The following is a 1118175-nucleotide window of genomic DNA, read 5'->3' as shown; positions in this document are numbered from 1 at the left end:
CAACGGTAAACTCCTCAGCATTGTGGCCATTTCTAGGGTTCTGTCTCCTTAGGCTGTCACTGGGAGTCACTAGGCAGCCATTCATCTGGGACAGTCTGCCAGGTTTGCCATGTGCTTGAAACCACATGGTTTTAAAGAGAGAAACTGCCCTTTCTAATAATCAGACGGCAGGGAGGGAGCGGGGAGGAGAGAGCTCACCAGTCAGGGCTCTACCTATGAAGACCCCTCCAAGATTGCCAAGCAGTCAGCGACAGCCTCGAGGAGGGGCCTTGAGACTGCCTGATAGGGAAGACACCATGAGGTTCCACACAGAAAGGTCATGGTCTTTCTCCAGCAAAACATTTAGGATGCACAGGGGGTAGCTATGATTGTCCAGGGGAGGAGCTAGTTAAGGGTCTCTGGTAATTGACCTTTTACTATAAGAACACACAACAGAAAGTTCAGCAGATTATGGAGGACTGATTTCCTCATCAACCTGTGGTTATTGATAAAAGCTTCTTCAGGGTGGGTCCTCATCACCCCAGCTGTTTCCATGCAACTGTGGTTCACTTAGGTGTCATGGGCATGCACACATTTTGTCCAAGGGAAATAAAGTAGGTGAAAAGCAGTTTAGACACTTTAATGGATACATTGGGCAGGGCTTGCCCAAAACTGCTTTTCTCCTTGATCTTGAGTGAAGCTACAATACGGTGTTGGGGAAGTTCAGAAGGCAGGCATTTTTTACTTAGGCTTTCTAAGGGCTTTAAATTCGTAAAATTCTTAAATAAAGGATACAAAGTGCAATGTATTTATGAAAATGTCTGCTATGAAAAATGTCTTATTTCAGTCAAGCCAGGCAGCCCCGCTTGGCTCCTCCCTTTCTCTGACACTAGATGATCCCTCCCCAAGAAGCAGAGGAAAGGGGAGGGGGGAAGACCTCCTGTTGACAGGCTGCTGTTTGTCTGTCACATGTCTTACTCCACCATTTCTTTTGCCTGGATTACTCCAGTAGTCTCTTAACTGGAGTTCTAATCTATTCTCACAGCAGCCAGGATGACCTTCTCAAATGCTGCGGTGGCTTCCATCTCACCTAGAATAAATTCAGAGTCCTTGCTTTGGCTGATGAGGTTCCATCTGATCTTGTCCTCTGACACCTCTCTGATCTCATCCCCCTGGCTCACTCGTTCCAGCACAGCCTTCTGGCTGCTGTTCCAACATGCGAGCACAGCCAGGCCTCTGGGCCGTGGTTCGGACTGTTTTCTCTGCCTGAAAGGATCTACACTGAGGTTTTCCAGATGTCTAGGTCAAAAGGCACATTATTAAAATGTCCTTTCTTGACCATTGCTTGAAACTAGCACCATGGCTGGGCGTGGTGGCTCAGGCCTGTAATCCCACACTTTGGGAGGCCGAGGCAGGTGGATGTCCTGAGCTTAGGAGTTCGAGATCAGCCTGGCCAACATGGTGAAACCCCGTCTCTACTAAAAATACAAAAATTAGCTGGGCATGGTGGTGGACGCCTGTAATCCTAGCTGCTCCAGAGGCTGAGGCAGGAGAACCGCTTGAACCCAGGAGGTGGAGGTTGCAGTGAGCCAAGATTGCACCACTGCACTTCAGCATGGGTGACAGAGCGAGACTCCATCTCAAAAGAAAAGAAAAAGAAATTAGCACCACATGCATTGTTATTCTCCACCTGCTTATCTGCCTTTGTTTTCCCACAGCACTTATCACCTGACATATTTCATGTTTATTTGTGGTCTGTCTTCTCAAGTGCAAGGCCCATTTTTCCCTCCTCTGTTCACTTCTCTCACTTTTTTGTGTGTGTACTGGTGTCTCCTTGGCCCCCAGAACCATGCCTTACATCCAGTAGCCACTCACAAAGAATATGAATGAATGAATGAGTGTGCGTGGATGCTCTCCTGATTCCTGGTTTGCAGCACAGCAAGCGGTGAGTGAGCAAAGCATTCATGTATAGGTCTGCCAACAGAACAGAGCCAAAGCCTGAGCCCCAGCCAGTCAACACAGAGGCTGGACAACAGACCCAGAAGGGGTTATGGGTAGCTGGAGAAAACCTAAGCCTGAGAAAGGACATCAGTGTCCTGGCAGTGGGGGCGCACAGCAGTTTGGGCAAGTCAGTTGATGGAATAGGTGTTCAATGAGTATTTAACAATCCAGGGAAATATGCATTTCATTTTTTTCTCCTGATGTCTAATCTAGTCTAATCAGCTGGAGGGCTGTGATCAGCTCTAGATACAGAAGGAAGTCAGGATGCCTAAAAGAAACAAAACCACTTCTGGTGATTGTTGGAATTTTCCAATTTTCCAAAGAAGCAGGATTCTGGGAAGTGTCTTCCCTTAATTCAAGACAAAGAGCATTTAGGATTTATGATCCTGCTATGATATTTTTATTTCTTTTTCTTTTCAGCACCTCTTTCTCATTGTGGTGATTATGAGTTTATTGTGAAGAAAACCCACGCCCATTCTAGTGTGAGAGTGTGGTTACCATAAGCTCTGTGAAACAAGGGTTTCTGCCTTACCTTCACCCCCAACTTATGTGACCAAGTAAAGTGTAACGATTTATCCTGAAGAGGCACATCACTCTTAGGACACCCTAAATAAGTACAGGTGAAATGGAGAGCAGTTGCGTGGATAGAATCTCCAAAAGGTGTTTTCCCCAGACTTCCTTCATCTGATGGCTAATCACCTCGATGAGGAGCCTTTCGTTTCATTTTTTTAAGTGGGTGCAGACAACCCCTCCCTCCACCACTCTTATCTCTCTGACTTCAGTTTCTACTGCTCTGTTTCCTTACTCTCTCCACGCAACACATTGGCCTTCTGCTGTTCCTCCAATATCCCAGATATATTCCTACTTCAGGGTCTTTGCACTTGCCTTTCTGTTTGCCTAGAAAACTCTCCCCCCACTGCATGTCCTCAAGGCTTGCTCCTTTCCTGCAAATGTAACCTCCCAGGGATTCCTTCTGTAACCACCCCATCTAAATTTCTATACCCTCCCAACACACACACACACACACACACACACACACACATACACACTTTTTCCCTGCTTTGGTTTTCTTAGAACTTTTCATCGTGTGACATACTATGTATTTTTCTCTTTTCTTTTGCATATTATCTCTTCCTCTCCCCCTGCTAGAAAGTATGTTTTAGCAGAGAAGGGTTATTGTCTGTTTTGCTCACTGCCACATCCCTAGAAGGTGGAGCAATGCCTGGAGCAAGCACAATAGGTCCTCAATAAATATTTGTTGAATGCATGAATGCATGCCAGCTGCAGAAGGCAGGGAACACAGGATGTTTGATTAACCTCCATGTGAGAAGTGTAGTAGCATAGGCTCATGTTCCCTCACTTGCCATGCAGACATTTAAAAAGAAAACTTAGGGCCGGGTGCGGTGGCTCATGCCTGTAATCCCAGCACTATGGGAGGCCGAAGCGGGTGGATCACCTGAGGTCAGGAGTTTGAGACCAGCCTGGCCAACACGGCGAAACCCCTGTCTCTACTAAAAATACAAAAATTAGCCAGTGTAGTGGCGGGCGCCTATAGTCCCAGCTACTCGGGAGGATGAGGCAGGAGAATCACTTGAACCCAGGAGGCGGAGGTTGCAGTGAGCCGAGATTGCACCACTGCACTCTAGCCTGGGCGACAGAGTGAGACTCTGTCTCAAAAAACCAAAAAACTTAAAGCAGTGGTTCTTACCCTGGCTGAGCATCAGAATCACCTGAGCAGCTTGCTATAGATACAGCTGCCTCAGCCCAGCCGTGGTGATTATTTAGTAATAACAAGGTTCACCTGGGCTTCTAGTGAATTGATGGTCGGGGGGAGCCTCGTTTCCTGACAAATCTTGATTATGTCAGCGTTCTTGGCTGCAAACACTAGGAAAAGACTGGCTAATGTGAGCAAAAAGAAATCTGTTGCATTAGTGTGGGAAGGGAAGACTAAGGAAGTCTGGAATATCCCGCCAAGACACAGGCAGAGAAGGAAGCAGGTCTTTGCAGCTGGGACCAGAGCAGCCTGACCTGGCCGATGGGAGAGACACCCCTGCATTGGTGACCTCCATCTGACCTTGTCCTCCAGATCTCTCTGCCCTTGCCTTGCTTTGGCCCTGAGGTGCAAGTGGTTGACAAAGCTCAGTCTGCAGGCCTGCCCTCTGTGCTGTCCAGGAAGAGGAGAGCTCTTCCAGTGCTACCAATAGAAATATAAGGTATGTATGTAATTTAAAATTTTACAGTGCCACATTAAAAAAACATGAAATTAATTTTAACCTAATATATCCAAATATTATCATTTCTACATGTAATCAATATAGGAAAAATTATCAGTAAGCCATTTTACACTTTTGCCCCAAAATCCCAATATATTTTATATTTATAGCACATTTCAACTTGGAAGCTAAAGTGTCAGTGGAAATACTTGATCTGCCAAAAGTTAACTGTATATAAGTAAGCTTCATAAAATGTATAGTTAAAAAAGTAGGTTCACATGCCCAACTTGTTCTAAACATACTTCACAGTTTTCAAAAAACTAAACTCAGTTTTTAAATTTAAATAATTCATTTAAAGTTAAATAAAAAATTCAGGGCCAGGTGCAGTGGCTCATGCCTATAATCCCATCACTTTGGGAGGCCGAGGTGGGCGGATCACCTGAGCCTAGGAATTTGAGACCAGCCTGGGCAACATGGCCAAACCCCATCTCTACAAAAAATACAAAAATTAGCCGGGCGTGGTTGTGCACGCCTATAGTCCCAGCTACTCAGGAGGCTGCAGTGGGAGCATCACCTGAGCCCAGGTGGCAGAGGTTGCAGTGAGCCGAGATAGTGCCACTGCACTCTAGCCTGGGTGACAGAGCCAGACCTTTTCTCAAAATAAATAATTTTTTTAAAAAAATTCAATCACATTAGCCTGATTTCAGTGCTCCGTAGTCATGTGTGGCTAGTGGCTATTGTATTGGGCCACTCAGCTCTAGCCCCTTGGTCCTCACAGTTTCAGAGGTCACCCTCTCACCAAACTCACACTCCGTGGGGAGAAAAAGACTTGGGACATTATTAGAAATAGAGATGGATGCTGAGCAGCCCCAAACAATTGACCACTATGATAATTAAGGGAGCATAGTGTGAAACCCAAATACCTGAGACAAGTCTCAGTCAATTTAGAAAGTTGGTTTTTTTTGTTTGTTTTTTTTTTGTCAAGGTTAAGGACATGCCTGTGACACAGCCTCAGGAGGTCCTGATGACATGTGCCCAAGGTGGTTGGGGCACAGTTTGGTTTTATACATTTTAGGGGGACATGAGATATCAATCAATATATGTAAGATGTACATTGGTTCAGTCCAGAAAGGGGACAACTTGAAGCGGGGCGGGGGCTTCCAGGTTATAAATAGATAAGAAACAAACAGTTGCATTCTTTTGAGTTTCTGGTTAGCCTTTCCAAAGTAAGCAATCAGATATGCACTTATCTCAATGAGCAGAGGGATGACTTTGAATTCTGTCTGTCTTTGTCCACAAGGAATTTTCCTGTGGACAAATTGTGAGGGAGGTACATAGCTTTTTTGTCTTAGTAGCTATCTTTTTAAGGAATAGAATGGGAAGCAGGTTTGCACCAAGCAAAAGTCTCAACTTGACTTTCCCGTTTGGCTTGGTGATTTGGGGGTCCCAAAATTTATTTTCCATTCACAATAGTGATTTTATATATCTTGTTTGGTGAAGGAAAAAGTTGACTGTAGTCCATCTCCTGTATTTAAGGAAAGAAAAAACCTAGCATGAAAAGGAATTGCTAAGTGTTTCTAGTTTACCAACAATCCTGTGATATTGTAGTCCCAGCTACTCGGGAGGCTGAGGCAGGAGAATCGTTTGAACCCAGGAGGCGGAGGTTGCAGTGAGCCAAGATCGTGCCACTGCACTCCAGCCTGGCAACAGAGTGAGACTCCGTCTAAAAATAAATAATAAAAATAAAGATAATCTGAGGGAAAATTGTTATTTGTGCAGGGTGGTTAGGTTTTCTGACTGCCAAAAAAGGTTGGCTCCAATATATAGCAATGCATAGGAATTGAAGTGTATGTGAACTCAAATCTCTTAAGATTACACAGTTGATTTATGAGCCAAAGACTCTTCCCAGCTCAGTGGGGTTCAGAATGATCTTGTTGTGAGAAATGGAGAAAACATTTTTTATAAAATTCAAAACTGTACTGGGCACAATGGCTCACAGCTGTAATCCCAGCACTTCAGGAAGCTGACACAGGCAGATCGCTTGAGCCCAAGAGTTCAAGACCAGCCTGTGCAACATGGTGAACCCCCGTAGCTGCTAAAAACACAAAAAATTAGCCAGTTGTGGTGACACATGCCTGTAGTCCCACCTACTCAGGAGGCTGTGGTGGGAGGATCACCTGAGCCTTGGAAGTCGAGGCTGCAGTGAGCCACATGTGATCACATCACTGCACTCCAGCCTGGGCAAAAAGAGTGAGATCCTGGGCAAAAAAAAGTGAGATCCTGTCTACAAAAAAAGAAGAAATTCAAAATGGTAATCATTATTCTTTTCCAAGCTAGCCTCTGGAAAATTGTTCAGAATACAGTTTTTGGCTTCAGGGGAAATGGTCCTGAAAGGGCTTACTTGCTGCATTTCATTCAGTTTAGACCATCATAATTCCCATCTCTGTCCACAAAATGCCAAACAAACTTTCTATTATTAAGGAACTCAGCCATGATGTAAGGCTGGAGGGATAGCCTGCTCATCAGATGTGGATGGCCCCTGTGTGGAAGAGTAACCTCCCCTTCTTGAGAGAAGCAAATGAGCTCCTTTCACAGCCTGCTGTCACATGTGGTCATGGCTACTGGTTCTCAGGCTGATCAACACAGATCTGTTGACCTTGGCAGTTTACCTCCTCCATTGGTTGAGGTCAGATTCTAAATTCTAAATCCAGTTGAAACCTTTCTGCAAGAGGTCTTCTTCCAGCCCTCTAAGACAGCTGGACTAATTTAATCTTAAAGGAATAAATAATTTAACAGGCAAATCTATAATATGTTGTGATATTCGCATGCTAAGGGAAATTTTCTTTATTCTATTTTTAACCTTTATTTTGCTGGCAAAGTTTGAGACAAACAAACAAAAAAACATCTAGAAGATAAGAAATGAGGAAGTAATGGCCACTCACAGCGTAATATTTTCCCAGATGTGGAGCACATAGGCTGAGGGGTTTAAAATACTTCCTTCCTGTTCAGTGGTGTCTTTGCTCTCCAAACACTTCAGGGTGTATCAAATCAAAAGGATTTCTTATTTATATCTAGTTGAAGCAACACAACACTAGATCAATCTGACTTGAAAGAACACCAGATTAATTTTAGAGGAGACAGAGAACACACGCAATTCTGAACAATTCAAGGAGTCCTTACGGATGCCTGTGGAGGATGCACATCTGACAAGGCCCCTAGTGTCCTTGTCCTAAGGAGGTAGATAGTTCATTCAACTGACAACTTACTTAATCTAATAACCCCACCCTTTCCTACTAGATAGGGCAGGATTTTTGTCAACCACAAAACCTTGAGAAAATAAGCTGGTTTTTACATAGAAAACAAAAGAGAAACATTGGCAAATTCTGTTTTATTTAAGAGCCATTGCCACTGAGGACAGTGTGCAAGATAAGTCTGAAGCAACTTCAACAAAAGAGCCTAGAAGCAAGAAGTAGGAAAATACAATAGGTGGCATTTCTCTTTATTTGGGAACTCCAGTCCCACAGCCCCAAATGGCTGAGAAGCTAGCCTTCTGGAAATATTTTGAGGTCAGGGAAGACTGGCCTGAAACTGAAATTACTCATTGTAATTTTGGAAACTAGCCCACACAGCACAGACTCAGACACAACCTGTGGCTTTCTTAATGTCAATTGGTAAAGGTTACTGTTTCCTGTTATGGAGAGATGATGCCAGACAAAGAAGGGGCCAGATCACAAAGGGCCTCACAATCCAAGACGAGGCATTGGACTTGGTCCTAAGAGCAGTGGAATCACTGATGGGCAGTAGAAATACTACTCCATGAAGAAGGGGTTGGATTCAGCCTATATCAGAAGCAGAAAGACCAGTCAGGATCCTGTTGCATTGACCCATGGAAGACATGTTAGAGGCCCACACGACAGTAGGTGTACCAGACGTAGATTGTTAGAGATATTGAAGATGTAGAAGTAACAGAATACAATAAATTAGAAGTAGTGTGGTAAGAGAGATGTGAGAGTCAAGTACAATGCTCATAGCACTGGCATGGGAATAGTGCAGAATTTTTCTTGGCCCCTTTATTGAACTTGTGACAAGGGTGAACATTTACTCCGCCCACCATGCTCAACCCCTTGCAGGAGGGAGCATGTGAGTGAGCAAGTGCAGGACCTGACTGGCCACTCCGGGTGCTGACCCAGGAACAAGCTCTGGGTGGGGCCCACAGCCAGACCAGGTACAAGTGAGTGAGTGCAGGACCCAGCTGGCCACTCCAGACAGCAGCAGGAGAAAGCTCCGTGCAGCGGTGCCCAGGTTGTGGGGGGCTGCCTGCGACCTTGAGACCCCAGAGTGGGTGTTACAATGCTCCTTTAGTTCTGCTGTCCATGGACGGCCATGTATTAACAGCCCAGTTGGCCCCTTGCCTCCTTGCATGGGGTGGCTGCCCCCCACCGGCAAGGGCAAAGTTGACTCTAGTCCATCTCATGTATTAAAGAAAAAAAAAAAATTCAAACCTAGCATGAAAAGGAATTGCTAAGAGCTTCTAGTTTACCAAAGATCCTGTAATATAGATATTCCTAAAGATCATTTGAAGGAAAATTGGTATTTGTGCAAGGTGTTTAGGTTTTCTGACTGCCAAAAAAGGTTGTCTCCAATGCATAGCAATACATAGGAATTGAAGTGTATGTGAATTCAAATCTCTTAAGATAACATAGTTGATTTATGAGCCAAAGACTCTTCCCAATTCAGTGGGATTCAGAATGAACTTGTCATGGGAAACGGAGAAAATATTTTTTATAAAATTCAAAACTGGGCTGGGTGCAGTGGCTCACACCTGTAATCCCAGCACTTTAGGAGGCTGAGGCAGGCAGATCACTTGAGCCTAGGAGTTCAAGACCAGCCTGGGCAACATGGTGAAACCCTATATCTACTAAAAATATAAAAAATTAGCCAGTTGTGGTGGCACATATCTGTAGTCCCAGCTACTCAGGAGGCTGCAGTGGGAGGATCACCTGAGCCTGGGAAGTCAAGGCAGCAGTGAGCTGTGATCACATCACTGCACTCCAGCCTAGGTGACAGGAGTGAGATCCTGTCTCAGAAAAAAAAAAAAAAAAAAAAAAAAAAAAAATTCAAACTGGTAATCATTATTCTTTCCCAAGCTACCCTCTGGAAAATTGTTCATAATAAGGTTTTTGGCTTCAGGGGAAATGGTCCCAGAAGGGCTTACTTGCTGCATTTCATTCAGTTTAGTCCATTATAACTCCCATCTCTGTCCACAAAAAGGTCAAACGAACTTTCTGCTGTTAAGGAACTCAGCCATGATGTAAGGCTGGAGGGATGGCCTGCTCATCAGATGTGGATGATCCCTGTGTGGAAAAGTAAGCTCCCCTTCTCCAGAGGAGCAAATGAACTCCTTCACAGCCTGCTTACGTGTGTGGTCATGGCTGCTGGTTCTCAGGCTGATCAACATAAACCTGTTGACCTTGGCAGTCTACTTCCTCCACTGGTGTGACAGCCTTTTTGTGGGTTGCTGCTGTTGGCGGGTCCCAAGCTCTTGTCCAGTGTCCAAGAAGAATGAAGTTGCATGAACACTAGAAGGATGGTGAAGGCAGAAAATTTTATTAAGAGAGATGGAAATGGCTCTCAGCAGAGAGGGGGAGCTGAAGAGGAGGGGATGGGATGGGCAGATAGTCTTCCCCTGAAATCCAGCATCTCTTCCCCAAAGTCTGGCCAGCTCTTCTCTGAAGTCAGGCTGTCTCTCTGATGTCGAGCTGCCTCACTAAAATCGAGCCACCTCTCTCTCCTCTACCAACTGAGTCTGGGGTCTTTATAGGCACAGGATGGAGGTGAGGCAGGCCATAGGTAGTTTTGGAAAAGGCAACATTCAATTGGTTAAAAAAAATTGTTTGTGAATTTTTTTTTTTAACCAATTGAATGTTGCCTTTTTTTCTATTATATTTACCACACATTGTTTGCATTGCATGTACAAAAGCTGCTAATTTTTGTTTCAGTTTTACTGATTTTTAATTTCTCCTTAATTTTTTTTATAGTTTAGTTTTTATTTTTAATCAAAGGTATATATTTCAGCGTTCAACCATCAAATTACTGTCCAAAGCTAGTTATGAAAATCATCAGTGGTTCTTCCTCTCACCATCCCAACATGCTAATTTCTCATTCCCATAAGCAACTACTTAAAAACATTTAGTATAGCTGGGCGCCTATAGTCCTGTCAGAGGCATCCCAACCAGAGTGACTCTATTTTGAATAAAGGCAGGATAAAGCAAGACCTGCTGCATTACATTCCCAGGAAGTTAGGCACTCTTAATCACAAGATGTTTATGGTTGAGGAAACAAGTTAGTGGAAAAAGGCATTCTTAGTTTGAAAAATAGGGTTTCCTCTAAAGATAATAGTACACTCATAAATTCTTGCCAAGATCAGAAGTTACACAAGAGAATAACCATACTAACAGCCTGTCAGAAGCCTTTATAATAAACTGCACTATAGGCCTAATATTCCTATATAAGCAAGCATTCTTGTTTAAATCCATTTATACCTAGTGTTCCATTATTGGAACACTAAGCATGCGAGAGTTATTTATATCCTACTGCTCAAGGTCATCGCCAAGGTCTGATTGCAAAAATTCAAAAAATTGCAACCTGAGGCATAAATGGGTTCAGGCAGGGGCATTCTTCCTCTTGCTTTCTGAGGACACCCTACTCTGTAATAGAGTAGTTTCTACTAAACTATTTTAACTTTACTATGTGACTGGCCCTGAATTCTTTGCCATGCAAGATCTGAGAACCCACTCTTGGGCCCTGGGACAAAACCCCTTTTCTGGTAACAGTCCCAGCTACTCTGGAGGCTGAGGTGGAAGAATTGCTTGAGCCCAGTCTGCGTAACAGAATGAGACCCCGCCTCAAAATTAAATAAATAAACAAAACAATTTAAGCTAACTGATAAGCATGGAGATCTACTTCCATGTCTTGAAATAATAGTTATAATACTCTCACCTCTTAATGGTTTATTTTACTTAAACCTTCAGTTAGAGGACGAATATAGTGAACACCTGTATATCCTTATCTAGATTCACACTTGCTTTCTCTCTCCTTCTGTTTCTGAACTGAGAGTTAGCTGCAGATAGTATGTCACCTAACAACAATGACATGAGAATTTGACCTTGATGAAACATTACTGTCATATGTAGTCTAGTCATCTATTGATTTCTCAGTTTAGAAGATGTGCTATGATTATTTTGTTGCCCAGCTATTCCAAACTCTTCTCCCAGATACATCAATCTCCTTTCTCTCAATATGTTCAAATACATATATTGCCTATCAATTTCATCTTCTTAAATAATTTGTTCCCAGAGCCTCTAACCTGTTCAAGTCTGGATGGGTAGTTGTCTAAGTTAGCTGCAACCTGTTGTCTTAATTCAAAATGTCTTTTCAATATCATTTGAAGAATTCCACCATTCTTTTGAAGAAAACCAAAATGTTTCACCCCAAATATACTTCTTTGACATACCCTGTAAAGTCTGTTTTTTTGTTTGTTTGTTTAGACCAAGTCTTGCCTGTTGCCCAGGCTGGAGTAGAATGGCATGATCATAGCTCGAACTGCAGCCTCAAACTGCAGGCTCAAGTGATCCTCCACTTCAGCTTCCCGAGTAGCTGGGACCACAGGTACACGTTAATAAATTTGTATGCTTTTTCTCCTATTCATCTGCCTTATGTCAGCTGATTTTCAGTGAACCTTCAGAGGGTGACAGGCAAGTTTACGTCTTGGCCCCCACACTTTTTTGGGTACCCCGTGCTTTAGTACAGAACATCTTTCTGGAGCTTCTTACAAAAGAATTAATGGGAGGTAAATTTGAGACCTTGTATTCTTAATTCTGTCCCCTCAATCAGTAGTTTCACTGGATATAGAATCCTGGGTTGAGATTTTGAAGGCATCACTCCCTTGTTTTCTTTCAGTGTTATTGAGCAATCCAGTGCTATTCTTATTCTTGTTCCTTTCTAAGAAAGGTTCCCTCTTCTCCTGCCACACCCTGGAGGGTTATAGGATCTTTTTGTTTTCATATGGTAAAATTTCACAATTATGTGCATTTGTAAGGGTTGATTTTCATCTATTGGGCTGGCACTCAGTGGTGTTGGTGTTACTGGAAAGAGATCCTGATCCAGACCCCAAGAGATGGTTCTTGGATCTCACACAAGAAATAATTCAGCATAAGTCCATAAAGTGAAAGCTAGTTTATTAGAGAAGAAACAAAAGAATGGCTGCTCCATAGACAGAGTAGCCCTGAGGGCTGCTGGTTGGCTTTTTTTTTTTTTTTTTTTTTTTTGAGACGTAGTCTTGCTCTGTGGCCCAGGCTGGAGTGCAGTGGCGTGATCTTGGCTCACTGCAACCTCTACCGCCCGGGTTCAAGTGATGCTCCTGCCTTAGCCTCCTGAGTAGCTGGGATTACAGGTGCACACCACCATGTCCAACTAATTTTTGTTTGTATTTTTAGTAGAGACGGGGTTTGCCATCTTGGCCAGGCTGGTCTTGAACTCCTGACCTTGTGATCCACCCACTTCAGCCTCCCAAAGTACTGGGATTACAGGAATGAGCCACCGTGCCTGGCCAGCTGTTTTTATGGTTATTTCTTGATCATATGCTAAACAAGGGGTGGATTATTCATGAGTTTTCCAGAAAATTCCCTTTTTATACAATATAGGGTAACTTCTGGATGTTGCCATGGTATTTGTAAACTGTCATGGTGCTGGTGGGAATGATTTGTCATGCTAATATATTATAGTGTATAATGAGCAGTGAGGACCACCAGAGGTACTTTCATTGCCATCTTGGTTTTGGTGGGTTTTGGCGGCTTCTTTACTACATCCTGTTTATTAGCAGAGTCTTTATGACCTGTATCTGTGATACCAGTCCTGTTGTCCTCCTGTCTTATCCTGTGCCTGAGAATGCCTAACCTCCCGGGGATGCAGCCCAGCAGGTCTCAGCCTTATATTACCCAGACCCTATTCAAGGTGGAGTCACTCTGGTTCAAACACCTCTGACATTGGGACTCATAAAACAAACCCCAAAATGAAGGCCTCAGAAGCAGCCTCAGAACCAGAATTTTTTCTGACCTTCTCCTACCCTCCTGTCGCTCAGTTCCATTCTCTCCCAAGGCTAGCCACAGAAACTAGAATTTCTCTTCCCCAAGGTGGGTCAGAAACCAGAACCTCTTTTCCCCAAAGCCAGCCATAAAACCTAAAGTTATTACCCTTTCCTTCCACCTTTCTACGTAAAAACTGGCCACAAAGAAATGATCTGACTTACCTTGCTGGACTATAGCTCAGAGGACCCCTATTCCAGAGAAAGACCCGCCCCATACCCAGGAGGAAGGACTGCATGCTCGGATAGGCCAAGAAGAGTCTAAACAGACCTTGCTGGGTTTCCCCATGCAGTCCCTTAGCATTAGATCTTACCCTTTTGTCCAATCATAAACACAGCCAATCAAAGTATGGCTGTCAATATTTTGTTAAACTTAAGCATCAAAGTGAACAATTTCCCCAGGATCTTTGGGCTTTCATTTTGAAGGTTCCTGTGTATACTCATTAAATAAATTTGTATGCCTTTTCTCTCATTATTCTGCATTTTGCAAGTTGCTTTTTCAGCAGACCTTTCAGAAGGAGAAGTTCCCTTGGCCTCTTCAGTAGCATAGTCTTCCTTACTGGGAAAGTGCTTGAATTTTTTATTTTGTTCTCAGCCCCTTTTCAAAACTAGTATTTCTTTTGGGATCTAAATTTTTTGGACAATGGGCTCCCTGAACTGGGTCTCTTTTGTCTACTTTTCCATCTTCCTCTGCTTCTTAACAAGATTTCCTCAACTTTCTCTGTCAATGTCTTCTATTGTTTTTCTTCTATTTTTATTAAAAAATTTTTAAGACCTGATTTTCTGTGGAAAAAACTTTTTTTCAAAGTGGCATCCTGTTTTGTAGATGCAATGCTTATCTCTGAGGGTATGGTTATACAGCTTTCTTTTCCAATGCTTTCTTCTTCCTAGTGTCCTCCAAAATTTCCTTTTTTTCTTCCTGTTTTGGCCTCTTTTGTGCTTCTACTGTCATACCTGGAGGCATACACCTGTCAGCATTCACACTAAGGGCTGCCTTCAAAGGCTCTCCACAATGCTGAGTTGCTTTAGGCAAGTCCCTGCCACAGGAAGGGTGTGGTATCATCCAGCTGTTGTATCAGTTGATAAAGTTTTCTGCTCCAAACTCTAGATTTGCTTACTCTGAATTCACCTTGATCATTTTAGGGCTGACAAGATTGTCCTCAGGTCAGCTCTTACATTTAAAGCTGGGAAAAATGTTCCACTTCCTGCCTTGGAATGCTGGGAAACCTGATACATACATACGAAAGGCTATTTTGAGTGATGTAAAATACTAAAATGTGAGATTGGGATTTGAGCTTAAGTAACTGAAATGACTTTCCTGAACTTATGCATAGCTAAATATTTGTAGAATTACTTCCATATGACCTTTCCTTTTGAAGACAAATGACTCATTCTTTCATTGACTCAAGCCACATCTTCGTAAACTTTTCCCTGAAATAGAGACTGAGGGCATGAGGTTCCTCTTTTCCGGCTCACAGACATTGGTTAGGAGCCAGGGAATGAGGCCAATGTTCTTTGTAGACCTTAGGTTTTTTTATCTACTGCCATTGGACAATAGCTGAAAACTCTTCATACATAACTGCATAACTTATAAACCATATTCCTTTTCAATGTTAAAAAATGTAAGCACGAACATTCTTATTTGTGTAAATAACAGAGTTTTCATGAACAGCTCTGGACCTTTCTCTTCTCTTACAAAGTTATTTCCCTAAATTGGGGATTTGTAAAAATGATGGAAATGTACAGATCTTCTTTCATAAGCTTGATGGCAAAACAAACGTTTTAAACTGGCCACGCTATTTCCTGTATTCATGGGGCCCTGGAACCCACAGTAGCCTCGCCCACCTTTTATTCCCTAAGTTTGGAAATTAGTGGTCAATAATCCAGATGTGAAGTTCTTTGCTTTAAATGCTAAATAACAAACAACACATGTAGTAACAACTAGTAATGGGAAAGCATTGATGACCAGGAGAGATGCCTGAAGTTTCCACTACAATAGAGGAGTTAAATAATTTATTTCACAGAAAATCATCTGTGGGAAACAATAATTCTGAGAAGTGATCTAGTTCTGAGGTTTTTAACTGGGGTGAGAATGGGACTGAGTTTTCGGATATTTTTAAAATATGCGCTTTTGGGCATTTTTGCATAAAGGGTTTATACGTATTTCAACAGATTCTTAACACCAAAGTAAGATTTCCTGACCAGATCAGGCATTTTATAGATGAAATTAACGCCCAATGTCAGAAACCTAAGCAGGGCAGAATCTGCCTGACAAGCGTGTTCTTCCTTGACACAACATCACCAAGCCCAGCTCCTCATTCCTAGACACTCCTGTCTACAAGGTTGACACCCTATTAGGTGTTTACATCTATTATTCCTGATCTCCCGAACATCCCCACAAGGGAGACATTAATGACCCCCACTTATTGGTGACAGCTCCAAGGTCACTTGGTGAAGGCCAGAACCACAGCCCAGGTGGCCCCAACTCGGTCCACACCAGCTCCAGGATGCCTTACTTCCATTCTCCTGCCCTAATTTAAACAGACTGGGTGACATGAGATAATGAGTTAAACACTGAATTCAACCAAAATCCACACAAACATTTGGGGTTAATATGAGGATGGAATCAATATCTTGGGCATCCAGCAGTGATTCTGATTTAGAATCAACACCTTGGGCATCCAGGAGTGATTTCTGATATAACCTGGATACTAAACACTTAACATGTACTCAAAAACAGACAAAAAACTGGAAACACTCCCAGGAGCCAGGCAGTCACCTAGTTCTAACCTAGTGCGCATTCCAAGTTTTGGTGTGTGCTGTGGGCCAGCCTTGGGGGTCTGCCTCCCCAGCTTCAGGACAGGCTGTCAGTTGTTTCTGAAGGTGCTTGAGCTGAATATATACCAAGTCCCATATCAAGGCTCAGGTGGCTCTGGCTCCAACCAGCCCTTTGTCCTACCAATCTATGAGCAAACTCTCTTCTTGTTTGTTACTGGTGCTCCAGCGAACACTATGTATTATTCTGCTTGGACTGTCATAACAAAATACCATAGACTGGTGGCTTAAACAACAAATTTATTTCTCACAGTTCTGGAGGCTGGGAAGTTTAAGATCAATGTGCCAGCAAGTTAGGTTTCATTCTGAGGCCTCTTCTCTTGGCTTGTATGTGGCTCCCAGTGTGCTTACGTGACCTCTTGGTGCAGAATGTCAGGTGTCGGGAGAGGAGGTGGTGGGGGAATTTGGGGGTACAGGTAGGCTCTCTGGTGTCTAAGGTATTATCCCCATTACGAGGGCACCACCTTCATGACCTCATCTAACACTAATTACCTCCCTGAGGCCCCATCTCCAAATACCACTGGGGGTTAGGGTCTCACCCTATGAATTTTAGGGGAAGATACAACCATTTAGTCCCTAATGACTAACTTCCCCGAAGTCCTTGTCCTCCCCTCTCCCATCACAAAAGTGGCATGAGCACACATGTGACCATGAAAGTACATATTACAAAAAGAGTTCAGTCTGTTAAAAGAATACCTGATTAATAACTCATTGGACAGAAAGCACATCCATCCAATTCCTCATAACCACTGGTTTTTATCTTACTGCAAGGGGAATGAATTTGATTTTTTTGGCCTTATAACACCCCTATTTAATTCTCATAACACCCCTTTGAGGAATGGGCTCAGAATTAACCTTATTTTATAGATAAGGAAACAAAGAAGTCTGCCTTCCTTGGTCACACTGCCACTGGCCAGTAAAAGGAGGGCCATGCATTCCCAAAAACTCAAGTAGGCAGTTAAATTCCTAGTCAGAGTAGGTTGCGAGAAAGTTTTTCTGCAATTTTTTTTCAAAGTGCTCTTCTCAAAATCCTAATAAAGCTTATTTACACAATTTTCATCATATAACAATTTAAGCATGAGAAGGATTATAGAAGTTCTAGACTGAAAGGGATTCTTGAGCTGAGCATCTGGTGATGATCCTCGGTGGACGGACGAGGGTGTCCAGCATGGTCTCTTGCCCATTTCCAGTGTTCTGCCTCTGCACTGCTCCTCAGATGGACTGTGGGTTACTAGAGTGTATCTCTGAGTTTTGCTACCTCTAAACAGCCCCTCCCCCAACAAACACACCAAAGTGATCACTCCACACTGCTGTTTAAAACACAGATCTCATTCCTGAATCACTATTAGGTTTGATGTTAATGCGTCAGCTTGGCACTTAGGACCCCGTCCAGCTGGCTCCTCCCTGGGTCTCAGGCTGGGTTCACTCTGGACCCTTATCCCCCAGCCATACCAGACAACCCCCACCCCTCCAGCTGTCCTATATATACTTTCCTGTTACCCTGCTCAAGCTGTCTCACTTTTATATCTCAGGACTGAGGCAAACGACCTCATGCTTAAATCTCAGATAAAGCCTCCACCCTCAAAGATCAAAACTCAGCTTTCCCCATACAGACACCTGCCTGACATTGCTGTTGTCTTAATATTATGGCTCAGAATACAGACCTCAGCGTCACATAAGAATTTTGATTTACTCTCTTACTTACTAGTTGTGTGACTTTTAGTAAGCTGCTTTACTTATCTGAACCTCATGTTCTTCGCCTGGAAGATGGGAATTATATCAGTACCAGACCCACAGGTTTGCTCTGAGGATTAACTGGCCCACAGGTTTGTTCTGAGGATTAAATGAGGTTATGCAATACTTGGCAGACAGTAAATATTCAATAAAGGTTAACTATTGTTGGCATCTAGACATCAATGATTGTAGACTAATTTAACGGGCCTTTAACTATTGTATTCACAATACGTATATTCTTAGTATTTAAAAGAAAACATTGCTATGTTGATTTATGCTCTCCTAAATACCTAATCCCAATTTAGCTGTTATAATTTTTTAGTGAACACATTTTTATACCCAACTATTGTTTCGAAACTAAAACCCTAGTTACATATTAAAATACTTCCATTAACATATTACTCTATAATCTGTGAGTGATGATAAACTTGATGCAGAAGTTTGAATTAGTGATTTGGAATAGGAGTAAGTTTCCATTTTGGCTGTTCTTACACATCAACTGTGGAATAAACTTGGTTCTTGCTTTGAAAGGAAACTTGGAAGTGTGGGTATTTCCCCATTCTTTAAGAACTGTTTGTTTATATTCTCCACGTTTATATTTTCTTGTAGTTTGTGGTCACATTAGAAAATATATGTGCTGAGATTTGTTACTTGAAAAATCTTCTGGCTATTTAATTTTCTCTTCTTAAAAATAGAATTAATGTCACATATTATTAACAGCCTGACCCATTCCTGAATGTTGTATGAAAAATAAATGAGATGCTGTGTCTGGAAACTTAGATGTGGCTGAAATATTAAAGTTAGGAATGATTAGATTATGTTAATGCAGCCATCTATATGAAGAGTTACGAATGTAAGATAAAGTCTGTTTAATACTTCATCTGTCTTAGAAATAAAGATATATGAGGTCTTCAAAGGGAAAGATTAAACTAGAACAAATATATCTCATTAACAAAGCAGTCAATTCCCTTTATTTTTAAAATTTTATGTACACATATGAATGATCTGTATAATGTACATTCAATATAGAAAGCTTTATATATTTGATAGTGTATAGAACATTTCACTATTACACTCATCTCTTACATAACATCTTGACATCCATTTTTAAATTTTTTTACACAAGCTCCTTTTCATTCAATTTGGTAAAGCCAGTTATACATACTAATGTGTACTGTGAGCTTTCAGAAGGTTAATGATTGAGGATGCCAGTGAAGGGTGCAGGGACGTCTTGGATGGTGGGGGGAGGATGGCCACGCAGACTTGATGCAGGAGAGGGAAATATTCTTTCCTGGGGAAAAGTGACTTAGCCCAATTTTTGTTGACTGTAGCTCAACCCTACAGTCATGCTAATTCAAAAAAAAATTACAAAAACTAGGAAGAAAGTTTTGTCTTTTTGATTCACAGTTTTGTAAACAGATATAAAGGAACAAATGTGCTTACATACACCAAGAAAAAAAAATTCTTGTGTACCCACTTATGTTGATCCACAGAGTGCTTTCTTATAATGTGATACAATTAGGATCACTGACTTTTTTCCTAAAAATATATTTATAGAAAAAGGAATAACACTGTCATGAAACCAGGAGAAAGGCAGTAAGAGTTTGCTTCAACGTATCAGCTGGAGGAATGTGGACTTGGCACTGGCCTTTCAGCGTTTATTGTCTCTCGTGAATATTTCAAGTCTGATAGCCAAGGTCGCCTGCCTCATGGTCTACGGGAGGTGGCAGGTTAGACATGACTGATGTAGATGTACCTGCAGTAAGGTAGCCAGCAACTCCAGGTCCTGCAAGAGAGAAAGGTAAACACACACCTCTAGAAAGCAGTCAAGTGAAAACATTGACCTTTACAAAAATGTCAGAACCTGCTCAGGCACTCCATCACCCAAAACTAATCATCTATTTCAATTACCTAAATGTACATCTATACCTTAATAAACAGCTGCATAGTACCATTTTCATGTTTGCCTATACTATACACTAGAAATCATTTCAAAATATATGCTGGACAGTAACACTGGTGTGGAAATATGGATAAAATTTTCTTTCTTATATTTGGGAAATTTAATCTTTCAAAAAATTCTGAGCACTGAAAAGAACTATGTCGAATGGAAAAAATGGAAACAGACAGACAAAAGAAACTCTACACGCAGCCCATCCAGAAGTCATATGTGACAAAATTCAACATAAACACTCCTGTCAACACTCAAACTAACCTATTTTCATTTGGTGCAAAGAAATGCTATTATAACAAGTAACACCAAATGAACAAGGGTTGCTAAACCAAGGACTCTGAAAAAGAAAAGGCTCTGGACATCCATCTGTCATAGGTTAAAACAAGAATGCTATGTGAAAGGGTATTGATATTTTAGTCTTATATTTCTCCCTTGATTCTAACAGTTTCTATTGCATGAAAATGCCATATACGCCAGCATTTATCGAGATGTGTCCTATGGGCATATTAATGGCTTTAGCCCTCTAGAGTTTACTTTAAACATTGCATAAACATTTAATTACATCTCAGAAGCACTGCACAAACTAACAAGTACTTGCAAGGGACAGTGTAGCATAATACTACATACTGAGCAATAGTTTTAGCTGAAATTGTAGGAAACAAGGCAAACAATTAAGGAACATTGAGGGTTAGGACTAGAAAGGCAGTGGGAGTGGCATGCATTTAGCAAAACGTTTCTCTACCTGCTTCAGAGAGCTACACAGAAGTTAGCAAGCTGCCTGGCAGAGCGGATCTAAAGCCCGCTCCTGAGGTGAAGGGGGCTGCTGCCAGTTAGAAGGGAAGGAGAGACACCTGAGGGGAAAAAAGAAATATAAGCAGCAAGGGAAGTTGTGAGGAAGTGCAAACAGCAGAGTAGTTTGATGAAGGTAGAAACAGGGATTGGTGGAGGACAAAAAGGCCACCATTCAGATTCATCTTGTTTTTGACCTTAAAAGTATTGGTACTATGGATGTGAAATGGCTTGCACAGATACATGGGCAGAGATGACTCAGCCTATGTGAGCTGTAACTGAAGCCAACCAGAGTGCCCAGGTACTTGGAATGCTGTACTTATAAAAACCTTGTACTTGTAGAACTTACAAAAAATATTTCCCCTTTTTAAGGTACTGTGGGAGCCTGCATCTATCAACTCCTGCCTTGAGCCAATCAGGATGCCAGGCCTTTCATAGCCTGCTCAGGAAAAAGGCCACCAGGGTCAACAAAAACCCTTCTGACAACGCAGTTCAGAGCTATAGCAGCACCCTGTGATGATTTCCCACCACCCTATCATTCTCTGAACTTTCGGCTGCAGCATGATTACTGCAAAACCATCCAGTAGGTGTCATCAAAGATGTAACCCTTAACAGTAAGACCTCAAACACTCCAGACTGTGTAGTTTCTGAGCAATTCTGATTGTGGGCTCAACTTGGTTCCCATCAAAATAGTAGGTTACGAGACCAAACCATGAATGCTACATCTAGAAAGTGGATTAACGACGCAGTTCTCAAACTGTGTGCTGAGGCACCCTGGGGCATTGCTGGATATTTATTTATTCCCTTCGCCCCTCTGTGTGTGTGTGTGTGTGTTTAACAGATGGGGGTCTCACTATGTTGCCTTGAACTCCTGGGCTCAAGCAACTCCCCTATCCAGGCCTCGAACTCCTAGGCTCAAGTGATCATCTTCCCACCCCAGCCTACTGAGTAGTGGATTCGGCCTGTCCACGTGGACTACGGTTGCCTGCCACATCATCCAGCTAACTGCTGGGTATTTTAAATTTGAAACACAGCGCCATCTGCTGACCACCATACAAACTACTACTTTCAAGTTGTCTTGCAATTACTTCATAAACTAAATTATTAGGTATTTCTTTTGGCTTGGAGATGGATGAAAAAATTACTGAGCTATTAAGGGCACTGTGAACTGAGAAAATGTGGGAACCTCTGAGCTAAAATCTAAATGGTGAAATGATGGGCTTAGAAGGAAGAAACCAAATTTTAGTACCATCATTTGCCTCTTTAGGAAAGGCAAATCAAAATCAATTCCCGGATAGTTCTACAAATGAAATCCGAGATGCTCTCCCCAGGACCCTGGCCTCTCCTTGAGGATGTGTCTGGTTTCTTGGGGCTAAAAGGTGCTGCCTGGTCATTTGCACAGAATAGAGCAGTTGTGTTCTCCAGAGAAAGATGGGAAGAGCAGGGGCTGCCAGGAATGGGCATGTGGCAAGATTGCACAAGGCTGCTGGACTTCAGAGAAATGAGAAAAGATGGAAAATTTACAGAGAATCCCACAAAACTGAATTGGCTACCATGATGTATATATGTGAAAAGTTCATCTCCAATTCTGGCTCCTAGAAGCATCTTCACCCTGGCCTCTGTTCCTTTTCCTGTTGTTCCTTCTTTTGCTACTGATTTTCTAGGTTAGGGAATTTGAGGATTTTCACTGCTGAAATTATTTTTTATGAGGCTCTGAGACCATCAGCACCAAGCTGTTCTAGAACCTAATAAATGGCTAAGTGATCAAGGGCCCTGGATAATGAGTAACCACAATTTATCTGCATCACAGGAAAAATTCCACTGAGGCACCTTTAAATAAGCATTTATCATAAAACAAAATATGCCAGGCTAGAGAACCTATGGAAATAGGCAGTCTCATTTCAATTTATCAACATTGAGTAATCCTACCTAGGACTTTAAATTTTTTACCCCAAATCTTGGGCATGTGACTGAATGACATTTACTCAGCAGCTAGAGAGAAGAAAACGTAGTTTGGGTCATTTTTATCTTACTCTGAAGTAGTAACTAACTCCTTTATCTTTCCCCATGTCCTAAACAAAATCCACCTAACCTGCCAAACTCACCTAAAGATATCAGTTAGAAGAAAGGGTTGGTGATATGTGTTGTCACAGCAACCTTGATTTCAATGATTACAGAGGGGCTGGGTACAATCTGTATCTTCTGAAGTTTGGGAGTAGCACGGGGCACATTTTAACTAAATGAAATTCCAATTCAACACAACACTATAAATTCCTGGAGTTCCACATCATGGGATTTTATCATTATTAGAACTACATGCCCCTTTTATCAAACACATGATACACAATACATCAATGAAAAGCTCAAACACAAAAAACATTTGGCAACTCAAGCAATGAGCATACATCAATCCAAATGGCAGTAAATTTACCTAATTTATCTCTTAATTGGCCTACATCATCTGTAGTTAGAGGATGTAGGGCTGACATATACTACAATTTCAGGCAGACAGCAAGAGTTAGGAGCTTTAATTCTTGAAATAGTTCTTTCATTTTTAATGTAATTTAATTAATTAGTTTTTTTTTTGAGACAAGGTCTTGCTCTATTGCCCAGGCTGGAGTGTGGTGGTGCGAGCTCAGCTCACCTGCGACCTCCGCCCCCTAGGCTCAAGAGAGCCTCCCGAGTAGGTGGGACTACAGGCATGCACCAACATGCCTGGCTAAATTTTTGTATTTTTTTTTTTATAGAGACGGGGTCTTGCCGTGTTGCCCATGCTGGTCTGGAACTCCTGGACTCAAGCAGTCCACCCACCTTGGCCTCCAAAATTGCTGGGATTACAGACATGAGCCACTGCACCCGGCAAGTTGGTCCTTTCAAATAGGACAGATTAGAGCTGATGAAAAAATCTCAAGCAACTGACATCACTACAAAAGAGCATCCCAGATTGATAACGTGCTCAGAATTTCACAATTCTGGGGCCAACAATGCTTACAGCTTGTCCAGACTGTTCTACATGGACACGTCTGCAGGCTTCAGTAATGGCCTTCTGGAAGACTCATTATCTCCAAGCCCCTTCCTGGTTGGGTTTTATACCATCTCCCCACTTGGCCAGGCCTGTACAGAACTTGCTACCCCCTAAGCCGGCTCAGGGATGGGAAGAAATTTGTATACCCCAACTTTTATTTTTCCCTAACCTTCTAACCCCTTCACAGCCACTTTTCATATCTCATTCAGAAGCCACCCCACGGATCCAAGTAAAAGGAAAGGCACAGACAAGAAGCTTTTTACTGCCTATACCTTTTCCCTATAGTTACTAAAGCATATGGATGGGGGTGAGGATCAAATGAAGTCCAGGTTTCTGAAGATAAACCCCTATTTCTTCTGGATTCTAACCACAGACCTTTTGGTTCACACTCTTTAAGTCAAGGACACACGTTTTTAATTTCATCAAGTTAAGTCAAAGAATGATAGATAAGACAGAACAAAAGAATTAGAAGAGGCTTTCCTGTAGAGAAGCTTATAATATACACATTACTATTCTTCAGGGCCAATTTACTCTTAGTTAAGAAAAATAAGGCTGACCAGGTGCAGTGGCTTATGCCTGTAATCCCAAGACTTTGGGAGTACGAGGCGGGTGGATCATTTGAGGTCAGGAGTCCGAGACCAGCCTGGCCAACATGGCAAAACCCCATCTCTACCAAAAATACAAAAATTAGCCGGGAATAGTGTGGTGAACACCTGTAATCCCAGCTACTTGGGAGGCTGAGGCAGGAGAATGGTTTGAACCCGGGAGGCAAAGGTTGCAGTGAGCTGAGCTCATGCTGTAGCACCCCAGCCTGGGCAACAGACCAAGACTCCATCTCCACAAAAAAAAAAAAAAAAAAAAAAAAAAAAAAAAGGTGGGCATGCTGGCTCACGCTTATGCCTGTAATCCCAACACTTTGGGAGGCCGAAGTGGGCAGATCACCTGAGGTCAGGAGTTTGAGACCAGCCTCTACTAAAAATACAAAAATTAGCCGGGCATGGTGGTGCATGCCTATCATCCCAAGTACTTGGGAAACTGAGGCAGGAGAATGGCTTGAACCTGGGAGGCAGAGGTTGCAGTGAGCCAAGATTGCACCATTGCACTCCAGCCTGGATGACAGAGCCAGACTCCGTTGCAAAAAAAAAAAAAAAAAAAAAAAAAGAGGCCAGGTGTGGTGGCTCACGCCTGTAATCCCAGCACTTTGGGAGGCCAGGGTGGGTGGATCACCTGAGTTCAGGAGTTCGAGACCAGCATAGCTAACATGGCAAAATTCCATCTCTACTAAAAAAAAAAAATAATAATAATAATAATTACAAAAATTAGCTGGGTGTGGTGGTGCAAGCCTGTAATCCCAGCTACTTGGGAAGCTGAGGCAGGAGAATCACTTGAATCCGGGGAGCAGAGGTTGCAGTGAGCTGAGGTCACACCACTGCACTCCAGCCTGGGTGAGAGAGCAAGACGGTCTCAAAAAAATAAATAATAAAATAAAAATAAGTCAGATTTTTTTTTCAATCATACCATCCTTATGCACAAAGTAATGAATGTAATGCCATGAAAATGTGGTATGTAAACTTTTGGACATAGGCTAAAGAGGTAAAGTTTTTATAGTGCCTATAAGAACAAACTCCTACTTAGAAGCTATAATTTTAACACCAAATCTGAAGAGAGATACGGGGTAGACTGAGAACACAGTCTAGGTATTTTTCTCCATAGATATGAGGGACAGGGGATGGAAAAGTTAAAATAAAAACCTATGACACTGTTCTGAACAGGACATGACCTGCAGCCAAAGCACTGCATGTTTATAAATTTTAGGACTCTGCTCCAACTTTAGGAGTGTCAATATTGAAGTGGTTATGGTGAAGAAAAAAAAGTGTCACACCAAGTTTAAAATTAAAACCAGGTAAAATTTCCTCCAAAGCCTCTAATTTTGAATATTCAAGATTGAGTCTTCATGATTTTATAGACTTCTATACTAGCAATCAAGATTAAAACAATTACAACGGCTTAGAAACCCTGGGTGATAATTTTTTCTCTTAGTTTAGCTCTATCATTTTTGGTTAGGAGAGAATGCAGGGCTGACATCTTTTTATATACTACAATTTCAGGCAGACAGCAAGAACCGCCTCATATTCCTAAGGTTAATTTCAAATTAAGAACTTTTATACCAGACTAGATATTGCCTCTTTAGCATTCAGCAATAGTCTGACTTTCTTATGTTGAAGCCTATATGAAAATGACTATTCTAAAATTATGCAATTAGTGTGTCAAACAAATGTTTTGAGTTTTAAACAATATCTTTTGAAACCAAAGCAGTAAAACATCCTTTCATTCATGATACCTATGTATTCCACCCCCATAAAACAACACACCCTAAATATTTAGCAAAACCATAAACGAATCACTGGAAACTTAGGAGAATATCTTTTTTTTTTTTTTGAGGTGGAGTCTTGCTCTGTCACCCAGGCTGGAGTGCAGTGGCACGATCTTGGCTCACTGCATGCTCTGCCTCCCGGGTTCACACCATTCTCCTGCCTCAGCCTCCCAACTAGCTGGGACTACAGGCGCCCGCCACTACGCCTGGCTAATTTTTTGTATTTTCAGTAGAGACGGGGTTTCACTGTGTTACACAGGATGGTCTTTATCTCCTGACCTCGTGATTCGCCCGCCTTGGCTTCCCAAAGTGCTGGGATTATAGGCGTGAGCCACTAAGCCCAGCCAAGAATATCTTTTACATACAATTATATATATTTGGAGTTTTAATCTGTTATTCTGACAGATATGGAATGATGATATCATGTTTCTGATACTGATATTCCTCAGCAGATATTTATTCATTCTCTTTACAAGATAAATACTTTAATACAGACATGCTCCAAATATATTCTATGACCCAATTAACTGGATCAAAACTGAACAAAGTACATGCTTTAGTCAGTACCCATTCAACACAACAACAGTTTGCATGCTATATAAAGCTAAAACCAGAGGTCTACTACATGCTCATAGCACCTCCAAGAAAGGTCAGCTGGTAGCCTAAGAAACACTCTGAACACAATTTTAAGTCCATTTAGGGCAAAAGGAAGGTCCAAGTGGCTTCTGCCAGGTGTCTTACGATAACCAATTAGGTATGGCTTACCTGTGAGGTATCCTGCTGTTTGTGACTCAGAAATGAACAAATCATGTTTCTGATCTTTGAAGGCACTCCAGACTGAAGAACGGCACAGGATTTCATTCACCTAGGAAAGTAAAACAAGCCCTTTGAACATAAAATCAAGGACTGGATGTTGGAAGACAAAAAGAAAAACCAACTTCCAAAGCAACAAGGAAGAAGGCCAGTGAGGAAAGACCCAAATATAGAGCAAGAACTAGCATTCATCAAACACTCCATAGCAGGCACTATGCCAGACACATCTCATTAAGGCAGACCCAAAGAAGTCCTCAAGTCAGTCGTCCCTCTAAAGCTGGACTCTATTATTTGAACCTACGATTACTGACTTATATGTAATTCAAGGAGGAAGATACCTATGCAGAGTATTTTCTTGTAACAGTAACAGATGGCTGACAGTGTATGGGCTGATGAGCTATTCCCGAGGAAGGAATTAAATTATGAGCTGTTTATGGTTTATGAAACAATCAGGAGTGTTGTTGAAAAAACAAAATTGGTCAATATAGAAAGTATCAGAGTATCAGAAGTAAAATGGGTACCTGTATATACTTGAAATACATACACATATATGAGTATAAATAATACATGTGTGGGAATATGCACTAAACTAAGATGAAAGACATTTCTATGTGACAAAACATTCAGGAAATACTAACTTAGTGAATATCTTTTGCACATCAATGTTCATATCTAGTATTTACTGAGCACCTCTTATGTGGTAGGCACAGTGACCACAAAGATGAGAAAGACAGACTGTCTCTGAAGTGCTTACAATCTAGTAGGGGAGACAGCATCAAATAATTTTGTGCTAAGAATTAAAGTAGGGTTATATACAAGGGGACCATGAGAGTCCAAGGGAGGGGGGCACCTGCTCCAACCCTGGAAAGAAGCAGTAGTGGAAGTGATTAGTTGTAAAGCTAGTAGGGGAGTTCCTATTTAGAAACTACTATACCTCTTTCCTCCACTCCCTTGGGTGTAGAAAGTGGGTGTCAGGATTACGTTGCTAATTTCATTACCAGGAATCCTGAGGCAAGTCAAAGACAAGACAGCTGCTGCAAGTGGTATGCAGGAGAGCCTTTGCTTGGCGTTTAGAACACTCATAGGCAAAAACCAAGAAAATACTTCTAAAAACACATCAGTTAATGACTGCAGCAATACGTGCTGCCTCTCTTCTTTAATATCTTTTTTTTTTGGAGACAGAGTCCCGCTCTTTCACCCAGGCTGGACTGCAGTGGTGCTATCTCGGCTCACTGCAAGCTCTGCCTCCTGGGTTCCTGCCATTCTCCTGCCTCAGCCTCCCAACTAGCTGGGACTACAGGCGCCTGCCACCGCGCCTGGCTAATTTTTTGTATTTTTAGTAGAGACGGGGTTTCACCGTGTTAGCCAAGATGGTCTTGATCTCCTGACCTCGTGATCCGCCCGCCTCGGCCTCCCAAAGTGCTGGGATTACAGGCGTGAGCCACTGCGCCCGGCCTAATATCATTTTAAATCATTTAAATGATCATATCGATAGAATGACAATGGCATGAAAAGTGTTTCTTTACTTGAAACATACAAATCCAGTAAATTCACTACCAGAAAGCTGTAGCTGAAGTCAATTAAAACCTATGGAACATTAGTAGGGGAAATAACCCAAATGTCCATCAATAGATGAATGGATAAACAAATTGGAGCATTTATATACAATGACATATTTAGACATAAAAATGAAGCATTGGTAACATGGATGATGATGCTTAAAAACATGCTAAGTGACAAGATATACACAAAGGGTCACATATGTATATTTATATGAAATACGCAGAAGAGGTAAATCCAGAGACAGAAAACAGATTGGTGGGTGCCAAAGGTTGGGGGAAGGAAGAAAGGGAGAGTAGTTGCTGAATGGGTATAGAGGTGATGAAAATGTTTTGGAACTAGATATGGTGGTGTTTGTACAACACTGTTAATGTCCTAAATGCCACTTAACTATTCACCATAAAATGGTTAATTTTATGCTATGTAAATTTCACGTCAATAAACAAAATGCGCATTAGTAGATGGGGCTATATAGTAACACTGAATGAGGAACTCCTTAGAGGAAATAATAAAAATAAAACCAATGAGGAAAATTAAATTACTGAAAAGGCCTGAAGTCAGCAAATACGTGCAGCTGAAATACATTAACACACATAGGAAAAACAAAGTCATGACCAAAGAAGAAAAAAAAAAAAAACCAACACTTTTTAAGCACCAGCAAGAAAGGAAATGAAAACAAAAATGATGTTCTACATCTTTTAAAATAGCATTATGGGATGGTTAATGAATTTGGTTATCACTACCCATGAATAACTCCTAGAGCTGAAAGTTAATCTTAAGCAGCACTAAATGCTGCATATTCCAGGCTAAAGATTTCCAGCATTTTTCTTCCTGAAATGTACAACATGCCATCACTATCCAGAAGAATTCTCCTGAATACTGAGTATATGGTTTATGCTTTTTCATCAGTTATGAAGCAGGTATGCAAGTCCATCCTTGGACTTCTCTGGATCTTCTCCAGTTACAGCCAACAGAACCATATCTATAAGTGGAACACAGTATGTGGACCATCCATGGCCAAGACCCTGGCTTTTAGAATATCAAAAGTTGCCTCTATGCAGACTCACCTGTTCTCCATACTGCAAACTTCGAGTCATTGCCTTGAGAGCTTTAACAATCTGAGCCTTAGTGGCTGCTGGGCTGTCCAGGTTTTCAAGGCCAATGCCTTCGAGTAATTTTAAGAGGTATGGAACCAAATCTGCTTTCAGGGCCTAGAAGAAATATTAAGCATATATAAAAACACAGAAAAAATGCAAATCATCCACTGAAGAAATAATTTTACCCCCAGGACCTACCTGGAAGGCAGCCTGTTGCACCGTATTTTAATGCCATACACAGGCTTAAGTATCTAATGACATTTTTATTTAATGAGATTTTATTCTGTCCATTAACCATTCTAAATGCTATACATCAATTATTTTATTCAATTAATGCACAGAGGGTAAAACAATATGTTCATAATCACAGAGCTGGGCAGTACTAAAATATGTATCTGGAGCCAGAAAACATAGAACCTGAGCTTTCAGCCCCTATACTGGGCTGCCTGCTCTACTAACACTGTATTAATAGGCAACAATCTCTGAAATACATTAGTATTTTTTTCATATTTTCTTCAAACATCAATCTTTGTGGTCATTGTACATTTCATATCAGCCTAATAAAAGCTGAATAATAATCTAATGTCACAATTTTCACTATCCATTTTGAAACTAAGAGGGAATAGGAAGAAATAAAGGACATTTAGTGAATGCACCTCTTTTTTCAGGTACTGTTCTCACAACAACCTTGTGAGATAGTCATAACCTTATTTTACAGATGAGAAATCTGAGCATTTTAAGGTTAAATATCATGTCTGAGGTCAGAGAGCCAACAAGTGGTAGTACCAGCTCATGTTCTTTCCTACACATCAAACTCCTCAAGCCAATCATAAGTCTGAACCTCAGAGCATCTAATATCTCCTTGAGATGTACCCAACAGCTCTACTTGCCTCAGTGAGGGTCTAGTGGGTAAGGCTGAGGGGCTGGGAGAAGGGGAAGCCCAGATAATAAAGATGCAGGGCCTTGTATTCTGGCTAAGGATACCAGATGTCACTTAGTCATCTGGAAGGTAATGAGAAACTACTGAATGGTTTTTAAGATGAAGAATGGCTCAGTTATATTTCAGAATTCTATTTAAATACTTTATTATTTTTTATTGTATGTATTTATGGGAAATAAAGTGATATTATGACACATGCATACAATGCAGAATTAATCAAGCTAATCAGCATATCTACCATTACAAATACTTATTTTTTTGTGGAAACATTTAAAATTTACTCTTACCAATTTTGAAATATACAATGTATTATTAACTATAGTCAACATAATGCACAATAGATCTTAAAAGCCTTATTCTTCCTAACAGAAACGTTGTACTTTTTGACCAGCATTTTCCCATTCTCCCCAACCCCAGCCTCTAGTAATCACCATTCTACTCTCTGCTTCCATGAGTTTGACTGTTTTAGACTCCACTTACAAGTCAGATCATGTGGTATTTGTTGAGTTACATTTTAGAAAGATTGCTTTTGTAAGTTTTTAAATTTATTGCATCTTTTTTGTTCCTTCAACATCTGTCTACATGGATATCCACCAAGTCCAGTTTTCATTAGGTGGATAGTCTCTTTGAAAAAGGCAGCATCTTGGCATGTTTCTTAAACATGACTTAAGAAACAAAGGAATAAATAAACAGAATGAATTTTTCCAAAGAGGATGAAGCACATTTTACAAATCAAGCTAAGCAAGCTACTAAGCTAATTGCACAATGGATAGCCAAAATTTAAATTTTATACACCATAAAAGTACTCTCAAATTGGTAAGACTGTTGGCAGCTGGCCCCATTTTTCTGTGTGTGTATATATACACAAACATCCACGTATATATACATACACATATACACATGTATTATACACACTACTGTATGTGTATGTATATATAAAATATTAAATTGTATATACACAAACTCACAAGTTAACGCTCACCAACCTTAAGTCAAGGAAACCAAATCAGTACCAAATAGGTAAAAATCTATTTGGTATGTTTGCTTTCCTAAAATAGTGCTAAATCTAGAAAGTCACTTACTTGTGCTACTAATTCACTCTGCTCCTTCTGAAACATTCGATTAATTGCTTCACAGGCTAGACCAACAGTATCTGCTCGCTTTTTCATTCCATTCATCAGTGGGCCAATGGTCTCTAAAGATGCCATGGCTCGAACACACAGCTAAGTGCCCAAAAGAGAAGGTTACTTGTAGACTGGCAATATTTATATAACATAGTAAATACCATAACAAAATAAGTAAAAAAGAATCCCTTACTTTCAGTTTAACAATGAACTGAACCAAATTTAATCTATTAATTATATCATCTAAACTGGTATTTATCAAAACTGATTTGATAAATACCAGTTTTGATAAACCCAGAACTAATAAAATACCATGTGGTTCGTACGCAAAAAGACACATGGCAGAAAGGGGATTTATATAATACTACAACTTATATCCATCAAGAAGGGAGCATAGATAAATTCTGGAGTTTATAAGCTACTAAGTGTATTCATCAATACCTCATTTTCAGACAAGGCATGGATAACCCGAATGGCACTCTTAGGAATGGCATTGTTCCTATGATTCATTGCCTGGATAACTTTGGGAAGATGGCCCAATGGCGGGACCTGATCTGCCAGCTGAGGTTGTGCGCTGAAGAGACACACTGTTGCCATTGTCAATGTTTCCAGAGTTTCTCCCTGCAGGTGTAAAACAAAAATAAATCAACTATAAAATACTCATACAGTCCTAAATATCCAAGGTAATGTATTTGCTGTTCAAAACTAGGGATTCAAAAGTTCTAAGTGCTGATACTTGAAAACAGATTCACGAATCCTAAGAGAACAACGAACTTCCCATTTTCTTTCATAAAAGGAATGAATCTAAAGGACTTTAAGAATGTGCTATTTTAATCTAAGCAGGATTTCACTCAGTTAGGTATGCCCAATTTCTATTGCAGGTTTTTTTTGAGACGGAGTTTCGCTCTTGTTGCCCAGGCTGGAGTGCAATGGCGCGATCTCGGCTCACCGCAACCTCCGCCTCCCAGGTTCAAGCAATTCTCCTGCCTCAGCCTCCCGAGTAGCTGGCATTACAGGCATGCACCACCACGCCTGGCTAATTTTGTATTTTTTTTTAGTAGAGACGGGGTTTCTCCATGTTGAGGCTGGTCTCGAACTCCTGACCTCAGGTGATCCGCCCACCTTGGCCTCCCAAAGTGCTGGGATTACAGGAATGAGCCACCGCGCCCGGCCTCTATTGCAGGTTTAAGAGATCATGTCCCAAATGATATTACTAGAAATTTTTAGACCATGTTGCAGGTATGTTAGATAATTCAGGAGAATGCAGAACTAGTGAAATGTTTTTCCCAGTTTCATTAAAAATCCTACTATTTAACATGTCTGGCTCCCATAAAGCACTTTCTATTGTGGATAACAGATTGGAAAGACCTTCAGCTTATACCACCAGATGCACACATCCAGAAACATAATAAAATGCATCTTAAATTAACATTAAAATTGGAATGTGTCCAACAAGAAAGGTGATACAGGAGGAAATTGCTATGTGCTTTCCCTAAGTTTTAGCTTTTGAGGACTGCATTTTCCAAGCAAACTATGTATGTAGTAGAAATCCTATTAGAGGAATATGACTATGGAAAGTAGCACTGGCAAATACTTGGCAAGCTAATCATGTTTTAAAAATATGTTTTACTAAGCTAATGATAGTAACTAATAATTTCTAAGCACTTGAAATGTGCCAGACTTATGTTAAGCATTCTATATATGTATTAACCCATTAGAACCTCTGCCTCAGAGGCAGGTGCTATGACTATTCTATAAATGCAGCAACTGAGGCAGAGTCATGAGGTACTGCCCAAGGTCACAGACCTGGTCAGTGGTATGGCTGGGACCATCAAATAACACCACTCAGGCTCTTAATCACCTTATTCTGTAGCCAGCCTGTTTAAACAACAATCATATAGGTCAATTGTCTTCAATCTCAACAAAATCTTAAAACTTCTGAAAACAAAAAAGACTTTGAAAAACAAAATCTTATATACTATCGCGGTATTTGGCTTGCCAAACCCAAGACCAAAGTTCCCTTTTCACTCACTCCTGCTTCCCTGGCAGCCTTTGCCACAGATACAGGATTCCACCACATAGTTACTACTCTTCTGTCAATTTCTTTGACTAGGGTTATCCCTTCCATACACACAAAGTACAGTGCAGCACATGCCCAAGCAGAACACACTCTCAGAGGAACACCGAACACACAGGTTTCTCCTTAAAATTACATATTCATTAGAGATGGACAGTAAAAACCTTCTTTTAGGGCTTCTGTAATTGTTAGAAATGGCATCCTCTCAATATAGATATCTCTAACTTTGGTTCATAAACATACTAAAGAGCTTCACTTTTGAACATGGCAAAAAAATGATCGAGGGGCATATCTGAATTTAAATGTGGCTGCTATATTGAAAGAGCCGGCCAATTCCTAATTCATGGTCTTTGTGAATAAGGTTGTAAGAGAAACACCATCAGTCTAGTTAGCCAAGTCTTTGAAATGTTTTGCTTTTGACTGAAGCTTACATGAGGATTGTTCTTCTCTAGGAGCTCAGTTAATTTTTCTAACAGTGCAATAAGAAATTCTCTAGGCTTTCTTAGAACCCAGGCTGGCTGTGCAATAAAGATCCTCAAGAAGACTCCTCCAACAGCAAGTTCACCCTCTGCTTCTCCAAACACCACAGCAAAATCTTCAGGCAACTTTAAATAGAGAAAGAACCACAGTCAAGTCACTTAATAATCTTGAAGCTAGAAATGCACACCATATTAAAGAATTGTTTATAATGTTAACCAGTCCACAAATAGCCATGAATATAATCAAATTATGAGTATTTTTTCTTAATAAAGTTCAGAAAGGGTGCTCTTACTAACTTCGAAAGTAAGTATTCCAATTTTTATGTGTGAAGCCTTATTTTCCAGGGGAATACCCAAGAGTCTTGATGACAAAGTAGTTATAGGTCAGCATTAAACTGACTCAGTAGAAAGTGAAAACAACTAAATCAACAGAAAATAAGATGTAAAATAAAAGTATATTTTACCTTCCAGTTTGCCTCAGGGTTGTCCTGCTGATTTTTAAAGTGCCTTGGGGGAAAAAAAGGGATGGATACCAAACTTCAGTCACAAAATACATTTTCATTAACCTTTAGCATAAGTTTTAGAGGTGATGGGCACAGTAAGAAATGTTTGCCCTTCCAGTGATTTTATTTAAAGGCTATAAATTATTACCTTTGTTTTTACTTACTCTAGCATCATTTCCCTAACTGTTGTGGACACTTTATCTCTGGAATTATCATTCCAAATTAATTCAGGATTTTCATGAGTTCCTTCAAAAATATGTACAGCAGCTTCAGGATTGTCTCTCATAGCATCCATGAAAACGCTTGGTAGAAATTTCATTAACGTAATTCGAACCTACAGAAGGAGGTTTGAGAATGAAAAAGACACCTATTGGAAACACTTCAATATTTTGTTTGTATTTTGCTAATAAGATATAATATAATATAATAAGATATAATACAATATAATTTGTGTTATGACTTATGTGGGCCATAACCATTACCTAAAAGTTCTGGTGTGAAAAAGATAATCCTCGGTTTATGCAAAGGTACGTAAGACTCAGTACGACCTGATCCTACTTACCTATCAAGTTTCATTTTTTCTGTTCTGCCATGGTGACCAAAAAAAAGTTTCATTTTCACCCCCTGCCTCAGTATCACTAGTATGGTAAAGTTCCCAGAGCACACCTTGTAGGTCTTGCCTTACATATGCAGAATGCCCTTAGCCAGGCCTGTCCCTTTCAACTCTCTCTTACAGCCCCTGCCCGCACAAACTAATTTTTCTCATTCTACCTCTGTCTTACAAGTATTTTCTAATGCATTTATTTTGCTGCGTGTTTTATGTTATACTGTGTCTTTTTCCAGAAAGGATTTAAAAAGCAGCTTTTAAAAAATACATCTAGCACATACATACAGACAAAATGAAAATTCATGTGAGGCATGGGGCAAAGGGAAAAATGAGGGTTGGGAAAGTGTTTTTCCTTCAGATCATCACGTTTATCTCTTCTCTGTGTCAAATTCTGGGCTCAAATCTTATCTTATGGAAACCCTCTGGGCCCAATCTTTCTTACTCACTGCTTGTATTCTCAGCCCCTGGCACATAAAAGATGCTTAAATACTTGAATAAATGAAGACTAATATGAAGTCAGTACATGAAAGAAACATAAAAAGCTCCATAACTGCCAGAGATATACTTCAAATTTAGCTCTGAATTTCCTAGCAGCCAATGAACTAAATTTCAGTTACATAACAGGACACCCACAAAATAAAATCATGTCAGTTGCTTCAGAGACACCCAACTGTTTCTGGTGGAAAAAAGCAATTTCTCCTGGGGTTCCCATGCAAGGGCATTTGTTATATATTAAACAATACCATCAAGGTAAACTCAACAAGAGGTTTCACAGGCTTATTTCTTCCTATATTCCCTAAATATGATGAGAGTATTGTGCTGAAATAGAATTAAGAGAAGGTAGACAAAGTGATTAAGTATGTCCTTCTTCTTGGTCAGGAGCTCCCTGAGTATAAGAACAATGCTTGACCTGCTCACTGTGGTATATCTGCCCCTAGTAGTTCATTCTCACAAAGACCAGAGAAGTACATGTCAAAGAAGCACCTAAAAGTCAGAGCGGGATTTAAAGGCCATTTATTTCAATTTTTTCACTGTGGAGCTAAAGACAGACAAGTTACCCAGAGTCATTAAGTCAGTGATCTGTGATTCATAAAGCAAGAGTTTTGCTCAGAACATTATGCTGCCATCTTGCTACATCAGGCCAATTATTTCACCTTTAATACAACTGCTTATTGTTGTTTTTTATCTTTTTTTTTTTTTTTGGACAGGGTCTCACTCTGTCACCAGGCTGGTGTCCAGTGGCGTGATCATAGCTCACTGCAACCTCGAACTCCTGGGCTTAAGTAATCCTCCCTCCTTAGCCTCCTGAGTAGCTAAGATTACAGGTGCACTACCATGCCTGGCTAACTTCTAACCTTTTTTGTTTGTTTGTTTTTAAGAGATGGGGTCTCTCTACCTCACCCAGGTTGGTCTTGAACTCCTGGCCTTAAGCAATCCTCCTGCCTCAGCCTCCTGAATAGCTGGGATTACAGGCATGAGTCACTGTACCTGACTGTTGTGTTTAAGGTTTTTAACGAAATCATCTTCGGAAACATACTTAGCTGTCTAATAAGAATCACTGTTGTAATCATTCTACATAAATTTTAGGGCAGAAATATCTGATACGTCTTAACAGATTTCATTATAGACTAGTATTTAAAAGAACTCCTAATAACTAACCTGTTTTAAAATATTTTGCAACTTGAAACAAAAATTGAAATTTTTATGGCAAGCAAACCAAATTTGAAGTAATAACCTTTTTAGAAGTGAACTATATGCTTGTAATAAGCTGTGTTTGTAAGTGACTGCTACAGAAATCATCTATTGGCCAGTCAGGTGAATTTCAAATGTCTTATTTAAGAGCTATATATATTTGAGTCTTATCAAATTGATATGAAAGCAAATTTTAACTGTATTTAGGATAACTGTCTTAACATGAGTCCTTTCATTTCTAAATTTATTTAATCTAACCTACTGTCATCTGATACTTTTAAAAAAGGCACATTATTTGACCAGTTGTACAAAATCAAAAGTCTCTTCCTATCGGATTTCTGAGAATGCTTGTTTAGTATTCTAATTTAATTCAATTTAATGAATGACCCAACTCTATCATCTGTAAAAAGCAGTATTAAAGCAAAGTTTACCAGGATGTTTAAAGCATTTCAAATGCTAAGAACTACATTAAGTTTATTACTCACTGGTGTGTATACTATTAAACATTTGAGCAAAAAACTTACATAAGGCAAATACTGTGACCATAAATCTTCAGTTATATGTTCAGGTTACTCAGCTATTCTAGAACAGTGGCTGGCAAACAAGGGGTCACATCTGGCCTGCCATCTATTTTTGTATATAAAGTTTTGTTTGAACACAGCCACATCCATTTGTTCATTTACTGTCCATGGCTATTTTCCTGTCACAAAAGAAGAGCTCAATATTTGTAACAGAGATCACATGCCCCACAAAGGATAGAATATTGACTATATGGTCCTTTGATATGGTTTGGCTGTGTCACCACCCAAATGTCACCTTGAATTTCCACATGTTGTGGGAGGGACGCGGTGGGAGGTAACTGAATCACAGGGGCAGGTCTTTCTCATGCTATTCTGGTTCTTGTGATAGTAAGTCTCAAGGGATCTGATGGTTTTAAAAAGGGAGGTTTCCCTGCACAGTCTCTCCTCTCTCATCTGCTGCCATGTGAGATGTGCCTTTTACCTTCCACCATGATTGTGAGGCCTCCCCAGCCACGTGGAGATGTAAGTCCAATAAACCTCTTTCTTTTGTAAATTGCCCAGTGTCGGGTATGTTTTCATCAGCAGCGTGAAGCCCTTTATAGAAAAAGTTTACTGGCCCACCCCTGTCTCACACCATGGATAAAAATTAACTCAAATGGATCAAAAACATAAACCTAAGAGCTAATACTATAAAATTGAGGAGAAAACATAGCCATAAATCTTTGTAACCTTGGATTAGGCAATGGTTTCTTAGATATGACATCAAAAGAACAAGCCAAACAAAAAATAAACTGGATCTCCTCAAAATTAAAAATTTTTGTGCTTCAAAGGGCACCACCAAGAAAGTGGAGAAACAATCAGGAAAATGTGAAAAAATACTTGAAAATCATATCTATAATAAGGGACTAGTATCTAAAACATAAAAATTATAACTCAATAATAAAAATATAAATAATCTTAATTTAAAAATTAGTGAAGGATGTAAATAAACATTTCTCTTAAAAAGTTGTACAAATGGCCAATAAGCACATGAAAACATTAGCCACCAGGGAAATGCAGATCGAAACCATCATATAACATCATATAACATCATATAACATCATGTAACACCATGATATAACATCATATCTACTAGGATGGTTGTAATAAAAGATATAACAAGTGTTAGAGAAGAAGATGATAAATACATTGCTAGGGGAATGTAAAATGGTAGAGCCACTTTGGAAAACAATCTGACAATTCCTCAAAAGGTTTAATATAATGTTACCATATGACCCAGAAATTCCACTCCTAATAAAAACACATGTCCACACAAAAATCTGTACACAAATGTTCACAGTAGTGTAATTTAGGAGAGCCAAAAAGTAGAAACAATCCATGTGTCCATTGAGATAAATGGATACCAAAACATAGAATACTATTTGGCAATAAAAATAAATTTACTAATACTTGCTACAACATAGATGAAAACAACAGAAGCCAGTCACAAAAGACCATACATAGCATGATTCCATTTATATAAAATGCCCAGCATTCGGCAAGTCTATCCAGAAGGAAGTAGATTAGTGGTTGTCAGGTGCTAGGGGAAAGGGAGAATGGAGAGTGACTGCTAATAGAAATAGGGTTTCTTTTTGGGTTGATGAAAATCAAACCTAAAATTGATTATGATTGCTCAATCTGTGAATATACTAAAAACCACTGAATTGTACACTAGATATGTGTGAACTGTGTGGTATGTCAATGATATTAATATCTCAAGAAAACTGTTACCAAAAAGGAAAAAAAAATTTGGCCAGACACACTGGCTCACCCTGCAATTCCAGCACTTTTGGAGGCCAAGGCGGGTGGATCACTTGAGCTCAGGAGTTTGAGACTAGCCTGGGCAACATGGCCAAACCTTTCCACCTCTACAAAAAAATACAAAAATTAGCCAGGTGTGGTGGTGTGTGCCTGTAGTGCCAGCTACTTGGGAGGCTGAGATGGGAGGAAGGCTTGAGTCTGGGAGACAGAGGTTGCAGTGAGCTGAGATTGCACCACTGCACTTTCAGCCGGGCAACAGAGCCAGATCTTGTCTCAAAAACAAAAAAATTTACTGACCCCTGTTCTAGAATCTCTTGCAATTAAGGTGTTGATACTTGTGTTTTTTCTATACAGAAAGTTTAAGCGTAAACACAGTCAGCTTGATAAAATCTGTCCCTCACATATTTCAAAGGTCAGAAATATAACCAAAGAGCTCAGTCAATTCCAGTACATACTTAAGCGTCTAAAACACTATTGAAAAAATAACTAATATTAGATATTACAGTTATGTGCTACCTAGCTCTAGCTTTAAGGAAATTCAATATTAACTATTTTATAGACCCTCCTGTAGGCTTCCAAATGTAATCTTGCTTGTCTCATCAACCCTGCTGAAGACTATTAACTTATTACTAAAGTAAAACTGTTTCAGGTCCTATGACAGATTCTCAATACCTAGACTGAGAGACTGAACAAGAAAACAACTGAATCCAATTTGTTTTATTAATGTAAAAAGTGTTTAATTAGCCTTGGACTTTTTTTTCAAACTGAACTTTACACGGAGGCACAATGTGTACAAAGGAAGCCACCCTGGCTTTAGATAGAAGCAGGGGACCTTAGCCTCCTCCTTACCCAAAGTGCCTTTGTGGACTTGCTTGAATAATGATCCCTAAATATCAGTCCTAACAGGCTTCAGAAGAATCACTTTGGAAGCATGTTAAGAATGGAGACTCCTGGGCCTCACCCTAGATCTACTGAATCAAACTCTGAAAGTAGGACTCCTGAGCCTTTATTTCATGTTCTCCCTATGACTAAGGTGCTGCTTTGTGGGCAGGCACAGAGGATTCTTCAGTGAGTACTACTTGTGAAACTGACTTAGTAACAAAATAAAGGGACATTGATACCACTTGCACCTGAATGAAATTCTATTCAGAACTATTGTTTTAACAGGTATCCTGCTCTCCAAACCAGACCATGGATCCAGAGATCATCCGGTTATCTCTAGATTTGGAATAAAAGATCTCCCTGCAGAGTTCGAAGCCAGAAGTGTTGTTACACTCATGTCCCTATATGAATTCACTGCTGAGAGTGGCATGTTCTTAATAATTCAGGTGTGGAATGTAAAAGACACAAACCACCTCTCCTTCACTAGTTATTTCCACAGGCCAATCCTTGTAGTGTGAAACTCTAACCTATCTTCTGTCATAGTCTTGATATACTTTTAGTTCTCTCTTCGAAGGAGATGAACAGTTTATCATCATAATCCAAACATTCTCTAAAGACTTTTCAATTCCAGTACAGCCTGCCCTGACTCTAGTTTTCTCAAACAGTAATATATAGGAACAATTCCTGGAATGTCAATTTTCTTTCACAACACATCACATCATTTCCTTATCCTCACCATCTCAGATTTCAGTAAACTTCTTGAAATCAGTATCAAAGTAACAATGCTTTAATAATTAATTTCAAGAACTTATTTTTTGCCTACCTTTGGACCTATTAGTTTATCTGCTGTCATTTTGGCAAAAAGTTCTGCTGTTTGGGCTCGAACCTGTGGATGTGTTGAATTGCAGAACATATCCAGTAAATAGATCAAAGCACCTATGAAGGAAAAAGAGAATTAGTGCTTATAAAGAATTTGACTTTTCTAATCAGAATTCATTTTCAACCATATTTCAACTCAATGTAGTTTTTAAAAACTGTAAACATTTCAAAGCATTCTAGTTTATCAGACTGTAAAATGCAGCTCAAAATAAGCTTCATTATATTGCACGACTAGCTAAGAAAGCACTCTATACATTACCCTTTGCCATTGCTTCTTTGATTATTTTTGTACTTGATGTCAAAGCATAAAGAGTTTCCAGAACAAGCTGACGACCTGCAGAGTAAAAGACGTTTCAAGGAATGCATCATCAGGTTAGCTTATATTTACTTGGCACCAGCTCTGTGCCAGGCACTTAACTAGATGTTCTACACAGGATGTCATATTTAATCTTCATAATAACCAGTGAGACAGGTATTTTCATGGCCATGTTATGAGTGAGGAAGCCGATGCCCAGTTTAACCGGCCCAAGGTCTCACAGCTAATTAAGTGGTATAGTTGAGTTTTGTATGTAGGTCTGACTCCAAAGTCCATATTCATAACCACTATAAAACCCTGTCTTCCTACCTCATTGTGCACTGCACACCCAAAAATCTTCTAATTTCCTGGCACCCAGAGGACACTCTAATCAGGCATCTAAGATTTTTACCTGGTGCTACTGTCTTGAGGGAAAAAGTAGGAAGTAGCAGTTTTAAGACCGGGTTCCATTCTAAGACATAATTGCATCCTTCTGGACAAAGCCTGTGTGCCCCTCACCCAGTCACTACCATATTATATGCAAGTATAGGTTACTGGACTTAACTCTTCTAGAGTCAAATGGGAATGACAGGTTGCCAAAGGAATAAAGTGTTGGCAAATAAGGTAGAGGCTGCAAAGTATTAGGCTGAGATGAAAACAACAAGAACAGTAACAATGTACCTTAGCAAACAGTGTAAGATAATTTAGTCTGAAATCTGAATGATACAGAGTAGGCTAAAATATCTGGATGCCAGCTATTTTCCCTGTAAGATTAAAATATTGACTGGACTATATAAGTATAAAGTTATACTTTTAAAAATTATGAGTTCCATAACATCCTTTACTTTCACCAACCAGTTTAGTTTTACATTGTTTGAAGTCTCACAAAGCTACTGAAAACCAAGAAAAAAGAAAAACCAACTAAGGTTGCAGGTATGATAAAAACAATCTGCAAATGACTTTACAAAGCTGCCATCTTAAAGACCTGTTTCAAGCATATCATGTATTGAAAAAAAAATTTCCATGGAAATTCAACTCAGTTTACCAAACATAAACACCAAACATAAGGAAGCCACTGGCATATAAGATGAACGACACGGTTCCTTCTTTTAAGGAGGTGGACAGACATGAATTCAAGATTAACATGACTTCAAAGGGATTGGCAAAGCCAACTAAGCAATGTATTCTGGTTATTGGTGAGTTTGAAATTATATTGTAATTGCCTACAAACTCAATATTCCTGCCTTTGAAAAGCAATCTCAGGGTTGGTTTTAGCACAACTATAAACTATTAGACTAGGTAACTGTATAGATTAGGGCAGGCTGTGTTCAGGAAATAAGGTTGATATATTTTTTAAACCTCCTTGGTATTTTATCTTATTAATATCAAATCAGCAAAAGACAAAGTACACAGATTTGAACACTAAGCTGAATACAAGGCCATCTGTATCTTAAGCATGTTTTCTATCATCCAAGATTACTTATGTTTAGTAAACCATGAAATATTAGTTAATTCTCAATTACCCACGTGTAGATCTCAACAAACTGAAAATCCCAGGTTATTTTCCATTGGTTTTGGACCTCTCTCACCCCCAACTTTCAACTTTTGACATGGGAAATGCAAGACAGTAACCTATGTAAAACATTATTAGGAAGACAAATCTAGTGTAAAGAACACTTTAAAACTAAACACAGATGACACTTGTTTGAGGTTTTGTATCAACTATGCAACAACTCCCTTCCATGGGCTAATCTTGCTGTGGTTTCCAAAATTCCATCTGTATACATACTTGATGGCAACGAATGTAGAAGAGCCAATAAACTGGACAAAACCATTGATTCAGCAATATTGTTGACACAGTCTTGGTTAGATGTCACTATATTCACAACCTGAAAATTAATCAACAGGATAGTAAAAGTTTCAGAAATAATTTTGAACCTAAATCAAATTAAGTCATATAGACTGTACAAGTGAGACAAATGTTTGGGGGATAAAACATTTAGTTTTTAGATATGAGTTTAATTTTAAAAGATTGCCTTTATTCATCTCTTTGGAAATAATACCTTGAGGTTTCTGAGAAGCCTTCAATCCTATACCCATACATGCTCCAGAACTAAGGTATATACTATAGTGTTTTCCAATTACAGAGTTTGGGTAGGGGCTGGTGATTAGGAAAATAATGATTCTCATTACTGGGACTTTCTTTTACTTTCAGAGGAAAAAAGTAAATGTCTTCAGTACCCAGCACAACAGATTGGGGTTATTCTTCTATTATAAAGAAATAGGTATGTTTTTCTTTCAGAAAGGATGACCACTCAAATCTTTTAGAGTATACATCTAAACATCATTGGTCAGCGTCTCGGTGCAACATATCCTAGATTTAATGACGTTTATTTAAAAAGTTACAACATGCTTGAAGGAATTAAGTAGGAAAACATGTTTTTCAATTGAAATAACTTGCCTGTTAAGCTTTTTGACCAACTAAAAGTTTTTTATTCTATTAAAAATCTGTTTTAAGCCAAAATGTTATCTAAGAACATGTTACACAAATTATTCATAAACCATCTATATACCTGTTACTGCAGGGTTGCATTTGGTGTTCTTTGCAATAAACTGTGTGTGTTACAAAGAGCAAGATCTCAGAAATAATCCTAGGAAGTCTGGGTTGCCTGGGCAAAGAACTACTTGTGACTAGGGACTTCTTGCTTCTCTCAGAAGAAAAGGCTACATCTAAACAGTATCCTATGGGTCCAGTGGCTTCAATATCCTGAACAAGGGGACTCCAACTTCTCTTGGACTCTCAAGACCCATGGGTTCTGGCAGTTGGCTTTTTTAGGCAACTCCTATAACAGCAGCACACCCAGGTGTCTGTCTGTAACCCTCACAGAAAAGGTAGCTTTTGTACTAGATTTGTAAGAAGGGAGTTTCAACTGCAGGGGAGGGACAAGGATCACTCCTCTGGAATGCAAACCCACAGTATGTAGCCAACAGATATGGCCTCAGTATGTCTCTCCATGGGAACTCAGCAATCAGAAACCCTCTATCGTCTTCCTGCTGATGTGTGGCTTCTAAGCTTCCCCAGTAAAGCCCATTCCTTAACCCATACCTGACGCCATACAACACTATCCCAAGCCCTAACACATAACAGAAAGAGAACCACTTTGAACGACATTGTGCAATTGTGCAATATTCACTTTTCAAATTGAGCATGTTAATTCAAATTTCAAAAAATATTGATGTGTCTTAATAGGCAAAACGATGAAACAAAAAAGCACACTTCAACTTCAGACAATGACTGATCAAGACTCAAATTACACGTGGTAAGTGGTAGGAAAGGTAACACGCTTTAGTACAAAACATTTTTACCTCTAAAGCCAACTGCTGCACTTGACCAGCTCCATGAACTCGGAGAAGAGAAAATATCAACTTAAAGTGCCCAATGCATTCACTCTCAGAACCTAGAGAATAAGAATAAAATGGTTTATTTCCAAGAGATGTTTGAAATTATTTAACTTCAGAAAACCGATATACACTGTTGTTTACTGTCAATTTTAAGTCTCTGATAACCGGTTCTAAATATCTGTGACATGAAGTAAGTGGAGGACCTCTAAGGAGCAATAAGTCTTTAAAAGGCAAAATGTAAGGTGTTAGAGCTTTATAGGTTTACTTTGTTTTCATTCCCATGCCTACCCCTAACCCTCAGGCTAAGACCTTTATCAAATAAACAATCCAAATATAGCTCAAAAACCTAAAGTGTAAGGTAGCAATTTCACTCTTTACCTCTAGACCTTAGGGTTACCCCCCTCAACCTAATTATATTCTGGGAGACTCTGTCATGATTTGGCTTTTAAATAAGACCAGGTTAGAACTCTGCCACTTAACTATAATACAAACAAACTGGTATGAATATACAAAGCACTCCTTGTGAAAATACATAAAATGAAATGGTATTTCCATTCCTACCCACCTCAAATCCTAATCCCATATATTTACTCCCGTTTTGTTCAGCATATTTTTCCTCTTCTATATGGTAGTAAAACATAGAGTGTAACTTTTTATCTTTTGAGGATTCTTAAGATAACTCAGTAAGACTCCTTCAACTTAAAGAGTCTGAGAATATTCTATAAATATGTTGCTTTTAAATTCATTTTCAAACCACTTCTTGATAGGGAATAACTGTCAAATACATCAATGACACACAAACCATACTTCTAAATTACAAGAGAGCGTTAATTCTAATAAACTTGATAGATATTATCAGAAGGATTTCTGCGCAGGCCTTTCTTCAACTTTTTACAAGTTCCAAATCAAGTCTGCTCTGCTACAATTTCTTTGTACCTAATATTCCACTAGTAATATTCTACACTTTGACAACTTCAAATAGAAGACAAGTTTTCTTCAGATTTTATAACACTGTCTTTAATAACATCCCAATGTACATCTTGTAAATGCATAATTTTCCCAATATTTAATTACTGTTATTTTATTTAAATAACTTTTTGGCAATAACCCAAAAGTCAGAATTTTAATAGTACTTTAATACATACTAAGAAGAGTAAAAATGTACTTGAAAGGTAATGTTCAATGTTATTTAAAAAGATCAAGTAATTTAAATTGAATTTGCATTATTTTAGGTTTATATCTTGTATTTATTATCTAAATTAGAGTTGAGAGAAGCTGTTACATTTTCACTCATCCATCTCCCTGGAGTCAGGCTAGAGTAATGTTTTTGGAAATGTCCTCTTAAAGATGATTAAGAGTAGGAACTCTCACATCTTTATTTCAATTTTTACACACCAAAAACTTCAGGCAATTTTTCAAAAATATCAGTGCCCACATGCACATGGCACTAGTTAGGGACCAGAAAGGAGGCAAAAATTAGATCACTTCTTATTAAATAAATCTAATTCAAGCACTTATACTTGATATGTTAACTTAAGACATCAATGTGAAATTTTATACTATCAAACTATTCTGCCTTTTCAACCCATTTAGACACATGTTCTCATTTTCTAAACATAGTGCCTTGACCTCTCTCCCCAGCTTAACTTTTATTGTAAAAATATTACAGGGTCAATTCCCTGTAATGTTATATTAATACATTATAACCAAGTATAATTCTCCCTGAGTTTCCCTGATAAAATTGATTATTGGAATTTTTAGGGCTCCTGTATTATATGGGTCTTATTGATCAAAGGTGTAGTCACATACCTGGATTATATTTTATGACATTTCTCAGAGCCTCCAAAGCCATTTCTACTCTTGGTAAGCGATCTCCGTGTTGCTCTGACTCCACTTTTGCAGCATGTGTGATGGCCATGAATGTGTGCAAGTACTGGGCCTGGGAGCCTATATAATCCAAGAGACTTGCAGCAAATGCTTTTGGAACCTAGTCAATGCAGACAAGTATTTAAAAAACATGGGTGCCCTAAGAAATAACTCCATAGCAAAAGAAAGAACTTTAAGCTATGAAAGTGAATAAAGCATGATTAAATTATGCATACATATGAATACACCTATGCATTACAGCGGGGATGTAGACGGCAGGAAACATTATAAAGTACTTCTCAACTTCCAGAGATCTGACATACTCCCATTAGTATCTTAGTGTAACAATTCTGAGATTAGAATACCTCCTCCCTTTATCAATTGAAGTAACAGATAGTATGATATAGAACTTCTAAAATTTGGTTATATTTTTATAATTAAAAGTCATGTAAAATTTAGAACATAAATTCAAAGGACAATTTTCAAAGGGACGTCACAAGTCACTTAACTCATTCTGCTTAATAGCTATTTACATATATATTACTCTGTGATAAGTGATACACATTATGGCTTAGTACATTTTTCTTCTAAGAGTAAACTCTAAAACAAAGCCTCACTTCTTTCCTTTTTACAAACAAATCAACCACCAAATCCTCTTTGCCACCTCCTACAAGCCAGGTGCAGTGGCTTGAACCTGTAATCCCAGTTACTTGGGAGGCTGAGACAGGAGGACTACTTGAGGCCAGGAGTTTGAGACCAGCCTAGGCAAGATAGTGAGACCCCTGTCTTTAAATAGAAAAAACAAAAAATGAGAGCAAAAACTTCCTATATGATACCCAAGCACTCAGAAGAAGCTCCTCAGCTGCTTCTGGAAGTGATTAGGAATCATCACAAAAGATGATCTGATGTGACTCTAAAAAAATCTTTATTTTCAACCTATATTTTCTCCTAATATTGGCCAGAGGAAGCCTCGTGTCTGGTGATATCCCTTGTGATGAAATGAGCATGTAACTGGCCTTGTACATCCATGAAGGACTAGTGAGTCCATGAAGGACTAGTGAGTTTTGTGATGATTAGGAATCATCACAAAAGATGATCTGATGTGACTCTAAAAAAATCTTTATTTTCAACCTATATTTTCTCCTAATATTGGCCAGAGGAAGCCTCGTGTCTGGTGATATCCCTTGTGATGAAATGAGCATGTAACTGGCCTAGTGAGTTAAAGGCATATAAACATGGCCAGTGGGATAGCAGTAGGCATAAAATATAAGAAAAAGCTGGGCAAGGAACAACTTCTTATGAATAAACTCCACAAAATTCGATTCTTCAACAATCAAGATAAAGAGGCTCATTAGCTGTCAGTGGTCACCCCATCACAAGCATTTGGTATTATTTCAGTGTAGAGGCACACCTCAGAGATAGTGTGGGTTCAGTTCCGGATCACCAAAATAAAGCAAATTTTTTGGCTTCTCAGTGCATATAAAAGTTATTTTTATATTATACTGTGGTCTATTAAGTGTACAATAGTATCATGTCTAAAAAAAACTACGTGCGTACCTTAACTAAAAAAATGCTAACAATCATCTGAGCCTTCAGCAAGTCAATCTTTTTGCTGGTGGGAATGTCACCTTGATGTTGATAGCTGCTGACTAATCAGGGTGGTGGTTGCTGAAGGTTGGGGTGGCTTCCCAAAGTAAAACAAAGAGGTCTGCTCTATCAGCTGACTCTTCCTTTCATGAAAGATTTCTTTGTAGCATGTCATCTGTTTGATAACATTTTATCCACAGGAGAACTTCTTTCAAAATTGAAGTCAATCTTCCCAAACCCTGCTGCTGCTTTATCAACTCAGTTTATGTAATATACTAAATCTTTTGTCATTTTAACAATGTTCACAGCATCTTCACAAGATTTCATCTCAAGAACCACTTTCTTTGCTTATCCAGAAGAAGCAACCCCTTTTTCTCTTCAAGTTTTATAATGAGATTGCAGCAATTGAGTCACATATTCAGGATCTACTTCTAATTCTAGTTCTCTTGCTAGTTCCAGCCCATCTGCAGTGACTTCCTCCACTGGAATCTTGAACTTCTCAAAGTCATCCATGAGAGCCGGAAACAATTTCTTCCAAGCTCCTGCTAATGTTGATATTTTTACCTCCTCCCATGAATCACAAATGCTCTTATGCATCTAGAAAGGTGAATCCTTTCCAGAAGGTTTTCAATTTGCTTTGCCCACATCCATTAGAGGAATCACAATCTATGGCAGCTATAGCTGTATGAAATGTATGTCTTAAATAACAAGATGTAAAAGTTGAAATTACTCCTTGATCCATGGGCTGCAAAATGGATGTTGTATTAGCAGGCATGAAAACATTAATCTCCTTGTACATCTCCATCAGAGCTCTTGGGTGACCAGGTGCATTGTCAATGAGCAGTAGTATTTTGAAAGCTCTTTTTTTCCTGAGCAGTAGGTCTCCACAGTGGGCTTAAAATATTTGGTAAAACATGCCATAAACAGATGTGTTATCATACAGGCTTTATTTTTCCATTTATAGAGCACAGGCAGGGCAGATTTAGCATAATTTTTTAAAAATAATTTCAACTTTTGTTTTAGATTCAGGGGTACATGTACAGGCTTGTTACCTGGAATACTGAAGTTTGGGGTATGACTGTCACCCAGGTACTGAGTACAGTACCCAATAGTTTTTCAACCTTGACCACCCCCTCTTCCCTCTAGTAGTCTCCAGTGTCTATTATAGCCACTTTTATGTCCATAAGTACCCACTCTTTAGCCTCTACCTATAAGTGAGAACAGATTTATCATTCTTAAAGTTCCTAGGATTTTCAGAAGGGTAAATGAGCACTGGCTTCAACTTAAAAGTCAGCAGCTGCATTAGCCTCTACCAAGACAGTCAACTTGTCCTTCGAAGCTTTGAAGCCAGACATTGATTGCTCCTCTCTAGCTAAATCCTAGATGGCATGCTCTCCCAATAGAAGGCATTAGAAACTTGTTTAGTGTAGTGACCTTCAATTATCTTAGTTAAGTTTCCGGGTAATTTGCTGCAGCTTCTCCATCAGCACTTGCTGCTTCACCTTGCACTTTTATGTTACGGAGACAGCTTTTTTCCTTAAATCTCAGAAGCCAACCCCCCTAGCTTCAAACTTTTCTTCTGCAGCTTCCTTACCCTCTATCTCAGCCTTCACAGAATAGAAGAGAGTTACGGCCTTGCTCTCAATTAGCCTTTGTCTTATGGGAATGTTGTGGCTGGTCTGATCTTCTATCCAAATCATTAAAACTTTCCATATATCAGCAATAAGGAAGTTTCAATTTCTTATCATTCATGTATTCATTGGAGGAGTACTTTTAATTTCCTTCAAGAACTTTTCCTTTGCATTCACAACTTGGCTGTGTGGCACAAGAGGCACAGCTTTCGGCCTGTTTAACCTTCTGACAAGCCTTCCTCATCAAGCTTAGTCATTTCTAGCTTTTAATTTAAAGTGAGAGACCTGTGACTCTTCCTTTCACTTGAACACCTAGAGGCCGTTGTAGGGTTATTAACTGGCCTAATTCCAATATTGTTGACTCAGGGAACAGGGAGGCCAGAGGAGAGGGAGACTGGGGAATGACTGGTTGGTGGAACAATCAGAACACATACACTGATTGATGAAGTTCATTATTGATGAACTTCGTGATCTTACGTAAACAATTAGCAAGAGCAACATCACTGATCACAGATCACCATAATAGATGTGATAATGAAAAAGTGTGAAATATTGAGAGAATTACCAAAATGTGACACAGAGACATGAAGTGAACACATGCTATTGGAAAAATGGAAAAATGGTGCCAACAGGCTTGCTTGGCAAGGGTTGCCACAAACCTTTGATTTGTTTAAAAAAAAAAAAGCAGCACAGTAAAGAAAGTGCAATAAAATGAAGTGTGCCTCTATAAAGTGTGAATAAACTAGTAACTTTCAGTAACAAATGATCAAAGGTATCAGGTAAAATTAAAAGCAGAGAGCTTACCTCCAGCTGGAAAGTAGGAACTTCATTATACACCCTAACAAAAATCTCCCCTACAATAAGTTCTTTGGCATGATCACTGTAGACAAATTCTGATCCATAAGTTTTGTCACAATCACCCTTTTTAAAAGATGAAAAAATAGACTGTTAGATGTAAATCTATCCATGTTCAGTTTAATAACTTAACAGATAAAAAACTTGAGAGATCTATGCATTTTCTAGAGAAAAAATGTGGTGTGATACATGTTATAGCACTTAAAATGACTTTGGAATAGGCATCCAATTACATTATAATTTTTTATTCCAAATATTACTATTATTAACTCATTTTAAAATTTCAAAGGATCAGAGGTCAGCTAACAAAGGTCTTAGAGCCAGAGTTTATAAAGCAAGTATGACGCTTTATTCTTCTCAATCAACTCAGCAGACATCAGACCTAGTAAGATGTAGGATGACAGAGCTGAGAAATTAGCATATTTGGACTGGGTTTTAAAAAGTAATACACTAGGCCGGGCACGGTGGCTCATGCCTGTAATCCCATCACTTAGGGAGGCCGAGGCGGGTGGATCATGAGGTCAAGAGATCGAGACCATCCTGGCCAACATGGTGAAACCCTGTTTCTACTAAAAATACAAAAAGTGGCTGGGCGTGGTGATACATGCCTGTAGTCCCAGCTACTTGGGAGGCTGAGGCAGGAGAATCACTTGAACCCGGGAGGCAGAGGCTGCAGTGGGCCGAGATCATGCCACTGCATTCCAGCCTGGCGACAGAGTGAGACTGTCTCAATAAAAAAAAAAAAGTAATACACTGAACAAAAGTGCTGAAAAATAAGAGGAATGGGAGAAAAACAGTCCCAATGAAGATTAAGAGTGAAACCAAAAGGAATTTAGATTGGACTAAAATAACATGTAAAAGTATACAATAAATTATAAAATGCTAAACAAAGAGAAGATGTTATTATGTCTATTCTGGTAAAAGATAATGCACAGAAGGCCGGGCGCAGTGATGTTATATATGTCTATTCTGGTAAAAGATAATGTACAGAAGGCTGGGCGCATTTAAAAATATCTATAAAAATCAGACAAGTACTCAAGTGTTTAAGGGAGCTAGCCTCAACTGCCTGATGGTAACAAAGTTCTGTAATCCCAGAACTTTGGGAGTCTGAGGCGGGCGGATCACCTGAGGTCAGGAGTTCGAGACCAGCCTGATCAACATGGAGAAACCCCATCTCTACTAAAAATACAAAATTAGCCAAGCATGGTGGCGCATGCCTGTAATCCCAGCTACTCGGGAGGCTGAGGCAGGAGAATCACTTGAACCCGGGAGGCAGAGGTTGTGATGAGCAGAGATCGCGCCATTGCACTACGGCCTGAGCCAACAAGAGCAAAATTCCGTCTCAAAAAAAAAAAAGAAAGATAATGTACAGACATGTGAGACCTGTTCTCCCTAGCTCTGCAATTCTCAAAAATTTTATCTATAAAGAGTTCTAGGTGACTAACATGGAATGAGCTCAAAAACACTAAATAACTGAGATGTTACAGTAATAGTTACTCTAATTTCCAAAGCCACACACATAATTATCTTCAAAATCATCAAGACTCAACCATCTGGTGTATGGATTATCCAGGTCTTCTCCTTACTGCCCATCCTACTGCCTTTTGTTTATTTTTCACGGCTTAGTAATAGTTTCTCCACTAAAACGTGGCAGGGTAGAAAAAATGTTCAGTCTTGACACTGGAAAGCAACTTTCACTTACTAGGGAAAAGAGGCTGAAGTGAACAACTAAAATAAGGTTTCTGGGTTCAAAAACTGGTTAAAATAGAAGACAGCTGTATATAAGTGGTAACAACAATAAAAATTCCTAATGTATTACTACATACAACACAATGCTCTTCTTAAATGGGCCAAATATTAGGTGGCAGAAAGCCATACAGACTGACACTAAAGTGAGAAATAGTGGATTTCTGTTCTAATCAATACTGCCGTATTTCCAGAGATTCCATCAGAATAAATTACCCAAGACATTTATAAAACAATAACATACTTTTTTAATCATGTTTTCTTGTTGGGATTCAAGAAATTCAAGTAATTCTGCTCTTGTAGAATTGTTCCATATCAAATACGGACTTTCTGTGTTGCTGTTAAGCATCTTCAAAATCTAGGAGACAATATTACTGTTTTATAACATTTAGTGAAAAAAATTATTGACATTATCACTTATTAAAAATGTCTATTATAGGCCAAACACTATAATAGTTGCCTATAGTATAATGGACCTCAATAATAAGTATCTCAGTAATTCTAACAAGTTTACTGATATGATCCATTTTACAGCTCAGAAAAACTAAGGCTGCAAATCATTAAATTATTTGTCCCAGATCTTAGAACTGGTTAACTGGTGAAACTGGGATTTGAAATTGAGTCTGACTTCAACATCTCAAAATCTGCTGTGCCATGGTGAAATTCAGTATTTTTAAAGTACTTAATAAACACACTGTGACTATAAGCTTGAAAAGAATCACAACATAATACCTTTACGTACATGTATTTGAAAACAAAACCTGTCTTTAAGAAGCATACCTGTATGAAGGAAAATAAAATTTATGGGGAGAAAGTCAGATTTTCTTGACCATACCCTGATATTGAAGGCTGTGTAGTTGTTCTGCAGGCATAGATTATGACTGCTTAGGCATCTGGTGTGCTTTCCTATAGTTGAGCTCTCCTCAATTTTAAATGTAAACACAGATATTTCACAATTCCTTAAATGTCTGAATAAAAATCTTTTATTTTTACAGAGGTCTACTGCTAATAGGAAAACAGAGGAGTATGACCTCATCTTATACAGACATGCAAGCCTTGTTTTCAAAAGGCTAACTTCTAGTTAAGCATTTTATTAAATCCAGATGGAGCTCATGCCAACATTTAATTTTGAAATGCTATAAAAATTTTTTAGTGGGGGTGGCTATAGAGGTTAATCCCAAACTTGTTGGCATTTCTGGAGAGAATGCTTTCAGTCAGCCAAATGTATCACATTGGTGAGCGAAAAGTCCAGGAAAATAACTAACATCAAGAGTGGTCCCTGGTCGTCTAGTGTTTTAGGAAAAATAGTGAAAACAAAAACAAAATAAAAAACAAAAAACAAAAAACAGTGGCATCTAGAGCTCCTGCCTTTCATACATGGGAACTGAAAAGCATGGCAAGCACTGAAAACTGGACTCAATCACATTGGATTAAAAACAAGCTGTTTAAAAGTTGTAAAAATACTTTGGAAACCTCAGGATTTTTTCACTTACAAAAGTAACAGTTCATCATTAGCGAAAACAAAAGAAAAACTGCCTATAATTATGCCATTCAGGAATAATTACAGTTAACATATTGGTACAAATCTATCAATCCATTTATTTTGTTATACCAAAAATAGGATCTAGTGTCTTCATTTATATTAATGTCTTTCAGTACTCTTTTTTTTTTTTACAATTAAAGGATAATAGTAACCTGTTTAACTGATTTCTATAGTTTATCTAATTCTTTAATGCTATATTCTTAGATTATTTCTCAATAACCCTTGCAAAAGAAGTTAAAGAGGTTGGGAGATCTATCAGGTCATACTGATTTTTGCAATGCATCTATGTATGCACATAGATACATATACATGTATATGTGTATGCATGTATTTACTTTCAGGATTTTAACCCTGTGTCTGAATAAGCTATGGCTTACAATAAATAGCTTGCAATAGACTCTGGGTCTCCTGTCTCCCAGTAGTCTGCCATTGTGAAACACCATTCTAACTTCACTCTCTTGTCCTGTCCCTTTGTGACTCAAGGTTGGTAAGAATTATGATGGGCTCCACAGCTGAGAAAACAAAGTTAATTTGCCCTTGCAAAAACTGGACTTGCATAACTGACATCATTAGCATCAATCCATTATAAGGTGAATTTCTTGCCTGAGAGAACAAACATGTGAATGTTCTTAATTTTTAGGTTTCCTAGATCAATATTATTGTATTACTTTACTGCTTAAAGGATCTTGCACTATTGATTAAAACCCAGGCTACCTGTGAAGCACATACCTCAGTCACACTAGCCACAGCAAGTTTTCTAGCAACATAGGGTGTCAGCATGCCAGCTAAGCTTTTCCTTATGGTTGGATTTTCTGGAGTTGCTTGTTCTTCAGCCAAATACCCTCCAAGGCGACTCAGAGCATGGACACTCAGTTTGGCAAGGCTGTTGGCTACCTCCTGTTACAAAAAAAATTAAGTTGTTAAAGTAGATCTGTTATCTTACATAGGTAATACTATAATTTTACAGAATCACACTATATGGAACATATTTAAGGAGTAAAAAGCCAACCAAACAAAAGGGTACAAGAGTACCTAACATTGAGGTAAACATCAGAAAGTTTATGTGTTGGGGTTTGTTTTTTATTTATAAGGACCATGAGAATCTATGTACTAACTTATACCCAATGCAGTATATCTCACAGACAACTGGAAGAAGCACATTTGGTGGTAATGTGGGGAGTAGGGGATAGGTAGGCAGCCCTGCCTGCTAGAAGCACACATTTACAATATGAGCAATAAATGAGAGCACATAGAAGAGACAGAAAAATATCTATAAAAATCAGACAAGTACTCAAGTGTTTAGGGGAGCTAGCCTCAACTGCCTGATGGTAACATTATATCGTCCTGTGTTACACAACCATAATTTTGCAATCATAAAGTTGACTCTGAGTAATTAACAAAGTATTAAATTATGTCCAGTATATGCTATTGCAAATTCCCTTGCCTTGAATCCTTTAAGCATAAGCAATTACAACTAAAAGTTTTGGGTCTTAAAAAGCAAAAAACCTAATTTTTCTGAAAAACAATTTATCTCTGGGGACTCTGGATAGCTGCAGCTTTGCTTTGCATTAGTTTAACACCAACCTATGGTTTGGGTTCAAATTCAATATTAAAGCAATGTTAAAGTTACCTGCTGGTTTGTTTCTTCACTTTTCTGAATGCCACTCTCTTCTAGTGTGTAGTCATAATTAAACAGAAAACCAAGGAGATACCACAAAATTCCAGCCTGAAATAGGTGTGTCTGTAGCCAGAAATCCACAGCAAAAGAACTGACACATTCTACCCCAAGAGCAGCTACGCGGGGAATACTCTGAGAGAAAGAGAATTAGTTGTTAAAGAGTTTAAAAAAAAAAAAAAAAAAGCTCCCAAGAGGAACTGTTTATGCATGTATGTCAAGTCAACCACGTTATTTTGTAAAATGTTTACCTCTTCTTATATTTTCAATTCCAATTTAAATCTGAATCCTATATCCTTTAAAGCCTAAAATTAAAAGCGACCTCATGACGAGATACCAGAATTACTACCTTTAAGGCTAGTGTCAGAAGACTCGGGAATAGTTTCTGGTTTCACTTCTTGTATTTTTAATTTTTAAAAATAGCGACATGGCATCAATAGCAACTTACATGCTAGTGATCTTAAATATAACAATATATTTTGTGCAGTTGTTAAAGATTTATTTCTGTCAGTTTCTATTCTGCAATCAAATACTTCTAAGGACATCAAGTAGATATAGTAGAGGAGATATTTTCATTAATTCCCTCACTTCTTGATACTTTAGTACCAGATCAGCATCTCAATCCTGTTTTATTCAAGACAATTCTCACTCTGCCCAGTTATCTAAGACATCTCTCTCCCCCTCCCAGTCATCTATCACATCTACCCACAGTCAACCTTCCTCAGCAGGTCTGGATTGGGAGGAAATAGTAAGTTCTCAGATCTCTAAAGCCTTTCCCACCAAGCAGTGCCTGAACTCTCTAGTTTTCAGGTTTTACATGGCCCTATTTTTTTTCTTTCTTTCTTTTTTTTTTTTTTTTGAGACAGAGTCTCACTCTCTTGCCCAGGCTGGAGTGTAGTGGCACAGGCTACCTCTGAAGCACATACCTCAGTCACACTAGCCACAGCAAGTTTTCACACTAGCCACAGCAACATAGGGTGTCAGCATGCCAGCTAAACTTTTCCTTATGGTTGAATTTTCTGGAGTTGCTTGTTCTTCAGCCAAATACTCAGTCTCCCGAATACCTGGGATTACAGGCGCATGCCATCATACCCAGCTAATTTTTGTATTTTTTTGTAGACAGGGTTTTGCAGTGTTGGGCAGGCTGGTCTGGAACTCCTGACCTCAAGTGATCTGCCAATCTCGGCCTGCCAAAGTGCTAGGATTACAGACATGAGCCACCACACCGGGCTGGCCTTTTGCTTTTAATAGACTTATTTATTGCAGGCTTCTCTTTTCTCCCTGCCACTCATTCTAATGTTCAGATGGAACCCACTTCCCTTTAGATGTATCACTTTAGTCTTATTCTTTGTAGGCCAGCCTAGAAGCAAAGCCTCCATTTACAGCAAGGCTTCTGTGAAAAATGCTTTTAGAAATCCAAATAATTTTACTTACAAATAACTTTGGGAAAACAATGTGCTTATAAATTAGGAACTGGCTAGTTGACAAAAAGACACTTTGCTGTCTGTATCTAGAAAGCATTAAAGATTAACTCTACCTTGCCAAAATATAGTACCCGACAGAGATCCTTGATGATGCTAGGCATTTCCGTGATCTTCTCTCGGCATTCCTCAAACTGAGCAGCCACACTATAGCATTTACTTATGTATCCACACACCTGCAGACAACACAACAGAGCAAAAAAACCAGTAGAGTCACATAGGCATTCCTTATTTAACACATTAGAAATCAAACCAGCAGAGATTTGTGAATAATACTTAATGGTATATACAATATTCCAAAATTAAACAGAACGTCTTTACTAGATCACTAGTCTTTCTCATTAAGATTTCCTATAAATGCTCGGGTAGTTGGCAAACCACAGCTACTACAACCCATGGGCCAAACTGACCATGGTCTTTGTACTGCCAAAGAGCTAAGAATGGTTTTTAGATTTTTAAAGGGCTGTAAAAAAGTCACAAAAGAAAATGTAACAGAGACTGTATGAAGCCTGAAAGACTCATATATTTACTCCCTGGACCTTTATTTTAAAAGTTTGCTGGCCTCTGGATTAAGGTATTTTTGTATAGTTTATTAACATAGCAGAATATCACAATTCTATTTACACAACGGACTTCAAAATAGAGGATGGAACTCAACAGCCAGTACTCGTTTTATATTCTGAATTTTGCTGGCATAAGCAAAAGGCCAAATAGAAAGACACGCTCTACAAAGCTCTTAATGACTCCTGATGAATTTCCTATCTTATAACCTTAAATGTTAAGCCAATTAAAATACTAGAGATAGGAGAGTGAGGGATGGAAGATACGTGAAACAAGAATGGCATTAAGCTGGGTAATGGAAACATACGGGTTCAATAAACTATTCTCTAAGAAAGAAAACATAAGCCAACAGATCACAAGTGCTTTAGTGCAGTGTTTCTTAAAGTGTGATACACAGACCAGCAGCATCAATGACACTTGGAAACTTGTTATAAAAACATACTCTCAGGCCGCCACCCCAGACCCACTGCATCAGAAACTTTGGGTGGGGTGGAGCTCACCAACCTACAGTTTAATGAGCCCTCCAGTTGATTCTCAGATATGTTAAAGTCTGAACCATTGATCTAGTGCAATTTTCTTGGAACCACAGGTTTTAGCCTCACCTGTACTGACATGTCACTTGGTTTACTAGAACGAGTCAAGACAGCCACACAGCGACTAAATGCCTCTTGTAACACCTGCAGAGGAAGAAGTCAGCTATTAACTCTCCATTTTGACTTCAAGTCTGAAAGGCCTTTTCTAGCAATAATAAAATATAAATAACCCTTTAATGTTAAATATTTGATACATAAATGTTTGATCAACATTTGTTAAATAAATAGTAAACAAAGGACCCTTAAAAATTTCTTTTTAAGCATTTCTAATAAGCTACTTTGTAAACAATATTACCATTATCAGTTTTGAACCCAATGCTTTCCAACTCACATTATGAAATAAAGCTCCACTTCCACCTTTAATTTGGTATGAGAATATGGAAAATATTGTGTTATCTGCTGAAATAAAGAATCTGCATTTGTACTTGCTAAATTCTTCACTGCCAAGAGTCATATAATGTGTGTAAACTGGCTTAAAAAGCACAAAGGTCACTCTATTACCTCTAGTCCATTCTCTCTTCTGAGCTCTTCAGCATTGAGGGCTGAACAGTTGACAGTATGGAAAGCTAGCTCTGTAGCCGCAGGCAACAATGGTGATTCTTTTGAGAAAAGGAGGTCATCTGAAGTTTCCATTGTTATAGTACGAATAAGCATGGGGTATCCTGCATATTTATAAGGCTGTAAATCTGAAATAACCAATGGTTAGTGTGAGAAAAACAAAACAAAATTGATTATGTTGTGGTTTCAATTTTGATACCATGTTCAATTATGTTGCCTTAAAAAAATAAAAATGGGGCCGGGCATGGTGGCTCACGCCTGTAATCCCAGCACTTTGGGAGGCCGAGGTGGGTGGATCACAAGGTCAGGAGATTGAGACTATCCTGGCTAACACAGTGAAACCCTTTCTCTACTAAAAATACAAAAAAGTTAGCCGGGTGTGGTGGCGGGCACCTGTAGTCCCAGCTACTCGGGAGGCTGAGGCAGGAGAAAGGCATGAACCCGGGAGGTGGAGCTTGCAGTGAGTGGAGATCGCACCACTGCACTCCAGCCTGGGCGACAGGGCGAGCCTCCGTCTCAAAAAAAATAAAAATAAAATAAATAAATAAATAAATAAAGATAAAATATTTTATCTTAACATCTTTAAATGCCTCCTAATTCCAGTTGATAAAAAAGAAATTAAACCTACTATAAAATCCCTTGGATCCTTCCTTTCTAGTAAACTTGGCTGATTTTTCTAAAATGTTTCCACTAGAAAAATAACAGTTTCTGGTAAATTAACTGCACTTGGTGTATAGTTTTGATCCTTTGCAGAATACCTACTTTCTATGCTGATCTTTGTAACTTTTCACCTCATCATAGACTGCGAGGTATAGCAAATGCACCAGAAATTCTATTAATATCAATTATATGCACATCTTTATAAAGAAAAAACACTGAGAAGACATTTACATGACAGTGAATATTTTATATTAAGTTTTCTGGATAACAAGTGCCCTTTTCTATTTTACCAGTTATCTTAAAGTTTTACCAGTATTTTCTTAAATTTGAAAATACTGAATACAATTTCTTACTAGAAGTACAAAACAAAGTTAACTTTTAAACTACATTTAGTTAATTCCATGTTTTAATAACCAAATTTAAAAGTGAAAGCTAGTAAACCTACATGCCTAATTACTCTGTTCTTTCCATCTTCTTTTTTCAATCTAACCTATTAGGCAAAGAGATGCAAATTAATTGGCTGTGACTTTAAAAGTATCTCCATAATTCCAATTGAAATCAGCATAAATCTTTTTTACTTTTGAGGCTGACCAATAATCTGCCTTAAAACTCATTTCTAAACTGGCTTTTAAAAAAAGGTCCCTTGGAACAGGTCCTAATTTTCCTTTAAAAAAAAAAAAGTGACACATACATGGTAAGAAAGAACAGAGAATAAGTCCTGTCAGATCAGGACCTCCACCTCAGAGCTTCTTGGGTATAAACCCACCTTGGGAAAAGTTAAAGATGACCTTGATACCAGAGAAACCAGTATGGGCCATAACTGTATCTTGTGGCTAATAATTTAGTTATCAGCATTAAAAGACAACCAAGGGTTTTGAAAAAGGTTTCCAAACTCATTCTGATTAGTAAATGCCATATAACTAAAATGTATTATAAATGTATTCTGTTAAACTCATGTAAAAGTAAATCAACTAATCACTGCTCTCTTTAATAATCCAACTGCTAGATCCTCAGGCTGTCCCCTCCAATACTTAAACTGCAACCCCCATCTCTTGTCTTTAGTTACCCAACACTCTCCATGCTTATCTCAAATCCCCAAAGTCCTCTTCCTTCTCTCCCAACATACCATAACAAATGGCTCTCCCACTTTGTGCTGTAAGTCAAGTTCAGTTCCCAAGCCAATGGGCATCTGCCATATTGAACCTAACCCCTCATCCCCAACAAAGGGGGACGTTTTGAATATACTCCTGGCTTTCTGACTGCTACTGTTAGGGCTACTGCAAATGGCCCCACAAACACTGAATAATCCTGTAATCTGAAATTATACCTATTTCATCTATACCAGTGTTCTTCAAACTGTCCCACAGGACTAGAGGGTCCTGAGAGCTACAACAGGAAATAGAATGTATGAGAAGTGTATCATCATTCAAAAAGTTTCTACCGCTTTTAAAAAATCTGAATGCTCTTGGTGTTTTTAAACTTCAGAGGCTTTTAAAGTTATGATAGGCTTTCATACGCAATTTAAGAAAACATGAAATGATCTTTAAATTCCAGATTCCATTCTATGTCTCATTTAACACGTTTGCTGCTAAATGGCTAAACACAAAAACTAACCAAGTAACTCCACAGAGCAAAGATGTCAGAAATGCAAAATACTGAAAAACATAGGTATGAAGGGAAAGATATAAAACAAATATTTGGGCCTTTCTTTAGAAAACTACATTTTCCTTTATTTAAACCATAATTCCAAGAGTCTTTTGCAAAAATAATTCTAAATCTATTAAATATGCTGTAGAAACAGGTAATATGGTATAGGGTTAGCTGTGATAAGGTTAGCTGGAGGATAAATTAAAATCTGAGAACAGACATCTTACCTTCTTTATGACGGTTGAAGAGGATGCTCTGTGTTTTTAGAATTAAAATTATATTCTCTGGATCTGGTCCATCCACTATTTTTGCTGATTTGGTACATAAAAATTCATATGCTTTATTTACTTTTTCAAACATGTCCTGTATGTAACGGAAGATAATTTAATGTTAATTTGGAATGTCGCAAAATTCAACTTAAACAAGACATATGGTTTGCATTTTATCAGTAACTTTAGCTATTATTTTATTATTTATATTAAGGAATTAATTCCAACTGTAATCTAGCTGGTATACTGTTAAGGTGAAATTTTTTTTCAAATAGTTGTCTAATGATCTCAATACCATTTACTGAAAAATTCTTCAAATAAGAATATTAAATATATCCTTAAATACACCATGTTAAACTCATACATACTAGAGTTTGCGTCTATATAACAAAAATTATGAGCTACTGTTTATTAAGCACTGTGCTAAATGCCATAATCTCATTTAATCCTCAAACAGCCATGTAAAGTGTATACCAATATCATCCTCATTTTTTACATGAGGATGCTGCAACTTAGAGATAGTAACTTGGTTAAGGACACAAAATCAATTGGTGGCAGAGCTAAGAGGTACAGCCAGGTCGGCCTCCTAACTCCATGCTCTTAAACTGTTACACTGTATGTTCGGTTGATCTATATGTAGATTCTTGTGTCAGTATCATATTGTTTTACTATTGTAGCTTTATGAAGTGTTTTAATATCTGATAAGTCTAGCAATTTAAAAGATTTCAAAATTTCTTCCTTTCTTATTTTTTCTCCTAGATGAATTTGAATTAATATCAGGTTCTCAAAAAACCCCCTAGGGTTTTTATTAAAAATACCTTAAACATATAAAGTCAAATCTTTTCAATGTCACGTCTTCTCATTCAGGAATACTGTCTCTGTTCTGTTTCCAGTGAAAACAGAAATCAGTGGAAATTATTCCAAGTTTCTAGCAATAGACTATCAGTCCTGGTTTTGTTGGTTCTTATGTGATTTCATCTTTTATGAAACATCATTGGATGAGGTGGCATCAGGGAATGACGATTTAAAATCTGAACCAAATTTTCTGTTTCTTCAGTTACAGTGATATGAAATTGGATGTCATTGGAAAAAATTACATAAATTGCCCAAAGCAATCTGAATAGCAATGGTATCACCTACAACCTACAAATGAATAAAGCTCCCCTGAATTCCTAATTTTCAATTATTCTTATGATTGCCCATTAGAGTTAATTCTCAAACAGACATGGATAAGGAGACACAATAAAACCTGTAAGTTACTAGTCATAAAGGCCACTCGTCTGGTAAACTGAGGGAGCATCATCCATGCAGAAACTATGGGCATGTGACTGGAAGTTTATTAAACATACACTAAATATATACTAATGAGGCAGATACTGGCACAGAAGGTAATATACTTTTCTCCTACTACATAATAATAAAGCAAGAGGAAGCCCAATGCCTGAATTCCAACAGCAGTACATACCCTCCCTTCTGGATTCTTATCAGGGTGGTACTTTTGTGCAAGTCTGAAGTAAGCTTTCCTAATCTTGCTCTCATCATGCCTGTTAAACAGAAAAATTGTTTTATGAGTATAGTAAGGCACAAGAAAAGATAATTTACAAAACCATCTAAAATGATGTGTTAAGAATCTTACTAATATCAAGAATTGTATATGATTATATATTAGGCTTCAAATTAAACCCAGGAAGAATTAAGCTTTTTTTTTTTTTTTTTTTTAACATGTTAACTTTACGGGTGAAAGATAAAACCTAAAAGTTCCCTATGCATTCACTTTAAATTATAAAATTATATTTGAGTTGGAAGAACTACAAAACATATTTTTAAAAATCCACTACCTTGTCAAAATGTCCAAAATGCCAATTTCAAATTCTATAATTCTAAGTTATTATATCAGTCTTGCCAAAATATACAGTTTTAGTCTATACTTAAGTTTTCAAACCATTTTTCCATAACATAGTCTACTATAAAACTTCACTGATAAACAAGATAAATCTGCATTCTTTCATAATCTGTCATTTGGTGTCCTAGGCATATTGCTATCAAATCTCTTCCACATGCATAACACAAATTACAAAAGGAAGGGGAAAAATGAATATGTGAACGGCTACCATGTGTCGGATATGGTGCCAGATACTCTGCATATATTTTTCCAATTAATAGAGAAATGAATGTACCAGCAAGAAGAAGAGGATACAATTTGGCTAATAAGTTTGCAATAAATGAAAGTCACACAGATATAGTTCCATATGTTTATTCTCAAAGTGTATTTATCAAAGTATAGGCAAAAGATTTTAAAATGACTGATTTAAATATAACTTAGTCTTTGATACTGATACTTTAAGGTGGGACAGACATTTGCTATTGTACTGAAAACAACTCACGGTCCCTGTCCTTGAGGCAGATTAAGCACTTCATAAGCATCATCTATTGACATCATAGGTGGCTTCTTTTCTACTTCTTTCTTCCAGGCATCAAGGGTATCTTTTAGAAGCTTAACCTTAAAGACAAAAGATTAAAATTTATATCAAAGTAAAACTATTTCAGAGTATAATTTTTTAGTTATAGAATTATTGTGCTGTTATTTATTTAAATGGATACTTTTAGCTGTCCAATTAACAGCTTTCTGAAATACAAATAACCAAAATCACCTAAGCACTGCTGTATAGTTGGGCAGAGCAAGGTATCTGTTACAAGGCAATATTCCTCTACTGAAAAAATTTTTTAAATCCTCTGCCAATTTGTGTTATATATTAGGCTTCAAATTAAACCCAGGAAGAATTAAGATTTATTTATTTTTTTTTCACATGTTATCTTTACGGGTGAAAGATAAAACCTAAAAGTTTTAATTTTTAAAGTGTCCAGAAACCATGAAAGATGTCAAAATTAGATGATACACTGTAGTAAGAAAGCAAGCAGTATATTGTGGTGTGCTTCTCAAGGTGATCTAACATAATTATGGGTATGCTAGCATTCAAACAAATGTAAAGGATAGAGAACACAAGGGAATCTGGTTAGCAAATGGGAAAAAAAGCTCTAATATTTATTGCCTGCCTATGTGCCAAGGAGCTAGGTACTTTACAGACTATCGAATTTAATTTTTGTCTAAAATTTCATCAATAAATAAAAACACTGAGATTCTAAGAGCTAGCTGCATGTTTCCCAGTTTAGTGGTAGAGCTGGATTAAAACCCAGGTCTGACTAAAAAGCCTGTATCTAGTATCACATGTTGAATCCTGAATAAGTACCAGAGTCTACCTGCCTTTTTTTGGTCACTGCATTGTAAAGAGGCAGTGACTTGCAGTACAAATGGCAATTATTCTGAAACCTTTTAGATGGTAATAATGGTATAAGTTCCACCACAGTAACAGAACAACATGGGCACAGGTGCCCACAGATACACAAAGACTCAGGTTAGGGGGGTCCCAAGGGCACTCTGGACAAGCCAACAGTGTATACTGTTTTACAATTGAGCAGGTCGCACTCATTGCCTCTTATGCGTGCCAGGAATTATGCTTATGCGAATTCTTAATAATCTTCATAAACACCACCAGATAGCTGCTATTATTACCAGTATTTTTGAGATGAGAACTGAAGTTTAGACAAATCAAGCAATGTACTGAATATTAAATAGAGTTATTAAATATTAATGGCCCAGCTGAAACTCAATCCCAGACTGGCTGACTCTAACATCTGTGAGCTTAATCAACCTGCTATAAAGACAAGCTTCCACCAAGCTATTATAGTATATAATACTATATACATATAATTATGTTATCTGCATGAAGTTTGTTTTATCTTTGCCACAAAAGATCAAGATTGCAATATTCTTAATATTCCCTTAAAAAAATTATCTTTCAGTGTGAGATCTACCCAAATATAATGAACTATACTCAGAGTCGCACAGTGCTTAGCGCTTAAGAAGGAATACTTAAGAAAGCTATTATCCATCTTACTGCAGGAGGACAAAATACCCAGAAGTGTTTAGAGGCTATTTTTATGGCTTAAGGTGGCACAAATTAAACTGCTGACTTACCGGGTCTTTAATTGGCCAATCTGGAAACCGGAGTGTATCACACAGTTGTTTGAGGTAATAAATATTACAAAATAGTTCATTTTCTAGTTGTGGATAGTTGATTACAGGAATGGGACAATACTGATAAAGTGCTCTTGTGTTACTCTGAAGACGAGGTGTGAAATCAGCGAGATGGGCAGCAATCTTCTCTATCATGAGGCGCCTACAATCACAAAAACCTCCATTCAAGCTTTATGAAGGTATTATTTTAAAGAGAAGGTTGACATACGTAATCATGCAAGATAGTTACATGAATCATCTATAGAATAACTCAATTATTATCCTAAAATGAGAGCTTTTAAATATGGTACTTTGGGCATTTTATTGTATAAACATGGAAAAAAACTTATCTATGATACGTATCTGTAAAGAAGATCATAGAGAAAAGGGCTGATACTCCCAGTCCTTCCTATTAAAAAATCAGCCACTAGAAGGGCAAATGGTAAAGCATCTGAATGCATGAGGGTGTAGCTAGGAAACTCAAACTTCCTATTATCCAAAGAAGCTCACTAGATGGTATTTATTTTAATTAACTTACTGTAGTCTAGGATCTGGCCTCAGCTAAGCAGAAACTTATCAGCACATAGAACAATCCGTCTTTTAGATGGGGCCTTATATTAGCCAATCTCAGGAGAAAAATATTACACAGAAGAACCGTGTTGCTAATTTATTAATATTCTTCTATATTTTTTCCCAATGAAAAATATGACTGCCATACAGAATATATTCAAATTGGTGGCTAATACATGCCAAGCCCATAGGTCAAGAAGTCAAATGACAACAAGCAGGTGGCATGGAGTGTGTGCAGTCTGACGAGGACCAGTAATTGACATAGAAGATCTAATGCTATCTAGCTAAGGGAATTGAGGGGTTCTCCAAAAAGAGACAGCCTTGACACTGGAACTATGAAGTGTCAAGTCTTTTCTGAACAGAAACTGGCTGGGCATTGTTATCTGCTTCTCAGCCTTTCCTTTTTCTGTGTTTCCACAGGTTTCTCCTATGGCATTACCCCCAAACGAAGACATACCTTAGGAATGCTAACCTCCAGATTAAGGACAAAAGGTGTTGGTAAGGGAGCCCACATTCTAGAATAATTTTGGGTATCTCTGTTCTGATCCATTGATCCAAATTATGTGGGCATAGTTTTTAATTAGTGGGAGTATAGTCCTACTTCCAAATACCCAGAGGTATGTCTTGATTTTATCCCAATTTCCTATATATGTATTATCAGTTCATTACCTAAAACCTTACGAGTTCTATAAACTGATTTAAGAAGTACCAGTGGTTGGTAGGTCCTACCATTATATAAAGCTCTATTAAGGTAATAGCAATTTTGTCAAATCTTATTAGAATAGAGAAAACCTTAAGGCCTTATCGAAATCCATCATTTGATTTGGCATCAATGATTACTGTCATTTTAGATTATAAACCTAGTGAAAACATTTCTTTTAACAGAAGTCAAAGCAGATGGCGAGCAGCAAAGAATTATAAAATACAAAATCAATCAATCAACTGGTTATTTACCTCATTTCACTGCTCCAGATTGCTTCTGGAGTATCAAATTCTCCTAGAAAAATCTCAGAAAACTTTTCAGGTTCATAATTTTCTAAGTAACAAACCATTGCTTCAGGTAGAATGTGCCCAAGTATACTTCTCTGAAAAATATCTTGTCCTTTTGTCTTCAAAACAAAACAAAATAAAAGGTAGTCAAAAAACACTAAAGTTAACTTTCAATTTTCTTATAAACGATTTATGGTTAGAGAACACTTTAAGAAAGAACACAATTGCAACAAATTGCTTTTATGCTTTGGGAATGTAGATGGAAACACAGCAAAATGTGAAGTGGAAGGTATCTGGTTACAAACTGGCTTAGCATGAGCTCTAAGGCAGAACCAACAGCCTCTGGCCCTGCAGCAGTCTTAGCTTTAAGTGTCACAAGCTGCCAATATTATTTAGGACGACTAGCCTTTGACCATGTGTAACAGTAATGGATAACAGAAGGAATATCCCAAGAAGATTTACATCAATTATCCTGCATTATATTGTTGGCTGTAGGTCCCACCTGTACTTGCTTCTGTTTTCAAAAATAAGTTCAGAAGATCATTAAGAGCCTGTCCTCATGAAATGTAGCTAGGATTTAGATGGAGAATTTCTACTTAAAGTAATTATAATTAACTGCTTTGCAAATTCCATATCCTCTGGCAGGCCAAATGGAGTCAGTATAATGATCATACTAAATTTTAAACTCATTTATTTACTCAATGGAAATAAAATCCCAAGGGCTAGCTAGGATTTATAACAAATAAATGCTTTTCTTATTTCCTTCTAGGCAAATTTAAGACATTTTACTTCTCTAGGATAAAACAAAGAGACAAGGGATAAAACCCAAACATGGTTTTATCATGTGGTGCAAAGACAAATTAGAAGATGAATATTTTCAGGCTTTCTGCTAATAAAAGTAACAAATTCACTGTCTGTTACACTTTTGGGTAAAGAATTGCTAGTTGTATTCTTGAATAGTATTTGGTAATTCATACATCCAGACTTGTGCTATAAACACTGTTTTACTATAATTATTCAAAATACTATTAGCTGAAATGATATAAATCATTTCTAATAAATTTGGAAAAAATTACATTATGCATAACGGCACAGAAATAAAGAAAGAATGCCCAAATGTCTAATACTACATTAAGGTACTATCATTAGAGACTTTTTTACCTTGTTTATATTCTCATTTTCTATTTGTATAAAGCTGTGGAAATTATGCTGCCACGGAAATCTTTAATATTAGACAATTGGGTCACTTTCTAGGGCTTCATTGGCTGCTTTATAAAACATACAATTTAGTGTCTGTTGTCAAGGTGGTGCAACACTTCTTGGTTAGTCTTCTAAACAGTGGTCTGGTTTTGGTTTCTTATTCTGCTTGATATGATCCAAAAAAAAGTCCATGCTCCATGAAAAGCTGAACATATTTCAAAACACTCTTCAGTTTCATTTTAACAATAAATATCTCTTTGTAAAATGTAGGCATTAAGTTTAGATTGTCCAAACTACCTAAATAGTCTCTTTTTTTTTTTTGAATTCCCAGCTTAAACCCTCAGTAAAATGACAAGAACACTTGAGAGCATGTGAAACATTGAGCAGCTTCAAAAAAGAAACCTAACACTTCTGCCACTTTGGGATATGAACAAAAAGGCTCAAGTCTTCCTGAATCTTAGCTGACGACGTAAGACTCAGGTATATAATGAATTACTAATGAAAATCGCTAATCTAAACTTATACAAAGAGAACAACTTATATTCATGGAGGTGTCAGGCTATCATTCATAGCTGCAATTTCAATATTAAGTCTAATGAGTCAGCAACATTTATTTTCCTTTAAAAATATTAGCTTAGACTTTATATGTGCAAGGTACCACAAACAACGTAAGAACAGAATAAAACAATACCTGCCCTCAAGTACTTATAATCTAGTAAACATAATACACAGCTCAGGAAACTTTACAGCACCAAAACAGCTTACCCAGGGTTAAGTATTCAGAGGATTAACCTGGCTTACCTCTTCTGACTTGAAAGCCTGTTTGGTATGTGTGTATTTCAAAAATCTAGAAAGAAAAATGAATTATCTATCAGATATAGAAACCTGTTTAGTTTTTGTAACCTTAGTTTTCTAAAGACTAGATCTTTTATAGCTAAATAAAACTCAAAAATGGCAACTCACATAAATCCATATTCTCAAATTATTTAATTTCTGAATAAGGCAAGAACTTAAATGAACTAGAAAGATTTTTAAAGTGTAGTCATATTAAAGCTATGTGACAATATAAAAAAATTATTAAACTTTAAGTAAGCAAAATGTGAAACTGCATGTACAATATGAATATAGTTATATTAAATACGTACTTAAATACTAGATAATACATTCTTATGCTAGATGTGGTATAGTGGTACAATTCTGAGTAATTTTCCCCCATTCTTCTACTTTCCAAGTCTTTAGACATGTACTTAAATAGCCTTTACAATGATAATTTTAATAAAAGCAATAATGTACTCACAAAAAATTCAATTAAATCAGTCCATATAAAATTCAAATAATACTTTTAAATAGATTACCCTTAAAGTTCTTACCGAGCAACAGGAAGCACATTGGAACCTGTGTACATCATGATAAAGAAAAATACTCCACTCAGATAAAGGCGGGGTAACTGTGGGTTATCTTGCATGATATGGTATAACAAAATAGCAACCTTCTCAACAAGGATAGGGTCAAAGGTCAGCAGTAGCTGAAAAAAAATTAAAATGTTTTTATTGGGTTGTAAAAAACCTGCATCATCACTTTACGTTTTTTATTTCATATGCTGAGGTTATAGCTCCTTCTGTAAATTATAAAATAAAAACCCATGGGAGTCAGTAAGCTCATCTACCAGACCCACAACAGATTTGAAAAATGATTCATTCTACAACATTTAATGCAGAAAATCAACTGAGAATTGATCAAAATGTATTCAGAAAAGCCCAAACATGCCTGAAGCTAGTTTTGTCATAATGTTACAGGTAACACTGCTTCTTGTGCAAGAATCTTCCTAAAAAGACTTCTCAGTTTGTTTCAATTCAGCTGAGCTGACACAAGAATCCCCTGAAGGCTTCTTGAGAACTCAAGGAGCAGAGCAGAAAATAACGATCAATGAAACAGCCTAAAAGGTAGATCCAGAAGTGCAGGTAACAGGCAAGAGGGTAAACAAGTATCAGGTAGTACATCTGCTACCAGAAAGTACCAAAAGATGTGGCCTCTAGAAATTTGAGCTAGAAATACTGAAGGGAATTTCTGGGATTACTCTAATAAATCTGGGCTAATTAAAAACCATACAGAATTGCTATGAATAAACTTTTGATAAACATTTAATAAGTTTTATCTACAAAGCTTAATAAAGGTGTCGTTCCAGTTTTCTATAAAACACTTGCTTCCAATGAATCCTCAATTCGGGGTCAAATGCTCCCAGTAAAAAAAAAAAAAAAAAAAAAATAATAATAATAATTACAGCCAGGCATGGTGGCTCACGCCTGTAATCCCAGCACTTTGGGGGACGGATCACGAGGTCAGGAGTTCAAGACCAGCCTGGCCAACATGGTGAAAGCCCGTCTCTACTAAAAGTACAAAAAATTAGCCAGGCGTTAGTGGCAGGTGCCTGTAATCCCAGCTACTAGAGAGGCTGAGGCAGGAGAAATGCTTAAACCCGGGAGGCAGAGGTTGCAGTGAGCAGAGATTGAGCCACTGCACTCCAACCTGGGCGACAGAGTAAAACTCCGTCTCAAAAAATAAATAAATAAAATTAATTAATTAATTTACAATAAAGAGAGTAAGTAGCTCAGATTAGGAGGCCAAAGTTCTATACTCATATGTGAGACTAAACAGCTATGTGTCTTTTAAGTAAATAACTTAAATTTCTCTGTGCTTTGGTGTCTTATCTATTCCACAAGGAATTTAGATTAAGCGTTTCATACTATTACATATTTTAAAAAGGAAACATACAGTCATACAGAATTTTCCCTAGTGTTAATGGCAGTAGTTCAAGACTTGACATTATGGGAATTAGTGGCAAACACACACACAAGCACGCACACACACCCAACCACCCACAGTATTTCAATTTGTCACTATACTAGAAAACCTAGAACATTTATTCAGCACACACACAGACACACACCTAGAGTATTTCAAACTATCACTACACTAGAAAACCTAGAACGTTTACTCACTGTATCTCGGACCACTCTAAAAATTCTAAAGCTCTATCAGATGGTAAAAATGATGACTGCTCTTAAAGTCAAATGAAGTACAGATATCCCTTTCCAACCAATGAAGATAATGTTCCCAGAAACTACTATAGCCACCTAACTGTGCTTTGGCAAGATTCAGATCTCCCAGAATAGAAAAAATTAAAAGAAAAACAAAAATAACTTCTTAAAAATAATTTTTGAACTCGATATAAAAAAATAGGAGTCACACACCGTTCAAAGAAGCTAGATTTATCAATACAAGTATCTTTAATCACTTTGTTCAGATATTACTGAAAATTTTTGGGTAATTAAAAGAAAGCCTCCCTCCCCCAAGCTTCATGTTATGCTGAGCACATTTCTTAAAAGTTTTTTAATCATCCTTTCCTAGACTGAAATTTAATGCCATTTGTATTTACTTTTTCCTTTCAGTTTCCTAAGACTCAGAAAAATGGGAGAGGTTGATCTTCTGGGCGTGGTGTTTTATCCACATGTTGAGAGAGTCTATCAGAGAGAAAAAATTCCTCTCTTTGCATCACCTCACATATGCAGCCACATGGCCCCACAGGGAAGGGGATGTGGTAATAGTTTAGAGCCCTCAATAATTGCAGTGCTTTTTCACTGAAGGATATGAATGGAAATGTCCACAAGAGAAAAGCACAGAAATGTTAAAATGTGAGTATGCTTAAATAACAGAAATTGGCAAAAAAAAAAAAAAAAAAAAAAGGATAGGGCATTACTGTATTTAGAAGTCTTTTTCAGCATCAATGACTTACACAGGCATTTAGGTAGTAAATAAGTGAATGTAAAAATATAGAAACTGAGTTAACTCTTCTCTCCCATTGCAGACCAATGTACAACTGAAAGGTACAAATGGCACAAGTTACTGGCATAGAACTTAATAGAAACATTTGCCCGAAATCTCTAGGACCTGACTTATTTGGGTTTAAATAGCTTAATTCCAAAAAAGCAGAATAACGCAAAAGAAAAAGATATTTTGGTGTATCCTAGATTAATTCCAACTCAATGCTTTGAATCATTGGTATCAATGAAAACATAACTAAGAATAGTCAAAATCTAGGCAGAAGCTAGTGAGACTGCTGTGATTACTTCTTAAGATATGAACCACCAAGTCCACCCCTGTGGCCTGCTGGTGTATCTCCCAGTAGTCTTAACAACATCAACATACACCACAAACTGGAGTAAATCACTTTGCAGATATTAAAGTGGTGTGATTTTAAAAATAGGTAATAAATAAAACTCTTTTAGCACAATTCTGGAATCTAGAAACTTCTCATGTTTAGGCTCAATCTTCCACAGCATCTTCAGCAACTCAAGAGTAAGTGAAATAGCCGGGTGCAGTGGCTCACGCCTGTAATCCCAGCACTGTAGGAGGCCAAGGCGGATGGATCACTTGAGGCCCGGAGTTTGAGAACAGCCTGGTCAACACGGCAAAACCCCTGCTCTACTAAAAATACAAACAAAGTAGCTGGGTGTGGTGGCACATGCCTGTAATCCCAGCTACCTGGGAGGCTGAGCCAAGAGAATCATCTGAACATGGGAGGCGAAGGTTGGATTGAGTCAAGATCCTGCCACTGCACTTCAGCCTGGGCAACGGAACGAGACTGTCTCAAAAAAATTAAAAAAATAAAAAATTAAGTGAAATGAATGTAATTCAAGGTGCAGGCTTTTTTCTTTTCTTTTTGAGACAAGGTCTTGCTCTGTTGCCCAGGCTGGAGTGCAGTGGCATGATCACAGCTCGCTGCAGCCTCAAACTCCTGGGATCAAACAATCCTCCCACCTCAGCTTCCCAAGGGGCAGGGACTACAGACATGTGCCATCATGCCTGGCAGCCATTTGCTTTATTTATTTATTTATTTTTTGTAGAGATGGGGTCTTCCTATGTTGACCAAAGTGGTCTCGAACTCCTTGACTCAAGCAACCCTCCCACCTCGGCCTCCCAAAGTGCTGGGATTGGAGGTGTGAGACTCCACACCTGGCCTGTTTAGGCTTTTTGAAAATGGAATAGACTGCAACAAAACAAAGACTGGTACTGATAATAAAATTAAGAGAAAATGATTCTTAAAATTGCTCCTAGTTTGATTATATAACTCACCTGAATAATATGGGGAAGGCAAGTGCTATCTGATAGCAGTCTTTTCACTTTGGGTAGAGGCCGAATGATGGCATTGTCTTGATCCCTAGAAAACATTTTCTCGTGTCAACACTTAATATATTTATTAAAATTTGTATGTTCAGAGCATATGACATTCTACTAGGCATGAAGCAGGTTACCTTACTTTTTTGTTAATGAAGACTAAGCTCTCATACAGCTGGGAACATGATTAGGTATTTTGGTTTAAATCTATTTGGCTGCTTAATATGACTTCATTTCCTTCCATAAGATTTCCTTGAAAAACAGTACCCTAGAAGAGCCAAAGACTCTTATTTATTATTTAATTGATTAAACTTGGTGTTGTCCAACACACTGTCAGTGGATATTTTCCCCCAAAGGGCGTATCAAACTTTGTTACATAAATTTAAACCTTGATTTAACTATGTTTGGTATTTTCCAAGTATAAATTTAATTTTAAGGCTACCTTATTTCTAAATACTAACTGTATAATTTTGAGTCCAACTGGAACCATGAAAACTTCAAGTGTTTTAAAATATGTTACAGTTTCTCAGTAATTTCCATCACAAGATATCTTTAGTACAGTAATGAATCAAAATGATTTATATGTAAATATTTCACAAAGATTAAAAAGTTACATGCAAGTGTTATACTTATGACTTGGAGAACAAATTCTCACCTTCACTGGTCAAGTGGGGCAAGACATGGGCCTACACTTGCCTTCTATAGCAGAAATAGCTAGCCTGTCAGATCAACAGCTGGCATTCACCACTGTCTATGTCCTGCAGTATGTGTAATTCAAAACATTCACACCAATTCACATGAATTATAAAATTGTTACTATTGTAAGTCTCAGTTTTGTAACATTATTTGAAATCTCCCAGAGAAAGTTGCTTTTTTTAGCTACTTTATTAATATAATTTGCAAATTCTTTATATCTGTTTCAAAAAATGCCAAAGGTCAAAGCAGCATTCCTCCAAGGCCATAAATAGGACATCTTTGTTTTAAAACACCAGACTGATTCTATGATGTTACTAAGGAAGCATATCAATTATCCAGGAACATTCAGTTACATTTTACCTGCTTGGAAAATATCCACACATTGTGATCAACATGTTCAATATAAGGGTAGCAAGGTCAGTTTCATTCAGGACAGCCTGTCCACTGGCTAAGAGACACCACTTAAGCTGGGGTATGGACTGAAGTGGTCGCCATCCATCCATGCCTTGAGCCCAGCATCTGGTTTTTGCATTTAACATTCCTTTGGTCCACAATTCTTGGATCTTAATGGATGGAAGGCATTATTACAAACAGACAAAATAAAATGAAAAACCTCACTAATGTTTTTCTACTTTATAGTAAATACATACTAAATTATGAAACAAACATGCAAGTACACTATTTTAGAAAAAACAAGTTTTGTTGACAGGCCTTTGGGAACCCAAATTTGGTTAATACAAAAAACAACCACTTGGCCAACCTGCAGAGCATAAAGAATACTGCAAAGAGTAAAAATGACAGGTGGAGTGCTAAATAATCAAATTATACTAGAGCAGAACAGTTGGTCCTCCATAAAACTATCTTTGCCCAATTCGAAATGAGCCTGGGAGGCTGAAGATCAGAGGCAGGATCAAGTATCAAGATAAAGAGGAAAACTGTCCTTAGTTCTTAGACTGAATAATTTTCAATGAATTTTAGACTGCATATTAAAACTTACTTATTCATACCATATAGAAACATTACAGTTTGACATAAGTACTAAGATAGCTTTTTTTTTTTTTTTTCTTTTTTGGAGATAGGGTCTCGCTATTCATTGCCCAGGCTGGAGTGCAGTGGTGTGATCACAGCTTACTGCAGTCTCAACCTCCTGGAAGCGATCCTCCCACCTCAGCCTCTCAAGTAGCTGAGACTATAGGCATGCACCACCATGCTTAGCTAATTATGTTTTATTTTAATAGAGATAGTCTCTTGCTATGTTGCCCAGGCTGGTCTTGATCTCCTGGCTTCAAGTGATCCTCTCACAGTGCTGGAATTACAGGTGTGAGCCACTACACCCAGCCAGAAATTATTACATAAAAATCACTAAAAACCTGAGTGCTACCTCCGTAACAACAGCTTTTAAACAAGGTTTGAAGGCATAATTTTATATGTATGTTTGGTTCTCCATTTTTCATGTGGAAACTGAGTTGCAGGGCCCTTGAAGCTAATAACAGGAATTTAAATGACAGCTTTAAAATATTCCACACCTCTGTAAGTGCTAAGCAGGGGGGCATAAGAAATGCTGAGACCTTCACAAAAACTATCTCCAAGATACATACCTCATGAAATCCATACGGGCCACTCCTTTCTTTGTCTGCGTTGCCAAAATACCATTCCTTTTCACTCTCTCTTTTCATATCTGGAGCAGCTTCAATTACATTGCTCTAAGTTTAAAAAAGACTTACATTATTTTCCAAAGCAGAAATCTAAAAGACCAGATGTCATAAAACAAAGTTGCACAGCAGTACTTTGGAGGGGTTTATATCCCTTTAAAAGTTAACCTGAAATTTTAAGTGACCTTATTTTAAGATTTAAGAGTTTAGGACAAAATGCCTAACCTAACAGTTCGAAAAAACTATTTCCTTATTAATATATATTTGAAGTAAATGGTTTCCTAAGTTCACACTCAGCAATCTAAGCTAAATTCAGTGACATCTACATTCCCCATGGTCATTAATAAATACCCAGGACACTAACATTTTAGTAGCAAAGAATATTGCAAATAGTTACATAAATAGATACATATCATTAATCTTAAGCAACAATGATCAAAATATTAAAGTTCTTTTGGGGGAAAAACTCACTCCAACTAAGAGTTCCAATAAGTATCTGAGATCAAAGCATTAAAATGCTAACAGCAAAGTTAGTTTTCAGTGGTTTTATACACTTAGTCTCAATTTAATATCTATTACCCTTACTACAAATAATTCTTACAATGTTCTCTATCAATGTTTTACAAGAATCTAGGTTAAAATTTTTATGTAGTTGGGTTATTTTATCACAACATGGTTATGTTCTTTGTCTTTCTTTTTTGAGACAGGGTCTTACTTTGTTACCCAGCCTGGAGTGCAATGGCACAAAAATGCCTCACTGCAGCCTTCACTTCCCAGGCTCATGTAATCCTCCTGCCTTAGCCCCTCAAGTAGCTGGGACTACAGGTGTGTGCCACCATATCTGGCTTTTTGTTTTTGTCAAGACAGATTTTGCCAATTTGCTTAGGCTGGTCTTGAACTCCTGAGTTCAAGTGATCCTCCCGCCTCAGCCTCCCAAAGTGCTGGGATTACCGGTGTGAGCCACCGTGCCCGGCCTGTTCTTTTTCTTACAATCACCTTCCTTGAGAATGAAATAACATGTTTTTAAATACTGCCATAATTATCAGCTTTCAGTTAGACTCACATAGAGAGGTACAGCAAAGTTGTTATGAGCACATAGACTTCTGGGTCTTAACTCTAGCTCTGCCACTTATCAGGTGACCTTGGGCAAGATAGCCTCTGTGTTCCTTAGTTTCCTCATCTGTAATGTGGATAGTAACCACCTCAAAGGGCTATTGGGGGATTCAAAAAGTTAATGTATGTGTACCAGAACAGTGCCTGTTGTAATGGTATATAACAGAATATGCCATATACTAAATACTTGAATAACACTTTCGGTCACAATTCACACGAAATCTAACATGACACATCTCCTTACATCAGGAAATTAAAACACCAAAAAAATCAAATGAGCTCAGGATAGATTCTTCTGTAAGTTAAGTATCAGTCCTCTTGGCTGGTATCAGTAAGGTGTCCAGACTCCTTTAATGCAAAGCATATTCTTACTGCTTGCCAATGTTAAAAGTACTAGTTACATATCTAATGAATTCAGTTTATATCCTAAAAGTCACACTGCCTCAAGATAAGCCATATTAGAGACAGTTACTTTAATTGACAAAATAAAACTCAATCGTTACTGTCCATTTTGGATTGTTCTTACAGTGGTTTCACATCTTCTGTGTGAAATCTCTGAGAACTAGTACTACTGTAATTACTGGACAAATAAGTGTGTGACCACGTATCTTCAGATTTCTATGATTCTTTTGACTCTAAGATTATACTCAAAGAATGTTAAGTTTGTAAAACGTAAACAAGGATACGTACTTGCAGCGGTACTGTAGCTCGGCTTACATGGAGATGTGCAAGGGTAAGCAAGTCCACAAGGATTCTTATTCCATTTGAATCCATGAGATCCTTAACATTTTTCTGGAAGAGGAAAACATTTTTTTCGTAATCTAAACATTTTTCGTAATCTAAAACCTATCCCAATAGTGCCTTTCCCGATAGGTACTACCACCTACAAGGTCCTCGAAGAAGAGAATGTTTGGAATCTTTGGAAATAATTGATACGACTGGGATTACTTGGTCTTTTCAGCATTTTGTGTTCAAGGAACCTGAATTCCAATGGACTAAAAGGGCAAAACTATATTACAAAGAGATCACTTCAGAATTTTTACTTAAATATATTCTGAGGAAAAAACAACCTCTGGTTTTACAATTATTCTGTCAAGGTCTTTTTAATAAACAGATTATTCTGTATCAGAAATAAAGTCTGCTATATTAAAAAATCTTTTAATGTTCCAGTTTGTTTTCATAAACTTAAAATAACTGGTAATTTCTTAGAAGAGACTATAATTTCCAATTAGAATTTCTTTGTACTTATAATTACACTTCAGTTTAAAACATTTGCATTACTTACTATAAGAATAAAACTACGCAAATTGGTATTAGTATCAAAGTTTTAAGAAATGAAAATCCGCTTACACTTCAACATAAATTGTGAATTAATATTATATATTACAACTATGAATTCCTTGTTTGAAATGAGCATGAACCTATTAAAATGTCTTTAAAAAGAAAATACAGAGTAAAATGACGAATCTTATAACTTCCAATTACTTTTTATCAACAAAATGTATACTGATAAAGACTTTCCATTTTATGTCAAGCATATATTTTACTTAAAATTTAACCCTAAAGAGTCCCTAAAGAAAAATAAGCTAATTTTTATTATTAAAAATCATTTTAATGTATTAAAAGTCATCCATTATTCGTCATTCAGAATTTTATTATCATTAATTCACTCTGCACCCATAATATTAAGACAGACTATACAGAGAATACTGACAAAAACCTTTCCCTCCAGGAGATTAGAGCACACAGAACTTTCTGTCTAAAAAGGAGAAGACAGAAAAGAACACTCCCTGGATAATCAACTCAAACTGTGAGTTTATCTTACATACTTATATGACTTGGAAATAACAATGTATGTATGCGAAACTACTGTACCTTATTAAGGATCAACTTGTTAAGGAAGAGAATCAACCTATCTCGTTCAAGTTTATCTGTGCACTATTGAAATAAATGAGAATCTGGTCAGAAGTGAACAGAAATAAAAATTAAGGTATTACTATTACTAGACAAAATCAACCAACAGCCCATAAGAAGTAATGCCATCTTATAAACATTAAGGAGAAAAATCATAGAAATCTGTCAATTATTGCAATTCCTTAATGAATCCTGAAAATTACATTCTTTATATAACTTGTCTAATCTCCCTAGAAAGGAAGATATTTTAAAGTCATCAAACAGATTAATATATAGCTTTAAGGAGATATGTAAAAATTGAAGTAAGTGAAATAATTGGTCCAAATGATACTTGAAGTAAAAGGAATGTAAACACAAAAGAAAGTATAAAACATATACGCTGCAACAAACAGGCAGCAATCAAATGAGCTGCATGATGAATTGATTAATTTGTCTCCTCCACCATGTTCAAGTGTTAAATGACCAATTCTTAAAAGAAAAAAAATTTTTTTGAGACAAGGTCTTGCTCTGTCATCCAGGCTGGAGTGTGATCACAGCTCACTGCAGCCTCAACCTCCTGGGTTCAAGTGATCCTCCCACTTCCAGGTGAACCACCAGGTACATGCCACCACGTCCACTAATTTTTTTATTTGACAAACTGTATAAAATTTTTTGTAAAGTGCTAACTCAAGGTTTCTTTTTTGGAGGGGTAGCATTGTAGTTTTAAAAGGTTTTTACTATCTTCACACTTCTACATTTAGTATGCTAGCATCAATTAAGATTTTTCCAAAATGGAAAATCAGAGGTACATACAACTCTACAAGTCACCATTTCTTTTATACACCTGTCCAACTCATCCATACTTAAAGACTGACAAGTAGGTCAACTAAAGTCATTTGAAAACAGTAACTGAAACACAAAGTGACATGGACAAATTCTAACCCATTATTCATTTTCCTATTCATCTAACTCGGATTTAAATAAGTATAAATTACAGAAAAATGAATGCAGAAAGTTACAGTAATAATGTGATCAAACAGAATTTAAATTTAGTTTTTAAAATTTAACACATACCCTAGTGACACTATCAAATAGTAATTTCCTTAAATGATATCCTTACCCTCTCTAACATTCCAATGATATATCTGGTATCTGTAAAAGGTCCTATTTCTTCGTGACATCTGCCATAAACAATAGCAAGGGCTTGTAAACATAAACACTTCATGTTTACTTTTGGGGTAAGCAAGAAGCGATGATAAAGTTCATTGAAAAATTCATACCTAGATTTAAAAAAAAAAGTTCACAATAGAAATAACCATGAAACCAACAGTGAAAACAAATGCAACAGGATATACAGAGTAGCTCACGATCTCTTAATTGATCCACTTTCTTCATTCTCATCTTCCTCCAATAGTAATCTCAGGTAATAGTCTCCTATTTTAATTTCCTCTGCCAGGCACTCATATTTGACCTTCATAAACAAAAGCAAATTACACTATTTTAGTTTACAATAGATTTTGGCAATTTCTAATAATTGTTTCTTATAATTCTTTCTGTTCAGAACTTATTTCTTAAAATATCTGTTAATTCAATATTGTTAACATGACTATTTTAGCTAAATGCTGAGAATTACATACCAATTTTATAAATGTAAGACTTGCTGATAAAAACTATCACAGCACTATGTGGTGTCAATTAAAAAAGGAGGAATAAAATCTGCTTTATTCTCTACTGGGTTTGCTATAAAAAAGCAAGGAGTAGATGGTTCTGCATCACACATAATTTGCTCAACACACATACACCACTTCAGGTCTTTCCTCTATCCCACAGCTCTATCCCTGGCGATGTGCCAAGACTTAAAACCAACACATAAAACTACCTTTTACATTTTCGTAAAGAATTTCTTCTATGTCAAATCACCCCATGCTACTAAATTGAGGTGATAAATGAGGGCAAAGTCAAAGATCAGGAGTTGGGGCAGCATCACTATGCCTGCACTCAGGCTGTCTGTCTCAAGGAAAGATTTCAGGCAATTATAAAAAGGAATTCCCAGATCAAAATTCTTTTTCCGAAGTCTAAAATAATAGATTTCTAAAAATATAAATTATATGAAATCAAATCTATATCTTCATTTCACTTTCTATATAAAGTCTAAGCATTCAATTCATTCAATTTCTATTAAGCATATACTGTGTGCCATGTACTATTCCAGGCACTGGAGACGCAGCAGTTGAACAAACAAAGGTTTCTGCACTCACAGGTGAAGCCCATAAAAAAGTGAAATATATTTGATAGTTGGGTGACAGTAAGTACTACAGAGTAAAATAAAGCAGGAAACGGGGATAGGGAGAGAGAATATATATGTAAATATGTGTGTATGTATAAAAGGGGCTACATTTTTAAACAAGGTATCCAGGGAAAGCCCACTCAGATAACGACATTCAAAAGATCTGAAAATGAGAAAACAGGTTATGAGGTTATCTGGGGAAAACCCTTATTCTAAGCAGAGGAAACACCAAATAAGATGACCTTGAGGCAAGAACGTGAATTTGGTATTTTCTAAGAAGCCTGTTTGGCTGGAAAAGAGTGTGAGAGAAGGAGAGGAGTATGAGATGAGATAAAAGAAACAATGCTTAGCATTGGGGGTTACACAGATGCTGGCTTGTAAGTCATTTTAAGGACTCAGATTTTAACTGAGATGGGAAACCACAAGAGCACCAAGGGTTTGAGCACAGAAATGATGTGCTTGCTATTTAGCAAGGTAACTCTGCTATGTTGATAACAGATTCCAGGGAGGCAAGAGTAGAAGCAGTGATATTGTTGCAATCTACCAGGAAGAAGGTCTGAATAAATTTTGAAGGTGCACTGTATGGAATTTGCTAAAAAACTTGATATAAAAGATAATGTCAAGGGTTTTCACTAGAAAATAAGGAGTAGTCATTATCTAAGATCATAAAGACTGTAAGAGAAGTAGGCTCAGAGGAAGAACAAGAGTACAATTTTGGAGAAAAGTTCTAGATACTTATCAGATATCCAATTATGAGATAGAAGTATGAAGTCTAGGGCTAAAAGTCTAAGCAAGAGATAAAAATCTGGAAGCCACCAGCAAATAAAAAGCCAGACTGGGCAACATAGTGAAACCTCGTCTCTATAAAAAATACAAAAATTAGCTAGGCATGGTGGTGCAAGCCTCTGGTCCCACCTACTGGGGAGGCTAAGGTGGAAGGATTGCTTGAGCCAATGAGGCAGAGGCTGCAGTGAGCCAAGATGGCACCACTGCAGTCTAGCCTACGCAATAAAGCAAGGTCGTGTCTCAGAAAAATAAAAAATAAAATAAAAACATTTAAAGCCATGAAATTTAATGATTTCATTGAGGCAATGAATAAAAATGAACGAGGTCAAAGAACTGAAACTTTGGAGCTAGCCAACATTTAGTGGTCAGCGAGATGAAGCAAAATGAGTAAAGAAGACTTGAGAAGTAGACAGTGAAAAAGGAGAAAATCCAGCAGAATACAGACTCCCAAAAACAAAGTAAAGACGAGTTTTTCATTTTGCTAAGAATGAGCATATCCAAATGGAATATGGAAATGCAACTGGGTTAAAGTCAAAGCCCGCAGGATCACTCACATGTTCAAATTTAAAGCTATAATAGTTTAAATTGTATATGTTTATAATATACTTCAATTATATATACACCCACACATATAAAATTACTACTACCATCTTTCTTGTTTTTCCTGCTCTTCACATCAATATTTTAATAGAACAGCAAAATATGGTCACATTCAGAATCAATTAACACACACAAAAATCAAACAAGTTACAAGGAACAAGGCAAACAGGGTATGTTTCAATGAAAAAAGAACTCAAAGGTCCCAGAAATGGAAAAGAAAAGAAAAAAGGAAAGAATAGATTTGGAATGCATAGAATCAAATTTATTAAAATTCTTCCATGATTCTCAGGTACAAAGCTAAGTTACTTAACAAAATTTTTTATTTTTGTCTGATACAATGATTAAAGTTTTCCAGTATTTCCTACATAACATTAAAGGGGGAAAGGTAAAGACAAGATATGTAATTACAAATGTTTTTAAAAAAAATCACTCCCCAAATAGTACATGGTTTATTTTTTAAGATTAATATACTGGAAAAATCAAACTTTACCTCAAACTCATGGTGGTTCCAGGAGATCACATTAGCACTTCCAAGTTCTCTGTCAATATTAAATGCTCTCATTTCAGATTCAAGAGTATCTTTCAGTTCTTCTCGTGTTTTGAAATTCCAAATAAGGTTTGACCTGGCATGGTCTTGACCAAACCTAGACATACATATAATCAGGATGCACTAAGCATTTTAAAAAATCTATAAATATCCCTTACTGACCTTATAATAAGCACAAAAAAAAAAAAAAAAAAAAAAAGGGAATAGACTTTAGCAAATGTAAGTAAAGAAAATAAAATCTGTATAAAGGAAGTAGAGTAAAACATTAATGGTAGGTATACATTGGTGGTAGGTATACAGATATTCACTGCAAAATTATTTTACCTTTTGTATGTTTGAAAGTTTTCATAATAAAAAGTTGAGAAAAAAAGGAACCTAAGCTATGAAACAAATCTGTGTGAATTAAAAAAAAAACCCTGATATTTCAACTTCAATGTTTGTTGCTAATACAAATTCCATTTAGAAAACAATTCCACTGGCCAGGCGCGGTGGCTCCCACCTGTAATCTCAGCACTTCGGGAGGCCGAGGCGGGCGGATCATGAGGTTAGGAGTTTGAGATCAACCTGGCCAACATGGTGAAACCCTGTCTCTACTAAAAATACAAAAAATTAGCTGGGTGTGGTGGCACACGCCTGTAATCCCAGTTACTTGTGAGGCTGAGGCTGGAGAGTTGCTTGAACTCGGGAGGCAGAGGTTGCAGTGAGCCAAGATCGCGCCATTGCACTCCAGCCTGGGTGACAGAGTGAGACTCCGTCTCAAAAAAAAAAAAAAAAAACTAAAAAAGAACAAAAACACAATTCTCTGGTCAGATACAAAACTTTAGGTTGGGGAGATAAGAATTACTGGACTTCTGGGTAAAGCATGTGGAATAAACAACAATCTATATGTTAGGACTTTACAGACTACCCAAGAAAGAATACTGCAAACTACCAAGCTATGACTGAGCATTTTCAAAGTATCTTCCTCATATGCTTGGAGTGACTTGTAAAACATTTGGGCACAAGTCTAACTGGGGATGAATGGGCTTCACATATGCTTACTTTCAAGTTTGCAATCCTCCTAGAAAGTCTCATTTCAGAGTTCCAAGGAAGTTCTATGGGGCGCAACACAACTGAGAGAGAAATCCAAGGCATATACTTAAGGATATACTATATACATACTGTATACTTTAAAAGTAGTGTGGGGGAGTTTTCAAAGGACATATTTTTCTTTATTGGCCAAGGTATAATTGATATGTCAGTTTCCAGAGTGAGTACTGTGAGTTATCTTAAAGAAGCTTTGCAAGCTCCCCAAAATGATTGTTTCCCTGTCGCGCGCGCGTGTGTGTGTGTGTGTGTGTGTGTCTGGGAAGGGGGTGCAGGGTAAGGGTGAGATTAGTAGATAAGAAGAGGGAAGAGGTTACCACATTTGATAGGAGGGAAGGTCTTCCTATCAGCTAACTTGGACACTCATTTCTCCCAAGTCTTATGTTATCATCTGCCTCTTTTAAGACTCTATTTCCAACTAGGAAGTATGCAATTATTTCTAAGCCTGTAATAAAGTGTTTTTAAAGTAATCGTCTCTAAGCCTTAACAAAGTCTTTAATGTAATTTTAGTTCCTCAGACTATCACTCTATGAAAAGCCTTAATTTTAGGAGCATCTCTAGTCACCCCAATCTTAACAGTTATAGTTCCTGAACTTGATGGCATAAAAATACATGTGGCATAAAGCAACAGTTTCAGGGAAGAAGAACGTGTCATGATGCCTCTCATGGCAATACTAAATTTAATCTTTATTGGAAAAGAGACCTAAAGTTTACCTATAATAGAAGAGATCCCAATTTGCTTCTATTTTTATTCTTTGTCTTCTCTTTCGAAGAACTACTGGCTTCTGATTTATATTCTGGAATAGAAAAAAACTTCATAGTGCTCAATCTGGGGCTACCACATAGGCTTAGTCAGAAGATCATCAATTTATAAGTGATGAGAAACATTTCTTTCATCAAATTTTGACAGAAACAAAAATTAATGGAATAAATAAAATCTATAAAACATGAATATAAATATAGGATATTAAATTATATCACATATAATAATTTGACAGCATATATTTCTATAGTGTTACTCAAGTATTTTCCATGTAGCCTAAAGCTGTTTCAACACCAAATTTTGTTAAAGTTTACAGTGATTAATAAAATTTATAATAGTCAAAAACAGTGACTTGTTTCAAACATTTACATGCAGTTAACACAAAAGCCTTGGGACAACAATAAATGCAAAAGATTACAGGTTGTTAAAGTGCTACCAAAGCCAAGAGGAGCAAGTACAAATTGAAATAGCTAATGGAGAAGAAATGTGTCTACATTCAAACACATGTGAAGTAAGACTTGAATTTATTAAACAGAGAATATCAAAGATGACTCCACATGCCAGGCAGCTTAATGCATTTCACACACGTAGCATGAACTTAACACTCACCATATTGTTTTTGTCCTGAATTTAATCGTAAAAAGGAAAAAAAAATTAAAGAAAATAAAAAGAATGAGCCTAGATCTGCTAAATTATATCTATTACACATCAATACAAAATTATCTTCACTTTAAGACTAAAATAGGTGCACCTGCTTCTCTAAGCCTGTGACTCAAATTTTAGGCAGTCATAAACCCTTTGAGAATTCAAAGAAAGCTATGGCCCCTGTTTCAGAGATAGGCACATACTTAAGGCTGTAACTGGAAGAGAAGATTTCAAGAATTCTTAAAGTCTGTACATGGACCAGAGGTTAAGAATCTCTGCTCCAAATGAAACCCATATATATATATATATCAGATATGAAAACTCTAATCCTCATTGTGATAGAAACAAAAAGTAGAAAGTGGTATAGATTAAAACATGGAAGTCTGTAATTTCATTAAAGTGCAAAAAAACCCCAGACTAGATGACATAGAAAGAAAAAAGGTAAAATAAATTTTAAAAAATATTATTTGAAATATAAACCCTATAAGTTATGTAAGAAAATGTTTCCTACAAATTTTAATTCTGTGCACTGTCATGAAAACTAATGCAAAGTGGCTTGAATAAAGTATATAAATAATTCAAAATTTGGTTTAATGACGAATCTTTTCTTAAACTTTCTAATTAAGAAGTACTTTCTTCAATCCCTCCTCCCCGCCAGGACAAAAGGCTGGCAGTCCAGAGTAATAAAAATGTAAATGCTATACAGAAAAAGGACAAAAAGCTCTCCATAAACTAAGTGACTGAATTGGAGACTCAGGCTAACAGCTCTAACTAGCTAAACAAATCCCTAAACTGAAAATAACAAAGAAAAAGCAACCTTATACGTTAGCCAAAGGTTACTATTAATCCAGCACAGAGCATCAGCTACAAATGGAACTGACTTCATAAACATTGATTATATAACAAATGCAGATTGTTTCAAGAATTGCCAGTTAATCTTGACAATGATTAGTTTTCAGACTCTAACTACAGCATAAGATCTTTCCAAACTTTGATGTTAGTGTTTCTATTAATAAAATAGTCACAAAGATTATTTGCTGTTCCCTAAAGAAATTAATGTTAAAAATAGTACCCATGCAGAAAGGGGATAAGCCATTGATGCTAACCAAAAGATCTTCTTGACCAACATTTATCTGGCATCATTATTTACTCAAAACTTTAGTAATACCCCATGTAAATGATACCAACAAACCAATAAAACATTTTTTATATTAAAAATATTCTTTTCCCTCTCAAATGTTTTAAAATAGCAGATTATTATCCATAGTTTTAGCTAAGACTAGAGCTTTGTGTTCATGCTTATGCTGGATAAATGTTACATATGAAGTCTGATGCCAAAAACTTATCTACAGTATGATAATTATATTCAACAGCTTGAAACAACTGTTATTTTAGAAATCGGTTTAACTACCTGAAGCCAGGAGCTTGTAATTTTTAATAACTGTGAAAATCATTCATATCTGTAGATTTTTCAACTGTTCAAATGCTATACCAGTATTATCCTGACCAGATATGTATCTAGTGCCTTTACTATTATCTTGCTTGTATATCAAAAAAACCCTATAAGATAGAGAAGGGAGGTATTGTTATTCCGATTTATGAAAGAGGAAAGTAAGGTTCTAAAAACCGTAACTTGGATTAACGAGTGATGAAACTAGGCTCAGAAGTTAACCAACTCAAAGTTCAGTATCCTCTTTACTATACTACACAGTCACTTGAAAGCCTAATGATTCTTTATATTGAATATATCACTTATATAAATTAGCAGTAATCTATTATTCGGGAGCTCTAAAGAATTGAACACTGATCCCAATTTCAGATAGATACACAAGACTATAATATTTGTTCTGCTATGCTTATGTATTCTGGTAATCCATAAGAAACCCACTTGTTTTAGACAGATATTAAAGTTATTTTCCTTGAATAAGGCAATAACTACCATAAATAAGGAGAAGGTTAAAGAGAAAGAATGTATGTGTGATCAACAAAAACTGAGATCAAGACTGCTTCTACAGGACATCTTAATTCATACTCAACCACTGCCAAACCCATTATAGATAGAAGAATGCATTACTGAATCAGGTTCTGTAGAATATACTGCATGCTGAAGAATGAGACTAAAACTGTTTTAGATCTAACTTTGATTTGAGAAACAAATATTACAAAATTTAAGTACACACAATAAATTTAATTTAAAATGTGAATCTTAAACACTTGTCTGGCTAGTTCTGAATAAAAAGGCTATCAGGAAGAGCACCTTTATTTTTATAGGTACAAAACAAAGTCCAGAGAAGAAGGGAAGAAAATAAATACATAAGAATAAAAAAGAACAAAAACTGGAATGGAAGAAAAATTAAGAGTGGAATTCTATATTAAATACCAAAATAAAAACCTAATCATCAACTCATAAAACTATGAGCTAAGGAAAATGTATACAAAAATATGAATTAGAAATTAGGTACCATTCGGTGGGGTGGGGTGGCTCATGCCTGTAATCCCAGCACTTTGGGAGGCCAAGGCGGGCGGATCACGAGGTCAGGAGATCGAGACCATCCTGGCTAACACGGTGAAACCCCATCTCTACTAAAAATACAAAAAATTAGCCAGGCGTGGTGGCGGGCGCCTGTAGTCCCAGCTACTTGGGAGGCTGAGGCAGAAGAATGGCGTGAACCTAGGAGGCGGAGCTTGCAGCGAGCCGAGATCGCTCCACTGCACTCCAGCCTGTGCAACACAGCAAGGCTCCGCCTCAAAAAAAAAATAATAAAATAAAATAAAAAAGAAAGAAATTAGGTACCATTCATTTTTAAGCTTCAGGTATTCAGCAAGAAATATATCAATACCATCTCTGTGAACAGCAGGAAGTAAAGTAGACTAAGACACACAGAAGTGCTAGGAATTTGGAAGCAAATTTTATTTTTACCTCTTTTTGAGCAATGCCCATCCTATCCCTCCAGTGCATCAATACAAGATCCACTTTTTCTTTGGCAAATTTTTCAACTTCTTTAGCAGCTTTTCCAGCTAGTCTTTGCCACTCTGGAACTTTATTAAATTTTCCATACTGATCCTGTAAAATAATGTTGAAATCCATTACATGCCTGTTTGCAAATTTATTTTAAAACTCTATGTAAAGCTGAGTCATTCTATCTATTTTATAAGGTAAATGCTGGATATTATGGTTTAGTGAAGAAACAAACTGAAAACTTCTACAATTACACTTTTTATCCAAGAAACTAACTTTTCTACTTAGGTTTCAAGATGATTCTTTTAGGAGGGGTGGCAAGATGCAAGTGGGAGCTGGGTGCAGACAGAGAAGGAGTGATGACAGAAAAAGAATACATGTAAGAAATTATTATAGTAGTGTATCATAAAGATGTTTAATTTTTCCATGGATGGCCCAACCTTATAATTAACATAGATCTTATAAGAAAAAAATCCTACCTATAACTTTTTTCATGGTTGGCCGTTTTTACCAACAACATTTATCAATCTCATATGTGCAAAATACCACATTTACACACTTACTGGTACTCCAGAATGTACCAGTAAGTTGAATTAGAGAAACAAAACATTAGAATAAAATGACCACTATTCATAACATTAATTTGTGGTGATAGTTGCACAACTCTGTAAATATACCACAAAATATTTAATTCTATACCTTAAAAAGATGAATATTATGGGATGTAAATTTTACCTCAAGAAACGTATCAATAGTTAAGCATTACTATTCAATGCAATGAATTCTTTGTTTCTAAAAATTTTTAGCGTGTTTCAAAAAAGACATATATATATATAACAGTACCCTTACTCCTAAAAAAGACACACTTGGGACAATCATATTTACCATTGCTATTTTCACATTGTCTCTAACATGCATCCGATCAGCATCCTTCTCAGGTACGAGATCTGAGCTGTCCAAGTATGCCAGCAAGCCTGGCGGCTAAAAACACAAAATCCATTTTCAAAACAGTGTGAAAAAGAAAATTTAGCCTTAAAAACGCAAATAAATTAATACTGTGGCTTAGCTATTGAGGGTAAAACTTTACGGTAACTCCGATGATAAATACCTTTTCAATAAAAAACAAACCATCCCCTTTTAACAGTACAGATAACTTGTTCAACTGAATTTTATTAGGCAGTATATAAACCTAATTTCTCAACTGACTTACCAAAATGCGTTTCAACAAGTTTGTTGCAGTTGCATTATCAGCTGTCCAGAGTCCCACTAAATGTCTACTTAGCTGTCTGAAAAAAGCAGACGTTGAGAAAGGTTTGCTGCTTTATCTCAGCTAGAACAGAAAGGAATTTTTAAGAACAAAATATCACATAATTATAAAAAATATGGCTACAGTAAAAAAATCATTCCGATGTTAAAAATAGTTATTAAAAAATTTAATGTGGAGAGTTATAATTCAAATATTACTAATATTTTGGAATTTTCTAAAAATTAAAATGTTTTCCTAATAAATATACACTCATTTTCAATAAACCTGAACATGAAAAAAGTAGGTATTTATCCCACTTAAAGGAAGAAAAAAACAACAAAAACAATTAGACTTGATGACAAAATTAATTTGTATAACGAGTCCTACTAATATAGTGACGATGGCATCCTGGCATTTTCTGGAATTCTGAACAAGCAGAAGTCAACAACTATGTTCTAATATAACTGTTTTGACTAGATCAGAGAGAAAATTACTTTCACTTCTAGAGTTTGGGCAAAGACCTAAACCACTTAAAGCAAATTATTTGACTCATCTCACTTAAAAGCTATAAAAGTATATTTTAATTCAAAGTAAAAATCTAAGATCCAAGTTGAATCTATGGTTTAGTCATTTGCTAATTTTAATCCCCATTCAACACCTGTCTCCTTAACTAAAAGCTCCTCATAAGTAGAAACCCTATTTTACTCACCAGTGACCCTTCTGTGCTTTGGTGGGGATTCAATTACCATAGCTATAAGAATGGTCATGAAACCTATGAGGGAAATAATCAAATAACCACCTACAAACATATGTTTTATATATGTTACATTACCAAAGAACAAAATTTAACTGCAAAACCCAAAATATACTTTGTCACCAGACAGTGAACGCCACTAAAACTGTTCATTCCTGTGCCAATTTGAAAGCTAACATACTGAAGTAATTAAACTTGTAATTTCCTTCACTGGCATTTGGTAGGTTATCATATCAGTGACTCCTAAAAAGGCTTTAGTTAGGGACAAAAGAGATAACATTTTATAACAGCAATTTGTAAAAGATAAAGCAATGCAAATAGAGTGATATTTCTATTATACATTGACAGATCTTAAAAGTGTAATTCAAATATTACTAACCTTTTGGAATTTTCTCCAAATTAAAATGCTTCCCTAATACACTAATTGATCACAGTAGGGAATTTAACTGGTTAACTATGCTGAAGAGAAACACAACAAGCAAGTATTTAACATGGGGGGCGGTTAATGGAATAAGCTATCAACAGTCTCTAATGAAAGATGGTGTCTAGCACTGCTAATAAGACAATACTGGGAAAACATCCTTCTTTATCCTCTAAGACTACTTTTGTTCTTAACACAAGTGAGGGAGGTAGTTTTTTCTAATAGTATGAACAGTAAAAAAAAAATCCCTGGCAAGGCAGCATACCATGACGTATAATAACTGTACATAGATGACAAAGAAAATGTACAGTAACAAACTAAATGTTTAACTCAGCAACTTATGCTATTATTTAAAAAGTCAAAAAATAAAATTAAAAATATTTATGATACTCACTGTTTTTACTAACATGAGTCATAATATAGTATGCTTAAGATAGCTGAAAGGGTCACATGTTAGAAACCACAAAGAGGGTTAAAAGGGCTGGAATTAATGTAGTGTGGAATAAATGAATAAATTTATGTGTTTATAGTTGAATGACTATTAGGAAAAAGGGAATCATTTAATTACAAGAGATTTAGGTTAAGTCTAGCTTAGGCTGGATATGTAAGGTTTTCTGTGGTTTTTAAAGTAGAGTATTTGACCAAAGATATTTAAAAATCAACTATGTGAGGTTTTCCCACGGGGTCATATGCATGCAAGATAGTCACAGGAATATAAGGAGAAAAGGCCTGAGCATGTGGTTCTAGTTCCATAAGCTTTTAAGTACCCTTTTCCATATTGGTCCCATGACTATGGTGTCAGGACCTGATAATAGGTTAGTCGGGGAAAAAGAGTAAACAGTGTTTCCCTCCAGGTTTTCCACAGGCAGGGACAGTGATCATTTGGGCAAAATCCTTCTCTAAGGAAAGGAAAAGAACTAGGTGGATCAAAAGAAAATGTAATATTTGTGTAATACAAACACGTAGTTTTATGTAACATCTGAATCAATTCTCTAGACAGGAAGTTAATTTACAGCAAATTGAATTAAATCACCTACCTATTTGTAAGCATCCTTTGATCTGAGCTTATTGTAAACATCGCAGTATGCAAGTGTCGAGGTAAGGCACCTTCACTTAGGGCAAGCTCCTGCATTTTTGTAGCAATTTCTTTATCACCTTCCTTTGGAAAAAGGGTAAGATGATCCCTAAGGCGGCAATCCAGGACAAGCTATCCAAACTTTAAAAAACTAATTTTACATCTTTAAATGAAAAAACCATTCAGTATGTAATAAAAGTTTAAAATGCATCTTCTAATCACCCCCCCAAAAAAAAACATAGGTGAGTAGCAGCACAGGTAATTTTTAAACCTTTGGAATAAGGTTGAGATGTTTCCAGACAAATTTACCTCATAAAGTATGCTTTGCTAAACTTAATATTAAAACTAGGTTCACTCCCTCTGTGTATAGCTGCCAACAAAACGGAGAGGCTTGGCTATCGCAAGCTCTGTAAAAGATGGGTACTTTGGAAGCTAATATTGAGCAAAGAACCCATTAGCTAAAGGGAGAAAATTAGCCTTTGGCTGTATATGCACACTAAAAATGCAAATAAACTTTGATGTTCCATTCAGTTCAATGCCTATATATATTTACAGCTACTTAACGGCATACTAATTCTGTGATTAACTGTGTGCTATACTTATGCACAATAAATGAATTTTTTGGTAAAAGGAGACTTCTTCAATTGTATTCAAATTGCTTTTATGACAACAAAAGAATACAAGAATTCAAAAGCTATTTAGACTGATGTCATTGTAAACATCATAGTATGCAACAGACATTCATAGCCACAATCTTTTAAAAAATACAGAAGCAAAAAGCAACTATCTTAAAGAAGCAGTATCTTCGACAAGATCATGCTCTAATCTCTAGAGCTCAATTACAAATATGCTTTAGCAAGAACTTTTTGTTGCCTTTCTTACTTGATATCATTTTGCTATGAACTAACTCCATCAATAGATTTCTATACAATCTCAGTATCTCAAGACTTCAACACTGTCAACATTATCCTTCCAAAAAAGAGCAACAGACAGAATGCTTTTAATTAAGTAAAATGAACAAATAATGCAGTAACAGATTTATTTGCTCTACAACTTCACTTACTATGAAATGAAAACTTTTATTATTGAGGATTGTTTCTGTAACAAGTTTCAAACTAATTTATAATAAAGATTTAAAATTACTTTTCTTACCCAGAGAAATGTTTATTTCCCAAAAAGACTGAAAGGCAATATTGTCAACTTCAATTAAAACAGCCTATCAACATTCAAGGTTAAAATTTCAAAATTGTTCTCTCACCTCTATTATTGCCTTCATAACCAACCCAGCTCCTTTTATTATTGCCATGGAAGGATGCTTTAAAGTGAGGGGAAAAAAGTATCAAAAACTAAAAAAGAATTTTATTCCAACACATTTAGCTGTTACTCTTAAGAAGGATATACATTTTTACACAAGGTATAAGCCATAAAATTAGTAAAGGATACATCTCAAAGTCAGTTTGGTTAAATATTTTAGGTATTTTCACAATATAGCCTTAGACACAGACACAAACAAAGAATTTACATTAGTAGGAAACAGAAGGCATTTATTTGAATAATTATAATTATTTGAATGATACATATCAATGATACTAAAATAATAAAAATATAAATATCATATATACATACATGTATCTAATAAGTACTATAGTACTGTATAAAATAACAAATGTTTTCCAGTGTTTATGAAGAGCCCTGCTAAAGCTCATTTTATCATTTGGGAATTTGTAAAGAAAAGGGAACTTTGGGCCTACCACAGAAAAATGAGTTTTTCACTACTAAAATGGAGGCCAGGTGTGGTGGGTCATGTTTGTAATTCCAGCACTTTGGGAGGCTGAGGCAGGAGGATCACTTAAGCTCAGGGGCATGAGAACAGCCTGGGCAACAAAGGGAGACCCCGTCTCTACAAAATAAATAAATAAATAAATAAATTAGCCGTGTTTGGTAGCATGTGCCTGTGGTCCCAGCTACTCAGCAACTGAGGTGGGAAGATCACTTGAGCCTGGGAGGCTGAGGCTGCAGTCAGCTGTGATTGCATCACCGCACTCCAGTCTGGGCAACAGAACAAGACCTTCACCTCAAAAAATAAATAAAATAAAATAAAAAAGCAAGATATAGAAAATGGGCAGAGTGTCAAAACAGCAGTCAACACCCATCAACGGGACTCTACATGAAACACCAAGAAATCTGTAAGCTCAAAATGTACCAATATGATAATGTATTAGGTGCATTTATTCGTCAATATTATAGATCAACCTGCAGCCTACATGGATGCTTATATTTATTCAAAGCTAACCCAAGATGGCTTTGAGTGTAGCCCAACACAAATCTTAAACTTTCTTAAAACATTTTTGTGACTTTTTTTTTTCTTTTAGGTCATCAGGTATTGTTAGTGTTAGTGCATTTTATGTGTGGCCCAAGACAACTCTTCTTCTTCCAGTGTGGCCCAGGAAAGCCAAATGACTGGACACCTCTGCTATAGAAGTATGCAAATGGTATCTTAGAAACAGTGATCCTAAAAGTGGTTCCCTTAAATTCACTGTTATCTGACAAGAAAAATACAAGCTCTCACCTGAAAAAGTTTAAAAAGGGTTCTTCCATTGGATGCTACCATCTCTAAGAGCATATCAAACTGCTGCCCTTCAGTTGTCTCACTATATGGAGCACAGAGGGCAAAAGTAAGGAAGTCCAAGAGCGAACTAATAACGAGGGCACCAGTCCCATGATCCTGAAACAAAGAACAGATTCTCTTAAAGACTTAGGGATGGGGACCTTCAGTTAAATTGTAACAATAATGTGTTCCTTTCTGTTATTCTATATGTCAGACATAAACATTGACTTTAATTTCTCAACATGAGGTTCGAAGTTGGATGACTCTTTAGTACTTGCTTTGCTCATATAGTGAATCCATTATCCATCACACCTCAAAAGGAACAATTAAAATTCAAATTTCAAGAGTATAACCAAGACTTCTCAAATGTGTATAACAAAGGTTAATGTTTATTTGCAAAAAATAATCTTTGACAATATTTGCAAAACTCTGGCAATCTGCTTATGTTCCTTCAAGATGCTATAGAATGCCCATCTCCAAAACTTATCAGGGACTGAGGAATAAAGATTTGGCTTAATTTTTTTTTAGAGCAGTTTATTTCATAATGACATTTTTAAAGAAAGAAAAAACAAAAATTTGGAGTATCACTGTGAAAATCTAAAGGCTTTGACATCTATCCTTCCCAGATGAATGGATATAGTCCTAAGACAAAATATTTTATTATCAAAGACCAAGCTGAACTGTGACCAATACTGACCAAAGCTGGAGGCTACAATAAAAAAAAAACAAAATCATCCACGTGGCACTTCTAGAATATCTTTCAATAATGGTATGGTTATCTACAATGAAGACAAATTTAATTATAACTTACCACATGGGAATTAAATTTCTCCAGTAAGTTTTCCAGAAACTTCTTTGACGAGAGAAGAGAAGCTTTGTTCAACTGTTCTTGTCTTAAGTCATAGTCATCATGCATGGGCTATTGATGAAAAAAAAAAAAACAGTGATAATTCATAAGCAGTCCCATGTGCTAGCATCACGCAAAAGTCATTTATAAAGAGTATTCATTACACATTGAAAGAGTTAAAAACCATTGCCTTTAAAGTGTAAGGCAAAAAGGAAACTCGTGATAAGCAGGCAGAAGTGATGATTTACCATGATTTTGATCAGACTTCACAGATAATTTGCCCAACAATTAACTGAACACATACACAAGGTACTCTCTCAAAAGTCACAGATCTTATTAAAAGGCAAACATTTGCCCACCCAGAATTTTATAACTAAAATTTGAAATAAAACTTAGCATTCAAAAGTATGTACTAAAATTAACAAGAAATACTTGTTTCAGGGTGATTTTCTTTTGAGTGTATAAAACATTCCAGCATGATGGTTAGGAGTAGAGCTCCAATCCTAATTTTACTACTGACAATAACTGGGAGATGTTACGCAAGGTAAGTTACTTTACATAACTCTTTAAGTTTCATATTCCTCAGCTGTAAAGTAGGAGTAATAGTATTTATGTTACATTACTATGATGCTTAGATGAGATAATTCATGTAAGATACAAAGCCAACACCTAATATGTAATGAGGGCTCAATGTTTGTTTCATAGCATTGTTTTTTACTTTTTTTATTGTGGTAAACTACATATAACAAAAGTTACCATCTTAATCATTTTAAATTACACTGTTCAGTGGCATTAAGCATTCACATTGTTGGGCAACCATCACCACCACCCATCGCTAGAACTTTTTTCATTTTCCCAAACTGAAACTCTGTAATCATTAAACAATAATTCCCCATTCTGCCTTCCTCCCAGCCCCTGGCAACCACCATTCTACTTCCTGTCTGTGAATTTTGACCTCATATAAATAAAATCATACAGTATTTATCCTTTTGTGACTGACTTCTTTCACTAGCATCATGTTCTCAAGGTTCATCCATGTTGCAACACGTGTCAGAATTTCCTTCCTTTTTGTTTCTGCTCATTTAGCAAATACTGTATATGTTACTGTGGTTAATTGTATAAACTTTGGAGCCAGAAAGTGGGCTTGAAGCCTCCTCTGCCATTTACTAGCTACATGACCTTGATCAAGTTACTTGGGCCTTAAGTCCTTCTCTACAAAATAGATATAACAGTAGTAACTTCTAAAGTTCATTGGAAGACTGAATAATATATGAAAAATTCATAGAATAGTACCTGAAACACAGAAAAAATTAATTATTGTTTATTAAACAGCTTGACAAGGCCTGTTAAGGATAAAAATTAAAATTAAACATGAATATTATCCTCAGGAAGCTGACAGATTGAGAAAGATACATCATGTTTAGAAATAGCAATAATTCAAAGAAGAAATTGCTAAGAAAGATAAGTGTAATATCTATGAAGGGTAATCTCACTTCAGGGAGGGATAAATCACTACCACCTTCAGGAATAGGAAAGCTCCATTAATTTTTAAAATTTTAATTGTTGTGGGTACATAGTAGGTGTGTATATTTTGTAAGCTTCATTTAAAAGCTGACTTGAGCTCTTATTGAATAAGCAGGGAAAGAATTCTGAGCAGAGAGAATATATGAAATATTAAAAAATATATATATTGGTCTCCATCCTTGGCTCCTGACATAGAGCACCTAAAACCCTTGCAGACAGGGCCACTAGCAGAATCTTTTGTTGCAACAGTCTTTTACCTTGGTTCCTGACACAGAGCTCCTAAGGCCTTCGCAATTTCCTGATAGGGGAGCCTGACACAAAGCTCTCTACCATTAGAATTTCCTGGGTGATAGGAACATCTTTTGTTCTAATAAAGCAACTCTCCAAATCATTGTTAAGTTCTAGTTATCTCACTACTTGTTTGGAACAGTAAATAAAATTAATTCACTTTTGGGAATGCAAGGTTTTATAGAAGTGTTTACTTATGTTTATGTACGACTAAGCTTGCCTAAAACACTTTATATAAGGAAAAGTCCCAGGTACTACACACAAAATTGAGATAATCAGAAACTTCAAAACTATACTAAACAATTGTTTCTCCCTCTGTACAAGCTGCCTCTAAGTTAATCTTTACTGTGCCAACAGCTTTCAGGTGTGCTTCTTCTTTAGCCCTGTGACTACCCTAGCTCAGCAACTCATTTCTTACGTGACAATTTGGTCTACCTGCCTCTAATTTTACTTCTATTCTCCACATACTACCAGTGTGGGTTTTTAAAAACTCAAACCTGATCACATTACTGCTCTTTTGCTAAAAAATCCTTCAGGTGTTCCTTACAAAAAGATACAAATCTAGCTCCTCCCTCCTGATACAGAAGGTTTTTTATTACTGTCTGCATACATCTCTAGCTGCAACTCCTAATTACCCCCCATCCATACCTTATAACCCAATCATATTTAATTATTTGTTGCTTTCCAAACATGCCTTTTTATATGCTATTCCCCCCCACCCCAGGAAGGCCTTTCCAGAGCTAGAAAATTCCTGCCTGTCCTTCAAGATTCAGATCAAATGTAACATCTTCCAGAAAGACTGGGTGAGAATCTTTCATCTTCCCCTCATCACCAAACAAAAATAAAGTGCTGCTTTTCAAGATCCTATGGCCCCTACTACCTTACGTTGTACAGATATGCCTACCTTACCAGACTGTCAACAAAGTGAAGGAAGAAAAGAACTTCTGTCTTAAGATCTTTGAATTTCTGGCACCCAGCACACTGCCTGGTATTTAGGATATGCTAAACAAAGGTTTGAGTAACTATGAGAACAATTTAAGAAACAGAAACAAGAACTTATTGGTACAATGAAAATCTGGGATTGTGGAAATCAAAACCACCAGTCAGCTTAAGAAAAACCAGTTTCCTTAAGAAAACTACTACTTACACACATAAGGGCACAAAGCATATCAACTGCTGCATGGATTACTCCGTTGTTGCTCCTTTTGAGTGCTTTTACTACCTTCACCCCTAGACGCTCGCGAAACCTTTTGGAACAAAAAACAAGCATATACTAGCAATACCAGAACATTTTAAATTGTTATATTATTGAAATAGGTCATATTAACTTTCCATTGCATTACTGGAATAATGACATATTTTAAATTCCACCTCTGAAATTTATCAGTCTTCATAATAGTTTTTTCTTTGAGAGGGAAAATATTTTTTAGGGTTAACTGAAACTAAAAGGCATGTAATTTCCCATTCAGATTGAAGAGTCAGTAATATTACTGGTGAGTATTGGACTAGTATTCCGCTTCTGCTGCCCTCACCTTCCTTTTTCATTTCTCATGAATAAAGTACCATATCACCCTATAAAAGGTATCTGGTTTAGTCAAGGAAAAGGAGGTAAATCATTCATTATCTGCCATTTTGAATAGTTCAAATTCTCTAAGAGAAGTTAAGTTTCAGAAGACAACTTACTTTGGAAGCTGAGTGAAAGCTAGGAAACCAGCTTTGGATGCCACAAGCCTCCTCACGGCCTGGAACTGACTCTCAAGTTCCGCATTTGAAGCAACGACATCCCCTTCTTGGGACAATAATGCTGTTATGGCATTATTGATCAGTTTTTCTTTGTTTTCTGAGAAGAGACCCTAGGTGAAGAAACAGTATTTCAAAAAAGTTTCCATACCAAAAGTTAGTAACAATGAACAATTATGATAAAACTTAGCTTACATCTTGTGTTACTGCATGCAGGACTCCACTGTATGAAATATTAGCATTGAACCTGAATACAGCATCTGCAAAGTTGCCATCTGTAAAGAGATTAAGAGGTTCAAAAAGAAGATACAAATTCCTAATTCTTAAATTATTAAGTAGATGAGTGAAAATGTAATTACATTTAAATCAATACTTACTTGGAGGTGTAGCTAAGAACCTGAGGTGAAGGCTCTCTACTTCCTCATCAACAGGCATGCTGAGTAACCCCCATCGCTGACCTTTATGGGTTGGTGTCATTTTTACACAAACATCTCTATTACCAGAGGCTCTTACTCCATCCAGCAAACTTGCTAATAAGGAATCTCTAAGTAAGGTTAAAAGTAAAAAAAGGTTTTAGCATTGATGATTAAGGGGAATTTTGATCTAGAATGAAGCATAGGCCCTTTAGCAGGTAATCTGCTCAGGGACACACTATAGTTACAATGGGAAACACAAACAGTGGGGCTTTAGGAAGAGCTCTAATACTAGCTCTTCACCATGCTGCTACATGACCTTGTACAAGTTACTTAAACACTAACTTTAATGTCTCTTTCTCTCCCTTTAAAATTATTTTTAACAGCTTTACTCAGTTCTAACTGACAAATCACAAGTCATCCAATTAAAACGTAGAGTTTGATAATTTTTAATAAATTTATACAACTGTATAATCACCATCATCCAGTTCTGATATATTTTCATCATTCCAAAAAATTTCCTTGTGCCCATTTGCAAAAGAACACTCCCCAGCCCCAGGAAACCACCGATCTATCTCTATAGTTTTGCTTTTTAAAGAAACTTCATAAAAACAGAATTCTAGAATGTGTAGTCTTAGGTGTCTTGCTTATTTTACTTATCATACATAGGCTTTTGAGATTCATCCAAGTTGCTGCATGTATTAGGTCAGTCCTTTTTTATTGCTGAGTAGTATTCCATTGCATGAACAGACAACACTTTGTTCATCAGGACTAAGCAAGATAATGTACATAAAGCATGTGACAAACAGAGTATTAAGATCCTTCCTCTGATGAGAACATCCATTTTTTTTTTTTTTTTTTTAAGGTGTTCTTTTTCCTTGAATTCAGGACAGGAAAAAAACATAACCATTGCTTAACATTTCAGTCTTGTTGACCTTAGATTGAAAGCTTTGTAAGGCAAGAAACCGCTATTGGTCATACTATACTACTGGAAATACTATAAAAACACTAGTTACAGGCCGGGAGTGGTGGCTCATGCCTATAATCCCAGCACTTTGGGAGGTCAAGGCAGGTGGATCACTTGAGGTCAGGAGTTCGAGACCAGCCTGGCCAAGACGGTGAAACCCCATCTCTACTAAAAATACACACACACAAAAAAATTAGCTGGGCGTGGTGGCGCACACCTGTAATCCCAGCTATTTGTGAGGCTGCGGCAGGAGAATCGCTTGAACCCAGGAGATAGAGGTGGAGGTTGCAGTGAGCCAAGATCACGCCATAGCACTCCAGCCTGAGTGACAGAGTGAGACTCTGTCTCAAAAAAAAAAAAAAAAAAAAAAAATTGAAAATGGGATGGTCATTTTAAATATGCAAGAAAATGTCTTTTCCCAAGTTAAATAATTTTAAATTTATAGACTACATATCTTTGGTTTTCCTTGTTGACCAAGCACTTTGCCTTGCACATACTAGGGTTTCAAAAACTTAAAAAAAAAATACCTTTCTGTTGAAGAATATTTCCGTACTTGCCCTTTTATAAATTCAATGGTAAAAAGTTGTGGATTTTCTGAGTCACAGACCAATGCAAATACCTAATGAAAAAAACAAAAAATAGCTTCAACAAAAAAAAGTTTATAGTTTTATAGTATTTCATTATAAAATGTATCGCTTAGCTTACAAAAGTCACTATTTTAAGATGTGACTTGTTTACAATATAAGAGTTTAAAACTTTAAAATCTCAAATTTTCAGTTATTGAGTAACAAGTTCCATTCTTCATATACTTGGAAAATAACTTTTGTAATAATCATTGTTTTATGATCAATTAACATAAATATGTTAAGAGTTAAATACAGATTCTGTCCACTTCATATTCTTTAGCCAGGAGTAAACATTAAAATAGAAAATTATCCTAATTTATCAATAGAAAGAAATCTCATTTAAGCTAACAATGCTGAAACTTACTTCTCCTAAAGGCTTCAATGTTGCAATATTATAGGTTGCTGGATCACGTTCTACTAAACATGTTTCTGTAAGTGCTAGAACTCTTTTAACAGGCTCCTTCAAAAAATAAAATTGAGACATATTAAAAAGTTATTTTTTAAAATGTCAAAATCAGATGAACAAATTTTCATTTTTAACATATGGGTCTTACCGAATGTCTAGGTGATATTTTTTGGACTACAAACTCTGCTAAAGATGTGATGGATTCATCAGTGCTGTATTTTCCAAAGCGAAGATTCAAATATTGCTCGAATTCTAAAGGCTCTTTCCTGATCCGCAATGTAATACCTATGTAGTTACCAGCATGGTCTATTGCACTTTTAATAATCTCTTCTCTTTGCTCTGATGCAAATAAATGCTGCACAAATTTAGAAATTTAAAAAGTCAGAGTTGAAACAACTGAAATGTGTCTGTAGCTAATCAACTCATAGGAAAGGTATTAAAGTAGCAATTCTAGAGAAAAAAGAGGTAGGTATTAGAGGCAAATAAGCAGTTGTTTCAATGAAAAGACTATTACTAAATTAAAATAATAAAGTCTGGGATACAGAGCTTTGCAACTAACTCACTGAATGGCAATTATCTCAAAATTTCTCAGGTTCTGGTTCTCATCACCTTGTGCAAAACAGCACGCTGGGTCTTCCAAGAAGGGCCTCCAAGGAACCCCAGCCAAGCCACTGGGGGTGATGGGTATTGTGTGGGCAGGATTCCCAGTTTCAAACAACACAGCTCTGATTTAATCTGTTTTACACAGTAGGCTTCTTTGCAAGATGCTGCTGAAGAATGTTGAAATGTTTACAAGTCATTGGCCTACTGATGTTACAAACCAACTTCCTGGGCTCTATTTACAAAGGTAAGGAAACAGGCTACAGGATGAGTATCTGTTATTTGAAATGCTTGGGATCAGAAGTATTTCAGACTTCAGAGTTTTTCAGCATTTGGAATATTTTCATTACACTTACCAGTTGAGCATCCCAAATCTGAAATGCCCCAATAAGCATTTCCTTTAAGCATCATGTTGGTACTCAAAAAGTTTCCGATTTTGGAACATTTTGAACTTCCAGATTTGGTATGCTCAACCTGAACTTGCATTTGGTGCCTAGAGGCCAGAAATGCTAAATGTCCTGTAAAGGGCAGAGTAGGAGTGTCCCACACAAGAAAGAATTGTCCTCCTCAGAATGTCAATAGCTCCCCTGCTGAGAAACACTGGATCACATCGTATTTAAGACCCTGGTTTTATTCCTAGCAGCCTTTTATAGTCACCATAGATGCAAAAGGTATTAGCTAAAGGTTTGTTGAATAAATCTGGTATAGTACCATATTTATAGTGAATTGATTCATTTTAGCTAGTGTCTTACAGTGAGAAAGTGGACTAATTCAAATGAAAACTTCTTGCTGCCACCAAGTAATACAAAATGTTGGCAATTAAGAAGAGTATTAAACAATTTTCATCCCGAATGTTTACCTTATTATTCCATTTTATGGCTTGGCTGAATTACTGTGATACAGTTATCCTATTAAGGCCTGACAGGCCATATTCTTGTAATCAGGTATGTTTACCAACAAGATGTTAAGCATTCCAAATTACCACTGACCAGGGAAGAGACAGTCTATGGATAGCACTAAGACAGCAGGCTTTGGGCTGGGAGAAGGGCCTTCTTCATCTTTTGGGTCAAGCCTCAGAGGTAACACACAGAGGTTTACCTGTATGTTCCTAGATGAGGGAAACTAGGATGGTACTCATCAAGTGGGGAAAGAGTAAAATCTAAGATGGAAAAAGGCCTGTAACTCTGAAGAACAAACTATATTTCTACATCAGATTATCTAGCCCTCATCATTGTTTATTTCCCTTTTGCTAACATCTACTATCTTATATATGTAAAAGTTCAACGCTTGCTTTGGCTCTGCTACCAACAGAAGGATATTTTAGCTACAAAACACTAAAAATTGAAGCAGCATTCCTGGAACACTAAGGTAGCTACAAGAATTAAAATTTTCAAGAGAAAGGAATTTTGCAATTAAGTTCAAATGAGTCTCTCCATTTGGAGACTTTCTCTACTGCACATCTTTGAGACAGAAAGGCAGGATATATCTTAAAAAAAAAGTTATATATACTTCAGCTTCTATTACTGATTAACAGGGTCTCAGCATCTTAAGTAGCTTCTGTTATACCCCATAATTTACTTATATACAATTCTGAATTTCAGAACAAAAACATGCAATGAATTCCAAATTGAAGTTTCAGTGCATACTCAGATTTCAGATTATAAACAGCTAGGCAAAGGATGAAAGACTCTCAAAAAGTAAGTGATTTTAAATTACTTTTTCCATTTTTTTTTTTCCTTTTTGTGCAGAACAAGGTCTCACTACGTTGCCCAGGCAGGTCTCAAACTCTTGGCCTCAAGCTATCCTCCTAACTCTGCCTCCCTAAGTGCTGGGATTATAGGTGTGAGCCGCCATGCCAGGCTTAAATTACTTTTTCAAAGAAAGCTTAGAAACTTTTGGTAAGACAGTAATACCAATGAAAATAACAACTGTAGTCACTGTTTACCATACTAAGCCATCCATTGTGTGTAAAGCATTTTACATAAATTATCTCACCAGATCCTCACTCTCCTCATTTTGGAAAGCAGCAAATTGGGATTCAAGCTCAGGTATCTTTGATACCAAAACCTGCACTCTTACACTTCCTTCCAGAGGACTCACGTGAAATTTCAAAATGAAGTATAAAAAGCTTTGCTTTCCTTCAAATGGTCATGTCCCTTTTAAAGTGTTTTTTTTTTAAATAGTACTTACCAATCTACTAAATCCTCCATAAAGTATACAAAATCCTCCTTGATAATCTGAGAGATCTACAAATCCTTCAATATTTCTATAGTCATAGGAACAGAGTACTCTGTTGGTTGCAGGATTGATTTGGTCAAAGCCTCCTGGAGTTACTTCCAAAATTACAGGTTTTCTTGAGTCACTCCAGTGATGCTTATAGCAGTTGTATCTCTAAAGACAGAATCAGTATTACTTTTAGGTTCATAAAATAAAATTATATAAAATAAAATTTAATGTATCACAGTCACTATTGAAACAACCAAAAATCTAATTGTCATCATAAATATTTAGAGCTACTATCCAAATTGTTAAAAATATGATTAATTTTAGCTATTTGGAGGTGTTTAAGAATGTTCACACTAACTGAAGACAGTACATTCTTTTTTAATTAGCAAAGGGTTTGGGTTACAATATTTTATGAAGCTATTTTAAGCCACTCTGTAAATTTATAAAAAGAAAAAAGAGGAAATCCTACATAGAAATGTATTCTGAAAGAGTTTTACTGGAAAAAAGATCTACTTTCTTTGATGGATTCTTTTAATCCAAGTTCAATACTGAAAAGAGCTAAGTCACATTTCAGGGAAGTTGTAATATTCAATTTAAACAACCTGAACCGGCTCAGTATATTAATGTATATTTTATTTCCACATATAAAAAAAAAAGCTGAGGCCTACATTTGACCTTAGGCTTTTCTAATCACACAACTAGAAAGTTATCTTCAAGATGTTTGATCACATTAGCAAGTAAAATTCCATTTAGATAATATTCCTTCACAAATTAAAGTAGCTGAGTGTCAGAAATTATTAGAATAGTCAATATCCATTTACTATCCAGTTTTAGTCTTTAAAAAGAAAAAAGGTTTAATCAAGGCTGCTAAGCAAAATGATGCGATACGGAAGAAGAAAATAAATTTAAAATAAAAGAAAATTGAAGCAAAGAGAAAATAAGGATAACAAAGTTTCAGATGTGAAATGAGTATCCTCTCCCCCACCCAAACACCGCAAAGTTTTCTACCCATCAATATAAAGTGGGATACATGGTCAATTACAATTTTTAACGTAAAAATCAATTTGTTGCTCTAGAGTACAACTATTTCTGATGCTGAAATAAGAAATTATCTTCTAGGTTTTCAGAAAAGAGAGTGAAACACTAAGTAATGAACACCTATACTAATATCCCAACACTGAAGTCAGCAATGACCTTCACAGGACATCAAGTCTCCTCAGCATTACTGATCTATGCATCAAACACACACATAGTTCCATAAAAGTAATTATGCAGACAGACAAAGGGCCTGCACTAATCCAAGAATAGAGAACCTTGATTCTGAACTAAAAGATCAATCAATGCCACACCTCTCCTGCAGGAATGGGAGTAGAAGGCAGGGCACAAAAATTGTGGAGCTTTCCAAACTATACTTGTTTACATGCCTCAAGACCACTATATAGGATATTCTCCATTCCTCCCAGCTCATAAACAACTGCCATTAATGAGATGTGCTGATGGAAACATCATCATCCCTCAGGATTGCAGGGGCCAACCAAGAAGGACTTTGGGAAACTCTGATTTAGAAGTATATCTAGGGCAAATGGAGGTCTTAGAGCCAAATTCAGCTTAGGCAAGAAGAGTGCCGTTTAGCCAGCACAGCATTTGGGGTGGAATCTAAACTTGTTTTTAGGACAATACAGGTGTCACTTTGAGCCCCTTACTCCTGATGTAAAATCAGGTAAACTATCCTTTGGGCAATCTTCTAGAGGTACTGTTTCTACCACAAGATTTTGAAAAGTATTAAGTGGCTGAAGTTAACTGGTACAAAAGACAGCTTATATAAAAACTCTAAGTATGCTTTTGAAAGCAGTTGTTTCCCAAACAGATGAGGTACGTCACCTGACAATATAGAATAATTAAAATAAGCACACCAAGTTATGATTTATAAAAATTTGACCATGGCTCATCAGGAACAAGAAATAAGCAGCTCGCCAGTTGCCATTAAACTATTTTAAAAGGCTGCTGGACAACCAGCCAATTGCTAGAGTTGAAATTAGTGAGGTTTCTGGGATGCTAAAACAAGCAGCAGAATATTCATAGAAAGGATGAGGGCTTAAGACAGACAGGAGAATGGTGCTGCCCGCATATCAGAATTCAGTTCCTGCCTTTTGCCAGAAGCTAGGGTTCTGAACAGCGCTATAAATTTAAGCATTATTTTTCTCCATTATAAAAGTAATACCTGCTAATGGGAAGAAATTTAATATTTTAGGAGAGCGAAAAAAGGTTACACTCCTGTTCCTCTTTCCCAGAAGTCTCTGATTTAGTTTAAATGCTGCTGTTACATTACTGGAAAAGGCCTGGGAAAGTTAAGACGACTCTGATATGCTACCACAGCTTCCTCCAAAGCTGTCAGTGCACAATGCCAAGTTTCAGTACAGGCCAGATCCAGTCTAAGAACATGTAAGAAGACAGTTTCAATATGCTCAAATCTTAAAACTTGAATACTACTGAAATAAGAAACTCCTACACCAAACAAAGAATGAATGTTCCAACAAGCAGTATCAGCAGTATGACGTTCTCTGGTATTACTGTTTGGAATACTGTGTAAGGACTACCTGAATGCTTATAGTGTTGCTTTTAATGCTCCAAAGGTTTTTTTGCCTTTTTTTCCCCCCATCTACCAGTATCAACATTCTTAAATCTAACTGTTCATATTTGAGCTTCCTGTTAAACTACATCACATGATATCAGGAGACATTACAATTTTGCTTCTTTTCCCTTTAGCTTTGCTACAAATGGAACACACAGATTATGAAATGATTTCTACAATAAAGGGCAACATTTGAACAAATAAAAATACATAATAAATGTTAAATATTTACCCTTCCTGTGATTTTTCCCTCTGAAAAATCAGTTCTAAATCTCTGAAAGAGAAAACATAACCACAGTTTATGACAACAGACTGGTAAGGAAAACTTGGCTCAGTCCCTTCTACTCAAAGCAAGTAAAATCCTGACTTGGTAACCTGGGCACTAAAAACTGTTATTCAGGTTATAATTTAAGAATATTCAATAAAAAGAGTATGAAACCTTATTGAAGAACAAGATAAACATACAATGCTTTCTCCTGCATATGCAATTTAAAAAAAACTAATAAACTTTCAAATATAAAAGATTTTCCAGCCTGTTAGAGAAAAGTGAATGTTTCACAGTGTCAAGTTAAAGGTAAGTAAGAAAAAATAATCATAGTGGGTATAGGGGCAGAGAACATTAATTTCTCTACTTCTATGTAACTACTTCATTTTAAAAAGAGAAGAAAGAAATTTCGTTTATGAACATGGAATCTTCTTACCAATGCTTCTGTAAGAAGTTCTGTTCTGTGCTCTGTAGAAAATTTTAAAGTTTCTGACTTTTTTCCACTGCCTTTACGAAATGTGAGGTTGAACTCCGTTCCTTGTCCTTTTCCAACAGGGCTGATGCTGCAAATGTCTCCATAAGGCCACTTAAAAAAAAAAAATTTTGACTGGTGCTACTATAATACAGTAAAATGTAATGCTTATTTTTGTCACTTTAATTTCATAATCACTGATTAAATCAGCAAAATTTTACCAAATAGAGTCTAGAAATTGTGTCTTACAGTAATTCTGTAAAAGAAATTCTTTTAAAGGTTTTTAGTCAGAAAAATCCAATATGTATTCCTATTTTAATGACATTAATCCAGAGAAATTAAAATTAAAAAGTGACAAGAACTGGGAAGTGAAATTTTATGATTACTTAAAAATTTGTTAAAAAGTTTGTGAAACATGCCTGATTTGGAATTAAAATAGACCAGAATATCTTTGAATATGTTTACTTATAAATGTTCAGGTTACTCTTGTCTTTATAAACACATAATCCTACTCCCATGACGAGTATTTTATACTAACTGGACTCATGACTTATATATGCTTTTATTACAGTAAAAAGTATAAGCCTTTATAAATTATAGAGAACTAAATTACTAATTTTACATAAAGGAAGTGGCCACAACTAACAGTAACATCAAGTTATACCCTTGAGAGCCTAGAAATAAGCATATTCTCCCCCTCCCCTTTATTATTTATTTTTGGTCCCCAAATCAGAGTATTACGTAAGCACATCAATCTCTTTCAGATTTGACATTTCTATCTTCAAGTACTGATTTAAGGGAGGGTAATGGTCACAGCCTGGCTTTTAAAATTCAAAGGGAGTTCATACAAACACCTAACAGCTTCTAACAGGATTACCTGATTTGTTACTTCTAAGGTATTGGGATTATATGTAGTAATCGCATGAGTTCCAACTGAAAAGACACGCTTATACCTACAAAGGAAAACAAGTGCTTAAATTTAGTTTTAAACAAACAAAAAGATATTTTATAAGAAAATATATATAACACAAAACAAACATTTCAATACACAGAAATGTGTTAGTTGATTAATGGTGACTAAATATAGCTTAGTTATATATTCTCACCTTTTTAAACCTTCTAAAATGTTATTTTTATTAAAACCCACCCACTCATTTTACTGTGAACTATTAAGATATCTAAGTAGAAAAGTATGATTTATATGCAAGCAATCTTGTGTGTTAGTATAAATTAAGTTGGCAAAGCATCAGCTGAGGATGCTGAAAGATCCTAAATGGGAAAGTTTCATTTAAAAAAAAAACACTGCATACCAATGCTTTCAAAATACCCTTACAACAAAGCCATATGGAAAGGAAGGAAAAGCTATGGCCTGGGGCAACTGGTCAGTCACAGCCATATCCTGGAATCTTAATAGTTTCTACTTAAGCAACTACCTATTACATCTCAGTGTTGCAATTTTATAGAAGTAGGAAGCCTACACCACAAACAAGCAGTTTTCACTTCTCACTTCATTTCAAGTAATATATTTGAAGGAGAAAAAACATTTGGGTATCAGTAATCCTTCAGAAGAGAGAGGAATTCATAATCATAAAAGGAAATTGAATTAGAAAAACTTATTTAAAGCAAAATAATTAGTTCTTTGGAACTAAAACATTAAAATGGATAAAACATTAGTATATATAAAACAAAATTAAGGAAAACAAAGAATTCACACAACCAAAAGTTTTTTAAAATGCTGTATATAACTCTATGCTGACAAATTTGAAAATTAAGAATAAATCAACCCTTATATGGAAGAATTTAAGAAAGCTGCAAAGAATTACATCCTCCAAAAGCACCAGGCTCAAATGATTTCAAGACAGAAGAAACCTGAGGACCAAGTAACTCCCATGCTCCTCAAATTGTTGCCGAAAACTGAGTAAAAACAGTTTCTCAATTTTTTTAATACTACTAAAATCTGAAAAGACAATACAATAAGAAAAAAACCCACCAATCTATTTTCAAAGCTAATATTAGCAGTAACAAGTCGCATTTTAAAATAGTAATACACCGTGACCAATTGGGTAAACACTTAAATATTAGAAAAGTCTATTAACATAATTTGTTATATTTATTGAAATATCTATTTGTATTTTAATACGAGATTTTTTTAATTATCAAAAATGCTTAAGTTAAATCAAATGCCTTTTTGACATCTACAGAGAGAATGTTTTCTTCCTTTGAACTATTAATATGCTAAAAAGACATTAATAACTTAAACGAACAGCCATGATCAGACTCAAAGGTAATACAATAAAAGTATTCCCATTAAGATCAAGAGAGATCTTTCACATTTTCATTTTTCTCTTGTCTATTTTTTAAAATCAGTATATTATAAAAATGAGAAAGTATTTCCATTTAGGTAAAAAGGAAATGATAGATTTTATTAATCTTTACCACATCTCCATATACAAAAGTATTGCTACATGGTAAGTGCTTTTTTTCCTAACTCTACATGTCTAAAGTGGAGTGAGAAACTAAAGAATTATAGCACTTCCCTCTAACAAAAAAGCAGTCATTTGCTTCTTTTTAAAGTGGAGTGAGGGTTAGGGCACTGGTGAAGTAAACAAGCTATCTAAAGAGCTTAAAAGTCTCAAAACTTCAAAGGCTTAATCAATTAATAGGAACTAAAACAAAGAAATAAGATTTTGCTCAGTCTTTGACTTAAAAGCTGCACAGTGAAATCAAATGTGTGATAAGAGATGTGAATTCACAAACTATTTTTCAGAATCACCTTGAAAGTCAAACATGAAAATCCTTATAATCCTGAAATAAAACTACAGAATTTGTTTATTTTATTCTGTGAGCAAAAAGTGAAAGAATGCCTGAAATGTTCCAAACGTAACTGCTGGTGTCATGTACAGTCTTAGAGGACTGGCTAAGAAAATATCCTTTTCAATCCTACACCAATCTTCTCCACCATACCTAAGCGTCTTCTAATATCTTTCTCATATAATTTTGTCATCTAGATCATGCTGTCAAAAGAACTTTGAGATGACAATATTTTAGACCTACATTGTCCAATAAGAAAGACTTCCTGATATGGCAAATTTCCACTGTCCAATAAGGAAGTAGTCCCCAACCTTTTTAGCACCAAGGAACCGGCTTTGTGGAAGACAATTTTTCCATGGACAGGGCAGGGGGATGGTTTCAGGATAAAACTGTTCCACCTCAGATCGTCAGGCATGAGTTAGATTCTCATAAGCAGCACACAACCTAGATCTCTCTCATGTGCAGGAGGTGGATGGAGCTCAGGCGATGATGGAGCTCAGGCGATAATTCTTGCTCGCTTGCCCACCGCCTACCTCCTGCTGTGGGGCCCAGTTCTTAAGAGGCCAAAAACCTGGGCTTGGGGGCCCCTGCAATAAGGTAGCAATGAGCCAAGTGTACCTACTGAGCACTTGAAATGTGGCTAAGACAACTGAATTTTACATTTTATTTAAAGTTAAATAAATAGCCACATGTAGTTAGCAGCTACCATATCGGAGAGATCACATTCTGGATCCTTCAGCAAAAGGATCCTGGAGTTGTATGCACGCTAGACCCAGCAGAGTACTGTCATAACTAGTAAACATGGAGCTATCTTTCAGATAAATATTGAGCTCTAAAGCCATCCTAAGAAAGCTATTTAAAAAAAATTCCTAAGAGAATTCCCTTCCCCTCCGCATTCCCTTCCTTAAGTACTCCCCATGCTGCTCCTCTTTTTAGAGTGGCTGTTGAACTTCCGCTTAAGGATGGGGCAAATATTTCTGTGTCATTTAAGACATCTTTATAAGCAAGCTTGAACTTCCGAAGGTTACCAAAAAAGCCTCCCTGGATAACAAAACTAAATTTTCAATGATTTTCTAAAAAGCCCCCTTAGATAACAGATTTAGAGATGAAAATCTCTAAAATGTCTCGCATGTATAGAATATTAGTCACAACATTTACATCTAAAAGATTTTTATCAGCAAAGTGCAATGACTCACACCTGTAATCCCAGCACTTTGGGAGGCCAAGGCAGGAGGATCACTTGAGGTCAGGAATTTGAGACCAGCCTGGCCAACATGGCGAAAACCCATCTCTACTAAAAATACAAAAATTAGCCAGGCATGATGGTGGGTGCCTGTAATCCCAGCTACTCAGGAGGCCGAGGCAGGAGAATCGCTTGAACCCGGGAGGCGGAGGCTGCAGTGAGCCAAGATCATACCACTGTATTCCAGCCTAGATGAGACTCCGTCTTAAAAAAAATAAATAAAAGATTTGTATCTTTTACTAAGTCAACAGTGTCCCAAGTCAAAGAAGAGACAAAGACTCCATGGATTCAGGGAGGCACAAGTCTTCATCTTTGAGGCTAACTCCTACCATAGTACCCAGCATTGACTACAGTAGATACTCCAATAAATGCTTAATAGCTAAATAAAACAATCTATCCAAAAATATGTCAACATACAAATCTATGACCTATTAGCCTGCTCTTGCCTTTAAAGCAGAATGTCAGACAGCAAGTAATTTTACACCAATTTTTAAATTCATAGTATAACATCAGAAAAAAGACCTTTGCCCCCTAACTGAAAAATTAATATTCATATTGACTTTACCTAGTGCACCTGTTTTCTTTTTATTCAGGCACTAAACTTACATCATTAAATGCCTACAAGAAGTAGGTATTTCTTAAGTTATCACAACTCACAAGCTTATTGTAATACAACAGCTTATTAAGAAACATAATTTATGTTACCATTAGGTATAATGTTATTTAGAATCAGGAAACAAATGCTGCTTAAAGAAATACAAGTGTTTGAGGCAACTGCTTTATCTGTGGGGCATTTTACTCCCCCTGCAATTGGTGATAAAGAAAAAGAAAAAAAATGTTGTGCTAATGATAGTATTGGTGGAGATAAGATCATCTGAACAGGAAAACCACTGAGGCAAAAGCTGGGGATGTAATCAAGTTTTGGATTTGATAAGGTGATGCTTATATTTTTTAACAGACAGATTAAACTTATATTAATTTATATTAAAACATTTCTAAATTATTTTAATTCCTGAAAATAAAAATGTTACAGCATTCTTAAGTTTTCTAGTTCTTATGAATACTGCTTTCCTCTTTTGAACAATTTTTGTGGCCGGGTGCAGTGGCTCACGCCTGTAATCTCAGCACATCGAGAGGCCGAGGCAGGAGGATCACTTGAGCCCCGGGACCAGCCTGGGAAAGATGGTAGACCCCATCTTGAAAAAGACACACACACAAAAAAACCAACAATTTTTTAAAATATGTTTTTTTTTAACATATGGTATTTTATAGCATGATTTTTTTTTTTTACATAAGGTATTTTATAACAAGATTTTTTTACATGTTTTCTTTAGGTAAAATAAAAAAAACAGTGTTAGGTCAGATACTGTATTAGGTACTATAATGGATTAAATAAGTATCTGACACTGTGCTGGGTTCAATAATATGACAGTCAATGAGTCCTTTAAAGACTCAGTTTCCTCCCAACATTTTATTAGTTATCTAATTCAGACATCTGAAATAAACTTCAAAGTAATAAGAGCTAAGATTCTTGTCATTGTCTCAAAGTTAATTTCTGACTCGAATATTTAACTAGCTTCTATCAATCAGGCATGTAAAATAGTGTCAACAGAGATACTACAAAAATACTGGTCACCATCATAACATCTATTATATTCTTCTGCACAGAAAATCCATGTAATTCAGTATTATCATAATAGAGAAAATTCAACATTTTTGTAAACTGAGAAAGTTTATGTTTACTATAAAATAATGGTTCTCAAATTCTTGACATCGGAAAATTTTTGTGTACATGTATTACTTTTAAAGTTCAAGATCCTCAATCCCTTCAGTGGAGAATCTATGCCAACAGGCTTCAAAGAAGCCAAACAGAGCTAATCAAAGTTAGAAGAGAGCTTTTATATTACACACTCTAGATCTCACAACACACAGCATAAACCTTTGTAATACTGTAGGCAAGGTTGGCTAGTTATAATTGTTCACTACCGGCTGATGCAAGGAAACTAACATATCTTAACTGAAAGCAGTTCTATTCATGTCCCAGTATTGTAGATATTGACAAATGTTCCCCAGAAGTAAGCCAACATCTACTTCCCCACAAATTTCACCTGCTGGCCCAAGTTCTGTCTTTCAGCTGCACACAGAGCATACCTAATTCTTCTGCCAGTCAGACCTTCCATTTGAATTCTTTTTCCTAGGCTGAATATCCTAGTTCCCTTGGCCATTTTAAAACAAGTTTTGGTCACCAATTTCTTGAAGCCTTTAGGATACTCATGGAACCCAGGATTTTTCCTTTTACCATTAAAAGCTTGAGAATCCAGTAACTTGAACTACAATTTGAGTCCATCTAATAATGAAATTAAGGATAACTGACCTACAACATTTCTTAGGAGATTAATGGTCAGCATTGGTAAAGGAGGCATTACAGCTTAATGGTTAAGCACACCAACTCAAGCCACATTGCCTGGACTACTCACTAGCTGTGTTTTCTCTGATAACTTCCTTAACTTCTCTAAGCTTTGGTTTCCCTGACTGAAAGATATGGATAATACATACAGTCATGCATTGCTTAACAATGGGAATGGATTCTGAGAATGCGTCATTAGGTGACTTCATCATTATGTGACTATCACAGATTTCTTCCCAAAATTCTGTACGTAAATTACTAGTTTTGTCCTTACACAAACCTAGAAAGTATAGCCTACTACACTCCTAGGCTACATGGTATAGCTTATTGCTCCTAGTGTACAACGTTACTGTACCTAATACTGTAAGCAGCTGTAACACAATGGTAAATATCTGTGTATCTAAACATATGGGATCATCATATATGCAGTCCATCACTGACGGAAATGTTATGTAGTACATGACTGTATATCTACTTCATAATGTGAGAAAAGAAATAATCCATGTAAAGTACTTGGCACTTATGTGCCTGGCTAATGAGTATAACAGTCAATAAATGTTATCTATTCCTATTGCTATTATTCCACTAGTTGACTAACGGAGAGTGGGGAATCCCAAAACTCCAGTAGAATAACTGAACAAATTATAATTAGTATATTTATGATTTAAAGTAGCCATAACTGCTTTGAGATGGAATCTAGCTCCGTTGCCCAGGATGGAGTGTAGTGGCGTAATCTCAGCTCATTGCAACCTCCGCCTCCTGGGTTCAAGCGATTCTCCCATCTCAGTCTCCTGAGTAGCTGGGACTACAAGCGTGCACCACCACACCAGATAATTTTTGTGTTTTTAGTAGAGATGGGATTTCACAATGTTGGCCAGGCTGATTTTGAACTCCTGACCTCAAGTGATCCTCCAGCCTTGGCCTCCCAAAATGCTGGGATTACAGTCGTGAGCCACTGCGCCCGGCCCACGACTGCTTTAGTGTATTCATATTCAAAACAAAGAACAAAATTAATGGGCAAACTGATTGTTCATCTGGTTGTACTGCCAGGATACTCTGTAGTGAAAACTTCACTTGAAACATCAGTTTCACCAAGGAGGGCTCATTCAGATAAAAAGTTGTACTCCTCAGAAAAGAAAAAGAAATGGATAGGACATACTCTACAAATATCTGTCCTAAAAGCTCAGTAAGAGCTTTAGAAGAAATAAAAGGGCATCCCATGAAATGTAGTATTTTAAGGCCTTAAATTCCATGATGCAATGTCCACATCTTTTCCAGCTCAGATGGAGCTAGCTTTGAACACAACATTGTGTGTAAAACATAAGATTCCGATAAAGGAGATGTGATCCAATTTGCAATTCTAGGTAAGAGATGTTCAAGTCCCAGGTTGCCTGATGATAGTCACAAAAAATTAGACAAAGAAAACACAAAAGAATTAAGGACAGCTCATCTGAGTTTTAAAGACTCGCAGGGTCAAGAGCAAGGGGAAAAAAAAAAACAAAAAAAACCACTCAGGATTCCTGGAGGTTATGAGGATTGGTAAGGTGTGTAAATGCCAGGCAGCAAAATAAAAAGATATCTTTTCTCTTGTAGAACTCCATTCCTACATATAAGAAAGGTATTAGAAATTCACTAGCTTCCCTTTGTCTCAGCACTTCTCTCAATTTCCTGTATCCAGTTATTACAGAGACTATGAATGTAGTGAGCTTCTGTTATTAAATTTCATAGACTGATCATTACATATCCTAATGCATTGAGGTGAAAATCCTGTTTAGATACCAAAATGATACTCTAAATTCAGAGCATTTGCTACAATTAATGTATACAATATTAAGGTGATCCACAGGTAGATTTTACTTATAAATTTTTATCCAGAAAAAACTGAGAACCTGTACCTTGAATATCACTCTGAAGTTTTTCCATAGTGAATGTGCACTTCTGCTTTAACTGAAACATCTGAACTTTCCTTCCTCTCTGAAATGGCTTACTTAGGCCAAAACAGAAATTTTTCTCCTTCATGAAAGAAAAATGCCTTTCCCCCCCTGAATCTACTCTCCTTTTCTTGCTCCTCCCAGAATAAACATATAATTAAATTATGTCTATACAAGTTGGAAAAATGAAAAGCACAGAAGCTACTTTGCCAGCTAAGGCATCCATACCGATGAGGAACAGACCCTAAATAAAGGCATTCAGCAGCTATAAAGTGAGGTATAATGAAAACTACTACAAAGGTAACAGAAATGGGTCACACAAATATCTTCAAGGGGAATACCTGGACAGGTTATCTTTAATTTTGGCATATGAAGAGAAGAAAAAATATTTATTCATCTTTACTTCCACAATCAATAACATCTTTCTGAAATGCTGGGGCTAGGTTAGCAACACGGAAATAGGCATGGAGTCTCTTAAAACTGAGGCCCTAAATCCCAAAAATCACAAAAAATTTGTTGTACGTAGACATGTTTCTAGAGACAAGGTTCAATTAACTATTCTGAAACAACAGAAAATTTTAATGTTGGCCATTTATTTTTTACATTAACACTGCTGAGGAGTACTTTAAACCTAGATTAGAATTGGCCATATAAAATAGGTAAGTGTAATAAAAAGTCTCAGTGCCATTTAATAATGTATATAACCCAATGAAATGATAACTATCACCATCTGGAAAATGTAAACACTTTCAGGGAGAAGTTAAGATTCAAGGTGTATACACCGAAATCAACAGAACACTGTTGAAAGAAATTTTAAAAGATGTAAATAAATGAAAACACATGTTCATGAATCAGAAGACAATGCTGTTAAGATGGCAATACTCCACTAATGGATCTACAGATTCAATGTAATGCCTACCAAACTGTCAGCTGCCTTTTTTTTTTTTTGAGACAGGGTCTCACTCTGTCACCCAGGCTGGAGTACAGTGGCATGATCTCTGTTCACTGCATTCTCTGCCTCCAGGGTTCAAGCAATTCTCCTACCACAGCTTCCCAACTAGGTAGGACTAAAGGGGAGCACCGCCATGCCCAGCTATTTTTATACTTTTTGGTAGAGACAGGATTTCAACATGTTGGTCAGGCCGGGCAGCTGTCTTTTAAAAAAAATTAACAACTGACTCTAAAATTCATATGGAAATGCAAGAGACCAGGAATACCCAAAATAATACTGAAAAATAAAATTCAGAGACTCGTATTTCTAAGTTTCAAAATAGCACAAAGCTATAATAATCAAGACAATATGGTGCTGGCATAAGGTTAGGCATAGAGGATCAACGGAACAGAATTATGAGTCCAGGAATAAACTAAACAGTCACGGTAAATTGATTTTTGACAAGGGTGTCGAAACAATTCAAGTGGAAAGAACAGTTTTTTCAACAAATGATGCTGGCACAACTGGATATTCACATGCAAAGGAATGAATTTAGAACCCTACTTCACACCAAATACAAAAATTAACGCAATTAAAGCTATACAGCTCTTAGAAGAAAACAAAGAAGTAAATCTTTGTTAGCTTGGGTTAGGTAATGGCAATTACCTTAGATTACCAAAAGCACAAATGGCAAAAGAAACAATTGATAAATTGGATTTCATCAAATTAAAAGCTTTGTGCTCCAAACAATACCATCAAGAAAGTAAAAAAATCTGAAGAATTGGAGAAAATATTTGCAAATCATATACACGGAACTTTTATTCAGAATATATAAAGAACTCTCACAATTCAGTAATAAGACAACCTAATTTAAAAGTGAATAAATGACTTGGCTGGGCGCAGTGGCTCACACCTGCAATCCCTGTACTTTGGGAGGCTGAGGCGGGCGGATTACTTGAGGTCAGGAGTTTGAGACCAGCCTGGCCAACATGGTGAAACCCTGTCTCTACTAAAAATACAAAAATTAGCTAGGCGTGGTGGCATGTGCCTGTAATCCCAGCTACTCGGGAGACTGAGGCAGGAGAATTGCTTGAACCCATGAGGCAGAGGTTGCAGTGAGCCGAGATCACCACTCCAGCCTGGGCAACAGAGTGAGACTCTGTCTCAAAAAGAAAAAAAAAAAAAAGTAAAATAAAAAAAAATTTTTTTAGTTACAGTGAATAAATGACTTCAATAGATTATTTCAACAAAGAAGATACACAAATGACCTACAAACACAAGAAAAGATACCCAACATCATGAATCACTAGGGAAATGAAATTAAAACTACAATGAGAAGCTACTTCGTACCTGCACTAGGATGGCTACAATAAAAAAGACAGTAAGTGTTGATAAGGATGTGGAGCATTTGGGACTCAGACATTGAAGGTGGAAATGTAAAATGCTGCAGCTACTTTGGAAAACAGTTTGGCTGTTCATCAAAAAGTTAAACAGAGTTACCACATAACCCACCAATTCCACTCTTAGGTATATACACAAAAGAACTGGAAATATGGAAACATTCACAGTGGCATTATTCATAATAGTAAAAAAGTAAGAACAACACAAATGTCCATCAGTTGATGAATGGATAAACAAAATGTAGTATATCCATACAACAGATTATATGACATTAATGAAGTATTGACATGCTATAATATAGACAACCTTGAAAACATTATGCTTAATGGAAGAAGTCAGTCAGAAAATACAGCATTTTGTATCATTCTATTTATATAAGATGTTCCAAATAGACAAATCCAGAGACAGGAAGTAGATTAACGCCTGACAAAAGAGGGGGAAAAAGGGAGTTAACTGCTGATTTCTAACGCAGTGTTTAGAGGAAGTTTTTTGCAGGGAAGGCGAAGTGATGAAAGTATTCTCAAAACAGTGATGATGGTTTACAACTTTATGAATACACTAAAATCCGCTGAATTGTATACTTTAAAAGGGTGAATTTTATGGTATATAAGTTATGCCTTAAAGCTGTTATAAAAACAAAACCAAGTCTCAAGGCCTAAAAGAATTACACTAAGAGCACACAGTTGCACTCTGAATTATTACAAGGAAAAAAGAGGATTGTTAAGTCTTAGTCACTACTCTAAGAACATTACCAAAAATTTTGATGATCACAGTTACTTACAAGCTCACAAAGCAAAAAGCATTGCAGTAAGTTTGTTCTTTAGAATGTATCACTATGTTATAATCATATTAAAAATGGAAGTTATATTATGATGACCAAAGTAATCTACCACTTGAGGAAAAAATAAGGATAATTTAAAGACACACTTTTCTAAGGTTGATTCAAAGAACTAAAATGACTCATACTACCCTGGATATGCCACTTTTCTCCCTGACTTCACTCATTGAAACTAACTGGGGGAAAAAAAAATGAGAGACAAGTATTCTAAAGGGTAACAATTATTCTAATTTAGGAGTTCATACAATTGAGCTATTAGACAACAAAATCAAATACTCAAATCTTCCAAAGAAGATTTCTGGTTTGCTAATGCAAACCAGAAATACTAGACAGCTCAGATGTATACCACATCCTAAGAAGTTACCACTCCAGTAACTAAAAAATGAAAAGTTGAGAGAAGAAACACTTACCGGCTTTGTGCATGTGTCATATTTTACCTTGTGGCACGATGCAGAATAATGTGGTCACTGATTTGTAAAAGTGTGACACACTCATTTTACTCATTACTGATCAAAGGGACCAGAGACTAAACTTTTGTAGTGGTCAACAGATGCCATTCACTGAATATTCAATATATTTAAGGCATAATTTTAAAACTTTCATACCTGCCATATCACTTCATTTAATCCTTACAAAAATCTGAAGGGTAGGAATTACCAACCATCTTACAGACAGGAAACAGAAGCACTTACATTTTGGTCTGACTAAGAAGCTACTAAAAAATGCCATCACTCCCTCCCAAAGAAAATATATTAAACCCAATTTTTAAATTTCATTACAGGCCTAAAAAAAGGTTAGACTTCACTAGAATGGCATATTTTCTCTGACAGTCAAACAGATATGAAAATGTTGGCTACAGACAGGTTAGTCTCTGGGTAACAAAGATGTAGGGTTAACACTCTGCTACTACTATATAACCTCATCATTAATTGATAGCATACAAGAGCGTGGATTAACTGGTTTACTTTCCTTTTAACTGTCACTTTTAATTCTTACCAAACTCCTTCCCAAGAAAGATACTGAAAACTGGAAATGTCAAAAGAAAAAAATAAATGTAGCGTTTACATTTATAATATGCACGTTTTTCAGAAGAGAAGGGCTGTATAGCCTGAGTTGCGCAGTATTATTCAAGATTATGAAACAGTAATGTTTACAATATTTTATAGAAGCACAGAAAAAAAAACCCAACAATACTTACTTCCCCCTCCATGAATGTTTTGTTGTGTAGAAACATGCCAGATCCTTATTTTCCCTAATTATGTTCATTTTGTGCTCAAACCTGGAAGATAAAAATATGAGGGCACTTAGTACATGTTATATATCTTTAATCTTTCCAAGATTCCCCTAAGAAAGGTAGTATGACTCTCTCTCACTTTCACAGCCTGCCGTATATCCTTTACAAGACCATAAGGTTTTTTTTTTTTTTTTTTTTGAGATGGAGTCTCACTCTGTCGCCCAGGCTGGAGGGCAGTGGCACGATCTCTGCTCACTGCAAGCTCCGCCTCCTGGGTTCACGCCATTCTCCTGCCTCAGCCTCCCAAGTAGCTGGGACTACAGGCGCCTGCCACCACGCCCGGCTAATTTTTTTGTTTTTTTTTTGTTTTGAGATGGAGTCTCGCACTGCCGACCAGGCTGGAGTGCAGTGGCGTGATCTCGGCTCACTGCAAGCTCCGCCTCCCGGGTTCATGCCATTCTCCTTCCTCAGCCTCCAGAGCAGCTGGGACTACAGACGCCTGCCACCACGCCCAGCTAATTTTTTGTATTTTTAGTATAGACGGGGTTTCACTGTAGCGAGGATGGTCTCGATCTCCTGACCTCACGATCCTCCCGCCTTGGCCTCCCAAGGGATTACAGGTGTGAGCCACAGCGCCCGGTCGACCATAAGGTTTTTAAAGACAGGGACTGGTCTATTCAACTCTTTATCATAAACTTTAGCACCATATTGTGATTGTTCAACTGTCTCCCACACTGGACTGTGTTTCTTGAGGACCAGAAATGACCTCTATCAACATCCCCAGTGTATAGAATTTTTAAAATGTCAAATAAATAAAGCTTTAAATCTGACATTGCCAAATAATGCCATGGCACACAATGGATACCTAAACACATTTTCTAAGAGTCAAACCAATTCCAAAAGTTTTTTGGTGAGCTACTAAGTGCTGGCGATTTTGCTGACACTACTACTTCAAAGGGGACCTACTATAAATAAGGCAATTTAAAAATAATTTTCTCGCTGGCACAGTGGCTCATGCCTATAACCCCCGCCATTCTGAGGCTGAGGTGGGAAGATCGCTTGAGACCAGGAGTTTGAGACCAGCCTAGACAACACAGTGAGATGTTATCTCTCAAAAAATAAAAGTTAACAGGGCATGGTAGCATATGCCTACACTCCTAGCTACTTTTCAGAAGAGAAGGGCTGAATAGCACTATTGAGTAGTGTGGTATTATTCTGAGGCTGACATGGGAGGATCACTTAAACCCAGGAGTGTGAGGCTACACTGAGCTATGATTGTGCCACTGTACTCCAGGCTGAGTGATAGAGTGAGATTCTGTTTCTAAAAATAAAACAATTTTCTCATTATAAAAGTGATATAGGTCCATAGTAAGAAATCTAAAATGTTCAGAAAGCAAATCATCATTTGTCCTTGCATCTGAAGATCATCATTTGTCCTTGCATCTGAAGATAATCATTTTAGCCTTCCTTTTTATATTTAGAAAAATCCTTATTTAAACAACATTGCCATTTGTACTGTTTAACCTGTTTTCAAAGAATGTTAACCTTTCCCCATGTAATTATTCTATAAGAAAATTATTTTTAAGGCTATATGGTATTCCACTTTATGAATATTCCAGAACAGTGCCACTCAAAGCGTAGTTGCAAATGGTTTGTTTCCAAGCCACATCAAGGAAAGTAAAGAAATTGAGATTAAGTGTTTAGAAACTTCTATGGAGGTTTGATTAATGGACTCCTCTGGTTGAAAAGGATATAGAACAGATCAAGATTGTTGAATCTGTGTGATGACTCACACGTGGAATCAGCCTCCCAACAGTCACATGCAATGAAACCACATTATGTACAATATTCATTGACTGTAACCCGGTATATAAAATCCAGAATCCATTTATTTCATTTAAAAAAGGTAAACTTAGCTAATTTTACAGGATAAATTATTGGAACTGGCTGCTAATGAAAGACCGATAGGTTTTGAAAATACTGTATCACTTACTTCATTTTGAATAAAAGTTAAATATGGTTATTTCTTTTGTAACTTAGCTATTTCTCCCTTGCCTTAATAGTTCAAAACGCACTCTAAAAAATATTGTAGAGGCCGGGAGTGGTGCCTCATGCCTGTAATCCTAGCATTTTGGGAGGCTGACATGGGTGGATCACCTGAGGTCAGGAGTTAGAGACCAGCCTGGCCAACATGGTGAAACCCCATCTCTACTAAAAATACTAAAAAAATCAGCCGGGCGTGGTGGCAGACGCCTGTAATCCCAGCTACCCGGGAGGCTGAGGCAGGGGAATCTGTTGAACCCGGGAGGTGGAGGTTGCAGTGAGCCGAGATCGCACCATCGCACTCCAGCCTGGGTGACAGAGCAAGACTCTGTCCCCCCCAAAAAAACAAAAACAAAACAAAACAAAAAAACAAAAACAAAAAATTGTAGAAAATACACCAAAGTGCTAATAATACAAACGGAATAGTTGGAATTCTTTATTTAAGCTTGCTTTATACCTTTTTATACTGTGAATACTAAGTCAGCAAGTATTTTTTACATAATTAGAAAAAACTTTTCAGAAAAAAACATTTTTATAATGGCTTGAGACATAATTCACATACCACAAATTCACTCTTTTAAAAAGTATACAATTTGGTGATTTTTAGTATATTTAGAGTTCTGCAACCATCACCACTATTTTTGGAACACTTTCATCACCCCAATAAGAAACTCTGTTAGCAGTCACCCCCCATTATACCTCAGCCTCAGCACCTAGCAGCCACTAATCTACTTTGTCACTATGGGTTTGCTTATGCTGGTCCATAATGCCAAATAATATTCTGGTATATGGATATACCTATTTTATCCATTCATCAATTGATGGACACGGGTCTTGTTTCTACCTTTTGGCTATTATGAATAATACAACTATGAACAAGCATATACGAGTTTTTGTGTGAACATACGTACTCATTTCTCTTAGGTATATACCTGAGTGGTAAAAACATTTTTTTAAAGATACCCTTATTTTGAAATTGCTGTCTTCATTCGTCCTACTTGTTTTTGTATTACCAATTACCGACAGCCTTTGTACTCTACATAGAATGCTCACCCCCTGGATATTTATATGGCTTATACCTCTACCTCCTTCAAATCTGTGTTCAAATGTCACCTTTCCAATGATGCCGACCCTAAACATCTTGTTTTAAATTGTAACCACCCTCCTCCTCATTCTACCCTATTCCCTTACTCCTGTTTTTCCCCCATAGCACTTTTCACATTCTAATGTAAAATTTATTATTCACCTAATTCTACTGGAATATCCAGAGAGAGGTAGTTTTGTCTGTTCAGCTCACTATTGTTTCTACAGAGGCCACAAGAGTGTCTGATACAAAACAGGTGCTCAAAAATAAGTATTTGAGTGAAGGAATAAAATTCAGCAAATACATGGGCAATTCTGATATCTACTTCAAACCTGATGCTCTAACAGGGACTCCCAAATAGGGTTTTGTCAAACCTTCTGGAAAGGCATCAGCAGTTCATGCTTTGAAAAATAACAAAAGGAACCACAAGTAACACCAAGTTTAAAGAAGCTTTTATTGTTACCGGAAAGAAGAAATTTCTTACAGTCAACTAACATCTTCCTACTAGCGAGTATAGGCACAGCTAAATGTAGTCCTGACAGTTGGTGTGGTGTTTTGTTTGTCTGTTTCTGGATTTCATACCTGGGATGACCAAGGCACCCAACTAAGATTTATTAAACCCAGGAAGCATTATTCCTGCCGTCTGAATCTTTTGCAGTAAATGATATTGCTGAAAAGAAACCTGAGCAGTATCTCTGAAGACTCACCAAAAAAGGGAGAGAGAGATATATATAGGTGTACAGATATTTTTCCCCATATAACTGAAGAGTGGAACAATGAAAGAGAAAGGCAGATAGAAAAGGTGAATGGCTGATACTGAAGAATGGGGTTTGCATTCCTAGTCTATAACTTAAGATATTGGAATAACTGACTCTGTACCAAGGGCCTATCTTGGGGAAACTGAGAAACAAGAAAATGTGTTGAGTGGAGACTGGTTGATAAAATTAAGGATCTAAAAATTAAAATGAAAGGCAGAGAAAAATAAAGATTTTTAAATGACAACCATAAAAACACAGAGCATGACCCAGAAGGAATAAAGATCCCTAATAAACCCATAGCGGGGAATAAGAACAAAATAATCTCACAATAACAAAAGAAATACATGAATTATTAAATAATTTTTTTAAATAATTTTAAAAATAAACACCTAAAGAATGACCTCATAGGTATCACTGATTTGGGGTTATAGAACTCCAACAGACCTTTTGGGACATGAATTAAATAACTTTACATCAAGAAGGCTTTTGAAGGTCTATAAACCTGGAGATGATGAAAGCACCAGACTCCAGAGAGTCCTTAGATTAGGATAGATGAAAGGAGCATGAGAAGATATAACACATTAAGATAAAAGTAAACTACCAACGACCTGGCCTATTAGAATAAATATTGTATTCCTGATGCAGATTAGAATGCTGACAGAAAACTACTGTAGGAGGAAAGAAGTAATACTTCAATTCTCTGGAAGTTCATATCATCAGTACAAGTTCCTATGTCCAATATTTACACACCTGATAATTTTCTGTCTCTAATATTTAAGAAAGCAACAAGTGATGTTTTACTCTGCATCCAATAAAAGGCTAGTAAAATGGGCTTTTTATGGAAGAAAATTGCTCCACCATTTGAAAAGCTTGCCTTCAACTACGTTATATTTATATAAGGGTATATCTGAGAGGTAAGGGAGGGAAGAGACACCCCACTACCTAGCCAAGTCAACCCCAGAAATAGTGGAATAATTCAATGCTATATTACCGTCTGCCTAACCTCAAAATGGAAATCAGGATAATGCTTTTCCATTTTAAAACTCCATTGAAGACTGCCTTTAATAAAGTTGGGGGAAGCAAGGTGACTCTAATCTGGAAATTTATGACATGTCCTGAAATTATTAAACAACTTATATTGAATACTCATCACATGTTAGTGATCAGCCTATGCATTTACCATGCATTTATTTCATTTTGTCCCCATAACAACACTGCAGTACAGGTATGACTGTCATTTTATTGACAAGAAAACTGATAAATAAATCACTTTTCTAAGGTAACACAGCTGGTAAGCGATTGGGCCAGACTTTGGACCAACCTCCTTAACTTCCACACCCTAGGTTCTTAACCTAAACTTTAATACCTTACCTCAACTTTAAGGAAAAAAAAAAAACTTCACCCTGACCATGTAATTACAGATGTATCATTTGACTGCAAATTCCTGGAATAATTCAGAACTAGTTTCAGTTATTGTCTTCATCTGGACAGATGACACTTGTTAGAAATAACTTTGAAATCTACAATTTTAAGCAGTAAAACAAATTACCATATTCAACATAGGACAAAAGAAATACAACGAAGTCTCCAAAGCTGAAATATTCTATCATCTATAAATAAACTTTCAAAATATTTCCTTCTTTATATAAGCTAAAAAACATTTTTTGGCTGGGCACCGTAGCTCACGCCTGTAATCCTGGCACTTTGGGAGGCCGAGGTGGACAGATTACAAGGTTAGGAGTTTGAGACCACCCTGGCTAACATGGTGAAACCCCTCTACTAAAAATACAAAAATTAGCTAGGTGTGGTAGAGAATGCCTGTAATCCCAGCTACTTGGGAGGCTGAGGCAGGAGAATTGTTTGAATCCAGGAGGCAGAGGTTGCAGTGAGCTGAGATGGCATCACTGCACTCCATCCGGGCTGACAGAGCAGGACTCTGTCTGGGGGGGGCGGGGGGTAGGACATTTTTTAACAAAGTGTTCAAAACAAACATACAATGACAAAAATTGGTTACCAATATATGATATCAGGATACTCTTTAAAGAGAGTTCAATTACTCTAACCAACATCGAGCTTTTAAAATAACCAGATTGGCTAGGCACCGTGTCTCATGCCTGTAATCCTAGCACTTTGGGAGGCTACCGTGGGAGGATCACTGGAGTCCAGGAGTTTGAGACCAGCCTGGGCAACATGGCAAGACCCCCATCTCTATTTAAATATAAATTTTAGATGAAAAAAAAAGATAAGATAACCAGATAAATGAGATCTGAAGCTGAGATCTATTTCTTGGCAGTGTAATATTAGCCCATCCACATTTTTCAGGTAAGTCTATTTTACATTCTCAGTAAAATCTTAACTACTCTTTGATAAAGTCATTTCAGCCAATGAATGGCAAGTGGTCTGGAAACTGCATTAACTCTTTTAGACCATGAAGATACTTTTAGAGAACGCAGGTAACTCACTAATGAAGGTAATGGCAATGCACAAAGATCAGAAAATGTACCAACTATGTATCATTCAAAGTGAGAAGTAGAATAATTTCAAGATAATAATTGGCAAATGAGTGAAGACAAGTCTAGAGGTCCTCCAAGTACAGTAGTCAGGTATCATTCAATCTGGGAAGACCCTGGAATACCTCCCTAGGGCACTGATCACAGAGCTGCCATTCCACATGCTATATGTTAACTAGAGACTAGCACAACAAGCTATATTAAGATTCCATTAAAGTGATGTTAATAATCTATTTATTACCAAGGTAAGGCTGGAGAATTTTTATAACTGGCATTTACTGGCTGCGTAACTTTGAACAAAAGTTTCTGAATTTATCTGAATTACAGTACGTCTATAAAATAGGAATAACTGTCCCGAAGGGCTATGGTGAGGACTAAATGAGATAACCCAAAAAAAGAAGTTATTTTGAGTATTTCTATTATATCTTATTTTCAAGAACTTACCAGTTATTGTACCTAATACAGCATTTTGGGGGGAAATTCTATTAAATTACTTGATTTTCTCTAAATCTTTTATTAATTTCAATCCTTCTAGTATGCAATAGATATCACCTAGAATGTTCACCTTCAACAGTACAGTGTTCTATTGATTTAATCAGCATTCAGTTTTACTTAACCATTCAAAAATAACTATAATATATATTTCTTAAACTGAATGATGTACATGAGGTTGCCATTTATTATTGTTACTCATTATTATTTTATTGTTACAATTTATGTTTCCCATAAAACGTTTTTAAAAAGAAAAAAATATTGCTGGGTGCGGTGGCTCACGCCTGTAGTCCCAGCACTTTGGGAGGCCAATGCAGGCAGATCACTTGAGTCCAGGAGTTCAAGACCAGCCCAGGCAACATGGCAAAACCGTGTCTCTACTAAAAATACAAAAAATTAGCTGGGTGTCACATGGCACACGCCTACAGTCCCAGCTACTTGGGGGGCTGAGGTGGGAGGACCACTTGAGCCTGGGAGGCTGAGGCTGCAGTGAGCGAGCCCTCATCTTGCCACTGCACTCCAGCCTGGGTGACAGAGTCAGACCCTGTCTCAAAAAAAAAAAAAAAATATATATATATATATATACACACACACACATACATACACACACACACATATGTATATATAAACACCAAGATAATCAGGATAGATGAAATTTTTAAAAATCATCTTGTCAACTATAACCCAACACTTAAGCTTGTTTTTATTTCAATTTTATTCCTACAAAATACTATTACAAGTCAATCTTATTTACTACATTTTTAATATTCCCCACTTAGGTATTTGAAATTTCAATTGTTAGAATTGTTTCCTTACATGTATCCAACCTAATATTTTTAAATTTATGTTTGATGGCTACAAATTAACTATGGCTTGAGAAACTTCCAAGAAAAACAAACTTCACAAAATTTAATCTCCAGTCAATATTTCCTCTGTACATTACTAAGCTCTAAAAGTGATTCAAAAAAATCATCACTTATAGGCAAAAACTCTTAAGCAACCATTGATTTCCACTATTTATGATGAAAAAAATCTGTAAAATGTCTAGTATCAGAAGCTCAAGTATCAAGCAGGTAATATCAGTAACAGTCATGTATAAGCACATGCTATAAACAACCATAAACTGTCCAACTAAAAAATGTAAACAGTTAAATGGTATCTTGAATGAGATCTTGGTAGCAGCTGTATCACTGGCATTTGCCATTCTGCCAGTTGTTTAGAGGCTATTCGAAATAGCAAGAATTTATCTGATCAAACTAACATCACTTAAATTTCATCTCCTTCATTCCTGCAATTGTGTTCCATATTTCAAATTCTCAAAGACCCATAATTCTTTCTGATGAGGAAAAATCAAATTTACATGCCTTTTGTAATTAAATTGCATTGAAAGCATCTCCAATTTTTGCAAGTCAGCTTCACTTGTTTTCATGCTATATCCTAAATTACACCACCAAAGAAACTTCTGTTTGTTCTTTTTATAGAACTGTCCTATGGGTTAAAAAGTCAAATTCAGGGCAACACAGGCATTTTGGCTAGATTCACTTCTCTCAATGAATACTACTGCATCATGCTTTCGAACAACACAATATTCTTGCATTCTCTAATTTATTACTGGCAGTAATACTGGCAAACCATTTAAGATCATTTATGGTTAAAATGAGAAAGATCTTTTAGAAGACACATAATTTTGACAGAAAACCACAGGATTTGGGAGTCCAGTGAGAAGAAGCCTACATCAAGCTGACACTAAAAAAAGCAAGATGAAGGGACTCAACACCATAGACACTCAAGCCAATTACGGTCAAGCTATAAGGAAAAGAATTTACACGCACAGCAAAATTAAGTATATACACATGGCTTGTGTTAAGCAAAAACACAAACAGAACAATCATTTAACTAGGGATGAATGAATACACTTAGAAAAAAATACACTAGTGAAAGAAGGATTGGCATTAATCAGGCTAGTCACCTGTTTAAAGCATGTACTTAGCATGATCAACTGGAAGTAATTTTTACACAAATATGACAACTTGCAGGGAACAGGTAAGCTACTAATTTTCCCATTTTGAGTCTGTAAAATGCAAGAACAGAACTTACTTTCATTAGCTCTGCCCTCAAGTAATTAAAAATGTGAATTTGTTTTGAAATGCATAAAAAACAAGATGGATTAATGGAAAGATGGACAGATCTGTGATAAAGCAAGTACAGTAAAATGTTAATGTAAAAACCTTTAGGTGGGCATTTGGGTATCTAATGTAAAGTTCTTTCAAACCGGCTGTAGGTGAAAATGTTTACAATATGTTGGGTGAAAATTGCAGAGTTTGCCTTTTCTGATCAAACTCTCCTACAACAGAAACAATGCTACATTCCAAAACCACACTTAAAATGTAGTAGACATTCACATCATAGGAACTAATTTATGAACGTAATATTTCCTACAGCTATATCTTACCAAAAAGGGAGGGGTAGTAAGGAGAACCATGGAAAGACTAACCCTTTGAAAAAATAACTAATGACAGTAATAGAGAGAATATCTTATATTGGCTTCTTGAGGATCTAGTTTTGTTTGTAACTGGATTCAAAATCTGAGTAAATCATAGCACTAGATTAGTTTGGTTTCAAACAAATGGTAAAAAATATAAATGGCTAACAGAATGTTAATTTTTACCCAGATTAAATAGCTACAACTAAACTGTTTAGATAGAATATGCTGTGTATGGGGGAAACTGCCATATGAACTTTAACCCTATTTTAAAATTTTAGCTTCATTTTAATATATGACTCAAGTACAGGTAAAAGCATTTTCTTCTAAATGAACAACAAATCAGTATGTGTAATATGTATGATACCAACAGGAATCTTAAACCATAAATACATCACAAAGTAAGATTTTAGTACCTACCATCTTAGCCTTCGTTAACTTATTGAAGAACCTGATACCTCCAGAGATAGATGTTGTTAAAGAATAAAAAAAGCCAGTGGTAATATCAAATTTCATCTGATAATCATATCTTCAAATAATTGCCCAAATATTTTAAAGTGAAGTGATTGTACTGTCACATCACAATCAACTTTTAACTAGTTCCACTACCATAGTGGCAGCTGAAATAATGAGATCTCCCCCATTGTTTTTAAAAACTTGATTCCTTTCTATTACAAACTGAGTATATATTAATGAAATACACGGCAAGAAAAATTCAAAAGCAACTCCTAAATCTGAAGAAACACTTAATGGGAGGAGGGGACAAGCATACCTACCATAGCAGTTAATTTTTTTGACCTCTTCTGTTCAACACTATAAATCAAGTATTGAAAAGAGACCTGTCTCTTCTATTTCTATCACGTGTATGCTCATTTCATCTGAGGGGAATAATTTGTATTTCTGACAAAACAGAAGTTTATCTGTTGTTAAAAAAATTCAAATTTTCTATGAAAGATGTATTACTATGACTCTTCCCTTTCCAAAGCTTAAAAATGCCTTAAATACTCACCTGAAAGCTTTCTTTCCAGAAACATGTTCACTTAAGCAATGCTTTGAAATCATTGCTATTGATCATTTACATATTTTTAGTTTATACACATTATTGTAACTTTATAGACCTAATTTCTATTTCATTTTATCTTTGAAGCATAACCTGGCTTATGCAAGAACAAAGTATACTATTTCTGTAAGCTCTTCAGCTTATCAACTTATTAAACTTATCAGCTTATTAAGGCACTTAATAATCATGCTCTACTATGGTAAACAGGCCCTGAAATGGGCAAAAGAAATTTTTAGCAGCCATATTTTAACTTGTTGCTGTTTTTCCTATCATTACAGTAAATGCATAATGTGGGACTAAATTTCCTAAGCTTTTAACAAATACAACTTGAAGACAGTTTTACAGAAAGCATCCTGAAAACCCAAACACTGTTCTTTTTATACTATTAAAAGACAAAAGTTTAATTTGCTACAATTTCCCCTTCACTCAATACAAAATAGCAATAACATACATTTCTAGTTTAGTTCTGAAATATCCGTATTATTCCTATCTCTTCTGTAGTGCTTTACAGTTTACAGAACACTACCAAATTATCTTAAAAAAGCAAAGTTTCACTTTTAAAATTAAGCCCATTAGCTCTAAGGTTTGGGGGGAAAATGGCTTATCTGCTCTAAGATTTGATAAACATTCAAAATACATTCCGTAGCTTGACTAGAAGTTTGAGGAGAGAAACCCCATAGCCTTAGATGACTAAGGAATACAATAAAAGTGAGAACACCATGTATATGCGTTTAAATGTATTATAGAATACATGAAATATCAGAGAACGTCTCCTCCATTCATAACCGTACCAATCCTTCCATTAAGTCGTGGCAACTAGAGCTGGCAAAAATCAAAGCATCAAAATAATTTTTAAGAGACAGGGTCTTCCTTTGTCACCCAGGCTGAAGTGCAGCAGCACAATCATAGGTCACTGTAATCTCGGTCTCCTGGGTTCAAGCAATCCTCCTGCCTCAGCCTCCCGAGCACACATCACCACAGCCAGCTAGTTATTTCATTTTTTGATGAGACGGGGTTGCTCAAGCTAGGTTGGAACTCCTGGCCTCAAGTGATCCTCCCGCCTCAGCCTTCCAAGTGCTGGGATTACATGTGTGATTATTGTGCACCCACCTAAAATAATTCTGGATTGCTTTAGGGGGTTTTCTATCTGATAATCAAAATATCAAACTCTTATTAATCCATTGCAAAGAGATATTACCACTGGGCATGTGCTAAATATGTGACTAGGCAGTGTTCTTCTAAGGGCAACTTGAGTGCTTAAACTGTAAAATTCCACTGACTTTAAAGCTCACACTTTTTCACAAGTAGTCCATAAAAGTATAAGTAAAACTCCCATATGTTGACAACTGAATAAAGAGCATCTGAAAAGAATCACTAGCAAGTTATATGTTTTATTGACTGAACCACACCTAAATGTACCTTTGCACAGGTAACTATCTTAAATTAGCAAAGATGATCATAGCCATGTTGGTTTAAACTATTTGTTACAAAGAAATCTAACTCAGTTACTCTCAAAGGAGTTCCTATGATTAAGAATCACTCCACATAACAAGAAGTGTTATAAATTGGCATGTGCTGGGTATGTGAACACTGCTGAAACAGAAAAAATATGTTGAAAACCACTGATTAAAATTTTGAACTAAAGTAATGGTTGGGCTAGGATGCCATCCCATCTGAGGCACTATGACTGGGAGCACTACTAGCATTTAGTGGATGAGACTAGATATTCAACATACATTACAGTCCCAAAGATAAGTACCGTCCACACCATACGACTTTCAAGTGTCCAAGTGAGCCAGGTGTGGTGGCTCACACCTGTAATCCCAGCATTCTGAGAGGCTGAGGTGGGAGGATTGCTTGAGCTCAGGAGTTCGAGACTAGCCTGGGCAACACAGTGAGACCTCATCTCTACTAAAAATAATAATAATAATAAAAAAAAGTTAGCTGGGCATGGCGTGCCTATGGCTCGAGATACTAAGGAGGCTAAGGTGGGAGGATCGCTTGAGCCCAGGAGATCAGGGCTACAGTGAGCTATGATTGTGTCACTGCACTCCAGCCTGGGCAACAGAGTGAGGTCTGGAAAAAAAAAAAAAAAAGAAAGAAAAGAAAAGAAAGTCCGGAAGTCCAAATGGTTAGTCATGTAGGCAAAAACCTATTTATAATGAATGAATCCCAGAATCTAATTGTTTTATATATAACTCACCAAGTACATTTTGTAGGCTTTAATATACAGAGATTTTTCCAGGAATGTGGCTACAATGTAAATTAAGAGATTATACTTTATTAACCCTGTTCTTTTCTGACAATGCTAATAATCCCAATTGTGGTATCTGAGTCACCAATGTGACAAATCTGTAGCCATCAACATTTCTGTCAAAAATCAAAATGGGCCAGGCATGGTGGCTCACACCTGTAATCCCAGCACTTTGGGAGGCCTGGGCGGGTGGATCACTTGAGGTCAGGAGTTCAAGACCAGCCTGGGCAACATGGTGAAACCCTGTCTCCTAAAAATACAGAAAAAAAAAAAAAATCAGCCCAGCGTGGTGGCAAGCGCCTGTAGTCCCAGCTACTCAGGAGGCTGAGGCAGAGGTTGCAGTGAGCTGAGATCGCGCCACTGCACTCCAGCCTGGGTGACAGAGCGAGATTGTCTCACAAAAAAAAAAAAAAAAAATCTCAAAATGATTCCATGTAAAGGTACAAGCCTCTGACACGTCCTTTGTGTATTTTGGTATAATCATACTTAACTATTTACATATTGAAATGCATATAGTCAATTCTGCTATAATGCTTTTTTGATCATGTGAATTTTAACAGGATTGGTGTATTACTGAACAATTTGAGCATGATGAAAATGTCACATTTGCTTATGGTGATTCTGTCCCAACACTAAGTGAACACAGAAAATTGTACCAAACTCAACTGAGCCATGCAGGAATTCACAAAATACACACACACACACTTCAGGTGGTCAATGAACCACATACATTCACATATATGTTACTAATTTTCCACTCCATCTTATAACTTTTTTTCCTTCTACTACTTCACAGTAATTCAGAAACTGTAACTCCATCCAATGCTCACTGCATTGTTTGCTCAAACTTTTTCAAGGCAAAATGTCATAATTATTATAGTATTTAACATGTACAAAACAGTTCTTTTTAAGCTCCTATCTTTTTAAAAAATGTATAATGATGACTGCTCTTTCTCTTGGGAGCTTTTGCTTTTTCATGGGCCTCATAATTTTTGGTTAAAAGCTGGCCATGTGTAGGAGTAGAGATTGAGGTAATTTTTATGACTGGAAATGAGCACGCCTGTTCTTTGTGAGGCCTTTGGTGAAGGGTTTGTGTTAATCTGGTTAGGAGTTGGACTTAGTTTATGATTTGTTTTTGCCATAGTTATCCTCAGTGTATTACAGCCTTCATGAATCTGCAGAACAGTTTTCTCTCTGGTGGGCGATGGTTTACTAGAGCAATGCCTGTTTGATTCTTTGTGTTGTGCCTCTTTGCATAATCTTGTTCCTTTCCTAGTAGTATTTTGTGGGTTACTTGTTACTGAAAGCTTCTTAGCTTGGTGTCAGGGGGTTGGGGGTGGGGGTAGGGGATACAGTATGATGTTCTGATTAAGTCTAAGTCAAACACTGTGTTCCTCAATCTCAGGAGGGCGGCATTCTCGCTTCTCTTGACCACTCCCGGCTGCAGTTTTGGGCTCAGGGCCCCTCCTCCAGGCATAAGATTCTCTCCCACTTCTCATCTACCCCCTGAATGTTCACCAATGGGGCCAAGAGAGATGCCCTTCTCCCCAGAGATTAAAGCTTTTTTCCATAGAAAAGGGAGACGGGAAGAATCACAGCAGTTTCTTGACCCTCTTAAAAGTTCTGTTGCTGTTCCTCTCCCTCTCAATCTGCACAACAGACTCACCCAGGGTTCTTTCCAATCTTTTCTAGTAGACTCAGGGAGGTTTGTGGATAAGAGTTTGCAAGATTGTGCATTCAGCTTTCCTCATACTTTTTGTCCAGTTGTGTCTGAAGACAGTAAATAGAAATTGACATCTACTCTCTGTAAGCACGTCTCTCAAATTTTCAGCCAGTGGTTTTGCTCTGTGGACTCAGCTCTTTAATAGATTTCGAAAAAGTCATGAACTTGTAGTGTAGGTCTTTTTTTGTTGCAGAAGTGAGAGCAAAGCTTCTTTTTTGTCTCAGGGCCAAAGCCAGAGGTAGTTACATTATTTATAAACTAAAGATAGCAAAGAAGGTGTTACTATTTTTTATAAAAAGGAAGCCTTTATTGGGTCTAATAAAGTTGAGAAACACTGACTCAACGAACTCTTTCAAAATATTAATAACTCCCCTTTAACTACTGCCATGTTTTACAGTGAACATTTAGGCCAAAACCTATTTGTAGCAACCAAATTTGTGCTGCAGTTTATCTGCACAGCCTGTTTCAATTACTAATTTAAAGTACCTCAATCAGAAGCAGGGGAAAGGTATGTGTAGCAGAAACCTCAAATTCACCTGTGTAAACAGAACTGGTTGAGGAATGAAGCCAAATTAGTTAAAACACATCTTTTCAATTTCAACCCTAATTTAGGACCTATTGAGAACGAGACTCCACTATCAACCTTTTAACAAATTTAATAAAGCCAGTATTGTTACAGTCCACCTGGGCAAGGCAACCATCTTCTATTTATTTGTGGATAAAGTTAAATTATTCCAAATAATTCATTCATTTATTGATAATATTTTATTTTTTAGCTTAAGTATTTTGTTTACAACTAAGCTTGTTAACAATATATAACATTAATATATTTTAGACTATTTATTACTACCACTTTAGAAAAAGAGGAATATTCATTGCCTCTCAGTGGAATACAAATGCTGATATTTTCCATGAACTGAACTCTAGCCTTAAGGTTCTTTACATTCTTATTTCTTAATAATCCTCTGACTCCTCTTTTCCTCCCTTAATATGTTCTACTTCCTGTTTTCAAACAAGGAGTATAATGTAATAATTTCTACACAAGGACGTGTGTTGCCTGAATGCACTGTGCTATTAATAGCACAAGCCAAGTTTGAGATATAGTAGCTTAAAAAGCGTTTCACATTACACAAAATGTGAACAAGGTTTTATGTTATATGATAGATAAGTCAATAAAGCACTTTACAAAAATCAAAGAATTGTGTTCTGGATACCGAATTTCTGACAAGTGGTTTCTATAAATTTATTTTTTTAAGACAAATTCTGTTTCATACTCCCATAAACTCGAAGCACTGGTAATATATTACAAAACCTGATCACTGTAGTTTTCCCTGCAGGCAGTAGTTTCAAACCCAGAAACCTATCAAGCCCATAAACTGAGAAAGAAAATATAGTAAGAATTACTGCGGGCAGGTCTTGAACTTCTACTTTTTTCCCAAGACACTATATTACAAAAGGCTCAACGTAACTGTACACTATAAAGCCCTTCATAGAGGACGCAACAGCATCAGGTAGAGAACCTCCTTTTTGAGGGAAATCAGAATAACGTAAAAGGGAAAAGCAGAGGGAAAATGAGAAATAATTACTTTGGGAGACCACCGCCACATTAGGGTTAAATCTTTACTTTTTTCCCCCCTTCTAAGCAACGGACACAGGAAACAATCTCAAGACAAAAGTGGTTAACGGAACACTCTACAAAAGGAGAAAATTTAAGGGAAGGCACTCTTAAGCATAGTTAAGTATCAAATAAGCGATTAACAGCCACTTCACTGAGCGTCTAAGTCCTACTGCACCCACTCCAAAGGCCACATTCAAAGGTAAAATCACAGCAGCGGGGGAAAGGCCACGTGAATAAGCTGCCTTGCAGGAAGGAAAAACCTTGGGGGAGAAAATGATTTTAGAAAAAGTACTGGAGAACAGACGACGCGGATGCTCATTTCCTAACAAAACGAAACAAAGCAAAGAAAGTCAGTCTGCAGGACTTGTTCGGAAGGAGGGTCGCTGACCCAAAGAAACAAGAGTTGCCGGCATCCAGCAGGAAGGGTGCTCAGACTAGGAGACTGGAAGGGAATCCCGAGGGCGGAGCCCACAAGGGAATGAAGAGCCCGTGGGGTAAGGGTATGTTAAGGCGACTGAAAGAGCGTACTAGGTATAAAACAGGCAAAAAGAGGGGTGGGGCTGGACAGGGCAGCGCCCTGAGCTAATGTCACTCAAACCCGGGGGGGGCGTCCAACGGAAGGAACCAGACCAGCAGCGTGGGGGAAGGATAATCTGCTTCCTTAGCAGCTGCAAGCTGCAGCAGCCAAGACCACCCCGTTTTCCCTGCCCTGAGCCCCACAAAGTCCCCACGGCGTGGGAAGGGAGTAAGGCAGAGCCCCAGAGTCCAGTGCCCGGAGTCGGCTTTACCTTCGCGGGAGGCTGGAGAAGCTCCAGCCCTAGCTCCTCCCGCCGCCGGCTCAGCTTCCAGAGTGGGATGAGGTGCCCTCCAGCCTCCTCACCCTCACCACTTCCCCTTTCCCCCGCCGGGGCCCTGCAGCTCCGCTGCCGCGGGTTCCTGGTGCCGCCGCGGCGCTGCCTCCCCGCCCCCTCCGCCTCCTCCCTCTGCCTCTCAGAGTTTCACTCTGGAGGCCGCCATCTTCGCTCAGGCTTTGAGCGACCGCGCTCTAATACGCCTGCGTCGCCACCGCCCAGGCTGTCACGAGACCCAGTCAGCTGATTTCAACTGTTCCGTCTTCTGCCCCGCCCTCCCCGTCCCGATCGTTCTTTCCCTGAAATTCTACGTTCTCCCGGCCAGCCCCCTAGCAGCTACACATGCGCAGAGTAACGACGCCGGCCGTGGGATTTGGATTCCACGCGGCGCGTGAGGGGGCGGGCGCCTCGGTGGGTGCTGAAAAGGACACGCCCATGGGCGCGCGCGCGTGCCCACGACCACGCCCCTCCGGCGTGTGCCTTAGGGCCGCGCCCCTCCGCTTGTGTCTTGCGGAGAGTAGGGTCGCAACCCGGTACTTAAGCTTTAAGCCCGAGGAAATCTTGTTTTAAATCACCTCTTTTTAGCTCTTGCCGTCAAGTGCCATGTAGTATCTGCGAGGCAGTCTGAAGCCTCAGTCTATCTCCTGGTTTGGCTGGATTGGGAGCCAGCAGGTTCATTTACTATTGAGACATCCTGAACGACAGCAGAGCAGGGTTTAAGTTATGGATGCTCTGGAAGGTCTCGGAGACCAAATTCTCGGAGACGCCTAAGGCATGTGCAGGTGGGAATGCTGGAAAGATAGTTCTGGTAGCCCCATTTATTGTGTCCGGCTCAAGTGTTTAGAAGTTTACTTAAAACTACTTAATCTTCAACTCTCTGAGATAGGAATCATCCTCGTTTTGCAGATAAGTTGAGGCCCAGCCTCAGAGTAGTGGATTTGATGTTTGCACCCAAGTAATTTGAACCCAGAACCTGTGCCCTCTGGATAACCATCTTCCTGAACCTCACCTGAGAGGGGAGTCAGGGTAGTGAAAAGAGGGGATATTGGGACTAAAGGATTCAGCTAGAAATTATGTGTTCTCTGTGGGCTATGGTTTAAATAAGAAAGGTCAATGTCCACTCCCAGATCTGAGCCGTAAAGACCACAGTTTAAAAATTAGTGATTAAAAAAAAATAGTGATTCTGCTGCAGACTTCAAAGTAGAGGCAGTGTAGGGTGACCTGCATGGATACATTATTGTTTAAGGGTTAAAGGTCTCTGATAAGGAGTTGAATACTCATTCTTCATGGCAGTCCTGAAATTGTGATTTCTTGGCGTCCCCTTCAGCAGTTGGCTCATTTTATAGACAGCGATTGCAGGATGAAAAAATGTGGAAAAATGGTTTTTACAGACTTTACCTCTTGACTCTATTAACCCTTTGCCCTACCTTAGGGGGGAAAAAGACTATTTGTGTTTATCCTTAGACTTTTCTGTAATGCAGCAGTAAGATAAGGTGCATGTAAGGGAAGGTACCAGGAATAGCTGGGTGTGGGAAGACAGAACCCGAAATAGAGTAGGAAGGGAGGAGGAGGAAAAAGAAACAGGAGGGCTGTGTTAAGGGGCCTTATTGGCTTATCCCATGGAAACAGAAACGTGTTTATGTGGTTACAAAGCCTTCCAATAATCCCAAAAGTAAATGTGGGGTATATTATTTCGATTTTATAGAAGCAGCAGACCCAGAGAGTCCAGGAGACTTGCTAAAGGTGACCTAACTCCTACAGGTTGAGCCAAGATTAAGACACGGGGCCTGCCTGTAACATCAAGGCCAGTGAACTATTAAACCTCCACGCTGCCTCTCTGTTCAATATTTGAGACCAATAAAATCAATTCTCAGTGTTGAGAGGCGCCTTAGGCATCATGAACTGTCCCCATCCTCTGTAGCGGAAAATTGCCTCACAAGACATCTTTTTCCATTGTATTTTTATAAGCCATTTTCCTTGTATTCAGCCAACTTGCACTCTCTTCTATGAGTAGTTATTTTGTCTTTGTTTCTTGCTCTTTTCTTCTTGTATGTGACATTCATTTAAGGACTTACCAGTACAGCTTATCACACTTTCCCACTCCCTCTCCCGTGCATATCCTTCTAACTACCCCTGCTACAGATACTCATTTTAAGAAACCATATTCAAAGTACTTTCAACCATTGTTCACAAGATGTAGTTTCAAGCCTTTTCACAACTACTGGTTGCTTTTAACTGGATCCATACAATTGGATCCTTCTTAAAATGCCACAACAAAATACAAGAGTCAGAGAGAGTAGGACTTGTCTCTTCTTTCCCTATTACGTTAAATCAGTTTGATCCTTTCCGCACCCAACTCTTTTTTAAAAGAGTGACAAATGCACACTTCTTTTTCTGGATTTGTCTTTTTATTCAAAATTGAAGTTTGCACTAGCGTTTCTGACACTTTCATAGTGCAGATGTATCAAATTGACAATCTAAATTATGTGATGTACACTTAAAATATTTCACAGCTTTTTAAAAAATACATTTCACAGCCTTTTAGGCACCAATAGCCTTTATCAGTCTCCAAAGTTAGCATACAAGGCTGGAGGGATCTAAGACTTTAGCCCACAAGAATGTCAGACACTTACTTATCTAATTCCAATTGCTGCTAAATTGACCTTCCGAATTATATCAGTGCCCAGATCCAAAATAAATCCTTAAGAACTCATACCACTCAACAATGCTTGAACTATGTTTTCAATACAGTAGCCACTAGCCCCATGTGGCTACTGAACACAGAATAAAAATTAAAATTGTTATGAAAAAATGTAAAATGTTGCATTAGCAATTTTTATATTGATTACACGTGTTAAAGAAAAAAAAATTTAGGCCGGGCACTGTGCCTCACGCCTGTAATCCCAGCACTTTGGGAGGCTGAGGCGGGTGGATCACCTGGGGGCAGGAGTTCAAGAACAGCCTGGCCAACATGATGAAACCTCGTCTCTACTAAATATACAAAAATTAGGCGGGCCTGGTGGTGCATGCCTGTAATCCCAGCTACTCGGGATGCTGAGGCAGGAGAATCACTTGAACCTGGGAGGCGGAGGTTGCAGTGAGCCGAGATGGTGCCACTGCACTCCAGCCTGGGCAACAAGAGTGAAACTCCATCTCAAAAAAAAAAAAAATTATTTAATGATACTTGTTAAAGCTTGGTAATAGGCTGAGCATGATGGCTGAAACCTGTAATCCCAAGGCCAAGTCAGGAGGCCAAGTCAGGAGGATCACTTGAGGCCAGGAGTTTGAGACCAGCCTATGCAATGTAGTGGGACCCCATTGCTACAAAATAATAAAAATAAAAGAATTATCTGGGCATGGGGGCATGCCCCTGTAGTGCTAGTTATTCAGGAGGCTGAGGTGAGAGGATCTCTTGAGCCCAGGAGTTCGAGGTTACAGTGAGCTATAATTGTGCCACTCCTGCCTGGGCAACAGAGCGAGACCGTGTACCCCCTGCTCCCCACAAAAAAGATTTTATTCAGTTTATTTACGACCATCACAATAGGTACAGGAGCCACTGCAACAGGGGCTTGCAGTAAGGGAGAGAGACTGGGCTCAAGTCAGAAAACAACACAGGCGAGTATGCATTTATCTCCAAGGAACGGTGTGTGGGGGTCAGTGGATGGAAAATTACTAAGAGGAAACATCAGGGGTGAGCGGGGATCCTGGCTAAACCTACGTAACAGGATTCTTGCTAAAGACAGGCCAGGGTGATTAGACATCTTCTGGGGGAAGGTGAAAGATGAGGAATCTGATCACATATCAAGGGAATTTTGGCTAAACTGACTTAGCCAGGTTCTTTTGCAGACTAGACTTTTCAAGGAAGCACATAGAGGGGCCTAAGGAAAGGTTCAGAAGCCTGATTAAAATTTGGCTGAGCAAAGACTCTTTGTCACATGTGGAAATGATAATATTATGGCTGTATATTCGGTTAAATTAAATGTTATTAAAATTAATTTCACTTGTTTCTTTTAAGAAATGTAGCTACTAGTAAATGTAAAATTAAATATATGGCTCCCATTGTATTTCTCTTGGACAATGCTGCTATTAGAAAATCTTGTGCAAGCAAACAGTAAGTGTCAGAAAACAACTACGTCGAGTTGGTGAGCTTGAAGCCTCCACAGAATCTTCTACTGGACTTCATTTTAATTTGTTATGTGATTGGTTGGTTGGTTGTTTTTAGTGGTTTTTCTCAAGATTTATCTGGCCACACGTATTTAGTTTTCTGTGTTTCTCTATACTGTAATTGTATAGACTTGAAATTATTTACATGACAGATTATGACATGAAAATTTCTTGACATATATACATATCTGCATATATATATAGGTTCCACAATTTTTGTTTTGTAAATGATAGCCTGGCTTCCCTAGCTCACTTAATCCTACCCCAGGAACTCTAGTTTTATTATTAATGTGAATGAAAATATCTTTTTAAATAGTATAATGATGTTCATACATAAAGGATTTTGAATTTATTATATTTTCTTAACAAAAACATGCTTTCATTTAATTACAGGAAATTATCTAGATTTGATTATATTTTCAAAGATGGATGAGGAGGGAAAAGAAAATACTTATTCTGTGGTCTAACAATTTTAAACTATTATTGAAATTTTAACTGGTTAAGAAAAAGGCCTGTGTTCTTTTTCCTTATTAAATTTAACCACAGCTGCTCTTTTACAATATATACACTGCTGAGGGTTTTCTAATTCAGGTGTTCTTACTAATTAATTCAAATACTTATTGTATTATCAGATTTGAGAAAACTCAAGAACCTTATGTGGTTTTTTCCATAAAGGGTTTTGAAGTGAACAAGATTTCCAATCTGCTATGAAATTATTATATTCAGACATTTTTAGTCATCAGCACTTGAAGGAAATATAATGTAGTTTAAAAAACTCACAGGCACGTTCGTTATCCTCTTTGAGTCTTAGTTCCCTCTTCTGTAAACTTCGGATATTGATACCTACCTTGAGAGACATTTGCAGAAGTTAAATAACTTATGAAGAGCACTTCATTACTGAGCACACACTATAGTTAGTATCAAGGTCTCCAGCTTGTTTATGTTGTCCTTGTCCTTGAGTTTTTAAATGAAACAGGTTTGCTGTAGTTCTTATCATCAGAGGACCAACCAGATGCAGATAATACAGATAATAACTTATATAGAGCAGTTCATTACTGAGCGCCCACTATAGTTAATATCAGGGTCTCCAGCTTCTTTAATCCCTGTCCTTGCGTTTTTAAATGAAACAGGTTTGCTGTAGTTCTTATTATCAGAGGACTAACCAGATGCTAATAATATAGAATGTCAGATAAGCAGATATTCTGTATTATTAGCAGAATGGGGAAAGTTCAAGTGTTCATTCTTAACAACCATATTTGAATACTCCTATCATGAAAAATCATTAAATAGTTCATTTTATTTATTATAGAGAACACAGAGTTGACTTGTTCAATTCATCTGTGAATGTTAACAATGCAGAAAAGACTTAGATGCATGGAATTTCGACAGTCACAATATATTTTTAAAATGGTGATCCAAAACTTGACCATGAGGAAGTTCTTAGAATGACAATGACTCATTCACGCCTAAATCAAGGTGAGTTAATCAGGTGCAACAAAAGCTTTTTTTCTCACTAATTTTGTTAAAGATCATTGCAACCACATAGAAAGAAAGGATATCTATTCATTAATCTTGGATAATAACTTATTCATATTATGCCTATCTGAGAACATAAAACTTCATTACCCAAATGATTGCTGGCTTTGAGCATATAAAGATGATATGACTGTTATTTCCATGTAAAACTTAATTTTTTCAATGAAAAGATGATTTTTTTTCCTTCTTGTGAGCAACAGTAAATGAGGTGGCAGCCACCTACTTAGCGTAAAGGAAAATAAAACATAAAAGAAGTAGTATTTCAAGCTCAACTAATTAGCTTTTAAAGTTATTGGTTCTCAAATCTATACTGTGAATTCTGAGAAAAAAAAAGAGTAAATCAATGTAAACCAAAATAAAAAGCACATACTAACAAAGCCAATTTGAAAATAATCTTACTAATATAGAAGAAACTCACATATACTAGTCACTGCAAATGTTAAAGTTACTTTGGGTCTATTCGTAATCTGCCTGTCAGATAAACTTTGAGAGTTGAAGGATTATACATCACACTACTATAGAGACACATGCACACACATATGTTTATTGCAGCACTATTTACAATAGCAAAGACCTGGAACCAACTCAAATGCCCATCAATGATAGACTGGATAAAGCAAATGTGGCACATATACACCATGGAATACTATGCAGCCATAACAAAGAATGAGTTCATATCTTTTGCAGGGACATGGATGAAGCTGGAAACCATCATCCTCAGAAAACTAACACAGCAACAGAAAACCAAACACCGCATGTTCTCACTCATAAGTGTGAGTTGAAAAATGAGAACACATAGACACAGGGAGGGGAACATCACGCACTGGGGCCTGTTGTGGGGTGGGGGAAAGGAGAGGGAGAGCATTAGGACAAATACCTAATGCATGCGGAGCTTAAAACCTAGATGACAGGTTGATAGGTGCAGCAAATCACCATGGCACATGTATACCTATGCAACAAACCTGCACGTTCAGCACATGTATCCCAGAACTTAAACTAAAATTTTGTTTAAAAAAGGCTTTTTTAAAAAAAGTCTGTAACCATCAGCGCATGTATCCCAGAACTTAAAGTAAAATTTAAAAAAAAGTATGGTTTGAACATGTTAAGTTTTAGAAACCCTGTATATTTCCAGAGTAAATACTATTGCCTACCCAATATCATTTTCCTCTTCTTCACTACAAGTTGAAGGTGGCAATGTGCCACCTACAAGTACTACATCGTCAGCCTCCTCTCAGGTGGGCTGACCATATCAGAGATGACGTAAGTCTGGCCGATGAAACATAAGCAGACATTGTTGGTGTGGGCTACCAGATTCAGCTAGTAGGTGTCCTTTTTTCCCCACCCTTTATTTTTTTTGTGCCCAGAGCATAGTTGTGATGGCTAGAGCTGCTTGTCTCTGGGCATCTGCTTCATTTCTGAATTCATTGCTCAATGATGTTATATTTTCTAAGGGCTGGGCTATTGAGTGTCACTGTGTTATTCATGCAAATAAAAAGAAATTAATAGAGTATTACTATTTCAGCACAATATAGTAAGAGGCTACCAATAAAAATAGCCACATTAATGAGCTTCACAGAACAAAGTGCAATTTTGTTTGGTATTCCTTTGAATTTCTTCACCAGAGTACAGCACAACTGGAATCTCTAAATACTTCCCAAATAATAAGCAAAGTAGAGCAAAAAGAAAATAGTGTACTATACTAGAAAGAAACAGAGGTTTAGTTACAGCAAGTAAGGTTTTACTTTTTTTCTTGTTTGTAACTGTCTTCTGACAATGTATTTACTTACTAGGGGACATATTTTTTTCTCTCTTTGCTCTACCTTACAAATGTTCAAATCCCAGTTCTACATTATTAGCCACTTAACTTTTGAGCCTTAATTTCTTTATCAATGAGATGAAGGTAATAATTCATGTCAACAACAGTTGTTTTGATATTATATAAGAATCAAGATATGCTATGCTATCTAATATTGATGAACCAATATTATTTAATATTATAAATGTATATAATAGAAAAATAAAAGTCATAAACTCTAAAAAATGGGATAAGGGAGAGGGAGATAGTCTAAATGTGCCAATTCTTTATTTAATAATAGGGAGTGAATTAATACTTTCCCAGATTTTAAAAACCAAGAATGAAGGGCAGAAGGAAAATAATGTTTATGGATCATTTAGTAAGCACCACTCATTCTCCGTAAGTGTTAACTTTCTCCCTTCCTTATAAACCCTTTGTTTTCTTCCTCTGTAATTCTAGAGCAGATAATGCAATATTTGGAGCAGTACTGTATTAAGTAAGCATTTAGGGCACCAGGAAAGCAAGGACCATCAAGATGAAATAAACTTGAAAAGGATTTGCTAATTAATGTTTTATAAAAAGCATCAAAATAATAATCACAGTGGAGAAATTAGAACTTTGTTATGGTTCCTTCACTAATTTCGTGAGTATAGAATTGAGGACCTCTAGCGATATAAAACCAGCTCTGAATTGGAGAGATTTAAAAAAAAAAAATCTGTGAAAATATGGAACAAGAGGCTTTATATAACTATGATGAAAACAGGAAATGAAGATAGGCCTGAGAGATCAAAGGAGAGTTACAAGAGAAGGCTTTGCTGGACATTGAAAGTTTACCACACACCCTGCTCTGTTAGAACAGCTTGTTGTTACCTGTTGCTAACCCCATCTGTACAGTTGAAGATGCTCCGCAAAGTTCAGAGAGCTAATGGGATTTCTCCAAAGCCTCATAGTCAAGTAAGTGCCAGAGTTAGAATTTGAACCCAAATCCACTTGGTTCCATGGCCCAGCATTCTCTAAGAGCAATCACTGACTGCTGTTTTTATTTATAAGTCAAATGGTACGCTGTGAGTAAATGGAATAAACTGACTGAGATCTTCTTTTGGTCCTTCCTCTGGGAATTTTAAGATTTTATGTCATGACTAGAACATAAACTGTGTAGTGGTTATTATTACTGTCAGTAGGTGGGGGAAAAGATATGTACATATGGAGGTCATAGATAGTCTTAGGGGAATTACAAAGGTGATAAATAGAATTTCCACTGGAGAAAAAATGTATATGTTAATAGTTATTTAGAAATGTTGTAGTTATATTTTTCCTGAGATTCATTATCATTTCCACTCTAAGGATTTTCCAACATGTAGTCTTATTTATAGGCTTAGTTATATCAGCTTCCCCTTTATGATCTGAAAGCAGAGTCTTTCAAAAATTATATGAATAGATTGGATTAAGGAACTCTTTAAAAATATACCAGATCATCAAATGTAATTGCCTTCTCATCCTTTTTTTTTTCTGTAAAATTGGAGAAGACATATACTTTCTTTAATATAGATTTCTTTAACCTATGTGTCAGTGTGTAAATATTGATTACTGGAAAACCACGTGTTAGTTCACTTGGGCTGCTGTAACAAAATACCATAAACTTACAACTTATAAACAACAGAATTTGCTGGGCGATTGGGTGCAGTGGCTCATGCCTGTAATCCCAACACTTTGGGAGGCTGAGGCAAGTAGATCACTTGAGTCAAGGAGTTTGAGACCAGCCTGGGCAACATAGTGAGACCCTGTCCCTACCAAAAAAAAAAAAAAAAAAAAAAAAACTGGGCATGGAAAAAAAAAACAAAAACCTGTGGTTCCAACTACTCAGGAAGCTGAGATAGGAGGATCACTTGAGCCTGGGATATTGACACCGCAGTGGGCTGTGACTGTGCCACTGCACTCCAGTCTGAGTGACAGACTGAGACCCTGTCTCAATAATAGTAACAATAATAATAATAAAGCCCAGAATGTATTTCTCCCAGTTCTGAAGCCTGGGAAGTCCAAGGTGCTAGCAGATTTGGTGTTTGGTGTGAACTCTCTTTCTGGTTGGTAGATGGTGTATAGCAGTGTCCTCATGTCGTGGAAGGGGTAAGGGATTTCTCTCAGGCCTCTTTTACAAAGGCATTAATCTTCCCAAAGGCCCAACCTCCTAATACCATCACCTTGCAGGGTAGGATTTCAACATACAAATTTTGGGGGGTTGCAAACACTCAGACTATAGCGATATGTAACTATTAGAAAACTATGTTTGCCATAAGATATTTCTGTATTTATATATGTTAAACATATAATTTAAGATTATTTCCAAATATGAAAATCAAATAGCATTTATTTTTGAATTTAAATCTCTGTCAGCAACAAAATTGATTCTAAAACATAAACCCAGGTTTAGCAAAAATGTCCTTGACACACAGTGAGAAATTCAAATAGACAATGGTTTCATGGTGCCTTAGCTCTGAAACAAGTGAAAGTGGAAAATTCTTATTATTGAACACTTTCCAAGAAAATACGCTATTTCTTATTAAGGTTTTCTATACTATCTCATATAACCAAGGAAAAGATATCCTAGTTAATCCAAAGTTCTGGTTAATTTGGGGCCAATTTTAAAAGAAATGTCATATGTCATATATCATCCTATCTCATATATATCATTTATTGAACAGCTACTTTGTGCTGGGCACTCTACTAAGGACTTTAATGCATCACCTCATTTTATTTTCATAACACACAGGAAGACACTGTTATTATCCCCATTTAACAGATGAGGAACCCAGTACTTTAGAGAGGTTGTTGAGTTTTCCCCACGTCATATCACTAGAAAGCAGTAGTGCTTTTCAAACCAGGTCTGTTGGATTTCAAAGTCCATGCTGCAAATCACTACATTTCATTTAGTATGTACGCTCTAGTAGCCATGACTTCCTCTTTCCTTAGTCATTCAGGAGTCACTTCTGGTTATCATTCTACTAAAAACTTATATTAGAGATTTTCAAATGAAGGAAAGACAGTGCAACTCTTTCACACTTGGTTCATAGAGCATTTTCTCAGAATAACATGGCTTACAACTTGTGTTTTATTCTTATAAATATAATTTTATAATACTATATTATCTTTTTATTAAAATCTGTCCTACAGATAAACTATCTCCTCAAAAACATCATGTCTAGGAGTACAAAATTTTAAATAACAGAAAATATGACTTGCCCACATCTGTAGCCTTCCTCAGTTCTAGCCCATCTGTAGGCTAAATTAGGAGTAAAAGAAATGGAAATAAAATAGTCTATTTCTAGTGAAAGCAAATAAATGACAAAGGGGAAGTAAAACTGCAAAATAATCTAAAATCAACTGAAATTAAACTGTGTAGCATTGAAGTTGGTGGATTAAAGAGGGGATTTTCATAGTTTTTTGTTTTTTTAAGTAAAATAGCTGTATCTTAGTGTCTGAGTTAACTTATTACATAACCAGTTGACATGAACACAAGGTCCAAGTCTACATGACAGCAGGTAGATTAAGAAATCAGGTCCTGGAAGCCACTGGCCCTTTCCTTTGTTTCCCTTAGCTTTACCCCTTGACTCATGTACTTCCTCTTCCATTTGGTAAAAGATGTCTTAAGGAAAGGAAAAACCTAGCTCAACAATGGGAACACTCTCTCAATATTTTAAGAAGGGAGCAGGTGGATTTATTACTACCTGGGCAGTTAGCAGTGGTGATGACCTATAGAAAATATGGGCAGGGATTTCTAGTTTTATCTCCGAAAATGTTTAATATACTTGTCTCTATTTTCCTCTTCAGCTTTAATTTTTTTTCGTTTTGCTTCACTTTTATCACCCTACCCAACTTTACTCAAGTGGACTTTTGTATAGAAAATGACCAAAGGCATTCAGCCATCAACAGTTAAAGAGGCCTTCTACATAGTCAGGCCATCTCTCAGCCAACATTTATTACAACAACAACCCAATTAATGTCGTTCTTAAGAGTCTGCTGACTTCAGTGGCATTTCGATTATACAATTTTAGGTTATTAGAGTGGTTCTCATTGAGAAGGGGAACCAAACATTCCTTGTTGCCCTCCCTTCAGGATATGCTCTTGAATATTTCTTCCACTGAAGGTTTCCTGGAAATGGTGAATCCAGTGCGGCAAAGCAGGTGGAATGGAGTAGTGAGTTGGCTGTCCAAAAGAAAGTCTGACTGCCTCTGCTTGGTTCACCAGTGGCCAGCTAGGAATACCACAATCATTATTACAGATCATTCCCATTAACTCATAGTCCTGAGATCTTACTCAGGTCTCTAGCAACTCGGACTGTGAGTGGTAAATTTCAGTTCTGCCTGTTGAGGGGCCAGAGTGAACTATGTAATTCCCGAGACTCAAACAAGCCTCTGAAGAGAAGCTGCTTATCTGATTTGCATAAAAACTTTGACTGCACTAGTCAGATAGGGTCATCACAGTTTTAAGAATCAATAAATCCAAATTCCCAGATAACTTATGAAGATCATAAAAGGATTTGTTTAGACTAGTTGAATATATTCTGTTTTATTAGAAGGATAGAATTTTTACAAAACATCAATTTTTACCATAGCACATGAAATAACTACAAAATGCATGTAGTAGGAAGCTAATAAATAATTCTGCTTCCCTGAGGAACTGATTTGACAGCAGCCCAAATAGCCTTCAAAGCGCTAATTTAGTTTCTGTCCCATCCTGCTTTCTGTTATCCCTATTTCCTCCTTGTGACCCAGTATATGATTCAAATAGAAGCTGTCTAGGGTCATTAAAGCAAGCTGTTGCAGAAGCTGGGCTGTTGATTCAACATTTGGCAGACTGTTCAGTGAAAGCCTTGATTTCATTTTTGTTAGGCCAGCAAACAATAGCAGCACACTGGCTCTGCTGATAAAAAGAACAAACAAAACAAACCAATACGACATTTATATTTCGAAACAAAAGAAGTAGGGGGTTTTTCCCTATTCCACACTTTTCTGGCATGAGAAAGTCTTAAGTAACCAGAATGAGAACTGGTTAATTCTCTGATAGTAAAGGTTTAAAACCAAAATTCATAAAAATACATAAATAAGTAAAGTAGATAATTGTCTTTCTCCCAGCCCTTCACTTCCTACACTGATGACCCTCTTCTCTTCCTACTCTGTTCTACATTGCTATCTGCTCAGTACAATTATTCTCTTTGTAAAGCAGGCTATTTAGAAAGGAAAAGATTCACTGCTTTGTAACCTTCATGCTGCCATGAGCAGTGTCCTGGTTTATAGTTCAAAGCTGATATTGACCAGCATGTCAGAAGAATTTGTACAGTACTTTCTACTTGTCACTGCACAAAATGGAATTTTGATGATAAAGTTAATCACTATAGATCCTAAATTAGGTAAAGCAAGAGCCCACTTCGGGTGCCCATATTAATAAAACAATCCAGGCATTAGACACATCTTAGTATGAACCTGCATATCTCCAAAATTTTTGATCAGACTAATGATAGATAATCTGAGCACTGAGAAGAAGAGAAATTTTTCATGGCTGAAAGCATAACTCGTTACAATCAGCATAATTCTTATCTCCTTAACAAGCAGCAAGTTAATAATGTCACATTAAGGAAGCTTGGGCTTTTGTTGATCAGTGTCTTCTGGAAACAGGCCTCTTGGCGCAGTCATATCCTGAATGACGCAATTTGTAAAGGTGTCTTAGTCTAACACAGGGAAGCTTCAGGCAAGCTCACGCTTATCTCCAGTGAGTCTTTTCAAACACTATTTGCTGAGGTCCTTTAATATAACTTGTCCAATTTTTTTTTTTTTTACACAAAAGCATGAATCAAAAACTGAGGAGAAGCACTATATTGGAATCTATCACAATTAACATTTTGTGGTGGCATTACAAAAAAATGTTTCTTAATTTCACTGTGCTTTTCTATAGTACCCAAATTTTTGATCTCGAACAAAATAAAAGAGTAAGAAATATTTTTCAGAATCTTACCATTTTCTAGTTGCTGCATAGCTTAGGTAAAATTGAATGGGTGAGTAATAAATCAACAGAAAGTCTCAGTGGTCATTTCATAGTTGTATTAGTCCATTTTCACACTGCTATAAAGAACTGCCCAAAACTGGGTAATTTAAAAAGGAAAGTGGTTTAATTGATTCACTGTTTAGCATGACTGGCCTCAGGAAACTTGCAATCATGGCAGAAGGTGAAGGGGAAGCAAGGCACCTTCTTCACAAGGCAGCAGGAAGGAGAATGAACACAGAAGGAGCTACCAAACGCTTATAAAACCATCAGATCTCATGACAGCTCACTCACTATCATGAGAACAGCATGGAGGAAACCGTCCCCATAATTCAATTACCTCTACCTGGTCACTCCCTTGACATGTGGGGATTATGGAGATTATGGGTATTACAATTCGACATGAGAGTTTGGGTGGGGACACAGCCAAACCATATCAATAGTATCATTTTATTGGGGGTAAGGATCAGAATCTAGGCATGACTTTGGTATCACAAGGAAGAAAATACCTTGTAAGATCAAACAGTAGGGAGAAAGAATACGGAATCATACTTTAGTTCACCCAGATATACTAGGCTCTCACATCTAGTGTGCATATGAAGTTTGAGTAATGTCCGGTCAGGATCAGAAACCTTTATCTTCAGCCTGAGTGGATTAGACAGAAGAAATGTCCACAGTAGCAATTTGATTTCTTCTCAAGTATACTTCTGCACCTTGGACCAAAAGAATCAGCATCACCTGGGAACTTGTTAGATCAGTAAATTTTCAGAATTTACCCTAGACCAACTGAATCATAGTCTCTGTGGATAGGGCCCAGAAATCTGTTTTAACAAGCTGGATGTGATTCTGATGCACATTCAACTTACAGACCTACTGGAATACAAATTCAATAGCAGTTTAGAGTGGGAACTTTGGAACCAGACTACATGACACGGAATCCCATGTCTATCATTTACTAGTAGTTCTTTAAGAAAGCCAAATTTAAGCAAGTTATTAAAACACTTTGTGCCTCAGTTTCCTCATCTAAAAATGGGGCTAGGAATAATAGCTTTTAAATGTTTGTTAAGACTAGAGCAGTAAATATTTATGAAGCACTTAGAATAGTCTCTGACACATGCTAAGTGCTTTGAAAGTTTCCCATTATTCTCCTAGGACTGTAGGAATATCCAACTTAATGTTTCTGGAATCTCTTAAGTCCCAATAGGAAAGCAAACATGTATCTCATATCAAACAAGTATCATGTCATTTATGCATTCGTTCTTCAAATATTTATTGAAAATCTACTAAGTTTAAGGTATAATGTTATGTTCTTCATATTTTTAGATAGTAACTCATAATCTTAAAAGACATATTTAAGAGTGCATTAGTCAGAAGCCCAGATGATGGTAACTGGATCAGACTGGGAGGGGTAGAAATGGAAAAAAAAAAAGCAAACAAACCAAAAAACTCCCTACTTTAAAGAAAAGTATATCTATTTAACCAAAAACAGAATAGAAGATACACATAATACTCCCCATCAATGAGGATTCCTAACCTCATCTTAACTTCTCTTCTAATTGTAATACTATTTTCCATGTGACCATGGTGGACTGATTACTGTATTTGCTACCTCAATTTTGTTAAACATGCTTATTTAAAAGAAAGATGTATAACTCAATAAAGAATATAATTATTTCTTTTATTCAACTGATTTTGCTCTCTCCATTTTATTTCCACTTAATGAATTTGCCTGACAATCTTGATGCACATGTGGAAATTTTGCCTTTATAGATGAAAAGCTATCTCAAGTATTGGACTATAGGTTTTTTTGTTTATTTTATTTATTTATTTTTACAATTTCTACCTATCTACTCTGATTCAGGTACTATCATCTGGTCTCCTGACTGACATAATTCACTCTTAAATATGGCTTTTAAGATTATGAGTTATATAAAAATGTTCAGCATCATGTCTTGAACCTAGTATATTTTCAATAAATATTTGATGACTGAATACACAAATTAATGGTATAATACTTGTTTCATATGGAAGACATGTTTGCTTTCCTACTGAGAATATGTATATTTTGACATCCTTTATTTATTTATTTTAATTTTTTTTGAAACGGAGTATTCTATTTCATCACAAACACAAAGATCTGAAACCCCATTTTTGAGCCATCTCTGTATATAATAAGAATCCAGCCTGCATCTCTCAGTGATAGAGAGTACAGTAAACTAAGATGTCCCTGAAGAGGCCATAGTGTTGACAAAATTCAACATGATGGTGGAGTCTACATAAACACAGGAAACAAAACTTGGCCCTTCCACACAGCTGTCCTTGCAATGACTTCGTTTTAAGTCAACGTCTCTTCATGCTGTGCATATTCCCCAATGTCTGCTTGATGAAGTACCACAATCGCCATGGGGTCTACTTTTCTGCAGTCTTGTGTAGATTTTGCTGCCACCCCAAAACCCAAAGGGATGTCTGCCATGGCATACACTACCACTCCCTGGTACTGAGAACTATTTTCGGTGATTCGACCCAGACCATATTTCAACACATGGTTCCCATAGAGGAAGGACTGCTCTGCACCACGCTTTATCCACACTTTATACTTGGCATAAGGTGCAAGGTAATTCAGGGCTGTGACGTGAACCGAAACTTGTGGGTCTTAGCGACTTTTCCAAAGCAGGTTCCCAGTGACACCAGCTTGTCCCCGGAGATATTGGCGTCCAGCTTCACAAGCTTCTCACTCACATAGTACACCCGGTCGTTGTGCAGCCAGTAAGTAGGTGCGGTCGGGCCGGTCCAGCAGCAGCTGAAGATTCTCCCTGATGTATTTCACAATCTTCTCAAACATGACATGGGTCTCCTCTTCAGTCAAAGGCCGCATTTTCCTGCTGGGTTGGAACACCAGATCCTTGTGCCTCAGTCTTATTTATTTATTTTTAAGAGATGGAATTTCTCCCTGTTGTCCAAGCTGGAGTATAGTAGCGTGATCATAGCCTACTGCACCCTCGAACTCCTGGGCTCAAGTGATCCTCCTGCCTCAGCCTCTGGAGTAGCTGGGACTACAGGCACACACCCATACTTTTAATCAATGTGTATTATATTTGAGTTGTGTTTCTTGTAAATAGCATAGAGTTCAGTCGCGGTTTTTAAAAATCCATTTTGACTATTTCTTTTTTTAAAAAAAAATATCACTTTTTTGAGGTCTGACATATAAAAGAAGTTTTTACATATAACTTGTATATATAAAATGTATACTGCTTGATGAGCTTAGGGAAAATTCCTATTTTTAAATTAGTATGTTTGGATCATTTACATTCATGTTATGATTGATATGTATGGATTTAGATTAATGGTACTACAAAATTTGGCTGCTGTTATTTACTTTTCAGAGTCTTCAAATACTTGTACTTGCCTTCTGTCCAGGGTTTGTAATTATATTCAGTGTGAGAAAAGGTGTGAAGCATGCTTACTCCTTCTTACGTGAAACTGGAACTCTGGGGATAATTATTGTTAGAGCTCCCCTTAAATCTAGGGATCAGAGTCCAAGTTTTTGAATCTTACATGAACATTTTTTTTATCAGATCACAATCTCAAATTTGCTTTTAAAAGCTATTTTCCTCCAGCAATTAAAACAGTGCTCTCCAAAACTCCCAGGATGGGCTGCTCAGAAAACTCTTCCCAGTACACTGCTATGGTTTCAGGAGTTCCCCATAGTTCGGAGTTGCTTGAGGTGAGCATTCATGATGTTGTAGACTTTTCTTTTTTTTTTTTTTTCTTTTATTATTATTATTATTATTATTATTATACTTTAGGTTTTATGGTACATGTGCGCAATGTGCAGGTAAGTTACATATGTATACATGTGCCATGCTGGTGCGCTGCACCCACCAACTCGTCATCTCGCATTAGGTATATCTCCCAATGCTATCCCTCCCCCCTCCCCCCACCCCACAACAGTCCCCAGAGTGTGATGTTCCCCTTCCTGTGTCCATGTGTTCTCACTGTTCAATTCCCACCTATGAGTGAGAATATGCGGTGTTTGGTTTTTTGTTCTTGCGATAGTTTACTGAGAATGATGATTTCCAATTTCATCCATGTCCCTACAAAGGACGTGAACTCATCATTTTTTATGGCTGCATAGTATTCCATGGTGTATATGTGCCACACATGCACACGTATGTTTATTGTGGCATTATTCACAATAGCAAAGACTTGGAACCAACCCAAATGTCCAACAATGTTGTAGACTTTTCTAACGAGACCAAACCAAATCGCTAGATGGCTAGTGTCACCAAATAATTGTATCTATTAATTTTTTTCAACCAATGTTTTTAAAGCACTTATAATGGGTCAGGCTCTGTTCTAAGTATTGGGGATGTAGTAGGGAACAAGAAAAGGCTCTTGCTCTAGTGGGTGAGGGGGAAGAAATAAAGACAATAAATATATAGAAATATGACTGAATCAGACAGTTTAAGTTAGTGTTAAGTGATATGAAGAAATAAAATCAGGGTAATGGGCTAGAAAGTAATGGGGATGAGAAGGACAGAATAGCCAGAATAGCCGCTTTACCCAATTGGTCAGAGAAAGCCTCTCTAGGAGGTGACATTTGAGTTGAGGCCTGAATCTTGATAATAAAAGAATCTGGTGAAGAAATGGGTGGCAGAAGATTTCAGGAAAAGAGAAATAAAATTGCAAAGACTTGATCTACTTTTTGTTCTACCTTTCCTTCTGCATTTCTGACCACAGAATTTAAATCTACATGAAGAAAAGTGGTTTTTTCCCCCAACAGCTGGGAACCTTAATTGAATCTCGAAGTGTGTAAACTAAACATACAAACCTCAAACCTTGTAAGCTACCCCAGAATTAGACTGATATAACTCACTCCCCAGTATTTTTTTCTTCAGATCAGTGATACCCAAATTCTGGCCCAATATTAAGGGAATTTGGACAGAGTTTTAGCTAGGTATAATGTTTTGAAGGAGAGAGTCAGATCATCAGATTGTGGATAAGAAATCCAGATGTACTATTCCATTCTTTCACCAAAGACACCAAAACATATTATTTGCATTTAAATCACATTTTTAAACTGCCATGAAAGCAAGCATGCAAAGACCACCTATGGACTGCAGATGGCAGACTATACCCACAAACTAGTGGTTGAACCCTCTGAGCGACCTCAGAAACATTTGGGAAACACTATGGGCCCCAGGTTCTTGTGTCACAATGATTATACCATGCAAAAGATCTATAACAAGGATATTTACAAGTGTTGGAACAATGGGAAGGTTCTGTATACTGATACCACTGAAGTTACCCCCTCATGGTAACGAGACATTTGAGAGGCCCTGCTCTGAGAAATACTATTTTAGTGACTAAAACATCCCAGACTCAGCCCTATAGGATGAAAGCTAACATGTAAGTAGTACTTACAGATACTGACAATTGTCTGTGATTAAGACTGTTGAGAGAGAGCAAGTGGAGTTGGGGGTCTTTGGAGTTCTTAGTACTTTCTAGGTTGAAAAACAGTATCTGGTGCACTCAAGCAGTATAGTAAGAAAAGGCAGTAAAACTTCCAAAAATGGCATCTTTATAAATGGCATGATTTTGTGACATCAGCCATTTGCTAGCCTAGGGATTCTGTTTGGTTTGGTCTTAGAAAAGTCTACTGTATGATTCTATTTTTATGACTGCCTCAAAAAGACAAAATTATAAAGATGGAGAACAGATTAGTGGTTGTCAGGAGTTATGGGCAGGGGGAGGTGGTGACCAAAAAGAAATAGCACAAGGGATTTTTTGGGGAGGTGATGGAAATGTTTTATGTCCTGATTATGGTGGTAGATACAGGAATCTATATATGTATTAAAATTTAGAAAACGTACACACACACACAAATTTACTCAAAATAAAATTAAAGAGTAATATAAAAGCGATTTTCCTAGTAATAATGACTTTTCCCTTCAAAAAGCCATTGAAGAAAAACAAGAGGTTAAAGAAAAAATGCTCATGAAGAAAAGGAGCCAAATTCTCCACTCCCTCAATCACAGTTACCAAATTTTGCTCAGGTCTCTGCCTTATTCCATCAAAAATATAGCTATTGAGTGAGTCTAAGACAAAAGTCTTCCATAAATACATCATTGAATAATATACACTTATGCTTTAAAGAGTAAATGATAGTTTTTCAGCTATGAATTAGTATTCACTTGTATTGTATACAGCTGGGACCATGAACTAGGGCTTTCACAAAATGAAAAAATTTTAATTGTAATTCATCAAAAAATTAAATTAACAAGTTAATTTAATAATAAGCAGTTTAATTAATGGACACATAATGAGTATTTAGACCTGTATTCCACCAACCCATTTATCTAACTTTAATCTGTAATTAAATTTCACTAAAATTCAAAAGACATGCTCTTTTTAAGCTTCTAGTAGTACATTTTGTATCAAGGTGGTAAAACTAACCAATAAAACAATTTTGAGCTACATCTTCCTGTCTTATAGCAGTATATTTCCTAAAACTTAAGGATTCACTTTGTTACATTTGTTTTATTTCTTAAGATGGTATGTTCTCTTGCCCATGTGAAGCTCAAGGCAGATTTATTTCTCTTTACCTATATGCATTCAGGGAGTTTTTAAAACAAATGCAACTTGTCTTGTTCAGAAGGAATTAAATTCAGTGTTGGGAATAAGGAACCAGTTTTAGAATCTAGACCAATCACAGAATGGTGGCGTGATCCAGTGGGTCCCTTAGTCTGTTTTCCAGCAGCCTATCTCCCAAATGAAAATGTGGGGTGTGATTAGTGACATGTGTTTCCTCTCTACTCGCAGGAGCACATAACAAGGTGAATTATACTAATTATAATACTAACTACCACTGCACTAGGTTATTTATACACGTCATCTAACTGGATTGTCACAGACCCTCATGAAATAGATGTTGTAAGTAGATCTGTTAACTACCAGAAATTTGAAATTTTGAGGTTTAATTCCAGCTCTGACATCCTGGACATCAGGACCTTGCAAAGCTCAGAGTCCTTACTTCTACTTTGCTCCAAACAAGTCCTCCTTGCTAGAAACGCCTCCACTGTGTCATCTGTTGACCTCTCTGATGATGTCAGCTGTTGGGTCTTAGTTTTTTAAGCTCCTCAGTTGTTACCATTACCCTGTAGACTTTTAACAGTCTAATAGTTGTTCCATCCAAGATATTATTGCTTGAATTTAACTTCAGTCACTTTATTTTCACTCCAATGTGTCTGGAATTGGTGGGTTCTTGGTCTCGCTGACTTCAAGAATGAAGCCGTAGACCCTCACGGTGAGTGTTATAGTTCTTAAAGACGGTGCGTCCGGAGTTTGTTCCTTCAGATGTTCAGATGTGTCCAGAGTTTCTTCCTTCTGGTGGGTTCGTGGTCTTGCTGGCTTCAGGAGTGAAGCTGCAGACCTCCGCAATGAGTGTTACAGCTCATAAGGGTAGCATGGACCCAAAAAATGAGCACCAGCAAGACATATTGCAAAGAGCAAAAGAACAAAGCTTCCACAACCTAGAAGGGGACGCAAGCTGGTTTCCACTGCTGCCCCGTAGCCTGCTTTTAGTCCCTTATTTGGCCCCACCCACATGCTGCTGATTGGTCCATTTTACAGAGAGCCGATTGGTCCATTTTACAGAGAGCTGATTGGTCCATTTTGCAGAGTTCTGATTGGTCCGTTTTGCAGAGTGCTGATTGGTGCGTTAACAAACCTTTAGCTAGACACAGAGTGCTGATTGGTGCATTTACAATCCTTTAGCTAGACAGAAAAGTTCTCCAAGTCCCCACCAGATGAGCTAGACACAGAGCACTGATTGGTGCATTTACAAACCTTTAGCTAGACACAGAGTGCTGATTGGTGCGTTTACAAACCTTTAGCTAGACACAGAGTGCTGATTGGTGCATTTACAATCCTTTAGCTAGACGGAAAAGTTCTCCAAGTACCCACCCGCACCAGAAGCCCAGCCGGCTTCACCTCTTACTGGCACTTGTTGCGAGACTTTGTGGCATCTAGCCAGGGCACTCTGGCAGCCCAAAGTGAGCTCGTCCCCAGATGAAGCCCAGCAGGCGCTGGCCGGCTGCGCCCAATGTGGGGCCTGCCTAGCCGGCGCCCACCCAGAACCCGCGCAGGCCCGAGAGCGCCACGCACAGCCCCCACTCCTGCCCGCGCCTCTCCCTCCACACCTCCCTGCAAGCAGAGGGAGCCGGCTCCGGCCTCGGCCAGCCCCAGAGAGGGGCCTCCACAGCGCAGCGGCGGGCTGAAGGGCTCCTCCAGCGTGGCCAGAGCAGAGGCCGAGGAGGCGCTGAGAGCAAGCGAGGGCTATTAGCATGTTGTCACCTGTCACAATGCAGTTACCCATTCATTGCATTACACTTTGTAATTGGGAATTTGAACCATCTTAGAAATCGAAGTCTAAAGTTCCAGTAACTGACCAAACCTTTCGTCCTTCTGGCTCTTACTCCATTTAATCTCATAAAAACCTCTGATCGGCCTGTTCTGTCCATCTTCCCCTTTATGTCAGCTCCACATCCTTTCCACCTCTTTTCTCCTTGCCCAGCTTGAAATTCACAACTAATCATTTGACTTTCTTAATGTCCGCCTCTTCCTTTTTTAAGCCAGCAATTCTGAGAGGCTCACCCAAGGCACTCAATGTAGTACCTGAGTATTGCTGCTGGTTATTTGGGGCCCAAGGGCTCTTCTGTTAGCAGGTGATGAATGCCACCAGCACTGGGTCCTTTCGTTCAATATTGTGGGTTCCCTTTTGGCCCAAGGTGTATCTAGAAATGTTATCTGGGAGCTAAGGCCTGGAACAGGGGCCTCGTGACTCTGACCAGTGCCCTATCTTGCTGTGGTTGAGCTGGTATCCAAGACCCAAGATAAAGTCTCCCCAACTATTTCCTCTTCTCTCCTCAAGTGGAAGGAAGGGAGCCACAAGCTGTGCAGCTTGGGGTTAGAGGAAAGGTGATGCCGGCACTCCTTTGGCTGCCCCAGTTGGTGTGATGCCCCCAGACCACTGTCTCTGAGCCTAGTTCAGCACAAGGACTTGCTTAAGTGTTGCAGTCCTTATGGCTTAGACTTCGTTTTAAGTTTTCTTGGAGACAGACAGCATTATAACCCTCAGTGGCAAAATTTATGAGAACTCAAGTTTAAACCCCTGGGATCCATGATTCCTCTCTGACTAGGGCTAGTTTAAATGCTCCCTCTATAGGCAGGGGTCAGCTGAGTTTAGTCTGGTTTTCCTTTCTGCTCTAACAGGACAGCACCCAGTGGCTGTGTTCCTCCAGTCCAAATTCCCAGAGATGCTCTCTGCACCACTCCCTACCACTGCCAGGATGGGGGAGGGGTGGCCTCAGTGACTCAGGCCTGATTTTTCTATCTCTTCAGTAGTGCCTCTTTCAGCGATATGAAGTTAAAACCAGGTACTGTGAGTGCTCACCTGAGTTTTTTTTGTGTTTTTTTTTTTTTTTTTTTTTGAGACTGTCTCTCCTTGCTCCTCAGATTGCAGACAGCCTATTGTGGGACCTTGTGATCATGTAAATTAATACTTAATAAACTCCCCTTTATATATATCCTGTTAGTTCTGTCCCTCTAAGAGAACCCTGATACACCTCAGTTTTCTTATTTTGGGAGATTAGCTGAATTAATTCATGCTTATCTCTGAACGAGCACAATGTTAAGTACCCAATGTTAGCTATTATTAGTAAGATGAGTAAATTAGGACTCCTATCCTTCCCTCTAATCCTTTCCCCACTCTTCTGTATGCACTGTTCTCCCACCCTAACAACTTTTGTTAGCTTTGGTCATCTCTTCTGTAATCATAATTAATCCTTGCATACTTTATTCATTGGTTGAATCTAAAATAAAAAATATCAATACACAGTATTTCTATTGTGATTGTGTTAACATTGTTTACTATCCTATGATTTCAAAGTGTCTTATTTTATTTTTTATTGTATGCCTTCATCAAACACTAAGATGCTGTATCTGCCTTAAACATATTCCATCTGTGATAAGGGATGTAATATAATTGTTGAAGACGGATTTCCCAGAACCATCTGACTTCTTATTACAATCTGAACCAGCTGCTCTCTGGGCTGGATGCCAAGCTGTCATCCTGACTTTTTTTCACCCAAGTCCTGGGTTGGAGTCAGTGTTCTAGGATCTCAAGTTTTTACGTTTCTTGGATTTAATTCTTGTTCTGGCTGGAGAACATCTTCAAGTAATTTTCTTGAAAGGGTGCATGATAAATCAACGTGATGAATTTTTACATGCTGGAAAGTGACCTCATTTTTTTCCTCTCACTTTCTCACTTGATTGATATTTTTACTGAGTGTGGAATGTTAGGTCCATAATTATTTTTCTCAGAAAGTTGAAGTTATAGCATCTAGGTATTCTAATAAGAAATTACATTCTTTTTTCTTTGTAGGACATTGTGGTCCCCCTCTAGAATGTTTCACAATGCTCTCCATGCCCAAAGTGTTCTGAAATTTCCTGAAAATGTTCTGCGTTTGGGTCTTTTTTTAAAAAAAATTCATCTTGTGGTCATGGTTACACTCATGTATACAAGTGGTAAACATTATTCAAAAAAATTGCACGTTGAATTGAATTGTGCCATCAGGAACAAGAAATCCTATAATGCTTAAAGCCTGTGCCACAACATTCAACATTAGATTGTACCATTATGTATGGTTTCTCTAATTGTTTTATGTGTATATATGTTTAATGTCTTGAACTTCATCCTAAGCAGGAAATACATTCTTTTCTCATCTGAGTCTGTCCCTGTCAGTCTTTCAGAAGACCAAAGGTGGTAATTTTGTACATTAAGAATACCCTGGACTGAATGGTGCTCTCAAGAGGCCAGGAGGATTATCTGTGTCAGAAGGAGAAAGGAGATAAACTAAGTGACTTTAAGTAACTTGGAAAATTTTCTAGCCCACTGTACCCAGGATTTGTGTCCTTTGAGAAAGGGCCATTCATGATTTTCTGTTGGCTTGTGGGAGGGAGAATGCATGTTTTTCCATCCTGGGAAACTTGCTTCATAGTGACTTCATGGCCAGACCTGCTTGAAGTCAACCAATTACTAAAGGGCATCCATATACCTGTGTAATTCTGTAGATGTTGCATGTCAGCTTCATTGAGGTCATTGAAACTGGGCCCAGAGGAGATGCAATTTACTTTTATAATAAGGAAGTTAAGATATAGCAAGAGACTAAAGAGAGTTGGAAAGATATCTGCCACCTACATTCAATATTTTTTTCTGTTTGAAATTATTCTATTTTGTTATTAATAAGATAACAAATCTTTGTAAAACCAACCCTTTGCTTGTTTCTTTCTTTCTACAATATCTGCTTTCAGATTAAATTGGTAGTAACTTAATCTGGCTCTCCTGTAGAATCTACATTTACAATTTTAATGGTTTTTATTTTTTAAGCGCTCTATTACATTTGACCTTGTTTTGAAATCTGTTTCTTTTGTTTTGTTGGGGGAGAATGCTGAGAATGTTGTGTTCCATTAGAAAGAAATCCTCAATCATAGTAACAGTTTTAATAAGATCACAAGTCTGCCTGTTGTTCCACCAAATGAAATTTCCATCACTTTAACAATAGTTGTCATTTCAAGATGTGTATAAGAAGATTGAAGAAAACCCCTGATATGGTTTGGCTCTGTGTCCCCATCCAAACAGCAGGTTCCCCCCATGCTGTTCTCATGATAATGAGTGAGTTCTCACAAGATCTGATGGTTTTGTAAGGGGTTCCCCCCTTCACTCAGCTCTCATTCTCTCTCCTACCACCCTATGAAGAGGTGCCTTCTGCCATGATTGTTAAGTTTCCTGAGGCCTCCCCAGCCATGTGGAACTGTGAGTCAATTAAACCTCTTTTCTTTATAAACTACCCAGTCTCAGATATTTCTTTTTTTTTTGCATTAGTTGAACCATAAAAACTAGTTTAATAGCTTATTTTAAAAGTAACAATGCAGTACATGATAATCATTATATGAAATAATTACATGTTTATAATATAATGATTTTGTTATGATCATTTTCTTATAATGACTGAATGCTGAAGACACAGTAACTGAAAAAACTTACCTATTATACTCCCTTTGACTTGGTATTTAGCATTGAATACAAAAGTTCCAATAACTTCCATATAATTAGGGAAAAAATTTACAAATGCATAAAATAGAAACCAAGGTGAATTCTCATGCTGGTAATCAAATAAAGGCTTTTTACTTAACCCAAACAAAAAAGTCCCTTCCTCAAATTATAGAAACTAAATATTACAAAGTATAAAATTATAAGTTTCTGGTGAGATATTTTAAAGAATCTTTATCTTGAATAGTAGAGAACTGTATAAAAGGTGTTAAAGTTTCCATATTGGAAGCTGCTTAAAAAAATGAATATCAAACTAACCAAAACCATTAACAGTAGATGCATTATAGGTCAATTTATAGTTTTCCTCAACATTGAGAGCAAGAGAAAACAGCCTTAAAATATACAACGTTTAGGCAATTGCAATATTTAAGAAATATATATACAATTTATAAAGATTTATAGCATAATTCTTTTTTTTAAATCTAATGTCAGTAAGAATTATGCACTGGTGATAAAATGAATAAGAAAAGAGGGGGCCAGGCATGGTGGCTCACGCCTGTAATCCGAGCACTTTGGTAGGCTGAGGTGGGCAGATCACAAGGTTAAGAGATCGAGATCATCCTGACCAACATGGTGAAACCTCGTCTCTACTAAAAAAAAATACAAAAATCAGCTGGGTGTGGTGGTGCACACCTGTAGTCCCAGCTACTTTGGAGGCTGAGGCAGGAGAATCACTTGAACCCAGGAGGTGGAGGTTGCAGTGAGCCGAGATCATGCCACTGCACTCCAGTCTGGCAACACAGCGACACTCCATCTCAAAATAAAAAAAAAAAAAAGAAAAAAGAAAAAAAAGAAAGAAAAGAACAATTATAATACCAACCATTTGACAAAATGACACTGTAGAAAGTAAATAACCTACAGGTTTCACTGGTATTCCTTGACCATACAGATTAATCTAAAAATCCTAATAATGGAACATCCTTCAAACTAGAAAACATTTTGCAAAATATTTATGCTTCACTTTAAAACACGAATATCCTAAATTATTTATACCATCTTATCACTAAGGCCCTGTCTACATATAAAATAAGTAAAATGAGGAATTGAAATACTGTTTTTAATTGTAGCTAACCCAAGTACCCTGCTCTCCACCTGCCACCCCCACCCCAACAAAGTGTGTGTGTGTGACTTATCAGCTTTAATTTCTACCCTAGGGGAAATTAATTAAAACTACAAACCAGAAAATAGCTTTAACTAGTTTTTTTGGTTTGTATTGGTTTTTAAATGTTATAAAAACAAAGTGGATAAAGAAACAAAGTATCTTTTTATCAACACATTTGGAATAAAAACTGTATGGTGAGTTTGCGTTTTATATTAGCTATTCAAACTCTTTGATAATTGATCCTTCAATTACTATTGGTAATCCAAAAGAATTCAACCAAAGACAAAGAAATGCCTTGTTTAATGTTCTTAAATATTTCAAGTTAAAGTAAAACTTTGATTTGCTAGGTATGCTAGTGTATAGATTGAAAAAAACATGAGGAACAAAGAAAAGTACACTAGGATTATTATTTTAGTTTTCCTTTGGTATTAAGAGAAACAGTATCTCTATCAAATCTATTTTGTTACTTTTCTTAAAAAATATCAATAATTTGGCCAGGTGCGGTGGCTCATGCCTGTAATCCCAGCACTTTGGGAGGCCAAGGCGGGTGGATCACCAGGTCAGGAGATCGAGACCATCCTGGCTAACATGGTGAAACCCCATCTCTACTAAAAATACAAAAAATTATCTGGGCATGGTAGCGGGTGCCTGTAGTTCCAGCTACTTGGGAGGCTGAGGCACGAGAATGGCATGAACCCAGGAGGCGGAGCTTGCAGTGAGCTGAGATTGTGCCACCGCACTCCAGCCTGACAGAGTGAGACTCCATCTAAAAAAAAAAAAAAAAATTATCAGTAATTTAATGATATTTCTTAAGAAGAGTGAGAATATGACAACAGCTGACACCTGCTTTGTGTATTAAGAAAAATATGGTTAAAACATTTTACTTCCCATAATGATTTACCTATCATAATGATTTACTTTCCTGGAAAACTGAACCATTACATCATTTAAATCTGATAATGGATTAAGGACATCAGACTTTGTTTTCCAATTTTTTCTTTTGTGGGAGTATAAATATGGGGACGTGACTATGGGACTATATATTTTCACATTGTTAGCACATTGTTAATACAGTTACTTTTAGGTATTGTCTTTTAGTAGCATTATTAAAGTTAAAAAATAAAGGAAACAGAAGTAAAGAGTTTATAGAAGGATACACAGAAACACAGTACTTATCTCTGAGTGGAGACATTGGAATAGGTTTTTCATTCTATCCTTTTTACTTTGTACATTGTTTATATAACAAATATCATTCAAGAGCAATGAAGATAGCTATATAATGCTATGGTGCTAACTTACCTTAGCATACCACCATCTTGATAATAAATAATGGTCAAATGGCCAAACCTACCAATCCACAGAGATCACTTAAATACCTAAAATGATTATGGATCAGACATACAAAATACCAAATATAGGATACAGAAAAACAACAACAACAACAACAACAAAAATTTCCCATGTCTAAAGCCAAGGCTTTAAAGAAGACACACTTTCTTAGGTATTTTCAACTAAATGTTATCCACCTCAAAAGTGTTTAAGCCCATGGAATGTCCACAGATTCCAGAAAATTTGTGCAATTCTGCTTTTTTTTTTTCTGAGATGGGGTCTTGCTATATTGCCCAGGCTGGCTGAACATCTCGATTCTCCCACCTCAGCCTCCCTTATAACTGGGATTACAGGCACATACCACTGTGCCCAGCTTAATTCTGCTTTTCATATAATACTTCCCACTAGGTATAATCTGACTGCAGTGTGGGTCATCTTAATATAAATCAGTAATCTTAATATAAATCAGTCATATTTATATTATTATAAATCAGTAATCTAAAAACATTTTAAACAACTAATTTGGTGCCATCCTAGAAAAGCACAAACCCCAGAATATATGCCTGTGATTTATATAACAAAATTTAACCAATTAGCTTTTCTATTTAACACTTTAAAATAAAATAAGGAATAATTTGAAAATTGAATAAACCTATAAAAATTGTAGCATTCCATATGTAATCCTAATTTACAAAAATTGTGGGTAAAACAAGTTTTACTTTTATATACCATGCTACCGTACCTAAATAAAATCCATACAACCATTTTGAGAGTATTTATATTGTGGTTTATGAAGTATGTATATCAAGAAAATGAGAAACTATCACCTATTTTGACTAGTATGCTTTAACAAAAAAAAATTTTTCTTACCCTAAATGGCCATAAAATTCCTTTATGTTCATATCATAAATGTTATTAGGCCAAGAAGCTAACTAGTTTGTTCAAAGTAATGATGAAAAAGTTAGTGAAACAAAAGAGAGTTATCAATAGCAGCTTTTAAAGAAGCTTCTCTTTGTTCAAGGGAACATTTTAATGTCCAATGTAATGAGAACTTTCTTCCTTTTCTAGTCTTAAAAGTGTTTCTTACGGTGAAGTCCATATTTTCTTGAAACTCTTTATATGTATTGGTGATTGGAATTGCTAAACAGTTATTACACTTGTTTCCAACAGGAAAATCCAGTTGAGTGGGATTTAAACCCACTCAATTGAAGGAGTGGGTTTAAATCCAGCTGGAGGAATGGAACTGCAACCAGTTGCAAAAATAAGAATATTGGCCGGGCACGGTGGCTCACGCCTGTAATCCCAGCACTTTGGGAGGCCGAGGCGGGCGGATCACGAGGTCAGGAGATCGAGACCATCCTGGCTAACATGGTGAAACCCCGTCTCCACTAAAATACAAAAAATTAGCCGGGTGTGGTGGCAGACGCCTGTAGTCCCAGCTACTCGGGGGGCTGATGCCGGAGAATGGTGTGAACCTGGGAGGCAGAGCTTGCAGTGAGCCGAGATCGTGCCACTGCACTCCAGCCTGGGTGACAGAGTGAGACTCCATCTCAAAAAAAAAAAAAAAATCTTCCATTGTTGTTGTAGATTTACCATCTTCAACAGCCTATGTGTAACTGTTCCAAAACCCCAAAGCTTTTACATCAGGTAATGTGTGTAGTGTAAAAAGATCACCAAGGATTTTTGCAGAAAGACTCAGGTTTATGACACAGGATGCTACAAAACGCTTCTGGTTAAGCCTGAATTTTCTCCAAAACACCAAAGGTTTTCAGACCCTACTTAAAACTTTCAAAGGGTGCTTAGACTCTCTGAATTACATGGTAGACAAGTATGTCTTTTACTACCATATATTTATCACTTAATGTCATTATAAATCTGAGATATCCAATTAACTCAAGGTAGTTACAGCATTCATTTATTACTGACTTTAAGTCAGTTACAGTTGTTGCAGTATTTATCCTGATTATAATCTGTGCCACATTAAAGTCTGAAACATCATCTAAAATTGGCTGGGTATTTTTTGGTGCATAAACAAGGCAGTTAAACAAGGTTTTAGAAAAGAAACCAGGTGAAGGACCACCACGAACTAAATAAATGGCAGACATTTTGCCAGCTTCATAGTAAAGATTCCCTTTCAGAGCTTGAGAATTTAGAGATAAGTTTTTTGACAAGGACCCTTCAAACAATGATGAATTCTCAGGATGTTGCATTAAGACACTCAGAAATTCTTGCTTTGATCCAGGATGTCCACTTCCAAAATTATCATTTTCAATAACATATGCTACTTCAATTGCATATGAAGGATTAAAGTTTTGATTTCTGAATCCATCTAAGGCATGATTCCAGATATTGGCTTTGTTGATACATAATCTTGTAGTTTTTTTTTTAATTTGGAATCCTAACTCTATTAATAGTGTTGATACATTCCTTCTGAATTTGCTGCCTTGCCTCAGTAGACCTTTACTCTGGAATACAGGTGACTGTCTGGGTAATTTAGGTGATGACTCTTCCAACAATCTGGAATCTCCACATTATTAGAGTTGGATAATACCTGTTTTGGCTTTTTGGAACACTCCTGAATTGTAGATAATATCCCTACATTCCAAAAACTCCCAATTTTGTTCCCATGACTGTAGTGAAGAGCAGGCTAAGTGTGTGTCACTGGAACCACAACACTGACAGTGCTTTATTTCCCATTTGCTATCAGGTGCATTATAGTCTCACCCTTCTTTGCAATGACATCTTTGAACATCACAATGCTCATAGTGCTGCAGAAGCTCTTGATAAGCATTTTCCTCTAATTCCCAGGATGCATCTTTTTCAGGAATATGAATTCCCATTCTCAACATCTCTTTCTGAAAGATGTCACTATTATTGCATATTGTACACCTAAAGAAAAACACTCCTGCATTTACTGCTTAAACCTGTAAACGGTCTCTATGAAACCAAGCATTCTTACAACAAGCACTTTGTAATATGTTATAACTTAGGATAGGCTCAATAAATTCCGAGCAAATGGTGCATGGTAAGGAGTCTCTATAATTATTAGATATAATTATTTGAACAGGTCGATGGTTCCAACAAAATGATGCGAAATTGCCAGTAAACTGGAAAATACATTCTCTCTGAAGTCCACATGGGAAATAACTTCGTTCACATTAGGGTGCAACACATCCAACTGAAGCACCATTTTTCTTGCAAAGACAGCATTTCAGTTTAGAAGCTCTATTCACTTCCTTCCTGGTATCTTCTAATAGAAAACCACAAACTCCTTCTTCTTTACCTCTCTGCCAAATTCCACTTGATATCAACAAAGAGTAATAATGTACAGTGAGATTCCATTTCTCCTTAATTTCCTTTTCTCCATATTTATTAGGACAGTCATCATTTTTTCGACAGAAAACACAAGCCACCTACCATTCCCTACTGCCCAGCTGGGCAGTGGTCTTGGGGTGGCCCATGTTCCTGGTCCAGATTACTGGTCCAAGAAGGGTTAAAATGGACCTTGTTCAAGGTTCTGTGAGTCACCAGGTTTATTTTCATTCATTTTACAAGGCGCGCTGGGCAGAAGTTCCAGAGCGTCAGTGTCACTTTTCCCGGCCTGCTCTGCACCGCAGCACGCTGACCGTGCGTAGCCACATTCAACCTCAGGTGTTTCTTCATAGCAGTGTGAGAACAGACTAATACAACCCCACACTTTTAAGAGTAGGCAGAGAGGTAATGAAAAATGATGTCTCGTGTTTGTTTCTTTTAACTTCGTAAAATTCACAATAATGATGTTTTTGGCTGGAAATGATAGATTTCTCCCTTTGTTCGTTCATTATTTCATTTAACAAACACATGGTGTTTGTTAAGTATTAACTCCTTTATTCTTCATCATAATTTTTTTTTTTTTTTTTTTTTTTTTTTTTTTTTTTTTTTAGATGGGGTCTCGTTCTGTCGCCAGGCTGCAGTGCAGTGGCAATCTTCGCTCACTGCAACCTCCGACTCCCAGGTTCAAGTGATTCTCCTGCCTCAGCCTTCCGAGTAGCTGGGATTACAGGCGCCCACCACCACGCCTAGCTAATTTTTTTTGTATTTTTAGTAGAGACGGGGTTTCACCATGTTGGCCAGGCTGGTCTCAATCTCCTGACCTCCATCACAATTTTTTGAGGTAAGTACTATTATTATCCACATTTGATAGATGAGGAAACTGAGGTATAGAGAAGTTAAGTAACTTGCCTGGGATCATATGGCTAGTAAGTGGCAGAGCTGGGATTTGAACTCATGCTGTTTGGCTCCACTAGTTTATCCTCTTCTGTTTTCTATGTATGTGTCCCCTTTAGTCACTTCACTAGAATAGTTACTTCTAACACAAAGGTACTTGGTAAAAAGTTGATTTAAAAGACTTAGCCCTCTTTTATAAAATTTTAAAATTTAATTATAGGTGGATCAGACATATATGTGAAAAGATACTGCCAAAAAAAGGTAAGAAAAAAAAGAAACAAAAATCAATTTTTAAAGATTGAAGGAGTGGTATAGAAGTTTTATTTTCCCCCACTCATTTTCTTTACTTCAAGTATGATTTACTTTGCATAGCCTTTGTAAGAGGGATGGAGGAGAGCAGTGGTGATGGCAAGTAGCTTTAGATGTTATAACAACAAAGAGTCACATATTAAAATTTGGCTTTAAATTTTCCATGGTATGCCAAAAGCTTCTATTTGTTATATTTGTTATAGATTTTTAAAGTTTATTTTTCCATGCTTGGGCTTAGCAAATATGATCACAGTAAGCATACTACTATTCATTTAATAATAAAATGAGTTTTGGGAACCACGATTGTAATGGTTGATCTTCTTGAGGAGCCATCACTCTTCGTTCTCAAAACCACCATTTTAAAACACGCCTAATTCTTTGAGAGCCTTGGCTCTTCAGGTGACACTTATTAAGATTACATTAAAAAATTTGAGCTCATTTCCAACTTCTATTATTCCTTTTTCTTTTTTTTAATTATACGTAAGTTTTAGGGTACATGTATACAACGTGCAGGTTAGTTACATATGTATACATATGCCATGTTGGTGTGCTGCACCCATTAACTCGTCATTTAACATTAGGTATCTCTCCTAATGCTATCCCTCCCCCCTTCCCCCACCCCACAACAGGCCCTGGTGTGTGATGTTCCCCTTCCTGTGTCCATGTGTTCTCATTGTTCGATTCCCACCTATGAGTGAGAACATGCGGTGTCTGGTTTTTTGTCCTTGCGATAGTTTGCTGAGAATGATGGTTTCCAGCTTCATCCATGTCCCTACAAAGGACATGAACTCATCCTTTTTTATGGCTGCATAGTATTCCATGGTGTATATGTGCCACATTTTCTTAATCCAGTCTATCATTGTTGGACATTTGGGTTGGTTCCAAGTCTTTGCTATTGTGAATAGTGCCGCAATAAACATACGTGTGCATGTGGCTTTATAGCAGCATGATTTATAATCCTTTGGGTATATAGCCAGTAATGGGATGGCTGGGTCAAATGGTATATCTAGTTCTAGATCCCTGAGGAATCACCACACTGACTTCCACAATGGTTGAACTAGTTTACAGTCCTACCAACCATGTAAAAGTGTTCCTATTTCTCCACATCCTCTCCAGCACCTGTTGTTTCCTGACTTTTTAATGATCGCCATTCTAACTATTCCTTTTTCTAAAACACACACACATACACACACACACCCTAATGCCTACATAATTAAGGTAGTTTTAGACCTCTGAGTTACTTCACAGAATCTTGATTAAGTGGACAAACCTGCATGTTCTACTCACCCTAGGGGTTATTGCATAGTTTTTTTTTTTTAAATTTCAACTTTTATTTAGATTCATGGGGTATCTGTGCTATATGCATTTGTTACATGGATATAGTGTGGGATGCTGAGGTTTGAGGTACAAATGATCCCATCACCCAGGTAGTCAGCATAGTACCCAATAGGTAGTTTTTCAACCCTCACCCCCCTCTTTCCCACTGCCAACTAGTAGTCTTCAGTGTCTATTGTTCCCATCTTTATGTCCATGTGTATCCAATGCTTAGCTCCACTATAAGTGAGAATATGTGGTATTTGGTTTTCTGTTCCTGCATTAACTTGCTTAGGCTAATGGCTTCCAGCTGCATCCATGTTGCTGCAAAAGACATGATTTCATTCTTTTTTATGGCTGCATAGTATTCTGTGGTATATATATACCACATTTTCTTTATCCAATTCACCATTGATGGACACCTAGTGATGGTAGTGGGAGGCCATCTGGAGTGTCTGCTGCCATCATGCCAGCTGCAGGAGGAAGGTGTGGCTGGGGCTGCATGCTCCATGGAGCCAGTGGGAGCTGAGGACAAGTGGGAGCCCTGCCCCCTCTGAGTTGGGGTGAGAGCTCCTTGGGTGCCTCTGCAAATGCCCAAGCCATGGCTGCAGATCTGGGCATCCCTGTGCTCTTGCAGCCTGTGAGCAGGCAGGAGCCCCACCCTCCCAGGCACAGCTGCAGCCACCCAAGTTGTGGCTGTGGAACTCAGCCTCCTGCTCCACAGAGCAGGCAAGAGGCAGGAGACCCACTCTTCTGGGCATGGTCGCAGCGGCTCAAACCGTGGCTGCAGACCTGGGCCTCCTGCTCCCTGGAGCAGGCAGAATGCCCCCCTCCACTAACTGTGCAGCTGCAGCCATCCAAACCACAGCTGTGGACCCAGGCATCCTGAATTCCTGGGGGCCCAGGAAGCCGCCACTATCCTCACAGGCTCAGAAGTGCTTGCTCCTGCTGCCTGGCTTCTCCCTGCTGTCAGCACCCGGTCCTATCTTGGAGCAAAGTTGGGGCCAAGCCTGGGCGCTATTGCAGCCCGGCTGGGAGTGTACACACTCAGAGCAGTGCTGACATGCCAGCCCCCTGCTGCTTTGGCCCCCTCTGGACTTTGGACTCTGATGAGCATAGGAGGAAAGCCAATGGGGTGCTGAGGGCAGCTCAGCACTGGCCTATAGGCACCCCTTGACAGCTACAGCCTGAGCACCATGAATGGCAGCAGGAGGCAGACAGGTTCCTGGGCTGAATGGGGTGGATCCCCAGTGAGGCCCCACCTTCAGGCCAGGGAGGGCCTGAAGGCTGGGGGTTGGGCTGCCAATCCCATGGACAGGAGTGGGAACTTATGGCACCTTTTGCAGGCCTGCTCATGGCTACCCATGGATCAATCAGCATGCACTTCCTGCCTTCTGAGGCCCATAAAAGCCCCAGGCTCAGCCAGACCTGAGCAGACATTGGGATGACCAGCTGCAGAAAGGAGCTACCCTCTGCTGATAGCTGAATACTTGTTGGGACAACTTGCCTAGCAGAGAGGAGCTACCCTCTCTGCTAGAAGCTGAACACTCATTGGTAATACAGGAGTTATTAAGAAATTATTTTTAGGCAGCTAGAAAGGGTAAAAGAGTTCTCACTGGAATTTTCCTTTAATAAAAAGCAGCCCCAAACCATTTCTTCTCTAACAGAAAGCAGCCTGAAGAGTCAGGCATAGATATGCAAATTAGGAGCTTTTATATGTAAATGCTGGCAGCTGTACCTGGAAGCCAGATACATTCAATATGTCATCTCCCACCCTCTTTTCCTTGTCACCACGTGTGCCAGTGTCATGACAACTTCCAGGTAAAACCACGTGTACAGGTATGATGGCCACCACCAGGTAGAGGCCCTGTTTGCATAATAAAAGACTAGGGTGAGAGGGTCAGTTTTTTCACGGGCTATGTAAATGGCATACCTGGTCAAATCAATCCTCTAAGCCCTACATAAATCAATCACTGCTTCCTCAAGCTTCTGTACAAAATCCATTGCATTCCACCCCAAATCAGAGAACCTTTCTTGGGCAACCTGCTTTCTCAGCATGAGGAAGCCTTTTCTCTTTCTCTTCTTTTTCTATTAAACTTTCCACTCCTGAGCCCACTCCCCATGTGTGTCTGTGTCCTGAATTCTTTCTTGACTGTGACAAAGAACCAGGGTACATACCCCAGACAATGGAGCCATTTCATTGGGACACCCTTCTGTGGAAAGGAGCTGCCCCCTGCAGTCTCCCCTGAACTGTTCCATCGCTCAATAAAGCTCCTCTTCATCTTGCTCACCCTCCACTTGTCTGCATACCTCATTCTTCCTGGTCTCAGGACTCACTGAATAGTAAGGCTAAAAGAGCTGTAACACAAACAGGGCTGAGACATGCCCCTTGCTCACCACATTGCAGGCAAAGAGAAGGAAAGAAGAGCTGTGGTCCTTCGGGGATCCCAGACCTGGGAGTTCCCTGAGCCAGGGCTATGACTCCCAAAGAGGGAGTCCTGCAGTTCCTGGTGTCTCCAAGCTTTTGGGCACCACTGTGTTCCCCATTGCCGGCCATAGAAGCTGCTTGCAGTGTTTCTGGTCCTGCCATAGCCTCACAGATAGCCAGCATCTGTCCCGGCACCTGGAGCTGCCTGCCTTGCTACAGCATCCAGCATGTCTCATTGTGCGCAGTGGCCGGACCCCATGCTTGCTCACACACCCCTCACCGTTCCACGTCTCACTCACCCTTGACAGGTGTGGGACCCAGGCTTGTAGCATGAACTGAGTACAGCCTGCCAGGCCGAGTGGGCAAAACGAGCCCAGTGGGCCCAGTCAAAACTCAGATGAAGGTGCCACTGGCCACAGAGGTTTCCAGCCAGAAAAACAACACCCCAAGGATCCTGTAACACTAGGTAGATTCCATGTCTTTGCTATTGTGAATGTGCTGTGATGAACATGAGAGTGCATGTATCTTTTGGTAGAATGGCTTATTTTCCTTTGGGTGTATACCCAGTCATGGAATTGCTGGGTTGCATGGTAGTTCTATTTTTAGTTATTTCACTAATCCTCAGAGAAATGCAAATCAAAACCATAATGAGACACCCTCCCACACCAGTCAGAATGGCTATTATTAAAAAGTTAGAAAATAACAGATGTTGGCGAGGCTGCAAAGAAAAGGGAATGCTTATACACTATTGGTGGGAATGTAATTTAGTTCAGCCACTGTGGAAGCAGCTAGAGACTTATTGCATAGCTTGAAGCAGGGTTTCTTAAAGCAAGGTCAGGAACTGCCTGCAATGGAATCATGTGTAATACCTAATAAAAAGGCAGATTGCTGGACCCACTGTAGGCTTGCTGAATCAAAATTTCTGGGATTGAGACCTGGGAATCGGAATCTTGAACACACATCCTAGGAGATTCATATGCACACTCAAATTTGAGAATTGCTGTTTTAGTTATACTTCTGGTAGAGTTTCTGTAACCAATGAATTTAAATTGGGGCTTCACAAGAAAAATACTCTGGCTTTAAATTGAGCAATGCTGTTATGTTAGCACCAACTATCATATTAGTTATGATAATAAACAAGTAATTATAGAGGGCCTAATTTGAATCTACCCAATGTGTATTTTTGAACAATGGCCAGAAACAAGTCTTAAGAATATTGTGCAAAGTTAACTGGAAAGAGGGGAAACCTTGTGGTTTAAAACCAGAAATGTGGGGTTAAGGGGCAAAATTTGGCGGTAACTATTAAAAGGAAGGGCCAAATCTTCAAACTCTGAAAGAAAAATAATATAAACTAGTGAAAAGTGAAAACCCCAGTTAAATTACTTAGCTTTGACACTCATAAGGGCAGAGGCTATAAGTGATTCAGTGCTGAACTCCCTGCCAAATGATGGCATTTTTCTTAAGATTCCCTTTTAAAAATATGATGGAAACTATGGACCCTACTGAAGGCTAAAAATAGGTACTTAATACATGTTTGTGAGATTAAATTAAGTTGTTTACATAGTGTTATGCCTGGTTTCTTCCCTTCACTGAATGTCTTGGCTAGTGTTCTTAACTTTGACACAGTTACAGACCTATTTGCTAGAAAAACAAGTTCAGGTTTCCTGTTTTATGGTAGATGTACCTGATAGCAGTAACTTAACTTGAGCATACCCTGAGAATGACCCTGTATGGCAGACCCACCTGAATGCGTGCTTGGAGTTCGGAGCTAAGGAATATGGGAGTGGCCAACACGGAGATTCATTCCTTATCTATGAGAAACATCTAAACCCATAGCCCGTCCTGTGGATTGTGGGCCATACAGGGGATCAAGGCCTGTTGTTTTGGGTTAAATGAGGTTTGCCAGGTAAGGCTTGTTAGGGGGAGGTGGTTAAGTGAAAATGCTATATAAATATAACTGCATGCCTTTTGCAAGTGGTTGCAGTTCTCCTGATCAGCCGACCGCCACTGAACTCTCTCCCCTGTATATAATTTCCCCAGTAAAATTCCATGACTCATTTGCTGATCCTGGGTCCCTACTTGAATCTGGTACCATCCCCATTGGAGTAAATAGGGGTTTGGCACAACACCTATTTAGGGTAAAAAGACCTATTGTACTGAACTTACCTTTCTCCCAATCTTTTACTGAATTAATAGAAAAGATGTTAAAATAAGAATTAAATCATAAGAGTGCTAGAGAGAACATCAGCAGGTCAGATATTTTGAGAAATTCTTCAAAGATAAGCAGATGTGATCAAACCAATGAAGAAGTGAAAACAGGAATTGAAGTCACTAGAGATGAATGTGGTTCTTCCCAAGGGAGCCCTGGGGAAGCTAGGAACTTGGCTCATCCATACAACATTAGGGAACTAAGGAATACTTGTCATGGTAATGCATTAAAGGGTTCATTCCCTATCAGCTGGTCATCCCCCACCTTCCTCCATAGACACAGGGTGGCTTCCTTCAAGATAAAATCTGGAGGAGTGCTCTCTGTGGAAAGGGGGTGCTGTTTTAGGGGGAGGCCTCCTAGTATGGCTGCTGTGCCTTGAAGGGGAAGCAGAGCAGACATTGTGGGACTCATATCACCGACATGGAAGGGAAATTTTAAAAGGTTACAATCACTCTTCCCAGGAGATATTTACACAGAAACACTCACCTCAGCCATGAGTAAATTCCTTTTATTTTTTGATATGTTCCCAGCTGCCATACCACTTCCCTGCTCACAAACGCTACAGGGCACCTGCTGCTGTAACTCCTGCCCTTATATGGAACCTCAGACCTGCTCTTTCCAATCAAGTGAGAATATCCACTTCAGACAATGGTCTTGTGTCTCCCTTAGACTAACATTTCCACAGATAACTGTACACTTTGGGCAAAATATAGAATACAGCTAGTTGAAAGTAGTTGAAAGCAATTGAAAGAAGCGGCAAGGAGTCAACATTTGAAAAATGGGAATGTCGCTAGGTGAGGTTTTTTTATTTATTTATTTATTATTATTTTTTTAATGGCTTTTGGCCTGAAGGCAGGCTCATCTGTGTCATGCAGGGGTAAAGGGTGGGGGCGGATGGCTAAAAACCCAGGTAAAAAATAAAATCCATCGTCTTGCTGGCTTAAAATACCAGAGGACAGAGTTTGGGGGCATTCATCACTTCTGAAAAGTGAGAAGGAAATTCCCCAAAATTGAAAGCCAAAGAAGGGGAACCCCACACTGTGTATATAAATTCTGCCCAAATGCTGTGGCTGACCTCCACGCTTTGAACTAACCATACACAGGGAAGATTCCAAGCAGCCTAAATGAAGACTAAAAGAATTGGACTGACATTTGAGTCACTGCTCATTACAGTTTTTCAGCCAATTTAACTGCCTGCTTAAAAAAAAAAAAGTTTTTAGAGGAACATAATAGAATAGCATCCAGAGTCTTTACAACATATTATTCCAATGTCTAAGACACAATCCAAAATTGGTCTACATAAAAGGAAACAGGAAAACAGAACCCATATAGGAAAAGACAACAAAGACTCGTCCTGAAATGACTAAGATATTGCAATTAGCATGTGAGAATTTTAAAGCAGCTATTCAAGAAGAACTTTTCTTGGGGAAACACATACATGGCTAAAACAAAAACCAACACTAACCATCTCTATTAATCCTCCAAGCTCTTCATTTGTGGATTATGATTTACAAGAATTTGAGAAAAAAACCATAGCATTAAACACAAGGTCCAAGATTAATAAACCTAAGCAACTGAGCCCAGAGAAAACAGATAATTTAGGGAGCAGAGGAGAACTTGAAAAAATTATTAGTATCCTTAAAGATTTTCAAGAGGAGATTGCACTGATAAAATAATGAGGCTGCCAGGTGTGGTGGCATGTGCCTGTAATCTCAGCTGTTTGGGAGGTTGAGGCAGGAGGATCCCTTGAGCCCAGGAGTTTGAGGCTGCAGTGAGCTGTGATTGTGCCATTGCACTCCAGCTGGGGCAACAGAGTGAGACCCCATTTCTGAAAACAGACAAACAAAAAACAGCTACTGTGAAAAAAAGAACAATCAGTAAATACCAAAGAAAGAAGACTTGGAAGTAAAACAGGAATAATGGATTTGCTGAAGACCAAGTTGATGTTCTGGAAAACGAAATTTACTAGAATGTAGAGAAATAAAATAAATGGTGGAAAATGTGAGAGAAAAGTCAAGGCATGGAGGACAGACCCAAGAAATTCAAGTTCCAGAACACAATTTTTCTTAGTTGGAGAAAGAGAAGTGTCTTTAGATGGAAAAAAAATCATGTCAGCCATACAGAATTAGACAGAAAACAAACAAAAACCCAAAATACCCATGCCTAAACACAACCTGGTGAAATTTCAGAACTCTAAGCTAAAGAGACTATCTTAAAAGAATTAGAAAAAGCAAAACAGATTACTTACATTGGAATGAGAATCAGACTGATAGACTTCTCATCAGCAATCCTGTATGCTGGAAGACAGCAGAATACTGCCTTCAACGTTTTGGTAGAAAATGATTTTCAACCTGAATATACCCAGCCAACTAATAGGTAAGTGTGAGGGCACAGTGTAGACATGTTTAGATATGTTAGGATCAGAATGCTTACTGTGCATGCGTCTTTTAAAAAAATTGCTTCAGGGAAATAAAAAAAGAATACAAGAAAGAGGACACCATGGGTTGTAAAAGAAGGGAAAGATGTGAAAATTTCAGAAAATAAAAGTATGTTTTATAAAATTAATGCCTCTCCTTAGGAGAAATAAAACCAGGTATTGTTGACAGGATTGCCACTAGTGATTGAAACTGGTTAGGAAGACCTTTCACTTTGCATTTTATACTCTTCTGTATTATTGTATTATCTGCATTTATTTTTGTTTTGAATACAGATTACTTGCAGTCTTTTTTTTTTTTTTTTTTTTTTGAGACAGAATCTCGCTCTGTCATCCAGGCTGGAGTGCAGCCGCGCAACTTTGGCTCACTGCAACCTCTGCCTCCCGGATTCAAGCAATTCTCATGCCTCAACCTCCCGAGTAGCTGGCATTATAGGCGGGTTCCACCATGCCTGGATAATTTTTGTATTTTTAGTAGAGATGGGGTTTCACCATGTTGGCCAGGCTGGTCTTGAACTCCTAACCTCAAGTGATCCACCTACCGTGGCCTCCCAAAGTGCTGGGATTACAGGTGTGAGCCACTGTGCCCAGCAGCAATCAAAATTGTAATTTAACTTTTAAAATCTAACCACCCCCCCACCACCAAATCTAGTAGTCCTTATTTTCTAAGCGTGTTAACAAATTCCTTCTGAAGACATTTCATAATAAGAGGAGCTAGTCCATTTAGTTTATGATAGTTTTGGAAAAGGTTTGGGCTGCTACTAAGATAAGTTTAGAAATAAAAGCATTTCAGAAAAATCTTTCAATTCAACCGTACACAAAAATGGTAAGATGTAGACACATAATAAAAATGATTTTTATTTCTTCACAATAATCTGAAAGTGGATTTTATGAATTATAACAGAGAACACATTCTCTTTGCTTCAAAAAGATTGTCATCTAATGATCAAAAGCAGAACTGTCCAATATGGTAGCCACTAGCCATACGTGGTTATTGAGACTTGAAATGTGGCTAGTCTGCACTGAGATGTGCTGCAAGGGTAAAATGCACATGAGATTTTAAATATTTAATATGAAAAAAACATAAAATATCTCATTAACAATTTTTAATTACACATTGAAGTGATACTTTAGATGCATTGGGTTAATCCAATTTTATTATTATAATTAATTTAATCTTTGCAGTTTTACCTTTTAAAAATGTGGCTATTAGAAAATTTAAAATTACATTTGTGGCTTTTATTTGTGGCCCTCATTCTACTTCTATTAGACAGCCCTGGTCTAAAACACCAAAATGTTGCACACATCCATTATTGCTCAAATGAGATTTCTGAAAAGAGAGTTTAAAAAAAAAAAAATGAGGGGTGGAGCCAAGATGGCCGAATAGGAACAGCTCCAGTCTACGGCTCCCAGTGTGAGCCATGCAGAAGACGGGTGATTTCTGCATTTCCAACTGAGGTACCCGGTTCATCTCACAGGGGAGTGCTGGACAATGAGTGCAGGACAGTGGGTGCAGCACACTGTGCATGAGCCGAAGGAGGGCGAGGCATCGCCTCACCCGGGAAGCACAAGGGGTCAGGGAATTCCCTTTCCTAGTCAAAGAAAGAAAATGATAACACTCTGGCATTCATTTACCAAGAAACCTCCCTGGCAATGGAGAAAGAATCAATGCTAACATATTAGAACAAGATAGAAAGGAAGTTGGGAGAGTAGGAAACATGACTGAATTCAGGGAGAAGAAATACCAGTTCTAAAATAAAAAAAGATTTGTTGGTTGAATGACTTCCAGTAAAATGTTTGCCTCTAACGCTCGTACTCTTCTAAAGGAACAAATTATTCTTTTTATGATCATATTTTCTTAATGCAATGCCATTCTAGCTGGGGATAGCCCACCTACAACTCTTCCTTAGTACTTTCCTGTGTATACGTTGCTGACTTTTTTTATGCTAGGGAATGTTCCTCCATTGATGTGATAATTACTGCCTTATTCTCATCCTGTTCAAAGCATCTGTAGTGGTTCAAATGAGAAATACATTTCGAAGAAGAGGTGACCTCAGCTCTGGTGATTGTCTTTCAAGCTGCATTTATCATCAGGGCAACTGGACTGATTATCCCTGACCCAACTGAAAAAGTCACTTTTATCATCAGAAAGAATTTACATTCTCTCTTGTTGAAGTGATTCGATTAGCTTATTTCCTGAGAAAGATTACAGTACATTCGTGCTCTCTGCTTTATCACTATAGGGCATTTGTCAGTTGTGATTTTTTATTCTGCTATGAAGGATGAAAAACAATTACAGTGTTTATCAACAAAGGAGCTCTGTGGAAAGTAGAAAAAAACAAACGAAGTTGGGAGTGAGAGTTTTCTTTACAATAATCAAAAGCGATGACAGAAGGAAGAGAAATGAGGATGTTAAAAAATCCCTCAGAACCAACAGAAAATAGAGGTCCTTTTAGTCACTGGCAGTGTTACAGGACCCCACCACTTACCAGGGGTTTCTGCACTACAGTCCCTTCTGCAGTCGCCAGAAATATGTACAGGAAAGGGGTCCCAATCCAGACCCAGGAGAGGGTTCTTGTATCTTGCACAAGAAAGAATTCAGGGCAAGTCTGCAGTGCAAAGTAAAAGCAAGTTTATAAAGAAAGTAAAGTAGTGAAAGTACAGCTACTCCATAGACAGAGTAGGACATTCCCAAAAGTAAGAGGAGGAATGCATCTACCCTCTATAGTGCTAAATGCTCTATAGCGATAAAGCAGGTACAACGCTTGTATATATAGGGAGATGTGCTCTGCTACAAGGGTTTGTGATAAAGGATTGATTTCTTAATTACTATATTTTGCAAGAATTAATATTATTATCTTTAAAGCAAAATTAGAAATGCCTTTGTTTTCCAGATATAGGGATATCTGGACACTCCCAAGTCTGGGTCTGTTTAGTAAACATTATTAATTTGTTCCCTTAACCATAAACACCTAGAGGCTAGGAATACCTAACTTTCTAGAAATGCAGCCCAGCAAGTCCCAGCCTCATTTTGCTAGCCCTCACTCAAAATGGAGTCGCTCTGGTTCACACGTCTCTGACAGCAGGATTAAAAGATAATATGGGCCAGGTGTGGTGGCTTATGCCTGTAATCCCAACACTTTGGGAGGCTGAGGTGGGCAGATCACCTGAGGCCAGGAGTTCGAGACCAGCCTGGCCAACATGGTGAAGCTTCATCTCTACTAAAAATACAAAAATTTGCCAGGCGTGGTGACGCAGGCCTGTGATCCCAGCTATTCAGGAGGCTGAGGCAGGAGAATTGCTTGAACCCAGGAGGCAGAGGTTGCAGTGAGCCGAGATCACGCCACTGCACTCCAGCCTGGGCGACAGAGTACAACTCTTTCTCTCAAAAAAAAAAAAAAAAAAAAAAGATGATATGGAAAAAGTGTTGTGAAAGCTCTTACTTTTACATTCTAGCAACCCTGTATAAGGTCAGTGTTGGAGTCAAGCAATTAATAATCACAATTGGGATGGACAATTTAGCATCTAGGTCAATGATTAGCAGATAATAGTTTTCTCATCCATGTTTGTTGAATTAGCATAAGATATTGTGCTTATGTACTGATATGGCTGGCTACTTTATCAAGGCAGTAATTTGTCCTTTATTCTTGCTGCTGTAGATATTTTTCCCTTTCCCAAGCTAAAAAGGTAGCCACATCTTGTGTTTTTTGTTTTTGTTTTTATCTAGGTGGTTTTTGTATTGCATCAGGAAGCAGACATTGCCAAGCAAGAGAAGACAACTCCTTCTTAGCCTTTTGTTTGCAATAACCTTGGCTCAGTGAGAGTTATGTAGAAAGTAAGTGCATGAAACTTAACAGGTAGAAGCTGTGGGACCCAAAGGGAGAGGAAGATTCCTGAGACTAACAGATGGAGTCGGGTTCTGGGAGGCAGTGGGGGCGATTCTGTGCTGGGCAAAAGTATCACCCCAGGATTGCACAGTCTCAGGCTGGTAGACTCCAAGAATATAGTCCTGGGAGCAATGGCACAGATATCCCCTGCTTACCGTCGGAAGACCATGTGGGCAGGGATGGTGAACTTAACAGAGACCAGCATGGACAGAGGTCTAGAGGACTATTCTCTGACTCCTCCCACCAGCTATTCTCTGGGACCTGAGGAGGTAGAGAACCCTACTGAGGAGTGAGATTGAATGTCCCACCAACTGGATGGCTGGGGGTTCAGGGCAGATTAAAATTGTTTAGCATAAATTTTCAGCTTGCAACAATACTACCGTCCTTGACATTGCTTGCTTGGTCAATGACTCATCTAGAGCATAAAATGAAAAATGATTCACAGTATAAGAGAGCTAGCTGTGACTTCTATGTTCATCTAATTCAGATTCTTCATTTTTAGGTTAGGAGACCAAGGTAAAAGATATAAAAGAACTAGGCCAGGTGTGATGGCTCATGCCTGTAATCTCAGTGTTTCGGAAGGCCAAGGTAGGAGGATTGCTTGAAGCTAGGAGTTCAAGACCATCCTGAGCAACATAGTGAGAGCCTGTCTCTACAAAAAACAAAAAAACTAGCTGGGTGTGATGGTGTGCACCTGTGGTCCTAGCTACTTGGGAGACTGAGGTGTGAGGATTGCTTGAGTCCAGGAGTTAGAGGTTGCAGTGAGCTATGATCATGCCACTATACTCAAGCCTGGGTGACAGAGTGAGACCATGTGTCTGGAAAAAAAAAAAAGATGTAACAAAACTTGTTCTAAGTCATGAGCCCAAAGCCAGTGCAGGGCTGAGACAGTGGGCTGTCAACCCTCAGTTGAGCTATGACTAGCCCTTATGAAAGTAAGATCTTACAATTTTAAACGCAATAAAAATGGAAACTTAAAAAATATCCAGATCTGATAGTAGAGGTATCTGATAGTGGCTATGTGTATTTTCCAGTTAATCCCCACTATAGAAATTTTGAGCAGATGACCTGAGTCATACATAAAGTGGGTGATATTACAGTTTCTGAGAATTAGATACCTCTTCTGTAGGCATTTTAAATATGGATATGTGTATGTATGTGTGTTAATATACAGACACACAAACAGAAATCTTTCCACTATCAAACACTGGGCAGAAATTTCTTTTCAGTTGTGTGTGTGTGTGCTTGCGTGTGCATGTGTGTGTGTATGTGTATTAAACCTACTTTATAGCTAAATAAAAAGTTTATTTATAATTTCTGATTGGGTCTTCTTTCGTAAGAATCACCCTGTATAATAATACTTCTAGTCTAACTTCCCCCAATATCCAGCATTTTTCTAATCTATGTCTTTGTCCACCTTCTCACCCTTCACTCTTTGCAGGTAAAAGGCTGATTGGAGTTTGGCTTCTTATTTCTCTCTGGACAACTGTGGCAGATAATACAACCATCCTATGCATAACAGCCTCTTTCTAGCTGAACAAGCAGCCTGCACTACCACTCCATTATGAGAAGACCTAGGTAGCCTGAGTGTTCATCCAGCAGCAGTCTGTGGGTCACTGTGAGTTCAGACCCTGCTCTGGGCAGATTCAAAAGGCAGGGTGTGAGGACGGCAATGCCCACATGGCAAAAGCCTGTCCTTTAGTTGTAGCACCACTGAGAGATGCTGTGTCACAGGAGGTTGGCCTGGCTTATCCAGCTGTCTGTTCAGATGTTCCCATAGGATTCTCTCTGCCAGCAGAGTCCACGGCGAATGTGGATAAACAGCAGTACCATTAGGACAGCAGATATCAGGCAAAAGGCAACAGCAAAGATGACCTTTAGAACTGTGGGAAAATAGGAAAAGTATTAATGTAAAATTAATGCATTAGGAAAATATGAAGATCACATGTGAGTGTTGCTTTCTGCCTTAATTGCAAATTTCAGAGGAGTTGCTAAAGAGGCCTTGAAATCAGCATTGTGTGTGTGGTAAAAAGAGCACAGGACTAGGAGTCAGGAGATGACCTAGGTTCCAGTTCCAGCATAACCTTTGACCCTTCAGATTCAGCTCCCCACTGAAAAGGGAGGGTAATTAGCTGGAGTATTTCTAAGTCCTCTTATAGCACTAACTTTATGCATTTTTTATAGTTAAATTACCAATTGTCCATGGTCTCAGGGTCAAAGGAAATTCTGAATGCTCAACTGCAATCAATTGGATCTAAAAGAAATGAAATCCTTTGATTTTTAAATTTGATTTTTAGGTAAATATTTGTTAGAGAGGAGATCTTGTGCACATTTTTTCTGTGGCAAACATTTCCAGCATAACTGTGTACTATTTCTAATATGTACCTTTATTTACACATATTCCTTTGATAGCTGACCAGTAAAAGCTGATATTTGGGGCCATTTTGTAATGAGATGCTAATTCATTATTTCATCTGGAAAGTTACTCTCCTACACACGCACCCTAGTCCACTATAGTATACACATCATAAATACCAGTTTGTACCATCTCTAAATGTATGTCTTTTCATTGTAAAAATATAGGGTTTCTTGTTGGCTTAGGCAATGGGAGAGCAAACAGCCCTCCGATCCCAACAGCTCTTTCTTTTTTTTTAATTTTTTTATTATTATTATTATACTTCAGGTTTTAGGGTACATGTGCACAATGTGCAGGTTAGTTACATATGTATACCTGTGCCATGCTGGTGTGCTGCACCCATTAACTCGCCATTTAGCATTAGGTATATCTCCTAATGCTATCCCTCCCCCCTTCCCCCACCCCACAACAGTCCCCAGAGTGTGATGTTCCCCTTCCTGTGTCCATGTGTTCTCATTGTTCAATTCCCACCTATGAGTGAGAACATGCGGTGTTTGGTTTTTTGTCCTTGTGATAGTTTACTGAGAATGATGATTTCCAATTCCATCCATGTCCCTACAAAGGACATGAACTCATCATTTTTTATGGCTGCATAGTATTCCATAGTGTATATGTGCCACATTTTCTTAATCCAGTCTATCATTGTTGGACATTTGGGTTGGTTCCAAGTCTTTGCTATTGTGAATAGTGCCACAATAAACATACATGTGCATGTGTCTTTATAGCAGCATGATGTATAGTCCTTTGGGTATATACCCAGTAATGGGATGGCTGGGTCAAATGGTATTTCTAGTTCTAGATCCCTGAGGAATCGCCACACTGACTTCCACAACGGTTGAACTAGTTTACAGTCCCACCAACAGTGTAAAAGTGTTCCTATTTCTCCACATCCTCTCCAGCACCTGTTGTTTCCTGACTTTTTAATGATCACCATTCTAAATGGTGTGAGATAGTATCTCATTGTGGTTTTGATTTACATTTCTCTGATGGCCAGTGATGATGAGCATTTTTTCCTGTGTCTTTTGGCTGCATAAATGTCTTCTTTTGAGAAGTATCTGTTCATATCCTTCGCCCACTTTTTGATGGGGTTGTTTGTTTTTTTCTTGTAAATTTATTGGAGTTCATTGTAGATTCTGGATATTAGTCCTTTGTCAGATGAGTAGGTTGTGAAAATTTTCTCCCATTTTGTAGGTTGCCTGTTCACTCTGATGGTAGTTTCTTTTGCTGTGCAGAAGCTCTTTAGTTTAATTAGATCCCATTTGTCAATTTTGGCTTTTGTTGCCATTGCTTTTGGTGTTTTAGACATGAAGTCCTTGCCCATGCCTATGTCCTGAATGGTAATGCCTAGGTGTTCTTCTAGGATTTTTATAGTTTTAGGTCTAACGTTTAAGTCTTTAATCCATCTTGAATTAATTTTTGTATAAGGTGTTAAGGAAGGGATCCAGTTTCAGCTTTCTACATATGGCTAGTCAGTTTTCCCAGCACCATTTATTAAATATGGAATCCTTTCCCCATTGCTTGTTTTTGTCAGGTTTGTCAAAGATCATATAGTTGTAGATATGCGGCGTTATTTCTGAGGGCTCTGTTCTGTTCCATTGATCTATATCTCTGTTTTGGTACCAGTACCATGCTGTTTTGGTTACTGTAGCCTTGTAGTATAGTTTGAAGTCAGGTAGCGTGATGCCTCCAGCTTTGTTCTTTTGGCTTAGGATTGACTTGGCGATGCGGGCTCTTTTTTGGTTCCATATGAACTTTAAAGTAGTTTTTTCCAATTCTGTGAAGAAAGTCATTTGTAGCTTGATGGGGATGGCATTGAATCTATAAATTACCTTGGGCAGTATGGCCATTTTCACGATATTGATTCTTCCTACCCATGAGCATGGAATGTTCTTCCATTTGTTTGTATCCTCTTTTATTTCATTGAGCAGTGGTTTATAGTTCTCCTTGAAGAGGTCCTTCACGTCCCTTGTAAGTTGGATTCCTAAGTATTTTATTCTCTTTGAAGCAACTGTGAATTAAAAGAACTAGAAAAGCAAGAGCAAACACATTCAAAAGCTAGCAGAAGGCAAGAAATAACTAAAATCAGAGCAGAAGTGAAGGAAATAGAGACCAAAAAAACCCTTCAAAAAATTAATGAATCCAGGAGCTGGTTTTTTGAAAGGATCAACAAAATTAATAGACTGCTAGCAAGACTAATAAAGAACAAAAGAGAGAAGAATCAAATAGGCGCAATAAAAAATGATAAAGGGGATATCACCACCGATCCCATAGAAATACAAACTACCATCAGAGAATACTACAAACACCTCTATGCAAATAAACTAGAAAATCTAGAAGAAATGGATAAATTCCTCGACACATACACTCTCCCAAGACTAAACCAGGAAGAAGTTGAATCTCTGAATAGACCAATAACAGGAGCTGAAATTGTGGCAATAATCAATAGCTTACCAACCAAAAAGAGTCCAGGACCAGATGGATTCACAGCCAAATTCTAGCAGAGGTACAAGGAGGAACTGGCACCATTCCTTCTGAAACTATTCTAGTCAATAGAAAAAGAGGGAATCCTCCCTAACTCATTTTATGAGGCCAGCATCATCCTGATACCAAAGCCAGGCAGAGACACAACCAAAAAAGAGAATTTTAGACCAATATCCTTGATGAACATTGATGCAAAAATCCTCAATAAAATACTGGCAAACTGAATCCAGCAGCACATCAAAAAGCTTATCCACCATGATCAAGTGGGCTTCATCCCTGGGATGCAAGGCTGGTTCAATATATGCAAATCAATAAATGTAATCCAGCATATAAACAGAACCAAAGACAAAAACCACATGATTATCTCAATAGATGCAGAAAAGGCCTTTGACAAAATTCAACAACCCTTCATGCTAAAAACTCTCAATAAATTAGGTATTGATGGGACATATCCCATCAGCTCTTTCTACAGAACCCTAGTGCACCATAGAACACAGGTGAAAATCCCTGATTTCACCTGACATTATCATTAAGAGAATGAGGAAAATAAGAAGCAGAGCAATTAGATAATCTGGTTATGGTTAAGCAGATAATTGTATTGGGGTTGGGATCTTATCAGTCTCATGATTTTAAAAACCATCTATTCAGTAATTACTTCCAAATATAAATCTCCAGCTCTGACATCTATCTTAAGTGCAAGACTCGTATATCCAATTGTATGCTTGATATGTTTCTTTAGATATCTAATAGGTATTTCAATCTCGAGTCCAAAACTGAACTCTTGATCTCCCCATCCTCATTCCCCACACCAAAATCTGCTCTTCCCAGAGCCTTCCCTCTTCTCAGTTGATGGAAACTCCCTTCTTCTGTTGGCTTAGGATAAAACTATTGGAATCTTCTTGAACTCCTTTATTTTTCTCACAGCTTACACTATCAGGAAATTCTATTGGTCCTACTGAAAAATATATCCCAACACTGACTTCTTTTCTTCTCTGCCACCACCCTGCTTTGAACCACCATCGTCTTTTGCCAGGATCACTATAATGGCCTCTTATTTGTTCCCTTGTTTCTATCTATCCTTTCTCCTTTGTAATTTTTTTTTTTGAGGCAGAGTTTCACTCTGTCACCCAAGCTGGAGTGTAGTGGCATGATCTTGGCTCATGCAGCCTTGACTGCCCAGGATCGAGTGATCCTCTCACCTCACCCTCCCTAGTAACTGGGAATATAAGCATGCACCCCCATGCCTAGCTCATTTTTGTATTATTTGTAGAGATGCGGTTTCGTCATGTTGCCCGGGCTGGTCTTGAACTCTTAAGCTCAGATGATCCATCTGCCTCAGCCTCCTAAAGTGCTGGGATTACAGACGTGAGCCACCACACCTGGCCACAAGGCCACAGTTCTTTTTTTTTGGAGTTGGAGTCTTGCTCTGTTGCCCAAGCTGGAGTGCAGTGGCACCATCTCGGCTCACTGCAACCTCTGCATTCCTGGTTCAAGGGATTCTCCTGCCTCAGCCTCCCAGTAGCTGGGTGCCCGCTACAATGCCTGGCTAATTTTTTTTTTGTATTTTTAGTAGAGATGGGGTTTCACCATGTTGGCCAGGCTGACCATGAACTCCTGAATTCAGGTGACCCACCCACCACCACCTGCACCTCCCAAAGTGCTGGGATTACAGGCATAAGCCACTGTGCCTGGACCACAATCCATTTTTAACACAGCAGTCAAATGACTTAAAGTCAAATCATGCCACTTCTCTCCTTAAAACAAAGTCTGCAATGAATGCTCATCTCAATCAGAATAAAAGCTACAGTTCTAATGATGATAGTTTATAAGGATCCACATCATCTGTCTCCTATAAGTCCCCTCACATTTCGTCTCCTATCACCCTCCCTTCACTCACTCACTTCTGGCCTCATAATCCTCATGCTGTTCTTCAAACATGCCAAGTAGGCCTGCCTTAGTGACTTTGCTATACCTGTTATCATGGCCTGAATGCTCTCCCACACATCCCTTGCTTTCTTTGCCTAAATCTCATCTCCATGAGACCTTCCCATTTAAAAGTGCATCTTGTACATCCTCCTTCACTTCACCCCAAATTGGCCATTGTGATCCTCATCTTCCAAAACACTTATTATGCTTATTATTTGTTATCTATCCCTCTCGCCCTCTAGTAGACTACAAGCTTCGCAAAGGCAGGGACTTTTGTCTTTTTTGTTCAGAATGTATCTCAAGCATCAGAATGTATCTCAAGCACTGAGAACAGTATCTGGCACATAACAAGTACTAATAAATGTTTGTAGAAAAAAATTAATGACTTAGAACTTATAAGTTCCCAACTCTTAGTCCAGTATTTTCTGATGATGCCGGGATGCTTCTTAGCATCATGAAAAGGTGATTTTAAGTTATACCCTGAGAGACAGTCTCATTAGAACTGCAGATAGATTTAATATAAGTTTAAGGGAACTAAATAAAATTGAAGAGGGAAAGAAAGGACTCAATAGAAATGAGGAAGGCAGATACTAATGATCCTTAAAAATCTATTTTCATGGCTGATTCTGCATTTAGAAATTTATTTTCAGTTATTTTTATGGGCTGTGTTGTCATAGCAGTCCGATGGAACATGCTTTTCTGCTCTTTATCCTTCCTTCTTTCCTTTCTAGACACGTGATGAGCACACATGTACCAGGTAGGCTGTACTGGATGCTGAGGTTCCATAATCTCTGCCCTTGAGGAGCTCAATGTCTAGCAGGAGAAACAGAAAGGTAATTACAAGATACTGTGATAACTACTAAAATGGAGGTGCAAAAGAAATGCTATTGAAACAAAGAGAAAGTTGCAGTCAACAGAGTGTATTCTATTTGAAAGACAAAGAGTTTGGAAAATCTTCTGAGAATTGAGCTGGCCTGTAAGGAGAGTAAGACTTTGTCATGAGACAGAAAGAGTTTCACAGGGGCATGTATAGGACATAATGAGGAGTTACACGTGACTGGAATACAGGGTTCAGGGAGGTGAAACCACATTTGTAAATGGGGGGCCAGTTTTTTTTTGTTTTTGTTTTTGTTTTTTGAGATAGAGTCTCACTCCATTGCTCAGGCTGGAGTGCAGTGGTGCAATCACTGCTTACTGCAGCCTCAACCTCCTAAGCCCAGGTGATCCTCCCACCTCAGCCTCCCAGGGGAAGCTGGGACTACAGATGCGTGCCACCATGCTTGGCTAATTTTTTTGTATTTTTTGTAGAGATAGAGCCCCACTATGTTACCCAGGCAGATCCTAAACTCTTGGGCTCAAGCGATTCTCCCACCTTGGCCTCTCAAGGTGCTGGGATTACAGGAATGAGCCACTGTGCCTGGCCAGGGGCCAGTTTTCAGAGTGCTTGGTTTGATGTGGGGCAAATGGAAGTCATCAGCAATTATTACATATGGAAGTGATACAGCCCACTCTGTGTTTATTTTATTTTTATTTATTTGTTTATTTTTTGAGATGGAGTTTCACTTCATTGCCTAGGCTAGAGTGCAGTGGCACGATCTTGGTTTACTGCAACCTCCACCTCCCGGGTTCAAGCAATTCTCCTGTCTCAGCCTCCTGAGTGGCTGGGACTACAGGCGCCTGCCACGATGCCCGGCCAATTTTTGTATTTTTAATAGAGATGGGGTTTCACCTTGTTGGTCAGGCTGGTCTCGAACTCCTGACCTCAGGTGATTCACCCCCTCGGCCTCCTGAAGTGCTGTGATTATAGGCGTGAGCCACCGTGCCTGGCCAACCACTCTGTGTTTAAGAAAAACAAAAACTGTGGAAAAGATAGGATGGTGGAGATACATTAGGCTTGATAGAGAACTATTGAAAATATCTTTAATATGACACTCAGGGCTTAGAACTGCAATTGTGGCCCTGGGAACGAAGAGGAGAGAATTCAAGAGATGTAGTAGAATTAACAGGCTTTAGTAACAGGCTACATATACTGGTAAGGGAGGAGCTGTGGTCAAGGCAATCTCATGGCTTCTTGTTTGGGTGACTGAGAAGATAAATTGAGATTGGGACCACAAAAAAGAATTGGTTTGGAGTAGAGAAGATAATTTATTTTGTCTCCATTGTGGGACTGAGACAGGGTATTATCCTGATAGAGACTATCAGTGGGCAGCTAGACAAAACAGGCCAAGAATTCTACAGTTAGATGTGGAAATAAGGATTGTAGACATAGAAGACAGAGGCCTGGGTATACTGGCTAATACTGAATGTGGAATGAGGAACCCGAGAACAAAGAAAAGACTCAGGTGAGCGCGTGTGCTTTCTCTCCCTGTGATATTTATTTATTTATTTATTTTTAAATGATATGCTCCTTTGTACTGTAAAATATTTCAGGAGTTTGGCAGAGCATTGTCCTAGACACTGAGAAAAGAGAGCATGATCAATTGTATCTTACTACAAAGAGATCCAGTACAGGTAATGACTGAAAAGAGTCTTCCTAAAAGAAGAAGCCAGTTACAGCATCTGTCCTCTGCCTAAAACCTTTCCATGAGGACAAGAGCTCAACATGACCTATGGAGCACTTAGTGCTTGCCTCTGCAGCCTCAGCTCTCCACACATTCACTAGACTTTTTCCAGTTCCCAAAGTGCTCTATGCTGCCTTTAGCCTCTTGGCCTTTATGCATTCTCCTCTTTTGTCTGTAACATCCTTCTCTCTCCTCACCTTCATTCACCTGCTTAGTACCATTTCTCCTTCAGGTTTCAGTTTGAACATCACTCCTCCAAGAAGCCTTCTCTGACCCATTAGGCTAATTGCCTCTGCTGTGTTTTCTCCTGTATGCTCTTCATCGTAGAATTCACGATACTTTGCTGTTAGGGCTGATTTAATTATATATTTCCTTGTCCACCCCTCCTTTCTCCATAAGGTCTGCAAGCCATATGGGGACAGTCTTCTTGTCTGCTGCTGTTTACTTGGCAAGCTTAATGCTTGATACATAGGAAAATATTGAGTACATAAGAGGTACTCAGTAAATCTATTGCTTATTAAATAATCGTTTATCTTGACCCACCAATCCTATTTTTGGAAATTGGTCTAAGAAAGTAGTCCATAAGACACCGTGGAATGAAAAGTGAGTATGATATGGTAGAAATAGGATGTTGGAAAGTGTTAGGCTTGAATCCTGATCCTATTACGTGTGGCATGTTATCCTCTGAGGTTCAGTTTTCTTCTCTGTAAATTGGGGATACTAATAGCTGCTTCACAATGACAGAAAAGCCACTGAATTAGACACTGATGGCTTTCAAAAGAGAAGTTAAAAAAAAAAGGAGATGACAGAAGGGTGGACATAATTTTGCAGAATAGTTAAGGCATATGATGGATGTGAGAAAATAGTACAAGAACATGTAAATCATTAGTTCAAGAAAATTGACATTGAAGAGAGTGAGGTGGAATAAGCACTTGACGGTGTTTTGAGGAGAGGATATTTGGGCATTTTCACAGTATAAGGGAAGGAGTCAGTGCAGAGGAAGAAAGTGAAGTTAGCCAAGAGATTCCCTGGAGTCCTGAGGAGACTGTGGAGATGGGTTCACACTCACAGTGAGGTCAGCCCACGCAGGGAGGAACGTGGTTTCCTGAGGGACAGCAGCAAAGGAAGGTTAAAGCTAATGAGATATTTTTGAGATTGTGGGAGTAGAACTTAAAGGACTTATCAATAGATTATCTTGCTTATAAGAATAAAGAAAACAAAATGGAGTCAGACATTTGGGACAAACAGGCCTTCCTGCAGGGAGTAGGAAAAGTGTTCAGTAGGGGTGAATACATTTACCAAGAAACATTGAGAGACTCAGTTGAGGATGGAATGAAATGTCTACATTCATCGTTTGAAATGGTGACAATAGGCTTGGACTTTTGCTTGCTTCAGCTCTACTCACAGATCAGAATGAAAAAACCATGTGACTGACTTGATCTAGAGGCTTAGGTATTGGCATGGTGAGCAGTGTATGGGACAGGTCAGCATTATAGCTGTCAGAATTGCCTAGGTTTAGGGCAGGAGTGGACTGAGGAGTGAATCGGAGCATACCAAAGCAAGTTGCCAATGTCTTTAGCAAATGATGAGATATATTCCAAGAAACTGAAGATAATGGCAACAAGAATGAGGAAACAGGTATTTTAATCAGATGGCCTCATCTTTGAGGGAGGAGCGGTGCTGGATATCATTGAACAAGGGATATCATTTGAACAAGGGATATCACTGAACAAGGGATATCACTGAACAAGGGCTTTTAATAGCAATAGAGGAACATGAGAATGCCAAAACAACTATGCTGAAAACAGAAGTCAAATACTACAGACATGTTGGCACATACAAATGTGTATATGGCCAATGATTGGGTCTCTACAGTATAATCACTTTTGAGGCTCATTCATAGCTTCTCTCTCTTATTTATAAATAAACTGAGTTCTAGGCTTCTGACTTCTGAGCTCAGCCACAAGGAAGTCATGCTAGGTATGCAGGGCTGGACATGTATTCAGTTAGCAAATATTGATTGAAGGCACAAGGTTCTAGGCATTGTCTACTGGCTGAAGACTCAAAGAGGAAACATGTATGTTTCCTGCCTTTAAGAAGCTCAAGGTTGAATCTTGGGCATGTGTATTTGTGCTGTAGATTCTCAGCTTTACAAAGATAATGAGAGAAAACTGGAACTTCTCACTAGTAAGTCTCCTTCTTGTGAAATAATTAGAGTTGGACATTGAGATGGGGGCGGAAGAGCACTAGTAAAGAAAGTCTGAATGTGTTAGTAAAATGTTGGAATTAAAGAAGCAGTTTGACAAATTTTATTATTTTCAAGCAATGTGCTATGGCCTTAGACTTGTGAATTTTCCAGCAAAGACTCTGGTGAATTTAATTGATACGATCTGGAATCTGGTTAAGTGAGCCTGCTGGCACTAGCTAAAAACACTGCTTATAGTTATGGATAGAATTTAATGGGTGGAACCCCCTATTCTAAGGAGTAGGGTTGCAAAGTATCTTGCGTATATAGGACATATCCTTTATTTAATGATTTTGTCCTGCTTCCCGTATCGGCTTTTTCAGAACATCCTAAGTGTCCTGTATTTTTTTTTTTTTCCAATGAATTACAAAAATTTGGCAGTTACAGCCATTTGTCAAATTTATCTAGGCATCCTGTACTTTTATTTGCTAGATTTGGTGGCCAAACTAATGAGCCACTCAGCCCCTACAATCTTCCATGTTTCAGCCTTCTCTGTAGTATCTCTCTTCTAAGGTTAGTGGCCACCCAGCCTAACGGGCACTTCTTACCTCAGGAGTTTCCCAACACTGAACGAAAATCTGTCTCCCTGAAATTTCTACGTGCTGCCCCCAGCATCCCTCTTTAAGATCATACTGAATAAATCTAATCCTTTTCTTTACAGAAGTTCAAATATTGAACTCACTGTATTAGAGGCCACCTCATGTCACAGACTCTTAACAAACTTTCTATGAGCCCAAACCACTGGTGTGCTGGTAGGATTTGTAGCATTTAATTTCTTTGGTGAAAATACTCCTGCCACATTGGAGCTGCCTAGGTGAAGTGGTTGAACTGAGAGTTGGGAACTGATGTACACATTCCACTCTTGAGATCTGTATGAGCAGCTGCAGCACATCAACCCTTACATTTTTCTTTTTATTAGCATTTTTTGCTGCTTAATCATATTTCAGTCTACCTGCATATTGTTATTTGTGTTTTGAGGGAAAGAATTCTGCAAACATACCACAGGTAGATTTGACAAGAGGCGGAGAGAGATTATGGAGAATGAAGGAGAAGGTAGGGTAAAAAATAACTCCTAAGTTACTAGGTATTGCTGCTCATCAAGATAGACAAGAGTAGGGTCAGGGGAAAAGGTAACAAATTTATTTATTTATTTATTTATTTATTTAGACAGAGTCTCGCTCTGTTGCCCAGGCTGGAGTGCAGTGGCACGATCTCCGCTCATTGCAAATTCCGCCTCCCGGGTTCATGCCATTCTCCTGCCTCAGCCTCCCGAGTAGCTGGGACTACAGGCGCCTGCCATCAGGCCCGGCTTTTTGTATTTTTAGTAGAGACGGGGTTTCACCGTGTTAGCCAGGACGGTCTCAATCTCCTGACCTCGTGATCCGCTCACCTCGGCCTCCCAAAGTGCTGGATTACAGGCCTGAGCCACTGCGCCCGGCCTCAAACTGATTTTACATGGTACAGTTGCTACCTTCTGCAGAAAGCCTTTCCTGACACTCCTTACTTCCCCCACTCCAAATCTGGGTAACTCTTGTTCCCCCAGTAACCTGTGTAGTCGTAAGACATAGCCCTGGTTTTTCTGGGTTGTACAGTATGCATCTCTTTACTTCCCTAGTATATTGTGCACTTCCTGAGGGTGTTTCCTCAGCAAATTCCATCTTAAATAGATGAGACGGAGCCATCCACAGCTTCACCTTTATCTGAAGTGGTAAAGTCCAAACTATATTTTCAATGTAAACTGTTCATATAAGCCAGTCAAATCATTTTACTTTATATTAATATTTTCCATCTTGTTATACTAAAACAAAAACCCCAAACACAAAGGGAGCTCCTGAAATCTGCCTAGAGGAATTTTATTCTAATTAAACACACACACATACGTTTTTCAAAGTTCATTATAAAAGCAATGCTTTTGAACTTCCTAATAATCACTTTATTCACTGTTTTACATTTGGCTCACTGCTAGGAGACAGTTACAAGCATAGGAAATGGACCCAAGGACAAACATTTACTCGGGAAGGAAATAACACAAAGAGGCATATCAATCGATGTCTTTGTCAGTCATTCTGTCACCAACCAGGAGCGGGGATGGCTTTGCTCTAGATTCTGGCATCCAGTAGAAACCATCTCTAGAAACCATCTCATCTTTATCCATAATGGTAATAGAGCACAGTGTTCTCTAGACATGTAGATCTGCCACATGGCAAAGCTATAACATGATTTCTTCTTGCAAAGTGGGCAGTTTCAGCAGGACCTGTAAGTTTGCTTAGGTTTTCTGAAGATATCGGCATTAAAGACTCACACATTCCTTTTGTCCTCCTAACGTATTTCGTAACCACACTCTCAACATTTCAATAAATTTTGAACTTGGAGGCACTTAGAACATAATTACATTTTTAATTTTGTTTCAGTTTGATATGTGTCACTTCCTTCCTTCCTTTTTTTGGTAGAGACAGTGTCTCACTATGTTGACCAGGCTGGTCTTGAACACACCAGGCCTAAAGTGATCCTCCTGCCTCAGCCTTCCAAAATGCAGGGATTACAGGTGTGAGCCACTGTGCCTGGCCTATACTTCCTTTCTTAAATCAACTTTATTTTTATTTATTTATTTATTTATTGAGACAGGGTCTCGCTCTCTTGCCCAGGCTGGAGTACAGTGGTGCACTCTTGGCTCACTGTAGCCTCGACCTCCAGGGCTCAACTGATCCTCCTGCCTTAGCCCCACAAGTAGTGGGACCATAGGCACACACCACCATGCCCATCTAATTTTTTGTATTTTATGTAGAGACAAGGTTTCACCATGTTGCCCAGGCTGATTTTGACCTCCTGAGCTCAAGTGATCCGCCCACCTCGGACTCCCAAAATGCTGGGATTATAGGCGTAAACCACCATGCCTGGCCTTAAATCAACTTTAGAGTCAACATCTCTTATCACTGGAGCTTCTAGAGAAACTCCATCACGTGGTGCTCTCTTTCCTGATGTGTTGTGCCCAAATAGCTTGTTCTCAGCAGATGACTTATTTGCTATGATGTATATACTTCAAGAGCTGCTATATGTATTACACACATCAAATCTTTCTGTAAAGTTTGAGTTTTGTTTCTTTAAAAGGAACATAAATGTTCCAGGACCAAGGGACACAAAGAGGTTTTTAATTTTTAGTTCTGTAGCCTCATATATTTTAACAGAAATATAAAAACAGGTAGTAGCAGTTTTCCAGTGGAGAAAACTTTCCAGATGTCTCCACTGTATCTCCTTTCTTTGCCTCTCCCTTGAGAGAAGGCTGGAACTGATGGGTAAATTGGTTTTTTGCCCATCAGCCTATTCACATCTTTCCTTCCTTGTTCCCACCCTAGATTGTGGGGTTGTGGGTTTTTTTTTCTGAAATCTGTTCCATTTCAGACATTTAAAGAACAGCCTTATCTAATCCTGCTCAAGCAAAATCTCAGAATCCTTAAATACAAAAGGTCCTGTGTGGCCAGTCATATATATAGTTCATGGCAACTCTATGAACTTTGACCTAAGTTTTATCTCTGATTATATTTTGGCACTGCTGCCCCTTTACATTAACACTGAAAAACAAAACAAAACTTAGCTAAGTTTTATGGCAAGTGGGGGCAGGGTCAGGTGAAGAGGTAGGAATTACCTGAGGTCAGGGGTCCCTAAAACGTACAATAATCATCCAAAGCCCATTTTTTTCAAAGCTGGGGGTAATGGCCAAAGTATGTTCTCAAAGCATCATCTGCCCTGAGAAAGGTAAGCTACTCTTTCTACAGAGATCTCTGTGCACACGAATCTGTGCTGCCCTCAGTACCTTGATGGCTGTTTGTGGTCATACACTCCGTGGACCAGTCTTGAGGGATCACAGGGCCAACCAGCTCAGCAAACCTCTCCAGAGGACAGCTGGGGCTGCAGCCAGGTAGCATGAGGGGATACGGCTCGTGCTGCGTCTCATTCCGATAGTACATCTCCACAAAGTACTCCCTGGCAGACAAAGACAGAGGAGAGAGCTCTGTTAGTTCTGTGTTGTTGAACTGCCACTGAATTTCTTTCCACTTGGACTATTACATGCCAGTTGAGGGACTAATGGAAAAACTTATGGGGAGATTTTAGCCAATTTAGGTGTGTAAATGGGGAGACTGGGGCAGGCGGGACAGATTTGCAGGGTGGAAATGGGAGGGCTTGTTTGTTAGATGAACAGGGACATAGGAGGTAGGCACCAGGATGCTAAATCAGAGGAGGTGGTGAGAAGTGACAGTTGCAGGGAGCTAGGTGGGACTTTGAGCCTTTGGATAAGAAGTGGGAGGCAGGTGGGGGTGTTGGGTTTTCCTTCTCCTCCTCCCTTCCTTTTAGGCTTCTCATTTGCTCCTTTTTTTCTTTTTTCTGTTTTCCTACTTGAGTATTTCTTTTTTTTTTTTTTTTTTTTTTTTGAGACAGAGTCTCACTGTGTCGTCCAGGTTGGAGTGCAGTGGCGCGATCTCAGCTCCCTGCAAGCTCCACCTCCTGGGTTCACGCCATTCTCCTGCCTCAGCCTCCCGAGTAGCTGGGACTACAGGCGCCCGCCAACACGCCCAGCGCGGTGGCTCACGCCTGTAATCCCAGCACTTTGGGAGGCCGAGACGGGCGGATCATGAGGTCAGGAGATAGAGACCATCTTGGCTAACACGGTGAAACCCCGTTTCTACTAAAAATACAAAAAATTGAGCATTTCTTTCAGTCCTCTTTCTGAATGTATCTCCCCTCTCCTTAACTAGGCCATAAACATGGAACTGAATAATATATAACATATGTGCTTGAATATACAGCAAGACTTTATCAGAAAATTATCCCTCAGAACAAAGATGTGGGTATGTGTTCCAGTCCTTCCATTATGTCACGTTAAGGAGAGCTCTCTCAATGCTTTATCTCAAAAAAAACAATGTACTATTTGGGAAGGTCCAATGGTGTAAACTAACCTCAGTTAAACCAGCGTGAGTTGCTTATGGAAGCCATTTGCTAATCAAGGAGTCAGGAGGGGAACTCAAGTAGGATTTAGTGATCCTTCTTTTGGTGGTAACCTTACAATGGCTACTTTTGGATGTGATTATAAACAAGCCTTTTAAAACATCACTTTAAAAAGCCATATAAACATAGTAACTGCAAATATTCACTTATAAGATGTCTATAAGGCTGGGCGCAGTCACTCACGCCTGTAATCCCAGCACTTTGGGAGGCCGAGGCAGGCAGAACACAAGGTCAGGAGATCGAGACCATCCTGGCTAACATGGTGAAACCCTGTCTCTACTAAAAATACAAAAATTAGCTAGGTGTGGTGGCACATGCCTATAGTCCCAGCTACTCAGGAGGCTGGGGCAGGAGAATCACTTGAACCTGGGAGGTGGAGGTTGCAGTTAGCTGAGATCACGCCACTACACTCTAGCCTGGGCAACAGAGCGAGACTCCATCTCAAAAATAAAATAAAATAAAATAAAATAAAATAAAATAAAATAAAATAAGCTAAAATAAAATAAGATGTCTATGAAACTTACAAAAACCTCCCTAATATGTACTATGAATGGGTACTTATATCTTGGAATAACTTTTTCAGTAACAGCATCTTCTGTCTTAAGATGATATGGCCTAGATGACCAATACTCCATCAAACTCCGTTATTCTCTTTCCATAGAATTGAATTATGGCTCAGAAGTGACCACATTGCCAAGACTCCCTTGTACCTAGGTGGGACCAAGTCATTAATTTAGCCAGTAGAAAGTGAGCAGAAATGATATGTGTCCCTTTTAAAAGGCTGACGTGGTTGATAAGCAGGTTGCTGCCTCCACCCTTTCATTCCTTTCTACAAGCTGCCTGCAAGTGAGCACAGCACTCTTGAAACCGTAGGTCCAAAGAGGGAACCCTGGGTGCCTGAATCACCATGTGTGAATCACATCTATTAATGTACACCTGCACTTTACTATTAGGTAAGTGTGAAATTAATTTTCATTGGGTTAAGACTTCAAAAATCTGAGGTTCATCTATATAGAAGACAAAATTATCTTTATTAGTGAATATATCTGGGAAACAATTTTAAAAGACTCAAAATTGGCTTTAGTGGTGAAGACACAAGCCAAAGATGCATACAAAGAGTTTAGATAAAATCATTTTATAAAATGTAAAAGTGAAACAAAGCAATATTAACTTAATGAATTATTTTATATAGTCTATGATTTTAAATCTCTGTATCTAACCCAAAATTAAATCTTTAAAGAATATTTTTAGCTACCTTTTCTACAACTTGAACAGTTTACGTATTTAAGATGGTTGAAAATCTAAAATATTCTCTCTTTCTGTCTCTCTCCATATCTCTCATAAGAAAATGTGAGATCACTTCACAGTCAGGATCACCTAATAAGTGGGCTTAGAATTCGTTAACTCGAAGCCTCCTTGTTCCTAATTTAAAAGCAATCACGTTTCACCTTTGATATTTCCCTGGAGTACCAATAAAAAAAAATCCTAATATAACAACAAATGGGACTTGACCTTTACGTGGCCCTTGGTTAATTTTTTCTGTATGTCACTGCCTTTCAGTTGAAAAAATACTCCATACTTGATTTGTAATATAGATTTAACTCAGGGTGGTAAAAGAAGGCAATTCAGTGGGAGAAAATTCTTCTGTGCACCAAGAAAGCAAGCTCTGGTCCACTGGGGTCCAGAAACCAGAGAACAGGGAGGTACGAGTAGAGTCAGTAGCTTCTCTTGTCTTATCCCAAAGGAGATGGTGCCCCTCTCCTGAAGCTGATCCTGGAATTTGGTTGGATTTATTAACTCTGTGCCCAGAGCTGGCCTTCTGAAGGGGAGACTTGTGCTGGGCTTGTTATTAATTGTGCTGGGTTTTATGTCTCTAGTCCTTTCATTCCCATTTTCTGCTCTATTTGGCCAGTCTCCATTTTGTGGGTCTTATCTCTCCACTCTGACTCTAGATATTTGAGGGCAAGGTTAACTAAGACCACATTTTAGTTCTAGTTCATTGTGCCTGACACCCAGTTAGAGGTTCAATAAAGAATGTATCTACCCTTCCCTAACTGTGCAGAACTCACTTCTTTGTAAGCAGTGAAGATATTGTTTGAGAATGAAGTCTCTGTGCTGTTACTTTCTTACTCTACAAATTCAGGGGCCAGAAAGCTACATCCAAGACTACAAAATTTGCAAAATGAAATACAGGGCCCATTGTTTAAACATTATTACAATTTAAAGATGGCCACAGCAGATCATTAAAACAAGCATGGGCTCTTTTGAGCCAGGTCCCCATGTAACTGCACAGTCAGGTTGGTGTGCAGCTATTGTGAATGCCTTGAGGGAAGGGCAAAATAGATCTCCCTGACTAATCCTGAAACAAACTCTGGGGTCACTGCCTTAACTCAGCCCTTTCCTTGCTCTTATTTCGCTAATAATATCCCATGAAGTATGGTGACTTGTTCCAAACACCTCCTTCTTCTCCTCCCAATGAGAATGTCATTGTCACAGCAGATAAATATTTTTGGTATGATCTTGGCCATGATAATCAATTCTTCCCCAGTTTTTCCAGGACATTCCTGGTTTTAACAATGAAATTCACATGTTCTGAGAACACCAGATTTCGTGGGTCAATTCTGGTGAACTGGGACATTTGGCTACACTAACTTTGACCCTTCTAATGGGTTCAAGCTAAGCCGTGGTCATCTGGGGAGGGCCACACCAGGTCACAAAGAGGTAGACACCAGTTAGAAATTGTACTTTAAGAATCTTGACTTGTGGATATGAATCATCAGAAGCTGAATGAATATGTTTGAATTTTTTAATTGAAAAAATATTATTATATAACCATCAAGAAATTTTTCTCTTGCCAAGTATATATACAATACATGCCTACTTCTTAGAATACCTTAATTTTTTAAAAAATGTAATTTGTTACATAGGCTATTTCCCAATTTTTTCATCTACTATGTATATTATTTTCCAATAAAAGTCTTCATGAAAAAGAAAAAAGAGACATGACTGGCAAAGATCTTCTTACCACCATTCTTCCCTCTGAATATAAAACCAAATCAAAGACAAACGGGCACACAACCCATAACCTAAAATAATAATAATGAAACCCAAGGTCCAGTGATACTGATTTTGAAAAGCACTTAGTCACTTACCCCTTCTCAAAGTACAATTCCATCAAGTGGCAAGAAGCATAGGGAGGAAGGAGGCCGTTGTAAACGTCTAGCGCCATCTGTAGACCACTCACAGTAGTGTCATGCTACAGAGATTGAAATCAATTTTATCGCCTGTTCAGATTCACATTCAATAGGTATGAAGCACTTGTAGAGCACCATGATGGCTTCTGATTCAATTAAATTTCCCATGCGCCCACAATGACTTAATAAGTAGAGAAGGAAAGATTTTGGTTGAGCATTAGTGGTGTGCTAGGCAGTATGATTTAGATATGTATCATCATTTCCATTTAAAAGATAAGGAAATTGGCATGGCTCATGCCTATAATCCCAGCACTTTGGGAGCCTGAGGCAGGCGGATCACTTGAGGTCAGGAGTTCGAGACCAGCATGACCAACATGGTGAAACCCCATCTCTACTAAAAAAAAAAAAAAGCTGGGTGTGGTGGCATGGGCCTGTGAATCCAGCTACTTGGGAGACTGAGGCAGAAGAATTGCTTGAACCCAGGAGGCAGAGGTTGCAGTGAGCCAAGATCACGCCACTGCACTCAGAAGGCGACAGAATGGGACTCCATCTCGATAAAATAAAATAATTTTTAAAATAATAAAAGATGAAGAAATTGAGACCCAGGGAAATTAAGCAACTTGCTTAATGTCATATAACTCCAAATGGAAGAAAGTACATTTGAATCAAGTCTCCTTAAGTGCTGTGCCTTTTTGAAATATTTTGAAACACATTAATGCTAGATTATATTTTTCTATAGATTAGCATCATCTGTGATTTAAAGTTGTGGAAGAATATATGAAGTTTAAATGTTTAGGGAAGATAAAATACAAGGAAGTATAGGGTGCAATTTAAAAATAATTGTAAAGCTAAATTTTTACCCCAGAGTGGCTGGAAGGTATAGGGGAGTGGTTTTCAGCCCCCTTTCTGCCATGGATTAGCTATCTAATCTTAGGCAGTCCTCAACTTTCATATCTACAAAGTTGGGATAACATTTGGCTGCCTAAACTGTATGGCAGCATGCACATATTCAAAAGGGGTTAGAAGTAATCTAATAGAGAAAAAAAAAGGAGCTATGGATATGACACGCTGGAAGTCACACCACAAGTTAAAACTAGAAATCAGATTAGACACTACAAAAATGGGCAGAAATGACTAATTTCAGGCCTATCTCTCTCCAGGAAGCACTCTGCTCCTGCCCAGGGCTATTTCCCTAGTCTATACCATTTAGGGCTCCTGATAATAAACAAACTTCCTGGTATCTTCAGTCACCTCTTTCACCTTCTTGCTCTTTCACCTTCTTGAGTGAATGAAAACATGACTTTCTTTCTCCAGCCACAGCTGAGAAACCTTTTGTCATGGAGACGTGAGTGAAAGGAGTCAGCATGCTGTGTCCTGTTTCCCTGCTCATCCTAGACTCCATGGGCAGCTATTTGAATGTATAATACAATTGCAGAATCTACCCCCAACAGTGTGTCTCTCCTTGGCTTCTCGGACTTTTCTCTCCCTGGCTTCTCCAAGATGAAAGACTTTTCTAAGATCTCTTGCTCTCTTTTCTTTCTACTCCCAAATGTAGCTCCAACTCTGAGTTGCAGTCCTTCTTCCCTTTCCTCCTTCTATTCTCTTTGCCATCTGAAGTTTTCTGCTGGGATGCACCTGTGGCATTTCAAACCCATTGTCTAATCAGTACATTTACCTGGCCCAAGACCACCTCCTTCCTGCCACTGAGAACTGAAAACTTGACTTCATCTGGGGCTTCACCTTCCACATCATTGTCTTCCACCCACTTCCAATTCATCACTGATAATCCACACTCAGCTTTTCTTGTAACCTGGCTCACTTCGTTTCCTCTCCTGCCGCTGCCCTAATTTTGGGCCATATCCCCATTTTTCTAGACTATCACAAAAGCTTTCTACACCATATCCTGTTTCCAACATCCAGTCATTCTATAAAATAATTAATTTCCAAAATGCTGCTCCTATCCTGTCACTCCTGCCCTGCCTTCCCTGGGCAAACACTGACAGGGGGGTTCTCCCTTGCTTCCTTGCTTCTTTCTACAATTAAACAAAGAGGCAGCAGGACAAGATGGCCCTTCAGCTGCCATCCAGCATAAACTTCTGACACTCCATATCAGGGCTGTCTAAAAAACCTTCCGTGATGATGGAGATGTTGTATATCTGTGCTCTCCAATTCAGTAGCCACTGGCTATATATGGCTATTGAACACCTGAAATGTGGCTAATACAACTGAGGGACTTAATTTTTCATTCTACTTAATCATAATTAATTTAAATGTAAGTAGCTACTTGTGGCTACTAGGTTCCATATTGAGCACACAGTTAGCATCCACTAATTTGGTACCACCTTTTCCACACAACATTCCTGGCCTTCCACCTCTGTCCTAATAATTTACTTTATTTGTCCTACACACTAGTGAGGAGCACTTACTAACCCCTTTCATCTTGATGTGTTGGATGTGCTGCCTTGTCTAGGAAGCCTTTCTGCTTCTCTTCTCCACCCTCTTGGAACAGAAGGGATGGCTAGCTTTTCTGAGGTGCCAAAGCACTTGCTTGCATGGCATTTCCATCCCGTTTTGTATAGTGTTTATGTTTGTCTTCTTGTTAGTTTAGATTATAAATCCCTTAAAGGACAGAATGATCATTTAATTCTAAAAGCTTTGTGCAAGTGCCTACCACGTACAAGGAGATGGGGAAATGAAGATTAAAAAAAGATGAGGTCCTGTGCTTCAAGAGATCACACACTTGAACAAATATATGTTAAATGAAGATGAAAATACTTACCGCAGAATACATGATAAGTTTTTTGTAGCTTGGCATCTGAGTTGCTTTCTTCATGTGATTGAGGATTTCATTGACCAGGACACCTTAAAGGAGATGAATCAATAACCAAACTGAACCAAACATAAGCTTCTATTTTAGTTCATTAGCTTTTTGTCAATTCATAGTTGCGGACTCTCCCTGCCATGACTTAAGAAGAGGGGCAAAGATCTAATTTTATTGAGCATCTGCTCTGTGCTAGGTAATGTGATTTACATACTTTTTTTTTTTTTTTAACTGAATCTTACGTCTCAACCCTTATTTTTAGGTAAGGAATCTTAAGTCCAGAGATATTAAGTGACTCACACAGCCAGGTAAGGAAAGCTGGATTGGCACACTAGGACTCTACCATACCGGGTTTTGTTAAAGCTCAGGTTAGGAGGCTGATAAGCTTGGAAGGAACTTCAGACAGCTTTTTCAGATCATAAAAGATAATTCTTAGCCCATGTTCTTCTCCAGAGCAGACCTGAAATGACAGCACAGCAGGTACTCCTGTTTTCACCCCTCTTGCTTCTACTCTCTGGCAGTCAGACCTGTGGGAGGCCACGGGAGAAAGCAGCTCTCTGGATGTTTGTACAGATCATGGACTATTCTCTGTGGACCATTTCTCCAGGTTACCCTAGGTGTCACTATTGGGGGGACAGCCAGCATCTTTAGCTTTCATTTGAGTTTCTGTCTGTCTTCAGTAGAGGAAACTTTTGCTCTTCACACTTCACATCTGAACACCTAACTGCTGTTGCTCCTGAGGTGGTGAAAGACAGATACAGAGCTTACGGTATTTATCCTGTTTCTAGGCACTGAGGGCTGTGGGGTACCTTGTGGTGCCAAAACAGATCCTGTTTTAAGGACACGTTGCTTCAGAGATGTCTGTAACTAGCTGGTGTCTCTGCTGGTCTCTTGACCCTGCATGTGCTCCCTGGCTGAGAATGACCAGTAGCGTGTGTTAGGGTGTGTGTGTGTGTGTGTGTGTGTGTGTGAGTTGTCATGAGCAAGGCATTGATATTAACAGATTGACTATAATCTCAGGTTCTGTAGTGCACTCAACAAACACATACTGAGCAGCTATGATGCGCCAGATACTGTGCTAGGAGAATCAGACCTGGTCCCTGCCCTCCAAAAACTCATAAAATAGTAAGAAGAGACAGGTCTGTACACCAGTAAGTATAAAAAAGGGTTAATTAAGGAGGTAGGTATCTGCTCTTTCTATAAGATGCTGGAAATTTCTTGAGGATGAACAGGATAATCTGAATGTACATGTCTAACAGGTTTAAATCCCTCCATCTCAGAGAGGGTTGTCCTGTGGAATGCTTTAGGGACTTTAGCTTGATTAACATGCCATGTTGGTGCTAAACTGTGTGGCCAAGCCTTTGGGAGCCATGACAGCCACCTGAAATCAGCAACTTGCCCTTTGTCAACAAGTGCCTTTTGGTCAGGCTGCAGTTTTGGTCATGAATATATCAGTTCTTGGTTCTGGTATGATTACACCCTTATCCCAGGAGTGATTAGGGGTGACTATCATGATTATCCTCAGGCTCTGGCATATCAATATTCTGTTTTATAGGGGAAACTGAGGCTTGGAGAGGCTCAGCAACTTAATCAGATTATACAACTTGCAAGCAGAGAAGGAGGGCTTTAAATCTAGCATGTCTTGTGTCAAAACTTTTATTTGTAATCATTAGACCACGCTATAGTGGAAAGCTAGCTTCAAAGTTATCTGTTGTATCCTTTATTAAATCTTCGTAAACTAGACAAAAATATCATTGATCTGAAGACATAAACTTTGCTTCCTTCATTTCTAGTCTACAGCAGAGGTTGGCAAACTTTTCTGTAAAAGTCCAGAGAGTAAATGTCTTAGGCTTTGTGGGTTATAAAATCTGTTGCAACTACTCAACTCTGCGGTGGTAGCATGAAAGCAGCAATAGACAATGCATGAATGAATGAGTGTGGCTGTATTTCAATAAAACTTTATTTACAAAACCAGGTAGTGGGCTTGATTAGGCATACAGGCAGTAGTTTGCCAACCTCTGGCCTAGAGCAAGAAGAGCTATCTTTTCACTGATAAGACCAGCCATATGATCCTAAATTTGCCCCAGGGATTTTTTTGGTGTGTGTGTGTGTGTGTGTGTGTGTGTGTGTCTTACTGAACAGTGTCACCCCTGAAGTTAAATGATGAAATAAAAATTCTAGACTGGGCACAGTAGTTCATGCCTATAATCCCAGAACTTTGGGAGGCCAAGGTGGAGGATTGCTTGAGCCCAGGAGTTCAAGGCTAGCCTGGGCAACATAAGGAGACCCTGTCTTTGCAAAAAATTAAAAAAAAATTTAGCTGGGCATGGTGGTGCATGCCTGTAGTCCCAGCTACTTGGGAGTCTGAGGTGGGAGGATTGCTTGAGCCTGAGAGGTCAAGGCTACAGTGAGCCGTGATCATGCTGCTGCACTCCAGCCTGGAGGACAGAGTGAGACCCTGTCTCAAAAACAAACACAGAAACAAACAAAAAATACAAAGAAACAAAAACAAAACAAACTAACAAAAAAACTAGCAAAGGTCAGAAGATGGCCCTGATGTTTCCACATTACTCTTTGTCACCTAGACAATGTGTGTTTTCTGTGCAGGAATGTGTTCAGCTGTTTCATCATTCAATAAACATGTAGTTGACAAATCTCTCTTGCCCAGCCGGATCTGAATAATAGTCTGAGCTTTTGTTTTGGCAGAACCACATAGGAGAAATTTTCCTGCTTAACAATGGCACTGGACTTTTTCCAGAAAGCAGGACAGCTGGTTTCATACAAGTGCCAGCCTTTAGAATCCAAGATCAGAGAACATCTCAGAGAAGGACTCTTATAGACAGAGTCTAGCTTAATCTCCTCATAGGTAGTGAAACAGAGATCCAGAGAGGGGAAGTGGCTTCTCCCAAATGTAATCTACTAGTAGGGAAGGGAAATAAAAGAGGAAACATGAGGAAAGTGGAGCAACTCCATTTCTTATTCATATATACACATCTCTACATCTACTATTAGACTACTGTCAACTCCCGTCTGGTATAAAGCATGTTGGGATTTTATTCAAATGCAGATCCTGATTCAACTCGTTTGGGAGTGGGGCCTGTGTTTCTAGCCAGGTGGTAGTTGATGCCAATGCTGAAAAGTAGACTGCACTTTGAGTTGTGAGGGACTAGGTGCCTGAATCCACCATAACTAAGTTGGGGGAAATAAATCAAGAGTCCCACTTCCACCATTTGATGGGGCTTGCAACTGAGTCACACTGCTGGCACCTGGTGGGCCAGAAATGAGGCTGAGTGTTTATGTGGCTTCCAAGGCACCCTCTACATCTTTTGTTGTTAAGCACTTAAGATTGAGCTTCTTCCTGGGTTCTGCCCATACACACAGTCTGTATCCTGCCTGGTAATTTTTTCCAACACTCCAGGTTCCATCTAAGACTCCTCTCTGGACTCTCCCTTCCTCAGGGCTGGATCTTGTTGCTCATGTGTTTAATGTGAAGTAAGGACTTGCACATTTCTACCAAGTCTGTCTCTGTGCCATGCAATCAGGATTTCTGTAATAGCAGGTCTACAACAACCTCATGTCGTTAATGGCCACTGTCCTAAATTTTTTGCCCCAACCTACTTTATTCATCTCACATGAATTTGCTCCTGACCATCCTGGTTTCATACCTCATTCCCCTGGTTACAGCTTGCCTCACTCTTTATACCTGGTGTGCAGCCCTGCTTTTCTAGCTATAATTGATTCCTTTTCTGGTCAGTGATTTGAATTTTTTCCCTAGTTAAGTAGCCTCAGTGAACAACCTCCCAGTCTGGTCCAGCCCTAATATGCTTTGCCTCTATGCGTTCTCTTGGGATTTTGATGGACTTGTCCTGATGCTGTGGTGAATAGTGTCTGTCAATAGCTGGAATCATGATGTGATTGTATTAATCTCAAAATGCCTTGAATATGTGTGTCAGCCTGACTTGGACCATCTCCTGTGGCTTGGACTTTCCTCATTATGTCAACCTGACATGATGGACTTTCTCTTCTTCTTTATCCCTAGTTTTAATACCTACGATAACCACATCTAAGTTTGACACCCCATTTGGTATCTTGGCCTGCCCATCCAGTTTCTCTCGTAAGCCCCAACATCTGTCCTTGTCTTTGCTGGTCCTGACTTTTTTCTTCCATCCACTTATCCTGATTACAAGAATCCAGCATCCTCTTGCCTGGGTCTGCCTTCATATGGCAGGGTGTCCTGTGCTACGAAGAGCCAGTTCTAACCAAGAAGAGGCATCACTGATAAATAAATCTCAACAGCTTTCAATATCAATGAAATATTTCAAGCTGTGTTATAAACTTGTCAATTGCAACATATTTTAACAGCACATAATTGGTCTGAAAAAATATAACAATTAGCCTGAAAAATATATTTTATCAGCTTTCACAATGACTACTACTCAGGGTTTCAGGAAAGCAGGCCACTTTTGTCATACCTCCCACTTGAAAAATTCATCATATAGGCCACAAGACACAATTAAGTTTCATGTGGCTCAGACACAGATCCTTGATTTTTGATCTGGAGGGGATGGAAAGGATCATTTAGCTTTAGCTTTCATTTTCCAGATAGAAAACTAAGGGCCTGAGTGAGTAATAGTTATGATTATACTAACATATGACATTTATTGACAGTGTATTATATACCAGGTACTGTTTGTTCTAAGCCCTTTGAATACATACATTCATTTTAATACTCACGGTCTATGAAGTAGGTATCATTAATATCCCCATTTTGCAGAATGGAAGCTGGTGCAAGAGTGATTAAGTGAACTGTCTGAGATCACACAGTTGATTAGTGGAGGGAACGACTCAGACCTGGATCATTTAACCACAAATCCAATATGCTCCTCTCATTTTTAAATACTTACCCCCTTGGAGCCTAGATTTCTCTTTCTGCTTGTGAATTCCATAGAGGGACAGGAGGGACAATTCTGACAATTCTCTCAACTTAGTCATGGTGTCCTCAGTGGCCCAGGAGGGTAAAGTGAAATTGTGAACACTCTGTAGCAAAGAAAAAGGAAGAAAAATGTGTGTGTATTTATATGACTGTCCTCTTTGTTGACTTATCCTTTTTCACCTCACAAGAACTAGTAGGGCCAGAGTTTCTTGTCCTGCCATTTCTTTCTAAGAGAACTTCATATTGTGATAAGTAGTGGTATTGACTTTCAGAAGAGAAGCTTATAGGAATGAATTTACCCATTCTTACCCAGTCCATAGCTTTTGGTTTAACTCTGGATCAGTGGGTGGCTCATATTTTGCAGAGTAAGGGTGCAGTAGGGAAATAATACCTCATTCCTTTATGAAAGGGTTAGAAATCTTTCTATGAACCTGACAGAGTTAAATGATATTTCCTTAAAAGCTGAATGGGCTGCCTGAGAGGCCAGTTAGGAAAGGCAATATATTTCTGGAACCTTCAGTAATATATTCTCCCCTACCCCCATCAAGGTCTAGTTTGCTGACTTTTTTTTTTTTTTTTTTGAGAGACAGGGTCTTGCTTTGTCACCAAGGCTGGAATGCAGTGGCCATCACAGCTCACTGTAACCTCAAACTTCAGGGCTCAAGCAATCCTCCCACCTCAACCTCCTGAGTAGTTCTGACTGTAGGTGCATGCCACCACACGTGGCACCTTTTTTTTTTTTTTTTGGAGACAGAGTCTTGCTCTGTCATCCAGCCTGGAGTGCAGTGGCACGATTTCGGCTCACTGCAACCTCCACTTCCTGGGTTCAAGCGATTCTCTTGCCTCAGCTTCCCGAGTAGCTGGGATTACAGGCATGCGCCACCACACCCAGCTAATTTTTGTATTTTTAGTAAAGATGAAATTTCGCCATGTTGGCCAGGCTGGTCTCGAATTCCTGAGCTCAGGCAATCCGCCCACCTTAGCCCAAAGTGCTGGGATTATAGGCATGAACCACTGCACCTGGCCACAGGTGGCTAATTTTTAAAAGTGTTTTGTAGAGGTAGGGCCTCGTTATGCTGCCCAGGCTCATCCTGAACTTCTAGACTCAAATGATCCTTCCATCTCAGCCTCCCAGAAGTGCTGGGATTACAGGCAGGAGCCACCACACCTGGCTGTAGTTCACTGACTCTTGAGGAAAGCCTGCACCTTGCACACAGTAGATACTTGGTAAATATGTGTTAAATGAATGGATAAGTACAAGCATGGCAGGTAGAGACCTTGTGCCAATATTTATTACCCGTTAGGAAGAGTTGATTAGGAGTCCGCCAGTTTCAAAGGCAGGATTAAGAGAGAGAGAAGGTGAGTTCGTGAAAGAGGAGACCAAAGTGGGGTGACCTACAGAGGAAATAAGTGAGAGATTTGGAAAAGATATCACATGACATGACCACATTTTGGAATAGCTCAGATCAAACTGTAGTAAGGAAGAAAAAAAAATTAAGACTGGAACAAAAATGGGGGCTCTTGTTTTCACTGAAGAGTCTTTTACAATGCTAATGAATTTTCACTGAAATAGTTGCTGATGATAAAGTGAAGATACTGGGAAAGTAGCATGTGATTGGGTCAATTAACTCTAGGATGGATGGAGGCAAACTGTGTCATCTGTTATTAAGATAGAACTACGGAAGTAATTGCTGCCCCCCAGACTCTCACGATGACCTCAAAGTTAGAAGTCAATATGAATTAGGTGGGTGGTCAGAATCTTGCCCCGTATTTAGTGAGCTAGTTGGGAAAACAGGAACAGAGAGTACTCCTTTTGGCCAGAAGGTGGAGCATGGTGAGTGAGAAACACCATGTAACCTTGAAAAGCAATCGTAATTTATCTGGTCACAAACGGTATTTCAAATGCATTGCAAAGCAAGAAAGAGGTTCTTTCTTGTTAAGCAAATATAAATAGCCTGGCTTATATTTTGCTTGTTTATTTCTACATTCAGAAATCAGGTAATTTTCCCCTCTTTCTTTATAACAACATTGTTTTTTCATTGAGACCAAGGACAGGAACCCAGCATTTTTGAGTGGCTGCAAAATAAATAAGCTCCTACTGAATCCAAGGGGGGAAAAAAACTAAAGTGGAAACTCATAGAATAAAAGCAATTTTGCTTGTAATTTTCTAAAGGGTGAAAACATAAATAATAATAGAGAGAAAAGAGAAGTCAGCATTTTCAAGTTAATATAAGCAAGTTGTGAATCACGTTTCAATGTCGAAAGAAGTGTAAGTAATACATTCATAAAGAAGTGAAAGAAAAGATATTCATCTATTTCAAAATAAGCATAAATCATAAAATCAGATTGCAAGTTAACCTGTGATTTTTTTTTTCTTTTACCTCACAATATAAAGGGTCGTAGACTTTACTCCAAATTCCAAAAAGGTCCTGGCCATGCAATCCTGAAAGTTTTCCCAAGGTAGCTATAAAATCCTGAAACACAAACAGAGAAAGAAAAATTCCTACACAGGTTTCTCAGCTTCAGCATTATTGATATTTTGGGCTAGACAATTCTTTGTTGTGGGGAGCTGTCCTGTGCATTATAGGATGTTTCACAGTATCCTGGCCTCTGCCCACTAGATGCCAGTAGCCTTCCTAATCTCCCACTTGTATAACCCAGAATATCTCCCGACATTGCCAAATGTTCCTTGTGAGGCAAATGTGCCTCTGTTGAGAACCGCTGTTCTTCACAGAAAAATGCACCAGTAATATTGGTTATGATAATGTCATTCCAAATAATTTTACAAACACGAATTGATTATTCCTTATTATTACATTTAAAATGTAGATAGATGCTGGCTGACTGCCACATGTTCCTGGTTTGTGCTGGAATTGGATTGAAGTGTACTGCCTCAGATTCTTTTTAGAAGTGGGTAAAGTATAACTCACGTGTAAATATGTCCCAGGTGAGAAAGGAAAGCATATTTCAGGCCAAAGCATCCAGGAACATGCAATACGAATAGGGCTTGGTCTTTGGCTATACATATAAAACTTGGATGGAGTGCAAATCTTTCACTAGGTTCTGTATGTTTCTTGGAATGTCGCAATAATGAGACCCAATGTTCAGCTATCTGACTGCTGAAATTGGCAGCCATTTCTGGGAAGCCTTTTGGAAGATATTGTCTGTCTGATGGATGAAATTTCTAGGGAACTACAATTTGCCAATATTAACCCCAACAGATTTTCATAAAATAATAGAAATTATTGTTAAAGAGCTCCTACTGCCATCTTCTCAAACATAAAGGCTCCAGGGCCAGATGACTGTCATAGAGGAATTCTACCAAGCTTTTCAAGAGTAAATTATTCTAATGCTATTTTAACTGTTCTGGAGCATAGAAGATGAAAGAAAACTTTCAAAAACTTCTTATGAATTAAGTGTAACACTGATACTGACAAAGATAGCCCCCAAAATAAAACTATTAGTTCAATGCCACTTGTAAATATCAATGCAAAAGGTGTAAGTAAAATAACAGGAAGTAATTCAATGTCACATAAAAGGAAATGGGTTTGATTTGAGAAATGTAAAGATTGTTCAACATTGGTAAATCTATGAATGTAATCAATCATTGTAATTAATCCAAGGAGAAAAATAATATGATTATATTAAAAAATGTTAAAACAATCATTCAGGAGATTAAACAACTAATACTGATTTAAAAAAATACACTCAAGAAAATAAGGTGGATACTTCCTTAATTTGATAAAAATATGTCTATTTTGGTTCAAAAGCCTGTATGCTTATTAGGAAAACTCCTCTAAAATCAGAAATAAGACAAGAATACCCACTACCAACACTGCCCATAACATTATACTGTAAGTAGTGGCCAGTGTAAACAGGCGAAAGGAAGAAATCAGAGGTATACATTTTTGAAAACTGGAGATACTGTAAACCTGAAACAAACTTAACAAAAAATGTAAAGACATATATGAAGAAAACCCTAAAATAATCTTTAAGATAAAACAAGTAGGAACATGTACCATATTCTTAGGAAGATTTGACAGTGAAAAGTTGCAAATTCTCCCTAAGTTAAATAAATTTAATATGATCCTAATGAAAATACTAAAAATTAAAAAATACATTTGGAACTAGACAAGCTGACTCTAAAGTTCACAAAGAAAATTAAAACATAGCCATGGAAACTCAGAAAAAGCAATGAGGGATGACTAGCCCTTTAGATATTAAAGCATATTATAAAGTCTTAATAGTTAAAACACAAGTTTTGGCTAATAAAAAATTAAACAGAATAAAAATTACATAAATAGACCTCACATCTATGGGAATTTTAATATATAATAGCTTAAATAAGTAGGAAAAAAATGAACTATTCAATAAACAATGATGGAGCAATTAGATAATCTTCCAGGAAAAAACTTAAACAGGATACATACTTCATACCTCCCACCAGTATGAACTGTAAATGAATTCAATATATAAATGAGAAATGAAGCTAGAGTGGAATTAGAAGAAAAGCATTGCAGACTTCCTTTATAACCTAGGAGTGGGGAAAGCTTTTCTAAACATGACTCAAAATATAGAAGCCATATAAGAATACATCAATACAGAGCCTACATGGCAAGAACACGGTAAGCACTTAATAGACAAACTTTTTTTAAAAAATGCCATTCATTATCTGTGATATTGTGAAATATATATTTGGTCTTTTTTTTTTTTTTTTTTTTGAGACGGAATTTCGTTCTTGTTGCCCAGGCTGGAATGCAGTGGCGCCATCTCGGCTCACTGCAAGCTCCGCCTCCTGGGTTCAAGTGATTCTCTTGCCTCAGCCTCCTGAGTAGCTGGGATTACAGGTGCCTGCCACCACGCCTGGCTAATTTTTTGTATTTTTAGTAGAGACAGGGTTTCACTAAGTTGGCCAGGCTGGTCTCAAACGCCTGACCTCAGGTGATCCACCCACCTTGGCCTCCCAAAGTGTTGGGATTACAAGCGTGAGCCACTGTGCCCGGCCTTATATTTGGTGTTCATCTCCATTTTCTGCCATAGAATTCCTAAAATCCTTGGAGTCTCCAAAGTATGTCTTTTTGCATGCTAATGATTGATTGATGGCTGGCAGTCCCTGGCCAGCTTCAGGATGGGGGCTGGTCACCAGAAAGCCAAGGCCAGGATTAGAGCGTTGGGACTTTCAGCCCTACTTCAGAACCTCTGGGGAGGGGAGGGAGTTAAAATTTAAGTTGATAGCCAATAGCCTATGGCTTAATCAATCATGCCTATGCAATGAAATCTCCATAAAAAGCCCAAAAGGAGAGGGTTCAGAGAGCCTTCAGACAGCTGAACACATAGAGGTTCCTGGAATGTGGTGGTCCTGAAGAAGGCAGGCAAGCTCCTTGACCTTTTCCTTAATCTTTTGTAATATCCTTTGTAATAACCGGTAACTGTGTTTCCCTGAGTTCTGTGAGCTGCCCCTGCAAACTGATCGAACCCAAAGAGGAAGTTGTGGGAACCCCAACTTAAAGCCAGTCTGTCAGAAGTTTGGAGGTCTGGACTTTCATCTATGTCTGAGGTGGCGGGTTGGGGGTGGCCAGTTTTGTGGCCTGAGCCCTCAACCTGTAGGATCTGATGCTATCTCCAGATAGATGGTGTCAAAACTGAATTGGAGGCCACCCAGCTGGTGTCCACTACAGAACGGGCTGCCTTTTCTTGCGGAGAGATCCCCCATATTTGGTCACAGAAGTCTTCTGTCTGTGTTGATTGGTGTTGTCAAGTGAGAAAAATAGGAAAAAGCACATTGAATGTGTTTTTTTTCACACACAAAATATCACAGACAGAAATGTTAAAATATATAGAAAAAAGTTTCTAAAAACTTATAGTAAAAGGAAAATCAATCATCCAAAAGAAAAGTAGTCAAGGGATATTGATATAAAAGGAAATATAAATGGCATTTAACTGATGAGAACACACGGACACATAGAGGGGAAGAAGACACACTGGGGCCTCTTGGAAGGTGAAAGGGGAGGAGGGGAAGGGTCAGGAAAAATAACCAATGAGTACTAGGCTTTATACCTGGGTGATGAAATAATCTGTACAACAAACCCCCATGACACATGTTTACCTATATAACAAACCTGCACTTGTACCTCTGAACTTAAAATAAAAGTTAAAAAAGAAATACAACACCAAAAAACAAACCAAAAAATGGCATTTAACTAGATGAAGATACCCAAACTCACTCATCACAAGAAAAAAAGTACTATAGCACAATGTTGTACAGTAGTTATAGTAGTGAGCTTCCTTGTCTTATTCCTAATTTTAGAGGGGATGGATGCTTCTAGTGATATTATTTTCCACTTACCAGAGTGGCAAATATCCCCAGAGTGGTCCACATACTGTTGGCAAAGTTGTGGAGAAATGGGCACTTGCATGCAGTGCTGATAGAAGTAGAAAGTAGTAAAACCTCTTTGGAGGGTAAATTAATAATATTTCAAATTAACCCAGAATGTCTACTTCTAGGATATTATCCCACAGGTATTCTTGTGAAACTATTTAGATGCACAAGTTACCCATACACGCTGTTTGTAAAAATGAAGGATTGAAAAATGACCCATATTCCTATCAATAGGGGCTGGTTAAATAAATTATGGCATAAATATAAATATTATACATTTGTTAAAAAAAAAGGAAAGAAAGAAAAGGAGGAAACTCTTTACATACAGATATAGAAATATTTCCAATATATTTTCTTAAATGGAAAACAAAACAAAACAAAACCAAGGTGCCCAACCCTATGAATAGTATACCATTTTCGTGTAACAAAAGGAGAAGCTATCAGAATATATTTTTGTGTTTGTATATGCATAAGGAAATTGGAAGACTGCATAAAATACTACATAAAATACATAAAAGACTATATAAAATACATAAAAGACTGCATAAAATAAATACATAAAAGACTACTAGAAAATAATGCTAGTGGTTACCTGTGGGGTCATGGAGACTTCCACTGTATTCCTTTTTATATTTTCTAATTTTTGGACAGTATGAATGTATTATATTCAAAAGATTATTTTAAAAAGTACACAGCATTATACCTACTTTTTGTATTGTACTGAAAATGGGTATTTTGCAAAATAGAAACAAAAAAAAGACTATCTTTGTATATGAAGACAATAATCCCAGCCCCTCAGCCTGAATAAGGCAGGTGATTTTAGACTTGTATTTATTCTCATCCAGCCATTTACTCACACCTGGTTCCTCTCAAGGCCATGAGTAAAGGATTCAAAAGGACTGGCTTGTCTATTGGCTTGTGACCCCTGTACAGGGAAGGGAAGCAGGAGTGATGACCTCCCTCATTAAATATTCTAACCCATTGCTGTACGCAGCCACTGACAGATGCATTCTTCCCATCTTTTTAAGAAGCCAAAGCTTCATCTTGTGTCTTGGCCCTCACACTCAAGTACCACTAACAAACTAACAAGTACCACTAAACAAAACTAGCTTTTAACCTTATAAGGGTGCAGCCTCTTCTGGAATTCCTCTGATTTCAAAGTCTCACTCTCAAGTTCTTGAAAACGAGGGCAGTTCCTGAAAGGCAGGTATAGCAACTGAGGATAAGAGAAAAATCATAAAATTGTTATGAGTCAGAAAAACTTTGCTAAATATGCTGCAGCAATATTTTAAGCCTCATTAGGTTCAAAGCAACCTTAATAAAATACTCAAATGTGTTTTGAGCTGAGTGGAAATTCCAAAATTGGGGAGAAAGAATCAAATGATCTACAGGTCTTAAAATAGTAGGATATGTATTCAGAATTGAAAATCCTTTTTTTTCTTTCGTAAACTTGCCGTAATATAACTGTGCTGTTGGTGGTAAATATTTACACTTCTCGATCTTCCATGTGAATAACTGTTATCTTGCTTCCTTCCCAATCCCTTTCATTTCTTGCAGTAGGTGCACATCTGTACACACACACACACACACACACACACACACACACACACCCCAACGCATGTATGTATGGAGAAAGGAATTTGATTCTGGAAAAAATCTTAAGTCAATTAACCACTCATTAAACTTCAGTTTTTGCAAATTTGCAGATTGTTAAAAGTACATATTGAATACTTAGAAAAATATACTTCAAAAACCTGTTGTGAGGACAAAGTGATCTTCCTAAAATTAATTAAATTTTGAGTGTTTTGTAATTTTAACTGTAACCCACAGGTTTGTAGCTCTCAAGTTTATTTTGTTGCCCTTACTTTCCATCTGTGACTAGTCCTGTATTTCTAGCCCTTGGTAGAAATAACTAATTTGGATGGTTTTTTTTTCCCTCAAATTTAGCATGTACAAGGCTAAACTTGTATATGTTACAAGGGCCTTCTTGCTGTCCCTGAAGGCACAGGCTTAGGATCTCTGCATAAAACTGTTCCCTGCCTTGAACACTCCCCGACTGACTTCTACTCCTCTTCTAGCCATCCTTCCCCAGCCTCTATCATATTAAAATGAATTCAACTTCATTTTTAACCATTCCCTCTTTGTAATTTTCCCTGCTTTTTCTAGTGGCAGAATTTATCAACCTACTTCATAGTCACTTTTGTTTCTGTATTTTCAAAACATATCCCCTTCTATTTCAAAATAGACCTCTTTTCTTTACCTTCATAGTCCCCTCCCCGTCCTAGGCACCATAACTTGTGTTTCAACTACTGTGAGAGCTTCCTATTTGGTAAATCAGTGTTCACTCTTTCAGCCATCCTAATTCATTCTCCATACAGCAGTTACACTAATACCTTTTATTATTATTATTATTATTATTATTTGAGACGGAGTCTTGCTCTGTCACCCAGGCTGGAGTGCAGTGGCGCGATCTCGGCTCACTGCAAGCTCCGCTTCCCGGGTTCACGCCATTCTCCTGCCTCAGCCTCCTGAGTAGCTGGGACTACAGGCGCCCGCCACCACGCCCGGCTAATTTTTTGTATTTTTAGTAGAGATGGGGTTTCACTGTGTTAGCCAGGATGGTCTCGATCTCCTGACCTCGTGATTGGCCCGCCTCAGCCTCCCAAAGTGCTGGGATTACAGGTGTGAGCCACTGCGCCCAGCCTATTATTATTTTTAAGCATGAATCTTTTTAAAGTATCGATCAGGTCATTTTGTGGTTCATGACCTTCATTGGCTTTCTATTTTACCTAAAATAAAATCAAAACTCACCACCACACAGACTACATCAAGAGTTCGCATGAGTTGGCCTCTAGGAACTGCACTGCCCTCTTTTCCTGTTACTGTCCCTTGTCACTCCTCTCCAGCAACATTGTGGGCCTTCTTGCTGTCCCGGAAGGCACTGGCTTAGGAGCTCTGCATAAAACTGTTTCCTGCCTTGAACACTTCCCAATTGACTTCTACCCCTCTTCTAGCCATCCTGGGCCAGTCTCTATCATATTAACCTGTTTCATTTCTTTCCAGGAACTCATCGCCATCTGACATTATTTTATTTACTTGTTTATCATCTATTTCCTATAAAATATAAACTTGATGACAGCCAGGATCATGTCTGTTTTGTTCACTGCTGCAATGTCAATGCCCAGCACAGGGCTTGGCATATTAGTAGCTACTCAGAAAACATTTATTTTAAAAGTTGCTTCCTGTTCATCATTTCTGGTTGTGTGTGTCACCTTGTCTTACCTTGCTTCTCTTCCTCTAACATCTTTTTACCATCTCATTTCAGGCCTTATTTCTTAATTCCAGAATTGCTTCAATAGTTATTCTCTGAGGCTCCAGTGTCTTTTCTGTTCAAGCTACTGTCAGGCAAGTGCCCAAAAGCACCACTCATCACATGTGCATAATACCGAAGAATGTATACTGGTTTCTTTTATGTCCATTGCTTTTAGTCTAAATTTGCATGCATGGCTTTCAAATTGTTCCATAGGAGAAATTATATTGTTAAGAGAAAAAGCACAAGACTGTTCATTAAAAGGCCTGGAATTTAATTAATTACTTCCTGGATGTTAGTTTTTTTCATTCACAAATTGAGTCAGGCTGAAAATAAACAGAATAATTGCCGAGACATCTGTCCAGAATTTTGCAGTTTATGGTGTTTTCCATTTTTTGACTAACTTGACTTTCACAAATCCCTAAGAAGAAGTTAGGTGGGTGCTATTTTCCCATGTCACAGAAAGGAAACTGAGGTTTATGGAGGTTACTCAAGGTCATATATCTGAAGTGGTAGTTGGCTCTCAGATGTAGGTTTTCCAACTTCAAATTCAGCCCTTCTTCTAACATCACACTGCCTTTCTTTCAACTCAAGATTCCTCCTGGCTATTAAATTTGGATTATCTAATCTGTGTCCAATATAATCAATTTTATTTTCATTCTCTTTCTAAATATGAACTCTGGGCACAGAAGAACTGGCATTCTACATATTCACTCATGGTCATGTTTTTGTGCTGCCTTCCTCTCCTTCCTCCCTCTCCTCTGAGGTCTGTTTCAAGTTCTCACTCTCTTTATGAAGACCTGAATAACTGCCTTGTGGTAACTGCACGTAAGTCTCATTCTCTGACTTCACCCAGCATATGTGGCTTATACTTGAAATTATTGCCCACCATCTTATAATGTCTTCTACACATTTCACACATGCTAATTTGCTTTCATCAAACTATAAATTAGAAAAACTTGGCCTCCTATTTCTCTACAGCATTCAGCACAGCTAAATGCTGGGAATAAGCTAGTGTTGATTGGTTTCATTAGATTTCTTAGTTGATATGAGAGAATTTTTTTGACCTTAGTGAATCAGATAGATGGAAGCCATAGGTAGATAATGTTCCTTGCTTCTCTCTTTCTCTCCCTTACTCTCCCTATTTCTTTCCTCCTCTTCTACTAGCACCTGCATTCTCTTTCTGTGTAACTTAATTACTATCACTCAGGATTAATTGTTAGATAGCTGTTGTGGTCTACATTTTGCTAAATTTTGGTGCTGCTATCCCGTCTTTGTTTTGTTTTGTTTTTTATTTATTTTTGAGACAGAATTTCGCTCTTGTTGCCCAAGCTGGAGTGCAATGGTGTGATCTCGGCTCACTGCAACCTCCGCCTCCCAGGTTCAAGCGATTCTCCTGCCTCAGCCTCCCGAGTAGCTGGGATTACAGGCATACGCCACCATGCCCAGCTAATATTTGTATTTTTAGTAGAAACGGGGTTTCACCATGTTAGCCAGGCTGGTCTCGAACTCCTGACCTCAGGTGATCCGTCTGCCTCGGCCTCCCAAAGTGCTGGGATTACAGGCATGAGCCACCGCACCTGACCTCCAGTCTTTATCTCTGCAGAAAAGGCTGGTAAAGTGATTTTTTTTTTCTTTTTGGAATAAAATATTCACAAATGCTTAAGAACACTGGTAATCACAATACTTCCCTCCTGATTCTGTGAAGGGAAAGAGATGTAAATAAATCATCCTGTCTTTTCAAGAAACAGCAGAAAAATGGTTGGAGTAGATTTAACTCCAGTGACTTTCTGCACAGCATTTGGGAAAAATCCTTAAGTCCCTATATGCAGCAATTAAGTCAAATTTCTAGGGGTACTGGAAGGACAAAGAGGATAGTAACCTACCCCAGAGGTCACTGGGCAAAAGTCTGGGTCCAGCAGTCAGGCTAAGCTTCAGCCATAAAGAGATGCGATGGTCATGCCTATGATGGGACTGCAGGGAAATTAGGAAGGGATTCTTTGTCCCAAACTATTTCTTTCGTATAGTCTTAAGTTTCACACCTGGAAGATTAGTTAGATTTATCTATTACTACTTTAAAAATACCCATTCCTCTGAAAAGATTAAAGAAAGCTTGGTCAGTCCCACCCTGTGTAAACACGTTTGAGAGTTTCTCTCAAACAGCCCCATTCAGGCAGCTTAGTTTATAGTACTGGTTCTCAAACTTGGCTCCCCACTGGAATCATCGAGGGAGATTATTTTTTAAATACTGGTGCCTGGGTCCACCCTCAGACATTCCGATTTCTTACAGAGAGTGCCCTTGGCATCAGGATTTTTTTAAAAAAACCACGTGATTCTAATATGCAGCTAAGTCTGAGAATCACGATTTTATAGGGAAGAAAATCGCTCTGGAATGAAATAGGCCTAGTTTTAATCCCAGAGTGATGCTTGCCAGCAGTGTGGCTTTGGACCAATTTGTTTGTTATTTAACCTCTCCAAGCACTTATTTCCCTCACTATAAAAGGAGAACAAGAATATTGTCCATTCAGAGTTGTTATGAAAGGTAACACGATGATTCATATAAAATGTTGGGCAATAATTATGCACTCAAATCTTTTTTTCTCTACCTAGGAATGTGGATTTTCATAAGCGGAGGAGTGTTTGGCGGTATAAAGATCTTTGGATAATCTGGAGAGTGGAGAAACCTGTTTGGGGCACCAAAAGCCTGGGAATTAAGGCAGAACACTGGGGGACTCGTCTCTCTCCCTCTTTCTCTCTCTCTCTCTCTGTGTGTGTGTATGACGATGAGGGGGCAAATTGCCAAGAGTTGCAAGAGTGGCAAAACAAAGTGAATCATACAGATCCAAAGAGAAATTTGGTTCCTACTCTATCTTAGCTAGGGTTTTCCATGTCCTAAATTGTCCTTTGTATCTTTATTTAAGAAAGAATTAAAACTGCACAGCTCAAGGAGTGTCCAGACTCCCAAATCCACAACTGCTGAGTAGCCTGCCTTCCTCATTCTAGGTCCATCTGAAATCTCCTGGTTTTCCCAGTATACTGACCTGATCTTCAGAAAGAGGAACTGTGTGCACCGGGATGGGCTGCCAGAGTAGGGTAGGATTCCAGATGCTGACACCCTCTGGGGGAAACAGGGCTGCCAGGTTTGTCATAGCACTCATCAAAGTCCGGTCAATGTCTGTGCTTCGAATATAAACCTAGAGTAGGAAAATCAAAGCAGAAGCAAACATAAAGGGAACATGAGGTTTTTTTCTACAGAGCTGCCAAGGTATTAGAGAAAGGACAGGACACCCACAGTGAAATATTACAGACATTGTGCTAACATCAGAATCATAATACTTGTTAAGGAATGAGCAACATTATGATCATGGTACAAAGCAACCTGGTTGGCCAATAGTTGAATTGACAAATGAGATCAATTAAGCAGTGGCTACTTGTCAAGCCAAAGTATTTATTCAGGTGTTCATAAAATCTTGAAATTACTTATATTCACAATTTTTTGGAACAAAAAGTTGCACAAAGAGCAATATATTTGTAAACGAGATCTCTGACTTGTATAAGTTCCTTGGAAAACAGGCAAAGCACTTTTATATATGCAGAACTATTTTAATTATTTCAAAGATCAAAGTTCCCACTCTTGGCTCCCCAACTTGCCTGTTCATGTTTATAGGACTCATTCAAGAATTTTCTATATCTCTTTCTTATGTACTCTCCAAGTTCATAATGCTGCTCCATGCCCAGCTATGGGAAAAAAATAAAAGCAAAAATTAATGAAAGTAAGTTCTATGAATCACATTATCATAAAAATTTGTTGATTTTTTTTTCATTATGTGTGTAGAATGAACAATGGTGTGGTTTAATAGTTCCACAATAATAACACATATTTAAATGAAAACAAAAGAGCTGTACTCTTTAGTTACAGTTCCCTGACTCCCTGAGAAAACTCATTTATCTTCATTAGCACTTAACATAGAGACTTGCACATAGTAAGTGCTTAGTTGATAGTTGGGTGATTGATCTGATTTAAGTAAATGATTCATCTCTGACGTAGTGGGATCCTTGCTGGTAGAGCATTCAAAGAGACCTACTTGGTGGGGATTTTGTGGAAGAAGCTCAACCATCTGATGAGATTAGACTCGATGAATCTGAAAGTCTCTTTCAACCTCTGTGGGCAATGGTTTACTATCTGCCCAGTTTATTAATTCCTGGTTCATAAAAAAATTAGAACATGTTACTCTAAGTGTGGTCTGTATTGGCTTCACTTAATAGCATTATAGAAATCAAATTCTTGGGCCCCACCCTTGACCTACTGAACCAGAACCTTTGGGGGTGGAGTTCAAGAATATTTTTTAACAAGCTTCTGATGGACAGTAATCACTGAGATGCACTGCATTAGCTGAGTGGTCCACAACCATTACTGTGCATCAGAAACAAAATTATCCAGCGGTGCATTTTCAAATGCAGATTCCTCAGCATCTCCATCAGAGATTCCAGCTCATTAGTTCCTGAGTGGGGCCCTGACATCTGCATTTTAACAAGTCTCCCAAGTGATTCAGATGCAGCTAGTAGAGCACCATGCTTTGGAAACACAGCATTCAAGTTTGTCTTTAATCCAGAGCCTTACTAGAGCTTTGGGAGCCAGAGAGGAGGTTGTTACGGTGGCTGCTGCTTGGTCCCACTTGTCATTTGCTTGTCACCCTTGTCATTTTCTTGACCACCACTATAATCACTTCCCATCTAGGATGGGGACAAGGTGGGAAAGGAATAATATACCATGACCTGAGTAGCGGAGAAGCAGGTACTTTAGGTCTAATTGTGTTCTTACAGCTGACTTTTTAAATAGTGGTCTGTATAAAGCAGTGATTTTCACACTTTAGCATGCACAGAATCACCTGGAGGACGCAATAAAACACAGACTTCTGGGCTTTAATTCCAAAGTTTATGGTTCACTGCGTATTGGGTGAAGAATTTACATTACTGAGAAGTTCCCACGTGATGGTGATGCTGCTGGTCCAGGGACCACACTTTAAAAACCACTGATCTAGACAGCCATCATCCTATGATTATGCAGATTAAAAATACCTAGACAAGGCAGATTAAAAGTATCTAGACACTGATCTAGACAGCCATCATCTTATGATTATGTAGATTTAAAGTACCTAGACAAAGCTGGGTATGGTGGCTCAGGCCTGAAATTCTAGCACTTTGGGAGGCCAAGGCGGGTGGATTGCCTGAGCTCAGGAGTTTGAGACCAGCCTGGGCAACATGGCAAAACCCCATCTCTACTAAAAATATAAAAAATTAGCCAGGCATGGTGGTGCTCTCCTGTAGTTCCAGCTACTTGGGAGGCTGAGGCACAAGAATTGCTTGAATCCAGGAGGCAGAGGCTGCAGTGAGCTGAGATCGAGCCACTGCACTCCAGCCTGCGGAGACAGAGCGAGACTCCATCTCAAAAAAAAAAAAAAAAAAAAAAAAAAGTACCTAGACAAGGGTGGGAATCTGAGCCCTAGAACCTTGTCACTTCAAATGTGGTCCATGTACCAGTGCCATTGTCATCCTTGGGAGTATGTTAGACATGCAGAATCGCAGGTCCCACATCAGACCTGCTGAATTAGAATCTGCATTTTGACAAGATTCCCAAGTGATTCATTTGCACATGGAAGCTTGAGAAATACTGCCCTAATAGAATCTGATGGGTAATCAAGGTTCTTCAGAAGAAGAACTCAGATCCTGCAGCCTAGAAGAATCTTTTGGTCTTAATGGGAAAACACAGCAACAGAACAGGAGTCTATACAGAGCCATAGGTATTAACAAGCAAATCTGAATTTTTGTAGCCTCTCTTTCATTCAAAGGGACAGAAGATGGGTAGGCTATGGGGAGAAGAGCTCTGACCTGGGAGACAGAAGATGCTGGTCTCAAATAGCCTGCCTGAGTTTTCTCCTCTGTGAAATATAGTCAGGGCAGAAATTCTCAGCCTTGGCTACACATTAGAGTGAACTGATCACCAAGGAGCTTCTAAAAATCCCAATGCCCAGGACACATACTAGACCAATTAAATAAGAACCTCCCAGGCAGACATCAATATATTTTTTAAACCTCTCCAGATAATCCCAATGTTTTGGCAGGATTAAGACCCATTAGTTTTTGAGACATTCTACTCTAAAGATTCTGTGACATTTTCTTAATTAATATATTTAAACAGATCAGGACAGAAGCAATTCACCTGGCCTTGTGGCTCCAAACAGAAGAGTCATCCAATCTTACAAGCAAAGGGAATAGGGCTTTGGAACAGTGACTAAAGATGGCTTTGCTCCCCAGTTCACCTTCTCCTTAGATGCTCTTCAGAAAGTAGGGCTCCCTATGTTTAACTGACCACTTATAAGGAAGGTCAAATCCCAATATGTCCAGCTGACAAGAAATCATATTCTGATATCAGCACTTTGGGGAATCATGTTTCCCAATGCTGTTGATTCAGCTTATTGATTACAAGACTATTTTTCACTTTCTCATGTGAAGCCTAAGAAATTCAAAGCCTGGCTTATGATTACCACTTGGCTCTCTTCAGCATTTCTAAGCTCATATAGTCTTTGCTCATGTACATCTCTTACATTTAAATAAAGCCAGAAAGGCAAAAAATATCAAAACAGAAAATTCTATATACATTTCCCCTTGAGACTCGTCAAGAATCTTTTTTTTTTTTTTGAGATGGAGTTTACTCTTGTTGCCCAGGCTGGAGTGCAATGGTGTGATCTCGGCTCACTGCAACCTCCACTTCCCAGGTTCAAGCGATTCTCCTACCTCAGACTCCCGAGTAGCTGGGATTACAGGTGCCCACCACCAATCCTGGCTAATTTTTGTATTTTTAGTAGACAGAGGGTTTCACCATGTTGGCCAGGCTGGTCTCAAACTCCTGACCTCAGGTGATCCGCCTGCCTCGGCCTCCCAAAGTGCTGGGATTACAGGTGTGAGCCACCACACCCAGCTTCATCAACAATCTTTAGCTAAAAGTCCAACCAACCTGGGTGAGTTGGCCAAATCCTTGTGGCCATGAGGATTCCTTTATGGGGTCAGTGGGAAAGGTGTCAATGGGACTTCGGTCTCCGTGCCGAAACACCTGAAAATAGATGTGAGAGAGTGATGTTACAAACGTCACTTGGGTGTTTTGCTTCTGCTTATTATAACAGGTTTTTTTTTTTCTAAATCATTGGTTTTAACTTTGGCTTCCCATTGTAATCACCTAAGGAGTTTTAAAAGACTCTGAGGACTGGCTTTCAACCTCAGTGATTTTTATTTAATTAGTCTGGGATGTGGCCAGGACATCAGGATTTAAAAAATCTCCCTGGGTAAATCTCTAGTTAAGAACCACTATTCTAAGCTCACTAACACTTTCACTGTGTTTCAGGTAATGTAAGAATCAAGATGATCAGCCATTAGAAGGCAGGTGACACATAATGGAGATCAGTTTGTACATAAGATAGGACAGAAAGGAACACAAAGCTTACAAGAGTACTTTACTGCAGACAAATTCTGATGAGAAGTATTCTTCCCTTAATGATTACAGTAATAGTGGTATAACTTTTTTTTTTTTTTGAGACGGAGTCTTGCTCTGTTGCCCAGGCTGGAGTGCAGTGGTGAATCCCAGGTTCAAGCAATTCTCCCGCCTCAGCTGCCTGAGTAGCTGGGACTATAGGCGCTTGCCACCACGCCCAGCTAATTTTTGTATTTTTAGTAGAGACGGAGTTTCACCATGTTGGCCAGGCTGGTCTTGAACTCCTGACCTCAGGTGATCCACTCGCGTCGGCCTTCCAAAGTGCTGGGATTGCAGGTGTGAGCCACCGCGCCCAACTAGTATAACTGTTTTTTTTTTTTTTGAGACTGAGTCTCGCTCTGTCGCCCAGGCTGGAGTGCAATGGCACCATCTCGGCTCACTGCAGCCTCCGCCTCCCGGGTTCAAGCGATTCTCCTGCCTCAGCCTCCTGAGAAGCTGGGATTACAGGCACACACCACCACACCCAGCTAATCTTTGTATTTTTAGTAGAGATGAGGTTTCACCATGTTAGCCAGGCTGGTCTTGAACTCCTGACCTAGTGATCCACCTGCCTTGTCCTCCCAAAGTGCTGGGATTACAGGCATGAACCACCACACCTGGCAACATTTTATATATAATAAAAATAATAGATTTTTAACCCACATACAATTTGTGACCATTTTGAACCAATGATTTGTTCATTTTTTGGAGATTAGGAGTAAAAGATTGCAGGTGGGGAGGTTAGGAAAGCTAATTCTCAATATTTTAATAACATACTTCTATATTTGTACCCATGTCATGCTATTGTGATTGCACATTTCTCTTTGGGAAGAGTAGTCTGGACTTTTGAAATCTTGGTGCTTTGATTCTAATATGCTTTCTCAGTATAATATCAAACCAAACACAAAGCTATCTTATGAGCAAAAGATAAGGAAAGAAAACACTGAAGAACTACAAGATGAAGTCTACACTGATGTCAGCAAATATTTTTAATATAGAGACAGCTGCATAACACCTTGATTTATCTGAGGTTACCCATACCTGTACTTATGCTACCTGGCTAAAATGTTCCATTGAAAAGTAAGCCAAGAACCTGCTCTTTTGAAATTCTGTAAAACAGAATTCAATAGACATTAAATAAGAAAACAGTGTCAGACTTTAGTCATTTTTGAGAAGGAATTCCAAGAAAGTGGGAGATGCTTGCTTTGTGTCTCTAACATCTGAAGAAAACAGATCTTTTGCCCTTTAAACCAGTGACAAATTAAAACTTCGGTAGAACAGTCTACAGAAACAGGGGCAATGATGCAATAAATGTTAAGCAATCATTTTGGTCAGGTGAGAAATTGCTTCCATGAATGATCCCCTGAAGGCAGGAAGGACAGCTGCATATTTTTTTGTGAGCACCTGCAGTTACTAGTCTCAGGGGTGACTTGGTCATGATCAGAAATGATTACGGTTAATCATTGATGCCTCTTTCCACAATTGAAGTACAGTTTAGAGTTTTTATATCCCAGGTAAATGTGTCTTTGAATAACTAAAGTTGTTACATGGTTTCAATAAATTACAAACCCCACACTCTTTTAGTTTCTAGGGCTTCTCAACCTCAGCATTGTTGACATTTTGGGTTAGATAATTCTTTGTTGTGGGGGTTGTCCTGTGCACTGTAGAATGTCTAGCAGCATCCCTAGCCTTTACCCACCAGATGCCAGTAACATTCCCCAGCTGTGACAACCGAAACAGGCACATTTTCTGCCATAGGGGCAGAAAATCACCCCAAGTTGAGAGCCACTGAGTGAGCCAAAGAGAAGTCAGGTGAGAGACATTGTAATAAAATAATTTACAATGCTTCCCACCAACCTATAACCACAACGGTAACTCCTTAACATTTTTTGAACACTCACTTTGTCCTGGAAACTGTGCTAAGTGCTTCTCGTAGATTTAATCTTCTCATCAGTTCCACAAAGCAGTTACTATTATTATTTCCATTTAACAAATGAGGAAGTTTAGCTTAGTTAAGTGACCTGTCTAAACTCACAAAGCATATAAGAAGTGATAGAGTTGATATTCAAACACAGGCTGTGCCTCCAACTCCAGCATACTTAACCACCTGTGAGAGGTTCATTTCTGTATGATCACACTCCTCACAGTCCCACCAGCTAAATCTGAATGGTCTGGGATCTAACACTTCTTTATTAACTCTACTTAATATACTCTCTTCCTCTAGGATTGGAAGGGGTGTGTGTGTGTGTGTGTGTTTCGTATCAGAAGAAACCAAAACCTTGATACGGAAACTACCCCGAAGGCACTGTGAACTATGTATATTATTGAAAGAGTAGAACTGAGGTTATGCAACTAAATGACAGAATGGCCTGAGAGAGAAAAACAAGTGTGGTCACCTTAGCAGAGTATTTTGAAGAGCAGAGAACTGGAACATAATCATGAGACTTGGGCAAGCTTTCTCACTCTGGCCCATAGTTCAGAAATAATTGTACTCCCCTACATTTCAGTAGGTTTTAAGTGTTCCCAAGGTAGTTGCTAAAACGTGCTGTCAACTCTTTGGAAGGGATGTCCTGGAGAAACACTTAATAAACCATTCTCCACCTCCAGGGCTGGAAATCAAAATGTGTGCACACACCCCTCCTGCAGCCAAATGTGAAGCTGGTGTTCCTTGAGCTTTTGGAGTTTCAAAATTGAGCTGGAGTTCTTGGACTATGCGAAGACATTCTTTTAATTCTGTGGTAGAGCAATCTTCTTAACTGCTGCTCTACCAATTATTACCTCTGTGCTCAGCCCAGCAATCATACTCTATGAAATCCTTTAAAAACCTAAAAATACTTTATTAGCAATTAGGATTTTTGCAGTAGTAGTGGTAATTGTAATAGAAAGACATCCAAGATAATAACAATTCCTGGCCAGGCACAGTGGCTCACGCCTATAATCCCAGCACTTTTGGAGGCCGAGGCAGGCGGATCACGAGGTCAGGAGATCAAGACCATCCTGGCCAACATGGTGAAACCCCATCTGTACTGAAAATACAAAAATTAGCTGCGTATGGTGGCGCGTGCCTGTAGTCCCAGCTACTCGGGAGGCTGAGGCAGGAGAATCACTTGAACCTGGGAGGCAGAGGTTGCAGTAAGCCGAGATCATGCCACTGCACTCCAGCCTGGTGACAGAGTGAGACTCCGTCTCAAAAAAAATAAATAAATAAAAATAAAAATAAAAAATAATAATTCCTTACATTTGCACAACCCTCCATGGTTTGTAGAATTTTCCCCTGCTACCTCTTTTAATGATTACATCCCCCTGTGAGGACAGGTTGGCACTACTGCTGCACTGAGCAAGTAAGAAAACTATATGATCAAAGAGATCATGTAGCTGTCAAGATCTCTAATTCTCATGATAGTTGGCCCACTGTTTCCCCACCACACTACAATCACTTCACACTTTTAAATCATAGGTAACTGTTTTTAAAAGGACTTTTGGTTTGGTGCCCCCATGAATGAACCTGCTCCATTGAATCTGCTAAACAAATCTGGCATGTGGCTTAGGGTGTGGAGAACCTGGTGAGTACAGTCAAGGCCATATCCAGTGGAAAATGTAAAGATATACAAAAATGGAGTTTTTTTTGTTTGTTTTGTTTTTTTTTTTTTGAGATGGAGTCCTGCTCTTGTTGCTCAGGCTGGAGTGCAATGGCATGATCTTGGCTCACTGCAACCTCTGCCTCCCAGGTTCAAGTGATGTTCCTGCCTCACCCTCCCAAGTAGCTGGGATTACAGGCACCTGCCACCACACCTGGCTAATTTTTGTATTTTTAGTAGAGACGGGGTTTCGCCATGTTGGCCAGGCTGGTCTTGAACTCCTGACCTCAGGTGATCCACCCACCTTGGCCTCCCAAAGTGTTGGGATTACAGGCGTGAGCCACTGCGCCCGTCCTAAAAGTAGAGATTTTTATCATGAGCCCACCACTGGCTCCAACAATTATCAACTTGTATGTGGCTAGTCTTGTTTCTTTTATATCCTCATCACTCTTAGACATTATATCATGTTCTATTGGTCTTTGCATAAATTAAAAGTCCTTACAAGGGCTCACAAGATCTTACCTGATCTGGCCCCTACCCACCTTGATATCCTCACCTTGGTGTCCTCAGCTTACCCACATGGGCTCTCCTGCTGTTACATCCAATATATTAAATTTGCTCAAGCCTCAGGGCCTTTGCTCTTGATGTCCTGTCTGCTTTGAATGTCTCAAGTCTGCTTCTTCTCTCAGCATACACATCACTCATCAATTTGAGGTCTGTCCTGAAAATTTGACCTTTTCAGAGAGACATCCCTTGACCATCATTATAAATCTTGCTCAATCTCTTATCTCACTGTTTTATTTCAAATAAATATTCCTGATGTTTTCTTATTTTTTGTTTTTACTAAAATAAAAAAAAATCTGGCTCCCTCCCTCTCCCTATAAACTCCTTGAAAGCAGAATCCTTGCTGTCACAAGCACTGCTATAACCCCAAAACAGTGTCTGGAACATAGGAACATGCAAAAAAGGCCTGTTTTGATGAATAGGTGAATTTTGGATTGGGTCTAGTTCTTCCAGGTACATTATGGATTTCTTTCCAGTCTTCTCATTTCATGAGGGTTTTTGATTGTCATCCTTATTTATCAGCAAGGTGTGCTATGTGTGCTTTTTTTTTTCCTTTCTTTCATCTTCTTGTCTTTCCCCTCTGTCTTAGCCCATTTTCTGTTGCTTTAACAGAATACCTGAGACTGGGAAATTTATAAAGGAAAGAGGTTTATTTTGCTCACAATTCTAGAGGTTGGGAAGTCCAAGATCAGGCAGCTGCATCTAGTCAGTTTCTGGTGAGGGCCTTGTGCTGTGTCATAACATGGCAGAAGGCATGACAGGACAAGAAGGGGCACACTGAGAGCCAAACTGGTTTTTATAATAGACTCACTGACATGATAACTCACCCACTTCTGTGATAACCTATTAATCCATTAATCTGTTAATCCAGTAATCCATCAGGAGAGTAGAGCCCTCATGGCCCAATCAACTCTTAAAGGCCCCACCTCTTAATGCTGTCACATTGGGATTAAGTTTCAACATGAGTTTCGGAGGGCACAAACATTAAAACTGTAGCAGTCTCTATCCTATTCATTTGTGCCTTTGCTTCTAGAACAGTGAGTCTGCTTCCAGACTGGATTGAAGTCTCATAAACCATCATGTTCTCCTTTTAGACACATCATAAAACTTTGGGATGATTCTGGAAGCCCTAAAAGGAACCTTATCTCCTGACATTAAATTCTTCTTCTTATTTTATTAGGGTGTACTCTAAGTTGTGAAAATCTCTTGATGCACAAAGATAACTATGAGTAGAAGGCTATTTTATTTTCTTCTTTTAGGACCTAAGAGATAAATCCATTGGTAAAGCAAATTAAAAATAAAATACTTTGGGCAGAAATAACTGAGTAATGTAAATGAGTGTCATTTCAGAGGTTAGAAGGAAAGCCGGCTGACCATGAAAGGAATCAGCATGAGAATATGTTCTGTACTCCCCGTGAAGAAATCAGGACAAGACTAATAAGACTTTGATCCAGAGACTGGGACGAACACAGAGGCCTGCAAAAAAGGGAAGCTGTAAAAACTGTGCATTACGTTGTGCAGAAGATGTATGATATATCAGAAAAGGTCTGGGTTTTCAGTCGGTTAGACCTGGGTTCAAACTCCTGCTTTGTCAACGTCCTGCTGGGTGACCTTGGAAAAATGATTTAACTTAACATTCTGCATGCCTCAATTTCCCTTTCCTTGCATCAATTTCCTTTCGTGTAAAACACAAAAGCATTATTTCTCATCCAGGAGCATCATGAAAATTAAATGTGTAATATATGTAAAGCCATCAGTGTAATACCGAGCACACAGGATGCATTTGATATATGGGATTTATTATTATATTTGTTATAATTATTTTTGTTGTTATATTATTCAGACATTTAGCTTAGCTACCATATGTAATTCCTTTCCTGCTGACAATAATTTGAAGCATATAGGGCAAATGAGCACTATCTATTGAGCAATGGGAAACAGCTCTCTCCTTCAAGACATACCTCTGTTAATTTCTAATCATCTCTCCCTACTTTTATTTCCTTGGCTGAGAGGAATAATTAATTATTCCTTTGCATTTAGGATACTGAGAAGCACTCACAGGAATAACCTGGTTGGCTGAAATGTCTTGGCCAAATGCACCCTGAAAATTTGTGAAATGCATTGGCATAAATCTGGGGAGAAGCTCATGTAAGCAAACTGAACTGAGCTGGCTCTGTACCAACTCTCAGCGCATGGTGCTGTTCCCGGCAAATGTCTTTGAAAAACCTGTGGTCTCCAGACAGCTTGGCTGTACCTTGGCTGTTCCTTGGCTGTAGTGATTAGGAGCCATACAGCAAGGGAGAGAGATTGTATGTAAGGTTGTTTGTGAACTGAGGCAGGAGACCTGATTTTTGCTTTTCAGTGGAATTTTATTTGGTCCATCTTTTTTTTTTTTTCTTTTTTGCAGAGATGAGGTCTTACTATGTTAACTAGCCTGGTCTTGAACTCCTGGCCTCAAGCAATCCTCCTGTTTCGGCTTTCCAAAGTGCTGGGATTACAGGTGTGAGGTGCTGCACCCAGCCTCTGGTACATCTTTTTATAAGCCAACCCAAGAGACAGGGTTTTTCCCTGTTGTCCAGGCTGGAGTGCAATGGTGTGATCCTAGCTCAATGTCGCCTCACACTGCTGTGCTCAAATGATCCACCTTCCCTAGTAGCTAGGAGGTCCTTCATGTCCATAATGTGGAAGTTACCCATTCCAGTGTATAGATTATGTGCTGAGAATTTGGAGGCTGCTTCCATCAAGAATATCATATTATGCCAGGCGCAATGGCTCACGCCTGTAATCTCACCCCTTGGGAGGCCAAGGCTGGTGGATCACCTGAGGTCAAGAGTTCAAGACCAGCCTGGCCAACGTGGTGAAACCCCATCTCTACTAAAAATACAAAAACTGGCCAGGCATGGTGGCGTGCGCCTGTAATCCCAGCTACTCGGGAGGCTGAGACTGGAGAATCACTTGAACCCGGGAGGCGGAGGTTTCAGTGAGCCGAGATCACGCCACTGCACTCCAGCCTGGGCAACAGAGTGAGACTCTGTCTCAAAAAAAAAGAAAAAAAACCCAAGAATATTATATTACTTGATTAAGAATTCTGCATGAAGAAAGTCAACCATGAAGAATGAGAAGAGTGTATACCTTGTAAGTCATCATTCCTTTCTTAACACCGGTGAAATGAGATGGAATTTTTCTGAAATGAGATGGATCAGCTGAACTTGTGGGTTTTCTCTGGATTAGGGGAGACAGGATGCTTTAAAATGACATTTTTCTATTTCTGGATGAAATAATATGATGCATGAAATAACTTAAAAAACTCAAGTGGGTGTGTCTGGGAAATGAGTGGCTATGTAGATGAAATAAGATTGCATGGGTGATAGTTTTTGAAGCTGGTTGATGAGGACATCCAGATTCACCATATTTACTATTCTTTCTATATAAAGTTAAAAATGTCAGTTCTCTCAGTGTTTTCTACAGGACTTTGGGGAAAAAAAGAGGGAGGTGAATGCTGTAATCAAAATTTTGAAAACACAGTTTGGAAAACACTAGATCTTTTCCTTGAAAGCCACAGTGCGTATTAGCATGTTAAAGACTGATGATTACTGCATTAAAGAGACCTTTTAAACACAGTTTAACCCAGTTCTATTCCCAAAGCTAACTTGACTATTGAAACTGATTTTTTCCCCATGTATACCTGTTAACAACTTGTCAAACTAGCATTTCATGGGACACAGGCACTTCAGTTAGTCTGAGAACAAGAACCAAGGACAGTTTTCCTCCTCTTTCTGCTGAGAACAGCTTTTCAGAATTGGGGAAGATTTATTTTTCTTGGATCACAGAGGAAAAGCAAGGGAACCATCTGCTGATTCGGAGTCAAGCTAATCCAGCAAACCTTACAGGGGGATCTCAGACTAGCTCCATGTGCTGGGTTATATATACACAGCAGGAAAAGACCATGTCTAGTGATAAAGGGAAAGGCATCCGGGGTCAGAGAGCTTGGGTTCAAATTCTGTCTCCACCATTCCATCTGTGTGACCATGGGCAAGATGCTTAACCTTTTTGTGCCTCAATTTCATCATCTATAAAATAGGAATAATAAGTTTTACAAAACTTTATAGAATGGTTGCCAGATTTGGCAAAAAAACATACAGGATGCCCAAATATTGCATGGGACTAAAAAATTATTTGCTATTTATCTGAAGTTCAAATTCAAATGGTCATCCCATATTTTATTTAATGACCTTACTTTAGAGGATTGTTGACAGGCTTATGTGATACAATTCATATTGAACACTCAGAACAGTGCCTTGTAAGCACTCAATTGCAGTAAGTGCTTGCAGTAAGTGCTTGCAATAAGCACTCAATTGACTATTGGTTATTATCATGAATATTACCACTTTAATCATGGGCATCTTTTAAAAAAATTCTGGTTCTCCTAATAATTTTCTAAGAGTTTTCTCATTTGTATAATGTAACCACTTAAGGTCAAATACTCTCTTTAGTCAATAAAAATAAGAAACATGTTTACTGGCTTAAGTACTTAGATGGACGTTGTTTTATAAGGGCCAAGAAAGATATATTAAGTGGCCCTTCATCTACCATTAATGGAAGGAAGCCACGGTAGGAAAAAATAGTTAACACTGGCTTTGTGCAATATTTGTTAATTTTTTTAGTTCTAAGAGAGCTAGCTTTGTATTTTGGCTTTCCTCAGGAAAGAATTAACTTGTAGTCCCTGAATATAGGAAACCCACAACAATTTGGTAGTCAGAGGAAGTTAGCCTGGGCTAACTTGGGTAAAACATGGAGGAGGGAATACATCATGTACAGTGAACCTGGAATAACTTGGATTTCTCAGAGGATTGCCACTCAACCAGCTTGTCACAGGTTTACAGTATTACAAGCATGGCAGATGCAGTACAATTTCTACAGTCCCTAAACTTGCTTCATGCACATGTTAGCAAGAAAACTACTGATAGAAGTACAAGCCTAGCTCACATGGGTTTCCCTAAAGAAGGCACACAGTATTATATATTTTTTTCTGCACAGAAGTCTGACAACTGGTGAATAATTTGTAAATAAATTGATAGTTTGTTTCACTGGGTTTTCTGTCATTGTTGACTCATGACCTAGTAAGGATTTACTGGACTATAAGAATCATGATTCAAATAAGCACATGGCTATCATATTTTCTGTAGAAAGTAAAGAGTTTTGAATATCCCATGCTGAAAAAAAAAAAAAAGCCTGAACTTTAGTTTTTAAGGAAACAGTGACTTTCCTTCAAATTATAAAAATAATTTTTGAGTATACTTGACAGAAAGAAAATTTACCTACTTATCGGCCCACTTTCACTATCTCAAATAAAAAAATGTAGGGAAGAGAAAGAAAACAAGAGAGGAAAGGCAAGAAGCAGCTTAGAGGCTTAGAGGCAGAGAAAGAGTGAAACAGAAGGAAAAAAGATACAGAAACAGAAAATCAGACTCTTAGGTAACATGATGAATCCCCTTCACTTTGCAAACCCTCTTTCCATCTATTTTCAAACAATGTCAACAGTATATTTTCTTTTCCTGATATTATGCATCAGCCACCCCCCACCTTTTTTCATAACTGGTCACATGTACCAATGATTTTAATCGTCAACTAAATCTATATATCAGAAAATCATCCTAAAATTCCAAATTTAGATTCACTTTTATGCTTCAAGGTTGTTTACAAATATTTGTTCTAATTTCCTGATAAACGAAGGTGAAAGGACTACTTAATTCAGAAAATGACTGTTTTTTGGCTTGCAAACAAATAATCAGTAAATTGAATGAAGCCAGCTCTTGGTACATAAACAGCGCCAGCTGTGGCTTCTTCTGGACTGGTGTGGCTGTCAAAAGGAATCTGAATTCAAGGCAGTTGTAAAGTAAGTAAATAAATAACATCAGCAAAAGCAAATAAAAAGCAACCCCTAAAAAACCAGCGACCAAAAAATATTTTTGTTAGGACACGTTAGGTCTTCATTAAGAGGAACTTGCAAAACTTGATTATTCACTTTCTGAGTTTGAACAGAGCCTGGTCTCTGGGAAACAATCCAAGGGTAAGATGAAACCTGACGCTTGCCTTATCAGACTTTGCTGGGAACACAGTTTTAAGGAAAAAGCAATGAGAAAAGTCTACTTACCAAAGTCACAAACTTCAACTCCTTGGCTAGTACACTTCGGTCTAGCCAGAAAAAAAGCAGAAACAAGAAGCCAAGGCTAAGGCTTGCTGCCCTGGCCACGAGGAGGGGTGCAGCTCTCATGCTGAAGAGAGCTGTTTCTGGCAGGAGTTAGGAGGAACTGCTACCACTTCAAAAGCCTGTAGAGGGGAAGCTATTTAATTAAGGGATTGAAAGGGAAGGAGGAGCCACACTCATAAATAGTAAAGTTTCCAGGAAGCGTAGGGCAGGTTTGGTATGTAAATAATGTCATGTAAATTTTGAGCTGAGAGAGATCACAGTTTCCCCATTTAAGTTAGGACACCAAGGCCAAGAGCGGGGAAAGCTGTTGATCAAGGTCACAGAGCATGTTAGCAGACATTTCTATTCTTGTTTTCAGTTTACTTTTATCTTTTTTTTTTTTTTTTTTTTTTGAGACAGAGTCTCGCTCTGTCACCCAGGCTGGAGCGCAGTGGCACAATCTCGGCTCACTGCAAACTCCGTCTCCCAGGTTCAAGCAATTCTCCTGCTTCAGCCTCCTGAGTAGCTGGGATTACAGGCGGGCGCCACCACACCCGGCTAATTTTTGTATTTTTAGTAGAGACGGGGTTTCACCATGTTGGTTAGGCTAGTCTCCAACTCCTAACCACACGATCTGCCTGCCTCGGCCTCCCAAAGTGCTGAGATTACAGGCATGAGCCACCGTGCCCTGCCAGTTTACTTTTATCTTTTTTTTAGGTAGGTATGATACAGTGTTGGATTTGTGGCTGTCACTTGGGAAAGGGATCTACCCTGACTTTAGAAACCTTAGACCAGTGATTCTTAATCTGTTGGGAGTCCAAAGTTGTAGGACTGAAATCTGGAAGGAAATACAGGTGTTGACATATTTGGGGCCTATTTCCATGCCAAACATGGCTACTTTTTCAAAAACTCTCATGTAGCCTATAGAGGTATTTTTAAATTAAAGAAGAGAAGTAAGAGCAAGTTTATTTTGAAAAATTTTAGGCTGGGCCTGGTGGCTCACGTCTGTAATCCCAGCATTTTGGGAGGCCGAGGTGGGCAGATCACTTGGGTCAGGAGTTCAAGACCAGCCTGGCCAGCATGGTGAAACCCCATCTCTACTAAACATACAAAAAAAATTTTAGCTGGGCATGGTGGCACATGCCTGTAGTCCCAGCTACCTGGGAAGTGAGGCAGGAGAGTCACTTGAACCCAGGAGGTGGAGGTTGCAGTGAGCTGAGATTGTGCCACTGCACTCCAGCCTGAGTGACAGAGCAAGACTCCATCTCAAAACAAAACAAAACAAACAAAAAACAACAACAAACAAAAAAAAAGAAGAATTTTAGTCACACCTTAAGACAATTGGACATTACCTGTGGTATCTCAAAATTAGATTGGAGGTCCCTTTCCAAACCTGACAGAGTTTTTTAAGAAAGCAAAAATCCCAAACCTACAATTCTATATTATTAGTCATCACCTTTGGCCATAAGCCTTAAATTTTGAGTGAGTTACATCCTTGCCTCTCCAGCTATGATCTTATTGGGGACACTACAAAAGGCGATCCAGACTGATGGAACTTTGCTTTCCGTTTTCCCCAACCTGTCAGTTCCATCATAGGCTAAAACAATACAAACTTGAGGTGCACATTGAGATTTTGCAAGATTTGGGGGCAGAGCTGCCTGTCATGATATTTCTATCCTAATGGCAGAGAGAGAACAATGGTTTACCCACAACCTGTTTCCTGGTACATTGCGCTTACCTGTGGCAGGAGGATTGTGTTCTTATGTGATCATAGGATGCCCTGGAATGTGGTGTATGGGAGAACTGTTGCTTCTTCTGGTAGTAGGAAACATGTGCAAATAGGCTGGGCATGTTGGCCCATGCCTGTAATCCCAGCACTTTGGGAGGCTGAGGTGGGCAGATCACTTGAGGTCAGGAGTTTGAGACCAGCCTGGCCAATGTGGTGAAACCCCATATCTACTAAAAATACAAAAATTAGCCAGGTGTGGTGGTGGGAGCCTGTAATCCCAGCTACCTGGGAGGCTGGGGCAGGAGAATCACTTGAATCCGGGAGGCCGAGGTTGCAGTGAGCTGAGATGACACCACTGCACTCTAGCCTGGGCGATAGAGTGAGACTCTGTCTCAAAAAAAAAAAAAAAATGTGCAAATAATAAATGCATGTGTGATTAGGATTAGACATTCAAGGGAACTTGCAACCTTCTCTTTGCCATCACATTCTCCACCTGCCAGTCTACACTGTCAATTTTAATGGGTAAGATTTTGAGGAAATGGGTGCAAGAAAAAGGAAATAAAAATTGGGAGGTTTTCCAGTCCAGGACATACATGAAGTTGATACATTAATCCCTGCTGTGTGCACCGGGCAATCTGAGAAAGGAAGCTCCAGCACCTATGTACCATTCACAGGCAAATTTCTGAACCACATTTCTTAAATTGTGCCAGATGTCTGACTCTGTTGAATGCCTTATTTTCTCAGCTATCTGCCTGGGTCCTTGTTCTATCTCCTTCCTTGTCTCACCCTTGGACTGGTGCTTGGAACTATTTCAGCAATAGCCTTAGACCTTCCTGATAATGAAGACTGATTCTATAATCTACCTATACCATGTTGCACTGGTTGGATAAACCCTCTTTCTGACCTAGACCCTAATTTTTTCTGTGGTACCGCCTCTGGGTTCCTTTTAGCTCTTCAAGTGAGAATGGCAACAACAACAAAGTTTTCTTTGAAAACCAGAAAAAGGCTGCTTGAATTGAATACATCTCAACTCAAACTTAATCCAAGTTGAATTAAATGGTTTATACTTCTATCTCAATCATCACCCTCACTTCCACTTTGATCATTGAATTATAAGGGGAGAAGAAGTATTCAAAGTCATAAATGTAGAGTCTTGAAAAACCTGAACACCATGAAATGGAGTGTAAAAGATCCTCAACTCAGATGAAACCTGTTTTAGAATGTTCTGTAGCACCTTGAACTTTGAACTCAATAAGGTCTTTGCAAAGACATAAGGGTCATCTGGGATAAACATATGGATATAGTATGTATTAGTCCACTTTCATACTGCTGTGAAGAAATACCTAAGACTGGGTAATTTATAAAGAAAAATAAATTTAATGGACTCAAAGTTCCACATGGCTGGGGAGGCCTCACAATCATGGTGGAAGGTGAAGGAGAAGCAAAGGCACATCTTACATGGCAGCAGGCAAGAGAGTGTGTGCAGGGAAACTGCCCTTTATAAAACCATCAGATTTCATGAGACTTATTCACTATCACAAGAATAGCATGGGAAAAGCCCTCCTCCACTATTCAATTACTTCCCACCAGGTACCTTTCACGGCATGTGGGGATTATGGGAGCTACAATTCAAGATGAGATTTTTGTGGGGACACTGCCAAATCATATCATAGTAACATCAAAAGTGAGATTTGAAAAAACACTTGGGAAGTCTTTATGTAAGAGTTTAGGGTGTCAATAATTTTCCATGATTAGTAGGACTTACTGACTGAATCACTTGTGTTCTCTTGTTGTACTTCTTTCTCTATATGTCAAGTGCTCAACCTCTAATGAACTGTTCTAATGAACAGTTAGAAAGTTCCATAAGTGGAGCAGGTTAGGATTTTTGAAAATCAGACTCCCAGATAGATATTTGCATGTAGGAAGTTTATTAAGGAGTGCACTCAGGATTAACACCAGTAGGGGGTAGAGAAATAACCAAGGTTGGGCAGAGGGAGAAGTTGATTTGTAATGCAATATTGTTGAAGACTTCAGCTGACCCTGTTACAAGTTCTGAAGATGGGAGGGCCTTTCAGGTTGTCTTGAATTGAGGTGAGGAGCCAGGCCTTTTTTATTAGCCGGTCATTGGACGTTGTCTGCCCCTGGTAGGGAGTATGACCATGGATAAGGCAAAGGTGATTCTCTTCTGCCAAAATAATTCCCAAAGGGGTTGCTAGCTGAGTGATGTCAAACAAATTTCCAAGAGCTGGGAGCAATAAATCCTTGGGCAGTGTAACACAGAATCTATGATGATGAACACTTATAGGAAAAAAATTGTGATCCTTAGTAGATCACAGCCTATGAAAGCACTAAATGTGCCTCTGACCATAGGAGTCTGAGTTGGGAGGTGAGATCCATCAGTAAGTATATGGCTGTTCACCAGCATCACAGGGAAGACTGTGTTTAACATGTCTGGCTTTTTATGGCCTTCATAATTGTATTATTTGACTCTCAGGGCCTTATGAACTATTGGGTACTCAATAATACTGATTGACCAACTGTCAATATAAATGCAAATGACTGCATCAGAGCCCTGTTACAATGTGAATTGCTTTGAAGCAAAATTTAATAAGATGGCTTTAGAATAAATGTTCTCCTCTCAAACCATCATTTTGTGGGGGGCCTTTTTGCCCTCGGCATAAAATAACTATTTTATTTACTATTTAGACATACATCCCCCATAAAACCAAAGACTATATCATAAGAATGTCATCAACTAAGGTGTGTGTACCTAGGGGATTCATGCAATGGTCTAACACTTTAAAAAGTAAAGAAAGTGTTAAAACTTTTGTTTCTGTTTATTTTTTTTACCTAAGAAAGAAAAAAAAGATTTACAATAGAAATTTATTCACAATGGACTGTTTTAAAATGGGCCATTAAAAAAAGATCCAAATACTGATACCTGCTACAACATGGATGAACCTTTAAAATATTAGGCTAATATTCCTTCTAAAATAGAACACATATTTGTATGATTCCACTTATATTACATGTTCAAAATAGAAAAATCTTAGGAAACAGCGTGAGATTTTTTAAAGATTGCCTAGGACAGGGAGAAAGGAGGTGGAGGGTGATGGCTGAGGGGTATGTGGTCTCTTTTGGGCTGCTAAAAATAGTCTAAAATTGATTGTAATGATACTTGCACAACTCTGAATATACTAAAAACCATTGAATTGTACACTTTAAATGAATGAATTTATGACATCTGAATTATATCTCAATAAAGCTGTTATCTAAATAATTTACCACAAAATAAATATTCCAATATTTAATATAAGCATGGTAATAGAAGTATATCCTTAATAAATAAACACATATCTATAACATGTAATACTGATGGAGTCCATGGTTGAACCAGTTTAAACATTACTAAATAAAATTAATATTAATCATAAAATATAATTTTTATATATATATAAACTTAGAGTATTAAAATTATCTATTGCTGTGAAATAAATGAACACAAACTTAGTGGCTTAAAACAACACACACATTTCTTATCTTACCTTTTTCCTGAGTCAGGAGTCTAGGTATAACGTAAAAGGCCTTTCTGCTCAGGATTTTTCACAAGGCTCCAATCAAAGTGTTAGCTAGGCCTGGGATCCTGTCCCAGCTCCTGTAGTTGTTGGCAGGAATCAGTTCCTTGCAAGCTGTTTGGGGGCCCCAGTTCCTAAATTGCTGGCTGCTGCGTAGAAGCTGCTTTCAATTCCTTGCTACTTGGGCCCCTCCAAGAGGGCTGTTTGAGTCATCAGAACATGCAAACTAAGGCAGCAGAGAAACTTCAGAGATCATCTTTCCAGGACTTCATAAAATTTATCATGTGTAAGGATTACCCAAAGAGTTTAATAAAAAACAGACTTCTCCTGGGCCTCACTCCTGGAAATTCTGATTCAGTGGGTTCAGGTAAGATGAGGAATGGTGTCCCACTAATACTTAATGGTGCCTAAGGCAAAAGGCAAAAATCATTATACCAATCCTGTTATTACATAAAGTTTTGATATGTTGTTTATTATGGATCGTTTAACATTAATTTTTATTTTTCAAAATTTTGCATTAAAATATTCCTTCTTTTGATTATAGGTTTTTGGTACACCTTAAGTGTTGAGCCCAAGGAGAATGCCTCACTCACCTCACTCTAATTCCCAGCTGTGACTCTAAGAATTGGAAGGATGGAGATAACATACTTTTTCCTTTTGAGATGAAATGATCTAACTTTCTCTGATTCTGTCTACAAGGAAATGCAGGCTTGGGTGAGGTGAATCCAGCTTTGGCTGACTGTACTGAGGCACTCAGGACTGAATGGGGCTCAGGACTTTTTGTCTTTTAGACTGAACAGAGCTGACCTCTAGCTACTCCTTGGACTGTCATTACTTGCATAGAGCTAGCCCCCTCACGCTTCCTGTGTGTAACAAAGCTGCTTTTCTCACAGTCAGGAGGCAAACGTTGACCTATTGCTATTTCACCTTTAATACAGGCTTACAGAATGAACTTACAAAAATATGATGTAATCTCATTTTGTATAAATGTGTATCGAAGAAAAGACAGAATAGAGATGGGCCAATATTTTTAATGGTGATTTTTTTGGGGGGTTGATGGGATTATGGTGTTTTCATTTTCTTTCTTCTACTTTTCTCTACTTTCCAAATATCTTATAATGAATAGATATTTTAATTAAAATCAGAAAACAAATTGTAAAATATCTAGCATTAACTTCATGATAATTCTCATTTGAGTGAGTATCAGAGTTATAGAAGGTAGGCCTAGAAAGCAATTTGCTTCATAACACTGTTCACCTGTCTTCACATGAGCCAACTCCTAAGCCATTGAAGAGAGAACTTTTTCTATCTTCTGCTCCAGTTTCTGACCCTGTCCCTCTCCTCTTTTGTTTGATATGTCTTATATTAAACAGATAACTTCTTGTAGTAGCATGAAAGTACAAGAAAACACAATAACTATTTAGAAAGTCCTGTTTGTCCTTAAGAACTTCTTAAATCAAACCAGTTCAATGGCCTATTAAACATATTCCACCACACTTAGAATAAAATCCAAAGCCCTCCATGGTATACAAGCTCTGCTTATATCTGGCTCCTATGACCTCTTCAACTCACCTCCCATCAGGCTTCTTTTGCTCACTCCATTCTAGCCACACTGATCCCTTATGTCTCAAACGAGCCACATGTTCTTCCACTTGATGCACTTTGCATTGACTGTTCCCTCTGAGGGAACACTCTTCCCTCAGATGGGCTGATTCTCTCACTTCACCTCTTTGGATGGCTTTCCTTGAGCACCCCAGTTAAAAGAGCAGCTTCCCCAGCAATCTCTATCATACTGCAGCAGGAGAAACCACACACAAAACCCCTCAGACACCAAGTTAAAGAAGGAAGGGCTTTATTCAGCTGGGAGCTTTGGCAAGACTCACGTCTCCAACAACCAAGCTCCCCGAGTGAGCAATTCCTGTCCCTTTTAAGGGCTCACAACTCTAAGGGGGTGCGCGTGGGAGGGTCGTGATCAATTGAGCAAGCAGGGAGTATGTGACTGGGGGCTGCATGCACCGGTAATTAGAATGGAACAGAACAGGACAGGGATTTTCACAGTGCTTTTCTATACAATGTCTGTAATCTATAGATAAGAAAACCGGTTAGGTCAGGGGTCGATCTTTAACTACCAGGCCCAGGGCCTGGCGCCAGGCTGTCTGCCTGTGGATTTCATTTCTGCCTTTTAGTTTTTATTTCTTTCTTTGGAGGCAGAAATTGGGCATAAGACAATGTGAGGGGTGGTCTCCTCCCTTATTCCCCCCACTTTGAAACTCTCACTCAATAGTGGGAGTTCTCACTTTCATTCTCATTACCCATGTCTTCTTGCAAGACAGATTGATAGTGATTCATATAGTAAGTACACTTGTGCTGAAGCATTTTATCATTTGAAGAAATGCAGGTAGCAAACAAGGGAGCAGTAAGAAGGTTTCTATTACCATTATAACTCCTATTATAAGAGTTTTAAATCTTTTTAGCACTGGGTACCATTTTCCAAACATGCCCTAGGATCAAATCTATGCCACACTTGCATGGGCACATATGCCAGTTTTGTCATATTTCCAACTATGTCTTCAACTACTTGCCCTTAATCATCTATGTGTAGACAGCAATTAGTAAGGTTAAATTTTCTACAGACCCTTCCTTCAGCTGCTAGCAAGTAGTCAAGAGACAATTTATTTTGATAGATAGCATTTCTCATCTGAGTTTCTTGCCAGGTCACAATAGTCAAGGCTCTGCCGGTCTTATTAATGATTATTTCTAAGACAGCTTGTAACCGTATGATTCAATTGAGCATGTAAATATGGGTTCATGAGCCATCTTGAGCCCAAGTACCAGGCCAATAATATTGTATGATTCTCTCAGGAGGCCATTCATCATCTTTTAAATTTTTTATAGCTATGCTTCTCTTTTTGAGGGAAGCACAGACAGGGAAGCCCAGGAGTTTGTCTGTCTTTACGGGCAGTAGGAAGAAAAATGGCTTAATAGTGCCAATAACACAACTACCTGCCCACTGGTCAGGCAATTTGACATAAGCTCTATACCCACATATCCAGTATAATCCAGTGGGGGCTGTCTAACAGGTGGGTCCACACAGTATTCAACTTTGGGAATTTACTAAATGGATTTTTCTTAGTGTGGTTTGAACTCCACTAGGTGGTTATTTTTGTAGTATTATTATAATACAGTTTTTGTCCAAGGCAGCTGAGTCTTCCCACAGGAAGGGTGAAGTCCTTCCTTACTCTTGCTATACAGTATTATCTAATGATTGAAGCTTTTAGGACCTAGAAGTTATCAGGGTGATTCTTTTCAGCCAGGAATTCATCAGGAACTGGGTCTGTAGGTAATAATTCTCGGGCTTCCCATGGCCATTGATCTCCCATTACAGTTCCTCTACATACATAACACGAAGTGACATTGAGAGACTGGGCTATGTGCTTAGCTAATTGCAAAACAAATTTCTTGTTTTTCCTGGAATTTCTGGTACTGGCACATTTAGTTTATCATAGAAGGTTTGAAATACTGGCTCTGGAGAGTGTTTATAAATTTCTCCTCAAACCACAATATTTACTTGAGGATCCAGTCCAGCCCCATTGATTCCTAGGGTTACATGCTCCCCTTTTTTCCAGCAAGGATCAAGGGGGTTGGTTATTACTAGTTCTAAGGGGTTACACTGACCACTGGTACAGGAAGGGCCACTTTTCCCTTTCTGAAGGTGGACAGGATCCTTTTTATTTTTTATCCAAGTAGCCTAAATGATACAAGACCAGTATCCACATTCATTTCCACACAGTTCTAATTCATGACATATGTACTTATTTTCTGCCATATAGCCTCTTTCCTAATTAAGAGAACCATATCCTATTCCTAATTTATTACTATTAATGACAGCACAGGCATCAAACTTCAAGGTGACTTGTTTGGGCACCCGTTTTTCTTTTGTTTTGGCAAACGCTTTACTCATATCATTTATGACCCCCAGTAGTTCTTAGTCCTTAATCTTATTTCAAAAACTGTGGTCATGGGAGGCTCAGATGGGTCATAACACACATCAGGTTGGTCATTTCCTGGGCTACATAACTTGCATAGAATAGCATTATACAAACAAGTTTTTTTTTTTTGAGTCCTGGTACACTTATAATAATCATAAAATAATAGGACCGTAGCAATTTTTTTGTCCTACTTCAGTGACTTGATGTATACACTGGGAAGACTCCTCAGTCTGAGGAAGATCAGTTAAAGTCCTTACTGTACAAGTCCAAATTTTAAGGAAAATGAGTCCCGCGATGAGTTTTTTCATGCTTCGGCCATGCGTGGAACAGTCAGCTTCTGGGTGTGACTGGAGCAGGGCTTGTCATCTTCTTCAGAGTCACTTTGCAGGGGTTGGAACAGCTGCTCCCGTCCACATACTGCTCACAGTCTACTGATGTTCAAGGATGGTTTCGGAGGTTGGGCCTGCTAGAATAAACTGAATCCAACACCTCTAGATGGTTATGTTCAACTGGGCTTTCTGATACTGGGAGCAAGGTGGTGGGGTTTAGGGTGTTGCAAACTTCAATGGTTATGTGGGGATTTTCACATAGCAAGCTTTGGTACTTGGTTAATCCAGCATTTGTTAACCAATGATGTCCTTTGGTAGTCATTAAAGTTACTACAGCATGGGGGGGTCTTTATATTCAGGTTTTGCCTAAGGGTTAGTTTATTAGCTTCTTGTGCTAACAGGGCTGTTGCTGCCAGGGCCCTTAGACATGGGGGCTAGCCTTTGGAAACCCCATCTAGTTGTTTTGAGAGATAGGCCACTGGCCTTGGCCAGGGCCCCATAGTCTGGGTTAAAACTCTAACTGACATTTTTTTCTCTTTTTGACACACAGAGTGTAAAGTGTTTTGTCAGGTAAGGTAGACCCAGGGCTGGGGCCAACATGAGTTTTTCTTTTAACTTATGAAAAGCTCGTTGCTGTTGGTTGTAATAGATGTAGTTTATTCAATCTACATTTTTATTAACTGTCACCTACCAAAATATTGACTCAAATCTTGCAGCTATTTGATTTCAAGCTTTAAATTGGTATGGTATTCCCCGTGGGACTCCAATTGCATCTAAATAGACGTGAGAGTCGAAAGATCCATAAGGGGCTTCTCTCGCTTTAAGATGTCTTATTTTTCCTCCTTCTGGTTTTTGAAATGCCAGGGTGAAAGGGATAGCCAGCTGGACTAAAGTATAAGTGCCACTCCAGTTATTCGGCAGAGTGTGCCCAGGAAAGGTCCACCACAATACCACCACGCATCCGCTCAGGGATGAACACAGGCTGACCGATTGATAAGCTCTTGAAACTTTTTAAGCTCACTGCATCCCTTCAGGTCTCCAAGGAATGCTAAGTTTCCTCCCTGTTGTGAGAGACACGAAGTGAACTTAGTGTTGGGAGATGGAGGCTGGATGGCCCTCAGTGGTTGACCTGCAGGGTGCCAGATTTTGGGACATAGCAGAGAGAGCTTGGCACGACTTATTATTCCAGGCTGTAGAATCCTGGAAAAGAGCTACTATGCAGCCCATGCCTGGTCAACTGGAGGACCACCTTAGTGGAAAGGGGACAATCTGGGCCTCTGGCCTGCCATGCGCACAAGCATAACAATTGCTTTTGTTTAACGTGCAGATGAAATATTTGATCCATTCCAACCAGGCATTTGCATCTTGGTATCCTGTTTTAATTGCCAAAGTTTGTTTTAAGTCTTTAACTTCTATGATCCTCTAGTAAAATGAATGTATTTTGGGAAATTACAAAAACCGCTTTGGGCAGTCCATCCTTGCTCTTTAGTGGTCCACAGAATGTTGGATCAACTATGGCATAAAAGCTCTACATTGGGGAGCAAACTCCTGGTTGACACTGGAGTCCTTATCAAAATTTCCCTGGATTAAATCATCCTAATTTACTAATGCCCAGTCTGAGGAGAGTCAGGAGGGACAGGGGTACTTTTCTGAAGTAGAGATCTGTCTTTGACTTGGCAAGTCCCCACAGGGTATAACAAGGCAAGCATTAAATGCAATAGTTGGAGGCAAAATTGACTTGGTTATGTTAATAACCAGATGGTCAGCAATAGAGCAAAGAAAGAAGAAAGAGTAATAGAATAGATGACAGAGTTAAATTTTTGTTAGCTTTAGTTTGGTAGGATTTTCCCCTGGGACTATGGCCCATAATTCTGGAGAAGGTGGTGCTTTGACTTGGGTGTGATGAGTTCATCCCTTTTCTGCTATACGAACAGCAGTCTCGGTAGTTAGCAGCACAAAGTAGGTTTCTTCCTAGGCTGGCTCGAGTTTTTCTTCTTTCCTCCCTTTGATGAGAACATGATCTTCAGGCTGGTGCTGGTTTACTGGAAATTCTAGGGGTGGTACCTGTGCTAAAAGACTTTTAGTTTTGAGGGAAAGGAAAGTGGAAGATAAACCAAGTATATAATTTCTAAGAAATTGACCTTTTGTTTTAAATGTGGGGACATTAGCAATGGACTTTATACTCCTTGGTGCCTTTCTACTGATAAATTTCCTTTAGCATCTATTTTTATTAGTTTTTAGACCAAAGAAAGCCAAACACCATTTTATATTTAATAATGCTTCTTGTATGATTTTTATACCAGATAAGCTAAATTTCACCTTTATATTAGTGTGCTATTAATGTTAAACTTAGTTTTAATAAAACTTTGTATACATATTTATTCAATTTTTAATGTTGGACCATAAGGTAAAATTTTTATAGACTCTTTTTAACCTTTTATAATCTTTGTTAAAGAGCAGGTTAGTGCTTTAAGAAAAACCTGTTGTGTTTTTACTTTAATGTCCAGTTCACAGACAAACTGGATGATACCCCTTTAACTTTAGCTAATATGATTACACACAGAATTTTTTTATATATATAAAATTAAAGTTTTAAAACTTGCTTAAATCTTCAAAACAAAAATTTTTTTTAACCTTTTAATGTAGGCAAAAATTTATATTCTTATGCTTCCTTATAATCCTTTTACCAAAGGTGTATTTTACTTTCCTTATACACCTTGCACATAAACTGTTTTTTTCAACAGTTTTACATTCAGGAGGCCTAGTTACTTTTAAGTTATACAACATTTCTTGCATAAATTATTTTTTTATAACTTTTTTTCTCTTTCATGACTTTCGCAGACAATTCTTTGACATGCCTCAACTTTCTGACTTATTACAAACATTTATTTCTTTAAACAACCAGTTAATTTATTTCAGTACAAGAATTTACCATATAACACCCTTTTTACATAAGTTCTCCCCCCGCCTTTTTCCTGTTTTTTTTTGAAGATGATAACCATTCTTTTCCAAAGCAAATTTCTTTTATGTCTGTGGACTAGATTGTCTAAGGCCACAAGATTAGAAGTTACTATAAGACATGGTACACTGTTAACTTTTAGCAAACTTTACCTTTGTTGAAAACCTTGTAAGTTTGGGTTTTAATTATCCTTTGCTATTAATAAGACCTTGTTTTGTCCAAATTAACTTAGAATTTATATAGGTGGCTTTTTTTTTCCCCTTCAATTACCTGGGAGGGACCATAGATCATCCTGTCCTGAAGGGAGTTCCTCCTAGGTCTGGTCAGACCTTTGTATGGTAATTAAGATTTAGATCCCCTGTTAGGAAACCTGCTGGGTTAAGGGAATTTTCAGTGGTTAATGTTAAATCATCCTCTTTTTTTTTTTTCTTAGGACACTTCTGAATTGGTGAGGTGTGCTCACAATGAGGTTTGCTCTAAAAGTTATTTTTTTACTTTTTTCTGTTAGCAAAGCTGTTGCTGCTACAGATTGAATGCATTTGGGCCATCCACAGGTTACTGGGTTAAGGATTTTTGATAGGAAGTCCTCAGCACTTTCGGGATATGCCCTTGTTTACACTGACAACAATGTGGTATTGGAGTGTTATAGGGTTACAGAAAATTCCTTTAATTATCAATTATAGGTTTTAAATTTACCTTGGCTTTTAAAGGAATAGGGTACACTGTTTTTTTTTTCTTAACTACTTGTATATCTCTCTCTTTCTTTCTTTCTCTCTTTGATTTTCTGTCTCTTTTTCTCTTTGACTTTCCTTTTGCCTCTGTCTCTTTCTCTCTCTCTCCTTCCTTGACTCCTTCTTTGTCTCTCTGTCTCTTCCTCTTTCTCTCTCTGCTGGTCTTTCCTTGCCTCTGCCAGCCATTTGTGCTGCTGTTAGACCACTGTGGTGGGGGGTTGGTGTAAAACCAGCTGTAACCAAGTGTCCATGTATGGGAACCGGTCTGGGTGCCCTGGCTTACAGGTTACCTTGTGCCATGCCTTTGAAACAAGGGACCTGTCCAGCCTTCTTTCTGATGGCCAATCCACCTCTAATGCTGGCCAGTCTATTTCACACAAAGTTCTAAGTTTTCCTGGTGTCATAGTAAGGGAGGAGACCACCCTTCATATTGCCTTATTCCCAATTTCTGCCTCCAAAGAAAGAAGAAGTAAAAACTAAAAGGCAGAAATGAAATCCACAGGCAGAGAGCCCAGTGCCACGCCCTGGGCCTGGTAGTTAAAGATCAACCCCTGACCTAACCGGTTATGTTATCTATAGATTCCAGACATTGTATGGAAGAGCATTGTAAAAGTCCCTGTCCTGTTCTGTTTCATTCTGATTACTGGTGTATGCAGCCCCAAGTCACGTAACCCCTGCTTGCTCAATTGATCACGACCCTCTCACGTGGACCCCCTTAGAGTTGTGAGCCCTTAAAAGGGACAGGAATTGCTTACTTGGGGACCTTGGCTCTTGAGGCTGGAGTCTTGCTGATGCTCCTGGCCAAATAAATGTCTTCCTTCTTGAACTCTGTGTCTGAGGAGTTTTGTCTGCAGCTCGTCCTGCTACATTTCTTGGTTCCCTGACCAGGAAGTGAGGTGATTGGCAGACGGTCAAGGCAGCTCCTTAGGCAGCTTAAGCCTGCCCTGCAGATCATCACTGTGGGGGACTCTGACCAGCCCGAGTGATGCGGATCCTGAGAGCGCTCCCAGAAAGGCATTTGCCCCGGTGGGATGCCTTGCCAGAGCAGTGCATGGCAGGCCCCCGTGGAGGATCAGTGCAGTGGCTGAACACCAGGAAGGAATGGGCACTTGGAATATGGACATCTGAAACTTGGTAAGACTAGTCTTGAGAACTTGCCCACTCCATTTGAGTGGAAGCGTGGCCTGATCACGCATGGCGTGCCTTTATCGGCACTTTGGTTTTGGTTTTGACTTGGTTTGAATTGCTTGACAGGATTGGTCTTTGGAACTTGCCTACTCCATTTGAGTGGAAGCATGGCCTGATCACCCATGGTGTGCCGGTACCAGCACTTTGGTTTTTGTTTTTGACTTGACTTGGATTGCTTGATGCTTTGGTTTTGGTTTTGACCTGGCTTGGATTTCTGGATACTCTGATTTTGGTTTTGATTTTGGTTTGGTGTAAACTGCAAAACTGTGTGTGTGCCTTTTTTATCTGTTCTTTGTTTTGTGGTGTGTGTGTGGTGTGAGTGTAGTGTTTTGTCTCAAAGAAGCATGGGTCAGGCACAAATAAGCCCAGCCTACTAGGAACTATGTTGAAAAATTTCAAGAAAGGATTTAAGGGAGACTATGGAGTACTATGACACCAGGAAAACTTGAAACTTTGTGTAAAATAGACTGGCCAGCATTAGAGGTGGGTTGGCCATCAGAAGGAAGCCTGGACAGGTCCCTTGTTTCAAAGGTATGGCACAAGGTAACCTGTAAAGCCAGGGCACCCGGACCAGTTCCCATACATAGATGCTTGGTTACAGCTGGTTTTAGATCTCCCCACAGTAGTTGAGAGAACTGCAGCATAAGCGAGGCAGAGAGAGAGAGAGAGAGAAGAGAGAGAGGAAGAGACAGAGGCAAAGGAAAGTCAAAGAGAGAGAGACAAAGTCAAAGAGAGAAAGAAAGAGAGAAAGAGAGATATATACAGGTAGTTAAGAAAAAAAAAAAAACCAGTGTACCCTATTCCTTTAAAAGCCAAGGTAAATTTAAAACCTGTAATTGATAATTGAAGGTATTCTTTGTAACCTATAATGCTCCAATACCACTTTGTTGTCAGTGTAAACAACGGCATATCCTGAAAGCACTGAGGCCTTCCTATCAAAAATCCTTAACCCAGTAACCTGCAGATGGCCCAAATGCATATAATCTGTAGCAGCAACTGCTTTGCTAACAGAAAAAAAGTAAAAAAAAAAAAAAAATAATAACTTTCAGAGGAAATCTCATTGTGCACACAACTCATTAGTTCAGTTCAGAACTATCCTAAATCAAAAAAGCAAAAAAGTAGCTTACTAACTCAAAAATCTTAAAGTATGGGGCTATTCTGTTAGAAAAAAAAAAGAAGGAAAAAAAGGGGGTGTGGAATTTATATAAAAAGAGTATCATATTGTAAATTCTTGTCCTGAAATAAATTAACCAGTTGTTTAAAGAGAGAAATATTTGTAATAAGTCCGAAAGTTAAAGCATGTTGAAGAATTGTCTGCAAAAGTTGTGAAAGAGAAAAATGTTATAAAAAAAGAATTTATGCAAGAAATGTTGTATAATGTAGAAGTAACTAGGCCTTCTGAATGTAAAACTAAAAAAAAAAACAACAACAGTTTATGTGCAAGGTGTATAAGAAAAGTAAAATATACCTTTGGTAAAATAATTATAAGAATACAAATTTTTACCTACATTAAAAGGTTAAAAATATGTATATTTTGTTTGGAAGGTTTAATCAAGTTTTAAAATGTTAATTGGAAAGAAAATTCTGTGTGTAAACATTGGCTAAAGTTAAAGAGGTATTATTCAGTTTTTCTGTAAACAGGACATTAAAATAAAAGCATAGCAGGTTTTTCTTAAAGCACCAACCTGAGCTTTAGCAAAAATTATAAAAGATTAAAAAGAGTCTATAAAATCTTACCTTATGGTCAAACATTAAAAATGGGATAAATATGTCTACAAGGTTTTATTAAACTTATGTTTAACATTAATAACACACTAATATAAAGGTAAAATTTAGCTTATCTAGTATAAAAATCATACAAAAACATTGTTAAATGTAAAATAGTATTTGGCTTTCTTTGGTTTAAAAACTAATAAAAATAGGGGCTAAAGGAAATTTATCAGTAAAAAGGCACTAAGGACTATAAAGTCCACTGCCAAGGTCCCCACATTTAAAACAAAAGGTCAATTTCTTAAAAATTATATACTTGGTTTATCTCCCACTTTCCTTTCCCTCAAAAACTAAAAGTCTTTTAGCACAGGTACCACCCCTAGAATTTCCAGTAAACCAGCACCAGCCTGAAGATCATGTTCTCATCAAAGGGAGGAAAGAAGAAAAACTCGAGCCAGCCTGGGAAGGACCCTACCTTGTGCTGCTAACCACCAAGACTGCTGCTCATACAGCAAAAAAGAATGGACTCATCACACCTGAGTCAAGAAAGCGCCACCCCCTCCAGAGTCGTGGGCCATAGTCCCAGGGGAAAACCCTGCCAAACTAAAGCTAAAAAAAATTTAGCTCTTTTCATCTATTCTGTTACCCTTTCTTCTTTCCTCGTTCTATTGCTGACCATCTAGTTGTTAACATAACCAAGTCAATTTTGCCTCAAACTATTGCATTTAATGCTTGCCTTGTTATACCCTGTGGGGACTTGCCAAGTCAAAGACAGCTTTCTACTTTAGAAAAGTACTTCTATCCATCCTGACTCTCCTCAGACTGGGCATTAGTAAACTAGGACCATTTAATCTGAGGAGATTTCAATAAAGACCCCAGTGCCAACCAGGAGTCTTGCCCCCCGATGTAGAGCTTTCATGCCCTAGTTGGTCCAATGTTCTGTGGGCCACTAAAGAGCAAGGATGGACTGCCCCAACTGGTTTTTGTAATTTCCTAAAATCATACATTCATTTTGCTAGAGGATCATAGAAGTTAAAGACTTAAAACAAGCTTTAGCAATAAAGATAGGATACCAAGATGCAAATGCCTGGTTAAAATCAATTAAATATTCCATCTGCATGTTAAATAAAAAGCAATTGTTATGCTTGTGCACATGGCAGGCCAGAGGCCCAAATTGTCCCCCTTCCACTAAGGTGGTCCTCCAGTCGACCAGGCGTAGGCTGCATAGCAGCTCTTTTCCAGGATGCTATAGCCTGGAGTAATAAGTCATGCCAAGCTCTCTCTGCTATATCCCGAAGTCCGGCACATGGCAGGTCAGCCCCCAAAGGCCATCCAGCTTCCATCTCCCAACACTAAGTTCACTTCATGTCTCTCATGACAGGGAGGAAACTTAGCATTCCTTGGAGACCTGAAGGGATGTGATGAGCTTAAGAATTTTCAAGAGCTTATCAATTAGTCAGCCCCGAGCGGATGTGTGGTGGTATTGTGGTGGACCTTTCCTGGGCACTCTGCTGAATAACTGGAGGGGCACTTGTGCTTTAGTCCATTTGGCTATCCCTTTTGCCCTGGCATTTTATAAACCAGAGGGAGAAAAAATAAGACATCTTAAAGCGAGAGAAGCCCCTTATGGGTCTTTCAACTCTCACACTATTTAGATGCAATTGGAGCCCCGCAAGGAATACCAGATCAATTTAAAGCTTGAGATCAAATAGCTACAGGATTTAAGTCAATATTTTAGTGGGTGACAGTTAATAAAAATGTAGATTAGATAAACTACATCTATTACAACCAACAGCCACAAGCGTTTCATGAGTTAAAAGAAAAACTCATGTCAGCCCCAGCCCTGGGGCTACCTGACTTGACAAAACCCTTTACACCCTATGTGTCAGAAAAAGAAAAATGACAATTGGAGTTTTAACCTAGACTGTAGGGCCCTGGCCAAGGCCAGTGGCCTATCTCTCAAAACAACTAGATGGGGTTTCCAAAGGCTGGCCCCCATGTCTAAGGGCCCTGGCAACAGTGGCCCTGTTAGCACAAGAAGCAGATAAGCTAACTCTTGGGCAAAACCTAAACATAAAGTCCCCCCATGCTGTGGTGACTTTAATAAATACCAAACGACATCATTAGCTAACGAATGCTAGACTAACTAGATACCAAAGCTTGCTCTGTGAAAATCCCCGCATAACCATTGAAGTTTGCAACACTCTAAACCTCTCCACCTTGCTCCCGGTATCAGACAGCCCAGTTGAACATAACTATGTAGAGGTATTGGACTCAGTTTATTCTAGTGGGCCCAACCTCTGAGACCATCCTTAAACATCAGTAGACTGGGAGCCGTATGTGGATGGCAGCAGCTTCGCCAACCCCTGCAAAGTGACTCTGAAGAAGACGACAAGCCCTGCTCCAGTCACACCCGGAAGCTGACTGGTCCACGCACAGCCAAAGCATGAGAAAACTCATCGTGGGGCTAATTTTCCTTAAAATTTGGACTTGTACAGTAAGGACTTCAACTGACCTTCTGCAGACTGAGGGCTGTTCCCAGTGTATACATCAAGTCACTGAGCTAGGACAAAATGTTGCTAAGTTCCTATTATTTTACAGTTATTGTAAGTGTGCTGGAACTCTAAAAAGAACTTGTTTGTATAATGTTATTCTATACAAGGTATGTAGCCCAGGAAATGACCAACCTGATGTGTGTTATGACCCATCTGAGCCTCCCATGACCACAGTTTTTAAAATAAGATTAAGAACTGAAGACTGGTGGGGCCTCATAAATGATACAAGTAAAGTGTTTGCCAAAACAGAAAAAAAAAAGAGGTGCCCAAACAAGTCACCTTGAAGTTTGATGCCTGTGCTGTCATTAATAATAATAAGTGAAAAATGGATATGAAAACACAGTGAAACCCTGTCTCTACTAAAAATACAAAAAAAAAAAAAAAAAAAAGATGTGGTTCTGTTAATTAGAAAAGAGTCTATATGGCAGAAAATAAGTACATTTATCATGAATTAGGTCTGTGTGAAAATAAATGTAGATACTGCTCTTGTGTCATTTAGGCTACTTGAATTAAAAAAATAAAAAACATCCTGTCCACCTTCAGAAAGGGAAAAGTGGCCCTTCCTGTACCAGTGGTCAGTGTAACCCCTTAGATCTAGTAATAACCAACCCCCTTAATCCTCACTAGAAAAAAGGGGAATGTGTAACCCTAAAAATTGATGGAGCTGGACTGGATCTTCAAGTAAATATTGTGGTTTGAGAAAAAGTCTATAAATGCCTTCCTGAGCCAGTATTTCAAACCTTCTATGATAAACTAAATGTGCCAGTACCAGAAATTCCAGGAAAAATGAGAAATTTGTTTTTGCAATCAGCCGAGCATGTACCCCAGTCTTTCATTGTCACTTCATATTACGTATGTGGAGAAACTGTAACAGGAGATCAATGGCCGTAGGAAGCCCAAGAATTAGTACATACAGACCCAGTTCCTGATGAATTCCCAGCCCAAAAGAATCACCCTGATCACTTCTAGTTCCTAAAAGCCTCAATCATTAGACAATACTGTACAGCAAGAGTGGGGAAGGACTTCACCCTTCCTGTAGGGAGACTACAAGGTGGAGTTCAAACCACACAGAGAAAAATCCAGTCAGTAAATTTCCAAAGTTGCAGACCATTTAGGCCCTCCCAGAATCCCACTGGGACTGGACAGCTCCCACTGGGCTCTACTGGATATGTGGACATAGAGCCTACGCTAAGCTGCCTGACCAGTGGACAGGTAGTTGTGTTACTGGCACTATTAAATCATCTTCCTTCCTACTACCCACAAAAAACAGGCAAACTCCTGGGCTTCCCTGTCTGTGCTTCCCGCAAATAGCAAAGCATAGCCATAGATAATTAAAAAGATGATAAACGGCCTCCTGAAAAAATTATACCATACTATGGGCCTGCCACTTGGGCATAAGACAGCTTGTGGTGATACTGGACCCGCATTTACATGCTCAACGGAATCATACGGTTGCAAGCTGTCTAGGAGATCATTGCTAATAAAACTGGTAAAACCTTGACTGTTCTGGCCCGGCAAGAAACTCAGATGAGAAATGCTATCTATCAAAATAGATTGACTCCCAACTACTTGCTAGCAGCTGAAAGTCTGTAGAAAATTTAACCTTACCAATTGCTGCCTGCACATAGATGATCAGGGTCAAGTAGTCGAAGACACAAAGACATGACTAAACTGGCACATGTGCCTGTACAAGCATGGCACAGATTTGACCCTGAGGCTATGTTTAAAAATGGTTCCCAGCACTAAGAGGATTTAAAAATCTTATAATAAAAATTATAGTAGTAATAGGAACCTGCTTACTGATCCCTTGTTGACTACCTGTACTCATTCAAATGGTAAAAGGTTTCATCACTACTCTAGTTCACCAGAATGCTTCAGCAGAAATGTACTACATAAATCACTATCAATCTGTCATGCAGGAAGGCTTAGGTAGTAAAAATGAAGGTGAGAACTCCCACTAATAAAATGAGTGAGAGTCTCAAAGTGGGGGAATAAGGAGGAGACCACCCCTCATATTGTCTTATGCCCAATTTCTGCCTCCAAAGAAAGAAGAAGTAAAAACTAAAAGGCAGAAATGAAATCCACAGGCACACAGCCCAGCACCACGCCCTGGTCCTGGTAGTTAAAGATCGACCCCTGACCTAACCGGTTATGTTATCTATAGATTCCAGACATTGTATGGAAGAGCATTGTAAAAATCTCTGTCCTATTCTGTTTCGTTCTGATTACCAGTGCATGCAGCCCCCAGTCACATACCCCCTACTTGCTCAATTGATCATGACCCTCTCACGTGGACCCCCTTAGAGTTGTGAGCCCTTAAAAGGGACAGGAATTGCTCACCTGGGGAACTTGGCTCTTGAGACAGGAGTCTTGCCAACGCTCCTGGCCAAATACACCCCTTCCTTCTTTAATTCAGTGTCTGAGGAGTTTTGTCTGTGGCTCATCTTGCTACAATGGTAACACTGTAATCTCCCTTAAATCCTTTTTTGAAAATTTTCAGTATAGTTCCTAGTGGGGTGGGCTTACTTTGTGCCTGACCCATGCTTCTTCGAGACAAAACACCAGGTTCATACCACATGCACACCACAAAACAAAGAATGGGTAAAAAGGGCACAAACATAATTTTACAGTTTACACCAAACCAGAATCAAAACCATAATCAGAGTGTCAAGAAATCCAAGCCAGGGCAAAACCAAAACCAAAGTATCAAGCAATCCAAGTCAAGTCAAAAACAAAAACCAAAGTGCCAGTACAGGCACACTGTGGGTGATCAGGCCACGCTTCCACTCAAATGGAGTGGGCAAGTTCCAAAGACCACTCTTACCAAGTTTCAGATGTCCAGACTCCAAGTGCCATTTCCTTCCTGGTGTTCAGCCACTGCATTGATCCTCCATGGGGGCCTTCCATGCGCTGCTCTGGCGAGGCATTCCACCAGGGCAATTGCCCACACGGGAGTGCTCTCAGGATCTGTGTCACTCAAGCTGGCCAGAGTCCCCCACAGGGATGCTCCACAGGGCAGCCCTAAGCTGCCTAAGGGGCTGCTTCAACTGTCTGTTAATCACCTCACTTCCCAGTGAGGGAACCAAGAAATGTAGCAGGACAAGCCACAGACAAAACCCCTCAGACACCAAGTTAAAGAAGGAGGGGTTTTATTTGGCCGGGAGCTTCAGCAAGACTCACGTCTCCAACAACCGAGCTCCCCAAGTGAGCAATTCCTGTCCCTTTTAAGGGCTCACAACTCTAAAGGGGTCCACGTGAGAGAGTCTTGATTGATTGAGCAGCAGGGGGTATGTGACTGGGGGCTGCATGCACCGGTAATTAGAACGGAACAAAACAGGATAGGGATTTTCACAGTGCTTCTCTATACAATGTCTGTAATCTATAGATAAAATAATTGATTAGGTTGGGGTCGATCTTTAACTACCAGGCCCAGGGTGTGGCACTGGGTTTTCTTTCTATGGATTTCATTTCTGCCTTTTAGTTCTTACTTCTTCTTTCTTTGGAGGCAGAAATTGGGCATAAGACAATATGAGGGGTGGTCTCCTCCCTTAATACCGTCCTGTTTTATTTTTGTTATAATGCTTTAAATATCAGACATTACATTATATATTTATTGTTTGCTTGTTTATTGTCTCCCCCATAAGAATGCAAACTCCATGAAAGCAGGAACTTGTTTTATTTACCGCTATGTCCTCATTGCATAGAAAAATACCTGGCACGTAGTAGGGGCTCCGTAAATATTTGTTGAATGAATGAATAAATTCTTAGTATGAGCATCTTTACTTACCAACTCCTTTATTTACAACAAAACAAAACAAACAAAATATACATATATGTATATACACATATATATAGTATACATAAAAAATATTTTATGATATATGTATCCCAATGTGTTTTCAGATTTCCTTGTAGTATCTCTATACTGTTTATCTGTTTATCCTGTTACCAGAAGGATGGGCACTTTTACCCACTTGGATGACTTGCTTTGGATAAACAGTCTTGCCAATCTATCTCTTGGTTCTGTGACTTTCAAAGCTTTGTAATTTTCTAAGTCTTCTTCAGTAATTTGGCTGCTGAGTCTAGACTCCCTGCTGTTTTCTGTCAATTGGTATGTGTTCTGGGGGAATTAATCTGCTGAAGGAGAGACATTTTTTAATTCCATATTTGATCTGAAAATTAACATAATATCTTCATTTTATTTGATATATCTGTGTTTATTTTAATAAAAATAAAATTTTAAATTACTTATCATGGTGTACATACTCCATGATTATGTTACCCCCCACCTCTCTAACGCACACACCCATACACACACACACACACACACTTTGCTGAATGCATCATCTAAGATAAATATACCCTCCTTTTGGAAGTATGGCAATATATTATCCTCAAAGGGGAATTACTGTAAGAAAAAACAGGACCCTTTTTGATGCTTAATGGGAAAAGCTTTGTGATAAGGCATTAAGGCATCCTCTGTTATGTCATAGTAAAATTAGTAATGTTTCAGCATCCCAAAACATCCTAAATATATCCATTTATCTCATTTCATTCTTCTTTTTTACATAATAAACTTAATAGAGTTGACAAGAGTGGAAACTGAGCAACCTGACATTCATACTCTTTATCTGAAACTGCTTATTAGAAATAATGTTGAAGAAAGAACTGGTATTCTTAGCAGGAGGAAAACAAAAATACTTCCGTAACATAATTTTGGATATTATATAGATACAGGAAAGAGAAAGATTTTTATAGTCCTGATTTTGGAAAATGAAGTAGTGACTTTCTTTTCTCATCTGTATAACATTAAATAATTAAATAATAATTATTGTGGTAATGTAAAGACATTAGTGGATTTGACCAGTGATATGGTTTCTACTTGTTTCCCTGCTCAAATCTCATGTCTGAATTGTAATCCCCAATGTTGGAGAAGGGGCCTGGTGGGAGGTGGTTGGATCCTGAGGGCGGACTTCCCTGTTGCTGTTCTTATGATGGTGAATGAGATCTCATGAGATCTGGTGTTTTAAAAGTGTGTAGCACCTTCCCCCTCACTCTCTTTCTCCTATTCCCGCCATGTAAGACATGCCTGCTTCCTCTTTGCCTTCTGCCATGATTGCAAATTTTCTGAGACATCAGAAATTTTCCGAGACATCCTCAGCCATACTTCCTGTACAGCTTGTGGAGCTGTAAGTCAATTAAACCTCTTTTATTTATAGATTACCCAGTTTCAGGTATTTATAGCAGGGTGAGAATGGACTAATCACACCAGATTATAAAGCTACATGGATGTTTCAATCAGAAAAGTCTTTAATTCAAAAGGAAACCACAGGAATCACTATTTATTGACCACTTCTCAGTCTCAGAAAGCCTGATAGGAGACTAGGGTTCTGTAGCTGGAGAGTTTTAAAGTTAGTGCTGCTTCTAGCATTATGAAAAAGTAAGGTCAAGAGTCATAAAATATACTCCAAAATATCAGTTGCTAAAATATGCCAATTACTTGATTTAAAAAATACCTCAGCCTATAGAAATTCTATCAAAAATATGTAATTGATTAATGTGCTTAGTACCACGTTTTCACTTTACAAAATTATTTAATCCATGAAACAATGACTCACATCAAATGACTACCAGTCCACCTTTCTCCAAGTTCCCTCTGGGACAGAGTTACTGTACTTAATCCTAAATCATCAAATCCATTGTACCTAACTCTGTGGAATGTTTTTTCTGAGTTAGTTTATTTAGTTGAAGAATTACTATAAGGCAGTGATTTTCAAAGTGTGGCTTGGGGGTCCTGAGACCCTTCAGAGGGCCCCTGAGACTCCTTCAGGGAATTCCTGAGATCTAATCAAAGGGCTTGTGGGGTCCAAGTATTTTCACACTGGCCGGGCATGGCGGCTCATGCCTGTAATCCCAGCACTTTGGGAGGCCGAGGCAGGTGGATCATGAAGTCAGGAGTTTGACACCAGCCTGACCAATATGGTGAAACCCTGTCTCTGCTAAAAATACAAAAATTAACTTGGCATAATGGCGCATGCCTGTGGACCCAGCTGCTGGGGAGGCTGAGGCAGAAGAGTCGCTTGAGCCCGGGAGGCAGAGGTGGTGGTGAGCCGAGATTGTGCCACTGCACTCCAGCCTGGGCATCAGAGCGAGACTCCATCTCAAACAAAACAAAACAAAACAAAACAAAAAACATTTCACACCAACACTAAAGTATTATTTCCTTTTTTATTCTCATTCTCTCATGAAGATTCATTGGAGTTTCCCAGAAGCTGTGTGATGTGATGACATCATCACTCTCATGATAAATTGAATGTGTGCTTATGTATTCTTGTGTTTTAAAATTTTTTCACTTTTAATTTTGAATATTGTAAATATCAATAGACACAACCCATATTAACTAAAGCTCTTAAGGATCCTCAATAATTTTTAAGGGTATAAGAGGGTCCTGAGACTAAATGTTTGAGAACTATTGCTATAGATAAGCTAATGATTCAAATGTTTTATTCATTCAACAAACATTTGTTGATTTTCTAGGATGAGCAGTCCTTGGGAATGCCAAGGTTGAAAGACAAAGTGCCTGCCTCAAGGAGAATACTATGTTGTAGGAAAAGATGAACAATTATGAGATAAACCCAACAAAACAAGCACAGAATATTATGGTTGCTCAGAAGAGAAACATTCATTTAATCATTTATTAACCTGATACTTAGATCAATGAAAAAGACATGAAGGCATGAGGGAGCATGATGTGTCTAGGGAATTGCAAATGGTTTGATGGGGATATCTTGATGGTAATTAATTTCTTTAAAACATAGCTCATTTCTTTAGCTATTATTGGTTATGTTGCTGTTGCTGTTATTATTATTGGATCATATTCAAAACGATCCACTGAGTGCTATGTTGTAAATGTTTAACAACTGGCTCTGAAAAAAAGTTATAATTTTCTATAATTTGCAGCATTTTTCAATTTCCATGGTGAAAATGCTCCTATGGCTAATTTGAAGCTACCAACATGATGTGACTTTACATGGAGGTGGAAAGAGATGAGCACACCATTATACCATATTCCCATTATGCAGACACAAGTGAAAATAACTTCAAGAGCATAGATAATAAAATGTAGTAAAATAATTTGTAAGTGATGAGTTTTGAGTATTCTTGCCTTCATTTTAAATATAATTTATTTTAACATATAATTTAATTTTTAATAATGGCTGCATTTAACAACCAGTTGGCAAAATTACTGAAAGTTTAACAATTGGTTGTTGTAAACCAGTATAAACTGGCTCCAGCCCACCACTGGATCTACTATAACATTAGTATTACATTGTTAATTATGCTGTTACTACAGTTTCCTCGTTTTGGAGGAGGAGGAATATGGGACATCCTAACTGAGAGACAGATGGGTAATTGTAAAACTCCAGTTGTGGGTGTGGTTGTGAGATGATGTGGGTGGCAGAGGAAGTTGTGCAAGGGCTTCAGTAAAAGGGTAAAGAGTGGCAATTATGAAGGCAAGGTCAGACAGTGAACACCAGATGTTTCACCTTAGAAGAGAAAGAGAGGAAGAGAGGACACTAACATTTATGGAGTGCCTACTGTATGTTGTGCATGTGCCAGTCTCATGGCATGTTGTATTTCATCTAATCCTCACAACATACTTGAAAGGCAGATAGCTAAGTAGCACTGTGCAGGAAGACAAACTCAGGTCTGGCTAACTCCGAAACCCTTATTATAATTTATTTATTTATTTAGTTTTGAGATGGAGTTCCTCTCAGTCACACAGGCTGGAGTGCAATGGCATGATCTTGGCTCACTGCAACCTCTGTCTCCCGGGTTCAAGCGATTCTCCCACCTCAACCTCCTGAGTAGTTGGGATTACAGGCACCTGCCATCATGCCTGGCTAATTTTTGTATTTTTAGTAGAGATAGGTTTTCACCATGTTGGCCAGGCTGCTCTTGAACTCCTGACCTCAGGTGATCCACCTGCCTCGGCCTCCCAAAGTGCTGGGATTACAGGTGTGAACTGCTGCACCCAGCCAAAATCCTTATTCTTTTGATGTTATCAAACAAAGCTAGAAAGTTTACAAGAGAGTGGAATAGTGGTATCTAGAAGCAGAAACCAAAGAGACAAATATGGAGGCTAGGGGGATGTCACCAATAGCACAAGATCACAACGTATTGGACCTGGGAAGGTAACTGCTGGACAAGTCAATCTTCAGCATTCTGAAACAGCTTCCTATGAGGAATGTCTATGGCCATCGACAGAGAGGACATCCTGTTGTAATGAAAGAGAATTCCTCTCTCCTTTTTCAAGAAATGCGAAGAGCTATGTGAATGTACCTTCAGCATCACAGGGATCAATGCCATAGTTAAAGGAATATGTTATAAGTAAAGTGCATGAATTCAGAGCCATAAACATCTGATTTATGGTGGTCTATACAAAATTCCAACAAGAAAGGAGGAGGAAAGTTCCCAGGGAGATGTTTCTTCTCTCTGTTTTATTTCAACCATAGCTGCTTTAATGGTCTTCTTCAGCTTCTTCTCTCTGTTTTCCTTTCAATAGACACAAACAAGTTATTGCTTGTGGGATCTCAAGGAACAGTGGGATCTCAGTCTAGGTAACTGGCTCCTGACCAGAGTCTCCTTCTCAACCTCCAATGTTGGAACTTTCTTTTTCATAAATTATTGATCTTCCAGAAGTCTCCCCTCCTTCCATTGTACCTGCATCTCATGCTTTCTTCTTCACACCAGCCCCTAGATAGCATGAGAGCTGTTGGCCTTGCCCTGCACTTGGTTAGTGTGCTGGTTGGCTCCTCCAGAAAGCAAATGCCAAGACAGAGTTAGAAGAGCACTCAATTTAGTAGGAGTAATGGCTGATAAAGGAGTAGGGAGGGAAAGCCTTCAGATTATAATGCAGGTCCAATAACTGGGAAAGGAGAGTGGAAAGAAGGAGGATTGGGTCAGGAGAGCCTCAGATTAGTGCAACCCTGAGAAAGACAGCCTGCAAAATGGGGGCTCCAGTGCAATAGAGGAATCTTGAGTTGGGCAAAAAATGTTCAGGCCTGGTACTCCTGCCATTCTCAGTCGTCTGGGGCTACCAGAAAAGAATGTGGCCTCAGGCCAAACACTAGAGTAGATCCCAAAGGCACTGCAGCTGGAGGATGTCAGCTAACTGCTCTCCTTGGAATTTATGGGAAAGTTTGTTTTTGAAAGCACATCTGAGGATCACACGTCCCTGGTTGTTTCTGTGAAGGGCATTTTTTATATTCTTGGCTTGGCATTGAAGGGAGGAACAGTGGGATCTCAGTCTAGGTAACTGGCTCCTGACCAGAGTCCCCTTCTCAACCTCCAATGTTGGAACTTTCTTTGAAGACTGTTGTCCACTATAGTATTCAGGATTCCTTTGGAGGTAAGTAACAGAAATCTAATCTACTTTGATTCATTTTAGGCAAGGAAAATAAGTTTTTGCTTCATATACTGAACTAAAGGAAGGGAAAAGATCAGTGGGAACTTGGAACAAAACTGCCACTGACGTTCATCTGTTCCGTTCATCTCCTCTCCCAGTTTGGCTTCAATTTCTTAAACTATGTATCTTTCCAATTGAAGCTAGGGCCAAGGCTGCTCTAAGCCTCACCTAAGAAGAAAGAGCTCTTCTCCTTCAACTGAAGTTGAAAAAACCTGGTTTTTGTTTCCATGCCTATTGCCTCATATTCATTCATACAAAAAAAAATTTATAGAGCGCCTACATGTGTCGGGCACTGTTCAAGGTTCTTACAATGCTGAAGTGAACAAAATAGATAAGTTTCTTTTTAAAATGAAATATATTTTAGCAGAGAGATATAATAAATGAGTAACCAAATAAATAAACAGGATAATTTCAGATAACGACGAAACCATCCCTATAGACTTCAGAAAGTTAATCAGAGTAGAAGAGAGAGGGAGAAATAAAAATAAAGCAAGATTGCAGCACATTCACCATTAATCATGAGGTCAGCTTACTCTCTGACCTGCCTACTAAGAGTTATTCACTGCCTATTACCCCAGAATCACACAGACCTGTCACCACTTAGCTGTTCTGTGGATAACTACTTAAACATGGTGAAATGTTGTTTTCCATTTGAGATATTCTTTCATGTCCTGCATACCAGTGAAGCTATTGATGTCAACTGGTCTGAAGGACCTCATTGATGCCCCATGAAAAGCTGACTTAACAAGGAATGCAATTTCCACATCCTGATGATTTTGTCACGCTTACCTGACCAATTAATGACCTCAATTTTCTAGGCCCTTGCCCTCCATGATCCCCTTAAAAACCCCAGCCCAGAACATCTCAGGGAGATGGATTTCAGGGTCTCCTCCTATCTTTTCACTTGGCCACTCTGCAATCATTAAACTCTTTCTCTGCTGCAAACCCTGTTGTCTCACCCTATCAGTCTGATACTGCAGAGCAGACATACAAACCCATTGGTCCTGTAACAATGAGAACTACAGTGAAGACAATAAAATAAGGTGACATGACAGTCAGTGACTTCAGGTGGGGGATACTTTAGATGAGTGGTCAGAGAGGGTTTCTATGAGGTGACATTTGAGGTGAGACTTGAATGCAGGAAAGGAGGGAGCCATCAGAGCATCCCAGGAAGTGTAAAAACCCTGAGGCAGGGAGTGAGGTTGTGGTCTCAGAGGAAAGAAAAAAAGGACAGAGTGACTGAAGAATTGTAAAAATGGGAAAGGGCAGGAGCAGACAAGGTCGGAGAGGTGGGAAGGTGTTGAATCACCCAGGATCTTATTGAGGCCATGGTGAGGAGTTTGGATTTATTCAAAATGCAATGGGAAGCCAAATGGGGTGTTTTAATCTGCATTAACAATTTAATATGCATTAACAATTCTGTGGCTGCTTGTGAAGAATGAATTATGGAGAAGCAAAAAAGGGAATGAGAACAGCCAGGAGGCTACTGTAGTGGCCCAGGAAACAGATGATTGTAGCTTGGATCAGGGTGGATTTGGGGAGGTCAAACGAAGTGAATGGATGAAAAAAATACACACTAGTATTGGATATGAGATGTGAGGGAGAAGGGTGAGAAAAGGAAAATAGCTCAGAGCAGTCTGAGCTACGTGAGATATGCAGAATTTATCAGGCTCAGAGAAACATGAGTATGGGACTTCAGTCACCTTCTCCACTACGTCTGGGACAATTGTTTAAAGGCATTTTGTTCCTGACTAGCTGCTACATCCATTTTCTTCCTGTTTTTGTGATGCAAAGAACAATATATAGCCAATCATTAGCTTATGTTATTTTAACGTAAATTCTTGGTAAACAACTTAGGAACTGCCTCTTCTTTTACTCCTTAAAACCTCAACTTGTAACTGCTACTAATCAGGGTGTATATTTATGGCAACTTGAATCTATGCTCCCATGTGGCCATCCTCAAGCTTTGGACTCATATAAACTCTATACTTAATTTTTCTGGTCCTCATTATTTAAAGCTAATGGGGGAATCAAGGAGCACTCCTAGGCACTGGGCTTCAGAAATTGGGTGAATGGCAACAAAAGTGTCAGACACAGATGATGAAGCTTCAGAGAGACACAGGTTTATCTTATTCATTTAAGACATACTTTTATAGCTCTTACTATCCTGGTTCTCAACCTTAGCCTCACACTGAAGTTACCTAAGAGTTAAAAAAATAGGCTAGGTGCAGTGGCTCATGCCTGTAATGTCAGCACTTAGGGAGGCTGAGGTGTGAGGATAGCTTCAGCCCAGAAGTTCGAGACCAGCCTAGGCAATATGGTGGAAGCCCTGTCTCTACAAAAAATAAACAAAGTTAGCTGGGTGTGGTGACTTTCCCCTATAGTCCCAGCTACTCAGGAGGCTGAGGTGGGAGGTTGGCTTGAACCCAAGATGGCTACAGTGAGCCATGATTGTGCTGTTCTTGGATCTCACGCAAGAATTTCAGGCATATCCATAAAGTGAAAACAAGTTTATTGAGAAAGTAAAGAAGCAAAAGAATGGCTATTCCATAGGCAGAGCAGCCCCAAGGGCTGCTGGTTGCCGATTTTTATGGTTATTTATTGATTATATGCTAAACGAGGGGCGAATTATTCATGAGTTTTCCAGAAAAGGGGTGGGCAATTCCTAGAACTGAGAATTCCTCCCCTTTTTAGACCATATAGGGTAACTTCTTGAAATTGCCATGGCATTTATAGACTGTCATGTCACTGCTGGGCATGTCTTTTAGCATGATAATGCATTATAATTAGTGTATATAATTAATGTACATGTCTTTGTGACCTGTACCTTGTGCCAACCTTTTATCTCATCCTGTGACTTAGAATGCCTAATATCCTGGGAATGCAGCCCAGTAGGTCTCAGCCTTATTTTACCCAGCCCCTATTCAAGATGGAGTTGCTCTGGTTCAAAGGCCTCTGACAATGCTACTGCACTCCAGCCTGGCTGACAGGGCAAGACCCTGTCTCAAAACAAAATAACAACAATAAAACCCTGTGCCTAATTAGTTATTAGAGAATTTTTTGGAGATTTTAATTTAATTGCTATGGGATATGGGCTGGATATCAAGATTTTTAAAAGCCACAAGTGATTCTAATATGCCTCAAAATTTGAGAAACACTGACTCATTACCTGGCTGGTTCTGTTTCAAATGCTTTACAGATGTTAATTCGTTTAATTCTCATAACAATCATGAAAGTTGATCATAAGAATTGGGTCATTCTTGTCACACACAACTAAAACAGAGTTGAGAAGCCAGGGGGAACAAGCACGCAGGGTACAACATTGCTGAAAGAATGTAATTCTCTGCAAGCCCAAACTGCTTGTTGTAACCTGAAACCAGTTTTATCTCTATCTTCTGAGATAACTTGCTGCAAAGACTAGCACTAACTGTGCCCACAGCCACCATTCACCAGTTGAAGCTTTCTGACTCCCTAAATTCTTTCTTATGCTAATGAACTTTCTCAAAGAAGAATACATAACATTTCTCCTTTTTTATAAAACTGATATGGGAATAGGGCACGAAAGTGCTGGGTGGAGAAGGGCGGGTCCCTGGCGAGGGCTCCATCCCCGAGCCTGTGCCCACGGACCTAGGTGAGGACAGGCATTTGTTTTCAGGTCCAAATGTTACATTTCCCAAGACCACCCTGGCCCACCATGCCCCCAGCCCCCCATCCTGTGCCTATAAAAACCCTGGAGACCCTAGTGGGCAGACACACAAGCAGCTGGACATTCAGAGGATCACAGCAGTGGAAAGAGACACAAGCAGCTAGACGTTGAGAGGAACGCACTGGCCTAAGAACATACTGGCCTAAGAACATACTGACAGACGCTGGTAGGCCAGCAGGCCGGCAGGCTATCAACCGGCGGAAGGACACGGACTTTGGCCAGGACGGTATAAGTGAGCCCCGCTGCTGGGCGGCCTGGCTCCAGGGGAAAACAACCTTCCACTCCATCTCCCTTCTGGCTCCCCCATCTACTGAGAGCTACTTACACTCAATAAACCTTGCACTCATTCTCCAAGCCTACGTGTGATCTGATTCTTCTGGTACACCAGGGGAAGAAACCCCATGATACAGAAAGCCCTCTGTCTGTGCGATAAGGCAGGGTGTCTAATTGAGCTGACCACAAGCCGTCTACGGACGGCTAAACTGAAAGAGCACCCTGTAACACACGCCCACTGGGGCTTCAGCTGTAAACATTAACCCCTAGACACTGCTATGGGGTCGGAGCCTCACAACCTGACCGTCTGTATGCTCCCCCTAGAGGTGTGAGCAGCGGGGCACTGAAGAAGCGCGCCACACCCCCGTCACACGACCTGCCAGGGGAATAAGGGAACTTTTCCTGTTTCAAAACTGCTAAGCCGTTCTTTGCTATTTGGACATAGCCGAAGACCACCAGGTCTGTATGTATGGCCCAAATTGCAATTCTTTCTTCCCAAATAAAATATTAAATTTAGGGATTCATCTCTACATGTTTATTTTGACTTTGACAGAATTATATGAGATAGGTACTATTATTAACTCTCATTTTATAGATGAGGAAATTAAGGCTCAGAAAGATTAAGTTGCTCGTCTAAGGTCACATGACAGAGATGGAGCAGGTATCTCTCTTAGGGCCCCCCTACCCCCCCTCGCCAAGCATGGAAATAGAGGAAAATATTGAGTTCCTTCCAGGGAAATTCTAGGCAGTGAACTAGCCGCCTCACTAGCCCCGGGAAGTAAATAAGCAACTTGATAAGCAAGAAGATAATAGTAGCTGAAAACAATAGCCAAGGTAGAGTCCTGAGACGTTTGGTTCCCTTAGAAACTAAAGACAACATCTTAACGTATGTCCCTGAGTTACTTTTCAGAAACACAGACCCCCACCAAATGGATCCACTGCCATGCAGACCTCAGATAAGGGGCGATTGAGAACTGAACTCTGACTGCCGTTCTTTTTTCTAAATTTCTTCCTTAGGAGCCTAAAGGACGTCATACCCGTGGGCCAGACCTAACATTCCTTTCTGCTGATCCCAAGTTTTTAGACAAAGTTTCCCTTCCTTAACCAATGGCGAATCAGAAAATCCTCGAATCCACCAATGACCTGTAAGTTCTTGCTTCAATATATACTGTCTTTTTAGGCCAAATCAATATATAACCTCCACATATGCCTTAAAATTCTGCCTGTAGCTTCTACTTCCCTGAAATTTATCCCTGCTTTTAAAAACTCTTGCTTGTAAGCTATTGGGAAGGTTGGGTCTTACAGTGTGAGCTGCCTGATTCTCCTTGCTTGGTGCCCTGCAGATAAATGCCTTCTTTTCCCCCTTGCTGCAAAACCTTGATGTAGATGTTTGGCTTTACTGCACTGAGTGAGCAGACCCTGGTTTGGTTTGGTAACATGACTAAAAAATTACAAAGAAAAGGAACAGGAACACAGTCCTCTGGTCCTCTGGTATTTAGAGCTGAAACAGAGGAGGAGAGGCCTGAAAACAAGAAGGCAGAACTTAGAAGGGAAACAGGAGAGTGTAGTGTTGCAGAAGCTTGGTGGAGAGAGTATCTCAATGAGGAAATGGTCAGCTTTTTTGAAAGCCCTGAGTGTTTGCTGAAGAAAGACAAAGACAGAGAAGTGACCACTGGATTTGGCAAGATGAGGTCGTGTTGAGTCTGATGGGAGCAGTGCCTGTGGAGTGGTGGAGATGGAAGTACAATCACAACTGATTGAAAAAGGAGTGGGAGCTGAAGATGTAAAAGTAGTAACCACCAAGAACTCTTTGGGAAAAATTAGCTAAGAAAGGGAGCTGAAAACTGGGAGGGGGCTGGAGGAGATTTGAAGTTGTGTGTGTATTCAAGTATTAATTTTGTATGATGGTAAATAAAGAGTACAGAGGACGGTGGGCACATCAGCTCATGCCCATAATACTGGCACTTTGGTAGGTCAAGCCAGGAGGATTGATTGAGCCCAAGATTTGGAGGCCAGCCTGGGCAAGACCCTGTTTCTAAATTTTTTTTTTTTTTTTTTTAATGAGCCAAGCATGGTGGTGTATGCCTGTAGTCTCAGCTACTCTGGAGACTGAGGCAGAAAAAGATCACTTGAGCCCAGGAGTTGGAGACCAGCCTGGGCAACATAGCAAGATGTTGCCTTTTAAAAAGGGGGGGGAGGGGAAAGGAAGGCATTTTGTTCCTGACTACCTGCTTCACCCATTACTTTCATGTTCCCGGAATTTTTGATACGAAGAACAATGTATAGCCAATCAGTAGCTTATGTGATTTTAATATAAAATTCTTGGTAAGCAACTTAGGAACTCCCTCTTCTTTTTCTTTAGAAACCTACTTGTAACTGCAGCTAATCAGAGCATGTATTCAGGGCAACTTAAATCTATGTTCACAAGTTGCAGTCTTCAAACTTGGTCCAAATAAAATCTCTACTTATGTTAAGTTGGCCTCAGTTTTTTCCTTTAGGTTGACATTCCTTTGATCTTTTAATATGTTGAATTTTTAAATTTCTTCATTGAATCCTTGATCATGTTGCATTTTTTTTAATAGCTGTTTTCTTTTTCCATTATTTTATTTTGGATTTTTAAATAGTGTTCATAAAATATTGGTCTATAGTTTTCTGTGTTACTATTTTCAGATTTTGGTGTCAAAGTTATACTGGTTTTGTAAATACTGATTGAATAGCCTTTTTCCCTTATGCTTTGGAACTATTTTAATAACACTGGCAAGCTTTGTTCCTTGTAGATTTGACCAAAGTTGATTAAACCCCTCTGTGAAATTGTCTGAATTTAGTGTTTTTAAAAGGGTAAATCGTTTGATCACTTTCTCAGTTTCTTTGTAGTATTTTGTCTCCTTGGTTTTCTCCATCTCTTTTGCTGTCATTTTTGGTAAATTAACTTATATTTAATATAAACGTAATTTATATTAAAATAATCTATTTCATCCAGTTTTTATAATCTTTTAAAATTCCCGTTATGTGCATGTATATTTTTCTCACTTCTAAATGTATTCATTTTTGTATTGCCTTTTAAAAATTATATTAGCCAGTTAAGCTACCTATTTCATTGTTTTTCCAAGATTCAGTTCTTAGATGTATTTATTAGTCCTGTCTCTCTGTTTTTTTTTTTTTTTTTCTGTAATTCATGGTTTTTTACTTTCATCTTTCATGTTTCTTTTGGTTTACTTTAGCTTTCTTCTTCTAAAATGTTTTGATTTAAAAGCTTAACTTTGTCAACGAAAAGAGTCAAACTCTGTAAAGTATTTGAAGAGATTTATTCTGAGCCAAATATGAGTGATCATGGCCCATGACACAGCCCTCAGCCCTCAGAAGGTCGGGGTGCAGCTTGGTTTTATGCATTTTTGGCGAGCATGAGACATCAATCAAATACATTTTAGAAATACATTGGTTTGATCCAGAAGGATGATACAACTCAAAGTCAGGGGTGTGGGATTCCAGGCTATAGGTAAATTTAAACATTTTCTGGTTGACAATTGGCTGAGTTTGTCTAAAGATCTGAGTCTGACAGAAAGGAAATATTTGGGTTAAGATAAAAGATTGTGGAGGCCAAGGTTCCTTTGAAGTCTTATTGTGGCTGCCCTTAGAGATAATAGATGGCAAATATTTCATATTCAGATCTTTAAAATGTGTTAGACTTTTAGTTAATCTCTAGGATTGGGGGGGCCTGGAAGAAAAAGATCTAGTTATATTAACAGAGATTCTTTACAGACACAAATTTTCCCCCACAAAGGACAGTTTTGCAGGGCCATTTCAAGATATGGCAAATAAACATGTTTTGGGGTAAAATATTTTGATTTTCTTCCTTGTCTCATAATGTTATGCCAGAGCCAGGTTGGAAAGCCACGATGTATAGGGTTAAATAAAACCCATTGGATGAGAACTTATGGTTTGTAGGACATGACTCCCCAGACTCTTTGGATAGGAACTTGGGCAAGATAAAAAAAATCAGTTTAGTCCTCAACTCTTTATTGGTTAATATTAAAAATGTTTAAAGTTATGAATTTTTTCTCATAGTTTTTGAGGTTTCCCATAGTTTCTGCTGCATTGTGATTTTATTGTTATTTTCTAAATTATTTACAATTCTTTTCTTTTTCCATGTCAGATGAGTAATGTGCGGATGTGGTAAAAAGTTTAAAAAAGGCTGCCGGGCACGGTGGCTCACGCCTGCAATCCCAGCACTTTGGGAGGCCGGGGTGGCTGGGTCACGAGATCAAGAGTTCAAGACCAGCCTGACCAAGATGGTGAAACCCTGTCTCTACTAAAAATACAAAAAATTAGCCTGGCATGGCGGTGGGTGCCTGTAATCCCAGCTACTCGGGAGGCTGAGGCAGAGAAATGCTTGAACTCAGGACGCGGAGGTTGCAGTGAGCCGAGATCACGCCACTGCACTCCAGCCTGGGTGACGGAGTGAGACTCTGTCTCAAAAAACAAACAAACAGACAAAAACAAAAAAAAAGAAAGGCACATCTCGTACATGAGCGTGAAAACCCAGTAATCACCCTTATGAACTACAAAAGGATCTATTTACTTTACTTGATTTGAATTTTTTCTGAAACAAATTCAGAGAGAGTTTTAAAGTTTTTTGGCTGTAGGACACTTTGTTTTTTATTTTTATCAATTTTCAAAGATAAGCTACAGCCCCTTACTGCAATTATATTTTTACCTATTTCTCATTACATTTTTAGAAGTTGTTGACTTACGGATTTAGATGCTGCATAAAAATTTACAATAATTAAATCTTCATTGTAGACAGGGGCATTTATCTTGGTATAGTGACCATTTTTATAATTTTTTTTCTCCTACCAAAGTGGCAAACTTTCCCCGGTTATTACATAGATAAGCCTTTTCTTCGTATTGTTATATATATATATATTCTAATCTTCCTCCCACTTTGAGACTGTCCCTCATCAAAACAACCTACATCCCTTAGTGGTATGGTTTAAATGTACCCTTTAAAACTCACATTGAAACTTAATCCCCAGTGTGACAGTATTGAGAGGTGGGGTCTTTAAGACATGATTGAAATCTGGGCGTGGTGGCTCACACCTGTAATCCCAGCACCTTGGGGGGCTGAGGCGGGAGGATCGCCTGAGGTCAGGAGTTCAAGACCAGCCCGACCAACAGGGTGAAACCCTGTCTCTACTAAAAATACAAAATTAGTTGGGCAAGATGGCTCATGCCTGTAATCTCAGCTACTCGGGAGGCTGAGGCAGGAGAATCATTTGAACCTGGGAGGCGGAGGTTGCAGTGAGCCGAGATCGCACCCAGCCGAGATTGCACCATTGCACTCCAGCCTGGGCAACAAGAGCGAAACTTTGTCTCAAAGAAAACAAAAAAAGACATGATTGCAGGAGGGCTTTCCCTGAAGAATGGAATAACCCATCCATGGACTAATGGGTTAATGGATTATTATGTTATCATGGGAGGGGAACTGATGGCTTTATAAGAAGAGAAAGAGAGACCTGAGCTGCCATGTTAGCATGCTCAGCCCCTTTGCCATGTGATATCCTGTGCTGCCTCGGGACTCTGTAAAGAAGTCCCCATCAAGAAGGCTGTCACTAGATGCAACCCCTCGACCTTGGATTTAACCTCCTGATCTGTAGAAAATAAATTCCTTTTCTTCATAAATTACACAGTTTCAGGTATTCTAAGCAACACAAAATGAACTAAGATGTAATAAACAACCAGATGACTTTATAATTTCTACAGTTTGATCCACAGCTTCAATTACAATGTTAGAGTTTCAGATGTTTCTAGATCCTTTCTTAGCACAAAGGAAAATGTAGAATGTGGAGGAACATATTCCTCATGAAACCAACCAATGAAACTTACAAACATATAACTTTGACAACAGAGGGAGCAGAAGGCTGCTAGCTAAAGGTTTTCTTAAAGAATCCCCTGGGGAGCTGGTAAGAAATTCACGCTCCTGGACTCTGAATCTCCAGATTTGGAGGGTTCAGTGGAGGCAGAAATGGGAATTTCAAGCAAGTACTCCAAGTGATGTTGTCAAAGACCCATGTTGACCCCCTTAAACTCTACTGTAGGGAAAGGTTTCTCATCCATTACCTCCTCAGGAAAGAAACACTTAAACATCAGGAACATGTATTTTTTTTTTAGGAAACTTGAAGCTATATTGGCTATGTTAACATAACAAATTGGCCTGGTACAGTGGCTCACGCCAGTAATCCCAGCACTTTGCGAGGCCGAGGCAGGTGGATCACCTGAGATCAGGGGTTCGAGACCAGCCTGGCCAACATGATGAAACCCCGTCTCTACTAAAAATACCAAAAATTAGCTGGGCGTAGTGGTGGGCGCCTGTAATCCCAGCTACCAAGGAGGCTGAGACAGGAGAATTGCTTGAACCTGGGAGGCGGAGGTTGCAGTGAGCTGAGATTTCGCTGTTGCACTCCAGCCTGGGCAACAAGAGTGAAACTCTGACTCAAAAAAAAAAAAACCACCACACCGAAAACAAAAAACAAAAAAACCCATAACAAATTAGCTTTAGGTGAATGTTTGTCTTTTTTCTTTTTTCTTCCAGAGAGACTCAATTTACTAGGCTGACGTTGCTGTCTTTCTTCTCTCCCTCTCTCTTCCTCTATTTTGCCCTTTATAGTAGTTTCCTGGGGCTTCGCTAACAAAGTAACACAAACCAGGTGGCTTAAATAACAGAATCTTGATTTTAATATGGAGTATTAAAAGCCAGAATTTCCTGAATATAAAGCTGGTTTTCCTTTCTTTTCTTTTCTTTCTTTTTTTTAAACCATCCTGCTATATCTCTGCTAAAAGGTATGTGTGAGCCAAAAGTTTAAAGAAGTGGCAATTTTATATCTTGGTATTTTAATTATCGACAAATAACATTGTTTTCTATCATGTATTTATTTAACAAGTATTTATTGAAATCTGAAATATACTGTCGGGATCAAGAGCTTGGCCCTCTGATAGTTCATTGAAAAATCAACTCACAATAAGGCAGATAATCAGAGAAAGGTCATACAAATTTATTTAACGTTATACAAAAGAGCCTACAGAATGAAGACCCAAAGATAAAGGGGAAATTGCCCATTTTTATGCTTAGGTTCAACAAAGTATGGACAGCTGTGTAGAACTATGATTGGACAAAAAGGGTAAGATCTCCTGCTAATGGACTAAGTGGGAAACCCAGCAAGGTCTGCCTAGATTCTTCTTGGCCTCTCTGAGCATTCAGTCCTTTCTTCTGGCTATGGGGCTGGCCCCTCTCTTCAATGGGGGTCTTATGACTAAAACCACCTATGCAAAATTATAACTGAGGAAATTATGACAGTTGTTAGAAATACCAAAATTGTTAGAAATAATTGGTGCGGCAAAGAAAAATCAGCACGGAGACAAAAGATCTCCCAGCAAGGCAATCTTTGCTTTCTGCAGAAAGGATGCTCAATCGCAGATGGAACAATGGTGAGAGCACACCTGAACAAAGGAAAAGCAAACATATTTATCCCTTATGCATTTGGGTCGTCCTTACTGCTGTGTCCTGCATCCATTGGCTGGAGCTGAACCTCACAATCTTAAACTGATACCCAATTTGCTAATAGCCTAAAACTTTCCTAAATAGGTAAGTGCAAGGAAGAACAAAGAAGTTGCTTACAAAAGGTTTAAGGAAGCAATAACATTTCCAAATAAGGAAGGGGCATAGACTGTGAGCTGGAACATGCTTGTGAGCATGTCCAATAGTTACATAGGATAGGGCTTAACAAAGAGTTATTAGCACAAAGCAAGGAGGCTTGAAGAAAGTCAGTCTTTACAATAAACTGCCATTTCTAACACTTATGATTTATTCTTTAACAAGAAGGGGAACTTTGAAGAGGAAACTTTTTACTTTCTACAACAGAAAGAAATCAGACCTAACCGACTCCTTCTTGCTTCTAACCTTTAAGCTGTTCTTGTTCACTCCTGGGGATAGGCCGAACTGACTTTGGGAAGGAATTCAGTTCATGGTTTGACTTAGCGGTCATGCAGCCTGGCTCCAAGAGTCTGAACCTCCCCAAATTGCTCCTGAGGATAACATCACTATTGTGAAACCTAAGATCAATGCTGGAGATATTTTGCAGACCCTGCACTGGATGGATCAGCTGACACCACTCAGACCTGGCTCAACCAGTTCTGCCATCCCACCCAGGAACAGAAAACAGCAAGAAAAACTCACTTCGACCCTCTAGGATTCCATCTCCAACCTGACCAATCAGCACTCCCCACTTTGCAACCCCCTGCCAACCAAATTATCTTTAAAAACTCTGATCCACTGAATGCTCAGCGAGACCTATTTGAATAATCATAAAACTCCAATCTCCTGCACAGCTGGCTCTGTCTGAATTACTCTTTCTCCACTGTAATTCCAATCTTGATAAATTGGCTCTGTCTAGGCGGCAGGCAAGGTGAACACTTTGGGCAGTTACATGACCTATAGTCAAACAAGGCAAGTCAGATAATTTCTCTATGGATGGTTTTTTTTTTTTAGGCGGAGCCTTGCTCTGTCACCAGGCTGGAGTGCAGTGGTGTGATCTTGGCTCACTGCAACCTCTACCTCCTGGGTTCAAATGATTCCCCTGCCTCAGCCTCCTGAGTAGCTGGGACTACAGGCATGTGCCACCATGCCTGGCTATGTGGCCAATTTTTATGCAGAAAAACAGAGAGAAAATTAGAGTAATATTTTTAGGTTTTATGGCTGGCATTGGGGAAAAGGGGTTCTGGTTTCTATGAACCGCCTTGGGGAAGACGGATTATAATTTCTATGGCCCACTTTAAAGTTCAGATGGAACCAAAAAAGAGCCTGCATTGCCAAGTCAATCCTAAGCCAAAAGAACAAAGCTGGAGGCATCACACTACCTGACTTCAAACTATACTACAAGGCTACAGTAACCAAAACAGCATGGTACTGGTACCAAAACAGAGATATAGAGCAATGGAACAGAACAGAGCCCTCAGAAATAATGCTGCGTATCTACAACTATCTGATCTTTGACAAACCTGAGAAAAACAAGCAATGGGGAAAGGATTCCCTATTTAATAAATGGTGCTGGGAAAACTGGCTAGCCATATGGAGAAAGCTGAAACTGGATTCCTTCCTTACACCTTATACAAACATTAATTCAAGATGGATTAAAGACTTACATGTTAGACCTAAAACCATAAAAACCCTAGAAGAAAACCTAGGCATTACCATTCAGGACATAGGCACGGGCAAGGACTTCATGTCCAAAACACCAAAAGCAATGGCAACAAAAGCCAAAATTGACAAATGAGATCTAATTAAACTAAAGAGCTTCTGCACAGCAAAAGAAACTACCATCAGAGTGAACAGGCAACCTACAGAATGGGAGAAAATTTTTGCAACCTACTTATCTGACAAAGGGCTAATATCCAGAATCTACAATGAACTCAGACAAATTTACAGGAAAAAAACAAACAACCCCATCAACAAGTGGGCAAAGGATATGAACAGACACTTCTCAAAAGAAGACATTTATGCAGCCAAAAAACACATGAAAAAATGCTCATCATCACTGGCCATCAGAGAAATGCAAATCAAAACCACAATGAGATACCATCTCACACCAGTTAGAATGGCGATCATTAAAAAGTCAGGAAACAACAGGTGCTGGAGAGGCTGTGGAGAAATAGGAACACTTTTACACTGTTGGTGGGACTGTAAACTAGTTCAACCACTGTGGAAGTCAGTGTGGCGATTCCTCAGGGATCTAGAACTAGAAATACCATTTGACCCAGCCATTCCATTACTGGGTATATACCCAAAGGATTATAAATCATGCTGCTATAAAGACACGTGCACACGTATATTTATTGTGGCACTATTCACAATAGCAAAGTCTTGGAACCAACCCAAATGTCCATCAATGATAGACTGGATTAAGAAAATGTGGCACATATACACCATGGAATACTATGCAGCCATAAAAAATGATGAGTTCATGTCCTTTGTAGGGACATGGATGAAGCTAGAAACCATCATTCTCAGCAAACTATCGCAAGGACAAAAAACCAAACACCGCATGCTCTCACTCATAGATGGGAATTGAACAATGAGAACACGTGGACACAGGAAGGGGAACATCACACACTGGGGCCTGTTGTGGGGTGGGGGGATGGGGGAGGGATAGCGTTAGGAGATATATCTAATGCTAAATGATGAGTTAATGGGTGCAGCACACCAACATGGCACATGTATACATATGTAACAAACCTGCACGTTGTGCACATGTACCCTAAAACTTAAAGTATAATAATAATAAAATAAAAAATAATTTCTATGGCCCACGTTCGGGCAGAATGGGTCTGGGAGACAGGAGGGCAGGAGAAGATCAGAGAAAAAACTTTTGATTCAGAGGCCTTCATTTGTTTTCTGAGCCTCAACAATACTAGGCACTGAAGTAGAAGCTGGTGATATAGAGAAAAACAAAGCACATTCACTCTTGGGAAATATTTCTGAGTGAGGCAACTTAAATCAGATAAACTAATAATTACCTAACTTGTGTGTGCCCAGAGTGTGCAGAAAAGAGAGAAATTAGTTCTGTGTGTACATCTTGCCCTGAGCTTCATAGGCCTTCTTCCCTTGTTCTCTGAAAAATTATGTCCCTCTTAAGTGAAGCCACCCCAGAACTTGAGATTACTTTCCTCACGTGACCATAAGCTTTTGTACCAAACTTCGTTCCAGCCACTTACTTCTTACCGTCACGTAAACTATTGTTTGCTCTCTACTCCCTCTGCTCTTGGTATGAACTCAGTGTTCTGAGCAATAATCTGTGTTGTATGCCTTTTGGAAAAGAACAAAGCAGGTTATTTGGAGAGGGTGTTTCTCGTGTTCCCAAATAGACCCTTATAAGGTCAATCTATGTTGGCTCCACTAGTCAAGTTAAAAGAACACTGTCCTTTCTGGAGCATCTTTGTTCTTTGTTCCTTTACTTGATTTACATATCCATAATATAAGAACACTGATCTTTTGATATTCAGCTAACAAAAATTTATTGGGCATCTGTTATGTGCCTAGATCAGTTTTAAGTGCTGGGTATACAGCAGTGAATCATGATGATAACAATCATAACAAAACAGAAAAAGATCTTGTCTTTCTAGAGCTTATATGAGAGTGGAAGAAGTAGACAATACTCAAACATAAATCTATGATATAGTTTTAGATAGTAACAAGTTCTATGAAGAAACATTAAACAAGATAAAGGGACAGAAACAAAAGATGCTTAGACAGAGATATCAGGGAGGTGTCTTTGAACAGGTGACACTTAAGCAGAGATCTGAATAAAGTAAGGGAGTAAAGTGTGGCTTTCTGAGAGAAGAGTACAGCTGTGAGTAGTTGTGGAGGGGAGATAATCTAGAAAAGAGGAAAATATTTGATTCTGCTATTTTGTGTTCCTGGTGTTCTTTATTTCTTTGGTACAACTGTGGTTTGAGACTGGACCTCATGGGGGCCTGCTTTTACATGGGTTACACGTGATGAGCTGACTGGGTTGAGTGACCCTAGAAGAGCAGGGGAAATTTGATCCCGGGTCTTCGTGTATAAGTGAAGTTGTCATTCCAGCAGGCCCTGCAGAGCATGGAAGCTCAGAATTTGAACCTGGGTAATAAATAAGCTGAATTATATGGTAGATGTGGTAGATGTCAGAGATCTCCATTTTACTTGGTAAGTAGCTGCCAAGACTGAGGGACATTTTAGAGGTGATAAAAATGTACTGTGTAAAAGTGACTTCCCATAATAGGTAATGATACATTAAGTTTTTTTTCCTTTCTGTTTTACCATATATTTTTCTGATTTAAAATTTAAAGGAAATGTTGATTAAGTGCCTTTCATATGCCAGGTATTTTACATATGTGTCTCATTTAGTCCTCACAATAACGAGGAAAGAAGGCTCAGAGAGGTTAAGTAACTTGTCCAAGATCACACAGATAGTAAGCAGCAGAACCAACATTGAAACCCAAGTCATTGAAACTTCAAAGCCTATGAGTTCCTGCTCGCACAACAGAGCCTTTCTCAGGCAGGGAGTTTTAGCTAAATTAGCCAGTAGGACATTTTCCTCTGAACTTAAAGTTAAAAAATGTCTCTCAAAGGAGGTTCCTCAAATCTTTGTATTGTACTGTGGGTTGAAGCAGAGGGAATTAGGAATGTTTGATAGGCAGCTATTTTCTAAGTTGATCTTGAGGTAAGTTCATAACATTGAAGAGAAGTGCCAATCGAATAATAATTATCACACCACAGAGATGTCCTCTTTTGAAAGATAAAGGCTGACCCTGTTTGACAATATCTCTCACATGTGTTTTTTGCATCTCCTCATCCCAACTCTGCATCTATTGAACTGGAATGAGGAGCCAGAGAGAAGATCAGATTGAGGATATTATGTCTTAAGAGAATTACCATAGTTTAGCTTGACTACTGGCAGAATCTGGATTTGAGTGTGCAATTCAAATACAAATATGTTTTAAGCATCTCCCGTAATTACTAATTGCTCATTCATTTCTTATATTTTCATCAATGAGTGATGTCATTTCCCCAACAGTGGTTTGAATTAGAAACCTTGGTGGTGGTCTAGATTTCTTCATCTCCTGAATCCTTGCATATTAGTTACCAAATCCTGTCAAGTCCTATTTCTTAGATCCAGAATCTACTAAGGTGTAGTTAACATGAGTCCAGAGTTCAGACCCCAAACTAGCTACTTACTAGTAAGTTAATGAACTTCTGTGCATCCATTTCCTTATCTTTAAAGAATACTATATTAGTTTCCAATGACTGTTGTAAGAAATGACCCCAACTCTGGTGGCTTAAAACAATACAAATTCAATGAATAACACCTAATATTTGAGAGCACAAAAAGGTGACTACAGGCAACAATAATTTATTGTACATTTAAAAATAACTAAAAGAGCTGGGCATGGTGGCTCACACCTGTAATCCCAGCACTTTGGGAGTCCAAGGCAGGCGGATCACCTGGGGTCAGGAGTTCAAGAACAGCTTGGCCAACATGGTGAGACCCCATCTCTAGTAGAAATACAAAAATTAGCCAGGCATGATGGTGCACACCTGTAATCCCAGCTACTCAGGAGGCTGAGGCAAAAGAATTGCTTGAACCTGGGAGGCGGAGCTTGCAGTGAACCGAGATCGCACCACTGCACTCCAGCCTGGGCAACAGAGCAAGATTCCGTCTCAAAAACAAACAAACAAACAAAAAACAAAACTAAAAGAGTGTAATTGGTATGTTTGTAACACAAAGAAATGATAAATGCTTGAGATGATGGATACCCCATTTATCCTGATGTGATGATTACACATTGTATGCCTGTATTGGTCTCATGTATCCCGTAAATATACATACCCACTATGTACCTATAAAAATTAAAAATTAAAAAACCCACAAATTTATTATCTAATGGTTCTAGAGGTCAGAAGCCTAAAATAGGTCTCACTGGGCTAAAATTAAGGTGTTGGTAGGGCTGCATTCCTTCTGGAGGCTCTAGGGGAAAGTGCTTTTGCTTGCTTTTCCATTTCTAGAGGCTGCCTGTATTCCTTGGTTCATGGCCCCTTCCTGTCCTTAAAGCCAGCCGTGGCTGGTTGAAACTTTCTCACATGGCATCACTCGAACACAGACTCTTCTTTGGCTTCCCTCTTTCACTGTAAGGAGCCTTGTGAAAGGCTATCTGGGTAATCTGGGATACTCTCTGGGCCTATCTGGGTAATCCGGGATACTCTCCCTAGCTTAAAATCAGATGACAAGTAAACTTCATTTCCTACACAACCTTAATTCTCCTTTTGCATATCAGCAGTTTCCAGGGATTAGGACATGAGCATCTTTGGGGGACATTATTCTGTCTACCATAGCTACCTATCTCATAGGGCTATTGAGAGGATTCAATGAGTTTCAGGCTGTAAAGCACTTTGCACAATGCTTAGCGGGATATAAATACTCAATAAATGTTATCCTTATTGGTGTGAGTATTAGCTTATGTCTTCAGTCTTTCCCTCATTACCCTTCATACCGGACTCAGAGTTATATTTCAGGAGACCAGTTTCATCCTATTGTCCCCATCTTTAGTTCTTACTCTGGGTCCTCTTCTGTTCCCCTGCTACCCTGTGTTTTCTATATATCAATTTACCATTCTCTCTCTCTCTCTCTTTTTTTTTTTTGAGATGGAGTCTTGCTCTTTTCCCCAGGCTGGAGTGCAGTGGTGCAATCTCAGTTCACTGCAGCCTTTACCTCCCTGGTTCAAGCGATTCTCCTGCCTCATCCTCCTGAGTAGCTGGGATTACAGGCATGTGCCACCACGTCTGGCTAATTTATTTTTTGTATTTTTAGTAGAGACAGGGTTTCACTGTGTTAGCCAGGATGGTCTCGATCTCTTGACCTCATGATCCACCCGCCTTGGCCTCCCAAAGTGCTGGGATTACAGGCGTGAACCACTGCGCCCTGCGCCTGGCCTCTCTCTCTTTTTTTTTTTTTTTTTTTTTTTTGAGACAGAGTCTCACTTTGTTGCCCAGGCTGGAGTGCAGTGGTACTATCTCAGCTCACTGCAACCTCTGCCTCTGCCTCCTGGGTTCCAGCAATTCTCCTGCCTCAGCTTCCCGAGTAGCTGGAACTACAGGCACACTCCACTGTGCCCAGCTTATTTTGTATTTTTGTAGAGACAGGGTCTCAAACATTCTGACCTCAAGTGATCAGCCCACCTTGGCCTCCCAAAGTGCTGGGATTACAGGCGTGAGCCACCACACCCGGCTTCAACTTACTATTCTCTAATTGTTGACTTACTTGTCTTCCACCAGAATGTAAGTGATTGTGTCAAAGTGTGGTGCATGAACCAGCAACATTGGCATCACTTGGAAGGATGTTAGAAATGCAAAATCTAAGCCCCTGCACCCTACCCCCAACCCCACTTTTGCATCAAATGAATCAAAATTTGCATTTTAACAAGATCTCCAAGTGATTCATATGTACGTTAAAGTTTGAAAAATATTGTTCTGATATATAACTGCCTGATAAATAGTAGGCACTCAATAAATGTTTACTGAATAAAATAATAAATTATACCAGGCACTTGTGTTAGATGGGAGAAGGACAGAAATAACAGGCATGGTTTTCCAAAGCTCCTTGAATGATTCTGCTTTTATATTTCTTCATGTCTTTGTATAGCCTACATGATGGTCATCTCAGAATGGCTTAAAGGTGCAAGCTTGAGCTCCTATGAAATTACACAGGGTTATCACATAGTTCAGATAGGCAAGAATTTTTTAATCTGTTTTGCTTACCACCATATCCTAACACCTGGGATAATGCCAGGCATATAAGCAGATGCTTCATAAATATTGTTGAATGAGTGAATCCGTGTGTTTTTTGTTTGTTTGTTTGTTTGTTTTTTTGAGACGGAGTCTCGTTCTATCGCCCAGGCTAGGGTGCAGTGGCACGATCTTGGCTCACTGCAACCTCCGCCTCCTGAGTTCAAGCGATTCTCCTGCCTCAGCCTCCCAAGTATCTGGGATTACAGGTGCCTGCCACCGCACCTGGCTAATTTTTGTATTTTTAGTAGAGACGGGGGTTTCACCATGTTGGCCAGGCTGGTCTCGAATTCCTGACCTCGTGATCCACCCGCTTCAGTCTCCCAAAGTGCTGGAATTACAGGCATGAGCCACCGCACCCGGCTGGCCATGTGTTTCTTTTTCCCCCAGTGGGAAACTTCACCACAAGGGGGACCCATTTTCAGCTCAAATCCATTCAAGAAGGTATTTCTTTCACCAAAAAGCCTCAAGATATACCATGCTTTTCTCCTTTTTCCACCACAGGAGACTGCTAATCACTAAGAACAAACAGGCAGCTGCTCTGGAAAGTAAATGTTTAAATAAGAAAGAGGGAGAGAAAGCTGCAGGGTTTGTCACCAAAGAGAGAATGTGGGAGTTCAGTCAGGCTGGTGGAAAAAATTTTAAGATGAAATTATAGGAATTAAAAACAAACCCTCTTGGAAGGCCTGGGGGTTTGCATAAAGTGTTTGTCTGAAGACAGCTGAACTCTCTTAAAAGCTTAGGGTGTAGATACATAGGAATATAGAGTAGTTTATCTAAATAGCTTGTTTACTCATGTGGTCCTAAGACCAACCTTTAATCAACCATGGCTGCGTAATTGCTCTCTACTAGGGGATCGGCAACCAGGTCAATTACCCTCTAACAGTGTTTACTCAAGACCTTTGTCATTTAATCCATACTGAATAAATGTGAGCTTTGCTGGCTGAACGGGGCCACAGCTGCTACTCTTTACAGCACCTTCCTTGGTATCTGTGAGGGGCCCGAACCCTTAGCTGGACTGACAGGCAGAATATCTGTGTCAGTGTATGTTATTCATCTGTCATTGGGTCAGTGTCTGTGGGACGGACCCCCACAAGAGAAGCCATTTGTGGGCCAACAATTCACATAGTAAGCAGGAGAATTCTTTATGGCAAAACTATTGGCAAAGTCTCTGTTATGAAAGTGTCCCTTGAATATACGTTGAAACAGGCACTAAAAGTACAGGTTCTGGTCTGAGAAAACAGGGCAGATTGTACTGGGATGAAAACAGCATAAGACTCAGAAGAGTGGATCAGCAGATCATAAACAGTGAAAGAAGATTTGAAATCTGGTGTAGCAGTTCCAGTGGCTAAGACTTTTACCAGTTCCTTGGTGATGAGAAACTGGAAATTAATGCCAAACCTATCCCAGTAGATATGGAACTGTGTGCATGCTACTGGAGCTGTGCAGTAAACTCTACATGGTTCTCATGCCATAGTCATTCTTTTTGTTGTTGTTTTGTTTTATTTATTTTTTTTTTTGAGATAGAAAGCGATTTGCCCACTTTGGCCTCCCAAAGTGCTGGGATTATAGGTGTGAGCCACTGCACCTGGCCCCATAGTCACTCTTAATGAATTGTTTGCTGTTGTCATCAAGCCCTGAATTACACTGTACCTACAAGTATTGGCCTGGGTGAACACAGGTGACAGATGCTTAATGCTGAGATACAGGATAACCCCCTCTCCTCACTGGTTTAATGATGTTTGTTTTTCTCTAAGAATGTACTTGCAATATGTCTGCATGTCCGTTCTCTGCTTAGAAAACACTGTGTCTTGACTCTCAGCTCTAAGTTCACTTTTATATCTTCTTTTACAGCCAGCATAAATGTTACCCTTTCCCAAGTCTTTCCTGACTCTCCCAAGGAGTTATTTTGACACTATCTCTGCCATCCCATAGACTTTGTACATACCTCTCTTATCATATAGTTACTTATTTACCTGATCTTCTCTCTAGATAAACTGCCAACTACTACAGCTATAGGTTGCACCTGATTCTCCTTTAATCTTCCCCCTGACTCCCAGAAATCACCAGCATGCAGTAGGCACCTGTAAATGCTCGTAAGTAGACCTTGGTCTCATCACCAGGACAGGCAGCCAAGCCTCATCGGTTCTCGGAAGATCTTAGTTAAGGGACAGTTGACTTGCTGTGGGCAAACATCTGGCCTTTAATTATTTAGCTGGTTAAATAGACTGTGATTGTCTCTGGTTGGTAGTTGCTATCTTTTTTACAGGAGAAATCAATCTGCTGATATATCAGTTAGAAGATAATGTTATAGATAATGCTTATACATGGTGACCTAGTTGCCAACTGCATTGTATAAGCTAACAGTATCATAACACTTTGGCTTAGAAAACTTATTATCATTATTATTAAGAAATCATTTCAATTTTTATTGCTGGAAGGACTTCATCTGGAATAGAGGCCCAAATAAAATGAATCAAAATTCTGCCTTTAGGAAGCTATTCAGCTTAATCATTTTGAAGACATGCCAATGGCAAACTACAAATTTAACTAAACATATTATGTTTCCTCCCTCTTTTTTTTCCTTTTCTTCCTCTCTCTTCTCTCTCTCCCTTTTTTCCTCCCTCCCTTCCTTCTTTCACTCTTTCCTTCCTTCCTTTTCCTCAGATATTTATTGAGCACTTACACTTTGACAAGTTTTTTTTTTTTTTTTTTTGAGACAGAGTTTCACTCTTGTTGCCCAGGCTGCAGTGCAATGGTACGATTTCAGCTCACCGCAAACTCTGCCTCCTGGGTTCAAGCAGTTCTGCTGCTTCAGCCTCCCGAGTAGCTGGGATTAAAGGCATGTGCCACCGTGCCCAGCTAATTTTGTATTTTTAATAGAGACGGGGTTTCTCCGCGTTGGTCAGGCTGGTCTTGAACTCCTGACCTCAGATGATCTGTCTGCTTTGGCCTCCCAAAATGCTGGGATTACAGGCATAAGCCACTGTGCCTGACTTGACAGGTCTTTTTTAGGCATAGGAGATACAAAGTGAAGGAGCCATAACCCCCTGACTCCCAGTTGCTTTTTTTCTAGGGCTTTTCATTTGGAAAAAAGGAGAGAGATGAGAGAGACTTTGAAATTTGTAAAAATGAATTAAGAGCAAGAGTTGGCAGCTAGTGATCAGCTTTGCACCAGTTGAGACAGCACTAAAAGGGTAAAATATTCCATCAGATAGTAAAATTCATTTTTTAATTGCCATAAATCTAGACTGTATTAATTGCTCTTACTATATTCATATTGTATCAAATGAATACAAGATGTGGCCCCTGTCCTTGGGAACTTCATCATTAGAGTTATATCTTTTATGGAAATCTAAGTTCTTTGTCAACATGATGAAAGGCTAGTATTTTTATGTCTATGGAAATGCTGGAGGAAACATGGTTCTAAGGGTTTGCCTTTCTAGTCTAGATCAGTAATTCTCAACATGCCATCCCCAAACTTCCAGCATTATTGTCAATTGGGAATTTGTTAAAAAGGCACATTATTAGGCCCAAGTCAGAGCTACTGAATCTGAAACTCTGGGGTGGAGTGGGGCAGCAATCTGTGCTTTAACAGGCTTTCTCTCTGTAATTTTGATGCATGCCCAAGTGTGACTGAGAACCACTACTCCAGTCTTGACCCTTGATATGCATAGTGTGGTCCCCGGACCAGCAGCAGTCGCTCGGAGCTTGTTAGAAATGTAAAGTCTCAGGCCCCAGTCCAAACCTACTAAATCAGTATTTGCACTTTACCAACATTCTCATGTGATTTGTAAGCATATTGTATTTTGCAAAGCACTGCTCTAGACTAGATTATACCTTGAAGAGCATTGAGCCAGAGCCAGTCTTGACTCCTCCCATCTCAGTCATCAAAGCACTGAAGTAGAAGATAACAGGCTGTTCCTTCCACTTCCCTCAGCACTTGAGTGTCACTATCTGGAACTGGCATTTTGCAAATTTGGACAACATTGCAGTTTCTACAGAGAAGACTCTGCTCCTGTCCTTGAAGACTGGGGGTGGTACCATATGAAACATAATCAGTTTGCTAGTACCAACAGATTGCTGTTAAAATCATTTCAGTGTCAGGAGATTTCCCCTTTCTTAAGACACAATTAGGTTTTCTGTCTGGAGGAGGGGTAATACAGTTTCCAATGTAAGTGGGTCAAACAGATTTACAAAATAATGAGCAATAGGAGAAATTTGGAATTTCTTAGCCTGGTATTACTTTGGTATCAGGAAGGGCCAGTTTAGTTAAAGTGATGAATACAAGATATTGCAATTCTTCCCTAATGGATTGGTAAATAGCTGCTGTCCCCATGCCACCCCAGCTGCCCAGCTCTTCCTTTGGACTCTCCCTAGATCTCCACATGACTCAGCAGTCTGCAATCAAGATATTCTTGCCTGGCACATCAGGAGTCCCTAGGACCTTAAATAATGTGGTTTGCAACTCTTCTGGTTTGTTAGTGCTCTTACCCTACCATTTGTTAGATAGAGTCAATCTTTACTATTTGCAGATTCCATATTTGTGAATATACTTACTCGATACAAATTTATTTGTAACTCCCAAATCAACAGTTATGATGCTTTCACAGTCATTTGTGGACATGTGCAGAGTGGGTAAAAACTTGAGTTGTCCAACAAGTGTGGTAACAGGCTCCAAGGGTTTAGCCAGTAAGCTCTATCAAACATTTGTAAAACAAGTAATTCCAGTCTTAGACACCATTTTATGTAAACAGAGACTCATTCGATGAATTTAGCATAATTTTGATGTCCAATCTGATAAAGTATGAATAAAAAAATCATAGGAGAATCTTGCTCATTACCATGGAAGCAAAAATGCTAAGCAAAAAATCAGGAAATTCAATAATGTGTACAAAATGTCACATGAACAAAATGGATTTTTCCCAGAAATGCAAGGATGGCTTAATATTAGAAAATCTTTTAGTGTAATTCTCCACCTTAATAAACTTATGCCATGATCTCAATAGATAAAAAGAACTCCAATAATATTCATCATTTTTAAAAAGAAGAAAAACTAACACATCAAGAATCGCTTTAACCTAATAAAAAGTAGCCCCTCCACTCCCTCCAGTGATTAAGATGTTGTGACCAAAGGCTTGCAGGAACCTACCCTGTATTTCCTTAGGAGCATTGGTTGAGTATTTGCTAATTGAGAGTTCCAGGTCAATTTATAGTACATAACTACCGTGAATAATGAGAATTAACTGTATTTAAAATATCATCTTATGGGTGTGGTTTGTAAATATTTTAATCTTTACTCTTGAAAGCTTTGCAAAAAAACGTGAAGAGTGCCGTCATTTCACCTTTTCATTGGATTGTGACTGTTTTAAAGTACTTACCGGGTGGGAATGGAGAATGGAATAGTCAAATGTTGCAGAAGGATATTCTCTGCGTGAATGTCTTCATCTTTGGATTCCCAAGGCAGCATTTATTAAATATTTCCCGAGTATGGTTAATTGATTGTGCGTCTTCAAGGGGAAATTCCACGAACCAGTGACGTAGTTGTGAGGAGAGATTGGGGTCTAGTTAGATCCTTGGCCAGTGATTCTTACAAAATTCTTCATTCTTTTTGCTACAAAGTGGATGTGAGGTGCCATAGGGAGAAAGTAGTAGGGAGAGCACAAAGCCATGAGCAAGACAGACATGTAAACAATTCCCACTCTATAATCATAGCTATATTTGAATGGTTGTAGGAGAAGCTGTGGGAAACTGGAGGAGGAAATGCCTGCCTTTTCTAGGAGGTTTCATGGAGAAGGAGATATTTGACTTGTGTCTTGAAGTATGGAAAGTCATTTTATTTATTTATTTATTTGAGACAGGGTCTCGCTCTGTTGCCCAGATTAGAGTGCAGTGGCACAATCGTGGCTCACTGCAGCCTCAAACTCCTGGGCTCACGCCATCCTCCTGTCTCTGCCTCCCAAGTATCTGGGACTACAGGTGGACACCACCTAATTTTTCTTTTTTTTCAGAGATGGGGAGTTTCTATGTTGTCCAGGCTGGTCTCAAACTTGGGCTCCAGTGATTCTCATGTGTCTGCCTCCTCAAATGCTAGAATTACAGTTGTGAGCCACCAGAGGAAGGAGTTCTTTAGGTAGGCAAGAGGGTGACATTAATTGAGGATTGATAGGGGGTAGAATTTTAGGCAGAGATAGGGGAATTAGCAGAGGAATGGAGTTGTGTCCAGAGTGTGTGTGTGTGTGTGTGAGGGTGTGTGATATGTATGTAGAGTGTGTGGGGTGTGTGTGTGTGGTGTATGTGTGGTGTGTATGTGTGTGGTATGTGTGAGGATGTGTGTGGTATGTGTGAGGATGTGTGTGGTATGTGTGGGGTATATGTTTGTGTGTGTGAGTGGGTATGGTGTCTGTGATGTGTATGTGTGTGTGGTATGTGTGGGTGTGTGTGGTGTATGTGGTGTGTGTGACAGTGTGTGTGGTATGTGTGCATATGATGTGTATGTAGAGTATATGCGGTATGGATGGAGTGTTTGCATGGCGTGTGTGTGGTGTGTGTGAGTGGGTGTGATGTGTATGTAAAGTGTGGTGTGTGAATGTGTGTGAAGGAGGTTGAGCAGATAAGAAGGGGACAAAATTTTGGGGATGGGGTGAGGGGTGGTGAGTATCCTGTGCAGTCAGGGATTTGGACTTGATCTTGTAGGCCCCAGGAGAGCAGTAACAGGTTTGTTTAGGAAAGGTCATCTTGCCAGCTGTGGGAAGGATAGTCAATTAGGAAGTCCCTGTGGTAATATTAGTGCTGGTGATAACCCACTTCACACTCCTTCTCCAGAAAAATCTTTGTGCTCTTGGGGCCTTGAAAAGCAGACCAATACCTCTGATATGATTCTCTAAATTTAACCTTTTCAGACTTGAGTGGGCATACAATCTTCTTGTTGAAATGCAATTATGGTTCCATAGGTCTGGGTGGGGTCTGAGTCTCTGTAGTTCTAATGAGCTCCAGGTGATGCCAATGCTGTTGGTCCACAGGCATGCTTTGGAGAGGAAGGCTTCACCCTGTTTGCAAACTACAATAGCCTGGGTAATAAAGAAATATTGATGTCTGGTGCCACCCTAGATATTCTGATGCAATAGGTGTAGGCATAGGGTTTAGGCGGAGCACTAAGAATTTTAAAAGTGCCCCAGGTGAGGGATCAGTTTTTTTTGTGTGTGGTTGTTTTGTTTTAAAATTTTCAATCCCTTCATGATTTAAAAAATACATTAAAGATAAATTAATAGAAAAATAAAATTGAGAAAAAAGACTTGCAAATATAAGCCAGAATTTTAAAAAATTATCGTTAGATTCAACAGATGTGAAATGACTGTGTCAAGTTGCTATACAGGTTCTGTTTGCTTACTCTTCATTTCTGCACTTTTCTTGTTAGCGACCAGTAACAAAGAGTAGACCTACAACAGTCCTTGGACTACACTTTGAGCAGCAGTACAGCACACTCATAGCTGAAACCACCAGCCATTCAAGGAGAATAGGGGATTCATCATTCCAGGAGGGCAGGAGCAATTGCTTTACCTTGGGATGGCTACTGGTGGCTAGAATGGGCCTGATGGAATGAGATTTCTTACTCAGTGTGTTTCCAGATTCTATAGTACCTGGTGAGATCTAAGGGCGCTTAATGATTCCCTGGTGGTGGTGGTGGTGGTGGCAGCGGTGGCTTCACCTGTCAGAAAAATCATTATGGAAGAAGGAGGGAAACTTTTTCTAGCTTCCTGGGTCTTTCTCTATAAATCTTCTCTCTTTGCCTTCAAGTTTTGTTGTAGTATAGATATTGGGTTTAAACTTCCTCCTTGAGAATGGTGACAGCTACCTTCTCCCACGCTATATTTTGCAATAAGCCTTGTTATTTTGTACAGGTTATTTCTTTTCCATGCCTTAAAATGCTAGCTAAAACCCTTAGCACAATGTTACATAGAAGTAGCGAAAGTCACTGAGTGCCCATGAGTTGTTTCTGACTTTACAAACAATGCATTCAATGTGTTACTATATTTTTTTCTTTTTTTTTTGCTGGGGGTGGGAGTTTGTGGGGGTTACTCTTTATTAGGTTAAAGAAATTCTCCCCTATTCTCGATATGTTAGGAGTTTTTCTTCTTTTTTAAAATGATGAATATTATTGAGGTTCTTTTTTATCTATTGAGATGATGACATAAGTTCATAAATTTATTAAGTGGAGAATTAAAAGATTTTCTAGACTGGGCGCGGTGGCTCACACCGGTAATCCCAGCACTTTGGGAGGCCGAGGTGGGCGGATCACGAGGTCAGGAGATTGAGACCATCCTGGCTAAAATGGTGAAACCCCGTCTCTACTAAAAATACAAAAAATTAACTGGGCGTGGTGGTGGGCGCCTGTAGTCCCAGCTACTCAGGAGGCTGAGGCAGGAGAATGGCATGAACCCAGAGGTGGAGCCGAGATCGTGCCACTGCACTCCAGCCTGGGCGACAGAGCGAGACTCTGTCTCAAAAAAATAAAAATAAAAAAAAATAAAAAATAAAAAAAGATTTTCTAGCGTTATGCCTTCTAATGAAAGTATTTCTGAAAAAAGTCCATTTTATTCATGTTATATTTTATACACATCACTGGATTTGCTTTGCTTTGTGTTTAGCATTTTTTGCTTGGTTAGTAATAAGAGTGTCCTGTGACTTTTCTCATTCATACTTCATCATACTGGACATCAAAGTTATGCTAAACTTGTCAAATGATTCTGTTTACCTTAAAGAGTTTATAGAAGGCTAGAATTACTTGTTTAATGAATGTTTCATAGAGCTTGCTGGTTAAACCCTTGAAGCCCGAAGTTTTTATTGTTGGCAGATTTTTAACTAATGACTCAAATTCTATAATTGTTGTAGTGTTCACTTATTGTTGTAGTGTTCACTTATTTTTGTAGTGTGAATACTCCCACCCTGGCCAACATCAAGCTACCAACAGTTTAACAATCAGCTCACAAAATCCCTTAATAATTGACTTAATAATTGATTCCTGGATTCCTGTCTGAGATGGATGCATGACACTCATTGACAGGGTTGTATCTTCTGGATTTTTAATTGAAATTGCATTATATTTTTCTACAAATTTATTCATTTCTTTGTTTTCAAATTTATTGGCATAAAATTATACTATTCTCTTGGTATCTTTTAAATCTCGACATTATATTTAGCTATGTCCTTTACATTTTTAATATATTTTTTTCCTTGCTCAATCATGCAAATAGTTTGTCAACTTTTGTCTTTGTTGGTCCTCTCTACTGTATATGTGCTTTATATTGGATTAATTTCTACTTATCTTTATTTTTTCTTCCATCTACTTTCGCTGGGTTTATTCTGTTTCTCTTTTCTTAACTTCTTCAGTGGGATGCTCTGTCTGCCAAGGTCCTGGCAAGAAATAGATGACACACTCAAAGGAAGACTTAAAAGAGTTTTAGGAGGAGAATATTTACATAAATGTGTCAGCGTTAAAGAAACCAATAGAGATGAGTTACCCAGAACTAGCAACAGTAGTAAGCCTCATTACTCGGTTGTGAGGGGAAGGTAGACTCTTTCCAGACCTTTGATAAAGGGGCTGCTCAAAAAAGCCATGACCTTGGGCCTCTGCTAAAACCATGGCTTTAAGTAAGGAGGCAGCAGATATATAAAAAACCTTATCTCTCTTTCTAATCTCTTATGTCCTGTCAGTGTCACCCATTGAGTAAACCCAACTGGAAGTCAGCAGGAAAGTAGCTGGGATGATGCAGTCTTTACAGGCAAGCCTTTTGCAAGCACAGAACAATGGACAGAAGGGCAACCAATAGATCTAGAGGGGTACCCTGAAAGTGATCAGCAGAGAGACTTAGCTATTGATTTCAGTCTCTCCCATCCTCTCATTGGTATATTTCAGGTTATATATTTCCTTTTAAGTACTATTTTAGCTGCATTTCATAAATTATAAAATGAGGTAGTCCATTATTGTTCATTGCTGAATATATTGTAAGTCCTGTTAAGATTTCTTCTATAACCCATGAAGTATTTAGATGTATGTTTATTTCCATACATAAGTGGTTTTGTGTGTTTGGTATTTATTTCTAACTTAATCACATTGTGATCTGAGCTAGTGTGTCTGACACTAATTCCTGGAAAGTTTTTGAGACTTTCTTTCCAGTCCAGTACATAAAGATTCTCTCTGTGTTTGAAAAGATTGGGTGTTTTGGTTGTAGTATTCTGTGTATGTCAGTTAGTCCTCAATAGATCAAGCTTCTTCTGGTTTATTCAAATTTTCTATGTCTTTACTGATTTTTGTCTTGATCTGTCAATTACAGAGATAGGTGTATTGAAAACTGTCATTATGATGATATATTTTTTCATTTCTCTTGTTTTCTGTCAACCTTTGCTAATACATTTGAAAAATATTTTATTAGAAAGAATTTAGTCAATGTTTCTTCCTGGAGAATGCATCTCTTTAAAATACGTGTCGACCATCTTATCTTTTGTTTTTCTTTCTGTCTAAAAGTCTATCTTGATGGACAATAATGTAGCTCTACTAGCTTTATTCTGGCTAATACAATAGTGACATTTCTTTTCATCTTGGCTCTTTCATCTGGAATCACTTTTCTTCTGTAGGATGAACATTCATTACAAATTTCTTTAGTGAGAATCTGTTGGTCCATCTGTTAGGCATTTGAAAATGTCTTTACTTGTTCCTGTTTTTCAAAAATGTCTTTCCTTAACATGTAATTCTGAGTGAACATTTATTCCTCAAGGGAATTATTTTCCTCTTTACTCATTTCCAAGTTTTAAAGTGCAATTTTCCTTGCGATTTCTGGGAGTTTGGATAAGGGGATCACTGAGGGCTAAGTGCAGGTTGAACCATAGAAAATTGTTTTTCATAAGTCAAAAATAATCAAATATTGGCAATTTCTTATGGCTCAACCTTAATTGTCTACCCTTATGCTCAAATTGGATACCTTTGGGAAATCCTAGCTTTAGATAGAGGTATTTGCTATAAGATCATCCACGTTGGTTGGGCTGTGGGTTTTGTCACCTGTCCTCCGTATTCTATGAGGCCATGGAAACAGAAAATCAGTAACTTGACCAGGCAAATGACTTCAAGGTAAGAGCCAACTTTAATATTCAGTTTATTTCTTCTTGTTTTTATTTTGGCCTCTAACTATTCCTTGGTTTCTTGCAAGCTTATCAATATACTTAAAAGATATTTTGAATATTTTAGTGGCATCATTTAGTTTTCAGTGGGAGTGGTAATGGATGCAGTCTGCCACACTGCCAAAAAAAGAAGTGCTTCTTTTTGTCCTTTTTTCTCATACATTTTAAAATTGAGGTATAATCCACACAGCATAACATTCACTCTTTTATTTATTTATTTATTTATTTTGAGATGGAATCTCACTCTGTCACCCAGGCTGGAGTGCAGTGGTGCAATCTCGGCTCACTGCAACCTCTGCCTCCCGGGTTCAAGCGATTCTTCTTCCTCAGCCTCCCGAGTAGCTGGGACTACAGGTGCGCACCACCATGCCTGGCTAATTTTTGTTATTTTTAGTAGAGATGGGGGTTTCACTGTGTTGGCCAGGCCGGTCTTGAACTCCTGACCTTGTAACCCACCTGCCTCAGCTTCCCATAGTGCTGGGATTACAGGTGTGAGCCACCGCACCCAGCCACATTCACTCTTTTAAAGTATGCGATCCAGTGCTTTTTAGTGTATGCACAAAGTTATGTAAACATCACCATTATCTGAATGGAAAACAGTTTATCATCACCAGAAGAAACTGTACTTGTTAGCAATCACTCTCTATTTCCCCTTCCTCCAGTTCTTGGTAACCACTAGTTTACTTTCTGTTTTTATAGATTTGCCTATTCTGGACATTTAATATTAGTGGAACCACACAATACGTTGGTCTTTTATCACTGGCTTCTTTTATTTAACATCATGTTTTCACAGCTCATCCGTGTTGTAGCATATATCATTAATCTATCCATTTTAATGGCTGAATAATATCCATTGTATGGAGACACCACATTTTGTGTATCCATTCCTCAGTTGATGGACATTTGGGTTTTTTCTACTTTTTGTCTTTTATGAATAATGTTGCTATGAACATTTGTAAACATGTTTTTGTGCGAACCTATGTCTTCAATTCTCTTGGGTATGTACTTAGACATGGACTTGCTCACTCATCTGAGGTCATAAAAGGGTGTCTTAAGATAAATATTTACATTCTAAAATTGGATTGCAAGGACTTGCTTGAGAGGTGATCTGCGGCCTTGATGACTTCAATCCCCCAGCTTCCTTTCGCCCACTTCAGCTTCCCCTCTTATCCCTGAATGTGCTGCTCCCTCTGCTGGGAACACTTTTCACATCCTCCTTTCACTTTACCAATTCCTTCTAATCTTTCAAGTCCCAGCTCATATGTCATTGCCTCAAGGAAGTTTTCTTGACACCCCAGAAAATGAGGTCAGGCACCTGCTTATGTGAATGATTTAGCATCCTCATTGTCTCTTTTTAGTTATTTTCTTTTACTATTAGTAATTTTACATTCGTAAGTGATTATTTGATTTCACATCTGTGTTCCTCGTTAGACTGTAAGATCCATAATGGCTGGGAAGATGCCTGCAGTTGTTCACCATTGTGTCTCTAGCACCCAGAACAGTCTTGGGAATTAGCAAGCTTTCAATAAGTATTTAATGAATAAATAGATGCAGTGAAAGCTGATTGTAAAGATGCTACATTAGTTTGCTAGAGCTGCAGTAACAAAGTGCCACACATTGGGTGGCTTAAATAACAGAAATTTATTGTCTTCACAACTCTGGAGGCTGGAAGTCCAAGATCAAGTTATCGACAGGGTTGGTTCCTTCTGAGAACTGTGAGGGAAGGATGTGTTCCGAGACTCTCTCCTTGGCTTGTAGATGGCCATCTTCTCTTTTTCAATTCACATTGTCTTTCCTCTAACCATGTCTCTGTATTCAAATTTACCCTTTTTATGAGGAGAAGAGTCATATTGGTTTAGACCCCACCCTAATGATATTTTTACTTGATTTCCTCTGTAAAGGCCGTGTCTCCAAATGGTGTCACATTCTTAGGTACTGAAGGTTAGTACTTCTACACATGAATTTTAGAGGGACACAATTCAACCCATAACAGATGGTTAAAGACTACTGCCTTTAATGGCAACTGGAGTTTGAGGCTGAGAGGGATGGTAAGTTCATGACAGTGTGTGTTTCAAAGGAACAAGCGCTAAGAGGCACTTAGCTAGCAGTTAGTAGATCAGAATGCAAACTCACCTAAAACAGGTTTGCTTATTTTCATGTTTGGATCTTTACCTACTGTGGGATAATGCAACCCTTTGAACATATAGGATTTCAAAACATATAGGTCTAGGGAACTTTTTCCCATTTCTTACATAATCTGTACATAAAGGGTTTCATGGTAAAATACATTTAGGAAATGCTTCACACACACTTTGCTTTCTTAGAGTGTTATAAGGCACAGTGATATACTAGAGGCTCTGATAAATCTTGCAATAAAGTGACTTCTTTAATCCAATATTTCTTGAATTTATTTATTTATTTTTTTACCAAGGAGTCCCCTCTCGGTGTTAACATGCTGTATCATTTGTCATTTATTATGTAATTTATTAACTTACTGAATCATTTGGTCAGATAGGTTTGGGAAATGCTAGGGTTTCTTCTGTGAGTGGGAGAGAGATGCTATCCCTGGTGACCACTTTTCTGCCTTTCCTCTCCTTATAAGGGGGTAATTACCTCTCTAGATCTCTGTCTTCCTGTTTACATGTCACATTTAGGTTTTGTATGAATATCAAAAGCCCTGGCTTTGGCTAATAGTTTTGGCTGCTGTCACAAAAGATGAGAAGGTGGCTGTGTTTACTGGTGTAAGTTTGTTTACACAGGAAATATGCAAAGAAACCCTCCCTCATTCCACTGCTCTTAGAAACACCGCAAGCCAAACATAAGATCTTTTCTGGGTCTCGAAGTGCCTCAGCGATGATTTGAGCAGTAGTCATGCATCTGTTGCAAGCTTTTCTTTGTTAAGATCCCAATTTTAAGAGCATCAACAGTATAAAATATCACACTTGAGTGGGAGGCTGATTTTAAAATGGCAGATGAGATAATAAGATCAGACTGATGTTAATTCCCTTACTGCGAATCCCACAGACTTTTGTGAGAATGGAGACCAGACTTATTCTAGGGCATCTGCTTCTTCCCACGTTCCTCCCACTTGAGACTGAGGAGGCAAATTGCTTGGGGAAACCCCCAGTCACGCAGCTGTAGCCTCTCTAGAGATGGATAGAGCAGCACGTAGGTGAATGGTATTAGGCAGCAAGTGAGTCACTGCATTTTGGCATCATAACTCATCGCTGTCTGTGGCAGAGCAGCAATAGCCATTTTCCTTAAGTAACATCTGGACATGACTGCATGAAGTTACCCAAGGGATAACAAGAAGGCTGAGGAAAGAACATGAATTCCCTGACCTTCATCCCAGGAGCTCAGTTTGTCTTTGTTTTAGCTCTAGAAGTACAGCTCTAACTAAAACCTCCCTCAAGGAGGTAAGGCCTGGTCTGAAGGACCCCGGGAAGGCTGCATTGGGCCAAGGGGCCAGTTAAGTTTAAGGAAGCTCAGGGGTGAGTTTGATGCCAGGAAACAGAGATGAGCTTGAATGAGCAGCCCTAAAGGGTTCTCTTAGGAAACATTCTCCAAAGTCCCTTTGGCTTCTATAATTCTGAGGTTCTTTATCCTAGAAATACGTCAAGCACTCTGCTAAGTGCTTTACCTGCAGGTGTTTTTTAATCTGTAAAATAACTCTATGACACGTGTTCTGTAATTATCCTTATTTTATAGGTTTTGAAACAGGTTCATAAAGGTAAAGCCACCTGCCCAGGATCACGCATCACTAGGATTCACATCCAGATCTGTCTGACACCTGAATCCCTGCTCTGCACCACCATGTTGCCTAACTTCATGAGGGCGTGCAGCATGTTATGAATGGAAATGCACTTTCACAATCATCTCCCTCCATCTCTACTATAATTATGTTAGATAAGTTGAGCAGGTATGATTATTCCCTTAGTGCAGAAGAGGAAACTGAGGCATAGAGAGGCTAAGTGACTTGTCCAAGGTCCTGTAGTGATAGGTGGTCAGATCAAGGGCCCAAGTCATATCTTCTCCAAGTCCAGTTTCTTCCCACCCCATGCTGCTCTTTGAGGTCTGCTGTTTTACAGCCCCTGCTTCTCTAGCCTGAATGTGTGGTCAGAGTTTGTGGTGAATGTGAAATCGAGTCAGAATTCAGAACCCAGTTAATTATGGAGAGTACATCATAATGCCCTTAGGATGAAAAATTATCGTTATTGTTGTTTTTAAACACAACACTCACCTAAATACTTCCCGTGAACAAAATCTATAGTTTAGTTGGAAATATAATGGTTTCACTGACCTGTTTCTTAAGGCTCCTCATTATAAATAACAGGAAAACTATATGTCATAAAACTTGGACAAAATTGTAAGTTGCCTAAACAAAATCAGTTTAAAAAAAGTAAAGTTTTTACTTTATGATCGCTTAAGGAGCTTGAGGATGTTAAAATGGTAGAGGTGGAAGAAACAAGGGCTGGGAGTTAAAAGGGGGTGTTTGGTGAGGAAGAAAAAACAATGAATTGCAGTACTTTAAGAGCCACTGAAATGAAGCAGTATAAATTGCTCATTAAAAAAAAATTCTTTGTGAATTAAACTTTCAAGATTTAAAAAAAAAATAAAAATTCTGACAGATTATAGCCTGATCAAGGTGCTCAGCTTGCCCTTAATTTTTATCAAATTATTAAAAATTATGTATAGATGACATTAAGATGTCTGAGATTTGATTCAAAATAATCCAGTAGGCAGGATAAGTAAACATGATTGGCCACTTGTTGATAACTGCTGACACTGGCTGATGGGTACATGGGAGTTCATTATATTCTCTCTAGTTTTGTTATTTGTTTGAAAATTTCTATGGTACAAAGTTTTTTTTTTCTTAAAGAAACTTTATTTCTTGTAGCCACCTAGTGCCATCTATTGGACATCTATGGGAACTGGCCTTTAGGAGAGGAAAACCTGCTGAATTGCTAAGTATGATGCACAGTAACCAAGAAGTGAGACTCTTGGCTACTCAGTTACTTCGAAGGACCAAACAGTGGGCAGTTGATGGGCTTGCTTCTACTTTTGGAGTCACAGAGTTGGGTATAGGTATGAAATATGAACTTTTCAGCTGGGTGCGGTGGCTCATGCCTGTAATCCCAGCACTTTGGGAGGCCGAGGGGGGAGTATCATGAGGTCAGGAGTTCGAGACCAGCCTGCCCAACATGGTGAAACCCTGTCTCCACTAAAAATACAAAAATTAGCTGGGCGTGGTGGTGTGCGTCTGTAATCCCAGCTACTCAGGAGGCTGAGGCAGGAGAATCACTTGAACCTGGGAGGCAGAGGTTGCAGTGAGCCGAGATAGCGCCACTGTACTCCAGCCTGGGCGACAGAGCAAGACTTTGCCTCAAAAAAAAAAAAGAAATATGAACTTTTTTATGTCTCAGTCAGGTAGTCATCTATAGAAACAAATATCATATATAAGCTTTTTTTTTTTTTTTTTCTTTGAGAGATCTTAGAAAACCAGCAGTTTGGAGGGTCGCAAAAATTTTATTATAACTTCTGAAAGTAGAAAATAATATTTTTATGAAATCGTTTCTGCACTAATGTGTTTCTTAGGTTACTCAGAATCTGTAACAATGATGGACTTTAGAGTTCAGGGCCTCATGGGTTGAACTTTTGTTGTCTCATGGTCCCTCGTTGATTTGACCCTCTTCTGGCCAAATAGCCAACTTGCAGATTAAGCACCATTTTAACCAGGAAAGGGATGGAAAGATAACCACTTAGTGTCTATTTTCTCCTACTTTTTAAATATTTTCTTATTTAATCCTCACAAACACTCTGTAACACTGGTATTGATATTAAAGTACTGGGGCTGCCATAACAAAGTACCACAGACTGGGTGGCTTCGGCAACAGAAATTTATTTCTTCACAGTTCTGGAGGCTGGAAGTTCAAGATCAAGCTATCGGTGGGATTGGTTTCTTCTGAAGTCCTTTCTCCGTGGCTTGTAAATGGCCATTTTCCCCATCTGTCTGCACATGGTCTTCCCTCTATGTGTTTCTGTGTTCTAATCTCTTTTTCTTATAAGGACACCAGTCCTATTAGATTAGGGCCCACCTCAGTGATCTCATTTCATCTTAATTACCTCTTTAAAGGCCACATTTAGAGGTACTGAGGGTTAGGGCCTTAATACAAGAACTTTTGGGGGGACACAATTCAGCCCATAACAGTGTTATCATCGTTACCCGCCCCCACTTTTTTTTTTTTTTTTTGCCAGTGATAGAGTGAAGACTTCGAGAATTTCAGTATCCACCCCCAAATCTCATAATGTGGAAGTGGCACGGTCTGGATTTGAATCTGGATTACTCTCACACTCTTTTCTCTCCCACACTGCATGCTGGTGTCCTGTTTACCCCTTTCTGCATGCCAGGAGACACTTCTTGTCTCTGACTTCCTCTTGGTGGAGCTGAACAGCACCCCTCAGCTCTCTGCTGCTTTGAGAACAAAGATTTTTGTCATTGCTTTTATTTTAGTAGTAAATTAAGGTTTTAAACCTAAACATTTAAATTCAGTTATATTTATTTCAGTAGTAACTGAAGGTTTGTACTGCTCATTTCTCCAGGGAAATAGACAAGGGCTAACCCAAATACTAAAGTAGTAAGACATTTTTGTCCTGATTTCCTTGTCTGTTGTCTGGGTTGCCCTTCTTGGCTGGCTCTTCAGGAGCCCCGAGCCTTGTTATCTTCTACTTTTATCCTGCAGATAAGCTGTTCCTCAGTTTCCCCCCCCCTTCATTTGCTCCATTTGTCCATCACCCCATCTTCCCCTGATCTCTTCCTTTAGGAAGATGTCTAGAGTCAATTCCTTACTGCGTTTAGAAGGCTCACTTTGAGCAGATCAGCAGTGGCAAATCAGTAGGTGATTCAAAAGACTCTCAAGCTATAATTTACATCTTAGGAAAAGCCTGAATAGGTAGCTCTCATTTTTCACAAAATGTTTTCTTACCTGTCGATAATAATATTAACAATGAATCTGCCTGTTCAAGATGGCTGACAGAGCACACCTGTTCAATTGTCCTCCTTTCCCAAATTCTGTGAGAATGAACGAAGAAATATAAACATTGAACATAATAACTTATGTTTCTACTTTCATGTACACTCATTTGATATTCACAACAAATCTGAAAGTTAGGCAGTAATGGCTACATTTTAGCTAAGGAAGTGAAGGCGCAGACAGAGACTAGCTTGCCCAAAGCAAACAGCCAATCAATGGAGGAGCTGGCAGCGCAACCCAGATGTCCAGAATTGTCTCATTCAGAGCTCTAGTTTGTCGAGGTTATTTTGTTCTGCGAGTCCAACCATCCAACTAGGCAGCCTCAGTTTCTAATTGCCTTAGAATTGCTCATATGGTGAAACAACTTTATATCTAATTTAAAATTCAAAGGTCTGTTTTTATTTGCATTAGATCTCAATTTACAGCATAGGCTGTATCTGGTCTTACCATGCATCCCTTCTGTAACACAGGCACTCTCCAGAGTATCAGAATTTTCAGTGGTGTGTGGGTGATGCCCAAGATTCATTGAGCTGGCCATCTTAGGCAGCTCTCTATCGCATTTAGTATTATGACAGTATCTGTGTTTTGGTTTGATGGATAAAATAATAATGCAATTTGATACATGGTTTCTTAAAACTTTTTACCTTATTGGTGTCTACCTGAAAGCAATGCCAAGTGTCCAGTTTCTAAAAGTGATGAGCGGAAACAGACGAGGCAGGTGTCTATGGAGAGTTTGTCTTGTCCTTGAATTCAAAAAGGTTTGAGAACCGTAGTTTCAGATCATCCTAAATAAAATGCAATATTCCTGAGCAGTTGTGTAAAGAGGAAATGCACCCAATCCACGGCTTTACTGACATCATTAGGCAAACGATGATTGACCAAAAGCTGTTAAGGAGAAAACTGAGCATAAATCCTTATACTGGCCAAGGCAAACAACTTTTAGCTGTACGTGGCAGATAGATATGAGTGAATTCTACAAATCAAACCAAATCACGCCGGACAAACAGAACACTAGTACCTAAATCTAAGAATTTGAGAGCTGTCAGATAAGGTGGTAACCTACAAGGTATATTTGACAATGAACAGATTTGAATATACTGACATTTAAAAATAACAATTTTTCTTATCTGCTCTATGCTTTTCAAGAGAATTTCTTATTTGATTGCATTTATTATAGAGTATTGCTCTATGCTTTTCAAGAAAATTTCTTATTTGATTGCATTTATTATAGAATTTGGGAATAAACTACTTGTTATTTTACTATATGGACATATTGACTGCTACTTTTTGGTTACATTGTCTACCATCCTCTGTATCTTGTTCACTGATTGTGTAGAGACAGTACATATTCGCACATGTACCATGTGTAACACATCTACAGTTACACTATGTAGTTAGTGGCTACCACACATACATACACACATACACATCAGGATTATATTGCACATGATATGTTGTAAGCTTTTCTCCCTTAAATATATAATGAATTTATTTGCATGGGAACAAATAGACTTATACATTAAAAAGTGCCTTATGTTCTAGGCCAATTTGTAAGAACACAGGCTGCTATAGAAGATGAGGCACATATCACTACTGAATTTCCACCCAGCTGGCAATATTCATTGCTTCTATACATTGGATTTAATTTTTTATAGTTTATCATTTCCAGATCGGTGTTCAGGGTTTAGGTAGCTGGTTGATAGAGAAGTATAGGCATTCCTTGTTTAGGCACGGGATGAATTCCTGGAACTGGGAGACCAACCAAATGAGCAAAATGAGCAAGAGGCGGTGTTAGCAGAACATAACCTCTCTGAAGGCGCTGTTCTGTAACTGATCTTGTAACTACCTTGAATTCTTTTTTTTTTGAGATGGAGTCTCGCTCTGTTGCCCAGGCTGGAGTTGGAGCTGGCTCACTGCAACCTCCGCCTCCTGGGTTCAAGCAATTCTCCTACCTCTGCCTGCTGAGTAGCTGGGATTACAGGTATGTGCCACCATGTCCAGCTAATTTTTCTGTATTTTTAGTAGAGACAGGGTTTCACCATCTTGGCCAGGCTGGTCTTGAACTCCTGACCTTGTGATCTGCCTGCCTCGGCCTCCCAAAGTGCTGGGATTACAGGTGTGAGCCACCACGCCTGGCCCTTGAATTCTTTTAAAATCTCCTAATGTTAGGAGATGCCTCAGGCCAAAGTTTTTTAGGCTATGATTCCCTCAATTTTGGTCATTCTTCCCAAGTTGCAGTGGTAATGCCCTGACTACTTTTGACAGGCACCCTGTTTTCCCTACCATTTCTCTGAAGGCATCTTGAGCTGCTTTAAAAGTTGTGTTTTAATACTCAGTGTGATAATCTTCCTCGCCACTTTTGAGTCACTTTCAGCACAATTACTTGCAAACTTTTTGTTATCCATCGTGAGTCAAAAACCTTCACTGGAACATGGCATGAGGGCAGGAAGAGACAAAGTGACCAAAGATAGTGGTGTAACAAGGGCGGTATTGGTGGGAGCAGTCCCCTGTGGGTGCAGGCAATGAGTGGGCGCATTATCTGTAGAGAGCTTAAAAACAGTAATAAGACAAAAAATTGGTCTGCTTTGTTATCACTGAGCACCAGCAATTCTAAATGATGTCAGTGATAAAATTCTTCTCTGTACCTCAGCTGACTGTTCCCATCTGCTGCCGCTCCGGGAATACCACTGCTCAGCAAACACTAGATTTCCAGGCTCTGTCCACAGTGAAGGAAGCACAGTTGAGTTCAATAGTACTTTCTGGTGAGAGCATTAAAATATCATAGCCACATGTGGCTGTTTACAGTGATATCAATCAAAATAAAATGATATGAAAAATTCACTTCCTCAGACACATTTTAAGAGTCCATTAGCTCTATGTAAGTAGTGGCTACAATACTGCACAGTGTAGACATAGAATATTACCATCATTAATGAGAACTCTAGGAGACAGTGTTGCTTTAGACTACCAGCAGTCTGGCCATAAGAAAAACATATATTAAATTCACTGCTCAGATGTACTGTATATAGTAAGCATTATTGCATGTATTACATATATACAGTCATAACATTTATGAGAATAAATCGTGGCATAACAAGTCAGCATTTTATGGGGCAGTATTAAATGACATAGCATCTTTGCCCATAAAAGTTTGAGAGTAGTATAGCTCAATGTTAATATTAAATGCCCACTTTGTGCCAGATACTAGGCTAAATATTGGAGATAGCAGAGTAATTAATTGAATGCCTGCCTAGGAGTAGTTTAGATCTGGTAGGGGAAACAAAGAGGTAAACAAATATTACATTGCAGTGAGATAGTTATAATAATTGAAATGTGTTTATAGTATGTGGCCAGTACAAAGGAGGGCTTAATAAGCTATCTCTACCTTGAAGGTGGAACTCAGTATTTCAAGTATGTGTAGGAAAGGGCAATATGGCAATGTAATTGGAGAAATGAAGACCTAGGATGATTTACTCACAAGGATCAATTTAGCTCAGGCTACTGTAAAAAGGAATAAACAAGGTGGTTTCCAGGCTTAAGGAAAAGGGGTGAGCTGTACTGCAAGCACTGATGTTGTTAACCTGGAGGATGAGTTAGGTTGTCAGGATTAGAAATGTCAGCTGAGTTAATGTCATAGAATCATAGTGTCATAGAATCATAGAAGTCATTGTATGAAGATTGAATTATGAATAATAAGTATGAAATGAATTGGGGATAATGGCATGCTAAGACAGGGAAGTGGGGAAGAAATAATAAAGGGCAAAGTATAGCAGGAAAAAACAAAGAAGCACTATTTGACCCAATGTTGAGTCCCATCTAGAATAACATTTGTGCTTTTGGCCATAATTAAACCAGCAGAGTAACTGGAGCTCCAGAGTAGGGGTAGTTTTGTCAAACCCCTGGCTTCTAGGGACATTGGTGCCTTTAAAACACTTGTAGGGTAAATATAAACAGTACTTATTGCAGTGGCTCTCAAAATTTAGTGAACGTAAGAATTACCTAAGGAGCTTGTTAGAAGAGATTTTCTGGGCAAGTCTCCACTCTATTCGAGTATGTTTGGGATGAGGCCAATAATTTGCATTTTTAACAACCGTCCCAGGTATTTCTTATGAAAGTGGCGCCACTGACCACAGTTGGAGAAATACTAGTTTATTAGAACAATGAAATGGGAAAGAAAGAAGTCAGGACACATGAAGACTTCCTGGTCACTTCCCTTTCAAAAGGAGAGAAGGAATATACAAAGTGAATATTAGTTTTGATTTCCAGAGAAATTTTCATCTAAAGCAAATGGTAAATGGATTCCAGACATTGGCTATTACACGTGGAAATGAGCTGACCCCATTAAGAATAGTAAGAGGGAAATAATTCCTTGCACTTTAAGATTTATTTAATTTGCAACATAGGTTTATTAACAATAATTTGTTTATTTCTATAAATTGGGGACAAGGCTAGGGTTTGTCTAGCCACAGCTCTGGGTGAAATTCTAAGCAGACGCTTAGTGAAAATCAGACCTTTGTTGTAGCCAGCATGCTGCCTCTCTATTGGTTCTCAAAGATCCTTTTTAAGTTCCTCTGAGGAATGTTTCTCACTCGAGATAAAGGGGAAGCTCAATATCCTTCTAGGTCACCATTATTGATCTGCCCTAAACTTTCTTTCTTACCAAAATGAAGGGCTCTGCATCAAGGGATCTTTATGGAAGAAAAGCTCCTCTCAGCATGCAGGGCACAAGATGGCTGATGTGGTTGATGTTCTGTATCCTTGGGGATAAGAGAGGAGAAAGGGTAACTGGGCTTCTTGGAGTAGAAGACAGACAAAGTCTAGGAGAAAGTGGTAAGGTGTTTTGAACCTCTAGGGCTTCCTTATGTTTGATCTGGGCATTCTTTATAACTCTAATTTAGTCATAAAGTCCTTAAATCGGTAGTGTTTGGTCCTTATTGGATGGATGGCATGGGCAAGGGGGGCCTGGGGAAAGGGAAGTCTTGGAGAGAACTCTAAGGAAGGAAATCCATAAAAGAGGGAGGAGAACAATGTGCCCTCCCAGAAGCCTGCTGGAAAGGAAGGCTGATGGAAGGTGCCTAGAGATAAGGTATTGAGTCAGAAAATGTTAAACAGAAGAGTGCCTTTGGTTAATGCTGAAAATCTCGTGGCAGCTTATTGTTATTGCCCTGATACAAAGTTCCATCTTCCTCATTTGCCTGGGACCAGTATGTCTGAGCTCTCTCCTCCTGGACAGGAAAGTAACTACCTAGTCATTCTGGGGACCCAAAGACCTTGCTACCAAGTGGGTCTCCTAACTACCACTGAGCTGGCTAGACAAAAAAACTTTCTGGGTGATGGTAGCCTTGAGGTTTGGCTAGGGTTACCCTCCCATGACCCAGCATAGGATTGGCTGGAGGCTGAGGCAGATGGATAGACTGGGGAAATTCAGGGCTGATGAGAAGGAAGCCACTGGCCCACAGGATCACTGCTGAAGCAGTTTATCTTCTCTGAGTTTTCAGTTTGAGGAAACTCTAACTATAGAACAAAACAAAAACTCTCAACAAGTGCTATTTATATCCCCATGGAAACACTCTCATAATCTAAAACAGTGGTTTTCAAAGCGTGTTTCCTGGACTGGCAGTATTAGCATCACCTGGGAAACTGTTAGAATTGCAAATTCTCAGGCCCCACCCCTGACCTACTGCATTGGACTGTCTGGATCTTAGCCAAGAGCATTAGCCATCTGAAGAAAACATTTTCTCAAAAGTTCTGTAATCCTTATGCCCCTTAGCTCTAACTAGGTTACTGTTTTGGAATTTTTAGGAATTTGAGGAAAATGTTTTGGGCATGCCTCCCACCTCTCGCTTGGAGCACACAAAAGAATACCTAGTGCATAGACAAAACTCAGTACTTCTATCTCTTCACCCATGGCATGAGCTCTTATTAATATATATGTTTTTTCCTTTCCTTTTCTTTTTTTTTTGTTTTGAGACGGAGTCTCGCTCTGTCCCCCAGGCTGGAGTGCAGTGGTGCCATCTTGGCTCACCGCAACCTCTGCCTCCTGGGTTCAAGCAATTCACCTGCTTCAGCCTCCTGAGTAGCTGGGATTACAGGCATGTGCCACCACATCTGGCTAATTTTTGTAATTTTTTAGTAGAGATGGGGTTTGACCATGTTGGCCAGGCTGGTCTCAAACTCCTGAACTTGTGATCCACCCACCTCAGCCTCCCAAAGTGCTGGGGTTACAGGCGTGAGCCACCGTGCCCGGCCCCTAAAAAATTTTATTTTTATTAGCATGGAAAATCCATAGCAAATTGTAAAGCTGCAGATGCCATGTTAAGACCAAGGTCTTGCAAAATGTGTATACTTACAGGATGTGCAGATATCTTTGTAAAATTCATGGAAAGAGAAAGAGAAAACAAGGCGCACAGGCACAGGCTCCAGAGAAGTAGTGACACCTGCTGCTCAGCCTGTGCGCCTTCCTGGCAGGTGCTTCCATTACTCAACCTTAATGATGCTGGTTCTTACAGTGGCTCTCCTGGCAGGCCTGCCTCTGACTTTCTGGTGCACCATCATCTGCTGCTGCCTTCAGCAGCTGCCATATTTTATTCCTCCCCCTCCATTTCTTACTTGAGTTGAATTCAGGTGAGGTTGCTAGATTTACCAAATAAAAATACAGGAAGCCCAGTTAAATTTGAATTTCAGATAAACATTGAGTAATTTTTATAGCATAAGTATGTTCCATGCAATACTAGGACATAGTCATACTAAAAATAATTTGTTATTTATCTGAAATTCAAATTTAAGTAGGTGTTTTGTGTTTTATCTGGTAAGCTTACTTTAAGGAAAAGGAATTACCATTTCCAGTTGCCTAACTCAGGAGGGGCATTTTCTTTTAGAAAGGAATATACTTTGCCATATAAATAAGGACAGGCTTATCTGCATACACCTGTGCTATCTATTAAGCTAGTCACTAGCCACCTATTGAGGACCTAAAATGGGACTAGTCTGAATTGTGTAAATACTGGGTTTTGAAGAATTTGTGTGAAAGAGACTGTAAGATGTCTCAATGTTTTTTTACAAATAGGTTATATGCTGAAATGATTTTGGATGTACTGGGTTAAAAAGTATTGTTAACTTTCTTTTCCGGCTGGAACCATGGAGGGTGTTGAAGAGAAGAAGAAGGTTCCTGCTGTGCCAGAAACCGTTAAGAAAAAGTGAAGGAATTTCACAGAACTGAAGATCAAGTGCCTGAGAAATAAGTTTGCTCAAAAGATGCTTCAAAAGGCAAGGAGGAAGCTTATCTATGAAAAAGCAAAGCACTATCACAAGGAATATATGCAGATGTACAGAACTGAAATTCAAATATCGAGGATGGCAAGAAAAGCTGGCAACTTCTATGTACCTGCAGAACCCAAATTGGCGTTTGTCATCAGGATTAGAGGTTATCAATTGGGTGAACCCAAAGGTCTGAAAGGTGTTGCAACTTCTTTGCCTTCATCAAATCTTCAATAGAAACTTTGTGAAGCTCAGCAGGGCTTCAATAACATTCTGAGGTTTGTAGAACCATATATTGCATGGGCATACCCAATTCTGAAGTCAGTAAATAAACTAATCTACAAATGTGGTTATAGTAAAATGAATAAGAAGCTACTTGCTCCGACAGATAATAATTTGATTGCTCGATCTCTTGGTAAATATGGCCTCATCTGCATGGAGGATCTGATTCATGAGATCTATACTATTGGAAAATGCTTAAAGAAGCAAATAACTTCCTGTGGCCCTTCAAATTATCCTCTCCACAAGTTGGAATGAAGAAAAAGACCACCAATTTTGTAGAAGGTGGAGATGCTGACAACAGGGAAGACCAGATGAACAGGTTTATTAGAAGAATAAACGTGCCTACCACAATTATTTTTTCTAATCTGGCCAGTTAGTAAACAGTACCTGCTCTCAAGTTGAAAAAAACAAAAAACCAAAAAGTATTATTAAGATTAATGTAGTCTGTTTCTTTTTCCTCTTCTACTGTGGCTACTGGGAAATTTAAAATGGCATAGGTAGCTTGCATTCATAGTCCACATTCTGTTTCCACTGGACAGTGCTGGCCTGGAGCTGGAGCCAAGTCTGGGAGACATAATGACCATCAGGCCAGGAGCAAAGTGCCACCCTTTCCAGAAAGTGTGAGATTCTCCTCATTATAAGCTTGTGGCTTAAATGGCTGGTGGTGTACAGGTTCTTTGAATGTAGTATTTATTCACATAGTTTTCATTTTCTGTCCTGACAAAAACTTGGTGATGTTTGAGTGATTACAGAACAAATAGGATTGTGGTTTATGTTTCCTATTATGCATATTTGGCAGTTGAATTACGACATTAGATTGGGACATGGTGAGAGGGGGCAGGATACGGGGTAGGAGGAGGGGAGCAAGTTACAAAAGGCCCCAGTTCCGGGAAGCTGGGCTGAGTTGTTCTGTTTAACTTCTTCTTCCTTTTATTCCTATGGTTTTATGATTGCAAATTGGCAGTGGCAGGGCAGCTCTGACTATATTTGCTAGAAGCAGATGTCCACATTAATTTAGATGTTTAGGGATTGAAAATCATAGAGGGTGGTGCTAGGAAATATAGAAAATGCCAATGAAAATTTTTGTCAGGCAAATTAAATCTTTGCAAGTCCCCCGACTTCTGAAAACTATTTACAGAACTGGATTCTGAAAGTGGGACATCTTTTTATAACATAAAATATCTGGGGATTTCAAGGTTTAGATGTAGGACTTTTAAGTCCTGTGTTTGATCTGCCAACCCCTTCCTCTTTCCTCTCTCCATTACTTGACCTTTTTCCCTGAAGTTCCTGGAAAGCAAATAAACATTCGTGAAAGCAAAGGAAATAAAAATTTAGGACCTTTTAGAAGCCAAGAGCTTGGTCAATGGTAAAATAACCTGATCTTTACCAAGCTCCATTTAAAATGCTTATGCCAACCATGTCAAATTGAAGAATCAGTTCTCAGCTGTAGGATCCACCATCTGTTGATTTCCATTTTTTCTTCCTGATCTCGCCACCCACTGTCTGGGATGCCACATTGCCCTTCACAGATGCTTTGCCACCTGATTCTAAGATGTGACATCCAAGATCTCCAGCCAGAAAAGGAGTTGCTGCCACATCTTGTATGAACTAGCAATCAAGTGGCTATTTCGTCTAGCCCATTAGCCCTCCACCCACCCCCTTGGTCTTTCACTTGGCATTACTTTTCAGTATCTTGAGGATTATTGTAGTACTGTGTAACACATGGCCTTTCAGTAAGAAGAGTGTTGATGGCATTGCCTGGCAGAAGGAAGTAGAGAGCAGAGGCTTAGGGGCTGTGTGCCAGATGGCATTTTGGGAGAAGGAGAACATCTCACTTCTTTGAAGTCTTGAGATCTCAGGTCCAAAGGAGACTGAGTGTGTAGGAGGAGTGGTAGCTACTGACCAGGAAGTTGTTGCTGGCTGCACTCCCCTCCTGATAGGGAATCCTGGATTGCCTACAGAGGGGTCTGAGGCAATTGTATCTGGTTTGGGGTTCTACCAAGTGAAGCTGGAGATTCGTAAAAGCTTGTCATCTATTGATCGTTGGACCTTGTACTATACCAATGTGGAGATGGAGACATAGTGCAATTTGCTTAGATTTAGGTGCCAAAAAAAAAAAAAAATCAGACGTCTCAGGCTCATCTCAACAGATTATATTGCCAAGTGTCAAGTATTAGACTATGACTTCATTCTCCTTATTTACTGCCTAATTATAGTCATGTTATGCACCACAGTGTTTGTACTATTTTGAGATTCAGCTATAAGGCAGTGCAGTTTATCATAGCAAATCAAAGCAGGTGAGAGGAGGGACAGGGTTTGGGTGTAGCCTAGTGTGTTTGATGGTGGTGAGGGATAGTCAGCAAGACAGAAAAGGAACAGGACCCAAGGGCACTGCAATCTCTCATCCTGGTTGAGGCATGAGACGGGAGAATGTTCCAACAGGTACAGCAATGATGGGAAATACGGGCAAATAGTTCCAGCTAGGGCTGGAAAGATCTAAAGACTTGTTCACTCACACATCTTGTTGGACCTTAGTTGGGGCTGTTGGCCTGAATACCTACATAGAGACTGGTGATAGTGGGACATCTGCCTCAGGTGTTCAGCTTTTCCATGTGGCAGCTTGGACTTCCTCATAGCATGGTGGCTGAGATCCAAGAGCTAGGATCCCAGGAGAAGGAGGTAGAAGCTGCACGTCCTTTTCAGACCTAGCCTCAGAAGTCACACAGCATTACTTTTGCCATAGCCTGTTGGTGTAGACGTCCTAAGCCGCTGGCCAGAATCAAATGGAGGAAACATGGACATTACTTTTCAATGAGAAAAACATTAAAGAAATTTGGGGCCATATGTTAAAACACAATCTGTCCTATGACCACAATTGTTTACTTTCCTCCCACATGCAAAATATATTCACTCCACCAAAGACTCTAGAAAAATCTCATTCCATTATTAAATCAGGCTCAGACTCAAGGTCCACATGCAATTGAGGCTCCCGCAGTGTGGTTCCTCAAGTCCATCTTCTTGAGTACCATCCTTCTCAATCTGAAAACCTGTAAATTAAAGAGACTGATGATCTGTCCTACAGTGGTGGAACAGGAATAGGATAACTGCAGTAGATACTCCCATTCAGAAAGCGAGAAAGTAGGAGGCACACAGCAGCCACTGGTTCACAGCAATTCTGAAATCTCCAAGGCACATGTGGCTAATTCCTTTATTAGGGCTTAGTTTGCTATTATACTTATTATCTGAGAATGATCTCCCATGGCTCTGGTCTCTGCCCTCTAGGCTCTGAGTTACTCTTCCTTGTCCTTGAGAAATGGACCCATAGGTAATGCTAGGAGATTTGAGAAGAGAGGAAGCTAGTACCTGGCTCACTTGTTCACAGGAAGCAGAGCTCTGGATCCTGGGTTTGGTTCTGGAGCAGGGATCTGGCAGTCCCTGGGCATAGGGACTGGTGATAATGAAACATACGGACCTGGTTCTTATAGTAGGGAGTAGACAGACATTAATGTCTCAGGCCCCTTACACAAAATGAGGGACTGGGCTTAGGTATTCTTTAGCTCAGGTAGGGTAGAGGACCCAGATAAATAAGGGAGTTTTCCTATAAGGAAAAGATTAAAACTATTTCAGTCCATGGGAGCTTGGTCAAATTGACAAAAAATATGCTTAGTTTTTTTTTTCTCAAGCCAAATTCACTTCCTAGAAGTAAATCAGGGCCCTTTGAGAGCTGAATTGCTTTCAGCAACATTAATATAATACATTAATTTGCTATTCCTAGGTGATATCATGAAGGAGTTTTAAATTGAGGTAGTTTTCCTTCAGAGCTGCTAGAATATTTTAATTATTTCCTTATGGTATATATTTCACTTACTTCCAAATGGGATTGAGGCAGTATACATCTAAAAAGATTATCAAAACGAAAATAAAGGATCAAAATCTATATAAATAAGTGTGCTAAGACTTAGGGTTAATTTAGTAACAATGATTGAATATTAAATGTGCTCTAAGCTTCATTCCAGAACATACTTTCATACAGCTGTGTCTATGTTTGCTATGTCTTTGAATATGCATAAAAGTCTAAGTATTTGCTTCTGGAAATATTTACTTCCAACTTCTTTAAAGATAAAGCATCTCATTTATTTAGAATGGAATGTTTGAAGTTGGAGGAGTCTTTAGAGATCATCAACTCCAGCTTCTTCTCTCTGCAGCTGAAGGCTGGAGGATCCAGAGAGATTCAGGGGCTTGCCCAAAGGTCAGACTGATTGATCAGAGTTGAAGTTGACTTCATAGCCCAATGTTCTTTCCTCTATACCATAAAGGAGAAATTCTTTTTTTTTTTTTTTGAGATGGAGATTCACTCTTGTTGCCCGGACTGGAGTGCAATGGCGCAATCTCGGCTCACCGCAACCTCCGCCTCCTGGGTTCAAGCAATTCTCTTGCCTCAGCCTCCCAAGTAGCTGGGACTACAGGCATGCACCACCACACCCGGCTAATTTTGTATTTTTACTAGAGATTTTGTTTCTCCATGTTGGCCAGGCTGGTCTTGAACTCCCGACCTCAGGTGATCTGCCCACTTCGACCTCCCAAAGTACTGGTATTACAGGTGTGAGCCACTGTGCCCAGCCCATAAAGGAGCAATTCTTAGAGCTGAAGTTTTCAGAGTCACTGTTAATTAATAATTTAATGAGAAAGGAAAAAACTATATGTTTGCAATAAAAAAAAATGATTTGATATACACGGATCTGATTTTAGATATGAAGTGGCTCTAAACACACATGAACCAGCAGGCTCATGGCTGGACAGTGGTGAATACAGGGAGACAGAAGGAGTAGAGTAGAGACAGGGTTAAGGGTAAGATTGTGAAGAGAGACCCCTGAGGGAGGCCAGAAGTTGTCCTCCTGGTCCCTGCTCACAGTGAGGCTCCAGAGAAGGTGAGAAGTTAAGTCTGGATGCCACTACTCTCCTCTTCAGCCATTCAGTGAAGTGAAAGCCATTACAAGTAGGATTTGGTCAAATCAAAGAATTTAAGTCTTGCAGGTCATTTTCTGACTTATTTCCAAGGAATTAGAATTCAATCAGAGAAGCAGAACCATATAAGTGATATAAAATATTTATTATAGGGATGAGATCTCACGCAATTGTGGGACCTTGGTAAGAGTATAGGTAAGTCTGTTGCTCCTGTGTCTAGTGCTGGGCTTGAAGTCAGCAAGGCCAGCAGTCTGGAAAGGAAGATCAATATGAAGTGGGGGAGAGAAAGGATAAATTGGAACCCACATCAGTCTCTCAATGCCTCCAAACCCTCCAACTCCAACAATGTTGGGATTTGCAGAATGGCTGACTTATTTCACCCCAAAGCTGTTCACAAACTTGGCCCAGGATTCAGAGAAGCTAAAGAGAAGATCCAGTAGGAGGTGGAGGAACTATGGGCCTGCAGCTGCCCTGATGGACAAAGTGAGCCACAAGATCAGTGACTATGGGCAGAATGCAACAGCACCTGCTTCTACACCTCCATCTCATTGTAAACATGCTGCTGCTTCACTTCCACCTTCACATCTGCATATTTTCTTGCGGGCAACTCTGATAGACAACCATGCAGAGAAGGGAATTCCGGGAGATGTATTTCCAGCTTAGCTAAGTTGATTTCATACAAGCCACCACATCCATGAATTAAGTTATTCTCCTTATTCTCCCAATAATCTTATATTCAGTGCACTAGCCAAAGGGTTGGTAAGCTTGCTATTTTTTTAATTCTTAGGAAAGCTTAGAGAGGGAGAATATATGAGAAAAGAAGACATTTCATGAAACAAATTAGCAGAAGCATTCATGGAGGGACACACTGATCTCACTGATATGGTGGTCACACAGTAACCTTTAAGGAACAAATCTTTCTCATAAAACAAGGCACATCTCTACCTGAAATTGTAACTGCTGGACTAGAACAAAGTAACTGAACAGCTTGAATGTACCTTGTAAAAGGGCTTTTGTTTCATTTAGAAAATAACTTGAACCCTGGGAAAATCTGGATCAAGTTGAGAGAGAGAAAGAAAGAGGAAGGGGAAGAGAGAATGAGTTTGAGAGTGAATTTTAGAGTAAAACATAGCACATTGTATGACCTCCAGGCTATAATAGAGTGTATATAAAGCATATATATAAAGCATATATAAAAGCCCCTGAAGGCTTTTGAGAGGTAAACTGCAAAGCATTGACTAAATATATCATTTGGCCAATTTTCCCGTGACAATTTAGTTTGGTGCCCTTTGACTGAGACATTCTTTTTTTTTTTTCCTTTAAAAAAAATAAAATAAAACTAACACGTACCTCTCACCTGGCTGAAGGCTTAACAAAAACTTGAAAGACTTCCCTAGACTACAGTGCCAACAGAGTGGGAAATCTGGGCACAGGGCCTAAATCCAGATGCGACTTCTCCAAGACCAGAAAAGTAGACTAATATTATTAGCTGCATTTTGTTTTGATGTTAAGTGAATAATGAAAAGGGCTAAAGGACACCATGACTATCTGGGAAATAAAGAATGCCAGGTGGTGGTATGCCCTGTTGCAGGCAGAAGGAGGCATTTGAGTTTGCTATTGAGTTAAAGGAAGAATTTGTCTTGGTCTGTGAATCAGGCGCAATCTGTTCACTAAGTTAGAGGTTGCAGAGTAGCTTACCCTCAAGTGAGATAACATGTGCCTGTGCTTGCCATTTCCACAATAGGCATGCAGTTGCTTTCTTGAGATGGTTTACTTCATTACACAAATTCTTTCTAATATTAGACCATAGGTTTTTCTTTATTGTGGTAAAACATTATATAGCATTAAATTTACCATATTAGCCATTTTTAAGTGTATAGTTCAATAGCATTAAGTACATTCACATCATTGTGCAACACAGTTCTAGAACTTTTTATCTTGCAAAACTGAAACTCTATACCAACTAAACACTAATTTTTGCCTCTCCAACCCCCTAGCCCTTGGCGACCACATTTCTACTTTCTGTTTCTATGGTTTTGACTGCTTAAGATACTTCATATGGTTAGACTCCTACAATATTTATCCTTCTGCAACTGGCTTATTTCATTTGGTGTAACTTGAGGTTCACCCGTGATGAGGCATGGGACAGAATTTCCCTATTTTTAAAGGCTGAGTAATATTCCATTATGTATATACTCCACATTTTCTTTATTCATTAATCTGTTGATGAACATTTGGGTGGCTTCCACCTCTTGGCTCTGTGAATAATGCTGCAATGAACATAGATATGCAACTACCTCTCAAGATCCTGCTTTGAATTCCTTTGGATAATACCTAGAAGTGGAATTGTTGGATCATATGGTAATTTTATTTTTAATTTTTTGAGAAACCTCCATGTTATCTTCCATAATAACTGCACATTCTCACCAACAGTACATACGAGTTTCAATTTCTCCACATCCTCAACAAGCTTTGTTATTTTGTTCTTTTGATAGTGGTTATTCTAACGGGTGTGAGCTGATGTCTCATTGTGGTTTCAATTTGCATTTACTTATAATTAGGGATGTTGATCATCTTTTCATAGGACATAGGTATTTATAAGAACAAATATTTTGTGCAAAATAATATGGGGAAAAATTAAGGTAGTAAGGTTGAGGGTGAATCTTGTGGCCATGGTAAGAACATATTTTCTTTTTAATGTGGGATTGTATTTGAAAACTCTCACACAGTTTAATCATTTTGTTCTGCCATTATTTGGCCATCCTTGTACTTTCTGACTTGGTCCTCCATGAGAAGGTAACATCTGAGTTTGTGAGTCATTAATTGTCAGGATTAGAAATAATTTAGTAGATCTTCTAATTGTAACATCTGCATTTTACAGTTGAGTAAACTTTGGATTAAAAAGTGAAAAAAATTCAATTGAGAGCAATATCTTGATATAAGGGGAAAATCCTTCTGATTACTGAGAATTTTAGTTTCCTGGCTTCATTGAGGTATAATTGACAAATAAAATTGTGTATATTTAAGATATACAATGTTATAATTTTATATAAATATACATTGTGAAATGATTATTACAATCAAGTTAGTTAACACTTCCATTACCTTACATAGTTACCATTTTTAAAAATGGTGAGAACCTTTAAGGTTTACTTTCTAAGCAAATGTCACGTATACAATACAGCATTTATTATTACCTATAGACACAATGCTGTACATTAGATCCAAAGAACTTATTCATGTTATAATGGGAAGTTTTTAACCATTTGACCAACATCACCCTATTTCTCCCACCACTAAGCACCCAGCAACCACCATCCTACTCCACATCTATAAGTTCGATTGTTTTTTAGATTCCTCACGTAAGTGAGATCATATAGTATTTCCCTTTCTCTGTCCAACTTTTTCGCTTAGCATGATGCCCTCAAGTTGCACCCATGTTATCACAAATGGCAAGATTTCCTTCCTTTTTATAGCTGAATAATATTCCATTGTATGTGTGTATATGTGTGTATCTATATGTGTATATATATGTGTATAAGTATATATATGTATATATGTGTATATATATGTGTATATATATACACACACACATATTTCCAATAAAATCCAAGTATATACATACACGTGTATATATATACGCATATATACATACACGTGTATATATATATAATATATATATACGTATATATATTATATATATACACACTTTCTTTAGCCATTCATCTGTTGCTGGACACTTAGGTTGTTTCCATATCTTTGCTATTGTGAATAATGCTTTAATAAACATGAGGGTGCAGATATCTCTTTGAGATACTGACTTCATTTTCTGTGGATATATACCCAGAAGTGAGATTGCTGCATGATATGTTATTCTTATTTTTAATGTTTTGAGGAACTTCCATACTCTTTTCCATAATGGTTATGCCAATTTACATTTCCACCAACAGTGCACAAGAGCTCCCTGAGGAACCTGAGGTTTTCTTCATGTCCTCGCTAACACTTGTTATTTCTTGTCTTTTTGATGATAGTCACCCTAACAGGTGTGAAGTGATATTTCATTTTGATTTGTATTTCTATGATGATTAATGACGTTGAAAACTTTTTTTATGTAATTGATGACTGTTTGTATGTCATTTTTGAGAAAATGTCTATGTATGTCCTTTGCCCACTTTTTAATTGGACTATTAGGTTTTTTTTTTCCATTAAATTGTATGAGTTCTTACATATTTTGGATATTAACCCCTTGTCAGATATGTGGTTTGGAAATATTTTATCCCATTCTGTAAGTTGCCTTTTCATGTTTTAATTGTCTCCTTTGCTGTGCGGAAGCTTTGAAAAACTTAAATTCTAGTTTCCATTATTAAATAGTTTTATGGAATCCAGAAATATTTAGGAGGTTTCGGTTTCTGAAACCCTGTGGTTGAACATATTTTGAATAATTGCCACAATTTTTCTGAGATCTCTGCAAGATGTTTTGTTTTGTAATCTCCTCCTTTTTTGTGGCTCTGATGAAAATCGTTGAGTGCTAGGCTTTGGAATCAGACCAGATTGTTTGGCTTATATACCTTATAATTAAAACAAACATTAACTTTTACTTTTACTTTTGTTTTGAGAGCACTGAGAGCAAATTCATATATGTGATCTCATGATGGCAGAGGGTTAGGAATATAAGAGCAGATCAGTTCAGCTCCTATCTTGTGGCAGGTGCTGTTCTGGGCCTTATGGGGTTTAAACAATCTCAACAAATATGGACAGGGTCCTCAAAACTAGTGCAGGCCTGACTATTCTTTCCAGAGTATCCTGTGTGTATTAGTCAGGGTTCTCTAGAGAAAAAGAACCAAATACGTACACACACACACAGATATGTATATACACACACACATACACACACACACACACATATGTATATGTATATACTTGCACATACACATACACATGCACACACACATACACACATATACATATAGAAAGAGATTTATTATGAGGAATTGGCTCATATGGTTATAGAGGCTGAGAAATCCCAAGATCTCTAGTTAGAAAGCTGGAGATCCAAAATTGCTGACGGTATAGTTTCAGGCTGAAAGCCAGCAGGCTCACGACCCAAGAAGAGCTGATGTTTCATTTTGAGTCCAGAGGCTGGAAAAGACTGATGTTCCAGCTCAATGCAGTCAGGCAAGAGAAGTCCCCTTTCACTCAGCATTTTTCTTCTATTTGGATCTCAACTTGATTGGAGGAAGCCCACCTACATTAGGGAGGGCAGTCTGCATTACTCAGTCTACTAATTCAGATGTTAATCTCATCCAGAAATACCTTCACAGACACCCAGAATAACGTTTAACCAAATATCTGGACACCCTGTGGCCCAGTCAGGTTAAAATATTAAATTAATAAGTACACTATGATTGCCACTGAGGGTTTCCAGGATGACTTTGGGGACATATGGACAAGTTGGCTAGCTGTGTGACCTTGGGCAAGTTATTTAACTTCACTGTGCCTCAGTTTTCTCATTTGTAAGGTAAAGATGATAATATTTCCTCCCTCACTGGATTGTCTTGAGGATTAAATGAATTAGTATTTGTAAAATGTTTAGAAGCATGAATGGCAAGTTGTAAATGGAACATGTTAAATGTGATTTTAACATATTTTAATAGTTGTCTATTTATTTTGATGTACAGTAAAAAGAAATACAACTGGCTTGATTTCAAGTATATTTTTGGTCAGAATGAGGCTAAGTAAAAAACAGTAAGTTGATTTCAAGACAAATAGTAAGTAAATACTACTATAGGAGGTATGTGGAAATGATAAAAACTGTGACAATGGAAAAAGTAAGTGATAACATTTAGAAAATACCCAATTTTCTGAGGAATTTCCTGGAACTGAAAGCTTTCCTGGGATGTAGAACATTTAGTACCAAAACTGGGTAAGTCCCCAGTAAACCAGGATGGTTGGTCACCCTGTAAACAACTACAGCCTGATATTTATCCCACAAGCATTTTTTGAACACTTGTATTGTTCCATGCAGTGGGAGCTTCCAAAGGACCCCGCCTCTAATGCGCTCTAAGTAGAGTGGACCCCAGTCCATATCCTGCCACTGACATGCTTGTTATTTTAAGCAAGTCTCTTTGGCTTCTTTCAACCTGTGTTTCTTAGTGTACAAAAGAAGTGGTTGAAATAATGATCTCTAAAACCCTTCCAGCACTGGAGTTCTTTGATATGAAGCACAGAGTACATCTGCTACTGTTAAAATCTCAACTCCCACTGATGGCCAGCATGAGAAAAGAACAATGAGCAAAGCATGCATTGTAATTCTTTTCTTAGCTCTCAGTTCCAGCCTGAGGTAGGGGAGCCTCTTCTATGCTCCCAACCAACGAAAACTCTGACACAAAATGATTATCCCAAATGTAGGATCCCTTAGAAATGCCTGAATAATGTATGTGGCCTAGGAAATTGGCAGAAGAGAGACTTCTCAATAGGCTCAAACATGTAAGATTTACATAAGAAGTACCTGCACAATTTATTAGGGTGAGAGGAGATGTTTATGAGGTCAGGAAATACAGGTTGCTGTAATTGTGGTTGTGTTTAGAAGTTGAAAATGAATCTTTGGTGGCTGGACCAGGATAAATTATTTACTTGGTTGATTAAGAGACTATCATCTAGAGTGTTGTTTCTCTTCGTCCAATAACCTTTCAAAGTTGGCAATATTCCAAATTTCAGGCAAGTTATGTTTCACAGGAGTATAACTCACTCCCCATCTGTTTTTGTGTGACTAAAATCATCTTACAGTTGTAGCTTGGAAAAACTATCTCACACAAATTGTTATTTATATATGTATTTTTCCAGAGTCAATTTAATGCAACAAATATCTAGAGTGCTAGTTATGAGCTCAATTCTGTGAAGTCATGAAGAGGAATAAGAATCTCAGTTGCTAGGAGCCTTGGCTAAGAGAAGCTCGACAGGAATCCAGTCATCCACATTATATTGATGTTGCCATTTGTGGAGAATCTGATTATTTTTACTTGGAATTGAGGTTTGCCTTCTGTGAGATATGGTGGACAGGAATAAGGCTCTGGGTACTGGCCAGTCTAAGAAGAGTTTCTTGGCTCCTGAGAACTTAGTTTTCAGGAGTCCTGTCTTTTTTCATAATAAACCTCTTCTAAAGCTTGTAATGCCCAGACTTCCTTCAGACAACATTCTAATTATAGCTCCCCTGAGTCACTGGAGGTTTTTAGAACCAGAATGTTGAGAGAGAGAGAGAGAGATAGACTATAAAAGCAGGCTTACTAGTGTGGGGGTATAGCTCAGGGGTAGAGCATTTGACTGCAGATCAAGAGGTCCCTGGTTCAAATCCAGGTGCCCCCTGTGCATTTGTGTTTTTGTTTCAGAAGAACATGGATTCACTTTGACTTCTTATCTTCAGAAGAACATGGATTCACTTTGACTTCTTATCTTCTATGGCTCATGGCTGATTGACTAATAACTAATGTCCCTTGCTTGCATTCTTAGTACATGCCAGTCTAGGCCCTTTACATTGGTTCTCCTCTATTTCTGACCACAGTTTTACAAGATACATACTTGTTTGCATGTATTTCCATTTTACATGAGGAGGCTGAGACTTGGAGATACTTATTAATTCACTCAAGGTCAAAAAGCTATAAAGGGCAGATGCAGGATTTGAACCCAGAGCACACACTCTCACTGACTTAAGTATACTACACATACTGCTCTCCTAATGTTAAAATATTTGTGACAAACTCCTACTAGGCAATGTTCCCACAGTCCTGTGATTGCCCATTGAGTTTTAGAACCTGCTGGCCACAAGGAAAACCAGGGACTTAGTGACTGTGCCCATACTTTGCGTTGCCCTGGGGAAAGCGAAGGAATAGAGTTTTATCCACAGAACATTTGCAGGGAGGTGAACAAGAACCGGTCTGAAGTTTAAGGAACTGCATTTTTCTGCTTTAAAGCTTAAGGATTTCTATTACCTTCCATCCCCTGTTCATTTCCTACAGCCAAGTACCCCCACATTGGGTAACTTCATTCAGGACCCAGGCATGGAGCCAGAAGTCAGGTGTAACTGCCACCCATAATACAGGCAATGCTCTGTTTTTATATCAGTCTGAACAACATACACTGGGCACTTACTATGTACCAGAACCATGCAAAATGTGAGCCCAGAGGTGAATAAGACATTAGCCCCTGCCCTCATTGAGGGTGTAGGCATGTAGAATAAGAAAATAGAGTCTATGAGCTATACCTAGCTGTGATAGGTGCAGTAACACACAAGAGGCAGTGATTACATCTGTTCAGAGGAGGGGAGGTGAAGGTAAGCGTCTGGAGCAGCTGATGGCCAATCAGGGTTTCAAAGATGAATAATATCTTACAGATGGAGGGTGGAATGGAGGTGGGGTTGTGGAGAGGGGTGGTTGCAATTCCAGGCAGAGGAAACAGCTCAGCAGAGGCTGAAGCCAGGTAGATGCAGATGGAGGCAGCTGGAGCACAAAATGTGATATGGGGAGTGTCAAAAGATAACGCTGAAGCTGAGGAGGCAGGTAAAAATCAGATGAGAAGAACTGCATGTTGTGCTAAGAGACTTTATTGTGAAGGCGTTTAAAGGGCAGTGATCTAGATGGACTTAGTTTTCCAACAGGCTGCTCTGGAAGCAGTACAGGGTGGATGTTGGGGTGGAGGCCGGGAGGGTATTTAGGAGGTGGTGGCACTGACAATGCAGGGGTGGAGATGGATTTGAGCAATGTCAAAGATAAAATCAATAGCATCTACTGATTCACTGGAACTGGGGAGGAGAGGGTGGGAGGAGCCTAGAGTTGACTTAAGTGTTTTGGTCTAGATGACTGAGTACAGGATGGTGGCATCTCCAACCAAGATAGGAAGGAGACTGCTCAGCTGGTTAAGCAGCTAGGCAATGTTCCCACAGTCCCGTGATTGCCCATAGAGTTTTAGAACCTGCTGGCCCTAAGCTGGAATCCTGGCCCTACCACCTGCTAGCTGTGTGACCTAGGGCTAGATATTCAAATCAATCTGTGACTCAGTTTCCATCCTGTGTACTACTACTCGTGCCTATTTTATAGGATTTTTGTAACAATTACATGGAGGTTGTCGGTAGAACTTTTAGTACCATGCCTGGCATATTGAAAATGCCCAACATATGTGAGCTATTATTATTACAACAAAGCAAAATAGATGGAGAGGCAGGTTTGGATCAGAAGATGATAAGCTTAGGTTTGGGTATACTGGATTTGAAATCTGAGGCTCCTGTTGGGCATCAGATTGGGTGGGTGCTGGGAGTGGGTGTCTGGGGCCCTCAGACAGCTTGTGAGCTGGAGCTCTGGCTGCTGCTTGTTCCCTGGCCCCATGGCAGCTGACAGACCTCATCAGGGAAAATTTGTTGCAATGACAAAAATTTCCTTGACCTTTTGCTCAATCTTGGAGATGGACGAGATTGAGGTCTCAGATTGGAACGCAAAGGAATAGGAATCAGAGGTGTTCAAAATTGAGTTTTGGGCTTTGGAACATTGAAGGTGCTTTGTTTTTCTTTTTGGTGTTTTTTTGCTTGTTTGTTTTGTCTTTTTTTTTTTTTTATACTGAAGTGAGATAGTTGGTCCTGGATGAGGTCCCTATTGAAAATCTGATAAAAATATGCACAATATACAATATGTGCAAATACATAATATTTGCCTATAATTTCAGAATTGCACATGAACATCGGAAGTCAATTTGTGGATACCCAGTTCAGATCCCCTCCATGTCCAATACTTGCTGGTAGCCTGTAATGCTCAAAACATTCATTGATGTGCCCAGAGATCTATGGGCAGCTGGTGGTGTATTTTTTTAAAGCTGGAATATTAGACTGAGGATACAGCATTGAGCTTCAGATGCTGGGAAGAGAATGAGTATAAATGCTCTGGGGAAAACAAAAGATGGTACAGCTAGGAGGAAACTGGGGATGAGTTTAAATTCAAAAGGAATCTTGGACACCAAAGGTATTTATGAGGTGTTTTGCAGGTCATAAAAATGGAATAAATGTTTTTTTGAAGACTATTGGTGTCAAGGGGGTGTAGCTCAGTGGTAGAGCATTTGACTGCAGATCAAGAGGTCCCTGGTTCAAATCCAGGTGCCCCCTATGACATGCTTTTGCTCCTCTCGGCAGCTTCATTAAAAGTCCTGGACTAGGGTAAGGCAAGCAAGGTGCGTAAGGCTCAAAATTTAAGCAGATGCTTACTCTCAGGTTCATGCAAGTGCCTTGTCTCACTAGTTCCTTTATAGCAGAGCTATCATCTCACATAAACTCACCCTGCCTCTAATATGCACACACAAACCCAGTCATAAACCATGACACATACACACACACGTGTGCTTTCTTACATGTGTCTTTATCTCTTCTTTCCTGTATATTCAATCTTATTAACCAGGCACTTTTTCTCTCCCTTTCTTCAAGTTTTTTTATTTATTTTAGGTTTCATGGAAGAGTTTATAAATTCTGTAAATTTTAGATTTGCAGAAGAATTGTTAAGTTAGCAACAGAGAGGTTTTGTATACCCTTTACCTACCTTGCAACATGTTAACATGTTACATAATCATGGTATATTTATCAAAACTATGAAATTAAATGTTTGAGGTGATGGATATGCTAATTACCCCAATATGATCATTATACACTGGATACATTTATCAAGATATCACACTGTATCACAATTATTATATGTCCATTAAAGGTAATAATAAAATAAAAAAGAAATAAATGCTGGTCCAACATTATTTAGTTTTATTTTTACTTTGTGTCAGTATAGACTAGATGTATATATTTATGGGTTACATGAGATATTTTGATACAGGCATGCAATGGTGCAACACTGTTAACCAAATGACAGACTATTCAGATTTCTCCAGTTTATTTTTTTCTGCTATTTTTTTTTCTGCTCCAGGATTCAATCCAGGATACCATGTTGCATTTAGTTGCTATCTTTGTAATGTCTCAGTCTTCTTCAGACTGTGACAGTTTCTCAGTCTTCTCTTGTTTTTGTCATTTTTCTTTTAACCTTGACATTTATGAAAAATCCTGGTTAAATATTTTGCAGAATGTCCTCACTTTGGATTTGTCATGATTAGACTGGGGTAGTGAATTTTTAGAAAACCTGTCACAAGGATAATGTGCCATTTTTTTCATATCACATCAGGGGTGGAAGATAAGGCTGCAACGATTTAAGGTTCTGCTACACTGGTAGAACTTTTAGGGCCGGGTGTGGTAGCTCATGCCTGTAATCCCAGCCCTCTGGGAGGCCTAGGAGGGCAGATCACCTGAGGTCAGGAGTTCGAGACCAGCCTGGCCAACATGGTGAAACCCCGTCTCTACTAAAAGTACAAAAATTAGCCAGCCATGGTGGCTGGCACCTGTAATTACAGTTACTCAGGAGGCTGAGGCAGGAGAATTGCTTGAACCAGGGAGGTGGAGGTTGCAGTGAGCTGAGATGGTGCCACTGCACTCCAGCCTGGGAGACAAGAGCAAGACTCCATCTCAAACAAAACAAAACAAAAAACAAACAAACAAAAAAAACTTTTAGGAGTCCAGCATCTGGGGCATATCAGCATATGCCTTCTAAAGTGAAAGATGTAGCTATGCCTTACACTGCTCACCACACAGAACAAGGCCCATTGCTTGGTGGGCCACTTTGGATTTTGGTGGCAATGTATTTTGATGTGCTTCTTTGGTATATTTACCAGATAACAATAACCCATAAGACTGTCAGGTTTTAGTGGATCCCGGACCAAGAAAATGGTCTGCAGTAAGAGTAGACTATAGTGAAATCTGGTCTTCCATTTGAGTGTTATGACTTAGTATTGAAAGTGTATGTGTTTACAGGTATGCTCATTATAGCACTATTCACAATAGCAAAGATATGAAATCAACCCAAATGCCCATCAGTGATAGACTGGATAAAGAAAATGTGGTACATATACACCATGGAATACTATGCAGTCATAAAAAGGAATGAGATCATGTCCTTTGCAGGGAATGGAGGGAACTGAAAGACCTTATCCTCTGTAAAATAACACAAGAACAGAAAACCAAACACTGCATGTTCTCACTTATAAGTGGGAGCTGAACAATGAGAACACATGGACGCAGGGAAGGGAACAACACACAATGGGGCCTGTCAGGGCGAGGGGGAGGAAGAGCATCAAGATAAATAGCTAATGCATACGGGGCTTAATACCCAGGTGATGGGTTGATAGTTGCAGCAAACAATGATGGCACACATTTACGTATTAAGAAACCTGCATGTCCTGCACAGGTATCCTGGAACTTAAAATAAAATAAAATTAAGGGCTGGGCGCGGTGGCTCACGCCTGTAATCCCAGCACTTTGGGAGGCCAAGGCGGGCCAATCACTTGAGCTCAGGAGTTTGAGACCAGCCTGGCCAACATGGCAAGGCAGAGGTTGCAGTGAGCTGAGATCATGCCACTGCACTCCAGCCTGGGTGACAGAGTAAGATTCTGTCTCAAAAAACAACAACAACAACAAAAAATTAAGTTAAAAAATAAAAAAGAAAGTGTGTGTGTCTAGAAGCTGAGAGTAGTTTGGTGGGGTAGGTTGTGGAGATGTTGGTCAAAGGACACAAAATTTCACCTAGACTGGAGGAAAAATTCAAGAGGTCTATTGTACAACATTGTGGTTATAGTTAATAAAAATGTATTGTATACTTGAACATTGCTGAGGATAGAAAATGACTGAGGTGAGTCTCAATCAATTTAGAGGTTTATTTCACCAAGGTTGAGGATGTGCCTGGGCAAAAGGAACACAAAATCACAGCAACATCTGTGATCTGTGCTGTTTTCAAAGAGGATTTAGGGACTTCAATATTTAAAGCGGAAAGAGCAGGCAGTAGGGGACGGAGGACAGAAAAAGGGAAGAAGAGTAGGTAAGAGGCAAGTGGTTGCACCTCTCTGAGGCTTTGTGCAGGGTTCACTGAATTCATATTTTACATGTGAAAAGAGGGGGTAGAGAAATAGTCAACTATGCCTTCATCTCTTGCTCCGTGAATATGAATTTTTACATAAGATGAAGTAAAGATAGAGTAGAGGAAGCAGTCAAATATGCATTTGTCTCAGGTGAGCATAGAGATGACTTCTAGTCCTATCTTTGTCCTGTACCTGTGAAAATACAGGACAACATTGATTTATATTGTCAGGGTGAAATTCCATAGAACACTGTTTTAAGGTAAAGATCTTGGGATCCACAAGGAATTTCCTTCTGAGCAAGTAAGGGAGGCCTCCTAGGGTGGTATATGAACTTCTGTCTTTGGAGCTATCTATTTAGAAAAAAAAAGGGAGACAGTTTTGCATGACTCAGTTCCCAAGCTTAACTTTTCCCGTTGGCATAGTGAGTTTGGAGTTCCTGAGATTTTATTTTTCTTTCACAAGATATACAGTCATGCATCACTTAACGGCAGGGCTAGGTTCTAAGAAATGTGTCGTTAGGTGACTTATTCATTGTGCAAACATCATAGCAATGTATTTACACAAACCTACTACACACCTAGGTTCTATGGGATAGCCTATTGCTCCTAGGTTACAAGCCTGTACGGCATGTTACTGTACTGAACACTGTAGGCAATTATAACACAATGGTAAGTATTCATGTATCTAAGCATACCTAAGATAGGAAAGACAGAGTAAAAATGCCATATAAAAGATTAAAATACTACTGTTGCACTTACCATGAATGGAGTTTGCAGAACTGGAAGTTGTTCTGGGTAAGTTACCAGGTGAGCGGTAAGTGAATATGAAGGCCCACACCATTACTGCACACTACTGTAGACTTTATAAACACTATATACTTAGGCTACAGTAAACTTATTTTTAACAATTTTTTTTTTAATAATAAATTAACTTTAGCTACTGTAACTTTTTTACTTTGTAAACTTTAAAAATTTTTTAAAAACTTTTTGGCTGTTGTGTAATAATACTTAGCTTAAAACACAAATACATTGTACAGATGTAGAAAAATATTTTCTTTCTTTATATCCTTATCCTATAAGCTTTTAAAAATTTTTACAATTTTTAAATTTTTATTTTTTTTATTTTAAAGAAATAGAGACTGAGTCTCAGTATGTTGCCCAGGCTGGTCTTGAACTGGGCTCAAGGGATCCTTCTGCCTTGGCCTCAAAAAGCGCTGGGATTACAGGTGTGAGCCACCCCACAGAGTCAATTTGTTTGTTTGTTTTTTTACATTTTAAACTTTTTGGTTACTAAGATACAAACACACACATTAGCCTAGGCCTACACAGGGTCAGGATTGTCAATATCACTATTTTCTACCTCCACATCTTGTCCCACTGGAAAGTCTTCAGGAGCAATAATATGCACAGAGCTGTCATCTCTTGTGATAACAATGCCTTCTTCTGGAATTCCTCCTGAAGGACCTGCCTGAGGCTATTTTACAGTTAACTTTTTTTTTTTCTTTTTTAATATAAGTAGGAGTACACTCTAAAATAACAATAAAAAGGCCGGGCGCGGTGGCTCACACCTGTAATCCCAGCACTTTGGGAGGCCGAAGCAGGCGGATCACGAGGTCAGGAGATCAAGACCATCCTGGCTAACACGGTGAAACCCCGTCTCTACTAAAAATACAAAAAATTAGCCGGGCGTGATGGCGGGCACCTGTGGTCCCAGCTACTCCGGAGGCTGAGGCAGGAGAATGGTGTGAACCCGGGAGTCGGAGCTTGCAGTGAGCTCAGATCGCACCACTGCACTCCAGCCTGGGCGACAGAGCGAGACTCCGTCTCAGAATAAATAAATAAATAAATAAATAAAATAACAATAAAAAGTATAATATAGTTAATACATACACCAGTAACATAGTGCTTTCTCATTATCAAGTATTATGGACTTTACATAATTGTATGTGCTATACTTTTATATAACTGGCAGTAAAGTAGGTTTGTTTATCCTAGTATCCCCACACACGTGTAAGTAATACATTGCCCTACAATGGTATGACAGCTATGACTTCACTAGGCAATAGGAATTTTTCATTCCATTATAATCGTATGGGACCACTGACATACATGCAATCTGTTGTTGATGGAAACTTTGTTATGTGGCATGTGACTGTGTAAACAAATATATTTCAAATTATTTAGAAACTATGGTAATTTATTATGAGACAAGAATTAGGCATCTCATATTTAAAAAGCAACTTCTTTTTGTTTTTCTAAACAATTTTTTGAAAGATTCAACCTTGAAGACCACCTTGTCTATGCCTAGGAAGTAAAATGCAGAATCATTTTTTAACCATTTTTTTTTTACTTTGAGAAGTGTTTACTGCTCTGCCTTCCTTTCTAAACCTGTCCATGTGATTTTGTGATCTTTTCCCACTATAAAATCAAAATACCTTTATTGTATAAAACTTTAAACATACATCAAAGAATATAGGTAGAAAGAAATACAATTTGGCTGGATCTAAATCACTGTTTTTATTTTAACTGTTGTCTTTTTTATTTGTAATTGTGTTCAGGCACGTGAATGTGAGTGGGTTTTTTTTGTGTGTAAATATTTAACAAAAATTGGAATACATATGTATCAGGCTTATCTTAAGCAGAATGTCAAATCTTTTTGGCCTTGACTATTTCTAAGGCCTTTGGCCACCAATTCTTCCCTGGCTGTCAGTGGGTAACCAGATGTGTGGGCTCTACAAACTGCACACAGACAAAAATCCCTACTGTCCTTTACCTCCTGCCTACACTGGATGCCACTCACCTCCCACTCTTGGCTTCCCTCTTGCGTTTGAGGTGTGTGAATCCATGAGACCCACTTGGCGTCCCACATGGAGAATCTGGAAAGGTTGAGGAGTTAATGCACCGTGGGGAAAACCTTTCACCAATGAGATACAAACATTGAGGGGTAAATTCTTCTCCTTGGGACAGATTGTCCCGGGATGCAGTACATCATACACTCTCTTGAGAGGGAGCTTTATGAGATTAAGCAATCAGTTGCACTTGTTATCATGCGATGGCCAGCTTGGAAATACAACCTTGAGTTAACTTAACCCTGTTCCTCGGCTGCACCTTCTTTTACCTAACTCCTGCTCCCAGGGATTGAACTCTTTGAAAAAATATAGCACACAAGCTTCAGCTTCAAGCTCTAGGTTCTGGGGGTACTCAGGTGTAGCAGACAGTGTGGATGCTCTGCCAATTTCCCCTTAGCATTTACCACAATAGTTCACGCTGGCGGGATTCCAACTGCCAGTTTCTGCATCTCTTTTCCCAAGGGTTTTTCTGGCAGCCAGAGCCTATTCTGCACCCGTTCATGGCAAGCTGAATGTGCCAGAGAATTAATGGCCTGTGGGAGCATACCTCCAACAATGACTGACAGAAATTGTTGTTTAAATACCCAGATTCCTTACACCCTTTATGGGATAACTCTGAGCTGCAATACCTTCTAGATGGGCCCTAGAGTTCCTCAGTGGAATTAAGTCTGGTTTCCCACAGTATCATTTGCACAATAATGCAAGCTTGATGGGTTGCTTTCCATTTTACTTTCTTTCTCTACCAGTATATTCTGGGGTCACCTCCCCAATAAAGTTGCACTTGAATTATTGACTTGGGGTTTGGATCTATGGGAACCCAAACCAAGACATCAGCCTAAGATCTAAGATAAAATTTTTCTTCTCCTTCTCCTTCTTTTTTTTTTTTTTTTTTTTTTGAGACAGGGTCTCACTCTATCACCCAGGCTGGAGTGCAGTGGCATGATCATGGCTTAGTGCAGCCTTGACCTCCCCAGGCTCAGGTGATCCACCTATCGCAGCCTCTGAGTAGCTGGGACCGCAGGTGTGTGCCACCACGCCCGGCTAATTTTTGTATGTTTTGTAGAGATGAGGTTTTGCCATGTTGCCTAGGCTGGTCTTGAACTCCTGGGCTCAAGTGATCTTCCTGCCTTGGGCCTCCCAAAGTGCTGAGATTACAAGTGTGAGCTACCATGCTGGGCCAAAAGACATAATTTTTAAAAGAGTTATAAACTGACTTTTAAAATGTAATAGTATATCCTATTCATGACATTAGATATTCTGAAAATTTTCTAAACTATATGATTTAAATGCTACATGATATTTATCATGAATTAACAAAATTTATGAAAATAACATATTGGATATTTCCACTGTTTCCAACTTTTTTATCCAACTGTAATTGATCCAGCACTAAACAGAGCTAGTTGAGCTTTGTCCCATGGGTCAGAATTACAAATTAATAAGCCACAGATGGATCATTTGTACACATGATGGGAAAGAAATACTCCATATGGAAATTTCCCCTGACTTCTATTTAATGTTTTTTGAAGGTTGCAGTGTAGAATGGGTCCTTAGAGAAAAATCAAAGGATTCTCGATAATATTCTACTTTAAAAGAAAATGAATTGCATCCAAGCTTTCATTAAACAAGTTACTATCTCTGTCTCATCTCTCTTTGAAAATAAATGACTACTAAAGCTCAGTATGTGGTACTTTGCTACCTTATGGATTGTTTTATTCTGGGGCAAATTGGACTTCTTGCTTACAAAGGACTGTACTTCATTCACTGTAACACAATTAGGAAGTCTTTATAGTTTTATTCCAGCTCCCTGAAATGATCTGAGGTCAGCTAAGTAACTTTACTGGGCTTTGCATTCTTCTTATTTGTACATTGGGGATAATAATATTCCCTTTACTAAATAACATGTCAATAGAGTACATGGCACATAGTAATTGCCCTGTAAGTGATAACAATTCTTATTTTACAGTGACGTCTTTTTCAACGGTGAAAGGAGTAGGAGAGAGTGGGGCCTAAGAAATATTAAGGGGGGTGTAGGGACAAGACACGCAGATGTCTAGTTAGATTCAGGGGACATGCATGGTTCTCTGCTCAAAGATACCTCCTTTACACATTCTTCCTGTTGTGACAAACTTGGTCCCATACCTGTGAATGATCCCAGCCTTTCTACCCAAATCCTACTATAATCTAGCTCAGTGCTTCTCAAAGTGGATTAGCAGAATCAGCATCACCTTGGAACCGGTTAGAAATACTAATTATCAGTTTCTGCTCAAGAGCTGCTGAATAGAAACTCTGGGCGTGGCCCCCAGTAAGATGTGTTTTTAAAAGCCCTCCAGGTGATACTGGATGCACATTAAAGTTTGAGAAACGCTGATCTATCTTGAAACTTTAACCAGACCTACCCAGTCACTCCTCGCATAGCCAGCTCCTGGAGTCCTGCCTAATTTAGATTCCCCCCTCTCCTAGCTTTCATTCTGAGCTCTTACTATTTGTTTTGTCTCAACTATGCATTGCTCTCCAGCTCTGATTTTGATAGCTTGTCTTTAGCCTCATTCTAAGATGTTGGTTCTGACATATAATGTGATTTTGGCTTGCTCCTTGGTATCTGCATGCTTGCTTCAATTTATTTTGGTGCAGTTTATATCCTGGGACTTCAGTCTTTCTGGAGCTGGACCAGGAAGCCCATATTTCTACTGGGTTCCAACTCCTGCAGCAGGATTTGCCCATTACCAGCCCAACTTCCAGGCTCAGTTCTGCCCTGGGCTCTACAGCATGGGAGAAATAGAAGAACCTCTGCTGCTAGGACTCAGTCAAATGTGTAGTTCTTGCTTTGACTTTAGCCCAATTTCTATCTGGAGTTCCTGCCTTCGTTCCTAGCTCAGTGCCCCATTTCTTCTGGAGCTAGAGTTCTGCCTGGCTCTTTCGTTACTCTTAGTAGCTGGAGTCTTGCTCTTTAGTCAGTATATTAATGATGTATTTCTGCATTAAAATTACTCCCCAAACTTACTGGCTTAAAGCAGCAATAAACACTTATTATCTCACAATTTCAGAGAATCTGACATTCAGAAACAGCTTTGCTAGGTGATTGTGGCTTGAGGTCTCTCATGAGGTTGCAGTCAAGCTATTGAAGGGATGAAGACATGGCTGGGGATGGATGTACTGCCTCCAGGGTGGCTCACTCATGTGGTTGAAAAGCTAATGCTGGCTATTGGCAATAAGACCCAGCTCTTTGCCATCTATATGTCCCCATAGGACTGCTTGGGTGTCCTCGTGACATGGCATCTAGCTTCCCCTACAGTGAGTGACTGAAGAGAGAGTAAGACATGCTTTTTAGGATGTAGTCCCTGAAATCATAAACCATGATTTCTGTCACAATTTATTTGTTAGAATCAAGTCATTAAGGGTAGTCTATACTCAAAGGGACAGAAATTAGTCCCCACCTTTTGAAGGGATGAGTGTCAAATAATTTACAGGCGTATTTTCAAAACACCATAGTTAGTCTTTGGAGAAAGCTTCCTGCCAGTTGTCACTCAGTTATTAAGATGCTGCACTTTGCTGGCTCATTTCTGGCAAATTCTAGAGGCTGACCTTCGTCTTTGTCCAGGTATTCTGTACTCTACACCAGACAAATAGCCCTTTTAATCTTTTTCAGTACTTAATCCAGGTTGAATTGATATTGAAAGGACCTTATATTAATTAGAAAATTCAGCCATTTATTGAGTACTTACTGTAGGGATTGACAACAGGTACATTTGGTCATTCCCTTATTGCCTGTTTTTAACTTGGTGAATGTGACATGTCCTAACAACAAATGCCTTTGTCAATAAGATAATAATTTGAATTAATAAGTTTGAGTTTTTTGTATGCTAACCAGGCTCTGGCTGCCACATGAATGTATCCAGTTAGAGCATTACACAAAGCTGTCCAGCTGAGGGTCAGTAGTGGCTAAAATCCAGCTCCCACTCTGTAAGCCACAGAACTCCCTGGTTGGGGTTGCATGTGCCTAGAGGAAAGGGAACCTTTTTCTAATGAGAACAGTGAAAATAAATAAAAATCGAAACTGTTGGAACTTTAAATTATTTTGAGTCTTAGAGAAATGTGATTATGGGGCCTGAGTCACATGATAGGCAGCTGTAACCCAGACAGCTTTAACCTTTGTTTCTCCGATTATAGATTAGCCTTCTTCCTTACCTATCTTGTTTTGTAAAATGTTGTAACTAGCTACAGGGCACCAGGGCAGACCCCTTCCCTCTTACTGTTGATCTTCATTACAGATTAGCTTTCCTCTTACCTCTCATACAAATACCTCATGGTTATCACATTGTCTAAGACAAAATGTTAAGTATACTTTTTTATTTTATTGAAAAGGAAATAAAAACAAGCTGTATGGAAAAGAAAACAAACTGTCACTAATTCAATTGTTGCAACTCATAAACCAGCCTCGTATAAGAAATGCAATCCTGTTATATTTCTTTGTTTTGTTTCTATGTAAGCAAAACCCTAACTTTTAACTGCAGAGCACTGACCTCATTTCTCTGGAGTCTGTGTTTACCAGATGACCATTACCAGCTTTTCACTTGAATAAACTCTTTAAAAATGGATTCTGATCCTTTTGATTATTTCAGGTTGATAGCACAAATGTTCCATCAATTTGCTGAGCCTTAAACCCCTAAACTTTTTTTTTTTTCTTCTAATTCTTTTATAGGTGTGAATAGGCTAACAGTGGCCCTGGTTGTGTCTTTTTCCATTGCACATAAGAGAAACCCAACTCAAACTGGTTTTAGAAAAAAATTAACTTAACTGGCAAATCTAGGCTTTGTATTGGCTTTAAACATGGCTGGATCCATCTATCCAAGTCATGTTATCAGGAATCTGTTTCTCTCCTCTTGGATCTGTTTTCTCTACGTTAAGATTGTTTTCAGGAAGATTCCCTATATGTGGTGGCAAGATGGTCAAGTTTACTCACTGCGTTCTTGGCAAACCTAGGACAAAAGGAAATTTTTCTTCTGGATAGTTCCAGCAAAAGTCCTGTGATTAAGTCTCACTGGCCTATTTCTGAACCAGTCATTATAGCATTGAAAATGAAATTCTCTATTCAGCTGGACCTTCAATCTTTGCATATTTCTGGACTAGGAGAGTTGGTTCCACCTCATCCAAACCACTAAGATTGGGAGTTGGTAGTTATCTAAGGAAAGGCAGGATTTTTTTTTTTTATCAGAAGAAGAGGGAGATAGATCCTGGATGGATTAAAAAAATTGTATTTTCTATACAATCATTGGATTCACACGTTGGTGTAACTAGTCATTATAGAGCAGAATTGCAGAGAGGAAACTGAGTCCTCAGTCAGGGCTCCCAGCAGTACATTGCAGGCTGGGTTTGAAGAATGCTCATGGTATACTTTGGATGTGTTATTTCTTGATATCACCAGTCTTTCCTTTAGCCTTCTTATGCTGGCTCATTTCTGAGTATTTTTCTGAGGACTGGGAGCTGATATCACAGGTACTGACTCTTCTGAAGGGAGTCCAAAGAGTATTTTTCTCCTTACATATAGGAAGTAGGTTGACCTACCTGAGAAAAGGCTAGAAGGAAGCTTAGAACTCTGGTGCTCTAAGAAATTCCAGTTGGTTGCGCCACTTCTCAAAATCCAGAAGTTTGATTACAAAGCAAGTGCACTAGAGGAGTTTGAGGAGTCACTTGAGTTTACCCTGTTTCAGGCCATATGCTTTTGGATGGTTCATACTTGGATCAGGGCCCTAAGCCAATCAGACAACTGCATTTCTCTTTCTTCAGTAATTGATTAGGAAACAGAGTGACAATTCAAGCGCAGCCAATGCTTCTCAAAGAGGCTTTATCTGATTTTTTTGGGAAAGGGATCTTTTCTTTTGTCTGTTTACTTTCTGCAGGCCTTGAACTTGAAAGCAAGCAAAGCTGGAGCTTTTGTAATCAACTGAAAACCATAAAGGCAGTCTGTTCTGTAGGTAGAGCTGCCAGTGCAGAGGATGTTACAGATGAGAGACAGAGAGAAAAATACCCAAGACCTGGTGAGGTGGTTTCAGCCCCTAGAGCAAGTCACTCCTGGACTTTTCAATTGTGAGACCCAGTAAATTCCTTGTTTTTCATGTTTTCTGTGACTTGCAAACAAAAGATCCCCAGCTGATGCATTCTGACACCAAGCTGCTCCAGTAATTACAGAGGTCCAATAAGGCCCGAGTCCTATGCTTAGCTCCAAAGCTCAGTTTTCCTACACTCTAAACCTTAATATCAGAATTCCATTTAGTCCCTTCACCCTGCTGAGCATGTTCCTGTCTTTGTAAATCTCTGATAATAAGTTATGCCACCCACCACCTACAGAGGTTGAGGACTAATTAAGAACACTTGTGAAATCTTTTGTTTTCAAAAAATGTTAGCAAAAGGGCTCTGTACATTAATATCTCTTACTCTTGATTCTCCTGACTTCTTTTTAATGTCCCTTTTACAAAATAAAAATTGTTTTTTAAAAAATGACTAATTATCTAGATTCCCTTCTCAAGGTGTGAACAGCTAAACTAAAAATATTTCTCTCTCTGACAAGAGGTGAGAAGATTTAGGGCTGGACTGGGTCGCTCTTTTCTGTTCGTTTGCTTTTCTTCCTCAATCTTTCTAAATTCTTGACTTCTGGATTTCTGGTACTGGAAAGATATGCAGTTATTCAGAAAATGCTAACACCAGTGAGCTGTCAACTTTACTTATTTGTTTTGAATCCAGGTTTATTACCAACTGGTATCATTTTGAGAAAATATTCCATTGATTTGTGTGAGTTAAGTAGATTTAGTATGGAGGAAATTAACAAGATACAGACACCGGGAAAGGAAAGGAAAGTGAAAATATTTTGGGAAGGAAGAGGAGAGAGAGAGAGAAGATAGGAAGCAACATGAATTGAGTCAGAAAATATGCTTGGATCAACCTGTGACCACGATGTCAAATTTTGGTTGGATAATAGGATATAGGTAGGGGTGCCATATTTAGCAAACAAAAATACAGAACACCCAATTAAATTTAAATTTTAGAAAATGAATACTTTAAAAATATAAGTATATCCCACTTAAATATTACATGGCAATGCTAAATGTGAGATTATGGGGATTTTTCTTTTCTAGGGACAATGGGTTATCTTCTTAGCATCCTGGAACCTATAGGTGATACAAACTGCAGTTATTAATAATGTGGTAAGACCATAGGATATTTGCATTATAAGTTCTTGGAACATATGCCTCTTCCTTGTTTCAACAAATGCCCTTAGCAGGATGAAGTATTCACATGTTCTTTCTTACCTCTCATTTAAGCACTATGACTATACTGTATATAGTCATTTTATATATGTATATATTATGTATATGTATTTTATATATACATTTTATATATTGTACAGAAAATGTATATATAATACATATATAATATATACATAATATATAATATATACAATGTATATATTATACATATACATAATATATAATATATGCAAAGTATATATTATATGTATACATAATATATAATATACACAATGTGTATATTATATACACAATATATTATATACACATTATATATAATATATAATATACACATAATATATAATATATAATATACACATAATATATAATATACACAATGTGTATAATATATAATATACACAATGTGTATATATAATACATATATATTATATATGTATTATATATACATTTTCTGTACAATATATAAAATGTATATATGTATTATGCATTATAATATATGTATTATATATTATACATAATATATACTATATATAATATATACAATGTATATATTATATATGTATTATATATACATTTTCTGTACAATAGATATTATATACATATGCCTGAGGAGGTCACTTTTTCTTCATGTTGTTTTGTTAGTGAAAAATATGTTATACATAAAATGATTATATATAATTAGTTAAAATATATAAATATATGACATATTTTTATATATTTTATGTATATATATGTTTATCATAGAAAGTGAGACAGGGTCTCACTTTATTGCCAAGGCTGGAGTTCAGTGGTGTGATCTGGGCTCACTGCAGCCTCCACCTCCCTGGTTCAAGTGATTCTTCTGCCTCAGCCTCCAGAGTAGCTGGGACTACAGGTGCACACCACCATGTCCAGCTGATTTTTGTATTTATAGTAGAGATGGGGTTTCACCATGTTGGCCAAGGTGGTCTCAAACTCCTGACCTCAAGTGATCCGCCCACCTTGGCCTCCCAAAGTGCTGGAATTATAGGTGTGAGCCACCACGCCTGGCCACAAAACTTTTTATTATGAAAAAATTTCAACTGCACACAAATGTGGAAAGAATTGTAATAAATGTTTATTACCCTGCTTGAACATTTGCCAACATTTTGTTTATCTTATTTGATATATTCTCTCTACTACCTTTATTTTGCAGGAATATTTTAATGAAAATCCCAAATTTTGTGTCACTCTTAGACACTATGTTTCCTTAAATTTTATATTTCCTTTTCTGTTCTAAAGTATATTGTCTTTGTCTCTTTGGGATGTTATAATAAAATACCTTATAAACTTATAAACAATGGAAAATTATTGCTCAGAGTTCTGGAGGCTGGGAAGTTTAAGATCAAGGTGCTAGCAGATTTGGTGATGGCCCATTCTTCTAGATGGTGTCTTCTATCTGAGTCCTCACAGGTGGAAGGGGCAAACAAGTTCCTCCAGGCCTCTTTCATAATGGCATTAATCCTATTGATTAGGGCTCTACCCTAAAGACCCAGTCACCTCCCAAAGGCCCTACCTCTTAATACCACCACTCAGGGGATTAGATTTTAATATATGAAATTGGGGGAACACAAACATTCAACCATAACATCTATCTCTTCTGTTGCCAAGCTTTCATGTTTCACCTCTATTTCCCTTCATAAACTAGTACATATAAAAGTATTCTCTCCCCTCATAAGATAATATCCCTTGCCTTTTTCTTCTCGGAGTGTTCCTGCGGTTTGTGATCTCCCTTAACTCTGGTAGCCTGTTCAGACCTTAAGGTATCTGTTCGGTATTATGCTGAGTCCTCCATGGAGGCTGGGGTGGGAAGGGAAAGGGAAATGAGGGGTTGGAGACGAGGTAGGGCATGGAAGAGGGGGATGGGGATGGGACCAGGACCACCAGTTTGGGCTTTCTCTCAAACTTCCATCCTATGAAAGAAACTAATCTTTTTATCTTCTTAGGCTCAGTCTAAACTTTCCAGAGTAATTAGTGGGTTCTGAGAATTAACTATTTGAACTTTTCTGAAAGTAGGTTTGAAGATGCTGAAAGTACCCTGGTAGAGTATGTTTGTTTTCAAAGTTTAATGTGCACAGAATTGCCTGAAAGACTTTTTTTTTTTTTTTTGCAGCCTCTCACTCCCATCACCCTGCCTAGAGTGCAGAGATATGATCTTAGCTCACGTCAGTCTCGACCGCCTGGGCTCAGGTGATCCTTCCATCTCAGCCTCTCAAGTAGCTGGGACCACAGGATCACAACACCACTCTGGCTAATTTTTTTAATTTTTTTATTTTTGTAGAGATGGGGTTTTGCTATGTTGGCCAGGCTGGTCTCAAACTCCTGGCCTCAAGTAATCTTCCCTCCTTGGCCTCCCAAAGTGCTGGGATTACAGGTGTAAGCCACCGCACCTGGCTTGGAGGGCTTATTAAAACACAGATTCTTAGCCTCACCCCCAGAGTTTCTGGTTAGTAGGTCTTGGCAGGGCTGGAGAATTTGTATTTCCACACCTTTCTTGGTGATGTGTTGTTGGTAGTTCAGGGAGTACATGTGAGAGGAACCATTTATATAGTAAAAACTGCAAACCTGAAGAAGAATAGAAGAATCCTTATTCTGTGCTCTCTTAGATTTAGTTTCCTCATCTATGATCAATAACTATTCATTTCTTCCTTATTTCCAATAACGATTTGCTGCTTTTAAGAGCAAGAGGTCACTTTTCCTTCATGTTTTTTTGCTAGTGGCAAATCAGAAATGGTCTTGCCTGTATTTACTGATCTTGTAATCACTCTTGGAATCCAGCTGCATCTCTAGTGTGAGTTTTGGGTTAACAAGAATAATGCTGAGCTTAAAGAATTGGACTCAGACTCTTGAAGTCAGGGGTTGATGAGAAGGTGGCTATAATGTGTTCATTCAACAACTTCCTATTGAGCACCTGCTATGTGCCAGGTGCTGTTCTAGCCACTAAGGTAGAGCAGGTAATAACATAGACAGGGCCATTATCCTTATGGAATTTGTATTTTAGTGGGGTGAATAAAAAAGGGCAGTCTAGGTGGGGCCCAGAAATAGAAAAATAGAAAAAATATAGTGACGAGTCAAAGTTAAATAATAACCTGTATTTTTCTCTCATAATTCTGGAGTCCAAAAACCCCACGTCATTTTCACTAGGCTAAAGGCAAGGTGTTGGCAGGGCCACAGTCTCTCTGGAGACTCTGGGGGAGGATTCTTTTTGTCTTTTCCAGCTTCTAGAGCTTAATTTCTTAGCTTGTGGCCCTTTCCTCCATCTTTAAAGCCAGCAGCATAGTATTTTCAAATCTCTCTTTCTGCTTTCATCACATTGCCTTCTCTTTCTCCTATTGTGCCAATAAGAGAAGATCGTTCGGGGCTGTGAAGACTGTAGACACAAGGTGGAAGATGATCCAGGAAGGAGGATGGGAATAATATTGGAAAACAGTGATCATAATCTGCTACTGGTGTCACATGAAGTTGTGTGGTCATATAGCAAAAAGAATAAACATTTATGAGAAGTTTTTCACTTGCTAGGAGTTTTACAGCCATTCCTTCTTTAAATTTCACAATAGCCCTTTGAAAGATATACCGTTTTACACATAAAAAAAAACCCTAAGTCTCAAAGTACAACTTGCCCCAAATTGGATGGTTAATAAGTGGCAACATCAGGATTACAAGGTAAGCAGCCTGCCTTTACAGCAGAAACCTAAAGAAAGCTTTGCTACTCTAAATATGTTCTGTGGACTAGCAGCCCTAGGGTCACCCATGAACTTGTTGAAATTGCAGTCTCAACCTCCACCCTAGACTTGCCAAATCAGAATTTGTGTTTTAACAAGAGCCCTATTGATCCAAATGCACCTTAAAGTTTGAGAAACATTGCTAACCAAGCACTACATTTGAAATGCAGTGAAACTACATGTTTAGCAGCTGTGAAGCTGGCTGAAGTATCTTCTTTTTTGGTCTTTACTCCAACAATATTAGGATGCCTAGTCTGACAAGTCATTTGGCTAAGCAAATAACAATTAAGAAAACCATGGACCTCCCCAATTTCATGTCTCTGGGTCTAACAAAGGACACCACAGTGTATTCTAAACAGCAGTTACTTGTCTGCTGAGAGCTAAAATATTTGCTGACTCAGTTATTTCTCATCTCTGTGTATGGCAAGTTCCAGTGTGACAAATTATGGAGGAGAGAGTTATTACAACACTCTCTCTTACATCAGATGATAGTGTTAGGCATATTTTGGGCACTGCAATCATTGCACAGCAAGTAGAGAATCCTTCATAATTATTGTGCTTATAAAAGATGCTTATTTATAGAAGCTTGTTTTTACCCCAGGTCCTTGTCAGGCTGTTACTCCACTGCTAAACCTCAGAGTGTGTAGTTTTGGCTGAATCAAGAAATAGAATAATAGAACAGAGGATGGCTAGTAGACTAATGTTAATCATGGACCACTTGCATTAGAATTACCTGGTGCTGGTTAAAAATGTAGATCTTGGTCGGGTGCGGCAGCTTACGCCTGTAATCCCAGCACTTTGGGAGGCTGAGGTGGATGGGTCATGAAGTCAGGAGTTCAAGACCAGCCTGGCCAACATGGTGAAACCTCATCTCTAATAAAAATGCAAAAATTAGCCAAGCGTGATGATGTGCTTCTGGAATCCCAGCTACTCAGTGAGGCTGAGGCAGGAGAATCGCTTGAACCTGGGAGACAGAGGTTGCAGTGCGCTCAGATTGTGTCATTGCACTCCAGCCTGGGCCACATAGTGAGACTCTTTCCCCCATCCCCACGTAAAAAAACATGTAGAACTCTGGGACCCACCTGGAAAATTAGTTTCTAGGGGTAACACCTAGGAATTTTAACTTATAACATGCTTATCACACAATTCTCATATAAACTCATCTTTGATTATTATCATTGTATACCATCAGACCTAACCTTTATTATTATATGGATTAGGAATCAGAAAAAGAGAGTAGTATAATGACTTTCAGTGCCTCACGTAGAGTTACATTTCCCATTTCCTTTTATTATATACATGGATATGTGTATATCAGTCTGGTATAGATAACTGGCTTTTTAGGAGAAACTTTTAGATCTACTAGTATCTAATAAAGGCAGGGCTAGCTGCTTGTGAGTCGCTGAATGTGGGATAGGCAAGTGGAGACTAAAGAAACAGTAGTTAAACTTAAAACATCTCCTCTCATGTGATATTAAGCAACCATTTGTCACCTGAAATAACAAATCCACACGATTTAACTAGAGTTAAGACAGCTGGCTGAATTCCTTGAGCGATATGACATCATGCCACAAATTGCCAGGAGGGGACAGCAGAGAGCTGCCAAATGGCCGTAGATGCCAGGTGAACCAAGGTTATCAGTAAGGAGGATGTTAGATTAGTAGCCAGGTGAACCAAGGTTGTCAATAAGGAGGAGGTTAGAATAGCAGCCAGGTGAACCAAGGTTATCAGTAAGGAGGAGGTTAGAATAGCAGCCAAGAGCTGGCTACCCTAGGAGTGTCTGCTGGGGACACACCCAATTTGGGCAGGCTGAAACTTAGCCTTAAATGAGGAGAGCTGAGCCTGAAGCAGAGGCAGTTACCTACCCCCATGAGAAAAGGCAATGTCTGGGCCAGTGAGTGGAAGAGTGAAGCTGGAGTCAGGAATGCAAGCTGGCAAGTGAGGAGCGGGGGTAAGTGGTGAGTGTGTCAGAATGGGATAGCTAATGGGCTGCCAGGGAGTACCAGCTTCTTCAGAGGTAGTTATCCTGATTCGCATTGTTCTAAGGGGTAATTGTCCTGGTAAGATCAGGAAACAGTCGGGCTTCTGACAAAGAACCATAAATTAAAACCATAACCATATTATTTAAAAACCTGGAACCCAGTCCCTTATTTGAAAAACCCTTTGGTAGTGAGATTTTCAAATTATTTTCAGAAAATGCCTTAGTATTAAAAACAAACAAGACAGTATATGATTAAATACTGCAATTATAGTGTAATCAATACTTGCTCAAAAAGTTTCAGTGAAAGGGGAGACCAACGAAGCTTTGAGTGGCCAAGGAGGACTTCTTTAAGGAAGTGGAATGTGATGATCCTTAATGGATGAGTATGACTCAGGCATGGAGGATACTCAGTGAGGTAAGGGAGAAAAGCTCAGTCTGTTTGCAGGCTTGTGAGGAGGTCACTCATCTGTTTCCAGAGTGCCTTGAGTATGCTGTGGGCTGGGGCATAAAGACGTTAGTTTGACCTTTGATAAACTTGGTTTTGTTTGGATGGTTTCCAACAAGTTCTGAAGCAACAGAGTTAAGCTTCTTTAAACAACAGCAGTGTATCATTTACTTGAGGAAGTAAGTATTGATGCCACTTGCATCTGACATAGGTAGCTTCCAATTAGATAGTTTGCTAGGGAAGATATAGTGCCTGATTCCTTCCAGCTGGGGCACCATAATCTTGACTCTGAATAGATAGAATGTAGTCAGTTCCTGTCTGGATATATAAAAGATGATAAAAGGTTTTTCTGAGAATGCTGTAATGAGAACCAAGTACAGTTAACTATGCAGTTATACAATGAAGGACACAAGTGATACATCTTCTACCCACTAATGGGCTGGTGATTATCACTGTAATTGTGGTCTAGAAATTAGTTATGACTCTGGGTAGACTTTCTTTGTATATCCCATCTCTCTAAATAATTGACAGATCATGTTTGGCCTTTGCTTATGCATTTGTCTAGAATATGTCCTTTTCAATTTTTTTAAATTAAGAAATTTATTTTTATTATACTTTAAGTTCTGGGATACATGTGCAGAGCATGCAGGTTTGTTACATAGGTATACATGTGCCATGGTGGTTTGCTGCATCCATCAACCCATCATCTACATCAGGTATTTTTCCTAGTGCTATCCCTTCCCTACCCCACAACCCCATGAAAGGCCCTGGTGTGTGATGTTCCCCTCCCTGTATCCATGTGTTCTGATTGTTCAACTCCCACTTTTCAATTTTTTATAAAAGTTGTCATGCCCTTCCAATACAACTCTTTGAAGCAGCAGTCCCCAACCTTTAAGACACCAGGGACCAGTTTTGTAGAATAGTTTTTCCACGGAAGGTAGGGGTGGGGATGGTTTCTGAGGCAGTAGATTCTCATAAGGAGTGTACAACCTAGATCCCTCGCATGTGCAGTTCAAAACAGGGTTTGTGCTCCTGTGAGAATCTAGGGCTGCTGCTGATCTGACAGGAGCTCAGGCATGGATGCTCCCTCACTCACCACTCACCTCCTGCTGTGCTGCCTGGCTCCTAACAGGCCATGAAATGTTACTGTACCTTTAAAACAGGGGGCCCCTGTTTTAAAGCACTACCTTGTATTCAGGTTGGTGACACAGCAGCTCTTGTTTCTCCAGTGTAGAATGTTTCTCAACGTTATTATTATTACTGTTATTTTTGGTCTGAGCAATTTGAAAGACTAACCTCTTTTCCATTTGTAGCAGTGGCTCTCTGTGGTGGCGATTCTTATAGAAATGGAGATAGGGTTGGGGTGAAGTAGGAAAGGACATATTACCCATCCCCAAGGGGCACATCACAGAGATTCTGAGAAATCCTCTTCTCCTCTCCTTGAGGTGCTTTTAGCTAAGGAGCATTGCTATAACTTCAGGATTCAGGATACTGTGTTGTATGTATGTGTATAGTCATAGATGTCTTGCAGTAATTTGTGTGTCTCTTTCTGCTGTTGGTTTGGGAAGGATGTTTTAAAGGCTTTTGGTGAATCCCTTTGGTGGGTTCAATCACTTCCTATTTGAGATCTAACATGACAGCACATTCCTCATTGGGCAGTAACAAGGATGCCAGGATGGTTCTTGGACAACACCTCTATATTTCTTCCTGACAACTTGTTTAGAGGAAACTCAGGGATGGTTATTTAATCATTTAATGCCCAATATTGGGATATGCATTCTTTCAAGAAGGTATTTCCTTCTAAGACATTCCTCAATGTCTCAGGACATCCATAGAAAATTATTTGAAGAAGGTTTAAAAAAAAGGTTAAGGTCAGTTTTTTGAAGCTACATGAAACAAGAAGGATAACTTAGATGAAAAGAAATGAACCACTTGATGGCCTCCAAATGGCAGAGAGTTATTAAAAGTAATTAACAAATCAAATCACAGGTGAACACAGCTTTAGTGAGTGCAGGTCAATAGTTTAAACAGTACCTATAGGTTTATGCTTATTTTCTTTTGAATAGATTATCCACTCTCTTCTTGTCCTCACCCCTTGTGCCTCTTCAAAGTGGTGGTGGGTGCATTAGAGGGTGTGGCTTATGTGACCTTGGCTGGTTGTTGGTGGTGGTGGGGTGACATTCTTGAACTGTGGATTGTTTTCTGGAATCACTGTGATCTCTCTGGCAGAAGAGCTGAGCTGGGTTGTTCCTCGGCTTGGAGAACTCCAAGGACAACTAGTTCTGTCAGAGGGGTGTTCCACTGATGTCTGCCATTGATGTTTTCTGCTTCTCTACTCCCGTGATCTGGCTGCTCTTATTGCACCAGGTTTCCCTGTTAACTTAGCCCCCACCTTGGTTCTTGCTATGCCATGGGTAACCATGAAGTCTGGCTGGGACTCCTCCATTGTGATCACTTCTGCGAAACTTTCCAGACTGATTTTCAAGAGCTTTGGGAAGCTTCTAGTCCCACTCATGGGACCAGAAGGCAGCTTTGGAGAGTTGACTGAGGCCTTTTCTCTGCCTAATTGTTTCTCATCAAATTTGATTTGAGGCCAAGTGCTCACCCTGGTGCAAGGGCAGATTGAGGAGTATTTTTCTTGTTGGCAACCACAAGCTGAACAGAAGTCTTTTCCTTTTTGGAAATTCCTTCAGCTCCCTTTTACTATAACTCTAATCTCTGGGACTCTAAGCCACAGAGGTGAGACTGAGATAGATCTTGCCTTCCTCTACCTCCTTTGTTAATTATACCATCCCTCAGTTTGAAAGTGAACAACTTTTGGGCTTTCTATCTTCTCTACATTTTATATTCTTTCTGCCTAGGGCAGCAAGCCTCATGGTGAGCCATCAAATAAATATACAAGGAGTAGCTTCCCTAAGGTGTATCCTGGCTCAACATGTGGTCCATGGGCCAACAGCAACGGTAGCACCTGGAAGCTTATTAGAAATGCAGGCTCCACCTGGCCTGAGATGGATCAGAATTTGCGTTTTTAAACAAAATCCCCAGGTGACCTATATGTGACTTAGGCTTAGGCCTCAGTAAGTTAATGAGAGTTAAAAAGATTTAGGAAATATTTTTTCTCTTGAAAAAGCTTGCTTTTATAAACCATTAAGTTGCTACAAAATCCTATTTTGGAATTTTGAAGCTGAATATTAACTGTTTTTCTTCTTGCATAATTGCTGTAATAATCATTAACCTTCTCAAGGGAAATAGATGTTTCTGGTAGACTACGGGAAGTTCAGTATGTGGAAATGCAAAAGAGAAAATTACTTTTATATTAAAATATTCTTATTTTGAAAAAAGAGAAGAAAATAATGAGAGATGAATAAAATGGTTAAGTTGCTCACAATATAATTTGTCATACTTTTTTCTTTTTTAGCTTATGTATATAAGCTATAAAAGAGTTATATATGGTTATGCTGATACTGTGCAGTTTGTTAGTAGAAAGCAAATTGATTTGTGTCATTATATCCACGCATCTTAAAGTGTATTTCACCAAAATGCTCTAAAAAGGGAGATTTCATAATCAAATTGGTTTGGAAAATGCTGTAAATTATATATTCCTCTTGAAGACTTGCAGTAAACATTATCATTATAAGGATGTTCCAAAGTCCTGTGAAGAATCCTTCTAACCTTATTTAACAGTTTCCAAAACTCATTTGACCATGGAATCCTGTTTCATGTAATATCCATTAGCATACCACATAACTTGTGTTTTCTGAAACATGTTTTAGAATATTCTAAAAACCCTTATATTAACTATAAAATGATTGTTAAGTCTAACTTGTGGTGTCCTGAAGTTCCACCTGGTAACTCATAACTTGTCCAGACTGATCCAAGATTCTTTTCACTCCTCAGTAAAGTCGAGTGGCTATAGGATCTACCAAACTCTCTTGAGGCAATACAACCACCCCTGCCTCCCCAGTCCTGGACCCAGCTGCTGTGCCTTAGATGTATTCGTATCTGGTTCTTGTTTTTTTGCCAATCTCATCAACCTATTCAGCTGACATCACTGATCGCTTGCCTTTTTCATTTGGTTTCACCCCAGATGCTACCTCTTGTATCTCTTTGAAATTGAGAACCAAACAGGTGATAAATAAGCCAACATCTTCCACCCATAACCCAGCTCAGGCTCCCAGGCTGGATTCCTGAAATTACTGCTGTTTGGGAGGAAAGTTGGACAATTACTGAAGTAAATATATCTTAATGAGTCAGTAAAGATCACCTGACAGCTGTAAGAGACAAAGACATGGCTTTGCAAACCCAAAATGAGGATACGTCATCTGCAAAGAATTTCTATGTCATTCCCTGGCATAGTCTTGGAAAAATTTTCAAATTCAGTGTGAGGCCAGTCTTGCAATTTCAGGTTCTTTCCAGTAGTATTCTACAGATGAAGAACATAAATGTTTAGAAAGTATGGTGTCTGAGAGATTTTTTCCCCTTTTTCTCTTACACTGTAAAGAATCTTGTGTTTGAAAATCGAGCCTCATTCCACAGGAATGCATACAGCCAGTTGTGTATAGAAGAACATTAAATATGTTCCATAGAACTAGTTTTGGTAAATATTAGTCAGAAGAAAGTCCTGTGGTCCAAAAAAGTTGGGAGCTGCTGGAGATGTTAGTTGGAATATTGGTGGGGTTAAGATGGGATAAAAGAAATGCCAGAAAGCCAATGAGTTGTCAGAGAGTGGTTGAATCACATACCTAAGCTAATGCCATGGGCTTGTGGTGGGTGGGATATGTTCGCTTGGCCATATGTCTTGCCTTGGTCAATGGGATGTTAGCAGGTCTGACATGAACAGAGGCTTGAAATATGCCTGTGCAAGAATTTCCTCTGTGTAGTTGCTGCCACTTTAGGCTGGCTGGGCCCCAGAAGCTGACCTGAGGCCAACTGATAGCTCAAAGTCAAGCCCAACCAACTTTCAGCCTGAAGCAGAGGTGCCCAGCAGAACCCAGCCTAGAGCAGCCAAATTATAGTAACCAGCAGATTTGTAAGTGTTAGAACAAATGTTTGCTGTAGGCCATGAAGTTTTATGCTGGGTTAAACAAAGTTAAACAAACTTCTCTATTATGTTATTTCTTAAAGACTTTAATGTGCTAAGTACATGGCAAATCATTAAGATGGTCATAGAGGGAAAGGCGTTTCCCGCTGGACCCTTATTTTTCAGAACAACACATCCTACCAAAGCAGGTAGAGATATAACTAGAGTTAGCCCCTATGGGAAGAGTAAATGACCCTCTCTTCCCCCACCATCATCCCAATGCAGCAGACCCACAGAAGTTCATTCTGAGAAGAAGGATTGCTAACATAATGGCTTTCAAGGCAGATAGCTATTGGGTCACAGGTTAGGAAGAATAGTTTGGGGTGTGAAGAGGGGAAAGTTGAAAATTTTGAGATTACTCCACATTTTATCTTCATGCACAAAGCTGTTAATATAGCTATATCAAATTATATCTATATCAAATTATATTCATTCTTTAAGACATGGCTACAATGAACAGTATTAAGTGGAAAATGCACATAATCTGAGGCAAAGAATGTACCCAGCTGTGAGGCATGTAAGAATGGGACTATGAGGTGTGACAATAAAGTAATCTAATGAATTACCATGCCTGCTAGTCACTGGGGTATGTTTTCTTTGTAAGTTTATCAAGTGCATCACTTTCTCTTATGAGGGCTGTAATGGAGCTGTCGCCTCACTGAAAGGAGTCTTCTGCCTTTGGAAGGCCTAGAGTGGGCAACCTTGTCCTGCTCTGCCAGAGGTCTCGAGGGGAAATGTATGTTCAATTTTCCTCCTGGACACACGTGTTCTTGGGTTTCTCTTTCCTTCTTACTCTTCTCATTGGTGTGATAAAACCCAGATGCTAACTAAGATAAGGAGACCATAAAAGCCACTTGCTTCTAGCCTTTGGGACATAGGTTGGAAGAACTTTTTCTGTTTTTCCAGGGCCAGAATAGTAAATATTTTAGGCTTTGTAGGTCATACAATCTCTATTACAACTCCTTATCTCTGTTGTTGTAGCGTGAAGCCAGCCATGGATAATACTTAAATGAATGAGTGTGGTTGGGTTCCACTAAAACGTTACTTATAAAAATAGACAGTGGACAGGATTTGGCCCATGGACCATAGTTTGCTTCTTTGGATGATAATTTCTTGCAGCTAACATACTGCTGCTTTAAGCCCACCAAAGTGCATTGTAAAGAAAATGCATTTTTCTGAGATTTCCCCTATGCGTATCTTCCTTATGAACCTGTGGCACAAAGTGTTGGATTTGCAGATCCTGGGTTTATGTCATTTTTTCTCTATCTTTTTCTTTTTCAGATAGGATAAAAATTAACTTGTGATGTTCTTGTGAGATGAACATGTCCCATAATAGTTTCCCCTAGTTTTCAAATGCTCTGTATTTACTTTTAAATTTTCTACAAAAGAGAGGATGTTGGAAAGCAATAGCAAAATAAATTGCAGTGAATTAAATATTACAACTTGATTAACTGCAAAAAAAGGCAGTTAAATTAGTAAGATAACCATCACTGAGACATAAGACACTGGTGTATTGCTTGTGCTTTGGAAGGATAGTCAGCATATTTGGCTTTGTGATAGGGCCTACTGGCTTAGTAGAACTATGAATTCAACTCTACACTAATGAAACCCATATCATCTGTACAATAGCATTCCTGCATTTCTGTGCATTTGAAATTTTAATGACACCACCTCAAAATACGGCCTAGATTTCTTCCTTTTTGTGAATCTTCTAAGTTTTGTGCCATCACTACTTCTTATAGGATAATAGGATAACTGCAGATAGTGTGTTAAAGCAAGCTGAAATAGAGAGTTGCCCAAGAAGTCTTGCCTGCTGTTCACGATCCACTTAATTGCCAGCTTTGCTAGATCACTCATCGTGTAACCCCAAAACTTTTCTAAAGAAACAGCCAGAATCAAGGGGAAAGACCTGACTGATGCCAGCATATGGCTGCACTTTTCTGCCTTTCCAGTGACCTCATTTTCAGATGTGCAAAGGCAAAGAGGTCCTAGGAATCTCCGGCTCAATTCTACAGTGAGCAGTTTCTCCAGCGACTAGGGGAGTATGAAGAATGCAAGCAGAGAATTCTGGTACTAATTAAAAAAATCTCTATCTTAAATTTTACCCTATTGACTCTTAACTATGAAATATAATTAGATAATTTTCTGTCTGATTTTCTCCCCAGAACTTATGTGTCCTTAAATCTCCTCATTTCAATGTCTAATGAGTAGGATCAGGTTCATGCTTATTAGCTGGTTTTCTTGAGGTCTGTGAAGCCATTTCCAGGGTGAAAAACAACAGGAAATAGTCTCAATTAGGAGAATGTGAGTAACTTTCTTCTAAAAGAGTCCAAAGCAGTAGCAGGGGTTCATTTTCTTTGGATTAGTTCTTGATTTCAGTATGTAAAACAGGCAGGTTTTCTGATAAAAACAACAAAGTAGAGTCTGTTCAATACGTGAAGGGCTTTGTCAATGACCCAAACACCAACATGAGATAGATTACTGTAATTGCTTCTTCTATGACATCTTTATGATAGTAATACCTTGAATGACCTGATGAGCTTATCAGAAGGGATATGTTTGGAAAAGCAGTTTATTTATGTATATAACATATTATATCTAATGAGGTCACAAGGTCAGATTTTATTTGCCTTTCTTTTGGGCATTCAGTATCTATCTCACTTTAAGTACCAGTTCTTTGGGAATTTTATTGGTAAAATTTTACTCTCCGTCTTCAGAGAGAAACATGTTACCTAAGCCAATCAACTCATTGCATGCCTTCTAGCTACAAAGATGAACTTTGATTGGGTCGTAGGTTCATTACTAAGCCAATGATATATGTTTGGACTGTCACTGAGACATGGGATGGAAAGAAGCAGTCTTTCTACTGGGCTTGAATTGAAGAGAATATAGATCTTTGCATTATTGCAGCATGTTGCTCTCATGTGAATGCTAAGGCTGGGGTTAATACTTAGAAGACAGAGCCAATAAATAAAGGTTTCTGGGAACATCCTTGAAGCTCTGATTAATCCATATCTGATTGCCCCCCCCCGCCACAGAATTTTAAATTATATAAGATAATAAATTCCCTTCTTGCTTAAACCATGTTGGGTTATGTTTTCTGTTACTTGCAAGCAAACAAGGCCTAAATATTCACGTCTACATGACCACTATTCAAGCTGAAAGGAACCTGAGGGTTGATCCCCTTCGACTTCTTATTTTACAGAAGGAGTAAGCCAGGGTGGGCACCTGTCACATAGTCTGGTGGTGGTAGAAGTACATCTAACATCTGGGTCTCCTTCCTTTCCTAACTTTAAATTAAGAAATATATCCATCATTGGAGGTGAGATTTTTTAAGGAAGTTGTTTAATTTTTTAAAATTATTAACCTTTAGATATGCCAGTTTTGATGTCAGTTCTCATATACATTTATCTTCTAGAATACAATCACTGCTGACTTGCCGAATAAAACAAACAAAAATAAGAGTGATTGTAACAGGCCCTTGGCTTATTTATCTGAGATGGAAAATATAATATCTCCTATGGCTATATGATGGGCCTGTAATACCCTGACCTCTGCTATCTCAAAAGTACATCCTACCCCCTGGCAGGGTAACTTGATTTTGAACCCAACTCCCACAGTGACTTCTAATCAGCCTAAGCTCTGTGACCTGTGAAGCTGAGCCCCTATTCTGCATCTTCTGGAGATGGCCTCTGTTCAGGCAGTCACCTTCTCTGCTTTGAACCGAGCCCCTGGTCATCCCCAGGGTTGATGCAGAGTCTGATCTTCAGCCATATTTCCCTTCTGACCCTTGCTGCACTCTCTTTCCAGGAATGTTTATATATGATTTGAACTGTGGTTCTCCTTATAAACTTCTGCTTATGTTCCCTTCTGCCTCATTACAGAATGTTTATGGTGTTTTCCTGCAAAGATGGCCCCCAGGACCCCTCTGACCACACTCCTTGGGAATTCTGGAATATTTCTTTTTCAGAAATAGAGCAATTACCCTAATTGCTGCCCTCAGAATACATTTAGCTACTACAGAATACCTGAGGGCCTAACTGAGTTTATAGACTCAAGAAACAGTAAATATGAGCCAATGTTTAAAAAACCTATGGATTTTATATTGTGAGTATCCAGTTTTAGTCTACTCTTGAAAGTTCGATGACCTGGCAATACTGTTTCCCCATTTTCACATGTCACAATTGATGGATAAAAGTTTCAGTTGCCCCCTTTGGAGAGGGTGTGCTGCAGCCCCTGTCATTCCTGCTGTCTGGCATCCAGCTTTGTCATGCCTTTACCTTATATGCCAGTCCAGTATTTCTATGTGAGCTGGTAACCTCTTCCCAAGTTTAACTGGTCTAATCCTGTTCTCATCTCAGTTAGGTATTATTAATGACTCTTATCCTCAAGGAAGATTTAGTTCTGAAGTTCTCTGTGTAATTCAGATTATTCATATACTGATTTAACTGGTCTTAACTTATTTGCTATATATATATGTGTGTGTGTGTGTGTGTGTGTGTGTGTGTGTGTTTTGGATTATAACTACCTTAGCAAGATAGGTACTTAGAAATATCTCTTGAATCGACATTTATGGAGTAGCTACTATGTGCTAGCATAGTACAAACTTTCTAAATGAATGGTTCAGAAACCACCAATTTTAGAATCACCTCTGGTGCTTGCTAATGCATGTTAAATATATAGATTCCTAGGCTCCATCCTAGATCTACCATAACACATTATGTAGGTGTGAGGCCCTGGAGTCTGCATTTTATACAGGGTACTGTTTGAAACTTACCTGTGAGCAGCTCTCCAGAGTGGGCAGTAGTAGCAGCACCCATGCTAGTGGCAGTGGCTGTGGCCTGAGCAAAATGATAAAAATGTGTTCCAGAAGGAACAATACCTAGAAATTCTGCTGGCCAGCCCCTCTGCACAGTGGCCCGTGCAGAGTGATGGGGCCAGCTAGGAGGTAAGCAAGCCCATCAGAGTGGGCCATGGTTAAAGAGGAGCTGCATTGGAAGAAGAGGGGTAGTACTTATCTAAGATTGGGTTCTCTGGGAAGCAGACTCTGAGATTTGAATACAGAGAGTTTACAGCCAGTGCTCTCCAGATCAACCCCTGGGTGGGATGAAGGAAGCACGACTGGGAAGAAAGGAAAGTTGAACTGAAATGGAGAAAAAAAAAAAAAGTCTCAGTCAACCTAGAGGGAGCTCTGGTCTGGGATGGCCTTTCAGAGTTGTGCTGGGTTGGGCCAATGCACTCGGCCCCGATAGTCCCCCATAACCAATCACTGGATGTGAATAGCCCTTGAGAAGACAGAGTTTACCTTAGGCAAGGTTGCTTTCTTCAGCTAAGAGGTACTCAGCTAAGAGCCTTCAGCCTCCACTATTTCCAGCATCTAGAGCTATGACTACTTTAGTCCTGGAAGAGAGACTCTGGGTAGCGACACAATAGTACCTGCTATGGCAGAGTTTGGCAGGCTATGGCCCAAGGGCCACATGCAGCCTTTCATGTATTTTAGCAAATATGGTTTTATGGGACATAACCGTGTTCATTATGGCTGTTTTCTTACAATAATGGCAGAGTTGAATGGGTATACCTAAAGTATTTACTATCTGGCACTTTAACAAAAGTTTGCCATAGACACCTGATCTACAAAGCAGCCCAATCCAAAGTATCTTTTCCAACAGGGATTTTGGTGTCACTTTCCAAATACTGGGCCAGTAGAACGAGGGAAGGGACAGGGGAAAGTGTGCAGTAAGGGGAACATTTCTGCTCTGGCAGGAGGTCACAGCAGAAAATCTGCCTCAAGCCGTTTAGGCATAAGGAGGTAACCTCTTGAGGATTCCACTGAGAAGACTTGTAAGGGTTTTCTTTCCTTTATATGATGGGCAAAGAAGGAAGTCCATAATTATTTTCACCAGAATAATGTGATACATAAGAGACTTATACGTTCATACTTTAAAACTCATTTGCTACTGGAAAAGAGTTGCTTAACTTAGTGTCTCTTGTGTTTAAACAGAGCCTGTGAAATAAAGGGTTTGGGATATCCTGGAACCCTAAGGTGCATGTTAGAAGCAAGGAGAGGAGCCATTGCTCAGTCTCCATGGTGAGAGACAAACACATCTGAATGCCCAGTCAGCCGAGATGTGCATTTAAAACAAACAAGACTTCCCAAGTACTAGTAAGAGCTTGTTCATTTCAGTGGAGTATGTCGTGTTTCTTTATTATGCACTTAAAATAGGTAGTTTCTATAACAACAGTCTTAAATAGATGCATGCTCATCTCTTTGTTATGGAAGATAACATTTCAAAGACACTGTTCTGCTTTGCAAACCACTTTCAAGACAGAAAAAGATGTTCTGAGTCATAAATTCATAGGGGACTGAGCCTGTCTCACTAAATCTCCTCCATTAAACTCTCCATAAACTCCTCCATAAACTCTTAGTATTCTGGGGCAGAACCCAGCCACTTCCCAAGGCCAGCGGCCATTTCCCTCTCTGTAGCAGTACAATCGGTTGCATTTGAAATCTTGGATCTGGGCTGAGACAGTTAAAAATGCGAGACACTCAGTATGAATGATCATCCATGAGCCTTCAGTAGGGGAAGTGGGAAGGAAGGTTCAGGACACCATGTAAGCATCTTGAAGGGTAAAGGCAGTATTTCCCAAATCATGAGAAAAATCAACTACACCAGAATCACTTGGAGAAACTGACTTTTTACAAAAGACTCCTGGGCACCAACTCAGTGCTTCCAAATTAGGTTCTGAGAGAGGGACCCAAAAATCTGGGCTTTGTTCAAACAAGTTTTTCTGGTAATTCTGATACACAAAAGTTTGAGAACCAGTGATTTAGCTTATCTTTTGTTCCATTGCTGCCAACCTCATTCAGAGGAAAATGTGTTTAAATGGCCGTCAAGAAGAATTCTGTGGAAGGATAAAATCATCATGGGGGACTTATATTCTGGTGGATTTGGCAATTTAGAAATGTGGTAGTGATCCCAGTAGAGTTTATGATTTTATGCATATAAACTGCAGGTCTTTCATTATTTTAAATTCAGTCAACAAGCATTTAGGCATTTATTGAACACCCACTGTGTTGTAGGCAATGTGGCTATGCTGTGTGGGTAAAAAGTATACAGGGACGGTTGCGGTGGCTCACGCTTGTAATCCCAGCACTTTGGTAGGCTGAGGCAGGTGGATCACTTGAGGCCAGGAGTTTGAGACCAGCCTGGCCAACATGGCGAAACCCCATCTCTACTAAAAATACAAAAATTAGCTGGGTGTGGTGGCAGGTGCCTGTAATCCCAGCTACTCGGGAAGTTGAGGCAGGAGAGTCACTTGAACCTGGGAGGCAGAGGTTGCAGTGAGCAGAGATTACACCATCGGACTCCAGCCTAGGCAACAAGAACGAAACTCTGTCTCAACAACAACAACAAAAAAAAGTATACAAAGAATCCCTACCCTCAAGTAGGCATTTGTTTGTGGCAATTGTTTCCACTTCACAGATGATAGATTGTGGTTCAGAGATGTTAAGTAGCTTACAAAGATGGACTGCTGATAAATGACAGAACTGGGACTAGTTCTGAATTCCTGATTCTTGTCCAGTGCTCTTTTGAGTTCACCTTCTATCTTTTTAGATACAATAAGGCCCTTAAAAACAGACTTGGCTTGCAACAAGCTAAGAATATGAAGAATCATACTCAGCATATCTATCCCACTTTTTAAATGTTGCAGCCATCTTTCTCATTAACATTGGAAATACTTCTGTCATTTGAAAATGCTTCTGACTATGCAAGTCCCTCACTATGATCATGTTCAAGCCTTGAGACTTACTAGAATGAAAGGATTCTTTCAAATGACGTTCCTGGAAAACTTTCATAAGTACACTTTCTTAAAAGCAGGTCACAGAGGACAGTGTCAAATACTGCAGTGATGTTGAATAAGAGGAAATGGAGATGGGGCCATTGAGCATTGGACTTAGGAGTCCGTTAGTGACCTTAGGGTGAGCAGTTCTTATCCAGTGGTATGGACAGAAGTCAGAAAGCAGGAGCATGAAGAGGAGCTGAGGAAGGAGTGGGAGAATTGTGCTGAGCTCAGACAGATGTTCAAGATAAATGTGGGCAGGTAAATGGTGGGAACCAAGGTAGGGGGCAAAACTAGGCCAAACAAATAGAAATTGAGCACAAGGAATGGTGGGTTAGAGCTGGAGTTGAGGTTATTTGCAGAGATGCAGAGCAACACCCAGAGGCTGGTGTTTGCAGTTGCCCAAGTGGGCAGACCAAGGCTTGTTATAGGGGGTGGGGCTGCACAGACAGTTCTGGTGTGGAATCTTGTCCCTGAGAAGCCAAACACTTTGTTTCTCTGGCATCATTGTGCCTGACATTTGCCACCAGAATAGGCTATGGGATATGTCTCTCTATGGAGCTTTTTCTACACGATAAGCCACCCTGAAATTTAATGGTTGAAAACTACCACCATTGGTTTAACTCACAATTGTATGGGTTAGTTGGGTAGCACTGGGCTCATGTTGGATCTGTGGTCAGCTGTGGGTCAGGTAGGAAGCTCTACTTCTGGGGCCAGTCTGGCTGCTGGTTGAGGCCATAAGGGTGACTGGGCCATGTGTCTCTCATTAGTCAACAGGCTAGCCTGGGCTTGTTCATGTTGATATAGTGGCTGGACAGGGTTTCAAGAAAAGGAATGCAAGGTCTCTTTAGGCGTAGGCTTGGAACTGGCACAATGTCATTTCTGCCATATTCTCTTGGCCAAAATAAGTCATGAGGCCAGGTCAGACTCAAGGGATTAGAAAATAGACTTTTGATGGGAAAAATTTCAAAATCACATTACAAGCAGGTCTGGAGGCAGGGAAGTGAATAATTGGGGCCACTTTTGCAAACAGTCTACCCAATTGCCCTCTGCTTCTATGAGCAGGCAGAGCCCATCAAATTGGAATATAAGTCACACTTTGTAGTTTGCACAGAAAATCAACTTCTCTTCCCAAGGGGCATATCCGTCCAGGCATCTGCTGAGTGAATTGGTGGCAGCTCAGTGATTACATCCCCATTGCTTGGTCTTAGGCCTGGAGAGCAGGCTTCTTGGTCCTGATTACCTTGAACACACTCTGTAGTCCTTTGTATTTGAAATGCTTTTGGTAATTGCTTGCTACCCAAGGGAACCAGTTCTGGGAGGAATGTATAACAGTAGCAGAAATGAACAATACAAAAGAGGCAATCAAGCCCTATGACTTCTGGGAACATCCAACACAAAATGTCATCTCAACTCTACTCCCTCATCTCTTTCTCAGGAGATGACCAACAGTCCCACAAAACTGAAGTAATTAAGCAGTCAACTCTCTAGGTGATGGCCTTGGCAGACCTTAATATATAAAGAATTTTGGCTTTCTCCTTCATTGTCACTGTGCTGATGGGAGCTGCCTTTAGGATTTCTTTGTAGTTGAACAAAGCTGGTGATGGCCCTAGTGTACTTAGTGAACCCCTTTTATGGGATGGTGCTTGAATGCCAGATATATTGCTCCCTCTTCACAGGGCATGCAGCCACCATTAACATTCCTCTTGCACCTTTTGTGGGAATTACAAACTAATTACAGAATGTACAATTAAGTGCTTCATCTTTCAAATGCTGAAAAAATAAACTAAGCATTCCTCCTTTTGAGCTTGATTTTACTATTGGTGATTAGCAACATGATTCACCCTGAAATGGGAGGGGTGTGCTTTCAAGTATACCTTTTGCTTTTTCAAGTATAATAAAAATATTGGAAGCTCAGGACAGGTTTGTTTTCCCTTCCCTAGAAGTAGAGTTGAAAGGAAACCCCTTTCTTCTTATCCTTTGTGAATGATCATTTTATTCTTATTGGACTAGTGGCCAAGGTTGTCATGGTCTATGAAGCATAAGACAACTACTAACACTCATGTAGCATTTTACACTTAGTGAAGCTTGTTTATACCCATGTCTCATTTCATACTCACAATAAGCCTGTAAAGAAGGTATTTTTATTCCCACTTTACACTTGAGAATTCTGAAGCTCGAGGACTTTGTATGATTCAGTCCTGCTGCTACCAAAAGGATGAATGGGGTCTTTAGCCAGGTCAATATGATTTTAGAATTCCATGTGCTTCCTCCTCCAATGTAGAAGAGGGAGGAGTCAGCCAGATAAATCCTATTTGGGGCATGCCTTGAGGTACTCCATTTCATCCCTAGAATTCTTCTGTGTTTGATACAACCAAGTGCTTCTCTTTGTGATATGTGGTCATTGTCATGGTTCCACGGACAAAAGTAGAGTTATGGCAGCATGAAATAGACAGGAAATCTTACCCATTAAAGAATGTTGATGTAACATTGTCTGAATGTTGGGATTTGATCATGAGGTCAGACCTTATTATGATTTCCCCTTAAAATGACATGAAAAGTATAGAGCAAGCCTCTCTGGACATGAGGCTGTATCAAAGTAATCACGCATTTTAACCCTGTGAACAGCTACATTACCCTCCCCACAGTTCTTCCATTTTATTATCTTGTCTCTGTTTTTTTTTTGTCTCTACTAGATTGTACAGTTGGCACATGTTTACATCCCGAAACAGGCAGTATGTTTATTTAATAAAGGAATCAATGGACATTTCTCCTTTCTTGGTTTTGGAGAATGACGTCTAGGAGATCTTTGTTGGAATTTTCAGAAACTGCCAATGATCTCTTCTGTAGTAGATGTTCCACATACCACACCCATATCCCACTGGACACCCATCCAACTGATAGCACTTGCATTTCTTTGCCTGAGGGCCTTCTCTAGTCACTAGAGTCTGCTTTGCCCTGCACTGGGCAAGATAGAAGTGCTAGAGAATTGACATCCCCTGAGAGAAGTCCTTGCCAATGAATGATGGGAGCTGGTCGGTATGTACTCCAGCTCCCTCACCCCTCTGGGAGGATAACTTTGAGGCACATGGCCTCCAAAGTTTTTTCAGTGAGACTGAGCCCCAGTTACCTACTGTGGTAGCTGGGTTGATAATGTACCCTTAAAATGCTGTCTTCGTTTTCTCTGTCTCACTCCACTTCTCTCCTATTGGTATTTTCTTCACCTCACGAATAACTACTTGCGTTCAGTTCCACTTGCAGCAGATTCAGGGTTTACTTGGGAGGGAATGCAAACTAAGAAACCTTTGTACTCGAGCATTACCGGCACTTCCCTTTGCCAAGTCAGTAAGTGTTTGCTGAATGTCAATTCTTTGTGAAGTTCCATGTGTGGAGAGCAGGGTTTCTCAACTGAATTCTCCAAACAGGGAGCTGATCATAATCCTGAAAGATCCTGAAGATATAATTCTGGAAAAATAACAAACAACACTACTTTTTTAGTTTTTTCTTTATATTAATTTTTTGTAGAGACAAGGTCTTGGTATGTTGCCCAGGCTGGTCTCAAACTCTTGGTGTCAACTGATCCTTCCTCCTCAGCCTCTCAACGTGCTGGGATTACAAGTGTGAGTCACCACACTTGGCCACTAAAGGACATTGTTTAAAAGATATTTATTTATGTTTTTAAAAGATTTATTTGAGAAATATATAAAAACATGATAGAACACTTCATAGGCCACTTTACACAGCAAAATACACAATAACATATTTTTGCAAGCATAAAACAGGTATGGTAGTCATGCAGGTATAACAATTACAAGCAGATAAACTGTATTTATAAAGAAATAGGTCAAAAATGGAAATGTAACAAACTATAGAAATGATCCCTGAAAGTGTAGTAGTGGGGTGGGGGGAGGGGGGAGTGATAGCATTAGGAGATATACCTAATGTGAATGACGAGTTAATGGGTGCAGCACACCAACATGGCACATGTATACATATGTAACAAACCTGCACATTGTGCGCATGTACCCTAGAACTTAAAGTATAATAAAAAAATATATAAAAAAATGGAAATGTACAAATGTATATTACTGTGGTTGGTAATTGTGACCAGCTTTATAACATCTGTCATCTGAAACACCGTGACAAATAACCTAAGTCTTTTGATATTTGGTCAAAACCTGCCATGGGTCACCACTGCATATGCAGCCTCTCAAGTAATTGAGATCTTGTGAGAGTTTATTTTTCACAAATGCAGATGTACAAAATGGACATCTCTTAATTTACTGAGGAAGTTTCAATGTTGTATACATGCGTAATGCTTACACACGTCAACATTTTGATAATGCACTTTACATAGAGTCAACTCTGCAAAAAATGCATAAAATAAATTGGAACTCTCTAAAAGTCTCTAAGCAATTTATATCTCCAATATTGAAAATGATGCAAATATGAGATACGTAGCATAGCAAATTGTAAAACATAATGCTGACAATTTAAAATAGTGGAAAAAAACTAAAAAAGGAAAAAATAACCCCAGAAAATCCCCCAAGAAATGAAAAAGAAAATTTGACATATGAAAAAGCATATTGCGGAAATAGTTTATGGGCAATTGCATGGAGATAGTCCCTAAGAGCTGGCTGATTTTCACCATCATTGACTATATTTCGAAGTCTTCCACAGTGAGGCATAGCTGCATTTTCTCTTTTAGGGCATGACCCACCTTGGAGAATATATTCACTCTGGTGATGCTGTTTTTAAAATTCTTCTATGATTTGCTGTACCCCAACATGAGCATTTTCTATTAAAATTTCTCATCTTCTGTGCCATCTTCCATGTTGCTTTGAACATGTGGGAATTCATTTCCCATGCACTCATATACAGACCAAAAATTTGGCAGAAACAATATTGGTGATGGAACAGCAACACTGTTGCATGTCTTCTTCTTCTTCTGTGCATATAATTATTTTTGAACCAGTCTGTAACTTCGTTAGGCTTCTTCAGGCAAATACGGCTTTAACTCATAAAAGCTCCTGGAATTTCATCAGCTGGAAGGAATACCAATGCAGACACATGATGCATTTTTAAACTGAAGTTTTCATTTTTGCCGTATCACATGGCCAATTAACTCATCTGAATTTTCTGTGAAATGCATTGGGCTGAATGGAAAAAAAACAATTTTTATTGGTAACATCTTGAATTCACTTTCAGAAGCCTTGATTGTGTATAATTCTAAATCGGTCATTGTGCTTTGGGATTCAATTAGACATTAGGAATTTTAGACTGTAGGGATTTAGACTTTAGGGATTTTGGTCTTTTGGGATTTCAACATTCAGATTATGGCGTTCAGGATTGTGTCTTTTGGGATCATTATCCAAACCCCATGGAGAAGTCCAGGGTGAATCAGGAGGCAGAGGGTGTCAGGGGAAAGCATAGGTGACAGCGTTTATTGTGGTTTTCATGGGAAGGAATGGGTGAGGCAGGGTTACGAGGATCATTTTAGGATTAGCTATTTGAATAGTTTTAGCAAGCTCTGGAGCATAGAGACTGCTCCTACTTGGCTGATAACTGGCCCTGTGATAACTAGGGTAGGGAAGTAGTGTAGTGTATACTAGACTATTCTAGACTAAAATAGTATAGACTGTGGTAGCCTGATACAAGGAGGAGAACTGGTTGGTTTGCATATCGAGGGCATGCTCTCAGGAAGTTTGATATCTTTAAGAATTAGCTAACTCTGGAAGGGGCAGTCCCTCCCAGATCCACAAGATGTCAAAGCCTCATAAAAATAGAGAAAATAAAAAAACATGATTAATATAATCTGCTTTTTTGGTTCCCAGTCCCACACCTTCAGTCCCTGGTTTACAACTCATCCCTTGCATCCTGGCTAGCTAAGTTACCACTTCAGTTTGGCCTTGGAATCCCATGTGTGAATTACCCCTTTGGAGAATCCTGATGAGATGAATCCCAAGACCGTGGATCTATTCCTATCTCTTGGCCTGTGCCTCAGAGGATTAGACCCTGTACAGCTGAAGATGTTCTCTTTTTAATACCTCCCTGGATTAAGAAATGCTTTGGCCACCCAAGAAACATAGAGGGCTAGACTTGACTCCATCATGCCTCTTATTGCATGTAAGTTAATCAATAGCCATTGATTAGCTATAGAACATTGATTTCTAGAGAACATGGGCCATCTGGTCCTGCATCAGCTCCCAGCCAGGATCTGTCTGGCAGTACCAGGTCAAGGGATGGGTGCCACAGAGGCTACAGTGAGATGTGGAAGTACATGGCTAGATCCAGCCATTTCTCAGGAAAATTACCCATCTTTAAGAGGCTCTTGACCCCAATAAACAGGACACAGCAGTGGCTATGTCTGGCTTTGTGGTCTGAACCAAAAGCTTATTGGATTAAATTAATTCATAGGAAGGGCTTATAATAGTGCCTGGCATGTAATAAGCCCTCAACAATTATTAACCATTATAATTAATCACTTTTACAGTGCCTGATTCTTAATGGAGACTCAATAAATGATGCCTTACCACTACTACCGACGCATGCTACCCTGCACATACCATAGAATTTAAATGAATTCAAGTGAGAAAGTGATCCTGTAGGCTTTTGGTAATCTGCAAGGCACCAAAACAGTACAAGGGGAAAAATTCCTGGTAATAACTTCATTCATGATTTTCGAAGAAATATGAGAAAAAAATAGTAGATATCTATAAAAGCATTTTGAATATCTGACTCCTATAAAGGGTTATAAATTGCTTAGCAGGGTTAAAAAATACATTCTCTTTGGGGAAACCTTACATTAGACATGCTATGAAATTAAAACTTTTAGTGACATAAGAAAAACTTAAAAGTAGCTATAGAACATAGGTTTATTACATGTTGATAGACGTTCTAGAATGTACATTTTGAGACAATTCACAGTAATTATTTCTTATGTTTTCTTATTCATTATCTTAGAATTAAGAGACTATTTTTGAATTTGAAAGCTATGTAAAAAGAGTGAGGTTCCCATTGTTTTTCATGTACCCTAATTATTCCAGAGAAAGTCAGCCAGGGGCTAAGAATATTTTATAAAAATAACCAGAAATCAGTTTGTTCTTATCTCTGCCCCCACTTGCCTAGTGGGACGTTGGTTTCCTCCAAAGGGTCTTGAAAGTCCCTGCAGCAGATCTCAAACGTGCTCTCCACTCCCCCGCCAAGCCTGCTTTTAGCCTTTTTCCTCTCATGCTCTGATCTGCTGTGGAGATTTCTTCCAGCCCTGCCCTGCCACTGCCTGATGGAGCGGTTGTGTAGAAGGCTGTTATGCCTGTTCAAAGGCTGCTGGCACTGACCTCATGTGTCCTGTAATGTCACCACAGAACCTGCTGCTGCTAATGTCCCCTTGATGGCCCAGGGAGATTATAAACAAACAAAGCTATATTTACTAACTTGTTTATTGCAGCTCTCTTTCTCCATCATTTAGACTCCAGTCTTCAGAGGTTAGGGAAAAATCTGAGAGAGAATGGCATCCTCTTCTCAGGGTCCTTCCACCCACCCTTCTAAGCCTGGGCCCCTGTCCTTGAATCACACCCGGCCCGCCTTTTCCCCTGGGCCCTGGTATCCTTCAGACTTGTCCTGACAGCCTAAATCCCAAGGTGAAGGCAATTTGGGACTATTCTTAGATCCCTGCTGCTCTATTAATAGAGCCCCAGTTGGCAATTAATTTTAAAAATTAAGCGGATCTGTTTATTTGGAAAACAACCCACCTTACAAAGAAGTTGACAGAGTTTCTAATTCCAATAGATCCTTATAATTCCCTATCAGGAAGGCTCCCAAACAGTGCACCCTGGATTGATTTTACACAAGATGCATCTCACCATGGGTTCTGGAGTCTACCTGGATTTGAATCTTATCTCTGCCATTCATTTACCTGTGCAACCTGGGAAAGGTGCTTAAGTTCTATGGAATTTAATTTATTTATTTGTAAAATAGGGATTAAGAAACCTTCTTTTCTATTTTTTAATGTCTGAAAACCATTGTTTTATAGATTTTCTCAGTTTTAAATACAATAGACTTTATTTTTGAGAACAGTTTTAGATTTTCAGAAAAGTTGAGGAGGTAGTATAAAGTTCCCACATACCCCATACCATTTTCTTTTATCAATATCTTACATTAGGATGGTACATTTGTCATAATTAATGAATCAATATTGACACATTATTAAGTAAAGTCCATAGTTAATTTTATTTCCTCAGTTTTTTCCTTATGTCCCTTTTCTTCTTTAGGAGCCCATCCAAGATGCCGCATCACATTTAGTTGTGATGTCTCTCTAGGGTCCTCTTGGCTGTGGCAGTGTTTTGGACTTTCCTAGGTTCTGATAACCTTGACATTTCTCTTCTTCTCTTTTTTTAAATATCTTCTTTGTAGGCTGGTTGTGAGCACTAATTGCTATATTTGAAGTGTTTAACAGAGAATATGGCCCATAATGAGACCTTAAAATAACTCGAAAGAAGACAAAGACCATTTTAACCTATAATAATGAGGGAGGGCTTTATTTTTGTGAATTCAAAGGAAGGACAGAAAATGGGATGGATACCTCAAGTGTACTTCAAAATGTAAAATTTTGGCTTTTAATTAATATTTGTCACAAGCAATTCATTTTAGTACAAAGAATGTGAGGAGGATATTACTAGTTGAGGTAGGACAAATTAGCTAGCTGCTGTATCTTTAACCTGGGAGCTACCCATCTTAGGGTTGCCAGGTGCGTTAGATAAAAATACAGGACACCAAATGAGATTTACATTTCAGGGAAACAACAAATAATCTGTTAAGGTAAATATTTCCAAAATGTTGCATGGGAGTCCTGTATTTCATTTGGCAACTCTAACCCTTCTTTCTCTCCTTGGGAGATTCTGGCACCATGTGACTTTCTGCTCTGGACATTTTACCAGATGTCTTGATGATTGACTGTGTCTCCCATGTCCACATCAAAAGATCAGTAACAGTTACCTGGACTCATATATCATGACAAAGAAAGGCAAGGCCTTCTAAAACTAAACTCTGGAGCGTGGGTTATGAGCCTGCTCTGTTTAATAGGTGAGGAGATACTGGCTGGAGGACTTTTACCAGGCTCAAACCTTAAGCATCATCATAATTCTTAGTGCTTAAAAGGGCAGCTCAGAATATTCAGCACCTGCCTTTGTGGCTGAAGCCAGCCCCAGGAAACACTTGATAAATAGTCATAGTTATTAATATTTGCCCCTATATCACCTAGTTCCACTGATCACCTGTAGCCATCTGTTCTAGTTCTGCTGTGTGAGAAGCTTTGATGGAAATGCCCATTAATCACAGCATCACAGCTGGCCTTTTGAAGATTGATGGCAATTAGTTGACAATATTTATTTGAGAAGCTGTATTACTTTGTGATGATATTACAGAACCATGAGTAAATCATGCTCCTCCCTACCCCTTTTCATTAATAATAAGAGCCACAGAGACACGCAGAAATTGCCACCATGTCTTAATTATCTCTCTAGGAAGCTACTTTTCCTGGACAGCAGGAACATGTTGGGAGGGGGCTAGGCAACCTTAGTCCTGGAAATTGCTCCTAATATTTCCTAGCAACATGACAGTTTGGAGCTTCCTTGGGGCCTTTAAGTGGCCACCTGCCTTCCCATGGTAATAGTAGCTCCTAAGTGGGCAAGCTAGAATAATTAATAATTCTTGGGGGTGGGGTTATGGAGATATTGGCCAAAAGACAGGAGAAATAAGTTTGAGAGGTCTCTTGTACAACTGTACAATAAATGTGATTATAGTTAATAAACTGTATTGTGCACTTAAACATTTCTAACACAGTAAATATTGTTTTTTCACAAAATAAGTATGTAATACATGTTATAATTAACATATTACAACATAATCAATTAGCTCATTATAATCAAGCTAATGCTTGATTTAGCCAGTTCAAAATATATACATTAATCAAAACATGATGTTATATACCATAAATAGATATAATCTTCATTGGTCAATTAGAAGATAAGTACTTCAAAAACCTCACTGATGGAAGTTTGCAAAAGTCAATAAAAATTTGCACTTGTAGGGGTCCTTGCATGACTCCTTCATGCATTTTATCCCTTTGTGGCTTCATAGCAATTGCTGTAATCCCCATTGCACAGATGAGCTAAAGTGTGAGGATTTCCTGAAGATAATTAAACTTTTAGGATTGGAGTTTAGATCACCTGACTATGAAACCAGGCCACATTCTCTCTGATGTCCCTGACTTAGTTTTGTGTCCACTTTCTAGGAAGGGAAGTTTGTTTCTTCAGCACTTGAAGAACAGTTTTATGATCTCAGAAGAAGGTGTCATTCCTATTTGGCCTGATATTTAGGTTAAGGCATTATGGAAATCAGCAGATATTACAAATTATGTACTCCCTGAAGCCAGTTTTTAAACAACTACCAGAACACCATTGCTAACCCACAAAACAGGGCTTATCTCTGCTCTCAGTCTATATAGTTATTATTTTCTAAAAGAACTCTTTACCAAATTTGCACTGTTCAATATGGGAGCAATAGGCACATATGTCCATTGAACACTTGAAACATGGCTAGTCCAGATCGAGATGTGCTGTAAGTGTAAAAAACACACTGGATTTTCAAAGACTTAATACAAAAAATGCAAAATAGTTCATTAATAATTTTTAAAATGTTAATTACACGTTGAGATAATATTTTGGATATACTTAAATAAAATATAGTGTTAAGGCTAAGTTCATGGTTTATTTGTTTTTTTTCTTACTGTGGCTTCCAGAAAATGTTAAATTATATACATGGCTCACGTTATATAGCTACTGGACAACAGTGGTAGGCTATAAGCTTCCAGATGACAGAAACCATGTTTCCACAGTAACTAGCACCCCATGTCTGCTACATAGTAGGTACTCAATAAATATGTGTTGACTAAATGTATGGAAAGGGGTGGAGGAAAGAAGGTGGCTATATAGGCACCTTATATGGGGCCTTATGACCCATTGAAAAGTATAACTGTTAGATTTGGAAATGTATATATAGAAGTCATACATGCAGACCAAGTTTTCTGCCAGAGGTGGAACACCATCTGTGGTCTCCTTTTAGAGGGCTCCCTGCTTCTGTAAGAAAATATTTAGTGACTAAAAACTTAGCACCTTAAAAGGGCATCTGCCCCTGCCTGTGCTCCAACAATCCCCAATGGATAGCCTTGTGCACACACACACACACACACACACACACACACACACACCTTCCCCAGCAGCTGCTTCTTACTTGGTGAGTAGTAACTCCAGGTTCTACCTGACTCCCTTTTTCTTGTTGGCCTCCCTCTGGGATCTTCTCTCTTTGCCCAGCTCCCATAGGTTTGGTAATATATTAGCATGGTCTTCTGGGATTTTGAATTAGTTAATTCCCAAGGCACTACTGCCCCCTTAGTTGCTCCCTCAGCTTCAAATATTTCAGCTCTCAAATAAGGAAAGGGTACTGTTTGACACCTAGACCAAGCTTTGTAGGTAAAGATCATTGGCTTAAGGCAGCATCCAGGGATACTGCTCAGAAAGAGGAACTAGGACAGCATACCTTCTCCGTTGTCAAATGGCATTTATCCATGGAAATGCTTCCCTCCTATGGAATTGAATCTGTCTCCCAGAAACTTCCACCCATTAGACTATCTTCCTTTTCTTCCTACTCAACCTTTCATCATTTAATAAAAGTAGTCAATATTTATAGAAACATTTCCATGAGCCATTGGCTCTCTTAAGACTCTTATATCTCTAATCTTATTTAATCCTCACAACAACCTTATGAGGTTGTTACTATTATTAATTCCATTATAATGATGAAAGAATTGAAGCTTAGAGAAGTTAAGTAAACTTCCCAAGGTCATCCAGAAAGAGTGGCAGAACTGGGATCGACTTAAGTTCTGATTTGAAAGTCTATTAGCCACATTTCTATACTGCGTTTTTTTTTGATCAGCTAATTCTACGTTCTGAACTTCTCAGTCTCTTCATGCCTTCCTTCACAAATCTCTTCCTGCTTTCACATGATAATCTTTCAAGAGTTTGAAGACAGAAGTGTCTTCCTCCCTAAATACTAGTCATAAGTCATCTATTTTTTTCAGAGTAGTCATTCTTATTGTGTTTCCTCATCTGGTTCTGGCTGTCTGACCAGTCCTTACACCTTAGCTCAATATTTGTCATGTACCATTTTAGAATTAGTCAGTATAGAGGACAGGTTGGTATATGAGAAAGTAACAACATATGTTCTTAAATAATTTTCACATATACTGTATCTTATTTGAGCCTAACAACAATCTTGAGAGATAGTCTTAATATTTTCAGATTCAATCACGGATGAGAAATCAAGTGACTTATCCAAGGTTACACAGAATTAAATAATTAGAGCTTTAAACTTAGATCTTCCTATGAAAAGTTCATCTTTCCTTTTACTTGAAGTACACTAATAAATGATGTTGAGGTCCTTATGCATATTAGCACATTGCTCCCCTGGGAACTTGGACTCATGAGCTCCTGCACCAGAGCTCCTTGGAAAGCCTGTGAGACAACTTGGACAGCCAGATTCACTCTTTAAGAAATATTACAAAGGCTTTGCTATTTATTTATAAAGATGCAAGTTTTTGAAAGAGTAACTGCATCTTTCTAAAAAGGCTCACCTTTGGTGGAGAAGATCACTTGGATGGCTCAGAAAAGAGAAATGAGACTGAAGGAAACCATTACAAATGCTGGATAAAAACGTACAGCCATGAAGGCTCCTGGTAGAGAACCTTATTTGTAAAGTACCTGTTATAGTGTGGGCTCTCAATAATTATCCATTTGAAGGGCAGTGCTCACAGAGCCTTATATAAGTGAAGACTAACCTTTCTCTGGATAAGGAGCAATCAAAGGCTAATAAGTTGAGATCATTTCTCAAACCTTAGAAATATTTAGGGACGTAGCTGAAGCTAGAGCTCGGATTTACTTATTTGAGCCAGCGCTGGCTTTGGTTATAGCTTATACTCCAGCAGAACTCCTCAGAAAGACCTTTTGAAGGGTTTGTAAATGGTTGCTGTGGTAACAAGGTTCCACAGGCACCATTGGGATGCTGGTAGTGGTGATGAAGCTGTAATCAGTACATTTGACCATTGCTCCTAGTAACACAGCTGCCTTATTTTTCCATGGGAAAGGACTGGGGTATGCTCAGCAGCTAATAGGTTCAGATGGAAATGAAACAGCTCCATGAAAGGTACCTATAAAACCACCACTGAATTACATCAATAGGCCCATCTACTAAGTTTTTAGCACTTTCAGAAATAGTCTTTAGTGGCTCTCTGCCACTAGAGTCACAGTACAGTTAATTAGCATTATTTTCACTATTAGATGAGTTCTTACAACTTAAGCTAGTTTGCAGCCCGTTTTGCCTCCACTAATTCACTGGGAAACAGTAGTACAATTGTTCCTGGATGGTAATGTGAATACAGGTTGCCCTGCTTTTATATCCCACTTAACAACAATGCATGTATGTTGATAAGCATAATGGATGCCAATATACTGCTTTGCAGTTTACCAAGTACCTTTATAATCATTATCTTATTTCATCCACACAAGAGCCCTGGGAAGTATTTATTACCCACATTTTATAGATGAAGAGAAGAATTGAGCCTCAGAAAATGGAAACGTCTTATTAAAAATCACGTGGCTGGTAGTGAAAGGGCTGGGACACAATTTTAGGTCTTTTCAACTGCAAAACTCTGTACTTACTACTTCCCTGTAGTGCAGTACAAGGCCCTTTGCATGTTGTCTCTGCCTTTTTCTTTCTGTTCTTTCAGAGCCATCGAATCCTCTTTATTACACGCATTGTGGAACAATTTGCCTAGTTCTCCAACCACCATTCTGCTTATCAAATGGCTGCCTTTGGGTTCTCATCCAGAACTCTCCTTTAGCTCATTGTCTCCCTGGAAAATGTTTATTCATTTAAAAAACTCAAGTAAAATATCACCTCCTCTACAAGACATTTTTATAGCCTCTTGTCTTTATTACTAAAAGACTTGTTATTCTAATGGCATTTGTTTTCCCATTTGTCTCTTCCATTAGGTTATGAACAGATTGTGGGTAGGACCTAGTGCTCTTTTCTTTTGTATTGCCAGGACCCACTTTAGCTTCTAGAAACAAATAGAAATGGAATAAATACCTTTAGAAACGAAAGGCCCACACGTACTTCTAATTATTAAACATAATTCAGTTTCATTTGATTTATGTCTGTGTCATTCCTTTCTTTGCACTGACATGTCCTTGCAGAGGGTGATCTGTGTGGCCTCTCCTGGTGGCAAGGCATTCCATGGAAGTGGTTTACAAGAATACTATGAAGTATATCATGAAGGCACATTTGAATTTCCATGTGATTATCACATGGAGATTCCTTTTCCTCAGTGGCCAAGATTATTGATATTTATTATTGCTTCCCACTCTTCAGTCTTCAGTTCATAGCTCCTAATAGAATATATTTTTTAAAGAAATGTGTCTTAAAATCACTGAGTACAGCATTCAACTTACAATGCTTGTTACTTGGAAAAATTTGAAAAATAACTTGTTCTTGGCTCAATAATGCTGAGCAATTTACGGGTTTCTCATCCATTTATAAGAATACTAAAAACAATTCATTTTTTTCTCAGTAAAAACAAGTTTTTCAGTTCAGTCATTGTGAATCCCATACTTGCTCTTCTCAGTGAAGATAATGGACTAAGATAACACCACTTTTCCTGAATGAGAATAAGAGAATCATAGGCAAGTTGCCATTGGATTACTACAGCTTTGATTTGGCTAGAGCTTTCGTAGCTCTCCTCCTTCATATATGATTATAAAAAATTTATGTTTTCTCATTTAAGAGAGTGTCTTTTAGCCAACTACCTGCTAAGAATCAGAATATAGGAGATTTAAATATCATGAAACAATTAGTGAATGTGGCAGACATTATGCATTACCTTCCTTTAGTCCTTGCTAATAGGACCTCAGTATAATTCCTGGCAGCAATATGTCCAGTTTCAATGGAACACTTAGGATTTGGGTAAGCATATTATGGCTTTCTGGCTCTCCTTTGCCAGATAATTTCTATCTCTGCCTCCTTGGAAGCTAGGGATAGAACTGGAATGTCAATGTGCTAAAGGAAAGATTCTGTAACTTGGCTGTTCCCACCCCTATTGCTTCTTGCCTTGGGACCTTCAAGTGACAAGTCTATGATAAAACACTAAATCCTTAGGAAGGCGGAGAAAAGGATAGCAGTTACTGAATTTTTGAAGACACATTTCAGCTGCTGAACCACCCATAGATTTTTTTGCCTCTGGGTTTTTAAACAGTAAACCATGGATGTCTTTTAAAGTTGAAGCTACTGGCTGTTAGACTTTTTGTTATTTGTAGCCTAATGCACACTGACTGATGTAATATAAGTGAACATCATATTTCCACATCTGTAACAGCCACAGACTCTAACCCAGAGTAAGGACAAATCTCTGTCAGATTATGAGGTGCTCCTCTAAATTCTCTGCTTAAGTATGTGCCACCCATTTATTCATAAATTCAGCTTACATTCATTTGCTTTTAATATGTGTTCTTTTCTCTGCCATCTAGGATCTTCTGAGCATTTTGTTTAATATTTCCAGATAACAGTGAGTAGTAGGTGAGCCTATTTCTATCCCAGCATTATAATGAATACTTTACTTTTCAGATTGTATGACTATCTCTTTGGTCTAAAGCAGTACTATCTGATAGAAATATAATGAGAGTGACATGTAATTTTTCTAAAAGGAGAAAAATACATGTATATTACAATACAACAGTAATATCTTATCTAATGCAATGGTTACAGTGAAACGTAATCCTACCAAACAATAAAGTTGTGTTTAATGGAAAAATATTTTGCATTGCTTCAGTTTTAAAAGGAAAATTAAATAAAATTGTAGTTCCTCCATTGCACTGGCCACATTTCAAGGGCTCAATAGCTACATGTGGCTACTGGCTACTGTATTAAATAGGTCAGACCTATTCTCTAAACTCCTTGAGGGCAGGAACTGTGTTCTATCTAGGTTTTACCTTAGTTACTCCTTCTTCTGGAACCCTTTTCAGGTACTCCAAGATGGGGTTAAGTGCACCTGTTATGTGCTCCTACAGCCCTCTGTGCTAACTTCTATGGTGGGGTGCTTATACAGCCTGTGTTGCAATTACTTATTTCCTTGCAATTACGTTCATTTTCTGAAGATCTGTGTCTGATTCTGTGCACTGGAGTCTGCCCTACTCCCTCAGTCTGGTTGGTGCTAGGGCCTGTCTTGGACTTGTTGAGTTTCTTCGGCCTCCATCAGCAACTGGTTGTATGATCAGCCTCACTGCAGAGGCAATGACTCCACCGGCTTCCTGAGCCTGGGCACCCCCTGGAATGCTTCATCATGGCTTATGCCTTGTCTTGATTTACATGTTGTGGTCTCCTGATATAGACTGGCCCAAAACCATGCTTGTACAGTCTTGAGATTTCCTGTTCCACCTGCCAGACTAGATTTCCTCCCAAGGCAACCTCAATTTACAATTGTTTGGGTTGTAAGCGACAGGGCACTCTTCCAGGGGATATTTTCTTGTAGTGACTCTAGATATGAATAGTTATTTTGACAACATTCCAGCAGATGGCAGTAAAGTGTTTTGAGCAAGGGTTACCTTTTTCTAGTTTGCACAAGGTCCCGAATAAGCTAGCATCTGTGCTGCCAGTAGAGCCCGCCTGTAAACCTAGCAGAAGGATCTAGTTGCAGCTTCTTGCTCCTTTCCTCTCACCCCTTATCCTTGTAGTTAATCATACCTGGCCAGGTATAGAGAAGATGTAGTAAATTGGAAAAGCCTCATATTTGGGGAATGAGATACATTTCTTTAATCTCATTTCCTGTTGCCAAGCATCACAGGATACTGCTGCAGGGACCACCTCCAGCTTGCCTCAGTCCTTGTACTCTGCTTTCATTCCCTTTCTTTCTGTAATCATGTGTAGGCAATGCCTACACTCTAGGATGATTCTGATTAAGCTGCTTGTATGGAGCATCAGTTTCTTTATGGGCACCAATGGTGTTTATCTCTACAGATTGGAGGAACATTCTGTACAGGATTTGTTTTTTAAGAAATCCATTTAAAACCATTAAAAGGAAAGAGCAGAGAGATGAAAGGGCACTATCTAGTGGTTCTAAGAGAAGGAAGGTGCTGAAATGCTTATGATGCTAATTTTCCTTTTAGTCCCAGTTGTCTGGAGTAGAGGAATGGTATCTAACTGTTAGAGATGTGAGAGATCTATAAAGCTGTGAGCATCTCTATGTGTGAAAGTCCATCATCAGGAAAAATGCAGTTCTTTAATTACTGGCTCAATGAAGATGCATTTCAAAGTGCATTTGGGAAGGAGAATCTATATCTACCCTCCTGTAGGCCTGTGCTCCAGCCCTCAACTCAGTAGGTTCCAGGGAAGAAAGCACGTCACAACATGTGGCATTCACTCAGTCTGTCCTGTTTCACAGAGCTGACTTTATCCCAGATAACCGCCCCCTTCTCCCCACCTTTTCTGGAAATGCATTTCTGCTTTAGAGAGCAAAGTCAGCCATTATCTGGTTTGGTTCCTTTGGGGTTGGACTATTACAGATTATTTTTTGATAGTTTGTGGGTCAACTTGATAGAGGGGTACGGCATCATGACATACTGTTCAGGAGAACTGCCTGCTGATTTGGCATGGTGGAAATTTTCTCAACTTTCTTTCTAGAAGCTATGTAACAGATATGGCTAAGGTTAAAGGGAATTTGTCCCATTGTGAGACATTTTATGGGTGTGAAATGGTTCTAGCATTGGTATTAATTGTCAAGTAGTTATGTAGCTTTGGAAATTTGTCCTTTTTGGATCCTGCTTCTCTTACATTAAATGTCAGATATGAAAGAGAAATTTCTGGAATTCTGACTTTGCGTTCTATGTAATCTGGAACACATTTCCGCTGCAAATATTGAACTAAGAGGAAGAATAGCAAATGCCTGGCACTTTGCTGCCACCTTGCCCATTATCAATTCCATTACTCTATTCTCTTGGTCTAGGCTTAGGTGTGGACTCAGAATCTTTCTCAACACAGTGCCTAGGAGGCCACTACCAATCACTTGAAGTAGACCTTAAAGGTGGAAGCTTCTTGCTGATCCTGGATGATGAGAATTCAAGGTTCCACACTGTTCATCACATTGAGGTTTCCATTTTCTTATCAGCTTCTAAGGACAATTTGTTTTTAATGGCAACAGTTATCTTCACAGACTCACCAGGATAAACTCTCATATCCAATTTTCAACATATGTCAAGGAGTGAATATCTGAATGTGAAAACAAATGAAATGAAATGCAGCAAACAGTAACAATAAGGACAGAGACTATATCAATATTAATGAATGATGTTTGTGCTATGCTATATTAAGTAGGAGAGAGAGAGGATTTATAAAAAATCTTAAATTTGGTCTGGAAGAGCATCCTCACATCTCAGTATAAGGAAAAAATCCCGCTTGGCTAATAACATGTTAGCAGTTCATAGTCTCTTTTCTTCAGGGATGAGAACCACTATGTTCAAGGCCTTACATCTTATGTACATTTATGCTAATGCTTGAATCTTATTTAAATGCAGTATTATATAATCAGTACTTATTCATGGTATCCATTTTCACTGGTGATTTGCAGACTTTATGGGTAACAGAATTTCCTAGGGAGTTTTAAAAAATATGATTTTGTGGGCCCCATCTCCACAGAGTTTGACTTAATAGGTCTGAGGCAATGCCTAAGAATATGATTTTTAAAATCAAGTCCCTCATATTTCTTAGGTCATAATTTACAAAATGGTCACCATGCTCAGGTGAAATATTTCTCTCTTGAGCCTAAAGTCAAGTATGATGGCTTTCATTTGTCATGTAAGTGAGCCACATGGTGCAATAATTTAATTCTGTAGTGCTCAGCTTGCGTTACGTGTTAAAGAGTAGATTCAGGAAGCTGTATGGTGAACAGTGGTGGTTCTTGAGAATGACCCCTAATGGCAAAAATATTCATCTATCTATGTGATAATATTACACTTCTGGTATCCCCTGATGGAAGAACATATGGAATAATAAGATGCTATGAGTTCAGTAACACAGGCATCTAGATTTCATTAGTCCCAACCGCACTTATGAACATTCCAAGGTCTTGGTGTATATATGTTTGAAATATATCATGTATTTAATCAACATATAGTAGATTAGAAGACCTCATGAAAGAATTTCATATGCTAACCCATTCCATGTGTCCTCCTCTCTACCCTAATGGGTTCGTGACAGAAATTTGAATTTTTCAGAATAAGGAGAAGCCCAGAAGACTTGAGTTTGAATTATACAAATAATGGATACTGCCTGAGTCATATAGTTACTTAATCCATAAACCTAAATTTCTGTAAAAAGATGATGACACATATATATTAGATATACTTTTATTTCCGATTCAGAGGGTACATGTGCAGGTTTATTTCATCGGTATATAGTGTAATGCTGAGATTTGGAGTACAATTTATCTGGTCACCCAGGTAGTGAGCATAGTACCCAGTAGGTAGTTTTTCAGGCCTTGCCCCCACTACCTCCCTCCCCCTTCTAGTAGTCCTAAGTGTCTATCGTTCCCATGTGTACCCAATGTTAAGCTCCCACTTATAAGTGAGAACATGCAGTATTTTGTTTTCTGCTCTTGCATTAATTTGCTTAGGATGATAGCTTCCAATCACATCCCTGTTGCTGTCAAGAACATGATTTTGTTCTTTTTTATAGTTGCATAGTATTCCATGGTGTATATGTACCACATTTTCTTTATCCAATCCACCATTGATGGACACTTACGTTGATTCCATGACTTTGCTATTGTAAATAGCGTGGCAATGAGCATATAAGTGCATGTATCTTTTTGGTATAATAATCTATATTCCTTTGGGTATATAGATCATGGTTCAAATGGTAGCTCTGTTTTAAGCTCTTTGAGAAAGGTGATGTTAATTTTGTATAGTATCTTGCAGGTGCTCTCTTGATTTCTTATGTCTGTATGTCTACCTCTGTAGCAAGATTAGGGAATTTTCTTGAATTATTCCCTCAAACATATTTTCTAGGTTGTTTGTTTTCTCCTCTCTCAGGAATGCCAATAACTCATAGATTTGCATAATCCCATTACATAATTCCATACTTCTTAAAATCACTTTACATAATCCCATACTTCTTGAAGACTGTTCTTTTTTTCAATTTTGAAGCCTTTTTTTTTTGTGAAGTGGTTATTAACAAGTCTATATAAGGTTAGGATTTCCAATTAAAAGTTTTAAATTGAAAGCCTTCAAGGTTCAGTTGTGTGTCATGTAGCCAGGAGTAGCACTGAATTTGGCATAAGACTTAATGACCTTATTTACAGCTTCCAAGAAATCCTTCTCAGTAGCAATTTTTCGCTGTGGTCTGATGACAAACATACCAGCTTCTGTGCAGACACTTCTAATCTCAGCAGCAGTGCCATTTGGACACAGTCGTGCTAACAATTCAAATCTGATATATCTTTCAACTCTCATTGAATGAGCGTGAATCTTAAAGATGTGGGTCCGACCCTCTAGATCGGGCAAGCTAAATTCAATTTTTCTATCTAATCTCCCTGGCCTCATCAGTGCTGGATCCAAATTATCAGGTCAGTTAGTGGCCATCAGCACTTTAATATTGCCTCGAGGATCAAAACCATCAAGCTGATTGATCAGTTCCAACATTGTTCTCTGCACTTCATTGTCACCTCTAGCACCATCATCAAACGGAGCCCCTCCAATAGCATCAATTTCATCAAAGAAGATAAGGCAGGCTTTTTTTGTTCTGGCCATTTCAAAGAGCTCGTGAACCATTTGAGCCCTCTCACTGACATATTTCTGTAGAGCTCAGATCCAATAAGTCGAATGAAGCACGCATCAGTCTGATTAGCAACTACCCACACACAGAGTGTCTTCCTGTACTGGGTGGATTAAAGAGCAGCATGCCCTTGGGAGGCTCAATGCTAAGATTCACAAACCTCTCTGGATGAAGTAATGGGGTTTCAACCACTTCTTGCAATTTCTCAATCTGCTCCCCAACATCACTGTATGTGACATCAGGTTTTTCCTCCATCTGCATCATGGTAACTGTTGGGTCAGTCTTAGGAGGCAATGGGATGTGAATTTGATATTTATTTCTGTCCACACCTACTCTCATCCCTTCTTCAATGTCAGTGGGTGCCACCTGATCACTAAAGTCCATCACAAACTTGGCAAACTGCTTTACATTGACAATGTATTTTGGGTCCTCTGAATCAGCCTTGATTATCTTTGTACACCTGGCAACCTGTAAAGGCTGTGTCTGCTTATCTGCAGCCAAATTCGAGTGCTGGTGGGGCCAGGCCAGTGTCAGATTCTTTAATACCAGTGAGCTCATTAATTTTCTTGAGAAGTTGCTGAATGCCATCTTCAACTTGCTTGATCTGCCTAGAGTAAGTGCTCTGACCATAAGTTTTCAGCAAGGCAATATCTGCCTCATCCAGAACTTGGATGGGCTTGTCATCCTTCTCATCTTCTTTGGTCTTCCGCTGATGGGCACCAAGGCAATCTGGCATTTTAGCAGTTCCAAATGCCTCTGCTCCTTACTGGTTACACAGCACCTTCATTTCTTCTGGTGGTGTCTGAAGACTGTTCTTTTTTAAAAATTATTTTTTTCTTTATTTTTGTCTGACTGGATTAGTTCAAAAGAATAGTCTTCAAGCTCTGACAGTCTTTCTTCTGCTGGGGCTAGTCTATTGATAAAGCTTTCAGTTGTATTTTAAAATTCCTTAAGTGATTCCAGAAGCTCTGATTGATTTCTTTTTAAGATGTTTATTTCTTTCTTCATTTCCTGGATTTCTTTAGAAGTTTCTTTGTGTTGATTTTCAACTTTGTCTTGGCTTTTGTTGAGCATCCTTGCTCCATGGTTTGAATTATTTATTATTTCTGAATTTCCATTTTGGTCAGGGAACATTGCTGAACAGCTAATGTGATCCTTTGGTGGTGTCACAATGTTCAGATTTTTCGCGGTTCCAGGATTCTTACACTGGTTCCTTCTCATCTGGAGAGTTTGGTGCCACTAATTTTTGTATTTATTTTCATGCTGGTAGGATTTTTTTCTTTCCCTATATATATTTCCGTTTCTCCCCTTTCCTAGAGGATGTGACTGTAGAGTATGTTGGGTAATGTCTTTTGGCTTTGCTTCTATAACCCTATGCACTTTTGTGGGCAGTTTTATATTGGGCTGTGTGATTCAACTTACAGGCCAGTAGATGGTGCTGAAAGGTATGAGCCAGTTGCTGCACAAACAGATGGGTATGTACATGGTCTGTTTACTGTGAGGTGCTCTCTGTTGTTTTAGGTGATGGGCTGGACAGTAGAGTGCTTGGTGCCCTGTGCTTCTTGTTCTGTGGGGGTGGAGAGACACAGCTAGGCAGAGTTGGAGCCTTTGGCTTGCCCACGAATACTCCCATGGTGAGTGCCGGCACCAGCCCTGTCAAGGGTGGCTGGGAGGAGTTCCTGGTGAAATGCACTGAGATCTCTGGAGTGGGGCAAGGGGCTGATGAGGAGTCTGCACTGGCTCCCCATCTTTGATAGGTAGGAACATGGTCTATTTTCTTATCATGCTCCTGTTCCAGGGCTGATGACTCCTCATTCAGACACACACTGTAGTCTGTGTCTAGACCAGTGTGGCTGAGAGCCTCAGAAAATGCCTCTTTTGTGATTCTCCATTAAAGTGGTTTGGGGCAACTTCATCACTCAGCCTGTTACAAATAGCTTTATGGCAGGGCTGTTCTCTGATATGATAGCACTGCTGCTTTGTGTAAAGGTGGGGCTATGCCTTTGGGCTTGTGTGAGAAGTGGTCAGGTGCCAGCAGAATTTGAATGGGGAAGGTAGTTCCTCAGTTTCCAGGCCTCTAGATGGTCTGCTGGACTGCATGTATGAGTCCTGAAGGGTCTGGAGCCAGATCAGGCTAGCCCAGGGTTCAGGTGCTGACTGTGATAGAGAGGGGCAGGCTGGCCCCTGGGTCACTGGATGAACTCTCAGGCAGGGGCAGGCAGAATGCTTGGGTGGTAAGAACCTGAGGGAAGAGCATAGGCCTGTGGGGGTAGGGATTTCAGGACTCTGGACAGCAGCTGAAATGCTCATGTGGAGGCAGGGTGCTTGCACTGGCTACCAGAAGGTGGCAAGAAAAGGCAGGGAGTTGTGGGGTGTGCAGTCTGTCCAGTTCTTCATATCTGGGCAGTGGTGTCCTTGTTGGAGATGTGTGAAAGCATTCAGCTTCTTTGTTTCCACCTCAACCTGAGGGCAACAGGGGTGAGGGCAGAGGGTTTTTCATTTATATCTCTTGGAGTTCCATCCCACAGGACCCCAGAGCTGCAACTTTCTGCAGTATCCAGGCAGGGGCAGCTGTGCTGGGAGCCTCAGATGGTGGTCCCTGCCTGGTGGGGAGCAGCAGAGGTGGGGTCTGCAGTTGGTCTGCTCTTCAGTACTGTGGCTGTAGCAGCTATCCTAGGGGCTTGCAAAAGAGCCTGTCTTGCCTGTCTTCCCTTGTTGGCTGCACATTGACAGCTGGTGTCAGACTGCTCTGGGATCCAGTGCTTGTGGTGCTCCATGTGGGCTTGAGAGATGTCTCTGCATGGACTCCAGATGGTTCTTGTTGGTCTGCAGGCCCGGAAGGGTCAGGGGAGTTCTCCTGTGCCCAGGATTGCAAAGGGTTTGTGGGGACATTGTGGATCCCCAGTGGCTGTCATCATTCACTTTGTTCTTCTTTGTTCTCTGTGGGTCCCATTGCTTCTTTGGTGAATCGCAACGTGTTCTCAGAATATCCACTTGAAGAGCCAGTGTTTACTCACATTTGTTTCTTCTCTGTGGGAGCAGCTAGCAGGCATCTTCATAAATAAATATATAATGATCTCGCTCTGTCACCAGGCTCGAGGGCAAGGGCCTAATCATAGCTCACTTCTATCTCCAACTCCTAGGCTCAAGCAATCCTCCCATCTCAGTCTGCTGAGTTGCTGGGAGTACAGACCCAGCTAAGTTTATATATATATATATATATATATATATATAACAGATGAGGGTCTTACTATGTTGCCCAGGCTGGTCTCAAATTCCTGGTCTCAAGTTGTCCTCTTGCCTCAGCCTCCGAGATCATTTTGATTATAGGAATGACCCACTGCACCTGGGTCCTAATGAGTGTGATATAAAGATTAAATGATGTAATGTATGCACAATTTTTGACTTGAAGTAGGCTCTCAATGTTAGTTTTCTTTCTTCTTTCAAAATAATTAGCAAAATGAATCTTTAAAACAATAGTCCCAGGAGAATCTGAAGCTTTAGGCTCTTCACTTTGATTCAGCTCCAATGTTCCAGAGGCTTTTCTTGTGTACATGAGATAGTTTGGGGGACTTTCTGTTTGGTGTTATGCTGGTGCTCTTTTGTCCTATGTTATTTTCATGGCTATCAATTGACCAAGGGTCTATAAACCACAGTAATCTTATGAAAATCAGGTGCAGAATTGGAGTGGGCTTCTACAAGTTATTGGTATCTGACACTACTGGTCATTAAAATGATTCTTGTCACTTGAGGAATGATACAGAAAAAACAACCACCCCATCTCCTTTCACTCAAAGAGGAGCACAAAAGGTATCACCCATAATTGTTGTGTTTTGTTGTTAATGTTCCCAAGTCAAGCCTAGAGATGGAGCCAAGGTTATCACATCCACATGGAACATTCTTTTTCACCTCTAGTCAGGAGATAGCAGGAGGAAGTTTGTATTTCTCTTTTTCTGCAACTATGCTATAATTTGACACTGAAAATACTCAGGCTTGAGGTTTAATTTGAATATCTATAGTATAAAATTACCAGTGTTCACATCCCCTAGCATTTCCTGACAAATTAATTGCCAATACAATTTTCAGCAGTGGGTATGTGTGGAGCGAGGCAGGGTTGAGAGTTCAGCTTACGGGAGGTAATTATAGGTGCCCTTGGGCCGAGAAAGAGCACAGATGATGCTAAAGGAGCCAATGTTTTGGGTAAGAAGCACCTGCTCCTTTGCCAGCTCTGTAGACCCATGGATCTGGGAAACACATATAATTTGGAGGATTTAGTGTCTACGTTTGGTACACGTAATTTAATCTCTTAATCATCGTGTGTTTTGTGGTTGCCATGAGCTCTCTGAAACTGAACTGTGTGTCTCCATTACTTGGTTCTTAGATCTTTGCTCCATTTATTCAATACTCCAAGCCTTCAAAGCATCAGGATAAAAAAGGCAAACAGCAAAACTCTCAAAGGCAGAGAGTAAATAAAGCTATAAAGAGATTCTTCATTTTGGCTAGGTCTAAGGGAAGGGGCACTTTTGTTGATATATCTGAAAGTAAGTGGTCTCCTCTGAAAGAGGTGGAAAAACATTCTGTTGAGATGAAGCACCTGACCTTTTAAGAAATAATCTCTGCTTATTTCTAAGTATTCATTGGAAAGCGATTTATCTCAAATATACACCTTTAGACAAGATGCATTAGTTCCTTTTTCAACCTAAGCCTCTCAGGAGTTGTAATCCTCTAGCATCTGAAGATATTTGCTGTTGGAGTTATTTTAATTTTTATTTTATTTAATTGTAAAAACAATAATAAAAACCAAGCAGACAAACAAATAAAAAACTTAAAAAACCCTAAACTGGGGCGAGGGAGGATTGGAGGAGTAGGTGGTTGAAGACCAGAACAGATATAAAGCCATAAACATCCTCCTTAAACTTTTTCAAGTTTTAAAAATACTAGCATTTTTATAGATTTGTTTTCATCTCATAGATATTTTTGAAAATAAAGGGTTATGACATTATTATGTGACAAAGTAAAATAACAGAGAAGTGCACATTTGATTCCATTAAGTCTTGTTCTCGAGTTTTTCCTGTGATGTCAATTGCTTTTAAAAATATTAAAGATCCAGTGAGAATGAGATAATATTTCTGGCACTCTAGTTCCTGGAATAATGGGATTGGAGAGAAAGGAATGAGGATATTTGTTGGCCAAGGTTAATATACAAGGGTTTCATCCTGTCTTCTTCATGAATTTGAATCTCATCACCCAAATATCTCATCTACAAGGCTCCTGCTATGTTTTCTGGAAAACAAGTCCACTTTCAGAACTCTCACCAAGGTAATCACAGTCAGAAGATGCCAAGGTTGGGCAGGACCATCTACTCCAACTCTTTCATTTAACAGATGAACTAAGGTCCACAGATGGACAATGGACTTACCAAAGATTGTCCAGCAGGTTAGTTTAGAACAAGGGCTAGAATCTAGGTTTTCTTTAAAGCAGCAATAAGCAAGTGCTATGGGAATAATCAATTGCTTCACATGGATGTGGGCCCTGAATTCCTAATTTGGAAATCAGTTGTGCTCTACAAAATTCACAGATTCATGATGCTATTTGATAGAAATGTCATGGTGTTGACAGTCAGGTGGACCTTGGAAAGAAGAGAAAAAGAGAATAAACATTTATTGAGCATCTACTATTGCAAGAAACTTCCACTTTACTATTGCATGTGATTTTCACATCTCCCTGATGAAGTGGACATTATTTCTATTTTTAAATGAGAAAATCAAGGCTCAGAGAAATTGAGCAATTTGCCAAAGATCTTGTAGATGGTAATGTAGAATTTGAACCTAGAAATATGATTCAAAGCCCATCTGAAGTCTTTCCATTCACTCACCATTTTTTGCTACTCTTTCTAATACTGGGCAAACTACAAAGCAGGGTCTAGATCATTAGCCTTATCATTGAATGCAGGCATTTATGGTGCATTTATCAAGTACTTAGTTTTGTAGTTGGTGTGTGGAAATGCCAAAGGGTAATGAGACCTTTGTGTAACTGAGAAGGGCTTTCTAGGTGTAAAGGCATCAGATAAGTGTGGCCTTCTATTTCAACTAGCAGGAAATTCATTTTCCCATGGTGTGCAAGGCCCTATGTCGTTGCTACTCAAAGTGAGCTCTATGAACTAGCAGTGTCAGCATCACCTGGTAGCTTTTTAGAAATGTAGACTCTCAGCATCCCACCCCCATTAGATTCTGCAGGTGATTTTTATTCACAATCAGGTTTGAGACACACAGCCCACCTCCTCTCTGACCTTATTGCCCAGGTATAGTAGCCTTCTTTTTGCCCCTAAACATGCTTACCTGGCTCCTGCCTTATGGCCTAGGCATTTGCTGTTCCAATTGGCTGACCGCTTTATCTTCTAATTTTTTTATGCCTCTATTTTGTCCTTCAGCTTTCTGCTCAAGCAATATTGTCTCAGAATGTCTGAGTGCTGACTTCCAGGGAACTGCGTTATCTTGCTATATTTTCTCATAGTATTTATTCTCTGAAATTATACCATTTATTTATTTGTTTACATGTTTATTATCTCTTTCCTCACTAGACTGTTAAACTCCATTAATGCAGGAATGATTTGCCTGTCTATTCATTGTTTTATTCCTGGCACCTGGAACACTGCCTGGCCCAAGTTAGGCATTCAATAAGTATTTTATGAATCAATAAATGAATGGACAATATTTCACTGCTATTGAAATTTCGACATGTTGATACTAAAAGCTAAGATTATTTAAGATTATTTGTTTTATCTAACCAACCACGAATCAATGTGAAAACAACAGTTTGGTGTATTTTCTGGTTTAAGTTCTTTGATGCTGCAATTCATGAATCAAGGAAAGCTGCGGGAGAAAGAAAACTCTTTTTAAACTTTTGTCAATTTCATAAAAATATTGATTTTGTTAGGGTGGCATTTGGGGATTTCAGACATATCTGTATAGGGAAGTTTTTCTCTTAATATCTTTTCAGCAATTTCCCTTGAAAAATGCAGATGTATAGATTTGGCACATGCAAAAGTACTATGGAAACCTTCCCTTTTGATTCACAGGCACTTACAGTGAAGTGGTTTGTTTCTTGGCTAAAAACACCAGTTTAGAGAGAGTTCATGCATACTTCACGAGCTGACTCTGCAATAATACACTGCAGATCTTCCTGGAATGAACAGCAAAGGTAACTCTGAATTCTGATGAGACATCCTGGGAAGAACTCTTACACCTACTATTTATAAGAGCGTTATAAAAAAGAAAATGACAAAGAAAAATGAGTTCACACTTAATGTATGTCAGATGACTTAGAAAACAAGATCTCATTTTAATTATTGTAACAACTTTGTGAGATAATATGACCCCATTTTACAGAGCAACAAATGAAGATTTAGAAATTGAGGCTTGTTCAAAGGCATCTTTCTAGTAAGTGGTAGAACTGAAATTCAAGTTCATGTTCTTTCCATCATGTTGCTGTTCCATTCTCAGTGAAATTCCATCCTCCACCAACTTCCCACTATATTTTGCAGTTTCCTTTATATGGCAACTTTTTGTGTGTGCGTGTGAGCCAAATTTCCTTCTGGTTTCAGAAGAGCACCCTAGAGACTAATAGCATCATAAAGAATTTATGAGAAAAACAGAAGTGATGGTGCAAAATCTTCAGTACTGCATGGACAGGAGATGCTTAGATCTGAGGTGAGGAAATCCAGAGATGAATATTTTGTTTACCTCATAGGACTGTGGCATTGTTAGCCACTCAATCCAACCAGATTATAATGTACTAAAAATTTGAAACATCAGCCATTGTGGTTTCACATACATGAATGTATATTATTTTGTTAGCCAGGTAATGACAGTCATTGTCAAGTGGAAGACCTAATCAGACTGAATATTCATTCATGCCTTGCTTTGTCAATAGGGAAAAAAATTTCAAGGACAATCGGATATTCTCTCAGATGACTGAACCTTTCTTTCCATCTACCTGAAGGTGAGGAAACGAGGAGGGAGGGAGGCTTGGACAGCACACCCTCCCTGATTAGATTCCTGCCCTAAGCCCTAGCCCTCTTATACAGATGTTCTGGGGACCTTTGTTTCTTGAGGGGTCCATTTTGCATTATTTCCCCTGGAAATGAAACCTCTAACTCTATCTCAGTACCTATGCCAAAGACCAAGACAAGATTTCCAGATGAATCCAAGAGGCTGCCTGGGTTCCCAGTTGTTTTCTTTCATCTGCCAAAAGGTCATTGTGCAATTCCTGAATTTCATTGCTCAATGTATGACAGAATTTGGGTAATGCCCAGTAGATGGTGCTCATCAGCAACTTTCTGGAAATGGCATACCTTGAGCTTTTACAAAACTACTTTAAAAAGGTTTCGTTTGAGTTTAGAGACTTTTGGAAGACTAGAGCTTTGTAAAAGATACATTTTTGCTCATCTCCTGATTCATTATCCATTCTTTCAGGAATAAGAATTCAAAAGACAGGAGGGAAAGTTGCTTTCTTTTAGATTATAAAGTTGCTTTCTTTAGTTTATAAAATTTTTGTTAACTCCAGTATCTTCCATGGCTCAGAGGGGACAGGAAAAAACAAAAACAAAATCAAAAACAAAAACAAAAGAACAAAACCAGCCACCAAATGATTAGGGAATGATTTTTCTCACTTTATTCCCATTTTGCTTTCTTTCTCAGAGGATCAGAATGTGTCCTCCTCCCCTTTCTGAACACATTGTGCCCTAAGGGTTTTTATTTGGAGGTCATTTGCTTATTACTCAAAATCTCCTTCTACTTGAAATGAGTTTTCTTGGGAGTGATGGTGAAATGCCCAGAAATGCCTTCTTAACCTTTGATGTGCCTAAAGTTCAGCATCTCAGCACTATTTTAATAAAATCTAGGCACCAGGTACACCGTTGTTTCTACGGAGAATGAATTCTGAATTCTTCTTTCAGTGGAGTTGTAGAGACTGAAATCATTCTTTGGGCATCAGTAACTCATCTCTTTGTTATCCTGGACTATGATTGAGGGTGATCTCAAGAGCCTGTACACTTTGTTGTTCTTAAAAGGGCGAAGATGGGTGGTACCCTCCCAGGGGCAAATCTTAGCCTCTCCCTATCCAGGACTTTGGAAATCCCGTTTTCAAACTAGAAAATGCTTTACCTTAAATTCAAGTCTCCCGTTGTGTTTGTATCTTTTTTCAGTTGTTGAGTAATCCTGTCTTGGGCAGGTGCAGTCCCATGATAAATTATAGTGTTTAATAATAATTTTTATCCTTTATAAAATTTATATTGGGGAAAATTGATGTGGAAAAGGGTTAAGAATACAGTTCAAGGGGGTAGCAGAATCAGATGAAAACATTGGTAGTGGGTAATTCCCTAAAAATCTTTTAGAAACCATGGGTCATTATTATCATCAGCTGACTGATGGGACACACTATTCTTTCTATATTCAGGCCTTGTCTGGTCTAAACAGAGAAAGGGTCCTTCAGTAGGGTTCATAAATATCTCCCAAGACCTTTGGGTCCAACTGAACAATCTGATCTTATTACAAAACATATTCTCAGTTTTTTGGTAAGTCTCAGAGGAATAGAAATATTAAGTTATAGTGGTAAGTACATAAGAGACAATAAGGCTCTGTTAATAATAAGCTATTGCCAGATGTACACAAGAACCATCCTACTGAGTATTTGGTGTTTTCTCCCAGAGATTTTTAGATCTTTCATTCATTTATGCATTTGATACGTACTTACTGAGAATCTTTTACATGAAAAATACTTTTGTAGATAAGAGGTTGGAAAATGATGGCCCGTGGGCCAAATCTAGCTCATCCAAGTTTTATTGGAACACAGCCATGCTCATGTGCTTACATATCATTTGGCTGCTTTCATGCTACAATGGCAGAGGTGAGTAGTTGCAACAGAGACTATATGACCTGCAAAGCCCTTTATAGAAAGAGTTTGTGAACTTCTTTTCTGAATAATGGAGAGACATCCATGACCTAAATGAGCCAGCATTTTGGGGAGAAGATATGGTGCTGGAGAGGGAGACAATAAACAAATGAACAAATATACTAAGTGCTATAAAGTAAACAAAACAGAGTGATGTGCTAGAGAATGAGTAGGAGAGATGGAGGAGAACTTAAAATTATATGGCCAGAGAGGCCTTCCTGAGGGAGTTACATGTGCAAAGGTATATCTGAGTGGAGGGAATGTACATAAGGAGATCTGGAGAAAGGTCATTGGAGCTAAGAGAACAGCAAGAGCAAAGACATGCTCTGGCATGTTCAAGGTGCAGAAAAGAGATCTATTTGTTTGAAGTGGAGACGGTGAGAGGTAGAGTGATAGGCAGTGATATCAACCAGGTAGTCAGGAGCTGAATCAGTGGGGCCTTATAGGCCACGATTCAGCATTTGGATTGATTCTAAGCACACCAGGAAGCCTTTGGAGGGTTTGAAGTGGGTAGTGACATGACCTGATGATGCATGCTTTCAAAGACCATTCTGAGTGTTAGGAAGTGGGTGGGAGGTGAGCAGGAGGGGAAGCAAGGAAGCTGATTAGGAGAACTCCAAGTGAGAGGGGATGAGAGCAGTGGTGATGATGGAAGTGGGTTGACTGGGTACACCTTTCAGAGTTATGGCCAATGAGGCATGCTAATAGATTGGATGTGAGGGGTGAAGGAAAAAGAGGATTAAACATGACTCTTAAATTTTTGAATTAAGCAACCAAGTGGAGGGCGGTGTATTTAAGTAAAGAAGACTTAGGGTAGAATAACTTTGGTTAAGGGAGGTAGATGGAGTTCTGTTTTGGGCAAATTAAGTTTGAGATGCCTGTTAGACATCCAAGTGAAGAGGTCAAGTTAGCTGTACATACTTTGGATGATCAGAGTGGTATCAGAATCAGAAATATGAATTTGAAGTGTGTAGCATGTAAGTATTTTCACAGCCATGATACTAGAAGAGATCACTTAGGGCAATAACATTGAAAGAAAAGAGGAGAGGGCTATTAAGTGGGTATAAACATGGTAAAGATCATCTCACAAAATGGGAAAAGTATGAACTCGACCAAAGTTCTAATTCTTTCCTGCCATCTTGCCAGCCACATAGCCTTGGTTGGGAACTTTTACCTCTTTGGTCCTCAGTTCCCTGATTTTAGAAAATTTTGAAAAATCTATTACTTTTAGCCTCTGATTTGAACAGTGGTTGCTTTTCAAATCATGTTTCTTATCAAACCGTGAGACACTTCTACTTGGAGGCGTAAATTTCCTTGATTTCCATGTGTTCTCACTTGAAATCATCTTCCAGCTTTGTGTATCAAGGAACAGAAGTTTGGGGGATCCAATGTTTGAAAAATTTTGCTAGATCTAGACGCAGTTTAGAGGCTCCTGGCTTCCTGGCAACTTCCCCACCTGTGCTGATAATGCTGGGCAAGTGGTGATGCTTGTTATGTATAATCATCTGAGTTGATGTTATGGAGAGCAGCCATATCTCCACAGCAGAGGAAGAGCTAACTGCAGTCTGAAGAGTTTAGAGCAATCTTTCAGGGCCCTGTGCCTGAGTGTGGCCAGGAGACTAATAATTGAGCAGTTCTGCCAGCTTTTTCAAAGGGGTCCAGTGGACCTCTGCCCTCATTGCATCACGCTAAACTGGGGAAATGGATATTATTGTTTACACTGAATATTTTTCACCTGAGTCAGTCTAGGAGGGTTGATATCAGATCATCTTAGACTTTGTGACAGAAGACTCTGCATTTACAGAGTGACTAAGACAAGTTGCTCACCTTGTTTGAGCTTAGTTTCCTCTTTCTGTGAAATGCATGTAATACCTGCTTCATTGGGTAGTATAAGGATTAATGGAGGTCATCTTTGTGAAAATGTCTGAGTCAGTATTAGTGTTTTTTTTCCTCCTGTATATTCCTGAACTGTTCTTAGCATGCTCTGCCCTGAACGCAATGGTGGTAAAGATGAGAACCATGACCATCCTTGGTAAGGATGTCTCAGAGGATCAAAGGGAATTCTATCACAGGTGAGAAAAGGAAGATTCACCTGTAACACTGAGGTGCTACTTCCTGTATGCCACTAACTCTCCTGTGTTACAAGTATGATGTGTTAATTTTATCATTAAAGACTACCTCCCTGACCCACCCTGCACAGACACTGAATGTATTGAACTTAAGCAAACTCCACTTATTGTACATTTCTTCTATGTTGAAAACAGGCTATGATGTAAGGAAGCATGAGATTAATGAGGGCAGAGGGGTGAAACTGCTTCCAACTTGACTTCCATCCAATGCTTGAGGCATCTTGGAGATCGTCAATGATCTACAGAACTTTCCTATATATACAATAAGAAGAGTTAATTCAAGACCAGTGCATGTGAGTTTACTCAAACTTTAAAATGCTTATGATTCATCTTCAGATTTTGTTAAAATGAAGATTCTGATTTAGTAGGTCTGGAGTGGGGTCTGAGATTCTTCATTTCTAACAAGTTCCCAGTGATGTTGATACTTCTGCTTCAAGGACCACATTTGAGTAGCATGGTTCTAGATTTATTCATGGTCTTAAATGCTATGACTTTGTGATAGAGAATATAGAAAGCATACCCATCTATCCATCCATCCGTCTGTCTGTCCGTCCATCCATCCTTTCAATGAATATTTATCTAGTGCTCAGCATGGGTCAGGCCCTGTGCCAGACAATGGGATTATAGAGGCAAATGTGGCCTAATCTCATTTAGAAAGTCATACTCTAGTTAGGGAGACAGACATGAAAACAAACATTTTTCAAAATCACTCTGACCCAGATTCCTAGAACAGCAATTTCTTTCTTGTCCTTAAAATCCTTATCTATTCTCTGGCTAAGTTCCTTTCATTCACACATACTGAGGGCATCTTAAATGATATCATATAAGGCAGAAATCTGTTGGCATATCCCTAAGGAAAAGAGAACTGGACTCAGGGCATTACGGAGTTCATTTTAAGTCTCTGCTCTTTTATAGCCATGAAACCTTAGTCAAGATTCTTTGGGCCTCACTTTCCCTCTGTGTAAAATGAAGGAGAATCATACCTAGCTTGTTTAGCACACAGGATTTTTATGTAGCTTAAGCTGAAATAATAAATGTGAAAAGTGTTTGAAAACTTCAAAGTGATACACATGTGTAAAGAGATGTTTAGCTTCTTGTGTGTACATGCACTACAGTATTGTCTGTAATGGTGACAAATAATGGAAATTATATAAATGTCTCAAAAATGAGACTGCAGTAAGTTTTGGGCCATATGACTAGTACTAGTGAAGGGACTGTGAGCAACAATGACATGCTGCTAGTTCTAGGCTGTGGCATTTAAGAGCCAATGTCCCCCTTCTATCCCTCCCTCCCTCTGGTGCAGAGACCCTGAAGGCCACACATACCAGATTGTGTAAATACATGCATGATGGTGGCAACCCAGATCTCTAAGTAACCATTTGGAGGAGAACCACATTGGAGATATCTTATTTCAGTTGTTGAGTAATCCTGTCATATACTGGCTTGTTTAGCACATGGGATTTTTATGTAGCTTAAACTGAAATAAATGTGGAAAGTGTTTGAAAACTTTAAAGTGATACACGTGTAAAGAGATATTTAGCTTCTCATGTGTATGTGCAGTACAATATTGTCTAATGGTGACAAATAATGGAAATTATGTAAATGTCTCAAAAATGAGAGTACAGTAAGTCACCCAACCCATATCACAAGTTTTGTGAGGATAAAAAAGCAAAACCTTTTATCATGTTAAGCTGTTGAAACCTTAGAGTTGCTTATTATCACAGCATAGACTATCCTATCCTAAATATATAATTAATTCCATCAGACTTTCTGTGCACTTAGATACATAGGCAATTGCAAATATATGGTATTGCCATGTGTATTTTTGCCACAAATGCTTTTTTACTATATATATAGTATTGTAATTTATTATTTTTGCTTAATAATGTACTGGAGATATGTGTTATTTGGTTCATGTAGATCTACCTTATTCTTTCAGCAGATACAAAATATTCCATGTTAGACATATAAGCCATTTCTACATTGATAAATATTCTCCACCTCTCTATCTTTCTCAAATGACTGAAATAAGTATATTTGTACCTGCTCCTTGGCACATGTGTGGGTGATTTTTTGGAATATATACTGAAAAGTGGAATTGCTGAGTTACAGGACATATACATTTCAAATGCTAGAAAATACTGCCAAATTGCCCTTCAAATTAACTGTATGAACTTATACTTCCACCAGCAGTGTGTAAGAGAGTCCATTTTCCATACCTTTATATTACTTCTTGAGTAGGAATATCTAAAAATTATTGCTTATCTATTGCCATGTAACAAACCATCCTCAAACAACCATTATATTATCTCTCTTGAGTTCATAGCATTATTAGACTCAGCTGGGAAGTTCTGCTCCTTGTGGTATTGGCAGGGGTTGCAGCTGTCTGGGGGACTCAATTGGGCTGGAATCACTGAGCTGGCTTGTTCACATGGCTGCCAATGGTGCTGCTGTCTCCTCCATGTGGCTTGACAGAAGAGCAGCTGGGTTCCTGGAGAGGAAGCAGGAGCTGCCAGTACTCTTAAGGCCTGACCTCTGAAGTAATCCCAGATATCATTTTCCCCATATGGTATTGGGTCAAAGCACTTCCAGGGCCATCCCAGGTTGGAGGGGAGGGCAAAAAGACTCAGAAATGGTTGGTGTTCATCTTTGGAGACTATTTACACAGTGATTGTATATTTAAAAAAACAGCAATTATATCTTTGAGTTTGAGTAAAGTTAAAGAAATGGTATCTGCGAAACTTCGAATAAACAAGTAGAGCTTAGAATATTTGATTCTTGCATATTAGGTTAATGTGCTCTATGCTAATCAGGTTGGAGAAATATTAAGCTCTGCTAGGAATTCTATTGGACTGAAGGTAAGTCATCCTGCCAGTAACTACCTAAGTCAAGGTGTGAACAAGCTGGAATTTCTTCCCATTCTAATTTTTTTCAAGTATACCAGTAGAAAACAAAATGAAGAATCGGGTTCAGAATCATTTCCAGTTACCTATCACATCTTTGGAAGCTTCAAGGTTAGATATAATGGAAAGCATGCAAAAAAAAAAAAAAAGAGGCTGAGAAGTATACAAGGTCTGCAGCATTCAAACTGATGTTTTACTAATTAATATCCTGCTCCACAGATGATGCAGGAGGTGAGGCAAATGAAGGGGCTATGGTAGGAGAGGAGGGCAGATAGTTGGAGGCAAGTCCACGGATACCACAGGTATATCAGATGGACCAGGACAGCTTTCCTAATCTGGTTTTGATTTGCCTACACCATTGCCATGTGGCCCATGTAATGATGGGAAGATATGTGGGCTAATGGGGAAAGAGGGAGATATTTGTCATGTCTACCTGCTCATGGCTCCTAGACAGGATCCTTTCTTTCCGCCTATTCTAGACAAGATGGCTATGAAAATGTTTATGGTTTTGGTTGTATTATTTTAAATTTGCTGGGGAAAGGCCATTAAACACTAAATTTAGGGCTTTCCAAAATGGACACTGAGAAATAAAAAAGCTTTATTAAGGAATAACATCTTTGGAAAAAAAAAGGAAGGAATGGGATTGTGTATGGAGGAGAGTCCAGAGTGTGTTGCCAAACTGGCAAAGCATCTGCTAGCCAAATGGGAGAGTTTGGAGGGAAAATTGCCCACTATAGGCATCCTGCATGGGGTGGAAATGCCTAGTTCTTTTACGAGTTGCCTTGCTTAGTCATTGGTTGGTGGCTGCCCTTAAAATAGTGTGCCTTTGAAAGTGGAGGCAGACCATGAGGTTGCTCACAGCTGGAGGCTGTTAGACAACTACATTCTTTCTAGCTGGGCAGCGAGTGCTTTCTTGAAAGATCTGACTAGTGCTTCTCCATGTCTGCCACATGTAACTTATCTTTCTCCAGTTCATTTTTTTTTTCTCAAAGCTGCATTGAGAAAGCAAGCTTTGCAAGATGTTCTCTGTTATTGATTTCATCTACAGACTCTCCTTGGTTGCAAGTGTTTGAGAGCAAGTTGAACTTGCTTAGGAGAAAAGGCAAATTTATTGCTCATGTCATTAAACCATGGGAAGGCCAGAAATGATTCGAAACCAGAAACTCAGATGCCCCCAAGATGGCTGCTGCCTCTTGTCTCTGCTTTTCTTCGTGTGATGGGCTTCCTTGAGAGTGCCAGTGGTAATAACTGCCCTACACTTACTTCTCTCTGCTTCTGCCAACAGAGAAGAAAAATTGCCTTACCTTTCTGCTTGGTTCTAGTGTTTAAAATCTCAAGAAACGATTCTATGCAAGAAACAGCATTGTATGCCAATTTCTAGATCAATCATTACTGCCAAGGAGGCAAGGTAGAAAGCTGGCAACTCCTATTTAAACTCCATGATCCAAAGCAGCAATTCCCAGAAGCAGGGGAAGGGTGAAAAGGCAATGCAAATAAATACTTATCCTAATCTTTCTTTTTCTCCCCCTAGTCCCAGCTTCGTTTTGTAACTATTTCCAATGTCAGATGTCAGTTTAAAGGTGAATACACTCAATTTTAATCAGGCTTTTTGCACAGCGTTCAGGCCATGCGAGGCTTTATAACTCAAAAGAAGTGTTTCTCAGCCTTTTAAAGTTGATGTTCCTTTTGAAAGAAAATGAAGAATATCAAAACCTCATTCTTCCTAAACCCCAGAAATTTGGACATTTGTACCTCACCTGCTGCTTTGAGAACCACCACTAAGAAGATTTTGTTCAGTTTTATTTTTCTATAAGCTTTGTATCAGTTAGCTATTATAGCAAAACCATTCAAAGATAGTGGCTGCAAGCAATAAGCATGAATTTTTGCTCACATGTCTATGAGTTGGCTGGGTATTTCTTCTGGTCTCAGCTGGACTCACTTATGCAGCTGTGCTCAGCTGTGGGTTGGGTGGCCACTTAGTTGATCATGGCTGGGTTTGATCACATATTTGGGTATTAGCTAGTTGTGGGCCAATCTAGGGTGGCTTCATTTAAAACAACTGAGCTCTGCTCTGTGTGGTCTCTTGTCCTTCAGTAGGTAAGACCAGGTTTGTTCATATGGCAGTACAGTTTCTAAGAGAATGAGAAGTGTGCAAAACCCTTGAGACCTAGACTTGAAACCAGAAGAACATCAAAACCAATTAAAATCCAAGGGGTGAGAAAATAAACATCACCTCTTGGTGGGAGAAGCTGCAAAGTCACATTGCAAAACATGTGGATACATGAAGAATTATGGCCATTTTTGAAAATGAATGATTACAGGTTTTTTTTTTTAAGAGATGACCTTAAATTTTAAAATAAGGTCTTTTATTAAAATATTAAGTTTTTCACACTACACCTCTTTCTTTCCCATATTTATAATTGTGGCACCTTCTGCCATCCTCCCTTCACACACCATGTACCTGTATGTTCCAGTTAATAAACCACTGCTTTGGAAAAGGACTTAGAATTTGGAAAGAATTCAAGGAGGGATTTTCCATCTGACCAAAACGGAGACACAGAGGCTGGGTTTACAGTGTGTATGAGGAGGATGGTTTAGATAAATAAATGAAAGGAAAAAAAAAAAAAAAACAGGAGATGAAGTTACCTCTGTAAAATGAGGGGGTGAGGTTGGATGACTCTTAAAATACTATCAGGATGGCACATATTGAACTTGAAATTTATAGTCTTTATGATTTACCCTGACACTTTTCTTTTTCACAGAAATTCCCCCAGAATAATTGAATGGGCAGGCAGCCAGAGGAATGGGGCATAAAAGGGGTTTTAAAGTATAAAACAGAATAATTTGGGATAGTAGCATGGAGTCAGAGCAAGAAAGAATAGTAACATTTGCTGAATTCCTCTTATATGCTAAGTTTTGAACTCTGAATCTTACATTGTATTTTATTTTTCCCACAACCTATGTACCAGGCATTATCATTCCCATTTTACACAAGAAGAAATGGAGACTCAGAAATATTAAGAAATGCTCCCAAGTCTCACAGTTAGTTGAAGCTTTACTTTTGTTTATCCTTGAAAATCAGTGATTGGAGGGTGGCAAACCGAATAGGGACAGCAGCAGACCCTGCAGGCAGCTGATGGAGGAGGAGATGCAAGCTCTGTGATGACTGTGAGCCTCTTACAGACCTGCCCTACATCTCCTTTATCTTTGTATGCCAACTACACAGCACCCAACACATGACAAATATTCATGTTGGAGATATGATCGTGCATTATTCTGCAAACACACTAGGGCTCTGTCGATGTGTAATTATTAGAACATGACTGAAGTGATGTAGAGTGTCTCAGTCTATTAGTGCTGCTGTAACAGAATACCATAGACTGGATAATTTATAAAGATGAGAAATTTATTTCTCACCATTCTGGGGCCTGGAAAGTTCAAGATCAATCTCTGGCATCTGGTGTGGGCCTTCTTGCTGCATATGGGGAAGGCAGAAAGGCAAGTGAAAGCAAATTCACTCCCACAATCCTTTTTTTTAATAGTGGCATTAATTAATTTATGAAGGTGGAGCCCTTATGACCTAAATACTTTCCCAAAGGCCCCACCTCCCAACACTGTACTGGGGATTAAATTTCCAGCACATGAATGTTGGGAGGCACATTCAGACCATATCAGGGAGCAAACAGATGAAAAGAAGGCATGGCTGAGGACCACAGGAAAATGCCAATGAATGCCAATGAATGCCAAAGCCGGAAGTTCCATGCCTATCACTGTGGGGGTTGGGCATGGAGTGAGGAGGAAAGCTGCTGGAGCCCAGCTTTCTCAGCCCAATGGGATTGGACACTGACATCCTCCAGAAATTGCTAAAATCAGACTTGATGCTTCTCTCAAGTACCGAGAGAAGGAAACACTTGGAATCTCTCAGCTTTGCCACACCTAGGGGAAAAGTCAGCGTTAACTGAAAAGAAAATATTCTAAGAATGGAATAAAATATAGGGAATAGATAATCTTTAGGATGCTTCTATATGCCATGAGGGTATTCTGCCTTATTATAAAATGACAGACACTGACTATAAATTCGCTACAGCAATGGGTAATGAAACAAGTGTTCACAAATACAGGACTTTGAGTTTAATGCATACGTTGCTATTATTGCTGTTTTAATCCAACAACCAGTAGTAATACAATGGGAGGCTTTCTTAAAATGATGCATAGGATAAAGATACCCAAGAAAAATAGTCTCTAAGACCTAAAGGTTTTGGTGATAGATGATTTAAAATGATTTACCAGTGTGGTTCTAGTTATTATTGTTGTATAACAAACTAGCCCCAAAACTCACTGGCACAATATAACTACCTCATTTTTTTTTATTAATTACGTCAACTTTTACTCTTAATTCTCCACACATTATAAACATACAATATGACAGTTTTTTACTTATGAGAGTATATATTTTTACTTATTAGCTCTGCGGTGTGCAGAGTAAAACTTGTTCTTTCCTCTAATCAGAATTTTTATGTGTTATATATTTTTTATTTTTGAAATCTTTTTTTATTATACTTTAAGTTTTAGGGTACATGTGCACAATGTGCCTGTGGGGTGAGGGATAACATTTGGAGATATACCTAGTGTTAAATGACGAGTTACTGGGTTCAGCACACCAACATGGCACATGTATACATATATAACTACCTCATTATATTCACAGATTCTGTGGGTCAGGAATCCAGACAAGAAATAGCAGAGATGGCTCCTTGATTTCTGGGGCCTCACATTCAAACTCTGGGGGTTTCTCAATGGCTTGGGGGCTAGAATCATCTGGAGGCTTTTTCCTCTCATATATTTTACAGTTGATCCTGGCTGTTGGCTGAGACCTCAGCTGAGCTCTGAGCTTAAACACCTACATATGGCCTCTCCATGGGGCCTAGTTTGGGCTAGGTTCTAAGAGCAAGTAGACCAACAGAACATGGTGAATATGAAGGGAATTTGCTAATCTAGGCTCAAAATTCACATAGAATCACTTCTGCTTTATTGATTGAGGAAGCCACAGAATTCTGCCAAGCTTTAAGTGGAAGGGACGTAGACCCCATCACTCATTGGAGAAATATGTGGGTTACACATGGGATGAAGGATGGTGTGGCCATCTTTGGAAAACACAGCCTATCACAACGGCCCATTCCTTTTTTAATGATTCAAGGTCTGGTGTCATCATAACCAGCATCCTTCCTGGCACTAGACTATTACCACATTGGCATCATCCTGGACATGAGAAGAAACCTCTGACAACTCATTCTAAAAGAGAATGCTGGGCTGCACATTGAGTAGCCAGAATTCCAGATCCAGCCCTGCCACAACTAGCTGAACCCCTAAGCTCCTCAATTATAAGGTTTTAGGGGTTTAAGATATTAAGATCACTGCTCTTACTATGGAAAGAAACTTGCTCCTTGGGCATTAAGCTAGATTCCCAAACCCCACCCAAGGAGGTCTTTATACCAATCATGTCATGCTGTCCTTCTAAAAGCCTCTGGCCCTGGTGAGAGCAGATCTATGTGCCTCTTGACCCACCTCCCCACCCTCTACCAGTGCATCAATTTGTACTAGGGAATCTGGAATTGCCAATGAGAGGCTAACTAGGTGTGGCTCGCTGTTGGAGAGGGAGATGTGTGGAGCCGTTTCCTACCATATGCCACTGATGCTAGAAGGCTGCTTTGCAGAAAGGAGTAAGGACTTTGTGAAGACAGAGTCAGTGGTTGTGTGTGTGTGTGTGAGAGAGAGAGAGAGAAAGCACAGCAATCACATGGATGAGAGAAAATGCAAGAGCACAAAAGTGAGGAAGCTGAAGTCAGTGGCATTGCTCATGATTTTATGGTCTCTGGTTTCAGCCTCTTATAATACCTGCTGTGCTTCATCCACTTTAGTTCTGAGACATCCCTGCAGTTTCCAGAAAATTTCCCATTTACTTGAGAAGTACAAATGGGATTCTATCCTTTTCAACAAATCATCCCTGACCAAGATGCATGTTCCAACCTCACATACAGTGAACTTGACATTATAACCCAGATAAAACTCATCCAACTCAGAAAAATTCTCCTCCCAATCCTTACCAGTCACAGCCTGGTGCCCACATTGTAAAATCCTTGATGAGTCTCAGCCTACAATTTATTATTCTTTGAGGATATAGAAAACAGAAGAAGACAAGTTGTAAATATTTGGTACTTTAAGAAACCTTAGAGTTTAAAGACCAAGCCCCTCATATTGCGAGAAAGGAACTGAGTCTCTTGTAGAGAGGGGAAGTGACTTGCCCAAGGTTGTCTACTAGTTAACAGTGGAGCTCAGATGAAAATCAGGTCTGATTGTCATTTCAGCCCCTGCCTGACTTCAAATCAGCCACAGCTACCAGGGAGAAAGCAGCTGATTGAGCAATCAAATATATGTTTTACATTTACATTGCTTTTCTCTGCACTCTGTTCTCATGGGAGTCAGAATCTATAGCGACATGTTAACTGCCAGCAGCGATGAACAGATTTGGTTATTGCCCTGATGCAGCGAGCAGTGAGAGTGGGGGAGAATAGAAGAATTTCATTTTAGGGGTCAAATTAAATTTGTGCAAGCCCAGCATGCTTCTGAAAACTCTAGCAACACAGCCTAGGTTATAACATGCACAAACATTGAAATCACTTGTAGACTTTCCCAGTGAGGGAAAGGAATTGATATAATGTCATTTTGAGGCCACTTCTATTTCCATGACTGATTATATTGCACCAAAAAGACAAAAATGTTTCTTTTCAACCTTTTATTCTGGAATATTTTTTATTTTATTTTATTATTATTATACTTTAAGTTTTAGGGTACATTATCCTGGAATATTTTAAACACATATAAAAATGGACAAAATAGTGTAATGGATCTCCAGATGATGATTTTTAAAAGAGCTTTATTGATGTATAATCAATGTACAATAACTTGCACATATTTAAAGTGTACAATTAGAAAAGTTTTGACACACAACTGTGAAACCATCAACAGTCAAGACAATGAACATATTTGTTACCCTCCCCCTCACGTTTTCTCGTACCCCTTTGTAATCTCTTTCTCTGGCAACTCCCTATGGTCTCTCCCCTTCTATATCCCCCTTCTCCCTGTCTGCAGGCAACTGCCGTCTGCTCTCTGTCACTATAAATTAGCTTACGTTTTAAAGAGGTTTATATAAATGGAATCATACAGTGTGTACTCTTTTTAACGTCTGATTTATTTCACCAAGCGTAATTATTTTGAGATTCATCCATGTAGTTTCATGTGTCTGGCTCATTTCTTTTTTATTGATGAGTAGTATTCCATTGTATGAGTATGGCAAAGTGTGTTTGTACATTTATCTACTGGTGAACATTTGCATTGTTTCCAGCTTTTGGCTATTAAAAATAAAGTTGCTATGAATATTTCAGCATAAGTCTTTGTGGGGATGTATGCTTTCTTTTCTCTTGTGTAAATACTGGAGTGGAATAACTGAATCACATATTAAGTGTACATTTAACTTTTTAAGAAACTGCCGAACTGTCTTCCAAAGTGATGATACCGGCCGGGCGCAGTGGTTCATGCCTGTAATCCCAGCATTTTGGGAGGCCGACTTGGGTGGATCACCTGAAGTCAGGAGTTCCAGACCAGCCTGGCCAACATGGTGAAACTCCGTCTCTACTAAAAATACAAAAATCAGCCCGGCGTGGTGGCAGGCGCCTGTAATCCCAGCTACTTGGGAGACTGAGACAGGAGAATCACTTGAACCCAGGAGGTGGAGGTTGTAGTGAGCCGAGATTGTGCCACCGCACTCCAGCCTGGACAACACAGTGACTCCATCTCAAAAAACAAAACAAAACAAAATCCGAAAGTGATGATACCATTTTACAGTCCCATCAGCAATGAATGAGTTCCTCGATATCCTCACCAACATTTGGTATCATCAGCTTTTAGGATTTTAGCCATTCTAATACATACATGCTGTTATTTCATTGTGATACTTATTTTCGGTTTTATAATGACGAATTATGCTGGACATCTTTCTATGTGCTTATTTGACATCCATGTATCTTCTTTGATGAATTGTCTGTTCAAATCTTTTGCCCATTAATTTTTTTTTTTTTTTTTACTATTTACTTTTAATTGTTATATATTTGGGTTCAAGTTCTTTATCAGATACATACTTTGCAAATATGTCTACCAGTCTGTGGCTTGTATTTTATTCTCTTAATTGTGTCCTTTGAAGAGGAAGCATTTTAATTTTAATAAAGTTTATCACCTTTTTTCTTTTTAGTATCATATCTAAGATATCTTTGCCTAATTCAAAATCATGAAGATTTTCTGCTATGTCTTATTTCATAATTTGCATTATGTTATATTTTCCATTTAGGTTCAGGATTCATTTTAATTAATTCTTATGTATAGTAAAAAGTATGGATTAAAATTTATTTTCCTAGCATATCCAATAATTCCAATACCATTTGTTGGCAAGACTATTCTTTCTCCAGTGAATTGTCTTTACACTTTAAAAAATGACCCTGGAAGAGTCAAGGAGGAGATTGCATTTGATTTTTACTTTAAAGAATAACTTGGATTATAACGTTTGGGTGAAAGGAAAGTCCGTGGCCAGAAGATTAGATAGTGCAGGACTCACAGGGCAACACTGTTCAGACTCATCTCCTTTCACATCCCCTGACTCCAAATGCCCTGATGTAAGATCCAACAAAGCCAAATGGTATCTTGTGTTCTGTAGGAAACATGCTCTCTCTAAGCTAGAAGACTTAATAGGTCCTTTTCCTTCTACCTGGAATCTCTTCTTTACTTCTCTCAACTATACATTCCTCAGCTAGTCTGAACAGTCTCTTGGGACTTAGCTTTTGAGAAGCATTCATCAAACCCAACTCTATGTACCCATAAGACACGTTGCTAACCAGGTTTGGTTACATAACTTTCAGGAGCTAGTGTGAAATAAAATGGCAGACCCTTGTTCAAAAAGTAGGAAAAAAGTCTATTAAAGGTACTACAATACAAAGCTTTATCTTTTCTTCCATGATCTCTCTCGACTTGTGTATTTATTTGCTGTTTGCTATTTATTTTCTATTTAATGTCATCCCAAGTAAAGAAAAAAAAATTTTAAATCGTTAGGATAAATTTTACCATTCACCTCTATATTGTGAAATGACAGTTTAATTAAGAGCATTGATCTCATATGTAGAATCAGTGAAATTATAGAATTCTTGTTTCATAGCTTGTACATGCAATATTTTGTTCTTCCCAGTGAAAAATATACACAAAACTAACTTAACATTTCTAAATTTCATTTATTGATAAATATTTCACCGATTTTTTTTGGACTTATTTTTTTATTATACTTTAAGTTCTGGGATACATGTGCAGAATGTGCAGGTTTGTTACATAGGTATACACGTGCTATGGTGGTTTGCTGCACCCATCAGCCCGTCACCTACATTAGGTATTTCTCCTAATGCTATCCTTCTCCTAGCCACTGCCCCCAACAGGCTCTGGTGTGTGATGTTCCCCTCCCTGTGTCCATGTGTTCTCATTGTTCAAATCCCACTTATGAGTGAGAACATGCGGTGTTTGGTTTTCTGTTCCTGTGTTAGTTTGATGAGAATGGTGGTTTCCAGCTTCATCCATGTTCCTGCAAAGGACATGAACTCATCCTTTTTTACGGCTGCATAGTATTCCATGGTGTATATGTGCCACATTTTCTTTATCCAATCTATCACTGATGGGCATTTGGGTTGGTTCCAAGTCTTTGCTATTTCCACCAATACTTTCTACCTTCAGCTTACTGATGAATAAGGAAGGAATGAAACAAAAAGGAACTATGAGTTGCCCTCTATTTTCCTTTCTTTCTGTGTCATCATTTTTAGCATAAGTGGTTGGCTAATATGGGGAAGTGATACAAACTTTTAAAAAAGAATATAATAGTGTTTCTTGGTCATACATGTTTGCTAGAATATCATTGCATTCCTTCTGTGTTTGAAACAAGTTCTGGTTTGAGCCTTAAGTGTGGCCTCTTGGGCTGTCAGCTGTCCCTCTCCCCTCTAAGCACATGTAGAAGTAACTCTCTTTTCTTGTACTCACTTTGAGCCTCATTGAGCTCTCACACACTGTGGTCCAATGGAATTATTTGGTCACTTTGAGCCTCATTGTGCTCTCATGCACTGTGGGTCCAATGGAACTATTTGGTCACTTTGAGCCTCATTGAGCTCTCGTGCACTGTGGGTCCACTGGAATTATTTGGTTACAGGGCATTGCAAATGCTACCTGCAAATTGTTTGGCAAGAAACAGTGAACATGCATGTCACATGTATCTCCTCTGATCAAACCCATGCTCTTTTATATAACATAAGTTTGAAGATAAAATTACTAAGATTTTCAAGACAATGACTGCAGAGCATATAACCAGGGTCCTTCTGAGTGTGGGGCCCTTTTTGACTGCACAGGTGGCATACCTGTGACACCAGCCCTGGTGCTAACTCAGATCATTTATCACTGTATCATAAATGTCAGATGTCACCGTTGAGTTGTTTGGAAGTTGCATTAAAGTTGCATTAGTCAAGATTCTCCAGTGAAACAACAAATAGGACACAGAGAGAGAGAGAGAGAGACAGACAGACAGATAGACAGAGAGCAGGGGTTGATGGGGGGGTGGTAGATTTTTTTCCCCAAGGAATGGGCTTATGTGATCATGGGGGCTGGGGCTTGCAAGTCCAAAATCTACAGGGCAGGCCAACAGGCTGGAGACCCAGGGAAGATTTGATTTTTCAGTCTTGAAGCTGAAGGCAATCTAGAGGTAGAATTCTTTCTTCCTTGGGAAACCTCAGTCTTTTTTTGTAAAGCCTTCAACTGGTTGGATGAACCCACTCATATTATGGAGGATAATCTGCTTTATTCAAATTCTACCAATTTAAATGTTAATCACATTTAAAAAATACCTTCACAGCAACATTTAGACTGGTGTTTGACCCAAAACTGGGTATCATAACCTAGCGAAATTGACACATAAAATTAAGCATCATAGAAGTAGGCTCTGAGATAGATATCAGTGTGTAGGAAGTTTATTAAGGAGTTCTCCAGGGCCAATATTTGTGGAAGGGAAAGGAAGAGAAGGGAGCAGTATTGGGCAGAGGGGAAAGCTGAGCTGAGATACAGTCCCAATGTCAGCCAGACCTATAAGGAATTCTGCAGAGAAATGACAGTTCACATTTGTCCCAGTTGAGGGCAAAGGACTGGGCCTTTTTATGCCCATGTCAATCAGTTATTGGATATGAATTCTTCATATCCAGAAAGGGGGTGTGGCCTTGGGCAAGGTGACTCTCTTCAGCCCAGGCATTCCCTCTAAGAGGCTAATAGTACTTCCAGCATGTGGGGGAATGAGACCTTTCACACCAGAGGTGGACCAGAGTGCCACATCACAGCATCTGCCACTCTTAGCCTCCCTTTCCTGTTATACTTCCCAGCCCTACATGAGGGTCAGGATCTTATTATGTTTCCTCTGCGCTTCTTAGACACAGCCCCTTGTCTGGCACATAGTAGGCACTCAACAAACCTTTGTTGAATTAACAAAGATACTGAGCAAAAACTAATTTTCTCTCACAAAAAGCAGATCCTGATAAAGAACAGAATGGCCATGAATCCTTATGGAGCTTTTCACAATTCATGCAGCTCTTCCACATTTGTCTCATTTAAACTTCACAACAACCTCCTGAAGTAGGGAATGACTGTTCTCATCTTTCTAGATGAAGAAACTGATGATCAGAGAAATAAACTTGTTCTCCTGGAGTCACAGAGTTAATGAGTGGGTTTTTCAGGATTTCCTTGCTGCAGCTTAGAGTGATTGCATTATGTTGACTAAATATGTCCTGTCCTTCTTACCTAAAACATGGCCCTCATGGTTATGCTCTAAGGATAAAGTGAACTACAAATACTCTACCTTTGTTTCTCTGCCCAAAGGATGCTGCTGACCTGTTCTTCCAGAACCAGTGTGAATTAAGGGAGATCCACCTACATTTTGAGGGTTCACATTGTGGCTGCTGGTGTCAATGGTGGGTTGAGTGGCTCTAAAACATGTTGAAGCTACTTTAGTAACATCCCCAGGGATAGAGCTACTCCCTTGTCCTTGTTATATAACAAAGTTCTAACTACCCAAGCCAACTGGCCACCAATAACACAGGGTCAGCCTTGAGGCTGTTCAGAGGAGGGAGATTTATGGGAGCTCCTCTTAAATGTTGCTTCTTTTACTTCCATGGTGTTGACCTTTAAAAAAATCCCACAGACCATCAGATGAAAGTAAAAATAGCCTTTCTTGGCATTGAATTATCTGACTTTCCTTGACGAAGAGGTCATAGATTTCCCTCTTCAGATGGTTTCTTCTTTTTGATTAACTAGCCAAATCTATTGAGGAAAGAGGATTCAACTCTTTGGAGGAAGAAAAATGGAAATGCTTAGGTAAAGGACATCTTTTTTTAAAGCTGCGTTGTTAGGTGACTTCCATTTGATCTTATAGAACCCATAAAGTATAGATCTGTGGGTTGGAATGATAGCCATAGAACTAAACTCTATTTTGTGAAAGCAAATAAGATGTATCTAATATGTCTTCTGCTTCTTGGATGTCCTAATAACAAAGAAATTAAAACCAAAAGTCAAGATCCCATGATTCAGTGCTCTGAAAGGTATCTGTGATGTAACGGGAAACAGACTCAGATACAAATGGATTTTAGTCCACCTCTGTATTTACTAGTTCTATGACTCTAAACTTTAATTACTCAACTGTAAAAGAAGAATAAAAATAAATGCCTTGCTTGGCTATTGCTTAAGTCACATAAAATGGAAGAGAAAGTTCTCTGTAAACAGTACAGCGATTTTTACTAAAGTACTTTATTAGTCATAGGATTAGGAAGGATGAAAGATTTTTGAAAGCCTGTGCTAATTGGAAGTGTTGGGTACCAGGTCTCATAATTAATTGTCATGCCATATTTAATCTAATCCTGAGTAACATGATAGCCTACGGGATTATTATACCAACAATTTGGATTCTAGAAAGCCCTGTGATATTTGAGTAGCAAATTTGTGTTTTTTCAAATGGTAAATCATTACCTATTGGTGGAACCAAAACTACTTGACCCATTCTAACGTGTACAGTTCATGAGTTTTGACAAATATAGACACCTATGTAACTAAGGTAGAGAATATTTCCATCACCATAAAAAGTTCTCTTGAGCCCCTTTATAGGCAGTCCTCTCCTCCAGATCCCAGGCACTATGGATATCTATTTTGGTCACTAAAAATAGCTTCTCTTACATGTAAAATTATACAAATGGGATCATACAGTATATACTATTTGCATCTTCTTTCACTCATTATAATGTCTGTGAGGTTCATCCATGTGTGTGAATCAATAGTTCCTTTCTGTTGCTGAGTAGTATATTTTTGTTAGAGTACACATAATTTGTTTATCTAGTCACCTGTCAAGGGTAGGCAATGGTCATTTCCATCTTTGTGGGGGATTATGAGTAACATTGCAATGAACATTTATGTGCAAGACTTTATGAGAACATATGTTTATATTTCTTGGATAAATTCTATGAATGGCTGGGTCTTATGGTTAGTGTAAATTTAATTTAATAAAAAGCTGCCAAACTGTTTTCCAAAATTTTACTTTCTCATCTGCAATGTACATGAGTTCCAATTGCTCCACATTGTCTCCAAAACTTAGAATTGTCAGTTTTAAATTTTAGCCACTCTAGTATGGATTAGTGGTATCTCATTGTGGATTTTATTTGCATTTCTCTGATAAATATATTTTAATGTATTAATTGACCATTTGTATATCTTCTGTTGTGAAGTGTCTGTTCAGATATTTTGCCCATTTTTCAATTGGTTTGGTTGTCACTGATAGCTTTTAAAAATGAAACTAAATAAAACAGAATAGGAAATATCAGAATACATTGCATCTGGTATATTTTGTTTCATTGAACTTTTGTTTCAGTATTATACATATAACTACATGCATCTGTGTATACATATATATACATATATACATATATACTATTTGCAATCTTAAATACATTATTATAACTTAATATCAGATTTATTATTTAGTGATAAAAATATCCCACTCCATATCTTAAGCCCATTGAAAGTCAGATTTTCTTATACTTGAAGCTGAAAGCATATCTGTTCTGGCTTATGCTTCTATAATTTCTCCCTGGGACAACGTCTTTACATTCCACTTCTTACATTTTACGTAGATTTAGAGTTGTACATTTGAATAAATATACAGCGGATTGTTCATCTTGCTTGGTTGATTGCTAAGTGTGTGATTGCTGAAAAGTGGAAATCATTTCTAGCCACTGACATTTGGATTCATAAACTTAGATGGAAAAGTGGTAGGAAAAAGAAGGATATGCAAGATATAAAAGACCTTTAGAGAAGGAATATCAATTAATTTTCAAATTGATAATAGTAGTTGTAGTTTTTCAGAAAGTTTCAGAATTTATTAGCTATGCCATGTTTGATTTTAGAACTTTGTATTGTCAGGGGATTTTCTCTTTTGACTAGTGACAATGTTAAAATGTTTGCAATATAAATTCTCCACATGCTATTTTGAAAAGAAGAAAGAACTTTTCTGTTCATTTTCAGTATATTCTGCACATTAAAAACTTAAAGCTAAAACTACCCTTTTTATGGTTTGAGCTGTCCAGGAGTTTGTTCCACAGCTCCTCAATAAGGCTGAAAGATGTTTTGCTTCTTGGCATTAAGCAGCTGGCTAAGGGAAATATGTCCTCCATCCAGAGAGAGCTGTTTCCTGAGATCTTGCTTTTATTTGTTAGGATAATACAAGCTCCACTAATAAATAAACCTCCACATTTTAGGGTTTAATACAAATAGAAGTTTATTTCTATCTTATGTAACCATCCAGTGTGGCTATTCCTGATGGGGTGGTGAGTGCGTGAATGGGTGTCTGCTCCATGCAGTATGTGCAGTCACTGAAGGACCAGGCTGATCGAGGAGCTGCCATCTTCAGTATGTCCTTCCCATCATTTCCCCTGACTACTGGCATCTAACCAGAGAAAAGACCAGGGAAAGGAAGATCATGGTTGGCAGTATCTCACAGGCTGGGCGTGGATTTGTGCCCATCACTTCTACTCCCATTCCTTTGGCCAGAACTCAGCCATTTGGCCACACCTACTGCAGAGGAGGCTGGTCCACTGTATTTGGCTGTTTGCTCAAGAAGAGGAAAACTTGGATTTTGAGGCAGAGCTTGCAGTGTTTGTCACTTCACACTGTCCATTTACTTTCAATTTCTGTAATTTCTTGTGGAGATAGTGAAACACAGAGACAAAATGAAGATGAGAAAAAGAATGTTTGCATACAGCAAGTGGTTGGATCCACAGGGGAACCCAGATATCTCAACCTGTCCTATTTTACAGACCACATGAACAGCCTTCCCCTTCCGGTCTCATCTCTCACATCATACTCTAGCTGCACTGGACTTCTAATTCCTCTAGAACTCCAGGCTCAGGGAATTTGCATGGGCTCTGATTCCTGCCAGAACCCTCTTCCTCCTATTTGCCAAACGATATCCTAAGCATGTTTTGTGTCTCAACTTCAGGACTTACTCCTTGAACAGATTTTCTCTGAACTTGAAACCTAAATTTGGCCCTTTTATTCAGCAGTCTCAGAGACTCCTCTTCTTTTCTCCTTCACAGTAGTGGTTCTCAACATGAATTGGAGAGGGGGAATTTTGACCCCAAAGGACATATTGCAATGTCTGAAGATATTTCTAGTGGTCACAACTTGACAGGGGGCAGGTACTACTGGCATGTAGCAGGTAGAGAGATGCTGCTAAACACCCTACAATGCACAGACTGGCCCCTCACATCAAAGGATTACCTGACCCATAATGTCAATTGTGCTGAGGCTGAGAAACCCTGTTGTAACATTTATCACAACTTGTAAATATGGTTTATTTGTATGTTTGTTTAATGTCTATCTCTCTCACTAGACTAAAAGGGATAGTAACTACTCATTCAGTGTTCTTCTCACTACACTACGTTGCATGACACTGCCTTCCCTGTATGCAGTCTGCTCATCACTGTGTTGGGGTTTGCAGGTTTCTGAGAAGGGGCAATATGAGTGGAGGGTAGTGGGTTTTACAAATTTGCCTCCAGCCTCACCCCCCAGACCACCCACATCATATCTCCTCCTTCTCCTTCAATAATCAATACTCAATGCTCTAAGTCTTCTCTCTCCATCAATACTTGTTCCTCTAGCAGATCTGAAACTGATGTACCTTGAATGTAAATGATAGATGATACTCCCAGAGGCCCACTGTAAGAATGAGATAATGAAATGTTATCTTTTCTAGATATTTTCTAGATTGTGGAATTTTCATCTATTTTATTTTATTTTATTTATTTTATTTTATTTATTTTATTTTATTTATTTTATTTTAATTTAATTTTTATTTTATTTTATTATTTTATTTTATTTTATTGTATTGTATTTTATTTTTGAGATGGAGTCTTGCTCTGTCTCCCAGGCTGGAGTGCAGTGGCACAATCTCGGCTTACTACAACATCCGCCTCCCAGGTTCAAGCAATTCTCCTGCCTCATCCTCCCGAATAGTTGGGACTATAGACACATGCCACCACACCTGGCTAATTTTTGTGTTTTTAGTAGAGACAGGCTTTCACCATATTGGCCAGGCTGGTCTCAAACTCCTGACCTCGTGATCCGCCCCCCTTGGCCTCCCTAAATGCTGGGATTACATGCATGAGCCACTGTACCTGGCCCTATTTATTTATTTATTTATTTATTTTTGACAGAGTCTTGCTCTGTCGCCCAGGCTGGAGTGCAGTGCCACGATCTCAGCTCACTGCAGCCTCCACCTCCTGGGTTCAAGCAATTCTCTTGTCTCAGCCTCCTGAGTAGCTGGGACTACAGGTGTGTGCTGCCACACCCAGCTAACTTTTTTTTCAGTATTTTTAGTAGAGATGGGTTTTCACCATGTTGGCCAGGATAGTCTTGATCTCCTGACCTCGCGGTTCGCCTGCCTCAGACTCTGAAAGTGCCCATTTATTTTTAAAAGTCTTTTATTTTAACTAGGAAAGTAACATATGCACACTAAGGAAGAAATAAGTAGAACAATAGAAAAAAATGTAAAAAGTCACTCATTGTCCCACCATCTGAAGAAAAACACTGTCCATATTTCAAAACATTTTTCAACCAGAATTTTCTCTATGTGTAATATTGTGTGGGGTGTGTAGGTGTGTGTTCGTTGTTTTGATCAGACTCACTATGTAGGTTTTTCCTGCTCTTTTTATTAACTATTAGCATGTGATCTGCAAACATGATTTTTAATATTGCTTTATAGTTATGCCATAATTTATTTCATATTTTAATTTTGGGGCAGTTATATTGGTTTCATTTTTTGATATTATGAACAATACTGCAATAAGCATCTTTGTACAGAAATCTTTTTGCATGTTTCTGGTTTGTCAGACTAAATTCTTATAGTGGGGGTGATAAATTGAAGGTTTTAAGACTATTAACATATATTATTAAATGAGGACAGTTATGTTTTGAGAATGGGATCCTTAGGCTAAAGGAATGAAAGTCCTTCAGAGGAATTGTGGGCATTGGACCACTGTCAGTAAGGAGGAAGAAGGAGAGAAAACAGTGATGTGAAACATCAGTCTCCCTGGAAAGCACACTGGCTTTCAGAAGGTCTCAGGAATAGAGTTGCCAGACCAAGAGGGCAAGGGGGTTGTAGACCTAGAAGGTTAGAGAGAAGAAACCAAAGGCAGAAACTTTGCCTACATTTAATCCCCACAGAGAGAGGGTAGCTTTGAGCTGCTTGCATAGTTTGAGGCTGCAGTCATGATCCCAGTCCCTCCTGAGGCTGTTGAGGGGAGGAGAGTGACTAGTCCTTGTTAGCATTTACACAAAATGAGTCATGGAGAGAGAAATACACATTGGCAGGTCGAGTCTAAGCTACAATTGGCTCCAGGGCCAAAGCTTCCCATTCTCAGCTGCTTCTCATTCCAGACATCTTAATTCCCCCTTGTTCCCTGGGTGAGGCATTAACTACACAGTCCGGGGTTGCTGATGAACCCTGTGTGCCACCAGAAAAGAAGCAGGCTAGTTGATTCTATCTTTTCTGGGTGGCAATTCTCTCTCTCATGACCTATTAAGAATCCTGGAGGTGCTTTTGAAAGCCTGCTGTGGCCTGGGACCAGCTTTTGTCTCTTAAACGAAAGATGCAAACGGAATGGTATCACTTTCAGAAGGCCACTGGCAAGGGGGAAAGCTGGGAGGACTTGGTGCTTCTCAGGAAGCCTGGGGTCACAGGCCAGGCAGGTTATTGACCAGAGAGGTAGAGGGATGTATTCTGCCAAGATTGTGTGGGATGAGTCACTGCTGTAGAATACTAATAGCTTCTTAGGCAGGGATACAAATCCCTCAGTGGAAGGGGTGTTATTGTTGCAATGAGAAAATTCGTTATCAAATGTTATACTTCAAGTAAGAGAAGGAAAGAAGAAAATGAATATTTATTGAGCTTTTATTAAATACTAGGGCCCTGCTTGATATTGAACTTGCACTTTCTCATGTAGCCTGCAACTTGCCCTATGAGGTAGGTTTGTAAGTAATATAAAAACTCATTTATAAATGTGAGGAAATTGAGTTTCAGAGAGGCTGTGCTGCTTGCTGAGGTCACAGAGGTTGGGGTAGAACCAGGAAACAGAAGTGTGGCTGATGCCTCTATAAATAAATAATGTATATAGAAATGCATAAAAAATGTAGGGCCCTAAGATTTTGAAAAATAAATAATATATAAATTTAAAAGTTCAACATTTAGGTGTACTTTATTGAGGTATAATTTACATAATGTCAAAATTTATTCATCGTAAGAGTACAATAAGTAGTTTTAGTAAATTGATAGAAAATGTACCAATACCACCACAACTCAGTTTTTGAATATTTTTATCAAGTATACTTTCTTTTATGAAATAAGGCTGTGTCTGAAATGGTGGATAGAGAAAATAATATAATTGCTGACATTATCTTTTCTAGATTCTAGAGGAAGGAAGAGGCTGTGGGTGCAGGGAACAGGGACCCACTACAGCTTCTTAGAGCAAAGCAAAGTGAGATTTCCAGAAGGGTGATTCTAAAAATCAGTGATGGCCCATATGGCATCACTTAAGGGGCTATGAAATAAACTGTGTGGAGGTCTCCTGGCATTGGTTAAGTAGATGTGCAACATTAACACTTTCAAGTTATTGGCCAGCTGTTATAAAGTTCCACTTATATTTATGTCAAACTTAGACATTCCAGGATATTGAAACATTTAGATGTAGAAAGTTGAGATGATGATTCAGTGTGTATTGTTCTTTCCTTGCCTACGTCTTGCATGCCTTTCTGGTTTCGGCTTAGACATCATTTCCTCTAGGCAGCTATCTCTGACCTTATTTTCCCCTCTTCCCAAGTATATTCCCAATATAATACTGTAATTATTGCTGTCATATTATTTAAAACTCTGTAGTATATTGCCCTTTTACCTCAATTCTTCCCCATTAGATTCTAAGCTAACTGAAGGCACAGGAAATCCTCCCTCCCCCTTCAGTAGTGCAGAATTCACTGTGATTTCATTTCACTTCTAGTTTACCTAGAGAATTGGAAAGGCATAATAATCACATATTATATCACATTGAAATTTTGCTAGAAGGGTGCTAGAGAAGATTGCAAAGTGTTAGAACCCACTGCTGTTTAAAGGATAAAAATATATCAGAAAAGAGTATAAAATATTTCTGAATATTTGATATAGTTACATGAGACAAGGCTAAGGTGGTGTTGGTGGGGTTTTGGGGATGGGAGTAGTTTAAGAAGGAAGTTTCCAGTTAGAATACTTCATAAAGTCACATCTGTAGTATAGGATCCCCTAAACTTCTGGATTATTTAGAAATTATTTATCTTCCCCACCCTTTAAATCCCATAAATTTTGAAACTTTCCTACATATTTAACATTTGACAATAGTTTTAAGCACTGACCCTGAATTTTCATTTGATTTAATTTTGTTTAACTCCAGAACTCATTTTTTTGATATTTAAAAATGTATAATATGTTGCCTGAAAAATGACTTTCTCATATGACATTTGCAAATGTTCTATCCATAGCAATTAGATTTTCTTTTGGCCGCCATTTAACTGTATGTGTCAACTAAATGAATGTCTGGAGTTTTATTTTAAATATGAAATTTGATGCTAGTAATTATTTAACCTCTGAAGTTCTTGTTGTAATATATTTCTTAATCTTCTTGTACTCTCTATACTCTTTGTGATAGACTCTTCAGCTGATGTGTATTTAAATAAGTTTGCACACCCCAACAAAATTCCTCTATTGTTGTTTTGTCTCTTGTTCTATAAAAGATTTCTTGCATCTTGAAATTATTATTATTTTTTAGTGCTCTCTGGCAGCAAATGTAACTGCTTCTGATTTCTTTATTTACTTCCTTGTTTGTTTGTTTATTAAGACAAAGAGGAGTCTATAGTCTGGATGCTGATCTAGGAAGTGAATTATCTCCAATTATGTTTCTGAGGACCTGTGTCTCTTCCTGACTTGATATTTCCTAGAATTTCTTAATCTATTCTAGGGATAATTTGGAAGCCACAACAGAGACACTGCTAAACAGTTTTCAACTTTGGTGGCAAAGATAGAGCAATGGGTTGGCACTGATGGCCAAGGAGAAATGCTGTGCTTTCCTTCACAGGACAAGCCAGGGTTTCTCTTTCTCCTTTCTGTTTATTGCAAAGCCATACTAAATTTTATACTAAATTGGGGTACAAGTTCAGATGTAACCATAACAGTACTTTGTATTGGGTCCCACTGGGCACCTGGTGTGGCTTTGAGCCCTTTAGCAGTGACAGATGAAAAGGGCTAAATGACACACTATCAATGCTTCCTGTAACCCTAAAGGTTTCATTCAACTGACAATGACAAGATCTTGACTGCAAGAGCTGACCATCATTATTAATCTCAATGGTTTCTCTTCTTTGTTATACTTCTTCCCCCCATCCCATACAATGTACACTTTATTTATTTGGGTCTCATGGGCATAGAGTTGCGATTGACATTCTTCTCAGTTCATGGAACACTATCATTACAGTTCCCTCTTTTGTTTTATTTCCTCTCTCATGCCTTATCCTCATTCCTTTTCTGTATCCATAGCCCTCTATTTCCCCATTCACCCTAACTAATATGTCAGATATATATCCTTAAGTATGTATGGATTCTTGGAAAATATAGCATGTGTGTGCATTTTTTAAGTTGGCACATATGGTGTTGCATTACAGCCTTTATTCTCATTTTGATTTTTATTACTCAACACTAACTTTTTGAGACTTAGCCATGTTTTTCTATTCACATCTAGTTCATTGCTTCTAATTCCAGCAGGGTTTTTCACAGTTTGAATCTACATTTTATTTTTCCATTTCCTTAGTGATGGATAAGTCAGGCTGCCTCCACCTCCCTGCTTCCACAAACAGAAATTTGATAAATAGCCTTGAGTCCTTCTGGACCTGGACAAGGATTTCTTTAGGGAATACATACAGGAGTAGGAGTGCTGAGATTTCAAGGACACACACTCTTATCTTCACTATCTACAACCAGATTTATTTTATTTTAGACTGATTTCTAAAATGGCTGCGCAGGCTCACAGTTTCAGTAGCAGTGCAGGAAGCTTTCCATTTCTGTACAACCTTACCAATACTTGGTATCATTTGACCTTCTAACTTCTACTAATGTGATGGGTATTAAGTGGCATCTTATCATTTTTACTTGCATTTCTCTGATTATTAGTAATATTAGCTTTTTAAATTTCTTCTTTTGTGAATTAATTTTTTGTTTAAGTTTTGTCTTTAATAGTTTCCTTTTTCATCAAACCATGTCTTATTGCAAAATGTATATTAATAAGTAATAATTAGTTTTCCTATTTTAGTGTGCACCCATGTCTCTTATCTTTCTGCATGCTGACCATGGCTTCCTATCAGCACTTATAATCAATGAGTTAGTATAATTCTAGCTAAAATGAGCTTGATATATCTGTTGGTCGTCTATATGGCCATTTTCAAGAAAACATAGCATTTCCATTGGCGTTTTAAAGTGGGGATAGAACATTAATGGCACATCTCTAAGAACTCCTAGAAATGTGCTCTCCTAAAGGAAATTAAAATACAACTCTTCTAAAACCTAGAATATTTTTTCATGGATTTAGGAATCTTTAGGACTGATTATTTGACTGATATATGAAGTGGTACCGCTTCATAAAGGAAGGGCTTTATAAACCCACACTGAGTGCTGCAAAGTAGGCAATGCTGTTAGAATAAGATATTTTTGTTTCTCTCAAAAATTCATTCATTTAAGAATATTAAGAATTAGATATAGATTATGCCTTTAGATATAGTCTAGTTATCACACAATGTTCCCACCTTTGGAGGTTGCATCTTTCTTCCAGTGATACTATACTTGTTCAAAATATTGTGGGACTCTTATTACTTTATAGTTATACAAAAAAAATCTAAGGGACTATAACCTAGGTCACCAGTTTGGGACTAAGAACTCTGAACTACTTTTCAAGAGAGCTGAGTTCAAATTCAGCTTGCCACTCTTATCTGTGTGGCACTGTGCAAGATACTTAACATCTCAGGCAATAATCATGCCTTTCTCACAGGACTGGTAGAAATGAGACAAGATAGGTGAAAGCTCGAGCCCAGTGATGGGCACACAATACTTGCAAATATTGCTTATATTGAAATCCCAATTCATTTCAAAATCATATTGAACTTCATAGAGTAGCCCCTGTCTAGATTGAAATCCAGAGAGGCTTGCCTTCTGATCAGCGGTGAATGAAAAAAATAAAATAAAATCCAGAGAGACAGAATGCACATGAGTATAAGATTTTGTTGGTGGTGTTTAGTTATGTCTTGGTGAGACTCCACAATTGCCCTCTGTTTTTGCTCATATCATCCTGACGGTGTCATCTGTCTGTGCGGTAACAACAGTGTTAATTTTGGGTGGTTACAGCATGACCTGAGGGATTCCAGAAACCTACAGGGAGAGGACTCTCTGTTTCTGCTTGACGTAAGTTCATTCAACATAGCATTCCTAACTATGGCACCTATGACTGACAGAAACTGAAAAGTTGACCTTGGATTGTAGGGACAGATTTGTACCCTGCCTTTACTATTCAAATAAAGCAATTGTGGGTGTTTGAAAAATACCTGTCATTGATATCTTTCTTATGTCCTGTTTAAGCTCTTCTAAAGTCACATTCATCTTTTGGGTTCTAAGAATGCAGTGGAATAGATCCAGGTTCAAAGTTGCATTCTCATTTTAACTAGCCACATGACCTTGAGCAAGTCATTTAATCTCTTTGAGCCTCCATTTCCTCATTTATAAAAGGAAAAAAAAATTACTGACCTTGCAGAGCTGTATAAGGATTAAATGAGACAATGCAATTAAACCCCAAGTACTTTGCCAGGCACATTGTAGGTTTTTAGTAAATTTTGCATCCTTTCGGATTCACAAGAAAAAGTGGGTTGCTCTGTGAGTTGAAAGCCACATGTGTCAGTGTGTGATTCCAAATTAAGCATCCTTCTCAGATTCCTATCAGGTACTCTAAACTGCTTTCTTATTTTGACAGATGCTAGACTCTCCATTTGCAGGGCTTAGTCCTGTGACCATGCCAGTATGCAAATGAAGCCTTCTCAAGAGCTGCTGAATGTCAGGAAGACAGCACTTCTGCCAGACTATTAATGTGCTATCTATTGCCATTGCTGCTCAAGCTCTCAAGAGTACCTTTTAAGATTTTAAAACCAAGGAGCTTCAAGAGTTTACCAAGGCAGAGCATACACTTTCTCATTGCAGCTTGAGAGAAAAGACTGGAGATAAGGACTGACAAGAGGTTCAGTGACTTATTCACTGGCTCTGGATGCAAATCTGTGCTGGAGTTCTAATACCATGGGGTTAGAGCACAAAGTTTTGAGGAAAGAGAATAAATAACATCCTGGGGAGAAGGAAGTGTTAACACCCTCATTAGCATGATGTGAAAAAAGTGGCCTACTTTGCCAGTATTGAGGGGCTCTTTCTGCTCCATTTGCCTAGGACCCATTTGCCAGGCTGGAGCATCCACAGCTAGGGTATGAGTCAAGGGTGGAAAGGAGAAAAATAAGGCCTGTGTCGAGGAATGTCTGGCTGAGCTGGGCAGTAAAGGTCTTTACCCAGGACTGCAGAAGGCAGAAATCTGTAAATAGAACACAAAGCAAGAAGCTAGGGAACTCAGGTACTTTGTGGTCTATTTACAAATTTCCTTTGCATCTATTATCTGATATTAGCACTGTTCTCTAGCTTTGACCTGGGCTTTGCCCTTGAGTACTCTAAGACAACAAACCATGCATGAATATCAGAAGCCTGTAATAATAATAACAGTGTTAGTAAGGATTTTTCAGAGAAATAGAGTTAATAGAAAATAACATATATAATAAATATATATGAAGATTCATTACAGACATTGGCTCACTTGGTTATGGGGCCAGGAAGTCCCACCATCTGCTGTCTGCAAGCTGGAGAACCAGGAAAGCCAATGTTGTAATTAAGTCTGAGTCTCAAACCTAGAACCGGGGGAGAAAATGGTATAAGTCCTGGTCTGAGTCTGAAGGTCTGAGAACCACGGACTGTAATGCCTGAGGGCAGTAGAAGATGGATATCCTAGCTCAAGAAGAGAGAAAAAATTCACTGATGCCTGTCCACATTGGTGAGGAAAAATCTTTACTCAGTCTACTGAAAACATTCTTACAGACACAACAGAAGTAATATTTTACCAGCTATCAGGGCATTCCTTAGCCCAGGCAAGCTGACACACAAAATTAACCATCATGATTATTATTATAATGGTTATTATTTAAAAACTGGTGCAGGATCTATTGTGTGTAAGTAGGTCTTATAGCTCGAAGGAATCAGGCAGAATTGTGCAACTTGCTTCAGTATATATTTCTTTTTTTGTTTTGTTTTGTTTTCTTTTTTGTTATTATTATTATTATTATTATTATACTTTAGGCTCTATGGTACATGTGCACAACATGCAGGTAAGTTACATATGTATACATGTGCCATGCTGGTGCGCTGCACCCACTAACTCGTCATCTAGCATTAGGTATATCTCCCAATGCTATCCCTCCCCCCTCCCCCCACCCCACAACAGTCCCCGAAGTGTGATGTTCCCCTTCCTGTGTCCATGTGTTCTCATTGTTCAATTCCCACCTATGAGTGAGAATATGCGGTGTTTGGTTTTTTGTTCTTGCGATAGTTTACTGAGAATGATGATTTCCAATTTCATCCATGTCCCTACAAAGGACATGAACTCATCATTTTTTATGGCTGCATAGTATTCCATGGTGTATATGTGCCACATTTTCTTAATCCAGTCTATCATTGTTGGACATTTGGGTTGGTTCCACGTCTTTGCTATTGTGAATAATGCTGCAATAAACATACGTGTGCATGTGTCTTTATAGCAGCATGATTTATAGTCCTTTGGGTATATACCCAGTAATGGGATGGCTGGGTCAAATGGAATTTCTAGTTCTAGATCCCTGAGGAATCGCCACACTGACTTCCACAAGGGTTGAACTAGTTTACAGTCAGCCCAAAATCTCCTTAAGCTGATAAGCAACTTCAGCAAAGTCTCAGGATACAAAATCAACGTACAAAAATCACAAGCATTCTTATACATCAATAACAGACAAACAGAGAGCCAAATCATGAGTGAACTCCCATTCACAATTGCTTCAAAGAGAATAAAATACCTAGGAATCCAACTTACAAGGGATGTGAAGGACCTCTTCAAGGAGAACTACAAACCACTGCTCAAGGAAATAAAAGAGGATACAAACAAATGGAAGAACATTCCATGCTCATGGGTAGGAAGAATCAATATCATGAAAATGGCCATCTTTCCCAAGGTAATTTACAGATTCAATGCCATCCCCATCAAGTTACCAATGACTTTCTTCACAGAATTGGAAAAAACTACTTTAAAGTTCATATGGAACCAAAAAAGAGCCCGCATCGCCAAGTCAATCCTAAGCCAAAAGAACAGGATATATTTCTAACTTTTGGTTTGTGTATTGGTTAGCTATTGTTATGTAACAAATAACTAGAAAGATCTCAGATGTATACAATAAGCATTTATGTAGCTCATGTATCTGTGAGTCACTTGGGGTATCTCTGCTTCAAGCTGAGCGTCCAGGTGGCTCAAGTCTGCTTCATTTGTTTTATTCTGAGGTTCAGGATGAAGGGACAGCTGCTACCTGGAGAACATGCTTTTCAAAGCAATGACAGAGGCACAAAAGAGCAAACAAAAATGTGTGAGCCTGTGAAGGCCTAGGTTTGGAACTGGCATACTTTCCCTCCTGCCCGTCTGTATATACTTGGACAGAGAAAGTCATAAGATCAATCCCAAAGGCAAAGATTTGGGAGGTGTAGTCCATTAATGAAGGCAGGAAAAAATTCTTTTTTCAGGCTCATAGCATAGAGCCTACATACAGGGAGAGCAAAGAACTGGGGCCGGTAATCCCGGCCATGAATTAATAAGGAGACCTAAATTTCTGAAATTTCCATGTTATTAAGTATCTTCTTATTCATTTGCTTTGTGATTTTTAGTACTGTAATGAGGGCTAAGGTTTCCCTCGAATGCACATATGCCAAGCACAATGGGATATGAAATATCTTTGCATGTGTCATTTCTCTGTTCCAATGAACATTTATGAAGCCAAGCCAAGAACTGAAATTAAAGTGTGAAGTTCATGGAGTTTGTCTTTTTAAAATGTTTTGTTTTGCTCTTGAAGAATAATATGCAATCCAAAAATTGCACAAATTATAAGCATATATCTTAAAGAATTTCCACAAATTGACCACAGCAGTATAACCAGCACCAAGATTGGTTTACAGAATATGACCACTATCCCACAAGTTCATTCTATGCCACCTTCCAGTAATTATTTCTCAAGAGTAGCCACTATTCTGACTCCTAGCCCTATTGATGCCATTTAGAACTTTATATAAATGGATTGACTCATATATCAGATTCTCTCTTTTGAATGTAGAATCTCTCTTTTATGTGGATTTCTTCATTCTCTGAAGTTCCCCCTTTTTATGACTTTCTAAGTGTCATAAGGAGCCCTCCACGTTTTACATCCTCCTTAAGGGATTTCATATCTTATTGGCAATTTGACTGATATGCATCAGTGTGCTAGCATTTAAAAATCATTTTTATCTCTAAATAACAATAGTAGGTGTATTCCCTGGTATAGGTATTGTGGGCAATGGTGTGACAGAAAGGGAGGCAATTCTTTGGACCTTCTATATCTTCACTGATTTTTAATCTACTCATTATACCATTTTTAAGAGAGGTATGTTTAAATCTGCAGCTATGATTGCTTATTTGTCTATCTCCCTTTAGTTCTATCAAGTTTTGCTTCATATACTTTGATTTTTAAAAAATATTTTATTAACATGTAACATGGAGAGAACCACAGAGTGATTAACCCCACACTTTAAATGTTTGTAATTAGATGCATATACATTTGTAATGATTATGTTTTCCTGACATATTGACCCTTTTAATATTTTTAAGGGTCTCTGTGACTCCAGTCCATTAATGTACTTTGAGGAACTGGGATGATGCTAGGGGTGTGGAGCTTGGTGACCCTGTGGTGTGTTCTCTCCTCAGGACCACCCTCTGACCATGGAGGGAGTCTTGTTATATGAACCTTTGTATAGGTCAGGATCCTGGGATAAAATAGATAACAAACTTGAAAATTTTAGTAGCAGAGTTTATTTTTATTTATTTATTTATGATCTGAGTTCTCATCATGTATTTTGTTTGGTTTGTCTCTTGTGTTTGTACCAATGTTTTAATGGCTTCCATCTGCAGACTTTATTTCAATTATTACATTTGATTAAAAGTTTAAATATTTTGGTTCTTTTTTCATTGAATACCTTGATTAAAGAATATTCAATAGATTTTGGGAAAAAAATGCAACCAAAATTTAGGTGGCTCTTTGCACACATACAAGAAGAGAGTTTAATTAAGGAATTACTTATGAAGTGTGGACAGAGTTAAGGCAGGCAACAAAGGATGGGCAAGGCAAAAGCAAGGGGCACTCACCTTTTGCTGGGAGAAGGCCTGGGTAATTAATCTATTTCATATTTTTCTTGCTGTATATGTGGGTGTGTACATGGCAATGCTAAAATAATAATTCCATGGGTTTTTCTTGCTAATTGTAGATGTTGAAAAACCAACTAAATGAGGACAAAGATAGAAAAAGCTTCTTGTTTGTATACAAGTAATCATCATTTCATGTATATTAGAAATCATTTAGGTAAAATTGTCAAGCAGCATAACATGATTATGGTTAGCATTAGATGTATTATTCTATTAGGATTAGAAACTCAGCTCATTTTTGCTTATCTTTCAAAGTTTCTAGACCACATTAGATAACAATGATTAGAAGTTTTGAAAAAGGTAGAACAGGTGTGTATTCTATTACTACCTTTTTTACTGAGTGAGTGAGTAACTTCGAGAAAATTCCCAGCAAATCAGCGTATGACATTTCTCTGAAGATATTGCTGAAGCATTTTAAGATCCTTGGAGGAGAGGTTTATTTTCTACCAGGGAAGAATCTTGGAGTTCCAAATAATGAAACAAACAAAAGAGGAGGAGGAGGAGAAGGACACTGGCCACAAAACCGGGCTCAATAAATATTTATAAGTTAATAGATGGAATAATCCTGCAAGAGTCATGTCCGTAGTTTGCTGCTTTTAAAATGCCATGAGCTTTTTCTACTTATGTCAGAACAGTGATATATCAGGTAAACATCAGCCTCTCTATATCCTCTCTCTAGAATTTCCTTCTTATTCTTATTTGCCTGCAAACTGACTTAACTGATAGCTTCCTGGTAAATGGTTCCCATGAACTGTTACGGCTCATAAGTCCCATTATTTCTCTGAAAAGTTTCTTTTGTCACTTAGGAATATATTCTGCTGAAAATAAAAGAGAGGCCAAGTAAGAGAAGTTTAAACAAGGGATTTGCTTTTCTCACTTCGTAAAAGGCATAGAGGCAGGCAATCCAAGACTGGTGCAGCTGCCCAGTGATGCCCCTGGGAACTTGGGCTCCATTTTTCCATGCTCCGTCCTCACTGGGTAGCTCTTCATGCTCATGCTTGTCACCTCATGGTCAAAGATGGTGACTGCATCTCTAGGCCTCATGATTGCATTAGGAGTAGAAAGAATGGTGAATGGTGGAGGAATGTCTTCTTTTATCTAGGAAGAGGCACCCACCTCAGGGACTTTGCCTATGTTTCATTGGCCATACATGTGCCATTGGACCACCACTGTCTATAAGGGAGGTTGGGAAGTTACATATTTTTAGATGGCTATATTGCTACACTGAACAAATCAGGTTAGAAAGAAAGGAGTGAAGAAGGAATAATGGCTACTGCATAGACAATTAACAGTGTGTATATCAGCAACTCATCTGTTATGTAATTTTAGTGACAGGTTCTCTACTTTTGCTCAGTTTTCAAAGTCTGCTGTCTCTATCAGATGACAACCAATAGAAGTTTCAAAAACGTAAAATAAATATGTATTCTAATACTACCTCTGTTGCTGAGTGGGCATATTTCACTTAAGACTTATAGACTTGGAACCAACCCAAATGTCCAACGATGATAGACTGGATTAAGAAAATGTGGCACATATACACCATGGAATACTATGCAGCCATAAAAAATGATGAGTTCATGTCCTTTGCAGGGACATGGATGAAATTGGAAATCATCATTCTCAGTAAACTATCGCAAGAACAGAAAACCAAACACCGCATATTCTCACTCATAGGTGGGAATTGAACAACGAGAACACATGGACACAGGAAGGGGAACATCACACTCTGGGGACTGTTGTGGGGTACGGGGAGGGGGAAGGGATAGCATTGGGAGATATACCTAATGCTAGATTACGAGTTAGTGGGTGCAGCGCACCAGCATGGCACATGTATACATATGTAACTAACCTGCACATTGCACACATGTACCCTAAAACCTAAAGTATAATAATTAAAAAAAAAAAGACTTATCCTAGGAACTGCCCTTGCTTTATGCACATACAGACAGAAATGAGGCACACCTGTTCCTGCCCTCAGTCTATAACCCAAAGGATAGCATCAGCAAAGTGTCCTGGAGGTAAGTTGGATTCTCTGTTTCTCTTTTATCTGCCTTAAGAATAACAGAGTCCTCGAATATGAGATACTCATTTGTTTTGTAGTGTCAGACACTGTAATTGGGATGCATGCTATATCTATCAAGTAAGAATCAACCCCCCTATTGTTGCAGTGGAAAAAAGAAAAGAGAAACATTAACTTAATAGTTGGTGGCTTTGCTAAGGACAGTAAATCCTGTCCAGATAAAGTTTCACTGTGTTTTTTGCCGGAGCTTAGCCTCTGTGCCAAGAGTATCATTCCTGAGGTTTTTTTTTTTTGTCTTTGTAGCTCACAAATATACCACTACTCTCATTAAACCAATATAATGGAGTAGAGTTAGCAAAATGACATCATAATACTATCATCTTGCGTTTGTGTTTCATGCCTTTTCTGCATACATCACTTTTAATTTGATTTCCACAATCACTAGTTAGAGTCAGGTATGGCACCAGGAGGAATAAGGTTCTATTGTAATGGCGAATGTCAGTGTTAGTTTGATGTGAATAGCATTGAATCTATAAATTACTTTGGGCAGTATGGCCATTTTCACAATATTGATTCTTCCTATCCATGAGCATGGAATGTTTTTCCATTTGTTTATGTCCTCTCTTATTTCCTTGAGCAGTAGTTTGTAGTTCTCCTTGAGAAGATACTTCACATCTCTTGTTAGCTGTATTCCTAGGTATTTTATTCTCTTTCTAGCAATTGTGAATGGGAGTTCATTCACGATTTGGCTCTCTGTTTGTCAATTGTTGATGTATAGGAATGTCTGTGATTTTAACACATTGATTTTGTATCCTGAGACTTTGCCGAAGTTGCATATCAGCTTAAGGAGTTTCTGGGCTGAGATGATTGGGTTTTCTAAAATAGAATCATGTCTTCTGCAAACAGAGACAATATGACTTCCTCTCTTCCTACTTGAATACGCTTCATTTCGTTCTCCTGCCTGATTGCCCTGGCCAGAACTTCCAATACTACGTTGAATAGGACTGGTGAGAGAGGGCATCTTTTTCTTGTACCAGTTTTCAAAGAAAATGCTTCTAGCTTTTGCCCATTCAATATAATATTGGCTGTGGGTTTGTCATAAATAGTTCTTATTATTTTTAGATATGTTCTATCAATACCTAGTTTTTTGAGAGTTTTTAACATGAAGGGATGTTGACTTTTATCAAAGGCCTTTTCTGCATCTGTTGAGATAATCATGTGGTTTTTGTCTTTGGTTCTGTTTATGTGATGGATTATGTTTATTGATTTGCTTATGTTGAACCAGCCTTGCATCCCAAGGATGAAGGTGATTTGATCATGATGGATAACTTTTTGGATGTGCTGCTGAGTTCAGTTTGCCAGTATTTTATTGAGAATTTTCGCATCAATATTCATCAGGAATATTGGCCTGAAGTTTTCTTTTTTTGTTGTGTCTCTACCAGGTTTTGGTATCAGGATGATGCTGACTTCATAAAATGAATTAGGGAGGAGACCCTCCTTTTCGATTATTTGGAATAGTTTTGGAAGAAATGGTGTCAGCTCCTCTTTGTACCTCTGGTAGAATTTGTTGTGAATACGTGTAGTCCTGGGCTTTTTTTGGTTGGTAGGCTATTAATTACTGCCTTAATTTCTGAAGTTGTTATTGGTCTATTCAGAGATTCAGCTTCTTCCTGGTTTAATCTTGGGAGGGGGTATGTGTCCAGGAATTTTTCCATTTCTTGTAGATTTTCTAGTTTATTTGAGTAGAGGCATTTATAGTATTCTCTGATGGTAGTTTGTCTTTTGATGCGGTGAGTGGTGATATCCCCTTTATCATTTTTTATTGTGTCTACTTGATTCTTCTCACTGACCCTGTATAGCCAAGACAATTGTAAACAAAAAGAACAAAGCTGGAGGCATCATGCTACCTGAGTTCAAACTATACTACAAGGCTACAGTAACCAAAACAGCATGATACTGGTACCATAACAGACATATAAACCAATGGAACAGAACAGAGACCTCAGAAATAACACCACACATCTACAACCATCTGATCTTTGACAAATCTGACAAAAACAAGTAATGGGGAAAGGATTTCATATTAAATAAATGGAAAACTGGCTAGCCATATGCAGAAAACTGGAACTGGACCCCTTCCTTACACCTTATACAAAAATTAACTAAAGATAGATTAAAGGCTTAGTTGTAAAACCCCAAACCATAAAAACCCTAGAAGAAAACCCAGGTAATACCATTCAGGACATAGGCATGGGCAAAGACTTCATGACAAAAATACCAAAAGCAATGGCAACAAAGCCAAAATTGACAAATGAAATCTAATTAAACTAAAGAGCTTCTGCACAGCAAAAGAAATTATCATCGGAGTGAACAGGTAACTTACAGAATGGGAGAAAATTTTTTCAATCTATCCATCTGACAAAGGTCTAATATCCAGAATCTACAGAGAACTTAAACAAATTTATAAGAAAAAAAAAACAACCCCACCAAAAAATGGGCAAAGGATATGAACAGACACCTCTCAAAAGAAGACATTTTTGTGGCCAACAAACATATGAAAAAAAGCTCAACATCACTGAACATCAGAGAAATGCAAATCAAAACCACAATGAGATACCATCTTACACCAGTCAGAATGGCAATTATTAAAAAGTCAAGAAACAATAGATGCTTGTGGGACTGTGAAGAAATAGGAATGCCTTTACATGTTGGTGGGAGTGTAAATTAGTTCAACCATTGTGGAAGACATGACAAAAATTCCTCAAGAATCTAGAACCAGAAATACCATTTGACCCAGCAATCCCATTACTGGGTATATACCCAAAGGAATATAAATCATTCTACTGTAAAGACACATGCACATGTATGTTTACTGCAGCACTATTTACAGTGGCAAAGTCATGGAACCAACCCAAATACCCATCAGTGATAAACTGGATAAAGAAAATATGGTACATATATACCATGGAGTACTATGCACCCATAAAAAGGAATGAGATCATGTCATTTGCAGAGACATAGATGAAGCTGGAAACCATCATCCTCAGCAAACTAACACAGGAACAGAAAACCAAACACCACATGTTCTCACTCATAGGTGGGAGTTGAACAATGAGAACACATAGACACAGGGAGGGGAACAACACACACTGGGGCCTATTGAGGGGTGGGAGGGGGGCGAAGCGAGGGAACCTAGAGGATGGGTCAATAGGTGCAGCAAATCACCATAACAAATGTATACCTATGTAACAAACTTGCACGTTCTGTACATGAATCCCAGAACTTAAAGTAAAATAAAAACAAAAGTAATGGCAAAGACTACAATGACTTTGGCACCAACCACGTATCATTTTCTCTGTACATAAGAAGACTGATGCTGAAAGAGTAGAACTTGGTTTAAGCCAAGTTCTTAGCAGGTACTTCCCCAACTTCTGATGCCAACTTGAAAACCCACTATGGAACCAGCTCCCACTTGATTTAGAAGGTCATAAATGCTAGCTTTCTAGCATTTTTGGTGATTTGGTGCTCATCTCCTGTTTTATTCACCTTTTCTTTCTGAGTCCCTATTTATTATTCTGCACACTTTCCTGATGTGACAACAATTGGGATCATTCTCAACTCTCCCCTTGATCTTGTACCTGAGTTCTGGTATGGTTGCTTGTTTGACATGCCCCCACTCGTTGCCCTGGTTAGTTCCACTCACACTCATGCTGTGCCCAAGGCCACTTGTGCTACCCATTATGGTGGAGCAAGTCATGCTACTTCCTTTGTATCAATTTGCCTTATCATCTTTATACAAATTTTCCAGCCACAATGTAGCTCTGTTTAGAATAAAACCATAACCAGAGTATTACTTCCCTCCCAACTTTTAAATTTTCTGTAAAGACTAATGTATCTGACTGGCATTGCATTTTACATTCAGCTTATCATTGGTTCCCTGCAGCGTCTTCCTCACCTCCAAATCAGGAAGTCAGATTCATTCTCTTGCTTTTTCTTTGTAGTTACAAAATAGCTTTCTCTCCCTTTCTTATTGTCCTAATAGTTCTTAAAATTTGCTTGAGTTCTGTTTCTTGTTCTATATCCCTTTCATACCTGGAAAACCTATACAGCTACATGACTTCTGTTTTTTCACCTTTTTTGGCCAGAGGCCTAGCTAATCAGGGTTATAGTTAATTGTTTCCTGCTACCTCAGACCTGTTTTCTATCTCTGTCCTCCATGCTCCTGTCACTGGCAACAACGTTGCTGGTCCCTCTTATCTAATTTTTAATTTCTCTATTGTGCCTCTTCCAAGAAAACTATATTATAATGTAGAGGGAAACCTAGGAAGGAAAAACGTTCCCAATCACATCAGCAACTTGTTGCATCTTTATTCCTGTTTACATCTCTGCCTGACAGCTGTCCCATAATTTCCCTGTGGACTGTGGCTTCCTTAACATGGAGTCCCATGCCCTAGTCCTCAGCCAGGTTACTGTTGGCATCTCTCAGTTATTTTCCAGCTGATAAGAATAGATTAAGAACAGGTGGCCAGCTTCTTTGGCCCAGAGCCAGGAAGTAGAAAGGTTGAATAAAAAATTAAAATTATTTTCAGTATTTCAAAGTTAAATCATCTTACATTCCAAGCTGTGACCTGGAAGAGAATGTCAAAAAGAGAATTGGAAAAATGTGAAGAGGAAAATAATGGAGGCCCAGTATAACAAGCACTAACTAGATTATTGGCCTCTAGAACTTATGTCCTATTTCTAGCTCTGCTGCCAACCAACTGGTTGTGTGATTTGGAGCAAATCAGTTCACCTTTCTGAGTCTTGTAACTAGTCTAGTTATCAGGTCTTTCCAGTTTGAAGATGCTAAAAAAGAAAACAGCTAAATTATTCCGTCTCTTTTTAGGGCATCAGACATGCCTGTTTTATTATCTTCTAAGTTTTATTCCCAAAGTGTGTTTATAAGGAGGAGTCATTTTCCTGGGTTATTTCCAAGGGTACAAACTAGAGACCATTCATTATCTAGTCTCTCTCTCCCTTTTTTTCTAGCTTTATTGAGGTATAATTGACAAATAAAATTATATGTAATCAAGGTGACAATATGAGGTTTTCATATACATATACCTTGTGAAATTATTGCCACAGTTAAATTAAGTAACACATCCATCATCTCAAATAGTTACCTTGTTTTGCATGTGTAATGAGAACACTTAAGATCTACTCCTTCAGCACATTTCAAGTAATAATACAGTATTATTAAGTATAGTCACAATGCTATACATTAGATCTCTTTTTATAAAGAGACAGCCCTGTTGTGTGCCTTGCTCTTTTAAACACTAAGCCTGTGTCCTCCATTTTTGTGAATTGGACTGACATAGCAGTTTTCAAATTTGAGAGTGCATCAGAATCACTTAAAAGTTTATTAAAATCATGGCTGGGTGTGGTAACTCATGCCTGTAATCCCAGCATTTTGGGAAGCTGAGGCAGGCGGATCACCTGACATCAGGAGTTTGAGACCAGCCTAGTCAACATGGTGAAATCCCGTCTCTACTAAAAATACAAAAATTAGCCGGGTGTGGTGGTGCATCCTTGTAATCCCGGCTACTGGGGAGGCTGAGGTGGGAGGATCACTTGAACCCTGGAGGTGGAGGTTGCAGTGAGCCGAGATTGTGCCATTGCACTCCAGCCTGGGTGACAGAGAGAGACTCTGTCCCCCACCCCCACAAAAAAAGTTTATTAAAACATAGATTGCTGTGTCCTACCCAAGAGTTTCAGAAGGTCTGTAATGAGGCCCAAGAATTTGCATTTCTAAATTCTGGCTCTGTCATTTACTGTTTGTGTGTCTTTGAGGAAATTTATTTTATCAGTCTAAGCCTTGGTTTTCTCATCCATAAAATGAGGCAAAAATATTTTGTTTCCTATGGTAACTACTGCTGTGTACCAGTGCCTACAATTTTGCCAAAATTTATTTTCCTATTCCCTTGTTTTCTTCCAACTTCATTTGAAATGTTCTAGGAAAATAATCAGATCATGGATTATCATTAGATAGCAACCATAGTCTCACAAGAAGACCATTTGGGGGAAATAAATATCTATTCTAAGAGTCTTCTGAAAGGATATAATTTTAGCAAGTTCAATAGAAATCTTTCTGAACACTCAAGAAAGTGAGAAGAAAAGAATCTTCTCACTTAAAACTCTCAAATATTTTTCAGTTATAGCATATGTGGCCCAGATATATTAGCATTTGTTATATATCTAGAATCTAAAGAGAATTATATCAGGTCTAAAATGAGGCATAGTATAATCACTGGACCTGACAGAGCAGGGCTGCCTTTGCTGTATGACAAGGGTGAGTCAGAGCTCTGTACCCCACTGTCCACCAGCCCCTCCCAGAGTCCCTGTCTGGCATGCCAGAATGCAGCACAGCCTCAGCTACCCCACCAGGGTGCTTTTGCCAGTAACCACTGCCATAGCACTTTCTTTGGAGGCCCCCCACCCCACCCCACTGGAGTGCTTTTGCTGACAGCCTCCCACCAGAGTGCTTCCTACTCATTCCCCCCTGCCCCACCACTGCCCTAGACAGAGTGCTGTTGCCAGTGGTCGAGGAGCACCTTGACCCCTCCAGCCAAGCTGGTTCTTGACCTTGAGAAATTAGAGGACAAAGTCATGGGCACAGTCCCAGCCACCCAAGGTTAGAGCATGCAGACCAGGAGTGCAGAGCTGAGCCTTGGCCTTCTGAAAGCATTGAGAAATGAAGCCATTCAACTATACCCAACTTTCAGCAGAGTCAAACCCTCAAGGGCAGTAATGAATATAAAAACAAAAAGCTCTATCCAAAGAACTTTTTATTTAAATTCAAAGGATAAAGGAAAATCAGTTCTCACAGATGAGAAAGAACCAGTGCCAAAACCCTGGCAAAAGTGTCTTCTTATGTCCAAATGATCATACTAGCTCCCTAGCAATGGTTCTTAACCAGATTGAAATGGCTGAAATGTCAGACATAGAATTAAGAATCTATGGCAAGGAAGTTCATCGAGATACAAGAGTAGATTCGAACTCAATCTAAGGAAAACAGTAAAATGATCCAAGGATTGAAAGATGACATAACCTTTTAAGAAAGAATCAAACTGAACTTCTGGAAATGGAAAATTTACTACAGGAATTTCAAAATACAATTGGAAGCATGAAGAATAGAACAGATCGAGCTGAGAAAAGAATCTCAGAACTTGAAAACCACTCCATCAAAGAAACACAGGCAGACAAAAATAAAGAAAACAGAATTTAGAAAAATGAAAAACCTCTGAGAAACATGGGATTATGCAAAGAGACCAAACCTACAACTCATTGTCATTCATGAAAGGGAAAGAGAGGAAGCAACATGGAAAACATATTTGAGGATACAGTCCATGAAAATTTCCCCAGTCTTGCTTTCAGCATGCATATTCAAGAAATTCAAAGAACCTATTTAAGATACTATATAAAGTAACTATCCCCAAGGGACATACCCATCAGATTCTCTAAGGTCAATGCAAAAGAAAAAATCTGAAAGGCAGCTAGAGAGAAGAGGCAGGTCAATTACAAAGGGAACTCATCAGGCTAAAAGCAGACATTTCAGCAGAAACCTTATAAGCCAGAAGAGACTGGGGGCCTATTTTCAACATCATTAAAGAAAAGAAATTCAAAACAAGAATTTCATATCCTGTCAAACTAAGCTTCACAAGCAAAGGAGAAATAAGATTCTTTTCAAACAAGCAAATGCTAAGAGAATTCACTACCACTAGACATACCGTACAAGAGGTCCTAAAGGGAGTGCTAAACATTAAACATGGGAAAGAAAGAAAGATACATGCCACCACAAAAACCACACTTAAGTACATTTACTATTGACACTATAAAGCAACTATACAATTAAGTTCTATATAACAACTATCTAACAGCACAATGATAAAATCAAATCCTCCCATATCAATATTGATATGTAAAGTTTCAGGATACAAAATCAATGTACAAAAATTAGTAGCATTTCTATGCACAAATAACATCCAAGCTGAGAGCCAAATCAAAAACCTAATCCCATTTACAATAGCCACAAAAGGAACAAAATACCTAGATATACAGCTCACCAAGGAAGTGAAAGATCTCTAATTAGAATTACAAAATACTGCTGAAAGAAATCAGAGATGACACAAACAAATGGAAGAACATCCCATTGTGCATGGATTGGAAAAATCAATATTGTTAAGATGGTCATACTTTTCAAAGAAATTCACTATCCTATCAAACTATCAATGCCATTTTTCACAGGATTAGAAAAAAACTAATCTAAAATTCATATGAAGCTAAAAAAGGAGCCTGAATTACTGGAACAATCCTGAACCAATAGAACAAAGTCAGAGGCATCACGCTACCTGACTTCAAATTATACTACAAGGCTACAGTAACCAAAACAGTATGGTACTGGTACAAAAACAGACACATAGAACAGTGGAACAGAATAGAGAACTTAGAAATAAAGCCACACACCTACAACCACCTGATCTTCAACAAAGTCAACAATAACAAACAATGGGCAAAGGACTCCCTATTCAATAAATGGTGCTGGGACAACTAGCCATCTATATGCAGAAGAATGAATCTGGACCCCTATCTTTCACCATATACAAAAATTAACTAAAGATGGATTAAAGACTTCAATGGAAGACCTAAAACATTAATAACCCTAGAAGGGAAGGAGGCAAAGCAACATGGCCAAACAGAAGCTTCCACCAATTATCCTCCCCAAATTTGGAACACCAAATTTGACAACTATTTACACAAAAGAAACCCTCCTAAGAACCAAAAATCAGGTAAGCAATCACAGTACCTGGTTTTAACTTCATATTGCTAAAAGAGGCATTGAAGAGGATAGGAAAGACAATCTTGAATTGCCAGCAAAACCCCTCCCTCATCTCCTGGCAGTGGCCATGTGGCACAGAAAGAGAATCTGTGTGTTTGGGGAAGTAGAGCACAGTATTTGTGAGACTTTGCCTTGGAACTCAGTGCTGCCCTGTTACAGCAGAAAACAACACCAGGCAGAACTCAGCCCATGCCCATAGAGGGAGCATTTAGAAGAGCCCTAGATAGAGGGGAATTACCCATGCCAGTGGTTGGAACTTGAGTTTCAGCAAGCCTAACCACTATGGGGTAAAGGGCTCTGGGGTCCTCAATAAACTTCAGTGGCAGTCTAGGCCACAAGGACTGCAACTCCAAGGCAAGTCCAAGTACTATATTGGGCTTGGAGCCAGTAGCCTTTGGGGGCACATGACCTAGTGAAACACCAGCTGGGGTAACTAAAGGAGTGCTTGTGTCATCCCTCCCCCAACCCCAGGCTGTGCAGCTTGTAACTCCTAAAGAGGCCTCTTCTATCTGCTTGAGGAAAGAAGAAAAAGGAGTAAAGAGGACTTTGTTTTCCAACTTGAATACCAGTTTAGCCACAGTAGGATTGGGCACCAGGCAGAGTCGTGAGGCCCCCATTCCGGCCCAGCAGTACACACTGTGGGCCTTGGGTGAGACTCTGAGATGTGCTGGTTTCAGGTGTGACCTATCATATCCACAGCTGTGATGGCTATGAGAAGAGACTCTTTCTGCTTGAAAAAAGCAGAGGGAAGAGTAAAGGGGACTTTGTTCTGCAGTGTAGGTACCAGCTTGACCACAGTGGAGAAGAACACTAAGGCTCTTGGGGTCCCCAATTTCAGGACTTGGCTCTTGGATGGCACTTGTGGTCCTACCCTGGGCCAGAGGGGAGACTACTACCCTGAAGGGTGAGTCCCAGGCCTGCAAAATCCACCACAAGCTGACTAAAGAGCCTTTGGGACGTAAGTGAACATTGATGATACCCTGGAAATACTTCCCATGGGCCTGTGGTAGTAGTGGACATAAGGAGAGACTCCTCTGTCTGGGGAAAGAGGAGATAAGAGTGGGAAGGACTTTGTCTTGTGGTTTCAGTGCCAGCTTAGTTGCAGTACCCTAGAATATCAGATAGATTTCTAATGTTGCCAGCTTTAGGCCCTGGCTCATGGACAATATCTCTGGACCTGTCTGAGAACTCACTGCCTTGAAGGGAAGAACATAAAACTTGCTGGTCTTGCCACCTGCTGATTGTAGAGCCCTAGAGCCTTGAGTGAACATAGGCAGTAGCCAGATAGTGGTTATAGCAGGCCTTGGGCAAGACCCAGTTCTGTGCTGGCTTTAGGTCTGTGCAAGCACAGTTCCTGTGGTGGTTGCCACACAAGTGCTTGTGTCACCCCTCCCCCAGCTCCAGGCAGCTCAGCACCAAGAAAAAGACTTTGTTTGTTTGGGAGAAGGTAAGAGAAGAGAACAAGACTCTCTGTCTGATAATCCAGAAAATTCTCCTAGATCTTATCCATGACCACCAAGGTGGTACCTCTATGAGTCTTTAGGAACTACAGCATTACTGGGCTGGGGGTGCTGCCTAATGCAGATGTGGCTTATATTGCAACACTTGAGTCCCTGCAAATACCCTGAAAGCCTTCCCAAGAAGGATGGGTACAAACAAATCCAGAATATAAAGACTGCAATAAATACCTAACTTTTTAATGCCCAGACACTGACAAACATCCACAAGCATCAAGACTATCCAGGAAAACATGACCTCACCAAACAACCTAAATAAGGCACCAGATCTCAATTCCGGAGCAACAGAGATATGTGACCTTTCAGACATAATTCAAAATAGCTATGTTGAGGACACTCGAAGAAATTCAAGATAACACAGAGAAGGAATATAGAATTTTCTCAGAGAAACTCAACAAAGATATTGAAATAATTAAAAATAATCAGGCAGAAATCTTGGAATTGAAAAATGCAATTGATATACTGAAGAATACATCAGATTTTAAATAACAGAATTGATCAAGCAGAATTAAAAATTACTAAGCTTGAAAACAGACTATCTGTAAGTACAGAGTCTGAGGAGACAAAAAAAGAATTAAAGAATAAAGCATGCTGATGAGATCTAGAAATTAGCCTTGAAAGAACAAATCTAAGAGTTATTGGCCTTAAAGAGGAGGTAGAGAAAGAGTTTGGGGTAGAAAGTTTATTCAAGGGGATAATAACACAGAACTTCCCAAACCTAGAGAAGTCAGTAACATTGACTTAAATAAGTCAATATTCAAGTACAAGAAGGTTATAGAACACCAAGAAGATTTAACCCAAAGAAGACTACCTCAAGGCATTTAATAATCAAACTCCCAGAGGTCAAGGATCCTGAAAGCAGCAAGATAAAAAAAACAAATCATGTACAATGGAGCTCCAGTACATCTGGCAGCAGACTTTTTAGTGGATATCTTACAGGTAAAATGCTTTTTTTCCCCGTTCATCACTTTAACTATGGTATGACAATTTTAAAATGCTGAAGGAAAGAAAATCTTTTATCCTAGAATAGTATATCCAGTCAAAGTATCCTTTAAACATGAAGGAGAAATAACAACTCTCTCAGACAAACAAAAGCTGAGAGATTTCATCAACACCAGACCTGTCTTACAGGAAATTCTAGAAAAAGTACTTCAATCAGAAATAAAAGAATGTTAATGAGCAATAAGAAATCATCTGAAGGTGCAAAATTCACTGGTAATAGTAAGAACACAGAACAACACAGAATATTATAACACTGTAACTGTGGTGCATAAACTACTCTTAAGTAGAGGGACTAGATGATGAACCAATAAAAATGATAAACCCAACAACTTTTCAAGACATAGATAGTACAATAAGATATAAATAGAAACAAGAAAAAGTTAAAAAGCATGGGGACAAAGTTAAAGCATAGAATTTTTATTACTTTTTTTTGCTTGATTCTTTATGCAACAATGTTAAGTTGTTCAGCTTAAGAAATGAGTTATAAAATAGTATTTGCAAGCCTTATAACCTCAAATTTAAAAACATACAACAGATATATAAAAAGTTGAAAGCAAGAAATTAAATTATATCACCAGAGAAAATTACCTTCACTAAAAGGAAGACAGGAAGGAAGGAAAAAAGGAAAACACCACAAAACAGCCAGAAAACAAGTAATGAAATGGCAGGAGTAAGTCTGCACTTATCAATAATAACATTGAATGTAAATAGACTAAACTCTCCAATAAAAAGATGTTGAGTGGCTTATTGGATAAAAAATAAGACCCAATGTCCTGTAGCCTACAAGAAACATACTTTACTTATAATGACACACATAGAGTGAAAATAAAGGGATGGAAAAAGATATTCCATGCCAATGGAAATAAAAAAACAGCAGAAATTGCTTTACTTATTTCAGACAAAATAGACTGCAAGACAAAAACTATAAGAATAATGATAAAAAGGTCAATTCAGCAAGAGGATAAAACAACTGAAAATATATATGCACCCAACACTGGAGCACTCAGATATATAAAGCATATATTATTAGAGCTCAAGAGAGAAATAGGCCCCAATACAATAATAGCTGGAGACTTCAATGCCCGCTTTCAGAATTGGACAGATCTTCCAGACAGAAAATCAACAAAGAAACTCTGGACTTAATCTGCACTATAGACCAAATGAACCTAATAGATATTTACAGAACATTTCATCCAACAACTGCAGAATGCACATTTTTTTCCTCAGCAAATGGATAATTCTCAAAGATAGATTATATGTTAGGTCACAAAACAAATCTTAAAACATTCAAAAGGATTGAAACAATATCAAGCATCTTCTGTAACCACAATGGAATAAAACTAGAATTCAATAACGAGGAATTTTGGAAATTATGCAAAAACATGAATATTCAACAATATGCATGCTCCTGAATGACCAGTGGGTCAATGAAAAAGTTAAGCAGGAATTTGAAAAAAATGCATGAAACCAATGTTAATGGAAACACAACATACCAAAGCCTATGGGATGCAATGAAAGCAGTACTAAGAGAGAAGTGTATAACTCTAAATGCCTACACCAAAATAGAAGAAAAACTTCACACAAACAACCTAACAATGCATCTTAAAGAGAAAAACAAGAACAAACAAAACACAAGATTAGTAGAGAAAATAATAAAGATGAGAGCAGAAAGAAATGAAATGGAGAAAACAATTCAAAAGATCAACAAAACAAAAAGTTGTTTTTTTGAAAAGATAAATAAAACTGACAAACCTTTAGCCAGACTAAGAAAAAAGAGAAGACTCAAATAAAATCAGATGAAAAAAGAGACATTACAATGGATACTCCAGAAATTCAAAGGATAATTAGTGGCAACTATGAGCAACTGTATGCCAATAAATTGAAAAATATACAAGAAATGGATAAACTCCTAGACACATACAACCTACCAAGATTAAGCCATGAAGAAATCCAAAACCTGAATAGACCAGTAACAAGTAATGAGATTGAAGCCATAATAAAAAGCCTTTTTAGCAAAGAAAAGCCTGGGAACTGATGTCTTCACTGCTGAATTCTACCAAACACTTAAAGAACTAATACTAATCCTACTCAAACTATTCCAAAAAATAGAGGAAGAGGAACTATTTCCAAACTCATTGTTCAAAACCAGTATTACCATATATAAAGTAATCCTATTCACAGTACCTACAAATAAAATTAAGTACCTAGAAATTAACTTAACCAAGTAAGTGAAAGGTTTCTACAATAAAAACTATAACACATTGGTGAAAGAAATTGAAAGAAACACAAAACAATGGAAAAATATTCCATGTTCATGAATTGGAAGAACCAATATTGTTAAAATGTCTGTAGGACCCAAAACAATCCAAAGATCAAATGCAGTCCCTATGAAAATACCAATGACATTCTTCACAGAAATAGAAAAAAATAATCCTAAAATCTATATGGAACGACAAAAGACCCAGAATAGCCAAAGCTATCATGATCAAAAAGAACAAAACTGGAGGAATCACATTACCTGTCTTCAAATTATACTACAGAGCTACAGTAACCAAAATAGCATGGAACTGGAATAAAAACAGACACATAGGGACAGACCAATGGGACAGAATAGAGAACCTAGAAACAAGTCCATACATATACAGCAAACTCATCTTCACATATTCTCAATTATCTGTGGGAGGCAAAAATTAAAACAATTGAACTCATAGAGAAAGAGAGTAGAATGATGATTACCAGAAGCTAGGAAAGGTAGTTGATTAGGGTGATGGAAGTGGCGATGTTTAATGCATATAAAAAATAGAAAGAATGAATAAGAACTAGTATTCAATAGCACAACAGGATGACCATAGTCAATAATCATTTAATTGTACATTTAAAAATAACCAAAAGAGTATAATTAGATTGATTGTAACACAAAAGACAAATACTTGAGGTGATGTATATCCTATTTATCGTAATGTGATTATTACACATTGTATGCCTGTATCAAAATATCTCATATATCCCATAAATATATACACCTACTTTGGGCCCACAAAAATAAAAAATAAAACCCTTGGAGAAAACCTAGGAAGTACCATTCTGTATATCAGCCTTGGTAAATAATTTATGACTAAGTCTCCAAAAGTAATTGCAAAAGAAACAAAAATTGAAAAGTAGGACTTAATTAAACTAAAGTGCTTCTGCACAGTAAATGGAACTATCACCAGAGTAATCAGACAGCCTACAAAATGGGAGAAAATATTCAGAAACTGTATCCAACTGTATTGTCCATTCTCACACTGCTATAAGGACATACCTGAGACTGGGTAATTTATAAAGTCAGGAGGTTTAATTGACTCACATTTCTGCAGGGGGAGACCTCAGAAACTTACAATCATGACAGACAGGGAAGTAAACACATCTTTCTTCTCATGCTGAGCAAAGAGGGGAAAGCCCCTTATAAAACAATCAGATCTCGTGAGAACTCACTCACTATCATGAGAACAGCAGCATGGGGGTGACTGCCCCCATGATTCAATTACCTCCTACCGGGTCCCTCCTATGACATATGGGGATTATGGAAACTACAATTCAAGATGAGATTTGGGTGGGGACACAGCCAAACCATATCACCAGTAAAGGTCTAATAGCCAGAATCTATAAGAAACTTGAACAATTCAACAAACAAAAAACAAATAACTCCCTTAAAAAGTGGGCAAAGGACATGAACAGACACTTTTCAAAAGAAGATGAACATGCTGCCAACAAACATATGAAAAAATATGCTCATCACCACTACTCGTTGAGAAATACAAATTAAAACCACAATGAGATACCATCTCATAACAGTCAGAATCACTATTATTAAAAAGTCAAAAAAACAACATACTGATGAGGTTGTGGAGACAAGGGAACAATTATACACTGCCGGTGGGAATGTAAATTAGTTCAGCTATTTTGAAAACCTGTGTGGAGATTTCTTAAATAACTTAAAATAGAACTACCATTTGACCCAGCAATCCCAGTACTGGTTATATATCCAAGGGAAAAAAAAAATTGTTCTACCAAAAAGACACATGTACTTGCATGTTCATTGCAGTACTATGTACAATAGCAAAGACATGGAATCAACCAAGATGTTCATCAACAGTTGATTGGATAAAGAAAATGTGGACTATATATACCATGGAATACTATGTAGTCATTAAAGTAATGAAATCATAGCCTTTGCAGCAACATAGATGCAGCTAGAGGCCATTATCCTAAGCAAACTAATTCAGGAACAGAAAGCCAAATACCACCTATTGTCACTTATGAGTAGAAGCTAAATATTGAATACACATGGACATAAATATGGGGAAAAAAGACACTGGGCAATAATTGAGTGGTAAGGGTGCAGGGTAGTGTGGGTTGGAAGGCTACGTCTTGGGTACTATACTCACTACCTGGTTGATGGGGTTATTCATACACCAAGCCTCAGTGACATGCAATTTACCCATGTAACACACTTGCAAATGTACCCTTAGAATATAATATGAAAGTAGAAGAAGAAAAAATTGAACATGTACTGTAATAAAAGAAACTTTACTACAAGAAGCTATTAATTGTATAATCGATTTATGAAAGCAGTATTGAAAAACCTAGATAATCCAAAAATAAATGAATGGTTTAGTCATAAAAAATGAGGCATAAAAATCTTAAGGAAACACATAATTGACTTTTTTATTATATTTTAATATGTAGGAATTAGAAAGGTATATCTGAATGGGTGACTAAGAATATTTGGTATCTATTATTAGATTAATGACACAAGTTCTCTTATCCCAGTCATACAAATCATAGTAGGAAAGAGATAGGAAGAAGGGCTATTGGATTAGGCAAATACAGAAAAAATAGTAAAGAGAGTTGGAAACTACTATTGTAGATATTATTATTAGAGGAAAGTGTTTGAAATTCCTTTAATTCACCGTGAAAACCTCAAATATGTGAAGTCGTTCAGATATGAGTCCTTGCTATAATTTGTTTCATTGGAGATTCCATGAGATTTTACACAGACATTTAGATCATCTGCAAATAGGGACAGTTTTATTTCTTCCTTTCCAATATGTGTGTTTTTAAAATTCCAATGGCGACAACTTCCATTACTACATTGAATAAAAGTGTTGAGAATGAACATCCTTGCTTTGATCTTGAAGTTAAAGAGAAAGGTTTTCACCAGTAAGAATCATGTTAGCTACAGGTTTTTAATGGATGCTCCTTATGAAGTTCAGGAAGTTCCCTATATTCTTAGTTTGCTCATTTTTTGGTTTTTACATGTACAAGGTTGTTTAAACAAAACAAACACTATAAAACAAAGACTATATATGGCATGAAAAGCCTAAAATATTTACTATCAAGTCATTTACAAAAAGTCCAACCTTTAGTCTAAAGATAGCAATTGAAAGACAAAGATGATCAGAATGAATAAAAGCATCCACCTATATATTGTCTGTAAGAAATTCACTTAAAATACAATGATATAGGTAGAATAAAAGAAAAATGGTGGAAAAGATATAACATGTAAATACTTTTTAAAATTATTATTATACTTTAAGTTTTAGGGTACATGTGCACAATGTGCAGGTTAGTTACATACGTATACATGTGCCATGCTGGTGTGCTGCACCCATTAACTCATCATTTAGCATTAGGTATATCTCCTAATGCTATCCCTCCCCCCTCCCCCCACCCCACAACAGTCCCCAGAGTGTGATGTTCCCCTTCCTGTGTCCATGTGTTCTCATTGTTCAATTCCCATCTGTGAGTGAGAACATGCGGTGTTTGGTTTTTTGTCCTTGCAATAGTTTACTGAGAATGATGATTTCCAATTTCATCCATGTCCCTACAAAGGACATGAACTCATCATTTTTTATGGCTGAATAGTATTCCATGGTGTATATGTGCCACATTTTCTTAATCCAGTCTATCATTGTTGGACATTTGGGTTGGTTCCAAGTCTTTGCTATTGTGAATAGTGCCACAATAAACATACGTGTGCATGTGTCTTTATAGCAGCATGATGTATAGTCCTTTGGGTATATACCCAGTAATGGGATGGCTGGGTCAAATGGTATTTCTAGTTCTAGATCCCTGAGGAATCGCCACACTGACTTCCACAAGGGTTGAACTAGTTTACCGTCCCACCAACAGTGTAAAAGTGTTCCTATTTCTCCACATCCTCTCCAGCACCTGTTGTTTCCTGACTTTTTAATGATCCCCATTCTAACTGGTGTGAGATGGTATCTCATTGTGGTTTTGATTTGCATTTCTCTGATGGCCGGTGATGATGAGCATTTTTTCATGTGTCTTTTGGCTGCATAAATGTCTTCTTTTGAGAAGTGTCTGTTCATATCCTTCGCCCACTTTTTGATGGGGTTGTTTTTTTTTTTCCTGTAAATTTGTTGGAGTTCATTGTAGATTCTGGATATTAGCCCTTTGTCAGATGAGTAGGTTGTGAAAATTTTCTCCCATTTTGTAGGTTGCCTGTTCACTCTGATGGTAGTTTCTTTTGCTGTGCAGAAGCTCTTTAGTTTAATTGGATCCCATTTGTCAATTTTGGCTTTTGTTGCCATTGCTTTTGGTGTTTTAGACATGAAGTCCTTGCCCATGCCTATGTCCTGAATGGTAATGCCTAGGTTTTCTTCTAGGGTTTTTATGGTTTTAGGTCTAACGTTTAAGTCTTTAATCCATCTTGAATTAATTTTTGTATAAGGTGTAAGGAAGAGATCCAGTTTCAGCTTTCTACATATGGCTAGCCAGTTTTCCTAGCACCATTTATTAAATATGGAATCCTTTCCCCATTTCTTGTTTTTGTCAGGTTTGTCAAAGATCAGATAGTTGTAGATGTGTGGCGTTATTTCTGAGGGCTCTGTTCTGTTCCATTGATCTATATCTCTGTTTTGGTACCAGTACCATGCTGTTTTGGTTACTGTAGCCTTGTAGTATAGTTTGAAGTCAGGTAGCGTGATGCCTCCAGCTTTGTTCTTTTGGCTTAGGATTGACTTGGTGTTGTGGGCTCTTTTTTGGTTCCATATGAACTTTAAAGTAGCTTTTTCCAATTCTGTGAAGAAAGTCATTGGTAGCTTGACGGGGATGGCTTTGAATCTATAAATTACCTTGGGTAGTATGGCCATTTTCACGATATTGATTCTTCCTGCCCATGAGCATGGAATGTTCCTCCATTTGTTTGTATCCTCTTTTATTTCATTGAATAGTGGTTTGTAGTTCTCCTTGAAGAGGTCCTTTATGTCCCTTGTCAGTTGGATTCCTAAGTATTTTATTCTCTTTGAAGCAATTGTGAATGGGAGTTCACTCATGATTTGGCTCTCTGTCTGTTATTGGTGTATAAGAATGTTTGTGATTTTTGTACATTTATTTTGTATCCTGAGACTTTGCTGAAGTTGCTTATCAGGTTAAGGAAATTCTGGGCTGAGACAATGGGGTTTTCTAGATATACAATCATGTCATCTGCAAACAGGGACAATTTGACTTTCTCTTTTCCTAATTGAATACCCTTTATTTCCTTCTCCTGCCTAATTGCCCTGGCCAGAACTTCCAACACTGTGTTGAATAGGAGTGGTGAGAGAGGGCATCCCTGTCTTGTGCCAGTTTTCAAAGGGAATGCTTCCAGTTTTTGCCCATTCAGTATGATATTGGCTGTGGGTTTGTCATAGATAGCTCTTATTATTTTGAGATACATCCCATCAATACCTAATTTATGGAGAGTTTTTAGCATGAAGTGTTGTTGAATTTTGTCAAAGGCCTTTTCTGCGTCTATTGAGACAATCATGTGGTTTTTGTCTTTGGTTCTATTTATATGCTGGATTACATTTATTGATTTGCATATGTTGAACCAGCCTTGCATCCCAGGGATGAAGCCCACTTGATCATGGTGGATAAGCTTTTTGATGTGCTGCTGGATTCGGTTTGCCAGTATTTTATTGAGGATTTTTGCATTGATGTTCATCAGGGATATTGGTCTGAAATTCTCTTTTTTTGTTGTGTCTCTGCCAGGCTTTGGTATCAGGATGATACTGGCCTCATAAAATGAGTTAGGGAGGATTCCCTCTTTTTCTATTGATTGGAATAGTTTCAGAAGGAGTGGTACCAGTTCCTCCTTGTACCTCTGGTAGAATTCGGCTCTGAATCCATCTGGTCCTGGATTCTTTTTGGTTGGTAAGCTATTGATTATTGCCACAATTTCAGATCCTGTTATTGGTCTATTCAGAGATTCAACTTCTTCCTGGTTTAGTCTTGGGAGAGTGTATATGTCAAGGAATGTAACCATTTCTTCTAGATTTTCTAGTTTATTTGCGTAGAGGTGTTTGTAGTATTCTCTGATGGTAGTTTGTATTTCTGTGGGATCGGTGGTGATATCCCCTTTATCATTTTTTATTGCATCGATTTGATTCTTCTCTCTTTTTTTCTTTATTAGTCTTGCTAGTGATCTATCAATTTTGTTGATCCTTTCAAAAAACCAACTCCTGGATTCATTAATTTTTTGAAGGGTTTTTTGTGTCTCTATTTCCTTTGGTTCTGCTCTGGTTTTAGTTATTTTTTGCCTTCTGCTAGCTTTTGAATGTGTTTGCTCTTGCTTTTCTAGTTCTTTTAATTGTGATGTTAGGGTGTCAATTTTAGATCTTTCCTGCTTTCTCTTGTGGGCATTTAGTGCTATAAATTTCCCTCTACACACTGCTTTGAATGTGTCCCAGAGATTCTTGTATGTTGTGTCTTTGTTCTCGTTGGTTTCAAAGAACATCTTTATTACTGCTTTCATTTCATTATGTACCCAGTAGTCATTCAGGAGCAGGTTGTTCGGTTTCCATGTAGTTGAGTGGTTTTGAGTGAGTTTCTTAATCCTGAGGTCTAGTTTGATTGCACTGTGGTCTGAGAGACAGTTCATTATAATTTCTGTTCTTTTACATTTGCTGAGGAGTTCTTTACTTCCAAGTATGTGGTCAATTTTGGAATAGGTGTGGTGTGGTGCTGAAAAGAATGTATATTCTGTTGATTTGAGGTGGAGAGTTCTGTAGATGTCTATTAGGTCTGCTTGGTGCAGAGCTGAGCTCAGTTCCCGGGTATCCTTGTTAACTTTCTGTCTTGTTGATCTGTCTAATGTTGACAGTGGGGTGTTAAAGTCTCCCATTATTATTGTGTGGGAGTCTAAGTCTCTTTGTGGGTCACTCAGGACTTGATTTATGAAACTGGGTGCTCCTATATTGAGTGCATATATATTTAGGATAGTTAGCTCTTCTTGTTGAATTGATCCCTTTACCATTATGTTATGGCCTTCTTTTTCTCTTTTGATCTTTGTTGGTTTAAAGTCTGTTTTATCAGAGACTAGGATTGCAGCCCCTGCCTTTTTTTGTTTTCCATTTGCTTGGTAGATCTTCCTCCATCCTTTTATTTTGAGCCTATGTGTGTCTCTGTACGTGAGGTGGGTTTCCTGAATACAGCACACTGATGGGTCTTGACTCTTTATCCAATTTGCCAGTCTGTGTCTTTTAATTGGAACATGTAGTCCATTTACATTTAAAGCTAATATTGTTATGTTTGAATTTGATCCTGTCATTATGATGTTAGCTGGTTATTTTGCTCATTAGTTGATGCAGTTTCTTCGTAGTCTTGATGGTCTTTACATTTTGGCATGATTTTGCAGTGGCTGGTACCGGTTGTTCCTTTCCATGTTCAGTGCTTCCTTCAGGAGCTCTTGTAGGCCAGGCCTGGTGGTGACAAAATCTCTTAGCATTTGCTTTTCTGTAAAGTATTTTATTTCTCCTTCACTTATAAAGCTTAGTTTGGCTGGATATGAGATTCTGGGTTGAGAATTCTTTTCTTTAAGAATGTTGAATATTGGCCCCCACTCTCTTCTGGCTTGTAGGGTTTCTGCTGAGAGATCTGCTGTTAGTCTGATGGGCTTCCCTTTGTGGGTAACCCAACCTTTCTCTCTGGCTGCCCCTAGCATTTTTTCCTTCATTTCAACTTTGGTGAATCTGACAATTATGTGTCTTGGAGTTGCTCTTCTTGAGGAGTATCTTTGTGGCATTCTCTGTATTTCCTGAATCTGAATGTTGGCCTGCCTTGCTAGATTGGGGAAGTTCTCCTGGATAATATCCTGCAGAGTGTTTTCCAACTTGGTTCCATTCTCCCTGTCACTTTCAGGTACACCAATCGGATGCAGATTTGGTCTTTTCACATAGTCCCATATTTCTTGGAGGCTTTGTTCATTTCTTTTTATTCTTTTTTCTCTAAACTTCCCTTCTCGCTTCATTTCATTCATTTCATCTTCCATCACTGATACCCTTTCTTCCAGTTGATCGCATCGGCTCCTGAGGCTTCTGCATTCTTCATGTAGTTCTCGAGCCTTGGCTTTCAGCTCCATCAGCTCCTTTAAGCACTTCTCTGTATTGGTTATTCTAGGTATACATTCGTCTAAAGTTTTTTCAAAGTTTTCAACTTCTTTGCCTTTGGTTTGAATTTCCTCCTGTAGCTCAGAGTAGTTTGATCATTTGAAGCCTTCTTCTCTCAACTCGTCAAAGTCATTCTCCATCCAGCTTTGTTCCATTGCTGGTGAGGAACTGTGTTCCTTTGGAGGAGGAGAGGCTCTCTGCTTTTTAAGTTTCCAGTTTTTCTGCTCTGTTTTTTCCCCATCTTTGTGGTTTTATCTACTTTTGGTCTTTGATGTTGGTGATATACAGCTGGGTTTTTGGTGTGGATGTCCTTTCTGTTTGTTAGTTTTCGTTCTAACAGACAGGACCCTCAGCTGCAGGTCTGTTGGAGTTTGCTAGAGGTCCACTCCAGACCCTGTTTGCCTGGGTATCAGCAGCGGTGTTTGAAGAACCACGGATTTTCATGATCCGTGAATGCTGTTGTCTGATCGTTCCTCTGGAAGTTTTGTCTCAGAGGAGTACCCGCTGTGTGAGGTGTCAGTCTGCCCCTACTGGGGGGTGCCTCCCAGTTAGGCTGCTCGGGGGTCAGGGGTCAGGGACCCACTTGAGGACGCAGTCTGCCCGTTTTCAGATCTCCAGCTGCGTGCTGGGAGAACCACTGCTCTCCTCAAAGCTGTTAGATGGGGACATTTAAATGTGCAGAGGTTACTGCTATCTTCTTGTTTGTCTGTGCCCTGCCCCCAGAGGTGGAGCCTACAGAGGCAGGCAGGCCTCCTTGAGCTGTGGTGGGCTCCACCCAGTTCGAGCTTCCTGGCTGCTTTGTTTACCTAAGTGAGCCTGGGCAATGGTGGGCGCCCCTCCCCCAGCCTCGCTGCTGCCTTGCAGTTTGATCTCAGACTGCTGTGCTAGCAATCAGCGAGACTCCGTGGGCGTAGGACCCTCTGAGCCAGGTGCAGGATATAATCTCCTGGTATGCCATTTCCTAAGCCCATCGGAAAAGTGCAGTATTCGGGTGGGAGTGGCCCGATTTTCCAGGTGCCATTTGTCACCTCTTTCCTTGACCAGAAAAGGGAACCCCTTGCACTTCCCGAGTGAGGCAATGCCTCACCCTGCTTTGGCTGGCGCACAGTGCGCTGCACCCACTGTCCTGTGCCCACTGTCTGGCACTCCCTAGTGAGATGAACCCGGTACCTGAGATGGAAATGCAGAAATCACCCGTCTTCTGCGTCGCTCACGCTGGAAGCTGTAGACCAGAGCTGTTCCTATTCGGCCATCTTGGCTCATAAATAGTAATCAAAACAACGCTGGAATGGATATATTAATGTAACACCTAGTAAACATCATAATAAAATTACTAGGAAAAAGATGATCATTATGTAATGATAAAATGGTCACTTTACCAATAAGATGTAACAATCTTCAATGTGTGTACATCAAACAGCAAAACTTCAAAATACTTGATGTAAAAGCTGACTGGAATGAATAGAGAAATTGAGAAATACACAATTACAGTTAGAGGACTTTAACACCCTTCTCCCAGTAATTTATAAACTGACTAGACTGAAATTTAGTAAGGATAGAGAAGAAATAAACAATTCCATAATTAGCAAGATTTAATTAGCATAGTCACAACCATCCATGTGGAATATACGGTATATTCCACAACCATAGCAGAATATACTTCTCTTCAAAGGCACATGAAAAATCATCAAGATAGAGTACATACTGGGTCATAAAGCAAACTATAACAAACTTAAAATAATTTAAATCTTATAAAATATGTTTTATGACCTTGATGAAATCATACTAGAAGTGAATAATAAAGAGATAACAGGAATATCACCAAATATTTGGAAACTAAGCAACACACTTTTAAATAATCTAAAGTTTAATGAGAAAGTTTCAAGGGAAATAAAAAAATGTATTGAACTAAAAGTAATGAAAATGCAACATATCAAAATCTGTGGGATACAATTAAATTAGTGCTTGCAGCAAAATTTACAGCAGCAAATAAATGCCTATAGTAGAAACAGAAGGCCAGGTGTGGTGGCTCACACCTGTAATCCCAGCACTTTGGGAGGCTGAAGAAGGAGCATGGCTTGAGCCCAGGAGTTCGAGAAAAGACTCGGGAATGTGGCAAAACCCTCTCTCTACAAAAAATAAAAAAATAATTAACAAGGCATGGCGGTGTTGCCTGTAATCCCAGCTACTCAGGAGGCTGAGGTGGGAGGATTGCTTGAGCCCAGGAGGTTGAGGCTGTAGTGAGCTAAGATCATGTCACTACACTCCAGCCTCGGTGACAGACAGAGTGAGACCCTGTCTCAAATTTAAAAATAAAAAAAAAGAAAAGAAGAAAAATCTCAAATCAATAAGTTTCCACCTCAACAAACTAGAACAAAAGAGCAAAAATAAGACAAAGCAAGCAGGAGAGAAAAATAATAAAGATAATAGCAGAAGTTGAAAAAGTAAAAAAAATAGATGATACTCTATATTGGTAACAATATATACTATAGTGTATAGTTTATTGTTATATATATCTGTATCTATATTCTATATATACACTATATTTTTATACATGGATATAAAATTGAATAAACAAAATTGCCTCAGCAATACTGACAAAGAGAAAAGAGAGAGAAGGCACAAATTACCAATATCAAGAGTGAAACACAGGATGTAACTTTCAGAGGATAAATAATAATGGAATACTATGAGCAACTCTATGCACACAAATTTGACCATTTAGATGAAATAGACTAATTGCTCAAAATCTACAAATTATCAAAGCAAAGGTGAAACAGATAATCTTTAATAGTCTTATAAAAATCTGACAAAGAAATCTCCAGGCCCAGGCACTTGCAGCGATGATTTTTACCAAATATTAAAAGAAGAAATAACACCAATTCTGAGCACTTTCTTTCATCAAATAGAAGAAGCAGCACCACTTCCCAACTCATATGGTGAAGGCAGCTATCCTGATACCTAAACCAAAGATAGTACAAGAAAGGAAACCTACAGAACAATATTCTTTTTGAATGTAGATGAAAAAAACCCTTAACAAAATACTAAAAATAGAATCTATCAATATGTGGAAAGAATAATATAATATGCCCAAGTAGAATTTATTTCAGGAATGTAAGGCTGGTTCAACACTTAATAATCATAGTCAATCAATACAAACCACAATGAAGAATAAAAACCACATTATTAAATCAACTGATGCAGAAATAGCACTTGACAAAATTCAACACCCACTCATGTAAAAAATCTAAGTAAACTAAAACTTAAAGTAACTTCCCCAACCTGATAAACAACATCTTCACAAAACCTAACATAATACTTAATATTGACAGACTGAATGCTTTCCCCTTTATGTGGGGAAAAAGGAAATGATGTCAGCTGTCACTCTCATATTCAACATAATGCTTAAAGTCCAACCCAGTGAAAGAAGGAAAGAAAAGAAACAGCAAAAGAAGAAGGGAGAAAAAAGATGTTTGTTTTTATTTTTAGATGACAAAATCGTCGTTATAGATGATGGCAAGGAGCCTACTAACAAACTACTAGAGCTTACAAATGAGTTTAGCAAAATGTCATTATGAAGAAAAATAAATCATATTTATACATGCTAGCAACAAACAACCCAAATGAAAATAAAAAAAAATTTTTTATTATACTTTAATTTTAGGGTACATGTGCACAACGTGCAGGTTTGTTACATATGTATACATGTGCCATGATGGTGTGCTGCACCCATTAACTTGTCATTTAGCATTAGGTATATCTCCTAATGCTATCCCTCCCCCCTCCTCCCACCCCACAACAGTCCCCGGTGTGTGATGTTCCCCTTCCTGTGTCCATGTGTTCTCATTGTTCAATTCCCACCTATGAGTGAGAACATACGGTGTTTGGTTTTTTGTCCTTGCAATAGTTTGCTGAGAATGATGGTTTCCAGCTTCATCCATGTCCCTACAAAGGACATGAACTCATCATTTTTTATGGCTGCATAGTATTCCGTGGTGTATATGTGCCACATTTTCTTAATCCAGTCTATCACTGTTGGACATTTGGGTTGGTTCCAAATCTTTGCTATTGTGAATAGTACCACAATAAACATACGTGTGCATGTGTCTTTATAGCAGCATGATTTATAATCCTTTGGGTATATACCCAGTAATGGAATGGCTGGGTCAAATGGTATTTCTAGTTCTAGATCCCTGAGGAATCACCACACTGACTTCCACAATGGTTGAACTAGTTTACCGTCCCACCAACAGTGTAAAAGTGTTCCTATTTCTCCACATCCTCTCCAGCACCTGTTGTTTCCTGCCTTTTTAATGATCCCCATTCTAACTGGTGTGAGATGGTATCTCATTGTGGTTTTGATTTGCATTTCTCTGGTGGCCAGTGATGATGAGCATTTTTTCATGTGTCTTTTGGCTGCATAAATGTCTTCTTTTGAGAAGTGTCTGTTCATATCCTTTGCCCACTTTTTGATGGGGTTGTTTGTTTTTTTCTTGTAAATTTGTTTGAGTTCATTGTAGATTCTGGATATTAGCCCTTTGTCAGATGGGTAGATTGCAAAAATTTTCTCCCATTCTGTAGGTTGCCTGTTCATTCTGATGGTAGTTTCTTTTGCTGTGCAGAAGCTCTTTAGTTTAATTAGATCCCGTTTGTCAATTTTGGCTTTTGTTGCCATTGCTTTTGGTGTTTTAGACATGAAGTCCTTGCCCATGCCTATGTCCTGAATGGTATTGCCTAGGTTTTCTTCTAGGGTTTTTATGGTTTTGGTCTAACGTTTAAGTCTTTAATCCATCTTGAATTAATTTTTGTATAAGGTGTAAGGAAGGGATCCAGTTTCAGCTTTCTACATATGGCTAGCCAGTTTTCCCAACACCATTTATTAAATATGGAATCCTTTCCCCATTTCTTGTTTTTGTCAGGTTTGTCAAAGATCAGATAGTTGTAGATGTGTGGCGTTATTTCTGAGGGATCTGTTCTGTTCCATTGGTCTGTGTCTCTGTTTTGGTACCAGTACCATGCTGTTTTGGTTACTGTAGCCTTGATAGTTTGAAGTCAGGTAGTGTGATGCTTCTGGCTTTGTTCTTTTTGCTTAGGATTGACTTGGCAATGCAGGCTCTTTTTTGGTTCCATATGAACTTTAAAGTAGTTTTTTCCAATTCTGTGAAGAAAGCCATTGGTAGCTTGATGGGGATGGCATTGAATCTATAAATTACCTCGGGCAGTATGGCCATTTTCACGATATTGATTCTTCCTACCCGTGAGCATGGAATGTTCTTCCATTTGTTTCTATTCTCTTTTATTTCATTGAGCAGTGGTTTGTAGTTCTCCTTGAAGAGGTCCTTCACATCCTCGTAAATTTGATTCCTTGGTATTTTATTCTCTTTGAAGCAACTGTGAATGGGAGTTCACTCATGATTTGGCACTCTGTCTGCTACTGTTGTATAAGAATGCTTGTGATTTTTGCACATTGATTTAGTATCCTGAGACTTTGCTAAAGTCTCATGACACTTTGCTAAAGTCTTTGCTAATCAGTTTAAGGAGATTTTGGGCTGAGACAATGGGGTTTTCTAGATATACAATCAATCATCTGCAAACAGGGACAATTTGACTTCCTCTTTTCCTAATTGAATACCCTTTATTTCCTTCTCCTGCCTGATTGCCCTGGCCAGAACTTCCAACACTATGTTGAATAGGAGTGGTGAGAGAGGGCATCCCTGTCTTGTGCCAGTTTTCAAAGGGAATGCTTCCAGTTTTTGCCCATTCAGTATGATATTGGCTGTGGGTTTGTCATAGATAGCTCTTATTATTTTGAGATATGTCTCATTAATACCTAATTTATTGAGAGTTTTTAGCATGAAGTGTTGTTGAATTTTGTCAAAGGCCTTTTCTGCATCTATTGAGATAATCATGTGGTTTTTGTCATTGGCTCTGTTTCTATGCTGGATTATGTTGATAGATTTGTTTATGTTGAATCAGCCTTGCATCTCAGGGATGAAGCCCACTTGATCATGGTGGATAAGCTTTTTGATGTGCTGCTGGATTCGGTTTGCCAGTATTTTATTGAGGATTTTTGCATTGATGTTCATCAGGGATATTGGTCTGAAATTCTCTTTTTTTGTTGTGTCTCTGCCAGGCTTTGGTATCAGGATGATGCTGGCCTCATAAAATGAGTTAGGGAGGATTCCCTCTTTTTCTGTTGATTGGAATAGTTTCAGAAGGAATGGTACCAGCTCCTCCTTGTACCTCTGGTAGAATTCGGCTGTGAATCCATCTGGTCCTGGACTTTTTTTGGTTGGTAAGCTATTAATTATTGCCTCAATTTCAGAGCCTGTTATTGGTCTATTCGGAGATTCAACTTCTTCCTGGTTTAGTCTTGGGAGGGTGTATATGTCGAGGAATTTATCCATTTCTTCCAGATTTTCTAGTTTATTTGCATAGAGGTGTTTATAGTATTCTCTGATGGTAGTTTGTATTTCTGTGGGATCGGTGGTGATGTCCCCTTTGTCATTTTTTATTGCGTCTATTTGATTCTTCTCTCTTTTCTTTATTAATCTTGCTAGCGGTCTATCAATTTTATTGATCTTTTCAACAAACCAGCTCCTGAATTCATTGATTTTTTGAAGGGTTTTTTGTGTCTGTATTTCCTTCAGTTCTGCTTTGATCTTAGTTATGTCTTGCCTTCTGCTAGCTTTTGAATTTGTTTGCTCTTGCTTCTCTAGTTCTTTTAATTGTGATGTTAGGGTGTCAATTTTAGATCTTTCCTGCTTTCTCTTGTGGGCATTTAGTGCTATAAACTTCCCTCTACACACTGCTTTGAATGTGTCCCAGAGATTCTAGCATGTTGTGTCTTTGTTCTCGTTGGTTTCAAAGAACATCTTTATTACTGCTTTCATTTCATTATGTACCCAGTAGTCATTCAGCAGCAGGTTGTTCAGTTTCCATGTAGTTGAGTGGTTTTGAGTGAGTTTCTTAATCCTGAGTTCTAGTTTGATTGCACTGTGGTCTGAGAGACAGTTTGTTATAATTTCTGTTCTTTTACATTTGCTGAGGAGTTCTTTACTTCCAAGTATGTGGTCAATTTTGGAATAGGTGTGGTGTGGTGCTGAAAAGAATGTATATTCTGTTGATTTGGGGTGGAGAGTTCTGTAGATGTCTATTAGGTCTGCTTGGTGCAGAGCTGAGTTCCATTCCCAGATATCCTTGTTAACTTTCTGTCTTGTTGATCTGTCTAATGTTGACAGTGGGGTGTTAAGATCTACCATTATTATTGTTTGGGAGTCTAAGTCTCTTTGTAGGTCTCTAAGGACTTGCTTTATGAATCTGGGGGCTCCTGTATTGGGTGCATACATATTTAGCATAGTTAGCTCTTCTTGTTGAATTGATCTGTTTATCATTATGTAATGGCCTTCTTTGTCTTTTATGATCTTTGTTGGTTTAAAGTCTGTTTTATCAGAGACTAGGATTGCAAACCCTGACATTTTTTGTTTTCCATTTGCTTGGTAGATCTTCCTCCATCCCTTTATTTTGAGCCTATGTGTGTCTCTGCACTTGAGATGGGTTTCCTGAATACAGCACACTGATGGGTCTTGACTCTTTATCCAGTTTGCCAGTCTGTGTCTTTTAATTGGAGCATTTAGCCCATTTACAGTTAAAGTTAATATTGTTATGTGTGAATTTGATCCCGTCATTATGATGTTAGCTGGTTATTTTGCTCATTAGTTGATGCAGTTTCTTCCTAGACTCAATGGTCTTTACCATTTGGCATGTTTTTGCAGTGTCTGGGATTGATTGTTCCTTTCCATGTTTAGTGCTTCCTTCAGGAGCCCTTGTAGGACAGGCCTGGTGGTGACAAAATCTCTTGGCATTTGCTTGTCTGTAAAGTATTTTATTTCTCCTTCACTTATGAAGCTTAGTTTGGCTGCATATGAGATTCTGGGTTGAAATTCTTTTGTTTAAGAATGTTGAATATTGGCCTCCACTCTCTTCTGGCTTGTAGAGTTTCTGTCGAGAGATCAGCTGTTAGTCTGATGGGCTTCCCTTTGTGGGTAACCCAACCTTTCTCTCTGGCTGCCCTTAGCATTTTTTCCTTCATTTCAACTTTGGTGAATCTGACAATTATTTGTCTTGGCGTTGCTCTTCTCGAGGAGTATCTTTGTGGCATTCTCTGTATTTCCTGAATTTGAATGTTGGTCTGCCTTGCTAGGTTGGGGAAGTTCTCCTGGATAATATCCTGCAGAGTGTTTTCCAACTTGGTTCCATTCTCCCCATCACTTTCAGGTACACCAATCAGACATAGATTTGGTCTTTTCACATAGTCCCATATTTCTTGGAGGCTTTGTTCATTTCTTTTCATTCTTTTTTCTCTAAACTTCTCTTCTTGCTTCATTTCATTCATCTGATATTCCATCCTTGATACTCTTTCTTCCAGTTGATCGAATCGGCTACTGAGGCTTGTGCATTTGTCACGTAGTTCTCGTGCCATGGTTTTCAGCTCCATCAGGTCCTTTAGGGACTTCTCTGCATTGGTTATTCTAGTTAGTCATTCGTCTAATTTTTTTTCAAGGTTTTTAACTTCTTTGCCTTGGGTTCGAACTTTCTCCTTTAGCAGAAATCATCCGTCTTCTGCGTCAGTTACGCTGGGAAGAGTGGACTGGAGCTGTTCCTATTCGGCCATCTTGGCTCCTCCCCCCAAAAATCAAAATTTAAAACATACCATTTATAATAGCCCTCAGAAATAAAATATTTAGGTATAAATCTAATAGCATATCTATGAGATCTTTCTACTGAAAGCAGTAAAACTTCAATAAAAAACAGTTAAAGACATAAACAAATGGAGAGATATACAATATTCATGAATTGGAGAACTCAACTTAAAAAGATGTCAGTTCTCCCCACAATGATTTATTCATTTAATTCCATTTCTGTTAAGATCTCATTTAACTCCATTTCTGTTAAAATGGATTTTTGGTGGATATCAACAAGCTTATTCTAAAATTGTTGTGAAAAGGTAAAGGAAGTAGAATAACTAAAACAATTTTGAAAAAAGTGGGCAAAGGACATGAACAGACACTTCTCAAAAGAAGACATTTATGCAGCCAAAAAACACATGAAAAAATGCTCACCATCACTGGCCATCAGAGAAATGCAAATCAAAACCGCAATGAGATACCATCTCACACCAGTTAGAATGGCAATCATTAAAAAGTCAGGAAACTACAGGTGCTGGAGAGGATGTGGAGAAATAGGAACACTTTTACACTGTTGGTGGGACTGTAAACTAGTTCAACCCTTGTGGAAGTCAGTGTGGCGATTCCTCAGGGATCTAGAACTAGAAATTCCATTCGACCCAGCCATCCCATTACTGGGTATATACCCAAAGGACTATAAATCATGCTGCTATAAAGACACATGCACACGTATGTTTATTGCGGCATTATTCACAATAGCAAAGACTTGGAACCAACCCAAATGTCCAACAATGATAGACTGGATTAAGAAAATGTGGCACATATACACCATGGAATACTATGCAGCCATAAAAAATGATGAGTTCATGTCCTTTGTAGGGACATGGATGAAATTGGAAATCATCATTCTCAGTAAACTATCGCAAGAACAAAACACCAAACACCGCATATTCTCACTCATAGGTGGGAATTGAACAATGAGAACACATGGACACAGGAAGGGGAACATCACACTTCGGGGACTGTTGTGGGGTGGGGGGAGGGGGGAGGGATAGCATTGGGAGATATACCTAATGCTAGATGACGAGTTAGTGGGTGCAGCGCACCAGCATGGCACATGTATACATATGTAACTTACCTGCACATTGGGCACATGTACCATAAAACCTAAAGTATAATAATAATAATAATAATAATAATAATAATAATAATAATAAAAGTTCTTTAATACTACATTAAAAAAAGAATAACAGAAGAGTAATGCAATCTGATTTTAAGATTTACTATATAACTACAGTAATAAAAAACTGTGTGGACTTCATGGAGAGATTGTCACATAGACTAATACAACAATAGAGAGTTCAGAAACATGCACAGAAGTCCAGCCAACTGATTTCTGATAAACGTGCAAAACAAATTCAATGCAGAAAGCATATTTTAAAAATAAATGGTGCATAATGCATTTGGAATTCATACGTGTTTTTGTGTCAGTAGTTCTTCCTTTTTTGCTATAATTATATTCAGTGGATGTACTATATTTTATTTATCTATTTTTCAAGTGAAGGACATTTGGGTTGTTTCTGGTGATTATAAATGAAGCGGTATAAACAGTAATGTTTAGGATTTTTTTGCGAACATAAGTTTTCATTTTTCTTTGGAAATACCTAGAAGTAGGATTATTGGGTCATATAATAGGCATATGCTTATTTTTTAAAGAGACTACTAAACAGTTTTCCAAAGTGGTTGTACCATATTGAATTTCTATCAGCAATGTATGAGATTTGCAATTGCCCTGCATTGTCACTCACACTTGGTAATGTCATTATTTTGTATTTTATCCATTTTATTTGTGTGAAGTGGTATCTCACTGTGATTTTAATTTTCACTTTCCTAATGATGAGTAGTATTGTGTAATGATTTCTAATGACTAATAACTCATTTGATATCTGTGTCTTTTTTGGTGAAGTGTCTGTTCAAGTCTTTTGTCCCTTTTTTAGGGGTTGCTTATGTTATTATTATTGAGTTGTGAAAGTTCTTTATTTGGGCTACAAGTTCTATGTCAAAAGTGTAAGTTGCAAATATCTTTTCTAAGTGTATGGCCTATCTTTTCATTTTCTTAACAGTGTATTTCATAGAACAGAAATTATACATTTTGATTAAGTCTCATTAACCATTCTTTTCCTGTTATCAATTGTGCATTTGGTGCTGTAGTTAGAAAATCTTTGCCTAACCCAATGTCATAAAATTTTCTTTTATGTTTTCTTTGAGAAGTTTTATAATTTTAGGTTTTATCTTTAGGTGTATTAGCCATTTTGAGTTAATTTTTGTATGATATGTAAGGTATCGGTCAAGGTTTTTTTTTTCATATGGATGTCCAATTTTCCCAACATCATTTATTATTTAGTTCACTAATACTTCTTCAGTTATGTTAAATAATTTTATCTTTAAAATTTCCATTGAGTTCTTATTTTTAGCTATTATATTTTTCATTTCTAAAACTTCAATTTGTTTTTTTTTTATTTTAGAAGGTCTTCTTGATATGTTCTTTTTATTTGCTCATTACTAATTTTTTATTTTTTTAAACATTTCATTCATATTGTTTTATATTGTGTATCCAATAATACAGTATATATTTTTAAAGGTGTATCATCTTTATTTGTTGTTGTTTAAAGGTTTCCTTAAATTTTAGCTGTAAAACAAATATATCTACATTAACATTTTTTATTTTTAATTTTTGTGGGTAGATAGTATGTACATATATTTATGGGGTACATAAGATGCTTTGATATGGCATTCAATGTGTAATAATTACTTCATGAAGAATGAGGTATCCATTCCTTCAAGCATTTATCCTTTGTGTTACAAACAATCCACTTATACTCTTTTAGTTATTTTAATATATACAATTAAGTTATTGTTGACTTTAGTCACTCTGTTGTGCTATCAAATAGTAGGTCTTATTCATTCTTTCTATTTTTTTTGTACCCATTAACCATGCCCACCTTCCCACCCAACCCCTCACTACCCTTCGCAGCCTCTGGTAAACATCATTCTACTCTCTATGTCCAATTGTTTTGATTTTTAGATCCCACAAATAAGTGAGAACATGTGATGTTGTCTTTCTTTGCCTGGCTTATTTCACTTAACATAATGATCTCTAGTTTTATCCATGTTGCTGTGGATGATAGGATCTCATTCCTTTTTTATGGCTGAAGAATACTCCATTGTATATAAGTGCCACATTTTCTCTATCCATTCATCTGTTGATGGACACTTAGGTTGCTTCCAAATCTTGGCTGTTGTGAACAGTGCTGCATCAAACATGGGAATGCAGATATCTCTTTGATATATTTATTTCCTTTCTTTTGGGTATATACCCAGCAGTGGGATTGCTGGTTGATATGGTAGCTCTATTTTTAGTTTTTTTGAGGAAACTCCAAATTTTTCTCTATAGTGGTTGTATTATTTTCTGCTACTTTTATTCATGGTGGTTTGTTTCCCTGTATATTGGTGATTTCATATTGTCAGCTCGTATTTAATTGATCTTATTCTGTGAGACACTGAGAGTCTAAATTGGAATTGCTGTCACCACAAAAGATTTGTATGTTTCTACCAGGAGCCAGTGGTTCTACTAATCTGGCACCACTTTCGCTTTGTTTGAGAATCTAAGCCTAATGCAGAGGACGTAGGTTTAGTTTCTCATCTTGTTCTAAGTTTAGTCTCCCCTTTCTAATACTGGTTTCGACATTTGTCCTAGAACAAAAATGCTATCTTTTGCTCTTCCTTATTGTTCATCATTCTGGCTACAGCTCATTGTCTCTTTCCCACCCTCCCTCCACCTCCACCTTACGTGACCCATGTTGTGACATGTCTTACATTCTTATAAGCTCAGCAATGCTTTGAAATATTGATTGTGTAATTCATTGAGGATCTAGTTATATTTTGAGTGCTTTTTTATGGCTTTTATAAGGGCTTTTTAGAAATGTATTAGCTATACTGCAGGAAGCAGAGATGTTTTATTTTTCTTTCTTTTTAAATGTTGTAGCTAGAAATGGTCACATGTCATATCTGAATAAAAAAGGCCTTGGTGCTGTGGCTCATGCCTGTAATCCCCACACTTTAGGAGGCTGAGGCAGGTGGATCACTTGAGGTCAGGAGTTTGAGACTAGCCTGACCAACAACACTGTCTCTACTAAAAATACAAAACTTACCCAGGGATGGTGGCAGGTGCCTGTAATTCCAGCTACTCAGGAGGTTGAGGCAGGAGAATCACTTGAACCCAGGAGGCAGAGGTTACAGTGAGCTGAGATCACACCACTGCACTCCAACCTGGGAGATGGAGTAAGACCCTGTCTTAAAAAAAAAAAAAAGTATTAAGACAAAAACTCATTTTTTTTTTTCAGGTTCACAGTCCAAGTAGTTTCTAGAATAGCCTTTTACCCTCACTTTTCATTTTTTATTGACATACTGAGTGTAGACACTGTTAGTCATTCGTCTTCAGAAGGTCTATGGGAAGAAACATCCTAGAAAATCTAGAACACATCCTAGAAAGCCAGTTGCAGAGCACAATTGATTCTCAGTCCTTTTCCTTTGGGATAGAGAAGATTAACTTCTTTTTACTCTGTCATATTGGGAAAAAGAAAAACTAGATTTACGAACCTCAGTGGCACATGCTGTCTCATAGAAGCAATCATGAAACCTGTGGTCACAGTTTCTACAAGGGGCAAACGTGTGTCAGCTGGAAAGCATGGGAACTGTTCTCCATTATGGAAATATGGGTGGAATATTTAATATGACTCCCAAATTTAATCTCTTTTTTTAAAAAAATAGATCTGTTGTATTTTAAATAAGCCACAGCGGGCTATAAAGAACTGGATTCAAGTGTGGACCCAATGTGAAGTTTTAAGAAAATTGCTATCAGAGAAGGTAGATATATTACCTGCCCAGTGACCTCTTTTCTAATAAGCATAATTTTTGTTCTCACTTTATTTGTTCTTTTTCAGTATTCATTTTGTTTAACACAGAACTGGACTTTCTTTTCTTTCTTTCTAAATCTAAAACAGAGTTCTGTTTCTAAGGAAAAACATAAGTTAATTGAATTCTTGCTATGGTTTGAACATGTCCCCAAACGTTCATGTGTTGGAAACTTAATTCCCAATGCAAGAATATTGAGAGGTGGGACCTCTAAGAGGTGATTAGGTCATGAAGGGTCTGCCTTCATCAATAGATTAATGCTGTTATGACAGGAGTGGGTTAGTTGTGGAAGGAGTGGGTTCCCTGTAAAAACATAAATTTGGTCCACTCACCTATGCTCTCTTGCCTTTCTGCCTTCCACCATGGGATGATGCAGCAAAAAGGCCCTCAGCAGATGTGGTCTCTCAGTCTTGGACTTCCCAGCCTATAGAACCATGGCCAAATACATTTCTGTTCGTTTAAAATTACCTGTTCTGTTGTATTCTGTTATAGCAGCACAAAGTGAACTAAAACAGTGCTCATTGCAAAACATGTTCTTATTTGTCCCGAAACTACCATCGCCTCTCCTTTCCCTCTTCCTATGAAAAGACAGAAATGTCATGTGTTTCCAATAAAGATAACTTCTGAAATATATATCAAGTGTATACTGTGTCAGGATAGGGCTGCCAGATAAAATACAGATTGCCTGAATTTTTTTTTTTTTCTGTAAATATAGCAAACCCTAGTCAAAAACCAGGTAGACAGGTCACTCGGGGTCAGGAGTTCAAGATCAGCCTGCCAACATGGTGAAACCGCATCTCTATTAAAAACATAAAAACTAGGCCGGGTGTGGTGGCTCACGCCTGTAATCCCAGCACTTTGGGAGGCCGAGGCAGGCAGATAACGAGGTCAGCAGTTCGAGACCTGCCTGGCCAATATGGTGAAACCCCATCTCTATTAAAAATACAAATATTAGCTGGGTGTGGTGGCACATGCCTGTAGTCCCAGCGACTCAGGAGGCTGAGGCAGGAGAATTGCTTGAACCTGGGAGGCGGAGGTTGCAGTGAGCCAAGATTGCACCACTGCACTCCAGCCTGGGTGACAGAGTGAGACTCTGTCTCAAATCAATAAATCAATAAATAAAAATAAAAACTAGCTGGTCATGATGGTGGGCACCTGTAATCCCAGCTATTCAGGAGGCTGAGGCAGGAGAATCGCTTGAACCTGGGAGGCAGAGGTTGCAGTGAGCTGAGATAGTGCCACTGCACTCCAGCGTGGATGACAGAACAAGACTCTGTCTCAAAAAATAATAATTAAAAAAAAGAAAAAGAAACCAGGTAGGTACTTTACACAGTTTATCTGAAATATTTATGAGAAGACTACAAAAGACAAACAATGAAGTAGGAATTTGAATCCAGCTGTGTCTTGTTCCTAAGTCTAGACATTTCTGCATATTCCTTGTCCTACACTGACTATAGAAATCTATGTAATAAAGGCCATTGAGAATACACAGTGGAATTGATACCTGTGCTGAACTTCTATCTTTTCTAGAATGAAGGCACTTATATCACCTAAGAATTAAGATTCTACCCAGAAACCCACAGAGAGTTTGAGAATAAATTGTCAAAAGGCTCAAATATCCAGAAAAAGAAGTGAGAGAATTTTTTTTTTACATATTTTGACCTTTTATTACTCTCCATGGTTTGAGACATAACATGTTCTGAAACATGTTTTTTATCAGTGGCATACTTGGGGCCAAAAATAGAAACAAAAAGCTATTCCCATCAGACCCCTCAATAGCTATTAACATAATTATTTCTAATTTTCCATTGAGTGAATGTTCTGTGATTTAATAAAGTGAATTATTTTTTAAAATTACAAGAAAGGAGGCCTATTTTTCTTTAACTTTAAAAGGATCAAACATTTATTCTGAATAAAATTGTGAGTGTGGTCATATAATAGCTGAAAGGCTAAGACAGCAAACTATCTCACGCTTGTGAACCAGTTTGTGAGCATTGACCATTTTCAGACAGAAAATCAAGCCCAGAGATCGCAAGTGACCTCTTAGTGACCTCTCCACTGGCCCAGTATAATAATAACAACAGTGGTAGATGAAGTGAGGTCATATGTGCCAGTGGGTAGGATGGAAGTACATCTAGAGCTGTATTTCCAGCTTTGACCATTCATTTACTACCTAAATGATTTTTGCAATGTCAGTATGCTCCTGTTGTTTACCTATTTTCTTTAAATTATGTCTTTTTTCACTTAAAAATAAATTCATCCTTATACTAAGTAATAATATTCATGAAATCATGTTTGATAAAACAGTTATGTGTTTATTTCCAGCAAATATTAAATCACAAACTTAACTTAAAATTTAAAATATGTCTTTGTGAGCCACCTAAAATCAATCAATATACCCATGTACTCATGGTGTTATGTATATAACATTTTGGGAAGTATTGTCTCAGAGCAGGGGGCAGCAAATTTTGGCTGGCTGCCTGTTTGTATAAACCAAGTTTTATTGGAACACAGCCAGGTCCATTTATTTTTATATTGTTTTGGCTGTTTTTGTGCTATAATGGCAGGTTAAGTAGTTTCTACAGTGAATATATGTCTTACAATACTGAAAAATATTTAGTATACGGCTCTTTACAGAAAAGTTTGTCAATTCCTGGGTTAGAGGAACACTCCCCAGTTGGGTTTTGTCCATTTCCGTTACTGCCCTCTGGTTCTCATTCATGATACAAATCTCCCTCTCCTTAGAAGTGTCTTTCATGAGAAGCAACTATTCTACCTTCTGTGAAGACCAGACTAGAGAAAACCTACTTAAGCATAGGCTGAATCCACAGAGTCTAATGAAGGTCTATTGACAGATCTCCACCAAATGTCTGTTGGCTTGAAAGGGATACATTTCAGTTGCTGCAGAGACTAGCTGTCTCATTATTCCCCAACCAACTGGACTGAACATTCCAGCATTTTTTTCTCTCCCATCTTCAAAATGGAGTGACATAAGATAAGATTTCAAGCTTGAAAACTGACTTTGAGTAAGAATTCAACATTGATGTGGCTGTCACCTCTAGCTCTGATATCTATATTCCTAAGTGTGGGCAGCTTCTGTTTAAGGTAAAGTTGAACATTGCAGAAAAAAAGCAGAAAAGCAATTTTCATCAGGTAAAATAAGGGGAAAAATTAGTAAATCTGTGTCACCTTACATTACACTGTCTGGCTTTTTTTTCAGTCATTTCTTGTGAAAGAGAATAAAAGTCCTCATATAAAAGAAAGTAAAATTTTCTAATTTTGAAGAAACAAGAGAAATGGCTCTGTGTATGTGTATTAGCTATTGCTGGCTCTGGAAATATGTTTTTATCACTCTTATTACTATAACTGTAGATAATCAGGATATAAAATTAAAATTTGTAATATATATCCAGTTAATGAGATAAGAAAGTATCACAACTAAACATTTTTAGTATATTTCTTCAAGATGTTTGTGGACTGACTAACCAAATTATGAACAAACTATTGAGGCATTATAGAGAAGATAATGATTCATTGATATTAATGCGTGTGTATATATTTAAGCTGGGGAAGGATTGGAAAAATGTTCATAGAGGAAATTTTATTTCAGTCCTGAAGGATGAGTAGGAGTTTTCTAGGTAGAAAAGCAGGTGGAAGACATTTCATGAAAGAGGATTTGTTCTTCTCTTACAAGAGTCAGTGGTAGGATGTTATAAAAAGCACTAGCTGCATCTTCATTGTCCATATCAATTTTGACCTTGACAAGCCTTTAAGAATGTTTCGAGGTCATTTTCTGGGTCTGTTTGGTGGGTCTTTTGCAAATAAGTCACTTACTCTCAGGAAAAAATGCTTCCTTTATCTTGGTTAAAGAATATATATCCCCTAGTTTTTGATGCTTCGTCTTGACTCACTAAACCAAATGACTTCGGTAATTTGGTCTGTGATGGAGCAGTGGAGGTTCAGGTTTGAGAAAGGAAGCAAGACCTAGGCTTTGGCCATACTGTTACAGAAGATTTTGTTTCCTGGGTGACAGCTAAGAAACCTCCCTGACACATCTGCACATCACACCATGATACGATATTTTCCTGACTTCTGTATGGTTTGGGCCCTCCCTGCCAATTCTCCATTTGCCTCTGCAGCAGCAATGGAATCAGTCAGCAGATGCTGATCTTATCTTTCTGCATCTGCAAGTGTCCCACATGGCTAAGATCCCGTGTTTCCTACAGTTCAGCATTTATCCTTCTCTCAGGAAATAGCATTTGTCCTGATGGGGAAAAGCAGGTGCATAAGCTTCTATGCCAGGGACTCTGTACCCAAGAACAGAGAGATTTGTAGGGCCCTTTGCCAATGCGGGCCATCAGAGCAGCTTATGGTCTGCCAGTCTTGACAATTCCATGGAGCAGAGCAAGGGCTTTGTCATGATATCACAAACCAAAGGGGAACAGTAGAATAGGATCAAAGGCAGAAGGGTGGCTTTCATAATCTAACCAGAGGAAATCAAGTGATAGGTTCTAGTTAAATTTGGCAGAGACATATGTCGTGGGATCTTATGGAGAAGCCTTTGGTTGTGTATCCTGTACTTCAGGGGGTGGCGTGGGATAGATGCTCCAGCTTTTCCAGTATCAGTGTCATCTGGAGGAGGGCTGAAGTGACTCATCCAGGAAAGCCTCATGGCAGGCTGGGAATAAAAGGGAAAGAGGCTGGCAGTAGTCTACCAGGCCTCCTACTTGTCCTGAGTTTTTGCATCATAATGAGGTCCAAATGCTCTTTACATCTTCTGTGAACCCCTTTGGAGTTTATAGAATCATTGCATGTAGAAGTGGAAGGGATCTTCGAGTTTATCTGCTTCAACACTTTCATTTCAAGATGAACACTGAGGCCAAAGGAGGGCAACTGAATGGTCTGAGAATAGCCAAAATGCTCCACTCTCCAGTTTCCTCCCTCATCTCTCTTCCTCTTGTCCTTCCCTCCCTTCCTTCTGCATATATTTATTAAACATCTACTATGTTCCAGTATTCTTCTAGGCAATTGGGACATGTCGGTGAATCAAATAGTGAAAGATTCCTGTCTTCATGGAGCCTATTGAGGAGACAGACACTAAACAACATACATGACAGATAAGTTATACAATGTGATAGAATGTGATAAGTACTATGGAAAAGAATTCAGAGTGGGATCCCTGTGGGTGAAGGAAGGGGGAAATGCAGTTTTAAATATGGTGGTCAGGGCAGGATTTATTGAAAAGGCAATATTTGAGCAAAGGCTTGAAGGCAATGAGAGTCTGCTGTGTGGGTGTCTGGAGGAAGAATAGTCTAGGTAGAGAGAACAGCTGGTGCAAAGGTCCTGAGGTGGGAGTATGTCTAGTGTGCTTGAGGAATGACAAACAGGTTAGAGAGAATGGAGTGGAGTAAATGAAGAGTGGAAAGTAAGAAATGAAGTAAGAGAAGTAGCAAGTTTGTAATTACTTTGTAAATAATTGTAAAGGAATTTGGGCTTTTATTCTGATTAAAGTAGAAAATCATTGGAGGATTTTGAGCTAAGGATAGTAAGATTTGATTTATATTTACAAAGGAAAATCCTGCGTGCCATTTGAGCACACACTGTAAGAGGGCAAGGGAGGAAGCAGGGAGCCCAGTTATGGTTCTTTGTTCAGAGCTCAGACAAAGAAATGGAAAAATATTCTGGGTATGTTTTTCAGGTAAAGCCAGCATTGTTTGCTTATAGATTTAATTGTGATAGGAGAGAAAGAGAAAAATCATGGAGAACTCCTGAGTGTTTGACTTGAATGATAGAAAAGATGGAGAGATCAACTGAGATGGTTAAGTCTTGGATGCAGAAGGTTTAAGAAGGAAAATCAGTTTAACTTTGGACATGCTGAATTTGAGATGCCTGTTGGATACTCAGGTGGGGATAAATAGGTGGCTGGATGTTGAAGTCTGAAATTTAGGAGAAAATTTGGGCTGAAGATATACATTTGGAAGTAGCCGTTGTATATATGATATTTACATCTACAAGACTAAAAATTTTGTCTGAATAATGTCTATAAATAAATAAGACATGACCAAGGACTCAACTCTGGGCACCTCAACATTATGAGGTCAAAAAAAGGAGAAACCAGAAGAAGGTAGACTAAGAAGACACTCTCACAGAGGTAGGAGAAAAGCCAGCAGAATGTGGTGTCCTGAAACCCAAGTGAAGAAAGTGCAATTAAGGAGGGAGTGAGCAACTGTGTTAAGATCTGCTGATTGATCAAAGAAGGTGTGGACTGAAAACTGAAAAATTTGATTTAGCTATACACAGTAGATCTTCTTAAGAGCAGTATTGGTGGAATAGTGGAGGAGAAAGCTAAGTTGGGTTGGATTTCTGTGAGAATGGGAGAAAAAATTGTAGATTGTGTGTATATATAACACCTTCAAAGGGGTTTGCTGCAAAGAAATGAAAGAAATGGAATGGCAACTAGAGGAAAAGTGAAAACTTCTAGAGAGGTTTTTTAAAAAATTATTATTATACTTTAAGTTTTAGGGTACATGTGTACAATGTGCAGGTTTGTTACATATGTATACATGTGCCATGTTGGTGTGTTGCACCCATTAACTCGTCATTTAGCATTAGGTATATCTCCTAATGCTATCCCTCCCCCGTCCCCCCACCCCACAACAGTCTCCGGTGTGTGATGTTCCCCTTCTTGTGTCCATGTGTTCTCACTGTTCAATTCCCACCTATGAGTGAGAACATGTGGTGTTTGGTTTTTTGTCCTTGTGATAGTTTGCTGAGAATGATGGTTTCCAGTTTCATCCATGTCCCTACAAAGGACATGAACTCTTCATTTTTTATGGCTGCATAGTATTCCATGGTGTATGTGCCACCATGGAATATGTTTTTTTTTTAGATGGGAGAAACAACATGTTTGTAAGCTGATGGGGATGATTTAGTAGAGGGTGAGAGAAGAAATATGTTTTTTTTTAGATGGGAGAAACAACATGTTTGTGAGCTGATGGGGATGATTTAGTAGAGGGTGAGAGAAGAAACAATTGCTAGAAAGATATCCTTCAGTGGACCAGAGGAGATGATCAAGTACAAAAAGACTGTCTTTAGATAGGAGTATGGTTAATTCATGTGTTAGCAGGTGCAAAAATGGAATATGTGGCCTTGAAGATAGTAGGTGGGTGGAAGAGACAGTAGAGTCCACCAAACTTCTTTTGTATTATTTAAAATTTCTCCACAAAAAACATGAGAGTAAGAATGTGGGAGGGATTTTGAAGGTTTGAGGAGAGAAGGTGTAAGAAAGTCTTTTGAAAGAATGGGAAAATGAAATAAATGGACTAGAAAAGTATAGTGATCAACCCCTCCCTCCCTCCCTCACTCCCTCACCCCTCTCCCTTCCCTTCCCTTCCCTTCCCCTTCCCCTTTTCCCTTCCCTTCCCTTCCCTCACCTTCCCTTCCCCTCCCTTCCCTTCCCCTCTCCTCCCCTCCCCTCCCCTCCCTGCCCTTCCCCTCCCCGCCCTGCCCTGCCCTGCCCTGCCCTTCCCCTCCCCGCCCTGCCCTGCCATTCCCCTCCCTGCCCTGCCCCTCCCCGCCCTACCCTGCCCTGCCCTGACATTCCCCTCCCTGCCCTGCCCCTCCCCGCCCTACCCTGCCCAGCCCTGCCCTGCCCTTCCCCTCCCTGCCCTGCCCTTCCCCTCCCCGCCCCGCCCCTCCCCGCCCTGCCCTTCCCTTCCCCGCCCCGCCCTTCCCCTCCCCGCCCCGCCCCACCCTTCCCCTCCCCGCCCCTCCCCGCCCAGCCCCATCCCACCCCTCCCCGCCCCTCCCCGCCCCTCCCCGCCCTGCCCCGCCCTGCCCTGCCCCTCCCCGCCCAGCCCTGCCCTTCCCTGCCCTGCCCCTCCCCACCCTGCCCCCTTCGCCCTGCCCTGCCCTGCCCCCTTCGCCCTGCCCTGCCCTGCCCCCTTCGCCCTGCCCTGCCCCCTTTGCCCTGCCCTGCCCTGCCCTGCCCCCTTCGCCCTGCCCTGCCCTGCCCTGCCCTCTTCACCCTGCCCTGCCCTGCCCCCTTCGCCCTGCCCTGCCCTGCCCCCTTCGCCCTGCCCCCTTCACCCTGTCCTGCCCTGCCCCCTTTGCCCCGCCCCGCCCCCTTCACCCTGCCCTGCCCCCTTCACCCCGCCCCGCCCCGCCCCACCCCGCCCCGCCCTTCCCCGCCCTTCCCCGCCCTGCCCTGCCCTGCCCTGCCCTGCTGTTTGCTCTTGCATGTCTACAACACACCAAACACTGTGCTCAATTTGCTTATCTATTTTCATTATCTGTAAGTGGAGGGACAACATTTTTTCTTATTAAAACTCTATGGGAGAGACATCCTGGTACTAAGTCACCATCATGAATGAATAAGCCAGGCATCAAGCCCATCCAGTCTCCAAGGCTGTTTCTGGCAGGTGACGAAGGATGGTTCAAAATGGGCAACCATAGTGCCACTGAGAGTTTTCTGCAGGAGAATAGAAATCCAAAAGCCAGTAGTGAAACTGAGTTTGCCTTACTCCCACACACAAGTTCTCAAATTTCATCATTCAAGGAGACTGTTCTCATGAGCCTGTTGGCTACAAATTTGATTTAGGTTATTTCCCAGAACTAGATTTAAAACATTTTTTTTTTTTTTACAATATAGTGTTTTCAGGATATGTCCTAGCCTAGGCAGCTCATCATTGGAATAAGCTAAAAGATTATCGTTCAATATTTTTTTCAAGGACTCTCAACATCTCATAGATGCTTGGAAAATGTAATATGGATTGGGGATTGTCTTTATTCATGGGACCTAAGACAGAGAAATATATGATATAATTTATAGATTGCTGTAATTACAAGTGGAAAACTGAAAACTTCATAGGAAATGGAATGGCTAGGTATTCCATTCTAAATAGCTTTATATCTTTTCTAAAAATTCTGAGGGTAATTTCGAACAGTTTAAGGTTGGTTGTTTTTAATCTTTCCCAGCACATCACTGTGACCCTTATTTTCATTCTCTTGGCCTCTCCCTTAACTACTCCCTTGGTGTATTCAAATTGTTTCATTGATTAAGTGGTCTAAAGTTGCTCACAATATTTCAAGCTGGCTGAAGGTAGATACATAGCTCTAGCTAGAATGAAATGCATTTTAGAGGTTCAAATAGGAATTACTTATATTTCTAAGGGAGATAGTTTTTTAAAGGTTAGCTAAGAAAACATTTATAATAGAGATGGTGCCATAACAGCAGCATCCCATTTGCCAGCAACCCACAGAGCTGCTTGTGGTTATGTGCACTGTTGAATGTGCACTGTTTTCAAGTGTAGATTCCACCACATACTGCCCATTCAGCACTGCATCATGACAAATTGGTGTGGCTCCTTTCTTGCTTTGCTGTTGGTCACTTGTAGAATTCCATGGCAGAGTCTGTTTGATGCAACAAGGCTCCCTCACTATGGGTCCATCAGAAGAGTGGATGTGGAACAAGTAAGAAACCCTTTAATGCCCACCCCAAATGACACTATCCTTAACATACACCATTCATGGTTGTGTGTGGGTATTACACTTTACTGAAGAGTTGAAGGGAAAATGTTAAGCTGTAGGCTAAACTTGACTTTTTGCAATGACCAAGGAAAAAACAAAAAGAATTAACCCCTTTGAAAGTCCTCTGGCAGAATATCTTCTAGTTCCCAATATTATCCCTCTGCCTTTCCTCATGTCTCTCCCTGTCACACAGCTGATTCAGTTTTTTTTTTTTTGTTATTGTTGTTGTTGTTGTTGTTTAATATAAGGATTGTGATTCTCTGCCCAACTTGTAGAAAATCCCACTCCTTACATTTGGGGCTTCAAAATTCTTGGCCTATGTAGAAATCCCCTTAATTCTCCCTGAAATCATCTTCCTTCAAGGAGTTTGAGACCAGCCTGGTCTCAAGCGATCCTCCAGCCTCAGTCTCTCAAAGTGAGAGAGGCAACATAGTGAGACCGCTGCCTCTACAAAAAATAAAAAATAAAAAACTTAGCTGAGCATGATGGTGTGTGCTCATGTGTCTATCTACTTAGGAGGCTGAGGTAGGAGGATTGCTTTAGCCCAGGCAGTCAAGGCTGCAATGAGTCTTGATTGTGCCACTGTACCCTGGCATGGGTGGCAGAGTAAGACCCTGTCTCAAAAAAATCAAAAACCAAAACCAAAAATCAGCTAAAACCCAGTGGCCTCAGCAAGATTGGAATCCATAGAAGAGGAGAAAAATGAAGCAGGAGTTGTTTTATAAAGGCACTGTGCAGTGGGTTGGATGTAATACCATTGGCAACAGCGGTAGTAATAATAATAATAATTAGTATAATTATAATTATGACAATAATTATAACATTAGCTAAATTTGCTAGAGAACCATCTATGTGCCAAGAACTTTATAAAAATTATCTATTTGATTTTGAGAAACATTGAGCAGTGTAGGCATTATTATCCTTGTATTTTTAGATGTCAAAACTGTGATTAAGAGAGATTAAATAGTTTCACCAAGATGAGACACCTATTAAGAATAGAACTGAGATTTGAACCAAAATCCCACAGCATCTGTGTCCTCCCTAGGAAACTTTCACTGGTCACTGAGCACCTCAGACACCTCCTTGGGAAGACAAAGGATTTGGAAGTTTGAGGTGCCAGGTATTCTCCAGGCTGAAATAATTGAAATAGTAGGATATTCTTGATAATTCTTCTTATAATGTGTGATCTAGAAAGCAAGAATTATGTTACAATGTAGAAGATGAGTGAATACTTATTTCACTGGGAAGAAGACCTTTCTTCCTGAGCATTTAAATTTCCATGTACAATCATCCCTCGGTATGCATAGGAGATTGGTTCCAGGACCTCCAGGATACCAAAATCTACAGATGTTCAAGTCCCTTGTATAAAATGATGCTGTATTTGCATATGGCCTGTGCACATCCTCCCGTATGCTTTCAGTATCTTGATTACTTACAATACCTGATGCAAGGTAAATGCTATGTAAATTATTATTATACTGTATTTTTAAAGTTGTATGTTATTTTTATTGTTTTTTTTTTATTTATTGAGAATTTCTGATCTGTGGTTGGTTGGCTTTGTGGATACAAAGGGCCAGTTGCACTGTGGTGCTTTGTATCTTACAGGCACATCCCTTAACATTTTTGCTTGAATGGGATGAGGTGAGTTTACTGCCATTTCATTTTATTTCTGGAGAACCCCAAACAACTTCATTACCTATTTGCAAATGATCATTCAGGAAAAGTATGTTAAACCTGGGTTTATGAATACACTATCTATTTTCTATTTATTTTGCTTTAAGCACTACTTATGGATTTACCTGTATCATAATTACCTTTCGTAAAGTCAGTTTTAAAGTATTCGTTTTCATTAAAAATTTGCATGCACATGACTTAAGAGTCAAGTAGTGTTACAAAGTTTGATACGAAAAACAGCAGGCTTCATTTTACTCCCATTTCTCCCTCCTAAGAGGCAACCATTTTCATCTTTCTAAGTGAATACTTTAGATATTTACCATCATATCTCTAAAAAACATGCTTCTGTTAGGCATTATCTATTGGCTTCCTAACTTGGGAGGATTTAATTCCCTCAATTTTCATATACCTCTCCATCCTATCACCACACTTTCCCTTATCCTGTACATGAATATAGTTACATCAGTTAGAGCAATACTCAGTGTTTACACTATGACAATGTAAATAATTTATGATTGAGTCACATAGGGTACTAGGATAACTTTTTTGCACTGTTTTTTGTTTTTCATAGTGAAATTATCCTTTATTTGTTTAATTTCCTATGCACCTTTCTCTAAGTGAAGCCAAAAAGTTCCACCAGCTGTCCAAATCACCTCTTGGTACATTCAGATGCATCAGGCACTTATACTGATGACATTTCCTTGAAGAAATCTATCCTGAGTAAGTCTTGCTCCATTGTGGGCTGGTGAGTGCCAGCTCCTTTTGTGTTAGGTGTCAGCTACCATTCTGAAATTATCCTCCTCATCACCTTGAGGATTCTGGTGTTGTTTCCTCTGTTTCTTAAACTGCAAGTCATTTTCTTTTTGGTTTACTTTTTGTTTTGATGGAACACATCCACCTATAAATGCCTGAGAATGGTTGCATGACAGGTAAACTATAGCTTTAGAGATACATGTTTAAGTAGTAAAACTATAAAGTAAGACAAGGAAGTTTAGGACAGTGGTTACCTTGTGGGGCAGATAGTTTTTAGAGATTTGGTAGGGGGTACAATGGAAGCTTCTGAAGATGGCATCTTCTAAAGATGGCAATGTCCTTTTATCCCCCTAACCTGGTTGGTGGTTACATAGATGTTCCCTACTAGATAAATCATTAAGCTATACATTTTGTTTTCTGCACTATTTTTTATGAGTGATAGAGTTGATCATAAAAAAGGTAAACATAAAAGAAAGGGTTTAAATCAACACTTGATATCTAGTAAACCTTTAATAAAGGTTAATGGTTTAATAGTTAATGGTTAATTAGTAATATTAGCTATTACTATTATTGTAAAGTCACAGTTTCAACCAATGGAGATTTTCCCACTCAAGGAACATTTAGCAACATCTTGAGATATTTTTGGTTGTTTCAATTGGGGAACAGTGCTACTGACAGCTATTGAATGCAGGCCAAGGATCTTGCAATGCATCCTACAGTGTACAGCACAGCTCCCCACAGCAAAAAATTATCTGGCCTCAAATGTCAATAGTGCTGAGGTTGTAAAACCTTACATTGTAAAGCATTTCATGTGGTATGTAATGCCCAAATCTCAATGAATGGTCATCCCCTACCCAGCCACAAACTTCATTCTTTTCTTATATCTGTTTACAGCTTTCTTGTCATTTACATCACTGCTTCAATATGATAACAATGCATAGCTTCTTATTCATTCAGTCAAATATTGGATAAACTTTAACTGGTGAAAATAATGGAATGTCTAGGATTTTCTCTTAAATCACTTGGTGAGGGTAATCTCCTATTTGCTGGCAATGAGCCCTTCTCCAGAGAGTCACTAGATATATTAGGCATATGCTACATCCGCCTCCTTTTCTTCTCAATGATGAGTCATTTCTTGTCTTCATGAAGCCTTTGTCCTGTAAATTCAGTCTATTTCATCACAGTCTGGTCCCTCAGGCAGCAGTGGCAAAGGGTCAGTGGATATTATTTGCATCGTCTTTGCTTGAGCTCCAGAAACTTGGACCAATGGGTGCAATTCAAGGGCCACCGGCACATTGAGCATTCTTTTTCTGGACATATCTAAAGATCTGTTGTGCTAGAGTGACTGGCTTTCTCCAGCCACAATGATCAGATTAGTAGATTAAGATAATCTCAAATAATAATAATTAAAAAAATTAGACTAGATTACAGATAATCCAAAACTAATGTGTCATTGTTCTGCCCGGTTAGGAAACAACCTTGAAAAAGGAAGAAACTAAGTTTATACTTACCTGGCATATCAATTTAATGGAACAAGTGAGAGTCAATGATTAACTTAGTTGCTCAATTAAGCTTTATTTGCCTTCAAAATATAAGTAGAATAGTACATTTGAACCTTTTAAGTCAAACAATTTTCTTGTAAGTTGTTTCATCCCTTCTCTAAACCACTCTGCCCCAAAAATATGCTTGTTAAATGTTGGAAGTACAGAAAGTGAACCAGATATGACTTAACAACTCAAACCATCAGTTTGGACCTATTTCTGTTATCACACGATTTTGTGCTTTTTCTTCATGGGCCTCAGGGCAACAACTTTCTCCTGGAGGATTTCCCTTGATCTGCAGCATCCTGTTAGAAGCAATCCCTGGGTACAAATTTTAAACATCTATTAACAAGAGATTTTGATTATTTTAGTTTGTTTCTTTTGTGCCAGGATAAATAAAATTTCTCTTTCTCTCTAATATTAGTATTTGATCATTGTTCAAGACAGTTATTCATGGTACAATTAAAATAGCAAAGATTTTGGCTTAGTTGGATCTGAACTCTGCCACTTACTGATTATGTGGGAAAATTCACTTAACCTCGCTGTGCCTAAATTTGCTCATCCGTAAAAGGAACAGGTACTTGTCATGGTCTGAACATCTGTGAAAATGGGGAGGGGGATTTCATGGGCTTTTAGATGGGCAATTTCACTTAGAAAGGAATGTGGATGAGATCAGCAATTATAAACGTCACTAAATAGCTAGGGACTAGAAATTATTTCCTGAGGAAGATCCGAAGACTTAAAATTTAGTTTGGCCGACTATAAAAAGAGAAAAAAGGAAGAGAAAGCAACTTTTCAAGTATCTATATGCCCAACATATGGTAGGTTACATTTACACATTTTCACCTTGTTTCATCCTTACAGTCATCCTACAAGGTAGGTATTAGTTTGCTCCGTTTTCAGTTAATCCACAGACTTGCCAGAGAGTTATGTCATGGCCTAGGCCCCTAGGCCCCAAAGAGGAGCTGGACACAACAGATCCTTGCTGTGGGAGTCAGAAGAGACAGAGAGAGAGAGAGAGAGGCAGGGAGAGACAGAGAGACAGAGGGAGGGAGGGAGGGAGGGAGGGAGAGAGAGAGAGAGAGAAAGAGAGTAAACCAATTTAGCAAAAGGAGCAGAAGTGGAGAGAACCTGAAGAGGATGTGATGGCACTTCACAGTTACAAGGATGTGGACACTCTTGATGCAGGAAAATTGGTTAGTCAAGCAAGAGGAAGAGAGTAAATCCTAGAGAGAAACTTGAGGGGAAGGGAGGGAGAGAGAAGGGAGATATAGAGCTAGTTGGGGGTTGGGCGGGGTGGGGGGAGAGAGAGAGAGAAAGAGACAGAAAGAGGCCATATGGCTCATGAGATGCTTGGGGAGAGAGAGTATTGTGTCTCCATGGCTGACTGAGGTCCTGTTAATTCTGCATTTCTGAGTTAAGTGTATCCCTACCAGGCATGTGCTGATTCAAAGATGAGATATTGGGAGGCTGAGACAGGCTACAGTGAACTATGATGATGCCACTGCATATAGCCTGGGTGATAAAGCAAGATCCAGTTTCTAAAAAAAATAAAAATAAAAAGGCCAGGCACGGTGGCTCACATCTGTAATCCCAGCACTTTGGGAGGCTGAGGCAGGCAGATCACTTGAGCTCAGGAGTTGGAGACTAGCCTGGCCAACATAGTGAAACCCCATCTCTACTAAAAATACAAAAATTAACAGGGCATGGTGGCCTATGCCTGTAATCCCAATTACTTGGGAGGCTGAGGCAGGACCATGGTTTGAACCTGGGAGGCAGAGGTTGCAGTGGGCAACTCTTCACCACAAAATTGCACCACTGCACTCCAGCTTGGGCAACAGAGTGAGACTCTGTGTCAAAAAAAAGAAACATTTAGAATGTTGGGTTGTTGTAGTCCGGGGTTGTAGTTAACATTATAATATTACAAACAAACAAATACACAATCCCCAGCAAGCCTCTCCTGATTGTTGACTGACAGCAAGGCTCTGTGCTTATAGACTATATGGATATAAAGGATAAACTTAAGATTTGTCAGCGGGGCACAGTGGCTCACACCTGTAATCCCAGCACTTTGGGAGGCCTAGGCAGGCGGATCACGAGGTCAGGAGATCGAGACCATCCTGGCTACCACGGTGAAACCCCGTCTCTACTAAAAATACAAAAAATTAGCCGGGCGTGGTGGCGGGCACCTGTAGTCCCAGCTACTCGGGAGGCTGAGGCAGGAGAATGGCATGAACTCGGGAGGCAGAGCTTGCAGTGAGCCGAGATCACGCCACTGCACTCCAGCCTGGGCGACAGAGGGAGACTCCATCCCAAGAAAAAAGATTTGTCCTGGGGCTTCTATCTGTATACTTTCCCACAGCTTGCTCCTAAATTCCAGACTTTGCCAGGCCAGTGAGAACGAGTGACGGTGGGGTTCCTAATTCTGTGGAGCTACACACTGTATACAGGCCTGTATTAGTCAGGGTTCTCTAGATGGACAGAACTAATAGGATAGATGTATATATGAAAGGGAGTTTATTAAGGAGAATTGACTCACATGGTCACAAGGTAAAGTCCTACAATAGGCCATCTGCAAGTTAAGGAGGAAGGAAGCCAGTTGTGGGTCAGTCCAAGTCCCAAAATCTCAAAAGTAGGGAAGCTGACACTGCAGCCTTCAGTCTGTGGTCAAAGGCCTGAGGGCCCCTGGCAAACCACTGGTGTTTAAATCCCAGAGTCCAAAAGTTGAAGAACTTGGAGTCTGATGTTCGAGGGCAGGAAGCATCCAGCACGGGAGAAAGATGAAGGCAGGAAGACTCAGCAAGTCTGCTTTTTCCAACTCTTTCTGCCGCTTTATTCTAGCCACGTTGGCAGCTGATTAGATGGTACCCACCCAGATTGAGGGGGGGTCTGCCTCTCCCACTCCACTGACTCAAATGTTAATCTCCTTGGGCAACACTCTCACAGACACACCCAGGAACAATACTTGGCATCCTTGGATCCAATTAAGTTGACACTCAATATTAACCATCACAGGGCCCAAAGCAGAGGGTTATTAATACCTAATCAACTCTCTCCAAGCCACTACATGTTAATTGTCTACTCTGCCCCTTTCCCTTAATGCCAGGCCAGTTCAACAAAATATTTTAAAAACAAAACAATTGCCAGTGGTTGTAGCCATCACTGTGGAATTTCTCCCCACCCTTACCCCTTACCATTTGCTTGTTCTTAATTTTCTTTAGTTCTGGATCTTCATACTCTGATATCTTAGTTCTATAACCATGAACTTGACCTCACCCCTGGTCTTCAGAGCAAGAACTTTGTAGCTGGACTCTCTAGTGTTAAAATTTTGTCTTCAGAATTTTCCTAACACCCTTGTGGTTCATCATGCTGCCTGAAAGTTCCCTTGGCAGCATCTGGGCCATTCATAGTTCCTTACAAGAGGAAGGGAGAACTCAGATATCCTCTTGAGGTATATTTTTAACATCTGCAAGTAGTGGTGGGGCAAGCAGCTACTGAATAGAGCAGCCTGTACATTGAGTCCCTTTCTTGAAAGCACTGAGATAGAAGTGAGAGGACAGAATTTAAATGAAGTAAGAATCCTGGGGTTCTTGATAGCTAGTGAATCCCCCCTGTCACTGGAGACCTCAACAGGATACAGAAGAGAAGACTGGCAAATAAGAGGTTTATCTTGATGCCCCAAATAACTTAGGTGAATAGCAGGAATGCCATCATTCTGATAAACTGATTGATTGCTTGGTTCAGTCATTCATTCTTTTGTTTATCACACATTTATTAAATACATACCATGTACCTGGAACCCAGATTAACGACAAATCTCTTTTGCATCCATGAAATTCTTCAGCCTTTCTTTTTCCAAAAATAAGCATTGTATACTGTGGCCAGATGTGAGGCCAAGGGTATGAACAGGAAGACCCCATTTTCACACTGTGCTAGCAGCTGAGAAATTACCAGGATAATTAGATTTGCCTTCATTTCTTAACAGCTAGTTACACGGTGCAATCTGAGCTCTTGTGGAGGTAGCATAAGCACTTCAGAGGACAGTTCATGTGGAAAGAGTTCTCTGCTGAAAAGATAAGACAGTCACAGAGCAGGGAGTATATCCCTTGGCTTGGCCAGTGTCTGAGTCATTCTCTATATTCAGAAACTACAGAAAAGTCTAAAACAGAATTTCACATGGTTTGTAATCTAACTTTACAGATATAATCTTGTATACAAAATGAGACTTTATAAATATATATATACAGCATTTCTGTCAGGCTTTTCCCAATAACATTATATCTTGAAAACTTTTCCACATCATTAAATAGGTTTAGAATATAATTTTAATGGCTGCATACATTCCATTATTTGGGTGTGCCTTAATTTATTTAACCGTTTTTATTGATTTCGATTTTTTCTTTATTATCAGTATTGTCTCATGAATAATCTTTGCACCTCTGATTGTTCCTTTAGATAGATTTTTTAAATAAAATACTGGGTTTAGGGCTTTTAACTTTTTAAGGCTTTTGGTTCATACTACAAAAGTTTTTGTTTTTCAGGCCAAAAGTACCAAAATGCACCCCGTCAGTGATGTATGCAAGTAACTGGCAAACTATACACTCTACAATATTGTATATTATTTAACAAATTTTCTACTATTGAAATAGTTACTGAATTATCTATTGAAGATGAAGAAGAGCTTCTTGCTAAATTTGAACATTTATTACCCCTTTCTGAATTATTAGCCTGAGAATGTTGAAGAGAGTGAATCAGGTGTCCAGAAAGCCATCATTACTTTCTGTGTTTTCTGATGTGACTTTGAATTGCTGCCAAGAGACATTATCAATGATTCCTGTTCTTCACTCTCACCCCCTCAGAACTCTTGACTTGATGACATGCTGATTTTTCTCTTCTCCTTCTGGTTTATAAAGAAGTCAGAATGTACTTGGGGATATGATATGACTTGGATCTGCTGATTGGGATCTGGGAAGGGAAAGGTTACTCAGACTTTCTTATCTATACAACATTTTGACCCTGACTTAAAATTGACCTCATGAAGAGAGTCCCAACTTCAGTTTTGTGATACCTACAGATGACTTCAGTTATATTCAGGGGTGTCATGAGATTTTTTTCAGAGGCAATTACATATAATTTAATTTGAAAATTAATTCAAATAAATCTTTTAAGAGGAGAAGAGAATATGAAATTAATGAAGTAAGATTTCTCAGCACCCTGAAGATTGTCAAAGACTTCTTTAATGGCAAAGGATGCTTTTCTATGCTGGGTTTTCTATGCCTCAGTCAGCCTGAGGACAGTGAAGTAAGTTTGACTGAAATGGGACCATAGTTGTGATTATCTGTTTACTGAGATACTCTAGAAGTTTGGGGAACAGAACTAATTCTGGAAGCTAGAAAAGCTGCAGCTTGGATATATAATGTTGTGTCCAAATAATATGGCACCAAACACAGATATAATAATACTGGGTGGTCTGAGTGGTGGGTTTCACCTAGAAATAATGGAGATATCCTAACAGGTAGGCATAACACAATATGAAAACAGATGACTGTTGTGATCTTACCAAGGTGATTGTAATTTTAGGGAAGTCTTTCATAAGATTTTATGTGTCTGGACATTGTGAATATAGGACCACAGCTCTAGTTCCTTTCTACATGGAAATAATAAGGTAGTTGAAAAACTTACAGAGATTGGAATCCTAGGCAGGCTAAGGAGGAGAAGGCCAGTTACACAGATCAGGGCATGAGGTTGCCACTTCAGTTAGAAAAGATGAGTTCTGAAAATAAGATGTGTAAACGGCCAACAAACATATGAAAACATGCTCAACATTTGCATCAGAGAGATGCAAATCAAATGAGACACCATCTCACAACAGTCAGAATGGCTATTATTAAAAGGTCAAAAAATAATTGATGAAGTTATAGAGAAAAGGGGATGCTCATACACTGTTGGTGGGAATGCAAATTTGTTGAGCCCTTGTGGAAAGCCACTGGAGATTTCTCAAAAACCTAAAAATAGAACTGCCATTCAACCGCGAAGTCCTATTACTGGGTGTATATCCAAAGGCAAATAAATTGTTCTACCAAAAAGATACATGCATTTATATGTTCATTGCAATACTATCATAATAAAAACATCAGGGAATCAACCTAGGTGCCAATTTATGGTGGATTGAATAAAGAAAATATGGTACATATACATCATGAAGTACTACGCAGCCATAAAAAAGAATGAGATCATGTTCTTTGCAGCAACATGGATGTAACTGGAGGCCATCATTCTAAGCAAATTAGCGCAGAAACGGAAAACCAAATACTTCAGGTTCTCACTTACAAGTGGGAGCTAAACACTGGGTACTCAAGGACATAAAGATGGCAACAATAGATACTGGGGACCACTAAAGCAGGAAGGGAAAGAGGGGAGCAAGGGTTGAAAAACTGTTGAGTAGTATGTTCACTACCTGGGTGATGTGAACAATCGTACCTCAAACCTCAGCATCCCACAATATACCCATGTAACAAACCTGCACATGTACTTCCTGAATCTAAAATAAAGGTTGAAATTACATATATATTAAAAAAGGAAAAGATGAGTTCTATAACAGAGTTCATGGCCAGAGCTGCTTTAAAACCCAGGTAACAAAGTTGGGTAATGGAATGATGGGTAAGAGCTCTTATAGATAATGGGTAAGAGCTCTAGATAATCTCCCAGTTCAGAACTGGTTTGGCCCTAGGACAAGCTGGCAATTGAGGAATCAACAGGGCCCTGCTGTGGGGTGAAGCAGTTGTACTTGGATTGGGACAAGGCAGGCCTGACACTAGACCAGGAAGACAGCACAGATAATGCAATTTATGGTTTTGTCCCTGTTTGGTATCAGCACAGCATCCTGTCTTTTGAATGTATAGACTAAATTATGACAATTTTTCATTCATCCCTTTTACTTTCCCTTTTCTCATCTATTTTTCAGAAGCCAATCATCAACCTCCTATTGAGGAGGAAGAAATGAGAGGCCTGAGAAGGAAAGTGCATCAAATTCCCCTTACTAACATCATACCTGTCAGGAAGGACGCAGATAAGGGCTGTGGGGAGAGCCCATCCATCTTTTTTCCACCTGGGTGTTCTTAAAAAAGTGATTTATGATGCCAGAGCAGTCTTCCATCATAGCACACTTAGCATTTACTATGTTCATAACAAGTTAGAAAAGTTTTGTGCAAGCAGAGCTTGGGGAAAACAACTCTGAGTTTAAGAAATTCAGTATAAGAAACATGGAAACATACTTTTCACTCTACCCTGGTCAAAACCTATCTACTCTTTGAAGCACCTGTAATATCATGCAGTGAACAGATCATGGACCTTGGGGACCAAACAGACCTGGGCTTGAATTCTAGTTTCACTGCTTGTTAGCTGAAACTGATCCTGTTTCCCCATTCATATCATATCTACCTTACCTGCTTCTGGGATTGTTTTGCATTAGTTTGTATAATTCTACTGGAAACTCTTTGTAGAAAGAAAGTATTACACAAATAAAAATGGTTACTGAGTGAAAAGAACCATCGAAATAATGAATCATCAGTTCTCCAAGTTAATCTTCCACCTCCAACTCTAACACTGGCTAAAATCTGGAGAGAAACTGGGAAATGCTTTAGGGTTCCAAATCACCAGAACTAAGTCAAAGTCAACTAAAAGTGCCATTCACAGCCATATTACATGCAGTCATATGCCAGGAAGGGAAGAGTTAGCAGGAGGAGGCTTGCACCCAATCTTTCTCTTTATTGGTGCAATGCTCCAGAAAAGAAAGAAGACAAGAGACCCAGTCAAATATCCTGGTAAATATGCTAAGTGTGGACTTCTTGGAAAATAAGCTTAGTCCTTGTAAATAGAAAGCTTTTAGCAGGATTCTAGAATTCTTATCATAAACTTGGATCCACAGATTTATGGATCTTGGCTCCCTGGAAAGTGGTAGGTAAGCTTGTCACTATCTAAGCATAGATGACTTGTTTTATAAGTGATGTAAATTGTGCACATTGCTTAGAGACTCATAGGTAAATCTGAGCCTGGAGTGTTAGCCTGATGTGGCAAAAAAAGACTTTGAGGGCAGCATTGAAGGTACCAGGCCTTTCCTTGCTTTGCCTGTGCTTCATGATTATGTACATCTTTGATATCATTAGTTAAGCTTGACTGATACTGAGTAAGACCTCTGATTCATGTTAGTCTGATTTTACCAGCTGATCCTCTGTGTTATGTCATATACCTTCCTTAAAAATGTGTTGAAGTCCTCAAAACAGCAATTACTTGCTCATTGTTCCTTGGAGAGAGCACATGTTTTCATGGGCACTAATACAGCTGTATCCTGGACATGACTTAATGACACAGTGGGAACACCTGCCTCCCTACATCCAATGATATAGAGAAAGAACTGACGGAAGGAGTGAAGTCCAATTCTTTTCTCAGCCCTTTCTCTACACTTGACTCCTTCTCCACTACCCTCCCAGTACCATATCCACCAGGTCTTTCTCACCAGATGCTCTGTCTCAGTTTATTACTTCATTAGGCTTCATTAGCATTCATTGAGACTAATAAAACACACTACACATCCACAGTTTGTTATCTAATCTTCACCACTCACATGCATGTAAGCATCAGTGTAAAGTTTCATGCATTGGTAGAAGTGTTGTCTTAGAGTTTTTCATCCACAAACATTTAACTTCCTGCTGTATCCTGACTGGGGAGAAATGCATTCCTAAAACCTTTGGCAAATGGGCCTGTTATATTTTGTACTGTTCTGCTTCTACAAATTTATTCTATTATAGGTGTCCTTTTATTAAAAAATTGGTTTGAGAGAAAAGGAAAAAATGTTGCTGCATGTGAAGAATGCCATCTTATTCCTATTTTTTAGAAGTATGTATTGAAAGCTTTGGAAGAGGAAGAGCCCTATCGAGGATAACTGTACGTTCCTTTCATTAGTCTCATTGTGCCCCTTGGAAAGACAGTAGTAAGAAATGTGGTGGGATGATAAAACTTTAAGTGAGACAGTTTGTTAGGTGAGGAGACCCTCTCTTTTATACATAGGAACTATATGATCTTGAGCCATCTTTTCTCCACCCTGAGCCTCGTTTGTCTTATGTATAAAATTGAAATAAATGCATACATCAAAAGGTTATTGAGAAAATAAAATGTGTTGGTGAATGTGAAAACATTTTGTAAGCTATAAAGCACTACAAATAAATATTTGATATTTCAAGTAAAAAGGGCTTGATCATTTTCTGGGGTTTGTGAGTTGCCCATCTTACACCTGCCCCCACCCCTGATCAGCAGCTTCATAAACATTTAATGTGGGAAGTTAGGCTCTATCAGGCTCTTGGCAGACCATCTGCTAAGTGAATCCTGAGATCTGTTCAAAACAGAGCAGAAATTCAAGGGACCAAGATACATATCCACAGGCATGCATACACATAGATATGCATACAATCATATACATATATGCACATATACACAGACATCCCTTCCCCCAAATCTCAGAGCTATGCTTTTTTTTTCAACCATGTAGTGAAAAAAAAAATCTGGTTGTTTCTCCCACAGCTATTTATAACACCACCTGGGAAAGCAGTTTTGGTACCTTACAAGCTGGTGTCTACATGTTGACTTAGGAGTTAATGATGACTGGTAAGTCCAAAGAGAGAGGAGAACCAGGACACCCTCACAGAAAGGGTCATCTGGAAGTAGAAATCAGGGATAGGACTTCAGATGGCAAGGCTCTGCTGTCATCTTTGTACAGACTTTCTGATCCCTTAGCTCTGATCCCACCTCTGTAACTTTATGCTATTATCTTATGAGGATGGTTGAGAAGAGTGAGGCCCCATCACTGAGTTTTTATGACGTTCCATTTATTCCAATAGAGGCAGGAGTCAGAGAAGCAGAATAGACTCAGCCAGCTCTCTGGTGGTCCAGGAAATTGGAATCAAGGTATTATGTATATAAGGCCCTGACTGGGATATTTATCAGTTTAGATCTGTATAGTTTAAACCAAGTATGTATATCTAGAAGTAGTTCCAAAATTATTTGACTTTTCAACAGGCAAATATTGGGTCTTGTCTAAAATAGGACCTGGCAACACTAGATGTTGAATTATGGCTGCTCTTCAGCTCAATTTCCAGACATTTGGTACAATGGAATCAGACAGACTTTGATTCAAACCCACAAACTAGTTTCCTTTTTTTTTTTATTATACTTTAAGTTCTAGGGTACATGTGTACAATGTGCAGGTTTGTTACATGTGTATACATGGGCCATGTTTGTGTGCTGCACCCATTAACTCATCATTTACATTAGGTATATCTCCTAATGCTATCCTTCCCCCTCCCCCCACCCCATGACAGGCCCCAGTGTGTGATGTTCCCTTTCTGTGTCCAAGTGTTCTCATTGTTCAATTCCCACCTATAAGTGAGAACATGCGGTGTTTGGTTTTTTGTCCCTGCGATAGTTTGCTGAGAATGATGGTTTCTAGCTTTATCCATGTCCCTACAAAGGACATGAACTCATCCTTTTTATGGCTGCATAGTATTCCATGGTGTATATGTGCCACATTTTCTTAATCCAGTCTGTCATTGATGGACATTTGGGTTGGACATACAAACTAGTTTTCACAGCCAACGTGGTTAAGACCTTGGCAGTTTCTTCACCTATAAAATGTTGATAGTAATAACCATTTGGGATCTTGTAGAATAAAGGGAGAAAACATTTAACAGTTGCCTGAGATCAAGTAGGTACTCACTAAATGACAATTCTTCTCCATGTCTTCCTTCCCACTTCAGGCTTCCCTTGGTGAATTTTCCCTGGACAACTCCCTCCATCCACAACTACTATTTAGGTTTAGAATGTTTCAAAGTCACTTGGATATGTATGCAATTGTCTTCAAGCTAATAGAGATAATAATAGTACCTAACAGTACCTATCTTGTGGGTTCATTATAAAGGATGAATGATATAATACAAGCAAAACAGCACAGAACTTGGCAAGTAGCAAGTGGGTACAGGCTAGCTAAGATTTATTACTTGTCTAATGAGTGGAGAAGACAGGAAAAAAACAGTCCTTGAGCCCTGAGTCTATTCTATTCTTCATTGTTCCCATAGTGACACACTACAAGTCAGAAATCCTGAGTTTCAAAAAGTCTTCAAAATATTGTCCCTATTCCCAGTGACCTGACACTACAGTTCAAGTCAACTAGAATCTTGTCTGTTTTCACCTGTATTGTTAGGCCTCTCTCAGTTAGATTTGTTAAGACTATTCCCCAGAAGTAGGCTGCAACGTTTCTGGAAATTCTACACAGCGCTTATTCTGTTTTGCTGGGCTTGGGGAGTAAGGATGAAGATGGGGCTGATGGTGAAACAGGAAAGGGGTGGGATAAAGATTAGGTGGTGGAATCTGGAAATCCTCCATTTTACAAAGGAAGAAACATGTCCTAATTTTATCCTTTTCTTGCTCTAGCTTCAGATCATGATGCAAAGCCAAACACACCTCCCCCAACACACCTACAGCAATCTAAGGACAACACCCGGTGCCAAATTACAGCTCTGTGTGCCAATTTTTCATACTCTGTTTTCTTTAGATACTGGTATAATTGAGACTCAGTTTTTTTAAATTGCAAGAGAACAGAAAAAAACAATAACATTGATAAAGAGGTTAAAAAATCCCTACTCAGAAATGCATATTTGCAGCATAAGAAACATGCAGCTATTTTCAGGTATGTGTAGTACTGCTCCATTAAACTGTAGAATTTTTTTAATGCTTCCCTTTCTGATAATTCCCTGAATCACAATGTGTAGAGAATGGAAGTATGTTATATGAATAGTGAAACAAATTTCTCTCTGTTTTTCTTTTTGCACAACAGGAAGAAAAATTACCATTTTAAAATGCAGAAAATTGAATGTAGTCACTTTTGCAGGCTAAGGAGGATTTTATTTTACATCAAAGAAGGTGGAGAATTAGGACTCTATCTTGATGCTCTCTTTGAGGGTAAAAATTGAGCTCCCTTTCTCCCAGGGCACCATCTCAAAAGTGAGGATGGTAGATAGGAAACAGCAGGGTTCTTCTGCATAATAAATGTGATACATTGAAGGACATTCTGAATTTCTAAGGACTGCCTAGGAAGTGATTGGGTGTGTGAGAGGCAAGGGAGCTAGAAGAAGAGAGACAGGTGAGAGGATGCTACAGAGAACTAACTAGAGGCCCCTAAGCTGGCAGGGAGCTAGTGCCTAACCAGGGAACACAGCCAACAAGAGACTGTGAGAGAGAAGAATGCATTTCAGAGCAAAAACATCTTACTTTTCAACATTAAGAGGGTTTCTTAAGTTATTATGGTCCCCATCCTGTTGCTTTGAACCCCAAGTATTGTTTGGTTACAGAGACACTATGTTTATGGTGCTTTGTGTGAAGAATAAGAGTGAATTCCCAAAGGGCTAATGATGTGCAGGAAGAACTCCAGTTAAGGGGAAGCGGCAAAGTGGAGATTGAGGACTCAGTAGAAGCTGGAAACTTGATCATAAAATGAGATTACCATGGGACAGGTTAAACTCTATAGCAACCCTCAGAAACATTGCAAGGGACACTGAGGAGAGGAGCAGTGTGGGTACTGAAATTTCCAAGGAAAGGATAGAGGCTCTGGCAGTTCTGTTTGAAAATTTATGGACACATAATTCCCAGAAGGTCCCCCAGAGGCAGCTGCTGTGTGTGTGTGTGTGTGTGTGTGTGTGTGTGTGTAGGGTAGAATACTTGGTTAAGGCAATTAACAAATGCTGACACCTTTTCCACACTTGAGAGAGCTATTTTCTATAAGCCACAAGTCTGAAAGAGAGTCTCAAAGCCTTGATATGTGCTTCTTGACCATTGTAGGGGGAGAAAGGTGTGATACTTTCCCTCATCCATCATGGCCAACACTCCTATAACAAAAGGCATGTTAACAAAAGAAGAGCATAACAAATTTATTTACTCCAAGTTTTATATGACATGGGACCCTTCAGCAATGAACACTCAGAGACCCAGGGAAGACTGTTTGTGTTTATGCCCAGGTTCAGTGAAGAATGGGGAGCCATGGAAACATGTGATTGGACAAAGGGACATGATCTAATGGTAATAGACTGAAGAGGGAAACACAGCAAGACCTGTCTCTTCAGATTCTTCTTGGCCTTTCTCTGTAGCATTTTCCTCCCTCCCCCACCCCTCCCCGCCATGAGGCAGGATCTCTCTGGAATAAGGTTCTTCAAGGCAGAAGGTAGAGAGTGACCCTTCTAGGTTTTATGTATGGGTTGCTTTGGGGAAGAGGTGTTCTAATTTCTATTACCCACCTTGTGGAAGAGGAATTCTGGTTTCTATGGCTCATTTTGGGGAAGAAAGAGGGTGGGAGACAGGAGGGCAGGAGAAGGTCGGAGAGAGTTTCTCAGTATGTCAAGGTGCCATATTTTTGTATATCGTATTCTGAGCCCCAACACAGTAAACTATCCCATATTGCTACATTAGATGCAATCTAAATGAGCAACACAGATATGCCAGGTCAGGGGTAAAATAATTTTGTAGATAAACTTATAATCCTTTTATAAAAGAGGGTCAATTACATTCTTCTTTTCATTCTACAACTGTGCTATAGATTCCTTTGCAGGGCTGCTGTGTAGACTCATGCTTTTTTGTGTACTGCAAGACGACACCTGGTCAAAGCCAGGAATGAGGAGCTGACATCAACCTTCAGTCAGCTCAGATGTTGCGTGTCTGTCAGCTAACGGGGGACCAGAATGTTGAAGGTAAAAATGTATGAGCTTATTGTCATTTTTCTTTTTATTTTACTTCTTTTGTGTCTTTTTGCAAATCTTCAGTGCTCTTTGCACAAGTCTTCCGAATATTCTTATTGACTGGTCAAATCTTTAAACTCAATTATTCTGTCATCACTAAGGTGACATTTTTCAATCTCAAATTCTAAAAAAAGATACTGTGAAACACTAGACGATGTATCCAATTGGCAAGTTCTTGTGTTTTTCTTAAGGGAAATAAAGCTATTATTCTATGGGAGGATTGGAAAATGAAAATTTTCTAATAAGAACTCTTATCATATCCATTGTTTGCACTACTTATCACAGGCAGATTTACTTTAGAATTATATATATTGCAACTTGATCTTCCCAGCTAGATGAGAAGGAGCCATGCTTTATTTACATTCTAAGGTTGGGAGGACAAAGAGATTTCACCTTGATACAATTGGCAGCGGCTGCCTAGAGCAGCATGTTGAGAAAAATGGCGGGGTTGTGTTTGAGTTGGCTCAGTAAGGGACTGCCACAATCGATTAATGATGCCTGCTGTGGGAATGAAAGAGTGGAGGATGCATGTATTATCTGGTCCTGTTGTAGGTACTTTTTATAGGATCAACAGAATAGGCAGTCAATAGAACTTTATTTTATTTCATAAATAAAATCCATAGCTATCAAAAGAGTTCTGGAATTATCACACTACCCCATCTTCTCTCTGTACAGGACACAGAAAATTATATACCTGAGATCATATTACCATTCAAACCATGACATTCATGAATTCTTGAATTCATAGGGGGCTGTATTAATAATTACACTGGGAAAGTAGATGTACACTGGGGTTGTTGCTGGTAAAGAAGACTTGCCTCAGGGTTAACCCCTCTAAGAAATGTTCTTTCAGTCTACCTTTCAGGTTAGGTCTGTGCTTCCAATAAGATCCTATTCACATTTTGATCATGATGCTTATCATACTCTATTGTACCTATCTCTTTTCTCGTCTGCATCTCTCATTAAATTTTCCATTTTTTGAGAGAGGATCAAAGTAAAAATCAGATACGAATCTACTGCACATAGAAATAAGTACACAATATACTATAGACTAAATGTTTATGTCCCACCAAAATTTATTTGTTGAAACCCTAACCCCTAATGTGATGATATTTGGTGGTGGGGCCTTTGAGAGATGATGAGGTCATGAGGGAAGGGCCTTTATGAATGAAATTAGTGCCCTTATAGAAGAGACCCCAGAGATCTTCCTCACCTCTTCTACCATGTGAGGACATAGCAAGAAGACAGCCATCTATGAACTAGGAAATGGGTTCTGTCTCCAGACACCAAATCTGCTGATGCTTTGATTTATGGCATTCCAGCCTCCATAACTATGAGAAATAAATTTCTGCTGTTTATAAGCCACCCAGTCTATGGTAGTTTGTTATAGCAGCCCAAACAGATTAAGACACAATAGGTGCTCAATTAACATTGAATGAATAAAATTCTTGTTACTCAAAGTAAAGTCACAAGGCCTTTCCCTCTACCTATTTCCCTCCCAACTTCCTTTCTTTAATATGAAAGAGTCTAAAGGCAGAAAGGGGGAGAATAGAGTTACTAACAAGTTGTTCTTCAGTCTGCTACCACAACATAAATTTTTTATTTCCAGAGGAATTTTCGGATACTGAAGCACTCTGCATTCATTGTCTTGCTTTACTTCTTCACTGTCCCATGAGAGCATGGCTTCAGTACTCTTGTTTGCATTCAACAGATATGAAAGCTGAAGACTATTTGGTTATACTCAGGCTCTACCTCTATACCTAAGGTGATACAACTACTTAGCAGTGGCAAACAGTACTAGGATCCAGGTCTTTTGGTTCCAAATGCAGTATGCAACTTGCTGCCCTTACTTAGAAAACTTAGTAAATACCATATGAAAACACTCTTTACACCTCCTTTGGTTCCTCAGCATTGGCAGAATCAGTAGGAAATGAACTTAGGAAGAAAATGTCTGTGAAAATGGTGACATTCATAAGATGTCAAAGAAGACAGTAGAGGGCTACAGGCCTCCATTTGTAACCTGCCTGGTTATATCAATTAGGAAATGTCATAATGAAGCTTCTAGAATCAAATAATAATAGGAGACAGGGTCAACAGGCAAAGCTGAGATGCTAGAGGTACATGCAAAGAACAAAGTCACTCTTCTTGCTCAGAGCAGCATAGGAAACAGGTAATGATAATTTTGGAAGATTGACTGCCTTGTGAAATTCAGAAAGTTCAGGTCCAGAAGAAAAGTTACGGTAAGGAACATTGTATCAGACTTCAGAAAGACTGACAACAAAAATAGTCCACTCTCTCAGATACAGCTCACATCCTCCTGCTTCTTGGTGGGAACCAATACCCACCAGAGAGCAGCTTGAGGTCTTTTAAGTGATGATGACTGCTAGCAACTGGCTGAATGATGAACATGGCTAAGGGAGACAGCTGAAGCTCCTGGCAGAACATTTTCTCAGACACCCTGTTTTCGAGGAACAGGGAGGGTTACAGAATCAAAGACTCAGAAGAAAATATCGGAGTTGGGAGGGTCCACAGCATATTAAGTGTTAGAGTCATATATATTGATGATGGCGTCATACCTTATCCTGTTTCACAATTGAGCGGTCAAATTTGGAACCATCTCATCATCAGATTATAAATCCTCCTTTTTTATTTTTTAAGGTTGCTCTGATTGGGCATTGGTTTCGCTAATCCTTTAATAACCCCAGTGCTTCATCCATTCACTTATTCATTTCTCTCCACTCATCCCGCCATCCCCAAGGAGTTCCAATCCAGTTATCAGACTCTATTGCAAGCTTCTACCCACCGGATTTGGGGTACAGTGACTTGCTGCTGTTGGTGCTTTTCTTTAGTCCCATTTCAGTGGTGGTTACATTGTCCGTATTTTCTTCACTAATGGAAGGTGATTATGAAGTTGAGATATCATTTGACAGCTCATGGTTGGTAATGTTTTATTTTTGTTTTTTCTCATTTCCCACTCTGGAGCCACCAATGAAATATTAATGGGCCCTGTGGGAGGTTTTCCTTTATTTAACAGCTAAATGTGTACAACGATATAAGGTATTGCAAAAAACATACTCAGAGAAGGAAAATTAAAATGAATAAGGGGGAACTGGGGTCTCAGGACAAGGAGTGAGAAAACTCATGAAGCATCCCTTGTAAGTCTGAGACAGGATAAGAACGGAGGTTATAAAATCTCAAATGATATGGAAAACGTTAATATGAATTTGTTCACCAAAATTTCCTAAGAAGTTGGAAGAGCCAGTTCCAGGATCACTAAAAAAAAGGCATGATTTCATGCAGCAGGCAGTAAACATATGAGATTTGTAACAAGAGGTAGTAGAGCTGAAATACTATTTCTCTGCAAGGAAATAGATGTATTCATTGGCAAAGTCTTCCTTCAAATTATTAGGGGAACCAAAGGGCGTTTGAGCTAAATCACTAATTCAGATGCTGACATAATTGAAGACTATGATGACCTTCAAAACACATTTCTTGGAAGTCATTCTGAGAAAGTAAAATCTAGGTTGATAAATTGTGTTTCTGAACTTAACAGTTTATTATTGGTGTTATCAATGATGTTACTATTTCATAAAAATATTTCATAGGCTCATTCTAAGAGATTCCAAAAAATCGAGGCAGTTTATTTCAATAAAGGCCCTCAGATGTTATAATTCTTTAACTGTTTCATGGTCAAAATAACTTTTTTTTCCTTTACACTTGCAGAACACCTTGGTTTTCAAGGTAGTCTTGGGTCAGGGTTTCTTAAACTCATAACTTTGTAGACATTGGTCATTGACTTCTGTCATTAAATTTTGCTGTGAAGATTGTGAAGTCAGCCTCTATTTTTTCATTCTCATGACTTGCTTTTTTCTCTACTAAATACCTGTAGAAATTTTTTTTTAGACTCAGAGTTCAATAACTTATTATTTCAATAATTCTCTCACAATTATTAATTTCTCCTGGAACATTTTGTGTCCCTTCAGTATGTAATTTTCTTTATCTCAAGGAGAATCTCTTCTACTATAACTTTTAATACATTTTCTGTCCTATTTATTGCATTTTCTATTTCTGGAATAATAATATGCCTTACGTTGGGCCATTTTTTTCTTCTGTTCTTTGCATCTATTATCTTTTTTTCTTATTATTCTGGGCTGTTTATCTTTTTTTCACTCTGTGTTCACTGTGATTAAGTCTTCCTTATATTTGTAATTGTTTTCAGCTGTGTCTATTATACTCCTTGTTCCATGATGGGTTGTTTTGGTCCTTAGCTTGTTTCCTTATCTTTGCAATCTCAATTTTCCTCTCATCCAATTTAAAAACATTTTTTGTTTGTGGTCTTATTTTACTGATTTCATTTTCTTTAGAAACCTATAGAAAGATGATTGCATGCAGTACTGTTGGAGAATTTTCTTCCAAGTTAGTTTTTTTTTAAAACTATTTTTGGCATTTCCCTCTATCTTCTGTCTTGCTTTCTCATTTGACTGTAGTATATTCTCTTAATGCCACACTCTTACTCTTCATCTTCCATGCAACTCTACACAGAGTTTTCATTTGTTCTGATAATGTGGACTGATTCTCCTTGACTCTTTTCTTACTCTATCAGTGACTTCTTTGTCTACCTTTTCTGAGCTGCTTCGAGGTGTGCATACTGAGTTCTAATTATTTAAAAAAATAGCAGTGGGAGAGATTTTGGAGAGTTCTGCTTGGGCAATATGTGACCTTAGAAGGACCTGGAACTTCTCTTTCTTCTGAGACTTTGTCAAATGTCTTGTCAAAACAAGACATTTGACAAACAAACTTGGCATTTAACAACAAATCAGGACTTGTTGCCCTTGGCTGGAGCTGTTTTCTATTCTTGTGGTGGGGAGACAGGGCAGGGATATCATCTTACTTTAGATATGCCCTCCAAGTCAGTGTGGCCCTTACTTAACATCATCCTGGTTGTTTCACATTGCCATTTCTACTCACCTGTCTTTCCCTCATAGCCATTTCTATTCCTACCACTAGAAGAATAAAAATAAAACAGTATCAGATTTCATTTCTCATTCATAGCTCTGAGGGGAGAAGTGAGTCTTCCTCTGTTCTCAGTGTACCCACTTCCACACCCTAAAACATGATTTTGGGTTTTTTTTTTTCATGCTCTGTTAAATCCCTATTATTATTGGGGATGGTTAGATCTGGGTGGTTCTGACCACTTTGACTTCCTTCTTGCTTCTCTCAGCCTGGGGATGCCCAAGTGGAGAGCGTGAAGTGCTAGGAATTCCTCCCATTCCTTAGAGTTGCTGTGGTGATAGGCACACGTGTTGAGAGCATTTCTATGCCTTCCCCCACATTGCTGACTCGTTGGGGGCTCACTTGGGGACTGTTAGTGATGGGACTCACGTTTGTTGATTTCTTTCTTTCACTCAGCACTTATTCTGCTAAGCTGCACTGGAATTATCTTCTCCATTCCTTGGCTTAGCTGCTGTTTTTTAAGTTTATGTAATAATGTTGGTTGTAGGTAGTTCTTTTAACTTTTAAATAAGGTATTGTTACTGTTGTTATTATGGTTATGTCTTGGGAAGAGGAAAACCTATGACCTGCCCTTTTACCTGCCAGAACACTTCTCTTGTTACAAATCATTGTTTTTATTCATTTTAGAGGTGCTTCTAGATGGGTGTTTGTAGCAACAGTGACAGTTTAATGATATGTTACAAAAATTGGATTGAGGGAACGTAAGGTTGTTTAACACTAGTGTTCTTGATATAGTTCTCTGGGGTTCTTCCCAGATGCTAGGGAATGTTCTGACTGAAAGTTCATCCAGGAAAAGCTTTTCTACTTTTGGGGAATATCCACATGGAACAGTAAAAATGGCTTAAAATCAAAAGGGTATAGTAGAAAAACCACAAGGCTTTTTTTCCTCCTAAATAGGCTCAGCCTCAATTCCACACACATATGTGATTTTGGCCAAGTTCTTAAACTTCTTTAGGATTCAGATTCCTTATCTGTAAAAGGGAATGGTATCCCTTATTATACAGACTTATGTGGAGGATTAAATGAGATGACATGTGCATTCAAAGCATCCAGTCTAGCATCTAACACTACTTGGGTGCTGGGAAATGGTAGTTTCTTTCTTTGTTTCTCCCCAACTGCCTACCCTACCCCCATTGTCCTTTGTGATCTGCAGATATGGCCACCTAATCTGAGCTAATAGGGTAGAGACCACTTTGCTCAATGAGGAAATGAGTCTGGGAACCTGATAGACATCTTACGTTTCATGGATGCTTTTCCCACCTTATAACATGATCTCCTTTAACATAAAGGTTATGAAGTGAGATCAGATGGTTGGCAGGTGGTAAACTATTTGCTTTCTGATACATCCCTATATAAAAGGTTATGCTTTCCATTAAAATTGAATTCGTGTGAAATCCAGGAAGTCATCAAAAGTGATTATATACTAAACTAATTGTTCTCCCAGCAAGGGCTCTTGACAAGGCCCAGTAAGAATGAATACTTGTTAATAAAATGTAGGTACATAAGGCTGAAACATTTCATTTTAGATGATTGCAGTAGGCATATTTTTTTTGTTTGCCCCCGGCCACACATGAGGAAAAGGAAGAGTCACGCAGAGAACTGGACTGACAGAGGCACTGTAGGGGACGACAGGGGTGTGTTTGAATTAGAACCCAATACTTGACTTGAATGCCAGCTTGAGAAGTGCCCCACAGTGTGTTATAGCCATGGTTACCTCCACTGAGTGAGAGAGATAGCTTGAAAAGCCCAAAGAGGGATGGATGAGCTGGCATGGCATGCAGCTTATGGCTGCAGAGACAATTAGAGACAAGTTACAGCAGAAACGTGACTGCCACTCCCTTTGTGGGATTATGAAATTGAGCCAAATGTGTAGAAAATGCTCTCACTCTGTGTAGCCATTGTTGCCTTTCCTGCAGGAATGATCTGGAAATCTTGGGAAGAACCCACTGTTCACAGATAATAACAAGCCACAGCAAATTGACACTTTCATTAATACAATGTGTAATGAAAGGTGAGCCATACCTAATTAGACTTCTGATTAGCCAGTGGATCACCAGATAACCCCATTTGGTTTCAAAACTTGATTCTATACAAATTATATGTTTTCTACTAAATAAACTAGGTAATGAAGGAACATACCTCAAAGTAATAAGAGCCATCTATGACCAACTCACAGACAACATTATACTGAATGGGCAAAAGCTGGACACATTCCCCTTGAAAACCAGCACAAGACAAGGATGCCCTCTCTCACCACTCCTATTCAATATAATTGGAAGTCCTAGCCAGAGCCATCGGGAAGAGAAAGAAATAAAGGGAACCCAAATAGGGAAGAGAGGAAGTCAAACTATCTCTGTTTGTAGACAACATGATTCTATATCTAGAAAACCCTTTGTTTTCTAAAATAAAAATAAAACAGTATCTGAAGGTTTCGTTCCTCATTCATAGTTCTGAGGAGAGAAGTGAGTCTTCCTCTGTTCTAAATATACCTTCTTCCACACCCTAAAAGCACGTTTGGGTTCTTTTTTTTTTTTTTTTTTTTTTCTGTCATGCTCTGTTAAATCCCTATTATTGTTGGGGGTGGTTAGGTCTGGCTGGTTCTGAGAAGTCAGCCTCAGCCCAAAAGATCCTTCAGCTGATAAACAACTTCAAGTTTCAGGATACAAAATCAATGTACAAAAATTGATAGCATTCCTGTACACAAACAACAGCCAAGCCGAGAGCCAAAACAGAAATGCAATCCCATTCACAGTTGCCACAAAAATAATAAAATACCTAGGAATACAGCTAACCAGGGAGGTGAAAGATTTCTATGATGAGAATTATAAAACACTGCTCAAATAAATCAGAAAAGATACAAACAAATAGAAAAACATGATATGCTCATGGACGGGAAGAATCAATATTAAAATGGCCATACTGACCAAAGCAATTCACAGACTCAGTGCTATTCCTATCAAACTACCAAAGACATTCTTTACAGAACCAGAAAAAACTATTTTAAAATTCTTATGGAACAAAAAAGAGCCCGAATACCCAAGACAATCCTAAGCAAAAATAAAAAAGCTGGAGGCATCATGTTACCCAACTTCAAACCATGCTACAGGGCTACAGTAACCAAAACAGCATGGTACTGGTACAAAAACAGGTACATAGACCAATGGAACAGAATAAAGAGCCAAGAAATAAGGCCACACACTTACACTATCTGATCTTCAACAAAGCTGACAAAAACAAGCGACAAGGAAACACTTCCCTATTGAACAAATGGTGCTGGGATAACTGGCTAGCCATATGCAGAAAGGACCCCTTTCTTACACCATATAGAAAAATCAACTGAAGATAAAGACTTACAGGTAAAACACCAAACTATAAAAACCCTGGAAGACAATCTAAGCAATACCATCTTGGACAAAGGAATGAGCAAAGATTTCATGACAAAGACACCAAAAGCAACTGCAAAAAAGCAAGAATTGACAAGTTGTGTCTAATTTAACTTAAGAGCTTCTGTACAGCAAAATAAGCTATCAATAGAGTGAACAGGCAACCTACAGAATGGGAGAAAATATTTGAAAACTATGCATCTGACAAAGGTCTAATATCCTGCATCTATAAGCAACTCAAATTTACAAGAAGAAACAAACAACCCCATTAAAAAGTGGGCAGAGGACATGAACAGACATTGTTCAAAAGAAGACATACATATGGCCAATGAGTGCATATAAAAAAGCTCAATATGGCTAATTATTAGAGAAATGCACATCAAAACCACAATGGGATACCATCTCACACCAGTCAGAATGGCTGCTATTAAAAAATCAAAAAATAACAGATGCTGCTGAGGTTGTGGAAAAAAGGAAACACTTATACACTGTTGGTGGGAGTGTAAATTAGTTCAACCACTGTGGAAAGCAGTATGGTGATTCCTCAAAGAGCTAAAAGCAGAACAACCGTTTGACCCAGCAATCCCATTACTGGGCATATGCCCAGAAGAATATAAATCATTCTATCATAAAGACACATGCATGCAAATATTCATTCCAGCACTATTCACAATAGCAAAGACATGGAATCAACCTAAATGCCCATCAATGACAGATAAAGAAAATGTGATACATATACACCATGGAATACTATGCAGCCACAAAAAGAATGAAATCTTGTCTTTTGTGGGAACATGAATGGAGCTTGAGGTTATTATACTTAGCAAAATAACACACAAGAACAGAAAACAAAATATCTCATGTTCTCACTTATAAGCGGGAGCTAAATGATGAGAACTCATGAACACAAAGAAGGAAAGAGCAGACACTGGGGTCTACTTGAGGGTGGAGGGTGGGAGGAGGGAGAGGAGCAGAAAGATAACTATTGGGTACTGGGCTTCATACCTAGGTGATGAGATTATCTGTACAACAAACCCTTGTGACATGAGTTCACCTATGTAACAAACCCGAACAGGGTTCACATGTACCCTGAATCTAAAATTTGATTAAAAAAAAAAAAAAAGAAAACTTTGCCAGAAAAGATTGCAAAGCCAAAAAAACTGACCTAATTATATGTTTCATTGCTTCCATAATTATATTACTCTGTACATAATAACATTTGCAATGAGGATTTTGTTCTTAATTCACTCTGAAGAAACATTATCAGCACTGAGATTGTTAAAAGTGCCAAGCTTTAAAGGAAACCCTACTGGGCTCAGAACACACCCTTAGAAATATTTCGTCCTTCTTAAATTGTGGGCTCAATTGTGTCCTCCCACAACTCATATGTTGAAGTGCTAACCCCTAGTGAGAATGTGACTATATTTAGATATAGGTAATTGAGTTAAAATGAGGTATTTATGCTGGGCTGTAATCTAATAAGATTGCTGTTCTTTCTTCTAAGAAGAGGAAAGTTGGCCACAGACACATGCATGCAGAGTGAAGATGATGTGAAGACACAGGGAGAAGATGGCCATCTACAAACCAGGGAAAGAGTTCTGAAACAGATTCTTCCCTCACAGTCCTCAAGTGGGAACCAACTCTGCTGACACCCTGATTTCAGACTTGTAGCCTCCAGAACACTGAGGCAATGTCTTTCCGTTGTTTAAGCCCCCCGAGCCTGTGGCACTCTGTTACAGCATCCCTGGCAAGCTAATACATGCACTTTCCAGTTTTTCCTCTAATACTGACTTCTCTGGCCTTGTTTCCTTTTTCCCTTCTTTCACCTCATCTGTCTCTCTAGTATACATTCTAAACTGTGTCCCTTTCTTCCCATGGTTAGGTATGAACATCAATGGGAGTGAAGTTGAAAGATGAGAGGAAATTCTAATATATGAAGTTTCTGGTTAGTTGCAATTGAGGTGAGGGATAATTTCAGTTTTAATAAAATATATATCAACTTCCTGCAAATGGCCACTTGATAATATTTATACTACTTTTATCAGGAAATTAGGCAGCTTTCTAGGGATCTTATGTTTGGTAACAATAGCAGAGAACATCAGAACAATGAGATTTTAAAGAATAATATTTGTAGACACACTTTAAAACCCTACTTTAAGACCTTTTCACTTTTAAAACTAAAAACTGATCATCTGACACTAATATGATGGAAGACTAAATTATACTGTTGAAGAAGTGGGAGAGTAAAATTTCATCAGTTAAGTGGTATGAAATTTAAAGGCTTTAAAATGTGTCTTTAAAACATTCTCTTTCAGCTCATAAATGTAAAAACAATATAAAGCTCAATTTGGGTTCCCCTTAAAGTTGACCCTAAGTCAAGGATTTTTGTTAAGTGATTTATTTGGAAGTTGATCCCAGGAAGCAGAAGTTGGAGACAGGGCAGTAGACCGAGGGAAGGTCAGAAATCCAATAGAGATTTTTTAGTGAGTGGGTGATCACTATGGGCACAAAGGGCTCAGTCTCAATGAGGAGCCTTGGAGAGACTATCTAGAACACACCTTAGTGTTGTCCCATGAAAGGACAAGGAAGTTGGAATATTTATACATAATTTCCATTTACCCTGGGTTGAGAGTCACTCTTGGTGCCATTGACTTGCTCATATTTTGGCCTGCTCCATGCTGGTGGCCAGAGGATGCTGTCTGACACAAATGTAGGCAGTTATCTCTGTATGCCAACTGTCCACAGGTGGTCTCAGACTTGGGCAGAGGAAGCTTGGTGAGGGGTGGGAAGGGAGGATACCAACAGCATTTGCTACAGTTAAGTAAAACCCATAGTAAAATAATGCTATACATTTGAACTGTCCAGGTATTTTTGAATTAACACTAAGTGATCCCCAAGTCACATGGATTTTTGCCTTGTGAATATCTGAAATCACCCAGTTCATACATCCTCACTGTCACCACATGGGTTTAGGCCACCATCATTTTTCACCCAGATCACTATCCATCCCTGCCTCCAGTCTTGCTCATCATCAATCAATTCTCCACCCAGCTGCTAAAGGGAGTTTTCTAAGGTGGAAATGAAGTCACGCCAGTCCTCTTTTAAAAATCTCTAATGACTCCTTGAAGTCTACTCTTCCATGACCTCCTCCCTCCTGTCTCTTCCCTCTCATGATTCCCACTGGACTTATGCCACTGAGTCAACAATCAATCTCTCTTTCCATCTCCAGACTCACCTCAATCTTCCTCATGCCTCTCTCTTCCATCTCTCTCCCAACCATCTCTACTTCTGGATTTTTATGCACACAATCCTTCCTTTGCCCTTTCCTTCTCCCTTACTCCCATTTTTCTGACTGCCTGTTACTGACTCTTCATGTCTGAGCCTAAATATGATCTCTACAGGAAATTTTTCCTTTTCCCTAGACCCTGTTAACTCCCCCAGACTTACACTGCCATAGCAGCTTACAAATTCTCTATGCAATTTCACTATATTTTATTAGAGCTGTTTCATGTCTGCCACCCATGAAAATATCAGTCTATCCATTTTTGGCTTTATATCTTCAGTGACTAACAGAGTACTTGACACATAACAGGTGCTCAGTGTCTATTTGTTGAGTGAATGAACAATGTTCAACATTTATTTTTGATTCAGTGCTTCTATGATTCCCCAACGTAGGCATTCAGGAAGAATAAATGAACTTCTAATAAATAAACTTGTTACTTGTGGCAATTTTAATTAGAGGCTGTGAATTGTAGTGTCTGTGCACTACTGTTCCTTGTTTTTTTATGGATGAGATAGTACTTAGCAAATACAAATGGGGTTTGATGTCTGGTTGATTTGACATCTGTAAGAAGCAAAGGTATTATGTATTGAATCACTTCCTACAAACCTGTAATCTGAACCACACTCTTAAATGACCTGACCAATATCTTTTTTTATCCTACTTGTGGTGACTTTAATTGTAAATCTTGCTAATATTGGTAGGAAACAACAGGTGCTGTTTTCTAAGGTGGAAATGAAGTCACTCCAGGTGCTGGAGAGGATGTGGAGAAATAGGAACACTTTTACACTGTTGGTGGGACTGGTTCAACCATTGTGGAAGACAGTGTGGCAATTCCTCAAGGATCTAGAACTAGAAATACCATTTGACCCAGCCATCCCATTACTGGGTATGTACCCAAAGGATTATAAATCATGCTGCTATAAAGACACATGCACACATATGTTTATTGCGGCACTATTCACAATATCAAAGACTTGGAAGCAACCCAAATATCCAACAATGATAGACTGGATTAAGAAAATGTGTCACATATACACCATGGAATACTATGCAGCCATAAAAAAGGATGAGTTTCTGTCTGTAGGGACATGGATGAAGCTGGAAACCATCATTCTCAGCAAACTATTGCAGGGACAAAACACCAAACACCACATGTTCTCACTCATAGGTGGGAATTGAACAATGAGAACACTTGGACACAGGAAGGGGAACATCACACACCAGGGCCTGTCATAGGGTTGGGGGAAGGTGGAGGGATGGCATTAGGAGATATACCTAATGTAAATGACAAGTTAATGGGTGCAGCACACCAACATGGCACATGTATACATATATAACAAACCTGCATGTTGTGCACATGTACCCTAGAACCTAAAGTAGAATAAAAAAAAATTGGTAGTCTGGGGTTGAATAGTAAAATCTCTGAGATAATAAAGCCAGAGAGGATGTTTCTGTGGTCAGTTTAGAAAGAATCATGTTTCTGCCTAAGGCAGATAACTTTTTTAATTCGGGACTAATCTGAGAGCTACCCTTTCTGTCCTGAAAGAGCAGAATGTTAAATGTTATTTCATTGATGCAGAATAGATGAAATAAAGCGACTTCCAGTTAGAGAAATATAGGAATGGAAAACTGGGTCAAACAGAGAGAAGCCATTCCTACGGCAATGAGCAACAGCATTTGGATTTAGCAGAGCATGTTTGAATAACTGCTCTTAAAAATAGTTAATAAAGGCTCTGCATTAAGAAATGTAACTTCGAGTGGTTACTAATCAAGAGAATAAAAATTTTCTGCCAGTCATGGTAAGGCAGCCATGCTATGAGGACTGTTACATCACAGAATGATGCTGAGAAGAAGCTCATTAGAACCCATATAATGTAAGAAGATAGCATATCCAGGCCAGACCACACTGAAGGAAATTCACTTGGTCATGCCTACTTCCATGCCTGGAACTTTTGCTTAGGATTTTTGCAGTTTCTGGGAAGGAGGCTGTCTTAGACAATTTTCCTCTGCTATTACAGAAGACCACAAACTGAGTTATTTTTAAAGAACAGCAATTTCTTTGGCTGACAGTTCTGGAGGCTGGAAAGTCCAAGATCCAGAGGCTGCATTTGGTGAGGGCTTTTTTACTGCATTATAACATGGTGGAAAGGCAAAGAAGTATGTGAGACAGAGAGAGAAACGGGGTCAAAGTGGGTTAGTTATCCCAGGAGAGGGTTCCTGATAAAAGAAACTCAGTCCTGGGATAACTAATCCACTTCCATAAAAATTAATATCTTTATGAAGGCTCCACCCTTATGACCTAATCACCTCTTAAAGGCTCCATCTCCCAATACTGTTACATTGGTAATTAAATTTCAACATGGGTTTTGGAGATGACAGTCAAATCATAGCAGAGGCAATGGAACTCAAACATGATACTATGAGCATATATTCTTTATACTGCAGTTAGTGATATAGTAAAACATATAGAGATCTTATCTTCTAGTGGGGGTTCAGTTATACTCAAATAAGTCTTCTGTTATTTTTGTAAAATTCCAGCATTTAAAAAATACATATACATAAAAACTGAGTGTTACCAAGATGTTGAATCCTCAAATTGGCAAAGCCATACAAGTAATTCCTCCTCTCCACTCGTCCAGAATCCCAAATAAACTTCTGTTTGCATCTGAAATGATGGGTAGAAGAAGAGTTATGCCATCTGGAACTTACGTTCTTATTGGACAGAGGTAGTATCTTGCCCAATAAGATGGTATGTCCCATACCATCTCAGCATATATGGATATACAACATATGCCCTGTAAATCACTGTGAATGTAGTCATGGAAAAATATGTAGTGACAAGTGCAGACTCATTATTAGCTGTAGCCAGCACCCATCTCTCTCTTTTTAATGATATTCCAAATTCTATTCAATAAGCCATACTTTCCTGCACAACCCAATTATTTGGGGAGTGGGAAGCTTAAGCCATCAGCATATTATATTACCCTGGTCCCTGTACTGGCTCTTTACTGGCCATGTGGCCTAAGTGATCTAATCAGAACAAACCTTGGAACTTTTGCTTAGGGTTTTTGGATGGGAGTGTTTTCTCTCACCCCTTGGACCTGTGGATGTGTAGCCTGAGCAGTTGCAGCTATATCACAGTATGCCAGAGAAAACAGAACCAGAGTTACTGGATAAAACCATCTTTGATAATTATCTTGCCTCTGGATTCTTCTAGCTACATGAGCCAACCAATCCTTGATTGTTTAAGCTAGTCTGCATTCATTGTTCCTTATAACCAAAAATATTCCAACTTGCTTTCTTGTATACTAGTACTAAGAATTATGAAAATTCATTTTGGGGTTAAAGCATGCAAGAAGAATAACATATTATTTATTAATTCAACAAATATTTATTGAGAGTCTACTGTGTACAAAGCTCCATTCTAGCCTTGGGTATAGGATGGCAGATGAAATAGGTAGTAAGTTAAGGAATACAGACAATTAAGCCAGCAAATACAATACAAGGTGGTAAATGCTATAGTAGTATAAGTATAGACTACTGGTAGGCATATAACAAGAGCATATTATTAAGTGGGTCCCTGACCCCCGAGTAGCCTAACTGGGAGGCACCCCCCAGTAGGGGCAGACTGACACTTCACACGGCCGGCCGGGTAGCCCTCTGAGACAAAACTCCCAGAGGAACGATCAGGCAGCAACATTTACTGTTCACCAATATTCGCTGTTCTGCAGCCTCCGCTGCTGATACCCAGGCAAACAGGGTCTGGAGTGGACCTCCGGCAAACTCCAACAGACCTGCAGTTGAGGGTCCTGACTGTTAGAAGGAAAACTAACAGACAGAAAGGACATCCACACAAAAACCCCATCTGTACATCACCAGCATCAAAGACCAAAGGTAGATAAAACCACAAAGATGGGGAAAAAACAGCAGAAAAAATGAAAATTCAAAAAATCAGAGTGCCTTTCCTCCTCCAAAGGAATGCAGCTCCTCACCAGCAATGGAACAAAGCTGGACGGAGAATGAGTTTGACGAGTTGAGAGAAGAAGCCTTCAGACGAACAAACTTCTCCAAGCTAAAGGAGGAAGTTCGAATCCATGGCAAAGAAGTTAAAAACCTTGAAAAAAGATTAAACAAATGGCTAACTAGAATAACCAATGCAGAGAAGTCCTTAAAGGACCTGCTGGAGCTGAAAACCATGGCACAAGAACTACGTGACGAATGTATAAGCTTCAGTAGCCGATTTGATTAACTGGAAGAAAGGGTATCAGTGATGGAAGGTCAAATGAATGAAATGAAGCAAGAAAAGAAGTTTAGAGAAAAAAGAACAAAAAGAAATGAACAAAGACTCCAAGAAATATGGGACTATGTGAAAAGACCAAATCTACATCTGATTGGTATACCTGAAAGTGATGGGGAGAATGGAACCAAGTTGGAAAACACTCTGCAGGAAAAATTCCCCAACCTAGCAAGGCAGGCCAACATTCAAATTCAGGAAATACAGAGAATGCCACAAAGATACTCCTCGAGAAGAGCAACTCCAAGACACACAATTGTCAGATTCACCAAAGTTGAAATGAAGGAAAAAATGTTAAGGGCAGCCAGAGAGAAAGGTCGGGTTACCCACAAAGGGAAGCCCATCAGACTAACAGCTGATCTCTCGGCAGAAACTCTACAAGCCAGAAGAGGGTGGGGGCCAATATTCAACATTCTTAAAGAAAAGAATTTTCAACCCAGAATTTCATATCCAGCCAAACCAAGCTTCAAAAGTGAAGGAGAAATAAAATACTTTACAGACAAGCAAATGCTGAGAGATTTTGTCACCACCAGGCCTGGCCTACAAGAACTCCTGAAGGAAGCACTAAACATGGAAAGGAACAACCAGTACCAGCCACTGCAAAAATATGACTAATTGTAAAGACTGTCAAAGCTAGGAAGAAACTGCATCAACTAACAAGCAAAATAACCAGCTAGCATCATAATGACAGGATCAAATTCACACATAACAATAATAACAATATTAACCTTAAATGTAAATGGGCTAAATGTTCCAATTAAAAGACACAGAGTGGCAAATTGGATAAAGAGTCAAGACCCATCAGTGTGCTGTATTTGGGAAACCCATCTCACATGCAGAGACACACATAGGCTCAAAATAAAGGGTTGGAGGAAGATCTACCAAGCAAATGGAAAACAAAAAATGTCAGGGTTTGCAATGCTAGTCTCTGATAAAACAGACTTTAAACCAACAAAGATAAAAAAAGACAAAGAAGGGCATTACATAATGGTAAAGGGATCAATTCAACAAGAAGAGCTAACTATCCTAAATATATATGCACCCAATACAGGAGCACCCAGATTCATAAAGCAAGTCCTTGGAGACTTACAAAGAGACTTAGACTCCCACACAATAATAATGGGAGACTTTAACACTCCACTGTCAATATTAGACAGATCAATGAGACAGAAAGTTAATAAGGATACCCAGGAATTGAACTCAGCTCTGCACCAAGCGGACCTAATAGACATCTACAGAACTCTCCACCCCAAATCAACAGAATATACATTCTTGTCAGCACCACACTGCACTTATTCCAAAACTGACCACATAGTTGGAAGTAAAGCACTCCTCAGCAAATGTAAAAGAACAGAATTGTAACAAACTGTCTCTCAGACCACAGTGCAATCAAACTAGAACTCAGGATTAAGAAACTCACTCAAAACCGCTCAACTACATGGAAACTGAACAACCTGCTTCTGATTGACTACTGGGTACATAACGAAATGAAGGCAGAAATAAAGATGTTCTTTGAAACCAATGAGAACAAAGACACAACATACCAGAATCTCTGGGACACATTTAAAGCAGTGTGTAGAGGGAAATTTACAGCACTAAATGCCCACAAGAGAAAGCAGGGAAGATCTAAAATTGACACCCTAACATCACAATTAAAAGAACTAGAAAAGCAAGAGCAAACACATTCAAAAGCTAGCAGAAGGCAAGAAATAACTAAGATCAGAGCAGAACTGAAGGAGATAGAGACATAAAAAACCCCTCAAAAAATCAATGAATCCAGGAGCTGGTTTTTTGAAAAGATCAACAAAATTGATATACCACTAGCAAGACTAATAAAGAAGAAAAGAGAGAAGAATCAAATAGAAGCAATAAAAAATGATAAAGGGGATATCACCACGAATCCCACAGAAATACAAACTACCATCAGAGAATACTATAAACACCTCTATGCAAATAAACTAGAAAATCTAGAAGAAATGGATAAATTCCTCGATACATACACCCGCCCAAGACTAAACCAGGAGGAAGTTGAATCTCTGAATAGACCAATAACAGGCTCTGAAATTGAGGGAATAATTAAGAGCTTACCAATCAAAAAAAGTCCAGGACCAGATGAATTCACAGCTGAATTCTACCAGAGGCACAAGGAGGATCTGGCACCATTCCTTCTGAAACTATTCCAATCAATAGAAAAAGAGGGAATCCTCCCTAACTCATTTTATGAGGCCAGCATCATCCTGATACCAAAGCCTGAAAGAGACGCAACAAAAAAAGAGAATTTCAGACCAATATCTCTGATGAACATCGATGCAAAAATCCTCAATAAAATACTGGCAAACTGAATCCAGCAACACATCAAAAAGCTTATCCACCATGATCAAGTGGTCTTCATCCCTGGGATGAAAGGCTAGTTCAACATACGCAAATCAATAAACATAATCCAGCATATAAACAGAACCAATGACAAAAACCACATGATTATTTCAATAGATGCAGAAAAGGCCTTTGACAAAATTCAACAGCCCTTCATGCTAAAAATTCTCAATAAATTAGGTATTGATGGGACGTATCTCAAAATAATAAGAGCTATCTATGACAAACCCACAGCCAATATCATACTGAATGGGCAAAAACTGGAAGCATTCCCTTTGAAAACGGGCACAAGACAGGGATGCCCTCTCTCACCACTCCTATTCAACATAGTGTTGGAAGTTCTGGCCAGGGCAATCAGGCAGGAGAAGGAAATAAAGGGTATTCAATTAGGAAAAGAGGAAGTCAAATTGTCCCTGTTTGCAGATGATTGATTGTATATCTAGAAAACCCCATTGTCTCAGCCCAAAATCTCCTTAAACTGATTAGCAAAGACTTTAGCAAAGTGTCATGAGACTTTAGCAAAGTGTCATGAGACTTTAGCAAAGTCTCAGGATACAAAATCAATGTGCAAAAATCACAAGCATTCTTATACAACAATAGCAGACAGAGTGCCAAATCATGAGTGAACTCCCATTCACAATTGCTTCAAAGAGAATAAAATACCTAGGAATCCAACTTACAAGGGATGTGAAGGACCTCTTCAAGGAGAACTAGAAACCACTGCTCAATGAAATAAAAGAGGATACAAACAAATGGAAGAACATTCCATGCTCATGGGTAGGAAGAATCAATATTGTGAAAATGGCCATACTGCCCGAGGTAATTTATAGATTCAATGCCATCCCCATCAAGCTACCAATGACTTTCTTTGCACAATTGGAAAAATCTACTTTAAGGTTCATATGGAACCAAAAAAGAGCCCGCATTGCCAAGTCAATCCTAAGCAATAAGAACAAAGCTGGAGGCGTCACGCTACCTGACTTCAAACTATACTACAAGGCTACAGTAACCAAAACAGCATGGTACTGGTACCAAAACAGAGATATAGATCAATGGAACAGAACAGAGCCCTCAGAAATAATGCCACACATCTACAACTATCTGATCTTTGACAAACCTGACAAAAAGAAGAAATGGGGAAAGGATTCCCTATTTAATAAATGGTGCTGGGAAAACTGGCTAGCCATATGTAGAAAGCTGAAACTGGATCCCTTCCTTACACCTTATACAAAAATTAATTCAAGATGGATTAAAGACTTAAATGTCAGACCTAAAACCATAAAAACCCTAGAAGAAAACCTAGGCATTACCATTCAGGACATAGGCATGGGCACGGACTTCATGTCTAAAACTCCAAAAGCAATGGCAACAAAAGCCAAATTTGACAAATGGGATCTAAATAAACTAAAGAGCTTCTTCACAGCAGAAGAAGCTACCATCAGAGCGAACAGGCAACCTACAGAATGGGAGAAAATTTTTGCAATCTACTCATCTGACAAAGGGCTAATATCCAGAATCTACAAAGAACCCAAACAAATTTACAAGAAAAAAACAACCCCATCAACAAGTGGGTGAAGGATATGAACAGACACTTCTCAAAAGAAGACATTTATGCAGCCAAAAGACACATGAAAAAATGCTCATCATCACTGGCCACCAGAGAAACGCAAATCAAAACCACAATGAGATACCATCTCACACCAGTTAGAATGGGGATCATTAAAAAGTCAGGAAACAACAGGTGTTGGAGAGGATGTGGAGAAATAGGAACACTTTTACACTGTTGGTGGGACTGTAAACTAGTTCAACCATTGTGGAAGTCAGTGTGGCGATTCCTCAGGGATCTAGAACTAGAAATACCATTTGACCCAGCCATCCCATTACTGGGTATATACCCAAAGGATTATAAATCATGCTGCTATAAAGACACATGCACACGTATATTTATTGTGGCACTATTCACAATAGCAAAGACTTGGAACCAACCCAAATGTCCAACAATGATAGACTGGATTAAGAAAATGTTGCACATATACACCGTGGAATACTATGCAGCCATAAAAAATGATGAGTTCATGTCCTTTGTAGGGACATGGACGAAGCTGGAAACCATCATTCTGAGCAAACTGTCACAAGGACAAAAAACCAGACACCGCAGGTTCTCACTCATAGGTAGGAATTGAACAATGAGAACACTTGGACACAGGAAGTGGAACATCACACACTGGGGCCTGTGGTGGGGTAGTGGGGAGGGGGGAGGGATAGCATTAGGAGATATACCTAATGTAAATGACGAGTTAATGGGTGCAGCACACCAACATGGCACATGTATACATATGTAACAAACCTGCATGTTGTGCACATGTACCCTAAAACTTAAAGTATAGTAATAATAAAAAAGAGCATATTATCATTTAGGAGAATCAAGGGAAGCTTTCAGCAGAAGGGAAATTTCTTTAAATACTTAAAAAATCAGCCAAAAATTGTTGTGTGTGTGTATGTGTGTGTGTGCGTGCATGCACATGCACATAAAGGGCATTCTCAGAGAGGAAACAGAATGTGGGAAGGCTTGGAAACAGAGGTTGAAATATCTGAAACAAATGCAAGAGCTGGGTAGGGTGGACTCATGCCTGTAGTCCCAGCACCTATGGAGACTGAGGCAGGAGGGTTTCTTGAGCCCAGGAGCTCGAGGCTGCAGGGAGTCATGATGGTACTACTGTACTCCAGCCTGGTGACAGAGGGAAACAGTGACTCAAAAAAAAAAAAAAAAAAAAAAAAGAAGGAAAGAAAAAATAAATGAAGAAAGAAATTTGTCTGGCTAGAGCACAGACGTTGGGGAACTAGAGAGGGTCATAGAATGAGACCAAGCAGGAAAAATAGAAAGGACTGGATCATGCAGGACCTTGCAGGCACGCTAAGGAGTTCAGACGACCCTAGGAACTATGGGAAAGTATTGAAGGGTATTAGGCAGAGAAATGGCATGATCTAATTCACTTTATTGCTCATTCAAAGGAAGGCAATTTGAAAGTAAAAAACTAGGGACAGACAAATTCAAGACCAGAAAATAAGTTACCAAAAATGCAGAAATCAGGGGAAATAAGGCCATCAGGGATTAACTAAGCTGTTATTAAGCAGGTTTTGATAGACAGAGAGAGTCAGAGAATAAGCAAAGGAGACAAAGGGAAAAGGATTGAAGAGAGACTCCAAACAAAAGATGGAAGATCAAGACAGAGCCTCACAGGGAGAAAGAAAAGGAGTGCTGAGTGGTTGTCTCAAGTGACCTTGCTTTTAAGAGACAGGAAAATTAGTTTGTCAAAAACAGTTCAGTTGTCATCATGAACCAATTACAGATTTACACCAAGATGAATGCATTTGATTTAGACTATGTTTTTGAAGTTAAAAAATAGCTCTCTCTAACCTACCTCATTCTCTCCATTGAATAGATCGTTCTCTATAAACATATACAGATGCACACACATTACATACTATCCAGAAGACAGCTGGGGAAGTGATTTCAGTTTTGTCATATTTAAATAGCTATGACATTTGGTAGTGTTAGTTTTTCTTCTTGTTTCCATTCTACTGGTAGAGGTTGTAGTGGAAGAAACCTTAGATTTATTTAGTCCTTGGATTGAATCTTGAGTTTCCCCACTTACTAGCTGTGCCTCCTTGGATAAATTATTTCATCTCTCTATGCCTTAATTTTATCCTATCTTAAAAGGAAATAAGACTATCATCTTGTATCAATTAACTATTGCTGTATAACAAACCACCTCCCAACATCAGTGGCTTAAAATAACAAACACTTGTTAGTTCATAGTTCTGCTCTGGCTCAGCTGTTTTGGGCATGGCTCACTCAAGTCAACCGAGGGTTGACTGGGGGTTGGTTTCCTAATCTTGCCTGGGCTGTCTCACAGGTTTGGGCTTCAGTCACAATGGCTCATCTATAGCCCATCTCTCACTCATCCTCCAAAAAGAGGGCCTGGGCTTGTTCTCATGGTGGCTACATGGAAGTATGCTAGACCTCCTACAGGTTTAGGCTCAGAACTGGCAGAATGTCACTTCTGCTGCATTCTATTAAAAACAAGTCACAAGGCTAGCACAGATTCAAGTGGGTGTAGAAATAGACTATTCTACTTGATGGTAAGAGCCACAAAATCACACTATAAAAGGCATGGATATGTGGGGTGGGGGGAAAAATAATGATAATTTTTGAAGCCTTCCAAACTCTTACCCTGGATTACTGGGAGAGTTTGATGACACCATCTTGAAGGTTCCTAGATCAGTGCCTCACTCACAGATGCTCAATACCTGTTAATTTCTCCCTTTCTATATATACTAACAGCATGACCAGAAACACTGTAGATCATCCATTGCACATCGCAGTAGGAAGAGGTGATAGAAACAGAACAGATAAAGTTATTAATACATGCCTCAGCATTACTTACGCTTATTTCAATAGGCAAGTGGTTTTTAAAAAGATTTTCAAAAGAGGAAAATTACAGGCCTTGCTTTTAGAAAATGTAGGCAATGTAGTTTCTCTCTTGCTCTTCTTTCTCTTTCTCCTTCCCTAAGAATAACCTCAGAATGATAGGACTTCACCTTATCTTCTCTAGAGGAACAATGCGTTATTTTGGTCTGCCTTTAATCACTGGTGATTCACTTTAAAGGCAGGGCTGCTGGAAAAACGCAGAAAGCAGAGTTGCAATCAGAAAAACGACTATGTAAAAATGGCTTCCTCTGACTCTGTCCTTGATTCCTGGGAGTTTTTTGAGTCACTTCTTAATTTTTTTTTTTTTTTTTTTTTTTGAGATGGAGTCTCACTCTGTTGCCCAGGCTGGAGTGCAGTGGCGCGATTTCGGCTCACTGCAAGCTCCACCTCCCAGGTTCCCGCCATTCTCCTGCCGCAGCCTCCCGAGTAGTAGCTGGGACTACAGGCGCCCGCCACCATGCCCGGCTAATTTTTTGTATTTTCAGTAGAGACAGAGTTTCACCGTGTTAGCCAGGGTGGTCTCGATCTCCTGACCTCGTGATCCGCCCGCCTCGGCCTCCTAAAGTCCTGGGATTACAGGCGTGAGCCACCGCGCCCGGCTGAGTCACTTCTTAATTCTTTTGCCTGTAGAGAACCTGCTAGTCTGAGAAGGGTAGGCAGAGTACTGTTTCTCTGGCAGTTCTCATCAATATTCTCTCTGAGTTCTGCCAGGAGTTAACTGGCGAGTGTATTCCTGTGTGATTTGCCAAGGAGACAGTTGACTTAAATATGACAAGCAGATACAGTAGGGCTTTTACTTCAGAAGTAAGCAAAAATAATGGATTAAGTTAAATTACCATCCTAGTGATTTTACAAAATGTACCAAAAACCCGCAAATTATGCACAGCCTTTGACTCAACTATTCTAATTTTACCCTGAGGTAATAAACAGAAAAGTTGTCTTTTTTAAGAACAAAGTTTTAATTTGTGATAATTTTAGATTTATGGAAAAGTTGGGAAGAGAGTACAGAGAGTACCCATATACTTTTCATCCATTTTCCCATAATGTAAACAGAATACATTGCATTGGAACATTTGTCATAATTAAGAAGCCAACATTGGTATGTTACTATTATGCAGACTCCAGACTGTATTTGGATTTAACCAGTTTTCCCATGAATGTCTTTTTTTCTGTTCTGGGATCCAATCTAGGGGATCACATTGCATTTACTTTTCATGTCTTCTTGGTATCTTCTGGTCTCCAACAGTTTCTCAGTCTTTCCTTGTTTATAATGATATTACAGTTTTGAGGAGTGCTAGTGAGGTATTTTATAGAATGTCCCTCAATTTGGGCTGGTTTCTTATGATTTCTTCCCTCCACCAAGAATAGCCTCAGAATGACAGGACTTCACCTTCTCTTCTATAGAGAAATAATGTGTTACTTTGGTCTTCTTTGATCACCGGTGATTCACTTTAAGGGCAATTCTGTTGGAAACCCCAGAGGGGTAACCCACAGGAGCCCCTTAGTTGGGAATTTACTTCCATCTGTAGGCTAGAGAAAAGGTCAGCTCCCATTGACATCAACGGAAAGGCAGGCCTATGGACTGTGCTCCCAGGCTACCAACAGCAGAGGGTTGTTTCTGGAGAAGTGAGTCCATATTGATTTAAAGGAAGAGATGTAAATCAAGAATAGGATTTTCCTCAGTAGATCCTATCCTCCCCCATAGGACCCACTCTCCCCATCTCTCTCCCCTTCCCTTCCCTTCCCTTCCCTTCCCTTCCCTTCCCTTCCCTTCCCTTCCTTTCCCCTCCCCTCCCCCTCCCATCTCCTGCCTTCCCACTGTCTCCCTCCCCCCCTCCCCCTCCCCTCCACTCCCCTCTCCTCCCCTCCCCTCTTCTCCCCTCCCCTCTCCTCCCCTTCCCCCTCCCTCCCTCTCCCCTCTCCTCCCCTCCCCTCTCCTCCCCTCCCCTCTCCTCCCCTTCCCCCTCCCTCCCTCTCCCCTCTCCTCCCCTCCTCTCTCCTCCTTCCCCTCCCCTCCCCTCCCTTCCCCTTCCTTCCCTTCCCTTCCTTTCCCGTCCCTTCTTTCACAGGGTCTCTCTGTCACCCAGGCTGAAGTGAAATGGTATGATCTCAGCTCACTGCAACCTCTGCCTCCTGGGTTCAAGTGATTCTCCAGCCTCAGCCTCCCAAATAGCTAGGATTACAGGCATGCATCACCATGCCTGGCTAATTTTTTTATTTTTTGTAGAGATGGGGTTTCGCCATGTTGTCCAGGCTAGTCTGGAACTCCTGACCTCAAGTGATCTGCCCGCCTTAGCCTCCCAAAGTGCTGGGATTACAGGTGTGAGCCACTGTGCCTGGCCCCACTTCTGTTTTCTTGATGATTCTTCAGGTTTGGCCAAATTAGACTAGGGTCTAATCAGGAGTACCTAATATAAACCATGCTCATGGAAGCATTGTGCACAACAGTAAAAAATTAGAAACAAATGCTCAACAGTAGGGGATTAAGTTAGGCATTTTTCTTGTTATATCCATATATTGGGATATTTTCTAGCTATTATAAATTATGATGTAGATTAATATAGACATAAAAAGGCTGCTTGCCTAAGAATATATAGTAAGATTTCATTTAACAATTTAAAAATATCTATATATAAATGTGGTTTAAAAACTCAGCTACTGCCTCACCTCAACCCTGTGAAGAAGACATTTTTATCCTGGTGCCTGCCCTGAAGTGTCCCGTGGCCTGGCCCACCCCTGTTATAGCAGTTTACTTTGTCTCCACAGGAGCCAAGGCACATTGCTCCACACAGATTGACCTGTGACCTAGGAAGAAGTTTTCCCTTCCTGGGACAAACTGCACACATCAGAAAAATACTGCCCATCAGAAGGAGTACACAAAGACAATGGGGCTAGTGATGTCTTCTAAATTTATTGCAAGGAATAAACAAGATAACATATAACCAAATAACACATATGAAATTATTTAGCTCAAGGTAACTATAGATGCTGAAGGTAACTATAGCTGCTGAAGGTAACTACAGATGCAGGCCAAGCCTGAAGAATCATCAATAAAACAGAAGTGATGGGGAGAGTGGGTCCTATGGGGGAGGATAGAATCTGCTGAGGTAAATCCCATTCTTGCTTTACATCTGTTCCTTTAAATCAATGTAGACTTATTTCTCCAGAAATAACTCTCTGCTGTTGGTAGCCTGGGTGTGCAATCCAGAGGTTTTCCTTTCCATTGATGTCAAATGGGAGCTGACCTTGTCTCTAGCCTATAGATGGAAGTAAATCCCCAACCTCCTGTGGGTTATCCCTCTGGGGTTAATTTCCATGCAGTGGTTTGCACTGGACAATAATCTCCTGAAGAACTAGGACAATATTTTGTCAACCCCAATACCTTGGGCAGTATTTAATAAAATTAACAACACCAGTCTTCTGTAACATTAAAGCCTCCCTGCATCCTTTTCATGTTCCTTTCCTCTTTTCACCTTTAAGCAGTTTGTAGTGCTCAAACTGCCTCATCCTCTCTTCTCCAAACTATTAAAACTGATCATTGAGAACTTTTCTCACCTCTGGGCCCTTATAAATGCTGTACCCTGTGTCTGGAGTGCTTTTCCCTCTGGTCTTTGTGTGCTGGCTCATTCTCATCTGATAGTTCTCTATTCAAATGCTCTCTCCTTAGAGAGGACTTTTGACCATGCTATCTAAAGAGGCATTTCCCAGTGACCTCTTATATTATTAGACTTTTTTTATTTCCCTCACAAAACTTATTCTAATCTACAGATGTTCTTTCTTTTACTATCTTTCTCTCTTCTGTCCTCTACATGACTCCCAACCTGTTTGTCTCTCCTTCTTTGTTCATTTTGTGTCTCCATGACTTGAGTGATAACTCCATGAGGCAGAGACCTTACCTAGCTGGTCCATCATTGTATCCCTAGTACCAGCTCAATATCTATTGAATGAATCCAGTGGAGGTAAGTTACTCATTTCTCTAACTTTACTTTCCCTCTTCAACCCTTTCCCAGTTTAACATTAATCACATTTGCTGCTCAAAATTCTTTAATGTCTTCCCATCATCTCTTGCTGATGTGTCCAAATATTTAGATTTCACAGAGCAAACCTCAAAACACATTTCTTGGGTTGCTCTTGGCTCACAGGACTTTTATTCTATCAAGTAAGAATATTTTTTTAAAATGGCAAAGCCTCATGAGAATTAATGACAAGAATTCAGTGACAAATATTAACATGAAAATATGAAGAAATACTCTCAAAAAATTAATTTAGTTATATAAAATGCTTCCTGTTTTTCCTATTTTACCATGGATTAAGGAAAATTCTGAAATACCACTCAGTATATTGGAATAAGTATTTCATGGAATACAATAAAATCTCAAGTCAATCTTACAAGGTCCTTTGTATTTATGCCCCTGCCTGCTTGTTTGCCTCAGTTCTTGCTCCTTTTCCTTCTGTCTTTATGCCCCAGATACAGCGAATTATTTAATTGCTTAAGGTTTTTTGATTATGCCTTGTCTGCGCTTGACTTGGAACCTTTGTCTATGCTGCTTCCTTGGCTGGAGAGCCTTTTTCTCTAACCTGCCTGGTTAATTTCCACAGGTCTTAGTTTCTGCATTGTCTGCTTTTTGAGGTCTACCCTGACTCTTCTGATTACATTTAGGTTTTCTTCCTCTTTATTTCCTATGGGTTACCTCATTTTTGCAATAGCCATGTGGGGTTGAAGTTGTTTATTTCTTGTCCCCTAATTAAACATAAACCCAATGAAGAAAAAGACTATGTCTTTTCACGAGGTACTGCTGTGTAATGTGCTAGATGTTAGATATTGTTATGGTTTGAATGTGTCCTCTAAAATTTAATTTAATCCCCAATTCAATGGCATCAGATGTGGGGCCTTTAGCAGATGATTAGGTCATGAAGGCTGAGATTAAAGCCTTTATGAAAGGGGTTTTACACCAAGTTTGGCCCTTTTTGCCCTTCCTTCTTTTCTACCATGTGAGGACACTGTGTTCATCCCCTCTGGAGAATGCAGTAACAAGGTACTACCTTGGAAGCAAAGAGACCAGGCCCTCACTAAATACTAAAACTGCTGATGCCTTGATCTTGGATTTCCCAGCCTCCAGAACCATGAGAAATAAATTTCTATTATTTATAAATTGCCTAGCCTATGGAATTTTGTTAAAGCAACAGAAATAAACTAAGAGAGATAACAATTAGGAAAAAGCATGATAATTGTAGATTGTTTAGGTTTCCCTCTGCCACCATAGGTGGGGACGAGAGTGCATCCTGCCCCTGGTGATGTTCAAGGGGAAGAAGACCAAATGGAATTAAGGGTGTCTTATGCTCTAAGCCTTCTGGAGAAAGACTCTTTTTTTCTTCTTGCTGATAGACTGATACTCTTGAGATAGCCAATGTAGGGTGGGGATCTATGACAAAGGGTGTTGTAGGAATCTGCACTTGCACTGAAGGGGCACAAGGAGAACTTGGGACTCAGTTGACTAGTGAAAGAGACCAGACAGAAACTTGAGCTTAATCTCCAAACTGCTATTAAGAGTTATACATTTGCCTAGAACATCTTTATTTCATATACATCTCATGTACTTTTAATATACTGAGGGCATTAGAAATAGGTAGCTGGAAAGGATTGAGCATTTTTAGGACTGAGGGTATGGTGGCTTTAAAACATCTGAAAATCGTTTGATATTCCTCTCACCAAGGGGTGGGTCTATGTTTCCTCCCCTTGAATCTAGGCTGATCTTAGGGATGGGTTGATTTCTAAATAATTTAATCATCTTTTGGAAAGAGTATTTATAAAACATATTTTTTGATTTCTTAATCAGTAACTCAGAATATATTTGAACTTCCTCTTAACAATTCAGGTCACCGTAAACATCACTTACTTTGCCCTCTGTGACTGCTCTGTGTTTTCTGTATGGTCATTTCTGATTTTTACAGAATGTGATTTTAAGATCTGCAATGATATTGTTTTCCTCTCATTTTCTCTTTGAATTCTATAGGTTTTCTTTACATGACTTTTTTATTATCTTAGAATTATCTCATCAATTTGAGTAAAAGTCTTAATAAGTTTTTTAGGTAACTTGTTTTCCTCTGTGAGTTTCAACAAAGGAAACTATTTAATTTCAGTTTGAATTCAAAGCTATTTCTCCAACCTTCACATTTTGTGTCCTCCAAGTTGTTTTCTGCTTCTATTTCAGATACCAGTAAAGATGTCATCTGGCCAATTTGTGTGAAAATAGAGAATAATTCTCATCCAAACCGCCTGTCTCTGGAAATAAGAAAAACTCTGAGGGTCTCCAAAGTTATCAGAGGAAGGCTGAATTTTATGGTGATTGAGAATATTTCCAAGCTTATGAAGAAGGAAAATATCATTAGTCTTTTCCATGGTAGAAAAGAGTAAAGCCTGTAACAAAAAAAGTGATACAGTGGATGGGATGATGAAACCCTTGAAATAAGCAAGGATGGACCAGAAACTGGTAACACTCACCCATGGAATTTCATTATGAAGTCGTGGCAAGGGCCAAGCCTACCTGGATCTGAAACCCATCTCTTCAACGATGTAGATTTTGACAACATATTTGATTTCTCTGAGCCTGTTTGTTATCTGCACAAAAGGGAGATATGAATGGTTATGTTATTGGGTTGTCATGAACTTTAAATAGGATAATGTCAAATCATTCAGCCAAGTTTCTAGCATATAGTACAGGTTCAAATATCATCTTTTTTTCCCACCAACCTCTTTTCCAGGAAAATGCAAAGCTACTCTTTAGCCAAATTTTAAAATAGGGGATATTTATTTTGGGAATCATTAATACCCATCTGCCCCTTTTTTGGTCCATTGGACATATTGAAATGAATGATTAATACTTATCACTTCATGGTGTACACATTGTTTTGTTTCTTATGTCCAGAATCTAGTCCTCAACTCTAACCAAAGTAAAGGAAACTGGAAAGACACATGCTTTTTCAGTCATTAATAGAAAGTTGTCCAGGTAAGTTTCTGATGGTGTATCAGTTAGAAATAATATTTAGCTATTCGTGATAAAAAGCTGAAAACAGTGGTTTGAATCAATGGAAGATTTTATTTTTCTCATAATACAGCTGACAATAATGTTGTTGCCTTTATGATATCAAAGACCCAGGTTCCTTTTATCTTTCTGCTTAACCTGCTTTGGCAAATGCTTGCTGCTTCATAGTCACAAGATGGCTGACTTACTGTAACCTTCAGGTAGAAAGAAAGGAAGAGGTAAAGAGATAAAGGTACATCCCAGCTGACTCAGTATCTCCTTCTCTTTGAAAACTCTCACAGAAACTGCCCTATAACTTCTACTGACATCTCATCTCAATGGCTAGATCAGTGCTATATAACAAAACCTTCTGCAATGATAGAAATGTTCTATATCTGAACTATCCAAGATGTTAGCTACTAGCCACTTATGACTGTTTAGCATTTAAAATGTCACTTGTGGAACTGACAAAATGAACTTTTAATTTTACTTAATTTTAATAAATTTAAATTTAAATAGATGCATGTGTCTAGTGGCTACCATAATAAATAGTGCAGGGCTAGACCTTAATCACATCATTACCCCATCTGCAAGAAAAGCTGGAAAATGAAGGTTTGGAGCTAAGCACATTGCTACCCTCCACAAAATTATGTTTTTCTTAGTAAGGAAAAACAAACAAAAATGAATATAGGTTGGGCAAATAGCCTCTGCAACCAAGGGATATTTGCTTGCTAATATTCCTTAAGCCCAGAGGAATGGAGTGCTAATGGGTTTATCATAGGCATGAAAAATGGTGTGTCTGGGAAGATATTATGGAGCTAAAAAGCAGAATCTTGGAGCTGGAGTTCAATTCAAATACTTTCTTTTTACAATGAGAAAACTAAGGCTCAGAGGGATGACTGAGAGACCTCATTAATAGAGCAATAGGAAAATCTGCTCTGAAATTATATAGAGCTATTTAGTGGCCTTTATAACATCACTCATGATAAAATGTAAAATCTCAGAAAGAAAATGCCCTCTGCCTATGGTTTTTAAAATACAGGAAAGAAAAGCTAGAGAGATTTTGATGCCACCTATTGGTAGACAGAAGTATAAACTGCCCTTTCATAGCGCAGGTTGTTATCCAGTGTTAGAGGCACCACAGGTGGTATAGGGTTCTCATAAAAAAGAATGACAGACAGTGGAATATTTAATTCCTGCATCAGCTTGGAACATGTATGTTCATTTTCCCTTGACTCTTAGCATCTTAGAAAAAGTGCTTTCTTAGAGTGTTCCTTTCTGCTTTCCAGTAATACATCACACCTCAGGCATATACAGAAACACCAGAGGAAGACATATCAATCACTTCTCAAAAATCACTTGAAATAGGAAAAAAAAGAACAAATTTTTGAGCTATAAATAGCCCTGGGGTGAGATTCAAGGTTCTTATATGATCCACAGCCTCAAAAATATATCCTGTTATTTACAACAGTTTTCTTGAGTAGTTCTTACAAAAAAAAAAAAAAAAAAGAAAAAAAGAAAAAAGAAAGAAAGAAAGAAAATAAAAGGAAACAGAAATTCAATTTCAAAACAAAATGCTCACCCTGACTCATTCAAGGAAGGATCCAAGGTTTTTGATGCAGGGCACTGACTCTCTGCCTGTTTTTCCCCTTCATCATCTGCTCCCCTTAAAAAATGGTATCAACTGCACTGGTAAGAATCCACATTTCTTCCCTTTTGTTCCCTGGCTTCATTCCAGCATTTCACTTGTCACACTGATGGGTGAGATGCCTTTCATATTGGCATAAGACACTGAGCGGATGCCTCCTCTTATCAAACAGAGACCCGGCAAGTGAATCTACCCAGAGCTGAAGCTTCCTTTGCAACTTGGGAACACCAGGGCCACAGTGACTTTGTGGCTTGGCTTTAGATAAATTTGACCATGGCTGTAGAACCCAGCAGCTCAGAATCCATTAAAAGGAGAGCTGGAAGGAGGTGAGTGATAGAGACAAGGGGATTTTGATGTTACAATTGTTGAGGGGACTGTGGCTGGCGGGCAACTTGCTGTGGGGGCAGTGATTGAAAACATGGATTATTAGCTGGTTACAAATCTTCATTTGTACAGATGAGCTATTGATTTCATATAAGAGGTGGGAGTAAATTCTGCTTTATGTGGCCTGTAAAAAGCTTCTTTGAATTTACCTTCGGTGTCATGCCTTGAGAAAAAATTCCAAGTTTCTGGCATAAAGCTGCACATGTTTTCTGCGCACTGGCATGCAGGCAACTGTTTGTTTCTAATTAGGGAGCTGAAGCCTGCTGGCAAAGGAAACCATATTTGTCACAAGTTGTGGCACTGTGTTTAGTTTGTGTATCTATGCTTTTAACGTGTAGGGCCAAAGATAACTATGTTGTTTTTCTTTTTCCCTATGAGCGTTGACTCTATAACTTCTTCTCTATGGTCCATGTGTACACTTATTCTTAGCTTCCGCCTTAGAGACTGCTTCAATGAACAACCCCTATCCTCCCATTAACTAATTGTGTTCCCTGGTCTGGTCATTTCAACTGCCCACACCCTGGATTTATTTTTATAGATATAGTAAAACTTTCTTGGGCAGATTGTTGTAAAAAATTAAATGGGATGGTAAGTAGAGTGCCTAACAGATTGCCTGGAAATAGTACATGCTCAGCACATCTTAATTCCTTTTCTCTCACCTGTAATATAAGAAGTTTATGTTGAATGGTCCCTAAGGTATTTACATTATTTTTAATTTTATAAATGTTCACTACCTACTAGGTGGTAGACACCTTTCTAGGCATTGGGGTTATAATCATGAACAAGACAACAAAACAGACATATCCCTTGCCTTCATAGAAATTAAATTTTAGAGGATACAATTAACATGCAAGGAAATGCACAATGACTTTTCCTTCTTCTTCTTTCATCTTTGCAAGTTCAATCCAACTCAAATTTTGAGTTTATCTCTGAGGCTACCTCTTAACAAAACCTGGAAGTAATGTTTTTGGACTTAACATTTTCATATTTAGTAATCATACACTGGTTTTGCCTTCTTAGCATCCATCTCCCCTTTCCTGGTAGGAGGACCCTGAATATCTCTTGGAGAATTGTCCCTGTGTCTCACTTGCAATGTGTGTAGATCAGGTGGGGCTTCATCCTGGCTCCAGGAGTGCTATAGAAGACATCACATGCTCCCAGACATTGTGGAGGTCCTGGCCCATTAGTGTAATTCCATATCCAAAGGTCACAACGATTGACTTCTGCACAGCCATGTAACCCAAGTTTTTGCAATCAAAGCAAATCCAAGGATTTCTGTGGTAGTTTCAGTGTACAGAGAAGCTCCCTGAGGTCCTTTCCAGGGTCCTTGTTTAGTGTTATCCTATTTCAGAAAGGCTTTAGAGGTGACTGAAGGAAGAAAAATGTTATTTGTATTCTGTCAGAAGGTTGTCCCTTTGTTTATCAAAGATATTTCTGTCTACTTCTATAGAACAATTAAGAGGGGGTCCTCCTCCTTACCCTATTGTTTCTCCTTTTCTGGACTTCGAAATTGAGAACTTCACAGTTAGTGAAAAGATTTTGGCTGATATCCCCTCCAACTTTCAGGTTGGAGAGGCTTTGTTAGATAGCCCCTTAATAGGATGAGAAGGAAGACTTTCCATCTCCCCTCCATGTTAGATGTAACACACTCTATACCATCCCAATGTCATAAAGAGACTGTCATTCACTTTACTTCATTAATTCCAAAGTCCAATTTGTGAGTCTGACAATACCAATGTGCAGAGAGAATTTAGTTGTCTAGTTTGTCTATGGTAACAGACATAATCAGAAACAATGCCCTGTATTTGAATAAGTTCATTTGTCTGAATTTGAATAAGTTTGAAATAGGAAGGCCATACTTTCTCTCTAAAGTGCTTTATAACATGTGGAAGTGGTCACCCCTTACATAAGACAGCATATTTATATCTATCTTTAAGCATAGGTACTCCCTAAGTATTTCTTTACCTTATTTGTGAGGTAGATATATTCAGAAACGCATCATGAGATGAAGAAAATACTCTTTGTCCATTAATTTACTCATGCATTACTTACTAAAAATAATTTCCAGGCTCCTGCCATACGCCAGACAGTTTTGTAGACACGAAGGATACAGAGATGAACAACACCTTTACCATTTTTGGTGACAGTTAAGCACCTATCTAAGAAGTTTTCTTTGGTGAGTGCCAAAAAGTGTAACTCCCATTCCCCCCACACCCCCGCCGCGATACAACCGCTGCACCCTAGAGTGGAGATGGAGACCAAGTACTTGGAGATCTAAATCAAGTGTCCCCCGGAGCCTAGTTGAGCGACAAAGCAGCAGAAAGCCCAGACTGCGGGCGCGGCAGGACCACGGAGAGCGCCGCAGCCAAGACCTGGGCGGGGCCTGAGCTCGGGTTCCCGGGGCAATGCTCGTCTCCGTCAGCAACCCCCAGGGGGCGCTCGCGCGGAGGTTTCGGAACTAGTCTCTTGCCGGGTTGCTGGGTGCATGGGTTTCGTCAGAAGGTGGAAATCTCTCTGTGAGAAGCTGCCATCTCCCCGCCGCCCGCTCGTCCCCTTCTCTTTCTGCCATCCTCCTTTCCTTCCTCCCTCGCTCCACTCCACTCCACTCCCTCCGTCTTTTCTCAGTACCTTCCTCTTTACTCTCTGAGTTAACTGAGAGCCGACCTGCCATCTCCAACATTTTCACCCTCTGCCCCCACCCCCATCACCGAGAATGGAGTCAGGGTTTCCGGAGAGACCAAACTCTGCTCTGAGCACCTTTCCCAGCCGCTGTTGCTAAACTGACCTCGGAGGACGAGAGGGGAAGGAGGTGCGACGCCCCTTACATCAGTACATAACTACCACACCAACCACCTCCACTTCAAAGCCGGATTTTGCATCCTGGGGGCGGGACAGACCTCGTCCCGGGCTGAATTCTCTCTCCACTCTTCGAGATTGGCACACCCAGGTAAGTAAATGCCAACTCTTCATTCCTGTGTTCCTGGGGCGCTGTGATTGCAAAGTCTGTTGGGGCTGCTGCGTAGCAAGACCAACTTTTGAGATGCACTGGTTCTCGCTCACATTTGCTTGTCATTGCTGTTGTTGTTTTAAAAAGCAGCAGCAAGCAACGTCTTTAATCTGAAGGGACTTCCATCCCCTACCTCTCGCCTTCTGACATCCACCCAACTCGCCCAGGTGGGGTGGGGCGAATGGAGTTGGGGAGAAAGACCGCGGAGGGGAGGGGACAGCAGGGCACGGGTGAGGGATAGGTCAGGGAAGTCCCGAAGGCGGAAGAAGGGGTACAGTTTTCAAAATCGGGGAAGGGGAGGGGAAGTGAGTTCTGGCTGAAGTTGCAGCTTCCTCTCTGACAGTGAGAAAGCTGTGGGACATTGTAGTCCCTTCCAATGGCTCGACCTGGCTGCGGTTGGATTCAGCCTCTCAGCCTCCTCCCCTACACTTCTTACAATGAGGTTCTAATAATATTTTAGTTGCCTCTTCTCAGTGTTAAAAACTAATGAATAGGCTTGCAAGTGCTTTGATTCAACCCAGTCCTTCAGCGCTTCTTCCTCTATGGAATAAAGTAGCCACAAGGAAAGGGGGACGGGGGACGGGACTGGAGGGACCACTGAAACCAAGCCACAGCTGAGTAAGGAGATCACGACCCCGCGTGGTATCACAGACACACGAGAACTGTTAGGGCTGAATCCAGTGGAGATAATTAGGAGGTGGTCCACGCCAAGTCAAGTGAGTGCTGATTACCATCCGGTGAGGAGCAGGCTAAACCCTGATGAAAAATGCTCCTCCTTCATCTTTGGAGTAGGTGGGCTTTAAGGCCCTATTTCCTATTCTATGTTCCAAATCTGACCGCGCCCCCGGGGCGCCACAGGGCGCCTTGGCGGATTGCCTTTCAGCCCCAGAACCTGCTAGGCTCCAGGGAAAATCACAGGCGGCAGAGATGATCCAAGGGGCGCAAATCTGTGAAGGGCTTGTTGTGGGTGGTTGGGAAGTGGAGGGGGGAAAGGTGAGCAGAGTGAGGCGGGAGGGGGCTAGGGAAGGGAGAGTGCTCTGGGAAGCTTTGCAAGAGAGACATCTGAGAACCTCTCCCTCTACACACACACACACACACACACACACACACACTCTCTCTCTCTCTCTCTCTCACACACACACACACACACAGGATTTCAGTGACTTGTGGGAAAGGATGCCTCAGCACCTTTACACCCTGTGTTCAAAACTATGCAAAACCAACTCTTCATCCTCTTGCTGCTTTGCCAGGGATTTTAAAAGCACTGTTCTGGTTTTTCTTGGCTCACTTGGTTTTGTTTCCTGAACAGCACTTTTGAGCTGTCCAAGATACTTTAATGTGTTCTCTTTAAATGAAACTAAACCCTGCTCATTCGCGCGCCTGCGCGCGCACACACACACGCATACACAATTACCTTAACTTCAAATAAAGTGCTCTTTTCTCCCTACTCTTCTATTCCCTTAACAATCCCTATTCTCAAAGGCCTTTGTGTTTTATTTTCTGCTTTATAACAAAACAAAAAAATAAACACCCACGGTCCTACGACACAGGTGTTTTGAATCCATGCCAATTTTTGTAGTTAGTATATGCTGGTTAAACCACATAGCAAGCATATCCCCCAAAAAGCAAGAGGCAAGCAAAAACTTAATTTGATGCCCTTCAAGTTTAGGAAGGTCCCATTTCTTTTTATTAACCAAAAGATAAGATGAAGCTCAGCATGGCTATGGCTGTGATTAGATAACTTCTGATATTTTCATTTCCCTTACCGAGCTGCTGCTTCTAGGTTGAACTCATTTTATTTGCCTGCCCATTTTTAAAGAGAGACTGACAAAGTCACTCTGGCAGGTCAGGACTCAGAGTTAGTCAAAGGTTCTCACATGTAGAGAGGTGCATAAAATAGAGGCAGGGTTGGAAAATGCAGTCAGAACACCTGTGTTAATAGTGCATACTAATAAAGGTCAACATTTTCTCAACTATCTCTCATGGGAAGATTTTTATGGTTTTAGAGGATCAAACTCAAAACACATCAGAATGAGGTGATTTTTCCATTAACATTACATAAAAGGATATGTTGGTCTATAGCAATAGTAGATGTTTAATCCTGGGCAGTTTTGTATGATTGTGTGAGAAGAGATTGCCTATAATTGAACCAAACCTCTGCTTATGTTGTTAACAAGTAAAAACTTCCATGGCCATCAAACTTATGCCTTTCCTGTGAGTGGTCAGCCTTATTTTTATTCTCCTGGACACAGGCCCAGCATATTTGACTGGGAGAAGGCACAGATGGGGTATAGTGACTTCCCAGTGTGAGATAGTTGCTTTACTAGAATTTCTAAATATTTCTTTGAAAATAGTTGCTCTGAGTTATTTCTTAAGTGTAAAAAGAAATTAAAAGACTTCCTGTTTATCTCCAAGTCTCCAGTAGCAACATGACATTTTGGTGAATTATTGGTTTGTCTTAAGGGGACTCTGGTTTTAGAGGTTTTAATTAAAAGGTGTTTGTTCTAAAGCATATCTTAATCTGCTTGTGTATTTCTAATTAAAAATACCTCATTTCAGTTAGTAGGAAGTAAAGATGTTATCTGTTTATAGAGAAGTTTTTTGTAATATTCCAAAAAAATAGAAAAAAGCTTTGATTCTTTTAAATAGATTATTTGAGCCCATTATTATGACTTAAAACCTTGAGGTTATACTGACTATAAGAAACAATCACAGACCAAAAAAATGGGTTAATGGTGGAATCTTTATTCTCATATGTATTTGAATCTTTTGGAATTAATACTGAACACATTTATAAGGTTTGCACTATGCCTCCTTCTGACTTCACTTTGAAAATTCTTTGAAATGTAACACCCTAGACCATTATGTTACCTTTATCCACATAAAGAAAGGATCTTTTCATTTAGAGATGAACTTATTGAAGATTAGCAGTCAGTGTTGTGTGTAATCAATGCCACACATTTTCAGAGTGGTCTGAATCCAGAACAAAGAATGAGATGGTACTCTGATGATATCAACTTGGCTAATTGGGTAAAAGTCTCTACACTAGTTGGGAAAAATCACTTCATGCATCTTTGTATTTTTTAATCAGTGGTGTATAAGAAGATCTGTATTCCATGCACTTTGAAGAGAGAAAGGGCTAAATTTGTGTTCCATATTTGATCTTTACATTTTTGTCTTGTTAATATTTTAAAAGAAAAACAAAAACCTTTGCAGATCCATGCAGTAACCCAAAGTCATGTTTCCTTGGCAACAGTAGCCAGTACACTAGATTTACAAAATATCAAAATAGAAAAATTTAAATGCATTCAAAATAAAATGTCACATAGTTCAAGACCATTCTTTGGTGCATTAAAACTGATCTTCCAATAATACAGTTGCCTTTCTCCTGATTGAATGTAGATGGCAAAGAATAGATTACTGATTTTAATTCTTTTTAAGATGTCCCCAAAATCTTATAATATTTTCTTTTGAGGGAAGCACATTACGATAATAATTTAGGTTGGGGTTACACATCCATTTTTGGATAAAGTATTTATATGATAGTTGATGGTAAATCCAAAAATCAGGCACAATAAATGGGTCAGGTAAGATGCATTATCTTTTCTATGTTATTTGAAATAAACAGTCTATAGTAAAGCCTCAATTAGTGTTAAACTCAGTGAATATCTCCTAAACTTGTGACTGTATAATAAAAACATAGTAGTGCCTACATATACTTTCAGGTTTTCTTTTTCTGTACTAGAAACTGCATTATGTGGGAGCTTTCTGTTTGCTGTATGAACTACTAAATATACGTGATATATTGGATATATTTTCTCCTGAGTCAGCACATCCTGGGAAGTCCTTTATTTGTCTGCTGTATTCTTTGGAAACCCTCTTGAGAACCATCAGCTTTTAGCTCAGTAAATATTGAGGGTTGGAAGGCAAGTCTCAAAAGTAAGAAAGTGATAAGGATGCCTTCTTTGGGAAAGTTTATTCCAGTCCTATTATTTTAGTCATAGGGCTGGAAGGGGAGCCCATTTAAGCTGATCTGTGATGGACTCATCTCTAAACTGTGATCAGCAACTTTCAACAGTGCAATATTTACCCAATAAATGTAACTGAATTTGTACGAAGTCATTGTCTGCAGCCATCTCTGTTAATGTGCATGTTCTATGACTCTCAGAACTGGAAGAGAGCTTGGGGATCATCTACTGACTCTAGCAATTTAATTTGACAAATGTGGAAACTAAAGCTCAAATAAGTGACTTCTCAAAATCAGGAGACTCATTCAACAACCCTTCTGATTACTCCCCTCATAAAGAAATTCAACTTCCCTGGAGATAATTACAGCGGTGGCGCCAATCTCTGGCACCATGTGCACTGCTGATCTTTATTAAGTATGAGTTAGGGATGATTGCGGGGGTGTCTCCCACCTCCATTAGAGTGTTAGGAGGAGTAGGCTTGGGACTTATTACATTGCTGTCTCTTGGAGCCAGTGCAATATTTACCCAATAAATGTGATTGAATTTGTACAAAGTCATTGTCTGCAGCCATCTCTGTTAATGTGCATGTTCTGTAAAAAATTGCTCATGCATAGACTTAGCTTTCTATTTTAAATGTCACAATTGAGTCAATAAAGTAAACAAAGAGAGTTTATGAGTGTTTACAGTTCCAGGAACACACAGGGGAATCCTTTATTCTGTTTTAAATTAAAGCTTCATTCAAAAAGAACAAACTTTCTTAAATGTTGCTTTTACATCTTTGGCTGAGAACACAGTATTTCTAACTTTGTTTTTCTTATTAGGAAACTAGAGAAATTTCTCCTTGGAAATGTCAGGGGGAAAATACAGTATTTTGGATTAACTCTAGAAAACTCAGGTTTAAGGTTTATTGACCAGAAGACCTCTTTCTTATCCAAGTGTAGGGCAATTCATTGCACCTTGAGGTAGGGGAGGAACAAAATCAGGCTGGCAGGGGTCCACGGCAGGGCAAGCCCTGGGAGCTGGTGAGTCTAGAAGGACGGACTAGAGAGAGCTGGCATTGGAATGGACAATCGCTAGAGGGCGCCAGAGCACTAGCAGAGTCAACCTCCGGGACCCATAAGCAGGGCTTCTAGGATAAGGAATGGAGTTTGACCCAACCCCAAGATATGCCCTGGGGGTATTGGTTTTCCCAGGTGCATCTGACTCTCCGGCCTGGATTGCCTCGCTACGAAGAGGGGACAAAAGGTTTTGCCCTGAGCATCTGGTGGTGTTTTCCAGTGCCTGGTTAGGTTTTGCTCCGCGGCTGGACAGTCTGACTGCTCTCAAAACTCCTCGTGACAGGCCTTTTTGGGGTCTGATCTCCCTTTGTTTCCTTACACTTGGGCCTGTTATCAGAAGAACCCGGAATCCGGAAATACCTTGTTTAAATTTGGGCCACAGTTTTCAAGATCTAGGCATTTGGGTGAATCACTTAACCTGAGTATTAGGATCTGGAAAATGGGGCTAGTAATTGCTGTAAATGTGAGGTGCTTAAAAGTGTCTGGCATTTCAGTGGGTAGATAAATGCTACTTCCTGTGCTCATTCTCTTGGGAGTTCTCCCCCAACCTCACCCTTTAAAAAAAAAAAGAAAAATTAATAATATCTTTTACTTAACACAAAATTTTAAAAAATCATCGTTAATCGATATAGAGATTATTGAGATATTTTACATTCTTTTTTTCTAGTACTAAATCTTTGAAATCTAGCATGTATTTTTATACTTACAGCACTTTTTAATTCAGATTTGCCACATTTTAAGTGCTTAATGCCCCATGTGGCTAGTGGCTACCCTATTGAAACAGTGCAGATCTGTAAGAAGAGAAAATGAAATTACTTTTGCCATTTTTCCTTTTTGTTAAAGGTTAGCAATAATATATACAATGCTTGGCATACAATAGGAGCTTAACACAGGTTCACTGTGATTATTATTTGCTATCACCATTTTATTTTTAAATGGGCCTCTTCTCCCATCTCTTATCCCTTCCCCCATGTCTTAACCCTTCCCCCTCAGCAGAAGGGTCTCATTCATCTATTTGTTGAATAATAATTGGTCACAGCATTTATGTCAAAAGCTGTGCTAGGCACTGGGGATAAACATAAAAACTTGAAGCGCAGGCAGACTGGTGAAAAGAAACATTGAAATTGTGCTGTTAAGTGTGAGGAGAAAGATGAACAAATGATGCTAGGTAAGAGATAAAGGAGACATTTGGTTTGTCTCAAAGGACCTGGGAAGTGGTCCTTTACAAGTCCTGTTATACTAAGGAGTTTTTCCTCTCCCTGTATATCAAGGAAACAGGTGGACAGAAGGTAATTTTGAGGGAGAAGTAGAGGGGGTGGCATCTCATTCAGCAGGCACTTTGGTTTATATGTGTTCTTAACAGTGCTAATAGAGATTCTCAAATCTAATCAACTTGCACCATGCCCTGTATGTAGTAATTTCATCAATATCATGAAATAAATGTCTAAATCATTGACTTAATTCATTTAAACCGAAAATGATTTGGAAGGAAATGTAATAGAAATATAACCAAGAACCTTTACCATTAAGTGGTGGGTCTGAAACAATGTAAATAAGAACTCTGTTTTAAAAATACTGAAAGGTGTATTTCATACACATATCCATAAAAATGAAAAATAATAAGGGCAATAGAATGACCAAAAACAATACTTTATCATTATCATTAAAGACAAATAAGACTTTTAATATGTTAGCAGCCACTAGCATTGCAAGATGACTGAGGTGATGTCTTTGTTATCTTCGGAGCAGATGATTCAACAAGTAACTCAGAGATATAAATTTCAGTGTCAAAATTGAAAAGTCAAGGAGTTTTGTACCTGACATTGTGCTAATGTGAAACCAGGGATGGATGCCTTTGATCATGTGTGTTAACTTTATCTGGCCAGGTAGACTGCAGAGCTCCTGAGAAGCCATGGTCAGATTTCTTTTGCTTGGTGCCCTTTACGTCCTGTGACTTGACTGATTGTGAATTATATTGGAGAAAAGGCATGATAAGAGGAAAAGAGTGGAAATAGTTGATTTTTTGGCAACTAATAACACTCATGGTAGCTCCTAACCTGATTTAATTTTAAAAAGATGGGAAAATAAATGCCTCTTATGGAATAAGAGAAGGTGAGAACTTGGCAATCCCATAAAATTATGCACACCCCTCCCATTTTCCAGATAAGAAAAAAGAGACTCAGCAAGGTGAAGTGACTTGCTCAAGCTCATTGGTGGCCTAGTTACAGCAGTGAGAATAAAGGCTTCTTCACTCCTGCTCCTGGATTCTTCTCTGGCCCATGCCATACCACACTCCCCTCTCCTCTCCACTTCATGCTTCAGGGGGTCAGAACTCTCTCTGTCTTGCTCATAACTGAACACCAAACAGTGCTAGGTACCTAGTAGTTGCTCAAAAACTTTTGGTTGACTGAATGAAATAAGCTGTTTCTTTCTTCCTCACTCATATCAGGAAATGGGCCAAGAAATCACTGGGTTGCAATGCAGTTTGATAAAGACAAATATCGTTAAGTTTTGTTATGATAAGGGCTTAAGCTTTAAAAGTAAGTATACTTAGTTTGAACGCTGGCTCTGGCACTTAATAGCTGTTTTGCTTTGGGGAAATTACTAAACCTGTCTGCCTTATTCCCTCATTTGTAAAAATGGAGATTAAACCATATATATAAGGCTATAAGGCAGAAGAGAGGCCTTAACTCACTGTATGTATGCACTCAATGTTTTTTTCCTACCTTCCCAACCTTGCCCTCCATCCATCCTGAGAAGATTTAAAGTGGCATATAGTACTTCTTTTAAAAAGTAATGTTAATTTATTTCAGATAATATGCATTTATCTTGCAGAAAAATAAAATTATTTAATTATATAAATATAAATACATACACAGTCACTAGAAGTATATATTCTGTGGGTTAGATATTATTAGTACTGTTTTATAAATAATTTGTTCAGTTGTCAAAGCACTGGCAACTGGGAGGAAGGGGAACCAAATTTAGGGTATCCCTATTCCAATTCAGACCAGGGCACATTTATCCAGTCCATGCTTCATATGATCTTTGTTTCTTGGGCTTGGATTCTCCAAGTTGAAGTTAATTCTCTTTACCATACCCTCTCATGGCCTGGCTATGCTTCAGCCCTTGCATTGTGTGCCTTGTAACATGGTTATTCATAGATATGACCATGTCTGTAGCATGTTGCAAGCTTTTCCAAGTAGCATTTATATATCACACTTCTTGATATGACTCCAGAGAACCTAGAACTTTTTTGGCACGTAGGATACTCCCTCTGTCACTCTGGGTGCATCTCCATTCCCTTAGCAAATATCCTGCATCCAGGCAAAGCATGCTTTTAACTTACTCAAAATCTATTCTATACCTGCTCTCATTTATTAAAAATATTCTTATTATATGTTGATTATTGACTCTTTATCATATAATCCAAATTAATATATGAAGTTATATAGACATATTACTACTGCACATAGTTGTATCTGTAATACAAATATTGTACTTCATGAAAAATTTATAATATTTTTTCAAGGATTATTTTGACTATGTGTGTGTTGTACTTTATGCATTGACTTTAAGTCATAGTCTTCACCTCAAATGTGCTCCATTATATTTGCAAGACTATTCTGTGTGTTGTACGTAGGTAGGTAAGATTGTTTATTGGTGAATGGCATAAATTTTAAGTCAGGAATTCCTAGGTTTGAATTTCAGCTCTGCTTACCCTGTAGAAGCTCAGTTTTCATAGATATAAAATGAGAATAATGATTGTGTCTATGTTATAGGATGGCTGTGAAGCTTGCTGTCACTTGGAAATTACTCAAATTGCAACCTTTATTTGCTGGTGGCATCTCTCACAAACTAGAGGCTTGTTAGTAATTAATTACCCTAATGGTAATGGTTTGCTGTGTTGCAGGGGAATTGTGAAAATTAGAAGTGTGTTTGTGAAGGTATGGTAGATATCAGCAACAAAATGTATGCTTTTCATAGCTACTGAATCATTTACCCTTCTTCTCCCTTTCCCCCTCTCCTCTCCTCTCTCTCTGTTGCTACTCACAAATTTTATGCCCAGCCACAAAAGGTGACTCAAGGGTTTTGATGGAGTTTCTCTAAGATAAAACTTCCTCTGTTTCTAATGGTTCCAGCTTTATTTCAAATGAAAGGTATGTTTAGTACGGGCCCCAGGAACACAACCAGAATACAAAATCAATCATTCCACCCTACAAGACCAGCAGCAGAAATTTATTGTATTTGACTTGGTTTCCCCTGCCCTTGTCCCAAAATGATCTGAGGCTGCCAGCATTAGACAACATATTGGGTATCTCTCTGTTACAAAAGTCTAAAATGTTACTGGCATAAAATGCTATCTTCAAGCCATGGTTCTCAAACTAGAGGATGAATCAGAATCTCAGAATCTCCTGGAGGGCTTGTCAAACCCAAAGTGATGGGCCCTTCCTGTGGAATTTCTAACTCAGTGGGTCTAGGGTAGGAGTAAAATAATTGTTAGAAATTTGATTTCTAACGACTTCTAAAGGTGATACTGATGCTACTAGTTTGGACACCACACTTTGGGAACTAATGCCTTAAATATTTACTTTATATAGACAAGCCATGAATTTTGTCTCCTGTGTGGTACCACTGAGAACAGCATTAGTGGTAAATAAAGGGATCTGGCATTTACTGAGCACCTATGACATTTGCCATCTGCCAGGTACCTTATGGGGCACTTTATACACATTATCCTATTTAAGACTCACAGCCACCCTGTCAATCAATTTATGATTATTTATTGAGACCCTATCACGTATCATGTAATCTGCTGTGCTAGGCTTTGGTAATGTGGGATGAACAAAACAGACATAATCCTGACCTTCTGGATATTATATTTCAGCAAGGAAGACATGCTTGAGCAAATAATTATAAGGGTGATTAGCCTGATGTATAAAAAATGGAAGACCAGAGAGGCCAAGTAAATTGGCTGTGATTACACAGCAAGTGGGAGACAGAGGAGACAAATAAAACCCTTAAAAACCACTTTGCTCCAAAATGTGCAGTCCTTCCACTAAAACATAGGTGCTCAAACTTTTGATCCACAGGGTGCTTTACACTCTTAATAACTATTGAAGACCCCAGGGCCGGGCACGATGGCTCACACCTGTAATCCCAACACTTTGGGAGGTCAAGGTGGGCAGATAACTTGAGGTCAGGAGTTCGAGACCAGCCTGGCCAACATGGTGAAACCCCATCTCTACTAAAAATACAAAATTTAGCCCAGCGTGGTGGTGTGTGCCTGTAATTCCAGCTACTCGGGTGGCTGAGGCAGGAGAATCTTTTGAAGGTAGGAGGCAGAGGTTGCAGTGAGCCGAGATTGCGCTGCAGCACTCTAGCCTGGGCAACAGAGCAAGACTGTGTCTCAGAAAAAATTACTGAAGACCCCAAAGAGCTTTTGTTCATGTGTATTAAATCTATCAATATTTACTGAAATTAAAACAAAGCAGTTCACCCTTTAAGAACTGCTGTACCAGACCCATGCTGCAAATAGTAACATCTTTTCTAGACTCTGAACCTGAATTTATTTTGATGATTTTTGTAGCCATCATTTGTAGCCTTCTCATCATCATTTTTGTAGCCTTCTCATCTCCTCCTAAACATTTTTTTAAACCCAAGGGCTTCTTTTAAGCCTCAGCCTGTATGTCTTGTGATGGTGACTTGCTAAATAAAAGGCTGATCTGCTTTGGAATTGCCTTTTGAAATATTTAAATCTTTATTTATTTTAAAAAGCAACAAAGTATCAATCACAGACCAAACTAAGATGCAGTGGCTTTATTATCCCTTGAAGGATATAGCTGAAGGCGAAGATAACAGCTCATAGAAGTTTGTGAGCAGCATTGTGTTTGAGTTTCTCTGGGTACATGGCACTGCAAGGGAAGCCCCAGAAAGCAGGCTGAGGGATCACTTCTGCTGCCTCGTTAAAGCAAGAGAAAAGATGAACAATTGGACTAGAGTGCTTGAGGCTTTTATATAATGTTGGCGGCTGAATTATGGGTTAACGACTGAAATACTGCCCTTTCCCCTCATTTTAATTTGTTATCTGATGGGAATGAGATATTCTATAGATATTTTATCTTGGTGTGTAATGGTCCGTGGTTGTTTAGACACTTTGATGCTCTGGCTGACTCTGAATGCTTTATAGCATCATTAAGTTTAACTGAGTAAATTCAACTGAATCAGAGCTGACATAACTCGATGTGGTTCTCAATCGGTGATCAATGAACTCAGATTTCCTTTTATTTTTATGGAAACAAGCAAATGACGGGGGCTGCTGCAGTAAGGTTACTGTGATTATATGGATGTAGCAGATCCTTGGATAAGAAGTTAGAAAACAGGGAATCAGATAGTTATCTGACTGTTTGCTCTTTTTGACACCAAACATCTAGATCACTGGTTTGCTGAACAACTTTTAAAATTTTTATCCAGATGTTTGACATCAGGCACAACTCACCACCAAACAAGTCAAAAAAGTGCAGATGATCATTTGTCATTTTAATAGAAGTTGAAATTCACTGTGAAGCATCTCTGCCAGCTGACGTCAGGCAGCATGAATTTTTTTTTTTTTTTTTGTATAGCATTTTTGTGTACAGGAAATACGTTTCTGGAGAGAAGCACTTGCAGGAAGGTCCAAGCATCAGTGATTGTACTGGCAAATTGTACCTGTTTTTTTATGTCACATCAAACAGGAATCTGTGCTGTCCCATGAGGGGCCACCTCCTGGGAACTCTTTTACCTGAGTTTCTTATTCTTCATAAAGTTGTGAGTTACTTGTCAAGAATTCTCAAATTTTGACTCAATGGTTCCATGGGAACAATGCATATTCTCACTCTGAATGATGAACCCTGTTGGTTTCACAGATTGCTAGGGCTGCTTTTTAGAACTCCTTTTCTCTAAAGCAGGCACAAACAGGGAAGATAGGTAGGTCTCCTTGTTCCTTACTCACCTACCCCTGCCCAGGGAATGGGCTCAGGGAAGGCCAGACCTGCCTTCTGATCCTACATGTCCATGTCTGCCCTGTATTTGACTTGCCAGCCAAGCTAAGCAGCCCGGAAATAGACTTGCTGTCTTCAGCAGAAATGGTTGACAGTTATTTTCTATGGGGTGGAATAATAGGGACCTGCCTAATCCCATGGGAACATCATCTTCCCTATGCTGGGGAGAAGAGATAATATCCAATTTGGGAGGCCTGGTTCTTGGTTACTTAGATCGAAACTTCTATTCCACTTTGCTTGGATGGTCAGAAACAGTTCTATTTGTGATTCCAATTCCCTTCCTGTGTTTTATGAATACTTCCAATAGCTGGTTACAAAGTTTACTTCCTAAGCTCCTTGTTCTGTGATTTCTTTCCTTTATACATACATTTTTAACTTCTATGAATGGGGAGGTTTGAGGTAAAATAAGATCTGATTAAGGCAAACTTGAAGTCTGCAGCCCAAAAAAGGTCATTGTCAAATGAGATCCAGTAGAGCAGGGATCGGCAATCTGTAGCACATGTATCAATTCCAGTATGCACACTTTTTTCATAAATAAAGTTTTGTAGAAACACTGTCATACCTGTTATTGCACATAGCTTCTTTCACCCTATAATGTCAGAGATGAATAGTTGAAACAGCGACCACATGATGTGCACCGCCTACTATCTGATTCCATAGAAAAAGTTAGACAACCCCTGTATTTGGAGCATATTTTTATTTGGCCATCTCCAGGAACCTACATAGGAAACATATATAGGCTTCAAAAAATCCAAGGGACTATTATTCTGAAATATGAACTATGGGCCAAATAGCTAAGTAGTAGAACTTTGTTGCTATGCATTGTGAGGATCTTGCACACAGTAGGTACTTGTGGCATGAATGATTATATATTTCTAGATGAATGACTTATGGTGTGGGTTCCATTTACCCATTTATAAAATCAAAGTATTTTATTTAATCTCTAAGGATCCTTCTTACACGACCATTCTACATAATATTAGCAAGAGAGGTGATGAGGCAAACGTAAACACTTTTGATTCTCTGCATCCCAGTGTGCCAATGTGACAGCCACAGTCTCTTGAATCACCATCAGTCAGATTCGTTTAGCATCAGCTGGAATTATTAGGCAGGTACAAAAAGCATGACCATCTGCTGTCACAGTGCTATCAAGAATCTTACCTGGAGAGAAACAAGGGGATTTAAGAGTTGAGAGCATCAAAGTTATGCTTCATGCTTGTTCTGAGTTAGCTTATGGAATTGGGGTTGAAGAACATACTGTTTATTGTTTGTGCTCAGCAACATTTGAGATTTCCTCATGTGTGGGTGCAATCTTGGGCATGTTCCAGATGTGCGGGGCTAGGGTTAACAGCATCCTGTGATGACCTGCTGTGAGTGCCTTCACTCGTGTACAAAAATCATAGGTGAAAATTACACTTCCACTGGTTTCCAAAATTACTCTTTAGGGAGTTGGAGAGCTATGGATGAATTACTTGGAGGGGCAGCGATGATGGTGATCACCTAGCTCTTATTGTCCTCCTTCCATCTCCCAGGGAAAAAAAGTGTAAAACATGTGATCCTGAAAGAAATGTTCATGCTCTATGATATGATTAAGGTAGCTGACTCCCAATTCAAAGCATATACTATGCCACCCTTCAGGAACTGGAGTTCCCACAGTCCCCCTTTCCTGAGAAGACAGCCGGGGTTTCTCTCAGCTCAGCTCCACGGATTTGACCATGGGGTTATCATTTATTAATTTAGACATTTTAGAGGGAGGCATGCTGTCTCTGCTGAGGTGTGAGCAGAGCCCCAGCCTCAGCCTTCACATCAGAATCCCAGGCTGCACCCAGAGTTTTCCTCTCAGGCACTCCAGCCTTTGGAGTGCTGGGATTCAGACGGAGCAGCCCTGCCTGCCTCCCATCTGTGGTAAGTGACTTACTCTCTGTGGCAGGATGGGACGGCTGAGAGCAGGCAGGCAGTGAACGACCTGGGGCTGAGGAGGGGGAAAGCCCTTCACAAGCTCTTGTCTCCCATGTGCAGGCCACAGGCCACTTTTTTCCATTTGGGAAGAGAAGGGTAAGGGGAACAGGATGGGACTGACACTGGCATGATGCGGTTTGTGCCGTGCTCTGACTCTTGTACCTTTAAGTTCCAATTTGGAATCAGTTTGACTTTAATTTAGAGAGGCATGATGGTGGTGAGAATGTGCTTAATGAAGTGTCACAAGTTTAAATGGCTTTTCCCAGCAGACACAGGCTGTGGGGCTAGTGGGCACGGACAGACAGACACAGGAATGTTGCATAAATAGACTTTGTCTGGTCCTCTTGGTTGAAGGGCAGCCTTTGTTCCTTTTTAGACTTTTTGTTTGACAGTTCTAATTCTTATTAGAACTTTTGAGAACCGTTATTCAAAAACAAAAAGCAGAGGGATTGCTTTTTGATCTGCAAATCAAAAGCATGAATTTGGCTAATATTACATTTCAGTAGAGTGGCATCATTGGGTTAAGGGAGAGCATTATGCTGAATTTTCCTGAATGCTGAGTTTTTTTTATCAGTTGCCTTTATTATTCTGTTTTTAAAAGTAAGTGGACAAACTATAAGTATATGATTGTAAACCTTTCCTATTCCTGTATATGTATATCTTTATATATCTCAATAATATATATCATCATTCATCAAATTTATTTTTCAGATGCATTTTGTCACAGATTTATGCAATACTGTACCTATTAATTTGAATCAAATTTATTTAAACTTTAAAACAATAGCTATATGACTATTTCTCCTACTCACCAAAGTGGGCTTAGATTTCATGTGCAATCAAGGTAAAGTCTTAGTGTGGAAGTTTTTTTTAATAAGAAATGAGACTGTTTCTGTAGCTTGGAAGTGAAGATGCTAATATTTCGTCTCACAAAATTGGACATAATTTAAAACTTTAATACACTTTCTTGCTTGTTTTATTTGTAAATATTGTTCCTGGCTTTGAGAACTTCAGAGCTTTTCCTATTTTGTTTTTTGTTTGCTTCACAACTCCTTAGGAATGTGCAAATAGAAAGGTAATAAAGGAAAATCTTTTCAAGATAAAACATGATTCATAAAGGTGGCAGCCATGCCATATGTGAAGAGTGATTAACAGCTGCAGAGTCTGCAAACAGCTTTTTAAAAATTTCTTGATAAAGCAGTGTTTCCCATTATTTCATGTTTTGGTGGTTGCTCAAGTGCATCGCCCTAATTTTTCTAAGCTTCATTTTATTCTGTAGCAATCGAATCACTCTTCAGGTCCCAGCAGTGCTATATTAGGGCGTGCTTAAATATTTCATGTATATCCCTGGTTATTCTTCCAGTGATATTTTCAATTTCATGACAATGATGTGGTATATTAAAGCCATAATCTCCTCTAAAGCTGCCCATTTTATTTCTGTAGCACGAGTTTGGATAGGCAGATATGAGAACATTTCCAAGGCTTGCCCATTTGGAACTGGTTTGCTTTAATGTAGAGAGTTGTGATGGTGGCGGAAATGTGCTTAATGAAGTGCTACAAGTTTAAATGGTTTTTCCTAGCAGACACAGGCTGTAGAGCTGGTGGACACAGACAGATAGACATAAAGATGAGGGGTGCTAGGGGAAGAAAGTCTTTACATCAAAATTCAGTTGTCATTTTGGCAAAATAGGTTAATTCTAGAAAGTGCATTTTCATGAAACTCAGTTGGCAAATTAATCAATCAATCACTCTTTTCCTGATTAGCAAACCCCTGACAACTTGCTTTGCTTCTCCTCAGGAGTACAAGATAGTAGTTTTAAAATATTGTTCATTGCCACAGTTCCCTTGGAGAATCTGCTAAAAACTATGGGCTCTCTAACCTGAAAAATCAAGCCCACATAATTGTGTGCATCTGATTTTGGGGGTTTATGGACATCCCTAAAGCATACACCTTCTTTTCCCATCAAGAACTCCTTCTTGGTCTCAGCAATAGATGTCTTCTATGTGGCAAAATTCTTTTTAAAAAATATATACATTAACACTCACACACTGTGGCATTTCTGTTAGAGGGAAAAGGGAGCAAATGGGGATGTCTTGGGTAGGCTCTTTTTTAGGATTGCCACAAAGAGTTGTACATTTGCCAAGATTTGGGCATCCAACCTTCCTGTATTGTCTGGGGGCACACTCTGAGTTGAGCATCTGGGTCTTCAGGGGTGGGTGGAAGAGGAGTGATAGCGCCTCAGGGAGTTGGCAGTGAGGGAGGCATGGCTGTGTGGCAATGAGTATCCTCAAAGGTTCTCCCCTGCCCCCACCCTGTGGAGCCTTTGAGCCCTGATTCCCTGATGGGCTACCCAGGAAGCCGGTGGGCTGAGCACGTCATGTGATGCCTTGGCACTAATAAGAGGAGAAGACTTCCCACTGTAACTCCTGGTGGAGAGCCAGTGACATCCCAGGCTTTTGCCCAAATGTCCTTGAGTTCTACACTCTGAGCCTTGAAATGCAGCTTTTCTGGGGCTGACTTCCCAGGATCGGTGGTGCTGTACTTGCAGGAGATGGTGTTTGCTGGCCAGTGAAGCACCAAATCAGCAGTGAATGTGGTTCACATACAGCTTTATGTAGGTGCATCAACGAGCCTGGAACTAGGTGCCAGGTGCCCTCTAAGACACCAAGAGCTATTTTGGAAATAGAAAGGGAACAAGTATATAAAAATGCAAGATCCAGAAATACAAGGGTAAGACTTGTCCTTTATTCCTTCTTTTCCTCTTTTTTCCATTCTCCCTACTCTTCTTTGCATCCTTTCTTCCACTTCTTTTTAATCTTTCCTTCCATTTTCCTTTCCATCCTTCCTTTCTTCTATTCTTCTCTCCTCCTTCTTTCTTCCCTTCTCCCATCTTCTCTCACTCCTCCCTTCTCATCTCCACTTTCTTCTCTTTTATCATTTCCTTTAGTCTTTTCTTCCTTTATATCCATCTGCTCTTTCCTTACCGCCTTTCTTCAATTCAACAGATATTTTCAGTTGTTTACCAGGTACTGTTTCTTATTAGCTTGTGTGGAATTTTGATTCCTTTTCCTTCACAACAGGTCTACCTTCCGGCTACCGAGGGACATTTTTGTCCTGCATTACGTTTCCCCAGCTCCTTCTTTCTTCTTTGCTTGCCTTCCTTAGTCATGTGATCGGCTAGCATCTATTGAACACCTACCGCATGCAATTTGCTACCTTAGAGAAAAAAATCTAAAAGAGTGATGGACTTCACTCTGAGGAAGGTTAAAATTAAATTTAAGAATTGAAGTACACACATGTGAAAATGCGATAATAGTGTAATAGTTACATGATGTCACCAAACAGGAATGTGAGATGATGCAAACATGACTGCTAGATGAATGAAGGAGAAGCCTTTTGAGTCCTGAGAATGGACCAATTTGTGAGATGGGTGGGTTTGAGAAAGACTTATAGAGAAGGAGTGTAAACTAGGTTTCCAAATAGGATTTTAATATTCAAAGAGGAGAGAAAATTTCAGTTCAGGAATTGATGTAAGTAAAAGTGCAGTGGTCTTTATTTTTGTTACCCCAGTTTTTCAATGTAAAGTTCCAGGGGAACCTGTTTTCCTCTCTCAGGGTTCCTCTGACTTCTTCACTCCTGGACACTGCCACCTCCTCTTCAGTTTCCCCCAAATACCATTTCTCTTCAGCTGGTGATGGGCTCAGGGGAGCCATCTAGTCTATCTCAGACCCATTCTTGATCAGTAGATTGGTCACTTTATGTTGCAGGCAAAAACCTGCTGACAGTGGAAAGCTAAGTTGAAGAGAGAATGTTGAAATATAAGTCCTAGACTGGTGGTTGAAATTCCAAACTTTAATTTTTGTAAGATCTAGGGTAGGCCAAAGCACGCTTCTGAGGCTAATGGTCTGACACGCTAGATATCTCAGAGAGCCTGGGTGTCAAGAATTTTGTTTGGAATTCCTAGGTTAAGTGGTCTAGTATGATTCAGTTCAATCCAGGGTGTAATACGTGGCATGCTAGTGAATTTTTGCTTTATTTTTATTGCACAGCTCAGGATTGAAAGAATCTTAGAAGTTATCTTATCTTTTACCTGGTCCAATTATACAGTCTGGAAAAGTCTCCCATTTTCTTACTCATTGATACATACATTTATTTAACCTGTGTTTTTGGATGTTTTCATAGCAAATGTGTGGTTATAAGCTGAAACCAATTCAAATCATATAGTTTCAATATCCCCAATCCATGGGGGATATTTTCAGGTGTCTGAGAAGCCCCAATTCTAGGTTTATGTCTGAATCTTTTATGGAAATGGCTTGCATAAAATCCAGCTGAGATGCTGTGTTTTCAGCCTAGCTGTAGAAGTTGAAGATTCTGTTTATTCCCTCTGAGGCTGGCATTTCTCTGTGATTGTTCCATTTGATCCCTTCAATGGCTTAGCCTCATCAGCAGCATTGCTTGGGAGATATAGGTTGTTGAGGTCCCCTCTGCTTGTGGCCTTTGATTTTTGTCCTTGAGTAAAGAAAACAATCCTTTTATCAAATATTTGCTGGCTGCTTAGGATACTCATTTCTTAATCGGTACGTTTTGACTGATTATTGAAAACTTTACATTCCGACATCATATTGTATATGATATATGTGTTTGGTGTGTGTGTGTGTGTGAGTGTGTATGTCTAAGGAGTTAGAAGAAAGGACTCTCTTTCCTTCTAAGGTCAGCAGTTGATTCTTAGAGTCTATTGGAGCTTTCCTTTCCTTCTTTTATCAGGTGAAACTTGGTTGAAAGGGTTACCTTCTAGCAGAAAGGAAGGGGGAAGATATGCCTGCTGGTAAATGTAAGCCTCACTGTAAGCTCTCCTAGAATGCTGTTGTCAAAAGGAAATTTTGATATTATTTTATTTAACTCTCTATGTTATAAATAAGAGAAACCTAAGCCCAGAGATGTGCAATAATTTGAGCCAAATTATCTTTGCAGCAGATTAAAGATAAACCAGAGTCAGAGTATAGCTTCTTTGACTCTGAAATAATTACATGCAGAGAATCTTTGTAACCTATTATAAAAATATGTTAGGCAAAGAATGCAATGATAAATAAATTATATATTTGAGCAGCAGAATAAATCAAACAGTTTTGTTCCATATTTCATTGGAAGTGATTTAACAGAAGTTTAAAAAGATTTAAAAATAAGAGATAAAATTATTTTTAAGAATACAGAGATATTTTAGAAAAATAATAGGATCCATTTAAAAATATTCTTGGTTAAACAAAAGTCAAATTTTTTCCACACGACTTTCTCCTAACATGATACAATGACTTTGGAAGTATATAATACTAAAATAATTAAAAGCTATCCTATTGCTCAAAAACATTAAATAACTATTTTTTTGAATGACAGAAGCCAAGAACACAATATATTACAAGACAATAAAAATATAACCCTCCTTATACACACCATGGAATGCAATTAAAACTATAATTAGACTACATTTTCTAGTCCCAAATGTCAATGTTAAAAAGAACAGAGAGATTAAAATAGTGTATAGAATTTAAAACATTTTAACAGAAAAAGAAAAAGTAAAAAGGAAATAATCTGGATACTGAGGAGGAAAAAGTCAAGTGGTCTAATGAACAAAGTCATAATTTCTAGCCCAAGCTTGATAGTGCCTCTTTCTCTCCCTCCTCCTCCTCAGGCGACCCTAGCCCTTACCTCAGTCACTAGGAAAGTCAAGGTGCTTGTTCCCTCCCCTTCTCAGAAACAGGATCTTGGAGAGATAAAGAGATGAGGAGTGGGGGTGGGAGGAGCATTTGCGGGGGGCGGGGGGAGGAGTAGGCTGGCCCAGGGGCCATTTGTTCTACCCACATCCCCTTAGGGAAGGCTCTGAGAGGGTGCTCCATTCCTGGCTGTAGGCATATTCCCAGGGCCTTCCAGCCTGCAGCTATTGAAGGAGGGGCTTTCTTTACAGAGCTGCAGACATGTCTTCCAAGGCTCTTCACTGGCAGCTGCCACTCTTAGAGCTCAGCTCTCTTTAGGAGCCCTCAAGAAAGGGTAACATTCTCTACATCATGGGACAGTGGAGCAGGAGGAGTTTACTGATAATTATGCACAATTTGGCTGAGCTTCAACTCAGACTTTGTTTTTTTCCCTCCTCTCAGAGTCACTACTGACAACCCCAAATACTTACTGATCACCTATATTGGTTGCATTATCGTAAGCAGCGTTATACAGAAGTTAGGACCACAGGCTCTCAGGCTGGGATGCCTGAGTGCAAATCTGGGATCCACCACCTCTAGCTGCATTGTCTTGGGCAAGTTATACAAACTCTTTGTGTCCCAGTGCCACTATTTGTCAATATGGAATAATAATAATACGAGTTCCCAACTCATAGGTTGTTGTGAGGTTATTAAATGAGAAGGGACTTAAAACATTTTGAATAGTGCCTGGCACTGAATAATTATTCCCAAAATGTTAGCAATTATTATATTATCCTAAAATACTAGGCAAGGGTGTAATAATATGAAGAAGTATAAAATGCCATCTTTACTTTGGAGGAATTATGGTCTAATCTGGGGAACTGAACATTTTTTAATTATGAAAAAAGTTGACCTTGGGCTCTGATAATTAGCAAATGAAGAGTTGTGATGTCTGAAGATATATCATCACGCCTTCCTGCTGCTGTCTGTTGGTTACAGATGAGCAGAGGTTTCCTGTTTCCCAATAAAAGGTAAAGCATGTGGTCAATGTAATATCTTCCAGACCCTAGCCCTCTGAGAAATCCTCCTTGTGTTTTACTCACTCCTAAAAACAACAACAACAACAAAAAATAAACCTGGTTATTCAGGTATAATTCAGTGTAATTGCCTAAATAAATATAAGATACATGAATTCTTTTTTTTTATTTTTGAGATGGAGTCTTGCTCTGTCACCCAGGCTGGAGTGCAATGGCGTGATCTTGGTTCACTGCAACCTCCGCCTCTGGGGTCCAAGTAATTCTCCTGCCTCAGCCTCCTGAGTAGCTGGGATTACAGGTGTCCACCCCTATGCGTGGCTAATTTTTGTATTTTTAGTAGAGATGGGGTGTCACCATTTTGGCCAGGCTGGTCTCGAACTCCTGACCTCAGCTGATCCACCCGCCTCAGCCTCCCAAAGTGCTGGGATTACAGGCATGAGCCAATGTGCCCAGCCAAGACATATGAATTCTTAAATATGCCACTGTTATTAGGACCTTCTCTTTGGTGGTTGTCTTTTTAGTATCCTGAAGAAATGTAAAGGAGACCACCTGACTAGCAGACTCTTGGTTTATTAATGTCATAGTACTCAGACAGATGCCATGGAAGCTAGTGTTTGGATATATCTTAGAATGAAGCATCCATGCTCCAGGTGATTCCCTTTTCTTACTGCATTACATCAGTCTTCTCAGTTTAATTTTCTTGTCAGCTTAATGATGTCAAGGATAGAATCAGAGGAAGGACTTCCCACCATTGCCATCTTACCTGCTAATTTCTATTTGCCCGGGAGCCTCTTGTTGGCTTTCACAGCTTGTGTCTCTAAGTTGAGCTCAGGTTCTGCCCACCCACGCCCAGTACCACCTAGAGCAAGGATCACCACACTGTGACCAAGGAGCCAAATCTAGTACCACCTTTTTATAAAGAAGGCTGGCTGAGTGCAGTGGCTCACACCTGTAATCCCAGCACTTTGGGAGGCCAAGGTGGTCAGATCACTTGAAGCCAGGAGTTTGAGACCAACCTGGCCAACATAGTGAAACTCTATCTCTACTAAAATTATAAAAATTAGCCAGGCATCATGACACGTGCCTGTAATCCTAGCTACTGAGGAGTTTGAGGCAGGAGAATCTTTTAAACCTGGGAGGCAGAGGTTGCAGTGAGCAGAGTTTGTACCACTGAACTCCAGCCTGGGCGACAGAGTGAGACTGTCTTAAAAAAAAAAAACAAAAGAAAAAGCAAAAGAAAGCTTTATTGGAATACAAGGGTATAGACCCATGACTTTATATATTGCCTGTGGCTGCTTTTGTGCTACAATGGCAAAATTGAATAGTTGTGACAGGGACCATATGGGCCCCAAAGCCTAAAAAATGTACTATCTGTCCCTTTATAGAAAAAGTTTGCTGACCTGTGACCTAAAGATTAGACATGCCAGTCCCATAAAGGAACAGAAAGAAGTCTTCCCAAGGCAATACAGGGGGCAGAAATCACCAAGGTTCTACAGAAAGGGAAATTCAGAATATGAAAGGATAAGATGAGAGTAGTAAGGTTGCCTGTAGAACAAAGGGGATGATGTGTTAACTGGAACACTTTTGACACAGGCTCCTGTTGCTTAAGCTGTGGTATATGTTTCTTCTAATCCCAATTGAAATTGTCCCTCATAATATGATTTCATCACAGAAGTCACATGCAGTATTACAGTGGTGAAAAATGTTATGAGTTGCTTTGAAATGAGGTTCTATTCTCTCATAGCTATTCTATGCTGGCTGTTTACAATTTCAGAACAAAACTGTCCTTTGGGATTTGACTTTGCTTTCTTAAATGATGATTCTGAACTAAGCGATTAGGGTTTCCCCTTCCCCAGCTACCAGGGCCTCCTCATTTCTTTGCAGGTACTAGGTTTTTCTCGGCCACCAGCTATTGTGAAATGTCTCTAAGGAATGTACATGTGGCAATTGTTTGCCATTCCCTTTCCATCATTAAAAGGGCCACAAGGAAAACTTAGCAATGGAGTGTGAAATCCAAGCTTTTTGACAAGGAATCCTGTGCAAGAGCTCAGGAGCTACTTGTTTTCCATTTGTAGTTAATCCTATCTGTACAAAGAGGTTGTTGATCTGATCCCAGTTCTCTGCCAACTCGTTTTTGTGATTTTGAGCAAACCCCTTTGTAAAGCACAAGGGGATCTATCTGTGGGCCTGAGCTCTGGGACTCTTCTACTCAGCAGGCTGTTCACTCTGGCTCAGGAGTGCCTCCATCCATGTGGGGGGACTTTGCTAATTTGCACAAAGTCGCCCTATGGGCTAGCAGCAGGCCTATCCCTTCTGGTTTTTGAGCTTCAGTTTCACCAGCTAATAAAAACGGAGGCGATGGTTTCCAAGCTATTTTCTAGCCTTGGAGCTTTAATTTGGAGGTCCTTTGAGACAGTCTGTGCGGGTTGGGTAAGCAGCTCTCTTCATGCTCTGTGGTGCTCTCCTGCTGGGGTGCCTTTGAAGCTATCAGGAAAAGCCATGTGCCAGGAAGTTCTTGGGGCTTGGATAAAAGGGAGCTCACAAGTTCCTCTAAGGACAGGACTCTAACAACTAGAGGTAACAGCATTAAGGCAGATGTTGGCTATGAAGAGGGAAGAGGGGGTGTCAGACCAAAGGCAGATGTGGCTATGTCTGGCCTGATTTTGCTCAGCTTTGGAGCAATGAAGAGAGGTCATGGCCCCTTTGACTACATGCACTGTGAGAACATTTGCCTAAGTATCATGTATTGACAATCTTTTTCTCCCTGACCAGGCCATCACTGGGGTTATGCCTGGCCACTGAAAATGGGGACCTGGACACAAAAGTGTCCAGATACCTGGGCTGAGCAAAGCAACAATAATAAATATCAATTAGGTGCCCTGTGAGCTGTGAGTACATGATGGTGAGGCTCACATTGCAGGAGTCAAGGAACCCTCTAAAGAAAGAGGCCACGGCTCTGAGCTTTCTTGAGATTTCTGCCAAACTCAAGCTAAAATTTCCTCGGATTACTGAAGCATTTGGTAGATTTCTCTTAAAAACCATGTTTTGTTCTTTTTTCCTCCCACTTTGTTGGGCCATAATAATCGGTGCTTAGTTATTTGTAGCTGTGTGTAGACAGGGTGCTAAATGCTTTCTTGTCATCCCATGTAATTTAAGCTTCACACCAGGTTAGGTGTAGCTGGTTCTGTCTACATTTGGTCAAAGAGGAAACTGAGGCTCACTGAAGTTAGGCGATCTGCCCAAGGCCATACAGCTAGAAAGTTCTGCACCTAAGATTTAAACTCAGAACTTATAGCCAGGTGATAGTACTTTTCAAAGTCGCGCCCCATGCCTCCCTATACTACCTTGGATGTGGCTAATTGCTAGTGCAATGAGGCTGTAGGCAGAGAGAGCACTTCCTTATCTGTTTAGAGTTAACATAACCCAAGGGTTCTTAACTTCAGCACGATTGACATTTTGGGCCCTAGAATCATTTGTTGTGGCTATCCTGTGCATTATAGGAAGTTTAGTAGCATCCCTGACCTTTACTTACTTGGTCCTAATAGCAGCTTCCCCAACTTTTCTCAACTCAGTTGTTAACAACTTAAAATATCTCCAGGCTTTGCCACATACCCCCAGGGGACAAAATTAGTCCTGATTAAGTGAGAGTTACTCACATAACTAAATGTTTACCTGCCATTAAAGAAGAAATCTCTGCATACATAATTTTTTCCCACTAGCTCTTCTTTTTCTCCTCTTTTGTACAAAAATTCTGTTATGAATGACTTGGGTCGTTCTCCCTGCCTGACTGACATCCTGGAGTGTGTCACTGAAAACCTTCACCTTGCTGGCGTCTTCCCAGATTTCTCAGACACCCTCTCTTTGAGCCTGGAGCCTCCTGGGGAAGTATTAAGAGCCAACCAGCTATGAAAACAATGTGCTCTTCCCTGTGCTAAGCACCTCTTCTTAGGCAGTAAAATGCTTCAGTGGTATGAACATATGGCATCAACATGGCCTCTGAAAACCATGCTGGGTGTTTAACAAGCATAGAGGGATGGGGACAGGCTGTGATGAGCTCTGGAGGCTTATAGAACAGGACCTCCCCTCCCTCAGGAGCAGAGGTTCCTCAGGGATCTTGACTCCACATAGACCAAGGCTTTGTGGGAAAGAGAGCTAGTGCCTTGAAGCTACTGCATTTTGTTCCTTTAATAAAACACCCTGCAGACCCTGACATCTGCTGCAGAGAGAGACAGAGCAGCCATGTGACCCAGTGCCAGCTCTTACCTCTGACTCTAGACAGGCATTCTGCTGAAGTCCACCTTCTATTAGGTAAGAGGATGTTGGCAGCTCCGCAGTGACCCACTGCATTCTGTGTGCACACCCTCCCTCCTGAGGGCAGGGCCCATCAACTTTGAGAGTTCTGGGCCAAAATAAACAGCCTGGAGCATGGTCACAGAGCAGGTGTCAAGGCTGCTCAGCAGCCTGGTTTAATAATCCCAGTATGCAAAAGGCTAGAAGGATCATTGGCATATTTTTCTAGAAAAGTGGACTGCCTATGAATTTTTATAATAATGCTTAGAGTGAGACATCTCCTTCTTGAGTGATATCATCAAGATGATGTATTGATAATGATTATTTTTATTGGATTTTTTTAAAGAAAAAGTAAGTTTTTGGAGCTAAATAAAACCACTAGGAAAAAATCATTAGAAGTTTAGGGAGCTCTTCTTCATAAATGAATTTATGGGCATATCTGACTGAACCCATAGCTGACACTGTAAAATGTACATGTCTGTGCACATTCATGCCCATGTGCACAAACGTGTGCATATACTCTTTCTTCATATGGAAAGATCATGGGGCTTCTGGCCAGATGAGCCTGTTTAAATTCCAGCTCAGTCACTTCCTGCATGTAAAGCATGGATGAGTTGCTTAAGGTCTCTGAGCTTGTTTCCTTGTCCTTAAAATAGGAATAATAGCTATATTAGGGCATTGTGATTAAGGTTAGAAATAATGTATTAGAAGTTGCAAAACATGGATGGTACTTGATAAATGATATTATTTTTATCAACACAATATCTTCTTATGAACCTTAAATAAAACAGATACCAAGTCTGCTCTAGAATTGATATTTTTAGATTACTCTTCAATAGTTAGGTTGTTACACCTAATATTTACTCTATTTCACTCTTGAGACTGGGTGTGGGTATTTTTTTCATTTTGTATACCTTCATTCAATCCTCATTCAATAAGAAATAATAAGTCATATTCCAAGAAACTGAATTATTCCCATATAACATCTTCAAGACTCCAGCTTTTCATTCGTTCCACATTTATTAGCACCTACTGTGTACCAGACACTGATCTAGGGACTGGGAATTCCACAGTAAAAACAGAGACAAAACCCCCTGCTTTCCAGGAGGTTACATGCACAATGTATTCCAGCCATGCCTCCAACAAAGAAATGTGCCATTCAAATTGGAGCTATCCATTGTGAACAAATTTTGTGCCACACTCTGTGCTGATTGCTTAGGGAAGACGGGTGCAGTGATGAACAGAAACCCTGGAATATGGCAATGATGGTGGGTGTGTTGGGTAAGTGACACATGAGCAAGTGACTGTGAGACAGAAAATACAAAATCATGACAGGTGTCATGGCAATCCAAGAACTGGTTTAGAATAAATTTATGATGAATAATTCATTAAAGCTTACTAAGGAAAATTGAATACAGTGCTTGGAAACATAGTATGTGAATGTTTTAATGAATGAACTGTTGAATGAAAAAAAAAAGGGCTGCTGTGTATGGTTGTGCAGGTTTCACATTGCACAACTCCAAGGCATACCATTTAAATTGTGGAGATAGTCAACATGCAACTTGCACGTACAGCAACTCTGCCAAACATTTCACACACACGTCTCATTCAATACTTGAACAATTTAACAGTTATGTCGAGTTTTCTTCATTTTGCAAGCATGGGTTGGGGATTCAGTGAGGTTCATAAAGTGAGTCAGTAGGGGTACTTTTAATTGACATGCAGACATATCTGCCTCCAGAGTTGCTGCTTGGAGAATAGGAAAAAACAGTCCCTTGAAGATTAAACTTGATAATTTGAGTCACGTCTCATCTTTGAACTAAATGCTTAGTTTTCTGGGGTCAGAAGTGAAGACAGGGAAATGATTAGTTTTCCAGATTTTAGGCTTCAAGTCATGAACTCTGTAAGACCCTTGCCCTGTTTTCTGTTACTAGAACAACATCATACTCTTAGCTCTTCTTCCTCGTTTCTTCAAGAGAAGAATGGATCATACGTTCGAGAAAAATCCACCTGGTAGAGGTGCCGAGCACATCACAGTCCTCATTAACAAAAAATAAAGGATAACAGCCCTGGACCAGCAGAAATGAGCAGCTATCATTGTAGGAGCTTTTATTATAGCAGAGGCTCAGCTTCTCAGCAGGGGAATTACATCCAACTCTGATGTGCTGTTTCTTTTAGAACTCATTTTTGATATCATTCCATTCTTGAATCAGCAGCAAATGAGATAATACAATGTCAGGTTGGTGTCTTCTCACATCTAGTTGATTGTGAAATAACAAGTCCTGCTCCACACTGCCCCTTTGCGGTCTGGGCACGTCGTGCCCCATTGTGACCTTGGAAATCCAGTTACTTCTGATTGCTCATTGCTTCTCAAGGCAATTTATTTCTCAATCAACTTTTTAACACAACAGCTCAGCCCAGAGAACAACAACAACAACAACAACAACAAAAAATGGAAAGAAAGGTTTATGTCAGGTTAAAGAAATATTGTGGGTAACAATGAACACAAGTTTATAGTTTCAGGCAACAGAGGATTTCGAGTTGTATGATTTTGGAAGAGGAATGCAGCAGACCTGGTTTGGAAACATCTTGCTTGTTATGCTGTAAACTTCTCTCAAAATGTCACAGTCTGTAGATACTTAGACAGAGCCTAAGTTGTAAACAGGCTTTGCTTCTTCTATGCTGTTCATTTTTCTTAAGGCAAGCAGGGGAGGAGTAAGAAAGATTTATATTTGCAAGTTATATGCTTGATTTCTTCCCAATGACCCTAAGAGGAAGAAATTATTATCTCAATTTTATTGGTGAGGAAACTGAACTCTTCAGAAGTCCTATGGCCCATGGTGGTGTGTCCAGGTTCTTCATCTCTGGATTGACTCCTGCATAGCCATGCTTTTTCCATGATATCATATATTTTGACAGTCAGTGAGGGGCCACTTTCCTTAAATAGAAGAAGGAACAAGTTCTGTGTTAGTAATGGTAATATCCCCTGCAGGTAAATAAAACAACAATAGGTTGAGATCAGTGAGTAATTACTGTTTGTCAGACGGTGTACTGTATGTTATATTCTCACAGAACTGCAGCAAGGAAGATGCTGTTTTCCTGCCCATTTGACAGCTGATGATGCTGAAGCTCAGAGATGTTAATGACCTCCCCAGGGTCATACGGCTGTTAAAAATACCCTAATCTTTGTAGTATTATGTTTTGTTTTCTCTGTTAGACTTCAAACTTCCAGGAGGCAAGGATTGTTTCTTATTACAATTCACCCTTGAACAATATGGGTTTGAACCGTGAGGGCTTTTAGAAGTGGATTTTTTTTCAATTAAATGCAGGATGCAAAACCTGCGTATATGGAGGGCTGTCTTTTTTATACGTAGGTTCCAGAGGACCCACTGGGAAACTTTGGTATGTGTGGATCTGGGTATATGTGGGGGTCCTGGAACCAGTCTCCTGAAAATACTGGAGAATGACTATAATTTCCTTATCCTGAAAACCCCCTGCAAAGTGGTTTCCCTGTGGTAGGTCCTTAGTAAACACTTGAATAGATGAATGTCAGCTGGTCCTGAATTCTGCCCTCCCTGATCTGTGCTTGTGGTCCCTTCACACATGTTGACCAATCCTGTATAATCAGGTGAACAGAGGGAGAAAAAGGATGTGTTAGTAGATTGTTGTCTTCCTTTTGTAAAGTATAGTAGCCTATAGCTATTATATATATATATGATAGAAATATATATATATGTATATATATGTAAAAATGGCACATTCATTGTTTTGTTGTTTTTTGGTGACTATTAGGATAGGATAGGTCATGCTAACTTGACAGATAATCCCAGTGGATTAATACAGTTGAGTGGCTCTCCAGGGCAATTGTCTCTGGTATCAGTGGTTCCAGAGACTGCCTTGATCTTTGGCTTTGCCATTTCAAAACAAGGCTTTCTTCATAGTCACCACAGAGAGCAACTGGGTGCTGTTTCTGTTTTGTACCTGTCATTGAAGAGCCACACATCAGTTCTGGTCACATCTTATTGGCTGAAATTAGTCACATGGCCCCAGTAGTCCACTAAGAAGGTGGAAAAGAGGAATTATCTTTTGTGCCCAGAAGGAGAGAAAAATGCATGTAAATGAGCTCCAAAAGACTCTATTCTAGTGGTGTTGGTTCTTTATTTTTTTTTTCTCCCTTTCAGTCATAGAAAGGATTTGAGGTAATGGCTATACTACCATGAGATTTCTTCAGAATAGCTTCATGGTCTTGCAGTTCCACTGGGAATGTGCTATTACATTCATTTCCAAATGCTTAACCACAGTGGCTCATGTCAACTCTGGCTATTTGAAATTTCTAGATGTTGGTTATACCAGTAGCTGTACTTTTTTAAGGGTAACATATTTCCTGTAAACCATCAGGAATGTTTTAGTTCAGGAAATTGTTTCATTTTCTTTCTTAATACTGTTTCATAGGCTGGCTTAACTTGAGTTCTTGCTTTTTTTTAATGTCAGTATGAAAACCTTTTTCATCAGATTGTTAAAATCTTCACAATACAATGCTAAGTAAGCTTAGCAGAATATAAAACTATACCCATTATGAGCCCAAATTTCTCTCTTTCTGAAAATTGTTGTCTGCATCTTTCTGTCTCTGTCTCTCCACACATACATACACACATATGCAGACATACATGCATCCTATACTGGAAATTAATACACCAAAATATTAATATCAGTTATCTCTGAGCTTAAGGGTTATCTTGATTTTCTTCTCTATATGCTTTCCTAAATTTAGAAAATATACTGAAAAATGCACTTTTGTTTTGCTTAGATGTGTTATAATCAGAAGATACATTTTATATAGACATAGATATAGAATGGATTTTTTAAAGTATCTATTTTTTTGTAATTTTCACAGGAGAAAATTAAGTGATGCTCATTTTAGATTACCTGCCTGCTTTGTTGCCTTTTTGAAGCCATTTAGAACTTGGAGACAATGCTGACAGAAGGGTGTGGAGAGCAGGATAGGAGGGAGATGCCATTCAGAGAGGAGGAGACCATCATTTTCATCATGAAATCCAATTTAATCAGGGTCAGCCAGCCCCTGCATTGCTCTCCCCTTCTACTCTTTCAGGTTAGTTAGTTTGGGGGCATCTTCTGATGAATGCCATCTTGCAATTAAAATGCTGATGCCGGCAAGTTTCAGCATCTCAGCTTCCATGGCCCCTAGCTGTCAGCAGCCTTGTCTTTTTAATCAGGATCTATATTGCTCCCTCCTATCAAGTAACTTTTTACTTTCCCAGATCCCAATAAACTTGGATGGAGAAGAGAGACATTAGCTGAATTTTAATTTAATCATTTGCTTCTCAGGAAGCCTACTAAAAAGATGGCATTATGATGGTTTGTGTAATATAATTAAAGGACAGTGTGCTTGTTGAGGTCTTATTCCCACTGACTCCTCACCCATTGTAGAGCCAGGGTGAGCAGAAGGTCTGTCACCCAGAAGCAGGTGGTGAAGATGGCTTTTCATACAAGTAGTAGAGAGAGAAGGGCCCTCAGCTGTCAAGGGCATCACACACCTGCTGTCTGAATCATGAGAGGAAGGACATCAGAGGTCTACTAGACTGCTCCTCAGGAATAAATTATCTAGGCAAAGTCCTGGGGTCAGCAGAGGGTGAGTATACTGGTGGGGGCTTTGTGGAAAAGCTGATTAGACCTACAGCTTAAAGCCTCTCTGAAAAGAGAGCATCATCTAAAATAGGCTGAGGAGTTGCTCTCTGTGACAAATAACCCTGTCCTCCCTCACTTATCCCCTTAACTGCATAGTTTCCCTAAAGAGGTAGCATGATGTCGTCTATGTGATCCATGTCAATTCATATGCATATGAATGTAGTGTGTACATTCAATGCATACGCAAGCCATATCAGCTTATATCTGCCAATGATGAGTAAACAAGCAGATTGTGTCTGTGACAATGTGTTTCATTCAGAACTCACAGTTAATTCATTTAACTCTGTTTTTCTTGTACCCTAAAGTGCATATGAATCATCTGGAGATCTTGTTAAAATGCAAATTCTGACTCAGTAGGTCTGGAATGGGGCCTGAGATTCTGCATTTCTAGTCAGGTTCCAGGTAATGCTGAGGCTGCTGATCTAAGGACCACACTTTCAGTAGTAAGGACTTAACTGACAGCTGTTGTCTTCATTGGGATCATCAGCCTATCAGAAGGGATAGACTTGGCAAAGCTTGGCTTTTTGATGCATTCTTCTATTTAAATTTTTACTTATTACAAAGGATACTTGTTTAAATATGCACTTTGATATGTAAATAACCCTTAAAGGAATTGACTCATGGGTTTTTTGTTTTTGTTTTTTTATACCAAGAATAGAAATGTCCAAATGGACACCATCAACTGATTTTCTGCAGATGCAGATGTAACAGAAACACGCCTCCTCACATAAATCCTGCGTCATATTTTCACAAACTGCAAGCTTCCTGAGGACAAGTGTCAATGCTTCAGGCAGACAAATGCTTAATAAAGACTTTATTGTCATTCTCCACATTCTTTTAGTGCTATCTTTTTGGATAAACTTGGGAAAAAAGAAGAAATGTATTTGAGTAAGATGTGGCAAGAAAAATTAGAGAAAATCCTCTGGAACTTCACTGCCTTGTATTCTTGTTGAAATCAGAGTTCAACTCCTTACAAGAGTTTCACAAAAGTGACAAGTCAGCAACACATTAATGAGAGCCTTAGTTCCTGTCACTGGCCTTTTCTTCTTCTGAGGCTTTCTGCCAAGACATGGGTTTAATTTAATATCTCCATCTCTGCAGCAATTGGTCTTTGACCTTTGAGATTATTCTGAATGCCATGGTATACTATTGAGATGATAAATGGGGCATATAAGGGGAATCAAGTAAGCAGACATGGGGGCTATCACCATAGTGGGTGTGGGTGCCAGAGGTGATGATAAGATTGGCAGCCTAACAGATTTTTATTAGCTGGCGCTACTGGGTCTGTGATGATATCATCTTTCGGAAAGGAGCCTGGGACTCACTGGGAACAACATAATCTGGTTAAAGAAAATAAAAGTGTTTGGAAAGGATCATAAACAGGAAAAAAACACAAAACCCCTACTCAGCAGCAGCTGATCTAGGGAAGTTAGAAAAAGAAATTTGGTTGTATATTGGTTACCAGAATTAATGTCAAATGATTTATTACACTAAGCAAAGCTTAAAAAGCTACTGTAATTTGGAGGGACTCAGTGGATATGGATTTTGGCCTTAATTCAGCCCTTTAGTCTCCGGATATTCTCCTTATTTGTGGAGTGGATAGAAAGAGAAAGGCTGAAGGGCCGTCTTTTATTCACCTCATGCAGACATGAAGACATCTGTAAGAATTGTTGCTTTTAATCAAATACTCAGTATGAATGGAATTCTTTTTTTCCTCTTCTTCCTTCCTTCCTTCCTTCCTTCCTTTCTTTCTTTCTTTCTTTCTTTCTTTCTTTCTTTCTTTCTTTCTTTCTTTCTTTCTCTTTCTTTCTCTCTCTCTCTCTCTCTCTCTCTCTCTTTCTTTCTTTCTTTCTTTCTTTCTTTCTTTCTCTCTTTCTCTCTTTCTCTCTTTCTCTCTCTCTTTCAGAATTACAAGACTCCTGGCATTTCTTACGGTCCATAACAGCAGGTTTTGAGTTTCTTTGTGATGCATTTGTGTGGTCCATTTGTAGCCAGCTAGATTTCCTTTATCATTTCATTTGTCATATATTGATTGAAACAGCAACCTTGCTGACATTATCTACTCATCATACTTGGATAAGAGTTACTCTTTGCCCCTTCATAGAAGTGTTTTATTTTGGTTCTTCTGAATTAAGATTACTCATAATCCTCATCTGTTCAAATCAAGTAATCTTTTGGTTGACCTAGCTGACCTTCTATTCTCTAGCCAGCAAACTAAATCATTTGTTAGTCAGGACTTCCTTTAATTTGCCTTGCTTCTTTGATCAGTGATAATATTCAGATCCTTCTCCTTTTCCCTCCTTGTAACTCTTGCGTCTACAATATGAAGAGTAGAAAGACCAAAATTGGACATTAAAACAACTTAAACAACTTTGTTTTGACATGGTCATTACTGGTTTTGTTGAGGGCTTGTTCTGAGTGGATCTAGGCAAGCTTCTTAACATTTCTGTGCCTTAGTTTTCTCATCTGTAAAATGTGGTTGATTCTAGTACACAGCCCACACAATTGATGGTTGTGGATATTAAGTGAGATATAATGTATTATCCATTTTCCTTCCCTTTTTTTTTAAGAAACAGGGTCTCACTCCATTGCTCAGGCTGAAGGGCAATGGTGTGATGATAGTGCATTGTATTATTCATTTTTTGATGTCTCTTTAATGTATTTAAAATGCTACTGTTTTAAGACTTTTGTAGTTGTTTACATTGTGTCTGCCTGCAATGCTTTTCTCATGATACCCAAATTGTCAGCTCTTTAATTCCTTTGGGTTTTTTACCCAAGAATTTCCTTCTCAATGAGAATTTCCCTTTTCTAAAATTTTGTCTCTTCCTTAACACTTTATGGCCGTCTTCCTTGCTTTATTGTTTGTCCTTAACTCTTACTAGTATCTAATAAATTTGATATTTTATTTATTTATTATTTATTTTATTATTTATTGTTTATTGACTGTTACTTCCTCTCCCCACGAGTAGATCATGAGGTCAAGAAATTTTGTGCTCTGTTTTATCCCTAGCACCTGGGATAAATATTTGTTAAATTAATGCAATGTGCTTAGCACAGCTTAGCGCAGAGTAAGTACTTGTTAAGCACCACATTGTGACTGGGAGAACTTATAACACCTTCCTTCCATTTAGTATCTAAATTCTATAGCTGAATCCAACTTTACCTATCTTTCTGGGCCCACTCAGCATTATTCTTGACAGTGTCTTCCTTCCTTAAATCCCATTTTTATGATAGCATTATCTTTTTATCTATCCTATCTTGTTCTCTGATTAGTTCATATGAGTTGGTCCAATCTTCCCAACTATTTTTGCAAGCTTCTTGTTAGCAGGAATAAATGACTCAGACTTTTTTTTTTTTGCCCATTCCTTCAGTATAGGGGCACAGTGGATGTACATTGAATGTTGTTGCTAAATCAATCTGCATCAATAAAATGTTAAATGACTACAGGATTTATCATTTAATTAACTAGAAGCCATATAAACAATTGAATGGAGGAAAAGAAATAATCATTTTTAATGAAAAACACGCTAGTAAAATGCATTTACCTGTGTGAATTATTTGCCCAGTGCTTGTCTCCATCACATTAGTATGCTCTAGCTGCACTAGCCTTCTTTTCTTTTCCGAAGTTCTACTATGAAAAAACTTTAAATGTGAAAAGTTTAAAGGATTTTACAGTAATCCTTTAAACCAGTGCCAGTTCTACCACTAAAATTTTTAATCAATTGCTTTATCATATCATATATCTCTCCATCTACCCACCCTGTTGCCTATTAATCCATCATATATTTTGGTGCATTTCAAAGCAAATTGCAGACATCAATACATTTCTCCTTAATTACATCAGCATATATTGAAATAGAGCTTAATATTGCAACAATCTTTCTGATTCTTTTCCAGCAAAGAATTATTTTGCCTGTTTTAGAACTTCATATAAATGGAAACATACAGTATGTACTCTTTTGCATAAGGCTCATTCACTAAATAGTATTCTTGAGATTCATCTGTGTTACTGCATGCTTATTCCTTTTAATTGCTAGATTGTATTCCATGGCATGGATGATCCCCAGTTAGTTTGTCCTTGCACCAGTTGATGGATATTATAAATAAGGCTGCTATTCATATACATTTGTGTACAAAGGCTATCTTTTTTTTTTTTTTTTTTTAACCTTGGATAAATACCTAAAATTGAGATTTCTGAGTCAGAGGGTGCACTGCCCTTCCTTTTTCTCCTCAAACATACCAAACTTTTCCCTGCATTACACTACTCTGCACCTGCTCTTTCTTTTGTCTGGAGTGCTATTCTCTGTATATGAAATGCTATTGCCCCTTATTATCATGTAACTGCCTCTTTCATGCCCCTCAAATCTTAGCTTCCCCTGCTCACCCATTCTAAAGTAATCACAGTCCCTCTTAAGCATGTGACTCTATGTTAATTATCTGCATAGCATTTCTCATCATCTGGTAATTTTGTTTTCACTCATTATAATATAAGCTAGAGATAGGACCTGTCTACTACTGTCGTTCCATAATCCAAAATGGTATACAATAGCTAGTTTTAAACAGCTTAGACTATTCTGTGGTGAAAAATAGCATAATATGTAGTAGGTATTCAGTAATCATGGGATAAGGAAGCAAATAAAGAGTGAACAAATAAAATCTCAATGGCTAAAGCCTTACCCATCTTTTTCATTTCTGTATCCTCAGTACCCAACACTAGTAAATGCCCACTATGAATTTGATAGATGAATAAATAGGAACGGTTTCTCAGTGGGTCAGAAACACTTAAGAAAATGCAACTCTGAAAAATGTTTTCTTTCCTGTCTTGTCATATGAAGGCAGTTAATCCAATTCCTCAAACACGTTCAATACCTGGGTTAAAATGGGTCACAGCTGGGGATTCGCAGCATCCATCCTACATGGCTTGATGTTCAGAGAGAAATTGCTAGAGGCAAACTGGAAAACACATTTTTAAGCTCATGTGAACAGACTGGCTCATTAATCTGCTGTTTAGTGGTGCTAAAATGTATTCCTGTAGATTTGTTTTCTGGTAGTCATTCTAATTAAGGAGGTAAGGTTGAAGGAAGAAACACTTACCTTACAGGATAGTTAGTACACACGTGGGATCAGCAATTGGCTGTGGTTTTCTTGTCTTGCTCATGGATTGTTATCCAGGATGCCTGCAGCTGCATCATCAGGGGATCTTTGAGGTTCAAAGGTAGGAAACTTTAGCATTTCTATGCCTTTAAAATTCCTGGTGTGGTAGAGAGGGAAAACAGAGAAAGAATGCCTCGTGATATCTACATCCAGGTCTTTCCTTTCTCAATCTAGCTAAATGCTATGGTTTGAACCTGTCCCCCAAAGTTCATGTGTTGGAAACACATGAACAATGCAACAGTGTTGGGAGGTGGGGCCAAATAAGAGGTGATTAAGTCATAAGGGCTCTGCCCTCTTCAATGGATCAATGTCATTATCATGGAAGCAGACAATTATAAGAGAGTTCAGCCCTCATGAAACGGCATTTTCATTATGCCACTCTCCTACTCAAAAACTTTCTACCTTTCTCTGCTGCTTGAAAGATCATGGTAACACTGCAGCCTAGCATTGAAGTACCTGCCAAATCTGGCCACTTTATTGCCATCAATCTAAGGTTTTAAATGTTCATACCTGTGACCATGCTGAGCATTCCACCTAAAATGGCTTTCCCGTACCTATAAAAATGTTCTCCATATTGCACCTAATAAAAGAAGCTCTGGTTCTTGACTACAGTAAAAGATATGAGGCTGTACATTAGTTACATTAATACTACCAATGGATTCGTGAACCTACTCTTATCTGTAAAATATATCTCTTTTTCTCTCTTCTAGGCCAGCCCTTTCATTTTATTCACATAAAGAAAAACGAGGAACAGAGAAATTTATGGGCTTGATCAACATCACATAGCTTCCAGATAGCAGAGCCAAGACTAAGGAAAATTAACTGAATATTAGATACTGAATCCTTAAGTAGACCATTTCTCAGGAGTCCCCTTTCTTGTTGCTGCTTGTAGCATTAACCATCTTCAGCTGTGTGAAGACCAGTCTCTACCATGAGGAGGAGATGGAACTATTTGGGCTGAAGCTGGCCTGCAAAATTTGTTTCTGTGTTTAGGATAACAGTAGCTGTTGGAATGACTGAAAATTTAATTCTGGAGTGGTCTGCCCTTTCCATTACTGGTTACAAATAGACTTTTAATATCCTGGGAAGTATTTTTTTTTTTCAGTCAGGCAATTTAGAAAGTTGCAGAGATGCTGTAATCTATGGGCCTTTATATGACTATAGGTTATATCAAAACTATGGTAGAGAGAGGGACTTTTACTATACCTGAGTTAGGGGGAGGTGTTTCCAGTAATAATGCAAGTGCTAGCACTTATATGGCACCTCCACTCCAGGCCTATTGTTATATTATTATTTCCATGTAAGAGTTCTCAGTGTGGTCCAGTCATTCTCATTGACATGTAGGTCCTCATCATTCTCAAAGCAGATGTTCTATACATTTTGGACTGTTTCAAAAATGCTGGTGCAAACTTTCTAGGTCTCCTGAAACTGTGGACTGCTCCATTTCTGGAAAGAAAGGCTCTTTTTCAAAGCGATATGGCCACTCCCTCATTATCCTCTCCTAACTCAGAAATCAGAACATGCCATACAGAACTATGACAATGAAATCCCATGAGCCTGAGGACTCCAGAGACACTATAGACCTATGCTCTAGCTCATAACCTGTCAGGAGAATCTGATCCAATCACATCTGGACTTTGCAACTAGATGATATCTAAGAGGAGGGACCAGATGAGTGCTGGACTGCATTAAGTACCGTCACTGCTGCTCCCCTAGGCTTGGTGGTGTGAGGATTTTTTTCTGTTCCTATCATGGGCTCTCTCTCCCCTTTCTCTCTTTTCTTTTAAATTACTTTCTCCATTTTACTCTGACATTATTGAGTGTCTCCTTCTAGTTCTCATCTTTCTCTGCCTTCACTGTGGGCAATGACTCTTTTTCCTCCTACTTATTGACTTTTTCATCTCCAGCTTTTCTGCCTTCCTGCCTGAGTTCACTTTATTTTTAATAGAGTTTCTCCCCTGGTTCTCTTCTTTCTCCTCCTACTCTCCATGTTCTTCCACAATCCCCCAGCTATAAATTACCCAAGGCATCCAACCTTTTGCTCTCATGGAGAAATGAATAATTAAATCTCCAAAGGAAGACACGTGGATTAAATCAGGCACTTAATTTCTTCAAAACACAGACAGCGTTGTATGGTGTCCTGTGCAAATGGATGAGTCACAGCCAATTACTTCAAGAGGGAAGAAAGCTGAGGTTTGGCTTGATCAACAGCATATTTTTTTTTTTTAAATGGAGTGTGCTAATGAATGTCAGATATTGCACAGGAATGACACTTCCAAATTCAGCAGCATGAGCCATGGAGTCCTAACTGTGATGCATGTGATAGTGGTAGAGTTTACTGACCAAGGGGCATTGGTCATTTCTTTGATATAATGAAATACTGCAAGTTCTGAGCTCTTCCTTGCTAAATATGCTGTAGTGGCAATTCATTTGTTAGAAATCATCTGGTTGACAAACCAGGGAATAGAGATTCTCTTAGGGACCACATCGAGGTAATAGACTTGTGAGACTTGAGTAGTAAGTGCTCAGCAGTCAACGTGTTATATGTAGATGATTTCTCAGGAATAGGTAGTCCATGAAGGAGGTTGGGAAGATTCCCATGATGACAACTGCTAGGCAGTTGCCAGGCTAAATAGTTCCCTCTGGCTTTCTTCATTTTACTGGTTTTCAGGCTTTCCAAGGACTGGCTGGTTTCCTTTCAGAGTGGTCTCATTTCATGGTATCTTTTCTCACACTGAGGCATCTTGCTCAGGTAGTGGCCAAGTAAGTGCAGGTGTCAGGATCTGCTGTCATGGTCAGATGGAGTTGTGAATGGAGTTCCTGAAGAAAAGTGAAGAAGCATTATAAACTTGGATATTGGGAAGCAAAAGGCCTCCACAGAACCTTGAAGGGGGGTTATCATTTAGAGACACATGAGAAAAGGCCTGGATACTGGATTTAGAAAGAATAAACATACACAAACTTAAAGAGATAATGATAACATTATAGAAATATCTAAGTCCTGGCTCAACCCATGAAATAGCTATGTGTTGGAACTTCCTTAAATGAACAGGTGTGTGAGTGTGTGAGAGTGTGTGTGTTTGTGTGTGTGAATTCTGATTTGAGAACAGATAAAATTAAAACTCTACGCCTGGGTGTGGTGGCTCATGCCAGCATTTTGGGAGGCAGGGGTTGGAGGATCGCTTGAGCCCAGGAGTTTGGGACCAGCCTGGGCAACATAGCAAGATCCCCTCTCTACAAAAACAAACAACAAGACCCTTTATGTTACCTCCTAGAGGTAGGAGTCAAGGAAGAGAGGCACCTTAAAAGTTGAACAGTAAAGAGAGCAATACATTTTTGTTAAAAAATTGCTTGGCATAGCAAGGATTCAAGACCCTGTCTCTAAAAAGAAAAAAAGTATTTGGAAGCATATGCTTTTGGTTACTTCTCTTTTAACATTGATTAAATGCTTTTCTGTACAAGCGACAGTCTCATTATGAAAAGGTTTTTAAAAATCTGTCTTATCCATCTCTCCAGTGTATATGCTACTCTAAAAATTTATGTCCTTTGGGAGGAGTAGGTGCTATTTTAAGCTAATTACTTGCTTTAATATATTCAGACCTTAGAGATGGCTTCAGGGTCCAGTACGTAGGGTTCTCCCAAAGAAATACACAAACCTTCAAAAGAATTTAATTAATTTATGTTACCTGAACTTTGAAGGACTGGAAGTGAAAAACCACACTAACATTGCGCTTCTCAGACTTTAATGTGCATATAAATTGAATTACCTGGAGAATTTGTTAAAATGCAGATTCTCCTTCAGCAGGTCTCGAGCAGCTGCTAGATGGTGCAGCTGCTGCTGCTGGTCCATGAACCTTACTTTGAGAAGCAAGAAGCTGACATTTCAAAGTATAATTTCATTGTACTTGAAGTTTGGAGTTATCTTTAATTTTTCTTACGTAAGTTTATATTTTACAAAATGTAACTACAAAACTCACCTTACTGATACTTTTGGTTGGAACTGCATTGATTCTACACAATATTAAATCTTCCAATCCATGAAGTTGAGTTATACATCTTCATTTGTTTAGGTCTTTAATTTTTCTCATTAGTAGTTTTTACAGCATATGAATCTTGTTCATATCTTTCTAGATGTAGACTTTCATCTTTCATGCTGATCTAGATTTTACCTAGATTTAGATTTTACATTTTTAGTGCCATTATAAATAGTCCTTTTGCAAAATGCAAATTTTCCTTTCCATAGCTAATATATAGAAATGTCATTGATTTTTGTATATTGTCTTTCTACAATGCAACTTTGCTAAGCTCACTTAGTTCTAATGGCCTTTTTGTAGACTTCTAGGATTTTCTATGTAAATAATCATTTTATTTGAGGACAGAGACAGCATTGTTTCTTCCCAATTTGTTAGTCTTTTTCTTGTATTTTTGCACTAGTAAAGATCTCTACTCCGATATTGAATGGGAGTGTCTTACTGGTTCTTTTAAAACTTGGGATATTATTCCAAGCAATAATTAGAGAAATGTAAAGTTAGTGTCTTAAATTGAGAGCATTACCTATTAACACATCTTTGAGTATTTTTTATTAATAGTTACAATGGTGCAAAAGAGAATTTTTCCTGTGGGTTAGAAAACTTTCTAGAGCTCGTCTTCTACCAAGGGCTTTGATTCTGCTTCTGCTGCGCTTTAGGATGTTGGTCTTATGCAGAACCCATGTTTTCAAAGACAAAGTCATGAAAGTGAATGCAAGAAATTTAGTTTCTAAAGCTATGCTTTTTTTTTTTTTGCCACTGCTGCACACAAAATCAGGGTGTTTTCTGCTTGGGTGACCCAGACTTGAATAGTTTTAAGTAATAATATTTCTCCATGATCATCTTCTGCTTTTTCAAAAGAATGCTAGTCATGAAATTAAGATTTCAAGTTTCCTATGTCCTCTTTAAAGGTCCTGAACCTGGACAGCATTTATCAATCTACTTAACTTCACATAGCAAAAGAATACATCAAAATACTCTTCCTTTTGAACGTTAGTGACACTTGTGATACTTTTATGAGTGAAGTGACAGAGAACAGAACAATTTTTTATGGACCTAACTCCTTATTGCAAGGTAATGCAATTCTTCATTCTCTAGGTCTGCTGAAAAGCAAGTTTGCTGAAAAGCAAATCATGTGCCTTATCCTCTATTATCTCTTCAACCTCCATTATCTTTGTATTAGTCCATTTTCATGCTGCTAATAAAGACATACCCAAGACTGGGTAATTTATAAAGGAAAGAGGTTTAATTGACTCACAGTTCAGTGTGGCTAATGAGGCCTCAGGAAACTTAACAATCATGGCAGAAGGGGAAGCAAATGTGTCCTTCACATAGCAGCAGGTAGCAGAAGTGTTGAGCAAAGAAGGAAAAGCCTCTTATAAAGCCCTTAGATCTCGTGCGAACTCACTCACTATCACTAGAATGGCATGGGAGTAACTGCCTCCATGATTAAATTACCTCCGACCAGGTCCCTCCCACAACACATGGGGATTATGGGAACTACAATTTAAGATGAGATTTGGGTGGGGACACAGCCAAACCATATCATTCTGCCTTTGGTCCCTCCCAAATCTTATGTCCTCACATTTCAAAACACAATCATGCCTTTCCAATAGTCCCCCATGTCTTAGCTCATTCCAGCATTAACCCAAAATTTCAAGTCCAAAGTCTCATCTGAGACAAGGCAAGTCCCTTCCACCTATGAGCCTGTAAAACTAAAAGCAAGTTAGTTACTTCCTAGATACAATGGGGATACAAGCCTTGGAACCATTCCAAATGGGAGAAATTGGCCAAAACAAAGGGGCTACCGGCCCCATTCAAGTCCAAAATCCAGTAGGGCAGTCATTAACCTTAAAGTTCCAAAATGATCTTCTTTGACCCCATGTCTCACATCCAGGTCATACTAATGCAAGAGGTGGGCTCCCACAGCCTTGGGAAGCTCTGTCCCTGTGGCTTTGCAGGGTACAGCTCCCTTCCAGCTGCTTTCACAGCTTGTGTGTCTGATGCTTTTCCAGCTGCATAGTAAAAGCTGTCAGTGGATCTACCATTCTGGGGTCCTGATGATGGTGGCCCTCTTCTCACAGCTCCACTAGGCAGAGCCCCACTGAGGACTCAGTGTAGGGATTCCAACCACACATTTCCATTTCTTACTGTCATAGCAGAGGTTCTCCATGAGGGCTCCACCCCTGCAGGAAACTTCTGCCTAGACATCCAGGCATTTCCATACCTCCTTTGAAATCTAGGCAGAGGTTTACAATTCTTTTCTTCTGTGCACCTGCAGGACAAACACCACGTGGAAGCTGTGAAGGCTTGGTGCTTTCACCCTCTGAAGCCACAGCCTGAGCTGTACCTTGGCCCCTTTTAGCCACAGCTGGAGGTGAAGCAGCTTGGTCATGGCAGGGTACCATGTCCTGAGGCTGCACAGAGCAGGGGGCCCAGCCTAGGAAACCATTTTTCCCTCCTAGACATCTGGGACTGTGATGGGAGGGATTGCCATGAAGGTCTCTGACATGCCCTGGAGACATTTTCCCCATTTTCTTGGTGATTACTTACTCAAATTTCTCCAGTGGGCTTGAATTTCTCCCCAGAAAATGGATTTTTCTTTTCTATCACTTTGTCAGTTTGTAAATCTTCCAAACTTTAATGTTCTGCTTTCTCTTGAATGCTCTGCCACTTGGAAATTTCTTCCACTAAATATCCTAATCATTTCTCTCAAGTTCAAAGTTCCACAGATCTCTAGGGCAAGGCAAATGCTGCCCGGCTCTTTGCTAAAGCATAGAAAGAGTCACCTATGCTCCAGTTCCCAACAGTTCTTCTTCTCCATTTTAGACCACCTTAGCCTGGATTTCATTGTCCATATCATTATCAGCATTTTGGTTGAAACCATTCAACAAGTCTCTAGGAAGTTTCAAACTTTCCCACATCTTCCTGTCTTCTGAGTTCTCCAATTCTCTGGGAAGTTCCAAACTTTCCCACATTTTTATGTCCTCTTCTGAGCCCTCCAAACTCTTCCAACCTCTGCCTGTTACCCAGTTCCAAAGTTGCTTCCACATTTTCAGGTATCCTTATAGTCATGCCCTACTCCTTCAGTACCAATTTACTATATTAGTCCATTCTCAAACTGCTAGGAAAGACATACCAGAGACTGGGTAATTTATAAAGGAAAGAGGTTTAATTGACTCACAGTTCAGCATGGGGAAGGAGGCCTCAGGAAACTTACAATCATGGTGGAAGGGGAAGCAAACATGTTTTTCTTCACATGGCAGCAGAAAGGAAAAGTGCTGAACAAAGAGGGGAAAGCACCTTATAAAGCCAGCAGATCTTGTGAGAATTCACTATCACAAGAAAAGCCTGGGAGTAACTTCCCCCATGATTCAGTTACCTCCCACCAGGTCCCTCCCATGACACATGGGGATTATGGGAATTATAATTCAAGATGAGATTTGGGTGGGGGCACAGCCAAGCCATATTAATCCTCCCTTTTTCCTTCAACAATGGATATCCTGGACAAATAAGTTACACTAGGACAGAAAAAGAAAGGGACACCAACGATTATTCCAATAAATTTTTGAAGTATACAGTTCCAAATCAGGTATTTATTTTATTGTAAAAGATCAAGAAAATGAAAATAATCCAAGTCTTTTCATATTTTATTCTATATGTATTATGTTGTCAAGTCATATAACATTTCTGTTACATATTTTATTGAATATGTACTTGAAATGCTTCATACAATGTAATTGTTATTGTGTTTACTGGGGGCAGGGGGGTGTTTAAAAAAAATAAAAAGAACCAAAAACAACATTTATTCTACACATAACACACACATAAAACATTTATTCCACCTCTACATAACAATATTCATTTAGACTTAGGCACTAAAAAATTGGCTAGAACTCAAAACTCAGCTCAGTCCTTGAACAAATAATTTTTTAGTAAAATAACCTATAGCCTGCACAATCATAATTTAGATAGTGAAAATTATTCTTTCACAAAACTAAACTTACTGATTGTATCTTTTCTTTTAGAAAATTAAATATAGATAAATCTTTTTATCTTGGAGATGTGGTCATATAAGTTTACAGAGACTTGTATGACACACAAAATGATAAATGAAGATATGTTATTTTAAATGTCTCTTCGATTTTACAAAGTTGCCAGTGAAACAATGGGCATTGCAGTTCACCTGAAGAGAATGTGGGCTTTGGCTACAAATTCACGATAATCCATTATTTTCATTATGCCCACAGTCCAGCAACATTCCCCTTCCAAATGGAGCTTCCTGCCTTTCCTTCAATGGCTTCCCAGAGCCCATGCGTTACATTTAAGCCTCTTTAGTCCAGGATTCTGGGCCCTTCATGCTTGGTTATAAGCTTGCTCACCCTGGTCTCACCAGAACGTTATTCTCACTGGACTACTATGTGTTTCCCAAAATCTAAAAGCAATTTTGCTTCTTGATATTTTTGACATGGTGTTATCTTGGGCTGGACATGCTTTCTCCACCCATAAAATTTGGATTTATTCCTCACCTATCACCACCTCAAATTACATTGTTTTAATGAGCGCTTTCTTGTCTCCCAGTGAGAGAATATATGTCATTCTTTTGGCTTTCACAAAAGTTGCTTCTCTCTCTTTTCAGCACTAATTTCATTCTGTCTTGAATTTTCTTTGGTTCTTCTCATATCTGTTTTCCTGGTAGAATACAGCACCCTGAGGGTAGGACTCTTGGTTTATGCGTTCCCAAACTTGCGCAATTCTTTGGCCATTGTTACTGCTCAAGAAGAAATTTTTAATACGTGTATTTGTAGTTAAAGCCTCTGTTTACTCACCTACAGTGTTTGATGAGAGCTTAATGTTTGATATTCCAAAGTGGCATTTTATGCTTGAAACAATCTATGCTACCTGAAAGCCTTTAGGGGCACTTAGTTGACCTACAGGGACTCCAATAAACTCTAAACTCCTATATTTTTGTGTTGAATCTGATCTCAATAGCCACCAAAAGGTTTTATTTATTTTAGAAGGATAATAATGCAATAATGCATCCAGGTCTGCTGCTTATCTCCTAGAGGTCATGTTCATCATCGGCCATCCTTTGTGTGGCACCTGAGAGTCATTCAGACAGGTGGGCTTTGAATGCACCTTTAAAATGCATCACTCTGAGAAGTAAAATCAGCAATGACAAAACAGCAGTGCACACAATTATAAGCAGTTTCCTGAGCATGTATCTCTATATAACATAGTCAACTATTAGTTTATGAGTCCTAAATGGAAGAAAGAAGGGAAACGCATAGAAAAGAATAATTTGTATTTAACTTTTGAGCTTTGGGGTCTTTATGTCCACAGTGAAACATAAATGGGCCTGGCATTACAGTGATCCAGGTTTATGTGAATCTACCTCTTCCTCAGCCATGCTGACCATGCAAAAAGAGGTATCATTGTCAAACATTTTTTAATTTGTGGATTTATTTATAAATCTTATATTTGGAAAACTATGTTAACTAAAAAATAAATTTACATAAAATTGAGATTATTCTGGTAAGTCTGGAGAATACGGAAACAGTAAGGACAGCGTTCCTCCCCATTTTTGTGCATGACACCCTGATTTTTACAGGTGTGCAAGTGAGAACACTCAAAGTCATCTTTGCACCTTTGTAGTCAATCAACTATCAAGATTTGTCTATATTCCTACATCAATATCTGTAAACTAGGCCCATTTCTGTCTCCATAGCTATTGCCCTCATCCAAGCTAATATCATCTCTCTTTTGGTCTACTAGACTGACCCTCTTTCTGGCCCCTCTCCAACTAGCTCACCACAATGCAGTTAGAGTGATCTTTTTAAAAATGCAAATCTGATTATGCCACCCTCCTGCTTAAGCCCTTTCAAAGGCTTCCCATTGCTCTTAAGACAAAGACAAGAATCCTTAACCTGGCTCACCAAGCCCTGCTTTCTCTGGCCCCTGTGTGGATCAGTGACCTCATTGTTTACTGGTAACTGTCACTTCTCACTTTCCAACCATATTGACCTTCTTTCAACAACTCAACTTCATCCTGTTCTTATAGCACGTATCTCATTTGAGATGAGTAAATATATGTGTATTTTATGGTCTAATATCCATAAATCCTGGGGGAAGGGGAACAAGCGTTTTCCCTGACTTGTTCATGTCTATATCACCTACTCATAGCACATGGTAGAGACTCCCTATGGCATTTGTAATTAATGAATAAATGTACCACACTAATTATTTGCCCTCAGTAGACTGTGGCTTCCTAAAGGAAGCCAAATGCTTATTCATGGACCTAATATTCAACAGCCCTGTGCTTGGCACATTATAAGCACTGGGTAAACATTTATAGCAAATCCACTCATAAGTCACCCTGACACTAGTCTAGAGCCTTGAGATTCAAAGTAAGATCAGATGCTATCGAGCGTCAGAATTGCTTGGGAATATGTTAGAAATCTAGACCCTCAGAACCCACGTGGGTTCTGCATTTTTCCCCCAGTATCACTGTTTTGTTGTGTAAAGTATACTAATCTAAAAGTGTACAACTTGGCTGGGCATGGTGCCTGGGATTTATTCTAATTCTAGCACTTTGGGAGGCCAAGGCGGGTGGATCACATGAGGTCAGGGGTTCGAGACCAGCCTGGCCAACATGGTGAAACCCTGTCTCTACTAAAAATACAAAAAATTAGCTGGGTGTGGTGGTGCATGCCTGTAATCCCAGCTACTCAGGAGGCTGAGGCAGGAGAATCGCTTGAACCTGGGAGACGGAGGTTACAGTGAGCCGAGATCATACCATTGCACTGCAGCCTGGGTGACAAGAGCAAAACTCTGTCTCAAAAAAAAAAAAAATCTGTACAACTTAATATGTAAAGTGTACTAACCTAGAGTGTACAACTTAATGTGTCAATTGTGTTACCTTTTCCCACATCAAATGTAGAACATTTCCAGCACCAAAGAGATTTTCCTTCTTCTTTTCAGTCAATACTCTCCCAGAGGCAACCACTGGTTTTACTTCTACTATCATTAATTAGCTTATTAGCCTTTCATGTTCTTGAACTTATAAAACACCACTATTTTTTACTTAATATTTTCAGAATCTGCATTTTCACAAATCACCCACAAATCACACATTTGAATGTGTGCACATTCAAATTTGAGAAGTGTTGCTATGGAGCATTCATTCTCACTCCTGGCTGCACATCAATACCCACTGATGCCTAAGTACCACTTCCAGAGATTCTGATTTAATTGGCCTTGAGTGAGGACTGGACATCAGGACTTTTTGAAAATTCTTAGGGGATTGTAATATGCAGCTGAAATTGAAAAAACACTGTTCTGTCTATCCTTAAGTTCTTTTTTTTTTTTTTTTTTTTTGAGACAGAGTCTCGCTCTGTTGCCCAGGCTGGAGTGCAGTGGCGCTATCTTGGCTCACTGCAACTTCCGCCTCCCGGGTTCTAATTTTTTGTATTTTTAGTAGAGACTGCATTTCACCGTGTTAGCCAGGATGGTCTCGAACTTCTGACCTCGTGATCTGCCTGCCTGGCCTCCCAAAGTGCTGGGATTACAGGCATGAGCCACCGCGCCCAGCCTCCTTAAGTTCTATGTTGCACAACTCCTCCTGTCTCTGATCCATGCTAGGAGAGAACAGTTGTTACCTCAGAATAAAGCGGATCTTGCCTAGAGCAGATTTGCCTGCTTTTTTGTTTGTTTGCTGCTTTTCTCATCTCCTACCTTCCCTAGAACCTAAAGGAGATGCACTTAAGCCATTAGGTTGTTGCTCTCATTATCCTGTGGGAGCAGTGGTGTGCTAGAGCTGACCCATACTGGCTTGTGAGGGCAGATTGTGTGCTTCCAACTGTATACGATGTCATTCAAATTATTCAATGACATCATGTTGGTAGCTTGAACTTGGCCATGGTGGGAATATTTACACAACAGAAATTGGCAAACACTACCAATCGGGTTCTGTTTCCTCCCTGACTTCCTCCTAGAGAGCTGGTTTGCCATTACCCACCCCCTATAGGTAAATACTGCTAAGGAGAAGGGCTTAATCTGGTTAAAGCAGTTGTAAAATGATATTTCAGTAGTCTTCTCAAGCGATGACTTTTCCTAACCTCGAATTTACCATTTAGCAGTTACTAATATGTTTAAATAATGTTGTCAGTGCATCTACTCCTTTGGGAAATATAAAAAGATGGATATAATTATCATATTTCTTCCATCCATCTTGGTTGAAAACCCTTAGAATTATTTCCAACAGTCACTATTGTCTGATCTTATTTAGGCCATCATCCCATTATGCTAAGTCCATGGGCAAACATAACAGGATGATGGCCTAAACAAGACCAGACAATCATCCCATTATCAGCGTTATGCTCAGTACATGGACTAGGTAGCAGAAATCAGTGATAGCTTTTATTACAGCATCTCACTTAAGGTTTTTCATTGACTATAGTATTCCCTTGGAGTTGATGGGCATATGACTTAATTGGTTTCAATTGGTCATTGAATTCCACTGATTTCAAAGTGATCCAATATATTTTTTATTTTGTATATAAACCTATGGGGCAGCACTGAAAAAGAACTTATGATTCTTAGTGTTTAAAATAAGGTCTGGAGTCAGACCTGTTTTTGAATCTTGGCTCTTCTACTCCTATTTGGGCAATCATGGGCAAATTATAATATCTGTAAGTTTCATGTTTCTCATCTTTAAAATGAGTATTAAAAATAGCTTGCAGGATTATCCTGAAGATTAATTAACATACAACAGATATGCACTAAGCTTCAATCGTGACACATAGTAAAATGCTTAATATCTTTGGTTGGGTCCCCAGGAGCAGACTCCAAGACAAGGATTTGGGTGCAAGTAGTTTGAGAGGTTGTTATGGACTTATGTGTCCCTTTCAAAAAACTGATATGTTGAAATCTTAATCCCCAATGTGATGGTATTAGAAGGTAGGAACTTTGGGAGGTAATTTAGGTGATGAGGGTACAGTCTTGATGAATGGGATTAGTGCCCTTACAAAAGACACCTTAGAGGGCTCTCTAACTCTTTCTGCCATGTGAGGACACAATGAGAAGTTGACACTCTGCAACTTGGAAGGGAGCCCTCACCATGCTGGCATCCCGATCGCAGACTTTCAGTATCCAGAACTTTGAGAAGTAACTTTCTGTTGTTTATAAGTCATGCAGTCTATGGTAATTTGTCATAGCAGCCCAATATAAGACAGAGGTCACCCCAGGAAATACTGGTAGGTAGGTGGAGAAGTCAGACAAGAAAGAGAAGAAAGCCAATAAGGAGTGGATTACCACACACATTTGCAGTGTGAGTAATTGGAGCTTAATCTTACTGGGGAACTCTGAGAACCAATGTGGAAGATGGACCTCAGAGGTATCTCCCTAGAAGACAGAAGGAACTGAGGTATTAATCTACCAACTCCTATCAGTCATTGATTCTTAATTCTCTGGCACTACAACCTTTCATGTATATGAGCAGAGAAGGATCCAGTGACCAGAACAAGCCCTTAAGGAAAGTGATGTAGGTGATACAGTTGGAAGATGGGCCAGCATAAGCGAAAATCGTTCAGGGAAAGAGGGACATAGGCAGGCACTGATATCTATAGTAGCTCAATAAACACTTGGTAGCAGTAGCTATATATGGGAGGATTTTCATGCCAGAAGCTTGTTTACACATCATCTACTTTGATAGAGGTGGGGGAGAAGAGTTAAGGCAGCATTAGCTCATCTCCTAAGATTTGTCCCAGCTCTAATATTTACAAATATCTCATGGTGTATTTCTTTCTGTATGCACAAGCACTGCTCTTTTTGGTGAATTAAAATCACAAGAAACCCTTATGCAGTTTTACTTTTAATAATTGGAAATGGTACTGTTGTAACCATTAAACTCTAATATAAAAGATAATTTATCTAGAGGTAGTGCAGTTCAGCGTAAAGACCACAGGATGAAGAGTTAGGAGATCTTTGTGGAGTTTTTGCTCAGTCACTTACCATTTGTGTGGCTTCTGAAAGGAGTAAAAATCTCCAAGTCTCAACTGAAAGGAAAAAATTACCTGCCTAGCTAATGTGTTATGGTGAGAGCACATGGAACAATGGTTTGAACAGGAGTTGTCTCAGATGCTGAGATCTACATAGGAACAGTTAAGTTTTCTACCAGTCAGCAGGGCAAAGTGCTTCTGGTTGCTTTTGGCCGAAGTATTGAATTCACTGTAAGGCTTGATGATTACCTTGTGCTTCTCCTATATCCACAGCACTGAAGTAATTTGTGATTTGAAGACACAGTGACTCTCTTGGGGCCCATTAGACACATAGATGTAAATCAACTGATTCCAAGGATTCTGTGCAGCTGTTGTCTTCAACGGAGATAGTGGCTGCAACTGCCTGTTTCAGTTTCCTCCTGGAAAACTCTTGATATCAGTCTCTGACATCTTGGAGTATTTCTTTGGCTCCACAGACATTAAGGAAAATCATCTATAGAAAATGTTTATATAATTTTATCTTTGCTTGTTCTCAAATCCAAGGGATGATCATGCCAAAATTTTAGGAGTGAAATATGTCTTTGCCCACAGTGTGCCTACCACTTTATAAATTATACCCTCACACAAAGTATTGGTTTTGACTTTTGGAACTAATTATAACTAGGTAAATGCTTAACTGGAAGACTTTGGAATTTCATGAAGTTAGTGTCTTTAAAGTTATGCACTTTAAAGAGATCTTTTTGTATTAATTAGGATATCCAATAAGTCTTTCTGTGCAGCTCCACATAGTAGCAAGGAATATATAATATGTATGTATTTTAAAGATGCATGTAGCATTCTAGCAATTACACAGTCTCAGTGTGATATAAATGTAAATTAGTCTTACCAGGTTCTGTATTTAAAATTGTAGTGTAAACCTATATACATTTTAAGGGTGAATCCTACTGTTAGAGAAAAATAATTGCATCAATTTTCAATAAATTTAGACAAATATGGAATTAATCAAAGTTAACTCCTAAGACCCTAAACTTAAGTACCTGAGAACTTAGATATTTACAAGGTAATGGTTATTAATCAGAAAGCCTAAAACTTACAAAAATATCATTCAATATTAGTGTTCTTATAGTATTCTCTAGTTTCAATTTTTAGACAAAAATTTTGGTAACATAATTTGGAAAATAAAAATGATGAAGTAATTAAATGTACTAAAAGATAATTGTCTCATCTTTTTCTATTTTAAGATTTTGTTTGCTCATGTCAATGTTATCTATCACTTTAATAGAAGCATAAACTTTAGAGCATCCATGATGATAATGTAGGCAGAATATTTTTAGATAGTATTTCATATATATGTAATTTATTGTAAGCCAATTTAAAGTTTCCTTATTATAAGCCAATTTAAAGTATTTCATATATATGTAATTTATTATAAGCTAATTTAAAGTTTCCAATTAAAGTGAAATATATTTCACACACATAATAATAAAATAAATCTTGATCTTTCTAAAAAAATCAACATATACTTTCTTATGTGTAAACAAAAAAATTCATGCAAGTAAATAACAATAATATACCACCAATGACTCTGGCAATAAAGCACACAAATAATAAAGTAAAAGTTATGACCTTCCATTAACCATAAACACTAATCCTGGTAAAGGGGTGAGAAATTGTTTATAATAACTCAGCACATAATAACTGTATTTGAGAAACCAATTACTGCTTTTATATGGCTTCAGTTTCTCAGTCCAGCACTTCATTTTTGCAATAAAGGACCTGAATACATTTGCATCCAGTGCACAAAAGATGTGCAATGAATAACTGCAGATTAATTGGGCTCTTAAGAATTCCAATGTCTTCATTAACTTATCTCATGACAAATGTATTTATATCTTTGCAACTGTTTTTACTAAATTTTATACATAAATTTTTTAACTAGTTTAAAATGGCTCATCTGTTAAGAGATCTGAATGGATGAAGTTTTAGTAGTAAGACAATTTATATTGATAAATGAAGTCAAGCAATGTAGATATAGCAAGGTTCCAGAGCTTTCAGTGATCATATAGTGGACCTTTAAAGAAACATATAAAGAAGAGGTTGGATCATAATGGCAGAAGGAAGGCAGGACTAGATTGCAGCTCTGGACAGAGCAGTGTGCGGGGGCTCATATTGTGAGTTTTAGCTCCAAATTGACTGCAAGAACAAACCAGCAATCCCCAGAGGACCCACAGACCCTCTGAAGGAAGTGGTCTGCTCCTGTAGGGCCTGGGAGACATCCCCAAAACTGTGAGTGATCCAAGTGGGAAAGGGAGACCCTCCTCTCCCAAACACACACTCCCACTGGAGAAGCTGAAGGTCTGTTTGTGTGAGAAGTTTCTGACTTTACTTGGAGCTGAGTCAATTTGGAGAGCCGAGTGAAATACAGGGGTAGAGGAAGCAGCAGAAAGGCCCTGGGAGCTTGCTGGGTCTCCTAGCAGGCCACTCCTGCCTGGCACCACAGTAATCCAACAGGAGATGAGCACCGGGTAAAACTACATGGGGAGAAGCATATCTATAGCTCAACTTTGTAACAATTTGAACTGGATGAGAAGCCTTCTGGCCAGAACTCAGGGGAGGGCAGAAATCTGGTGTGCAGGCTCCACAGGTGGGGGAAGAACCAAACCCTTTGGCGTGAGACTGGCTCTTCAGCTTTTGTGGGAGCTGGGTGAAGCCTGTGACTGCCAGCTTTCCCCCACTTCCCTGACAACCTGTGTGACTCAGAAGAGGTGGCCATAATCCTCCTATATACACAACTCCAGTGACCTGGGAATCTCACCCCCATTCCCCACAGCAGCTGCAGGAAGACCTGCCCAAGGAAAGTCTGAGCTCAAACATGCCTAGCCCCGCCCCCACTTGATGGTCCTTCCCTACCCACCCTGGTAGCAGATGACAAAGGGCATATAATCTTGGGAGTTCTAGGGCTCCACCCACCACCGGTTCTTCCCCATTCTACCACAGCTGATGCTCTCTGGAAAGCGCCACCTCCTGGCAGGAGGCCAACCAGCACAAAAATAAAGTATTGAACCACCAAAGCTAAGAACCCTCACAGAGTCCATTGCACCCCCCACCACCTCCACTGGAACAGGCACTGGTATCCACCACTGAGAGACCCGTAGATGGTCTGCACATCACAAAACTCTGTGCAGACAACCCCCAGTACCAGCTCAGAATTGGGTAGACTTGCTGGGTGGCTAGACCCAGAAAAGAGACAACAATCACTGCAGTTTGGCTCACAGGAAGCCACATCTATAGGAAAAGGGGGAGAGTACTACATCAAGGGAACATCATGTGGGACAAAAGAATCTGAAGAACAGCCTTCAGCCCTAGACCTTCCCTCTGACAGAGCCTACCCAAATGAGAAGGAGCCAGAAAACCATGGTAATATGACAAAACAAGACTCATCAACACCCCCAAAAATCACACTAGTTCACCAGCAATGGAACCAAACCAAGAAGAAATCCCTGATTTACCTGAAAAAGAATTCAGGAGGTTAGTTATTAAGCTAATCAGGGAGGGACCAGAGACAGGTGAAGCCCAATGCAAGGAGATCCAAAAAATGATACAAGAAGTGAAGGGAGAAATATTCAAGGAAATAGATAGATTAAAGAAAAAACAATAAAAAATTCAGGAACTTTGGGCACACTTTTAGAAATGTGAAATGCTCTGGAAAGTCTCAGCAATAGACTCGAACAAGTAGAAGAAAAAAATTTAGAGCTCGAAGACAAGGTCTTCAAATTAACCCAATCCAACAAAGACAAAGAAAAAAGAATAAGAAAATATGAACAAAACCTCCAAGAAGTCTAGGATTATGTTAAACAATCAAACCTAAGAATAATTGGTGTTCCTGAGGAAGAAGAGAAATCTAAAAGCTTGGAAAACATATTTGGGGGACTAATAGAAGAAAGCTTTCCTGGCCTTGCTAGAGACCTAGACATCCAAATACAAGAAGCAAAAAGAGCACCTGGGAAATTCATCCAAAAAGATATTCACCTAGGCATATTTTCATCAGGTTATCCAAAGTTAAGATGAAGGAAAGAATTTTAAGAGCTGTGAGAGAGAAGCACCAGGTAACATGTAAAGGAAAACCTTTCAGATTAATAGCAAATTTCTCAGCAGAAACCATACAAGCCAGAAGGGATTGGGGCCCTATCTTCTGCCTCCTCAAACAAAACAATTATCAGCCAAGAATTTTGTATCCAGCAAAACTAAGCATCATATATGAAGGAAAGATACAGTCTTTTTCAGACAAACAAATGCTGAGAGAATTTGCCATTACCAAGCCACCCCTACAAGAACTGCTAAAAGAGCTCTAAATCTTAAAACAAATCTGGAAGCACATCAAAACAGAGTCTCTTTAAAGCATAAATCACACAGGACCTATAAAACAAAAATACAAGTTAAAAAGGAAAAAAAACCTCAAAATACACGGGCAACAAAGAGCATGATGAATGCAATGGTACCTCACATTTCAATACTAACATTAAATGTAAATGGCCTAAATGCTCCACACAAAAGATTCAGGGCCGCAGAATGGATAAAAAGTCACGAACCAACCATCTGCTGCCTTCAGGAGAGACACCTAGCATATAAGGCCTCACATAAGCTCAAAGTAAAGGGGTGGAAAAAGGCATTTCATGCAAATGGACACCAAAAGCGAGCAGGAGTAGCTATTCTTTTATCAGACAAAACAAACTTGAAAGCAACAGCACTTAAAAGAGAAAAAGAGGGACATTATATAATGGTAAAGTCCTTGTCCAACAGGAAAATATTCACAATCCTAAACAGATATGCACCTAACACTGGAGCGCCCACATTTAGAAAACAATTACTAATAGACCTAGGAAATGAGATAGACAGCAACACAATAATAGTGGGAAACTTTAAGACTCCACTGACGGCATTAGACAGGTCATCAAGACAGAACGTCAACAAAGAAACAATGGATTTAAACTATAAGGAACAAATGGACTTATATACAGAACATTTCATCCAATGACTGCAGAATACACTTTCCATTCAACAGTGAGTAGAACTTTCTCTAAGATAGACCATATGAAGGGCCATAAAATAAACCTCAATAAAAAAATTGAAATTATATCAAGCACTCTTTCAGACCACAGTGGAATAAAACTGGAAATCAACTCCAAAAGGAACTTTCAAAACCATGCAAATACTTGGAAATTAAATAACCTACTCCTGAATGAGCATTGGGTCAAAAACAAAATCAAGATGAAAACTAAAAAATTCTTCAAACTGAACAAAAATAATGACACAATCTGTCAAAACCTCTGGGATACAGCAAAGGCAGTGCTAAGAGGAAAGTTCATAGCCCTAAAGGCCTACATCAAAAAGAATTAAAGAGCACAAACCGACACTGTGAGGTCATACCTCAAGGAGCTAGAAAAACAAGAACAAACCAAACCTAAACCCAGCAGAAGAAAGAAAATAACCAAGATCAGAGCAGAACTAAATGAAATTGAAACAAAAAAAATACAAAAGGTAAATGCAACAAAAAGCTGGTTCTTTAACAAGAGATATAAAATTGATAGACCATTGACAAGATTAACCAAGAAAAGAGGAGAGTGGATAAAGAAGCTGTGACATATATATATATGATGGAATACTATGCAGCCATAAAAAAAGAATGAATTAATAGCATTTGCAGTGACCTGGATGAGATTAAAGACTATTATTCTAAGTGAAGTAACTCAGGAATGGAAAACCAAACATCATATGTTCTCACTGATATGTGGGAGCTAAGCTATGAGGATGCAAAGGCATAAGAATGACACAGTGGACTTTGGGGACCTAGGAGGAAGAGTGGGAGGGGGATGAGGGATAAAAGACTACAAATATGGTGCAGTGTATACTGCTTGGTGATGGGTGCACCAAAATCTCACAAATCACTAAAGAACTTACTCATGTAGCCAAATACCACCTGTACCCCAATAACTTATGAAAAAATATTTTTAATAAAAATCTTTAATGGTGTAGGAAAATTTTTAAAAAAAGAACTGCATAGAGGAGATGCTTGAAACTGAATAGCATAGCAGTGGTTTCTATTGTATGTGTTTGTGTTTGGGTGTATATGTATGTGCGTGTGTGTGTGTTTGCATCGTATGGGAGGTGGCAGATAGTTTCTTTTTTGGGTGATTGTCAAATGTAAATTCACGAATTTTAAGCATAGGATGCAATGTCAGTTGTAGGCTCTAATTGAGGTGTGAGTGTCTCTTATCCTATGCTACTTTTCACAACCCTGAAAGGAGAAGGTGCTGTCATAGCTAATTATTACTGTATCTTGTTTATTACTGTGACAACAAAATTGTGTCTTGCTTGGACTAATCATCAACTATGTGGTAACTTGGTCCACTTATGAAACAATTTAAGTGCAACTTTGGAGCCCTCTCACTGTGTCTCCTTTACCTTTTAACTCCGAGATGCTTGAATATTGTTGCTCAGAAGAATTAGTTAATATTTGATTTTCATCTTTACAAAGACTCTTAGGAAAAAGAATGAGGAAGTTTTACTTAAAGTGGGTTTATTAAGAACGATAATGTGGCCAGGCTCAGTGGCTCATGCCTGTAATCCCAGCACTTTGGGAGGCCGAGGTGGGCGGATCACGAGGTCAGGAGTTCGAGACCAGCCTGACCAACATGATGAAATCCCATCTCTACTAAAAATACAAAAATTAGCCGGACATGGTGGTACGTGCCTGTAATCCCAGCTACTCAGGAGGCTGAGGCAGGAGAATCGCTTGAACCCTGGGGGCGGAGATTGCAGTGAGCCAAGGTCGCGCCACTCCACTCCAGCATGGGTGACAGTGAGACTCTGTCTCAAAAAAAAAAAAAAAAGATAATGTTGTTGCTTTATCACCTATTAATTTTTTTTAGTGTTTGGTGTTTTTAGTGTTAACTGTTTATCCCTTTCAGGTATGTAAAAGCCAACTGCCAAATACTTTCCAGTCGTTATACAATCAGGTCATTTCCTTTGGCTTTAACTCAGAAGTAATTTCTTTGATCTTTTTTTATGATTTCTCCCCCTGAGCTTCCCTTAATTGCTTTTCCTCTTGGGTACTGATGCTAGATATAATTTTCTGACATACACCCCAGGAGAAGACTTGTTTTCTCTCTTTCCTTCTATTCTCCTCCTCTTCTACTTTTTAAAATCTTCACTCTCTTTAAAATAATAAAAACCAAAGTCTTTTTCTTCTAGAGCGTCTCAGACCCAAATTGCCGCATAGTGGTCTTATAAAGGGAAAAGAGCTTTGGTGAACTTTATCAAAGTTTTTGTTGCTGTTGTGTTTTCATTTGTTTGCTTGTTTTTATATGAGGCAAACTTATTTTTTAATTGGAAAAATAAGCCATGGTCTAAGTATTAAAAAAAAATTAAATCCTACAAAAGTAAGTCTCCCTCCTAGCCCAGGCTTCTGACCATAGCCTTCTTCCCCATATACAACCATTAATACCATGGTGACCCTTCTAGAAACACTTTAAGGTAGAATGTTTTACAGGAGGTTGAGGGAGGGAGAAAAGAATGAGAGTGTATTCTTTAAAACAAACAAACAAACAAAAAAACCAACAATATTGACAGATTATTAAGTTTTAAAAAAGAGCCTTGTAGTTTTTTTTTCTTGAATATCAGCATCCATAAGTCTACTTTAATCTTTGTCACAACTGCATAGTATGGATATGTTATCTATTTTACTGCACCATATCAGAGGACATTTAAATTATTTAATTTATTGTTTATTATGTTTGTTTATTTCACTGTTACAAGCCATGATGTGATGGTCATCCTTATTTGCATGTCATTTCCTCATAACCTGATATATTTGTTGGATAAGTTCTGTGTACACTAGGCATACATATCTATGCATGCATATATATGTTTATGATTCGAATACACAAACAGAAGTACTAAGAACTTCAGCCTATACTCTGATTTCCCTACCTTACAAAGTCCCTTAGGATAGCAACTGGTACAAAATTACCTCATTCTTTTTAGGGTCACCTTTCATTTCCCTCCATAGGTGTAAATGTCGGGGTGTTTATTTCTGCAGTGTAGGCATTCAGGGCCTGCAGAAGCAGTGTGGGTAGATTTCCCTGGATATGAGGTGAACTATGCTGAAGAAGTTAGAGCCAGCTGCACTCAGGGCTTGTCATAGTTCTAGAATGTTTGCATAGAAGCCTAGGCTGATAGCAATGGGAGAAGCCTCGGGTAAATGAATCCAATCCTCCCCATTCCCAAAGTAGAAGGACTAGGCAGCTAGGAGAAGTCATTCTCATGCCCAGGTAACTTACTCAAGTTGCCAACCGGGGTTTTTCTATCACACCATGAAAAGCTGTGCTTTTGTCCTATATTTCCTGGAGGCTGACTTTCTTATCGCTTTCTATTTCTCCTCATGACTTTGACTGGGTTCTCTTAACTTGCAGGCTTAGTGTTGAAAGGGACATTTAAAAGCCCCAGAACCTAGTTAAAATTTGACAGGCAGTTCTCTCTTGCAGGATAGGTTTTGCCAACTCCTTTGAGGCTGCAATCTCAATTTGATGACGGTTTTAAAGCCATTGTTAAAAATGAATAATACGAATTTTGAAAAAATTTGATGGTTCTCTGTCTCTATCTCTCTTTATTTATTCATTTATTTATTTGATTTTTGAGACAGAGTCTGGCTCTGTCACCCAGGCTGGAGTGCAGGGGTGCAATCTCTGCTCATGGGAACCTCCACCTCCCAGGCTCAAGCCATCCTCCCACCTCAGCCTCCCGAGTAGCTGGGACTACAGGTGTGCACCACCACGCCAGGCTAATTTTTGTAGTGTTTGTAGAGACAGGGTTTTGCCATGTTGCCCAGGCTGGTCTCAAACTCCTGAGCTCAAGCAATCCACCTGCCTTAGCCTCCCAAAGTGCTAGGATTACATATGTGAGCCACTGGGCCCAGCCCATCTCTTTTTCTTTAATCCCTTTTGAACAGTTGAGGTGGCAAGAGAAATAATGGGCAGATAGGCTTGGCCCTGTTCACAGAGTATGGGAGGCAGGGAGGAGCAAGCAGAGACTTTTTTGTCAATGGTAACCTTAATGAATCAGATCACATTTGAGTTGGCCCTTTTCTCATTACAGGCAGAGAAGGTAGATGCTGCTTGGTATCTTTTATCAGCTGAATCTACTTCCAGACAAGCAGGTCATCTGTCAGAGTCATTTAAGTTGAGTGTGCTATGACAAGGAGAGTTGGGAAGTCAGTACATATGTGCATGCATGTATTAGGTGTGTGTATGTGCACATCGTATGTATATACATGTGCATTCGCTGTATATGCATATATACATATATGCACATATGTGTGTATAGATGCAGGCATATGCACATAACACATATGCACACATATATGTGCGCAAGAAATTTTACAATTACCGTTGTGAAGGAAAATAGAAATTAAGGACTTTCATTAACCTCTTCCAGGGAGAAAAAAAGAAACTAATGTATTAACACCTGAGAACAGAAAGTTCTGACAAAAGCAAGAGTGTTATTTCCCTTTTTAGAATGAAAAGTCTCTGGTAGGACAGATTCTGTCCAAATACCTCCTTTCTACCACAAACAGGATTTTAATGACAGCCCTTCCCTTGTAAATTTACATGGAGGTATCTCTATTGACTCTGGTTGCCATGGTGATTCAAAGAAACTGGTCTGGGACCGCAGTTTGGGATAACATTTTTCAAATAGGGTAAGGAGCCCAGGAATGCAGACTTTGTGGCTTGACAATCTACTCAATTCTTAGGGTAAAAAATAACATTACACTTGGCAAACCAATTATGTTTTTGACAAGATAAATGCTTTTGACGTTATTCCTATTCTTCCTGGGTAATAGTTAAGTAGATAAACAAATTAAATTGACCTTAGAGATAAAAATTCATGCCCATTCTTCCACTGCTATAACTGTTCAAAATATTCTTTCCAGATTTCTTTGGAATGGATACATTTTGATGTGGGAGAAGTCATTCAGTATAGTGAGTTGAAAACATTAATACTGGTATCAAACTGCCGGGGTTTGAATACCAGCTCTGCCACCAGCTCTGCTGGGAGACCTTGAAAAAATTACTTTAATAATAATAGTAATAATAATAAAAAATAAATAAATAAATAAATAAAAAGAATTTGAATGAGCCCTTTAGGCAGAAGCAGGACTGTGGAAGAGGAATAGGGCATGGTCAGTCCTGCTGGTTTCCATCCAGATATCCAACAAACAAATTAAACTTCAGTGATAATTCTCAAAAAAAAAAAAAAAGAAAAAAAAGAAAAAATTACTTAAACTTTTTGATTCTCAGCTTCCTTGTTTGCCAATGGAGATGATAATAGTATCTATCATTAAAAGCTGTGCTGAAGAATAAGTTAATTAATATATGTAAGGCACTTAGAATCATGCCTGATCCATACCAGAGGCTATAGAAATATCAGATGTCATCATCATCACATATTTCTATTATTATTATTACTACATTGATTCTTCTTGGGAAAAAATTGACATTTTTTCTTGCACCCTACATAGATGGACTCTGGGGAGAAGAAACAGTCCATAGAACAGAGGCTTGGTAGAACTTTGAAATGACAGGAATTCTTTCAAGATCACCTAAAAATCTTCTTGAACACAGCTGAAAATCTCCAGCCTTTCTTTTCTTCCTTTAAACTCAGGTTTCATTATCTTTTAAGATGGCTATGATACCACAGATCAGTTGTACAAAATGACTTTTTTCCAGGTCACCACACACACTGTGAGTTTATGCTAAATCACACTCTGCTGTTACAACCAGTTGGGATTTTTAGGGCCAAAAAGGTGAGTTAAGAGGTGTATGTACATTGATGAAATAAAAGGTGAGACTTAAGCTAGTTGTAGACTTTCGTATGCTCCAATTCTTTTAAAAAAAATATGAGAAAGCTGGGATTTCAGAGAAAGATTAGGAGTAAAACCCATTGTATTAGTGCTTTGTTGCCAGGCTTTGAGACTTGTGATTTCAGAATGGTAGATCTGAGATAAGTTCATTGGGAACATCTGGTCCAGCCTTCTCATTTATGGAGGAGGAAGTAGAATCCTAGAAACATGAGTAGCTTGCCCAAGGTCAGCTAGGGAGGGACGAACAAATGCAGGATGAGAGCCTAGATCACTTCTGGCCCAGTTCAGAGCTACCTTAAAAATAGAGCCATTTAGAGCTCTGTACCATATGGCCTTCTCCCTTTGTGTCTTCAACTAGGTCCCATTGTGAGCTGTAGGAATGGGTTTTTTAGCCCCTTGACACTGTTGAATGATTCTTCTCAGATGTGAGGGGCACCCTTTTTTCCATGAGAGCAGCAGCTTCCTTGGGGGCCCAATGTTTTTCTTTTGAAATTCCAACAGGAAAGACCAGAATTGCATGTTCCCAGTAATGCCATCTGTTTATTTGAAAGGGGAAAAAAGATCACTGAGGATTGGCATTTGTTCTAGCTCTCTGCACTTTACCTCATACAAAGAAACTCTGCTTGTAAGTGCTATGATGAGGCTCCAAGTTGGCTAGCTGAACTTGAGGAATTCATAGGGCAGAGAACTACAGACTTTCAGTCATACAAAAGTGTGTACTTGTTGCTGCCAGTGAGACCTTTGTGCGCCAAGGAAGTGTTGGTGTATAACCCTTAGTATTTTCATTGGCTTCAATGTCTCTGAGAGAACAGCATTTACTGTCTTCTGAGAGGATAGGCATTTCTTTTTGTTGATTTTTCTTTTTTTTTTTCCCCTCTCTCTCTAGAGGATAGAAGATAAGAAGTTTTATAATCCTAATCCTGACACTCAGTTGCCATGAACATTATCTTCTCTTAAATGTATGTCCTTTGCCATTCTCTCATTTACCCATTCATCCAACAGTTCTTTCTGTAAACATTCATTAAACACCTACCAAGTGCCAGACACTGAGCTAAATGCAAAAGAAACAAAGGCAAATCATATGTAAGTCTGAAGGAACAAGGGGAGAGGGAAATTGTTAGGACTAGAGAAAATAGCTGTCATTCTAGAGTGGCCTGCCTGCCTGGGGCTGTGGCCTTAGCTCAGCTACAGGAATGGGATCAACTACAGTGACTTGGAAGCTGGAGGGCAATGGTCTTGCTCACTCTCCTGTTGGTCTTTACTTCCCTGCCAGTGTCCCCCATTGACTGCCCCCAGCTGGAAACCTAAGGGCAAGGGATCCACTGAGGTACCCTTAGAGGCCAGACTTCCAGGGAATATAGCAAAGGTAGAGAGTGCAACTGAAGGGCCAAGAAAAATATTGAGCACAGTAAGGTTTTGTAAATGAGTTCAGATAACCCTCTGGGGCAAAAAGGAAAGCATTGTAAAGGAATTGCTTTTTGCTTGTTAAATTTTAATGTAGTGACTGGAGTTTTTGGACCTCATGATATCTTAGGGAATCAGAGAAGCATTGAAGAGATTGTAGTTCTATGGTATAAAAAAGACAGTTCCAAATGTTTGCTGGTACTCTCATTGAGACATGGAATTACTGTTCCTTCCATGCGAGCTGGATGCCTTTTACTGGTCTTCTTTGACCAGTGAAATTCAGTAAAATTGATGTTCTAGAACTTACAAGTCTAGGTCATAAGAAGTCTTGCATATTATGCGTTAGAACATTCTCTCTGGGAACTTTAACCTTTGACCCACCCTGTAAGAAATCTAACTACCCTGGAACTACCGTGTCAGCACTCCAGTTAACAGACCCAGCTGAACTCTGCCTTCCAGATATTGTCCCCACGGTGTCAGACATGTGACTGTAACCATCTTGGACTCTCTAGATCTTTCTAGCTGCCAGATGAACACCACTGAGTGACCTCATCTATGCCATATGCAACAGAAGAATCATCTAGTAGATGATCTAGTGATTTGAGAATTGATCCTTCTCAAATTCCTGACCTACAAAAATTATGAGATAAAATTAAATGGTTTTTGTTTTAACCCACTACGTTTTGGGGCAGTTTGTTAGGCAGCAACAGATAATTGGGAAATGCTGCTACCCTCTCAGATTGATGATCCATTCATCCTATATCTACATTAATAATGGGAAGTAACAACAACCCTCCACTAACCCCTACACATTCATATATTCACAATACAACTTTAACCTTCCATTTCTTTGATAAGTGATCTAGCTAGATCATGAAATCTAATGTGAAGCTGTTTAACTCTGGAGGTATTTTAATATATGGAAGTGGAAAAAGTGATAAAAAGCAGTAGCTCTAGAGAACCTAGAAAGTGCAGCATAAGGAAAGATTATAAACCCCATCCCCTTAAGTTGCCTTTAAATAAAAGTTTAATTAAAAAAAACTATATAAATTATATGCTTCTTGCCCAAACGCCCCATCAAGGAAACAAACTCATTCATGTCAGAGCAAACTTCGAGATTAGACGAATTTCTAAGAAAAAAATGCAACAGGGAAATGTGCAGCTAATGAGACTTAATGGGGAAAAAGAGCTAATATTTATTAAGCACAGTATTGGTCAGCACACACTGGATTATATCACTGTAACAAATAAGCTCCAAATCTCAGTGACTTGTACAAGAAAAGCTCATGTCTTGCTTTGGCTACAGGTCAAAGTTAGGTTGGTATCTGTGTGGGGGTTGGTATGTCTCCACTCACTGAAGTTATGCAGAGACACAGATAAGTGAGGCTTCATCTCAACAAGTGATTCCACTGTCTCTAGAGCATTAGAAAAGGGAAATGGCAGCTCATATACTGATTCTCAAAGTGAAACAGATGACTCGCATTTCCATTTCACTGGCCAAAGCAAGTCATATGGCTCTATACCCAATTTTCAGAGGGCAGGGAAGTTTGACTGGAAGAGGACAGAGCTGGAAATCCTTGATAAACAGCACCAATTATGAACACAAGCATCTGTTATGGAGCAGGCACTTTGCTAGGCATGTCTCATTCAATTCTGACAAAATCCATTATATAGGTAGAAGACAGGCCTAGAGAGGTCAAGCAACTTGTCTGTGGTTACACAGCTGGTAATTGAAGAGGAGAGCCTGGAACTGAGGTCCTTAGGTCTGATTTCAAAGTGCATGCTTTTGTTTTGTTTTGTTTTGTTTTATTTGACATGATGCTCACCAAGCATATACATGTCATTTAGGAACTAGAGAGGACAGTGAAGAGAATTTAATAATTTTATTTGTATTTTGGAGTCACTTTAATCTATAAATAAAGCACCCTGCTGCCCCTTAGACCTGTACTCTGAAGTGCACCAAGATGGTTGGTAAGTTACCGAGTCTCCACTGTGTTGAGAGCACTGTTCTTAGTCAGTGAGAAGAAAGAAAAAAAAATCAGAAAACAGCCTCAAGTGTCCTTGAGACTTTATTATATGCTAAAAATTAAGAGACAAATATCCTTTATGAAAGGCTTACATATACTTAAAGAGCCTACTTATAGATTAATACATGCTGCATCTCTTAAGCTTGAACAAGGTGTTTTATTAGGTTGATGCAAAAGTAATTGTAGTTTTTGCCATTACTTTTTTTTTTTTAAATACTTTAAGTTCTGGGATACATGTGCAGAACATGCAGGTTTGTTACATAGGTATACATGTGCCATGGTGGTTTGCTGCACCCATCAACCCGTCAGCTAGGTTTTAAGCACTGCATGCATTAGGTATTTGTCCTAATGCTCTCCCTCCCCTTGCCTCCAACTCCCTGACAGGCCCCGGTGTGTGATGTTCCCCTCCCTGTGTCCGTGTGTTCTCATTGTTCAACTCCCACTTATGAGTGAGAACATGCAGTGTTTGGTTTCCTGTTCCTGTGTTAGTTTGCTGAGAATTATGGTTTCAAACTTCATCCATGTCCCTGCAAAGGATATGAACTCATACTTTTTTATGGCGGCATAGTATTCCATGGTGTGTATGTGCCACATTTTCTTTATCCAGTCTATCATCGATGGGCATTTGGGTTGGCTCCAAGTATTTGCTATTGTGCATAGTGCTGCAATAAATATATGTGTGCATGTTCTTTATAGTGGAATGATTTATAATCCTTTGGGTATATACCCAGTAATGGGATTGCTGGGTGAAATGCTATTTCTGGTTCTAGATCCTTGAGGAATTGCCACACTCTCTTCCACAATGGTTGAACTAATTTACACTCCCACCAACAGTGTAAAAAAGTGTTCCTATTTCTCCACATCCTCTCCAGCAGCTGTTGTTTCCTGACTTTTTAATGATTGCCATTCTAACTGGCATGAGATGGTATCTCATTGTGGTTTTGATTTGCATTTCTCTAATGACCAGTGATGATGAGCTTTTTTTCAAATGTTTGTTGGCCGCATAAATGTCTTCTTTTAAAGAAGTGTCTGTTCATATCCTTTGCCCACTTTCGATGGGATTGTTTCTTTCTTGTAAATTTGTTTAAGTTCCTTGTAGATTCTGGATATTAGACCTTTGTCAGATGGAGAGATTGCAAACATTTTCTCCCATTCTGTAGGTTGCATGTTCACTGTGATGACAGTTTCTTTTGCTATGCCAGAAGCTCTTTAGTTAATTAGATCCCATTTGTCAATTTTGGCCTTTGTTGCAATTGCTTTTGGTGTTTTAGTCATGAAGTCTTTGCCCATGCCTATGTCTTGAATGGTATTGCCTAGGATATCTTCTAGGGTTTTTATGGTTTTGGGTTTTATATTTAAGTCATTAATCCATCTTGAGTTAATTTTTTTATAAGGTGTAAGGAAGGGGTCCAGTTTCAGTTTTCTGAATATCACTAGCCAGTTTTCCCAATACCATTTATTAAATAGGGAATCCTTTGCCCATTGCTTGTTTTTGTCAGGTTTGTCCAAGATCAGATGGTTGTAGATGTGTGGTGTTATTTCTGAGGCCTCTGTTCTGTTCCGTTGGTCTATATATGTGTTTTGGTACCATTACCATGCAGTTTTCGTTACTGTATGCTTGTAGTGTAGTTTGAAGTGAGGTAGCATGATGCCTCCAGCTTTGTTCTTTTTGCTTAGGATTGTCTTGGCTATACAAGCTCTTTTTTGGTTCCATATGAAATTTTAAAGTAGTTTTTTTCTACTTATGTGAAGAAAGTCAAGGTAGCTTCATGGAAACAGCATTGAATCTATAAATTACTTTGGGCAATATGGCCATTTTCATGATATTGATTTTTCCTGTCTATGAGCATGGAATATTTTTTCCATTTGTTTGTGTCTTCTCTTATTTCCTTGAGCAGTGGTTTGTAGTTCTCCTTGAAGAGATCCTTCACGTCTCTTGTAAATTGTATTCCTAGGTATTTTATTTTATTTGTAGCAATTGTGAATGGGAGTTCACTCATGATTTGGCTCTGTGTTTATTATTGGTGTATAGGAATGCTTGTGATTTTTGCACACCGATTTTGCATCCTGAGACTTTGCTGAAGTTGCTTATCAGCTTTAGGAGTTTTGGGGCTGAGATGATGGGGTTTTCTAAATATACAATCATGTCATCTGCAAACAGCAACAATTTGACTTCCTTTCTTCCTATTTGAATACTCTTTATTTCTTTCTCTTGCCTGATTGCCCTGGCCAGAACTTCCAACACTATGTTGAAAAGGAGTGGTGAGAGAGGGCATCCTTGTCTTGTGCCAGTTTTCAAGGGAAGGCTTCCAGTTTTTGCCCATTCAGTATGATATTGGCTGTGGGCTTGTCGTAAATAGCTCTTATTATTTTTAGATATGTTCCATCAATACCTAGTTTATTGAGTGTTTTTAGCATGAAAGGGTGTTGAATTTTATCGAAGGCCTTTTCTGCATCTATTGAGATAATCATGTGGTTTCTGTCATTGGTTCTATTTATGTGATGGATTATGTTTATTGATTTGTGTATGTTGAACCAGCCTTGCATCCCAGGGATGAAGGTGACTTGATCATGGTGGATAAGCTTTTTGATGTGCTGCTGGATTCAGCTTGCTAGCATTTTATTGAGGATTTTTGCATTGTTCATCAGGGATATTGGCCTGAAATTTTCTTTGTTGTGTCTCTGCTAGGTTTTGGTATCAGGATGATGCTGGTGTCATAAAATGAGTTAGGGAGGTGTCCTTTCTCTATTGTTTGGAATAGCTTCAGAAGGAATGGTACCAGCTCTGCTTTGAACCTCTGGTAGAGTCCAGCTGTGAATCTGTCTGGTCCTGGGCTTTTTTTTGTTTGTTTTTTTGGTAGTCTATTAATTACTGCCTCAATTTCAGAACTTGTTATTGGTCTATTCTGGGATTTGACTTCTTCCTGGTTTAGTCTTGGGATGGTGTATGTGTCCGGGAATTTATCCGTTTCTTCTAGATTTTCTAGTTTATCTGTGTAGAGGTGTTTATAGTATTCTCTGATGATAGTTTGTATTTCTATGGGATCAGTGGTGATATCCCCTTTATCATTTTTTATTGTGTCTATTTGATTCTTTTCTCTTTTCTTCTTTATTAGTCTAGCTAGTGGTCTACCTATTTTGTTAATCATTTCAAAAAACCGGCTCCTGGATTCATTGATTTTTTGAAGGGATTTTTGTGTCTCTATCTCCTTCAGTTCTGCTCTGTCTTGGTTATTTCTTGTCTTCTGCTAGCTTTTGAATTTGTTTGCTCTTGCTTCTCTAGTTCTTTTAATTATGATGTTAGGGTGTTGACTTTAGATCTCTCCCACTTTCTGATGTGGGCATTTAGTGCTATAAATTTTCCTCTAAATACTGCTTTAGCTGTGCCCCAGAGATTCTGGTACATTGTATGTTTGTTCTCACTGGTTTCAGATAACTTATTTATTTCTGCCTTAATTTTGTTATTTACCCAGTAGTCATTCAGGAGCAGGTTGTTCAGTTTCCATGTAGTTGTGTGGTTTTGAGTGAGTTTCTTAATCCTGAGTTCTAATTTGTTTGCACTATGGTCTGAGAGACTGTTTGTTATGATTTCCATTATTTTGCATTTGCTAAGGAGTGTTTTACTTCCAATTATGTGGTCAATTTTAGAATAAGTGTGATGTAGTGCTGAGAAGAATGTATATTCTGTTGATTTGGGGGTGGAGAGTTCTATAGATGTCTATTAGGTCTGCTTGGTCCAGAGCTGAGTTCAAATCCTGAATATCCTTGTTAATTTTCTGTCTCATTGATCTGTCGAATAGTGACATTGGGGTGTTAAAGTCTCCCACTATTATTGTGTGGGAGTCTAAGTCTCTTTATAGATCTCTAAGAACTTGCTTTATGAATCTGGGTGCCCCTGTATTGGGTGCATATATATTTAGGATAGTTAGCTCTTCTTGTTGCATTGATCCCTTTACCATTATGTAATGCCCTTCTTTGTCTTTTTTTATCTTTGTTGGTTTAAAGTCTGTTTTATCAGAGACTAGCATTGCAAACCCTGACGTTTTTTGTTTTCCATTTGCTTAGTAAATATTCCTCCATCCTTTTATTTTGAGCCTATGTGTGTCTTTGCATGTGAGATGGGTCTCCTGAATACAGCACACCAGTGGGTCTTGACTCTTTATCCAATTTTCCACTCTGTCTTTTAATTGGAGCATTTAGCCCATTTACATTTAAGGTTAATATTGTTATGTGTGAATTTGATCCTGTCATCATGATACTAGCTGGTTATTTTGCACATTAGTTGATGCAGTTTCTTCATAGTGTTGTTGGTCTTTATATTTTGGAATGTTTTTGCAGTGGCTGGTACTGGTTTTTCTTTTCCATATTTAGTGCTTCCCTTCAGGAGCTCTTGTAAGGCAGGCATGGTGGTGACAAAATCCTTCAGCATTTGCTTGTCTGTAAAGGATTTTATTTCTCCTTTGCGTATGAAGCTTAGTTTGTCTAGATATGAAATTCTGGGTTGAAAATTCTTTTCTTTAAGAATGTTGAATATTGACCCCCACTCTCTTCTGGCTTGTAGGGTTTCTGCAGAGAGATCCGCTGTTAGTCTGATGGGCTTCCCTTTATAGGTAACCTTACCTTTCTGTCTGGCTGCCCTTAACATTTTTTCCTTCATTTCAACCTTGGAGAATCTGACGATTACGTGCCTTGGGGTTGCTCTTCTCAAGGAGTATCTTAGTGGTGTTCTCTGTATTTCCTGAATTTGAAAGTTGGCCTGCCTTGCTAGGTTGGGGATGTTCTCCTAGATAATATCCTGAAGTATATTTTCCAACTTGGTTCCATTCTCCTCGTCACTTTCAGATACACCAGTCAATTGTAGGTTTGGTCTTTTCACGTAGTCACATATTTCTTGGAGGCTTTGCTTGTTCCTTTTCATTCTTTTTTCCCTAATCTTGTCTTCACCCTTTATGTCATTGAGTTGATCTTCAATCTCTGATATCCTTTCTTCTGCTTGATTGATTCAGCTATTGATGCTCGTATATGCTTCACAAAGTTCTCATTCTGTGTTTTTCAGCTCCATCAGGTCATTTATGTTCTTCTCTAAACTGGTTATTCTAGTTAGCAGTTCCTATAACCTTTTATCAAGGTTCTTAGCTTCCTTGGATTGGGTTAGAATATGCTCCTTTAGCTCAGAGGAGTTTGTTATTACCCACCTTCTGAAGCCTACTTCTGTCAATTTGTCAAACTTATTCTCCATCCAGTTTTGTGCCCTTGCTGGAGAGGAGTTGCGATTATTTGGAGGAGATGAGGCATTCTGATTTTTGCAACAGTTTTTCCTCATCTTCGTGGATTTATCTACCTTTGATCTTTGATGCTGATGGCCTTTGGATGGGGTTTTTGAGTGGGTGTCCTTTTTGTTGATGCTGATGTTGATGTTATTGCTTTCTGTTTGTTAGTTTTTCTTCTAACAGGCCTCTCTGCTGCAGGTCTGCTGGAGTTTGCTGGAGGCCCACTCCAGACTCTGTTTGCCTGGGTATCACCAGTGGAGGCTGCACAGCAACAAAGATTGCTGCCTGCTCCTTCCCTGGAAGCTTTGTCCCAGAGGGGCACCCACCAGATGCCAGCCAGAGCTCTTCTGTATGAGGTGCCTGTCAACCCCTGCTAGGAGATATCTCTTAGTAAGGAGGCACGGGTGTCAGGGACCCAGTTGAGGAGGCAGTCTGTCCTTTAGCAGAGCTTTGCTGTGAGATTCTCTGCTCTCTTCATAGCCAGCAGGCAGGAATATTTAAGTCTGCTGTAGTGCCAACAGCTGCTCCTTCCCCCAGGTGCTCTGTTCCAGGGAGATGGGAGTTTTATCTATAAGCCTGTGACTGGAGCTGCTGCCTTTCTTTCAGAGATGCCCTGCCCAGTGAGGAGGAATCTAGAGAGGCAGCCTGGCCACAGCCGCTTTGCTGCCCTGTGGCGAGTTTTGCCGAACTTCCTGGCAGCTTGCTTAACACTGTGAGTGGAAAACCACCTACTCAAGCCTCAGTAATGGTGGATGCCCCTTCCCCCACCAAGCTCAAGCATCCCAGGTCGACTTCAGACTGCTTTTCTGGCAGTGAGAATTTCAAGCCAGTGGTTCTCAGTTTTCTGGGATCTGTGGGAGTGGGACCCACTGAGTGAGACCACTTGACTCCCTGGCTTCAGCTCCCTTTCCAGGGGAGTGAATGGTTCTGTCTCGCTGGGGTTGCAGGTGCCACTGGGGTATGAAAAAAAAACTGCAGCTAGCTCAGTGTCTGCCCAAACAGCTGCCTAGTTTTGTGCTTGAAACCCAGGGCCCTGGTGGTGTAGGCACGTGAGGGAATCCCCTGGTCTGTGGGTTGTAAAAACCATGGGGGAAGCATAGTATCTGGGCCAGATAGGACAGTCCCTTATGGCTTCCCTTTGGATGAGGGAGGGAGGCTCCCCCAGCTCCTTGCACTTCCCAGGTGAGGCAATGCCCTACCCTGCTTCAGCTTGCCCTCCATGGGCTGCACCCACTGTCTAACCAGTCCCAATCAGATGAACCGGGTACCTCAGTTGGAAATGCAGATATCACCTGCCTTCTGCATTGGTCTCACTGGGAGCTGCAGACCGGAACTGTTCCTATTTGGCCATCTTGCCAGGAGTCCAAAAGCTTTGCCATTACTTTTAATGAGAGAGGATTCCTTTTATATAGCAAATAACAAAATGTTGGAACTTGTTCAGGTATAAATATTTATTATTCTAAGCAGGGTGTAGAGCAGTATGGAACAACATTTTTTTTGAATCAGGGACTTTTTAAGAATCTGCTGAAAGCCATTTTCTCTCTCAGGAAAATGTATTTACTCACTGGATTTTTTTTAACTGTTTCTGGGGTTCCACAGATGCATTTCTCCACTGGAAGCCCATCTATTTGTTTAGGATTTCATGGTTTAGATAAATATTCGATGATAAATATTTAAGTTCTTATAACAGTACTTGCCACATATTAAGTGCTCAATAAATGTTGTTGAATGAATGAATGAATGAAAAGGGGAGGAAGGAACATTTGAGATATAGTTCCAGTCTTCTCTAATCCTGTAAGGAGTCCAGTCTATGCTCTTTTTGTATGGCTGTGACTCAGAAGGGTGGTCTTTGTTTTGTTCTGGGGTGTCCGAGCACATTTTTTTGTTGTTGTTGTTGTGGTGCATTGCATGTGAACTGGGCCTTGAGAGAAGATCAAATACTGAATGAAAATAAAGTAATGGTCTGATTATAACTGTCAGATCTGGTGGTTAGACTGGTTCCTGAAACATAACCAATTCCCAGGCAAAAGAAAAGACGTCTCTTCATCTACCCTTGACTTAGCACCTGCTGAACATTAGGCACTTGTTAGGCATCGAGGAAATAGACATTAGCTGTAATGGAAGCATGGGCAACTTGCTATGGGATCATAGAAAAAGGCAGGGCCTCGAGGAGCAAATAGGAGTTTGTCAGGTTAGAAGGGGAGTCTACTCAAAGGGGAACAGCAAAGGCCTGGGCAATTGAATATGCATGGAATTCTGAGCACTTCAAACAATCCAGTACTTTTTTAGGCACTCAAAAATGTTGGCTAGGTGAATGCATGAATGACCATTAAATGGATGATCTAGATATGGCCAGATGGGATAGAGATAAAGTTGAGAAACATTGTGGAAGTAGAATGGGTACAACTTGGTGATACGTGTGCAGTAGCAGATCTGGATCTGAGTAGGGAAAAGGTAGAAGGGAGAGAGAGAAACAGAAAATTGTTTTTCGATATTTGGTATGTGTGACTCTTGGTAATGTCACCTATGTTGTCTCTACCCTTTTCACCTGCTAGTCTGTCTTTAAGGTCATTTTTTGAGGATTGTAATGTGGGACCATGAGCCCCCTTCAATCCTGTATATTCTATCTTTAGTCCTCTAGGTGTGGATCTTAAGAGTTAGGAATAGACAACAGAGCAGGGATAGGAGAGTACTTCTGGAGAAACATAACATGCTTGTTTGTAAGGGGGTAATATATTGAATGACTATTTCAGTGGCTGTTTCTTTTCAACCATACATCCTGGCTGACCATTCGGGTCACAGAAAAGGCTGTAGCTTAGCACAATCACCCTGTGTGTGGCTCAACTCCTATCCCTAGGATTTATGATGATGCTTATTTGTTGAGCATTGCTTTTGATGAGCTCCAGGTGTTAGCACAGCAACACTGGGAGGGAACCAGAGTTACTCCTCTTTAACCAGTGATAAAACAGGCTTAGGGTGATTCCTTACCTGGCTAGGGTCATAGAGGTGCTACTGAAACTAAATCCCTTAGGATATAAGATTTAAATTCTAATACAGCACTTAAGGAAACATTTAAGGAAATGATTTCTTAAGGAAAAAAACTCTCATTCTATGAGGGAGTTACTCTAAATAAAATTATTTTCTGTTTCTTCTTCTTTTTAACTTTCTCTACAAAAGTGTTTTCACGAGGAGGAAAATGCCCTGGATGAAGAACCAGGTGATCAGGATTTTAGTCTTGGTTCTGCCCCTAATTACCTCTGTGGTCTTAGAGAAACCTTTGAACATTTCTATACCTCTTTTTCTTGTGACATCTCTCTGAGTTTGTACCATTGTTATAGAACCAAGCTTGTATGCCTGCTGCATAGTAACAGACCAATTACACTGAGACAGCAGGGTTTACAGTGGAGAAAAAGTTTAATGATTGCAGATCACCAAGTGAGAAGATGGGAGAAGACCCTCAAATCTATCTCCTTGAGGAGTTCTGGACTGGGGTTTTGAGGGGATTATGGAGGGTAAAGGGCTGAAAAGTTGGGGTTTTTCATTGGTCAGGGTAAGTGGGATGAAATAATCAGGATGTGGAAACTGCATTAATTGAGAATCCAGTTCTTTGGGGAGTCCTTCAGACCAGCTGGCATCAGTGAGGTTCTTCAGATCAGCTAAGTCAGTAGTTTCATCAGCATGCAGGACCTGAGGGAATATCTCAAAGGGAAAAGCTTAACATTTTATAATGTTCAAGTTCTTATCTATAGAACAGTAAAGGGGAACTATAATCTCGTAACAGGCTCTATATGATTCTTGGACTATAGGCAAACAACTGTGGGGAAGCAGGTCAGAGAGCAAGCTGACCTCATGACTAATGCTGAATGTGCTGCAAGCTTGCTTTATTTTCAGTTTTCCTTCTCCCTTCTTCTCTGATTAACTTTATAAAGTTTATAGGGACAGTTTTGCCATCTATCTCTAAAGTTTTGGTTAGCTATAATAGTCTATATTCTTTTTTCTTCTGATATAAGTTATGGTAATGAGACATCTTTCAAACTATTTGAAATTAACTGTGGATTGAAAAGTAAATCAAACATATCATAAAAATAAACATTGCCAGAAGATATTACCAGCATTTTTCAAGCAATAAGGGTTTCTGAAGTAATATGATTATAAATCCCTTTTATGCCAGTCAGCCTGAATATCTCCCTCCCTCTCCTCCCTCTCTCTCCTCCCTCTCTCTCCACTCTTTCTCTGCTTTCCTCTCTCCCTCTCTCGCTTATCTCACTCTGTCTCACTCATGTCCATATGCCTCATACAGTGTAATGTAGGGCTCACAATTATTTTCAAGGCTATTTCCATCATTTTAATGATCTGAATATTTAGAAACACACCTAGAAGTATGACGTATTACTTAAATTTGCAGTAGCATTTTAGTATTCAGATGATATTTAAAATAATGGGGCTAGTCATTAAAAAGAAACAAGGTTCTTTCAGGCATTCATATTCATAGCTTAGTATCACTGTAATTCAGGGCATTATATTATGTTTTAATTTAGGTGGCTTCGTGTGAGTGGGCAGCTCAGGGAGTGGGGCGAGTAAGGGGAGCAAAACAGATCACACTAAATTGCAACTGAGAGTTGGTACAATGTCCCCTTATTTTCCAGAGAGGCATGATTGTGTTTCAATGTTATAGGCAATTACACAAGTAAGCTAGACTGGGTGGAAGATAAATATATATTTTTTAATTGGATTTTTTGATTTTCCAATTTCCACAATGTGATGGTGTTTTCGACAGAGTTCCTCAGTGGTCCCTGGATAAGAATGTTAAGGAAATTAGTATCTCAACTTTGGTGCTATCTCTAACATTCTGTCCAGCTCAGGCATATTGGCCTGGGTGAATGATAATCTTTTCTAAAAGTACAGTGTTTGAACTGTACTCTACACACTTTACTTGTATTTATCTCATTTTATTCATTAGAAAAACTTCCAGGATTGGGGAATGCAGGGGTCCTTATTATTAACTCTATATTATATATAGGATAATTGAAGCTTAGAAAGGTGTATCAGGCCGGGAGCCATGGCTCACACCTGTGATCCCAGCACTTTGGGAGGCCAAGTTGGGCAAATCACGAGGTCGGGAGTTCGAGACCGGACTGGCCAACATGGTGAAACCCCATCTCTACTAAAAATACAAAAAATTAGCTGGGCATGGTGGCGGGCACCCATAATCCCAGTTACTCAAGAGGCTGAGGCAGGAGAATCACTTGAACCTGAGAGGTGGAGGTTGCAGTGAGCTGAGATCGTGCCATTGCGCTCCAGCCTGGTCAACAGTGCAAGACTCTGTCTCAAAAAAAAAAAAAAAAAAAGAAAGGTGTATCAATTGCCAAAGATCACATAGCTGAGATGTAGCAGAGTTTGCATTTGACTCCAGATCTCTGATTTGAAAGAGTCTGAGATAGTGCAGTGTTTCTCAAACATCAACTGCATCAGAATCGCCTAGGGGGCTTGCTAAAACAGCTTCCTGGGCTCTATAGTCACAGTTTCTAAATCAGCAGGTCTGGGATGAGCACCTGGGAAAAGTGATGCTGCTGCAGCTGGTTTAAGGACCACACTGAGACCACTGGTGTGATGTACAAAAATGAAATTGTTAGAATCAGGCTGCCTAGATTCAAACACTGGCTCCACTAAGGGCAAGAACTAGGAAAAGTCGCTTTATCTCTGAGCTATTTATTGCTTATCTATACCTGCTTCACAGAGTTGCAGTGAGGATTAGATGAGATAAAGCATTTCAAATGCCTAATAGAATGCCTGGAATGTAGAAGTAACTCTGTAAATTTACCTATTTTCATGTTTCTTATTACATTACACTGCCAGGACTTAGCTATTCTTTCTCATGCTTTGAGACATATGTTCTATTTCAATGTCCCATTATTTGCCTGTCCCACACAGGTTGTTTTCTATCAAACTCTCAGGTATTCTTTATCTCCTTATTCCACAATTACTGTCTCTAGCTTACATCCTTCTTCCCCTAACCAAAAATTCAGTGTTTAGAAGTTTTCACGTCTGCTTGGAAAGAATAAAACTTCCAAACCTCTGGCTTTGCGGTTTTGCCTCAACTTTAATTATCTCCAGCTATTCTGCGTCTCGTTCACTTTCTGGCACAGAAAATGCAGTAGAATTGTTTGACTTGAGAAATTCCCTTTGAGAATAAGCTCCTTGAAGACAGAGGCTGTGTGCAACAAATCTTTGCCCTTCTTTGGAGCAAAAATGCCTCCCGCAGTTAGCAGGATCTGAACGAATACCTGGTGAGTGAATGGCTAAGTGAGGGAACTGGAAAGCACGAGGTCAGAAGAGCTTTGCCACCCAGTGTGGATTGTTTTCCCATTGTGGAATTTGTTTTCCTCAGTGAAAGGCTTGCATTAGAATTCAGAAATTTTAATTATATACCTTTTCAGTTAGTCTCTGTACACTCCCCTGGTCAAATAGTTTCTTATCCAACAGTTTGATAACAATGCTAATAGCAAAAGGCTCTGTGCATGTTCCTCTTTAGCTCTCTTTATAACAAGCGTCTCCTTACTGAGTACCTGGTGCTGAATGGAACACAAACCATGCTGGTGTACACTATGGAAATTTTCTTTTTCAAAATCCCCTTGGCTCAATTCAAGAAGCTATTATTTTTGTTACAGGATCAGGCTGATGGGCATGGAGACATTATTATCCTTTGGTAAGGGCTGTTATTTTTGCAGTTTGGAGGATGCCCTAGATGTATTCTGACAAGAGTGGGTCTCCAGCGGGATGTGCTGTGATAACAGTAGAGATGTCAGCAGTTTCTCACTGAGTCCCAGTGTGGGGTTATTTTGCATCCCAATTCATTCTAAGTAGGACACGGCATTGAATTGGGAGAGGTTGCCTCACATGCAAGATGATCTAACACCTCATCCTGAATGAGTGTGGCTATAACACATGTAGAAAACAATGGCAATTTAAAAAGATATTTTATAACATGTTTTGTTCCTGATGACAAAAATGTCAGCATGTTATCATAAAATGTATAAAAATTTAATGAAGAATATAACAAGGCTAAAACTTGGGGATAAATTCTACAAGTCTTTTATTCTCTTTCTCTCTCCATTCTAAAACAAAATTAAGTAATAGAATATACTGCTATGTCTCACTTGCCAACACAAAGTATTTTCTCATAATCTTTATATATTCTCCAAGATTCAAGACTACAACTTTCATTGGCTATGAGGAAACCAATGGGATGGATAGAACACACTTTATAAATCAATCTCAATTATTTTTGGATATTTATATAGTTTTCAAATTATTTGCATTATAATAAATGCTGTATTGAACTTTAATTCATACATATACATTTTTCTGTACGTTTACGATAATTTCAGCTTAAAAACTACACAAAAGTAGAATTTTACTGGATTACAAGTAATGAGTATGCTCTTCTGTTTCATAAATTTCAAGCTACATTTTTAATGTAAATTATTCTAATACTTAAGATTTTATTGACGATGGAGTTATAGAAAACCTCAGTAAACCAACATCCTTTAAAGAAATTGACTTGGTAGTCACAAATATGCCCTTATCAATCCCACATATCTCAAATATAAGAAATACATCAAGCCAATAAAATTTGAATGCAAGTTTCATCAAGCCTCAATGAACTGGTAATTATATGTATTTCAGAGAACACAAAAAGAAAAAAAAAAGGCATCAACTCTAATTTATAGATAAGTATGACTTTGACACTGAAACCAGATACTGACAGTAAAATAATTCTAATGACTGATTTTATTTAAGATCATAAATGAATAATTCCTAAATAAAATGCTAACATATGAAAAATCTAGTGTTTTAAAAAATACAAGAAGAATTTATTTCAGGAATGAAGAAGTGAAAGATGGATTTGTGTATCAATATCTATCTATCTATCTGTCACCATATTAATATCCAAGAGATTAAAGGAGAAAACATTAACATTGTCCTACTAGGTATAATGGATTTTAGCCTGAGTATCCTAGGCTGCATCTGCTGGAAAGCAGAGCCTGATGCACAGATTACAATGTTGACACTTTGAGGGGTATAAATCCAAGCAGTGATTGAGGAAAATAGGTGATGTGAGGCAAGAAAAGATGTACAGCGATTGTGTTGCTGTGCTGGCTACCACTTCCATACAAGTTCAGAGACATTCAGTCGCAAAGACATTTAAGCATATTCCCTCTGCTTATGGGAACTTTTCTAAAAGGTTTGTAAGAGGAAATGGCACCACAGAGGGACAGGAGTGGAAATGTATCTGTCTGGTTCCCTCCTGACTCTTGCTTCCCATTGGTCAAATTTTATTCCACAGAGATCTAATGCTTCTATACATTTGGCAACTTGGTAGCTACTCAAGAAGCCATTTCCCAAGCCCTGTTTTGTGGCATTTCATCTAAGACCAGAAGTGGAGGGGAGATTCAGCAGGTCAGACTACCAACCAAGAGAGAAGGAGGCAGCTGAGGGAATGTAGAAAGCATACAAAAACAAAACAAAACAAAACAAAAAAACAACCTTACATACAATACCATACAGAAAAAGCATTGCGTGCAACTTAACACTTTTTTGTGAGAAAAAATAAATAAAAAGAAAACCTCGGGAAGAATCAATATCATGAAAATGGCCATACTGCCCAAGGTAATTTATAGATTCAATGCCATCCCCATCAAGCTACGAATGACTTTCTTCACAGAATTGGAAAAAACTACTTTAAAGTTCATATGGAACCAAAAAAGAGTCCACATCGCCAAGTCAATCCTAAGCCAAAAGAACAAAGCTGGAGGCATCACACTACCTGACTTCAAACTATACTACAAGGCTACAGTAACCAAAACAGCATGGTACTGGTACCAAAACAGAGATATAGATCAATGGAACAGAACAGAGCCCTCAGAAATAATGCCGCATATCTACAACTATCTGACCTTTGACAAACCTGAGAAAAACAAGCAATGGGGAAAGGATTCCCTATTTAATAAATGGTGCTGGGAAAACTGGCTAGCCATATGTAGAAAGCTGAAACTGGATCCCTTCCTTACACCTTATACAAAAATTCATTCAAGATGGATTAAAGACTTAAACGTTAGACCTAAAACCATAAAAACCCTAGAAGAAAACCTAGGCATTACCATTCAGGACACAGGCATGGGCAAGGACTTCATGTCTAAAACACCAAAAGCAATGGCAACAAAAGCCAAAATTGACCAATGGGATCTAATTAAACTAAAGAGCTTCTGCACAGCAAAAGAAACTACCATCAGAGTGAACAGGCAACCTACAAAATGGGAGAAAATTTTTGCAATCTACTCATCTGACAAAGGGCTAATATCCAGAATCTACAATGAACTCCAACAAATTTACAAGAAAAAAACAAACAACCCCATCAAAAAGTGGGCAAAGGATATGAACAGACACTTCTCAAAAGAAGACATTAATGCAGCCAAAAGACACATGAAAAAATGCTCATCATCACTGGCCATCAGAGAAATGCAAATCAAAACCACAATGAGATACCATCTCACACCAGTTAGAATGGCAATCATTAAAAAGTCAGGAAACAACAGGTGCTGGAGAGGATGTGGAGAAATAGGAACACTTTTACACTGTTGGTGGGACTGTAAACTAGTTCAACCATTGTGGAAGTCAGTGTGGCGATTCCTCAGGGATCTAGAACTAGAAATACCATTTGACCCAGCCATCCCATTACTGGGTATATACCCAGAGGACTATAAATCATGCTGCTATAAAGACACATGCACACATATGTTTATTGTTGTACTATTCACAATAGCAAAGACTTGGAACCAACCCAAATGTCCAACAATGATAGACTGGATTAAGAAAATGTGGCATATATACAGCACAGAATACTATGCAGCCATAAAAAACGATGAGTTCATGTCCTTTGTAGGGACATGGATGAAATTGGAAATCATCATTCTCAGTAAGCTATCGCAAGGACAAAAAACCAAACACCGCATGTTCTCACTCATAGATGGGAATTGAACTATGAGAACACATGGATACAGGAAGGGGAACATCACACTCTGGGGACTGTTGTGGGGTTGGGGGAGGGGGAAGGGACAGCATTAGGAGATATACCTAATGCTAAATGATGAGTTAATGGGTGCAGCGCACCAGCATGGCACATGTATATATATGTAACTAACCTGCACATTGTGCACATGTACCCTAAAACTTAAAGTATAATAATAATAATAAAAAAAGAAAACCTCTTAACCAACTAAGAAAGAAAGGGAAATTATATAATATGATGAAATACCGTAGTAGCAGTGAAGGAGGGAATCCAAAAGCTATGACAAATTTTATATTAGTAAGCATTTAGAAATAGTACTGTTAAGTTGGGTATGAGACAAGGATGTACATCTCCACTGCTACTAATCTACCTTGTACTGAAAATCCTAGCCCTTCCCACTAAAAGTAAAACAAAACAACAGAAGAAAAAGAAAAAAAAAAAACACAGAACTTAACCATATGGTTACAGGAAAGATGGAACATGCAATTTCTAGCTGGTGGTTATGTGCTCAGCTGAAATTGGTGTGCATATCTGTGAAGAAGGAATACTAAGGGGAGGGGGAGTATCTCTAGGCAAAAGAAAAATGTGGCAATTAGGCTCTGGACTGTAATTAGTAGTTTCTGCCACATCTATATGAGAAAAAACCCCAACAGAACCCACAAACATTATTAAAAATAACAAGAGAGTTCAGAGGATTTCAAGATAAAACATTGACATACCTGCACATTGCGCACATGTACCATAAAACCTAAAGTATAACAATAATAATAATAATGAAAAATCAATAGTGTACCCTATGTCAACAGTAATCAATTAGAAAATAAAATGGATAAGCACATAAATTATAATAACACAATCTTTATAATAACTAGAAATAAATTTAATTTCCAAATGTACAATATTCTTGCAAAGAAAAATCACAAAACATCTCTTAAACACATAGAAGATAGTAATTCTTTTAATGATGTTAATTCTCCATGAATTAACCTGTAATATTGGTATAATTCCAATAAATTATCTAATAGAATTTTTCATAAAACTGAGGAAACTTACTCCTAAATTTATATGTAGAAGTAGTTGACCAAGGATAGCCAAGACAAACCAATCAACAAACAACAGGAAATGAACAAACAGCATCAACAGGAACAAAGGAAGAAAAACCTTTATGAGATGTTCAGTCTCTCCTAGTAATCTAATAAATCCAAATGTAAACAAATAACCACAAGTTGACATTTCATGTGCCTCGGATTCATGGATGCTAAAAATGGTAGTAATACCAAGAGTTGGAATGAATGTGGGGACTCTTGGATCTAGTGAAACTTAGGGTAGAAGTGAAATAGGTACACACATTTTGAATAACAATTTGCTAACATCTAGTAAAATTGATGATGGCTATATTTTAATATCCAGGAATACTATTTGTAAGTATAGTCAGTCCTCATTATTCACAGACTCTGTATTTGTGAATTTGCCTGCTTTCAAAAACTTATCTGTAACCCTCAAATTAATATTCATGGTGCTTTTTCAGCCACCTGTAGACATAGGCAGAGCTGTGAAAAATTTGAGTAACTTGACATGCATGTTCCCAGCTGAGGTTGAACAAGGCGAAACTCTGCCTTCTTCTCTCATTTTTCATACTTTAAACAAGTTTCCTATCTGTGTTTGACGTAGTGCCATAATTTTCAAAGGTCTGTGCTTTTATTTGGTGATTTTACTATTAAAAGTGGCCCCTAAGAGTAGTGCTGAAGTGTTATCCAGTGATCTGAAATGCAAGAAGGCTGTGATGTGGGTTACTGAGAAAATAGATGTGCCAGCTAAGCTTCATGCAAGCATGAGTTACAGTTAAGCGGCTGTGAGTTTGCTGTTAATGCATCAACAATATATATGAAATTAGTTGACTTTTAAAAGAAGCACACATAAAACAAGGTTTTTATTGATTGAGAAAAATATTGTGACCAGAAGTTTTTAGGGGCCTAATCCTTTATTTCCCCCCAACACCAATGGTTCAGTATTAGCTTATTCAGTGTTCAAAGTGACCTTATACAACATAACTACTGCAAATAACAAGAATTTATTACATATATCATAAGAAACTCTCACACATGCTCCAGAAGACATGTATAAAAGTATTCATTATTTGTAATGGTGACAACATAGATAACAATCCTAATGTCCTTCATGAAGGGAATGGATGAATACATTGTGTTATATTAATCCAAGGGAATACCCTCAGTGCTAGCATTTTAATGGAGGGACATATAATAAAGAAAATGACTATGTAAAATATGCAATATTTTAAAAGGCGCTAAGCATTACGGAGGAAAATTAGGCAGAGAATGGAGATAACAAGTGAGTCCTGGGGGGTAGTATGCTTTGAAATTTTAATAGGATGGTCAGGGAATGCTTCCTTGCAAAGGTATAAATAATAATTTGATCTTCTCTTCTTATTTCATAAGGTAGAACTTATTGAATTTATTAAATAGTAGTAGCAGATGTTCTTATTTTATTCTTGACTCAGTAAATAGTAGTAAATAGTAGGTGGTGAATAAATGTTTACTAAATGAATGCCTTCATGTTTCATCTTTAAATATTATCTTAGCTATTGATAAATACTTCTGCATTTTGGTACACCTAAAACTTTGCATATCTTTTCATGTTTCATTGAGTATTTTAATTGGAATCTTGGAAACAGTGTTTTAGATATTGTCTGCTTTCCTCCATTCTTCTCTGGATGCCCATGATTGACATTTTAATCTAAGTGGAACATCATATCTGATATGAATTGATGCTCAGTGAAAGTTTTAAAAATTCAGTTAATGAAGAAACTGAGTGGGTGAAGGGAGTACCTTATTTATCTTGATTTATGATTTTCAAATAACTAAGTATTTGGTAAGTGGGCTTCCTTATGTTCTTTTGTATTGGGCCCTGCAAATCATAGAGATGGGCTTAGCAAAGGGTACTACCATTTATTCAGCAATGATTGTGCTCTAGATACAAGGCTCAGTCCTTTACATATAATCATAACAATACCCTGCGAGGTTTATATTATCTCTACAGATAAGAAAAAATTTTAAAAAAGTTTTGTGAATGTCTCAATGTCATGCACCCTGAACCATAGTAGGGTTGGCATTCCAACCCAGTTAATCTGACAGCAAAACCTGTTCTCTTTTCTTCACATAAGGATACTGGTTCCCAGAGTCATAATCAGTGTCTTTAGAATGGCCTGTTTATTTTTGTGTGTTTTTTTCCTGCATGGAATTTTATATTAAGTCCCTCTGTACTAAAGCATATCAGCAGATTGGGGGAACCACTTATTGTTTTCAATTTAATAAAGACTTATTGAGCTGCTACATGAACTGTTTTTAATGCTTTTCCAAAAAAGTGACCTTCTCAACATGATAAAAAACATTTCTGAAAAACTGAGAGCTAAAACTATACGCACTAGAGAACGATTGAAGGCTTTCCCCATAAGATTAGGAAAAGACAAACACACTAAAATCACACGCAGCTAGTGTATAGTTGTGTTTCTTACATTAACAATGAGTAATCCAAAAAAGAAATTAAGGAAACAATTTCACTTACAATAACATCTGTATTAGTCCGTTTTCACACTGCTATGAAGAAATACCTGAGACTAGGTAATTTATAAAGGAAAGAGTTTTAATTGACTCACAGTTCCGCATTGCTGGGGAGGCCTCAGGAAGCTTACAATCTTGGCTGAAGGCAAAGGGGAAGCAGGCACCTTCTTCGCAGGGTGGAAGGACAGAGTGAGTGCAAGAAGGGGAAATGTTAAACCCTCATAAAACCATCAGATCTCCTGAGAACTCACTATCGCAAGAACAACATGGGGGAAACTGCCCCCGTGATCCAATTACCTCCACGTGGTCCTGCCCTTGACATGTGGGGACTATAGGGATTACAATTCAAGGTCTGATTTGGGTGGGGACACAGAGCCAAATCATATAAACATCCAAAAGAATAAAATAACTAAGAATAAATCTACCCAAAGAAGTAAAAGACTTGTACATTGAAAACAATAAAACATTGCTGAAAGAAATTAAGACCTAAAAAAGAGAAAGACACCCCGTGTTCACAGATTGAAAGACTTAATATTGTGAAAACTTTAGTACTATTCGAAGTAATCTATGGATTCAATGCAATTCTATAAAATATTTCAATGACCTTTTTCACAGACATAAGAAAACTGATCATGCTGGTGAGGATATGGAGAAATAAGAACACTTTTACACTGTTGGTGGGGGTGTAAATTAGTTCAACCATTGTGGAAGAGAGTGTGGCAATTCCTCAAGGATCTAGAACCAGAAATACCATTTGACCCAGCAATCCCATTACTGGATATATACCCAAAGGATTATAAATCATTTTACTATAAAGATACATGCACACGTATGTTTATTGCAGCACCGTTTACAATAGCAAAGACTTGGAACCAATCCAAATGCTCATCAATGATAGACTGGATAAATAAAATGTGGCACATATACACCAAGGAATACTATGCAGCCATAAAAAAGAATGAGTTCATGTCCTTTGCAGGGACATGGATGAAGCTGGAAATCATCATTCTCAGCAAACTAACACAGAAACAGAAAACCAAACACCGCACGTTCTCACTCATAAATGAGAGTTGAACAATGAGAACACATGGACACAGGGATGGGAACATCACACACTGGGGCCTATTGGGGGGTGGGAGGAAAGGGGAGCAAGAGCATTAGGACAAATACCTAATGCATGTGGGGTTTAAAACCTAAATGATAGGTTGATAGGTGCAGCAAACCACCATGGCACATGTATACCTATGTAACAAACCTGCATGTTCTGCACATGTATCCCAGAACTTAAAAAATAAAAAAAGAGGGGAAAACAAAACAAAACAAAACAAAACTGATCCTCAAATTCATACGGAATTGCAGTGCCCCCAAATAGCCAAAACAACCTGAGAAAAGGAGGAATAACTTCTTGCTTTCAAAATTTATGATAGAGCTACAATCATCACAACAGTGTGAAATTGTTACAAGGGTAGATAAATAGGCCAGTAGGATAGAACTGAGAGTTCAGTAGTAAACCCATCTTTCTCTGACCAATTGATTCTTGACAAGAGTTACAACAACTTTCAGTGGGAGAAAGAATAGACTCTTCAACAAATGGTGCTGGGACAACTGGATATCTACATACAAAAGTATAAAGTTGGACCCTCACCTTACACTATATATAAAAATTAACTCAAAATAGATCACACACCTAAATAAATATAAGAGCTAAAGCCATAAAAGTAATTATTTACAACGGCTATGAATGCTCAGATTTGACACCAAAAGCATGATGAACTAAACAAAGTAAACAAATTAGGATTTATCAAAATTTAAAACTTTACCAAGAAAGTGAAAAGAGACTTTACAGAATGGGAGAAAATATTTGAAAGTCATGTTTTAGATAAAGGTCCGATATCTAGACTATATAAAGAACTCTCACAACTCAACAACAAAAATTTAAGCAATCAAATTTTAAAATGTGCAAAGAACTTCAATAGACATTTCTTCAAAGAATACAGACAAAGGGCCAACAAGCACATAAAAAGATGTTGACTACCTGTACATCCACGTTCAGGGCTGCACTATTCACAATAACCAAAAGGTGGAAAAAGCCCAAATGTCCATCAACAGATGAATGAATAAACAAATGTTTTATATCCATACAATGGAATATTATATATTTAGTCATAAAAAGGAATAAAGTACTGATACATGCTACAATGGGAATGAACCTTTAAAGTATTATGCTATGTACAAGATACCAGACACAAAAGGACAAACATTGTATAACTCCATTAATATGAAATATTCAGAATAGAGAAATCCATAGAGATGGAATGCGGATTGGTGGTTGTCAGGGGCTGGGGGAATTGAGGGATGGGGAGAAACTGCTTAATGGTAAGGGATTTTACTTAGAAGTGATGGAAATGCTTTGGAACTAGATAGAGGTGGTAGTTGCATAACATTGTGAATGTGCTGAATCCCACTGAATTGTTTTCTTTAAAATGGTTTCTATGTAATGTGAATTTCGCTTCAATAAGTTATTTCTAAAAAATTATGGCTAGCTACCAGAGCTTCTAGTAGGTTTGAGATGGGTAGCAACTTGTCTATTCTTAAAACGTAGCACACATGGTTCAGATGCGCAGCAAGGTTTGTGCACTGCTGGCCTCCACGTGGGCTGTGTCTTGGAATCTTTCAAAAGCATTTTCTCATTATCCTGTTCCTATCTTCATTTTACCCTTATAGGATTTGACTCAGTATATCATATTCTCTATGTGTGTGTCAGGTTAGGTCCTCTAAGAAGGAGATGCCAGGAGAGAAACAGACAAGCAAGAGATTAATTTGGGGGAAATAACTACAAAAAATAAAGTGGGAAGAGAACAGAGTAGGTAGAAAGAGCTTTCAGACTACGATGCAGTTTCTACACTTGTTGTACAAAGAGAGAGGAAGGAAGAAGTTTGGGTAGGAAGGGCCTCAGACTTCAGTTGAGCCCTGAGAAAGTCTCACCCAGGAAATGGGGAGCTCCAGAACAAAGACTGCTCATCAAAGGAGTTCTGCATTGGGCTGGAATCGCCCATCTCTAGTTCCCAAACTATTCTCTGTCATTGGCTGAGAGCAACTCTGAGAGAATGTAGCCTCAGTGATGAATGCTGGTATGGATCAGAAGGTATAGCAGCTGGAGGATGTCCACCAACTACACTTTTGCCAATAGGTTCTTTTGCAGGAAGATTTGAGCAGCATATGCCCATGGTCATTAGAGTGCGACACTGGAGAAGTTTTATCATCTCTCTGAACTGCATTTGCAAAATGGAGTTAATGTCATTTTTGTTACCAGGTTCTGAGAGGACTAAATAAGATAAGTAAAAAGTATCTGGTATAGTATGTGGACTTAATATTAGTAGCTGACTATAATTCTTTTTCCGTTAACACATATGAGCAAACTGTGGCTCAAAGACAGAAAACTACCTTCCCGAAGGCCACATGGCTAGTAAATGCCAGGTACAAAATTTAAATCCAGCTTAACCCAAAGTCCTACATATATTATATTCAGGCACATACTTATTTAAAAATCTATGCCCAATTTTTGGAACTGGGGGCTGCATGAACACTCTATATTCTATAAAGCTGTTCATGGAGAAACATCTGCCAGCCCGGGGGTGTGCACATGTGTTGATTTTACTTAATTTCCTCATGGCTTACTTTCTATTGGCACATCTCAGAGAAGTGCCAAGCATCTTCTCTCATCACTAGATGCATATTGGCATTTGGAGCTTTTGGAAAGATTATACACTCCCAGCACTGAAATATTCATCTTCAAAAAACAGTATCTTAAGAGTAAAAAAATTAAGATGTAAATTGATTTTATTTAAATCTTGTCACTTCCACTACACAAACCCACCAAGTTAAAACAGCCAGACTGGAAATGACTCTTTTTTTTCTTTTTGCATGTCATCTGTAGTGAGAGAGAGGAATAGCAGCTGCTCCTCGTCTGGGGCTTTGGTGTCATGGCAGATAACCAGCTGAGGGCCTGAGGAGAGCCCTCGCCATTACATTTCTCCTGCTGCTACTGCTGTTCTGGAGAGTGAAATATTAGTAGTACTAATAGCCAGGAGCAATCTATGGGCAGGAAGACCTTACAGTCACACAGCACCTGTAGCCTCTCACCCATTTATCTCACTTCACTAGCTTTTCTGGATGTTATTTAAGAACTCAGCAGCCCATCTCTTCCTACCCCAAATTGCCCACACCATGAAGTCATTTGTCAGCTTCCACTGTGGAAGGGATGACACCAAACTGCTCTGGGCTTTCCCTGCATGTATTCTTTTCTGAAAAAACAAAAAAGAGAGAGAGAGAGGAAAGAGGTTCAGCTTTGCCATGTTTAGGAGATGAACATTTGGCACCTAGTTAACCTTGCAAGACAGTGTTAGACATGGGATTTAGTTCAATTAACATTTTTAGTGCTGATGATGGCTAGGTGCTGGAGATTTGGAGTTGAAAAAAATAGTTCTTGTCTTCAAAGAGGGACACTCAGAAGCAAACAAGTTCCAACCCACCGTAATAAGCGTGGTGATAGAATTAAGATATGTATGTGGCAGAGAAGACAGAGAGAACAATGGTATGGGGTATGTGTGTGATGGGATATCTGAGGCCCTCAGAAAAACTTCTGCAAAGGCAGGGGATTGAAATCAGTCTGGTATGTTTGAGGGGACTTTAAGAATTGCTAGAGCGTGATGCACAAGGAGGGATTGGTTTTGTACATCATACTAAACAATTTAGACTTTATGAGGTTAGTGAGGGGAAGCCAGTGGAGGATAGTAAGAAAGTAGGAGAGATACGAGGTCATGTTAGTGTTTTTAGAACAATTATGTGCTAACAGAAGATGGATGCTGCAGGAGAAGGACTAGAGGCTGGGAGATTGATTAAGAAGCACATTAGAGGAGTCCAGGTAAGAAAGGAAGAACAGAATTAATGCAAATGGCAGTGGCACTGGCGAGAAGGATGGGGGAGATGTCCAGAGCTTTTGAATAAGAAATAATAATAACAATAAGTAATAGCAACACAAATAGTAGTAATAATCATTAGTTGCTGTTGCTGTAGTAACATTTGTTGAGCTCTCAGATCTGTATCAGGTCCTGTGATAGGTAAGTACTCTTTTCATTTACAACAATCCAATGATGTATTACAGGGACACAATTCCTGATCCATCATTCTAAAATATTTTAAATTCTGAAACCAAAAAGTTTCTCCAAACCCATTTGCAGTAAAGCTTGAACAGACTTCTGAATTCAGTGGAAGAATCTGACTTGAAATGACAGGAGGCTATTTAGGCTTTATTTATGTTACCACACGTTTTTGCTGTAGGAATATAAATGTGTTTGATTGCAAGGTGCTCCTCCAGACCCTCCTGGCAACGTTAACCGAATATGCAAGAGGTGATATAATGCCCTCCGTGGGTATTACAAATTATACTTCATATCCACTTTATTACTTTTGTAAATTCCAAAGCTTCTGGATTTCCATAACACATCTAACACCAGGGGTTTCAGATAAGGAATTGTGAGCCTATAGTTTTCACTTATGGCTGTGGAAATGGAAGGATAGAGAGATTAAGCAATTTGTCCAGAGACATACAACTAGGTGGTGGCAGAACTGGATGGGAATTCAGCTTTTTGGACTGGAGAGCCTGCACTTTGAACCATTTTTGCACTGTCTGCTTAGGTTGGCAGGAAGAGATCTTAGAGATCATTTTACAGATGAAGCAACTGATGTTTCTTTTTAACTAGCTTCTGGATATGGCAATGCCTTGCTTTAGAGGGATTAGAAGAGAGGAAGAATTTCCTTACCAAGTTTACTCAAATGAGTCCTTTGTCCCAAAGGAAAGATTCCAGGGCAATGGAGGAAATTTCTGGGGATGGAGATTGGTGGCCAGCTGTGGCAGATTCATCAGGTAAAGGTGAAAGATAAGAGCTGCCCAATGTCATGGGGTGCCAGATCAAAGCACTGGAATAAGATTCTGGTTCTCACTTTTCAACCTAGCAAAATAAAATGATCTCTCTCTGTCACACACACACACACACACACACACACACACACACACACACGAGGAAGCTAGAAGAAACCTTGTCAAAATATTAACTGTGGTAGACTTTGGGTGGCAAGATTATAGATGATTTTAGCTTTGATTCTTAAAGCTTACCACATTTTTCACAACGGTCACTTTGTCCTCTTATAGTTAGGTAGTATGCTTTTAAATTTTTTAAATATAAATTACATATTTTAAAGAGAGAGAAAGCAATAAGTGCCTTATAAATAGGAGACAGTCAGTAAATATTTGTTGATTTTCTCAATTAATAGACTTATGCTCCTTGCTAATTGCCCATGAATACCTGGAAGTTTAACGGTAACATTTTGAAATACTTGGAGTTATTTTATGTTTTAAAAAATATTTTTCAATTTTTTTAACTATAGTTTTTTGATAAATTTATTTATTCATTGCAATAGCAACATTTAAAAGGAATCTATTTCTATGTCATAATGGGTTGTTTGGTAAAAATAAAATAACACTTACATAATAAACATTCTAGTAACGTGAGAGAATTTAGGCATTCTTTTAAAGCTAATTAAAACCTAATTTTACCTGTATTAGGTTTTAATAAAAGAACTAAAGTCTTATATTGTCAAAGGGTTATGATATTTTATACTCATTCAGATTAAACAATAAAACATCTGTAAGCCACAGAAGGAAAATTTTTTATTAAGCAGCTAATTTGTGCAAGGATGATTAGGGGACTCTGAGAAAGTGGTTGGCTTAATCTCAGTTTTTAAAATATGTATGCTCTAAACCAGAAGTTTTAACATTCTTTAGCCTTTTATTGAATCACTTATAATATTTTGCATTAAAGTAACAATAAATTACAACAGATGTGCTGCATGGCATGATTTTTTTCAAATACAACCTTTCTTTGGGCCTTGGTTTTCTCATCAGTAGCTGTAGATAATAAGATGTATTTCATAGAAGTGTGCTGTTAAATGTTTAACAATCAGCTCTTATAAAGAAGATAGAAAGGGAGAAAAAAGCTCTAATTTGCAGTGTTTCCTAACTCTGTGGTGTAAATTTCCCCACTATGGCTGAGTTCAATGTAACATTAAAGCATAATGAAATATAATATTTCTTTCCTTACTACATATATAATGCATGTAAATTATCTTAGCATAGATAACAGTAAAATGTAGTAAAATAATTAGAAAGTGATGCTTTTTGGGTATTTATTACCTTTGTTCTTAACATAATTTTAAGCTTTTATAGTTTAATTATTATTAATGGTTGTATTTAACAACCAGCTTACAAAATTTCTGAAAATTTAACAGTTGATGCTTTGGAGCTAGCGCAAGCCAGCTCCAGCATTCCACTCACTAGGTGTTATGAAGATTAAAAAGAAATCATTAATTTTAAAATGCCTAATAGTGTCCTGGAGGATCATAGGTCTTACGTAAATCTTCATTTTGTTTCCTCTTATTTCATGTTTTATTAAGCCCCATCCTACTTCTCGGAGTCCATGACAGCATCTTTAGTTTTAACACCAATTCCAAAGACAAAATAGCTTCATGCACTATTTTGAATATTCAGAAAAACTGGTGAGCAGGCTTTACTTACTATTATTCTGCTAAAAAGGATCAGCTTGAATATAAAGAAGAAAGACAGCGACATCTTCATCTACCTTGTAATTGTGTGTTCCTGGTCACAAAACCTCTGTGCCTGTTATTCACTGCCCCCTTTTTTTATTCTGGATCAATAATTCTTTAATTTTCTTTATCCTAGAACTGGCCTAGAAGAGAAAGTTACCTCATAAGAAAATCAAATCTGTTACTTTATTCAGCTTCAGGTGAGAGTTCTAGGAGGTATTTCCACCAGTATACTGGAAATAATATACACCGTACTAATTTTTTTAGAGTTATTTTTTGTTTTATTTATTTTCAACTATAAGCCATGTTATTAGAAGCCTATATGTACCAGAGTTCATGTAGTTTTCTTTAAAATATATTTTATTGTGCTTTTTATACATGAAAGGTAAAACATGCTCAATGTAAAAAACATGAAATAATACTGATAAATATAAAGACAAAACAAGTTACTAATACTTCTGCAACTCAGAGAGGGCCACTATTATTTCTTTCCCCTGTGTGCGTGAGTTATATAATTGGCATCATACTATATTTCCAGTTTAGTATTCAGTAAGGATAATTTTTAATAGCCATGATTAATCTAGAAGATTCATACATTATGTATGAGCATTGTTGGAAACAAAGTTTCATTAAATGCACAAACCTGTGTTTTCTTTTTTTATATAAATTATCATAATGCCTTAATTTCATGAATTAGTTGTGGGGAATTACACTTGCCAATTGAACATAATATTATTACTTATACTCAGCTTCCAGGACAGGGTTAGAACACATACACACAAATGCACACACACAGGTAACACAAAATGCACATTTTGGGGACAAACATGAGCACAGACTCCAGCTTTGTTACTTGTCTGGCTGTGTGACTTAGGGCAAGTTACTCCAACTCTTTGTGCTCAGTTCTCTCACATGTAAAATGAGAATACTGTTAATACCTACTGAAAAGTGCTTAGGATGCAGGAAGTGCCTTAAGAAAGATAGCTACTATATGTTCAGTTTTGACTGGCCCAATCCTGCCAGCTTGAAATCAGAATAAGATGAGCCACTGACTATAGCAGCAGTGGTCAGAGGATGAACTGTGGGGATGAAATATATAAGTGTTTAGAACTGTGCCTGACACCAAGTAAGTGCTTTGTAAGTGCTGTCAGTAGCTGCCAGTTTATGTACAAGTTAATGGTTAACTTATCATCCAAACTGAGAAAGTTTTGAGAGTGTTAAGTGTAATACTTTGGTTTTAAACAACAGGTGAAAACTAGGACTGTCTGGGGGAAATCAGGATAATCTTAGGCAAACTGAGACAGATATTCCACCCTACACATCCACTCAGCTTTTCCAACTTCCCGGAATATACACTGTTAATAGTTTCTTAAAACTTCTCCTTTTCTTCATAAGTGTGCAAGCAAACATACATACATTTTAAAACATTTTCTTCCTTTTTACACAAAAGATAACATTCGCTGTGCATTGTTTGCTGCTTCATTTTTTTCACTCAACAATAACACATCCTGGAGATCACTTCATTGCAACACACAGTCATCCTTATTCTTTTTTTGTTGTTGTTGACAGCTGCATTGTATTCCATTGTTTGGATATACTATTACCTTATTTAACCAACTCTCCATTGTTGGATTTTAGATTGTTTATAATATGCAGCTACTTCAAATATTGCTATGATGAATATTATTGTACATAGGTTTAGAGAAGTAGAATTGCTGGATCAAAGGGTATATGCCTTTACAATTCGGAATGGTATTGCTAAGTCTCCCAGCATAAATAAGCCTTGTACTAATTTGCATTTCCATTAGTGGTGCAAGAGAGTGCCCATTTCCCCATAGCATCAACAGCAGGCTATATTGACAAGTTTTTGTTTTGTTTTGGAAGTTGACAGTTATTTTAGTATAGTTTGAATTTAATAATATGCTACAAAGTAGTTGTGATGGTAAGCATCAATGTCTTATTTCTGACTTGAGTGATATGCCCTTTGAATTTCCCCATAAACCTGATCCATTTTGTATGGTTTGGCTCTGTGTCCCTACCCAAATCATCTCAAATTGTAATCCTCATGTGTTGAGGGAGGGACTTGGTGGGAGGTGATTGGATCATGGGGGCATTTCCCCCCATGCTGGTCTCCTGATAGTGCGGGAGTTCGCACAAGATCTGTTGGTTTTAGAAGTGTTTGGCGGTTCCCCCCTTCTCTCTCTGTCCTGCTGCCTGTGAAGAAGGTGCCTGCTTCCCCTTTGCATTCTGCCATGATTATAAGTTTCCTGAGGCCTCTCTAGTCATGCAGAACTATGAGTTAATTAAACCTCTTTTGTTTATAAATTACCCAGTCTCAGGTAGTATCTTTATGGCAGTGTAAAAACAGTAATACATTATTGTTTAAGTTGAGACTTTTTTATTATATTAAGTCTTTATGTATCCCTAATTGTTGGATACTTTATCAAGTTTTTTTATTTAAAAATTTTTTTAATGATTTTTTTTTTGAGACAGCATATCACTCTGTCACGCGGGCTGGAGTGCAGTGGTAGGATCACAGTTCACTACAGCTTTGACCTCCCCAGGCTCAAGTGATCCTCCGACCTCAGCCTCTGGAGTAACTGAGACTATATGTGCACGCCACCATGCCCAGCTAATTTTTTTATGTTTTGTAGAGACAGCTAATTTTTTTATGTTTTGTAGAGACAGGGTTTCACTATGTTGCTGAGGCTGGTGTCGAATTCCTGGGCTCAGGTGATCCCCAACCTTGGCCTCACAAAGTGCTGCGATTATATGTGTAAACCACTGCACCTGACCTTTTATCAAGTTTTAAAAACACTTTTACAATTCAGCTGTTTCTTTCTTTAGGAAAATCTGTATTTTTATTCGAGTATTATCTTGATAATTATAAATTAATTTAATACCCTTAGTCCTTTATTTATCTTACCAGGATCAATTAGTAGTCACAAGGAAGCATGCTGACTTTTTTCCCTCTTCTGCTTCCTCTCTCTTTCTACCTGATTTTAAGAAATGATATTACGTTTCTTATTGGTTAACTTTGTGTTGTTAAATGTGACTATGTTTTATTATTTGATTTATCAGTTTTAAATGATATGGTTTGACTGACAGATGCTTTATATGAGAAATCAGCAATCTTACTCCATCTTTAAACTCTTTTCCTCCTTTCCCCATCTAATTTCTGTTATTTGCATGTATCTACATGGTGAAGATATTAACATATCAGTATTAGAGTGTTGTTTCTGTCCCAGCACCCTAACACTGACAGTTTATTTTGGTCTTATTTGAAGAGTTAAATGTATTCAATGCACTGTTTGTTTGCCATACTTTCCTCAGTCATCTCATAATTGTCCTCTAGTATTTTTCTCAAGAAAGACTCCAAATTACAATATATCTGTAATTCCTATATGTTCAAAAATATTAGTCAGTGGCCTTTATGACTAAAGGACAGTTTGGCTGTATTTAAAATCTTTAGCTCTTAATTTCATTCTTTGAAAACCTTGCAAGTGTTGCTATATTGTATTTCAGTGCAGAATTTCTCTGTAGAAAAATCGGATGCAAGTCTGATTTATAACCCATGGTTTTGCATGGTTGCCTAGACAATTCTTTAGAGTGTGTGATAAACTTTACTAAGACATGTCTCAGTATTGACTATTTTTGTATACATTTCTTGGTGCATACAGTAACTTTTCAACAAAAGTGTTGATTTATGCATCAATGAGCGTATCAGAAGCCCTGAAGACTATTTCTGCCAAAATAAAAAACAAAGCAAAACAAAGCACGAGGTCTATGGTTCTGAACTGTACATTGGCTGTCTCAGCCTTAAGTTATTCCTGGGTTTCCTTAATGCATAAAGGGGAATTCATATCCTTCTATGAATCCACATATCCTCTATATAGACCCCATACACTGCCCTCTCCCCTACCAAAAGCCTATACTTGATGCTTCCTAGAATTTTCTAAACATAAACCTCTAACTCTTCAACTTCTGCAAATATTTTGCCTTCCAGCTTGCTAGATAGACGTTTGGTTGAACTCCTAAGATATCCCTTTCCCTTATGCCTCCTCAAGCAGAAGCTATTTCTCAAAGCCACATTACCAAGGCATACTATCTTCTCCCCGTATCTTCTGGTCATACAGTTTTGATCATTGAAGGCCTCATTCAGTCTTACTTAGCCCCTTGCCTTCTGCTATTATCCTAGAAAATGTTTCATTTAATTAAACATGCCAAAAAGGACTCGGGCCTAACATTTTCTTGGCTCCTTCCTTTCTTTAGTGACTTTTTCTCTCCTCTACCCCATTTATTCTATCTGTCTTTCCTACTCTTGACTTTGGTCATTAATACAAAACCCTACCTCCAATATCGCTAATTAAAACATCCCACTTTCCAGATCACTTGCTCGAATATCTCTATACAGTGATTCTATTACCTTGTTGAGATGTCCAAGTTATTGATTTCTTCAATTCTACCAGCCCCTTCCTGTTTCATTTTTATTCTATCTAGATAATATACCATGGCCTTCACTTTAATCTCTCTCTTGCAAGTACTCTCAATCCATTGCAACTGCCTGATCCCAGCCAAACTGAACCCAGCTACTTGCTCACATTCAAAGAGCTAGCTCAAGACCTCTGGAAAAAAATCACACATGGGGGAAGAATGGTATCATTGTCAATTCATAAGCACCAACAAACATCTGGGCCCTCAATAATGCCAAAATATGTTATTTAATTTCTTTATTGAATTTTTTCTTTATCACAAAATACTTATTAATATTTTACATCCTCCTAAAATCTCTAAACTTCTCCCAACCTCATCAAATGACGTCTTTCTGTTCACAGAAGAAATAGAAGCCATCAAATAGGAAATCTCCCTTTTTCCAACACAATATGGACAGACTTACCTGCATTTTCTTCCTTGATGATTAACGGAAGAAGCATCCCTTTTCTAATCAGCAGCCAGTGCCTTTTTAGGTACTCCAGACTTCACCCATTCCCCCTGCTTTAGTAGGTATTCCCTCTAGCTCCCACAGCTTTGTCTCTGCTCCCTAACTGGGTTATCCTAGCAGCCTGTATCCCTGTCATGTCATACTTTATCTCAGCAAACTAACACAGGAACAGAAAACCAAACACTGCATGTTCTCATTCATAAGTGGGAGCTGAGCAATGAGAACACGTAGACACAGGGAGGGGAACATCACACACTGGGGCCTGTCAGGGGGTGGGGGACTACAGGAGGGATAGCATTAGGAGAAATACCTAATGTAGATGACGGGTTGATGGGTGCAGCAAACCACCATGGCACATGTATACCTATGTAACAAACCTGCATGTTCTGCACATGTATCCCAGAACTTAAAGTATGATTAAAAAGTAAAATACTTTCCCTTGATCTTGCACCTTTTAGTGACATTTTATAACAAACATCCTAAAATGTTTTTGTACACATGCTGCTTCTACTTTCTTATCTCTCATTCACTTTTTGATTCACTCCAATCAAAATTCCTCACCTGCTAACTCCACCTAAACTGATCTTGTTAAAGTCGACAATCGTCTTCCTAAATTCAAATAGTTACTTTTAAATCTTTGTTTTGAATAACTCATAACAGCATTTAACATAGTTCTATTAAAACAGAACTCTTGATTTCCATCTCTGTACCCTAAATTTCTTCCTTTGCAGTGCCCCCGTTCTCAGAAAAAAGAAGCTCCATATATCTAGCAGCTCACACTATAAACGTAGGCGTATTTTTTCATCTCTCTCATGTTCTATTCACATAACCACTTTTCCTTTCTTTAAAAAAATACTTTTATTTATCATCTCTAACTGTAACTTTGTATCCTTTGACCAACATCTTATTTCCCTTATCCCTTAGCATCTGGTAACCACAGTTTTACTTTCTGCTTCTGTGAGTTTGATTGTCTTAGGTTTCACATATAAGTGAGAACATGTGTTTTTTTTTTCTTTTTGTCTTTCTGTACGTGGCTTATTTCACTTAGCATAATGTCCTCCAGGTTCATTAATATTGTCACAAATGACAGAATTTCTTTCTTTTTGAGAGATAAATAGTATCCCATTGTGTGTATATATTACATTTCCTTTATTTATTCATCCATTGATGAACACCTAGCTTAATTAATTTCATAGCTTGGCTACTTACTGTTAATAATGCTGCAGTGAACATAAGAATGTAGACATCTCTTAGACATACTGATTTCAAGTCCTTAGGATCTGTACCCAGAAGTGGGATTGATGGATCATGTGGTAATTTTATTTTTGGCTTTTTGAAGAACTTCCATACTGTTTTCCATAATGGTCGTTCTAATTTACCTTCTCACCAACAGAGCACAAGGGTTTCCTTTTCTACACATACACATTCCACTTTTCATGAAGCCTCTCAAATTTTCTCCTAGAATGCTTTTCAAATTATTCTCTTTTCTTCTTTTCCTTTGCCACTGCTTCAGTCCAAGATTTTGTCATTTTCTGACTTGACTCCTGTAATGACCTCCTCTCTATTCTCTTCTATTCCATCCTTCCTCTTTCCCAATCCATTCTTCACACTGATACAGAGTGATTCATGATGAACTTACGTGATGTCAAGTTATTCACCATTGCCCTTAAAATCCAGAATCTTCAACATAGTCCACAAGGTACCATCTAACCCTTGACTACCTCTCAAGCTTCACATTCCTCCTGTTCTCAGTGTGTCAGCCATGTTGACCTGAAGACTTTGCATGCTATTCTTTTATCTTTGAGATAGAGTCTTGCTCTGTTGCCCAGGAGCACAATCATGGCTCACTGCAACCTCCACCTCCCAGGTTCAAGCGATCCTCCTGGCTCAGCCTCCTGAGTAGGTGGGATTACAGGCACCCACCACCATGCCTGACTAATTTTTTTGTATTCTTAGTAGAGATGGTATTTCACCATGTTGGCCAGGCTGGTTTCGAACTCCTGACCTCAGATGATCTGCCCGCCTTGGCCTCCCAGTGCGTGCTCTTCATTCTGCTTGAAGTGTTCTATCAATTATTTGGCTGACTCCTACTCATGCAACAAATTCAACTTAAATGTTCCTTCCTCATAAAATTATTTTCTGATCCCTAAGGGTATCTCTCTTATAATATCTCATCATGCTGTTTACCCTTTCTCCATGGCCTTTATCCAGTTATGTAGGTATATATTCATACACTTCTTTATTTAACGTCTGTCTCTTCCATAAGGGTCGAGGTCAGTCTTGTGTTCCACTTAATCATGAGCACCTAGCACAGAACATGACATAAAGCAGGACTTCAATTGATATATGTTGACTGGATGATTGAAAAGAAATCCAGGCTGGGCTCACTTTGACACAGAGGTATTTAATGGCTTAATATGTCATATTTCAGATAGCCAGGTTTCCTTTCAGGATTCTATACTGTGACCTTGGAAATGAACCAGCTGATTTTATGGTAATGAGGCCTTTCAAATTGTCAGCATGTGTATAGTTCTGTTTACACTCTTGACCTTTGGTTTGGAGACCTCCTGTCCTCCTGTCCAAACCCATTAGCTGACATGTGAGATCTTTCTGATATTCACAGCCAGCCACACCATTCAGGAAAGCCCATGAATTTTCCTGTCCCCTGACTGCTATGTGCATGGGAAACATTGCCTTTTCACTGTGGTAGTTATAGCCATATATGGTTGGTGTTCACTTGTATCATGGTACCAAACTAGAAGTATTTTGAAGGTCAATAAACTTGGAGCTGTAAGAACCAAGGAGATTGTTTTCTCTTTCTTAGAATAATATAATATTAGAACTGGCGAGTACCTTACAGCACGAATCCAAACCTTTATTGTACAAGTAAGAAATTTGAAGCCCATAGAAGTAAAGTAATTTCTCCAAGGTCAAACAATTGTGTGACCCCTTTGTTCACTATACGCTGCATTTGTCTTAGTGACAAAAAATGTGCCAACTGACTTTAGGCTGATTTTTGGAATTTTTTTGTGAGTTGTAAAGAGGTAGAGCAAAACAAAGACAGGAATGAAATGGGGGAGGGGACATAAATGTTCTTTGTGATATAAAGGGAAGACTCTATTTTTTGTCTCTCAGAATTGTGATCATAATTGCAATTAGGTAAGGATACCTAATTGCACAACTTTCCTTGGTCCACAGAAGTCATATGAACATAAATTCTAAAGGAAGTCCTAAAACACAGTCTCCAAACCCATTATTATGATGCTTACTATTAAGACAATTAGGTATGAATGTTTTTCTCTTACGGACACAATTCCCTTTGAAAAAGAATGTTGCTGGTGAAAATGAGATTAATCTTCTCCTTCCTGAGAAGACCTCAGCTGTTTCTTCACTTTTTAATAAAATGGGTTTACCAATTTTGTCTTCACTGAAATAGTTTTCATTTCCTGTCTTGAGACATTTTTGCAGTATTTGTCTGCTGAGGCTGGATTTTGTTTAGTGGTAGTTGAGTTTCAAGAGCAATATTGCAAAAGATCCTGCCAGTCTAATCGGGAGAGCAAGTTTTGTTGGCTGTACTTCCTACCATAACTGAAACTTCCCTGAAATTTATGGGGAATGAGTAAGTGTAAGTTGTCTTTGCTAAAATATCAGGTAGTGATATTTCCTGTATGAAGTATCGACCTATGCGTTAATTAGAAATATTTCTAATCAACACCCTTACCATCCTGTAAGGATGAGCTCATTCTTTCTCACTTTGCAAAAGTTCATTTGTCTTGTCTCATAGCACCTTATGAGAGGCGCAGGCACGTGAAGAGAGAAATTTTGAAAGCACCTGTTTCTGAAACTCCTATAATTATAGGAATCAGGTGTGAGAGCTCCCCACTATTCAATAAGTCCTTTGCTACTTAAGGGAAAGAAGCCCTAAAGGGTGGCAGCATTTTTCTTTAAGCTCCCATATGTAAGGGCCCAAAGAGAACCACATATAATTGGGAACTTTTCAACTGAGTCTGTTCCAACTGAAACAAGGAAGGGGGTTACTATTCACTGAGAAATTACTATGTGGCAGACACTGTACTAAATGCTTAATAGGATTACCAAATTACAGGACTCCAGGAAGCATCACTCACATTGCACTTGGTATAAAATGTACCAAGGACAGTTGTGCAATTAGATATTCTTACATTTATTATCACAATTATACATCTGTCCCATAGATACCCACACCAATAAATGAGTCCTTTGGCTTCCAGTTTTTTTTTTTTTTTTAAATTGGAAATCCAAGTAGAAGATTGGAAGAAAGAATGAGGTCAGGGTATACGTTCCCGTGCCCCTTTCTCTGCAAGGTCACCCTGAGCTGGTTGTATTACTGATCTTCTCAAAGCAGCCTCTTCTATATAACACTTTTCCTCTGGGCTCTGTCTCCTTCTATTTTCCATTTGTACATATGGGTTACTGCAATGTCCCTTGATGGTCTGCTGTATCACACTCATCCTAATTTCGGTGTGCTATCTATTTCCTATGGGGACCTTGACTCAACAGGATGAACGCTTTCTGATTAGAAAGTTAAGGCGCTTTCCACTACCTCTTGTTAGCAGCCATTGGAAAGTGCCAATACTTTAACATGACTATCTATTGAGTTAAATGAAGTCACTGGTTGCTGGCAAGACCTCCAGGGAATGCATCTTAAGTTCCTACTTGCAAAATCTCCACAGTACATTTGTAATAGCACTTGCAGATAAGAGAATCTGTCCTGCATGTGGATCTTATAGATAGTGCTCAAGTGATTGCCCTTTGATACACAATAGAATAGTACTTCCTATGAAAAGTGTTCTCTGCTCCCAGAATCTTGTCAGGCAGCCAATACCACCAATGCAGATTCATTCAATAGCAGTAAGGCTTTGCATCTCCAGGAGCGCTCCTTTAAAGATAGGGGTTCTCACTTTTGACAGAATGGATAATTAGTTGGTGAGCTTTCCAAAAATAGAGGTAGGCAGAAAAGAATGGGACACAGAAGGGGGTGAATTTTGATAAGGGAGGGAGAATATGCGAAAGAACAGCATTTGGGGCTTTGCTGAAGGGGCAGATCTGTGCAGATCTGTGAGGGAGCCCTTGGAGGCCAAGGGCACTGTCTAACAGAGGCGATGTGAAGACATGGAGAAGGGGCAGAAATCAGACTTGAGACTGCTGATTTTTTATGTATTTTCCAACAGAAGAGAAGCCCAAAGCAGACAGATTTTCATGAGTGAGTCTCAAACTGGAGAGAGTCCCCATGAAGGAATAAGAAGGGTGAAAAAGTTTTTGAGGGGATGTACCAAAGATCATTCAAATCCTGGTCTTTACCTGGGATCTCTAGTCCCTAGTGGGCTTAGTGTTTGTAATAAGGTGGTATCTGTGCTTCTTATCTGGCATGAATGAATGAGCAGCAAGTAAGTGCAGCTACCAAATGATTGGTGTTTTCTAACACAAGATCCGAAAATCTTTTTTTTTTTTTTTTGGTTAGGACAAGTTCGGGGCTGATGATTGATGAGGAAAGGAGAGGAGGAGAAGATGACAGGATACATAAAATTTAAACCTCACTGAACTGAGAAATCTTAACTAGCCCAGAAGCAGGGACATTTCTCTCTTTTCAAGGCCTCCTTGTTGGAGAGGGGACCTTGATCTAGAGATCAGAGTGGCTTCTTTGCAACTGTACTTTAAAAGACTATCTAGATCTGCTTTTCCTCAGCTAGTCCTAGGACTAGCCCTCTCTACAGGACACCATCCAGAGCCTCCTCACTCATGGTAAATACCAGAAGCCAGGCTTCAATGCAGGAGCAGCCAGCTGCTGCTCATTCCCTTCTATTTTTCATGTCCTGACAGAGGTGTCAGGGAAAAAAAAGCTTCTCGAATGGCAGCTTCCCCTAACATATGCCTGGAGGCCTGACACTCTCCCCTCTATACCAGTCTTGCCTGGCTGGGGTGTGGACAGCACAGTGGTCACTTCAGGATGTTTGCTGTAGCAAGCATGGGCAAGTATAGGCATAGACAGGACACTGTTCTGTTTCCTTGTGGTGATCACACCTCAGGTACATTCACTTGAATACAGCTTCAGGTCTGGAGGTAGACTTGGGAATGGTTTTTAAGGCCAGTCACTGCAAGGATGTTGTTGCTTTTTCAGGTTCCTGTTGTAACAGATGGGTGATTTGTACCATTGAATGGCAAAGAAAAAAAGGCATTGGGGGTCACTGGCTTGAAAGGCTTGCTCCTTTGAATAGATTTGGGCTGCTTTCATGATAAAATTCCCTTAAAACTTTTATAGCCAAGTAGATTTAAAGCAGGAATTACAAAGCTTTTGTGTTAAATACAATACTAATCATATCTGCATTTTTTTAAGAAAAGAAGACTGTTACGAATTTTAGATAACCTATACTTTAATTCATGGATATGGTATACATTCATTATGGTATAATTAATACATGCTTATTCTGGATTTTGAACAGCGATATCATGTAAGAACTCATGTTTACACATTCTGCCTAATGCTTTAAAACATAATCCTTTCTGTTTCTCTGATATAAAAGTAATATATGCATGTTCACTAAAAACCTAGAAAACTTTATCTACAACTTAGAAAATACCAAAATTCACAACACTAAAAATTAAAATCACGTATAATCCCATGACTGTGAAAGAAATTAACTTTAACATTGTGGTGTATTTTTCTCTAGGCTTTTATCTCATGCATATATCCAATATTTTTTAGTAGTTTTCATATATACAGTTAATGACATCAATAATGCAAATAGAAAAAATTATAAAAAATACTTTTCTTGCCTATTTCTAAGGTTGTCCTTGAATGAGTGTTCTCTCAAGCATGATCCAGCTACTTCTATGTCCTGCTACAAAGACAAAGCCAGAAAACCATGGTGGCGATGTGGGAAGTAGAGACAGGCAGAGAAAAAAATGAAACTCTGGTTAATACTAAGAACAGAGGATAAACTGTCCTGCTGAATGTATTTGGATAATTGTTTTACACAAGGGAACAAAAAGATTATTTATTTGATTGATTGATTAATTAATTCATCAGTTAACAAACATTGATTGGCTTCTTAATTTGAGCCAAGCACTGAACTTGGCAATGGGGTAAACATACAAATAAGATATACCCTTGACCTCCAAGAGCACCCAGTCTGGAGTAGGGATCAGATAAATAACTCTGCAATGACAATGAGATGTCATGACGGTAGTAATTGAGCCACATGAGTGAGTGAAAGACAAGTCATTTGTAGTGGTAGGAAGGAAAGAAACATGGAGATGTGATGGGAGAAGGGCTCTGTGTACTATATTAGGGAGTTTGCTCTTAATCCTGAAAGTGCCTGGGATCCACTGAAAGATTAGAGAGGGATATTAAATGATAACTTTTGTATTTTAGCCAACACAGTTGGAAACAAACGAGACTTTGACATCAGACAGCCGCATGACTCTCTGAAAAGCAAAACAAAACCAACGAAAAAGCAAACGAGAAAACAAAAAAGATTCTTTGAATCTTAATTTATCCATCTGTATAATGGGAATGATGATGACTATTTGCAGGGTTGTTGAGAATATTAAATAAGATAGTAAATTATAAAGAAAAGACACTGAAACTTAATAGGTGGTCAGTAAATGGCACTAGCTATTGTTAGTTGCAAGGCAAGCAAGGTCCTTTAGGCCAGCTTGTTCTATCTTGCTCCTTCCTCTCTCCCACACCCTAATTCTATAACTCAATTCTGTACCCCTCTCTTATTACCCCATCCTCAGACCCCTACTCCTTCGCCCAAGCTGTTCCATCTCTCCAGTAGGCTTTTTATCTTTCTATTGCCTGCTTTAAAACTACAACCCATCCTTGGAAATCATCATTCTCAGTAAACTATCGCAAGAACAAAAAACCAAACACCGCATATTCTCACTCATAGGTGGGAATTGAACAATGAGAACACATGGACACAGGAAGGGGAACATCACACTTCGGGGACTGTTGTGGGGTGGGGGGAGGGGGGAGGGATAGCATTGGGAGATATACCTAATGCTAGATGACGAGTTGGTGGGTGCAGCGCACCAGCATGGCACATGTATACATATGTAACTTACCTGCACATTGGGCACATGTACCATAAAACCTAAAGTATAATAATAATAATAATAATAATAATAAAAGAAAAAAAATTTAAAAAAAAGAAAGAAATAGCTAAAAAAAAAAAAAAAAAAACTACAACCCATCCTTCAAGACTTGACTCAAATAGTCACCTTTCTGTAGGGTATTAAAGGAATTTTGGAGACAGAAGAGAAATGGAACATTTCTCACTCAAAATTGGGAGACTGAGTTTAAAAGGGTGGGATTATCAGTCTCTGACATTTTGCTTAGTGAGGTTTGCAGGTACCAACTTTAAAATAATTCATTCCCACTTAAAATAGCTGAACACCAAAGTGTGCTCCTCTGGAGGAAGGTCCATGGATTGGTAACTGACTCAGGGATATCAGCTTTCATCTCTGGGTTCATCTCCTCCTTCCCCTTCTCAAGAAACTTTTCTTGTTTTACTGACATTTTTATTCTCCTATATCCTCCTATATCTCCACACGTTTCTTTTCATTATAATTGTTTTCTTATTTCATGTTGTTCATATCTTTATTTTCAAATCTATTTGTTACAAGTATTATTATTTTTCATCTTAAATTCTTAGTGTGTCTGTTCTAGTAATTCCGCTTCGATCAACAAATGTTTATTGTTGAATTGTCTTTGTTTTTTTACAATTCTTGTCACAGGCTAACTCAGAAGGAAGGCAGCAAAGACAGTTAAAAGTTTCTCTCCATCCCAGTTTTTCACTGCCTGCACTCCATCACTTTGGGGTTTCTCACAATTTTTTTGTTAACCCCTCTGACTCACACCTGCCTCTTCTTTCTCTAAATTCTCCATGGTTAATTCTAACAGCTCATGCTAGTTGGCCATCTTATTAATTACCTTTAAAAATTACACTTTATTTTATTTAACTTGTGTATAGTAAGCTTTAAATTGTGTGTGTGTGTGTGTGTGTGTGTGTTTGTGTGTTTGTTTCCATTAGTCTCTTTATTCCATCTGCAGAGAAGAAAGAATCAATTGTGTTTCCGACTTTCTCACTCTCCTGTCCAGGAAGGTGGAAAATATGTCTCATGTCCCTAGGTTCCCTGGAATTCTCAATAAATGCAGGATAATATGGTGACTAGTCACCAAAAGTCAGAATGCCTATGTTTATTTCTCAAGTGTTCATTTGATGTGTAGCCCTGGGGAGGCTGCCCAGTCAGAAACTTAATACTTTCTAGATCAGGAGTGTCTTAGTGCATCCTACAGAGGGTTGATAAAAGAATTCGAGGTATTTACACATGTATGTATTTTAGAATAGTGTTGGCCCCATCATAATACATTGATATATTTTCTCTTCTTTCTCTTCCTATTTTTTTCTCCCCTATCCCCAAACCAAATTTTGTCATTCAGGCAGAAGGGTACAAATCTTTTTTTTTTTCTCTCCTTCAAGGAGAACCTTTTGAGCACCGTGGTAAGTTTATTTATTTTTTATGTCATGTATTAGTTGATGGGAATTCACAGATACAAAGATGGAGGTCCTATACCCTCATGGAGGTTATGGTTTTGTGGAGAAAGCAGGCAAAAGTTACTTGATGAATTTGATCAAATGACCTAACTGTGCTGACATCATGGTGATCCCAGGGTGTTATGAGAGCACTGAGGTGGGACAGCCAACTTAGCCTAGGAATGACTCTGGGTGGCTCTGGCTCCTTAGCCACCCAGATGTTTGAGCTGAAATGTGGTATGTTGTGTGGGTTTGTGTGTGTGTAGAGTGCAAGGGGGAAGAGAAGGGCATCCAAAGCAAAAGGAAAGTACAAAATTATGAGAGAGAGAGAGAATATGAGAACAAGAGAGAGAGTATCAGAGAGAGAGAGAGAGACTTTCAGCAATCTCAAAGTGACGAGAGGAAGGAATCCACAGGTTTTGAGAGTGAAACTTCTTTATGAAGATGAATTCACAGAATAATTCAATGTGAAGAGAAAAATCTTGCAATCAGTGCTTGTGCCTGAAAAACAGGATCTGTTCTGACTTAAGCTGTGCTTCGAGGTTGCTACTAACAAGGTTATAGTACCATTTGGAAAAACCAAAGAAGAGGTAGGAGCTGAAGGAGAACAGAGAGCATGTTGCATTTGTGAGCCTGCTGTTTGAGCCCCAGGGACATATAAGTCACCAAGTCATTCCATCAGCTGGTTGATAACACCCACATTTACACTGATTAGTTTAAGGGTTTAATTTCCTTTATAGCCAAAAAGTATACTTTATGTCACCATTGTTTCTATTACATCCTTTCTAGGGACTGAAAATACTATTACTGATCTAGACACATCTCTATACTAGTGGTTTTCAAATTTTGATGCATATTAGAATAGCCTAAGGAATTTTTAAAAATGTCAACATTCAAGACTTACTCTATTTAAATTAGAATATCTGAGATAAAACACAGGTGCTAGCATTTTTTTTTAAAAGATCTCCAAGTGATTCCTGGGTGCGGCAAAGTTTTGGAACCACTGCTGTACACATTTCAAGATAATTTAGTATTTTCTTTGCATTCTAGATCCTTTTACTCTCCTGTTTGGTAATTTTTGTGATTTACACTAAATCATTTCTATGATGATGTCCATGATATTTAGTGAAGTGCTTGAGCTAAGTTCATGGCTGAATTGAGTGGTATGACTCAGGTTTCTGCTTCTCTTGCTTTATCCCTCCCACTCCTTCTTCACTGCCCCAGCTGATAAAGTTGGAAGTTGGGATGGGGGATGGAGATGAATACCTACCCAGGGAAGGAAACAAATAAGGACTTAGCAGCTGTAAGGGAGACAAGATATGTCATGTGGCTATTGTTAGCTATACCTCTGATGAGAAGAGTTCAGGACTTTTGTTCTTTCACTGTCCTTGATGAGTCCCCAGGGGACACGTAATGTCTGGAAGATCCTTCAAGTAGCCACTATCACAAGGTGAGCCACTGACCAAAATCTCTCTTTAGTCTCCTGTTCTGTTGAATTAAGCTGGGCCACATAAGAGTCAGGAGGGTCCCTTTAGTCTTTTGGATTCAGAGAAGAATAAGGCAGCCACTGGCCCCTTGGTCCCTTTAGTCTCTCCTTCTGGGTCTTACTTTTGGTGGAGAGAGGAGGATTAGAAAGAAAACCTTGGGGTGGTATGGGAGTCATTTTACTTAGGGCCTGAGGCTTAGCTGACATGAGCCACTAGCCCACATGAGGCATCTTTTACCCCAGACCCCTTTTTGGTTCTGTTGCATTTTTTTTCTAATTTTATTTTATTTTATTTTATTTTATTTTTTGAGATGGAGTCTAGCTCTGTCACCCAGACTGGAGTGCAGTGGCACAATCTCGGCTCACTGCAACTTCCACCTCCCAGGCTCAAGTGATTCTCCTGCCTTGGCCTCCCGAGTAGTTGGTACTACAGGCATGCATCACCATGCCCAGCTAATTTTTGTATTTTTAGTAGAGACAGGGTTTCACTATATTGGCCAGGCTGGTCTCAAACTCCTGACCTCAAGTGACCCACCCACCTTGGCCTCCCAAAGTGCTGGAAATACAGGCATGAGCCACCGCGCCCAGCCAGTTCTGTTGGATTTGCTGCACGTCCCCTGCCTCTCACAGGCCTTATAGTCCCTGCTTCACATTCTCAGAGCTAGTGAGATCTCTCTGCACAGTGCAAGAGTCCTGAGGGAGCAGGTAGAATGTTTGGTTACAAGATTTTATACATACATACACATAAACACACACACATTTTTGCCTCTGCTTCTTTGGTCCTACTATCATCACAAAAGAGGACTATGATAAAGCAGAAGTCATTTGTAGCAGGCTTTTTCATTGAACTGAACTCTGACTTTCAAGTAAAAATAAAGTTAATTCATTTTTAAACCTCCCATGAACTAATTTCTATACAGAACTTGCCAAAGAGTCCCACATGTTCAATGAACTGGTCCAACTTATAATTAAACCTATTTGTTTTAAAGGTTTTGGCCCAAACCAAAATATACAAACAACTTTTAACATGAACCATTTTAATTTACAATCTTGATCTATAATAATTATTTATCTTTAAATCATAGTTCTTTCAAATTATCTGAGCTTTAAGTGTGGGCACTTGGGCATTTGCTATTAATATATTCTGGACCACAGGACAGGAGAAATAGAAACAGACATAACACTTTTAGAGGATATACTATATTTGTTATTATGCTTGCTTCTTTTATGTCTATTCTTTCCTCTAATTCTCACAGTAGTCATGGGAGGTAGATACTACTATCTTTCGTTTTAGAATAAGAAAACAGAGGCACAGAGAAGTTATGTCACAACTAGAGATGTTTAACAAATTAATGCCTGTGAATTTCCAAAGCACTTTTGACCATATGTTATGTAGCACCCAACTGATACTCATCCATTCGAGCATCTCATGCCCTCCAGATGCAGCATGCTGTTTCCATGTTTTCGCCATTCTTTGATAACTGGTCATACAGATGGGCATTTCCTGTCTTCTTTTCTTAGCCTCTTCAAATTTAGATTGGGCTCTTGGGTTTAGCTTAAGACCTGTCTCTCTTAGTTTATAGATGAGGTAGTGATGATTCCGTGTAAAGCCACTAAACCAGTTCTGGCATGAAGAAGGCTGCTTGCGTTCTTCACAATAGCGAAGGCATGGAATCAACCTAGGTGCCCATCAACGATGGATTGGATAAAGAAAGTGTGGTACATATACACCATGGAATACTACACAGCCATATAAAAGAACAAAATCATATCCTTTGCAGCAACATGAATGCAGCTGGAGGCCATTATCCTGAGTGAATTAATGTAGTAACAGAAAACCTAATACCACATGTTCTCACTTGTAAATGGAAGGTAAACATTGGGTACTCATGTACATAAAGATGGCAACAATAGAAACTGGAGACTACTAGTTGGGGGCAAGGGTTGAATAACTGACTATTGAGTACTATGCTCAGAATGTGGGTGGGGGATGAGATCAGTCATGCTCCGAATCTTAACATCATACAATATGCCCTGGTAACAAACCTGCACATGTGCCCCCTGAATCTAAAATAAAAGTTGGAATTATATCAAAAAGAGCCTGCTTGATAAATATTACCTTTCTTTTCTCTTCTCTCTAGTTTGGACCAAAGCATCTCTATCTTCTCTGGGCTTTATGATCACTGACTTGGTCTTTGCTAATTACTTTGATGATTCATCATGTATCTACTTGCAGAACTCTCTTTTATATTAACCCTGGTAATATAATGATTGTTTAGCACTTACTCTGTGGTCTATATCTGCATTGTTGCTCCCTGAATCCTCACAACAGTGCTAAGGTGGATCCTGTTATTAGTTCCATTCTGCAGATGAGGAAACCAAAGTACACCTTGCCTATCGTTATAGTTAGTAAACCATGGAGGTAGGAAATGAACCCAGGATATCTGATTAAAAAGCCTATACATTTAAATATCATACTGTAGTTCCTTCCTTGAATAAATATTTCATGTACTTGATCACTCTGAAAGTTTTTCAAAGGCAGTGACCACGTTTTATTATTTCAGAGCTCCTCATGGCACACAATCAAGTATTGGGCATATGGTAGGTGCTCGGTAATTAATAAGTTGAATTTTAGGGGTCTTAGGGATAAAGGGAGAGTATCTATGACTGTGAACGTCTCTTTCCAGTTATTTGTGAAACTATGAGGATTTGCCTCATTTGCTACTTGGACTGTTCACCTCCAGTGAAATAGACAAACACTGACTGGAGTCTGAGAGACCTGAGGGTTAAAGAATGTACTCTGGTGTTCTAATCCAGTTGGTGGTGGAAGTAGGAATAGTTTGGTGCTTTTTGCCCAGAAGTGCCACCATTTCTTCTTGGGGGAAGTGAGTTTCTGAGATGTAGAGGCAAAGTTGTCACTCTTGTCACCCACCGTTTGCTGCCACCCAGTAAGTGTCAACTGTGTGGGAGCAATGTTGTCAGCCCATCAGGTGTGGACAGGAATCCTTTGTTCTGCTCATCAGCTTAACTTCTGGTTATGCCGTACCACTGTAAGGATACCAGACCATCAGACATCTTCTTTAACTTCAGCCATTTACCATGTAAATCTGTCTTTGAGGCAGTATCAGTGACAAGCTCAATTGGGGGAGAGGGAGGAAGGAGAATCGAGGAGCAGTGCCCTTCTCAATGAAATGCTTGGAGTCTTACGCCCATGAACATTTTGTTCTGAGATTTGACAAACAAATGATGAACACTTGTTTCAGAACATTTGGTTCTGAGATGACACCATAGATCATATTTCTTATATTTCTAGGTCAACTGACATTTTAAGGGCCTAGTTCCTGGTTCTGGAGATTTTTTCTCTTATCAGCATCTGGAGCCACTGATTTTTTTTTTTTTGTATTTAAAATGTTTTTATTACAGAAAATTTCAGAATAACAACCACTGATTTTAAAATACCCCCACACCCAAGATATCTGTCATCAGTTGATTTAGGAGGCTCCACTTCCAGTCTGTCCTGCCTTGAATATTGGTCAAACAGTCCTTGATCCTTAGCCGCTGGGACTTTGCAGACATGTAAACTAATAGCTATAGCATGTATGTGATAATTAGTGTGAGAGGACGCTAAACCAGAACTGTAGGAACACAAATTAAGGAGTGACTAACAAAGGTAAGGGGGAGGTCATGAAAATTTTGTCAAGGGATTAAAATTGGGCCAGGAAGAGAAATAAATGAGTAAAACTATTTTCATGTTAATAAATCTACATATAATTCCATGGGCCTTCTAGGACTTGAAAGTACGAGAAGGAAAATGAGAATAGAACAATTTACAGTGTCTGGGGAATAGTGGGCCTGATCAATAAAGGTAGGAAAAATCAGTGATTCTAGGCTAAGAAATGTAGGCTTTGGCCTGCAGTGTTTATGAATCCACAGAAGGATGTTGGGCAGCGGAGTGACCTGATCAGATTTGAGTTTAACAATTTGCCAAACGTCCCTAAGCAACTCATAACTGCTGACTGCAATGAGGAATAAATTACAATGGATCCAGGCTGGGGAGAATGAGAGAAGTGACTCTGACTCATTTGAGGTTTGTTTCCTTAGCTTTTGCCTTATCTCTATTACTGCTTTCTTTTAATTAAATTTTGTCTATTTTAAAAAATTCATATATTCACTTATTCACTTGCTTATTATAGTTTTCTTTATAAGTATCACCTAGTTAGATGTTAAAGATAATCTAATGGGGTGTTGGTCCTTTAGTAAGAGAATTTTACCTCTTCATGATCAATAACATATTATATAGATAGACTCTATTTCTGCCACCTATTATTTACCTTGTAAGTAAAATTTTACTTGAGTACAACAAACCTACAGAATACTGCACACATTGTAAATATACAGCTGGGTGAATTTTACAAAGCAAACCCTCCTAAATCAAGATGTAGTTTATTTCTGCACCCCCGAAGCCTTCTTGTATCCCTCTCATCATTGCATTCACAAAAGGTAACCATTGTTCTGCCTTTATCATTTGGCCTGGTTTTGAACTTCACAAAATTGGGATCATACAGCATGTACTGTTTTGTATTTAGCCTATTTTGTTTAACATTATGTCTAGATTTATCCATATTGGCATGTTTATCAAATGGTCCTCCATTTTCATTGCTATATGGCATTCCATCTTATGAATTGACCACGATCTAGTTATTCCCCATCCTTTTCTTAGGCTGCATGTTGCTGTTGTTATTTCTAATTTACTCATTCAAGATTGGAAAGAAATCTATCCAGCTGGCATTTACCAGTGGACAGATTAAGTGGAGTCTCATCAATCCTCTTCACTATTCACTTAGTGCTAGCATTTGCTACTTCTCAGTTGACTATCAGAAGGTCACCTTGATATACCTGACTTAAGTTGCTGAATCCAGCAGGCATTTATTTAGAGTAGACCTTCCAGGCTAGGGCTGGAACTCTGACTTAACCAAAAGCTCAGCACCCAGTGTAGTACATGAAAGACAGCACGTCCTACACTGCACTGTTTCCTGGGCATTCTCACTTCAGCTCCCTACAACACTTTTCATAGTAAATAAAATATTCCCAAATGCAATATGCCTCTACCTGTTACTCTTTAGCCTCTGGCATTTTTAAAATGTTTTTCCTTCTCTGTTAATCATTTGTCTTCTAATGTGTTTCATGTGTCTTCTAATGTGCTTTTGTGATTAAATAATTTTGGGAAATATTATACACCATATCTCCTTTTTGGAGATTCACAGTGCAAATTAACATAGTAATGGCTCCAAAATGTCCTGTTACAAAAAAACTGTTTCATGTTATAAAGTCTACCATTGTTCCTTTTAAGATTATCTATTAGCACCTCATAGAATAACAGTTCCATAGCACACAGCTCTGTAGAAAACAGCCAGAGGAGACTCCACGTATGTTTTTTTTTTTTGCTTATTTGTTATTTGTTTTTTCCTTTCTGGTATGATTGTCAGCTTCTGAGTCTGTCTATGGCTATTTTAATGGAAATATGGCAGACAACAAGCAAACTTAATCTTTTCTAAATATTGGTTTGCCTGTTCATTTCTCCATCAGCCTGGAAACTCCATGAAGATAGAAACCTTGTCTTTTCATCTTTGTATCTGCCAGTACCTACCATGGTTCTCAGCACGTACTTGAAGTATTAAATAAATATTTTGTGTCTAAATGAATGTGATATCACATTCTGGGACTTCCAGCATTAAGGGACTCAAATTGAACTGTAAAATGAACCTAGATCTTGAGGTATGTAAGGGGAGGAAGAATAACATTATACACAAAATCCTGCACTTTTGAGTTTAAAAAATCTGACTGAATTCTGCTTCCTCCATTTTTGGGTTGTGCAATCTAGCAATTTATTTAGATTTTCTGAATCTCAATTTTCTCATTTGTAAAATGGAAAAAATATCAATAGCTACCTTCCATAACTCTTGAAAGGATTAAATTTGATCGTATTATGGGAAGCACTGGGACAAACACATAATTATCCAAAAATGCTTGTCTGTGAGTATTACTGTTGCCTGTGAGTATTCTACATCTGGTGCTTGTTTCTCTAGTCTCTCTCTACCCACACTGGGAACTGCATGTTTTCTTGTACTGAAGTTCTTTTCACATTCAGTGAGAAGTAGAAATCCACAGAATTCTCAGCTGCCATACACAAGGCATCTGCCAGATTTCCTCCTCATCTGATAATGTCTTCCACAGTCTTGCCCTGGTCCACTGACTTGATCAATTCAGCCAATGTTCCCTTCTGCAGCAAGAGGCCCTCTGAAGCTTCTCTGTGCTAGTGGAGAGACCTTGTATCTTTCTTTTTCTATCTATTCCTGTCAAACTCCTTCAGTGAGTATGCATTTCTCACATTGTTACATGAAAGCAACCCCACCTGGTATTCAGAATGAAGAAGTCTCACTATTAAAGAGAGAGAGAGAGAGCAAGAACATATGAATTTGTGTGTATGTCTGTGTATGAATGTTGACATGCAGGCACCACTCCTTCCATGTCTGTAGTGGCTTTCCTCCTCCTCAAAGCATCACTCAAGTGTCTTTGATAGCTAGTCATGAGTCTGATTGCAGCGACAAACACGATGTATTTTCCAACACATCCTCCTTTTCAAACATCCCTCTCTTCAACTTCAAAAACACTCGGCTCACATGCTACTTCTTCCTAAATTCTAGTCTCTTCTTTGTTTTCATCCACAGCAACACTAGCAAGGTCATTTACCACAAAGCTTATGTCATCCCACTTGGAAACTTTTAGCAGAAACATGATTACATGTTGGACATAAAGGTACTGCCACGTTAGAAAGAAATTCTGAGGAGAGCTTTGCTCCAATATTGTCCCCAAGGTCTTTCCTCATGAGTTGCCACTTCACTCCTCCATGCATGTGGATTGCAGACGTTGCTAGTGAATCATGCTATTCATTCTCATGCTGTCTCCACAAGTAAAGTGGGCAGTCACCACCAATCAACAGGCACTGGCAGATGATGAAAAGCCTAGCAGCTAAACTTGAGCCTGTTAAGTCTTTTGAGCACTTCTGCGTCCACTCTCCACTAAATAGGGCAATGACAGACTTATCTTATAAAAGAGTCCTGTTTTCATGAGTTGCTTTGTTCTTTGGGGAAAACAAAGAAAGCAAACAGTAGTTCAGTATGTCCAGTGCATGTCACTAGCCACAAGTTGCTATTTCAATTTAAATTAAAATAAAAGTAAATTAAAAATATATCTCCTCAATTGCCCTAGCCACAGTTCAAGTGCTTAATAGACACATGTTACTAGTAGCCACTGTATTGTCCATCACCAATACAGAATGTTTCCATCATTACACATATTTCTACTGGGCAATGCTGAACTAGAGATTGTGCTCTTTATCCTGAAAAGGTATTTCTTTTGATACTTTGTTATCTGTTCGGCCCCCTCTTCTTTCCCAAAACACACCATGTTGTCCTCTGCCAACTAAGGAAAAACATGTCAATTAAAAAAGTACATGAAGCAATTCTTAAATGAGACAGCGTGGAAGCAGACCAAGACCCATAAGTAGATCAGTTATCATGCTTTCTCAAGGAAACTGGCTTCTGGCTTCATATGTTGTCTGTCGTTTCTCCCTTTGAACATAAGAATAATCCTGCTCTTTTTTTTTTGAATTTTTAAACTGGAAACACAAAATCCACGTTGTGAGCCCCCCAGCTTCCTGTTAACGTGACCCTAGTGGAAGAATCCAAACTATGATTTTATTAAGAAGGGAAAATAACTGAACAAAAGAAGACTGAGATTTGATCTTTCTACTTGGTAAATTTAGTTGCCTGAGAAACAAGAGCAAATTATTTCAGTGCCAAAATAACAAAACATTATTTAAGTTTGCTTTTTCTCTCTCATTCAGGAACTATAGTTGCCTTTGGTATGCCAGGAAAAGGAGGGGCTGTGACAGGGAGAAGATAGTCATTTATACGATTTCTCTTGTGATTTAGTTCAAATTTAACTCTTAAAAGTTTCTGTCAGCATTTAAAATTATTCAGTTACACTTATACATCAAATTCTTCTCCTAAAGATGGGAAACATTTGAGTGCTATAAAGTTAATATAAATGTGACGCAATAAACATAGTTACTTTCTGGAGAAATCTCATCTTTATGAATCATTGTTAGAGTCAAAATTCTAAGACCAGAAGTTCCTAAGAACATCAATGTATCTGATTCCACATGCACATTTCCCCAAGAAGTTGTTTTTCAGGAAATGAGATCTCTGCTAGATTTTTTCTTTTGGTCTCTCTGTTGTCTCAAATTATAAAGTTCAGGAAATGATTGAAATAATTATTTATTGCACCTGAGAGATTTGGTATGGTATGTTCCAGAAAAACATTCATGTATGCATATTGTCCATTTTGAATGCAAATGACAATTGTCATATTGTTAATTCATGTACTCATATTGCCGTATTATTCATGAAAACCATGGCCTTTTGTGTTTCACGTGGTTTGTATCTGTGTTTGCTGGGTGTTGTAGCTCCACCATCTATAACTCCTCAAATGCTCAGTGTTTGAAATAATCAGAGTACGGACATTAAGTTCTTAGACCCTTAACTTTTTGGTGAAGCTACCATTACGTATAGAGTGACTTGAGCAGCCTTGGGAATAAAGGAAGTAATGTGAATTTTTAAGCACTGCCAGAGCACAATCTCAATACACACACTACACCTTAGAGATTTATTAGGATTGGAATAGGGTTGAAGTTTGCCTTGGCATGGGCTAAAAAGAAAGTAATTGTTAAGCAAATTACAAATCGTCTTATAAGAAATGGTCAAAAACACAGGCTTTAGAGGCCACTAGACCCAGGTTTAATTCCTGGCTCTGTCACTTACTATGACATTGGGATAAGTTATTTAACCACCACATCCATAAAATGAGGCTGACATTACTGATCTCAAGAAGTTGTCTCAAGGAATAAATAAAACAGTGTGGTTTATTACTGTAGTTAATAATAGTAGCTAGGAAAGCAAGTTTTTATTTTATTTTATTTTATTTTATTTTGAGACAGAATTTTGCTCTTGTTGCCCAGGCTGGAGTGCAGTGGCGCTATCTCGGCTCACTGCAACCTCCACCTCCTGGGTTCAAGCGATTCTTCTGCCTCAGCCTCCTGAGTAGCTGGGATTACAGGCATGCACCACCACACCCAGCTAATTTTGTATTTTTAGTAGAGACAGAGATTCTCCATGTTGGTCAGGCTGGTCTCGAACTTCCTACCTCAGGTGATCCACCCACCTTGGCCTCCCACAGTGCTGGGATTACAGGTGTGAGCCACCGTGCCCACCCGAAAGCAAGTTATTTTTAAAAGAATTATAGAACATTATATGTTTGAGGCTGACAAAAAGTATAAATATTTACAGCTTTTCTCCTTTTCCCAACCTCTTGGGAAGAGTCAGGGTTTGTACTGCCAAAATGGGAGCAGAGGGGCCCTGAGCAGGGTGAGTAATATTAAAGTTGTGAGAGGAAAGAAACCCAGAGGGCAGATTAATTTACAAAATAAAGGACTCTCTATGAAATGCGGGGGAAGAAAGAATCTAAAATCTAAAGGACTTAGAGAGAAGGGGAGGAGACAGAGAGAGGGAGGGACAGCCACCAGGTGACATTCAGGGAAGCTAGATGGGCCAAGAAAATTTTGGAAGATGTTCTGTGGTGTAAATCCCCACCTGTCACTTTTTTGAGTCTTGTTAAGCAGCTAACCTATAAGGAGGCAGAATAGCAAAGTGGTTAAGGGCATAAGTTCTGTATTTGGAGGTCCTGGGTTCAAATCCTTGCTTTACCACTTTGTGGCTGGACAGCTATGTGCAGTTGTTGTACCTTTCTAGGGTGCAATTTCTTGCCTATGAAATGGAAATGGGGTCCTAATAGGTCCTACAAAAGGATTATCCCAAGGATCCAGTGAAGGATTATCCTGAGGATCTGATGACCTATTGTTGAATGCTGGGAAGATATATAAGAATTTAAAGAATGTTCTATGAACCTAGTGGTCCAATTAAAAAACAACAGCAATGATAACAGTAATTTGCATTTATTGAGTGCTCATTATGGCCCAGATACTCTTCTGAGGACTTTATGTGGATTAATTCTGAACACAACTCTACAAAGTAGGAACTATTATTATCCCTATTTTAAAGATGGTAAAACAGATATAGAGAATTCAAGTAACTTACTCAAGGTCACACAACAAGTAAATAGTGTTAATGGTAGTGAATCCATGCGAGTTTGCAATTCTTGCCCCCTCAGAAGAAAGAATTTGACCAAGGAGGCATAAGGCAGAAGGAGAGACCAAGGCAAGGTTTAGAGCAGAAGTGAAAGTTTATTAAAAAGCTTTAGAGCAGGAACAAAAGGAAAGAACATACACTTGGAAGAGGGCCAAGCAGTCAACTTGATAGACAAGTGCACAGTTTGACCTTTTGACTTGGGGTTTTATATGTTAACACTCTTCTGGGGTCTTGGGTCCCTTCTTCCCTGATTCTTCCCTCGGAGTGGGTTGTCCACATGCACAGTGGCCTGCTAGCACTTGGGAGGGGAGCACGAGCAGTGTGTTTACTGGAGTTGTATGCATGCTCATTTGAGGCATTCTTTCCTTACCAGTGGAATGCCCCTCATGGTTATATACCAGTTAAACGGTACCATTTTGCCTCTTAATATGCATGCTTGAGCCTACTGGCCCAACTGCTGAAATCTTATCCAAAAGCTGCTGATCACCAGTTTCAGGTGTTTTTATCTACGGAGACTGCCTTTCCCGAGCACTGGCTGTGACCAATTATTATTTTAGAGAGACAGTGTGACAACTGCCTGACCATCATCTGATGGTCACCTGACATTCCTGATGGAGTGGGGGGAGCCCTCTCTTACACTACTCATGCCTGACTAGCTACCTACTTTAACAATAGTAGAGCTGTGATTCAAACTCAAATGCTCCGGCACTAGATCTGTACTCTTATCCCCTGTGTTATCCTGCATCTCATATACGAGTGTCTGTTCCTAAGATAAGTAATATCTGGGGGAAGTTTTATAAAACAAGCATCTTGTTTTATAGATGCTTGGTTTGTACTCAGCAACCTTGTTACTCAAGGTGTAGTCCGCAGGCTAGCAGGATCAACAACATCTGGGAGCAGAATCTCAGGCCCTACTCCACACTCTTGAAACAGAAACTACATTTTAACCTGCTTCCCAGGTGATTTGTGATGATGGTGAAGTCTGAGATGCACTGCTCCAGAATATGAAATTTCACGCAGGTGGACTATCTCATTTATGCCTCCATCTCTTACAGTGTCCAGCACAGTGCTTGCCACCTATGGGTAAGTTCAACATAGATCTCCTCTTGATCTAAGGAATATTGACTAGGAAATGGATTGACAAGTCTGAGTGGAATAACACCTTGTTAATCTCCAGTTGAGCGAGTGGATGTTCAGTGCCTCCAGCACTCAGCACAACATCAGGCACATAGCCGATACCTTATACACGTTTCTTGAATTGTGATGGAAATGTTGTGAGATAGAGACATCCAGCACCCTAGCCTTCCCTGGATGTACTATGACATTTTAAAAGGCTGAATAATGCCAAGGCAAGCAGAAGAATGATTATGCACTTATTCTTGACACAGTCTTAAGACAAGCTCTGCTCAGTTGGTTCCCCTGTGAACTCAAGCTGATTCTCTTCCCTCTTGAGTTCTCTATTGTCTTTGTGTTGTTTGCAACTCATTCAGAAACTAATTAAGTTTCAGGATCAGTTTGTCCTGTTAGAGAATGTGAATATGCTGAAGTGGTAGTTTTTAATAACTTAAATTATCTCAGTGAAAGGACAATTATGATTTGTTTCTAAAATTGGCCAAAAGTCAGCTTTTATCAAAATAATTCTCAGCAGACATTAGTCTCCCTAAAACCAAGGTATTGTGTGAAAGGCAACAAAGAGGATTTAAATCAGCCGTGGAGAATGTGTTGATAATCAGGCTATATTAATCCTGTTCTCTAGCAGAGTGTGAAATTACTTGTTTACTCCGCTTATCTGGGCCTAGAGGTAGCTGATCACTCGTTGACAGAGCCATATTTTGTGATCACCTTTCAGCAGTGAGCTTCAGCTGGACCAAAGCCAAACAATTTGATTTCACTTTCCTGTGTACCACCTCCAAAGTCAAGGTCAGGCACAAGAACTCATGAACTCCAGTATATTTTGTCAGGGCTTTCATTTGTGCAGGCACCGGGAGGTAAGCTGTGAACCCTGAGTATAATTGTGAAAAGTTGGGAATTTTGTCTTTAGTATCTCCATATTGCTTTCCTGTACCCTAGCCCTCTAGAAATGAAGGTTTATGTTGGCTTCATCACCAGACCAGAAATATTACCAAGATGAGCACTACTGGGGATCCAGTAAAGTATAAGAAGTAGTCCCTGATCTAAAGGAATTTACACACACACACACACACACACACACACACACACACACACACACACACACACACCTTGGAGCGCCTCTTGAATCTGTTTGTATTATTAATAATTATTGGTTGCTAGATAATATTACCACAAATTTAGCAGCTTAAAACAGCACACATTTATTATCTCACTGTTTCTGTAGGTCAGAAATACTGTTGCAGGTTATTTGGACTCACTGTCTCCAAGTCTCACAAGTCTGCAGTCGAGGTGTCAGTCAGGGCTGCTCTCACATCTGAGGTTCAACTGGAGAATGATCTACTTCCAAGCTCACGTGGTTGTTGGCAGAATTCATTTCCTTTCAGCGTGTTGGACTGAGAGTCTCAGTTTCTGGCTGCCTATTGGATGAATGTTACCCTCAGTTCCTTGCCTTCCAACACGGCCACTTCATTAAAGCCAACAAGGGAGAGAGTCTCTTATCAAGATGGTGTCATTATCTGAGGTGTCATAAAGGCAGAGGTGACATTCTATTGCTTTTGCCATATTTTATTGGTTAAAAGCAAGTCACAGGTCTCACCCATACTCAAGGTGAGGGTGGTATACAGGGCATGAATACCAGGAGATGGCCATCTTAGCCTCTGTCTGCCACACCACTCTTGATTTTTAATTCCAGCTGTACTGTTCTAGTTTAGCTCTCTTCCAGACAGAAAACAGAATCATCTCTATTGATTGAAGAGATTTTAATGAAAAGAACATTTACAGTTATGTGGTCAAAGTTAAAGGAATTCATAGGGAGGTTCCTAGAGACCAGCCATTGTGGTAAAATAGACCCAATGATATTCTGCCTACATGCCCTTTATCCAGTAAGTGCATCCCTCCCTCAAGGACTTCCAAGTGTTGGCTGATAATGGCTCATGGCTGCCCCTTTTCTTGGGAATGCCTGATTGCTTTCAACCAAGGGGAGGAAGCAGCAAATCTAAGAGTTTATGCTCCCTCATCCCTAGCATGACTTTCTCACATGGAGTTAAATAGGCTGAACCTCTTTCCTTAAGGGTACAATTCATGTCCCAGAGCCCCCATGGAATCAGATTGAAGCTGGACTCCAGCTGAGACCACCTCTTTGCTTCCTGCACTTTTCTTCTCTCCTCTGAGGTAAGGAAATCAAGTGCATCGGAATCCCTGTTTCAGGCTTTGCTTCTAGGATGCCCACCTTAAGACTGGCAGGAAAACATTACAACCCATAAGCCTGAAGGAGTAAGGAGAGGAAACAGTGTTGTTACCAAGGCCAGTGATATCTGAAGGCTTGCAGATAGAGCTATGGTCATTTGCTTGGCTACTGCTAAAGATCAGGGTAGGAGTTGGGAAGAAATATGCTGTTCTCTCTCTCCCCCCTTCCCCCAAACTGCATCCCTTTAGTGAAACCCAACATAACACTTGCCAACAATGTGCTGGCAGTCAATGGAGGTAAGCCTTTTAGGGCCCTGAGCAGAGGGAAGAAAGCAGAATCAGTGGGAAAAGGAGGAATAGAAGTGACCAGCAAAACAGCCTCATATGATCACAAATGTTTTTTCTCTCCTGCATTCCAACCATCATATTACTACTACTAGACTGATCTTTATCAAATGTTTATTTGATCATGCCCATTTCCCAGCTTCAAATCCTCTGTTTCCCATTGCTTAAAGAACTGATCCATAAAATTTCTGAATCATTTATTCCATTGATTAAAAAAACTCTAAACATGTGCCTCCAGTTTATATATTTACTCTTTTATAAATTACTTAAATTTACTATCATTAACTAATAATTCAGAGCAAGAACTACATACACTTGATATAGAATATCCTATCAGTGATTGCATGTATCAATCCATATTTCAAGAAGTCTTGATAATTTTTAATTATCTTGGGCAACTGTTGACACATGTATAAGATTGCCACTATTGTAAGCAAGTATGATGGCCAACGGGAACCTCAGACTAGGAGAAAAATGTGTCACCTCTGCTATTTCATGGTGTTCGGTTGCCTACATTATTTTTTTTTACATTCAGTAAGATTTCTTTGCAGTAATCCATTGGAGAGGTAGGGATAGTTAAAACTAAATATCATCATCTGAAATTCACTTAACCAGGCCCATGTGAACCAAAACTGTTGTAACAACCTGGAAATGAATAAATGAGGGAAGATGAGACAATTGACCCCTCTGCATTGTGGAAATCCTGTCATTCCCATCAGATGCCTTATGAATTGCACATAACATGTGACTATCTTTTATATGGACCAAGAGAGGGATTTTATGGGGTATAGGATTCCTACAGAGCCAGCTGATGCTTTGGAAAGAACACTGATTGAAGAAAAAATTGTCTATCCCAGGAAGTTGATAAAGCAGCTTCACAATATTAGAAGAGCTGTCACCATTGTTTTACTGTCTGACTTGTGAACCTGTGAGAGTTATTGGCTCATGTGTATGAATCCTCAGATAAACTGATTTGAAAGATGAGTGTGTGCTCTTAGATGGAGGGTAGTATGCTGAGATTGTACAGGTTTCAAATACAGAAGACATTTAAATGGGCTTATGAAAGTTTGGTCTGAATAGTGAGACATCTAAGAGGTTTTCAGTTGGTAGTGAAAGCATGAATGATTTTATCTGGAGATAAGTCAGAACACAATAACAATAGCTACCACTATCAGAGCATCCACAATATACCTGGTATTGTGGTAATCACATTACATGTATTATTTAATCTGCTCTTTACAGCAGCTCTTCAAGATAGGTATTACCATCTGAGACATTAAATACCCTGCCCAAGGATACATGGTCAGTGAATGGAGGAGTCAGGATTTGAATCTGGAATTATGTGTCTCCTTGACAGAGTCTTTTTGCATTATACCTCACAATCAAGACTGATATTAGAGATGTCCCATTCTATCATAGCTTGCACAGCATTTTGCATACAATATGTATGTAAAAATACAATATGTATTTCCTAACACATATTAAAACAGTGGATTTGGAAGAGATGGACATGGCATGAGCCTATAAGGATGGGGAAAGTTAGGACAGTGATGGCTCTTGGAGATAGGAGAGGCCAGTGAAGGCTGCAGAAGAGGAGTGTAGATTCCAAGGAGCCAGTTAATGCATTGGGAAAAGTGGAATTCGGGGAGATATTGATTGAAGAATAAGCTGTTCTTATCAAACAGTTGATAAAGAGAGTTTGTAACACACTTACAAACCTGTCTGAACACAAAGCCATCTTTCCACCAGCTGATTCTTTCCCTCCCTTTGCTTTGTTGTAAATTTTCATTTTCTGTATACTCTGTCACCTATGTTGCTGTAGTGATTGATCTGCTCACAACTTGTAAAAATAGAGGGAAAATGGTTTATGAAGCTATAGACTTATAATTTGTGCATTTTCTGTATTTGAATAGAATTTATTTACGAATAGAATTTATTTTCAAATAGAAGGGATGTATGACTCTGTACGGAGGTTGAAATAAATCAAGGATATTTGTTGTATCCACTGTTCCTTGGTACATTTGAACAGTTCTCCAGCTAAAGGTTTTACCTGTGGTAAAAATAGCTTTGGGCTGGCAGATAGAAAACTGGTACTCCAGCCCCAGCTCTGCCATTAGAATAATTGCATAATATGGGCAAGCTGCCAATCCTCTCTGAGCTTGAATTTTTTCATCTGTGAAAAACAAATGTCCCAAAGTCCCTATTAATGTTCACTTTGGTAGAAGATAGAGCAGTTCTCATCCTAAAACTAATTTCCCAACACATATTAAAACCAGAATTGCAACTCTCCAAAACTACAAATTTCCCTTACCTAATATTTTAGAACTGAGGCTGGTAAACATTTTCTGAAGAGGGCCACATAATAAATATTTTAGGCTTTGTGGTACTTGCAATCTCTATTGCAACTACTCAATTCTGCCATTGTAGTGAAAGCAACCGCAGATAAATACATAAATATATAAATGAATAAGCATGCCTGTGTTCCAATAAAACACTATTGGTGTGCAGGAGTGAGTGTGTGTGTGTATATGTGTGAAATACATAAATACATAAATGAATAAGCATGCCTGTGTTCCAATAAAATGCTATTGGTGTGAGTGTGTGTGTGTGTGTGTGTAATGCGTAATGCTGAGGCATAGCCATCATCCTGTAAAAGAGGCGGCATGCTGTACTCAGTTAAACCTGGTGTAGTGCTGGTACTGAGGGGAAGCTCACTAAATATTTGTGGAAGAAGGGAAGGAGAGAGAGAGGAATTATTCCCATTTTACAGATGAAGAAATTCCATTGCAGAGCACCAATGCCATGTGAGGTTGAGGAAGCCATTGTCATTTTCCCCAATGAATCTACAAAGACACAGAATTCCATAAGCAAGGTATTGAATTTTGCTCCTAAGAGAATCTTACACATTCAGTCCTCTTCAGAGAAGGAGAGCACTGATGGCCTCTGGTGGATCACTGGGGCTCTGGGATGCAAAGTGTTATTATAAAGGATATCACATGGAAATGGGCAGGGGGCCTGCAGTGCTTAAATGTAGTTGCTGTTTCCACAAGTTCAGAATAGGAAGCTTTGTGCTTTTCCTCCCCATCACTTTCCCCCTTTTGATTCTGAATTCTGATATGGCAGGTGGGAGTGGGAAAGGGAAAGGTGAGAATGGGCTAGTGCATTTGGGGACAGGGACTCAGATGCTGGGCCTCTGTCTTGGGGCTGGCTTGCTGAGAGCATTTTGAGAAGAGGGCAAAGTTTTATGGGTGGGAAATATGGCTGTTTCTTCAGAAAGAACGATATACTTCTCCATGCCATCACATAGGAGTTGAGTTGGATTTTTAGTCTTGAAAACTTGAGAGATGTGATTAAATTGATGAAGCAACAAATCTGTACAATTTCACACAAGCCATACACTTATTGAAGAGCTGGATTACAGTTTGCAGCCTATTGAACTAATTCATTAATTTTATTTCACAGGCTAAAAATTTTACTATGCAAATGTATGCAAATAATACAAGAAAATAGTGTTCTTAACCAAGTGCAGCAGCACCTGTTTTTTGTTTTGTTTGTTTGCTTTGATTTGTTTCACTGGAACTGTGTCACTGGGTTGGAAAGTGAGATAAATACCTTCAATGTTTGAAACTGTGTGTCAAACAATTTTCTGAAGGGTGATTGGGAGGCTTTCTCCTTTGACAAATATTGCAGTGATTGGCACTTCTTTTTTATTCTTTTACTTGCCTAAAACAGAATGAAGAAGATGAGCAACATTTATGAGTCTGCTGCCAACACACTGGGAATCTTTAACAGCCCCTGCCTGACCAAGGTTGAGCTGCGTGTGGCGTGCAAAGGCATTTCTGACAGAGATGCCCTTTCCAAACCAGACCCCTGTGTCATCCTCAAGATGCAGTCTCACGGACAGTGGTTTGAGGTAGGCATGTCCAATGAAATGGACAGAACCATGGCTGGATGATTGGCTCAAAAATGTTTTGATATTTTATATCATCAGGTAGTTTATTTTGATGAAATAAAAAATTTGAGAAGTGAATATGATCACATTTCTATCATGATGTTTTGATGTTGCTGTTTTGATGTTGTGGATATTTTGACATTTACCCTTAATTCATGAGCCTAAGACTTTTTAGGTGTTTTTGTTAATTACCAAGAAATACTCACAATATACTCTTCATCCCATGCCTACTCGTTGGCAACACACAGGTAGCAGGAGGACCAGGAACGGACGTGAACCCAGACCCCAGACTGGGCTGGGGTGAGAAATTTCCAAAAACTGGTTCCAGAGACAAAGTCTTGTGGCCAAGGCAGAGTTCAGATTAGACTTAATTAGAATTTTGGGAATGGTAGCTTTGAGGAAACAGGTTTTAGGGGGTTGAGAGAGAAGTGACTACTCAGATGGAATGAGCTCAGTAGATGAGAGTCCTATCCATAGGTCCCGAATTGAAAGGGAACCAAGAGGACAGGTATGAGCAAGTCAGTCCCATGAAATCTCTGTCTGCAGTAGAGGGGCAAACTCCAGTTTTGGGAGCTGGGCTGGGCTACTTACTATCCAGGGTAACTGGCCAGAACTAAGGAGTAGGGACCAAGACTGAAGTCCAGTTCTCTGACCAAGCCCAAAACAGGGTGACTGTTGGACAGAGCTGACACAGGACAAGTCGTAGATCTATAGAGAAACATAAACTCTTGTTGTGGACCCAAGAGAGCCACGTGGGAACCCAACAACGATAATTAAACCCAGTCTTCAGGACTGAAGAAGTGACTCATTCTAAGTCCCATGGGTTTATGGGGCGAGTGGGATGGTTACCTCAGTCTGAGTTGGTTGAGGACTGGAGAAAGATGAATCCTGCATGTGGAAATCATGAGTAGATTCAGAAGTAAGGAGATGGCGAAGGCAGAAATAGGAGGAAAGAGCTGGGGGCCTACAAGCTCATAAGGCCAGCATGCAGTTTTAACTAGCTTTGGAAGGTAGCAAAACCACATTCAGACATCCCCCAAAACTCATGTGTAAAATATCCACTCGGAATGTTTCCTAACACACACTGTTTGCTGTGCTTGTGCAAGGCAGCTGCTCCTTTGGCAGTGGTGTGAATGGAAAGACATTTCTGTGAGTCATTCTTCAAAGAGCAGTGGGCCCCCAAGTTGTTAAGAGATGACTTGGATTTTGTAAAAAAGTTTGTTCTGGGAAGGATTTATTCATTTTTGTGCCTGCTAGACTCTAACTGATCACGGACCCAGTGGAGAGAAGCTCTAGGAAAAACAGTGGGGTTCTTTGTATCAACTGTGCTACACTTGGCCAGATGTTTCTCTGACTAATGGTGGTACCTGGGGAAGAACAAGGGGACACATCATGAAATATTTATTTTTTGGAGCAAGAACTTAAAACAATATGACCTAAACTTTATTGGGTACTTTTTAAGTGCCAGGCACTAGTCTAAGTGCTTTACATGAAATTACCAATTTAGTTCTTTCAAAAATTCTATGAGATATTATCCCCATTTTGCAGGCAAGGAAATGGAAAGACAAAAAGGTTAAGGATTTTCTCAAGAGCAGTCAGCTTGTAAGTGGAAAAGCTAATATTTAAACCCATACATTGGAGCTCCAGAACCTGAGATCTTTATTGCTATTTTATAATTGTGCTGGACACTGGTATCAGTCTTTGGTGGTTTGTGTGGCAATATTTTAGGTTGAATTCTGCAGCTCGGTTTTGTTTGTTTATTTAAAAATCAAAACAAATTGGATAAGGACTGATTTTAAGTTTGTTTGTTTTTTTTTTCCTTTTTTGCATCTATGTACCTAGTCTAAGTAAGCCTTGTTTTTAAAGATCTAGCTGATGTGAATGGAGAAATAGGGAGGAGAAGAGGATGTAGCAGAGGAAGCAGTTCTTATTCTAAGAAAATAAAGTACTCAGAATAAGGGATTTGAAGCCATGCTGATCAGAACACAAATAGACCTGTTTTGGATCCCTTGGACCAAATTCTTTAAGCCTTCAATACTACGCTCACCTGTTTATAAACAGTCAGAAGGTGCCCCTCTAAGAGACAGTGTTCCTCTCTATAGGAGAAAGAAGGTTCAAAAGACCCAAGAGGCAACATGTTTAATTGTATGTTGATATGTGATATCAGCCACTTCTCTGAAAGAAAGGCTTGATAGCAGTTAGTGAGCAGGTGAAATTTAGGTGAGGAGTCAACATACATAGAAAATGAATGCTGATAGGCAGATTGGGGAATCTTAATTTAACTTCAGGCCTATCGAAAGCTTAGAATGTAAACATAAAACAGTATTCATGGGTGTCTTAATACATAGTATGTTTTTTTCCCTTCTAAATATTCTCATTGACTTTGTTAGTAAGTCTCATTATTTTTTATTTAACAAAACTAAATGGAATGCCTACATTATAAAAAAAGTAACTCCTTGGAAACTACAGGCAAGAAATCCATCTACTTATAACCCGTTAACATAATTCAACTATTATTTGTATATATTTATTTTAGTCTTTTTCTTCTGGCATGCATATTCTCATATGATTATTATCATGCTTATAAAATTTTCTTTCCTAACTTTATTGCTTAGTAATATGTGCTTTTCCTCACATTGCTACAATATTGATCATTGTAATTTCAAAGCTGCATAATATCCCATCAACTGGATTTAAATTCATCAATTTTTTCACTTTGAAATTGCTTCCAGATATACCCTATTTTAAGTAATACTGCAATAAACATCCCTGTGCTTAAGGATTTTCCCTTCTTTTTGGATGAGTTCCTACAATAGATTCTGTTAAGTAGAACTGGTGGGACAAATAATAGGAAGCTTTTGAGGCTTTTGATACATATTGTCAAATAATTTTTCCAAAGTGTCCTATTAAACTATACCACACAGCTACCACAAACTTTGCCACCCGTGCACAGTGATAAGACCCTTGTGCCACAGTGTAAATTGATTCATGGCTTCCTTTATCTAGAAAGTCTCACTCTATAACCATTAATATCAGCTTAATTGCTAGCATGCTTAGTCATATGGTTCATTGATATTGTGGTACTTCTAGAAGCAGTTTAGCAAATTTTGCTCTCTTAACAATATACAGTAAGGATATAATAATAATAAAAAAAACAAAGTGCATGCCAGATGGCTAAGAGAAATAATTAGATAATTAGTAACAAAGAAGCCGAAAATACTGAAAACCTAAATAGGGGCTGTGAAGAAACCCATGGATGAACAACAGGAACTCTGCTTGGGGCTGGAGCACTCATGTGCTGGAGTCAGCTTATATAGTCTCCTGAGAGCACACTGTTGAATATTCAGGAATTTTGCAAGTCAGGGAGTATTTACACCACAGACATTGGCAAATGTTTCAAATTAAGGGTTCTGTCCTTTCCCCAGCCCTCTAAGGGAGCCAGCACTCCTCTGGGTGACAGGGACAAAAGGAGAAGATGGTAGTCCCAGAACCGAACAGCTGGGCCATCTAGCAGAAGCTGGATCATGGTTGGAGGACTCTTCTAGGCAACATTTCCAGCCCTGCCTGCAACTCCTCTATTTTTCCTACTCCTACCAGATGGGTCCTACAACCTGCCTCAGCCTCCCAAAGTGCTGGAATTACAGGTGTGAGCCACCATGCCTGGCCGGAAATATTTTTATTAGGTGAAAACTTATAGTAAATCTTTAATAATGGCCATGATTTTTATTGACAGAAAAGAGGGAAGAAAAAAAACTTGTGACTTTGAAATACATTACAAACTGACAGTTTCATTTCATACCCTTTCATTTTCTTAATTTAGGATCATATCCTTTAAAAAAATTCCTCTTCATCAACTCCTGGCTATGTAATGATGGCAGTATATGGTGACAGTTAAGTGTAATGATAATTTAGAATGCTTTTCATCTTCCATCGAGGAGTGGAAATAATATCTTCCTGCTTTCTGGTGAGTCCTGATGTGTTCACTAGCTCCTGGAACTAAGCATAATAATCAAGTGGTACAAACAAACACTTCTCAGACAGTCAGAAGGCAAGGACTCTTGTGAACTAAAGACTTATATTCAGTTCACTGGAGCGTATGCTCTATTCCTGGGCATGCCTGGGTAGAACCAAGCTCATGAGTGTGTGGCCCTTGGCAGTGACCCTATGATTGGAGGAGTACTTGTTCTCATTGGGAACACCCAAATTATACCCCAAACTTCTAGGAGGTTACTTCAATCACCATTAATTCAATTTTTTCATTGAATTTTAATACCCAATCATTGAGATCTTTCTTGGAAGCTCTAAGTAATTCTGAAAGCTACCTACCTTTGGATCAATTCCATATGGAAACATGTTGTGATGAACCATGGGCTTTGGTGAGTTGTTGGTAGTTATTGTTAGTGACAATTAGTGTGGTTATGTGTAACACATCAATTATCAGTGGACTCTACTACAAGATTATTGTTTGTAGTAATAATATATCCATATAGTGTTTTATATTCACAATAGCCATCCACTTATGTTATTTCCTGCTGATAAAAGCTCTGTGAAAAAGCAACACAGCTATTTAAATTAACCCCAGCATGTATTGAGCACTATGGCTGTATCCTCAAAGACCTCAGTGTCCAGTAATCTCACCCTATCTTAGAGACAGAGAGCTGGGGTCTCAGACAGTCATGTGACCTTGAGAAAAAGGACACAACATGAGATCTTGACTTAAATCTTTTTCTTTCCCTGAATGTGTGGTAGGAAGACCATCTCAAGGGTGCCTAGGTTACCTTTATGTGGAGGCGGCCTAAAATAAATCATGCCATAGTGGTGGTTGTACTAATTTATATCCCCACTAACAGTGTACAAGGGTTCCCTTTTCTCCACATCCTCACCAGCATTTGTTATTGCCTGTCTTTGGATACAAGCCATTTTAACTGGAATGAAATGATATCTCATTGTAGTTTTGATTTGCATTTTTCTGATGATCAGTGATGTTGAGCACCTTTTCATATGCCTGTTTGCCATTTGTATGTCTTCTTCTGAGAAGTATCTATTCATATCTTTCGCCTATTTTTGATGAGATTATTAGATTTTTTTTCCTGTAGAGTTGTTTAAACTCCTTATAATTCTGGTGATTAATCCCAATCCCTCCACTGTTTTTCATTTTCTCTTCCCCCTCCCTACTCCACCTACCCAGATGTAGGGTTTGGTCACCATATGACCTAGCATCCCTGTTAGCAGCACAGAAGGGATAATGTGTGCCCATGTTGTTGAACTTGCCCAGAGAAGTGGGCTGTGGAATTTTCTTGGCTAGAGGGCTTGTGGAAGAAGTCAACAAAACAGGTTTCTCTCATGCTTGGGATAATAGTAGGCCAGCACCCTTTCATGTATTAAATCATGAGGATAAAACTCAAAATAGCAATTTTACCTATACCTAAGATATTCAATTTTCCATTGCTCCAAAGCCTAGAACTTTTATGAAAATGGGACAAGCAATATTAACATTTACGTGATGAATTAAAGTAGCCATCAATCTGTGTTGATGCCTGTTATGTATTAGTTATTTTACATATATTCTATCCTCACAATTACTCTGCAATAAAAGCTTTACTAACTAGAAAAGATAGCTAAGGCTTGAGAATTAATACATTGCCCAGGGTCATACAATTAGTAAACAGTAAAGCTGGAATCTGATTGCTTCCAAAGCCCGTGTTATTTCTGCTTTTTCAAAGGTTGCAAACTTGAATCTGGTGGCCTTTCTGTTGCCTGCAGACATATTTTGTCTGGTCTTCACAGTGTTCTAACAAGCTTTGTAGTAATTGCCATAACTCAAAGATCATGAGATTTTTCATAAAACTCCAGATTTCTGGTTTCTTTAGAGCAACCAGAAAATCTGGCAATGTGGGGTCTTTAATCCTATGGCAACAATGAGCTGGTGATAATTAGCATCTTCCCTCCTTAACAGAATACGAGGTTCGTGCTTGTGCCTCCTGCTAGCCAGCCTGCTTCACTCACTTGCCCTACAAAAGTGGCCCCTGGAGGCGTTTGAGTTTAGACTACACTCCCACACTCCCTTGACTAGGTCTCTGAACACTGTTAACTTCCCAGTTGTGGACATAGACGAGAGCTAGAAAATGAAAATTAAGTCAATTAAAACATTCCCTCTGGATATCACAGACAAGCTTCTTTCTCAAAAGATTTTCTGTTCACACTTTGTTGACTTGCAAGGTTTGGATGGGTAACACCCAGCATAACAGATGATAAAAAAACAACAGTTTTCTTCACTTGTTCACAAAGTTTCCACTGTGATTTTGCATCAGACTCCCATTTGGGAAAACTTTGATGTTGCTTTATACCTCCCCCTTAACACATCCTTAAAAAGAATAATTTTTTTAAAAAAACAAAAAAGAAAAAGAAAGCTGGTTTTGGTGATATTAGAAATCTTACCCTGAGTATTGAATATTAAAGAAAACAAAATCAAATATTACAGCCAGATAATATTTTCTCTTTGTTGCCTGGGGTCATGTCCCTGTGACCAGAGGCTGATGGTTCCATGATGTTCAATTTTTAAGTGATGCACTTAGATATAGGAAAATAAGATTACTGGATTGCATATGTGACTAATTGGATTCCTTATAATTAAAATCTCAACATTTTCAATGTCATAATGTCTGAAAACAGAATTACACAAGAAGGGAAATTCAGGTTACAGATGAGCAAAAAGTATTTGAATTGAAATCTGTGTTGGCTCTTAATTAATTCTTTTGTATGCCCTGAAGATAATTTCATCAGCCAGAGGAATAACATCTGGCTTCGTGCTAGAGTAAACACCATGACATTAGCCTTACTCCCAACCTTAGCCTGAAGAACTGGCAAGCCACATTCTGGGCATTCAAAAGGAGCATTCGTCCCCAGCAGTTTTTATAGTGTACCTTGAGACCCATGCTGGTCATTTGAAAGATGGAATTACAGATTGGAGAAAGAGTTTGAGAGGGCATGTACAATTAGGAGTCTTCTGCCTCTAGATTGAATCAACTTCAACATTTCAAAGCAGGTGTTTTTGACACTTTTCCTGGGTGCCTATTTGCATGTTTAACTAGACTCACTATTGATAATTATCTCCTTAAAAGTCATATTTCCTTTGTAATTCAATCTATTTCATCTCTTTATTAATGACAATGATGATATATTTATAATACCTTAAATATATTGAGAGTACTTAAACAATGTATCAGGTACTCTCCTAAGCACTTTATATATATTGTCATATTTAATTATCAAAACTATCTTGCAAATTGGGCTCATCTATATTTTATTTTATTTTTTCCATCCTCTTTTTTTTTCTTTAAGAGACAGAGTCTCTCTCTCTGTTGCCCAGGTTGGAGTGCAGTGGTGCAATCATAGCTCACTGCAGCCTCCAATTCTTGGGATCAAAGAATCTTCCTACCTCAACCTCCCAACTAGCTAGGATTGTAGACACATGCCACCACACCCGGCTAATTTTATTTTTTGTAGAGATGGAATCTTGATATATTGCTTAGCTGGTCTCAAACTCCTGGCCTTGAGCAATCCTCCTGCCTTGGCCTCCCAAAGTGCTGGGATTACAGGTGTGAGCCACTGTGCCCAGCCTATTTTTTTCTATTTTTATTGAGGTATAGTAGACAAAAAAATTGTATATAATGTAGAGGCACAGAGGTGTTAAGTAACTTGCTCCAGGTCACACAAGTGGTAACTGAAGGAGCTATGACAAATTGAACCCAGACTGTCTGACTTCAAAACTGTGCTCCTGCTATCCTTCACTGTCCTCCTCTCAGAATAATGAGTACCAGACTGTTTGCTATGCACCATATGCTAAGTCATTACATGCATATTCATATAATCCTTATGACAGTATTATAAGATAGGGACTGTGATAACCCACTCTACAGGTGAGAAAACTGACATTCACATAGGAAATGTATATGTTCAGGTCACGAGACTAGTGAGAAATGGGATTAGGATTTGAACTCAGATCTTTGTGTCTCCAGTACGCATGTTGTCTTCATGACACTGCACCTCTCTTATCTGGTTCTCTGTGGAGGCAGAATAACCCAACGAATTGCCACTAGTCTATAAAATTAATGTTTTTCTCTCCTTTGGTTCTAGGCATCCAAATTATTCCTTTCATCAATGTCTTCATCTAAAACCGTGTGTTTCATGTTAATCTGGAGTATGTGGTATTGATATTCCTGCCCATTAGGAGTCTGCCCTCTTTTGTATCCAGCATTTACTTCTATTAAGCCTGTCTTTAAACCATACTTATAATCATTCCCAAAATTAAACACTCATTTTTCTGGCCATGGATTTTAGAGCGAGTATTCCTGAACATTTTGTAGAGAAAAACTATGCTTAATGTCTAAGATCATAAGGTAAATAAAGGTCATGGTGCTGATGGTCCCTGATCTCAGGATGGTAAAATAAGGTAAGGCATCCATGCCTCTTAAAATGTGGCACCAGGAGGTATCAAGTACAATGGAGGATTTCATCAAGGGAGAAGACAGTGGAGCAATGACATCAGGAACCTGCACTCTTCACTTCTATTAATACCTTCTATAACTCCATTAAGAGTGATCATGTGGTTTGTGATCAATTAAAACTCAGATACTTTCTGTGCAAACTGTGCCAAGACAAGATTTTGCTATTTGATACTTATGCAATTATTCTTTTACTCTTCACATACATATTTTGCCTATTAGAGTTCACCTTTGTGGTTTGTAGGGGACGTACATTGTTTGCACCTCAATTTCTCATCTTTTGTGTTACTTAAATCTCCCAGGTTTGTGCTATTAGTTTGGTTTCATTTAATAGTATTGGTTTAAAGAATATCTGTTAAACACAGGATTTGTGTTTGTTGTGATGCTATGATAGTAATCGGAGTGAAGCCCATACAATATTTATAGTTTGTATCCTGCCCTTTTTATCATTTCATGATAAAGAATATATGTGTATATATATGTATATTATCAAAATTAGTCATAAACCTCATTTTAAATGATTGTATAATATTTCACATACAAAATCTACCACAGTTGGTTGAACCAGCTTTCCATTATTGGATATGAATTTTCAAAGCTTTGCTATTATGAATAATTACAGGATAAATTTCTTATATATAAGGGACATCTGGCCCCAATCACCCTGTATTTGAGATTTTTTTTTTCTAGAAGTAAAATTATCATGATAAAGAGTAGGAACATTCTTAAAGTGATCCGCCCACCTCGGCCTCCACTGGGATTACAGGCGTGATCCCCTGGCCAGGTATTAGATAAGTTTTTTAGCCATTGAAATTCCTGGAATGAGGATTGAAGTTTTTTATTGTTTATTTGAACCTTGGGACACAAACAGTTCTCAGCTTCTCCAATCTGATTCACCAAATGTTAGCTTGAATTTCAAGGTTTCCAAATTGTGTTCTGGGGTAGCCTAATTACTTCAGAGGTACTGCAATTATTTGTTTGAAATAGAAATACAATTTCTTCCTTTTTATCCACTTTAGTGAGATGATTTATATATAAAATATATCAAAATGCATTCATTTTAGATGTTCAGCTTGATGAGATTTTTCTTTCCAAATGGATTAACTTGTAGTTTAATTTGTTAGTATAAATTTTCATATTCAGTTTATGAAAAACAAAATTAAATAAAATTAGCTCAGGATCAAGATGAAAAATTAATGTAAAATTATTTTGTAGAATGGTTATTTTTAAGAAATTACTTTTAATTGACACATTATAACTGTATATATTGATGGGGGACAATTTCATGTTTTATATAATTATCCAGTCAGAGTAGTATATGCTTCATCTCATGCATTTATCATTTATTTTTTGGTTAGAATTTTCAAAAGCCTCTCCTCTAGTTATTTTGTAAAAAACAGCATTTTACTATTAACCATTTTCACTCTACTGTGCATTAAAACACCAGAAGGTATTCCTTCTAATTGTAACTTTGTATCCATTGACCAACATCTCATCCACTCCTCTCTCCTCCCCTTCTCAGCCTCTAGTATCCACTGTTCTACTCTCTGCTTCTATGATACCAACTTTCTTAAAAAAGGATTCTACATATAAGTAAGATTAGACAGTGTCTTTCTGCGCCTGGCTTATTTCACTTAATATGAAGTTCTCCAGGTTCATCTATGTTGGTGCAAATAACAAGATTTCACTCCTTTTTATAGCTAGATAGTATTCTGTTGTGCAAATATATCACACTATCTTATCCATTCATTCGTTGTTGGGCATTTAGGTTGACTGAATATCTTGGCTATTGTAAATAATACTGCAGTAAACATGGGAGTGCAGATATCTCTTCAACATACTGATTTCATTTTCTTTGGATATATGCCTGGTAGTGGGATTGCTGGATAATATAATAGTTCTATTTTTAATTTTTTGAGAAACTTCCATACTATTTTTCATAGTGGCTGTACTAGTTCACAGTCCCACCAATAGCATGTAAGTGCTCCCTCTTCTTTACATCCTTGCCAACACTTATTTTCCTTTGTCTTCTTGGTAATAGCCATTTTAACTGGATGAGGTATCTCATTGTGGTTTTCATTTACATTTTCCTGATAATTAGTAATATTGAACATTTTAAAAATTTACTGGTTGATGATATGTATGTCTTCTTTTGAGAAATGTCTATTTAAGTCTTTGTTCATTTTTAAATCATGTTTTTTTTTTAATGTTAAGTTCCTTATATATTCTGAATGAATATTAACCCTTTGTTAGGTGTCTGGTTTGCAAATATTTTACCCCATTCTGTAAGTTGTCTCTTTACTCTGTTAATAGTTTCCTTTGCTGTGCAAAAGCTTTTTAATTTGGTGTAATCCCATTTGTATATTTTTGCTTTTTTCTCCTGTGCTTTTGAGGTCAATTTTCTGGACTAGTTTGAGGAGAATTGGTATTAATTCTTCTTTTTTTTTTTGATATTTTTATTATTATTATTATTATTATTATTATACTTTAGGCTCTATGGTACATGTGCGCAACATGCAGGTAAGTTACATATGTATACATGTGCCATGCTGGTGCGCTGCACCCACCAACTCGTCATCTAGCATTAGGTATATCTCCCAATGCTATCCCTCCCCCCTCCCCCCACCCCACAACAGTCCCCGAAGTGTGATGTTCCCCTTCCTGTGTCCATGTGTTCTCATTGTTCAATTCCCACCTATGAGTGAGAATATGCGGTGTTTGGTTTTTTGTTCTTGTGATAGTTTACTGAGAATGATGATTTCCAATTTCATCCATGTCCCTACAAAGGACGTGAACTCATCATTTTTTATGGCTGCATAGTATTCCATGGTGTATATGTGCCACATTTTCTTAATCCAGTCTATCATTGTTGGACATTTGGGTTGGTTCCAAGTCTTTGCTATTGTGAATAATGCGGCAATAAACATACGTGTGCATGTGTCTTTATAGCAGCATGATTTATAGTCCTTTGGGTATATACCCAGTAATGGGATGGCTGGGTCGAATGGAATTTCTAGTTCTAGATCCCTGAGGAATCGCCACACTGACTTCCACAAGGGTTGAACTAGTTTACAGTCCCACCAACAGTGTAAAAGTGTTCCTATTTCTCCACATCCTCTCCAGCTCCCGTTGTTTCCTGACTTTTTAATGATTGCCATTCTAACTGGTGTGAGATGGTATCTCATTGTGGTTTTGATTTGCATTTCTCTGATGGCCAGTGATGGTGAGCATTTTTTCATGTGTTTTTTGGCTGCATAAATGTCTTCTTTTGAGAAGTGTCTGTTCATGTCCTTTGCCCACTTTTTGATGGGGTTGTTTGTTTTTTTCTTGTAAATTTGTTGGAGTTCATTGTAGATTCTGGATATTAGCCCTTTGTCAGATGAGTAGGTTGCAAAAATTTTCTCCCATTTTGTAGGTTGCCTGTTCACTCTGATGGTAGTTTCCTTTGCTGTGCAGAAGCTCTTTAGTTTAATTAGATCCCATTTGTCAATTTTGGCTTTTGTTGCCATTGCTTTTGGAGTTTTAGACATGAAGTCCTTGCCCATGCCTATGTCCTGAATGGTATTGCCTAGGTTTTCTTCTAGGGTTTTTATGGTTTTAGGTCTAACATTTAAGTCTTTAATCCATCTTGAATTAATTTTTGTATAAGGTGTAAGGAAGGGATCCAGTTTCAGCTTTCTACATATGGCTAGCCAGTTTTCCCAGCACCATTTATTAAATAGGGAATCCTTTCCCCATTTCTTGTTTTTGTCAGGTTTGTCAAAGATCAGATAGTTGTAGATATGTGGCGTTATTTCTGAGGGCTCTGTTCTGTTCCATTGATCTATATGTCTGTTTTGGTACCAGTACCATGCTGTTTTGGTTACTGTAGCCTTGTAGTATAATTTGAAGTCAGGTAGCGTGATGCCTCCAGCTTTGTTCTTTTGGCTTAGGATTGACTTGGCGATGCGGGCTCTTTTTTGGTTCCATATGAACTTTAAAGTAGTTTTTTCCAATTCTGTGAAGAAAGTCATTGGTAACTTGATGGGGATGGCATTGAATCTGTAAATTACCTTGGGAAGGATGGCCATTTTCATGATATTGATTCTTCCTACCCATGAGCATGGAATGTTCTTCCATTTCTTTGTATCCTCTTTTATTTCCTTGAGCAGTGGTTTGTAGTTCTCCTTGAAGAGGTCCTTCACATCCCTTGTAAGTTGGATTCCTAGGTATTTTATTCTCTTTGAAGCAATTGTGAATGGGAGTTCACTCATGATTTGGCTCTCTGTTTGTCTGTTATTGATGTATAAGAATGCTTGTGATTTTTGTACATTGATTTTGTATCCTGAGACTTTGCTGAAGTTGCTTATCAGCTTAAGGAGATTTTGGGCTGAGACAATGGGGTTTTCTAGATATACTATCATGTCATCTGCAAACAGGGACAATTTGACTTCCTCTTTTCCTAATTGAATACCCTTGATTTCCTTCTCTTGCCTAATTGCCCTGGCCAGAACTTCCAACACTATGTTGAATAGAAGTGGTGAGAGAGGGCATCCCTGTCTTGTGCCAGTTTTCAAAGGGAATGCTTCCAGTTTTTGCCCATTCAGTATGATATTGGCTGTGGGTTTGTCATAAATAGCTCTTATTATTTTGAGATACGTCCCATCAATACCTAATTTATTGAGAGTTTTTAGCATGAAGGGTTGTTGAATTTTGTCAAAGGCCTTTTCTGCATCTATTGAGATAATCATGTGGTTTTTGACTTTGGTTCTGTTTATATGCTGGATTACATTTATTGATTTGCGTATATTGAACCAGCCTTGCATCCCAGGGATGAAGCCCACTTGATCATGGTGGATAAGCTTTTTGATGTGCTGCTGGATTCTGTTTGCCAGTATTTTATTGAGGATTTTTGCATCAATGTTCATCAAGGATATTGGTCTAAAATTCTCTTTTTTTGTTGTGTCTCTGCCAGGCTTTGGTATCAGGGTGATGCTGGCCTCATAAAATGAGTTAGGGAGGATTCCCTCTTTTTCTATTGATTGGAATAGTTTCAGAAGGAATGGTACCAGTTCCTCCTTGTACCTCTGGTAGAATTCGGCTGTGAACCCATCTGGTCCTGGACTTTTTTTGGTTGGTAAGCTATTGATTATTGCCACAATTTCAGCTCCTGTTATTGGTCTATTCAGAGATTCAACTTCTTCCTGGTTTAGTCTTGGGAGGGTGTATGTGTTGAGGAATTTATCCATTTCTTCTAGATTTTCTAGCTTATTTGCGTAGAGGTGTTTGTAATATTCTCTGATGGTAGTTTGTATTTCTGTGGGATCAGTGGTGATATCCCCTTTATCATTTTTTATTGCATCTATTTGATTCTTCTCTCTTTTTTTCTTTATTAATCTTGCTAGCGGTCTATCAATTTTGTTGATCCTCTCAAAAAACCAGCTCCTGGATTCATTTATTTTTTGAAGGGTTTTTTGTGTCTCTATTTCCTTCAGTTCTGCTCTGATTTTAGTTATTTCTTGCCTTCTGCTAGCTTTTGAATGTGTTTGCTCTTGCTTTTCTAGTTCTTTTAATTGTGATGTTAGGCTGTCAATTTTGGATCTTTCCTGCTTTCTCTTGTGGGCATTTAGTGCTATAAATTTCCCTCTACACACTGCTTTGAATGCATCCCAGAGATTCTGGTATGTTGTGTCTTGGTTCTCGTTGGTTTCAAAGAACATCTTTATTTCTGCCTTCATTTCGTTATGTACCCAGTAGTCATTCAGGAGCAGGTTGTTCAGTTTCCACGTAGTTGAGCGGTTTTGAGTGAGATTCTTAATCCTGAGTTCTAGCTTGATTGCACTGTGATCTGAGAGATAGTTTGTTATAATTTCTGTTCTTTTACGTTTATTGAGGAGAGCTTTACTTCCAAGTATATGGTCAATTTTGGAATAGGTGTGGTGTGGTGCTGAAAAAAATGTATATTCTGTTGATTTGGGGTGGAGAGTTCTGTAGATGTCTATTAGGTCTGCTTGGTGCAGAGCTGAGTTCAATTCCTGGGTATCCTTGTTGATTTTCTGTCTCGTTGATCTGTCTAATGTTGACAGTGGGGTGTTAAAGTCTCCCATTATTAATGTTTGGGAGTCTAAGTCTCTTTGTAGGTCACTCAGGACTTGCTTTATGAATCTGGGTGCTCCTGTATTGGGTGCATATATATTTAGGATAGTTAGCTCTTCTTGTTGAATTAATCCCTTTACCATTATGTAATGGCCTTCTTTGTCTCTTTTGATCTTTGTTGGTTTAAAGTCTGTTTTATCAGAGACTAGGATTGCAACCCCTGCCTTTTTTTGTTTTCCATTTGCTTGGTAGATCTTCCTCCATCCTTTTATTTTGAGCCTATGTGTGTCTCTGCACGTGAGATGGGTTTCCTGAATACAGCACACTGATGGGTCTTGAGTCTTTATCCAATTTGCCAGTCTGTGTCTTTTAATTGGAGCATTTAGTCCATTTACATTTAAAGTTAATATTGTTATGTGTGAATCTGATCCTGTCATTATGATGTTAGCTGGTTATTTTTCTCGTTAGTTGATGCAGTCCCTTCCTAGTCTCGATGGTCTTTACAATTCGGTATGATTTTGCAGTGGCTGGTACCGGTTGTGCCTTTCCATGTTTAGCGCTTCCTTCAGGAGCTCTTTTAGGGCAGGCCTGGTGGTGACAAAATCTCTTAGCATTTGCTTGTCTGTAAAGTATTTTATTTCTCCTTCACTTATGAAGCTTAGTTTGGCTGGATATGAAATTCTGGGTTGAAAATTCTTTTCTTTAAGAATGTTGAATATTGGCCCCCACTCTCTTCTGGCTTGTAGGGTTTCTGCCGAAAGATCCGCTGTTAGTCTGATGGGCTTCCCTTTGATGGTAACCCGACCTTTCTCTCTGGCTGCCCTTAACATTTTTTCCTTCATTTCAACTTTGGTGAATCTGACGATTATGTGTCTTGGAGTTGCTCTTCTCGAGGAGTATCTCTGTGGCGTTCTCTGTATTTCCTGAATCTGAATGTTGGCCTGTCTTGCTAGATTGGGGAAGTTCTCCTGGATAATATCCTGCAGAGTGTTTTCCAACTTGTTTCCATTCTCCCCGTCACTTTCAGGTACACCAATCAGACGTAGATTTGGTCTTTTCACATAGTCCCACATTTCTTGGAGGCTTTGCTCATTTCTTTTTATTCTTTTTTCTCTAAACTTCCCTTCTCGCTTCATTTCATTCATTTCATCTTCCAGGGCTGATACCCTTTCTTCCATTTGATCGCATCGGCTCCTGAGGTTTCTGCATTCTTCACGTAGTTCTCGAGCCTTGGTTTTCAGCTCCATCAGCTCCTTTAAGCACTTCTCTGTATTGGTTATTCTAGTTATACATTCTTCTAAATTTTTTTCAAAGTTTTCAACTTCTTTGCCTTTGGTTTGAATATCCTCCCGTAGCTCGGAGTAATTTGATCGTCTGAAGCCTTCTTCTCTCAGCTCGTCAAAGTCATTCTCCGTCCAGCTTTGTTCCGTTGCTGGTGAGGAACTGCGTTCCTTTGGAGGAGGAGAGGTGCTCTGCATTTTAGAGTTTCCAGTTTTTCTGCTCTGTTTTTTCCCCATCTTTGTGGTTTTATCTACTTTTGGTCTTTGATGATGGTGATGTACAGATGGGTTTTTGGTGTGGATGTCCTTTCTGCTAGTTTTCCTTCTAACAGACAGGACCCTCAGCTGCAGTTCTGTTGGAGTACCTGGCCGGCCGTGTGAGGTGTCAGTCTGCCCCTGCTGGGGGGTGCCTCCCAGTTAGGCTGCTCGGGGGTCAGGGGTCAGGGACCCACTTGAGGAGGCAGTCAGCCCGTTCTCAGATCTCCAGCTGCGTGCTGGGAGAACCACTGCTCTCCTCAAAGCTGTCAGACAGGGACATTTAAGTCTGCAGAGGTTACTGCTGTCTTTTTGTTTGTCTGTGCCCTGCCCCCAGAGGTGGAGCCTACAGAGGCAGGCAGGCCTCCTTGAGCTGTGGTGGGCTCCACCCAGTTCAAACTTCCTGGCTGCTTTGTTTACCTAAGCGAGCCTGGGCAATGGCGGGCGCCCCTCCCCCAGCCTGGCTGCCGACTTGCTGTTTGATCTCAGACTGCTGTGCTAGCAATCAGCGAGACTCCGTGGGCGTAGGACCCTCTGAGCCAGGTGCAGGCTATACTCTCCTGGGGCACCGTTTCCTAAGCCCGTCGGAAAAACACAGTATTCGTGTGGGAGTGGCCCGACTTTCCAGGTGCCGTCTGTCACCCCTGCAAAGGGAACTCCCTGACCCCTTGCGCTTCCCGAGTGAGGCAATGCCTCGCCCCTGCTTCGGCTGGCGCACGGTGCACTCACCCACTGACCTGCGCCCACTGTCTGGCACTCCCTAGTGAGATGAACACGGTACCTCAGATGGAAATGCAGAAATCACCCGTCTTCTGCGTCGCTGGCACTGGGAGCTGTAGACCGGAGCTGTTCCTATTCGGCCATCTTGGCTCCTCCCTAATTCTTCTTAAATGTTTGGTAGGATTCAGCAGTAAGGCCATCAGGTCCTGAGCTTTTCTTTGATAAATGTCTTTTTATTACTCACTCAATTTTTTCACTCGTTATTGGTCTGTTCAGATTTTCTGCTTCTTCCTAATTTAATCTAGGTAGGTTGTATGTGTCCAGGAATTTATGTATTTCTTCTATGTTATCAAATTTGTTGTTGTGTGGTTGTTAATAACAGTTTAAACTATCTAAAGGTTTTGTCAATTTTATCTTTTTAAAAAAGTGACTTTATTTCACTGATCTTTTGAATCTTTTTTTGTAGTCTATATTATTGTTTATTTCTGCTCTGAGCTTTATTATTTCTTCTATCAATTTTGGGTTTAGTTTGTTCTTGTTTCTCTAAGTTTCTCTAGGTGCACCATTAGGTTGTTTATCGGAAATCTTTCTTCCTTTTTGATGTGTTTCTTACCATAAATGACCCTTTTAGAACTGATTTTGCTGCGTTCCACAGGTTTTGGTATGATGCATTTCCATTTTTTTATGTATCCCAATAAAAATTTTAATTTCCTTTTTAATTTCTTCATTGACCCATTGGTTGTTTAGGAGTTTGCTGTTTAATTTCCATGTATTTGTGCAGTTTCTGAAGCTTTTCTTATTGGCTTCTAGTTTTATAACACTGTGATCAGAAAGGATACTTGATTTGATCTTTATATGCTTAAGGCTTGTTTTATGGCCTAACGTGATATATCCTGGAGAATATTTCATGTGAATTTGAGAATAAAGTGTATTCTTCAGCTATTGGATGAAATGTTCTGCAAATGTCTGTTAGGTCCATTGGTCTATTGTGCAGTATAAGTCTGATATTTATCTGTCGAATTGTTTGTCTCGATGACCTGTACATTATTGAAAGTTGGGTGTTGAAGCCTCCTACGATTACTGTATTGCTGACTTCCTCTCCTTTTAGGTCTAATAATATTTATTTTATATATCTGGGTGCTCTGGCATTGAGTGCCTATATATTTACAATTGTTATATTCTTTGTTGAATTGATTCCTTTATTATTTTATAATGCTCTTCTTTGTCTCTTTTTACAGTTTTCTACTTAAAGTCTACTTTATCTGATATAAGTATGGCTGCACACTTTTTGTTTCTGTCTGCATGGAACATCTTTTTTCATCCCTTCATTTTTAGTCTATGTTTGCCTTTAAAAATGAGGTGAGTCTTTTATAGGCAGCATGTAGTTGGGTCTTGTTTTTTGTCTTTTAACCTATTCAGCCACTCTATACATTTTAAGTGGAGAATTTAATTTATTTATATTCAAGGTTGTTAATAATGGATAAAGCGTTACTTCCACTATTTTTAGTTGTTTTCTGATTGCTTTTTAAATTCTTTCTTCCTTTCTTTCTCTATCATTGTTTACATCTGGTTTGTTGGTTTTCATGGTGCTAAGCTATATTTCCATTCTCTTTCTCATTTGTGTATCTGCTGTAATTTATTTCTTTGTAGTTACCATGGGGCTAATACAAAGAGTCTTGTAGTTATAATAGACTATTTTAAGCTGATCACAACTTAAGTTTGGTTGCTTAAAGATACTCTAGACTTTTTCTCTGCCCTCCATTTATATTTTCGTTGCCTTAATTTACCTTTAAAAAAATCCATTATGTGTTCCTTAGTCACTAAATGTAGCTGTTGTTGTTTTTGACTATTTTGACTTTAAACCTTTATAGTAGAGGATTAAGAGATTTATAGAGCACTATTATATCACTGGGGTGTTCTGAGTTTAATTTATAAATTGACCTCTACTGGTGAGTTTTATACTTGCATGTGTTTTCATGATAGTACTTATTGTTCTTTTATTTCTAGTTGTAGCACGCCCTTAAGCATTTCTTGTAAGGCTGGTCTACTGGTGATGAATTCCCTCAACATTTGCTTGTCTGGAAAGGTCTGTATTTCCCCTTCATTTCTGAAGAATAGCATTTCTAGGTCTGGTTTCAAGGTGGCACTGAGCTGTAGCAGCTTAGATCATGGGGGTAAGAGGTAGTTAAGGTGGCTTCCACATCGGTGGCAATGCAGCTATGCAAATATTGGATACTCTGCAAACTGAATTTGGGACCTGTGAGGATTCAGAGTCTCTCCTATAGCAAGGATTTTTATAGGGGCAAGTGGGGACTGTTGGGGATCTCCAGCTTACCTTTTTTCTTGTAAGATGAAGTCCCGTGAACTCTGAGCTAATTTTGGCAGGAGAGACAGTGTGGCAGAGGTGAGACTCTTTGCCTCCCTCTCTACAGTCCTATCCTGGGCTTTCATACTCCACAGAGATTTTTTGCCATTCCCATGGTGCCCTTCAGTGTACTTCTTCAGTTATTCTAGTTGAAAAGTAGTTGTTTATTGGTTGTTTTTGTCTCTTTTTGTGGAGGTGAGATGAGCACCAGGTAATTCTAGTCAGCCATCAGTCTTGCTTAAGACATGTAATCAAATGCCCATCGATGATAGACTGGATAAAGAAAATGTGGTATATATACACTATAAAATACGATGCAGCCATAAAAAGAATAAGGTTATGTCCTTTGCAGAAGCATGGATAAAGCTGGAGACTGTTATCCTTAGCAAACTAACACCAGAACAGGAAACCAAATACCACCTGTTCTCACTTATAGGTGGGAGCTAAATAATGAGAACACATGTACACATAGCAGGGAACAACATACACTGGGGGCTATTGGAGGGTGAAAGGTGGGAGGAGGGAGAGGATCAGGAAAAATAACTAATGGGTACTAGGCTTAATACCTGGGTGATGAAATAATCTGTAAAACAAATCCCTATGACACAAGTTTACCTATGAAACAAACCTGCACATGTACCCTTGAACTCAAAAGTTTAAAAAAAAACCTCATAGCTTGATGAGTTTTGATTAATGTATACACCTGTGCAACCACTATCCCAATTATAGAATATTTTCTAAAGTATATTTTAATATTTAAAATATGTAACAGAAAACAACCCACATACCTAAATTTTATTTCTCTCCAGCTTTATTCAGGTGTAATTGTTATAAAAAAACTTCATAAAATTAATGTATACAATTTGGCAAGTTTAGATACATGTGGGCACTCATACTGGTATCACCACAATCCAGATAAAAAAAAATATATATATCCATCATCTTCGGAAGTTTCCTTGTGTCTCTTTGGATTTTTGTTTGTTTGTTTTTCTGCTAAGAACCCTTAACATGAGATCTGTCCTCTTAATAAATATTTAAGTAAACAATACCTTATTATTAACTATAGGCACTATGTGGTACAGCACATCTCTGGGAATTACTGTAATTTTGCAATTATTAAACAACAACTTCCTGTATGCCCCCTCCTCATCCCTGGGTAACCATCATTCTTTTGTCAACTTCTGTATTTTTGATTATTTTAGATGCCTCTTATAAGAGGAATCATGCAGTGCTTGTCCTGTGACTGGCTTATTTCACTTAGCATCATATCTTTCTGTTCCATAATGTCTTCCAGATTGCAAATAATAGATGTTTCTTATTTTTCAATGCTAGGTAATATTTCATTGTATGTTTATACAACACTTTCTTTGCTTATTCATCTGTTAATAAACATTTGGATTGTTTTCATATTTTGGCTATTGTGAATAATGTTGCAATGAACACGGGAATACAGGTATTTCTTCAAGAGCCTGATTTCAGTTCTTTTGAATATATACCCCCAAAGTGGGATTGATTAATAAGATGTAGTTTTCTTTTTAATTTTTTGAGGAACTGCCATACTGTTTTCCATAATGGCTGCAGCATTTTATATTCCCACCAACAGTGTATAAAGTTTCTAATTTCTCCACAATCTCACTAATGCTAGGTTTTTTTTTTCTAAAAAAAAAAAAATAATGCCTATGCTACAGGAATGAGGTGATATCTCATTGTGATTTTAATTTTCATTTCCTTGCTGATGAGTGATGTTAAGCACGTTTTTATATTCCTGTTGGCCATTTTTATGTCTTCTTTGGAGAAAAGCCTATTCAGGTCCTTTGCCCATTTAAAAAATCAGGTTATTTGTGTTTTTACTATTGTGTTTTATGAGTTTATTATCTATTTTAGAAATTAATTCTTTTTAGATATATGATTTACAAATATTTTATCACATATCATAGGTTCCCTTTTCAGTCTATTAACTGTTTTCTGTGTCACGCATAAACTTTTTGGTTTGACACTATCTCACTTGTCTATGTTTGCTTTTGGTGCCTGTGCTTTTGGTGTCATATTCAAAAACATTGCACAAATCAATTTTGATGATTTTTTTCTATATTTTCTTGTAGTAATTTTTCAGTTTCAGGTCTTATGTTTAAGTCTTTAATCCATTATTAGTTGATTTTGTTATGATGTGAGATAAAAGCTCAATTTCTTTCTTCTGCACATGGACATCTGGCTTTCCCAACACCATTTATTGAAGAGACTATCCTTCTCCATTGTGTGTCCTTGGCACCCTTATCAAAGATCAGCTAACTGTAAATGTGACAACACATACACTTAAAGGCATAGATGCCTTTAAAGTGAAGATGCCACTAATCCTCAGATTGTGTTGCCATTGGTTGACATTACAGTAAATGACAGAACTTTCAAGTTATACTAAAATACCACTCTAAACTATTAAACATTTTGGGGTTCTGTGAAGGGGGAAATATGGTTTCATTGCTAAAAAATATTTGAAATTCAGAAAGAGTGGCATTAAGAAGAAAAATAAACTCTTGGCTGGTTTATCTTAGAATCAAACTTAACTATTTGTATTATGATCCACCAGGCTTTCATTCAACCTGAAATTACTTTGCTAAACGACTTAGGAAGCTGTTGTAGCAGCCTGGCTTGATCTGAGGTCAGTTTGGAAATAAGGCAGGGATTCACCACAGGTTAACTGTGTGACCTTGGGAAAGCCACTTAACATCTCTGAGCCTTTTATATTACTGCATCTCTGAATGGTTGTCAAGATTAAATAATTGGCTAGCAAGATAATGAAGGGGCTGATGCTATAAGCCCTGGAATCACACTGCTTGGCTTATCCATGTGACCTTTTGTAAATGTCTCAACTTCCCTATGCCTGCATTTGATCATTAGTAAAATGAAGGTAACAACAATAGAACTTATTCCATGGGTTTATTATAAGGATCTATTGAGATGATGCTTATGAATTACTTAATATAGTAGCTGGTGCATAGTGAACACTTAATAGATATTCAATAATTTTATATTTAAGGGAGGTAATGCGTGTAAAACTAATGTGAGTAGTAGATCACTTAGTTCTCAGTATATAAAAGACATTATCAGATAATATTTATGTCGAGGTATGTTTAATGCCAGAGATAAGTTTTTGGTCTGCTGGCCAACCCAAGTATTCTTGGATCCATTTATCTTTGTAAAATAGAGAAATTTTAGTAAGAAAATTTAACAATTCTCTAAGTGTCTGCCAAGTTTCTTACTAAGCACTTTGATTGATCTGTTTCGACTTTCCTAGTGGGAAATTATCTAAGTCTCCTTATCCCCTCCACTCTCTGCATTTTGAAGAAGATGAATAGACTTGGAGCAACTTAATTCCACTCGTCTGTGTTCTCTAATCTATGGACTCGAAATCTCAGAGAAGCCATACTGATAACCTTCCCTTTCCATCTTTGCTTCTGTGCCAACGTTGTCCCCCACTGTTTGTCAGTTTTAGAAGAGACGTGACAAGAAAATTCTTCCCTTCTGGAAACTCCAGATGTTCTTGGGGTCAGTTTATAGGCTAATTAAATATTTTATCTTGATTTAAGATCAGAAATGTTCAACTCCCTATCTTGGATAGTCTGTTTTCAAATATTGTATTTCAAGAGCTCCTTTTCATCTGAGAAGTTAGTCCTAGAGACTTTTTTTTTTTTTTTTTTAACCCAAACACTAGTTCCTGTTGAAAGATTACGGTCTTGAAACTGTGTATCAAAGGAAAAAAATTTTGTTACCTTTTCCCCTACTTTGATCAATGTTAGTCTTTTCAAACTGACTTCTGGAGAAACTAGGATTTGTAATTGGGGAACATATTTTAGCCCACTTCAATTGAAGATTTGCTTAATCTAGTTTCTTCCAATTACTACTGTTATATGACAATTACCCTGAAATGCATTAGGTTGAATTGAAGCAACAATTTTATTAAGCTCATGGATTCTGTGCTTCAGGACTTTAGGCAGAACACAGCAGGGATTACTTATTCCTGTTCCACAATGTCTAAGACCTCAGCTGAGAGGACCAGAAGGCTGGGGATAATTTATTGGCCAGAGTTTCAGATCATGTGAAGGCATCTTCACCCAAGCGTTAGGCTAGGACTTCTAGTTGGAGCACCTACAAGTGAACTTACCTACATGGCAATCTCTCAGGGTAACGACATAGACCCTCCTTCTTAATAAGAAGAGTGTCAACTTTTTGCCACATAGTTAAACCGTGGACTATACCTGGAAACATTAGTTAACTAAGGAGCCCATCTTATTGTCAGAGGTTCTATAATTAGTTTAAAGGATGTGGATAAGAGGAACATAGGCATATTTACATTCCAATTCTTATTTAGGGAGTTTTCTTAGAAGCTTGAAAGATGCAAATGTAGGGCTTGAAAAGGAAGGACTTTCTATCCTGAACATTAAACTTAGGAAATGCATAGCCTGAAAAAGTACAACAGGAAGAAAATACAAAGTGAAGTCTACCACCTCTGGAAATAATAGGGAATAAGAAGAAATAAAAACAGCTAATATCTTCATAGCCTTTCTACATTTGTTTTTTCACTGATTCCTCACAATACAGCCTACTGAGGTCAGTATTTTCATTGCCATTCTACAGATGAGAGAACTGAGATTCAGAGATGTCATAATAACATTTCTGTGTTAGTCTGTTTTCATGCTGCTGATAAAGACATACCTGAGACTGGGCAATTTACAAAAGAAAGAGGTTTAATTGGACTTACAGTTCCACGTGGCTGGGGAAGCCTCACAATCATGGCAGAAGGCAAGGAGGAACAAGTCACATCTTACATTGATGGTGACAGGCAAAGAGAGAATGAGGAAGACGCAAAAGCAGAAACCCCAGATGAAACCATCAGATCTTGTGAGACTTATTCACTACCATGAGAACAGTATGGGGGAAACTGCCCCCATGATTTAATTATCTCCCACTGGGTCCCTCCCACAACATGTGGGAATTATGAGAGTAAAATTCAAAATGAGATTTGAATGGGGACACGGAGCCAAACCATATCATTCCACCCCTGGCCCCTGCCAAATCTCATGTCCTCACATTTCAAAACCAATCCTGCCTTCCCAACAGTCCCCCAAAGTCTTAACTCATTTCAGCATTAACTCAAAAGTCCATAGTGCAAAGTCTCATTGGAGACAAGGCATGTCCCTTCTGCCTATGAGCCTGTAAAATCAAAAGTAAGCTAGTTATTCCTAGATACGAAGGGGATACAAACATTGGGTAAATACAGTTGTTTCAAGTGGGAGAAATTGGCCAAAACAAAGGGGCTACAAGGCTCATGTAAGTCCAAAATGCAGCAGGGCAGTCACATCTTAAAGCTTCAAAATGATCTCTTTTGACTCCATGTCTCACATCCAGGTCACGCTGATGGAAGAGGTGGGTTCCCATGGTCTTGGGCAGCTCCACCCCTGTGGTTTTGCAGGGTACAGCCTCCCTCCCAGCTGCTTTCACAGGCTGGCACTGAGTGTCTGTGGCTTTTCCAGGTGCACAGTGCACTGTCAGTAGGTCTACCATTCTGGGGTCTGGAGGACAGTGACTCTCTTCTCACAGCTCCACTGGGCAATGCCCCAGTAGGGACTCTGTGTGGGGGCTCTGACCCCACATTTCTCTTCCACATTGCCCTAGCAAAGGTTCCATGATAGCCCCATCCCTGCTGCAAACTTCTGCCTGGGCATCCAGGTGTTTCCATACATCTTCTAAAATCTAGGCAGAGGTTCCCAAACCTCATTTCTTGACTTCTGTGTACCTGCAGGCTCAACACCACGTGGAAGCTGCCAAGGCTTGGGGCTTGCACCACAGACTGTCTATATTTGAATTCCAAGCTCCACATTGGCCCCTTTCAGCCACGGCTGGAGCAGCTGGGACACAGGGCACCAAGTCCCTAGGCTGCACATGGCTCAGCTTGGGGACCCTGGGCCCAGCCCATGAAACCACTTCTTCCTCCTAGGCCTTCAGGCTGGTGATGGGAGGGGCTGCTGTGAAGATCTCTGACATGCCCTGGAGACATTTTTGCCACTGTCTTGGAGATTAATATTTGGCTCCTTGTTACTTATGCAAATTTCTGCAGCTGGCTTGAATTTCTCTTCAAAAAATGGGATTTTCTTTTCTATTGCATTGTCAGGTTGCAAATTTTTCAAACTTTTATGCTCTGTTTCCCTTTTAAAACTGAATGTCTTTAATAGCATCTAAGTCACCTTTTGAATGCTTTGCTGCTTAGAAATTTCTTCCACCAGATACCCTAAATCATCTCTCTCAAGTTCAAAGTTCCACAAATCTCTAGGACAAGGGCAAAATGCCACCAGTCTTTTTGCTAAAACATAGCAGGATTCACTTTTGTTCCAGTTCCCAACAAGTTTCTCATCTCCATTTGAGACCACCTCAGCCTGGACCTTATTGTTCCTATCACTATCAGCATTTTTGTCAAAGCCATTCAACAAGTCTCTAGAAAGTTCTAAACTTTCCCACATTTTCCTGTCTTCTTCTGAGCACTCCAAATTGTTCCAACCTCTGCCTGTTACCCAGTTCCAAAGTTGCTTCCATATTTTTGGGTATCTTTTCAGCAACACTCCACTCTTGGTACAAATTTACTGTATTATTTCGCTTTCACACTGCTGATAAAGACATACCGGAGACTGGGCAATTTACAAAAGAAAGAGGTTTAATTGGACTTACAGTTCCATGTGGCTAGGGAAGCCTCACAATTGTGGGAGAAGGCAAGGAGGAACAAGTCACATCTTACATGGATGGCAGCAGGCAAAGAGAGGAAAGGAATATGCAAAAGCAGAAACCCCTGATAAAACCATCAGATCTTGTGAGACATATTCACTACCATGAGAACAGTATGGAGGAAACTGCCCCCATGATTCATTTATCTCCCACCAGGTCCCTCCCACAACATGTGGGAATTATGGGAGTACCATTCAAGATGAGATTTGGGTGGGGACACAGAGCCAAACCATATCAGTTTCCAAGATCATATAGTCAATATGAGTGGAAACTGCTCTCTGAAATGCTCTGATTTCAGATTTCAGATCCTGTGGTCACACTGTGAGTCCTCCCCTGCTGGTGCCCACCATGCCTAGTTCTGCCCCCTTCCTAGAGACTAGTGTACCCATTGCTGTGGGAGACACCCACTTCTAAACAAGCATCTCCATCTCTGACATTTGGTCATTTTCTTTTCCACTCTCCATCTACTACTTGAGATTTTCCCAATTACATTTTACAACTCTAATAAATATTTCCTACAATTCAATGGCCAGAAGCAGTTCATCCTGTGGATGAACCATGATTTACCTACCAGTCCATAGTTGTGCACACATAAGTGATTCATTCTTTAACTCATTCAGTAAACATTTATTGAATTCCTATTATTTACCAGGCACTTTTCTAAGGGCTGAGGATACAGAAGGGAACAATACATGGTCCCAGCTTTTGTGCTAGTGGGTAGAATAGAAAATACACAATAAATGTGTAACACATTGGTAAACAATGGTAAGTGAAACAAAAATAAAGCAGGAAATGGGGTAGTGAATGATAGGGGGGCTTGTTTAAAAATTATGACCAAGAAAAACTTATCTGAGGAATATCTGCACAGAAATCTGAATGAGTAAGCAGTGAGCCATTTGTATACAAGGACAGAGTATTCCAACAGAATAAAGGGCAAAGGCCTTGACACGGGCATTTGCTTAGCCTATTTAAGGAATAAAGTTTCAATTATGCAAGATGAGTAAGTTGTAGAGATCTTCTGTGCAACATTATGCCTATAGTTAACAATACTGTATTGTGCATTTACAATTTTGTGAAGAGGGTAGATCTCAAGTGTTCTTACCACAATAATAAAGAAGAGCAGCAAGGAAGCAGGGAAGTTGTGAGGCACTGGTGTAAGAAAGCAAGAGTGAGAGAAAATGATCTCGTGGAGGCAGCTATGGTCCAAATTATGTAGGGCCTTTTAGGCAATGGTAGGTGTTTGGGGTTTTATTCCATATGTAATGGGAGGCCATTGGAGGATGTGGAACATGGAAGTGATTTGTATTTTAAGAAATTTCCATTTAAGAAAGTACAACTGCTTGTGATAGATCGTGTGGAGAGACAAAAGTGGATGTTGGAGATGACTCAGGGGGCTACTGCATTTGTCCAGGTGAAAGCACTGGTAGTTTGGATCAGGCAATAGCCATGGAGAAGATAAGAGTGGTTGAAAATGTGCTGCATTGTGAAAGCACACCCCATAGACTTTGCTAATGAATTGAAAGTAAGGTATGAGAGAAAATGAGGAGTCAAGAATCATTCCAGAGGGATGAGCACTTGGGTGAATGATGATGGGTAACACTGGGGGAGGGGCAGGTTGTTTCCAGATTGAGGTTGCATCAATAATTCTACCATAAACATCCTCCTAATGTTGAGAGGCAATATGGAGTACTGGTACAGTGTAACTTCAGTCACAGACTGTCTATACTTTGAGTTCCAGCTCTATTATTTATAGGCTATAAGATCTTGTAGAAGTAAATTACCTCCATTTTCTCATCTACTTAGGTTGGTGCAAAAATAATTGTGGTTTTGCCATTGAAAGTAGAGCGGAACTGGCCTGGCATGGTGGCTCATGCCTGTAATCCCAGCACTTTGGGAGGCCGAGTCGGGTGGATCATGAGGTCAGGAGATCGAGACCATCCTGGCTAACACGGTGAAACCCCATCTCTATTAAAAATACAAAAAAATCAGCCAGATGTGGTGGCAGGCACCTGTAGTCCCAGCTCCTCGGGAGGCTGAGGCAGGAGAATGGCATGAACCTGGGAGGCAGAGCTTGCAGTGAGCTGAGATACTGCCACTGCAGCCTGGGCAACAGAGCGAGACTCTGTCTCAAAAGAAAAAGAAAGTAGAGCAGAACTGCAATTACTTTTGCACCAAGCTAATAAATAATGAGAACAATAAAAGTACTTATATTGTAGAGTTGCTATAAGAATTTAATGCACAATAGTGCCTAGCACTTACCATTACATAGCTGTTAGGCATCAACATTATTATTTATATATTTAAGTGAAATATGATTGTTTTCTTAGGAAGTGCTGGGTTGAAGGATATTCATATTGGGTAAGCTTTACAAATTACCCAACTGCCTATCTGGAATGATCATACCAATGTGTTACTACAAGAAATGCAAATAAGGCAGTTCTTTAAACAATATTTTAAATATTTATAGTTTAATATTAGACTTGCTGACTCTTGCCCCAGTCATACAATGAATACTTCCTTGGCTTGGCATGATTTGAGCTCACTTAAATGATTCTAATTGCATTTGTATCTTTCTTTCAAAATTATCTTTATGTTAAGAAGTTTATTAATTATTTATGTAATATAATATGACACATATAAAATACTAATATAATTAAACCATAACTTATTAACATATTATACAGTATGTGTGAGTTTGTGAGAGAGATGTAGGTTGTGTGTGTGTGTGTGTGTGTGTGTATATTAGAACTGAAGAATGAACTGAAGCATCTCTAGGTTGTCGGTGTTAATTCTGAAGGATCGCTGTACTTGATACTGTGCCTTATTTAAAGAGAGGAAGAGAAATTGATTTAATAACCTGTCACATTATACAACACAAGAAGAACTTGAGAAGAAAAAGCACTCTGGTATTCTTAGTAGGAAGAAAAATATTGTGACAGCTCCATGGAGAAATCTTTGTGTGCAGAGAGCTGGTAGAAATTATGGTGATGAGTTAAGGATGTTAGAAAATATATTGCTTTCATGGAATAAATTTGACCACTTCACCACAACTGCGGAAGGCTGTTTCTCTCTCTTACGTAAGGGGAGTAAGGAAATAGAAGCTCCAATTGTTTTTCCCCTTTTTCTCAGTTCTTAAAAATTCATTCTGCCATTTTCTCTGGAGATTTCTGAAATATTTTATTTAACTGAGGTGGTATAGAAAAACGACAAAATATAATAATATGACAGACTTGTGGAGTTTAAGCAAAAGAGTTTAATACCTTAGTGTTAAACTCTGGCATCCTGGAGAAGCCAGATTGTAGTTTAGTGAATAATAATATTAGAGAATTGTCAATACCTTCCAGCCAAAGACCACCAAGAACACACCTATAATTGAACAAGTTGGGTTTATTGCTCACTACCACAGGGAGAATACACTTCATGGGTAACTGTGAACTATCTTAGTCAAAGAGTTTAGGAAAGAACTTACAGAATTTGAGTTAGTGGTTTAGGGAAGGTTTAACAAAGGACAGCTTTATTCTGGATTAGAAGTTGTTGAGAGGCCAGGACAATTCTATGATTGAGTACCTTAATAAATCTTACCTAGAAGAAGGAGAGAATAGGCCAAGGCTAAAGCTAAAGCTATAATTGGTAAAGAAGCAGCAATCACTCATTTTAACCAGGATAGGGAGATGTTTGTTTATTGTTGTATTTTGGACAGCATTCATGTTTTTGTCTGGCTCCAGCATGATTGTGGAACAGTCTGGTTTTTGTCTTTCTCCATCATGGGGATGGAGTGACCTTGCTTTATGTTGATGTTCTGTGAACATTTTCTTTGTTTAACAGAAAACACTAAAGCTCAGCTGTGAGTACCAGGCCAACTTCAAGTAGTACAAGGCCAGGCTGATAGCACTAAGTCAGCTCCCAGATGGCAGGGGCTACTTTTTTCTTAGAGTGCAACCTAGAAATTAAGCTGTTATACTTCAAAAACATCTTCCTAACAATGGGCCAACTTGTTGGCTAAGCAAGGAAAAATCTATTATAACACATCTTGTGTTCAAAGCAACCTATTTCTCAGCTCTCTTATCCAAAGAATGGTACTTAATGTATGCAACGTACATGCATTCCGTAAGTTTATTTTTCTCTTTAATTTAACCCCAAATCTGCCTTCTACTTTTTCTTTATCTCCCTGATCAGAGTTAGAGGTAAAATTCCCAGGAGCTCTTTTGAAGACATTCAAGTCTCTGCTCATCTCTCCTACAGAAAGCTTTTAAAGAAGCCCTCTGAGTCTCAGACAGGGCATGAGTTTTCACAAGGGATCTAGCCAGGAGAATGTACCTCATCTTTAAAAAGGCAGTTGGATAGCTTCATTTCAGCTCCCACTTCATTGTAGGGAAAGTCATCATTTTCAATTTTGAGAGCAACACCTAGTCACTGACGTTCATTCAATAAATAGTTACTAAATATCTACCATATGCCACCGGGGGCGGTGGTTCACCCCTGTAATCCCAGCACTTTGGGAGGTCGGGCGGGCGGATCACGAGGTCAGGAGATCGAGACCATCCTGGCTAACACGGTGAAAACCCGTCTCTACTAAAAACACAAAAAATTAGCCAGGCGTGTTCGTGGGCACCTGTAGTCCCAGCTACTCGGGAGGCTGAGGCAGGAGAATGGCGTGAACCCGGGAGGCGGAGCTTGCAGTGAGCCGCTGTACTCCAGCCTGCGTGACAGAGCAAAACTCCGTCTCAAAAAAAAAAAAAAAAAAAAAAAAAAAATATATATATATATATATCTACCATATGCCATGGACCCTCTTTGTCATGAGATATGAGAATGAACAGTTCTGATCCCTGTCCTCATGAAGCTCCTATTCTAAAAGGGACACAGATGTATGAATCAATGTTTGTTTAAAGGTTTGGGTAGCAGATTCAGGGGAAAGCATATTCAACTCTACATTGGGAAGAGGAGCCCAGGAAAGTTTTATAGAGAAGATATTACTTGAAGTAGATCTTTGATAATGAGTCTGCCGGTTATAAGGTAGAGAATAACATTGTCTAGAAAGGGAAAATTATGCTGTGTGCAAAGGTCTGACCTCTACAGGGGAATCCAATCCCCAATCTCCAAAGCTTGAAAATTCTAAAGACAAATGGTTCCTAGTAGGACCTTATAAAGGGGTCATCATCTTCTTGGCTAGAGGTCTGCCTAAGCCATACCCCTAGAAGATAATATCTCTCCTATTTTTAAAAGACCTTTTGAGAAGGGGAGTCTGTAGTCATCATAGGGGGCCGATGGGCTTTGAATTATGGAACCTTTTTAGCACAGATGGTGTTCAATAGCACTCAGTGGGGAGAGGAAGGGATGTTTCAGGAGGGGTGGGGCCAGTTTCTGAGGGTTTAATCCGTTGAATAAAGAATAACCCTGATACAGCCTTAAACCTGAATTAGATTGCTTGTGTGCCAGCATTTTCCCATTAATTTATCATAGAAGACAGAGTATGTTAATGTCGAATAAAACAGCTGGCTTCTTTTACATCTTGAGATTTGGGGAAAGTATAGAGGAGCTTAAGGAAAAAGTCATTAATGGAAACACGCTTACATTAGTTGCATGATTTCAGCCTTGTTATGTATATCCTTATTCATATATCTCCCATAGAGTTCCACACTCATTTCATTCACTTTAATCGCAATTTTGTCTCTTAGACAATCTGATACACTCCATGTGATTTGTACTCACTGACAAACTAACAAACACTCTGAGTATGTCTCTTTCTAGCACACACACACACACACACACACACACACACACACTCTTATGCACTTTTAGATTCAGTTCACTAATAGTTAAGTTAGTAGGCTTACCAAATGAAACAGACTCACGATATCAATGCAATAGGAGACAGTGTCAGTTGTACTTTCAATGGAATCTTCCAAACTAAACAAATCAATTTCCTAGAAGTTATTTATTCAAATACGAAGGGTAGGGCAAGGTAAGCGTCATGAGGGTGAGACCTCTGTCATTGAATCTCCAGAACCTAGAACAAAGCCTGGGACCTGATTGGCACTAAATAAGTATTTCACTGCATGAGTGAATGAGGTTCCTTCTTGCTGTATTTCATTGTTTGGAAGGTCTGTTATAGAGATAAGTGCATACCCCATCTAGTTGTAGCATATTTACTCTTAATGGAATATTTTATTTCCTTATAGCAAATGGGTTAAGAATGTCTTCTTGTTATTTGAATCATCTAATCAGCATGAGATTTTGCCCAAGTCTTTCTTTGGAGGAATGTCCTCTGATAAATTTTTCAGATTAGTTATTTTTATTTTATAAATCCTAACTGTATAGCTAAATAAATTTCCAGAAAATGAACACAGCTGTAAAACCAGCATCCAGATTTAGAAACAGAACATCAACAGCCCTTCCAAAATTCCTCTTGTGCCTCTTCTGTTTACTGCCCCTCATTCTGTGCGAGAAGTAACCACTCTTCTGACTTCTATCAATGTAGATTGTTTTTTATTATCTTTGACTTTTATGCAAATATATATCATACCGCATGTGCTCTTTAGTGTCTGGCTTCTTTCATCTAACACTGTATTTGTGAGATTCATGGCATTGCATGTAGTCATTCATTCACTATCGTTGCTGTATGCTGTTCCATTGTATGGCTAATACCACAATTGATTTATCTGTCCTACTGCTGATGAACATAGGGATTGCTTCCAGTTTAGGGCTATTAAGAATTATTCTGCTATCAACATTCTTGTAAATCATTTCAATGAGCATATGGATACATTTCTTTTGGATAAATACCTAGGAATGTGATAGGCGAGACTATGTTTAGCTTTAGTAGAGATTTTCAAACAGTTTTCTACAAGGTTTGTATCAATATGCACTCTCAGCAGTAGCATGTAAGAGTTCTGATTGCTCCACATCTTCCCCAACATTTTATATTGCCTGTCTTTTTCATCTTAGCCATCCTGGTGAATATGTAGTAGTGTCTCAATGGGATTTTAATCTGCATACCTTTTATGAATAAGAAGATGGACAGTTTTATATATTTGCTGGGTATATGGGTGTCCTATTTTGTGACATACCTCTGTGTAATAAATGTTTCATTTAAAGACCTGTTGCATGTCCATTTTGTATATGTGTCCCCTACCTCAGCAGTCATTGTCCTTTTAACCTGTTTTCAATTCACTCCTATAGTCATTATTGTAACAGTAGCCAGTAGCCTATTCTCAGCTATTACAGTCATATTTTCTCATTACTCTGTATTGTGGAGCTTTATACTGTTACAATTATTACTTATATTATTAGTGATATCTTTTTATTCAAAATACTATTCTTGACTCATTTTTATTATAATCGTCATCCATTATGTCATAGGCTTCATAGCAATCAACATTACATCCCTGTACCCGCTAAGAGTATTTTCAGCTATGAGTATCAGAAAACTAGGCTAGAGGATCTTAAACAAATAGGGTTTTTCACATGTAACAAGAAGTTTCTGGTTTGTGTCAGCTGCTCCATATCACCACCAGGAGCCCAGATTCTTTCTTACCTTTTTTCTCCCCTCCCTAGAGAGCTTTCTGCATTTTTGTGTTCATAGTTGTTGTCCCCTGGACACAGAATTTGACAGAATTGCCAAATGTATCAACATTTTAGGCAGGAAAAATTATAACGGGCAGAAGGCTGTACCATCCATGTCTGGAATCCTTTTTTAAAGGACAAAATTTTGTCCCTACAACACCACTCAGTTGATTTCTGCTTATATCTCAGTGGTCATTTAATGGCCAGTGTGTCACTGGTTACTACTAGATGCAAAAGAGGCTGGAAAAGTAATCATTGGCTTTGAAACTCCAAAAGCAGAGGAAGGCAAGGGAGAAGGATGCTGGTTTGGTGTCAAGAAAAAAAAAAAAAAGTACAGTATTTGCTGTAGATTGTTAGAGAAAAGAAACTACAAACAGCAAGCAGAATCAACTCATTTTTAGCCTTGGGGAAAATAGCACTAGAATGGTTTTGGAAAAATAGGTAATTCCCTGTGCTGGTGCTGGTACACCTTCTACATGGTACTCACTGTGATTTAGGGAGCATTTGCTGTGTGATTCCTAGCAGGTCTTCTGGTTAGTGATGTACTCACACTTCATTAGGCCCTGCCACCTTTTCTCAGTTACTACATAGATTAACCTGTAGCAAAATTGGTGATAACACACACACATGTGCACACACTCAATGAAATAGAGAAAAAGAATGTCTCTTTCTTCCCTTCTTTTTTTTTTTTTTTTTTTTTTTTTGAGACAGAGTCTTGCTCTGTCACCCAGGCTGGAGTGCAGTGGTGCGATCTCGGCTCACTGCAAGCTCCGCCTCCCGGGTTCAGGCCATTCTCCTGCCTCAGCCTCTGGAGTAGCTGGGACTACAAGTGCCTGCCACCACGTCTGGCTAATCTTTTCTATTTTTAGTAGAGACGGGGTTTCACCATGTTAGCCAGGATGGTCTCGATCTCCTGACCTCGTGATCCGCCTGCCTTGGCCTCCCAAAGTGCTGGAATTACAGACGTGAGCCACCGCGCCCGGCTGAGAAAAAGAATGTCTCATAATAATAAAACATTCTCACAAAAAATAAAGAGCATGACTTTCATTTGGTTGTATTTGTAGTTACTTATTTATTTATTTATTTTGAGACCGAGTCTTGCTCTGTTGCCCAGACTGGAGTGCAGGGGTGCCTTCTTGGCTCACTGTAACCTCCGCCTCCTGGGTGCAAGCGATTCTGGTGCCTCAGCCTTCCGAGTAGCTGGGACTACAGGCGTGTGCCACCACACCTGACCCTGTAGTTTTTTTATAAACTAGATAAATATTATGTGTTTTTGTTATTGGTAAATATGGGAACTTCTTTACCTCTAGAAAGACGGCTCATTTCTATTTTAACTGCACTATTTACAGTGAAAATTCCAACCAACAAAAACCTAAGAAACTGTTTAAGTTTGTAAAAGCCCTATGAAATTTCTAATGACAAATGGCGAATTGGTTTCTTAAACAGATTATCTTTGTACAACACCCCAAAGATTTAGTCTTTTTATTATACTTTAAGTTTTAGGGTACCTGTGCACAACATGCAGATTTGTTACATATGTACACATGTGCCATGTTGGTGCACTGCACCCATTCACTCGTCATTTAACATGAGGTATATCTCCTAATGCTATCCCTCCCCCTTCCCCCCACCCCAGGACAGGCCCAGGTGTGTGGTGTTCCCCTTCCTGTGTCCATGTGTTCACATTGTTCAATTCCCACCTATGAGTGAGAACATGCAGTGTTTGGTTTTTTGTCCTTGCAATAGTTTGCTGAGAATAATGGTTTCCAGCTTCATCCATGTCCCTACAAAGGACATGAACTCGTCATTTTTTATGACTGCATGGTATTCCATGGTGTATATGTGCCACATTTTCTTAATCCAGTCTATCATTGTTTGACATTTGGGTTGGTTCCAAGTCTTTGCTATCGTGAATAGTGCTGCAATAAACATACATGTGCATGTGTCTTTATAGCAGCATGTTTTATAATCCTTTGGGTATATACCCAGTAATGGGATGGCTGGGTCAAACGGTATTTCTAGTTCTAGATCCCTGAGGAATCGCCACACTGACTTCCACAACGGTTGAAAGATTTAGTCTTTTTTTTTAAGTGATAATGTATCTATTTAGTGCCTTCTGTGACAGATGCCTCATGCTATAAAGAAAACTCATGGATTTCAGAGTTTAAAATTTAAAGATGAAATCCCAGATATTTTACTTACACATTGAGTAGGGCTAGGAAAGTTGCTCAGTATTTCAGCCTACAGATCTCTGGTTTGTATAAAAGGAGTATTGCCTATTTCATAGATTTATTGTGACAATTAAAGGGTATCATGTTATCAAATCTCCTTAGTCAAGGCCAGATTGCAAAGGCTTTAAATGTCAGTGTAGAGATCTTATATTCTGTGGAGAGTTTGGGTCTGAGATGTAGATAGGTATGTGAGAAATATTTATCAATTATATACACGTGATTTTCCTTTTTTAATGTTTAATTTGACTTTAAGCCACAATTTTTTCCAACGTTTCCCATTGTCACAAGGAACTCCAGATGTGAATGTTTAAATTTAATTTTTTTACCATAAAGTTGTAATTAAATGATTTCAGTGAAACAGGTTTTTAAATGAAATGAATATATTAAATATAACAATGAATATGAAGTAACATCATTTTATTTTAAATTCAGCCCAATTTATCTGCAGAATTTTCAGATACACAAATTCATTTAATCTCTACAGCAAAGTTGTGAAGTCAGTGGTGTTACCTTCATTTCTAGTAAAGAAACCAAAACTTAGAGACCTTGTGATTTTACCAGGGTCATACAACCAACAAAGAGAGTTTTCAGGCCTGGGCTGTATCTCATTCCCCATTTTTATTCCTCGTGTTTGGCCCAGTGCCTGGTATGGGTAGGTGCTCACTAAATACTTGTCAAGAAACAACTGAGGCCAGATGCGGTGGCTCACGCCTGTAATCCCAGCACTTTGGGAGGCCGAGGCATGCGAATCACAAGGTCAGGAGATCGAGACCATCCTGGCTAACATGGTGCAACCCCGTCTCTACTGAAAATACAAAAAATTAGCCAGGTGTGGTGGAGGGCGCCTATAGTCTCAGCTACTTGGGAGGCTGAGGCAGGAGAATGGTGTGAACCCGGGAGGCGGAGCTTGCAGTGAGCCGAGATTGCGCCACTGCACTCCAGCCTGGGCGACAGAGCAAAACTCCGTCTCAAGAAAAAAAAAAAAAAAGAAAGAAACAACTGAAGGAACGAATAAGTAAATCTCAGACCCCAAGGCATTGAAGTAGTTTTAAAATTGAGATGAAGTGTTCAAATGGCACATTCCACATTGAACAAACGCTTTACTGTGGAGGTTGAATCATAGATAGACAAAAATTATTTGGAGGTGGAGAGGAAGGTTATCTAGTTTTCCACTCCTCTTCCCACAGCTGTTCTCTCAGGAATGGCCTGAGAAAGGAGACAAGAGGACAGGTAGTGAAAGAGGAAGCCAAGGAGCCAGGGAGAAGATACACAGGATGTACTACCACTTTCCAGCTGTCCTGGGGCTCAATGCATCTCTCATAACACTGTGAGAGTGATAAGGTCCATTTATGGGTCAGTCATTCTTCTAGAAAGGGGACTTCTCAGGGGCAGGGACTGGGCATTAGTCATTACTGAATTTTCAGCACATATCCTGGAAGTCAGGGTTTCATAGATATTTGTAAACATGAACTAGGCAAAAAAATGTGCTAAACGAAGTGTTTCTCATACAACAGAATTTTATCTTCTGTAAATAAAGTCTCAAGAACACCAGATGCCTCAGAGTGGTCTCAAGGTCTAGTTATAGAGCCAGTGGGGTAGAGCTTGATCTCAAAGATCAGAATATTCAGATAAGTAATCAAATCTAAGAAGAGGGAGAGAAGAAATTCAGGTTTCTCTGGCCAAATCTCAGAGCCCAGCTTTGCCACAGTAATAATTTCCATCCCCACCATATTAATCAGGGTCTAGTCAGAAGAAAGAAACCACACATTATTTTAAGAGAGACAATTTAATATAAAGTTTCATTCACTAGGAATTAAGGATGTGAAAAGGCAAATAAGAGCAACTCCAGAAAGCACTGTTCACCCTTGGGACTGGGAAAACAAAGAGAAAAGGTTGAGATGGCATGGTCCTAGCCATCTGAGAATTCCCAATCTTGGAATAGTTAAAGTAAATGGAATGATGACATAGTGTGATAAGAGCTGTCTTTTCATTAAAAGTTGGTATTGTAGGACCATGTAAGATGGTATCACTGTTTATTTTCTATTACCGTGCAAAACTTTACCTCAAACCTTAGCGGCCTGAAGCAAGAAAAATCATGTATTATCGCTCACATTTTCTGTGGGTCAAGAATTAAGACAGGGCACATAAAGGCTAGTTTGTCTCCATGATATCTGGAGCCTTTGCTAGAAAATTTGAAGGCTGAGGGATGAAATTATTGGAAGGCTCATTCACTCACATGTGTGACATATTCACTGGGGGCCTAGCTAAAGGTGTTTCCCAGAATATCTTGATGTGGCCTTTTCATGTGGCCTGAACTTCCTCACAACATGGTGTTTGGGTTCCCAAGTCAATTATCCCGAGAAAGAGAGAGAGAGACAGAGAGAGAGAACCAGACAGAAGTCATACTGCTTTTTATACTTAGTCTTATGTGATGTTCAATTTTATGTGTCAACTTGACTAGGTCACAGGGTGACTGATTATTTCTATGAGATTCTTTTTGAATGAGATTAACATTTAACTTGGTAGACTGAGTAAAGCAGATTGCCCTTCCTAAAGTGGGTAGACCTTATCCAACAGCTGAAGGTCTGAGTAGAACAAACAGGCTAACCCTCACCCAGGTAAAAGAGAATTTCTCCTGCCTATCTGCCTTCAAACTGGGACATAAGCTTTATCCTGCCTTTGGACTTGAACTGAAACATTGAGTCCTCCTGGTTCTTGGACCAGCTGGTCATCAGACTGAACCTATACCATTGGCTCTCCTGGGTCTCTAGCTTCGCTGACTCACCCTTGCAAATCTTGGGAACTGCCAGTCTCCATAATCATGTGAGCTAATTCCTTATAATAAATCTCTCTCTCTCTCCTTCTGTCTCTCTCTGTTTCTCTCTCTGTCTCCACACACACACACACACACGCATACACACGCATACATCCTATTGATTCTGTTTCTCTGGAAAACCCTGACAAATACATCTGAGAGGTCATGCACTTCTGTCACACTGTTGTTTGAGGCAGTTACAAAGGTCCACCTAGGTCAAGGTAGGGGAACAAGGATCTCATCTCTTGATGGAGATGTGTCAGTGTCATGGTATAAGAAGGATATGTGGGGCAGGATATATCTTGGTATAGCCATCTTTGGAAAATGTAATCTACCACAGCATCTTACTCAGCCTGGGCTGGTATGGGATTCATAGAGGCGATAGTGTTCCTGCTGGATTCTGAATGCCCAGGAGGAGCTGGTCAATGAAAAAGAGAAGATAATTCCAGGTAAAAGGTAAAGTCAGTCATAGTTCCAGAGTTAATAAGTGGATTTATATCTAGAAGATTACCAATAGCTCATTATGTTTGGTTTTCTTGAATGGTAAGGGCCTGAACTTACCACATCGTTATTTTTTCCACAAGAAAACCGAAGGTGATATCGGTCAGACTGAAGATATTACTGTTGAGAGAAATGAGGGTATGTTATTTTGAGACTAGTTCACCCACTGTTCTCCTACTTCCTGCTCTATCTGGACCCACAGAAAATGTTGATACACTTCATTCCCCAATGAAGCAGGATAGCGCATGCTTCCAGGGTGTGAGCATAAAAAACTGAGGAAAAAGATGTTAGGATGTCAGCAACTCATGGGAATTGAACAATGAGAACACATGGACACAGGAAGGGGAACATCACACTCTGGGGACTGTTGTGGGGTGGGGGGAGCGGGGAGGGATAGCATTAGGAGATATACCTAATGCTAAATGACGAGTTAATGGGTACAGCACACCAGCATGGCACATGTATACATATGTAACTAACCTGCACATTGTGCACATGTACCCTAAAACTTAAAGTGTAATAATAATAAAATAAAAAAAGATGTCAGCAACTCTGCTCAGCTAGCTGTCTTCAGCATTCTGAAGAGCATTCTCGGTGCTGAAATCTGATAAGACAGTCCTATTCTTAAAGATCTCCAAGGAGACTCCTCAGTCATCCTTAGAAATATATTTCCAGCAACTCTTCTTATCAGTGCGAATCCCACTGATTCTTATCTTTTAACCAAGATTACCTTCCAGGGCACAGGAAGTCATTCTCCTGTTCCATCTTCAGTTGATGGAATTGTAAGACAGTTGGCCACCATCAGCTTGGAAGAGATAGTCATAAATGTTTTTCTGTTTCTGGTTCTTTCTCCTTTACCCTTCTTATTTTATCCAGGGATTACTTTATACCTCTGCAATACGTTTTCTTCATTCATTCCTTCATATCTCTTTTTCCCCTACTCTGAACTCTTGGAACTTTCTCCATGGACTACTAAAGTGGCTTAATAACTGGTTTCCCAAACTATTGTCTTTCCCCACCCCTTATTACACTAAACATCAGTAGGACCTCTTCATGGAGGATGTTCAACAAGAGCTTGTGTTCACCTAGAAGACAGTTATTGAATTACCTTCCAGCCTTCTGTTCTTCAGGCTGAGTAATCTTACTACCCACTCCCCCGCCAGACGGTGGCTCTATATGCGTCTCTAATGTGGCTTAGTGTGCTATCTGCTATCCTGAGTCTAATGAATTCCAAATAGAAACCTTCTGGTAGCACCATCATTAATTAGCATCCTTTCTCAGAACATCTAAAAGAAGCTGGTTTCAGGGGAACACAATATGTCCCAAAAAAACTAATGAAGTTTGGAAGTTGGCTGGTTAAAAAAGAAGGAGGGGAAGAGGAGGGGGAGAAAAGAAAAGGAGGAAGGAGAAGAGGAGAAAGAAGAGGTGTAGCCCTGCTGTGTACTTGTTCATGCAGAGTTTATTGGACTTTTCTCCTTGACTTCCTTTCCCTGTTCTTTGATCCCCTCACCCACTAACTTCTTGTCCTCTCACCTCAAAATTGTAACTACTTGTCTTTTAATGACCACATTGTGCCCTCTTTGTGCCCGATTTTTAGCAGCTAAAGCCCTCATATCATAAATCTACGTAAGTATGGCTTCTGTCGACAAGACCGGTTGCTCCTCGAGGGTAGGAGCCATATCTTAGTCATCCTTTTAGCTCTAAAATTTTAGCACAGTGTGTGGCAAAAATTAGATGCTGAGTGAATATTTCATAACTGAGTGGATAAACAAATTATTAATAAGTGGAAGTGTTTTGCCTGTTTTGGGTAAGGCAGCCATGAGGTCCCTAGAATTGTATTCTGTTGTGATTCCACTAAGATGCTCCTGGAAAGTTGCCCATGCTGTGTGTTCTTCTGAAGACCTTCTTTTTATCATCCCCAGGTCGTAGCTTAGCTGTCATTTCCTTGAGGAAACTTCCCTATCTACCCACAACCAAATGTTGCTCTTCCTTCCTTCTTAACAAAATTAAGGAACCCTAAATATGTTCCCTTGTATGTCTCATGTTGTGGACAGTGGCATATTTTACTCTTTAATTATTAATTATCTGTATTCACCTTCAAGCTACAGGCCCCATGAAAGAAAGGCCCATATGTATTATGCTTTTGTGGTACTTACAGTGCCAAACAGACAGCCTGGTATGTTGTTTGCTTTCAAAACATATAAATGAAAATATGTATGAATGATTAATAAAAGCAGGATTCTTTCCTATGAGTCTTAGTCTTCTCTCTCCTCTTTTTCTCCCAACATACAACTGTGATCATCTATGTAGTTATGATTGTGCTGTGAAAAAATAAAGTCACAATAAAATACAAAACATATAATGCATTGTTCAAAAACTCAGCAGCATCTTTTATTTATGATTTTATCTAAAAATGTTCCATTATTATAAAATATGCAGAAGTGAAGAATACATGGCTGGCAGGTTTTTCTTAAGTTATGAAAAGCTGAGCTAACTAATGGGCTTCAGCCATCTCTGCTGTTCATAGTGAATGGGCTATCACAGCTGTTTTGAGCATCATAAGTGCCATTAATATACTAAGAGAATAGTATTACTGTTAGAAATATTGAAGAGTTTTATCTACAAAAGAAAAAAATTAATAGTCCTAATAAAATCCTGAAATATTATTTCTATTCTTTATGCTTCAGCTGCTAAAGGCTGTCAGAGCACAACACTACAAGCTAAGCCAACAATGTGGAGTCTGGGGGCTCACTCAGCATAGTGAGAAGCAAGGTTGAGTTCCCCACCCCTTCATTTTCTGGAAGTAATAAGGCTTGTCCAGGTGTTTAAAAAAATGAAAACAAACAAAAACCAAAAGAACTAGAGCTGATATGGAGGGGTTGAGAGAATGGGGTGTGGGAGGAGAGATAAGGACTTCTTTTTCTATTTCCTAAAAATTTCCTCTTGAAGTCTTGGCTTATTTCTTAAAGACTTTGAAATGCACCTTGCAGCAACCTTGGTAACATGTGGTACTTTTTGATCATTTGCCTAACATTTCTGATACTGCATTCTGATTTCCTCCTAGTTCTTACTTAGATACTTTGGGGAGAATATGAGTCCTTTACAGAGGTGGTGTCCAATATCGCCTACTCAATTCTAAAGAGATGGTCATTTACTTTAATTTGTCATAGGAATGTTTTTGTATGTGGAGGACAACATGAGCTACTCCTGCGATGTTCTAATCACGGATAGATGTTCCATTAGGGTTTGTCTTTCAGCTTACACCTGCCAATGGTTACTATTATCTATTTAGAGAGAAGTAGTAAGTGTGTTGGGCTTAGGTGTCGGAAGTGCCCTGTGTTCAAATTTTAGCCCCATTGAAGTTTTCACCAAATTATTAAATGTGTAAAATAAAAGTAATAATTTCTATAATTGTGTCAGTTAGAATTTATTTGGGCTGCAAGTGAAGTAAATAAAAGCATTAGTTATTGAAACCAAACATAAATTTATTTTTTTCACATATTAAAGAATTCCAGAGCCTGCTAAAGCAGATGCATGGAGTCACTAGGAATCAAGGTTCTTTATCCTGTTGCTTCGCCATTCTCCACATGCAGTTCTACCCTGTGGTTCAAGATCTACATGAGCTCCACGTGTCAGTCTGCATTTCAGCCAGAAAGGAAAAGGAAGGGGGAAAGATGTGCACGCCTGCCTCTCTTTAAGGGCCTTTCTGAAAATTGTAACAGTGCTTCTGCCAGAATGTAGAGAGGTGTCATGCCTAACTGTGGTGGGGGGCTGGGAAAGATAGGCTTTACTTCAGGTGGCCATGGGTCAAGATAAAAAGTGAGGGACCTATTTAAGACAAAAGAAATGACATCAGGAGACAATTAACAAATCTTTGTTACCTCCATCATCTGAATATTGTGACTATTAAGTGAGAAGATTTATACAAATAAACTTTGTAAGTTGTTAAATCCTGTATTTTTGGCTGTTTTCATCATTAGAATATCATTAGTACTATTTTTTATGGGTAGAAATGCAGAAAAAATAAAGACTAAAGGAATTAGAGTTGTCTATTTCTCAAACAGCAATTATTAGGTAAAGTGTAATTCTGGTGAGTTATTGTTGAGATCTGTCTTATGAAGGATTATTGTGAGGAAAACACATCATTCATTATCCATCAATGTAAAGGATGAAGAGGACCGAGAGAGAGATGGTTCATCTCTTTCATTTTACAGATGAGGAAATGAGGTCAAAAGAGAGGATGTTATTTTTCTAAGGCTGTAAAATTGGTTAGTGGCAGAACCAGAATTAAAACTCAGGACCCCTGGTAGAATATTCAATATCCTGTCCATTGCATGTGCCCTACCTCTCTCAAATAAAAATTATAGTATGAGGGGTAATTAAACTATCAAAAGCAGTTGTGGTAGAAAAGTTACTAGCATTTTCTGAGAACACAAGGGACTGGCATTTGCATGGAGGGCTGGACAAATTGACCTCTCAAGTTGACCCCCACCCCCATGCCTTCCTTGAGAACTGGAGTTAAAATTCACAGTGGCTCATTCAACATTGCCTTTGTGTCCTTTCTTTCTTAATCATAGAGTTAATATTGGCCACACTTTGGCTATACGTTGATTTAATTCTTATCTAATTCTTAAAATCTGTTTAACTTTTTGTTCATTCTTTGTTTGCTGCATTCTGGATCCAGGGTTCTCACTTTATCACCTCCTGATGTTTTTTGTCATCTTAGCTTTCCTGACCTGCTCCGAACAGCTGTGCCCCAAAGAGTGGGTGAGGGAAGGCAGTTCCTCCTATGTGTCATAGCCCTCTTTACACCTCTTTCCCCACATTAGGGAAACCTATTTCTATCTTCAAAATGTAACCTTTAACTTCTTTTATGAACACTGGCAACAAACTTTTAACACACTTGCAGCCCCACCAGCTGCCTTTTTGATTTCTCACCTGAATTTCTAAGGAGTGCTGCTCACTAGTCGTTGCAGTGTTTGTGATTTATGCTTGGTGTTTTGTTTTAATGCCAGGTGGTGTCTTATTCCTGTTTTGGCCTTTTCTCTGTTATTCTCTTCTGTGCCCTCTTTAATTTAAGATGACTTTGATTCTTTGTCCCAGCAATGTGTTCTCTGTTGTGTCAGGTTTTATGCCTTTGTCTTTCCTTAATCTCCTCTGGCAGACTTTATTAATTCGAGTAATTTTGCTGCGCTAAGTGGGAAATAGTCACTTTACACAACAGCAATTACCTTATGAATCTTCCCTGTTTCCATGTTGTCTGATCTTTTTACATGTCACTTATTTTTCTTTTGAACCTGGATTCTTCAGCCTGAGTTTATATAGCAGAAATTTCTAGTGCCTACTCAATTCCATCCTTTCTTTTTTCACTGAAAGAATTCTGCACTGAGGGCATATGAGAGAGAGGCAGTTGTATTCAGCTGTAAAATTACAGTTTTCAGCCTCCCTTGAATCTAGGGCTGGCCATGCAATGGTGCTCTTACCAGTAAGATGTCAAACAGAAGCTTGAGCAAACCTGAGCAGGGGATTCCTGAAAAAGTTTGGCTTCCCATAGATGTCAGCCTTTTCTTCTTGCTCCTTTCTCATTCCTGCTCCCTGGAACTGGGTACAAGGAATGAAGCTGCCACTGTCATTTTTCAACCATGAAAAAGGCCCAGAGGATCCCGGAGACCTCAGCCCTAGCATTGTGGTACACTAAACGAATGCCAATAACTTCCTTGCTCCAGAATTCCTGTTAAAAGAAAAAGCCTCTGATGAGTTTGCATCACTGTTGTGGGAGACTCTCTCACTCTGAGCTGATTGCAATTCCTAACAGATCAGATTATAACTAAATAAGTTCAGCCTTTGTTTTGGGCACTGTGATGTGCCACCCAGATCCTGTACGTGGAAGAATGTGTTGCCTTAGTCTTCGGCAGTATTCTCAGCAGACAATCTTCAGCTGTTAGTCCTTTCAGGGATTACCTCAGCTCCAGAGAGCCTCCTTATCCAAAGTCACGCACCTTCCTGGAGTGGCCCACAAGCAATTAATGATGTGTGAGCCTGTGAAGGCCTGGCCATATTGTCCCAACTTGGGACAATGCCAAAGGTCTATTTACAGCTCCCCATAGAAGTGTCAGTGGCTTGTCACTGGGCCTACATCACAGCTTAACTTTTCCCTCTGCCCACTCCTGATTTCTATTCTTCCCATCCACAGGTACTGGTCTCAAAGGCACACCTTAATAAATACCTGTGCACTAGGATCTGTCTCCAGGTCTGCTTCTTGGAGAGCCCAACTTGTACACGTGCTAAATTGCTTTTCACTCTACAGATGTGTATGGCATGCTACTCAATACCAGGCTGTCTGCTATGCCTTGTTTGTTGGTGGTGGAGGTCAGAAGCACAAAGATGGATAAGATGCAGCCCATATTCAGAAGTAGCTTTAGTGGAGGAGCCAGGCACATAAACAAATAATTATCTTGTAGGGTGATGGCTCCCTTATAGGGGTGATTATATGGGAATATATGGGACAGGTTGAAAAACCACCTGCGACACACAGAAGGCCTCATAAAGAATGTGAGATTTGGGAGGGGTCTTTAAGAATATGATGGTGTTTACCACAAAAAGTAGGAGGTGAAGGGCATTTTTAAAAGAACTAATATGCATTAAAAAATATAAGAGCTTATTACCAACCAAAAAAATTCTAGGACCAGATGGATTCACAGCTGAATTCTACCAGAGGTACAAGGAGGAGCTGGTACCATTCCTTCTGAAACTATTCCAATCAATAGAAAAAGAGCGAATCCTCCCTAACTCATTTTATGAGGCCAGCATTATCCTAATACCAAAGCCTGGCAGAGACACAACAAAAAAAGAGAATTTTAGACCAGTATCACTGATGAACATCGATGCAAAAATCCTCAATAGAATACTGGCAAACTGAATCCAGCAGCACATCAAAAAGCTTATCCACCATGATCAAGTGGGCTTCATCCCTGGGATGCAAGGCTGGTTCAACGTACGCAAATCAATAAATGTAATTCAGCATATAAACAGAACCAATGACGAAAACCACATGATTATCTCAATAGATGCAGAGAAGGCCTTTGACAAAATTCAACAACCCTTCATGCTAAAAACTCTCAATAAATTAGGTATTGATGGGACGTATCTCAAAATAATAAGAGCTGTCTATGACAAACCCACAGCCAATATCATACTGAATGGGCAAAAACTGGAAGCATTCCCTTTGAAAACTTGCACAAGACAGGGATGCCCTCTCTCACCACTCCTATTCAACATAGTGTTGGAAGTTCTGGCCAGGGCAATCAGTCTGAAGAAGGAAATCAAGGGTATTCAATTAGGAAAAGAGGAAGTCAAATTGTCCCTGTTTCCAGATGACATGATTGTATATCTAGAAAACCCCATCATCTCAGCCCAAAATCTCCTTAAGCTGATAAGCAACTTCAGCAAAGTCTCAGGATACAAAATCAATGTGCAAAAATCACAAGCATTCTTATACACCAATAACAGACAAACAGAGAGCCAAATCATGAGTGAACTCCCATTCACAATTGCTTCAAAGAAAAAAAAAACCCTAGGAATCCAACTTACAAGGGACATGAAGGACCTCTTCAAGGAGAACTACAAACAACTGCTCAAGGAAATAAAAGAGTATACAAACAAATGGAAGAACATTCCATGCTCATGGGTAGGAAGAACCAATATCGTGAAAATGGCCATACTGCCCAAGGTAATTTATAGATTCAATGCCATCCCCATCAAGCTACCAATGACTTCTTCACAGAATTGGAAAAAACTACTTTAAAGTTCATATGGAACCAAAAAAGAGCCTGCATTGCCAAGTCAATCCTAAGCCAAAAGAACAAAGCTGGAGGCATCACACTACCTGACTTCAAACTATACTACAAGGCTACAGTAACCAAAACATCATGGTACTGGTACCAAAACAGAGATATAGACCAATGGAACAGAACAGAGCCCTCAAAAATAATGCCGCATATCTACAACTATCTGATCTTTGACAAACCTGACAAAAACAAGAAATGAGGAAAGGATTCCCTATTTAATAAATGGTGCTGGGAAAACTGGCTAGCCATATGTAGAAAGCTAAAACTGGAACCCTTCCTTACACCTTATACAAAAATTAATTCAAGATGGATTAAAGACTTAGATGTTAGACCTAAAACCATAAAAACCCTAGAAGAAAACCTAGGCAATACCATTCAGGACATAGGCATGGGCAAGGACTTCATGTCTAAAACTCCAAAGGCAATGGCAACAAAAGCCAAAATTGACAAATGGGATCTAATTAAAATAAAGAGCTTCTGCACAGCAAAAGAAACTACCATCAGAGTGAACAGGCAACCTACAGAATGGGAGAAAATTTTTGCAATCTACTCATGTGACAAAGGGCTAATATCCAGAATCTACAATGAACTCAGACAAATTTACAAGAAAAAAACAACCCCATCAAAAAGTGGGCAAAGGATATGAACAGACACTTCTCAAAAGAAGACATTTATGCAGCCAAAAGACACATGAAACAATGCTCATCATCACTGGCCATCAGAGAAATGCAAATCAAAACCACAATGAGATGCCATCTCACACCAGTTAGAATGGCAATCATTAAAAAGTCAGGAAACAGGTGCTGGAGAGGATGTGGAGAAATAGGAACACTTTTGCACTGTTGGTGGGACTGTAAACTAGTTCAACCATTGTGGAAGTCAGTGTGGCGATTCCTCAGGGATCTGGAACTAGAAATACCATTTGACGCAACTTTCCCATTACTGGGTATGTACCCAAAGGATTATAAAACATGCTGCTATAAGGACACATGCACATGTATGTTTATTGTTGTACTAGTCACAATAGCAAAGACTTGGAACCAACCCAAATGTCCAACAATGATAGACTGGATTAAGAAAATGTGGCACATATACACCATGGAATACTATGCAGCCATAAAAAATGACGAGTTCATGTCCTTTGTAGGGACATGGATGAAGCTGGAAACCATCATTCTCAGCAAACTATTGCAAGGGCAAAAAACCAAACACCGCATGTTCTCACTCATAGGTGGGAATTGAACAGTGACAACACATGGACACAGGAAGGGGAACATCACACACTGGGGCCTATTGTGGGGTGGGGGCGGGGGAAGGGATAGCATTAGGAGATATACCTAATGTTAAATGAAGAGTTAATGGGTGCAGCACACCAACATGGCACATGCATACGTATGTAACAAACCTGCACGTTGTGCACATGTACCTTAAAGCTTCAAGTATAATAAAAATATATATATAACAGCTTAAAAGAAAATGCCATGCCTGAAAAACACATGATTTTCTGGTAGGACGGGAGATGAGGCCTAGATAGGTGAATTGAGGCCAGATAGTACATGGCATTATATAAGCCTTCAGGAAACCATTTATATTTGTTTGGATCAAAATGAATGTCATACGAGAATTTTAGGATTTTTGAAAGATCAATTAGTGGCCATGTAAGAGGTAGATTAGTTGGGGGAGAAACCGGAGGTAAGGAAACCATTGAAGAACCTGGTAGGAGATTTTGGCAATAGAAGATGAGGTATTGAGCTAGAGCAGGGACTGTGGGTACAATGAGGATGTGACAGATTTAGGAAATTTTATGGGAGAATTATCAAGTCTAGGAGTCTCACTTATATGTGTGGTGAGGAAGAAGGTGGAGTCAAGATGACTGAGAATTTTGTACCAGGAAATATTGTCGTGGTACTCTTAAGAGTCAGGATAGGAATTATGAGAGATTCGAGATATCAAAGACCAAGAAGACAATTTGAACTAGATTCCTAAAACAGAAATGTCTCTGGACTGCAAATATAGGTTTATAATGTACCAAAGTGTTGTGTTACTTGAAGCTCTACATCTCTTTGATGTTGTTCAAAGTAAGGATATAGAATAAAAAAAAATTGCAAAGAAAAGAGCCCCTGGGTAACATCTGTGTCTACTGGGACTTGAATAAATACTGCTTAATCCTGAGTAGGGAGATGATGTCTAAATATTGGTGTCCTCACTTCTCTTCATTAGTATGCAGAGTGTAACTCCCTCTTTTACTATTCTAGGAAACTGTAGACTAGCTTTATGGCTTTATTTATCTTTTGTGCATTTTCTGGCCAAAGCTTGCCCATTTTTATGCTCCTGAATTCCCTTGTTATTATATTAAAGGAAATGTCCCATTAGTGTTCTCAAGTCTAACAACTTCCAATATATTCTTATTTCTCATTTAAAAAGATGAGATATCCTAGGCTGGGCTTGGTGGCTCATGTCTGTAATCCCAGCACTTTGTGAGGCCGAGGCCGGTGGATCGCCTGAGGTCAGGAGTTTGAGACCAGCCTGGCCAACATAGTGAAACCCCATCTCTACTAAAAATACAAAAAAATTAGCGAGCATGGTGGCAGGTGCCTGTAATCCCAACTACTTGGGAGGCTGAGGCAGGAGAACCACTTGAACCCAGGAGGGGGAGGTTACCATGAGCTGAGATCGTGGCATTGCACTCCAGCCTGGGCAACAACAGCAAAATTCCGTCACATACACACACACACACACACACACACACACACACACACACACACACAAAGATATTCTAAACTCAGAGTCATAAGATGACTTACTTGTACAAAAAGCAGGAGGAATTTTGCAAGTTCAAATCCTTAATCCTTGAATCAGGAGAGTTTTCTGCAGCAGAATCAAACTCAGTCCTGAGCACTTATTCTATAAACTTTTTGAAGGCACAACTTTTTGGTGAGCAGTAAACAATAACCTTATGTTGAGCTGAATCTAATGGAACTGAACCAAGCCTATAAAAATGTCTTCAATAAGGGATGTTTGACAATCACTACTGACTCCAAATATGTGGTTTTCTGTAAAGTTTGGTTATATATATGTATGTTTCAGAAAGTCTAAATTGGAAATATTAATGTATGTGTGATTGTACTTAAGAATAAAACTCAAACTCACTTTTATATGAAGTGGACAGAAAGTCAGTGATGACAGAAGAAGCAAGACATACTAGACATGGGATACCGCTTAGGAAAGTAACATTTGCACTGATGTCCAGAAATCGGACAGAGCACTTTTTTCTCAGAGATTAAAGACAAACTCACAAATCAGGTATTTATGCAAAGCCAAACTCAACTGTCAATTGTGAGTATCTTCTGTGTACTAACACTGTGGTTTACTTGTGTCATTGTTGTTTGTTTGCATTGACTGGCACACAGATGATAGGTAGTTACTTTATTCTTCTAGTATCTTCCGTGACATAAGCAATATAACCTCTATTTCCAGATGAAGAAACCAAGACTCTCTGAGTTTGATTAATTTAATCATGTAACCCAAACCTAGACTCAAAATAAAGTCTATCTGACCTAAGGTCCTGTATGCTCTCAGACTTGTTCACACTGTTTCCATTAAATGCCTTATTAAAATGTGTGGAGAGCTTCAATGAGGGGAAGTAAATACAGTTTCCAGATGTCTTAATTCTCTGAGTTGGGGCAAGAAAATCTGAAGAATATCTAGACATTGTCTCAACTATTTCCCATTCCAGGTCCTGCCATTTGTTGTGTTTTATAAAACATTTGTTGTGTTTTATAGCTATAATTAAAATGAGCTCAATTAGTTTTTGGATTTTTCATGTCTTGTCCCTTTCCTCCGCTTGGGTTCTACATAATCAATAACCCTCAAATAATATATGTACCGTTTCTAAAATGTTATCCTTGACACTTAGTAACAATAACTAAACTACTAACTCTGGCGGATTAGCTTTTTACTGTGACCATCATTGTCTCCCAAACATATCTTATGGAGACATTTGTTTTCATGCTTTGTTGTATGATGCACCAACATAACTTTACAGACACAGAAGGACTGATTGATGACAGTTAAAGACCAAAGTGCCTTAGTTTGTCTAAATAATGACTTTGGGGTTGTCATATGTATGTATAAGATAAAACCCAGAACAAGGTGATTTGTTGAGGATAAGAAAAAGGAATGGGAGAAATTATTGCTGAGTTTTAATAGTGTGGAATGATGGAGTCATTCTGTGGATGGATTTGCACTGATATTTTCTATTTTAATTAGTTTCTGGCCTATGATCTATTGGGTTAGTATTAGTACAGTTTATTTAAGTAAGGTGAATGCCTCTCTTTGCATGTTTTCCCTACAGAATCTGACGTATGAGATTCCTTCTAGCATAAAGTTCTTGAGAAATTAAGACGTTTGGGTATCAGCAGAATTATAGACTGAATCCAGGGACACTTGTCATCTGCAGTGGATGTAGTTCAATGGTTGGCAACATTAGCTGTTTATTGGAATCTCGTGGGCAGCATTGGTGCTCAATCTTGACTATAATGCAAATTATTTATGGACCTTTAAAAATTGCTGATGCATAAGTTCCACCCCCAGAGATTCTACTTTTATTGGCCTGGAGTGTGGCCTGGGTGTTGGAATATTTAGCCCTCTCTGACTCACCACCCACTCCCAAGAAGTTTCTAATGTGTAGCTGAGATAGATGCTAAATTTGAGGGAAAGTAATTGAAACAGGGACAAAGGAAAAAGACTAGATTGGGTTGCAAAAGTAGCTAAAAGGAAGTCAACTGTAGGTGGTTTAAAATGATGAGTATTGAATAGAGAAGAGCATCTTGAGGAAGAGCGAGTTGCCATCACATAAGAACAAGATAAGGAGCCCAGCCAGGATTTGTGGCTGGCTATCTTGGGGAGCTTCATGGATGAGGTTAACATATAAATTCTCATATTTTAGAAATAAAATGGAGTGCTGTTTATAATTACACTGAACCAACAGGTATACACCAGGATTCTCTTGGACAGACTGCAGTGCATGGACTTTCTTAGCATGGGTCTCATTTATGACTTCTGACACTTACATCATTTGGCTTGTGTAAACATGTCCTTTATAAGTTAGGAAAAATATAATTAATGTTTTTGAACTCTAATAATATAATTCCCACAGCTCCACTAACTTCTTTAGACAGTGATTCTCAACTTTAATACAAATAGCTGGTCCTCATTCCCAAGAGATTCAGATTTTGGTGAGCAGGGTCCAGACATTACTCTTTCTCTTTTAAAGCTTCCTAAAAGCACTGCTTAAGAGGGAAGGAGTTGTTCAAGCTCAAAGTGTTTGCATCCTTTTGTGGAGTGTTGCCTGATGTCAAATTGCAATTTTGTAAAGATTGGTTTTGGTGATTTGTATAATGAACGTTATTGCCTTATAGCCACAACTCCTAGGTGTGTTTTGCTCCATTTGCTGTTAAAATTATGTAGCCACTATGTAATGGTTTAGGCACTCATAGTATTTAAGTTGCCATACCCTTGGGAAGAATTTGAGAGTGGTCATTTCCAAATGTTTCACTGGTGTGATGACATTCAAGGGAGAAAAATGTCTAAAAGTTATTATAAAAGTTTTAGAATGTCATGATACCTAAGGTATCTTTCATGCCAATTTCTCTTTTTTTTATTTCTTTTTATTTTATTTTATTTTATTTATTTATTTATTTGTTTATTTTTTTCTCCCCCCTCCCCCCACCCCACAACAGTCCCCGAAGTGTGATGTTCCCCTTCCTGTGTCCATATGTTCTCATTGTTCAATTCCCACCTATGAGTGAGAATATGCGGTGTTTGGTTTTTTGTTCTTGCAATAGTTTACTGAGAATGATGATTTCCAATTTCATCCATGTCCCTACAAAGGACGTGAACTCATCATTTTTTATGGCTGCATAGTATTCCATGGTGTATATGTGCCACATTTTCTTAATCCAGTCTATCATTGTTGGACATTTGGGTTGGTTCCAAGTCTTTGCTATTGTGAATAATGCGGCAATAAACATACGTGTGCATGTGTCTTTATAGCAGCATGATTTATAGTCCTTTGGGTATATACCCAGTAATGGGATGGCTGGATCGAATGGAATTTCTAGTTCTAGATCCCTGAGGAATCGCCACACTGACTTCCACAGGGGTTGAACTAGTTTACAATCCCACCAACAGTGTAAAAGTGTTCCTATTTCTCCACATCCTCTCCAGCACCTGTTGTTTCCTGACTTTTTAATGATTGCCATTCTAACTGGTGTGAGATGGTATCTCATTGTGGTTTTGATTTGCATTTCTCTGATGGCCAGTGATGGTGAGCATTTTTTCATGTGTTTTTTGGCTGCATAAATATCTTCTTTTGAGAAGTGTCTGTTCATGTCCTTCACCCACTTTTTGATGGGGTTGTTTGTTTTTTTCTTGTAAATTTGTTGGAGTTCATTGTAGATTCTGGATATTAGCCCTTTGTCAGATGAGTAGGTTGCGAAAATTTTCTCCCATTTTGTAGGCTGCCTGTTCACTCTGATGGTAGTTTCCTTTGCTGTGCAGAAGCTCTTGAGTTTAATTAGATCCCATTTGTCAATTTTGGCTTTTGTTGCCATTGCTTTTGGTGTTTTAGACATGAAGTCCTTGCCCATGCCTATGTCCTGAATGGTATTGCCTAGGTTTTCTTCTAGGGATTTTATGGTTTTAGGTCTAACATTTAAGTCTTTAATCCATCTTGAATTGATTTTTGTATAAGGTGTAAGGAAGGGATCCAGTTTCAGCTTTCTACATATGGCTAGCCAGTTTTCCCAGCACCATTTATTAAATAGGGAATCCTTTCCCCATTTCTTGTTTTTGTCAGGTTTGTCAAAGATCAGATAGTTGTAGATATGTGGCATTATTTCTGAGGGCTCTGTTCTGTTCCATTGATCTATATCTCTGTTTTGGTACCAGTACCATGCTGTTTTGGTTACTGTAGCCTTGTAGTATAGTTTGAAGTCAGGTAGCGTGATGCCTCCAGCTTTGTTCTTTTGGCTTAGGATTGACTTGGCGATGCGGGCTCTTTTTTGGTTCCATATGAACTTTAAAGTAGTTTTTTCCAATTCTGTGAAGAAAGTCATTGGTAACTTGATGGGGATGGCATTGAATCTGTAAATTACCTTGGGAAGGATGGCCATTTTCATGATATTGATTCTTCCTACCCATGAGCATGGAATGTTCTTCCATTTGTTTGTATCCTCTTTTATTTCCTTGAGCAGTGGTTTGTAGTTCTCCTTGAAGAGGTCCTTCACATCCCTTGTAAGTTGGATTCCTAGGTATTTTATTCTCTTTGAAGCAATTGTGAATGGGAGTTCACTCATGATTTGGCTCTCTGTTTGTCTGTTATTGGTGTATAAGAATGCTTGTGATTTTTGTACATTGATTTTGTATCCTGAGACTTTGCTGAAGTTGCTTATCAGCTTAAGGAGATTTTGGGCTGAGACAATGGGGTTTTCTAGATATACTATCATGTCATCTGCAAACAGGGACAATTTGACTTCCTCTTTTCCTAATTGAATACCCTTTATTTCCTTCTCTTGCCTAATTGCCCTGGCCAGAACTTCCAACACTATGTTGAATAGAAGTGGTGAGAGAGAGCATCCCTGTCTTGTGCCAGTTTTCAAAGGGAATGCTTCCAGTTTTTGCTCATTCAGTATGATATTGGCTGTGGGTTTGTCATAAATAGCTCTTATTATTTTGAGATACGACCCATCAATACCTAATTTATTGAGAGTTTTTAGCATGAAGGGTTGTTGAATTTTGTCAAAGGCCTTTTCTGCATCTATTGAGATAATCATGTGGTTTTTGACTTTGGTTCTGTTTATATGCTGGATTACATTTATTGATTTGCGTATATTGAACCAGCCTTGCATCCCAGGGATGAAGCCCACTTGATCATAGTGGATAAGCTTTTTGATGTGCTGCTGGATTCTGTTTGCCAGTATTTTATTGAGGATTTTTGCATCAATGTTCATCAAGGATATTGGTCTAAAATTCTCTCTTTTTGTTGTGTCTCTGCCAGGCTTTGGTATCAGGATGATGCTGGCCTCATAAAATGAGTTAGGGAGGATTCCCTCTTTTTCTATTGATTGGGATAGTTTCAGAAGGAATGGTACCAGCTCCTCCTTGTACCTCTGGGAGAATTCAGCTGTGAACCCATCTGGTCCTGGACTTTTTTTGGTTGGTAAGCTATTGATTATTGCCTCAATTTCAGCTCCTGTTATTGGTCTATTCAGAGATTCAACTTCTTCCTGGTTTAGTCTTGGGAGGGTGTATGTGTCGAGGAATTTATCCATTTCTTCTAGATTTTCTAGTTTATTTGCGTAGAGGTGTTTGTAATATTCTCTGATGGTAGTTTGTATTTCTGTGGGATCGGTGGTGATATCCCCTTTATCATTTTTTATTGCATCTATTTGATTCTTCTCTCTTTTTTTCTTTATTAATCTTGCTAGCGGTCTATCAATTTTGTTGATCCTTTCAAAAAACCAGCTCCTGGATTCATTAATTTTTTGAAGGGTTTTTTGTGTCTCTATTTCCTTCAGTTCTGCTCTGATTTTAGTTATTTCTTGCCTTCTGCTAGCTTTTGAATGTGTTTGCTCTTGCTTTTCTAGTTCTTTTAATTGTGATGTTAGGGTGTCAATTTTGGATCTTTCCTGCTTTCTCTTGTGGGCATTTAGTGCTATAAATTTCCCTCTACACACTGCTTTGAATGCATCCCAGAGATTCTGGTATGTTGTGTCTTGGTTCTCGTTGGTTTCAAAGAACATCTTTATTTCTGCCTTCATTTCGTTATGTACCCAGTAGTCATTCAGGAGCAGGTTGTTCAGTTTCCATGTAGTTGAGCGGTTTTGAGTGAGATTCTTAATCCTGAGTTCTAGCTTGATTGCACTGTGATCTGAGAGATAGTTTGTTATAATTTCTTTTCTTTTACATTTATTAAGGAGAGCTTTACTTCCAAGTATATGGTCAATTTTGGAATAGGTGTGGTGTGGTGCTGAAAAAAATGTATATTCTGTTGATTTGGGGTGGAGAGTTCTGTAGATGTCTATTAGGTCCGCTTGGTGCAGAGCTGAGTTCAATTCCTGGGTATCCTTGTTGATTTTCTGTTTCGTTGATCTGTCTAATGTTGACAGTGGGGTGTTAAAGTCTCCCATTATTAATGTGTGGGAGTCTAAGTCTCTTTGTAGGTCAGTCAGGACTTGCTTTATAAATCTGGGTGCTCCTGTATTGGGTGCATATATATTTAGGATAGTTAGCTCTTCTTGTTGAATTAATCCCTTAACCATTATGTAATGGCCTTCTTTGTCTCTTTTGATCTTTGTTGGTTTAAAGTCTGTTTTATCAGAGACTAGGATTGCAACCCCTGCCTTTTTTTGTTTTCCATTTGCTTGGTAGATCTTCCTCTATCCTTTTATTTTGAGCCTATGTGTGTCTCTGCCCGTGAGATGGGTTTCCTGAATACAGCACACTGATGGGTCTTGAGTCTTTATCCAATTTGCCAGTCTGTGTCTTTTAATTGGAGCATTTAGTCCATTTACATTTAAAGTTAATATTGTTATGTGTGAATCTGATCCTGTCATTATGATGTCAGCTGGTTATTTTGCTCAGTAGTTGATGCAGTCTCTTCCTAGTCTCGATGGTCTTTACATTTCGGTATGATTTTGCAGTGGCTGGTACCGGTTGTGCCTTTCCATGTTTAGCGCTTCCTTCAGGAGCTCTTTTAGGGCAGGCCTGGTGGTGACAAAATCTCTCAGCATTTGCTTGTCTGTAAAGTATTTTATTTCTCCTTCACTTATGAAGCTTAGTTTGGCAGGATATGAAATTCTGGGTTGAAAATTCTTTTCTTTAAGAATGTTGAATATTGGCCCCCACTCTCTTCTGGCTTGTAGGGTTTCTGCTGAGAGATCCGCTGTTAGTCTGATGGGCTTCCCTTTGATGGTAACCCGACCTTTCTCTCTGGCTGCCCTTAACATTTTTTCCTTCATTTCAACTTTGGTGAATCTGACAATTATGTGTCTTGGAGTTGCTCTTCTCGAGGAGTATCTTTGTGGTATTCTCTGTATTTCCTGAATCTGAATGTTGGCCTGCCTTGCTAGATTGGGGAAGTTCTCCTGGATAATATCCTCCAGAGTGTTTTCCAACTTGTTTCCATTCTCCCCGTCACTTTCAGGTACACCAATCAGACGTAGTTTTGGTCTTTTCCCATAGTCCCACATTTCTTGGAGGCTTTGCTCGTTTCTTTTTATTCTTTTTTCTCTAAACTTCCCTTCTCGCTTCATTTCATTCATTTCATCTTCCAGGGCTGATACCCTTTCTTCCATTTGATCGCATCGGCTCCTGAGGCTTCTGCATTCTTCACGTAGTTCTCGAGCCTTGGTTTTCAGCTCCATCAGCTCCTTTAAGCACTTCTCTGTATTGGTTATTCTAGTTATACATTCTTCTAAATTTTTTTCAAAGTTTTCAACTTCTTTGCCTTTGGTTTGAATATCCTCCCGTAGCTCGGAGTAATTTGATCATCTGAAGCCTTCTTCTCTCAGCTCGTCAAAGTCATTCTCCGTCCAGCTTTGTTCCGTTGCTGGTGAGGAACTACGTTCCTTTGGAGGAGGAGAGGTACTCTGCTTTTTAGAGTTTCCAGTTTTTCTGCTTTGTTTTTTCCCCATCTTTGTGGTTTTATCTACTTTTGGTCTTTGATGATGGTGATGTACAGATGGGCTTTTGGTGTGGATGTCCTTTCTGTTAGTTTCCCTTCTACCAGACAGGACCCTCAGCTGCAGGTCTGTTGGAGTACCTGGCCGGCCGTGTGAGGTATCAGTCTGCCCCTGCTGGGGGGTGCCTCCCAGTTAGGCTGCTCGGGGGTCAGGGGTCAGGGACCCACTTGAGGAGGCAGTCAGCCCGTTCTCAGATCTCCAGTTGCGTGCTGGGAGAACCACTGCTCTCCTCAAAGCTCAGATGGAAATGCAGAAATCACCTGTCTTCTGCGTCGCTCGCGCTGGGAGCTGTAGACCGGAGCTGTTCCTATTCGGCCATCTTGGCTCCTCCTCTTTCATGCCAATTTCTAAAAGGGCCACTATGGATGATAAGTAAAATAAAAGCATGTCTCTTTGTGTTTACAGTAAATATCAAACACTGTCTCATTGTGAATATAACCAAATTTTCTTATCCAAGGTTCTATGTAGATGATCTGTGCTGCTCTGTTTTCTTATCTTTTATCTGGGGCTGCTTGTCTTTTGAGTAGTAGTTAAATTATAGTTCATTAGAATAGAGAACAAAATACAAAAGGAGAAAACCAACTCAACTATTTTCATTAATGGATCTATTGACAGGGTTGAATGGCAGGAAAGTATGAAGCTGGAATTGAAATGATGCTTTTCCATTACCTGTTCAATGCAATTGATTCAACCATTTTTCACTCCTTATGTTCTCAGAGGACAAATCATGGTCAAAGCTTTAATTCTCTTGGCTTTGAGACTTTGAGAGAAGTTTGAAGATACAGTTGTGTAAATTAACTTGCAAACATGGATCATTGATATTTTTAAATTAATAAAAAATCTCTAAAGAAATATATATATAGTTATTCTAAAAAACTGAGTTGTCAAGAAGACTTATTTGCATAATTTAGAGAACTTATTCTCTTCCCAGCACCTGTGTGGTAATATTTATATGGGCTATATCTGGTGTGAAGTTTTTACTCTTTCTTTAATTTTTTAAAGCACCTAACACCTGCTGGAAATTGCTGTGTTGTTAGGAGAAACGAGGGTTGTATTGGATTTTTTGGTGGATTCTATAATGTAATTAGTCTAGGAGTGTACCTGGTTGAGCAGCAGAAAGGATGGGAGGTAGAGAGGCATGAAGGGCCATAACAGGGTTTCCCTCTGCTGTTCCATGGAGTATTTCTTTCACTGACCCTTTCCTAGAAAGTGGGCACTAAAAAGAACATCCCATCCTGGAGCCACCAGCACCAATTATCTATAACTGTAGAATGTCGTATCTGAGGCCTTAGAGAATTTCCGGAACCCAGATCTTTTCTCCAAAATGAAAATAAGGCTCAGGGAGACTGAGAAATATCCCCCCAAAGTCAAGCTAATCAATTTTAGTAGTTCCCAGTTCATTGCTCGTTTTACTGCATCCTACTGTTTAGCCAAACATTTACCAACCCTAGGGCTCCACTGACTTGTTCTGGGAACTTTAAAAATAAGGAAGCATTTCCTGCCAAACAGTGAATGATGAAACTGCTGCAGGAATCCACTCTTCACGTTTACCTAATTTACATTTCAGGGTTCTATTTAAGATTTTCAGAGTGAAGAAAGCACCCACTATCAGTTTTGATGCTAAAAATATATGGTACCCATTGGCCTAAAGGGTAATTTCCTTGAATACACTTTTAAAACACTAGAATCTTGCACTAGTATTAGCACAGAGTATCTTTCAATAAGGTGTTGTTTAAAGAATGGGAAGGATAGAAGAACATCTAATCTTTCTCTCATTGCACAATCCTTGAAGCAAAGATTCGACACATGCTCCAAGGTAGTATGTATATATGATGTAAGTCAAGGATGCTAATGTATATACTTGAAGCGTTATGTCTTATAAACAGAAATAATTAATAAAAATATATCCCCTTATTCCATTGAATGAATGAAATCATATATCATCATGCAGAAGAGCACAAGCTCAACAACCTGATGGTTGTCAAATCCAGCTTTGCTATTTATTAGCTCTGTGACATTGCGTAAGTTTTCTGTGCTTAATTTTGTTCATCTGTAAAATAGGGACAACAGCAATTACCTCATGGGAGGATCAAATGCTTTAAGGCATAAAGCTTTAGAATAGTGCCTGCTATGTAGTGTAAGCATTCAATAAATATTAATAATTTTTATTGTTAGCCAGGAAGGATCATGCTTGGAAAATCCTTTTGTGGACAAGGTTTCTAAGGTTCCATCATTTCTCAGTAGGTTTTACCTATTTACTACGTTTCCCATCCACATGTGTGTTCTATTCTCTTCCAGGACCTTAGTGCAGAAACTGGATGTGAACATCCCATCTTCTAGACAACAGCAAATATTAATTATATTCTGTACAACTACAGAATGTTAGAATGTATGATATATTTGATTTCCTGGCTCATTCACAGTGATGCCTTTTATAAAACATCTGAACTTTGACGGAGTGAGTATGTGATCCCTACGAAAGAGATGACTAGCCAGATTACAGGTATGATGACTCATACATGTAATCCTAGCACTTTGGGAGGCTGAGACAGGAGGATTGCCTGAGGCCAGGAGTTCAAGAGATGACTGTGTAGAAACCATGTAAGGCATGGTTTATGTTTTTATAAACATAAACCATAAACATAAAACACGTTTATATTTTTCTAGGATCTACACATATTGGGTGCCCCAAAGATGTTTGGTAACTTGAACAGACTTAATAGATAGAAGTTTGATGTTGGTGATTTTCCTTTTATTTGTATCAGATTGTATTATCGAAAGTTCCTGGCCTGTGTTTTGAGGCCAGATATTTAGAAAATATTGAGAATCTTGGCAAATAGGATAACCAGTCTAAGCAAATTACCTGTTGGCTTAAATCTCAAATGTATTTCTGATTTCAGTGGTTATTCAGTTAGAGGAGAACTCAGAAAGGCAGGCATATGAGACCAAGTGCAGAAATAAACTTACGATAAATTTTATTTTATATTAACTCAATATCTGTTTATTAGAAAGAATCAGGCTTGGCTGCAGAGATAATGATGATAAATACGGCCAGATATATGATGATGGATTTAGCTGAGCAATGTCTGGAAGTAGAGGTCTTTATAAGCAGAGGCCCAAACAAATTCTTCAAAATTAAATGGCTGCATTTTCATCACACACACACACACACATACACACACACCCTCACAAGGCACAGTTAGGAGAACAAATAACTACTTCGATCAAAACAGAAACTCCAGAGCCCATGCTTTACCTAACTGTGCAAGGAATGAGTGTGAGATAGACAATGGAACTGATATCTTCTAAACCAATTCAAGAGGGTAGAGCTGCCAGAAGAAAAAGATTCTTTTAAGCAAAATCTGAAGCCACCTTCACGAAACATAGAGACTACTTTACACTACTTTACAATTAGAGTGCTGTGAAAGATGGAGCAATTATTGGCAAGTCAAGAGCTGAAAATATCTGCTTGTGTGTAGAAACTGTAGATGGGCACCCTTAAGCTTTTGTTCCCTCTCTGTCAACTCATTGAATCTAACCTTAGTGGGCACAATTCCATTGCTGCTGCAGTGATAAGAGATTAGTGCCAGAACCAAGTTTCGATGACTTAACATATGCTAGCCAGTGCCCAAGTGGGAGATCTAAGACTTTGTCCAGTCACAGAGCAATGAGTACCATGGGGCTCAAAGGAGAGAGACCTAACAAGTGAAAATGAATCAGCTGATATCAGGCACCCATCATATTTTCTTGAACATTAGGAACTCAAACCCAGAAAGAGGCTTATATGAAATACACTGACCTAAAACAAAAGCTATTATACTTTCTCTTGAATCTGGATTTTCACTGGATTCTTGTTAAAAGAAGTTACAGAAATACCATATCTTGGTTATAGGCTTGTGCAGGCCCATGGAGAAAGGTTTGATAGGCAAACATTTGTTTATTATGCTATAGATGCACATAATTTAAATTATTGGATTATGTGAAATGGTACTCTTCAAATAATCTCCAATTTTCTAGGGACCCTCAAAAGAAAAAGAAGGAAAGGAAGTGGAAATGAAAGGAGGCAGAGAAGGAGGAGGAGAAGGAGGGTGGGGAGAAATGAAAGAGGAGAGGGAATAAAGGAAGAACGGAGGAAAAGAATAAAGATGGAGGGAGAGAAAATAAAAGAATCACAGACACACACTCTCTGCCTAAAGATGTTGAATAATTTTTTATTTTGGTAATAGAATGGATAATGTAGGTGCTTTACATTGGATGACAGTGAAAATGTTGGTTGTTTATCCTGAAATAGAATTTTTCCTCTTTGGGATTTTGGGAACCATTTTTAACCAATTTTTTAAAAAATTGAAGTAAATATGCATATAAAAATTTTGTCCAGGAGCACAAACTGATTCAGTTTGCTGTTCAATGCATAGTCATTTGACACATATATACACTTAGGTAAAAATAACCCAAAACAATATATAGAATAGTTTCATCACCCAAGAAAATCTTTTCATGCCCTTTTCCCCTTACAAGCTCTTCTTCCTCAAGAAAATGACCACTACTCAGATTTCTATCCCCACAGATTAGTTTTGCATGTTCTTGAAGTTTATGTAAATGTACTCTTTTCTGTCTGGTCACTCTGTCTCTCAACATCATGTTTTAGAGATTTATCTATGTTGTTTTAAATATCCATAGTGTGGCCAAAGTAGTATTCTATTATTTGGATATACTAAAATATTTTTTATTCATTCTCCTTTTATGGACATTTGTACTATTACTGGTTTTTAGCTATTGTGAATAAGGCTGCGATGAAGATTCTTATACAGGTTTTTAAGTGAGCAAATATTTTTGTTTCTTTTGGGAAAATACATAAAAATGAAATTGCTAGGTCATATAGCAAATGCATATTTAACTTTATAAGAAACTCCAGTCTTTTTAAGTGGTTATACTATTTGACACTCCCTGCAAAAGTGAATGAGATTTCCAGTTGCTCTACATGCATGCCAACATTTGATATTGTCAGTCTTTTTTATTTTAGCCATTTTAGTGGGCATGAAATATCACTGTGGTTTAAATCATATTCCTTAATGACTAAATAATTTTGGGTATCTTTTTATGTACTTATCGGTTACTATACATCTTCTTTTATGAAGCATCTGTTCATGTCTTCAACCATAAGTTTAAAAATTGGGTTGTTGGTATTTTTATTGATTTGTAGTTCTTCCTATGCTATGAATATTTGTTTTGCAAATATTGTTTCAATGGCCTGCCTTTTCATTTTCTAATAGTGCCTTTAAGAGAAAAAAGGTTTTGTTAAACTTTGATTAATCCAATATATTATTTTTTTCTTTTATGTTTATTGCATGTTGTATCTTACCCAAGAAATAATTGTCTTTCCCAAAGCCACAGAAATATTCTCTTGTGTTTTCTCCTTGACATTTTATAGTTCTAGCTTTTCTTTCAGCCTATAATCCATCTCATATTAATTTTGTTTATAGGATAAGATTTGAGAGTATACACACACACACACACACAAGTATCGAGTTGTTTCAGTGCCACTTGTTAAAATATTTTTACACTTTTTTGCATATTGAATTGCTTTAGTGCCTTTGTTGGAAAATAATCAATGTATAGTGTTTGTATAGATTCATTTCTAAACTCCATCCTTTTCCATTTATCTATTTGTCTATCCTTATATCAGTATCACACTTTTTTGATTACTATATTTTTATAATTTATGAATTCACATAATCTGAGGTCTCCAATATTCTTATTTTTCAAATTGCTTTGGCTCTTACAGATCACATGACTTTGTAGAAATGTTAGGATAAACTGGTCAATTCTTCAGAAAATTCTGCTGGTATTTTAATTGGGATTGCTCTAAATCTATCAATGTGGGGAAAATTGACATCTTAACATGTTACATTTTTCTTTAAAACATTTAAAAAATTTCTCTTAACAGTTACTTATAGTTTTCACCATATAGTTTGTACATGCTTTGCTAAGATTATCCCTAAGTATTTTATTTTATTTTTATTTTAAATTATTATATTTTTGTATTATTATTAAAAACAAAAATACAATTGATTTTTGTGTATTGAAATGGTATCCTGTGACTTTGCTAATTCATTTATTACTTTTATTTGTTTTAGATTCTATGGGACTTTCTGAGTACAAAATAATATTGCATGTGAGTAATGATACATCACTCCTGATCTAAATTTTTTTTGTCTGTTGCACTGGCTGAAACATGCAGTACACTATTGAAAAGATGGAGTGATAGTAGAAATCTTTACCTTGTTCCTGATCTTCAGAACAGATGTTTATTGTTTCACCATAAAATATGGTGTCAGCTCCAGGTTTTTCATAGATGTGCTTTATCACACTTAGGAAACTTTATTTTCCAATATTCTGAGAGGTTTTAATATGACTAGGTTTTAAAATGTTATCAAATAACTTTTCTGCAACTCTGTGGTGACAGTATGCTTTTCTCCCTTATTCTTTAGTGTGATGAATTCTATTGATTCATTTTCAAATATTAAACCAACTCTGTGTTTCTGAGATGAACCCCACTTAGTTATAATGTATTATCCTTCTTGTATATTGATGAGTTTTTTTACATTGCTTACATGTGCTAATACTGCAGTGACACACAACCATCATATTTTTCTACTAGATTTATTTCCTGGTAGGAAATCTATTTCTGATCTCTAAAAGGGCCTATTAATATATCATACTCTTAATACTCTGTAAGTACATAGAAAATATTTTAAGAATAAAACGTATGAGTGAACAAATTAATGTATATGCATTTGTTTTCCCATGTCTCTTTCAAAAGTAGGTTTTGCTTAATAAAAAGTTCAGGCTTGACCTTGAGTCAGAGTGCCTTATACAGATATGTGTCATTACAGCTTCCCGTGGTGTGGACTGGTGTCAATGTGGCTCCATTTTCACCCATGAATGGAGGGGTCATTCATAAGACTGTGCGGTGATCAGGAAAGGGCTGGAATCCTAGTTTAGGATCTTTTGCTGCCAGGAAATCCACTTCTGCCCATGTCTCTGTTTCTTCATCTATAAAGTAACAAGGCTATATGTTCTAAAGGACCCCTTTTATGTATAAAATTCTATATATCTGCAGGTGGTAACTGAATTGAGGGAAAGCCAGGAATAGAAACCAGGTCTCTTCAAGCCAAGATAGCTATTTCCTCCACTGGATTGCTCTGCCTTCCTCTTTGTAATACTGACTGTTTCATGCTGGTTGTTTGGAGGCTTATTAAAATTGTTCAGCACAGGGAAAACCTATTCTCCATTGCTATCATCACCAACTTCTTTGAAGTGACTCTACAAAATTTGTTACACCAGTCTGTATAAATGTGAGCATGGAAGTCAAACCCTTTACTGACATGTTAATCTCCCCTTAGAACCTTTCTGTGTGTATGATTCATTTGGAGGGTAATGGTCCTATCTATGTTTTATAATTGTCTAATCCTGATTTTTTTCAGCTTGTTATATTTCCTGTGCCCAACTGTTACACAGCTGGTGCTAAGCTCATAGAATATTCTTCAAATCAGCCTTTGGATTTTCTCACTGAGTTTTGTTAAGGAGAGATTAAAAATATTAATTTTTAATTGAGTAATATCCAAATATAGTCTCATTTTTAAACCTTCAAACATTATAGATAATGTCTAGGTCCTTATAAATCACTCACTTTCTTTCCCAGTCAGCTCCCAAGAGGTTATCCATTTGGTGAATTTTCTTATGTATTTACATACATACATGTACCTAATGGAATCTAAAATATGATATAAATCCTATGATGCAATGCACATTTTTTCAGTACGTTCCCTCATTGTGTTGTTTTAGCTCATCAGTATAATAGATGGTTCTGCAGTGAAGGTTCTTATGTTGTCTTGTACACAAGTGTGGGAGAAGTGGGAGGAGGTAGAATTGCTGCATCATGGAGCATGTACATATTTAATTTTAATGGGTATTATCCTAGCAAAATGGTTAAGAGCCTAGCTCTGAAATCATATTACCCAGGTTTGAATTCCCACTCTGTTACTTACTAGATGTATGATTTGGATCTGGTTAACCACTCTACAAAATGGGGATAAAATCTTGTAGGATTGTTATGGGGGTTAAATGAAATGATATGTGTGAAACACTGAAAATACTACCCAGCAATATCCTCCACTATCAGTTCACTGAAGCCAAGCACCATGCCTTACGGATGTTGTGTCCCTAATAAAGTGCTGTACTTGGCACATATTAGGATGTCAGTAAATTCTTATTGAACAATCTTAGTTACATACCTAAATGGCTATTCTTCCACATAGCTGTAATAGCTCCTTGCATAAGATGAGAAGTGGAGTCAGGCTTGAAAGGAAGCATTTATTGAGATCTTCTACTGGCATACATCAGGCACCATGCTGGGTGTTCTACATTCCCTACATAATTTAACTGCCCTACGATCAAATAATTGGGGCTCAGAGAAGTTAAGTAACTTGTCTGAGGCCACACAGCTAGTAAATTTGAATTCAAACTCAGTGTTGTCTGCTTTCTTATACACTCCCAGGACAGACAGCAGAATGCCTTCATTTCCTATAGACATCATCCCCATAGGAGAAGGTACACTTTTTCTGGGGATGTCATAACCCTACATCAAAAACCCTTAGAGAGCATTTTTTAGAAAGAGAAGGCACTATTTTAAAAATCTAGTTAACATTAAGTTGAGAAAAATTCTGGATCCTAGCAAAAAAAATTTAAAAATGTTTTAAAATTCAGAGAAATGGAAATGATGGATTGTGTCAATTGTTGCAGCCAAGTAATACTCCAATATTAAGGGGATAACAGTCATGAATACTGCAAATTTTATACGCAATAGAATATATAGCATCTATACTCACAATGAAGAATAGAGTTACAGCACAGAACAAGAATGCGATACTCCTAGCTTTTTATGCCTGGGTTTAGTACTGTGTCAGTTTGCCATTGCTACAATTATGTTGTGGAACAAAGAACCACAGAAACTCTGTGGCACAGGAATAGGACTTTATTTAGCTCAGACATCTGTGGTTGGCTGACAGCCAGGTGATTTAGGCTGGGCTCCTTCACATTCTGTTTGGTTGGGGCAGCTCTGTTCCATGAATTTTTTATTTTCTTCTTGGGACCAAAGGGCTAGCCAGGCTATATTCTACTCATGGTAATGGCAAAAGTCCCAGAGAACGAGAATAATCAAACAAGGACTCTTAAGGCTTGGGCTCAGAATTGACATACCTTCTGATATCATTTGGATTTGTGTCCCCGTCCAAATCTCATGTCCAGTTGTAATACTCAATGCTAGAAGAGGGGCTTGGTGGGAGGTAATTGGATCATGGGTGTGGATTTCCCCCTTGCTGGTCTTGTAATATTGAGTGAGTTCTCATTAGATCTGCTTGTTCAAAAGTGTGTAGCACCACCCCCTTCTCTCTATTCTTCCCGTCTGGCCGTGTAAAACATGGCAGTTTCCCTCCCCTTCCATCATGATTGAACATTTCCTGAGGCCTCTCCAGCCATGCTTACTGTAAAGCCTGAAGAACTGTGAGCCAATTAAATCTCTTTTATTTATAAATTACCCAGTTTCAGGTATTTATTTATAGCAGTGCAAGAAAGGACTAATACACGATCCCTTCTGCTATATTCTATGGACAAAGAAAGTGACATGGACAAGGCCAAAGTCAAGATGTGGGGAAATATGCTCTGTACTTGTAGTGAGAGGATCTTCAGGATCACTTAGCAAAGGGTATAATTCAGAAAGGGTGAAAAACTAAAACCAATGATGAAATCTACCATTAGGATTGTAATCAAAGGCTTCCCTGAGGAAATGTATTTGCTCTACCAACTTTGGTTGGGCAGGTAAAACAGAAAGAGGAGGTGGATGATATCTCTGTGTTTTTTGTTTGTTTTTTTTGTAATCACTACTGTCATTCCACTAGTGAGGCTGTGATGAAAAAAAAAAACGCCTTCTTCAATCCTCCCTTCCCTATGGGCACATGGAGTGAAGAGTAATTTAAAATGAGCAGACTGCTTGTAGATTTTTCAGAACACCTGCATCTTATTTTAGAAGCAATTGACGCTCTTGGCCTGGTTTGTGCTTGGGCAATTTGGAGTGATTAAAGAATTTTGCATTTCTCAAGTGCTCCTGTGTTCAGATGAACCAAGTTAGGGTTGAGCACAAATCTTCAGGTTTTTTTTTTTTTTTTTTTTGGATGCACATTTAATTACTAATCACCTAAGAAACTGTCCAGGATACGAAGTTCCCAATACCCCACTTAGAATTCACAGCAGAATAAATTTAGAAGCCTCCCTGGCAAACTCCAACTCATTGGCTTGGTACTTTTCCTCCTTTCCTTTCTTATATTTAACAACAAGTAGTCCTCCCCTCCTTGTTTTGTCATTTTTGCTCGCATGTTGCAGGCTTGAAGGAAGTCAGCTTCAAAGGAATGCTCTTTTAAAGGAAAATTATAATTCTGGTGTGGGGACTAGTGTGATGAGATAAAGTAGGGAGAAAAGAGCAGTGGGGAATGAATGGGATTAGAGACAGCCAAGAGATATTGAAACAAAGAGGATGTTTTAGAATGTATTAATACGTTTTTCCCTTTTTTATTTGCTTGTGACCTCCACATTCAACTAGAGGAAGGCTTTGCCTCCAGGAAGGAAGCCATAAAGCAATAGCAGAAAGTGAATGTGCAGCTTTTGATTGTCTTGAAGACTAAAAGGATTTCCTGAATTGCAGAAGCTCCCCTTACATAAGACTCAACCTTATCTGGCAAAATCATATAATTTTATTCTAAACTCTGATATAGAGAAGGCCCAGACTATGAGCACAAGAGAGGTACTATCTGACAAAAAGTGGACATACAAGTCTTCTGCAGAATGAAGAAGGAGAGTGTTTAGGAGATAAGTCTATGGTGCCACAGGGGACCCCAGCTGTGCAGAGCCACAGTTGCACTGAGGTCAGAGACCTACTACCTAAATCCTGGGTGAAGTGAACTACTCTCACCCTCGAGTTCAGAAGGGACTACAAAGAAGAACAGCACAGGACCAGGCAGCCCTCCACTGCTTCTAGGAGCATTCAAGCTTCCTCATCCTCCCTGACATGATCCTAGAAAAGTGGGAGGGGTGGGGAGACCCCTTAAGAAAAAAGAGAAACAGCCTTGACAAGGAATTTGATGCTTGAGTTGACAGAGCACTAACCTAAAGGAGTGTAAAGAACTAGAAAGCATATTTTAATGCAAAGAGTGTTACGTTTTATTGGTATATCCCCTATATATCTTCTTCCAAAATCGAGAAAAAGATGAGATAACAAGAGTTTTAAATTAAGAAAATAAGAGAAGTTACATTTTTGTAAGCTGATTTATTGAGTTAAATGTTCTCTCTGCCATTCACCTCAACACTCACACACACACATGCACACATACATTCAAACACATGTTTCTGAGAATTTAAAAAATACAAAGAGATCTTTAGAGTTCCATGGTGTGTTAAGTTGGAGCCCTAAATCTTTATGGGCAAGTGAGACCCCAGCTGATATCTGAGTGACAGTAGACTTTGGGCATCTTTTATGTGCCAGGCATTGTATTGGCACTAAATACATTATTTTAAATAATTTTTGCAGAAAAACTGTGATTTGGTTAGTGGCATTTCAGTTTCCAGATGAGAAACTAGAGGCTCAGAAAGGCTTACTTACAGGCCAGGTGCAGTGGCTCATGCCTGTAATCCCAGCACTTTGGGAGGTCAAGGTGGGTGGATCTCTTGAGGCCAGGAGTTTGAGACCAGCCTGGCCAACATGGCCAAAGCCCATCTCTACTAAAAATACAAAAGTTAGCCAGGTGTGGTGTTGCATGCCTGTAATCCCAGCTACTCGGGTGGCTGAGGCAGGACAATTGCTTGAACCCAGGAAGCAGAGGTTACAGTGAGCCAAGATTGTGCCACCACACTCCAGCCTGGGTGGCAGCATGAGACTGTCTCAAGGAAAATAAGACAAAACAAAACAAAACAAAAACCCATGAAAGGCTTACTTACAAATAACTTGTCCAATGTAACATGACTACTCAGTGACCACACTGGCATTCTAACCCAGACTTAATCCAAAGTTTATATGCTTTTACATTCTATGTTTGATACTTTCCCAAAATGTATGCTTACATGTTAAGACTGCAACAGCATGCATTCCCCTTCCCATTTCCTCCTGCTTCTTAGTCCTGCATTTCTGTTGTTCCTTGCTTTGCTTGTTTCTCTTATAATTGCTTGGAGAATATTTCTTTCCAGGAATCAGTGCACCTGCTCTTTACTATCATATGTGCTCCCCCAGGCTGACTCCTGTGCTCTGCCTGGTCCTTGGCTATGGCAAGGAAGAGGGTAATGAGTCCCCATGTCCATGCACATCCCCTAGAGACACATAGTGCAGCCTCACATTTATGATTGTTACCAAGATCTTGGGCCTAAGGCTTCCCACTTATGTTCTAAAAAATGGCAGTGGTGACCCTGCTGTGGAGCCACTCTCATGTTAGCTGATATTGACTTTGGTAATATGTGACATTTTGGCACAGGCATGCTGTCTTTAAATGCTGAGTGCTGTGAGGCCCGAGTCCCTTCTAGACTATTGTTACTGTTCCTTAAAAAGGCTGTGGCCTGGCAGATTCTGCTATAATATGAGAGCTTTGGAACTTTCCCTCTTACTGTGTCACTCATTCCCTGAACACAATTTTCCCATCTCACTTCTGTTTCCAGGAAACTCATGTGGTAGTAAAATCTAAGCATTCAATTAATAAAATATGTACAGTTATTAAAAGCCTCCCTAGAGTGATTAAACTTGGGAGTATTTGAAAATGTTACTTACCCTATAAAATCAAAAGTTTCAAAGAAGGATAGACAATTCAAGAGACAGTTCTCCTCCTCATGTAACCTCTTTATTTTAGGTAGTAGGTCTATAAAGCATTCCTGTACTATTGGGTAAAATAAAGTAATGCTATCTGCATTCTAATTCTTCATGAGATGACTTTCTTTCAACTGTAATTCTTCATTAGTAGCCTTTCTTTACAGTTCATTTTTCTCTCAAATTAGCAATAGATATCATAACAAATGTTAAAAATGTGTACCAGTGTTTCACTTTGCAAGAGGATACTGAGAAGGGATGACATGGCACTGCCTACAATAGTAGCTCAAGTGGATATAGACACAGTAGGTGCCCAGGAAGTGTCAGTTAAATTAATATTCTAGTTATGAAAGCTTAATTTGAGGCGATTAAAGCCTGAGAAACCATTGACACTGTAGCAGTAAGGCTCTAGGCAGTAGAGGTAACTGTGAGGAAAGGTGTTCTGAGAGCCTCCAGCTAAATGGGGGTTTCAGGCCCAGAGCAGCTTGCAACTCTGCCCTAAGGAGAAATAAAGGGGAGCTGGACATGGGTGTTTGCAGTGTGCCTTTCACAGAAGGTCCTATATAGGTCCTATAGAGCAGGTTGGCCACAAGACAGGAGTAAGTTATGTGAATGATAATACATTGCTAGTTATGTCCACTATAATTCAGTCAAGAGATCTGAGATACAGAAACATTTTCCTAAATAGAAGTCATTCTACTTCTGGGAATCTTTCCCAAAGAAATAATGAAAATGCAGGCAAAAATTGTATTGATTAAATAGTATCAGGTGTATCGATTCTGTCAATGCTTTAAACAACCTACTCATAAGACCATAAGGATCTAGCATGCTTTAGGGGTAATATTTTGAGAATTTTATCAACTTATTTAATGGTTATTAGGAGATTGCAATGCTTTTTCTTATGTCAGCTTTGGTACTTCATATTTTTCCACCAATAGTATATTTCATCAAACTTGTCATATTCCTTTATAATTTCTTAAGTCTCCTCCGTATTGGAAAAAAAATTCTCCCATAAGAATTTTTCTCAACATTTTATTGTGAAAATTTTTAAACATTCAGGAAATACTGAAAAAACTTTATGAGAAACAACCAAATATTTACCACCAAGATCTTACCATTTACATTTTACCACATTTGCTTTATCACATTTCTATCCATCAATCCACCTTTTTAAAATTAATTTCAAAATAAATTATAGACATGGGGATAGAATTTTTAAAATATAAAATAATTATCTCTTTGAGCAAAATAATACTCTTATATTATTTGTTGGTATATGGCTTAAGGCCATGGCAAGAAGAGATGGCATGTCAAACTGGGCAATTTGAATAGAATTTACAAAGATAGGAATGGTGCAGTGTCCGTGGGTAAGCACCCCGGGGCCTGGAGGGGCAAAGAAAGAAAGTGCTCATTGGAGCCAGAGACAGAGCTGTGTGGAGGGGCTGCCTGGAAGGGGAAATGCAAGGAGGAAAATGAGAGAATAAACACTGGTATCACCCACCTTTCTTACTCCAGTTCCCTCCTGGTACTCCCTTTTGGCCAAGCCCAGGTAGAAGGCAGAGCCAAAGGACAAGATCAACCTTCAGGGCAGAGAGCCGAATGGAGAAGCGTAGATAGTGGCCCAGGAGGAGAGAATCTCCCCCATAATTTTGAGTTCTTTAGCTAGAATTAGTTGGATCATCTAAGTAGAACACATTTTAGGTAGAACATAACATGCTCAGCAATAACCAATATTTGGAAAGCCTTGGAGTAGCTCAAGTGTATATAGACACAGTAGGTGCCCAGGAATTGTCAGTTAAATTAATATTCTAGTTATGAAAGCTTAATTTAAGGTGATTGAAGCCTGAGAAACCATTGACACTGTAGCAGTAAGGCTCTAGGCCATAGAGGTAACTGAGGAAAGGTGTTCTGAGAGCCCCCAGCTAAATGGGGGTTTCAGGCCCAGAGCAGCTTGCAACCCTGCCCTAAGGAGAAATAAAGGGGAGCTGGACATGGGTATTTGCAGTGTGCCTTTCACAGGATACTTCTCTTACCTGGCCAATGGCCTAATGCCTAGTTGTCTGACTCATGGCCAAGAGGTTCCTCACACAGAAAACCTGTGTATCCTGGCAGATGCCCTTGTGGCTCTTCTCTGACTCATGTTCAGTTTATGCCTGCTTGACCATCACTCTGGTCCTGGAAGCCCAACCTTGTTCTCCTGCTGGAATCCTGGGGAAAACCTGGCATGGGGCAGCCCCTCATTCTTTAGATGGAAGACACAAATTAAAACACTTCCACAATGAGAAACAAATTCAAAGATGTTTATGTATAGATACCAGGCAGGGAGGGTACAGTGAGTCAGGAGGGCAGTCCTCCATCCCAGGGTTATGAGAGGCAGAAATGAAGTGTCAGGCAGAGAGAGAGAGAAAGAGAGAGAAACTAGCAGTATATGTAAGGGATAGGGTATGAGTCACTTTAAGTTTGTAGGCAAATGCCCAGATGATCTCTTTAAAAGAAGCTGCATGAAAGTAGGAAGCCAGGTCGCTAAGTGGGGTAGATGTCTTTGAGTTCTAATCTCGGGCCACTGGTTTGAGTCATTTGAGTGTAGTGTAGATAGAACTGAAAACTCTGAATAGTGACTGAGCCCTGTTTCTGATATAAGTTAAACTTGTATTCAAAATAGATACCAAGGCAACATAAAATTATAAGAAGTCACTACAGAAGGAGAGAACAAGAAAACCATGTGGTTGATTGATTATACTGTAAACTTTCATTTCCAGTGGATCCCCTGTTTCATTAAATTAAAAAACTAGCAAGACCAAATGGCTATCAATAGCATGAATGTGGGCTCTCAGCTGTGAACATCTGGTCTGTGGCTGGCTGACTTAGCCTGGCCTGCTGGCCTACATAGCTGAGAAAGTTTAGTCTGAAAACTTTCTCAAAAGAAGCATTCATGACACTGTTTCCTTAGACTTCGAAGTCTGAATCAATCCATCCCACACGGAGCATATGCAAGACACCATTCTAAGTCCTGTGGGGAATACAGGCAGGGCTGCCTGTGAGAAACTTCCAATTGATTAATGGTTATAATGAGGCATAAATAACATCATCCTTGCAGGTGTCACTGAGGGATGAGTTTATCTTAGGGTGATCTCTACATATGTTCATATTATCACAATTTGTTTCATCTTATTACTGTGGGTCAAGCCAAGGACAAAGAGAGAGAGAGGAGCATAGTGAAACTTCACATTTGTTTTAGCTGTCCAGCCTTTTCTAAACCTCTTTCTATGGTTAAGAAATTTCTATCGCATAGGTTTCAGGAAGGAACAAAAACTTTCTCCCTCCCACTAGTCTCAGATGCCAGTGCTAGACTTTACTCAAAAACTAGTTAAATGAGACACAAGGAAAAGGGTTCTTTCTATCTGGTGGCAGTTGCCATTGGGGCAGTAAATTCTTCACCAGCATCGGTTGAAAAGGGAAATAGTAGTCATTTTCCCTGACTGCTTAGCCTTAGGATTGGTTTCCAAGCCTTCTTAAAGACCCTATGAAATACCTCAAAGTTTTTTCACTCATAAGTAAGATCCTTGACTGATACATAAATCCATGCTTCAAATATTATCATACCCAACAGATACACATACGCAGGGTATGGATAATTACACTGACAATTCCTAAAGCAGACTCTTAAGTGGCTAATAAACACATAAAATGTTCTACTCTATTAATAATCAAATAAGTGAATTTAAATAAGATTCACATCTTCAATTATTATGATTGCTTAGGTTTTAAGAATTATGACAGCCATTATTGTTTAGGGTATTGGGGAAGGATGCTCTAAATTCCTTATGATTGCCAGTGGAAATAGGAGCTAATGAATATGTAAACCCTCTGTATAGAGAAAGTTGCTCCTTACAATGTTAATTATAATAGTGAAAATATGAAAACAAGGAAAACAACCTACAGGTAGAATAGAGAAGTGATTACATAAATTGTGTTCATGTAACTCAGTAGTGTTCAGCCAGTAACAATGAGCTTTGCAAACAATATTTAATGACATAGATCATGAAACAGTATTTTTTTTGTTGTTTTTTGGGGTTTTTTTTTTTTTTTTTTTGAGATGGAGTCTCACTCTGTCACCCAGGCTGGAGTGCAGTACCGTGATCTCAGCTCACTGCAACCTCCACCTCCCAGGTTCAAGCAATTCTCTGCCTCAGCCTCCCGGGGAGCTGGGATTACAGGTGCCTGCCACCAAACCCGGCTAATTTTTGTACTTTTTTTGGTAGAGATGAAGTTTCACCATCTTGGCCAGGCTGGTCTTGAACTCCTGACCTCATGATCCACCTGCCATGGCCTCCCAAAGTGCTGGGATTACAGACGTGAGCCACCGCGCCTGGCCCAACAGTGCTGTTTAAAAAGAAGAATACTTAACTGTAGGGGTAATATGATCCCATTTATGTTAAAATTGTTTAAAAATGTAATTATATGCACAAAATTAGCAGAAACTAATTTACTAAAATGTACATATCATTTATCTCTGGGTTATGAGTAAATGGGAGGTTTTAAGGTTTTTCTTTATTCTTGTTGATATATTCCAAGTGGTCTTCAATAATCAAGTAAAATTCTATCATTAAGGCCATGGCCATCATTTTCTTTCTACAACTTGTCTAATAGCCCATCTGCTGCAGTGACATATGTGTTTTCTCACCGTTTGAATGTTCTGGTATACTCTTGAAATAGTGACTGTTCCTAAACAATTGGGTCTCTAAAGTGGACATATAATCTCCATACCTCTGCTGGATCTTAACACTTACTGCATCCAACTGGACAAATCTAGGCTCTGTAGGATTTGAATGGACCTATATTTTGGCATTTTTAATACCTAATTAGCAGCAACCCTGAATTCCACTACTTATCGACCCCCATTCTCTTTCCATTTCTGCCTCAAGTTGGAAAATAATCAGATTTACTCTCCGAGCAGACAGGGCCAATAATACATTCATTTATGCTTAATCATATATGCCCAGGATTGCAGGAAGATAAATTATTCAGAACATTAGTTTCCAGAACTAGTTACACTAGCTAAGACTAAAGATATTAAAATAAAGGGAATTCCTTTCTTTACTGGAGGAGAGACAGAGAGGTAAAGGGCATATGTGTAAAACATGTCAGACAAAGCTGATACTTAGTGGGCATAGTGGTGATGAGCAAAGCCAAGCACATATGGGCAAGTGGACCCAGGCCTAGCCATGGAGGGAGATGAGACAGAAGCCTTAGGAGACCAGAATCTGAGAGAGGAATGGCAGGAACACACACCTGTGAGGAGCCAGCCATGAGATGACATTACACTTGAGAGAGACCATTAGGCCAAGTTAGTCAGAGTCTGAGGGGAGATGGGGCAGATGCTGTAATCACCATCCTTCATGCTCTTCCTACAATATGACTTTGACTTCCCTGCCTTCCAGCTGTGGGCTGTAGGTGAGCTTGTGATACTACGTGACTCCTGAAGCAAAGATCACGGAAGGAAATAGAGCTTCTGCTTAGTTTTCTGGGAGTGTCCACCTTTGGAATTAGCAGCTGTCATGCTGCGAGGAAGCCCTAGCAGCCACATGTAGGTTCAGCTTATGGAACTGAATGTAAAATCTCGATGCTCAGCCTGCCATCTGAGACAGTTTACCGGTGTAAAAGACGTAGGGAAATACTTTCTTGTTTCTCTCTCACTCATAGGTGGGAATTGAACAATGAGAACACATGGACACAGGAAGGGGAACATCACACTTCGGGGACTGTTGTGGGGTGGGGGGAGGGGGGAGGGATAGCATTGGGAGATATACCTAATGCTAGATGACGAGTTGGTGGGTGTAGCGCACCAGCATGGCACATGTATACATATGTAACTTACCTGCACATTGCGCACATGTACCATAGAGCCTAAAGTATAATAAGAATAAGAATAATAATAATAATAAAAAAAAGAAAAAAAGAAAAAAGAAAACTGAACAGTCATCTCCTTACTGTGTGGGTAGGAGTTCACAAAGCAGCCAGTTTATTCTATTTTTGCTATGTTTTCTGTAAATATTTCTAATAAATTCTGTCTGATTCATTACCTTTATCCACTTCCTGAACAAGTCCAAACCCTTAGCACCACTCTTACTACATCTATGCTGAGACAGTTTTTCCCTATCAACAGGCAAAGAATGGGGATAAAGGGAAGCTGGCTGTGCTGGGGAAACTGGAATGATGTAATAGGTTTTTACAGATAAAGTTCTGACAGTAAAGCACAGTGAGTGAGGGGGAAAGATTCAGGTAGTTGGACATGCAGGGAATTTCTGTTAATTCATTCCCTCAAGAGTGTTGGAAGTATATGCAGTAAGGAGAGAAGATACCAGCAATTCCAGAGGATCTGTACTAAACGAACACCTCTTGGATCCTGGAAATCATACTAGATGTTCTTGATGAATATGTACTTACTAAGTGCCAAGAACTTCTAAGTGATTTACATGTATTAACTCATTACAATAACTCCATGAGCTAACTACTATATTTTTACATATAGGAAATTTTACATATAGGAAATAGGCACAGAAATGTTAAGTGCCTTGCCCAGAATTGCTCAGCTTGTAAAAATTTGAATTTAGGCAGTCTGGCTTCACACCCTGTGCTATTGTCCTCTATGCTATCAGGCTTTAAATGCTTAATTTAATTATAGTTAACTTTGCAGAATTGAGAATAAAAGCAAGGATGCAAACTGGAAATGTTTACCCCATTTCAGTAAGAAATGGAAACTCAATCCTCAATTCACCGTGATTAGTTTTCTGTCACAATGCAAAGCATGTAAATATCCAGAACTTTTTTCCTCTAGTGTCCAATCTCTGCCACATTAAATACTAGAGGATAGCGGACACCCTCTACATAAACTTTTGGCCAGAAAGATTAGGTACCAACAATTTTATGCCTCATCGAGTTGCTTTTATTGATTTTTTATTGATTTATTCAATCAATCAATCAACATGTTTATTAAGTGCTTATTGTGTTAAAGGCAATGAGTGGAAGTAGCTGAAAAATACCCTTAGACATATTTGAACTGCCTTGGGCCACGTTCTATCTCTTGACTGTCATGGGTTCTCAAAGGTACGGCATGTTTCTCATAATGAAGTTAAGTAGATTAAGGGATTTCTGTTACAGTTAACTTTTAGCCTTCAGAAGATTTGACTGTGATTAAATGGGTGAGCAGTATAAATTCTGGAAGGCAGAACTGCATAGTAAAGAATAAAAACTCTCGTATCAGAGACAACTGGGTTTGAGTCCTGGGTTTGCTATTTGGATGTAACCTCAGGTAAAACATTTATCTTTTTTAAGCACAGATTTCCTGTTGTGAAGAAGGTTGTAAATAGTGTTGTTGTGAAGATTAAGTGAGATAATATATTTAAATGGTAGAGTATGATAGCTGGCATAGAATTAGTATTCAATATAAGTTGATGATGGTGGGTGGTTATAATGATGCAACAGTCAGAGGTCAGTATTTTAAATCATTTTTCTAAGGCTTTTAAGCACGCCTTAAATCCACTGAATACACATAAATGGAATCAAAACATTGAGTCTGTTTTTCACTTTATTAGGTGATTTCAGAAGTCATCGTTTTCTCTCCCCTGATTTTGAAATATAGTTTGAAGTAACTAGTGAGGGAAGCAATGGTTATTAAATAACAAAGGTATAAACTGGAAGTAGCAGATGAGATAAAACTCGTAGCTCACAGTAATTGCACTTTTTGAAGACTATTATCTTGCGTAGTGTACAAAATATGGTACGTGTCATGTAGGAGCCATGAAGTTTTGAAGAACTTCAAAAGAGAAAGAAGGTTGAGGCTAAGGAAGATGCAATGTGGCTATGTATATAGGTTCTACAATTTAAAAACTAAAAATGGAATTGGAGAGAAAATGATAATAACACCTTAACTGATGGCTGTTGTGACTATTTTATGAGCTAATATGTTTTAAAACTGTTTGGCATAGAGTAACTAGTAATATGTTAATAATTATTACAATAACAATTTAGCTTCAAGGAGCTCACAATCTGGTGAGCACACTGGACTTGAAAGAAGTGAGGAAAACATCACATATAAGAACATACAGAGATGGGCTGGGTGTGGTGACTGAGCATTTTGGGAGGCCGAGGCAGGCAGATCATCTGAGGTCGGGAGTTCGAGTCCAGCCTGTCCAACATGGTGAAACCTCGTCTCTACTGAAAAATACAAACATTAGCCAGGTGTGGTGGCAGGTGGCTGTAGTCCCAGCTACTCAGGAGGCTGAGGCAGGAGAATTTCTTGAACCTGGGAGGCAGAGGTTGCAGTGAGCTGAGATTGTGCCACTGCACTCCAGCTCCAGCCTGGGCAATGGAGCAAGACTCCATCTCAAAAAAAAAAAAAAAAAAAAAAAAAAAGAACATACAGAGATTCTTGGGCTAATTCATAAAGAGTGCTTTTACCTGTCTGAGGAACTAAGCAAAATGTCATAATGACCTTAGAGAGTGAGCAGACATTTGTGTATGCTGTAACTGCAACACAGACTGGGGCCAAAGAGGGGACGAGGATGAGGTGTGTGCAGAGTAGTAACCAGAGATAAGGAAATGGAGGGACAAACTTCTTTCTAATTTTCCCTCTCCATCTGTCTGTTGTTTTTTGCTGCTCACCTTCCCCATGCTTCCCACGTCTTCTAGCAGCTCTATCCAAGGGACATTTAGTTGTGTGTGTTAAGGCCATATTCAGACCAAGTCAGGGAGAAATAATCCATGCTCTTTGTAAAGGTTTCATGGCAATACATCCCCTCAATCTCCTCCCTCAATATGAGGCTAAGGAAACCAGAACAGAGGGGCACATTTTGACCCAGGGATAAAGGGGACAAGGCCCCTACAGTGTGCCAGACTCACACTTCCAGTGCTTGATATATGGTGTATTATTTCATCCTCACAGGAACCCTGCAAGGGAGATCTCCTTTCTCCCACTTAGCACAAAAGAAAACTGACGCTCAGGGAGATTTTTAAAAAGCTGGAACTAGGACAATTTCAAACAACAATCTAGAAATAAGGTACTACCTGTTCAAACAGCCTGCTGAATATTTGCGGAGAAAATAACTCCTTTTCACCATGGACATTGTCAACACACGTTACTTCATCTTTTAAAAATGTATCTAAAATGTGTTGAATTGCTTAATAAATACTCACACTTTCAATGTAAACACTCTTCTTTTCTATGTGCTCCCTATCACTTTGCCCTCTTTATTTGAGCAACGTACCCTGTGGTGTGTAAATAAGAGATGACAGCTCCTATAATATGTGTGGGTGAGGAATGGGTTCGATAAAACAGAAGCATGCATAATTCAAATAGCAAGTCCTGTCCCACTCAGTTTATGCATAAATAACTTGCAGATTCTCTGATTTTCTGCCAGCAACTGCCTCCTCCTCCCCTCCCCACTGCCTTCCAGAAGTCTCTCAGAATCATATCCGGTGTGGTGTATAGAGATAGGAGTAATAGGGATAAGATTTGTTTTTCCTGAATTTTAATTATTGTCATTTAGCATTTGCTCAGTGTTTTGTGATGAATATCGTTGGGTTTTACTTATTTTTACTATGGGCAAATTGAGATGCAGAGATGATTAAAGGCAGCCCCAACCCAAGGTACCCTTGCATAATAGTGTAAGGGGTGAGATTAGGAGTAAGCCTTTAGAGCACCGGTGCAGGACTCAGGATTTGGATTTCTGGCTTGTTCTTATATGCCGTATTTGTCTTATGGGTAAATGCTGTGTATCGTTTTGATTTTTCCTATCGTGGAACACTTTTCAGTTGTATGTCTGGTGGAATCAAGTGTTTCATGTTACTTTTAAATATACATAGGTGGCTTAATTTTTTTTAGTTACAATTCAGCAATTCAGATGTGAAGAGATATGGCCTTTTTTTTTTTTTTTTTTTTTTTTTTTTTTTTTTTTTTTTTAAACAACAGAATATAACTTGCTTCTGAGCCCTCGTTTCTGGTTGGTGGTGATGGAAACCTTAGCTTGCCTGTTGGAGGTAACTGTCACTTCCAATTCACTGCAGTCTTGTCCAGGTTAACACAATCATGTTGGTGTAAATAGTTAACTGAGGATTTAAATAGTCAATTCAAAATGCAAACTTCTTATCTAAGTGATTCTCCCCTCTCAAGGAATTTCCCCTTCCTGTCCTCTTTCCAATATGTTATCTGGGTTCAGAGTGGGTACTTGTATAACTACACAACACACAGGAAGAGAGTCCAGTTCTCATGCAGTCATCTGGATCCCTGCTGGCCACCTCTGAAGTAGATGTCTATATCCACTGTGCTAAGTGCTCTTGGAAATGGATCCAGCTGGTCATTAGTGGAGCTCTAGAACCTGCTGATGGTTCATGGTCCCTGCCAACTTCCTCTCTATGCCCTCCTCCTTCAAAGTGAAGGTTTCTTTCAGCTTATCGGCCCTTTGGCCCATTCCCATTCTTTGTAGAAACTTCTGCAGACCACATTCAGCCACTGGAAAACTGAAATATGCTTTCTCATCTCTCTCCTCTCCTTCAAGTTGCCATTCTACGATTTCTGTTTTGTGGTAGACAGGTTGGCCCAGGCACTCTAAGGCCCAGACTGGCCCAGGTTGGCCCAGGCACTCCAAGCCTAAGTCCATTTACAGTTTCTATTCCATCTATTCCTAAAGAAGGAGGCAGAGGGCAGGTCTCAACTCGTGTTTCAGCACTGCTGTTTTACACACACACACACACACCCTCTCTCCAGGCATCTCTAACTCAGGCAGAACTTTTATTTCCTTCCAATATGGCAGAAACCACCTTCAATTTCATATCAGGATATTTCCTTCTTTATTGTTTATAGTTAACTTTGCAACTGAGGTGATCTCCAAAGAGGCTGATAGATGAGGACTAATTGCTAACTGCACTCCCAGCTGCAACAGGCATGAAGGAAGATATGGGTGGTCCATCTCCATGTTCATTACAGTGATAGGTCAGCTGTCCCCAACCTTTTTGGCACCAGGGACTGGTTTTGTGGAAGACAATTTTTCCATGGACGTGGGGTGGGGAAGGAAGGAGATGATTTTGGGATGAAACTGTTCCACTTCAGACTCAGATGATCAGGTGTTAGATTCTCATAAGGACCATGTAACCTAGATCCCTCACATGTGCAGTTCACAATTAATGCTCCTATGAGAATCTAATGCCGCCACTGATTTGACAGGAGGCAGAGCTAAATGCTTACTTGCCCTCTGCTCGCTTCTTGCTCTGCAGCCTGGTTCCTAACAGGCCACACATCGGTACTGGTCCATGGTCCAGGGGTTGGGGACCCCTGTGTGATGATTTCTATGCATGCTTAGTGATGTAATTTTGCCTTTCTAAATACCCTGTGTTCACATCTAAATTCTCTATGCTCTTTTTCTATTTAGAAATCTATTCGCCTCATGACAATGAAAGGGGAGGCAGTTTATACTTCTTTGGAAGGGAATAACCACTTCCTTATGGGACTTTAAACCAAACATTGATTCCCTATCCTTTTTTCTGCCAACAAGAGGTTGAAACATGAAGACCTGATACTTCCTATGTAACTCTTCTCTTCCTGAAGTAGCTTGATGGTTCTGTCTAACCATTTGAGCTTAGTATGGTGATAGGCTACACTTATTTGAAGAACGAAAACAACATTTCTCTCCCTTAAGAAGCAGTGATGAATTGGGGAAGAACAGAGTTCTGTTCTCTTCCCACAGAGAAATGTGTGGGTGCAGGCAGGAGGGAGAGAGCAGAAAGAGAAGGAAAGATTAAAAGGAAGTCACACCACTCCTTGAGAAGTTTCCTCAAGATGACACAGCAGGTGGCCCCACATCAAGATAAATGGTCACACCTGAGGCTCCCCTGAGTTGGTGTGAATGCCTGTTTATATAACTACTACCAGAAAACCACTCCAAGTGCATTTTCTACCAAGATTGGGTCATTAACAAGCCAGAATTCGTATTCTAGGAGCCTATATGGGGATGTGGGGACATACAACTGGCATGGCACAAAATGCTAGTTAATAAGCACCATAAAGGACTCCTCAAAGGGCTGCCAAGGACTCAGGGTGGTGTCTGAATGTGTTCAAGAGCCACATCATCTCATCTGAAGTTAGCAACTGCAGCACTAACACAAATATTTGTCTTGCTGCTTTGACAGTCCTTTGATTAGAATTCTAGAGTTAACTAGCTAGATATACCACACACTCAGCTGAGCAGAAATTTAAATCAAACCGTAGAATTAAAATCCTGTTGATAAATATTTTGGCTGACTGTTTCCTACTGAGGCTGGCATTTAGCCAACATATTTGTTAACCGAGCTGCGATTTGTTCTTTTGGATTCCAATTCACTAGTTCTGTGTCACTCTTTGGCTGCTGACAGGGCTCACTGCAGAGGAAATTGAAATAAAAACTAATAATGATCCAAACGACTAATGGAATAAAATTGGAAACTAATTGAGAAAATTATAGAGGAGAAAATCAGCTGAACTTGGAGTAGGAGATATAAGGCTGACTATGCTAACTCCTTCATTAAAATGTTTCTACTCACCCTGCCAGATGTGGCTTTTCCTTTTACTAACCTAACCCCTCATGGCACTCACCAAGTTCTCCTTCACGCTACATGAATGTATGTATGTATATTCATGATTGTTTCCTCCTGATTGGACATTAAAGTCCATGAAGTTAAGTGCACTTCATCCATCTGACATTGCCTTGTATAGGGCCCCATACATGCTAGATAATTGAACTGCAAAAGAATAGAGCTATAATGAAACTTTGCAATGGTATAACGTAACCCCTCCTTTAACAGGTGATAGAATTGAGAACTAGAATATTTTAACAATCTGCCTGGGGTTACCTCGTAGTGGCAACACAATAACTAAGTGCCAGGTCTCTTCACTTTCAAGCCAATAGTCTTTTTTCTTTTTATAACATTACATGCTCACATGTTACACATACATATGCTGTGACAAACCCATGTGTGACAAAAATATAAAGTACAAAATAAATGTATACTATAAACCTGCCACACAGAATAATCACTATCAATATTGTACTATAATGTATAAATGAATATATGTGCATAAAATAAACATGTTAATATATTGATATATAAAATTAAAATGTGTATGCAAATATGTAATCTCGCTATGTTAATAAATATAAATGTTTATCAACACTATTAACTAAATATATAAATCAGCATAAATTAAGTACATATAAATCTATTTTAATATAATGTATGATATACATTTTGTACCTTGATTTTAAAATTAATTTTACATTATATTATAAGCATTTTCCCATGGTGTTATATTGTCTCCATCAATATTATCTTTATAGATTACCTTGAAAAGTCCATTGTGTGGACATAACACAATTTTTTTGACTTATTCTCTATAATGTAGATTTTTTATTTATTCAAAATGTTCACCATTTTAATGCAAGCATTTTCTTTCAAAAAATCTTTCATCATTAAAATGCAAAGAAATGGAGGGCAGCATTGCACACAATTACACACAATTCTTGTCCTCACCTCAGATTTTCTACAAAGGTGATTTTAAAACCAGATAATGAACTATTTTAAGGCTTTCGATACATATTACAAGATTGTTTTCTAAAAAGCTCACACCAATCTGTACTCCATTATTATCTGACTCTTTTGAATAAGGTGTTACATCAAAATTGCTTTATTTTAAAAGGCATTTTTTTATTATCTGAAAACTAAGAATATATTTTATTTGGTCTAAGAAAACTTATAACTCAGAAATTTTATATTTTAAGTCATTGTAAATCACATATATTTACTAAATACATTCACATATGTGCATATATATATATATACACACACACACACCCATATTCATGTATACGAATATACATATAGTAACTAGAATTTACTGAAGGTATCGAAGTACTTTTAAAATAATGTCCTATCACCTGAGCTTATTGTTTTAAAAATAAAAATAAGTACTTTTATAGTATAAAAGTATTTTAATACCTTCTGTATTAAAGTTCTATGAGATTCTTATATAGCTTTTTCTCTCTGTCAGAATTTTCTTTTGGTAAAAGTCTTTAAGGAATACTTTAATGTTCATCAACATTATTATTATTTTAATCTGAAATTTTAATGTTATTTCCTTTACTATTGATTTTCAGAATTTGTAGGGTTTATTTTTAAATATATTGTATCACCCACGGAAATAAACTAGTTAAGTGCTTTGCATACCTGTGTATTTCTTACTGGTCTCTGTGGAGTAAATTTGTAAGCAATAATGGCTGATTTTTCTCTGTTCTCTGTTCCATTATCTTGGGTGCTCTAATAAGCCTAGTGCTTCTAAGCACTGACTAACAGAACTACATCATAATCTTGTTCTTTGTATTTTTTCTAATATATATTGTATATGAATACTTTAAAATATCCATTTGCATAGAAAGAGTCAACATGAATGTCTTATAATTTTGTCAAATTTATTGGTAAAACAAATTTTAAGGTCATAAATTTTCAAAATTATTTTTTAACATTTTTATTTTGAAATAATTTTAGACTAACATAGAAGCTGCAAAAATTGTACAGAGACTAGGAAAAGCACATCTATTGAGACAGAAAGTTGCCTAAAGCTGAGGAGGGGAACAAAGGTGACTGCAAATGATTCTAAGGTTTCTTTTGAGGGTGATGAAAATACTCTAAAAATGGTGGTAATGGTTTTGCAACTCTGTAAACTTACTAAAAACTGTACAATTATACACTCGAAATGAGTGAATTTAATATTATGTATACGATACTTCAATAATGCTCTAAAAATATATTACAGAAAGTTTTCCTGTACCCTTTATCCTGTTTCCCCCAAGAGAACATCATATATAAATAACCTTAGTACAATTATCAAGACTGAATTTGACTTTGGTACAATAGTATTACCTAAATGACAGATATTATTTGGATTTCACCAGTTTTTCCATGTACTTTCTCTCTTCATCTTCTTTTTGCTTTTGGTGGAGGGTAGTATATAGTTCTATCAATTTTATTAAATGTATTACATGTGTAGATTTGTACAACCATCGCCACTATCAGGATATAGATCTATTCTATCACCCCCCCCCCCAAAAAAAATCTCCCTGTGTTATCCCTTTATAGTCACTTATTTCACCATCCACAACTTTGGCATCACTAATCCATTCTCCATCACTGTAATTTTGTCATTTGAGAATCTTATATAAAGTGAAATCACACACTGTGTAACTATTTGGGATTGGCTTTTTCACCTCAGAATAATGTCTTGAGAGCCATCCTTTTTGGGTATCAATAGTTTGTCCCTTTTTATTGCTGTGTAATATCTCATGATATGGACATCCAATTTATTCAACTGGTACAGAACATTTGTACTGTTTCCAGTTTGAGGTGATGAACATTTATATACAGGTTTTTGTGTAAATATACATTTTCATTTTTCTAGTGTAAACACTCAGGAATGGGGTTGCTCAGTCATATTTTTCAGTTTATAAGAAACTATCACACTGCTTCCCAAACTGGTGGTACCATTTTACATTCCCACCAACAATACATGAGAGATCCAGTTGTTCTGCTATCTCATCAGCAGTAGGTATTGCCAATATTGCCATTATTTTAGCAATGCTAATAGATGTGTAGTAGTATCTCATTGTGGCTTTAATTTGCATATTCCTAATATCTAGTGATGTTGAACATCTTTTCATATGCCTATTTGCCATCTGTGTATCTTTGGTGAAGTGTATTTTTAAGTATTTTACCCATTTTAAATTGGATGGCTTGTTTTCTTACTGTTGAGTTTAGAGAATTCTTTATATATTCTGGTTATACAAGTCTTTTGTTGGACATATGACTTGCAAATATTTTTTCCCAATCTGTAGCTTGAGTTTTCATTCTCATTACAGTGCCTTTAGCAAAACACAAACTTTTCATTTTGATAAACTCTAATTTACCAACTTTCTGTTATGGATCATGCTTTTGATTTCATATCTAAGAACTCTTTGCCTAATCCTTGGTCATGCAGAGAAAGATTTTAATTCTTCCTTTCCAAACTATATTTCTTTTGCTTGCCTGGTTGCACTGTGCTATCTTGAAAAGAAGTGGTGAGAGTAGACATGCTTGCCTTGTTCCTGATCTTTGGGAGAAAGAATTCAGTCTGACACCATTAAATATAATGTTAGCTGTAGGTTGTTTTGTAGATTCTCTTTATCATGCTGAGGAAGTTCCCTTCTGTTTCTACTTTGCTGAGAGTTTTTAGCACAAATGGGTGTTAAATTTTATCAAAGGCTTTTCTGCTTCAATTAATATAATCATACACTTTTTTCTTTTAGACTGTAAATATGGGAGATTGCATTAACTAATTTTTGAGTATTGAACCAACTTTGCATCCTAGAATGAACCCCACTTGGTCAGGGTATAGGTGTTTTATCACTTTTATGTATTTACATTTTGTTGAGAATTTTTGGATCTATGATCATAAGGGCATGGTTCAACTCTCAATTTCATTTTTTAAAGACTTTAAAAATGCTATTCTGATCTGCGCCACTTGTGCACTGCTACCCAGAGGCCAACCTGAAACCAGTGTGATATTTCATGCCATAATTCATTCAGTTCTCAAAGTTTTTGCTGTGTTGATTGTTGTCAGTTTCCTGCATAGGTCACTTCAGGGCAAGCCTAGGACTTCATACACAGATTGAAAGGATTCCTTTCCCACCTCTCTCTTCTTAGTAATCCTCTCCAACTGTGGGAATGGGGGAAGGTAGAGGGATGCTGCCTCGCTTACCTTTGCTTAGTGAGGGACTGGGATAGTTCTACGGAGCTCCACTCTATCTGCAGCAGCCATGCTTGGGGAGGAGGAGGGTCACCACCTCTTCATTGACATGTGCCCACCTCAGGAAGGGGTAGGTTAATAGGGCTCCTTTGCACAGACCCTTTGGAAAGTACACTTATTGGGGAGAGGCAAAAAAGGGGCATCCCTACCTATATGTCACAGCTAGGCTGGTGGGGAGTGAGAAGGGAACTGCATCCTTTGTGGTATTATTAGGGCAGGTAGGGTAAAAGGCTTCTGTCTTACAAAGCCTCCGTCTTCTCAGTCCTCTGGATAGAGGAAACAGGCTTTTCCTGGGACTTTTTTTTTTTTTTTTTTTTTGAGGTGGAGTCTTGCTCTGTTGTCCAGGCTGGAGTGCAGTGGCGCGAACTCGGCTCACTGCAGTCTCCACTTCCTGGGTTCAAGCAATTCACCTGCCTCAGCCTCCAGAGTAGCTAAGAATACAGGCATGCGCCACCACGCCCAGCTAATTTTTGTATTTTTAGTAGAGACGGTATTTCACCACATTGGCCAGAATGGTCTCAAACTCCTGACCTCAGCTGATCCGCCCACCTTGGCCTTCCAAAATGCTGGGATTATAGGCGTGAGCCTCCACGCCTGGCCCCTGGGCCTTTTTATTCTGTACCCTTTTGTGGTCTGAGCTGCTGGCTTCTCTAGCACAAAAACCGAGATATAGATGAGACAAAAATACATAGGGAACTCACAGTCAAGGCTTCCTTCATCACTAGCCCAACCATCTTCTTGACTCCATCTTTCAAAATCTTCTGGATAAGTGCTTTAAGTGTATCCAGGGTGTTTGTTGAAATTAGCAGAAGTAGGGTGCAATGTGCTTATTCCATCCTAACTGGAACTTGAAGCTATCATTCTATTTTTATTACTAGTGAGATAGAATTTATTTTCTATGTTTGTTATTAATTTTTATTTCCTGTTTTAATTACTTACTCATGTCCTTTGGCCAATTTCAAGTGAGACCTAGATGTTGTTCTTATTATTTAATACCAAAACTTTATATATTTACTTTATACACTACCAGTTTACAGTAAATTTATTTGCTGTCAAGTAATTTCTCCAGGTTTTCTGTCATTTTGTTTTCATTATTTTGCATAAATCTATAGTTTTTTTCTACTGTGATTTTTTCTTTTTACCTAAGATCAGATAAGCAGTCAGTTAAGACTTCAGTATTATGTATTTGTTTTAGCTTTAAATCATAATTTATCTTGAATTGATTTTTAGTTTTTTGTGAAAAGTTGTGGTAACTTGATTTTTTTTCTCTCCAAATAGTTATTGATTGTCCTGGAACTCTTGTTTACTTAGTGATTCTTTCTTTCTCTACTAACACATATAATTACTGAATGAATACGCTTTTTCTTCAAAGAAGAATTTCTTCACCACCCACAGCTTTAAGCCTAACAAGTCATCTCTTGAAATTTAAATAAGAAAATAAAATCTAACTTCTCTTATAAAAGGTGACATAGAATCTCCTTGTGTTCACTCTTCTACCCCTCCCTCACCAATCCACATCTAAAGGAATAAACAAGTGCATGAGCCAAACAAAAGAAATAAGAAACAAAAATTAAAAGGAGATAATTAAGCCTGGCTGTTCCATAATACTAATAAAGGAAGAAAATTCAGGAAGATAAAAGTTGTTATAAAATCTAAAAAGGGAATTTAAACCACAAGCTTTCACTGTAGTCTGCATTTTCCTCCCTGGCTTTTGTGTTTAAAAAATGAGAAACATATAAATATTTATTGCCATCTTTTCAAAATATAAAATTAAAATTGGTGTTCCATAAATAAGTGATTGTATCTTTCTCATTTTGCAGATATTTCATGCTTTCCTGCTTAATTTTTGAATTATTCAAATAATTTTAACCAACCACTTTAATAGCTATATAAATATAAAGACATATCTTCACCCTCAATTGCTCTGGCTTTTGTACAGAAGGGGGAAATATGCCCCGGATGTCAATTTCCTCTTGCAGCACTATATGTGGCTCTCACAGTGGATGACGGAAGCACCATGAAATGTGGGATACACAAGATAACTGAAAATGTGAGATGTTCTTGATGAGTCAGTGGTGACCTTTGCAAATTTCTCCAGTTTTGAGGAATTGTCCTTGAGCAAGTCAGTCCAAGCAGATTTTATTTTATTATTTTGAGACAAGTTTTCGCTCTGTCACCCAGACTTGAGTGCAGTGGCACAGTCATGGCTCACTGTAGCCTTGACCTCCTGGGCTCAGGTGATTCTCCTGTCTCAGCCCCCTGACCAGTAGCTGGAACTACAGGCACATGCCACCACACCCAAGCTAATTTTTGCATTTTTTAGTAGAGGTGGAGTTTCATTATGCCGCCAAGGCTGGTCTCAAACTCCTGGGCTCAAGTGATCCGCCTGCCTGGGCTTCCCAAAGTTCTGGGATTATAGGCATGGATCACTCCTCCCAGCCCCAAGCAGACTTTATATCATGATACTTTGGGCCAGCCCTCTTCTGATATAAATGGAATGCTTAGCTGTAGATATTGAGAGATTATCCTGTTTCCGAAGAACTCTCACTTATCCCTATCATTTCCAGTTATTCTCCATTCAAAACTGGCTAGGCTTGCTGTCTTAATCTATTTGGGCTGCTATAACAAAATATTATAAACTGGGTGGCTAATAAACAACATAAACTTATTTCTCACAGTTCTAGGGACTGGAAAATCTAAGGTCAAGTTGTCAGCAGATTTGGTGTATAGTGATGGCACACTTCCTGATTCATAGACAGCACTTTCTTGCTATGTCCTCACGTGGCTATAGATACAAAGCTCTGGGGTCTCTTTTGTAGGCACTGATCCTACTCATGAGGGCTCTGCTCTCATAAATCACCTACCAATGGCCTCACTTCCTAATACTATCACATTGAGGATTAGGATTTCAATATAAAAATTTTGACTGAGCATAACAGTCTATAGCAGTCAGTCTATAGCATTCTGCCCCTGGTCCTCCAAAATTTGTGTACTTCTCATGCAAAATACATTCATTACATCCTAACAGACACAAAAGTCTCAACTCTTTCCAGCATCAACTCTGAAGTCTAAAATCTAAAGTCTCATTTAAATGTCATCTAAATCATATATGGGTGAGACTGAAGGTACAATTTATCCTGAGGCAAATTGCTCTCCATCTGTGAATCTGTGAAATCCAACAAGGTATGTGCTTCCAAAATACAATAGTGGGACAGATGTAGGATAGACGTTTCCATTCCAAAAGGAAGAAATAAGAAAGAAGAAAAGAATATTGGATCCTAAGTAAGTCCATACTGCAAGGTAAAATCCATGAGATTTTAAGGCTCAAGAGTAACCCTCTCTGGCTTGATGTCTTGATCTTCAGGCCCACTGAGTGTGTCACCAGGAGACTGCCTGGCAGTGCCACCTGCAAGGTTCTGGCAGAGACTCTCTAGTCCTTGAAAGAAAGGCAATGGTCCCCCGCTTTTGAAACCATGAGGTAGATGATCTCTGACTCTCCTTTGTGTTCACTCTTCTATTATCTTGAAGAAGAGCACTAGTTCTATGGTTCTCCTGTGAAAGCCAATAAATCTGACAGCTTTTCCTCATTCCTTCCCATCTCCATCAAATTAAGGATTAGGATTTCAACATATGAGTTTTGGGAGTTTACAATCAATCTATAATACTTGCTATATAAGACTTCTATAACAAACTCCTCTAAAGCTGTAATGACATTTTAATATTAATGTCAATTACAAAGTATAAGCTATAAACCCATTAAATAGAACTTTGAACCCTTGACAATGAGAACTCATGTTTACCTGAATGAACAGAGAGTATTTTGGTCATTGAAACTAAAAGCTAAGAATCTTTTTGACCAAGAAGGGAATTAACATTTAAAACACTTGATTTGTGCCTTTGTACATTATATTATTTAACTGTCATATCTCATATCAGCAAAATAGGCACTATTTGCTCTATTTTATGGATGAAAGAAAATACAACTTAGATTATTTCTCTAGCTCAAGGCTGCAGAGTTAGTAAGTGATGAGGTCAGCATTGAAATCCAAATATTGAATGACAAAGTCTGCACTAACCACCCTCGGACACTAGTGACACAAGAGATGATGTTAAACATGAAATCTGGATATATTTAAACTCAAAATGAGACAGTTATCCCTTAAAGTTTTTTTTTATCCTGATAATGTAAAAAAGAAAATTTTGGTTTTATATTACAGCATATGTTTCTGTATCTTTTAACATATTTGTGTTCTTCATTTTCAACATAGAAGAGAAAGACTTCAGACTCAGAACATTAGGCCAGCAATAGTACCTTGCTAGAATTGAATAAATTTTTTGGTTTTCATAATATGTATTTTGATTTTTCTCATCTATTTGTGCTAAGTGATACCAATTTTCCATCAGTGGTAGTAATACAAAGCTCCAGTGTTTAGATATATTTAATTTTAATGAGTCAATTTAAAGAAAAAACAACATCTAAATATAAGTAATAGTGACATTTGAAAGACTGATGTGTGGGAAGCACATATTTTGTTTTAGATGTGATGCTAGAAATTCTTAAAATAATGTCAGTGCTTGAATAATACGATGTGTAATTTCCTCTAAAATTTCTCAATATTCATTCTGTGCCATAAACAACCGAATTTTTAAAATATTGATCCCAGAACATGACAATGTTTTTCTTGCACCATAAAGAAAAGCTTATTGTTTCAATTTTGAAGGATTTTTAGCAATGTTATATACTAGATGAACTACCTAGAAAAATTTGTAGAATTTTTTTTCCTTTAAAAACAGTCCTCCACTCCCAGGTAAAATAACTTTTACCTGTAGTCCTACATAAAATTCAAAAATTGACCTAGAACAATTATTCTAACAGTATATTTAAATATGTTTTCTAAAGTTTCCATACTGAAGTTAACCTCAAGGAAGACTTTCCTTGTATCTTTGTACCTTGTACCTTTGTGCCTTTTGTCTGGTACCTCGTACCAAAAGCATCTAATGCAAATTTATTGACTTCTTCAATAAATATTTATTCAGTACCTACTATATGCTAAGCATTGGACACCTGGGATGTATCAGTGAGCAAAATAGACATGATTTTATGAAGCTTGCCTTTGTAGAACTAATTGGAAAAGAGAAACAATAAATAATATATAATAATAAGTAGTAAAAAGAATGTAATAGCTGCTTTGAAATAAGAAAGATTGGAAAGCAGGAGGGTGTTGAGATTAGGATTGTGATTAGGGTTGTCTGAGCAGGCTTCATTGAAGGTGACATTAGGACAAAGACTTGAAGAGTTTCTCGCCAGTAAGAGTAGGTAGAGGAAAGTACAAGCACAGTCCCAAGGGAGAAGTTCAAAAAATATCAAGGAGACCTGAGTAGTTGTAGCGTAGGGTGTAAAGGAGTGGAATTGTGGGAGGTGAAGTGTCAGAAAGGAGATAGAATAACAATGATCTATCTTGTCTTTTAAAAGAATCACCCTGTCAGCTAGTTGCCAGAAAAGAAATAAGAATGAAAGCTGGGGGACAAGATAGAAGGATATTATAATAATACAGGCAGGAGATGAGAGTAACTTGGACCAAGGTGGAGAAAAGTGGTCATATTCTGGATATATTTTATAGATAAACAATTTCTGGATGAATTGGATATGCAGTGTGTAAGTACAAAAGGGCAGTGCAGGATGGTCCATCGGGGGGTGAATCACTCTCACTGTAGCACAGGGATAAATTCACACTAGGTATTTGGCTGTTGGGCAGCCAGATTTTAATGGAATCTTCTAAGCTCAAAAAGGTTAATATAAGAGGAAAAATATGTAAAGTGTGTGGGCCTTGCCTCTATGAGCAGGTAGATCCGAATTATGACCACCACTTCTTGCTAGAATCTTCCATAGTGTTGACTTTTGAAGGTGTTTGTGTATGTGTGTATTTGTATAAACATACGATCTTGTTAATTTTCATCTCTAAAACCCATCACTAATGACTTAATTGAAATGCAACTCTGTGTTCTGCTAGTAAACAGTCCTGATGTGTATGAAGTATGTATGAACAGTGATGTGTATGAAGGTATCTCAAGAACAAATGATGCATAATCCAACCAATGTTTCCCCATCCTCTTGTGAAGAGTTGTCACTTCTGATTTATTCTAGCTTAGTATTATCAACATTTGTTAAGCAGTGTCCCATTGGGGTCTTTGCTCCTTGATTTGTTGTTTTTTTAAGTAATCATATGCTGATGAGATTGGGTTGCAGATAAAAGATAGTAACTAAATTGCACCAATGAAATATCAGTTTGGGTGATTCAGCAGAGGCACACATTTTATTTGACAAGTATTTACTAACCTTTGGCCATGTGCCAGGCACTGGGATCATAATGGTATAAAGATACTGTCCCTACCTCAAGGTGCAGTATTCCAGGTGAATGATGATAAGGTGTATTCTAGAGCTGTGACATTAATAGTGAATGAGGAAGAAAGAGATGGGTTCCAAATGTATATTATTTGTGTACATAGAAAACAAAGATATTCTATATAAGCTCTCAAAAAATACACCATTTCTCAAGAAACATACCATTAACCAAACTTCAGCAAAAGTATTTGATGTGGTTTGCTGTGTCCCCACCCAAATCTCATCGTGAATTGTATCTCCCAGTATTCCCACATGTCATGGGAGGAACTTGGTGGGAGGTGATTGAGTTATGGGGGCAGGTCTTTCCATTCTTGTGATAGTGAATGAGTCTCACAAGATCTGATGGTTTTAAAAATGGGAGTTTCCCTGCACAAGCTCTGTCTTTGCCTGCTGCCATCCATATAAGACGTGACTTGCTCCTCCTCACCTTCCGTCATGATTGTGTGGCCTCCCCTGCCATGTGGAACCTTAAGTCCAATAAACCTCTTTCTTTTGTATATTGCCCAGTCTCAAGTATGTCCTTATCAGCAGTATGAAAACACACTAATATAGTGTTCAAAGATTCTTCTCTCAAATAGTACCTGTCTCTGAGACTGAAGTTGTTTTGTTTTTTTGTTTTGTTTTGTTTTGTTTTGTTCTTACTGTCACCCAGGATGGAGTGCAGTGATGCAATCACAGAAGCTCACTGCAGCCTCAAATCCCTGGGCTCAAGTGATTCTCTCACCTCAGGCTCCCAAGTGGCTAGCAGTACAGGTGTCCACCACCACACCTGGCTAATTTTAAAAAATTATTTTTAGTAGAAATGTGGTCTTGCTATATTGCCCAGGTTAGTCTCAAACTCTTGGCTTCAAGTGATCCTCTCACCTCAGCCTACCAAAATGTTGGTATTACAGACATAAGCCACTGTGTCTGACCTGAGACTGAAGTTTTAAATGCATCTTTTCTGAATCCCATAAGAGGATTTCTGAGGATAATTCAAATTTGTTCCTCTGAAGAAGAGATATAATACATGTAAGAACTTCAAAATAGAGCAATCTCCAAAGAATAGGGAAGATCGGGAATTAACAGCGAGAAAAAGCAAACAAACAAACAAACAAAAAAAAAGCAACTTAGGCTGTCTGTGAAGACACAGAGTTCATTGGATTCTGATGACTAAGAAAAAGACATCCTGGTCAGGCCCAGGGGCTCATGCCTGTAATCTCAACATTTTGACAGGCTGAGGCAGGAGGATTGCATGAGCCCAGGAGTTTGAGAGCAGCCTGGGCAATATAGTGAGATACCATCTTTACAAAGAAAAAAATTTTTTTTAATTAACCAGGCATGGTGGCACGCACCTGTGGTCCCAGCTACTGAGGAGGCCGAGGTGGATTGCTTGAGTCTGGTGGGTGGAGGGGATGCAGTGAGCCAAACTGCACTACTGCACTCCAGCCTGGGTGACACAGTGAGACTCTGTTTCAAAAAACAAAAAAAGAAAAAAGAAAAAGACATCCAGAAGTCCCGATGTTTTAGAATATACAGTACATCTATGTGTCTACATTTACTGGGTGAGGGGTGCTCTTAAGAGCTCAACAAATGGTCCTATTGAAGGAAGACAATGTTTATGATGAGGTTTAGGAAAGAATGTTAGCTTAAAGAGCAAGTGACATAAATTTCTTCATTTACTTAACCTCTCTAAATTCTGAGTGACCTGGTATAAGGAAGCTCATCCAAAAGGGGGCCTATAAAGACCCAAGGGCATATAGAATATAAACGCTGCTTGGAAATTTTTCTAAGAATGTGGAAAATTACTTCCAACTCTATCTTGCTGTTTTCCTTTTATTCTGACCTGTGAGGTATGAGAGAATGAATGAAAAGAAGCCTTATTAAAGCTCTGAGGTGGAGAGGCAACTCAGAATGTTCAGAAATCACTGAACAGAGTTAGAAGACCTGATCTTGTCTCCTGGCCCTTATCTGTACAGAAAAAAATAAGGCTTTTATAAATTTCCTTTCAGCCCATTCTAACTTTCTTTAACTCTGGCTCAAATCTTTTTCAGTTTGAAATGATCCTCGACCCTTCTCTTTTTCAATTTACCCAACTCTCTTCATGTGGAATAGTTTGTATCTTTAATCATTTGTGTTGCTCTTCATCAAAAGATGGTTACTGACAGAAGTTACCAATTTTTTTTTTTTTTTTAATGGAGTCTTGCTCTGTTGCCCAGGCTGGAGTGTGCAGTGGTGCGATATCAGCTCACTGCAACCTCTGCCTCCCGGATTCAAGTGATTTCCCTGCCTCAGCCTCTTGAGTAACTGGGATTACAGGCACAACACCACACCCAGCTAATTTTTGTATTTTTAATAGAGACGGGGTTTTACCATGTTGGTCAGGCTGGTCTTGAACTCCTGACCTCATGATCCACCCACCTCAGCCCCACAAAGTGCTGGGATTACAGGCCTGAGCTACTGCGCCCGGCCAGAAATTACCACTTTTTTATTTGCTGCTCTGAGGCTCACTTTAAGGATTTTCTGCAAAAACTGCTTATATGGACCCCATTTCTCACTATTACTTTCATTTGGAAAATTTATTACTATGACAACAAAAGCCGCTAAGGGATGTCCCAATAGATCCCTTGTGGGGCTCTGAAGCTCTTAGGTCCTTCAAAGGGTCCTGCTTTGGCAAAATCAATCAACTCATTTCTACTCCATTGATGGTGGAAGTTCAAGTATCACATTTTATGAGAATAGGACTAGAGGTCCCACTTGAGTAGTTCCTCTAAGACTTCAAGATTCCATGCTACTATGAGGAATGTTCAGGAATATCAAGCCCGTTTTGCTTCCTACTCCCCAATTTGCTGTCCACTCCAAGCCTCCATCCAAAGGTACTCCCCTGATCCAAGGTACTCTAGCAGCAAGCAGAAGGACATTTTTTATCCTTCTCTAGTTTGTCTGACTTTCCTAGTTCAGACTCATACAAAACAACAGACACCCCAACTAATTTTTCTCCTGAAGGAGTTCATATGCTTAATCTGCTTTCACTTATACAACTTGCTGATTTTCCTCTGAGAGAAGTCTACACAGGCTTACTTGCTTAAATATGAATAAAACTGAGACCCAGAAACATTAAAAGACGGAAAGAGCCCCGACTGGTCTTAACCTCTGCAGTCCCACCCTCTTTCCCTCCATATTCAACAAAGGATAAGGCTAGGCACCAGGTCATGTTGTATTTTCATCACGTTGTATTTTCAAAGGTTGCTGATGTACCATAAAAAATTCCATCTTGATTATATACTCAAGAGTCCCCTGGTAAGCTGGGGATGGATAGTTAGAGATGGATAGTTCTTTTTTAACCTCTGAGTTCTGTATTTCTTTTTAAGCCACATTTTTGCCCAATTCCTGTGTAATTAGATAACAAGAAAGATATCAGAGGTCAAGTTTCATCTGGATAACTTGGTTACGATTTCATAGAATCATGGAATCACAGTGTTAGATGGGGCTTCTCACACCTTTCGTTTGATAAATAAAGTACTACAGACTAGAAAGTTTAAATGACTTATTCAACTCATTAGCTTTTAGATTTTCTGTCTTCTAGATCAGTGTTTTTATTTCCTGAGTGTTTAGTATGTTAAAGATTCTTTGTTAGGTTCTGTATTCTGCCCTCTGAATCAAGAAACAAGCCCTCATTCATTCATTCATTTAACAAGAATTCATTGTAATCTCTTGCTGGGTGTTAAAGGAGCTGCAAAGAATTATGAAATATTGGTTGTACCCAAATCTTACAATCTGGTTACAAGTTTTAATGTGCACACTAGTAGCTCCATTTTTTTCATTTAAGTAAGATAAGAAACATCTGGCTTGCTACACTTAATATTAGACTGAAAACAATATTGTTTTGATGTATGGTATTTAAACTCTGTAGCATATGCTTATCTTTAAATATTTTGCAATGTGGCTGATGAAAGCAACTTGGCCTTCATACCTAACCTTTAAGGAGAGGGTGGTTGCAATGTGACTTTGCAACTCCAGTTATTTTTACATTCATTAGAAGTTGCTTCAGAGATGCTCTAAAGCTCATCCTCCATCATTTGCTTTCAGTAAGGTTTTTAATTACTGCACACTCAGTGAAAATGAAAGTTCTGACCGTGTCTATATTCAGAACATATGGCACATTTCAATCCCATCAACTCGTGGTGATGGGATGTGACAATCTCCAAGTGGCTGATTTCTGAACTGTGACATTGCCAAGCTTGTGCCTTGCTGGCATTTCTATCATGGAAGGCTCAAGAGCGTTGCAGTCAGTGTCAAATACAGGGGACCTTGGGCAATTTGCTAACCTTTCCACACATTCATTCAGTGAAAATTGCCCAGCAATCTGTAACACTACAACCTGCAAGCTTGCAATGAGGACTGAATAGTATGTGAAGCATCTAGCACAATGCATGGCACATAGTATACTTTCAATAAATATTAGTTTCCTTCCTCTTTTTCCTGCATAAAAAAACTTGTGATAAGAAGTTAAGTGTACAGGCCGGGCGCAGTGGCTCATGCCTGTAATCCCAGCACTTTGGGAGGCTAAGGCGGGCAGATCACGAGGTCAGGAGATTGAGACCAGCCTGGCTAACACGGTGAAACCCCATCTCTATTAAAAATACAAAAAAATAGCCGGGTGTGGTGGCACATGCCCGTAGTCCCAGCTATTTGGGAGGCTGAAGCAAGAGAATCGCTTGAACCCAGGAGGCAGAGGTTGCAGGTGAGCCGAGATTGCACCACTGCACTCCAGCCTGGGCGACAGAGCAAGATTCCATCTAATAAATAAATACATAAATAAGAAGGAAAGAAGTGTACATTGCCACTTACTTCTGCCTCCTTGCTGAGAAATAAGGAAAGTACTAAAAAAAACAAATAAGTTTAAATATATGAAACAGGAATACTTCCCAAATGGTCTCTTAGGTATATGGATTATTCTGTGGCTGCAAGAGTGACACAGTGAACTGGATATATATACTTTTATGCAAGCTAAGTACCTGCTGACTCTGTAAAATTGTGTCTGGGCATTTGGTTCCCTGTACAGGTACAAAAGCTAGTCAACTTTCCAAAGCAGACAAGAGCATCAACTTTGAGAGCAAAATAGCAAACTTATGATCAGATTCTCTTCTCCTTGTTAAATTAATGAAATCTGAATTATATATGGATATGAAATTGGGGTGAATGTGAAAGGAGAAAAAGGAGAAAATGGTTATTTTCTAACCCTTGTTCATTCATTACTTTGGAAAGTGGTTCATTTGAGTGAAGGCTAGGGTTAGTCAGTCTATGCTAATCTGAGAATAAGGAAAACTGACTTAGGGAACACATACAAATTTCTCTTTGGGATTTTTTGACAAAGAACGAAATTTCAAATTCTATAAAAGCAGTCTGGTCTCAAAACGACCAAATAGCTTTTGTTGTAGGCTGAAGATTTGAAAATCAATGTAATTTATTTTCAAACTTGAAAAAAAGTTTTATTGTACACAGTTGGCCCTTGCGTTAGCTTTATTGCCTTTTACTCTGTTTTGTAAATCCAGTTGCACTGAATTTACCAAATATAAGAATTAATTTTTTTCTCTACTTGGTTATTAGGAGTATATGTAAGCAATCTCCCAAGATTATTGAAGTGTTTACCAATTCCTTCTTACTTCCTGGAAGTGGTATTTAACATTACACTGTTACTGGTAATTAGGAATAGACAGTCCCTTGAAGAATTATTCGGGGTGGATTTTGTCAAGTTTTCCTATTGTTCAAAGGAGTTTATCAAATATAGATGGGAGGCATAAGGACCCCTGAGGAGACTTAGAGGTCTGGGAAGCAGGAAAGGATTTGGACAGCATAAGAATACAAAAAGTAAGATGATTTGATTTGTGGGCATAAGAATAAATGAGTAAACTGCAGTTATATGTGTGGAAATTTACATTGTCGTGCACAGCTATGTTCCTCCTTTCTAATACACCCTCATTTCCTTTTGTGAAATGAATTACTCCCCAGTTTGTGTAGTCTTGATGAGAGAAAAATTCCATGTGCTCTAATCCACAGTGGAAACCAACACACCACACCCTTTCTGTCCTGTTCCTGATATAGCTGTGGCAGCCAAACAGTCTGAAAAAATGTTTTCTCCAGGCCTTTCATCTTGAATGAATAATGAAGGCTGGAAGGAATATTTGGAAGTCACACATCGCAGCAGCTACATCAGCAGAAGGGACAGCATCTGTCCAGACTTCTCACAATAGGGAGATTGCTGGCTTCCTGTTTCTTAGCCTTTCAGGGGTCCATCCAGTTGCCAAACTCATTTCCCCAGCCTTCTGTGGATTCTCTAAATTCCCGGTATTCTCTAACAAATGCCCTTTTCTGTAAGTTAGCCAAAGCTAGTTTCTATTGCTTGCAACCAAGAAATTCTAACTTATCTAGGCCTTCATTTTAAGCTTGCCTCAAAATACATTACACTTTATCAATGAAAACGTTGGATTATCAGTGGAGGATTCTTAAAATGAAAAGGGCTCTGGAGATCCTGTAAGCCAAACTCCTCCTCCTTCTGCAGCTTTCTGGGGCAAATATGAGACATGTGTTGATTACCCTGTAAAATGTGGGAACATTTTGGCATAAAGGTTAAGTGAGTTGGCAAGATATGTCTTTCCAAAAAATGGAAAGAAAGGGAACGCAGTTCCCTTGAGACCTCTATTGTTTACTTGTTGATGGATTGAGTTGATGTTGGACAGGCATAGGAATGGTGTGGCAAGAAGTATCATTTAAAACCTGTCCAATATAGCATTCTTCACCCTCAACTGCTCACCAGAACTGGTTATTTCTAGTTACTCTCTGCACTTGTTTCTTCAACTATACAGTGGAGATGAATACTCACTACCTCATAGAAATACTGAGAAATTTAAAAGAGTTGAGTGTGTGTTTCTGGGATCAGAACCTAACAAAATACTGAAAGTTATTTTTAAGAACAGAAATTGTTATGATATGCATTACAATGGGATTTTTCTGGATACCAGAACCTCTCTATTAGAAAGAGATATTTGTAATAATTACAAATGCAAAATAAGTAAAGCAAATATTATTGGCATAGTATATGTTGCATATAGAAATGCAGCATTCAGGTCCCCCTGCAAAGGACTTGTTGCCCAGCAGCTGAGAATGCTGTTAACTGGCAGCCCCTGCAAGGACTGCCTCAGCTGCAGGGAGCCCCCTCACCAAAGATCATGTCCTTCTGTGAGCAGCCACATTTATTGGCTGTTGGATCAAGGTGTGATAAATGTCCTGGCCATTTCAGCCCACTGTCAGACAGCTCTGTCAGGCCATGATAGCTCCAGAACTTCCCAAGAGATTAGGCAAGGCTGTCACTGGGCCGTCATCACAGCACAACTTCTCCTACTGCCCAACCTTGCTTGTTTCCCTTTCCCCCCAAAAATGTTAGCCCGAAGGGCATTCCTCGATAAATATCCTGAATGCTAAACTCAGAATCTGCTTTCAGGGGAACCCAATCTACAACACCTTGTATTGGGCATTTTATATTGGATTGTTTTAGGAAAATTCTGAGATAGACCTAATATTTTTCCCATTGTAACAAATGAGGGAATTGAGATTCAGGGACGTAAGCAACTTGTCTAAGGAAACACATGAAGTGACAACACTGGGACTCAAATGTAGTTTGGTTTGATTCCAAAAGCCACCTCTTTCCAGAAATTATTAATATATCTCTTCTTAGTCTGAAAGAACAATTTTCTCCCCCAGAGGGAGCAGCTGGGCTCTGCGCTTTGGGCAGGGTCAAAGTCGTATTTTCCACATCATTGTTTAGGTTGGTTCAGATGAGATTTCCTTTTGCCTTTATTCCTTGGCATTCTTCTCTACTTCTTGAGTTAATGCCTATTGTTTTAGCCTAAAAATAGCAAGTGTCAGCTTTTACACATTTTCAAAAATTTCAATGTAATTATTTAAAAATAGGTTCCGAAATTTTGTTTTCTCTCTGTTGGCAACTGTGGTTGCTATGGAGTTCAAGTAATAGATTGTGATGTTTAACACTGAATTAATTACTACTTCTCACTCCTAGGGAACATCTAATTATACATATTCATGCCAAGCAGGATTTGGTTTTAAGGAAACTGTGCGTGTGTGTGTGTGTGTGTGTGTGTGTGTGTGTGTATCTGTGTCTGTCTGTGTGAATGTGGGTGTCCCTTTACTGTAAAAGGCATACTGGGGAAGGGTCTTGGTTGGTGATCTTCTGTAAGACTTATTTGTCCTCCTTAATTACATTTTCTCCTACTAAGTCTAGCCTATATTGAGATCAAATTGTTCTCTTATTCATCCAAATGGCTTTTCCTTTTACATGCTAATGGTGGCCTCTTTTATTTTGAACATTATGTTGAGACAAAGCAGAGTGATTTCCTCTATTTCTTCCCTCAGTTTTGTTCTCTTGATCACATGTATCATGAGTAGTGAAGTATTACTGGATGTATACTTTTGGAATCGTATATCTTTTGGAATCACATACCCTCCTGAGTCTGAATCCTGGTTTGTTTGTGTTTTTATGTTTTGAGATGGAGTCTTGCTCTGTCACCCAGGCTGAAGTGCAGTGGCGCAATCTTGGCTCACTGCAACCTCCATCTCCTGGGTTCAAGTGATTCTTCTGCCTCAGCCTCCCAAGTAGCTGAGTTTACAAGTGCCTGCCACTACACCTGGCTAATTTTTGTATTTTTAGTAGAGATGGGGTTTCACCATGTTGGCCAGGCTGGTCTCAAACCCTTGACCTCGTGATCTGCCTGCCTCAGCCTCCCAAAGTGCTGGGATTACAGGCATGAGCCACCACACCCAGCCTGAATCCTGGTTTTACCACTTACTTAATTTATGGCAGGTCATGTCAGGATTCAATCTCAACAACTTCATAAAATGGGGATGATATTATCTACTACATGGAGTTGTCACAAAGATTAAATCAGGTTTTAAACAAAAACATTGTGCTTCCTGTTTCTCAAACTTTAATATGCAAGATAGAGATCTTGCTAAAATATAGATTCTGATTCAACAGGTTAGGCATAGAGTCTAAAGTTTTTCATCTCTAACAGGCTCCCAGTTGATGTTGATGCTGCTGTTCCATGGACCACACTTTGAGTAGTGAGAATTTAAATAATGCTAGGCACATACACAAGGTCAATGCATTTGCAGCTATGAGTATTGGCCCTTAATTAGTCTTTATCCTATACCTTTTGAACAGAAGAGCACAAAAATTCACACCCATTAGTGACATGGAGAAACTAAGGCACGGACAAGCAGATCCTATAATGTTAAGATGACTCCACTGGATGTCTCTGCTGCGTATTGTAGCCTTACCCTGTGAAGCTTCTATTTTTCCCTGTATGGGCTGTTGCAACTCCTGCTGCTCCTAATGGGAGTTACCCAAGCATGTATGGGGGGAAGAATATAAATCCTGTGGTGTTTTTATATACTCAACCAATAAAGCAGTTTTGTGTTTTACCAAAAATAAACCAATTTCTTGACACTGACAGTAAGGCACTGAAAAATTTACACCTGTTGATTGACTCATCAGATGACCATTTAAAAAATTGGATTTAAGGTGTTCCTTTGAAAATTGAGCTGTGGCTCAAAAGTTTATGAGACCTAAGTGGTTGAAATTGCACAAAGCCACAAGGTGCATTTTTTAAAGACTGAAATGCAGCCCCTTGCTTAAGAGATCCTGAGATTCTTACAAAACAAGAGTTGGCAACCTTTCAGATGTGAGTAGGTGGTGTTTCTTTTATTTATACTCTTTTCATTTAGGAGAGGTGATAAAATGTTGCTTATTCAAGAAGGTTAGGACAAGATTTTTCTGTATCCCTTTTCAGTCATTCAAGAGAATGCGTCTCTCTGTAACTTCTGCCATGAACATCAGTAACATAATTTTATGTTTCATGGGCCCCCTGGCTTCTTTCCAGGAATTTCTGTGTTGTTCTGACCTGCACTTTTTAATCATTTTTCCCTTGCTGGCCTTTGCCACTCTATCTTTTTGCATCTTGGACTAAGGCTAATACGTACCTACCACTCTTCTTTTTCACTCAGGCTTTCCTTCATCCACATCTCCATAGGACAGGGTGGAAAAACAATGATAACCAAAGCCCTCCAATGGCTGTCTTGGCCCAACATGTTTTGACTCCTTGCTAACTTCTCTGACCTCCTGTCCTACTATTCACCCCTCATTTACTGCACTTGAGCCACATAGACTTCCTTGCTGTTTCTTGAATATAACAGATATATTCCACTTTGGGGCCTTCGGTTGTTTCCTTTGCCTAGAACTCTCCCTGCTCCCAACCCCTCCATAGCAGCCTTGGTAACTCCCTCCTCACCTTTACCTTTGCAATAAAGCCTTCCCTGACTATTCATTTAATATTGCAAACTGCACATCATGGCTACACTCCCACTCCCACACTTCAAATTCCCCCATTCCTGCTTTGCTTTCTCTTTTTTCCATAGTGCTTGTGACCTTTCCACATGTAGTGAACTAAAGTATTTGCACCTCCTCATCCTTTCCCAACATTGCTGATTTGTGCTGAAAATGCCCTTTACGCCCACATTAGGCAAATGTAAGTCTTCAGAAACAGCAGAAATACTTCTTCCTAAAGAAAAGTTAAAGCTGTTCTATGTCTTAATTTTGATGGTAGCTATACAAGTATACACATTTGTCAAAACTCATCAAAATATACACTTTAAGTGGGTGCAGTTTACTGTATGTAAAATATACCCCAATAAAGTTGATTTTTAAAAAGAGGGTATAATCATAGACCTTGGGTCATGGTGTAGATATAGGGTAGGCTGATATTATAGGGTAGGGGTAGAAGTTGGCATTTAGGAAGGTATATTTCTTCCTGGGAAATAGTGTGTACAAAGATGTCAGTAAAAAATTACATAATGCAAATCACTCCCTCTGGCTTTGAGTGACTAGAGAAAATCCCTGGGTGTTAAGCTCATTTGCTTTGTCCTTGTTGGCTCTTCTCTTACTTGTAGTTACTGTTAGAAACGAGATGATCTCAGGTCAGTTTAGTTGTATCTTGTTCTAAAGTGAGTTGATTCTGTTTCAATCCTAAAACGGGTGGAGATTAGAATCTAACTCAGAAAACTGCAGTTTTCATCTGAGAAGAAAACCGCTCGTATTTCCTCTTTGAAAAACAAGCTAGGAAAAGTAAATGATTGATCTCTTCTCATGTTAATAAATCCCCCCAAAAATTTCCATTTTAAACTTTTCAAAATGAGTCAGGCAAGTCTCTGATGGGAGAAAACACAGTCAAGGAAAGTAACAACAATAAAAAGAAGATATAAAACTAAATTCCATTGCCTATGAAACACTCCCCATGATAGCATGGAAGGTTTGAGAAAAACTCATCAGTATCTGAGTATCATCAGTGTGAGCCCTGGACATATTAAAACCTATTGTCCTAAACTTGGAAAAGTCTTTAAAATGCTCATAGAAGCACATATAATTAAGTAGCTATAATTCTAGTGGGTTTTAGGATCTTTTTCCGTACTCCAAGTATTCTATATGTAACAGTGAGAGAAATCTAACACAGCTGACTCCATCTTGCCTCTAACCTCATGAGCTAACTGCCTTTGCTCACCCCTGCACATAGGCCAAGCTAACTATGGGAAGAACTTAGTTTATAATTCAACTTTAAAGCAAGGATAATAGTCCCTTCCCAAAACCAACTCCTGAGTACATAAGGAGGGTGTACACACAAGTAGCAATGTTATGCTAAAGATTTATAGGAACATTGTGAACTAACCAAGGACAAAGAAGTTCTGCAAAATCTCTGGACCTCTGCTGATACCCAGATGTCTGTGGTCACCGGTTGCCTCCTGATCGCAACCCCTTGTTTGTTCCCCTTTCCTCAGTATAAAAAGAAGTTTGACAGTCATGTCTTTTCAGATAGTTCTTTAGGATATAAGTCCACCATCCTCTTGGTTTGCTGGCTGTCTGGAATAAAGTCACCTTCTTTGTTCCAACACCTTGTCTCTCAACTTACTGGCTGCCAGATGGCAAGTGGCACAAGCTTGGACTTACTTACATATATATATATATAGACAGGTTCTGGAATCTTCCCATACTGGAATATATGGCAGGCTCCTTGTAAAGTACTCCATGACATACTAAAACTTCCATTACTCTAAATGTCATCAAGAGGATGTATCTGCCTGTATCCTGCTCCCTCACGCTAGAATTTAGCTAGCAAATATAAATCTTGTGTGTGAATGCGAGAGGTCAGATTTATTTCAGGTGCTCTTAGATGTCTCCCTAAAGTTAACCCCATTTTCAATTCTTTTTTTTTTTAATCTTGTAATCTTTATTTCAAACTTTTTTTTTCTGTAATTTTTTTCAGATTTTATTTTATTATTTATTTATTTATTATTATTATACTGTAGGTTTTAAGGTACATGTGCGCAATGTGCAGGTTAGTTACATATGTATACATGTGCCATTCTGGTGTGCTGGACCCATTAACTCGTCATCTAGCATGAGGTATATCTCCCAGTGCTATCCCTCCCCCCTCCCACCACCCCACAACAGTCCCCAGAGTGTGATGTTCCCCTTCCTGTGTCCGTGTGTTCTCATTGTTCAGTTCCCACCTATGAGTGAGAATATGCGGTGTTTGATTTTTTGTTCTTGCAATAGTTTACTGAGAATGATGATTTCCAATTTCATCCTTGTCCCTACAAAGGACATGAACCCATCATTTTTTATGGCTGCATAGTATTCCATGGTGTATATGTGCCACATTTTCTTAATCCAGTCTATCATTGTTGGACATTTGGGTTGGTTCCAAGTCTTTGCTATTGTGAATAATGCTGCAATAAACATATGTGTGCATGTGTCTTTATAGCGGCATGATTTATAGTCCTTTGGGTATATACCCAGTAATGAGATGGCTGGGTCAAATGGTATTTCTAGTTCTAGATCCCTGAGGAATCGCCACACTGACTTCCACAATGGTTGAACTAGTTTACAGTCCGGCCAAGAGTGTAAAAGTGTTCCTATTTCTCCACATCCTCTCCAGCACCTGTTGTTTCCTGACTTTTTAATGATTGCCATTCTAACTGGTGTGAGATGGTATCTCATTGTGGTTTTGATTTGCATTTCTCTGATGGCCAGTGATGATGAGCATTTTTTCATGTGTCTTCTGGCTGCATGAATGTCTTCTTTTGAGAAGTGTCTGTTCATATCCTTCACCCACTTGTTGATGGGGTTGTTTTTTTCTTGTAAATTTGTTTGGGTTCTTTGTAGATTCTGGATATTAGCCCTTTGTCAGATGAGTAGATTGCAAAAATTTTCTCCCATTCTGTAGGTTACCTGTTCACTCTGATGGTAGCTTCTTTTGCTGTGCAGAAGCTCTTTAGTTTGTTTAGATCCCATTTGTCAATTTTCTCTTTTGTTGCCATTGCTTTTGGTGTTTTAGACATGAAGTCCTTGCCCATGCCTATGTCCTGAATGGTAATGCCTAGGTTTTCTTCTACGGTTTTTATGGTTTTAGGTCTAACATGTAAGTCTTTAATCCATCTTGAATTAATTTTTGTATAAGGTGTAAGGAAGGGATCCAGTTTCAGCTTTCTACATATGGCTAGCCAGTTTTCCCAGCACCATTTATTAAATAGGGAATCCTTTCCCCATTACTTGTTTTTGTCAGGTTTGTCAAAGATCAGATAGTTGTAGATATGTGGCATTATTTCTGAGGACTCTGTTCTGTTCCATTGATCTATATCTCTGTTTTGGTACCAGTACCATGCTGTTTTGGTTACTGTAGCCTTGTAGTATAGTTTGAAGTCAGGTAGCGTGATGCCTCCAGCTTTGTTCTTTTGGCTTAGGATTGACTTGGCAATGCAGGCTCTTTTTTGTTTCCATATGAACTTTAAAGTAGCTTTTTCCAATTCTGTGAAGAAAGTCCTTGGTAGCTTGATGGGGATGGCATCGAATCTGTAAATTACCTTGGGCAGTATGGCCATTTTCACGATATTGATTCTTCCTACCCATGAGCATGGAATGTTCTTCCATTTGTTTGTATCCTCTTTTATTTCCTTGAGCAGTAATTTGCAGTTCTCCTTGAAGAGGTCCTTCACATCCCTTGTAAGCTGGATTCCTAGGTATTTTATTCTCTTTGAAGCAATTGTGAATGGGAATTCACTCATGATTCGGCTCTCTGTTTGTCTGTTGTTGGTGTATAAGAAAGCTTGTGATTTTTGTACATTGATTTTGTATCCTGAGACTTTGCTGAAGTTGCTTATCAGCTTAAGGAGATTTTGGGCTGAGACAATGGGGTTTTCTAGATATACAATCATGTCATCTGCAAACAGGGACAATTTGACTTCCTCTTTTCCTAATTGAATACTCATTATTTCCTTCTCCTGCCTGATTGCCCTGGCCAGAACTTCCAACTATGTTGAATAGGAGTGGTGAGAGAAGGCATCCCTGTCTTGTGCCAGTTTTCAAAGGGAATGCTTCCAGTTTTTGCCCATTCAGTATGATATTGGCTGTGGGTTTGTCATAGATAGCTCTTATTATTTTGAGATACGTCCCATCAATACCTAATTTATTGAGAGTTTTTAGCATGAAGGGTTGTTGAATTTTGTCAAAGGCCTTTTCTGCATCTATTGAGATAATCATGTGGTTTTTGTCTTTGGTTCTGTTTATATGCTGGATTACATTTATTGATTTGCATATATTGAACCAGCCTTGCATTCCAGGGATGAAGCCCACTTGATCATGGTGGATAAGCTTTTTGATGTGCTGCTGGATTCGGTTTGCCAGTATTTTATTGAGGATTTTTGCATCAATGTTCATCAAGGGTATTGGTCTAAAATTCTCTTTTTTGGTTGTGTCTCTGCCCGGCTTTGGTATCAGGATGATGCTGGCCTCATAAAATGAGTTAGGGAGGATTCCCTCTTTTTCTATTGATTGGAATAGTTTCAGAAGGAATGGTACCAGTTCCTCCTTGTACCTCTGGTAGAATTCGGCTGTGAATCCATCTGGTCCTGGACTCTTTTTGGTTGGTAAGGTATTGATTATTGCCACAATTTCAGCTCCTGTTATTGGTCTATTCAGAGATTGAACTTCTTCCTGGTTTAGTCTTGGGAGAGTGTATGTGTCCAGGAATTTATCCATTTCTTCTAGATTTTCTAGTTTATTTGCGTAGAGGTGTTTGTAGTATTCTCTGATGGTAGTTTGTATTTCTGTGGGATCGGTGGTGATATCCCCTTTATCATTTTTTATTGCAGCTATTTGATTCTTCTCTCTTTTTTTCTTTATTAGTCTTGCTAGCGGTCTATCAATTTTGTTGATCCTTTCAAAAAACCAGCTCCTGGATTCATTAATTTTTTGAAGGGTTTTTTGTGTCTCTATTTCCTTCAGTTCTGCTCTGATTTTAGTTATTTCTTGCCTTCTGCTAGCTTTTGAATGTGTTTGCTCTTGCTTTTCTAGTTCTTTTAATTGTGATGTTAGGTTGTCAATTTTGGATCTTTCCTGCTTTCTCTTGTGGGCATTTAGTGCTATAAATTTCCCTCTATACACTGCTTTGAATGCATCCCAGAGATTCTAGTATGTTGTGTCTTGGTTCTCGCTGGTTTCAAAGAACATCTTTATTTCTGCCTTCATTTCGTTATGTACCCAGTAGTCATTCAGGAGCAGGTTGTTCAGTTTCCATGTAGTTGAGCGGTTTTGAGTGAGATTCTTAATCCTGAGTTCTAGCTTGATTGCACTGTGATCTGAGAGATAGTTTGTTATAATTTCTGTTCTTTTACATTTGCTGAGGACAGCTTTACTTCCAAGTATGTGGTCAATTTTGGAATAGGTGTGGTGTGGTGCTGAAAAAAATGTATATTCTGTTGATTTGGGGTGGAGAGTTCTGTAGATGTCTATTAGGTCTGCTTGGTGCAGAGCTGAGTTCAATTCCTGGATATCCTTGTTGACTTTCTGTCCTGTTGATCTGTCTAATGTTGACAGTGGGTGTTAAAGTCTCCCATTATTAATGTGTGGGAGTCTAAGTCTCTTTGTAGGTCACTCAGGTCTTGCTTTATGAATCTGGGTGCTCCTGTATTGGGTGCATATATATTTAGGATCGTTAGCTCTTCTTGTTGAATTGTTCCCTTTACCATTATGTAATAGCCTTCTTTGTCTCTTTTGATCTTTGTTGGTTTAAAGTCTATTTTATCAGAGACTAGGATTGCAACCCCTGCCTTTTTTTGCTTTCCATTTGCTTGGTAGATCTTCCTCCATCCTTTTATTTTGAGCCTACGTGTGTCTCTGCATGTGAGATGGGTTTCCTGACTATAGCACACTGATGGGTCTTGACTCTTTATCCAATTTGCCAGTCTGTGTCTTTTAATTGGAGCATTTAGTCCATTTACATTTAAAGTCAATATTGTTATGTGTGAATTTGATTCTGTCATTAAGATGTTAGCTGGTTATTTTGCTTATTAGTTGATGCAGTCTCTTCCTAGTCTCGATGGTCTTTACATTTTGGCATGATTTTGCAGCTGCTGGTACTGGTTGTTCCTTTCCATGTTTAGCGCTTCCTTCAGGAGCTCTTTTAGGGCGGGCCTGGTAGTGACAAAATCTCTCAGCATTTGCTTTTCTGTAAAGTATTTTATTTCTCCTTCACTTATGAAGCTTAGTTTGGCTGGATATGAAATTCTGGGTTGAAAATTCTTTTCTTTAAGAATGTTGAATATTGGCCCCCACTCTCTTCTGGCTTGTAGAGTTTCTGCCGAGAGATCCGCTGTTAGTCTGATGGGCTTCCCTTTGAGGGTAACCCAACCTTTCTCTCTGGCTGCCCTTAACATTTTTTCCTTCATTTCAACTTTGGTGAATCTGACAATTATGTTTCTTGGTTTTTCCTTCATTTCAACTTTGGTGAATCTGACAATTATGTTTCTTGGAGTTGCTCTTCTCAAGGAGTACCTTTGTGGCATTCTCTGTATTTCCTGAATCTGAATGTTGGCCTGCCTTGCTAGATTGGGGATGTTCCCCTGGATAGTATCCTGCAGAGTGTTTTCCAACTTGGTTCCATTCTCCCCGTCACTTTCAGGTACACCAATCAGACATAGATTTGGTCTTTTCACATAGTCCCATATTTCTTGGAGGCTTTGCTTGTTTCTTTTTACTCTTTTTTCTCTAAACTTCCCTTCTTGCTTCATTTCATTCATTTCATCTTCCATCGCTGATACCCTTTCTTCCAGTTGATCGCATCAGCTCCTGAGGCTTCTGCATTCTTCACGTAGTTCTCGAGCCTTGGTTTTCCGCTCCATCAGCTCCTTTAAGCACTTCTCTGTATTGGTTATTCTAGTTATACATTCGTCTAAAGTTTTTTCAAAGTCTTCAACTTCTTTGCCTTTGGTTTGAATATCCTCCCGTAGCTCGGAGTAATTTGATCGTCTGAAGCCTTCTTCTCTCAGCTCGTGAAAGTCATTCTCTGTCCAGCTTTGTTCCGTTGGTGGTGAGGAGCTGCGTTCCTTTGTAGGAGGAGAGGCGCTCTGCTTTTTAGAGTTTCCAGTTTTTCTGCTCTGTTTTTTCCCCATCTTTGTGATTTTATCTACTTTTGGTCTTTGATGATGGTGATGTACAGATGGGTTTTTGGTGTGGATGTCCTTTCTGTTTGTTAGTTTTCCTTCTAACAGACAGGACCCTCAGCTGCAAGTCTGTTGGAGTACCAGGCCGTGTGAGATGTCAGTCTGCCCCTGCTGGGGGTGCCTCCCAGTTAGGCTGCTCGGGGGTCAGGGGTCAGGGACCCACTTGAGGAGGCAGTCTGCCAGTTCTCAGATCTCCAGCTGCATGCTGGGAGAATCACTGCTCTCTTCAAAGCTGTCAGATGGGGACATTTAAGTCTGCAGAGGTTACTGCTGTCTTTTTGTTTTTCTGTGCCCTGCCCCCAGAGGTGGATCCTACAGAGGCAGGCAGGCCTCCTTGAGCTGTGGTGGGCTCCACCCAGTTCAAACTTCCTGGCTGCTTTGTTTACCTAAGCAAGCCTGGGCAATGGTAGGTGCCCCTCCCCAAGCCTTGCTGCTGCCTTGCAGTTTGATCTCAGACTGCTGTGCTAGCAATCAGCGAGACTCTGTGGGCATGGGCGTGGGCGTAGGACCCTCTGAGCCAGGTGCAGGATATAATCTCCTAGTGCGCCCTTTTTTAAGCCCGTGGGAAAAGCGCAGTATTCAGGTGGGAGTGACCCAATTTTCCAGGTGCCGTCTGTCACCCCTTTCTTTGACTAGGAAAGGGAACTCCCTGACCCCTTGCGCTTCCCGAGTGAGGCAATGCCTTGCCCTTCTTCGGCTCGTACACGGTGCGCGCACCCACTGACCTGCACCCACTGTCTGGCCCTCCCTAGTGAGATGAACCCGGTACCTCAGATGGAAATGCAGAAATCACCCATCTTCTGCGTTGCTCACGCTGGGAGCTGTAGACCAGAGCTGTTCCTATTCAGCCATCTTGGCTCCTCCAGCCTGTTTTCAATTCTTACCCAAAGAATTTTTTCCGCATCTTCTCAAGTAAAAAGTATTTAAGAATGCCGCTTTCTTTTTCACTTTATTTATAGTATCGGTTTTCCAATTTTTTGATCTCAGAGCCTAATTCCTCATATCATTCTTTAAAATATCTAGTGATTCTTTCTGATTTGCATGCTAAATAATACTTCCTTCTAATCCTTTACATCTTATGGATGTTGTTAGATTGCTACCACATCCATGTTTACCACCTTCTATTGCTCCCTACTGGGTCTGCCCAGCTAAACTATATGTATTTAACTCTTCCTGTCTTCCTTTATCCACCAGACCAACCAGTCTCTTAAAATGGTGTTGGCCTCTTTTAGAACTCTTCTTGATTGTTGATGCCCTGTGACCCTGCAGATCATCTCTCTGAGATGGCATTTGAAGGCACTCTTAAAATTGCATTTCAATATTTTATGCTTCCATTAAAAATAAGCAATACAGAAAGAGTCTTGTGGTAGTGATTAATGATGTTTGTCAAGTATTTCTAGTTTTCTCCCTTCTGTACACACAGTAGGAACGCATTTCCTAGGCCCTTATGATTGGCAGGGGCTTGTGACTGGCAAGTGATTTATGAGTAATGAATCACTTCCAGACCATGAAAGACCTTCTAGAGTGCTGTTTTCTCTCTAGAATGGTGACTGCCAATGTTCGAGATAGTGGCTGCTCTGTTAGCCTTATTTCTTGAGTTGCTACAATGAAGAGAAACTCTTATGCCAAGCTCTACTGTCCATGTAACAAGAACAAGGAGTATACTCTTGTCATTTTAAGCCTCTGAGACTGGGGAGCTGTTTGTTATTGGAGAATTACCTAAGTTGTCCTAACTGATACAACTCTAGCAGATACCCTTAGATGCCCCCATGTACATAGGTGCCTATGTTACACTCAGAAGTCTGTTATAATACAGTTTTGAATATGTGAACATGGCAAATCTCTACTGGATCCTATACCATATAAAATTGATGCCTTTACCTAGACCCTTGCCATGTGTCAGTCAGACAGAAATCAGTCCAGAAGAGGTAACACATTTTGAACCTCTTGTCAAAGACACAGAGACCCAAGATACAGAAAAACTAGGTATCCCCCAAATCTTCAACACAAGAATTTCAAAATCATGTCTGGTATAATTAAGCATATTGGATCTTGGACTCAAACACTGTGACAGCAGCAGGAATAAATAAGTGTTCTGGGACTTCTCTTTCCCAGAACCCATTGCTTCATAGCACACAAATTACTCCTTCAGCTGCCTGCCATTTGATATTTCTATTTAAAAATGAAATCAATGAACTTATTTTTCCCCTGAAAAAATGGTTAACGTGTTTCTCTCAGACTTAGATAAAATGGATGTTTTAGATAAGCTACTTTTAAAAGATTTTGAATGTAACTTAGTATCATCTTGGTTAATATTTTAAATGTGTGTGTGTATGCATATGTGTGTATACATACATACAATATAGAAAAAATATATTTTAAATATATATTTTAAATAAGTACATATAAATAAAATATATTTTAAAATATGTATTTTTCTATATTGTATGTATGTATACACACATACATGTATACACATTTGTGTATACATACTATATATATATTTAAACAACATGAATGGATTTTTGATATTTTAACTTCTTCTATTCTATTACAACTACTCTCATTTCCCACTTTTCAATCTTTATCACTATGGAAACATATTTTACAAACTTCAATTTATATTACACATAGAAATTTTGTTCTTTGTATTTTATCTGCCATTATTTTATGATTCTTTAATTTCAACATAGTCTTCCCAGATTTTCTCCCACTTTTATCGGAATAAGTTTCATTAGACTGAAATTCTATTAAATGATGTGAAATTGCCATTTATAGGTCAAAAATAGTTGAAAAGACAATTAAGTCAATATAATACAATTTTCTTAACTATTCTTTAGTGGTTGAACATGCTGATTGTTTTCAGATTTTAACCTCAGAATAAGTCTTCTTTAAATATCGTTATTCATTGATTTAAAAACTACTTTTTTAGTGTATATGCCCAGATATAGGATTACTACCTAAAATGTTCTTTCCTTTATTCCTCTCTGGTGAACTTCCATGTATTCTTTGAGATCCAACTCAAATGTTTCCCTTTTTGTGAAGACATTCAATATTCTCCCTGCTCCCCACAACACTGTACGTATTTTGCAGCGCTAACTCTTCCGTGGCTCATGAAAGTTTCAGTCTACAAGTCTGCCTTCACTGGCCTCTCAGCTGTATCTTACTCTCTTGTAAGTCATCTGTGTTGCTGACAGTGCTTGGAACACAGTAAATGCTCAATATGTGTTATGAAATGGAATGAGTAAATGGTTGTGCATGTTCTCAGGCACACAACATTTGCATGTGATATTTGATATTTAGCCCTAGGGCTGTTGGTCTCAAGGCAGAGCTCTGAAAAGCTCAGATTCTTTTGTTTTTATTTGAAGAGGTGGGAAGTGTGCTTTGAGCTAATTGACAACCAGTAGGCTCCAGTATCTTTGTTTTTGTCCCTCAGCTCTGGTTCCTACCTTAACTGGATATTCACCTTTCTTGGCATCATACTGTGCTAAATATTTGTCTTTGACTTTTTCCCCTTGCTGAGCATTCATTTTGTACCTGCCCTTCACTCTCCAAGTTCAATCTCTTTGATTTGCTTTCACCTTAATGTCTGTAACTTTATTGATTCTTTAAATAGAGTTGTTTTTATGTAAATGCTTCCTGTTTTTTTTTTTCTTCCAATTTTACCAACTTATTTCCACCTTCCTTATTCCTTCTTGGGGAGCCATAAAGACTGCATCCTAATTGCAGTCCTGGATGATTTTGACTAAAAGTTAGGGTATAGGGTAAAATTCTCTAATTTGTTCTTTATAGACCTGAAGACAGGCAGGCAGCACACTAAAATTTCTAGTGAGGACTATTGATTTCCAAGCCCTCCTTCATGGACGGCGCACTCTCCTATACTTAAATATCAAGCAATACCCTGTAATAGTGCTTCTCTGAAAAGCAGTGTTCTTTCTTTTGCCAGTTTTTAGCTGTGTGACCTTGAGCAAGATGCTTAACTCTTTGAGACTGTTTCCTAACCAGGATATTTATAGCTATCACATGAAGATGAAGAGGTTAAGTGAGATGATGCACTTAATATTTCAACTCCTTAACACAGTGTCTGACACAATATCCATGCTTTGTAAGTATTGATGTACTCTTTATTTTGAAATGTTTCATCCTGATTAACTATACTATTTGTTAACTTGAGAAAATCTACATAATGTCCTCCCGCTGGGACACTCAGAGGACTAAGAACTTTTATATAAGGGCTAATCTGAATAATATTCTCAGAGAGAGACTTAGAGGCAGGGTTGGGACAGAAGGAAAATGTGGAAGTGTGAACCCCCATGGAAGGTACTTTGAATACATAGTAGAGGCTTCAGTTCGTACTAAGTGACTTTTCTGTTGGATGCAAAGCCATTCACTGAGTTGTCCTTCTTTCATTTCTCTTACTATGCTCTAATGTTCCAACTCAACATATTTACATTATTTCCAGATAGGAAAACATCTTTATATATATATTTTTTAAACCACTTTACTGAGATACAATTTACATATAACAAGCTGCACATACTTAAAGTATACAATTCCATGAGTCTGAGAAGTATATACCCATAGAACCATCACCATCATCAAGACCATAAATATATGCATCATCTCCTAAAGTTTTCTCCCACCTCCTTTATTATTAAAATTATTAATATGTGTATGTGTGTGATAAGAACACTCAACATAAGATCTACCCTCTTATTGTACATACTTCAAGTATATAATACAGTATTGTTAGCTATAAGCATTATACTGTATAATAGATCTTCAGAGCTTATTTATCTTGTGTAACTAAAACTTTGTACCCTCTAATCATCACTTTTCCATTTTCTCCTTTCCTGGTAACCACCATTCTACTCTCTGCTCTATGAGTTTGACTATTTTAGATTCCATATATAAGTGAAATCATACAGTATCTTTCTATTTCTGGCTTATTTCACCCAGCATAATGCTATTCAGGTCTATCAAGGTTGTCACAAATGGCATGATTTCCTTCTTTTTTAAGGCTGAATAATATTCCATTGTATGTATATACCACATTTTCTTTATCCACTCATCTATCAACGAATGTTTAGGTTGTTTACATATCTTGGCTACTGTGAACAATGCTGCAAGGAACAAGGCAGTGCAGATATTTCTTCCAGATCTGAATTTCAATTCTTTTGGATGTATACCCAGAAGTGGGTTTGCTGGATCAGGTAGTAAATCTATTTTTAATTTGTTTAGAAATCTCCATACTGTTTTCCATAATGGTTGTATCAATTTATACTCCCACCAACAGTGTACAAGGGTTCCCTTTCCACCAAATCCTCACTAACACTTAACTAACACTTAGCTTTTTTTAATTTATGGTTGCCTTCCTAATAGGTGTAAGGTGGTATCTCTTTGTGATTTTGATTTGCATTTCCTTCATGTTTATATTTTCTTGGGAGAAATGTCTATTCGGATCCTTTGCCATTTTACAATCAGGTTATCTGGGAATTTTGTTTTCTGTTTGTTTGTATTCTATTGAGTTGTAGGAGTTCCTTGTATATTTTTTATATTAACCATTTATCAGATATATGACAGACAAAAATATTCTCCCATTTCAGAGGCTACCTTTTCATTTTGCTGATTGTTTCCTATGCTGTGCAGAAGCTTTTCATTTTGGTATAAACTTGTTTATTTTTACTTTTATTGCCTGTGCTTTTAGTGTCATATCTAAAACATTATTGCCAAGACCAATGTCAAGAAGCCTTTCCCCTACATTTTCTTTTAGAAGCTTTATGGTTCCAGGTTTCACATTTAAACCATTAATATCATTATATGTTTATGAGTTCTCTACTTCTTTCTCCTCCTCCTCCTCCTCTTCTTGATTCTTCCCTTCCTTTCCACCTCCTTATTCTCTTCCTTCCACTCTTCCTTTCCATGACTCCTTTTTGATTCTTTTTCTTGTGTATTGCAAAAGAAGATTTTTGTCTGTTTCAAGGATGAAGTCTAATATCCTGATTACTTAAACCTACTTCAGATAATTGATGACCCTTAAGAAATACTGTCAGCTTTTTTAGCCTGGTCCCCTTGGAAATACTTATTGCCTTTTTGTGTTACATTTGCAAATCTCTACAATAACCTATCAGGTGATTATTACCTTTTCTCATTCATATTAAGTAAACATTGAAGCTTATGATTTGTTTGTCCACATTTGATTTCCTATTAGCATATATTCCACTGGTTTTTCATTAACCCAGGTGTATTTCAATTGTCAATCTTATCTATTATTTATTACCACACAGTTGTGTTTGAGCCTTCATATTTTTGACCTCTCACTTATTTCTAGGTATTTATTAAAGCTTTGTGTATAAAGGGGGAAGGTGTATTCACTTTCTCTTGTTTCTTATAATAAATTACTGCAAATTCAGTGGCTTGAAGCAACACAAATTTATTATCTTACATTCTGTGTGTTTTAAGTCTGACACAGATCTCACTGGCTAAAATCAAGGTGTTAACAGAGCTGTGTTCCCTCTGGAGGATCTAAAGGAGAATTCATCTTTTCATCTTTTCCATTTCTTACAGGTCACCTGCGTGCTTTGATTTATAACTCTATTGCCTCTTCCTTAAACCAGTAATGATGGGTTGGGTTGTTCTCATATCACATTACTCTGACCTACTCTTCAGCTTCTCTCTTCTACTTTTTAGAACTAGTGATTACATTGGACCCACCAGGATAATTTAAGATAATCTCCCTATATTAAGTTCAGCTGATTAGCAGCCTAATTTCCATCTGCAACTCTAGTTCCCCTTTGCTATGTAACTAACATATTCACAGGTGTACCCACACACATGCACACACACACACATGCATATATGTCTACACTCTCCAAAAAGATGTTCCGTATCATTAGGAAAACCACAGGCTACTTATACCAAAGATACATGTTCTGTCCATTCAGATGCTTTTGGGTGAAGCATCTTCTCTTCTGGAAAATTGCTAGCTTATATTACAGTGCTTAGTTTACCTTTTACAAAAATCCCTTTCAATACAATAAATTATTCTGAAAACGGCAGGCACAGAATAATTTTATTCTTTTCCGTTTTATAATGAAAACTGGCAAATTGCCACATTTCTTTTTCTATATTCCAAGAACCTCAATACTAAGTTTATTAGATAGGTTTTCTCACAGAATGTTTCGTTACTGCTTTTTCCCTAATTTTCACAAATAACACATGAAATAATTCTATTCAAAATATTTTAAAGATTGTATAATGAGCTTATTTTCTGAAAATTCAAATGATCTAGGATAAGGCAAACTTGTTGCTACATTTTGATGCCATTCTTCAAAAATAATTGTCTCCCATCTTTTTTTTTTTCTCTTTGAGTTTTAGTTTGAGTAGTTTCTATTGATTGATTTTTGAGTTCACTGACACATTATCAAAGTATTTCCTCACTATAGTGACTGTAGTTTTTATTTATAAGATTTCCATTTGACTCTTATAGTTCCTGTAAATTCTTCTTTTATGCATGTTGCCCACTTTTTCCACTAGAGCCTTTAAAATATCAGTCAATTGTTATTTTAAATCCTCTGTCTGAGAGTTCTAACATTGAGACATTTTTCAGTCTTGTTCTGTTAATTAGTCTCTTAACAGTGAGTGGGATTTTTCTTGCATTTTTGTGTGTTTTGTAATTTCTGATTGAATTATGGACATTCTGTTTAGGACAGTAGACTCAGGGGTAGAGTCCTTATACCTGAAAGCGGACATGCCTTTTAAATTGCTCTGCCGTTAGTGTGGGGACTTGAGTCAAACTAGCCAGGAGCTAAACTGAGTTTCAGTGTTGCTGCTATGGTTACTTTCAGTTCAACACTGGCTTCAAAGTCCTCTAGCATTACCTTATGCTTCATGCCAGAGAGTTTTTCTCAATGCCTCCTTCCATTTGCCTTTGTCATTCATTTATTCATTCAACTAATAACGATTAAATGTCTTCTATTATGTACCAGGCACTGTTCTAATTATATAAAAATAAGACGGGCAATGTTCTTACTATCATGGAGAATATATTTGAACATTTTCTACTATTTCTTTTGCTTTTAAAATACATCATCATTTTAAAAAAATATATTTTAAAATAATAAATATATAGGTGAGAATGTGGGGAAATAATTTACCTCATATTTTTCAGATCAAGATACTAATGGCCATGCTCATTTTAGAGGATAATTAGGCCTAACTGAATTGTATATTTTAAAAGTGTATTCCCCTATGACCCGGGGATTTCACTTCTCTTTCTTTAACCTAGAGAAATACATGTACATGTTTACATGGAGGTTAACACTAGAACATTCACTACTACATTGTTTTAGAGAAAAATAGAGGAAAAAATAGATGTCCATTAATAAGAGAATAGATCCTAGTTCATGCTTACACTATGAAATAACATGCAACAGGTATAATAGAGTAGATCTGTATGTAATGACCTAAGTATCTCCAATGCAAAATGTTTTTTAAAAGGTATAAAATTATATATGCAATATGATACCTTTTTAGAAACAATTTTTAAAACCCAAAACTATAAATTTGCCTGTGAGATGTCCTTTGCCCTGAACAAAGGCACGTGTGACTTTATGGTGCTTCAGTGTCTGGCTTGGGGCAAGGAAACTTTTGTTCAAGTGTCCCTTTCCCTGATACCTACACTGACACCCATCATAGTCTTTCCCCTCTAGAGGGTCACTGTGTCCCCTTCCCTTCATCACCACCCCCGCCAGGCACTGGCAGCATAGAATACTGGTTCCTGATCTCTAAACTCTGAATTTCCTATTAATTTATGGCCTTACCACAAATTCAGGTCCCTTGCCCTGGTGTTATGCATACCCTTCTCTTTCTCTTTTCTCTTTCTCCTAATCCTGGTAAACCTCTAGTGTGATTAAGAGAAGCTTCGCTTCACCTCCTGCTTCTGTTTAAGCAATTTGGGGAACTTTGAAAACTACAAACTTCCTCCCTTCTTAACCATCTCTCAGAATGGATGTTAGGTTTTTAGAAACAAATCCAGGAAGACTTTTGTGACATTCATTCTTCCTTTCATGCTACTACCACCTCTTTCTCCAGAGGCAAGGGACATGGAGTGACCACATGTTAGAAACCAGAGCAAGAAGTAGCTTCGTTGTAGTTTGTGGCGTCTAAAAGTGCCTAAGAGATATTTTTAAATAAAATTTTCACTTTTTCCGTATAACTCTGTCTTAACATCTGCTGACCAAGTTTATTGCGTTTTCTTGCTCCAGGCTGACAACTATAAAAATTGTTCCGATTATTTATTTATTTATTTATTTATTTATTTTTTGAGATGGAGTCTCGCTCTGTCACCCAGGCTGGAGTGCAATGGCACAATCTCAGCTTACTGCAAGCTCTGCCTCCTGGGTTCATGCCATTCTCCTGCCTCAGCATCCGGAGTAGCTGGGATTACAGGCACCTGCCACTACGCCTGGCTAATTTTTTTGTATTTTTAGTAGAGACAGGGTTTCACCATGTTAGCCAGGATGGTCTCAATCTCCTGACCTCATGATCCACCTGCCTCGGCCTCCCAAAGTGCTGGGATTACAGGCGTGAGCCACTGCACCCAGCCAATATTTTAATTTTATGTTCTAATTAATATTTAAGGCAAAGTTCATATTTTAAATTACATATCATTTAGTTGTATGTGGAAGGATGGCTTCCAGCCAACAAAAACATTCTCATTAACTTCCAAAATACTTTTAGGAAGAATCAGATAAAGTTTCAAGCATCCAGTTATATTTAAGACCTGCCTGAATATGGCTGCACAGTATCTAATGTCTAAGTTATTCACTAGCGTGGTTCTAGCCGCATGTTAATAAAACTAAAGTGACTCTGGAATTTCATGATTTCCCATTATTTATATGTATATCTGGAAGATTTTATTTCCCAAAGAAGGCTACAGTAATACATTTTATTCCACATGCTCGTCTTAAAATGTGACCTTTCCACATTCATAGGTATGACAGGCAGAGTCTATGTCTCTTTTTCTTGGACTTGGGCATACCTTTGTGACTGCCTCAACCAGTAGGGCACAGTGGAAGTGTCACTATATAACTCCTGAGGCAATGAAAGAGCTGCACCTTCTCCCTAGATCTGTCTTAGAACACTTGCTTTTGGTACCCAGTCACTACCATCTCACACCCAGCTGTGAGGAATCCCAGGTTACATGAAGAAACCATTTTTATAGGTGTTCTTGCTGACAGCCGGCATCACCCAGCAGACATGTGAGGGAGGCAGTCTTCAAGGTGACTCCAGCCCCTGTTAATGTCTAGCTGCAACTTCATGAGAGACTCTGAGTGAGAATCATTTAGCTGAGCCTACCCAATACCCAGACTGTATGAGATAATAATAAATGAGGATTGAATTTGTTTAACACCTTTAAATTTGTTGTTTTGTAGACAGATATAACTAGAACAGCACATTGGACCAAAAACAACCCTGAATTCGAAGTGTCAAAATTGTTGAAATCACTGGCTTGTGGTTTCACTGATACTAAATTTTTCCATCCATCTCTTTATCTTGCCACAAACGTGGGAAGCATGAGAGCGCCCTATCTCATACATCTGCAAAATTGTACTTTACACTAGCTATCCAAAATAATGTATCTTTCCAGGGCACCAAGGAGCGCAAGCGATGGCCTTCCCAGGGAAAAACACGTCTTTCAGTTTTGCGGCAGGTAGTGTATGATTCATACATGGACTGATTGGATGGGAATGAGGAGAGAAAAATCACAGAATGGGCAATAAGAATTCTGTTGGTTTGACTCAAGGCAAATGAATCTGGAAGTATTCAGGATACTGCTCATTTTGGAATTTAGTCTGCTTGGGAATATTTCCCTTAAATAATAAACCATTCAAAACCTAGTGGCATAAAAACACCATTTCTTTAACTCACTATTAGGTGAGTCAGCAATTTATGCTGTGCTTAGTTGGGCAGTTATTCTGGTCTGAGATGGACTTTCTCATGTGTCTGTGCCCAACTGCAGATAAGGCCTGGCTGATGACAAGGGCAAATGGGAAGACTGGGACACATGTCACTTGTTCTCTATCAGGTTAGCCTGAGCTTAGTCACATGGCAGTGGAATAGTTCCAAGAGAAAGAGCAGAAGCATTTAAGCCTCTTCTGGCCTTGGTTTAGAACAGGCACACTGCCACTTCTACCACATCCCATTGGCTGAAGCAAGTTATAAGGCCAGCCCAATACAAGGGATGGGGAAATACGCGATACCTTTTCATCAGATGAATTGAAAGTCACATTGTAAAGGATGTTGAACACAGGAAAAGATAAAAGAAACCCATTTTTGTGATCATTTACCCCTGTTTTGGTTGATTATTGTGCTAGTCCTACAGATCAGGTTATATAAAGCAGTCTGATATGAAGTAAAAACAGCTGGATGCTAGGCATTTATTCACAAGGCTCGCGTCATATCTCGGGAAGATATAACTAGGTTTGTGAGTAGTTCACATAATCTATAGATATTTATAATTTGTATTTTTTTAATACTTGCCAGCTGCTTGACATTAACATTTTCCCTGTAGTGTCCCAATTTCATGTGTCTGAAATCATATGGGTTCTGCTTATAGCAGACAAACTGAGTTTCACCGAGATATACAGGTTGGTAATGATTAAACCAGTGTAAATGAATAGGGAGGAGAAAAGTTTCAGGACTTCTACCTGATAGTTGAATCAGAGAATCACAAATGTTCAGTGGTAAAAGAGAATTTCAACCAACCCCTTTAACTCTGATGGGATGGATTAATCAATAACGATTTGTGTGTATTAGAGAGAGAGAGAGAGACTAATTGACTCTAGATATTTATAGGCACACAAGAGATAAGGTGAGAAAAGTAATTAAGATTTATTGATTTATTGTGCTTGTAACTAGATTTTATAAACTCAGATGCTCAGAGATGGAGTCAAACCTTAATAAGAACTTTAATTTCTCATTTAGTAAGAGATTAGTCTTTATGGTTTTCCACTCTTCCTAACTACCATTTTGATCACTGCTTAATGTTCCAGCAATTAGAGGTACGTAATTTACTTAACCATTTCCCCATTGTTAAATACTAATATTGTCACTAGTTCCTTATGATTACAAATAGTGCTGCAATAAACATTTCTGAGCACAGCATGTTCTCCTCAGCTTGGGTATGAGCTTCACAAGGGCAGGGAGTTGTCTAAAGTATGGGTTTTCAGTGGCTAGAACAGTGCCTGGCACAAAGTAGGTGCCTAACAATATTTTAAAATATCTTTTGAACAGATAGAGTTGTCCTCATATTTTAAATTCTTTACTCAGGAGAGATTCCCAGATGTCTGTGCCTTCGGAGTATTCTTACCTAAATATCTGCTTTGAGGAGAACAAATCACATACACAGTTTGTCTTCAATGTGGAAAAACTTGATAGAGACAGTTACCAGCAAAACTTCCTTTTGCTTTTGTTCTCTAGAAAGAGATAACAAACTAAATGAGTAGGACTGACTGTATTAGAAAGCTGGACAGAGAAAAGGAAGAGAGTTAGCATTTCCTGTTTTCTGCTATATGCAGACACTGTGCTAAATATGATACTGGCAACATCTCATGTCATCCTCACAGAAGTGGGTGCAATCATGCCCATACTCAAATGAAAATTCATCCCTCTAGGACATTATGTAATTTGTCCAATTCCAAGGTTATCCACCTGGCTAATGGTAGAGCCAGGATTTGAATTCAAACATTTCTGGCTTCAAAGCATTTCTTCTTCATCTTTTTATTTATTTTTGTAACCTTTCACTACCTCCCTGGAAACTGAATTAGATAGATAACTTAGAAAATCCTCCAACAAACTAACCTTAAAATTTTCTAATTCCAGTCCTGAGTCCATACAAGTTTTCCATCTGAGGCCAGAATGCTAAAACCCAAGGCATTAAAGTGCCTATTTAGGGAAGATTGTCTCTGTGGGTTGCTGACCTGCTCTGCAGTGACTTTCAGCTTTGCTTTATCGTGACCTGGTCCCTCTTTGAGGATTGTCAGGAGAAAAGCAGCATCTTTCTCTATGTCCATAAAATATACTGTTTTCAATGATTCAGTTTTGAGCTCTCAGCCACATTAACAGGTTTTCAGGGGAGATTCCAGGGTTTCCCTCCATGAACATTTTGTGCTTTGAGGATGATGTTAAGGGTCTCAGCTTAGACGTCTGTATTTTGATGTCATTTACAGCCTTGCTGTGAGAAATTCAGTGCATTGTGACATAGGTCTTTCCATTAAACAGTGTCTGTCACTGCTGTCCTGACCCCATCCCAGGCTAAGTGCAATGTATAGCCAGCATCTGCTGACTGCCTCCCCCTACTTCAATTTTGTTTAACACAGAAAGTGCAGCTGGGCAATTTGTCAACATTTTTCTTCTGTGCAAACCAGAAGAGTTTGTAATAGTCTACTGTTCTATACCCAGAGCAGAGGTCTGAGGCTTTTGAATGATAGTTCCTAGTTTTCTTGCCCCTTTTCTGTATGAATTACCTTGTTAGAATAAACTGAAAATTTCCCACAGACTTTAAATTGCAGACTTCCCAGATGAGGAAATGCTCTACTAGCATAACTACAGAACAGTGACATAAGAGACTGGACAAGGAGCAGATGTGGTTGACTTACTCACTTAGTCCATTCCCTGTTCTCTCCCATATTTCTATGGCCTCAAATCTCCAGTGCCCGTTGGAAAGGAAGTCTTGCACTCTACTTTGATCAGGTGACCAGAACCTGATTCTCACCAAAGTCCTTCTGGTCATGTTCTGCATTAACCTTTCTCTCTTACTTTAGATGCATAGCCTGATTTATTAAACCGACCCTGAATTTATCTTTTCCCTGAACTTCCCCCACCCTATTTCCTTGACCTGAAAGATCAGTCCATCTGATTAAAACCATTTTATTATTACTACTATTACCCTAGCAGTGCCCCTGTCTACATTCTTTTTTTTGGCATTTGGCTTAGTTCTTTTCAAATCCTAGCATGGCTTGGAGACATTGCCACTAAGCAATGTACCCGGACTGAGTCCTGAAGTTGAGCATTTACTGAATACTTATCAGCACTCAGAAGCCTGAGAAAATACTACTTGAGTACACTACAGTTTATACTCTGGAATATTTTGCACTATGGAGCCCAGTTTTGGAAAGCACTAACCCACAGTTGAGTCATGTCTTTGATAATAGGTAATGACCCATAGCTCTCCAACCTGCCCGATTTCTCTTTTATTGACTGACATATTACTTTGGCAGAGACCTTTAGGACACCTGATTTTGACTCTACTATTGTTTCTATTTAAGGTCACCAGGCAACTTTTTTTTTACCCTAATCTTATAGATTCAACTCTTCAGCAGTGATGTTATATATATATGTATACACACACACACGTGTATATGAACATATATATGTACATATATTTGTACATATATGTGTATATATATGTATATTTATGTGTGTATATATATATATATGTATGTATATATATATCCAGTGACTAGGCAGAAACTTATTGGGAAATGCAATAGAGTGCAAAAACAAAGCTGACCCTATTTCAATCTGGAAAGCAGCATAAGCTTTTTAGAAAATTCCAGGTACTGTCTGAGTACTGATTGATTGGCCTGCTGTGGGCATTACTAATAGAAGCAGTTTATTTCTCCAAGGCCCTTTGAAAAAATGATGGAGGCTACCCATGAGTATCATCTGAGAAAATATATATTTATGTACCACAATCCAGGGTTCTGGATACTTACTCTACTTGACGTGAGTCCCTACGTGTATTTTAAGCTCTGTCCTTTTTCTCATCTCTACCTTTTTCTTTACAACCCACATGGGAGACATTTGAAAATTTTTCTAGATGAATTTTTGCTATGATGATCTGATGCATTTACCTCTAAGATAGTTCCCAATCCCATGCCCTTCTTTTCACCCACACTGAAGCCTTCTTAGTGTTTCTCTTAGAAAATTAAGAAGTTGCCTGTTAGGCATGTCTGCTTTTGGCCTGGCCTTCTTCCATTGCTACCAAAGTAGGTCCCCAGGAGTATATATCTAATCATGTCACTCGCTTATTCCAAACCTTCACCACGGAATTAAGGCCACACCCTTACGATGACATTCAAAGCCTCCACAATTATAACCCCAATATTCCTTTTTTGGAATGATCTCCAACCTGGCTTCCCCAGCCTGCACATGAACAACATCAGGAGCAGTAGGAGGGCCTCATGCAGGGCTATTATTCCCACAAAAGTTACTGCACTAAACAGAATTGAGAGAGTCCCTACTTTTCTCACCTGTTAAATATTTTGGCGAGTAATAGCTCAGATCCAGTGGCTCAGATGGCCATTCATCCATCCATCTAGTCATCGGTAAATATTTGGTGAGCAGTTACTCTAGTGTTACGCACTTGCAAGGAGCTAAGACTATATAGGTTTTTCAGCTCTCTTCAAGAAGCTTGTCATGTGATAATGGTAGGAGACCTGCAAACAGGTCTGTATTATTACGTGTTAGGAGAACTGCAATACAATCTCAATAGTTAAATAGGGGCACAAACTCTCTTGGCATGGTTACGAAAGGTTGTCAGGCATCACGTATTCTCACTTATAGGTGGGAGGTAAACATTGGATACATACAGACACAAAGGTGGCAACAATAAACACTGAGAATTACAAAACAGAGGAAGGGGACAAGTGTTTAAAAACTACCTATCTGGTATTATGTTCACTACTTGGGTGACAGGATCATTAGAAGCCCAAACCTCAGCATCACACAATATACCCATGTAACAAACCTGCATATGTACCCTCTGAATCTAAAATTAAAAAGAAAAAGAAAAGGTTTGTGGGAGAAAGAGATGTATGAAATACACACACACACCCACACAACAGACACACACAGACACACACACGCACCAACAAAAAACAGTCCACATGAAGACAGACCTGATGTTTAAGGATCTTGGAAACTAAAGACTGCTCTATTACACTTGTTCTTTGATGATAGAGACAGCAATAACTCTAACTGCTGGCATTGGCCACTTCTTACTAACCCTAGGATAATCTGCACATGGAGGCCACTGAATTATCATGCTGGGTATGTTTTACCAGTGAGTGATTGCAGTGGCTGAAGGGGATCCAGGCTTCTATTTAAAATAGTGATTGTATGTGGCCCCAAATTTAGTGATAGAGCCTCATTCAGGGTTACTGAGGAATGTAGGAAAGGGAGGAGGTCGTGAAAGAATATTACTTCAGTTTATTTAATAGTAATTCAGAGACTGGGGGTAACAACAAAATTTTAAAAAACAAAATTAAAGACAAAACACAACACCATAGTAGGTAGAAAATAATTATCTTTTCCAGCATAGTCCTAATTCTGTGAACCACTTTTTCCCATAGGGTAGGCTCAGTGAGATGAAATAAAATACACTCTTGCAGGCCCATGGAGGAAGATTCTGAGCCCAACCCAATTCCTTGGGTGCCATGTCTTAAATGAGATTATAATAGTGGTAATATTTAGTATCACAGCTCTGCTCCTTGCCTTGGTCTTAATGATGCTGCCCAGAGCTTAACCTTTAATGAGTTTATTTTTACTTCGGGAAAATGTCCTTGCCCAGCTAATTGTGTCTTTCCTAACTCAATTATATCTGGTCTCTCATGGGATAACTGGTCTCTTATGGGATAACAGATATTAAAAACATATCCGTGGTATTGTTCACATTTTTTTTCTTTCGGAGCCAGTTTTCAAAACTCCACAAAGTGAATAAATACAACTTAAGCTCTTTGGAAATTCCTTGTCAGGAGAGTTTGGAAAAAAAGGTGTCTTTAATTGACTATAGGACATGCAAGTTCAATTTAATTTCAAAGTGTAATGAAGTGAAGCTTTGCATGATTTTATCTTATTGATTTCTTTTGGGTTTGTGGTTTTTTTAAAAAAGTGAAGATGGAAAAATAAAAGCTTCCAAGTAATCACTTTTCTTGGTGAAATTTGAGTTATGGATGGCATTTGCAGTAATACCATATTAACAGAATATGATATACCACCTAATATACATTGAGGTGTCCTAATTCAGCTGATTATTTGATCAGGCTGAGAAGAGAAGAAGAAGTCATTTCTTGCTTGCTTCTAAACACTTGCCTAGTTGAGAAAAAGTTGGAAGGCTGAAACACTTCCTTTCTGGACTCTCAAATATCACAAAAAACTGTCATATCAGACTCAAAGATCACTTCTTCCAGGAAGCTTTTTTTCTCATCACCACCTCATAAACTAGGTTGGATGATGTTCCTAGGTGTTAATTTTCGTAACACTGTAGGTATACATTTAACCTCAGACTTAGACCATTTTTTATGTTTGTAATGATCTGATTTTATATGTCCCCTAACTCTCTTATGGTGTGATATTCTTAAGGGTATAAACAATATCCTATTTATCTTCCCATTGTCTTGTACAGGTCATGAAACAGAGTAGGCCCCTGTTGGTGACTGAATGAGCATTGCCTGCATCTCCACACATACATCTTAATTGGCAGATACTTGTGAGTGAGGCCTTTGAAGAGTGTTCATTTCATAATTACGGCACAGGTTCAATGATTGAGCACCTGAGGTCCTATGTCCCATAATTGGCTATTTATGGGTGTTATAGACTGAATGTGTTCCGCCTCCCAAATACATATGTTGAAGTCCTAACCCCCAAAGATAAGGCCTCTGAGGAGGTTATAAATGTTAAAGGAGGTCATAAGGGTGGGACCCTAATCTGATAGGGCTGGTGCCCTTATAAGAAAGAAAGAGCCACCAGAGTCTCTTTCTCAGTCATTTGAGGACATAGCAAGACAGCAGTTGTCTGCAAACCAGGAAGAGAACCCTTACTGGGAACCAAATTTGTGGGTACCTATATCTTGTACTTGCCAGCCTCCAGAGTATGTGTAAATTTAAACCACCCAGTCTGTGGTATTTTATTATAGCAATTTGAGCTGACTAATGCATGGGGTAATTTTATTCACTGAGTGCACTTGTAGACAGGCCTCTACATAGCTCATTCAGTGAGTTTTGATGTAAAAGGCATCGATGTGTTATATCTGAGCAGGATAGCTTATATATCTTGGAACATCTACCTTAGTGTTAGTGTACGATTACCAACCAGATTGCCATTGCTAGATGGAGGATAATACTTAACCCAGACTTGTGTATCTATTGTATTTGAAGTGTCAGTAAAGTTTATAACCAGAGTTTCTCATTTCCGTGGTCCTAGTTCCTGCAGAATAGATGAAAACATGTAATGAGATGTCCTGAGAGTTAGCCTCTTCTAGGATATACATTTGGCAAGCTTGCAATACAATGTAAATGCAGTTTCTGGTAGAATCTCTAGCGAACCCTTTTGGCCACACTCTGGGAGTTCTCTGTGACAAAATGAACTGGTTAGTCTGGATTAGTCAGTGGTGTAAACCAGTCACCATGATAGTCCCTTCATGCTTCAAAAATCATGGAAAGAGCCCCAGTAAATTGGAGATTTCCTGTACTGCCTTTACCCAGAAGCCACCTCTTGCCAGAGTTCAGGGCCCTTTGCTCAGAAAATATTAAATCTGAGAAAAGATTGAAGGTAGGTCATTGCAAATCATGAGGGGTGTGAAGTATTCTGCTTTGAGCCCATCCCTCCTTGACAAATAAGAACGCCAAGAAAGATGGGCTTGATGGGGCCAGCATCTCAATCTAGAATTCAGACTTTCATAGCTGAAGAATATCAAAGCCACTGTGACCTATGGAGTTTATACAGCATGGGGTAAAGCTGAAGTGAAGACATGTCTAGAGGTTGCAGGTGACTGGCCCTATCAGGAGTAAATAGAAACCATTCTGCCCTTGTCCAAAGAAAGAGAGAACAGTCTACTGGTTGAAGGCAAAGCGTTGTTACTTTTGCAAAGAAAGTTAAACTTGCCAACGTCATTAGATGAAAAGACTATGTGTGTATTATTCTAACCACAAAGCAGTGGCAGTGAGAGGAAGGCTCCTGCCAGCTGCTTCAGTGAGCCACAGTGGCACTGATGCTCTTTGAGTGGGAGGTTTCTGTTCATTTGCAAATGCGATGACATTTTCAGCTTTTTGTACCAGGAACGGAAGCGCCTTGGGAAGCTTGTGGTTGAATGCATTCTCCCTAGAGAGCAGCAAATTAGGTTAAATTCATTTACTGATGGAGGGTCCAGGGGAAGGCGGACCCTGGGGAGGGCGGGGCAGATGGTGTGTGGCAGTGACTTATTCTAGTTTGAATTGACTTAGAAAAAATGTATTTATTTGCTTCCTTTCTCCAACCTTCATCATTTCCTCCAAAGACTGCAAGCATAAACTTATACAACATGTCCTCTTTGCAGAAAGCTATGAGGTGGTTGTGTGCTCTTGACCTGAGGCAGCAGGCCCAGAATCAATGAATGTGTCTGTAATTAAACTCCTGGGGATGAGACACCCGACTTCATCCAAATTAGAGATTCAATTCAACAGCAAGTTTGATAAAAAGGGAGGTCGGTAGTGACCAAACTAACCCTGCTACGTCGTTAACGAGGCTGAAGATGATTCCAAAATGGCTTAATGTGGCAGAAGTCTTCTCACAAGATGGCTATGATTCAAATAACCTTGGACAGCTGTGATGGAAGAGCAAATAAATAGCTCCTTTTATAAAAAAAAAAACTCTGTCACCTCCTTTAGCCAAAGATATTAGAGCCCAGAGGAACCTTATTTGGTGCTGAGTCCACCTTTTCAATTTCCAAAAGAGAAAAGAACTCTGATAAGTTAAATGACTCCCATGGAATTGGAGATGTCAACTGAAGAATGACGAGGTTCATAAATTTGGAAAGGAGAGCTTTATTTCTCATAAAGCATTGCAACCTGCATGGTGGCCATTCTGACAGACTGGGAAGCATAGCCTCTGGCCAGGAGCCAAAAACAGACTCTTCAAGGGAGGAGAAAAGGGAACAGGAATGTGTGCTGAGGTGGCCACATTTACATATTTAGTAAGCTATAAGAGGAGTCATAAATATTTTTAAAAGGAGAAACACACACATCCACAATTGAGCTTCATGATTCTCCAGGGGACCCATGTTCAAAATATAGCCTTGTTAGCGTGACCCGAGGGTGGTGTTTTCAGCCCTCTGATGACAAATGTGAAGCACAGGACACAAAAGCCCCTAATGTACACCCTCCATAGACTGGCCAGAACCACTTCATAGTCAGTGGTCTCTTATCAGGAAGAAATGCTGGTGGGTTGTTTTGTTAAAACCACAAAAGGGAGGGGCAGTCGTTACTGGTTAGTTGATATCAGTGGTAGAGTCTCTGTAAAGGGCTGGTTTCTGTTTGGTCCTTAGGGAAGAAAGCTTAATGGCGATTATCAAGGGAGGGGATATTACAAGGAATGTCTGACCTCACATACTGTCATGACTGAGAACTCAGTTTTCAAGATTACTCTGAGGTCCCCTTGGCCAAGAGGGGTTCTCTTCAGTCAGTTGGTGGATTTGGGATCTCATTTTTATTTCTCAGAGGCTTTTATTAATATGCTTCTCTGTGCTTTGATGATTATGCCTCTCATTGTAATTCTGAACACAACCATTGTCCTATAGGCAGTGTCTACAAACCAGGGGTCATCCCACAGTAACAATAAGAATATTTCCAAGTGCTGACGGAAAGAGCTCTAGATTTTTTTTGTCAACTCACTAGCAGATATTTGACTCACTGGAAGATTTTCTGCTGGGATAGAATATTTCACCTCTCTCAAGAGCAGAGTTTTCATCTGCAAAATAAAGCAATAAACAACCAACCAAAATAGTAGTACTGCCATGGCTAAGCCACGACAGATGGCAGTGTTGCAGAAATAAGAAAAATGTTCCCTCTGGTGGTTGAAGATGGGAAAGACACCCTTTCCTCTGGGCTAACTTTCCCCTAAGGGAGGCGACTGCCTTGGTGAAGGACTGAGTTTCATTCCCCAAGCTTTCATCCAGGCATGCTTTTATAGCACACAAGCTACACACTCAAATGTGGGAACTCTGGTACTCAACTACCTAGTACTGAACTCAAGCCTCAACTACCCGGGGAGTTAAGGGAGAACATAAGGAAGAACATCTACCTATAAAAGTACTTTGTAAGTTTTAGCACTCCTTATCAATACGAGTCCTATTAAGATATTGAAAGTGGAGGAATACAGGAAGATCCTTTATAGCAAAATTGGGCTTGGTATCTAAGTTGAAATTCATTCTACCACTAAGGGCTTTATACCAAAGTCAACCACATCCCTGAATATGTAGTGTCCAGCTGGGTGTGGTGGCTCACGCCTGTAATCCCAGCACTTTGGGAGGCCGAGGTGGGTGGATCACAAGGTCAAGAGATTGACACCATCCTGGCCAACATGGTGAAACCCCGTCTCTACTAACAATACAAAAATTAGCTGGGCATGGTGGTGTGCGCCTGTAGTGCCAACTACTCAGGAGGCTGAGGCAGGGGAATCGCTTGAAGCCAGGAGGAGGAGGTTGCAGTGAGCTGAGATCGTGCCACTGCACTCCAGCCTGGTGACAGAGCAAGACTCCATCTAAAAAAAAAAAAAAAAAGTAGTTTCCAAAATTGAACTGGATTTTCAATGAGTATTTTCTTGAGAAAGTTCCCTGAAGGATGATCATAAAGGTCTGTATGTCAGGATATGTCCCAAGGAGAAGTGTCATTCCTCAGAGGCAGTCAGAGATGACTCCTGTTTGCATGGCATGTTAAGACCTTGATAATCCTGCATACATATGCATACATTCTTACAGTCACTGTCCCAGTGAATTGTAATTATTTGAATAAATATGCATGTAAAAATGAGTTTAAAAACTAACTTGATAATTCTGTTGCTTCTTAGGATGGCTACATACCATAGGCAAGGAAATGGGAGAGCAACCACTGACAAGCTCATAGAAACAGGGCACATGATATGTGAGTGACTGGAGAATGCAAGGAGTAACTCCTGACATGAGGACTCTAATCTCACGTATACAGACATGAAGGTTTACAAGTCTGTTGCCCTCTTCTCTGACTCTCTTTTCTTTAAAGAGGTGATATTTGAGCGGAGACCTGGGTGATGAGAAGGAGCCAGCCAATGTGCCAATCTGAGTATTAAGTATTCCAGAAAGAGGAAATAGCCAGTGCAAAAGTCCATAGGCAGGTACAAATTCTGTGTGTTTTAAAAAAGAAATAGATTTGTATATTTGGATCTTAGTGAGTGAGAGAGATAGTGACTATGTATCCGAAATGCAGATGCTCCACCTACAGAAATTCCAAATCAACTAGTCTAGGGTGGTGCCCAGGCATTGGTGTTTGGGATTTTTGGTTGTTGTTGCTGCTGCTGTTGTTGATCTTGTTGTTATTTTAGGTTCTCCCGGTAATTCTAATCACAGACTAAAGATAACTGATATAGAGCTTTATAGGGTATGGGAAAAAGTTTGGCTTCTAAGAACTATAGAAAACCACAAAGAATTTTAAGCAGGGGAGTGATGTGATGTAATAATCCATGATTAAAATTTCCCTCTTGATCCTGTGTAGAAGATGAATTGAAAGGGGAAAGGGTGGCAAGAATGAGGAAAACTGTGAGTAGGCAGTGGCAAATATCCATGAAGTCACTCTTGGTCTAGTGGAGAAAAAAATGGACAGCTGTGAGAAATGTTATTAAGGTGTTGTCCTTCACAGCTTTACCTAAAATGTTTATTTGCTGATGGATTGGATTAGATTTTGGGGTATGGGAAAAGATGAATGACCAACAGAATTTTGATTTAAGCAACTCAGTGCATTGTGGGGCCACTTATAGAAACAAAAGGCACAGTGGGTACCCACATGGGTGCACATGGGAGAAGGGATAGGAACAAATAATTCTGGTTTTGGCATGTTTTGTTGGAGAGAGATACACACACACACACACACACACACACACTGGAAATACCTACAGTGTAAATATATATGTGTGTATGTATGTATATACACACACATGCACACATTACACACACACACCCCACATATATATACACATATATTCATATATATATACACACACATATACATATATACGTGTATATATACACACACATATACACACATATACATATATACACATATATATGTATGAGATTTCCAGTGTAGGTATCTGGTCGACAGGTACACATTGGGATATTCACACTGGGAACTTAGGAGAGAGATCAGGTATATGTATAAACATTTGCGTTTATATGGTATATAGATGGTATTTCATGCCATAGGTTGAGATTTCTTCAAGAGCGAATGTGGACATAGTTTTTGGGTATGGTAATGTTTAGGGCATCCAAGGCAAGTAAGCACTTTTTGGGTGAATTAAAATTGAGTATAAATACTCTGTGCAGAACACTCTTACACTGGTATTAAAATACCTTTCCTAAAAATGAAAAGGAATCTGAAGTGGAAGAAAATGGAACTAAAGTATTTTTTATATATAACTTTGCTGATTGATTTTTCTCTTATAAAACAAATTGGATGGAAACATATATGAGAGGGGGGCAAGAATCAACTTTTCAATGGCAACACCCCTATATTATTTCATGTTATAGTAGCCAAATCTACCAAAGAGAATCATTGCAACCATTCCTGCCTCATGTCTCTTACCAGGCTGGTCCTCTCTGCCAGGAAATACATAGGCATTTTCTGGTCCTAGTTTCCTTAAATTCTGATGCAAGCAGAAAATTGCCAGTTCTGTTACTGAGTAATTATAGCTCTATATCTGAAATAACTTAATGATGTCTTCTGGCAGCCTTAATGCCAGACTTAATAATGAAATGAGTCCTCCACCAACATGGCCCCAGGACACCAAGTGGCCATGAGGTTGGGGCTTCCCAGAGAATCATGAGAAGTTTCTCCATCCTGCAAGTGTATCAATAATTTCCCTGCCTTCCCAATCTTATATGATCTGTTAATTGATTCACCTAAGTAACAGACTTCAAATCTGAGGAAACACCACCCCTGGGGCAAAGTGATGATTTTCTGAAGAGTACGCAGTCAGGGCTTAATTTGCAGATCTTCCAGTTCCATCTGTACTGTTTCCTAAAATTGAACTGCCTAAGAACTCATACTTCTTACACTTTTTCAAATAAAGTAAGCTTGTCAGCACTGGGACACTGTCTATAATGATAGTAAACCCCGTGGTTTACTGAAACCTTCCAAGTGCTAAACGAGGGGCCATTTGAAATATTAGTTTAGGTGTTGAGAAAATGGATAAGTATCCTGATTCAGTAATCAAATCTTTCTGAAAGTCAGGCTTTCCAGTTCTTTTCTTCGCACAAAATTGAAGGTAGACCTAATTGACTTGTCAGTTGTTGGATGACTAAAAATAATTTTTGCTGATAAATCACTGTGGTTTTGATATACAACTTGGAAAAAGTGCAAAAAAAAAAGAGTGACAAGGTTATTACAAAACTTCCATTCATGTCAATTTATTTATAAGAAAAAATTTCTCAGTTGTAAGCATTTATTAAAATGAAAAATAGGAATGTACTTGAGGCTGAATCTCATTTATCCTAGTGGTTGGTCATATTTATCCATGGATACATTAAGTAATCGAGGGAGGAGTAGCCATTCATCTCATTAAAGCTGCATGCTGAATTATAATTTTAAATCCAGTAATCATCAAAACATAGACTATAATTTATTGTTTTGCTCAATGTTGTACTTATAATTGTAATGAAAACTCAATCCAAACAAAAATCTTTAACACTTTGAGTTATGGAAATTTTTTTTGGTAAAGATTACTAAAGACTGCACAATAAAACATGTTAAAGCATAAAATTGTATATCATTAGGCTAAAATTCTATGAGGAAAATAAAATGGAAATACTATTTGAAGGGGGAAAAGGAAGGTTACAAAATTTGTTAAAGAAGGTAAATTTGTATGTTTTTGTATTTGTGTATACAAATCTGTGAGGTTTTTTTTCTCAAATAAATGATAGGATTTAGTCACTATGGCATCAAATTATCACTCTTCAAATGACAGCTGAGGAGCACCTAACTGAGCTGGGAAGAGGAGTCAAGAAAGAGTTTCAGATGAGGTGATGCCACAGCTGAGTCTCAGAAGACAAGCAGGAATTCACAGGGTGAAGAAAAAGAAGGGCAGGATTTCTAGACAGAGGGGGCATCTAGCTTTCCCAAATAGCCCTCATGAGGCTTGGCCTGTATAGAGAAATTTAAACTTCTCAGTTAGACTCCTAAGAAAGGTGCCTATTAGAGCCAGGCAAGGAGTGACTGGCAAACAAAATGAGCTATTTTGGGGCAGGGGGTATCCAGACAGGTCCCAATTGGCCTGCAGAACAAAGAAGTACCCCTGGGGAAGGTGAGCTTTGGCTAAGCAGCTTAGTTAATTTTTAGATGTCCCTGTGTTCCTAAAACTCTGTGACAGCAAGACTCCCGTATTTACTGCTTTGTGAGCACAGGAGTTAGCATAGTCTTTCATTAAAGGTCAAACCAACCCAGGGAGAAGTATATAAGTCCCATATCTGGCTGGCAGGAAAAGGAGACAGGACCTTGAATTTTCGAAAGTGTGCATATATGAATCCAAGTTGGTATTATACTGCCAGGCTGCCTGAAATGGATAGGTAGAAGGGGTAGGTGGTATTAGGGAGAAGAAACATGATTCTCCTTGATTTCATCTCCTATTTCTTGTCACCCAATGTCCACTAAATGATCTGACAAGGTTAGATGGTTAGAAGGAGAATGGAATTAGAGGAAGAAAACAGACATAGATTGAGTGCCTACTTACATGCTTTAAACTTCAGCTCTGTATAATCCTTGAACTCCTGGGCTAGATGTAGGGCTCCTTTGTGCTTCTAAGGTTACTTGTGCGGAATTCTAACTTGATTTTCTCTATTCTGCAGGGATTTTTTTTCCTTATGTGTATGCCCCCTCAAAATCAAGACTTTCTTAAAAACAGAGGTTATATATTCTAACATTCTGGACCCCTAACACAGGACTTAGCCTAGTAGGCACTCAAATGCTTAATTAACTGAATTTTATTTCTTCAGTGGTGTTTTACATTAAATGCCTCATTGAATAATCATAGCAAACAGTGACATAGTATGCAGCATGTACTGGTATTGCTTTACATACTCACTAACCTGCATAATCCTCCTAAAACCCTGTAAAGTGGCAACTGTTATGATCTCCCATTAAATAGAGGGACATCAAGTGACACAAAGGTTAAATAACTTGGCCATGGTTTCACAACTAGTGGTAGCAGAGCTAAAATTTGAACCAAGGCAGTCTAGCTCCCAAGTCTGTGCTTTGAATAGTTGCTATATCACATTGTTCCTGCCACACTACTATTAGGTGGATATTTATAACCTCATTTTGTAAAAGAAGAATGTGAGTCTCTCTCAGAGTACAAGGGCGTCAGTCACCCAAGACACACAGCTAGTAATTGACAGGTCTGGGATTTAGATTCAAACATGTGCAGTTTATTTATTACACTCTAGAGCAATGTGTACGCCTCCAGAACATGAACCATTATCTCAAGTATTTTGACTGAGGAAAGTGAAAGGATGTAGGATGAGTAGCCTAAGATGGGTGGCTGGTAAACACCCAGGACCAGGTGGAAGTTTCCTTTATTATTAGCCTCTTATGTAAAAGTCTTCCTCTCTCTCTTTCTCTCTTTCTCTCTCTCTGTGTGTGTGCGTGTGTGTGTGTGTCTGGTTGAGTTCTCTGAATATCATTAATATGTGCACACTGTGAAAATTTTAACAATAAAGAAAAGAATGTGGAAAAACCATAATTGTCATCATTCTACCATCCCTACATAATCATTGCTAATAATTACTGTTTAGTATTATATATATGTGTGTATATAAATAAATTTAAATTCACAGTTTATATTTGACTTTTTTCCACTTAACGTTATAGCCTCAGAATTTTCTAATTTCATTAAAAATCCTTCAACTGTGTGACTTTTAATGGCTGCACAGTAATTGGATAAATCATAATTTATTTAATCCTAATTCCCTTATTATTGGATATTTATCACTGTTTATATCTTAGATAATTTCTTTAGGGAAAACATTTAAAAGTAGACTGGTTGGATCAAAGACTTTATGCATATAGACAAAGTGTCCTCAAGAAAAGTTGTATAAATTTACTCTGCCACCAAATCTATAAGTAAATTCCATCTTCCCAACCTTTGTCAACATTGAGTATTACCTTTTTAAAATCTATCACTTAGGTACCTAAAAAACTTTCCCCTCAGTTTTAAAATTGTAACTCATTGATTATTAAAGAGGCTAAACTTTTTCTGTTATGCTCTTCATCATTTGTATTTTTTCTTTTTGAAATTGTACATTCAATATCATTTGCCATTTTCTCCATTCAGGTATTTTTATTAATTAATCAGCATGCATAACTTCTTTATTTATTAAGAATATGACTTGATCTGGTACAAATATTTTTTCAATTGTTTATTTGTCTTTTGTTTTTTTTAAATTCCAATTGCTCATTTGTCTTTAAATTTGAGCAGATTTTTCTTGCATATGGAGGTTTAAAAATTATGTCTGAAAACTATGAATTTCTTTTGTGCGTTCCTCATTTGCTTCTAAAATTTGAATATCTCAAAATCAGAATCATATTTACCTATGTTTTCTTAGACTTAAGGTTTTAATTTTTATATTTAAAAATTTGGTACATTTGCCATTCATTTTGATGCATGTATGATACAAGTGCTAATTAATCTTTTTCTCTCAATAATTATTCAAAAATGATATATCAGACAGTCCTTTTTCCTGTGGTTCTTAGACAATTCTCTCCTAGTGTTTTATTGAACAAACATCTGCACCACCTTTATAAGATAAAGGGCACTGTGATATGTCCTGTGCAGTCTTCAGATTCATAGTTTCCAGATTCTGCCTTCCAGGAACTTATCACCAAGTAGGGGAAAGTCAAGCTACCAAATTAACTCTTACACAAGATGGAAGTAAGAGAGAAGGCAGACATCTTGGTGATTGCCTAAAGTTTCTGTCACAAGAGTGATGAAATTGCATGGCTAGTTACTCTCATGTGTTACTCAGAGATGCACCACCCAGATCCTCCTTCAAGAAAAGTTGATGCCCAGCTTTAGGAAGGGTGATCATCAGAGAGCCTTCAGCTGCCAGATCCATCAGGGTCTGCCTTGGTTGCAGAAGAACACCTCACACAAGCTCCACCCTTTGCGGGGCATCCAGTCAGTAAATTAGTGGGGCTGGGATATAAAAAGCCTTGTCATGTGGGCTAACACAGAGCAATTTTGACAGACCGTATTTGCTCCAGAGCTCCCCACCAGGTTGGCCAAGACTTTATCAACCCCGCATTGCAGTTCATCTTCTCCCTCTGCTGAATCCTGTTATTCCTGTTTCTTCCATAGATGCTAATCTCTAATAAATATCTAAACCCCTAAATCTACTTCAACATCTGCTTCTGGAGAAGTCAATCTGTGACATCTGGCATCTCCCTCCCCATGTATTGCTCTAGACCAAGTTGGCAAATCAGCCCTTCCAAGGTGTCTATAAAAACTTAATTCTGGAGACCCAGGAGAAATCTTACAAATGACTTTGGTGTACCAGGAAATGAATTGAAGCATGATGGGTGCATCAATTAGCAAGTCATTTGAATTTAAAATGTGTGAAGATACAAATAGAGAGGCAGAAGTTCAAGTCGATAATAACTGATGTGCTCACAGAAGGTGTGCAGGAAACCGTCTGGCAGTCAGACAGAGCATGTGCTGGTGCTGACTTCTCAGAATGTGATTAAAGAAGGATAGCATCATTCCTTCATATCCAAAGAGAAGACTTTTTGTTTTCCCCAGACAATACAAATATTATTTCTAAATGGTTGCTGCGTAATAACACCTAACATTTACAGAGCACACTATGGGCCAAGCACTGCGCCATGCACTTTTTAAGGATATTCTCACTTAATCTTCATATTGTACATTATTTGTACCATTCCTATTTTCTTAGAAAGTTTAATTATCTTGCCCAACATCATAAACACTGGAAGTGGTGGGGCAAGAATATGTATGTACCTCATCAGCCTAAATACTGCTTTACCCTAGGTGCCTTGGCCACTAATCAGCTGTGTGACCTTCAAAAGTTACTCTCACTTCTGCTTCTTAAAAATAGACATATAAGTGTTTATCTCATGGAGTTATTTGGATGATTACATTAGAAAAGGTAATGTGAAGCCCCTAAAATTTTATGTGTCACAAAGTAAATTCTCCACAAATGTCAGTTGTCAATATCAGTGTTATTTTTAGATGTCCTACGTGAATTTCCATATTGTCTGAAGTATGTTTCACTTCTAATAAGGGATCACACGTGAAAAGTACTCAGAAACTTCCAGTCAGTCTAGCAAACTCATCTGACATGTAAAGAACTCTGTCTTCCAAACACAAAGAAATACTAGACAACATAAATGTATAAAGTAAACACAAAGCTGAGTTTGAAAGTAAGGCAAGGCAATTCTCGGTGCCAGAAATGAAGAAGAGGAACAAAGCCAGATTTCTGGGCAGAAGCTGTTTATGACCAGATCGTAAAGCTATAAGATCTAATTATTAGCCCTCAGACCTGGAGATCTGGTGCTTTAACCAATGCCTACCTTCATGTAAAACAAGAGAAGAGGCTTTGGGCCTTGCGGTTAAGCCCCTCCATAGATATGGAAGTTACCCTGATTAGAGAATGAAGAAAGGAACCTGGCAAAGAAAGCATCATGAAAGCTGGTCATATATGCGAGTACTTAACACAGTTCTGATTTATACTACCTGAATACGCAAAGGCCCAAATCGAGATAACAATATATAAAACATGTATCCTAGAACTTATGGCTTCCTTAAGGTCTTGGCAGAAGCAAATATAAAACCCATCCATTAGGGACAACTCCAAACCCTGAGCACCCAGACTCACAAGGAATACAATTCCTGCTGAAGATGAGCTCACAGACAAAATGACAAAACACTGGGGAATAAGCCACCGTGAGAGAGAGAGAGAGAGCTGGCAGATGTAACAAACTGTCACATTTTTACCCGAAGAACTAGAAGTAATAAGACAATCTGAAATTAAAGGAAGTATTTTCAAAACATACACTAAGCCAAGAGGAGAGAAACAATAAGAAAAAAAGAAGAAAGAATGGAAATAGCAGCTCTGGAGATTGGGGGAGCCATGGAGTAAAGGATTGGAAGAAACCAAGTGGTCATGGGGTCACAGTCGGCCTCATGAGGAAGGTGAAAAATAAGCAGAAACATGAAGGAGGTGAGGGAGGTAGTGAAGCAGGTATCTGGAAGAAGAGAGTTGCAGGTGTTGGAAACAAAGGAAGCCTTCAAGGCAGGACTATAGCTTGTATGTTTGAGGATAGCAAAGAGGGCAGGATAGCTGAAGAGTGTGACCAAGGAGAAGAGTTAAATTACTTAATCTCCCTAAGCCTCAGTTTACTCAGCTATAAAGTGGGGAATATGTACTTCTCAGAATTGCAAGGATTAAATAATTTAAGCAAAGGAGCCATGTCTATGGGACAGTACTGCTCTGGATCCTTTAGGTCTGCTATGTCCTCACACCAAGCCTCTGAGTTAGGTCTTAATGTCTCCATTTTACACATAAAGACACTGAGGCTTCAAGAAGTTAAAGATATTGACCACAAAAATAGTGAGAGTTGCAACCGGGATTTAAACACAAGCCCATTTGTCTCTAAATCCCAAATTCTTTCTACAGTCTTCATGTGAAATAGCCAAATGCAGTGATGGGTATATAGTAGGAGATTGGTTGCAATAATTCCATTTTTTAATTAACTTGAACCAGATATATCAGTAATAGATTCCGTCTTAGTTTTGGTTCTCCTCAAAGTAGAGCCTAAGGCAAATATTAGAATATAGGTATGTTATTTGAGAGGTGATGTCAGAAAGCAAGAATTAAGAAATGGGGAAAGTGAAACAGGGAAGAAAATAAAAAAGATTGTGGAAGACTGTTACTACTATGGGCAACTGAGGCCCAATCCCGCTGGAGACTTTTTGAGGAGCTATGTAGAATGCACCTCAGAATTTTCCCTCCCAAGGCAGAGATGCTCAGACGTTAACCCTTCAATTTCTGAATCTCATGGGTTCAGGGTTACCCCTCAGTGTGATAATTCACCCACACTTGCAGGCTGCCTCCTACATGAATTCCATAGTGTCAGAGAAAATTCAGAGGCTGAAAAGCAAAGAGGTTCAAAGGCTTATGGCTGTCTGCCACAGCTGCAGCAGAAATCAGAGGTGGGTTGGGGCAGAAGTGAGGGTGCTATAAATTATTCTATTTTATATTAGGTACCAGTGCAGGAACCAAAGAAAAGGAATCACCTACAGACCTATACTGATTTACCAAGAGGAAAATTTTATGATAATCAGAAACATTCAAAGATAGAACAAAGGGCTAGGAAGTAATATCGCCCTACATAGAAAATGCCAGGCAGGGAGGCTCATTGGTCCGGAACTCAGTCATTGGTCAGACAGGTGGACCAGCTAGCTTTTAGGAACATTCCAACCCTGAGAGTCTATGACATTGTTTATTAAATATACACTATTTGTCGTAAAATGTCAGCGCAAGTGAGAGTTAAAAACCTGAAAACTATATTGTATATGTGCTGAGCAAAATTTCTCTGAGAAGTTCAAATTACTTTCCTATGGTGTCAGAACTTTAGGACTTCTCACCGTACTTCAGCTAAATAAATCATCCTGGAAAACCTGAAATAGAATCTGACTTGTGTTGTTCCCTGGGCAGTCTGTGGTGTAGGTCACTGGACTCAGCTCTCTTGTCCTTTGACCAGAATGTCTGGTCAGTATGGATAAACAATAGGAGATGACCTTGCTGAATTACATTAGCTTGCTTTCCATCACAGCTTTGCCCCTCTTTCCTGGCCCCATGCAATAGGTTTAAGAGCACAGTTTTTGAAGTCAGATGGTGCTGGCTTTGACTGGAGCAGAAAATGAACTTAATAAGAGGATATCAATATACCCCAGTGAACTTAGGAGAACTGGAGAATCAGGCTTGAACCATACAACCAGGCTGCAAAAATGGTATCATAAAAAAAAATCAAAGTCACTAAGCATCGGACACTAAGGCTTCCATCATTGCCAGTTCTGTGCTGGGAATTTCATTTTGTGACAATTACTACTGCCACCACCTCCAGAGAAAAAGCTCTACTTTAACCTAAGTCAAAATCCAGCCCAGGTCATCTGATGGCAGAACCCAAGTGTTATACCTGCTTTAACCTTCAACAGAAGCTGGAAAATCCCCCATCAAGATTTATAGGTAACTAACACAGAAGGGGAGCTCAGACATGGATGGCCAAAACTGATGCCCATTATTCACTACTAGGCCTATCTCATAGGGTGGTTGAGAAGATCAGATATGATATTGTAAGCACTAAAAATTAGTACTTGCTTATTATAGTGGAGGTTCCAGGCTTTATCTTAAGAGGACATAGGGATTAGAGGAAAAGCCAAAATGCTTATTCCAAGGGTTGCATTTGTCATTTTAATTTTTATCAGCATTAGTGAAATGGTTTCTTTCTTCTTTTTATGGGTACTCACACTGATGACATTGCCATCATTGAAGATGGCTGGAGCTAAGCTGTACACAAAATCATTATGGTTTTCTCTCCCAGCCAGGATTCTTAGACCATGATAAGCAGATTGTCTCCTTGACAACTATAATTGAGCCCCTCTCAAGAGTTGGCCACAAAGTTCTTGCTTATTACTGCCTACTTATTATCTAAGGTCAGCAGCGTGGGGCCAAACACCTGGCAGCCTCCAAGCCAGGAGGTGCATATGTCTTATAAAATCTGTGAGGGCTCACTTCACTGAGAAGAGATGGATTTTATCATTTTCTTTGATGGAAAAGTTTAGCATTGCATAAAATCACAAGAGCAGAAAATACGATTTTCTACATCTACAGAAAATGGTAGATCTACATTTTTATTCATCATCATTCCCTACCAAGGAAACCTAGAATCTCTGCCCTTCTGTTGCCATTTTTTCACCATATATTATATTCCCTAGTAGAACATTTTAAATCTAGTTGCCTAATTCCAGAAATCATGTACAGCCTCTTTGAAAAAAGATTAATTTTCTCAAAATAACTAGGAGCAATGTACTCTACTGTGTGTGTGTGTGTGTGTATGCATGTGGGTGCACGTGTGTGTGTGTATTTCTTTAAATCGATGAAATAAATGGAACTGAATTTATATATGTCTAAAGTGCATCACATGTGTAAAGGTATGAATTGAATTATTAAATTCTTCAATAAAATTTTAAAGTGTTCATAACATATGACCTGCTAGTGAACATTAAATCTGTTTGAGTAGAGGTGAGACAGTAATAGTAAATGAAAAATCTTTTGCATTGGCTGTTTCCTTTCACTAAGATATTATATTTTTATTTTGAATTTTAGAAACTGTCATCTTCAGAATTGGCCAAATTGATTATTCTCTTTACATGCTACAAAGCTTGACCTCCTTGGTTGGAAGTCCTTAGAGTTTTGAAAATACTTAAGAGCATATTGAATGGAAGAAACAAAGAAAGGCAGAAATATAAAAGTGGTGGTATTTTTAAAGTACATGTAACCATTCCAAAGCACTTTCTTATTAATTATCTCATATTCTCATGTTCTCATTCATTCATTCACTCACTCAAGCATTTAACAGACAACTCTTGAGCACCCTCTCTGTGCCAAAATCAGCAGTAGACACTTAGAGGTGGCAATCAGAAAAGCCCATCACTGTTTCAAGAAATTGTCACAGTAGGGCCTGGGTGGTGAGGTTTTTGTGTGTGCTCCAAATAACAAGGAAAATAAGACTAAAAAATGTGAAGCCACTTACTCAAGGAAACAAGTCATTAGTATCTGACAGGGCTGAAATATTAACTAAGCTTTCTGGCTTAAATTAGAAACCCCAAAGTTTGTAAGATAGTGTATTTAATACAGGTCTCACTGGCATATAAACCCAGAATACTGATTTTTGAGCCAATGAGTTTACACTTTTGTGGTTTCACCCAATGGGTGTTTTTCTTTGACTTCATCCAACTTGAGTTTGAACTCGTCTACATATCTTAGCTGCAAACACTAAATTTCAGTCATATTTCAATCTTTTATTTAGAAGGAGACTATACATCACTCTGCTACTGAGATTCTGAATGGCCTTCACATATTTATTGTTCATTTGTTATTTGTTCATTCCTGGTTTCTTCATTTTAAATATTCAAATGACTGGAATAAAATTTGAAGCATTAATTCTGATAAACACAAGATGGGGGCCAGATTTATGACATCATCATCTTTATGAAAGGCAGGACAGTAATGTGTCTTGCAACAGGTTTTCTGCTCTTTTAGTATATTTATTCCTGAAAACTGCCTGCCTCCAGCCATAGCTCGACCGTTAGTGTAAAATACCAGGGGAAATGTCTTTGCTGCTCACTCAGAAACTTTGAGTTCTTGGTAGAGTGGGACCAAAGTTAGACCCAATTTTATTTTATCCATACCTGGGTTTACTGACAGGCAGAAATGAATTGATTTGGGGGAATTTTTTTTTGTCACATCCACCTCATTAAAACATTTAGCAGGGTTCATTCATGGAACTTTGAGGAGATGCCTGAGCAAACTGATTTTCACCATGGCCAAGGTTCACGACCACCTCTACTTCCAGACTTTCAATGTCCTCCTGTCCAGCCACACGGACCTCAAGCTGTGCTCTAGGTGCTGTTTCCATATCTCCCCCTATGGATCTGCTGACAGGTTTAGCTTTTCCAGTTTGCCCTTTGGTGCTGTCTTTTTTTTTCTTTCCAACTTCTATTTTAGGTTCAAGAGGTACATGTGCAGGTTTGTTACATGGGTAAATCACATGTCATGGGGGTTTGGACATTTGACAAAATGTACCGGTAATTTTGTCACTCAGGTAATCAACATAACACCCAATAGGTGGTTTTCAATCCTCATCTTCCTCCCACCCTCCACTCTCAAATAAGCCCCAGTGTCTATTGTTCCTCTCTTTGCGTCTGTGTGTTCTCAGTGTTTAGCTCCCACTTATAAGTGCAGTATTTGGTTTTCTGTTCCTGCATTAATTTGCTTCAGATAACAGCCTCCAGCTCTATCCATGTTGCTGCAAAGGCCATGATCTTCTTATTTTTATGGCTGTGTTGTATTCCATGGTGTGTATGTACCATATTTTCTTTATCCTGTCCACCACTGATGGGCATATAGATTGATTCCATGTCTTTGCTATTGTGAACAGTGCCACAATGAACATGCATGCATGTGTCTTTATGATAGAACAATTTATATTACTTTGAGTATATACCCAGTAATAGGATTGCTAGGTTGAAAGGTCATTCTATTTTAAGTTCTTTGAGAAATATCCAGACTGCTTTCAACAGTGACTGAACTAATTTACCTTCTTGCCAGCAGTGTATAAGTGTTCCTTTCTTCTACAACCTTGCCAGCATCTGTTATTTTTTGACTTTTTAATAATAGCCATTCTGACTGATGTGAGATGATATCTCATTGTGTTTTTGATTTGCATTCCCCTAATGATTAGTGATCTTGAGCATTTTTTCATATGCCTGTTTGCTGCATGTATGTTTTATTTTGAGAAGTGTTTGTTCATGTCCTTTGCCCACTTTTTAATGCAGGCTGTTTTTTCTTGTTGACTTAAGTTTCTTATAGATTCTGGATATTAGACCTTTGTCAGATACAGAGTTTGCAAATATTTTCTCCCATTTTATAGGTTATCTGTTTATGCTATCGATAGTTTCTTTGTTGTACAGAAGTTCTTTAGTTTAATTATGTCCCACTTATCAATTGTTGTGGGGGTTTTTTGTGATTGCTTTTGGAGTTTTTATCATGAAGTCTTTGTCCAAGTCAATGTCCAGAATGGATTTCCTAGGTTTTCTTCTAGGGATTTTATGGTTTTAGATTTTTACATTTAAGTCTTTGATCCATCTCGAGTTGATTTTTATATATGGTGACAGGTAAGGGTCCAGTTTCAATCTTCTGCATATGGGTAGCCAGTTATTCCACAACCATTTATTGAATAGGAATTTCTTTCCCCATTGCTTGCTATTGTTGGCTTTGTTGACAATGACATGGTTGTAGGTGTATGGCTTTATTCCTGAGTTCTCTAACCTGTTCTATTGGTCTATGTGTCTGTTTTTTTTTTTTTTTTCTACAAGCACCATGCTGTTTTAGTTACTGTAGCTTTGTAGTATTGTTTGAAGTTGGGTAGGGTGATGCCTCCAGTTTTGTTTTTTTGCTTAGGATTGATTTGGTTATTCAGGTTCTTTTTTCATTCCAAATGAATTTTAGATTTTTTTAAATCTAATTCTGTGAAAAATGTTGGTAGTTTGATAGGAATAGCATTGAATCTGTAAATTGTTTCAGGCAGTTTGGTCATTTTAACAATATTAATTCTTCCTATCCATGAATGTGGAATATTTTTCCATTTGTTTGTGTAGTCTCTGATTTCTTTCAGCAGTGTTTTATAATTCTCAGTGTAGAGATTTTTTACCTCCCGTGTTAGCTGTATTCCTAGGTATTTTATTCTTTTTGTGGCTATTATGAATGGGATTGCATTCTTGTTTTGGCTTTCAGCTTTGATGTTATTGGTGTACAGAAATGCTACTGATTTGTTTACATTGATTCTGTATCATAAAACTTTGTTGAAGTTGTTTATTAGATCTAGAAACCTTTCAGCAGAGAGTATGGGGTTTTTCTAGGTATCGTATCATATAGTATGGAAAGAGAGATAATTTGACTTCCTCTCTTCCGATTTGGATGCCCTTTCTTTCTCTTGCCTGATTATTCTGTCTAGGACTTCCAGTATTATGTTGAATAGGAGTGGCGGCACCGGTTTTGTATGTCTCTATAGTTCTATAATCTGCCAGCCTATCCCCCTGGGCTGTATTCTCATTCCTGAGAGAAAAGATAAGATAGGAAGGAAAGAAAGTTTCTACCCTATTCACAGTGCCTGGGCCACCCTTGGAATTTTCCCAGCTTGCTCTTTGGCACACTCTTCAAAAGAAACAAAGTTTCTGATCTGTCACATAGTAAAGTTGAAACAAAAACACAGACTATGGAGGGAGTAGGTAAAGTCTACCATTTATACCCTCTACTTTATGCCAGAAGCTGTATTTTACATGTGTTTCCTGTGGTGGTAATGATGATAATTCCCACTCTACAGATGAGGAAGCTGAGGTTAAAGGAGAATTTATGACTTGCCCAATGTCATATCACTTGTAAGTGCCAGACTAGAATTTGAACCTTACTCCAAATCTATACTCTGTCCAGGACAGGCTGCTTATCCAAGGCTCGAGCTAGACATACACTCCTGGGAAGGGTACACGATAGGAGGAGGGGCAGTGGTACCCATGGAGTGGGTCAGGCAAGGAGCTGGCCTTGGGAATGTGCATGCAGTATGAGTCAGTGCAGTGTTCTAAGGGCAGAAGAATAGAAATAGGCAATGCAAGGAGCTCCAACGGACAAAAAGAAATCTGTCATTGATTTCCAGGGAACAGGCTTGATATTGGAGTTCAGAGTCGAATGCTAATCTTGGAGGACAAGGGCAAGACCAAGGCAGGCTTCCTGTGCAAACAGCAGTTTGTGAAAATGGAGAATACAGTCACCAGGGAGCAAAGTACAGTCCTGCTGGGAGACTATGTTTTGATAACTGGGTCAGAATCATACAGAATCAGTGTGAGTCTCCTACCTGATGTCAGAGCTGTGAAATTCCCTCAACATATCATCATTAACCAACAGCTGCAATAAAGGGGAGTATTTCACCTCCAGGCCTGCTCAAGAGGAGATCTCCATGTGGTTCCTTTCAGCCACATCCAAGGTGCTGGCTGCCTTCCATTGTACATCTTTACCACTTCTACATTCATAAGGTCCACTCTTGGTCATGGGGAGCTTAAGATTCTTCTGAAATGTTCAAAGTGTAGTGCCAATAAAGTGTAATACCAATGGGATTATATAAGGTCTTGGGCTATATATTGAGTCTCTATGGCTGCTATTGATGAGACAACCCCCCAAGGAAGGCAGTCACCATACCTCCTGATGAATAGGGCTCCCTAGAAAGGCACTTAGTCTTCTCCTGGGTTCCTCTGAGCTTCTTTCTCCAATGTGATCATCCTCCAGCAGGACAACCCTCATCTACCCTTTGGGGAGGTATTCCTATTCTTTAGCCATTCCTCCCCACATCTACTTATAATAAGCTTTGCTTTTGTTATTTGAAATTTCCTGAATTCTTGAAACTAAAAAAAACAACAACAAAAAACTTCAAATGCTATTTTCTCTGATTCAAAATCACCTTAAAAATTCAAAGCTGAACATATCTCACATCCCTTTCTGTCTGCATTTATGCAGTTATAGCCCTGCTTTAGGGCAGAGTGCATTGAAAGCTTTTCCTGGTTTATGAGTACTCAGGAGAGGTTAGGTTCAAATCAATACAAGAGAAAGATACGTGAGTTACTATAATATCACCTCCACATTAAAGATGCACTTTAACCATAAGATAACCCCCCTTTCAGGAAGATTAATGTGTGCTGTTTAGATTGCATCTTGAATGAGGTGAAATCTGTGGGTGAGTTATAGTCCAATGGCTGTAACTTTGAGGGCAAGAGGACCATGCATCTCCAGCTAGAAAATGCGAAAATACAGCAGCCACTAGCCAACTTCCCTGAGCTGCTAGGGCACAGGAGTAGCAGTAACTGATATATAATGTAATGAATTGTCCTGTCATACCTTAATTCAATCTATATATACTTGCTTCAATGAGCTTCTTAATGTTTGCCAGGTCTCCCTAAATACCCATGTGGCAGAGGGAGGATGAGGAAGGGAGTTATTTTCTCCCTAAAGAAAGGTCCTTAATCAACTATCAGCTCTTGATGAACAAAAGGCATTGTCCAACAAGATGCAATAAATGTTTTGTATTAAGTGAGGCAGCCCCATTTTTGATGGTTTAGGGGAAAATACTGGTTTTGGAGATGCTGATTGTTTCCAATCTAAGCAGTTTTGTTCAGTGTTTTTCCCAAATTGTCATCTGCTTTATCTCTAGGGGTATTATTCTCACTTGGCCTCAGTACATCAATTTGAAGCTGACTGGAACAGTTTTCTCTGAAATAAAGTTCCCACCATCACACTCTCTTCTTATCCCTTGTGGGTGGTGACAGGATGCCAAGGTGAATGTTCAACAAAGATGCTATCAGCCTCCTCTCTCTCCCGTTGAATGCTCTGATTTCTCAAAGCCTCCCATCACAGTGTTGGAAGTTCCTCAGACAGTGAAAGGAACATAGGTCCTGGAATCAAATTGGAATCTTGTTCTACCACTTGCTATCAGTGAAACTCTGTTTCTTGAAATCCTTGAGCCTTGGCTTCCTGACCTATGAGAAAGGACACAATCTTATTGAAGGAGGTATTGACATCAGGTCCATAACAAAATATATTAACAGGTGATATACCACCACCAACTGAGTAAGATGCTTCATTGGTTTGAGAGGCTTACTGGAAAACTGGTGAGAAGTTGGGATGGGAGTGAGACAGTGACCAGGTCAGAAGATACTCCAGGGTAAGCCAGGAAGGAGAGAAGACGTAAATGTGAAAAAGGATATTCAAGCCTGAAAGAGGACACCTGGGCCCAGAGCCTGAATGTGAGAGTAACTGTTTGTCTGCTGCTTCACAATTATCCACCTCTGGATCACATTTGTGCATGAGGGCTTAGGAAGGCAGGGGCCTGTTTAAACTGGTGCATTTCTTGTGCCTTTATCTTCATGATGTGCTTTGCCCTCTGAAGTTTCTCTTATCAGCACCTTGTGGTTTTCTCCCAAATGCAGAGAAACCATGACATTTGCACTGTTTCCTTTGTCTTTGAGTTTTGAAGCCTGGTATATTAGTCTGTTTTCATGCTGCTGATAAAGACATACCCAAGACTGGGCAATCTGCAAAAGAAACAGGTTTAATTCACTCACAGTTCTATGTGGCTAGCAAGGCCTCACAATCATGGCAGAAGCTGAAAGGCACATTTCACATGGTGGCAGACAAGAGAAGAGAACTTGTGCAGGGAAACTCCCCTTTATAAAACCATCAGATCTCATGAGACTTACTCACTATCACTAGAATAGCATGGGAAAGACCAGCCCCCATGATTCAATTACCTCCCACTGTGTCCCTCCCATAACACATGGGAACTGGGAATTGTGGGAGCTACAATTCAATATGAGATTTGGGTGGGGACACAGCCAAACCATATTACCTATCCCCATTCTCTTTCTCTAGCATCTTTTGGACATTTATTGTGTACCAACTAAAATTCTACCCCACCAAAGATGTTAATTTCCTGGAAATTAACTGAAAATGGTCACTGAAACATGTCTCAAAAAAAGTCAAAAGTTTTAAAGAATTTATGCTTTGGGCTCTTTGTCACAATATAGTCAAATTCTACTCCCTCATAGCCCCAGGCACTTCTCTCCTTTTCTTCCCTCCTTCTGTAGGACACAGGGCCATTTCGCAGGGCCTTCTTTGGAGGTGAAAAAAGGAAAAGACAAAAATTTTTTAAAGCTAGAATAGAAAGAAGCTGATTGGGTTATTTAATTTACTAGCCTTGGGGAAAGAGATCTAGGTAAGAAAGAAGAAATTAGACCAGACCAGTTAAAAGACAGTATCTGAACTGCTCTTGGGTTTTGTTTTCCCTCCCTTTTTGCTTTATCTCTTATCAGCCAAAATAATTGAGGCAAATGTTAGGCCAAGATTTTGAGGCCCTCACAAGTAAAAGAAACTGCTGGTTAACAGTTGGCTTGAAAAAAAAGACCATTTTCAAAGAGGCTACATAGTGTGGTGCTATAATTTTAGATTAGTTGTAATCAGGAGAAGCATTTTAAGAACCATATCTAATTTAGAACCTCTATGTATTGCAGCAGCGATAGTGGATGAGAGAAAGGGAAGTGAAAGGCAGCAAAGGGTCTCCCCAGCTTAGCTTTCCTCTAGTTCTTGGTAGAAGCCCCTGAAGCAACAAAGAGAAGGACTGCAAGGGACATCATATTGCATTGTCTTGGTAATTTTGTGAGCTTCATGGTCAGTCAGGCCTGGGTTTAAATTTCCTCTCTGTTATTCTGCCAGTTAGAATGCTTTTGATTGCAAGTAAGAGATTATGCAACTATTTATTGATAAAATTATGAATGTTACTATGAACCCAGGTTCTTTCATCCTTTTGCTCCTTCATTTAAAGCATGTTGGCTTTCACATTCAGGCTGGTCTCACCTTATAGTAAGATGGTGGCCACTGCACAAGACATTATGTCCTCACTCTCCTGTGTCTACAAGAAAGAGGTCCTTTTTTTTGTTTTGTTTTTTTGCTTACCTTTTTTTCAGGGTAGAAAATATATTGCAGAATTCCTCAGCAGGCTTCCCCTGCTGTATTTTTGGCTGGAACTAGATAAAGCCTCATCTCTAAATCAGTCACTGACAAAAGGCCATTTGGGGTTTTAACTAATCATGGTTCATCTCTGGGTAGGTCCCCAGCTTCTATGAGGACCCTGCCTGCTGGAAGAAGCTGGAGCTCTGTTAGCAAGGAAGAAGGGAGTAATGACTATTGAACAGGCAATCAAATGTCTAATAATCCTAAGCCTCAGTTTCCTTAATGAAATAGTCTCAAAATATATGTTTTAAAATATTGGGCACAAAGATATGTATCACCCTGCTATCTTAAAAGAGCAGACATTTGGATAGCACTGAAAATGTCCAGCAATAGGAAATGGTTAAGTAAGTTTGGTTAAGAAACTTAATACAGTATTAACTAACCATTTAAAATATTGTAAAGAGTTTTCTTAACAGGTTAAAATGTTTACAGTAACACATGATGTAGAAAAACAGGATGCGAGATTTCATAGTTATTAAAAATCCAGACCCAAACAAGATGCTTTGGATTGGGGATTTTTAAAAAATAGATGATACAAAAGATATCAAAATTCTATAGTGGCTATATGTGCATAATTACATCACAGGTGATTTTTTTTTCATTTAAGTCTTATTTAAATCTTCCTTGGCCAGGAGCAGTGGCTCACGCTTGTAATCCCAGCAGTCTGGGAGACCAAAGCTGGTGTATCTCTTGAGATCAGGAGTTCGAGACCAGCCTGACCAACATGGCAAAAGCCTGTCTGTACTAAAATTACAAAAATTAGCCGGGCGTGGTGGCACACACCTGTGGTCCCAGCTACTTGGGAGGCTGAGGCAGGAGAATTGCTTGAACCCAGGAGGCAGAGTGTGAAGTGAGCCGTGATCACACCATTGCATTCCAGCCTAGGTGACAGAGCGAAACTCCATCTCAAAAAATAAATAAATAAATAAATAAATAAAACTTCCTTAATAATCATGTATTGTTTTATCATTTTGAAAACAAACATTAATTTGTACATTTATTAAGATAAAACATGTATGCCCTTGCTGATGGCAGCTAAATCTTTCCTTAAATCCCTTATATTCCTCTCTACAAATATGAAAATGCTGGCCTAACAAACCATGGCTAGTTTTTCTCTATTATACTACCTCATTTGGCAGGCTATGAGATTCCAAATTGAGAGTCAATGGTGTTTTGCCTATGCTGGATTTTATGACATTCTGTACTGCCTAATATGTACTAGATACCCAGTAAAGTGCTTAACTAATTCTATCCCTTTGTCATCTACCCAAGTTTTAGTTCAGTCCAAAAGAGTCAATACATTCTAAAAAGGTTTAAATACATTTTTGGATTCATGATCACTTCCTAGTTCTTAAGGAAACACTGTCTCCCATGGTGTGTCTGTTAATGCTGTATACAGGCAGCAAGTACATCAGCCCAGGGGCACTTCAGTAAACAATGCTCGCTGGGCAGCTCTATGTCCAGGCTTTCCCCATGCACATTCATGATGTAGTCTATAAATCATAAGCTCTCAGAAGGAGCAAAACACCAACAGAAACACAAATGGAAGAAATGTGCTAATATTAAATGACATGCTGTGAGATCTGGGGTAGATAAACATCTCACCCCACTGCACTCATTTCTTCCAATTGACAGAGCGTTACCAGGCCATCTGTGTTTCACAAATCTGAGTAGAAACACAGGTGACTTCACATCAGTAATTTATGCTTCAGGGGAACTTATAGCTTCTTACGCTTGTGGCTCTCTGATGAGTCAGCTCGAGGAGATGCATCTAGGGATTCTGATACTGTCAAGGATCCCTAAGTGAAACTCCCTTGCATGTGACTAATGTGGAGATGCTGCCTCATAGCTCACACACTCTGTACACACTGTCTGACAGAGGTTCTATCATCACATTTACTGTAGCAACACTCTTGAGATCTCACTCTGTAGTTCCTTACTAATACCAATTAATGGTTATAATAAAATTTATTGAATCTGTTTATTAATTTAACATGGATTTTTTTCAACATCTGCTACATGCTAGGCACTTTCTTGACATGGTGTAGGTATGGGCTAAGTAGCCTTCTCTTCTTTGTCATTTCTTCCTCTCAGTGGCACTGAAGATGGTGCAGCCAAGCCTTGTGATGCTGCCACCTATAACAGCCCAACTCCTGCTTTGAGGAATGATAAAACTGTTAAACCTCCTGGGACATCTCCCTCCACGAACTTCACTGTAGCTTCACTCCGCTCATTGCCTGTTCATTTGCAAATGGATACTGAGTGCTGTGATGGCTCAGAAAAGAGCCATAATTCTCTTAAAACTAATTGAACTCAGTGTAAATGTATGGGCAAAAATGACTGTATCTGGAAATGTGTGTGTGCTCAAACAAACAAAAAAAATTAAAAACCCAGCTCCAACCTCTAACTGTGCAGCAGGAGTCTGACATGGAACCAGGAGCACATGAAGCCATTTTCAGATAGTATCAACCTAATCAGAATGTGGATTTTGAAAAATCAGTGTGGATTCTGCACCCAAATTTCCTTGTCACTGGCTGTCTTAATCTGTTTGTGTGTTGCTATAAAGGAATACCTGAGGCTGGGTAACTTACAAAGAAAACAGGTTTATTTGGTTCGTAGTTCTACAGGCTGCGCAAGAAGAATGGCACCAGTATCTGCTCCTGGTGAGGGCTCAGGCTGCTTCCATTTATGGTGGAAGACAAAGGGGACTGGGCGTGTGTAAATCATATGGCGAGAGAAGAAGCAAGAGGGGAGAGGGGAGGTGCCAGCCTTTTAACAATCAGCTCTTATGGGAAGTTACAGAGTAGCAACTCTATTACTCACCCCTCACCCTTCACCCAAAATGGGCATTAATCTATCCATGAGGTATCTGACCCCATGACCAAAACACCTCACATTAGGTCCCACCCTCAACATTCGGATCGAGTTTCAACATGAGGTTTGGAGGGTCAAACCTACCAACTATAACAGTGACAAAACAAAACAACACAAAAAATACTGTATGGGTGACAAAGCAAGACTCCGTCTAAAACAAATAGAAACAAAATAAAATTTTAAAGATTTTTTGTTGTTTCTTCAACATCTATTGATCGAGCATCTATTATGTTTCAGTCTCTTCACCAGATACTGAGGATATAGCATTAAAGAAGTCAGACATGCTTCTTACTTTCATGGAGCTTAAACTTGGTGACAGAGAAACTTTAACAAATAGGCATATACAAATATGAAACTATAATCAAGATAAGGACTATCATGGTCATCAGACACTGCTTTTAGCCATGACTTTTATAAACAAATTTTCATGTCTTCTGGCTTGATCTATAAAATGAAATATCCAACTTTTGAAGAGATATGTAATGTCTCCATATTTTTCAGGCACACAAGTCTAGCACATAGCTTTTGAGTGATGTGAAGTCTTTAGAAGTTTAGATTCAGGGATCCAAGTCATGACATTTAACCCAGTGAGATAGGTAAGTCAGGGAGGTTTCCAAAGATGAGAAGTTTTGGTGGCAAAACCACAGTATAAACTGGACCTTAGGTGGCAGAAATCTCAGAATATCAGCTTTAGAAATTGCCTTTGCGGGCTTACAGGCAAGCAGGTGGTTATAAGCACTGAGTAAAGGATCCCAGCCCTCCTTAAGCTATCCCAGACCTTCACTCTGGCCTCTAGAAGAGTGCCCCCATAATACCCTGTCCTCCTGGAGCTTCCTCTAGGTGTTGGCTCTCTTGTTGCTAGCTCCACCTTGTCTCCCCTGGTTGCTAGCTCCACCTATCTCTGATGAGAGCTCCCCTGTAGCTCGTCTGCTCCACTGAATTTGTGGAGTGATGAAGCTCTACCCCGCTTTGCGGGGAGAAAGGGAAGTCACTATACCCGCAATTAGACAGTAAGTACAACTTCAGTATTTCTTGGCCTTCCTTCCCTCCTCTCTAACCTTAAGCTTTTATTGAAGGCAGTGATGGTTATTGTTGGTTGTCTTATCAGAAGGGGTGTCTGTCTCCTGATTTATTCTTTTCTTAAAAATGTGGAGTAAATTCCAGGACAACAGGAAAAGCTCCATTCAAAATCCTTTTACATTTGCAATACACTAACACAAAAACAGAAAGTCAACAATTGCTTGTGAAGACATGTTGGGTGAGTGAGTGTGCAGAATACATTTTGTGCTGTGAAAACAAACAAAAGACACACAGACACACAAAAACTCCTATATATGGAAATGACAGAACTTGAGGTCATTTCAAGGTTGAGGTTCTTGCTTTTTTACTGAAGTGAATGCATCAAGAACGGTGCAAACTCATCTTGAGTGTTTTGGGGCCCAGAACAAGAGTAGTTTAATTCTGAGAATAAATTGAAGCTTTAACTTTGTCCTATTAGACAAAAAAAAATGTAGATAAGAGAAAATAAGTTATGTTCTTCTCATAATACAACTCCTATTATTTGACTTATAGCGGGCTATTTCAAAGGTGGGATAGAAAAAAATCACTCATAGTTCAACCCAAAATAAAGGAGGGAAGAAGCTCTTTCCCTCCACTAACAGTTGCAATGTAAATTTTAAGACCAGCAAAACTGGTCTTCCAGGAAGGATAGGCAGGAGAAAGTAAGCAAATAGGAATGAAGAAAGAGGTTTTCTGAACATACACACAGTATTGCTTGTCCTTTTAGTTGTTCCATCACCACTTGTTGAAGGCAGCATTTTATCCTCGCCTCCTATACAGGTTATCATCACTGTGGCTTGAAGTGTCAGGTAATCATTTTTTTCTGGACATAACTCACATCTAAGCTCCTTACTAACTTATAAGAAAATGCTTGAATCTTTCCTTTTCAGCACAGACCAATCAGCTGGTAGCCATCTTGTCTGCAAAAATAGCTGTTAGGTTTAATACAGTTAAATCTTCACTCAAACATACACCTTCATTTACAGATGGCCATGTCTCATAGTTTTTCAGAGGAAGGGAACCGGGCACTTGAGTTTTCTTCACATCTTCCCAGAACCTTGAAAGAAACAACCACCAGTAGTATTTCTTAATTTCACTTGTGTAGCAAATTGATTTTAGAGCTTCCCAACCCCATCCCTGAGCTTGCCCTCTGATGAATGAAGTGTATTCAAGGAGAGGAACAGTGAAGTAAATAAGTTATCTCACCTAACACTAGGGAATCCATAAGCAAGGGAAAACTGCATGGGCAATAAAATATAGGTTTTTCTGACAGCACCAATGGATGAACACAAGCTGGAATGAGGTTAAGGCTTGCTGACATTTGTTGTAACTTCACATCCTCATGCCAGATGTGGATTATAATATAATTACAATTGGCTCTGCCTAGTTCTCAGGCCTATTAAATATTTAAAACATCTTTTTCTAGCATATATAAGATGCAAAGAACTTATAATTTTCCTTCAGTAAGCAAATAACTTTAAGAGAGTTGGAGGTAGCCTTTCTCTTGAATCATGGCCTAGTTTGGGGCTTGAGTTTCTTTCCAAGGGACTCATTCAGTATTCATGTCCAATCTGGTTGCACGGCAGGGAAGTATGGCATTGAGTTTGTGGTGCAGAGGATAAAAAAGCAAGGCAAAATCATCCATGACGGCAGAAGGAAATAAATTCAATTTTTTCAAAATCTTTCAACAGCTGATCAGAGGAAGCCATTCCCATCCTGCTTAAGATGAAGCTGTTCAGCAGACATCCCCCAGGACTCTTCTGATTAAAGCAGTTTTCGCATAGTGTTAGCCAAAATCTCAGCCAGTTCAAGGTCCTTTAAGTACTACACTTTCTTAAAATTGATTCTATTTGATACCAAAACAGCACTGGATGGAAAGAAAAGATCAACATGAAGGGCATTTACACAAAGGAGGATTCTGATTCAATTTCTGTCCCAATGGATAGATTCATTCTGGGCTCAGGATATTACATTGCTGATAGAATTTTTTTTCAAGTCTCTGCTGTATGCAGTTTAGCTTGTCTAGTGGTCTGTTTTCATTTCCACTTCTCCTTGCAACAAAAGAAATTGAAATTCCTGGGCTCTGACAGCTTTCTGGGCTGCCTTAGTGACCTATACAAGCCGTCAGAAGTCAGGACCAGCTCTAGAATGAGTGGGTGCAAATGTTCCCGAAAACCAGCTCTTGGTTTTCTGCAGAAATCGTGGGAACAAGAGAGCATTGACACTTCTGATATGTGAAAAACTGCCTAAGCCTGATTATAGTCCTAAATCTCAGCCTCCTCTTCCACTAGGTATTTGGATTCCAGATATACTAGTCAACGGCTGCATTGAGCTACTTTTTATACTCTCTCTGTTACTCTTAACTAGACTTGAGTGGAAAAATGAAGTGGCAAAACATCAGAAAAGCCTAAGACCCAGACAGTCCGGAAATTGGGTACTTGGTTTCCAAATAGAATACCAGGGTGTAGGCTCTGTGTGGTAAGGGTACTTGGCTTTATGGATGTGAACACTCAAAATGTGTTTTTCCTTAAAAAATAAATAAACATATAATCTGAGCGTGAATGTTTGGGGTAGCAGGGATTTGGGGAAGTGAAAAGAAATCTTTCTGGCTCAAAGTTATCCTTATGGTAAGCAGATTGGGTCTGAAGCTGTTGTTTTGAAGAGATAGTCAGTGAAGCAGCAGAGGAAAAAATTGTGGCTGGGGCTTTTTTTCCTTTCGAGTATGACAAAGCATGAACAGTGTCCTCTCCTTGCCCAAAGGGAAAAGGGGTCATTATTTCCCCAGCCTCTCAAATGTGCCCTAGTCAGGCCGAAGGGAGCCAACTGGGCTGTTAATATGAAAAGATGCCACTCACAGGGTTCAGGCAGGTCCAGCCCTTCTTTATTGAGTCCTGCATGTTTTGTAATCAATCTGAACTGGTTTTCTTCAGTTTTCTGTAAAGGGCCACCTCTAAATAGATGTCTCAATATGGCTTGTCCCTCCTAGATAGAGGGCAAACCAAGTGATGAAAGATCTTTTCCTAAATATCTAAATACAGTACACACACACACACACACACTCACACACACATGCTCACAATTAGCACGTTCCACACTGTGTGCCTTTACTATCCCTTAATTAGAGTGTCATAGGTAAGTTGCAGGCAAAAAAATCAAAGTCGAAGAGGGAGAGAGAAAGAGACTTTTTCCCTTCCTTGCACACATATATTAATGCCTACGTTTAGATTTTAATGTTTCTGTTATGATTTATTGTGGATACAACATTAACAGGCATCCACATAAGGAGAAAAAAATTACTTAAAACCCTGCTTCAACAACAAATCTAACTGTTTTCATTTTTTCTATTCCTTTCCTGTCTCCATCCCAATGTTAGCAACATATTATTTGCCATTTATCTTTGAGTTTACAGCAGCATTGCTTGTGATGAGCATCACTGATTTATTAACAGATGTTCAGGATGAAAAAATGAAACATTAAATATGATGGTAAAGTGTATTATGAACAGATAAAATGAACAAAACTGTGAAAACTGTGCATCTTAGAACTGAGGGAGCATGTGACTTGCCATTTCATTACATATATAATTTTTATCTGGCTTTTTCTAAAGAGCATTTTGTACGGCTGTATCCAGTTTTTAGAATTCTAATTTTTATAACATCAAATTGTGTTATCAAGAGACATCATATTGGACATTCTACTTTGGCAAATATTTAATCCTCTTCCTAGTGCTGTGCTTGAGCTGGCTGGTACCAGCTTTTGGGAGCCAATTGTGCCCGTCTCTTCCCTATTCTGAATTCAGTGACTTCAAATTGGTAGCCGGAAATTGGCTATGATGCAGGTATTTACACCTTGAAAATTGGCAAATGCTACAAACTTACCAGCACCACAATATTTATTTCTGTTATAAATAATACCATAATGACATCTTTGACTAAGCCGTTCAGTGTTTTTCCCTTCTGGTACCTGGAAGAATTCCACCAAGGGGATAATGATAAAGAAGTAATAAACAAAAGCTAACACTTCTTGAGTACTTGCTATGTGCCCGATACTATGTAAAGCACTTTGCTTAATCTTCAAAACAACCCTACAAACTAGGTATTATTATTTGTAATTTCATTTTACAGATGAGAAAACTGAGGCTTAGAGTATTGGACAAAACTCAAGTAGCTTGGCCAAAGCCACACAGCTAATGAGTGGCAGGCCAGAGTCTGAAATGCAGGCAATCTGGTGCCGGAGGTTATCCCTTGAACCACAGTGCAGTCAGTAACATTCCCAGGACTCTAGCTCTGAGCACCAACAAATGGACCTTCTGATTCCCCAACCTATCAATTTCAAGGCCCACCTTCCCTGTCATAGCCCAGTAGAATTCATATATTCTACCTAGTCACACTGATGCTTGACAGTATAAAGCTGCTAGTGCCAGATCCACTTAGGATGTCCATTGCCTTTCTTGCACCATTTGGTCCCAATAGTCAGTAAGTTGAAGCTTCCCCTTCCTCAGATGTCTTCAGCCCTCCTTCGTCGTAAGTTCTTCCTTGCAGCCTTGTTGGTGATGTAGCAATCCTTCACAGGGTTCTAGATTTGCCTCAGCTTCAGCGATGTCACTTCTATCAACACATAGATTTCTGTCTTTCAAATTCATTTTTTGTTCCTTAATCTGAGAGACGTTAACTGCTGCCTCTCTCAAAGACCACCAGAAAACCTATTGATCAAGCAAAGATGATTAGACTGTAGTAAAGGACCTTGACAGAGTCCTCGTAGTGTCTAAGATGGGGGAAGTGAAGGGAGAATCTTTAAAGGGTTTTAGGGTCTGGGCTAGGTAATTTAAGGCAGGTTTTACAAGACAGAGAACTGGTTGGGATTGGGAAGAATTTATGATGCAACAGCTTTTGACTGGTGGGCACGGTAAGGTGAGTGGCCTAAAGCAACTCTTGATAAGCAAAGCCATTAGTCTTCATAAATAAGCTGTTAGGTTGTCTCATGGTCTCATCTTCCAAATACAAGTATAGTATTTCTTAGAGTAATTAACTAAATTACTTCTGGTTGTTCCCAGTAAGTTTAGCACAGAAAGAAAGAAATGCTTGGTTCCAGCATTGCTTATCACAGAGAGGGACGCATGATATTTTCAGTTCCCAGGAAGAAGTGAGTTTTTCCACTAATGCTTATGAATTCCCAAACAGGAAGGAAGCCTTGATCCCTTTGCTTCTCATAACAATCCTAATGTCACGATTCTTTTATGTGGTTTACTCTTTCTACTATTCACAGGCCCTCATGCTAGAAGCTTGAGCCAAGTCTCCTTGAAGGGAAGATAATACCAGTGACTACACAAGGCATCATACTCCTCCTTTAGGAGTTGCTGCCTCCTAAAATCCACTGGTATCCTGGATTTAGATCTATCCTACACTTTTCTGAGGGCCTTTTCTGGATGGAGTGACACCCAGGTCATTGACAGGAGGCCTTTGTTAAACAATCTCAGAGCTCTTCAATGTGTCTAGTCATTGTTCTTCCTCATAGGCCTGTTGGGAAGATGTATAAATAGAAACCCTGGTAGCCTGTCCAGACTCTTAGGGTTCTACCAGTAAATACACAAATTAAATATTTCAGTCATATATTTCTTGCTAAATGGACAAAGCAGTCTTCTTCTTTTGAGTTGTGATCATGGGGTAATTTCCAGAAGTGGGACCATGGGGTAACAGGAAGTGAACATTTTCATAGTTCTTAATTTACATTGCCACGTTACTTTCTACAGAGGAGTGTAACAATGTATACTGCTAGCAGGAATGTGGGAATGTACAATTTTCACCACAGTATAGCTAGCAATAGATTTTATGTTATATATGTTACAATTTAATTATAATATTATTTCTCATATTCAGACTTCCAATTGTTTCATTTCTAAGGGGCTTAACATTTGAATATAATTTTTTCATAACAATGATTAGAACTAAGAGATAAGCCAAAAGAAAATTTCAGAAGCACATAAAAATGTCACCCCAAAATAACCACTGTTATTAGTTTGAAATATCTTGATAGACCTTTAAGGTTTCTTTTTATGGCTATATTCTCTCTTTTTTTTCTATAAAACAGGGTCACACTGTTCATCCTATTTTGTAACCTGCTTTTTTTTTGCTCACTCACCCACCTGCATATTTTGAGCATTTTTCCACAAAAATATTCCATTGTTGTGAGATAACATTAATAGAGTTTGAGAACACTGAGTTTGGAGTCCAATTGCTGGGTTCAAATGCCCGGTCAGACATTTAGCAGCCACAGGACTTTGGGCAAGTTATTAAATCCTTGTGGCTCAGTCCACTCACCAGTGAAATAGGGATCATAAAAGTATTGCCTCATAGGGTTGTTATGGAGATTAAATTAAAATTTTAAATGCTTAGAGACCCTGGCACATAGGATGCACCCTGTAAGTGTTTGCTAAAAACAATATTGGATGCACCATAATTATTTAATCAAAGTCATATTATTGGATATTTCTGTTTTATTTTCCTTATATTACAGAAAATTCTGCTTTAGACATTTCTTAAAATAAATTTCTAAGTATTAAGTTGCTTGATCAAAGAACATACACATTGTTAAGGCTTTTCTTATATATTGTTGAATTTTCCTCCAAAAAAATATATCCCCTACACAGTGTAGGAGAATACTATTTATTCCTTGATGTTAGCAACCAATTTCCTTTTGGTCCTTTGCCTTCCTGAGACAGGTGAAATCTGGGAGGTAAACCTGATCTGATTAGAGAGCCAGAAGCACAATTTCCTGTGACCTCTTTGTTCTGTCCATCATAATCTCCTCATTAGCTGGCCTAGGACTTCATCTATACCAGGGAACATTAGCCACTTATGTGCTATTTTAAAGTGAAAAATGATAACTGGTAATATTGCATTGAGGGCTATCATTAACTTGAGCTAAATTACACTGCGACATCTCCAGAAACACATGGAAGATTTGGAGGAAGAATAACCTAAGTTATTAAAAGTACACAATAGCAGTAGACAGGTTTATCATAACGCACACTCATGAAGGGTATACTGCAGATCAGCTGCATCAAACGAAGGCTACTTGAATGTGGCAGCTGTGATTCACGTTATCTCAGTTATTAAGTCAGTTGCTAAATCACATTCATCATAAGACTTTATTACTTGTCCAATTTGAAAAGGAAAAGCTCATTGTGCAAGACGATAAAATGCTTGCTGCTTTATCATAATTAAAGACACCTGCATCAACTGAGAACTTCTTGGGGGAAATATAAATTACTATATCTGGAAGGTATTCTAAATGGTCATATCCTGTATAGAAAAGATTTTTTGTTTTCCTAAAAGAAATTATTTTGTGGTATATATATTCTTTCCTGCCTTGTCTCCTTCCCCATGGGAATCTCAGTGGGGTTGGTCTAGTTACTTTTGTGTTGTGTTATGTGGCTTTTTTTTCCTGTCTTGACATGTATAAGCTTTAAATGCAATATTGGAAAAAAAACCATAATAAACCTTTGCTGATACTCATGATATTCATAAAAATATCATGATATCCATAAAATAATGATGCTATCTATAAAATAATGATGATATCTATAAAAGTAATGATATTCTTTTATGTTGCTATCCAGGCTTCCTGCAGAAAGCAATGAAATTTTACATAGCAAACCTTTCTATTTCAAGGGGCAGTTATAGAATTCTTACTTAATATTGCTCAGATGTCAGCTCTCTCCTATTCTGGTTACCCTTTTTCAGCTCAGTCAGATATAAATTCCATGAATCTATGTTTTTTTTCTCTTACATTCACTGTTCTATCTTCAGCAATGAGAATGATGTGCGGTATACAGTAGGCACTCCATAAATAGATATCGAAAGAATGAATGGATGAACAAGCAAATGAATAACAGTTGGTAAGTTAACCACTATGACCCTCAGTTTCTTCATCCACAAAATGGGAATAAAACTACCTGCATTCTAGGGCTTTTGTGAGGATTGGATGAAGTCTGGTATATCAAACATTTAATATAGAACTTGGCAAATAGTAGCTATTAATTTGAGTGACCATGAGGTGATCTTAAATAGATTTCAGAAATGTCATATAATAGATTTAGACACTGTCTTCCTGGATGCCCCTTAATATTCTGACATACGGAGAGAGAGAAGTTGTCAACTTCTAGCCAACTAAGGCTTCCTTACTTAGGATAAGTGAACTTAACCACAGAGAGAATGAGGATTTGATGGAAGGGGCAGGAGTCATGTATTTTAAAACTGTGTTTCCTTTTGAAGTGAGCATCAAAGTTGTTAGAACGATCCTTAATAAAATGAGCATGATGATGGGTCACTATTTATATTTTCCAAGCAGGGAAACCTCATTTGAGTGTTACCATTTGCTCCCTAATTGATTGACTATAAATAGTAATACAGCCATTTACCTCCTCTCAAAAAGGCCTCCTAATGTGTTCATTTGAGCATTAAAGCAATGCTAATGCAGGGTTTTATCTCTTCTCAGCCAGATAATTATGATTTTTGAGAAATGCCCTGATATCCTACCTGCTTCTATTTCCACATCTGTCTTTTCTTTTTTCTTCACACTGTTATTGAGAGTTAACCCAAGACATCACTGTTGAATGGTAAAAGTTCTAGGGTCCCGAGAGAAGCAAATGAACTGAGAAAGAGCAATAGCACAGAATTGTAAAGGTACTAAGTGCAGGTGTTAGCTGCCTTGGGCATCTGGTTAAGCTTGACCTAAACCATGTAATGATCTGGAGGAGTCGAGAGCCATCCCCAACCTCTGCCAATTGATAAAAGCTCCCAAAAGCATACTTTTTGTGGGTTTCTACCTCTACAACCTCCTTTTTTTCCCATACTACCCATTTGTCATTCCAGACAACATACTCAGCCTTTTCATAAATTTTCATTTTAAAAATTCCATTTTTCTCAAGTATTTTGTGACTTTGGTAATCTGATTAAGAATGAGGGTAGTGTTAGGCATGGTAGCTCATAGCTCATGGCTGTAGACTCAGCTACTAAGCAGGCTTAGGTAAGAAGATGACCTGAGCCCAGGAATTCTAGGCTGCAATGAGCTATGATTATGCCACTATGCTCAACCTCAGGGGACAGAGCCAGACCCGTTCTCTTAAAAAAAAAAAAAAAAAGAAAAAAAAAAAAGGAGTACGAAGTGATGTGGAAGAAGCCTTTTCTTATTTCATCACTTACCCTCTTCCACTGTCTTCCTCTACCTTACTGTCTCCTCCGTCTTAAGAGGAAAAAGCGAATCTTACCCCAAGTCTCAAGCTAAACAGTTCTATCCTCATTCATTCAGTCCCTGAAGGCTAAGATTCTACTCTAAGATGAATTTATCTAGGCATCTTCTCAACAAGGAAAGTATGCCTCTTCCCTCAGGGAATTCTTTATCCAGCTGCTAAGAAAATTAAATCATCTCCTTGAATCTTCTTCTCTTGCTTTGACCGAGCTCATATCCCCCATCTCATTTGCCATCCCTTTGACCCAATTACCACCCAAGATATGAGAAAAGATAGAACTGGTCATCTCATTTTGTGAAAAAAGGCTGACATTAGTTTGTTTCCAAATTGCCCTTTTAAAAATAAAAAGTGTCACATATTTAAGTGTTTTGGGGAATGAAGTATCTGGTTACTCATGGAGTGCAAATGAGAGCTTCCAAAGCTTTGCTGGGCAAATCGTCCTCAATAGCAAAATGATTTATCTCATCTTATGAAAATGCAAATGGGTGTGTACCCTGTACCATAAGGGTGACTCTCTCTTTGGGAGAAAAAAATGGGAAAAAGTCTAGGCTTTCTGCTATATTTGGAGCTAAGATGACCTCTTAAAGTAAAGCATAGACACACGTTACATGGGAACCTGAGTTTGATTAGTAACCAGGAAACTGGAAATAGTTTTTTTTTTTTTCCTCCAAACAAATTACTTTAAGGAAGAGGTCAGATTCAAATACCAAATCTGCAATTCAATAGTTATGCATACTGAGGCCAGTTAAAAATCCTCCCTGAGCCTCTTTTTCTTCATCTATCAAATAGTAGCAAGGATGCCCACTTCACAGAGATGCTGTGAGGATTAAGTTACATAATCATATAAAGTTACATTTCTCAAGAAATGCCAGTCTTCTTTCCTCTCATAATTCAGACAAACTCCTACAGATATAACTTAGGCAGTCCTTATAGCACTGCATTTCACTTCAATAAATTTGTTCTTAAATTACAGCTATGATGGCATTCCAGTAATGATGGAATTGATTCTTTTTAAAAAATCCACACTATTTGTGCTCTGACAAAGATGCAGCAAAGTTGTTACTAAGATTTTTACATAAGTGAGTATCACAGTAGGTCACAATGGCAAAGAATTTTCTTTATAGTGGAGGAAGTACTATTTCAGAAGTGGCAAAGCCACCTGGAGCTGATCCTATAAAACGGATGCCAGATAACTTTGTAATATTGATGACCTTCTGCCCTCCACAGCACTTAAGGTACATTAGAGTTCTGTCTTTAGAATAGCTAGTGAGGTGCCTAATAGATTTATTCACATTTGCAGGAGGAATAGTGCTGAAATTTTCTCATTTCTCATTATGCTAGTTACTGCTTTAAAGAACTTCCCTGCAGATAGTTTTTAAAGAACCTATAAACTTTCTTTAAGCCATTATGCAATTTTCTATTAATTATCTTAACAATCATAAAGTGGTTGACAAAGCCTGGTAAGTACAACATCAGTACTTGATTGCAGTTCCATAATTTTCTCCCCCACTACACTTTTTTTTCTTGTAAGATGACTTCGTTGGGATCTGATCCAACTTCTTTCTTGCTTGGCCTAAGGGCTCCATGTCCATTTGCTTGCTTGAGTGGCAGGGGAAGGACAGTTGATGCTACCATTAGATGAGTATTAGGAACTCCACTTTATAAACTAGAGTTGAGCTTTGGGGAGAGAGAAGAACTTGCTAATCTTGGCTTGGTCTAGTAAATAAAATAATAGAAGATGCCAAGAACTCAAATTTCTTGGCTTGTAGTGACAAGCTTCCTAAAGTAGGCTGATGAGGATTCTGATGAGGGTTCACACTGGCAGAGAGTTGTAGGATATCAAACCTACCCTGATACATGAATGGTAGCTTCATCCTAGAGTTCCAAAACCAACTGGTTACCCCTAGATCCTGCCAACCTCAGTGGCTTTTCAGCATCCATCTGGTTCATTCCTTGTTGCCCAGTGACCTGTGTAAGGCATGATTCCTGATTTGTTCCATTCTTCTTGCTTGGATTCTTCTACTTTCTGGCATCCCTATTATCCTACTAGGGCTGGGCAAGATTCCCATTGGTATCCTAACCTGTTTGACTCTCTCTTTGAGTTAGGCATGTGTATTAGTATGTTTTCACTCTGCTGATAAATACATACCTGACACTGGGAAGAAAAAGAGGTTCAATTGGACTTACAGTTTCATATGACTGGGAAGGCCTCAGAATCATGGCGGGAGGCAAAAGGCACTTCTTACATGGCAGCAGCAAAAGAAAATGAGGAATAAGCAAAAGCAGAAACCCCAGATAAAACAATCAGATCTCTTGAGACTTATTCACTATCACGAGAATGGCATGGGAAAGACCAGCCCCCATGATTCAATTGCCTCCCACTGGGTCCCTCCCACAATATGCGGGAATTCTGGGAGATTCAATTCAAGTTTAGATTTGGGTGAGGACATAGCCAAACCACATCATTCTGCCCCTGGCCCCTCCAAATCTCATGTCCTCACATTTCAAAATTAATCATGCCTTCCCAACAGTCTCCCAAAGTCTTAAATCATTTCAGCATTAACCCAAAAATCCACAGTCCAAAGTCTCATCTGAGACAAGGCAAGTCCCTTCCACCCATGAGCCTGTAAAATCAAAAGCAAGCTATTTACTTCCTAGATACAATGGAGGTACAGGTATTGAGTAAATACAGCCATTGCAAATGGGAGAAATTGAGCAAAACAAGGCATTACAGGACCCAGGCAAGTCTAAAATCCAGTAGGGCAGTCAATTTTTAAAGCTCCAGAATGATCTCCTTTGACTCCAGGTCTCACATCCAGGTCATGTTAATGCAAGAGGTGGGTTCCCATGGTCTTGGACAGCTTTGCCCTTGTGGCTTTGCAGGGTATAGCCTCCCTCCTGGCTGCTTTCATGGGCTGGCATTGAGTGTCTGCAGCTTTTCCGGACAGATAGTGCAAGCTGTTGGTAGATCTACCATTCTGGGGTCTGGAGGACAGTGGTCCTCTTCTCAGTGCTGCACTAGGTGGTGCCCCAGTAGGGACTCTCTGTGTCCCCAGATTTCCCTTCCATACTGCCCTAGCAGAGGTTCTCCATGAGGGCCCTGCCCCTGCAGCAAACTTTTGCCTGGGAATCCAGGCATTTCCATACATCTTCTGAAATCTAGGCAGAAGTTCCCAAACCTCAGTTCTTGACTTCTGTGCAACTGTAGGCTCAACACCACGTGGAAGCTGCCAAGGCTTGGGGCTTCCACCCTCTGAAGCCACAGCCCAAGCTGTATGTTGGCCCCTTTCAGCCATGGCTAGAGTGGTTGGGACACAGGGCACCAAGTCCCTAGGCTGCACACAGCACAGGGACCCTGGGCTCAGCCCATGAAACCACTTTTTCCTCCTGGGCCTCTGGGCCTGTGATGGGAGGGGCTGCCCTGAGGGTCTCTAACATGGCCTGGAGACATTTTCCCCACGGTCTTGGGGATTAACATTAGGTTCCTTGCTACTTATGCAAATTTCTGCAGCCAGCTTGAATTTCTCCTCAGAAAATGGGATTTTCTTTTCTATTGCATTGTCAAGCTGCAAATTTTCTGAACTTTTATGCTGTGCTTCCCTTATAAAACTGAATGCCTTTAACAGCACCCACGTCACATCTTGAGTGCTTCGCTGCTTAGAAATTTCTTTTGCCAGATACCTAAATCATCTCTCTCAAGTTCAAAGTTCCACAAATCTCTAGGGCAGGGGCAAAATGCCACCAGTCTCTTTGCTAAAACCTAACAAAAGTCACCTTTGTTCCAGTTCTCAACAAGTTCCTCATCTCCATCTGAGACCACCTCAGCTTGGATTTTATTGTCTATATCGCTATCAGCATTTTGGGCAAAGCCATTCAACAAGTCTCTAGGAAGTTCCAAACTTTCCCACATTTTCCTGTCTTCTTCTCAGCCCTTCAAACTGTTCCAGTCTCTGCCTGTTATCCAGTTCCAAAGTTGCTTCCACATTTTCAGGTATCTTTTCAGCAACCCCCTTACTTTACTGGTACCAATTTACTGTATTAGTCCATTGTCATGCTGCTGATAAAGATATATCTGAGACTGGGAAGAAAAAGAGGTTTAATTGGACTTACAGTTCCACATGGCTGGGAAGGCCTCAGGATCATGGTGGGAGGCAAAAGGCACTTCTTACATGGCAGTGGCAAGAGAAAATGAGGAAGAAGCAAAAGCAGAAATCCCTGATAAACCCATCAGATCTCTTGAGACTTATTCATTATCACGAGAATAGCATGGGAAAGACCAGCCCCCATGATTCAATTATCTCCCCCTGCGTCCCTCCCACCACATGTGGGAATTCTGGGAGATACAATCCAAGTTGAGATTTGGGCGAGGTGCAGCCAAACCATATCAGCATACTTCAACTACCAACCCTGGGCCTCCAACTCAAGCCTTTGCTTTTGAATTGCTAAATTCCTGAGAACTGTCACCAATGGCCCAGTGCCAACTGGAGCCCCTTAGGTGTTGGCTGTCTCCACCGGGGTGGTCCTCTCTTGCCATCTCCTGGCCAAAGCTGGCCACTGTGGCAGACCATCTATCTTCTGCCATTCATTTTTCCCATCCCAAGGTAGAGCATGGATGAATGATAATGCAATGTACCTTTCTAGGTGAAGGCACTTTGGAATGACTGGGGTGGTTTCAAAGTAAGAGAAGCTCTGCCCTATAATGGTATTTTCAGATTCGGGCTCTAGATAGTGAGATATCTATCCAGGCAGACTCCTATATGGGTATAGTAGACCCTGAAACTTTAGAACTCATACGATAAAATTGGAAGTCTGAGCTAACAATAACAAATGCTCTTGAGAAAGACCTAGTCTTTTCTCAGCATCTGATAAGGGGGAGCTGAACAGGTGAAGTATCTAGCTGTTAATTTTATGAGGTCACTAACACTTTAGCACTCATCAAGATTTAGGGGCCTAATTACCAAGACTATTAAGACTTCTTGAGTTTGGCAAGAGAGATGTAAAAGTGTTTTAAACACCAAAGCTTTTTGTCATTTTTTACTCACTGTTTCTTTATAGACACTGACTAAACCCTAGCTTAACACTTGGCATGATGTGCACTGCCCCTGGATACATTATTGGTGGATGACAATAAATGGATCGGGAGGAATTAAATAATTTTATTGGCCTTCTCTCAGAAGGAAATAGAAACTTTATGGAAGAACACAGTCAAAAATTTCTCTTGTATATGCCAGGAAAAGTTTGCAGTTTGAAATTGTTGGAGAGTGCATCTGGAAAATGTTTCAAAATGCTAGCAATCCTGATAGTCTCCAGAATAAAAATGTCTAATGTGATGGGATAGGTGAATCCTAATATGATTTATTTTACAGTAATAATGTAGACAAGTGGCCTTTGTATTTAACAAATCCCATTACAAAACACACAAAGGAAGTAATCAACATTAGAATGTGTGAATTCTGACTAGATCTGATGCCTGGCTTCTGAATATTAAGAAACTTGTCAAACTCACTATGACTCCCAGCAGAGCAGCTGTCAGATTTATGGTTTCTGAAAACCCAGTGTAACAGTAATTGATTTGTAATTGTTTTGTATTCTTTCATCCCTGCAGGTTATAATACAGGCGGTGGATAGAATATCAATTAGTTTCTTGGTGTAAATATAAGTAAAGTCAGTGGTAGCAGTTTTCAAATTTATTTTTTTTAACATCTGAGGAGGAAGGAGTTTATTGTAGTTCAGCAATAGTCATCTGTCACAGGTCCATATGGCTGTTTTCATAGTAGTTGCAACCACTGTCTCCTCCCCTGTGGAGGTTTGGGCTGCCTTTTCTTATTCATCCAATAGCTTAGTTTATACCATTCTATAGCAGATTATGTACTCACAGCTCCCTTAGTGGCTCAGTTATTTTCTTACAATGTATCTAGCAAAAAAAAAAAAAATTACCTATTCCATTCATTAGGTAGTTAGGTCCAAGCAACTGAGCAAGTCATTTGAAAAAGTGCTGCATATAAATTTAAGGAAAAATAATTTAAATTTTACTCTTTAATAATCATATTTATTTATTTATTTATAATAGTATAATATAGGAATGTGTTCAACTTTTCGACATGCACAATTTATCATATCTTGAAATCATGTCGGACCCCACCACCCTCATTTCCTGTTCCATATTTAAGCAAACTGCCAAAACTCTAGTTTCACAGAGACATCATGACATTGAAAAGAATATAGTAGAGTAACTTAACATTGAAAACATAAATTACTTAAAGATAGTATTTAACAGGATATTCATCAAATACAAAATACCCCTGCATTTCTCTTGAAAACATCTGGTGTTATCCTTATCCCTGAGTTCACTGTGGTGCCCAGGGGTGCCTTGGTTTACCCGGTTTGGAGCCATGACCCATAGCTTCGTGGCATGGGAGCACCTGATTTGTACAACTTCAACCATACTCTTTTGCTGTTGGAAGCTATTCTCAGGTTCAGTGTTACACATTTTTAATACAACATGGTCCCTAAATGTATATCAACTAATTCAACTTATCCACATACATACAAAGAATCAGAATCTATTCCAACACAGGGGGAAAAGTTAGTTGTTTTGGACTTATTGAGAAATAGTATATCTATATTTGGTATGTGACTTAAGGTATATTTTTAACTTTTAAATGTTTTTCAAATACATGGTAATCACACACATACACACACAATTTTACATAAATATATAATTGTGATCTTGTCATCACCTTTTAAAAGAGCAATCTCTTTTTTTCCTTATACTTTTTTGCTTGGTTCCACCCTCTTTTTTCTCTCTCTTTCAATATATATTCCTATTCAAATGTAAATAACTTGGAATATAACCTTTTTGGTTTTCCTCTTTGCCCATGTAATCTTATATAGATATTGACACACAAAATAATATGGACACTGGTCATTGATTTATATGATGGAAACACAGTGCCTATCATTTCTTATACCTTGCTTTCTTCCATAAAAAAAAATACCTTATGAAAATCTCTGCAAGTCAACTGATACTCACTCTTTCAAATGGCTGCATAATATCCCATGGCATAATAAGCCACCATTTATTCTCCTGCCTATGCTCTTGTTGATGGGCATTCATCATGTTTCCAGTTTATTTGGCACCAAAAACAGTGCTTTAGTTCATATATCTCTTCATATTTTTTACATGGTGGTGGTTTTATTTCTAAGGGGTATATTCTGAAGCACAGAATTGCTGGGTTGGAGGACATAGTTAACACTTAAAAAAAAACCTAAAGTAGATGTTGCTAATAGTTTGCCCCAAAGTCTGTAATATCCACATTCCCACCATTAATGTATGAGTAATCTTTGGTGCTATATCTCAAGCAGAATAGATTTTATCTTTTAAAAAAAATTTTAACCAGTCTGATGGAAGTCAAGCAATATGTATTGTTATTTCAATTTGCAATTTCTTGAACACTACTGAATTTGAGCATTCTAAAATATGTTGGCTATTTGGATTTTTTATTTCTGTGAATTATCTGCTTATGTTCTTTACCCAGTTTTCTGCTGTATTGTTTATCTTTCTCTTAACAATTTTCAACATTTTATTATACATTATTGGCATTAACTTTTTGTCATTTGAATTGTCTTGTACCTAAATTTCTTCTACATGTATCATTTGTCTGTTGACTTTCATTATGAGTTTTTTAGTCACACAGATGTTTTATTGTTTTATGTAGCCAAATATGTTTACTTTTAAAAACTTCTATGTTTCTAGACTTAGTTAAGAACGATTCCTTTTTCCCTAACATATACGTGTGTAGTTACAAAGATTGTCTTGAATTTTTTTTATTGTTTTACTTTTTCATTATAATTGAGAATTTAGGGTCTCTAGACATGCTTTTTAATTTCAGTATGGAGTAAAATGGAGCAAAATTTTACTTTTTTCTTAGGTTATTAGGCAGTTGAGGACTTATTACATAATTTTTTCCTTTCCTCTGAGATGGACTTTTCTCATGAATAAATACTCTTAAATACTAGCAACCTTTTCTGATCTATTTTGTTACATGGATCTATGTGTTTATTCCTATACCAAGCCTATATTTATTTGAGCAACATTAGCTTTTATATTTTATATAAAATTTTATATAAAATTTATATTTTATATAAAATTTTATATAAAATTTACATTTTATATAAAATTTATATTTTATATTTTATTATTTTCTAATATCTGGAAAAAGAAATTTCTCCTCACTGGCATTTTCTTTTCACATTTTTCATGGGTAGACTCAAGTATTTCTTCTTTGATATAAATTTGGTGATCATTTTGTCAATTCCCCCAAAACCCATTGAGATTCTTATTACAATTGCACTAAATTCGTATACTAGTTTTGGAGAAATTGTCATATCATGACATAAAATTTTACCATTCAAAATCTTGGTATGATTTGCATAGATCTTGTCCTTCCAACTGATTATACAAATTTCTTCAGTTAAATGTTGTGTCTTTCATGTTAAAATTAATTGCAACAGTAGTCTTCCATTTCTGAGAATATGGAATACATGTACTTTTCCCCATTCGTCTCACTAAATATGGCAAAAACCTTGAACATTAAATGTAAAACAAACATAAGAATACATTAAAAGTTGGAAAGAAGGATGCAGACTGGCTAGGGACCTTGAGACCCAAAGAAAATGACGTAGTGGTGATTTCTCTTCATTTTTTGTTTGTTTTTCTGCCTCATATATTCCAGACCAAGAGCTGAAGAAGCCAATAACCAGCAAACATTAAAGTGTGCCGACAAAAAAATAAAAATAAAAAAATAAAAAAAAATGTCCCAACAGAAGCCTACTCTCCCTACCCAAAGGACCAGGAAAGGGACAGCCAAGCTAGACAAAAAAGGTTTCAGACAATAATTACTCTAGCCAAACACCAAAGAAAAATATTGTGGCTCCACCCCTGCCCATGCCAGCAAAGACCAGGTGGGCAGCCGAGACTTCTACCCTCTCAAGGCTGTAATAAGATGACCTAACACCCTAGCCAGGATGGTGTCAGAAAATCCTAAGTAGGGAGCTGGAGATTTCACCTCCATTGGCTGGTAATAGCTCTCTAACTTGCATTGGGATTAAAGATCACATGGTAAGTGTGGGCTTTCACTCCTACCAGGTAGTAACAAGGCATCCTTCCCCCACCTCACTGGGGTGGTGTTAGAGGAGGCCTAGTACAAAGTCAGGACTTTAACCATTGCCTAGTAGTAATGAGGCCATCCCTACTATGGTGGCAGGGGAGACCAGCTAGGGAAATAGGACTCCCATTCCTGCCCAGCAGTAATAAGGAGCCTCAAGCTTTGGCTGTCAATGGAGGCCAGGTAGAGAATTTGGACTTCTATCTTCACCTGTAGTAATGACGCAGTTCCCCTGCTTTCCCTACAAAAGCAGTGTCAAAAAAACAAAAAACAAAAAACAGAAAACAAAAAACAAAAACAGCTAAACAGATGATTTAAATAAGATCCAGAGTCTCAAAACACGTACAAAAAAATGTCTAGGTTTAACTTGTCATACCAAAAGCCAGGATTATTTCAAACCAAATGAGAAAAGACAATGTATTCCAACACTAAGATGACAGAGATGTTAAAATTATCTGATAAATATTTTAAAGCAGCCATAATTAAAGTGCTTCAAAGAGCAATTACTAATACACTTAAAACAAATGAAAATAAAATGAAAACCTCAGCAAAGAAATAGAAGATATAAAAAAGAACCAAATTTAAATTTTAGAAATAAAGTAAAGTATACAACAACTGGTATTAAAAAGCTCATTCTATTGTTCAACAATAGAATGGAAGAGATAGAGGAAAGAATCAGTACATTGGAAGATAGAATAATAGAAATACCTAATTTGATCAACTGAGAAAAAAATAGATTGAAAAAAATGAATAACACTTCAGAAACCTGTGGAACTATAAGATGGAATATTCATGTTGTCATAGTCCAAGAAGGAAGGGATAAATAAGGTAGAACTAAAAAAGTACTTGAAGAACAATGGCAGAAAACTTACAAAATTTGACAAGATGCAAACCTACAGCTTCAACAAGATGAGTGAAACTTCAAGCAGGGTAAACCTAAGGAAATCCATGCCAAGATACATCATAATTAATCTTCTGAAAACTAAGGACAAAGAAAAAAATCTAAAACCAGGTAAAGAAAAATGACATTTTGCCTATAGGTTAAAAACAATTTGAATGACAGCAGATTTCTCATCAAAAGACATAGAAGAAAGAAGGAAGGGGCATAATATTTTTCCAGTTCTGAAAGAAAAGAACTATCAACTCAGAATCCTATACCCAGTGAAAATATCCTTCAGGGATGAAAGAGAAATCAAAACATTCTCAAATAAGAGAAAACTAAAAAAAAATTGTCACCAGCAAAACTATCCTAAAAGAATGGTGAGACAAAGTTCTTTAAATAGAAAGGAAATGATAAAAGAACATTGGAGCATCAAAAAAGGAAGGAAAGGCAGTACACAAAAATATAGAAAAATAGTAGGCATTTTGTCTCCTCTTGAATTCTGCATTATGTTTGACAGTTGCAAAAATTGTAACACTGTATGATGTGGTTCTTAAGTTTATGTACAGAAAATATTTAAGACAATTCTATTATAAACAGGGATAATAAAAGGACATTGAGGAAAGTAAAGTTTCTATTATGTCACTTGATCTGGTAAAATGATGATACTCATAAGTTAGGTATATACAATGTAATACCTAGAGCAACCACTAAAAATAATATTCAATGAGATGCACTAAAAATCACTACATAAATCAAAATGAAATTTTAAAAAATGTTCAAGTAACCCATAGGATAGCAGGAAAAATAAAACAGAAAACAAACAAAAACAATAAAATGGTAGCCTCAAATTCTACCATATCAATAATTACAACAGATTTAAATGACTTAAATATACCAATTGAAAGACAAAGATTGAGAAGTTGGATTAATAAACACGACCCAGTTATATGCTCTCTATGAGAAACTTCAAGCATAAAAATACAGATAGGTGCTATGGTTTGAATGTGTCCCGCAAATGTCAGGTGTTAGAAATTTAATTTCCAAATTCATATACTAATTGAAGATGGGACTTTTGGGAGAGAATTAGAATTAGATAAGGTCACTCAGGTGAGGCCCCATGATGAGACTGGTGGCTTTGTAGGAAGAGTAAGAGAGACCTAAGCTAGTATAGTTGCTCTGTCTCAGCATGTGATGCCTCCCACAATGTCATGGCACAGCAGGAAGGCCCTCACCAGATGCTGGAGATATGCTCTTGGACTGTTAGCCTCCAAAACTGTGAACTAAATAAATTTCTGTTCATTAGAAATCACCCAGTCTCAGGTATTCTGTTACAACAACAGAAAGTGGATTAAGATTGTAGGTTAAAAGTAAAAGGATAAAAAAAGATATATCATGCAAATATTAATCAAATGAAAGCAGACATGCCTAAATTAATATCAAATACTTCAGAGTAAAGAAAATTGCCAAAAAAGAGAGAAATCTTATATAATGATAAAAGTATAAATCCATTAAGAAGACATAACAATCTTAAATGTGTATACATGAAACAACAGTTTCAAATTACAATAAACAAAATCAGAAAGAATTGAAAGAAGTAATACACAAATTCACAATCAAAACTGGGGACTTCAGCACACCCCTCTCTCAGCAATTGATAAAACAACTAGACAGAAAATCAGCAAGAATATAGAACTCAAAAACATTATCAAGAAACAAAATCTTATTAAGTTATGGAGCACTTCACTCCAAACCAGCAATGTGTACATTATTTGCAAATGCCCACGGGACATATATTAAGATAGACTATATCTTGGGCCTCAAGGCAAACATCTACAAATTTAAAATAATTGAAATAATATTGGATGGATTCTGTAGCCGTAATAGAATTGAACTAGAAATCAAGAGCAGAAACATAACAGGAAAAATCTTCACTTGAAAAGCAAACAACAGACTTCTACATAATCCATGGGTGAAGCTTGTATTATCCTGATCCAAAACCATTCTCAAAGGAAATGTAAAAATACATTGAAGTGAATGAAAACGAAAATACAACATCAAAATCTGTGGCATGCAGTTAAAGAAGTGCTGAGTGCACTTCTAATACATAAATGCACATATTAGAAAAGAGGAAAAACCTCAAATCAATAACCTAGAAAAATAACATCAAAGTAAATCAAAAGCAAGAAGAAAGAAGGAAGTAATGAAGATAAGAGCAAAAATAAACAAAATTAAAAATAGAAAAACAACAGAGAAAGTCAGTGAGGCGAAGAATTGTTTGTTTGAAAAGATCAATAAAATTGGCAAATCCTGTAACAACTGGCAAATAAAAAAAGAGAGAAGACACAAGTTATCAAGATTAGGAATGAAACCAAGGACATTGCCACACATCCTGCAGACATCAAAAGGATAATAAGATAATAATACAAACAGTTTTACACACATAAATTTGACAATTTAGACAAAATGTCAGATTTGTCAAAATTTGACATTCGGCATTTGACAATGTCACTTTATGAAAAACACAAACTGTAAAAATTAACCCAAAATGAAGTAGATAATTTGACTAGTCCTATAACAATTAAGGAAATTTAATTTGTGATTTAAAAGATCTCCCATCCCAGATGGTTTCACTGGAGAATTCTAACCAATGTTTCAAGAAGAATTAATCCCAATTTACACAATCTCTTCTAGAAAATAAAAGAAGTAGGAACACTTCTAAATTTATTTTATAAAGCTTTTATAATCTGATATCAAAACCAGACAAAATAATTATAAAAACAAAAACAGACCAGTATTCCTCACGATATAGATGCAAAAATTCTTACCATTAGCAAATATAATTCAACATTATATAAAAAGAATTATACACTATGACTAAGTGAGGTTTATTCTAGGGATATAGGATTAGTTTAAAATTTAAAAACCAAAGATTGGTTTAAAATTTGAAAACCAATCAATCTATTACATTGCCATAATATGGTAATTCATATAGTACCATATATAGTAGTAATCCATATAGTATCATAATATAATAATCCTGTTAATATTATATTAATATTAACAGGCTACAAAAGAAAATCACATGATCATATTGATGCCAAAAAAGCATTTGAGAAAATTTAATATCCATCTATGACAAAAACTCCCAGAAAAATCAGGATAGAGGAGAACTTCCTCAGCTTGATAAAGAGCATCTACAGAAATCTTACAACCAATATTATACTTAATGGTAAAAAACTGAGTGCTTTCCTCCAAAACAGGCAACAAAGCAGGGTATCTGCTGTCACTACTCTTTTTTAATATTGTGCTAGAGTATCTAGCCAGAACAATAGGGTAAGAAAAGAAAATAAGCATAAAAATAGCAAAGTAAGAAATAAAACTGTTCCTATTTACATATGAAATGAATGTCTATATAGAAAATTCCAAAGAATCTACCAAAAAAATTATAGAATGAGTAAATGAGTTTCAGCAAAGACAGTTGCATTTCTATACACCAACAATTAACAGGTAGAAACCACCTGGGCATGTGGTACATGCCTGCAATCCCAGCTACTTGGCAGGCTAAGGCAGGAGAATCACTTGAGCACAGGAGTTTGAGATCAGTCTGGGAAACGTAGTGAGACACTGTCTCAAATTTTTTTTTAAATGAAAACCAAATTTTTAAAATACTAAAGTGAAAACCAACATTTACAGTTGCTAAAAAACAAAAAACAAACAAAAAAAGTTCTTATCATATACAAAAATCAATTCAAAATGAACTAAAGACTTAAATGTAAGACCTGAAACTACAAAGCTATTAGAGGAAATCAAGGAAAAACTCCATTGCATCAGTATAGGAAAGAATTTTTGAATAAAACCTCAAAAGCACAGACAACAAAAGCAAAGATAGACAAATGGATTATATCAAACTAAAAAGCTTCTGCACAGCAAAGTAATCGATCAACAGAACAAAGAGACAATCCATAGAATGGGAGAAAATAGTTGCAAACTATACATCTGATAAGGGGTTTATATCCAAAATGTATAAAGAACTCAAACAACTCAACAATAAGAGAAAAACAAATAACATGATTTTAAAACAGAGGCAAAAGACCTAAGTAGACATTTCTCAAAAGAAAACATACAAATGGCTAACAGATATATGAAAAAATATTCTACATCACTAATCATCAGGGAAATGCAAATCAAAACTAAAATAAGTTATCTACTCATTCCGGTTAGAATGGCTACTACCAAAAAATCAAGGGAAAATGAGTGTTTGTGAGGATGTGGAGGAAAGGAAACCTTTATACACTGCTGGTGAGAATGTAAGTTAATATAGCCATTATGGGAAATAGTTTAGAGGTTTCTTAAAAATTAAAAATAGAACTACAATATAATCCCACAATCCCCCTTGCTGGGCATATAACCAAAGGGAATAAAATCAGTATGTCAAAGAGATATCTGCACTCCTATCTCTATTGCCATACGATTCACAGTAGCCAAGATATGGAATAAACCTAAATGTCCATCAACAGATGAATGGATAAAGAAAATATGCTATATATACACAATGGAATACCATTCAGCCATAAAAAGAATGAATTTCTGTCATTTGTGACAACATGGATGGAACTGGAAGACACTGTGTTATGTGAAATAAGTCTGGCACAGAAAGACAGATACCACATTATCTCACTCATATGTGAAATCTAATAAGTTGTTCTCATGGAGGTAGAGAGTAGAATTGTAGCTACCAGAGGATGGGGAGAAGAGGGGAGAGAAGGCCTTGGAGAGAGATTGTTCAGCAAGTACAAAGTTACAGATAGAAGAAATAAGTTCTGCTGTTTTATTGTACAGTAGAATGACTAGAGTTGACAACAATGTATTGCATATTTCAAAATACCTAAGAGAGAGAGATTTTAATGTTCTAATTACAGGGAAATGATAAATGTTTAAGATGGTGGACATGCTAATTACCATGGTTTGATTATCACACTATATATGTATATCTAAACATCATGTTGTACATAATAATATGTACAATTATTATCTGTTGATGATAAATTTTTTAAAACCTGGAATACTAAGGCATAAATCTAACAAGACATGTACAGAACTTGAAGCTGAAAACTACATAATGTGGATAAAAGAAATGGAAGATCTAAGTAAATAGAGACACATGCCATTTTCGTGGATTAAAAGACTGAAAATAATAAAGATGTCAATTCTCCCCAAATTTATAAACAGGTTTAACATAATTTCTATAAAAATACCAGCAAGATATTTTTTAGATATAGACAAGGTTGTTCTAAATAACAAAAGAAGTAGAATAGCCAAAACAACTTTGTAAAAGAAGACTAAAGTGGAAGGAATTAGTTTGCTCTATCTCAAGACTTACCATATAGCAACAGTAATCAAGACTGTGTGGAACTGGCAGAAGGGTATACCCATAGACCAATGTAACAGAACAACAGAGAAACCAGAAATATACCCACAGAATTACACCAAATTGATTTTTGACAAAGGTACAAAAGCAATCCAAAACTGTTACTGAAGCAGTTGGACATTTATAGACAAAGAAAAACTTTGATTTAAGTCCCATACATTATTAGGAAAAATAACCCAAAATGAATCACAGACTTAAATGTAAAGCATTAAACTATAAAACTTTCAGAAAAAAATAGGAGAAAATTTGGGGGCTTTAGGGTTAGGCGAAAAGTTCTTAGACTTGACACGTGCAGCATAATCCACAAAGGCAAAAATTGATAAATTAAAATTTCTCAAAATTTAAAGCTTTGGTCTGCAAAAGACTCTTTTACAAGGAGGAAAAGACAAACTACAGCCTATGAGAAAATATTTACAGACCACATATCTAACAGTACTTGTGTCCTGAATATATTTAAAAATCTCAGAACTCAACAATAAACAAGCAATCCAATGTGCAACAGACATGAAGAGACGTTTCATCAAAGAGGACATAAGACAGCAAATAAGTACATGAAAAGGTGTTTGACATCATTAGGCTATTATGAAAATTAAAATTAAAACAACAACAAGATACTATTACATACCTATTAGAATGGCTGAAATAATAAATAGTGATACAGCAAATGCTGTTGGAGATTTGGAGAAACTGGATCACTCATGCTTTGCTAATGGGAATGTAAATTGGTATAGCCATTCTTCAAAACAGCTTGTCAGTTTCTTTAAAAATTAACATGCAACTACCATACGACTCAGCAATTGCACACTTGGGCATTTATGCCAAAGAAATTAAGATTTGTGATCACAAGAAAATCTGTACACAAATGTTTATAACACCCCCATCTGCAGTAGTCCAAAACTGGAAACAGATGTTCTTCAACAAGTGAGTGTTCAAACAAACTGTGGTACATCTATATCATGGAATTTTACTCAGCAGTAAAGAGGAGCAAATTACTGATACACACAACAACCTGGATGAATCTTCAGAGAATTATGTTGAGTAATAAAAGCTAATCTGAAGAGCTTACATACTATATGAGTCAATTTAAATAACATTCTTGAATTGACAAAATGATAGAAATAGAGAACACGGTAATGGATGCCAGCAGTTTAGAAGTAGGTGAAGGCATAGAGAGAAGTGGTTGTCACTATAGAAGGGCATCATGAGGGATCCTTGTGGGGATGGAAATATTCTGTATCAGTGTCAGTATCTTGGTATGATATTATGCTATAGCTTTCTAGGATGTTACCATCGGGGGAAACTGAATAAAGGGTACAAGGGGGTCTCTGTATTATTTCTTACAATTGAATGTGAATCTACAATTGACACAAAATAAAAAGTTTCACTAAAAAGTAAATTTAGTTGCAAGATTTTAAAAAGTCTTTTATCACTGTTATAAGTAGACGGTTTCCTCTCTATTTCTGAGTACTTATTATTAAAATAGAGAAAAACCAATCACTTTTTAATAAATTTCTATATTCTTTATTTTGTTTTCAGGCATCTTACCAAATCCTCTTATTAATACTGATAGACTTTATTTGAGTGTCTTGGTTCTTTATAAATATGCAATCATTTTTTTTTATTTTATTATTATTATACTTTAAGTTTTAGGGTACATGTGCACGATGTGCAGGTTAGTTACATATGTATACATGTGCCATGCTGGTGTGCTGCACCCATTAACTCGTCATTTAGCATTAGGTATATCTCCTAAAGCTATCCCTCCCCCCTCCCCCCACCCCACAACAGTCCCCAGAGTGTGATGTTTCCCTTCTTGTGTCCATGTGTTCTCATTGTTCAATTCCCACCTATGAGTGAGAATATGCGGTGTTTGGTTTTTTGTTCTTGCGATAGTTTACTGAGAATGATGATTTCCAATTTCATCCATGTCCCTACAAAGGACATGAACTCATCATTTTTTATGGCTGCATAGTATTCCATGGTGTATATGTGCCACATTTTCTTAATCCAGTCTATCAATCATATAATTAGCAAAAATAAAAGTCATTTTAGCTATTTTTAAAAATATATCTGCAAGTTTTTAAATTTTTCTTATATTGCATTCAAACAACCTTTAAAATAATATTAAACGATAACAATAATGGAAATTTTCGTCTAATTACCAATTTTCATTATAATGCTTTTGTTTTATTATATTTAAATTTTATTTGCTTATAGTTACTTTAAATGGTTTCCAGCCCTTCCTATTTTACGGTATTGTTTTTAGCAACTATAAATATGATCATGTGTTTCCCTCTTTTAATGTATTGATGTGATTAATTACATTGATGAATTTCCTGATATTTAACTCTCTTTGCATCACTGGAATAAACTATTTGATCATAGTGTATTTTTGTGTGCACCACTGGATTCTTTTGCCAATGTTTTATTTAGAATTTTCACATTTACATTCTTAAATGAGGTTGGTGTGTACTTTTCTATTTTTCTACTTTTTTGGGTTTTGGTATTAAATTTATGCTTGTACTATGAAATTAATTGGTGAGCTGTCTAGCTTTCTGTGTGGCCTGGAGCAGCTGAAGTTACATCATAATTATCTATTTTGTAAAGGTTAGATAAATCTCAGCTGTGAACCCATCTGGTCCTAGTGCCCTTTTCAATAGTAGATCTAATCACCTTCACAGGCTGGTCTACAGTTGGTCTATTTAAGTTTTCCACTGCCTGTTAGATAACTTTGAGTCATTTATATTTTGCTAAAAAATTATTTCCCATTGGAAAAGAAATACATATGATATTATTTTAATCCTTCCTGAATCTGTCATTATTCTTTATGTTTTATCTATAATCAGACTGCTAGCTGTTGGTCTGTTTTATTTTATTAAAGAACCATCTCCTAAATTTACTTATTCCTTCTAATATTTTTGTTTCTCTTCGATTTTGTTGATGTGCACCTTTATCTTTATTAATTCATCCTCTAGTTTATTCTGATGTATTATTATTCTTGTTTCTTAAGATAAATATTAAGTTTCTATATTTTTAGTCTTCCTTCTTTAGTAGTAAAGGCATTTAAGGCTATACTTTTCCCAAATAATAAAATTATCATTCCCATAGGTTTTGGTGGGAAGTGTTCTTTCAGTTGCTTTCTAACGTGTTTGAAATATCTATTTTTATTTTTCCTTTAATACAAGGATCTCTAGGAATTTTGTTTTTAAATGTCAAAGTAAACAGGATTTTTGGTCACTTTTTAATTATTTTTATTTTTGTTAGATTTTGTTCAGAGCATGCGTCTGGTTTTAACTTTATTGATTTTACTTATTGACTAATGATTAAGCCAATTTACATAAATGTTCCATATACATAAGAGAAAAAAGTGCAGTCTCCCACTCAATGAGGGTGTTTACATATATGTATACATGCAATTATATATACATATATATGTGTGTATATGAATACACACACATGCACAAAGAGACTTACTATTAAGAATTGGCTCATGCAACTATGGAAGCTGAGAATCCTAAGATCTGCAGTTGGCAGTTGGAGACCCAGGACAGCTAATGGTATACTTCCAATCCCAGTCTAAAGGCCTTAAAAAAAAGGAGAGCCCACGGTATAAATTCCAGTCCAAGTCTTAGTTCAAAGCCAGGAAAAGACCAGTGTCCCAGATTGAAGACAGGCAGAGAGAGTAAATTTTCCCTCACCCAGCCTTATTGTTGTATTCAGGCCTTCAATGAGTTGGATAAGGCCTGACCCCATTGGAGAAGGCAATTGGCTTTACTTAGTCTACAGATTCAGATGTTACCCTCATCCAGAAATACCTTCAAGGACACATCCAGGATAATATTTAACCAAATATCTGGGCACTTTGTAGCCCAGTCAACTTGACACATAAAATTAACCATCACACCCCTCACAGTTGCAAGATGGGTGGCAAGATGGGAGCTTCAACTTCAAACATCACATCCTCACATGACAAAGACAATGTGAAAAAGAAGGGATAGAGGGCAAAGATGTTCATTCCTGCACATATCTTTTTATGGGGGAAGAACACATATGTTTCCAGAAGCCTCCAATAGCTATCTTCTCTAATTCCATTGGCCAGGTTGGGAATGTGGTTACATGAGCAGGCTGTGGCTACAGGAGAGGCCAAGATAGTGAGCGTCTGGCATTTTCAGCCTCTACGGTAGGAGGCTGGCTCACTAGTAAGAAGAATGAGAGAACAGCCACAACTGTTTTGGCAAAGTTGCCCGCCAAACCTCTTTCCTGCTTTCATAGCCAGGTAAATCTTTCTCTAGTATTATAATTATAATTAAAGTACCAGCTCTTTCCTGTGCCAAGGTGCTTTATGTGTCCCCTGTTTCAGGAACATAAGATTTTTCAGACAATTTATTTCCCTGACTTTTGCCTTTTACCTCATATGAGAACTTTGAAATACCTTGTCCCCAACCCTCACCCCACCCTATTCCATTCCGTCAGTAGGTTTTTCTGAGATGGCTTATTATTTTTAATTCTAGACTGTTATGAGAATTCCCTTAACAGACTGGCCCTTCTATTTGAGAGTCCTTTCCCAGCACATTCTCAGACTGTCTAACTTTATCTCATTAGGTATAAATGTGGACCTGATATGTAGTCAGTTCACACTGGTATACCTATGTTGGTTGTTTACAACAATCATCCATTCTGACTAAGCCTGCATTTGCTCTGCTTGGATGATGCCTTTACTGAATCAGTTGTTAATATTTTAAATACTGTTGTCATTTACTTTACATGATGCTGGGATAAACAGTGAACCAGAAATACAGTAGAATGTACATTATGTTAGTAATAAGTGCTAAGGAGAAAAATTAAAGCAGCAAATGGAAATAGGAAATGTTAGAGGGAGGTATTAATGTTATAGATAGGGTGCAAGAAAAAGCTTCAATGAGAAGATATTTAAGTACAGATCTGAAGGAAATAAGAGAGCCATGTGGACATTTAGAGGAAGAGCATTCTGGCAGAGGTGACAGCAAAGGCAAAGGCCCTGACACAAGAGTATGCCTAGGATGTTCAAAGGAACAGCAGAGAGGCCAGAGTGAAGGGTAGAGTGGTATTATATGAGATCAGAATGGTAATAAAGGAGTGTTTGTGGGCAGGGAGTCCGACTTTAAAGATTACAATGAAAAGTTTGAGTGAAATGGGGAGTTGTCAGAAGGTTCTAAGCAGAGGAATTGTATCATCTAACTTGAGTTTTAACACGATTACTCTAGCTTCTGCATTGAGACTAGTTTAAAGAGGACAGGGGAGATGAAGGAGTACTAGCTAAGACAGTATCCTAATAATCCAAGAGAAGAGAGAATAGTGACTTGGCATAAAGTGGCAACAGTGGGGAAGGTGAGAAGCAGTGAGATCCGGTATCTAGTAAGACAACAGGATTTGGTGGTGGGTTGGATATGGAAATGTGAGAAAAGGATGCATTTGGTATGACCATAAGGTTTTCGCTTGAGCATCTAGAAGAACAGCATGGGAGGGAGGTAGTTATCAGGAACACTATAGGCATGTAACGTTTGAGCTGCTTCAAAAGATGTTCGGGGGAGACATCTGGGCCTGAGATATCCATTCATACGTTTTATTTAAAACTATGAGATTGTATAAGTTGACCTAGGGAGCCAGTCTAGAAAATTAAGCCTTTGGTCATGCCAATACGGACAGCTGAGCACAGACATTTCCTTATATATAGATGAGGAGTTCCTGCCTGAGACAAGACCAAGAAATACCCAGCTGTATCAGTCACAGGCCAGCTCCATCTGAAGGCACAGTGACAGTTTGAGCCTTAGTGCCTTATATCCCATATCCCACACCCATGTTACCTTTATAAACTTGCTTCTTTCATCCATGAGGTCTAGTGAATGCTTTGTCTCAAGAAGCCAATTGGTTCTGTGGGTAAAAGATAAGAAGTATCTCTTCCCATTCTGTGCTTGCTATTCTTGAAAAAGAATGAGGGCAAGTTGCTTTGACATTCATATATATATGGTACAGAGAGAGGTAACTGGGATATGATGGGGTTGGGGGAGCAAATAAAATACAACAAATAAAAACCTGGAACAGAAAAACTGGCTTTGTGTTCAGCATTGCCAGGAGCAAAATGTGTGATCTTAGACAAGTTACTAAACTTCCTCAAGTGTCAGTTTCCTCACCTATAAAGTAAAGATATTGGTTGTATCTACCTTGTGATGCTTGTGGCATGTAAGTGTAATAGCATGTAGTAGATGTTCAAGAAATGTCATCTTCTTTCCTTTACTGGCCATAGTGGCCAAGGAAAAGCCATTTAAATCCACAAAATAATCCTTAAATTTCCATGTTAGTTGTTTCTTCTCTACCAAACTGTCTTCTTTCCTATAGTCACATTGTTTTAAGGTTACCCAGGATTTGTTTTAATCAGATATGGTAAGACATGCAGACACAGAAATGACTGTCCTGAAAGAAGATGTTTATACTCACAGTTCCTTAGAAACAGGAAGCACAGCCACAGGGGGAAGCAGCGGCATGGGTCAGGAGGCAGAAGGAGAGAGGGGAAAATGTACACAAGAGCCTTTTCTCTGTGAGCAAGAAGTGACAAGGCAGGGTAGGCAGGTGTAGGATTGACAGTTTAATTTCAGTAGCCTCTGAGGCAGAAGAACTGTCTCTAGCTGTACCTGGTGATTAGGGCAGGGGAATGGCCCAGAGTGTAAAAACTGAATGAAAAAAGACGGTTAAAGGCAGGAGCTCTGGACTGGTTTGTTTGGCTCTGCAGGTGAGCTTTTACTGTCTCCAAGAATTAGCTAGCCTTGAGAGGACTGATCCCTCCAGCGTCAGCAAGTTTCCATGACTTCAAAGTATAAAAGTATAGGAAATAAAAAGCAGCCTGGCCAACATAGTGAAACCCTGTCTCTACTAAAAATACAAAAATTAGCCCCGTGTGGTGGCGGGCACCTGTAATCCCAACTACTTGGGAGGCTGAGGCAGGAGAATCGCTTGACCCTGCAGGGAGGAGTTTGAAGTGACCTGAGATTGCGCCACTGCACTCTAGCCTGGGCGATGAGAGCAAAACTCCATCTTAAGAAAAAAAAAAAGAAGAAGAAGAAAAAGAAAAAGACATGATGAATATGTACAGATTATGTTTTGTTGGTGTTTGTGCATTTGCATTGAATCAAGAAAAATGACCTCACATTTGATTAAGCAAAATCAAGGAATTGCAAATGAACCATGGATAATCCATAACCACTAAACATATCCCCTAGGTAATTAAAAACTATCCAGTCTCTGGCTATCAAAGCCAGAAAAAAACAAACAAACAAAAACGAACAAACAAAAAAACCACAAAACCAAAAACCCCATATTTAAAATCAGGTATAGAATTAGAATTTCAGGGTTGGAAGAAACCTTAAAAATGAGTTCATTCCCCCTCCCTTCCCCATCTGTTGCTTAAATTTCTTCTTCATGCCCATTAAGGGGTATCTTTGGGTATTTCTGATTATATGAGAGGTCTTCCTTTATGGAGCCAAAATTTGCTTCCTTTGGTCGCCCACTGGTTAATTCTTGAAAGCCTGATGTCTTGCTGTACAAATACAAAAAACATTCAGCTCAGCTCCCAGCACGACTGCCAGATCAGATAAGATGTGTATAATGGGATTGCAGAACTGCTCTTACTATCACAATGAGGAGCCACTTGTATTTGTCACATGTGCTGTATATCTAAAGATGCTACTTATGATAATTTATTTTCTTTCTTTGAGCTGGGGCAGGAATGTCTCCACCACAAGGCACCACAAAGTGTGGCCAATAAACACTGCCACACAGAATATCTATCCTGTGCACTCAAGGATTCCAGCAGAATGAATGGTACCTTGAGTAACACATCTATTATAAACTGGATTCTAAACTTTAGGATGGATGGAGATGTATCTAGCTTAATGCTGAATCCCTAGGGCCCAGTGCTGAAAAAATCATATGCACTCATTCAATCTTCCTTGAGTAAATAAGTGAATGCATGGAAATCAGTAAAAATTGCTAATTGGAATCATTTTGGAAGAATTTACTTTAGATGAATAAGACATTTTAAAAGAAGGTTTTGGTTGCTATTTTTTTTAAAGTCCTCTAGGAGGCTAAGTTTAAGCACTGAAATCATTGATGTTGTCACAAGAAAACAATATACCTTGGGTTACATTTCCTGAGCCCTCTAATCTATTGAGCAAGGGGCCAGCATAGAAGGGCTATTATGTAGCTTCAAAAAGAGGATGAACATTGGGGACTTAGCACAGAGCTCATGATAAACTCTCGAAGCCCTCTATCTATTGTTGACTTGCTACTTCTTTAAGGTCCTGAGAGTGCCCAGCCCTGTGCTTGTAAAATGTAGGCATGCAATAAACATCAATCACTTGATCATTTTAATGATGCTGACAGTGATGATAGTGTGATGGGAAATTTCACCACTTAAGATTTGACCCCACTCACTAATAGTTCTTTCCCCTTATGAAGGATCCAGCAATGTCATCCCTTCATTGTATCAACATAATTAATGACAAGTGAGTAGGAGTGATGCCAGAGTATTAGTGGGAGATGACTGTGAAAGAGACACGACACTCGAGACCATCCTGACCAACATAGTGAAACCCCATCTCCACTAAAAATACGAAAATTAGTCGGGCGTGGTGGCGAGTGCCTGTAGGCCCAGCTACTCAGGAGGCTGAGGCAGGAGAATCGCTTGAATCCGGGAGGTGGAGGTTAGAGTGAGCTGAGATCGTGCCACTGCACTCCAGCCTGGGTGACAGAGTGAGACTCCCTCTCAAAAAAAAAAAAAAAAAAAAACACACAATACTTCATAAAAAGAGGCACTGAATGTACTTAAAGACAGGGGAAGCAGAAGTTTTAGAATGGAAAGGAGAAAAAGGAAGAGAAGGATTTTTAGCTCTTCTAATAAAGAAATTATCTTGTGACAGTCTTAGGGTAATTTCCATAATGATTCATTCAACCCAAGTGGTTGGTAGTGAATTGAAGATCCGTTGAGATTAATTTTCTGATTACCAATCCTGTTTATCTATCAGGAACAGAAATAGGAGAAAAAAGTCTGCATTTGGAGAGCTTTGTGGTGTGTGGAGTAGCTTGAATCTTCTAGAGTAGAAAAGGAGTTGATATCATCTGTGATAATCTAGAACATTCTAGTACTCAGCCTATTGCAGGGTAGAGACAAGGCCCAGACAGTCAGGGTTCAAGTAAAACAATGTGATCCCTAAACTCTGGGTGTCCACCCCACCATGCTTTCTCTCAACCCTTGTGTAAGCATCTTCAACTTTTTTTTTTTTTTTTTTTTTTGAGACAGAGTCTTGCTCTGTAGCCAGTCTGGAGTGCAATGGTGTGATCTCGGCTCAACCTCCGCCTCCCAGGTTCAAGCCATTCTCCTGCCTCAGCCTCCCATGTGGCTGGGACTACAGGCATGTGCCACCATGCCCAGTTAATTTTTGTATTTTTAGTAGAGACGGGGTTTCACCACGCTGGCCAGCATGGTCTCGATCTCTTGACCTCCTGATCTGCCCACCTCGGCCTCCCAAAGTGCTGGGATTACAGGCGTGAGCCCAGACAGTAGCTTCAACTTTTACATTAACAACTGTAGTAAAATGTTGCAAACTCTTTGGTTTCAAGAGTAAGTCTTTTAGAAACTAGTAAAAGAAAAAGTGATATATATGAAAATGGGGCAGAAGGAGTGGGTGCCAGTCATTGGGCCACTGTGGAAAACAAGTCCAGGTATGAAGTTAGTTACTGCCACATGGGCACTACCCTGGATTTGTCACTGGGCAGGGCCTGAGACTCATGCCTGAACAAAGCTGTGTGGCCCTACTTAACTGTGGAGAGAAGGCAGGGGAACCTGTGGCACATATTGAAATCTGCCCCAGGCTGTGAAGAAACCCAGCTATTTCTGCCACTCTAACTTCTGAGCTAGTTTCATGATGATAAGAATTTGTAGTAACTTGGATTTGGCTTCAGATAGAAGCTTAACATTTTAGGAGGAGGTAGGGGAGAGACGTTGATCAAGAGAGACATCAGGGAAAAATAGAGGCAAGGTCAATGGAAATTGGGCAAAATACCAAATGCATTCATAGATGTCTCATTTGTTTATTAATTTAATATAATAAAAAATACTGAACAAACAGTATGTTGTTGGCACTTTGCCAAGCATGGAGTATGAAGTCAACTTGCCCCACTTGTGTTTGAACTTCTTTGCTCTCAGAGAAAATGCCTCTAAAACATGTAATAGAGATGAATATTTTCTTAACACTTCAATGCAAACTTCTTAAAATGTCTTTGGTTGGATATTAATATATGCATTTCATGACAGAGAAAGAGAGGGCTAAACAAGTTGGGAAAATATTAGAAAACCTAACACATTTATTTGCTACAGAACTCTTTAAGACCCTTTAAAATTGTTCTGCATGATGAGTTCCTAAGGGAAGGGTACAGTGGGAAGGGTTCTCAAACCTTATTTGACTGCAGAACAGTTTATTTTCTGGAGCCTCCTGTAGAGCTAGTGTTCATGAAACACGCTTCAGGAAATGCTGCTTAAAAGCATTAATCATCACATTTAGAGGACATGCAGTAATGTCTGATGATAATGCTCTGCTATGTGAGCCCACCATCTCAGTCTGGAGAGGTGTGAGATCCTCTCTGACTGATGTTTGCGCAGTAGGGTTCCTGGGCTAACTCATTTCCTGGCATGGCCTAGTTCCATAGGGTTGCTTTTTTAGGAAACTGTTTTTTTAGAATTTTGTTTCAGATGTTGTGAGGGAAAGGCCTTACTAACAAAACCGCAATGAAAGGCTGAATGTGTGTATGTGTATGTTTATGTTTAAACCCTGATGCTGAAGTGCTGGGCCCTAGACCTTGTAGGCATGCTGTGCAGGAAGCTGTGAAATAAGCAGTTTGGTGTGGTGAGATGAGAACTGCACCAGGAATCAGGTGATATAGCTGGATTCATAGCTTAACTGCCAGAGTAGTTACAGAAATTTGAGAGTGTCTTTTTTTGGGGGGCAGGGGAGGGACAGGGTTTCACTCCTGTTGCCCAGGCTGGAGTGCCTCAGTGCGTTCACGGCTCACTGCAGCCTCGACTCCCTGGGATCAGGTGATTCTCCCACCTCAACCTCCTGAGTAGCAGGGACTACAAGAGTGTGCCACTATGCCTGGCTAATTTTTTTGTATTGTGTTTCTAGTAGAGACAAGGTCTTGCTATTTGTCCAGGCTGGTCTTGAACTCCTGGGCTCAAGGGATCTGCCTGCCTCGGCCTCCCAAAGTGCTGGGATTACAGGTGTGAGTCACTGCATGGCCTGAGAGTGTCATTTTAATATCTATGGACCTCAGTTTCCTCTACTAAAAATTAAACCACAGGAATAGATGAGGAATGACATACATGTGACACAGGAGATACTCCTACTCCTCCTATATTCAAGGCAGGCATTGCTAAGTGATCATTCTTCTCACTAAATTCAGAGACAGCTTCAGATATGTTCCCAACACCACATTTCCACCAATCCCTCAGAATTGAGAGACAGGATGAAACCCACTGCCATTCCCATCTTAATGAACTCTAAGAATTTCAGATCCAAGGTTACCGCTATCAAGAACATACATCTACAACCCTACCCTTTTCACGGTAAGAGCAAAGCGTTAGGGAGCGGCGACTGCCTCCTGATTTACAAGAGTGCCATGGGAAAGAGCAGTGGGCATAGGGTGAAGGGCTCCTCCCTAACCAGTGGCATTTGGAGAAGGTCCACTTGGATCAGGGGACTAATTCACAATTTGGTCAATTGGGAAATGACTAATAAGCAGGACAAAAACTTATGATTCTAAAGGACTTGGTGAAGGAGAGCGATTTGGAACCCGAGGAAGCTGACCTCAAGCTTCAGGGCAACCCCCATCACTTCACCCTTCCTTGGAACACCTATCGTGAGGAGGGTTGAGGCAGGCCTCAGCAAGGCCACCTTCCCAATCTGCTGGCTGCTGAGCATGTCAGACCTGGGGTGCATATGCAGCATCCCGCAAATGAGTTCCTCTTCACTATTTTCAAACATCAATTAATAAGAAAACCGAGGCTCTCCATCCTCGGATGACCTCGCTGGAGGACTCCACAGCTGTGACAGAGAAATGAGATGGTGGGAACATCCTGTTAATAACCAACATCTGAGTGAAGTGAAAATTGCTTTACACTTGTGTGGGATTAGACTCCAAGCTTCTATAAACTGAGGATCTGACAGTCACTGCAAGTTCGAGTGACTGCAATCCAACACCTTCCTGCTCCCAATCTTGGCAGGCTCTGCCTGCTTTTAGCAGGCAGGCATGAATTTTGTGAGGCTGTTTCTGATTGCTTGATATTTATGTGCCAGCTTACAGCTGGAGTTGGGGGGTATACGGTGGTTGATTTAGGACTGAAAAATATCTTTTATGTTATAGAATCATATCTTATCCTCTGGCCTGGAACATTTTGATTTCTTGTGAGATATTCTAGGGGGGCTTTAGCCAAGTGGAAGGAACTTGAAGAGCAAAATATAACAAGAGGAGGAAGAGAAAGTTTGAAGATTGGTAAACACTGTGCTGGACACTCAACAGTCACACTGAAGAGACTTTTCAGGGTTTGTTGCCCAGATGATAGTGTTTGGAGCATTGAGCATTCAGAATGGCCCCACTTGAAAAATTGCTATGGTCAGATGGTACCTGAATATATTTGTCTTCTTCAAGAGAGGTGCTATGTCATGGGAAACAGCTTTAAGGAAAATCTCAAGTAGTTCCATCACTCAACAGCTAGGTGACCTTAGGCGAGTTAACCTTTTTGATTCTAAGTTTCCTCATGTATAAAACGGTAAGTCATAATATATAGTTGTTGGGATGATTAAGTGGAATAAGGTATGTAAAGTGGTTTAAATAATTCTTGGTGCATACCCATTGCTCAGTAAATGCTCCTTATGATCCATTGTTGAATAACATTGGGAAATATGGTGTTGTCACTAATAGGAAGTTACCACAAAAATCACATATGGATTACCAGTTTTCAAAGTTTTAAAAGCCCATAATTCATTAATCATGAACCATCAGAATGGACACAATTTCACCTGCCCTTGAGATTTAGAAGCCCTTCCAGGTTCTGTAATATCTTGAAACATTTTTAAAAGCATTAAGGAATCAATCAAAGTTCTAGCAGAAAAAGAGATGTTCATGAAGGGACAACTTCAAGATGTGTGTGCAAGGTTAAAGGAACCAGCAAGAGACTCTGAGATGCCCTGGGACTAGCAATAGTCAGAAGCTACTATTAGAGGGACTTGGTGGGCAGGCAGAGGTGGCAGTGTTACTGGAACCCAGGGAGAGCTGGAGCTTTGCAGGAAGGGCGGCTAGGAGGGCCTGTAGACAGAGGGTACACAATGGGTTCCTCCTGTCTTCTAGTCTCCTACTGGTGCTTCCCATTGGCTGAAAGAAGGTGAGCTGGGCCAAGAAACCTGAATGAAACAATCCACATGTGGGCTGGTCTCCTGGTACATAGCAGAGCAGAAAGACCTGTGGATGTAAAGGAGAATGGATACCATACTCACTAACTCTTGTTTCAGAAATAGGGAGTGTCCCAGTCAATGGAGTGCTTGATTGGATAAAACATCCAAATAAACCAACTTTGCCCATAATACAATTATTTCTTTCATTCATTCCTTATGTCCTATAGTGACGTAAGCAGCAGTCAAAATGGCAGCTTCCAAAGAAGCAGGAAATATTAGCATACAAAGTCTGATCCAGAGGTTGGGGTGTGGTATTCAGAGTAGATCACACACTAGCCCTGGTTCCTGGTTGTCATCTACTTTGGAGCTGAGCCATAACAGTTGGAATATAGTATTATTGGTTCTACAACTTAACTGTGCATTGGAATCACCTGGGTAGATTTTTAAATTGCTGATGCATTGGTACCCCACCACCCCCACACAGTTTCCAAATTAATTAGTTTGGAGATCCCCAGGTGGTTTTGATGCAAGAAAAGTTTGAGAATTACTAGTATATATGTTGATATCACCCGGGAAATTCCAGGCCAATTAAATGTGTGTGTATTATACAGGATTTCACTAATCTACAGCGAGATAGAGCTGGCACAGGCTACAGCAGTACTGTCCACATGTGGCTATTTAAATTTAAACAAAATAAATTTAAATTTAAAATTCCATTCTTCAGTCCCACTAGCCACATTTCAAGTGCTGAATACCTACATGTGGCTAGTTTGGACCATGAAGAACATCATGGAAAGTTCTATCACACAGCACTAGGACAGTGACAAGCCCCTCAAGCTGAGTGGACTGGGGCAAAAGACAATGAGGCATACAAACCGAGAAATCAGAAAACAGCCTCACAAACTGGACACTCACGCTGGGGAAAAGGAACAGCTACGGAGGACATGCGGCATTTGGCACTGGAAGATGTAGCTGAGATCTATGCTTGTGTGGCAAATCAGGCAGGATTGGCTCAGGCTCTGTGAGGATGGAGCCAACAGCTTGAAGGTACTGAGGAGGCCAACAAAGGAAAGGGAAGACCCAGAATATATTAGCACTTGAGACCTCTCTGATGGTGCTTACAGGGGGATACTCATTTCATTTACTTCTGAGCCACATTCCTGAGCAAGGATGCAACCCTGCTCTCTGCTTTGAATAGCATAAGTACCAGGCTATGTCTACTGGTGAAACGAATGTCTAGCTCTAGGTTCTCCAGCATGTTCATCCCAGGGGATCCATAAACAGAACCCAGTGTGCCAGAGGCCCTGTTACTTGAGAACCAGGTTAAGTGCATGGCAGGAGGATGAAGGCAGCGTTCAATGGATTGAAAGTGGGAGAAAGACACTTGTCGTGCTGGATCACTCATTCAGTTTAATCTAGAGTGTTTGAAGGTTTTACTGCTTGATGGGTGAAGAGTGCTTTTTTGGAGATATATCCATTAAGTAGTGCTGCCAGTCTGGATGTTTCTTAAGAGAAGTAGAATGGTGTATTTGTTTACTAGGGTTGCCATAGCAAAGTACCACAAACTGGGTGGCTTAAACAACAGAAATTTATTCCTTCACAGTTCTGGAGGCTAGAAGTCCAAGATCAAGATATCAGGATGTCAGCAGAACTGGTTCTGTCTGGGGTTACTAGGAAGAAATTGCGTAATGCCCCTCTCCTGGCTTTTGGTAGTTTTGCTGGAAATCTTTGGCATTTCTTGGCTTGTGATGAGGAATAAGAGATTGCATCACTCTGCTCTCTTCCTTTGTGTTCACATGGCATTCTCCCTGTGTTCACGTCTGTGTCAAAAATTTCCCATTTTTATAAGGACATTAGTCATATCAAATCAGGAGCCCACCATACTCCAGTATGACCTTATCCTAAGTTAATTACTTCTGCCACAATCCTATTTCCATATGAAGTCACATTCTAAGATACTGGTATATGAATTTTGAGGGATAAAACTTAACCTGTAACAAATGATATAGTATAATAAAAAGAGCATATATTCTAGAGTGAGAAAGACTGGATTTGAGTCTTACCTTTGCCACTACTTTTCTGATGCACAGTTTTATTTTATCATTTGCAAAGTTAGAATGATATATTTAATAGGATCATTTGTAAAATGATAAATCAGTGTTAAAATGAACCATTATTTTTATGTATCCCTAGGAAAGAAAAAAATTGTTTCCAATTATACTATGACGTATCAATTATAATATGCATCCCAATTTCAAAGATATTCCAATTAAACAATGGTATATCATTAATTATAACATGCACTCCAATTTCAAAGATAGTCCAATTAAACAATGGCATATAATTAATTAAAACACGCATACCAATTTCAAATATATCAAACTGTGAAATAAAAGTATGAATAAAAAGTATGTTTTAAATGAAATAAAAGTATGTTTAAAAGTACCCTTGATGAGGGTAAGGCTTGAAGAAGATAACATGTAAGTGCCTTCTGCCTGAGCAGAAAAGTTACCATCACTGTCGGTCAACACCTAATTTGCCATCCATTTCAAGAAGGAATTTAATAATTTACTAGGCAGGAGGCAGCTTCCACCCAAGTTGTTAAGGAGAAACAAAGGCTGTCAAAGACTCAGGCATTTTTTTAGTCCTAGGAACTAGTGAGCAGGAACCCCTGGTCCATGTGGCAGATCAGCCAGACAGCCAGAAATGATGCAACCTCAGTATGTAGACATATCACACAGAAATGGCACAAGTCAATTCAAGTTTCCACATGAGACTTTTTACACAACCAGCAAACTGTTAAGGAGTTTTAATCCTAACAAAGTAGAAAATCCATTTAAATTGAAAATTAAAACCGTGTCTCATCAGCACCAACCTATCTCTCTCTGTTGAGTGATTTTGAGATCTGCAACTTGTTCGTTGCAGCTACAGGGCAAGCCACTGACTCTGAGGCCAGTCACTTAAAATCAGCAGTCACAAGTAGCTGAAATCCTGAAATTGAATAATGCTATTTCTGGTGGCTTGGTGATTCATTTTATTATCTAACTTTTGTGTGGTTTAATATGTCTCCTTGGAAGTTATATGGTTTGAAAAATTGCCTGTAATAAATCCTTTATTTTTAAACATAAAGCCATTCTTTATTCAGAGAAAATTAGTTTCTCCCTACCTTCACTAAATAAATATTGACAAAATATTTAAAGAATATCAGTTTGAAGGAATACCTAATTATAAGCCTGCCCTGAGGGCCTCTTGTCTCTCTCTGGCCTATGATGTCATTCTTCACCAAGACCTATTACCCATGGAATGTTAAGGGCCTGAATTTCTCCAGGAAACCTTAGAGCATTCAGTGACTGACAATAATTTTGGCTTTTTCCTTCACCTCCTCCCCACTGATAGCGTCACACAATTTAGCTCTCACCTCTCCCGCAACTTTGCCTGTGGCAGTTCCAGCCCTTGGAAGTCCCAGAGAATAGATGGCCATTGTACAAATAGTCTTGAATTGTTTGTTGATGACACATTGTCCCACGCACAATCCAGTTTTTTTTTTTTTTTTGAGACGGAGTCTCGCTCTGTTGCCCAGGCTGGAGTGCAATGGCGTGATCTCTGCTCACTGCAAGCTCCACCTCCCGGGTTCACGCCATTCTACTGCCTCAGCCTCCCGAGTAGCTGGGACTACAGGCGCCTGCCACCACGACGGGCTAATTTTTTTTTTTTTTTTTTTTTTTTTTGTAAGTAGAGACGGGGTTTCACCGTGTCAGCCAGGGTGGTCTCCATCTCCTGACCTCGTGATCCGCCCGCCTCGGCCTCCCAAAGTGCTGGGATTATAGGTGTGAGCCACTGCGCCCAGCCACACAATCCAATTTCTATGGGCAGTGTTCAGGGCCCCCACTGTATCTCAAATATGTTCAGTGGATAAATCAGATCTCCAGAGACACAACTGCAGCCTCAATCATTGACTTTCCCTATCAGTTCCACATTTTATGTTTCTTGTCTGGCTGATGCATTACTTTGAGCAACAGTGTTTATGAAAAAATGCTTCAAATTTGCATAACTATATAGCATAGAGGTTAAACACACAGGTTCTGGAGCTTAACTACATAGGTTCACATCCCACCTCTGCTACCTACAAGTTGTGTAAAATTGGAAAAGTTATGGAGGTCTCTCTATCTCCCAATAAGAGAGGATAATAACAGCACCTACCTCATAGTGTTATAAGAATGAAAACAGAGTGCTTGTCAAAAGATTTGAAAAGGTACTTCATCAAAGAAGATACACAGGTGGCAAGTAAGCATACGAAAAGAGCCTCAGCATCATTAGTTTTAGGAAAATGAAAATTAAAACCACAATGAGATACCACTCCACACCTACTAGAACTTAAAAGTTAAGCAAAAATCTCTTTCACTCCTACATATTTACCCAAAAGAAGAGGAAATACATGTCCATACAAAGGCTTGTACATGAATATGTCGTGCAGTTTTGTATGTAATAGCCAAAAACTGTAAACAATTCAAATGTCCATCTGTAATTGACTGGGGGCAATAAAAGGATAAACCACTGATAGGACCACATGAATAATCTCAAAATAATTCCGTGAAAGAATAAAGACAATAAAAGACCACAGATTGTATGATATACATTTATATAATATTATAAAGAATACAAAGTAGACTATAGTCTCAGAAAGCAGATCAGTAGTTTCTTGGGAATGGAAGGAGGGAAGGTTGAGAGGATGAGGATACATAGGGGTAAGAAGAAAGTTTGGGTGATGGATATGCTTACTCTCTTGATTGTGGTGATGTTTTCACAAGTATATATGTGTCAAAACATATTGAATTGTATACTTTAAATAGATATATACTTTAAATAGATGTGGTTTATTGTATGCCAATTATGCCTCAATAATGCTGTTTTTTTTTTAATGAGCACCATGATAGCAGGCCTTCCAAAAGTGTTAGTTGTTATTGAATTTATTGTTAGGCTGAAAAATGTTTTAGATTTTTTTTTTTTTTTTTTTTTTGAGATGGAGTCTTGCTTTGTCGCCCAGGCTGGAATGCAGTGGCGCGATCTCAGCTCACTGCAAGCTCTGCCTTCCAGGTTCACGCCATTCTCCTGCCTCAGCCTCCCCAGCAGCTGGGACTACAGGCGCCTGCCACTGCGCCCAGCTAGTTTTTTGTATTTTTAGTAGAGACGGGGTTTCACCGTGTTAGCCAGGATGGTCTCGATCTCCTGACCTTGTGATCCACCCGCCTCGACCTCCAAAAGTGCTGGGATTACAGGCTTGAGTCACCGTGCCCGGCCATGTTTTAGATATTTTTAAAAGCTTCTCATGAGAAGCAATATTCAATGGTTGAGTATCTCACCATCACACCATAATCTAGCTGCCTTTTTCCTTTCTAAGGATGCTCATGAATTGAGGAAAGTAGTCTAGACTTGGCGGTCAGAAGGCATGAGTTCAAGTGCCCACTCTGACATTCAATACCTTGTGCTGATATTTAACCTTGACTTTTCTAATTTGTAAAATAGTATACATCTGTATCACATGATAGCCATAAGAATCAAATTTTAAAAATGGATGTGAGCATGTTCTGTAAACTATAAAGCAACGTGAATTTATCAGTCATCACGATTAGGGAAGAGAGAAGATCAGCATTCACATTTTTGCAGACTGGATAACAGAGGGTAAGCAAGATTAAAATAAAACTTGACCTCACACAAGAGCATGAGATAGACCCTACATCTCCTCACTTCCCCTAGGACTGATGTTCCCACACCAGAATTCTCTAGAACACTTTTTTAGAGATTTCTGGGTCCTACCCTATACTCACTAAATCAGAATGACCTGGGGTTAGGGAACAGGAATCTGAGTTTTAAAGAAAGCTCCCCCGCCACCCCCCTCCCACCCAGTTGATTAGGATGCAGCTGGTAGCACCAGTAAGTGAATGATCTTTTGGAAACAACTGCCTTGACCCTGATGCTTCTCAGTGAGAAACGAACAATCCTAGGCCCTGTTGCTCATGTGAAACCTGGATTTAGCCACCAGAAAAAATAATGCATCTTCCATAATAACTGGAAATGCAGAATATTTTAAAACATCTTTCAAATATGCGTTTATTATTGCAAGCACTTCCCTTATTGTCATTTTCCTGCTTTTCCTGAGCAGTTATATTCAGGATTCTTAGTAGCTTTCTGATTATCCTTGGAAATCGTCTGTCTTGCTAATGCAAATGTTTATCACTTAATGTCTTTCCATCTTGTCATTTCACTCAAAAAACCAAGTCACTCAGTGCTGGCAGCTTACCTTGTATAGTGTGTGTGAGGAGTGTGGCTTGATGTCAACATGAGCTTTATATCTATAAGGGAATGCCACTGGAAAATCAAGAAGTTAGAAGAAAAGTACCAGAATTGGTGCACATCACTTATTTGTGCCCTTTGGGGCAGTTAAAGGAGACTAGAGTTTCCATCACCTGTCTTCTATCATCTAAACCTACTCAGCGCTCTCTTCCAACAACAAGGAGAGAAGGTGCCCTTTCTGTGTCTTGAGGATGTCAAATGCATCCACAACATACTTCTTGGGGTTATTTCCAAATCCTCCATCAAAAGATACAATACAAATATAATTAAATCTCTTATATGGCTCATTATTCCATGAATTTGGACCAGATGTTGCAAAAATGCCTCTAGGGGCCAGAAAGAGAAATTAAATGAAGGAGAAAGGCCTGGAAGTTGCTGTGAGAAGCGAAGAGTAAATGCTTTGTCTGAATGGGACAGTCTCCAATTGTTGCCATGAAGAAATGTGGCCCAAGGTTGCCAGATATTCCAAGTTTTTCTAAAGGAAGGGTAATAAAAACAGCTACCTTATTAAGTGGGAAAATGAAGGGAAAAATACCTTGAGTAGGACAAATAAAGTACCTTCAAGTCAGCTTATGCCTGCAGACTACCAGTTTATGATCTCTAATTTCTATTATTCAAAACTATTATCCCTGAACAACAGAAAAATTATGCTGACATAGTAAATTCTTGTACCTGCACAATTGGCCAGTGGCATAATCAGTCCCATCACCTTCTGAATGAACATCATATAAGAATATAAAATTTAGCTCAAATAGAAGCTGGGTCTTCCTTGGGAAGCTGGAACAGTCAGATAACCTTTGGTCAGAACAGTAACTTGTAAAATTCTAGTCAGCAATGGGCTGGAGATTGGTTTTCTGTATGCCTATTTATTGGATGGGGACATAATCGGAATGATACTCTTCTCCTTGCAACCTGGATTGTCCGTCCAACCAATAATGGCAGGTAGTGTTCCTTAAAGGACAATTTTCTCTCATATACATCCCTGCATAGGAAGGGCTAGGGCTGGAGACAAAGCGCTGAACTGAAGAATGTCAGGGGTGGCTAGAACAAATATCAGATTTTCTTTGCTAGGCAACATGGACATGCATAATATGGTTAAGAACTGCTTTCCCTTTATTGAGAGACTATTTTCCTTTACTCGAAAGTGAGATAAATGCTTTTCATAGTTTGTGCTAACAAATGTCAGAAAACATCCAATAAACCATGTTTCTATTTGAAAGCTGACAGTACATAGAGGTTCCAGTTGATTTGTAAAATAGGAAGGATGGGTATCTCCAGTACAGGGATGCTATAGAATCTTGGGTTATCTATAACTTAGTCTTTAAAAGCTTCCCAAAATATAAATGGTTTTGTATATTTTTACTTGTGACAGTATGTAGGAAAAAAACCTTAGTGATAAGGATCCCAGCAGAAAACAGATGGCATACCCAAACAGTTTAACCTAAAGGACTAAACCCTGTACATGGGAATGGGCAAGGTTAAAAGAGCCAACAAAGAAAGTGAGGCATCCGAGACATCAGAGATAGCAACAACAGGAAGCCATTACTACCCCTCAATGTGAAAGGACAAGAGAGAGGCACTATGTTATGAAATCCCAGCAAAAGCTCCCTGTGCAGAAGGAAGTCTGCTAGCAGAATGTGTGTGTGTAGAGGCATGCCTGCACCTCTCTGTTCTCCCATTCTCTGATCTCCTGCCAAGTCCTCCATTTGGCTGACTCCAACCAGAACCCAGAGGGCAAGGGTGCCAGGAAAATCAATCCATAGACATCAGCCTCCTATGTCACATAATAGTGCAGAAAGTGGCAGAGAGGTATTAATATCTGAGAGAGGGGGACAACTGAAAAACTATTATCACAGAAGACAAAGGAAATCATAGCTCATGGAATGTTAGAGCAGAAAGGAACTTTTCAACCTCTAATCTAATTTTCATTTTGTTGATGAGAAAACTGAGGCCCAGGGAATTGAAACGAATGGGTGAACATTATACACTTAATAAAGGGCATACTCGAGGCCAAAGGCAGTTATTGTCTTATCTATTCTCATGGTTTTTCTACTTCATTATGCTGGAAATCATGGATTAGGAAACTCAGAGTAGAGTTGGCTAAAATGAGACACCTACATAGCAGTTTCTCCATTACTGTGCCCACCAGACATCACTAATCAATTACAGATTTCTTTCCTCCGGAGCCTAGATGTGACCTCAGGCACATTAGGCAGGACAAGGTTGAATCAATCATGAAATGCATCAATCAATCATTTATGCACCTGCATAAACCCAGTGTACTCAAAAGTTTTTACTGTTCATAATGTTCACCCACTCATTTCAATTCCCTGGACCTCAGTTTTCCCATCAACAAAATGACATAATGATATAATGATACAATTTTGTATAATGCAAACTCATACAATGAGCTCTAAGTCTTCAAGTTATTTACATGTCTAACATTATTTTCTTCCCTAAAACTCGTCTCATTCTCTGAAGGTATTGCCTGTACTTTGTACCTTTGGACTGCCCACCCAATGACTTCGTGGGGAGCATTTATAGTTGGGAAGAAGGGAAGTGCCCTGAGATGAATTTGCTTGAAGGGTAATAATAAAAATAATCCTAATCTCTGATAGGTTTTCTCTTTCTCTCTCCTTGCAGGTTGACAGGACTGAGGTGATTCGCACCTGCATAAACCCAGTGTACTCAAAACTGTTTACTGTGGACTTTTACTTTGAGGAGGTTCAGCGCCTGCGGTTCGAAGTCCATGACATCAGCAGCAACCACAATGGGCTGAAGGAGGCTGACTTCCTTGGTGGCATGGAGTGCACACTTGGCCAGGTGGGTCAACAGACATCCCTTCCTCCTCCTTGCCATCCTAGGGCCTTTCTTCCTGCCCTCTTTCCCTCTCTTCCCTCATCTAATCCTTGCTTTTTCCTATTGATTGTATTTTCTTTAACATGTAGCATTTTACAATTTCCCAGGTGGTATCATATCCATTATGTTTACATAGAGATGATTCTGCGAGTCCGTACAATTTCTTATTTTGAAAAATTCAGAACTTCCTCTTCTGAATTCCCCCATGGTGTCACTCATTTATTTAACAACTATTATTGAGCACTTATGTGTCTGGCTCTATGCTCTATTCGCATGTCTGTTATAGCCTTATCCTGTTCCATTATAAATTTCCATCTCCAACTCAGCTGTGAGAATCCCCATGCAGCAAGTATTTCTCATTCACATTTACTCAACATCTCTGGTACCAAAAATAGCCCAAGGCAGGGGCTAAATAGATACTCAGTGAATGAATAAAAGCTCTTAATTTTCCCAACAATAATATGAAATAAATATCAGTATTATATCCATTTTATCGCTGAGAAAACTGAGACTCAGAGAGGTTAAGTGATTTGATGAAGGCTCTACCTAATAAGTGGCAGTGTTAGGACTCTACTAGGTCTTCCTGACTCTATACTTCATAATTTTGCTTCTATAATACTTTTCCTTTTTTCCTTTCCTTTCTGTTGTACCCAGAAATGCGGTAAGTGAGTCTAAAAGTAAAAACAGTCCCTGTGCCCAGACAGTGGATAATCTTACTGGAGAAGGCATAGTAATATGCACTTCAAATAGAGCAGTTCATTACAAAATACCCTGGGCTCTCTATACAAGGTCATGGGCCTTCAAGGAAGAGAGAGCTTTTTTCTACTGGGTAGAGTCAAAGAAGGCATTGTGGGACCAAAATCTGAAAAGACATGGTCTAGGGATTGCAGAAGACAGAGGAGGGGGGCCTTTCAAGTAAGAAAGCAATATAAGCAACTCATAGGGGTCAGAACAAACGTGGAGGGGTATGGGGCGGGAAGAGACCACTTTCCCTGACTGAATCAAGATGCTGATTTACTGTGAAATTGGTGAAGCTTTAACATAAGATCCCCTCTCTCATGTGGGCCCCTTCCATGGCTCTGTGTCACATTTTTATTTTGTACTTTTTTTCTCAAAGAGCGATTCCAAATTATATGTCTTAAGACCCACAAAACCTGGGTTCACCTCCTGCCAAGGTAAGGGTCAGCTTTAAGGATTTGTCAGGAAGAGTCTACCTGACAAAGAGATGGCAAGCATATATATTTGCTTGTTCGTTTGTACTTACCTTGCTTCATGCCACTTATCACTAAAAGAAATTTCTCCCAGTGAGCACTAAGAGACAAAATAGACAGTGTCCTCAGTTACCCTTTTTCAGCAAATATAGTGATTAATTTTCTTATTCCTTTAATGAAAGTCAAAAGCTCAATATTGAAATACAGTTGAGGGGAGACAGAAAGAGAGTCTGAAATATTCTCCATTAATATATGTTCTCTGATGACTTTTGAAGAGTTGATGGCAGATAGTTCAAAGGATCTTGCCAGGTACAATGTCCAGTAAGTAGGTATTAAATGAATAAATGCATTGTGAATTTGAGATGAAATCCTGTTTCTATTTAAAAATGATTAAAATGGCATCTTTTATAGATATGTAAGCCATGCCAAGATTCTCCCTTAAACAATGGGCGTCCCTCCTATGCATAAATTTTATATTTTGTCACAAGAAATAAAGGTAGATCCATGTGGGAATCATGTGGGCTAAAGATATATATATTTTTTTTGGTCCGAAGCTTTGATAATTTTTTCTATTTGAATGACCCTCAAACTTAAATCTTTAGTCCCTCACAAGACTCATCTTTCCAAAAGCCAGTAAGTCCTTAACCTTGAAAGTAAGACAGGCATTGTGCTAGGTGCCAGTGACACTGTGGTGAGCCAAAAACATAATCCTTGCCTTCAAGCAGCAGTTTAGTTGGGGATAAAGATGGAATGAAAATAATTACACAACAATTAATTAAATGGCAATCATCATAAGCTTTGTTACAGAGAAGTACAGAATAAGAGAGCAAGCATTGGGAGACTGGCATCAGGCAGAGAGGGATCAAAGAAGGCTTTCTAAGAGAAGTGACATTTACACTGACTCGAAGGGAGAGTGAGAGGGTATCAGGTGAGAAGAAAGAGGAAACACATTCTAAGCAGATGGGAACATTATACACAAAGCCTCTGAATTCAGGAAGGAGTTTGGCATATGGTGCAGAGCATCTTCATTTGGTTTTTCCAAGAAGCCAAATCTGAGGTAGGAAGTCAAAGGAGGTGAAGGAAACGCCACAGTGGAGAGGAAAAGTGAGACAGGATAAGAAGCCTACAAGGTAAAGTGGTCAAGTAGATACCACCGTACGTAACTGGAGCTTAACTCTGCTGGGGAAATCCTGAGAGCAGTGTAAAGCAAACATTACAGATATTTCATCCTGGGGATGAGGGAACTGGGACATTTATACACTTTGTGTATATATACTCACATCAGCCATTAAGAACCATTCCTAGCCGGGCGCGGTGGCTCACGCCTGTAATCCCAGCACTTTGGGAAGCCCAAGCGGGCGGATCACAAGGTCAGGAGATGGAGACCATCCTGGCTAACACGGTGAAACCCCATCTCTACTAAAAATGCAAAAAATTAGCTGGGAGTGGTGGCGCATGCCTGTAGTCTCAGCTACTCGGGAGGCTGAGGCAGGAGAATCACTTGAACCTGGGAGGCAGAGGTTGCATTGAGCCAAGATCATGCCACTGCACTCCAGCCTGGGTGACAGTGAGACTCTGTCTCAAAAAAAAAAAACCATTCCTGTTCCTAAGGTGGGAACATTAATCCTCCAGTCCTCCAACATTTCTGGCCTACTGTGCAGGTAGCAAACTCCAAATATCACAAAGAGCTTGCAAGCAAAGAAATACAGATGCTGGTGGTCAAAGTCAGTGATGGGCACTCAAGTCATAGGGCCCGGGAATATGAGTTGGGAGCTGACAGCATCTGTGGATTACCTTTTTAATACCAAATCACCCACTCTTTTAGCTGTTGACCCTGATCACTTTCTGATCATTTTACACCATGTGTCTACATAGAAAAGAGCCCTATCCCTAGCTTAAGAGTGAATCCTGAGTGATATCAGCTAATCACATGAATCTCATCCCCTACTTGCAAGAGTTTGGTTTAGAAGTAGGCGTGTGTCCAGTAAGTCATGTGGATTTTTCTTGGAAAGGTTTCCTAGCCTAAAACAAGAGACACACATGAAGAAACAGTTCCTCTTTGCCTGTGATTCCTGGAACCACTACAGCCATCTTGCAGCAAGGCTGAGGATGAGAGTGACCCTTAGGGGAGGTCAGAGCCAAAAGATGTGGAGGGATGGGCCTGACATTCTTTACCTGGGGCCTACTCTATCTATGGAAGCCTTATTATGGGAAAATAAAATGTCCTGTCATTGAAGCTGTTTGAGATGGGAATTTTTATTCCTTGAACTGAAAATATCATGATGGAGATAGCACATATGAGGAACTAAAAAGAAGGCCAGGCTGGCTGGAGTGGGGTGAACAAAGGGAAACTAGGGGGTTGTGTTAGATTAATTTTCTTAATCTCTCAAAATAAGGGATGTGCGGAAGTGAGCACTGAGAATGAGATTACAAATAGTCCTTTCAAGATACGTTTGTGGTACTTTTGAAAGAACTTACATACTGATCATTTCATTTGACCCCCTTGACAGCGTGGGAAGGACAGGAATCATTATCTACATTTTATAGCTGAGGAAACTGAAGATCAGAAAGATTTAATGTCTTGACAGGGCCCAAACTGGAAGTCAGGAGCTTTTGATTCTTAATCCAGAGCTTGCTTCTGTCATGACCTAGGGAAGGATGAGAGGAGGCCATCTGTTCTGAGAACTCCTTCAAGATCATGGCCTAGGTGAAGCAAATGAGCAGCAAGTGACTTGTTCAGTGTATCTCTAAACCATGTTTCCCAAGCTGTACTGATCCACTTTGAAGTGACATGCTGGCCTCTCTGGATATCTTGCATGTTCTTTGGCAACCACCCTCTCATCTTGTCAGCCAGGTGATTGGTGGGGTTGGCCTTTCCCAAACTTTTAGGGTAGGCACTAATTGGCTTAAATGAATCAGAATATTACATTTGTGTGGCCACAGTGATTGGCTCAAGGAAAGACATGATGACTCTTTTAACAGTATAAGTTTCATTCATTCATGTATTTCTTCTTTTAATGACATAGCAATTGCATGCCAAGCTTTCATAACAAACATTTAGCAAGTACCCTGGATATGCAAAGTATATCTGGCTAGGTGCTGGAGATACAAAGATGAAAAAGGAAGACAGAGGCCCTGCCTCAGAAAAGCTTATAATTATCTGAGAAACACAGACTGGTAAATAAATACTCAAAATGCATATTACGAAGCACTACAATAGAAATGTGAATCCAAGGGCTGTAGGGGAAAGACTTCTACCTAAAGTGAAGCAGGGGAGTCTCACAAGAAAGGTCTCTCTGGATCTGAATCCCTAAGGAAAAGTAGGAATTCCCCAACAGAGAAAAGAAATAAGGACTCTTGGGACAAAATGACTGGTACACGCAAAGACACAGCAGCATGAAGGGAGTGGCAGAGAACTCTTAAGTGACTTAGCATGGGTGAGCGGTCAAGTGAGGATGTGAAAAGGATAGAGGATGCCAGACAGAAAAGAAAAAGCCTGGTCCTGAAGCTTTTAAGTGTTTTTCTCTAAACTTTGGAGAGCCTGGACTTGATGCACTGAGGTCCTAATTGGGGAAAGGACAAGATCGGATGTGTATATCAGAAAGATCACTTTGGCCGGGTGCAGTGGCTCACACCTGTAATCCCAGCACTTTGAGAGGCTGAGGCTGGTGGATCACAAGTTCAGGAGTTTGAGACCAGCCTGGACAACATAGTGAAACCCATCTCTAGTAAAAATACAAAATATTAGCTAGGCATGGTGGCAGGCACCTGTAATCCCAGCTACTTGGGAGGCTGAGGCAGGAGAATTGCTTGAACCTGGGAGGCAGAGGTTGCAGTTAGCTGAGATCATGCCCAGCCCAGGCAACAGTGCAATACTCTGTCTCAAAAGAAAGAAAGAAAGAGAGAGAGAGAAAGAAAGAGAAAGAAAGAAAGAAGGAAAGAAAGAAGGGAGGGAGGAAAGAAAGAGGGAGGTTGGGAGGAAGGAAGGAAGGAAGGAAGATCACTTTGGCATTCCCCATAAACGGTGGATGGCAGGGAAACCAATTAGGATACTAGTGCAATAACAGGAAGGAAATGCGGGCGGCAGTAGTTATGTAAACTGAAAAGAGGGGGCCAGAAAAAAGCCTGTCCAAGAGCAGAATCAACAAGCCTTGGAGATGAGGTGAGGGAGGAGGAGTTTGCAGGTGTCCAGCTTAGCTAACTGAGGGAGCAATTTGGCTGTCTTTAAGGGGAAATCAATCTTGCCCAGGATGGGGGTGAGGAATATAACATGATGCTGGCCTGTTAAATGCAGATGTCTGTGGAGAATTCAGAGGAGGGTGACAATTGGCAGCTGACATGAATAAAGAATAGACAATATAGATGTGGGAGCTTAATCCCTATAGGTGATAGCTGCTAATATTAGAGTGGATGAGATTCTTTGAGGAGGCTGTTTTATCTTTACTTTTGAAAGGAAATTTTTTGAACGTGCCACATATAAACAAATAATAAAGAATTAAAAAATCAAGGCATATAAGGACATCTCTTTCCACTATCTTTCAGATAAAAGTATGAACTTGATGTTGTCTTTAAGAAAAAAAAAAAAAAAACCTTTGTTGAGTGTTTTTTACATGGAGTAATATGCCAGACAAATGCATTTGTACTAAAAGCTTTGTGAAGGACAGGCAGAACTTTTTACCATTTGTGGTTTTACAGGTTTTGACACTTTGGCATGAACGGGGGTTTTGCTCTTTTCTCTAAATTGCTCCTTTCCAGTATGATCAAGCAAAAAGAATAAACATCAACATTTTCCTTCTTTAAAACGCCAGAGTAAAAAGAAGGTCCTTTTTCCTGTGTTCCGCCTAGATAGGCAAGGAATGGCTAGATGCAGATGTTGGGTACCCCCAGGCAGGGCAGGGTCAGAGTCTGAGGCATTGTTTCCTAGTGCTCACATGTACATGGTGTGGGGCCTGATGGTCTGGGGTCAAATCCCAGCTCAGCTGCTCTCAACTTGTTTGTCCAGAGGCCAATTCTTTTTTTATTATTATTATTATTATTATACTTTAAGTTTTAGGGTACATGTGCACAATGTGCAGGTTAGTTACATATGTATACATGAGCCATGCTGGTGTGCTGCACCCATTAACTCGCCATTTAGCATTAGGTATATCTCCTAATGTTATCCCTCCCCACTCCCCCCCACCCCACAACAGTCTCCAGAGTGTGATGTTCCCCTTCCTGTGTCCATGTGTTCTCATTGTTCAATTCCCATCTATGAGTGAGAACATGCAGTGTTTGGTTTTTTGTCCTTGCGATAGTTTACTGAGAATGATGATTTCCAGTTTCATCCATGTCCCTACAAAGGACATGAACTCGTCATTTTTTATGGCTGCATAGTATTCCATGGTGTATATGTGCCACATGTTCTTAATCCAGTCTATCATTGTTGGACATTTGGATTGGTTCCAAGTCTTTGTTATTGTGAATAGTGCCGCAATAAACATATGTGTGCATGTGTCTTTATAGCAGCATGATTTATAGTCCTTTGGGTATATACCCAGTAATGGGATGGCTGGGTCAAATGGTATTTCTAGTTCTAGATCCCTGAGGAATCGCCACACTGACTTCCACAATGGTTGAACTAGTTTATGGTCCCACCAACAGTGTAAAAGTGTTCCTATTTCTCCACATCCTCTCCAGCACCTGTTGTTTCCTGACTTTTTAATGATTGCCATTCTAACTGGTGTGAGATGGTATCTCATTGTGGTTTTGATTTGCATTTCTCTGATGGCTAGTGATGATGGGCAAGGACTTCATGTCCAAAACACCAAAAGCAATGGCAACAAAAGCCAAAATTGACAAATGGGATCTAATTAAACTATAGAGCTTCTGCACAGCAAAAGAAACTACCATCAGAGTGAACAGGCAACCTACAAAATGAGAGAAAATTTTCACAACCTACTCATCTGACAAAGGGCTAATATCCAGTATCTACAATGAACTCAAACAAATTTACAAGAAAAAAAACAAACAACCCCATCAAAAAGTGGGCGAAGGATATGAATAGACACATCTCAAAAGAAGACATTTATGCAGTCCAGAGGCAAATTCTTGCAGCCACTTAAGCCTCAGTTTCTTCATTTGAAAAACGGAAATAATAATAGTGCTGACTTCAAGAAATATTGCAAGGATCAAGTAGAATAATGCACATAAAATGTTTAACAGAGTCCCCGGCATGGAGGGAGCACTCAGGATGGGGAAGCTGTTATTACTGTGGCAAGAATCTAGGAAATAGTGGGAAGAGGCAATGCTTGTAGAGACCAACATGTTTTCAGAACAAAGGGGGAAACATAAAGGGTGAAAACATTATCAGAGAGCACCTACGTCCTGAGCAAGTTTAATAGTAAAACTGAACTTACATTGCTCAGGTTTGTCAAGTATTTTACTTAGTTGGATTTTAAATATTGTGTGTGTACACACACGTACACGTGTATTTATTCTTCTGATACTATTTTTTAAGTAAAAATTGTTTTAAATCAGGTCTCTGAAATAATTTGGGGCAATTATTTTAATTTGGGCCTTAACTATGGCAAGACAGGGATTGCCACAGTTAAGGCCCTAAAGGAAAGATAAAGTGACTTCTCCAAAGCCACACAGGAACTCACACATTCAGAGTCCGCCTCCTGAAGGCTGCTGTAGTACTCAGTCTGTCTGGCTGAGTTTGCCACATTCTCACTCAGCCTTGTGAAACAGCAGGACTCCTGGCCTTTAGGAAAGGAAAATAGCAGCCTTAAGCATGCTAGAAACTGGCATTGGTCATAAAGCTGAGTATAAGCACAGCAAGTGACTTCACACTGAGCAAAAATGCCAAATAAAGCAAAGAAGGCTCAGGTCCTCAGCGAAACTCAAGGCAGAATTGACCATTCTTGACAGATGGATGAGGAGGATGCATCGCGAGGACATAGGGTGCTCAGAAGCTGCCTCTTTCTGGGTAAGTTTTGAGACCTTCCTTAGATTTCTGTTGCCCAAAAGAAATCAAGGAGCTAAGCCCCTCTTCTGCTACATCCAATAGTGGGTACGCCAAAGAGGGATGTGATCCTTCACTGCCTAGAACAGCAAGCTGACCTTCTTTAATGTGATGCCTTTATTTTCTCTTTCGCTGCTTATTAACTCATTCATTCATCCTCATATTTTCCCACTTCATCCACCAAAGACAGTGGAACAGAGTCATAAATAAGAAAAATAATTAAAGAAATTTTTAAACTCCAGGCACTTTTATTTAGTAGGCACTGGGTGAAGCTGTTGCTATACTGCACTTCATTTAATCAGCACAACATCCCTGGGAGGTAGGCACTACCATTATTACCATTTTACAGCTGAGGAAACTGAGACTGAGTAAAGCTCGGTAAGTTATCCAAGGTCACACAGCAAGTTGTCGATCTCTTTAGCTCCAAAGCCCTTTATGATTTTTTCCATCTATTCTAATAGCTTGTCACTAACTAGTATAAATGATCAAGTAGCATCTATGAATGCAAAGTCAAATTGGAGCTGACCTGGCTAGTTTTTGGTGTCTTGTTTCTTCTTAAGTTTATTTGTCTTATGCAGAGCTGATAGAGACAGACTAGGAATCCTTTTGCAGAAAAATAGGCTTGATCATCTTCCCTCTGGGCTTCTCTACTGAATTTACTTTAAATATAATATGGCTTCTTAAAAAATGGCAATGTGTCAACCTCCGAAAACCAGAATCTTACAAACTCAGCACCCAGAAGGTGCATTGCTCTGGCCTTCCTTTCACCTTCAACCATGATGAAAAAACCCTTGTCAAAATTCAGTGGTTGCAACTGGGTTTCATCATTGCTTTTCTTGCAGGCATTTTCTCTTCTCAGTGGCTTGGAGGACAGTTATGACTGTATGAAGTCATCTTCTCTTCATTGTTGTGTGGCTGTTCTTCAGTGTATGTCTCCTACAGAAGTTCAGAGGACAGCTGTCAAAGCCAAGAACTTCCTGCTTTCTGTTATCATAAGTGGGGCTAGGAAATTCATGACACCTTGAAGAAGTCCTAGGCTGTCAGGAGTCCTCTGACCCTTATTCATGAGAGAGAGATTATATACCATCTTCCCTCAGGGCAGTGGTTCTCAAACTTGAGCATGTGGCAGAATCACCTGGAGGCATACTAAAATACAAATTGCTAGGCCTCACCCCCAGAGTTATGATTCAAAAGATCTAGGGAGAGATTCGATAATCTGCATTTTCTAAGTTCCCAGGTGATGCTTATTCTGCAGGTCCAGACATCACACTTTGAGAAGCCCTGCCCCAATGTCTCATGTAAGAGGATGCTAATGAGTCTTGGACACTGTATTACTAGTTTCAATCAAGAAAGGAACCAGTGTTTTGGGTAATTATCTGGAGAAATTGAAGAGGACAAAGAAAACATCTGGTGAACAGAAAAAAATTGCTTTATAAAGTTTACACTACAAAAAGGCCAACGTACACAGCTTTCAGTTTATGCTCTTGGTAAAGATTTTGAGTGCCAAAGTTTTTTCTCCCATTCATTAAATACAGTTAAATAGACCTATTATCCATTGGTTTCCTTCCTGACGTAAGTGAATGTTAGGATTATGTCAGCCACAGTGGTCACTGAAAGAGTGGGCAGACCACAAGCTATTGATCAATGGGTATTAGGTTTAGTGTCAGGATGAGCCAGGTTGCTGAACACTGGGTGTTATGATGATGCTGAGGGTGCTATCCAAACTCAATGTAATGCCCACAGCAAGATTCCACAGGTTAGCATTTTGTTGCATAATATCTAATATCCTCATGGTATAAAATTGATGACCCCGGGAAGTCAAATTTACACATTACAGCAGGGAAGTCATTCTCCTTCTGCTTCCCACATGCAAAGCTTGCCCTTACTTTGCAGAATTACTGCAAGCAGAAGCCACGTGAGTGATGAATGATGTCATAAGTAATCACATCATCTCAGCTCCCATGGACTAGCTAAGAAATCCTGGGAAGTAGTGCTGTTTTTTTTTTTACTGCTGTTTGTTCTGCTCATAGGCAGCTGGGATTTAAGTAGGGTGGTTGTGGGTGAGAAGGCCCCATTTCTACAGGGAGAATATAATTAATTCTTGCTCTTTTTTTCTAACTTCTAAACAGGCAAGGAATCATAACTTTGGATCCTAGAAACATCCCTCTGCTTTCTCTGGAGTCCTCCTTTTATACTTTGAAATCTCCTTTAGTGTCCTGGATTGGAGTCATGAGTCCTATGTCTTGATCTGCCATCACCTCTCTGTATGGCCTTGGGCAGTCTGCTTAACCTCTCTGTGATCTGGTGACTTCATCTGCAGAACAAAGGTTTTGCATTGATTCATCTCTAAGTTCCTTCCAGTTCTAATAGTCAATGATTCTCATTCATCTCTTTCCTTTTCTTGTTTTTGAAATTCAGCATCTCTCCCCACATTCTCATTTCTTTTCAAGACACTCTCTCCCCCTTCCACTACCCTTTCTCATCTCATCTCATCTCAGCATGAAGTATTTATCTCATGCAAAGTCATAGATATCATTCAGTCATAGATGGTATCCTTCTACCTACCTGGTAGCCCCCAGAAAACAACTCTATTTAATTTCAAAGATAGTTTTAAAAAGATGTATTTAGTGACAATTAACACAGGCCCTTTTCCATATACACTCACATTCAGTAGTATGATACTTCTACAAGCTCAATATTGGTGCAGAGAAGGAGGGCAAGAGCTTTGGAGCTGGATGACAATTTGCAAGGACTAGTGTATCAACGCTAAAAAAACAGCTACAGGTGTTTGTCCTGATCCTAATCCTTTAAGCCAGGCTGGTGCAGGGCACCCAGCCCCCAGACCACCCTATCAGTGTGCCCTGGGCCTACCTACTCATCCAGGGAGCCACTTATGCCACATGGGTTGGCAGGTGGCATAAGGCAGTTTCTCAGGACCTCTCCCATAGCTCCCACTTTTGTTGTTTCCAACCAGCTTTCATTCCAATCCCATTTCCACCAGCTCAGAAGTACTGGCTGTAAATCTAATTTAGATCGCTATCTCCATGGCATTTACACATACTCTTCCCATCATTCAGCCCTGTGTTTCCCCTACAAATGCTGCCATGCTGCACCTTCTCGATTATCAGCATCCTGGCTGCTTTAAATAAAAATGCATGTCCTTGTCCTAGCCCTAAAGCATGAAACACTCCAACACCATAAACTGAATTCATAGTATGACAAATGGCCAGTTTGTTGAAGTCTAATAACCAAAAAGCCAATTCACGAAATAATATATTAACCCCCAAACCAACTCTCTTCCAATTACTTTTATTTACTAAAAACTAGATTTCTTGAACTATTTATAAAGTTTACTACAATTATTTTAGAAGTTGTGAAGACTTCTGGAATATTTGTTGGTTTAGACTGCTTACGAAATTTAGTTATTCGTTATCATGAATGTTTCTGAATATCAAATGTAGCCATTAAAAAGCTAACCTGTCCCAACAGGGGATTAAAAATATGGTGCTAACTATTAAAGTACCCATTTCTTTACAGGCCAAGAGACTGGGAGGATATATTTTTAAATGTTAACAGTGATGACATCTAGGTTGTGGGATTATAGATGATGTAGGAAATTACATCTGTGCTTTTGTATTTCTAAAAGGAAACTATATCACATCTATGATCAGAAAAATATTACAATAAATGTTAGGCAAAACATCGTAATAAAACCCGCATGCTGACTTCAAAGAACTCACACTCAAGTAGAGGAGTAAGACATGTAAACATTGTGTAGATTTTTAAACAAATGTGGAAAAACTTTAAAACTTGTAAAGAATTCTAATTTGGGAAATTTACAGGAAATCCTTTTGGGGGAGGTATTTGCTGAAGCTGTGCTTTCTGTGAGGTTTTTGAGAGATCAGTTTGCAGATGTTAGTCCCCACCCCTTTGTCCACAGGGAGGAGAGTTGGCTGGGCTAATTTGATTCTGATCTTTTGAAATATTATTTTCGATTACAGAACAGACCCAGGAGGGCTTGGGGCATGAACAACAAATAAGTTAAGGAACATCTCTGGAACTGAAAATGAGGTTCTGAGATTCCTCTAAAGTCTAGACTCCTCATTTCAAGCTTTATTTGGGAAAGAGAATAGTTTTACTTTAAATTAACCTAATAAAGTTGAGGAGGAGGAAAACAATAACTGCTTGGTTTATAAAAGCATCCCCACGAGTCTTGGTTTCAGATTCACGGACAAAATGAGGCCGGGTATGAATTAATTAGCTTTGTTTTGCATGGAACATGAGCCGTCGAGGGCCCTTCCCATGTGAACACAGGTCAGCAAAGGTGTATGCTCTTGGGCCTAATCTCCAGGTAAGCCCGGGGTGGGCTGATTACTCGTGCTTCCCTCACTCTTCCTTAGCATCTGCTCATCAGGATGCTCAGGCCAGCACACATTTTCAAGCCAGTTATCAGAAACAAAGGAAAACATATCCCCCAAACTTCTCTCTCCCCACTGAGATTCAAACCAGTAAAACTGGTATTACAGTAAATGTGCTGACAGGGCACCAGTCAGCAAGACCGAATCAGAAAAGCTTAAAATTGAGAAAACAAAAGCAGTGCTGAGTTTAGCCAACAAGGGCAGGCATCTCTGTACTGCTCTCTGGTGCTCCTGAACAATGCTTAAATACTCTTTAAGGGGGAATTCACTTTTACATATCAGGTATTGTGAGAATGATAGGGTAACCTATGACTCAGTTTGCCCCTGCCTCTCCGGTTTACACTTACTATCATAGCTTAATTATTAACACTGTCCTCTCTCACTTTCAAAAGTGTCCCAATTTGGACAATATATTTTACGACTACTTGATGATAATAAATCGTTTTCATAGCTAGTATTTAGTAAGAGCTGATCACATGCCAGGCAATCATGAGCTTGGTGCTATCAACACTATCATCATCATTATTATCATCACTAGGCCAAGATTACATGCCTCCTGAAGTGGCAAAGGAAGGGCTTAACACCTAACATTTGGATTCAGTCAGAGTGCTAAACTACTTTTCCCTTACCTTTAAGCTACATTAGCTCTGAGCTTTTGTTTTATAAACTTAATGAGAAAAAGATTCTTGTCCCTTTATGAATGCCCCAGATCTTCCCACTGACTTCCTCCTTGGTTGTCAATCGAAGGGAAGAAACTGATTTTCAGGGGGTCTTGTTATATCTCAGATATTATGTTATGTGAGGCCCCGCTTGATAAATTATGAATTAGGCTCTGGGAGCTCAACTAATTCACCAAAGAGTACACTGACAGTAAGTTGCAGAGCGAAATTTCAAACCTAAGTTGTTCTGATTTCAATACCTGCCTTCTCATTATACGACCTTGCCTACTATGCCACTTTCAATTGCTACAAGCCTGTGTAAATTTGAAAAGGTAGAGTAGCAATTCTTCCCAAATGCTGTCACTGTAAAACTGCCCACAGAGTGAGGATAAAAGTGTCCTTCCTCACAAGTTGATAAATTGGCTCCTATATCTAACAAGTCTCTTTTTCCCAGTTCAGGCAGACCTGTAACATCTATCTGCAAATGGACACTCCACCAAAATACTCTTGGACCAAAAGTTCTAAGAAATGTGTTAGACCCCATCTTTCCCTTGACATGGATCTATTGTTTATATGGCAGTTAAGGGTAACAATAATCTGAAAATAACTGATATGTATTCAATGAATAATGCATCTATCTAATGCTCTCAATAATAATCAAAAGCTAATATACACGTATTCACTTATTCAAATAAATATATATGGATTCTTTATCCACTTATTGGAACTTACTATGTGCCAGACACTCTTGTAGGCACTGCAGATTCAGCTGTGAACAAAGGAGGCAAAGCCCTGCCTCATGGAGCTTACCTATTCCTACATGATACAATAACAGATAATAATGATCTCCTGAAAGAAAGCACACATGGGATAAGAAATAGAGGGTGGCAGGAAGGGAGTGGGTGCTAATTTAGGTAGGAATGTCAGGAAGTCAGAATAAAGTGTAAAAGTGTGGGCATGAACCATGTAAAGACATCCAGAAAAGTGTTCCAGGCAGAGGGAAGAGCAAGAGTTCTTATATTCTGCCAGACCCTATGCTGAAAGCTTCGTACCAATTATCTCATTTAATCCTCACAAACCCCCCTGAGGGCAAGTGTCATTATTTCTTCATTTTGCTGCTAAGCATTTGAACCTTGAAGTAACTTGCTTAGGAGCACACGATTTTCTAATGAGGGAGGCATGAGTTAAACTCAGACTTCTGGCTCTGAGATAACATCCCCACCTCAACTACTAAAGAGTTCCATGCCTTGGTCAGTCTGCAACAACCTCTTTGCCAACACTTTTAACACAAGATTTAGAGAATGGCTGATTGCTGAGAAACAACATCTGCAAAGCCTGCATCACCAATGGATCCACAGGGATAGGGCGTTTAAATGATCGGGTCCCCAGGTTCACCAGACACTACACTCTAACAACTGCTGGGATCTCTTGCTGCTATGACTCTCCTTCAGCTCTATTAGAGGCTGTGGGACCAGCATCCCAGGCTCTTCCTCCAGACACCCAAGAAATTCTCTCACATGATATCAGTTTAAGCCAAGCAAGAATTTTCCATCCCTCCTTTGCATTATTTGTAGGAAATGGCTTTATTGTTTTTCTGTATGCAAAGATAATATAGGCTCATTGCAAAAACTATTTAGAAATAGAAAAAATAAAATCACCACCATTGAGAGATAACTAATAAAAAGCCTACCATTAAGAGATAACTACTAAACATCCTGATATCAGAATTCATGTAATGTGTCCACTTACCATGGACATTAAGGCTGTTTCCAGTTTTTTAGAATTACAACATTTTTATGAGTATTATGTTATATGTGTATATATACATATATATATACACACACATATATAAATCTTTATGCCCTCAGACACTGATTATTAGTAACAGTGTAATATTTGAGGATTCATTTTAAGGTCCTTGCTATAAACTGCCAAATATCACCAAAGAAAAACTAGCAACTTACACTGCCCCTTTCAGTGCACAAAGGTGCCTTTTTTCCTGCATCCTAACACCTCCAACTTTTCACTTCCTTTCTTTTGAAGCTTCTATCACCCCAAAAACAAGGATACAGCCTCTGTCCTAGTTGAATGTCCCCCCACAGAGCCTTCGCCAGCCCCAGCCTGAGCAGAGAAGACACAGAGGAGAGTGTGTCATCCCTCAGCTCCCCCTTGGCCTTGGGGGCTGGTCCCATCAGAGGGTTTATTCAGAGGCTGAGGGTACAGTGAAGACAGGAGACATCACTGTGGTTCTCAGCTTGGAAGACTGCCTCACTCTCACACCCTTTTCTTTCTTTATATATTCCTCCATCAGCTCCTGCCCTTCCACTTATCATCTATACTTGGAGAGTCTTAGCTCAGGACTCTTCTTTGAGCCCAGACTCATGTATTCAGCATTCTCTAGATATTAATTCCACTTTTATGACTCACAGACATCTCAAACTCAGCAGCCCAAAACCAAGCTCTTCATCCCCTCTTACCCTCTCCACACCCCTTGCCATCTTCCCCTTCCTCTAATGTGTCCTACTCACTCAGTAGCTCCTTCTTCTTCCCAGGAGCCAGAGGTCCAGAGCCCAGGAGCTTTCCCTCATGCCTCTCATTCACTCTCTATCCCACAGCCCATCAATCAGTCATGAAGGCCCATCAATTCAGTGTCTCAAATATCTCTACTGTCCACCCCTTTTCACCCATTCCACAGCCAGGACCCCAGTCCAAGCCAATAGGTGACTATAATTATCTCTACGTGGGGATTTATTGAATGAGAGAGGAAAATAGCATTTCCCAAACATTTGTATATGACTGATGCTGGGATCTTGTTAATGCTCATTAGATAAACAATAAACCCATGGAGTAGAAAATAGTACCATTTCACAGATGAGGAAACTGAGGCTCAGAGAGGTTAATCTGCCCAGGGTTCCATAGCAGGGAGACTATTTGGAGCCTTATGTGTGATGCTTGCTCTACCATTCTACAGCAAGAGTGAAGCTAGGGGGCTGGTTCAGTGGCCCTTGTAGTGGTTTGAGTAAGAGGGAACTCTCCTCAATGGTAAGTTCCTTGAGGATGAAGAGTGAGTATGAATTGCTTTGTGTATCTCATAAAGTTTAGCTCAGGGCCTGATCAAGTCCTGCCTCTGTCATTTATCAGAGACAGGAGAGTTTAGCAGTTAAGGGAATGAACTCTGGAACTGGACTGTCTGGATTCAAACCCCAGCTCTGCTCATTACTGGCTATGGAATCTTGAGCAAGTTACTTAACTCTCTGTAGTGGGCTAAACAGTGGCCCTGAAAAAGATATGTCCATACCCTGAGTCCTAAATCCTGTGAATATGAATTTATTTGAAAGAGCCTTTGCAGATCTAATTAAGTAAAGGATCTCAAGATGAGAAGGTCATCCTGGATTAACCAGGTGGGCCCCAATTCTAGTGACACAGAGGAGAGACAGAAGAGAAAAGGACCATGTGAAGAAGGAGGTAGAGTGAGGCAGCCACAAGCTGAGGAGCTGCAGCAGCCACCAGACGCTAGAAGAGACAAGAAGCAGAATCTCCCCTAAAGCCTCTGGAGACAGTGTGGCTCTGCCAATACCTTGATTTCAAACTTTTTCCCTCCAGAGCCATGACATATTTCTGTTGTTTTAAACCACAAAGTTTATGGTCATTTGTTATGGAGGCCCTAGCAAGTGAATATATTTGGTCAATGAAAAGAGTTAAACTATGTAAAATATTTGAAGGGATTTATTCTGAGCCAAATATGAGTGACCAATGGCCCACGACACATCCTTCAGGAAAACCTGAGAACATGAGCCCAAGGTGGTCAGGCTACAACATTTTAGGGAGACATAAGACATTAATCAATACATGTAAGATATACATCGGTTCAGTCTGGAAAGACGAGGCAACTAGAAGTGGGGTGGGGGGCATCTGGATCATAGATAGATTCAAAAACTTTCTGGTTGGCAATGGGTTGAAACAGTTAAGTTACTGCCTAAAGACTTGGAATTAATAGAAAAGAATGCCTGGATTAAGATATGGGGTTGATAAGACCAAGATTTTATCATGCAGATGAAGCGTCCAGGCAGCAGGCGTCAAAGAAAAGATGGCAAATGTTTCTTATCAGACTTAAAGAGTCTTAAAGTCTATGTTGATGTTAATGCTGGTCAGCTGGGCCTGAATTCCAAAAGGGAGGAGGGTATAATGAGGCATGTCTGACTCCCCCTTCCTATCATAGCCTAAACTAGTTTTCTTAGGTTAACTTTGGAATGCCCTTGGCCAAGAGGAGGAATCCATTCAGATGGTCAGGGGGCTTAGAATTTTAATTTTGGTTTACAATTCTGTATACCTCAATTTTCTCATTCATACATAAGCTTATAATACTTACCTTGCAGAGCTGTCATGAGAATTAAGTGAATCAATATACATAAGGTACTTTATAGTGGTAGCTGTCACATAATCGGTGATTTGAAAGTAGTGTTTATTATGACCGTTTAATAGTTGTGTGACCTTAGTTATTTTTGAGCCTGTGGTCTTTTTCCCTGTGAAAAAGTAATAACAAAAATACTTGGCCTAACTATAGTATCTCAAAGTGGGAGTTTGCCTTTTTCACTTAAAAATGGTCAAAGAATTCCTTCAAGCATCTTCTGTCCTATGAACTGCTAACATTCAGGTGTCAAGCCTCACTGAAGACAACTCACAACCCACCAAAGGCAGTGATTGAAAAGATACCACGTGCCATTGACCTGACAAAATGCTCTGGCTGGGACATTAGGTGCTAGGGGATGTGGGTCCTTTTCTCTTTCTCCTGGCTGCCACCTGGTGTGGCTGGGGGAGGGAGATGAGAAGTGGAGGTGGGGGTGAAGTGTGGGGCAGATGGCCTCTGACTAATAACTGAGCTGGGTCATTTGTAATGATAACAAGGCATTACCCAAGAGATGAGGCAAAGGTGTATAATTAATACACAAGCAGTACTTAAAACTCTCTCTCAAACCCTCCTTCCATTCCTTCCCTTGCTAATGAAGTCAGAGACAGGGTAAAAGCCTGTAATTACACTTGAAGTAATTAGAACGCTGTGAAATGGAAAGCTTAAGACAGGAAGCCCAAACTAATAGAATACCTATTGCTCTTGTTATTCTGACTCATCCTCCCTAGGGTGGTGCTTTTGTAGGTCTCCACCGGGCAGCTGAAGACTGTACTGAATTTGCATAAAATGTAGACACACATGCACATCACCCTTTCCTTCCTCAGAGTGGCCAAGAAAGTGTCAGCATTGTGCCTTCCTCAGTTTCTACAACTTTTACCTATTAATGAAAGTCCAAATCAGCAGAACAGATTAATTCAAAAGTCCTTCCAAAGATAATTTTTAAAAATCTGAGCATTTTATATTTAAACTGTTTTTCTACATGCAATTCTCCCTTTCTAGCTCAGTGCTTCTCAACATCAATGTGCCTGCAGAGCACCTGAGGGTCTCCTTAAAATGCAGATTTGGATTCAGTGGGTCTGGGGTGGGGCTGAGATTCTGCATTTCTAACAAGCTCCCCAGCCTTGCTGCTGCTGTTGGATGGGGGAGTGGTACACAATGTGAGTAGCAAGGATAAAGTCCTTCTTGGTCCCACAAGTGACTTCACTTTCCTCCACAGCAATGATTCCAAACTTCTCATGTAGAGCTTGAAAAATGAATAAAAATTTTCAATTGAAGGGAGAGAAGAGAAAGTGAGGATGAAGAGTGGAGGAAGAAGGGAAAAGTGGGTGGGAAGGTAGGAGGGGAGGGAGGGAGAGAATGTGTGTGAGTTCGTGTATGTGCATGATCAGGTGTCTCTTCTTATAAGGACACCAGACCGATCAGATTGGGGCCCTACCCTTATGACCTCATTTGACCTTAATTATCTCCTTAAAGATTTTATCTCCAAATACAGTGACTCTGGGGGTTACACCTTCAATATGGGATACACAATTTCATCCATAACACTAAGTGACCTTAGATGAACTTCTCAATTTCTCTAAGACTTGATTCCTTCATCCCAATTGCTTGGAGACAAGAAAGAGTTTGATCATTAAATGACAATAAATGAGTTCATCTAATTAGCATTAAGTGTTCCACATATCATCTGTCACAGAATAAGTGTCTTGGTTGTGTTCCTCCAGACACAGTCAAGCATTGGAGGGTAAGTAAATTATTCGTGAGGTGAAGGACACAGAAGGAGAGAAAAAGAGAAGTGAGATAGCAAAGAGAAAACAGCCAATAAAATAAAGGGTGCATTAGTTAACAAATCACCACCGAGAGAGACTGGAGCTTCATTTCACTGGGACAAGTCAGGCACCCATATTGAACAAACACCCAGTGTCAGCCCTCACTACTGAGGCAAAAGAGCCGAGATATTTATGTACCAAAGACCATCAGTCACTGGTTGAGATCTGCTTCCTAAGAGATGCCTACCTCCCCACTTCCATCTTGCTGTGCTTGTGGATGGTAGCCATGGATACCAGAGGAAACTTTCAGGCAAAGAGATGCCTGAATTGGCTGTTAGAAGCCCTACCAGCTCTGCAAGAGGGAGGCCTGGGCAGTTCTGGGCAGGTTTTCCTTGCCTGCTACAGTGAGAGACCAGGAAACCTTAGTTCTCTGTAGTGGCTGGCCCTAGTAATTGTACTAGGAGTTTGCAAAACACTGGAGAGACTCCTGTACCAAAGAATTCTAGGGCCAAACAAGTGTAAGGAATGCTTGTTTCATGGGATTCACAACTAAAGCTCTGTTGAAGTCCTGCAGTTGAAATGTTAAACTTTATACAATCCCATAAATTCCAAACTTATTTACACAAACACTTTTTCAAATAATATGCATTTACCTTTTAAGGAATAAAAGTTCTATAATGCATGTTTTGGGGCTATCAAATTAAAGCTAGCAGAGATTTCACTACATTGTAAGATGTTTTTAATCTGTTTCTACTCACCATTGTAGCCTATGAACAGAAACTGGTACCTAGAAAGTATTCAATAAATATTTGTTATTGTAACTGTTTTAAAGAATATCAAAAAATATTTCTGAAAATATTTTCAATAAAAGCAGCCTCATGAAAACTGACTGTCTAGTTCCCAAAATGACTGTTTTGAAAGGCTTCGGAATAAAGTTCAGCTGAATATAAACTTGTTGAAATACTGACCAGTTTATTCTCCTTGCTTTGTTCCCACTTAATGAAACAGTGCATTTTTCTAAAATTGAAGACCCATGCTGTTAGAAGCCATTGTCCATTTTACTAGAGAAGAACCACTTCTCCCCAGATCCGTGGGTGGATGCAGATAAGAGGGCTAATGGTACTAAGCCCTCTCTGGTCCAACCTTGCTAAAAAGAGTATTTCAACTTCTATTTCTTCCCTCTACACTTCACCCTTTTGTTGAATACTAAGGTTTTGCAGCTGTGACCCCATCATAGGGTATAAAGAATCAAATTAAGGAACTTCTGACAAATGCATCCCTTTTAACCTTGATGTCAGGCACAATTTGCTATTTGTTGGCCTCAAATGTCAGCTGAAGCCAGGGTGAGAGTCCTTGTGACTCTGACTTTCTCGTCTTCTGTCAAGACCTAAAGCATTTTTGAGCTGGGTGCAATTGCTGCAGCTGCAACAAAGTATACATGATAAGTGGGATTTGCAACAAATAGGCTTTTCTCTATAGATCACTGCTCCAGCTGGGCTTCCCTGCTATTTTTGCCCAACTGTCCTGAGAATAGCAACATCAATGGCAACTCATTGCTTGTCCATCATTATTACAATGAAATATTCAAAACCCTGATTATTACTCATTCCTTGGAGCTGAAATGGAAACCTCGAGGCTGTAAAACACCACTTGTATACCCAAATGCCCATTTCCTAAGAAGGGATATTTCCTGGGAAATTGCTTATCTTCCTAGCATTTGCAAAAGGCAACGGCTGGCATATAGTAGCATTTTCTTCATTCCCTGCAAATGGAAACATTGGTATTTCTAGATAAGTTAAGAGTGAGTAGAGAGAACTATGGCCATCCAGGTTCTCTTGGGATTAGTCTCCTTTACTCTCCCTTGAATAAAGACAATGTGAATCTTGTAAGACACTGTCTGTAAAAAATTGTCTACCCACACCTGCTAATGCAATGAGTGGGCTATTATAGGGCCAAGAGGGTTGTTGGGGTCTCCAGACATCAGGGGAGTAGGTAACCAATGTGGATGAAACACAATGACAATGGACATTAGTGTTTCTGAGACCAGATTTGTTTGGGAAATGGGATATGTTGCCTTTCTTTAGTCAGATGTTGATCTGGCTACTGCTTACAGATGACCCTTGTTTTGTCATTTACTCATGTGTCTTCCCCACTTCCCTTGCTGGAAAAAAACCTGCAGAGAAACTGTAAACTCCATGAGGTTAGACATTGCATCAGATTTTACTTACCACTCTATTCTTAGTGCCTACCACCAAGTCTAGCATACAGTGGGGGCCAAATAAATATTTGTAGAATGAATAAAGCATCTGTAACATAATATGTACTCCTTAAGTGAGAGTTTCCATTGCTACGTTGCTATCATTGTTGTCATCGTCACCACAATCATGATCATGATCATCGTCATCATTACTAGGTGATTTTTTTACAGAAATATTTTCTCTTCAGATTATAGCAGACTGAACATCAAGATCTTTAAATCTGCTTGTCCTAGGGAAGTTCTCTGGACTTCTTGCGTTTGGCACTAGTAGAGACTTGATATTTTCATTGCTGTAACACAGAGACAAAAATATATGAAGATTTCAAAGAATGAGTTTACCTCCTGGCCTTTCATGGTGATCTCCTTTCCTGTCTATCTGTGAATAATATATGTAGAGTATCATTGCTCTCTGCTAATAAAAAATTATTTCAAAACTTAAAAAAATTACTTCAAAAGCTTAAAAAACGAAACATTTGTTATCTCAGTTGCTATATGTCAGGAATCAGGGTACAGCTTTTCTGAGTCCTCTTCATATATTTTTGTCTCTGTGTTACAGCAATGAAAACACCAAGTCTCTACTAGTGCCAAATGCAAGGGTCTCTCATGAAGCTGCAATCACGGTGCAGTTATCTCAAGGGTCAACTTAGAAGAGAATCTTCTTCCAGGCTTATGCTCCTGGCTGTTAGCCAGAGACTTCAATTTCTTGCCACATGGTCTGTCTATAGGACTACTCACAATCTGTCAGCTGGCTTCCTCCAGAGCAAAGGCTCTGAGAGAGAGAAAGAATGAGAGATAGTGGTAAGATATAAGATATCATCTCATATAAGATATAAGATAGTGATAAGAGATAAGAAGTCACAGTCATTTTGTAACCTATTCTGAGAAGTGATATCCCATCACTTTTGTATTATTCTATTTTGTAGAAGCAAGTCACTGGGTCCATCCCACACTTGAAGGGAGAATATTACACAATAGCATGAATATTATGAAGCTAGGTTCATTGTGGACCATGTTAAATAGAAGCTTCCAGCCACAGTGGATGATGTTGTTCCCTCTAAGCATGAGTGTAGCTTTAACTTGGTTCTTTTGTTTGTTTGTTTTTAATTATACTTTAAGTTGTAGGGTACATGTGCATAACATGCAGGTTTGTTACATAAGTATACATGGGCCATGTTGGTGTGCTGCACCCATTAACTTATCATTTACATTAGTTATATCTCCTAATGCTATCCCTCCCCCCTCCCCCCACCTCATGACAGGTCCTGGTGTGTGATGTTCCCCTTCCTGTGTCCAAGTGTTCTCATTGTTCAATTCTCACCTATGAGTGAGAACATGCGGTGTTTGGTTTTTTGTCCTTGCGATAGTTTGCTGAGAATGATGGTTTCCAGCTTCATCCATGTCCCTACAAAGGACATGAACTCATCCTTTTTTATGGCTGCATAATATTCCATAGTGTATATGTGCTACATTTTCTTAATCCAGTCTATCATTGATGGACATTTGGGTTGGTTCCAAGTCTTTGCTATTGTGAATAGTGCCGCAATAAACATACGTGTGCATGTGTCTTTATAGCAGCATGATTTATAGTCCTTCGGGTATATACCCAGTAATGGGATGGCTGGGTCAAATGGTATTTCTAGTTCTAGATCTTTTAGCCCTTTTCTTCTTTGAGAATCATGGGTTGCCAACCAATCATGGCTTCAATGCCTTGTCAAACTTCTCTTTCAAAAAAGGAAGAAAGAGGAAAAACAGAATGGGGCAAGTTCTGCTAGGAATAGCTTTCAATATGATGATGATTTTAGTTGTCATTGCAAAGGTGCATTGGCATTGAATCATGAAGACAACCCCAATTACTCCTGTTGACTTGTCTGAGCATCAGTTTTCTGATGACTTACTTTATGGCTTCCTAATGAATATATTAAAAATAGAATTCCAGAGGTTATATTTAGCCCTTTAGTTCTTTTCCCTCCCTGCACCCCATCCCCCACTTTGCCTGGAAGCTTAATGATATATTTGAGATCATTTTGAAACTTTATCTGCTTTGTCTTAACATACGTGTTCAAAGTTGTCTGTCTAATTTTAATGTAAATCCTTCATCAGCAATTAAGCCACCTCCCAATTGACTGCATTATCTGTAATTCTTCACTCACTAACTCTCTCATATCATACACCATAAGAAGAAAGAGAAAAGGGAATAACTTATATTAGGAGAGGCTCATTGACAAACCTTGAAATATAAATTGACACAAATATGAATGCAGAGTGTTGTTTAAAAAAAAAAAGTTTTAAAAATAGATCTGCAGTTAAATGACTAGTATCTCTACATTTTGTTTTCTTTTGTGCAGATTGTTTCCCAGAGAAAGCTGTCCAAATCCTTGCTGAAGCATGGGAACACAGCAGGGAAATCTTCCATCACGGTAAGCAAGCCCTCCCTAAGCAGCTGTCTGCCTGAGCGGAGAGAGCCTGGGCGGACTGGCCAGCCCAAACCGGGCACTTGGGAAGCAGACTTTCTGATATTGGGAGTTGGTGCCACAACTACTGAATTATTGAAATCACTCCCTTGTTTTTCTTTCTTTCTCTTTTCTGGAAATACAGTTTTGATCCTTCTAACTCTAGGAAAAATTAAAAAGGAAAAGCGTTTGAAAATAAGGTTATTTAATTCTAGTAAGCACTTCGGCAATTGCAAGATAGATTTTAGTGGAGGAGAAAGATGTAGTTGTTGAGCACAGTGAGATTATGGAATTGTCTAGCATTTTCACACCATCAAAGCTACAAAGCTACCTGTCCTTGTCTCTCATTTATTTTGAGAATTAAAATTTTGCTTTGATAGCATTTACTTCAAGGTTTGGCTTGTTGCCTGAGAAACAAAGAGCTCAGCATTTAACACTCCTCTTTGATATAATAGTTTGGAGGTTTACTGTGTGATTCAGTAGCCACTAGCCACATGTGATTATTTAAATTTTAATAAAACTATTTAAAATTAAAGTAAATATTCAGTTCTTTAATCACACTGGTCACATATTCAGTGCTCAATAGTTACAAGTGGTTAGCAGCTACCATATGGGACAGGGTAGATTATAAAACATTTCTGTAATTGCAGAATGTTCTATTGGGTAATGCTAGAATTTCTAAATAAGAGCTTACATTTTCAAATGGAATGCCTGGTATTTGAAACTTTGACATCTTCTATTAGAGACCTTGAAAAAGTTAGAGAATGTGGTCCAACCATTAGGATGTATGGAGCGAAAAAATAAACAAACAAAAAGACAAGCAAAAGAAACAAGGTAGAAAAAACTACGAGGAAATTCTGAATTGCTAGAGACGGAAATTGCCAGCAAGTGGACCTCTTGAGTTCTTTTGAACATTCCTTTTTAACTAGAGAGAAACGGAACTTTTTTTTTTTTTTTTTTTTTTTTTTGAGACAGTGTCTCGCCCTGTCACCTAGACTGGAGTGCAATGGCATGATCTTGGCTCACTACAACCTCTGCCTTCCGGGTTCAAATGATTCTCCTGCCTCAGCCTCCCAAGTAGCTGGGATTACAGGCACCTGCCACCACACCCAGCTAATTTTTGTATTTTTAGTAGAGATGGAGTTTCACTATATTGGCCAGGCTGGTCTCCAACACTTGACCTTGTGATCTGCCCGCCTCGGCTTCCCAAAGTGCTGGGATTACAGGTGTGAGCCACTGCACCTGGCCCTGATTTTTTTTTTTTTTTTTTTTTTTTAAGCACAGGAAAAAATTCAAAAGAGCTGTCAGTGAAAGTTGTGGCCATTCTCACAAGAACTTATTTGAGTTTGTTGCTTGAATATTTTAAATGGCACTGTCATGTTAAAGCTTTTTCTTGACTGCCATCTTCAATCATGAATCAAAGTGTTCTTTGAAGACACTGATGGTGCTCTGAAAAGCCATGGACCCACGGGTTCACTCCCAAAGCCCACAAAACCAGTAGATCCAGGTGTGAATTTGCTATGGTTCTTTCTCAAAAGAACAAAATCTCATCTTGTCATATTTTCTCTGAGATATTCTGAGATTTTCTTTCTCCACACATCCAAGAAAAGTTTGATCTTTTTCTTTTTTTTTTTTTTTTGAGATGGAGTCTTGCCCAGTCGCCCAGGCTGGAGTGCAGTGGCACAATCTCGTCCCACTGCAAGCTCCGCCACCTGGGTTCTCGCCATTCTCCTGCCTCAGCCTCCCGAGTAGCTGGGACTACAGGTGCCCGCCACCACACCCGGATAATTTTTTTGTATTTTTTTAGTATAAATGGGATTTCACCATGTTAGCCAGGATGGGCTCGATCTCCTGACCTCGTGATCCGCCCGCCTCGGCCTCCCAAAGTGCTGGGATTACAGGCGTGAGCCACCGCCCCTGGCCCCATTTAATTTTAAGTATTTAAATGCTCCTCAACTTTGAGTCTTTAGATCAAAACATTGGCTTTAATAGCTTCTAGAAAACACTTGAAAAGGTGCGTGAAATTTTCTAGGTCTCTGCAGATGGTGAAAATCATAACTTTCATCAGTTTTCCAAAGGTGTCTGTGACCACAAAATACTTAAGGTCAGTAATCAAATGAAGTATAAGAGGCATTTAGGTGGTAAGGGACAAAAGAGGACCAAATGGAAAATACAAATATGATAGTTCTTGGGTTATCAACAAGTTCTGGAGTTTTTCCTATATACCTGGACTCACAATCTCTACTCTCAGTTGTTCACACATTTTAGGATCTATCTGTCTTAAGGCAGCCATCTTAGCTTTAAGATTAAGTGTAAATAATTTAAATTTTCCAAAATATTTGGAATACTACCAGTGACTATTGAGAGCATATGGACCCAACTCGTAATGGAATTGTTGAGCTCAGATAGAAAAGAGGTAAAACTGAATTATCAGTATCTTTATAGAAGCAATTTGATAAGCGTATCCGTGTGCTGTGGCCACAGAACACATGGTAAATCCTAACATTATTTATAAAGGTTTCAACTTATCTGCAACTTGACTGGCTTATAGATTTTGGTTGCTTTTGTTGTCATTATTTTTCTCCTGACTTTCTCCACCAATTTCTGCTCCAAGGCTTTGTTGAGAGTCACTAACTATTAAGTATTGGAAAATGACCTATTATGAGAAAGGCTTTTGGACAGTAATTTCTTCACTTATACCAAAATCTTTGTCAGGAATGGTCTGCACTTGGGTGTTAGAGCTTAGATCCTTACGTATACCCACATCTTCATCTCAGAAAACTCAGGGACAGTCTTTTGAAAAATAGGAATTAGAAAAATTTGACATAGAAACTAGTTTATTGCACCATTTCTTGTTGGTCTCACTCAAAACAGTAAAGAAATATTGCTATTTTTTCTTCTCTATAATTTACCAAAGGAGACATTGTAGTTAATTATAGAAATACTATCCAATGCCACGTGACCTTTAAAGAAAGAAGCTCTTCCAAACTGCTCTTCTATTTCTTCCTCCAGCTTGGGTCCCATCTCTTATGATCTCATGCTCAGCATAAATGGTGTCTAGTTATTTATCACTGTCTATTCCAGGGAGTTCCCTTGAATACCTAGAATTGCTGTGCTGTAGTCACTAGGGTTGCGGAAAAGCTCTTTGCCCAACATTTGTCTTTGTTGAGTTTTGAACCAAACGGGAACTAAATTTGTTCATGGGTTCTGGAGCTAAGGAGTTTACCCTCTACTGCAGCTGATGTGTGCTTTTTCCTTTAGGTGATTGCTGAAGAATTATCTGGCAATGACGACTATGTTGAGCTTGCATTCAATGCACGGAAATTGGATGACAAGGTAAAGTGTTTGGCATTAACCTTATTGAAGAAGTAATAAAGCTAGCACACAATTTAATCAGATTTCCCCCTGCAGCTATTTTTTCCTTTCCACCCACATTATCAAACAGATCCAAAAATTCAGAGAGGTCTACAAAGTAAGGTTTCCCCCACATTAAGAAGCGATTAATGAGAAGGGGAAGGGACTGTAATTAAAACGGGACAATTCTATGACACCAAGACTGTTTCCAAATGCCACAGGTGAGATGTGCACAAGTAAATATGATTTAACCCCATTTCTAGGGACGTTCTAAGGGACAGAAGAAGATGTGAAAGGGAAGAAAAATGACATTTATTAAGCACCTATGTTTGCCAAGCACCTATGTTTGCCAAGTACAGGTTTAAGAGCTTTTTTTTTTAAATTTTATTATTATTATACTTAAAGTTTTAGGGTACATGCGCACAATGGGCAGGTTTGTTACATATGTATATATGTGCCATGTTGGTGTGCTGCACCCATTAACTCGTCATTTAGCATTAGGTATATCTCCTAATGCTATCCCTCCCCTCTCCCCCCACCCCACAACAGTCCCCAGAGTGTGATGTTCCCCTTCCTGTGTCCATGTGTTCTCATTGTTCAATTCCCACCTATGAGTGAGAACATGCGGTGTTTGGTTTTTTGTCCTTGCGATAGTTTGCTGAGAATGATGGTTTCCAGTTTCATCCATGTCCCTACAAGGGATATGAACTCATCCTTTTTTATGGCTGCATAGTATTCCATGGTGTATATGTGCCACATTTTCTTAATCCAGTCTATCGTTGTTGGACATTTGGGTTGGTTCCAAGTCTTTGCTATTGTGAATAGTGCCGCAATAAACATACGTATGCATGTGTCTTTATAGCAGCATGATTTATAATCCTTTGGGTATATACCCAGTAATGGGATGGCTGGGTCAAATGGTATTTCTAGTTCTAGATCCCTGAGGAATCGCCACACTGACTTCCACAATGGTTGAACTAGTTTACAGTCCCACTAACACTGTAAAAGTGTTCCTATTTCTCCACATCCTCTCCAGCACCTGTTGTTTCCTGACTTTTTAATGATCACCATTCTAACTGGTGTGAGATGGTATCTCATTGTGGTTTTGATTTGCATTTCTCTGATGGCCAGTGATGATGAGCATTTTTTTCATGTGTTTTTTGGCTGCATAAATGTCTTCTTTTGAGAAGTGTCTGTGGTATCACATTTATTCATTTGTACAACTCCTATTTATTGGGTATTAATAGTCAGCCCATTTATGCATTCACTGGTTCACTCTTTTATTTGTTAATTTGTTCACTCATTCATCATTCATTTTCCAAACCTTTGTTGGGTGCTTGTTATGCATGAGGTGCTGGAAAAAAGGCATATCAAAAATAGACATTCCACTCTCACATCTGCAACCTGGAATTCATCACTGAAGTAAAACATACATCTAAAAAACAAATGATGTAGTAATACTATATCCATAATGGAATGTGATAAGTGATATATAATAGTGTGTCCTGGTAAGGCCAACTTATTCTACCTGGGGACATCAGGAAATACTTTATCCTTATAAACTAATTATATTTGGATTTTAAAAGTGTCTTGAGTAGATTATATGAAACTATCACAGACTGCTACATTCTTAACATTAGCATGAACTAGGTGCCGGGAACTGCAGTGTGCATTGATGTCAGTTGGGAGCAAGCTTTTAACTTCACCTTTTCACAACTGTTATGCTCCTTCTCCAAATTTCAGAAAAACTCACAAAACTTCTTTGTAGTATCTTCCCTGGTGCTATTATAAGCCACTGGGTCAGTGTATAGCAGTTTTAAGCTACTTGCTTAGTGGCTTATAATGGTTTCTCTACACTTAGTAGGCTCTTAAGTACCTCTAATTTGTCATCTAACTGATTTATGTTACAGTAAAAGGGGGCTTGGAGGTTTGTTGGACCAGTTGGCTTTGAAGTGTTTGAGCAGTTTCCCTTTAGTAAAATGAACACTTGCTCATAGAACTGAAAGAGCCCCCTGCAGCACTTAAAATGGTTCTAAATGGCTATTCCCACCATTGGCTGTACTGATTGTCCAGGACCCTGGTCATTGCTGAGCCTCAATGCCCCAGTGCTGGAGACCCCAGTTCCTTCATAATGTGACTGTGTCTTGTCCAGATCCTTAGTAATTCAGAGAACAAATCAGAGATCTTTGCTCCAGTTTGGACTGGAAGGTAAATGGTCTCAGATGGAAGGAGGGCAAAGTTGTAGAATGGAGGAGTAAAATGATACTATAAAGATCATTTCACACAACCTCTTCAGGAAATGAGGGCTCAGCAAGGTATGATGATTTACCCAAAGACACAATACTACTGCTCTGGTTTTCTATTGCTGCATGGTAAACCATCAAATCTAGCAACCTAAATGAAGAACTATTCCATTATAGCTAATGATTGTGAGGGTCAGAAATTCAATCAGGGTTCAACTGAGCAGTTCTGCTGTCTATGATATTGATGCAAGCCACTCAGTGGTACTCAGCTGGTGGATGAGCTTGTCTGGAGGTTCTACACTAGCTCTACACACATGCCTGGCACATGAGACGGCTGAATGGCTGGGCTTAGCTGGAACAGTCTACCAGAGTGCCTACATGGTGGTCCTGGGGTAGTCACACTTCCTTTAGAGTATCTGGCTTCTTCCAGAAAAAGCATTTCAAGAGAACAAGGGAGACGCTCCGTGGCCTTTTCTCACCCCTTCCTGGCCTTGGAAGTCATGCATCATCACTTCTGCTGCATTCTTTTGGTTGCAAGTAAGTCATAAGGCCAGCCCAGATTCTAGGACTCCACATCATGTTAGGGCAGTGGCAAAATCATACTGGAGAAAAAGCACATGGACTATGAACTTGCGGTGGTCGTGTTTACAAAATGCGAACTGCCACAATATTTTTGTGATAGAAATAGAATAAAATAATATAATTATTTCATGTCACAGCTGGAAAAATAGTTCCCAGATGCTCTCAAGGAGGACCCTTTTCTAGCTTTTAGCATTAAACAATTTTATAACTATCTACATGTTAGCAGTTAAAACTTACTGTATCTCGTTATTGTATGACTAAAAGTCAGTATAAAATAAACAATGCTCCTAATTTTTTATTATGTTAATGAATATCATGAAAGTCACTAGTTTCTACACACATTTAAAAATTGAAGTATGAATATGTAGGAAAAATATGTTATATCCAATTCAGACAATGGTTGTAGGATGCCTGGATCTCCAGTCCCTTGGCAGTAACTCTGGTAGCCCCCAGGAGTCTACATACTTTAGGTAGAAAGCCACTGTCTAATCCAACTGCCTGATTTTATAGATGAAAATTTTAAGATTCAGAGATGTGGCATGACTTACTGAAAGCCACACAGGCACACACTCACAAAAAAATCAGTGCAAGAGAGGGACTCAAACAGATTGCCTGACAAAATCTAAGTCTTTTGGAGCAGAGAGTTAATGAAGAGAAGGTGGTTTGGTCTCAGAATATGGAAGACTTGGAAATGTTTTCATGTATTTCAGGGAAGTAGGAAGCCAGGAAGAGGGGAGGTAAGAGGGGAGGTCAGGTAGCAGTCCTCCAAGTGTGATGCATGGTCCCAATACCTTTGCAGGGGAACCCATGAAGTCAATACTATTTTCATAATAATGCTAAGACATAATTTTCTTTGTTCACTCTCATTCTCTCACACATGTAAAGTGGAGTTTTCCAGAGGCTGCATGATGCCTAATATCGCAACAGATTGAATACAGCACAAATATAAGGATTCTGCTGCATTCTATTAAGCTAATCATTAAATTGGTTTACAAAAATGTAAACTAATACCATTCTTCTCACCATTAGAAAATATAATTCTAATAATTTTTCCATTAAAATACTATTTTTGTTATGATGTAGTAGGTTTATTTTATTATTTTTAAACAATGTAACCAATATTTTAACAATTTAACAGTTTTATAATATGGTAAATTAATACATACAACAAAACTAAAGCTCTTTGGGATCCCCAATAACTTTTAAGAATGTAAAGGGGTCTTAAGACCAAAAGTTTGAGAACCGCTCTCATAGGGTATATGGGAAAGCACTAAGTACTTTTGCAAACCACAGTGACAGAGAAATGCACCATTCTTTTTGACAGAAACAGTCATTTTTAACTTGTCTTTCAGCAGACTAGCAATCATCTCCCCACTCTTCAATGAGAGTGAGTACATAAAATAGCTTAGGTTTGTGATAAATAACTTATTTATCTAATGTTAATGCAATTTTGAGTAGAGAAAGGGACTTTCTAACTTGTAAAGCACATTTGTTACATTAGCAACTAGTCGGCAATTAATCTAACAAGTAAGTAGAGGCAGAAATGTAATAATCACTTTGGAACATTCAAGCTGACAAAGGATTCTTTCTCTTCCCATTCTTGAGAAAGGATTCATATTGGTGCATTGGAACTATCCCGACACTGGTGGACTCCACATATGTAATAGTAATCATTATAGACTGCACTTTCAGTGTTCGCATGATGCTAGTTTGATGGGGTGCAATATAAGTAAACAAATCTGTCTCTAAAGTAGAGTCTGGCAAACTTTTTAATAAAGGGCTAGTTGATAAATATTTTAGGTTTTGCAGGACACCTGATCTCTGTCCCCACTGCTCAGTTCTGCCTTTGAAGCATGAAAACAGCCATAGACAATACAAAAATGAATGAGTGTGGCAGTGTTCCAATAAAACTTTATTCACAAAAACAAACAGTAAGCCAGATTTGGCTCATGTGCCATAGTTTGCTGACCCCTACTCTAAAACAACATAAAATCTGTACCTGCTGTGATGTGATTTTACTGTGTTTAAGTATGCCTGCTTGAAACTGTAATCTGGTCTGCATTAATGATAGAAAATTATAATTATCGAGCATCTATTATGCACCAAGTATCAGGTGTCTAACCTATATTATCCCCAAAACTCATAAGCATATTCCCAGAAGTTAGCATCTTTATTTCCATTTTACAGATAAAGCATACTCAGATCAGACATTTCCCAGAGTCACAAAATTAGTAAGCTATACAGGATATGCCTGTATACTGGATATGCCTGCATCTTTCACATAATTTCTTCTAGGTCCAATATTCCATTTTCAAGATTACCGTCATGGGTATGAACTGCTTCCTAATTGCTTATCACCCTCTTACTTAGCTAAATTTCTTTTATATTGAACTAAAAAAGCAGAATAATATGGTCTCTGTGTTATTAAGGAATTTTACCACAGCAATACTTCAGTAAAATGCCATATTCATTCATCTTTATTGAACTGAACTGTCCCAATGGCCATCTTAGTGCTAATAATCAAGTTTTAAAAAGCTGAAAATTCCAAATTAAAGTGACCACACAATTAGACCCAGAGTTGTTGTTTTGAAGCTATGAATTTCTGAGCATACACTTGAGATTTTCAGGTGCTTATGAATTATTTCATTTCCATGAATCAGATGCCTTCTTAATAGTAATCATCCCTGATATTTGTATAGTTTTTTACAAAATGCCTTCATGAATTTTTTTCTTCTATTGATAATTATCATAGCAGCCAACTTTTTAAAAATATTTCAACTTTTATTTTAGATTCAGGGGTTACATGTGCAGGTTTGTTACATGAGTATATTGCATGACACTGAGGTTTGGAGTACAATTGATCTCATTACCCATATAGTAAGCATAGGACCCAATAGGTAGTTTTTCAGCCCTTGCTCCCCTCCCTCTCTCACACTCTGGTAGTCACCATCGTCCACTGTTCCCATCTTTATGTCCATGTGTACCCAGTGTTTAGCGCTCAGAAGTGAGAACATGTGGTATTTGATTTTCCGTTGCTGTGTTAATTCCCTTAGGATAATGGCCTTCAGCTGCATCCAGGGTGTTACAGAAAACATTATTTTTTTTATGGGTGTATAGTATTCTATGGTATATAAGTGCCAAATTTTCTTTATCCAATTCAATGTTGATTGGCACCTAGATTGATTATATGCCTTTGCTATTATGAATACTGCTTTGATGAACATACAAGTGCATGTGTCTTTTTGGCAAAATGATTTCTTTTCCTTTGGGTATATACCAGTAATAGGATGGCTGGGTTGAATGGTAGTTCCATTTTAAGTTCTTTAAGAAATCTCCAAACTGCTTTCCACAGTGGCTGAACTAATTTACATTCCCACAAACAGTATATAAGTGTTTCCTTTTCCCCACAGCCTCACCAACATCTGTTATTTTTTGACGTTTTAGTAATAGGTATTCTGACTGGTGTGAGATGGTATCTCATTGTGGTTTTGATTTGCATTTCTCTCACAATCAGTGACATTGAGCATTTTTTCATATGTATGTTGACCACTTGTGGGTCATCTTTTGAGAAGTGTCTGCTCATGTCCTTTGCCCAATTTTTAACGAGGTTCTTTATTTATTTATTTTTGCTTATTGAATTGTTTAAGTTCCTTATAGATTCTGAATATTAGATCTTTGCCAGATGAATAGTTTGATAATATTTTCTCCCACTCTATCAGCCACTTGTTTAGTCTGTTAATAGTTTTTTTTTTAACTGTACAGAAGCTCTTTAATTAGGTCTCACTTGTTAATATTCTTTGTTGCAATATGTTTTTGTTGCTTTTGAGGACTTAGACATAAATTCTTTGCCAAGGCCAACATCCAGAATGATATTTCCTATGTTCTCTTCTAGGATTTCTATAATTTGAGGTCTTACATTTAAAGTTTTATTCAATCTTGAATTAATTTTTGTATATGGTGAAATGTAAGGGTCCAGTTTCATTCTTCTGCATATTGCTAGCCAGTTATCCCAGCATCGTTTATTGAATAGGGAGTCGTTTCTTCATTTCTTATTTTTGTCAACTTTGTCAAAGAAGAGATGGCTGTAGGTATGTGGCTTTATTTCTGGATTTTCTATCCTGTTCTATTGGTCTTATGTCTGTTTTTGTCCCGGTACCATGCTTCTTTGGTTATTGTAGCCTTATAGCATAGTTTGAAGTTGGGTAATGTGATGCCTCTGGCTTTGTTCTTTTTGCTTAGGATTACTTTGGCGATTCAGGCTCTTTTTTGTTCCATATGAATTTTACAATAGCTTTTTCTAATTCTGTGAAAAACTATGTTTATAGTTTGATGTAAGTAGCATTGAATCTGTAAATTGCTTTTGGCAGTATGGCCATTTTAACAATATTGATTCTTCCAATCCATGAGCATGGAATGCTTTTCCATTTGTTTGTGTCATCTATGATTTCTTTCACCAGTGTTTTGTAGTTTTCCTTGTAGAGATCTTTTACCTCTTTGGTTAGATGTACTCCTAGGCATTTCATTTTTTCTAGCTATTGTAAATGGGATTGTTCTTGATGGAACTCTCACTTTGTATAGAAATGCTACTGATTTTTGCACATTGACTTTGTATTCGGAAACTTTGCTGAAGATCAGTTCTAGGAGTCTTTCGCCATAGTCTTTAGGGTTTTATAGGTATAAAATTATATCATCAGCAAAGAGAGACAATTTGACTTCTTTTCCTATTTGGACGCCTTTTATTTCTTTCTCTTGCCTGAGTGCTCTGGCGAGGACTTTTAGTACTATATTGAACAGGAATGGTGAGAGTTGACATGCTTGTCTTATTCCTGCTCTTAAGCAGAATGCTTCCAGGTTTGCCCATTCAGTATGATGTTGGCTGTGGGTTTGTCATAGATGGCTCTTATTATTTTCAGGTATGTTCCTTCACTGCCTAGTTTGTTGATGGTTTTTTATCATGAAGGGATGTTGGATCTTATCAAAACCTTTTTTTCTACATCTATTGACATGATCATATGGTTTTTGATGTCTGTACGTTGAACCAACCTTGCTTCCCAGGAATAAAGTGTACTTGATTGTAATAGATTAAATTTTGTTGTGCCACTGGATTTGGGTTGCTAGTATTTTGTTGAGGATTTTTGCAGCTAACATTTTTTCAGTCCTCACCATGTACTAGGCACTGGACTCAACACTTCCCATGCACCAGCTCCTCTAATTCTTCTATGTCACTATGAGGCAAAGGATGATACTCCTTCCATTATGAATGGCAAACTAAGCCTTGGAGAAATTAAATATTTTGTCCACAGTTATTCAGATTATATGTGGTAGAGTTGAGATTTGAAAGCAGTGCTAAAGCCAGTATGCTGCATATAGATTTTCAGCTACCTGAAGACAGAGGCCATTCTTGACCTTTCTTTCATTGACATTTTAGTATGCCCTCCTGACAATAACTTCTTGCCTAATTCATTCATGGTATTTAAAAAGAATGTGAAATAAAATAGAAAAAGCATTGTAATATACAACATGTAAACATGTATACAACAAGCAAAAGAAATAGGGTACTAAATTGTATATAGATCATGATTACAAAATTTTTAAAAAGAAAGAAAAGTATATGTAGAGTCTAGAAAAAGATATACCAAAATTCTATTGATGGTTATGGAATTATGGGTTCAGTTATGGGTTCTTTTTTCCTTCTTTTTATTTTCGTCATCTGTTTTCTATATTTTTCATTTTTAAATAAAAGTGATGGTAACAAAAGTTTTCAATTAACAGTAAAGAGGGAAAAAATGAGAAAGTTCTTACATTGTGGTTAGCAGTTTTTAAGTATGAATCATAAAAACATCCCCTGAGGGACCAACAATCTATTTAAAGAGGCAAAGCATGAAGTTACAGGAGGAGCCCAAAGGCACGTAGGAACAAGCTACTGTAGCCCACATCCATAAGGAAAGGGAGAAGAGAAGGAGATTTTAATTTTTTAAGATGCATATAGAAACAGAAACCAGCCTAAGGGGCAAATGAGTAAATGCATAGAGGTGGGAATCAGCTAGAAGTGCATCTGAGAGAGAAATGGGCCATTTTGGGGGAGAGACAATGTTTGAAGGGCAAGATTATGATGAAAGCCACCATTTTGGGGTCTTGACATGATGAAGGCTGTGGTAATCTAGTACCTTCAGAAATAGAGTAGTAGCGGATGTTCCAGACTCTGGGTGTTGTGGAGCATGGTGTTTGGTTCCTGGTTGCATGGGAAGGAAAGCAAAGGGGAAGGTAGTTATTCGCACCTCTCATCTCCTCTTTCTAGGATATCCTACAAAGTTTCTAGACTGACATTCTTCACTGCAGAGCCAACTATATTACTTTTCCACTCAAAATCCTTCAGTGATACCCCTGCCTCTCCAGGCCAGTGCAAAGACTTCAGATGAGCATTTAAGGCCCTTCACATCATGGGGCCAACTTTGCCAGCATTGTCTCCAATTCCTCCCCTATGCTTCCCTAGGCTATAGTCTTATTAAATTACTTGGGGTACCCCCCCTGTATGTCTGTTAAAAGCTCATCAACTCCCCTCTCTTCCCTCAATACTCCTTGTACCTTCATTCATTCATTCACTCATTCACTCATTTATACCTAGCCCTGGGTTGTATTTATTTGTATACTTTTCTTAACCGGCAACCTAGATGGTACTTTGGAAGACTGAGATCAGGTTCTATCTGTCCTTATATCTTAACATCAAGCACAAAAGCTCTGTGATCAGTATATGTCCTACAAATATTTTGCTGAGCTGAAGACTAGGATGGCTAGTAGAGACATTGATAGTAAGGAAAAATTTAGAAGTAGAGACCAAACAAAGGAAAATAATGAGTTTGACTCTGGCTTGCTTAACATTTAGCAATAATAAATGACTTTTAAGGCAAATATGGGCTTAATTCTACTTTGCTAAAGTCTAGATTTCTGGAAAAAAATTACTTGGTGAAATTCATAATAAAAACGTGATGGTGATGATAAGGTTTTTGCTCAGATAGCTTTCTATCCTATACCAGGTATCCATTCACTTATTTATGTATTTATTCATTCATTCAATAAACACTATGTACTATTAAAATCTAGACACTATGGAAAATGCTGAGGAAATAGCAGAAATATAAAGGAAAATAAAGTTTCTCCTCTTTGAGAATTTATAATCTACTGGGGGTAAAAATCAAGTTTTTAAAAGGGTTAGAGATAGGTTCCATTTCCAACAATGAAGCACTTATTTATTTTACATCACTCTCTCACTGAAAACAAATATAAACACTAGAAAAGACACAAGAGACATGTATTTGAGAGTCCTGAGGCAGTGTAGATTTGAGGGGCCAAGAAACTGGACAGAAGAGAAACCCATGGAGGTGCTTAAGACATTCTGTGCAGATTTTCCACTGAAGGGAATTCCTCAAGGCTGATTCCTAAAATAGTGTGGATAGAAAGGCTGGAAAGCCTAGTTTAAAAAAATAGCTACTAAGAAACAGAAGCTGAGCAGAGCTTTTGGTGGTCTCATGGGACTGGGGAGAAAAACTGAAGTTCAGGGCTATTGAGAGAGCAAAGGATAAAGACTCATAGAGGCATCAGAGAAGACAAGTAGTCCAACAGTATGAATGGCTTATCATCTCAAGGCGTTTGCTAGTTAGCAAAAGCAGCATAGAGAGAAACTGAACAAAAACCTAGAGCTAAGAAATTATGAAAATAAACAGAGCATTTGAGGTTCTCACAAATAAAAATTGGCATTGAAGACTTGTCAAGGAAGAACACCCCTCATGAACACTCAGGTTTTCAGTTAGGGTCCTTTAAGGACTATACCCAAGGAGTAAAGGGAATCAGAAATAGATAGGGGCTTTAAAGACATTTGAAGAAAATCATCCTCTAAATAGCTTAATCCTAATTGGATTCAGGAGACTTCTCCCATTATAACCACTTGCTAGAAGCTAAAGACTCATGTAAAAACCTTCATAATCTTCATTACACATTGTCTACTATTTAATAAAAAATTAACAAGCATACCAAGAGGTGGAACTAAGAAAGAGATAATAAAAACAGACCTATAGGTGATCCAGACGTTGTAGTCATTACATAGGCATTAAAATAACTATAATGAACCTGTTTAAGACAACAGATACAGTGATTTTCAAAGAACTGGAATTTGAACTGATCTTTGAAGAATACTTTGAATTTCAACTAACCAAGTACTGACTTTACAAAGAACTTAGCTTTCAGATGCAGTCCATTCTAGCCAAGGGCGGATCTCAGGGATGAGTAACAAAGGAAGAAAGGGTGGGGCCCATCATCACAGGTAAAGAGAAGAGAGTTTGGGTAGAACTGGGCAGGAAGAGAGGACAAGCATGGCCTCCCTTCCACATATAAAAAATAGGAAATCAAGAGGGTTTTCCTGTTGATTAAATATTCCTGATTGATCAGGACTAGATCAAATGCAGGAGGAAAAACAATGATTCATTGATGTTTATCTATTTTAGGATTTCTTCAGTAAATCTGACCCATTTCTGGAAATTTTTCGTATGAATGATGATGCAACTCAGCAGCTGGTGCACCGAACTGAGGTAAGAAGAGTCATCTTCAGCTGTGCCCTCTTATCTCCTAAGATGATGATAAATTGACCTGTTTTGAGAAACTCCTTTTTTTTTTTTGAGGTGGAGTCTCGCTGTGTCACCCAGGCTGGGGTGCAGTGGCGCAATCTCGGCTCACTGCAACCACCGCCTCCCAGCTTCAAACAATTCTCTGCCTCAGCCTCCTGAGTAGCTGGGACTACGGGGACCCATCATCACGCCCAGCTAATTTTTGTATTTTTAGTAGAGATGGGGTTTCACCATCTTGGCCAGGCTGGTCTTGAACTCCTGACCTCATGATCCACCCACCTCGGCCTCCCAAAGTGCTGGGATTACAGGCGTGAGCCACCGCACCCAGCCTCCTTTTATTTCTTAATGTCTGTAGATATGAACTAAGGCCTGAAATCAATGTCCTCAAGAAGGTTCTGCCATTTTTAGCTTTTTTTTTTTTTCACTTTTAATCCTCAATTTAGTTGTCAGAAGAGCCTTTCTAACCCCAATTTCTATTGTTAACTTTCAAAACAGACAATTAGCAACTTATTCATAATAAAAGTATAAATACTAGCTATCATTTAATGAGGATGTTTAGGCGTCTAGGTGCCAAGCATTAGACTGTTATTTACATGCATAATTTTATTTCTTACAAAAATTCCTTACACTTGATGATGATGATGATGACCCCCATTTTAAAGTTGAAGAAACTGAACTTTAAGGAGGTTAAGTCACTTTCCCAGGTCTCACAGCTAACAAAGGATGGAGCTGAGGTTTCAATTGAGGTTGTTTGACTCTGAGCTTCATGGTAGTTTGGGAAGTCAATCTGCTTCCCCAGGGAAAGTACATACGCTGCACTGATGTCAGTCCTATCATATGAACACCTGACCTTTCTTAGCAGCCACTTATTCTAGCTGTATCTCCTTCTCACTATTCCTCTTCTTTCTCCAAGTGGCCCCAACTTTATCTCTTATTACCCTACCCTCTGCTACTCACTACCACACACACATTCAACAACTAACCACGATCTCCATTTTTCATTTTATTTTACTTGTAAGCCAGTCCAAGATGGATTCTGTAGGAGTGAGGTACATTGATAAGAAGGAAGTGATATAGTTGTGCTGAATTACTTGGAGCTGAGAGAAGACCCACTTATGCTTGCATACCATTTGCAGAGTGAAAAAAAAAAAGAAACCCCCATGACTTTCATAAGGTGATGGTGTGGTTGCTATGTCCCCACAACATCACATTGGAAATTCAATTTCCTGAAGTGACAGAGTTGCAGGTGTTGTTAGGGGAATGTTTCATGTCATTGTTATGATAGATAAAAATTAAATAGCCTTGGATGGGCTAGCTGTGGATATCATCCGATACAAAGTTGATATCTAATAAAATGTGTGTAATAAAAGAATAAATAAGTAAATGCTGTTAAATATAAATAGTATGTCTATTGCATGCTATAGAACAATGTAATTCTTTGGAACTTAATCCATGAAGAATAAATTGAGGTGCAGCTAGCACAGTTGCCCTGAGTGGCATCTCATTACCACCACCAAAAGTGGTCTTTCACCCATTAAGTTTCCTTAGGTGAAACAAACTTCTTTTGAGGGAAATAGAGCAAGATGGCAAAATAGAAGCCTCCACTAATCATCCTCTAATCATCCTCCCCATAAGAACACCAAATTAAACAACTCTACACACACACACACAAAGCACCTTCATAAGAACCAAACATCAGGTGAATGACCACAGTACTTGGTTTTAACATCATTATCACTGAGAGAGACACTGAAGAGGGTAGGAAAGACAGTCTTGAATTGCTGATACCACTCCTCCCTCATCCCCTTGGCAGTGGCTGTGTGGTGCAGATAAAGAATCTGTGTGCTTGGGGAAGAGACAGTGATTATGGGATCTTGCACTGGAACTCAGTGCTGCCCCATCACAGCAGAAAGCAATACTGGGCATAACTCATCCTGTGGCCGTGGAGGAAGAATTTAAACCAGTCCTAGCCAGAGGGAATCACTCACATCAGTAGTAGAAACCTGAGTTCTGGCAATCTTTGCCACTGCAGGCTGAAGGGCTCTGGGGTCCTAAATAAATCTGAAAGGCAGTCTAAGCCACAAATACTGCAATTCCTGGGCAAGTACTGGTGCTCTGCTGGACTCATAGCCAGTGGACTATGAGGTTGTGCAACCTAGTGAGACACCAGCTGAAGTCACCAAGGGAATGCCTGCACCACCCCTCAGGTGCATGCACCACCAAGGAATGAGTGCCCCATACCCTAAGCAGTGCAGCACACAGCTCCAGGAGACACTCCTTCCTCCCACTTGAGGAGAGGAGAGGAAAGCATAAATATAACTTTGTCTTGCAACTTGGATACCATCTCAGCCACAATAGAATAGGGCACCAGGCAGAGTCCTGAGGTCCTCATTCCAGGCCCTAGCTCTGAGATGACATTTCTAGACAAACCTGGGCCAGAAGGAAGCCTACTGCCTTGAAGGGAAGCAGGATCCATTACCTTCTGAATAAAAATCTCTTGGTCCCCGAATAATCAGCAATTGTAGCCAGGCTGTACTCGCCATGGACCTTGGGTGAAACACAGAGACATGGTGGCTTTAGATGTGAGGCAGTGCATTCCCAGCTATGGTGGCTATTGGGAGAGATTCTGCTTGAGCAAAGGACGGGGACAAGTAGAGGGGACTTGATTTTGCAACTTAGGTACCAGCTCCGCCCAGTGAGATAGAGCAGCAATTGGGCTCTTGGGGTCCCCGATTAAAGACTTTGACTCTTGCATAGCATTTCTGGACCGGCTTTGGGTAAGAGAGGAGTCCACTTCCCTGAAGAGAGAGTCCTATGCCTGGGAGCATTCACCACAAGCTGACTAATGATTACTTGGGCCTTGAGTGAACATTGGTGGTAGGCAGGCAGTACTTGCTGTGGTCCTAGGGTGGTGGTGGCCAAGGGAGAGGCTCCTCTGCTTGTGGAAAGGGGAGGGAAGAGTGGGAAAAACTTTGTCTTATGGCTTGGGTACTAGCTTAAACACAGTAGAATAGAGCATGAGGTGGAGTCCTAAGGTTTCTGACTCCAAGCTCTGGCTCCCAGATGGCATTTCTGGACCTGCCTGGGAATGGGAAGAACTCACCAACCTAAAGGGAAGGACATAGCCTGGCTGACTTTGCCATCTCCTGATTGTAGAGTACTAGAGCCTTGTGTGAACATAGGTAGCAGCCAAGCAGGGTTATCCTAGGCCTTGGGTGAGACTCAGTGCTATGCTGGCTTCACATCTGACCCAGTGCAGTCCAGTGGTGGCAGCCACAGGGGTGCTCGTGTCACCCCACCTTCAACTCCAGGCAGCTCATTACAGAGAGACTCCATTGGTTTGGGAGAAAGTAAAGGAAGAGAAGGGTTTCCACCTGGTAATCCAGGAAATTCTTCCAGATCTTATCCAAGACCACCACTGTACCTCTACAAGTCTGAAAGAGCCCAGCATCACTGAGCTTGGGATGCCCCCTAATGTAGATACAGTCACAGTGACCAAAAACAGACCATGACACCCAAATCCCTTTGAATACCTGGAAAGCCTTCCCAAGAAGGATGAGTACAAACAAGCCCAGACTGCAAAGACTACAAAAAATATATAAATCTTCAATATCCAGATATACTGGTGAATATCTACAAGCCTCAAAACCATTCACAAAAACATGCCCTCAACAAACAAACTAAATAAAGCACCAGAGACCAATCCTGGAACAAAAGAGTTATGTGACCTTTCAGATAGAGGATTCAAAATAGCTATTTTGAGGAAACTTGATGAAATTCAAGATAACACAGAGAAGGAATTCAGAAGCCTATCAAATAAATTTAACAAAGAGATTGAAATAATTGTAAGAAATCAAGCAGAAATTCTGGAGTTGAAAAATGCAAATGACATACTATATAAGGCATAAGATTCTCCTAACAGCAGAATTGATCAAGCAGAAGAAATAATTAGCTTGAAGATTGGCTATTTGAAAACAGACCATCAGAAGAGATAAGAGAAAAAAGAATGTTTAAAAATGAAGCATGCCTACAAGATCAAGAAAATAGCCTCAAAAGGACAAACCTAAGAGTGATTGGCCATAAAGGATAAGGAGAAAAAGAGATAAGGGTGGATAGTTTATTCAAAGGGATAAGAGAGAATTTCCCAAACTTAGAGAAAGATATCAACATTCAAGTACAAGAAGGTTATAGAACACCAAACAGATATAACCCAAGTAAGATGACTTCAAGACAGTTAATAATCAAACCCCCAAAGGTCTAAAGAAAATATCCTAAAAGGAATAAGAGAAAAGAAAAACAAATTACGTACAATACGGCTCTAATACATCTGACAGCAGAATTCTCAGTAGAAACCTTAAAGACCAGGGGAGAGTGGTGTAACATATTTAAAGTGCTGAAGGAAAAAACTTGTATCCTAGAATGGCATATCCAGCAAAAATATTCTTAATTATGAAAGAGAAATAAAGACTTTCCTAGACAAACAAAAGCTGAGGGATTTCATTAACACCAGAACTGTAAAGGAAGTTCTTCAATCTGAAACAACACAACATTAATGAGCAATAAGAAATCATCTGAAGTTTCAAAACTCACTGGTAATAGCAAATACACAGAAAAACACAGACTATTGTAATGCTATAATTGTGGTGTGTAAGCTACCAGTATTTCGAGTAGAAAGGGTAAAAGATAAACTGGTCGCATGTTTATAGCAGCACAATTTGCAATTGCAAAAATACTGAAACAGCCCAAATGTCTATCAATCAATGAGTGGATAAAGAAATTGTGGTATTTATATACCATGGAATAGTACTTAGCCATAAAAAGGAATGAATTAACGGCATTCACAGCAACCTGGATGGAACTGGAGATTATTATTCTAAGTGAAGTAACTCAGGAATGGAAAATCAAATATTATATGTTCTCACTTACAAGTGGTAGCTAAGCTAAGATACAAAGGCATAAGAATGATGCTATGGACTGTGGGGACTCAGGGGAAAGGGTGGGAAGGGGTTGAGTGATAAAAGACTACAAACTGAGTGCAGTGTATACTGCTCAGGTGATGGGTGCACCAAATCTCACAAATCACCACTAAAGAACTTACTCATGTAACCAAATACCACCTGCCCCCAAATACCTATAGAAATAAAAAAATTAAATAAATAAAATACACTTCTGTGGGGAAAAGAAGACATAACAATCCCTTAGAAAGAAAGTATAATGAAATACTTTTATTTTTCTATTTATTTTCTTTCTATGAAAGAAAATAAAAAATATTAACTACAACAACTTTTCAAGACATAGTCATTAAAATAATATATAAACAGAAACAAAAAGTTAAAAAGCTGGGGGATAAAGTTAAAGTGCAGGGTTTTTATTAATTTTTTCTTTGCTTGTTTGTTAGTTTGTCTGTTTCTTTATGTAATCAGTGTTGAGTTGTTGTCAGTTGAAAATAATGGGTTTTGGTACGTAGTCTTCAAGAGACATATCTCACATGCAAGGTCTCTTGACACATATAGGCTCAAAATAAAGGGATGGAGGAAAATTTACCAAGCAAAAGGAAAAAAAAAAAAAAGCAGGGGTTGCAATCCTAGTTTCCAACAAAACAGACTTTAAACCAACAAAGATCAAAAAAGGCAAAGAAAGCCATTACATAATGGTAAAAGGTTTAATTCAGCAAGAAGAGCTAACTATCCTAAATATGTATGCACCCAACATAGGAGCACCCAGATTCATATAGCAAGTTTTTAGAGACCTTCAAAGAGATTTAGACCCCCACACAATAATAGTGGGAGACTTTAACACCCCACAGACAATATTAACAAATCATCAAGACAGAAAATTAACAAAGATATTCAGGACCTGAACTCAGCACTGGATCAAATGGACCTGACAGATATCTACAGAACTCTCCATGCAAAACAATAGAATATACATTCTTCTCACCACCACATGGCACTTACTCTAAAACTGATCACATAATCTCAAGTAAAACACTCCTCAGCAAATGAGAAAGTACTGAAATCATAAAAACAGCTTCTTGGACCACAGAACAATCAAATCAGAACTCAAGACTAAGAAACCCACTCAAAACCATACAATTACATAAAAATTGAATAACCTATTCCTGAATGATTTTGGGTTAAATAATGCAATTAAGGCAGAAATCAAGGAGTTCTTTGAAACTAATGAGCACAAAGACACAACGTATCACAATCTCTGGGACACAGCTAAAGCAGTATTAAGAGGGAAATTTATAGCACTAAAATGCCCAATCAAAAAGCTAGAAAGATCTCAAGTTAACAACCTAACATCACAACTGAAAGAACTTGAGAACCAAGACCAAACAAATCCCAAAGCTAGCAGAAGACAAGAAATAACCAAAATCAAAGCTGAACTGAAGGAGATAGAGAGACAAAAAACCATTCAAACGACTGATGAATCCAGGAGCAGGGTTTTTTTAAAATAATATTATAATAGACTGCTAGCTATACTAATAAAGAAGAAAAGAGAGAAGATTCAAATAAACGCAATTAGAGATAATAAGAGGGATATTACCACTGACCCCACAGAACTACAAACAACCATCAGAGAATGTTATAAACACCGCTATGCACATAAACTAGGAAATCTAGAAGAAATGAATAAATTCCTGGACAGATACACTCTCTCAAGACAGAACTAGGAAGAAATAGAATCCCTGAACAGACCAATAACGAGTTTTGAAATAGAGGCAGTAATAAATAGCCTACCAACCAACCAAAGCCCAGGACCAGACAGATTCAAAGCTTAATTCTACCAGATACACAAAAAATAGTTGGTACCATTACTACTGAAACTATTTCAAAAAATTGAAAAGGAGGGACTTCTCCCTAACTCATTCTATGGGGCCAGCATCATCCTGATAACAAAAGCTGGCACAGACACAACAACAAAAAAAGAAAACTTCAGGCCAATATCCTTGATGAACATTGGTGCAAAAATCTTCAGCAAAATACTGGCAAACCAAATCCAGCAACACATCAAAAAGCTTACCCACCATGAGGCTTCATCCCCAGGTTGCAAGGTTGGTTCAATATAGGCAAATCAATAAATGTGATTCATCACATAAACAGAACAAAAGACAAAAACCACATGATTACCTCAATAGATGCAGAAAAGGCTTTCAACAACATTTAACATTCCTTAATGTTAAAAACTCCCAATAAACTGGGTATTGAAGGAACATACCTCAAAATAATAAGAGCCATATATGACAAACCCACAGCCAACATCGTACTGAATGGGACAAAGCTGGAAGTATTCCGCTTGAAAACTGGCACAAAACAAAGATGCCCTGTCTCACCACTCCTATTCAACATAATGGAAGTTCTTGCCAGAGCAATCGGGCAAGAGAAAGAAATAAAGGGCATTCAAATAGGAAGAGAGGAAGTCTAACTATCCCTGTTTGCAGATGACATGATCCTATATCTAGAAAACCCCATGTCTCAGCCCAAAAGCTTCTTAAGCTAATAAACAACTTCAGTAAAGTCTCAGAATACAAAATCAATGTGCAAAAATTGCTGTCATTCTTATACACCAACAACAGTCAAGCCAAGAGCCAAATCATGAATGAACTCCCATTCACAATTGCTACTAAAAAAAAGGGTGACATGCCTAGAAATACAGCTAACAAGGAAACTGAAAGATCTACAAAGAGAACTACAAACCACTACTCAAAGAGATCTGAGATGACACAAAGAAACGGCAAATTATTCCATGCTCATGCATAGGAATAATCAATATCATTAAAATGGGCATATTCCCAAAGCAATTTATACATTCAATGCTATTCCTATTAATCTACCACTGACATTCTTCACAGAACTAGAAACATCTATTTTAAAATTTATATGAAACCCAAAAAGAGTCCAAATAACCAAGGCATTCCTAAGCAAAAAGAACAAAGCTGGAGGCATCACGCTACCTGATTTCAAACTATATTACAGGGCTACAGTCACCAAAACAGCATGGTACTGGTATAAGAACAGACACATAGACCAATGGAACAAAATAGAGAACTCAGAAATATGACCACCCACCTTCAACTATCTGATCTTCAACAAACCTGACAAAAACAAGCAATGGGGAAAGAACTCCCTATACAATAAATTGTGCTGGGATAACCGGCTAGCCATATGCAGAAGATTGAAACTGGACCCCATCTTTACACCGTACAGAAAAATTAACTCAAGATGGATTAAAGACTTAAATGTAAAACCCAAAACTATAAAAACCCTGGAAGACAACCTAGGCAATACCATTTAGGACATAGGCATGGGCAAAGATTTCATAATAAAGATGCCAAAAGCAATTGCAACAAAAGCAAAAATTGACAAATGGGATCTAATTAAACTAGAGAGCTTCTATGCAGCAAAAGAAACTATCAGCAGAGTAAACAGACAACCTAGAGAATGGGAGAATATTTTTGCAAACTATGCATCTGAATGAGGTCTAATATCCAGCATCTATAAGGAACTTAAACAAATTTACAAGAAAAAAAACTCATTAAAAAGTGGGCAAAGAACATGAACAGACACCTCTTAAAAGAAGACATACATGTGGCCAACAATCATATGAAAAATCTCAACATCATTGATCATTACAGAAATGCAAATTAAAACCACAGTGAGATACCATCTCACACCAGTCAGAATGGCTACTATTAAAAAGTAAAAAAATGAAAGAGGCCAGAGAGGTAGTGGAGAAAAAGGAATGCTTTTACACTGTTGGTGGGAGTGTAAATTAGTTCAACCATCGTGGAAGACAGTGTGGTGATTCCTCAAAAACCTCAAGACAGAACTATCATTCAACCCAGTAATCCCATTACTGGACATATACCCAAAGGAATATAAGTCATTGTTATAAACATGCATGCACACATATGTTCACTGCAGCACTATTCACAATAATAAAAACACGGAATCAACCCAAATGCCCATCAATTATAGACTGGATAAAGAAAATGTGGTACATATACACCATGGAATACTATGCAGCCATAAAAAAGAATGAGATCATGTTTTTTGCAAGGACATGGATGGAGCTGGGGGCCATTATTCTTAGCAAACTAAAGCAGGAACAGAAGACCAAATACAGCATGTTCTCACTTATAAGTGGGAGCTAAATTATGAGAACACACGGACGTATAGAGGGAAACAACACACACTGGGGCCTATCAGAGGGCAGAAAGTGGTAGGAGGGAGAGAAGTAGGAAAAATAACTATTGGATACTAGGCTTAATACCTGGGTGATGAAATAATCTGTACAACCAACCCCCATTCAACGCATTTAGCTATGTAACAAACCTGCACATCCTGCACATGTACCCCTGAACTTAGAAGTTAAAAATAAATAAATAAAATAATGGGCCAGCCTCAGTGGCTCACACCTGTAATCCCAGGACTTTGGGGGGCCAAAGCAGGCAGATCACTTGAGACCAGGAGTTGGAGACCAGCCTGGCCAACATGGTAAAACCCCATCTCTACTAAAAATACAAAAATTAGCCAGGCATGGTGGTGTGTGCCTGTAATCCCAGCTACTAGGAAGGAGGCTGAAGCAGCAGAATTGCTTGAACCAACGAGGTGGAGGTTGCAGTGAGCTGAGGTTGCACCACTGCATTCCAGCCTGGACAACAGAATGAGACTCCATCTCAAATAATAATAATAATAGGTTATAACATATTATTTGCAAGCCTCATGGTAACCTCAAATTGAAAAACAACAGATACACCAAAAAAAACAATAAATTTAAAAAAACATAAACCAGAGAAAAATTACCTTCACTATAAGGAACATAGGAAGGAAGGAAAGAAGAAGAAGGAAGAGAAGACCACAAAACAACCAGAAAACAAAAACTCTAATGGCAGGAGTAACCCCTTACCTATCAATAATAACATTGAATGTAATGGGACTAAACACTGCAATAAAAAGACATAGGGTTGCTGAATGGATAAAAATAAGATCCAATGATATTTAGACTACAAAAAACACGCTTTACCTGTAAAGAGAGAGACTGAAAATAAAAGGATGGAAAAATATATCCCATGCAAATAGAAACCAAAAAAGAGAAGGAGTAACTATACTTACATCAGACAAAATAGATTTCAAGACAAAAACAATGAAAAGAGAAAAAAATTATATAATGATCAAGGGGTTAATTCAGCGAGAGAATATAGCAGTTGTAAATATATGTGAACCCAATACTGAAGCACTCAGATATATAAAGAAAATATTATTAGAGCTAAAGAGAGAGATAGACCTCAATACAATAATAGCTGGAGACTTCAACACCCCATTTTCAGCACTGGATAGATCATCCAATCAGAAAATCAACAAAGAAACCTTGGACTTCATCTTCACCATAGGCCAAATGGACCTAATAGATATTTACAGAACATTTCAACTAATGACTGCAGAATATGCATTCTTCTCTTCAGCACATAGACCATTCTCAAGGATAGACCATATATTTGATCACAAAACTACTCTCAAAATATGCAGAAAAATTGAAATAATATCAAGTATCATCTCCGGTGACAATGGCATAAAACTAGAAATCAATGACAAGAGGGATTTTGGAAACTATATAAATACATGGAAATCAAGCAATATGCTCCTGAATGACCAGTGGATCAATGAAGAAATTAAGAAGGAAATGTAAAAATTTCTTAAAACAAATGAATATGAAAATAAAACATACCAAAACCTATGGAATATATGAAAACAGTACTTAAAAGAAAGTTGATAGCTACAAATGCCTGTATCAGACAAGTAGATAGGTTTCAGATAAACAACCTAAAATGTATCTCAAAGAACCAGAAAAGGAAGAGCCAAAAACCTCCAAAATTAGTAGAAGAAGCTAAATAATAATGATTAAATCAGAAATAAACGAAATTTAAATGAAGAAAATAATAAAAAATATCAATAAAACAAAAAGTTAGTTTTTTGAAAAGATAAAGAAAATTGATAAAACTTTGGCCAGACTAAGAAAAAAAATAATACCCAAATAAATAAAATTAAATCTGAAGACATTATAACAAATACTGCAGAAATTCAATGGATCATTGAGGTTACTATGAGCAACTATATATGCCAATAAATTGGAAAACCTGGAAGAAGTGGATAAACTCTTAGACCCATACAATCTACCAAGATTGAACCATAAAGCCAAAACTTGAACAGATCAATATCAAATAATGAGATCAAAGTCATGATAAAATGTCTCCTGGCAAAGAAAAGCCTGGAAACTGATGGCTTCACTGCTGAATTCTTCCAAACAAATTGGTAGAATTTAAAAAAGAACTAATACCAATCCTACTTGAACTATTTTAAAAAAGAGAGGAGGAAGGAATACTTCCAAACTCATTCTATGAGGCCAGTATTGCCGTGATATCAAAACCATGCAAAGATACATCAAAAAAAGAAAACTAGAGGCCAATATCCCTGATGAACATTGATACAAAAATCCTCCTTGAAATCCTAGCAAACTGAATTCAACAACACATGAAAAAGATCATGCATCATGACCAAGAAGGATTTATCCCAGGGATGCAAGGATGGTTTAACATATGCAAATCAATCAATGTGATACATCATACCAACAGAATGAAGGACAAAAATCATATGCTCATTTCAATTAATACTGAGGAAGCATTTAATATAATTCAAATCCCTTCATGATAAAAAAAAATGCAAAAAACTGAGTATAGAAGGAACATACCTCAACACAACAAAAGCCGTATACAACAGCCCACAGCTAGTATCATGCTGAATTGGGAAAAACTGAAAGCCTTTCCTCTAAGATCTGGAAAAAGACAAGGATGCCCACTTTCATCACTGTTATTCAACATGGAAATGGAAGTCCTAGCTAGAGCAATCATGCAAGAGAAAGAAATAAAGGGCATTCAAATTGAAAAGGAAGAAGTCAATTTATACTTGTTTGCAGATGATATGATCTTATATTTGGAAAAACCTAAAGACTCTACCAGAAAACTATTAAAACTAATAAACTCAGCAAAGTTGCAGATACAAAATCAACATACAAAAATTAGTGGCATTTCTGTATTCCAGCAGCAATCTGAAAAAGAAATCATGAAAATAATCCCATTTATAATAGCTACAAATAAAAGACCTAGGAATTCACTTAACCAAAAAAGTGAAAGATCTCTACAATGAAAATTGTAAAATATTGATGAAAGAAACTGAAGAGGACACAATACAATGGAAAAATATGCCATGTTCAGGGATTAGAAGAATTAATATTATTAAAATGTGCATACTACCCAAAGCAATCTACAGACTCAATGCAATCTTTATCAAAATACCAATGACATTCTTCACAGAACTAGAAAACACAATCCTAAAATTTATAGGAAACAATGAAAGACCCAGAATAGCCAAAGCTATCCTAAGCCAAAAGAACAAAACTGGAGGAATCACATTACCTGACTTCAATTTATACTGCAAAGTGATAGTAAACAGCACGGTACTGGCATAAAAACAGACACATAAACCCATGGAACAGAATAGAGAACCCAGAAACAAATTCATACACATGCATTGAGTTCATTTTTGACAAAGGTGCCAAGAACAGACATTATGGAAAGGATAGTCTCTTGAATAAATGGTGCTGGGAAAACTGGATATCGATATGTGGAAGAATGAAACTAGACCCCCATCTGTTACCGTATACAAAAATCAAAGCAAAATGGATTGAAGACATAAATTTAAGACTTCGAACTGTGAAAATACTAAAAGAAAACATTAGGGAAACTCTCTAAGTCATTGGACTGGGTAAAGATTTCTTGAATAATACCCCACAAGAACAAGCAACCAAGCAAAAATGGACAAAGGGGATCACATCAAGTTAAAAAAATCTTCTGCACTGCAGAGGAAGCAATAAAAAAAGTGAAGAGAAAACCCACAGAATGAGAGAAAATATTTGCCAACTATCCATCTGACAGGGGGTTAATAACCAAAAGATATAAGGAGCTCAAACAACTCTATGAGAAAAAAAAATCTAATAATTCAATTTGGAAATGGGCAAAAGATATGAATAAACATTTGTCAAAAGAAGACATACAGATGGCAAATAGATATGTGAAAAGGTGCTCAATATCATTGATCATCAGAGATATGCAAAACAAAACTGCAATGAGATAGCACTCACCTCAGTTAATATTAACTTTTTTGGATAAATTCAAAAGACAGGCCATAACAAATACTGGCAAGGATGCGGAGAAAAGGGAACCATCATATACTACTGGTGGAAATGTAAATTAGTATAATCATTATAGAGAACAGTTTGGAGGTTCCTCAAAAAACTAAAAATAGAACAACCATATGAGCCAGCAATCACACTGCTAGGTATATACCCAAAAGAAAGGAAATCAGTATATACAGGAGATATCTGCCCTCCCATATTTATTGCAGCACTATTCATAATAGCTAAGATTTGGAAGCAACCTACAAGTCTATCAACAGATGAATGAATAAAGAAAATGTGGCACATATACACAGTGGAGTACTATTCAGTACTCCAAAAAGTACAAAAAAATTCTGTCATTTGTGACAACATGGATAAAACTGGAGGTCTTTATATTAAGTAAAATAAGCTAAGTACAGAATGACAAACTTCACATGTTCTCACTTATTTGTGGGAGCTATATATTAAAACAACTGAACTCATAGAGATAGAAAATACAATGATAGATGGCAGAGGCTGGGAAGGGTGGTAGGGGAGAAGGGAAGTAATGATGGTTAATGAGTACAAAATATCTAGTTAGAATGAATAAGATCTAGTATTTGACAGAACAATATGGTGACTACAGTCAACAATAATTTATTACATATTTTATAATAACCAAAACGGTATAAGTGGAATGTTTCTAACATAAAGGATAAATTATTGAGGTAACAGCCCAAAAAATAAAAAATTGAAAGGATGACTATTGCTGTACTTCTCTTCCAGAATCTCCTGTCCTTTGCTCCTGAGAGCATTCTTCTCATTGATATTGGTAAATTTTCCTGTTCCCAAGAATTTCTATAATATCCCCCTTTACTCTAATGGGGAGGTGCTCCTACAGTTTCACAAGGAACATGATGGCAAGGTTTTCCAATGAGTGTAGCAACATGACATTGATTTCTCTTGCTTTCTCAGTAGATACAAAATAAATACCAGGCAAAACTGTTCACTTGTGGGTAGCCTGCACGTACACACACACACACATACACACACACACGTGTACACTCATACATACACACACATAAAGATTTTAACTTCAGAGGACATTTCTAGTTGCTATTGAGTTTTTCAAAACTGTTGCATGAGACATCTTCACTTTTTAGCATTTTCATATAAAGTTGGGAAATTTATTTTAACCCAAACAATTTTTTACCTAATTCTCCTTCTTGTTATCACTTTAATCATCCTAAGGGTACTAGGACACATGACAAAGTCACACAGAAACATTATTTCTCCACTTCAATGCATTGGAAGAAATTTAACAATGAGTCTAGGATCTAGTTATATTAAGGAATCTGGTGGAAGAGGGAATCACTTATAAAATAATTATGTTATTTGGATAGATAATTAATTAAAAAAAAAATTCTAGGTCGGGTGCTGTGGCTCACGCTTGTAATCCCAGCACTCTGGGAGGCCGAGGTGGGCGGATCACCCGAGGTCAGTAGTTCAAGACCAGCCTGACCAACATGGAGAAAACCTGTCTCTACTAAAAATACAAAATAGCTGGGTGTGGTGGCACACGCCTGTAATCCCAGCCACTTGGGAGGCTGAGGCAGGAGAGGTTGTAGTGAGCCAAGATTGTACCATTGCACTACAGCCTGGGCAACAAAAGCAAAAATCCATCTCAAAAAAAAAAAAAAAAAAAAATTCTAAGACTTCCACTAACTAAAGACTTCCTAAGTAGAAAAATCAATATGACAGAATTCCATTTAACTTTATTTGTGTATCCCCTAGAGCAGTGGTTCTGAAACTTTGTGCCTCAGAATCACCTAGGAGACCCACCTCTGAGTGTCTGTCAGTAGTTCTGGGTGGGGACTAGAAATTTGTGTTTTTAAGAAGTTTCCAAGTGATGCAGCTCCTGCTGGTCCAGGAACCACACTTTGGGAATCCCTGCCCTCAAGTACACAGTACAATGCTAGGCACAGAGCAGCTACTCGTACATTCTGAACCAAACTGAATTATTTGAACCACAGTTATGGCAAGATAAGATTTGACTCATATAGATTCTTAGGCCAGGATTAGCCAAGTTTGTGATTAGTAAAGTGGTTTTAAAAGGGTTTTCCTATGTTATAGACATAGTTTATAATCTTAAGATCTGCCTTGTCTTGCCTTTCCAGGATATTCTAATTGAGTTGGTGATAAGCTAGTATAAGTATGGTCCTGGGATTTTTCTTCTAGAAACTTCTATTCTGACTTGCAATCTGATGTGACTCAAGGTCACAGATTACCAGACCATCCAATTATTTAGCAGCAGAATTGTCTTGCTATACCCTTCACCCTGCTAAGAGTCTTTACCTTTGCTGACCCCAAGAGAAGAGAATTTATACCATAAGACTGACAGTCCTACAGAACTGAGAATTCTCTATCAATGGGCAAAGGCAGCCCTATCCTTAATTTCGACTCCTTTTGATATAGAAGGGATCATTCTCAGCATCCACATGCTGGAAAATATTATTGGCATTATTCATTAAACAACAGCCAGGACAGTGACCACAGGAGTTCTGTGCATAATGACCTGCTTAGTGGGTACCCTTAAAAGATTTACTACATCAAGTTTTTATTAAGGCACCTCTTCCAGGCTATTGTTCCTTTCATAAGCATCACAATGGTTTCTCAAGCAGTTTTAATGTGGAAATGTGAAAATGTCAAGCATTTCTCCCCCATTCACCACTCCTCTCTTTCTTTTCCCAGGTTGTGATGAATAACTTAAGCCCAGCCTGGAAATCATTCAAAGTATCCGTAAATTCTCTATGCAGCGGAGACCCAGACCGCCGGCTGAAGGTCAGAAATCTGTGTCCAAGAAATGTGATTTTTTAAAAAAAGTATTTAATCTTCCTATTTCTTTTCAAAATAATATTGACAAACCCCAAATTTTCTTTACAATGTACCCAACCCTCTCATCTTTTAGCATCTTGATGGAAGAAACAGGGCTATTTCTTCTTCTAGAGCCATTGAAGCTTATGTGAAAGCCCAAAATAAATTCCAATTGTGTTATATCAAGAGTCAAAACCCATGTCTTCTGAAAGACAAAACCATGGCAATAAATTCAGGTTATAAATGAGAGTTATTAAAATGAAAATAGTGTCATATCAATTATCTACTGTTACATAACAGAATAATGCAAAATTTAGTAGCTTAGAACTAGAAGCATTTATTTAGCTTATGATTCTGAGTACTGGCAAGTTGGGATGAACTAATCTAGATGATTCTTCTGTTGATCTTGCCTGGACTTTCTTAGGCATTTGTGGTCAGCTACCCAAGAGGAGGGTGATTCTGCTTCTGGGGGTTGGCTGGCTGTCGTCTGGAATGAGAGGAGGGGTGGGGCCATATGGCTGTCATCATCCCCAGGCCAGCTTGGACTAACATACACAGTGAACTTAGGGTTCTAAGAATGCAAGAACAGAACCCCATAAGACCTCTTTAGGGCCTAGGCTCAGAACTCACACAGGTCACTTCCTCCACAGTCTAGGTCAAAGCAAGTCACATGGTCATTATAGATTTAAAGGGTAAGGAGATAGACTACATCTCTTGGTGGAAGAAGCTCCAAAGTATTGTGGCCACTTTTTCAATCTATCACAAAGGCTTTCTGAGCACCTTGGGAATGTAAGTTGGAAGAAAATATGCATTCAGAGTCACCAAAGGAAGACAATAGGCTGAACGCCAGAAGCAGATTTCAGGAGATGTTTTTATAGGCCATGCTCTGGCCTTTCCTCTACCTTGAAAGTCTAGAAGTTCCTTGTTGTCAATGGCCCAGAGTTGATTCAACCAATTAAGGATAACTAAGCAAATTTACTGGAGACTGGTGCCTATAAACTAAAAGGCCAATTGATTAATGTTCAGTGAAAAACACAACCATCAAGCAGTCATATCAGCTTCACCAGGCATTTTCTTGTGGGCAAACCACAGAGAAGACAATCCTCAGAAGGTTGCTGTGATTGCCTGAAATCAGAACTGGGTAACTGAGATAGTTAATGGCTTTAGACTCTGAAAACCAGGAGTGCCCACCTCCACTGTCCATCAGGTAGACTAAACATTCATGCTGACTTTTCAGGACAACTAATCCCCTGGAAAGTGTTAGCTGGGTAGCTGGACACTGATGATGTTTGCCTTAGTAGCTTTACATTTTCCTCACTACTTTTGCTCCACAAACCTTCTGAGAGATACAATTTTTCGATTCATCGATGTGATCAGTCTGGTTAGAATCCCATCTGATTGGTTAATCCCAAGCTCTTTAAGGTGGCTTTATATGTCTTTGCTTAAACCCATTCTGTATAAGCTTTGCAGTTGAACTCTTAGCAGACATGTTCACTTCCATGTTCTTGAGGAGCAACTCAGAGTTTTACCTGGTATCTCTGTAAGAACTGAGATATTTCAAGCCTCAACCCCACTGGAAACCTTCAAGCCAAAATCAGGATTCCTGGCTATTTGGTCTTTCATGTGGAAGCTCCTATGCAGAATGGCCAAGAGCTGTGACTTCAGGCATAGGATGGCAATTATCACTTACACTTTGAGTAGCACCCTCCTATTCCCAGGGAGGTAAATGACCCTTTTTGGCCAGAAATAAAGTAATACCTCTTTTAGCCATATATCAACTTTTTATGAGGAGTCATTAAATGGATAAAAGGAGAGGGTCATCTGTAATTGAATAAATAAAAATGCAGAAAAAGAACACTTTGTGGCTTTGCGAGTGCTCTGATGCCTGTAGAGAAATAAGTGGGAGCTAAGGAAATAGGTGATTGATTGATACATGATAGAGGAAAGAGAGAAAGAAAGAATGTGAGAAGGAAGAATAGAGGAAAAGAAGGAAAAAAAGGAAGGAGAAAGGAAGGAAGGGATGGGGGAGAGAAGGATCAGGGTTTCTCCACACGTGCACTATTGACGTTTGGATTTTGCTGTGGGGAGCTATCCTGTGCCTGTAGGATCCTTAACAGCAATCCTAGCTACTAGATGCCAGTAGTATTCCACCCCCGTCACATACACACTCACACACCCTGCTGCCTGTGTCAGTCTGAAAATCAAAAGTGTATTCAGACATTGCCAAATGTTCTCTAGAGTGTAAAATCACTTCCAGTTAAGAACCACTGGTATAGTACATCAAACGTATACATTAGAGTCACCTGGGAGCCTTGGTAAACTCCTCAAGAACCTATGAAAATGTTTTAATTTCTTTCAAAATCAGAAGAAGAGAATGAGCATGTAAGATTAACTAAAATATTCTAATTTTTTTTCTTGCATCAGAAAGCAACAAACTTTTTAGGGTCCATGAAAATCTGTTGTGTTAAGAGGGGCCCATGAAGGCAAAAGTGCCTAGGGCCAATGAAAGTCACACTGTGTTCCTATCCCAAACATCTTATCATCTCATCAGAAAATACTTCAGTATGTATTGCTAACAGATAATAAATCTTTCCATTAATAAAACTATAAAACATTATTCTTAAGAATGCTAACTATACTTCCTTAATGCCACCAAATATTCTGCCATTGTTTATGTTTGCCAGTCTCTCATTTATTAAACAATTGTTTCTATTTGTTTTTAAGTGAAGATTTAAGCAAGGTCTAAGCACTGTATTTGACTGAGATGTCTCTGAAGCCTCCTTTAATCAGTTCGTTCTCGCTCCCCTTTTTTTTCCCCCTGTAATTTACTTAGTGAAGAAACCAGGCTGGTTTGTCCCATAGCATTTCTCACATTCTGTGTTTCCTATAAATGCATATTTGGAACTTGATCAGATTTCAGGGTCTGTTTTCTGGCAAGAATGCCAAAGTATTATTAAGAATTTATGGATTTTTGATATATTTCAGTGTTTCCATCTATTTCAGTTATTATAATTCCTTTGAAATCTTAAGTTGTCCTTATATTTGGCCAATAAAAGCTTCTCAAGTTGGCTGTTGAATTCTTTTGATATAAACTTAGTAATGCTTAATAACATCCTTGCTTTCTGGAATGAATTTTTGACCTAAATCAATTTTGAAATTTTACAATTCTTTTTCTCCATTACATACATATTTCTATGGATGCAGAGCCATATTTTAATGTCTCTCAAAATCATCTCTCTCCATAGTTAGACCAATAGCCCATGGAACAGTCAGGTTCATTTGTTTCACTTTGTTTTCAATTTTTAGATATTTTTTTCAAATTTAATTTTGCCTTATATTAAATGTTTACATGGTTCCAAAGGCAAAACTGCAAAACAGGACATATTCAGAAAAGATTAACTTCCATTCATGTCTCTTCTACCTTTTACCTTCATTTTGTAGCATATTTTGTATGTTACATTTTGTAGCATATTTTAATACCTGGTACAGCTAGCCATACCCACTTCTGTATTCCTTGCCTTCTTAAGGGTTTTCCTGGATATTTTACCTGTTTTTTTCATTGAGTTTTATAAACAACTTATCTAATACCAGAAAAAACCCAAAACTTGATAATATTTTATTGAGATTGCATTTAACTTGTGAATTAGGCAGAATTTTCTCTTTATAATATTGAGTCTTCCTATCCTGGAATATGGCATGTCTTTTCATTCATTCAAGTCTCCTTTTGTGTTTTGCAGGAGTGCTTAATATTTTTTCTCTTATTTTCTATGTACCTCTTAGAACCCCTGACTATTGTTTGCATAAATGAAGGTCATTGAATTTTTACTTAAACTAATATTTGTTCTTTTATTGTTTGTAGTAATTTTCCCATTAACTTTTTTTCTTTTTCTCTTTTCTTTCTTTCTTTCTGTGTGTGTGTTTTTTTTGTTTGTTTGTTTGTTTGTTTTGAGGTGGACTCTTGCTCTGTTGCCCAGGCTGGAGTGCAGTGACACAATCTAGGCTCACTACAACCTCTGCCTCCCAGGTCCAAGTGATTTCCCTGCCTTGGCCTCCTGAGTATCTATGATTATAGGCATGTGCCACCATACCCAGCTAATTTTTATATTTTTAGTAGAGATGGGGTTTCACCATATTGGCCAGGCTGGTCTCAAACACCTGACATCAAGTGATCTGCCCACCTCGGCCTCCCAAAGTGCTGGGATTATAGGTGCCCAGCCTGTTTTTTTCCAAATATATAATCATACTACTTGAAAATGGAGATAGTTTTTATCCTTACCCCTTTTTTTCTTCTAATACCCTCAATGTGATAGATGGCAGTGGAGGTAGAGGGCCTCCTTGTCTTATTCATGAACATAGTAGAAAATTCTATAGTGTTTCCCCATTAATTCTGGCAGAGATTAATTTTTCTATAGAGACAGAGTCTTGCTATGTTGCCCAGGCTGCTCTCAAACTCCTGGGCTCAAGCAATCCTCTCCCTCAGCCTCCTAAAGTGCTGGGATTACATGCGTGAGCCAATGCACCTGGCTGGGATTCATTTTTTAACGTAACTGTAAAGGTATCAGACACTCAGTGCTTTCTCAGCCATGTCTACTGAGCCTTAAATACCTATGATATTCAATACAAGTAAATACCTTAAATATTCAGATAATATTTTTACTAGTTATGGTAACCCAAGAGATAACACCACAACATGCTAAAATGTCTTCTGAACTGCATAAAGGCATTACACTACTACTTTCTATGGCATCCTAGACATGCCATATTCTAGGATAGACTCAATATATATTATTTCTACAGCATATTAGAGTTTATAAAGCCCTTATCAAAATCATAATTTCATTTACTTCTAACCGCATTGTGAGGTAGGTTCCATTATCTTCATTTTACAGATGACGAAACTGAGACTCAAAAACCCATGTTGTTAAACGTCAAATTCAATGTTGTTTTAATCAGATTGCACTGCCTCTATTTTATTGTATTATACTTATTAGAAAATAAGTCATCCTGATAAGCATATTTCTTGACCTTTTCAACCAGAATTATTTATTTACCATTATGCTAATATTTAACAGAAGATTTGTCTATATGTAACATTTCATAAGGTCTGAGACACTAAAGTCTCTCAATAAAACTATAACACAATGCTTACTTATCAATGTATGATTTATAAGAAAATAAATTACTGTCCCAGAAATATGTCCTTCTTGGATTCTAGGAAATATGGCATTAATCATTTTATTTGATTTGATCAACATATTGTTAATATGCAGAACATATTCTTTAGGAGGCAATGCTGATGTTCAGAATAGATTCTTCCAGAGGGTGTTCTTAGAGAAGAAAATGGTGAGAGGGTACTGTCAGCAAGTATTTATTCATAACCCAATTACGCCTAGCACTGTGAAAAACTGTCATGCCAGAACAATCTTGACAAACACCATATAAGCACCCTGAGACCATTTAATCACTTGTATTATGGGGCCATTTTCTATCTCTTTCTCTAATTTCCAAACCACACAAGTAACATGGATACTTTCCCCTATACAAAGTTCATCAGGCATCCTCAGAGTATGGTTGATAGGAGCTATTTGCCTTGAAGGGGAAAACTAAGGTGATAGCACCAGTTGTTCTGGATCAATTCACCCACATGCCTTATGTAGGAGAGAGGCCCGGGTTGTTAACGGAGCCCATGGTGCAGTAAGGGAAATGGCAGAAGAGGAGGAGAAGCAGGTCCCCAAAGTCAAAGTAGAAGTGAGTAAGACCAAGGAACCCACTAAGGGGTGAAAGGAGGCCCAAATACAAGTCTAAAGCAACCCCTGAATGACATTTCACCCACGATTCATCTCGCTTGTTCTTTGTGCCCTCTGTCTTAGGCTGCCATGCCTGGTTGATTTAAAACAGCCATGTTCTTGAGTTGCCTTCTGACACCCCTAAAGCTGGATTCCTGGCCAATCAGAAAAGGGCTCTGTTAAATCAGAATCCCACACTCAGTGGTCCTGGAGTCTTCATTTTAACAATTTTCATAAACAATGCTGGTACAGGCCATTTGCCAAGCACATATTGAGAAATACTGCCTTTTTTTTTTCCTTTAAGATTTTTACTTTATTTTTTTTTTAATTTAAGTTTTTTTACTTTAAGTTCTAGGATACACGTGCAAAATGTGAAGGTTTGTTACATAGGTATACATGGGCTATAGTGGTTTGCTGCATTTATCAGCCCATCATCTAGGTTTTCAGCCCCACATGCATTAGGTATTTGTCCTGATGCTCTCCCTCCCCTTGCCTCCCACCCCCCGACAGGCCCCAATGTATGACGTTCCCCCGCCGTGTCCATGTCGTCTCATCATCATGCCACTCCCACTTATGAGTGAGAACATGCAGTGTTTGGTTTTCTGTTCATGTGTTAGTTTACTGAGGATGATGGCTTCCAGCATCATCCATGTCCCTGCAAAGGACATGAACTCATTCTTCTTTATGGCTGCATAGTATTCCATGGTGTATATGTGCCACATTTTCTTTATCCAGTCTATCATTGATGGGCATTTGGGTTGGTTCCAAGTCTTTGCTATTATAAATAGTGCTGTGATAAACATACGTGTGCATGTGTCTTTATAGTAGAATGATTTATAATCCTTTGGGTATACACCCGTAATAGGATTGCTGGGTCAAATGGCATTTCTAGTTCTAGATCCTTGAGGAATCACCACACTGTCTTCCATAGTGGTTGAACTAATTTACACTCCCACCAACAGTGTAAAAGTGTTCCTATTTCTCCAAGCCTCGCCAGCATCTGTTGTTTCCCAACTTTTTAATAATCAGCATTCTAACTGGTGTGAGATGGTATCTCATTGTGATTTTGATTTGTATTTCTCTAATGACCAGTGATGATGAGCTTTTCTTCATATGTTTGTTGGCTGCATAAATGTCTTCTTTGGAGAAGTGTCTGTTCATATCCTTCACCCAGTTTTTGATGGGGTTGTTTGTTTTTTTCTTGTAAATTTGTTTAAGTTCCTTATACATTCCAGATATTAGACCTTTGTCAAATGGATAGATTGCAAAAAGAGAAATACTGTCTTTCTACTGATTCTCCAAACCTAGCTGACTCACTACAGGTACCACCCTTATGTAGTTCAGCACTGTTTCTGATGCCTTACTGTGAGGCTGAGCGTATGTGTGTATGTGTGTGTGTATGGGTACATTCTGTTCTTCCTCCTATAAGAAATCCTTAACACCTGTCTTTTGATTACATCCAACTATTCATATCTTTCTCATTTCATGTGTGACCAGGCCATCTTCAATGGAAATTGTATTTTCTCCACAAATTCACTGTCTTTGCTTTGGCCTCTCTGAGCCAGACTGACACACTACTGCCAAATGGATTTGAGTCCATTCACAGAGTTTGCCTCGGAACTTCCCCCTTTATTCCCAGCCTCATATGACTCTTAACCCCTGGGTCCCTACTTGCCTCTTATTTTGCCTCTGATCTTTTAGAATTAATTGCATGTTTGTTTTCTTTCTGTTTCAAGCTGATTTTTTTCTAGCAAACCTTCTAGCTCTTACTGCTTGGAAAGGAAAAGACAAGTCCCAACCCCCAGATCTGAATCCTTGGCATTGATCCCAGTTCGGCCCCATAATTCCCCCAAACCCATAGAAAGGGCTTTAATCATTAGATATGAATTACATCAACATTTCATGATTATTGGTGCAAAACACAGGCAGTTGGAATTGAGGAGTCCACTGCTATGTTCAGTACTGTTGGAAACACCTGCAACAAAGAACTTGTCATTTTAGGCAATTGAAAGCAATTTCACCTTCCTCTCTATGTGCCTTATATTTGTAACAGGAAAAAAAAATCCTTGGATGGCTCATGGTCCTCTTGAGTTTTCTTGAGATCTGGTCAGATTCAAGTGCTTTCTTTATGGCCTTCTGGACTCAAGAGCTGCTGGTTTTGTGCCTGTCAATAGTTCAGTCTGCCTAAATGTCTTGGAATTTACCTGATTGCAGACTCATGGAGGTGTCTCTATATTGGATCAGCCATAGCACAGGAATTCTTGAGTCCACTTAACTAAATGGCACCCCTGAGCATAGCAGGCTGCCTCTACTGAAATCGGAAATCAATACTGCAGTGTGCAAAAGCAGTAGCCAGCTCAAATAGAGTTAAATCATGCAGGAATCAAGGAGCCTTCTGAATTGAGAGAAAAACTACATATTATCTCAACTTTAATAATTCTTTCTTTTCATTAATATTATCTTCTTATATTACAGGTGAGGAAATTAAGAACCTGTGTTTTAGCAAATTGCTTATAATTACAGAGCTTAGTTTACACAGCTTTAGTTTAAACCTGGGTCTCTCCTGCTCTATAATTTCTGCTCTTCAGTATTTAAAAAACAGCTAATATTTACTGAGCACTTACTGGGTACCAGATACTGTCATGGGCACTTTGATTAAATTTTCTCATTGAACCATGTAATTATTCTAGGTTAAGCAATGCTGCAGTAACAAAGAGCCCCTGTGTAATAGAAGTTAATTTCTTGCTCACATAACAATCAAAGGTAAAACTTTCGTATCAATGTTTGCCTCTCCTTCATGAAATAATTCAATAACTTAGGTTGCTTCTATCTTGTGGCTCATCCATATCATAGGGACTTATTTTTGTTTGTATCCATCAGGCAAAAGGGGAAGACATATGGAGAGGCCTCTCTCTAAAAGTTTTAGCTGAAAACAACATCTAGCATTGCTGCCTATATTCCAATGAATAGAACTTAGTCACATAGCCACAGTAAATGGCAAGAGAAACCAGGAAATATGGCCTATAGGATGCCTAGAAATAGGAGGAAACAGATTTTTGGTGAATTGGCTGGCTCTTCCACAGGGAGACACTCTTATTATCCTCATTTTGCAAATGGGAAAACTGAGACTAACAAAGATTAAATAACTAGCCTAAATTCACAGAGCTAGTCAGTGGCATTGAAATGATCAAGTCTTTATGACTCTGGAACCTAAACTCCATACCAGAAACTAAAGTGCAATAAAACTTTCCATGATAATGGAAATATTTTGTATCTGTACTCTTCAAGAGAGTTGGCCAAAGCAATTCTTTCCCAACCTCTCCTCTCTTTCTCTTCAAGCAAGCCTCCTTCTTATTTTCAGTCCTCCCATTCTGGTATCCCATCCCCTTTTCTTCAGAAAACATCATCCTTCCCATCCACCAAGGAGAAAATTCTGCCCCTTCATATGTCAAGCCTCTGCTGCTAATGGGACCCCCTCCTCTGCCTAGTCTTTAGTGACTCCAAATTGGAAGAAATGGGGTCTTGTACAAATGGGGTCAACACTAGGTGCTTCAATGTCAAAATAACTTTAAATTAGTGAAAATTAGATCTGATTTCCTCACTATCTAAAAAGAGAGCCTACCTTGCCAAAGCAAGTGCTAGTTTGTTTGTTTGTTTGTTTGTTTGTTTCCAAGAAACCATTTAAACTGATCTTACATTAAAAAGAATCTTGAGAGTCAGTGTTTCAGTGGGGAAAAAAAAGTTCTGGACAAAGATGGTGGTAATCGTTGCAATACAATATGAATATACTTAATGCCACAGAGCTGTAAATTTAAAAATAAATGGCAAATTTTATGTGTCTTTTGCCACACCAAAAATTAAATTTAGAAAAAGCCTTCTTCATGTTAACATGACTTTGAACCTGCTCCTTGTGAAACAACTGCCTGACATTATTGTACTGCAGTGTATTTAATGCCTGCCTAAAGCTGGCATACCTTATCTATAATGGCTCTTGTTCTCTCAGCAATCTGGGATGAGGGTATGGCAGCTCCTAAGTGATTCTTTCTGACTCCCAAATTCCTCCCCTTTGGAAACCCTTGTGTGCAAAGGGTAAGGTCCTTCCTTGCCCAACCATTATGAGGGAAGAGGCCAAAAGAGATGGTACAACCTGGCCAAACTGTTTTATTGAAAAAATTGTCCATGGTCATGCTCTGTCTTTGATTTTTTAAAAAATGTTTTTGAAAAAGTCATCTTTGGAAAACACTTTGCAAGTCTCAACTAAAAGTATCAGATGAATGCTATTCAGTGCCCTGATGAGGTCTCTAGTTGAAAGTAAAGAGGTAGCCCTCTTATTATCTGGGTGGACATTTCCCTACTAGAGAGAATGTCCATCTAAATAAATTGCAATTGCTGCAACTGGAAGCAGTTTCCTCACATTATTTAATCCATCTGCATCCCCTTCTGCACTGAAAATGGATAGCTAACCAGCTACTGGGAAGATACTTGGGGAAAACTGGGATGTGGATAAAGTTGCTTAATGATGAAGGGAAGGATTATTCTGAGTAGAAATTCTGAGAATCCCCCAATGCACTTTTGTGTCATTATTCAAATTGACAGGACTCACTACTCTGTTTAAATAATGCGTGTTCTGGTAACACTGGTTATGCTGGTTGCTCTTAGTTGATTGTTTATTTAGTTTAAAATATTTTTAATATGAGTTACTCCATAGTTTATTCCACTACTTTGTTCACACAGAAACTGAAAAAGTTGCCTCAAGATCTCAATTTTTATTTTTGCACATTTGGAAATTTTGTTTTTAACCTAGCCTTGTCAACAGGAAGGTTTTCACAAACTGGATTGACATCCCAAGATGCCTTTTCATTGAGTCAGCTTCTGCAGGGCATCCAGCTTCTCTCCCACATTTTAAACATTAAACCAGAATGTTGTTTGAAAAAGATGAAAACGTCACAATCTACAGCCATCCTGGGCTTTTTTTCTGGAAAGCATTGTCAGTAGAATCATCAAATAAAACATGAAGAGACCTGTCTCTTAGGAAGAAGGTCAGCTTTCATAAAGAAAGAGTCCTTGAAGCAAAGAGAAATGACCCTTTCTTAGATGCATGGCAGAACAATCCCATAGGCCCTCCTTCTCAGTAGCTGGAGGAGGTATCAGCATCTCCTCAAAGATATGGTGCCTGTAAGACCCCACCTGTTTGCAGTGTTCATACTTCCCAAAAAGATTAAGGAAGGCCAGGAGGACTTTGTGTGGAGCACACAAAACAAATATCAAGAAAGAGCAAATTGACTGACCTGGTAAGAAATGAATTATTTTCTCTCTGAGAGTATGTGAATTGTTCCTTCTTGGGAACCTGAACTCATTGAAAATGAGCATAAATGCTTTTGGACAATTCCAGTAAAGAGAAGAAAGTTAGAATGATCATCAGTCCCACATCCACCCCATGCAATTTAGAGAGAAACCAGGTAGAGATGGAGAGATGCCTCCTCAAGTTGCCTACAGAGGCCACTCATGCTGCATGGCTCCAGTCAGGGTCCCTGTCTCACTGGGTCTAGTCTCCAACTTCTTTGCTGGTACAGGAACTCAGCTTCGTCCAATCACGCAGACTTAGTGGGACCTGGAAGAACTGACTCACGCAAAAGGCAGATGCATAAGTCAGGAGGCCAACATAGTAATTTACAAAAATAAATAAATAAATAAAATATAAATAAATAAATTTGGCAAGAACTATAATTATCAAGCTCCATACAGAGAACCTCTTTCCTGATACCTGAATACTTCTGAAGCAGAATTAGCAACCAAAATATGTTATTTGGTGAGCATAGAAAAATCAAGGCAAGGACACATCAGGAGTCTGGATAGTGTCACTCTGGTCAGCAGTTGTGACTGAAAGACACAAGAGTCTGGAACATCTGATTAAGTTAATAAGGTGCTTGATCTTAAACATATAGATAATTCGGCCGGGCACGGTAGCTCACGCCTATAATCCCAGCACTTTGGAAGGCCGAGGGGGGCAGATCACGAGGTCAGGAGATTAAGACAATCCTAGCCAACATGGTGAAACCCCGTCTCTACTAAACACACACACACACACACACACACAATTAGCTGGACGTGGTGGCACATGCCTGTAATCCCAGCTCCTCAGGAGGCTGAGGCAGGAGAATCTCTTGAACCAGTGAGTCGGAGGTTGCAGTGAGTCGAGATCACACCACTGCCCTCCAGCCTGGCAACAGAGTGAGACTTCCTCTCAAAAAAAAAAAAAAAAAAAAAACAGATAATTCTAGGCTTTCATGTATTCATTAAAGCTGATCTCTGACTCCCAATTCCTGAGGTGACCCATGTATATCTTGTCAATGTATAATTTTCAAAAAGTTAAAAGTATGACTCTCATTGAACTATCAAATGAATATGTATCAAAAATTTTATTCAACTCATTAATTGATGATTAACCAATAAGAAGATAAAACGTCTCCAAGAGCATTTTGGGTAATTTAGTTTACATAGTCTTTTTCTTTAAACAGGACTAAAATTTCTAGATACAAAATTAATGTCTTTAGGGGCAATAAACCATAAACTTCAGGGTCATCTTTACACCAGAAGGAAATCATTGCATCATATACAAGTTTAATATGTATAACTTTACAGAGTCTGAGCCCTCAATTATTAATAATAAATAGTAAATAGCAGAAACAAATAATGGTAAATTCTTATAGGAAAATATATCATCCTTGGATGGGGCTGTTAAATAATGATTAAGTATGGCATTGAAAGGGCTTACGGTCACACTCTTGGACTTGTTTTCAGGTTGTGGATAATTTTTCTTTACAGGCTCAAGTAGCTCCTGAGTTCACATTTCTAGAAGATCCTGATATATGCCTGAAATTCCCACCTGTCCCTCTTCATTGCCTCCCCATCTCTGAATAGCTGGCATGTTCTTAACATTCAGGTGTCAACTCAAAACTGAAGCCCTCAGAGATGCCTTCCCAGACTTCGTTGTTCATACATACATTCCTCCAGTTACTCTTCATCTAATCACCATCTCCTTCATGGCACTTACCACCATCTGTGATTACGTTGTTTATTTGTTTACATGTTTATAGTTTGGGTCCTCTACTGAAATATAAGTGCCAAGGTCCGTGGGAAAGGAAATGGCCTATGTAATTCACTTCTATATCCTCAGCCCCTAAAACAGTGCTTGGCATATAGTAGATTCTTAATAAATGTATGCTTAAAGAATGAATAGATGGATAGATGGATTGATAGATGGATGGATATATACACAAGCCCATAGTTACATTAGCTCAATACCATTGATGACATTGTACCAGATTTTTTGCTATTTGGTCTCACCTTTTAAAGACCCCTAGAAAAATACCCCTCTTATCTACTCATTCTTATCTCCACATATATCGATGCTAGTGATTAGGTAAATTAGGTTAATGTTTCCACCACATCAGTTATGACCTGGGACACTTCCTTTAATTTAAGACAAATCTACATTCATCATGGAGGCTTTCTTTCCTCATTGTCATGTCTCAGAGAACACCACATTGCTACTCATTTGTCACCATATTTTCTCCTAACATTTTTTTTCCTTAAACATATCTTTCCCTCCACCAGCCATAGGGAGTTAGAAGAAGGAAAGGAAGGAAGGGAAGAGTCTGGAGGATGAAGCAGCCAACAGAGAAAAGCACTCCTTCAGGAAAGAGGGGCTGGAATGCAAGTCACAAAAAGAAAAAAAAAAAAAGGAAACAGTATTGTGGCCACATCTGGTTCTCACAGCATAGCTTTTGGAGGGGAAAGAGGCCTAAAATCTTAGAAAAGGAATGGTAAAGAAAGTAGCCTTGTGGATTTTCTAAATATCAGGTCCTTTTTATTTCACTGGTGTATTTTATGGTTTAGTACTTTGCTTCTTTGAACAGTTCCTAGAATAGCAAGGATCAAGTCTAGTACTAACAATGATAAATCCTGGTTTACCTTTAAGCAAGGAGATTTTTAATAGAATAAAGTAGAAGAGGGATGTGGGGTGAGTGAGACAAACAGGATTCAATTAAGTCTTAAAATGGGTGAGAAAAGAAAGAGCATCCTTTGGATTCTGATCCTCAGAACTTTTTCTACAACCTACTTGTCTCCACCCCCCTGCCCCCCAACTTCAGTTTCATTTCCCATGGCAATTAACTTTACTCAAAATTATGTTGACCACACGGCATGCTTTATTGCACCGGTATTTAAAACATTTAATGACAGCTATCCCATGAAAGAGTAAAATCACTAAATGGACTTGTCAGGAAGCATTACCTCTAGCTCATCTGCCCTGCAGACCAGCTGGCCTTCTTCATAAGCTCTCTTACAATGCAATCACCCCTGCTACTCCCAATAATTAAACTGACTCTTGAAGGCATATGATGTAACGAACCACAACAGACCTTAAGACAAGGTCAGCATATGATCTAGAATAATATTGTCAAACTTTAGCAACATCAGAATCTCCAGGAAGGCTTGTTGAAACATACATCATTGGGTCCTAACCCCAGAGTCTCTGATTCAGTAGGTCTGGGGTGGGGCCCAAGACTTGCATTTCTAACAAGTTCTCAGATGATGCTGATGCTGCTGGTTCAGAGTTCATGCGTAAAGAATGATTCATACAGAAGAAATAGTCAAGAGACAGTTTCAACAATACATTTCCCTCAATTCACCCATCTCCACCTTAAAATTTCTCTATATCTGCATCCACTGTTTCTTTTTTATGAAAACAAGTTTATCTGCCCACTGCACTCCAATTCAATTACTCAAAGACTCTTTCTCAGAGTGTTTTAGGGCAAGAAGGAAGCTTTGGAGTCATCTCTCAATAGTTGCTTCTTAAATTAACACTATTGACATTTGGAGTTGGATAATTCTATGCAGTGGGGGACTGGACTGGGTATTGTAGGATGGTTAGTGAGCCTCTATCCACTAGTTGCAAGTGGCACTGCCCCCTTCAGTGGTAATAAAAAAATATGTCTCTAGAAACTGCCAAATCACCCTTGTTGAGAACCACTACTCTAGTCAATTGTATCTTTACTCTCTCCTTCTTTGTTGGGATTTAAGGGTGAAAATTCATCGCATGCCTTCCTGAGTTGGGGCCAGTTGAGAAACAAAAACAGAACTTAAAAACATGGCCATCAGAATATAATTTTACTGTTGCTAAAGCTGGCCCCAGTGCACAAGTAGGAATGCTTCTCCTGGGAGATGTTTGGATTGTGATTGACAATAGGTGAATGAATTCTGGCTTTAAACTAACACAGAAACAGAAAACCAAATACTGCATGTTCTCACTTATAAGTGGAAGCTAAATGATGAGAACACATGGACACAAAGAGGGGAACAACAGACACTGGGGCTTACCTGAGAGTAGAGGGTACAGCAGCAGAAAAAAATTAAAAAAAAAAAACTATTTGGTACTAGGCTTAGTATCTGGGTGACAAAATAATCTGTACAAAAATCCCCATGACACAAGTTTGCCTATATAACAACACACCCATACCCCTCAACCTAAAATAAAAGATTTTAAAAAAATAGTTTAGGAAGCCCATAGCTAATCTTAGGTAGGGAAAAAAATAAATGTGTAAATACCAGGTGGGACCGCAGTGGCAAAACTAAGGCAGTGGATCTCAACCTTGGATTCATATTAGAATCACCTGAGGAGCTTTAAAAACCACTGGTACCTAGACCCCACCTCAGACCAGTTAAATAGAATTTCTGAGTATAAAGACCAAAACATCAGAAATTTTAAAAAGCAGCCAAGGTGATTATAATGTGCAGTCAAAGTAAAGAACCACTGCTTAACTTAATAGACTGAGAACATCAAATCCCTTGTTAGATTTTCCTTTAGGGTATTAAGGAGACAGCCCCTAGTCTGATACAAGATCTCTCAGTGTTTCTTAAGACTTTTTCAGTCACAAAATTCTGCTGACATGTAAGTTGCATAAACATAATAGAAAGGCCATGAAATATTTATAGGCTTCAGAGTAGGCTGCCTACTTCAAGTGTCTAAGCCAGGAACTTGAACGCATGGGCAAAGACCTGGAAGTTTGTGATTAATAGGCTGAATGCTGCAGCATTTTAACGTGTTGGGGAGGAGACCTAGGGCAGGAAAAAAGATGACAAGGTTAGTGAGGTAAACAGAACATTTGGATCATGTTAAGGAGTTTTAATTTCTATCCTGAGAGCAATGGGAGGCACTGAGGGCCTCTATGCAGAAGAGTGATGTGGTCATATTTGGATTTCTGGGATTAGGACTCTGCCTATTTTGTAGAATTTGGATTGCATGAGGGCAAGACTGGAGGCAAGAGGTCTGGTTAGAAGTCATATCAGTGGCCAGGCACGGTGGCTCACGCCTATAATCCCAGCACTTTGGGAGGCCGAGGCAGGCAGATCACGAGGTCAGTAGATCGAGACCATCCTGGCTAACATGGTGAAACCCCATCTTTACTAAAAAAATACAAAAAAATTAGCCAGGCATGGTGGCAAGCACCTCTAGTCCCAGCTGCTCGGGAGGCTGAGGCAGGAGAACAGAGTGAACCGGGAGGCAGAGCTTGCAGTGAGCTGAGATCGCACCACTGCACTCCAGCCTGGGCGACAGAGTGAGACTCCGTCTCAAAAAGAAAAAAAGAAGTCATGTCAGTAATCCATGTGAGTTAATTGCTAAACAGGGATGACCAGAACTTGGTACCAGATCACCTTTGGATATAAAGAGAGGAAGAGGAAAGACTTAACCCTGATTCTTGTATTGGTCACGTGGATGAAAAATGGTACCATACCTTAAAATCAGACCACTGAAGGAGCAAAAGGTTTGGGATGAGAAAGATGAATTCAGTTTTGTACTTACTGAGTCGAAGGCATCTACAGACCATACAGTGGGCAGTTGGCCCAGGATTGTATCAAATTTAGCACTGGAAGTCCCACATCCCAGGAAACCACTTAGTCCTGGGTGAACCAGGACAGTTGGACAACATTTAGGCAGTTGCCTACGTAAGTTTGATTCTCAGAGGAGAGAACTCAGCTGGGACATAAATATGAGTTGTCAGTAAATATATGGCAAGTGTGTGTGTGTACACGCATGTAAGTGCTCATGTGTGTGTATGACTAGAAGAAAAAACACCAATCTAATAACGGTATATTCTTCTCAGTGGTTAAATCATAATGCTATTTATTTTTTTAAATTGGCTTTTAATTTTCTAACTTAATAATATATTGCAACAAGGAAAAATAAAATGCCAGTTTAAAATTCACACACACATTTTTAATATGCATGCCAATTTGTTATATTTGCTGAGAACTTTCTAGTTCCTGTTTGAAAATTCAAAATGGAAATAATTATTTTTAAAAGTCCTAGAGAGTTTTCCTGGTATGGGCAAGTGTATTCTACTTTTGTATAGTGACATTAGACAACATTAGGAAATAGACTACAGATCAATTTGGTTAGTACTTGGTGACAATCTCCTAAATTCCAGTGTCTACTTAGGCTTAAAGTAACCTGGCAATAGGAAAATCACTTGGTGATATGGACTAAACTAATAGAGAAGGCTGCTGTCCTTCTACATTTTTATTAGCTTTCTAAAATGAGTTTATCATATACTACCTTGCTCTGTTGTTCATTCTGCAATGACAACCTACACTACACAGTAATCAAGTATGTATTTGAGACTTAGCAGCCACACCTAATTTCTTTGGAAAGCGTATGGGCAATGATTTCATCAGCTGTTCATTAAAACAAGTAAGCTAAAAATGATGACAGCAATCCTCAATCTGAGTAACGAAGAGAACATGGGAGAAGCCTATGTAAGTTCTGGATCCTGTAGAACTGGGTACACCAGTGTTGGGATTTGAAGCCTAGGACTCCTTAGAATCATGTGATAGAGACCTCAAGGTATTCCAACCACTTTACCAACCCAGTGAAAAAAACTGAGAACCAGAGAGGAAAAATTACTTACCCGGGTCCACACAGCTCATTAGAAGCCAGACTAAAACTTGGATCTGGACTTACAGAAGGGAAAAGAGCATTAAGACAGTATTGTGTACCTACTGTGTGCCAGGCACTGTGCCAGGTACTACCCCACATTCCATCCCCTCTGTCCATACAACAAAATTGCAAGGTTAACAAAGAAGGAAACTGAAAATCAGAGAGTTGAGTAAGTTCCTGAATATTTGCAGACCTTTTGAGGGAAGAACCTGAAGCCCAGGTCTGTTTAACTCTAAAGTCCTTTCTCCTAAGGCTTCCTAAAGCCTTGTGTTTTTTCTGTCAGGCCACACTAACTTCCTCAAAACTACCATTCTGATGTGTAGGCTAAATGAGGAAACAGGTTCAATTGATCTCCTAAGGCAGGAGAAAAACAAAATAGTAGATGTGTTTATCTATCATCTTCAATGATGAAAGGAAAAAGGAAGAGGAGAAATACCAAGGACTTTCCTGAGATTTAATATCACCTAACATATTTCAGGTGAAGTGCCCTTAGGTGTGGACAGTTGGGAAAAAAGGTCTCAAGGGTTTTCCTAAGCTTTTAATAAAAGCTCAGAGAGTCCCATAGTGTTTAAAATATCTCAGGAGGACCCTGCATATATGTGGGAGAAATTATATATGGGAAGAAAGGGGAAGGCCCTTTGAATGATTCTTTCTTGCTTTTCTGAGTCTGAAGTCAGAAGTAATAAAAACTCTCTTTTGCCTTTCTGCCTACATTGTATAAACTGCGTCTATTTTCTAATGCTTTCCTCAACATTTTCTCTTCAGAGCCTCACCTAGGAAATAGCACAGGAATTAATATTCTCATTTTACAGATGAAGAAAGTGAGACATAGATTAAGTAACTGACAAAGGATATCATGGATAACTAGCAAAGGTGGGAAGAGAAAGTGGGAAAAAGAGATGAGGTTTGAAATGGTTTACCATTTTTTACTATGCATTTCTATCAATAAAAGCACCCTTCAATGTAGGCACATTTTACTAATTGCAAGCATTTACTATTATACTAATATGGTATGTATGTTTTAAATTTTATGCAATAATGGAATTTTTAAAGGCTATGGTTAAAAAATAATACAACTGAAAGTGCTTATAGTTTCTTCCTTCGCCTAAATTAGGATGGTCATACCCTAGGGAGGCCCCTATAACTCTCACCCTCTAGTAGTCATGTTTTTGTGTAATTCCCTCTCCTTGAGTGTGGGCAGGATCTGTAACTCTCTAAGCAACAGATATGGCAAAGGTGATGGGATATCTTTCTTGTGATTATTTTTTATATCATATATGGTTGTATGGAAGAGGTGAAGATGTAATTAATATCCCTAATCACTTGAATTATACCTAATTAAAGGGCAGTTATACTAGTGGGCCTTACCTAATCAGATATGCCCTTCAGGGTCTAGGCTTTCCCTGAAGTCAGAGACTCCAAGCAACAGAGACTGTCTCTCAGCATCTGTCTTCTAAGAAACAAGCCACCGCGAGTAGTACAGCCACAAATTCTGCCAATAACCTGAGGGAGCTTGAAATCAGATCCTTCCCTAGTCAAGCATTCAGATGAAAATGCAGCCTACCTGGCACCTAGATTTCAGCCTTGGGAGATACTAAGCACACAACGCAGCCACAGTGTAATTGAACTCCTGACACACAGGAATTGTGAGATAACAAATGGGCCTTCTTTTAGGCCACTATTGTGTGGTAAATTATTACACAGCAATATAAAACTAACAGACCAATAGATGGTCTTTTGTACCCCTTAGGTTTTGCATACCTTATGCACTCTTTTAGCCCTTTGCCCACAAGATCTCGTTTCATCTTCCTCCAAACCCTATAAGAATTGATATTTCTGTAACCACTTTGGGAGTGAAGTGACAGACTCAGCAGGCTTAAGTGACTTGCCCCAGCTCTCACAGTTAGAAGTGAAAGGCAAGAGACTTGAACATCAGCCTGGAGATTAGAAAGAATAAAGCCAGTTCTTCTAGCTTCCTTTTGTTGTTATTGTTGTGATTGTTGCATCCAACTGGCCCTATAGTGTGCCACAACATAAAACTAATTCCACATGGCCACCCTCCCCTGCTGGTGCCTCTCATAATAGGAACGAGCTTTTTCTCCTGGGTTTCTGCTAATTTACTGTCCTGAATTCTTCTACTTCAGCACTGATGCATTGTAGGACCTGTAGCTCTTCAGTGACAACAGTGGGTTCTGTGTTTCATTGTTACTTACACATGAGAAGAATCTGTGTGAGAACCATCTATCAGGGCTGTAAAGGTACTTGACTATAAAGTTCAAACAGTTGACTGCTTCAATGTTAATGGAGCTTGTCATTCTGAGAAGCAATTTGATATGACTTTCCTTTCATTCGACTGTGGAACAAAGTACCAAAAGCTGCTGCTTTTCAGAAATAAATTTTTCACCTGGGCACAGCTATTCGAGTACCTGTTGTTCATGTGTTTCCGGGTCTCAGGTCTTGCAAACTCATTACTAACCAAACCCAGCAACATAGAGTTAAGGAGAAAAATGCTTGGTTTCCATGCTTGCCTTGCTGGAGGCCATTTTCCTCTAATAAGAAAGACTTTTGCTGAACTGGAATGACAGGAAGACAGGCAGCACTTTTCTTCCACCTACTTACAGGAATTGGGCTTCTGTGGGCATGGTCCAGAGCTTAGTAGCACCCTCCCTGGGCCTCATTTTCTTTAGTAATCAAATGGAGATAATAGTACCTGCCCTTATTTCATAGGGTTGGTTCATTCACTTATTCACTCATTCATTCTACAAATCTTAGATTGTCTACTGTATTCCAAGATAGCCACATGAAAAATTTTATAATCAAGAAGCAGAGCTGGAATTTTCAGAACCATGTCAATTTCAAATATTTAAACTATTTATTCTTTAACAATTATAAGTAATTGCTGAATATCTTTTAAGTACCATCTGTTTTAATTACATTAAATATGTAGTCATTCTTTTAGTCATATATAAATCTTGTTTCAAGACCTACTCTTTGTGAAGCACCATGCTAGGTTCTCAGGATATGGAGATGAATATCTCTATCATCAGGACATTCAAAGTGTAATGGGGAAGGCTGATGTCCATGAATAAGCAGATAAGTTTTTATTATTTATTTATGTATTTAATTTTGAGACAGGGTCTTGCTCTATTGCCCAGGCTGAAGTGCCATGGCACAACCACAGCTCACTGCAGCCTTGGCTTCCTGGGCTCAAGCAGTCCTCCCACCTTCAGCCTCCCAAGTAGCTGGGACTACAGATGCATGCCATCACACCTGGCTAATTTTTGTGTTTTTTGTAGAGTTAGGATTTCACTATGTTTCTCAGGCTGGCCTTGAACTCTGGACTCAAGCAGTCTTTCCTCCTCTGCCTCTGAAAATGCTGTGATTCCAGGCATAAACCACTATGCCCAGCCACACAGACTTATTTTAAATTTTAAGTGAAGAAATGATAGGGAATGAAAAATCCTTAGAGCACCTATCCTGGGATGGGGGAGAAAAATGATATTGTCAGAGCTGCATTTCTGATAGTTAATCTGGTTCCATAGACTTGAAGAAGAGAAGAAAAACAGAGTGCTACTGTGGTTCAGACAAGAGATGAAGAGGCCTGAAATGCAGTCACATTGAGGATAAAAGAGCAAAGGAGTCATTTGGAGACTTATTTAAGCAATAAATTTGGTAGGAAATGTTATTGCCCAGAGACCAGGTGGGAAAGGGTAAAAGGGAAAGTAAGGAATCAAAATTCCTCTCCAGTTTCTATTTTGAGTAATTGTTTCCCATCAGCCATGCAGGGTAGGTTTGTTATCGCCATTTTACTCAGAGAGCCTCAAGATCAAGTAACTAGAAAGATCAGGACCAAGATTCAAACCTAGGCCAACTAACTCCAAAGTCCATGCTTTTTGCTAAAAATCAAATCTCCTCTAGGATCTTCATATGAATCTGACAATGTGCCCCTATTCTTAGATCCAAAAATCTGTTCCCTGGACAATTAGATGGGGCAAAGGTAAAGAAAGGACATGGCAAGATTAGAGACGGTGGAGGGCAGGCAAAAGGTGGAATCTGATAACCAGGCTTCTCTTCCTTCCACTTCCTGCATTCCTTTGCCAATGCTCTTCTCCACTAGCTGGTACACGGTTCTTGGGGTTTACCTGGTAACTTGGTCCTGTCTGTAGAAATCAACAAAGACAGTTTCTACAGTAACCCTTGACTGGGATGGCTCACAGCGTCTCCAGGTATTGAGATATATCTGATGTATTCTAAAAGGAAGGGCTTCAAAGATGACAATCAGGAAGCTCCAGTTCACTGCTTGCTTACTAGCATTTCTCAGGCTCTGTCTTTCACTTCAGCTCTGATTTGCAATATAGAACCTTCTGCCTGGCCAAAGCAGTATCTTGACAGTGGATAGGAGCTATTTTACCCCTCAGAGTTATCTCTGAATCTGCACAGTAACTATAAGACAGCTGCGGGCACAGTAGAATGCCCCTCTTCCCCTATCTCTGCTCTGCTCCCCAAGACTAGAGGCTGGTGGTTCAGATGACAGAATGGTACCATCTGTGAGTAAATGCTCTGCATGATCCACAATGATTTCCAAGGTAACAAAGATATTCCCTAGCAGCAACAGAGCCCAGAGATGGTACCTACCTGTATTCACTGGATTCCTAGAACTTTTCAGAGCTTTTCCTCAACCTGACATGCTTATGTATCTCTTTTTCGTCAACCAGCTCATTTGATTCCTAGCATTGTTTTTTATTTTTAATTTTTTGCGGCTATATAGTAGGTGTAAATATTTATGGGGTTCATGAGATATTTTGTTGCAGGCATGCAATGTAATATAAGCACATCTTGAAGAATGGGGTATCCATCCCCTCAAGCATTTACCCTTTGAGTTACAAACAATCCAATTACACTCTTTATTTTAGAATGTCCGCTGTGACTGTCCTCAGCAGGACTCTCTCTTTCTGAATTTAGCCCTGCAACATGTGTTGGACCTTAGAAACATGGGGGAGGTTTTTTGAGGAGGTTTCCAGAGGACAGAATTCAACCTTGTGTTTTTCTGCTATATATAGTGAGCTTTTCCTCACTGTGGTGAGAAAACTATACAGTTTTCTGCTATATGTATGTGAGTATTTTCCCTATATGTAGGGGAAAGGATTTCCTTTGTTTCACAGAGTAGGTCGTTTTAATGAAAGTTATGAAAACAGAAAATTATATTTTTATATTGATTCATTTTACAGAAGAGGAAGAAAAAAGTATGTGGCTGTGGAAGGGGGAAAATAATCCTTTGGCCTAACTCTTAATTCTTGGTACATTGTATGTTTTAAAAGAAATGTAACTAGAACTCTTCAGTATCCTTGACTGGTACGAAATGACAGATTTTCTATTATCTTCCTTCTGTTTGTGTATAGTTTGTCACTTTTTTTCAGCAGTTTGTGTCCTTAATGAATCACAGAGTAAGATTCTAAGCACTTTCTGAACAAAGTAACCCCCGCATTAGAAATTGGATACTATGCAACAGTTGAAAAGCAAGGCCTTTCATGTATAGGTTCTTGAGCCTCCTGAGCCTTTCTCCAGGGTCAAGGTGAGAGCTCTACTCACAATTCTGAAACTCCTCTTTGTGACTTTAGACAAATAACCTTCCTGTGCTTAAACTGCATTACCTACAAAGATGGTAATGCCTGCCCCCAGCCACTTCTCAGTGACCTTTTTTGAGGAAGTGAGAAAGTCTAAAAAGGACTTTGGATCCCTTTAAGGGACCTGTTATTTTAGAAATGCATTATTGGGAGTCGGGGCCACATAATCAGGGCAGTCAGATATTTGCCACAAAGGCTCTTGAGACTTCAAAGAATAAAAAAATCAATGAATTGCTTACTTTATCAAAACTGTGTATTTGAAACTTTGGATCTTTTAAAATTTATATGATTCTAGTTAAGATACTTTACTTCTCTGGACCTCCATCATTAATAAAATGGTCATAAAATAGTACCTGTCCCATAGAGTTGTAAGAATTAAAGGAGGAAATGAAAACAACACACTTGGCATATAATAAATAGTCAAAATGCATGGCCTAAGTGACCTGTATTAGATGTTATGATAGATAATTAACATGTTTTGTTGGTTAGACGTCAAATGAAATGAAACATACTTGTGTTCTCTGAGGCACCAGCCCCTCCTACAGAGAGTCAGTGTTTCCAAGAAAAAAAAAATGGCCAAACATAAAAGATGTGGAGATGGTATCTGTAACTAGTTATAATGAGGTCTTCAAAAATACATAACTAACTCCAGCTCTTTGTTCTAAAGGAAGAGTACCATTTCAAGGTAGGTACAATGTTAGCCTGGACATCACAGATAGATAGTGGCAATAACAGAAATGTAATTCAAGACATCCTGTATCCTTTCAATTTGCAGAACCATTTCAGTCTTCCAAGTTTTTCCCGTTTTTCACTTCTAGGCAGCAATGGTTTGGAACCTCCAGCATCTCTGTTGCCAGGAAATTCCTAGTTCCAGTTCATCAGAAGCTTTTTGCTTGTGTGACATTACTCTTGGTCTCCTCTTCCTTATGTGAAAATTTTATTGACCTGCAATTAAATTATCTACAGCTGGAATAATTGCTTGCTGTTTCTTTGCTTCTGACCACTACTGGAAAGCCATTTGGACTTCAGGTTGTGCCCAGCTTTCCTTCACCTTCCTTGATTATGCTCCTCTTATGTACCTGCTAATTTTATCTAGAGTCCAGAGCATTCTTAGACCTTTTCCATTCCTGTAAGTCCCAGAGGATGACACTGACTTGCTTGAGGTCACAGAATCAATCAGTCACTTGAGATAAGAGGCAAGATCTTCTCATTCCTAATTCTGTGATATTTTCACTTCTTGTATGTATGGCCCCTTCTTGTATAAGCATAAATGTGATTCACATCTAAAATCTGGACATAGAAAATGGACTAAGCTGAAAAGAACTGTTAGCAAAAACATAAAGTAGTATTTTTCAAAATGTAATCCCCCTAACCAGCAGTGTCAGCATCACACGGGAACTTGTTAGAAATGTAAATTCTGAGCCAGGCATGGTGGCTCACACCTGTAATCCCAGCACTTTGGGAGGCCAAGGCAGGCAGATCACGAGGTCAGGTGATCAAGACCATCCTGGCTAATGTGGTGAAACCCTGTCTCCACTAAAAATACAAAAAACCTCTCTCCTTTATAAATAACCCTGTCTAGGGTATTTCTTCATAGCATCATGGAATGGACTAATACAGTAAATTGGTACTACAGAGAGTGGGGTTCTGCTATAAAGATACCCCAAAATGTGGGAGCAGCTTTGGAACTGGGTAAAACGGGCAGAGATTGGAACAGTTTGGAGGGCTCAGAAGAAGACAGGAAGATGTGGGAAAGTTTGAAACTTCCTAGAGACTTGTTGAATGGCTTTGACCAAAATGCTGATAGGGATACGGACAGTGAATTCCAGGCTGAGGTGGTCTCCGACGGAGATGAGGAACTTGTTGGGAACTGGAGTAAAGGTGATTTCTGCTATGCTTTAGCAAAGAGTTTGGTGGCATTTTGCCCTTGCCCTAGAGATCTGTGGAACTTCAAACTTGAGAGAGATAATTTAGGGTATCTGGTGGAAGGTATCTGGATGTGAGTCATGGAGTCAAAGGAGATCATTTTGGAACTTTAAGGTTAAATTTCTCTATAGTCTTACACCATGTTTTGCACGTGTATATTACCTTCCCGGTCTCTGGAGATATTTGAATATTCTGAACACTATTTAGTCTTTTTAAATTTTTTTATTTTTTATTTCAATAAATTTTGGGGGAACAGCTGGCATTTGGTTACATGAATAAATTCTTTAGTGGTGATTTCTGAGATTTTGGTGCAACCATCACTCGAGCAGTATACACTGTATCCAATGTGTAGTCCTTTATTCGTTGCCACCCCTCACCCTTTCCCCCAAGTCCCCAAAGTCCAGTGTATTATTCTTATGCCTTAGCGCCCTCATAGCTTAGCTCCCACGTATGAATGAGAACATAGGATGTTTGGTTTTCCATTCCTGAGTTACTTCACTTTGAATGATAGCCTCCAATTCCATCCAGGTTGCTACGAACGCCAATATTTTGTTCCTTGTTATGGCTAAGTAGTATTCCATGGTATATATAAATACCACAATTTATCCACTGGTTGATTGATGGGTATTGGGGCTGGTTCCATATTTTTGCAATTGTGAATTGTGCTGCTATAAACGTGCATGTACAGGTATCTTTTTTGTATAATGACTTCTTTTCCTCTAGGTAAATACCTAGTAGTAGAATTGCTACATCAAAAGGATACTTTTAGTTCTTTAAGGAATCTCCACACCGTTTTCCAGAGTGATTGTACTAGTTTACATTCCCACCAACAGTGTAAAAGTGTTCCCTTTTCATTGCATCCACGCCAAAATCAATCAATTTTTATTTTTTTTATCATGGCCATTTTTGCAGACCTGTGGCGGTATTGCATTGCATTGTTTTGATTTGCATTTCCCTGATACTTAGTGATGTTGAGCATTTTTCCATATGCTTGTGACCCATTTGTATATCTTCTTTTGAGAATTGTCTATTCCCATCCTTGCCTACTTTTTGATGGGATTGTTTTTTTTTTCTTTCCTTGCTGGTTTGTTTGAGTACTTTGTAGATTTTGGATATTAGTCCTTTTTCAGATGTATAGATTGTGAAGATTTTTCTCCCACTCTGTGGGTTGCTTGTAACTCTGCTGGTTATTTCTTTTACTGTGCAGAAGCTTTTTAGTTTAATTAAGTCCCATCTATTTATCTTTGTTTTTGTTGCATTTGCTCTTGGGTTCTTGGTCATGAAGTCTTTGCATAAGCCAAATCTAGAAGGGTTTTCCCAATGTTATCTTCTATAATCCTCATGGTTTCAGGTCTTAGTTTTAAGTCTCTGATCCATCTTGAGTTGATTTTTGTATAAGGTGAGAGATGAGGATCCAATTTCATTCTTCTGCACGTGGCTTGCCAATTATCCCAGCACCATTTGTTGAATAAAGTGTCCTTTCCCTGCTTTATGTTTTTGTTTGCTTTGTCAAAGGTCAGTTGGCTGTAAATATTTGGCTTTATTTCTGGGTTCTCTATTCTATTCCATGTGTCTATGTACCTATTTTTATACTAGTACCATGCTTTTTTGGTGACTATGGCCTTATAGTATACTTTGAACTTGGGTAATATGATGCCTCCAGATTTGTTCTTTTTGCTTAGTCTTGTTTTGGCTATACAGGCTCCTTTTTGGTTCTATATGAATTTTAGGATTGTTTTTTCTAGTTCTGTGAAGAATGGTGGTTGTATTTTGATGGGAATTGCATTGAATTTGTAGATCGCTTTTGGCAGTATGGTCATTTTCACAATATTGATTCTACCCTTCCATGAGCATTGGATGTGTTTCCATTTGTTTGTGTCGTCTATGGTTTTTTTCTGCAGTGTTTTGTAGTTTCCCTTGTAGAGGTCTTTCACATCCTTGGTTAGGTGTATTCCTAAGTATTTTATTTTATTTTTTCAGTTATTGTGAAAGGGGTTGAGTTCTTTATTTGATTCTCAGCTTGGTCACTGCTGGTGTATAGCAGAGCTACTGGTTTGTATCCATTAATTTTGTATCCTGAAACTTTGCCAAATTCATTTACCAGTTCTGGGAGCTTTTTGGATGCATCTATAGGGTTTTCTAGGTATACAATCATATCATCTGCAAACAGTGACAGTTTGACTTCCTCTTTACTGATTTGGATGCCCTTTATTTCTTTCTCTTGTCTGGTTGCTCTGGCTAAGACTTCCGGTACTACGTTGAATAAAAGTGGTGAAAGCGGACATCCTTGTCTTGTTCCAGTTCCCAGGGGGAATGCTTTCAACTTTTCCCCATTCAGTATAATGTTGGCTGTGGATTTGTCATAGATGGCTTTTATTACCTTAAGATGTGTCCCTTCTATGCTGCTTTTGCCAAGGGTTTTAATCATAAAGGGATGCTGGATTTTGTCAAATGCTTTTTCTGCATCTATTGAGATAACCACGTAATTTTTGTTTTTAATTCTATTCATGTGGTGTATCACATTTATTGACTTATGTATGTTAAACCATCTCATATCACTGATATGAAACCCACTTGATAATGGTGAATTATCTTTTTTTGATATGCTATTGGATTTGGTTCACTAGTATTTTGTTGAAGATTTTTGCATCTATGTTCATCAGGGATATTGGTCTGTAGTTTCCCTTTTTTGTTGTATCCTTCCCTGGTTTTGGTATTAGGGCGATGCTGGCTTCATGGAATGATTTAGGAAGGATTCCCTCTTTCTCTGTCTTTTGGAATAGTGTCAGTAGAATTGGTACCAATTCTTCTTTGGATGTCTGATAGAATTCAGGTCCAAATCCATCTGGTCCTGGACTTCTTTGTTGACAATTTTTTATTACCATTTCAATCTCACTGCTTGCTATGGATCTGTTCAGAGATTCTATGTCATCCTGGTTTAATCTAAGAGGGTTGTATATTTCCAGGAATTTATCCATCTCCTCTAGTTTTACTAGTTTATGCATGTAAAGATGTTCATAGTAGCCTTGAATAGTCTTGTATTTCTGTGGTATCAGTTGTAATATCTACCAATTTTTTTCTAATTGAGCTTATTTGGATCTTTTTTCTCCTTTTCTTGGTTAATCTCGCTAATGGTCCATCAGTTTTATTTATCTTTTCAAAGAACCAACTTTTTGTTTCATTTATCTTTTGTATTTTTTGTTTGTTTTAGTTTTATTTAGTTGTGCTCTGATATTCCTTATTTATTATCTTCTGCTGGGTTTCGATTTGGATTGTTCTTGTTTCTCCAGTTCCATGTGATGTGACCTTAGATTGTCTATTTGTGCTCTTTCAGACTTTTTGATGTAGGCATTTAATGCTATGAACTTTCCTCTTAGCACTGTTTTTGCTGTATCCCAGAGGTTTTGATAGGTTGTGTCACTGTTATTGTTCAGTTCAAGGAATTTTTTAATTTCCATATTGATTTCATTGTTGATCATTTGGAAGCAGGCTATTTAATTTCCACATATTTGCATAGTTTTGAGAGTTCCTTTTGGAGTTGAGTTCCAATTTTATTCCATTATGGTCTGAGAGAGTACTTGATATAATTTTGATTTTCTTAAATTTACTGAGACTTGTTTTAGGGCCTGTCATGTGGTCTAACTCAGAGAATGTTCCATGTGCTGATGAATAGAATGTATATTCTGCAGTTGTTGGGTAGAATGTTCTGTAAATATCTGTTAAGTACACTTGATTTAGGGTATAGTTAAGTCCATTGTTTCTTTGTTGACTTTCTGTCTTGATGACCTATCTTGCGCTGTCAGTGCAGTATTAAAGTCCCCCACTATATGTTGCCATCTGTCTCATTTCTTAGGTCTAGTATGAGTAATTGTTTTATAACTTTGGGAGCTCCAGTGTTAGGTGCATATATATTTAGAATTGTGATATTTGCCTGTTGGACTAGTCCTTTTATCATTATACAATCACCTCTTTGTCTTTTTTAACTGCTGCTGCTTTCAAGTTTAGCTATTCCTGCTCACTTTTGGTGTCCATTTGCATGGAATATCTTTTTCCACCCCTTTACCTTAAGCTTATGTGAGTCCTTCTGTGTTAGGTGAGTCTCCTGAAGACAGCAGAAACTTGGTTGGTGAATGCTTATCCATTCCGCCATTCTGTATCTTTTAAGTGGAACATTTAGGCCATTTATATTCAATATTAGTATTGAGATGTGAGGTACTATTCTATTCATCATGCTATTTGTGGCCTGAATACCTTGTGGTTTTTTTTTCCATTGTGTTATTGTTATATAGGTCCTGTGAGATTTATGCTTTAAGGAGGTTCTATTTTCGTGTATTTCAAGGATTTGTTTCAAGATTTAGAACTCCCTTTGTAGTTCTTGTAGTGCTGGCTTGGTAGTGGCAAATTAGCTCAGCATTTCTTTGTCTGGAAAAGGCTGTATCTTTCCTTCATTTATTAAGCTTAATTTCATTGGACACAAAATTTGGGCTGATAATTTTTTTCTTTAAGGAGGCTAAGAATAGGACCCCAATCCCTTCTAGCTCGTAGGGCTTCTGCTGAGAAATCTGCTCTTAATCTGATAGGCTTTCCTTTATAGATTACCTGATGCTTTTGCCTCACAGTTCTTAATATTCTTTCCTTTATCTTGACTTTAGATAACTGGATGAGTGTGCCTAGGTGATGATCTTTTTGTGATAAATTTCCCAGGTGTTGAGTTTCTTGTATTTGGATGTATAGATCTCTAGCAAAGCTGGGAAAATTTTTCTCAATTATTCCCTCAGATAAGTTTTCTAAACTTTTAGATTTCTCTTCTTCCTTGGGAACACCAATTATTCTTAGGTTTGGACATTTAACATAGTCCCAAACTTCTTGGAGGCTTTGTTCATTAATAAAATTTTGTTTCTTTGTCTTTGTTGGATTGGGTTAATTTGAAAGCCTTGTGTTTGAGCTCTGAAATTCTTTCTTCTGCTCATTTGAGTCTATTGCTGAGACTTACCAGTGCATTTTGCATTACTCTAAGTATTTCATTGATTTCCAGAATTTGTGGTTGTTTTCTATTTATGCTATCTATTTCACTGAAGAATTTTCCTTTCATATCCTGTATCATGTTTTTTATTTCTTTAAGTTCGACTTTACCTTTCTCTGGTGCCTCCTTGATTAGCTTGATAATCAACCTTCTGAATTCTTTATCCGGCAATTCAGAGATTTTGCCTTGGTTTAGATCTATTGCTGGTAAACTAGTATGATCTTTTGGGGGTGTTAAAGAACCTTGTTTTGTCATATTACCAGAATTGTTTTTCTGGTTCCTTCTCATTTGGGTAGACTATGTCAGAGGGAAGATCTGGGATTCAAGGGCTGCTGTTCAGATTCTTTTGTCCCACTGGGTGCTCCCTTGATGTGTTGTTCTCCCTTTTCCCCTAGGAATGGAGCTTCCTGAGAGCTGAACTGTAGTGATTGTTTATGCTTTTCTGGGTCTAGCCATCCAGCAGAGCTACCGGGCTCTTTACTGGTACTGGGAACTGTCTGCAAAGAGCCCTGTGATGTGATTCATCTTCAGGTTTTGCAGCCATGGATACTAGCACCTGCTCTGGTGGAGGTAGCAGGGGAGAGAAGCGAATTCTATGAGGGTCCTTAGTTGTGTTTTTGGTTAGTGCACTGGTTTTGTGTTGATTGGCCTCCAGCCAGGAGGTCACGCTTTCAAGAGTGCATCAGCTGCGGTCCTATAGGGAGGATGCAAACTTGCCCTAGGGACACCTGGTCAACTATTAAAGTTTCTCAGGTTGTGTGCAGGGCCACAGAGCTTCCAAGAGACTATGACCTTTGTCTTCAGCTACCACAGAAGGTAGAGAAAGACCACTAGGTGGGGGCAGGGATAGGAGTGTCTGAGCTCAGCCTCTCTTTGGGCAGGGCTTGCTGCAGCTGCTGTGGGTGATGGGGGTGTGGTTCCCAGTCCATTGGAGTTATATTCCTAGGGGGATTATGGCTGCCTCTGCTGAGTCATACAAGTCACCAGAGAAATAGGGGAAAGACAGCAGTCACAGGCTTCACCCTGCTTCCATGGAGCCTGCAATCCTAAAGGCCAGTGTCACACTTACCAAGCACCCCCGCTCAACAGCACCAAGTCTATTTCCAGGCGGTCAGTGACCAGGGCTAAGAACTTGCCCCAGACCACAAGCCTCCCTGCCAATAAGCAAGCAGAGTCACAGGTTTTTGGCATCTCAGGGAACCTGCAGCAGTGATCCAGTTCCTTCAAAGGGACTGTGGATTCTCTTAGCTTTACTGGTATGTTCCTGCAGTAGTTCTTGGAGCAAAAGTTCATGATATGAATCTCCGTACACTGCACTGTCTATCCAAGCAGGAGCTGCAAGCTAGTCTTGCCTCCTGTCTGCCATCTTAATCCCTCTCCCCCGTTTGGTCTGTATGCAGGATATTAGATTGATGTGTCTTAGATAACACTGTGTGGTAGAATTTTCGTGATGTCCTATTCTGCATTCAACAGAATGTTCAATATTGGCACAGTCCAATAGGGCTATCCACAAGACATGTGTTGCTATTGAGTACTTGAAATATGGCTAGTGGAAGCAGAGGAATTGAGTTTTTAATTTTATTTAATTTTAATGAATTTACATTTAAAGAGCTGCATGTGGCTAGTGGCTACCCTATTAGACAGCATAGGAATACATATATTGATCTAATATCTTACACAATGTTGATTAAGTAGAAAGGTAATTGTATACTTTTGAATAGTATTTAGAAAACTTAGAAGTTGGTAAACCTAGAATAGTCTTTTTAAAAATTAGTAGGGCACTTTTAGGACCACTCCAAAAGTGATTATGTCTAAATCATTTATTAGAATAGTGTGACAAAGTTAGGAGCCTTCTGTTTATGATGGGTGTTAAGTCATTCTATGACCAGCAGGTTTTCCGAGACTTTTTATAACTTCAGCTCTTAGAAATCTATTTTAAGTGGGAAGAGGTTACTGAACCCAAATTTGAGAAAAATCGTGGAAAGTACAAATGCTCTTCTACAGAAATCATGCAAAAGCATTCCAAAAATCAAATTTATTTTTGATCCTTATGATTGAGCAGTAAGTCACCGATCAAAGACCTGTCATAATCAAGTTTTTCAAAGGGATAAGCTATAAATGAAATAATTTGAACTTTAAAAGATCATATGTGACTGCATCCAAGTACCATTTGATGTGTTATTAATTTATTTTTTCAGATTTTTTAAGCGTTTGGTAATTTCCTTGACCAAGAGGAAAGACACTGAATCCCCCCATTTTCAACTTAGGATGATTTCAGCTTATGAAGTAATGACATAAGACTTAGGATAGTCTCTCTTAAAGCATAACTAAAAATTTTTTAAGCTTTACAGTTTCTCACATGAATTCTGAAAGAACATTGCTTCAATTTTTACCTTCTTATCCTCTCATCTCCTTTCCAGTTATGAGATATTGTCAGACTCAAGAATGACAATATTGAAGGTCTGGTTAGGTTCAAGGTGGAAGTAATCATATTTACCCAATCTAAAATATTCATTTCAAGAATGGAGGTAAGCAAATAAGAACAGACTATGAAGTTACTGGATATTACTGGCCTCTAAACTGGAGACCTAAGTTTAATTGTCTCTAGAGTTATTTTGCTGGCTGATGTTCTGCAGAATTGGATTGTGTTAATAAATGAGTCTGATTACTTACTTTCTTCATTGATTCTGACAGCTATACCTGAAGAAATTATTCAAAGTGAAGTATTATTTCTAATCTAGATTTCCTATGGATAAAGCTTTGGCAAAATATTTGCCAATCTTGGCATTTATATATTATAAACTTATTAAGTCAGTGAATGGATGCTCAGCATATACAAAGTTTACATGACTATTAAATGTGTTTCCAATACCTGAAGGATAAATATGCATGTTGGGAGTGAAGATACATTTTTATGTCACACAAATAGTAAGATAAAGAATAAGAGTATATTTTTATTAAATGTACTGAGGGTTGCAGTATAATCTCCAAAATTAATTGAGGTCAACATGGCTAACCATCCCAATCCCCAAATATATCAAAGGCCTTAAGCATGTGCAGTTTTTTAGCTCCACAATTCTATTCTTAAAAATTTGTTGTATGGAAATAATTATATATGTTCATATTTATAAATGAAATGGCCAACATAGGTGAGTAGTAACAACAACAGTAGAACAATTTAAATAATGTAATCCTCTTCAGCCTTTACAAATAATATTATAAAACAATGATTCTAAATAAAGAAGGGAAAGGGGAGTGAACCAAAATCATCTGCTAATTTTTTTTCTTTCTTTCTCCTTTCTTTGGGTTTATTCTGTTCTTTTTTTAAAAAAAAAAATGTTACATTGAACATTTGGCTTATCAATTTTTAGCCTTTCTTCATAATGAATACAAATGTTTCAGGCTTTAAATTTTCATTGATGGCTCACTTTTAGCCATATCACACAAATTCTAATACTTATCTTTATTGTCACTTAGTTCCAAGTAATTTTTGGTTTCCATTATTATTAATTATGTCTTCACTTATGAGTTATTTAGACAGCAGACTTTCAAAAATTTTTTAGTTAAATGGAGATTCAGTTGTTTTTAAAAAATCAATGTTTTTATTTAGTAGTAATAGTCACAGAACATGGTCTGCCTCATATGCTTCTTTGACTTTTGAGACTGGCTCTTTAGTCTAGTCCTAACCAGAGGTCAACTTTTATAAAGATTTCTGTGTGTTTGAGAAGAATAGGTACTTCTACTTTACAGTGGGTACCTATAGTGTGGTAGGGATGGGGGTGGGGTAAGGAGGTGAATGAAATTTTAGAGAGGCAATGATGGAAGCAAAGAGACCAGATAGAAAGCTAATTGCAATAACTCAGGCAAGAAATGATGGTGAAATGGACTAGGGAGGTAGTGGTGAAAATGTTGAGATGGAATTAGATTCTGGATATATTTTGAAAGTAAAACCAACAAGATTTCCTAAAAGATTTGATGTGGAGTGCAGGAGAGAGAAATCTTAGCCTGAGCAACTAGAAGGTAGAGATACTATTAGCTGAGATGGGGAAGACTGTAGGTGGATCAAGTTTGGGGTAGAAGACCCAAATGTTAGGCACCAGAAATGGAGAGTTAGAGTAGACAGCAGTTCAGGGGAAAGGTCTGGACTGGAGAGATACAGGATCATCTAGGTCAATGGTTCTCCACTGGGGTGCTTGGGGCAAGTGCTATGGGCATCTAGTGGGTAGACACCAGTGATGCTTCTAAACACCTTGTAATGCTCAGGATGGTCCCTTACAACAAAGAATTATAGGACCTAAATGTTAACAGTGCCAGGACTGAGAAAACCTGACCTAAGGCCTGAGCATAAGAGAAGAAAAGGTGCTGAAGGACTCAGCTTTGGGGCATGCCTTAGTAGGAGTTCAAAGAGATGAGAAGTATCTATCAAATAACTCTAAGGTGTGTGTCTGGTAATACTGGGGAAAAAAACAGGATAGTCTTATGTCCTGAAAGGCAAGTATTTACAGTATATTAAGGAGGAGGAATTCATCAGCCTTGTCAATGCTGTTGCTCGATCAACAAAGATGAGGACTGAAAATTGCTCTTTGAATTTACCATTGTGGGGTAATTGAAAAGACCCCATATTAACAAGAGTAATTTCAACAGAGTGGTGTCGGCAAAAGTCTGACTCTGTTACTTACTGACTGAGCGACTTAGGGCAAAGTACTTAGCCTCTCTGAGTTTTAGTTTCCTCCCTTATAAGCTGAAGGTAATAATCTACTTCAAAGGGTTGCATGAGATAATGGGAATAATGAAGCAGAGCACAGTGGCTCATGCCTGTAATCCCAGCACTTTAGGAGGTCAAGGTGGGCGGATCACCTGAGGTCAGGAGTTCGAGACCAGCCTGGCCAACATGGTGAAACCCCGTCTCTACTGAAAATACAAAAATTAGCCAGGCATGGTGGTGCACGCCTGTAATCCCAGCTACTCGGGAGGCTGAGGCAGCAGAATCACTTGCGCCCAGGAGGCAGAGGCTGCAGTGAGCCAAGATCATGCCATTGCACTCCAGCCTGGGCGACAGAGTGAGAGTCTGTCTCAAAAAAAAAAAAAAAGTGTTGGGGTGGGGGGAGAATAACGTGTAAAGCACCTATCACAGAACTGGCACATAGTAGGCCCTCAAAAAATCTAAAATCTCCTTCCACAACTCTCCCATTCATCTCCAGTTTCTCTCCTCCTGCAACCCCTCCTACCTTTCCCCCACACAAAAACTACTACTTCAATGTTTTATCAATACTAAATACTATTTAGTATTATAAGAGGCAATTCTCTCATTAAAATACACTTTGTGATGGGGACCATATTTCAATGATCCCTTATTATTAACTGAAGAAAAAGAAAAATGTTAATGATTTCAGGTTTTCTATATAAGGTAATACATTGAACTAGGAGAAAAACAGGTAGCAATTTAAAAATACAGAGTCACAAAGTAATTTCTCATTAAATTAAATATTTCATTGTTGAATTGAATTGTTTATTAAGTCTTTTTTCGGTTTGAAACTGTGCAAACCCAAACCAGTAGCTCCATTTTCTAGGCCTACTGAAGTTCCCTGTATCTTTCCCACATAAAACTACTATATACAAAACTTTCAATCAAAACCAAAAATCCCCAGAGAGACATGTCGAAGGATGGGGATTAGATTGGGGAAAGCTAAAGACGTAGAAAATTGCTCTTTAAAATATTTCACTCTGGATTTTCAACTGGTTTTGTCTTCTCTTGGGATTCAGAAAATGATTATATTAACTCTAATGATTTTATGGTGACTTTATAAAAAATGGATTTAATTTTAAAAGGTCAATGGTAGCCATATTCTGAGAAAACAAGTTATCTGAAAATATGTCATTCTGCATGCAATTGTAATTTCCACAGAAGTAAAGGCCTGGGAGGTCATCCAAGTAATGAGATTTTGTGCTAATTCCCCAGTTAGTCACATACAGTGAGCTCACAGTCCAAGTGGCTTCAGACTTCTCTCAAAGCTGAGATGGCTGGAGAGGAATTCTCCATGATTTAGAACTTCTGGGTACCCTGATGTAGTCCTAATCAGCAGCCTGATTCTCCTATCTGCTGAGTCCCCAAAGAGAGGTTTTTATCTCCCAATCTCTACATCTACTATATTTCATTGAGTCTAAGACACACATTTTATTCATATTCTTCTTATGTCTTGGAAATCAGGTTTCATCTTATAATCTATTGCTGTTGGTCAGTCTTTCCAGAAGAACACTTTGTGTGATGGAAATATTCTATATCTGTTCCATTCAATACGGTCACCCCTAGCCACATATGTCTCCTGAGCACTTGAAATATGGCTGGTACAACTAAAGAGGTCAATTTTTAATTTTATTTTATTTTCATTGTTTAAAATTTAAATAGCCACATGTGTCTAGTGGTGGGCCTAATGGACATCATAGGTGCAAGTCAAATGCTTACAGGAAGGATTTAACTTTGTTTCTTCCACTCACTTGAGAAATGACTAACTTAAGACTCCTTTAAATTAAATTTTCTGTTTGAGGTTTTTTCACTGCACCAGTAGTGAGTTCAGACTGAGGCCCTGAGTACAGTAGTTCCCCCTTATCTGTGGTTTCTCTTTCCAGAGTAACAGTTGCCATTGGTCAGCCACAGTCTGAAAATGTTACATTACTACTCGTGCCTTTTGTGGCTATGATTAAGTAAAATAACAGTTACTTGTACAAAAACAGTGTGATACTGTGACAGTAGATCTGATCATCAAGATGGCCACTAAGAGACTAGCTGGCAGGTAGAATAGATGGACAAAGGGAATGATTCGTATCCTGTGTTGCAGGACAGTGTGAGTTTTCATCATGCTACTCAGAACACATGCAATTTAAAACTTACAAACTGCTTTTTTCTGGCATTTTTCATTAAATCACAATGCCTACATCATTCACCTCACTTCCTCTCATCATATAGCAATATTATCATCTCATATCATCACAAGAAGAAGGATGAGTATAGTACAATAAGATATTTTGAGAGGTAGGGGAGAGGGAGAAAGAGAAGGAAAGAGGGGGGGAGAGAGAGAGAGAAAGAGAGAGAGACCACATTCACAAATGCCTATTACAGGCATACTTCAGAGATGTTGGGGGTTTGGTTCCAAACTACTGCAATAAAGTGAATATCACAATAAAGAGAGTGACACAGATTTGGGGATTTTCCAGTGCATATAAAAGTTATATTTACACTATTGACCAGGCACGGTGGCTCCCACCTGTAATCCTAGCACTTTGAGATGCCAAAGTAGTCAGATGACTTGAGGCCAGGAGTTCGAGACCAGCCTGTCCAACATGGTAAAACCCCATCTCTACTAAAAATACAAAAATTAGCCAAGCATGGTGGTGCATGCCTGTAATCCCTGCTACTTGAGAGACTGAAGTATGAGAATTGCTTGAACCTGGGAAGCAGAGGCTGCAGTGAGCCAAGATCACACCCACTGCACTCCAGCCTAGGCAACAGAGTGAGACTCTGTGTCAAAAAAAAAAAGTTACATTTACACTATCCTGTTCTTTATTAAGTGTGCAATAGCATTATATCTTAAAAAAAAAGATGTACATACCTTAATTTAAAAATATTCTTGCTAAAAAATGCCAGTAATCATCTGAGCCTTCAGTGAGTCATAATCTTTTTGCTGGTGGAGGGTGATACACTTTGGCTGTGTCCCCTCCCAAATCTAAACTTGAATTGTATCTCCCAGAATTCCCACGTGTTGTGGGAGGGACCCAAGGGGAAGTGATTGAATCATGGGGGCCAGTCTTTCCCATGCTATTCTCGTGATAGTGAGTAAGTCTCTACGAAGGCAGAAATAAAGATGTTCTTTGAAACCAGTGAGAGCAAAGACACAACATACCAGAATCTCTGGGACACATTTAAAGCAGTGTGTAGAGGGAAATTTATAGCACTACATGCCCACAAGAGAAAGCAGGAAAGATGTAAAATTGACACCCTAACATCACAATTAAAAGAACTAGAGAAGCAAGAGCAAACACATCCAAAAGCTAGCAGAAGGCAAGAAATAACTAAGATCAGAGCAGAACTGAAGGAGATAGAGACACAAAAAACCCTTCAAAAAATCAATGAATCCAGGAGCTCATTTTTTTGAAAAGATCAACAAAATTAATAGACCACTAGCAAGACTAATAAAGAAGAAAAGAGAGAAGAATCAAATAGATGCAATAAAAAATGATAAAGGGGATATCACCACTGATCCCACAGAAATACAAACTACCATCAGAGAATACTATAAACATCTCTATGCAAATAAACTAGAAAACCTAGAAGAAATGGATAAATTCCTGGACACACACACTCTCCCAAGACTAAACCAGGAAGAAGTTGAATCCCTGAATAGACCAATAACAGGCTCTGAAATTGAGGCAATAATTAATAGCCTACCAACCAAAAAAAGTCCAAGACCAGATGGATTCAGAGCCAAATTCTACCAGAGGTACAAGGAGGAGCTGGTACCATTCCTTCTGAAACTATTCCAATCAATAGAAAAAAAGTGAATAAGTCTCATGAGGTCTGATGGGTTTATCAGGGGTTTCTGCTTTTGCTTCCCTCTCATTTTCTTCTGTTGCCACCATGTAAGAAGTGCCTTTAACCTCCCGCCATGATTCTGAGGCCTCCCCAGCCATGTGGAACTGTAAGTCCAACTAAACCTCTTTTTCTTCCCAGTCTTGGGTATGCCTTCATCAGCAGTGTGAATATGGACTAATACAGAGGATGTTGGGATGTTGCCTCAATGTTGATGGCTGCTGACTGATCAGGGTGGTGATCACTTAAGATTGGGGTGGCTGTGGCAATTTCTTAAAATAAGATAACAATTAAGTTTGCCCCGTTGACTCTTTATTTCATGAAAGATTTATTTGTACCATGTGATGCTATTTGACAGCATTTTACCCATGGTTGAATTTGTTTTAAAATTGGAGTTAATCCTCTCAAACCCTGTCACTGCTTTATTAACTAATTTTATATAATAATCTAAATTCCTTGTTGTCATTTCAACAATGTTTATGGAATCTTCACCAGGAGTAGATTTCATCTCAAGAAACTATTTTCTTTGATATTCATAAGAAACAACTCCTCATCCATTAGTTTTATTATGAAATTGCAGCAATTCAATCACATCTTCAGGTTCTACTTCTAATTCTAGTTCTCTTGCTATTTCTACCACATCTGCAGCTTCTTCCTCCACTGAAGTCTTGAATTCCTCAAAGTCATCCCTGAGCATTAAAATCAACTTCCAAACTCCTATTCATGCTTGTAGTTTGACCTCCTCCCATGAATCATGAATGTTCTTAAGGCATCTAGAGTCATGAATCCTTTCCAAACTATTTTCAATTTACTTTGCCTAGATCCATCAGAGCACTATCTACAGCAGGTATAGCCTTACAAAATGTATTCCTTAAATAAGAAGACTGGAAAGTCAAAATTACACCTTGATCCATGGGCTGCAGAATGGATGTTGTGTTAGCAGACACAAAAACAACAATGAATCTTCTTGTACATCTTCATCAGAGCTTTTGGGTGACTAGGTGTATTTTCAATGAGCAGTAATATTATGAAAGGACTCTACTTCTGAGCAATGGGTCTCACAGTGGACTCTAAACTTTCAGAAAGCCACACTATAAACAGATATGATTATGATTCCATTCAGGCTTTATTCTTCCATTTATAGCACACAGGTAGAGTAGATTTAGCATAATTCTTTTTCTCTTCTTTTTTTTTTTTTTTTTTTTTTTTTTTTTGAGATGGAGTCTCACCCTGTCGCCCAGGCTGGAGTGCAGTGGCACAATCTCAGCTCACTGCAACCTCCGCCTCCCGGATTCAAGCACTTCTCCTGCCTCAGTCTCCTGAGTAGCTGGGATTACAGGTGCCTACCACTGCACCCAGCTAATTTTTGTGTTTGTAGTAGAGACAGGGTTTCACCATGTTGGTCAGGCTGGTCTCAAACTCCTGACCTCGTGATCCACCCACCTCAGCCTCCCAAAGCGCTGGCATTACAGACGTGAGCCACCGTGTCCAGCAATTTAGCATAATTTTTAAGGAACCTAAGATTTTCAGTGTGGCCAGTGAGCATGGACTTCAACTTAAGAGTCACCATGTGAGTTAGCCTGTCCTTCAAAGATCTGAAGCCAGGCATTGACTTCTCCTCTCTAGCCAAGAAAGTCCTAGATGGCATCTACTTTTAATATAAGGCTGTTTTGTCTATATTGAAAATTTGTTGTTTAGCCTAGCCATCTTCATCAATGATCGTAGCTGGATCTTCTGGGTTACATGCTTTAGCTTCTCCATCAGCACTCACTGCTTCACTTTATACTTTTATGGTATGGAGACAGCTTCTTTCCTTAAACCTCATGAACCAAATTCTGCTAGCTTCAAACTTTTCTTATGCAGCTTCCTCACCTCTCTCAGCCTTCAGAGAATTGAAGAGAATTGGAGACTTACTCTGGATTGGGCTTTAGCTTAATGGAATGTTGTGACTGGTTTGATTTTTTATCCAAACCACTAAAACTTTCTCCATATCAGCAAAAAGTCTTATTTGCTTTCTTACCATTGATGTGTTCACTAGAGTAGTACCTTTAATTTTCTTCAAGAATTTGTTTACTATATTAACAACTTGACTAAGCATTTATTGCAATAGGCCTAGCTATTGGCCTCTTTAGGCTTTTGACATGCCTTCCCCACCAAGCTTAATAGCTTTTGATTTAAAGTGAGAGACATGCGACTCTTCCTTTCTTGAACATTTAGAGGCCATTTTAGGGTTATTAACAATATTGGCCTAATTTCAATATTGTTGTATCGAAGGAAACAGGAAGGCCCAAGGAGAGAGAGAGAGATGGGAGAATAGCCAATTGGTGGAGAAGTCAGAACCCACACATTAATTGTTTAAGTTCACAGTCTTATAGGGACACAGTTTGTGGCACCTCAAAACAATTACAATAGTAACATTAAGATCACTGATCACAGATCACCATAATAGGTACAATAATAATGAAAAAGTTTGAAATATTGCAATAATCACCAAAATGTGATGCAGAGACATGAAGCAGCACATCCTGTTGGAAAAATGACACCGATAGACTTACTCAAAACAGGGTTGCTGCAAACTTTCAACTTGTAAGAAATGTAATATCTGAGAAGCAAAATAAAACAAAGTATGCCTGCATTGATTATTTTTGGCAATCTCTTACTGTGCCTAATTTATAAATTAACCTTTATAGGTACATATAAAGAAAATCATAGCGTATATAGGGTTTAGTTCTATCCATGACTTTAGGCATTCACTGGAAGTCTTAGAACATACCCTTCATGGATAAATGGGCACTACTCTACCAGCTTTGGTTCAAATTTTTGGAAGATTTTTTTCCCTATCTCTAGCCAATAGCAAAGTTGATATGTGTACATTTTCTTACTGTCCCTTTCTGCATAGTGAGCTTTTTTGGTCATTTACTCTTACGCTCAAAGGGTAAATCTATAATGTCTCAGAATTAGGTAGAAGTCTCCTGTTAAATTCCTAATTTTGGATGCTTTTAACTTTATAGTAGGACCTGAAATAATGGTGCTTCCTTCAATCAATAATGACTTCAAGCCAATAAAATATGGTAATATAATTTATGATACATAATAGAGGCCTAATAAATGTTTGTTTAGAGAGAATGGAGAAGGGATGAAAGGACTAATTGGGTAATAGAGTTTGGATGTTTCTTAAAATAATAGTTCCTTGACCCCATAGATGTTTGAGGGGAGGAGTGTGGTTAATTGTACTGTTAACTTTTGTTTAGATAAGAAAAGGAGGAATTGGATAAGGTATATATGAGACCCTGGCAAGGTGCAAAGAGAGAGAAAGGCTTAATAATTGATGTATCAGTCAGAGTTCTGGCAGGAAAGAGATGGCAAACCTAGATGGATGGAATAGCACCTGCCATGGCCTGTTTATGAACTGGACTAGAGCTCTGTTTGCACAGGGTAAGGACCAGAAGCTAAAAACACCGTTTTGAAAATATCTCTATGAGCTTCTGTGCATGAGAAGTGCAGTTCTGGGGTCAAGACACAATGATACATCCCATGAGACCTCACAGTTTTTGTAGCACCCAATCAGATAATAGTCACCTGGTAAAGTGCTATGTGAGTGTAGGGAAAGAGCATGTTTTAAATAGAACCAGTCTTAGGAGAAACGTTATTCCCCTGAAGAAACTAGAAAGCACAGGCAATGTTTGCCTCCTGAAAAATTACTCCATTTTAAGATTTATAGATTCTAGATCTCTCAAATTAGTTGAATCTACTTGGATTTGGGGTTGAAACTCAATGTATAGTAATTTCTATTAGTGATAAAAGAGAATGAAAAGAATATGGAAAGTTAATAGGCTTTCTAGAAAGTATAGCCATTTGTTATTATGGTTCATGATTCTGCTATGTAAAAAAAAAAATGGTTAAATTGAGGAAGGGACAAAAAAGGCTCTGGGGAAAAGGGGTATACTTTTCATGGTAAGAAAATAAAGTCCTGTGTTTTCTGGTGCAAGGACAGGTTACTTCTTCCCAAGGTATGACCCTGGCAATTTCTGGTGAAAGGCACAATTCCTAGAAACCTGGACCCAGATATCAGCAGTTAGGAAAATATGTATCTTATGGTTAAAATGAGAAAGCTGTGTTCTAAGGGCATATGTAGCAATGGGACACAGTCACAAGGAAGAGAGCCAGGGTCTGAGCAGCCTCAGCAAACTTGGTGCATGAGATAAGCAATGGTCAGAAAGATGGCCAAGTCAGACTCAGAAAACCCAAGTGGAGTCATGGCAGAACAAAAGGAAACAAAATCCAAATTCACAGACAAAACTCAGAAAGACACCAATGGCAGAGAGTAAAGCAAGGCCAGGCACCCAAAACTAAGGAGGATGGTAAGAAGGGTCAGACCTTCCAGAGCCAAAAGGCCGGGCAAGGTGGTAAACAACTGCCATGACAAATAAGGAGAAAAAGAGCTATACTCTCTTTATGTTTTACCCATATCGGGTAATGCCTCATACAGCATAGATACCCATTATCTATTGAATGAATAAATAGGCCCAACAAGCAGATTTAGAACATTGGAAACAGGTCTTCCTAGTTCAGCCAACTGAACTGGTTTAGCTATCACCTAAATCAGTGCTTCTTAAACTTTAGTATGCATAAAATCACCTGGGGATTTTGTTTAAATGCAGATTTTGGTTCAATAAGTCTGGGATGGAACCTGGGAATATGCATTTTAACACAGTTGTGACTGCTATGCTGCTGATCCACAGATCACACTGCTCCACACCAGGATTTGAATAACAACAGCCTTGACACAGAAGCTTTAACTAGCTTTTTGTTAAGGCATAAATCAATTTCAGGAGGGAGGACTGCAAGTAGAAATAAAGAAGCACCTGCCAGGAGCAAGGAAGTGAAGTCTAGACAAGAATGACAGTTCTTGAGAGGAGTGATTTGAGAAACTCTCTTGTGACTGCTGACAGCTCCTAGCCCAGAAAGAGGAGACCTGGGTAGCCCAGAATTGCACATCAAGATTTTTTTATTTTTGAGGAGGGAGGGGAGATGGAATATTTAAAATTGTTTACTCACAGGAGCCATCACAAGTTTTCACAACCTGAACAAAAATCATCACCCAATGATGGATTTCATTTCAGCACACTCCATCTGTCTTGTTACATAAAAATAAAAGTTCAGGGTTTTTGTTTTTTTTTTTTTTCATTTTAAGTATGTCACTACAGTAGAGTTTACTGACATAAAAAGATGATATAAAAATAGAATTGATGGTGTAGCAAAAGGTAGAAATGGGGACTTTATAGACATTGCAGACAGAATTATATTAACTCTTTGTAGTCTCCAATTAAATACCTGGCCCCTCCTCTGTCCTTGTACTTACCATCCTGTATGAACTATAGCATTTGGTCTCCATTTAAGGAAAGTTTGCATCATGCTTCTGTCTCTTCTAGACACCTATTGATGTGGCTACCAAGCAACAGAACAACAACAACAACAACAAAAAGTGATGAAACCCAACTTGAGCTATGATAAACTTCTGTGTTCTAGGGCAGCACTTTCAGAACCACGGACAGCGGCAAACTCCTGTGGAGGCAGATCTCTTTGATTTCAGTATGGGCCTTGCAGCTGTCTCCCTCTTGCCACTGTGCAGAGGACAACCATTTTTTGACCTGCTCTAAGTGTCCACCCTCTCCTGTCAATTATTTCCCCCTTCCCTATATTATAGGACTGTTCCCCCCTGTGCATATACATACAAGCCAACATAGACTTTTTCCCATAAGCAGGTGTTGCATATATATTCCTAGAATTAGGCACCCATATATTAAACAAGTTTTCCAGGATGTATCTGTAGCTCCTAGACTGTTTCACATTGAATGCCTGCTCTGCTTCAGTATATCTCTCTCAGCTACTGACTGTCAACCTACATCTGTTCATGTTTATTACGTCTAGGAGATGGCCTTCAAGACTTTTAAATGAGGGACACGTTAGGATAGGATTCACAATATGTTTCATAGTATAACAATCTTAAGATCATGTGTGGGTAATCAACATTCTAATTTATTGATAACTGAGCAAACTTAAGTTGCCATTCTTCCTAGTGTAGTATAGCAAATGAAACCATGTTTACAGCAGGGGATTAACTCCATTTCCTAAAATCAAAATTAGGTGTAAATAAGTGAGGTAAAAGGAGGTTCACAAGAGTGATGAAACCAGACAACAGACCACAGCCAGTGATATATCCTTATATGAGGCCAATGCTTACAAATAATAAACTGTCTCTGAGTTACAGAGATTCAGGAGACATGGGCTTAAGAAGCTGATTGATTACAATTAGGGAAAGACACATTGGAATGTGACAGCTAAGAACATTTCTTTTCTTTTCTTTTCTTTTTTTTTTTTTTTTTTTTTTTTTTTGGAGACAGGGTCTGGCTTTGTTGCCCAGGCTGGAGTGCAGTGGTGCAATCTTGGCTCCCTGCAACTGCAGTCTCCACCTCTGGGGCTCAAGCCATTCTTTCACCTCAACCTCCTGAGTAGCTGGAATTACAGGCATTCACCACCATGCCCAGCTCATTTTTTTTTATATTTTTTGTAGAAAATATATACACTTTGCCCAGGCTAGTTGCCCAGGCTATTCTAGAACTCCTGAGCTCAAGCAATATGCCCACCTTGGCCTCCTAAAGTGCTGAGATTACAGGTGTGAGCCACCGTGCCTGGCCTACATTCCATTTAATGGCATAATTTTTAGGAAACATTATTGTAATTTCCTCAGAATAGGATTTATGGACTACAAGTGTCATGGGGAAGATTTTCCAAAGCTGGCCCTAAAAGCTGCAATATCTGAGGGATAATGGCCTAGAGGATATCTGACATGGTAGCATTAAGAGAAGTAAGAGAGGGCTGGGCATGTTGGCTCATGCTTGTAATCCCAGTGCTTTGGGAGGCTTAGGCAGGAGGATTGCTTGAGGCCAGGAGTTCAAGACCAGCCTAGGCAATATAGCAAGGTCCTGTCTCTACAAAAAAAAAAAAAAAAAAAGTTTTAATTAGCCAGGTGTGGTGGTGCACATCTGTGGTCCTAGCTACTCCAGAGGCTGAGGCAGGAGGATCACTTGAGCCCAGGAGTTTGAGGCTGCAGTGAACCATGACTGTGGCACTGCACTCCAGCCTGGATGACAGTAAGAGACCCTGTCTAAAAAAGAATAAAAAAAAGAGTAAATGACCATAGGAAAGGCACAGTGAGGTGGAACATTGTCACTGGCAGTTATAAGGAACAGAAACTCCATGGGTCTCAGAGTCAAAGGAAGACATTAGGGCTTATTCACCCAGAAATGCATGCTAAGTCAAGGTCAACATAATCAACTTTGAACTTGGGTCTTAGTTTTGCCTCCATGCTGGTTTTTGCTAAGGATCCCTCTTGGATACAAGAGCCTTCCTACTCATCATGGAAATAACAGACAAAAGCCACTTGATGATGGTGTTATGAGTTTCCTATTGCTACTGTAACAAAATTACCATAAAATTTGTGGCTTAAAGCAATGAAAATATATTATCTTATAGTTCTGGAGATGAGAAACCCAAAATTAGTCTCTCTAGGCTAAAACAGGTGTCAGCAGAGCTGCATTCCTCTAGAGACTCTAGGAAATAATCAATTGCTGTTACTTTTCCAGCTACTAGAGACTACCTGCTTTTCTTAGCCTGTGATCCCCTTCTAGCAATCACAGCACCCTGACCTCTGCTGCCATTATTGCATCTCTTTCTTTGATTCTTACTCACCTGCCCTCTATTATAAGGACTCTTGTAATTATATTGGGCCCAACTGGATAATCTGGGCTTCTCTTCTTGTCTCAAAATACTTAATTACATTTGTTAAGTTATTTTTGCTATTTAAAGTAACATATCCACAGGTCCCAGGGATAAGGGTATGGACATATTTGAGGAACCATTATTCTGTCTACCATCAGCAGGGTCTTCACTGAAGGACAAAAAGCATTTATCTATGCTGAACATGGTGAGTAACTCAGGACCCAAAGAGCTCAAGGAAAATGGCTCACTGTTCCAAAAGTAAAAGGATTTACTGTAGCCTAGTTTGTCAATTTAAAACCTTTAAACACTTAACATAACTTCTTGCTCCAAGAAACTCTCTCCTTAAGTCATTTTCTTGCAATACATCATCATTATTTTTTAAATTAACCAAACAATTATAGCAATTTTTGTGTTCTGAAAAACAGGAACATGATAGTTGGCTTCTCTCCCAGAAAGCTTTTACATTTCTTTTTACCTATGAGTGTTATGAAAATCATCTCCAACATATGCAACCAGAGCAGCACACTAGCATGCTGCTGTGTCCTGGCTAAAACACTCCTGGGATGCTCACACCAAAGAGAGCATGGCTGAATGGCCACTCACTACTTTTGCCCAATTAGAGGAGGATTTTGTTGCAAAGCAGGGGTTTACACTTACAAAACTTCAGACAGAAATGCTAATCAGAGACCGAAGACTTCACTTCTCCTGCAATCAGTCAAGTCTTGTCAATTCTACCTCCTTAATCTCTTTCCATCCCTCCCCTTTCCTCTCCAACCTTATGCCTTTTCTCAAGGCAGTGTGACACATTGCAGGGATTCCCCAAAATGACTTGATCCTATTAACCATCTAGGGTGTATATTAAACATGCAGATTCCTAGGCACCTCACTTAAAATTCTTATTCTAAGTCTTGGCAAGGGCTTTAGAATCTAAGTGTGTAATAAATACACCAAAGTGACTCTTATTATTAGGCTAGGATGGGCAAAACTCACATGATGAAATAGGACGGGCTTAGAAATCAGGCACACCTTTGTTTGAACATTTTTCAAGCCAATGAACTTGGAAAAGTTACTTAGCTACTCTGATTCTGTAAAATGAAGAGTTCATTGGTTGTTTGGAGAGTTGAATGGAATCGTGTGTGCATTTCACCGCACACAAAGCCCAGAGTTCAATAATTGTGAATTATCTTCTCTTACCGCCCTTCATGTCTCTCCCTATATTATAATACCTGTCATATTATAGTTTTCACAGCTGAGGGATGCTGGCTGACTCTGCAAATATCACAGAAAGACAACCAGAAACACTTGTCTAAGTCCTCTTCCAGGACCTTCCCTATTTGTCCAGTTGTCAACTTCATCGTGTAATTACACAGGTTTTCAGAGCTCTCCCTGCTACACAGCTTCCTCTCATTCACAAGAAAACGGTGGGCTTAATCACGTGAGACCTTGTACACCATCATGGGGATTTAGGCTTTTTCCAGTCCTCTGTGGTTTCCCTTTCCTAAGGTCTTCAAACTAGATATCCTTATCTGCTTCCCTATTTTACCTACAATCATATCCCCTTCCCCAACAATTGCTCCCTTGCAAGCACTCTCTGCTTGACCAGGTCATTTTCCTCCTTCTCTATGGGCAACAACTTTACAACTTTGTACACAATGTTTTTTACCTGTTCACCTGCCACACTGTTCTTCAAAGCTCACATCATATTGCTTTTCATAAAACCTTCCACAATATCCCTAGACTAACACCCCATGAATACAGGTTGTCCTTAAACCTTGGGTTACACACAAGCCTTTAAATATGAACCACTCTATGTTGCTCAATCAGCTGGTAGTCATGGGCCAATGCTGTCTCTCTCCTTGGAAATAGGGACTTCTGCTTCTCCCACCTCAACAGTGTATGCTGTATGAACACACATGGCTTTGATCGATATGCCAGGCATTGTGAAATGCCTTCTCTAACAAATACTTCAGGCTTGAACACCTAATCTTGAGTGGTAATGGAACAGGTTTTTGGGAGTTCAGAGCAAATGCAGAGAAATCACATTCTACCTTAAACTGTACTTTCTTTCCAAAAATAACCTAGAAATGCTGCAAGAAAGCCACGATACTATGGAACATACAGGTAGAAAACTGAAGGACTAATACAATTTCCAGTAGCCCATAGGATAGTAAGAAAGAAAATGAGTTGTGTCCACAGTTAATAATAATAATGTGTGGTATACTTCAAAATTGCTAAAAGAATAGATTTGTAATATTCTCCCCACAAAAAAGTCATAAGTTGGTGAGGTGATGAATATGTTGCTTAGCTTGATTGAGTCTTTCTACAATGTATACATAGATCAAACGATCATAATATACCTCATAAATGTGTACAATTATTATTTGTCAATTAAAAATACATTTAAAATGACTTAAGCATCCCTTTCTATGCTTTTAGAGCTGCCTCTACCTTCCCAAACTACCCCAGTATTCACTCCCCCACACCCTGGGTAGTCAGCCAAAGTCTCCCCCTAGGAATTTCTTGAGACATTCCCTATATCTCCAGTAGTTATCTTATACCCAGTTCCAAAGTGATCTCTCCCATACCCTGACCTCACCTCCCCATACACACTAAATTGTAAGTTTCTGGAAAACAGGTACCACATCTTGTTATCTGTGTGTCTTCAGCATTTAACACAGTATCTATCACACATCTGCTCTGGAAATGGAGTATGTATGAATGAAGGAATTAATGAATGAATGAATGACTTGACTGATGGTGAGTTAATATTGGTGTCAAACAGAACCCTCTGAAGAAAATGGTCACAGTGACCAAGCAAAGACTCAGAATTAAAGTCTTTCACTCCATGGAGAAAATGGTTTGTTGGAAATAAAGAAAGTTCCCACCTTCCAAATGGACCCCATATATAACCCAATGGAAATTATGACTTAATTTGAGGAGAATTCCTAAAATAGCAACGTATTGTGCAGAAAACTGAAGATACAAAAAAGACTTTGTCCTTAAGGATGGGCCTCTGCTATAGCACAGGGAGTGTGGCATGGGAAGAAAGTGAGGGTTATGATAAAGATCAGCATTTCTATTGCAAATTTTAGTCTACACATTGTTTTCAAATAAATTATTTATTGAAAAGGCATCTGTATTAGAAGTCAGAGTATCTGAGCTTCCAAAAAAGAGGCCTCACCTCCGAACTTTAGCTTCTTCACCTGTAAAATGAAAATATCTCTACCTATCTGCCTGGGTTGTCGGGAGGATCAAATAAGAAAGGGATGTGACAGCATTAGAGCTATTAGAAACAGCCCCACAAAATAAGTGACTGAATAGGTCAGTAAGATGAAATTTTTACTGCATCTGAGCTAAGAGCAGGTAGAGCAAGGCTTTAAAAGCAATACTATCATGAATAAATTGTGTGGTGTTGGTTAAGTAATCTCCCCTTCCACAACCTTATCTTCTGATCCTTAAAATTAGAGGGTAAGGGTGGAATGATCTCCAAATTACCACTTAACCTAAGATATGATTCCTAAAACCAAATGGAGAAAAGGCAAGGTAAGTTCCCATTTAATGAATCAAAGAATACCAGCTTCCTTGGGGCATTCATCAGAACAGAGCTCAGGTCCTATAAATCTACATCATACAAGTGACAATCAGAAGCACATTGTCCTCTAGCCTATGTTACAGCTGTGCTTGTTAGCAGCATGTCCCTAGCGCTCATTATCCCTGATGGACCTGAACCGTTTGGCCAAAGCCTTACAGGGATTGCCAGAGCTAATAGTTTTTTATAGGTGCAGTTCATCAAAGGCTTTGAGCTTTCCTTTGTGGTGAGAGCTGATCTCCTTGACTCTCACTCTATACCTTTTTCTTTTATGTTCTGTCTGTTCTTTAATTCCTTGCATTTTTATGTGCCTTCAGTTCTGATTAATTCAAAGCTGTACACATTTTACCATACCGATTCATCAGTTGGGAGGGATCAACAAGAGGAAGAGAGAAATACTATACCAATTCAGCACACAGAAAACCTTAGCTCAGAGACCTGAAATGAAGGTTTGAGGGTAATGGGACCAAGAAGCATCATCTATGTACCAAATCTGTCACTAGGAACTTTTCATAGGAGTTTATGTTGGTTAGGCTATTTTTATCCAAAGGAATTTGGGTTACCTCTAGTTTGGGAAGATTTTTTAAGAATTCACCTGAAAAAACTGGAAAGACAGGAAATCTGGCCACACTCCCAGGATTTCTGGAAGAGCTGAACAGCCAGGGCTCACAGTCCTTATTAAATAGCTCAAGACTCAGAAAATCTTTCAGAATTCAGAGCAGCCCTAACAACTGGGTCATCTGGTTAACCTCCTAGCCAGCAGAGGTTCGCATTTATTCTCATGCTATACCATTATGGCAACTCAGCTATCACATTGTTTTCACTATTCTGTTGCTCCTACTCCTATAGCTAACTGCTTTATTCTTTTTCTCTGTCTCAAGTTCTGATTGTTTCAGTTAGTCTCCATTGTTTATGATGAGTAAAACTTCTACATCAAGTCACCTCATAGGCTCTGGTCAATGTACAGCTTGGTTGTCCTTAAACAAGGTACCCATTTCTCATCTTTCATCTGTGGCCAGGGGAGCATAGGCATGAGATACCATTATAGCAAGTTACATGGAGAGAAATCCTCAGAAGGGGGCTGTGGTGGGGGTGGAGTAGCAAATGTTCTTGTGTGTGTGTGTGTGTGTGTGTGTGATGGGGTTTTGCTCTTGTTGCCCAGGCTGGAGTGCAGTGGCGCCATCTCAGCTCACTGCAACCTCCGCCTCCGAGGTTCAAGTGATTCTGCTGCCTCAGCCTCCTGAGTAGCTAGGATTATGGGCATGCAGATGTTCTAAAGCCTAGACTGCCCAGTAAAGTGTCCAAAGTCAGTGTCATAATAGAGCCTGAGATGCCTATATAAACCAAACCTCTCTTCCTATAAAAAACTTATGATCTATAAAAATAAATTCCAACTCAAAAAGCACATAAACAAAGGTTTTAAGAACACTTTTATGTACCATGTTATTATTTTACAATTCATTCTATACCACTCTATTATTCATTGACTAAGGGTTCTTCAATTAGTGAGGTTCCTAATGTGTTAAAATACAATTTACTTTATCAAAGTGTAGTGGTGGCATAACTTCTAAGCATCATCTGTTAGAATGAAGTACACATGTTCAAGGTTGCATTTTATTTAACTAATGGTATTGCTATGGTATTATTTTCTGTGATAATCTATTGCAGAACTGAGTGCTTTAGATACATTCCATGAGACCAGGGCTTTTCTATGAGCTGGAGACCTAAACTCTATTTACAATGGTGTTGCTTCTCTGAGGAAAATAATGTTCTGAATTTCAAACACCCAATTTACCATAGGAACATCCACAGTATAATTTTTTAAATATTGAAAATTAATGCAGTTTTACTCTACAAATCTCATATCACCTGATACAAGCACCTTTGAATCAGCTGCCTTCAGCAAACATTTTTAAAGGCTCTGCTCATCACAGCAATCTTATGGTATTTGATTCTCTCCATGTCTTGGTAAACAGTGCAAATATGAGGGAAAGGAAACTGTATATTTATCTAAGACAGTGGTTCTCAAACCATGGTCCTAGGAATAGCATATCGTCATCTGAGATTGTTCAAAATGCAGATCCTCAGGCCTTACCCCAAACTTACTGAATCACAAACTTTGTGGGTGGGTTCAGAAATCTGTGTTTTAACAAGCCCCCCAGGTGATTTATATGCATACTAACGTTTAAGAATAGTGATCTAAGATACTTGTGTGAGCTTCCTAAGACCCCAGGGAGACTCTGTTTTCCCTGAGAACAGTGCAGTGTACCCATAACTTGGCTAAGAACAAGAGTATTAAAAACAAGATATCAAGATATCTTGAACAAGGTATTAAGATATTAAGAACAAGTATTAAGAACAAGGTAACTATTGTATCTCTAGTTAGTTCTGAGTGAGGGTCAAATCTGAGAGGAAGCCCTACTTAAGGATGAATGCCATATACATTGGTTCTCTTTCACCATTCTCTGTCCTTCCCTTCTGCTTCAGCAGGCTGTCCCCCACCCCACCTCTTGTCTAATCTCCTTCAGTTTCCTACATAGAATTTTCTCCTACTTCTTCTGTCAACCCCAAGTCCAAATTTCCTTTCAGACCTACTTCAAAAATGACTCCCTACAGGAAATGGTCTATATTGTCTCTCAATTACATCCATTAAGCATTTATTAAACACCTACTTTTTTTCCTGGCACAAGTTACAGAGACACATGAGTATCAGACACCGTTCTCATGTCCAATAAGGATGCACAACAAATCACCCCTCTCCTTTGCTTTCACTCAAACCTTTCTCTGCAGTTCCTAGTAAGTTATCACATAATTTCATTTTGGTTTTCACCTTCTTCCAGCATATATTTATCTTCCCTGCTGTTTGACAGGTTTCTTGAGGGCAGTGACCATGATTTTAAACTCATTTGTACATAGTATGTTTCCTAACAGCCTACTGAGCACATGCTGGGGACATGTTGTTGGGTTTAATGAATGAGATCACAAAACAATACTATAGACATGTGCATAGTGGATTCTATACCTTCACAGTAAGTCTCACTGTCTTTTATTTCTCTGCCTTTTGATCTACCCCTTACCCACTGACTTGGGCTACAAACCAATAAAATCCTCAAGACAACTCATTTGCCTAAAAGTGGATTCATGTTTCTCTATGCTGGGCTGGTGAGGAATCCAAACAAGTGCCAGGCCAGCCACTGGGCCAAATGACAATCCACCAAACTCTTAATTAAGTTTAAAAATACATTTTAAATACTGTTCTTTGGTACCCCCTTTTTTTGGTTGGAATGATGTTTGGGCTTAAAAAAATATCTTGTAGAATCCTGACTCAGGGCCAAAGGATGAATTGGATGCTGTCAATTAATGGAATTAGAAAGAACCTGCCAAATAAATGACCTGTACATGACCAGAACAACACAAAGGGAAGTGATGATCTGTTTAGCAGTGATGAGGTGTCCATATTTTTCAGTTGAACTAGGTTACATGCCAAGCTGTATTCTCCAAGAGCAGCTGCCTAACAGTTGCTTACAAATTCCCTTTTGACTCACATGCCAAAGCAATACTTAGGTTTACAGAGCACATACCTGCCTGCCAAGGTGGTTATTTGCAAATATGAACAACATTTTGCAAGGCTCATATTTGCCAATTTGCCCGTCTTTATAGATCAAAGCTGCAGAGAGCATCATAAAAACTAAACTTCTAGGTAAAGACAGAAAGAAAAGAAGGCAAGATTCCTGTGGCTCTCTTGGAAACTCATGCTGAGAAAATCATCACCATTTTATCCATAGGATGTGAGGGTCTTGAGTCATCAGAAGACTTTGGTACCTGCTACCTGATCTTGGGGCTTTAGTGAAGCCACAAGAAACTAGAAGGACTTGCCATGAAAAATGTATGGTTTTGTGAAAAAGAGAGATGGGATTGTAATCTCACTTAGGCTCACTAAGGTTGTCAGTAGGAGGAAGAACCTCTGGTAAGAAAAAGAAGCTCAACTACAGGACCTAGAATTGCTAAAACTATTCACTAATTAGCAGCCTCAGATGTACTCTGTTTTCAAGGTAACTCGACTTCCCAATTAACTCTGACCCAACCATGGACTCCTCTGGGTACTCTGTGGCCAAGCTGTGACAAGACCAGATCATTCAATCCAAATGTCTCTGAAAGACAGGAGATAACACAGAGAAAATAAATCTAGGAGTTGTATGAAACTAGAATGATCTTGTTTACAAGATATGACTTCCTCTTCAGGGCTTGCAGTTCTGCAGTAGTGACTAAGGTAATGACATTCAGGTAGTTCTTTTCCTCCTAGCACACATGCTACCATCAGTGTGTTCTAGACATACATGCCTCCTGACTCAGCAGACTGGAGACCAACAATAGGAAATAGGTTTTAATTTTATTTTTCAGCTGTGATCAATAGACAACAACTAACTGCCATGCTGGATTGAGGAGGAGTCTAAGGTAGGTTTTATCTCAGCTCAGTGAGGAAATTATATGATGGATTAGTGACATCTTCCATGGATGAAGATAAGAGGATAAAGAGAGAGTAATCGGGGGATGAATGATAATGCCTGTGCCTGGTATTTGCCGTCCTAGTCTACAACTAAGAGAGAGATGCCAAGAGAGAGGTACAGGATTCTCTCTTTCACCACTCTATGGATCTGACTCCTCTTCCATGACAAATATGTGAATTAAGACCTCCTCACTTCAGGGAAAACCTTACCTAACCACAGGGGCCCAATTTCCATGTGCAACCATGTTAGATTATTGCATAGTAGCTTCAATATTCACACGAAAGAAACACTAGTATTTTTTTTTTGACACACAGTCTCACTTTGTTGCCAAGGCTGAAGTGCAGTGGCTCAATCTCAGTTCACTGCAACCTCCACCTCCCGGGTTCAAGTGATTCTCCTGCCTCAGCCTCGTGAATAGCTGGGATTACAGGTGCCTGCCACCACACCTGGCTAATTTTCGTATTTCCAGTAGAGATGGGGTTTCACCATGTTGGCCAGGCTGGCCTTGAACTACTGACCTCAAGTGATCTGCCTGCCTTGGCCTCCCAAAGTGCTGAGATTACAGGCATGAGCCACTGCACCCAGCCCATTTTTATTCCTGGAGTGAATTATGACAGTTATCTTAGTCTTCCTTTTGGTCACACAAAACCTGGAGTTTCTAAAGTTACAAATAGCTATCACAGGCAAAGAAGCTGACCCTTCTGGGTCACTGTAAGCTTTGCAAAACAGTCCACACTTGGAGAGAAAACCTGACTTGGGCTCATTTAATGTGACTTGGGCTCATTTACCCTTGCTCATGGTGAAGTTTATAGGCATTTCTCATTTCTGGCAAGCTGAGAGAGGAGGAAGAGTTACAAAATGACTTCAGCAAGGGGAAACTATTGCAGGAGAGTGCAAATTGCTAGTTTTAAATACAAATGTCAGAAGAAAGACTAAGTGAAAGCAGGGGCTGGTATGCAAAGGAAAACAATTATGAATGGGGAAGACCTAAAAGAAAGAAAGACATTCTAGATCAAGAGGAATGGAGAGGTCTTCCATATGCCCACACAAAGGACATCGGTTAAGGATCATGCTAGACAGCAAAATTGGACTGAATCTCAAGGTGTAGCAACCAGCTTATTTAAATAAGTAAGTCCAACACTTATAGGGACTTTAGATCTAAACAGCCAAGAGCAACAATCAAGACAGGGAAGTGCTGAAACATCGCAAGTCAACCTCCATATTCCACATGTAGCCCAATGACAAGCATTTATACAATATGATTGATTACCCTGCAGTTTACTTTGTCAATCAGTCATGAAGTTAATTATATATTACTCTTGGGCACCATTATAAATAAGGATATGGCAAATAGTGATAAATTTAATGGTCCTTAGCATTCAGCTATTAAATTGATGACACAGTCATATCAGTATTGATGAACATGGACTTTCTTCATCAAGGATAATTTATATCAATAAGTGTAATGGGCTATCTCATTCTCCTTTGGCCAACACATTATTCACACTGTTATAGGCAGTTAATCTATTAGTAAATGAGGAACAAATATGTTTTGTTTTGTGTTTTTTAAAAAAAGACTCCTGATAAATGCTGATTATAAGAAAACAGGAATTTTATATCACAGACATAAAGATTAAAAGCTCACCACAAAACTTGCTGAAATGGAAAATTAAGATGGATTCTAAAGAGATAAACTGCACTCAACTGTGGCCTCTCCGGGAGGAGCCTTTGAATTGTCCTGTTCACCTGCCTAGAATGCTATTGTCTTCCATCCACTCCCCGTACACTTGGATGACTCCATTCCTCCATCAGTCATCGTTTTAAATGGCATGCCTTCCAAGAAGTCTTCCCTCACCTTCTGGACTGAGTAAGATACCAATCTTAGGTCAGGCCCTCCAGAAGCAACCCCGAAATAAGGATTCATGTGAAAGTGTTTCCAGAAATAACTGATAGGAGAGTGGAAAATTAGGACCAGAGAGGAGAAGGAGACAAGCAAAAGTAGGATATAAAGCAAAATCTCAGGAGAATTTTGGCCCAATCCTGCCAGGGATATCTAAAAACAGTGTAGTCACATCTCAGAGTTGTCTCAATCAACAACATTTAAAGCTTGATGTGTGTCAGTCACTGGTAAGGATTTCTCCAAGCACTTCCAGTACTGCATACTCAAGGAGAACAATCTAGCAGCCTCAGGACAGCCCTCCAACAAAGAGGCTGAGGTGCTGAGTGTTGAGAGAGAAAAGACATCAGGAACTCTGGTGTGCCTCAAAATGATAAAGGAATTCAATGTGACATGAGTAGGATATATTGATAGTATCTGCTACACTGGCCCTGCAAAGGGTTCCTGTAGCACCCTGAAGACTCTCTAAGATAGCGTTTACCACGCTGCATTGTAGTTGCTTAGTTACTTATCGGTCTTTCTTGCTAGATTATAGGCTTTGCGATGGAAAAAGCAATAGCTGCCTTGTTCATCATTTTATCTACAGTGACTAGCACAGTACCTGGCCCATGGTTAGTATTCAAAAAATATTTGTGAAAGGAGGGAAAAAGGAAAGGAGAGGGGGAGGTTTGTTTGGTGGAAGTATTATACTAGTGTAATACATTACACACTCAAACAAAAACAAATCTTGGTAAAACATTATTCTTAAAGGAATTAAGCAAACCTACTTCACTCATTCTGAGCATGAAAATCTTGGCTGTAAAAGTTGGATATCGTCCATGCAGCCCGAGTTCATTTGTAACAGTCCGGTAGGGGCTCTTACATCAACTAGATGAGGGCAGAATAATAAAACTCCTGGTCTGGAATGAAAGCTATAGCCATTTTACTATATGGTCAACCTGAACAAACACAAATATGGCAACAATAACATTTATATTAATTCCTAGCTTGTTTTTATTAAATGTTCTTGAAAATTCTTAGCTAATATGGGCTAGAGAACCAGCTCCATTCCAATCACATCTATATTGTATTTTAATCTTTCATTATTCCCTTACATGTATCATTTAACATGTATTTTTTTTCCACTGTTTGTTGCTTTTTTCTTTTTTTTATTATACTTTAAGTTTTAGGGTACATGCGCACAATGTGCAGGTTAGTTACATACGTATACATGTGAAATTCTCAGTGGCTTAGTAAAATGAAGATGTGTTTCTTAGTCAAAAAAATCTAATCAAGTTTTTCTTGGGCAGTCTTCATACAATGATTCAGGCATCCTGGTTTTAAACACCTGTGTCTTTATCATCCCACCTTCTTCTAAAGCCTAAAGTCTCATATCTCCAGCTGGTGGATAGGAAAAGAGAATGGAGAAAGCACACCTCATTCCTAACTACTTTAGTCCAGAGGTGAAACACATCACATTCCCTTGATGGTGTCTAGTCAAATGGCTAGGAAATGTACCCATCCATCAACAACCCTACACTGGAAAGCACAAATATTTGGTGGATAGCTAACCAACCATGTCGGTCATTCAACAATTACTTGTAAAGCACCTAAAATATACAAAGTTCCTTGTTAGCTGTTGGGAATAAAATGGTAAGTTAAATAGAAGTGGTTGCAGCCCCATGGAGCTAGCTTACAGTTTTGGGGGTAAATATACATTAATCAAGTAATCATGAAAACATATGATCCCAACTGTGCAATGAAGGAAAAGTACAGGGATAGAATAAAGTTTATAACAAGCTAGATCTAGCCTGAATACCTGAGGAAGGAACATTTGGGCTGATATCTGAAATTGGAGGAGGAATATCTAGAAAAAATTGGAGAGAAAAACATTCCAGGCAGAAGGAAGAGCATGTGCCAAGGCCCTGACACAAGTAGGAAAGAATGCCTGTGTGGTTGAAGCCTGACAGTGAGAAGGAAAGTGGGGGTGTCAGGGGGGTTTGGGAGTGTTATGGAATGAGGCTAGAGAAGTAGGCAGAGACCATCAGGGCTCTATAAGCTATGGTAGGGATTTTAGACTTCTTCCTAGTTCTGTTGATTCTTATTATGTGTTTACTATACCCTTCTAGTCACACATTGGTTTATGAAGGTTGTTTATACACATATATTCATACAAACCTTCACTGTTCTTGCCCTTCCTCTCAGTTCTCCACTATTATCAACCTCCTAGAGTATCCTTTCTTTAAGGCCAGTTGATTTCAATGAAAGTTGTCTTCCTCCCCTTGGCTCCATTTCAGCAGGCATAACCAACACTGTGCAGTGCCCCAGGCACACTGTGGGTTCTCATATCTCAGTGCATTTAGCACACACTTGCTGTTCCTTGTACCTAGAAGACCCATGTCCTGTCATACTTCAGGCTTAATTGCATTCATCCTTCACAACTCAGCTTCCCCACTCAGTTCTACTGTAAGTCCTTCACTGGCTTTCTTCAAACTCTTGGCTCAGTCAGATTGCTATCCACTCCAAACCCACCGTACTCCACATTAAATGCACCACTAGCATAGCACTTATTAAATTGTGTAGTTGGTTTATTTGAACTGACTTTCCCTACTATGTTCCAAGTTTTTAAAGAAAGGGATAGTTTTCATTTTCATTTCCATATTACCGGTGTCTTGCCATTATTTTATACATAGTAGGCACTCAAAATATAGCATTAATTGAATGAAAAAATTATTTCTCAAACTTCTTTCACAAGACACTAATCTCACTATGAGTTTTACCTAAATTCAGATACATAAACAAGTTACTTTCTTGGCCAAATAAGTTGGGGAAGATTGTATATTATGCCCCAATCTTAACAATTATTGACAATGTAGTAGATGTATAGAATACAAAATTTAAGGAAGCAGCTGCTGTCAGCTTAATGCAAGCGGCAACCCTGCACTTGTAATGCCCTGAGAATGACTGCTTTCTTAAATTTTGTGCCCTTGGTGGCTGGTTTACCTCCTCCTAGTAATAGGCATTGCACTTTGGCATTTCAAAGGCTCTGAGAGTTTCTGCAATAGCAAAAATGGTTTAACTTCTATTATCTCAGGGTAATCCAAATGTATTTGAGGATCTGGCCCTTTTTAATTTTTCATTAATACCTATTAACCTCCCATAGTACTGATGCTCTTTGAAATGAACTTTTAAAATGCTTTGCCACTATATGGATTAATACATTTTGATGTGTGCTTTTTCAAAAATGATAACCTTTATGTGGAAAATGGAATTTAGATAGAAACTTGGGTCCATTTATAAAAAACGACCTTTGAAAATACATTGAATGTTATGATAGCCAGAAGAAATTTCTAATTAGGTTCCAATAATGTTGCTGGCCCCTCAAAGTAGTTATAGATGAGACCACTTTAAAAGGAGGGCCATTCCCATCAGTGAATGGATGGGTTTACACTTCCAGGTAAAGAAGATCTGTTTTATCTCTCCAAAGACAAATGAATCTATTGGTTCGTCCAATGATGGGATGAAATGAGAAGAAAAGTTCAATTACTTGGGAAATAAGCCTGATGGGATAGGTCAGTGGCCCTGCTTAATACTGTCAAAATCTCAGCTCTCTGCTTGTCCATCTTGCAAATGTGTGTCTGACTCCATCTCAGTGGAAGGAATAGGATGTCTTCCTGGCTGACTCAAAGAACCAAGTCATTTTATCTCCCAGGAAAGTGATCCATCCAAAAGTCTGTCTATAGTAATTATTGTTTAGAGGGGGAGAATTGATTCTTTTTGACAAACAGAGTTTCAGTGGTAGCAATGTTAGGCTAACAGCTTAGTACAAATTTTTGGTTTTCTCGTTTCATCGAGGAACTTCCAAACTGTTTTTCTCACACTAGATAATTAAGCATCATAACTCAGTGAGGGAAAGATTGGCCAGAAATGGCTGAATCTATGCAGAAAGGCTAAGTGATGTAGAAAATAAGCTTCTGGGGACCGAAAGAAATCACATCACAAATAACTAAACAAAATTTCAGGAAAAAAGATAAATATTGTATTATCTTAAACTTGGTTTCTAGACATTTAGAGGGTGGCTGGAGTAAGTCTACATAAGGTTCCAGCCAGCAGCCAATTCTGGAGTGAGGAGAACCCAGGATCCAGACCCAGGTCAGATGTGATGGTTGCCCAGTGGAGCCAAGAGTGAGAGAATCCCAAGGATTGGCAAGGCCCTAAAATGTCCTGATGATTTTGTGCTCAAGGATAAACTAGACATTCAGCCGAAGTAACCCAAAGAAATGTTGTGGACACTAGACCGGAGCAGGGACCAAGACCAATAGCAGTGATAAAACGGAGGGTCCAGAACCATGTGTGTGAATCTGGCTAGATGTCTGAGTGTCTTGTCATTATCTGAGGGTGGTCAGTCCAATCTACTATAAACACCCAGAATTGGCTTGGACATAGCAGTAGCAAAACTGTTTTGTGTGGATCATGCATGTATGATTGGTTAGGAGTAGCTAATTCTCCATGCTTTTGGGATCTGTATTGTTCTCTTACTCTAAAACAAAATTTCAAGTCCTGAACACCTATGATGGTTGCATTAGGCAATAATTAAGAGAAGCAAGTAAATGAGTTAGAAATACATAGTAATCAAGTTGTCTGGCTGTGCAAAGACTTCCTCCTGTCTGTCAGTAAATCCCACATTGCCCATTTGTGGTTTCCAGACTGATTAAGCTATACAAATGGAATCATCTGTTCTTTTCTGGTCTTCAAGTGCCTTTTCCTCCTCAGGGATCCAATGGAAGGTTGCCTCCAGGCATCAAATCACAGCAATCAATAAACCACCATGAGTAGCATGGCTCATTTAGAAACAGAGACACAGGCATTTTGCTAGAAGAAACAATGATTACCTGTCATGGGTTCAGAGACTTATGGTACTTATTAGAAGTCAAAGAATGTGAGACTTTTCATGGCCAAATATTAAACTCTTCCTTGGCCCTCAAACCTGTTGTTGCTGTGATTCACATGTAGGTGAATGGTATGCTCAACGACACAAACCAAAAGTTTGGGGAGTAATCTTTAATTTCTTCTTCCTCCTTTTCTTCTCCCTCAACTCCAACATCTACATAGATATTGAGACTTACAGTTTTTACTTCTTTAATATCTTTATAATCTTTCCAGTGTCACAGATTTACTTCAAACTCTCATTGGACTTCTATTTCCCTTCCCACCTCATTCATTCTCTACTTAACAGCCTGAGTGGTCTTTCTAAATTGCTACTCTGATCATGTCATTTCCCTGTTTAAAATATTTCACACTGAATTGCTTGCAGAGCAAATATTAGTCCATAATGAATGACTCTGACAAAATAATTCTACGGAATGCTCTAGGGCTTAGTAAACACTGGGGTGGATTGACTTTATAAAAATAGTGAAATACATAGATTACAAGATGGGAACAATAGACACTGGAGACTACTAGAGAGAGAGAAGGAAGAGGGTAAGGGCTGAAAAACTGCTTATTAGGTACAATGCTCACTACCTGGACCACAGAATCATTCATACCCCATGTAACAAAGCTGCACCTAAAATAAAAGTTAAAATTATTAAACAAATAAATAAATGAAATAGCATTCTGTCTCAGCTTTCATATAATAAATGCACAGAAAGTTACATAAGACATAGCAGACACTCAAAAACTATTCATTCAAAGAAGAAGAAATGAGCCATGCAAGACAATAAGATTTAAATTCTAACTTCATCCCTTTCTAGCTTAATAATCTCAATAAAGTTACCTAGCATTCCTGGGCTTCAGTGTCCTTCAAAATGTGGTTACCAACGCCGGTAGGATTAAATGAGATGTACTTAGAGGACTTAGCCAATGACTTAGTGGCACACAGAAATAATTTAAATGCAGTCTGTATTAGCAGCAAATAGGTTAACATGACAAAAGGTATGTACTTTTTAGGCATCACCTATACAGGGTACTTTACAAGAAAATTGGGGAGTTGTGACCTCTGACTGCCAAGACTTGGAACCCACATTGCACACATCACCCCTGTATTAGTCAGGATTCTCTAGAGGGACAGAACGAATGGACTAGATATATATATATAAAGGGGAGTTTATTAAGTATTAACTCACCCAATCACAAGGTCCCACAACAGGCCATCTGAAGGCTGAGGAGCAAGGAGAGCCAGTCCGAGTTCCAAAACTGAAGAACATGGAGTCCGATGTTCGAGGGCGGGAAGCATTCAACATGGGAGAAAGATGTAGGCTGGAACGCTAGGCCAGTCTCTCTTTTCATGTTTTTCTGTCTGCTTTATATTTGCTGGCAGCTGATTAGATGGTGCCCACCCAGACTAAGGGTGGGTCTGCCTTTCCCAGCCCACTGACTCAAATGTTAATTTCCTTTAGCAACACTCTCACAGGATTAATACTTCGTATCCTTCAGTCCAATCAAGTTGACACTCAGTATTAACCATCACAACCCCTAATAAGTCAATCAAAAGGCATTTACTCAGGTCTCATCATGCAACTGGAATTCATGTTTTTCAATAAGGTTAGGAAATCTTTCCCCCATATCAAATGAGGATTTTGCAATTTTAAAAGTTTAGTTTGATGTTCCAGTGGAAAGATCAACATCTGTTGGAGTTAGAGCTATATTAAGTAGAAATTAATGATTTCTAGAGTTTGCCTTCTAAAATCCCTTTCTATTAGAATTGTCTTTGGTAAGCCATTATCATCTAGAATGGATCCAGTGACATAGAACAGAAATCTGGAAGTGTGGGGCTCTATAATAAGAAGTATGATGCAATTACTCTTCCAAAGTTGATCAAGTGTGATCCCACTGATGGATGGAATGACACCAGTAAAGAAAAGGGAAATCTTTAGATTTCTAAATCATTTTAAGAATAGGACAAGAATTTAAGGAATATTGAGTCCAGTTCTTTCTCCAGGTAAGACAGCCTTTAGCCCCTGGAAAATGAAGAATCCTGTCTTAAACAGGTAATGGCCATGCTCTGACCAATGCTTCTTCCACTGAGGACTATGCAGAACAATTGTTTTTGTAAATCTTGACTGGATTTGAAAGGCAAATCTTTTCAGAATGCTGAGACTCTTTCTTCAAAATGGCTGTCTCCTCATGGTATCTCTCCAGTGTGAGCTGTGGACAGATTTCTGTTTTGTTTCACAGCACCTATGGCAGATACTGTGTCTCAGCCTCTTGAGCTCTGGAACTAGCACAGCCTTTCTGTCTTATAACCCTGAGGTTGTAAGGTTATGAAGTTACAAATTATGTACCTAACCTAAATTCTAAATAAAATATGGTTTTCTATATCAGTTCCTACTGATACTCTAAAACATTTGAAGAGATTTATTACTTACTTAGCATTTGTGAAAAGTGCTCCAAGATTCTTGCAAAAAATATCCATCACATTTTGCTTTTGTTCACTCATTCATTCATCCAAGCAATACTTATTGAGTCCCTATTAGGTGCCCACTTTAATTTTTCATTTTTTCCAAGTATAATTAATGTCTATTTTTACCACTAGCCTGTAAGATTTTTATAGAGATTAGTCCATCTATCTTCCCATCTTTATTGCTGTTTAAATTGCACTTATGTATCTTTTTTGTTGTTCCTCTATATACTGCACATATATCATTTCCCAACACAGTGTGGGTACTCAATAAAGACTTGATAATGAATGAAAATAAACCATCAAATAGGATTGCTTCCTGCTATGAAACAGATCCAACTCATCCAAAGTAGGTCTAGAAAATACAGACAGGTGGATATATAAGTCATAGAGACAGAGAGTCCTAAACCCAAAAAAATTGTAAAGGAGAGACCCTTATAATTTCAGAACTTGTTATAGTAGTGCTTCATCAGATGTTAAAAGTAGTATACATCATACCTCAACAGCCAACTGGTCTATTCTGTATTACTGAGTATCTATGCATTAACTAGGAATTGTGTTCATATTTGCAATTCACATAATAAAGTTTCCTGAATCCAACCACCCATCAGTCCCCAAATAAAATAACTGGTTCTCACATAGATATTACACCTGTAAATTTGGTAGAAGAGAGCGGTACAGGTTGAACCAGTGCAGAATGACTCTGATAATGAAGACAGAGTTCTCATTGAAAACCTGGGGCATAAATCACTGTCAAAGCCTGTCTCTTTACTCTGTCCACACAACCATGGGAGTTTCAGTCCTCCTAATGAGTAGAGGTGTGAAGTTAAAAGGTTTGGACAAGCATTTGGGAGCCTCTGAGGCTTATCTGAGCTAACCAAGCCTCCCAAAGCCATAAATCTCCAATGAAAGCTTCCAAGAGTGACATATTTCTTGTGGAATGTCCCCTAGCTTGGCTGCAATCCAGAAGAGCAGAGATGTGGGAACTGACAAGATAAAGCCAACATACCCATTGCCCTTCCATCCCCTCCTGGGCATTTCTTAGTCTGGCTTTTGTGAGTGTAGTAACATTTTAGGACTGTATTTGTCTACTTACAGCAATACTGCATTGAATTATCTTAAGGAAACAGGATGGCCCTTGATTGTTGTTTTCTCTCTATGGTTTTCTGTTGTTGTTGTTGCTGTTGAATTGAAGAATACAGTGGGAGCCAGGATATAATTGCTACCATAGTCACAAACCACAGACTCCTGGGTATTCTGTGCAGTGTTTCTGAATATGTCCAGAGACCACATGCATTCAAATTAGCAAGCTGCTTTCTTCAAAGGCAGATTCTTGTAACCCACTCCAGACAAGTTAATCAGAATCTCTGGAGGTGAGGCCTGAAAATCTGAAATTTAACAACTCTTCTTAGGTGTACTAAATTCTTAGGCATAAAAACTTTTTATTGTGGTTCCTCCAATGCAAATTAGTGTTTTAACAGATGAGGAGTGAGGCCCAGAGGAATAGAATGATCTGCCCAACATCTCACAGCTGGTACACTGGGACCCAAATCTGTGCCTTCCCAGGTCTGTCCTTGATTCTCTACAACATCCCCCGCATCTCCTAGGGCATTCACCAAAGCATAGTACAAGTCCTGTAGGGAAGTGCTTTGAGATACTTGCACCATCTCTGGGGGATGTAATCTGAGGGAAGAAGAGAGCCTTAACTGGACAGATTACATTTCAATTCTGTGCAGGCTATCATGTAAACAAGAGAGTAAACAAAGTGTCTCTACACCATCCGGTTGTCGCTTCAGGCTCCCAGCATATTTTCCTGCTCTATCTGTCCTTACCTTATGCTTAGAAGAGGGTCTGATATTAGTAATTTGTTCTTCTGTATAAATAAGATAAAGAAATGTTATACTTGCATATGTTGTTTACCAGGTACTACCAGGTTTTTATTTGCTCTTGGAAGCCTTCCCTGACTATCTGCAGTGAATACTCCCAGACAACCCTTGGTGCAACCTCCATTTTTGCCACCTCCACTGCATCACTATTATTTATTTGCACATCCATCACCTGCGCCATATCATCAGCATCTTGAGGGATGAAGCTGTCTTTCATTTTTATATTCTCTTTGCCAGCTCAATTCCTAGTCTATTGTAGTTGATAAAAAATGTGTGTGTGTACATGTGTGCTTGTGCATATAATAAATCCTTGCAACAACCTGGCAAATAGAACAAAAAGTAATTCCCACCATAGAGATGAATGAACTGGGTAGCCAAAGGCAAAGTGATATGAGGATGATTACATAGTTGTCCAGTGAAACAGAGGAGATTTGAATTGAATTCTGAATGACCCCGAGAATGCTTCTGTTTCCACCATACCAGAGCACTACCAAGTTCCCTTTCACCATCAAAGTGTTCTCTCTCCTGAAAGTATTGACTTCTTTAACCAATTCTCTGATTTTGGAAAAGGAAGTTTTGCCCCATTAATGAAAATGTAGTGCATTAATGAAAATGCAAAATGTAAACTGAGAACTGATTTAGAAGAAAAAGAAAAAGTAGCAAAGTCCACAGCCAGAGAGTCTAGAATCAGATAGAGAGCAAGATATAAGGAGCACATAGAGGTAAATGGTGCGACAAAGTCTGTAAAAGAAGTTTACGCTTTCAGATGCCCCTTCTACTAAATAATATGGTCTGAGTTTCAGGATTAGAGGAAGCCTTATTAGTCTGGACACATGGTGCTAATAAGGAAGGTGGTATAACCCCAAGATAGCACAGAGCACTCCATATAGATGTTATGCCCTAGATGCTCCATGTTTCCTCTCAAGGCTGGGGTCAGAGTGGGAGAATAGGCTAGGCAAGGAAAATGAGTGGTGGATGACTGTGCACAAACTCATTTACGAGGCCTGTACCTGGTGGTATGCTCAATATTTATAATAGATCTTAAAACAAAGGCTGGTGGAAAGACCTGCATTTTACTTGGTCTTGCTCCATCAAGCAAAGCAGACTTCTGAGTCCCCTCCTCCTTTAAAGTTAACCCTTCAATCATTTCCTTGCAAATTTCAAACAGGTCTTTGGACACGTTCATCTACAGGTCACTTGGCTACTTCATGGCATGGATCATGCCATACCCTTCTCCTATGCATCATCTCCTGTTTGTACTACCCTTGAGGCTAATAATAGCTAAGGGCCCTTCTTCACTTTCATTGTATTAGAAGCTCACATGAAGCATTAACCCATAAACCAGGGAGAGTCATGTTACAAGGATCCCAAAAATTCCAGCACCATTTCCTCTCTTTGCTGTTGCCTTGGTGCATAGATACCTTAGTGTGTGAATATCAATGCCATCTATGGCTGCTGGACATCCCAGATGCTGGTTCTTCTACCATCCTTTCACCCTCAGCCCCCAAGAAACAACCCAACTGCATAGAGATATAGAGCAACCCTCAGGATGCCCAAAACTGGATTCCTGGGGTTCTTGTTTCATCAAAATCACTTCCTCTGTTCTCTTGACCCATGTCATTATATTCCTTGCTGTTTGGGGAAAAAAACACTCTTTAAAGCTGGCTTTTTATTTATAGCCACCTCTCTAGAACTGAAACATGAGTCCATGGGGACAGAGCCTGGGGACAAACCTGAGTAATTGTCACCAGACTTTGCTCAGCTTTGCCTCACCCCTCCAGCATCCAGTTCTTTTTTCCTGGACCCATCTTGCCAGCATACTTTCACCTCACCTTAGGTTGAGTCCATCAGAAGATACTCAGGCCCTTGTACAGACAGATTTCCACTAGTCCTGCCCATCAGTCTAGACAAGGTGTATCCCAGGGATGAACAAGACTGAGGCCCCAGCCCAGATCACCACTTCTGGAATTACATCTATGTAATTTTGATTTAAGAAATTCTCTCCTTCATTTAGGTCCTACGTATGGCCATCTTATAGGGTCTTCCCTCTCCTAGGAAGAGTTCTATTTCATTCTATTTGGCGTTCTGCACTACCAAATTCAGAAGTCCAAATCAGAGTGTTCATGTTTTAAATGAAAGGGTTTCTTTTAACTCCCATCCTAGCAGAAAGGTTGATGTCAGAGGGTTGTTGTCAAGTCTATAGTGAGAAAAACACAATAAAATTAAGGGACAATAATCAAGGGAATTTGACCCCTCTTCCCATGTACACAACTGGCCAAAATCTACCCATATTCAAGTCACAACCTCCAGACAAGCTGACATATATATTTGGTATTATATTCATAGATGTTTACAGTCCTGTACAAACCATTAAAATAATTTTGTGTCAAATGTTGTCACTAAATTTTTAAAGAAATACATCATTCCAAATACTAAATTATGGATCAAATTCTCATAAATCCCTAATAATTGGTGGACTTAATTATGATTATATGTATCTGCCTAAAACCTCCATAAAATGATAGAGTATTGCTTGACTTCCTAAAAGCTACAGTTAGAAGACTAGTCTAGACTGAGTGGTATCAGAACACAGTTTGCTTCTTACATTTCTGACCCAATTAGACTTTAATTTTGATGGTCTGGATTTAAAATTCACTTTGTAAATAAACCCAGTGAGGTTCCTCCTCCATTGACCACTTTGGGTAATTTTTTTTTGTGGGGGGTGGGGGCAATTTTAAAGAGTGTCTATTATCAAAGAGAAATTTTAAAACATATATATTTATACCATGTGGTTAGACATCCTAGAATTAGTTGGTTAAAAACAAACGAAGGAAAAAGGAAAAAGCGCCATTGGAAAGGTACATAGCAGAAGTAAACTATGAAGATATGTGGTATAGTGAAAAGGGCCCAGGATGTGAAGAAATAAAGCCAGATTCACAGCCTAATTCAATTCTTGCTAGCTCTGTGTTTTGGAATAAATCACCTTCAGTTGCTTTACTGTATTTCAGGATCATCATCTATAAAAAATGGACCCTCCCATCTCATGGACCTCTGGTGAGGATCACCATGAGACAATAAACAAGTGACTTTTAGTTGTCAAAGGGATATAACGATACCTAACAAAAGAAAACAAAGGGAGGATTGTTCATCAGCTATTGATAGTTAACAATTTTATTGCTTTAATATAATTATCCCAGGCTTTGGAACAAAGATTGAAAAAGAGATAAAGATGCAATGCCACATAACTGGAGAATTTTGGACAGGATCTCAGAGAGCATTCATTCCAATTCTCATTTCCAGACACATATTTTATAGAGTAGGAAACTGAGGCATGGAGGAGTTGAGAAGCTTGCCCAAGGTCTCACAGCATTATCCTGAGAACTTGAAATAGAACTCAGGTCTCCTGCTCTCCAGCTCCCAGCAACCTCTACAATCCCTAAAGCTGTTTCTAGAATCCCATCTCTTTGATCCTGTGCCTACAACCCATGTCAACAACCATTAAAGCATATTATTCAGTTTGATTGCCTCCTTTAATAATTAACCTGTTTATTACAATACCTTCCCTTCCCCTTGCAGTGAAGAGACAGGGCCAAACACTCAGGGAACTGTCATAGACTCTACTCAGGGAGAAAGGCCTTTTTTGTTTGCTCATCAAACATTTATCTGAGTTCTTACTTGTGCCCCAAAACTGTGCTACCTTGATAAAAATCTCAGTGATCAGAAGTCTTTCAAGTGGTGGATATACTCGCAAGCCAGTGATTACCATGTAATTAGCAATATGTTAAAGCAAATATAAATGGATTACATAGAAGCTTAGAGCATGGTATGACTAAGGAGCAAGGAGAAATTTGACAGAGATTTCTACTTTACCTGGAAAAATGATAACTTGTGACATTAAAAAAATAAAAATTTTAAAGCCAAGAGAAAAAGAACATATTTCCTTTAACTGTGAGAATTGTGCACTGATCAGCAGCAGTTACATTATTTGATGATCACAGTTTGGACAGCTGGTTTCTGCCCACCAGGAACTGAATCAGATTCAGATCATTTGAACTCTGATGTCAAAGTCAGTCATATTTTCAACACCCTGGATATTCTTTTTTTAGTTATTAGTATACTTTGTTACATGTCCAGAACGTGCAGTTTTGTTACGTAGGTATACACATGCTATGGTGGTTTGCTGCACCCATCAACCCGTCATCTACATTAGGTATTTCTCCTAATGTTATCCCTCTCCCAGCACCCCCCACCCCCCCGACAGGCCCCAGTGTGTGATGTTCCCCTCCCTGTGTCCATGTGTCCTCATTGTTCAACTCCTAGTTATGAGTGAGAACATGCAGTGTTTGGTTTTCTGATCTTGGATATTCTATAACAGCAGTAGTTGGTTAACCCCTCTGTTCTTAGTTTCCTCATCTGTGTAGTAGGGATGATAATAATAATGTCTCACTGAGAGGATTACTGTGAAGATTAAATGAGTCAGAGCATGACAAACGCTTACAACAACACCTGGGACAAAGTGAGTGTTCAGTAAATGTTGGCATTTTAGTATGAGAGGACCAATTGAGTATCACTGAAAACTCATTTCAGAATGTTACTACATGAAAACCAGCGAAGAGGTGAAGAAAGTTACATCAGTCAGAGTTTCTCCCAAGAAACAGAACAATGAGGATGTACATATATTAAGAGATTTATTGCAAGGAATTGGCTATTGTGGGGGACTGGCTAGGCAAGTCCAAAATCTGTATATCAGGCCATCAGGAAGCGCAAACTGAAAATTTTAGGGCAGGAGCTAAAGATCCTGTCCACAGGCAGAATTTGTCCTTCAGAAAAGCCTCAGCGCTGCTTTTAAGGCTTTTCAATTAATTGTATCAGGCCCATCCAGATTATTGAAAAAAATTTGCTTTACTTAATTTTTAACAGCTTTTTTGAAATATAATTGGTATATAAAGAATTGCACATACTTAATGTGCACAATTTGATGACTTTTGACATATGGAAACACCTGTGATACCATCACAAGCTGATTAACATATCCAACACCTCCAAAAGTTTCCTTGTGTCAATTTACTTATTTATTTGTTTGTTTGTTTGTTTGTTAGAACACTTAACAGGAGATCTACTCACTTAACAAATTGTGAAGTGCACAATACTATACTGTTCACTATAAGCACTATGTTGTATATTACCTCTCTAGAACTTATTCATCTAACATGACTAAAACTTTATACTTATTAAACAACAACTCCCGAGTTCCTCACCTTCCAGCCCCTGGCAACCTCTATTGTATTCTCTGCTTCTATCAGTTTGACTATTGTACATGCTTCATTTAAGTGGAATCATGCAGTATTTGTCCTTCTGTGACCGGTTTAGTTCACTTAACATAGTGTTCACGATCACCCCTGATATGGTTTGGATATTCATCCCTTCCAAATCTCATGTTGAAACGTGATTCCCAATGTTGGAGCTGGGGCTTGGTGGGAGGTGTTTGGGTCATAGGGATGGAGTCTTCCTGAATAGCTTGGTGCCCTTCTTGCTGTAATGAGTGAGTTATTGCTTTGAGTTCACCCAGGAGCTGGTTGTTAAAGAGTCTGGCTCCTCCTCCCTCACTCTCTCATGCTCCTACTCTCACCGTGTTACATGCTGGCTCCCCTTCACCTTGCACCATGATTGCAAGCTTCCTGAGGCCCTCAGCAGAAGTGGATGGCAGCACCATGCTTTCTGTATAGCTTGCAGAACCATGAGCCAACCTAAACCTCTTTTCTTTGTAAATTACCCAGCCTCAAGTATAATGATGTAAGAACAGACTAACACAGTCCCTGTTGTCACAAATGGCAGGATTTCCTTCTTTTTTGAGGCTGAATAATATTTCATTGTATGTATATGCACCACATTTTCTTTATCCATTCATTCATCAATGAATATTTAAGTTATTACCATACCTCAGCTATTGTGAACAATGCTGCAATGAACCTGAGAGTGCAGACATCCTGTTCAAGATGCGGATTTCACTTCTGTTGTGTATTTACCCCAATGTGAGATTGCTGAACCATATGGTAATTCTATTTTAAATTTTTTGAAGAACCTCCATATTGTTTTCCATAGCTGCTGCACCATTTTATATTCCCAGCAACAATGTACAAAGGTTCCAATTTCTCCACATCCTCACCAATACTTGTTATCTTTTGTGTGTGTGCCTTTTTAAAAATAATAGCCACCTTAGCAGGTATAAGGTGGTATCTCATTGGAGTTTGATTTGCATTTTTCTGATAATTAATGATGCCAATCACCTTTGTATACACCTGTTGGCCATTTGTATGCCTTCTATGAGAAATGCCTATCCAAGTCTTATGTCAATTTTTTAATTGAGTTTTTTGTTTGTTTTGCTATTAAGTTGTAGGAGTTTCTTGTTTATTTAGACAACTAAACCTTTATCAGATACATGGTTTGGAAATATTTTATGCCATTCCATAGGTTTCCCATTAATTCTGTTGATTATTTCTTTTCTGTGCAGAAACTTTTTAGTTTGATGTAGTCCTACTTGTCTATTTTTGCTTTTATTACCTGTGCTTTTATCATTATATCCAATAAATAATTGCCAAGACCAATGTCAAGACTTTATCCTTATGCATTCTTCTAGGAGCTTTATAGTTTCAAGTTTTATGTTTCAGTCTTTAATCCATTTTGAGCTGATTTTTGTGTGTGATATAAGGTATAGATCTAATTTCATTTTTTATGTGAATATCCAGTTTTCCCAACACAATTTGTTGAAGAACTATCATTTCCCCATTGTGTATTATTGGCACCCTTCTCAAAGTTCAGTTGAATATAAATGCATAGTTTTGGTTTTGGCCTCTCTATTCTGTTCTATTGGTCTATTTGCCTATCTTTATGCCAATAAACAATATTTTAATTATTGTAGCTTTGTAATGTATTTTAAAATCAGGAAATGTGATGCCACCAGATTTGTTCTTCTTTCTCAAGATCATTTGGCTATTCTGGGTTGACAAAATTTAATACAATTTCATGATAAAATCACTCAACAAACTAGGTATACAAGAAATGTAACTTAATATAATAAAGACCATCTATGACAAGCTCACAGCTAACATCATACTCAATAGTAAAAAAATTAAAAGGTTTTCCTCTAAGATCAGGAAGAAGACAAGTATGCCCGCTCTCGTCATTTCCATTTAACATAGTCCTGGAACGCTGGGCAGGCGTGGTGGCTCAAGCCTGTAATCCCAGCACTTTAGGATTCCGAGGCGGGCAGATTACGAGCTCAAGAGATCGAGACCATCCTGGCCAACATGGTGAAACCCCATCTCTACTAAAAAAAAAAAAAAAAAAATTAGCTGGGCATGGTGGTGTGCGCCTATAGTCCCAGCTACTTGGGAGGCTGAGGCAAGAGAATCGCTTGAACCCAGGAGGCAGAGGTTGCAGTGAGCCGAGATCATGCCACTGCACTCCAGCCTGGCAAGAGAGCAGGACTCCATCAAAAAACAAAACAAACAACCAAAAAAAAGAAAAACCGTAGTCGTGGAAATTCTAGCCAGAGCAATTAGGGAAGATAAAATAAAAGGCAAACAAATCAGAAAGAAGAAGTAAAGTTATCTCTGTTTACAAATGATATAATCCTATATGTACAAAACCCTAACGGCTTCATGAAAATAAACTGTTAGATCTAATAAAGTAATTCAGGATAAAATAAAGTTGCAGGATACAAAATCAATATATAAGGATTAGTAACCTTTATGTATATTTACAATGAACCATCTGAAAAGGAAATTAAGAAAATACTTCCGTTTACAATAGCATCAAGAACAGTAAAATACTTATGGATAGACTTAACCAAAGAGTTGAAAGCCTTCTACACTGAAAACTACAAAATACTGATGAAAGAAATCAAAGAATACACAAATAAATGGAAAGACCTTTCATGTTCATGAATTGAAAGACTTAATGTTCAAATGTTCATACTACAAAAGTAATCTATAGATTTGAAGTTATCTCCATTAAAATCTCAAAGGCATTTTTTACAGAAATGGAAAAAGCAATCCTAAAATTCATATGGAACCACAAAACCTTCTTTACTTTAAAGTAAACTGATTATAAAATGTTTAACCACATATATAAAATAGATTGTTGTTTGATTGAATAACTGGGAACTGTTAGCCAGATAGCCTTGTTGACACATGAAGCTGACCATCACAAAAAGCTAGTGTACAATAAGTTGGCATAGCACATTTCTTTTAATGGGTTCAAGGCAATCGTAAAACAAGAGTAGGAGGGAGTAACCCGATCCCTCAGACCCACTTATCCATGCATTCTACAGACAGAGCTGAGGACCCCAGGGACAATGCACAGACTACTTGCCTTTGCATCCTTTTGTGTGGAAACAGTGAGCAGGTTCTTCCTCTGTATTGTTTGGTGTGCTCACTAAACCTTAGAGGATTCTAGTAGTTTACAGTTTCAACAAAGAATGGGGATTTTACACAGAGCAGACTCATGAGACCTTGATTCTAAGTTCCTGCTTCTATTAAGAGGTAGCATGGCATAACAACAACAACAAATATATATACATATATATGTATACATATATATATACACACATGTATATCAGCTGTGACATTAGACACCTGGGTTCAGATCCACTTTTGTCACTTACCAGGTGTCTAGTCAAGTCACATTCCCTCTCCAAGCCTGTAAATGGCACCTGTGAATGGCAGTTAACCTGTAAATAGTAATAATATTGTCATGTCATGGTTATTGCAAAGAACTAAAGACCATAAACACAAATGGCCTGGGTTTATAAAAGATGCTCAGTTAAGACAAGCTATGATGCTTAACTTCCTTTATTTCAAGGATTACCTAGTGTTAGTTGTGTAGTTTCAGAAAAGTTCCTTCATCTTTCTGTGCCTCAGTTTCCTCATCTGTAAAATAAGCATACAATAAGTTGTTCTGTGGATTAAGGGAGTTAATATGTCTGAAGTGCTCTGAACAACGTCTGGCACATAGTACGCACTATATACTTTTTAACTATTATAATTTGTGTTTGTGGGTAGTGATGAAATCAAGGAGGTACGAAAACCGGATTTTAGTCCACCCTGTACTGGGTGAACTGGCAGAAGTCACTTATCTGTCATCAATTTTCTTTTCTGTAAAAGGAGGGGGTTAATTAGACCATCTGTCAAGCTTATGCATTTTTTAAGATATTATACCTAAACTGCTCTGTGAGATGTAAGAACCTGAGAAGGTTTTCTGGCTTGTAGATAGTTTTGAGGTGCTGTGCTCTCACAGAGGTGTCAAGGCCTTCTTATTGATTCACACCAAGGACTCTGCCTCTGTCTCAGTTTTTCTGCAGGGTGGTTGATCTGTTTACTTTTCACCAAGATGCATTCCTCTGTCAGCTGCATCAGAGCTGTCATAAGCCAGCTTCATGCCAGGGAGAGAAGGAAAGACAGTGTTTTTATTTGTCTGCTTCACTGTGTCTTTCTTCCTTTGGGATCCCTTCTCAGAAAGTTCAGAATAAAATTCTGCAACTGCCCTGATGAGGAATGCTAGCTGATTGAAGAAAGAGGCCCCTGTAAGCAGCACTGCCTGCTGCTGAGAGGCCCCTGATGGAGTTCTGCCAAGCCTGACTCATCCTCCAGCTCAGGGAGGCCTGCTGGTCACTCCCTTTCTGCCCCAGCCAGAGAGCACATTGTAAACACCTTAAAGACTTGAGGTTGGCAGCTTAAGGGGGAACAGTAATTCACCAAAGCATGATGGAAAATCTAATGGAGAGCAAAGAAGGGGTGAATGGGATGTGTGCCCTGTCCCCTAAAGAAGGGAACTCCTGCGCTTTCCCATTTCAGGGGAGTGTTAAAAAAAAGTTGCTCCCACTTCTTTTCTTCTATTTGCTTCTGCCTCCTTTGCCTTTTTATTTGCTCCTTACAAAGGTAAAAGAGTACATATCTGATGTCAGATGCAGGCATTCAGTGAGCTGTACTTACTATCAGGCAAAGTTATGAGCCTCAAATACAAGGTACCAGGAACCACTCTTCTTCCTCTTTCTGTGTCTAAGCCCAGCAAGGTTTCTTCTGCTCCTTTCTCTGGAGCAGGTAAGGAGTGTGTGAATGCTGGGGTCAATAAGGAGGGGCTGGCACACAGAGAGAAAAACGTCTGATTGTAACAGCAGATCAATTCAGTGCTCTACAATGTGATGATCACAGTGCACATCGTGAGCGATTTTCCAAAGGACTGAATCATTTATTTGTTCCACTGTTTCACATTCATTGAAAAATGAGGTAGAACTTCATCCTACCTTGAATTAAAGGGGTTCCCATCACTCCTATCAAAGCTACATTGCATTGCATAGCATTTCAAGCAGAATGAGCTAAGCCTTTCATTGACTTCATTTTGCATCCTTTGCAACTAGAACTAATCTTAGCATCTCTGAATTAGAAGAAAGTTCAAAAACATCCCACCAAATTTTCTATAACTGTCTGCTTGACTTTACTACATTTCTTGCATGTGGTCCTGCAGTTTCTGCTTGAACATTTCCAGCAATAAAACACTTTTTAACAAACAGATTCTTTTGTTTGGTACAGGTTTATTGGAAAATGCTTCCTTTGTTACTCCTTTGTAACCTCTTAAAATTCTGTTTTTCCTACTTTTGGAATCAGAAAAAAATAAATTGTAATGCCTATTCCTACGATAGTACTTTAAGTACTTGGATGGTTCTTATACTAAGTTATGCAGCAGTAATCTCAGTGGCTGAGAACAACAAAGGCTTATTTCTTACCCACACATAGGTCATCTGAGAGTTCTGTACTACCCTCACTTAGGGACTCAGGTTGGCAGAACAGCCATGGTATTTCCGTGGAGCTCCACTGCTCCACAGTATTTCTGTAGAGTTCCACCCCTAGATTTACCTGTCAAGCTGTCTCTCCACAGTCCTCCTCCCCATTCAGTTCTCGGTCATTGCAATGGGCCATCTCACACTGCTCTCTGGTCTGCTTTGTCCCCACAACATGGACACAGCCCCTCCCCTTTATTCTCCAAGTCACCATCAGCATAATGATGTTATGGGTAGCAGATTTGCTGGAGTCTTGGGGTTAATGGAAGAAGGGCAAATTGGGAGAGGGGAATGGAGGGGCGATGTATGTAAATAATCTCACCTTGAAAATTAGACATCACAGTTTCCAAAATTCCTTACGTGTCTCTCCCCTCTTCCCACCCCAAACTGGGGTCCATCTTCAGCCCTCTGAGGAAACCCACCCTAATTTCTTCTCAATTCTCATGTCTTGGTCCCACTTCTGTGTCTCTAGTTGTTATCAAAGAGAAAATTCAACTTGACCATTACCTTTTTCAGCAGAGAAATGTAGCTCCTTTTGTCTTAATCTCTTCCATTCTTATTTATTCTAATGAATTCTCCTTCCTAACCAAAGGGCTTCTTAATATTTCTTAGGCAAAATAATTATCTGCCAAATCCTCCATATTTAAAGAGATAGCAGAAGCTGAGAAATTAGTTTTTCTTGATGTCTTAAAAAGGTCATTGCAAATGTTTTTCATTCCTACCGACCCCATTTTAGAAAAAGTTTCAAAGACTGTAAGTGTGAGGGTTAATATTAGGGGTCAACATGTTTGGATTGAAGGATGCCTAGGCAGCTGGAAAAGTCTTGTTTCTGGGTATGTCTGTGAGGGTATTGCCAGAGGAGACTGCCATCTGAGTCAGTGGACTGAGAGAGGCAGACTTACCCTCAACATGGGTGGGCACTATCCAATCGGCTGCTAGCACGGCTAGAACAAAGCAGGTAGAAGAAGGCGGTATAACCTTGCTTGCCTGCCGAGTCTTCTGATTTCCTTCTTTTTCCCATGCCGGATGCTTCCTTCCACTCTTCCTGCCCTTGGACATCAGAATCCAGGTTCTTTGGCCTTTGAACTCTGGGACTTGCATCAGTGGCTTCCTGGGGGCTCTCAGACCTTCAGCCACAGACTGAAGGCTGCACTGTCAGTTTCCCTGGTTTTGAGGCTTTCAGACTTGAACTGAGCCACTACTGGCTTCTCAGCTTGCAGATGGCCTAACATGATGGGACTTTGCCTTGTAATTGTGCGAGCCAATTCTCCGCGATAAACATCCTTTCATATATACATATATCCTATTAGTTCTGTCCCTCTGGAGAACCCTGACTAATACAGTAAGCAAGGATCATAAACGGTGAATTTGGGAATACTGAGGGAGTCAGATCATGAAAGACCTTGGAAGACCTGCTAGCCTATATACATTTTGATTTTAAGCAGGGAATTAACATAATTAGTGGGTTATAAGGGGGATAGGAGTACAAGAGAGACAAGGAGACAAGCTGGGAGACTGTTGTAGTAATGCAGATGAGAAGGAGCAGTAGGAATAGAGAGAAGTGCTGGAGTCAAGCCATAGTTAGGAGACAGAATGGAGAGGACCTGATGTGGGAGGGTGAGTGGAGAGAGGAATATCAGGAATGATGCCCAGTTTTCTGTTTGTAGCAACTGAATGAGTGTTGATGCAATTCACTGTGACAGAAAATAAATGAGTAGGAATAAATTTAGGGGGAAACGATGTTTCATTTTAGACAGATCATATTATAGATCTGTGAGGCATCCTGCAGGATCTGGGAACAGATTACCAAGTCAGATTTTTCAGGCAAGACTGGCCAGTGGGATCTGCACCCTGAAGAAGAACTAAGCTGCCTCTTAGATCCCCAATATTCCAAGGAAAACCTCTGAGCAAAAGGTCCCCTTTGCTGCCTTGATCTTATTTGAGGTCTGAGCTTCTTTCCTGCTAATCTTTGGCTTAAGATGTAGAAATGATATCTAAAGTGCTTAAGACTCCAATCCAGCCTCCACCCTGGGAATACATGGAGACCTCCTCTTCACTTAGATGTGTGACCAAGCACAGGGATTGCTGCTGATTCAGTCTAGTCACTCTAAAAAGTATCACTCAAGAGCTTAAGATTTAGCCCTTTTGTTAGAAGTGAATGGTTGCATCTTGTGTGTGATGGGTGCATAATATTTACCAGTGTGGTAAATATCTGGTATTGTCTGTGCACTATTTTCCAACCATTTTTCACATAGGTATGTTTAAAGATTTTTTGCCTTCCTAATAATTTTTGTTGTCGTTGCTATTTTGCCTTCAGAAAACAAAAATAGAAAAAGAAAAATGTGGTTAATATGGCCCCATTCAAATCATGAAGCAGGAGCTGCCATTGTGAAAGCTATATACATGGACTCAGGCATCTAACACGAATGTAAACCAGGGAGGCTACCTGCTATGCAAAAAAAGAGTACTGGAATTGGAAGCAGGGCACCTGCCTTCAAGTCCCAGGTTTTCATTCACTAGAAGGTCCCTTTGGCAAGTCACTTATCTCCCTTGGGTCTTACTGGCCTTATCTGAAGAATGGGCAAATCATTGTAGTCACTGCTGCATCACAGGGCCATTTGCAGATTGTGGCAAAAAGTCCAAGTAAAGGGCTATAGAAACCAGAATTACATCCCACATGCTCCAATCTTAGACTCCCAGGCTTTGGTTCCAGACCAAACAACTTTCATCTACTCTTTCTCATAAAGTTCACATTGCCTTCAGCTGCTGTGGCTACATTCTTAATTTTTTAAGAAAAATAATTGTTTTCTCTTACAGTGCATAGTATGGGACTGGGACTCCAATGGCAAGCATGACTTCATTGGAGAATTCACCTCGACATTCAAGGAGATGAGAGGAGCAATGGAAGGGAAACAGGTACGTGGTCAACCACTTTTGGTTTTGCCTCCAGTCTCTATGATGCATCCTTAGAACCCAGCTACAAATGAAACAGCGAGAGGCAAAACATCAATGTATGATTAAGTGTGATAAGAAGGGAGCATGGTAGGATGTGAGTACCTAGATTCTAGAACTAGCCCAACCCAAAGCAATTGTGTGTGCTTGGACAAGACACTGACCCCAAACGTTACAGTTTCTCCATTAGTAAAACAGGAAGTTTAGATGAGAGTATTTCTAACTTCCTTTAGCTGTGTAGCCTTGAAAAAGTGACTTAATCTCTCCATGCCTCATTTTGCTCACCTAAAAATATAAGAGTGATCATTGTACCTACCTCACAGAATTTTGTGAAGATTAAATGAGACAATCCTAGGTGCTAGCCAAGCACCTAGCACATAGCCAGCATTTCCAAAATATCTGCTATTAACAGTAATATTCCTTCTAGGTCTATATTTCCATGATTTGGTGACATTAATAACACTTTCATGCCTTGGAGAAATTATTTGAATCCTCCAAATTTTCATATAGGTACCAGGTTTTCTTCTAGTTCCATCATTTTACTCTTACACATTTGATGCCAAGACTTGTACACAAGCACTACCACATACCACTAAGACACATTGTCCCACACAGAAACCGAAACCCCTTCTGTGTTTCCCTCAGATACACACACTTTCATATCATATACTATCTAGACAGACAGACAGACAGACAGACAGACAGACAGACAGACAGATAGATAGATAGATAGATAGATAGATAGATAGATAGATAGATAGAGTTAGAAAGTCATCTGGGCCAAAATCATGCAACTTCTCTTTTTACCTGTTTATTGTTCACCTGCCCAATTTCCAGCTGAAATACCTCTTTGCCCGGGGGATTTCTCTATCTGCTGGAGCCTGTTTTATCCATGCCCAAAAGCAAGCTAGAAGTGTGGAGGAGATGTAACAGGAGGTAGCCCTCAACAAATAACTAATGGAAGTTGGGATATAAATACCCCAGCTCCCTTGCCCTTCAGTTGGCAAAACTCTGAGGTGTGTGCTCTATACAGTTTCCCAGAGTTCTCCAGCAGGCCCTGGTTATCCACAGTGGTAACTGACTTGATAATGCACCCTTTCTGGGATGCCTCTTCTATCTAATTTCTCACTCCTCTATTCATGTTTCCTGGTATCACCTCCCAGATGGCCTACTTGCACTTATATTCTTGCCTCAAATTTGCTTCTTGGGGAACTCAACCCAAGACACCTGCCATTCTTACTCTGGAGTTCACTGTCCTCATGGAGCAGAAAGGAGTGAAAGCAGAGGGCTCAGTGCTTTTGAGAAAGTCTTTTTCTTTAGAGATAATACTCTGTGCCTGTTCTGATCAGAAGTTCTAATTAGAGATGCCTCAACTCATTTTTCAACTCTCTCATATGTAAGGTCAGAATACAGTCAGACTGGATGGAAATGAACTAACATTTTTTTAGAGTCAGAAACTTAATATGAATGAGACCATTTGTTGAACACATACCTTTGGTCTGGAAACTCAATGGAAACAATGACAGCTTTCCACTTAGCTCCTGCAAAACCTGCTGTAAATGCTCTGTTAGGTACTCAGCATTAGAAGAAACTTGTCAAACACACAGAGACCACCACCCACAAGCCATGATGCAGAGTTTCAAAGCCATAGTTAAAACCAACACTAAATTATAAGCAAAGTCATTCCCAAGATAACAAGGAATATAGCTAGAGAATATTGCTCTATTGAATAGGCAGAACTAGTCCTATTTAGCTGCTAAATCAATGACAGCATTCATACCACCTGCTAGAGTTCTAAAGAGTTTTATAAAGTTTTGCCTTATCCACTTCTATGAATAGAAATAGTCCAAGCAGTAAATATGGGAAATATTTCATCTTATTAATTAAATATTAAAAGTAAGAATGTAACACATATCACAAATGAAATATACAAAAACCTAATGCTTTCAAACAGAGAGAAATCATTTAAGTTCCACTGAGGAAATGGACCATATGCTAATGTCCTTTTCTGAATCACTGAGATACCAGAAAAACTTTCATTTAACTACCAAGCCACTGTTTTGGTGTATTTATACAGTGGGAAATATTCTCTTATTTATTGTTTCTACAATATTTATCGAGTAGCACCTAGTAATTCCAAGCACTGTGACAGGCTCTAAATGCGCCATGACTAACAATGCTGACATGATCCCTGCCCTTCTGAAGCTTACAGATTGGTGGGAGTCAGAGTAGAATGTAAACACAAATTTAAAAAGTTAAAATGCAACTACAATTTATGACAAATGCTATTACAAAACTAAACCAGTTTCATTATAAAAGTGTGCATATAGAAAAGATAATCTGACATTTAAGTTGAGGCTCCTTAAGGATTAAAAAGAAGCCAATATGTAATGAGTGAGAGAAAAGCATTTGAAGTAAAAGGAATAGTAGTGTAAAGTACAGAGGAAGGGATGAGCTTGGTGTGATTGAGGACCTGGAAAAAGACCAGTGTATCTGAAGCAGAGAGTGAAAGAACCATTCATAGGATGTGGTCAGATATAGAGGCAGAGGCCAGGAAAAGCAGATTCTTCTAGATGTGATAAGAGCATGTGCAAGCTGTGTTTTCCTATACAGTAGCCACTAGCTGCATGTGGCTATTTAAATTTAAATTAATTAAAATAAAATTAAATAACAAATTAAGTTCCTCAGTCATGCTAGCCACATTTCAAATACTCAATAGTCTCATGTGGCTGGTGGCTACTATATTGGATAGTGCAGATTCAGAATATTCCAATTATTGAGAAAATTCTACTGGACAGTGCTGCAAAGTGTTCTAGCTAGAGAATGACATGATTGGTTTTAATTTTTTAAAATATTACTTTTGCTACTGTGTAGATAATTAAAGAGAGGCAAGGGAGATCTGTTAGGAGGCTACCACTATAGATAAGAGGTGATAATGACTTGGGTTAAGGAAATAGTCATAGAGATAGATAAATTGGAGAGACTTAAGACATATTTTGGAGATATGAGCTACAAGTTTTGTTGAAGGCTTGGATATAGGGAGCAAGGGAAGGAGGAAATGGTTGACTCAAGGATAGATTATTAAATGGTGCCATTTCCTGAGGTAAGGAAGAATTGTGGTAGGGAGGTCCAGTTTATGAGGAAGCTTTCAAAATTTGGTTTCAAAAACTGGTACTCAGAGGAGAGGTTTACCTGTAAATATATTTTAGGAGCCATCAACTAAGAGAGGACATTTAAAATCAAGAGAATGGATGAGTACACCTAGGGAAAGGGGACTGAAGAGAGGGTACAGGAGGCTCGAACCCTGAGGAATCTCAGTATGTAGCATCAGAGAAAAAAAGAGGAGAGAGCATCTTTCAACTTTCCTTTTCCTGTGGGAGTTATGATTCTACAGGTACAGGGTAAATTCTTAATTAACCTTGATTAATTCTTGAATAACATTTATAAGCATCCTTAGTTTGGGGTGGCCAAAGGGGATACTTGCAAGAATAGGAGAGCTACTCCAAGACCTTCTAGAAGAAGGCATTGTGGTTAATAGTGCAAGCTTTGGAATGAGACTGATGTGGGTGTGAATCCCAGGTCTACCAGTTACTACCTGTATGACCTGGGAAAGTTCTTTCTCTTCTCTGAGCCTCGTCTTCTATCTGTCAAAGTGGGCTGTGGGGAGAGTTAAATGGGATTGGGAAAGTCAAGTGCATAGCCCATAGTTATATGCCAACTTCATCCCAAGACAGATGCAAACTATTTAGATCTGGTCCATCAGGACCCCCCTACCCACCTCACAAGCACAAGGACCCCAAGTATCTATGGGTTTGATTCAACTTCCTTGGAGCCCTCTCCTGACTAAGCCAACCCATACTTGCTCATCTTAGCCTGAGAAGGAAGTGAGTAGACTTTTCATGGATAATCACTATAATTTTTAATAGAATTCAAAATCTTTAACTCAATATATCCTGCTTGATGGAAGAAATTGAGATTAATAGAAATCATTGAGAATGACAAAAAATGGCACAGCTAATTTTAGTGTCTTTTCTTTCCAAGTGATTTAGGGATTTGGTAAATCCCTAAACCACCTGTTTTACTGAAATATTAGAGGAAGCTTTGGGGCAAAAGACAGTATCAGTTTTGATAGGTTTGGGAGGAACTTGGGCTCTTTTGTCCAGAAATACTAAATCTACTTTGAGATGGACTATAATTCTTGTTTACCAAGTTCTACCCACTTGGAGAGTAAATGAGAAGAAAATCTGAGGGAGGAAAGAAAGACAACATTCATTATGGACAGATTAGGAGATTAGGCCTTTAAATGACAAAAACAAGGCTAGGGGTCTGATTTTAGATTCTGCTTTGAATGTTTTCTTCTTTCTTTCTTTCACCTAAGAATTCCATATTTTGAAGGAGTCATAGAGGACTCTTCACTGGTATAAGATCTCCCTCTTCCAAATCCTATGTAGTTGCCCAGTCCTGCTGGCACCTTCCAGTGATGAGAAACTACAGTATCAGTTATCTGTTGCTGATTGAAAAAATTAGCCTAAAACTTCCTGGCTGAAAACAACAATCACTATGTACTCAACATTCGCTGGGTTGGCAATTTTGGCTGAATTCTTCTCTGCTTCACATAGTGCTCCACGTGGTGCCAACAGAACTCACTCATGCATTTGTGCCTCAGCAGCCAGGATGGCCAGGATATTTCTCCAGGTATACTTTTATCCTCCTGGAGACCATTGTAGGCTTTTTAATATGGCCCTGAAAACTTCCCAGAAGCAAGAGAGGAGCCAGCCCCAATACACAGGTGCTTTTCAAGCCTCTGCTTATATCACATTTGCTAATGTCCCATTGGCCAAAATGAGTCATGTGACTAAATGCCTCATCATTGTGGGAGGGAGCTACACAAATGTATGGACACTGAGAGGAATAGATTATCGGAGGCCACTGCTATATCAGCCTATCCATTTGCACCTGCCTCAGAAACTACTTCATTTTCAGACACTTCTAATTCTCAGGTAGTGAAATTTTGTCTCTTGAGTAGAAATCCAGAGATTCAGCTTTCATAGGTTGATGGGCAGGAACATTCAACAACTCTTGGATATTTGATTCACAATTGATTTTTTCCCATTAAATCTTCTGTAGGCTGGAGACCTATTCCCCTTAGTTCCCAGCTGACTCAATTCCCAGCCACTCCTGTAGCTCTGATCTTATCCTTCAAAAAGGCCCCTTTGGAGATCTACTGTGTCATTTTTGGGACATAAGCCAACCCATTATTTTAGTTCTCCATGAAGTTCTATGTAAATTTATTACTGTCCCTACTAAATTTCTCTAGCCAGCATTCACTATTCCTAACCTTTTGAGTCAATTCTCGGGCAGTAAGCCTTAGTACTTGGTCATCACTCAACTGTATTCCTGCAGATTTCTTCTTCCCTGTACTGCTTTATTTGACCATATTAATAGTAAGCATAGACATGTGCCAGGCCCTGTTCTAAATTTATTACAAGGATTAATCAGTCTTCACAATAATCCTATGAGATAGAGTATAATTATAAGCTCCATTTTGCAGAGAAGATATCCAAGACATAGAGCAATCAAGTAACTTGCCAAAAGTCACATAGCAGGGAAGCAGAGTTGCTGGGATTCAAACCTAGAAGTCTGACAGTGAGTCTCACTCTCAACCACTCCCCCTATTGCTCCTCTAGATGCAAGAGTTACCACCTAGAGACTATTTGTCAGCCCTCTAGTTCAGTTTGTCCTCAGCAGCACCTAGGAGCTTGGCCTTATTGAAAGACTCAGCTTTTTCCTGAACAGATTCTCATGCTATGACCCTTCTTTCAGGTGCAGTGGGAGTGCATCAATCCCAAGTACAAAGCCAAGAAGAAGAATTACAAGAACTCAGGCATTGTGATTCTGAATCTGTGCAAGGTATGTACACAACCCTCTCCTCCAGGACTATGAAGCTAGGGCTATCTGAGAGGAAGAGTTCAGGTGGTGTGGTCAGAGGAAAAGAGTATCAAAAAGATGTGATCTTTTAAAATAAAAATAAAAAGTCATGTATTAAAGCATAAAATTAGAAATGTAAGCATGGGTGGTCATGGAGCTGTGGCAGCGCAGTGTCACTGTCCTCTCCCCAGGGACAGTTCTGCCCCAAAGACAGGACAGTTCCGCTGATAGGTTAGGATCATCTCTGCCCAGAGCAGTGCTAGAGGGAGATCTCCAAATGGGGAAGCCAACATTTCTAGAACACCTACTATGTGCCCTTCACAGTGTCCAGTGGTTTTTTTGTTTTGTTTTGGTTTGGTTTGGTTTGGTTTGGTTTGTTTGCTTTGTTTTGAGACAGAGTCTTGCTCTGTCGCCCAGGCTGGAATGCAGTGGTGTGATATCGGCTCACTGCAACCTCTGCCTCCCAGGTTCAAGTGATTCTCCTGCCTCAGCCTCCCAACTAGCTGGGACTACAGGTGCCTGCCACCACACCCAGCTAATTTTTTGTATTTTTAGTAGAGATGGGGTTTCACCATGTTAGCCAGGATGGTCTCAATCTCCTGACCTCATGATCCACCTGCCTCAGCCTCCCAAAGTGCTGGGATTACAGGTGTGAGCCACCATGCCCGGCCTGTCCAGTGTTTTATATGTGGTACCTTACTCATACTGAAAGCGTACCATAAAAACAAGACAACAGGCAAAGATTAAAGGGCTTATGAATTCCTTCCAGAGGGGCTACAACTTTGCAGAGAATCACATGTGCTAATAATTAAACTTCTTAACTCAAATCTGGGAGTGATGCTGCCACTAGTTGAGTACTTACTATGCAAAAATAACTATAATAAACTCTGTTTAACTCTTACCACAACCCTGAGATGTCTACTTTCAATTCAGGTTATGTACCTAGCTCAGAGTCACACAAGTAGTAAATTTAAGAGCTCAGATTTTAACCCACGTGTCTCTGACTCCTCCACACAGGACTCAATTGCTATCCAGATGATTGATGTGTGTGCATGTTGTGTGTGTGTGTGTGTGTGTGTGTGTGTATACAGGCATACATATACGTGTATATGTATATGTATATGTACAGAGGCCTATGTCAGGGATATTTTGGGTTCTATTCCAAACCAATGCAATACAGCAAGTCATACACATTCTTTCATTTCCCAGTGCATATAAAAGTTATGTTTACACTATACTGTAGTATATTAAGTATACATTAGCATTATGTCTAAAAATGTACATACTTTAATTTAAAAATACCTTATTGCTAAAAAATGCAACAGTCATATGAGCCTTGAGTAAGTCATAATCTTTTTGCTGGTGGAGGGTCTTATCTGGATATTGATGGTTGCTGACTGATCATGGTGGTAATTGCTGAAAGTTGGGGAGGCTGAGGTAACTTTTAAAAATAAGACAACAATGAAGTTTCTCATTAATTGACTCCTCCTTTAATGAAAGATCTCTCTGTAGCATGTGATGCTGTCTGATAGCATTTTGCCCACGGCAGAACTTCTTTCAAAAATGGAGTTAATCCTCTCAAAACCTGCCACTGCTTTATCAAATAAATTTAGGGAATATTCTAAATTATTTCTTGTCATTTCAACAGTGTTCACAGCATCTTCACCAGGAGCAGATTCAAGAAACCACTTTCTTTGTTTATCCATGAGAAGTAACTCCTCATCCATTCAAGTTTTATCAGTTGTAGCAATTCAGCCACATCTTCAGGCTCCACTTATAATTCCAGTTCCCTTGCTATTTCTACCACATCTCCAGTTTCTCCCACCACTGAAGTTTTGAACTCCTCAAGGTCATCCTAGAGAGTTAAAATCTACTTCTTCCAAACTCCTATTAGTGTTGATATTTCAACCTCCTCCCATGAATCATGAATGTTCTTAATGGCATCTAGAATCATGAATCTTTTACAGAAAGTTTTCAATTTACTTTTCTGAGATCTATCAGAAAAACTACCATAATGATAGTTATAACCTTATGAAATGTATTTCTTAAATAAGAAGACTTGAAAGTTGAAATTACCCCTAGATTCATGGGGTGCAGAATAGGATATTGTGTTAGCAGTCATGAAAACAACAATAAAACCCCTTGCACATCTCCATCAGAGCTTTTGGGTGACTAGGTCTGTTGTCAATGAACTGTAACATTTTGAAAGGAATCTTTTTTTCTGAGTAGGCTCGAAATATTCAGTAAATCATGCTGTAAACAGATGTGATGCCATCCAGGCTTTGCTGTTTCATTTATAGAGCATGGGCAGAGTAGATATAGCATAATTGTTAAGAGTGCTAGAATTTTTGAAATGGTAAATGAACATTGGCTTCCACTTAAAGTCACCAGCTGCAATGGCCCCTAATAAGAAAGTAAGCCTGCCCTTTGAAGATTCGAAGCCAGGCAGTGACTTCTCCTCTCTAGCCAGGAAAGTCCTGATGGCATCTTCTTCTTCCTTGTTCTACAATGAAAATCTGTTGTTTAGTGTAGTCATCTTCATCAAATGATTTTAGGTGGATCTTCTGGATAAATTGTGGCAGCTTTTCCATCAGCATTTGCTGCTTTACCTTACACTTTTATGTTACAGAGACAGTTTCTTTCCTTAAACCTCATGAACCAACCTCCTCTGCTAGCTTCAAACTTTTCTTCTGCATCTTCCTCACCTCTCTCAGCCTTCATAGAACTGAAGAGTTAGGGCTTTGCTCTAGATTAGGTTTTAGCTTAAGGGAATGATGTATCTGGTTTGATCTTTTATCTAAACCACTAAAACTTTCTTCACATAAGCAGTAAGTCTATTTCACTTTCTTATCGTTTGTATACTCACTGTTCTAATTTCAAGAACTTTTACTTTGCATTCACAACTTGGTTGTTTGGTGCAAGAGGCCTGACTTTTGGCCTACCTCAGCTACTGACATGCCTTCCTCACTAAGTTTAATCATTTCTAGCTTTTAATTTTAAGTAAGAGATGCATGACTCTTCCTTTCACTTGAACACTTAGAGGCCATTGTAGGGTTATTAACTGGCCTCATTTCAATAGAGTAGTGTCTCAGGAGATAGGGAGACCCAAGGAGAGGGAGAGACATGAAGGAATGGCCAGTTGGTGGAGCAGTGAGAACACACACAACACTTATCAATTAAGTTCACCATCTTATGTGGGCTTGGTTCATAGCACCCCAAAATAATTACAATAGTAACATCAAAGATAACGGATCACAGATCACCATAATAGATATAATAACAATGAAAAAGTTGGAAATATTACAACAATTACCAAAATGTGACACAGACACAATGCGAGCACATACTGTTGGGAAAATGGCACCAATAGTATTGCTCAATGCAATGTTGTCAGAAACCTTCGATCTGTAAAAAATATAAAGCTCAATAAAGTGAGGTACAATAAAAGAAGATACACCTATACATATATGTGTGTGTGTGTGTGTATACACACACACAGATGGTCTCCAATTTACGATGACTCAACTTATAATTTTTTGACCTTATGAAGGGCTTAGCATGTAACCACACTGTAAGTCCAGGAGCAGCTGTACATACATGTATATATGTATATATACAGTCATGCTCTGCGTAATAACATTTTGTCAATGATGGACCACCGATATGACAGTACTCCCATAAGATTATAATGGAGGTGAAAAATTCCTATCACCTAGTGACTCGTAGCCATTGTAATGTAATTACTTTATTTTTTAAATAAATTTAGTGTAGCTTAAGTGTTTGTAAGGTCTATAGTAGTGTATAGTAATAGTCTAGGCCTTCACATTCACTCACCTCTCACTCATTGACTCACTCAGAGCAACTTCTAGTCCTGCAGGCTCCATTCATGGTAAGTTCTCTATGCAGGTGTGCCATTTATTATATTTTATACCATATTTTTACTGTGCCTTTTTATGTTTAGATATGTTTAGATACACAAAGACTTACAGATGGGTTACAGTTGCTTACAATATTCAGTACAACAACATGATGTGCAGGCTTGTGGCCTAGGAACAATAGGCTATACCACATAGCCTAGGTGTATAGTGGGATATACCATCTAGGTTTGTGTAAGTATACTCTATGATGTTCACGCAATGATAAAATCACCTACAGTGTATTTCTCAGAATGTATTTCCATCATTAAATGACACATGATTGTATATATGTATATGTGTGTGTATGTGTGTGTTTATGTGTGTGTATACATACATAGATATATGTTTCCTAATATATTAGAAGGAACCTAATATGTATATATACAGGATCATATCCTTACATAACAAGATAGTGAAGGAAAAGAGTAATTGGTCTGCTTTGGGTCATATCCCTACCCTTTACACCAATCGCTGGGACTAGGGGATAATGTTTTATGACTGGCCATCTGGGGTCATTGTATTAATCTTTTTTTTAAAAAAAAGATTAAACATAAAAAGGCACAGTAAAAATATGGTATAAAATATAATAAATGGCACACCTGCATAGAGAACTTACCATGATAAAAAAAAAATACTTTTTGATGCTTTGACAACTTTAGGCCTTATGAACCTAAGAGGGACTACTCCCCCAGTGTTAGCTAATTCCTACAGACAGCAAACAACCTGCCTTTTAGCATGCCTTTGATATGCAAACCAATCATTTTTTAGTTCAAACCCCCAATCACCTCCCTTACCAAACTCTCACACACCAATCCAATGTTCTCCCACCTTATGTGACCCTAGGGTCAGGTCTCAGATAACTAGAAACCACTCATATGGTTTTGACAGATTTCAAAACCTGCTGAAATCATTCAAACTATCCAGTCCTAGGCCTGCTTAACTGCTTACCCTGCCTCGCCCACTCCTTCCTATGAAAAAAAAAAACACACAATAAATGACTTGCCCATACTTCCCCTCATTGCTTTTGCTTCCTGACCTATCCTGGTGCTTCCCCATGTGACCTTCCTGTGTGGCATAACATGCCTCCTATCCTTTGAAGAACTGTGAGCAATAAACTCTTCTTACAGATACAGGCATGTGTCTCCATGTCAGGCATCTTATCATAACTGTACAAATCAAATCCTGGGTACATTCTAAACAGTTATGTGACTATCCCTGTGCCCAAAGAAGCAGGAGAAAAGATCTAGATTCAATGGTTATCTTTCTCCTTAAGGTGACTGTGTACACACAAAATTTTTTTTTTCTTACATGAGTTGCTCTTAGAGTTCAGTGCTCAGAAGCACTGTTATTTTGCTCACTTTCAAGTTCTTATTTCTTTGATATGCAGACACAGTAGCACAGTGTCCCAACTATCAGGCAAAGCATTACCATCAGGACACCAAAAGTAAGCACTATTTAGAGGCCAAGTGAACATCAATTCTAAGAAAAGTATGCCAATAGATGTGTGCCACCTGGAGGTGGTATCTAGACAGACCAACACTGATTTTTTGGGTCAGTCTCTAAGAAGCTTCCTGAGCATTAGATGGAATCTGAGAAGTGACAGTCAAAAATTACAGTTACTGGCTGTCCAGGTAGAAGGATCCAGACTGTAAGTTCCATGACTGCAAGTACTGTATGTGTTTCTCTAATCACTGTAGTCCTAGAATCTAGTGCATAGTGAGTGTTCAATAAATAATTGTTGAATAAACGAACACATGAATATCACCAAGAGCCAAGCCAAGCAGCAAAATCACAAAGAATTGTAAATTAAGACCAGAAATCCCTAAGGTACTTGAGAACACAGATGATGGCAGTTGGCATAACGCAACAACCATACTGACTTCCAGCATAGAGGTCAAAAGGATAGAGTATGTAACCCAGACTTGCATCATTTGAGTCTCAACTCTACCGTTTATTAGCATTGTGATCTTGACCTAAATTTCCTCATCTATAAACAGGGTACAATAATAATAATTGTACCACCTTCATAGGGTTGTTCTGAGAATTAAATGAGGTAAAAGATGTTAAGTACCTGTCATTCAGTAATGCCCAATAAATGTTAGTCATTGTTGTTCATGGCAGGGGAAGCATTTAACTAACTGGAAATTGTCAGTAAATTACCTTCTCAGCTAATGGTATTTTAAAACTGCCTATCTAAATTACCTGCATATTAAGAATGTCACCAGGACTGGGACTTAGACACAGGGAGGCAAGACTGAAGTCAAGTGTGAGACATCATTGATTTCAAAACAGTAGTGACACTTGAAAATATAGTTTTAGTCTCACCTCAGAGGCATAAGCTGATTAAAATTTGCATAAACCATAATAGAGGGGAGCAATGGATGGATATTGGCAGCACTCATAGGCCCATCTGTATTGATATTGCTTTCCTTCTCTCCTTTAACAGAACAAACTAACTGACCCATCTTTTTTCAATGATGTCTGTCTGCCCTTTCCTCTGGTTTAGCAGCTTATCAGTCACCAACTTTTAGGCCTCCAATATATCAGGAAATAGACTGTGCTGTTATTAACCCAGTTTCCTCTCCCCTCCTATGCAGATTCACAAGATGCACTCTTTCTTGGACTACATCATGGGTGGCTGCCAAATCCAGTTTACAGTAAGTTGTTTTCATGTTGATTCCTTGATTCTTATTCAGGAATCAAGAGATGAGGAGTGGCACTGGGTTTGGGGGATAAGGATACAAAAGCTTATTAAAACCTTCAGGCAGCTTTGTTCAAGTCTCATTGTTGAAGCGTATGGTATCATGTTTTTGAAATGTGTTCACACTTCTGTTTTCTTTAATAAGTATAGTTTTCAGCATCATATCAAGAAATTTATGCCACTCAACCTCAGGTGGTCTAGGGAATCCTCCTAACGCTTCCCATTTCTTCAGTAACTATGTGAGGCATGAAGCAGTGTAGCCTGTCAGATTCCATCACCTGGTGAGAAAAATTGAAAGGAAGTAAGCCATGCAAGTAAGTTCCACTGAGCTAAGGCAGATGCCATGGTTGTGTTCATGTGACTAGACCACAGCACCAGTGTCATACCCAGTAGTCGGGACCAAGAGTAAGCCATACAAACAGTTCATTAGGCAATGAAAAGATGAATTCCAAAGATCGGAGAACCAGGCCGAGGTCAAGGTTGAGAAGTAGAGTGGGTGTCTAGACTCAGTGAGTGGATCGAGGATCATCCCCTGTATGTAATTCGAATCTGTGTGCCCTTGGGATTTACACACCCCTGATGTATATTTGACACGTAGGCTAAGTCTTTTTAAAGTGCCTAGGTAGGTCAAGGTTGTGAGTCCATCTACACTGGAACAACTGACTTTCACTGACTTAATATTCAAAATCCTCCTAGGTTTGGTCAGATGTGACTTCCAGAAAAAGAATCCCCAGATGGCAAAAGACAGATGTGCTAGAACCCTTTGGAAAGCAATGTGGACATAAACAAGAGAGATGCAACTTGTACAGTATTTATATCTCATCTTACAGAAATGTACTAATGAAGCTCAGCCCTGTTCAGCTCCCTGACTGGCTCAGTCATTTGAAAAAAGGAAAGAAAATGGGTTTAAATTTTTAGTCAAGCTTTGGGCCCAAGAGTGTAGACAGGACCAATATATTCCTGGAACCAGGGATGATGGTGCTCAAAGGACTAAAAGGAGTCTCAAAGGGATGAGATAAATGGTCATTTACTAAACCAGCTTCCCCTTAGCTAGGGAAGTATCCTCTGCCCTAATCTCAGGGAGGTCTACCTATGTCCTTCCTAAACTTGGGGTATTGTGCATTTATTTCTGAACACTTACAGGAGCAAATTTTAGAGTTTGGTCACCTCTTTAAAGTCTAAGATTCTCTAATGCACAGCCAGCAAGCCTTCCTACATTCACACTGTCACATACAGAAGGTAGCAAGCATGTTTACTGAGGATACACGTCTAACTCTAGCTATCCTGCAGGCTCATTGCTGCTCTGAGCATACCCAAATGGAAGTATGGAAGCAAGCAATATCATAAAGGAGAGCTACTGGAAATAGTTTCCCAAGATCTTAGGCAAAAACGGGATTTCAGGAAACTATTTATAGCTTTTCAAGGGAAAGCTCTATTGATTTCAGTCTGGTTTAGATTTTGTAGATCCCATGCTCTTGAACAACTCTGTATTCAACCTTCAGGGTCTTGCTCTGCCCTTCAAGTTGTGCTGCAAAGAATCAGCCCCAACAAAAATTAGGCACTGAATCCCAACCTAAAGGGTTCCTAGCTCCACATCCTGACTTTCAGATATCCCAGTGCCCTGCCTTGTTCTCCCCTTCTTTCTCAGTCTGCTGACCTTCCCCCACTGAGAGTATCACTTCAGTGTTTGTCACCAACAACACACCAGTTGCAGCTCCCCATGCCCTCCAGTGTCAACTGATAGACCTGTGGGAGGTGTGAGTGGGGAGAGCAGTCTGGAGCAAGGAATGAGAAGAGAAGAATGTACAGATGAATGCCGAGGAGAAGGGGCAGCCAACAATAGTTCCTCCACAAAGCCCTTCCTCCTGCAGGGTTTCAGGTTGGGGACTCAGAAGAGAATTGCTAGGTATTCTATTCCCAGTGTTCTGCTAAAGGAAACATACCAGTCACTTCTATGTCATTTTCTTCCAAAATTAAGTCAGCTTTCTCATTATAAATGTTTTATTGCTCAAGGGGTGCAACTTAATTTAAATTATAAGCTGTAATGCAAATCGTTAAGAAAAAGTATCGTTGTCTTATTTAATTTGGTCTGTAAGTGTTTATTATCTGCCTGGTTATTTTACTGAAACCATCTGGCAACATGAAAAGGAAGTGGCAGAGAGATGAGAAGTGAAGAGAGGAAGGTTCCCTGGCATGGAGATGGGCAGAGGAGAGAGAGAAAAGGGATGTTTCCTTGCAGTAATTATACCTCAGAGGCTTTCAGAGGCAAAACCCCCATTGGCACATTATGTGACCCTTGGCTCCTGAGCAACCAGGGAGCTTTAGCCAACACAAACTTTTTGTCTCCCTGGAGAAAGGCCTTCAAGCACCAGAGGTGACATAAAGTTCTGGATGTTCTCCATTTCCTCCCCTAGAGCCACTTTCCATCCTTCTCCACTCTCCCTTCTGTGCCCCAGGAAGCAAGCCTCCTTGGACGCACCACCCAAGCTCTCCAGCTCTTAGCTTTTGGTTGGGTTTGACCAATGAGAGGCAACCATCAGAGATCAAAGAATAGGAGGCGAGAGAACTTGAAATATTTATTTCTCTAGCCTCCTGCCTGCCAGGCTGTGGTTTGGCAGCGACCTTCTTCCTGACAGAAGGTCACAGTTCCTGTCAGGTGCCCTGTTCTGAAGATACTCCTCTTACTGAACTATAGTAACTGCTCCCTCCCACTCTTTCTGGTCAGTTTCCATTAACCTTTTCCACATGTTTGTGAATTGTCCCTTTATTAAACTTCCTCAATCACCTTTTGGGTGGACTTTTTGTTTCCTGTAGTGGCTCTGACCAATACAAAATATAAGCAGGAGCTAGGAGAAAGTCTTTGTATCTTCCATAGATGCTGGTGCTTCTGGTTCAATCTTAAGAGTGTTAAAGATGGGGGCATCTTTCTCCTCAGCTGCTAAGCTGCTCAAAATACTTTTGCTGAATTGTAATAATTGAACCCTAAACCTTCAAAAGGAGATAAGATTTAGAAAAAAGAACAAATTGGATAAATAAATATGATATTGGGGTTTTGCTTTAAAAAGCATCCCCCATAAACTTAAGTATTTATGCACCACTATATTCTAATTATAAATACTAAAACCTTAATTAGGAAAATGAATAAACAGGATGTATTTAGGGGAGTATTGGGGAAGCAGTTTGGGGTCAGAACTTGAAGGGCTTTGAATTTTGAGGTAATTTGGTGGATAATGCATGTTCAAAAGGATATTGAGGAGGGCCTTGAAGCAACAGGCACATGCTTTCGACAAGTAAACCTGGGAGTGTTTGATGGTGGTGACGGGGGGAATGAGAGATGAAGCAAGCAGAGATGGAAGCCCACTGCCACAGGCCTGGTGCCAGGTAAAAAGAAGCTAAACAAGAGTGGCAGCAGCAGGAGAGGTACTGTGGAAAGAGAAGCACTAAGCCTCTGCCTAGAATACAATGAGAAGACTGAAAGCAATAAAAGCTTTTGTGCCTGACTGACAGCATGGTGGACCTGGTCAGGGAAATATGCGAGGCAACAACAGCTGCAGGCAAGATGATGAATTTGGCTTTGGACACGTTGGAGGTACTTTCAGGTATCCCAGTGGAGATGGTACTTATAAATATGGACCTAGGTTTCAGGGGAGAGTCAGGAGCTACATGTATGTGGCTCTGGATGAGATGTCCCAAGAGAAGAATATAGAAGGAAAAGGGGCCTGATGACAAGAAATTGTAGAGGACCTCTATCTGGCAGCAGAGGAAAGAGGGGCAAACAGTTAAGAGAAGAAATGCCAGAGGAGAAGAAGGCCCAAGGGGAGGCAGTAACTCAGATGCCCAGGAGGAAAAAGCTAAGGTTAAGATCAAGGGCAACAATCTTGCATGCTAAAGAGAAGTCAGAGGGTGAAGAACAACATGATGAGTAGGCGTATATCATCTTCAAAAGAGCAACTTCAGCATAATGAGATAGGTGAGACCCAGGAGTTAGAGTGTAAACAGAAGGTAAGGAAGTGAACACAGCAGCTATAAGTATTCATTCAAGAAAGTTAACAGTGAAGGGAAGGCAAGAGGTAAAGGAGGATGGCAATTGAAAGATTAAAAGAGAAGAGATTTTAAGCTAGAATCAGACTATAAGCAGAGGCAACAGCCCACTGGAAGGAAAGAGACAAATGATGCTAAAAAGAGCCCTAGACAGTCAATGATTCTTATTCTTTTTTGGTCACCTGAACACTTGAGAATTTGATACATGATGTATAGCCTCTTACTGGGAAGTGCACACATCCAGTTTTGCATGCAGTTTTGGGAGGCCAAGGGCACTCGCTGAAGACAATCCTTGTACCTCACATGAATCCTTGAGTCATAAGAACTCTGGAGCAACTGTAGCATTGCAGTCTTTGAGGAGGTGGGTGGAGGTGAAACAGACCACAGGGTGAGAGATTGGGTTTGGCACATGGTAGAGCAGCTAAAAATAAAACCAGATACTAGAATTTCACACACAAAATACAAAGTTATAGATAACACAAAACAGAGAGATGCCGTAAGGTATTTGAAAAGAAAAAATGGTAGAAAAATCAAAAGGTTTTTTTGAAAGTTATTGCTTTTTCATATGCTCAAAAATGTTCATTGTAACACAGATTTTTACACAGGCACTCTGTCAGCAACCTAAATGTCTAACAATAAGGTAATGGCTATGTAAATTACAGTATTCCTTTAAATACTATGATATTTAGTATCTTAGTATTTAGTATTGACTATGATAAAGCCTATTTAAATTATAATTCTAAGGTTTAGATAATAACATGAGGTCATATTTATGACATAGTGTTATAAAAATGTAAAGCAGAGTTACTCTATGATTACAACTATATATATAAAATATCTAGAGAGGAAAGAACAATAAAATATGACTTACCAGCCTAGTGGCATGGTGAGTGATATTTTTTTCTTATTAATTTTAAATGGACATTTCTTTTGTGTCATTTTTAAAAATTGAAGATAATATTGCTTTCTCTTACCTCTGACTATAGTTTACATTTTAGTAATATAATATAATAAGCTGCTGAATGCAACTTCTCCCAGACTGGCCTTCAAACCTAAAAATTTAGATCACTCATTAAAGGTTCTCTCAGGAAATCTTTTTCTTTCTTTCTTTCTTCCTTTCTTCTTTTTGTTTTTTTTTTTGTTTTGTTTTGTTTTTTGAAACAGGTTCTCACTCTGTTTCCCAGAGCGCAGTGCAGTAGCACACTGGAAGCTCACTGTAACCTTAAACTCCTGAGCTCAAGTGATGCTCTTGCCTCAGCCTCCTGAGTAGCTGGGACTACAAGCATGTGCTACCACACTGGCTACTTTTTAAAACAAATTTTTGTAGAGACAGGGTCCAGCTGTGTTGCCCAGGCTGGTCTCAAACTCCTGGCCTCAAGTTATTCTTTCATCTCGGCCTCCCAAAGCATTGGGATTATAAGTGTGAGCCACCGTGCCCAGTCTCAGGAAATCTTTTCTAACCCTAAAACATTTAGGGCATCCTATGTCCACACTGTGGCCCAGTTTACATTTTTAAATCTTTATTTTACATCCCAGATTGAACACTGATCTACTCTGGTGTAGACCTTCGAATCTGCTTTCTGCTTAGTGAGCCCTGCTTACTGAATTTCTGTGCAAAGCCAGGGTACAATAGGTTAAAGAGGCAAATGCTTTGCCATTTCCAGAAAATGAACCAAGTAAGTTTAGGTGACTTTCCCTATTTTCCTATTTAACTGCCCTCTTAGTAAGTTTTCTGAAAATAGAAAAGAATAAAAATGTAACTTATTATTTAAGAAATGGTCCAGACCAAACAGTATGTCCACCTACAAGATTCATTGTATAGGTCCAAATTGTACACAGCTATTTAAAAAGAAAAGAAAGAAAGCTCCCCAAGAATGTGGTCCCAAAGGTAGACTGCAGGTACAACTAACCAGAGGTTGTTACACAGCAGCTTCCCTTAGAAAACATCGAGAAGGTTCACAAATGACCTGTTTGGCAGATGAAGGGAAGGGATCTGAGGAGCAGGGTTGTTTCATGTAAGAATCTAAAAATGCCCAAAGAAAGATGCTCATCATTTGCAACCAGCCTTTTCCCAGGAACAGCTCCACACACTGGGAATTTGGTGTCATGGAGGGAGCATTTTGCATTCTTACTTTACAAGGCTTTGCAAAGCTGCTCCACAGCTCTGCTTAATAATGAGCAGTGGCTTCCTGGGCAGAAGGAAAAAGCACTGGGCGCCTGTTCTTGTGCTGCCTGCAGAGAAGATTGGAGCACATACCAGAACCACAGGTTTCCATAAATGCTTCCTATCAGGAAATGAAAGCGTGGTGGCTCTGCGAGCTCACCGGTATTCAGAAAACCAGGCGTCAGTAGCCACCTCCACACACTGGCATTTTTCAGTCATTTTCTTGCTTTTATTTCTCAACTTAATCCCATCTTTCACTGCCTCCCTGTTGCTTTCTAAAATAAACCTAACCTTTCATTCTGCTCTCTTTCTACTAATGCTAACTTTAAAGAGCACAGAGAATTCTTGGTGGAAGACCACCCCCTGAAGATAAATATTTTATCTCCAGCTTCATAAAGGAGGTTTTAGGAACCACCACTTTCCAGAAAATAAAAATGAAAATATTTTAGCTGACTCATACTTAAGACTGTCCATTGGTGTCTAGTCACATGATAAAATATTTTTGTATTAAGCCATGAGAACTATAAAATGGGCTATATGGTAAGAATCATAAGCCTATTTCCTTTTTCATCAGTCAATTTTTAAGTTCATACCCTCCCCCAGGTCTATATGAGAATCTCCTGAGATGAAGTGGCCTCTCTCCTTGTCATAGACATAGGGGCCATTGCTATGGGAAAAGTGGAAACCCTAGAGGCCTGCCTGAAAAGAAATAGTAAAATTTCCACCAGGCATGTTCGAATGTTTATATAGTAGCACCAAGAACAGGCAGCCCAATACTAACCTTCTGGCATTAGCCTGTACCTTGTTTCATTACCTTCAAAATATATTATCCTCTTCTGTCCCCCCAAAACCTGGCCATTCCCTTTCCCTAACTGGCATCCAACTCCACATTCAATTGGTCACAAAATCCTATTCATTTTCTATCCTTACTTTCTTCAATCACTCTTTCCTTCTCACCATCATCTTTGCCCCACCCTAGTTAAGCATAAGAAAATTATTCCAAGCCTGACAATGAAGAGTTGATAGGAATGAAAATGACATAGTAGGGTCAGTATTGGAGGTAAAGCAGGAGATGTACCTGGGGTGCAAAATTAAGGAGACTCTCACTCTGCGGATTTTGCAAGTGTAGGGTCTGCTGAGAGTGAGTGCCTCCTTGGGTTTTACAAACTAGGCACTTCTTTTTGCCTCACCCCATCTCCAGCTCTGATTTTTTTTTTCATTATTTTAAAATACATTGTTGCCACAATCTATGTATGCTTGTCCAGACATTACACACACTTATCTAGATATAACATATTCATCCAGGTGATATATTCGGGCTCAGATGCTGCCACTAGGTGCCTGCATGCTCAGAGAATTTTGCCAATGCCTAGGAATGTTTCTTGAGCAGCCATTTTTCTTTATGGATTTTTTTCCTCTGGCCTATATAACCTGATTTCATTGTCTAGTTTTATATCAAGACACCAGCATGTTTTTGTCATCACAGAACACCCTTAACACTTCAGGGGTTTCAGTCAGGCAACCAGCACATGGAACAGATTGTTAACTTTAGTATCAAGAGGCAGAAGCATGATGCCTTCAGAGGTAAGGAGGTGGTGACCCATGATGAAAGGCATCATGAATAGAAGTGAGGTGGGCCACAAGGTGCTTGTTATTAATAATAAAGTATCAACACCTGCCAATGATTCACTTTTTAGACAAATTAAAGCAGGATCAAGGTAATCTCCATAACAACATCTTCACACTCTCTAGAATTCCCTGGAGTACTAACATGCATTCCTCAGGGGAAGAGAAAGGGGTGGCTTTACATCTGGCCTTCCCAGCATTACTTTTACCTTTTAAACACTATGTACACCTGTGCAAGTTGCCATTCTCCCTTAAACATGTCCCATTAGAAGTAAAAGGCTGAGAATGGTGTCTGTGAGTTGAGCTTGGTAAACCCAGGAGGCCCCCAAAGGTATGATTTTCTCAAACATTGTCTCTCAAACATATCTGGAGTGCTCCTCTCAGAAATTTTCCTGAAATTATCTGCATGAGTTTGGATCTCTATCTTGTTGAGGCCTCATTGGTAGATCCTGAGGTGCTTTTCACCTCCTTGTTCAGAAAATGCATGTAGTTTCCTCCCTCCCACCAGCTTTTCATCATAGTCCTTGATTAAAAGGGCCTCACCTATGGTCTTCCTTTTTTTTTTTTTTTCCCGGTGGGTTGGCTCTCACCTTCAGGATAAACCTGTCCCAGAAGACACTGGACTTTATTGGTCTCCCTAGATTACCTCCAGTCATCCTCAGTAACAATCCTCTCACTATTGTGTGTACAAACATACACACACACACACATTTCAGTTTTCCTTTTCTTAACTTTTACACCCATTTTGGTCACAAAGAGTTTATTCAAGGCAATTCTTCCCCAAATTACCATGGTTGCCTCCTAGCAAGTCTCCCTACCTCCAGGCCAAATCTCCTCCATTTTTTATTAGAATAATTATACCCATGAGAACTCTTGGTGTTTTGGTCGTCGACATACATGTTTTCCTGGATGTATGATGGCATAATGGAAAAAGGTAGAAAGGAACCATATAGACTTGGATTTAAACCCAACTCCAAGCCCTCTTACCCTATGTCACATGAAAATGGAATAATATCATGCATATAAATGAAGTAATATCATGCCCTCTGTGTCACACACAGTTAGCACAGTGCCTGACACAGAGATTATTTCTCTCTTCTTTCCTTTGTTATCCAAAGTAAGGGAATCTAAGGTTCAGGGAAGAACTGCAACTTTTCTTCAGATAACCTTTTTTTTTTTTTTTTTTTTTTTTTTTACATACTCTCAGTACTAGCATTTATCAGTAGGCATCCCCTGATTTTAAGAAATCTGGGTATTCTGAAAACAGGGTTTGAATCCTACCTAAGTTTATTTTTGACATAGTTCTGTGGAGAGGCAAGGAAGAAAAAGAAAAAAATAACAGAGATGAACATGTAATTTCATGAAAGAAAAGAGAAAAGCCTATAAATGAATTAATGTTAGCCTATTGCTTTTCTTTCCTAGTCACTTTGATTTGATTGCAGGGTACAATATCAGATGTGACTAACATTTTTTCCCCATCAACTTATACCTTAAGAAGCACAAACACACACATGGCATGTGTTCTCTATCCTTTCAGAAATAATGTTCCACCTTCATAGATCCAATGGGGCATTCCAGTTATTTGTTGTAATGGAATTTACCAAATAACATTTCCCATTATGATTCCCAGGATCATATGAAGAAATAGAGCCTTTCGGCCATAGTAAGCCAATGAATGTATTCTACTGTACCCCAGAAGGAAATGGAATTATGCAACATAAACATTTCTTTCTTCCCGTGTGACTTTTTATTTTAACCTTCTTCCCTCAAAGCTTAAGTGGCATTTTTAAAGAGATTTTTGCTGGGTTAACTTTTATTTAGATGGTGGTGATGTTGGAAATTAGAAGAAATGTTTCTTCTCATTTTAACACCCTCTGGCTTAAGCATTTTTTGTTCTTTCTTTTGTTATTAAGAAGTGTTCAGTGAGTCAATGTTTACTTACGTGATTATGATACTGGGGGTCAGAAGAAATTTGAGAAGTTGAAGGATAAATGACTAGTTGGTGGCAAGACAGGTTTCCCTTCTCCACTTCCCACTCACAATACGATAACATTCAGGCATCCCTTTTGTTGTAGGTAGGAGTTCTTACATGAATGAGAACCAAAATGTTGAATGCCTTACACAGAGCTGCTCCTTCCAGAAAATTTGTTATAACCACTCTAACACATCCCTCTGCATCTGGCCACTCATGGAAACATGACAATGGCTTTGGTATGAAGACTGTATCTTTAACACAGAATTTGGGTTTAAGGGATCTACCTATGCCGCGTAGATGGAATTGTTCTGCCCAGGGAGTGTAGAAGTCTTTGCTTAGTGAACTGTGAAATTGGAGGGCAGATATTCTATCCTTACTCTTGCTGCCTGGTGAGATCGATCAACAGCATCTGGGCTTTCTGATCTATGTCAATCTCAAGTTCCTATTAAACAGGGAGAAGAGAGTGCACTGGTGGGAAGGGAGACTGAAGACTGCAGAAATGGCCTCAACCAAATTAATAACTAGTTTTTCAAGCAAATTAGTTTATTCTCTTTCTTTATTGGCAGGGTATGTAATGTGCTACTGTTTTTGACCCGAGGCCAGGTCTCTCTCATGGCTGATCACAATTCCTAGGAGACGCATATACTTTAAATTTACCTTTTCTTATATTTTTCTCTTTTAGGTAGCTATAGATTTCACTGCCTCAAACGGGGACCCCAGGAACAGCTGTTCCTTGCACTACATCCACCCTTACCAACCCAATGAGTATCTGAAAGCTTTGGTAGCTGTGGGGGAGATTTGCCAAGACTATGACAGGTAAGAGGCTTCAGGACATTTGGAGCCTTATCATCTCTCATGTGGGTTCAGATGGTCTTCGGCTGATCCTGGGCAGAAAGTGGAAATTAAGTCTAGTAGCTCCTTATGTAGTGGCTTCAAAGGTTTCATTCCCTCTGTACTAGAAAAACTAAGTTTGTACCTTGCTCACGCTGGTCACCAAACAAAATCCTTTCTCAGCCTTCTTCTCTCAATTGGCTGGCAAGACGATTGGATAGCAATTTTGGTTTGCATTTTGTGAAGTCTTAGCATGTACCTTGCTACTCAAAATTGCTTATGCACTAGCAGCATTCTTAACCTACTGAATTTGAATCTGCATTTAACAAGATCCCCAGATGATTTGTATATACTTTAGAGTTGTAGAAGCACAGGTCTATTAGACATTATTACATCTGATCCTCACATTAACCCTTATATAGTATGTATTCCTTAAAAAGAAGGGAATACTGTACAGGAGGTTGAGTAATTTGTGCACTATCACGTAGCCAGAGGCAGGACTTGAGCCCAGGTCTACCCACTCCACAGCTTAGCCTATAATCACTATGCTTCACTGACCTCAAAAGCTATTGGTAACTTCAGCAGAGGGTGTGGCACATGTATGTAGCCAGGTGCATGTGTATGTTTGCATGTACGTATATAGAAAACATGATTTTAAGATCAAATCAATGTTCTATTTATTCTTACTTGATGATAAATATTGACCTTTCCTACCAAGAAAATTTCCTGTAAGGAATATCTTACATAAATTACGTTAAACTGAATGTATTCTGCCTTTCCAGTAGTTTTAGAATGAAGTAAAGGAATTTAGGTGCATGCATAAGGAAAGCTTTTTGAAGTGAAACCAATGTAAATATAAATATGTGTAAATCTCAGTTAACTCCCTGGTGTGATTGTAAACCAAGGCTAGTTAGTAATGAGCAGCGACAAATTGACCTTTCAAACCAGGAAAATAAAGCAACTCCATCCTTTAGGTTTCAGAGGAATTTTGTAAGATAGCATGATTTCTGTTCTTTCTAGTGTCATAATTGGTGATAATCATACTAAAAACCTGTTATCCTCCACACCATAGGAAATGACACATTTTAAGGACTAGAATGTACAGAGAAACTAATAGGACAGGGCAATGGGAAAGGTGCAGTCAGTCTCCCGCCTGCCTGTGTCTCTGGATTCAGCTTGGTCGTCACCAGTAACTCAAATGTAGTACAAAGCAAGTTGGGGAATGAATGAACAGGTCCAGTAAAATCAAAGAGCTTTAAACGCTCAGGCCCTTGCTGATACTTCCTCTCCTGTACATCCAGGAAAGAAGTCAATAGTTATTTTAAATTATCTTTTTGGAAAAACACCTCTTATACTTAATCTTGAGGTATTGACTATGAAGATAACTTGAATTTCAACACTGATTTATTCAAACCCCAATGCAGGCAGTGGGGGACGGGGTTCCTAGAGAAGTTTATATCATATGAAGATTTCCACCAGGGAGAGAAAAGACTGGCCAATTGCATCCACTACGTTGGAAACTTCTCCAAACGTCCCCAAGACACAAACACAAGAATTTTCTTCCGTCTTTATATCACACACACAGATGCATACACACATTAGTAATCTAGTATAATAATGTGTGCACATGTTGAGAGACAAGAAGGGGGAGAGTATCTTCAGGATTCTCAACTTTTCAATCTTGAAATGCTTGCAAAAGATAAAGTAGGTAAATGCACTTAACACAAATGTCAAACAGTAGATGCTTAATTAAAAAGTTAACTCAGAATCTGCGGGGAAGAAAGCAGTCTGATAATAAATTACAAAGAAAAGACTGATGGATTTTCCAGAAATGAAGATAGTAAGCCTCAGAGCCCTTATTATAGTTCTGCAGCAGATTTAGTGGATGATCTGGAAGAAGCTGCTGAACGTCTCCATTTCCTGATTGCCTCACATGCAAAATGCAGAGACTACAGTTGGAGTGGCATGTATATCTTGTAAAGCTTTTGTCCCTTTGTGAGCCAGACAAAGTCTGGGGAGCATTTTTTTTTCCTCAAAAATGCAGATTCAATAACAAAATAAGATATGAAACCTTAAGAGTTACATGAAGAATCATCATAAATGATTGTTTTAAAAATTTTAATAGAGTAAGATTGACATTATCATCCCCAACTGACCAAGAAAATCAAGTTTCTACAGCTCAGTGGGGCAATTCTTTTTTCCATATAAAGAAAGCAGCTCAACATTAAAATGGGCAAATACTTAAGGAAGAAAAAGGAGGATTGAAAAACTCCAATGCTCCTTTTAAAAAGCTCCCTAGAAGAATGTGTATTGCTCACTTGAAAACTGACAAGGTTCTGCTGTTTCTCCTTTGTGTGGGTGGATAGACAATAGACAGGCAGAGTCAGGAAATTTCAAGTCGGGGCTCTGGAATTAATTTATTCTCACATCAAAGTCAGTGCGGTTGGGGCTCAAAATGAAACACTTGAATAAAAACTGACAGAAGGCATCGTTCCCCCTCCTGCAGTGACACAGAGGTTTCTAATCCCCGTGAGCCTTAGAAATTCCTCCCAGCCTCTGGCAGCCAAGAGTTTTCTTTTTGCCTTGTACAGTCATTGCTACCAGGTCATTATGAGGTGATCCATGAGGTAGAACAGCTTGAGAGATGCATAAAACTCTTTTCAGGATGGCCTTGAAGGAAAGCTTCCCGCAGACAGCTCGTCCTCAAACCTGCCTGCCTGTTCTATCCTTCAGCCTCTGAAAGAGATGGTGCTGCTCATTTCCTCTGCCTTTGACCACCCACCCCAGCACAACTACTTGTACACACACAAAAAAAAACACACGCATGTATGTGTGCACACACACACAGGCCCACACAAGCTCAAGTTGTAGGACTTCTCCAGCTCCTGTATCCTGGTCTCCCTAGTCTGCTCAAAGCCAAGGTGACATCTTTTCCTTGGGACCAGCAGGGATATGGGTCTCTGAAAACCTGAAATGTTCTCTAATAAAAAGCATGGTCTATCTGCTATCAAGACAGTACAGAAACTGAATGTGTACATTTCTTGGAAATATGGATTGCCATTTTATAGAAGTGTCTACCCCAGAATGAGACAGATATCAGAAACCAAGGCAGGGTTTCTCCATGATGTACTTGTTATGGTATTAGAAGACAAAGTTAGAACTGAAACCCAATCTGACAGGTATTTTCAAGTGTAGAGCAGTTGCTTAGTGATGAGAAGACAGTTCAAATCACGTGCTACCTTTTCCACTCTACACCAGTCAGTGGTTCTCAGCCTTGGCTGTACATTGAAGCCGTTTGAAAAGCCTTAAAATATGACAATGCCTGCACCCCACCCCAGAATCTCTGATTTAACTGTCTGGTGTGCATCCTGGAAATTAGAATTCTTTATCCTGCTAGGTATCCAGGTTGAGACCCAGTGTTAAATCATGAGAGATGGCTCAGATGCAATGGCTAAGGTCCTATGCAGCATCTGTTTAAGCACCAAACACCTCATGGGGAGCTGTAAAGACAGAAAAATTAATGAAGCACAATTTTTCCTCAAGTAGCCCACAATCTCATTGGGGAGAAACACGTGTAAATACATTACAGCCCAGCATGGCCGGGGAAGTGTTGCCCTGTGTTGGGATTGGAACTGTATAAAAGAGGGAAGGGCTAACTCTATCCTTTGTGGGAAGAGGGGTGGTCAAGGAGGGAGTCCTGGGGATGATAATTTCTGGGCTGATCAGAATTTGGCCTTCAGCTTTGTTGTTATTAGAATGTGGATGGATTTGTTCTCCTTTTTCTGAATCAATAGACCAGGCAAGCCTTCTATGAGGACAGAATCAACAGGGATGATAGAGAGAGCATGGGGAACTGGTGACAGTTAGACCCAGGTTCAAATCCCAGCTCTGCTACCTCTGTTGTCATAAGATTTCCATTCTATGGGCCTTGGTTTTCTTCATTGTAAATTGAAGATGTATCACTTCCCTTGCAGAGCAGTTATAAGGATTAGATATAAAGCAGCTGGCTAACACAGGTTCTACCTGTTATAAATACTCAATAAATGTCAGAGGTTATTATCTTTAATACCCTAGATTTATGTTTTAAAAATGATCTGAACACAATGGGAGACAGAACTATAGTGTCAGTTCTGAAGTTCACTTTGGACCAATGATCTTTAAAATATTTTTGCTCATGTACTTTTAAAAAAATTATTAAAATGTATAGCTGTCACATTTTTTCACTGAAATCTGACATTTTTCATCATGAGTTTATATAGCGATAAAGAATGAAAATTCTAATGTGTTGTAAGTTTGGATATTTTATAATAAAACTCTTACATAACTCTTGTGACTGTGTCAAGTGGAATCTAAATGCCATAACTATTTCATATCCACCATCATCCATTTTGTAAAAAATGAGCAAGCTCTTCAATGTGAGTTGAGAATTGTAATTGTTTCTTCCTTTTCATCAACTTATATTTCCATTCTCTTCCCTCCGAAATTTTATCCTTATGTATCTTAATAAAATTGGTTTGAAATTCTGTTATAATCACTGTATATTTCTGTAGTAAAAATATAAATTTAAAATTTTTTAGTTTCTAAAAATTTCCAAGATGAAAAGATTCAAAATATTTTTTAAAATCTGAGTTTTTATTACAATTATTACTAGTGCATAATTGATCAAAAGAACATAAACGTACTAGAAATTTCAGTGTAATTTTTGCCTATAAAAACCTATCAGAAATCAGCTCTTACTGAAACAGATAATGGGGTGTTTTTCCAATTCGTTTATAGAGTGCTACCTATTACTAGAATGGGAGAGTCGAGCATCAATTCTAACTCAGTTTTTTTCTCTTATCAATGTAAATACTGAGAAAACCTGTTCTTATAAATAAGTATATGGAAGTAAATAACTTGACTAGCAGTATTACTCAATTCTTTCAAGTTATACACCAAAAAAATTACATAATGGCCAATCATCAAAATGTTTTCTTCAATGATCTACCAGCTGACATCAGCACCTGCCAAAATTTATTTAAAGCAAAACTTGGCAACTACCTGACTTGCAAAAGGATTTTTTTCCCCTAGTGAATCATTCATGTTTAGAATTATTCTTCTTCTATATGATGCTACAGAGTTTTTACACTCTGGAGCAATGGACCATGATGGTTAAGATTCAGAATAGGTAAAAGAGAAGGATAAGTGAAAGGGAAGGTATGAATGGAGAACAGCTCTCTCCATCACAGGCATTCCCAGAATATCAGTTTCAGCAAAAAATACATATGGATGTAGAGGAACTTAATACTGATTTCCCTTTAAAAAAAAGCCATGTCCTCATATCCACAGAAGTGCTTTGCATTTCCAGGTACCCCAGTTTTAAGAGCTCTGCTTTAGAGAACAGTTTTTATTAAATGTCTAGGTGCCCTGAGATGCCATATTGCTGTGAGCTTCATTTCCTTATGGATACAGTAATTTTTCTTTATGTTTATTAACATTTTGATTTATCTCAAAATCTTCCTTAACAGAAAGGAGAAAATGGTGGTTAAAAATAAATCTTCCATCTGGAGGTCATTTGACAATAGTCATCCCCTAAGCAGGTCAGGACAGCTTACTCATTACCATTGAAGCATGTAGGGTTTTTTTATTGTATTTTATACTATTTTATTCTGGTTATAAGAAAGATTGCCTTTACCCATGTGGTAATATACCCCTGAATTTTCCAGATTGTCCGTCTTTGTCAATCATTTTCCCAACAGTTGCTAAATGGCCCTTTGCTGGGTGCTGAGTGGATCCAATCTTGAGTTCTTAAAGTGTTAGTATACAGATGCTTTCTTTTGTGTTCAACTTGCATTCTTTTACTTCTTGTATAATAAGACTCTTCTCTGCCTAGTTTTATTTTAAAACAGAAATAATAGATGTTTAAATCCATCGTGCTTAGGCTTAAAACTTTTTCTTTAGTGTGTTTATTAGTTAGAGGCTTTCTGGTGGCTAAGTTCAGAGAATTTATCCCTCCTGGCTCATTAATTATTCCCCTTGTAGGTGAGGCATTTTCCCTACCTTCCTACTCTTGAAACTCAATTACATAACAGTGCATCAAGCTCAGCAAACATTGAATCCCCAAAAGTGGCTTAGAAAGTATAAAAGAAATATCATTAACGCCAGAACACCATAGGGATTAGAAATGGATGGAATGTTAGAGCTTACCCCTCCTAAACTCATCAAAAAAAGAAAATAAGGGTGTGGAGACTCCCAGTTTCTCTATTTTGACTTCTGGGTCATCTTCGAGTGTGAAGGACCAGGATCCATCCTCCACCCAGAAAAGCCTTACTTCAGGCTTAACTAGAAAGTACCCTAAAATCCCCCTCACAGATCTCTTCTCACACCCACCCATGCTTGTTTTGTTTAAGGAGGAATTGCTGAGGCAAAGTATTTCAGTATGTCCAAGGACCCAGAAGTATATTTTCTCCTATCTATAGCTAATCCTTCATAAGCTGTTGTGAGTCTCTATTTACCCACATTAATACCTTATCTAATACCTGCTAGATGCAATGCACCACAAAGCCTGGATTGACCCAACAGTGAGAAGTGGGAGTTGGTGATTTTCTGGAGAATTTAGACTTTGATTTCAAAGAATTCCAGCTTCCTTGTATCTCCCAGCCCCTAACCCCAAATTCAATATAGTTGGCTATGTTTTGGTAAAGTTTTGTCAAAACCATCATTGGCTAGTAATGAGCTCTTCATCAGTCAGGTGGTGATAAAGGAGAATCTAGCTTTGCTACTTTGATTTTTCTGTCAGCCTGGGGATTGGTGGGGCTCATCCCTTTTTCCTTATAGATGTTTAGGACAGTGAGCCCTAACCTGAATTGACTGAATACACCAAGAACAGAGAAATGTAGGAATTGTTCCAAAGAACAAATCTCAGTTAATTTCTTAATGGGAGAAGAAATAAAAGGTAGATGACATGAGAAGGACATGTCCTTGCCAAGAGCCCTATGGTGACAGCCACCCGACAGCACATCATTCGATTAAAGAGGGTCTTATTTGTTGTCTAGACAGGGGGGCAGATTACTGGAAGTACTAGTAGAAAATCACATTTAATACTACACATAATCATTAAATTATAATGGTATAATAGAAAGGTATGGGCTTTGGAATCACACAATTCTCCTTGGTAATCACCATAGGCCACTTAGCCTTTCTGAGGCTCTATTTACCTGTAAAATGGGAATAATAAGTAGGTGAAGCTTCCAGGATTGTGTGAGAATTTAATAAATAGATACATCATCTAGCAGGGGGCTGGTACATTGTATGCATCAATAAATGTTAATTATTCTCTTCCCCATCCTGTCAACTATAGTACAGTAAAGTTAGAGTTAAGATCCAATATATGTGAATGAATAATTAAGAGAGAAACTCCAGTGTGCATAAGATAACTCAAACCAAAGGATATGTAAGTGATTCTCTCAGGTTTTCACAAGAATCCTCCCTTCTTTTCATAGCCACATTTTAATAATTGAAATTCATGGATTATGTACTCATTAACTATTAAGCACACATTCCATGACAAGTACTATAATAAATGGTGGGGCAGGGAGCAGTTGAGGCAGAGGACAGTGGAGATATAAAGATTTTAATACCAAAAACAGGGTCTCTTTGAGTTCAAAAAAACAAGAAAAGACATGTAAACAACTTATCACCGCTTGTATGTGATAAAGTGGTGGGCACAATGAGTCATGTAGAGGGAACCAAGCTCTGTCAAATTAGCCAAACTTACAAGCTTTCCACTGCTTGTTATTTGCTTTTGTTTTGAGATGGAGTCTTGGTCTATTACCTAGGTTGGAGTGCAATGGTGCAGTCTTAGCTCACTGCAACCTCCGCCTCCAGGGTTCAAGCAATTCTCTTATGCCTCAGCCTCCTGAGTAGCTGGGATTACAGGAGTGCACCACCATGCCCAGCTAATTTTTGTATTTTTAGTAGAGATGGGGTTTCTCCATGTTGGCCGGACTGGTCTTGAACTCCCGGCCTCAAGTGATCTACCAACCTTGGCCTCCCAAAGTTCTGGGATTACAGGAGTGAGCCACTGCACCTGGCCCCATTGCTTTTTAATATCCATTTGGATTCAGTCTTATCTGTATTTGAACTCTAGCTCTAATTAGTGACATGATCTTGGGCAAGTCACTTTACGTCTCAAGGCATTTCCCCACCTGCAGAAGAGGAATAACAATCTCTCCCTGTAAGTATTTTAAAAGATGATACCTACAAAAGGTTCTAACACAGTGAACCATAACAGTTACCTAGTTCATGGTCACTTTTCAAAGGAAACAGAAAGTTGAAATTTGAAGTGGAGGCCATTGATGAAAGGGTAGGGCCATTTTATTTCTTAGTATAGAATCTAGCAAAAAAATTAAGGGAGGAAGTTGTAGACTAATGACTGTAATGAATTTAAGGGGTTATTTCTTGATTTTAATTATCCATGCTATTGCTACCCCCATCACCACAGACAATCAAGAAGCATGAGTCAGCACTGGCATAGCAACATGGCCTAGCAACCTAGTAATGTAGGTTAATGTTTTTCTTCCTCATTAAATGAATAAATGAAGCAACTTCTTGTTTTTTCTTTTCTTCATTTTGGTTTCAGTGACAAAATGTTCCCTGCCTTTGGGTTTGGTGCCAGGATACCTCCAGAGTACACGGTGAGTGAGTGGAGATGGGATCTTCTTCCACTTCACTGTGGTCAAAGGATAACTTGGGTTTTCTTTGCGGCAGTCTCACACTCTTGACTCCAACATAACTGTGTCAGTAGGGCCTAAAGAGTCAGAAATTGTCTTCAGAATCAGTGAGATTAACTCCCCAGGGCCCATCTCTTGATGAAACCCTATCTCCTGGTATTTTGGATGGGTCTTCTCAGAGGTCCAGATGAAGAGTTTCATTGTTTAGTTTCTTATAAATGTGGTCAGAGTCTGAGAAAACACTCAAGAAGTTGATCTCCAGGGGCTCAGAACCTATCCATTCATATATCCCCTAGGAAATAGAATTCTATTGGCAATGCCAACTGGGAAAGTCCATGACAATGGAGTCTACAAACTTTCTTATCCCAAGTCTCGGAGTCCAAGTCTTTATGGGAGACACAGAGAAGTTGTGAAGAAAGAACTATTATGACTTAGAGAATTGGGAAGTTGAAATGTTCTTATGAAGACATTGGAATCCTATTTGGTTTGGTAATGATTTCTCATGACGGAAAAAAGGCAAAGATTGTGTGCAGATAAATTTGCACTGTGATGAGGCTGAGACACTACTGTGATATTCTAGATGCTCCTGTAGAACATTCTCCACAGAGAACTCGTGCCCACTAGGTGGACAAGGCCTTGGAGAGACAGCAGGGTACCTGCCCCAGCCTCCACCTTACCTACCAGTGCCTCTGAGGTCTGAGCTAAGTACAAACAACACTGCCCAATCCTCAATTTCTCTTTTACTGGCTGTGTCTGAACCACAGGTGAGGAGGTAGATGCTGACATTTGCTCCCTCACTAGAGCCATCACATAAAGGGCTTTCCCCTTACGTATCCTTTTTGAAAGAGGAAATCAATCTCCCTGTCGCTCCTAGAGTGAACAGTGGATGGAAGGGCATGTCTCCCTGACCTGTTCTCCTTCTTTTTTGCCTTGTATTCCACACTGTCCTTCCTGCTGGGCATAGCTACATAATTCTAGAAGCATTTATTCGAAATAGAGCTTGTGGAGAGAAAGAATATAGAACAAGAGTTATCAACTGGTGGCCTGTAGACATTATTCAGGCTACAAATATGTTATATTTGACACACTTTTAAAAAACGAATTCAGCAATTGCACATATAAAATGTCAGATTTCTGGCTTCTCTTGAAAACCTGAAAGGCCTGGCAACACTAAGATTAAAAGATGACCTATACAAGAATAAGCTGGAGCTGAGGAGATCTAGGCCCCTGCAAATCGGGAATGTAAACAGGTGAATGCCCACTTTCTTCATAGAGCTGCTGAATAGCTCAATAGCCATCAGCCCAACTACCCGGGGATTCTTGAGTTTTCACCACATCCCCACCAGATGGTCTTCCAGCCTCAGGTTGGCCCAACAGGGCTGAGGACAGAGCTATGCACCATACCTTTTTCTCACTAATGACATCTTTTGTGTTCCCTTCCTGGAGTAACTAATCCTTCTTGCTCTTCTCTGAAGTCCTCTTGGTCACTTGATCCCCTAACTCCATCCTTCCTGTCAGCAAAATCCCCTGGTTTTTCTTGTTTCAATAGGCATCTCTCACATTTCCCCATTTCTGGTCCCCAGATATATTTCTGGTCCCCTAATTTCTCCCATTCCTCAGACAAGCACTGATGATTTCAGCAGCTCAGGTGTCCCCGGAGAGTTTACAAGGTTGCCACAATTTACTCCTTAGGACAAAATCTCAGAGTATGCATTGAAACTGAAACACAAGCACCTCTGTCTTAGTTTGCACTTTCTCAGAAACAGATCTTGAGACAAGGGTTTGGATGCAAATAGTTTATTTGAAAGGTGGAGGAAACCACAATAGAGTTGGGGAAGTGGAAGTCAGCACAGAGTATATTATCAAGTCAGTTACCAGTGTTGGCAACTGGTGCTTAACTCTGCTGAAGAACCCTAGGAGACAATATACAGCACACACAGACCCCGACCCCAAGGGATAAGGGAGCTGGGGTATGTATACATCACCTCCTGTTAATTACTGATTACTCCCAAGGGTCACTTTTAGCCTGTCACTTGGGCAAGCAAGGCAGGCCCTGGAGGCCAGGAAAAAACTTAAGGTAAACAAAGCAAATAAGATGACTGAAGTCAGCTGGCTTACCTGGAAGTGCTAAGAGCAGGAGAATAAGATAAGCACTGAGAGCATCACCGATCACCTCCCACTAAGAAAACAGGTGTCTTTTAACACAGTGACCTAATTTATAGATACCCAAAAGAGTCAGAGCTTGGAAATATCCTTTGAAATGAAATTCTCCATAAAATACCAAATGATTAAGTAAAAATGTCTAGATGCCAGAACATCTATCTTGTTTTATCAGGTTTTTGGAAAGAAAAAAGTAAACAATATGTTATTTGACCTTGTGCATAGGTTCTGCCAGGCAGAGGAATTTGTGTTGAAGTATTCCAAAGTATATTACTTTATTATGTTTCCAAAAGTAGAGTGCAGTCTGCTTTACCTGTAGGTATGTGAAAATCCTCCTGCCCTATAGTTCTGCATGTCATGTTAATGTTTCTTAAGTGTCAACTGCTTAGCTGAAGCTTTTATAACCATCGCTATCTTCAGCAGACAGCTTGGGTTATTGAGTTTTTTTGTTTTTATTTTTGTTTTAATCACTGGGTCCAAATAGAGCTCAGCCAAATCTAAGCCTCCAGTCTGTGGCCAGTTCTGTCTAGCAGCTATTTGAAGTTATCTTTCTGAAATTTTTTCTTGGATTTTTTTATAAGCCTTATTCTCCCCTCCTGACAGCATTTATCTGATTCTAGAAAATCTTCCTGTCATCTCAACTCCACAGGGAGCTTAGAATTCACCCTCCATCTCATATTGATTGTGTAAAGGCTTGAAATGGTTCCTGCTGCTTAACACATAATGAATGTAATGGGCATTTGTTTGCAAACTCTAAACCCCAGTGCCTTCTTATTGGATTAAAGTTGTAATTCTCCTTTCTTCCTGTTTTTTAAATTTTAATCGGTGTCTAGGTCTCTCATGACTTTGCAATCAACTTTAATGAAGACAACCCAGAATGTGCAGGTAAAGCACAACGTGAAAGAAAGCCAGCATCACAGTCCTTCCCTTTGCACCTTTCCCATTTTAGTTTATCTCTGCTGATGTAGCATATTAGTTACGATTGTCCACAGCATCTCTGCTTTCTGTATCAACATAAACCATGCTGCTCCACAGGCAAGAGAAAGCCATGATAACAGAGCAGGAAAATAAGAACTGGAAAAGACAGAATGCAGAAGAGTTCTTGAGTGTATGGCAATAATGTTGATCCCAGTCTGGGATTCCTTAGGCAATAATAATAATAATAATAATAATAATAATAATAATGATGATGATGATAAATGAAACTTCACCTGGTAGGCAGTGATACAATATCCCTCTTTCTGTTTTCCAAATTTTCATCAAGTGTTTTTTTTTTTTTTTTTACAACTTCATCTCTGTGCCGATATAAGGAGAGGGGGAAACATGGAAATCATTTCCCACTTTCGGCATATCAGCCAAGGACATGGCCTCAGCGAGTTTGAAAAAGCAGCATCATGGCTTTGTGCCAGAGAAAGCCTGCTCAAAGGTTCTGGTTCATGTTCCATTGTTTCCAGCCAAAATTCTCCGACATGATTTCACAAAATAATGATACTGAAACTATGATAATAATTATTATAATAAATTTTGTTCTAGAATGATTTTTTCTGTTTTCTAAGTAACAGAGCCAAGTACCTATGTTGCTATGAAGATCATAAGACATTTTTGCACTAGAAATGTCCATATCTCTCTCTTCCTTCTTGTCAAGGAGGAAGGAGGCTAAATCAGGATTAATTCAGATCCAGTAGCGTGTGTAAGGCATCTAGCAGTTAATGGCCAAGAATATGATATCAATACCATTAAGTCTGAATATAGTAACCTCCAAGACCCAATCTCCGTTCTGCCATTTTTTCCACTAATGTATTCTTTATCCTCAGTTTATTATGGATTAGACTTTCCTCATCCCCAACTACCCCCATTCTGCAATTGTAAGAGAGGTTTCCCCCACAGCAGAATGAAATATAAACCCTGGTATTCACCTGTTTTATACTCTTAGAATTCATCTGCCTGATACTTTTCAAGAGGAAATCAAACTTGCTTATCTTAGGCAAAAGCTCAAGAACCAAAAAAACATAAGGAGCTTCTATTCAGCATCACTTAACTTCAGAACAAGACTGCAAAATGACTTGGCATCTGTCTTTAGAATGATAGGCTTTGGGGTAGGGCCAAGTGGGTGCAGGATTCACAATGAGGTTGGGAGCATGTATGTAAGGGCAGAATAGAACAGAACTTGCTCATCTAAAGTACCCAAGAGCTATTTTGCAGTGCATGGTGGTTATGGAGAACAATCTCAGGAGGGAATTGTGTGGATCCCTCTGGCCAAAAACAGGACCAATGTGCTATTTCAGAATAGAAAGGGATAGAAGGATGAGCTGAATAGGGGAAGGCAAGCGATAACACAGGCACAGACAACAAGAGGAGCCATTTGAAAAAAAATCATTTGTAATGAGATTATTGCTGTGGGATCATAATGATAATATGAAAAGTGCAGTCAAGGTGTGTCAAGTGCTAGGAGAAGCTGTATAGATAGGACTGCCTCTCCTGGCAGAGTCCCATCCTTTTCTATTTCCTGGGCTCATATGGCCTCAGGATGGAAGCCCCCCTTTAAATGAGGGGTTGTCTGTGATGATAACCATCACTTATCTGTACTCAGCGCCCAGGAGATGAGTATATCAGCCACTTTGCTCATTCATCGCACACTTGGTGAGCATTACATTTGCTCGATACTGCCTCAAGCTCTTTGGGGAAATACAAAAAATAAGTAAGTCATGATTCCTGCCCACAAAGAGTATAACATCCAGAGAGATGGTCACGGGAACTCCTGACTCTTATAGTGGGCACGGGTAGTATCTACTAGAGTCAGCAAGATCGTGTGGAAACAAGTGCAACATTGAAGCTAGCTTGCTAGTGGCTAAGAACACAGTGCTTAGAGCCAGGCAAACCCAAGTTTAAATCCTGAGTCTTGAACACACTTGCTATGTGACCCAGAGCAGATCATTGAACATCTCTAAGCCTCTGTTTCTTCACCTATAAAATGGGTATAACATCTATTTCATTATGCTATGGGGAACGAATGAAATCTTATGTATAAAGTAGGATATTAGGGGAAATTTTGTGGAAATTGTTGCTTTTGACTTGAGCTTTTAAAGAGGAGAATGATTTCAGTGGGTAAGGAGGCAGCAACACTAGCAATATGGTATTCCTTTTTATCTTAAGAACATAAATGTGATGTTGATAAGGACTATTTGGGATATTTAATGCTTTACTTTTGTATGTGTTTGGCTATAAATATATATTTGGAGTGACTCTGGAGCTGTTGATCTTTCCCAATTTCACCTCAGGAATTCAAGGAGTTGTGGAAGCCTATCAGAGCTGTCTTCCTAAGCTCCAACTCTATGGTCCCACCAACATTGCCCCCATCATCCAGAAGGTTGCCAAGTCAGCGTCAGAGGAAACTAACACCAAGGAGGCATCGGTAAGGAGGGGGCTATTTGTCTCCTAAGGGGAGCTTACTCTTCCTCACCTGGATATTGGCCATAAGACCCATCTCACTCTGACAATAAATTCCAACACTTCTACTTGTGTGAATTTGGACAAATGACTTAACCTCCTTCTATCCTCAGTCTTGACATCTGAAACATGGGGATAATCAAACCCATCTTTGCTGGGTTGTGAGGCTAAGAGATGACACATGTCAAATGTCTACCACATTGTCTGAGACTCAACAATGGAAGCTACTATATTCACTAAAGTATGTCATATCCACCTCCTGTCCTTGAAAAGAAAAAAGAAAGGTTTAAAAATAAGCTTGCTTTTTAAGATACCCATACTATAGATGGATGCAAAGCACCACGGAAGTGAAACAATGGATGATTCTGCCTCCTGGTGGTAAAACGCGGCAGCACAAAACATCACAGCAAAAATTGGTTTCATATTCTACTGCTTTTCTTAAGAAAAATGCAAACCAAGACCAGAGTTTGAGTTTTGCCCCTAATATTTTAGAAGTAAATATATTACCATAATTTCTGTATTTATTTTAATAACATTAATACATGTCTTTTTAGCTTTATGATTTTTTCCAGATTTAGTAGAATATTACCAATGTCTGAAGTTTGCTCTGTAATTTTATCCTGGGTACTGAGTTTTTATATAAAAAAAATACTACTCCCTTATCTTCTTACATCAATTCATCTAACCTTCCTGCACTGTCTGCATGTTCTCAGCCTTCCTTCATGTTAGAATGGATGGAGGACCATGCTCCTACCTCATGTCAACATCTTCTTTTGTGTACTTGAGCACATCTCCTCTGAATTATCCAGGAACTTTGACTCTGCAGTTATATTCTCGCTCTTTCTCCTATCATCTATTGTTTTCCTTTCTGCTTCCCTTTGTACTGAAGACTCATTCCCATTAACAAGTACTCATTCAATAATATCTCCTGCTTTAAGTTAATATCTGCCCCTTGACTCCGCTTTGCCCTTTAGCTACTGTCCTTAACGTCTTCCCACTTATAATCTGCACTCCATGCAGAAACCAGATTGATCTTTTAAAAATATAATTAGTATTGCATCATTCCTTTGTTCTAAATTATCTAATACTTCTCATCATACTTGGAGTAAAATCTAAATTCCCTGATGTGGCTTAGAAGACACTATAGGATGTAATCTCTGCCTACCTCTCTGATCTTAATTCTTATCACTTTCTCTTTTGCTCCCTATATTTCAGTCACACTGACCTTCTTGCTGTTCCACAAACACACCAAATATATTCCCACATCGAGGCCTTTTCACTTACTGTTCCCCTGCCAGGGTTTCTCTCACCCAAACCTCCATATGATCCATTCTCTGACTGTGTTAACATCTCTGCTCAACTCTCAACCCCTCTGAAAGTTCCCCCTGGCTACCTTATCTAAAATAGCCAACCCACCCACCCACACCATGTCTCAGCTTTACTTTTCTTCTTAGTACCCATCACCATCTGAAATATTTTAGGTGCATCTACTAACCTGTATATTTTATGTCTCTCTACTTTCATATGGAAGCTCTACAATAAGACTTGTTCACTAGTATATCCCTAGTACACAAAACAATGCCTGTACACAGTACAGGCATTAAGTATGCTTAATAAATACTTAAAGAATGCATATAAAACCACTCTATTTTTCATATATATATATGATGAAAAGTACTTTACATTTTCTTTTGTAAAATTGGTGTGTATCTTAAATATTGCACATCTTATACGCCAGAAAATACAGTGTTCCTGTTTTCATTATAATTTGAAGTCTCTCCTACTTGAAAAGATCCAAATTCCCAAGGTCCCTAGAGAGAACAACAGTCACTGCATGCCTTTGATTCAGTCCACTGGCCCTTCCATACATCTCATTATCATCTTCAGCTACTCCGGGCTTGGGTCATTGAGTGACATGATCAATTCCTACAAGGGAATAGGAATAGTTTGAAGCAAAATTTTGTTTTAGACTCATAATTTTTCCATGTCTTTTTTATTAACATAGTTGACCACAGTTTCAAACCTCTACCCAACATCCATCAGGTGACCCATAGCTATCCATAAGATACAAATGGGTCTGATCTGTGGGGCATGTTCTCTCATCTCCTCTGTTCATTACATCATGTTCTTGAAATCACTAACCAGTGGTTTGACTATGAAAAGGACTGGAGACCCTGGGGAGCTAAGTGTGTGTTACTTCAAATAATTACTTTAGAATAGTGAATATATAAAACTGTGGATATATTAGCCTTTATGCTGGGCAGAGACACTCTGTAAGCTGAGATCTTGTCCAGCAGTAATGCTGAGGATTTAATCCAAGCCAAGTCTTTTCCAGGTGTGAAAGCTAAGAAAATCATGACTCCTCTCTGCTCATCTTTCCTCTTCTTTTCAGAAGCCATGAACACTATTAATTTTTTTTTTTTTTTTTGAGACAGGGTCTTGGTCTATCACCCAAGCTGAAGTGCAGTGGCACAATCATGGCTCACTACAGCTTTGAACCTTTTGGGCTCAAGCAATCCTCTGGCCCCAGCCTCCCAAATAGCTGGGACCAAAGACATGTGCCACCACGCCCAGCTAATTTTTATATTTTTTGTAGTGATGGGGTCTTGCTATGTTGCCCAGGCTGGTCTCAAACTCCTGGGCTCAAACAGTCCTCCTTCTTTAGCCTCCCAATGTTCTGGGGTTATAGGCACGAGCCAATGCATCTGGCTAACCACCAACACTTCTCAGGATTATAGACCAACATCTCCACCAGTGCGTGGGCCCTGCAAGCCTTCCCCAAATGCATCTCTTTCTGACCACAGAGGTCTTGGAGCAAATTTGAACCTTCATAGGTGCAAGATTTAGGAATAAGGTTTGGATGTGACCATTATTTTATTTTATTTTTTAACCTTTTTTCAGCACCAGAACCAATTCTTCAAATGATAACTTACTTAGAAACTCAACATATAAAATAGACTTAAAAAATACACTATTCTTGCCAAATTTGGTCTAAGGAGTAGAGTCAGAAACTTGTCCATTCTCTTTAGCTCCTTTATCCTCAAGAGCATCCAAGGCATCTCTAAGGGCTCCCCGGGGCCCAGTTTAAAAATTGGATGATCTCATCCCCTCTGGGGTACCAGGACTCACATGGCTAAAAAGAGAACAGAACTAATATAGGTCTGGATTTCAGGCTGGCATGAGTTTTTGGCCATCACTCACTCCCTCAGGGATAGCTGGGTCTGCAATGAAAGGACAGGTCATTAAATGGGACCACATGTAAGAAGCATCCAACCCACACATCTCCATATAAATTATCCCTATAGACCAAGAACATAAGCTTTTCCCCAGAGGTTTCTCCTGTCCTTTGAAAAGTCTGTGGTCCAGAGTCCTTTGTTATCTCTAAGGGTCATAAACTTGAACATCTTCAGCAAGCTGTGCCAGGGAGTCTGTTGCTATAGGATTTTCCCCTTGATTTTGTGGAACTCTTCCAGGTAAAAAATGCCCCTCTTTATCTAAACAGGACCTCAAGTATATTCAAAGACTATAATATTTCATCCATGAGCATTTTCCCAGTCTGACTTTAGAAGGAACTGTTATTGTTTGCTTTATTGGAAATTTCTATCAGGTTTCGATCCTGCAGTCTACAGCCTAGTGCCTTTAGCTAGATTAAACCTGGCAAGATCAGATTCCAGAATCCTGACAATCTCTTCAGACCAGCAGTTCTTAAACTTTTTGTTCCACAAACCCCTTTAGCAGCTGATAAAGTTCATAGATCCCTTCTCAGAAGTGGTTTTTTGTGGTTTTGTGTGTGTGGTTTTGTTTTGTTTTGTTTTGTTTTGTTTGAGATGGAGTCTTGCTCTGTTGCCAGGCTGGAGTGCAGTGGCAGCTCACTGCAACCTCTGACTCCCTAGTTCAAGTGATTCTCCTGCCTCAGCCTCCCGAGTAGCTGGGAATACAGGCACGTGCCACTACGCCCAGCCAATTTTTGTATTTTTAGTAGAGACGGGGTTTCACCATGTTGGCCAAGATGGTCTTGATCTCCCGACCTCATGATCCACCCACCTTGGCCTTCCAAAGTGCTGGGATTACAGGCGTGAGCCACCGCACCCAGCCAGAAATATTTTTAAATGTACAACATAAGACCCATATTATAAAGTAAACCAATTATATTGAAATGCAGTTAGCAAAATATTTTTTAAAAGGAAGATGGAGACATCATAAATACAGTAATAAAATGCTTCTGTATTTACATTTTAAATTATGAGAACCAGTAGTTTGTCTAATAATTCTGTAATTTCTATGTTGTGTTAAACATAAATGATACATTGCTATATATATAGGTACTATAATATAACAGGAAAATATGTGTTTTTTTATTAATAACCAAGCCACAAATAGAACTCATATTAATTTGATTTGTTGATTACACTTATAGTGAAAAAATGATGAATTTTACTTAGAGATTAGTGAAAATAAAAATGTAATTTACCCCAAGTTTACAGACTGCCTTAAATCTTGCAGTAGTCCATGGAGACAGGTTAAGAACCCCTAGTTTAGATCAGCAGTCAATAAACTATAACTAAACTAATCTGTTTTTCAATGGCTTGCAAGCTGAGAATGGTTTTTAGATTTTTTTTAATTGTTGAAAAAATCAAAAGTAGACTAATATTTGTATTTTGTGACATATGAAAACTTTGTGACATTAAAAATCAGTGTCCGTAAATAAAATATTATTGGAACACAGCCTCTCCCATTCATTTTAAATATTGTCTATGGCTGTTTTCACACTACAGTGGCAGTGTTAGGTAGTTGTGACAGAGACCATTATGGTCTACAAAGCCTAAAATACTTATTAATGTCCCTTGACAAAAAATAGTTTCCTGACCTCTGCTGTAGACCATTATGACTCTAAAGTTTCTCAATGTGGTAGTATGACTATCAGGTTGTTTTATTTCTTAAGGCATTTATCAGGTAGGGGAGATTCATCCACTGAACTCTAAGATCAGATCAGACAGGAGTTAGTTAGGGGAAGGTAGAGGATAAAGGTAGGAGACACAGAAGTGTGATTCCCTTGAGGGCCCACCTGTTCATGAATCAGAAGTAGTCTCTTTTTGGATGTGCCATCTGCCCTGGTCTTCCAGGTGTACTCTAGAGAGGGTGACTTATGATTCTGGTATATTCTATACTCCTTCCCCCCATCCCCAAACCACCAACGTTGCCTCTTTCTGCCGCTTCTCTCTGCACCTCCCTACCGCCTCCATCACTTCATCCTACTGAAATCCTTCTCTAAACTCTCAAGCCAACTTCCTTGTGAACATATACAACTCAGAAAATATAAACATAGATGGAAACATACAACTTGAATGAATCTGAAAACCAAACTGGGAATTCAGCTAGGATTAGGGGTGAGTGGTTAGTTAATGGACATGGAACAGAATTAGCCTTTACATTAGACTGCATGAAAAGCATTCAGAACATGTGGCTATCTTCATCATAGTGTGAAGTTCACCTACCTCCAGCTTACATTTTTCATTTAAAACATTTTTTCAGGCTCACAGAAAAAAAAATGAAATTCTTTAGTACTACCAAACTATTTGCAACATTAAGTATATGAGTCTCAAAACCAGATGTTTTCAAAATGTCACTCTTCTATCCAATCTTTCTCCTTGAAGTATGGTAACATGGAATGGCTTAATCTCACACTTACTACCTATAAATGTTGGGCATCTTGCAGGATTATATTGAAAGTTCTTTTCTGTTTAGCCTGAGCTGCATCTGACTAATCTGCTTCTCTTTCCTCTTACCAGTAAAGGCCATCATGATGCCTCTCATGTTGACTAAAAATAGTGATGACCTCCAATGGGTCATCCTTCTCCAGGCCCCAGAGCACTTTCCAAGGCTTCCCTGTGCTGCTGAGTACAGCACCTTTCCTCCAATTCCCATCTCTGCTGAGTCATCTTCCAGCTTTCCAGATGGAAAGGGGCCAGGCAGGCTGCAGGCCAGAAGTCAGGACTTAAAGCAGGAAGCCATGGGAGCACTGCAACCTTCTGCAAGTGTGCCTGGAGAAGAGCTGCCACCTTTGTGGCACATGGCCTTCAGAGGGAGAGACTGCAACCCTGACCCTCTTATAGCAGGACTTTAGACTAGTGCCATCCAGTGGAAATATAACACGAGTTATGTATACAATTTTAAATTCTTCAGTAACTGTATTTTAAAAAGTAAAAAGAAACAGAGAAATCCATTTTAATTATATATTTTATTTAACCCAACATAACCAATATATTGTTATTTTAGCATGTACTCCATATAAAAAAATTATTAATGAAATAATTTGCATTCTATTTTGTGTAATAAGTCTTCAAAATCCACATGTATTTTATACTTACAGCATGTCAATTTGGATGCTAAGTTATCATAAATACTTGATCTTTGTTTAGATTTTATAGTTACAGCTTAATTATAATAACTAACTCACTGACAGTTACAAACAAAGAAAAAGTAGATTAATCTACTGAAGTTGTTCCAAACATACTTAAAATGTTTCTAATAACTGAATTGGTTATCCAATTTTAATGTTAAATTTAAATTCATTACAATTAAATAAAATATAAAATTCAGTTCATCACTTGCTCTAGCCACATTTCAAGGGCTGAGTAGTCTCATGGGGTTTGTCATCATCGTATTGGATGTCATAGCTTTAGATTTTTAAATATCTTCAAGTAAAGAAGATCATATAAATTATTGGGTCCCACCTCTCATTTGAGAAGTGAAGAAGCTCAGACACAGAGGAGTTAAGGGATCGTCCCAGGGTCTCACAGAATGAGGCTTTGAAACCTGTCCTCCTAACTCTTGGCCTGCTGCTCTTCCTTTGTAACTGTCAGTGAAGTAGTTATTATAATTAAGCTATAATTGCCATGCCTACCTTTAAGCTCCATTCGTCAGAACCCTAAGCCTTTAGGACTATCAGCACAGACACTCAAAAAATGTCTGTCATCACTGTTGCTTTGGTCAATGTGCAGTGAGGCCACCTGGGTGTCTAACTGGTATTTTATTGTCCTTGTCTCCCTCACCTCTTCACCCCCCGTCATCACGCGGCATCTGATTGCAGCAATACTTCATCCTGCTGATCCTGACAGATGGTGTCATCACAGACATGGCCGACACCCGGGAGGCCATTGTCCATGCCTCCCACCTCCCCATGTCAGTCATCATCGTGGGAGTAGGGAACGCTGACTTCAGTGACATGCAGATGCTGGATGGTGATGATGGGATTCTGAGGTCACCCAAGGGGGAGCCTGTTCTTCGAGACATCGTCCAGTTCGTGCCCTTCAGGAACTTCAAACACGTATGCATATACACATTGGGGCACTGTCCACGGAAGAGCAGAACCAAAGCATGCTCACCTCCCACATTTGTCCACCAATGTTTATGGTGATCCACCATTCTTGAAGCAACACCAGCTATGCTCTACATACCCTTGCTGTGGGAGATGACCTGGCCTAGCTATCCCTTCCTGGGCCATGTCATCTCCCACAACAAGGATATATAGAGCATGACTCTTTGGAGAAAAAAATTATAAATGGAGTTACAGATCAGGAGCCATGCTAACTATTCTAGGCAAAATTTCACTGGTGCTTTACCTATAATTCATATAATTTAGGATCTCTAGTGCATCTAGGACTGCCTACAGATGGGCAACTTGTTCCCTGCCCAAAGGTGCCTGCCCAAAGTACCAAGGAGAAACTGAAATGCAGCCTATGTTTTGCTTGTCAAGCTATGTGGCCTGGCAGAAGTCTGTGTTTGCCTTGGCAAAGTATATTTCCAAAATGATAGAAACCTAAATCCGTTATAAAAAATATAGTAAGCAGCATCAAAAATTTATTTAACTCCTTCAAAACAAGATGATAAAGTTAGTTCAAAAGAGTATATAAGGCTGGGCACAGTGGCTCACCCCTGTAATCCCAGCACTTTGGGAGGCCAAGGTGGGTGGATCGCCTGAGGTCAGGAGTTTGAGACCAGCCTGGCCAACATGGTAAAATTCCATCTCTACTAAAAATACAAAAATTAGCTGGGCGTGGTGGCGGGCACCTGTAATCCCAGCTATTCGGGAGGCTGAGGCAGGAGAATCACTTGAACCGGGGAGGTGGAGGTTGCAGTGAGCTGAGATCACACCACTGCACTCCAGCCTGGGTGACGAGAGTGGGACTTGGTCTCAAAAAAAGTAAATAAATAAGACAGTTAATGTCAGTGGGAAAAAATGCTGAAAAAGTTTGCTAAGGTAGATTGAAAACTGATTAATGACCAAGAGGGTAAAAAAAAAAAAAATTGAATTGCCCTCTCTATGGGCCAGAAATTGCATGCTATCAGTTTTCTATAAATTAATACCTAACTGTACAGTCTTGGGCTCTTACCAGTAAGAAATAGTAAGTCAGTCAAGCAGCATTGCATTCCCCAAGGGCCTTGAGGCAGAACCATTAGACAATGCTCTAGTATGACATAGAAAAAATGCTCAGTAACAATTTTTCCACCTTCCCAGGTTATGATACATTGTGTACATGGAGGAAGGAACATTGTTTAAATTTCCACAAACCCTTGCATCTATTGAGCTATAATCACCCAGAAGGACATCTTGAATTCATAAAAGGCTCCCTTGGGGCTAATGGTAGTCCTGAAGACCCCTCTAGAGTATCCTAGCTGTGTCTAGGCACCTGTGGGGGTAACTTGGGTATTCCTGGAGAGCCTTTGTGTTTTTTGTTTTGTGCTTCTTGTGAAAGCCACCCAAGAGGCAGAGCATATGCCCAGCCCCTGCTTTCCACTGAGACCTTGCCCTCTGCACTGCTGCAGATGCCAACAATACCATCCCCAGGGCTGGTGACTAAACTTGAGCTGCCCTGGCAACAGGGAATCTTCAGAACCTTCAGTACCCTGAAGCTTATCTGTGGTCTCCTTGGAAAAGAAGAGAATCCTCTCCTTTCCATGCTACGGAGTCCCCTCTGTCACCTGAGTCATTAATGCAGTGAGATGTGTCTCCACATCTCAAAGACCCCTGCTGGAAAGTATCTTCATTAACTTCCACTGCAGTCCCACCCTGCATAGGGCTCAAATCAGTTATTTGGGTCAGGCAGGATGCCATCCCCTCCACTTCAACCTTATTTGGTAAAGCCTTTCTCCTCCAGTCAAAAACTCATTCAAATGAATCCCTGACATTCTTCATACTGAGTTTATCAGATATATCCAGACACATCTGACTCCCAATTTGGGTTCACACTGGAATCTCACTTATACTGTGTAAGGAAATTGCAGATGAGAGGTGGAAAGCTAAAGGGATCATCAAAACAATGATCCATCCATCCTCCCACCCCCATACGTACTTGACTGTAATCCTGGTACCAGTCCTAGTGTGAGAGCCTTTAGCATATGCTCGTCAGAAATTGCTGTTTGTTGTGCCACCTTCTTTGGACAGGCTTTAAAATGAGAATTCAGATAGATCACCAGCTCAGCAGCCTCAGCTGAACCCTATATTTCATGACCTGCCCAGACTTCATAGTCTGCAGGTCTATGAAGTAACTGCACCTTGGAAGTAACTGCACCTTCCAAGGCTCCTTGGATGATGAGGTATTGTTCATAACTGTACTGCCACACAATTACTACTCTTCTTTTAAGGAGGGCTGCAGTGTAATTAAAATCACTGAAGGAGAAGAAAATCAATCCCTGGCTACAGAGTTGAGTACAGAGAGAGTTTCTAAGTAACAGCAACAGCAGTCAATCTTCCCACAAGCTCCCAGGGCTGTGCATGTGGATGAGGGTTAATTGTGTTGTTATATGCCATCCTCAAGTTTCCCTAGGAAGAGATTTTCAAATAAAGGTACTCATTAATGAAAGAGATGCACTAAGCCCTCAAGTTGTCTGTCTATGGACAGCAAGGAGTAGAGTCAAAAAGAAGTAGTATTCTTTACAGACGGATGAGCTAGAGCAGGCTAAATTTGCTGCAATTATGTTCATTAATGAAGCTAGTTTCTCCCTAGGTGTCTAAGATGGAGGAAAGGGTGTTCTTCCTGATTTTAATGCTGTATTCTTTTTAGACAGACAAAATAGATAGACACATCACTGAATATCTGTGATAACTTTGCATAGTGCAGCAAGATCAAAGAGTTCACTCTAGGAGATTCATTAACTTTCCCAAATCACCCTCTCTCCCCTCTCCATCCCCCACCTCCCCACCTCCCCACATACACTTGTGTGCTGACACAATGTCACTGAGCTATGAAAGGTTCTAACCTCTACCCTCAAGTCTCCTCCTCTTCCCCAAAACACTTACAGAATGCTTGTTCTGTGCAAGGCACATGCTAGTCACTAGGACCACAATGAAATGATAGAACCATGGATCCAGGCCTCAAGACATTTACTGGAGAATTGCATGACTGGGAGGAAGGTATCAGCAGAAAAATCACATGCTAAGCAACCTGTGGGTGGTTGAGAAGAATTAAAATGTTGTTACAGGACCTCAAAGCAGAGAGAAGTAGCCATGGGAAAAGGCTTACAGCTCAAGTGTTTGAGGAAAGAAGAGCCTTGGAGAGCAGGGAATTTTGGGGACATTGTCAACAAGAGGAATGCTCGGGGCAGAGCAAGGAAGTAGGGTGCTGCTCACAGTCTCTGTGCTACACAGATTCTCTGGCTGCTCTGTGAATGACCAAGGAAGAACAGCAGGTGCATACTCACCCATCTTATCTTCATGGATTTCAAATTAGATTTTGAAAGCCATTTCATTACCCAAACTAATCTACTTTGAATTCAATAAACCATAAATAAAAGGGAAGGTAGCAGCTTAAATCATTTTATGTAAGCCATTAACCCATGAATTGCCTCTCTTTTTCTGCTCTGCATGATAACTCAGAGCTTTAGAGTTTACAGGGCACAAGTTATGTTATGGTCTTTTTTCCTGCTCATATAACAGAATATCATAGACTGAATAAAGAACAGAAGTTTATTTGGCTCATGGTTTTGGAGTCTGGGAAGTCCAAGAGCATAGCACCAGCACCTACAAGGGTCATCTCATGGCAGAAGTATGGAAGGCACAAGCAAACATGTAAGACACAAGGAGAAGGAAAGCACAAGGGGCAGACTCTCTTTTATAACAACCCACACTCATGATAACTAACCTGCTCCCATGATACTGACCTCTTATGAGGCCCCACTTCCCAACCCTGTTGCATTGATAATTAAGTTTCCAGCACATTAATTTAGGAGACACACTCAAACTATCATATGCTTTAAGCCATGTGACTCTGGGCAAGTTATTTAATCTCTCCATGCCACAGACTTTCATCTATAAAATGAGGTAAATGATACATGCATTGCAAAGATAAGGTGTTGTCTATATAAAGCTTAAGATAGTGCCTGGTCCATGTAGGTGGTTAGTAAATAAAGCTTTTATTACTGTTATTACCAACTTCATTCATATTCTTGACCCTTTCCCACCCAATACATGTCCCCAAAGCCTTATTTTCTTGCCAGCAAGATATGCAAGGGGATGGGGGATGCTTTGGGAACAATGCTGTCCAATATGGTAGCCACTAACCACATGTAGCTACTTACATTTAAGTTCATTAAAAGAAAATAAAATTTCAAACTCAGTTCCTCAGTCAGACTTGCCTTATTTCAAGGACTCAACAGTTGCATGAGACTAAGAACTCCCATACTGGACAGCACAGATGTAGAATATTACCATCATCAGAGGAAGATATATTTGACAGCCTGGTTTAGGAATATTTTTTGCTGCAAGCAACAGTAAATCCTTCTTACAGGGATTACGTAAATGGTTTTTAACCAAGGGTAACATTATGCCCCAGGAAACATTTTGGAATATCTGACATTTTTTTATGGTAACAAATATGGGGCTTCTATTCATATCTAGTGGGTAGAGGCCAAGGATGCTGCTAAACTTCCTGCAATGCACTGGGCAGTCCCCCACACAAAGAATTATTCAGCCCCAAATGTCAATAGTGTCAAGATTGAGAAACCCTGGATTATACAAATAGAACATATTTTTCTCATGTAGCTAGAAGTTAGGGGCTCATTGCTGCTGGAGTCAGTGATTCAACAGTGTCAGAGCCAGCACATTGTGATTCCCTTTGCTTTTCCTACATAATGATAAAATGGTTGCTATAGCTCCAGTAATCACATTCTATTTCAAGATAGATAGAAAGGAAGAGGAAAGGGACATAGGGCCAACTGTGTCTAGAGCATATTGGCTGAAGTCCCAAACTAAGTCCTGGACTATTACAATGGCAAAGGGATTAAACCAAAATGATCATCAGAAATGTACAAGTCTTCAAGGCCAGGTGCGGTGGCTCACGCCTGTAATTTCAGGACTTTGAGAGGCTGAGGTGGGCGGATCACCTGAGGTCAGGAGTTCGAGACCAGCCTGGCCAATATGGTGAAACCCCATGTCTACTAAAAATATACAATTATCTGGGCATGGTGGTGGGCGCCTGTAATCTCAGCTACTCTGGAGGCTGAAGCGGGAGAATTGCTCGAACCCGGGAAGCAGAGGTTACAGTGAGCTGAGATCACACTACTGCACTCCAGCCTGGGTGACAGAGTGAGACTCCATCTCGAAAAAAAAAAAAAAAGAAAAGAAAAAATGTACAAGTCTTCCAGAACACTAGCACCGTGACCTCCACACACTTTTACAGAGTTCCGAAATACTACTTCTGCTAATATTTCATATTTAATACTTTTACTACTCCTGTACTTAAAAAAACACACACACCTTTAAAAATAGCACATTTTGGTGATTTTTAACTATCTGAAAATTTTTTTGCATGTGTAGCCCTGAGTCCAGAATCTGTTAAACTCTTGTATTGTTAAAGACTTTTCACAAGGAAAAAGTCTTTTAACTTTTAACCAGGAGAGAAAAGCTTTCCAAAAAACCTCCCCCAGGAAATTTTCACTTATATCTCAAAGGATGGAATTGGGTCATATTGTTATCCCTAGATGTAAAGGAAGCTGGAAAATCAAGGATTTGACTTTCTAACCTTTGTATGAGAAACAGCCAGGCAGAAAAGGGTATAAATGACTTTTGTATCTGCCCCAGTATACACATGGACCATGGTCTAACACACAACCCTGAGCAGTTATTTATAAAATAAAGGGACATCTGTAGATCACAAATGTCCATCATGCTATGACATCTTCAAAATGTGAAAGATCACTTTAGAAAAACTCTTTACAGTGTTTTCAGATTGCTTAAAAGATACATGTCTCTTATTTTGAGACTCTGTGAGATAGAGTGAATTATTTTTCTTTTCTCTTTTGCCTCTAAGAACAGTGGGGCTTAGTAAAGTTAAATGGCCAAGTGGCAAGCCACATAGAAAAGAAAGAACTGAAAACCAGGTCACATGGTATTCAGTCCAGCCCTCTTTCTTTTGGAATCTCAAACACTTGTTAAGTCTGCCTCAAGTTTTCAATCTCTTCAATAATAGCTAATAATGAGGCTCAGGCCATTGAAGTTGCTTGCCCAGGGGTTGTATAGTTAGTACTAAATGCCAGAGCCAGGAGTAAAGCCCAGCTCTACATGACTCCAGAGTCCATGTATGATATCAGCTTCAACCTTTCTCTGCTACAGAATCATCACCATAAATCACATGGTCCTCCTGTGCCCCTGCCCCAAAATCATGCAGTAGATCCATAAGGCTGATAGAATAAAGGCTAAATGAATTAGTGTGGTATTCAAGACTCTCCATCACCTGGTCTCAAGCCAATTTTCCAACCAAATGCCCAACCAATCCTCCAACTACCCCTAAACCCCCTCATCCCCCACCTGCCATACACACTTCCTTCAGCTCCATCAGGTAACTCACTATCCCTATGATGGTCAAATGCCATTCCCCTACCCCTTCTCTATGTATTAAAATATGCTCAGCTTAAAAGCCACCTCCTTTTAGAAGCCTCCAAGATAAGTTAGTCTCTATGTTTTTTATGCCCTGGCCTCACTGTTTGTGATTCTCTGGAGAAGGGCTTCTCAAATTTTAATATGCATATGAATCACTAGAGCATCAAGTTAAAAGGCAGACTGTGATTCAGTAGCTCTGAGCTGGGTCTGAGAGTCTACATTGCTAATAAGCTCGCATATGATGTGACACTGCTGCTCTACAGCATGTATCATATTCTACCTCATAGCGGGGTTAATATTGGCCATGCCTAGCTCCCCTCATGTGATTACAGCCTTCCTGAGGCAAGAACCATAGACCCTTAAACCCTAGTGTGGCACCTGGAACATAAATAAGTGTCTAAAATTGAGTGAAAATTAGAAATAAAACTGCAGAACAATTCATTCTCCCACCCAACTTTTACTCGTCTTCAGATGTAAACAGTTTTATAGTTTGAGACAGGCATAAAAATATATAATAATGAAATTAAAAGTCCATTTTCCAACAATCTGACAACTGTCGCTTGAAGTAGACCCTTGACAAATAACGAATGAATGAAAGTGAATGAAACTTAGCTGCCCAGAGCAGGACTCAAATCTTTTAGGTCTGATTCCTTTGACCAGAAGCCAATGTCATGATGATTTCTTCTTCCCTGCAGGCATCTCCAGCTGCCCTGGCAAAGAGCGTGTTGGCTGAAGTCCCAAACCAAGTTGTGGACTATTACAATGGCAAAGGAATTAAACCAAAATGTTCATCAGAAATGTATGAATCTTCCAGAACACTAGCACCATGAACTCCCCACACAGTTTTACAGAGTTCTGAAATACTACTCCTGCTAATATTTCATATTTAATACTTCTACTACTCCTGTACTTTAAAAAAACAACATATACACATTTAAAAATAGCACGTTTTGGTGATTTTTAACTATCTGACAATTTTTTTTGCATGTGTAGCCCTGAGGCCTGGATCTGTTAAACCCTTGTATTGTTAACTTTTTACAAAGAAATACTGATAATAATAACTTACTATTTACATTACAGCATGTCGCCTTGAAATAAAATGGTATCTGTATCCGTTTTTTTATACAGGTTTGTTGAAATTTTGCTAAATTTCTTATCTTTACACTCTAAAGCATTTTGGAACATTTATTGAACGTTGATAGACAAAATATACTTGGTTTTATCTGCTGTAGGATGAGAGACTTTTTAAAATGGCAGATGCATGGACTGTATTTTGCATGTTTAAAATAAAAAGAGAAAAACCCACGTGGTTTTTGCAGTTGTTATCTCTAATTCCTCCCTTCTGAGAATGGTCTCTCTACTAAAGAAGAGGTTTATTCACTTCTTCTTTCTGAGGCGAGTCTTTTTGAGGTAAGTCTGGGTCATCTAGCCCAGCACCTCTCATACTTTTTACTGTGTACACAAATCACCTGAGAGTCTTATTAAAATTCAGATTGTGATACATAGGCCTGTGTGGGACCCAAGATTCTGCATCTTTAACAAGGTCCCAGGTGATGCTAATGCAGTCCCTGGACTATACCAAGAGGAGTGAGGATCTAGACTTTAGGGTGTCATGATGGAGACCATCAAAAACAGTGTGGCTTCTAGTCTGCTTGAGAATGACACCTCTTCCTGACAGTAGCATAAAAGTCCTGCCTGTCTCCAGAGGTGACAGTAGAAAGTAATGAGACTGACTCCAGAAGCTGCACACCTCAAATCAGTCTCGCTGCTTTATACTCACATCTCTTCCTTAGATAAGACTAGAAAGTGCTCCTCCTGGCCAGTCCCTGCCCTCTTAAAAGTGGCATCACACACCACTGCATGGATGCTGTCAATCCCTAGAAGTGACCCCAAAGAGTCTTCACTGGAACCACAACAAGAGAAACTTACACATGGCAAATAGCTATGCAGTACAGCTCCCGATATCTGGTCCACTAAGTTGACCTTTGAGCTTAGTGTGGGAATTTCTTGCCTCCTTTCTATCACTTCTGAGAGCAAATTCTATAAGCAGAAATGCCTGGAATTATTGTTTGGGGTGGAGGAGTTTTGTTTCAATATAAGCTGGCCAGTCGGGAACCAAAGGGACGAATGTTTAACTTGTATAATCTTGCAGAGAAACAGGCAAGTGTTTTTGCAAGCATAAAAGGCACAAAATAGAGTTTATTTTTGGTCAGAGAGATGAAGAAGTAAATCACAAGGCAAAATTTGTTGTTTGTTTAAAGGGGGGAGCAGTATTAGCAAGCAAATAAAATGCCTTGTATGATTTCCACAGTTACAATTATAGAACCTAATCTTGCAAATACATGTCAACCAAATGCACATTTTGGGTATGATGGTAAAATTGTATGACTGAAAAAATCATAAATATTTAAGCTATATTGTTTTATTAATAAATTGGGTACTTACAGAATTCTTCTAAGAGTTGTGGTCTTGTTTCTCTTTTCAAGGCAATTTCCTAACAATAATTTATTTCATGTAGGCAATGTGGCCTCAGATTAGAAGTAGCTCTTTCATGGTCCAATGGAAACATGGATCACTGCTTCTAATAAACAAGAAATTAAAATATTTAGGTGCAATATTACAGAAATATCTGGTGATTATATCTAACCCCAAACCAAGACATGAACTTACATGTCTATGTACCTGGAACACAGTAAACATTCAATAGACATTTCATAAATACAGAGATGACTAATAAAATAAGTAAATGAATGAATAGGCTTGTTAATAGGCCTTATGATCAATCTTTAATCCACTGTAGATTTCACAGGTAGGTTAAGTGTTTGTGTCTATCAATTAAATGATGCACCCTGTCATTCACAAAGATCTGTTAGGATCTCTACACTCATGTCAGGATTTCTGGAGTCTGTGAGATGGGGCAGAGAGGACAGAGTGAAGTTGGCCTGGCAGAACCTTAAGGCAGTTTACTTTCATTTTCAGTCAGACTCAAGTTCATTTCAAAAGAACAATAAAAATAATATCTATGAATTATTGAAGTGTGTCTTAGTCAGGTCAAGTTGCTATAACAGAACACCATAAACTGGGTAGCTTAAACAACAGAAATTTACTTCTCACAGTTCTGAAGTCTGGAAAGTCAAAGATCAAAGTACAAGTCAATTTGGCTCCTGGTGAGGGCTCACCTCTGGCTTGCAGACAGCCGTCTTCTTACTATGTCCTATCATGATAGAGAGAGCAAGCTAGCTTTCTGGTCTCTTCTTATAAGGGCACTAATCTTGTCACAAGGATCCCACCCTCATGACTTCATCTAAGCCTAATTATCTCCAAAAGTCCCCACCTCTTCAAACCATCACATTGAGGGGTAGGGCTTCATATATGAATTTTGGAGGAACACTAATATTCAGTTCATAACAAAAGGTTACTGTGTGCCAGGCACTGTTCTAAGTGCTTGTAATGTACTATCTCATTTAATCCTCCCAACATCCTCGTGAGATCGGTAGTATGAATAGCCTTACTTTGCAGATGAGGAAACTGAGACACAGAGAGATTAGGTAGCTTGCCAGGACTGCACAGCTATGGAAGCTCAGAGCCAGGATTTAAATATGGATACCCTGGCTCCTAAACCCAAACTCATTGTATAATCCCCATTTCAGCTATCCTTCTTGCACTATACTCATTCACTTGCCATATCAAGCAGCAGATTATTAGGAAATTTGAGAGAAATTAGCCTTAAAATATCCTTTGCTCCCAAATTCAGAAAGATCTGTCTCATCTGATGATCTCAGATTGTTGTTTTGGGCACTTGGTGTCTCGTGATGTACAACATCCCCCCTTGAAAGCAACAGAAAATTCTCAAGCCACAACCAGGTCTCCCCAACTTTTTGCCATCAAGGCGACCATTTAGGTCGGACATTACAAATACAGATGCTTCCAAGAACTGCGCAAGCCATAGGAATAACTAAGAAAAAACAGATTTTAACAGAGGGACACAAAGAGTAAAGTAAGAACAATGGAGGGAAACTGGAATGCGTGTGTCCAGAAGAAGGCAGCTGCTACCCAGGTCCAGGGGCCATGCAAGAATGTGGACCCAATGCAGCCAGCCCATCCAGTTTTTCAAGAAAACTGAAAAACATAGTATTTCACATAAAACCTACTGATCTATAAATATTGAAAGCTCATTTAAAATTCAGTAACTGTTTAAAAAAACGACAACAGCTGGCTGGGTGCGGTGGTTCACACCTGTAATCCCAGCACTTCGGGAGGCCGAGGCAGGCGGATCACCTGAGGTTAGGAGGTTGAGACCAGCCTGGCCAACACGGTGAAACTCCATCTCTACTAAAATACAAAAGTTAGCCGGGTGTGGTGGTACATGCCTGTAATCCCAGCTCCCCAGGGGGCTGAGGCAGGAGAACTGCTTGAACCTGAGGCAGAGGTTGCAGTGAGCCGAGATCGCACTACTGCACTCCAGCCTGGGTGACAGGGCAAGACTCGGTCTTAAAAAAAAAAAAAAAAAAATTGCAAGAACCAATCTGTGCAAGTCAAGTGAAAACTACCTCTGGGCTTATGTTTGCTCTGTGTGCAAATTTGGAACCACTGAGTCATATCTGTGTAGGGCCTGCTCTCCACTGGGTCTCAATAGATAATATACACACTTTAAAATTCTTGAAGACCCTAAAGACGCTTTATTTCTGTGCCTTATATTTACTAATATTTGCTATATTAGGAATTGAAACTGGAAATGGAATATATTTATTAATTTATTTAAATAGCAATAATAGACCCATTACATGATAACATAAATAACATACTTTCATAACAAACTATATTTTCAAAACCAAAAAATAGTCAGTGAGAAGTGCAGCATTGTTTTATAATTTTTCAAATCTTTAGTGTCTTGTTTAATAAAAGATTGCCAGATTCTTATATCTGCTTCTGTATTCAACGTGTTGTGAAATGATGTTTTGGTTGAAGTACAATGTTGAAAACCTGGCCTCACGTGGATATGTAGTTGGAAAGAGGAGAGCCATTTTTAGCTTTTTCAGATAATAATCCTTCTTTTTACCACATCCAAACTCAACAAGTGGTAGTTTTTTAAAGGTTAGTTGCAATGTAGAATATGAAATCATATCAATAAAATTGTCCTAGCATTTTCAATGGTTCTTTTACCCATGCACTATTTTGTAGCATCATGTACTGGTCATTCAGAAAATATTGATCCACTCAGCTATTTAGATGTTCCAAATGCTTGCACAGTTTATTTTATAATATCGAAAAGCCCTGCATTTTCTATTGCTGTATAATATCACTGCTGATTTCATCAGACAGTCTTTAAGTATGGAGAATTTGTCAAATTATGGTGGTAGGTTCAGGCTTTCCAAAACTCTGATCTTTGTTAGGAAGCTCAAATGTTATCATTGCCAACAAATACTGTCAGTTGTTTTTCTTGAAGTGACAGGCTCATTTCAATCATTTTTAAGAAAATATCTCCCAAGTCTGAATAGCTCTGGCTTATCTGTCAGTCATTTTACAAGGAAAAATGATGTTCTGTGAGGAAAAAAAGCAGCTAGATCAGCTCCAAACACAATGGCATGTATGCGTTTCTTTGAGGCAACCATTTTAGGTTAAAATGCAGCAAAAGCACTTTCTGGTGCTTTGCAATTTGTCTCCCAGAATTTGAAAAAGACATGAACTCACGGGTCAAGATTTAATAAAAATAATAATTTTCCTACTGCACCAGGAACAGTGTTAAGTAAAACTGTATGTTTTTTCTGCAAGTGTGTGATGGTGAAAAATACAGGGAACACTAGTACCGTGTGGTGCCACTTCCTTGATGTGCGCTAAAGCTCCAACAGTTTTACCCACCATCACTTTTGCACCACTGATGCCAGTGTCAATATAGAGAAAAAGGTGAAAAACATTTTAATGTTATTATGAAAATAGTTTTTACCTCAGAGACCCCCTGAAAGAGTCTCAGGGACCTCACTCTGAGAACTGCTTTTTATAGCCTACTTGCCAAAGTTGTATTTGTTTGCTATTTCTGCATAACACATCTACAAACTTAGTGTGTAAAACAACACACATTGATAACCTCACTGTTTCTATAGGTCAGAAATCCAAGAAGACGCAGGTGCATCCTCTGCTTAAAGTCTCATAAGGCTGAAATCAAGGTGTCAGTAGGGCTGTGTTCCTTACTAGATGCTCTGGAAAGAATCTGCTTCCAAGCTCACTTGGGTTGTTGGTTGCAGCTGCAGAACTGAAGTCCCTGTTTTCTTGCTGGCTATCAGCTGGGCAAGAAAGTAGAGGGGAGGGCTGTGTCAGGGATGGTGGGGTGGGGGCAGACACAATCTTTACTCTGAAGGGCTTCTCACATTCCCTCTCACGCTCTCCACGTGGCCCCCTCCAGCACTGGTGTGTCCTTCTCAAACATTGAATCTAACTTCTTTTTCTGCTGTATTCACTGACTCCAGCCAAATAAAGTTTTCTGCTTTTAAGGGTTTATGATTAGATTGGCCCACCCAGACAATCTAAGATACTAAGCTCTGTAACCATAATTATATCGTTCAAGTCGTAAATTCATAAACAGAACATGTTTATGGGTTCCAGGGACTAGGGCTTGGACTTATTTGGGGGGCCATTCTGCCTACCACAAAAGAAATGCAAAATATTACTAGATGATTCTTAGAGTAAATGTGTGTTGTTCAAGAATCTTAAAAAGGCTTCCCATGGTAATAGAAGAAAAATATAGACCAAGTCAAGGAGTGGTGTTAAAAATACCTGCTGATTCTAGACCTTGCCTGGGAGAGCTTATTCTAAATCTGCTTGAATACCTCCCTTTTTTTAGTCTACCCCACTTGATAAGCACCAACCTTGCACTAGGCTTGGGGGTGAGAACTAGGGGGATGGGAGTTAAAGTGAGAGAGGCAGAGATAAAAATATTTGGTCCCTGCTCCTGGAGGAGCTCACAGCCTAGAGCTGCCCTCTGACTCTAGGACTTTGGGATCCCATTAGACATATTATATATGCCTTAACAGTTAAGACATTTACTATTTGTGGACTTGCTCATGAAGATGTTCTCAAACACTGAAAGTAGAGTAGTGGTGTAGGAAGAGAGGTAAGGACACAGGTGAGAAGAACAATCAAGCCAGTCAACCATTTTTATCATCATCCCCTGCCTTGCCCTCCACATGAAATAGACAATCAAATCCCTCCTTAAAAAGCTTCTACTCTCTAATTCTGTCTTGACTCAGTGCGTTCCTCTTGAGCATGGTATGTGAAAATACCTGGTGTTTTCAAGCCAAAACAACATGAATTCAAATCCAATCTCTGCTATTTAAGAGTGGGATGGTATCTCTGAGCCTCAACTGCCCCATCTGTAGAATAGGGAGAATGATTCCTACTTTGACAAATTGCTGCGATTTCAGATAATGTATGCAAGCACCTTAGAACAATGTCTGGAGGTTGTATTCCCTGAAAAGCAAACTCTAAGATCAAGATTAGAATGCAGATAGACTATTAAGGGAGTATTATCAGGATCACGAACTGCAGAAGGAAAGAAAAGGAAGTGGCACTCTGATCCCCTAAGAAGCTTTGAAGGGGGCAGCCCTTTGAAGTGATCCCAAGCTGGGGAAAAGGGGCCTGGCCTTTATACCCCATCATAGATAAGCCAGCAGCTACCTCAAAAGAAAGGTTGGTTTTGGTCAAAGCATCTCTTTTCAACTAAGGAAATTTCAGAAAAGTTGAGCCTCTGGGTCTCAGCAACTGGAAGAATAAATTCTCAAGCCTGAATGGGGAGATCTGGGTTGCAAAGCACAACATCTGTGACACCTGGCATTTGCCACACTACTCAGTATATTGTGATATTTGCTATTATTACTGCCATCATTTTTTATTATTAATTTTTAAAATTTTTATTTTTTGAGACACAGTTCCACTCTTGTTGCCCAGGCTGGAGTTCAGTGGCGCAATCTCGGCTCACTACAACCTCTGCCTCCCGGGTTCAAGCAATTCTCTTGCCTCAGCCTCCCTAGCTGGGATTACAGGCATGCCCGGCTAATTTTGTATCTTTAGTAGAGATTGGGTGTCACCATGGTCAGGCTAGTCTCAAACTCCTGACCTCAAGAGATCCACCCACCTCAGCCTCCCAAAGTGCTGGGATTACAGGCATAAGCCACCACACCCGGTTTTTATTATTATATTATTTTGTTGAGACGCAGTCTCACTCTGTCGCCCAGGCTGGAGTGCAGTGGCGTCATCTCAGCTAATTGCAATCTCTGCCTCCCAGGTTCAAGCGATTCTCATGCCTCAATCACCTGAGTAGCTGGGATTACAGGCACCTGCCACCGCACCCGGCTAATTTATGTATTTTTTTTTAGTAGAGACGGGGTTTCACCACGTTGGCCAAGCTGGTCTCAAACTCCTGACCTCAGGTGATCCACCTGCCTCGGCCTCCCAAAGTGCTGGGATTACAGGTGTAAGCCACCGCACCCGACCCCAGCTAATTATTTTCAATTTTTGTAGAGATGGGGTCTTACTATGTTGTCCAGGCTGATCTTGAACTCCTGGCCTCAAATAATTCTCCTGCCTCGGCCTCCAAAAGTGCTGGGATTACAGGCATGAGCCACCTCGTCCGGCCTCTCCCTGAGTAACCTCAGTCACTGGTTTCACGCTCACAGCATCAGCGTACCCAGTCGTTGACGCCAGGCATAGCGTCCGCACTCATGGCTGCAGTCCTGGCATAAAGCAAGGGCTCAACACAGAACGAACGCAGAGGAGCTGGGAGAATACCTGAGGTCTGAGAGGAACCTAAGAAGTCCCCGCCCCTCCTCTATCACATGACAGTCGGGTAAAGTGAGGCCCGGAGAGAGAGGCTTCAGCGGCTCACCCAGCCCCCGTGGGCCTGGATCCAGGGCGTGAAGCTGTGCACGTGCTCCACGCTGAGTCCGGCCAGGGTGTCCCCCAGCCCGGCCACGCGCCGGGTCAGCTCCATGGCCAGGTCCAGGGGCTCCGGGGAAGGAAGCGGGGGCCCGGGGCATGCTCAGCTTGGGCGAGAGCCGTCCTCCCGGCTACAGAACAGCTCCACCAGGCGGACGAAAGAGCCGGAGGACAGGCCGACTAGCTTGCTGCGCAGGGCGGGGTCCCAGGCCAGCAGGGCTAGGCGGAGATTTCAGTTGCTCTTGGACCAGCTGTTCCAGCCGCTGGGCCACCAAGACATAGAAGTCTGGAGTAGCTGGGCCAGGCTCTGAACCATAGCAGGGGAGGATGGACAGAGAGCAAGGCTGAGGGGACTCAGAGGGGGCTGCTCCTCGCCCCAGGGAGCAAGGAAGACATCTTCGAAGGCGGCTCAGGAAGTCTGTTGGCTCTTCTTGGGCAGGGCTTCTAGATGGAGTTGGAACAGGAGACCCGGCAGTCTCACCACGCCTGAGGAAGGCAGCTAGGACCCTCAGCGTGTCTTCCCGGAACCCCAGCTCTTCAGAGCCTGCCATGGAGGCATCTGGTCCGGGGCTCCACTGCTGCCTCCTCCACTCAACTTGCCATCTCCTCCACTCAACTCCTACTGTCATCATTTTTACACTTCTTTGTATAGCCACTGCTCCTGACTTATTCTAACCTTATCCCCTCTTGTCTAGAATGTAAAAGATTTTCCTAACTGGTTTCTGTAATCCGTATTACCTTCATCCAATCTGCTCTCCATACTGCTGCCACAGTGGTAGTTATGAAATAAATCTGAGCATATCATTGCCCTGCCTAAAATACTTTAATGGCTCTCCACCAACTTCAGAATGAAATCCTAATTTTTGAATATGACCTTGAACATAACATGTATCTGACTTTCATCATGATCCTTGCACACTTTTCTGCCCACTTTTAGCCACCCCACCCCACCCTACACCGCTAACAAACTCTTCACATTGGTTTGTTGTTTCCCCCATCCCACCCCTTCACCCAGTTAATGTCTGCTTATCTTGGGAGACTCAGCTCACATGTCAACTCCTCTCAGAAGCCCTCCTAGGCCTGGCGCGGTGGCTCATGCCTGTAATCCCAGCACTTCGGGAGGCCAAGGTGGGCAGAGTACCTGAGGTCAGGAGTTCGAAACCAACCTGGCCAACATGGTGAAACCCCGTTTCTACTAAAAATACAAAAATTAGCCAGGCATGGTAGTGCAGACCTGTAATCCTAGCTACTCGGGAGGCTGAGGTGGGAGAATCGCTTGAACCTGGGAGGCAGAGGTTGCAGTGAGCCAAAATCATGCCACTGCACTCCAGGCTGGGTGACAGAGCGAGACTCCGTCTCGGAAAAAAAAAGAAAGAAAAGAAAAAAGCCCTCCTAAACCTCTCTTCCCTACCCTAGATTAAACTAAGTATTTATCTTGTGGGTTCCCTTTTCACCTGTGCATACCTCTGTCAGAACTTTTCTCCCCACCTAGTACCTTAGTTTCTCCCAGAGAACACAGCCCTGTCTTACCTTTAAACTGATACCCTATTTAGTGCCCAATACATGATTAGAGCATGCAGAAATAAATCTGTAAGAGAAGTCATCCTTCTGGTGGGAGGGGAACCACTTACAATAGACCCTCAATGCAGTTTTTTAAGAAATATAGCTGGCCCAGCACTTTGGGAGGCTGAAGAGATCGAGGCCATCCTGGCAACATGGTGAAACCCCGTCTCTACTAAAAATACAAAAATTAGCTGGACGTGGTGGTGGGCACCTGTAGTCCCAGCTAGTTGGGAGGCTGAGGCAGGAGAATCACCTGAACCTGGGAGGTGGAGGTTGCAGTGAGCTGAGAGATCACGCCACTGCACTCCAGCCTGGCAATAGAGTGAGACTCCATCTCAAAAAAAAAAAAAAAGAAAAAGAAAGAAAGAAATATAGCTGGTAAGCACAAATCAAATTCTGGTGCATTAACTGTTATTACACCAAAATTCTCAGTTTAGCACCAAGATTTTGAGGCAAACATTATTAAGTACAACAAACTTATAATACAAGAGAATGTGACCAGTTTCCCAAGGTTTATGTAATGCAGTTATGTAATTCAGATGTCCCCCAAGTTTCTCCAGCCTTCCAACAAAATATCCTGACAGGAATGTTATCACCCTATTGGCGTATTTTGTTGGAGCTAGATAGAGGTGGTGGCTCACAACATTTTGAATGTACTAAATGTCACTAAATTTTCCACTTTAAAATGACTAATTTTATGTTATATAGGTTATGTTATGTGAATTTCACGTCAACCTAAATAACACACAATAAAATATTCTAATACCCCAGTTTATTAGATTAGCATGCCACCCAGTCACTCACCTGGGTCCCCTCCCAACCCATCCTCACCTCTCACTTTGGATGTGGCTCCAGGTTCCTCTGCTAATTATCTCCTGCCTTTGTATCACATTAACAGATTTCTAGGTGGCTGCATTTTTCTTTAAATCATACCCCACACCCACCACCCCTGATACCACCATGGACACATTTTCCTTGCTTAATCCTCCAAAGTGCAACCAAGAACAGAAAGTAGTGTTTAACAAAGTTTTCCTGAAAATTTGTAGTGAACAAAGGAAATTATTATGCAAAAGAGATAAACGTAAAACTGAATCCTGTGTTTGCTGTAAGAAGTCATGGGCTATAAAATATATTGTTAATTTAATAACTCAGGAGAAAAGAATAATCTCATTAAACATTTACAAAGGTTTCATTTTAAAAATTTCATAGTTGCCAATAATAAGACAAATGTATCCCTGCAATTCCATTATCCTTTCTTCTTCAGTGTCAAAATGCATCTAAGCCTTCTTCATATTGTTAATTTAAAGGTTCTTCTGCCATTTGCAGTTATACAGAGCATCACAAAGAAATGTTGGTATTCATAACTGTGTGTGGGATCCTGACCTTTTTGGGTCTTTAGTATGTATAATGTAATAATCAAGCTTACTCAGAAACACTGAAGTTTTGTAGGCATTTCTTATTTTATTAAATGTACAGTGTTTTCTAATTTTAAAACCCCAGTGTAAATTCATAAAGGTGCATCAGGCTGCCATTCCATTCCTGTTTGTGATTCCTGAGAATATAGCAGGATTCTAAAACTCCAGCCTTGTTGATGGAACAAAAAATGCTTTTTCCTAAAAAGTAAATATGGCTTCAAGCTCTGAAATAATTTCTTTAGTGTTGCCCAGGAATTTATGAGGGAAAAAATAGATTCAAAAATATAATGGTATCTTATACTATACAGTGTTCTTTTAGGTATATAGAACATACATGCATAGATATATAATATATAATATATATTATATATATTATATATATAATATATATAATAAATATATATTATATATATAATATATATATTATATATATAAAATATAATATATATTATATATATAAAATATATAATATATATTATATATATAAAATATATAATATATATTATATATATATATAAAATATATATATATCATCCTTCCCTTTTACAAAATTTGAAAGCACGCCTGAGTTTGGCAGGGCTTACTCTAAGGTAGGCAGACACCACTTCCCCATTAATGTTCCCATCCTGATAGCCAGAGTAGTTTCTAAGACAAGAATTTCTTTTACTGGTGATGAACAGTTTTGGTATATTTCAAGAGGAAGATTTTTTCTTCACTCTTGCATATCAAATCATTTTTCCAAGTAATGTAAAAATGCTAAAAAGGACTTGCCTGCATTCATTAATAACCCAGAGGTAATCCTTGGCAATGCTGGGATCCACTGGGATTGCAATCCCTGCATCATGGAAAGCAATCAGAGCCCCAAATGTCAAACCCAGGTGGAATGCAGTGTGGGATATTAAAAATATCTACACCCACAGGAACTGAATTAGACTGAGAAAATAATTTCATAATCTAAACTAATTCATTTAGAATTTAATATTAAGCAAATGAATTGAAAGTGACTAAAAATATCATTAAATTATAGCCACAGCTCAGAAATTACCATCCTATTCTGTCTATGTTTTGTTTTTAGTATCTTTAGGATCAAAATGAGCTTACCTGAGCTGGCCCACATGAACTGCCTCACCTGTGGGATTTAGTCTTTATTTTTTTCCTGCAGATCTCAGCCTATCCTAGAAAGTACATTTGTCTATTCTAGCAAGAATGGATAACAAGCTGATCTGATCCTCCAAAAGAAGGCAGAATCATTATGACTATGACCAAGAGTTTTGGTGCCAGGCAGAAACAGTTTCCCCAGAGAATGTGTAAATTTAGTTAACCTCTCTGACCTTCAGGTTTCTTTTTTTTTTTTTTTTTTTTTTTTAGTTGGATGAACAGTTTATTTTTTTCTTTTCTTTTTTTTTTTAATTGGCAATTATTTTTTATTAGCAATTAAAAAATAAAAATACAAATATTATACCCAATAATGATTTAAGGGGCAGCTAATGTGATAGAATGTTCCAGGATATTTTCTTTTTTTTTTTTTCATGTTAGATATTTATTTATTTTTTATTTATGTGTAAAGTGAAGACAATGTTATCTACCTCTTAAGAGTTCTTGTGAGTACTTAAGAAGATAATATCTTTAAAGTGTTATATCAATGTATGGCACATCGTAAAGTGTCTATAAGTCACTATTTATAGTGTAATGGGCAAGTTGTACAGCCTAGAAGGCAAAAGCTTGGCAATACATAAATAAATAAAGCAAGATGAAAAAATGCGAAAACCTATAGCATTTCATGGCTCTCAATATAGTGACTAGCTCATTGATAAATGTTTGACCTGAGCCAGGCCAAATAATTCAAACCCAGGACTTTTGGGCTTGGATTATTTTGCTGGAGCTCTTAGGAGAATAGAACTCCTTTGGGGTTACTACACTATGAGAATAGGAATCCGCGTGTGCAGGAGGCCATCCTGCCGCCTCATGGAAATGAGGCCAAAACAGAAGAGAGCAGAACATAAGAGATAAAACTGAAAAAAGAATAAGATAGCATCCTGATGGCCTCAGTTGGGCTCTGGATCCAGCATTGCCTAAAGTGAGATCTACCATTGAAATTTTCAGCCACAAACGCCTATGAATTTTCTTTTCATTTAATTCAGTTGAAGCTGGACTTTTGTTGCTTGCAATTAAAGGTTTCTGACTAATATAGCTTGGCTTTTGGCAGAGAGAAATATAGTGGGGCAGAGGTAGACAGAGGCAGTGCTGCACGGCCATTCCTCCTCTACCCCACCAGCCACCAAGGGAACTCATTCCCATGACCTCCTTTCTGGTCCTTGAACCCTTATGGCAAAAAGAAGTATCTAAATTAATATGATGATATTGCTAATCTAATATTTTATTCTAAGTATTCTGCCCCGAACCTTGGAGAACAGGTTCATCTTTGATTTCCCCATGGGACTAAGCACATAGCTAGCAGATAGCATGTAGACAGCAGATGCACATAGGATTTGGAACACAGAAGGTGCCTGGATATTTGTTGAAGAAGGCAAAAATATTGCCCAATCACCAACCTCTACTTCACTTTCTTACATGAGATGGAAAAGAGACAGAGGCGATTCAATTTGCTGTAGCCTAGATCAAATCATTTGAGTTGCTACCGCAGAGAAAAGGCATAAGGACAGACCATTATAGTGTCCTCCTCTCTCCATCTCTGGGAAACCCACTGTATGCCTTCCCATTATTTCCTATTGACCACTCCTTACTATTTCCCTGGTGTGCATTATATGATGGCTCCTTACATATTTTATTTCAGGATTTGGAATAAGATGATTCACACTTATATGCATAATACAATGGGGTGAGTTAAAAAAAAATCTCATATTCCTGGAAGCAGGAAGGACACAGTGATTATGGTGTTTTCTAAATTTGCTGGAAGTTTGATGGAAGGAACTGAGGGTTTAAGGGAGAATGGCTTCTTGTCCCCCATGCTGGCTTCATTTTCTTCCTCAGAAGACCCCTGTGCTTTAAAGTCCAAGAAAGTATCCATTGCAACCAGCACCTTTTTTCTGCTTGAGACTTCCCATGTGCCCATTGTTGGGACATTCCCCTGTGCTCACGGGAGAAAGTGTCCAGTTTAGATGACGAAGTCTATTTCCCTTAGAATCAATGTTGATATATCTTATTTTCTTCTCTGACCGAGTCACAGGCTTCTTTTTGCAAAGGACTTGCCTACTCATAATGACATTTTACGTGTGAACATTTCCAATCTAATTGATGTTTCATTTTTTAAATTATTTTCCCCTTCCTTTCTGGCCATAACTTAAGCAAGGAGACATTTTATAAAGAATTCTGCTTTCAGTCTCCCAAAACAGCAAGCTCAAAGGCCGAGGATCACATGAAGTGGAAATAATAAGAATGTGAATTAGGAGACCTTGGGTCTAAACCAGGTTGTACTAGGTAAATGGCTTCACGAGGGATGTTTCTAGATATGTTGTCTTGGACAATTTACCTAACCTCTCCAACCACAGTACTTTCCTCATAGATTGTTGTGGGAATGAAATGAAATAATATTTGCAAAACATTTAGCATAACACCAGACACTACATAAATAAATTCAAAAATAAATTTATTATTGGTGATTTTATTACTGCTATTATTACTGTCATGGTATAACAGGAGTTCCTTTGCCAAAGAACACACATTCTCTCAAACAAATTATCATTCCCATCATGATGAACTCACTTGAAGGAACTTGTTTTCTTTTAAAGTCAAGTCTGCAGACACACCTGGCATTCTCTGCAATGCTCCTGGACTGGGGACTGTGAACTTAAAGGAGGAAGAAAGAGATGGAAGGAAGAGAGGCAAGTGCACCTTGTCCAGAAAGGAGTCGTGGCTTCCTGGTGCAGTTAATGACAATGATGCTGCTGACGATCTTTTTAAACAGTGAAAACACTACTTTTGCATATGTTGTATTTCCATAGTAGTAAAAGGAAGCCGGCAAACGTGAAGATAAAGGACACTAGAGGCCAAAAGAATGACGACAGGTTCTCCTAATATCTTCTTAGGAGTCTTGCATGATTACATCAAGATGAATTATTCATGCTAAAAACACCAATGAGAAAGTTAGAAAAGGATGTATTGAGATTTTTTATAATGATTATAATACCTAACAAAGTGAATATAAATATTATTATTAACAATTGTAGTCAGCATTATTTTAGTTCTTACTATGTGCCAGGTACTGTGTTGAGCACTTTATATACATTACTTCCTTTAATCTGTACTGTTACCTTGTGAAGGAAGTATTTTTTTCATACTTTAAAGATAAGGAAGCTCAGAGAAACTAAGTGATTCACCGAGATTCATAGAAATAGTGACAAAAATAGGATTTAGGATTTGAACCAAGACCTGACATTTCTTAAAAGAAAAGTTCTTAGCTATTATATGAGTATATCAATATTAAGCCCTCTGCTTCTGCTAACGTTGCTGGTGGAGGAGGCAGAAGCATGCCAATGGGCAAGACAGAAACTCTTCGTTCTGCTAGATGTTTGGTAACCCAAGTTCAGGCCTTTTCACCCAAGCCATAGTTCTGGGGTTGCCTCTACTCCTGCTGGTATGGTAATTCTGGCTACTCTCTCAGTATTTCATACCAGATTTCCACATATTTTTGAGTTTTTTGTTATTGAAGTATAATTCACATACCATGAAAGTCACCCTTTCAACATGAACAGGTCAGTTGTTAGTACATGCACAAAGTACACGCATCTGCAACCATCACTTCTAAGATTTCCAAGTGTTTCTGGAGCTCTTATTATAAATACGGGGTTCCTGGAAAGGCCAAACAACCATATCCTATGACTCTGTCTTTACAGAGTTTGCAATTTAATTGAGAAGTCATGATTTAGAAGCTTGAGGCTTCTCACTACTTATAATAAAAGAGAATGATACCATGCAAGAATATAAATATATATTATACACACATACACACACACACACACACCCCACAATAATTGCTAAGAAAAGGGGGGAGCTAACAGCCAGGGCTATTGATTATGAGAAAGTCCTCATGGAGGGGGCAGGCCTAAGGTAGGCCTTGCAGATGAGGGAGAATTGGAGAGGTGGTGTGAGCAAGGAGGGACATCAGATGCAAGGAACTGTCAGGCTAAATGGTTTAGGTGTTAAACTCTTGCCAAGCATAACTGTTTGCCCTACTGAGAGACTGGCTGAGACTTTAATAGGAAATAAAAAAGAGATCAGATGAAGCACAGTGATTTCAGCCAGGCAGCTCCTGGTCTATTTCAAGGTAATTTATATAATCGTGACCAGAAGCTCGTCTCAGAAGCTCAGGTGTGTTGCTCATTCGCTTCAGCGGGATGTGTGCTTTGTGAAGCAAGGATACATTTGGACCTGGGTTGGAAATTCCCACTTTAAAAAGCCATTTTGTTCCATTTTGAAATAAACGGACAGTGAAAGCCATGCCCCATGATGCTTCATGGTTACTAAAACTGCAAAGGCATTTATTTCTGCCTGGGCATAAAGAATTATTTTAAGCATCATCTCCCGGGTTCCTTGGTTACTAAGGGAATCCTGTCTCGTCTCAGCTCAGCGGCACAGATGGGTAAGTTGCCATGACGATCCTGAAAGGCCTGGTTGGAGTCTAATACCACAAATGGAGGGACCACTGTCATCGCATGACCCCTGAAAGCTAGCAGTGCCCTTTCTCCCCCTTGCAGCTTGTCCATTCCTCCTACTGGACCCACATCAGCTGCCCAGTCCTTGCCACTGGGGGTCACAGGCACAGTGGAAAGGGAGCTCAATGTCAGCGGCTCACCCTGTTTGATGGTAAACCTCCCCTTCTGTCCCAGACTGTGCTGTTGACGCTGGATCATAGTCAAGTCCCCATATCCTTTTGGGCATATACAATTCTTCAAGCCTGGCCTTTGAAGGGAGGACACACTAGTTTTTTATCCAAAAGCTACACTGGGTAGCACAAGAAAATATGGAATAAAGCTTATTTTTTCTCCTGTAAGCCAGCCAGACATAGCCTGAAGCTTTTTCACAAGGTAAAAACACCCCACACAATAATTGCTAAGAAACAGGGGAGCTAACAGCCAGGACTATTGATTATGAGAAAGTCCTCATGGAGGGGGCAGGCCTAAGGCAGGCCTTGCAGATGAGGGAGAATTGGAGAGGTGGTGTGAGCAAGGAGGGACATCAGATGCAAGGAACTGTCAGGCTAAATGGTTCAAGTGTTAAACTCTTGATAGTCAGAATTGGTCAATCCCTGCAACTACCCAGATGCAACTTCATTATTTCACACGGACATATGCATGGTGCTTGTGGTTCTAAAGATGGCTGCAACAATCTTCCATCCACGTGTTCTTCTTACAATGTGGCTTTGCCATGTTCACATTCAGGGGTGGGTCTGTGTTTCTTCCCTTTAAATATGGGCCAGCTTGTGACTGAAGTCAAGTGATACTATGTGACTTTCAAGGCTAGGTCACACCAAAGGAAATCTGGTTCTCTTGGCTAGCTTGCCCTGGGAACCCAACCACCAAATTTTGTACATACATCTCTGCTTTGGCACTTACCTCCTCCTGTTTACCTCCTTTGTCTTTTCTGCTACACTGTGAGTTGCTCGAAGACTGAGATTTTTGTCTTGATGCTCTAAGAGTAGAAGAAAAATGGGAGAGTGATTGGAGGTTTTAGAGCCAGACAAACCTAGTTTTGAATTTCCACTGTGCTACCTATTAGCCAAGTGTTCAAGTTGCTTACCTTTTTTTCACTCTTGTTGCCCAGGCTGGAGTGCAATGGCACGACCTTGGCTCACTGCAACCTCCACCTCCTGGGTTCAAGCAATTCTCCTGCCTCAGCCTCCCAAGTAGCTGGGATTACAGGCGCCTGCCACCACACCCGGCTAATTTTTGTATTTTTAGTAGAGATGGGTTTCTCCATATTGGTCAGGCTGGTCTCGAACTCCCGACCTCAGGTGATCCACCCACCTCAGCCACCCAAAGTGCTAAGATTACAGGTTTGTAAGCCACTGCACCCGGCCAAGTTGCTTACTCTTTAACTGACATGCACTCACATATGTAAAATAGTGAACATATCTATCATTATTGTCAGGAGAAACTTCGATGGTGTCTATTCCGAGCCAATTACCTGACATATAAAATGCCCAATAAATAACAGGTATTATCATTGTTATTTTATCTTCTACATTGAGTGAAGTGTGATTCAAATTCATTTGATTATTTAAACAATATTTGTCAAGCACCTACTACTAAAAACTGTATATTTCACAGTTGATATGCAATCAAGTATTTTCAATATATGGATGTACCAAATAATGAAACTGATCATTAATTTGGATTTTTAAAGGATATAAGCCTTCTTACCAAAAATTACCTTTTTAAATTTCAACAGCTTTGGGGGTACTAGTGGTTTATGGTTACATGGATAAACTGTATAGTGGTGAAGTCTGAGATTTTAGTGCATCCTTCCCCTGTGTAGTGTACATTGTAACCAATGTGTAGTTTTCTTAATCCCTCACTGCCAACTCACCCTCTCCTTTCTGAGCACCTAAAGTCCATTATACCTTCTGTCTGCCTTTATGTACCCATAGCTTGGTTCCCACTTATAAGTAAGAACATACAGTATTTGGTTTTCCACCCCTGGGTTACTTCACTTAGAATTATGATCTACAGCTCCATCCAAGTTTCTGCAAAAGACATTATTAAATTCTTTTTTAAATGTCTGCGTAGTATTCCATGGTGCATATATACCAAATTTTCTTTATCCATTCACTGGTTGATAATTGCAATTGTGAATTGTGCCATAATAAACATATGCCTGCAGGTGTCTCCTTGATATAATGGCTTCTCTTGGGTAGATACCCACTAGTGGGATTGTTGGATTCAATGGTAAATCTATTTTTAGTTTTTTAAGAATTCTCCATACTGTTTTCCGTAGAAGTTATACTAGTTTACATTCCCACCAGTAGTGTATAAATATTCACTTTTCACCACATCCATGCCAATATGTACTGTTTTTTGACTTTTTAGTAATGGCCACTCTGGCTGGGATATGGAGATATCTCATTGTGGTTTTCATTTGCATTTATCTGACAATTAGTGATGTTAAACATATTTTCATATTTTTTGTTGGCCATTTGTATATCTTGTTTTGATAAATGTCTCTTCATGTCATTTTCTCACTTTTTTAAATCTTTTTTTATTATTATACTTTAAGTTTTAGGGTATATGTGCACAACGTGCAGGTTTGTTACATATGTATACATGTGCCATGTTGGTGTGCTGCACCCATTAACTCGTCATTTACATTAGGTATCTCTCCTAATGCTATCCCTACCCGCTACCCCCACCCTATGACAGGCCCTGGTGTGTGATGTTCCCCTTCCTGTGTCCAAGTGTTCTCATTGTTCAATTCCCACCTATGAGTGAGAACATGCGGTGTTTGGTTTTTTGTCCTTGCAATAGTTTGCTGAGAATGATGGTTCCAGCTTCATCCATGTCCCTACAAAGGACATGAACTCATCCTTTTTTATGGCTGCATAGTATTCCATGGTGTATATGTGCCACATTTTCTTAATCCAGTCTATCATTGATGGACATTTGGGTTGGTTCCAAGTCTTTGCTATTGTGAATAGTGCCGCAATAAACATACATGTGCATGTGTCTTTATAGCAGCATGATTTATAATCCTTTGGGTATATACCCAGTAATGGGATGGCAGGGTCAAATGGTATTTCTAGTTCTAGATCCTTGAGGAATCACCACACTGTCTTCCAAAATGGTTGAACCAGTTTACAATCCCACCAACAGTGTAAAAGTGTTCCTATTTTTCCACATCCTCTCCAGCATCTGTTGTTTCCTGACTTTTTAATGATCGCCATTCTAACTGGTGTGAGATGGTATCTCATTGTGGTTTTGATTTGCATTTCTCTGATGGCCAGTGATGATGAGCATCTTTTCATGTGTCTGTTGGCTACATAAATGTCTTCTTTTGAGAAGTGTCTGTTCATATCCTTCACCCACTTTTTGATGGGGTTGTTTTTTCCCTGTAAATTTGTTTGAGTTCATTGTACATTCTGGATATTAGCCTTTTGTCAGATGAGTAGGTTGCAAAAATTTTCTCCCATTCTGTAGGTTGCCTGTTCACTCTGATGGTAGTTTCTTTTGCTGTGCAGAAGCTCTTTAGTTTAATTAGATCCCATTTGTCAATTTTGGCTTTTGTTGCCATTGCTTTTGGTGTTTTAGTCATGAAGTCCTTGCCTATGCCTATGTCCTGAATGGTATTGCCTAGGTTTTCTTCTAGGGTTTTTATGGTTTTAGGTCTAACATTTAAGTCTTTGATCCATCTTGAATTAATTTTTGTATAAGGTGTAAGGAAGGGATCCAGTTTCAGCATTCTACATATGGCTAGCCAGTTTTCCCAGCACCATTTATTAAACAGGGAATCCTTTCCTCATTTCTTGTTGTTGTCAGGTTTGTCAAAGATCACATGGTTGTAGCTGTGTGGTATTATTTCTGAGGGCTCTGTTCTCTTTCATTGGTCTGTATCTCTGTTTTGGTACCAGTACCATGCTGTTTTGGTAATTGTAGCCTTTTAGTATAGTTTGAAGTCACATTTGCCCACTTTTTGATGGGATTATCTGTTGTTGTTGTTTTTTCTTGATGATTTGTTTGAGTTTTGCCAAGACCAGCTCAGCTGGGGAGACCCTAACCCAGTGGTGCTAGAGGAATTAAAGACACACACACAGAAATATAGAGGTGTGAAGTGCAAAATCAGGGGTCTCACAGCCTTCAGAGCTGACAGCCTCAAACTGATATTTACCCACATATTTATTAACAGCAAGCCAGTCATTAGCATTGTTTCTATAGATATTAAATTAACTAAAAGTATCCCTTATGGGAAATGAAGGGATGGGCCAAATTAAGGGAATAGGTTGGGCTAGTTAACTGCAGCAGGAGCATGTCCTTAAGGCACAGATCTCTCATGCTATTGTTTGTGGCTTAAGAATGCCTTTAAGTGGTTTTCCGCCCTGGGCGGGCCAGGTGTTCCTTGCCCTCATTCCGGTAAGCCCATCACCTTCCAGTGTGGGCGTTATGGCCATCATGAACATGTCACAGTGCTGCAGAGATTTTGTTTATGGCCAGTTTTAGGGTCAGTTTATGGCCAGATTTTGGGGGCCTTGTTTGCAACAAGTTTCTTGTAGATTGTGGATATTAGTCCTTTATTGCATACAAGGTTTGCAAATATTTTCTTCCATCTGTGGGCTGCCTGTGTCAGGCCTCTGAGCTCAAGCTAAGCCATCATATCCCCTGTGACATTTGGTGTCGTGACTTGGATCGGGGGACCTCCTTTGGGAGATTCTCCTGTCCTCCTGCTCTTTGCTCTGTCAGAAAGATCCACCTGCAACCTCAGGTCCTCAGACCAACCAGCCCAAGGAACATCTCACCAATTTTAAATTGGGTAAGTGGCCTCTTTTTACTCTCTTCTCCAACCTCTCTCACTGTCCCTGAACCTCTTTCTCCTTTAAATCTTGGCACCATCCTTCAATCTCTCCCTTCTCTTATTTTCAATTCCATTCCTTTTCTGGTAGAGACAGAGGAGACACATTTTATCCATGAACTCAAAACTCCAGCGCTGGTCACGGACTTGGGAAGACAGTCTTCCCTTGGTGTTTAATCACTGTGGGGACACCTGCTTGATTATTCACCCACGTTTCAGAGGTGTCTGATCGCCGCAGGGATGCCTGCCTTGATCCTTCACCCTTAGTGGCAAGCACCACTTTCCTGGGGGACAAGCAGGAAAGTGATGCTTTCCTGTCTCTACCTGCGCTTTCATGTCTCTACCCGCTCTTTTCTCTGGGCTTGCCTCCTTCACTATGGGCAACCTTCCACTTTCCATTCCTCCCTTTTCTCCCTTAGCCTGTGTTCTCAAAAACTTAAAACCTCTTCAACTCACAACCGACCTAAAGCTAAATGCCTTATTTTCTTCTGCAAAACCACTTGGCCCTAATACAAACTTGATAATGGCTCTAAATGGCCAGAAAATGGCACTTTCATTTTCTGCATCCTACAAGACCTAGATAACTTTTGTCAAAAAATGGGCAAATGGTCTGAGGTGCCTTACATCCAGGCATTTTTCACACTTCGTTCCCTCCCTAGTCTCTGATCCCAATGTGACTCATCCCAAATCCTCCTTCTTTCCCTCTCACCTGTCCCCTCAGTCCCAACCCCAAGCATCACTGAGTCTTTTCAATCTTCCTTTTCTACTGACCCATCTGACCTCTCCCCTTCTCCCCAGACTCCTCCTCAGGTCACTCCCTGCAAGGCTGAATCAGGCTCCAATTCTTCCTCAGCCTCTGCTCCCCCACCCTATAATCCTTCTATCACCTCCCCTCCTCACACCTGATCTGGCTTACAGTTTCCTTCCGTGACTAGCTCTCCCCAACTTGCCCCAAAATTTCCTATTAAAAAGGCGGCTGGAGCTAAAGGCATTGTCAAGGTTAATGCTCCTTTTTCTTTATCCAACCTTTCCCAAATCAGTTAGCGTTTAGGCTCTTTTTCATCAAATATAAAAACCCAGCCCAATTCATGACTCGTTTGGCAGCAACCCTGAGACACTTTACAGCCTAGACCCTAAAAGGTCAGAAGGCCGTCTTATTCTCAATATGCATTTTATTACCCAGTCCACTCCTGACATTAAATAAAGCTCCAAAAATTAGATTTTGTCCCTCAAACCCCACAACAGGACTTAATCTCGCCTTCAAGGTGTAAAATAACAGAGAAGAGTTGCAATTACTTGCCTCTGCTGTGAGAGAAACCCCAGCCACATCTCCAGCACACAAGAACTTCAAAACGCCTAAGCCACAGCGGTCAGGCATTCCTTCAGGACTTCCTCCCCCAGGATCTTGCTTTAAGTGCTGGCAATCTGGCCACTAACCCAAGAAATGCCTGCAGCCCCAGATTCCTCCTAAGCTGTGTCCCATCTGTGCAGGACCCCACTGGAAATCGGACTGTCCAACTCACCCGACAGCCACTCCCAGAGCCCCTGGAACTCTGGCCTAAGGCTTTCTGACTGACTCCTTCCCAGATCTTCTCGGCTTAGCGGCTGAAGACTGACACTGCCCGATCACCTTAGAAGCCTCCTGGACCATCATGGACACTTTGCGTAACTCTTACAGTGGAGGGAAGTCCGTCCCCTTCTTAATCAATATGGAGGCTATCCTCTCCACATTACCTTCTTTTCAAGGGCCCTGTTTCCCTTGCCTCCTAACTGTTGCAGGTATTGATGGCCAGGCTTCTAAACCTCTTAAAACTCCGCTATCTTACCTGTCCAAAAACCAGACAAGTCTTAAAGGTTGGTTCAGGATCTTCACCTCATTAATCAAATTGTCCTTCTCATCCATCCTATAGTGCCAAACCCACATATTCTGTTCTGGATCTCCAAGATGCTTTCATTACTATTCCTTTGCACCCTTCACCCAGCCTCTGTTTGCTTTCACTTGGACTGACCCTGACACCCATCAGCATCAGCAACTTACCTGGGCTGTACTGCCTCAAGGCTTCAGGAACAGCCCCCATTATTTCAGTCAAGCCCTTTCTCATGATTTACTTTCTTTCCATTCATCTGCTTCTCACCTTATTAAATATTTTGATGACCTTCTACCTTATTCAATATTTTGATGACCTTCTACTTTAGAGCCCCGCCCCTACAAATCTTCTCAACAAGACACCTTCCTGCTTCTCCAACATCTATTTTCAAAGGGATATCACATATCCCCCTCCAAAGCCCAAATTTCTTCCTCATCTGTTACCAATCTCAACATAATTCTTCATAAAAACACATGTGCTCTCCCTGCTGATTGTGTCTGTCCAATCTCCCAAACCCCAACCCCTTCTATAAAACAACAACTCCTTTCCTTCCTGGGCATGGTTGGATACTTTTGCCTTTGGCTACCTGGTTTTACCATCCTAATAAAACCATTATATAAACTCACAAAGGGAAACCTAGCCAACCCCATAAATCCTAAATCCTTTCTCCACCCCTCTTTCCATTCCTTAAAAACAGCCCTAAAAGCTGCTCTCACACTAGCTCTCCCTAACTCATCCCAACTCTTTTTCATTACACACAGCCAAAGTTCAGGGCTGTGCAGTCAGAATTCTTACACAAGAGCTGGGATCATGTCCTGTAGCCTTTCTGTCCAAACAACTTGATCTTACTATTTTAGGCTGGCCCCCACATTATTCCTGATACCACACCTGACCCCCATGACTGTATATCTCTGATCTACCTGGCAGTCACTCCATTTCCCCAATTTCCTTCTTTTCTGTTCGTCTCCCTAATCACACTTGGTTTATTAATGGCAATTCCACCAGGCCTAATCGCCACTCACCAGCAAAGGCAGGCTATGCTATAGTATCTTCCACATGTATCATTGAGGCTACTGTTCTGACCCCTCCACTACCTCTCAGCAAGCTGAACTCATTGCCTTAACTTGGGCCCTCACTCTTGCAAAGGGACTACGCATCAATATTTATACTGACTCTAAATATGCTTTCCATATCCTGCACCACCATGCTGTTATATGGGCTGAAAGAGGTTTCCTCACTACGCAAGGGTCCTCCATCATTAATGCCTCTTTAATAAAAACTCTTCTCAAAGCTGCTTTACTTCCAAAGGAAGCTGGAGTCATTCATTGCAAGGGCCATCAAAAGGCATCAGATCCAATCACTCAGGGCAATGCTTATGCTGATAAGGTAGCTAAAGCAGCAGCTAGCTTCCAACTTCTGTGCCTCATGGCCAGTTTTTCTCCTTCTCATTGGTCACTCCTATTTACTCTCCAAATGAAGTTTCCACCTATCAATCTCTCTCCACTCAAGGCAGATGGTTCTTAGACCAAAATGTATATATATATATATATATATATATATATATATATATATATATATCTCCTTCCAGCCTCATAAGCCCATTGTATTCTGTCATCATTTCATAACCTCTTCCTTGTAGGTTACAAGCCATTAGCCCACCTCTTAAAACCTCTCATTTCCTTTCCATCATGAAAATCTATCCCCAATCTGCCACTCTTGACTCCCTCTTGGAGTGGATAGATGATCTTTGCTGACGGAACACACTCCAATACTTTCACCCTGATGAAGTCCTATTCCTTACTTTTATACTCACTCTTATTCTAGTTCCCATTCTTATGCCACCCTCTACCTCTCCCCAGCTATCTCCACCACACTATCACTCTTACTCACTCTCTCCTAGCCATTTCTAATCCTTCTTTAACAAACAATCGCTGGCTTTGCATTTGTCTTTCCTCCAAAATTGCCGAGGCCTCGATTTACCCACTGCTGAAAAAGGAGGACTCTATATATTTTTAAATGAAGAGTGTGTTTTTCTCTTTACCTAAATCAATCTGGCCTGGTATATGACAACATAAAAAAACTCAAGGATAGAGCCCAAAAACTCGCCATCAAGCAAATAATTATGCTGAACCCCCTTGAGCACTCTCTGTTTGGATGTCCTGGGTCCTCCCAATTCTTAGTCCTATAATAACTCTTTTTCTCCTTCTCTTATTTGGACCTTGTGTCTTCTGTTTAGCCCCTCAATTCATAAAAAAAATGCATCCAGGCCATTACCAATCATTCTATATGACGAATGCTCCTTCTAACAACCCCACAATATCACTTTTTACCCCAAAATCTTTCTTCAGTTTAATCTCTCCCACTCTAGGTTCCCACACTGCCCCTAATCCTGCTCGAAGCAGCCCTGATAAACATCATCCATTATCTCTCCATACCACCCCCAAAAATTTTCGCCACCCCAACACTTCACCACTATTTTGTTTTGTTTTTCTTATTAATATAAGAAGACAGGAATGTCAGGCCTCTGAGCCCAAGCGTAGCCATCATATCCCCTGTGACCTGCATGTATACATCCAGATGGCCTGAAGCAACTGAAGATCCACAAAAGGAGTGAAAATAGCCTTAACTGATGACATTCCACCATTGTGATTTTTTCCTGCCCCACCCTAACTGATACGATATAGCCTTCCCTCCCCGCCCTTAAGAAGGTACTTTGTAATATTCTCCCCTCCCCTCTTAAGAGGGTACTTTGTAATATTCTCCCCTGCTCTTAAGAATGTACTTTGTATGCCTATCCCAAACCTATAAGAACTAATGATAATCCCACCACCCTTTGCTGACTCCTTTTTTGGACTCAGCCTGCCTGCATCCAGGTGAAATAAACAGCCTTGTTGCTCACACAAAGCCTGTTTGGTGGACTGCCTTCACAAGGACGCGTGTGACATTCTGTTTACCCTGATGATGATTTCTTTTGCTGTACAGAAGCTTTTTAGTTAAATTAGGTCCCATTTATTTATTTTTATTTTTATTGCATTTGCTTTTGGGGTCTTACTCATACTAATAATGATTTTTTTAGACCTCCAAAGGAAACTAGAAAACAGAATACTGGCTGGGTGTGGTGGCTCATGCCTGTAATCCTAGCACTTTGGGAGGCTACAGCAGGAGGATTGCATGAGGCCAGGAGTTTCAGTCCAGCCTGAACAACACAGCAAGACCCTGTCTCTCCAAAAAAATGAAAAATTTAGCCAGGCATGGTGGCACTCACCTGTAGTCCTAGCTACTCAGAAGGCAGGCAGGAGGATCGCTTAAGCCAACAAGTTTGAGGCTGCAGTGAGCCATATCATGCTACTGCACTCCAGCCTAGGTGACAGAGCAAGACCCCATCTCTAAAAAAAAAAAAAGTAAACAAAACTAAATAAAGAAAATAGAACAGTTCCTTTTAAAATCTTGATGTTATATCTCAAAATATTCCAAAATCAAATTCTTTTTGCTATATGAGTTACCAGCATTTTGAACTTTGGGCTTAATTGTCTATAATGATTTTCCATTTCTGCTATAACAAAGTACCCAAAGCTAAATGGCTTAAACAACACAAATTTGTTATTTTACAATTCTAGGGGTCAACAGTTTGACACAAGTCTCACTGGGCTACTATGAAAGTGTCTGCAGGGTTGCATTCTATTCTGGAGCTCCTACAGGAGAATATATTTCCTTGCCTTTTCCAGCTTCTAGAGGTCACTGCATTCATTGACTTGTGGACCCCTTCTTCCATCTTCCAGGCAAACACTGTTAGGTTGATTCTTTTTACATTGCATTTATCTTACCCTTCCTCCATTGTTAATTTCTCACCACAGCCAGAAATGTTCTCAGATTTTAAGGACTCGTAATTACATTGGGCCCACCCAGATAATCTAGTATAATTTCCACATCTCAAGGTTCAAAACTCTAATTACATCTGCAAAGTCCCTTTTGTCATGTAATAAAGCACATTTACAGATTTCGAGAATTAGGACATAAATATTTAGAATAATGTGACTATTGTGGCTGGGCGCAGCCCAGCACTTTAGGAGGCTGAGGCAGGTGGATCACAAGGTCAAGAGATCAAGAACATCTTGGCCAACATGGTGAAACCTGTCTCTACTTAAAAACAAAACAAAACGAAACAAAAATTAGCTGGGCATGGTGGCGGGCCCCTGTAAACCCAGCTACTTGGTATGCTGAGGGGGACAATCGCTTGAACCCAGGAGGCGGAGGTTGCAGTGAGCCTTGATCACGCCACTGCACTCCAGCCTGGTGACAGAGTGAGACTCTGCACTCCAGCCTGGTGACAGAGCTAGACTCCATCTTTACAAAAAAAAAAAAAAAAAAAGAAGGAAGAATAATATGACTATTGTTTTCTACCTTCCAGAAAGACTTTCACTTAGAAGACTAGAACAGGCCTCAGCTGGGCAGATGAACAGGCAGACAGGTGAAGTGATTTACTCTGTGTCACACTGCTAGTTAAGTTTAGACCTGAGATTGAATCCCAAGTCTCTTGGCTCTGAGTTCACAGCCATTTTTAGAATGCTGCTACCCAATATGTGGTCAGCACTGACATCATCTTGAGTTGTTAGAAATGCAGACTCTCAGATCTCACCCTAGAGCTAATGAATCACGTTCCGCATTTTAGCAAGATTCCCAGGTAAATCTTGTACACATTCAGGGTTGAGAATCACAGGCTTTTGACATCACGTGGGCTCTGAAGAGCCTCCAATGAGGTTGCATAGGAATTGAATGGGTGAATATCTCAAGCAGTTCGGCCTCATCATTCTCTCTTGAGACCGACTGATTCTGATCTAGACTGATCAGACGCCTAAAGATGCAGGCTTAGCACTATCATCATCAATCTTTGCTGGTCTGGGGCATCCTCTGGATGCTGAGCTGAGTGTTCCAATAATGTGCTATGCAGCTTTCTCTTCTAAGGAAAGAGGCAGTACAGCAGATCAGTTAAGCATTTGGACTCTAGACCGCCTGCCTGGCCTCAACTCCTGGCTCCACTACTTACTTAACAAATGTAAAGTTTGTGCACTTGAATGACCTGCTCATCTTCTCTGTGCCTCAGTTTCCATATTTGTAAAATGGGGATGAGACTAACAGTACCCACTTCACAGGTGAGGATTAAATAGGTTAATATATGGAACGCACATAGATCAGTGTCTGCCACTTAGCAAAAGCATGCAAATATTAGTTATTTATCATTTTTCAGGGAACCCCTAGGCCTCCTCTAAGTGGAATCAAAATCCTAAATGAACTCAGTCTTTAGAATTTCTCCAGATTCTGTATCTGTAAGGCTCAGAGGGGTAATCCTGATTATGATTCTAGGTGACTAGAGTATCCACTGGTTTAGAGCTATACTCTAGCCATCAAAACTACACTGGCATTGGGAGGAAGACCAGGGAGGAAGAGACGGCCTTTTGATAAGCATTGGTTCCCTGGCATGTGATGCTACATTGTCTGTTGCTAATATTTTTTCTAAGTAATCAAAGAACTTTAAAAAACGCACATTGGTATAATTACATTAAGTTTTGAAACCTTAAACCCAGATTCCTACATGGCCATACTGCTTTTTTCTATATTTTTTAGGCTTTCTTCAAGCCAAATGAATTTTAATTCTGATCATCTCTTGGAATCCTAAAGTCTGTGGGCTTACTTGGGAATTTACAAATAAAAATTATGTTTTAAAACCAATATATTAAAGTTACAAATTGTGATTTGGCCTTACTGAAGGACACTGAAGCAGAATTCATTCTCTTATTGAATGAGTATCTGTGGATTTTGTAATACAGCCTTTCAAATTTTCTATTTCAGCCAGCAATGTAATCTTAAAGTTCAAAAATCTCTTAAAGTTTATTTTATCTATATCCCCATTGGATGCTTGACTCGCCTTTATAACATCTTTACTGATTTTAAAATATGCTAGATTCTCACAACTTGAGAAAAATGGAGAAAAAAAAAGGATAACTTAGTAAATCCAAACTCATTGTTTAAAAGATTTCTAATTTCAAATATAAGGTATGTTATAAACTAAGAGACAGCATAAATGAATACTAAAATGGAAATTACCCAACAAAAAATTTACCATCTTGCAATAATCCAACTATACAGGATGTATCACAAACATTATAAGAGCTAATGGTAGAGCCTAATGGCAGGAACACATATAAAAGTTTATTTCCAGTGAACTCTTGCTTTGAAATCTGTTCCTTCTATGATTCTCTTGTATTGAACATGGCTTTAGTAATTCAAAAATGAATCTATTCCTAATGTTTTATTTAATAAGAGAAGGTTTATGAGATCATCTGTTGGTCTGAATTAGCGGAGTAAGTGTTATAGAACTGTAGCACTAAAAAGAGAAAGTGCAAGTTATCTTCGTTCCAATAAGGAATTGAAATCTTAGCGAGGCAAAACGGCATTACAGTTTCAGGGTCTAAGGCTGTGTCTGAAGGATGACATCGGAAATAACAGGAAGCTCTAGGTCAGTGCCTGACTGCCCTAGAAAAGCCTAGGCTGGGTCCCTTGACGACTGGGCCTGGTAACTTTCAGTTAGCAGCATATTGCAGTGACTAAATCAAGTATGACACCACTCAGCCCTGGCTGGCAATCAGGAGACACATTTTTCACGACAGCAGACAAACCATGTTTTACTTTGATTCAGTTCAGCAGTGGTGCCTGCTGTCAAGGTCCTCCTTATGGACTAGGAGATATTTGGTACTATGGGAAAATGTTAGACCAAATGGCTACCTCTTCAATCCTCACTGACCACTGCATGTGATATGTTTACTTACCGATTTTCCTCTTTAGCCTTAAAGAAATTCCAAGGCAAGAGTAATGACATATTTGTCATAGAGAGCCAAAGAAACAAAATGTCTAAAAGCATAAGCTCTATCTATGGTCACAGTCTTTGGCTCTACCAGTTAATAGCTGGGTGATTTTATTTAAGTTATGTAATCTCTGTATGCCTATTTTCTTAACTGTAAGATCCAGATAATTATACTATTGTCACAGCAGATTGTCATAACAATCAAGTGAGAAAATATACTGAGAGAGTAAAAATGAATACTATTAGTAACCGGACTGCAGTGTTTATAGCAGAACATCAATACAATATTTCTTTTTTTTTTTTTGAGATGGAGTCTTGCTCTGTCACCCAGGCTGGAGTGCAGTGGCTCAATCTCCGCTCACTGCAAGCTCCGCCTCCCAGGTTCACACCATTCTCCTGCCTCAGCCTCCCGAGTAGCTGGGACTACAGGCGCCCGCCACTACACCCAGCTAATTCTTTTTTGTATTTTTAGTAGAGAAGGGGTTTCACCATGTCAGCCAGGATGATCTCAATCTCCTGACCTCGTGATCCACCCGCCTTGACATCCCAAAGTGCTGAGCCACCACTCCCAGCCCATCATTACAATATTTCTTACAGACCGTACTGTAGGCCACACCACTGCTGCAAAATGACTAACAGTTCCTTCTTCTGAGTGATTGCTTTCTTATGAACATCATGTCCACTTCCTCTCTGTTCTTCCTGTCTCTAGAACAGATTATCAAGATATCCAATTGCTGAACTATCCTTTCTTCTTGACAGCATCCATTCTAAAACAAGTTCCTGCTTCTCTGATGCCACCTTAAAATCACTCAGCCTTAAGTCCAAATTTCATTTCAAGCCCCTCCCAGGTCACTCTTTTGGAAACATCCTCAGACATATGCTGTCTTTTGCTGCATCAAGCTAATTAAACTCAACTTTGTATGAGTTCACGTTTTCTTCTAGTAGCCTTGGCTGATGGGCTTCCACAATGCTGAGCACATACTCTAGCACACTATATGGGTAAGAAATGTTAGTTATTGGCAGTGGTACAGAAATCTTCTTCTTATTCTCAACTTCTTGCATGTAGCACATCTCAAAACATGTTTGTTCAATGACGAGCCATCCTTAAGTATCTGGGAAGCCAGGCAACATGGCTAGAATGAAGAGATGTAGTTTTTCCTTCAAGGTCCAAAATATTATTGAAAAGTGTCTAAGGTAACTGCAACAGCAATAAGTGGAATGAATGGACAAGCAAAGCAAAGATTTTTTAGCCCACTAAAGTCCAAGTAATGGCCAGGAATTGACCATTGTGTGGATCTGTTAAGCCAAGATAGCCAGATCTCTAGTAAAAAGAGAAGGTTGAAATAGCTACACTTTAAAGTTCTTATTTCCAAATTTCTTCAAACAGTAATCTGACAAATAAGGGAATTAGTAGAAGAATAAATGTCCTAGTCACATACATGGTCATTAGGCTAGATCTGGAACCCAAGACAGGGGATTTTTTGTGCAGAAGGTGTAGTATTAGCTATCTATTACTATATAACAAATTACCCTAAAGCTTAATGACTCAAAAAAACAGTAATCATTTATTTTCTGTGGCAATTTCTCCTAGTCAGGAATTCATGAGCTGCCTGGCTGGGAGATTCAGGCTTAACGTCTCCATGAGTTGCAGCCTAGGACTGGTGGATCCACTTCCTAGGTGGCTCAGTCATGACTGGCTAGTTGATTCCTCTTTATATGTTCCTCCCTGCAGAGCTGTTTGAGTGTCAGCAGGAAATGAACGCTAGCTTTCTCCATAGGGCCAATCCAAGAGACAAAAACTGAAGTAACAATATGTTTTATGATTCAGCCCTAGAAGGGATACATCATTTCTATGGGTGTAGTCTATTGATAACACATGCCAACCCTGTTTCAGTGCCAACTCTGCTCCTCTGCCAGATATGTTGTTTTGGACCAGCACCTAAATTCTGAGTCAGTTTCCTCATTTATAATAGAAAAATAACTACTTCCTTTCAGGACCGTTTTTTATGATTAACAAATATAGGATTATCAAGCGCTGCTTAGCATAATGCATTGCCTCACAACGGGCACTATTTAGAAGTGTCTCCATTTTCCTTAGCGTCCTCAGGAAGTCTGTCCTTATTCTTCCAAAGTTTAAACTCTGAACATCCCTTTTATTTTACCCCTGGAGAGGCGAGTCAGTCCCCACCCACCCCTACCTACTCCAACTCAGATCCAAAGTAGGACAACGGTGGAAGCGGAACTATAGTTTCGGGGAGCGACTCTAGTGCCCGGAGTTCATTGTAAAACGCACCGGAAGTGGGTCCGGCGGGTTTCTTTCCGTCGCGGAGGGCATCGGCCGGCTACTGTTCCGGTGGTCATTGCGACAATTTCCCCACGGCTACTGCGTCCACGTGGCGGTGGTGTGGGGACTCCCTGAAAGCAGAGCGGCGGGGCGCCCGGAAGTCGTGAGTCGAGTCTTCCCGGGCTAATCCATGCCGGGTTGGAGGCTGCTGACGCAGGTCGGCGCCCAGGTGCTGGGTCGAGTCGCGGACGGCCTGGGTGGTGCCCTGGGCCCGGGGAACAGGTAGGAAGGTGTGAGGGTGTCCTACCTGCACAGTTGCGTCCTACAGCAGTGGAATGGCCTGGTGCAGTTGGGCCTCCCCTGAGTGTAGGAGGAAGGGGCTCTGTTGAGACGTGGGACACAGAAGAATAAGGGCCGTTAACCTAAGGAAGCACGTTCTAAGGGGATTGAAGTGGTGATTTTTAAAAAACCCTTATGAGCCAGCCACTAGCCGCGAACGCTATTAACAGCAATCATATCTTACAATTAGTGAGCGTTTGCCAGGTACTAAGCGCTCTGCTAAGTGTATTAGGTGCCTTATGTAGCCTCACGGGAGCAAACTACTATCATAAGGTTTACAGATAAAACTGAAGGTTAGAGAGGTGAGTTAATTTGCCCAAAGTCACTCAACTAATAAGTAGAAAATTAGGAATCTAGCCTGAATTTACCTGACTACAAAAGGAGAGTAGACTGCAGAAAGCTTTACTTCTGTTCTGACTCTCCATGCAAGAATTATACCCCTTCTTCCTGACCTCCACCCACTAAGGTCTTTCTTGGTACGTTCACCTGTTCAGAGGTCATGCCTTTTATGGATCTTTTAACTTTGCACACCCAGTTTCTTCACTTCTCTGAACCTAGGCTATGTCATTGCAGGGAGGAGGTGAGCTTGTTAGACAAAGATCAGCATGCCACCTTCTGCCACCTCCACTGAATGTAAGACTATTAAGGTACACTTCCAAATGGGTTAGTGGCTTTTCATGTCTATAGGTAGGACTGTTTTTTTGGGAATATGTTTATCTGCGAGGAGAAGATGAATTTTTTTCTCCAGGGTAACGACTAACAGTTTAAATGTGAGCCTTATCCGAAGGAATGTGGGGGGTGAGGAAAAGGTTGGAGACACGAAAAAAAGGTATATAGAATCCAAGCCCTTTCCCAAGGCCCTGACTACACTTTCCAATTTGTGACTTCCCTTTTCTGTATTAAGTGGAGGAAGTTTTTAAATTGTGGTTTGGTTTTATTTATTTTTTCTTTTTATAGAACACACATCTGGCTTTTTGTTAGAGGTCTTCATGGAAAGAGTGGTACATGGTGGGATGAGCATCTTTCTGAAGAAAATGTCCCATTCATTAAGCAGTTGGTCTCTGATGAAGATAAAGCCCAATTAGCAAGTAAACTATGTCCTCTGAAAGATGAACCATGGCCTATACATCCTTGGGAACCAGGTGATTATTTTGTATTTGATGAGCTCTCATTTCCTAATTACTGTGTGGCTGGACACATTTAAAATCATAGTGACTGCTTGATAATTTATCATTTCTTGAATTTATTTTTCATGTGCTGCGTCTGTTTTATTGTGGTTTGTTTTGCAAGTTTATTTCCAGCCTCCTAGTCTAGTTTTAGTGAATGTCTGATGATAATAAAGACCTCCTTGAGAAACTGTTTTATAGGTGAAGGGAGAATCATTCTGCATACATTCTCTTGTTTACTTCAGCTAAAAAGAATATAAATCAGGAAAGAAAGGCTGGAAGAGTATGATGTAAATTGTAATGTGTTGCATGGATGTTCACTTGGGATGCTCTAGCACTGTAGATTTGGGAAGCATAACCCCTGAATCAGCTCTTTGTGTCTAGAAGGATGCTAAACCCATGTGTGGCCAGACCAAGAGGAATAAGGCCTTTTCTATTAAGTGTGTGTTCCCTGGTTAGGGTTTATTGTGACAGTCGAATTGGATAGTTATCAAAACTTCTTAGTGAGGCAACTTTACCAGTTTATGCAAAGAATCTAAGTGTCTTGTTGTAGACCGACATATTTTAGCAATATATGACCAGTTGTGGCATCTCTATAGCCTCAGCTATCTTCTCAGAGTTTGAGTGATAGATGTTTTCTAATGAATAAAGTTGGGTAAGAATTGATACTAGGAAAGCAAAATGATGGATTTATCATGCCCTATATGAATGCCATTATTTAAAACCAGAATATATTTAACTTATCTGTTTTCTTTATTTCATATATTTATGTTTATTCATTTTACAAATATTTATTGAGCACCAATATGTCATGCCAGGCATGGTTGAAGGCACTTACATCTGTAAAGAACAGTCCTATTTTACTCTGTGAATATATTAGCATATTTCTTATGTGCCTGCTCCTCATACTGAAACCTGATTTTAGGAAAAACGATTTCATAATGTTGGTGAATGTTGCAAAAGCTTTTGTTCACATTGCTTTGGTTTTAATTGCCAGGTTCCTTTAGAGTTGGTCTTATTGCCTTGAAGCTGGGCATGATGCCTTTATGGACCAAGGATGGTCAAAAGCATGTGGTCACATTACTTCAGGTAAGAGAAAAACAGAAGACGTAAGAGATATCTGTGTTTCAAGATCTGTTTGTGCAAACTTTAACAAGAACTATTTGTATCCTGAAACATGGAACTGTATGGTGAAGAAAGGGGTAATGTTGAACATAAATAGTATTAAAGAACTTATGGTGGTTTCAGGAATGTTCTCACCCTTGCCTGAGCAGTGGCCTTCTGATACTGGTATTGGGATAACTGGAGCAATGAATTTTTTTTTAAGTATAACCTAGCCTTTTACAGATCCCCTTGTTTACTTCATAATCGGAAAAAAATCTCAATCCCATTTTGTTTTCTTTTATGGAGTTCTTTCAACTCCAAATTACATTTTTGATCTTTTTGCTAACAGAATATAATAGTCTTGTCTGGTGAGGCTGTATTTTGTTCACTAAGGTAAGGTATAGTCTAATGGGTAAGAATGTGTGTCCTGAGACCAGAATACCTGAGTTGCAATCCTGATTCTGCCACTTACTAGTGTGTTCCTTGGAGCACTGTGCCTCATCTGCAAAAGATACTCTATTCTGTAAAAGAAATAATTGTGACCTACTGCAAAAGGTCATTGTGTAGATTGCACAAGATGATAAATGTCAGGCACTTGAAACAATGTCAAGTGTCTACTAAATATTAGCTACTATTGTCTTTATCATTATCATTGTTGTTATTATTGTTATTCTTATAGAAAGATACTGGTAAGAGATCATCACTCCCCAAATCACTTTGAACAACTCAGTTGATCTTGGGGCTTAGTCTTAGGCAAGTAATGATACAGGTGATGTAAAGTAAGAGCTCATGCACCTAAGTGCTTAGAGTGCTAATAAGGCACAAAGAGTCTATAGATCCTTTGCAAATTATTATTGGCTCTGAATGATCAAGTATAAGACAATAGTTTTGTGAACTCTGAAGAAACTGGCGGGGGCGGGGGGCTTTCAGTAATGGCTGGTGGGATTGTAAATTGGTACAAAACCATTTTGGAAAACACTTTAGCATTATGTGGCAAAATTAAGACAGGTTAGCCTTGTAGTCTAGCAATTCCACTTCCAAGTATTACTAGAAAACTTGAGCAGCAGCATCACACTTAATGCCAACAAACTAGAAATAACCCAAGTCTCTGTCCACAGTAGAACAGGTAAACAAATCATGTTATATTCACATAATGAAATGTTGTACAGCAATGAAAATGAACAGAATAGAGCTACACACAATATAGATGAATCTTACAAATATGTTAAGTGAAGTAAGACATGGAAGAGTACATAAAATCCATAAAATCTGATTCCATTTATATAAAGTTTAAAGCAGACAATACTTTCCAATATAGTAATTATAAAGAAAAGTAAATGGTTACCATAAATGTCAAGAGTTATTTCTAGGGCAGTACTTCTCAAACTTTAGTGAACCTCAGAATCACTTAGAGGTCTTATAAAACAGAAAGATTCTGATTCAGTAGGTCTGGATTGAGGCCTGAGAATCAGCATCTTAAGTTCCCAGGAAATCTTGACACTGCTTGTCTGGTGACCATACTTTTGAGAACTCCTGCCCTAGGGTAAAAAGATGAGGAGGTGATTGGGAAGAGACATACACGGGCTTTTGGGATTCTGCTTCTTGAGCTGGGTGGTGGTTACATGTATATTTTGTTTATACTCATTTTGTTGTATATGTTCTTTTCTGTATGTATTTAATCTTTTTTTTTTTTTTTTGAGTCGGAGTCTTGCTCTGTCCCCCAAGCTGGAGTGCAGTGGCGCGATGATCTTGGCTTACTGCAAGCTCCGCCTCCTGGGTTCTTGCCATTCTCCTGCCTCAGCCTCCCGAGTAGCTGGGACTATAGGCGCCCACCACCATGCCTGGCTAATTTTTTGTATTTTTAGTAGAGATGGGGTTTCACCGTGTTAGCCAGGATGGTCTCGATCTCCTGACCTCATGATCTGCCCGCCTCGGCCTCCCAAAGTGCATATTAAATGATTTTTTTTTTTTTTAATTTATGTTTTTAAGATTGTGGTTGGTGTTAGAGGAAAGATGAGGTAAGTAACTGTAGGGAATTCCTATTTGTCCTAAGGTCTCAATGTGGCTGGTTTGTAATGTTAAAATATATATTGGCACATGCTTAGTTTTTTTATGTTTGTTTTTTTAGGTACAAGACTGTCATGTCTTAAAATATACTTCAAAGGAAAACCATAATGGAAAAATGGCAACCCTGTCCGTAGGAGGAAAAACTGTATCACGTTTTCGTGTAAGGATGTATTTTCATAGCTAGAATACTGCATTTTTCATCAGTTTCAAATCTGGATGAGTTTATGTTTTGAGATTGTTTCACAGCCACAAACTTGCATTTGTTTGTGAGGTAAATTGTGTATTTGGGGGAGGCAGTCTGGCACAGCCATTTTGCCCAGGAGTCTTGGAGACTCTTGAGTTTGTTCTAATACCTCTCCCTGTATCTGGAACAAGTAATTTTACCTCTCTAAGCTGTAGTGCTTGTATATCTGTACAATGGGAATAAAAATACTACATACCTGATAGGTTTATCACAAGGATTAAATTAGGTTTTTCAGATGTGCCGGGAATATAACAGACACTCAGTAGATTTGGTTATTTTGTTATTGTTTTATGTTTCATTTCACTTTCTTCCTGTGGAAAATTGTCTTAACTCTTGACACCAAGAGCATGTGGAAATTAATTTTGTGTATTCTAGAAGGAGCTTTCAGTGTTTGGGAGAAAGCTGTATGAGAACCCAAATCAGATTTTTTTTAATAAAGCATTTTTTTTTTAAGTAGAGTACTGAGTTTGTAGTTTAAGTTTGGAAAAGCTGCCCAATGAGTATCCTGTATTGAATAACTAAAACCAGAAAACCTTTCTCAAAATGGTGATGGTTTTCAGTAAACATCTTTAGGTTTACTAGAACACATTGCTTATCTCTAAGACAAACTTTTTTTTCATTGTAAACTGTTTATGAAATGAACAAGGCAGAAATTAGGGTACAACCCATACTCTCTGACTGTCAAAACTATCAGGTGTTTATCCTACTAACTACTCTTATTTTCTTATAGTTAACTTTTATTGAACATTTATTACATGCCACGTGCATAAGTATTACGCCTTTTTCATTTGTTACTTTATGTAAACTTTTCAGCCTCTGAGGCTAACGCAGTTAACTAACGCATTCAAAGTCACCCACTGGTAAAAGGTAGAGCGACAGACACCAGAGTCTTACTTAACTGTGTCTTGATATCTACCCACTGGGAGCTCATAAGCTAGTGAGGAAGTTACACAAATAAACCAGCCATCCCAGTACAATATTATAAATCCAAGGAGCACAGAACCGGAGACAGCCAGTTCTGCCAGGGAAAATCCCAGGAGGTTTCACAGGGAGAACAGAAAGGAAAATGGGTGTTACAGGCATGCCAGAGAGAATGGCCTCTGCAGAAGCAGAGACGACATGGAAGAGCATGTGTGCTTGGGGAGAGAAGTGTAATGTGGCTGCACTTTAGTGTGCAGGCCTGGGCCAGTGTTGGGAGGGTGGTGAAGCTGCAGCTATCAAGGTAGTGTGTGAGGTTTAGACTTCATCTTATGGACTTTGAGGTGCTTTCTGAATTCTTTAACTAGGTCAGTAACTTGTTCAGATTGTTAAATTAGTTAACTGAAATTTTAAAAATCTGATAGGAGGAAAGAGTTTTTAGGAAATTGTTTTAAGAGATCAGGGAAGAGTTGATAAGAGCCTTTAGAAGCAAGGCAGTTGCATTGAGATTGGAAGGGGCAGGGATTGGAAAGGACTGGGTGGGAGGACACAACTAGGTCAGTGCTGATTGCATACTCTGGGATAGGAACAAGGAAAAGGGAAGCTTTGGAGGAAAGAGATGTTTGAGATGTTCACAGGAAATCATAGTTCTATAAATGGTGAGAAATACTGATTAGTCAATAAGTGGTGTTGGAAATCACTGAAATCTGTGACATGGTTTATTTTGTTTCGTGTTACAGAAGTTAGCTATTTTTGAATATTATGGTAGCATACTCCATTTATTTTTCTTTAAAGCTTTGTCATAATATCTGTCCTGCTATTCTTAACAGTTTATTGACTAACAAACTCGGGTTTCACATAACTCCATAGTAATTATAGAGTACAATGAGATATTTATGGGAACTTTTTAAAAAAATCAAGTGTTTGACTTTTTAAAAATTTATTGTGTACCAGCCTTCATATGAGTAATTCTTTGGTTTGATAGATGCCACTGTTTTCTACTTGATTGTACTTCTGTGTTTTTGCGATGACTAGCATCATCATCTTCATTTTCATTACCAGTTTTGTAAATTGATGCCTTCATGGCCTTGATATTTGTAAATCAAGCATGCTAGCGTAATCCCTTCTGCCCCAGCCAGGTCTGTGAAGATTGCTTCCTCTGAAATATGAGGTGGTGAGAAAACAAGTGATGTGGGATCAGAAAAGTTGAGTTCTAATCCTGATTTCTACCTTTAGGTGCCCTTTACTCACCTTTTGAACATCTGTTTTCTTACCCATAAAAACAAGGAATAGTACTTGATGGTCTCTGAATTATCTTCCAGTTCTGAAAGTCTCACATTGGTTCTCTGAATATTTTAATTCTCAAGAAAAAACAAGTTTGGAGAAAAAAAGTACATGGGAGCTCAATTTATTCTATTTTACTTAGTGATGAAGATGTGTTATAATCAAAATTTTATGAAAGTAATACTAATAGTATTACTATAACAGTACTAATAATTAAAAATATTACAGAAATGATAGGTATTGCATTTCATAGTCAAGGCTGTTCACACATTTTTTTCTCTTCAGCTTATTCTGATAGCTTTATTCTCTTCAGTGGTTATATAGCACAGCAGGGTGATTTGGATGCTGTGTTCTAATGTTGTGGTGGATTTTGACCCACTTAATTTACATAAACTTTGAAAACTTCACTTCTCTAGCATAGAAAGTACTGCAAAGGACCTTCTTTCTTCAAGATATAAAATTTCTTCAGGATACAAAATTTCTAAGTCCAGATGACATTTATTACAATAACAAGAAAAAGCTTTGTCTATAAAATGACCTTTCTTCAAAATGAAATGTGAAAATGAAGTTTTAGAATTCTTTGTAAATACAGCATTTTTGTTTGAAAACAAAGATTTTTGAAACTAAAAGTATACAGACTTCCATATTATAGCTCTCAGGAAAAAATGCAAATAGATTGATTATAGAGGATTTTTTAAAAAATGAAGACCAATGAATATAAAATTTCATATATCTAAACATTTGGAAATTAAATCACTTTATAATAGTGTTAGAACTGTTTTCTTTTAATCTGTAAAGAATTTATGCCTCCAAGAAATTAGACTACGTTGCCTTTTTATTTTGTACCTTATTATAAATAAAAACTGATGTAGTACATAGTGTTTTTGAATGAGGAAGTTAAGTGGCCTTAAACATTGATTAAATCAATTCATCTTAGGAGGAGAGGCATTTTCATTGTGGGAAGGATAATTGCAGAGAACTTTGAAGTGGGGGAAAAGAATGCAGCCTCATAGATAGGATTATCCAAGTGTGACAGTACTGTCAGTCTTTTAAATTGCCTTTTGAAATCATTTACTTATTTAGAAGTTTGAAAAAAAGAAAAAAGTCTTTTACAGTGCTTCTGGTTTTAACTCTACTTGAGCATTTGGTTTTCCTCCTGACTGAGACCTAATTAGTTTTATAATATTTTGATTTTAAAAGAAAAAAGTATTTACTATTAGTGAAATTGGATGATAATCAAGAAGTATGTTTTACGTTGGTTCTATTTATGGTTTAGTCTAAAAAGTTACTTAGGATGAGATGTTTATATATATTGTCTGTTTTGTATTACTAGAATAGTAAAGGATTTTCCTCAGAAGCTTCCAGATATGCTTAAAAAGCTGGCATTAACAAAATAATATGCTTTTAAAATCATGTGGAATAGGTGAATGTCAAAAATAAACTTGAAGTCCATTCTAAAATTTAATAAATCTGAATTTTATACATCAGGAAAATAATTTCAAGGAGCCATACTGTTAAATGAAAATTTTGTGTTTGCTCTTGTTGCAGAAGTGAGTATGATTGAAGATGAAAAACAGGGGACTTGATAATAGTGGTGTTGGGTGTTAGTGTTATTTCAGCATGTAGGAAATAAAATAATAGAGAATGATTGGAATGAATTTGTGTTATCACTCTTGTGGAGGAACGGATAGCTTCTTGAGAGAACTCTGTGAGGTATAGAACAGTCTTCAGTGGCATCAAAGTAGAGCTTCTCGGCATTTGTTGTAGGCTCCACTGGAGAGCCCCAGGGGGATTCCTGGTAAGTTGTAGACTGATCCAAAAATTAAACTGTGTGCTTACAGGCCAGTGCCACCCAATTTCATGTCAACTATAGGCAACTGAGTAAGTCATAAGTACTAATGGTTTACATTTTAAACTGAACAAGTAACTAAAGTTTGCTAAGTATTCACATATTATATTCTACAAACAAGTCTGACTCTGCAGGCACGTCATTGGAATTTGGGGGAAGGATACTTTGTTATTATCAGTGTCATCTTGAGTTGGTTAGGGTTTTTTAGTTGCTGCTATTCTTGCTTTTTGAAGATTACAAATTACTATTGGTTTGGTTTTATAATAGTTTCTTGCCGATTTGTTCGTCCTCAGAGCAAGTCATGATATATCTCTTAGGCCTATGCTTTTACAGTAACTAGACCTGAAGATTGAGGCCACAAACACAGTAACGTCATGTTCCAAGAACTGATGCAGCAGAAGAGTAGAAAAGTGGGAGGAGTTAGACAAACTTTATACCCAGATGGTTGCCTGTCCTTTATCTTCTGTTTCTTTTCATCGTTGGTTTAGCCCACTTCTTTATTATCTAACCTGCCACTGTGCTTAGCTGTAAAGTTAGAGACACAGATGAATGAAAAACAGCCTTTACCATCCAGGTGCTCACAGGTCAGCATGCTGACCAACATTTGAGTAGATAAGTGTATGGTGATATGGACAGTAATTGAGATATTCCAGTGTCTAGTGTTGGCATAGACAAAGGAGTAGTGTGCTCTGGTAAGGCTGCTCAGAGAGGGATCTGGATAGGAAATATAACTGAATTTAGTACTAGAGACATGTACTTATATTTCCCAATGTGAAGAGTGCCTCTTTCACCAGAATAAAACCAACACAGATACATCTACCTGCTGTTCCCTCTTCCTCAACTTTGAAGCTTTGGAGATGCAGGGTAGGGAGGAGATCACAGATGAAGAGAGTGGTGCAGACAGATTCAGGTAAGCATACATAGAGTACCATAGCCATTGGGGGCCTGCAGGTTCTTCATTTATGGTTAGAAAGTTGAGGGAGAGCGAACAGCAGGAAAATAGATGTACTATGTTGTATTGTGATGAAAGAGGCACTCTTCACATCAGGAAATAAAAAGTGGCATAACTTTTTTGTCAAGTCCTATAGCAATCTATATGGAGTCTTCAGAATTAATGTGGGGGGAGGACCCAGGAATTATAAGAAAATAAGATGTCCATAGGTTTTGTTTTTAGTGACACTGGTTGTAGTGGTATTTACAATAGCAGGACAGAAGGCAGGAGTGGAGAGCAGACAGCAGGATCTACCAGGAGCTGGGGATATAGCAGCAACTAAAGCAAGTCTCTGCTTTCAGGAAGCTTACATTTGGGTAGGTTTGGGGGTGAAATGGGGAGGCTGTTACATAGAACAGGGGTCCCCATCCCCCAGGCTGTAGACTGCTCTGTGGCCTGTAGGAACGGGACTGTACAGCAGGAGGTGAATGGCAGGTGAGTGAGCATTAGTTACCACCTGAGCTCTACCTCCTGTCAGTCAGATCAGTGGCAGCATTAGATTCTTATAGGAGCGCAAACCCTATAGGAGCTGTGCATGCGAGGGATCTAGGTTGCATGCTCCTTATGAGATTCTAATGCCTGATAATCTGAGGTGGAACAGTTTCATTCTGAAACCATCCCTCTTGCTGCCTTCACTGGTCTGTGGAAAAATGGTCTTCCGTGAAACCAGTCCCTGGTACCAAAAAGGTTGGGTACTGCTGACAGAAACAGTAAATAATGTGTATCATGACACATGGAGATAAATGCTTTGAAGGGTAATACTAAAAATGTAAAGGATTTTTCTCAGAAGCTTCCTGGTATGCCTAAAAAACTGGTATTAATAAAATGATATGCTTTAATAAAATAAAAGTAGCCTGAGGGGATAAGTGACAAAAAAATGGTGCTATTTCAGATTGAGTAATTAGACAAGGTAAGTTGATATTTTGATTGATACCTGAATAAGTAAGGGAGCCAGTCATGCAAAAATATGGCAGAAAAGCATTCTAGACAGAGGCAATAGGATGCGCAAAGGTCTTGAGGCCAGTGTTTGATGCGTTCTTGGGCCAATAAGGGAGTGCATTTTTTCTGAAGCAGGGTGAGTCAGGAGGAGAGTAAAAGATGAGGTCAGATTGTGTAGAACATTTTAAACCATGGTAAGGACTTAGGACTTGATTCTGCAAGAAGTAGAAGCCACTGTAGATATATGATATGGCTTGAGTTTTAAAATGATAATGCCAGCCTGTAAATTGAGAACAGACAAGAGAGTCAGGAGTGTGGAAGCTTGGAGACCAGTTTGGAGGCTATTGAAGTAATCCAGGCAGAAGATAGTGGATGAGGTTGACATTGGGATGGGGTGGTAAGTGGTTGGCGTGGGCTGTATTTTTAAATAGTCTGGAGGAATTGCTGATGAATGGGATGTGGAATGTGAAGAAGAAAAGAATCAAGGGTGACTATAAGATTTTTGACCTATACGGCAGCATTATGGAGTTACCGTTTTTATTGAGATTTGGAAGAAGGCCTGGGAAGGGCAGGCTTGGTGAAGGGAGTTGAGTTCAGTTTTAGACACGTTAAGCTTAAGTTTCTATATGACATTGAAGTGGAGATAATGACTTGGCAGTTGGACATGTGAATGTGTAGTTCAAAGTAGAATTTGGAATTGAAGTTAGAAATGTGCAGACATTCACATATACGAGAACTGAGAGAGTAGTAACTGGAAGCCAAGAGAAAGTCTTCCATGGAGAGAGTGGTCACCTGTGTTAAGCATTGCTGGTAGATTCAGTAAAATGAGTATCAACCAGTGTGGTTGACCGTATGGAGATCCTTGGTGAATGACAAGCACTTTGCATTGAATGCTAGGAGCTGAAAGCGCTGATTAAACTAAACTGGGTTCACAGAATGGGAGGAGAGAAAGTAGACTTGGCAAGTCTTTCCAGGAGCTTTGCTGTAAGGGGGAACAGAAATATTAGCTAAAGAATATGTGGTCAAGAAAAAGTTTGTTTTAATATGTGAATTATTGTGACATGTTATATATAGTGATAGGAAGTTCCAGTAGAAAGGGGAAAAAAATGAAGATTTCTTAGAAGAGAGTGGGGACAATTTCAGGAGGAAACCATTGAATAGGTGAGAAGGGGTGGGAATTAGTGCTTTTAATAAAAGTATGGAGAGCTCATCTATCAGGATGATTTCCAGCCCCAGTTTGACATAGAAATCATGTGAGGTGCTTGAAAATTAGCAATGTCTAGACCCCACACTAGACAGTGAAATTACAATCTCTTAAGCAGAGGGCCCTTGCCGTTGGCATTTTCTAGAAGCTCTCCATGTGCATCTCATGTGTAACCTAGAGTGGGGTGGGAGGATAGTACTGTTAATATATTAGTGCTGGTATAGACAGTTTGATTTGGTAAAAGCATGGAGAAGTTCTCTTAATTCTTTTATTTGATCAACTCAAAGGGAGGAAGAGGAAACAGTGCTGAAGATTTTAAAAGAGGATGTGACTTAGTTTCCTTATAGAGTGTGAAAATGATTTAACCAGAGATATGTAGGTATCTCTAGATATAACCAGGCCACATTTGAGATTCTGAAGTTTGTGGTCATAACATTTAAATGTAACATACCGTGTTTTCTTCCAGTTTAGACTAAGTGCAGAATAGGCAGAAAGTTGATTTTTCGGGGTTTAGGTTCTTAATTCAGACAGTCTCCAGTCAGAATTTAAATATGAGCACAACTCTTTATTTTCCTGCAGAACAGAGGTCTTTCCCAGTGTGCTATATTTGAACACTATGTACATGGTTGGAATCTAAGTAGTAAGATTATTCACAGAGATGTAATGAAATATAGCTATAAATCTCACCTCCTTTAAATAAGGGGAATTGGGTGCCCTTTGTTCATTAAGGAATAAGGTTTGCTTTGATTTATTTTCTGGGGTGTTAATAACTTGGTTTAGATCTCTATGCATTCAATTCCACTTTTAATATTCAATGTATTACTTATATGTGCTGCTTTTCCTCTAGAAAGCTACATCCATATTGGAATTTTACCGGGAACTTGGATTGCCGCCGAAACAGACAGTTAAAATCTTTAATATAACAGATAATGCTGCAATTAAACCAGGTAATTTGAGGTTGGGGAGAGGAGGGAGGTAAAAATACCCAAATATGCAATTTGTTTAATGTCAGCCCTTTCAATAAAGCTACATCTAAAATGCAAAGTGTCAAACACTTACTTTTAAATACAAAACTGTATCTGATTTTTTTTTTTTTTTTTTTTTTTTTTTAGTGGAAAAACCTGTAGATAACTCTTTGCTTTCTGTGAGAGAGGGAGGAACGCTGTTGTTTTTAATGTAGAGAGAGTTTAACATTTGAAAAAGCCACCTCAAAGAAATACACTAACTTTTAAAATTCAAAGATCATTGTTCACAGGCTGGCATTCATGAAAAATAGCCAGGCTCTTGCTTAGATAGAAGAATTGGAGAAAATATAACAACAGAAGGGACCGACCATAGCATTAGCACCTCAATGTAAAGATTCTTACTTAAAATTTCCAAGATATTTTGCCTAATCCATGGACTGTCAAAGAGTAAAGATTTGGCATATGATTATATTGGCTCATATGGTTAGCAAAATATAACATTTTGATGTCTGAACTTCAGAAAAGCTCCCTGATCTCTGAACTTGAGTTCTGACAAGAAGACAGTAGAATGCTGTTTTAAGATTTGGTATTTAATATCTGAACTAAACTGCTTTAAGTAAAATACAGTTGCAGTAGGCTTTTATTGGTGTGACAGAGGGTCAGCCTTGATATAAGGTAGAATTAAAAGTATTCTTTGAAGTTAAGATTTTGCGATTTTAAGGCAAAGTAAATGGAATTAAACAAATATAAAAATTAGTAGAGGTACTTGGGCCATTGTATATTAGAATAGTTTATAATGGAAATACTTTAAATATAAAGGGATAGTTCTAAAATATTTGGTTGTGTAGACAGTTCTGAAGCACTTTTTAATATTCTCTTTGGTATTAACACATCTAACTTTCTTAAACTCTTTGTTTATGTTTATGATAAAGATAAAATTAAGCCACATTAACTTTTGCTGTAGCTCAAATCATACAAAATTGTTTTTGGGGTCAAAAATGGTCAAAAATCAGCAATTCAACCTCATAAAAGGTCACTTAATTTCTTTTTAAAAAATTAATACTATTTTTGATTGACAAATCATAATTATATACATTTATGGGATACAGTGTGATATTTTGATAATATGTAGATAATGTGGAATGCTTAAATCTCTATATTTTCTTCATTCAAGGTTTTTCTCTGCCTATATAAATCCAGGTTGGGTTATAATTTAAAGGAAATTCCCCCCCTGCAATCTTACAGCACTTTGCTGCTTGTATTAAATAAACTATAACTATAATCAACTTTCAGTTACATTCTCTACTACAGTGGTTTCTGCCACCTAAAAAAATATCTTATTTGATGATGTTAATGTTTATTCTTCACCAAGATAATAAATTTCTTGCTGTCAGGGGCCATGTCTTATATTCTTATATTCTTGAATTTCTAGCTGCACATATTTGTAAGTGCCCTATAAATATTTGCTAATTAATTGCCAAATAGTTCTCATAAATGTTACTTTCAAGTTTATGTAAACAATATTATGAAGGGCTTTGATTCATCACAAAATTTAAAACTTTTTAAAATAACATTTCCCAAGTACATTTAAAGTAAGACTTTATTTGCATACAACTAGTTTTGTAAATATTTCTATGTAAAATTTAATAAGAGTGTCTACAAAGGCAATTTTTTGCTATTCTAATTATCTAGGCATGAACTGGAGAACTATATTTTATTGGTACAATGAAGAGTTCACCCAAAATCTGATATGTAGAGGCTTTATATAGATGTCATACATACCATGATCATTGCACACCATATGAGGGACTTGGGTTCAAGTAATTGTTTCCTGTTTGTCCAGTGGGTGCAAGATATTTAATGAAGCCCCAACATTTTTTAGTTATTCTTGTTTTTTGTTTTCCCAATGTGAAAACAAGAAACATATCTTAATTTAGTATACTGTTATTCACTAAAACAACCAAGAATCATCAAATTTATGTGTTTGACAGCAATAACACTGTGTTGTCATGGGAATCACTCATTTCAAACCACCACTTTTGGTCTCTGTGAAGTCAATCAAAAGACATATTTGTTGAATAATTTCATTGTTTCGATGTTTCTAATTGCAGAAGAGAATCTCTTACCATTTTTGAAATCAGATAGCTAGAAGCCTTCCTGGATATAGTTTATGTTGAATAAAGTTGTTTCTGTGCTGTCAAATTTCATATTGATTTTTCATTTTCTTTTCATAAAGGCACTCCTCTTTATGCTGCTCACTTTCGTCCAGGACAGTATGTGGATGTCACAGCCAAAACGTAGGTCCTCATAGCGAGTTCTCTTTTCCTTTTGTTTTCATCCATTAAAAGAGAACAGAATAAGTGAAAGAAGTACAGTCTTTCAAGTCAGTGAATAATGGATAAATATATTTCTCATTCTGAATTCAAATCTTTCATGTTACCTACACTAGTTTTTAAATTGTGCCAAATTAATTGTATGTAAAGAGTTCACATCAGGTTATAGCTTTTATTTTTATTTTATTATACTTTAAGTTCTGGGGTACACGTGCACAACGTGCAGGTTTGATACACAGGTAGACGTGTGCCATGTTGGTTTGCTGCACCCATCAACTCGTCATGTATATTAGGTATTTCTCCTAATGCTATCCCTCCCCCAGTGCCTCACCCCTGACAGGGCCTGGTGTGTGATGTTCCCCACTCTGTGTCCAAGTGTTCTCATTGTTCAGTTCCCACCTATGAGTGAGAACATGTGGTGTTTGGTTTTCTGTCCTTGCGATAGTTTGCTCAGAATGATGGTTTGCAGCTTCCATGTCCCTGCAAAGGACATGAACTCATCTTTTTTTATGGCTGCATAGTATTCCATGGTGTATATGTGCCACATTTTCTTAATCCAGTCTATCATTGATGGACATTTGGGTTGGTTCTAAGTCTTTGCTATTGTGAATAGTGCCACAGTAAACATATGTGTGCATGTGTCTTTATAGCAGCATGATTTATAATCCTTTGGGTATATACCCAGTAATGGGATTGCTGGGTCAAATGGTATTTCTAGTTATAGATCCTTGAGGAATCGCCACACTGTCTTCCGTAATGGTTGAACTAATTTACACTCCCACCAACAGTGTAAAAGCGTTCGTATTTCTCCACATCCTCTCCAGCATCTGTTGTTTCCTTTTTAATGATCGCCATTCTAACTGGCATGAGATGGTATCTCATTGTGGTTTTGATTTGCATTTCTCTGATGACCAGTGATGAAGAGCATTTTTTCATGTGTCTGTTGGCTGCATAGATGTCTTCTTTTGAGAAGTGTCTGTTCATATCCTTTGCACACTTTTTGATGGGGTTATTTTTTTTCTTGTAAATTTGTTTGAGTTCTTTGTAGATTCTGGATATTAGCCCTTTGTCAGATGGGTAGATTACAAAAATTTTCTCCCATTCTGTAGGTTGCCTGTTCACTCTGGTGGTAGGTTTTTTTTTTTTTTTTTTTTTTTTTTTTTGCCGTGCAGAAGCTCTTTAGTTTAATTAGATCCCATTTGTCAATTTTGGCTTTTGTTGCCATTGCTTTTGGTGTTTCGGTCATGAAGTCTTTGCCCATGCCTGTGTCCCAAATAGTATTGCCTAGGTTTTCTTCTAGGGTTTTTATGGTTTTAGGTCTAACATTTAAGTCTTTAATCCATCTTGAATTAATTTTTGTATAAGGTGTAAGGAATGGATCCAGTTTCATCTTTCTACACATGGCTAGCCAGTTTTCCCAGCACCATTTGTTAAATAGGGAATCCTTTCCCCATTTCTTGTTGTCAGGTTTTTCAAAGATCAGATGTTTGTTTCTTCAACATAAATGATAATTTCATTTCTTTTGATGCCTCAGTTTTCTCCTTTTTGTTGCATGATAATTCTGCAGGGATTATTGTAATTAGGAACCCTCTGAAAAATATGCCATTGTTTACAGATGCTCTGGGATAGATTTGTAATCACAGAGATTGAGCCAGAGCACCTTTTATCAAAAGAAACTGGGCGACTGCTAGTATCACTTTCCTTCACATGGTTAAGATGCATTCTTCCTAGTTTCAAATATAGGTCATTGCAAAAGCTGCTGGCTGCTTTAATAACCTTCATTTCGCTATTTAGAAATGAAATGTGGGATAGATTGATAATAAGATGAGTCTTCTTTTTAAAGAGATTGTAAACCTGTCCCCCTTTTTTTTTCCTGCGTCCTGATTATCATGAACTTGTTCCTAGTTACAAGAACCCCTGAAATCACTGGTTCCTTGGTAACTCTGTTTTGCTTTCCTTTGGCAAGAACTCAAAATATTGGAGCTTAAAAGCTTTGATTTGGTTAGTTGGGGAAATATGTGTGTTGTAAATCAGATTATTTTACTTGTTAATTTTTGAATTATTGCATATAAAATGCCACATAGTAATTTTGTTAATTTATACACAGTTAATGTTGTGTGAATTCCATTATGTATTTCATACAATATGGGATATTCTAAGAAACCATGCAAAGTCAGAGGCCTTTGTTAACATTTGCCTTGTGGCTGGTCTTGTGACTAACTTGGATTAGAGCCTAGCTTTTCAAATGCCTATGCTCAGTGAATGCTTTCATCTCATATGCTTCTGTTTGGTTTCCTTGGCTTCTTTAAAGTGATTTTTAAAACTTTAGCTGCCTTCTTGTAAGCATAAAGTAAAAGAGGAAAACTTTTGTTTTTTGGTTTTTCGTAAGATCGTTTTCATAGAAAACAAGATTATGTAAAGCCATGAACCAGCTTCAGGATTAAATAGCTGATAAGAGTTGGGGGAACAACCAGCCCTGGAATTTAAAGTAGTGACAGTCAACTCCGGAGAAGTGAGGACCTCCATTTGAGAAGATCACCACTGTTACATGGGCTACAATACAATATTCTGTTTAACTTTTACTGTATTAACAGTGGGGCAGGGTTTTCCTTGCATGTGTGTGTGCATATCTTCATGAGGTATTTATTACTTACGTGAGAATGAATTGGACTTTATTTGACCTTTTGCTAAATGTTACCAATAACTGTAGCTCTTGTAGCTGACATGTTATTATTGCTGTAAGGTGCTTTTAATTTTAAATGCTTGTAAATTTATAGGATTCGTTGTCCTTCTCATCTGGAACTGTTTTGAATTTCCTCTGAGTGCAGCATTGTATTCCCAGCTGCATACAGCCCTAGTTGCCACTGCCTCTTCTCTCTGCCACTGACTTCCCACGTGTGTACATGTACACATACATGTACATACATTTGTTTAACTTTTTTTTTCTTTTTTAAACTCCTCTCTCTTCTTTCCTTAATGCATTTTGGAACTTTTGGGCTCTATCTTCCGGATATTAATCCTGTTAGAAGGGTGAACACTAGGGGAACAATATGTGCAGTGCCATGGTTAAGGGAGTGATGAAAGGACATGGATTTATAGGCTGGAGCAGTGGTTCTCATGCTTGAGTGGGCTTTATAATCTCCTGGAGTTTTAGTTGAGCACAAATTGATGGACCCCACCCACGGAGCTTCTGATTCTGTAGGTCTGGGGTTAATACCTGAGAATTTGCATTTCTACCAAGTTTCCAGGTGATATAGATGCTGCTGGTCCGGAAACACACATTGAGAACCACTGGACTGGAAAATAGAAGCTCATCAGTTAAACCACTTTTCCTCCTCACTCCTCTACCTAGCACAGAATTCAGAATGCCTTTCTTTCCTTAACTCTGCTTGAATTATAACATATAAACATCTGTTTAAAAGCAAGCAAGTTTAATGTAATTAAAATAACATTGCCAATAAAAGTGGGTATTTATTACATTTTAGTTAGCATAAAACTGAAAACTAGTCTGTTTAGTAATTGGCTTCATTATCTTTTCATTAGAAAAGAGAAAAATCTCAATCCCTAATTTCTTAATTTTTCTCATGCTATAATGTATTTTAATGATCAGTCTTCACTTATATTTTTAGTACTGGATTTCAATGTTTCAATGTTATACCTTCAACTTTAATTGCTGAGTTAAATGTACTTTAGAAATAACTAAGAAAATTTTTTATAGGAACAAACACTATCTGCATTTCAAGAAAATAGTGCTAGAAGAATCTGTCTACCTCAGGAATGAAATTGTCTGCAGACAGTTTTTTAAAAAGTGGCCAGTAACCAACAGTAACAGCTTCTTGAAGATATACTTACAATTTTTAAGAGTTTCTTTTAAAATAAAATTTTGTTAGGAAACTTGCTTACATGAAAGATACATTGTATTTACCTATACTGATGTTGGTTATAAGTCTCTAGATAAATAGGTAAATTTACCAGTGTCACGTTAGGGTGTGAGGTGAATATATAATTTGCCAGAATTCATTTTAATTTTTACTTGTAATATCAGCAATAGTTTTTCATCAAAAGGATGGTAGAAGACAAATTTTATTTAGATTGTATGGGGAAGATTTTTACATCTAATAAATAAAACTGCCTAGCAGAACATTTTTACATAGTTTTATTATACTATCAATAGATAATGAAGCCCAGTCTTTGAAATATGGCAGTTTATGTAATTCATTCCAAATAAAATCTTTAAGCTAGCACGTATCATGATGTCTTTTCTCCCTGCCCCTACCCTGGGTACATTTTTAAGGTTTATGTTCTTGTTCTATAGTAGCAATTATATTCCATTGTAACTTTTAATAGATGATGGTTTAGAGTCTAACATTTTCCCATTCTTTCAGTCTCGATTTTGAAGAGGGAACAACTATAGATAATGTATAAATAGTGAGTAAGCTGAGGTATGACTGTTAATTCCATCCTCAACATAGGATGTTTAGCCCATTTTTTTTCTGTTGAATTCTGGTGGTGCTTATTATAACTTGTTAAAAAAAAAAAAAAAAAGGAAGAAATGAGAGAATGAAACAAAGAACAAATAAAAAGAAAACTAAAGATACTTTCTGCTGTGGTTAGGGAGCGGTGTTAGGTATCTGCCTGAAAGGACTTGAAGGACAGAGATGGTAGTGATGCATTCATAATAGCACGGAGAGACACTTCCTGCTAGGTGTCTTGTTGAACTTTGAATTCATGACAGTGCATACCTGAAGTAATTTTTCTTCTGGTTATCTGTAATTTATTTATTTACTTAAAATTTGAAGTCAGAAGACTTCAGGTACTTAAAATATTTTTTTCTTTCTGAAAGAAGGATAATTTAAAAATCTTGTCTACAAGTCTGGGCTGATTAAAACAACTCATATTTTCAGGAATAATCTTACTACTTTACAGTTGTCAGTGTCCTTTAAATTCTCATTACCCTTTGGTCTCAAAACAGAAAAATAACTACTTGACAATGTTATCATTCGTAATAAATTTTTTTTTTTTTTTTTGAGATGGAGTCTTGCTCTGTTGCCCAGGCTGGAGTGCAGTGGCACAATCTCGGCTCACTGCAAGCTCTGCCTCCCAGGTTCACGCCATTCTCCTGCCTCAGCCTCCCGAGTAGCTGGACTACAGGCAATTGCCACCACGCCCAGCTAATTTTTTGTATTTTTAGTAGAGATGGAGTTTCACTGTTTTAGCCAGGATGGTCTCGATCTCCTGACCTCGTGATCTGCCTGCCTCAGCCTCCCAAAGTGCTGGGATTATAGGCGTGAGCCACCATGCCTGGCCAGCAATAAAAATTAAGGGGAGTGGGGTGGAGGAGATTAGGTATTGGAGCACCTTGGCACATTTACTGAGATTCAGTTAGTTTGGATTCTTTCATTCAAATACCAAAATGTGTAAAGAAGTATTGTTGCCTACCAAAGTCTTAAAGATGTTTAAACTGTCAACATGGGTTCTTAAAAGAGTAAAGACTTTGTGGGCTGTATACCTAGCCCAGTACACTGTTGAGTGAAGAGTGTCTACATACTGTCAGAAACTCTGCCCACAAGCTCATCGTTCTAACTGGTAGATGTTTGTTGTAAACTCTGGAAGGAGAAAGCAAGGTATATGCTGCCTTCAGGATACAGTTGCTGTGCTGTCCTGTACATTTTCAATTTTATTTCATTTTTAACAAGTAACTTTATGTACTGGTTATTCAAAGCAGTATGTTTTTAATGTATTAGTGAAACAGTTTTCAAGATGAGTGATTAAACTATAGAGAGAAATAATCTTTGTAAAAATTAATCCCTCTTAAATCAGTCAAAATGAATGATTGGAGAGTGGTGTGTTGGGGTTATATTTAGTTGTTTTGTTGGGTTAAAAATTTTATTAGTGGTCATCTATAATTGCCTCCCTGTTTACAAAGCAGCATGTTTTTACTCAAGCTTAGCAAAATTAAGACCTAATAAGAGGCAATGTAAGGTGGTGGCTAAAAGCATGGGCTTTTCAGTAGCTCTGTGACCTAGATAACTTTCTTAATCTCTTTGCTGCTTCATTTTTAACATAAGAATAATTGTAAATGTACTTCATAGCCATATTACAAAGATTGAATGACAGTGCATAGAAAGCTCCTAGCTCAAGGCCTGGCACATAATAAATGCTCAGGAGTATTAGCTACTATCACTATTATTGATGTTGCTGCTTTGTAATTAGTTTCAATTTTAAAAAGAAAGATCCATGTTTTCCTGAATAGAAAATATCTTTCAAAATGAATAGAAAACATGACATTATTAGGAATTCAATTCTGGTGTTTTCTAATACATTAAGTTTTGCCTTTATATTTTATGTAACAAAGTAGTAGCTTTACAAAACACTCTAGGTAATTTTAAGATCACATACTATCTATTGTATCTGGAATTTACAGAGTAATGAGGATGCCCTTGAAATGGCTTCATGCCTCTCCGACGTGCTGGAATATTTTAATATTTTTCTTCTAATCTGTTTCTTGAGAGGCACTATGACCTGGGTTGAAAGCGTGGCCGAATGCTTCCATTTCCAGCGATTTGATTTTGGGCAAGTGGCTTAACTTGTGGGGATTTCGATTTCGTTATCTTTAACCTGAGGGTCTGAGGCTAAATGGCTTCTAAGGTTTCTTTCAATTCTAAAAATCTGTTTCCAAAAAATAATTCCTCAGTTTTCCAAGTGGCATAACTCACCCTTATCTATACTAATGAAGAAATAATACATGACAGTAGATTCATAGCTCATGGCAATATGGCTTTCTGATCTATTGAAGAACATTATATGGCTGAAGACCTTCAGAAAATTTGTGTCCTTTCATGATATTGTAGAATTGTTTATTTGTGTTTTCTTTTTTTGAGAAGAACAGAGTGTGCCCAAGACAGCAAATGTGGTGTTCTGGGTTTATTTAGTGCAGTTGGGAAATTGAAGGAATCACTGCACAGTTGACTCTTTGTACTATTAAATGAGCTAGATTTGATGTCAGAAAAGCCGTAAGCAGTGCACGCCTCGCACTCTTATTGATAAAAATGTTCCCAGATATTGATGGGAGGTTTGTGGTTTTTAGACAGAAATCATATACCTGCATATCAGGTCATGCTATCACAAATTCGTCCTAAAGAGTTGCAGCTATACTGATATTCCATGCCACCTTCTAACTCTATGTGAATGGAACACAAAGCAACTGGAAAATTCCACCATGGCTGACTTGTGGGCTCAGCAGCTGTTCATCACTGATCAAGTAGGTTTAGACAGCAACACTGAATTGGGTAGAAATTGACTGCCACACTTTACAGGGATCTTCAGTAGAGATGCTATGTGGAAATGCAAGTAAGTAGGAAACATCTGGGTGAGTTTGCTGAAATGAGGAGAAGCTATAGTAAAAGATTAAAATGTTTGTGCCATATTAGTTCATCATGAGTTAAAAGCTAATCTTGAGGGAGATTGTCAGCTAGCTAATAAGCCTTTTGTATACATGTAATATGTTTTGGCAAAAATTAATTCTTTTTTGTTTATTAGATTTTTTTGTTTGTTTTAAAACTAAGAACATTTGGATAGTTTGAATCTAAAGCATAGTAAAGTGATTATTATATCCTACCAGAATTTCTTTTGATGTTGATTTAGACATTTTGCTTTTATATTCAGTAATACTTTATCACAGTTAAAAGATTAAAAGATTTTATCTTAATTCTTTTATTTTTTTCTTTTTTTTTTTTTGAGACGGAGTCTCACTCTGTCGCCCAGGCTGGAGTGCAGTGGCGCGATCTCGGCTCACTGCAAACTCTGCCTCCCAGGTTCATGCCATTCTCCTGCCTCAGCCTCCCAAGTAGCTGGGACTACAGGCACCTGCCACCACACCCAGCTGTTTTTTTGTATTTTTAGTAGAGATGGGGTTTCACCGTGTTATCCAGGATGGTCTGGATCTCCTGACCTTGTGATCCGCCCGCCTTGGCCTCCCAAAGTACTGGGATTACAGGCGTGAGCCACCATGCCTGGCCCAATTTCATCTTAATTCTAATCTGTTTTATAGGTTCATTTCAGCTCAGTGTTGATTTTAGCTAGAAACCCAGGTGAATCTCCATTTTCCTGTGAATCTCCATTTTACCATAACAGAGAAGCTGATTTTTAAACCAGTAATTTCTTCACCTTCCCACCCCCACTTCTATTTATTAAATTTTTAAAATGTAGCCTGATTTGGGTGTATTCTTAAAGAAGTCAAGTGTCCTTTCTCCATTTGGTACACAGTTACTGGTTATTTGAGTGATATATGTACAAGTCACGTAAACTTCTTACAGCATAAAGAGAGAAAGTGAAAACTTAATTTGGAGGGCATACTCGTAGACCTTGCCTGACTGTGCTCATGGCCAGGCAGGGGGGACAGTGTATGCAAGAATAATTTGGAGTTCCTGCCAGCTCTAACCAGCTTCATCAGTGGCTGGATAAATTGCAGGACTCTAAACATTTCCCTGAAGAAAAAAAGAAAACTTAATTTGGAAATGGTTCTAATTGAAAAACCTCTACTTAAGAGTATGGATTTTGATTTTTAAAAATTAAAAATCAAATATTTTGGGCTGGGCATAGTGGCTCACACCTGTAATCCCGGCACTTTGGGAGGCCAGAGTGGACAGATGACTTGAGGCCAGGAGTTTGGGACCAGCCTGACCAACATAGCGAAACTTCGTCTCTACTAAAAAGACAAAAAATTAGCCGTGGTGGCAGGTGCTACTTGGGAGGCTGAGGCATGAGAATTGCTTGAACCTGGGAGGTGGGGCTTTGCAGTAAGCCAAGATCACACCACTATACTCCAGCCTGGTAAACAGCGTGAGAGTCTGTCTCAAAAAAAAAAAAAAAAAAAAATCGAATATTTCACAGGTGATGCAATTTGATATTAAATACTTGGTTGTTTTTTCATGACAATAGTGGGAAGATAGACAATGTAGTATGAAGGGTGTTTGAGGCAGAAGGAACAAAATGAACAAAGGCATGGAAGAGTGGCTTATTTAGGGACTCATGGAGTAATCTGCTACGACTAAGATTTTTCAGTGTTTGGAAGTCAGGTTGGATCCAGTTATAAAAAACCTTATATATTCTAAGCTAAAAATACTACTGGGGAACCATCTAAGTTTGTTTGCTTGTTTTTTTTAAAGCAGAGTACAAATTTATGTGATTAGATTACCACCTTGGGAATTCTGCCCTAGTGGCTGTGAAGGATAACTTGAAGGAAGAGAGATGTTTGGTTTGTTTCTGAAACACTGCAAGTGAATGGCTGAGGTACTTCCAATTGGATATGGTTGGTACATCTGTAGAATGGGATCATGGCAAAATTCTTGCCAGAGTGCAAGATTGTGGAACTCCAGCTTATTACTAATAACTTCAGGGGTCTAAAAACTTTTTCTCAAAGAATGGGAAGTAAATATCTTAGGTTTGCAGACATTATGTTCTCTCTTGCCCATGAGAGAACTAACTTATTTTGCCATTACAGCTCTAAATTGGAGATGTAAATTAGTGTGCATGACTCTATCCCAATAAAACTTTATTTACGAAAACATACGGCCAGCACAGGCCAGTTTGCCAACCCCTGTTTTAAACCTTAGTGAGAAGAGAATCAGAGGCAGCAAGAGGAAAGAGATTTCTCAAAGAACATTAGGGAAGCCGGAAAATAGGGAGGAAATGATGACAATGGAAAGGAGCGGGACGTTAAGGGGTACAGGAAAACCCTGTGGAGAGATTCTATTTTAAAAGATCCTGTAGAAATCTAAACACCGATGTTAAGAAATTACTAAATTTTTTAGGTTGTGATAATGGTATTGTGGTTTTGTTCTTCAAAAGTATTCTTATCTTTTAGAGATCTCTACTGAAATATTTGTGAATGAAATGATAGGGTATCTGGAGTTTGCCTCACAATAATCTATTGGAGTTGTCAGAGGAGAGGAACAGATGAAAAAAATAAATAGGCCTTGAGTCGATTATTGTTCGACACTGGATGATGGATACATAGGGATTTATTGAGTTAATCTCTCTGCTCCTGAATATTCCTTAAAACTTCCATAATAAAAAGCTGTTTTAGTAAAAGACTTGGATTTGGGATTTGGGGATTAACCTCAGAGTGAATTCCAAAGAGTAATTGGAGAGGAAGATGGATTGCAGAGAGTGGATGGTAGATGAGAGAAGGAGAAGCAGTTTGTGTTCCAGTGAAAGAGGAGGAGGGATATGAAGGGAAAAGAAGGTAGGAGAATCCAGTGGCTTCTCAAGGGAGATACTCAGGGGATGGGAATTTTAGAGGAAGTTCTCAGAGGACACAGAATGGATGGGTTTAAAAGCAGGTATATGGTCACTCTTCACCTTATGGACATTTCATTTTATCCCCATAGACAAGTATATCCAGAATCATGCAATGAAAGGCAGTTTCTCACAAAGTAAAGAAATACATGATGGATTTGTATTAAAACCTGTGTGTCTGCTGGTAGGCATTTGTCACAGTATAGCAAGGGAATACAATTCTCATAGTAAGAATCTCTAGAGATTTATAGAATTCAGTGGGAAACATTAAATTGTGCATTCCCTTCTGCAGGATTATTAGCCATACCTTTAAGCTTCTCCCCTTTTCTTCAAACCATCTTTTCAAACTAAAAGGCATGCCCATTATACAATAATCGGAAACTGTAGGACAGAAGAAAGGAGACTTAATCCCCTATCTTCCCAGGACACAGCTATAGCCAGTAACAAATTTTACTCTGCTTCTCTAGACTGGGCACTACAGCTAAATAATACACAGTTTCTACCCTTCGTGCACTGAAAGTGTACTAAGGGGAAATGGACTGAGAAGCAAGGACAATAATGTTTCCTAGATTAAATGATACATCTGAATTTCTATATTTTAGTATAGATACTCTAAATAAAATATATCTTTTATGTCTTCTTAATTTTCAAATATATCTCACTAAAATTGGGATCTCTATGTTCTTTCCATTTAAGCTTTCCTTTGATTTTTTTTCTGCTATCATTAATTAAAAACTAAGCAGAAAATGGGTAAGGGATATAAAATATAAAGTATGTTGTATATTATTTTTAGTAAAATGAAGATTTTATTTTATATGACCTGTGAAAGCCTTTTACTTGAAATGTGTCTGGCTATGCTAAGTATAGATTAGTTCATTTCTTGCTTTTGTTTTATTTTTGTTCTCAAGTTGAGTGACAACTGAGAGTAGTATAAATACCTGTACCTCCCGTGGATCAACAGATACACTCTGTTCTCCCTAGTCTGAATTCAGCCAATAATTTGTCATGTTATTTGTGTTTTGTTCTTTTTTTTAAAGGTTACTGAAGAGGTTCTCATTGTACAGAGAATACATAACTACATCATATATTCTAGAGCTAGATTGAAAAGCAATCTGTAATTAGCCAACAGATAATTAGCACTTTCAGGATACCACTTTTATCTTATAATTATTTACGCTTAAAATGAGCTAAATTATCTTCTGTAGTTCACCTGGCATGTGTTCTATTGGTGCATGCACTCATGCTCTCTTTTTAAGTAAGAGATCATCAGTTTTAAGAACACAGAAGTACCAGTAAACTTTCTACCAAGAATGGCCAATGTAACATGTTCATTTAGATTAGTGTTGCCAGTCTCTCTCTCTCCTTTTCTCTTTGAAGTGTTGTTTGCCAAATGATATGGTAAGTTCAAATTACTCTTTAGGTATTTCCTTTTCATTTTTAAATTGCCAAGCACTGTACTTTCCAATTAGGTTCTAAAATTCAATGTTAAGTGGAAACATTTGTTAAATTTCTAAAGCATAAAATATTTGATTATTCTCTTCTTAGATGTTAGTTTACATAATTAATAGTGGGTTTTTATTTAATATGTGTTATGTTTTAGCTCTTTGATCAGGTATACACATTATTTTGAGTTTTCACCTCCAAAAAATTATATACACACTGTTCACGGGCTTAATGTGAAGAATGTGGTATAAGCTACGTTTAAATTATTCTTATAAAAGTAACTTTTGACCTATGATTTGATAGTATTCACCTGTTAAGTTGTACATGTAATGTATCATTTTTGTTTTTAAGTTTGAGGTCTCACTATGTTGGCCAGGCTGGCCTCCCCTGACCTCAAGCAGCCCTCCCACCTCAACTTCCCAAAGTGCTGGGATTACAGGCATGTGCCACCACACCCAGCCTTATCCTTATTTTTAGAGTAGATTTTTGATATATTGAAAACAAACTGTATTATTCACATAGGCTTTCTTCAAACCATTGCTAATTGTTTGCTGAATGCATAGCAAAGTCCTAGTGGAAATAAGTTTGTTTTTATAATCTTTTTCTTTTTGTCCTCTTTGTAAATGGCCTGAACAGTACACTGTATAATAATAGCTAACATTGGTGGAGTTAGGGAACACTCTGTTAAAAATATGTTGATGTTTTATCTAGTAAAAGGTGAGAAAAATCTTCATTTTAAGAGTAAAAATATGTCACATGCCTGGCATGGTGGCTCACACCTGTAATCCCAACACTTTGGGAGGCCCAGGTGGGAGGATCACTCAAGGCTGGAAGTTCGAGACCAGCCTAAGCAACAAAGCAAAATCCCTCTATCTACCAAAAAAATTAAAAATTAGCTGAGTGTGGTGGCATGCACCTGTAGTCTGTAGTCCTAGCTACTCACGAGGTTGAGACAGGAGGATTGCTTGAGCCCAGGAGTTTATTAAGACTGCAGTGAGTTATCACTGTACCACTGCACTCCAGCGTGGTTGGCAGAGTAAGACCCTGTCTCTTTAAAAAAAAAAAAAAAAAAAAAAAATTAAAAAGTCTAGTACAGTCTGAGAATTTTTTCCAGTCTTTTTATTGTGTCATTTATACTGATATAAGCAAAGACAAATTTTATTTCTAATTGACACATTGCAGTTGTATTTATGGGGTACAAGTTGATGTTTTAATATGTGTGTATATTGTATAATGATCAAATTAGGGTAGTTACGGTACCTGTTACTTCATGCATTTATCATTTTTTTGTGGCAAGAGCATTCAAAAACATTCCTAGCTATTTTGTAATATATAATAATTTACTGTTAACTATAGATACTCTAGTGTACCATAGAACACCAGAACTTATTCCTTCTATCTACCTGTTAACCAACCTCTCCCCATCCTCCTCATTCCCATCCCCATCCTCTCCCCAGTTTCTGGGTAATCACTGTTGCACTCTCTACTTCTATGATAGCAGCATTTTTTAGATTCCACGTGTGAGTGAGATCATACATTATTTGTCTTTCTGTGTCTGGTATATTTCACTTAACATAATGTCCTCCAGTTTCATTAATGTTGTTGCAAATGGCAGGATTTTATTTTTTATGACAGAATCATATTCCATGTGTATATGTGCCACATTTCCTTTATTCATTTGTCTGTTGTTGGACACTTAGGTTGATTCTGTATCTTGGCTATTGTGAATGGTGCTCAATAAATATAAGATATCTCTTCAACATGTTGATTTCATGTCCTTTGGATATCTACCCCATAGTGGGATTGCTGGATCATATGGTCGTCATATTTTTAATGTTTTGAGGGATGCTTCCATACTGTTTTCCATAGTGGCTATACTAATTTATATCCCCACTAACAGTGTATGTGTTCTCTTGTCCACATTCTCACCAACGCTTGTTTTCTTTTGTCTTTTTGACAGTAGCCATTCTAACTGGAATGAGATGGTATCTCATTGTGGTTTTGATTTGCATTTCCCTGATAATTAGTGGTTTTGAACATTTTTCGTATACTTGGCCATTTCTTTGTCTCTTTTTGAGAAATGTGTTAAGATATTTTGCTCATTTTTTAATTGGGTTACTTGGGTTTTTTTTTACTTGTTGGAGTTCCTTTGCAGTTATTTTAGGTTTTTTTGCAGTTCTTTTAGTATATATTTTGGATATCTCTTGTCAGATGTAGTTTGCAGATGTTTTCTCACATTCTGTAGGTTGTCTCTTTGCTTTGTTTCTTTTGCTGTGCAAAAAGCTTTTGAGTTTGATGTAATGTGTCTTTTCTGTTGTTGCCTGTGCTTTTGAGGTCTCATTTAAAAATACTTGCCCAGCCCAGTATTGTGAAGCATTTCCCCTATATTTTCTTCTAGTCATTTCATACTTTTTTTTTTCATTAAGTCTTTAATCCATTTTGAATTGATTTTTGCATATGGTGAGAGAGAGGGGTCTAACCTCATTACATGGGGGTATTCAAGTTTTCCAGCACCATTTATAGAAGAGACTGTCTTTCCCCAGTGTGTGGTATTGCCACCTTTGTCAAAAATCAATTGCCCATGATGTGTGAATTTATTTCTGGGCTCTCTGTTCTGTTCCATTGTTCTGTGTGTCTGTTTTTATGCCAGTAGCATGCTGTTTTGGCTCCTATAGCTTTGTGTAGTACGTTTTGAAGTCAAGTAGTATGATGTCTCCAGCTTTTTTATTCTTACTCAGGATTGCTTTGGCTATTCAGTGTCTTTTGTGGTTCCGTATGAATTCTAGGATTATTTTTTCTATTTCTGTGAAGAGTGTCATTGGTATTTTGATAGAGGTTGCATTAAATCTGTAGACCACTTTGTATAGTATGGCCGTTTTAGCAGTTCTTCCAGTTCATGAACAACGGATAACTTTCCATTTACCCACATCCTCTGCAGTTTCTTTCATCAATGTTTTATCATTTTCAGTGTAGAAATCTTTCACTTCCATTATTAAGTTTATTCCTGGGTATTTATTTTTTCGTAGCTATTGGAAATGGAATTGTTTTCTTGATTTTTTTTTTTCAGATAGTTCACTATTAGTATATAGAAACACTACCAATTTTTATATGTTAATTTTATATCCTGCAACTTTACTGAATTTATTCTAACACTTTTTTGGTGGAGTCTAGGATTTCCTATATATGATATATCATTTGCAAATGGGACAACTTCTTCCTTTACAATTTGGATACCTTTTATTTCTTTCTCTTGCCTAATTGCTCTAAGACTTCTAGCACTGTGTTGAATGGAAGTGGTGAAAGTGGGCATACTTGTCTTGTTCCTGATCTTAGGGGAATAGCTGAAAGCATAACATCAGTATGGTTGTCATATATGGCCTTTGTTGTTTCAAGCTGCATACCTTCTATACCTAATATAGTGAGCATTTCAGAAACAAACTTTAATAATGCTTTAGCGTTAGTGTTGTTTGCTTTCTACCTGGATCATGGGGTGTTCTTCTAGGTTAACAGAATTTGAAAATAGAGTGATTTCATTTTAAAAGGAGATTTTAGATTAGTAAGAAATTGTTACTCTCTGATTTTATTTCTCCATTTGTTTCTTCTCAACCCTGAGATGAAGATCCTTCTGATATCTTCTAAGATAAAATTTGTTCAGCATTTAGAGCATTATTTTTTTCTATTTAGTCCTCTATTATACTAGTACCTATTGCTGCCTAACACATTATCCTAAAACTTAATAGCTTAAAGTAACAAACATTTATTACCTCAGTTTCTGTGCTCAGAAATCCCATTATAACTTACCTGGATGCCTCTGACTTGGGGTCTCTCCCAAAGCTGCAGTCAAGCATCAGCCAGGGCTGTAGTCATGTTAAGGTTCTAATTGGGGAGAATCTACCTCCGTACCTACTAATAGTCCATTGGCAGACCTCAGGTCCTTCGTTAATAGCTGGAGACATCCTTGCAGCATGTCTCTCCGTAGGACAGTTTACACTAGCTGTGGAAGTTGGCTTCTTTCAGAGCCTGGCAAGCAAGAGAGTACCAAGATGGAAGCTGCAGTCTCTTTGTAACCAAATCTCAGAAGTGACATCTCATCACTCTTGCCATATTTTGTTTATTAGAAGCAAGGGACTAGGTTCACCCAGACTCAAGGGGAGGGAATTAAGCAAGAGCATGAGAACCAGGAGGTGGTGATCTTTGGGTTCCATCTTAATGGCTGCTTGCCATATCTGTTATAAGTACTTTGAAACTTCTAGAGCTTTTCCATTTTTACTGTGTCATCTTCACAGAATTAGGATGATAAAACTCCTGTTCAGATAAAATTCCCTGTGCTTAGCTTGCTGGTGTCTCACAATCTTGAATTAATCATTTTATATAGAATTAGACTCCAGGAAGGGGTGCAGACCAAGACAGAGATAAAGGAATGTTTATTTGCAGTTTTACTTGTATAGCCTTTTCTAGTTATTTAAATAAGAAGCTTTGTTAAATCTCTAACAATAATGTGTACAGTTGGTACTAGAAAGTGTACAATTGGGAATGGTCTATGCTCTTTTCATTATGAAAATTCTAACTTTTGTTTTGTTCAGTATTGGTAAAGGTTTTCAAGGTGTCATGAAAAGATGGGGATTTAAAGGCCAGCCTGCTACGCATGGTCAAACGAAAACCCACAGGAGACCTGGAGCTGTTGCAACTGGTGTGAGTATAACTAGTGAAGCTCTTTTTAATGCTAAATATTCAACTTCTGCACATGTAGTCCTCAGTCCGTCCTTGATATGAAGTCACATAATGTTAGTCTGACACCGGGGGGCTCCATGTACTTGTCACCCTTTTATGGATCCTTGCCCCTCACTCATTTCCCAGAGCCAGACTAGAATTAGTTATATTCCACAAGGTTAGCTGAGCATCTGTAGTTTGGCTGTATATACCCTGAGTCTAAATTTAAAATGTACTTTGTGCAAATGTTGAATTCAGTTTGTCTTTTGAATTAGTATCAGTTAATAATTACGAAATAATTTTCTGTGAATTGTAGGATTGAGTAGATAAGTAAATGTATTGATAATGGAGCTGGGTTTCTCACTGTTGGAAAAGGGCGTTAAAGTATGAAAATGGGAAAATTAAAATGAACCCTATAGTGTTGAATTCAAACTATAAGTATGCATATACTGTTTGGTGGGGGAGGGGAATGCATGCATGCACACAAGGAAAAAATGTAGCACACAGAGAAATAGAGGGGTGTGTGTGTGTGTGTGTGTGTGTGTGTGTGTGTGTGTGTGTGTGTGTGTCTCAGTTCTGTCTACTGGAACGTTGTAGTCATGTATAACGGAATATATTTGTAGAATGAGTAAGAGTGATACTTAGTCTGTAATACTCAGAATTGTCTTTTAAGCCTGTTGGTTACATATTAAACATATCTAATGCCATGATGAGGTTCTTCCACTGGGAGTTTCACCTGTTAATGTGAGAGCAGCTGATGGAAAAGTGTTTATATTGTGAGAATTCATGTGTTGTAAGAAGCTGTTCCATTTTAGTCATAATTCAGATTTGCTTCTTTAGATGTAGAACTATTATCCGTTATCAGAGTCAAAATCAGAGACTGTGTGAAGCTGTTGGATTTATGTAAATCAGAGAAAACCAGGGCTAGACAAACTAGTATTCTAATAACTAACTCTGTCCTTGAATAATTTTGGTCAAGGAAAGTAACATCTAAAGCAAGGAGCAGTAGGACCATTCCAGCACCAGTGGTATGGATGAAGTCCATTAAGTCAGTTAATACAGAACATGAGTTCAAAACAGGCCTGGCAGTCCATTTTTTTCTTTGAATGATGGTGTCGGTGTGTCTGTATGCCCTTGTCCTTTTTTAATTCTTAGCCAGTATTAGGTCAGTTGTTACTGAGTTTTTCTCCTAAATCTGTTTCTTAGTCTGTATTTATTTTATCAGTCTAGTCTCATTAGAAAGGAAATCCTCTAGGAGTAAATATGTCTAAATCCATATTTAGTTCCTTACTGGGACCCAGCAGAATAGGGGAAAAATAAAACATTTTAATAATTTATATTTTTAGTTTGCATTGTGGTTTGTTCAGTGCTGTTTAAAATTGATAGTACTTAAAAGTGTTAACTTTAGTTTTCTCATTTAGGATATTGGCAGAGTCTGGCCTGGAACTAAAATGCCTGGAAAAATGGGAAACATATACAGGACAGAATATGGACTGAAAGTAAGTGTTACAAGTGGTTCTTTTTAGGAACAGCTAAATTGTCTAAATGCAAAGGCAGCAGAATATGTATTTAATCTGTGTCTGTACCATTGTTCTAAGAGGCTTTAAAATTATTGAGGAAAAGAGGATACATGAATTGTGTGTGTGTGTATGTACACTCTAGTTGTAGTAATGGTGGTAGTAATGATAGTGTATATTTCAAGCCATGAAAAGTGCAGTCATTAAAGAGACAAAATTAGTAGTCCACTCTTGGACCTGGAAGATTTTTACAAGATATTGTTGCATGAAAAAAGTAAGATTCAGAGCATTCAGTATAAGACTCTTTATTGAGTAAAAGATTGAACAAAAGCTCTCTACATGTGTATGTTGCTGTGCCATCATATAGTCACAGAAGAGTGGAAGGGTATATACCAGGTTCTTGGATTATATATCAAATGTGTGTGTGTGTGTGTAAGTGGATGTAGGTAAGGAGTAGAGTGGGAGACAATCAAAATAGAAGGAAACAATAGCACTACAAAAGGATTATGATATACATCCGTTTTTATAAAAAATATCTGTGTATATTTAAAAGAGAAGTTGAATTCAATCTCTACCAATGAGAAATGTATCTAAGTAAAACTGAGTTATACTATAATGGATGCTGTATAATTATATTTCTGTTAAACAACTAATGTTTATATTTGTTTGCATGTATGTTTTAAAGTGTAGGAAGTACAAAGAAGAAAATAAGCCACCCATAAGAACAATACCCAAAGACAATCACTGGAAACATTTTGGTGCCTATCCTCCCAGTCTCTATTCTAGATACCTTTTATATATAAATTTTGACCAGGAGAAGTTTTCAAATTTTATATAATTAAACCTAAGATTTTTTTACCCCTTCTATTACATTTATACTCATCAGAGACCATCTATTTGCTGTATTTTCTTCGTGTGTGTGATTTCAATTTCTGTAATATTTAATACTTATTCATTATTAGATAGGCGCCATGGGTCAAACTTGATTCCTTCTCCAAATATTTTATTTTCTCAGTACCATTTTTTGACCAATCATTCTCTCCCATTTATGTACGTTTTTTCTCCACATGAAGATCTTTTGAGGATCATCTACTCAGCCCACTTACTTTAGAAATTAGAATCAGTGAGGTTGTGGCTTCTCCAGCCTCTAGTTACAGCAAACTAGTATTAACTAAAAATAAAATAAAATTGAATTTCCACTTGTTATTGTTAATGGTGCCAACAGAGTCCTTTGAGATATCCAAATAGTCTTGATCATTCAGTCACATCTCTATTTAAAGTGAGAGTTTTCTACTACTTCCATAAGATATATCTGCTATGGTCTTCTATTACAAGTCATCCATAGGACTTGAAGTTTTTCAGTTCTTATTCAACATTCTGAAGTACTGGTAAGATTATTACTTTACAAGCAACTTACATCCTCAGCTTTTAGTAACATTGTTTTAATACAAGTATATCCTAAAATTTTTGGTTTTATTTCATGCTTTAGGTGTGGAGAATAAACACAAAGCACAACATAATCTATGTAAATGGCTCTGTACCTGGACATAAAAATTGCTTAGTAAAGGTAAGTATAAGCGTCTTCTTTTTTTTCCTTTTATTTTATTTTTTTTTGTTTCTTACTCACAAGCTAACAAATTACTATCTTTATTTTCTATTGTTTATATATGTGGATATTTGCCATAAAGTCTCCTTTGACTCATATATGTGGCTTATAAATAAATGGCTGTTTTTCCACATGTTCTCTCCTGAATCTTTCTGCTTTTTAGTAGCACCTGAGTGAAAAAAATGCGCAAGATAACCTGTATTCTATTTCTTTAAAACCAAGAACCTGTAAAAAGGGTAAGGCTGTGTATTAGTCCATCCTAATAGAATGGATGGACGCCTATAAAGAAACACCTAAGATTGGGTAATTTATAAATAAAAGAGGTTTAATTGGCTCGGGGTTCTGCAGGCTGTTCAGGAAGCATGGCTAGGGAGGCCTCGGAAACTTACAATCATGGCAAAAGGGGAAGGAGAGACGGACATGTCTTACATGGCTGGAGCAGGAGGAAGAGAGGGAAGGGGGAGGTGCTACACATTTTTAAACAACAATATCTTGTGAGAACTCACTATCACGAGAACAGCAAGGGGGAAGTCTGCCCCCATGATCCAATCACTTCCCACCAGGCCCCTCTTCCAACATTGGGGATTACAATTTGACATTAGATTTGGGCGGGGACAAAAATCCAAACCATATCAGGCCAGTAAGCAGAAAGATCTTCAGGAATATGAGAAAGATATTTGGAAAACTATTGCCAAAATACCAGTATATCTCTGTCCTTCCAAAAGGAACATGTTAGCTTTTTAAAGTGCCCCATCTACAAATGAATGGATAAAGAAGATGTGGTGGGTAGGGGTGTGTGTGTATGTGTGTGTGTGCGTATGGCTGAAGAATATTCTAGAGAATGCACACACACACACACACTAGAATAATCTTCAGCCATAAACAGAATGAATTGCTATTGTTTGTGGTGATATGGATAAACCTGGAGGACATTATGTTAAGTGTAATGAGCTAGGCACAGAAAGACAAATATTGCATGATCTCACTTTTATGTAGAATCTAAAAGTTGATTTCATAGAAGTAGAGAGCAGAATGGTTTTACCAGAGGCTGGGGGAAGATAGTGGGGAGGAGAGCTGGCAGAGGTGGTCTACAAGCACAGAGTTAGTTAGGGAGAATACATTCTGGTGTTCTGTTATATAGTAGGGTGACTGACTATAGCTAATAGTAATGTATATTTCAATATAGGTAGAAGAGAGGATTTTGAATGTTATCACCATAAAAGAAATGATACATGCTTAAAGTAATGGATATGCTAGTTATCCTGATTTTATCATTATACAATGTATATGTATTGAGACATCACACCGTACCCCATATGTATGTACAATTATGTGTCAATTATAAGTAAACCCTGCCCCCATCCCCGCAAAAAAAATGCTTTTTGGCTTTTAAAAGAGTTACTTTGACAAAACATAAATACATGAGGTAAAAATTGGAATCATCAAAAGTGGTTAAAGGTAGACATTTGAGGGGGAGCTTTTTTATTATTACTAGCACCATGCTCTGATTATATCTTTTAAGTGTTTTTCTTAAAAAAAAAAAAAGTAAAAAATTTGTGCCGATAGCTCAGATACATTTTAATGAAAACTCTTCAAGTTCTCAGAGACTTACTTCCATAAAATAGAAAATAAATATTCTGCCTGGGGTTTATTCCAACATAATACAAATTTTCTTACCTCTGAGTTTTGAATCTTCCATGCTGAAAATAAATTTGTATTAGAAGTTATGTCAGCTGTTCTCCAGAGTATATTCTTCATTGATATTCCAGTGATAGCAGCAAAGAAATAGTGAAACGTAATCTTCTGATTTTTTAAACTCAGTGTTTCCTTATATATTTTTTTCATTTCTAGGTTCCATTACTAGCATAGGGAATAATTTTTTGAAATCTTGCAAGGAATAAGAATTTTGCTTTTTAAAATTACCTTTCTGAGACACTTCACTTACTGACTGGAATATTCTCATTTTTCTTAAAGAAAAAAATGCATTTAAGCCAGGCCTGGTGGCTTGCATCTGTAATTCCAGCTACTCAGGAGGCTGAAGTGGGAGGATAGGATCACGTGGCCTCAGGAGTTGGAGGCTGCAGTGAGCTATGATCACACTATTGCATTCTAGCCTGGGCAACAGAGTGGGACCTCGCTTAAAAAAAAAAAAAGAAAAAGAAAAAAAAAGAAAAGTGTATTTGATGAATTTTTGTAAGTTTTGTTTTTTCCTTAAGTTTGCAGGTTTTTAAGTTTAAGTAGGTTTCTAGTCCCCAAGTAAGGCAGTCATACTTACAGTGACAGATAGTTGAAGCCAGAGTATTGTCATTGTACTTCCCATAGTATTTTGTCTTCATAATTCATATGAAGACATATCTTCATATCCCTGGCCCCACATTTCAGATCACAGGTTATAAATAGCACAACCTGATAAAGGAGAAGAATTATTTTTTATAATAAAAGTATACTGGACACCAGATTAATTTTTAAATGTCAGATCCTTCTTTTCTGCCTATTTTTCTACATACATGATTCTAGGCTGGTTTTCTAGCTGAACCTTACCATTAATTGCTGTGACTTCTCAAGTACTACTACAACATCTTCTCAAGTACTTCTACAATATCCCTGTTACCAGCGGAGATGAATGGTCAATTATCTTGAAAAACTATAGTACATACAATGACATTCTGATGTAGTTGTATAAATAGTTGATAGCCAGTAACATTTATTACTCAGATTTATCGCCTACTTCAATAAAAGCTTACTTCCAAAAACTCTATTTACTCTCATGATCGATAATAGTTTGCCATCACTGAAGATACTCAGAAGATACACCAAAGAGTTCTGAAACAGGAGTCTAAATACATTTTGAGAAACTGGCATCAGAACAATGTCTAGTCCCCTTTGAACTATTAACACACTAGTGAGTATATTTCCAGCAAGTATATTTGTATAATAAAAGAACACATCCTGTAAAAAAATCTTTGAAATATGGTGCTTAAATAACTTTCTTTTGTAACCTTAAAGTATCTGCCCAGGCATTAATTAAGGTATGAATTTGGGGAACATTTTGTAGGTTTGAGTTTTAAATGGTAAAACTTGCTATGTCCTTTCACTCCATTATTTCCATTCTTCCAATGACTCCGTAGCAGGTAAATTAGTCCTTCCTTGCCTATGGGTTTTGAGCCACTTCCTAGTGGGCAGCCAACTTTGTTAACATCCACTCACTTCTTGGGAGCTTTTGTTTCCTCAGAGTACAGGGTTACCAATAACTTTTTTTTAAGATTCCAAAGTTAGTAAAGATAGTCTTAGAGATGACCAACCTATTTAATTGGCATTAGCTTTTTGTTTTGCTGTTTGGATTCACTAAATGTATTAATGATGACTAAATATTAATGATGACTAAATATTGTCATAAATGATGACTAAAATGATTAATAATGACTAAAGAACTATTGTTTACAGCATAAGTATAAATGTATGTTCTAAAATACGTTCATTTTATAAAATGAACATACATTTATAAAATGTATGTTCATTCCTATGTCTTATATATCATTTATTTTCAGATTTGCCTGGCTTTTGTCTGTCCTTCCCCCACATTTTCTTAAAAGATTTAGACTGGTTTGCTGATAGACATAAAAAGAATGAGGTAGATAATTGAGGGAGTCTTGGTGCAGGCAGGGAAATAATAAACCTGAGGTAAGATTAAATACACAAAAATACATATGGGCTGCAGACCTTTGGCCCTCGATTTTTGCACCACTAAGACAAAAATGGTTGAGATGTCATTTACATTTCAGATCCATGAATTATAATACTTAGATTTTACAAACAGTGCTTCCATCATCTAAAATATTTCTCAGGTATAATAGTTCTATAAAAGTGTGAAAGCAACTGAGAATTATCTCTTTGGGTCATTGATGACTAAATTTTTATTTCTCAAGTTAGCACAGAAAGTTTTGTTGTGATTGATTTTATTGGTTTTTTTGCTTGGGTTTTATTTCCAATCCTAAATACTGAGCAAGTTTAAATTGGTAAGAATATGACTTTTTCCCTTCTTAAAGTTCAATATAAGATTAATGGATTGGGGGGACAAAACTAAACAAGTTTACTTTCTTCTGGGTAATTTACTGATAATTTCTTGAAACAATTTTAATAAAAGGGATTAAAGTAGATCTGTTTTTCTGTACTAAGCTGTTCCTAGCAGCTGTGTACTTTATTTCAACCAAATTATTCATTTCTTATTGCTAAAGCAATTATGCCTCATTTTACTGTGTGTATATAATTACATGTAATTTTTTAAAAAAATTTATTTATGAATGAAGGCTGTAGAATGAGTCAGAAGTTCTGAAGAATCCAATAATGTTTTCCAAAAATAAAACTCAACATTTTAGATCACATCAGTACCTATATTAAAATTGTTCAGTCTGTGAATTCACAGATATAATTAGAATTTTTGAGAATATATAGAGTTAACAGAGCTCTTATAAAGACTCATAGGTCTGTTATTGTTTTTGCTAAATATTATTCTGTCTTTAACTTATCAATAAGAATGTATGCTCTGACATACATTGTGCTGCATTTATTGTATATGAAGATAGGATTGGTTCTTGTTGCTCACACCTATAAGCAGAAAAATGCACTAAGGCCATGGGAGTATTCAGTGCTAAATCAAGAATGATATAAAATAGTCTCAACTTAAAGGCCCTTACCCAGATTTGAAAATGCTGAAGAATTATCTTTACATCTTCCATCAATACAGGACTTTTTTTTTTTTTGACCATGTGACATAGAAATACAATCTTGTTTGTTTTATTTGTTGGAGAAATGACTCGGGGAAGAAAAATGTAAGCTAATTTCCTTAATAAGAGGTGATATTTTTGATTATGTGCTCTTAGAGTTAAGACTAACAAAAATGCTAGTTTGTCAGGTCATTATATTTGAAAATGAATCCATATAAATGAAATTCAAGTAGTAATTTTAGAATGTGATTTCATCCTGTGGGGCAATCCTAGAGATTCTTACAAGTTAAGATACAAAGTAACAATCACCAAATTTAACAAAGTAACAAATCACCAATTGTTATTGGTGATTTTATCCTTATAGCTTCTTGAGTTTTTGTTACTGGATTAGTCAAATTTTTTAGAATTAAAGGAAAGCATTGACTTGAGTTCTTTTTACTCCATGTATGTAACAGTTGTGTTATTCACATTAGAAAATGTAGTCGCAGGTATTTCTTTGATTATGAATAATAGCTGAAAAGTCTGCCTTTAAAGAACTTAATTGGTATCACTTACTAAGATTTTTGCCTTCTCTCAGGTCAGAGATTCTAAACTGCCTGCATATAAGGATCTCGGTAAAAATCTACCATTCCCTACATATTTTCCTGATGGAGATGAAGAGGAACTGCCGGAAGATTTGTATGATGAAAACGTGTGTCAGCCCGGTGCGCCTTCTATTACATTCGCCTAACATCTTTGGACGTGCCAGAACCTTACATATTCTGTGAGCTTCGATGAGCCAGAGTGATATAATAACCACCAGAAATCATATTCTCCTTTCTTAGTCGCAACAAAATCACACATGTCATCTTTGTCAAGGGCATAAATATATCATTCATACCCCCATTAAATTTTGTTAGAAAAATTACCACATTAAATATATGAGTTAAGTAGATTGGATTTGCTGAAATTGGTGTTGGGCATATTAGCAAAATATTCTTAATTTGTGGACTCGATTCTTTTTTACTACATATTTCCCAAGTTATCTTAAGATGTCTGTAAATTTAACTTTTATTAAAGTTTCATCAATCTTTGTGACATAGTGGTTGTGGAACAGTAGAAAACCATATGGGGACTATAGTGTAACCTATTTGGGTAAAGAAACCATTTGCAAAAATGGAGAAAGTAAATAGATTTTTATTTAAATTACAGAAACATGTTAAAGGCCGGACAAGGGAAAGACAATAAAATCATAAATTATCGGTCCTGTTTACATTTTTGTTGGGAGAGGTGATTACTTTTTAGTTTTATCACTCAATTATAAGATCAGTGTGTTTTGTTTTTGTTTTGTTTCGTTTTGTTTTGTATTTTTTAGGCAGGGTTTTGCTGTGTTGCCCAGGCTGGAGTGCAGTGCAATGGTGCGATTTTGGCTCACTGCAGCCACGACCTTCTGAGCTCAAGTGATCCTTCCACCTCAGCCTCCCAAGTATCTGGGACTATAGGTGCCCACCACCATGCCTGGCTAATATTTGTATTTTTTTGTAAAAATGGGATCCCACTATGTTGCCCAGGGTGGTCTTGAACTTCTGAGTTCAAGCTTTTTACCTTCCGTGGCCTCGCAAAGTGTCAGGATTACAGGCATGAGCCACTGCGCCCAGCCTACCTTTCAAAAAGAATTTATAATGATCTAAGATTGTATGTTCAACAAACTTTTATTAATCATGTATTAATCAAAATGCTAATGGTTTGTGGGTTTCTTTTTATTTGTATGAAATTAACATGTATTTACTAATGGCTAGTCATGACAAATAAGCTTAACCATGTGTATAAGCAGACCTCAGTTTAAATACTTGATTTCCTCTGAACCAGATTGTTAATCTACATCACCCAATACGTTTGTTAGTCATAGTGTTAGATCTCCATGTGCTATACTGTCCTGGTTGTATCACATTTTTCACTTCAAATCCAAAGATAGCCACGTTTTTTTAAAGTTTTTATTTATACTTTATCTTATTCCATTAAAAATGTATGGCAATTGATAGGAAATCCACTCAATAAAATAGAAAAATAAGAGAAAAACATTTAGGATAATATAAATTAGAATAGGCGGTATTTTGGGGGAGGGAATAGTGTCAATGTCATATAGATGAGCAGGCTGTGCTGTGCAGAGTTGTTATATTCAGATAGTTTGGTTTTGAGCTTCCTGGGTGCTAAAGTAAAACACAACATTATTTTTTACATACTGTTCGTTATTCATGAGTTTGATTAGGGATAATAATAGACTGTCATAGTCTTTAACTGGAGTAGATTACATTTAAAACCACCACACCATATTTGGTTAAAAAAAAATCAAACTAGAAATTTGTTAACTTGTTAAAAGTTATCTCTAATAATCATCATATACAAGGGTAAAATGCTAGAAGAATTCTTTTCAGGGATCAAACAAGGATACCCTCTACAACTTCTATTCAACAGTATTCTTGGGTGTCCTAGCCAGTGCAGTAAGACAAGTAAAAGTAATGAGATAAATTGGAAAGTAGGAGCAAATCTCATTATTTGTAAGAAATATTTACCTAGAAGATGAAAGGTAGACAACTGACAAGCTATCAGAACCAATAGAGTTGAAAAAGGTAACAGTACAAGATTAATATACAAACATGTAGCAATATTTTATGGGAAAAATGGATATTTATTTATAATAGCAATTAAAAATCACCTAGGGAAAGCCTAACAAGAAATATGCTAGAGTCTTATGTTCTTTTTTGAAAGATGGATAAGAAAACTTCAGTAATGGAGAAGAATATCATGGCCATGAATGGGAAGGTTGTATTGTAAATAATTCATTTCAATCCTGTTTTAAAACTCTCAATAGGACTTAGAGCTAGTCAAACTGATTTAAAATTCATGTGAAAGTGTAAATTCAAGAATAGCCACTACTTAAAATGGTACACGTTAGATATGCCCCCATACTATGCTTAGGAACTTACACAGACATAACCTTAGAGATATTGTGGATTTGGTTTCAGACCACGGCAATAAAGCAAATATCACAATAAAGCAAATCACAGAATTTTAATTTCCTGATGCATATAGAAGTTATACTGTACTGTAGTCTATAATGTGTTTCAATAGCATTGTATCTTTAAAAATATACATACCTTAATTTTAAAATATTGTCAGAAAATGCCAAAGATCTTCTGAGCCCTTAGCAAGTTGTAATCTTTTTAGTGGTAGAGGGCCTTGCCTCAAAGTTGATGGCTGCTGACTGATCAGGGTGGTAGTTTCTGGAAGGTTGGGTGGCTGTGGCAGTTTCTTAGCATAAGGCAATGGACTTTGCCACTTGATTGACTCTTCCTTTCACAAAAGATTCCCTGTAGCATCGAATGCTGCTTGATAGCATTTTGCCCACAGTAGAACTTCTTTCAGAGTTTGAGTCAATCCTCTCATACCCTGCTACTGCCTTACAACTAAATTTGTGGAATTTTCTAAATCCTTTGTTTTCATTTCAACAGTGTTCACAGCATCTCCACCATAAGTAGATCCAATCTCAAGAAACCACTTTCTTTACTCATCCATAAGAAGCACCTCCTTATCTGTTCAAGTTTTAGCATGAGATTGCAGCAATTCAGTCACATTTTCAGGCTCCACTTCTGCAGTTCATTCCTCCACTGGAGCCTTGAACCCCTCAGAGCCACTCATGAGAGTTAGAATCAACTTCCAAACACCTGTTAATGTTGATATTTTTACTTTCTCCCATGAATCATGAATGTTCTTAATGGCATCTAAAATGGTGAATCCTTTCCTGAAGGATTATGGCAACTTTATATATTAAGGACTATGGCAACTGTAACCTTACAAAACATATTTCTTAAATGATTAGAGTTTGAAAGTCACAATTACACGTTTATGCATGGACTACAGAATAGATGTGTTAGAAACAACATTATTCTTGTACATCTTCATCAGAGCTCTTGACTAACTTAGGTGCATTGTCAGTGAGCTGTTACCTTGCGAGACAAATGGACAATTACTTCTGGGAGAACGTAAAATCTTTTACCTGCATTATTTGTGAAAAAGGAATCAGTATATGAAGGTAGCCAGTTGCCCAGACATGAGATGTTTTGACGAAGGCAGGGAACCTGCACTTAAAGAGCCTGCCCCAAACTTACCATCTTCTTTCATTATAGTCGGTGGTCTGTGGATCTGTTTTTGAGTTTTAAAATAGGATTTCTGATCACCTTCCAGGATTACAAGTATGATCCCTGTCTTCTAGAGTCAGGGAACAAAACTTTCACTCTCACCCCCCAACCCCAACCAGTCCCCACTGCCAGCAGCTTCTACAGGTACATATCCTTTGAAGAGGATCCAGACTCCATTCTGGCAAACTGAGTGGCCCAGACGAACTGTGTCCTTCTCTCCAGTTGTGGAATACCTAAACCAGTCTGCCTAGTCCAACACTACAAAATGTGATTTCCCAAGAACCTTAGGGTTACTATTTCTGGCTACAGCACAAGCATTTTGCCTCAGCAGCTGTCCTCAAATGTTCAGCTCGGAAATGGAAGTCTGCCTACTATAGATAGGGAGTACATGGTCCCAGTACTCTCCTGCTCAACTCTCTGGATCCCAGGCAGTACTAGAAGCCTGCTCTCGAGCAGTGCTGACCACTGGACAGATACGGTGGCAATTCACTTCTCAGCAGTGGAGCCGTCTTGGGCCTGAGTTGAGCTTGAGTTTGATTTACTGTTTTAGATTTTGTCTTGAAATGGAGAACCTTTTTGTAATTAAACTTCATTCAAATTAGACATTTGTTCCAGCATACTTGGTACTAGCTATTAGGAATAAAATATGGAAATACTGAACCTTGTATAATTCTCTAAGTTTTAGAGAGGCCAACAGATTAAGGGATACTTTCAAGAGTATCCCTTACACTACTTAGACTACTGGTCATCCTTCCTCTCCAAGACCTTTATCCTACCTGCTAGGATAGCCGAAGCTGAAATGCAAATGTTAATTAGTCCTATTTCCACAGTGGCCCCTGGCATGGGTAAATTGGATGATGCCAGCTGTCACAAACATTAAGCTGTAAATGAAAATATTTCTTACAGCAAGTATAAGGATATACTTTACAAGAGTATTAAGCATTTCAGAATCAGTAGTGCTTTTGAGTCAGTAGTGCTTTTGCAGTCTAATGGTGAGGTACAAATCTGCTTTTCAGCTTTCCTCAAGTGGTAGAATATAAGGATGACCTTTACAGCTAATTTCCAAAGTAAATTTGCAGATGGGACCTGACCATGTTTCAGCACATATGGAGAAATGTGTATAGAACTATGGCCTGTTTTTCTAGTGTAAAGAGTATTAGAATACAGTCAAACACACAGAAGCTGAATTCGTACTTAGGGTTCCTCATATGCAGAATGAATTCCGTTAGTCTGTAGGATTACTTGCCTTACATCCAGTAGCTTATTTTGTTGTACTAATCAAAAAACCCCTCTTTGAGAAAGAATGTGTCAGAGTGAAGTCTCTCCTGATTCCAGCAAAATTGAACCTACGCCCTAAGTCATTGCCCAAAGAGACTGTTGGCTGTGTCACAGTGAAAACCCATTATGGGAGGAAAGAGCAGTGTTCAGATTGCTGACTCTGAACCTGTTATTTGGACCTCTGGGATGAATACCTTTAAATGTTTGTGTTATTCCTCATTTTTGTCAGAGTAGAAACACAGTGTGGGCTTCCTGTGGCATTGAGTCTTGCAAACTTGTCTTCTAGCCTGGAGTGTGATGTGCTTCTACTAGCTACGTTATTTTTCTATGGCTGATTCTTTTCCCTTGGTAGGATGTGTGTGATTCTAAAAATGCCTTTTACTGCCTGTTTTGCCTGAAGGTCACCACTTGGGAAGTTTTCCCCACTTTTGCAGGAACTATGGGAAGAATGTTATGTTTCTATTATGGTACTTATCATGATACTGCTTATCATGCTTTTATGAACAGTTTTATAATGGAGCACTTTTGTGATGAGGTAGGGCATGTTGCTGATAACTTACTGAACTGCTGAACCAAGAGAGTGAAGACAGGCAGACAGAAGCAACTTACTATGCTATGAGGCCACCTTGGGCAAACATCTTCAATAGCTTTATAATCATGTGTTACTTCATGGCTACCTGTTTTCTCTATGGGAAGAAGTTCTTCACATGAGAGTTTATTTTAGTAGTGATAGATAAAGCTTCTACTCTCTTCAGGGACTTTCCTTAAAGTTGACTTTACTGTAACAACAGACAGTTCTTCAGTTTTCAGTTTTATTGCTATTTCTGCTGGAACACCTCATCCACCAGCTTGGCCCCATAAATGATAGTGGTCTCTCAAAGCATGTCCTACCAGACAAATGAAGACTGTCATTCAGACTTTGCCTCCAGCAATTACCTAGGATTCCCTGGAATGAGAGGACTCAGTGTCATTATCCCCTCCAGAAAACAGCCAGTCCTGAGCGTGCAGGGTTGCCAGCCTCAATTTCATCATTTGCTTTTCTGCTTTTAAATGTTTGCAAACAACAGCAGTCCATGTCACATGTTTTATTCTTTTTAGATTAATGAGGTGGCCTGTTCAAGTTAGACAGGCCATATTAATCTCAGTGAATGCGGTCCTTAGCACCACAAAAGCAAACAAATGATTTTAACTCAACTGGACAAAGAGTCTTGGCATAGTAGGTGTGTAATTGTTGGTTTTTGGATTTGACTGGAGAGTGAGAGTTGTGATTTTGATTCTTCAAAAGCAGACTATATGAGCACCAAGTGTATTTTAGGTCATTTAGAAAGTTTGTTGTTTGAACAAATGAGGATAAGACATCCATCAGTTTTTGACACTGCACCAAATCTGCTTTATTTCAAAAGGAACTAACTAAACACTCCATCACAGGAGTCCTGACAAAGATGCACGGATGGCTATATTAACGAGACTGTGTCAAAATGAATAATAATAAATGGCTGTCTTGAGAATCCAATGTAAATTTCCTTATCTAAAATAGTGGTTTGTTTAAATGATGAAGCAAAGATGGCATTGGAGCTGTTGGCTGACTGTCCCTTTTTTTCTGTTAACTGCAGAAGCACTGAATCTGATGCCCTACCTTGTGGGGTAATGGTGTGCTTATCTCCCCCTCCTCAAACAGAGTTTGGCACGTTGCTAATAACAGCCAGCCTACTGCTAAAATATCAATGACAGAACAGAAGAAATAGATATTTAGGAAAACATAAATCAAAGCTGAGGAAGTAGGCAAAAAGTACAGAAAGCAAATAAAGGAAAGATCTATAATACTGGGACAGGAGGCATCTCCCTGCTTGCATGGTAATTTTCTTTAGCCAGTAACCAATGAGGATGCCTGCCATGGGAAGAAGGTGTGATTTTATGATTTAATGATCCAAAGCCCATTTTTAGACACCACTTAGCCATAAAGAGAGGTCCAAGTTTCTGTGGTCCAGGAATCATTGAGATAAGTATTTATGACAAGGTCCACCCAAACACAAGGGGACACAAGAAGGGGGCATGTCAGGCACAGGGAATTTTCACAGTGGACAAAGGCAAGTCTTACCCTCACCTAACACAGTAGTTCTCCACACTGGCTGCATGTTAGGTCCCCACAAAAGAGCTTTTAAAATCCCCAGTCCAATATTCTTGGAATTGGGGGGCAGGAGAGAGTAGGAGACCCAGTCATCAGTGGTTTTTAAAGCTCCCCAGTTAAATATTTAACTCCCGTTTGAAGAGGGGCTAATAAGCCGAGATTAAGAAATACTGACCTAAAACAATGTAACGTAGACAGGCAAATCATTTGTGGAACTCAGGCCAGTTAATTGGTCATCTCCCTGAAACAATTCAAATTGGAGAAATTTCTATACAAATGTAATAATAGTGATGTTTTATATGTGTATAGTATTTTAAATCTTAAGGTGTTTATATGTTCATGTGAGGGTGCTCTCAGGAAAATGCTTAGCATCTTGTAAAACTGCAAATGTTAGATATCATCAACCCAGTGTTATAATTGAGAAAACAAACAGAGTGCAAGTCTAGGACTTATTTGGAGTCTCACTAAAGAAGTGGCTGGCAGAGCCTAAAATTGGGGCACTGGACACTTTCCTATATTCTTCTATCCTGGGAATCATG

At 38.8% G+C, this 1118175-nt stretch overlaps 5 protein-coding genes, 1 long non-coding RNA gene, 3 other non-coding genes and 4 pseudogenes across 9 annotated transcripts; 5 read left to right on the top strand and 8 right to left on the bottom strand.

Moving 5' to 3' along the window:
- Window positions 1-18847: 18847 nt before the first annotated feature.
- On the bottom strand, window positions 18848-137279 carry DNAJC13 (DnaJ heat shock protein family (Hsp40) member C13). Its single transcript, XM_009239322.4, has 56 exons — window positions 137145-137279; window positions 120297-120377; window positions 108414-108489; window positions 107501-107650; window positions 107032-107073; window positions 104132-104332; window positions 101490-101696; window positions 101300-101395; window positions 100837-100928; window positions 99307-99473; window positions 99125-99204; window positions 98873-99042; window positions 98337-98436; window positions 95342-95449; window positions 94492-94647; window positions 93181-93237; window positions 91885-92006; window positions 89637-89712; window positions 89312-89407; window positions 88388-88531; window positions 84774-84856; window positions 82917-83070; window positions 80121-80224; window positions 79874-80033; window positions 78736-78798; window positions 77551-77652; window positions 75694-75798; window positions 74456-74658; window positions 73358-73442; window positions 69595-69749; window positions 69026-69071; window positions 66989-67143; window positions 65426-65627; window positions 63774-63889; window positions 62855-62933; window positions 61348-61483; window positions 58757-58941; window positions 58265-58339; window positions 57158-57277; window positions 55576-55755; window positions 54675-54842; window positions 52647-52760; window positions 50606-50722; window positions 46527-46704; window positions 44682-44773; window positions 43105-43204; window positions 41280-41354; window positions 40965-41077; window positions 34804-34973; window positions 34601-34643; window positions 34089-34262; window positions 32022-32201; window positions 31539-31679; window positions 29487-29630; window positions 26812-26911; window positions 18848-19690 (listed from the first exon to the last, which is right to left on the bottom strand). The coding sequence occupies exons 2-56, from the start codon at window positions 120362-120364 to the stop codon at window positions 19584-19586; spliced, it is 6732 nt and encodes a 2243-aa protein (XP_009237597.3). The 5' UTR covers window positions 120365-120377; window positions 137145-137279; the 3' UTR covers window positions 18848-19583.
- A 15760-nt stretch (window positions 137280-153039) lies between these two features.
- LOC100439810 (60S ribosome subunit biogenesis protein NIP7 homolog) lies at window positions 153040-153788 on the bottom strand (annotated as a pseudogene).
- A 12545-nt stretch (window positions 153789-166333) lies between these two features.
- Window positions 166334-168885, bottom strand: LOC100439484 (G2/M phase-specific E3 ubiquitin-protein ligase). The gene is given in 8 exon segments (XM_024244996.3): window positions 166334-166412; window positions 166414-166530; window positions 166533-166609; window positions 166908-167032; window positions 167034-167850; window positions 167853-167896; window positions 167898-168750; window positions 168852-168885. Coding segments are annotated over 8 exon segments (2112 nt in total). The 3' UTR covers window positions 166334-166367.
- A 12771-nt stretch (window positions 168886-181656) lies between these two features.
- On the bottom strand, window positions 181657-237383 carry ACP3 (acid phosphatase 3). Its single transcript, XM_009239320.3, has 11 exons — window positions 237214-237383; window positions 226408-226503; window positions 223044-223130; window positions 222434-222586; window positions 217200-217298; window positions 212085-212177; window positions 209675-209807; window positions 204729-204811; window positions 201908-202011; window positions 197566-197735; window positions 181657-184008 (listed from the first exon to the last, which is right to left on the bottom strand). The coding sequence occupies exons 1-11, from the start codon at window positions 237331-237333 to the stop codon at window positions 183890-183892; spliced, it is 1257 nt and encodes a 418-aa protein (XP_009237595.2). The 5' UTR covers window positions 237334-237383; the 3' UTR covers window positions 181657-183889.
- Window positions 237384-270382: 32999 nt separating this feature from the next.
- CPNE4 (copine 4) lies at window positions 270383-1038223 on the top strand. Its single transcript, XM_024245287.3, has 24 exons — window positions 270383-270607; window positions 385731-385852; window positions 386256-386361; window positions 386585-386653; window positions 388439-388558; window positions 390868-391025; window positions 515850-516644; window positions 518480-518633; window positions 520760-521638; window positions 646222-646402; window positions 850492-850671; window positions 874778-874849; window positions 878144-878218; window positions 889560-889643; window positions 905649-905738; window positions 985407-985505; window positions 991365-991451; window positions 997984-998043; window positions 1008576-1008709; window positions 1017345-1017399; window positions 1020429-1020480; window positions 1022874-1023007; window positions 1030133-1030369; window positions 1037614-1038223. The coding sequence occupies exons 10-24, from the start codon at window positions 646223-646225 to the stop codon at window positions 1037746-1037748; spliced, it is 1674 nt and encodes a 557-aa protein (XP_024101055.1). The 5' UTR covers window positions 270383-270607; window positions 385731-385852; window positions 386256-386361; window positions 386585-386653; window positions 388439-388558; window positions 390868-391025; window positions 515850-516644; window positions 518480-518633; window positions 520760-521638; window position 646222; the 3' UTR covers window positions 1037749-1038223.
- Window positions 273957-274033, bottom strand: LOC112132947 (small nucleolar RNA U13; annotated as a pseudogene).
- TRNAC-GCA (transfer RNA cysteine (anticodon GCA)) lies at window positions 322833-322904 on the top strand. Its single transcript has one exon. It is a non-coding gene; the product is annotated as a tRNA-Cys (tRNA).
- On the top strand, window positions 325612-325683 carry TRNAC-GCA (transfer RNA cysteine (anticodon GCA)). The gene has a single exon. It is a non-coding gene; the product is annotated as a tRNA-Cys (tRNA).
- LOC100439074 (26S proteasome regulatory subunit 7-like) lies at window positions 377264-379433 on the bottom strand (annotated as a pseudogene).
- A 7561-nt stretch (window positions 1038224-1045784) lies between the features above and the next one.
- On the bottom strand, window positions 1045785-1046478 carry LOC100437252 (bcl-2-like protein 12; annotated as a pseudogene).
- Window positions 1046479-1052414: 5936 nt separating this feature from the next.
- LOC134761022 (uncharacterized) lies at window positions 1052415-1070494 on the bottom strand. Its single transcript, XR_010139241.1, has 3 exons — window positions 1070360-1070494; window positions 1055397-1055472; window positions 1052415-1052907 (listed from the first exon to the last, which is right to left on the bottom strand). It is a non-coding gene; the product is annotated as an uncharacterized LOC134761022 (long non-coding RNA).
- MRPL3 (mitochondrial ribosomal protein L3) lies at window positions 1069913-1111304 on the top strand. Its single transcript, XM_024244384.3, has 10 exons — window positions 1069913-1070632; window positions 1071647-1071831; window positions 1072853-1072944; window positions 1075088-1075186; window positions 1083303-1083402; window positions 1085657-1085717; window positions 1102079-1102187; window positions 1103627-1103704; window positions 1105212-1105289; window positions 1110630-1111304. The coding sequence occupies exons 1-10, from the start codon at window positions 1070541-1070543 to the stop codon at window positions 1110780-1110782; spliced, it is 1047 nt and encodes a 348-aa protein (XP_024100152.2). The 5' UTR covers window positions 1069913-1070540; the 3' UTR covers window positions 1110783-1111304.
- Window positions 1094101-1094237, top strand: LOC112132901 (small nucleolar RNA SNORA58). Its single transcript, XR_002914603.1, has one exon. It is a non-coding gene; the product is annotated as a small nucleolar RNA SNORA58 (small nucleolar RNA).
- Window positions 1111305-1118175: the final 6871 nt, after the last annotated feature.

The sequence above is a fragment of the Pongo abelii genome, chromosome 2 (genome assembly GCF_028885655.2).
Source record: "Pongo abelii isolate AG06213 chromosome 2, NHGRI_mPonAbe1-v2.0_pri, whole genome shotgun sequence".
In the NCBI taxonomy this organism is placed as follows: domain Eukaryota; kingdom Metazoa; phylum Chordata; class Mammalia; order Primates; family Hominidae; genus Pongo; species Pongo abelii.
Note: the sequence above shows the minus strand (reverse complement) of the source record. Positions and strands in the feature narration are given on the sequence as shown.

Excerpts from the sequence above, each read along its gene's own strand:
- ACP3 (XM_009239320.3), bottom strand. The coding sequence starts at position 237,333 with ATGAGAGCTGCACCCCTCCTCGTGGCCAGGGCAGCAAGCCTTAGCCTT. Across the intron at positions 222,587-223,043 it reads AGTCCTATAAACATGAACAG|GTTTATATTCGAAGCACAGA; the intron begins GCAAGTTGGGGA and ends TTCCTACTCTAG. Across the intron at positions 217,299-222,433 it reads TTCCTCTTTCTGAAGATCAG|TTGCTATACCTGCCTTTCAG; the intron begins GTCAGTATACTG and ends TCTTATCCTCAG.
- CPNE4 (XM_024245287.3), top strand. The coding sequence starts at position 646,223 with ATGAAGAAGATGAGCAACATTTATGAGTCTGCTGCCAACACACTGGGA. Across the intron at positions 874,850-878,143 it reads CAGGGAAATCTTCCATCACG|GTGATTGCTGAAGAATTATC; the intron begins GTAAGCAAGCCC and ends TTTTTCCTTTAG. Across the intron at positions 985,506-991,364 it reads GAGCAATGGAAGGGAAACAG|GTGCAGTGGGAGTGCATCAA; the intron begins GTACGTGGTCAA and ends CCCTTCTTTCAG.
- DNAJC13 (XM_009239322.4), bottom strand. The coding sequence starts at position 120,364 with ATGAACATAATTAGGGAAAATAAGGATCTGGCATGTTTCTACACAACA. Across the intron at positions 67,144-69,025 it reads AGGCTTTCAAGTCAGAAGAG|ACAAAAGGACAAGATATTTT; the intron begins GTAAGCCAGGTT and ends TTTGTTTTGAAG. Across the intron at positions 41,078-41,279 it reads CAAAGAAGCAATGGCAAAGG|GTGCTTTGATCTATTTACTG; the intron begins GTAATGTATAGA and ends TTTCCTTCATAG.
- MRPL3 (XM_024244384.3), top strand. The coding sequence starts at position 1,070,541 with ATGCCGGGTTGGAGGCTGCTGACGCAGGTCGGCGCCCAGGTGCTGGGT. Across the intron at positions 1,085,718-1,102,078 it reads GTGGATGTCACAGCCAAAAC|TATTGGTAAAGGTTTTCAAG; the intron begins GTAGGTCCTCAT and ends TGTTTTGTTCAG. Across the intron at positions 1,103,705-1,105,211 it reads GGACAGAATATGGACTGAAA|GTGTGGAGAATAAACACAAA; the intron begins GTAAGTGTTACA and ends TTCATGCTTTAG.